Here is a 1,065,460-nt window from a genome sequence, read left to right on the forward strand (position 1 = left end):
TCATAGTTGTGTTGAGAGGGAGTCAGAGCTCCAAGTGTTAATAGAAAGCACTGAAGGTCAAATTGTTATACATACTGAAAGGTGGCTAAAGCCAGAGATATCAACTGAATTTTTTACAAATGATCTAATGGTGTTCAGGAAGGATGGGTTAAATAATATTGGTGGTTTGCTGTTTGTTGCTGTCAGAAATAGTTTATCTTGTAGTGAAACTGAATTGTATACTTCCTGTGAGTTAGTACGGATAGTGGTTGTATTTGACAACCAGAATAAATTAATAATTCCTTCCTTTTACTGACTCCCCAACTCATCTGATTCAGTTGCTGAACAGTTCAAAGAAAACCTGAGTCTCATATCGGATAGGTAGCCCACTAATTCATTATAGTTAATGGTGACTTCAATCTACTCTCAATATGTTGATGAAAACATGTGTTAAAGTTGGTGGTTGATCCAAAACATGCTCCAAAATCAAACTACATGCTTTCTTGGAAAATTCTTGTGAACAATTAGTTCAGGAGCCCACTTGAATTGTGAATGGTTGTGAAATGAAAGTTGACTTCTTAGTAACAAATAATTCTGAGCAAATAGAAAGAATAATGACAGATAGAGGTATTAGTGACCACAAGGTTATAAGACTCAGAACTCTAAGCACTCAAATCCACTAAGAATGAACACAAAATACATCTATTTAAGAAAGGAGATTAAAATTTGTCTGATACCTTGCTAAGAGATGGTCTCCACTCCTTCCAAACTAACTATGTAAACATAGACCAGATGTGGCTTAAATTCAAAGAAATAGTATTGGCAGCAATTGCGTGATTTATACCAAATAAAAAGACTTCAACTCAAGTTGCATGTCTATGAAGTATCATCTCATTTGTGCGACTTGATTTGTGAATTCCTGTCAGAAAGGTCACAGTTCAAAATAATCGTTGGGAAGTCATTGAGTAAAATAGAAATGACACTTGACATTCCCCAAAGAAGTGTTATGGGATCTCTGATGTTCATAATCTACATAATCATTCAGGAAACAATTTCTGTCACCCTTTAAGACTATTTGTAGATGATGCTGTCATTTAGTAATCTCATCAGAAGATCAAAACCAGTTTCAAAACAATTTAGACAGGATATCTGTATGATGCAGAAAGTGGCCATTAATTCTAAGCAAGGAAAAATGTGAGGTCATCCACATGAGTAATAAAAGGAATACATTAAATTTCATTTACAGGATAAGACAAACAAATCTAAAGGCTATTAATTCAACTAAAAGTCTAAGAACTACAGCCACGAACACCTTAAATTTGGATGATCACGTAGACAGTGTAGTGGAAAAGGCAAACGATATACTGCATTTTATTGGGAGAATACTTAAAAGATGCCACAGGGCTAGTAAAGAGACTGCCAATACTATACTTCTCTGTTCTCCACTAGAGTATTGCTGTGAATTATGGGGTCCTTAGCAGGTGGGTGGAGATCTCTTCTGAACAGCACATTGCAAGGTATCCCAGATAAGCACAATAATGTTCATATCTGGGGAGTTTGGTGGCCAGTGGAAGTGTTTAAACTCAGAAGAGTGTTCATGGACTCACTCTGTAGCAATTCTGGACCTGTGGGGTGTCACATTGTCCTACTAGAATTGCCCAAGTCCACCAGAATGCACAATGGACATGAATGGATGCAGGTGATCAGACAGGATGCTCACATGTGTGTCACCTGTCAGAGTCATATCTAGATGTATAAGGGGTCCCATACCACTCCAACTGCACACACTCCACACCATTGCAGAGCCTCCATCTGCTTGTACAGTCCCTTGCTGACATGCAGGGTTCGTGGATTCATGAGGTTGTCTCCATACCTGTACATGTCCATCCACTCGAAACAATTTGAAATGAGACTCGTCTGACCAGGCAACATGTTTCCAGTCATCAACAATTCACTGTCAGTGTTGACAAGTCCAGGCAAGGTGTAAAGCTTTGTGTCATTCAGTCATCAATGGTACACAAGTGGGCTTTCGGCTCCAAAAGCCTATACCAATGATGTTTCATTGAATGGTTCTCATTCTGACACTTGTTGGTGGCTCAGCATTGAACCCTGCAGCAGTTTGTGGAAGGGCTTCATTTCTGTCACACTGAACAATTCTCTTCAGTCATTGTTGGTCCCATTCTTGCAGGATCTTTCTCTGGCCTCAGCGATGTTGGAGATTTGATGTTTTACTGGATTCCTGATATTCACAGTAAACTCTTGAAATGGTCATACTAGAAAACCCCATTTCATCACTATGTTGGAGATGCTGTGTCCCATCACTCATGCGCTGACTATAACACCAAGTTCAGACTCACTTAAATGTTGATAACCTGCTATTGTAGCAGCAGTAACTGATGTAACTGCACCAGACACTTGTTGTCTTCTATAGGTGTAGCCGACCATAGCACCATATTCTGCCTGTTTACATATCTCTGTATTTGAATGTGCATGCATATACCAGTTTCTTTGGCACTTCAGTGTATGTCCATACATGTCAAGTTTGACACCCACAGTATAACAGTTACATTTATTTGTTCTTGATAATTACCAATGTGTTGTCCGCCCCTGGTAGCTGAGTGGTCAGTGCGATAGAATGTCAATCCTAAGGGCCCGGGGTCAATTCCCGGCAGGGTTGGAGATTTTCTCCACTCAGGGACTGGGTGCCGTGTTGTCATAATCATCATCATTTCATCCCCATCGTCGTGCAAGTCACCGAAGTCGCGTCAAATTGAAAAACTTGCACCCGATGAACGGTATACCCGACGGGAGGCTCTAGTCACACGACATTTACATTTTACCAATGTGTTGACAGTCGTTGTTCCACAGATCTCATACTTCAGTGTTACGTGTAGCTACCTGTCTAGCATACAGCAGTGTCTCAAATAAAGCCTATGTCTTCATAAAAAGTTACATGGTGATAAATGGGTAGTGCCTCATTCTTTTATATATTGTGGTATTCTCTAAACAGAGTCTCAGCTCTGAAAATCTTTGGTGGGTAGATATTGCTTAGCAGGGGAAGCCAGTAGACAGGATTTGGTATGATTGCACGAATAATCATGTGCATCATGTTGAGCTGTACATTGATGAGGTTGGTATGACAACTACTTGTATTACACCATACTGAAGCACATCACTCAGCAGCCAAAAAAAAAGCAGTGCAAAGTCTCCATTGAAGCCCCCAGGTTGTGCCACACAGTCTCTGAATGATGTTGTTGTGAGTTTTAATCTTGGCTGATGTGTTTTCCAGATATTTTGTAATAAAATAGAGTGCAATGAAGTGTAATGGCAAGATACTTGGGGTAGCAACCTACAAATTAGCATGTTTGTTTTTAAGCTGAAATGCACAACTCTTGCTCTGAATGTCACTGGGATACAGTTTACATGTTTTGAAATATTAGTTAAGGACTGCTAAGTCTTTTGTTAGTGTTCCATCTGACTGACAAAGCCCTTTTAATTAACAAGCCAGAACAACGTTATCGGAATAGCAGAATTTCATTGAAGCCATGTTTGGAAGGTCAGAAATATAAAGCCTGACAGGAGAGGTACAAGAACTGATGCCTGTGGCAGACCATTATTTAGTTTTCATATCAAACTTCTATTTTTCCGCGAAGCAAACCTGAAAGTAGCAATTACTTATCATGCTATTAAAAAGAGATAAAGGTTGTATGAAGCTGTCACCACAGGTTTGGTTAGGCCTAAAACCCGCTTGTTCTATTTGAATGTATCCTAAAATAAACCCATCAATTCTGTTGTAAATGTCTTTCCAGGAGCTTATACATGCAACTAAGCAGGGAAATTGGGCGAGAGTTCTGGGGGAGATTCAGCGATTTGTTAGGTTTTAAGATTTCCACAATTTTTGTATTTTTCAGTTCCTTGGAAAGCATTTCTTTATCAAAATAATAGAGAAGAACTTAATCAGATAATGTTTGACATTTTTCCCTTGGATGGGTTAAAAATTCTGGATTTATGTTATCAGACCCCTGGGCTTTACCACTTCTAACTTCTGCTAAAGCTACCTCTACTTCATCTAAGGAGTGTGGGGAACAGATTTCTTATCTCTTTTTGATCCTGATTTTTTATATCTGAGCAATCTGGATGTATTAACAATATGGTTAGCAGTATGACTGGCTGAAACACCAGGCTTTTGATCATGTTTATTAAAGGAGCCACCCGATTTATGGGGCAGGGACCAAACCTTCCCACTTTAACATTTTTCTACCATTCAGACCAGTGCACTTTCCTTGCATTATTGAGATTATGGAGAAGTTAATTTGCAATGTCACTGTCTCCATTTCTGTTAAACTGTTAATATAGGTGTTCACATCTTCCATCCCACACTGGGATATATTCTCTCCTATATCCATGAGGAATATGTTTCTTAACAGATGCAAGAACAGCTTCAACAAAACAGCTGTAGCTCTGGAGTTCTGGTGGAATGAAACAAATATATTTTTCCAGGTGGTCTGAGAAACCCTGCCAAATTGTCTCTCTAAAATTCCATCTAGGTCATGGCACTGATGTAACCAGTGGGATGGATAAGCCAATATTGAGAATAACAGTCCTGTGTTGGCTATATGGGAAGTCTGTCAAGACTTTTCTTGATGTAGGAATTGGTTGGTCTTTATGGTCATCAGAGACAAAACAGATGTGCAGGTTTATATATGGTCTCTGTGCTATGCAGCTGATCTAAATGTATCCAAATCCTTGGTGTCAAAAACTAATCAAATATTGTTATTTTTAGCCCAATCAACAAGTGCTTTACGACAGTTGTTCTGTGGATACTTCCACTGTTCATGGTGGCTGTTAAAATCACCAGCATATACTGATGATAGGTGAATAGTAATTGATTGAGCATTTGGTGGCCACTCTACATTAGGTGATTTGTAGATATTATAGGTAGAGAGCTCTTCAAGCTTTCTTCAAATGTTATGAATTTCATCAGCTGTATTTGCTGAAATTAGGAGTGTGTGATCAATGTTAGCTCTAACATAATTAGCAACACCATAAACACTTTGGAAGTTGTGCCAATAATCTCATAGCCATATAATCCTTCTTCTTTTACAAAAATCTTCTTCATTTGATGCATGTGTTTCCTGGATTGAAACTGCTTCAGTATTACTACTTAAGGGGACTGGTCCGTGAATAATAGGGGAAACCTTGAAAAAACTGTCAGTTTTCTAAACAGTGTAACTCAAAGAATAAGATTAGTAAGCGCTTATAATGCTTACCATCTTTTAAGACATCCTTTGGGAGCATTTTTATGTATGAACTACACCTTCAGCTCTCACACTTTTTTTAGTTGCATTTTTTTTGTTGCAAGTAAAATAAACCATTCTAATTATTATGTACATCATAGGTACACATTACTCAAACAAACAAAGTAGGAGGTTTATTTTATTCCTGCAAGTTCTTTACAGTATTCTCTTTAAAACAGACTATTGAAAAGATGGTGCTGTCATAAATTGTGGTTCAAATTTTTTTTAAGTATAATATCAAAGATTTTGGAAATGAATTCAGGGTTTCCCTTCAAAAAAGCATTTAATTTTCAAAGTTAAGTCACAAGAGTAGTGTACTTTTTATTTAAGCATGTTTTAGCCAGAGTGCACCAGATCATGAAATGATTTAACTTTCGGGAAATCCAAGTTAAAGTTAAAACATGCTTTTTCTGTTAAACTTGCATGGGTCTAATGCATCCCAATTCCATATTCATCTTGTTTTCTGTGTTGTTCTTCCTCCCTTCTCTTTTGCACATTTCTTCTTCTCATTGTGGCTTCTTTGGTGGCTTCCAACACTGATTTTTCTGCTTCAAAGAGTCTCCTTTGGTCAATGGCTAATAGAGCTTTATGCATATTTAGTCCACTAGGCACTCCCATCAATTCCATAACATTAAGCCTTGACACTGCACCATCACTGAAAAATAAAACAGCATCTAGCACACCTATTTTCGAAGTATTTAGTCCTACTATAACAGTTTTTGGAATCCATTCTCATATACATTTGTTGAAACTTTCATTTGGATTTTGAGTCCAACCATATAAACATTTCTCTAATAATCTTGTGTCACTAAGATCCATATATATAGGTTTTATAACTTCCATTATAGCAAATGGCAAAGAATATTTATGGTTGTAGGTCTCACCTTGTGTAACAGCCCTCTGGTAACCACACCATGAATCACTGCCAGGTGACATGAGTTGTCACCCGTAGAGGTTTTATAAAAGAAGGTAGCCCATTCTACCTTTTTCATTCCCTCAAGGTCATTTTTAGTTTGTCTTATGGCTTGTCCATAATAATACTGCAACCTGTCTATTTCCTTGTCTGCAAGCCAACCATGTCCACTATTGCACTTCCTCTTTAAATTCCTCTTCAAGTTCCTCAGTCTTCTACCTAACCTTTTCTGTACATGTCCATCACATTCCATTTTTTCAATTTTTGTGTCAGCATAAAGTTTAGATTCATAAACTTTTTGGTACCCTTTTGAGTCTCCATCTTCTAGGTAATATGTATAGATTACACCATATTTCTCCACTGACCCGTGAAATATTTATTTATTTATCCATCCTTAGACAATATACAGTGTATGGATGTTAGTGAATGTACAAATTATGGTATTAAGTCTAAATATTTTCTTAACGAATGTCATTTTTCATTGTTTAATAAGCATAGGTATTTTGATGTAGAACTAACATACATAAATACAAAGCCCCGCATACATATTACATAAATGAAAGAAGATAATTTAAATTGCTAACATAAATCTGCTAGGTGTGCTGATGTGGAACTAGCAGACATAAATACATATGCATAAATACATAATACATGAATGAGAAAAAAAATATGATGTCAGGTAAGCTAGGTGTTCCCAACAATTCTTTGGTTTTCATTTAAGATATTCATCCAAGGTGTAGAAAAAATGCTCTTGCAAACCACATTTTACAGTTTTTTTTAAGGAATAAAAATATCTTCACTACACCTTCAGATTCCATCCCTCCACTATAACCACTAAAATTAATAAAACATTTATGGTTTTAAGTTCCACTAGTACAGCCATGACAGTACTTGATAATACATTCCACATCAATGGCTTTACCATAGTCCAAAGAGGTAGCCGTCACTACTCCATTTAGGGAACTATGGCCTCTTCGTTGCCAGGATGCATCAGTGGCTAGAGACATACTTGTATTGCTTTCATTCATGTCTACACTTTCCTGAACACATTTTGCATACTATCATTTGCTACTTCTTCTAAAGTCTGCAGAACAGTTTTATTGTACCTGTTAATCCTTGTAGGGGGAGGTAAGCCCATAAGAGCACAGAAAATTTAAGTTTCATATTTTTGTTATACGCACTCTGTTTTGTTATGCCACAAGCATAACCACATTTGCTTAAATTACAAAAATTGCAAACAATTCTTAATTTTGATGCACAACTTCTAGCACGTATCAACTCAGCTACCTTCACACCACTTGTGCAACATTCCTTACACTGCAAAGACTTATTTATTCATTCAGATAGAGCAGAGAGTTCAACAATAACAGAACCTGAATCAATATTTGTTGTCTCTATATTATCAGCAATAATACTGCCAAGCCCACTGTCCAAATATTTCAGTTTTAGCTTCGAACCACTTGGAGTAATTGAATTGTATCAGGTTGTATTTCAGCATTAGCAGAGTTAATCTGTTTTGATGAACTTGATTTCCATAAAATTTATGTTGTTTAACACTGAACTTCTTTATTCTTTGCATTGCTTTCAGATGGACTTAGAAACTCACACACATAATAAGAAAATCATGCACTCAATTACTTCTGAGTAAACAAAATATGTGCACCAAAACAACAGCAGACAATGAATAATGTCTCAGTATAAACAAAAGATAAGCGACTGTAAAGCTTTCACAAGTTAGCCAACTTAAGGGACTAAAAAGTCATAAAAACAAAACAAATAACGGCAAAACTTTATTTTTAACAGAGCTGACTGTGTGCCATTGAGATGTCGTAGTATGTGCAGCCACTTTAAAATTCCTCTAATTTTGGTACTTTCTGTGGTCAATTTTCCTGGAAGTAAACTTTTTTCGGTCCGAAAACTGCAGAGAATTTTTAAAAACAAAAATTAAAAAATTGGTTTTTTGACGGTTATTCACGTACAAGTCCCCTTAAAAGAAATTTTGAGAAGAGGTCACTTCTAGCTCAGCTAATTCCTTCTATATTTTGTTGGCAGACATATGTAATAACTCACTGAAAGAGACAATTTTTCCTGATAGATTGAAATATGCTATTGTTAAACCATAAAAAGTGGGCTAGGTCTGGTGCCAACAACTACTGCCCAGTCTCATTTGTGACAGCTTTGTCCAAAATTCTTGAAAAACTAATGTATTCAGGAGTAGCTTCACATTTTTGTAAAAATTAAGTACTAAAAAAATGCCAGTTTAATTTTCAGAAAGGCTTTTTGACAGAAAATGCTATGTATGCTTTCATTGATTAACTATTAAATGCTCTGAATAAGCAAACATCACCAACTGGGATTTTCTGTGATCTCTCAAAGACTTTTGATTGTGTAAATCTTGCAATTCTTCTATATAAGCTTAAGCATTGTGGTATGAATGGGACTGTGTTGTTATTATATGACTGGCTTGCCACTCTGAATTCACAAAGGTGCGAAGTTAGTTCTTTCTGCTGATGATTCATCTATAGTAATCACAACCAACAAATAAGAATTAGCTAAAGAGATTGTAAATAATATCTTTCAGAAAATTGTTAAATGGTTCTCTGCAACTGGAATCTCATTAAATTTTAAGAAAACACTGTATCTAACTTCTGTATAGCAAATGGCACAACACCATTAATAAATATAAGAGTTTGAACAGAAGTCTGTAGCTAAGGCTGAGTATTCCAAATTTTTGGGAGTGTGCATTGATGAGAGATTGAACTGGAAGGAACACATTGATGATCTGCTGAAATGTTTGAGTTCAGATACATATGCTGTTAGGGTTATTGGAAATATTGGCAATAAACAGATAAGAAAGAATGCTTACTATGCCTGTTTTTATTCACTGCTTTCATGCGGCATCACATTTTTGAGTAATTCATCATTAAGTAAAACAGTTTTCTTTGCGCAGAAGCATGTAATCAGAATAGTAGGTGGAGCCTAGCAAAGATCATCTTGTAGATATTTATTTAAGGAACAAGGGACATTCACACTAGCTTTGCAGTAGATATATATTCATTTATGAAATTTTTTATGTGGCACAGAAAGTGGTGAATTATGCTGCCACAAAATCTTTGGTCACTTACCAAATAACACCAATGATCTGGTAGATAGCCAATCAACATTTAAAAACAAATTGAAAGAATTTCTGAATGACTAACTCCTTGTACTCAATAGATGCATTTTTTGGTTATAACTTAGTAATCTTACAACTAAAAAAAAAGTAATCTAATCCAAACAAGGACTGCAGGTCCCAGGTTTTTAGTAATTTGATTGTGAGAAGGACCCTCTGCTAGTCTTTGGTTGCCTAAGTTATTCTGCACGCTTGTATCCAGGAAGTCCAATAAAGATCTGGCTGCTGAGACACACTGGCTCATTTAGTGTTACCCAAGGTGTGCATGCAGTATTTTACTGCAGACTTGAGCTAGCGAGTTCACAGATCTCTGCAGACATTTTCTGTGTATAACTTAAGCTCATAGATCATTGACTTTAAAGAGATTGGCTCTGAAGGAAGATCTATTTTAGTTAGAAGACCATGAAATAACATTTTCCAAAACTGCGTCATTATCTCAAGCTAAACATTTCTTGCTGGAATTTATAGGGAGCATTTAAAATTAGGGAACATGACAATAATTTTAACAAAAAAAGAGACTAAATCAAATTAGACAATACTGGTTTGAATCATAGGCAAATAATTTTACTTTGACAGGAAGTTTTGTTACAGTTTACACCCAAAGCAGTCATCAATCCAAAGATTGTTTTTAACTCCAAAGTGCTTTACTGGGCATGGTCCTGTTGAAAATTGAACTGACTTACCGACCCAGTTACAGGGAGACGTACAGTTAGACATAGATTGCGGATCACGGTGCAGCTCAGCATCTTTCACATCAACAAACTCTGCCAGAGATGACAGAAGTGATAAATGACAGTTAAAAATTCTAGCACTGAACCTGAGATCTTTGAATTTATAGTGAGCCACTTTACCAGTGAGCCACACTCCATAGACTCATGATGGGTAAAAACAATGTAGTGCTTTGAATGAGAGTGAAAGTGTCTATTAAATGTTATAGAACTTTCACAATCAGATTTTAACAGCCTATAATGACTTCTGTGCTGAAGGAGATGAATTATGAAGCTTATGTTGTAGTCTACAATTGAAGAACTGCAACCTTGCACTAAAAGATCAAGATACGTTCTCAATATTGCAGATGTCACATATTTATTAAAGAATAAGTAGTACTTCTTTTCTGAATTGGGTCCCAGCCACTCAAAAAGTCACTAAAGGAAGCAAATATCTTACTAATATCCTTCAATGTCTGACAGTACAATTTTATTAGGGAAGTAGAATTATTTCTATAAAATGCTATAAAATTCTGAAAGACAGGGAACAGGTTCTGTTTCTTTTGACTATATTGTGACTGTGCTGTATTTGGTATGGCTAATTCCAGTTGTTTGAATTGTGGGTTTTATGGCTATGGTGAGGGACCACACACCGAAAACTCCAACTTATTACGATAGGACACTTTATTTACGGTTCGTATATTTACAGAAACACAAGAAAAACAATGCACAATTTCACGACACGTGTATCACTAGTTAAGTCGCAGACGGAACTACCAAAGAAGCTAGAGCCTCCAAAGACCGTTTACTCTGCGCTTAGCCGGTGAATTACTGGGAGTCAACTGTCGCCACAGAGCCGCCCCCCCCCCCCCCCCCCCCCTCCCCCGGGTTTGTGTGTGCCTGCCGACTTTGCTGTGCTGGCACTGTAAACAGACACGAGCCCAAATATGACAATCCCTCTTCACACCTGGCCACACAAAGCGTAGTAGCCTTAGCACCAGGGTGTGCCAGGTTATGTAAAGTAGTGAACACTTGGCGACGCAGCTGGCGATGCAGCACAGGGGGAACAATAGGCCGAGCGGTGCCCATGGATCTATCACACCACAGTGGCTTGGCCGAACCCGGTAGGTTGCACGAAACGATCTGAAGGGAAGTATCTGGGTCCTGTCGGAGGTCGTCCAATTCGGTGTCACTGTCCTGTACGTGGGCCAATTCATCGAAATTAATGGGGGATGAAATTGCAGTGATATGTGATAGGTAGTCAGCCACCATGTTTTCTGACCCTCGAATGTAATGGATGTCTGTTGTGTATTGGCAAATTAAGTCCATTTGCCGGAACCTACGTGGGGGAAGGTCAGTAGCGGGGTTATGGATAGCCTCCACGAGGGGGCGGTGGTCCGTGAAAATTGTTATATTCCTTCCTTCAATGTCTGTGCAGAAATATTTTACAGCTTCATAAACTGCAAGCAATTCTCTGTCAAATGCTGACCATTTACGTTGAGCTGTAGATAATTTTTTGGAAAAAAACCGGAGTGGTTGAGTTGTGTCATTGACATGCTGTTGTAGGACTGCACCGATTGCGAAATCACTTGCATCTGCTGTAATCGAGATGCAGGCATCTGGCAAGGGATGGGCGAGGGTGACACCACATGCTAACACTGATTTAAGGTCTTCAAAAGCTCTCACCATGTTGTCGGACCACGGTACTCGGCAACTGCCTGAGGTTTGTTTCCCGGTCAATGCATCAGTCAAAGGGGCTTGAATTGCTGCTCCATTGGCAGGTTACGACGGTAGAAATTGACAGTTCCTAAAAACTGGCGTAATTCGCGAAACGCCACTGGGAGGGGTAGCTCACGAATGCAGTCAACCCGCTCCTGTGGGGGGCGTATACCATCCAAGGAGACGGTGTACCCCAGAAAAGTGACAACAGTGCAGCGGATTTGTGACTTGTCATTATTGATCTCGACTCCATTATGTGTCAGTAAGTCCTGTATCGTGGCCAGGTGGAGTTCATGTTCCTTGTCAGAGAGGGAGAAAATTAGCATGTCATCGAGGTATGTGTAGCAATATGTGCAGTTAAAAAGAAGTGAGTCTATAAATGCTGCCAAGTTTGGGCCAAGTTTTTGAGACAATAAGGCATGTAACAAAATTCGTACAGGCCAAAAGGTGTGATTACTGCTGTCTTTGGGATGTCACTCTGTTCCTGTATCCGCTGGCCGTGGCGCCTACTGCGGCCCGCGTGCGGCGTTTGGGAACGCGCAGGGCGGACAGCAGTTGCAAGTGGCGTCCCTGAAAGTGGTGTGAAACCAGCATACGCGTGAGTCGGCTGTACTCGTCCCGCCAGCTGAAGCGTCAGGCAGGGAGAAGGCGGGGCGGGCAGGCACTAGCCCAGTTGGGGTGGGGAGCGGCTGTTGCCGACCTGCTGGCGGTTCCCGGTCTTGGCCACTAGCTGGCTGCAGTTCCGTGTGCTGTCCGCGATACGCATGCGCCCAGCTTCTACCACCTGACGGTGGAAGTATACCCACAGGGTTACCAACCTCGGCGGTGTTAGGACTGTGCCGCGCGGGGGAAGGTGGCTGTATCGAATAATGGCGTATGCCTGGTCCGCCAGCAATAGTTTATCCTCAAGTGACGCTGAGGTATGTGGGAGCAAATGTAACTGTAGTTCTTGCGGCAGCTTCACCAACCACAATGCCCAGAGCGCTAAGTTTGGCGGGATCTCGGTACCCACCTGTGCATGCAAGTGTCGCCACAGCTGTGAGGGTGTTCTGTCGCCTAAAGTCTCGTCGTAAATTATATTGTGAATAGTATTGGCCGGCGGACGAGACAGGCGTTTGATAAGTAATGCCCGAGCAGAGGCATACTTGTCGCTCTTAGGTGGGTTCAGCAATAAGTCACTGATGAGATCAGGGTGGTCATGCAGGTGGTTCACTAAACACACGAAATGGGTGCTGTCGTCCAAAATACCATGTATGTCCAACATGTTGTCCACCAATGTAAACCACGTCACTGGATTGTCCGGTTGTAACGGCGGCAGCTTCGGAAAATGGCGAGGGGCCAGTGTTTGCGGGGCTGTAGGTGAGGCATGAAACGCACGGGGATTCTGCACGGTGTTCACTGGTGCGAAATGTGCCTCAGTGGCAGGCAATGTGTTGCATTGAACGTCCGTTAGCTGTGTAGGCGAGACGTGGTATCCAGTCCTTGTAGGCACAGAATCTGTACGGCCACACGACAACCACGGCACGGCAGGCGCGGGCGGGTCAACTGCCGGTGCAGCCGGAATCTCGAGCAGAGGCACGAGATCACGATTGAGTGCCGAGTGACGGGGCGGAACCACGGCAGGTGCGTCGCCCGAGTTGTGCGCGGGTCGGCAGGACGGATAGGCGTATAATTGGACCAGCGCAGTTGGCGCGAGTGTCCCTTCAACCGGCGCAAAGGGGGACACGTTAAACAGCGGCCATGCATGTGGACCCAGAAACTGGCCCGCCGCGTGGTCCATGTTGTGCGGTAGAAACTCGGGATTTCCAGGATCCTGTGCTGAAGGGGCATTCTGTTGAGTGTAGAATGCCGTAGAAGGTGTCCACGACGATGTGTACAGCTCCCGGTATGGTATGCCGGCGGAGGTTTGAGTCGTCCGGACGGGCGAGGCAAACACGGGAGATATGAACATTCCCAGTGTATTAGTGGCACACGGGGTGAAGCATTGCGTTTCACAGTTGAATGTCCATTCTGCGGTCGCGGCGTCGTGCACTGCCGTAAAAACTGGAGGCTGCGACATTGTCTATTGGTGCGAAACCGGTGATACACAGCGAGCGACTGCAACGTATTTTCGCGACCCGGGGTCACCAATCTGGGTTTTATGGCTATGGTGAGGGACCACGCACCGAAAACTCCAGCTTATTACAATAGGACACTTTATTTATGGTTCGTATATTTACAGAAACACAAGAAAAACAATGCATAATTTCACGACATGTGTATCACTAGTCAAGTCACAGACGGAACTACCAAAGAAGCTAGAGTCTCCAAAGACCGTTTACTCTGCGCTTAGCCGGTGAATTACTGGCAGTCGACTGTTGCCACAGAATATATAAGGTATCAGTTCTACTACATCCTAACAGAAAAAGTTTAGCTACTGTCTGACGAATCATAAAACTTACCCAGGAGCAGATATAAATTGAGACCACAACCTCATAGTGGGATAAATACAAGCAAAGGTGAAGAAAGTGTGTAGAGGTAAGCAAAAGAATGATTTAACTTGGACACACTTGAGGAGGTGGGCAAAGGTTCAGAGTTGGAAGAAAAGTTTATGGAAAAATGGGAAAGAGGTAGAGTTGAAAAATTTGTAAATGACAGATGGATAAAAATGAGGTAATGACTCATGGACTCTGCCAAAGAAGTGCTAAGAATTAGAGAGTCCAAAAGTATCAGGAAAGAATAGATAACAGAAAACACATTGAAAATGATGGAAGGACAAATAAAGTGGAAAAATGTGGAAAATGAATAAGGCAAAATAAGATACTGGAAACTGATTAATGAATTAAGAAGATAAACTGAAGAATCAAGAGACAGGTGAATGAAAGAGAAATGTGAGGAAATAGAGAAAATGGAGATGGAGGAAGAGCATGAAATGCAGTGCAGACTGGATCATGAGATAGTTTCTGCAAGTAGAAGAAGGAAGACTAACATGAACATAGAAGGAGCAGATGACACAATAGCTGAAGAACAACATGCGGCTTTTGTCAGATGGCAAGAATATGTGGAGTGTATGTATAAGATGGATCAAATACCAAGTGAAATCAAGACTGAAGAGGAGGAATATGTGCTGGAAAATGGAAAGAGATACAGCATCTTCAATGCAAAAAGAAAAAGCACTGAAGGAGTTGAAGAACTGAAAGGTATGTGGTATTGATAATTTGCCAGCAGAAGTGTTGAGGAGTTTTGGGAAACATGGAAAGGAAGGAAATAATTTACTGCTGTAATGAGATATAAGACAAAGGGAGTGGCCATATGACTTTTTTGCAACAGTTGAGAAAAGAAAAATACTGAAAAAATTGAAGAACTTGGGACCAGCAATCTACAATTTGTCATGCAGCTAAGGTATTGCTGGCTAAGGTGCTGCTTGGAGTGCTGAATAAAAGTGTATATGAGTTGTTGGATAGGTGGATTGGGGACGAACTGTTCCCCATAGTCGTTTAATGAACAAAGTAAGAGCATACGGACTATCAGATCAATTGTGTGATTGGATTGAGGAGTTCCTAGATAACAGAACGCAGCACGTCATTCTCAATGGAGAGAAGTCTTCCGAAGTAAGAGTGATTTCAGGTGTGCCGCAGGGGAGTGTCATAGGACCGTTGCTATTCACAATATACATAAATGACCTGGTGGATGACATCGGAAGTTCACTGAGGCTTTTTGCAGATGATGCTGTGGTGTATCGAGAGGTTGCAACAATGGAAAATTGTACTGAAATGCAGGAGGATCTGCAGCGAATTGACGCATGGTGCACGGAATGGCAATTGAATCTCAATGTAGCGAAGTGTAATGTGATGCGAATACATAGAAAGATAGGTCCCTTATCATTTAGCTACAAAATAGCAGGTCAGCAACTGGAAGCAGTTAATTCCATAAATTATCTGGGAGTACGCATTAGGAGTGATTTAAAATGGAATGATCATATAAAGTTGATCGTCGGTAAAGCAGATGCCAGACTGAGATTCATTGGAAGAATCCTAAGGAAATGCAATCCGACAACAAAGGAAGTAGGTTACAGTACGCTTGTTCGCCCAATGCTTGAATACTGCTCAGCAGTGTGGGATCCGCACCAGGTAGGGTTGATAGAAGAGATAGAGAAGATCCAACGGAGAGCAGCGCGCTTCGTTACAGGATCATTTAGTAATTGCGAAAGCGTTACGGAGATGATAGATAAACTCCAGTGGAAGACTCTGCAGGAGAGACGCTCAGTAGCTCGGTACGGGCTTTTGTTGAAGTTTCGAGAACATACCTTCACCGAAGAGTCAAGCAGTATATTGCTCCCTCCTACGTATATCTCGCGAAGAGACCATGAGGATAAAATCAGAGAGATTAGAGCCCACACAGAAGCATACCGACAATCCTTCTTTCCACGTACAATACGAGACTGGAATAGAAGGGAGAACCGATAGAGGTACTCAGGGTACCCTCCGCCACACACCGTCAGGTGGCTTGCGGAGTACGGATGTAGATGTAGATGTAGATGTAGATGTAGATGAGGAAAAGGATCAAGAGATGCTATTGACATTTGTAAGGATCAAAGGGGAAAGATATTTTGAGAAGGCTAGAGAAATTTATGTGGTTTTTATTGATTTGGAAAAAAGCTTTAGACAGAGTTCAGTGGAACAAGCTGATGGATATTTTGAAGCAGAAAGGAGTAAATTGGAAGGGGAGATGATGAGTACACAATGATTATTTACAACCGAAAGTAAGAATAGGGATTGTCCCCTTTGTTGTTCAGCTTATACCTGGTAGAGGTTATTGCAAAAGGCTTAAATTCAGAAAGAGGAGTATGTATTAGTGGCAAGAGAATGGAATGTATGAGAGATGCTGATAACTTGTTATCAGTGGCAGAAAGTGAAGAAATTGTAAGTGAAATGCTAAAAGATCTGAATGAAGCTTATATAGAACATGGTATGAGAATCAGTACAGCAAAAACAGAGAGTGTGATGATTGCCACTGGAAAGAAACAGGCAAATATTTTCAGATGGGACAGATTAGTATTAGCCAAGTAAGAACATTTAAATATCTTGGAAGTATGGTCACTGAAGACTTAAGATGTCATCAGGAGGTGAAAACTCCTATTTTTGTAGTGGAGAAGGCTTTCAGTAGAAAGAAGAAAGTATTGTGTGGCAAACTACATCTACATCTACGTGATTACTCTGCTATTCACAATAAAGTGCCTGGCAGAGGGTTCAATGAACCACCTTCATGCTGTCTCTCTACTGTTCCACTCTCAAACAGCACGCGGCAAAAACAAACACTTAAATTTTTCTGTGCAAGAGCTGATTTCTCTTATTTTATTGGGATGATCATTTCTCCCTATGTAGGTGGGTGCCAACAGAATGTTTTCGCAATCAGAGGAGAAACTGGTGATTGAAATTTCATGAGAAGATTCCATCACAATGAAAAATGCCTTTGTTTTAATGATTGCCACTCCAATTCACGTACCATGTCTGTGACACTGTCTCCCTATTTCGCGATAATACAAAACAAGCTGCCCTCTTTGTACTTTTTCGATGCCATCCGTCAGTCCCACCTGATGCGGATCCCACACCGCACAGCAGTACTCCAGAATAGGGCGGACAAGCGTAGTAAAAGCAGTATCTTTGGTAGACCTGTTGCACCTTCTAAATGTTCTGCCAATGAATCACAGTCTTTGGTTTGCTCTACCCACAATATTATCTATGTGATAGATCCAATTTAGGTTATTTGTGATTGTAATCCCTAAGCATTTAGTTGAATTTACAGCTGTCAGATGTGTGTGACTTATCAGGTAATCGAAATTTAACTGATTTCTTTTAGTACTCATGTGAATAACTTCACACTTTTCGTTATTCAGGGTCATTTGCTTTTTGCACCATACAGATATCTTATCTAAATAATTTTGCAAATAGTTTTGATCATCCGATGATATATAAAGATCTGAGAAAAGGCTTGGCAAGTGTTTTGTCTGGAGTGTGGCACTCTATGGGAGCATAAACATGGACACTAAAATGAGAGGATAAAAATGCTAGAAGAGTCTGAGATATGGACATGGAGGAGAATGGAGAGGATAAGCTGGATGGGAAGAATGACTAACAAAAGTTTGCTGGGCAAGGGGTTGGTGAAAGGAGAAGACTGCTGCAGTTTATAAGAGAAAGGAAGAGAGTGCTTTTGAAGGACTAGTTTGTGGAAGGAGATTTAGAGGAAGGAGGAGATATAAGATGATTTACATCATAAAGGGAAGTGGAAATTACACAGACCTGAAGTGGATGGCAGACGGAAGGAGACCATGGAGAGTTCCATCTTAAACCTGTTTTTGGGCTGAACACTAATGATGGTAACACATTGACTAATTATTAAGCAACAGTAACATAAACATGGTGCAACAAATGAAACTGAGGTCCCAGATGATAACTGTGGTACAAGTGATGATGCCAGATTCTGTAATTACTTCCTCACACCGGCAGCAAGCAGTACACCACCTAATCAACAAGCAGTTACAGATGGATTTGATTTACTATGGCAGACAATCTGGGCACCACTGACACACATTAATTTCAGGGTTACAACCTGTGAAGAGATTATAAAGATCATTACATCTTTAAGAAGTATTAATTATTCTGACTGTAATGATGTTTCTAATAAAACATTAAAATCTTGTGCTGATTTTATAGGACAACTGTTGAGCTACCTGTATATCTGCCAATGACTCGACAGATATTTCTGGATGAATTAATTATGAAGCAGAGTCACCTATCTATAAAAATGTGTACAAGCAAACCATCTCTCATTACAGGCATATTTCCTGTCTCCTAGTCCCTTTTTTAATTTGAGAAATCATAAAATAGAAAACGGGCTCATTTCTTAAAGCATAACTTGTTAACTACCTCACAGTTTGACTCTCCTAAAGGTGTCTCTATAGAGAAAGTTACATTTGATGTCACACATTTGGTTCCAGCAGATCTAAATAGCAAAAATCATCCTGTTTATGTATTCTGTGGCCTTGCCATGGCAGTCAGTTGCATGGACCATAAATCATAATTGGGAAAATAAAATATAGGGGCATTACTCGTATTTATAAGAATGAAACTAAAGTCAGATTTCAGGAAGTTGTGGAGTCCCACAAATTAATTTAATGGATTCGCTCATGTTCCTCACTACCTATATAAACTTCCAATAAATTTAAAGAACTGTGCAAAAGAAACACTTATACAAAAAAAGAAATGTTTGAATGTTCATGGTTGTACATTAAACTATAAAATATGTATAAAATTCCTTGCATTCCAGCTGGTTATCAAGTTAAACAAAATCAACACACAGAAAAACTAACCATGGAGCTCAGGTTGGCATATTTGTTGCTAATAAAAATCAGTGTAACTTGAATTGTGATCTAAGCAGCTATAATACAAGAGAGAAATGAAATAACTATATAAATATTTTCTCCTTGGCTAGGTTTTAGAAAGGGTTCCTGTATTCTTATGTGAAAGTCGTCAGTGAATTCTCATCTGCCAAAACTAAGAAATTGAGACCATATTAGGGTGGAATAAAACAAAAATTAGCAGTTATTGGCCACTCTTTCTGCATGTTGTTTGTTTATCTCAGTTCAGTGAATCCAAATTTCTGTTATCTGCATGACAAGTATCAGTGTTTATTGTAAACATCTCTTTACTTTAATCACTCATAGATGCTGTTGTTCTGTAATAATTTCAATGTTGTATGTAAATGTTAAGTGGCCTATTTAACATAACTAAGTACAACAGCTTTTCCCTATAGATAATTAATACTACCAGAGTATCTGCTCTCTCTCTCTCTCTCTCTCTCTCTCTCTCTCTCTCTCTCTCTCCCTCCCTCCCTCCCTCCCTCCCTCCCTCCCTCTCCATGTCCATGGGTGTTATCTTTCTTGATGAGATCTAAGATATACAGGAGCCTAAGATCAAAGTGCCTTTTCAGGTTATAATGGCTTTTTTATTCATTATTATAGGTCACTGAATACCATCTGCTCAGATCTGTTTAATGATTCACTGGCAGAATGCACCATATTACATGATAATTCAGAATGTGAAAACAAAAAAGCTGCAGAAAAGAGCAGCACGATAATTCACAACAATGATGAAAGGTATTACTTGTATTTTGACATGGCCTCTCTTTATAAAGATAGTTTTATCCTGTAAAGCATATCTGTTTCCATTAAGATCTTAAAAAAATGTATTTGAATGAAAAGTTTTATTTTGTAACAGTTTAAGACTTGAAGACAATCTCCTGTAATTTAAAGATATTTCAGTGGTTTATGTTCTTAATTATATGGCTTCAAATGGAATATAAGAGTTTTGGAGGCGATACCAGTTGATCCTCAAAGCAGGTTTTAAATATTTTTCTAATTTCTGACAAAAACTTGCAATTAAATTACTTTGTATAATTGTTTTGGCAAATTTCATGATACTTCATATGTGCTATGAATGGGGGTGTAAATATCCAATTTAAATTTTCAATAGCACTTCATTTTAGACTTGCAGTATTGTGAGTATTGAGATGTGACTGACATTATACTACAGCTTAGAACACACTGTAACACTTATATTGATTAGAAGTAGGTTTATATTATGTAACTGTGTATCTGCAATTATGGAGTGTGTGTTCTTTGTAAGTTGAAGTCATTTACTTGTGACAGGAAATTTAGAGTTTTGTAATGTACACTCCTGGAAATGGAAAAAAGGACACATTGACACTGGTGTGTCAGACCCACCATACTTGCTCTGGACACTGCGAGAGGGCTGTAGAAGCAATGATCACACGCACGGCACAGCGGACACACCAGGAACAGCGGTGTTGGCCGTCGAATGGCACTAGCTGCGCAGCATTTGTGCACCGCCGCCGTCAGTGTCAGCCAGTTTGCCGTGGCATACGGAGCTCCATCGCAGTCTTTAACACTGGTAGCATGCCGCGACAGCGTGGACGTGAACCGTATGTGCAGTTGACGGACTTTGAGCGAGGGCGTATAGTGGGCATGTGGGAGGCCGGGTGGATGTACCGCCGAATTGCTCAACACGTGAGGCGTGAGGTCTCCACAGTACATCGATGTTGCCGCCAGTGGTCGGCGGAAGGTGCACGTGCCCGTCGACCTGGGACCGGACTGCAGCGACACACGGATGCACGCCAAGACCGTAGGATCCTACGCAGTGCCGTAGGGGACCGCACCGCCACTTCCCAGCAAATTAGGGACACTGTTGCTCCTGGGGTATCGGCGAGGACCATTCGCAACCGTCTCCATGAAGCTGGGCTACGGTCCCGCACACTGTTAGGCCGTCTTCCGCTCACGCCCCAACATCGTGCAGCCCGCCTCCAGTGGTGTCGCGACAGGTGTGAATGGAGGGACGAATGGAGACGTGTTGTCTTCAGCGATGAGAGTCGCTTCTGCCTTAGTGCCAATGATGGTCGTATGCGTGTTTGGCGCCGTGCAGGTGAGCGCCACAATCAGGACTGCATACGACCGAGGCACACAGGGCCAACACCCGGCATCATGGTGTGGGGAGCGATCTCCTACACTGGCCGTACACCTCTGGTGATCATCGAGGGGACACTAAATAGTGCACAGTACATCCAAACCGTCACCGAACCCATTATTCTACCATTCCTAGACCGGCAAGGGAACTTGCTGTTCCAACAGGACAATGCACGTCCGCATGTATCCCGTGCCACCCAACGTGCTCTAGAAGGTGTAAGTCAACTACCCTGGCCAGCAAGATCTCCGGATCTGTCCCCCATTGAGCATGTTTGGGACTGGATGAAGCGTCGTCTCACGCGGTCTGCACGTCCAGCACGAACGCTGGTCCAACTGAGGTGCCAGGTGGAAATGGCATGGCAAGCCGTTCCACAGGACTACATCCAGCATCTCTACGATCGTCTCCATGGGAGAATAGCAGCCTGCATTGCTGCGAAAGGTGGATATACACTGTACTAGTGCCGACATTGTGCATGCTCTGTTGCCTGTGTCTATGTGCCTGTGGTTCTGTCAGTGTGATCATGTGATGTATCTGACTCCAGGAATGTGTCAATAAAGTTTCCCCTTCCTGGGACATTCGAACATCAAGAGCCGTGAGTACAGTTAGCTGCCCTGTCACTTGTCACCAAAACTTTGCCACTGCTTTACTAACTTCACACATCCAGCTATGTATAAGGGCATGGACTAGATAATTTGTGTGTGTGGTTTTAATAATAATCCAAATGCTATAGATCTGTGTTCAGAACCATATCTTCTATTCTGATCACGGACCAATGCAGGGTCCTCTTCTAAGTGTTACTAAGACCAAGTATCATGTTTTAAATGAACAATTTTTGCATTCAGTTGTTTCAAAGTGGTTTGTTTTTGTTTGTCAAATGTAAAAGGAGTAGAAAAAGTTAAAGTTAACACCACAAAATGGAAGTTAGATAGCATTTTGCTAAAGTACTCTTCGTTTATTGCAAAGTAGAGTTTTGCATAATACAGTGCTGGATTGTGTAAATGTTATTGTCTAAAACACCTGCTTCACAGGAAGTAAGAAAATACAGATAAATTAAGCTTATTTTAGAAATAGTGGTGTTTTGATTTTTATCATGAATAGTTCCTTTTTTGAAGTTAATTAAGCTCAGTGTTAAATTTTTTTGTCTTGTAAAGTGAATTATGAACTCCTCCTTTGAAGTGAAGGATTAGCTTTGTTTGAATTAGTCTTTTGTACTGAGATAATCATAAAGCTTGATTAGTGACACTATACTAGTTTATGGCTCCCCATCATATCCCCCACATATTAGAAAGATAATTGGGCTATTACTGCTGCTAAGGAAAACTGATATATATATATATATATATATATATATATATATATATATATATATATATATATATATATATATATATATATATATAGAGGGTTATAAAGAGTATAGTTATGATATTATTTACCTTTATTTGTGTTTTTTACATGTCAGTTGAGATAGAAGTCCTTTATGTCCAAATTTAGTTCTGCACTTCATGCAGTAATATTTCAGTATTGGTTTAAGTAATGATCTTGAGTGTAGTTGTAATTAGTATGGACTTGGTGCAAATTTGCATTCCATAATTACTGGTGTGTGCATTATTGATAACTGCTGCTAATCACAGCTCAGTGTCTCCTCTGTCAGTCTGTATTCTGTGCACGATCAAAAGGGAAATATCAACAAAAGTAACTTTAATAACCAATGTTCAATTTTCTTAAACATATATTTCCAAATTAATGTGCCTAATTGGGATGGCAACCATTCATTTTTTAATTCATATATTATTTTTACCACTTTCATTAACTCCCAAGGTTAAAGTCCATTTAGTTTTTCTGTTCATTTCACAATATTCAAAATTATTTTCCGATACCTTTGTCCATTAGATACGCGCACAGTCAAAATTCGAAATCTTCTCAGAGGGTAACGTTAGCTTGCTTCACAATATGCTTGTGCATCATATGTGGCAAGTTAGTGTTATACGTGGCACTGCATGACAGGACATATGTCAGTTTTACTCACTAAAATACAGTTCATATTGTAAATATTGGGCATCAAACAATTGCAAGATGAGTATTGAATGTCCAGCAGTGCAAACTTGCAATAGATCATGCAAAATAATTAATAGAAAACTTTACATGTCTTTATAAAAGATAAAATATAGAGTGTTAACAAAATTAAAATGGATACAAAGACAACAGTCGGTCAGAATGAGTGAGACGAAACAGTATCTAGTGTACAAGGTGGCAGGAGTTATCTAGACGAGAGCACAGATGACACCATGGGATGGCAGCAGGCTTACATTGAGTATCATACACACATCAACGATCAAATTCATGTGATGAGCTCATCGCAAATAAAACAAGGTCGGAAAGATGACATGAATGGAGACAGTGAGTATGTTAATGAATCGATGGATATGTTCAATTCATCAAAAGTCAAAAGTGAACCGAGTGAAACATGAGCAGTAAAATCTGAGTATGAGAACAAGATAGCGAAAAACCACTGAGCATGAACGATTTGTTAAGAATGTTGTCTGCACAAATTACAGCACAAGGTCATCAAATTAAAACACAAGGTGTTAAAATCAGTAAACAAATCGAAAAAGTAGATTCGAAAGTAGGTGCTGTGAGTAATGCAATCAAGGACTTAAAAACTGAAATAGATATTTATTTATTTATTTATCCATCCATAGACAATAAATATTGTATGGATGTTGTTCAAAAGTACATGTAAGTTTATGGGAAACAATCTGTGCAAAAGGAACATACAAAATTTTACATGAAGTAGTACAAAGAATAATACATACAAAATTGTACAAAAACTGCACAAAGAATAATACTTGGTCATACAAGACACAGTAATACACCTTTTTATACCTGTATACTAACAGCATTGTAACTGCATAGTCTGTTTGCCCTAAGGCTTTACTTTTGTATTCCCTAAACAGGAAGCCCTTATATTCACTACAATAATTCAGTAAAGATTTTACTACACTCAACAGCTGTCCATCAGATTTAAAAAATTAACAGAAACTTTAGGGGATGAAAGACGGTGTTTTCACTTTTGTCCAAATATAAGAATTATCTGAATTATTTATTGGCCTAAATAGTCATTTACCGAGTAAAAACATTGTTCAAGTAGAAATTCTTTCAATTCTACTTTAAATCTGTTTTCAGCTTCTAACTTTCTGATGTTGGCTGGCAGTATGTTGTAGAGTTTTGTACCTGGTTGGCTCACATACCTTTGTGTGTGTGTTCTTTTTGTTCGCTGAGTGTGAAGTGCTGTGCTATTTCAAATATTGTAGTTATGCAAGTCAGAATTTGTCTGAAAATCTGCAAGGTGGGTCCTAACATATAAAACACATTTGTATTGTTATAACTTTAAATTTGTTAAATAAGGGTTTGCATTGTGTCTGTGGATGACTGTGTGTTATTATCTGGATAGCCCTCTTCTGTAACAGAAAGATTTGTTTTAGACAGCAAGTGGTGGAACTCCAAAATATTATTCTGTATGTTGCAAGAGGCTGAAAATAGCCGAAATATGCCATCCTGTCATCCTATACAGTACAAACATTTGCAATAATTCCAAGAACAAAACAAGCTGAGCTAAGTTTCTGCACAAGTTTCTTTACATGATCATTAAAATTAAGATTTTTAACTACAGGAATCCCCAACAATTTTGCTGATGCCACTCTGTCTATGGCCTTGTCACCCAACAGCAGATCAAGATTTACATTTTGACATATTTTCCCAAACTGCATATAATTTGTTTTATTTGCATTTAATGTCAACCGGTTTGCATTGAACCAAGTGTGGGCATTCTTTATTACTTGATCAGTAATTGTCTGCAGCATTTGCTATGGTGCATCTATTATCACACAGGTGTCATTTTGCAAATAGTATGGCCTTTGCTGCTCCATCTGAGGTGTGAAAGTAACACGTTCCACATCATTACGAAGTGTCGCATTCATGATCTATGGAACAAGTATTAATCTAATCTAATCTAATCTAATCTAATCTAATCTAATCTAATCTCTTTATGTTTGTGCTTTCAGACAGCCATGGTCATGGACTTGCGAGTAAGCTAAAAGAAACAACTAAAACATATTCATGTGGTGTAGTAAAAATGGGAGCCCCACTTGGCGAAATTTAAAAAAATGACTGGAACAGAAAAGGGAGGTAATGACAGTGGCACGTAAAGTGCCCTCCGCCACATACCGTTGGGTGGCTTGCGGAGTATAAATGTAGATGTAGATGTAGGTAAAAAATCTGAACGATAAAGACTTTGTTGTATTTCTGGGAGCTGCAGACGTGTCTATAAAAATGAAACAGCGAGTGCAATGCACGATCTTAAACAGTGTCTGAGAAACCTCACTCACACAAACGTAGTAATGGTCAATATTCCACATTGCTATGATGTTGTAAGATGGTCATGTGTTAATATGGAAATAAAAAGTGCCAACAATCAGTTTGAAAAAATCTGCAGACATTTTAAAAACATGAAATGTGTTGATATAAGCAATATTGGATGTAGATTCCACACACAGCATGGATTTCACCTGAATGGCTTGGGGAAAGAATATCTGGCAAACCTGAGAACCAAGGAAATAAAAAACCACCACAATAAACTTAAAAAACCAAAATGATAATTGCATTGCAATCACCAGACTCCATAACAAAAACACTTTTTTTAAAAAAAAGGTAAAAGCCTTAGAACGTTCATCAGCACCACCAAAGCATGTAAAAAAAGATAAAGTGTTAACAGAAAGAACATTGGACAGTGATTTCAATGACAAGAGACCTACAGTTCCTCATCATCCAAATATTACCTTAGACAAAAACAAGAAGACTCCACATTCACAAGAAAACACAACAGAACCAACATTTGAAGTGTCAGAAACAGTTTCACCATCAACAACGACAACAACTGAAATGGGTGTATTAAGTACATTAACTGCAGCACCAATTGCAGCAACAAGCAACTCGCCACAGCCCAATGTACAGGTACGTCCCGAGAGGTGCAGGAAACATGTCCTTCTCAAGGATTTTTGGTATCTCACCAGGACATGGGAACGAATATGACAGCACAAAACGTAAATAAAACTGTAACCAGTTCTCACCCTAGTGACCTGCAGATTTTTAGTCTAAATATTCAGTGCCTTAGAAATAAATCACTAGATCTTGAGGTAGCAATGAATGGTGCAAACGTTGACTGCATGTGCATCATGGAGGATTGGTGCAGAACTTTTGAATTAAGTATCATTTAAGTATATATAAATATATAATTCGGCAAGTTAGTATTGTTGAAAAAATGTCATAAATGGAGGTGTATGTATCTTTACTAAATCAAGTAACAGGTACAAAAGAAGGTGTGAAGCTGAGATATTGAGTGTAGAAAATCATTTTGAAGCAGCAGCTATACAGTTGTACGAAATACAGGGAACACTCATAGTAATAGCAATATAGAGACCACCTACTGGGGACACAGACATGTTCATTAATAAATTAGAAACAATGCTTAATATTCTTTTTACTGAAAGAGCCACTGAAGTCGTCTGTGGGGATTCAACATATATCTTATGAATGATAGCAGGCTAAAAAATTAATTCCTAAATCTATTATGTAGTTTCTATCAGTTTCCATACATACATGAACCCACAAGAATAATATATAATACAAACAGTCTTTTAGATAATATATTTTCAAATGTACGATCTGCAGAAGTAGAAGTAACAAATACTGATTTGGGATTATCAGACCATAATGCTCTTGTGCTCAAAATTCCTTCAGTACCACTTCAAGAGAAAAAAGTGTACTTCATGTATAAAAGAAAATTTTTCACCGAAAACTGTGTAGAATTTACAAATATCCTAACTAGTGAGTCCTGGGCAGAAGTGCTGTCCCTAACAAATACGAATGATACATATAACACTTTTTCTTCAATTTTCATGGGATATTTTGAAATGTGCTTTCCAAAGAAGCTGTCAAGAATCACATCACATCACAATACAAAGCCTAGTTCCAAAACTTCTTGTGGAACTAAAGAGAGACTAAATTCAAAATTGAAGACATCTACAGATCCACAGCTCATAGAATATGTTATGAATTACAAGAGAGTATATCAAAAAGTAATTGCAAAGGCAAAATTTGTGAGTTAATAAGACAGTCTGATAACAAATCAAAAGCTGACATTTTGGGTTGTCGGGTGTTCTGCCGGATATCAGCGTCGTACTTGCACGATATATCGGTCACGTAACTCGTAACCTTCATCAAGTGTGACCTGAGACCAGTCTCAGGTCACACCTGATGAAGGTAACAAGCTACGTGACCGAAATGTCGTGCAAGTACAACGCTGATATCCGGCAGAACACCCGACAACCCAAGATGTCATTAGATCGCCGGGAAAGCCTGAAGAGTTACATCAAATCAAAAGCTGTCACTGCCACTATGCAGGGACAGATTAATGACATCAACGATAATGAAAATTCAAGATGCTGTAGAACCTTTAATTGTAACAAAAGTTGATGAAAAAGTTTTCGGCCTCAAAACTGACTTTAGTAAACAGACGTAAAACTGAAATTTCTCAATTGAGACAAATGGTGAATGATTCCGAAAAGGAACTGAGTAAACAAGTGGCAACATGCGAAAAGAAGTGTGAACAGAACACTTCCCAAATTCAAGGTAAAGTGAGTGACCTTGAATGGGAAAAGAGAGAAAAACTGAATGATGACACTGACAGAATAATTTATAGCAAATTTTTGGTGGGCAAAGAATGATTTGATCCACCAAAACAGCATACTGGATGGCACCCGTTAGATTTTTTGAAAAACTGTGACATGAGTTTCCCTGATTACGTACTGGACCGGGAAATGATCAATGTGGTTATTAGCACCTTAGCTGGTGATGCAAAAAGATGGGGCCTAAATTTGGATAAAGCACAAATGTCATTTCGCGAATTTAAACAGAAATTTATAGAGAAATACTAGTAAGAGCAGAAACAGGACTGCCTTTGGTGGGAATTTATTATGAATAGGTTATATGACAACAGAAGCAGAAACTCAATGAAAGAGTTTTGCGAAATGTGGCATCAAAAACTGACACACTAGAGAGACAGATGAACAGAATCCAATATAGTGTGGGAACTATGGAAAAAGCTCCCAGAGGATTCAAAACATTATGTGGGAAGTAACCAGAAAAGCTTCTTGTCATTTTTGGAAAGAGTCAAAGATGAGGACCATTGGAGAGGGAACCTTGGTTATCATCAAAATAATAAGAACGGGAGTAGGAATGGTCATGAGAATAATGAACTAAATGAGAACGAACATTACCGCATAAATATGATGCAAAGATGTAGAGGCAGAGGTCACAGTAACGTGTCATTTCACAGTGGAGGATTTGCACCTCAAAACTATCAATACTGAAATGATGTGGAAAATTAAGGCCTGTGTCTATTGTGGGCCAGATTCGTGTGGACAAATATTACCGGCCCAACCTAAAGTGAATTTAAGACACAAGTAAATGGCAGAGCGACATCACAAGGTGGTGCACACAGAACAACAGGTGCGGGCATGAATGAGTCATGTACGAAAGACTATTCTGCAGGCGATAGTGTGTGAACTAAGCCACAGCATCCACTGAACTTGGCGGAGTGATCAGCTGTCCGTCGTTCGGCTGCAGTAGTGGCAGTAGGAACAGATGATATTGCAAGGGAATTCAGTGGGCCTGTTTTGGCGGGGAATATTACTGAAATGAAAAAGGAATTGAACATGTTATTAAGTAAAAGCAAAAAGACAGAGAATTTGTGCGAAAAGGAGTCTTCAGGGATCGCCGAATGGCGTGAAGTTTATTTCACGTTTTAAAGCACTATGAGTGGGAAAACTTTGGAAAGGGTTATACATCCAGAGAATTGATAAAAGGGGGAAAAATTGAAAAGAGGGCGTTATCTGAAAATGGATAGGAGATGAAAGTAGTTAGCACCACACAAGGTTCGTGAGCAGCGATTTCAGAGGAGGTGGTTGGTAAGAGAGAGAAAGGTGTTGCACGAAGCATGCGAACTGCCGATGTTAAAGAAATTGGTTCTCAAAACAGAAAAAATTATCTGTATAAATAGGAACCTGGAGGAGGATGAAATCCATGATAGTGTGGATGAAGTGATCCTGAATTATGAAGAACTCGTGCAATTAGATGTTGTTGATTGTCATGAGAATATAGGTTCAGAGGATTATATGCAAACCACTGAAATCTGAGACGATTATAATAAATATGAAGTTAAAGTTGAGATCATCAAAAGTGATACTGGAGTAATGCCTGTGACCGAAAATGAAATAGAAATTTTAGGAAAGAATCAAAAATTTTGAAAATAAACTATCATACCAGTCAAAATTTACAGTATTGCAAGTACTTTTAGACACTGGTTCCCAAATCAGTGCTATTTCACAATCTGGTTTGAACACATTTCCAGTAAACCTGGATCAGTTATGATGTCAGTAAATGGTGTGAAAATTGTACTTTGGAAGTTAGATTTGACGAAAACAAAATTTCACAGGACATCAAAGTTGATTCATTGATATTAGAATTAGACTCTGGAAATGATGGTTTGTCCAATTTATATGAAATATACCATGTAAAGAACTTAATGATTGACGACCCAAAAGTAGAAACTCTAAAAGTAATTATTAAAGAGATACAAGAACTTATGTTGGAACAGAAAGCCGATCTGTTTAACATTCTGACTGATAATCAGGACGTGTTTTCAGATAAACCGGGAATAGTAAAGAATTTTGAATGCTGTATTGAAGCAATAGAACATGAACCATTTTTCATGAGACCTTATCCAGTACCTCTAGCTAAGAGAGAAACTGTGGAGACACAAATCAACGAAATGATTGATTGGGGAATTATCAAAAGGAGCAATAGTGAGTATAATAGCCCTCTCCTTATTGTAAATAAAAAAGATGGAGGCGTGCAAGTAGTAATCGAGGCATGAAAACTAAATGAGATTGTCAAAAGAGAAGTAGATCATCCAGAAAATTTGGACAATCTGTTGCAAAAATTTCACAATGTGAGGTATTGGATGTCATGAAGGGTATTGGCAAATCCCATTTCATAAAGAGTCTCGAAAGTATACCACATTTCTATTTGTGGGAAAATGTTACCAATATAAAGTTGTGCCTTTTGGTCTTAATAGTTGTGTCTCAGTCATCATTAGGCTTTATATTCCATGTTAGGAAAGGAACTAAGTGCCATATTGACCATATATGTGGATGACTTGTTAATTGCCACCGAAAATTGGAAATAACACTGTGAATTATTAGACAAAACTCTTTCTGCTCTTCAATAACTCTAAAACTGAAGAAGTGTGAGTTATTAAAACAGGAAATAAAATTTGTGGGACACATTATTACCACTTCTGGGATTGGAAAGGACCCAGAGAAGTTAATGCCATTGAAAAATGCCCACCACCTAAGAACTGAAAGCAATTAAAAGCGTATCTCGGTCTCTGTGGGTTTTACCACAAATTAGCAAAGGGGGAAGTATTTAATAGTGTTCATTTAAATGGGTTGCTTGGACAATCAAATGACAACAAGATTTCGAAAATTTGAAAAATGAATTAATAAAGAACAATATATTGCATCACCCTTTTTTGAGTGAACCTTTTCATATGAGTACTGATAGCAGTGTATATGGAATCGGCATGGAAATTTTCAAAGAGAACATAGACTCAGTAGAACCAAAATGTAGAACAACAGCTTTCACTAGTTGAACCCTGACAAAGTACTAAAGAGATTACACCATTTCAGAAAAAGAAGCTCTAGCTATCATATTGGCTTTGAAAAAGTTTCAAAATTATTTATGGGGGCTGATGCCTCACAATATGGCATTGGTGCAGTCCTCACACAGTGGTATGCCAGTGGCTCTGAACAACCCATTGCTTTCACCTCTAAATCCCTGGCGTAACAGCATTACTCTGAGGTGTAATAACAGGCTCTTGCCGTCATCTATGCTCTCAAAAAATCTCACTTTTTTTTTGTATGGCTCAAAATTTCACCTCATTACTGACCATAAACCCTCAGTTTCCTCACACTCCCTTGCCTTAGGAGGCAGCACATTGCCTAAATTGTTGGGTGCTCTTTTTGTCTAACTGCAATTACGAAATCTAAAATGGTATTAATGAAATTATGAGATATCAAAATACTAATGCGGACACCGTGGTCTGTCTTCCTGCGGGTCCTGATGACGACTTTGGGTTTGAAGAATTGCTTTGCTTCCATCTTGATACTGAAATGCAGGCCGCGGCCGGAGGGTGTCCCAATTATGAGCTTGTGCACAGCAACTGCTGCTGCCGCTGGCTTGTTCTCCACCATGTGGTTTAGTTTGTTCAACATTTCTGGCCAGAGAAACTGCCAGGCCAGGCTTCAGGCCCCCTGTGCAAATATTGTTTTCTTATGGTATCATTTCTCTGGTTCTGACGGTGTTTTGCTGTTATCCACAGAACACCACTCTCGCAGGGTTTCATTCCTGTCACATTCCGGTGCGAGGTTCTACACCTGCTCGACCAGCACTATTGGGGAATTTTGCACACTAAACTGTTATCACGGCTTACAAACATTGTGACCAACAACAAGCAGCTCCCAGAGTGTCTCTATCCCCCAGGCCTGCTCCACACCAGCCGTGGGATAGCATTTGTGCAGACTTTGTGCGTCTCTTCTTGAAATCCTGTTGGTTCTTGGTTGTGGACACATTTTCCCAGTTCCCTTACATTTTTCTACATGTAAGGACTCACACCTTTCAATTGTTTTGTTATTGTCACAGCATGCATCATGCATCATGTTATGTCTCTGCCATGCCACCCTCAATCAAATGATGAGGCAGAGTGAGCAGTGTGTACCGGTTGATCAAAAAGTCAGTATAAATTTGAAAACTTAATATACCACGGAATAATGTAGATAGAGAGGTAAAAATTGACACACATGCTTGGAATGACATGAGGTTTTATTAGAACAAAGAAACAAAACAAAGTTCACAAAATGTCCGACAGATGCACGGTGTTTGGTCATGATCGTGTGCTCAGCCGCCACTTTTGTCATGCTTGGCCTCCCAAGTTCCCAGACCTCAGTCCTTGCGATTATTGGCTTTGGGGTTACCTGAGGTCGCAAGTGTATCACGATTGACCGACATCTCCAGGGATGCTGAAAGACAACATCTGACGCCAATGCCTCACCCTAACTCCGGACATGCTTTACAGTGCTGTTCACATTATTCCTCGACTACAGCTATTGTTGAGGAATGATGCTGGACATATTGAGCATTTCCTGTAAAGAACATCATCTTTGCTTTCTCTTACTTTGTTATGCTAATTATTGCTATTCTGATCAGATGAAGCGCCATCTGTCAGACATTTTCTGAACTTTTGTAGTTTTTTGGTTCTAATAAATCCCCATGTCATTCCAAGTATGTGTGTCAATTTGTACCTCTCTATCTACATTATTCCGTGATTTATTCAGTTTTCAAATTTATACTGACTTTTTGATCACCCAGTATGTTCAAGTCTCAAATGAAAAAGTTTGTTGTGGATTCTTTGCTGGATGACACCCTTCCCCATTTTATGAGAACCTATTGCAACTCACCTATGGGGACCAGGGCCTGGCTGAGTTGCTTCTCAGCCATCAGCCGTGCACACCCATCCACCGTATATGGCCGGCACTGCACGTGCCTCAGCCACGTGAGTCTGGGTAATTCACATGGGGATTGCTGGTACAGTGCTGGTACGGGCAGGAGGACTTGGTCGCTGGCCCAAGTGGATACTGGCTACTGTTATCCACCACCAGGTACCCCGTCTGTGTGTCTGTATGGCTGATAGGCTTCCAGACACAACCAGTTCGCAGGTGTGTCCCCCCACCATTACAGCCTACCCCACTGCCCTGCTCCTTGAGCCTGTCCTTGTCTGCTGTGGAAGTGCCTCTGTCCCAGTGGCTGCCTTCTCGGGGTTCCAGCTTCCTGGAGTCATGTGCCAGTCAGTCTCTGACCTCGCGTTTGTTGCTGCAGCCTGCTGTTCTCATCGGACCATCTCCACTAGTCCCCTCTCGGTCATCACATCAGCCATTGTCTCTGGTGGTTTCAGCCCTGGCGCTCCACACTGGGATGTGCCTCCTGATGATGACTTTCAGATGGCAATTGCGTCCTCCTCTCCAGTGCTGTTTTTGGGTGCTGCGTGGGGCCAGTGGCCTTGGGAAAGCCCTCATTACTGTGTGTTCTGGCTCTATGATCCAGTGCCTGCCCAGCACATCATTCCACCCCTTCTGTAGGCATTGGCTGCTGCCATTCGAGACCCAATTGTTGTCTCTCTCGCCAGTCCACCATTGCCTCCTCCACTGCCTGTGTGTCCACTTCTCATGAGGAGGAGGTGTGTTATATCCTGTGACTGAAGTATGTGTGCTGAATGTGGTGTTGCAGCAGATGCATGTTTGAATTGGCAACCAAGTGTATTGGCATGTGCTGGCTGCTGGAGGCCACCTGTGGGAGATGTGCGCATGGCAAGGTGTCCGCTGCGCCATCTACTTGCAACTCACATAAATATATGGGGTGGTACATTGATAGTCACCACGCTGAATATCTCACAAAATTAGCATCAAATGAAAAAACAAGAACAAATTTGTTCGAGCATGACAGGAGAAACAGATGGCGCTATGTATGACCCACTAGATGGTGCTGCGTTAGGTCAAATTGATAGAAACTGCATTTTTAAAAAAGGTACTCTCATTTTTATTACATATTCATATAGCAAGTAAATAAATTGGAACATTTGTTTTGCTTTGTGATGGATGGCACTGCAATATTCCAATGCTTATAATTTACTCACCCATTTAGATGAACAGTTGGTAACAATGTGGTTTTTTTGAATTAAAACACAAAAAGTAGTTACGTTTGGACTTTATTTCTGTTGTTCCAATGTGATACATTTAATTTTGTGATCTTATCATAAATTATGGGAACACATGCTGTTACCATATGAGCAGCCATAATAACCTCATTAACGTAATAAATGCTCAAAATGATGTCCTTCAACTTCAATGCGTTTGACAATACACGTAACAAAATGCCTCTCAACAGCGAGTAGATCACCTTCAGTAATTGTTGCACATGCATTGACAATGCGCTGATGCATGTTTTCAGGCATTGTCGGTGGATCACTATAATAAACATCTTTCAATTTTCCCCAAAGAAAGAAGTCCGGAGATGTAAGGTCCGGTGAATGTGCAGGCCATGGTATGGTGCTTCTACAACCACTCCAACTGTTATTAAATATTCTATTTAATACTGCTTCAGCTGTACATGAGCTATGTGCTGGACATCCATCATATTGAAAGTGCATTGCTGTTCTGTCATGAAGTTAAACATCTTGTAGTATAATCGATAAAACATTAATTATGAAATCGGCACACATTGCACCATTTTGACTGCCATCGATAAAATAAGGGCCACTTAGATGTCCTTCCATAATTCCACACAATATATTAACCCACCAGGGTCGCTGATGTTTCACTTGTCGCAGCCATCGTATATTTTCCAGTGCCCAATAGTGCATATTATGCCAGTTTACGTTACCTCTATTTGTGAAAGACACTTCATCACTAAATAGAAGTCTTGAAAAAAATCTATTATCTTCTCATAATTTATTTTGCACCCAGTGGCAAAAATTTACACAACATTCAGAATCATCGCCATGCAATTCCTGGTGCATACAAAAATGTTAAGGGTGAAATATATGATGATGTTGAATTGTCTAAACTGATGTTTGTGAAATTCCTGATTGCCACTCAGTTTGTCTCCTACTGCTGTGCGGATTAGCCTCATCTGCAGCTAAAACACTTATTTGGGCATCTTCAAGTGTGGCAGTTCTTGGTTGCACATTCTTCTTTGGCTGAACACTTCCGGTTTCTTTAAATACATTAACTATCCCGGGAAAGGTCCAGACACTTGGATGCTGTCTGTCAGGCTAACGATGGACATACATAGCACAAGCTTGTTTGGCATTTTGATCATAATACCCATAAATGAAACACCATATATACTTTTCTGTTACTGTTAAATGTTCCATTTTAACAAGATTATGTCTTCCACGTAATTATTATGGCTGGACAAGCCTATTATCACACCAAATTTAAGTATTGAATTTCACACAGTGTATCAGATGCATTGCTACATTTGTGAGAATATTACGGCACCATCCATCACAAAGTGCAACCAGTGTTCCAAATAAAAAATTCCTATTTATTTACTTACAATATGAATATGTAATAAAATAATGGGGGGCTCTTTTTTTTAAAAAAAAAATGCTGTTTATATCAATTTGACCTATAGCAGTGCCATCTAGTGGGCCATTGATAGCGCCATCTGTTTTTGCCCCATCACCCTCGGACAGATCTGTTCTTCTTATTTTTTCATTTGATGCTAATTTTGGGAGATATTAGGCCCAGTCACTATCAATTGACCACAGAGCAGTGTTAATTGGCTCTTCTTGCGTGTCTTTACAGTGAGCCTTTCACATCAGTATACTGTATCTTGTTATGTGGGATTCATGGCAGTCTGTTTTCCATTGTAGTTGAGTGCTTCATGAATAAAGCCATCTTTGGGTTGCTTCAGACCAGTCTCATGTACTTCATAGCTACAAAACAGGTGACTTTTTCCATGCTTTTTCCAATAGCAATTTTCTTGTGTTAACCTCTATGTCCTATGAGGTATGGAGAGCAGAGATACAGGTATGGAGAGCACAGATACATGTGAGACAGTGGCATTTGTACCAAATAGCTAGAACATTTTTCTTGACTGTTTGAGCAAATTCATCTGAATATTGCTGCTAAGATAGCAAATATTGGTGAAGTTTCTAGAGACAAATTACATAGTTCTGTTTAGGGCCTGCTTATATTTAGCCAGTGTACTCCATAATAAGCTACTGAATTTGATACTGAAACTGAAAAAGTTGACATATAAATTAAAAATAATTTTTCTTGTAATTATATGTTTTTGTCTTTACAGCTCAACACACTGTAAGTCTGAACTTGCCATAAAGAGAGATACAAAAAAAATCAATGAAAGCCATTCATCATCCTTCCACAGAAAAATTGAAATGAAAAGAATCCATACTGAAGATAAGGTATTTATAATATAACACAAAAAAGGTGATGGTATGGACATTATTCCGTGTTATTTGATGGTTAGTGGTGTATTGGTGAAAGATTTTGTGCCTTACAACAATACAAGCTGTATATAATCAGTGAAAATACTACCATACTCCAATTACAACATATGTTAAGTTGGAAAAATCATTTGTAGGTGAGTGTAAAATTGTACACAAGATTTCTGGTAATACAATTAAAATGTCAGTATTGTTATGTAATTAATTTGCAAATAATTTGGTATTATTACCTTTTAACTTAAGAGAAATTCATGGTTAGCGTTCTCACCATAGAGGTTAATCATGTCACAGTATTTTGGGCCCATCCATGATTTTGAACATATGAGGGTAGTTCTAAAAGTTTCCACTGTTAAGGGGATTTCCAAAAGTTCCCAGTGCTATTAGCATTGAGTGCTGGCTCTTGTTACCTTTCAATATATAGCCTCATTGTTGTCCAAATATTTTGTTTGTCAAAGCTCTTCTTTCAGTTTTGATAAGACGAAGCCTTTTGAACAGTAAATATGAACATTAACTTAGATGACATGGGAGCTAGTATCCACTGTTATTTGTTGCAGCCTTCTCAACAATAGCCTTGTGGGCTGGAGCTTTGCTGTTTAGCAGGCTTTGTCCATAACATTTCCTTGATAGCATAACAGGTTTTGTACGGTCTTGAAGCATGATACCATGTATGTAGGTTGCATAATGATTTTGGAGTCAATCAGGTGTGAATTTACTGAAATATTAAGGGTGCAGTAATACATGAGACATAGCTGAGGTGTGAAATTTCTAGTTTATTCCATTTCCCATAGCATTTTGCAGCCTGTTTAGCTGTTGTACCCAGCATACAACACAGACAAGGGTGATATGAGTAGTGCCACTCTGATGGGCTCCTAATGCTGTAGAATCCAGTAGAATAAGGTACTTGATAAAACAGCAAAAGAGGCATATGGTGAGCAGATAGTCCATTTTTCTCACTGTTGAGCCAAAGAGTCATTTAAAACTTAGGTGACACTTGACAAGATGTGAGGAACAATTAACTTTGCATTCTGATACCATTAAGAAAGGCATGGAGTAGCTCCATTCTTGAAGTGTTGCCAGTAAATGGTTCTTTTTTATGTGAGTCTCTAAAGTGACATGCCATTGACACACACTGGAAACAGGTTTTACTTGTTTGTAATTCTTATGATGTTCTATTTTCAGTAAAATTTATTTTAACTGATAATATTTTATATGGTGACCAGAGGGTAGTTTTTTAATTTTATTTTTTAAAATAATGAAAAGCTGCCTGTTACTTTATTCAGTGATATGATAAGTAGCATAAACTTTAAAAATGTGTATGGTGTTAGATCTCTTCTCAAAACTAATGCCAGATAAATTGCAATGTAGCTGCTTCATTCTTTATTTTCTGTGATCAACCAGTCACATATTAATGTTTAATATTTTGTTTTCTCTTAGCATATTCATGCATGTGAGTGAAGAAGAACATTATTTGACAGTTGATTTTAGTATTAATGCAAGATACATTCCAGCACTTGAAACAATATTTATCTTGAAATATTTAAGCAAAGATACAGATGGTCTCAAGTAAAAGCAGCCCTAAAACATAAAAGCAGTTGTAACACATTACAGTTAATATTTTGAAATTCATAACTCTTTTCACAATGTTTTATCAGGTTAGTCTAGGAAACTTATCTTGTGATCACTATTCATTATTTTATTCTTTGCAAGATAATGGGTAAGTATAGTCACTCTTGTAGCTGAGCAAAGACTTGCTGCTAACAGACGAAATCACCTTCTCCTCTTTTTGGTGCAGATCAGTAACTTCCACCCACTACTTTGATTGTGGTTTCATTTTTGGCTTGAAGTGATTGAGCCACATCTCATCCACAATAAAAAAATAAAAAAAAAAAACTAGCTCATATGCGCGTCTGATTAAAATGTGCCCAAATGTTGATGATAAATTCAATTCAGCAATTATGATCAACATTGTAGAAATGCAATTGTCTTGCACAGAATTTTGTCGTAGTTTATTTTTCATCTTCTCTTTCGTCTGATATTCTTGTGACTGTATCATACACTTACTGCTAACAGTCATCAAATACTGCATTGTGGTTTTTTCACAATGTTTTCATCCATGGTTGCAGTATTTGGATGTTCACTGTATGGACCATCTCCAAGAAAAAGTATAACCATATTCTTATAAAAATTAAACAATTTTTGATCAATTACATTGGAACAAAGCTTACCAAAACAAAGAATTTTCATGAATGTTCAGTATTTGAATTTATTTTGAACAAAACACATGCAACATGTCTACTTTAAAAAAAAACTTCATAAACAAAACTGTTATGTATATTGAGTTGACATTATTGTGCAACATGTGCCAACTTAACAAAACTCAACTTCCTGTGATATAATTGCAATTACTAGTGTATGTCATGCAGAGAACTTTTCATGTTGTTCCCATTTTAAAATGTCATTAGTGTAATAGGATGTAATGAATTTGTGATTTTTTTCTGTTTCAGTCATATAACCCAAGCAAAAGAATAAGTAATTATCTGTGATGGAAACATTAATCCCTTGTTAAAGGACATGTTTTTGTTTTGATGATCTGAGTGGAAAACAGAAGATGTTAAGTGGATCTTATGATTTTCTTTTGATAAGATTGGTTACTACCAATAAGCATCAAGTGGCAAAACAGTCACTTAGAATGGTTGTGCATGAGTAACCTGACAGAAAATTCAAAGAGTTTCTGATTGTATGTGAAGTATGCTAGCAGCAAGACACAATCAATGCCTTCTCTGCACAATGGCAATGGAGATACTATCAAAGACAGTGCTGCAAAAGCAGAGTTATTAAACACAGCCCTCTGAAATGCCTTCACAAAAGAAGATGAAGTAAATATTCCAGAATTTGAATCAAGAACAGCTGCCAACATGATTAATGTAGAAGTAGATATCCTCGGCATAGTGAGCAACTTAAGTCACTTAATAAAAGCAAGTCTTCTGGTCCAGACTGCATACCAGTTAGGTTCCTTTCAGTGTATGCAAATGAAATAGCTTCAACTTAACAATCATATACAACTATTCACTCGACGAAAGATCCGTACCCAAAGACTGAAAGTTGCACAAGTCACACCAATATTCAAAAAAGGTAGTAGGAATAGTGCACTAAATTACAGGCCCATATCATTGACACTGATATGCAGCAGGATTTTATAACATATATTGTGTTTGAACACTATGAATTACCTTGAAGGAAATGGTCTATTAATACACAGTTAACATGGATTTAGAAAACATCGTTCTTGTGAAACACAACTAACTCTTTACTCACATGAAGTGTTGAGTGCTATTGACAAGAAATTTAAAATTGATTCCATATTTATTGATTTCTGCAAGGCTTTTGACACTGTACCACACAAGCGGCTTGTAGTGAAATTGTGTGCTTATGGCATATCATCTCAGTTATGTGACTGGATTCATGATTTCTTGTCAGAGAGGTTACAGTTTGTAGTAATTGACAGATAGTCCTCAAGTAAAACATAAGTGATTTCTGGTGTTCCCCATGGTAGTGTTATAGGACCTTTGCTATTCTTTACCTATGTAAATGATTTGGGAGACAATGTAAGCAGCCGTCTTAGTTTGTTTGCAGATAACACTGTCGTTTATTGACTAATAAAGTTATCAGGAGTCAAAACAAATTGCAAAATGATGTAGAAGAGATATTTGTATTTGAAAAAATTGGCAATTGATCCTAAATAATGAAAAGTGTGAGGTCATCCACATGAGTGCTAAAAGGAATCCGTTAAACTTTGGTTACACAATAAATCAGTCAAATCTAAAGGTCATAAATTCAAATAAACATCCAGGACTTACAATTATCAACAACTTAAATTGAAAGGAACACATAGAAAATGTTGTGGGGGAGGCTAACCAAAGACTGCATTTTATTGGCAGAACACTTAGAAAATGTTACAGATCTACAGGGTGGCGCACAAAATGTGTTACCAATTGTTTCTTTCACAATTTACGACGCACATTAGATATCTCGCTGGGCTCTCTACATTAGTACCAGCAGAGCTTGGGAAAACAAATGAGTTATGAAATGACGTGTAATTCGCGATACTGCCGCTAGGAGACTAGTAAGCAGCAATGGCTGACAATGGAAGACTGACGACACAGCAACGATCGGCAATGGTGTTACTTTTTCATGAAACAAAAAGCCTTGTTGTGACTCAGAGGCATTTTCAACACCAGTTTAACACACAATGAGTCCCTTGCAAGAAGACCATCTACAGGTTGTTCGATAAACTTGTACAGAAAGGAACAGTATTGGAAGCGAAGCGACCTCGGTCTAAGCCTGTTTGTTCGCCGGAGAATATTGAAGCAGTACGAGTCGCTGTACAGAGAAGCCCCAGGAAATCGTGTAGAAAGACAGCAGATGCTCCATTCTACACATTCTTAAAAGTGAGCTCCATGTGTACCCATACAAGATGACCTGTGCACAGAAGCTCACAAGCAGCAGAGACTACTGTTTGCTCAGTGGGCGGAGGATAGGGAAGAAACTCTCAACAATGTTTAGTTTTCAGACAAGGCGTATTTTCATTTAGATGGTGTGGTTAACAAACAAAATGTACACTTTTGGGCCACTAAAAACCCACAAGTGCTTCATGAACGACAACATTATGGTCCGAGGATTAAAGTGTGGGCAGCAACTTCCAGTCACGGACTTATTGGACCCTTTTTCTTTGAAGAAACTGTGAACAGTGAGTGTTATTTGAGCTTGCTTCACAATAGCTTCATTTCACAGCTTCTTGCTACTGCCTTGTCCTTCAACACGCAGTGGTTCATGCAAGATGGAACAAGGCCATACACTGCAAACACTGTGTTGGAGTTTTTACATGAGCAATTCGACATGCAGATCATTTCACTCAGGTTTCCAGGTCGCTTCAATGACAGACAAAATTGGCCTCCAGTTGTCCAGACCTCAATCCATGTGACTTTTTTCTTTGGGGGGATACCTAAATAAAAAACTTTTTTCCGAAACGTCCACGTGATTTAATGGAGCTTGCAGTGAAATTATGGAAGACATGTGCTGTAGGGTAATCACTAACTTCAGTGTTCGTTTTAAGGAAGTTAGGAAACGAAATGGTGGACATATTGAGCATGTGCTGAGTTAGAACAAATCTCCATGGATGGCTCTTCATTGTAGTATATGTTCCTTTCAGATTGTATTGACAATAAAGTTTATATTCAAAAACACATTTTGTGCACCACCCTGTACTAATGAGACTGCCTACATTATGTTTGTCCATCCTCTTTTAGAGTACTGCTGCACACTGTGGGACCATTACCAGATAGGATTGATGGAGTGCATTGCAAAAGTTGAAAGAAGGGCAGCATGTTTTGTCTTATCACGAAGTAGGGGAGATAGTGTCACTGAAATGATACAGGATTTGGGATGGACATCATGAAAACAAAGGTGTTTTTTTGCTGTGGAGAAATCTTCTCATGAAATTCCAATCACCAACATTCTCCTCAGAATTCAAAACATTTTGTTGATGCCAACCTACATGGGGAGAAATGATCATGATAAAACAAGCGAAATTAGAGCTTGTACAGAAAGATATAGGTGTTCATTCTTTCCACGCACTGTATGAGATTGTAATAATAGAGAATTGTGAAGTTGGTTCAGTGGACCCTTTGACAAGCACTGCCGGGACCAGCCGCACAGTCCATGACTGCAGCGCCTTAGACCACTCGGCTAATCCCACGTGGCGGTATTACAAGAATGATGACTGTGCACACATCAGCTGTAGATGCAGATGTACAGGGTGATTATTATTAAAGTTAAATTTTCAAAACGCTAAAGAAATAACACCGCTGGTCAGAATGACATCAAATTGCAATGGAATATTATCAGAGAAGGGGGAATATGTATGGCAAAAGAAAAAAATAGTGTGAAAATTGGTCAGTAGGTGGCACTGTATGTGTCAGAATATGAAAACAAAAACACTTGTCATGTGCACGGCCTATTGAAGTTGGTATAAACTCGCTGGGTACATGGCTTTTCCTCCTTCCGTGTTTGTGACATTTGTCATGACTGTCTCAATGCAATATCATGCCCTACTTGTAAATCTGTATTACAGATGATGATGTTCAGATGTGTGTGAAATCATATGGAACTTAACTGCTAAAGTCATCAGTCCCTAAGCTTACACACTACTTAACCTAAATTATCCTAAGAACAAACACACACACCCATGCCCAAAGGAGGACTCAAACCTCTGCCAGGACCAGCCGCACAGTGCATGACTGCAGCGCCTTAGACCACTCGGCTAATCCCATGTGGCAGTATTACAAGGATGATGACTGTGCACACATTACTCTCCAGAAGTTCTGGACACTGAGGTGTTTGAAAAAAGGCGTTGGTATGATGACTGCCATGTGTCCAGAGAAAATGATTCGGAAATTCGAATGTCAGTGGAAGCAGTGGCCACATCAATCCAGGATGAGATGAATGGTGGTGGGCAAATGTGTAGTGCATGGAGAATTGCCCGAACGTTGGACATAACTGTGAGCATGGTGCATAAAATCCTATGAAACATCCTTCTTTGCTACCCATTCAAAATTGCCCATGTGCATGAGTTGCTTCCTGTTGACCTGCCAGCAAGAGAAACCTCTGCTTTACAATTTCTTGCTCACATGGAAGTGGACAATGATTAACTGTGGAAGATTTTGTGGACAGAGGAAGCCCACTTTCATCTGACAGGATATGTCAATACATAGAATTGCCAGATAAGAGCAATGGAAAATCCACACACAAATCAACCATTACCACGTCATCCTGAAAAGGTTGCTGTGTCGTGTGGGTTTATGGCATCATTTATTGTAGGGCCATATTTTTTTCAAAGAGACAGGTGCTTCTGGTCCTGTTACCTCTACCGTCACTGGTAAACTCTATGTGTGTCTTTTGTGCTCCAACAGTATGGATGTGTGGATGGGATCATTTTTATGCAAGATGGTGCACCTCCACATATTGCAAAACCAGTTAAGCAGCCACTGAAGCGCCGTTTCGGAAATGCTAGAATTATCAGCCACCATTTCCCTACAGCCTGGCCATCCCGATCACCTGACCTTAATCCTTGTGACTGCTGGCTGTGGGGCTATCTGAAAGATGTTGTGTTCAGTGCTCTGATTGCTAACTTAGCTGCATTGAAGGCAAACATTGTGCAACACATTCTGAACGTGACCCTGGAAACACTTCGATCAGTTGTGGAACATGCTGTTTCTCGATTTCAACTTCTTGCAGAAAACGGTGGACAGCATATTGAACGTTTTGCACCAGTCACACAGAAATTAATAATCCAATTTGATTTTGATTGATGCTTTTTATGCAGTTTTTGGCCTCAGGACAATTAAAACCAATGTGATTAATGCTTTTATGTGGTTTTTGGTTTCAGGACAATTAAAAACCAATGTGATTAATGCTTTTTATGCAGTTTTTGGCCTCAGGACAATTAAAACCAATGTGATTAATGCTTTTATGTGGTTTTTGGTTTCAGGACAATTAAAAACCAATGTGATTAATGCTTTTTATGCAGTTTTTGGCCTCTGGACAATTAAAAACCAATGTAACTGATGATTTTGATGTGGTTTTTGGCCTCAGGACAATTAGAAACAGATTTTTCCCAGCTGATGTGATATGACCTTGCTGTGGTGGATGGACTTACATAACTAACAGTATCACACCTGCACACCCATGCACACTGAGTAGTACAGTTTGTTTAATGTCAGACTACACCTTAGGCAGTGTTGTAAGATTCATTTGTCATTTGTAGTCGACCATTATTAAATTATGATTCTTACAGCACCATCTGTTGATACATTTTGTAACTATTTATGTTTTGTCTGCTATATGTTTTCCCCCTATTCTGATAATATTCCATTGCTATTTGAAATCATTCTGACCTGTGGCGTTATTTCTACAGAGGTCTGAAAGTTTAACTTTAAGAGTGAAGGTGTTTGCTTTGGACTTGTAAAACTGTTCCACTGGTTTCCTGGCCATGACTGGGATGGACAGACTTTGGCCCCTGCATCAGTCTACTTGTATTATCAGTATCACAGTTTTAAAACACACACCATCAACACATAAACACTGGAACATAGAACATTCTTTTATGGTGTTAGTCTATTTACTGAAATTCAGAGTGCAAAATTACCTAAACAGAGATGATATAGCTAAAACAAAATAAATGTACAAATTTTAGAAATGAGAATTTAAAAATCTTGTTATCTTTGAGATGAAGAATATATGAGTATGATTAGATTACACAATCTTAGGTTGAGGACATTCTGTCATATTTTTATTAGTTTACAAATATGGCTGTTGCCAACATGACACCAACATATCTGACAGTACATCAAAAGAGTGCCCTCTGTATTCTGTTATAGCACTTTACACTGTATAACTAAGTTTTATTACTTAATTCACTATTATCTTAATTCTTACATTCTTCGGCATTTGTGAACCAATTATCTGATTCCTTGACCTCAACTCTGCCAGAGTGATCCCATCCTAGAAGTGCAACATAACATGCTATCCCTGCTTAAAGCCTTAGACCCTTCCCAGAACCTTTCCCCTGAATTCATTTCTCTCCTCCCCCCTATGACAGCCTGCACACCCACTATCACAATACTCCGCAAAATCCACAAACCCAACAATCCTGGATGCCCCATTGTAGCCGGTTATCATGCCCCCACTGAAAGAATTTCGGCCCTCACTGACCAACACCTCGGACCAATTGCCTGTAATATAGCCTCCCATGTCAAAGGTACCAACCACTTCCTTCACCATCTCCCCATCACCCCATCCCTTTACCTCCTGGACCCACACTCATCACTGGTGATGCCACTTCTCTATACACCAACATCCCTCATGCCCATGGTCTTACCGCTGTTGAACACTATCTTTCCTAGTGTCCTTCAGACTCCAAACTGCCCACCTCATTCATTATACACTTTGCTAACTAATCCAGTGCGTAAATACTTTTCCTTTGAAGGGAGGGTATACAGACAGATCTACAGCACAGCCATGGGCACCTGCATCGCACCCTCCTATACCAACCTGTTTATGAGTCGTCTAGAGTAGACCGTCCTAGCCTCCCAAAACACCAAACCTCTAGTCTGGTTCAGGTTCATTGATAATATCTTTGTGATTTGGACTCAGGACCAAAATATCCTATCCTCATTCCTTTGCAACCTCAACACCTCTCCCATCTGTTTCACCTGGTCCTCCTCAACCCAGAGTGCCATGTTCCTGGACATTGACCTCCTCCTTTCTGATGGCTCTATCCACACCTCTGCTCACATTAAACCCACTAACCACCAACAGTACTTGCATTTCGACAGCTGTCATCCATCCAACACAAAAAAATCCCTCAAATACCACATGTCCACCTGGGGATGGCGTATCTGCAATGACAAGAACTCCCTTGGCCAGTATGCTGAGAGTGTCTCACCAAGATACTCACAGACAGACGCAACCCCCCTTCCTCCCCGCTCCCAGACCAGATTCCCCCGTGCCATTGCCCCACACACCCCTAATCCTCCCACCACCCCAAAGAACCAGCTACAAAGAACTGCCCCTTTCATCATTCAGTACTATCCTGGACTGGAACAGCTCAATCACATCCCTTGTTGGGGCTTTGACACGTGCTCTCTTGTAGCTCATATCACACCAAAACTTCTTAAATAATGAGAATACAAGTGATCTCTTTACTGGACTAGAAAGTTAAGTTCAATGCACTATGTGATGGTTTTGACAGGTACAGGTTAACTTATGTGTTTGCACAATCATTTCTGCCGTCATCCATAACAACAATGACAATACATTCAAGACATAAATGTTACATTCTATTATACTGGCCAGTTACATGAGACACATACAGCTAAACATTGGCATTGTCATTAAAATTATAATATGTAACATTGGAACCACAGTTCACCATCCACAGTTGTACTAGCTGAACTTATTTTTTCCCATATGCTTTTAAAAAAATAGCTGTTAAGAATATATGCTAGCTTACACACCTTCTAGCATTTATGGCTTTCCCATCTGTTACCACCTGTGGCTGCTTTCTATTTGTCACATTTTAGAATGTTTTATATTCACTGAATTAATTGAATGAGATATCAGATTTATTGAGAATAGCCGTGGTGGCCGAGCGGTTCTAGGTGCTTCAGTCTGGAACCGCGTGACCACTACGGTCGCAGGTTTGAATCCTGCCTCGGGCATGAATGTGTGTGATGTCCTTAGGTTAGTTAGGTTTAAGTAGTTCTAATTTCTAGGGGTCTGATGACCTCAGATGTTAAGTCCCATAGTGCTCAGAGCAATTTGAACCATTTTCTAGTAATAATATTTAGCTTTTCTGTGCAAACGTAAAAGGACAAAATGACTGTTTTATTGAAAATAGTGTAAACTTCCATTCTTGCCAGGTTTAGAATGAATTTGACTTTATGAAATGCAAAAAATTCCCTTTTTCTCAGTCATGCTATCAGTTTTCTTCACAACTTACATAAGGTGATGATTATAGCATGGTAAATCTGAATTGCTTGGACCCATACTTCCTCCTTTTAAAACTAAAAAGATCTTTGTTAAAATTTTAATCATAAAAATTAAGAGGTAAATAGTACACCATTACTGTTACTATTACTGTGCATGGGACTTGCCTATTGGAGTGCCTTCCCCATCAGTGTGCCATACTGAGCAAGAAGAAACTGTCAAATTTTTTTGTGAGTAACTAAGGTAAATTTTCAGTCATACCACTATATAATAGCAGTGATAACTGTGAAACATAAAATTAGTATTATGATGATATGATTCAGTGTTTGAAATGCAGAGGACTGTGTGAGTTGGTCTCAGTAGACAGAGTATATTCTATTGTTTTTCAAATAACTTAAACAGGACCCCGTATGTTAAATCAAATGCTGAAAGTTGTCCTGTAAGGTGTATTCAGTTTACACAGAATCTGTCAAATGGCAATTTTAGTGGTTTCACGTGTAACGAAGAGCAGTTTTCTGAAGTAGCAAATAATTGTACCCTAAAAGTAAACTGTGTTGTGACTAATAAAATAGCTATTTGACACATAGAGGTAGTCTCTCTCTCTCTCTCTCTCTCTCTCTCTCTCTCTCTTTTTTAATAATTGTGATTCAGTACTTTCTGCAGACTCTTGTTTCAGGTGATCTGATGTTTATACATCGATTTCACTATGGTTTAAGCAATATCTAACAACAATTACTACCTTAGGATGTATGGGGTCTGTTCAAAAAAACTGGAACTTCGTCTACAAAATTTTTCTATGCTTACCTTTTACTTATTGTGCATGGTCACCTTCAAAATACTCTCCTACAAAATTGATACAAAGCTTCCCACACCACTTCCAGAAGCAGTCTTGGAACACCTTTTTCTGGATCATGCGAGGTGCTGTCTGCGAATTTTATTTGGTCTCATCTATTGTTGCAAATATTTTCCTTTAAGCGGATTTTTAACTTTGGAAAGAAAAAGAAGTCTACAGGCGTCAGGTCTGGAGAGTATGATTCCCTTTTTTTTGTGCAATAGTCATGCTCCAACATAGATGAATGTGTGGGTGTGTTATTGTGGTGCAAGAGCCATGGATTGTCTCAGTTCAGGCCCCCCCCCCTTCCCCCATGAACCATGGACCCTGCCATTGGTGGGGAGGCTTGCGTGCCTCAGCGATACAGATAGTCGTACCGTAGGTGCAACCACAACGGAGGGGTATCTGTTGAGAGTCCAGACAAACGTGTGGTTCCTGAAGAGGGGCAGCAGCCTTTTCAGCAGTTGCAGGGGCAACAGTCTGGATGATTGACTGATCTGCCCTTGTAACAGTAACCAAAACGGATTTGCTGTGCTGCTACAGCGAACGGCTGAAAGCAAGGGGAACTACGGCCGTGATTTTTCCTAAGGGCATGCAGCTTTACTGTATGGGTAAAATATTCCGGAGGTAAAATAGTCCCCCATTCGGATCTCCAGGCGGAGACTACTCAAGAGGATGTCTTTATTAGGAGAAAGAAAACTGGCATTCTACGGATCAGAGCATGGAATGTCACATCCCTTAATCGGGCAGGTGGGTTAGAAAATTTAAAAAGGGAAATGGATGGGTTAAAGTTAGATATAGTGGGAATTAGTGAAGTTCGGTGGCAGGAGGAACAAGACTTCTGGTCAGGTGACTACAGGGTTATAAACACAAAATCAAATAGGGGTAATGCAGGAGTAGGTTTAATAATGAACAAGCAATAGGAGTTCGGGTAAGCTACTACAAACAACATAGTGAACGCATTATTGTGGCAAAGATAGACACGAAGCCCACACCTACTACAGTAGTACAAGTTTCTATGGCAACTAGCTCTGCAGATGATGAAGAAATTGAAGAAATGTATGATGAAATAAAAGAAATTATTCAGATAGTGAAGGGTGACGAAAATTTAAAACACATGGGTGACTGGAATTCGGTAGTAGGAAAAGGGATAGAAAGAAACATAGTAGGTGAATATGGATTGGGGCTAAGAAATGAAAGAGGAAGCCGCCTGGTAGAATTTTGCACAGAGCACAACTTAATCATAGCCAACACTTGGTTCAATATAAAGAAGCCTGTATACATGGAAGAAGCCTGGAAATACTGACAGGTTTCAGATAGATTTTATAGTGGTAAGACAGAGATTTAGGAACCAGGTTTAAAATTGTAAGACGTTTCCAGGGGCAGGTGTGGACTCTGGCCACAATCTATTGTTTATGATCTGTAGATTAAAACTGAAGAAACTGCAAAAAGGTGGGAATTTAAGGAGATGGGACCTGGATAAACTGAAAGAACCAGAGGTTGTACAGAGTTTCAGGGAGAGCATAAGGGAACAATTGACAGGAATGGGGGAAAGAAATACAGTAGAAGAAGAATGGCTAGCTCTGAAGGATGAAGTAGTGAAGGCAGCAGAGGATCAAGTAGGTAAAAAGACGAGGGCTAGTAGAAATCCTTGGGTAACAGAAGAAATATTGAATTTAATTGATGAAAGGAGAAAATATAAAAATGCAGTAAATGAAGCAGGCAAAAAGGAATACAAACATCTCAAAAATGAGATTGACAGGAAGTGCAAAATGGGTAAGCAGGGATGGCTAGAGGACAAATATAAGGATTCAGAGGCTTATCTCACTAGGGGTAAGATAGATACTACTTACCGGAAAATTAAAGAGACATTTGGAGAAAAGGAAACCACTTGTATGAATATCAAGAGCTCAGATGGAAACCCCTGTCCTAAGCAAAGAAAGGAAAGCAGAAAGGTGGAAGGAGTATATAGAGGGTCTATACAAGGGCGTTGTACGTGAGGACAATATTATGGAAATGGAAGAGGATGTAGATGAAGATGAAGTGGGAGATATGATACTGCATGAAGAGCCCTGAAAGACCTGAGTTTAAACAAGGCCCCTGGGAGTAGACAACATTCCATTAGAACTACTGGCAGCCTTGGGAGAGGCAGTCCTGACAAAACTCTACCATCTGGTGAGCAAGAGGTATGAGACAGGCGAAATACCCTCAGACTTCAAGAAGAATATAATAATTCCAATCCCAAAGAAAGCAGGTGTTGACAGCTGTGAAAATTACCGAACTATCAGTTTAATAAGTCACAGCTGCAAAATACTAATGCGAATTATTTACAGACGAATGGAAAAACTGGTATAAGCGGACCTTGGGGAAGATCGGTTTGGATTCCGCAGAAATGTTGGAACACGTGAGACAATACTAACCTAAGACTTATCTTAGAAGAAAGATTAAGAAAAGGCAAACCTATGTTTCTAGCATTTGTAGACTTAGAGAAAGCTTTTGACAATATTAACTGGAATACTCTCTTTCAAATTCTGAAGGTGGCAGGGGTGAAATAAAGGGAGCATAAGGCTATTTACAATTTGTACAGAAACCAGATGGCAGTTATAAGAGTCGAGGGGCATGAAAGGGAAGCAGTGGTTGGGAAGGGAGTGAGGCAGGGTTGTAGTCTCTCTCCGATGTTATTCAATCTGTATATTGAGCAAGCAGTAAAGGAAACAAAAGAAAAATTCAGGGTAGGTATTAAAATCCATGGAGAAGAAATAAAAACTTTGAGGTTTGCCGATGACATTTTAATTCTGTCAGAGCCAGCAAAGGACTTGGAAGAGCAGTTGAACGGAATGGATAGTGTCTTGCTAGGAGGATATAAGATGAACATCAACAAAAGCAAAACGAGGATAATGGAATGTAGTCAAATTAAATCGGGTGATGCTGAGGGAATTAGATTAGGAAATGAGACACTTAAAGTAGTAAAGGAGTTTTGCTATTTAGGGAGTAAAATAACTGATGATGGTTCAAGTAGAGAGGATATAAAATGTAGACTGGCAATGGCAAGGAAAGCGTTTCTGAAGAAGAGAAATTTGTTAACATCGAGTATAGATTTAAGTGTCAGGAAGTCATTTCTGAAAGTATTTGTATGGCGTGTAGCCATGTATGGAAGTGAAACATGGATGATAAATAGTTTGGACAAGAAGGGAATAGAAGCTTTCGAAATGTGGTGCTACAGAAGAATGCTGAAGATTAGATGGGTAGATCACATAACTAATGAGGAGGTATTGAATAGAATTGGGGAGAAGAGGAGTTTGTGGCACAACTTGACAAAAAGAAGGGACCAGTTGGTAGGACATGTTCTGAGGCATCAAGGGATCACAAATTTAGTATTGGAGGGCAGCGTGGAGGGTAAAAATCGTAGAGGGAGACCAAGAGATGAATACACTAAGCAGATTCAGAAGGATGTAGGTTGCAGTAGGTACTGGGAGATGAAGAAGCTTGCATAGGATAGAGTAGCATGGAGAGCTGCATCAAACCAGTCTCAGGACTGAAGACCACAACAACAACATTTCAGGCCATTTCCTTCTCACATTTTTGCACAGGCATCACAACACATCCTGATAGTACCCTTGATTAATAGTTTGTCCCTGTGACATGAATTCATGATGAACTAATCCTTCAAAGTCAAGGAAAGATATCAGTATGGCTTTGGCATTAGACCTGACCTGACTATCTATTTTGGTCTTCTTATACCTTTCCCAACCATTCTGAAGATTGAACCTTGGTCTCAACACCATGACCATAGACACACATCTCATCATCAGTTATGATTCTCTTAAGGAACACTTTGTTGTAATCTGCATGATCCAAAAGCTTTTCACAGATTATGAGACAAAGGTCATTCTAGTCTTGACTCATGAGCCATGGGATGAATGTGGTGTGCAACACATTGCATTCCAAGATGCTGTGTAAGGATTTCATGGCACGATTCAACTCAACATTCCTGACATGAGCATTGTCGGTAAATGTCAAAGAGCATTCTGAATGAGGATCATCTTTAGCTTGCATCCAGCCATTTTTATACTGTGTGAACCATTTATAACACTAAGTACACCATAAGCACCTATTGCTGTAGATTCGTGCATTGTTTGGTTTGTCTCCATAAATATTTGCTTAAGTTTTGTGCAAAATTTAATGCAGACACGTTGCTCCTCTAACTCTGTCGTCTTGAAATTTGCAAACATTGCAACACAACATCCTACTCGATACAGCACTGAACAATAACTAACAGACGTACAACAATGAAATGTCCAGCAGTTACACATGAATGTGCAGGGGTGTCAACCGAATTTCATTCTAACATACCATTGACGTGAATTTACGAATATTCCAGAATTTTTTGAATGGTCCTTGTACATAGAGGCCATAGATATTCAGAAACATGAAAACAATGTCAACATCAGAGTAGGAGGATTTAAATTAGATAAATTGTGATCCTTACTGTCAAATAAAACAAATAGCACCAACTCTTCCCCACTAAAAGCTCCATAGCATGTGTTGGTACGTCTGCACAACTTAGCCAGTAGTCTGATGACATCACGAGCTGACCATTGTGTGGACACATGTAAACAGTTTGGCTTGCTAAGCTTGTCTGAATTTGTAACAGCTTTCTTGAGTTGTTTAAGCCTCTAACAGTGTCTCCAGCATGGAAAGATGAAACATTAGGCGGATAATTATGCCTTGGACTGTGAACTTGTGCTCATAAACAATTATAAGCAATAATAAAAAGGAAGTTGTTGATGTGCTCTCCAGTACGGAGATTGGTTTGATGCAACTCTCCATACTAGTCTCTCTTGTGCAGGTTTGTTGTATAGCTGCTGCAACCTAGATCTATTTGAACCTGCTTACTGTAGTCAAGCGTTGGTCTCGCTCTATAATTTTAGTTCCCAAAATTTCTCTCTATTACTGGATGCAGGTTGTAGTAGTTATGCAGTGGTGAATAAGCTTCCAAAGGATAGACTAGTGTGTAGAGTTGCATCAATGCAATCTTTGACCTGGATGCCATAACAACAGTAATATTATAATTTGTCAAATTGTTTTCTATAATTTTCGATATATTGGTAGCACACCAACTTAGTAAAGTTAATCCTTGTATGGTACCATAAGAACTCCATGAAACTGACATTTATATGTTCAGTACCTGCTCCTGTTTCATTAAGGTCGGTGTTTGAACTATTGTTACCCAATTGTCTTTGCAGAAAGGATCTATATCTACATCTACATGGTTACTCTGCAGTTCACACTTAAGTGCCTGGCAGAGGGTTCATTAAACCATTTAATACTACTTCTCTACCATTCCACTCTCGAATGGTGTGTGGGAAAAAGGAACACCTAAATCTTTCTGTTCGAGCTCTGATTTCTCTTATTTTATTATGATGATGATTTCTCTCTATGAAGGTGGGTGTCAACAAAATATTTTCGCATTTGGAAGAGAAAGTTGATGATTAAAATTTTGTAAATAGATCTCGCTGCAAAGAAAACTACCTTTGTTTCAATGACTGCCACCCCAACTCGCATATCGTATCAGTGACACTCTCACCCCTATTGGATGATAACATGAAATGAGCTGCCCTTCTTTGCACTTTTTTGATGTCCTCCATCAATTCTGCTTGGTAAGGATTCCACACTGCGCAGCAATATTCCAGCAGAGGACAGACAACTGTAATTTAGGCTGTCTCTTTAGTGGGTTTGTCGCATCTTCTAAGTGTTCTGCCATCAAACTGCAGTCTTTGTTTCAGCTGCCCCACAATATTATCTATGTGGTCTTTCCAATTTAAGTTGCTCAAAATTGTAATCCCTAGGTATTTAGGCGAATTGACAGCCTTTAGACTTGTGCGATTTATTGTATACCCAAAATTTATCAGACTGCTTTTTCTACCCATGTGGATGACCTTGCACTTTTCTTTGTTTAGTGCGAGTTGACAATTTTTGCACCATACAGAAATTCTCACTAGATAATTTTGTAATTGGAGTTTATCGTCTGATGATTTTGCTAGACGGTAAATTACAGCATCATCTGCAAGCAGTCTAATGGAGCTGCTCAGATTATCGCATAGATCATTTATGTAAATCAGGAACAACAGATGGCCTATGACACTACCTTGCGGAACACCAGATATCACTATGAACTGTGACCTTTCTGTGAGGAAACCACAAATCCAGTCACCCAACTGAGATGATACTCCATATTCATGCAATTTGATTAATAGTCTCTTGTGAGGAACGGTATCAAAAGCCTTCTGGATACAGCACTCATTACTTCATGGGAATAAAGTTGCACTAGAATGATATTTTCTGAATCCGTGTTGGTTATGTATCAATAAGTCATTTTCTTCAAGATGATTAATAATGTTCGAGTACAGTATATGCTCCAAAATCCTACTGCAAATTGAGGTCAGTGATATGGTTCTGTATTTCAATGGGTTACTCCTATTTCCTTTCTTGAATATTGGTGTGACCCATGCTACTTTCCAGTCTTTAGGAACAGACCTTTCGTCAAGTGGGTGGTTGTATATGATGTCATCATAACCAGACACAGCCTCTCTTAATATTTCTCCTACGACTGTCATTAATTGTTAGCTATGGTTAACATGGAAGAAAGTATGGTGCTATGCAGCAACACATTTCTTCAAATTTCCGATGTCTACAGACAAAATCAAATTTCAACATTGAGGCAGAGACACCTGTGGTGTATTGCTAGAGGATGACTAGTACTGGGAACAGATTCCACACAGCTCTCCATCAACAAAATTGTGCTTGCCATAACATCATATGAATTGAAAGCATATAGTCAACTCACATATTTTCTCTAACTTTTGGGACAGTTTATGATGTAGGAACTTTCCCAGTTTTTTTGGGGAAGAAGATATGGTGGAAGTGGCTGGGAACTGAGCAGTGTTGTGTTGGAAGGCTTCTGAGAGACATCTGGGCCTCCAGTAATGATGGTGTTGGATCTGGATCATGCAGCATATGTCTGCAGACCTCTGGTAGCAGAGGTGTCTCTGTGGGACATGACAGATCCAGTAATTTGACCATTGGTGAAGTCAGATTGACATTCATGGGTGGGCTCTTCGTCTTGTGGCAAGGGAGTCCCAGGCAGTTGCTCTTGGTGATCTAGGAATGAGTATTGTTGTGATGCTATTGTGACGATGGACTCTCTGATGAGGGAGGCCTCTGATCAAGATGTTGCAACTGTTTATTTGGACTGGATGGACTTGTGCTTAGATCACACTGCTGGGTTTTCTGATTTACTGCATAGCTAGCATGAAGTGCCTGATATCTGCCCTTCAAGGCCTGGTATAAAATTTCTTTGTAGTGCTTCTATTTGATGAGCATGTGGGTATGTGGGTTCTAACACCATATGACTAGAATGAGATTTTCACTCTGCAGCGGAGTGTGCACTGATATGAAACTTCCTGGCAAATTAAAACTGTGTGCTGGACCGAGATGCGAACTCGAGACCTTTGCCTTTCACGGGCAAGTGCTCTAGCAACTGAGCTACCCAAGCACGACTCATGCCCCGTCCTCACAGCTTTACTTCGGCCAGTAGCACTTGCCCGCGAAAGGCAAAGGTCCGAGTTTGAGTCTCGGTTCGGCACACAGTTTTAATCTGCCAGGAAGTTTCACCATATGACTAATTTGTAGCTGTTCTTAATACTACAATTGCAATACATGTGCATGATGAAATAACCATGCTTTGACATATGTTAATTTCAATGAGGAAGTATTATTGTTTTGTAGACATATGGACAATTTAATTTGTTACAGAGTGTTGCACATGTATCTTCCACCTGCATGTCAGGTGGGGTTGCTAAATTATTAGTAGCTAAATTTTTATGGCTGCTGGCAAGTTACTGAAAAATGTGCGTTCCTCGATAATGGACATGTTTCTGGACCAAAATAAGTGACTTTAAAACTTTATGTAGATTTTTCTTATATCTAGTATTAATTCCATCATCAACATTATTTATGACAAATTCATTACGAAATAAATATATTGTGAGGCAGCAGTTAGTATCCCCAGTTTCTAGAACAGACGTCTTCAAGACATCCTTGATTTTGCACCACAAGTAATTTGTATTGCACGGTTTTGGACTCCGAAAACTTTAGCTTGGCTTCATAAGTTATTCCAAAAACTGACCCTGTAAGACATTATGGATTGAAAATATACTAACTTTTCTGTTTTTATATCAGGTATGCCTGACAGTATCTGCATTGCAAATAAAGATTTCTTTAGGCACTTCAGCCGTTCTGTGGTACACTCCTCCCAAATGAATTTATCAGGTTGTTATTCCATGGATTTAATATGCCTTAGCTCTGCTACTAACTTGTCATATTTCACAAGTATGCCAGGGAAGAAACCTCTTACGTGTTCTGAACTGCATGTAGGGTGTGTTTTCACTGTTTAGTGTCAGAGAACTGGTTAAGAATCAATTAATAATGTCCATGAAAATTTCATTAACTGATATATCTAAAACTTTACTTGAGGTTCTATTTTTTGCAGTATTTGTATCAACTGTAAACAAAACACATATGGCATTCAGTAACATTACTGATGAAAAGTCATTAATATACAAGAGAAAAGTAAGGACCCCAGATTGGTTCCCTATTGGACTCCAAATTTAATCAGTTCCCACTTGGATTTTGACTGATAACTACCACAGGAATCTTTACTATAGACACCCTTTGTTTCCTGTCATATATGATTTGAACTATTTTGCAGAATTTCCTACACTACAATATTCTAATTTTCTTAAAAGGATATTTTGACTCACACAGTGAAACTTTTTTGATAGACCAAAGAATGAATTAAGTACATTCTCACTGTATGTGTAGATAGCCCTCTCAATATTGCACCACTTCATTAATCCAAACTGTGACCTTTTTGATGCATTATTTGCAGTGAGGTGGTTACAAAGTCAATCATATATTACCTTTTCTAAGATTTTCAAGAATACTTGCAGAAGTGAAATTGAATGGAAGTTTGACAGTGCAGTACTTTTTTATCTTATTTCTTGTACAAAGGTTTAACATCAACCAATCAAGATATTTACCAGTGATAACTGATCACCAAAAAATCTAACTGCGTATTTTATTACACTCAGAAGAAATTTATTTATTTATTTATCCATCCGTAGACAATATACATTGCATGGATGTCGTCAGTGAATGTACAAATTATGGTATGAAGTCTAAATATTTTCTTAACAATGCCATTCACATTGTTTAATAAGCATAGGTATTTTGATGTAGAACTAACATACACAAATACTAAGCCTGCATACATACTACATAAATGAAAAAAAGTTAATTTATATTGTTTAAATAAATATACTCGGTGTATTGACATGGAACAAGCAGACATAAATACATAGGCATAAATACACAGTACAAGAATGAGAAAAAATATGATGACAGGTATAACATATGTTAGGTGTTCCTAACAATTCTTTGGGTTTCATTTAAGATATTCATCCAAAGTGTAGAAACAATGCTCTTGCAAAAACAGTTTTACCGTTTTTTTAAAAAGAATACATACTGCTGATTTCTTTTGTATTCTTTGGCATCTTATTATAGATTATCATGCCTCGATAACCAAGACTGTTTTGAGCTTTAGCTAATTTTTTTCTATCTAAATGGGGGCCGTTACTCAACTTTGTGTTATGAGCATGAATAATATTCAAGCTATAAAAACAAATAAACTCACAAGGAACAATCAGAATGCCCAGGTTTTTAAATAATTTTTTGCAATGAGCCAATTTATTGCATTTTGTCATTATTTTTTCAGCTCTCTTTTGTAATCTGAAAATTGTTTGAAGATCCTGGGTATTATTTCCCCAAAAGATTATTTTGTAGCTAAGGATGGTATGTACATAACCAAAGTAAGTTGACTTTACACAGATGTCACTGCATACAGATGCAAGAACTCTAAGCACGTAGCATGCTGTGGAAACCCTCTTGGAGATAATCATGACATGTTCATTCCATTTTAGTAGGCTGTAGATGTGCAGTCCTAGGAATTTAGTGTTAGTTACCTCTGTTATTGAAGTGTTGTGTAGTTTTAAATTTATGGACATGTGTTTCTTGTTTATTCTGAAGTACACACTGTTTGTTTTCTTAATGTTGAGAGTTACTCTGTTCTCTATAGACCATTTTTAAATATCTGCTAGTGCTGCATTGGCTTTTTCCAATAGCAGGTCAGGTGTCTTGCTGGTGATCAGTATCTTACTGTCATCAGCAAAAAGAACTTTTTCTCCATGCTCCACACATTGTGGAAAATCATTAATATAAATTAAGAACAACATTGGGCCCAGAACACTTCCTTGTGGGACTCCTATATTAACATATTGTGGCTCAGATAAGTGATTTATCACAAATTTGGATGTGCTATGTGAAATTTCTACTCTTTGCACTATTTAGGTACGATTGGAGCCATTTATTTACCACTCCCCTGATTCCCAGAGACTCCAACTTGTGTTGAAGAATGTCATGATCAACGGTATCAAAGGCCTTTGATAGATCTAGGAAAATTCCAGTTATGTAACTGTCCTAGTCTAGTGATTCAAGAACAATTTTTGTAAACTGAGCTGTTGTGGTTTCAGTGCTTCTACTTGGTCTGAAGCCGTGCTGTTCCTTGTAGAGAAGATTATATTTATTTACAGGGTGTTTCAAAAATGACCGGTTTATTTTAAACAGCAATACAAATTAAACGAGCAGCGATAGAAATACACCGTTTGTTGAAATATGCTTGGGACAACAGTACATTTTCAGGCAGACAAACTTTCGAAATTACAGTAGTTACAATTGTCAACAACAGATGGCGCTGCGGTCTGGGAAACTCTATAGTACGATATTTTCCACATATCTACCATGCATAGCAATAATATGGCGTAGTCTCTGAATGAAATTACCCAAAACCTTTGACAACGTGTCTGGCGGAATGGCTTCACAGGCAGATGAGATGTACTGCTTCAGCTGTTCAATTGTTTCTGGATTCTGGCGGTACACCTGGTCTTTCAAGTGTCCTCCCCCCACAGAAAGAAGTCGCAGGGGTTCATGTCTGGCGAATAGGGAGGCCAATCCACGCCGCCTCCTGTATGTTTCGGATAGCCCAAAGCAATCACACGATCATCGAAATATTCATTCAGGAAATTAAAGACGTCGGCCGTGCGATGTGGCCGGGCACCATCTTGCATAAACCACGAGGTGTTCGCAGTGTCATCTAAGGCAGTTTGTACTGCCACAAATTCACAAAGAATGTCCAGATAGCGTGATGTAGTAATCGTTTCGGATCTGAAAAATGGGCCAATGATTCCTTTGGAAGAAATGGCGGCCCAGACCAGTACTTTTTGAGGATGCAGGGATGATGGGACTGCAACATGGGGCTTTTTGGTTCCCCATATGCGCCAGTTCTGTTTATTGACGAAGCTGTCCAGGTAAAAATAAGCTTCGTCAGTAAACCAAATTCTGCCCACATGCATATCGCCGTCATCAATCCTGTGCACTATATCGTTAGCGAATGTCTCTCGTGCAGCAATGGTAGCGGCGCTGAGGGGTTGCCGCATTTGAATTTTGTATGGATAGAGGTGTAAACTCTGGCGCATGAGACGATACGTGGACGTTGGCATCATTTGGACCGCAGCTGCAACATGGCGAACGGAAACCCGAGGCCGCTGTTGGATCACCTGCTGCACTAGCTGCGCGTTGCCCTCTGTGGTTGCCATACGCGGTCGCCCTACCTTTCCAGCACGTTCATCCGTCACATTCCCAGTCCGTTGAAATTTTTCAAACAGATCCTTTATTGTATTGCTTTTCGGTCCTTTGGTTACATTAAACCTCCGTTGAAAACTTCGTCTTGTTGCAACAACACTGTGTTCTAGGCGGTGGAATCCCAACACCAGAAAAATCCTCTGTTCTAAGGAATAAACCATGTTGTCCACAGCACACTTGCACGTTGTGAACAGCACACGCTTACAGCAGAAAGACGATGTACAGAATGGCGCAGCCACAGACTGCGTTGTCTTCTATATCTTTCACATCACTAGCAGCGCCATCTGTTGTTGAAAATTGTAACTACTGTAATTTCGAAAGTTTGTCCGCCTGAAAATGTACTGTTGTCCCAAGCATATTGCAACAAACGGTGTATTTATATTGTTGCTCGTTTATTTTTTATTGCCGTTTCAAATATACTGGTCATTTTTGAAACACTCTGTAAGTAGCTCATAAGTCTATTTTTTATTAAAGTCTCCACTATTATGGAAAATACTGGAAGTAAAGGAATTTGCCTGTAATTTTCTATATTTTCGACATCACCTTTTTCCTGATGAGGTATGATTTTAGCTAGTTTCAGGTACTCAGGGAAGCAGCCAGTCTTAAAAGACTTGTTGATGATGTTAGTTAAAGGGGCTTTAATGCTGTCCATGCACTGTTTTAACACACAAACTGGGACCTTATCCAGTCCTGTTGATGATTTGTTTTTTAATTGTTTCATGCTACTGCTTACTACTCTCTCAGTAGCGGGGAGCAGAACCATTGAATTTCTTATCTAATTTTGCAGTGGAATATCAGATCTTTTTAGAAATTCCCTCTGAAGGTCTTTTGCAATACTGGTGAAGTACGAGTTTCAAATGGGTCTGAGCACTATGGAACTTAACACCTGAGGTCATCAGTCCCCTAGAATATAGAACTACTTAAACCTAACTAACCTAAGGACATCACACAGCCCGAAGCAGGATTCGAACTTGTGACTGTAGCAGTCGTGTGGTTACAGACTGAAGCGCCTAGAATCGCTCAGTCACAGTGGCCGACCATGAGTTTATAAAGATAGTCAGCTCTTTTTGATCACTGATTGTATTGCCTGATTTCTTGATTTTAGTGTTTGAGTGCCTCTTTTTCTGATTTCCAGTCTCACATTTAACTAAAGTCCAAAGAGCTTTGCTTTTGTTATTTGCAGTTGTCGTTAGCTTACATTTTAGTTGCCTGAAGTACCTTTCTGTAGATTTGTTTGTAGTTTTTTGTAATAGCTTAAAAAACCAGTGTCACTGCATGTATTCTTTATAGAACTAAGTTATCTGAAACTGGTAATCAATTTCATTTTGCTCTGTGCTCCAACTAGAAGTAAGACGCGGGGAAATGATTCTTCAAATTTGAGCGTAAACAATGACATAAAATGACAGAATTTTTTATTTACACAGACGTCGTCCCAGGTTTAGTGACTTAACTGTACAGTAAAATTTTGCATGGCTGATTTGGTTTAGATTCTTTTATATGCATGTAGCTGGGTTGCTTTCCCATAGGAACATTTATTTGTGTAATTGGACAAGGATTATCTGAAAGCCCCAGATTCTTGAGTACAGTTTTCTGTGCCAATATCAGTGGCTATATGTCAATAGTAGAGGCTGAGAGTGTCATTATCCTTGTTGCACAGCTGACTAGTGATGTCATTCCAAAGCTACATAAAATGCTCAGAAAAGCATTAGTAACACTATCTATTTTTGCTGTGTTTATGTTAAGATCTCCACATGGGAGGATGTTACTTTTAGTGTTTGATGCCTGATCTTGACTCTGTGTTAGTTTTGATCAGAATGTGTCAAAATCACCACTAGGAGAATGATATCACATAATATGACAAGTTTTTTGCACACATTTTGAGATAATAGCTCTATTTCTGACACTTCAAAGTGTTTTTCTTCACCAAGAGAGACATGTCACTTCTTACCTTATATTGGAGTTCATTCTTAATATACAAGGGGGGTTTGAAAAGTCCGTGAAAAAATAAAAACTACTTACGTGTTTGGCGTAAACCTTTTTTATTTTTTGACATAGTCTCTTTTTAGACTTATACACTTCGTCCAATGCTCTTCTAATTTGTTGATCCCTTCCGAATAATAGGAATTGTCGAAGTCTGCAAAATAGCTATTAGTTGCTGCAATCACCTCCTCGTATGCATAAAATCTTTGTCCCGCCAGCCATTTCTTCAAATTGGGGAACAAATAGTAGTCTGAGGGAGCCAAGTCTGGAGAATAGCGGGATGTGAAACAAGTTGGAATCCCATTTCCATTCATTTTGTGACCACAACTGCTGAGGTGTGTGCTGGTGCACTACCATGATGGAAAAGGACTTTTTTGTGGTCCAATCGCCGGCGTTTTTTTTTTTTTTTTTTTTTTTTTTTTTGCAGCTCATTTTTCAAACGCTCCAGTAATGATCAATAATGTGCACCTGTAATAGTTTTACCCTTTTCCAGATAATCAATGAGGATTACCCCTTGCGAATCCCAAAAGACAGTCGCCACAACCTTTCCGGCCAAAGGAATGGTCTTCACCTTTTTTGGTGCAGATTCTCCCTGGGTAACCCATTGTTTAGATTGTTGTTTGATCTCAGGACTATAGCAATGTATCCATGTTTCATTCACAGTGATGCTTAAAGTCCTGTGGATTCTTCCTGAACACCTGTGAACTAGCCTTCAAACACTTCACACGATTCTGTTTTTGGTCAAGCATGAGCAATCACAGAACCCATCTTGTGGATAGCTTTCTCATGTCCAGATGCAAAATATTGTGTACCCATTCATTCAAGATGCCCACAGCACTACCAATCTCATGCACCTTAACTCTTCTGTCATCCATCACCATATCATGGATTTTATCAATGATTTCTGGAGTCGTAACCTCCACAGGGTGTCCAGAACATTCAGCATCACTTGTGCCCGTATGGCCACTCCAGAAATTTTGAAACCACTTGTAAACTATTTTAATTGAAATTGCAGAGTCACCGTAATGTTTATCAAGCTTCTCTTTAGTCTCCTGAGACATTTTGCCTTTCATAAAGTAATGTTTAATCACCACACGAAATTCTTTTTCATCCAATTTTTGACAATCACTCAACTTCCTTGATTCACGCGAATGCCAAACACAAAGACATAGACCAATATGGCTGAAACTTGGTGTGCGTTCTTTCCAAAGAGGCTACTAACCAAACATGACCTCAATACGTGCCAGTGGTGCCATCTCTCGGACTTTGCACAGACTTTTCATATGCCCCTTGTAAATGCATGACTCTCCCCCTTTAATTGGAACTCTACATTAAGAACATGCTAGTACATATGAGGGTAAAGTTACATAGGCAATTTCACTTTCCTTGCCCAGTGCTCAGTGATGCATATAGTAGAGCTATTTAGGGTTTGCAACTCAACTTCAAGGTGCTGCACATTGTTTTTGATACACTGAATGTTTTGGTGGAACACTGTTAGACTTTTAATTGTGTTTGTATTGTTGATTTTTTTTTTTTTTTACAAAAGCACAGATACCTATGTGAAGTGCTTCACTGCAGTTACCACTAGGCACTAATGCATTGTTTAAGCTTAAGTTACTAGAAGAATCGGCCCTATTACATAAATTAATTTGCATGAGACAATTAGCTGTTAAGCCAGTTTTTTTCCTTGTTTGGGGTTGCTTGTATGTTGGTCCATGCTACTATTTACTCTAAAAACAGCATTCCTAATACCTCTGATATTTAGAATTTTGTTTAAGTCAACTTTTTCTGTGATAATTTTGATTATTTTGTCACACAAAAGTTTTTTGCCTTCAAAATTTAGATGCAACCCATGTTTGGTATGAAGGCATCTGCCCAATTTACCTATATCAACTACTCTACATTTTCTAAATGAAGCACACAACTGTTTCATTTTGATGTTCATTTTTCAAATCTCCTTGTTGACACACAAATTATATATTAGGTCATACCTATGAGGTAGCATTGTAACTATTGTATTATGAGATTTGTTAACTTCTAAGAAGTTTTTCAGGCTTGCTAAGCAATTTTTCGCCTCATTTCTTGCGATGTCATTGGTAACAGCTGTGCACACAACATATTCATTTTCATCTTCCATTTTTCCCTTCAGGTTAACATCAGCAACATTTTTATGCTTGCACCAGGTTTTACAAATCCCACTGCTTGGGAGCCTTTGTTATTGTCTTGTAAAGTTCTTGCCAGTTTTCTGCCATGGCTGTCCATTAAAAAAAGAACACTCTACTTTTTATCCAGCATATTCTTGGTTCTGTTGTCACTGGCCCTAGCTGAAGTTTCATTTGTTCTGCCACTGTGTTGATTACAAAACTCATTGCCACCAAGCTTTACACTTTTAAGTTAAATGCTCTACAGATTTTAGCACGAAGATGAATCTTTTACTGTGCATGTTTCATTCCATGAGTTTGTATACCAACATGGAACTACTTTATGTAGATTTGTTGTATAATTGTCAGACTGAGGAAAAAGATATAACAAGAGATGGTAAGTGTACTGCAATGTCATAAAAGTAATTATTTGTTTTATTTATTTCAGGATGAGCACAGAAACAATTTAGAATGTAACATCAAGAGAATCAGACCAGTACAGTCAAAAAAAGGTACTTTGCCAATATCAAATAAGAATGTTAATAGTGTAGAATATTTTATTATGGTACTAAATATAATTATTGCATTTTTAGAAGTGGAAGGTGATAACATCCAAGAGGAATATATGAAATTAAAATGCTACAAAGTACAGCTTGAAATCTTGAAGCTTGAAAGAGAATTAAATGTCTCTCCTTCTCCATGGACAGAGAATTTTAAGTGAGTGGACTCACACAGATATGTGTCAAATAACGAAGATACTTACTAGAATGGACAAATCAACATTTGTTCATGATGAGTATAGATCATGTAGTTACTGATGTAAAAATGTTTACAGATATAATTTTTCCCACATATAACAAGCCAGATTTTAGCAATGAGTACAAACTCAAATCTGAAAACTGCAATTAGTTTTTTTTATTTGTGATATCTTGGAACTAATAATTTGTGACAACTGCGACTTGGGGTAGGAATTTTATGGCTGTTTGTCATATGCATTTAGCCCCCTTTTGAGATAATCTTTTCATATTTTGTGTTACATGAGAGTATTATGCAACCTAGCAATGTGATGTGTGAAATAATTTATGTAAAAACTTAGTTATGTACATACAAAATACAAAAGTTTCTCATGAAAATAACTATAGCATTTAGAGCACTAAATGGACATTTTCATTTTGGTGGAAAACAAATAATTCCTCAGGTTTTTGTGTGAAATATACCAGTTCCTCATATGTTATCCAAAGCTAAAGTGGATGTAATCAGAGTGATCTGGCCATCACACTAACAGCTTGGTACTCAATAAAAGTCAGGGCCACACGTAAAAGCAGCCGTGTTATATATTACCTATTCTGCAATTACTGTACAACACTGTATGTGAGTATGACAAGTAACCAACTGTCTACTCGCATAAATGGCCACCACCAGACACTGACATACAACAAACTTGACCATCCAGTAGCCGAACATGCTACACACCACAGCACAAATGTCTTCAACAGCTGCTTTACTACACAGGCCATTTGATTACTCCCTTCCAGCACAAGTTTCCCTGAACTACGCAGATGGGAATTGTCTCACCAAAATATCCTGCACTCTTGCAATCACCCTGGCCGAAACCTCCACTAACCTGTTTCCACTGCCTCACATTGCCTTTTCCCTTCTCTCTTCTGTCTGGACCACTCATTCTCCATCCAGATCATGCACTGCCTTCTCCCACTACTCTCCATCTCCCCTTGCAGTCATTCACTCTATCTTTCTCTCTCCCTCCATCCCTCTTCTCTCTCTCTTTCTCTCTCTGTCTCTCTTCCTCTCCTTCCTCCCCCCTTTTCAACCCCATTTCCCTTCTCTCTCCCCTTCCTTCTCCCTCTTCATCTCCACCTTCACCTTTCTCTCCTTCCCCATCCCCTTCTCTCCCCTCAGTTCACCCCTTTCTTCCTATATCGCTTTTTGTTGTACCGTCTGTACTTTTTCTGTCTCGCAGCAAAGTCATGTACCCAAGACCTGCCTCTTTTCAGCTACCCCCTCCCCACTTCCATCACTCAAGCAACTGCTTGCAATAATGCGGTATCAATAATTAGTCTTGCCTTAGCCATGGGAGTAGGCATTTGGATGTCTGTGATTGTGTGTGTGCATGTCCATACTATTGATGGAAAAGAAAAGTGCTCAAAAGCTGGTGGGATGCTGTTTTCTATTATGTTACTGTGCTCCATGCATCGATCAATTATAGATGACCGGTTCCCTTTCCCTAATTTTATATATTACTTCATTCAGGGATTTCCATTTTTGCTTTGCAGGGATTAACAAACTCATTAGCATGGTAACAGACGGTACTGGTGGAATGTAAATAGCTGCCTGACAAAAAAGTGAAACACACAGATGTCAGTGCAACTTCATAACACACACCATTGGCAGCTATGTAATGATCAGACTTTCAATTCTCTGTGACTTATAGGACAGTCACTAGAGTGTAGTAGTGTTCTTTGTATTTAAAGTTTTTCTAGGGTTGTTTGGGTATATAAGGGGCATGAACAACATCAGTTGTTGAGTGATCACTACGAAGGATACAGAGATGCTCTGTACTCATGTGAGACAGTATTCTAAGCACCTGACAGAGCTTCAAAGTGGCCACATTGTGTATCTTCATCTGACCAGCTGGTTGAAAAGTGCAATATCCAGATTTGTGAGGCATTTGAATGTGACAGGTGCCTGTTCTTAAACTGCATGGGAATGTAAGAGAAGGTATACTTGTTGTCAAGGTTCCAGTTGACCATAAGGGAGGATCACTGTATTGTGCACCTAGCACATCATAACCCATCATATGTGCACATGACATCCAAGAATGAGTAATGGACTTCCTGCAACACTCTGTATCATGTTACACCATTGGTTGGAGGTTAACAACAACCAGACTAAAGAATTACTGTCCTTTGCATTGGATGCCATTAACACCACAGCACTAATGGCCGTGTTTGGATTGGGACTGTGACTGAAAAGCATGGACCATAAGCGAATGGTGTGATATTATGTCCAGTGATGAATTAACAGTTCTGTACTAGCCTGCATGACCATTATTAATGAGCTTGGTAGTGACCTGTGGGAAGGTCCCATTCTTCCAATGTTTTGGGGAGGCACAATAGTGTTACACCTAGAGTCACGGTGTGGGGAACCATCTGGTTTGACTTCAGGTCATGGCTGGTAGTGATTGAGAAAACTCTCATGGCACAACAATATATCATGGACCTCTGGTGTCCTCATGTGTTACCAATCAAGTGATGGTATCTTAGTGTCATTTTTCAGCACTCATAGCATGGCATGTGTCTGTGTGTACTGGATGCATGATGTTGAGTTACTCCCACAGCCAGGATATCTGTCCCCAATAGAAAATGTGTCAGATCGACACAGATGTCAACTCCATCCCAGTGTCACTATCCAGGATATCAAGGATGAGTTACAACAGTTGTGCATGCATTCATCCAAGAGTGGGTGCTACATCATACTGCCAAGTTCTTTGTAAATTTGATTCAATTTTGTAATCACTGGATTAATGTTACATACCCTCACAACCCTTGAAGTTTCATCTTGTTTTCTCCTTCCCTTCTGGGTGCTTCACTTTTTCGTCAGGCAGAATAATTTAAGAAATAAACGGAACAACTCGACAAATAGTAGAGGTGCTGAGTCACTGAAAAGCACATAAACAAGAATGAGAACTTTGGTAGCTTGTGGACAAATCCTTTTTAAGAGCTATATAAGAAACACACACACACACACACACACACACACACACACACACACACACACACACGTCTGTAGTGCTACATTGTTCCAGTTGACTACATTAGGCTGTCATTGGAGCTTGTCTGGGGTGAGGCCTTGTCAGGTGGAATGGATGGAGGAAGAAACAAGATGGGGAGCCGTAGGGAGGGTTGAAGATGGGTGGCTGCTGGTTTGGAGGGAGAGGCAGCAGGTGCACAGGATAGGAATATGGTACAAATGGTCTCATTCTGGCTGCAGGCAGGGGGATTTGTGCAGAGTGCATGACGATGTGGAGGGAGAGATAGAACAGAAGAAGGAGAGACTGCAGAAGAGTGTGTGGCTGCAGTACAAATGAAGTGACACTCTTGAGTCGGGGGTGGAAATGGGTGTGTGGCATGGGCTTCAATCATTGCTGGTACCTGCCTCATTACTTTTTCCTGCTACATGCCAAAGTTCACCTTCATAAAGGCTGAAGCCCACCCACCTCTGGTGACCTTGCCAGTAACTATGCTACCACCGGGCTAGGCTTCAGCTTCTTCATAACACAAAGAAAGTGCCTTTGATGAGGTGGTGATACTTAGAAAATGATGGTATCCAATTACCCTATTAAAAACAGTTAAAGATCTTTGCATTACCAAGGAAGAACAGCTAATATGGAAGAACAAATGGTTATAGCATGGAGAAAATTTCTCCCTTGTGTACATGCAACTAAAAAAATTTAGAAAAGTATTTTCAGCTCAAATTAAACAAACATTTGTCCAGTCTGTAGTCCTGCTAAATATTTACGACTGTGATTTCATTCAGTGCTATACAAATAGTAAAAACTCCTGATGGATTGAGCTAGCTATGAATGTTTACATTATGTTTGGTGTTTTGATCACTTGAGTCCTTCATGTGTTGTTTTTAGGTTGACCAGACAGACACTGTGATTTTCACACTCATCATTTTCATCAGTTTCTTAGTACTGGCATCCTCAATACCTCTCATCACATATGAAAAACATATTATCTTTCAGTAAATACAGTACCTGATTGTATACATCCAGCAGCTTTGCTGCACCTTTGCTTAACACTAACTCTTTCTTCACCTTCTCCATTTTAACCACAGAACTCTCAAACATTAGTGTTAACCTGTAACCTTTCTCTAAAAGCAATGTACTTTTGAGAAGAGATTACAGCTTTATCTACTATCGTCAGCATCGCTTCTCTCTCAACATATCCTAGCTGTTTTCCTTCTTTCTAACAGTGAAGCAGTATTTCTGTCACACTATAAACTATCCATACTTTTATCATCTGTATCTATTTCTTCTTTCTTCATTCCATCTCATATTATACTCTTATCTTATTATTTCTCACTCTTCCTCTGACCATTCATAATCTTTTCCATGTTTGATTTCTTCTGTGCTGCTGCTATACATTTCTGTTGGGTGTCATTACTCATATTTGAGAAGAATCCAATAAGAAAATTGCTTAAGACAGTGTTGGTAAGGCTTACATTTCTTAAATTTTCGTTGCTATCTCTATAATCATATGTAGATGTTATTTTAATTTCCACTATTATTATCATTACATAATACGGAAATTTTAATGTTTTCTTACTGAGGATTCTGATGAGAGAGGTTCTGAACCCCTAATCTTTCCAGGTGAACTAAATCTATACTACTACAAATATATAAAGACAAGTCATTATTTAAAGTTGTTACCAACAATCTCAAGAAGTACTGGACTGATTTACTTCAATAATACATTAAAGAACATTCAGATAGACATAGAATATATAAGACAATGATTGTGTATGGCCAACATAAATGGAAAATGGAAGTGAGCATATGCCATTGTTGGCCATTTCATGGAGGCCTCAAAAATTGGGTACAGGAACTAGTCTTAACATGTCAGAAATGTAACATCTGCTGTCCAAATTAGAGGCTGTACCCACCAGAAGAGATGGTGTCATACATCCAGTGGCATCCCACATCTTTGGACCAGGTGCTGGGTCTGTGTGATGTGTATGATGATGATGAATGCTATATGTCAAAATATGTTCTCCTCAGAGCCACCACACATGGCTACATCTATTGTGATGCTGCAACTGAAAATGGAACTCATCTGAAAAGATGGCATGTCATCCCTGTGTCCAGTGTTGTTGTTGGGAACTCCACGAGTGACATGTATTTGTCTTACAGCAAGGAAACCAATTTCCTCACCCAAAGTACATGAACTGGTTGTATGATCCTTCACAACAGAGAGGAATATGTTTGTCCTCTTGGATGGTAGCTGTGTGGGGCCAGTGAGATTGTGCATGTCATTGAGTATGGCTCTCCTCGACCCATCAGTTTCATATTCGCATGACAGTCATGGTCCCAACAAATGTGAGGAGCGATATTCTGGAACAATGAACTACAGTCTCAAAAGGCCATGATATAGCCGATGATGTATTCTGATGCACTGGTAGATCTTTCTTCTTCTTACACAAGGTATAATGTGATCTCACTATCTACATTCCAATGTGATTTCTGAATGATAAACCCACTATATAATCTTTGCTTACAGACACAATGTAGATGGGATTACTCCTATTTACATAATGTGATTGTACTGAAATGCTAATCATTTAAATACCCATGCATGTATTACATGTCATGTCAGTTTGACATTTGTTGCATACTATCCTAATGGTACTGCAAATTTAATGGTCAGCACTGTTGCGATGCAAGCCTTCACAAGATTGAGAAAAATACATATGAGGTGACTCCTGTTCAGGAAGCCTCCAAAAGATTTTGTTAATTGTAATAGGGTATCTCATGAACCCACACTAAATGTGGCTATGGAGCTGTCTGTATTCTGGGTGTCTGACAGAATGACAGTTGATCATCTGTTGCAAAGTCTTTCTCATTCAGCTATTGGGGGAAACACTACAATAGCTATTTCGACACAATTGAAAGATTTCGAGAAGTGAGTTGAAGTAATATACAGGGTGTTTCAAAAATGACCGGTATGTTTGAAACAGCAATACAAACTAAACGAGCAGCGATAGAAATACACCGTTTGTTGCAATATGCTTGGGACAACTTTCGAAATTACAGTAGTTACAATTGTCAACAACAGATGGCGCTGCGGTCTGGGAAACTCTATAGTACGATATTTTCCACATATCCACCATGCGTAGCAATAATATGGCGTAGTCTCTGAATGAAATTACCCGAAACCTTTGACAACGTGTCTGGCGGAATGGCTTCACATGCAGATGAGATGTACTGCTTCAGCTGTTCAATTGTTTCTGGATTCTGGCGGTACACCTGGTCTTTCAAGTGTCCCCACAGAAAGAAGTCACAGGGGTTCATGTCTGGCGAATAGGGAGGCCAAACCATGCCGCCTCCTGTATGTTTCGGATAGCCCAAAGCAATCACACGATCATCGAAATATTCATTCAGGAAATTAAAGACGTCGGCCGTGCGATGTGGCCGGGCACCATCTTGCATAAACCACGAGGTGTTCGCAGTGTCGTCTAAGGCAGTTTGTACCGCCACAAATTCACAAAGAATGTCCAGATAGCGTGATGTAGTAATCGTTTCGGATCTGTAAAATGGGCCAATGATTCCTTTGGAAGAAATGGCGGCCCAGACCAGTACTTTTTGAGGATGCAGGGACGATGGGACTGCAACATGGGGCTTTTCGGTTCCCCATATGCGCCAGTTCTGTTTATTGACGAAGCTGTCCAGGTAAAAATAAGCTTCGTCAGTAAACCAAATGCTGCCCACATGCATATCGCTGTCATCAATCCTGTGCACTATATCGTTAGCGAATGTCTCTCGTGCAGCAATGGTAGCGGCGCTGAGGGGTTGCCGCGTTTGAATTTTGTATGGATAGAGGTGTAAACTCTGGCGCATGAGACGATACGTGGACGTTGGCGTCATTTGGACCGCAGCTGCAACACGGCGAACGGAAACCCGAGGCCGCTGTTGGAACACCTGAAACAGATCCTTTATTGTATTGCTTTTCGGTCCTTTGGTTACATTAAACCTCCGTTGAAAACTTTGTCTTGTTGCAACAACACTGTGTTCTAGGTGGTGGAATTCCAACAACGGAAAAATCCTCTGTTCTAAGGAATAAACCATGTTGTCCACAGCACACTTGTACGTTGTGAACAGCACACGCTTACAGCAGAACGACGATGTACAGAATGGCGCAGCCACAGACTGCGTTGTCTTCTATGTCTTTCACATCACTTGCAGCGCCATCTGTTGTTGAAAATTGTAACTACTGTAATTTCGAAAGTTTGTCCGCCTGAAAATGTACTGTTGTCCCAAGCATATTGCAACTAACGGTGTATTTCTATCGCTGCTCGTTTATTTTTTATTGCCGTTTCAAATATAGCGGTCATTTTTGAAACACCCTGTACTTTCATTATGTGGTGGCAGAAATCTTAAGTCTGTCTGGCACTTACAGTAGTCTAACTAAGTGTACCAGCATATTTTGTTCAGTGGTCCTTAGCCTCCCATTCTGCCCCATGGCACTGACAGGACACGTGCTGATGGCTTCTTATACCTGTCCTCATTTGGTGGGATGTAAACTGAGTTGATAAATGTTGCCATAATTTTGTTTTGGTCTCCATAACAGGACTGAACATCAACAAAAGCAAAACGAGGACAATCAAATGTAGTCCATTTAAGTTGGGTGATGCTGAGGGAATTAGATTAGGAAATGAGACACTTAAAGTAGTAAAGCAGTTTTGCTATTTGGGGAGAAAAATAACTGATGATGGTCGAAGTAGAGAGGATATAAAATGTAGACTGGCAATGGCAAGGAAAGCGTTTCTGAAGAAGAGAAATTTGTTTAACATGGAGTATAGATTTAAGTGTCAGGAAGTCGTTTCTGAAAGTATTTGTAGGAGTGTAGCCATGTATGGAAGCGAAACATGGACAATAAATAGTTTGGACAAGAAGAGAATAGTAGCTTTTGAAATGTGGTGCTACAGCAGAATGCTGAAGATTAGATGGGTAGATCACATAACTAATGAGGAGATATTGAATAGAATTGGGGAGAAGAGGAGTTTAGTTTGTGGCACAACTTGACTAAAAGAAGGGATCTGTTGGTAGGACATCTTCTGAGGCATCAAGGGATTACCAATTTAGTACTGGAGGGCAGCGTGGAGGGTAAAAATCGTAGAGTGAGACCAAGAGATGGATACACTTTGCAGATTCAGAAGGATGTAGGGTGCAGTAGATATTGGGAGATGAAGAAGCTTGCACAGGATAGAGTAGCATGGAGGGCTGCATCAAACCAGTCTCAGGACCGAAGACCACAACAACAACAGGACTAACCCTATGTGCCCTCATTAGTGGAAAGCCTTTGAGCGAGTAGGCTGTCTGCCCTTGAATTTCCACAATGCTGCACCTCTATCCTGATTGCTGAGTTGCACTTCTCATTCCACCAGGAAACTGGCTATCTGCTTAGATGTCCTGAAGACTTTCTCGTGATTGCATCAGCGAATTGGTAGATTACGCTAATGGTGTGATCCACCCAGACCTGGACATTATGTGTGTTCAATCATTGCCAACTGGTTGCACAGTTCATTTTTTTCTTGCGCAACACCCATGTTATGATTTTTTGGCACTGTTCTTTCTGAAACGTGTATCCACGTTGGAAAGAGATCGCTGGAGTGTAAATCATCGACCGTTTTCCGTTGAGCGGTATATTCTAGGGCAATAGAGTATAATGAAAGACTGGTGATGGAGAATGACTCTGCAGCGGTGATGAAGTGCGTTCTCAACATGTTTAGATAATTGAGAATGTGATGTGAATTAAAATTGCCACAAAAGAGGAGTGGGCTGGTGAACTGCGTAATGAGATTTGTGAGAGACCATTGATAAATAGGTTTATGAGTGGCACAGTGGTGCGTTTTTATTGTTGCAGTGACTATTTGATGGTTTGTCGTGATGGGGCAGTAGATGAATGATGTACATCGCTTCGGAGAATTGATACTTGGCTTTTAGCCATTTCGTCAGTGAAGTTGTCCTCCCTGTTGATGGTGCAATCTCTGAGCACAAGGGTGTTAGAACATTTGAATTATATTTATTTTAGAGTTGTAAAACTACTGTAGGCTACCGAGACCACCTTAAGCAAGTATAGACTGCGGTAGTTTTCCTAGTAGCTTTGGTCAGTTAACGTCATGCCTATGTTACTTGTACGTCAGGTATGTTGCATACTATTGGGCGTTACTTCAAAATGATTGCTTTCTTTGCACATGCAGTCAGCGTCTTACAAGATTACCCAAACACTGGAAGCGGTGAACCATGTAAAAAGTAAGTGCGGATATAGAAAGGGCCAGGTAAATTACAATTTTTTTTCTACCTGTCATTTTTCTTCCTGTTATTTTCTTCCTGTGTGTTACTTAAGAACAAACAGTATTCATAGCCTATCTGAAATTGTCAATGCTTAATTTAGGTTTTATTTGAAAATTGTTGATTTGTTACGTGAAACAGAGGGATGTTGTAGTAGAAATAACGAGAAAATACTGCTTTACCATTTACCGCTAGGAAATATAATTTCCTCAACAAAAGGTAAAATAAAAAAGCATTGCTAAACAAAAATATATCAAATGTTGCTTTAGTATTTCGTCGAACAACTATAAAACATTAATAAAGTCTTCTCGGTCTTCCAGCCGCGTCAGATGGTTAAAATCCCACGAGCTCTCCACAGAGTTCTCCTTGGCCACTGTCAAATGGTATACGACTGACGCGCCGCTGTTCGCTGAAAATGACAAGCCTATCCTGGGCTCCACTGTGGCGCTGGTTAAGCGTTTGGTACGCTATTCGCGTGGTATTTCTTGTTTTCAGTGACGTGTTGCCTCCCTTTGCGGATTTTCCTGTTGTCTTGTTGGCTCCTGTGTCGTCCTAAGGCTGCTCTAGGAGGTGTTTACTACCGCAGCAGGTCAGGCCAACACGTAGTCAGCCAGCAGTGTATTTAGGCGGCCCAAGTCCTGGCTGAGCCTGTTCAGGGAATGTTCCGCCTTCGTGTACAACTGGCGTGCTGTCAGCTTAGATCTATCGCGCAGTCACATGTGGCTCACTGCAGTTGCAGCAATGTGGCGCGTCTTCTCTCTTCAGAGTGCACTCCTTACTCTGCTGCGGGCCGACACATTTGACGCAGTGGGGCAGCGTGAAACAGTACTGGGTGACGTGGTCAAGGCGCTGGCACGAGAAACACTGATCCCGCCTTCCCTTTCGTCAGAGTGGCCTGACGGTCACTTGTTCTTGGGCGATGTACTATGACTGGAAGGTCTTGGGATTTTCAATGTTGTCGACTAGGACAACACAGAGCAGAGGCGTATCCCTGTGAGTCGTGGGTGACTTCGTCAGGCACAATGTCTTCAGTTCGTCTTCGTGTTGACTAGGCTCCATTTTCATCGGGAGGCGGCGATTGACCACTCTGAGGAGTTTAAGGGCGCTCGTGTTATGTGTGTAGCAGTGGAGCCCATCCTTCTTGATTACGGCTATGAGTTTTTGTGATCTTCAATGGTGCGGAGCTTGACCTTGAGAATGTAATTTCCGTCAAATACGACTGTTTCTGACTATCTCTGCAATCAGCTGGAGAAACCCTTGAATGTAAACCCCCTTCCCCCAATTTAACGAAGACTGGCGGAGGGGCAGGTTTCCTCCCCTATGACGGCTCAGTGCCACTCACTCAAGCGTCGGCCGACTCAGGGACACCACTGAACCGCTTTTCCGTCTGCAGTGGTTGCATCAACTGGAGCACTTTGGCCCTGGCAGTGTGTTACCGGCTTGGGACGATAAATTTATTTACATCCTTCTCCAGGCTAGGAGTGGACTCCTTCTGCACCTTCTTCTTTGGCCGCGATTTGGTACTGTCGGCCTGCAGTGTGGAGTCGTCCTCCTCAGAAACAGGTCAGCGTTTCCGTGATGACTGCCTGGTTTCCATACATCCTCCTTGTGGCACACTCTTCAGGTACAGTCGTAGACAAAACGAGCGAGAGCCCTCGCCTTTTCTTTATGCTGATCCGCACAGCTATAAAGTCTGCTACACAGCATAACAGGCTAGGCGACGAAGTGCTACCAACATACTATGCACGGACGTGAAATTGAAAAACCATCCGAACTTTGTCAGACTGTTTTCAATCATGTGTAAGACTATATTATTTCTGATTAGTGTGTTAAACACAACACGTAAATATAATAAATGAGAGAAGAAACTCTAATTAGTATGAAGTGCATTAATAAACATTAATTTAAGATTATGGAGATAACATAACTGTTTTAGTAAGACAAAGTACCCCAGATAGTTACGAATTAGCAAAATATTATGCACATTCGGCCGCGAAACCGTCTGTGTCAACGTCCAGACCAGTCATACTAGATTACCGTTGCTGACCTCCCATGAAAGTTTGCAAATTTAGCAATGCGTGAAGATTCATAACGAAATTCAGTTAAAAATCATTCAGTGCCACACTTACGTCAATTCAATTATTGACAGAAGCGGAAAAAGTAGTCATTCGGCCGCGAAACCGTCTGTGTCAACGTCCAGACCAGTCATACTAGATTACCGTTGCTGACCTCCCATGAAAGTTTGCAAATTTAGCAATGCGTGAAGATTCATAACGAAATTCAGTTAAAAATCATTCAGTGCCACACCTACGTCAATTCAATTATTGACAGAAGCGGAAAAAGTAGTCAGTAACAAGTATGAAATTCTACAAGAGTTTCATTTGACATCCACAGGGCGCCGGTACAAAATAAAGATAGTAATAAAATGTATTGGGGACGCGAGAATTTTTTTAAATTGGTTTACTGATAGTCTATCTACCGCCATCGAGATTAGGACTGAAAACAAACCAGACCTCCCTTGCAATAGCAAACACCTTTCATTACGCTAACAGACAACCCAGGCAAACAGTCCTCTATTATTCTACATCTACATCTACATTTATACTCCGAAAGCCACACAACGCTGTGTGTCGGGGGGCACTTTACGTGCCACTGTCATTACCTCCCTTTTGTGTTCCAGTCGCGTATGGTTCGCGGGAAGAACGACTGTCTGAAAGCCTCCGTGCGCGCTCGAATCTCTCTAATTTTACATTCGTGATTTCCTCGGGAGGTATACGTAGGGGGAAGCAATATATTCGATACCTCATCCAGAAACACCTTCTCGAAACCTGAACAGCAAGCTACACCGCGATGCAGAGCGCCTCTCTTGCAGAGTCTGCCACTTGAGTTTGCTAAACATCTCCGTAACGCTATCACGGTTACCAAATAACCCTGTGATGAAACGCGCCTCTCTTCTTTGGATCTTCTCTATCTCCTCCGTCAACTCGATCTGGTACGGGTCCCACACTGATGAGCAATATTCAAGTATAGTGTTTTGTAAGCCACCTCCATTGTTGATGGACTACATTTTCTAAGGACTTTCCCAATGAATCTCAACCTGGTACCCGCCTTGCCAACAATTAATTTTATATGATCATTACACTTCAAATCGTTCTGCACGCATACTCCCAGATATTTTACAGAAGTAACTGCTACCAGTGTTTGTTCCGCTATCATATAATCATACAATAAAGGATCCTTCTTTCGATGTATTCGCAATACATTACATTTGTCTATGTTGCCACTCCCAGCACCAAGTGCCTATCCGTTGTAGATTTTCCCGCATTTCGCTACAATTTTCTAATGCTGCAACTTCTCTGTATACTACAGCATCATCCGCGAAAAGTCGCATGGAACTTCCGACACTATCTACTAGGTCATTTATATATATTGTGAAAAGCAATTGTCCCATAACACTCCCCTGTGGCACGCCGGAGGTTACTTTAACGTCTGTAGACGTCTCTCCATTGATAACAACATGCTATGTTCTGTTTGCTAAAAACTCTTCAATCCAGCCACACAGATGGTCTGATATTCCGCAGGCTCTTACTTTATCAGGCGACAGTGCGGAACTGTATCGAACGCCTTCCGGAAGTCAAGGAAAATAGCATCTACCTGGGAGCCTGTATCTAATATTTTCTGGGTTTCATGAACAAATAAAGCGAGTTGGGTCTCACACGATCGCTGTTTCCGGAATCCATGTTGATTCCTACAGAGTAGATTCTGGGTTTCCAAAAACGCCATGATACTCGAGCAAAAAACATGTTCTAAAATTCTACAACAGATCGACGTCAGAGATATAGGCCTATAGTTTTGCACATCTGCTCGACGACCCTTCTTGAAGACTGGGACTACCTGTGCTCTTTTCCAATCATTTGGAACCTTCAGTTCCTCCAGAGACTGGCGTTACACGGCTGTTAGAAGGGGGGCAATACTCTGTGTAGAATCGAATTGGTATCCCGTCAGGTCCAGTGGACTTTCCTCTGTTGAGCGATTCCAGTTGCTTCTCTATTCCTTGGGCGCTTATTTCGATGTCAGCCATTTTTTCGCTTGTGCGAGGATTTAGAGAAGGAACTGCAGTGCGGTCTTCCCCTGTGAAACAGCTTTTGAAAAACGTGTTTAGTATTTCAGCTTTACGCGTGTCATCCTCTGTTTCAATGCCATCATCATCCCGGAGTGTTTGGGTATGCTGTTTCGAGCCACTTACTGATTTAACGTAAGACCAGAACTTCCTAGGATTTTCTGTCAAGTCGGTACATAGAATTTTACTTTCGAATTCACTGAACGCTTCACGCATAGCCCTCCTTACCCTAACTTTGACATCGTTTAGGTTCTGTTTGAGAGGTTTTGGCTGCGTTTAAACTTGAAGTGAAGCTCTCTTTGCTTTTGCAGGAGTTTGCTAATTTTGTTGTTGAACCACGGTGGGTTTTTCCCGTCCCTCGCAGTTTTACTCGGCACGTACCTGTCTAAAACGCATTTTACGATTGCCTTGAACTTTTTCCATAAACACTCAACATTGTCAGAGTCTGAACAGAAATTTTCGTTTTGATCTGTTAGGTAGTCTGAAATCTGATTCTATTACTCTTGCTAAAGAGATAAACCGTCCTCCCTTTTTTTTATATTCCTGTTAACTTCCATATTCAGGGATGCTGCAACGGCCTTATGATCACTCGTTCCCTGTTCTGCACTTACAGAGTCGAAAAGTTCGGGTCTGTTTGTTATCAGTAGGTCCAAGATGTTATCTCCACGAGTCGGTTCTCTGTTTAATTACTAGAGGTAATTTTCGGATAGTGCACTCAGTATAATGTCACTCGATGCTCTGTCCCTACCACCCGTCCTAAACATCTGAGTGTCCCAGTATATATCTGGTAATTTTCGGATAGTGCACTCAGTATAATGTCACTCGATGCTCTGCCCCTACCACCTGTCCTAAACATCTGAGTGTCCCAGTCTATATCTGGTAAATTGAAATCTCCACCTAAGACTATAACATGCTGAGAAAATTTATGTGAAATGTATTCCAAATTTTCTCTCAGTTGTTCTGCCACTAATGCTGGAGGTCGGTAAAAGGAGCCAATTATTAACCTAGCTCGGTTGTTGAGTGTAACCTCCACCCATAATAATTCATAGGAACTATCCATTTCTACTTCTCTACAGGGTAAACTACTATTAACAGCGACAAACACGCCACCACCGGTTGCATGCAATCTATCCTTTCTAAACACCGTCTGTGCCTTTGTAAAAATTTCGGCAGAATTTATCTCTGGCTTCAGCCAGCTTTCTGTACCTATAACGATTTCAGCTTTGGTGCTTTCTATCAGCGCTTGTAGTTCCGGTACTTAACCAATGCAGCTTCGACAGTTTACAATCACAATACAGATTGCTGTTTGGTCCCCACATGTCCTGACTTTGCCCCACACCCTTTGAGACTGTTGCCCATTCTGTACTTGCCCGAGGCCATCTAACCTAAAAAAACCGCCCAGTCCACGCCACACAACCCTTCCTACCCGTGTAGCCGCTTGCTGCGTGTAGTGGACACCTGACCCGAAACCCCACCACCCTTGGGCCAAGTCGAGAAATCAGAAATAAATAAACCGGCAATTTCGCAATGAAAATGGCAAAATGATCTGCAGCTTCTGTTGCATAGAGATTTCTGGACTCAAAAACACGAATTTTCTACCTTTATGGCACCGCTTATGTGACAATTATTCGGGATGTTTATCGAAATAACAAAATATTGTTATTAGCGAGAAAATTTAGTAGGATAATTCTGCACCACCCCAGGAAACAAGCAGCGACATAGCTGCCAAACGTATTCTACAATGTTTCGAATTCTCCATTAGACTCGCCACAGCCAGAAAACGTTCATTAGCCGAAGTGTTTCTTAATCTAGCCAGCAATGGAAATGTTCGCACTTCTAAAACGCGGTGGCATTAATACTGGGATCAGAATTACCACGTGTATAGGGAAATGGATTTTATTTGCGTTCCTGTAAACGTGATTTGGATCGAAAGCGTAGCTACGATTAATATGCTGATGTATCGACTGCAGCTAGAACATTTCGAATAAAGAGTAGGGGGAGTTATTTATGCGGCCCTCATCTTCAGTAAATGACGTAGCTATTTTCGTTGTTAGGATTTCGTCACCTTAATCGGTAAAAATGGATCCCTACTTGCATCACTTTCTTAACCGTCTATCTGTCTACGCAACACTTAAAACCCGTTTACTTCGAGTACGGGTAGACATAACAAGCGGAAATGTATTGCACTTCCTGCGGTATACGGTCCCTTGATGATGTAAAAAAAATGAGCTTCCATGTCAACGCAATCTAAAGATACGGCCGTTTATGTAAAGAGAATTTACATGAAATGTCAAAATCTGGCTCTAAGAACTAAGCCACCAAACTTCTTAGGTCATCAGTCCCCTAGACCTAGAACTACGTAGACCTACCTAACCTAAGGACATCACAAACATGCATGCCCGAGGTGGGATTCCAACCTGCGACCTTCCGAAACCCTTTTCACCTAATGTATAATGATAATATATACAGTCTAGTGAGGAACAACTGTATTGGCCAGCAACTCAGATCGTTTGATCACGGAACTTTAACGAAGCTGCATTCAAATTTTGTTCGAAGTTGTCTGCAATATCCACTTATATACACCCTAGGAAAGTCGTATGCGATATCCACCTCTGAAGGCGCTGGCAGTGCGGCTGGTGCCGGCGGAGGTTCGAGTCCTCCCTCGGGCATGGCTGTGTGTGTTTGTCCTTAGGATAATTTAGGTTAAGTAGTGTGTAAGCTTAGCTACAGATGACCTTAGCAATTACGTCCCATAAGATTTCACACACATGTCAACATTTTTTTAAATCGCTGGCAGACATTGCAGTACCATAACAAGTAGTTAAGAATTTATTGTTATTGGTACATGCAAGACACTTTATTTCAGTGTTAATTTATCGCACCTAGGTGTTTGTCTATGGCTGAAAATAATGAACAAAAACTAAATAAACAGCAAACAACTTCGATGTTCAAATCAAATGTGACTCACATGTCGCAATTACAACATAATTTCTTTGTTACATCTACATGACTACATCTACAGGATTTCTTTGCAATCCAGACTTACGTGCCCGGCATAGGGTTCATCGAACCACCTTCGGACTATTTCTCTATGTCCCATTCTTTAAGAACGTGCGGGAAAATCTTAAATTTTTGTTACGAGTCCTGAATTATATTACTATTATGGTCATTTCTTCCTGTGTAAGCTCCCGAGGAAATAATGTTTTGGCATTCAGAACAGATGTTGGTGATTGAACTTTCGTGAAAAGATCTCGCGGCAACGAAAAACGCTTTTGTTTTCATTAATGTCACCCCAACTCGCTTATCAAATCTGCGACTCTCTCTCCCCTATTTCGTGGCATTAAAAATCGTAGTACCGTTCCTTGGACGTTTTTGGCGCGCACCGTCAATCACGTCTGTCAAGGATACCATACCGCGCAGGAATACTATAGCAGTGGACGGACAAACGTAGTGTAGGCAGTGTTTTCAGTAGACCTGACCTGTTGCGTATTCTCAGTGCGCGGCCAATAAAACGCAAGCTTTCGTTTGCCTTCCCCACAAAAGTATGTTTGCGATCGTTCCAGTTTAAGTTTTGCTGGGTACTGAGATGAATTGATAGTATTTCAACAGAGTACACTCCTCGTACACCACACGTAACTGTTTCAATGTATTAAATTGTTACTAATGTTACCAAGTTGTAGTGATCATCTAAATTTGCCGTTTTGAAACAAAGGAAAATATTATAGCAAAATATGGCAACTAAGAATCGTAATAACGACAACAAAAATTCAACATAAATTGGAAAAAACATTCATAGATAATTCTGATAGAGAGGGAGGAAAAAATAATAATAAAAAACAATATGGTCTGGAACTCGGGAATCAAAGGTAAGAAGGGAAGACGGTAGCCAGTGAGCCACCTCTTCAATTACATTCTCGGGCGCAAAAGGTATCTACACTATAGCAGCAGCGCGTTGCTAACTTTGACCGTCGTTTTCTCGGAAACGGTCGAGTGTCTGCAGACAAGCCGAAACACATGTTCGCTTATTTTGTCCTCTCCCTCACTTAGAACTACTTAAACCTAACTAACCTAAGGACATCACACACATCCATGCCCGAGGCAGGATTCGAACCTACGACCGTAGCGGTCGCGCGGTCCCAGATTGTTGCGCCTAGAACCGTTCGGCCACCCCGGCCGGCGAGGGATTTTCAAATGGTTATATAGCGAGAACTATTGGTCTTCACAAGTCGACGGTAGACAGGTGGTAACACGAATGGAAGGCCTCATGGCCGTTGCTGCAAAATAACAGCAGCTAGGGATCGGCAGATACGCCGTTTCAGTGAGAACCACCCATTTGTCAACGCACGACCAATTCAGCAGACTTTGGGTCTCATTGTTAGCAATAAGGCCGTCACTCGTCGTCTATGGGAAGGTGGACTGAGAGCAAGAAGCGCTGCTGTGAAAGAGACATTGATTGTTTCCCACAGAAAAGCCCGCCTTGCTTTTGCTGCTGAAAATGTCGACAAATCTCTCCAGTTTTGGAGGCGAGTGATTTTCACGGAAGAAAAAGTTTTCTCTACGGCGCCAACCGGAAAAGTACTTGTTTACCGGCCAAAAGGTGCTAGGTATAATCCAAAATATATTTACAGTTGCCGAAGGAGTGGCAGTTAGTCGGTAACGGTACGGGCATGGATATCGGCCGAAGGGTGTGGGCTTCTGGGGGAAGTGGAAGGAAAACTCGATGCGCGCAATTACATATAAATTCTGGAGAACGTGAGGTTGCCTTCTGTGATAGCAAGATATGAAGATGATCACATCGTGTTCCAACAAGATCGCTCGCCTATTCATATGGCTCGTATCGTTAAGAGGTGGTTCGATGACCATAGTAATGGAATGGCCACCTAAAAGAGTTGACATGAATCCCATTGAGAATATTTGGGCAGAAATGGTCAGAGTAATACGGGCAAAGGGACAGTCACCGTCGGCTCGCCGACAGCTTTCTGATGTGATTCATGACGCTTGGAATGAGTTACTTGAATCTCCTAGTTATGTAGCTAGAGTTGCGGGCTCGATGCCCAAGTCATGGACTGTGCGGGTGCTCCCGGCGGCGGTTCGAGTCCTCCCTCGGGCATGGGTGTGTGTGTTTGTCCTTAGGATAATTTAGGTTAAGTAGTGTGTAAGTCTAGGGACTGATGACCTTAGCAGTTAAGTCCCATAAGATTTCACACACACACACTTTCGATGCCCAGCAGACTTCGAGCGGTTGTGGAAGCCGAAGGAGCCTATACGCGATACTAACAAGGGAATTTCCCCATCGCACCCCCCTTAGATTTAGTCGTACGTTGGCACATTGGATAGGCCTTGAAAAACTGAACACAGATCAATCGAGAAAACAGGAAGAGGTTGTGTGTAACTATGAAAAAAAAAATAAGAAAATATTCAAACTGAGTAGTCGATGCGCAAGATAGGCAACATCAAGGAGAGCGTAAGCTTAGGTACACCGTGGTCCCGCCGTTAGCGTGAGCAGCTGCGAAACGAGAGGCCCTTGGTTCAAGTTTTCCCTCAAGTGAAAAGTTTAATTTTTTTAATTTTCAGACAATTATTATCTGTCCGTCCGTCCGTCCGATCCGAGGTAACTGCGCCGTAGTACACTCCTGGAAATGGAAAAAAGAACACATTGACACCCGTGTGTCAGACCCAGCCATACTTGCTCCGGACACTGCGAGAGGGCTGTACAAGCAATGATTACACGCACGGCACAGCGGACACACCAGGAACCGCGGTGTTGGCCGTCGAATGGCGCTAGCTGCGCACCATTTGTGCACCGCCGCCGTCAGTGTCAGCCAGTTTGCCGTGGCATACGGAGCTCCATCGCAGTCTTTAACACTGGTAGCATGCCGCGACAGCGTGGACGTGAACCGTATGTGCAGTTGACGGACTTTGAGCGAGGGCGTATAGTGGGCATGCGGGAGGCCGGGTGGACATACCGCCGAATTGCTCAACACGTGGGGCGTGAGGTCTCCACTGTACATAGATGTTGTCGCCAGTGGTCGGCGGAAGGTGCACGTGCCCGTCGACCTGGGACCGGACCGCAGCGACGCACGGATGCACGCCAAGACCGTAGGATCCTACGCAGTGCCGTAGGGGACCGCACCGCCACTTCCCAGCAAATTAGGGACACTGTTGCTCCTGGGGTATTGGCGAGGACCATTCGCAACCGTCTCCATGAAGCTGGGCTACGGTCCCGCACACCGTTAGGCCGTCTTCCGCTCACGCCCCAACATCGTGCAGCCCGCCTCCAGTGGTGTCGCGACAGGCGTGAATGGAGGGACGAATGGAGACGTGTCGTCTTCAGCGATGAGAGTCGCTTCTGCCTTGGTGCCAATGATGGTCGTATGCGTGTTTGGCGCCGTGCAGGTGAGCGCCACAATCAGGACTGCATACGACCGAGGCATACAGGGCCAACACCCGGCATCATGGTGTGGGGAGCGATCTCCTACACTGGCCGTACACCTCTGGTGATCGTCGAGGGGACACTGAATAGTGCACGGTACATCCAAACCGTCATCGAACCCATCGTTCTACCATTCCTAGACCGGCAAGGGAACTTGCTGTTCCAACAGGACAATGCACGTCCGCATGTATCCCGTGCCACCCAACGTGCTCTAGAAGGTGTAATTCAACTACCCTGGCCAGCAAGATCTCCGGATCTGTCCCCCATTGAGCATGTTTGGGACTGGACGAAGCGTCGTCTCACGCGGTCTGCACGTCCAGCACGAACGCTGGTCCAACTGAGGCGCCAGGTGGTAATGGCATGGCAAGCCGTTCCACAGGACTACATCCAGCATCTCTACGATCGTCTCCATGGGAGAATAGCAGCCTGCATTGCTGCGAAAGGTGGATATACACTGTACTAGTGCCGACATTGTGCATGGTCTGTTGCCTGTGTCTATGTGCCTGTGGTTCTGTCAGTGTGATCATGTGATGTATCTGACCCCAGGAATGTGTCAATAAAGTTTCCCCTTCCTGGGACAATGAATTCACGGTGTTCTTATTTCAATTTCCAGGATTTTTACCCATTCGCCAAGCGTACAAGTTAGGTGAGTAGACAACATATTCCTGTCATGTGACGCACATGCCGTCACCAGTGTCGTATAGAATATATCTGACGTGTTTTCCTATGGAGGAATCGGTTGACCTATGACCTTGCGATCAAATGTTTTCGGTTCCCATTGGAGAGGCATGTCCTTTCGTCCACTAATCGTACGGTTTTGCGGTGCGGTCGCAAAACACAGACACTAAACTTATTACAGTGAATATAGACGTCAATGAACGAACGGACATATCATAACTTTGCGAAAATAAAGAAAGTAAATTTTTCACTCGAGAGAAAACTTTAACCAATGACCTCTCGTTCGGCAGCTGCTCACGCTAACCACGGGGCCACGGCGCTCCTAAGCTCACACTCTACTTGATGCTGCCTATCTTGCGCATGGACTACTCAGTTTGTATATTTTGCTTATTTTTTTCATTGTTCCACACAACGTCTTCCTGTTTTCTCGATTGATTTGTGTTCAGTTTTTCAAGGCCTATCCACTGTGCCAACTTATAACTAAATCTGAGGGGGTGCGATGGGGAGGTTCCCTTGTGAGCAGTATCAGCTGAGGTGTTTTTTTTTTTCAGCCCTTAACCAATCTGCTGCAACAGATGTTTCAAGCTTTTTTTTACAGACGTATATTTTATATAATTTTAAGGAAACGCAATAAGTGGAATCTGGACAAACAAATTCATTCACGACAAGATATGTAATATTTAGTTTGCTAAGAGAAGGAATACTCACGTTATATATTCATGCAGTATCTAAAAAATACATGACACACATGCAAGAAGGGTAAAAAGCAATTCAGCACAAATCAAAAATATTGAGGAGAAGCTCGCCAATGAAGGCGTAGTTGGAGAGCGAGGGTTGGGCTAGAAGGGGAGGTAAGGGGGGGGGGGCGAAAAAGAAGAGAAAAATCAAATACAGAATAGACTTCGAGTCGTCGCAGCAGAGGGCGGTTGGTATATGCGATTCGGACCAACAGTAGAAGAATAGTTTTATTTACTGATTTTTCAGGCTTTATTTTGTGACGGCTAAACAGTGTTGCTTCATGAGACCCACTATTTGTCCGCAGGTGGCTAAACATCAGAAGTGTAAACAAATTTGAGACGTGCCGAAGTTCTCTGAAAGAGTAACGTGCTTTAGCCAAGAAGATGTTTTTTAGTTCATTTCAGTTTAACCATCCACAGTATGCTTTGAGACTCTAATCTATGATTTCATTTATTATTATGTATCTTTTCTTCAGTGAAAGTGAACGGTAGTAAGTTTCGAGATATAAAGAATAACTGGAAGTTTTTAATTTGTGGCATAGCGTATTTAACAATTAATATTTTCAACAAATCTGTAGCTATATGGCATATTAAGATGCAAGTCAAAAATGGCATTGTGGAAAGATCACGTTGGTCTCCAAAGGGTGACGACGGTCAAATAGCAAATACAAAACTATGGGTAACAACTATTGTTGATGGTGAGGAGACATAATCGATATGTCACTATTCTGCAATTGTTTTTCTGAAGTTTATCGTCGGTCCTGGGACTGAAACCGATATTCAGTATTACGTCAAGAATATAACCTTTAAAACTTACGTAGCAGCGCAGAATATTAATACACAGTCTATAGATCACGAACCTAATCTCACTGCCTTTAATTTTATTCTCACGGATGACATTGAGGCAGCAAATAACAAGAGGAATAACAAAACTCTCCGAATCAATACAGAGAATTCAAGTGTCCAGTGGATTCAAAAGTTTGCTATAATAGCGAATAATTGCTTTCATTGACTCCTTCATGCCTATGTTTTCTCAGTCAGACAATGTTTGAAATTAGGACTAGCAAAGTAAAACATTTTTCCACAAATTGTCAAATTGTAAGTCGAAGAGCACATTATATAAATTACGATGAAAATAAGCGCTTTTCAAGCAGACTGATCACTGTAGTCATCCAACGCTTTTCTTGTGTGTTACATGCGTAGCATGTCAATCGACAACTCAAAACAAATAAAAAAAAAAACCTGAGCTATGAAACAACTGTAGCAAAACAGAGCATCCTCGTTGTCCATGTGATGAATAATACGACTAATTCGTTACATAAATGTCAATGTAAGCTTCAATTTCTGTTGGAACGTGCTTCCTGGATCAAATAACATACATTTCCTACGTCTTCAGTGCGAATCATGTAGCAAATGTAATTTAAAGGACATAAAAATATCGAGTGGATTTACTAACATAATTATGAATAACTCAAGAACGTAAATCGATGGTCAGGTAGTTGTCAAACGTATTCTACGGCGTTGCCATTCACCATTAGACTGGCAGCAGAAAGAAAACGTTCGCTCAGCTGATGTGCTGAGATAGCTAGCACTGGCGACGTTGAGGCTTCGAAGACGCCACAGCATCGTCTGCTACCAATTCATGGGAAGAAAAATGCCTCAAGTATAAGCCAATGTGTTGTATTCGCATAATTGTGACTATGACTTGGCACTAAAGTGTGGTTATGGATGGTACGTATGCTCAGATTGCGAATCTAACATCATGGATAAGACAAGGGGAAATGAATTAGGCGTCCTTCCTCTTCCGTAACTTCAAATATATTTTAGTTATTCTATCTTAAATGAACTGCGCAGAAAATCATTCACCAGAAGTGAATAACTTTTTAGCAACACCAGAAGATATTAACAGCTTGCTGGCGCGGGTTAGCCGTGCGTCCAACGGCGTCATATCGCAGACTGCGCGGCTGCTTGCGCCGTCAGTACGAATCCTTCCGCGGGCATGGATGTGTGTTAGGTTAGGTAGGTCTAAGTAGTTATAGGTCTAGGGGACTGATGACCTAAGAAGTTTGGTCGCATAGTTCTTAGAGCCATGTTTTGACCTTTCGCGAAAATTTTCTTTACATAAACGGCCGTATCTTTATGTTGCGTCGACATACAAGCTCACTTTTTTTACACCATGGGACCGTATACGGCAGGACGTGCGATTCATTTCCGCTTGTTATGTCTACCCGTACTCGAGGTAAACGAGTTTTAAGGGTTGGGTAGACAGATAGACGGCCAAAAAAGTGAGAATAGTAGGGATCCATTTTTACGGATTTAGGTGACGAAATCCTAACAACGAAAATAGCTACGACAGTTACTGAAGATGAGGGCCGCATAAATAATTCCCCCTACTCTTTATTCGAAATGTTCTAGCTGCAGTCGATACATCAGCATATTAATCGTAGATACGCTTTCGATCCAAGTCACGTTTACAGGAATGCAAATAAAATCCATTTCCCTATACACGTGGTAATTCAGTTCCCAGTATTAATGCCACCGCGTTTTAGAAGTGCGAACATTTCCATTGCTGGCTAGATTAAGAAACACTTCGGCTAATGAACGTTTTCTGGCTGTGGCGAGTGTAATGGAGAATTCGAAACATTGTAGAATACGTTTGGCAGCTATGTCGCTGTTTGTTTCCTGGGGTGGGCAGAATTATCCTACTAAATTTTCTCGCTAATAACAGTATTTTGTTATTTTGATAAACATCCCGAATGATTGTCACACAAGCGGTGACATAAAGGTAGAAAATTCGTGTTTTTGAGTCCAGAAATCTCTATGCAACAGAAACTGCAGATCATTTTGCCATTTTCATTGCGAAATTGCCGGCTTATTCATGTCTGGGATAATAATAGAGGACTGTTTGCCTGGGTTGTCTGTTAGCGTAGTGAAAGGTGTTTGCTATTGCAAGGGAGGTCTGGTTTGTTTTCGGTCCTAATCTCGATGGAGGCAGATAGACAATCAGTAACGCAATTTTAAGAAATTTTAGCATCCCCAATACATTTATTGCTACCTTTATTCTGTACCGGCGCCCTGTGGATGTCAATATGAAACTCTTGTAGAATTTCATACTTGTTACTGACTACTTTTTCCGCTTCTGTCAGTAATTGAATTGACTTAAGTGTGGCACTGAATGATTTTTAAGTGAATTTCGTTATGAATCTTCACCCATTGCTAAATTTGCAAACTTTCATGGTAGGTCAGCAACGGTAATCCAGTATGGCTCGTCTGAACGTTGACACAGACGGTTTCGCGGCTGAATGCGCATAATATTTTGCTAATTCGTAACCATATGGGGTACTTTACCATGCTAAAACAGTTATGTTATCTCGATAAGCTGAAATTCACTTTTATTAATGCTCTTCATACTAATTGGAGTTTCTTGTTTCATTTCTATCTTGTTTTTATGTTTTGTGGTTAACATACTGATCAGCATCAATATAGTCTTAAATGGTTCAAATGGGTCTGAGCACTATGGGACTTAACATCTGTAGTCATCAGTGCCCTAGAACTTAGAACTACTTAAACCTAACTAAGCTAAGGACATCACACACATCCATGCCCGAGGCAGGATTCGAAACTGCGACCGTAGCGGTCACGCGGTTCTAGATTGAAATATAGTCTTACACGTGATTGAAAACGGTCTGACATAGTTCGGATAGTTTTTCAATTTCACGCCTGTGCTTCGTCGCCTTGCTTGTTATGCTGTGTAGCAGACTTTAAAGCTGTGCGGATCAGCATAACGAAAAGGCGGGGGGTCTCGCTCGTTTTGTCCACAACTGTACACCAGCGGAGCTTCAGGGTTCTGGGGTGCTGCTTCTAGCTTCGCGGCAACCTGCGAGGCAGGCGTGTTGTGCGCGGCTGCAGTTCCTGCCCGCTGCAGCCGCTGCCGCTTCTCGGTTCGCTACTCCTGGCTCCGCGGCTACCCACGAAGCTGTGCGCAGTGCAGGCGTTCTGTCTGTGCGGCGGCCTTTGGCTGAGTCTTCCAGGCGGCCGCAATGATTCTCGCATTTCCCTTTTGGCTATAGAGGTGGCCGCTGGTCGGCATGCGGTGCATGACAGTGTGGTACACGTCTACTGAGTGTATAAAATTTGACGGGTCTCGTGCATGCACACACACTTTTCGCGCCTGCGATGTCCTTGCAGCGTAGTGTGAGTGCCGGTCAGTCGTAGGTGGCAAACAGGACGAAGCCGCCGGGAGAGCAAGCTCTGCCACAGACGATGCCGCGGCTGCATAACAACTCCGCGGTCCTCTACTAGCATCCTTCTCTCAGTCCGCAGTCGAAGGCTGGTCCTTCGTGGCTGATGCATTGGATGGAGCCGCCGACAGAGCAAGCTCTGCCTAGCGGCGACCTGCCACATCACTTGCTTCCGTGGCCGAAGTTGTGTCCGCATAACGGCTTTCAGCGTCTGTCTCAGTGGCCGGGTGCATGTGCTAGCCCATTGTAGGTGGGAGGGAGGATGCGGCCGCCGATACAGCGAACTCTGCGCGGATGACGATCCGCTTCATCACAGCGTATCTCTCTGTTCGCACACAGAACAAGAAAAAAGAGAAACGTAACTCCCGTGTGAAAAGTGGGAAACACAGACCGACAGCAGCGCCTCAAGTGGTATGGAAATGAACTAAAATATGAAAACATTGCGGGTTGCACCCCCCCCCCCCCCCCTAGTTTACTTATGTTGTAGGTTTTTGTTTTTATTTTAATTCTATTACCTTATTTATTTTTCTGGGCATCATAATAAAATAATTGAAACACAGCTATAGCACACTGTACTACAGCAGAGAGAAACTTATTCAGTAATATTTTCAGTCTATTTTTGACGTTTGCGTCTGACAGACAAAAAAACATGATAGGAGCAGCGACTGTTAGGCGCAAACGTCAAAAATAGACTTTTAAATTGACATGATCATATTATTATCTATCAGCATGTAAAAGCTCCAGCATGTTTTATGGCTCATAAGAACCAAATGCAACACTTGAAACGTAGAGTAAGTCGAAACAAGCTTCTAGTGTCAATAATTGAAGAAAAAGAAAAATAACATTGTAGCAGCTAAACTGGACTACAAATTTTCCTGAATAATGTCATAATTGTCACGTCATACAAGCTGCTGGATCAATGGAGAAAAAAGCCTATTATTAAGAGAATAAGCAGCAGTTAAAGAGGTTCAATTAAGAAATATTTATCACAGTATTAATTAATGAAGAATTCTAAAATTTGTTACAAATATGTTTCAGGACTATAAGTTCTGAGTAACTGCCCAGCAAACTTGCACTACTGACCATTAATTTCTTAAAAAGGTTCCTACATCTTACTACTGTAAATGTTTCAACATAAAAAAGAAAACATCAGTACCAAGTATCAAAAGCAGGAAAGCTGGATAAAAACAGTGAAATGAAAACAGTGAAATGAAAACAAAACTTTTTGTTTCTCAAGCACGCAAGAAAATTTTCTTTTAACTGTTATAAAGCTTTGAACCGTTTACTGAATTTGTCTTTAGCAATATCAAGTCTTTTATTACTGATGGTGTGTTTCCAATCTTTCACATACTTGTAAATCAATAGAGGTACGGTACACATTGTCTTAAAATATACTGTTCAGAAAAATGGGCCTTGCAAAATGTTATTTCCTCTGGAAACTTAAACAGTGAATAGAATGTATTCTCCAATTGCTCCTGGTGTCCACATTTATCTAATAATGTATACAACTGACTATGAACATTTGCTACAAAGGACATTAAGCTGTCACTAGCATACAATAATTTTGGGTTTAAAGCATCATATTCTTTGAAACTTGTAAATAAATGATGCTCTGTGGGTGTTAGTGAGAATAGAGTTGTTTTACAGTCACTACAGTTGGTTTCAGGTGTTACACCCATCTTTCGTAGAAAGTAACCAGCTACATAAGCTAGTGCTTGTCTGTCATTTCTTACATCATCCCTACCACCACCACCAGCAGCTTCATTATCAGCAAGGGCACAATATAAAGCACTTTGATCCATAATGGAATGGTCTGTTGTGGGGTCAAGAAAGTTGTCACCACTTGCTCCCAAAACTTGCCTTAAATTGCTTAATGTCATGCATCTATCATCCTCACAATTTCCTAGTGACTTTGTAGGTAAGGACATGTTATTGACTATGACTGTTTTCAATGCTGGTTTGAACTGAAAGCAAGTTGGGTTGGCGTTCACAACACCATGCTGCCTCACACAACAAAATACATTCTCCACAGGGTCTTGATTGAAAGCCCTCGTGCTTCTTTTTATCTGTTCCAAATGAACATCAGTGATATTATTGTAGTTTGCCACCCACTTATGAAACTGAACATATTTGTCTTATCTCTCCCTGTGCCTAGCTCCAACACTTTCCAATTGTCCATTTCCTTTAACAGACTGTACCACATTTCAATATGTGTGGACTCTGCAGAGAGAGCACATTTATAAGACTTGCCATCTTGTGGATAACAATAGAAACTGTTCAGTGAATCAAATAAACAATCCATCTTTTCAACAAATTCTGCAGTGTATATTGCCTCAGCAGGTAAGATATTAAATGCCACATAAGTTTCAATAACTGCAGCAACTGTATGACTAAGCTGGGCTGCTGCTACCTTGACTTTCAATTTAGTAAAAGAATCCTTTAATTCAAAAAGATTCCTATGTAGTTTTGGCAATGTCTTCAACATCTTCTGCTGATCCAGAAGAAAAGCCCTGTGAATATATTCAAAACTGGCCTCTTTTTTAAACCCAAACTGTATTTCATTTCCTAGCAGAGAATTTCTAGTACCTTTTAATAGATGTGTGACATCATAAATGACTGCAACAGGTTCATCACAGACTAAAAAATGAAATGGACTGGACTCAGTAGATTTCTCACAGCAGAGCTCCTTCAGTGCCTCTGGTTGGTTGCACCCTGGTCACAAACTGTACAAACTTCCTTTTGCCCTATTTCTTGAAATTGCCTTATGACATAGGTAATAAGACTTTTTAAAGTGATACTTGAAACTGAGTTGTGAGTGAAATAATAAGCAACAAGCTGCTTCCAGATTTCATGTATGCCTCTAACCATGAAAACTAATGCATGGTTTGCATGAACATTTGACCTCCCTAAATCCCCTAAATCTTGAAATCCTGAAATTTCTTGTTTGCTTGCATTATAATACAACCATCTTTCTAAAGACATTTCATCAAACAACACTGTCACTGTTGTTCATTACTTCAACTTCTGCTTTCATTACATTCATGACCGAAGTATTCAGTCCTGGTTCAAAAGGTACAGAAGACAACAGACATTTCAGATACCTCACAGCAGGAAGATAAAAATGAACTGACAAATATTTGTATAGGCGGGGACTTCGTTTGTATGAGGATGAAGCAAATACTTTGTCCTCAGGTGTCCATATCCTTGCATTTGCAGATCGATGAGCATTTCGTAATTGACTGTTTATGAAATCTTTGGCAACAGAGTTTAAATTAGATTCTATGACAGAGAAAGTATTGCTGTCATATAAATCTTTAAGTGCTTTCAGTTATGATTTATCATGATGTAGCTTTGCTTTCAGTTTTGATAGCGTTGTTAGAGTATTCCTATGAATCTCGCACATTTTTTATTTTGTTGGAGTTAAGTCTGCTTTTGAAACCTGTGTACCTAAAACCCCACTTTCCTCATTACAAAATGTTTCAGATAAGAATGTGTACTCGCTATCTGCAGATTCATTTTGAGGGGAGATAAAAAAATTTAAGAGGTGCATCACTCAATGAATTACTCTGCTCAGCACAACTAGTGCTAGGTAATTCTCTAACACCAGTTTCACCTCTGGTATTGGCACCTGTATAATAAAGATTTTCCATGGTACCGTGCGAATTGGTGTGGGTGGAGATTATACTTAACAGCCGAATTAAGTTAATAATTGGCTCCTTCTACCGACCCCCAGACTCCGATGATACAGTTGCGGAACAGTTCAGAGAAAGTTTGAGTCTCGTAACAAATAAATACCCCACTCATACGGTTATACTTGGTGGGGACTTCAACCTACCCTCGGTATGTTGGCAAAAATACTTGTTCAAAACCGGTGGTAGGCAGAAAACGTCTTCCGAGATTGTCCTAAATGCATTCTCCGAAAATTATTTCGAGCAGTTAGTCCACGAACCCACGCGAATTGTAAATGGTTGCGAAAACACACTAGACCTCTTGGCCACAAACAATCCAGAGCTGATAGAGAGCATCATGACTGATACAGGGATTAGTGATCACAAGGTCATTGTAGCTAGGCTCAATACCATTTCTTCCAAATCCATCAGAAACAAACGCAAAATAATTTTATTCAAAAAAGCGGATAAAGTGCCACTAGAAGCCTTCCTAAAAGACAATTTCCATTCCTTCCGAACTGACTATGCGAATGTAGACGAGATGTGGCTCAAATTCAAAGATATAGTAGCAACAGCAATTGAGAGATTCATACCTCATAAATTGGTAAGAGATGGAACGGATCCCCCGTGGTACACAAAAAAGGTCTGAACGCTGTTGCAGAGGCAACGGAAAAAGCATGCGAAGTTCAGAAGAACGCGAAATCCCGAAGATGGGCTAAAATTTACAGACGCGCGAAATTTGGCACGTACTTCGATGCGAGATGCCTTTAATAGGTTCCACAACGAAACATTGTCTCGAAATTTGGTAGAAAATCCGAAGAAATTCTGGTCGTATGTAAAGTACACAAGCGGCAAGACGCAGTCAATACCTTCGCTGCGCAGTGCCGATGGTACTGTTATCGACGACTGTGCCGCTAAAGCGGAGTTATTGAACGCAGTTTTCCGAAATTCCTTCACCAGGGAAGACGAATGGAATATGCCAGAATTTGAAACACGAACATCTGCTAGCATGAGTTTCTTAGAAGTAGATACCTTAGGGGTTGCGAAGCAACTCAAATCGCTTGGTACGGGCAAGTCTTCAGGTCCAGATTGTATACCGATTAGGTTCCTTTCAGATTACGCTGATACTATAGCTCCCTACTTAGCACTCATATACAACCGCTCGCTCACCGATAGATCTGTACCTACAGATTGGAAAATTGCGCAGGTCGCACCAGTGTTCAAGAAGGGTAGTAGGAGTAATCCATTTAACTACAGACCTATATCATTGACGTCGGTTTGCAGTAGGGTTTTGGAGCGTATACTGTATTCAAACATTATGAATCACCTCGAAGGGAACGATCTATTGACACGTAATCAGCATGGCTTCAGAAAACATCGCTCTTGTGCAACGCAGCTAGCTCTTCATTCGCACGAAGTAATGGCCGCTATCGACAGGGGATCTCAAGTTGATTCCGTATTTCTAGATTTCTGGAAAGCTTTTGACACCGTTCCTCACAAGCGACTTCTAATCAAGCTGCGGAGCTATGGGGTATCGTCTCAGTTGTGCGAGTGGATTCGTGATTTCCTGTCAGGAAGGTCGCAGTTCGTAGTAACAGACGGCAAATCATCGAGTAAAACTGAAGTGATATCAGGTGTTCCCCAGGGAAGAGTCCTGGGACCTCTACTGTTCCTGATCTATATAAATGACCTGGGTGACAATCTGAGCAGTTCTCTTAGACTGTTCGCAGATGATGCTGTAATTTACCGTCTAGTAAGGTCATCCGAAGACCAGTATCAGCTGCAAAGCGATTTAGAAAAGATTGCTGTATGGTGTGTCAGGTGGCAGTTGACGCTAAATAACGAAAAGTGTGAGATGATCCACATGAGTTCCAAAAGAAATCCGTTGGAATTCGATTACTCGATAAATAGTACAATTCTCAAGGCTGTCAATTCAACTAAGTACCTGGGTGTTAAAATTACGAACAACTTCAGTTGGAAGGACCACATAGATAATACCGTCGGGAAGGCGAGCCAAAGGTTGCGTTTCATTGGCAGGACACTTAGAAGATGCAACAAGTCCACTAAAGACACAGCTTACACTACACTCGTTCGTCCTCTGTTAGAATATTGCTGCGCGGTGTGGGATCCTTACCAGATGGGATTGACGGAGGACATCGAAAGGGTGCAAAAAAGGGCAGCTCGTTTTGTATTATCGCGTTATGGGGGAGAGAGTGTGGCAGATATGATACACGAGTTGGGATGGAAGTCATTACAGCATAGACGTTTTTCGTCGCGGCGAGACCTTTTTTCGAAATTTCAGTCACCAACTTTCTCTTCCGAATGCGAAAATATTTTGTTGAGCCCAACCTACATAGGTAGGAATGATCATCAAAATAAAATAAGAGAAATCAGAGCTCGAACAGAAAGGTTTAGGTGTTCGTTTTTCCCGCTCGCTGTTCGGGAGTGGAATAGTAGAGAGATAGTATGATTGTGGTTCGATGAACCCTCTGCCAAGCACTTAAATGTGAATTGCAGAGTAGTCATGTAGATGTAGATGTAGATGTAGGGCTTGGTAAGTCTAATTCACTATTAACACCAACCAGTTTCACCTGATTCACTTGTGGTGCAAACACCTACATGAGAACTTCTTGCCATAGCACAACTAAGGCTTTGTAGTTCATTAACACCAGTTTCACTTCTGGTATCAGCAGCTGTAAAATGAACAGTTGCCATAGCAACACTAGTGCTTGGTAGGCCCAATTCACAATTAAAAACAGTGTCACCTGATTCACTACCGATTTTGCAATTTCACAAGGAACACCTGTCACATGTTTTGGACACACACCCCAGTTTAGCCTATGCCTACTTTTATTCATGAAATCTTCTTCGAAAAAATGATCTTAACAAACAAAATAAGAAGCACAGTTCACATTTGGTGACAGTTTACAAACACTCTTCCACTTTAGAAGCAACTCTTGAAGTTGTTTTGGAAACCTGTAGAAATGCTTGTTGCAAATGTTCTCCGTTGAACCCACGTGATAGCCAGATGAACAGCCGGGGAACTTGCAGAAGTATTTCAACGTCAATCTGTTGTGTTGAGTATTCTGAAAAAAAAACCTAACATAGACGTCTTCATTAAATAAAACTACTACAGACATACCAAAGTTATTTAAATAAACAAACGGAAACCACACTGCTTAATTCACGATAGACGAGAATACATTTCATTTATAAGCTACGAGATTATTTAATGAAAAATTAAATGTCTTAGCTTACAACTAATTGTGGACGTTTTTCAGCAGGAAATTTCGTCAATTCCACGGTGAGCTTTATGAATTTAAAGCAAAAAATCTGTTTATAATGAAGATGAGTAGTATGTAAATATGAAACAAATACAAAGACGTCTGTAACCGAGGGCCACAGACTTCAGTACAGACCAAGACGACAGAATATTTCAAAACAACCACCAATGGAGTTTAGACAGCTCTCATTGGTCAATTCCAGCTTCGTTTGACCCCTAGCGCCTCTAGTGGTCTGGAATGGAACGACGTGGCTTGTTGCCCCTTCGCCCATATAGCTTTCACCCCCACGTGTCCGCCATCTCGCTAATTACTATGCTGTGCTGCAGTTATATAGCTGCGCTGCTAGATGTGACGTCACGGGTGCACTCTTCCTCGCGAACTGCGGTATGTTTTCGCCATGTGTCCGTCGCACCTACTTCAACCTTGCGATGGTCGTGTCGCAGGCTGTGCTGAGCTGCAAATCACTGTGTTTTCAGATATTTTTATTTCTACCGCTTCTTTTATGACGATATCCCAAAACCCTTTCGTCCTCATAATGGTTGATGTTTCGTCGAATAGAATTCGGTGTCAATTTTCTAAAGCATGTTCTGCCATGGCCGATTTTTCAGGATAGCGTAGGCGTATGTACTTGGTCGCTGCTGTAGCAGCCACACTGACATGGTATTTTGTACACTCTACATCAACACCCCCCCCCCCCCCCCACCACCACCATGAAACATGTACCTTGCTGTTGGTGGGGAGGCTTGCGTGCCACAGCGATACAGATGGCCATATTGTAGTTGCAACCACAATGAAGGGGTATCTGTTGAGAGGCCAGAAAAACGTGTGGTTCCTGAAGAGGAGCAGCAGCCTTTTCAGCAGTTGCAGGGGCAACAGTCTGGATGATTGACGGATCTGGCCTTGTAACAGTAACCAAAACGGCCTTGCTGTGCTGGTACTGCGAACGGCTGAAAGCAACGGGAAACTACAGCCGTAATTTTTCCCGAGGGCATGCAGCTTTACTGTAGGGTTAAATGATGATGGCGTCCTCTCGGGTAAAATATTCCGGAGGTAAAATAGTCCCCCATTCGGCTCTCCGGGCAGGGACTACTCAAGAGGACGTCGTTATCAGGAGAAAGAAAACTGGCGTTCTACGGATCGGAGCATGGAATGTCAGATTCCTTAATCGGGCAGATAGGTTAGAAAATTTTAAAAGGGAAATGGATAGGTTAAAGTTAGATATAGTGGGAATTAGTGAAGTTCGGTGGCAGGAGGAACAAGACTTTTGGTCAGATGAATACAGGGTCATAAATACAAAAACAAATAGGGGTAATGCAGGAGTAGGTTTAATAATGAATAAAAAATAGGAGTTCGGGTAAGCTACTACAAACAGCACAGTGAACGCATTATTGTGGCCAAGATAGACACAAAGCCCATGCCTTCTACAGTAGTACAAGTTTATATTCCCACTAGCTCTGCAGATTATGAAGAAATTGAAGAAATGTATGATGAGATAAAAGAAATTATTCAGGTAGTGAAGGGAGACGAAAATTTAATAGTCATGGATGACTGGAATTCGAGTGTAGGAAAATGGAGAAAAGGAAACATAGTAGGTGAATATGGATTGGGGCTAAGAAATGAAAGAGGAAGCCGTATGGTAGAATTTTGCACAGATCATAGCTAACACTTGGTTCAAGAATAATAAAAGAAGGTTGTATACATAGAAGAATCCTGGAGATACTAAAGGGTATCAGATAGATTATATAATGGTAAGACAGAGATTTAAGAACCAGGTTTTAAATTGTAATACATTTCCAGGAGCAGATGTGGACACTGACCACAATCTACTGGTTATTAGCTGTAGATTAAAACTGAAGAAACTACAAAAAGGTGGGAATTTAAGGAGATGGGACCTGGATAAATTGACTAAAACAGTAGTTGTAGAGAGTTTCAGGGAGAGCATAAGGCAACAATTGACAGGAGTGGGGGAAAGAAATACAGCAGAAGAAGAACTGGTAGCTCTGAGGGATGAAATAGTGAATGCAGCAGACGATCAAGTAGGTAAAAGGATGAGGACTAATAGAAATCCTTGGGTAACAAAAGAAATATTGAATTTAATTGATGAAAGGAGAAAATATAAAAATGCAATAAACGAAACAGACAAAAAGGAATACAAACATCTCAAAAATGAGATCGACAGGAAGTGCGAAATGGCTAAGCAGGGATGGCTAGAGGACAAATATCAAGAGCTCAGATGGAAACCCAGTTCTAAGCAAAGAAGGGGAAGCAGAAAGGTGGATGGAGTATATAGAGGGTTTATACAAGGGCGATTTACTTGAGGACAAGATGATGGAAATGAAAGAGGATGTAGATGAAGACGAAATGGGAGATAAGATACTGCGTGAAGACTTTGACAGAGCACTGAAAGACCTGAGTCGAAACAAGGCCCTGGGAATAGACAACATTCTATTAGAACTACTGACGGTCTTGGGAGAGCCAGTTATGACCACACTGTACTATCTGGTGAGCAGGATGTATGAGACAGGCGAAATACCCTCAGACTTCAAGAAGAATATATTAATTCCAATCCCAAAGAAAGCAGGTGTTGACAGATGTGAAAATTACCGAACTATCAGTTTAATAAGTCACAGCTGCAAAATACTAATGCGAATTCTTTACAGACGAATGGAAAAACTGGTAGAAGCGGAGCTCGTGGAAGATCAGTTTGGATTCCGTAGAAATGTTGGAGCACGTGAGGCAATACTAACCTTAGAGATAAGTCATCTTAGAAGAAAGATTAAGAAAAGGCAAACCTAAGTTTCTAGCATTTGTAGACTTAGAGAAAGCTTTTGACAATGTTCACTGGAATACTCTCTTGCAAATTCTGAAGGTGACAGGGGTAAAATACAGGGAGCGAAGGGCTATTTACAATTTGTACAGAAAGCAGATGGTGGTTATAAGAGTCGAGGGGCATGAAAGGGAAGCAGTGGTTGGGAAATGAGTGAGACAGGGTTGTAGCCTCTCCCCGATGTTATTCAAACTGTATATTGAGCAAGCAGTAAAGGAAACAAAAGAAAAATTTGGAGTAGGTATTTAAATTCATAGAGAAGAAATAAAAACAGGTTTGCCGATGGCATTGTAGTTCTGTCAGAGACAGCAAAGGACTTGGAAGAGCAGTTGAACGGAATGGACAGTGTCTTGAAAGGAGGATATAAAATGAACATCAACAAAAGAAAAACGAGCATTATGGAATGTAGTCGAGTTCACTTGGGTGATGCTGAGGGAATTAGATTAGGGAATGAGACACTTAAAGTAGTAAAGCAGTTTTGCTATTTGGGGAGCAAAATAACTGATGATGGTCGAAGTAGAGAGGATATAAAATGTAGACTGGCAATGGCAAGGAAAGTGTTTCTGGAGAAGAGAAATTTGTTAACATCGAGTATAGATTTAAGTGTGAGGAAGTCGTTTCTGAGAGTATTTGTATGGAGTGTAGCCATGTATGGAAGTGAAACATGGACAATAAATCGTTTGAACAAGAAGAGAATAGAAGCTTTCGAAATGTGGTGCTACAGAAGAATGCTGAAGATTAGATGGGTAGATCACATAACTAATGAGGAGGTATTGAATAGAATCGGGGAGAAGAGGAGTTATTGGCACATCTTGACAAAAAGAAGCGACCGGTTGGTAGGACATGTTTTGAGGCATCAAGGGATCATATATTTAGCATTGGAGGGCAGTGTGGAGGGTAAAAATCGTAGAGGGAGACCAAGAGATGAATACACTAAGCAGATTCAAAAAGATGAAGGTTGCAGTAAGTACTGGGAGATGAAGAAGGTTGCACAGGATAGAGTATCATGGAGAGCTGCATCAATCCAGTTTCAGGACTGAAGACCACAACAACAACATCAACACCTAAATCTACATAGATACGCGTACTCCGCAAGCCACCGTACGGGGCGTGGGGGATATGTGCCTCCGAATGAGCTCTAATTTCTCGTATCATATCGTGGTCGTCCTTATGCGGCATGTATTTTGGGGGCCATATAATCGTTCGGCAGTAAGGTTCAAATGCCGATTCTCTAAATTTTCTCAATAGCGTTTCTCGAAAAGGAAGTCCCATTTGAGTTCCTGAAGCATGTCCATAACACTTACGTGTTATTTGAAACTACCAGTAACAAATCTACCAGCCTGCCTCTGAATTGCTTTTGTGTCTTCCTTCCCAAACACTCGAGCGGTACTCATGAATAGGCCACAGCAGCGTCCTATATGCGGTCTCTCCTAAAATTCTCCCAATAAATTGAAGTCGACCATTCACCTTCCCTACCACAACTTCACATGCTTGTTTCACGTCATATCACTTTGCACCTTTACGCCCAGATATTTAAACGACATGACGTTGCGAAGTATGACACTAGTAATACTTTACCCGAAGATTATAGATTTGATCTTCCTACTAACCCGCATTAACATAAATTTTTCCACATTCAGGGCTAGCTGCCATTCATCACACCAACTGGAAATTTCGTCTAAGCCCTCTTGTATCTTCCCACAGTCACTCAACTTCGACGCCTCACCGTACGCCACGCCATCATCAGCAAACAACTGCAGATTGCTCGCCAATCTGTTTGCCAAATCATTTATGTATACAGGCTGTTACAAAAAGGTGCGGCCAAACTTTCAGGAAACATTCCTCACACTCAAAGAAAGAAAATATGTTATGTGGACATGTGTCCGGAAACGCTTACTTTCATGTTAGAGCTCATTTTAATACTTCTCTTCAATTCACATTAATCATGGAATGGAAACACGCAGCAACAGAACGTACCAGCGTGACTTCAAACACTTTATTACAGGAAATGTTCAAAATGTCCTCCGTTACCGAGAATACATACATCCACCCTCCGTCGCATGGAATCCCTGATGCGCTGATGCAGCCCTGGAGAATGGCGTATTGTATCACAGCCGTCCACAATACGAGCACGAAGAGTCTCTACATTTGGTACCGGGGTTGCGTAGACAAGAGGTTTCAAATGCCCCCATAAATGAAAGTCAAGAGGGTTGAGGTCAGGAGATCGTGGAGGCCATGGAATTGGTCCGCCTCTACCAATACATCGGTCACCGAATCTGTTGTTGAGAAGCGTACGAACACTTTGACTGAAATGTGCAGGAGCTCCATCGTGCATGAACCTCATGTTGTGTCGTACTTGTAAAGGCACATGTTCTAGCAGCACAGGTAGAGTATCCCGTATGAAATCATGATAACGTGCTCCATTGAGCGTAGGTGGAAGAACATGGGGCCCAATCAAGACATCACCAACAATGCCTGCCCAAACGTTCACAGAAAATCTGTGTTGATGACGTGATTGCACAATTGCGTGCGGATTCTCGTCAGACCACACATCTTGATTGTGAAAATGTACAATTTGATCACGTTGGAATGAAGTCTCATCCGTAAAGAGAACATTTGCACTGAAATGAGGATTGACACATTGTTGGATGAACCATTCGCAGAAGTGTACCCGTGGAGGCCAATCAGCTGCTAATAGTGCCTGCACACGTTGTACATGGTACGGAAACAACTGGTTCTCCCGTAGCACTCTCCATACAGTGACGTGGTCAACGTTACCTTGTACAGCAGCAACTTCTCTGACGCTGACATTAGGGTTATCGTCAACTGCACGAAGAATTGCCTCGTCCATTGCAGGTGTCCTCGTCGTTCTAGGTCTTCCCCAGTCGCGAGTCATGGGCTGGAATGTTCCGTGCTCCCTAAGACGCCGATCAATTGCTTCGATCGTCTTCCTGTCGGGACACCTTCGTTCTGGAAATCTGTCTCGATACAAACGTACCGCGCCACGGCTATTACCCCGTGCTAATCCATACGTCAAATGGGCATCTGCCAACTCCGCATTTGTAAACATTGCACTGACTGCAAAACCACGTTCGTGATGAACACTAACCTGTTGATGCTACGTACTGATGTGCTTGATGCTAGTACTGTAGAGCAATGAGTCGCGTGTCAACACAAACACCGAAGTCAACATTACCTTCCTTTAATTGGGCCAACTGGCGGTGAATCGAGGAAGTACAGTACATACTGACGAAACTAAAATGAGCTCTAACATGGAAATTAAGCGTTTCCGGACACATGTCCACATAACATCTTTTCTTTATTTGTGTGTGAGGAGTGTTTCCTGAAAGTTTGGCCGTACCTTTTTGTAACACCGTGTATAGAGAACAACAGCGGTCCTGTGACACTTCTCTGGGGCACTCCTGACAATACCCAGTGTCTCTGAACACTCACAGTCCAGGAGAACATACTGGTTTCTATTATGTAAGAAGTCGTCGAACCACTCGCATATCTGTGAACTTCTTTCATGTGCTCATACCTTCGTTAACAGCCTACAGTGCGGCACCGTATCAAATGCTTTCCGGAAATCTAGACATGTGTAATCTGCCTGTTGCCCTGCATCCATAGTCCACAGTATATCATGTGAGAAAAGGGCAATCTGCGTTTCGCTAGAGCGATGCTTTCTGAAACCATGCTGATTCGTGGACATAAGCTTCTAAGTCTCAGGAAAGTTTACTATGTTCACACTGACAACACGTTCAAGAATTCTCAGCAAACCGAAGTTAGGGATTTAGTCTGTTATTTAGCGGGTCCGTTTTTGTACCCTTCTTATATACTGGAGTACTTGCGCTTTTTTCCAGTCGCTTGGGACATTGTGCTGGGTGAAAGATTCACGATAAATGCAAGCTAGGTAAGGGGCAAATGCCGTACAGTACCCTTTGCAAAATCTAACTGGGATTCCATGCGGACATGGTGATTTATTTGCTTTTAAATCTTCCAATTGTTTCTCTACGCCAGGTATGCTTATTTCTATGTCGTCTGTCCGATGGTCAAATGACGGTTTGTATGTACGATTCTCCTGTGTGAAAGATTTCTTGAATTTTAAATTTAAAACTTCGGCTTTTGTTTCGCCATCTTCAACTGCCACAACAGACGGGTCAACAAGTGACTGAATGGTAGCCTTAGACCCACTTACCGATTTTATGTAAGACCAGAATTTTCTCTGGTTCTCTACCAGATATCTTGCTAAGATGTGACGGTGGTAGTTGTATGCCTCATGCATAGAACTTTTCACAAACTCACGAATCTCTACTAAAGTTCGCTTGTCGTAATTTGTGCATTCCCTTTTGAACTGAGAGTGTAACAGCCTCTGCTTCCTCAGCATCCACCGAATGTCCTTATTACACCTTATTAATTCCTCTACATCCATGTTACGGGAACTAAGGATGCCAATTCACTGTCTAAATGAGATGCTAATAACTGCTTATCTGCTCTCCAAGCCTTCTTGACTGATTTATTGACTTTCATAATTACTGTTGCTATGACATTATTATCGATAATCCCCGTTTCTATACTGACATTATCGATAAAGTCCCATTTCCAGAAAACTTTTCCAAAAGTATTTCGCATGACTGTCTGTAACCCCCCCTTCCCCCCCTGAAATGAGTCTATAGACATCCCAGTCTATACTAAGAAGGTTAAAGTTGCCTCCAACTAATATTGCATGATCTGAGAAAAATTTGGAAATTTGTGGTAAGGTCTTATGGAACAAAACTGCCGAGGTCATCGGTACCTAAGCTTACACACTATTTAATCTACCTATGGCCTCTGATCTGTCGTTCCGATAAACGTTTCACGACTCGCTAAATATCCCAGAGCTTCAGATCCCTAGAACGTCCTTTACAGACTTCAGTAGCTGTTGTATTCTTGCTGGGGGGCCTGAACACTGATGAGATGTTGCGTCTGTTCAGGAGCCGGCTAATCGTACCCATTGCTGTGCCACTATTCTTCGGTGGTGTTTTTCCTGCTTTTCTCACCAGAAATAGCCTGTGATCCATCGCATTTTCCTGGAAGACTTTCCGGAAATAGCTTAAATCTAATGGTAGATTTTCAGCGTCTGAGACGATTTTAGCACGTGATATTTTAACCACCTGACGCAGTTGGACGCCTGAGATGGTTATATTAATTCATATCGGACGAGAGCATGTATTCATACACTATGTGATCAAAAGTATCCGGAAACCCCCAAAAACATAGTTTTTCATATTAGGTGCATTTTGCTGCCACGTACTGCCAGGTACTCCATATCAGCGACCTCAGTAGTCATTAGACATCGTGAGAGAATGAATGGGGCGGATCTCACGGACCTTCAACGTGATCAGCTGATCGGGTGTCACTTGTGTCATACGTCTGTACGTCATTAGGTCTATTGTTTCCGATGTGATAGTGAAGTGGAAACGTGAAGGTACACGTACAGCACAAAAGAGTACAGGCCGAAATCGTCCGTTGACTGACAGAGACCGCCGACAGTTGAAGAGGGTGGTAATGTGTAATAGGCAGACATCTATCCTGACCATCACACAGGAATTCCAAACAGCATCAGGATCCACTGGAAGTACTATGACAGTTAGGCGGAAGGTGAGAAAACTTAAATTTCATGGTCGAGCGGCTGCTCATTAGCCACACATCACGCTGGTAAAACGACGCCTCGCATGGTGTGAGGAGCGTAAACATTGTGATATTGAACAGTGGAGAAACGTTGTGTGGAGTGATGAATCACGGTACACATTGTGGCGATCCACTGGCAGGGTGTGGGTATGGCGACTCGCTTGGTGTAAGGAGCGTAATCATTGGACGATTGAACAGTGGAAAAACCTTACGTTGCGTGATGAATCACGGTACACAATGTGGCGATCCGATGGCAGGGTGTGGGTATGGCGAATGCCAGGTGAACGTCATCTGCCAGTGAAGTGCCAAAATTAAAATTCGGAGGAGGTGGTGTTATGGTGTGGTCGTGTTTTTCATGGAGAGGGCTTGCAGCCCTTGTTGTTTTGCGTGGCACTGTCAAGCACAGGCCTACATTCATGTTTTAAGCAGCTTCTTGCTTTCCACTATTGAAGAGCAATTCGTGGATGGCGATTGCATCTTTCAACACGATCGAGCACCTGCTCATAATGCACAACCTGAGGCGGAGTGATTACACGACAATAACATCCCTGTAATGGACTGGCCTCCACAGAGTCCTACCCTGAATTCTATACAAAACCTTTGGGGTGTATTGGAACGCCAATGGAGGGCGCCACGAACTTGTAAGTTATTTTCAGTCAGGTGTCCGGATACTTTTGATCACATAGTGTACATTACGTATCTCTGAGGATGGGGGGGGGGGGGGGGAGGTGGCGTAGAATTAAATGCCTGGGGTGCTACGTGTTAAAGAGGCTAATCTCTTAGGCTATCTAGCCTTCCTGCAACGCTGCCACGAGGAGAACACAACTCCGCTATCTACCATAATGAGCCATCACATCAACATTTCGCAGCCAGAAGAATCTGTCGTCATGCCAACTCTGCTTTGCTGCGGGAAAGGTTACATTTCATTAGGAGCCAGCTGGATTCAAACTGTTGACTATCCACCTGCAATTGACAGAGATAGTCTCAGAACTAGATTGGGAGTGGATCGATGTGGCCACTATAGCATAATGGATGTCATCGCAGAAGAAGACCACAGGGAAACTTTTTCTTCTGCTGCTTATCCATTAATGCATGTTGGCGAGCACATATTGCATCTTTCTTCTGTGTACCGCAATATGTAATATCTAGACTACACTTCGTAGTCCTGTCCACTGCTTTATATTGTCCAACCAGGATGTTCTTCTTCGCCCTACGCTTTATGAGCTGCCAAATATCCACAAGGTGGCTTCGCCTCATTGTGAACACTATCCGGCCACGGTTACAGACTGGCAAAATATCTGGCTAGCCTCCTTAACTGGGTGTTGGTCGCTGTGTGCATCACATCAAGAACACTGGCGATTTTGTCAACCGAATTAAACATCTGCGTTGGGCAAGGTGATATAATTAGTCAGTTTTGATGTGGCCTCCCCCATTTACGCGTGATTTTGTCAAAGACTGCAGCGATCTTCTCTCCCAGTTATTCGACAGTACAATTTTGGGATATTTTAAGCACATGTCGACATCATCGTTTTTCCAATATGGCGGCCAGTATTTCGACCATTTGGACGACATGGTGACAGGAAGTCCGTTAGTTCCACATATATCCAACCTTTTTATGGAGAAATTTGAGGACATTTCTTTGGACCAGTGAGTGCTGATCAGAGGAGGCAAGGGAGGCTGGGCCTCTTCTCTTATCTGTGGCAGACATTAGGTTAGATTAGATTTACTTTCATTCCAATTTATCCGTAGTGAGGAAGTCCTTCAGGATGTAGAACATGTCAGAAAAACAACAATACATGACAAATATTTACAACTAAAACAAATATGCTAATGTACCATTCCACAGGTCCCAAGAGGAATTATCGTCATTTTTTAATGAAGAGTATATGAAAGAGTCATTTTACAAATACTGATGCACTGAATTTAAAATAAAACAGTTTATTTATTTATTTATAAGGTAATAAACGTGTAATACAACTACTACAATACTTATTTACAATAAACACATTACTGCACTGAAATGGTGCAGAAGTTATACTTACACACACCCACCCACCCACCCACCCACACCCACACATATAACTTGTGTTCATTGTAAATATGTGTGTGTGTGTGTGTGTGTGTGTGTGTGTGTGTGTGTGTATGTGTGGGTGGGTGTGTGTAAGTATAAATTCTGCACCATTTCAGTGCAGTAATGTGTTTATTGTAAATAAGTATTATAGTAGTTGTATTACACGTTTATTACCTTATAAATAAATAAACTTTTTATTTTAAATTCAGTGCATCAGTATATATCAGTTGGTTTTACTGAGAAATTTATCAATGGAGTAGAAGGAGTTGGCCACCAATAAATCCTTTAGGCTTCTCTTAAACCGAATTTCATTGGTTGTTAAGCTTTTTATGGCTGCTGGCAAGTAACTGAAAATGTGTGTTCCTGAATAATGCACACCTTTTTGTACAAGCCTAAGTGACTTTAAATCCTTGTGAAGATTATTCTTATTTATAGTATCGATTCCATGAGTTGAGCTTGAGCTTTTGGTTTGAAAAAGTGATATATTTTTAATGACAAATTTCATTAAAGAATAAATACATTGGGAAGCTGTAGTTAGTATCCCTGGTTCCCTAAACAGGCTTCTGCAGGATGTTCTTGAGTTCACACCACATATAACTCTTACTGCACATTTTTGTGCCCGGAAAACTTTAACTTGGCTTGATGAATTATCCCCAAAAATGATCCCATACGGCATTATGGAATGAAAGTAAGCATAGTATGCCAGATTTTTCATTTTTTTATCCCCTATGTCTGACACAATTCGCATTGAAAATAGAGATTTGTTAATACGTTTCAGCAGTTCTGTGGTGTACTCCTCCCAGTTGACTTTATTATCAAGCTGTAATCCCAAGAATTTAACACTGTCCACTTCATCTATCTGCTTGTTATCCTATCTTAGGCATATACTCGTGGGACATCCCTTACAAGTTCTGAACTGCATGTAGTGTGTTTTTTCAAAGTTTAGCGACAAAGGATTGGCTACGAACAAGTGATTAATGTCCACAAATATTTTATTAGCTGATCTTTCTAAGACTACACTTCATTTGCTATATACTGCAATGTTTGTATCATCGGCAAACAAAACGAACTTGGCATCTGGTAATGTTACTGATGAAAGGTCATTGATATACACAGAAGTAGTAGTAGTAGTAATAATTGTTTTTATATAAACCTTTATGCACTTTTATCAACGGGAGCGAAGACATTAGGTTGTGTTATTTGGTCTAAGGTGCCCGCACTAGAGAGCAAGTCAAAGCGTGAAAGCTTAACCATAACACTAGGCATCCGGAGGCACGAAGCGTATGGCGAGTATGCCAGGTCGCCTGCAAATGCTCGTTTGCCATGGTAACCTGACGTCATACGAGGAGGGTACAGGCAACACCACCTAGACTACAGGCCTGCGCGCACACTTGTGACGTCACATACTGATGGCCGGGTCTGTATCGGAATGCTCCTGTTAAGCACTCTGCGAACTTTACGAGTTTTAGAGCTGAGACCGCATAGGCATTCTCGTGCTTTCCTCTTCTACGTGGCCTTGTAATGAAAGTATGGAAATTTATATCACTGCGTTAAGTAACTGAACAAAACTGCCCTGTTATTTCAAGATGTAAAATTATTTTGACGATTTGCCTTAAATATGCGTTTCTAGGCTTGAATACAAACTGTAATTTTAAATTCTGTCTTTTACCTCAGGAGCTATGTTTTCTTGCAGTAAAAAATTGGCAATATGCAACAGCAAGCAGACCTTTCCGGTTTTAAATAAAGCGGCTGGAGCTCCTAAAGAATTTAATAATTTGTTTCCCGGTTATTTTCGTAAATTTTCCTCACCACTTCAAAATTTGCTGACCTCACACGAAATACAAATCATTCGACGAAATGGAGCACCTCCTGACATTATTTTTAATAAATCAAAAAAGCCGAAAAACTGTTTTATTTCCCTGTTTCTCCAGAACTTTAGAACCTTAAAGATGAAAAGGTTGCTTCTCCTATATCCTTGACTGACATTCGTGTCACAAAGTGCTGTTAATTTAATCACAATGCACTTACCTCGAAATTACGCTTTCTATACTGCTTAATCTGTCGAACACTGAATTCATTAAAGCAATTTTCTAAGGTAGTTTACTCAAATTGAAATTATTTCCGAATAGCTGTATATGTAAAACCGAACAAAATCATTCTTTAGCTCTTCCAGATAAAAGTTCTGGAAACTCAATAATCTGGTAGGAATGATAAGGAATACTAAACATTTTCGAGACACACTAATTAATATAATTATTCTGTGTGAGAATTGTTGCAAATATGAGACACATTTCACAGCCAGCTTCGTATTAATCTCGCAGCAATGGTTCAGAATTAAGAAACAAATGATACTGGTACATGATATGTAACTGCTTTTAAAAACAATTGACAAATGTGGTGCAAGGGAAACAAATAACACGCTATAAATTTTTTGTCATTTGCTTACCCTTGAATAATGCGTAGACAGAAATTCCTGTCTAGGAATAGCTGCAACCCAGCGATTTCTCAACTTCACACTTTAATGCCTTTTTGGGATTTATAATTTCCCTGGCAAAAGGGAACGCAACACTTGTATCCCATATTTCGAAGAACTGCAGGCGAATACTGTATGAAATATGTATCACTTTCACGTGACACACAATTTCAACACAACATACACGCCAACAGGACTGCCGACTAGAGATAAGTTGGCCAACAGTTTGTGACGTCACGTGCCAATATGGCCGCTCTGCGTAGGCCTTGTATCTAGAAGGCTTTGGTACATGCCGTCGTAGCCATGTCGGGGTGCGCTTTGATGGCACGGATGGCTAGCAGCTGTGGTGCGACCTCTGTAGGTTTCTCTTACGCTAGTTGTCCTGTGTGCACTGAATATGGATGAAGCCCAACCTTGTATAAGAACTGATGTAACGCTTTGGAGTGCGGAGATTACTTCCTTGAATTAGCTTCTTTTTCAAGGAAATGTGAAACTGGACGATATGAAATTTTGAAGAAAGGATACCAAACACAGGCGCTACACCTTCTTCAGAAAGATAAGTGCAGAATACATGCATTCCAAAGTTAATGAGCAGCACAAATAGTCATGTGCTAGCCCTACTAAAGGAATATATTCTGCTCGCCATGTTTTCTCTTAAGCATAAGAAAAACTGTACGATCCGTTGAGGGTTTCGATTATCTAAAAAATTTGTCTAGAGGTTTAACATGACATGCTCCTTCTAAATATCATCTAAGTAGTTTAATTTCTTATAAAGCATCATGCAAACGAATGTTCAGTATTTTATAGCTACTTAATGAGAATCACAAACTGATGAAATCCAGGCACAACAATGAAGTGAAAGCTAACAGGGACACCTGGAAATTCTAAATGTAACAAGTCTTCCGTGCAAGCAGGAGCTAGCTTTCAGAGGTTATGACGAGACAGAAGATTCTCTGAATCTCGGATGTTTCAGAGGCGTTTTTAGACTTGTACTAAACAAAATTTAAGATCTGAAAGCAAACTGGAAGAAAGTTGGTTATTTCGAAGGATTTTAAAAAACTATACAGAACGAATGGGTTGAATGTGTAAATGAGAAGATTTGTGAACATATGCGTTCACGTTTGGATAGAACCTCATTTTATACTTGCAGTGTGGACGATGCAACAGATTTTTCAGACAAGTAATAATGCTGTAATGTTATAAGACTAGTGGACTCCAACGGCGACATTCAAGAACATTTTCTTGGTTTTCATGTTATTAGCTAAGCTAGAACTGCTGGTGCTTTTTTTCACTGTGCTGTGGCGTGCTTATGAATTATAATCTGAAGAATAAACTGGTAGCCAAAACTTATGCTGATGCAGGAGAATTAAATGACCTTCAAACTAAGGTCCGTGAAATTGTCCTCCCCTCAAGCTCTTTTTACTCACTGTTTTGGAGCAGAGCTGTTTTTGTATAATACCAGTATCTAAGGATGTTTTTTATCCAAGCTTCATTGTATTCTTGCTTTCTCCTACTGGCCTTCCAAACGCACAACAATTCTCGACAGTGTAATTGGTAAACGCATTCCTTCGATTAGTGAAACGAGGTGGAACTGTAACGTCCGGAGGTAATTGAGGTTTTAAATGAAGTAAATGAAATAATTAACAATTCAGAGTCTAGTGCAACGACTACAAGAGAAGTCTGCGGATTTCAAAAATAGTCTCCTAGACTTTGTTTCTCTTCTATCTACACTCCTGGAAATGGAAAAAAGAACACATTGACACCGGTGTGTCAGACCCACCATACTTGCTCCGGACACTGCGAGAGGGCTGTACAAGCAATGATCACACGCACGGCACAGCGGACACACCAGGAACCGCGGCGTTGGCCGTCGAATGGCGCCAGCTGCGCAGCATTTGTGCACCGCCGCCGTCAGTGTCAGCCAGTTTGCCGTGACATACGGAGCTCCATCGCAGTCTTTAACACTGGTAGCATGCCGCGACAGCGTGGACGTGAACCGTATGTGCAGTTGACGGACTTTGAGCGAGGGCGTATAGTGGGCATGCAGGAGGCCGGGTGGACATACCGCCGAATTGCTCAACACGTGGGGCGTGAGGTCTCCACAGTACATCGATGTTGTCGCCAGTGGTCGGCGGAAGGTGCACGTGCCCGTCGACCTGGGACCGGACCGCAGCGACGCACGGATGCACGCCAAGACCGTAGGATCCTACGCAGTGCCGTAGGGGACCGCACCGCCACTTCCCAGCAAATTAGGGACACTGTTGCTCCTGGGGTATCGCCGAGGACCATTCGCAACCGTCTGCATGAAGCTGGGCTACGGTCCCGCACACCGTTAGGCCGTCTTCCGCTCACGCCCCAACATCGTGCAGCCCGCCTCCAGTGGTGTCGCGACAGGCGTGAATGGAGGGACGAATGGAGACGTATCGTCTTCAGCGATGAGAGTTGCTTCTGCCTTGGTGCCAATGATGGTCGTATGCGTGTTTGGCGCCGTGCAGGTGAGCGCCACAATCAGGACTGCATACGACCGAGGCACACAGGGCCAACACCCGGCATCATGGTGTGGGGAGCGATCTCCTACACTGGCCGTACACCTCTGGTGATCGTCGAGGGGACACTGAATAGTGCACGGTACATCCAAACCGTCATCGAACCTATCGTTCTACCATTCCTAGACCGGCAAGGGAACTTGCTGTTCCAACAGGACAATGCACGTCCGCATGTATCCCGTGCCACCCAACGTGCTCTAGAAGGTGTAAGTCAACTACCCTTGCCAGCAAGATCTCCGGATCTGTCCCCCATTGAGCATGTTTGGGACTGGATGAAGCGTCGTCTCACACGGTCTGCACCTCCAGCACGAACGCTGGTCCAACTGAGGCGCCAGGTGGAAATGGCATGCAAGCCGTTCCACAGGACTACATCCAGCACCTCTACGATCGTCTCCATGGGAGAATAGCAGCCTGCATTGCTGCGAAAGGTGGGAATACACTGTACTAGTGCCGACTTTGTGCATGCTCTGTTGCCTGTGTCTATGTGCCTGTGGTTCTGTCAGTGTGATCATGTGATGTATCTGACCCCAGGAATGTGTCAATAAAGTTTCCCCTTCCTGGGACAATGAATTCACGGTGTTCTTATTTCAATTTCCAGGAGTGTATTTTTCAAAGTATTTTTAAAACTCAACTGCTTTTCAACATTCTTCAGAAAAAAAGCAGATGACGCACAGTTTTGTGATTGCGCTCATTCAGAATGCGTAGCTTACATAAAAACTTAAGGAAAGAAGATAAATTTTGGTCTTTTAAATTCCACGAAACGCTCGACTAATTTGCAACCTAAAGCTTCCATGGACAGAGATGAAATGATGGATGAACGCGTTGGCAATCCATTGATGTCAAAATAGAAACGTGTCCTTCTAGATAAAGGATAATATTTTAACATAGCTGGAAACGAGGTTTTCACATTGTGATAATTGCTCTTTCATAAATTAGGGGACGCTGCTCAGTTCGCCAATTAAGGCGAGCGTTTCGTGTAGACGGGCTAGGTTCATTATGGTGCCTCCTTCAGTCGCTCTCGACTACGTATAGAACTGGAGACTGTATTTTCTTCCCAGCATAAAGAAACTTTTCTCTCCGTTAGTTTGGAGACATTACCAACAGAATGAAGAGAATGAAACGGACCAAGTTCTTATAGAAGGTTTCAAACTATTTTGTCTAATTGCTACCATTCATGCAACAAGTGTCCAAGATGCTACTCTACGCGGGTGTAAAATACATTTGCGCAACGGAAAAATATTGAACACTAAAATAATGATTTGGCCCTGTCTGACTACCCCCTGAAGCTGATCTTAGGATCTCTTAATGCTCTTTAATATATAAATTACAACCTCAACTTAAATGAATGATGAAGGCAACTAATACTACTAAATGATAAACGTTGTTTCTTATTTTACATTTATTGTAGATTAAAAACAATACTTTATTACAAATGTTTATAATTCCTAACTAAAATTTCTTATCAGTTGTCCAACTCTGCCCCTTTTTATGACCACACGATCTAACATAAATAACGCGAAATGTCTGACATCACCAACATACCAAACACTATAAGACACTACTTTCAAAGATGATCTACGGTGGTGTGGAACCTCAGTGGAAAAAAACTAGCGTGATCACAGCTGTTTAGCTTTATAGCCCTAATAAGCCAAAACAATTAGCAATACCACCGTACGTACTGCGTCCGCTTCGTCGGAGTGATGGTTCTCGTACACGTCTGCGACTCTGGAAGAACTCCAGCCACAAAATAAAACTCTTTTCAAACACTAGGACGGCAGAAGGCGGTCCTCTGACTAATATACTCTAATATTGTCTTCTCCTCTCTGTGTTCTACAGACCAGAAACGCAAACTCCCAGGCGCAAGGGCGGAATTCAAATAACGTCTCAGCGTAAGTATAGGCAGAAGAAGTGCTCTCAATCACTGAACGCTGCGTACTCAATGACGACTTCCAACGCGGAGTCGAAGTCAAGAATCGTATAAGTTCTCAACAGTACAGTGCCTAACTGTTCTAACTATAAACTCTCCTGAGAGCAAAGACAGCAAGTCCGCCTGTACCAACAAAGGTGATACTCAGCGACCATCACACACGGGCGCTCAAAAACGGAAGACCTCGTCTCTCTACCGCGGCCTCCCAGCAAGGCTCGGCTCCCCACCCACTTAACTCCGAAACCGAATCATATTCCCGTAACCACGGGATATTCTCCCTCTCAACGGATTCTTCCGAATGCTGACCAACCATATTTTAGTCTTTTGTCGTCCAGAGCGGAACGTTTGCGAGGAATTATCTGTATTCGTACAATGGTATGCTTTTGAGTAAAAATCCTTGGAAATAATCCAGCCTGCGTAGTTTCAGAGGTGGTGCTTCTTCGTCCCTGTCACCTGCGTCTAAGATTTGCAGAGTTCCCAGTTAACGTCTAGCTACTTCCTTTTTTTTAAGCAGGACCATCACCTGTGCGGGCCTCCCACCCATAGCTTGAGTTCTGCCTGCCATTTCATCTCGACTGGCGTTACAATCTCTACTAGTACAGACAATCATTCATTACGCAGTTCTGATAATAAATACACTCCCTCACCTGCGTTAACAATTATTTACAATGCGTACGTGACAATGTCAGTCTCGAAACTTCCTGGCAGATCAAAACTGTGTTCCCGACCGAGACTCGAACTCGATACCTTTGCCTTTCGCGGGCAAGTGCTCTACCATCTGAGCTACCGAAGCACGACTCACGCCCGGTACTCACAGCTTTATTTCTGCGAGGTCCCGAGTTCGAGTCACGGTCGGGCACACAGTTTTAATCTGCCAGGAAGTTTCATATCAGCGCACACTCCGCTGCAGAGTGAAAATCTCATTCTGAAATGTAAGTCTCCTTTATATATTCATACACTACTGAGCATTAAAACTGCTGCACCAAGAAGAAATGCAGATGATAAATGGGTATTCATTGGACAAATATATTATACTAGAACTCACATGTGATTATATTTTCACGCAGTTTGTGTGCATAGATCCTGAGAAATCAGTACCCAGAACAACCACCTCCGGCTGTAATAAAGGCCGTGATACCCCTGGGCATTGAGTCAAACAGAGCTTGCATGGCGTGTAGAGGTACAGCTGCCCATGCAGCTTCAACACGATACCACAGTTCATCAAGATTAGTGACTGGCGTATTGTGACGAGCCAGTTGCTCGGCCACCATTGACCAGACGTTTTCAATTGGTGGGAGATCTGGAGAATACGCTGGCCTGGGCAGCATTCGAACATTTTATGCATCCAGAAAGGCCCGTACAGAACCTGCAACACGCGGTCGTGCATTAACCTGCTGAAATGTAGGGTTTCGCAGGGATCGAATGAAGGGTAGAGCCACGGGTCGTAAGACATTTGAAATGTAACATCCACTGTTCAAAGTGCCGTCAATGCGAACAAGAGGTGACCGAGACGTGTAACCAATGGCACCCCATACCATCACGCCGGGTGATACGCCAGTATGGCGGTGACGAATACACGCTTCCAATGTGCATTCGCCGCGATGTCGCCAAACGCGGATGCGACCATCATGATGCTGTAAACAAAACCTGGATTCATCCGAAAAAATGACGTGTTGCCATTCGTGCACCCAGGTTCGTCGTTGAGTACACCATCGCTGGCGCTCCTGTCTGTAATGCAGCGTCAAGGGTAACCGCAGCCATGGTCTCCGAGCTGATAGTCCATGCTGCTGCAAACGTCGTCGAACTGTTCGTGTAGATGGTTGTTGTCTTGCAAACATGGTATGGCGATGTCATCGAAAGATTCGGGAATAAGTAGGATTATCATGTAGTCTTTTAAACAAGAACGCACATATGCCCAGTCTACCTGTTAGTTTGGAAATAAAAGCTATTATTGATAGTAGTAGTAGTAGCAGTAGTAGCTGTCGTCATTGTCTTAGGAGTGGTAGTAGTGGTGGTCGTTAGGGACGCTTGGTGTACGTACATTAAAAGTGAAGGGAAGGGGATTCTTCACTACGTTTCCTGATCTTCCCAGAATTTAGGCCCTTGTTCCGCCACTGCTTTGGACGCGGCATCAGCCAAGTTGTTTTTATCGTTACATCGATGACACTTGTATCATCTAACCCCACGGACATAAATAATTGGGAGAATACGTAGAACAGTAGAACGGCATTCATGACCACATGAGGTTTGCGATGGAGGTAAAGATACACTCCTGGAAATGGAAAAAAGAACACATTGACACCGGTGTGTCAGACCCACCATACTTGCTCCGGACACTGCGAGAGGGCTGTACAAGCAATGATCACACGCACGGCACAGCGGACACACCAGGAACCGCGGTGTTGGCCGTCGAATGGCGCTAGCTGCGCAGCATTTGTGCACCGCCGCTGTCAGTGTCAGCCAGTTTGCCGTGGCATACGGAGCTCCATCGCAGTCTTTAACACTGGTAGCATGCCGCGACAGCGTGGATGTGAACCGTATGTGCAGTTGACGGACTTTGAGCGAGGGCGTATAGTGGGCATGCGGGAGGCCGGGTGGACGTACCGCCGAATTGCTCAACACGTGGGGCGTGAGGTCTCCACAGTACATCGATGTTGTCGCCAGTGGTCGGCGGAAGGTGCACGTGCCTGTCGACCTGGGACCGGACCGCAGCGACGCACGGATGCACGCCAAGACCGTAGGATCCTACGCAGTGCCGTAGGGGACCGCACCGCCACTTCGCAGCAAATTAGGGACACTGTTGCTCCTGGGGTATCGGCGAGGACCATTCGCAACCGTCTCCATGAAGCTGGGCTACGGTCCCGCACACCGTTAGGCCGTCTTCCGCTCACGCCCCAACATCGTGCAGCCCGCCTCCAGTGGTGTCGCGACAGGCGTGAATGGAGGGACGAATGGAGACGTGTCGTCTTCAGCGATGAGAGTCGCTTCTGCCTTGGTGCCAATGATGGTCGTATGCGTGTTTGGCGCCGTGCAGGTGAGCGCCACAATCAGGACTGCATACGACCGAGGTACACAGGGCCAACACCCGGCATCATGGTGTGGGGAGCGATCTCCTACACTGACCGTACACCTCTGGTGATCGTCGAGGGGACACTGAATAGTGCATGGTACATCCAAACCGTCATCGAACCCATCGTTCTACCATTCCTAGACCGGCAAGGGAACTTGCTGTTCCAACAGGACAATGCACGTCCGCATGTATCCCGTGCCACCCAACGTGCTCTAGAAGGTGTAAGTCAACTACCCTGGCCAGCAAGATCTCCGGATCTGTCCCCCATTGAGCATGTTTGGGACTGGATGAAGCGTCGTCTCACGCGGTCTGCACGTCCAGCACGAACGCTGGTCCAACTGAGGCGCCAGGTGGAAATGGCATGCAAGCCGTTCCACAGGACTACATCCAGCATCTCTACGATCGTCTCCATTTGAGAATAGCAGCCTGCGTTGCTGCGAAAGGTGGATATACACTGTACTAGTGCCGACATTGTGCATGGTCTGTTGCCTGTGTCTATGTGCCTGTGGTTCTGTCATTGTGATCATGTGATGTATCTGACCCCAGGAATGTGTCAATAAAGTTTCCCCTTCCTGAGACAATGAATTCACGGTGTTCTTATTTCAATTTCCAGGAGTGTAGATTGTGCATTGCCCTTCCCTGACGTCCTCATTCACAGTAAAACCAATGAACAACACAGCCATAGTGTGTATAGAAAACCTACACACAAAGAACGGTATCTGCACCCTCGTCCACCGTGATAAAGTCGTCTCAGACGCTGAAAATTTGTCACTAGAACTAAGCCGTATCCAAAACGTCTTTTGAGGAAACGGCTACAATCACCACCAGGCATCACAGGCTATTCCTGGTGAGACACCCAAGAAAAACATCACCGAAGAAGAGAACAAGAAATTAGAGCTTTGGCCATTTTGTGGCACAGTGTCCGGAAAGATTATCCGGCCCTGAAGAGACACAAGATCTGATCAGTGTTCAGGTTCCTATCAAGAATATGACAGCTAATGAGGGCAGTAGAGGGCGTTCTAGGGCTTAGAGTGCATGCAGTGTACGTACGAAATACCATATAAATTTGGCTTCCACTACGCCGGGGAAACAGTACGCAGTGTGGAGCAACGCCAGCAGAAACACTAGAGGTACTTACGCCTACAACATCCTGAAAAATCAGCTGTCGCAGAACATGCTTTAGAAAATCGACACCGAATTCTATTTGATGAAACATCTGTCATTATGAGGACGAAGAAATTGACATTCTATCGCGCTGACCACTCAGCTACTGGGGGCAGACTCGGTCATGATGAAGAACGTTCTTTTCAGCACAAAATGACAACAATAGTTATATGTATTTTTTTTAAGTTTGTGCATGCAATCTGTATTTGACTCAAAAGTAATTATTTTGGTTAGATAAAAGCGTAGAAGTTACAAAAAAAAAATGTTCTAAAAGCTCTGAGCACTATGGGACTTAACATCTGAGGTCATCAGTCTCCTAGAACTTAGAACTACTTAAACCTAACTAACCAAGGACGACACACACATCCACGCCCGAGGCAGGATTCGAACCTGCAACCGTAGCGGTCGCGCGGTTCCAGACTGAAGCGCCTAGAACCCCTCGGCAGAAATAAAAGTATCTGGAAATACCATCTACAAGGACGGCGGTTTGCAGCTCAGCACAGCTTCCGCCTGGGCCACAGCGGCGTTGTAGTGGGTGCTACTAACGCGGGATGAAAACATTACCGCAGTTGGCGAACAAGAGCGCACTAGCGACGCCACAGCCAACAGCACGGTTTTATAACGGCGAGATCACAGCGACATGGCAGTCATATATGACTTAAGAATGGTTGAGGAGAGCTCGGCCGAAAGCTCGTGGGATTTTAAACATCTGACGTGGCTAGAGGTCCGAAATTTTATTACTTCATATCGCTGCAAGCCATACATTGGAAATTTTCGGTAAGTTCCTATGGGACCTAACTGACAGGGTCATCGGCCCCTAGGCTTACACATTTAATTTAACTTTAACTTACGCTAACAACAACACACACACCCATGCCCGAGGGGGACTCGAACCTCAGACAGGGGGAGCCGTGCGAACTGTGGCAAGGCGCCTCGGACCGCGTGGCTACCACGTGCGGCGAGACCATGCATTGATATAAGTGTAAACATGGTTTTGTTATTCATAGACAACTTCCGCATTTATCAATAATAACAGGAAACTCTTGCCTTCGGTCATGATAAATGTAAATGTGTGACTAGGTCCTCCCGTCGGGTAGACCTTTCGCCGGATGCAAGTCTTTCGATTTGACGCCACTTCGATGGGGATGAAATGATGATCATTAGAACAACACAACAGCCAGTCCCTGAGCGGAGAAAATCTGCGACACAGCCGGGAATCGAACCAGGGCCGTTACGATTGACATTCTGTCGCGCTGACCACTCAGCTACCGGGGGCGGACTCGGTCATGATGAAGAACGTTCTTTTCAGCACAAAATAACAACAATAGTTACATGTATTTTTTTAAGTTTGTGCATGTAATCTGTATTTGACTCAAAAGTAATTATTTTGGTTTCATAAAAGCGTAGAAGTTAACAAAAAAATGGTTCAAATGGCTCTGAGTACTATGGGACTTAACATCTGAGGTCATCAGTCCCCTACTTAAACCTAACCAACATAAGGACGACACACACATCCATGCCTAAAGCAGGATTCGAAACTGCGGCCGTAGCGGTCGCGCGGTTCCAGACTGAAGCGCCTAGAACCGCTCGGCCACTCCAGCTGGCCGTTGAAGTTACACGTTCAGCTAATTTTTATTACTTATAAAATGCAACATACACAGTTAACTACCACTGAATGAAGTGCAGTCCAATTATGCGCAAAAAAAGAAAATAATACAAAGAGAAGTCGTTAGCTTCCAGTACCTCTTTTACTCATTCATTTGCGCTTCTTTCCCTACCAGTGTTACCAGTACTACCAATAATTCACTACGTCATTTATGTAGTGTACTAAAACTACTGGATTATAGGTTTGGTACAGCGCAACTCCATTTTATTGCGAATATAAGCACAAAGGCCTCTCCTGTACCAAAAGCCATTTACTTCTCATGTAACTCTTAGCCATTTATGTCCCATTGAGATATATACAGATGGCGGTAGTATCGCGTACACAAAGTGTAAATGGGCAGCGCATTGGCAGAATTGTCATTTTTGCTACGGTGACTCACATGAAAACGTTTCCAACGTCATTATGGCCGCACGACATACTTTGAACACGGAACGGTAGTTTGAGCTAGATGAATAGAACATTCCATTTCGGAAATCGTTAGCGAATTCAGTATTCTGAGATCCACAGTGTCAAGAGTGTGCTGAGAATACCAAATTTCAGGCATCACCTCTCACTATAGACAACATAGTGGCTGATGGCCTTCACTTAATGACCGAGAGCAGTGGCGATTGTATAGAGTTGTCAGTGCTAACATTCAAGCAACACTGCGTGAAATAACCGTGGAAATCAGTGAGAGACGTACGGTGAACGTATATATTAGGACAGCATGCCATCGCCTGCAGCATCTCTCCTGGGTTCGTCGCCATATTGGTTGGACCCTAGACGACTGGAAAACCTTGGCTTGTCAGACGAACCCTGATTTCAGTTGGTAAGAGCTGATGGTAGGGTTCGAGTGTCAGAGACCCTACGAAGCCATGGATACTTGGATTAGAATGGATCCTCTGGTCTAACTGAACAAATCATTGACTGAAATTGGTTATGTTCGGCTACTTGGAGATCATCTGCAGCCATTCATGGACTTCATGTTCCCAAACAACGATACAATTTTTATGCCATGTCACTGGCCACAATTGTTCGTGAATGGCTTAAAGAAGATACTGGATTGTTCGTGCCAATGATTTGGCCACCCACAGCGCCAGACACGAATCCCATTTATGGAATACAATGGAGATGTCAGTTTGTGCACAAAATTCTGCACAGGCAACACTATCGCTAATATGGACAGCTATAGAGGCAGCATGGCTCAGCATTTCTGCGATGGACCACTAACGACCTATTGAATCCTTGCCATGTCGAGTTGCTGCTCTATACTGGACAAAAAGAGGCCTGACACAATATTAGGAGGTATTCCATAACTTTTGTCACCTCACTGAAGGTGCTTCCTTAATGGTGAGGTTTTGTGGTTTGTCTTTCTTCTTATCTATACACAGGGCACCGGCCTTGCCGCAGTGGATACATCGGTTCCCGTCAGATCACCGAAGTTAAGCGTTGTCGGGCGTGGCCACCTCTTGGATGGGTGACCATCCGGGCCGCCATGCGCTGTTGGCATTTTTCGGGGTGCACTCAGCCTCGTGATGCCAATTGAGGAGCTACTCGAGTGAATGGTAGCGGCTCCAGTCAAAGAAAACCATCATAACGACCGTGAGAGCGGTGTGCTGACCACACGCCCCTCCTATCCTCATCCTCATCTGAGGATGACACGGCGGTCGGATGGTCCCGATGGGCCACTTGTGGCCTGAAGACGGAGTGCTGCTGCTGCTGTTATCTATACATCGAGGAGGGGCTACTGCGATGCTTGGGGATTGGAGAGGAAGGGGAGTTGCTCCATATGCTTGCTGGTGCCTACAGGTGATATAGATGTTATATGTACTTGGCTCATCCACTGATTGGACACCAACGACCAGAATAGTGGAATCCAAGGGTTTCAAACTCTTTTTTTGAACTGTTACATTGGTAATAACCCGTTTCTCCCTAGATAGAGAGAATGGTGATTTCGTTCAAGAAATACGCTATTGGATTCTCCATGGTCTGCCCTGAAGAAATGTGTTCTTGCTTGCAGAGTTTATTGGTGGCCGGAAGGGTACTACAGCCTTTGCGGTAAGTTCTCCATTGCACGTACACGTACAGTCAAAAATTATTTGTGGTGATTTCAGCTGTTGAGGTGTGTATATAGAAATTCATTTGTAAATCATTGATTTGACCATTGACACAAATGATGAGGCATATATGAGCTGTTTCTGAGGCTAAAATAGCTCATACATGTTAGAATATGAATTCGTGTAATAACTTTGATATCCTAGATAATTTTTTTCCTCTAAGAAAAATTGCACATCTGGCATTCCAAATTTAGTGTCTGCTTGAACAGTTCCAGCACATTGTACTTCATTTCATGCTGTGGTTATATGTCCATGCTTATTTCACTTGAAACAACATTTGAGATTGAAAATGTATGGCCTAAAAACTGACATTATATGTTCAACCAACTGCAGAAATTGAGACTAAATATTTATTCATTTATTTATTAATTTCATTGAAGGCACATCTCACAATAATATAGGACTTGTCCTGATAACACAATAAAATACAATAGTTCAAAATATAGGTATACACAGAATACTTAAGTAGACTCTGTAAGGATGGAAATGGTGGCCGTCCCTGACGATGGAACCATCCTAGTATTTGCCTGAGCTGATATAAATACACAGTCAGAATGACTGGACAGAGAGGACCTTATCCTGCCGAATGTGAGGCCAGTTCCCCAACAACTACACCATCTCTCTTGGTTTGACCATATTATGCAAAGTTCTTTGATTTACACGCAAAATTCTTCTGATAACTAATAATATAAAAACATAGTTTTGCTCTTCATCGCATCACACACTACGGACACCTGCTAATAACTGGGCCATGTAGATGCTCCTGTGCTCACTGCAATAACTCCAGCCTGATCAGACAACAATTCCAGTGTCACCAACATATAACTGACTCAATGTTCTTCTTGTCCTTCCCTTTGTCCTCCTGCCAAAAAAATGCATCAGCAAGACATTACTACCACGCACTTTAGATTATGACATGACTTTCTCGCTAAAGCAGTAAACCATGATCATGTATTGAAATGTGACAGGGTGTTATACACTACTGACCCTTAAAATTGCTACGCCACGAAGATGACGTGATACAGACGCGAAATTTAACCGACAGGAAGAAGATGCTGTGATATGCAAATGATTAGCTTTTCAGAGCATTCACACAAGGTTGGCGCCCGTGGCGACACCTACAACGTGCTGACATGAGGAAAGTTTCCAACCGATTTCTCATATACAAACAGTAGTTGACCGGCGTTGGCTGGTGAAACGTTGTTGTGATGCCTTGTGTAAGGAGGAGAAATGCGTACCATCACGTTTCCGACTTTGGTATAGGTCGGACTGTAGCCTATCGCGATTGCGGTTTATCGTATCGCGACATTGCTGCTCGCGTTGGTCGAGATCCAATGACTGTTAGCAGAATATGGAATCGGTGGATTCAGGAGGGTAATACGGAACGCCGTGCTGGATCCCAACGGCCTCGTATCACTAGCAGTCGATATGACAGGCAGCCGCATAGCTGAACGGCTCGTGCAGCCACGCCTCGATCCCTGAGTCAACATATGGGGACGTTTGCAAGACAACAACCATCTGCACGAACAGTTCGACGACGTTTGCAGCAGCATGGACTATCAGCTCGGAGACCATGGCTGCGGTTATCCTTGACGCTGAACCACAGACAGGAGCGCCGGCGATGGTGTACTCAACGACGAACTTGGGTGCACGAATGGCAAAACGTGATTTTTTTCGGATGAATCCAGGTTCTGTTTACAGCATCATGATGGCCGCATCCATGTTTGGCGACATCGCGGTGAACGTACATTGGAAGCATGTATTCGTCATCGCCATACTGGCGTATCACCCGGCGTGATGGTATGGGGTGCCATTGGTTACACGTCTCGGTCACCTCTTGTTCGCATTGACGGCACTCTCAGCAGTGGATGTTACATTTCAGATGTATTACGACCCGTGGTTCTACTCATCACTCGATCCCTGCGAAAACCTACATTTCAGCAGGATAATGCACGACCGCGTGTTGCTGGTACGGGCCTTTCTGGATACAGAAAGTGTTCGACTGCTGCCCTGGCCAGCACATTCTCCAGATCTCTCACCAACTGAAAACGTCTAGTCAATGGTGACCGAACAACTGGCTCGTCACAATACGCCAGTCGCTACTCTTGATCAACTGTGGTATCGTGTTGAAGCTACATGGGCAGCTGTCCCTGTACACGCCATCCAAGCTCTGTTTGACTCAATGCCCAGGCGTATCAAGGACGTTATTACGGTAAGAGGTGGTTGTTCAGGGTACTGATTTCTCAGGATCTGTGAACCCAAATTGCGTGAAAATGTAATCACATGTCAGTATTAGTGTAATATATTGGTCCAATGAATACCCTTTTATCATCTGCATTTCTTCGATTGTAATGGCCAGTAGTGCAGTTAACCTCTTTCATTATTACTCACTTCCTCCAAGTAATCTTTTATTGAGTAGAATGGATTAGTTATGAAGAATGTTTTAGAAATAAATTTGGACAGATGTAGTTTAGTAATGTCTTTTATTTTCTTGGACATTTTATTATACTGTTTTATTCCCTGATAGAAAACGCTGTTTTGTGTGTTTTGTTTGTTTTTCCTTGTTAAATGTAAGTCCATACTGGCTCTTGTTCCCCGATGATGTATAGAACTAGTATTGGAATACTTAGCCACGTCACCCTTGATATGCACCACAGACTTGCTGCAGTAAGGATCCCATATTTTATAAATAGCCCTTTTCATTGAGCCTGACTTTCACTTCTGGATGTGGAGGGTGAATAAAATATAAATTGGAACTTTTGTTTTATGCGCCCTTTTGTTAACGGAGAGCGATGCGATCTCTGTTCAGTGTTGCATTCGTTTCCAATGATTGTTCTTCATAGCTAGAACGCTGCCGTACCATTTCTTTAGTTAGAATCGCAACGTCAGAACAAGAGATACCGTCATCTTTTGCACAACGCATTATAATCGAGTTTCTCACAACAGTGGCATATTGAAAAGATTTGCGGCGCGGTACACATGGCAGAACAGTTTTTATTAGGACGAGAGATAGGTGAGAATGTAGCTCACCAATGTCGCCCGAGGACCAGCGAGACTGAGGAGAATATGTGGATTGCTAGCCTACTCATTAAAGACGATTGCTGAGTAACAAATGCTGAAACTGCTACTGAGGTTAGCATAAGCTACGGTAGTGCTCAGGCGATCATTGCTGACAACTTGGGATTTCGGAAAGTGTCCGCCAAGGTGAGTACCTCGTCTTATCACCGCAGAGCACGAATTTCACTGTCTCGTTGTGTGCAAAATGCCTACTGATGCGTTACCAATCTGAAGGGAAACGTTTTTTGTACCGACTTGTGATCTGCGATGAAATGTGGGAGAAATATTAGACTCTGGAAATGAAAAAAATGGAATTGCACAAAAAAAACGAATCAGCATTTTTTTAAAGCCAAAAACTATCTCTCCGCGGGAAGGACCTTGCAACAAGCTTTTTTTGATTTTAAAGGGGTTCCTCCCACAGATTTTCTCTTCAAATACGAACGCTGCATACTGCTGCCAATTTTCGGACCAAGCAAAACGTACATATCCTTAGAAAAGGCATGCATTTCCGATCCGGGATTTGATCGTGCTTCATGTCAATGCTAGACCCCATACAGCTAAACAAACTAACAAAAAGTTCAGGAATTGTTCGAGACCACACTAGAGACTAGAACATCCAGACTGGGACCCCAAAAGGAAGCAGTTGGAGGACACAGATTTGACGACGATGGCGCTTTCAAAATGCATGTATGCAACGGGCTGCTATCACAGCAAAGTTCATTTTATGAAAACATGACCGAGAAATTGCCTGTCCACGGGGAAAAATGAGTTTTCTGTTCAGGAGACTATGTAGAAAAATAAATTCATGTTTATGAATGCCTTTGAAGCTTAGTTAAACTTATAAAAAAAACTCCAGTTTAGATTTGATTTACCGTCGTATTATTCTTATAGCCCATGTGTGTAATTTAAAAACTGTGTGAATGTTTCCTATCTTTGATCCCTAGAAAAGAATCCCATAGGTAATAATCGAGTGTACATAAAATCTTAAGAGTATGACATTATTTTTATCAATATCTTTGTGTCCTCAATCCATTTTAGCTGATAAACAATGTTCATCCCTAAAAACCTTGTGCTTGTTGTACATCAATAGACTTGTCACGTAAATACGTAATATGACAAGAGTTGTTATCTGTCTTTATGCTCAACAGCATACCATTTGTTTTCTTTACATTCGACCTCAGTTTATTACATATTGCCCAACTGTATACACCCTTGAGGGTATGAGTTTTTTTCTGTGTTTTATTTGCTCCGGTGTTTTATCAGTGACTGCTATGTTACTGTCATCAGTGAAAAGAATTATTCTCTATGTCTTATACTATCTGCAAAATACTTATTAAGAACAGAATTGGAACCAATACACAATCCTGAGGAACATCTATATTCATGTTTCTAGTCTGGCAATTGTTTTATAAGTGGACTATATCTACCTTTTGTAACCCATTTCCTGGGTTCGAGTTCCCGGTCATGGCACACATTTTCAACTGTCCCCCTTGACGTTTATCAACGCCTGTATGCAGCTAAGGGTATTCATTTCATTGTATTGTTTTCATTGTAAATTCATTCTAACGAGCTGCATGGTCATAGATGGTATCTGTTCTTTCGGACATGCCCGAAAACACAGATACCACCTTCACATATATAGTTAAGGCTCACCGGCCATTTGACCATCTTCTGTGCGGATTCACACACATTGCCTGAACTCTTACGGCAATCGATAAAGCCGCAATTAATAAGTATAATGGGCAGGGGCACTACGAATATAGTGCGGGACAATAAGTTTGGAATGTGAGCCTCACGGGAGGCATGCCAGAGATAAGTCCCTGCAGTCGCACTATCCTAAGTGTCCTCATATGCCGGCACGGTAGCTCAGCATGTTCGGTCAGAAAGCTGTATGCTCTCTGTAATAAAAAAAAGAAAAAGAACTGAGTAAAGGAATCAACGACCAACTTGCGCGGATGTCTTGTGACATCCGCCCAGACTAAATACAACGAACAATTGCCATGTAAGTAGGAGATCCTGGGTTCGAGTCCCGGTCGGGGCACACATTTTCAACTGTCCTCGTTGACGTATATCAACGCCTGTATGTAGCTAAGCGTATTTGTTTCATTGTATTGATTTAATTGTAAATTCTTTCCACATTACCTTTCTTTAGGAATGGGGCAACTCATGCATGTTTTAGGAACTTTGGAAAAGTGCCTGAACTGAGGGACACATTTATTATGCTTGCTAATGAGGATTGTATGCTGTCTATGCACCCCTTCAGAACTGGGACTAGAACTTAACCTAAACCTGCTGACTTCCAAATTTTTAATTTCTGAGTGATAATGATGATGATTTCCGGGTTAGGACACTGAACAGCAAGGTTATCAGTGCTCTTTAGTTTTTGTATTGTTTTCTCGACTTGAAACTCTGTTCTGGGAAACAACATCATTGTGCTTGTCGTGTGGGACTTTGTGTATGCTATGTGTCTTTTAAGAAGATTATGCTGCTACTTTTCTGCAACACCAAAGGAAGAGTCTCACACAAAATTTACCAGTTCTTGAGGATATTCTTGTTATCCTACTCCTATCTGTGATTTGTATGTTGTTAAACTTTTGCCTGTGTTTTCCAGTTTCTTGTGTTTGACATCCACAATACTTTGATTTTATTTTCTGCCTTAAGTATTATTTTGTCATTTAATGATATGTTTGTGCCAAACAATTTTTTTTTATAATTGTGATAATCTAGGCCTCTAGGGATTGTGGATTAGTGCAGTGTTTTTTCCATGAAGTGAGAAATCCAAGTGTCTTGGCTGACTTTCTAATACCTGCAGTTATCCATTTATTTTCGTTAGCTGCTGCTGTAGAAGTGGCTACCAATGGAAATTTCTCCACAAAAATTAACTTAAGAAATGGATAGAACCTAGAGAACTTAACATCTACATTGTTTTCTAGGTACACATCATCCCAGGTTTGATTTGTCAGTGTCCTAGAAAAAGTATTTTGAGAATATCCTTTTTTACGTCTAAAACTGAAGCTGAACTTTTTGAATGCCTCGTAGTTGTGGTCACCATTTGTGCCACTATCAAATGTTTAGGAAGCTATTACTAATTTCACTCTCAACACCTGTGTTAATATTCATCTGTCCACATATTATTGTGTTGGTTTTGGGGGCTGAAACTCCCTCCAGGACTTCAGTTAATTTGTTAAAGAAAATGACTACATTGCCACTAAGTGAGAAATACACACACAGAATAATTAACTTCTTATATGTGTCTAGCTCTGTTAGTTCAGTGGCTGCCAGTTCAGAATGTTTGTCCATACTAATTGTGATAAGATCATCTTAGCTTTAAGCTATGTACCACCTCTAATATACATACATGATCTCCATTACTTTAATGTATTCTACAGCAGGAACTAGCTTATTCATATGACGATAACACTATACTCTGAAATTCATTATTTCCACACCAGTGATGTGTGATGCATATCATTTTACTGTTCAAACTGTAATTCAACTTCCAGCTGGTGTACAACATTTTTAATAGACTGCATGTTTTGAAGAATAATAGAGAATTCCGAGCAAATTTCCGTGGAGTTTGTGCACTGTGATGCAGAATAATTTGTCTTCTGGGCACACAAAGAAATCTGTGATCTGGCTGAGATACTTACAAGGGAGGGGAGCCTGTTGTCATGGTTTAAACTAAGAAGGCAATCCGGGTTAAATGTCCCCAGAGTGACGTCCATAGTTGTCATGGTCTTCAGAATTGCTGAATACCCTTCGTTGAAGCTGCTCACTGCCAGGAAAGTCGCAATCTCCACAGTCTTCGCACCAGAATACAAATGCTTGTGGGCTAACTTCCAAACACACGAGTTCAAACTTTCATTTGAATTTTGTGTGTTTCCTCCCAAGCACCGGTACAATAACTCGTCCTCCGAAAGAAAAAAACTGGTGGATGAAAAAGGCCGATTTCAGGCATGTGCAGTTTTTTGTTCAACCGTGAGTAACAAACAATGCCGCTCCGTATTCGGAAAAACTGTTTCAGTGGTGGATTCTAAATAGGTGTTCCGCAGGGGAGTGTCGTAGGGACGTTGCTATTCGCATTATATATAAATGACCTTGTGGATAACATCGGAAGTTTACTGATGTTTTTTGCGGGTGATGCTCTGGTATATCGAGAGGTTGTAACAATGGAAAATTGTACTGAAATGCAAGAGGATCAGCAACTAATTGACGTATGGTGCAGGGAATGGCAATTGAATCTCAATGTAGACAAGTGCAATGTGCTGAAAAAAAAAAAAGGTTCAAATGGCTCTGGGCACTATGGGACTCAACATCTTAGGTCATAAGTCCCCTAGAACGTAGAACTACTTAAACCTAACTAACCTAAGGACATCACAAACATCCATGCCCGAGGCAGGTTTCGAACATGCGACCGTAGCAGTCCCGCGTTTCCGGACTGCAGCGCCAGAACCGCACGGCTACCGCGGCCGGCTGCAATGTGCTGCGAATACGTAGAAAGAAAGATCCTTTATCATTTAGCTACAATATAGAAGGTCAGCAACTGGAAGCAGTTAATTCCATAAATTATCTGGGAGTAGGCATTAGGACTGATTTAAAATGGAATGATCATATAAAGTTGATCGTCGGTAAAGCAGATGCCAGACTGAGATTCATTGGAAGAATCCTAAGGAAATGCAATCCGAAAACAAAGGAAGTATGTTACAGTACACTTGTTCGCCCACTGCTTGAATATTGCTCACTAGTGTGGGACCCGTACCAGATAGGGTTGATAGAGGAGATAGAGAATGTCCAACGGAGAGCAGCGCGCTTCGCTACAGGATCATTTGGTAATCGCGAAAGCATTACAGAGATGATAGATAAACTCCATTGGAAGGCTTTGCAGGAGAGACGCTCAGTGGCTCGGTACGGGCTTTTGTTGAAGTTTCGAGAACATACCTTCACAGAGGAGTCAAGCAGTACATTGCTCCCTCCTACGTATATCTCGAGAAGAGACCATGAGGATAAAATCAGAGAAATTAGTGCCCTCACAGAGGCATACCGACAATCTTTCTTTCCACCAAAAATACGAGACTGGATTAGAAGTGAGAACCGATAGAGGTACTCAAAGTACCCTCCGCCACACACCGCCAGGTAGCTTGCGGAGTATGGATGTAGATCCAAAAATGCAATTGGAAAAATCGATTTTTTGAACCAAAAGCAAGTAAACCTCCCTTTAACTATTAGTGCGCCAGCTGAACAAGACTTTCCCCAGGTGAACAGTGATCAGTGGCCATGGGATTTTCCCCAGGATGTCCACGCAGACATGAGTGAAGCGCTTGAAGGGTCAACAGTGAACAAAATATAAGATGGACATTGCATTTTCAGAGAAACTAAGTTGTGGACGTCAACGAACGTCATACATTGAAACCAAATACAACATATGAATATTGGCGATGAAAACAACTGTAAGTATGATTCTGCAATAAGTATTATAAAAGTTGCTACTGTTTTTAATACAAATATTACACTGGAGAGCAGAAATTAACAACAATTAAACTACAGCAGTGATCACGTCATATGAAGTATCAAACGAAAGGTGATGAGTTCAGAAAATATCACAACAGGCTACATTTCAAATCCTGAATATGTATAAAAGTTATTGACAACCCTATGAAAGTTAAATATGCAAATGTGCCACAGCCATAAATTCTCCATAAGCTGCAGATAATAAGAAGGCAGCAGGAGGTACTCAGTTCCTCACCGAAGCACCTCAGGTACTGACTAACTGCTGCATTTAGCTGTTAGATATACTGTGAATGAGTGTGTTTGTAAATAGCAATATATAAAAGTTGTAATGAATCACTGTAGAAGCACAAGTAATAAAAAGTAAAAACATTGCATGAAAAAAATGTACCTATGTGGCAAAAGGACGCACTTCCCCAAACTGCCCACAGTATTTTGTGATTTTAACGATGTAAAACCAGTTGTAAGCATGTTTAGGAAATTTGCTAATAGCTTCTGTAACACTGCATTGTTTTTCTTATCAGAGGTCATCATAATAACTGTAGGTTTATTCCATAAGGTGCAGTCAAATGAAAACAAGACAGATGAAAAGAACTGTTTATTATATCAAGATTAATGTTCTACTGTGATACAAGCCAGTCAATGCCTTCATGGAAAACTGTTTGCAGTTGTCTATGGAACGATGATTGTACCCAGACGTGCATCTCTTCGTGTGAAACAAATCGACGGCCACAAATGACTTTCTTCAGCATTCCAAAAATATTTAAATTGCTTGGGAAGAGATCAGGATGGTGTGGAGGATATGTAAGGGCTTCCAAGAGAAATTTCTGAAGCATAGTAAAGACAAAAATGTGAATGGGCTCAATGCAGTACCAGATGAAGGTTTCAGTCACTTTTTGAGGACTTAGTCATGGGTAGCTGCAGACATCTGGCCGAGCTACGCCTTTGCGTCACTGGGTCACCTGTGTCGATCACCTCCCTGGTGGCTTCCATGTTTGAACCTGGTCTAGGGGCTGCCCGATCTCTCTCTTACTCTTCAACTGTTCCTGTAAGGCCGTCATCGTTGCTGACGATCTGCCAGTGTGTGCATCCGTCTTCGACTGCAGTTTAAGCATTGTCCTTCCCAGTGTGTAGTGCTGTAGTGAAGCTTCACTGAAGTCAGCGCATGTTGCTGCTAATGTGTGCTGTCTCCCGGACCGGCGACTGCTGACTCTAGCGTGCAGCGCATTTGCAGCCAACTACGTCATCGAGGGACAATAGGCTCCTGCATGCTGCAAACCCATGACTCTAGCAACATGAGTAAAGGACTATAGTAAACAAGGATGATTCACAAACAGTTCGCTGTGTGATTCAATCACCACCACCTTCACAGACCACATCCAGGAAAGGACGCAACACCTCTTCCTGACCTATGAATGCCTGATTCCTCTGCCACTGTAAGTGCCAGCTCTCAGTCCCAACAAAGATATCAGTAATTGTTACAGTTAACTTCTATCACGTATATGTAATAGATATTCAATTGTAAATATCCATTAAATTATGTATAGTAATAAATTCTATAAAGTAATAAATAATGACTTGTCCAATATCTTATGTGTTGCACTGTACATGTTAGAGTTTCTGACTAAATAAAATTACAAAACTACTGTCTTCAACTACAATGGTGTGCAAAACGTAAGGATGAATGAAAAGATGTGACACTTTTATTCAGAGACAATAATTAGACTGAGATCATATCGATTTATGATTGTTACAAAAGGAGGGACACGGTTCTTATTAGGGTGTGATGTTTCTACAAAATTGTTGAGGCTTTCGTGGCCACTTGTTTGCTAACTGTCTACTTGCTTCAGTCTCGGGTTCTTCGGCCGACGTTCGTCTGATGATTTGACTGACGTTTCGCCACCATGAGTGGCTGGCATTTTCAAAGCTTCACCCTCCATTGCCGGTGGTGAACTGGAGTCGAGCTCGCGGCCGCAGACTATATGTACCTGGCGTGCCAATGTCCGAGGGCTTCTCCGCGGTCATTTCCGGTGCGGTTCTCCTCTTGCTACCTGCGACAGTCGTTCGCTGCAGTACGGGAAGCCAGGATCCTTTTACCGTATGGCTTTCTTCTTTCTTGTTGGAGCTGTTCCCGTGTTTGTGTATTTCTACAGCTTCTCTGAACAAGCAGGTGTGATAGTGCTTCTCTACAACCACAACTCCCGTGTCGGTGAATTTAATTACATGGTCGGTCTCACTCAGCGCGTGCTCTGCCACGGCCGATTTCTCCAATTGGCCCAACCTGCAATGTCGCTTATGTTCTTTGATTCTGGTGTTGATTGATCGTCCAGTCATTCCGACATAAACTTTTCCGCATGAGCATGGTAAGCGGTGACCAGCACATCTAGAAACAGCAGTTTTTTTGTTCTTTTCTACTTCCATGGTAAATTTTGTGTTGGCGTGGAGGCTGTTCAAGTGTCTTAGGAAGTCACCGAGCTGTTGTTCACCATGGCTCCACACAACGAAAGAATCATCGACGTATCTGTACCACACCTTAGGTTTGCAAGTCGCCGAGTCCAGTGACATGTCGGGAGTCGTCTTGTCAGTCTGCTTCCGGTATCTTTCAAACTTTTTCTTCTGTCGCTCAGAGCAGCGCTCGAGTTCGTTCTGCATGCTCCTGTCAGTGTCACGCACTGTGGTCAACCTCACTGAGCGGCAGTTGACCGAAGAGAAAGTGCCTGTTCTTAAAAAAGGAGGGAATTTTGCTATCATCCCGGAACTATACCTATGGAGGATATCATTGCTAACACCTAAGCTGCCATTCGGACCCTTCCTTTTGAAAGGGCGGAGGAAATACGCGCTGAAATGGCCAGGATGCTATGCTGAGCTAAACCACCAGCTTGCAGTCTGAAGAAAGAAGAGGTATAAGCTATAAAGAATCTTAATGCCGACAAGAGTATATTGGTACTGCCTGGCGATAAGGGGAATGCGACCGTCGTAATGAAGACCGTAGATTATGGGCAAAAGATCCGAGATCTGTTAGATCCAACGACGTACCGAAAACTAAGCGCAAATCCGACGCAGCGTATCACACAGAAGACGAATCGGTTAATCAAGGCGTCTTCTCTGCCGGCGGACATACAGAGGAACCTGCGCCACACAGAAGCCCGAGCACCTCCATAAGAACAAGACCTATAAGAACAACTTTCCACTAAGACTAATTGTTAACGCTCCTGGCTCACCGACGTATAAACTGGCAAAACACTTGGCCTGTCTGCTCCAGCCGCACGTGGGGAAGACCGACACATACATAAAGGACTCAGGACATTTCATTGAGAAGCTGAAGAAACTAAAACTTGCGCCAAACGACATCATGGTCAGCTTTGATATTGTTTCTTTGTTTACGAAAGTGCCACTCTGTGACGCTCTGGAGCACATCGGTTCCATTTTCCCGCAAGACATCACAAAGCTCTTCCACGCATGTCTCACCACGAGCTATTTCACGTGGAATAGCAATTTCTACGAACAGCTGAAAGGCGTTGCTATGGGTAGTACTCTTAGTCCAGTGGTGGCCAACTTCTTCATGGAACATTTCGAAGCACAGGCACGTCATGAAAGTAGAAAAGGACAAAAAACTACCATTTCTAGATGTGCTGGTCACAAGCGATGGCGAAAACCTGTACCTAAAACCGACACACACGGACCGATATCCGCACAAACTATCAACCACCACCCGAGCCAGAAAAGACATATGCTGTGGTGCTGCAGTCTGTTCAGACACAGCATTTTGTCAGTATAATTGGGAAAAATCATCAGCTTGTAATTGCTGCATGTAAAAATCCAAGAGGAACGAAATATAGCACTTGTGCCAAGTTTAAATACAAAGATAGAGGAAGCAGCTCAACTCTTACAAAAAGTGGGAGTACTTAAAAAAAATTACTAGATTGAAATAGGACTATGGTCTAGGTGGGCATATGGCCTCTTCATCCCACATCTTGTACTGACGTAACTTTAAAATGTTTTACTCCCACCTCCCTGTAGGTAGGCAACGTGGGTTCTAGCGCAGAGTAGATCACCTATGACGTCATCAATAAGATAATGGACGAGTCATCGGATTTCCCCACCCCTCACCCCTCCACGCCTCTGACAAGGGCCAATTGCCCTGTGTATAAAATGGCCGAAAATTAAAATTTTTAGAAGGAGTTTCCCCCCTCTCCTATGTGATAAGGCTGTTGTCCTAAGTATAAGTTTGCAGGAAATTCAAGAATCCAAGATGACACGTCATGCTAGTGAAAGTAGGTCACTTGTACTAAGTATAGAATCCCTGGAATAATGGTGCAGTTCTACTATGATGTCAGAATCCAAGATGGCGATCTGATGTGGCGACCACAGCATACTGGTATAGCTCAGTGACATCAGAATCCATAACCTGGGGTATTGGTGCAGCCTTGCTATGATGGTAGAATGCAAAATTTCAAAATGACCAGCATAGTAAGCCCACTTTTCTTCTAAGTTTAAACAAGTTTTCTGAAGCAACGAGTCTTCATTTTAACACGACACTGGGAGGAGGGAGAGGACCCACCATACCACTTGTTGCCCACAACCGTTGCTGCTCACCACACCACCCCCTCTGCCCCCCCCCCCCCCCCCCCCAGGCTAGCTGACCACCTCCATACCACTCTGCTATAGGCCAGGCCACTGATAAACACCTCTGTAGCTTCAAGTGCCAACCCAGCTGGCCAACTGACCTGTGACTCGTTCCACAGGCAAGGCTAGTGCTACTCCTCACATCTATCTGACTGACATTTAAATGTAGGTGTTCATATTTCAGCAGTTTTAACAAAGTGTAAATGCAACCCTCCATGTAGAAAAGAGACATGCAGTGAGGGTGTGTCTGGGGTATCTGGCCTGATGACTTAGCTCTGCTCCACAGCCCCCATGCCGCCTGATCTGGAGTGTCCTGCAGCTGACGCTAGGGTAGCAGCAGCGGTGTCCACGCTTTTTTTTATTTCATACTTTTAGACAAATCATTTCACAAAACGTTTGACATTCTTTTCAAAAATTTTGTATGCTTTACTTTTACAGACTATTTAGATTAATTGAAAAACTTGGCCTTAACCCTGACTGCTGATGAATTACGTTCCCAACATCAAATATCTGTAAAATTTCATGGCTCATTGTAATTTATTAGGAATTTACTGTGTGTGATGTACTGGTATAGATGGTTATATACTTAAAGATCAAGTTCTTTGGCAAGACCTTAAAAATATACTTAGCGATGCAGTGTAAACTGTATGCACACAACTTAGTATACAGAATTGTAACTGAGTCAGTTAAAACATAAGAAAAGCACATGGGGTCTAACCCAAAGCCATTTAGATGTCATAATCACAATCTGCAACACTGCCACTACGCCAGAGCTAGCTGTTGTTTGCTGTGGTCAATCTGTGTGTATGTGTATTTAGGGTAGTCAGTCATTCTTCCACATTTATTGGTTGTTAAAAGTTCTTGATCATGTAGAAAACACTTGTCTTTAATTTATTGATGATATAGTCGAATGCTCCTCTGCTCATTCACGTGTATTCGAAGAATTTGTCAGGTGACCTTCGTAGTTGTTTATACTTACGAAATTCTCCATGGAGTTCCTCCCTTTGTAAATTTCATCCACAGCATTCCTTTTCGCTCTATTTTCTCCAGTAAACCTAATTTTGCAGCCTTACTCTCCAGCTACAGTATTGTACAGTTTAGGGGCGCCGTTTTAAAGAAACAGCTGGTTGGCTCTAAGCAGCCATCTTGTAGCGCAACATGGCCGCTCACGCACAGGACACCGAGCTTTTCACCCAAGGCTACTGTTTGTCGCTGGAGTGTCGCGTATCCAGAAGTCGCCAGCCCACTTCTGTCGCACACGTAGGTCACAGCCTTTAGGGAAATCACACAATACCTAATTCAGGATGACCAGACGTGGATTTGAACTGTCGTCCTCCTGAATGTGAGTTCAGTGTGCAGACCACTGCTCGGTTCACAGATCCAGTAGCAGGAGACATCTTTCATACCCCACATACCAATGATTACCACCGACTTACAGATTCATTTTAAGCAACCTCAATTGACAACAAGGTTTCATTGCTAATAACAATAGAAATTGCTCAAGATCAAAGAAAGGGAGAAAGAGGAGATGAACAGAGGGGTATGGATGAGAAAATGGACATAGAGATGAGAAAGGAGGAGTTTGTGAGTTAACGAGCATTTGCTCTCATTTAAGTATATAGACGAAAGAGACAGCCTTCCAGGAATTGTGAAATGAATCCTGTCATCCAGGTTCGTGTGTCACAAAAAGCGCCGATTCGTCACGAGATGGGGAAATTCATAGGCGTCTGTTGCGCAGAATTAGGCCAGGCTGATGAGGCCTAAGCACTGTGGTGTGCGAGTCAGACAGACGAGAACCTACGTCATAGAAAAGCCCCGTAGGGGCTGTTTGTGGCCAGGGAGGTGTACCAGTGTTAAATATGACGGACCTAAGATCGGCCACAAAAGGAAACATTTATGAAAACTATTTAATTCTGTAGTAATTCAACCCCCCCCCCCCCCCCCTGGCCATGAACCACAGACCTTGCCGTTGGTGGGGAGGCTTGCGTGCCTCAGCGATACAGATAGCCGTACCGCAGGTGCAACCGCAATGGAGGGGTATCTGTTGAGCGGCCAGACAAACGTGTGGTTCCTGAAGAGGGGCAGCAGGCTTTTCAGTAGTTGCAGGGGCAACAGTCTGGATGATTGACTGATCTGGCCTTGTAACACAAACCAAAACGGACTTGCTGTGCTGGTACTGAGAACAGCTGAAAGCAAGAGGAAACTACAGCCGCAATTTTTCCTGAGGGCATGCAGCTTTACTGTATGGTTAAATGATGATGGCGTCCTCTTGGGTAAAATAGTCCCCCATTCGGATGTCCGGATGGGACTACTCAGGAGGACGTTGTTAACAGGAGAAAGAAAACTGGCGTTCTACGGATCGGAGCATGGAATGTCACATCCCTTAATCGGGCAAAAAAGGAAATGGATAGGTTAAAGTTAGATATAGTGGGAATTAGCGAAGTTCGGTGGCAGGAGGAACAAGATTTTTGGTCAGGTGAATACAGGGTTATAAATACAAAATCAAATAGGGGTAATGCAGGAGTTGGTTTAATAACGAATAAAAAAAAAATAGGAGTTCGAGTAAGCTACTACAAACAACATAGTGAACGCATTATTGTGCCCGACATAGACATGAAGCCCACGCCTACGACAGTAGTACAAGTTTATATGCGAACTAGCTCTGCAGTTGATGAGGAAATTGAAGAAATGTATGATGAGATAAAGGAAATAATTCAGATAGTGAAGAGAGGCGAAAATTTAATGGTCATGGGTGACTGGAATTTGACAGTAGGAAAAGGAAGAGACGGAAAAGTAGTAGGTGAATATGGATTGGGGGTAAGAAATGAAAGAGGAAGCCACCTGGTAGAATTCTGAACAGTGGATAACTTAATCATAGCTAACACTTGGTTCAAGAATCATAAAGGAAGGTTGTATACATGGAAGAACCATGGAGATACTGACAGGTTTCAGCTTGATTATATAATGGTAAGACAAAGATTTAGGAACCAGGTTTTAAATTGTAAGACATTTCCAGGGGCAGATGTGGACTCTGATCACAATCTATAGGTTATGAACTGTAGATTAAAACTGAAGAAACTACAAAAAGGAGCTAATTTAAGGAGATGGGACTTGGATAAACTGAAAGAACCAGAGGTTGTAGAGAGTTTCAGGGAGAGCATAAGGGAACAATTGACAGGAATGGAGGAAAGAAATACAGTAGAAGAAGAATGGGTAGCTTTGAGGTATGAAATAGTGAAGGTAGCAGAGGATCGAGTAGGTAAAAAAGACGAGGGCTAATAGAAATCATTGGGTAACAGAAGAGATATTGAATTTAATTGATGAAAGGAGAAAATATAAAAAGGCAGTAAATGAATCAGGCAAAAAGGAATGGAAACGTCTCGAAATGAGATCGACAGGAAGTGCAAAATGGGTAAGCAGGCCTGGCTAGAGGACAAATGTAAGGATGTAGAGGCTTATCTCACTAGGGGTAAGACAGATCCTGCCTACAGGAAAATTAAAGAGACCTTTGGAGAAAAGAGAACCACTTGTATGAATATGAAGAGCTCAGATGGAAAGCCAGTTCTAAGCAAAGAAGGGAAAGCAGAAAGGTGGAAGGAGTATATAGAGGGTGTATACAAGGTTGATGTACTTGAGGGCAATATTATGGAAATGGAAGAGGATGTAGATGAAGATGAAATGGGATATATCATACTGCGTGATGAGTTTGACATAGCACTGAAAGAACTAAGTCGAAACATGGCCTCGGGAATAGATAACATTCCATTAGAACTACTGACAGGCTTGGGAGAGCCAGTCCTGACAAAACTCTACCATCTGGTGAGTAAAATGTATGAGACAGGCGAAATACCCTCATACTTCAAGAAGAATATAATAATTCCAATTCCAAAGAAAGCAGGTGTTGACAGATGTGAAAATTACCGAACTATCAGTTTAATAAGTCACATCTGCAAAATACTAACGCGAATTCTTTAAAGATGTATGGAAAAACTGGTCAAAGCCGACCTCGCGGAAGATCAGTTTGGATTCCGTAGAAATGTTGGAACACGTGAGGCAATACTGACCTTACGACTTATCTCAGAAGAAAGATTAAGGAAAGGCAAACCTACGTTTCTAGCATTTGTAGACTTAGAGAAAGCTTTTGACAGTGTTGACTGGAATACTCTCTTTCACATTCTGAAGGTGGTAGGGGTAAAATACAGAGAGTGAAAGGCTATTTACAATTTGTACAGAAACCAGATGGCAGTTATAATAGTCGAAGGGCATGAAAGGGAAGCTGCGGTTGGGAAGGGAGTGAGAAAGGGTTGTAGTCTCTCTCCGATGTTATTCAATCTGTATATTGAGCAAGCAGTAAAGGAGACAAAAGAAATATTCGGAGTAGGTATTAAAATCCATGGAGAGGAAATAAAAACTTTTAGGTTCGCCGATGACATTATAATTCTGTCAGAGACAGCAAAGGACTTGGAAGAGCAGTTGAACGGATTGGATAGTGTCTTGAAAGGAGAATATAAGATGAACATCAACAAAAGCAAAACGAGGATAATGGAATGTAATCGAATTAAGTCGGGTGATGCTGAGGGAATGAGATAAGGAAATGAGACACTTTAAGTAGTAAAGAAGTTTTGCTATTTGGGGAGCAAAATAACTGATGATGGTCGAAGTAGAGAGGATATAAAATGTAGACTGGCGATGGCAAGGAAAGTGTTTCTGAAGAAGAGAAATTTGTTAACATCGAGTGTCCGGAAGTCGTTTCTGAAAGTATTTGTATGGAGTGAAACATGGACGATAAATAGTTTGGACAAGAAGAGAATAGGGCTTTCGAAATGTGGTGCTACAGAAGAATGCTGAAGTTTAGATGGGTAGATCACATAACTAATGAAGAGGTATTGAATGGGATTGGGGAGAAGAGGAGTTTAGTTTGTGGCACAACTTGACTGTAAGAAGGGATCGGTTGGTAGGACATTTTCTGAGGCATCAAGGGATCACCAATTTAGTATTGGAGGGCAGCGTGGAGGGTAAAAATCGTAGAGGGAGACCAAGAGATGAATACACTAGGCAGATTCAGAAGGAGGTAGCCTGCAGTACGTACTGGGAGATGAATAAGCTTACACAGGATAGAGTAGCATGGAGAGCTGCATCAAACCAGTCTCAGGACTGAAGACGACAACAACAACAGTAATTCAGGGAATGAGGCCACAGTAAATTTAATCTACCATCCTTCTTAAATTTTCATGGTGACCCCAATAAAACTTGAATGTTGATTATATCTATAATAGTTTAGTATTTACTGTTAAAGTGAAATTAACAAGTTTTGTAACAAAGACCAGAATTCTAAATTCTGAACGCTTTGGTCGAGCTTAAAGATCGACATTTCATATAAAAGCGCAGCATTAAAATGACAATTGTTGTAAATATCAACTCTGTAACTTTATTTGTTTAAAAGATATAGTAAATTTAAATTATTAGTACTTTCAGTTAAGCATCACATCATTATTTCCTCCACATGAAACACATAGAATGATGACAGCATGACACCTTATTGAATCATTAGGTAATGGAATATTTGTTCTAAAGTTTAGAGCATAATAGTTACTTTTGTTCTTTATTAATTTATCAGAAAGCTCATTGGTGCAAGGCTACTGGCCATGATATTCAACGTTAAGAAGGAAATTGTATTGGTTTTATGTAAAAGAATTTAAAATTTATTATGTAATGGATATTATTGTTACTTTATTTAGAACATGTAATAGCACACTGGACTCGCATTCGGGAGGACGACGGCTCAATCCCGCGTCCGGCCATCCGTGATTTCCCTATATCGCTCCCTGCAAATGCCGGGATGGTTCCTTTGAAAGGGCACGGCCGACTTCATTCCCTGTCCTCTCCTAATCCGATGAGACCCATGACCTCGCTGTCTGATCTCCTCCCCCATACAACCCAAACCCAACGCAGAACATGAAAGTAGTCGAGCTTTGATTATTTAAATATGTTAAAATTTAAAATAATGTAGAATAAGCTGTAGCCAATCGGATGGACGGCTTCAGGGAAGGGAACTGCACTACTCAGTTGAGCGACGATATTCGACACGCGAGAGACGCGGCCACAGACGGGCAGAGGGACAGCGCTGGTGGAGACGTGAAAGCGGACGGTCGGGGTGTTGGTAGCTAGGAAGTGAAACGACTTAGAAAATTTCGCGGTGTGTGGTATCGCGGGACTTAGTCTCTGAGTGGTGAGCACCCGCGCACCTGGTGTGAACTCTTAACTCTTTGCGCAGATAACGAGGTGGATTATTGGACTTGTATTTCGCGATGAGATTGTGAATGATCGAACTGTGTCAAATGGATATGCGCTCGAATGTAACAGCAACTCTAAATACGACCACTTTCACTATTAGTTTGCTTTCTGAATAAACATTAAAAAAATGGTTCAAAAGGCTCTGAGCACTATGGGACTTAACAGCTGCGGTCGTCAGTCCCCTAGAACTTAGAACTACTTAAACCGAACTAACCTAAGGACATCACACACATCCATGCCCGAGGCAGGATTCGAACCTGCGACCGTAGCAGTCGTGCAGTCCCGGACTGAGCGTCTAGAACCGCGAGACCACCGCGGCCGGCAATAAACATTATTCTAACAAAATCACAACTGTGTGGCCTATATCATTTACGGGTCGTTAATTTAGCTGCCGATGTTATTATTACCGTTATTATATGTTATATTAACTTTGCGTGTTTCATACAATTTCACAAACTTGCCATCAGCCAGACAATTGAACCAAAGGGTACCAAGTGTCTAATCTAGTGCATGTAATGTGACGTGCGTGTAATGTGACGGCGGTTCAACCCCTAGACGAGTTTGAGCCAAGACATTTCGACGAAGAGAAACCTCACGTGAGCCCGAACATCTCTGGGATGTTAGCTCGCAAGTTGGACAGCGATTGGGGGGGGGGGGGGGGGGATGCAGGAGGAGGAAGAGGGAGGAGGAGGAGGAGGGAGGATGAGGAGGACGAGAATAGCTATAGAGGGCAGGAGCAGATTGACAGAGAGAGAGGGGAGGTGATGATGGACAGAGAGAGGAGGAAGAAGCTGATTAGGACATTTATCCACTTCCTATACATTGCGAAGCATTGCTAGGTTCTTTAGTATTTAATCAAAATTTCTTGCAGATGGTTGGCAAGATAAATCAAAAGGTCATTGGTACAAGTAAATTTGCAGGATTCTTGAAAGTTGGCAACTACAACACATGCAGCTACAGGAAACAATAGAAATGAAACTTATTAAATTATGACACCATTAAAGAGTAAGTGCTCACAAGGGTATTGTGAAATTTCAGGTAGGACTATGAAGATGAGTGCACCATACACTGTGCTCAATCACGTGTGCAATGTGTCTTCCAGGTGTGTTCAGTGTTGAGACAGAATGAAATACTAATAGTGAGCGTTTGTATGTTGTGTGACAAAGACCACATTGTTTGCTTAGGTAAAGGAAATTGGAAATTTGTGGTAAGTTGCTGCGGACCAAATTGCTGAGGTCATTGGTTTCTAGACTTACACACTACTACTTAACCTAACTTAAACTAACTAACACTAAGGACAGCACACACACCCATGCCCGAGGGAGGACTCGAACCCCTTCGACGGGGAGGCTCAAATGGCTCTGGGCACTATGGGACTTAACTTCTGAGGTCGACGGGGAGACTGCACAGCTTGCATAGGTAAACAAACCAGCCTGTTAACCCAGTCCTTTATTTGCTTATTTATGACGTAATAGGCAATTACTGTCACGATAATGGCAATGAATACTCAGTAACTGTCAAGATAATTACCATTATTTATATGCAAGATGGCAGCTGAGTGGGCGACTTGGGCTTGTGCTTACACAGATGTTAGTTATTAATCAAATGCTCTTTGTGTAAAATGATAACTATCATATTAATGATGCTATTTTATTACCCAAGACAATGGCGTCTCTACCACTGTGAACATACTCGCCTTCCCCTCCCCACCACCACCACTGTACAACAACTGGTCGTTCCGCCATCACCACCGCCGTGACAACCGCTCCTTGGCGTTCTAAGCATCCGGAGACTGGCATTCATAATCTGGACCTCACTCAAACAGCAGCAGCAGCATCAGTAAATTAAGGCGATGTTACAAATTTCCTGTATAGTTTTACACCCAGCAGTACTGGCCTAGTTTCTGTGAATGTTCGGCATTCGACGCTATTTTCTGTAATATGCAACTCTGTTTACGGTTTCGTGGCTAATTTTTACATATTTCTTTTCTAGGAAGACGCACATTTCATTACTATTCTCTATTTTACTGACAATTTTTAATAAAATAATGTAAATGTGGGTTTCGCTGCTGTTTCCCCCTAATTTTAAGAAAACAACTTAATATGAGCTTTTTGAGCAATTTTACCCATTTTTGTAAGACGACACACGTAAATACGGGTTTTCAGAAAATACACAAAAAATAATGTTGCTTTAAATGTTTAATAACACCACCAATGTATGACACTATTTGCAGTTTTTAGGCAATTCAAGAAAATTTTGTTATTTTCCTCCACAAGTAACTACTTTTTTCAAGAGGACTCTTGTAAATACGGCACCTTAATTGTATAACAACAAACATCACAGTGCGTACCCTGTGAGCACACCAACATATGACGCTATTTACAGTTTTTAAGCAATTCGTTAAAATTTGGAACATTTCTCTGAGTATTCCACTAACAGTCAATTTAACAGGAAGACATAGTACAACAAGAAATACGCATCATGGGTACATTGCACTTAAAATGACTCCCCCTTCCCACACATTTAGCGTGTGATGTAACTATCAGCTCCCCTAAACCTATATGATTTTACAGGCTTCGTAAAAAATGGCGGCTGGAACGCTTCTACAGAGAAAAATTTATGCCCCGTTTGAGATGCCCGCACTAGGCCTCCTACCGTCTCTAACCATTACTCCCAGCTTGAAACTAATGCTGCGGCTACTTTGCATTTTAGTACTGCCACGAGATAACTGCCAGGATATTAGGCGAATAATTACAACGTCTGTATTGAAAGATCACGCATTGCAGTGGCCCCTAAAGACATGCAACACAATAACTTCCCGTACACCGCACAGCGATTCCCACATGTGAGGGAGACTGTGTCGTCGCTGCAACAGGGCGATTGTGAGTATGAGCCAACGGCTGCCCCATCTGAAGTGACATAAGCAGTAATTACCACATCTCCCTCCCCCAACCCCCCTACCGCCCACCCCTCCGAAACCGGCAGGCGATAAAAGTAAGAGGTGCTTCGTGTGACTAGTTGCGACCGGTCGTTTGCAGTAGCTCTGCCCTCCACGTGCGAGGTGACACGCTTCTGTCCGACTGAAAGACCCTTCCATTGTCACGATGAAAAGTTGACTCTGATCATTTCGTTTCCCCCGTAGCACACAGTATAGCATCAGGCTGCACTCATGAATTTGCATCACTCTTGAATGCTTGTATATGTTTCCAGAAGTATTTGACTTCATTTGTCTTATAGAAAAATTTACGTTTAGATACGGTTTGACAGTTCTAGTATTTTTCCGACATTGCGACATAATGATCTTTGATGAATGTGTCGCACATGGACTGACGCTCCAAACCCTGCAAATAGTTCTCCCCTCCTTTTAAGTTTCACTAGTGTAGCGATCACATATACACCTTGTCACTCACCAGGAGTCTACAAGTATATTCGTTTTTTGTCTGCAGCTAATACGATTCGTGAATGACACGCGGAAAGTATGTCTGTCTGACATTCAGAATTTTTGTGCTGCAGATTAATTCGATAACTTTATTCACAGTACTTTTTGTACGAGTCAACGACGTAAATTTAGTCTTCCTATTAAGATGTCAGTACATCCGTTTTTAGACAGTCCAAGCTCACGGAACAACGTGCACTATCCATCCACCTTCTCTATCACTAACGAAGTTTCTAGAACTTTATTTACTCTTCTGCAAACTTAGCAAGTAATTGTCTAAGAAACGTCATTGTATTTCTTAATGAAGCAGTTGGAAGAAAATGCTAAATTACAAGTCAAATCTGTGTTCACAATGTTTAACATTTTCTTCCATAAGATTCGAAAATGCAAGGAAGCCTTTGTCTCTTTAGCTTGATGCCGTGTATTGCTTCTGCTATCTGAACTGCATCATTTAATACATAATCAATATTTTACGGACTTTAAATACAAATATGTTAGAGTCTGCTTTCGTTCCTGGTTGGTACAATCATTTGCTCTTTTTTTGTTTGCCGATCAAAATTTTTGAGTTGCACTGCAATGCCATAAGTTTATTCACAAGACTTTATCTACGAGTCCCATTAGCCGAATGGTCAGCGCGTTGAATTGCCGCGCATGGGGGCCACGGTTCGATTCCCGGCTGGGGCGGTAGGTTTTCTCCCCTCAGTGACTGGGTGTTGTGATGTCCTCGTCGTCATTTCATCCCCCTTGTCGACGCGCAGGTCGCCCAATGTGGCGTCGCACTCAATAAGACCTGCACTTGGCGGCCGAACTTCCCGTCTGAGAACTCCCGGCCACTGATGCCATACGCTCATTTTCATTTACGAGTCGACAATGTTAATTTAGTCTACTTATTAAACAGTCAGCCCATCAATTTATACACAGACAAAACTCGTGGAGGAATGTTATATTTTTCTTCATGATTTGCTTCTAATCTGATGTGTCTAAAGATGTGCTGCTGCTTTATAACAGTCAGTAACGTTTTTGGGAAGCAAGACTACAACTGACTGTGCTAAATCAGTCACACATCTTATATTAAAATAAAAAGACTTATTAAGATAAGCATTCATTTTTTGTTCAATACCTTCACTGCACAGTTTAAATGGAGGTGGGCCACCAAAAACTCTTCATATACGAGAGCTGTTCCTTCGTGGATGACATGGCTTTCCCCCAAGTTCTCTCCTTTAACAATTTCTCAATTGAAATTTCAACGATCAATTTTTAGATGGTCTACCCAGCGGTAATATTACCTTTCTTTATTTCCTATCCCACCCTAACATACTTATAGAGAAAACAAAAGACAGAACTTCTGCTGCTGAATGTCTCTCAGTAAAACACCTCCGTAATAATAAAAACATTTTCACTGCACCCGCTTCGTGGGGCGTATGTGGGAGGGCATAATATGTTTCTACATCTACATTTATACTCTGCAAGCCACCCAACGGTGTGTGGCGGAGGGTAATTTACGTGCCTCTGTCATTACCTCCCTTTCCTGTTCCAGTCGCGTATGGTTCGTGGGAAGAACGACTGCCGGAAAGCCTCCGTGCAAGCTCGAATCTCTCTAATTTTACATTCGTGATCTCCTCGTGAGGTAAAAGTAGGGGGAAGCAATATATTCGATACCTCATCCAGAAACACCCTCTCGAAACCTGAACAGCAAGCTACACCGTGATGCAGAGCGCCTCTCCTGCAGAGTCTGCCACTTGAGTTTGCTAAACATCTCCGTAACGCTATCACGCTTACCAAATAACCCTGTGACGAAACGCGCCGCTCTTATTTGGATCTTCTCTATCTCCTCTGTCAACCCGGCCTGGTACGGATTCCACACTGATGAGCAATACTCAAGTATAACTCGAACGAGTGTTTTGTAAGCCACCTCCATTGTTGATGGACTACATTTTCTAAGGACTCTCCCAACGAATATCAACCTGGCACCCTTACCAACAATTAATTTTATATGATCATTACACTTCAAATCGTTCCGCATGCATACTCCCAGATATTTTACAGAAGTAACTGCTACCAGTGTTTGTTCTGCTATCATATAATCATACAATAAACGATCCTTCTTTCTAGGTATTCGCAATACATTACATATGTCTATGTTAAGGGTCAGTTGCCACTCCCTGCCCCAAGTGCCTATCTGCTGCAGATCTTCCTGCATTTCGGTGCAATTTTCTAATGCTGCAACTTTTCTGTATACTACAGCATAATCCGCGAAAAGCCACATGGGGCTTCCGATACTATCTAATAGGTCATTTATATATATTGTGAAAAGAAATGGTCCCATAACACTCCCCTGTGTTGCGCCGGAGGTTACTTTAACGTATGTAGACGTCTCTCCATTGAGAACAACATGATGTGTTCTGTTTGCTAAAAACTCATCAATCCAACCACACAGCTGATATTCCGTAGGCTCTTACTTTGTTTATCAGGCGACAGTGCGGAACTGTATCGAACGCCTTCCGGAAGTCAAGGAAAATGGCATCTACCTGAGAGCCTGTATCTAATATTTTCTGGGTCTCATGAAGAAATAAAACGAGTTGGGTCTCACACGATCGCTGTTTCCGGAATTCATGTTGATTCCTACAGAGTAGATTCTGGGTTTCCAGAAATGACAAGATACGCGAGCAAAAAATATGTTCTAAAATTCTACAACAGATCGATGTCAGAGATATAGGCCTATAGTATTGCGCATCTGCTCGACGACCCTTCTTGAAAACTAGGACTACCTTTGATCTTTTACAATCATTTGGAACCTTCCGATCCTCTAGAGACTTGCGGTACACGGCTGTAAGAAGGGGGGCGAGTTCTTCCGCGTACTCTCTGTAGAATCGAATCGTATCCCGTCAGGCCCAGTGGACTTTCCTCTGTTGAGTGATTTCAGTTGCTTTTCTATTCCTTGGGCTCTTATTTCAATGTCAGCCATTTTTTCGTTCGTGCGAGGATTTAGAGAAGGAACTGCAGTGCGGTCTTCCCCTGTGAAACAGCTTTGGAAAAAGGTGTTTAGTAGTTCAGCTTTACGCGTGTCATCCTCTGTTTCAATGCCATTATCATTCTAGAGTGTCTGGATGTGCTGTTTCGATCCACTTACTGATTTAACGTAAGACCAGAACTTCCTAGGATTTTCTGTGAAGTCGGTACATAGAATTTTACTTTCGAATTCACTGAACGCTTCACGCATAGCCCTCCTTACGCTAACTTTGACATCGTTTAGCTTCTGTTTGTCTGAGAGGTTTTGGTTGCGTTTAAATTTGCAGTGATGCTCTCTCTGCTTTCGCAGTAGTTTTCTAACTTTGTTGTTGAACCACGGTGGGTTTTTCCCGTCCCTCACAGTTTTACTCGGCACGTACCTGTCTAAAACGCATTTTACAATTGCTTTGAACTTTTTCCATAAACACTCAACATTGTCAGTGTCGGAACAGAAATTTTCGTTTTGATCTGTTAGGTAGTCTGAAATCTGCCTCCTATTACTCTTGCTAAACAGATAAACCTTCCTCCCTTTTTTTATATTCCTATTAACTTCCATATTCAGGGATACTGCAACGGCCTTATGGTCACTGATTCCCTGTTCTGCACTTACAGAGTCGAAAAGTTCGGGTCTGTTTGTTATCAGTAGGTCCAAGATGTTATCTCCACGAGTCAGTTCTCTGTTTAATTGCTCGAGGTAATTTTCGGACAGTGCACTCAGTATAATGTCACTCGATGCTCTGTTCCTACCACCTGTCCTATACATCTGAGTGTCCCAGTCTATATCTTTTAAACTAAAATCTCCACCTAAAACTATAACATGCTGAGGAAATTTATGTGAAATGTACTCCAGATTTTCTCTCAGTTGTTCTGCCACTAATGCTGCTGAGTCGGGAGGTCGGTATAAGGAGCCAATTATTAACCTAGCTTGGTTGTTGAGTGTAACCTCCACCCATAATAATTCACAGGAACTTTCCACTTCTATTTCACTACAGGATAAACTACTACTAACAGCGACAAACACGCCACCACCGGTTGCATGCAATCTATCCTTTCTAAACACCTCCGTGCCTTTGTAAAAATTTCGGCAGAATTTATCGCAGGCTTCAGCCAGCTTTCCGTACCTATAACGATTTCAGCTTCGGTGCTTTCTATCAGCGCTTGAAGTTCCAGTACTTTACCAACGCAGCTTCGACAGTTTACAATTACAATAGCGATTGCTGCTTGGTCCCCGCATGTCCTTACTTTGCCCCCCCCCCCCCCCCACCCTTTGTGGCTGTTGCCCTTTCTGTACTTGCCCGAGGCTATCTAATCTAAAAAACTACCCAGTCCACGCCACACAACCCCTGCTACCCGTGTAGCCGCCTGCTGTGTGTAGTGGACTCCTGACCTATCCAGCGGAACCCGAAACACCACCATCCTATGGCGCAAGTCGAGGAATCTGCAGCCCACACTGTCGCAGAACCGTCTCAGCCTCTGATTCAGACCTTCCACTTGGCTCTGTACCAAAGGTCCGCAGTCAGTCCTGTCGACGATGCTGCAGATGGTGAGCTCTGCTTTCATCCCGCAGTCTTCACCAAATCAGGTAGCCGCCGGAAGCCAGAGTGGTTTTCCTCCGATCCATAGCGACACACATCATTGGTGCCGACATGAGCGACCACCTGCAGATGGGTGCACCCTGTACCCTTCATGGCATCCGGAAGGACCCTTTCCACATCTGGAATGATTCCCCTCGGTATGCACACGGAGTGCACATTAGTTTTCTTCCCCTCCCTTGCACAACACTTAGAAGAAACCGTAAAGAGATCACCTCTCAGCCTCCCTTTTGTCAGAGTAGTCTCGCATACGCCCCCATATTCTCATCACCGACAAATCTTCCAGGAGTTGATATATGGAAACTGCATCTACCGGAGTTTGACAAGTAAGGCTGGCTCTAGATGTCCCAAGCCAAATCACAGAGTCCTGCTAACTCTCTTGCAGCCACATCGCTTTGTAACAGCATTGATCCATTAGTTAGATGGATGTCTATCCCTCTACCTGGCACTGGCTACGTAGAGAGCTATCATAACAAGGAAAAAAGCACACTAACATACAGGAAGAAATTAGCTACTATGTGGATGCTGATGTGCAGATATTTTACGATTGCTACTGTTGCTAGTGATTTGTAGTTGATCACTTAATGGAACAGTTGCGGCTCTCTTCGGCTATTTTAGATTGACATTATTTGGTGTCGCAGCCCTTCTATCTACAGGGTGATTTATTCCACCGTGTACAACGTCAAGGGATTGATCAATGAGAGGATATGCAACAAACAATGTCAAATGAACTTACGTCTGGATATGCATGGTCTCCATTTTAGAGATAATTTATTCAGTCACACATTGTTACAGAGACTGCTGTCTAATATGCGCTGTACCATGCAGCCACAGTTACAGTATGTGAGACGCCCCGCTTAACCCGCAGGACAGGACAAGTAGTTTAAATTGTGGAAAGGGGCAAAATAAGGGGCTGTTAGTTACACTCGACCAAACAACTTTATTATTTGATCAAACATTACAAGCGCCCAAAATTTTTTTTAAAAAAACACACAGCTTTAATCTTTGGGACTTAATTACTGGCTGAAAGCCACTTTAATCGAAAAACTGCTGAAGGCCAATAACTTAAAACGCAAGCATAATCAGAAAATTAAAAGGCAAGCCCTATCTTACAACAGTTCTTTATTTAGGCTGAAGGCCTAAGGAATGAGACACTTCAAGAGCAAACAAGTTAAATTCAAATCGGCTGAAGGCCTAACACTTAAAATTCAACAACATTAACATTTTTAAAATGCCAAAGGACTTACGTGAAACAGTTCTTTGAACTAGGCTGAAGGCCTTAAGAGCAAAACAACTCAAACTCAAAATCGGCTGAAAGCCCAACACTTAAAATTCAACAACATTAATTTTTTTAAATGCCAAAGGCCTTACGTGAAACAGTTCTTTAAATTAGGCTGAAGGCCTAAAGAATCTTATGCCTTAAGGGCAACACAACCTTAATTTAAAAATCGGCTAGAAGCCATAAAAGTATAAACAAGAAGAAGAAAAGGCGGCACACCCAAGGACGCTCAGATGTTTGAGGGTCGGCCTGGAATTCAAAACAAAAAGAACGGATCACAGACAACCCATAAGTGGTGGCCGACCCAAAAACACGTCATCTAATCAGACGACCGACCAAAAGGCCAAGCAAGGTCGTTGCCACTCAAACGTGTGTTTCGGCAATCGTCGGGCGAGTGATGGCTATCCTATCCTTCCACGCCAAACGACCAACTCAGAGCCACTAAGCGGACAACATTCAGATTAACTTGTCAGTCAAATCACAGTTTCATGAACACTCGCACGAAGAACTAGACGATGGTAACGCAATGACTGTGCTATAACAAGGACGAATCACGAGTCGGCACACACAGCCAACCCATAAGCGATCGCCGGCCAAATAAAGGTCGTTCGACAAGACGACCGACCGTCAATCAACCACAGTCGTCCCCACTCCAATCAATTATGTCGGCAATCATCGACGAGTGATGCCTATCTGCGCCTCCCTGGCGCTGTATCCCCCACTGGTGCTAGGATTCGACTGCGCCAACCGACCAACTGCTACACATCGGCACGGAGACAGCACTAAAACAACTGGACAGTCTACATCATACACTACACACAATTTCACAAACAGTAGGACGAAGAACGCGACCAGTGCTAAAAGGAGTGACTGTGGACGAACCATGAGTTGAGACAAACACAGCCAACCCATAAGCGATCGGCGAGCAAATACACGTCGTCCGGTAAGACGAGCAACCAACGATCAACCAATATCGTCCTCACTCAAGCCATATGTGCCGGCAACTGTCGAGCAACTGTCATGGCTATCCGAACCTCACCGCCACTCCAACCCGACCGAACGTCTGCCGCGTCCCAACTGTCCGACTGCCAGGTCCGAACTCCACTGCTGGCGCGTTTCAACTCACTGCACGACACACGACGACCGGGAAGTAATAGCAGTCCAGCAAAGATAATACAGGAGGTCCTATATCGATAAGCGCTGCCGCTCATGGGCAGGTAAGGCAGCAACTCAGTGACACCAGTAATTGAAATTAGCATAACGAGGTGAAAGTATGGTAAAAACAGGACGTTAAATACGAGATGGCACGAACACGAGCCACGTACGGCTCATTATGTGTTGGAAATGGTTTCCATGTGTCTCAACGCATGCGTGTTCGCACCATAGCATGTTCTGTCTCACACTTTCACATCAGCCAGGCTACATCCAAACAGTATCAAAGGCAGCATGAATACGCTGCTCCAGTGTTTCCACACCTGGAATGAGCTCTACATACATGATAATTTTGAGATGGCCCCATAACCAGAAACCGCACAGGTTGAGAGCTGGTGAACGAGTAGGTCATGCAACTGGACCCTCTCATCCGATCCATCATCCAGGGAAGATACTATTGAGATGCATCTGGATGTTAATGGCTAAGTGGGCTGGAGCACCATCATGTAGCAGCCACATAACCCTTTGAATCATCAATGGCACTTCTTCCAGCAGGGGAGGTTAAATCAACTGCAGAAAACGCCGGTAGTTCCGGCCTGTTAGGCGAGGTGGAAGGTCGCCAATCATTCCGAGTGAACCGATGCTGATGATTCGCTGTCACCATACCGTGGGGGTTCTGCATACTATCCCACAGACGACTGTTATGAAAGCTGAAGATACCACTCAACGTAAAGGTGGCCTCAGCTGTGAGTAGGTTGGATGACACAAAAGCCGGAATTATGGTTGCCTAGTGAAGAAACCAGTGACATAACTGCTCCTGATGTAGAAAGTCTATCGCTAGTAAGGCCCGCACGCTGTAAGTGATAAGGGCAGTAACATTTGTCACGGAGAATGTTCCACACGGTCGTCTGGTTTACCCTGTGCTGATGGGCCAACTGCCTGGTACTGACATGGCACTCGCCTTTTATAGTGTTAATCACATTTTCCTCCAAGACTGTTGTCCGAACATTTCGGATCCGTCATTCATGATTTCTTGCTTCCTGAAACCACCCTTTCTCATAAAAACGGCGAAACACTGTTGCAAACATTGAATGCTGTGGTTGTTGTCATTGTTGTCCTGATACAACCCAGCTGCCTGCCGCTCGTTGCCATCTGCCTTTCTGTAGGTAAACACCATGTCGGCAAGATCGCGATTCGAATATGCAACCATTGTGTACAACGCTGTATCACACCCACTACAAGGTGAGTCAGCAAGAGAAGTGAATCGGACACAACATTATTAATTACTATGGCAGGAGAGGGCACTAGGGCATGACGTATTAGGAGCAGTATCAACCTCTAGGAGGAAACCATACATATTACATGGATGTATGTGATGTCCTTAGGTTAGTTAGGTTTAAGCAGTTCTAAGTTCTAGGGGACTGATGACCACAGATGTTAAGTCCCATAGTGCTCAGAGCCATTTGAACCAAGACCGCATTCTCTGTAACAAAGTATGGTTGGTTGTTTTGGGGGAAGAGACCAAACTGCGAGGTCATCGGTCTCATCGGTTTAGGGAAGGACGGAGAGGAAGTCGGCCGTGCCCTTTCAAAGGAACCATACCGGCATTTGCCTGGAGCGATTTAGGGAAATCACGGAAAACCTAAATCAGGATGAACAAAGTATGACTGAATAAACGGTCTCTAGCATGGAAACCATGCAGTTCCGGACATAAATTCATTAGACCTTTTTTGTTCTGTATCTTCTCATCAATCAATCCCTAGAGTTTGTGCACGTGAGAAAAAATCGCCCTGTATATGAGCCTACATCTAAATACATATTTTGTAAACCACTGCACGCTGTGTTCTATGTCGTAGCAGTATTATCGAGTTTTTTGTCCTATTCCGCTCACACATGTAATGATTGACTAAAAGTGGTTATCTGTGTGCCTTTATACCTACTGTAATCTTGTTAATGACCTCTACAGCACATATCAGTTTTTTAATTGATAGAATATAGGCAAATAATTGTCCAGTGCAAATGGTGAAGGAAACCTTACTGACGCGCCACCTTTGGTATGTGGGGACTCCATAGAGAAATTCCGAGCCATAACACCTGCAGTTCAGCAATACCAAATGATTGTCTATAAATATGTCCCTGTACGTATCCCAATCTCCTTTATTGTATTCCTACGATTGTTCCTCTAGACTTACAATGGCATTATGGGGTCAGAGTCTTCGTTGAAATGAATTGGGGTGTACCTACATAACACGACTCCAGCAGTGTCACAGAGCTTCCAACACACGCTATCCATTGAATCATTTACATTAGTATGACTGATTCAAACGACCACACACAACAGTTCAGAGCTACAGTAAGATTAGCGAAAGATTTAGGGTTTAATCACAGCAGCGTTCATTTATCCTCCCACGTGCTATTTGAGAGTGGGCTGACTGTAATACTGTATTCTGGCAAGAGCAGTGGGCAGTGTACATATGTGTTGTAGAACTTATTTTTTTTTTTTTTAGAAACAAATCCACCAATACTTACACGTCGGTTCGAGTTGTAATGTTAGTTAGGTGACATGCGGACGGGATTTGCATCTGCTCGCCTGCCACACTTAAGTCCACCGGTCAGTTATTAGTGTTTGAGTTACTTCCCTTAACATTCCTGCACATGAATCTGAGCCCGACTTACGTGTTCTACTTCAACTTTTCCCAGGTGCTTCCTGCAAAGTATTTTACTACAGTTGATGCTTCTAGTGACAGCGTATGTAATTTCAAGTCATATTAATGTATAATAGATCTATTTACGTTTAGGTCAACTATCAGCTCCACCACAGGACTTCGAGCCACCTTGTAGACAACTCCATCATCTGCAGACATCTTACGTCTAAAACAAATACACCACACGCCGCTGCACAGTGCATGGTGGAGAGTACATCGCACCATGATCGATTACTCTTCCATCGCACTCGCACGCATTGATCGAGTATAAAGTGATTGACTGTATACCTCCATACATACCTTACTCCATCCTGATGTTTTCGGGAGAAATATTTCGGCTTTCCCAGAGATTTTTTTTATGTCGCGTATTCAAATAGAGTCCACTAAACATGTACAACTCTAGCAGGATCCACACGATGCGTTTGATTCGAACTGATATTACTGTTCACCAGTACGTATTATTTAACCACCAACGGGTCTGTGCTAGTTAGCGTTACGGTACTAGCTGACAATGATCTAAAGGTTATAGTGGATGTTGAGGGTGTATGGTGTGGTATGAAGAGGTGGCTCTGGCTCATTCAGACAGAGTGGGAGAATCTGTGCAGTAAACTGACATATATCGAGGAGCAGTTGATGGAGCAACGGAATCAGATGTGTATGTAACGAATTTCCAACCTTTGTCAATGCTGTTTACATTGATCAGCCATAATACTATGACCACCGACCTGCTACTGACGTAATCCCATCCAAGTGATAGATGCGTCACCTGGTAAGGAAAGCCTGATAGACACATGCACAGTGCATGTAGTATCAGTGAGTGTGCTGTCCATCTGTAGAATGGAGAAGGCACGCGATCTATCTGACTTTGACCGAGGGTAGATTGTGATGGCATGGAGGCTCGGCATGACCATTTTGGAAACTGCACGATATATCAGGTGCTCAAGGAGTTCCATGGTGAGTGTCTTCAACACGTGGCGAAATCTAGGCGAAACCACGTCCAGACATTGTGGGGTTGGACCGCCATCCCATTAGAGATGTCAGACGTTGTAGGCTAGGCAGACTGGTAAAACAGGACAGGTGGTGAACTGTGGTCGAACTAACATCAGACTTTAATGCTGAGCAGAGAACAAGTGTGTCTGAATACATAGTGCACCGAACATGCGGCGGGGCGGGTTTAGTGAGGTGGCATAATTGTTTGATCTCGTCGTACGGTGCACTACCAAAGTCCCCTAAATATAGAACCATTACCTCTTTGTACGCCTATTCTATTTACATCAACTTCCGCTCTATTGTCCTTGGGTCTAGTGGGAGGCCTAAAATCTCTCCTAGTATTTTCTACCTCTTTTAAAATATTTTCAGGTCTTTCCAAATAATGCACAAACCAGGCAGTGTCATCCCTGGGTGCAGAAATTATCTTATTTCGCCAAGCAATATGGCAATTTATTTTCAATCCCCATAATAATTTGCTCTGTTTCTACTTTGGCATTCAAATAGAACAAATTCGTAACCAACTACTGTACAAATCGTTGTATGCTATCCCTCTTGGGATCGTATTTTTCCCCTGACCAGACTTTATTTAAAACATCCATTTGCTCTCTCTTTCCCCAATACTCATTGAAAAAAGCCTGTTTGAATTCCAATAATCGGTCATATTTATCGGAGGACAAGTTTCCCCAAATTCTTGCCTCCCCCATCAAATTTGAAGTACTGAATCCAATCTTCTGCTTATCACTCCATACTTTTGGCAAAACCTCATCGAAATCACTCCAAAATTCTTTAGAGTGAACATTTTTACTGGGATCAAATTTCAAAAATTGGTTATGATGTAAATACGCCTTTTCAGATGACTCCACGATACCATTAGATACTACACAACCATGACTGCGGTTAACATTCTGCTCTACTTTGGATAGTCTATTTTATTGGTTACACAATTGCAACTGGTACTGAATCGCTGGATGTTAGTTTCTATGTTAGTAACCTTACTAGCAGATTGCATACCAAACTTTGCACACTCATCTTTTTCTTCTTTGATTTTACTTGCTACTTTCCTCACAGTGTTTCTCTACATTATGGACCTGTTCATTAACTTTGTCTAATTCTAAATGTAACTGTTGTTTTAACTGTTGGTTGTCCTCACCAACTTGCTCAATCTGTATAGTTAGTTCACTTTTCATAGTCACAATAGCAGTATTACATTCTTTTCTGACCTGATTAATGTCTCTTTTAACATTGTTACTGAATAAAATCAGGTCACTTTTTCCAAGAATCTCTCAAATTCGAAATTTGATCCTTCATTTTAGCTTCCATTTCTATTGACAAGTTAGTAAACCCCTGATCAACTTCAGTGTGTAACTCATTTATTTCCAAACCTAATTTATTCATTCTGGTATACATATCAGTACCTAATTTATTAATTTTAATGTCAATATCAGAACTTACTGAATATTTTATATCTGAACCCATCTCCTTCATATGTTTGAGAATATTCGTAAACATATCTGAAACATGTATGAAACTTCCTGGCAGATTAAAACTGTGTGTCGGACCGAGACTCGAACTCGGGACCTTTGCCTTTCGCGGGCAAGTGCTCTACCAACTGAGCTACCAAAGCACGACTCACGCAACGTCCTCACAGCTATACTTCTGCCAGTTTCATATCTGAAACAGTATCTTTTGATTCACAAGCCACTGCCATTGTTTCCTGTTTGACTTCTTTAACAGTAACAGGTATATATTTACGAGTAGCATCGACTTCCACCGCACTCAGTTCATTATTTACAACGAAGTTTGACGACATTGACTCAGGTAAACCACTGGCCTCTGTTTGTGATACATCAAAACTGAAATTACCGATCACTGAATCATCTTCGTAATTTACATTACCTAAATCTACCTTCAGTTTCTCATCTACTATTTTCTGATTGTTTTCAGCCATTCTGCAAAGTTTCTTGCCGCACACACACAAAACTTTAAGTAGAACACTACTTATAATTGGCCTCATGAGAGATGAAACTGCCAGTCCGTCCACCAAGCTCTGCCTAGGCTGAACCAGAATACGGGCCACCGCTTCCGCCACGGCTACCAACCGCTCCAGATGCTGGTCCGCTGCAGTAAAAACGCCGTCCCTCGTAGTTCAGCAGTCGCCCACCTAATCTGCCACCTCGTTCCACTGGCTGCCGATTCTTGACAAAAGTTCATTTGCACACGTGTCTCTTGCCCTACTACACTTCCTTTTTATACACGCATGTGACAACTTCCCGAGTTCACTTAACACTGCTGCTTTTATAAAGTTCCTACACATCCGAACTTTATTATTATTTTTCCCAGCCGATGCACCAATTGCGGCGGGGCGCACTTGTTTGATCACTGTCTCTAGTCGTACGGTGCACTACCTCACTACGGCGTCTGATCACGAGCCCGTTTCCCTGCGTACATAGATACTGTCCAGACGATGTTAAAAGCAGTGATGAAGAAACACACCGTCAATACTCACGTTTGCAAAGTCTGCGTAAACTCTGGTAGCAAGCTGTACTGTAATACCTTATAACAAAATTTCAGGTGGAGAGCGATTGCTTCATGTCTTTATAAAATTGTCAATATTCAGCAAACGAGATCTTTTATTCTTTTAGGTTCAAAATAAACACTTGCCATCAGCCCGTATTTAATTAACTAATAATATCACCGTCCTCAGCTCACAGTTCAGACAACTCAGTACACACGCAAGGCCGGCCGCAGTGGCCGAGCGGTTCTAGGCGCTTCAGTCTGGAACCGTGCGACCGCTACGGCGCAGGTTCGAATCCTGCCTCGGGAATGGATGTGTGTGATGTTCTTAGGTTAGTTAGGTTTAAGTAGTTCTAAGTTCTAGGGGACTGCTGACCTCAGATGTTTAAGCCCCATAGTGCTCAGAGCCATTTGAACACACGCAAAGCAGCCAGAGATGCAATTAAGTCCGACCCGAATTATTACGCGATTTACAGTCATTACAATATACGAGTTTCACATTCGTCCTTTTCAGTGGATTTTTAACAAAGAAACTGCTCGGCAACTATTTCATAAGCGGGTATGAAACATGTCGTGCGGAATTCTACAAAGGCCGGAAGTTCACACGCGATGATCTATACAATATATCACTTCACAAAGCTCAGATTTTCGCAATCTGTCCGGAAATGCAACTGATTTTACGGAAATACAATCTGGACGCGAGAAACCAGTAACTTCTTCATTTTACTCATAATGTAGATGGACATATGCAACATGACCTGCACGTCCGATAGTTAGCCAGCGACTCCTCTCACTCCCATTCCTTCCAGGGCCTATAACTAACTACCTGCAATGCGCGGGAGATGCTTAACTCTGATTGGTTGTTCAAAATGACCAGCCAATTAAAACAATCCTTCGAGTTCTTTCTCGCGCTATAACTGTCTTACACCAATCAACATTCACAGATGCATTTACGTCACTTCATCATGCAAATATTAATAAAATGTTTAACAAAACCAAACGAAAAGAAAAATAACCTTGAAATAACTCTAGAAAACTATTACTCTGCAAATGACTATTCTGGCTGCCTTCTTACAAAAGCAAGTACCCTTGGACATATGTCATCAGCATGGTGGGGAAATTACATTTTGCATTGCAGCTTGCTTGCTTAAAACTTTCCCATGACGTAGTTACGTAATGTTTAACATGAGATAATATTGAATTTTTTCGTATGTTCCACATACACACTCTCACTCGTTCTCATTTACTCACGCAACGGCGGCCGTGGTGGCCGAGCGGTTCTAGGCGCTACAATGTGGAACCGCGCGACCGCTACGGTCGCAGCTTCGAATCCTGCCTCGGGCATGGATGTGTGTAATGTCCTTAGGTTAGTTAGGTTTAAGTAGTTCTACGTTCTGGGGGACTGATGACCTCAGAAGTCAAGTCTCATAGTGCTCAGAGCCATTTGAACTCACGCAACAGCATATTAACTAAATAATAATCTTTTATGAATTTTATATTATGAAAAATGAAAATTAGTTAATGTTTTTGATTATGAAATTGCATAAAAATTGACCTAACATTTTTTTAACTTCAGTAATGATTCCAAATCATACAAAAAGACGAACTATTATGAATCCTAATTGTCTTCAAACTTACAAGTGTCGGTTTGGGGTGTTTTAGGTAATTTTCTCCAACTCTGAAAGTATGCCAGCTAGAAAGCTGAGATTTTTACACAATCTTCTTTTTAATAACAAAGGGCAGTATATCGACTTTTAACTAAATTGAATAATATTTAATATAGTTTATTTAGGTTCTTAGGGGCTTGAATATTTTGTCGCTCGAATTGACACAGGTACCGCTTCCCACGGCTAAGTTAGCGACAGGTGCGAATGAGTTACGTTAAGATACAAGCGACTGTTTCTATCACCGCCAACGGCTCCAAAACTACGAGCCGTACTGCAAAGTAGTGCAATAAATGCTACTGCGTATTGACTCGCGACGTTACAAACACCCCTAACGATGGCCCTCTGCACCTGATGACCCATGCATGTGCCAATGTTAACGCTATGACGTTCGCAACTACCAATGTAATGGGCATGTAACCATCAGCACTGGACGTTGGTACAGAGGCAGAGCGTTGCATGGTTTCATGAATCCTGATACCTTCTTCTTCATCATGCTAATGGGAGGGTTTGAACCTGTCGTCTACCAGGGGAACAGTTCCTTGACACTCATCCTGCAGGACAGAGACAAGCTGGCAGCTGCTCCATTATGCTCTGGGGAACATTGTCGTGGGCATCCATGCATTCAGTGGAGCTCGTGGAAGGCACCGTGATGGCCAAGGAGTATCGTACACTGGTCGCAGATCATATACGCCCCTTTCATGATGATCATGTTTCTTGACGGCAATGACAGTTTTCATCCAGATAATGCGCAATGTCGCAAGGCCAGGAGTGTGATGGAGTGGTTCAAGGAACATAGTGGCGAGTTGCAATTGATGTGCTGGCCTCCCAAACTCGCCAGATTTGAACCTGATCAAACACATCTGGGTTGTAACTGAACATGGTGTCAGAGCTCATCGCCCCCTCCCCGCAATTTAAGGGAATTAGGAGACCTGTGGCAGATGTGCCGCCAACTCTCTCCAGCGACCTACCAAGGCTTCACTGACTCTATGCCACGATGCATCACTGCTGATAACCATGCTACAGGTGCACATAGCGGCTATTACGTAGATGGTCATGATGTTCCGGCTGATTAGTGTTTACAACGTCGAATCACCTAAACCTTCCACCACAAATGTTGCGGAAATTGGAAGTGCTATTGGTGTATGGTTTTCACAGAATGAATTGATAGTCAGGGGCTCGTATTGTTAGCCAGTAAACAGATTTTACTAATACTTAGGTAGTGTATTTTTTGTGCAAACGTACACTCTTTTTAAATGCAACAATGCCTATTGGCAATAACAAACTACAGGGTGTAGTCCCGGAAAAGGAAAAAATTCCCTGGTTTTTCCCGGATTTCCCGGTTAAAAATACACTTTCTCCCGGGTGAAAACACACTTTTTCTGTGTTAAGTGACAGTATATTTTCGCTCGGAACAGCAAAACTTATCAATCTTTTGAATGGTTATGGTTTTATACGCGGGCGCAGAATTTCCCGGCACTTTCGAAACCGAAACTCAGGGAAAAGACACGTTTTGGGAAATATCTTTGATGTGCAGCAACATGTACGCTGCGTATTTTCGTATTACGAAAGTATACATTGGAATTCCATCCAACGCCACATGTTACTTTCCGAATCATTGAAATCGAGATTGTGATGCGCTTTTGTAACCCAGTCATAGCTCATGCCACATGATCTCGTCAGTGGATGACAGCGGATTTTCAGAGCAGAGGACACGTGATGTAGTCAGCCAACAGCAACACACAAACAGGGAAAGTTAATAGTTGAAATTAATATACATAGTGTTGCTACAAGAAAAGCAAAGTGTTCACACATAATATTTGTCTCTAAAGTTAATAAGCTACAAGAGAAGCTAAGCTTTCGCCTATAATGTTGAGCTTTTTTGCGCGTGTTACTCTTTAAGATATATCACACAAAGTGCCAGTAAAATTTTTAATAATGACATAAATGTCTGATCTTCAGGGTTCGAAAATGTTCTAAATTGCTCGCCATCAAAGAGTTGATGGGTCACTTGGAGACTACTCACTATAGCTCAGACTGCTCTGCGCATCAGCCCCGGATCTACGATATTTGCTAATCGGGGCAATACTAAAAAGAAAATCGAATTTTCAAAAATATGTTCATCTTGTAGCGCAAATCTTTCTGAAGAGTCTGAAACATAAAACAGTTGTGTTCGAGGAAAAGTAAGACATGTTATTTGGTGTTGAGTGCGCCAAAGTGCAGTGCCAAGCCTCTTCATACAGCGTTCTTCCATCGCACGTCACTGTATTTCGCTCTGTGGAATTGAAACGTGTATATTTTGTAATGGATGCTATCGAACTGTATGTGGGACAGTGGAAATTGAAATGTCCTGTGGTACCTCTCCTGCTCCCAGTCGGCAGGTTTGACAGCCTACGTCTCTCTTTTATTAAAAAAAAAAAAACTCGCAGTTAATAGCAGATGGGATTATTTGTAATCGGGAGAACAAGAACCCTTCAGAAAATTCGCACACTTTTTTGCCTATTAGCTAATAACTTACTGTTTTGTGTGACATAAAATTAAGTATAGGATACATAAAGCCAATAAAGACAAGAGACAAGCAAGAAAGTACATATTTCTTCAGTCCTTAGCTCCTAGCATTTTTATCTCTCTAATCTTGCTACAGCTTTACATGGCGTGCTTTCCTTTCTGCGAAAGAATCTATTACCTCATGAAAGTTCATCAAACGTTTTGCTACATGAAAAATGTCGTTATCTAATACTGAAAAAGCTGTTAATACAAATAATACCCAAGACTGGTGTGGATTCTCGATCTGATTACGTCTATTTTGTCACTGTCTGCTAGATAAAACAAAATAGGCCTTTCCAATATTGCAGAAATTTTGTAACACACGCCAAATAAACAAGACTGTTTTAGCAAAAATGGTTATTTTTATAACACGACAGAATATAACTCACGAAGTACCAATATCAGATGCCTATTAGGCCTACTACAAGCAAAAAGCTGTATGTTAGAAAATAGTTTCAAATTTCATTCATACGCACCAGCTTCTCAAGCATGAGATTGAAAAGTAGTATAACGAAATATTTATATAAATTTGGAGTCGTCTTATTCTTCCATAATTTGTGTGACGTCCCCGTTTCTTCTCCTTTCTGGCTCTTAACAAATAATCTTGTCATAACCAGTTCTGTAGCTATTCCTGCCATTGTCAAAATTTGTTAGCTGATTAACTTCACTAACCCTCCCAGAATCACAGGGTTAGTTATCTCGCGATTATCCTCCGGTTAGGCGTTGTTACATGTTCGTACAACACGTTTTCCGCCGGTCCTGGTGGCCGAGCGGTTCTAGGCGCTTCCGTCCGGAACCGCGCGACTGCTACGGTCGCAGGTTCGAATCCTGCCTCGGGCATGGATGTCTGTGATGTCCTTAGGTTAGTTAGGTTTAAGTAGTTTTAAGTTCTAGGGGACTGATGACCATAGATGTTAAGTCCCATAGTGCTCAGAGTCATTTGAACCATTTTTTGAACCCATAGTGCTCAGAGCCATTTGAACCATTTGAACACGTTTTCCGCGTTACTTCCAGAATAGGACTTGAGAGGCTGCTAGCCGGGGACTGTACAACTGGTCCTTACTAGTGTAGCGCCCTGGCCAAAAGTTTTCTGTCAAAATTTCATTTTCTTGAGTACACCGAGAAGATAATCGTATTCTCTCTCACCTGTTATTCCTGTTAGTCGTTTATTTCCATTCTGGTAATCTGAATCTACGGATTTCGCTAGTAATTATAACAACGCTGATCATTCGCAAACCCAATCGACCACATAATCAGACGGCGATTGACATTCGTCCGTTCGGCTTTACTCCGTTCAGCTCGTATAGCTCCGTCCCGTTTTTCCTGCGGAAAGTTTATTTCTAGATGCGACGAGGACTCTCCTGACAGAGACATCACGTACACTATGCACGCATTCAAAAATCAACTATGATTCATTCAGAAATCAACTTAAAATGTGTTCAAGAATGTTCAAAAACCAACAGGGATGCGTTTCAAAATCATATGAATAATCGATAGACCGACGTGCGGTGGATGCTAGGCGCTTTGTGAAACAAGGTTTTTTTTTCTTCTCAAGAATATGAATTTGGCGCCCCTTTTCCCAGTAGCATCTAGCTGCTTGCTGCGACCGCTTGCACAGCCAACAGCCACATTCCTGTAGCCAGAAGCGGGAGAATCTACCTACTCAAACGCGATGAAACTGCGCATGCTCATGAGCCCGCTCAAACGAACCAATCGGAGGCAATTTGTTGTTATGAAGCATTGAATAGTCTTTCTAAAGCCTTTGACACATTTTGCTGTTGGCAGACGCTTGCATGAGCACTGTGTGTCGTTGTTGTATATGGCGCATTTCCTTTGCAATTTAAGTTATTTTAGTTTTTTTTTTCTTTCGCTTATGTTTTATTGTTGAAGTATTATTCTGCAGTATCGGGATACAGTAATATCCTTTGTGAGAGTATCAGTTCTTGCCAGGCAAAATTACAAAATTTAACAGAAAACTAAAACAACGAAAAATTCCCGGAATTCTAAAAAATTCCCTGGTCTTTCCCGGTTTTCTCTCGGATAAAAAAATTCCCGGGTTATTCCCGGGTCTCCTGGTTGTCCCGGGTCGTATACACCCTGAACTAAAAGTAGGGTAAATTATAACGTCGGTGGTGTTTGTTGCAAGATTCTAGCGCGAGTCGTTTATGAGATGTATTTTGAAAAGTTTCCACACCGACACTTGGTGATACCATTGAGCCTGCATAGTTGCTAGATATGACTTTATGTTTGGTTACAGTATGCTGTGTGGCCCCCTGAGTGCATTGCGACTTGCTAGCCAATTAGTGTGTGACAGTCCAAGCAGTAGGTCGCGATTTGACTATGGGACTTACCAATCCAGAAAAAGCCGACATGCTCATGGTGTATGGAAAGTGGAGCAAGAATGCAGTTTGGTCTTGAACAGTGTACGCAGCAAGATATCCCAATAGAAGCCACCAGCTCAGCAATTATTTATCAACAACTTTAATCTGTTATGTAAAAGTGACAGCGTAACACATAGAGAACGTAACAGGAGGAAATAAGTGACGACAAATGAGGGGGAAATGAATCTTCTTGTTGCTATTGCAGCTGATCTGCACGTTACCTGCTGCTCAATTGCACGAGTAAGTGACATGAGTCAGGCAAGTGTCCTATGCATTCTCCATCGACATAGGTCCCATCCCTGCCACACCTCTCTTCATCAAGAGCTGCATGGAAATGATTATGAGAATTGCGTTAACTTCTGTACGTGGGCATTAAGACAGGATACTCCACATGTATCATATATTCGGTTATTGATGAAGCCACATTTACAAATCATGTCCAGTCGAAGTGCCAAAACATGCACTATTGGTCTGTTGACAATCCATGTTGGCTTCGTCATGTGGAACATCATTAGGTTAGCTCATCGTAAATATAGAATATACGATGCGAGGCTGGCATCTTTCGATATCTGGTCTTTGGCTCTTAAGCAACGTCTTGACAAACTAAGTGAAACTGGATTTTTTATGCTGGTGACAGAGATGGAAACGGCGTACTTACTTTGGAATGTAAACATGTGATGTGGGATAATGAACCATTAGCTCAGAGCCCCATGTTTCATAGATGGAAAACTGAATGTGCACAACTATTGTGGCCTCCTAACAGACAGTCTTCTGCAGATGCCAGAAGATGTTCCTCTACAGACTAGGAGGGACATGTGGTACCAACATGATGGCTGTCCAGCCCACAGTGCACGACGTACTACAGGATGTCTTTATGAATTGTTTCCAAATTGTTGGGTTGGACGCAGAGGACCTGCGCCTTGGTCAGCCTGTTCCCCAGATTTGACGCCTGTAGAGCTTTTTCTTTAGGGAAAGCTGAAAGATACTGTCTACAAGGACACACCAACTACACCCGCTGATACTCAATGACGTATAACTGCAGTTGTTCCTTACCAGACTGGCAGCATGTATTGCTGCTGCCGGTGGTCGTGTTGAACACAGCCTGTAATGGTCAGTTGTCTCGTTACTGGTCAGAATCCACATAACTATTGTATGCACCTGCACTGTTCTTTAGCGTGTGGTACCACAGGTACTGTACAAGTGTCAGTTTGGGAACTTTTCAAGATATGATATATCATTAACGACTCGCGCTAGAATCCTGCAACGAATACCACAGACATTCTAATTTACCCTACTTTTAGTTTGTTAATGTCAACAGGCAATGTTATATTTAAAAAAGTGTGTTTCCACAAAAATACACTTCCTAATTATTATTACAATCTGTTGATTGGCTGGGAATACGAGATTGACTACCATTTAATTCTGTGAAAACCGCCCATCAATAGAATTTTCCATTTCTGAAATATTTGCAGTGCAATTTTAGGTGATTTACTCTGTGTAGTGTACTCTAAAATCCAATATGCTGACACTTCTGCTCAAGTGGTCATAACTCACGTATTCTACATTTGCTTATAAATGCAGTAAAATTGTAAACACATAGCCCAATTGCACAATTTTTTTGTACGTCTGTGTGTGTCGGTTGGTCACGGGAACGGAAAGGGGGGATGTTTAGGGTAGGTCCATGATAGAATCCAAAGGTGGATCCACTATGAGTTACTACTGTGATAGGGCCTGAAGTTGGATCCATCATGTGTTATGACTGGGATTGGTCTCGAAGGTGCACAACCACACGCTACATCCCGGATTGAGGTCCAAGGTGGATGCGCAACACATTAAGCCCAGGATAGATTTGAAGTGTGGATCCATCCCCTTAGTGTCTGGGGCAGTGTCTGAAAATGGATCCACCAGTTCTAAGTCTGGTCTCCCCCCCCCCCCCCCCCCCCCAACGAACCGATGCCTCCACATAGTGACAAATAACACAATGTACTTGGTGTTTGCAGTTTTACTGCATTTACAAGCAAATATAGAATACCTTACCAGAAGTGACATAATGACCATGTGAGCAGCAGTGTCAGCATCTTGGATCTTTAGAGCAGACTACATATAGGGAATCTAAAAGCAAGTGTCTCTGTAATGTAGTGGATGTCTGACTGGGTTGGGGAGGTATATCTGTGAAAGCATACCTGTAGCACGCCAAACTTTCTTTCGTATGATACTTGTAACCTGTGGAGAACAGAAATTCTCCCACACCCATCCCTTGAATCAGCATAGGTACATAGTTCAGTGTGCGATGTGTGGGAGACTAGGTTAGCTCACCGTAAATATAGAACATACGATGCGAGGCTGGCATCATTCCATGGCTGGTCTTTGGCTCTTAAGCAACGTCCTGACAAACTAAGTGAAACTGGATTTTTTAAGCTGGTGACAGAGATGGAAACGGTGTACTTACACCGAAAGTTGAAATATTGGGATGAAACGAAAAAACCGTGGGCTGAACATGCTGTATAGTTTTATACGTGCTTGTTTGTCCTTGTTTTGAAGGGTAAGGATTTTATGGATAATATTTATTAGAATACAGAAGCAAAAATTACCGCAAAGTTTGTACCTAACATTAAACCTCCACCGAAACTTCTGAAATCAGCATCAGAATACTGGGTACTGTGAGAGCTTCTGACAATGCTCGCCTGGGTAGAATCTACTTCCAAGAAATAGTGTGAGTCCGCTTCTTCCCCATGCAGAAATACTGGTGCTTGCATTAAATGTGGACCTCCCCTTTCCTTGTGTCCTGTGTCACAGACTTGTTTTGACTACAGTAAAAGTATTTTTGACAGAAACAGTGATTTTGCAAGAAATATTGCTGTTTTAATATACATTCGTTGTACATTGTTAATACACATTGTGAAAAATAATGTATTATCGTTAAAATGCATTCTTTTCTTGGTATTCTTACATCGTTCACACGTAGGTCTGCTCTTAATATGATAGCTATGATTACACTGTGTAATATTATTGGGTTTCGGCTGCTCTGTATATAAAAAATTTGTCATAAAAGAGACGTACAGCTATCGGACTTCAGTTGGTAAAATGTTACGCATAACAGCGCAAATGTTAGGAAAAGAAATATTTTTGTAATGTTCGTCAAAACAAAGACGCGAGTCCAGCATAAACTGCTTCAAGTAAACACTATGACCCGCCGAGCGCAGATATGCAAAAAATTGCCACAGCGCTCGATCCTAATAAGATACGAAACATATGAATCATAAAAATGTTGTCATTTGTTATGAATAGTTCTAGAGACTTGGTTACCTTTCACTGTTTCGATGCTGACGTGTTAAGAAGTGCAGTGTAGCATCGCTACAAGTTTTATATAATAATTGTGTACCAGTAATGTAAATTTTCGAACGAACGCTTCGATAAACAGTGCGACGCTATGAAATATTCACGCGCACGGTTCCATGGTTATTTGTTCATGCTTAATGGTATGGATTATTTCAGAATATACAGATGTGTTATAATGAAATCCCTTTTAAAATTCTTTTCTCTGAGTAACCTCAGTGTTTTTCCGTTGTATGCAAACTGTTACCGGGCAGCTCTTTACAGAGGTGTCTTGGTAGTTTTCGGGAGGCTACAAATATTTTCAATAGTCGATTTGATAACCATTACCATAACCCACTTTCCGTCATCCATTTCCGTTTCAATATTCTGTTAGGTCACTTAGGCATTTGTATCGAAAAATCAGATTGCGTGAAGGGAATCCGTGTTAAATGTCCTGTTCAAACCACCTTTGCGTAATGAAACACTATTCCTCCTGGACACAATCGAGAACCGACGCAATGCAGTTCAGAAAATGCAGTTCACAAAACATCCGGAAAAAACAGCAAAAAAAGACTTATTTACGGAAAACGCAGTTCAAATCCACGTCCGAAGACAACAGCAGCGCGCAAGAGAGCGGATGTGAGTACGACTTTCAAATACGTGAAGTCTTGCGTATCGAATATTGACTCGGCTACCGGGAGTTCGATCTCTACGCTTCAATTCAACTTCTATCCAAAAAACCGTCTTCTTTTGTAGTTAGAAAAGCATTTCTATCATTATTTTGTTTCAATAGTTAGAAATTGTACTGTTGAGTTTGTCACTGTTGTTATCTTTGGGAAGGCAAAATGGATGCTACCCGTGTCACTTTCAGTACTGTTTAAGCAACCTTCATTTATTTTATTCATCAGGTTTCCATATTGGCATTTTAGCCTGTCAGTTTTTCAACTGTTAAATACGTGTGGTCAACATCTGACAATCAGGACGCGAAAGCGTTGGCGCGCCTAATAAGTGACTATCGTAATTCTAGAATACCTTCTTTGGCCCGCGTCCTTGTAATTCCGCTGAACCTAAGATGGCTCATGAAAATTAGAGGGAGGTTCGATCGCGAACGGGTGTTAATAGACCCGAATCCCGAGCTGAAGGATCACCTGATGACGAAATGATGTGCGATGTCCGCGTCAAAGTCGCCAGAATACACGCTATCGGATGCAATGGAAATGTTCGCTGATATGAAAACTACTCTCGAAACAAAAGTTGATACCCTGTCATGTGATTTTGGAACTCACATGTTACCCATGTAAAAGTGTCAATCTTGAAAGTCACATGGGTAATATAGCAAGTAAAAGTGACAATCTTGAAAACAAAACTGGTACCTTAAAACAAACCCTCGGAATCCACATAAATAATGTCGCCACGAACATGACAAATGAGATAGAACAAAGATTAGACTCACACAGTCAACGTGAGTGATTTGCAAACCCAGATAGCTGATGTGGATGCCAAGTTACAAGAACAAAATATTACAATTGGCAGTAAATTGAACAGTCTTCAATCGCTAGAGTAGAGGATACTCAAGTGCGTATGGGTAATATAAACTCTGTTATCAGTGATATACAAAGCCAAATTAAAAATGCAAATAATAACATGGAAGAAAAAATTAAAACTATCGCCACTGAGTATGTGAACGAACTAGGCACAAATATAAATGCTAGAATAGACAGTGGACTTTCCATGGTTGAATCCTGTGATACCAACGTTGGTAAGAAGTTTTCAGACTTGCAAGGACAGGTCGATGCATTTAAATTTACTGCGGACGACTCCTTGAAACATTATAGTCAAGTGTCAAGGGAAGTAAACCAACTGACAGAAGGCGTATATAATATAGGGGGACGAGTTGAAAATATTGCCCAGAGTCGGTCAGATGTCCATATTAACAAAAACGTAAATGAAGTCACTGCAGGTATACGTTCCACAGTTAATAGAGGATTTGAGGGACGGATCGACTTAAAAGAACACTACATAGAGAACAAAGTACAATCTGAACTTATAGAAACCGTTAAATCTGCCGCGGTTGAGATTTCAACGGCTCCTCGAACATCCGGTGATACTCTGTCTAGTGAACTTACAGAAATTAGGAGAGCCTTTAGTCATGACCTTCCTGGGTGAAAGCAATAATTAACTAACGATATTGATCGGTTAAAGAGACAAGTAAGTGAATTGCAGACAGATAATCAAAGTGACTATCCGCATTCCTTACTGCCTGAACCAGATTATCTGATTATCCAGAGTATCAGGTACAACAATCCCCACCAGCAAATAGTACACGTGACAACATTATAACATCATGTGGTCACAATGATCAGTTGTCGTTAGTCGTATTAATGAGGGATGAAAACACTTTCTGAATAAGTTTTGGAGCCCTGGTATCCAGCAAAGACTCCGAAAGAAGATGTATAATGCCCAACCATTCAATACCAAAGGAGAATATCGTAGGCGTTACATTGAAAAGTTGTTGTTGTTGTGGTCTTCACTCCTGAGACTGGTTTGATGCAGCTCTCCATGCTACTCTATCCTGTGCAAGCTTCTTCATCTCCCAATACTTGCTGCAACCTACATCCTTCTGAATCTGCTTAGTGTATTCATCTCTTGGTCTCCCTCTACGATTTTTACCCTCCACGCTACCCTCCAATGCTAAATTTGTGATCCCTTGATGCCTCAAAACTTGTCCTACCAACCGGTCCCTTCTTTTTGTCAAGTTGTGCCACAAACTCCTCTTCTCCCCAATTCTATTCAATACCTCCTCATTAGTTATGTGATCTACCCATCTAATCTTCAGCATTCTTCTGTAGCACCACATTTCGAAAGCTTCTATTCTCTCCTTGTCCAAACTAGTTATTGTCCATGTTTCACTTCCATACGTGGCTACACTCGATACAAATACTTTCAGAAACGACTTCCTGACCATTAAATCTATACTCGATGTTAACAAAACTCCTTTACTACTTTAAGTGTCTCATTTCCTAATCTAATTCCCTCAGCATCACCCGATTTAATTTGACAACATTCCATAATGCTCGTTTTGCTTTTGTTGATGTTCATCTTATATCCTCTTTTTAAGACACTGTCCATTCCGTTCAACTGCTCTTCCAAGTCCTTTGCTGTCTCTGACAGAATTACAATGTCATCGGCGAACCTCAAAGTTTTTATTTCTTCTCCGTGAATTTTAATACCTACTCCAAATCTTTCTTTTGTTTCCTTTACTGCTTGCTCAATATAGAGATTGAATAACATCGGGGAGAGGCTACAACCCTGTCTCACTCCCTTCCCAACCACTGCTTCTCTTTCATGTCCCTCGACTCTTATAACTGCCACCTGGTTTCTGTACAAATTGTAAATAGCCTTACGCTCCCTGTATTTTACCCCTGCCACCTTTAGAATTTGAAAGAGAGTATTCCAGTCAACATTGTCAAAAGCTTTCTCTAAGTCTACAAATGCTAGAAACGTAGGTTTGCCTTTTCTTAATCTTTCTTCTAAGATAAGTCGTAAGGTTAGTATTGCCTCACGTGTTCCAACATTTCTGCGGAATCCAAACTGATCTTCCGCAAGGTCTGTTTCTACCAGTTTTTCCATTCGTCAGTAAAGAATTCGCGTTAGTATTTTTCAGCTGTGACTTATTAAACTGATAGTTCGGTAATTTTCACATCTGTCAACACCTGCTTTCTTTGGGATTGGAATTATTATATTCTTCTTGAAGTCTGAGGGTATTTCGCCTGTCTCATAAATCTTGCTCACCAGATGGTAGAGTTTTGTCATGAATGGCTCTCCCAAGGCCGTCAGTAGTTCTAATGGAATGTTGTCTACTCCCAGGGCCTTGTTTCGGCTCAGGTCTTTCAGTGCTCTGTCAAACTCTTCCCGCAGTATTGTATCTCCCTTTCATCGTCATCTGCATCCTCTTCCATTTCCAGTACATCGCCCTTGTATAAACCTTCTATATACTCCTTCCACCTTTCCGCCTTCCCTTCTTTGCTCAGAACTGGGTTTCCATCTGAGCTCTTGATATTCATACAAGTGGCTCTCTTTTCTCCAAAGGTCTCTTTAATTTTCCTGTAGGCAGTATCTATCTTACCCCTAGTGAGATAGGCCTCTACATCCTTACATTTGTCCTCTAGCCATCCCTGCTTAGCCATTTTGCACTTCCTGTCGATCTCATTTTTGAGACGTTTGTATTCCTTTTTGCCTGCTTCATTTACTGCATTTTTATATTTTCTCCTTTCATCAATTAAATTCAATATTTCTTCTGTTACCCACGGATTTCTATTAGCCCTCGTCTTTTTACCTACTGTATCTTCTGCTGCCTTCACTACTTCATCCCTCAGAGCTACCCATTCTTCTACTGTATTTCTTTCCTCGACTCCTGTCAATTGTTCCCTTATGCTCTCCCTGAAACTCTCTACAACCTCTGGTTCTTTCAGTTTATCCAGGTTCCATCTCCTTAAATTAGCACCTTTTTGTAGTTTCTTCAGTTTTAATCTACAGTTCTAACCAATTGATTGTGGTCAGAGTCCACATCTGCCCCTGGAAATGTCTTACAATTTAAAACTTGATTCCTAAATCTCTGTCTTACCATTATATAATCTATCTGATACCTTTTAGTATCTCCAGGATTCTTCCATGTATACAACCTTCTTTTATGATTCTTAAACCAAGTATTAGCTATGATTAAGTTACGCTCTGTGCAAAATTCTACCAGACGGCTTCCTCTTTCATTTCTTCCGCCGAATCCATATTCACCTACTATGTTTCCTTCTCTCCCTTTTCCTACTGATGAATTCCAGTCACCCATGACTATTTAATTTTCGTCTCCCTTCACTACCTGAATAATTTCTTTTATCTCATCATAGATTTCCTCAATTTCTTCATCATCTGCAGAGCTAGTTGGCATATAAACTTGTACTACTGTAGTAGGCGTGGGCTTTGTGTCTATCTTGGCCACAATAATGCGTTCACTATGCTGTTTGTAGTAGCTTACCCGCACTCCTATTTTTTTATTCATAATTAAACCTACTCCTGCATTACCCCTATTTGATTTTGTATTTATAACCCTGTATTCACCTGACCAAAAGTCTTGTTCCTCCTGCCACCGAACTTCACTAATTCCCACTATATCTAACTTTAACCTATCCATTTCCTCTTTTAAATTCATTGAAAAGTATTTATGCAAAATTCAAAATTGGGATACGCCCATCTCAAAGAAAGATGTCATTATGATTTTAAAATCTAAACTTCCCGTGTCCATCAGAGAAAAACTGGTCAATGTAAATGAGGACGACCAAGAAGTTTTTCTTTCAGTGCTTGATAACCTAGACATGATACATGAGGACGTTCGTGAGAGTGCGCGGAACAATTATAATAATGAACCGCCCGCTCCGCAACGGCATGCTCCAGACGGTAGCAATGGAATGTCCTACCAACATAACGTGCAACAGTGCAATAATAACAACTGTAATCGGGAAGCCACGGACTAAATATCAGAACCAAAACAGATATAATCCCATTTACCAGACTACGCACCAACAGTTCGGCAATTCACCATTAAATTGTAAAGGTAATTACCAGTACGATAATAACAGAAAGTGTAATGGAAATCACAATGGGGGAAGGCGATGGAATCACTACAACGGACAATAGTATAATCAGCAATATAACTTTACTCAATGACCACAAATGAATTCTTTTGCTCAACCACCGAATACGACACTTCCTCAGCAATCGCATCAACAGTTCAGAAACAATGCGCAAAACAATCCGCCAAATTCTTTTCAGAACACAGCAATCCAGAATAATCCGAGAAACCCAACTATCTTTTGTACGCAGGCAAATCAAGTACCAAACATGGTGTCAAATGAAACGCCTTTAAATGAATCTCAGTTTGTGTGGAACATTAATGCCAATTTTCAACTGAATATGCCACAGAATCCTGCTCAGGTGAAAGTAAATGAAAGTTCACCTGCACCTAACACGGAAAACTAGTAGCAGCTTCATCATGCCTCCTCGGGGAAGCTGTGGAACAATCGTTGGGAAACTTCGTTAAGGGGACATCAGTATAATTAGGTACGAAGACTACTGTGACTTACGAGGCGACCTGTTGAACGAAAATGACACATGTAACAAGGAAGAGCTGCGGAAAAACCAAGACAAGCATCAACTGTTATTCACATTTCAGACGGCCGTTGTGGCCGAGGGGTTCTAGGCGCTTCGGTCCAGAACCGCACTGCTGCTACGTCGCAGGTTCGAATCTTGCCTCAGGCATGGATGTGTGTGATGTACTTAGGTTAGTTAGGCTTAAGTAGTTCTAAGTTCTAGGGGACTGATGACATCAGATGTTAAGTCCCATAGTGCTTAGAGCCATATGAACCATTTTTTATTCAAATTTCCGACATACCTATTATTGCTATTATTGATAGAAGTGCGAACATAAATGCATTATCTATGTGCGTATATAAGAAAGTGTGTTCTGTTACTAAAATTCCTTCACTCCCCTTTCAAGGATGTACTGTATCCGGAGCTGTGGGCTCCCTGGTACAGGAAGTCAGCATACATATACAAGCACAGATACAATTCGAATCGGACAACATACAGTGTACATTCTTAGTGGTTAAGAACTTGTCCGTTCCGTGTTTGTTGGGAATGGAGTTTCTACGTAAAAATCGTGCCATTATCGATCTCGATGAAGGTAAGTGTACATAAAGACTCAGCGATCAAAAGTTACTCGTACATCTGATGAGGACAAAAGTCAGAATATCCAGGCTTGAACGCAAAGTAAAGGTACGCAGGCTATCTTACAGGCCATAGTATTACAGTAGGTTTGACGAGTCAGGTGATGTCGATAGTGACCCTGACTTGTTACCAACTGCAGATGAATTACATATGAAAACCTTTGAAACAGGTGGACTAAACGACTGACAAAAAACATGAACTTCATAACTTGTTAGCAAAATTTGTCAATATCTTTTCGAGAAAACCAGGCATCATAGCTAACTACACTCCTGGAAATGGAAAAAAAGAACACATTGACACCGGTCTGCGAGAGGGCTGTACAAGCAATGATCACACGCACGGCACAGCGGACACAACAGGAACCGCGGTGTTGGCCGTCGAATGGCGCTAGCTGCGCAGCATTTGTGCACCGCCGACGTCAGTGTCAGCCAGTTTGCCGTGGCATACGGAGCTCCATCGCAGTCTTTAACACTGGTAGCATGCCGCGACAGCGTGGACGTGAACCGTTATGTGCAGTTGACGGACTTTGAGCGAGGGCGTATAGTGGGCATGCGGGAGGCCGGGTGGACGTACCGCCGAATTGCTCAACACGTGGGGCGTGAGGTCTCCACAGTACATCGATGTTGTCGCCAGTGGTCGGCGGAAGGTGCACGTGCCCGTCGATCTGGGACCGGACCGCAGCGACGCACGGATGCACGCCAAGACCGTAGGATCCTACGCAGTGCCGTAGGGGACCGCACCGCCACTTCCCAGCAAATTAGGGACACTGTTGCTCCTGGGGTATCGGCGAGGACCATTCGCAACCGTCTCCATGAAGCTGGGCTACGGTCCCGCATACAGTTAGGCCGTCTTCTGCTCACGCCCCAACATCGTGCAGCCCGCCTCCAGTGGTGTCGCGACAGGCGTGAATGGAGGGACGAATGGAAACGTGTCGTCTTCAGCGATGAGAGTCGCTTCTGCCTTGGTGCCAATGATGGTCGTATGCGTGTTTGACGCCGTGCAGGTGAGCGCCACAATCAGGACTGCATACGACCGAGGCACACAGAGCCAACACCCGGCATCATGATGTGGGGAGCGATCTCCTACACTGGCCGTACACCTCTGGTGATCGTCGAGGGGACACTGAATAGTGCACGCTACATCCAAACCGTCATCGAACCCATCGTTCTACCATTCCTGGACCGGCAAGGGAACTTGCTGTTCCAACAGGACAATGCACGTCCGCATGTATCCCGTGCCACCCAACGTGCTCTAGAAGGTGTAAGTCAACTACCCTGGCCAGCAAGATCTCCGGATCTGTCCCCCATTGAGCATGTTTGGGACTGGATGAAGCGTCGTCTCACGCGGTCTGCACGTCCAGCACGAACGCTGGTCCAACTGAGGCGCCAGGTGGAAATGGCATGGCAAGCCGTTCCACAGGACTACATCCAGCATCTCTACGATCATCTCCATGGGAGAATAGCAGCCTGCATTGCTGCGAAAGGTGGATACACACTGTACTAGTGCCGACATTGTGCATGCTCTGTTGCCTGTGTCTATGTGCCTGTGGTTCTGTCAGTGTGATCATGTGATGTATCTGACCCCAGGAATGTGTCAATAAATTTTCCCCTTCCTGGGACAATGAATTCACGGTGTTCTTATTTCAATTTCCAGGAGTGTATGAATTTAACATGAAGGTGAAGCCTCACGATACCTTTTGTAAAACGACCTATCCTGTTCTGCAGGCCCAAAAGGAAGCAGTTAAACAAGAAATACGTAAGATGCTAAGGTGGAAAATCATAGAACCTTCAGACTCTCCATATAGTAGTCCCTTATTGCCTATTTCCAGTCAGGATGGAAGCGTTAGACTTGTGTTAGACGCGAGAAACATCAATAAGATCGTCATACCAGTTTGTACACGACCGGAAGCCCTAGAGGAACAATTACAAAAATTTGCCCCTAATACTAAAAATTTTTCAAAGATTTTCTGACTTCGGGGTTACAGGTAACTTACAAAAGTCTAAATTCGCCAAAAGAGAAGTAAAGTTTTTAGGACATTTAATTTCTTCTGGAGGCATCTCTCCTGATCCCAGAAAGTTAACAGCTATCAGAAATTTTTTTGTACCTTGCACTAAAAGGCAATTAAAAAGTTTCATCGGATTAACTTCATTCTTTCGTCGTTTTATTCCAGGTCAGTCAATGAACAGTCCAGTGTTGTTGAATTTACTCAAGAAAAACGTCCATTGGATGTGGACTTCAGAATGTCAGAATGCCTTTGAGAAAATTAAAGAAGCTGTTCTAACGAGTAACATCTTAAGTCATCCGAACATGAGTTTAGACCTCTGTATTTCTTGCGATGCATCATTTCACGGACTAGGTTCCTGTTTGTTTCAAATACACAAAACCGATGACAAAGATGAAATCAAAATAATCAGTTCTGCCAGTTGAGTCCTAGCCGAGTGTGAGAGATCGTACTCTGTAACTGAATTAGGAGGATTAGCTGTTGTGTGGGCTTTTCTCCGTTTTAATTACTGTATTCATGGGCATAAAATCAAAGTATACTCAGATCAAGTTCTGACCTTTTTACTCTCCTGCAAACTTTATCATCCTAGGCTTACCCGATGGTGCCTGTTTTTACAAGAGTATGATTTTGAAATTATTTACGTAAAGGGCAAGAATAACATTATCTCTGATGCATTGTCACGTATGCCGGAAGGATTACTGGGACCTACTGAATTAATAGAACAGATTTCTAATCATAAGATACTTCTCATGAAAGATCCTCTGAATGCGTGTTACTTTCTTCGTCTTTGCCGTCAAATGCACACTCTACAAGGCACCGATCGCAACTGGCTAAAAATAAGCAACTTCTTCAAAACAATCCTGATCCACTCATTGTCAAAATTCTGTAAACTACACAATGGAGTTTTGTTTCATCGAACTTCTCTTTTGAACAGGGAGGTTGTGTGTCTGTATTCCTGAAGATGTTGAACATTTCATCTGGTATACTCACCTCTCCTGGGTCATTAGGGCCGGAGAAATGTAAACGTAAAATTTCAGGTTATTGTTACGTACCCAATCTTCACAAGAAAGTTCACAAACTATTAACAAATTGCTTCATTTGTCAGAAGGCGAAAGCTTTTGACCTATCAAATGCCTTACCCTTAAACCCAATACGTACTGAAAGACCAAACCAAATCGTCAGTTTAGATTATGCAGGTCTCCTTCGTCAGGGAAGAGAAGGTGTGAAGTATCTGGTAGCTTTTTTTAGATATTTTTACCAGGGATGTAAGACTCTATGCTATGAAGTCATCTAACGTACTTCCACTGATCAGACGAAGTGAAAAGAACTACACTCCCGGAAATTGAAATAAGAACACCGTGAATTCATTGTCCCAGGAAGGGGAAACTTTATTGACACATTCCTGGGGTCAGATACATCACATGATCACACTGACAGAACCACAGGCACATAGACACAGGCAACAGAGCATGCACAATGTCGGCACTAGTACAGTGTATATCCACCTTTCGCAGCAATGCAGGCTGCTCTTCTCCCATGGAGACGATCGTAGAGATGCTGGGTGTAGTCCTGTGGAACGGCTTGCCATGCCATTTCCACCTGGCGCCTCAGTTGGACCAGCGTTCGTGCTGGACGTGCAGACCGCGTGAGACGACGCTTCATCCAGTCCCAAACATACTCAATGGGGGACAGATCCGGAGATCTTGCTGGCCAGGGTAGTTGACTTACACCTTCTAGAGCACGTTGGGTGGCACGGGATACATGCGGACGTGCATTGTGCTGTTGGAACAGCAAGTTCCCTTGCCGGTCTAGGAATGGTAGAACGATGGGTTCGATGACGGTTTGGATGTACCGTGAACTATTCAATGTCCCCTCGACGATCACCAGAGGTGTACGGCCAGTGTAGGAGATCGCTCCGCACACCATGATGCAGGGTGTTGGCCCTGTGTGCCTTGGTCGTATGCAGTCCTGATTGTGGCGCTCACCTGCACGGCGCCAAACACGCATACGACCATCATTGGCACCAAGGCAGAAGCGACTCTCATCGCTGAAGACGACACGTTTCCATTCGTCCCTCCATTCACGCCTGTCGCGACACCACTGGAGGCGGGCTGCACGATGTTGGGGCGAGAGCGGAAGACGGCCTAACGGTGTGCGGGTCCGTAGCCCAGCTTCATGGAGACGGTTGCGAATGGTCCTCGCCGATACCCCAGGAGCAACAGTGTCCCTAACTTGCTGGGAAGTGGCGGTGCGGTCCCCTACGGCACTGCGTAGGATCCTACGGTCTTGGCGTGCATCCGTGCGTCGCTGCGGTCCGGTCCCAGGTCGACGGGCACGTGCACCTTCCGCCGACCACTGGCGACAACATCGATGTACTGTGGAGGCCTCACGCCCCACGTGTTGAGCAATTCGGCGGTACGTCCACCCGGCCTCCCGCATGCCCACTATACGCCCTCGCTCAAAGTCCGTCAACTGCACATACGGTTCACGTCCACGCTGTCGCGGCGTGCTACCAGTGTTAAAGACTGGATGGAGCTCCGTATGCCACGGTAAACTGGCTGACACTGACGGCGGCGGTGCACAAATGCTGCGCAGCTAGCGCCATTCGACGGCCAACACCGCGGTTCCTGGTGTGTCCGCTGTGCCGTGCGTGTGATCATTGCTTGTACAGCCCTCTCGCAGTGTCCGGAGCAAGTATGGTGGGTCTGACACACCGGTGTCAATGTGTTCTTTTTTCCATTTCCAGGAGTGTATAATGTACCTATCTGTGTGTATCTTTATCCTATTTTCACCGTCTCTTGCTGAGAAATGAATATTTGTTTTTCTAGTAAAATACGCTAGAAGATATACGACTAAATTGTCTTGTATTTACCCTACGAACAAGTCATAATTAGTTTCATGTTTACGGATATACAGGGTGGTCCATTGATCGTGACCGGGACAAATATCTCACGAAATAAGTGTCAAACGAAAAAAAAAACTACAAAGAATGAAACTTTTCTAGCTTGAAGGAGGAAACCAGATGGCGCTATGGTTGGTCCGCTAGATGGCGCTGCCATAGATCAACGGATGTCAACTGCGTTTTTTTTTAGTAGCAACCCCCATATTTATTACATATTCGTGTAGTAAGTAAAGAAATATGAATGTCTTAGTTGAGCCACCTTTTTCGCTTTGAGACAGATGGCGCTGTAATAGTCACAAACATATGGCTCACAATTTTAGACGAACAGTTGGTAACAGGTAGGTTTTTAAATTAAAAAACAGAACGTAGGTGCGTTTGAACATTTTATTTCGGTTGTTCCAGTGTGATACATGTACCTTTGTGAACTTATCATTTCCAAGAACGCATGCTGTTACAACGTGATTACCTGTAAATACCACATTAATGCAATAAATGCTCAAAATGATGTCTGTAAACCTCAATGCATTTGGCAATAAGTGTAACGACATTCCTCTCAACAGCGAGTAGTTCGCTTTCCGTAATGTTTACACATGCATTGACAATGCTCTGACTTATGTTGTCAGGCGTTTTCGGTGGATCATGATAACAAATATCCTTCAACTTTCCTCACAGAAAGAAATCCGGGGACGTCAGATCCGGTGAACGTGCGGGCCGTGGTATGGTGCTTCGATGACCAACCATGTGTCATGAAATATGCTATTCAATACCGCTTCAACCACACGCGAGCTATGTGCTGGACATCCATCATATTGGAAGTACATCGCCATTCTGTCATGCAGTGAAAGATGTTGTAGTAACATCGGTAGAACATTACGTAGGAAATCAGCATACATTGCACCATTTAGATTGCCATCAATAAAATGGTGGCCAATTATCCTTCCTCCCATAATGCCGCACCATACTTTAACCCGCCAAGGTCGCTGATGTTTCACTTGTCGCAGCCATCGTGGATTTTCCGTTGCCCAATAGTGCATACTATGCCGGTTTACGATACCGCTGTTGGTGAATGACGCTTCGTCGCTAAATAGAACGCGTACAAAAAATCTGTCATCGTCCCGTAATTTCTCTTGTGCCCAGTGGCAGAACTGGACACGACGTTCAAAGTCGTCGCCATGCATTTCCTGGTGCATAGAAATAGGGTACGAGTGCAATCGATGTTGATGTAGCATTCTCAACACCGACGTTTTTGAGATTCCCGATTCTCGCGCAATTTGTCTGTTAGTGATGTGCGGATTAGCCGCGACAACAGCTAAAACACCTACTTGGGCATCCTCATTTGTTGCAGGTCGTGGTTGACGTTTCACATGTGGCTGAACGCTTCCTGTTTCCTTGAATAACGTAACTATCCGGCGAATGGTCCGGAAACTTGGATGATGTCCAGGATACCTAGCAGCATACATAACACTCGCCCGTTGGGCATTTTGATCACAATAGCAATACATCAACACGATATCGACCTCTTCCGCAATTGATAAACGGTCCATTTTAATACGGGTAATGTATCTCGAAGCAAATACCGTCCGCCCTGGCGGAATGTTACGTTTGTGACTATTACAGCGCCATCTATCACAAAGCGAAAAAAGTGGTCCAAGTAAAACATTCATATTTCTTTACGTACTACACGAATATGTAATAAAAATTGGGGTTCCTATTAACGAAAACGCAGTTGATATCCGTTTGACCTATGGCAGCACCATCTAGCGGACCAACCACAGCGCCATCTGGTTTCCTCCTTCAAGCTAGACGAGTTTCGTTCTTTGTAGTTTTTTCGTTTGATGCTTATTTCGTGAGATATTTGACCCGGCCACTATCAATGGACCACCCTGTATACCTGTTATCCCTTATGTCAAGTACTTTGTTTAATGTGATATGTGAGATGTAAAATTTAATCTATTGTAAAGAATTTTAAAGAGTAGTCACTATTTCTTTGATCCACTCGAAATCATCCCTCCTCACGCGGGGAGCAATTTAATATTATTGGGTTTGGGATGCTCTGTATATAAAATATTTGTCATAAAAGAGAACAGCCACCGAGCTGTAGTTGGTAAAATGTTACGCATCACAGCGCAAATGTTAGGAAAAGAAATATTTTTGTAATGTGTGACTACACAAAGTCGCGAGCCCAGCGTTAACTGCTTCAAATAAACACTATGACCCGCCGAGCGCAGATATGCAAAAAATTGCCGCAACGCTCGATTCTAATAACATACGAATCATATGAATCATCATAAAAATTTTGTCTTTTGCTATGAATAGTTCTAGAGACTTGGTTACCTTTCACTGTTTCGATGCTGACGTGTTGAGAAGTGCAGTGTAGTATCGCTACAAGTTTTATATAATACTTGTGTACCAGTAGCGTAAATTTTCGAACGAATGCTTCGATAAACAGTGCGACGCTATGAAATATTCACGGGCACACAATGAGAACTAATTTTGAGAAAATAATGGACATACAAGAAGGACATTTTCGTAGCACGGAATCTGCGTAAGAAGTGCAAAATGTAAGTTTTATAATCCATGGTTATTTGTTCGTGCTTAGTGGTATTGATTATTTCAGAATATACTGATGTGTTACAATGAAATCCCCTTTAAAATTCTTTTCTTTGAGTAACCTTAGTGTTTTTCCGTTGTATGCAAACTGTGTTACAGGGCAGCTCTTAACAGCAGTATCTTGGTTGTTTTCGGGAGGCTACTAATATATTCAATCGCAGATTTGATAACCATTACCATAACCCACTTTCAGTCATCCATTTCCCTTTCAATATTCAGTTAGGTCGCTTAGGGATTTGTATCGAAAAATCAGATTGCGTGATGGCAATCAGTGTTAAATGTCATGTTCAAACCACCTTCGCGTAATCAAACACTATTCCTTCTGGACACAATCGAGAACCGACGCAATGCAGTTCACAAAATCTTCTCTCTCTCTCTCTCTCTCTTTCTCTCTCTCTCTCTCTCTCTCTCTCTCTCTCTCCAACCTGCACCAAAATCGGTAAAGAAATTACCGTGAGTGAAAGATCTAGTATAATTACTATCGTCATACCACATTACATACAACTTATTAAAATATATTATAAAATTATATATATACACTACTGGCCATTAAAATTGCTACACCGCGAAGATGGCGTCCTACAGACGCGAAATTTAACCGACAGGAAGATGCTGTGATATGGAAATGATTAGCTTTTCAGAGCATTCACACAAGGTTGGAGCCGGTGGCGACACCTACAACGTGCTGAGATGAGAAAAGTTTCCAACAGATTTTTCATACACAATCAGCAGTTGACCGGCGTTGCCTGGTGAAACGTTGTTCTGATGCCTCGTGTAAGGAGCAGAAATGTATACCATCACGTTTCCGACTTTGATAAAGGTCGGTATGTAGCCTATGGCGATTGCTGTTTATTGTATCGCGACATTGCTGCTCGCTTTGGTCGATATCCGATGACTGTTAGCAGAATATGGAATCGGTGGGTTCAGGATCCCAACGGCCTCGTATCACTAGCAGTCGAGATGACAGGCATCTTTTCTGCTTGGCTGTAGCGGAATGTGCAGCCACGTCTCGATGCCTGAGTCAACAGACGGGGACGTTTGCAAGAAAACAACCATCTGTACGAACAGCAGCAGCATGGACGATCAGCTCGGAGACCATGGCTGCGGTTACCCTTGACGCTGCATCACAGACAAAAGCTCCTGCGATGGGGTATTCAACGACGAACCTGGGTGCACGAATGGCAAAACGTCATTTTTTTCGGATGAATCCAGGTTCTGTTTACAGCATCATAATGTCCACATCCGCGTTTGCCGACATCGCGGTAAACGCACATTGGAAGCGTGTATTCGTCATCGCCATACTGGCTTATGACCCGGTCACCTCTTGTTCGCATTGACGGCATCTTGAACAGTGGACCTTACATTTCAGATGTGTTACGACCCGTGGCTCTACGCTTCATTCCATCCCTGCAAAACCCTACATTTCAACAGGATAATAAACGACCGCATGTTACATGTCCTGTTCGGGCCTTTTTAGGTACAGAAAATTTTTGACTGCTGCCCTGGTCAGCACATTCTCCAGGTCTCTCACCAACTGAAAACGTCTGGTCAATGGTGGCCGAGCGACTGGCTCGTCACAATACGCCAGTCACTACTCTTGATGAACTGTGGTATCGTGTTGAAGCTGCATGGGCAGCTGTACCTGAACACGCCATCCAAGCTCTCTTTGACTCAATGCCCAGGCGTATCAAGGCCGTTATTACGGCCAGAGGTGGTTGTTCTGGGTACTAATTCCTCAGGATCTATGCACCCAAATTGCGTGAAAATATAATCACATGTCCGTTCTAGTATAATATATTTGTCCAATGAATACCCGTTTATCTTCTGCATTTCTTCTTGGTGTAGGAAGTTGCATATATTTTAATCTGATTCAGTCACCGCACAAAAATCATCTGTAACATATAGAATGCTGCCTACAGCCATGTGTCATACTACCTTAGTAAAAAGCATTACACAGCAGATGTTGTCGTAACTGGCGAAAGAAGGTACTTGGTTTCTTAATGTATACACTATACAGGATTTTCGGAAATTCCCATTACAGACTTATAGGAATTGTAGAGGGCAGTGAGTACATAATATTTTTAACAGGAACCCATGTCGGTAAACGTCCATTTCTGTTCAACGACGATTTCAATTCGGATGTTTAACTCATCCACTTCTCCTTGAGGAACTGAATTTGGCGCGACGCAGTACTATTATTGCGTATCAATTCGAAAGGTAAGATAACGAAACATCCATGTACCACTTCAGCACATTTTTTTGTATTAACACTTAAAGATTACGTGTTTACACTATTCGGAAACAAAAAAGAACACAGCATACTGCACGTAGAGAACAGTACTAATGTATTAACATTCGATTCACCGACTACCGACGTTGTTACAAACATTGTACTGACGATGCATGTTTTGGTACACACTCTCCATCCCACCTAATGCCTCTACAGTTTCTAGTGCAGCGTCCAGAACTCGTGCCGGCAGATCTTCCTCTGCCTCTACTGGAGTCTCGTAAATTAATCTTTGTATACGACCCCATAAGAAGCAGTCCATAGGAGTTAAATCCGGCGATCGCGGCGGCCACACTTTTGAACCACCTCGGCCTATCCATCTTTGACCATGTCGTCTGTTGAGACGTCTCTGAACCGCACGTGAGATGAGAGGTGGTGCACCAGCAGGATAAAACCACGTTTCCTGACGGACATTCAGTGCCACAGCTTCCAAGAACGCGTCTAATACGTTTTGTAGGAAGATCGTGTATGCACGACCAGTTATCTTGAATGGAAGGAGCTATGACCCAATCAGTGTCCAGAATACCTGCCCAGACATTGATACGAAACCAGTGCTGCAATCCCTGAAACACGTGGCCCGAGGGTTTGCGTCTGCCCAGACATTGCTGCTTCGCAGATTCAGAACACAGTCCTTGGTGAACTTACATTCAGCTGTGAACTGAACTTGGCGTGGAAACAGGGGTGTGACGACGCAGTGGTGCAGTAGGCAACGCGTTGTGGAAACGAAGCTGGATCCATAGCGTGTGCCGTTTGTAAGTGGTACGGATGTAATTGTTGCTCACGCTGAACGTCCTAGACGATAACGTAGCTAACACCAATTGAACACACAACTGTTCGAGTATTCGTTGACGCATCTCTTCAGTGTGATGCAGTACATCTTCCAACTCGGGCATCAGTCCTGCCTCCTCACTGTGAAAGTACTTGTTTCTAAGAGTCACTGCGAACTTTAGGCAAAAAGTTTGTGCGATGGCGTGCTACGTTGCGGAAAACGCTTGTGATACAGCTCTTCCATTACCTCGAGCTTCATCATACACAGGGAGCACATCTGCATATTCTGAAAACTTGTAACAATCCATTTTTACTGTATTGGAGATGCACATGCAGTGGATAGGTTTCGAAGCAAGGCAGACGTTAGGTGACATTAGGTAACTATCTGACGTAGTACTCTTCACCCTGACTACCCTACTGAATACCAGGACAAGCAACTCTGAGACTTTTCTCTTTCCCTCAGCAGACGTGGATGCGTTACACATTTGCATTGAAACTGTTGTAGAACGGTATCTTTCTGGACTTGAGTTCCTATTCAAAATATTATGTACTCACTCCCCTTTATAAGTCCTAAAAGTTTGTAACAGGAATTTCCGAACACCCTGTATTTAGGACGGAATGATTGCGTCACATAACAGCAATTTAACAGGGTGAAGTCTATGCATATACAGCCATTGTACCATTTCCCATAGTCAGGAGCGGGAGGCGTGTTAGCAGAAATTCGTATGGAGGCAGTGGGAATATATGAAATGCCGGCCGCGCTGGCCGTGCGGTTCTAGGCGCTTCAGTCCGGAACCACGGGACTGCTACGGTCGCAGGTTCGAATTCCGCCTCGGGCATGGATGTGTGTGATGTCCTTAGGTTAGTTAGGTTTAAGTAGTTCTAAGTTCTAGGGGACTGATGTCCGAAGATGTTAAGTCCCATAGTGCTCAGAGCTATTTAGCCAATATATGAAATCAATCTAAAGCAGAACTGATTGAAGTTAAAATGGACCATCAGTCTGGACTATTGCAATGGCCTTCCACAGGGTGTTTCCGTAAGAGCGTGGAAAAATCTAACAGGACATAGAGAATGCTCCATTGAACAATTTGAGGTGGGAAACCTGGGCTCGGAGAAACCAGCTTAAGGAGATATGGAAAAAAATTGAGTACCTCTTTGTCTAGCATTATCATTTTCCAGCTTATTTAAAATTAACATGCATACAAGTTTACACGTACTATGCTGTTTATTTACAAGTACATTTTTTATTTCGTGCAAGGAAACAAGGAGAACGTGTCTGATTATTAGGAAGTCATGATGCAAGTTTTGTTTACTTTACTTGTTCATAAGGTGGCTCTATTGTATGGTATTGACAAGGGTGGTTTGAAAAGTTCTCGGAATCACCGCGAGAGGTCAGCGCTAGCGCAACGAGTTGTTCACGTGATATTCATTGGACTGTTGCCTGTAAAAACGTGCCACATCAATGCTCTTGGAATAGAGCTGTGGCTGTGACGTGGCTCCGTTGTTGTTTCCACGTAGTGACTTGCGAAGATGGAAAAAATCGAGATTCGAGCAGTGATTAAGTACTTCCTAATGAAAGGTATGAAAGTAAAGGACATTCATGCCGATTTCCAGAATACACTGTGGGATTCTGCTCCTTCGTATTCAACAGTTGCCAAGTGGACAAATGAATTTAAATTTGGTCGGGAGAGCTTAGATGATGATACGCGCAGTGGTCGGCCAAGAAACTACTCCAGAAAACATTGCAAAAGTGCACAAAACGGTCATAGAGGATCGCTGATTGAAAGTGCATGAAATTGATCACGCTTGCCAGATGTCATCTGAAAGGGTATATCACATTTTAACTGAATAATTATAAATGAAAAAATTATCTGCTAGATAGGTGCCGCGACTCTCGACGCGCGCCCGCACACATGTGCCGTCGCCATGGCAAAATTATACGAACTACGTTATGAATTGTTGCCACACCCGCCTTATTCACCTGATATGGCTCCGTCAGACTTCCATCTTTTTCTAAAATTGAAAAATCTTTCTTGGTGGACGAAGATTCATTTCAAACGAAGAATTGATAGCCGGAGTTGACTACTATTATGCAGGCCTGGAGGAAACTCATTTTCGAGGTGGCATCAAGGCAGTGGAACATTGTGGGACCAAGTGCATTAGTCTACAGGGAGATTACATTGAAAAATAAAAAGAAGTTTTAGTGATGTAAGCACCTTTTTTCTATTTCGTTTCGAGAACTTTTCAAACCACCTTTGTACATTGTCCCATAACAGAACGTGCTATTAATCAACGACAGACACATTCATTACTCAGTGCTGTTCAGAGACGTAAAGTACATTACGATGGAGTAGTATCAGTACATTTTCGCAGAACTCACAGACATGCACCTTGTGTATGGGGAAGTACGTTGCAATGTTCTCCGTGCTGAAAGGCTGTACAGGGAACGATTTTCTAACAGGCATCATCCGTCACGATGAGTGTTTATTTCTCTCGATCGACGAATGCTGGAGACAGGTTCATTGGAAACAAGAAACGAGGGATTTGGCAACATGAGGACCACTCGCACACCCGATTTTGAAGATGAGGTGGTGGAACGTGTTGTAGCAGGCCCCACTACAAGTACTCGTTGTATTACATGTGAAATGGGCGCTGCACATACTAGCGTGTGGAAGTATTCCACGAACAACAATTACACCTCACAATGAGTCCATGCAATGCTTACGACTAATGACTTTGCACCAAGGACCGCATTGTGTCAGTGGTTGCACCAACAATAGATTGATCGAGCAGATTTCTTCCAAATCGTGCTATTTACTAACGAGGCCTTGTTTGATCGTGATGGTATATTTCGAACAGCACGAAGAGCTGTGTGTGGGATGAGGAAAACGATTACGCTGTAGTACAGTCACACCATCAAGTACGTTTTGCTATGAATATATCGACCTGTACTGTAGGCGATAATATCTCTGGGCCATATCTTCTACCTGGCCGTCTGAATGGTCATCTGTACTTGAGGTTCGTGAAAAAGTGTTCTACCTGAGTTGTTGGAGAACGTGCCCTTGGTTGTTCGTGAGAGGATATGGATATAACATGACGGTGCACCGCCTCACTTCACTGCGGATGTCCGAAACCATCTTAGTGCTGTATTTTCTGTTCGCTGGATTGTAAGGGTACGTCCTATTCCATGGCCTGCGAGGTCGCCTGACTTGAATCCCTTTGATTATTTCCTATGACGATATCTAAAGTCACTTGTGTATGAAAACCCAGTAGATACGGAGATGGAATTAGTTGCTTGAATTGTAACTGCCTTTGATGTGATTCGATATACACTAGGGGTTTTTGTCAGGGTGCGTTAGAATCTAGTTCGCAGTTGTCATGCTTGCATTGAGGTTGATAGCTGTCACTTTCAGCACATTTTGTAAAATACAGTACAATTGGTACGTTCATTATGTCAGTGATGCTATTTGCAGATAACTGATACTAATGTAAATAAAAAAGTACACAGTAATGTGATTTTATTCCTATTATCTCCTTAAGGTGGCTTCTCCGACCCCAGGTTCCCTGCCTCAAACTGTTCAGTGCAGCATCCTCCATGTCCTGCTAAATTTCTGCACCCTCTTACGAAAACATCCTGTATGGATGACTATTGATTTATGTCTTCGGATAAAACGCGAGATTTTCTTGTAATTTCCAAGAACGTTTGCCTATCGAAGCTGCGGGCTCCAAATGATAGATATCGAACGTCCGATTCTGTATCGATCACGCTACTTGTAATTTAGCATTTTATTTCAACTGTTTCATTAAGGAATATAATTACGTTACTTCGACAACTATTATCGATCCTTCACTAAGTTTGCAGAAGAGTAAATAAAGGAATACCGGGTAGGTAGTGGACCTTGTTCCGGGAGCCTGGTCTGTCTACAAATGGATGGTCTGACATGTTAATAGGCAGCCTAAATTTATGTTGTTGACTCGTACAAAAAATATAGCGGATAAAGTTATCGAATTAATCTGTAGCACAAAAATTCTGACTGACAGACAGACATTCTTTCCGCACGCCATTCACGAACTGTATTAGCTGCAGACGAAAAACTAATATACTTGATGACTCCTAGGAAGGACAAGGTGTATATGTGATCAGTACGAAAGTGAAAATTAAAACTATGGAAGAGCCATCTGCCGGATTTGGTGCATCAGTTCATGTGCGATACCTTCGTCAATGATCATTACGTCGGAATGACGGAAAAATGATAGAATTGTCAAATTGTAACTGAACGTAAATTTTTCTAAGGCAACTTAAGTCACTTACCTCTGGAAACATATACAAGCTTTCAGGAGTGATGCAAATTTGTGCATGCAGTCTGAGGCTATACGTTGTGCTGTGAGCTGAAGGAAATGGTCAGAGTCAATTTTTAATCGTGACAGCGGAGGGGTCTTTCGGTCGGACAGAAGCTTGTCACCTCACACATGGAGGACAGAGCTACTGCACACGCCCATTCGCAAAAGGTCACACCAAGCACCTCTGACGTCTTACGCCTGCTGTGGGCGGGATTGGGGGATGGAGGGGGCGGAGTGGGGGGAGGTGGGAGTGTACTGCTTGTGTCACTTCCGGCGGGACGGCTCATAAACGCGATCGCCGTGGTACAGCGAAGACAGTCTCCCTCGGTGTGGTGGGAATCGCTGTGCGGAGTACGGAAAGTTATTGTTTTGTATGTCTTTAGGGGCCACCGCAATGCGCGATATTTGTTTGAATACTGGCGTTATAATTATTCGCGTACTTTCCCGTCAGTTATCTCGTGGCAGTACTAAAATGCAAAGTAGCCGCAGCATTAGTTTGAAGCTGGAAGTAATGGTTAGAAATGGTAGGAGGCCTAGTGCGGGCATCGCTAGTGGAGCATAAACTTTTCTTTGCAGATCCGTTCCAGCCGTCTTTTTCTACAAGTCCAGTACAATCATATAGTATTAGGGGAGCTGATAGTTACATCACACATTAAAAGTTAAGAGGGGGGGAGAGGTGTAGCTTATTTTAAGCGAAACGTAGGCCTGCTGCGAGTTTCGATGGGGTGTGCCTTTCTGAAAAAGTGACTATTTGTGGGGCACTCGGGAAAAATCGACAAAATTTTAACCGAGTCCCTAAAAACTGTAAATAGCGTCATATGTTGGTGTGCTCGCAACGCTGTGGAGTTCATTGTTATACATTTAAAGATCCAGACTTAAATGTGTCTTCCTGGGAAAAGTGGGTATTTGTGGAGAAAAATGACAAAATTTTATTGAATTGCCTAATAACGCTAACTAGTGTCACACATTGATGGTGTTATTAAACATTTAAGCCAACGTACCTCCCCCCCATGAACCATGGACCTTGCCGTTGGTGGGGAGGCTTGCGTGCCTCAGCGATACAGATGGCCGTACCGTAGGTGCAACCACAACGGAGGGGTATCTGTTGAGAGGCCAGACAAACGTGTGGTTCCTGATGAGGGGCAGCAGCCTTTTCAGTAGTTGCAGGGGCAACAGTCTGGCCTTGCAACACTAACCAAAACGGCCTTGCTGCGCAGGTACTGCGAACGGCTGAAAGCCGTAATCTTTCCCGAGGACATGCAGCTTTACTGTACGATTAAATGATGATGTCGTCCTCTTGGGTAAAATATTCCGGAGGTAAAATAGTCCCCCATTCGGATCTCCGGGCGGGGACTACCCAAGAGGACGTCGTTATCAGGAGAAAGAAAACTGGCGTTCTACGGATCGGAGCGTGGAATGTCAGATCCCTTAATCGGGCAGGTAGGTTAGAAAATTTAAAAAGGGAAATGGATAGGTTAAAGTTAGATATAGTGGGAATTAGTGAAGTTCGGTGGCAGGAGGAACAAGACTTTTGGTCAGGTGAATACAGGGTTATTAATACAAAATCAAATAGGGGTAATGCAGGAGTAGGTTTAATAATGAATAAAAAAATAGGAGTGCGGGTAAGCTACTACAAACAGCATAGTGAACGCATTATTGTGGCCAAGATAGACACAAAGCCCACGCCTACTACAGTAGTACAAGTTTATATGCCAACTAGCTCTGCAGATGATGAAGAAATTGAGGAAATCTATGATGAGATAAAAGAAATTATTCAGGTAGTGAAGGGAGACGAAAATTTAATATTCATAGGTGACTGGAATTCGTCAGTAGGAAAAGGGAGAGAAGGAAACTTAGTAGGTGAATATGGATTCGGGGGAAGAAATGAAAGAGGAAGCCGTCTGGTAGAATTTTGCACAGAGCATAACTTAATCATAGCTAATACTTGGTTTAAGAATCATAAAAGAAGGTTGTATACATGGAAGAATCCTGGAGATACTAAAAGGTATCACATAGATTATATAATGGTAAGACAGAGATTTAGGAATCAAGTTTTAAATTGTAAGACATTTCCAGGGGCAGATGTGGACTCTGACCACAATCAATTGGTTAGAACTGTAGATTAAAACTGAAGAAACTACAAAAAGGTGCTAATTTAAGGAGATGGAACCTGGATAAACTGAAAGAACCAGAGGTTGTAGAGAGTTTCAGGGAGAGCATAAGGGAACAATTGACAGGAATGGAGGAAAGAAATACAGTAGAAGAAGAATGGGTAGCTTTGAGGGATGAAGTAGTGAAGGCAGCAGAAGATACAGTAGGTAAAAAGACGAGGGCTAGTAGAAATCCGTGGGTAACAGAAGAAATATTGAATTTAATTGATGAAAGGAGAAAATATAAAAATGCAGTAAATGAAGCAGGCAAAAAGGAATACAAACGTCTCAAAAATGAGATCGACAGGAAGTGCAAAATGGCTAAGCAGGGATGGCTAGAGGACAAATGTAAGGATGTAGAGGCCTATCTCACTAGGGGTAAGATAGATACTGCCTACAGGAAAATTAAAGAGACCTTTGGAGAAAAGAGAGCCACTTGTATGAATATCAAGAGCTCAGATGGAAACCCAGTTCTGAGCAAAGAAGGGAAGGCGGAAAGGTGGAAGGAGTATATAGAAGGTTTATACAAGGGCGATGTACTGGAAATGGAAGAGGATGCAGATGACGATGAAAGGGAGATACAATACTGCGGGAAGAGTTTGACAGAGCACTGAAAGACCTGAGTCGAAACAAGGCCCTGGGAGTAGACAACATTCCATTAGAACTACTGACGGCCTTGGGAGAGCCATTCATGACAAAACTCTACCATCTGGTGAGCAAGATTTATGAGACAGGCGAAATACCCTCAGACTTCAAGAAGAATATAATAATTCCAATCCCAAAGAAAGCAGGTGTTGACAGATGTGAAAATTACCGAACTATCAGTTTAATAAGTCACAGCTGCAAAATACTAACACGAATTCTTTACAGACGAATGGAAAAACTGGTAGAAGCGGACCTTGCGGAAGATAAGTTTGGATTCCGCAGAAATGTTGGAACACGTGAGGCAATACTAACCTTACGACTTATCTTAGAAGAAAGATTAAGAAAAGGCAAACATACGTTTCTAGCATTTGTAGACTTAGAGAAAGCTTCTGACAATGTTGACTGGAATACTCTCTTTCAAATTCTAAAGGTGGCAGGGGTAAAATACAGGGAGCGTAAGGCTATTTACAGTTTGTACAGAAACCAGATGGCAGTTATAAGAGTCGAGGGACATGAAAGGGAAGCAGTGGTTGGAAAGGGAGTGAGACAGGGTTGTAGCCTCTCCCCGATGTTATTCAATCTGTATATTTAGCAAGCAGTAAAGGAAACAAAAGAAAAATTTGGAGTAGGTATTAAGATTCACGGAGAAGAAATAAAAACTTTGAGGTTCGCCGATGACATTGTAATTCTGTCAGAGACAGCAAAAGACTTGGAAGAGCAGTTGAACGGAATGGACAGTGTCTTAAAAGGAGGATATAAGATGAACATCAACAAAAGCAAAACGAGAATAATGGAATGTAGTCAAATTAAGTCGGGTGATGCTGAGGGAATTAGATTAGGAAATGAGACACTTAAAGTAGTAAAGGAGTTTTGCTATTTAGGGAGTAAAGTAAGTGATGATGATCGAAGTAGAGAGGATATAAAATGTAGACTGGCAATGGCAAGGAAAGCGTTTCTGAAGAAGAGAAATTTGTTAACATCGAGTATAGATTTAATGGTCAGGAAGTCGTTTCTGAAAGTATTTGTATCGAGTGTAGCCACGTATGGAAGTGAAACATGGACAATAACTAGTTTGGATAAGAAGAGAATAGAAGCTTTCGAAATGTGGTGCTACAGAAGAATGCTGAAGATTAGATGGGTAGATCACATAACTAATGAGGAGGTATTGAATAGAATTGGGGAGAAGAAGAGTTTGTGGCACAACTTGACAAAAAGAAGGGACCGGTTGGTAGGACATGTTTTGAGGCATCAAGGGATTACAAATTTAGCATTGGAGGACAGCGTGGAGGGTAAAAATCGTAGAGGGAGACCCAGAGATGAATACACTAAGCAGATTCAGAAGGATGTAGGTTGCAGCAAGTACTGGGAGATGAAGAAGCTTGCACAGGATAGAGTAGCATGGAGAGCTGCATCAAACCAGTCTCAGGACTGAAGACCACAACAACAACAAGCCAACGTACTTTTTGTGTGTTTCCTGGAGATGGATAAAATAGCAGCGGAAACCCATATTTATGTGTATCGTCTCAAAAATCGGTAAAATTAGCCACAAAATCCATATTTACATGTATTTTCTTAAAAGTGGGGGAAAATAGCAGCGGAACCCATATTTACATTATTTTCTTAAAAAGTGTGGGTAAAACAGAAAATAGCAATATAATTATCTTTTCTCAAAAAATCTGTAAAAATGAGCCACAAAACCGTAAATAGCATTTGCACATTGCAGAAAATAGCGTTGGATGCCGAACAATCACGAAAACTAGACCGATACTGATGGATGTCATATTATGCAGGAAATTTGTAACGTCACCTCAATTTACTCATGCTGCTGCTGCTGCTTGAGTGAGGTCTAGGTTAAGAATTCCACTCTCGGGACACTTAGAAAGCTACGAAGCGGTGGAGACGGTGGTAGAGGGAATGACCAGTAGCAGCACAGTACAGGGAGAAGGGTCAACGGTGGAGGGAATGCAACTTTTTGAGTCATACGTTATCACCATTAAAATGACAGTTATTACTTTAGGCTAAAAGAATTTGACCACCAATTAACACGTGGGTAAATTTGAACCCAAGACCACCTTTCATTCGCCATCTTGTTTATAAATTACGGTAATTATCTCGACAGTTATTGACCATAAATTGCCAGTATTGTGACAGTAATTACACAGCAATGACGACATAAAAATACAAAACATGGCTTGGGCAACTGGCTGGTTTGGTTGTTTAAGAGGACAATGGGGTCTTTGCCGCAAAACATGCATACGCTCGCTATTAATACCCGTTTGTCAAATCACTTGATGAAAAGGGTGAAAGAGATAAGTTAGACAAATATAGGGCAGTTTCTTTGCTAAAAATATTTTCAAAAGTTTTTGACAAAGCAATGTACAGGACAGTATTGGCACATCTCAGCAGACGCACTTTGCTCTCAGATTCTCAGTTTGGCTTCAAGAATGAGGTATGCATGGAAAATGCTATTTATTCTTTAGTTTTTGAAGTACTAAAAGCGCTAAATCATTGGTCGAAGATAGCTGGTATTTTATTTTGCTTGACGAGTCCTTGTGTTATGTGGACCATACAATACTTGATGTGACCAAAGTCGTGGGGTACCTCCTAATATAGAGTATGGCTTCCTTTCGCCTGGCGCAGTGCAGCACCGTGAAGTGGCATGGACTCAAGTCGCTGAAATATTGAGCCATGATGACTCTACAGCCGCCCATAGTTGCGAAAGTGTTGCCTAGGCAGGATTTTGTGCTTGAACTGACCTCTCAGTTACGTCTCATAAATGTTCCATGCGATTCATGTCAGTCGATCTAGGTGGACAAATCGTTAACTCAAATTGTGCAGAATGTTCTTCAAAAGTGATCGCGAACAGTTGTGGCTCGATTACATCTTTGGGAATACGAAGTCCATAAATAGCTACAAACGGCCTCCGTGTAGCAGAAAATAACCATTTTCGGTCAATAACCTGTTCAGATGGACCAGAGAACCTAGTCCATTCCATGTAAACACAGCTCACACCACTATGGAGCTACTACCAGCTTGCAGAGTGCCTTGTTGACAACTTGCGTCCAATTACATCATGGGATCCGTGCCACACTTGAACCTTACCAACTGAAATCGGGACTCATCTGACGAGCCCACGGTTTTCCAGTCGTATAGGGTCCAACTGACATGGTTACGAGCCCAGGAGAGGTACTGCAGGTGATGTGCTGTTAGAAAAGGCACTTTTCTCGGTCGTCTGCTATCATAGCCCATTAACGGCATATTTCGCCGCACTGTCTTAACGGATACGTTCATTGAACGTCCACAATGATTTATGCCTTAGCAAAGGCTCTCGCGATGGTCGTCTGCTGCCATTGCCCATTAATGCCTAATTTCGCCGCACTGCCCTAACTGATACATTCGTCGTACGTCCCACATTCATGCCTGCGGTTATTCCACGCAGTGTCGCTTCCCTGTTAGCACTGACAACACTTTGCGAACACTGCTGCTCTGGGTCGTTAAGTGCGTCGGTCATGCATGTGGTAAGAGTTAATGCTTGAAATTTGGTATTCTCAGCAAACTCTTGAGACTGTGGATCTCGGAATACTGAATTTCCTAACGATTTCCGAAATGGAATGACCTATGTGTCTAGTTACAAATGCCATTCCACGTTCGAAGTCTGTTAATTCCCGTCGTTCGGCCATAATCATGTCGGAAATATTTTTACAAGAATCATCTGAGTACAAGTGATGGCTCCGTCAGCACTGCCCTTTTATACCTCGTGTACGTGATACTGTCGCCGTCTGTATAAGAGCATATCGCTATCCAATGAACTTTGTCATCTCAGTGTAAGTTGGGACATTATGTGATTAGGGTGTAGCGTTATTTGGGGTCATAGGACACGAAATGGTAGAAATGGTTGAATGAGTCACAGAGATATCAACACAATGCAGATTCATTAATGTTCTCAAAGTTTTAACAAATTTACAACTTCTGCTATGTACAACAATTTGTCTTAAAATTCACACAAAATCCAAACAATTAACAAATTAATAAAGCTGAACCATGAGAATTATTCAGTACAGAATCCAGAAGTAAGCAAACTTCCAGTATTGTTCAAATAACCACACCTGATAATTACTTATTCTCGAACTTTTAACAGATTTACAAAAATTAGAACTTACTTAAATTACCTTAAGAGACATAAAAATTATTCACCCGGTTATGCACTTACTCTTTTCAAACCCGTAACCTTGCTGAAAGCTCAAAATGTAGAAATTAAAAAAAAGTTCTAGTACTACCAAATCACATACATATTGTAGACAGTTATGCCAGATTGTACTCCTAGCTGGAAAAATCCAAGGATAACAGTAGCGAGTTCACTGGCTACTTCCCGACATGTGAACCACTTGCATGTTCACTGTGATCCTATCAGTAGCAACCTGTATTGATTTGGGAATGACACAACCTACAATAATTTTGGCTAGAATTCATCTAAGGGTCGGTTATGTGCTGCTGCCTTAAGGGCCAAATAATTATGCACTGAGGTAGCTGAACATACGTAGTGTATTAATGAGCCAAATTTTATAGAATTATGCAAATGTTTTCATTTGTGTTAAATCAAAAGTTGATGTAAATTAAATGAGGTGTATCCCAAAGGCTAGTAAGGTAACAGTGCGTTGGTTTAAGTTCAACTTGTAACCTCAGTTGCAGTAATGAATCAATGGAAACAAGTGCGAAAAGCTGGCCATACATTTCTAAGTAAACCTGTAACAGATAAATGAATCACTGTAAAGTGCACAGGAATACCAGCAGAGCATCGAATGAAATTTCGGAAGATTAACGAAGGTCAGAGTTTGTAGCACATGTAAAATTTTCAGCATTTTGCAAAATTTGCGCACAAACTCATTTAAAGAGCCTCCGCTGCTCAGCACTAAAGATCAGAAGCGCATCTTCCCTCCTTAAAAAAAAAAAACAGCGATAAAAGACTAGAAAGCTTCTGTGCTTGCTTCCTCCAGAGCTTGGACACATGACCAACTACTACAGCAAGTTCATTACTTTCCTTGGACCACCTTATCACAATACACTGTTCTTTATATATTATGAATTTTTAGTATGCAATATGATTTTTTTTTTCATCGTGATCAAACTCTATGGATTGACCGATGAGAGGATACGCTCTGTATACATTAGGAATTTTTAATATACAGGAGGAAACGCTAACTATTGCCACCAAGAATAACTCCGAAAGTACGAGTATGACAGTAGCTGAAACGTTTGTGGGACAAAAGTTGCATCGGACAACGGGGGCTGTAATATGACGTTGGTAACTTGTTGCTAGGTGGGGTCGCTTCAGAGATATGAAGGGAAGGTCAACCTTGTTTTTTTTAAATGGGATGCTATAGTCTGGTACTTATTTTCTGATAGCGGCTATCGACACGAATCCAATGATGTGTAACAAGATCAACGAAGGTCACAAAGGTGGCATGAACGTCCATTGACAGAAGGTGTTCAAAGTGATGACCATTGGTATCAACGCAGTACTGCAATCTTCTTATCATGGATTGAGTGTTATTACTTATCCCTTCGGCATTTATCGAAGCACATGCTCTGACAATTCCAGCCCACTTCGCCGTTAATGTTCGGACGCATATCAATCGTGTGTTCCCTGGTCGATGGATCGGCCGAGGGAGTCCAGTTGTACGGCGTGCTTGTTCACCGGATCTCAACCAGTTTGATTTCTGGTTATGGGGCCATCTCAAAAGTATCGTGTATGCAGAACCCATTCCAGATGTGGAGACACTGGAGCAGCGTATTCGTGCTGCCTTTGACACTATTGGGATGCAGCCCGGCCGATGTGAACGTGTCAGACAGAACTTACTACGGCGCGTACACCCATGCGTTGACACACACGGAAACCATTTTCAACACTTATTGTAATTGTGACTGCAACGTACAGCGCGTATTAAGCTTCAGTCTCTGTAACAATTTATGATTGCAAAAATGGTCTATAACATGGAAACCATGCATTTCCGGGCGTAAGTTCATTAGACCTTTTTTGTTCAGTATCCTCTTATTGATCAATCCCTAGAGTTTGTACACTGTGGAAAAAATCACCCTGTACATATTCTTAATTCTGCTTCTGTGTACATCTTACTCAATAACTAATGGCTACACTTTGTCCTTTTAATTTATTATTTTTCCTTCTATTTCGAAAGGAAATCTCCGAAGCTAGTAAATTACCCGTTCATGTTTTTCTTATCGCTGTGGCACTAAGAGAAATAATATGATTACATCTTAATCTCTATTCCAATAATATGCTGACGCTAAGTAAGTGTTTGTATGCCGAATTCTGTTTTCACAGTTTAATCAAAATAATCAATTTAACAATTTGTTTTCATACATGATACGTGCGGTCTAGGGCACCTTCCCATGGTTCGCGCGGGTCCCCCCGTCGGAGGTAACGAGTCCTCCCTCGGGCATTGGTGTGTGTTGTCCTTAGCGTAAGTTAGTTTTAGATAGACTAAGTAGTGTGTAAGACTAGGGATCGATGACTTCAGCAGTTTGGTCCCATAGAACTTACCATAAATTTCCAATTTTTCCATACATCATAAATAAACAAAGACTTAAACTTTAATGATCGCTAATCATGACGGCATATAAATATGTTAATAATTTGTGTTTAGGACTTCCGCTAATTCCATAAATGTCCTTATATTTGCTGTATCTCAACAGTCGGTAGTTCAAATGGTTCAAATGGCTCTGAGCACTATGGGACTTAACTTCTGAGGTCAACCGTTCCCTAGAACTACTTAAACCTAACTAACCTAAGGAGATCACACACACCCATGCCCGAGGCAGGATTCGAACCTGTGACCGTAGCGGTCGCGCGGTTCCAGACTGTAGCACCTAGAACCGCTCGGCCACTCGACAGCCGGTAGTCTTGGCAGTTTTAATAGATATACAATACTTTTGACTTGACACAGTTGCCGGGCTACTCTCACCTCTTTATAGCGCCACAAAGATCGGCTATGCCGCTCATTTTGTCACACAGTAAGCTGTACAGAGCTCTTCAGACTTCAGATTCAACTAAATACCTAGTAATTACATTTACGAACAACTTAAATTGGATATAACACAAGAAAATGTTGTGGGGAAGGCAAAGGCAAACTAGATACTGCGTTTTATTGGCAAAACAGATCTACTAGACTGCCTAGACCATGCTTGCCCGTTCTCTTTTGGACTACTGCTGCGCGGTCTGGGATTAACGGAGTACATCGATAAAGTCCAAAGAAGAAAGCACGTTTTGTATTATCCCGAAATAGAGTAGAGAGTGTCACGGACATGATACAGGGTATGGGGTCGACAACATTTAAACAAGGACTTTTTTCGTAGCGGCGGAATCTTCTCATGAAATTTCAATCAGCAACTTTCTCGTCCGAAGGAGAAAACATTTTGGTAACGCCGACTACTTAGAGAGAAACGATCATCATAATAAAATAAGGGAAATCAGAGCTCGCACGGAGAGATATAGGTGTTCGTTAATTCGGCGCTGTTCGAGATGGAGTAATAGAGAATTATTGTGAAGGTGGTTCGATGAAATCTCTGCCAGGCACTTTGTGTGATTTGCAGAGTATCCATGTAAATGTAGATGTTGCTAAGGCAAACATACAATATAAGTAAAATTTGGAAAGGTCTTTCCCTTTCTGTGTAGCTTGCTCAGATTCAATTCGCTGCGCCGTTACATGTAGAATTTATATCACCGACCTTCGAATTTGCTCATATGGCAAAGAACACATAATATCTCATAGTGTACGTGGAAGAGCCCAATGTTGGTAAACAAGCACTACAAAATTTCACCGAGCCCTGTGTTATGAACTAAGAAACAAGCAAGCAAGCATTGTACACGGTCTAATGAAATACCTGTAACACCACACAAAGAAGGCGGATTCCACTGAGCAAGTCAAATCAGGCAAATTCCTCTGTAATAAAGTGTGTACACGACAGTGTTGAATCTCTACAGCTCACGTAGCACATAAAATATATACGATCCGTTTCGTGAGCAGATAATAGGACACCATAAGAATGAAAATCATGAACTGGTGACACTACCATCAGTACTGGCTTATTCACATTCCGTAAGTGCACAGAACGTTCGTGCCAAGAATACACAATGACAGACTTCTGGGCGACAGACCACAGCGTGTCTCTCTGTCGAGTCTTCCTTCACAGTCAGCGACAACCTCCAGCTTATTCGCGGTATTGATTCCAACTCGCCGTCGCTGACCCCACCTTTACGCGCTGCACTCGCACAGAATAACGCCTCCTCACTGTCAGACAGGTCACAGTAGCGTCGATAGGGAGGACGGCCAACCGAGAATACCAGTTCGGATGTTGCCAAGCTAGGCTATAGTGCCCAACGCGCCACATACTCCCCTTTCCCCAAAATGGTTCAAATGGCTCTGAGCACTATGGGACTTCTGAGGTCATCAGTCCCCTACAACTTAGAACTACTTAAACCTAACTAGCCTAAGGACATCACACACACCCATGCCCGAGAAAGAATTCAAACATGCGACCGTAGCGGTCGCTGCGGTTCCAGACTGTTGCACCTAGAAGCGCTCCACCACCCCGGCCGGCTCCCCCTTCCCCTCCCGTCCCTATTAGACAACCTGCCGAAGTAGCTGCAGAATCAGCCGCAAGGATCCAGTTAGATCCGTCTGGACCTCCTTCCCCGTTTGGACCTCCTTCAAACAAATGGTAAGTGATGTTAAAAATTCTTGAATTTCAAAAGGTCCACGACGTCTGTGCAACAATTTTTTGGTTATTTTTCTCGGAGCCTGCTCACTCTTTGGAAATTCTAGACGAATTCCGTGTTCCCAGATTGGTAGCTGTTCAGCCGATGAGCCCTCCTTTGAACCTTATGGATATTCCTCTTCGCTTTCCTCTGCTGTGTCGCTACCTGCTGAATACTCTTCTTTTCCGGCAACAAGTCCTCAATAAACCGTAAATTGTACAGTGGAGTTGCGATTTGGTAACCTAGAAGCAAGATCGTGGAAGTGGGCTGGTATAATTGCACAGTGGAGTTTCCATTTGCTAAGCCAGGAGCAAACTCGTGGGTGTCGGCTGGTGGCTCTCGTGGTGTGCCGTTTGAAATGCAACGATTAACGAAGGGAGAGAGCGATCCCCTCGCCCTTTCGTCTTTCCTATGTTATGCTATAAGGGCAGACCAAATGTTCCTGTTAATTCTTTCTGTGTATGAAGGGTTGGGATAATATGGCGTGGTGGTGATGTGTCGTATATCCATTCCAAGACCGAATTGTTTGATTTGATGTGCCGTTTATGCAGTTGCATTGTTGGTAATTATGGACTGCTGGGAGGCCAAGGTGCCAAATATTCCTTGCAATTTCTGAATGACAACTCGCGTGGCTGCCCTTCTTGTTGGTAACAACCAGACAAACCTGGTGAACACATCCACACACAAAAATGAACTTGTTGCTGGTCTTAGATCTACACAGAGGTCCGACAAAATGAATGTATATCTAGTGGAAGAGTCTGTCCGCCATTTTGGAAGCTTATTATCCAATCCTACTATTCTGGTTGGATTTGCTCATCGCACACACCCTATAATTGCGTATTTTCTTTCGAATCTCACTATCCATACGCGGCCATATAAATTGTTGTCTGATCTTTTCTCTCTTCTTATACACCCCAAGATATCCATCCAACAGTGATTCACGAAAATATTTGAACAGCAATGGTACCAGTTTCCTAGGCGCAACTACCTTAAGATAAACCTTACAAATCACTTTTGGCAAACCATTCCTTCCTTCAACACATAAGGCTTAACATTCTCCTCTCCTCTCCTAGGACATTTTCTTTAATTCTCTTAAGACATTCATCGGAGTCCTGAAATTCCCTTTTGTCGCGGGGTCTTGGTGAGGAAAGAGACCACTATAGCATTCGCACCATACCCTTCTCCTGCTGATCGTAACCTTGCCCCTTTTCTTCCTCTCCAAACAGAGACTCATTCGATCAGCAATAAAATTCTCAGAGCATCGTGTGTTATACACTTCAGACTTGAACGTTAATATCTGTCTATGCGACGAGTCTTTCTGGACCTCGCCAAGGAGTGAAATGTCATTGCTCAAGATAGTATATAAATTTTCCATACCGAATTATACAGCTAAAGCTTCTAACTCACACATGGAATATCGTTTCTCTGAATCATGCTAACTTCTTGAAGCAGAAGCAGTCATATTTTTATCACATTCGTGTTCTTCTAGCAGGACTTCTCCCACTCCCTGCGCTGATGAATCTGTCTGCAAGATAAATTCCTTATTAAAGTCAGGCAAGGCTAATACTGGGGCCGACTCCAAGGCTTCCATCAATACTACAAATGAAGCTTCCTGTATCAGACCCCACAAAAACTTGCACCCCTTCTTCCTGAGTTCGTTGAGGAGTGCTGCCTTCTCTACAAATCTGCAAACAAATTTTCTGCCAAATTGACTGTCACAACAAATCAGGCCACATCTTTCACACATTTTCACATTTTGTGGCTGGGGATACTGCCTGATTGCTTCAACTCTTTCCCGATTGATGGAAATCCGTTCGCCAGAGACCGTATTGCCTAAAAACTTTATGGTAGAACAAGATAATGATAGAACTTGATATCGAAAAACATTGCATCAATCAACTGTGAGAGCACGGCAGCACAGTTATATTCAAACAGGTTCCAATCTTCACGAACGCTGTTATATTCTTACACCCTTCTTCTAACAGAATTTGATTGTACACCTGACTCAGATCTAACGTGGTAAATATCTTTGCTTCCTTAAACCATTCAGAACATGAATGCATGGCCGGCAGAGGAACAGATTGCAATATAACCTTCTTATTTAGGTACCTGTAGTCTACAGCTGGACGATGTCCGCCATTACCCTTCGGTACCAAGAATACCCGTACAGTGTATGGTGCCTTAAATGGTCATATCACACCTTGCTGCAACATTTTCTCTCTCTTAATTACTTCATTCTAGGTGGAGATAATCAATATGCCCCCTTTTTAACAGGAATCTGATCCGTTAACTCCACACAATATTCAAGTGCATCCGTCGTCCCCAAATTTTCCGTTAACACATTCGGAAATTCCTCACACATAGCTTTAATCTTCTCCTCCAGGAAACTGTCGAGGTGACCTAACTGCTGATCAATCGAATGTGAGTTCCCTCACTACCCGCTTCAATCCCCTGTTATCAAATGCCATGTTGGTCGCCCCTACTACCCATGTCGGCAAAACTGAAACTGGACATGAGGTATAAACTTGAAATAAAACTGCTGGCCCACCCAATCCGGAATCTGTCTTACCAATGAAGTCCGATACCAAACTACATTCAGTAGCTAAATCTTTCGCAATCTTCATAGTGAGCCTGCAGGAATATTTGGCAATTGAAATCTTATCTTGTAAAATCCCATTTACATTCAGACTCGACCTATCTGCTGTGAGGTATTCACTGCTACCAGTTATCAACTTCCACCTGCTACATACAGTCTTACACGTATAATCGATGGCAGATATCGAATTACTAGAATCACTTAAGATGCAGACTGGTTCGTTATTGATAGCTGTGCAAACAAATGGCAAACACGGAGCCCAACCCTCTCTTATAGCGTTAATTAATTTCCCCGGATCTTGTTATCATAAATGTTGTTCTGGGTTTACCATGTCATGTTCGTGTACTCCCTCTTCATATCCCCCCGTTTGCCACAGTGGCGACAAGTTACCTTCGCTGCCTCTTTTCCAATCTGCCCTTGTAAATTTCTGCTTCCTACATAAGTTTTCTGATCCATGTTCCTCCCCATCTGTTTTTATTTAATTGCTACTCCTTCATCACCTCTATTCCTACGAGAATCCATTAATTCAGTGGCTTTTATATGCCTCACTAGTTCCTCTAAAAGAACAAACGTTGTGGGACCAGGGCCAGAATAGAGCTCTGTCTGGTTTCCAAATTGACCCCCCCCCAAAAAAAAGGGGTTATCACGTATTTCTCCGTGAACTTCAATTTTAAAGTTACCATCCTTCCTTTATCCGTTCAACATATTCTACTAAGATTTCAGCAGTACCTTGCTCATGCCAATATAGATGACTAACCAGTTCTTGCAAGGCCCTGCGTGGAAATAACCCACAAATTCGCTTAGTTGTTTCCAAGTATTATTCTGTTGCACCGATCACACTACTTCCTCCTGTAATGTACTCTTATACAGTAGTGGCTATGAATCATTATGTGTCCACATTATTTAGCCTACTTGCATAGCTAGCGTTCCATGTTGAAATTCCAGTGTTAAGTTCAAGAACTCCACTATATTATCAACTGAATCGAGTGACAACTGAGAACACTCATTTAAACTGTGCCTACACCAGAATCCTTATCTATTTGGTTATCGTCACTACTCGCTACCCTGAAATTTCTGCTGTGAGGCTATAACTAGTCCTGAATGATATTACTATACGTTAATACTTGCTGTGCTTGCTCCTTGTCCGCTTCAGTCTGAAATCGCGCGACCGCTACGGTCGCAGGTTCGAATCCTGCCTCGGGCATGGATGTGTGTGATGTCCTTAGGTTAGTTAGGTTTAAGTAGTTCTAAGTTCTAGTGGACTGATGACCTCAGATGTTAAGTCCCATAGTGCTAAGAGCCATTTGAATCATTTGAACCTGCTACTTGTCCCCGCCCAACAAATCATTTGTCCGGACAACATAATGATGGAGACGAGCCTGCAATCTATACACGTGATTAGATGTAGGTGCATCCTCACTTTGCACAACCTGTAACTTTTTTTCCGAAGCAGCAACTACAGCGGTAGTGACAAAAGTTACTTCTTTTATCTTCCATCTCTGTATTTCATGCATCAGCTCATTCTTCCTCAGGAAAACCGGATCCTTTACATCGGTGGGCATTCTGAAAAATTTGACACAGTATCAGTGCACAAGCGTAATTACGTAATATATCTAGGGACACTGTCACTCAATCAATCGACCACACTCTCCTGTCACTTGTGTAGTGTTGACTGGGGCCACGGCACGAGTAATGGTGGAAACGATTGATTGAGTCACAGGTACATTAACGCATTAGCGTTATTAATATTTTCACAGTTTTGACAAGTTTGCACAACCTGCGTCTGCACGACAGTTTCTCTTAAAATTCATACAGAATCCAAACATTCTGCAAATTAATAAAGCAGAACCAATGTAAGTAGGATGTTTAAGTTTCTTTTATTGGTAACGCCGCCGGCACGTAGCGCTCTGTATGAAAATCACTGGCTGTGCCGTGTGCAGCCTGTGGCTGGTTTGAATTGTTGTCTGCCATTGTAATGTTGGGCAGCGGCAGCTGGATGCTAACAGTGCGTAGCGTTGCGCAGATGGAGGTGAGCCGCCAGCAGTGGTGGGTGTGCGGAGAGAGATGGCGAAGTTTTGAAATTTGTAAGAATTGGTGTCATGAAGTGATATATATATTATGACTACTAAGGTAAATACATTGCTTGTTCTCTATTAAAATCTTTCATTTGCTAACTATACCTATCAGTAGTTAATGCCTTCCGTAGTTTAAATCTTTTATTTAGCTGGCAGTAGTGGCGCTCGCGGTATTGCAGTAGCTTGAGAAACGAAGATTTTTGTGAGGTAAGTGATTTGTGAAACGTATAGGTTAATGTTAGTCAGGGCCATTCACTTGTAGGGATTACTGAAAGACAGATTGCGTTGCCCTAAGAAAATATTGTGTGTCAGTTTAAGCACAGTCGTGTACAATTTTTCTAAGGGGACATTTCATATGTCGACCCTTAGCCGAGGATACCTCACTGGAATCTTCTGATTTTTTCTTGTAGTTTGTGTAATTAGTGTAGATTTTGTTTATTGCTAGCGCGTAGTTGTAGAGAGAATCTTCTTTGTAGTTGTAGTCTTTCATTGTTGTACAGTAAAACAGTTGTGGCATGCATGTAGAGTTGCACCAAGTACACTCCTGGAAATGGAAAAAAGAACACATTGACACCGGTGTGTCAGACCCACCATACTTGCTCCGGACACTGCGAGAGGCCTGTACAAGCAATGATCACACGCACGGCACAGCGGACACACCAGACACCGCGGTGTTGGCCGTCGAATGGCGCTAGCTGCGCAGCATTTGTGCACCGCCGCCGTCAGTGTCAGCCAGTTTGCCGTGGCATACGGAGCTCCATCGCAGTCTTTAACACTGATAGCATGCCGCGACAGCGTGGACGTGAACCGTTTGTGCAGTTGACGGACTTTGAGCGAGGGCGTATAGTGGGCATGCTAGAGGCCGGGTGGACGTACCGCCGAATTGCTCAACACGTGGGGCGTGAGGTCTCCACAGTACATCGCTGTTGTCGCCAGTGGTCGGCGGAAGGTGCACGTGCCCGTCGACCTGGGACCGGACCGCAACGACGCACAGATGCACGCCAAAATCGTAGGATCCTACGCAGTGCCGTAGGGGACCGCACCGCCACTTCCCAGCAAATTAGGGACACTGTTGCTCCTGGGGTATCGGCTAGGACCATTCGCAACCGTCTCCATGAAGCTGGGCTACGGTCCCACACACCGTTAGGCTGTCTTCCGCTCACGTCCCAACATCGTGCAGCCCGCTTCCAGTGGTGTCGCGACAGGCGTGAATGGAGGGACGAATGGAGACGTGTCGTCTTCAGCGATGAGAGTCGCTTCTGCCTTGGTGCCAATGATGGTCGTATGCGTGTTTGGCGCCGTGCAGGTGAGCGCCACAATCAGGACTGCATACGACCGAGGCACACAGGGCCAACACCCGGCATCATGGTGTGGGGAGTGATCTCCTACACTAGCCGTACACCTCTGGTGATCGTCGAGGGGACATTGAATAGTGCACGGTACATCCAGACCGTCATCGAACCCATCGTTCTACCATTCCTAGACCGGCAAGGGAACTTGCTGTTCCAACAGGACAATGCACGTCCGCATGTATTCCGTGCCACCCAACGTGCTGTAGAAGGTGTAAGTCAACTACCCTGGCCAGCAAGATCTCTGGATCTGTCCCCCATTGAGCATGTTTGGGACTGGATGAAGTGTCGTCTCACGCGGTCTGCACGTCCAGCACGAACGCTGGTCCAACTGAGGCGCCAGGTGGAAATGGCATGGCAAGCCGTTCCACAGGACTACATCCAGCATCTCTACGATCGTCTCCATGGGAAAATAGCAACCTGCCTTGCTGCGAAAGGTGGATATACACTGTACTAGTGCCGACATTGTGCATGCTCTGTTGCCTGTCTATGTGCCTGTGGTTCTGTCAGTGTGATCATGTGATGTATCTGACCCCAGGAATGTGTCAATAAAGTTTCCCCCTCCTGGGACAATGAATTCACGGTGTTCTTATTTCAATTTCCAGGAGTGTATTTCTCAGCTGCGCTTGCAATTAACTAGATATTATTTTCAGTGCTACGTTAATGTGTTCTCTTATTTTTGCTCTTCAAATTGTGCTTTCCTGTGTTATCGTGTGAAATATTGTGACAATAATGGCGTGTGAAAAACGCAATACTTGGCTTCAAAGTAAACTGAGAAATGACAGTGAAGACGAAATATGTGTGTTAGCGCCACCATGTAATGAATTCACTAATGTTCAAAGTAGTAATTTGGTAATAGTGCATAGGGAAATGGAGCGGGCTGCAAATAATGGTGTAGGCAGTCAAACAGTTAGTGAACAAGGAAGCATTATCGATCGATCGGTCGGCAACAGCTCGCGTCTGGAATCCGAAATGACAGGACACAGTCTTGCAAATACTGTACATTCAGGTTTTGCGTCCTCACCGTTTTCTCAAATAAGTCAAGACACATTTTCTGCTTGTGAAAATGTGAATGTTGCCGGTGCAAATGCACTGCCGAAAAGCATAGAGGAACAGATTCCAGACACTAATACATTATTATTGCAATTAATGCAACAAATGAAACAATATCAGAGACAAACACAGCAACAGTTAGACACAATGGTACAAAATCAGAAACAAACACAGTAAAATCTTCAAAAGTTAGACACAACGCTTGAACAAAATCAGAAACAAATGGGACCAAATCTTCAAAAGTTACACACAATGGAACAAAAGCTTCAAAAGTTAGACTCAGTTGAACATACGCTTCAACAAACACGTGAAGATTTAACTACTGAGTTGCATAAAATCGAATCAAATTGCCAAAAAGTCTGTAATGACGTAAAAACACAAATTTGTGATCATATCCAACCTATTTTTTCGCGGCATGAAAATACATACAGAATCACGAATCAGCCATAAAAGAACTGCAAACTATTGCTCATGAAAATAATGAGACGCTGCAAGCTAAAATTGACTCAGTTGCATCTACCGATTCGGTTACGCAACTTGAAAAAACTCAGCAAAACTTAAAGGATACAGTAGATACGATTTCAACAGAAATGGACACTCTGAAACTTGGTTCAGAAAAACACACAGAGGAAATAATTTCACTATCGGATAAAGTAGCCGAACTTTCAGATCAGTTCACTAACTTATCTACAAAGGTAGATGATGATCTGAATGACACAAAACCTGTAGGCTTCACTGACACTGAAGAGTATGAACAAATTAGAAAATTCAAACAGAATCAAAATCAAATCAACACACAGTACAAAAGAGAAATGCGGGAAGTACAAGATCAGTTGGCTCAAGTAATACAAGAATTACATATTTCAGAGGACACTCGCGCTCCAGTACGGGAAGAGGGACATAGAAATACAGAACAACCACAAAATAATAACACAGGACACTTCGGAAATTATGAAAGAAATTGGCAAGATACACCGAGTTTTGAGATGGAACCGCCGAAACGACGTAACAATGACCGACATGCGACTCGCCAACATGATGATTTTGACCATAAGCTGTTCATTACTACACGTAAATTCTAAACATTTAAGAATTCTGACAACGACATTCATCCACAAGCATGGCTTCATCAATTCTCTCATTGTTTCCCCCCCAACTGGTCATTAGAGCACAGATTAGAATTTATGTGTGGCTATTTAGAGAATGAACCAGCTGTAAGAATGCGATCGGTCATTCACGATTGCCACAGTGAAGGAGAATTTTACCATGCCTTCCTCTCAGCATATTGGTCTCAAGCCACACAAGACCGAGTAAAACATGGCATCATAATGATGAAACAATTCGAACAACCTGAATTTTCCAGTCTTGTGAAATATTTTGAAGAAATGTTGCACAAGAATCAGTACCTGTCAAACCCATACAGCCCCTCAGAACTAATCCACATTTGCTTAGTCAAATTACCTGAACATTTACGATATATTATTTTGGCAGGACGTTGCAAAGACGACATTGAAGCTTTTCAGGGACTGTTACAAGAACTGGAAATTGACACTGACAATCGCGGAACGCGAAAACAGGAGCACAACAATTACAGGTCACACTTGTCACAATTCCGCGATGACAGAAATAATTCACGACAAGGCTATTCGTACAACGTAAATCGTGACCAAAACAGACACCACCCATATGACAACCGTTGGCAGAGTAGTAATTATTACAGGGAAAGATCACCTATCTGCGGTAATGACTATCGCAGAGACAATCAGAGAAACAGACAATATGGAAACCAAAATAATTATTATCAAGGGAGACAGAATAACTTAAGACGCAACGGTCCAGCGAGCAGTTACGATTCAGGGAGAAATTCTCCACCACGTGACCGACAAGAAAGAAACTATGGAATCTACCGACATGACGACACACGATATGATCGTAACGACAGACCTGAATTGCAGCAGAACTGGCGGGATTCAAACAGAGCAGGGCCCTCTCGACAAGGTAAATTTGTAGAAGTTAGGTGTCCAAATCCCATTAACGACGCGCGCCAACAAAGAAACAGACAATGACTTGCACCGCAGGCAGCCGCGTGCGCTGGCTGGCTCAGAGAAAAATAATATAAGCTAACCTTGATAAAAATTCCAGTGTTCCTTACCGACGTAACCACATGATAATTGCGTTCAAGTTAACTCTGAGTACTAGGAAGAGTAAAGGTTTGCACCACATTTCACATGTAAAACCGTTTATTCAAAGATAATCTGTTTTATAACTTAGTCTCTGCCATAAAATTTTTCACTTTACATTACTAGTATGCTTTGGCAGACTTAAGAAATTGGTAATATGCAACAATGTTTTGAAGTTAACTATCCAGTCTAGAACTTAGAGAACTTATTTAGACAGTATTTACGAGTGCATTGTTATAGTGAACAGACGTCACAGTGTTATTGTGTGTGTACATTCTTGCTTGTTAGTTGCACGATTACGTAACGACTATAAGGCTTACATACTTAGAACATTTACCAGTGCTGCTAATGAGATTTTAACGCAACATTTTGGTTTACTTGAAAATACATTCTTTATTTGAAGTACATTCGGTGAGATTAAAGATGACTTAGCATTTGGTTTCTCTGATAGCTACACGATTATGTCACGACACTACTAATATGTGACACGATTTACATTGTGCTTTTGCGGTGTATCTGTTTTATATCTGCACAGTTTTTATGAATTCTTCTGGAAAGGAAAACATGTTTTAGTAGTAACTTTGTGGTATAGCTACAATGAGACAGCCTTTTCTGTAGCACAACAATACGTTACAGTACAGTACTTACTTCATCACAGCAATAAGCGTAGTACACTCCTGGAAATGGAAAAAAGAACACATTGACACCGGTGTGTCAGACCCACCATACTTGCTCCGGACACTGCTAGAGGGCTGTACAAGCAATGATCACACGCACGGCACAGCGGACACACCAGACACCGCGGTGTTGGCCGTCGAATGGCGCTAGCTGCGCAGCATTTGTGCACCGCCGCCGTCAGGGTCAGCCAGTTTGCCGTGGCATACGGAGCTCCATCGCAGTCTTTAACACTGGTAGCATGCCACGACAGCGTGGACGTGAACCATATGTGCAGTTGACGGACTTTGAGCGAGGGCGTATAGTGGGCATGCGGGAGGCCGGGTGGACGTACCGCCGAATTGCTCAACACGTGGGGCGTGAGGTCTCCACAGTACATCGCTGTTGTCGCCAGTGGTCGTCGGAAGGTGCACGTGCCCATCGACTTGGGACCGGACCGCAGCGACGCACAGATGCACGCCAAGATCGTAGGATCCTACGCAGTGCCGTAGGGGACCGCACCGCCACTTCCCAGCAAATTAGGGACACTGTTGCTCCTGGGGTATCGGCGAGGACCATTCGCAACCGTCTCCATGAAGCTGGGCTACGGTCCCACACACCGTTAGGTCGTCTTCCGCTCACGTCCCAACATCGTGCAGCCCTCCTCCAGTGGTGTCGCGACAGGCGTGAATGGAGGGACGAATGGAGACGTGTCGTCTTCAGCGATGAGAGTCGCTTCTGCCTTGGTGCCAATGATGGTCGTATGCGTGTTTGGCGCCGTGCAGGTGAGCGCCACAATCAGGACTGCATACGACCGAGGCACACAGGGCCAACACCCGGCACCATGGTGTGGGGAGCGATCTCCTACACTGGCCGTACACCTCTGGTGATCGTCGAGGGGACATTGAATAGTGCACGGTACATCCAAACCGTCATCGAACCCATCGTTCTACCATTCCTAGACCGGCAAGGGAACTTGCTGTTCCAACAGGACAATGCACGTCCGCATGTATCCCGTGCCACCCAACGTGCTGTAGAAGGTGTAAGTCAACTACCCTGGCCAGCAAGATCTTCGGATCTGTCCCCTATTGAGCATGTTTGGAACTGGATGAAGCGTCGTCTCACGCGGTCTGCACGTCCAGCACGAACGCTGGTCCAACTGAGGCGCCAGGTGGAAATGGCATGGCAAGCCGTTCCACAGGACTACATCCAGCACCTCTACGATCGTCTCCATAGGAGAATAGCAGCCTGCATTGCTGCGAAAGGTGGGAATACACTGTACTAGTGCCGACTTTGTGCATGCTCTGTTGCCTGTGTCTATGTGCCTGTGGTTCTGTCAGTGTGATCATGTGATGTATCTGACCCCAGGAATGTGTCAATAAAGTTTCCCCTTCCTGGGACAATGAATTCACGGTGTTTTTATTTCAATTTTCAGGAGTGTAACTACGATATCTATACGCAAAGCATTTCTCGTTTGTTTATCGTGAGGTAAGTACATTGACTTCTGCAGAACTTAGCTTTTGGAGGACGATAACTACGACACTTCCACAGAGATTATCTTACAACAAGACGCACAGTTTAGCGCTACAGTACACGTATTTGAGTTATTAATTTTGTACTTAAAACATTTATTTTTAAAGATATTTGAAGTTCAATGATACAAAGGTTTTCCGTGATACATTTCATTCCATTGCTGTATTCTGTAACACCTGAGGATATAATTACATTAATCCTGAGGGGGGTACACGCTTACTTTGTGTACCATGTGTTTGGCAAACACAATGAGCCCTAGCTAATATGGTATTTGCTTATGCAACTTTACACATCGGTACCATATTTATTTAACACATAATTAGACAGCTATCTGTTCATTTAACTGAGAGAGACAAATATTTTTTTTACTACATCAATGACAGATATTTACGTGATTACACAGTTGGATAACTTTACACTTATGAAACTGTGTTTTTCTGTACTTTGTGAACTGTTCATATTTTTTCGGAACCATTGTGATACTATGAGAGCTTTGAATGACGTATTTGGTATGAGATCATGATTTTTAAAGTACGTTTGAGGTAGATGACACTTTCGACACGAGCACAGAATTTTTTTTTAGGTTTTGAAATTATTGGAGGAAGCTACGACGATTTTGAGAGTTGACTGAGGTGTTATGATGTTATTATTACGATGACTATGTGTATTATGCTGTTGTGGTATGTTTATGGTCAATAAGCTGATGCGATATGAGTTATTTGATTATGCTATGTATCTGTTATGATGAAATATTGAAGAAGTGTCGACGAATAAGGTAAGGAATAAAGAGTAGTGGTTAGGGACTCTGGTTTGTGAAAAAGGTTGTTGGAAACCAAGAATCGTACTTTAAGAGCTATGAAATGTATGTAAATGCGTGAATGTATTACAATGCCGACGAAAATTTTTTGGACACTGTTATATCAATAGGATTTTTTTTCTACAGATGTGTAACGCAAATTCTTGACCTGTGAAATATTTTGATATGAGACTGCCACTGTAGCGGAAACTGGTGTCGTAAATATTTCTGTAAGACAGTTCTGTGACCACCTGCACGTAATGCGTCGTTGGCACCCAGCTGCGCGACAGCCACCTGGAAACAAGCCATTAGTGTGTGCCTTTCAGAGGCACAGGTGGAGAAAAAAATAGCGAGGCCATTATCCTCGCTATTGACATTCCTTTGTAGAAAGCATCGCAAAAACGACACGCTCATTACTTGGAAAGATACTTTCTTACATCTGCACACCTGATAATGATAAGCGTCTTTCTGGCAACAGATATGTTAAATAATAATTTTATGATCCACATTATTAAAAAAAAGGAGCACTTGGAAAGGAAAGAACAATAAGAAGGGACTAGTAACAGTAACTGCATATATAATTTTCTTTTCCAGTACTTGGTAATTTTTTTAGAATTAGTTTTTGTAGTGCGCCACTTTAATTTCATAGACATTAAGATATGAATATACATTTCCCTTATCTGCATTGTTGTCCTTAGTGTACTATTTTTTTCTGTTTGTGGGTTTGTCATGTTTAGATATAAGTTATTACATTTACTGCTACTTGCCTTGCCAATTTCTATTTTTTTGTTGTTATTGCTGTTTGTATTAATTGTTTTGTGCTGCTGCATTGCCTCGTCCCTTAGTTTAGCATCTGCGCTCAGTAGGTTTAAGTTAGCTTAAGAGGGGGTAGACTATATTAGAAACTAACTATGATGAATTGGAAGAAAAGCATTGAGAAGCTATAAGAAAATGGTTTGGCCAAAAAATTAGTGTACAGTGGAGGAACGTTATTTTTGAAAGAGGATGAGAACAGAATACAAAAAGCATGCTTGGATAGGTTTTTTTTTGGCTGGAGCAAATGTTGAAATAAGAGGGGCGATCTATGGAATGAAGTTTTGGGTTGGACTCCAGTAGCAAATGTTACCCTGAAAACAAACCCTGTCCTTTCCTTTTGTGTTATCCTACTATGTGTTTGTGTACCCTTGTGTATTTATTTTCTTCCTGTCTCTATGTACTGTTTCCTAGAATTTTTTCTCTTCTAATACTAAGCTACATTCACTATGATGAGGAATAATGTTATCCTCAAATATAATTTGCATTAATAACATGTTATTTACTTCGTAAAGATGTTTACACATTATTTATTCTGTTTTTTCTAATGGTCATGTGTGAAGTTGATGTTTCAAAAGTTATTCTGATCTTTTATGTATGTACTTATGTCATAAGTTTTGTAACACTGGTGTATATGTTATTTCGATTCTTTTGTAAAGCCTGTATTACTACAAATGTTATCTGTATTGTTATGTTCTTTAATGATGTATTTTGTACCTTTGTAATTGTATTCTTATGCTGTAAATTTATAATTGTATAAATACCATTTCTTCAAATTAAGTTTCATTTCAGTGCACACGTTTCTGTTGGTCATAGTATATGGACAATATGTGAGAAGTAGGGACTGAGAGTGTTTGCACGTGTGTTAATAATTCAGTAAGGGACTGGATAACAGCATTGCTGGTTCTAAGGACATTTCAAAAACAATTTTTGTGAGTGCACAAGTGGTGGTTATGGACTTGCTATATTATCCGCAAGACTCTTCAATGGTGATTGTGCGCCTGCACAGTCGCAACAGATGGCTGCTGGCCATTTCTACAAGGACTACAGTAGGTCTACACCTTTGATGACCCGCCAATGCCATTATTTCTACAAGGACTGCAGTGGGTCTGCACCTCTGGTGGCCCACCAATACCGTAATCTCTACCAGGACTACAATGGGTCTACTCTGTGACGACCTACCTACCAATATTCTTTAAAACTTAAACTGACTCTGCTGTGGGTTTGCTCTGTTGTAGCCCATTTCCTGTCTGCATGTCAAGAGTCAGCACTGTCTTTCCGTTTGAAGAGCAACACTACTTCTTCAAGACTGCATGGAAATCCACTACTTCCGTGTGCATTTTCTTTTACTACTCAGACTTTGAGAAAAACACTGCAATTTTACTTTGATGAATGATCAGGACTGTCTTTATGGACTGTGAGAAAATTTTAACTTTTGACCAACACTGTATCGATAAGTGTGTGCATTTCATTTCTTTGTTATTGTAATTATGAAAAAATTTTTCAAATCTGTATTGGCCACTGCCCAAAACAATTTGCAAATTTTTTTGTGGGGAGCATGGAGGCTATGTAAGTAGGCTGTTTAGGTTTTCTTATTGGTAACGCCGCCGCCACGTAGCGCTCTGTATAAAAATCACTGGCTGTGCCGTGTGCAGTCTGTGGCTGGTTTGCATTGTTGTCTGCCATTGTAGTGTTGGACAGCGGCAGCTGGATGCTAACAGCGCGTAGCGTTGCGCAGTTGGAGGTGAGCCGCCAGCAGTGGTGGACGTGGGGAGAGAGATGGCGGAGTTTTGAAATTTGTAAGAATTGGTGTCATGAACTGATATATATATATATATATATATATATATATATATATATATATATATATATATATATATATATATAATGACTACTAAGGTAAATACATTGTTTGTTCTGTATTAAAATCTTTCATTTGCTAACTATACCTATCAGTAGTTAGTGCCTTCCGTAGTTTGAATCTTTTATTTAGCTGGCAGTAGTGGCGCTCGCGGTATTGCAGTAGCTTGATTAACGATGATTTTTGTGAGGTAAGTGATTTGTGAAACGTATAGGTTAAAGTTAGTCAGGGCCGTTCTCTTGTAGGGATTACTGAAAGTCAGATTGCGTTGCTCTAAAAAAATATTGTGTGTCAGTTTAAGCACAGTCGTGTACAATTTTTCTAAGGGGACTTTTCACCAAGACAATTATTCAGTACAGGAATAAGCAAACTTCCAATATTTTTCAAATAACCAAACCTAACAGTTACTTATTCAGGAACTTACCAGGGCGACAAAAATTAAAACTCACTTAAATTACCTTAAGGGTCAAATGGCTCTGAGTACTATGCGACTTAACATCTGAGGTCATCAGTCCCCTAGAACTTAGAACTACTTAAATCTAACTAACCTAAGGACGACACACACATCCATGCCAGCGGCAGGATTCGAACTTGCGACCGTAGCTGTCTCGCGGTTCCAGACTGAAGCGCCTAGAATCGCTCGGCCACTCTGGCCGGCCCTTAAGGGTCATAAGAATTATTTACCAGGTTATGCAATTGCACTGCAGAAACCCGTAACTTTACTCAGAGCCCTAAACGCAGACTTTAAAAAAAACACATAATACTACCAGTTCACATACACGTTTCAGACAATTATGCAATATTATACTCTCATCTGAAACACCTTAAAGATAACAAAGCTCTTTAGATCTCACTTAAATCATAAACATTTGAAATGGCTTGCTAATGCATCTTCTATTGAACATACAATAGAGGTAAGATTTCGAATGGTTCCATTCCTTTTCGCATAGCTTGCTTGGATTAAATTCATTGCGCCATTACAGGCAGCATTTATATAATCAACATTCGAGTTGCTTCATATAACAAATAGAATAGAATAGCATATCTCATAGTGCACCTAAACAGCCCAGTGTTAGAAATAAGCACTACAAAGTTTCACTGAGCCTTACATAAGAGTGTTATGAACTAAGAAATAAGAAAGCATATACTGTACACGTTTAAATGAAATATCTGTAACACCGCACAAGGAAGGTGTGTCTCACTGAACAGTTCAAATCAGGCAAATGCCTCTGTAATGAAGCGTGTACACAAAAGTGTTGAATCTCTACAGCCCACGTAGCACATAAAATACATACAGACCGTCTCGTGAGCAGATAATAGTACACCACAAGAATGAAAGTCATGAAATGGGCCGGCTGGAGTGGCCGAGCGGTTCTAGGCGCTAAAGTGCGGTACCGTGCGGCCGCTACGGCGGCAGGTTCGAATCCTGCCTCAGGCATGGATGTGTTTGATGTCCTTAGGTTAGTTAGGTTTAAGTACTTCTAAGTTCTAGGGGTCTGATGACCACAGAAGTTAAGTCCCATAGTGCACAGAGCCATTTGAAACATTTTGAATCATGAAATGGCGACACAACCATCAGTACATAGTACTTGAAGGAACTGAACGTTCGACATAAGAACGACACACAATTTCAATGCATCTGGCTTCTTCACATTCCGTAAGTGCTCAGTACATTTGTGCCAAGAATACACAACGACAATCTTTTGTGTGACAGACCAGCTCCCTTCCGCATGGCTCAACGAAGTAATCATAGCGTTTATCTCTGTCGGGTGTTCGTACACAGCCAGCGTCAGCTTCCTGCTAATTCAAAGTATTGATTCCAACTGACTCCATGTTTTCGCGCTGCACTCGCATAGATAAACCCTTATCTCTGTCAGGGAAGTCAGAATAGTGTCGATAGGGAGTATGACTAACCTAGAATATCCGTTCGGGTGTTGCCATCCTAGATCATAGTGCCATACATGGCAAAAAGAATAAAGCTCAACAATGGTTCCCTTCATATCTGGAAACTAAAAAGGAGAAGGTTGTCCTCCAGTATCAACAAACAGGGAAGAGGTGTGAATCTGACTAATACCATGTCAAGTGGGATGTGTCATATAGTTCTGTTCTATGTCTATTGGTTTTCTTGACATACAGAGTAAATCACCTAAAACTTGCACCGCAGATATTGTGGAAATGGAATTGGTAGTCAGGGGCTCGTATTGTTAACCAAAAAACAGATTGTAATAATGTGGAAATTTGTGGCATGGTCTTATGAGAAAGAAAGATCCTTTATCATTTAGCTACAATATAGCAAGTCAGCAACTGGAAGCATTTAATTCCATAAATTATCTGGGAGTAGGCATTAGGAGTGATTTAAAATGAAATAATCACATGAAGTTAATCGTCGGTAAAGTAGATGCCAGACTGATATTCATTGGAAGAATCCTAAGTAAATGCAATCCGAAAACGAAGGAAGTAGGTTACAGTACACTTGTTCGCCCACTGCTTGAATATTGCTCACCAGTGTGGGATCCGTGCCAGATGCGGTTAATAGAATTGATAAAGAAGACCCAACGGAGAGCAGCGCGCTTCGTTACAGGATCATTTAGTAATCGTCAAAGCGCTACGGATATGATAGATAAACTCCAGTGGAAGACTCTGCAGGAGAGACGCTCAGTATCTCGGTACGGGCTTTTGTTGGAGTTTCGAGAACATACCTTCACCGAGGAGTCAAGCAGTATATTGCTCCCTCCTAAGTATATCTCCCGAAGAGACCATGAGGAGAGATTATAGCCCACACAGAGGCATACCGACAATCTTTCTTTCCACGAACAATACGAGACTGGAATAGAAGGGAGAACCGATAGAGGTACTCGAAGTACACTCCGCCACACACCGTCAGGTGGCTTGGAGAGTTTGGATGTAGATGTAGATGTAGATGTATGAGACCAAACTGCTGAGGTCGTCGGTCCCTTAGCCTACACACTACTTCATCTAATTCAAACTAACTTACGCGAAAGAACTTGCCCCCCTTCTAATAACCGTGTATCGCAAATCTCTAGAGGAACGGAAGGTTCCAAATGATTGGAAAGGAGCACAGGTAGTCTCAGTCTTCAAGAACGGTCGTCGAGCACATGCACAAAACTATAGACCTATATCTCTGACGTCGACCTGTTGCAGAATTTTAGAACATGTTTTTTGCTCTCGTATCATGTCGTTTTTGGAAACCCAGAATCTACTCTGTAGGAGTCAACATGGATTCCGTAAAACAGCGATCGTGTGAGACCCAACTCGCTTTATTTGTTCATGAGACCCAGAAAATATTAGATACAGGCTCCCAGGTAGATGCTATTTTCCTTGACTTCCGGAAGGCGTTCGATACAGCTTCGCACTGTCGCCTGATAAACAAAGTAAGAGCCTACGGAATATCAGACCAGCTGTGTGGCTGGATTGAAGAGTTTTTAGCAAACAGAACACAGCATGTTGTTATCAATGGAGAGGCGTCTACAGACGTTAAAGTAACCTCTGGTGTGCCACAGGGGAGTGTTATGGGACCATTGCTTTTCGCAATATATATAAATGACCTAGTAGATAGTGTCGGAAGTTCCATGTGGCTCTTCGCGGATGATGCTGTAGTATACAGAGAAGGTGCAGCATTAGAAAATTGTAGCGAAATGCAGGAAGATCTGCAGTGGATAGGCACTTGGTGCAGGGAGTGGCAACTGACCTTTAACATAGACAAATGTAACGTATTGCGAATACATAGAAAGAAGGATCCTTTATTGTATGATTATATGATAGCGGAACAAACACTGGTAGCAGTTACTTCTGTAAAATATCTGGGAGTATGCGTGCGGAACGATTTGAAGTGGAATGATCATATAAAATTAATTGTTGGTAAGGCGGGTACCAGGTTGACATTCATTGGGAGAGTCCTTAGAAAATTTAGTCCATCAACAAAGGAGGTGGCTTACAAAACACTCGTTCGACCTATACTTGAGTATTGCTTATCAGTGTGGGATCCGTACCAGATCGGGTTGACGGAGGAGATAGAGAAGATCCAAAGAAGAGCGGCGCGTTTCGTTACAGGGTTATTTGGTAACCGTAATAGCGTTACGGAGATGTTTACCAAACTCAAGTGGCAGACTCTGCAAGAGAGGCGCTCTGCATCGCGGTGTAGCTTGCTCGCCAGGTTTTGAGAGTGTGCGTTTCTGGATGAGGTACTTATACCTCCCGAGGAGATCACGAATGTAAAATTATAGAGATTCGAGCGCGCACGGATGCTTTCAGACAGTCGTTCTTCCCGCGAACCATACGCGACTGGAACAGAAAAGGGAGGTAATGACAGCGGCACTTAAAGTACCCTCCGCCACACACGGTTGGGTGGCTTGCGGAGTGTAAATGTAGATGTAGATGTAGATCGACAACACACACACCCATGCCCGAGGGAGGACGGGAACCACCGACGGGGGCAACTGCAGGGACAGTGACAAGGCGTCTTCGACCGCGCAACTACCCCGCGGGGCTTTGTAATAATACTTAGAAAGTCTATTTTTTGTGTACACATACGCTTTTTAAAATGGAGCAATGCCTATTGACATTAGCAGACTAAAGTTAGGGTAAATTGTTAGTAGTGTTAGTTGCAATATTCTAGTGCGAGTTGTTTACATACTGTGCGTGTGGTAGCACACAATAAGGAACAACACAACTGCATAAGACTAGTTATGTGGATTCTGACCTTTAACGAGACAACTGATCATCACAGATTGTGTTCGAAATGACCCCTGGCAGCAGCGATACACGCTTCCAGTCTGGTATAGATCGACTGCTGCACAAATGGATTTCAGCGGAGATGTCAGAGCAGGCTGCAGTAATACGTCCTTGCATATCATTGGAAGTAGGTGGTAGGCCCTTGTAGACGACGTGTTTCAGTTTTCCCCAGAGAAAAATGCCTACAGGTGTCAAATACGATCACTGGGCCAGCCAAAGTAGAGGTCCTCTGCGTGAAATCCAACGATTTGAGAACGATTCTTGAAGACATGTTATAGCGCTACGTCCACTATGGGCTGGACAGCCATCATGTTGGTGCGACAGGTTTCTCCTAGTCGGCAGAGGAACGTCCTCTAGTCTCCGTGGAAGATGGTCTGTCAGGAGGCTGCGATACTTGTGCACGTTCAGTGTTCCGTCTCTGAAACACAGCCCTATGAGCTGATGGTTCACTATCCCACATCACACGTTTACACTCCATGGACGCTGACGTCCTACCTTATGAAACCAATGGGGACTGTCAACAGACCAGCGGTACGTGTTTTGGGGTTTTAACTGGCCATGATTGGTAAATCGAAATTAGCGTTTGGCGTCATTGGTCGGGAGGCCTCTCACGGGGCAGGTCCGGCCGCCTTGGTGCACGTCTTATCACATTCGACGCCACATTGAAGACAACACAACACCCAGTCCTTGAGCGGAGAAAATCGCCGACCCAGCCGGGAATAGAACCCGGGCCCCTTAGGACGGCAGTCCGTCACGCGGACCATTCAGCTATCGGGGCGGACGATTGGTAAATGTGGCTTCATCACTAAACAAGAAATGGCGTATCCTGCTTTAAGGCCCATGTACAGAAGTTAACACGGTTCTCATAATCGTTTCCATGCCGCTCGTGACGGAGAGAGATGTGGTAGGAATGGAAACTATGTCGTTGAAGACTGTGTAGGACCTTATTCATGCCACTCCCTCGTGCGATTGCGCCGAAACTAACATGTGGATCAACTGCAACAGCAGCAAGAACATTCATTTCCCCCTCTTCTGCCATCACTTGCTTCCTTCTGTTACGTTGTCTAGGTGTTACACTACCACTTTCACGTAACAGATTGAAGAGGTTGATAAATAACTGCCGAGATGGTTGACGTCTTTTGGGATACCTTGCCGTATACATCGCACAAGAACGAACTGCATTTTTCGTGCATTCTCCATGTACCGGGAGTATGTCGGCTTTTTCTTCATTGGTAAATCCCATAGTCCACTCACGATCTACTGCTTAGACTGTCACACACTAACTGACTAGCAAGTCGCAGTGCACTCAAGGAACACAAGCATACTGTAAGAAAACACAACAACGTTGTACCTAGGAACTATGCAGGTTGAATTGCACAAACAAGTGCCTGTGTGTAAACTTTGCACAATACGGTATGTCATAAACGACTCGTATTAGACTCCTGCAACAAACACCACTGACATTGTAATTTATCACATTTTTACTTTGTTAATGTCAACGGCTATTGTTCCATTTAAAAAAGTGTATATTTACGCAAAAAACACACTTTTTAAGTATCATTACAACCTATTTACTGGCTAACAATACGAACCCCTAAGTACCAATCCATTCTGTGAAAACCGCACATCAATAGCGCTTTCCATTTCCGCAATATTTGCCGTGGAAGTTTTAGGTGATGCAATCTGTATATCACTGATCTACCACTAAACGTGACAGATGACACAAAAATTATTCTCTTTGCAGATGACGCAAATGTTATTGTGAGAGACATGAAACGTAATATAAATGATATAGTTAATAGGGTAGGCAGTAACATCTTATACTAGATCTAATGGCAACGAATAGATCTGACCTCGTTGAGGATAACCACATCGAAACTGGTATCAGAGATCAGGATACAGTTATAGCAACAATGAGTACCAAAATAGGAATAGCAACTAAAACAAGTAGAAAGTTCTATACAGGGAATAAAAAAAAAGGTTCAGATGGCTCTGAGCGCTATGGGACTCAATTTCTGTGGTCATCAGTCCCCTAGAACTACTTAAACCCAACTAACCTAAGGACATCACACACATCCATGCCCGAGGCAGGATTCTAACCTGCGACCGTAGCAGTCGCACGGTTCCGGACTGCGCGCCTAGAACCGCGAGATCGCCGCGGCCGGCTACAGGGAAGCAGTAATGTCATATGTCAATGAGGAACTTGAAACTTTTATCTCAGGACAGGGGCTTGTAGACTGGTTATGGATCAAGTTTAAAGTAATAGTTGACCATGCACTGGATAGTTACGCGTCCGGCGGAACAGTTCATGATATTTGAGAACCTCCATAGTAGACAGTCGCTGTAAAGCAACTTCTAAAGAAACAGAGACTACTGCATAATAGGTGTAAAACAAAGCATAGGGCTATAGATGGAGATATGCTGAATGAAACGCGTATGCATGTCAAGAGAGCAATGCGTGAAGCCTTCAGTGACTACCGTAGCAGAATATTGCCGAAAAGTCTTTCGCAATACCCAAAGAAATTCTGGTCGTATGTAAGAGCTGTTAGTGGCACTAAAGTTAGTGTCCAATCACTCATGGACAAGGAACTGAAATTGAGCGTAGCAGAGCAAAAGCAGAAATGCTTAAACTGTTTTCAAACGTTCCTTTACAAAGGAAAACCCAGGAGCACTGAACAAAGCCTCAGGGCCAAATGAAATTCCTATCAGATTCTCTACCCAATTTGCGGCTTAGTTAGCAGCCACTCTGTTAACTATAATCTGTTTTAGATCCCTCGAATGCAAAACCGTGCCTAATAGTTGGAAAAAGCACAGGTGACACCATTGTACAAGAAGTGTGGTAGAAGTGATCCTCAAACTGCCATCCACTATTCTTGATATTAATTTGTTGTAGAATCTTAGAATATACCCTGAGCTCAAACCCATTGAGATATCTTGAACGGAACGACCTCCTGAATGCAACCAGCGCGGATTTCGAAGACATCGATCATATGGAACCCAACTCATATTTATCCCACATCAATTACTGAAGGCCATGGATCAAGTCAGTCAGGTAGATGCAGTACATCTCGGTTTCCGAAAAGCGTTTGATTTAGTATCACACCTAATCTTATTATGAAAAGTACGATCGTATGGAGAGCCATCAAAAGATTTAGAAGTAACTTCGGGTGTACCCCAGGATAGTGTGTTGGGTTCCTTGCTGTTCATGTTGTATATTAATGATCTTGCTGACAATATTAACAGCATTCTCCGACTTTTCGCAGATGATGTGGTTATCTATATTGAAGTTATAACTCTAGATTTAAAAGCATTACACATAGCTTCCTATGGCTATATGATTGAGTCGTAGTTGCAATCGGTAAACCCAAATAAATATCTGGGTGTAGCCCTTTGTAGGTGCATGAAATGGAACGCTCACATTGGCTCAGTTGTGGGTAAAGCAGGTAGCGGGTTTTGGTGTAGAGGTAGAATACTACGGCAATGTAATCAGGCTACAAAGGAGATTGCATGCGAATCTCCCTTGCGCTCCGTCTTAGAATATGTGTGGCACTAACTGGGGATATTGAAAGTGTACAGAGGATGGAGAACGAAAGGTCGCAGGTTTGTTTGACCCTCGGGAAAGTGTCACAGAAATTTTGATAGAACTGAACTGGCAGACTGAAGAACAGTGGTCGTCAAACTGCAGCCCGAATCAAGTATTCGTGCGGTCCTCGATTCTCAGCACCTAGCAACTAACAGCCGAATTCAAAAACGTTATCTAAAGTTACGAGATTATTAAAAGTGTAGTTTCCTGGTCAGTAATAAAGCGAAAATACAAGGTATGCTTAATTTTAATTGATGTCGGTGCATTTAGCCGTGAGCTAATTTGGCTGATTAGCTCTGCAGCAGGGGAGTAAGTAGCATGGCTACTGCGGGGTTAGAGGGCGTCAGAGGGGAGGATGATTTATTGATTGTCTTCCAGTACTGACAACTCACGAGCATGCGTGACTCCTGCCGATCAGCGCTATGTTATGAATTTTGACACGGAAGTGTTCGTGAATGCGCAATACAGAGCTGGCCATCTTCAAATGCGGTCCTTATTTGCAGCAAGGAACATTAAATTAATTAAGCCTTTTGTAATACATCACAGTGAGTAAAAGAAAACTGGCACTTAAATCACTTATCAAGCTCTTGTCATGATGCCTCATATTCAATCGTGCATCTAAATACAAGTACAAATAGTGTTATTAATCAAAGTCAGTCACTTAGATAGTAAAACCAACAACACTTCAGCACGCAAATATAGCGTCAGAACAGTTAGATCACTTAGGAAATTTGTAAATTTGTGGTAAGTTCTTATGGGACCAAACTGATGAGGTCATCGGTCCCTAAACTTACACACTACTTAATCCAACATAAACTAACTTACGCTAAGGACAACACATACACCCATGCCCGAGGGAGGACTCGAACCTCAGACGGGGGAGCCTCGCGAACCGTGACAGGACGCCAAAGACAGCGAGGCTACCCCGCGTGGCAGATCTCTTAGGTCTGCAGAATCTAAAGTAGACCCATCAAAACTGTTTCGAATGGTTTCGACTTTTAACGATCAGTACTTTGGGGCCGGTGGCCAACTTTATCGTGCCCTTACTACAGTTAGTCTATTGGGGGATCAGAACACACGAATGATGTAGGTTACCAATTAATAATAAGATCGATTCATATGTGTCCCTATATGCCGCTCCAGAGTGTCAGTATTGGCTCTTGAACAAAACAGCTTGACAACTACTGCTGTAGAAGACAGAGCTTCTAGAACTCGCTTTAAATGATGCTTCTAGGAATATACCGGGTGATCAAAAAGTCAGTATAAATTTGAAAACGGAATAAATCACGGAATAATGTAGATATAGAGATACAAATTAACACACAGGACTAATTAATTGAAAGAGAAACGATAAGCTTAGTTTAAAGTTATCTGTTAACAGTTCTGTAAAATATTTCGCCAGGCACAATGTAGCCGCACTGTGTACGCTATTGTTGGGCACGGAAATCGCCCTGTTTACTGTTAATATTGGAAGCTGCTGTAAATAAGTGTGATGGGGGATAATTAAGAATCGTGTACCAGAGGTACCAATGGCTCCTCTCCTCTGGATACTGCCTCTTCTGCAAGAAGGATCCCTAACGACTGGAAACAAGTGCAGGTCATTTCCGCTTTCAAAAAGGATCGATGCACATAATTATAGACCCGTATCGTTGATGTCACTCTATTGTAGAATTATGTCTAATGTTCATGTACTATGACATTTATCGAGAATGAATACCTCATCTATAAAAATTGACATGGATTCCGCAAACAGAGATCTTGCAAAACTCAGTTTGTTCTGTACCTCCATGAGATCCATAGCGCTGTAGACAACGGTGCTCAGGTTGATGTCCTGTTCCTTGACTTCAGGAAGGCATTTGACACGTCCCGCAGTGCCGTTTAGTGAAAAAAATACGAGCTTATCGAGTATCGGGCGAGATTTGCGAGTGGATTTAGTACTTCCTTGCAAATAAAACTCAACGTGTCTCTCTGAACGGGACAAACTCGCCAGACATAAAGGTAACTTCAGGAATACACCAAGGTAATGGCTCTGAGCACTATGGAACTTAACATCTGTGGTCATCAGTCCCCTAGAACTTATAACTACTTAAACCTAACTAACCTAAGGACATTACACAACACCCAGCCATCACGAGGCAGAGAAAATCGCTGATCCCGCCGGTAATCGTGACAGGACCATTGGTCGTACGGGAAAATCCCCACTTCATCGATACGTCGGAGATGCTGTGTCCCATCGCTCGTGCGCCGACTATAACACCACGTTCAAACTCACTTAAACCTTGATACCCTGCCATTGTATCAGCAGAAACCGATCTAACAACTGCGCCAGACGCTTGTTTTCTTATACAGGCACTGCCGACCGCAGCGTCGTACTCTGCCTGTTTACGTATCTCTATATTTGAATACCCATGCCTGTACTAGTTTCTTTGCCGCTTCAGTGTAGTTTCGATGAAGCTCAAAATCTGCAGTATTGTCCCTAGCACAAATCGTGGCTCCTTGGTTCTGAGTCGAGTGGAAGCTTTTAAGCAGAGACTCGGAAGGTTTTGTGACAAGCTAGGCTGTGACAAGCTAGGCTGTGACTTCCTAGACTTGAGACAGCAGGCTGAGAACTGTGAGGTCCCACTAAATCTATCAGTTGTGCACTACACATCACAGATTGCTACCCAGGTAGCTGATTGTGCATGGTGTGCACACAGGGTTTACCTCAGATGAGGTGACTCTCCATCAAGTTTAGACAATGATCGCTGTAGGAGACCTGTGTTAGTGCAACGTCCAACGAAATGTCCTCCACAGGCAAACATAAACATAGCCAAAGCCTTGCAGACAAACAAAAATTACGCGAAGCGAAATGTAGTGTGAGGAGGGCTATGCGAGAGGCTTTCAATGAATTCGAAAGTAACGTTCTATGTACTGACTTGGCAGAAAATCCTAAGAAATTTTGGTCCTATGTCAAAGCGGTAGGTGGATCAAAACAAAATGTCCAGACACTCTGTGACCAAAATGGTACTGAAACAGAGGATGACAGACTAAAGGCCGAATTACTAAATGTCTTCTTCCAAAGCTGTTTCACAGAGGAAGACTGCACTGTGCTTCCTTCTCTAGATTGTCGCACAGTTGACAAAATGGTAGATATCGAAATAGACGACAGAGGGATAGAGAAACAATTAAAATCGCTCAAAAGAGGAAAGGCCGCTGGTCCTGATGGGATACCAGTTCGATTTTACACAGAGTACGCGAAGGAACTTGCCCCCCTTCTTGCAGCGGTGTACCGTAGGTCTCTAGAAGAGCGAAGCGTTCCAAAGGATTGGAAAAGGGCACAGGTCATCCCCGTTCTCAAGAAGGGACGTCGAACAGATGTGCAGAACTATAGACCTATATCTCTAACGTCGATCAGTTGTAGAATTTTGGAACACGTATTATGTTCGAGTATAATGTCTTTTCTGGAGACTAGAAATCTACTCTGTAGGAATCAGCATGGGTTTCGAAAAAGACGGTCGTGTGAAACCCAGCTCGCGCTATTCGTCCACGAGACTCAGAGGGCCTTAGACACGGGTTCACAGGTAGATGCCGTGTTTCTTGACTTCCGCAAGGCGTTTGACACAGTTCCCCATAGTCGTTTAATGAACAAAGTAAAAGCATACGGACTATCAGATCAATTGTGTAATTGGATTGAGGAGTTCCTAGATAACAGAACGCAGCACGTCATTCTCAATGGAGAGAAGTCTTCCGAAGTAAGAGTGATTTCAGGTGTGCCGCAGGGGAGTGTCATAGGACCGTTGCTATTCACAATATACATAAATGACCTGGTGGATGACATCGGAAGTTCACTGAGGCTTTTTGCAGATGATGCTGTGGTGTATCGAGAGGTTGCAACAATGGAAAATTGTACTGAAATGCAGGAGGATCTGCAGCGAATTGACGCATGGTGCACGGAATGGCAATTGAATCTCAATGTAGCGAAGTGTAATGTGATGCGAATACATAGAAAGATAGGTCCCTTATCATTTAGCTACAAAATAGCAGGTCAGCAACTGGAAGCAGTTAATTCCATAAATTATCTGGGAGTACGCATTAGGAGTGATTTAAAATGGAATGATCATATAAAGTTGATCGTCGGTAAAGCAGATGCCAGACTGAGATTCATTGGAAGAATCCTAAGGAAATGCAATCCGACAACAAAGGAAGTAGGTTACAGTACGCTTGTTCGCCCAATGTTTGAATACTGCTCAGCAGTGTGGGATCCGCACCAGGTAGGGTTGATAGAAGAGATAGAGAAGATCCAACGGAGAGCAGCGCGCTTCGTTACAGGATCATTTAGTAATTGCGAAAGCGTTACGGAGATGATAGATAAACTCCAGTGGAAGACTCTGCAGGATAGACGCTCAGTAGCTCGGTACGGGCTTTTGTTGAAGTTTCGAGAACATACCTTCACCGAAGAGTCAAGCAGTATATTGCTCCCTCCTACGTATATCTCGCGAAGAGACCATGAGGATAAAATCAGAGAGATTAGAGCCCACACAGAAGCATACCGACAATCCTTCTTTCCACGTACAATACGAGACTGGAATAGAAGGGAGAACCGATAGAGGTACTCAGGGTACCCTCCGCCACACACCGTCAGGTGGCTTGCGGAGTACGGATGTAGATGTAGATGTAGATGTAGAGTAATGAAATACTAGGGGTTTAGTGTCCCCTTACATACACACACACATACACATACACACACACACACACACACACACACACACACACACACACACAAAGAGAGAGAGAGATACGTACGCACTACCGAAGCATCCGCAATAAAGTTCCAGAGTTTGAGCTCTCAAAACAGCGGTGAAGTCCACATAATACTTGGTACAGAAAATTGGTCAAATCTGAAGTTGACTGCAGTGAGGATTTCGGAGAAAATGTAAATGTATATCAAAAGAATAGGCTTATGGGTAATGGAGATGGTGATTTGTCACAGTATTTCCCATTCAAATCCATTGATATGCAAATTGAAGCTGCATTCGAGACTCTTTGGGCAAGAATCGGTATCAGATGTGAGCGTAACACTGTAATTGGATTCTTCAATTGACCACTAGGTTCACCTCCTGATATAATTGAAAAATTCAGAGAAAATGTCAGTTCACTTGTACTTAAGTTCCTCAGACGAATAGTAATCATCGGCGGAGACTTCAATCATCTAACAATCAATTAGTAAAATTGCAGTTTTGTTAGTGGTGGACATGACAAGACATCCTGTGAAACATTATTAAATGCTTCTCTGTAAACTTCCAGGAACAGATGGTTTGGAACGCCACTCATGATGGAAATATGTTAGATCTAATCGCACAGAACAGACTTGTATTTTTTGAAACTAATATCAGTGACCATGAGGAAGTTGTAGCAAATGTACTTACCAATGCACATTTAAAAGAATACTCGATTATGCACTAGATAGATACTTACCCAGTAGAACAGTTCTTAATTGGAGGGACTCTCCGTGGAATACAGCCACTATAAAGAAATGCCTAAAGGAACAGAGACTGCTACACAATAGGCGTAAAACAAAGCATAGAGCTATAGATACAGAGATACTGAATGAAATATATTTGGCTGTAACGTATTTGGCTGTCAAGAGAGCAATGCAAGGTGTATTTAATGACTACCATAGAAGATTATTGTCAAACGATTTTTCACGAAACCTAAAAAAATTCTGGTTGTATGAAAAAACTGTTATTCGTACCAGCGTTAATATCCAGTCACTCATGGATGAGAAAGGAATTGAAATTGAAGGTAGCAAAGCAAAAATAGAATTGTAACAGATTATACAAAGGAAAGGACAGGAGAACTGCCCCGATTTAATCCTTCACTGAAACATGACTGAAAGGAATATTAGTCCAGTGGCGATGAGAAACAGCTGAAATCGCTGAAATTGGACGAAGCACCAGGGCCCGATGGAATCCCTATCAGATTGTACGCTTGTACAGTATATTGTCTCTAGGACAACTGAGCTAGGTCTACTATCTTGGATTTTTGAATTTCCCATCATTTTACACTGAGTACAATTGGGACTAGGGGATTTCCCCCCATTTTATACTTAGATCATTTGGTCTAGGTCCGCTATGATGTCAGAGGGATGGGGGCGGAGAAACCTGGCGACATTAAGTGACACCATCGACGACATCATCGGTGATATCATCGATGACGTTATCAGATATCTGGCAACAATGCAACCTAGCCCAATGCGCCAATTTCCCTACTGCTCAACTCTGGGAGTCAGAACTGTAATTAAGACGACCGGCCGAGCGTACTTTATAAACCAGAACAAAGCGGGCACACATCGATGCCACCAAAATCAACTTCAGTTTCCTGAATGCAATAATTCTGCCAGAGATTTTAGTTTTTCAGAGACACTGCCAGGAAACAAGACAACTAGAATGAAATTTTCACTCTACAGCGGAGTGTGCGCTGATATGAAACTTCATGGCAGATTGAAACTGTGTGCCGGACCGAGACTCGAACTCGAGACCTTTGCCTTTCGCAGGCAAGTGCTCTACCAACTGAGCTCAGTTGATAGAGCACTTGCCCGCGAAAGGCAAAGTTCCCGAGTTCGAGTCTCGGTCCGACACACAGTTTTAATCTGCCAGGAAATTTCATATCAGCGTACACTCCGCTGTAAAGTGAAAATTTCATTCCAGAAACACCCCCCCACCCAGGCTGTGGCTAAGCCATGTCTCCGCAATATCCTTTCTTCCAGGAGTGTTAGCTCTGCAAGGTTAACAGGAGAGCTTCTGTGAAGTTTGGAAGGTAGGAGAGGAGGTACTGGCGGAATTAAAGCTGTGAGGGCGGGGTGTGAGTCGTGCTTGGGTAGCTCAGTTGGTAGAGCACTTGCCCGCGAAAGGCAAAGGTCCCGAGTTCGAGTCTCGGTCCGGCACACAGTTTTAATCTGCCAGGAAGTTTCAAACAAGACAACTACCTGCCTGTAGTTGTTTCCAGTGTCAGAGGTCTAGTCGTACAGACCCCCCGGAGACGTAACGTGCATAGCAATCGACACATGGTCGCCTACGCCGCAACCGTGTAGTCTGCAAACCTCTCAACCGCCGACGCAGCATCCTTCCTGCACATTGAGCCACCATCAGCGTTGGAGTCATCATCATCATCGCCAATAATGTTGTCTCCTTTGACCTTCAGTCAGCGTTCTATTTCTGTTTTTTTTCGGCTTATGCTTCTGAAAATTCGGAGGACAAATTTCAGGACGCAGGTTGAACGATGCCGTGTGCCTTATTGACCCATGATAGTCCATCAATTTCACCACAGAATAGGCCTTCTCCATGACATGGGCCGCATCCACACTACACGACGATGGTGCGAAAGTTTGGAGGAGAGGTGGGTGAGGAATGCGAGATCGCCGGTGTTTACCCTACCCCCACACGACCCTGCTGCGAGCCACAACGAAGTCAAAAAAACGGCTCTGATGAGGGAACCTCCCCATCGCACCCCCCTCAGATTTAGTTATAAGTTGGCACAGTGGATAGGCCTTGAAAAACTGAACAGAGATCAATCGAAAAAACAGGAAGTAGTTGTGTGGAACTATGAAAAAATAAGCAAAATATACAAACTGAGTAGTCCATGAGCAAGATAGGCAACATCAAGGATACTGTAAGCTCAGGAGCGCCGTGGTCCCGTGGTTAGCGTGAGCAGCTACGGAACGGAAGGTGAAAATTTACTTTCTTTATTTTCGCAAAGTTATGATCTGTCCGTTTGTTCATTGACGTCTCTGTTCACTGTAATAAGTTTAGTGTCTGCGTTTTGCGACCGCACCGCAAAACCGTGCGATTAGTAGACGAAAGGACGTGCCTCTCCAATGGGCACCGAAAACATTTGATTCATAGGTCGACCGATTCCTCCACAGGAAACCACGTCTGATATATTCTATACGACACTGGTGACGGCATGTGCGTCACATGACACGAATATGTTGTCGACCCACCTAACTTGTACACTTGGCGAATGAGTAAAAAGATTCTTCTACCTTGCCCGATTTAGGTTTTCTTGTGGATGTGATAATCATAAATAAAATAAAATAAATCAAACTTATCACTCGAGGGAAGACTTGAATCAAGGACCTCGCGTTCCGCAGCTGCTCACGCTAACCACGTGAGCACGGCGCTCCTGAGCTCAGAGTATCCTTGATGTTGCCTATGTTGCGCATGGACTACTCAGTTTGTATATTTTGATTATTTTTTTCATAATTCCACACAACTTCTTCCTGTTTTCGCGATTGATCTGTGTTCAGTTTTTCAAGGCCTATCCACTGTGCCAACTTATAACTTAATCTGAGGGGGATGCGATGGGGAGGTTCCCTTGTGAACACAATGGGACTTAACTTCTGAGGTCATGAGTCCCCTAGAACTTAGAACTACTTAAACCTAACTAACCTAAGGACATAACACACATCCATGCCCGAGGCAGGGTTCGAACCTGCGACCGTAGCAGTCGCGCAACGAAGTCAGCCAAGGAGCGTAGCTCGAGGCTGTCCGACAGCTGGCACTCCACAAGTTCCGGGATCTCTGCCACTCGTCGCAACACCGACTGGTGGTGCCAATAGAATGATCAGCCACAACATTATGACCATCTACTTAATAGCCGGCAAGTCCGCCTTTGGCACGGATAACAGTGGCGACGTGTCGTGGCATGGAAGCAATGAGGCCGTGGAAGGTCGCTGGAGGGTGTTAGCACCCCTCCTGCACACACAAGTCACCTTATTTCCATAAATTCCCGGGGAGGGTGGCGATGAGCTCTGTCGCCACGTTCAATCACATTCTAGAAGTGTTCAGTCGCCTTCAGATCTGGCGAGTTGGAGCGGCAACACATCAACTGGATCTCACCACTGTGTTCCTCGAACTACTTCGCCAAACTTCTGGCTTTGCGACATGGCGCATTATCTTGCTGAAAAATGCCAATACCGTCGGGAAACATGAACGCCATGAAGGGGTCTGCAACCAGTTTACGATTCTCCATTGGCCGTCATGGAGCCTTGCACGACCTCCACCGGACACACTGATGCCTACTAGAGATGGGCAAACTCGTTCATCCTTGGGAACTAGTTCACTGCTGATCGTTCTTTTTTGGGAACCGTTCATTTTTACTCGTTCACCGTTCATTTGTGCTTGGTATATGGTTTCTTATGAAAAACTAGTAGTGTAGGTGACTGAAGTATGGAGGGCACCAAGATGGGGCACTTGCCTGCCCCCTGGAGTATAGAGTTTTTATTCATTACAGAATTCTTACACACTTTTAGAAGTAATTTCGCTGATTCTGCAGAACCTCTCGTTTAGCCAACTGTAGCGTTGAGTGGCTTATCGCAGGGAAATAATATATAGGGTGGCGCACGGAAAACCGGCCCCGAGTACAGACTGCTCGCCAATTACGGACGATGTGTTGCCTGTTACTACCAGATACAACAAATAGACAAAAATGTAATAATTAGGCAGTGAAGAAATAACAAGCTAATGCAAGCAACAATGGCGAAACAATCGATGACGATGTGTAGAGAGGTGGAGAAGAGAACATGACAATCTCACGCGACGCGCATGGGCTATAGCACATGTAGTCTTGTAAACCTGTTGGTGGCTGTTTCCCAACTTAATGGACCACAAGTGTCTTGTATGAAATTCTTCGTTTCGACTTCCATTACATAGCTATGCTACGTTGTAAACAATAATCGTTTACATCCCATATATACTTCACGCTGTCTCTGGGTTCGTAGGCGAAGTAGATTTTATGGAAGCATACAATAAAATGTGGTTTTCTCATCATACTTGCGTCACACGCTTAGTAAAAATTATGTTTTTATGTTGCATTATTAAAGTTAATGCAGCAATAATAATAATAATAATAATAATAATAATAATAATTATGAAAAAACTAGTAGTGTAGGTGACTGAAGGATGGAGGGCACCAAGATGGGGCACTTGCCTGCCCCCTGGAGTACAGAGTTTTTATTCATGACTGTTCGTAGGCGAAGTAGTATTTATGGAAGCATAAAATAAAATGTGGTTTTCTCATCATACTTGCGTCACACGCTTAGTAAAAATTATGTTTTTATGTTGCAGAAATTACAAGCATTGGCCAAACGACTTAGAAGATACAAAAAAAGTGAAAATAGAAGGAAACAAAACCAAACATTCCACACAAACCAAAAGAAATTTTACCAGACAATAGATAACACACACATTAAAATAGACAATCCACCAAACATAACAGACATGGAACACTTCTGGAGCAACATATGGTCAAACCCAGTACAACATAACAGGCATGCACAGTGGATAGAAGCAGAAACAGACACATACAAGATGATACCACAAATGCCTGAAGTGATAATTTTGCAACATGAAGTCCCCAAAGCAATTAATTCTACTCACAGTTGGAAAGCCCCTGGAAAAGATAAAATAGCAAATTTCTGGCTAAAGAAGTTCACCTCAACACATTCACATCTAACTAAATTATTTAACAGTTACATTGCAGACCCATACACATTCCCTGATACACTTACACATGGAATAACTTATATGAAACCCAAAGATCAAGCAGACACAGCAAACCCAGCTAAATACCGCCCCATAACATGCCTACCAACAATATACAAAATATTAACTTCAGTCATTACACAGAAATTAATGACACATACAACACAGAACAAAATTATAAATGAAGAACAAAAAGGCTGTTGCAAAGGAGCACGAGGATGTAAAGAGCAACTGATAATAGATGCAGAGGTGACATATCAAGCTAAAACTAAACAAAGGTCGCTACACTACGCATACATTGATTACCGAAAAGCTCACAAATATTGGAAATATACAAAGTAGATCCTAAATTGATACAGTTCTAAACATAGTAATGAAAAATTGGAAAACCACACTTAATATCCAAACAAATTCAAATAATATCACATCACAGCCAATACAGATTAAGCGTGGAATATACCAAGGAGATTCATTAAGTCCTTTCTGGTTCTGTCTTGCTCTGAACCCACTATCCAACATGCTAAACAATACAAATTATGGATACAATATTACTGGAACATACCCACACAAAATCACACATTTGCTATACATGGATGATCTAAAACTACTGGCAGCAACAAATCAAACAACTCAACCAATTACTAAAGATAACAGAAGTGTTCAGCAATGATATAAATATGGCTTTGGAACAGACAAACGTAAGAAAAATAGCATAGTCAAAGGAAAACACACTAACCAAGAAGATTACTTATTGGATAACCACAGGGACTGCATAGAAGCGATGGAAAAACAGATGCCTATAAATATCTAGGATACAGACAAAAAACAGGAATAGATAATACCAATATTAAAGAAGAACTAAAAGAAAAATATAGACAAAGACTAACAAAAATACTGAAAACAGAATTGACAGCAAGAAACAAAACAAAAGCCATAAATACTTATGCTATACCAATATTGACCTACTAATTTGGAGTAGTGAAGTGGAGTAACACAGACCTAGAAGCACTCAATACACTTACACGATCACAATGCCACAAATATAGAATACATCACATACATTCAGCAACAGAAAGATTCACATTAAGCAGAAAGGAAGGAGGAAGGGGATTTATCGACATAAACCTACATTATGGACAGGTAGACAATTTAAGAAAATTCTTTCTAGAACGAGCAGAAACTAGCAATCACTCATATAAATACATCGGCTACACCACTGCAATTTCATAACCACTTCTACAACCCTTTAGATCACATAACATCAACAGATACGAAGAAAGTAAATTGGAAAAAGAAAACACTACATGGCAAGCACCCGCATCATCTAACACAGCCACACATCGATCAAGACGCATCCAACACATGGCTAAGAAAAGGCAATATATACAGTGAGACGGAAGGATTCATGGTTGCAATACAGGATCAAACAATAAACACGAGATATTACAGCAAGCATATTATTAAAGATCCCAATACCACAACAGATAAATGCAGACTTTGCAAACAACAAATAGAAACAGTAGATCACATCACAAGCGGATGTACAATACTAGAAAATACAGAATACACCAGAAGACATGACAATGTAGCAAAAATAATACATCAACAGCTTGCCTTACAACATAAACTTATAAAACAACACGTTCCCACATACAAGTGTGCACCACAAAATGTACTGGAGAATGATGAATACAAATTATACTGGAACAGAACCATTATAACAGATAAAACAACACCACATAACAAACCTGACATCATACTCACCAATAAAAAGAAGAAATTAACACAATTAAACGAAATATCCATACCCAACACAACAAATATACAAAAGAAAACAGGAGAAAAAATTGAAAAATACATCCAACTGGCTGAGGAAATCAAGGGTATGTGGCAAGAGGATAAAGTTGACATTTTACCAATTATACTATCAACTACAGCAGTCATACCACACAATATCCACCAGTACATCGATGCAATACAGCTACATCCAAACTTATATATATAACTACAGAATTCCGTAATTATTGATACATGTTCAATTACCCGAAAGTTCCTAAATGCAATATAACATATACCGTACAGTTAAGAGGAAGTCACGCTTGATCAAGGTCCGCGTCACTTTCTACTTCTGACCACACATAACGTCTGAGATAAGAAAGAAATAATAATAAAGTTCGCAATAATAAAGTTTTTGGTTTGAAAGCTCCTCCTGAACAAATGTTTTTGAGATAATAAGTAAATACGATTTTATGGCAATCTATGCCTTTTCAAATGGAGAGGCACCGCTTTTACTACTGAGCCAAAATGACCCACAACCCACTTTTTTTTTCGAAGAAACCAAACTAGCAGGTAATGCAAATTGGAAACAACCAAACTCAAAAATAATTAGAGCCTTCCTAAATGTAATGTTCTGTGTATGGAAGATAAACGAAAATCGTTTTATATGAATTTTCTTACACTAAAAATTTAGCAAATTATTGAAAGTTAGTTGTTAAATCAAGTCGATGAAACCAAAAAATATATGAATAACAAAAACAACTTGCCTTGTTATAAGTCTTCTGCTGTTCATCGATATAATGAAGTGTGCTGATATGGCCTTTTGTTACCTGAAAAGACGTACCTATTACATACAACGTGATTTTTATGTAATTTACTTAACTATAAAATACTTTCTGATTACCGGTCGTGGACGCTGAATAGCCAGATCCAAGTGGAAGAACAGTTTGGAACACATGTAAAATGGGCGAGCGCAGTGAACGAAACGAACAACAGGATACTGAACTAACTAGGAACAGTCGGCAGTGGAACTGAGACAGGTGATCATGCGAAGAACAACGAGTGCGGCCGAGGGAGAACGAGACTGAGACGAGCACGGGACCGAGGCTGGAACAAGAACTGCCGAAGTGACCGACGCGACCGAAGTGAACTAGTGAACTATGAACCGATCGTTCCTCGTTCTCGGGAATTATAAGTAGACTGCCTCGACCGAAGTGAACTATGAACCAATCGTTCCTCGTTCCCGGGAACTATAAGTAGACTGCCGCGACCGAAGTGAACTATGAACCAATCGTTCCTCGTTCCCAGGAACTATAAGTAGACCGCCGCGACCGAAGTGAACTATGAACTGATCGTTCCTCGTTCCCGGGAACTATAAGGAGACCGCAGCGACCGAAGTGAACTATGAACCGATCGTTCCTCGTACCCAGGAACTATAAGTAGACCGCCGCGACCGAAGTGAACTATGAACCGATCGTTCCTTGGAATTCGTTCCTCGGTCCTTTCGTTCATCTTGGTGAACCGTTCCTTTGCACCCGTCCCTTCGCGAACTACCCATCTCTAATGCCAACGTGAATGTTCTTCAGAGCGTAATCGCGCCGCCGCCAGCATTCCTCCGTCCTGCAGTACAGGTGTCAAGGGGCTGTTGCCCTGGAAGGCGACGGATTCGCGCCCTCCCATCGGCGTGATGAAGAAGGTATTAGGATTCACCAGACCATGCAACTCTCTGCCACAGCGCCAACGTCCAGTGCCGATTGTCACTTGCCCGTTTCAATCGTAGTAGCCGTTATAGTAGTGTTAACATTGGCACATGCATGGGTCGTCGGCTGCGAAGGCCCATCGATAGGAGAGTTCGGTGGACTGTGTTCAGACACACTTGTACTCTACCCAGCATTAAAGTCTGATGTTATTTCTGCCACAGCTCGCCGAGTGTCCCGTTTTACCAGTCTGCCTAGCCTACGACGTCCAACAACTGTAATGAGGGGTGGCCCTATTACGTCTGGACGTAGTTACACCTTGGTTTCCCTACATGTTGAAGACACTCACCACAGCAAAAGTCGTGTAGTTTCCGAAAAGCTCGCGCCGAGCTTCGGGGTCATCACAACCTGCCCTCGGTCAGACTCAGATAGATCGTGCATCTTCCCCATTCTACACAAGAACAAGACACTCAGTGCCAATACATGCACCGTGCTTATGTCTGACTAATAAAGGTCAGCAGCTGACGTTTGCGCTAGCTCGAATTGCTCGGTGTATCTAGTTCCGCTCGGCTAAACTCCGTCAGAAATCAATACAGCCTCTTTGTACTGAGGCGGCAACCGCACTCTACTTCCATGACGCTCATTCGAACGTCACTCTCGAATTGTTCGGGCGGCTGCTATATTTACCCGGGCGCCGCTCAGTCGCTCGCTGTAGGCTCATGGCGAATCTACATCTACATCTACATCCATACTCCGCAAGCCACCTGACGGTGTGTGGCAGAGGGTACTTTGAGTACCTCTATCGGTTCTCCCTCCTATTCCAGTCTCGTATTATTCGTGGAAAGAAGGATTGTCGGTATGCTTCTGTGTGGGCTCTAATCTCCCTGATTTTATCCTCATGGTCTCTTCGCGAGATATACTTAGGAGGGGGCAATATACTGCTTGACTCCTCGGTGAAGGTATCTTCTCGAAACTTCAACAAAAGCCCGTACCGAGATATTGAGCGTCTCTCCTGCAGACTCTTCCACTGGAGTTTATCTATCATCTCTGTAACGCTTTCGCGATTACCAAATGATCCAGTAACGAAATGCGCTGCTCTCCGCTGGATCTTCTCTATCTCTTCTACCAACGCTATCTGGTACGGATCCCACACTGGTGAGCAATATTCAAGAAGTGGGCGATGAAGTGTACTGTAACCTACTTCCTTTGTTTTCGAATTGCATTTCCTTGGGATTCTTCCAATGAATCTCAGTCTAGCATCTGCTTTACCAACGATCAACCTTATATGATCATTCCATTTTAAATCACTCCTAAGCGTACTCCCAGATAATTTATGGAATTAACTGCTTCCAGTTGCTGACCTGCTATATTGTAGCTAAATGATAAGGGATCTTTCTTCCTATGTATTCGCAGCACATTACACTTGTCTACATTGAGATTCAATTGCCATTCCCTGCACCATGCATCAATTCGCTGCAGATCCTCCAGCATTTCAATACAATTTTCCATTGTTACAACCTCTCGATAGACCACAGTATCATCCACAAAAAGTCTCAGTGAACTTCCGATGTCATCCACCAGGTCATTTATGTATATTGTGAATGCGAGATGACGGAGAGTGCGAAAGCGAAACTTAATTCAAAATAATATATCCTGAGTGCGAAAGACTGTGGTTGTAACAATGTTTGGGAGAGATTTTCATCAGTGGCTGACAACGGTGTCATCTACATGTACTGTGGGAACTCCTCTGCTCTCCTGTACTACAGATCCGTCAGATCCGCATATCTGTAGGGACAAGTCTACAGGTTACGACAAAACGCATTTTGTGAACATCGGCAGTTTCAGAGAAAGCTACAATAATTAAAAAGGTGCGTAGATATGTGTTCCAGAGACCTTCGTCCATGTAAAGAAAAATTAGTTGTAGCTTTTGCGTTTGATATCATAAGATTGTGAATGTCGGTTCAGTAATGGGAGATGTAGGTAGACGTTTCTAACATATTGCCTAATCCTTTGATAGTATTACGAAACACTGAAAGACAAGCCGATGAAATAATAGCGAGTATGATGCCCTGTATTATCCAGACCATAGGCGTCAGTGCATGTGGATGTACAGCGGATGTGTGGACAGGCAGATGTCGGAATATGTGTTACCTATCTAGTACTGTGCACTTTGCACATCCAGATTAGAAACTGCGAAATATGGCATTGGCGGAAAATCACTTTTAGGAGAAGCAAAAAACGCATAGGGAATTTTTTAAGAACTACGTTGAGAAAACATTATTCAAATTGTTAGGAGTAAATACCCAGCATTTTAATAAGATTTAATTTGCAACTGACGAAGGCGCTAATACATGCAAGGCACTGCAATCCTTTCAGCATTATGCATGAATTGTACATGTTTTCAACACGGTACTGAAACACATGTTAGATGACTATTATTTGATACATTGGCTTGGAGTGGTTTATTCCACGACTTATGCTGCTAGAGATAGTGATCATTTCATGAAACAAACTGGCTCAAACGGCTCTAAGCACTATGGGACTTAACATCTATGGTCATCAGTCCCCTAGAACTTAGGGCTACTTAAACCTAACTAACCTAAGGACATCACACAACACCCAGTCATTACGAGGCAGAGAAAATCCCTGACCCCGCCGGGAATCGAACCCGGGAACCCGGCCGTGGGAAGCGAGAACGCTACCGCACGAAACAAACTGGTGACATGAATTCGATACAGACAAGCTTGAAGCAAGAAACGGAGAGTAAGCGTGACGGCTTGTTTAGAATACTACAGAATGTACTAAGACAGTACGACAAAATCATGGACCTGTTTCCGGAGGAAGGTGTCACTGAAAAACTTACTGGTTACGACAACACTGAAAAAGAGCTCGCGCCATTTTTAGAGCAATTTAAAGATGCAACAGCAATGCTGGTAGGCGAGAATCCTACAACAGTTCAATTTGTTTTGTTATGGGTGCACAAACTGAAAAGTCATTGTAATGTCGGACTCAAATATACAAAGGGGAATATGTTTAAATTGTAGCAGTTACTTGCAAAACGACGCTCTCAGCATCACCGGTATTTTGACAGTACACTAAAACAGTCGTATTATCATCTATTAACTGAAAGTACTACGACTGTTGAATCATCGCTGTCTCCATCTCACAAATGAGAAAGCCGAAATTCCGAGTTGCAGAGAACAGTAACAACCCTGTGGTCGCCCTTCCGATTATTGGAAATGATATCTGTTTGTGACAGAGATGAGACGTTAAGTATTATGCGTAAAATGTGTGATGAAGTATCAGGTTCTGGTAAGCAACAAAAAAAAAAAAAAAAAAAAAAACAAAAAATACAGTCAATTCATTGTAATTACGCCAACAAGGAATAACTTATAGACAATTTTGTTCTTGTTAGATTTTTAATGTGTTATCTGGTCAAGTACACACATGTAATTTGAATCAATAAAGCAGGTGGTGTTATAAATAGCAGTAAAGTGATTTTTCATTATGAAACTGACAAAAGTGGGTAGTTACATAACTTCCCTGTGAAGTTCCAAATTGTTTTCAAAATTTCGTTATTGCATACAGCAACGTACACTGAAGCGCTGAAGAAACTGGCATAGACATGCGTATTCAAATACAGATATATGTATACAGGCAGAATATGGCACTGCGGTCGGCAACGCCTATATAAGATAACAAATGTCTGGTGCAGCTGTTAGATCGACTACTGGTGCTACAATGGCAGGTTATCAAGATTTAAGTGAGTTTGAACGTGGTGTTATAGTCGGCGCACAACCGATGGGACACAGCATCTCCGAGGTATCGATGAAGTGGGAATTTTCCCGTACGACCATTTCACGAGTGTACCGTGAATATCAGGAATCCGATAAAACATGAAATTTCCGACATCGCTATAGCCAAAGAAAGACCCTGCACGAACGGGACCAATGACGGCTGAAGAGAATCGTTCAACGTGACAGAAGTGGAACCCTTCTGGATTTAAATGCTGGGCCATCAACAAGTGTCAGCGTGCGACCCGTTCAACGAAACATCATCGATATGGGCTTTCGAAGCCGAAGGCCCACAGTGTACCCTTGACGACTGCACGACACAAAGCCCTACGACTCGCCTGGGCCCCTCAGCGCCGACATTGGACTATTGATGACTGGAAACATGTTGCCTGGTCGGACGAGTCTCGTTTCAAATTGTATTGAGCGGATGGACGTGCACGGGTATGGAGACAACCTCATGAATTCATGGACCCTGTCAGCAGGGGGCTCTTCAAGTTATTGGAGGCTCTGTAATGGTTTGGGGCGTGTGCAGCTGGAGTGATATGGGACCCTGATACGTCTAGATACGACTCTGGCAAGTGGAGCGTACGTAAACACGCTCTCTGATCACCTGCATCCATTCATGTCCATTGTGCACTCCGACTGACTTGGGAAGTTCCAGCAGGACAATACGGCACCCCACACGTCCAAAATTGCTACAGAGTGGCCCCAGGAACACTACTCTGAGTTTAAACACTTACGCTGGCCACCAGACTCCCCAGATTGAACATTATTGGGCATATTTGAAATGTCTTGCAACGTGCTGTTGAGAAGAGATCTCGTACTCCTACGGATTTATGGACAGCCCTGCAGGATTTATAGTGTCAATCCCCTCCAGCACTACTTCAGACATTAGTCGCGTCTATCCCATGTCTTGTTGCGGCGCTTAGGCAGGTGTATCAGTTTCTTTGGCTCTTCAGTGTAATTAGTGTCAGTTTTAAATTGAACGTTTCTCCACTATTCCGCTTTTGTAAGCAGACTCTTTTAGCTGCGTCAAGCTGCATCACACCAACCTATCTGTTTTGAACATGAAACAGATTACTTACTTATGCAGATTTTTGCACTGTTATACTCAACTGTGAAGTCAAGCTAATTGCCCCAGTTTACTAGTACCGTAGCTCTAAAGGAGACAAACTGAATGGTGTTTCACTCTTCAAAATCCGACTAGTAATCCGGCAAAAGTTAGAATTTTTGGAACTTAGGATTTATTGTTGTACTCCGAAACAAGTAATCGGATTTTGAGTGATGTCACCACCCCACCGTTTATGTTCAACGTCAACGTACAGTTACCACTGACACACGGTAGGTGGCAGAACGAACAGTGTAGGTGCATAAAGCGTATCGGGGGGGGGGACGTGAAAACAGTGCAGTCGCTGGTCGAGATACAGAACGATTTATTTGACGTCCAAAAGGTCATTATAACTATTTTTCGGGCCAAGTTTGGTAAACGTTTATGGTACTGAAGAACTTTCTTTACGTTCGACCCTTGATCCGTCTCGAACGTCACTTTCTTGTCCCGGAGGAGATATATCTATTTCAGGCAATATTTCAAATAGCTCTGTAATAATATTTTCACTAGTTTTTGAGACCTCAGGAAATTTCGTTGTGAGGAGCATATTGTTTCTCAGTTTACAGATATACACCTGTCCTCAAAGTTTACAATAACACAAGATGTGACGGTCAGATAATGCATTTTGTGGTAATTGTAAGTCCAAAGATCGCACGTCATAGAACACTCATTCTGGTCAATAACTTTCTGTACTAGAGGCAAGATCTCACCTCTCACTTGATCGGCAATAACTTGTGTATGTCGAGAGACTTCTCGGAGGAGGCCAAAGCTCCTGCACTCTCCTTGTCAGCCGCGCGGGATTAGCCGAGCGGTCTAAGGCGTTGCAGTCATGGACTGTGCGGCTGGTCCCGGCGGAGGTTCGAGTCCTCCCTCGGGCATGGGTGTGTGTGTTTGTAATAGGATAATTTAGGTTAAGTAGTGTGTAAGTCTAGGGACTGATGACCTTAGCAGTTAGTCCCATAAGATTTCACACACATTTCAACTCCCACTGTCCCGTACTTGGCACCAATATTGATTAGTCCATGTGAAAGGCTAGTAAACTCTTCACCACTAACAATGTTAAACGGCTGTAGATCCAACGCATACATTTGCACACACTTGTCTCTGATTGTCTCTTTTTCGCCGGCCGGTGTGGCCGAGCGGTTCTAGGCTCTTCAGTCCGGGACCGCGCGACCGCTACGGTCGCAGGTTCGAATACTGCTGCGAGCATGGATGTGTGTGATGTCCTTAGGTTAGTTAGGTTTAAGTAGTTCTAAGTTCTAGGGGACTGATGATCTCAGATGCTAAGTCCCATAGTGCTCAGAGCCATTTGAACCATTTTGTCTCTTTACCGCTGTTAGAAACTGTTGTAGATGTCGAGTGTGTGGTACCTTGGCACTTATTTCTTTTCAGGCTCGTGGTGCTTCACTTGCATACGAGTAACGCTTTCCATCCCTCTCATCGGCAGTGAACGTAATCCAACAGGATCTCAAGTATCTCTTTCAGACAGTATCTGGAATTAAAAATTTGCAGTACAAAACGTCTGTTCAGTCGAATACAGCTCCTCTTTTTTCTCGTATCCGTTTAACGTAATGAAGCGATTTTTCGGAAGCTATTAAGCAACAACAAGTAAAGCGAAAAATGTTATGATTTTTACTCCTATAAAATTCCAAGATGAAACCTGGTGGACAGACTCCCCAGTACATTATAAATATCACTTAAATCTCGACGAAGTCGAAGGGCCACATTATTTTAATTCCGTAGGCCAAAAATGTTGTCCATTTGATTGTATTTTTTTTAACCACTACCTTCTGCATTATGTGGAACTGTGTTAACTTACATTAGACTGTGAGCGAAAGAAATGCATCAGTTTTTATAGCTTGTAATTGCACGTCCAACGTCCCGGCTATCCGGTGTTAATCCTGTTTTCCGAAGCTTTGGATCAAATGTAAATGAATGTGGCATCGGACTCGTAAAAACTCTGCGTAGGTTCTAAATTGCGTCATGTTATCGTAATAAAACACACCAGATAACGAAATGTTGCACTATATGCCACAATATTATCAGTCCATTAGAGCAGAGGCCACTTTAGGAAATTTAGACTTTAATAGCTGGAGGCTCTTTGATAAACTATCATTCAGTGGAGCTAAAGCCTCTTCAAAAACTGCGCATTCAGCGAAGTGCGTCACTAATTAATTCAACTTATGTGATGACGTGATAATTTGAGTCGTGACACTGATTTATTTCCTCTATTAAATACAGACTATATCTTTCCTAGGAAGTCTTAAACAGGCGAAGCGAACACTGGAAAAGTACGAGATCAAATGAAATTTAGTTTTACGAGCCGTTTCGGTCAGGAAGTGGAAGCGATTAGCCGCATGGAATAGAAAAGTTTTTACTCAGCATATCATCTTCGGTTCACATACTCGCAAAGCATATCTGTTATGAGCACCCAAAGACCTCATTCGGAATAACATTCGCAAATAAACTGAACGCTCTAATAATATGCTACAAGCCTTAACCCGTCACTGTTCAGAAAGTAAAAGAGATATGAAAATAAATCTTGAGTGCCTTTGTTTTGTAAGTAGGCTGTATAGGTTTTCTTATTGGTAACGCCGCTTAGCGCTCGGTATGAAAAATCACTGGCTGTGCTGTGCGCAGTGTGTGTTTAGTTTGCATTGTTGTCTGCCATTGTAGTGTTGAGCAGAGGCAGCTGGATGCTAACAGCGCGTAGCGTTGCGCAGTTGGAGGTGAGCCGCCAGCAGTGGTGGACGTGGGGAGAGAGATGGCGGAGTTTTGTAATTTGTAAGACTGGATGTCATGAACTATCATATATATTTTGACTATTAAGGTAAATACACTGTTTGTTCTCTATTAAAATCTTTCATTTGCTAACTATACCTATCAGTAGTTAGTGCCTTCCGTAGTTAGAATCTTTTATTTAGCTGGCAGTAGTGGTGCTCGCTGTATTGCAGTAGCTTGAGTAACGAAGATTTTTGTGAGGTAAGTGATTTGTGAAACGTATAGATTAATGTTAGTCAGAGTCATTCTTTTGTAGGGATTATTGAAAGTCAGATTGCGTTGCGCTAAAAATATTGTGTGTCAGTTTAAGCACAGTCGTGTATAAATTTTTCTAAGGGGACGTTTCATATGTCGACCCTTAGCCAAGGATACCTCACTGGAATCTTCTGATTTTTTCTTGTAGTTTGTGTAATTAATGTAGATTTTGTTTATTGCTAGCGCGTAATTGTAGAGAGAATCTCCTTTGTAGTTGCAGTCTTTCATTGTTGTACAGTAAAACAGTTGTGGCATGCATGTAGATTTGCACCAAGTATTTCGCAGCTGCGCTTGCAATTAACTAGATATTATTTTCAGTGCTATGTTAATGTGTTCTCTTATTATTGCTCTTCAAATTGTGCTTTTATGTGTTATCGTGTGAAATATTGTGACAATAATGGCGTGTGAAAAACGTAATACTAGGCTCCAAAGTAAACTGAGAAATGACAGTGAAGACGAAATAAGTGTGTTAGCGCCACCGAGTAATGAATTAACTAATGTTCAAAGTAGTAATTTGGTAATTGTACATAGGGAAATGGAGCGGGCTGCAAACAATGGTGTAGACAGTGAAATAAGTAGTGAACAGGGAACAATTATCGATCGATCAGTCGGCAACAGCTCGCCTCAGGGTTCCGAAATGACAGGACACATTCTTGCAAATACTGTAGATTCAGGTTTTGCGTCCTCACCGCTTTCTCAAATAAGTCAAGACACATTTTCTGTTTTTCAAACTGCGAATATTGCCGGTTCAAATGCATTGCCGAATAGCACTAAGGAACATGTTTCAGACACCAGTGCATTGTTATTACAATTAATGCAACAAATGGGACAAAAGCTTCAAAAGTTAGACACAATGGAACAAAATCGGAGACAAACACAGCAAAATCTTCAAAAGTTAGACACAATGGAACAAAATCTTCAAAAGTTAGACACAATGGAACAAAATCAGAGACAAACACAGCAAAAGTTAGACGCAATGGAGCAAAAGCTTCCAAAGTTAGACTCAGTGGAACATACACTTGAACAAACACGTGAAGATTTAACTACTGAATTACATAAAATCGAATCGAAATGTCAAAAAGTAAAGTACGTTTGAGGTAGATGACACTTTTGACATGAGCACAGATGTTTTTTTAGGTTTTGAAAAAGGAAGCCACGACGATTTTGAGATTTGGCTGGGGTTTTATGATGTTATGATGACGATGTGTATTACGCTGTTGTGGTATGTTTATGATCAATAGGCTGATGCTATGTGAGGAATTTGATTATGCTATGTATTTCTTATGATTAAATATTGAAGAAGTGTCGACAAATATGTATATGTGTAATAAAGCAAGGAATAATGAGTAGTGGTTAGGGACTCTGGTTTGTGCAAAAGGTTGTTGGAAACCAAGAATCGTACTTTAAGAGTTATGAAATGTATGTAAATGCGTGAATGTATTACAATGCCGATGAAAATTTTTTGGACACTATTATATTTAAAGGATTTTGTTTCTACAGATTTGTAACGCAAATTCTCAACCTGTGAAAATATTTTTATATGTGACTGTCACTGTAGCGGAAACTGATGTCGTAAATTTTTCAGTAAGAAAGGTAAGTGACCACCTGCACGTAATGCGTCGTGGGCACCCAGCTGCGCGACAGGCGCCTGAAAAAAAAGCCATTAGTGTGTGCCTGTCAGAGGCACAGGTGGAGAAAAAAAAAGAGGCCATTATCCTCGCTATTGACATTCCTTTGTAGAAAGCATCGTAAATACGACACCCTCAAACTTGAAAACATGATTACACTGTAGAGTTCTTAATTTATGATATTTACTGAAATAAAATGATGAGAAACGTTTCATGTCTATTGTCTTGCTAGCTGGAAGATTGTTTACTGCATTATGAAATGCCTTATGGCTAGCGAATGACGTTTCACGCCTTGCTTTGCCTATTTTGTTTAATATCTAGTTTCTTGTTGCAACACAGCATTGTTTAAATTAAAATTTAATACATGTACTAATATAAATACTTTCTATCTACAGACCCAGTAAAGAATCATTTTATGATGTACTTCCTTAGAAAAGAGAGCACAAATAGACATTTCCCTTCACAGGACTTACAAAAATAATTTTTTTTTTACGATTTGGTAACTTATCTGCTAGTGTATGTTCTAGTGATGCATCACTCTAGTGTTAAGGTGTGACATAGGTATTACACATTTTTACTGTAACATTTTTTCTGCTTGAGCTTTGTCATGTTTAGATATAAGTTATAGCATTTGCTGCGGCTGTTTGCCATTCATAGTGCTACTGAATGTCACTTTGTATTACTGGGTTAAGCCAATTTTATTACTGATTTATTTTTCTTGTTTGCTGCGGATTGCCTTATATTAGTTGTAATATTGCTGCCTTTTTTTGCCAATTTCCATTTTTTTATCATTGCTTTTTGTGTAAATTGTTTTGTGCTGCTGCATTGCCTCGTCCCTTAGTTTAGCATCTGAGCTCAGTAGGTTTAAGTTAGCTTAAGAGGGGGTAGACTATATAAGAAACTAACTATGATGAATTGGAGGAAAAGCATTGACAAGCTATAAGAAAATGGTTTGGCCAAAAAAGTAGTGTACAGTGGAGGAAAACTCTTTTTGAAAGAGGATGAGGACAGAATGCAGAAAGCATGCTTGGATAGGATTTTTTTTGGCTGGAGCAAATGTTGAAATAAGAGGGGCGATCTATGGAATGACGTTTTCGGTTGGACTCCAGTACCAAATGTTACCCTGAAAACAAACCCTGTCCTTTCCTTTTGTGTATCCCACTATGTGTTTGTGTACCCTTGTGTATCAATCTTCTTCCTGTCTCTGTGTACTGTTTCATAGAATTTTTTCTGTTCTAATACTAAGCTACATTCACTATGATGATGAATACTGTTATCCTCAAATATAATTTGCATCAATAATATGTTATTTACTTTGTAAAGATGTTTAGACATTATTTATTCTATTTTGTTCTAATGCTCGTGTGTGAAGTTGATGTTTCAAAAGTTATTCTGATCTTTTATGTATGAACTTATGTCGTAATTTTTGTAACACTGATGTATTTGCTATTTCGATTCTTTTGTAAAGCCTGTACTACTGCAAATGTTATCTGTAGTGTTACATTCTTTAAAGATGTATTTTGTACCTTTGTTATTGCATTCTTATGTTATAAAATTGTAATTGACACCAGTTCATCAAATTAAGTAACTTGTAAATTACATTTCACTGCACACGCTTCTGTTGGTCATAGTATATGGACAATATGTGAGAAGTAGGGACTGATAGTGTTTGCACATGTGTTAATAACTCAGTAAGGGACTGGATAACAGCATTGCTGGTTCTAAGGATATTTCAAAAACAATTTTTCTGAGTGCACAAGTGGTGGTTATGGACTTGTTATATTATCCGCAAGACTCTTCAATGGTGATTGTGCGCCTGCACAGTCAAACAGATGGCTGCTGGCCATCTCTACAAGGAATAGAGTGGGTCTACACCTTTGATGACCCACCAATACCATTATTTCTACAAGGACTGCAATGGGTCTGCACCTCTGGTGGCCCACCAATACCGTAATCTCTACCAGGACTACAGTGGGTCTGCTCTGTGATGACCTACCTACCGATAGTCTTCAATGTCGACTGACTCTGTTGTGGCCCATTACCTATCTGGATGTCAAGAGTCAGCACTGTCTTTTGTTGGAAGGACAACACTACTTCTTCAAGACTGCATGGAAATCCACTACTTCTGTGTGCATTTTCTTTTATTGCTCAGTCTTTGAGAAAAACACTACTATTTTACTGTGATGAATGATCAGGACTGTCTATATGGACTGTGAGAAAATTTTAGCTTTTGACCAACATTGTATCAATAAGTGTGTGCATTTGATATCTTTGTTATAGTAATTATGAAAAATTTTTTCAAATCATTATTGGCCACTGCCCAAAACAATTTGTAAAAATTTTTTGTGGGGAGCATGGGGGCTATGTAAGTAGGCTGTTTAGGTTTTCTTATTGGTAACGCCGCTTAGTGCTCGGTATGAAAAATCACTGGCTGTGCTGTGTGCAGTGTGTGTTTAGTTTGCATTGTTGTCTACCATTGTAGTGTTGAGCAGAGGCAGCTGGATGCTAACAGCGCATAGCGTTGCGCAGTTGGAGGTGAGCCGCCAGCAGTGGTGGACGTGGGGAGAGAGATGGCGGAGTTTTGTAATTTGTAAGACTGGATGTCATGAACTATCATATATATTTTGACTATTAATGTAAATACACTGTTTGTTCTCTATTAAAATCTTTCATTTTCTAACTATACTTATCAGTAGTTAGTGCCTTCCGTAGTTAGAATCTTTTATTTAGCTGGCAGTAGTGGTGCTCGCTGTATTGCAGTAGCTTGAGTAACGAAGATTTTTGTGAGGTAAGTGATTTGTGAAACGTATAGGTTAATGTTAGTCAGGGCCATTCTTTTGTAGGGATTATTGAAAGTCAGATTGCGTTGCGCTAAAAATATTGTGTCTCAGTTTAAGCACAGTCGTGTATAAATTTTTCTAAGGGGACGTTTCAGTTTGACATGGCTGTAAGATAAACTTCAGGATATCGGATAACAGTATCGTGGGCACCTCGTTCATCTAACACCAAGTGACGGAAATTTCTAATAAAATGAACCTAGGACGCCGGCCGTTGTGGCAGAGTGGTTCTAGGCGCTTAAGTCTGGCACTAGTTAGGTTTAAGTAGTTCTAAGTTCTAGGCGACTGATGGCCTCAGATGTTAAGTCCCACAGTGCTCAGAGCCATTTGAAACTAGAACCTTGAATTTTTCCCATCAGAAACTACTGCATTTATCCAGCAGAACATACGACCCGTCTGCTAACATTTCCAGAATGTCCTCTTTCGCCGTCATAGCTCTGTAAGAAGCGACACTGGAGTGTGTACGTGTCTAATGCGTGCAGTGGAAACTGGTAGCAGGCGAGCAGCAACTGGCTCTCCCAGCCCCATTGCCCTTCGTGGCTGCGAGTACTACTCACGGCGTTAAAGAGCTACGGACGAGTCTGAAAGCTGGAGTGACCAACTCTATTAGAGCTAGACAAGTGGGACATTCCATTTCGGAAATTGTTAGGGTATTCAACATTCCGAGACCCACAGTGTCAAGAGTGTGCCGCTAATACCAAATTTCGGGCAGTACCCCTCGCCAAAGACAATGCAATGGCCGACGGCTTTCACTTAACGACCGAGAGCAACGGTGTTTGCATAGAGTTGTCAGTGCTGAGTGACAAGCAACACTACATAAAATAACTGCAGACATGAATTTGGGACGTACGACGAGCGCACCTGTTGGAGCAGGTTAGGCGATAATAGGCTATGGCAGCAGACGACCCTCGCATGTGTCTTTGCTAACAGGACGACATCGCTTGCAGCGCCTCTCCTTGGCTCGTCACCGTAGCAGTTTTACGCAGACGACTGGAAAACTGATGAGTCCCGATTTCAGAGGGTAAGAGCTGATGGTAGGGTTCGAATGTGGCGCAGCCACCTCAGAGCCATGGAGCTAAGTTGTCAACAAGGCACTGTACAAGCTAGTGGTGGCTCCATAATGGTGTGGTTCAACCGATCATCGACTACAAATGGTTATGTTCGGCTACTGGGAGACCATTTGTAGCCATTCATGGACTTCATATTCCCAAACAACGTTGGAATTTTTATGATAATGCAGCGTGTCACTTAACCTCAACTGCCCGTGATTGGTTCAAATAACGTTCTGGACAACTGAGTGAATGTTCTGCTTTCTTGGAGACTATTTGCAGCCATTAGTGGATTTCATGTGTCCAAACAACGCTGGATGATAATGCGCCATGCTACTGGTCCTCAATTTTTCGCAGTTGGTTTGAAGAACATTCTCGACAATTTTGCCACCCAGGCCGCCCGACATGGGACGTAATCGATATGTAAGTTCTACATCTACCTCTATGTGATTACTTTGCTATTCACAATAAAGTGCCTGGCAGAGGGTTCAATGAACCACCTTCAAGCTGTCTCTCTACCGTTCCACTCTCTAGCGGCGCAGGATAAACGAGCACTTAATTTTTTCTGTGCGAGGCCTGATTTCTCTTATTCGATCGTGATGATCATTTCTCCCTATGTTCAAAAAATGTGTGTGAAATCTTATAGGACTTAACTGCTAAGGTCATCAGTCCCTAAGCTTACACACTACTGAACCTAAATTATCCTAAGGTCAAACACACACACACCCATGCCCGAGGGAGGACTCGAACCTCCGCCGGGATCAGCCGCACAGTCCATGACTGCAGCGCCTAAGACCCCTCGGCTAATCTCGGGCGGCTTTCTCCCTATGTAGGTGCATGCCAACAGAGGGTTTTCGCAATAGTGAGAGAAAACTGGTAACTGAAATTTCATGAGAAGATCCCGTTGCAACGAGGAACACCTTTATTTTAATGATTGCCACTCAAATTCATGTATCATGTTTGTGGAAATATCTCCACTATTTGCAATTCGTTTTGGTCATCTGATGACTTTACAAGACAGTAAATGACAGCATTATCTGCAAACAATCTATGACGGCTACTCAGGTTGACTCCTATGTCATTAATATACATCTGGAAGAATAGAAGGCCTATTACACTTCCTTGGGGAAGCCCAGACATTACTTCTGTTTTACTCGATGACTTTCCATCTGCTACTGCGAGCTGTGACGTTTCTGACAGGAATCACGAATCCAGTCGTACGACTGAGGCGATATTTCATAGCATGCTGTTTGGTTCCAAGACGCTTGTGTGGAACAGTGCCGAAAGCCTTCTGGAAATCTAAAAATATGGAATCAATTTGACATCCCCTGCCTATAGCACTCATTACTTCATGAGTATAAGGAGCTAGCTGTGTTTCACAAGAACGCTATTTTCCAAATCCGTGATGACTATGTGTCAATAAATCGTTTTCTTCGAGGTACTTCATAATGTTCGAATACAGTATATATTCCAAAACCCTACCGCAAATCGACGATAGTGATATGGGCCTGTAATTCAGCGGATTACTCCTACTTTCCTTTTTGGGTATTGGTGTGACATGAGCAATTTTCCAGTCTTTAGGTTTGGATCTTTCTGTGAGCGAGCGGTTGAAATTAACTGCTAAATATGGAGCCATTGTATCAGCATACTCTAAGAGGAACATGACTGGTATACAATCTGGACCGGAGGCCTTGCCTTTATTAAGTAATTTAAGCTGCTTTGTTACAGCGAGGATATCTACTTCTATGTATCTCATCTTGGCAGTTGTTCTTGATTGTAATTCAGGAATATTTACTTGGCTTCTTTGGTGAAGGAGTTTCTGTAAACCGTGTTTAATAACTCTGCTTTAGCAGCTCTGTCATCAGTGACTTCACCGTTGCTATCGCGCAGTGAAGGTACTGACTGCGTCTTGCCACTGGTGTGCTCTATGTGTGACCAGAATCTTTCCGGATTTTCCGCCAGATGTCGAGAATTATTAAAAGCATCTCGCATTGAAGTACGCGATATATTTTGAACTTCTGCCAAACTTTGCCAGTCTTGGGGATTTTGCGTTCTTTTAAATTTGGGAAGCTTTTTTCACTCATTCTGGAACAGCGATCTGACCCGTTTTGTGTACCATGGGGGATCATTACCATCACGTATTAATTAATGTGGTATACATCTCCCAATTTCTGTCGATACTATCTCTCTAAAATCATTCCACAACTTCTTTAGGCTTACATGATCAGATTGGAAGGAGTGAAGACTATCTCTTAATAAAGAACTGTTCAGCAACTATATCTTCTGAGTCGGAGGGGGTGTGGGGGGCAGGGGGTCTGTAAAACGACCAATTAATAGTTTAGCCCGATTGTCAGGTATAGCCTCTACCCATAATATTTCGCAGGAAATATCTACTTCAGTTTCACTACAAGGCAAACTAATTCTGAGAGGAATAAATACTCCACCACCAATTGTATTTAATCTATCCTTTCTGAACACTGTTAGATCGTTTGAAATATTTCGGCTGAACTTATTTCTGGCTTTAGCCAGATTTCTGTACCTATAACCATTTGAGCTTCAGCGCTTTCTACTAGGTCTTGGAGCTTTGGTTCTTTCCGAACATAGCTACGAGAATTTACAACTACAATACCGATCATTTCTACAACTACCGTACTGTGTTTTACCTGCCCCCTTTTACGCTGAAGCCCTTTCTGGGGTTTTCTGTGACCCTCTAACCTAAAAAAAAGCCGCCCAAGCCCTTCTACACAGCCCCTGCATTGTCTAGAACCCGTTACCAGCGATGTAAAAGGCGCAGTATACCGTTAGCGGAGCGGAGCGGTCTACTGCCCGTCGAATCTCTGGAACAGTTCTGAAGCGAATGCCACGAAGTGGTACCTTCATCTTCGGAATCAAATCAAAGTCACAAGGATTTAAGTCCGGGGAGTATGGTGGATGGTACAGTACTTCCCAACGACCGGACAGAGCAGCCACAGCTTGCGCTGTATGCGCCTGCGCGTTGTAGTGCAAAATGATGGGCGGTTTGCGTAGAAAGTGTCGCCGCTTCTTTCGCAGAACTGAAGACCTTAATGACACTGTCGTGCTGTATGACCACTGGCACGTTCAATCTAGATCCAACTCCGTTGTTCCTGTTTCGAAAACATAGCGACACCGTTACGTTATACCGCTCGCTCACAAGTGACTGTGTTTCCCTCGATTGTGCGCACGCCGGTGACGTGGGACGGGCGAGTCCATTTGCTCGGAGGTAAGGTAGGTATGTCAACAACGTGTGCTATCAGCGACAATAGTAGATTCCATTGCACAGTGTCTCCACAGCAGTGTTGCCACTATTTAAGTTCCAACCGCCGTGTGAGTGACAATAAACATCACCACAGATCATGAATTAAATGTAGTGATAATTTTTGAAAATCCACGATTTAGTGAAATAAAAGTATTGCTTCCAGGCTATGAATGGTGTCAATTAAGTCTGAATTCTATGCAAATAACTGTTATGTTCAATGCTCAGAAACCTGCAGTTTTACTAGATTGTCATATAATATGTGTGATGTGGCTATCCAAGAATAGTGAAAAGGGCTATCCAAGAACAGTGAAAATATACAACGACAACACCACATACTGCATTCACTTTTGGAAATCTACATTTATAAACTTGACGTGTGCTGGTTCAGACATCTAGAGTGTGGTGGATGAGCATGGCGACTCGTGTCTATATGCAGATGGATAATTTGGAAATGTCTGGCATGTGCTTAGAGAGCTTACTCGTCGAGAGTCTTCAGGGGAAGCCTTTGCTACGAATTTACAACCTAGGTATTAAGCGGAACCCGAAAACCCGCCACCCGATGGCTCAAGTCAAGGAATCTGCAGTCTACACGGTAATAGAACCATCTGAGCCTCTGATTCAGAGGCTCTGCACCAAAGGACCACAGTCGGTTCTTTCGAAGACACTACAGATAGTGAGCTCCGCCTTAATCTTGAAAGCAAGACTGGCAGTCTTTACCATTCCCGCTAGCCACCCGAAACCAGAGAGAATCTCCTACGATCCAAAGCGACACACGTCATTGGTACCGGCATGAGGTACCACCTGCAGTTAGCTGCACCCTGTGCTCTTCATGGCATCCGGAAGCACCCTTGCCACATCCGGAATGACTCCCTCTGGTATGCACACGGAGTGCACACTGGCTTCCTTCCTCTCCTTGGCAGCCGTGTTCCCAAGTGGCTTCATTGCGCACCTAATGTTGGAGCTCCCAACTATCAGCAAACCCACCCTCTGTGAATGCCCAGACCTTGCGGGCCGAGAAGCTTCCTCTGGAACGGGGTGGACGACTGGATCTGGCTTAGAGACATCGTCAGCCACAGATAACGCCCGAAGCCTGTTCCTTAAATGAACCAGGGAGGCTCTACGATCGGCCGCTTGGAGAGTTTTTCGCTGCCTGCAGACTATGGAATGATCTCCCTCTCTACCACAGGCGAGGGGTCAACCTTGGTGCAGGCAGCGCCCGGGGCGGCCACAGCAGTGGACCGATCGGTTAATGGACAAAATCTTGCATCTGCACCAACTTTGCAGTTATCGACGGCTATACAGGGTGGTCCATTGATAGTGACTGGGACAAATATCTCACGAAGTAAGCATCAAACTAAAAAACTACAAAGAACGAAACTCGTCTAGCTTAAAGGGGGAAACCAGTTGCTGCTATGGTTGGCCAGCTAGATGGCGCTGCCATAGGTAAAACGGATATCAACTGCGTTTCTTAAAAAATAGGAACCCCCATTTTTTATTACATATTCGTGTAGTACATAAAGGAATACGAATGTTTTAGTTGGACCACTTTTTTCGCTTTGTGTTAGATAGCGCTGTAACTGTCACAAACGTATAAGTACGTGGTATCACGTAACATTCCGCCAGTGCGGAAGATATTTGCTTCGTGATACATTACCTGTGTTAAAATGGACCGTTTACCAATTGCAGAAAAAGTCGATATCGTGTTGATGTATGGCTATTGTGATCAAAATACCCAAAGGGCGTGTGCTATGTATTCTGCTTGGTATCCTGGGCGACATCATCCAAGTGTCCAGGCCGTTCGCCAATAGTTACGTTATTTAAGGTTCAAATGGTTCAAATGGCTCTGAGCACTATGCGACTTAACTTCTGAGGTGATCAGTCGACTAGACCTTAGAACTAGTTAAACCTAACTAACCTAAGGACATCACACACATCCATGCCCGAGGCAGGATTCGAACCTGCGACCGTAGCGGTCGGCTCCGGACTGTAGCGGCCAGAACCGCACGGCCACTCCGCCCGGCGAAACCAGCATAATATGCAGTATTGGGCAACGGAAAATCCACGGTGGCTGCGACAAGTGGAACATCAGCGAGCATTGCGGGTTAATGTATGGTGCGGCATTATGGGAGGAAGGATAACTGGCCCCCATTTTATCGATGGCAATCTAAATGATACAATGTATGCTGTTTTCCTACGTAATGTTCTACCGATGTTACTACAAGGTGTTTCACTGCATGAAAGAATGGTGATGTACTTCCAACATGATGGATGTCCGGCACATAGCTCTCGTGCGGTTGAAAAGCATATTTCATGGCAGGTGGATTGGTCGTCGACGCAGCATACCGTGGCCCACACGTTCACCGAATCTGACGTCTCCGGATTTCTTTCTTTGGGGAAAGTTGAAGAATATTTGTTATCGTGATCCACCGACAACGCCTGACAACATGAGTCAGCGCATTGTCAATGCATGTGTGAATACTACGCAAGGCGAACTACTCGCTGTTGAGAATAATGTCCTTCACGTATTGCCAAATCCAATGAGGTTGACGGACATCATTCTGAGTATTTATTGCATTAATGTGGTATTCACAGGTAATCACGCTATAACAGCATGCGTTCTCAGAAATGATAAGTTCACAAAGGTACATGTATCACATTGGAACAACCGAAATAAAGTGTTCAAACGTACCTACGTTCTATATTTTAATTTAATAAACCTACCTGTTACCAAGTGTTCGTCTAAAATTGTGAGCCATATGTTTGTGACTAATACAACGCCATCTGTCACATAGCGAAAAAAGTGGTCCAACCAATACATTCGTATTTCTTTACGTACTACACGAATATGTAATAAAAAATACGGGTTCCTGTTAAAAAAAAAAAACGCAGTTGACATCCCTTTGACCCATGTCAGCGCCATCTAGGAGGCCCACCATAGCGCCATCTGGTTTCCCCCTTCAAGCTAGACAAGTTTCGTTTGAGGCTTATTTCGTGAGATACTTGGCCTGGTTACGATCAATGGACCACACTGTAGTTGCAGCAATGCTTAGTATTTCTGCAGTGGACATTCATCGACTTGTGGAGTCAATGCTACTTCAAGCTGCTGCACTGTGCCACCCAAAACAAGGTTCATTGCGGTATTAGGAGGCATCCCATGATTTCTTTTTTACCTCAGTGTATACTGTGCATGGCAAAATGGCACTATCCAACACCTATGCCCTGAGGCAACTGTGGTGCACCATGGACCATAAGTGACGGGGGTGACGAGTGGCTGATGAGATGTGTACGGGTCGAATTTATGTTCAACTATTGACTAGCTGACCACCCAGATGAACCAAGGTGCTGCCAACAGTGTCTTCTCAACGGCCGTTCAGCGAACGTTGTTGGGTATGAGCATCCACAGAAGGTGCCTGGGACCCACGCTGACTGTTCTCATCGGCGACGAAGACTGGTGGAATTTGCAGGCCAGTACCGCAACTGGACGTCTACCGAGTGGCGACAGGTGGTCTTTTGAGATGAGTCATGTTTTATGCTCCACCGGACGACGTGAACGGCGTGAAACGCCTGAAAGGAAACAGCCTGCATGTATTATGGTGTGGCAAATGTTTTTGTGGCATTCCCTGGGTGATCTCGTTATTCAGGAAGGCACAATTGATCGAAACGAGTATGCATGTTGAAATATTACTGTATCTCATTGCTACCGATCAGAACACCTCGGAGAGCATTAAAGATAAACACCAGTTCTAATTGCCTGATTGTAAAGTGACCTGTTTCCAAATTACATACAAAAATAACCACTATTTCAGTATACATATAATTCGAAAACGATGCTATGCTGATTAACATTGTTCTTATGTGAAAAACACAATATAAATGTGAAATAAATACTGTAACTAATCGAAAGAAATGTAGCACATGGTCAGGATGTACCAGTAAACCTATCATTATAAAATTACTATAGCAATTTACATAGAACATATAAATAAAGCACGTTAATTGAATCTCCGATATATGTTAGCACTAAAATTCAGGCACTAGTTGATTTGTTATAAACAAATTTAGAAATGTAATTGTTACCTGTAACATAATTAGTTATAAAATGTTATATTAACTCGTAAATAAGTTGAAAATAGGCTCACCTTGTTCAGCACTCAGATTGTAAATTTTTAGCATTGTGTATCTCATATTCCCTTTAACTTTTAATTGTGATTTTACATAAAATTGTAATTTTCATTGTAGGTAATCATTAACAAAAGTATAAATAGAGGTCACGCAGGTGCCTTGAGGCACTCGTTTTTTGGCTAAGGTTGCGAGCAAATGTATTGTAGGCTCACTCGTTTGGTGATTGTCGTGAACTCTGTGTCGTTTGATGTCAACTTTGGGTACATGTGATGTAACCGGTACAGTTCACCAGGCTCGGACACCAGAGTCCTTGAAATATATTGGTGTTAAAACTGCACTGTACTTTGGAATTTATTTGGGAGTCTTCAGCAATCCTTTTCATAGGCTGCACAGCGACGAGACGAATCCAGGAATTTTACAACACCCCGAGAACTAAACAACTCTCACTGTTGGTAGAATTGACGTGCAAAAAACAGCACATCGACTGGGCATTTCACTCAAAGGTCAAAACATTTGCAACGCGGAGGTGGGAAAATATAAACATCTCAATGTGCTCTTGAGGTTCGTGTCCGTCTCTGCATGCAGTTTGTTTTTCGTCGGCATGATGACATCTACCAGCAGGACAATGAAGCGTGTTGCACAGTTCGCAATATACGTGTGTGGTTTGAAGAGCAACAGCAGCAGTTTGCAGTGATCTCTTGGCCACCAAACTCCCTGGATTAAAATCCAGTCGAAAATATTTGGGACCAACTGGGTCGAGATGTTCGCGCAGTGGATCATTAACTGAGAAACTTCACAAGCTGGTCACGCCATTGGAGTAAGCATTGCTCCAAATTCCTGTCGGTACCTTCCAGGACGTCAATGACTCTCTTCCTGCAAGTCACGCTGCTGTCTGTACTATAAAAGGTGGTTACTCGGGCTTTTGCCACGGGGTCACATTAATGTGAGCGGACAGTACTACAGCAGAAAGTACTACAGCTCCATTTGAAAAAAAAGGAAAAACACAGTTGATATCTAAATCTCTATAACTAATATAGCCATGAAAAGTGACTATATGTATTTTAAATAAGACCTTTTCACAATTCGTTTCGGTGAAAAGAGAATTAAGGAACACGACGTGAAACATAACATCATTTCATATCCTGTAATTCACATTACAGTACATGACGTAAAATTTACGGCAGTACTTGACTCTGGCAGTCCCATTTCAGTAATTAGTGAAACAGCCTTAGCAAATACAACAAATCGAACGATTGCCCCACACTTACGTTACGTAAGATTAAATTACAAGGTGCAATCGTTGGAAAAACTTAGAATTCTTTTTTCAAAGTCACAGTTTCTCTATGAACTTTCTTGTTGTTCCATTACTGTCGACGGAAATTATATTGGGAGTAGACTTTTTGAATGAATACAAAGCAATCTTAAACTTTCACGATGCTGAAATAAGTTTAGAGAAAGAAGGTAAGTCGATAGTTTTGAAATTTGAAGATTGGCTCTCAAATCATGAAGAGGAAATTAATCGGCTTTACCTTCTGTTTGACAACAGTTCGGAATTTTCGACGGAACTTGACACTAACAATCACTCTGCAAGTACTGACAGGGATGATATCAACGGCGTATTTGATACTAATGAGTTAATTCAGAATAAAATTCAAACAATTGAGAACTGTAATGACACTGATAGGCAGGACTTTTTTGAGATTTTAGGAGCACATTCCACAGTTTTTACTCACAAAACAGGAACAATCAAGGGATTTCAATACCAATTTCGTGTTCGTGAGCATACTAAATTTTGTGTTAGACCATACGTAATTCCGGCACAGTATAGGGACCGTGTTAGAACAGAAATAAAATCTATGCTTGACGATGGAATTATTGAGCCTGCAGTAAGCTCATACAACAATCCATTACATGTTGTTGAGAAGAAAAATGGATCGATCAGGCTTGTCTTAGATTCGAGACAAATCAATACTATCATCATTCCTAAAACAGACAGGCCGCAAACGTTGGAAGAACTTCTTCAAAATTTTAATGGTGTAAAAGTGTTGTCTTCTATTGATCTCAGATCCAGTTTTTATCAGATCAAACTTCATCCAGAATGTAGAAAATACACAGCTTTTCTTTGTTTCGTCGTTTGTTATCAATTTCGAAAACTTCCTTTTGGTTTGAACATTTCTTCGGCAGCATTCATTCGTGGGCTAAATTCCATATAACCTGAGTTCTTAAAAAGTCACATCACTTTATATGTGGACGATATTCTAATAGCAGAAGCCTCATGGGAACAACATAATCGCATCTTCAACAGTTTGTTACGTATTTTTGCAGAATCTGGAATTACAATTAACTTGGAAAAGTCTGAATTCGGTAGGACAAAGGTGAAGTTTTTGAGACACATTATTTCTTCTGAAGGCATTCAGCCAGATCCAGAAAAGTTAGAAGCAATCAGAGCCATTCCAGTTCCATCCACAATGTACGAGGGTCGGTCAAAAAGTAATGCCTCCCATTTTTTTCTACTTAGAAAAATTAAGTTAAGTGAAAAATTTGAATTTGGCGCCATTCCTCAAACCTTCTTCTGCAATCCACTGCAGTAGTAACTTTCTGTGTCAACAGATGGCAGCACAGCAGAAGTTTGTAAGATGGCCGACATCGATGTTCGTTTGAGACAGCGTTGTGTGATTTAATTCTTGAATGCAGAAGGTGAAACGCCCATACGCATTCATGAAAGACTGAAGAAGGTGTATGGTGTTGTGACAGTGGATGTCAGCACTGTTAGACGATGGGTTCGTCGTTGTAAGGAAGCTGAAGGGCAAACACCGTTGACTGACGAAAAGCGGAGCGGCAGGCCGGTGAGTGCAGTGACTCCACACAACATTCAGCAAGTTGATGACATCATTCGTGGTGACCGTCGGGTGACTGCAGATGAAGTGTGTCGCATTATTTCTCTTAGTAAAGGCAGTGTGATCACGATTATTAAACAATTGGGGTACTCAAAAGTTTGTGCACGGTGGGTTCCAAGAATGTTAACCGATCAGAATAAAGAGGCAAGGAAAACAATAGCCTCCCAACACTTGCAGCGCTTCCGTTTGGAGGGAGATGAGTTTCTGAAAAAAATTGTGACCGGGGACGAAACATGGGTGCATTTTTTTGAACCCGAATCAAAGAGGCAGTCAATGGAGTGGCGTCACACAAGCTCGCCGAGGAAGAAAAAATTCAAAACTGTGCGATCGGCAGGGAAAGTTACTGGTATGGCAACAGTTTTCTGGGATACAGAGGGTGTGATTCTGGTTGATTTTTTGGCTCAGGGATGCACAATAAATTCTGTTCAATACGTCACAACCCTCAAAAAACTTAAAGCACGTCTTCAGCGAGTTCGCCCAACAAAATCAATGGCAGATGTTCTTCTTTTGCATGACAATGCAAGACCACACACCAGTCGTCACACCTCTGACGAGATTGTCAAAATTGGATGGGAAGTTTTGCCTCATCCCCCATACAGCCCTGACCTGGCACCATCAGACTTCCATCTGTTCGGGCCACTAAAAGAAGCTCATCGTGGGATTCATTTTGAAGATGAGGAGGCCGTCAAAACATCCGTGCGTCAATGGCTTAGGAAGCAGAGCTGTGATTTTTACCGTGCTGGGATACATGCCCTTGTTCAAAGATGGACCAAAACTGTAGAGATGGGCGGAGATTACATTGAAAAATGACAAAATGATCCTCAATGTTGTGGTTTTCAACCTATGTAATTGCATTTAAATTTCCTGACAATTAAACGTAGAAAAAAAAGGGAGGCATTACTTTTTGACTGACCCTCGTAGCTTCCACGCATGTAGCGTTTTCCTCAGCGCAATAAGGAGACAACACTCTAACCATGCGAAACACCTACTTAGTGCATCAGTAGTGGAGCTACAGGAGTGCTGGCGCATTTTGTAAGTGCTGGTTGCCTACATTAAGGCAGATATGCACTCTAGGGCAAACCTATTGTTCTCCTTTGATTGACAGGTCTCGTAAATTTTTACCGTCGTTTTCTGAATATGCAAATTCTAGTTACATCAAAACTTTGTTCTCTCACTGGAAAAAATACTATTTGGAACTGGGACGAACAGGCACAACTGGAATTCAGTTCTTTGACAGAATCGCTACTTAACGCGCCAGTACTAGCTCATCCAGATCTGTCACAAGAGTTCTGCCTTACCACGGATTCTTGCAATGTCGGTCTTGGTGCCCATTTATTTCATGAAGCCAAAGAAAATGACACTACTGTTCAGAAAACCATTGCTTTTGCTAGCCAAGTGCTAACAAAATCTGAAGAAAGTTATTCCGTTACTGAATTAGCTTTAGCTATCGCTTGGGCATTTAACAAATTCTGTTTCTTTCTTTCTGGTAAGCACGTGAAAGTATACAGTGATCATCGTGCAATACAATTTCTTACTTCTTCAAAATTAAATCATGACAGGTTAAAACGTTGGGCATTGTTTCTGCAAGAATTCCACATCACAATAGTCTACATTCCCAGCAAGGAGAACATTATTGCGTACGCACTGTCACGTGCACTGGCTGGGCTTGAGAAAAGTAACACAGAAGGCAACCTCGAGAAAAATTTCAGTATTCTTTACATTCAAAAAGTCGCCTTTGAAAACTTCATCACCACATCTTTAAAGGACATTGCTCATCAACAAGATAAATATCCAATTTGGAAAGACATCAAAAGTAAATGACATGAAAAGACACACACACACAAATTCGGCATTATTGTCTGGTTGGAAACAACATACTCTTCAAACGTTGGTCTGTTGATGACAAGCTATGGGTACTTTGCATTCCTGACGAAAGCTATGGGTACTTTGCATTCCTGACGAAAGCTATGGGTACTTTGCATTCCTGACGAAAGCTATGGGTACTTTGCATTCCTGACGAAAGCTATGGGTACTTTGCATTCCTGACGAAAGCTATGGGTACTTTGCATTCCTGACGATTTTTTTAATAAACTCATTTGGCACATTCATTTCAGCTACGGACATTTTGGTCCAATAAAATGTTATCATATTCTTCGGACGACTTGTTATTTTAACAATATGGAAAAGAGAATTCAAAGAGTCTTGTCCATTTGTAAACATTATCAAAAAGCTAAACCATCTACCATCTCACATCGTGCTCCGTTGTTTCCTATCGTTCCTTCTAAATTAAAAGCATTTGCTGCTATTGATCTCTTGGGACCCCTTGTCAGAACATCGAATGGATTTTCGTACGTTCTAGTTGCTGTTTAACTTACTTCAAAATTTGTTTCTTTCACTCCGTTATGTAAAGCTACTGGTTGGTCTGTATCCAACGCCTTTGTTAAAAATTTCTTACGTGAAATTGGACACGTTAGTAAAGTCATTTCAGATAACGGACCGCAATTCAGATCTGCTGTTTGGCCACGCTGCTTCGGAATCATAAAATCAAACCTGTTTTTACTTTATTGTACTCACCACGTTGTAACCCGTTTGAACTGATTATGAAAGAAATCAATAAGCTTTGCAGACTTTATTGTCACAGAAAGCATCAGTATTGGGACAGATATTTACACTTATTTCAAAACGTGCTGAATGAAATGCCTCATGACTCCACTGCTTTATCCCCTATTCTTGTGCTGAAGAATGAAGAACCACCGAACAGAATCAGAGAGCTTGTACCTTTTCCGAATACACGCAAACTTCGACACAAAGACATAATTGATTTGGCTATTATAAACATAAATTCTGCAGCATGCAAAAGAAGAAAACTACACAGTAAAGCAAATGCAAAGAAATTATATTGGTCAGAGAGTTCTCATTAAAGCTCATTCATTGTTACATAAGAAGAAACACTTGAGTCACAAATTCTTTATGATTTACAATGGATCTTACATAATCCGACGTATACAACGTGATAATTGCGTTGAAGTTGAAACTCTGCGTAATAGGAAGAGTAAAGGATTGCACCACATTTCACATGTAAAACCGTTTATTGAGAGATAATCTGCTTTTTAACTTAGCCTTTGCTAGAAAATTTTTCACTTCATGTTACTAGTACGCTTTGTCACAAGTAGAAACTGTTAACATGCAACAATGTTTTGAAGTTAACTATCCAGTCTAGAACCTAGGAACATATTTAGACAGTAATTACGAATGCATTGTTATAGTGAACAGACGACACAGTGTGGTTGTGTGTACATTCTTGCTTGTTAGTTGCACGATTACGTAACGACTATAAGGCTTACATACTTAGAACATATATCGGTACTGGTAATGAGATTTTAATGCAATATTTTGATTTACTTGAAAATACATTCTGGATTTAAAGTACTTTCTGAGAGATACCAGATGACACAGTGGTTAGTTTATTTGATAGTTACATGATTATATCACGACGCTACTAATAAGCGACCCAATTTACATTAATGGTTTTGCGTTGTATCTGTTTTATATCTGCACAGTTTTTCTGAATTCTTCTGGAAAGTAAAACATGTTTTAGTAGTAACTTTTTGTGGTATAGCTACAATGAGATAGCCTTCTTCGTAGCACAAAAATACTTTACAGTGTAGCACTTTCTTGATCACGGTAATGTACGTAATAACTGCGATATCTATACGCATAGCATTTGACTTTTGTTTATTACGAGGTAAGTACATTGACTTCTACAGAACTTTGCTTACGGACGACGATAATTACGACACTTGGCACATTTTTCACCCTTAAGTAATGACAGAGATTATCTTACAAGAAGACGCACAATTTAGCAGTACAGTGCACGTATTTGAGTGATTAATTTTGTACTTAAAACATTTATTTTTCAAGATTTTTTAATTACAAAGATACAAAGGTTTTCCGTGATATATTTTATTCCATTGCTGTAATCTGTAACACCTGAGGGTATAATTTCATTTATCCTCAGGGGGTACACGCCTACTTTGTGTAATAAGCGTGTAGCGAGTGCTAAGAGCCCTAGCTAATATGGTATTTGCTTACACAACTTTACACATCGGTACCATATTTCTCTATCACAGTATTACACATCTATCTGATTATTTAACAGAGAAACAAACATTTTTTTACTACGTCAGTGACAGATATTTATGCAATTACACAGCTGGATAACTTCACACTTATGAAATTGTATTTTGTCTGTGAACTGTTCATATTTTTTCGGAATCATTGTGACACTATAAGAGCTTTGAATGTCATATCTGGTATGGGATCATGATTTTTAAAGTACGTTTGATGTAGATGACTTTATTGAATGTTTTGAAATTACTGAAAGAAGCTACGACGATTTTGAGATGTGATTGATCTGTTATGATGTTATTACTACGACGACGATGTGTATTATGCTGTTGAGGTATGTCTACGATCAGTAAGCTGATGCTACCGTATATGAGGAATGTGATTACGTGTTTATATGTTAGGGACTCTGGTTTGTGAAAAAGGATATTGGAAACCAAGAATCGTACTTTAAGAGTTATGACTTGCGTGTCCATGCGTGAATGTATCACAACACTGCTACTCATGAGATTTCGTTTCTACGCATTTCTACTGTAATTTTTCGATCTGTGAATTTTTTTTATATGAGACTGTCACTCTAGGGGAAACTGCTGTCGTAAATTTTTGGTAAGAAAGCTAAGTGACATTGACATAATGCTTTGTGGGTGCCCAGCTGCGCAAGTCGCCTGGAGAAAAAACCATTAGATGGAGAAAAAAGAGGCCATTAACCTCGCTATTGACATTCCTTTGTAGAAAGCATCGCAAATACGACACGCTCATTACTTGAAAACATATGATTATACTGTACTTTGTGCTACGTACTGAAATGCTGATGAATTGATGGTAAATATGCTTACATCTGCACATCTGATCATGACAAGTGTCTTTCTACGAGAGTTGAGAGAATTTCTACTGACTTATGAAATGCCTAATGGCTATTGAACGATGTTTTTATGCTTTGCTTTGTACATAGTTGCTTATTTCATTTGATATCTGGTTTCCAGCTGTTTTGCAGCATTGGTTTTCAAAAATAAAATTAAATGCATTTGCTAATGTGAACACTTTCTGTCAACAGATCTGTTAAATAATAATTTTATGATCCACATACTTCAAAATAGGAGCACTTGGAAAGGAAAGAACAATAAGAAGGGACTAATAACAGTAACTGCATACATAATTTTCTTTTCAAGTACTTGGTAATTTTTTTTGTAGAATAAGTTGTTGTGGTGCATCACTTTAATGACATAGACATTAAGATGTGAATAGACATTTCCCTTATCTGCATTGTTGTCTTTAGTGTACTGTTTTTTCTGCTTGTGGGTTTGTCATATTTAGATATAAGTTATTGCATTTGCTGCTGCTTTTTGCCAGGCATAGTGCTACTGAATTTCACTTTGTATTACTCTGTTAAACCAGTTTTCTTGTCTTTATGTGTTTAGATAATAAGATTTATGTTCTAGAATTTTTCTAGTACTAAGTTACATTCACTATGATGAGGAATACTGTTATCCTCAAATATAATTTGCATTAATAATATGTTATTTACTTTGTAAAGATGTTTATGTTTATTTCTATTCTTTTGTAAATCCTGTATTATTATAAATGTTATCTGTATTATTATGTTTTAATGATGTTTCCTGTTCCTTTGTAATTGTATTCTCATGTTATAAAATTGTAATTGACACCAGTTCATCAAATTAAGTAACTTGTAAGCATTCATTTCAGTGCACACATTTCTGTTGGTCATAGTATATGCACAATATGTGAGAAGTTGGGACTGTTAGTTTTTGCACATGCGTTGATAATTCAGCAAGGGACTGGTTAACAGCATTGCTGGTTCTAAGGACCTTTCAAAAAAATTCTTTTGTGAGTGCACAAGTGGTGGTTCGTGGACTTGCTATATTGTCTGCAAGACTCTTCGATGGTGATTGTGCACCTGCACAGTCGCAACAGATGGCTGCTGGCCGTCTCTACAAGGACTGCAGTGGGTCTGCACCTTTGAAGGGCGACCGATACCATACCGTCTATCAGGACTACAGTGGGTCTGCTCTGTGATGACCGACCTACCAATATTCTTCAAAACTTCGACTGACTCTGCTGTGAGTTTGCTCTGTTGTGGCCCATTAGCTGTCTGCGTGTCAAGAGTCAGCATTGTCTTTCCGTTGGAAGGTCAACACTGATTCTTCAAAACTGCATGGAAATCCACTACTTGTGTGTGCATTTTCTTTTACTGCTCAGACTTTGAGAAAAAAAAACTGCAATTACTACTGTGATGAATGTTCAGGACTGTCCTTATGGACTGTGAGAAAATCTTTGCTTTTGACCAACAGAGTATCAATAAGTGTGTGCATTTGATATCTTTGTTATTGTTATTATGAAAAAATTTATCAAATCTGTATTGGCCACTGCCCAAAACAATTTGTAAAATTTTTGTGGGGAGCATGGGGGCTACGTAAGTAGGCTGTTTAGGTTTTTATGTTGGTAACATCACGTAGAGCTCTGTATGAAAATCACTGGCTGTGCTGTGTGCACTCTGTGGCTGGTTGGCATTGTTGGAATATTTGCTATTGTAGTGTTTGGTAGTTGGATGTGAACAGCGTGTAGCGTTGTGCAGTTGGAGGTGAGTCGCCAGCAGTGGTGGATGTGGGGAGAGAGATTGGAGAATTTTGAGAGCGGACGATCTGGACGTGTGTGCATCAGAAAGAGTAAATACATTGTTTGTTCTCCATCAAAATCTTTCATTTGCTAACTATGCCTGTCAGTAGCTAGTGCCTTCAGTAGTTAGAATCTTTTATTTAGCTGGCAGTATTGGCGCACGCTGTATTGCAGTAGTTTGAGTAAGGAAGATTTTTGTGAGGTAAGTATTCATGAAAGGTATAGGTTATTGTTAGTCAGGGCCATTCTTTTGTAGGGATGATTGAGTCAGATTGAGTGCGCTAAAAAAATATCGTGTGTTAGTTTAGTGATGATCAGAATAAATAAAGTGAGAAATGTCTGAGTGGGTTCAGTTTTGCTCAGATGCTTGAAAATCAAATAACGCAAGAGGTTTATCAGCACATTAATTCAATAATTTTTCTAAGGGGATGTATCAATCTGACTCGTTCGATTAAAGATCAAATGATCTATGGAGTATATAACTAACTAACTAAGAGTGTGGACGTGCTGGTAGGATCATTTTTATGCAAGATGGCGTTCCTCCGCACTTTGTACAGCCAGTGAAGCGAATGCTGCAGAGGCATTTCGGAAATGCTAGAATTATCAGGTGTCATTTCTCTACAGCCTGGCCGTCCAGATCACCTGATCTTAATTCGTGAGACTCGTGTGACTTCTGGCTGTGGGGTTATTTGAAAGAAGTCGTGTTCGGTGCTCCAATTACGAACGCAACTGGATTGAAGGCACCCATTGCACAACGCATTCTGAACGTGGCTCCAGAGACACTCCGATCTGTTGTGAAACGCGCTGTTTTTGATGTCAATTGTGGCACTAAACGATGGGCAGCATATTGAACATGTCATGCGTCACTCTCTCGACAGTCAGAAAGCGATGTCATTTCGCTTATTATTCGGTTTTTGGCCCAGAACAATTAAAAACTGATGTTATTTTGTTTTTTATGCGTTTTTTGGGCCCAGGACCATTTTTCTATCCGATGTGGATGAAGGTATCAGGCAAAATTAGAGGAAGCGAAAAATTGTGTACAGATTTACAGAAACCAGACGGCAGTTATAATAGTCGGGGGATGTGAAAAGGAAGCAGTGGTTGAGAAGGCTGTGAAATAGGTATGCAGCCCATCCCCGGTGTTATTCAATCTGTACGTTGAGCAAGCAGTAAAGGAAACCAAGAATAAATAATAAAAGAAATTGGAGAAGAAATTAAAGTTCAAGGAGAAGAAATAAAAACTTCGAGGTCTGTCGATGTCATTGTAATACCATCAGAGACAGTAACTGGAAGAGCAGCTGAACGGTATGGACAGCATCTTGAATGAAGGATGTAAGATGAACATCAAGAAAAACAAAACATTGGTAATGAGATGTAGTCGAATTAAATATGGCGGTACAGAAGGAACTAAATTAGCAAATGAGGCAAAAATATTGGTACATCAGCTTTAATTCTTGGCCAGTAAAATAACTGATGATGGGCAAAGTAGAGAGGATATAAAATGTAGACTGGCAATGGCAAGAAAAGCGTTTCTGAAGAAGCGAAATTTGTTAACATGTTAGATCTACAACTTTGCTTCCACCGTTTTGCAATAGACTGCAGTAGAGGCAAGTGGGGTTTAGATGGTTGGTCATAGGTGTAATGCAATAAGCTTAGGCATCTGTAAACAAAATGCCATAAAAATATTAGTCGAATTGTGATTCCATCATAAAGTTATTCTCCACTAAGTACGTCACCTTACGTTCCCATTTCTCGCCATCTGCGGGAGGTTTTAATTTTCTGCTTTAACGTGAAGACATCTGCGACTGTGGCTCTTAAAAGGCTAGGTAAGGCCAATGGTGATGGAACGATTAGTGGAAGAACGTGAACAGAATGTTATCAACGCCTTAAAAACAGTGATTTTGATGTCGAAGACCGGCATGGCGGGGAAGACAGAACAGTTTCGTAGCTACTGAAACAGACGGAGACAGTCACAGGACATCATTGTCGAAAGCAATTGATGCTTTCGAGCCCAGCACTAAAACGCAAACGGTCACAATACAGCGATAGACACGTAAAGGTAATTTTGCAGCAGGTCAGTGCTCCACCCAATGTCGCAAAATCCGTCAAAATATACATGGAAACGTTGCAAAGAGAAGTCCTATACCTCCCGCCGTATTCTCCATACGTTGCTCTCTCTGACTACCACCCTTTTTGATCAGTGACATACAGTCTGGCTGACCAGCACTTCCGATCATGTGACCAAGTGCAAAATTGAGTCGATTCATGGATCCCCACAACAGAAGAACAGTTCTTCCGCCACGGGATTCGTATGTTATCCGAAAGATGGGAGAATGTACTGGCCAGCGATGGACAATACTATGAATCATAATTTTTTTGTACGTTTTCCACAATGAAGCGCCGAACTTAGAGAGAAAACGACCGAAGCAAAGTTGTAGACCTAGTAGGATATAAATTTAAGTGTTAGGAATGTCTTTTCTGAAAGTATTTGTCTGGAATATCGTCTTGTAGGGTAATGAAACGTGGAAAATAAGCAATTCAGCCAATAAAAGAATAGAAGCCTTTGAAATGTGACGCTACAGAATAATGCTGAAGATGAGGTAATTAATGAGGAAGGAAGAAATGAGGAGAAAAGAAATTTTGCGGTAGAATTCTGAGACATCAAAGCAACACTAATTTAGTGTTGTAGGGAAGTGTAAAAAACAAAAAATCGTAGAGAGAGACCAAGAGATGATTACAGTAAGCAGCTTGAAATAGATGTATGTTGCAGCAGTTATTTGAAGATGAAGAAGGTTTCACTGGACAGAGTAGCGTGGGGAGCTGCATCAAATCAGTCTTTGGATTGAAGACCACGAATGTCATTAATATTTTTTTTCTTGTCCAGCATATGGAGCATCTTGATGAAAGTTCCGTAGCTCTAGAATTGATTCAATAAAGTGCTAACACCAGTTGCAGTTCTTTTAAAAACCACGCCAATTTCGGTCCTCAATCCCATTATCCAGTTATATATATCAGGCTTCCTGAGAGAACACAGAGTCGTATTCATACGTTTTGATGTATGTAACGCCTTGTAAACTGCCAATAATAAGAGAGAAAGTAAATGGATCAAGATAAGTTAGCATATTTCTAGTCAATTGTTGTCTGAACGTCAGCCTTCTCTCTCCTCAAATACTTACTGAGAAGTTAGTGTTTATCATCCGAGCTATCGGCTGCGCGTAATAAATACTGAAATTACCTTGATTTATGGGCCTGTTCTTGTACACCAACCCATGTTAATGTTTGATAGGCATACTCGGCTGTGAAGCACATGGGAACGGCCACGTATATTATCATATTATCCTAGACGATCCAGTATTCCCTGATATCAGCGTGCTAGAGCGGATCCCATACGTGGTTGTATTAAAAAGTAAGCAACCAAGATTATAAACCCCTCCCCCTTTTCAACGTTGATTGAAAATATTACAGAATCATTATGTGTGGAGTTTCGACTTATTCCACAGTCTCATTAAATGATCTGCTTCACAATGCTTTAAGAAAGTCATTTTGTACCTTTAATGCTCCTGGCACTTATTCTACTCGTACTATGATGTTGGCTGATGAAGCGAAAAAGTGGGAAAATAGAAATTTTTTTGAAAAAATTAATTATTTTGAATAAAACGCCAACTCCAGTTGCAATTTTCTTTTCATTTGAATAACCACGATCAGTTTCGGACCCCACGGCCATTATCCATTGGAATGTGGCCTGAGAGAATACAGAACTAATCTGCATGCAACTTATGCCTTCCCACACCATAACGTCTGGACCACAGAAACGATTTCGACAATGTTTGCATTGCGTGTTCTCACCTCTTGGCATATGAGAACACGGTACGCTCACCGGCCAACACTGCCGTGACATTATATCCCTTCTCCATGTGCGTCTTTCTCGGGGTGAATTTTTTTGGATGATCATGTGCCACTGCATCGAACTATATAGGTGGAGGGGAGGATATTTGGCGAATGAATTGGCCTGCCCATTAACCCGAGTCAAACCCCACCGAGCACATGTGAGCTGTTCCATTTCACTTGGAACAGCAGGAAACCTTGCATTTTTTGTGTGGGTTCCATTTTAGGTCGTCTAAAGCAGACATTAAGTATCTTTTGCAAATTCGCATCTATGATAAACAACTGCTTCTGTTTTTTTTTTAAAGGGATAAAGCTATCGTAATTTAATAAAATCTCATGTTTCTTAAACACATAGTTCAGAAACTATGCAAAGTAAAATTCTAAATAAAATTCAAAATGAAGATAATATGTACAGTTCGAGGTGGTAGTCATGTGGTACTTTTAGAGCTTAAATTTAATTTTATTTTCGTCATGTTCCATATTCTATATTTTTTGTGAGATACACAATTTTAAATGAAATAAAAATTCATGCCATTTTTCCAAAGATTAAAACTGTGTGTCGGACCTAGAGTCGAACTCGGGACCTTTGCCTTTCGCGGGCAAGTGCTCTACAGGAAGTAAATGCCATGTTGTTCAGCACGTGATTTAAAAACAATACTAGTAAACATTTTTATAGCTCTTCAATGGAGAGCCGTTGAAAAATTAAAAAGTAAATAGAAACAGGGGCAACACCCATGAATCATTACGAAGCCGTTGTCGACCGGCTGCTGTCCATCTTTCATGGCAACCTAAGAAAAACGTGACCTTAAATGTTTATTATTTAATTACTTTTTACACGTTTCAGACAAGGGGCACCGCAAAAAAATTGAAAACTGAAATTAACGTGTAATGAAAAGAAGTTCAAGCCTATATATGTTTAATCTTTATAAAAATTATGTTTATGCTTCTTACGTGGATAAAAGGTTTTTAAAAATTGATTAAATTATTTTGTGTTATTATTATATATCTCCAATAGCAACAGGTATTCAGATTAAAAATGAATCGGAAATCCGATAGAAGATACTTCAGTTACAAGGCACACAAACTGTCATTTTCAGAAAATTTCGGAAACTTTACATAATTTTAACTCGAAAACTCCTGTCAGAAAGCCTTATTAATGTGATATTCAGCAAATATGTGCTCAAAATATAATGAACATTTATAAAAAAAATCAAGACAAACAGAAATCAAAACTATAGTGGCGTGTGTTACAAAAAAATATACCCATAAAAATGAATATCACTACACACCCAGCCATGAGTTAAACAGAAAAGCGAATGAGACACTACACCTGAAAAATAAAGGTTGAACATGCACATCTGATGGAAGTGGGTCTATGAGTGCAGATACATTTATACGTGGCATAGGTGCACTCACAGAGAAAATAGGATGAGATTATGTTCCACATGCACCAAACTTTCGGTAATACAATTCACTCAAGACAATACATAGAAAACACGTTGCACAGTTCTATCTGGCTACTAAAAAAACTCTTTCTAGTGGCTCATCACTAATTACTTACGTTAAGTCCCATAGTGTTCAGAGCCATTTTTGAACTAATAACTTAGCATTGAAGCACTGGAGATTTTCTCATTTTGAGCGTTCTCGTCTGAATGGGAGGAAACGTTACGTATGAAGTATTTGTGGATGTGCCATCTCCTCTACAAAGTAAAATCGGACACCTATGCCTCTCGCCTCAGATTGTCGCCACTAGTACTCTACAGTCACCATACGTGTACCTTTGTGATTTGGATAAACTTTATCTGTTATCAATGTTGATACGTCTGTTGGCAGTGTCACACAAAATATCCAGGTAGCAATGACTAAATAAGTTTCTTTATCAATGGTTAATAGCACATCTTCTCTGAAGTGGAGTGACACCAAACATAAAATAACTGAAATGAAATGATCGTATGGCATTGTTGGCCGGGAGGCCCCATGCGGGGAAGTTCGGCCGCCGTATTGCAAGCCCTTTTTTTTAGATGACACCACTTCGGCGACTTGCGAGCCAATGATGATGAAATGATAATGAGGAACATACAACACCCAGTCATCACGAGGTAGAGAAAATCCCTAACCCCGACGAGAATCGAACTCGGGACCCCGTGCGCAGGAAGCGAGAACGCTACCGCAAGACCACGAGCTGCGGACATAAAATAACTAACTCCTTGAAATAGAAAAATAATACTGGCCGAGTACAAGTCCACAAGTCTGTCATAACGTCTAAGTCCCCATCTTTTTCGGTGAGGAGGCAACTGGTGGCAGCTCCCAGAGTAGTGAAATAACATGTGAGTGGCATTGATTTCTTGCAGGCGGCTCTCGTGTGAGCATCGTAGTCCAGGAAAATTCACTCAGAGTGAACTGGTGTGGTGTGGCCCGAGCGCTGCCCTAATACGACTCAGCACTGGACACAGCCAGGCCTATTTTCGATCACGTCTCTTGCGGAAGAGAATTGGTCCTTGTTACTCGTGGCCTCTAGCGACACTTGCGTTGCCCCCTGGTGGGCCGTCAGAGCATGGCAATGTATTTGTCTTCTAGAAAACTGTCCCCTACGTGTTAGGCATCTTCGAAGGACGGATGTGATGTTGGTTGGCAACAATGCAGGCGTTACGCCTTGGTGCACCATTTGTGAGCACTGTGGACCATGACTGACAGGCCTTATGCGACCATTCTGCAGTGCAGGGCCAACATGTACTGGACGGGCGTGTCATATCTTGCTGACATTCATGACAGACTGAATCTGCCACAACTGACGTGAACCATCTGCGGGTAGGCACAAGATGGCACCTCTCGTTCTTATGTATATGGTGGTGAGGATTTGAGAGGTTTCCATGGCTTGCTCAGTCTCATGGTACGTAACCTTGTAGACCTCGTAGCATCTGGGGAAAGTGTGATGGCAGACAAGCTTGAGACCAATCGTTCTTCTTATGGCTGGGATTACTCCTGGGTCGGCAGTCCCTCTTCTTACAACCACGCCCGGGTTCCCGGGTTCGATTCCCGGCGGGGTCAGGGATTTTCTCTGCCTCGTGATGGCTGGGTGTTGTGTGATGTCCTTAGGTTAGTTAGATTTAAGTAGTTCTAAGTTATAGGGGACTGATGACTAGAGATGGTAAGTCCCATACTGCTCAGAGCCATTTAAACCATTTTTCTTCTTACAACCTGGATCGCCACAGGGTAGACAATCCCTCTTCTTGTGACTCGGTTTACCCTTTTACTTTCCTCATGTGCTATGCAGTATAGTGTGTACGAGGAACGAGGATGGACTGCACGTATTCTGTGTGCGACTGTGCACTCAGCGCTAGTCCCGGCGGAGGTTCGAGTCCTCCCTCGGGCATGGGTGTGTGTGTTTGTCCTTAGGATAATTTAGCTTAAGTGGTGTGTAAGCTTGGGGGCTGATGACCTTGGCAGTTAAGTCACATAAGATTTCACACATACTTGAACAGTTTTGAACACTCAGCACTGCAGGATGCCTTGTTGGTCTCGCGCACTACGAACCTGAAAAAGGCATTCTGCCGTTGTGTTTGCTGCTCGGTGAGCGACCCTCGTGGCCCTTGATGTCATATTAGATGTGGCGGCCGATGGCCTCCAGAACATCAGGTGCATCCAGCTGGTTGGCCAATATGAAGTCAGCACGCACCCTTCAGAACACTGGCCTACTGCACTCCACCTGCAGCAAGGGTTGGACTCTGTACACAAATGGGGCTGGAGAAAACTGCATTCCTGTGCCAGGCTTGTCCATAGCGAAGTATGATTCTCCTCTCAGTCGTGCACGAATTCTTCCACCTACCATGCACTAGTATATGTTACAAACAGAACGTTTACAACATTAGGAATTTACAAACATCTTAAGGGTTACTTATCTCTTTAGACTCTAACAATTACAATGTGCAATCCACAACATGCCTGCCAACCCACGACGGTGGGTAAATAAAAACATGAAACCATACAATACTTTTATACAATTTGGTATACGGTGCAATTTCGCATTAATCATGACAAAACAAAAAGTTTGAATACCCAAACTACCATATAACGGTAGTTGACTCATTAGCAGTGAGTACGATAACTATTCTGACATTAAATATTAAACAGGGTGTAAATTTTAGGTTGACAAACCAGAATAACTCCAAAAATAAGCTTCACACGAAAAAATGTGTAGAATCCAGAGTTTATTATTTTCGAGAGGGACATCTGCTGGTGCTAAAATTAGCCCGCCACCCAAGCCCCCTGCTGGTGGGGCTGGAGGCAACTTTAAAATTTCAAATGTGGACCCGCATTTTTATTACAGAATCAGATTCTACGTAAAAAAACTACGTATATTTTGTCTTAAACATTTATTTTGATTCTTGGTAGTTGGTTCTGTAATTCAAGAAAATCCATGTTCTCATTCTTGCGTGGATCCTCTCTCCCCATAGGGTGGGGTTTGAGAGAGAGAAATTAGAGTTTTACAAATTTCGACCCAAAGATTTATGTAGAATCTGATTCTGCAATAAAAAATGGGTGCTCGCATTTGAAATTTTAAAGTTGTTCCCATCCCACCCCCAGGGGCTGGGGTGGAGGGCTAATTTTATCACCAGCAGATGTCTCCATCATAATCAATCAACTTTGGATTCTACACATTTTTCACGTGAAGCTTATTTTTCGAGTTATTCTGGTTTGTCAATTTAAAATTTACACCCTGTCTAATGTGGCACATACTGCTACTAACTAGTGATAGCACAGAAGATCACACTAAACATATTACCATACGGTACATGAATAGTAGTGTAGAAGAAACAGAATAGGTATGCGATTTCTGGCACCACGATTTTCCCTGTCAACGAATTAATTATTTCAACTATTCACTTCGAATATACATCCCTATCTACAATTGCATGGAACAGTGATATCTAAAAGGACTACCACAACACATTCTACTGTAGTTAATGGTTTGTTTCTACACCATGTCACTAGAAACATCTTGAATAATGCGCTAGTTTCTCTGCCACCGCATTTTGCTTCCTCGCAACTAGAGCAGCTCTCTCCTCAATATTGCCACAATCAACCCTATCCCACGGCACACCATAGGATGCTTACATCAAACGTCTATACAGACAGGGATATACACCTAAGCGCCAAAGAAGCTGGTATATGCATGCGTATTCAAACATATGTAAAGAGGCAGAATACGGCGCTGCAGTCGGCAAGACCTATATAAGACAACAAGTGTCTGGTGCAGTTGTTACATCGGTTGCTGCTGCTACAATGGCAGGTTATCAAGATATCAGTAAGTCTGAACATGGTGTTAGAATCGGTGCACGAGTGATTGGGCACAGCATCTCCGAGGTAACGATGAAGTGGGGATTTTCCCGTACGACCATTTCACGAGTGTATCGTGAATATCAGGAATCCGGTAAAACATTAAACCTCCGACATCGCTGCGGCCGGTAAAAGGTCCTGCAAGAACGGGACCAACGACGACTGTACGACACGAAGCTTTACGCCTCGCTTGGGCCCGTCAACGCCGCCATTGGACTGTTCGTGACTCGAAACATGTTGCCTGGTTAGGACTCTCGTTTCAAATTGTATCGAGCGGATGGACATGTACGAGTATGGAGACAGCCTCATGAATCCATGGACCCTGCATGTCAGCGGGGGAATGTTAAAGCTGGTGGAGGCTCTGTAATAGTGTGGGGCCTGTGCAGTTGGAGTAATGTGGAACCTCTGATACATCTAGATATGACTCTGACAAGTGGCACGTACGTAAGCATCCTGTCTGATCGCCTGCATAGATTCATGTCCATTGTGCATTACGACGGACTTAGGCAATCCGAGCAGGACAATGCGACACCCCACACGTCCAGAATTCCTGCAGAGTGGCTCCAGGGTCACTCACCTGTGTTTAAAAACATTTGCTGGCTACCAAACCCTCAAGACATGAACTTTATTGAGCATATAAGGGATGTCTTGTAACGTGCTGTTCATAAGAGATCTCCACCCCTCGTACTCTTATGGATTTATGGACAGCCCTGCAGGATTCATGGTGCCAGTTACCTCCAGCACTACTTCAGACAACCGCGGGACTGCTACGGTCGCAGGTTCGAATCCTGCCTCGGGCATGGATGTGTGTGATGTCCTTAGGTTAGTTAGGTTTAAGTAGTTCTAAGTTCTAGGCGACTGATGACCTCAGAAGTTAAGTCGCATAGTGCTCAGAGCCATTTGAACCATTTGAACCACTACTTCAGACAATTAGTAGAATCTATGCCACGTCGTGTTGTGGCACTTCTTCGTGCTCGCGGGGGCCCTAAAGGTATTAGGCAGGTGTACAAGTTCCTTTGACTCTTATACGTCACGCAGACAACACAGGGCCAGGGACGTAATGGTCATATACTCTGAAGAGCCAAAGAGACTGGTACAGCGAAGTAATGGATATATACACTGAACAGCCAAAGAAACTGGTACACCTACCTGCCTAATATCGTATAGCGCCCCCGCGAGCAGGCAGAAGTGCCGCAACACTACGTGGCATGGACTCGAGTAATGTCTGAAGTACTGCTGGAGGGAACTAACATCATGAATCCTGTAGGGATGTCCACAAATCCGTAAGAGTACGAGTGGGTGGAGATCTCTTCTGAACAGCACGTTGCAAGATATCCCTTATATGCTCAATAATGTTCATGACTGGGGAGTTTGATGGCAGTGGAACTATTTAAACTCCAAAGAGTGTTCCTGGAGCCACTTTGTAGCAATTTTGGACGTGTTTGGTGTCGTATTGTTCTTCTGGAATTGCCCAAGTCCGTCTGAATGCACGCTGGACATAATTGGTTGCAGGTTATCAGACCGGATATTACGTACATATCACCTGTCAGAATCGTATCTAGACGTATCAGGGGTCCCATATCACTCCAACTGCATACGCTCTACACCATTACAGAGCCTCCACCAGCCTGTAAAGTCCTCTGCTGACATGCAGGGTCCATGGATTCATGAGGTTGTCTCCATACCTGTACACGTCTATCCGCTTGATATAGTTAGAAACGAGACTCATCTGACCAGGCAACATGTTTCCAGTCATCAACAGTCCAATGCCGGTGTAGACGGGCCCAGGCAAGGCTTAAAGATTTGTGTCGTACAGTCATAAAGTGTGCACGAGTGGGTCTTTGGCTCGGAAAGCCTATATCGGTGATGTTTCGTTGAATGGTTCACACGCTGACACCTGTTTATGGCCCAGCACTGAAATCTGCAGCAGTTTGCGGAAGGGTTGCATTTCTGTAACGTTGAACGATTCTCTTCATTCGTCGTTGGTTCCGTTCTTGCAGGATCTTTTTTGGACGTAACCATATCGGATATTTGATGTTTTACCGGATTACTGATATTCACGATACACTCGTGAAACGGTCGTATGATGAACATCGCTACCTCGGAGATGCTGAGTTCCATCACTCGTGCACCGACTATAACACCACTGTCAAACTCACTTAAAATCCTTATAACCTGCCATTGTAGCAGCAGTAACCGATGTAACAACAACGCCAGACACTTGTTATCTAATATAGGCGTTGCCGACCGCAGTGCCGTATTCTGCCTATTTACATATCTCTGTATTTGAGTACGCATGCCTGTACCTGTTTCTTTGGCGATAAAGTAATATACACTCCTGGAAATTGAAATAAGAACACCGTGAATTCATTGTCTCAGGAAGGGGAAACTTTATTGACACATTCCTGGGGTCAGATACATCACATGATCACACTGACAGAACCACAGGCACATAGACACAGGCAACAGAACATGCACAATGTCGGCACTAGTACAGTGTATATCCACCTTTCGCAGCAATGCAGGCTGCTATTCTCCCATGGAGACGATCGTAGAGATGCTGGATGTAGTCCTGTGGAACGGCTTGCCATGCCATTTCCACCTGGCGCCTCAGTTGGATCAGCGTTCGTGCTGGACGTGCAGACCGCGTGAGACGACGCTTCATCCAGTCCCAAACATGCTCAATGGGGGACAGATCCGGAGATCTTGCTGGCCAGGGTAGTTGACTTACACCTTCTAGAGCACGTTGGGTGGCACGGGATACAAGCGGACGTACATTGTCCTGTTGGAACAGCAAGTTCCCTTGCCGGTCTAGGAATGGTAGAACGATGGGTTCGATGACGGTTTGGATGTACCGTGCACTATTCAGTGTCCCCTCGACGATCACCAGAGGTGTACGGCTAGTGTAGGAGATCACTCCCCACACCATGATGCCGGGTGTTGGCCCTGTGTGCCTCGGTCGTATGCAGTCCTGATTGTGGCACTCACCTGCACGGCGCCAAACACGCATACGACCATCATTGGCACCAAGGCAGAAGCGACTCTCATCGCTGAAGACGACACGTCTCCATTCGTCCCTCCATTCACGCCTGTCGCGACACCACTGGAGGCGGGCTGCACGATGTTGGGGCGTGAGCCGAAGACGGCCTAACGGTGTGCGGGACCGTAGCCCAGCTTCATGGAGACGGTTGCGAATGGTCCTCGCCGATACCCCAGGAGCAACAGTGTCCCTAATTTGCTGGGAAGTGGCGGTGCGGTCCCCTACGGCACTGCGTAGGATCCTACGGTCTTGGCGTGCATCCGGTCCCAAGTCGATGGGCACGAGCACCTTACGCCGAGCACTGGCGACAACATCGATGTACTGAGGAGACCTCACGCCCCACGTGTTGAGCAATTCGGCGGTACGTCCACCCGGCCTCCCGCATGCCCACTATACGCCCTCGCTCAAAGTCCGTCAACTGCACATACGGTTCACGTCCACGCTGTCGCGGCATGCTACCAGTGTTAAAGACTGCGATGGAGCTCCGTATGCCACGGCAAACTGGCTGACACTGACGGCGGCGGTGCACAAATGCTGCGCAGCTAGCGCCATTCGACGGCCAACACCGCGGTTCCTGGTGTGTCCGCTGTGCCGTGCGTGTGAGCATTGCTTGTACAGCCCTCTCGCAGTGTCCGGAGCAAGTATGGTGGGTCTGACACACCGGTGTCAATGTGTTCTTTTTTCCATTTCCAGGAGTGTATAAGGACACAGTACCTCAAGTTTTTTTTAAATTTTACACGTCTTTAAACGTTAATGTAACGCCTGTTTTCGTCAGAGATACCGATACAGCGTACCAGTGCGTACCGTTACAAATCAAGCACTATATATATATATATATATTCGAGCGACATGACCAGCCCACTGCCATTTCAGATTATTCGCTCTTTCCATTATGTCGCTGACCTGTTTTGTCTGGATGATACTAATTGCTTTCGTTCTTTCTTTACGTAGCCCAACACTGATCTTTTCCTCTTTGGATTAATATTTGTTTTCTGATAATGAACCAAGTAACGTCTATATCTCACAGCTGTTTGTTCAAAAAGTAATTGTTTCAGCTTGGACGAAATTTTGGACTTCAAAAATGAGGAGTATCTTCCGAAAGCTTGTCAGCCTAATTTAATATGTCGAAATTATTGTGTAAAGCACTCAGTGACCTAACGTGCAGGAACACAATACAGTAGTTCAGATAGACATAGTGGATGTCACACAGTGGTTACATTATTGTGAACTATCGCATCCCTCTTGTCACATACGTAAATTACACATGGCATCAATGATATTACCTTCTAAGTTAAATTAATTTCTCTTCTTATTACTACATTCCATTCATCAGTTGGAAGAGTTGTCCTTGTTATACACTCGTTTGACACATTCTTCATCTACTGTGGTCATAGTAATTGTCACCTACAGACAATCTCTTTTCATTATCATCAGTCATTGGTCGATCTAAATAAACACATCACCCTGCTATTCTGTAACATAAGAAGTGGTGCCACTTTGCCCGTCCGTTCCATTCAGCTTTGCACTGACTATTTCACTCCATCCCTTATTTTCTCGTTACGACTTCCTCATAGCAAACAAAGATACAATAAGCACAGCACTTGCCTCGTAACTAGCAAAACAACAAAATCTCCCTCTAGACATCAGGCGCTTCCCGCAGTCCTTAGTATCACATCATCTCAGCCTCAATATGCCTCTGTTTGGGAACTCCAATTAGTCCTCACCTCCATATTTCCCCATATTGTTTCCTGCAATGACACGAACTCCAAACGTCCGACAAAACACTACGGTTCATAGAAGTATGCCTAACATCCAGCAGCTTATTAAGTTCCACTCGTAAGACTGATTATTTCTCGCTCTCCTTCGAGCGCAGTGCTTATACAACAAATTCAGTCTCCTTAATCTACAAGTGCCATCAACACCTCACACACGTCAGATATGCAGCAACAATATTTCCAACATGACCTTAATTTACTATTATGGAGGAGTAAGTAATCGTGATTATGTACATGGTGACAAATATTAAACAATATGAAATAAAAACGTAAATCGGTTACAAACTACGGCGTGCACGTACTTTATTGAACATGTAAACGACACTACAGACATTCGAATTTAGGTTATGACATGTTCGATATGTCTGCCAGCATAGTGGTGGTGAAATCGTCTTCCAGAACCTTCACGTACTGTTCAGTAGTCACCGTGCCATCAAGAAATATCGCACCGATTATTCCGTGACTGGGCATTGCACACCACACAGTCACACCCATCCAGATGTAAATGGCCGACAACAACAAGGTGGATGCGCATTCACAATACTAATTATCATCATGCCCGCGGCTAACCGTGCAGTTTGAACGTCCTAACGCAAACTCTTCAGATTTTATTTAATATACAGGGTGATCAAAAAGTCAGTACACATTTGGAAACTTAATAAACCACGGAATAATGTAGATAGAGAGGTAAAAATTGACACACATGCTTGGAATGACATGGGGTTTTATAGGAAACAAAAATAAAAAAAAGTTCACAAAAGTCCGACAGATGGCGCTGGACAGCAAAACCGCTACGGTGACGGGGGAGAGGTACGCCGAAATGTTACAGAATCGCATCATCCCCAGTTTGGCTGATAAACACCTGCTGGAACGTACGATGTTTATGCAGGATGGCGCTCCATCCCATATTGCTAGACGCGTGAAAGATCTCTTGCGCTCGTCGTTTGGTGATGATCGTGTGCTCAGCCGCCACTTTCGTCATGCTTGACCTCCCAGGTCCCCAGACCTCAGTTCGAGCGATTATTGGCTTTGGGATTACCTGAAGTCGCAAGTGTTTCGTGATCGACCGACATCTCTAGCAATGCTGAAAGACATTATCCGACGCCAATACCTCACCATAACTCCGGACATGCTTTACAGTGCTGGTCACAACATTATTCTTCGACTACAGCTACTGTTGACGAATGATGGTGGACATATTGAGCATTTCCTGTAAAGAACATCATCTTTGCTTTGTCTTACTTTGTTATGCTAATTATCGTTATTCTGATCAGATCAAGCGCAATCTGTCGGACGTATTTTAAACGTTTGTATTTTTTTTTTGGTTCTAATAAAACCCTATGTCATTCCAAGCATGTGTGTCAATTTGTACCTTTCTATCTACATTATTGCGTGATTTATTCAGTTTTCACATTTATACTGACTTTTTGATCGCCCGGTATTTTAATAACCGTCACCCTGTATCAAGTAGATGTAATCAAATGCCTAATCGGCATCATGCCTGTGGTGGAGACAGAACATAGAAATACCTATGTTATGTCCACTGCTAACTTCTTCTATAAAGATTTTTCGCACTTGAGATGCTGTGCACACCTCAAAATCTGTTCGATCGAAGGGTGTCTATTTCGACGGCGTTATGGTGCACTATCCTCCGTAGTGGAAATAGTCCGCAATAAATGTTAAAAAATTTATTACATAGAAATTTCTGCTCCTTAGATAATTAGTGTACTTTTGCCAAAACTCTCTTCCCTAAACGCAGTTCTTTCCTGTTTAGTATCCCTTTGTGTACCATTCAGTCAATCTTGGTTCAGATCTACATTCAATTCCATTTTTCGTGCCAAAATTTCATCGTTGAATCGGCTATTACGAGGAAAACCATTACTTTTAGTCAAGCAGTTCGAGGCTCAGTTCGTATTGCACGTCACACTTACGTCTTCTGTCTGAAAACATATCATATCTTTGTCCTGGCGCCATTCCATCGTGTCCAAGGCCACTTTTCAGTGGACGTCATCCACGGTTTCTTCGTGATCGCATCGTCTTGTATTTGTGGGACCATACATTTCCCTCTGTTTTCCTCCTATCATCAAATAGTCGAAAAGTGGCCAGAAATGTGACTTCCAACTTTATGGTACTATAAAAAAGAGAAACAGCTTAAAGAGCTGAAAACAACTAAGTCGCCAGGTCCAAATGTAATCCCAATTGGGTTTTACAAAGAGTACTCTACGGCACTGGGCCCTTACTTAGCTTGCATTTATCGTGAATCTCTGGTCCAGTGCGAAATCCAAACGGATTGAAAAAAAACAATAGATGACTCTTCTACGAAAGAACGATAAAAGAACGGATCTGCAAAATTACTGACCAATATGCTTACCACTGGTTTGCTGCAGAATTCTTGAACATATTCTGAGTTTATATATAACAAATTTACCAGAGACGGAAAAGCTTACGTCCATGAATCAGCACGGTTTTAGAAAGCATCGCTCGTGCGAAAAGCACCTTGATCTTTTCTCACGTGATATACTGCGAACTATGTATGAACGGCAACAGGCAGATTCCTCATCCCTATATTTCTGAAAAGCGCAGGACACGATGCCCCTGCAGACTGTCAACGAAAGTATGAGTGTATGAAATAAGTTCCCAGATGTGTGAGTAGTTCGTAGACTTGTTAAGCAATAGAACCCAGTACGTTGGCATCGATGGCGAATGTTCATCAGAGACAAGGGTATGGTCAGAAGTGCCCCGGGGAAGTATGATAGTATTTTCTATACACAGAAATGTTCTGGTGGACAGAATTGGCAACAGATTGCGGTTGTTCGGTGTGGTGTACGGGAAGGTGTCGAAGTTGAGTGACTGTAGGAGGATACAAGATCACTTAGACAAAATTTCTAGTTGGTGTGGTTGTAACACCATAACTCTAGTGCTTTACTGATTTAGTTTGCTTTTGTTTTATTTAATGTTACATCGCTGAGCTTCTGTAAATGTGTTCGTTTGAATCGATAACACAAAACTGTATACTCCTTTCTTTGTAAGAACTTTGATATCTTTGTTTGATTCTATGAAATGTAGTGTATCTGTCATTTAAATTCTTTGCCCCATTTGGAGAGAACAAAACTTACTATATATAATTGTAATTTCTGTGTGAATAATTTTTTGTAGAAATGTCAATATGTGCAAATGTTCTGTTTTATTTAACGCATTTGGTTGCTGTTATGTAAACTGTTGATCCTCACTTAGGGTTCTTAGTTTGTATGTAAAATGTGTAGTGATTCCCCTCGGGAACGGAACTGTGTAGCGCGCGCAAATTGTGGTTGGCCTAGGTAGAGAAGGTGGAACAAGAGTCGGGACGAGCTACGAGTCGGGGACGAGCCCCCAAACTGTGCATTGCCATGTGAAAGATGCATAATGTGCTGCTTCCGAGAGAGGTATTTTCTGCTACTTTCCAATGTCTCGGATGGATGGATAAATAGCTGGAACTATCCTGGAATTTGTATCTATCATCGCCACCAAGAAATGACAGAGTCCAGGAATTCTACCTGCAAATCCACCTACCAACATGCAGTTGCCACCACATTGCGCAGTCACTGTATCGGAATGCTATAATAATGTACAGTGAAGGATCAGCTCATCGGATGGTTTAGTGTGCACAAATATAAGGTAACTTATAACTGAATTTATGTTTCTACCTTGATTTTTTCCTTATCATAACACCTCTCAGGTTTCCTCTCCGTTTGAACTAAAGTGATTACCGAGTGTCCCTACTGAAACATTAAAGACCAGTGTTTTTGCTAATTAGTGCCTCTTGAACATAGTAAAAAGAAAGTTAAAGTTAATGTGGCAAGAGAGTGAGTTAAAGTTAATGATGCTTGCTGAAAATAATTTTCCTAGTAAAACTGCTTATTAATGTATTGTTGCCAACTTCAAATTAAGAGTTCTTAAAACTGAAGCTTATAAAGTTTTGCTTAATAAATGATCACATTACTGCCTGTTGTAAATCGCATAAGCTGAGACAGTATCTTACATATATGTTAATTTTGTCTCTCAATGTAGTAAAAGTGGAAAACTGCAGCGTGAAACGTTATATACTCATGTTTGTCTCTCTTGTGTATTGGAAGTGCATATTAATAATATAACAGGATCCATAGTTTGTCTATTGTGTTAATGCTAGGTAACAAGTAATGGGAAAACCACTAATTATGAAAAACATTATTTCATTATTCAAATGATAGTGAGAAGCAACCTGTTATTGGATTCCAATTAACTTTCATTTTAAATAGTAAAGTATTTAACTGAGAGAGACTTAACCTATATCTAATTAATGATTCTGCAGTGAATAGTAATAATGTTATAAAGACCATTCAGTTTGTGTAAGCCCTGGGAGTAATAGTGTGTTTCGGTATCTGTTATAATTTTGCAAATAGGTTGTGCTGCTCTAACTGTTAGTTTCAATCTTACCGTAAACATATGTATGTGTCAAGAGTTCACTGCACTCGCGTGTGACAAAGTATAGGTTGTGTTTATCCATTAAAGTTATTAATAACTATTTTCTTGAACGAGAATGTTAATCATTCTCTTGCCTAGTTAGGCTGGCGACCGTTTTCTTTATCCGTTGAACAGTGCAAATAGGCAAAATTTTGTTTGTTACTGTTCAAATATTTACATAATTCTTACTTTCATTTCCGATAAGCCACCTCCGTTAGGTACAACACGGTCAACATAACAAAATTCCTCTCAAAGGGTAACACTGCTCTGTTGCTTTATACCATAACTGCTTTAACAAGATTGTTTTATTTCACGACCTGCTTCCAACTTTAAAGTTATGGTATAGCAGTAGCGGACGGAAGTGTTATATGGTGAATGGCAGTTAGCTCTAAACGTAGAGAAACGTAAGTTAATGCGGATGAGTAGGGAAAAAACCCGTAATAGTTGGATACAGCGTTAGTAGTGTTCTGCTTGACAAGTCACGTCGTTTAAATATCTGGGTGTAACGTTGCAAAGAGATATCAACTGGAACTAGCTGTGAGGATTATGGCAGGGAAGGAGAACTGTCGACTTCGGTTTTTGTGAGAATTTTAGGAAAGTGTGTGTCATCTGTGAAGGATATTGTGTATAGGATGCTATTGCGACCTATATTTAAGTACTACTCGAGTGTTTATGATCTGCACTAGACTGGATTAAAGGACGACATCGAAGCACTTCAGAGGCGGATTTCTTGATTTGTTACCAGAAGGTTCGAACAACATGCAAATATTATAGAGATCCTTGGAGAACTGAAATGTGAATCCCTGGAGGGAAGGTGACGTTCTTTTCCAGGAACGCTATTGAGAACATTTAGGAAACCGGCATTTGAAGCTGGCTTCAGAATGTTTCTACTGCCGCAACATACACTTCGCATGAAGACCACGAAGATAATATATGATAAATTAAGGCTTATACGGAGCAATATAGACTGTCACTCCTCCCTCGCTCTGTTTGCGAGTGGAACAGGAAAGCAAATGACTAGTGGTGGTGCAGGGTACCCTCTGCCACGCACTGTGCGGTGGTTCACGGAGTATGTACTGTACATGGATGTAGATGTTCGTTGTCGGGGGGCCAGAAAAAACGGAATACTTTTCAACTGAGATAAAGTGACGCCTGCTATCATCGTCGCCTGCCTTGTCAGAACTTTTCTTGGCGTCGGACGCCATAATGGCTGAAGGATCACAATCTCACGTAGATCATCTTCGATGTTAAGCAGTTCCTCGTCATCTTCCCTTCACCTCTTACTGCGACCATATCTTCTTTCTGCACGTAACAGAACGCGCAAACCTGAACCGCTGCACGCTTGTAACTTCTCATTACCTACATCTGCATCTACATTCCTATTTCACAAGCCACCTTACAGTGTGTGGTGGAGGGTTCTTCGTGTACCAGTGTCATTTCCCCCTTTTCCCCTTCCAGTCGCCTACGGTTCGCGTGAAGAACGTTTGCTGGCAAGCCTCCGTTTGGGCTCGAATCTAGATTTATCTCTATCTGATTCTGCTTGAATCACAAGAGGGACTGAACCTCTTTGCTTTCACACACAGCGACAGGACGTGTGCGGTCAGAATAACCTTCGCTTCGTAAAGACAATTGTTTGAACGTTGTCGTGAACACATCTAATTTGCCAGTAACTTTACTAATTTCAGCCTCTCGTTTTCGTAATGACTCCTCATGCTGCGCCGGCCGGGGTGGCCGAGCTGTTCTAGGCGCTATAGTCTGGAACCGCTCAACCGCTACGGTCGCAGGTTCGAATCCTGCCTCGGGCATGGATGTGTGTGATGGCCTTAGGTTAGTTAGGTTTAAGTAGTTCTAAGTTCTAGGGGACTGATGACGTCAGAAGTTAAGTTCCCTAGTGCTCAGAGCCATTTGAACCATTTTTTAACCTCATGCTGCAACTCCCATTCTCGTCCACACAGAGATCTCTGATAATTTCTCTGATCTCTGTACCATCAGCAACCATCAGCAACTTCTTCATTGGAGCAGTGAATAAATGCACTTTCAGTAACGGACTTCCTAGCTTATAAGCTCTTCCGCGTCTCCTTTTTGTTTTCTTTTGCTTCTTCTACTTTGTTTGTGATCTCTGCTTTCGATTGATCTATTGGCTTTTCGTTTATATTCTGGATCTTACCTCCGTAATTTCTTGGTGAAGAGACCTTGTAGCACCTCGGATTTCCACAATTATGGAGTGCACCCGAGCATTATATTCCTCAAACTTTCTATGGATTACTTGGATTTCTTTTCTCTCCCCCTCAAATTTGCTATAGAGCATTTTTTCCTTTTCTTAGAATTTCATATTGAGCCATTTTTACTGTGCCTCTGACTTTTCGTTAATTCCCTTGAAACCATCCTGTATCATCACCAGAAACATATTAAAGCCGTGAAGTAGAGGAACAGGTCTCGCTTCATTGGCTACTGCACCATCGTCCAAATCATCCACGTTACTCTATTTGTTGGGTACAATCTCAATCTCCCCTTGCAAAAATGCAACTTAATCCTGTCTGATCATTGTAATGCCACTATCTGATACCTCGAAATGTAATCCCCACTCACTGTTTGTTGCTCCGACAACAGATTTAGATCACATTATTTCACTCATCCTGTTTTGTTTTATCTCAAATTACATCTGTATACTTTGGTTTACTGTTATACGTGCATGATACATCTACTTACAGTTCCACTGGGTTTATTTGACAAATTTCTGCACAAAATTCACTCATACGTTATTAATTATTTTATATAAACTTACTATAATAAAATGAGATATAACAACCCAAAATAACTCATAATAAATTTGAAGAAACACTTCAAAATGAACAAAACAACGGCATAGAATGAAGTTGAACAACAGCAAGGAAAAAATGACTACTGAAATTGAAAAAAATTACCACACGCATCCATCTACTAGTTTTTCCGAATGTCTCATACTACACTGTAAGAATTATTCTGGCAGCGTCACCACATGAAAAGAGGATGTCTTGAGTCATGGTGGACCCGTTCTAGGTCACTGGTTATAAAAGGGGTAATATCTTGAATTATTGGATCGTCAAGAATAATATACATGACTAGGGAACATTAACTAGGTTGCGGCTATCAGGGTATTATACTTGACTTACTTGATCGTCTAGGATAATATACGTGGCTGTCTCCATCACATCCACAGCCCATCATGCCTATCAGATATTAACATGGGTTCAAATACAAGGACTGGTCAATAAATCAAGGCAACTTCAATATTTATTACGTGCAACGGATAACTCAGATTATAAAGATTAACTTCTTGACAGGCATTTCAGGAGAAGGTTGGCTAATGTACAGACAGAAAGTGACTAGAGAATATGCTAACTTGGCTTGAACGATTTTCTTTCTCTCTATTGTCAGTTTCCTAGATGTCACGTACGTCATGGTGGATGAACACTTTATGAATTAGATGGGGATTAAGGAGGTGCAGCTTCGGGGGTGCTTTAGAATATCAATAAGTTCAAAAATCAACTACAGATTTATTAATTTAAGAAAGGCTATGCAATTCTATAAATTTTGCTATTAGGCATTCATGGGGTTTTAGAAAGAACACCGTTTTTATAAGCATCGATACGCTACAATTAAATTTCTCATAAGCAGTTCTGAACATGTACAGTCATATTAATAAACTGAAAGGGTAATTGAGAACATATAAACTAACAAAGCCCAGCTTTTGGATGACGGGAGGCCACGATAAGGGAAAGACAGGAAGAAACCAAATCACTTGTGTATCTTTTTTTGTGTAATTGGACAATTTCGACACTAAGTCAGTTTCCAGCACCTGCAATAGAATACATCAACATGGACGAGTTTCACTAAATATGAAAATGACACAGAATCTTTGGGGTGGGCTGAAGGCCAAATTCGTTCTAACTCCAATAAAATAAAATAAAATAAATGGGAAGTAATCGGAAATATTGCCTCGTGTAGGAGTTCTTCTGCTTCTACATACTATAATCTTTCCTTTGAAGAACACAGATTCACTGTAGCAAGCAACATCTGAACACGTGGTGAAGTTAACAGTCAAATGGCGCCATGATGAACACAAAGACAATTCATCAAGACTATCTGAAAATAACAGTTTTCAAATTAACAAACAGAGTATCATGGAGGGGAAGCGCATGAGATACCACTACACCTTTCATATTACAACATTCTATGGCAAAACCGCCACATCCGGTGGCGCTGCGACTGGAACAAAGGGTCCCATCTCAAGTTTGCACAGCTACACGAAATGAAGCAAATAAAAAAATAAGTGATACTCTAGAATCATCTTAAGCGTTCATAGAGCTTACCATTTCATTGTCGGAATAGGAGCTACATAAAACCGAAAAAGATCCATCAAATATATCGCAGAATCTCTATCACACTTCACACTTGGAAAAGAAGAATCTCGATTATACTCTTTATTTGCTGGTCTTTTACGTAAAAACGCCGTATGGCAGGAAACAGTATTTTAGTAAACTTGTCGCACTGTTTGTGTAACATGCATTACGGAAACCTCTCGTTTCATTCATGTGGTTTACAAGAGGTTTAAAAGCAGTTAATCAGTTACGAATGTTATGATTAGCCCGTGTCTGCTTCATTATTTTCTCTGATATTCTGTGCCCATGACACATACCAAACTTAAGAGTACTTTTCTTGGCAGTCGTTATTTTTTTAGACAAAAAGCCTCTTTAATGCCTCTTTTTATCAGGAGATAATTTTATTTTTTTCTTTCACAATTGCACTTAGCAGATGCACATCCGGCAATTAAGTAAGCACTTTAGTTCAGCTACAATTCCAATATTCATGATTTCTGCGATAGGAGATTTTCAAATGAGGGAACTAGATTTTTTTCATATTTACAGTCACGAATGAGCTACGTAATCAGTTTTGAGAAATCAACTTACAATGATTGTATTTTCACAGTACTATGTGTTTCAGTTTTTAATACATACGAGTGCTATAAAAACAAATATTTGGTTGTAGTTCTGGAACATTCTGAACAAACAGCTTCAAAATATGAGGTATTTTGAGAACTTTTCAACAATATTTAATATTCAATGTTGGCCTACGTCATTACCAACATGTTCCTTTTCTCAAAAAAACAAGCGTAAAGTGTAAACACAATAACAGGCAAAAAAAAAAACCACCTTCACAAAATCATCAAGGACTGAAATCTAGTCAGAAAAGAGTCAGATATAAACTTACATATGAATTCAACAACGTGCCAGAACATATAAAATCTCTTATGTCTAAAGTGCTGGAGCTTAAAATATAATTAACAAGAAACGAGATGACACAGAATTAACTAGATTCTTATCTTCGTTTTATGTTACTTTGTGGATAATATTAGCTCTGCAGTGCAATAGTATTTCATAATGTTAAGTCATTTCACTGCACTACAGTTCAAAAATGCACGCGGCTGACCATTAAAGCTATAACGTCAGAAATGTCAGCATAAAACGAAATTTTATTTATTTTTTCGTACACAATGTAGTTGGAAGACTGTATAGCTTTAGGTCATTTGAGAATGAACAGGCCGCCCCCTGTGGCAGCAGCTACCACTCTCCCGTGGCTGGGCATCCATCATCTGTGCTTGGATAATTGACAGGGGTGCATTATTCCATGCGGCTTCCGCTCTCAACCAACGTTAATTAATTTTGTTCAAATATAACGTCACAAAGATCTCCAAAATAAGGCACAGGACCTGCCCTTAATAGCTCAGATATGCAACGGCTGCAGTTCGAACTAACCGGATGCGATTGTGTTGTGCGCTTAATGGCAAGGCAGCAGCTGGGCCCATATGACGATGGCGCATGCAGTCTGGCAACGTACACTCCCGCTGTCTGCGCGCCCTTCACTGTTACCGCGTGAAGGGAAACAGCTATAGCGGTCTCTGTGGTGCTCCAGGCATATGTTTGTATACTTTTTATGCTGTAATCGAGCCTATTTCCTGCCCCAAGGTGCTTAATGTGCCTGTAAGACCACATACGGCCGAGAAAACAATATGTCGGTCCTCTCAGGCGGCAGTCGCGTTGGGCCGTTGAGATTCCACTTGGCTGTTAGTTTGGTCCTCCTCTACCATAAATGAGGCCGTCTTGACCTCCCGAGGAGACATTTGTATCGGATTAGATTATAGAAGCCTACGTCTCGGTCAAGATAGCCGTGCATGATAAAGCGGCGCTTTCGGTCTTGAGAGATGTGTCGGTCCAGCATCGAATACCCCCAATGGTTTAACGACGAGGGTCGGTGTGCCGGCCAGCCTGGATCTGGTTTCTAGGCGGCTTCCCATCTCCCATTAAGTGAATAGGAGATTGGTTCCCAAGTCTCGCTGTAAGACCGCATTTTATTACAAAAATAACTGTGTCAGGTACTGTGCTGTGCATCGGAACCAACGATGTTACTCCTTGCATAAGAAACGCGAACATTATCACTGCATTATCTCTGTTGTTGAATGTAATGTTAATGACAACGATTTTGTTCTTGCTCTGATAAAGACGAGCGAACTTTTAATTTTCAATATTACTTATTACAACTCAGTATTAAAAGTTGTATTCAAGGAAGAAGTAACGAGGGCTCATTTCTGATAAATAATTAGGCGAGACTCAAAAGTAAATATTACTCTTTCTAGTCATTCTAATTACTGCAGAAAGTTTCAGCTACACTACGTCGACGTGATGTTGGGAACGCGAAATCTGCCACAGCTCTTTACCAGCATATTACCACACAACAAAATACACAAACAAGGCGAGTTTAGTTTCAATGGACATTTAAATACACCATTTGAAAACCAAGAATACGTGCTACTCTTGTCTATAGAACCATAAAATACAAAAAAATAACAATATACAGCCTCCGTTACATTATTGACATTTAGAAAACTTTCGGTCACTTTCGCACAAATAAGACTACTCGCAGACAATTGGTGTGCACATATTCCCTTGCTGGGGTAACGGGGTACCGACAGGAAAGGTGTCTGGCCACCCCTTACATGAACCATGCCAAATCCGCTACTAACCATGATCCGGGACAAAGGCACAAGAGATAAAAAAAAAGGCCCTGTGTGTTAGCCACAAGTTATTTTGTGAAAACTGATTATCTGTTTCGGTTTTGCAACCATCATCAGACCTAAAACGAGAAAATATAAACAAAACGTATCAACAGACTTATAAAACAAGAGAATGTGCATTAAATGTGCCAATAAAATGCACAAGTTACCTAAAAGTTAAAGCAGCGAACGTAGACGCGTAGTCAGTGCATAAATGATAACCTTTAGGTATCTTGCTCATGTTACACGTATATATTTAATGTCCATTTGCTTATTTTAAAAATCTGTTGAGATATTTTGTCCATATTTTCTCCCTTTTAGATGTGATGATGGCTAGAAAGGTTGAACAGGTAACTAACTTTAATAAAACAACGTATGCCAAGACATAGACTTTTATAACTTTAATAATATTTGTAAGGGCACTACGAATGTAGTGTGTGGACTATAAGTTGAGAATGTAGGTCTCATGGGGAGCGTCCCGGAACAGACAACTAACTTTAATAAAATAACGTATGCCAAGACATACACTTTTATAATTTTAATAATATTTGTAGGGGCACTACGAATGTAGTGTGTGGACTATAAGTTGAGAATGTGGGTCTCACGGGGAGCGTGTCGGCGATAAATCCCTGCAGTCACACTAGCCTCTGTGGCCACGGTGGCTCACATGGATAGAGCGTCTGCTATGTAAGGAGCAGATCCCGGGTTCGAGTCTCGGTCAGGGCACACGTTTTCAACTGTTCCCGTTGATGTATACCAACGCCCGTCAGCAGCTAATGGTATTGATTTAATTGTAATTTTATTCTAGAGAGCTGCACGGTCACCTATGGCATCTGTTCTTTCGGACATGCCTTCTTCATATCGTTTAAGGCTAACCGGCTGATGACCTTCAGTGCGGATGCACACGATTTGCCTGAGCTCTTACGGGACTCGGTTGATTGTCTGCCGCGAGTAATGGTTATAATGGCAGGGGCAACACGAATGTAGTCTGTGGGCTATAAGTTGACAATGTGGGTCTCACGGGGAGCGTGCCGGCCATAAATCCCTGCAGTCGCACTAGCCTCTGTGCCCTCGGTGGCTCATAGCCGGCACGGTAGCTCAGCGTGTTCGGTCAGAGGGTTAGCTGCCCTCTGTAATAAAAAACTGAGTTCATCGATCAACAACGAACTTAAACGGATGTCTTACGACTCAACGAACAAACGCGAACAAAAATGAGATTAAAAAAAAACAAAAAAGGTGGATAGAACGTGTGCCATGTAAGCAGGAGGGTATACATTTTCATCTGTCCCCGTTGATGTATATCAACACCCGTCAGCAGCTAATGGTATTGATTTAATTGTAATTTTATAATATAATCCTCCAGTACTCACTGATTTCACATTCGCATGACAGTTGTGGTATCCCGACCATTGCGAGCCGCAATATCGCTGAACAATAAACCGTAGTCTCGATAGACCGCCATATTTCAGGAGCTCTCTTGCTTGGTGTGTCTGTGACGACAGACTCAAAGTCTGCTAGTGATATTTAGTTGAAAGTAAACAAAGCCCATGTAAAAATTTCGTCTTTCACATTATATTAACGGTATTCCACAGATCCCACGCAGAGCAGTCTTTGGGACGTACGAAGAAGTCAACGATATAGAGCGCTGTCCACTGAAATTGCAGCACTATAGAGGTGGCGTCCAACAACGTCAAATAAGCATACCTAGATATTCAGTTGACTATCATTCCAAGGCAGCTATATTCTGTATGCAAAGAAAGATTGCGCAGTGCACTTCTCATTCAGAAATAGCATGTTGGTTGTTTGTGAGATGCTTCGTGTAAGAAGGAGAAATGTCTACCATCAAATATCGAATTTCGAAACTGGCAGGGTCGCAGCCTGTCGATAATGCATAATGCTGGCTCACGTTGGTCAGAATTCCAGAACTGTCATGCGAATATCGAATAAGTGCCTCAGGAGGGACTTACTATACGAGAACCGGCATATGATTAGTGGAACTGAACAGTTCAAGTTTCTAGGTGTTCAGATAGATAGTAAACTGTCGTGGGAAGTCCACTTTCACGATCTTGTTCAAAGACTTAATTCTGCCATTTTTACTATTCGAACAGTATCTGAAGCGAGTGATCGTTCGACACGAAAATTATTCTACTTTGCTTATTTTCACTCGCTTATGTCGTATGGTATTATATTTTTGGGTAACTCTTCTCATTCTCAAAGGATATTTTTGGTTCAGAAACTGGCGGTTCGGGCAATAAGTAGTGTAAGTTCACGAACCTCTTGTCGACCCCTGTTCACGAGTCTGGATATTTTGACATTGGCCTCTCAATATATATATATTCATTACTGTCATTTCTTGTTAACAATATTAGCTTATTCTCAAGGATAAGCAGCTTTCACTGTGTTAATGCTCGGCAGAAATCAAACCTACATTTGTATTGGACTTCCTTAACTCTTGTGCAGAAATGTGTGCTGTATAATGCTGCATCCATTATCGATAAGCTACCACTCGAATTGAAAAATCTTAGGAGTAATCCACGCGCTTTCAAGTCGAAACTGAAGAAATTCGTCATGGGTCACTCCTTCTATTCTGTCTAGGAGTTTCATGAAACATTTGGCTGATTCTTAGTGTATTGTTGCTTGCGTTTGCTTCAACTTATGGATTGACTTTTTTCGGGTCCATAAACATTTTATTTTTATCTGTTATTACTTTCATGTTGCAATTTCATGTACTGACACGTTCCATGACCTCGGAGATTTGCTCCTCAATTTGGTCCTACGGAACTTGACGTGTAAATAAATAATTAATTAAAAACAAACTAAGTTCAATTGGTTCAATTGGCTCTGAGCACTATGGGACTTGAACAGCTGTGGTCATCAGTCCCCTAGAACTTAGAACTACTCAAACCTAACTAACCTAAGGACATCACATACATCCATGCCCGAGGCAGGATTCGAACCTACTACCGTAGCAGTCGCGCGGTTCAAACTAAGTTGATACTCGGCGTAGTAGCTGGTGGGAGCGACCGTAAAGGCATTTCCCATTTACAGTTGCCTCCATCAGCTACCGCACTGAGCATCAACTTATACTGATATGTCAAAACATTATGGCCACCTGAGTAATAGCTTGTTTGGCCGTCTTTGGTACGAAATACATCACTGATTCTGCGTATCAGGGATAAGATAGTTTGTTGGTAGGGTTGTAGAGGTATGTGGCATTAGATGTCTACGCACAGATCATGTAATAATAACGAACCGCTAATTTGTCTCCGCGGTGATGACGTCCAATAGCGATCCAGATAGGTTTTACATCAGGCGAATTTGGTCGGCGAGACATCAACGTGAGTTCACTATAATGCTCCTCAAGCCACTGTAGCACGGATCTGGAGCCGAGACACAGACAATTCCACCGCTGAAAGGTGACATCGCCGTCGGGGAAGACATCAAGCATGAAGGAATGCTGGTGGTTTGCAGGTCTCAGTGTGTCTTCTATTACTACCACAGGTCCCATGCAACCGCGCGAAATGTCTCTCATAGCATAATACTGCTCTCACCAGCCTGCGTCCGTGCGCGCTGCGCGATTCGCCGCCGTTCACATCGATGACGGCGTTTGTGTAGACGACCAGCGACCTAGTGTAGCAAATATGTGATTCACCGAGGAGCTGACATGTTTCCATCGATCGACGGTCGAACCCCGATGGACTCGTGCCCACTGCAGTCGCAATTAGAGATGTCGTTGGGTCAGCATGTGAAGACGCAGGGGCGGTCTGGTGCGGAGCTCCATGTTCAACAACGTACGATGAACGGTGTGGTCCGAAAAACTTGTGCGTGTAGAAAAATGAGCTCCATTATTCGTATTATTTTGTTGAGCCCCTAGAGGGAGTGCAGATGGCAGTGAAAAAAGAAAGCTCTGTCTACTAAATCACAGTTCCGACGAGGACGAAGACATGTTTTTGCTTACTTGGTACACACTTTCTTCCAGAAACTTGTGCCAGGTAACAAAGTGCTGTTAAAGCGAGGCAGCAAATTCGATAAGGCGACGGCGGCGGGGGAGAGTTAGACAAGGAGGAGGTGGAGGAGGCCGTGGGACGCCGATCAATACGGGACCAGCTCCGTCCGCAGCCCTTCCCTTCCCTTCTATTCATATGCCGGTTAAAGCTGCTGTCTCCAGTCTGCTTCCCAGTGAAACTCGATTTGGACCACTCGAGTTTCATCTTGGACTAGCTCGGCGACATTATTTCCGGCCACATTCATTTGTCTTCTCGAAGTAATCTCAATGACGAGGGATCAGCAACAGATGCGTAAATAATATTTATGCAAGATGTTCGAATTACCTTACGTAACTGTATGACTGAACATTGGCGGTTTCAGTAGAGGCAGAGAAACCAGATAAAGATAACGGCAGGAAAGTGTTAGGCACTTAATTGTGAATTACAGAATAATCATGTAGATATAGATGTAGACATAAAATTAGCTCCGGGCGTCCCGCAAGGCAGTTTTAAGACACCAACGCTGTTCAAAATATACTGAGTGTACACTGAGTTGACAAATGCCATCGGATAGAGATAACCACATGTACAGATGGCAGTAGTATCGCATACAAAACGTATAAAGAGGCAGTGCATAGGCGGACTCAGGTGATTTTTGTGAAATTGCGACGTCAGTATGGCGCACGATGGGAATTAACAGACTTTGAACGCGAAATGGTCAGAGTGTCAAGAGAATACCAAATGTCAGACATTACCTCTCACCGCGGAGAACGCAGTGGCCGATGGCCTTCACTTAACGACCGAGAGACCGTTCGAGGTGGCGCAGTGGTTAGCACACTGGACTCGCATTCGGGAGGACGACGGTTCAATCCCGTCTCCGGCCATCCTGATTTAGGTTTTCCGTGATTTCCCTAAATCGTTTCAGGCAAATGCCGGGATGGTTCCTTTGAAAGGGCACGGCCGATTTCCTTCCCAATCCTTCCCTAACCCGAGCTTGCGATCCGTCTCTAATGACCTCGTTGTCGACGAGACGTTAAACACTAACCACAACCACCACTTAACGACCGAGAGCAGCGGCGTTTGCGTAGAGTTGTCAGTGCTGACAGACAAACAACATTGCAGGCATGAATGTGGGACCTGCGACGAACGTATCAGTTAGGGCACTGCGGCGAAATTAGGCATTAATGGGCAATGGCAGCAGACTTCCGTCGCGAGCGCCTTTGCTAACAGAACGACATCGCCCGCAGCGCCTCTCCTGGGCTCGTGTTCGTATCGGTTGGACACAGATGACAGGAAAACCGTGACCTGGTAAGATGAGTCCCGATTTCAGTTGGTAAGAGCTGATGGTAGGGTTCCAGTGTGGCGCAGACCCTACGAAGCCATGGACCCAAATTGTCGACAAGGCATCGTGAAAGCTGGTGGTGGCTACATGGTGGTGTGGGTTGTGATTAAATGGAATGTACCGGGTCCTCTGTGCCAATTGAACCGATAATTGACTGGAAATGGTTATGTGCGGCTACGTGGAGGCAATCTACAGCCATTCACAGACTTTATGTTTCCAAACAACGATGGAATTTTTACTGATGACAATATGGGATATTACTGGCTCGCAACTGTGCGCGATTGGCTTGAAGAACATTCTGGACAATTCGAGTGAATGACTGGACCATCCATATCAACCGACATGGACCCCATCGAACATTTATGGGAAATATTCTAGAGGTCATCTCGTGCACAAAATTCTGCACCGGCATCACGTTCGCAATTATGGACAGCTATAGAAGCAATATGGCTCAATATTTCTGCAGGGGACTTCCAACGACTTGTTAAGTTCATGTGGCGTCGATTTGTGGCACCACGCCGGGCAAAGGGAAGTCCAACACGTTATTAGGAGATATCACATGACTTTTGTTACCTCGTTGTATGTTCGATGGAATGTAAAATTGACTTGAGGAACAAATGGAGAACAGGAACTTATATCAATAAACAGCAACCAATGACGCTTTAGAGCGTCTAAATCGAAAGGGCGATCGTGTGGCCATTAGGCTTAATCAGACTTTTTGGAGCCGCAAATTTCTGCAAGTGATTTGAAGTGAGCGTCCTTCCTTAGAGACTGATAGTCAACATTAATTTTAAAACTAACTTGGCATGAACAACAATTAATTACACAATAAAAAATAAGAAGTTACTTGTGATGTGCTTCTTCGAGTGTTGACTTTTATTGTGAGTTGTTTGTATTCTAGCTGATGAATGATGAGTGAAATTCGCATAAGTTATCTTAAATGTTCATTTGTTAGTTCAGATTAAAATTATATTTAATGAAACTGAATACTGAGTGCACTGATTTACACACAAGTTTTCCCCAAAATTGAAGTCTGTTGGCTCGATATTTTGTTAAGGGATATTGTTCGCCGGCAGCTGTGGCCGAGCGGTTCTAGGAGCTTCAGTCTGGAACCGCGCTGCTGCTACGGTCGCAGGTTCGAATCCTGCCTCGGGCATGGATGTGTTTGATGTCCTTAGGTTAGTTAGGCTTAAGTGTTCTAAGCTCTAGGGGACTAATGACCACAGATGTTAAGTCCCATAGTGCTCAGAGCCATTTTAGGATATTGTCCTTCTGGAGCCTGCATACAAAATTCAGTAGATGGATAACTAGTTCGTTTCAGTCCTTTTGGTTCTAGGACCCTTTTTAGTTTCAAAAATTCGAACTCTAAAGGTGCTGAAACCTTCATAATCAGGGGTTAAGTGTGAATACCATACCCACAAAACCAGTAGCAAACGGACTTTTCAGTAATGCATATGAAGGTTTAGGTGTCTTAAAAAAAGTCCCTAATACTGCCATTCGTTTCTTCAGCGAGGTTTGACATTTTACATAAATAATCATCAGTCTGAACCTGAACATCAGGAAAGATTTCAGTAATTTTCTTCCGACATTTGAAATGAGAGAATGTTTTAGTCTCAAGGTCTTTTCGAAACAGTGTTAGTTTGTCATGAAAACGGAAAACACTTTGCGCTAAGTGAGAAATAAATTTTCATCGCCCTCCCCCCTGTTGTGGAACTTATAGCTTTTGTAACTGCTGAACAAAATGTGTAATGAAAACCATATTTAACAACCACTGTGAATCATCAAGCTGAAGGGAAGATCTTCCCTTTCCTCGCAGAAATACACTCCTGGAAATGGAAAAAAAGAACACATTGACACCGGTGTGTCAGACCCACCATACTTGCTCCGGACACTGCGAGAGGGCTGTACAAGCAATGATCACACGCACGGCACAGCGGACACACCAGCAACCGCGGTGTTGGCCGTCGAATGGCGCTAGCTGCGCAGCATTTGTGCACCGCCGCCGTCAGTGTCAGCCAGTTTGCCGTGGCATACGGAGCTCCATCGCAGTCTTTAACACTGGTAGCATGCCGCGACAGCGTGGACGTGAACCGTATGTGCAGTTGACGGACTTTGAGCGAGGGCGTATAGTGGGCATGCGGGAGGCCGGGTGGACATACCGCCGAATTGCTCAACACGTGGGGCGTGAGGTCTCCACAGTACATCAATGTTGTCGCCAGTGGTCGGCGGAAGGTGCACGTGCCCGTCGACCTGGGACCGGACCGCAGCGACGCATGGATGCACACCAAGACCGTAGGATCCTACGCAGTGCCGTAGGGGACCGCACCGCCACTTCCCAGCAAATTAGGGACACTGTTGCTCCTGGGGAATCGGCGAGGACCATTCGCAACCGTCTCCATGAAGCTGGGCTACGGTCCCGCACACCGTTAGGCCGTCTTCCGCTCACGCCCCAACATCGTGCAGCCCGCCTCCAGTGGTGTCGCGACAGGCGTGAATGGAGGGACGAATGGAGATGTGTCGTCTTCAGCGATGAGAGTCGCTTCTGTCTTGGTGCCAATGATGGTCGTGTGCGTGTTTGGCGCCGTGCAGGTGAGCGCCACAATCAGGACTGCATACGATCGAGGCACACAGGGCCAACACCCGGCATCATGGGGTGGGGAGCGATCTCCTACACTGGCCGTACACCTCTGGTGATCGTCGAGGGGACACTGAATAGTGCACGGTACATCCAAACCGTCATCGAACCCATCGTTCTACCATTCCTAGACCGGCAAGGGAACTTGCTGTTGCAACAGGACAATGCACGTCCGCATGTATCCTGTGCCACCCAACGTGCTCTAGAAGGTGTAAGTCAACTACCCTGACCAGCAAGATCTCCGGATCTGTCCCCCATTGAGCATGTTTGGGACTGGATGAAGCGTCGTCTCACGCGGTCTGCACGTCCAGCACGAACGCTGGTCCAACTGAGGCGCCAGGTGGAAATGGCATGGCAAGCCGTTCCACAGGACTACATCCAGCATCTCTACGATCGTCTCCATGGGAGAATAGCAGCCTGCATTGGTGCGAAAGGTGGATATACACTGTACTAGTGCCGACATTGTGCATGCTCTGTTGCCTGTGTCTATGTGCCTGTGGTTCTGTCAGTGTGATCATGTGATGTATCTGACCCCAGGAATGTGTCAATAAATTTTCCCCTTCCTGGGACAATGAATTCACGGTGTTCTTATTTCAATTTCCAGGAGTGTAGTTTGATTATGCTATAATTGAAAAAAAATTCTGCCTAGAACATTGCCCACTGGTAGTCATATCACGAAGCAGTAACAAAACACATTAAGAAACTCGTCATTGTACGTTTGCTCTATGAAGAATTTCAACTGTTGGTTGATTTAGATGTAGTTTACAGTTTGTAGAAAAACATCAAATGGCTCTGAGCACTATAGGACTCAACTGCTGTGGTCATCAGTCCCCTAGAACGTAGAACTACTTAAACCTAGCTAACCCAAGGACGTCACACACATCCATGCCCGAGGCAGGATTCTAACATGAGACCGTAACAGTCGCACGGTTCCGGACTGCGCGCCTAGAACCGCGAGACCACCGCGGCCGGCTCTGTTTGTAGAACAACTGGCATAATATGTGGATATTGAAAATATCTATTATATACAACATAAAAAGGCAACTATGCATCGCACTGACTAGTCGACATGAGCCGCAATACCCTGTAGCAGGAACTGCATGCAACTCGAAAGGCACTTCACACGATATTGTGCTGAGAGGCGTGGGCGTGTTCGACGCCATCTAAGATGCTGGAAGCTGTCAGCCGCACCCCAGGAAGCTCCGATAACGATCCGTCCGCTTACAAGCTTATGTCTTCTGCCGATGGGGATATCTTGGCTGCAGGCATCATTCCTTAGCAAATTTCAACCACTATATCGCGCAGATGAGTTCCTGTCTTCAATTTGTTCCTGATGGCCTCTCTAAAACCCCACAAAATTTGGTTTTATAATTTTGCCATGCATTGTATATAACTGTCCTGGTACACGTCGTCGAAATCCCTAGGGATCTGTTGTATAGAGAGCAGTCGAAATGCTAGCAATTGTATCAAAATGCAGGAACACATGCAGACGATAAACGCATGGTGCAGTGGTTGAAAGTTGACCCTTAACATAAACAAATGTAGAATATTGCGCAGAAATAGGTGAAAGAACTATTTATTGTTTGATTACACGATTGCCGAACAATCACCGGAAATAATCACATCCATGAAATATCTGGGAGTGTGCCTATGGAAGGATTTAAAGCGGAGCTAACACATGAAATGAATTGCACGAAGGGCAGATGCCAGACTGGGACAGTACTCAGCAAGTGTAGTCCACCCACAAAAAGGTTTGCTTGCAGAAAAAACTCTTTCGACCGATGCTTGGGTATTCCTCCTGAGTCTGGAACCCTTACAGCTACATGATTACTCTGCAATTCACATTTAAGTGCCTGGCTGAGGGTTCGTCGAATCATTTTCACTCTGTCTCTACTGTTCTTCTCTGCAACAGAGTGTGGAAAAGACGAACACCTAAATCTTTCCGGGAAAGCTCTGAATCCTCTTAGTTTATTACAACGATCGTTTCCCTCTATGTAGATGACTGTCAACAAAATATTTTCGCGTTTGGAAAAGATGTCGCGGCAACGAAAACGCCTGTGTTTTAATGATTGCCACCCCAACTCGCGTATCATATCCGTGACACTCTCGCCCCTATTACGCGATAATACTAAAGCAGCTGCCCTTCTGTGAAGTTTTTCGATGCCCTCCATCAGTCCTGTCTGATGCGGATCCCATACCTCGGAGTAGTACTCCATAAGAAGGCAGACAAGGTTACTCTATGCAGTGTCTTCAGTAGACTTGATGCATCTTTTAACTGTTCTGGCAATAAAACGCAGTCTTTGGTTCGCCTTCCCCACCATATTATCTATGCGGTCGTTACAATTTAAGTTGTTCATAATTGTTATTCCTAGGTGGTTAGTTGAACTGACAACCTGTAGACTGGTGTGATTTATCACGTAACCGAAATTTAAGGGATTTATTTTAGTACTCATGTTGATAACCTCACACATTTCACTATTTAGGGTCGCATCCCACTTTTAAAACCATATAGCTATCTTGTTTAAATCAATTTGAAATTGGTTTTGAATTTCTGATGACTTTACTAGCCCGTAAATAACAGCAGCTGGTGCAAACAAGATAAGAGGGCTGCTCAGATTATCTTCTAAATCATTTATATAGATTAGAAACAGCAGAGGGCCTTGGGGCACGCCAGACATCACTTCTGTTTCACTCGATGACTTTCAGTCAATTACTACTAATTGTGACCTATTTGACAGAAAATCACGAATCCAGTCGCACAACTGACAAGGTAGTCCATAGCCACGCAATTTGATTAGAAGCTGCTTGTCAGGAACAGTAACAAAAGCCTTTTGTGATCTACAAATATGGAATGGATTTGACATCCCATGTCAACAGTGTTCATTAATTCGTGAGAATACAGAGCTGTTTCAGAAAAACGATAGTTTTTGAATCCGTGCTGACAGTGTGTCAACATATCCTTGTTTCTGAGATCATTCATAATCTTCGAACACAGTATATGTACCAAATACCCTACTGCAAATCGACGTCAGTTATATGGGTCGGTAATTCATCGGAAAACTCCCATTTCCTTTTTTGAGTGGTGTGACCTGTGCATCTTTCATCCAGCGAGCAATTATACAGGGTGCTCCATTGATCGTGACAGGACCAAATATCTCACGAAATAAGCTTCAAACGAAACAACTACAAAGAAAGAAACTTGTCTAGCTTGAAGGGGGAAACCAGATGGCGCTATGGTGGGCCCGCTAGATGGCACTGCGATAGGTCACATGGATACCAGCTGCGTTTTTTTTTTAAAAGTAAGAACCCCCATTTTTTACTACATATTCGTGTAGTACGTAAGGAAATATGAATGTTTTAGTTGGACCATTTTTTTCGCTTTTTGATAAATAGGCGCTGCAATAGTCACAAACATATGGCTCACCATTTTAGACGAACAGTTGGTAACAGGTATGTTTCTTAAATTAAAATACAGAACGTAGATACGTTTGAACATTTTATTTCGGTTGTTCCAATGTGATACATGTACCTTTGTGAACTTATCATTTCTGAGAACGCATGCTATTACAGCGTGATTACGTATAAATACCACATTAATGGAATAAATGCTCAAAATGATGTCAGTCAACCTCATTGCATTTGGCAATAAGTGTAATTACATTCTCAACAGCGAGTAATTCGCCTTCCGTAATGTTCGCACATGCATAGACAATGCTATGACGCATGTTATCAGGCGTTGTCGGTGGATCATGATAACAAATATCCTTCAACTTTCCTCACAGAAAGAAATCCTTGGACGTCAGACACGGTGAACGTGCGGGCCATGGTATCGTGCGTCGACGACCAATCCACCTGTTATGAAATGCTAGTCAATACCGCTTCAACCGCACGCGAGCTATGTGCCGGACATCCATCATGTTGGAAGTACATCGCCCTTCTGTCATGCAGTGAAACATCTTGTAGTAACATCGGTAGAACATTACGTAGGAAATCAGCACACATTGCACCATTTAGATTGCCATCGATAAAATGGAGGCCAATTATCCTTCCTCTCATACTGCCGCACCATACATTAACCCGCCAAGGTCGCTGATGTTTCACTTGTCGCAGCCATCGTGGATTTTACGTTGCCCAGTAGTGCATATTATGCCGGTTTACATTACCGCTGTTGGCGAATGACGCTTCGTCGCTAAATAGAACGCGTGCAAAAAATCTGTCATCGTCCCGTAATTTCTCTTGTGCCCAGTGGCATAACTGTACTCGACGTTCACAGTCGTCGCCATGCAATTCCTGGTGCATATAAATATGGTACGGGTGCAATCGATGTTAATGTAGCATTCTCAACACCGACGTTTTTGAGATTCTCGATTCTCGCGCAATTTGTCTGCTACTGTTGAGCAGATTAGCCGTGACAGCAGCTACAACACCTACTTGGGCATCATCATTTGTTGCAGGTCGTCGTTGACTTTTCACACTTCCTGTTCCCTTAAATAACGTAACTATCCGGCTAACGGTCCGGACACTTGGATGATGTCGTCCAGGATACCGAGCAGCATACATAGCACACGCCCGTTGGGCATTTTGATCACAATAGCCATACATTAACATGATATCGACCTTTTCCGCAATTGGTAAACGGTCCATTTTAACACGGGTAACGTATCACGAAGCAAATACTGTTCGCACTGGCATAATGTTACGTGATAGCACGTACTTACACGTTTGTGACTATTACAGCGCCATCTATCAAAAAGCAAAAAAAGAGGTCCAACTAAAATATTCATGTTTCTTTACGTTCTACACGAATATGTAATAAAAATGGGGGTTCCTATTTAAAAAAACGCAGTTGATATCCGTTTGACCTATGGCAGCGCCATCTAGCGGGCTAACAGTAGCCCCATGTGGTTTCCGCTTTCAAGCTAGACGAGTTTCGTTCTTTGTAGTTTTTTCGTTTGATGCTTATTTCGTGAGATATTTGGCCCGGTCACTATCAATGGACCACCCTGTATATGATTGCCAAGTACGGAGCTATTATCAGCATTCTCTGAAAGTAATCTAATTGGTATATAATCTGGACGGGTAGACGTGCTTCTATTAAGTGATTTAATTTTTTTTGTCATACCTAGGATATCTGCTTTTACGAGTGAAGTAAGTTTAGCCGTTGTTTTTCACGCGGAAACTTTATGCCTCCTTTCGTTTGAATTTTACTTGTCTCTAGAGCCATAAAGTGGAAGGTGGCCAAGTTAGAGGCGGGGATAGGCAATACTTGCTGTTATATTCAAAATATCTCTTACTCTTTCTTTAGGTATAAGGCACAAGGCGTATACTAAATGCAGTATGACTATATATTTTCAAAACACAATGATGAGTCAGAACATTATGCCCATCTACCTAATAGCTGGTATGTCCACCTTTGGCACGGATAACAGGAACGATTCATAGTGACATAGATGCAATGGCGCTTTGGGAGGTCGCTGCAGGGAACTGGCACCACATTTGCATACACAACACACCTAATTCCCGTAAATTGCGGTGAGGGGTGCGATGAGCGCTGACGTCAGGTTGAATCACATCCCACATATGTTCGATCGGGTTCAGACCTGGCGAGTTCGGGGCGAGCAAATCAAATGGCACTCGCCACTGTGTTCTGGTAACCCCTCCATCGCACTCCCGGACTCGTGAAATGGCGGATTATCTTGCTGAAAAATGTCACCTTAGTTCGTCTTCCTCACCATATTATCTACGTGGTCGTTCATAATCGTTATTCCTAGGTGGTTAGTTGAATTGACAACCTGTAGATTGGTGTGATTTATCGCGCAACCGAAATTTAAAGGATTTCTTTTGCTTCGTGCTTTGCACTAGCTTCACTGGACCCATGGATGCACACGTGAATGTTCCCTGTAGCGTAATGGGGCCGCCGCCAACTGGTCTCCGTCCCGCAGTACAGGTGCCAAGGAACTATTCCCCTGGAAGACGACGGATTCGCGCCCTTCCATCGGTATGACGAAGATATCGGGATTCGTCAGACCACGCAACGCTCTGCCACTACGCCAGCGTCCAGTGCCGATGGTACCAGTCTGCCTAGCCTACGAAATTTAGGGTGATTTCCCTAAACCACTCCAGGCAAATTCCGGGATGGTTCCTCTGAAAGGGCACGGCCGACTTCCTTCCCCATCCTTCCCTAATCCGATGAGACCGATGACCACGCTCTCTGGTCTCCTTCCCCAAACCAACCAACCAACCTACGAAATTTGTAGAGAGAGGTGGACGCCCAACCTCACGACGTCTGGACGTGGTTTTACCTTAGTTTCGTCACGTGTTGAAGACACCTATCACCTCACTCCTCGAAAACACGACAAGTTGTGCAGTTTCTGAAATGCTCGTGCCGAGCCTCTGGGCCATGACAATCTGCTCTCGGTCAAACTCGGATCGCGCGCCTTCCCCAGTCTACGCACGTACAATACGCTTACTGATATTACATGACCGCACGCGTGTCTGACTAGCAGTCATTCCTCGTCGGGTGACGCTACTATCGCCTGGACGGGCTTATATCGATAATGTTCTGGCTGATTGACATATATACTCCTATAACTTTCTTTGCCGACCGGAGTGGCCGAGAGGTTCTAGGCGCTACAGTCTGGAACCACGCGACCGCTAGGGTGCAGGTTCGAATCCTGCCTCGGGCATGGATGTGTGTGATGTCCTTAGGTTAGTTAGGTTTAAGTAGTTCTAATTTCTAGGGGACTGATGACCTCAGATGTTAAGTGGTGGTGGTGGTTGTTGGGATGTTTAAGGGGGACTAAACAGCTAAGGTCATCAGTCCCCCAAGATGTTAAGTCCCGTAGTGCTCAGATCCATATAACTTTCATTTTCTAGGAAACTTGTTTTTCACAAATAATTAATTGAGAGATAAATATTAGCGCACGCATTTTGTTCCTCGATTAAGCCGGGACAAATATTTGTCCCGAATGTACACACCGAAGTGCCAAAGAAACTGGTATAGGTTTGCGTATTCAAATACAGAGCTATGTAAACAGGCAGAATACGGCGCTGCGGTCGGCAATGCCTATACAAGACAACAAGTGTCTGGCGCAGTTGTTAGGTCGATTGCAACTGCTACAATGGCAGGTTATCAAAATTTAAGTGAGTTTGACCGTGTGTTATATGCGGCGCACGAGCGATGGGACACAGCATCTCCGAGGTAGCGATGAAGTGGAGATTTTTCCCGTACGACCATTTCACGAGCGTTCTGTGACTATCAGAAATCTGGTAAAAGATCAAATCTCTGACATCACAGCGGTATAAAAAGATCCTGCAAGAACGGGACCAAAGACGACTGAAGAGAATCGTTCAACGTGACAAAGTGCAACCCTTCCGCAAATTGCTGCAGATTTCAATGCTGGGCCATCAACAATTGTGAGCATGTAAACCATACAACGAAACATCACCTATATGAGCTTTCAGAGGCGACATCCCACTCGAGCACGCTTGATGACTGCGCGACACAAAGCTTTACGCCTCGCATGGGACTGTCAACACCAACATTGGACTGTTGATGACTGGAAACATGTTGCCTGGTCGGACGAGTGTCGTATCAAACTGTATCGAGCAGGTGGACGTGTACGGGTATGGAAACAACCTCATGAATGCATGGAAACCGCATGTCAGCAAGGAACTCTTCAAGTTATTGAAGGCTCTGTAATGGTTTGGGGCGTGTGAAGTTGGAGTGATTTGGGCACCCTGTTACGTCTAGATACGACTCTGAGAGATGACGCATGTGTAAACATCCTGACTGATGACCTGCATCCATTCACGTTCATTGAGCATTCCAATGGACTTGGGCAATTCCAGCAGGACAATACGATACCTCACACATCCAGAATTGAGAATTGCTACAGAGTGACTCCAGGAACACTCTTCTGAGTTTGAGCACTGTAAGTAGGCTGTTTAAGTTTTTATGTTGGTAACGTCACCTAGCGCTCTGTATGAAAATCACTGGCTGTGCTGTGTGCAGTCTGTGGCTGGTTGGCATTGTTGGAATATTCGCTATTGTAGTGTTGGGCAGTTGGATGTGAACAGCATGTAGCGTTGCGCAAATGGAGGTGAGCCGCCAGCAGTGGTGGATGTGGGGAGTGAGATGGCGGAGTTTTGACAGCAGATGATCTGGACATGAGATCCAATGACTGTAAGAGTATATGGAATCGGTGGGTTGAGGGGGTAATACGGAACGCCGTACTGGATCCCAACAGCCTCGCATCACTAGCGGTCGAGATGACAGGCACCTTATCCGCATGGCTGTAACGGATGGTGCAGCCATGTCTGAGATGTCGTGCAGCCATGTCAACAGATGGGGACGTTTGCAAGACAACAACTATCTGCACGAACAGTTCGACGACGTTTGCAGCAGCATGGATTATCAGCTCGGAGACCATGGCTGGGGTTACCCTTGATGCTGCATCACAGACCGGAGTGCTTGCGATGGTGTACTCAACGACCAACCTGGGTGCACGAATGGCAAAACGTCTTTTTTTCGGATGAATCCAGGTTCTGTTTACAGCATTATGATGGTCGCATCCGTGTCTGGTGACAACACATTGGAAGCGTGTATTCATCATCGCCATTCTGGCCTATCACCCGGCATGATGGTATGGGGTGCCATTGGTTACACGTCTCGGTCACCTCTTGCTCGCATTGACTTCACTTTGAAGAGTGGACGTTACATTTCTGATGTGTTACTACCCGTGGCTCTACCCCTCACTCGATCCCTGCGAAACCCTACATTCCAGCAGGATAATGCACGACCGCATATTGCAGGCCCTGTACGGGCCTTTCTGGATACAGAAAATGTTCGACTGCTGAACTGGCCAGCACGTTCTCCAGATCTCTCACCAATTGAAAACGTCTGGTCTACGGTGGCCGAGCAACTGGCTCGTCACAGTAAGCCAGTCACTACTCTTGATGAACTGTGGTATAGTGTTGAAGCTGCATGGGCAGCTGTACCTGTACACGCCATCCAAGCTCTGTTTGACTCAATGACCAGGCGTATCAAGGCCGGTATTACGGTCAGAGGTGGTTGTTCTGGGTACTGATTTGTCAGGATCTATGCACCCAAATTGCGTGAAAATGTAATCACATGTCAGTTCTCATATAATATATTTGTCCCATGAATACCCGTTTATCATCTGCATTTATTCTTGGTGAAGCAATTTTAATGCCCAGTAGTGTAGAATGCGGTGCCCAAAGTGCTCCACCGCGACGTCAAACAGTCTCCTGCTTCGATGGGATCGAACTCCGTCTTGCATGAATCGCATCAGGGTCACTCTAGATAATGGGAATGATATCATCTTCCAAAACCTTCACGTGCCGCTCGGTAGTCACTGCGCCACCAAGGAATATCGTACCGATTATTCCGTGACTGGACACTGCACACCACACAGTCAACCGTAAATGGTGAAGAGAGTTCTTGATCGCGAAATGCGGATTCTCAGACCGTCAAATGGGCCAATTTTGCTTATTGCTTATCCAAATGAAAGGCGGATTCGTCGCTAAACTATAGTAATTTCCATCATACCCCGCGGCGAGCCGTGCAGTTTTAACGTTATAACGCAAACCGTTCAGAAGTGAAGACGATATTATTTCGTATAGTTCAATAATTGTCACCCTGTAAGTATTCATTATGAGCTAAAACGATCATGTGAAATAGCAGAAACTGAAACCTGGTCAAGGGCTTATAAAAATAAACTTTATTGAATCGATTGACTGTCTACGTCATTTATCAAAAGAAAGAAGAATACTTGTTTTGAAAAAAAAAACACCTTTTCCTGCTGCAAATTAATTTATTTTTCCCAGATGCATTTCACCTCTTTCTTACTCTAAGGCATCTTCAGTGGTATCTATAACGATACAGTTTTGTTATTTTTAGAATATCAAACAGTTCACGTCGCGGTTTTTTATGTAAATAAGTAATTGCTTACAGTTTGCTGTCATCTGCGTTTCCTCTCATCTGGCCTGTAAACGCAGACCACAGCAAACTGTATGTAATTACTTATTTACATAAAAAACACGACGTGCACTGTTTGATAATCTAAAAATAACAAAACAGTATCGCTATAGATTCCACTGAAGATGCCCTAAAGCAAGAAATTGGCGAAACGCGTCTGGGAAAAATAAATTAATTTGCAGCAAGAAAAGACAGTTTTATTTACAATACAAGTATTTCTTTGTTTACTGCGGAGGATGGTCACGCAGACAAACTTGATAAAGAAAAATGTTTATTTTATTTTTAAGCGATATCACAGTTCTTTTGCGCTTTGACCTTTTTAAACGCATACGCGACATGGCGCAGCGGCGTAGCGATTGGCAACTGTCAAACTCAAACAATAATGAATCGCGCGCTGTGTAATTCACACACCAATGGAACTCACGTTGTGACACTCAAACAATAATGAAACGCCCGCTATCTCACTCAAACAATAACGAAACGCGCAGGGCAAAGATCGTCAGGGTGTGCCAGCGCGACATGTCCGTGCCCACACACATACTAGACTAAAGAGAGATTTGCTCACGCTTGAAAATCCGGGTAATTGCGACTCCGCATAACTGAGGTCCGAATAATCGAGTCTCCAGTGGATATGCGCGTATGATGCAGATAGTGCGTCGTAAAGGTGGGTAGGAGTCTAACTCCAAAACTGGTCCATATTTTCTCGTAAAATCTTTACACGGATGGCTGGTCCTTTTATAGTGGAAATGTAGTACATTAAGCTATTACATATAAATTGTTGCAGGTGAGTCCACATCTGGTTAAAAATTTAATCGTTTGTTGGAAGTCCTCTGCAGTAACTGTATGATCGCCTAACATCACTGCGGAGCTTCAGCAACTGAGCATGGCAGAAATTTGCACTGACGTACCACATACATATACGCACTCATTCACGGATATTGTCACCTTCATGTCACTAGGATTTTGGAGCATATACTGTACTCGAACATTATGAATCACCTTAAAGAAAATGACTTATTGATACATAACCCACACAAATTCAGAAAATATCGTTCTTGTGCAACACAGCTAGCTCTTTATTCCCATGAAGTAATGAGTGCGGTACAGAAGGGATCTCAGATCGATTCCCTACTTCTAGATTTCCTGAAGGCTTTCGATACCGTTCCTCACAAGCGACTATTAATCAAATTGCGTGCACATGGAGTATCATCTCAGTTGTGTGACTGAATTCGTGATTTCCTCTCAGAGAGGTCACAGTTCTTAGTGATAGACGGTAAATCATCAAGTAGAACAGAAGTGATATCTGGCTTTCCGCAAGGTAGTGTCATAGGCCCTCTGCTGTTCCTGATTTACATAAACGATCTAGGTGATAATTTGAGCAGCACCCTTAGATTGTTTGCAGATGACAGAACTTAGAACTACTTAAACCTAACCAACCTAAGGACATCACACACATCCATGCCCGAGAAGACCATGAAGAGCAACGAAGGACCATCTGCGCAGAACTGCTTGCACGTTACGAGGCTGACCCTGACAATTTGTTATTCAACATCGTCGTTAGCATTGAAATAGGTCCAAAAAAATTCAAGAAAGGAAATAGGAGTAACCCATTGAATTACAGACCCATATCATTGACATCAATTTACAGTAGGATTTTGGGGGCTATACTGTACTCGAACATTATGAATCACCTTAATGAAAATGACTTATTGATACATAACCCACACGAATTCAGAAAATATCGTTCTTGTGAAACAACTTTATTCCCATGAAGTAATGAGTGCTGTAGACAAGAGACCTCATATCGATTCCATATTCCTAGATTTCCAGAAGGCTTTTGATACTGTTCCTCACAAGCGACTATTAATCCACTTGCGTGCATATAGAGTATCGTCTCAGTTGTGTGACTGGATTCGTGATTTCCTCTCAGAGAGGTCACAGATCTTAGTGATAGACGGTAAATCATCAAGTAGAACAGAAGTGATATCCGGCGTTCCGCAACGTAGTGCCATAGGCACTCGGCTGTTACTGATTTACATAAATGATCTAGGTGATAATCTGAACAGTCCTCTTAGATTGTTTGCAGATGACGCTGTACTTTACCGTCTAGTAAAATCATCAGACGATCAATTCCAATTACAAAATGATCCAGAGTGAATTTCTGTATGGTGCGAAAAGATGCAACTGGCAGTAAACAAAGAAACGTGCGAGGTCATCCACATGGGTACTAAAAGAAATCCGATACTTTTTTGGGAATACCATAAATCACACAAATCTAAGGCCTCTCAATTCGACTAAATACCTAGAAATTACAATTGCGAGCAACTTAAATTGGAAAGACCACATAGATAATATTGTGGGGAAGGCGAAACAAAGACTGCGCTTTGTTGGCAGAACACTTAGAAGATGCGACAAATCCACTAAAGAGACAGCCTACACTACACTCGTCCGTCCTCTGCTGGAATATTGTTGCGCGGTGTGGGATCCTTACCAGGTAGGATTGACGGAGGACATCGAAAAAGTACAAAGAAGGGCAGCTCGTTTCGTGTTATCGAGCAATAGGGGTGAGAGTGTCACTGATATGATATGTGAGTTGGGGTTGCAGTCACTGAAACAAAGGCGATTTTCTTCGCGGCGAGATCTATTTACGAAATTTCAATGGCCAACTTCCTCTTCTGAATGCGAAAATATTTGGTTGACACCGACCTATGTAGGGAGAAATGATCATCATAATGAAATAAGAGAAGACAGGGGTCGTCTGCTGCAGAGCCCCATGTTCAACAATGTACGATGAACAGTGTGCTCCAAAACACTTAATGCGTGCACCAGCATTGTGCTGTTTCTCCAGAGATGACACAGATCGCCACCTATTGTGCTTCAGAGAGCAGGAAACGCTCCAAATCCCACATTCTGTGTAGAGTCGTGTACCTCCAACCACTTATCGCTAATGGTAGTTTCACTGTCGTTCTACCACTTTCCAATGATGGTCACTACAGTAGCACAGGTATATTCGACCAGCTGAGCCGTTTTCGAGTATTCACAGGCTCTGGGTAATAATATCAGCTTCGTCAAAGTCACTTATGCCAGCAGATTTCCTCGTTTGTGGCCCGTGTCGTAGCTAGAATGATACGTCTTGATCTGTCTTGATCCTCTTGCATACTTTCCCGCAACGTCAACAGGCGACATCCTACTTCGGGGTGGGCAGTGGTCATAATGTTCTGGCATATAAGTGTATACTAGAACGTAAAATTCGTGATGATCATCTAGAGGTAGGTAAATGTGTAAACGCATGTATCGGAAAATCAGTAGAAGACAACACACCTACTCTATTAGGTTTGAATACAATACACGAAGAATTCAAAGAACACAAAAAACAATTATTTACGAAATTTTGTCGCTTGGCATGTGAGTTTAGTGTGTGACAAGGAAGGATTACTGTTTTCAATTGTAATACTGTGTGTATGATCAGTGTTGTCGCTGGCCGGCCGGCTTGGCCGAGCGGTTCTAGGCGCTTCAGTCTGGAACCGCGCGACCGCTGCGGTCGCAGGTTCGAATCCTGCCTGGGGCATGGTTTTGTGTGTGATGTCCTTAGGTTAGTTAGGTTTAAGTAGTTCTAAGTTCTAGGGGACTGATGATGGTTCAAATGGTTCTGAGCACTATGGGACTTAATATCTGAGATCATCAGTCCCCTAGAACTTAGAACTACTTAAACCTAACTAACCTAAGGACATCACACAACACCCAGTCTTTTGAGTTTTGTCGCTGTGTCAGAGGATTGTATGTGTGTACAATATATAAGATGAAACAAAAAATTGTAATAAATTGATTTTTTACAAGTTTCAGTATGTGTTTAATTCTATCATGCATATTATTATTACGTTTCTCTGGGAACAGATGTGACTTTACAGAGCGTAATATCACGCTCTTTAGTAAGGAAGATATGTTTCAGGTTTTTTTTTATAAGACGACTATTTGACCTTAAATCTTACTCATTTCCGAAGAATCGTATAAACTAGTGTGTCTATCGTCATATGTCACAGTACCAGCAGAAAACTTAGAATAAGATGTAGAAAATCTGCTAAAGAGGGTCCACATATACTAGGCGTACCATTGTACACATACTGTCAATCGCTAACCGAGTGGTGTCACGTGTATTTATTTCTCTACTGTTATAGAACAATTGAGTTACAGCTGTAGTACTACACGTATGCTTTTCATGCTTGATATTTTTAATAAAGAGTGGTTTAAGCTTGTTCAAAAAGAAATGGTTCAAATGGCTCTGAGCATTATGGGACTTAACAGCTGAGGTCATCCGTCCCCTAGAACTTAGAACTACTTAAACCTAACTAACCTAAGGACATCACAAGCATCCATGCCCGAGGCAGGATGCGAACCTGCGACCGTAGCAGTCCCGCGGTTCCGGACTGTAGCGTCTAGAACCGTACGGCCACCGCGGCCGGCTTTCAGCTTGTTCTACGCAGTGTTTCTTTTTCTTAAAACTTACGAAATAACATTGCGTTTACAATATTTCGATAGTTTGTACAATACATACGGAAGAAAACTGCTTAACCATAATTCTGTAGTATCTATATTTGACGGTACTGTAATGAAAAAATATGTTTCTACACTGACGGAAAAAGAAATTCCAACACTAAGGAGTTGTGCGACATTAACGAAAGCAGGTAGGCGTGTTTCTACATCTGAAAGATGATGTGTATTCAGGTTTCACGCTAATCACAGAAGTGTGACGTTAGTAACGCCACTGTGCGAATGCGAATCAGGTTTGCTTAAAGTACACGTTGTATCGATCGTGAGCGTTAGTTATCTTTGAGAGTGGACGTAGTGAGTAGATGTCAGTCAAGAATGGCTTCAGGATGGAAAAAATCACCATTATCAACACCTCACTGAGTATGAAAGAGGTCATGTGACAGGGATAGGAAAAGCTAGATGTTCCTTCTGCGGTAATGTAGACAGGCTTAGATGGAATGTAGCCACTGTACATGATTGCTGGCAGCGGTGGTCACGAGAATTTACGTGCTAGAAAAATTCAAATGGCTCTGAGCACTATGGGACTTAACATCTGGGGTCATCAGTCCCCTAGAACTTAGAACTACTAAAACCTAACTAACCTAAGGACAAGACTGAAGCGCCTAGAACCGCTTGCCCACTTTGGCCGGCTACGTGCTAGAAACACTGGACCTACACCAGAGTTATGGTCTGGGGTGTGATTTCGTATGCTAACAGGAGCCCTCTCGTGGTTATCCCGCGCACCTTGACTGAAAATTTGTACGTCAATCTGGTGATTCGACCTGTTGTGCTGCCATTCATGAAAAGCATTCCAGGGAGTGGTTTCCAACAGGATAACGCTAGCCTACATACCGCTGTTGTAACCCAAACATGCTCCACGGGGTGCTTATATGTTGCCTCGGCCTGTTCAATCACGAGATTTGTCTCCAGTCGAGCACGTATGGAATATCAGCGACGACAACTCAGCGTCATTCACAAACAGCATTAACCGTCCATGTATTGACCGACCAAGTGCAACAGACACGGAACTCCATGCCACAAACTGACATCCGGTACCTATCCACCATAATGCATGCACGTTTGCATGCTTGCATTCAATATTCTGGCTATTACACCAGTTATTAATGTACCAACATTTCACATTTGCAGTGACTTATCTCGCTCTTTACATTAACCTGTGATCTTGAATTGTTAATCACTTAAATATACTGCCTAGACAAATTTTTTCCAGAAACTTCATTACTCTACATTAGTTGTCTTTTGGTGTTGTGACTTTTTCCGTCAGTCTATAGCTCTTTCGTATCGCTAGCATTTAATAGGCACAGCCACCACCGGGTCAAACTTGAGCAGTTCATTCCAGAGTAATAAACCGGAGCTTAAAATCACGTTCTTTTTAGCGGAGGAAGATGGGAATGTTTCTGCATAAATTTAGGTAGTCACACATATCCATCCTCTCAAAACGTCACCCGTTTTATCCTAATCCATAAGCTAATAGGCATCTACACAAAGCCACTGAAGTAGTCTAGGCTGATGGTTCATTTGAACGTCAGGCATTTCTGCTTTGTATACCAGCTGCGTACCATCCAGTTTCTCCTATCATGTCTTTTGATGCCACAGTATTGCACCAATGTATGGGAAATGGTACTAATGGCTGTAGAATGCCTAGTTTCCCTCTATTAAACTACTGATATGTGACGTCATCCTCTTGTCCTACACTAGTGTTTACATTAAGAAACTCGCTTCCCGCGCCCGGGTTCGCGGGTTCGATTCCCGGCGGGGTCAGGGATTTTTTCTGCCTCGTGAAGACTGGGTGTTGTGTGATGTCCTTAGGTTAGTTAGGTTTAAGTAGTTCTAAGTTCTAGGGGACTGATGACCATAGATGTTAAGTCCCAAAGTGCTCAGAGCCATTTGAACCATTTGATACATTAAGAAACCCTTTATCTTCTATTGCCAATTGCGATTACGTCGGCTGTGTAACGCTTTTTGCTGTAGGCAGCACTCTATAATTTATATTTTACGGCTGGTTTTGTGCGGTGACAGAATCGGATTTTTTTTTCTCCATGCAATACACCCCAATACAGAATCTAGTCGTTGCTACGTTAGTGGAATGTACATGTCGCAGAGCACTTGTTACTGGATCATATAAAACTGTGTAGCACAGGTCATAACAATTGTACTCTCCTGTGGACAAAATGATGTTATTAACCGTATGGAGGACTGCATACGTCGACAAAATGGTAGTTTCGTCTGTCAATTCTCTGTTTCGACGCACGAAATCACTCTTGTTTAATGCAGGTCATGAGGTGTAAACATCATGGTGTAATCATAGTTATCCTATTACGGACAGACTTAATTGTGATTCAAATAGAAAAAAATCAAAAAGAAATAAGAAAAGATTGCATTTTAATGATAGTGTTCTATTTTCCACAATTTGTACTAACAGTTTATAAGAAATTTATAATAATACTTACAAAATCGCAGCTTTCTTCAAAAATGCTGTACTGCAGCTAAACAGGTCTCCGAGACATAGCACCTGAGGAAAGTGGGAGACCCACATTTAATACACGCAACACCCTGTCTCCATGGAAGGAACAGTAGTCCCATTTCTTTCCGGAAGTAGTTTTACAAAGGTAAGCATTGTCAGAAGCTTTGGTAGACCCAGGGACGTTTTAGTAACTTATATTTCATGCAGTCGCTAATATCGTTATTTAGGAAGGGCGTTCAGTATGCAATGCAACACATTTCTTTTCCTGAAAGCAGGTAGGTTTCATTCAGGATTCCAATATATTATATTATTCCCCACTCTTTTGTCTACAAAACCGTATCTCTCAACATAATCTCCGTTCAAAGCGACGGCCTTGGGCCACATTTCTGGGAAGGCCTGTATGCCCGCATGGTACCACTCTACTGGTGGACGTCGGAGCCAACGTCTGCCTGCGTTAATAACCTTCCCCTCATCCTGTCACGTAGAAGGAGAAGTTCGTTTGCATTTATGTGACGAACAAGCTGAAGTCGTTTCTTTAATTTCCTAGGGAAAGCACAATACACTTCCACGCTGATCACTGCACCATGAGGGAGAGAATCAAACAGAATAACAACTTCAGAGTCCCAGAAGACCGTCGTCATGGCTTTAGTGACTGAGGGTGCGGTTTAATTTTTTTCTTCGGAGTAGAGGTGGTGTGGCGCCATTCCATGGATTACTGTTTTGTTTGCAGTTCGAAGTGATGAACCCATCTACATCTATATCTACATGATTACTCTGAAATTCACACTTAAGTGTCTGACAGAGGGTTCATCGAACCATTTTCATACTACTTCTCTACCATTCCACTCTCGAATGGCGCGTGGGAAAAAGGAACACCTAAATCTTTCCGTTCGAGCTGTGATTTCTCTTATTTTATTATGATGATCACTCCTCCCTACGTAGGTGGGTGTCAACAAAATATTTTCGAATTCGGAAGAGAAAGTTGGTGACTGAAATTTCGTAGATAGATCTCGCCGCAAAGAAAACCGCCTTTCCCGGCCTATGTGGCCGAGCGGTTCTAGGCGCTTCAGTCTGGACCGCTACCGTCGAGGGTTCGAATCCAGCCTCGGGCATGGATGTGTGTGATGTCCTTAGGTTGGTTAGGTTTAAGTAGTTCTAAGTTCTGTCATCTGCAAACAATCTAAGGGTGCTGCTCAAATTATCACCTAGATCGTTTATGTAAATCAGGAACAGCAGAGGGTCTATGACACTAACTTGCGGAACGCCAGATATCACTTCTGTTCTACTTGATGATTTACCGTCTATCACTACGAACTGTGACCTCTCGGAGAGGAAATCACGAATCCAGTCACACAACTGAGACGATATTCCATATGCACGCAATTTGATTAATAGTCGCTTGTGTGGAATGGTATTAAAAGCCTTCTGGAAATCTAGGAATATGGAATCGATCTGAGATCTCTTGTCTACAACTCAGCTGCTAAGTCCCATAGTGCTCAGAGCCATTTGAACCATTTGAAATCCGCCTTTGTTTCATTGACTGCCACCCCAACTTGCGTATCATATCAGTGACACTCTCACCCCTATTGCGCGATAACACGAAACGAGTTTCCCTTCTTTGCACTTTTTCGATGTCCTCCGTCAATCCTATTTGGTAAGGATCCCACACCGCGCAGCAATATTCCAGCAGAGTACGGACAAGTGTAATGTAGGCTGTCTCTTTGGTGGGTTTGTCGCATCTTCTAAGTATTCTGCCAACAAAACGCAGTCTTTGTTTCACCTTCCGTACAATATTATCTGTGAGGTGTTTCCAATTTAAGTTGCTCGCAATTGTAATTTCTAGGTATTTAGTAGAATTGAGAGCCCTTAGATTTGTGCGATTTATGGTATTCCCAAAAATGTATCGGATTTCTTTTACTACCCATGTTGATGACTTCGCACTTTTCTTTGTTTAGTGCCAATTGTTACTTTTCGCACTATACAGAAATTCTCTTAAAATCATTTTGTAATTGAAATTGATCGTCTGATGATTTTACTAGACGGCAAATTACAGCGTCGTCTGCAAACAATCTAAGAGGACTGTTCAGATTATCACCTAGATCATTTATGTAAATCAGTAACAGCCGAGTGCCTATGGCACTACGTTGCGGAACGCCGGATATCACTTCTGTTCTACTTGATGATTTACCGTCTATCACTAAGATCTGTGACCTCTCTGAGAGGAAATCACGAATCCAGTCACACAACTGAGACGATACTCTATATGCACGCAAGTGGATTAATAGTCGCTTGTGAGGAACAGTATCAAAAGCCTTCTGGAAATCTAGGAATATGGAATCGATATGAGGTCTCTTGTCTACAGCACTCATTACTTCATGGGAATAAAGTTGTTTCACAAGAACGATATTTTCTGAATTCGTGTGGGTTATGTATCAATAAGTCATTTTCATTAAGGTGATTCATAATGTTCGAGTACAGTATAGCCCCCAAAATCCTACTGTAAATTGATGTCAATGATATGGGTCTGTAATTCAATGGGTTACTCCTATTTCCTTTCTTGAATTTTTTTGGACCTATTTCAATGCTAACGACGATGTTGAATAACAAATTGTCAGGGTCAGCCTCGTAACGTGCAAGCAGTTCTGCGCAGATGGTCCTTCGTTGCTCTTCATGGTCTTCTGTTAGGCGGTGAGGAAACCACGCCTCTGAGTACTCCAACTGTCGGACGGAAGTGTCAGCACTACCAATAGAGAGGTCCAGTTGTGCAGCGAGGTGTTTGATTGTGAGCCACCGATCACCTCGTATGAGAGCGCCCACAGTTGCAGCATTGCAGTAGTCACTGGAATTAGCATATTTCATCAAAATATAACAGGTATTGGAGATAAAGTTAGTGAACTGCTAATAGATGTTAACACTGAAATTATTGGTATATCAGAGCACCACATAAATAATTTGATAATTCAGAGGCTTCCTTTACCAGGCTACAGATTAGCTGGCTGTTTCTCAAGGAGTTCCTTGCGGGGTGGGGGAGTGGCTCTGTACGTATAAAACAGTATTTCGTTTGAGTCCATAGACGTATCTCGACACTGCACTGAACAGATATTTGAAAGTTGTGCAGCATTAGTTGAATTTAGTGAAACTAAACTTCTAATTGCTGTTGTTTATAGGTCCCCTAACTCCGACTTCAGAGCATTTTTGCTTAATCTAGAGAGCGTTCTTGAGTCACTTTGTAGGAAGTACCAGAAAGTAGTTATATTTGGTGACTTCAATATTAATTTTGTACATGATTGTGCAAGAAAATGGATGTTGGTAGATCTCCTAAATTCATATGATCTGATGCAAACTGTGTTTTTTCCAACTAGGGTACAGGGGAACAGTAGTACAGTCATAGACAATATTTCTATTCATTCTTCATTACTAGATGGGCATTCTGTTAGTAAAAGGGTGAATGGCCTTTCAGACCATGATGCACAAATTTTAACACTAAAAGGTTTTTGTACTCAAACCAATGTCGTATTTAATTACAAACTACGTAGGAAAGTTAATCCAACAGCAATAGAGAGTTTTTCAAAACTTGTCAAGGAACAAGAGTGGCAAGATGTTTATAGTGCCGATAATATAGATGATAAATACAATGCTTTCCATAACACATTTCTCATGCTCTTTGAGAGTTGTTTTCCATTAGAAAATTCTAAACGGGGTACTAGCAGTAATGGACAGCCTGGTTGGCTGACTAGTGGGATAAAGATATCATGTAGAACAAAGAGGGAATTATATCAAAATGTTAGAAGTAGTCACAATCAAGCTAGAGTAGCCTATTACAAACAGTATTCTAAGGTGGTTAAAAATGTTATTAGCAAGGCAAAAAGTATGTGGTATCAAATACAATAGCTAATTCACAGGATAAAATTAAAGCCATATGGTCAGTTGTGAAGGAAGTGTCTGGTCAGCAGCACAAGGTTGACGATAATTGCAGTAATAATATTTCTGTTACTGATAAATCAGATATATGTACAGTATTTAACAACCATTTTCTGAGCATTGCTGGTGAATTAAATAAAAATTTAGTATCTACAGGAAATCATATAAATTTCTTAGCAAATGCCTTTCCGAGATTGACGTCTGAAATACTCCTCTGTGAAACAGACAAGAAGGACGTTGAGACAATAATCAAATCACTGAAGACTAAGGACTCTCATGGTTATGATGGAGTGTCTAGTAGAATATTAAAGTACTGTGCTGCACATGTTAGCCCTGTATTTAGCCATATTTGTAATTTTTCCTTTAGGAATGGTCAGTTTCCTGAGCGATTAAAGTACTCAGTAGTAAAGCCGCTTTATAAAAAGGGAGAAAGGGATAATTTAGATAATTTTAGACCCATTTCTATGCCATCAGTGTTTGCAAAAGTTATCGAAAAGGCTGTGTATGTAAGGTTAATTGATCATTTTATATCACACGATTTGCTATCAAACGTACAGTTCGGCTTTAGAAGTCGTTTGACAACTGAAAACGCTATATTCTCTTTTCTCTGTGAGGTACTGGATGGGTTAAACAAAAAGATTCGAACGCTTGGAGTATTTTTTGATTTAACAAAGGTATTTGACTGTGTTGATCACACAATATTGCTCCAGAAGTTGGACCATTACGGAATAAGGGGAGTAGCACACAATTGGTTCACCTCTTACTTTAGCAACAGGCGGCAAAAGGTCATTATTCACAATGTTGATAACGGCTGTGATGTGGGACCTGAGTGGGGTACTGTCAAGTGGGGTCCACAGCTCGTGGTCGTGCGGTAGCGTTCTCACTTCCCGCTCCCGGGTTCCCGGGTTCGATTCCCAGTGGGTTCAGGGATTTTCTCTGCCTCGTGGTGACTGGGTGTTGTGTGATGTCCTTAGGTTAGTTAGATTTAAGTAGTTCTAAGTTCTAGGGGACCGATGACCATAGATGTTAAGTCCCATAGTGCTCAGAGGCATTGTCAAGTGGAGGGTGCCCCAGGGATCAGTGTTGGAGCCGATCCTGTTCCTCAATTATATAAATGATATGCCCTCTAGTATTATGGGTAACTCTAAAATATTTCTGTTTGCTGATGACACTAGCTTGGTAGTAAAGGATGTTGTGTGCAACATTGACTCGGTTTCAAGTAGAGCAGTACATGACCTCAGTTCATGGCTTGTAAAAAATAAACTAATGTTAAATCACAGTAAGACTCAGTTTTTACTGCTCCTAACACACAATTCAACAAAACCTGACGTTTTAATCTCCAGAACGGGCATATGATTAGTGAAACTGAACAGTTCAAATTCCTAGGTGTTCAGATAGATAGTAAGCTGTCATGGAAAGCCCACGTTCAGGATCTTGTTCAAAGACTTCATACTGCCATTTTCACTATTCGAACGGTATGGAAAGTGAGTGATATTTCGACACGTAAATTAGTCTACTTTGCTTATTTTCATTCACTTATGCCCTATGGTGTTATGTTTTGTGGTAACTCTTCCCATTCTAGGAGGATATTTTTGGCTCAGAAACGGACGGTTCGGGCAATAAGTGGTGTGAGTTCACGAACCTCTTGTCGACCTCTTTCCACGAGTCTGGGTATTTTGACATGGGCCTCTCAATATGTATGTTCCTTATTGTCGTTTCTTGTTACCAATATTATTTTATTTCCAACAATAAGCAGCTTTCACTCGGTTAATACTCGGCAGAAATCAAACCTCCATTTGGATCGGACTTCCTTAACTCTTGTGCAAAAAGGTGTGCAGTATAGTGCTGCATCCATTTTCAATAAGATGCCACTCGAATTCAAAAATCTTAGCAGTAATCCACGCGCTGTCAAATCGACACTGACGAGTTTCCTCGTGGGTCACTCCTTCTATTCTGTCGAGGAGTTCCTTGAAAAATTAAGATGATTCTCATTGTATTGCTGATAGCGTTTGCTTAAACTTATGGACTGATTTTCTTTCAGGTTCATGAACATTTACTTTTATCTGTTATTACTTTTTATGTTGTAAGTTCATGTACTGACACGTTCCATGACTTTGGAGATTTGCTCCTCGATTTGGTCCTACGGAATTTGACATTTAAATAAATAAAAAAATAGTAAATTGGGGTTGTTCGGCCAGCCGGCACGCGGGACATCGGACAGGTTTCCGCGACTTGTTGAGATGATAACAGACGCCTCGCCCAGCGACTTACCGGGCTTTTGCTTACTGCCAGGTCTCTGTAGACGTCCTGCAAGCGCGTATGAATATCTACGGTGCTTCGGTTTTCCGCCAAAAGAAGGTTAATGACAGCCTTCTGCTTAGAATGCACTCCAGTTACAGATGCCATTTTAAAGGCTACGTAGAACGCAGTTACCTGTCGGAACTTCTACATCTACATCTACATCCATACTCGGCAAGCCACCTGAGGGTGTGAGGCGGAGGGTACCTTGGGTACCTCTATCGGTTCTCTCTTCTGTTCCAGTCTCGTATTGTTCGTGGAAAGAAGGATTGTCGGTATGCTTCTGTGTGGGCTCTAATCTCTCTGATTGTATCCTCATGGTCTCTTCGCGTGATATACGTAGGAGGGAGCCATAGAGTGCTTGACTCTTCGGTGAAGGTATGTTCTCGAAACTTCAACAAAAGCCCGTACCGAGCTACTGAGCGTCTCTCCTGCAGAGTCTTCCAGTGGAGTTTATCTATCATCTCCGTAACGCTTTCGCGATTACTAAATGATCCTGTAACGAAGCGCGCTGCTCTCCGTTGGATCCTCTCTATCTCTTCTATCAACCCTATCTGGTACGGATCCCACACTGCTGAGCAGTATTCAAGCAGTGGGCGAACAAGCGTACTGTAACCTACTTCCTTTGTTTTCGGATTGCATTTCCTTAGGATTCTTCCAATGAATCTCAGTCTGGCATCTGATTTATCAACGATTAACTTTAAATGATCATTCCATTTTAAATCACTCCTAATGCGTACTCCCAAATAATTTATGGAATTAACTGCTTCCAGTTGCTGACCTGCTATTTTGTAGCTAAATTATATGGGATTTATCTTTCCATGTATTCGCAGCACATTACACTTGTTTACATTGAGATTCAATTGCCTCAGTGAACTTCCGATGTCATCCACAAGGTCATTTATGTATATTGTGAATAGCAACGGTCCTACGACACTCCCCTGCGGCACAACTGAAATCACTCTTACTTCGGAAGACTTCTCTCCCTTGACAATGACATGCTGCGTTCTGTTATCTAGGAACTCTTCAGTCCAATCACACAATTGGTCTGATAGTCCATATGCTCTTACTTTGTTCATTAAACGGCTGTGGGGAACTGTATCGAACGCCTTGCGGAAGGCAAGAAACACGGCATCTACCTGTGAACCCGTGTCTATGGCCCACTGAGTCTCGTGGATGACTAGCGCGAGCTAGGTTTCGCACGATCGTCTTTTTCGAAACCCATGCTGATTCCTACAGAGTAGATTTATAGTCTCCAGAAAAGTCATTGAACATAATACGTGTTTCAACATTCTACAACTGATCGACGTTAGAGATATAGGTCTATAGTTCTGCACATCTGTTCGACGCCCCTTCTTGAAAACGGGGATGACCTGTGTCCTTTTCCAATCCTTTGGAACGCTACGCTCTTCTAGAGACCTCCGGTACACCGCTGCAAGAAGGGGGGCAAGTTACTTCGCGTACTCTGTGTAAAACCGAACTGGTATCCCATGAGGTCCAGCGGCCTTTCGTCTTTTGAGCGATTTTAATTGTTTCTCTATCCCTCTGTCGTCTATTTCGATATCTACCATTTTGTCATCTGTGCGACAATCTAGAGAAGGAACTATAGTGCAGTCTTCCTCTGTGAAACAGCTTTGGAAAAAGACATTTAGCGTTTTTGCCTTTAGTCTGTCATCCTCTGTTTCAGTACCATTTTGGTCACAGAGTGTCTGGACATTTTGTTTTGATCCACCAACCGCTTTGACATAAGACCAAAATTGGTTAGGATTTTCTGCCAAGTCAGTACATAGAACTTTACTTTCGAATTCACTGAACGCCTCTAGCATAGCCCTCCTCACACTACATTTCGCTTCGCGTAAATTTTGTTTGTCTGCCAGGCTTTGGCTATGTTTATGTTTGCTGTGAAGTTCCCTTTGTTTCCGCAGCAGTTTTCTAGCTCGGTTGTTGTACCACGGTAGCTCTTTTCCATCTCTTACGATATCGCTTGGCACATACTTATCTAAAGCATACTGTATGACGGTGTTGAACTTTGTCCACTGATCCTCAACACTATATGTACTTGAGACAAAATTTTTGTGTTGAGCCATCAGGTACTCTGTAATCTGCTTTTTGTCACTTTTCCTAAACAGAAAAATTTTCCTACCTTTCTTAATATCTCTATTTACGGATGAGATCATCGTTGCAGTAACCGCTTTATGATCGCTGATTCCCTGTTCTGCGTTAACTGTTTCAAATAGTTCGGATCTGTTTGTCACCAGGAGGTCTAATATGCTATCGCCACGAAACTATAGTTACTGAAGCGGGAATATCAACCACGATGTCCCACGACAAATATCCCATTATTGTCAACCGAAACTGGTTAAGAAAAAAAAATGTATTGCATTACTAACTGAACGTCCCTCCTATAAGTTCCCCTATATCGTTTGACATCTATGTCTACACCTCTGTGATTACTCTGCTATTCACAATAAAGTGCCTGAAAGGGGGTTCAAGGAACCATCTTCAAGCTGTCCCTTTACCGTTCCACTCTCTAACGGCACGCGGGATAAAACGAGCACTTAAATATTTCTGTGCGAGCCCTGATTTCTCTTATTTTATCGTGATGAGCTTTTCTCCCTATGTAGGTGGGTGCCAACAGAACGTTTTCGCAATCGGAGGAGAAAACTGGTGATTCAAATTTCATGAGAAGATCACGTCGCAACGGAAAACGACTTTGTTTCAATGATTGCCACTCCAATTCACGTATAATGTCTGTGACACTATCTCCCCTATTTCGCAATAATACAAAACGAGCTGCCCTTCTTTGTACTTTTTCGATGTCATCCGTTTGAAGTACTAAGACTACTCCTGTGAATTGATCTGTTCAGCTTTTACCAATTTGAACGTATCATTTTAGAGGTCGGCCAACCTCACCCAAAACTGCAGATGGTGGACAAAACCTTCCGTACTCTCTGTTAAAATACTTTTATTAAAATGTCACGACTGGTTGCGCATCCAAAGAGATGCTTCTTCAGGTTAATAGGTTCCTTAATTTTTTTAAACAGTCATGGCACAGCAAAGTAAATGCTAAGAGCCAATTCCCATCCTTCATCGTCGTTTAATCTTGACTCTAATGTCTCTTAGCATTTACTTTGCTACACTATCACTGTTTAAAAAAAATCAAAGAAACCTACGACCTGAAGATGCATCTCCACTGATGGGAAAGCTGTCGGGACTCTTCAATAAAAGTATTTTAACTGCCAGTGTGGAAGATTTTATTCACCATTTCATCAATTTCTCGTGAACTCTAATGTCCGCAAATGATGATGCACTGCAGTTACAACTTTCTAACATATTTGCATGTTCGGCTGCAATAAAAACTATATCATCATGCTTGGCATCAGGATCCACTAAAGAAGAAGGTTCCAAGGAACACGTGTGTCCCTCACCATCCAGAGACTATGTATCACTGTCAGGATTACGGTTTCAACTGCTTCGTGAAAGAGAGGAATGATTCAATGCCTCGCTAACTTGAAGTATGTTTCTTCCTTCCACTCTGAAAGCAGGAAGTAATACCAAATACAAACATTTTGCGGATATGTACGGTCATTATTCTCAACCTTACATCAATGGTATCATGTTAGGAGCTCTTCTTTCTGTTAATATGGCGTTGACAATATTTTTATTACATGTCAGACTGATTGGTATATCTGTCAGCCTGTTGACGATTGTTTCTTACTTGCGACTTCCCAAACCATTCATAACGACTATCGTACCGTTCTGTCGATCTTTTTAGTGGGGAACAGTGTGCAGATTCTGCCAATCACAACACTCACTGCGGTGCGGCTGTCGTAGAAACAAAATGTTCAAATGTGTGTGAATTCCTAAGAGACCAAACTGCTGAGGTCATCGGTCCCTAGACCTACACACTACTTAAACTAACTTTTGCTAAGAGCAACACGTTCACCCATGCCCGAGGGAGGAATCGAAGCTCCGGCGGGAGGGGCCGCGCAATCTCGTTTGAAACCAGTGAACTTTGCCGTACTTTAGTTCGATCCTCTGCTCACTGGAGCTCGGGGAGCAAGGGAAGTGGCACGTGAAGGAGAGCTGAGAGGGAAGACTTTCTGACGCTACGCTCCTTGACACATGCATCTCCCTTCACGCCTCTCATCTCGTATGGTAAAATTAACACCCGGAAGTAACAAAATTTCGTGGCGGTGCCTACAAAGACGCTCTCAAAGTACTATAGTAATTTTCTAAGAAAATGAAAAAGTTTTTGTTATTAAAGTTCGTAACCATAAGGTATATAGGGTGCCCACTTAACTTTGCGACCACATTGCATTGTTGCTGTTGTAGCCTTCCGTCCAGACACTGGTTTGATGCAACTCTCCATGCTGCTCTATCCTGTGCAAGCCTCTTCATCTCCGAGTAACTACTGTAGCCTACATCCTTCTGAATCTGCTTGTGTATTCATCTCTTGGTCTCCCTTTACGGTTTCTACCCTCCACGCTTCCCTCCAATACTGAATTGGTGATCTCTTGATGTCTCAGAATGTGTCCTGCCGACCGATCCCTTCTTCTAGCCAAGCTGTGCCACAAATTCCTCTTCTTTCCAATTCCATTCAGTACCCTCTCATTAGTTATGTGATCTACCCATCTAATCTTAAGCATATTTCGAAAAGTTCTGTTGTCGTCTTGTCTAAACTATTTATCGTCCATGTTTGTCTTCCATACATTGCCACACTCCATATAAATACTTTCAGAAAGAACTTCCTAACACTTAAATCTATACTTGATGCTAACAAATTTCTCTTCTTAAGAAACACTTTCCTTGCCATTGTCAGTCTACATTTTATATCCACTCTGCTTCGATCGTCATCAGTTATCTTGCGTCCCAGATAGCAAAACACATTTACTACTTTAAGTTTCTCATTTCCTAATCTAATTCCCTCAGTATCACCCGATTTAATGCGACTACATTCCATTATCCTCGATATGATTTTCTTGATGTTCATCTTATATCCTCCTTTCAAGACACTGTGCATTCTGTTCAGCTGCTCTTCCAGGTCCTTTGCTTTCTCTGGCAGAATTACAATGTCATCGGCGAACCTCAAAGTTTTTATTTCTTCTCCGTGGGTTTTAATTCCTACTCCGAATTTTTCTTTTGTTTCCTTCACTGCTTGCTCAATATACAGTTTGAATAACATCGGGGATAGGCTACAACCCTGTCTCACTCCCTTCCCAACCACTGCATCCCTTTCATGCACCTCGACTCTTATAACTGCCATCTGGTTTCTGTACAAATTGGAAATGGCCCCCCGCATCTCGTGGTCGTGCGGTAGCGTTCTCGCTTCCCACGCCTGGGTTCCCGGGTTCGATTCCCGGCGGGTCAGGGATTTTTCTCTGCCTCGTGATGGCTGGGTGTTGTGTGATGTCCTTCGGTTAGTTAGGTTTAAGTAGTTCTAGGGTACTGATGACCATAGATGTTAAGTCCCATAGTGCTCAGAGCCATTTGAACCATTTTTTTTTTTGTTTTGTAAATGGCCTTTCGCTCCCTATATTTTACCCCTGCCATCTTCACAATTTGAAAGAGAGTGTTCTAGTCTAAATTGTCAAAAGCTTTCTCGAAGTCAACGAATGCTACAAACGTAGGTTTGCCTTTCCTTAGTCTATTTTCTAAGATACGTCGTAGGGTGAGTATTGCCTCAAGTGTTCCAACATTTCTACGGAATCCAAACTGATCTTCCCTGAGGTCGGCATCTATCAGTTTTTCCATTCGTCTGTAAAGAATCCGCGTTAGTATTTTGCAGCCGTGGCTTATTAAACTGATAGTTCGGTAATTTTCACATCTGTCAACACCTGATTTCTTTGGGAGTGGAATTATTATATTCTTCTTGAATTCTGAGGGGATTTCGCCTGTCTCATACATCTTGCTCACCAGATGCTAGAATTTTGTCAGGTCTGGCTCTCCCAACGCTACCAGTAGTTCTAATGGAATGTTGTCTACTCCTGGGGCCTTGTATCGACTTAGATCTTTCAGTGCTCTGTCAAACTCTTCACGCAGTATCATATCTACCATTTCATCTTCATTTACATCCTCTTCCATTTCCATAATATTGTCCTCAAGAATATCGCCCTTGTATAGGCCCTCTATATACTCCTTCCACCTTTCTGCTTTTCCTTCTTTGCTTAGAACTGGGTTTCCATCTGAGCTCTTGATACTCATGCAAGTGGTTCTACTTTCTCCAAAGGTATCTTTAATTTCCTGTAGGCAGTACCCATAGTGACATATGCTTCTATATTTTTACATTTGTCTTCTAACCATCCCTGCTTAGCCATTTTGCACTTCCTGTCGATTTCATTTTTGAGACGTTCGTATTCCTTTTCGCCTGCTTCATTTATTGCATTTTTATATTTTCTCCTTTCATCAATTAAATTTAATATTTCTTCTGTTACCCAAGGATTTCTACTAACTCTCGTCTTTTTACCTGCATGATACTCTGCAGCCTTCACTATTTCATCTCTCAAAGCTATCCAATCTTCTTCTACAGTATTGCTTTCGCCTGTTGTTGACAATCGTTCCCTAATGCTCTCTCTTAAACTCTCTACAGCCTCTTGTTCTTTCAGTTTATTCAGATCCCATCTTCTTAAATTCCTACCTTTTTGCAGTTTCTTCAGTTTTAATCTACAGTTTGTAACCAATAAATTGTGGTCAGAGTCCACATCTGCCCCTGGAAATGTCCTTCAATTTAGAACTTGGTTCCTAAAACTCTGTCTTGCCATTATATAATCTATCTGAAACCGTCCAGTGTCTTCAGAACTCTTTCACATATACAATCTTCTCTCATGATTCATAAACCAAGTGTTAGGATTAAGTTATGCTCTGCTCAAAATTCTGCCAGGCGGCTTCCTCTTTCATTCCTTACACCCAGTCCATATTCACCTACTACTTTCCCTTCTCTTCCTTTTCCTACTGTCGAATTCCAGTCCCCCATGGCTATTAAATTTTCGTCTCCCTTAACTGTCTGAATAATTTCTTTTATCATACGTTTCGTCACTCTCTTCATCATCTGCAGAGCTAGTTGGCATATAAATTTGTACTACTGTGGTAGGCGTGGGCTTCGTGTCTATCTTGGGTAGAATAATGCGTTCACTATCCTATTCGCAGTAGCTTATTGTCGTTCCTATTTTTTTATTCATTATTAAACCTACTCCTGCATTCACCTGACCAGAAGTCTTGTTCCTCTTTCCACTGAACTTCACTAATTCCCACTATATCTATCTTTAACCTATCCATTTCCCTTTTTAAATTTTCTAACCTACCTGCCCGATTAAGGAATCTGACATTCCACGCTCCGATCCGTAGAATGCCAGTTTTGTTTCTCCTGATAGCGACATCCTCATGGGCAATCCCCGCCCGGAGATCCGAATGGGGGACGATTTTACCTCCGCAATATTTTACCCAAGAGGACGCCATCATCATTTAACCATACAGTAAAGCTGCATGCCCTCGGGAAAAATTACGGCTGTAGTTTCCCCTTGTTTTCAGCCGTTCGCAATACCAGCACAGCAAGGCCGTTTTGGTTGATGTTACAAGCCCAGATCAATCAGTTCTCCAGACTGTCGAACCTCCAACTACTTGAAAGGCTGCTGCCCCTCTACAGGAACCACACAAGAGATTCTCTTCCGTTGTGGATGCACCTACGGTACGGTTATCTTCTGTGTCGCTGAGGCATGCAAACCTCCCCCCCCCCCCCCAATCACCTCACTCCCCCAACGGCAAGGTCCATGGCTCATTGGATGGGGGGGGGGGGGTGAAGGGAGGGGGGGCACATCGCTTTATCTGTCAAAAAAGTACGCTGTACTAGAAAATATTGTGGAAAAAACCGCTGAATCCAATAATGAGAAACCAGATCCAGTTCACTTGGTAAGAGTTATTCCCATAAAGTTAAAAGTTAATCTTAAATGACATATCCGAGAGGACGGCGGTTCAATCTCGCGTCCATCCATACTGATTTAGGTTTTCCGTGATTTCCCTAAATCGCTCCATGCAAATGCCGCGGTGGTTCCTTCGAAAGAGCACGGCCGACTTCCTTCCCCATTCTTCCCTAATACGATGAGACCGATGGCCTCGCTGCCTGATCTCCTCCCCCAAAACAATCCAATTGATCTTAAATGACATTTCAGATAAAAATTCTCATCTGAAATGGTTTGTGCCTATGTATGTTTACTGTGTTTGTGTGTAGTGAAGGAGTCCCTGATTTCAAAATTAAATATGTCGAAAGCTAAGATTGTTGAAGCTGCAAACAGATGGCGCTGTACACTGTGCAGCGTGCACAGTTAAACTCTTCTTCTTCAAGCAGTAATTTGCAATTGCATGACCATCTTTACGAAATGTCCACCACCTGCAGTTATCTGTTTATTTATTTATTTCATTAACAGTAAAGAGTAACCTACCGCTTTGAAATGTATGGTGGGTCGGATGGTTCTGAATCAACAGCAAGAAATTCTCAGTGTTACAATGTTACTGGTAAACAGTTATTAACGCTTTTTAAAATAATATAAAGAATATAATAAAAAATTCTCCAAGATTACAGCGAATTAAGTGCTTAACAGCTGTTAAAATGGTTCTATACAATTTGTTTCTGCCTATCTTATGAGAATCTAATTTATACATGCAACTGCCAAAGAAAAATGTAATACAATGAGTGTGGTGGAAATAATTTGCATAATGCAGAGGGAAGTGATATACTGTATATCGATGTGTAATATAGCCTATGTAGCATGTTGTTTTGTAATGGCCTATTCCTACCTATTTCAGGTGAGAAGGTCTCGATAGAACCTCGAGCTGTTCTCATCTGAAATGGTTTGTGCCTATGTATGTGTTTGTGTGTATTGATATATTACTGTGAGTGTTGTAAGTCAGGACACTACATGATATTCAGCAGCTGTTTGTTTGTCCTATAGTTGGTAGTTGCGGTATAATATATGTGATAACTTAGGTACATACACCTGGTATTATACAAATTAAATACTGACAGCATTTGGTGCATGGAAACATGAATTTAGCTTTACATGAGAAATACACTTATGTTTGTAAATTTGTTAGTAGAAAAGAATGTAGTTCATTGCTACTTGAGTGAATTATTCCTTAAATAACTTAATACATTATATTTTTAGTTTTATACATACTTTACACAGAAAATACATTTGATGTAGAAAATTAATTCTTTGTAGCTTTAAATAGATAAGAGAATATACTTCTATCTAGACATGAGACGAACAATACGTTACTGCTTGTGTGCAGTATGGAGGCGACGCAAGTGAAAAGTGAAATTCGCCATCACATCCTGTAATGTCTCAACGGAAATGGATTCAGATACCACACAATTCGTCGATTCAAGCACGTCCAACGTGGTGGGGTGGTTCCAATAGACATTGTCTTTCAATGTTCCACACAAAAGTAGTCACAAGGAGTCAGACAGGGTGGATATAGAGGCCAATCCATCCATTTGCGAGTAAATTTGCGACAATCCACCGCAATGACTCTTTTCCTGAAGTGTTCATCAAGAAATCGAAACATCTGTTCCGTGCTATGTTGTCTGGCGTCATCTTGCGCGAACCACTCGGTGCCTGGTCGGTCCTTCAGCACTAGCTGTGTAAGGATAACTTGTTCCAAAATTACAACGTAACTTTCATTAGTGACTGTTTCTTGCCGAAATAAGGGCCAATAATGCCTCTTTTGCATACGGCAGCCCAAACAGTAAATTTAGGAGAATATAGTGGTTTCACTTCACACAGAAGGACATTTTCGGAACCGCAAAATCGCGTTTTGTTTATTCACGACTCCATTCAGCTGGAACTGTGCTTCATCTGTGAAGCACACGCAGCCGACATCAAATCCTTCAATATTAATCATTGCGAGAATCAGGCTCGCTAAGTCAGCCCTCTGTCGCACCGCTCGTACAGGCATGGCCATGAAACATATGTAGACTCTGTGTCAGTATTTTCTGGGTGCTAGAACGCTTCAAATCAATCTCTGCTGCAATTCATCGAACGTATTTCCTTAGATTTTGCTGAGAGTAACTACATCTTGCCTAGGGCCAACACTCCCCGCTAGATCATCAGCTATGCTGCCTGTCAATTAGAATTTGACTGAGAGCCCTCGAATGGTTCTCGCATCTGGTCCTTTTGGAACATTAAACCGTGTTTGAAAATTGCACCTTGTTGCCGTAGGACTGTGTTATAACCTGCGGTTTCCAGTGCCAGAAAAATACGTTCTTCAATGGAATAAACGACTTCAGTCTCTTCCTTCGGTACGCTAACCTCCTTTCTCGTTCAAATGGTAGAGCTGATCACTCTGGCTGGCTGTCTGACTAACGTGCCGACCTAAGGCACGAGTGGGGGTAGGACAAGCACTTGCGTGCTGTGTCTGCAGGACCTAACTGTGTGTGCGAGGGTCATATCGGTCATGAGGGTCCTCTCTGGTGACGGGGGTGTCGCCTGGGGCAGTTGGGAAGTGGGTCACTCCCGCAACAGGTCCGGCCAACCTGTGGTTATGCCGTGGTGTGGTTGTTGAACCGGTCCCTGGATGAGCCGGTTGCGCGAGTGACCGACTTTTTCGTAGAAGTGACGTGCCATAATCCGAAAACGTTCACACACTGGCAGAATGCCAGTATCCTCATGGAGGAGATAAAGGGGTAAAACCGGAGGAAGCACAGCGCAAGATTAAGCGCCCTGTTTTGGACGCACTGGAGGGAAAGTATCAAGGAGTCGGCCGCATTGCCCCACACCACAGCCACGTACTCCGACACTGGACGCACCAATGCTAGACATAGCATGATGCCGTGGTGGGGAGACAAGGTTGACTTCAGGTTTAGGAGGGGATACATGGCGCGAGGTCTCCCTATGGCCCTGTTCCTGACCCAACGGATATGTGGGATCCAGATGAGTCGCTGGTCCAGTCGCACACCGAGATTAGTGCCAGTTTTTGACCACGAGAGTTGGGAAGTGGGTCACTCCCGCAACAGGTCCGGCCAACCTGTGGTTATGCCGTGGTGTGGTTGTTGAACCGGTCCCTGGATGAGCCGGTTGCGCGAGTGACCGACTTTTTCGTAGAAGTGACGTGCCATAATCCGAAAACGTTCACACACTGGCAGAATGCCAGTATCCTCATGGAGGAGATAAAGGGGTAAAACCGGAGGAAGCACAGCGCAAGATTAAGCGCCCTGTTTTGGACGCACTGGAGGGAAAGTATCAAGGAGTCGGCCGCATTGCCCCACACCACAGCCACGTACTCCGACACTGGACGCACCAATGCTAGACATAGCATGATGCCGTGGTGGGGAGACAAGGTTGACTTTAGGTTTAGGAGGGGGTACATGGCGCGAGGTCTCCCTATGGCCCTGTTCCTGACCCAACGGATATGTGGGATCCAGATGAACCGCTGGTCCAGTCGTACACCGAGATTAGTGCCAGTTTTTGACCACGAGATGGGGCCCCCCGCGATGTGTAGGGGTTCCAGATTAGGCAGTACCTTCCTCTTTGTGAAGGTAACTGCCCAACTTTTCCCTGCATTATACTTAAGACGCCACATGGTGACCCAGGCACCAAGTACTTCACAGCCTTACTGGAGGCGGCGTCCCATGTGGTGCACATTCATACTGCGAGTGAACAGAGCAGTATCGTCAGCATAGCACTTTCACTCTGTCCACTCGCGGGGCATCAACCACGAAGAGCGAGTAAAACAGGAGCCAAGAACAGACCCCTGCGGCACCCTAGCACGGATGGGCATGACGGCGAATGTTCGCTGGTCGTCCTGCCGGAGACTTAGGAGGGTTCCGTGCGATGTTGACACCCCATGCACAAATAGCTTGTGCACGAGGCCATTGTGCCACATGGAGTCATAGGCACAGGAGACATCTTTGAAGACTGCCCCAAGGTATTCCCTCGTCTCCAGCGCCCTCATCGCAGGTTCCACGAGACAGAGCAGCTGGTGGGACGTGGTGTGGATGCCATGGAATCCGAATTGCTCATTCGGGAGGAGATTTTCAAGCTTGACGTGCCGAATGAGAGAGTTCATATTTAGCCTCTCGAAAACATTCGAGAGAGTTGGCAGAAGGCTTATGGTCCTGTAGCTAGACGGCAATCTGGAGTCTTTGTCCTGCTTCGGGATGGCCACGACTTCCACATGTTTGCATACGGAAGGGTAGACCCCCGAAGCAAGAATCTGGTTGAAAATGTCCGCCAGATGAGGATGAAGCTCCGAAGGCAGATTTCTGAGTAGTATATTTGGGATGTCGTCATTGCTACAAGCCCTCCAGGTGTTTAGTGTCCGAAGTAGCGATGCGACTCCCTTCGCGGAAATGGGGTCAATGACGCCCACCTCCTCTCTGTCAGCAGGGAAGGTGGGAAGACGTTCCTCAATGAGCCTGATGTGGGCCTCGTCAACGACGTCCACCACAAACCTGAAATTTGCCTCGAAGATGTCTGCCAGGGCACTAGCTTCAGCGTAAGGCTCGCAGAGGTACTCTTGCCAGACTGCAGTGGAGAGACCCGCTGCCCGCGGCGCTGGAAGCAGCGCACTACGCGCCAAGCACTGCCGTCGTCCAAGTGGAGGGATTCAACGAGGTCTGGCCACGCACTGTTGCGGTGAGCTCGAAACGCCGCGGAAAAAGCTCGTCGCTTGCGGTTTACGCGACGTTTCGTCGCTGGATGCCGCGTGAGTTGCCACTCGCAGAATAGGCGGTTCTTGGCCTCAAGAACTGACGGTGGGAGGTGGCGAGACCTATCCCACAGGTGATGGGGACACCCAGGTGTGGCTACATCGGCAGCACGTAGAAGTTCCTGGTTTAGAGAGGCGATAGGCTACTTTGGCTCCTACCTCCACTGGGTCAGATGCGTCTTGGAGGTACGTCAATATCTCGTCTCGAAAGTGCTCGACAGCGACCTTTCTGTAGGTCGAAAGGCCAAGTCCTACCGCCGCCTCGATGACATCGATGTCAAACATCACTGGTACGTGATCAGATGACAGGTCTGTCCTCATAGCGGCAGACATAAACTGACAACCCCCTTGTGAATGGCGATGTCGAGCACACCAGGTTCTCCATGGGCGGAGTAAAGGGCGAGGTCAGAGGGCCCCAGGCTGATGGCGCCGTGCCACAGCGCAACCCACGGCCAGCAGGGCGTCGAAGTCTGCTTCCTGCAGCACACCCTGATGAGGCCAGTAGGCAGCCACGAAGGTGGTTTTGCCAGTAGTGGTGTGTACTATTAAGCCTGTGGCCTCTAGAGTGGCAAGCTGGGGTAGTTGCACTGGAGAGCGCAGCAACGATGACCTAACGTACACCTTCATACCGTCACCAGCAGTCAGCCTGTTGGTGGGGTTGCAGCCATATTTTGCTGCCTACATCTACATCTACATCCATACTCCGCAAGCCACCTGACGGCGTGTGGCGGATGGTACCTTGAGTACCTCTATCGGTTCTCCCTTCTATTCCAGTCTCGTATTGTTCGTGGAAAGAAGGACTGTCGGTATGCCTCTGTGTGGGCTCTAATATCTCTGACTTTATCTTCATGGTCTCTTCGTGAGATATACGTAGGAGGGAGCAATATACTGCTTGACTCCTCGGTGAAGGTATGTTCTCGAAATTTCAACAAAAGTCCGTACCGAGCTACTGAGCGTCTCTCCTGCAGAGTCTTCCACTGGAGTTTATCTATCATCACCGTAACGCTTTCGCGATTACTAAATCCTGTAACGAAGCATGCTGCTCTCCTTTGGATCTTCTCTATCTCTTCTATCAACCCTATCTGGTACGGATCCCACCCTGCTGAGCAGTATTCAAGCAGTGGGCGAACAAGTGTACTGTAACCTACTTCACTTTTTTCGGATTGCATTTCCTTAGGATTCTTCCAATGAATCTCAGTCTGGCATCTGATTTACCGACGATCAACTTTATCCGATCATTCCATTTTAAATCACTCCTAATGCCTACTCCCAGATAATTTATGGAATTAACTGCTTCCAATTGCTGACCTGCTATATTGTAGCTAAATGATAAGGGATATTTCTTCAATGTATCCGCAGCACATTACACTTATCTACATTGAGATTAAATTGTCATTCCCTGCACCATGCGTCAATTCGCTGCAGATCCTCCTGCATTTCAGTACAATTTTTCATTGTTACAACCTCTCGATATACCACAGCATCATCCGCAAAAAGCCTCAGTGAGCTTCCGATGTTATCCACAAGGTCATTTATGTATTTTGTGAATAATAACGGTCCTACGACACTCCCCTGCAGCACACCTGAAATCACTCTTACTTCAGAAGACTTCTCTCCATTGAGAATGACATGCTGCGTTCTGCTATCTAGGAACTCTTCAATCCAATCACACAATTGGTCTGATAGTTCATATTGTCTTACTTTGTTCACTAAACGACTGTGGGGAACTCTATCGAACGTCTCGCGAAAGTCAAGAAACACGGCATCTACCTGGGAACCCGTGGCCGTGGCCCTCTTGAGTCTCGTGGACGAATAGCGCGAGCTGGGTTTCACACGATCATCTTCTAGAGACCTACAGTACACCGCTGCAAGAAGGGGGGGGGGGGGGGCAAGTTCCTTCGCGTACTTTGTGTAAAATCGAACTGGTATCTCATCAGGTCCAGTGGCCTTTCCTCTTTTGAGCGATCTTAATTGTTTCTCTATCCCTCTGTTGTCTATTTCGATATCTACCATTTTGTCATCTGTGCGACAATCTAGAGAAGGAACTACAGTGCAGTCTTCCTCTGTGAAACAACTTTGGAAAAAGACATTTAGCGTTTTTGCCTTTAGTCTGTCATCCTCTGTTTCAGTACCATTTTGGTCACAGAGTGTCTGGACATTTTGTTTTGATCCACCTACCGCTTTGACATAAGACCAAAATTTCTTAGGATTTTCTGCCAAGTCAGTACATAGAACTTTACTTTCGAATTCATTGAACGCCTCTCGCATAGCCCTACTCACACTACATTTCGCTTCGCGTAATTTTTTTGTCTGCGAGGCTTTGGCTATGTTTATGTTTGCTGTGAAGTTCCCTTTGCTTCCGCAGCAGTTTTCTAAATCGGTTGTTGTACCACGGTGGCTCTTTTCCATCTCTTACGATATTGCTTGGCACATACTCATCTAAAGCATATTGTAAGATGGTTTTGAACTTTGTCCACTGATTCTCAACATTATCTGTACTTGAGACAAAACTTATGTGATGAGCCGTCAGGTACTCTGTAGTCTGCTTTTTGTCACTTTTGCTAAACAGAAAAATCTTCCTACCTTTTTTAATATTTCTATTTGCGGCTGAAATTATCGATGCAGTAACCGCTTTATGATCGCTGATTCCCTGTTCTGCGTTAACTGTTTCAAATAGTTCGGGTCTGTTTGTCACCAGAAGGTCTAATATCTTATCTCCACTAGTGGGTTCTCTGTTTAACTGCTCAAGGTAGTTTTCAGATGAAGCACTTTAAAAAAAATTTCACTGGATTCTTTGTCCCTGCCACCCGTTATGAACGTTTGAGTCTCCCAGTCTATATTCGGCAAATTAAAATCTCCACCCAGAACTATAACATGGTTGGGAAATCTACTCGAAATATTTTCCAAATCATCCTTCAGGTGCTCAGCCACAACAGCTGCTGAGCCAGGGGGCCTATAGAGACATCCAATTACCATGTCTAAGCCTGCTTTAACCGTGACCTTCACCCAAATTATTTCACATTTCGGATCTCCGTCAATTTCCTTCGATACTATTGCACTTCTTATCGCTATAAACACGTCTCCCCCTTTACTGTCTAGCCTGTCTCTGCGGTATACATTCCAATCTGAGTTTAGGATTTCATTTCTGTTTACGTCTGGTTTCAGCCAACTTTCTGTCCCTAGTACTATAGTGGCAAGCTGGGACAGTTTCACTGGAGAGTGCAGCAACGATGACCTAACGTCACCGCCATATCGCCACCAGCAGCCAGCCTGTTGGTGCGGTAGCAGGAATAGTTTGCTGCCTTTAAAAAGAGTCCTGATTTAAGGAATGTCTCACAGACAAGACAGATATCAACTGCCTCATAGCGAAGAAATCCCCCCCCCCCCCCCTTCCTGTGGATTGAGACGGTTTGCTTTAAAAACACAGATGGTCAGGCCATGGACGTTATTATTTTACATGGTTGTGAGAAGGAACGGCGGCCTGGAGTGCCATCTCAACAGTTGAGACAAGCGCTGGAAGTTGGAGCATGATGGTGTTTAGGGTCTGCAGTAGTGCGTGTAGATCGCCGGCAGCAGCGCCCGCAGCCGGGCAGGCAGGAGGCGAGGATTCCTCGGGGCCAGGGTCCGGCTAGCTCTGGTCGGGAGCGGTATCCTCTGTCTCGAGCACAGAGGCCTGGGGCAGGAGGTGGTGTGCTGACAGTGATGCCAATGGACTGAGTACTTTCAGCCAGTTGTGAAGACGGGGCAGGTTTCCGACGCTCCTCACGGGTCAGCAGTCTGCCCCTTGGGAACGGCAGCAAAGGTGACATCGGCCTGCACTTTCCGTGCAGCCTTGCCACGTTTGCGCTGTTTGAAGGCACTACAACATCTTTAGCTGGCCACATGCGGCCCGCTACAGTTGCAGCACTGAGCTGGATCTTCGCGTTTTTTGGTACAGTCCTTACTCTGATACGAGCCTGCGCACTTGACACAGCATGCAGGCATCGTGCAGTTGTTGGCCACGTGGTACAGGCTTTGGCAAGAGTAGCAATGCGGCGTCTTACCCTTGGCTCGGAGAGGTTCGACCACGACAGAGATGTCAGTGATTGCCACCACTTGAAAACTCTTGCGGTTTTACGTGTTGTCGACCAGGATGATGATGAACAACAGCATTTTGTTGTGTGTCCTAGGAGGCTTCTGAAGTAACTGTTCAAAATAATTTTCTGACAGAGCATTCAGTAAAATTTGGGACGACGTTTTATGCCAACCACCTATCGGATTTAATCTATTCTTCCTTAATAAAGCTAGGTCCTCTGCAAGCATTTCGACCGAACTTATTTCCGGTTTTAGTCTGGTTTCCGAACCTATAACTATTTGAAATTCAGTTCTTTCTATTATAGCTTGGAGCACTGGTTGTTTCCCAACACAGATACGACAATTTACAGCTACAATGCCGTTTGTTGCTAGGTCTACCTTCGTCGTGTGTTTGCCTGGGAACCTTTTAGACTGACGCCCTCTCTGCAGATTCCCAAGATCCTCTAACCGGAAAAAGCGACCAGTCCCCTCCACACAGCCCGTGTAGCCACTTCCTGTGTGTAGCTGACTCCTGACCTGTTAAGTGGAACCCGGAAACCTACCACCCTATGGTGCAAGTTGAGGAAACTGCAGCCCACGCGGTCGCAGGACCATCTGAGCCTCTGATTCAGACCTTCCACAGTCAGTTCTGTCGACAGTGCCACAGATGTTGAGCTCTGCCTTCATCTCGCAAACAAGACTGGCAGTCTTTATGACTTCAGCTAGCCGCCCGATAAAATTAAAAAAAAATCTTCCGATCCAAAGCGACACACATCGTTAGTATCGATATGCGCCACCACCTGCAGTTGGCTGCACCATGTGCTTTTCATGGCACCCGGATAACATTTGTTACACATCTGGAATAACTCATAGTCTAGTCTTTGTCTTCTTCATTTACAGTTGGGAATGAGAAAAATAGTGTTAGAGGTGTTCTGAGAGCTGAGTGTGCACTTCCTAAAGTTATTGCTGCAAGATGTGGCCTTTTATTCACACGAAGTAATGAGTGCTATCGACAAGGGATCTCAAATTAAGTCCATATCTTTACATTTCCAAGACGCTTTTGACACTGTTCCTCACAAGCAGCTTCTCATCAAATGTCGTGCCTACGGAGTATCGCCTATTTGTGCGACTGGATTCGTCATTTCCTGTCAGAAAGAAGGCAGTTCGTAGTAATTGATGGGAAGTCTTCGAGTGAAACAGAGGTGGTAACTGACGTTCCCAACGGGAGTGTTATAGGCTCTCTGCTATTTCTAATATGTATACACGATGTGGGAGACAATGTGGACAGCTCTTTTGGGTTTTCTGCAGATGATTCCGGCGTTTACCGTCTAGCAAAGTCATCAGAAGGTCAAAACCAATTGCAAAAGTATTTAAATAATGTGTCTGTATGATGTGAAAAGTGGCTATTGATCCTGAACAGCCGGCCGCGGTGGCCGAGCGGTTCTAGGTGCTCAGAGGCAGTTTAACCATTTTGATCCTGAACAATAAAAAGTGAGAGGTTCTCCCCATGAATTCTAAAAACAATTCTTTATATTTCGGTTACGCGATAAATAAAACCAATTGAAAGGTTGTCGATTCAAATAAGTGCTTAAGGATTGTAATTACGAACATCTTAAGTTGGATCCATCACTTGTGGGGAAGGCGAACCAAAGAGTGTGTTTTACAGGCAGAACACTTATAAGATGCAACAGGTCTATTAAAGAGACTGCCTGCACTACGCTTATCTGTCCTCTGCTAGAGTGTGCACTACAGGATCCTTACCAGACTGTATTGACGGAGAACATCGAAAAAGTTCAAGGAAGGGCAACTCGTTTTGTATTATCGTGAAGTATAATACGAGAGCTGGGGTGGCAACCATTAAAAAACGCTTTTTCTGTTGCGATGACATCTTTTTACAAAATTTCAATCACCAACTTTCTCCTCCGAATACGAAAATAATTTGTTGACTCCTACCTATATAAGCAGAAATGTCCATTGTAATAAAACAAGAACGATTTAGATGTTTATTATCTCGCGTGCAGTTCGAGATTGAAACGGTCGAGAAATTGTCTGAAACTGGTTCTGTGAAAAAATCTCCATAATGTAACCACATGTACAAATTAATTTGCTATGTGAATGTGAAATGACTCTTTTCATATCATTACGCTCTATCGTTAAAAATGATCCATGGAACATGTAACGAACTATCTGACTAATTAATTTAGATGCGAATTGCGAAGCAGTGTTATACCTGTAGATGTAGGTCTGAACTGTTCCTGAAGGGACAGAGCAAGTGTATAACAGGAGTGTAGATAAACACCACAGTTGACTAATCCCACGGAGATACCCTGCAAAACCGCCTCTAGCCTGGGTAACGGCCGAAATTCCGTAAGGAGGAGAGTCACAAGTTTTTTCAGGTATGCCTTATACACCTGACGTTATTAATCGGAGATCAGATGTCGATACTCCCTTTCCATAAAATACAGAAAACGAGAATTCTGAGAGGAGAACTCTATGTTCGGTGTGTCAGATACATGAGCAGTTTCGGTCTTTAAATGTTGGAAGCCGTCGCTAGAATATTTAGAAGGCAAAGCCAGCTACTGTGAATGACGGCTCGGGGAAGTTAAGTCTTTGTAAGCCTCAGTGTACTATTCATAAGTCTGAGAGCGATCAATACTTGTACGAAACTTTGCTGTCTAGCCGGTTATTGTGTGAAAGAAAGTTCTTAACTAAGAAAGCTACTCTGCTGCTAAACAGAAAACATTCATTCGTTTAATGCAATTTTGTCATATGATGACATGATGGAGACCGTGGCTGTTGTTTGAAGACAAATATTGATGGTGTTAGGACAGCAACCAGCCACAAATTTACTTTTAGTTCCTTTATTCAAAGGAAACCGTTACCGGTATCGAATCGTTGTGATTCATCCTCAGATCAAGTATCAAATTTATATGTTACTATAATTCTCATGATGCCAAATATAATAAAATAATATGCTATTTTACCTATACAGTTCTAAATATATATAAAAAACTTTATAATTAATTTACCAATATCAAGTCAAAAATTCAATGTCTCTGTAGTAATGTAAAAGACATTACAGTTTTGTAAATGAAAATATGATCCTTTCCAAACATAGGACATCATCGTCAAAAGTTACGATTTATCATAGCATCTGTGATACTCATATGTTTGTAAGCTCTTTGTATGTATCAAAACATGTGGTGCGTGGTTGAAATGATCTCAGCGACAAATCTACAGTGTACAGTGAGAACTATTTACGTGTGCCACAGCGAGGATGCATAGGGAATGCATTTACATCTCTTGGACGAATGTTAAGAAAACAAACACTCGAAACCGACGTTTCACGTAAGTCAGCGCTCCGTCTTCAGGCCACAAGTGGCCCATCGGGACCATCCGACCGCCGTGTCATCCTGAGTTGAGGATGCGGATGGGAGGGGCGTGCGGTGAGCACACCGCTCTGTCGGTCGTTATGATGGTTTTCTTTGACCGGAGCCACTACTATTCGATCGAGTAGCTCCTCACTTGGCATCACGAGGCACGTAAGTCACATGCAACGAAAATCTGTAACGCAACCATCTGTGTGTGGCGTGTTTATAATTATGTTTTATTTATATTTTAGGACAATTAATGTGTACAAACACACAAAGAAAGCGTGTAAACCGTCTGAGGATGAATCACAACGATTCGAAACCGGTAACGGTTTCCTTTGAATAAAGGAACTAAAAGTAAATTTGTGGCTGGTTGCTGTCCTAACACCATCAACATTTGTATTCATTCGTTTGTGTATTAACGCGGATGACATAAGGACATCACACACATCCATGCCCGAGGCAGGATTCGAACCTGCGACCGTAGTAGCGCGGTTCCGGACTGAGCGCCTAGAACCGCTAGACCACCGCGGCCGGCGATTGAACGAAGTTTAAGAGTTTCTAAAAAAGTTAATACAAAGTTTCTCCCTAAAACACACACACAGACACACACACACACACACACACACACACACACACACACAAATAGATATATAAATAGAATATAATCTTGTGTTACATTATTTCTAAAATTTGGGATGAAAATTAGGACGTAAATGGGAAAAAAATGACAAATCTGTGTGAAATCTTATGGGACTTAATTGCTAATGTCATCAGTCACTAAGCTTACACACTACTTAATCTAAAGTAACCTAAGGACAAACACACACAACCATGCCCGAGAGAGGACTCGAACTTCCGCCGGGACCAGCCGCACAGTCTATGACTGCAGCACCCGAGACCGCTCGGCTAATTCCGCGCGGCGTAAATCGGAAGACAAGAGTTAAAGTACTGCGGAAGATATATATACATGACTTATCACTAAATTAAAACTGAATGAACCAGATACTCTGGTAAGAACTAAAATTTCCAACCTAAAAGCTTAAGCTGGAGTATAAACAATTAAAGAGATACTAGGATGTGCAGCACAAACGTCTCATCATCAGCTAAAGTAGAGGATAGGTCCTCATTCATAAGTAAATCTATCCTTTCATTAAAATTTAAAACGCACTCCGGTCAAATATGCTATACTGAAATGCGTACACCACGGAGTGAGAAACAGATGAGTCTTTCTGGCATCTATAAACATTGGTCTCCGAATAACTTCATCCTACATCTGAAAAAAATAAAAGAGTCGTTTGGCATTTCCATGTGGAGAAACCACGAGATTTTTTCTTATTTCCAGCCATGCTTTTTCTGATTGTTTTGTGACATAGCTCAAAAGCGAGGCTAGACAAACAGCGGAATGGCACACTTTTGTGTGCCGCTAAGAAGCTTTTTTGGCTGTTGCCTTTTTCATTCTCCTGGAGCCTAATGTGCCATGGTACCCAGCAGATATCTAGGTTTCATCATGACAGCGATTCATCGCTGAACGCAATTCAGGCCATTCATCGGCAGTCCACGCTTCCGGTCACGGTTCCACTCCAAACTCTGTCATTTGTATTGTGGAGTTAACGACAGACTTCGCACGGGACGGTGTGCTGCTAGTCTCCGACCAGCCTCGTGGGATAAGACAGAATGTTGTAAGGAGCCTGTTTCTATTGTTCTCGGAAGACAGTCGCAGATGTGAAGGGGTCGCGATGTGCTTAGTTCACATTGCGGCGATCCTCCCTTTGTGATGGTCAGATGTGGCGGACTGGAACCTTGACGATGGATATACCTGTCCTCACTTTCTCATGAAGTCGAACATGAGGCCACTATCGCACTGGAATTCCCCACAAACGATTCGACCAGTCAAATTACACGCACAATGAGGCCATATAGAATTCTGTCAGGTGTCTCATACGATTACACGGCAGCTCCGTGATCGTCACAATGATCACTCAACATCAAACGCTGTTCACACCCCTTATATTTCCCGCTAGACCTGATAATGCTACTGAAGATGAACAACACTAATTAACTCTGTTGGCCGTTGCAGCTATCACAGAGTATTACAACTCTTATCTTTTACATACCTAGCGATGATGTGTGCGAGTACGAAGTTACATTCACACTCGACCGTGACTTCTGGATGCTTCACTTTTTTTCGGATATATTATAAAAACTGCATTGCATAAGAAAGAGAAGGAAACGAGGAGAAAGCAAAAAGTGCAAAATAAAGAGAGACACCACAGGAAGATAGATAAGGGACAGAACAGCAGAAGAGGAGAGAGAAGGTGGGGAATACACAGAAGTTGTGGAATAAATTAATCGTGAAAATCATTTTTGGCTACTAGGCACATAAGGAACTGTGGCGTTTTATTTGTGTCGGCTCGATGGTGATGGCAACGGAAGACAGCAAAACGAAAGCTGAAATTTTAAATTTAGCATTTGAGAAATCTTTCACGCCGAAGGATCGTACAAACATACCGCCGTTTGTCTCGTACAGAGTCCCGTACGGAGGACATAGTGATAGACATCCCTAGGGTTGTGAAGCAGCTGAATCGGTTGAAAATAAATAAATCGCCAGGTCCTGATGGGATTCCAACTCGGTTTTACAGAGAGTACTCTACTGCATTGGCTCCTTACTTAGCTTGCATTTATCGCGAATCTCTTGCCTAACGTAAAGTCGCGAGCGACTGGAAAAAAGCGCAGGTGACGCCTGTATATAACAAGGGTAGAAGGACGGATCCTCAAAATTACAGATCAATATCCTTAACATCGGTTTGTTGTAGGATTCTCGAACATATTCTCAGTTCGAATATAATGAATTTCCTTGAGACAGAGAAGTTGCTGTCCATGCATCAGCACGGCTTTAGAAAGTATCGCTCCTGCGAAACGCAACTCGCATTTTTTTCACATGATATCTTACGAACCGTGGATGAAGCGTATCAGACGAATGCCATATTCCTTGACTTCCGGAAAGCGTTTGACTCGGTGCCCCACTGCAGACTCCTAACTAAGGTATGAGCATATGGGATTGGTTCCCAAGTATGTGAGTGGCTCGAAGACTTCTAAAGTAAGAGAACCCAGTGCGTTGTCCTGGATGGTGAGTGTTCATCGGAGGTGAGGGTATCATCTGGAGTGCCCCAGGGAAGTGTTGTAGGTCCGCTTTTGTTTTCTATCTACATAAATGATCTTTTGGATAGGGTGGATAGCAATGTGCGGCTGTTTGCTGATGATGCTGTGGTGTAAGGGATGGTGTCGTCGTTGAGTGACTGTAGGAGGATACAAGATGACTTGGACAGAATTTGTGATTGGTGTAAAGAATGGCAACTAACTCTAAATATAGACAAATGTAAATTAATGCAGATGAATAGGTCAAAGAATCCTGTAATGTTTGAATACTCCATTAGTAGTGTAGCGCTTGACAAGGTCACGTCGATTAAATATTTGGGCGTAACATTGCAGAGCGATATGAAGTGGGAAAAGCATGTAATGGCAGTTGTGGGGAAGGGGGATAGTCGTCTTCGGTTCATTGGTAGAATTTTGGGAAAATGTTGTTCATTTGTAAAGGAGACCGCTTATAAAACACTAATACGACCTATTCATGAGTACTGCTCGTGCGTTGGGATCCCTATCAGGTCAGATTGAGGGAGGACATAGAAGCAATTCAGAGGCGGGCTGTTAGATTTGTTACTGGTAGGTTTGATCATCACGCGAGTGTTGCGGAAATGCTTCAGGAACTCGGGTGGGAGTCTCTGGAGGAAAGGAGGCGTTCTTTTCGTGAATCGCTACTGAGGAAATTTAGGGAACCAGCATTTGAGGCTGACTGCAGTACAATTTTACTGTCGCCAAATTACATTTCGCGGAAAGACCACAATACAAATGACAAGAGTTTGGAGTGGAACCGTGACCGGAAGCGTGGACTGCCGATGAATGGCCTGAATTGCGTTCAGCGATGAATCGCTGTCATGATCAAACCTAGATATCTGTTGGGTACCATGGCACATTAGGCTCCAGGAGAATGAAAAAGACAACACCCAAAAAAGCTTCTTAGCGGCACACGAAAATGTGCTATTCCGCTGTTTGTCTAGCCTCGCTTTTGAGCTATGTCACAAAACAATCAGAAAAAGTGTGAATGGAAGTAAAAAAACCCACAAAGACCACAAGGATAAGATAAGAGAGATTAGGGCTCGTAGAGACGCATGTAGGCAGTCATTTTTCCCTTGTTCTGTTTGGGAGTGGAACAGGGAAAGAAGAGACTAGTTGTGGTACGAGGTACCCTCCGCCACGCGGATTGAGGAGTATGTATGTAGATATAGTAGATGTAGATTTTGTCCCAGTCTGGTTGACAGGGAACACTGTCCGTCGATCGTGACGACTCCGATCTGTAACTGTTAAAAACAAAATCCTCGCTTGCTTGATTAGTTTCAAACACTATCTCCCTTACACTGATATCAGCGTATCGATGTAGCAGCACACCGGAATGTGTAAGCAGCCCTTATTTAAAATTAAGGCACTAGTATTGGACGTCTGTCGGTCTTCTTTACTTCGAACCCACAGCGATTGCACCACTCGGTACCGCAACAACTCCCTTGAGCTGAAACAATTAACCAAATATGCTTCGCGTGTTCGCGACAGGCTGATAAGCTTACGCGAACTTGATAACTGTAGTTCTTATGCCCGGTTGGCGAGTGACTGTTCAAACGCAGATAATAGGATATCCTGAAATAAAAAGTCCATCATTCAAGCCGATGTCACATCATAGTTTTTCGAGGATGTTGATTTATTAATTAATATAGCGTCATCAAGGCGTCGCTACGGTGTTAAATCAACAGCTAATACGACGTAATTCCAGAGATAAAATACTCTTCGGACAGTGTATATAAAGCGTCTTATTTCGGTGTAAACTTGCTGTTCACTGTTAATAAAATCACTAAATCACCTTTAATTTCTGCGTTCTCTCAAGAAATAGTTAATTTCACAAATACACAGTAAATTTCCATTAAATAACGTAGCCGACACGAAGCATTAAGGTTATATTGGAGTTTATTCAACTCTGTAATTATTTAAACCTGCACTGAAAACACAACAATCTGTCATTCAGCGTCTTGAATCTATTTGCATCGGCGATTCTGACATTGACTACAGCTTCCGACAACACGGCGTAACTGTAAGTTCGTGTGTAGCTTTTTCCTACTCAAGGCAAATAATTGAGTTTATGTCGGAGGTTGGTATATTGCTGTGTCCTTTGATGTTCGTGACAATCACAGATCACGAAGGCTAAGTCTCAGCTTTAATCAGGAGTCACACGATTTACTTTTCTGTCACACATAATAACTGCTCCGTTGTGTGGCTAAACCGTAAATGTTATTTTACTTCAGTTCGAAATTCTGACAAGTACGTCAAGTCGATACTGGAAAACTTTTAAAACTTCAGATCGGTTTGAAACAATCTAGTAGCGATCAATAGGCTTACTACTATTGCGACTTCTACAAGAGAGACTGAATTAACATCTCCATTGCAGTGTTACAGTGTAGTTGCAGCGAACTTGCAGCTCGATGCGGCTACAACTCTCATCATGGATAAATGTTATCTCGGATCTATTTATGGTCTAGGCTTTAACCTTCGTAAAGAATATATTTTGAATTATTTATTTAAAGTCTCAGGCTTCACATCATCTGATAGTCTTTCATTTATACCTATCTTTATAATAAACGTTATTAGTTACATAGTATTCGTGTTAGTCAAACTTGCAATAGTGTTAATTTTGTTGTTACTAACTCCCGTCAGTGTCAGGATAACTAATTTTGCTATTTCTTTTGCTACTAAAGAGCTTTCATTAGGGGTTCCATATCTGGGGTGTTACAAAACAGATACATAATTAAAGAAATCGTGAAAAGTCAAATTCCATATAAAAACTCTACAAGCCACTGTACAATGCACGGTGGAGAGTACTTGGAACCAATTAAGAAACTGGAAAAAGAACAGCAGTCATAACCAAAAACGTTTCAGTCAGTATAGAGAGTAGTAAAGAGAAATTCAGAAAAGGTGAAATCGAATGCCGGTAAACAGACTGGGAAAGCAAGTTAGAGTTTAGAACGATACTGTGTTCCAGAGCGCCGGCCAGTGTGACCGAGCGGTTCTAGGCGCTTCAGTCTGGAACCGCGAGACCGCTACGGTCGCAGGTTCGAATCCTGCTTCGGGCATGGATGTGTGTGATGTACTTAGGTTAGTTATGCTTAAGTAGGTCTAAGTTCTAGAGGACTGATGACCTCAGATGTTAAGACCCATAGGGCTCAAAGCCATTTTTTGTGTTCCAAAGCAACCGACCGACTGAATTATAGATAAAATTTCGCTGGGAATGGGCAAAGTTATCTGAACTGTTACATGGTGTCTCGAGATAGCCACTTACAACCAGTCTCCTCTTAGTATGACGCGCATACAAAATATTATCTGTAACCCTTACCCCTGCACATCATATGCATGCTGGGCTAACCGTTGAACCACATGTCAATAGTCGCTTGCGAGCAGCGATACCTTTTCGCATACATAATGAAACAGAAAATAATGCGACATGCTATGGTTGGCGCATCTCTCCACCTTGGTTTCTTGTGAGGCCATCTCTAACAATTTTGAGAACAGAAAGCATCTCCAGTATAGTTTTTGAAGCACCGTTTTACAATATTTTAGACAAACAACTTGATTTTCTGACTGTGTATAGTGGTATGTGTGTGACGGGGGGTCTCTCTTGGCTCCTCAATCTACTTACCTGGTCACCTCTACAGGAATAGTCTTTCGCATATGCCCGGAGTTCACTGTGCATAAATCTATGTGATTCTGTATAAACACGAACATTTGAGGGATGACCGAGGAGGAATTTATCTCTTCTACTGCAGTTCTCTCTTTACGTGTTAACGGAGCCAACAGATGTACTGAGTAGAGAAAATGATTCCGATAAACTAAGATTTCCTTCGCTGCTACCAAATCCGCGAAGCCATGAACCATTCTTGATGATCTCTACTATGCACCATACAGTGATTTGTGGAGTATGATGTGGAATTTGATATTTCATGATTAATTGAATTCTGTAGCTGTTTCTTAAGTGCCTAGTGACCCAAAACGATTTCACGACTAATTCATTTCACAATTTCTATGCATTCCCCTCCTTCTCTCTCCTCCTCTCCTATTTGCTCCGGATCTATCCTCTTATAGTATCTTTCTTTACTTTCCTCTTTTAGCGTTCTCCTGGCTACCGTCTCTTTCTTATCCGCTGTCATTTTTTCTAATATAATTTTTATTACACACACACACACACACATACACACACACACACACACACACACACACACACACACACACACACACACACACACACACATACATGCCATTTCCGGATATGTGAAAGAAAAGAGCTGTAATTCTCTGTGATAGGTAGGACGGTCAACAGAGTGCGTGAGTGATGTTCATGTTTAGTAGTTTTATCAGGCATGGCAGGGAATATAATGGGCGTGAAGAGCGTCTGATATTGAGTGATCACTGTGTAAGTCACGAAGCTGCCGCGTACCTGTGTGAAATAAGGTTATCAGCACCTGACAGAATTCTAAATGGGCCTCATTGTGCATCTCATTTGGTTGGTCGAACCGTGCGATGTCCAGTTTGTAGTGCATTCCGACGTGACAGTGGATTTATACTAGAACGTGCATGGGAACCTGAGGGCAGGTCAACTTGTCGTCAAGGTTCCAGCCCATCACATCTGACCACGACAAGGGCGAATTGCCTAATGTGCGCCAAGCATATCCCAACCCCTTCACATTTACTACTGCCATCCGAGAACAAGTAATGGAAATACTGTGTCACCCCACAGGGTTGGTCGGAGATTTGAATTAGCTCGACAAGGGAATTACTGTCCCGTGCGAAGGCTGCCGTTAACACCACAACATCAGCGGCTAGGTTTGGAGTGGAGCTGTGACCGCCAGCGATGAATCGCCGTCCTGATCAACCCCAGCCTGTATGGTAGTGACCTGGGGGGAGGTCCAGTTCTTCCATTGTTTTCGATGGCACAGCGGTGTTACTCCTTGTGTCTTGGTGTCGCGTGCCATCGGGCATGGCGTCAGATCACAGCTCGTAATGCTTGAGGAAACTCTGACGGCACATCGGTACGTCACCGACCTCGTAAATCCTCATATATTACCTCTCAAGTGATAGTATAGTGATCCAATTCTTCAACAGGACAGTGCTCAACTGCCCATGCCTCACGTAGCTAAGAGCTGTCTACGTGACATTCAGGTACCTGTGTCCAGCAGGACATCGAAATCTATCCCTGTCAGAACATGTGTCGGAGCAGATCACAGGTAATCTCTGTCCCAGTGCCAGTATCCAAAATATCAATAACCAGTGGCAACTGCTGTGGGCCTCCTTGCCTCAGGAGGGGCTACAGCGGCTTTATGACAACCGTCCCAACTGAGTCAGTGATGCATTCAAGCCAGAGAGGATGAAACGTCATACTCTTAAGTGCACTCATACTACTAAGTTACTTGAGAATTTCAATCGATTTAGTAATGACCGAAATAACGTCAAATACCTCCTTGCATGCATGAAGTTTCATTTCGTTTCCTCCTCGACTTCTTATGCGTACTTCACATATTTAGTTACGGAGCGTACCTACTCCCTCGATTTTACTTCCTCAGCTTGTAGCTTTTCTCTCTCTCTGTTTCTTTATTCCTTTTCCTGTCATATCAACCTCTCTTTCCTTTCTTCCCTGATCTTTTGTTCTCAAACCTGCCCTCTTAGAACTCTGATTAGAGTTCAATCCTCTGTCTTAGAATTCTACTCTATTTCTTCTTGCTTTCTCAAGTCACTCTCACCACATTTCTATTTCTTGGAAAGGCTCGCTATATGTGATGTATCTGGTCTTTAATGCCTGATGTTCTTTCTCAAATACCACCTCTACCTCGGTCAAGTCTTTGCAAAACATAAAAGATATCCTATTTCTGTTTGGCTCTTGCTTCCTCGTACATTGTATGTTGTGGCCGTCAGATTCACTTGACATTCAAAACTACCTCAAACAACGCCGATCCACCTTTTAGACTTTATTCGATCCTCTGACAATTTCAATCTGTAAGATTTGTAGTTTGTTCAATTTATCGACTAAATGCAGGGAGACTATCGATCGGAAAATAAACTCACTGATGAAGATAAAAAGATTAAAAGTGTATTGGATGTTATCAAAGAGGAGACAGCACAAAAGCGTACAGCCCGACCTCGTCTGTTGACTGACAGAGACCACCGACAGTGGAAGAGGGTCGTAATGTGTAATAGGCAGACATCTAGCCAGACCATCACACAAGAATTCCAAACTGCATCAGGATCCACTGCAAGTACTATGACAGTTAGGCGGTAGGTGAGAAAACTTGGATTTCATGGTCGAGCGGCTGCTCATAAGCCACACATCACGCCGGTAAATGCCAAACGACGCCTCGCTTGGTGTAAGGCGCGTAAACATTGGACGATTGAACAGTGGAAAAACGTTGTGTCGAGTGACGAATCACGGTACACAGTGTAGTGATGCGATGGCAGGGTGTGGGTATGGCGAATGCCCGGTGAACGTGTAGTGCCAACACTAAAATTTGGAGGCGGTGGTGTTATGGTGTGGTCGTGTTTTTCATGGAGGGGGCTTGTAGCCCATGTTGTTTTGCGTGGCACTCTCACAGCATAGGCCTACATTGATGCTTGCTTTCCATTGTTGAAGAGTAATTCGGGGATGGCGATTGCATCTTTCAACACGATCCAGCACCTGTTCATAATGCACGGTCTGTGGCGGAGTGGATACACGACAATAACATCCCTGTAATGGAGTGGCTTGTACAGAGTCCTGACTTGAATCCTTTGGGATTTTTTGGAACGTTGACTTCGTGCCATGCCTCACCGACCGACATCGGTATATCTCCTCAGTGCAGCACTCCATAAAGAATGGACTGACATTCCCCAAAGAAACCTTCCAGCACCTGATTGAACGTATGCCTGCGCGAGTGGAAGCTGTCATCAAGGCCAAGGGTGGGCCAACTCCATACTGAATTCCAGTATTACCGATGGAAGACGCCACGAACTTGTAAGTCATTTTCAGCCAGGTCTCCGGACACTTTCGATCACATAGTCTATGTATTGTCCCATTGAAGACACAAGAAAAATGCAGTCCAGGTAAATAAAGTGGAACACGTTTATGAGAAAACACATGAAATAAAATTTTCTATTTGGAGTAATTTTTTCCGTTGGACCAACGTCAGACAAGCTCGAACGGAAAATAAGTCAGTTCATTCAAAAATTGGACACTACACGAAAGAAAAACGCCTTCTATTTACAGTGTAGCTCACAGCTGAAAAAGTGATAGGGGGAAAAATCTCGCCAAAATTGGTGTACCCTATGTGCTAGCAAAAACTCAGTGACTGACTGTCTCAGGTCGTAGTCAATTAGCCTTTACATCTCAAGATACATCTACACCTACATACATACTCTCCGTAACCCACTGTGTGGTTCGTGGCGGAGGGTACCTTGTACTACTATCAGACATTTTCTTTCTGTTCCACTCGCATACAGAGCAAGGGGAAAACGACTGTCTATATGCCTCTGAACGAGCCCTGATTTATCTGATCTTCGTGGTCCTTACACAAAATTTCGTTGGCGTCAGTAGAACCGTTCTGCAGTCAGCTTCAAATGCCAGTTCTCTTACTCGATAGTGTTCGCGAAAAGAGAGTCGTGTTCCCCCAGGGATACCCGTTGATATTCGCGAAGCATCTCCGTAGCACTCGTGTGCTGATCGAACCTATCGGTAACAAATGTAGCAGCACTCCTCTGAACTGCTTACAATTTCTTCCTTTAATCCGACCTGGTGGAGACCCCAAACACTCGAACAGTACTCAAGAATGGGTGGCACTCGAATTCTACACGCAGGCTCGTTTACAGATGTACCACTCTGTCCTAACATTCTCCCAATAAACTGAAGTCCACCGTTGGCCTTCCCTACCAGAGTGCTTACGTGCTCGTTCCATTTCATATCCCTTTACAACGTCCCGCCTAGACATTTGATCAACGTGATTGTGTCAAGCAACACAATACTAATGCAATATTTGAACATTACGGGATTGTTTCTCCTACTTATCTCCATTAACTGACATTTTTTATCTACATTTAGAGGAAGCTGTCATTCACCAAACCAACTAGAAATTTTGTCTAACTCATCTTGTATCCTACAGTTACTCAACGACGGCCCCTTCCTGTACACCACAGTATCATCAGACTGCTGCTCACTGTGTCCGTCAGATCTTTTATGTGTATACAGAATAACAGCTATTCTGTCACACTTCCATGGGGTACTCCTGACGGTACCCTTGCCTTTGAACACTGACTGTCGAGGATGACGTACTGGGTTCTATTATTTAAGAAGTCTTCGACACAATCATATATCTGGGAGCTCTGCAGTGGAGCACAGTGTCAAACGTTTTCCGGAATTCTAGGAATATGGAATCTACGCATTGCTCTTCACTCATGGCTCGCAGGGTGAATTTCGCACGAGTGATGCTTTCTAAATCCGTGCCGATTTGGGGACAGAAGCTCTTTCGTCACAAGGAAATTTATTATATTCGAACTGAGAATGTGTTCAAGAATTCTGCAGAAGACAGATGTTAAGGATATTGGTCTGTAATTTTGTGGGCTTGTTCTTTTACCCTTTTTACATACAGGAGTTATATGCGCTTTTTTCAGGCATTTCCTACTTTACTGTGGGCAAGAGATTAGCCTTAAATGCAAGCAAAGTAAGGGGGCACTGTCGTAGAGTACTCTCTGTAAAACCCAGTTGGGATTCCATCAGAACCTGGCGACTTATCTGTTGTAATCTCTTTCAGCTCCTTTTCTATACCGGTGATACTCATTGCTAAGTTCTCCGTACGGGAGTCTGTACTACGGCCAGACGACGGTTTGTCTGTACGATAATCCTGCTTGAATGAGTTCTTAAAAGCGAGTTTTAAAACTTCAGCGTTCCTTATGCTGTCTTCTATTGCCACAGCATACTAGTCAACGAGTGACTGTGTAGAAGCCGCCGACCCTTTTACGTGGGGTGAGAATTTTTTAGGGTTATGGGCAAGATATTTTGCTAAAGAATGACGGTGATAGTAGTATGATTCGAACATCGATCTTTTTGCAGACACACAGATTTCTGCTTTTGCTGTCGTCATTTGCGCATTTTTTCTTTTTTTTTTTTTACCAAGAGTGCAACAGTCTGCTTCCTCAGCAATTTCTGAAGCTTGTTATTAAATCGCGGTCGGGTTTTTTCGTCCTTAATCGACTTACTCGCCCCATAATTCTATGAGTCGCGACACATAATTCTCCGAGCCGCAGTTTTCAATCCGTGTAATGATCATGATGATATTTGATTAGTGGTGCTCTCAACTGCGTTGTTATCAGCTCCCCAATCTTTTCACCCTCCAGTCCCGTCACTTTTCCCGAATGGTGATGAACTGACGAGGAAAACGCAAACGCCCAGTCTCGGGGCGGAGAAAGTCCCCGACTCGGACGGGAATCGAACCCGGGATCCCGTGATTCAGAGGCAGCAACACTGGCCACTAGACCACGAGCTGCGGACTCAATCCGTAAAATTCATCTACGTCCGTAGAACCAAATAATGTCCACACATTGTGTAAGTGGGACGCTAACAAATGCTTATCCGCTCTTTCTAAGAAAAATACTCTCCTAGCCTTCTTGATTGACTTATTAACAATGATCGCTATGATGACATGCATCATGATCACTAATCCCTGTCTCTGTACTGACACCACCGATTAAGTGTTGAAGCTACGAAGATTAAAACATTTCCGTTACGTGTGGACTGTCGAACTAGCTGCTCAAAACAGTTTTCGGAAAACGTGTGCAAAAGTACTTCACATGAGTGCCTGTTTGTATCAGCAGCAACGAATTCATAGGCGTCCCAGTCTATACTCGTTAGGCTAAAATCGCCTTCAGCTAATATTGCATGATCCAAATATTTCCGCACAAAAATGCAAAAATCGAAACAAATTTATTCAGCATTGACTTAGTGTGCTGACCGGACTTTACCACAAATTAATCAGATTAATGATTGATAAACTATAAAGATTATTTAGTGTCTGACGCGCGGGATTAGCCGAGCCGTCTCAGGCGCTGATCCCGGCGGAGGTCCGAGTCGTCCCTCGGGCATGGGTGTGTGTGTTTGTCCATAGGATAATTTAGGTTAAGTAGTGTGTAAGCTCAGGGGCTGATGACCTTAGCAGTTAAGTCCTATAAGATTTGACACACTTTTTAACATTTTTTGAACACTTAGTGTCTATACATGAAAGCACTTGAAAGTTTGTAAGTTCCAGAGACGGAATCACAATGACGAGAGTTACTAAGTTTACGTTACAGATAATAAGTCTTATGATCAGTTAGCTTTGGTCCCTATCGAGGAAGTACCACAAAGTCAAAGTCTGTTCGGGGATATAGTGATGGCAACTATGGAGAGCAGCTGATAGTCTAAGTGCCACATAAGAATACCAGTGCTGGAGCACCGAGTGCACGAGAGCCACGTCGGAGGCCAAGTTACCTGGGCGACGAGTGGCTGCTCGTAGTGTCAGCGGTGCGTGGCTGCTGCTGGAATCGTTTGGTGAGGGCCTCCTGGTTGTCCCGTTTCCGAATTGCTTACAATGACTCAGCGGACTGAACTGGAGGATAGCAATCGTTCGCCGTCCTAAATACACTACTGGTCATTAAAATTGCTACAACAAGAAGAAATGCAGATGATAAACGGGTATCATTGGACAAGTATATTATACTGGAACTGACATTTGATTTCATTTTCACTCAATTTGGGTGTATAGATCCTGAGAACTCGGTGCCCAGACCAACCACCTCTGGCCGTAATAACGACCTTGATACATATCTAGGAATTGAGTGAAACAGAGCTTAGACGGCGTGCACAGGTACAGCTACCCATGCAGCTTCAACATGATACCACACTTCATCAAGAATAGTGACTGGCGTATTGTGACGAACCAGTTGCTCGGCCACCATTGACCAGATGTTTTCAATTGGTGAGAGATCTGGAGAATGTGCTGGCCAGGGCAGCGGTCGAACATTTTCTGTATCCAGAAAAACTCGTACAGGACTAGCAACATGCAGTCGTGCATTATCCTGCTGATATGTAGGGTTTCGCAGGGATCGAATGAAGGGTAGAGCCACGGGTCGTAACACATCTGAAATGTAACGTCCACTGTTCAAAGTGCCGTCAATGCGAACAAGAGGTGACTGAGATATGTAACCAATGACACCCCATACCATCACGCCGGGTGATACGCCAGTATGGCGATGACGAGTACACGCTTCCAATGTGCGTTCACCGCGATGTCGCCCAACACGGCTGCGACCATCATGATGCTGTAAAGAGAACCTGGATTCATTCGAAAAAATTACGTTTCGCTATTCGTGCACGTAGGTTCGTCGTTGGGTACACCATCGCAGGCGCTCCTGTCTGTGATGCAGCGTCAAGGGTAACCGCAGCCATTGTCTACGAGCTGATAGCCCATGCTCCTGCAAATGTCGTCAAACAGTTCGTGTAGATGGTTGTTGTCTTGCAAACGTCCCCATCTGTTGACTCAGGGATCGAGACGTGGCTGCTCTATCCGTTACAGCCATGAGGATAAGATGCCTGTCGGCCCGCCGGGGTGGCTGAGCGGTTCTAGACGCTACAGTCTGGAACCGCGCGACCGCTACGGTCGCAGGTTCGAATCCTGCGTCGGGCATGGATGTGTGTGATGTCCTTAGCTTAGTTAGGTTTAAGTAGTTCTAAGTTATAGGGGACTGATGACCTTAGAAGTTAAGTCCCATAGTGCTCAGAAGCATTTGAAACATTTTTGATGCCTGTCATCTTGACTGCTAGTGATACGAGGCCGTTGGGATTCAGCACGGCGTTCCATATTAACCCCCTGAACCCACCGATTCCATATTCTGCTAACAGTCATTGGATCTCGAGCAGCAGTATCGCTATAGGATAAACCGCAATCGCGATAGGCTTCAATCCGACCTTTATCAATGTCGGAAACGTGTAGGTGTCGCCACCGGCGCCAACCTTGTGTGAATGCCCTGGAAAGCTAATCAATTGCATATCACTGTATCTTATTCCTGTCGGTTAAATTTCGCATCTGTAGCACGTCATCTTCGTGGTGAAGCAATTTTAATGGCCAGTAGTGTACATACCCGGTGGAGTGATAACTACTCGACGCTTGGATGGCACATGATTCTCATAGGCAAAGTAGTGCTTCCAATTGTGTCAGGAATACGCGTGCCGCTGGTGTAGACGCTGGTGTGTCTACCGGCGAAGTTAGCACCGCATTTTTCCGTGGTGCCGGCCGGAATTCCACTTCAAAACAGACTGACGTGTTTCAGACACAGTCCAGTTTTATGTAAGTCTGCAGGCTCTCGTGGCCGTTGTCACTAAAGTTAAAATCTTCTGGGTTGTTAGGCCACGTCATATTTCCTTCTAAAATAATCGATGTTTCGAACCCTCTTCTGGGATCATCTTCAGAATGTTACGGTGTCCACTATTGATAGAATACTGTCAAACACCAGTCTCACGTTCTCTTACAAAGAAGCCTTTTCTGCGTGGTCACATAAAATTACGACACATTTTAGAGGTTAGAATGTACATACCTGAATAGGACGAATTATTAGCGTTGTCTGTGGTACATATTCAGAACCGATATCTGAAAACGGCGTATTTTCAACGAGTGGAGAGGACATCCTGATCTAAAAATCACGTATTGTGCAACAGTAGCAGACTACTATGTCTAACAGTACTCCAAGACAAACAAGCCGGTGTTGCAAGCTGACTTACACTAAATGACTTCGGAACATTTCGGCTCATTTACTCTGTGGTCAGTACATGTGCTGTCATCTAGCGTAAGAAAGTCAAATTGTGACTTACTCGTCTCGGCAACTGAAAGATTGAAAAGTCAGGAATCTGTTACGACATATAAGTCACTTGCAGAAAAATGATGACTTACACTGATTGGCATCTGAGCCCTCCTGTGACAGTATTCTCTAACACATTCAGTAACAGCAGTTTGTCATCATATTATTCCATTGTGGGGTCAAGTCATCCTCCTTGAGTGCAGAAAGAAACATTTCTTGTTGTATCCTTGCCGGTAGCATCTAATATTTCCGGTCGACATCGTTTTCAGTATAGTTTCCAGATTAGGGGCTACGTTAAGTCGGTACACCGTAGTGTCTCATTCACAATTTGGAGACTCCGTGCACAGCCTTCAGGCAGTTGTTCGAACTGAAGCTGACTTGTATAAAAATTTTTGTGATGCACGTCACTGCCTCGTGCGGTAGCCGCGCGGTCTTGGGCGCCTTGTCACCCTTGGCGCGGCTCCCGTGGTCGGAGGTTCGAGTCCTCCCTGGGGCATGGGTATGTGTGTTGTCCTTAGCGTAACTTAGTTTATGTTAGATTCAGTAGTGTGTAAGCTCAGGGACCGATGACTCAGCAGTTTGGTCTCGTAAGACCTTCCCACAAATTTCCAATTTCCGCACGTTACTCTGACGTCGTCCAAGCAACCAATGATATTTGCTTTGCGTCAAGAGATCAAAGAAGAGAAGTATATTCCTTTCCAGCCCGTGGGCAACGCGCGTTGTGGTAATAATAAATTAAGTGGTGCTATAAGAACTTGTGGCTATTACAGTGCCACTAAACACGCCATGTCCAACACACATGCACAATCGATATCTTTTCCAACAAAATTACTAGCTAATTTAGTCGGCGACCAATGCTTCTAAAAAAATCGAATTACTGACGCATATTTACAACCACGACTCGGAAAACAGACGAAATAAGAGCTACCCTTAAAATATGCTGTACAGAATGGATAGATGAAATGGTTTGCAAGCAGTCCCTCCATATTTAAAAGATATCGCAGCAATAATCCCCCAGTGTACAAACCACTTTTAGGCATCATTAGTGGAGCAGGCACTCTGCAGGATCACTATTTTTAATCTAAAAATGTTGTTCAATCAAGTCCAAGCCAGTTTACTGTGCAAGCTGATTAAATGCTGCTTCTTTGAGGCTAGTGCCAAATATCTCTCCCACATGCTAAATATGGATGAGCTTAAGCCAACAACAGAGTGCGCTACAACAGCATACAATATGGCAACATCCAGAAACTTACAGAAATTAATAGCCTTCGTGGGAAAGAATAATTATTATAGTAATTTTTTGTTCGTAATGTGCGCCAAATAACCTAATTCAGCTCCCTATTTGCCCCCATATGCGATTAAGCTAGCGTCTTAGACTTGCTATCGGTGACTTTCATCAATGTTATCTTATCATACAAAAATTCCAGCAACACACACAGCCAATGGTTTTGCCTCATATACTTTATTAATGGGCGTCGTTACTTCCTAGTGCGGAACGGGCTATCAGTGACAACGTATAGGGTTGAGAAATTCATATATATTTCTATGATACGGAATTTTCTCAGATAACGGATGAGCTGTTCATTTCTTCTTCGGTAGGATTAAGCTCGCGGAAAACACAGTAAAACAGCTGCAATGGTGCACCATATTTGTAAGCGACTACCAGTACAATATTCAAAATGCCCTCTCCCGTACCTTTTTGTTATATTATTCACCAACGGAAAAATGTTCCTATCGGAGCCCAAAAAAGACGGACATGTACGCTCCTCTTAAAAAGACTCCGACAGAAGAGTGGAGAACCAGCTACCTCAATCCTCATTCCGCCTGTCTCATCAAAAATTTTGGCATGCGAACATAACCGCGCTCTTTTAACACAGAAGATTCTAAATCCTTTTACCCCATCTGTCTTAGTAGTTAAGTCTTCATACTCAGCATCTCCGTCTCCCTGCCACTGTCTATATGTGTCTCTCTCCGACTGTCTCCATTTCCGCCGGCCGGAGTGGCCGTGCGGTTCTAGGCGCTACCGTCTGGAACCGAGCGACCGCTACGGTCGCAGGATCGAATCGTGCCTCGGGCATGGATGTGTGTGATGTCCTTAGGGTAGTTAGGTTTAATTAGTTCTAAGTTCTAGGCGACTGATGACCTCAGAAGTTGAGTCGCATAGTGCTCAGAGCCACTTGAACCATTTGTCTCAATTTCCTCCCAGAGTATATCCCACTGCCGCTGTCTGCTCTCTCACTTACACTGTGTCCTTTTTTGTTTCTTTCCCATTTCCACTGACTCCAGCATATGTCGGCAGCTCAGATATTCTGGTGGGGGGAGTGGTTGTGTTACCGAATTACCATGCAAAGTTCCTTCGGACATGCATGCATGCGTAGAACTCTAGTGCGAACCATTCTTGAGTACTGATGGAGAGTTTAGGATTACCAACATGTTGAATTAAAGGGAGAAAGCGAAGCAATTCGGAGTTGTCTTATTAGATTTGTTACCAACAGGTTCGACGAAAGCGCGAGTGTTACAAGATTACGGAGACACTTCGTGAACACGAATGGGATATCCTGGAGAGAAGGCGACATTCTTTTCGCTAAAGGCTGCCGGAGTGGCCGAGCTCTTCTAGGCGCTACAGTCTGGAACCGAGCGACCGCTACGGTCGCATGTTCGAATCCTGCCTCGAGCATGGATGTGTGTGATGTCCTTAGGTTAGTTAGGTTTAAGTAGTTCAAAGTTCTAGGGGACTGATGACCTCAGAAGTTAAGTCCCATAGTGCTCAGAGCCATTTGAACCATTTTCAATACTAAGAAAATTTGGAGAAGCGGTATTTGCGACTGATGCAGAATGGTTCTATTGTCCCCAATGTATATTTTGCTCAAGGTCTACAAAGATAAGTGTTATTAGGGCATATACACAGTCGCCTTTTCCTCGCTGTACTTGCGACTGGTAGAGAAAAGAAAATGAATAGTAGTGGTACGAGGTACCTTCTGCCATAAACCGTACGGTGGCTTGCGGAGTGTGTACGTAGATGTAGATGTAGGTGCCTACTTAATTCTCTTCCGTAATATAAGGATGGAGCGCGACGCTTCTGATTCTACCGGAGCGGAATGTCCTTCTTTGGGCTGCAGTTGTGAGAGAAGCTGTTGGACGGGCTATGTGTTTCGTACCGAAATGTTGCCGAGAGCGTTATCCAGCTTGCGACATATTTGTCATGCGATGACAGCAGAGGCGGCAGAAGCTGGAGAGGCTTGCGCGCGCACAGCGACGATCGAAGCAGCGGCGGCGGCTGCGGCTCGGATGCTGAGCGTGTCTCGCGAAGCCGCCACTGTGCAGCCCGCAGCGCCGCGCGCCACCGAGCCTCGCCGGTAAGTCCAATTACACGCGCCGCACCTGCGCTCAAACTTCGTACGCTCTTTCTTTCGCTGCGCCGCATGCGTTTTTTTCACTCGTTTTACAAACGCAGTTAAGGCGCGACTGTCGCAAAATCTTTCGAAGCGTGCTTCCTTTCTCATACTGTTTGTTCGAGGGTGTGTCAATTAATAAGTAGCAAACGCCAGAATGCCGGACACCATTTTAAATTTCGCGCCTTACGTATCTAGGAGGTTTCAGCACGTGTCGCGTGGAAGTAGCCGATACACAGCATTCCGCGGCCAATGCTTAATGATGTGCAGTCATACCAGAATGGCATGTGTGATATAAGTAAGTTCTCGACTAGATTAACGCGATTTTTGTGAGCCGAGGGACGCTTCGCGAAATACGCCCTCTTACACGTTTATAACTTTATTTCGTGCAAAATTGTGTTCTATGGGATACAGGAATTCTGCAAAGGACAAAAATTAGTCCCAAACGAGAATCGTCCTATGTAGATCGAATGTGGAGTTGGGTAGAAAGGAAACGGATAACTGGCGTCAGCCGCAACGGGGCATTTCGAGGAATGAGCGGTACGAGTGAAAATAGGTACCTGAACAGGATTCGAACCCGAGACCTCCTGCTTACTAGGAAGGTGCGTTAACCACTGTGCCATCCGGGACATAGTATTATTGCCACTGGGCGGACTATCTCGGCACATTCCCGCCGATCCCGTCCATTTCCTCCATGCTCACTACTCTAAGATTCTTGCAGGAATTCGGATCTATTTGTGTATCCGCAATGAAAATGGTGGATCCGTTGCCCATCGAGGCGAATCAATTATATGAAAACGTTGTGTCTGTTCTTTTGTACATGTCCGAAAGAACAGACACCACGCATTCGTATAAAAGAAACTTCCTGCCTGCGCTGGTTATCCACTGATCTCATAGTTTTCCTTATAGGGGTATTTCCCTATTCGTAGCACACATCGGTTTTGTGAGGTGTCACAAATTACGGAACCAAACACACTTGGTGTATCCCGAGTGCGTTATACGCGAAAAAAAAATCGATTTCAGGCTGGTGCACGAGGCTTTGATGTCTCTATCCTAGTTTGCGAGTTATTTATTGACTTACCCTCATAGCTGCGGCCGAGTTTTCGTGTTCCAGACACCCTTTTAATTTATTACGTAATCGCCGATTGCAGATTAATCCGTGTAAATGTGATTACTTGGTGGGCTAATCTAATATGCTGCTTAACAGACCGTAGAAATGCACCATTCGGCACTAATTTCACCGATTAATATTTTAGTTTTGCGGACGATTATGTTATTCAAAATATGCTGCACTCTCAACGTGTGTATTGCGTAGTGATCAATGCACGGCGGAGGGTGCTTCGCGCGACTGTTGTTTCTTTCTATTCCTCAGCCGCTTGCTGAATGAGGCGTGACCAAAATGAGTGTGTTCGCTTTAGTGTGTGTGGGACTTCCTCTTGTTCTTATACAGATCTGTTCTGTCACAGAATTCTTGGGAAGGTTTTGTTATAAGCTTTTCGGGCGAAAAGCCTCGTCGCTCCTCGGGCATTCTCAGATTATACCGCACGGGGTGTGGGTGGTAATCTCTCCATTATTAGTCGGAACGTTTACAGTTATAGTTAGATCTCCAGTCTCGTTTCTATTGCTTAGCTGCGGGGAACTACGATGTAAATGCCGGTGAGGAGTTGATCGACACTTACCATGTAGTAGAACCTCGTGAATGCCTTCCTCTTCTCTGTGCTTATTGGCTCATTTTATCTACATATGGCATGAACAGCATCCGAAAAGACAGCGGGACATTTTCATAGGTAAATATGTAGCATTATAGTATTCGGGTCTCTCAACAGTTGTATCTTTATTGAAGAATCTGAAGGCTCGAACCATTTTGACACATCATTTATACGAACTGAGGACGTTAGTTGTTCTATAATGCTTTCTTTTATTAGTGCTGATAATGTTTGTATTTAACATCACGTATCCAACACAACATACGCAGTGTGATATTGCAGTGCCTGTGCACTGTTCCGAAGGAACAGGCACTGGAGCGACTACAGCCGTTGTGAAATACATGAAATGTATTTGTAGTTGCGAATATGAACAAGCGTCAGCTGTTTAATGGAATGGCAGCAATTAAAATTTGTGCCGGACCGGGACCGTAACACAGGCACTGCAATATCCTATTTATCTGCCGATACTAGGCAGCGATTTCAATTAAAATGTCTCCCCTGTACGGGAAATACATAATGTGTATACCAGCACATTTTGTGACGCAGGAACGACGACATATGGAAGTTTGGGTGTGGCCATGAATCGCGCACGGGTAGCCAAAGTAGTTTAGGATACCGCTGGCGTAAAGCGGGGAATATGGGTTCGAACGCTTGTCCGGCACCAATTTTCATTGACATCATTCCCTTATACAACAGCTGATGGTTCTAAGAATACTGTGAGTATATTTCATATACTCTTTGCGAAAATTTAGGGAACCGGTATTTCATTTAACTGCAGAACGATTCCACTGCCGCCAATGCACCGTACATCTTGCGTATGAGGCTCGAAGATAAGGTAAGAGAAATTAGGGCTCTTACAGGGGCATATAGACTGTCGTTTTTCCTTCGCTCTATTTGCGTGTACAAGTGGAACGTCATCTAGCAAACGTCTGCAGATTGTTACGTATCCAACTTATCCATTCTTTCAATTCATTTATCTGTATAGAGAATAAAAGTGTTCCTCTCAAACTTCCCTCAGGCATTCCTGACGATACCCTCGTCTCTCAAGAACACTCGCCGTCGAGGACAACGCCCTGGGTTCTGTTACTACGAGGGCTACTCGGAAAGAAAGGAACGATAAGTCGCGAAATCGCAATCACAGTGAAAATCAAAACTGTTTTATTTGCAACAATTAGCTACAACTTCCAGCTACTTATCTCCATAGTCACCGATCCGACTTGGACATATGTCGTAACGTTGTACTAACTTCCCAATAGCCTCGTTATAAAAGGGAGCCGCCAGTGCTTTCTGCCAGTTCTCTACGTTGGCCTACAGCTCGTTGTCTGTGCCAAAATGTTGTCTTCATAGCCAGCGGTTCATGTGAGCAGAGATGAAACTCATAGGGAGACAATTACGGGCTGTAATGCGGGTAATCAAACATTTCCAACTGAAAACGATGCAGGAGCATCTTCATTGCCCCTGCAGAATACGGCTGAAAATTGTCTTGAAGAAGAAAACGCAGGACAGTTATGTAATGTTAGGTGCATAGCTTCAGGCGAAATTTCTCACCTGGCCCTCGTACTTGGAAGGAGACACTTTCTAGTTATCTTTATGTGCTCCCTGTGTGCTCAGAACTAAAAAAAGTGACATAACGCGATCGACGGGTATACTAGAGACGGTGCTCAACACACCTGTGCAAAACTTCATCGGCTTTTCACTGTGATTTCCATTTCACGACCGATCGTTCCTTACTTTCCGAATGACCCTCGTATGTACCAACGTATACAGATCAAAGAATTTTCCTACATGGAACAGAAAGCTGTAATCACTCATACCTGTTAAATGTTTAAGATTAACTTTGGGAATCGGTACTAAGCGAAGCGAACATGCAGGGTGGTCCACTGATCGTAACCGGGCCAAATATCTCACGAAATAAGCGTCAAACGAAAAAACTACAAAGAACGAAACTTGTCTAGCTTGAAGGGGGAAACCAGATGGCGCTATGGTTGGCCCGCTAGATGGCGCTGACATAGGTCAAACGGATATCAACTGCGGCTTTTTAAATAGGGACCCACATTTTTATTACATATTCGTGCAGTACGTAAAGAAATATGAATGTTTTAGTTGGCCACATTTTTCGCTTTGTGATAGATGGCGCTGTAATAGTCATAAGCATATGACTCACAATTGTAGACGAACAATTGGTAACAAGTAGGATTTTTAAATTAAAATACAGAACGTAGGTACGTTTGAACATTTTACTTCGGTTGTTCCAATGTGATACATGTACCTTTGTGAACTTATCATATCTGAGAGCGCATGCTGTTACAGCGTGATTACCTGTAAATACCACATTAATGCAATAAATGCTCAAAATGATGTCCGTCAACCTCAATGCATGTGGCAATACGTGTAACAACATTCCTCTCAACAGCGAGTAGTTCGCCTTCCGTAATGTTCGCACATGCATTGACAATGCTCTGACGCATGTTGTCAGGCGTTGTCGGTGGATCACGATAGCAAATATCCTTCACCTTTCCCCACATAAAGAAATCCGGGGACGTCAGTTCCGGTGAACATGCGAGCCACGGTATGGTGCTTCGACGACCAATCCACCTGCCATGAAATATGCTATTCAATACCGCTTCAACCGCACGCGAGCTATGTGCCGGATATCCATCATGTTGGAAGTACATCGGCATCCTGTCATGCAGTGAAACATCTTGTACTAACAGCGATAGGACATTACGTAGGAAATCAGCATACATTGCACCATTTAGATTGCCATCGATAAAATGGGGCCCAATTATCCTTCCTCCCATAATGCCGCACCATACATTAACTCGTCAACGTCGCTGATGTTCTACTTGTCGCAGTCACCGTGGATTTTCCGTTGCCCAATAATGCATATTATGCCGGTTTACGTTACCGCTGTTGGTAAATGACGCTTCGTCGCCAAATAGAACGCGTGCAACAAATCTGTCATCGTCCCGTAATTTCTCTTGTGCCCAGTGGCATAACTGTACACGACGTTGAAAGTCATCGCCATGCAATTCCTGGTGCATAGAAATATGGTACGGTTGCAATCGATGTTGATGTAGCATTCTCAACACCGACGTTTTTGAGATTGCCGATTGTCGCGCAATTTGTCTGCTACTGATGTGCGGATTAGCCGCGACAGCAGCTACAACACCTACTTGGGCATCATCATTTGTTACACGTCGTGGTTGATGTTTCACATGTGGCTGAACGCTTCCTGTTTCCTTAAATAATTTAAATATCCGGCGAACGGTCCGGACACTTGGATGATGTCGTCCAGGATACCGAGCAGCATACATAGCACACGCTCGTTGGGCATTTTGATCACAATAGCCATACATCAACACGATATCGACCGTTTCCGTAATTGGTAAACGGTCCATTTTAACATGGGTAATGTCTCACGAAGCAAATACCGTCCGCACTGGCTAAATGTTACGTGATATCACGTACTTACACGTTTTTTACTATAACAGCGCCATCTATCACAGAGCGATAAACGTGGTCCAACTAAAACATTCATATTTCTTTACGTACTACACGAATATGTAATAAAAATGGGGGTTCCTATTAAAAAAAAAACAGTTGATATCCGTTTGACCTATGGCAGCGCCATCTAGCGGATCAACCATAGCGCCATCTGGTTTCCCCCTTCAAGCTAGACGAGTTTCGTTCTTTGTAGTTTTTTCGTTTGACGCTTATTTCGTGAGATATTTGGCCCGGTCACTATCAATGGACCAACCTATATAGAATCAGTTGTAAGGTGGAAAAATCAACGGCTTCGAATTATCCGAAGGATTCGGCTAAAATATTGTGGGGCTTCATAGGGAGGGTATACAAGATCTTTCTCTGCCTTGCACCTAAGTATTTATGGTCCTCAAGTCCTTAGATTAAAGGTGGTTATGGTAAGAAATCACTGGTGTGCTGGTATATTTGTTTTATTTAGCCTGACAGTGTCTGGGAAACTTACATGTCAGTATTTGAAAGAATGACAATTTTCTGTTTGTGAAGCAATGTTTCGTAAGTTTAAGAAACCAGCAGTCTTCACAGATATCACCCGTCGTATACCGCTTCAGAATCTGAGCCTGAGGGGTAAAAGAACGGTAAGGGCGTCCACGCGGCTACACAAACCGTCATTTTTCTCGCAGTCATTTCGCGAGTGGGCTGCGAAAGGGAGTTACAAGTAACAGTACGTAGCACTCTCCCCCAAGAACTTCATTGTGTGACATGCGGCGTACTTACGTACAGGCCGGGGAGGGGGGGGGGGGGGGGGGGGGAAGGTCAAACGGCAACAAATTTATCGAAACGCTAAAACGCAACTCATTACCATGCCTAATACGGTGTAGGAAAACTGTTGACGATCAAAACAGCTTGCAGTAGTCTCGGGATGGATAAACAGTCGTCTTGGGATGATTTTAAAGGAATTTTTGTACTATTCTTCCTGTAAAATAGTGGCGAGTTCGGTTAACGATATTGGCGATGGACAGTGATTACGCCCACGTCTCTCGAAATTAAACAACAAAGGTTCAATAATACTGAGATCTTGTTGGGTTGGGGTTGTTTGGGGGAGAAGACCAAACAGCGAGGTCATCGGTCTCATCGGATTAAGGAAGGACGGGGAAGGAAGTCGTGCCCTTTCAAAGGAACTATCCCGGCATGTGCCTAGAGCGATTTAGGGAAATCACGGAAAACCTAAATCAGGATGGCCGGACACAGGATTGAGCCGCCGTCCTCCCGAATGCGAGTCCAATGTGCTAGCTGAGATCTGGAAAACGCGGCAATTCAACCTTTTGCTCACAAAACCAGTCCCCGACGATACGAGCAGTGTGTACAGGTCACTCTAGTCTTGTAACACAGCATCTTCATTGGGGATAAATATTGTACCTTGGGGTGGAACTGAGCAGCGAAAATCGTCATGTAATCCTTGTCACTAATGCGAACTTGCTGCGTACCCAGTGGGCCCGCGAATATCACGATATAGCTGCCCAGTCATCACCTAGTGTCCGCCATGTTTCACTCTGTGGCTGCAAGCAGTGTACATCACATTCTTGGAACGGCGTGCACCGGACCTAAACTCAACCAGAAGTAGGAAACAGTGTGAAACATCTGACCAAATGACGTTCTTCCGTTGCTCCATAGTTTAAGGCTTAAGACTTCGCCACCACGTTTTCCTGTTACGGAAATTTGTACCACTGATGTGTGGTTTTGGAATTCCAGCTAGCCCTGCAGTTCTCTTCTAATGCAATTACCTTGGTGTTGTTTTGGCGCTCACAGGGTTCTCGAGTGTGAGAAACAGTTCTGCATTGTCGTTGAACACACTTTCGCCCGCGTTGTGACTTACTGCTTGATATTATCCTAAGGACAAACACACACACACACACACACCCATGCCAGGGGAAGACTCGAACTTCCGCCGGGACCAGCCGCACAGTCCATGACTGAAGTGCCTGAGACCGCTCGGTTAATCCCGCGCGACAACCTGTCCATGTTCGAATTCACTTACAAGGGGACTGCGCCTACTTGTCATCACTGATTTGAACCAAATTTATAGTATATGCACGGTTTGCCAGAAATGAAAGAGACAGAAATTGGTGCTGTGTATGGTAATGCGTTTAGAACAGATAGCATGTTTGGGGCGGGGCGGGAGTTCAAAAATGTTCAAATGTGTGTGAATTTCTAAGGGGCCAAAGTGCTGAGGTCATCGCTTAAACTAACTAACATCGGTTAAACTAACTTACACTAACAAGGGGAGGCTGCGGCGTCTGGAACGCGCATTTACTGCAAACTTCGTAGACTCGTAGTACTCCATTGGGACAACAAAATGTGTAAGCAATAGCGCGTACTTCTCAAGCATTATTGAGAAAATCGCAAGATAATTTCGATCCTCAAATATCTCAGATATATACATCTGTGCGTTATCATTTACCAGGAAGCGCCGGCAGGCGAGTGGTTAGCGTTCAAGCCCCGTAATCGCTGGCTCACTGGATCGAGTCCCGTTCGTCTTCTATTTTTATTTCTAACACAGTAATTTTCTTTATTATTTATAATACAGTTGATGTAATAGGAAAATACGTGTAATCGGATGAACTTTTATTAAATTTACAATGTTATTTGGCAGTCTACAAATTTTTATTATTCATAACTACCGACTAGTAAACGGCCAAACGCATAAAGTGATACTGAAAATGTATGCTTGTCCGTGATTTGAGAAATCCCTTATACCTGGCAGGAGCCCGAAACGACTTGTTACCTCAGAAGTTTTGACCGGCACAGACGGCTTTCGAAAGATGGACAATTAATCGTCGCTTTCGACATTGCGATTACAAGTTGCGGGATGGTATTTTTCGTAATAACATGAAAAACAAAGTTACACGGCACCAGCTGCATTGAATAAATGCTATGTTTCCACACACGCAAGGTCTTTCGAGGTTTTCCGTGGAAAAACAAACCTCGTAAACAGTTTCAAAAACCTCTCTTTCAGCCAATAATTTGGAACCAAACCATGCATAACGCAGCATTTCCTTAAATATCGGCGCTGATCATTGGTCACGTAGTATCGAGTGTATTTTGATAGCGTCTTAACGAGAAGCAACTTCTCGTTCTCTTTCGATTAAATACATCTTAATAACGCTTGAAAAGTACGCACTAATGGAGTACTACAAGTGTACGAAGTTAGCAGTAAATCCGCGTTCCAAACGTCGTGGCCTCCCCTTGTAAGAACAACACACACACCCCTGGCCAAGGGAGGACTCGAACCTCCGGCGTGCGGTGCCGCGCAGTCAGTGACATGGCGCATCATACCGAGCGACCACTCCTCGCGTCCCGGGTCGGGAGTGACATGAGCCATTTATATTAGTGAAGATTCCGGACAGTGAGTTGTTTAACGGAAAGAATACAGAACTATAATCCGAGGATCGCAGAGTCGAGTCCCTTCACAGAAACTCTTTTTCTTATTTTTAACATTAAACAAAGAATTTGGAAAATTTGAAAATTTGTGGTAAGGTCTTATGGGACGAAACTGCTAAGGTCATCGGTCCCTAAGCCTACACACTACTTAATCTAACTTAAACTAACTTACGCTATGGACAACACACACACCCATGTCCGAGGGACGACTCAAACGTCGGATGGGGGGAGCCGAACGGACCGTTCAAGGCGCCCAAGACCGCGCGCCTTACCCCGCGCGGCCAAAGAATTTCATCAAACTGCTTCAAAGCTCCTCTTATCTCATCGAGAGAGAAAAATAAATTACATTGCGCGAAGACTGCATCAAAATATATTCTGTCGTCATCATAAACTTCCAATATTTGGCAAAATGCTGCGTTGCGCGTGGTTTGTTGCCAAACTGTGGGATGAGAGATAATGTTTTATGAAAGTAAACCACGATTGTTCTTTTCTGTAATAACTTTAAAACAACCGTGTGATTTTAGAAATGCAGCGATTGAATGAATATATGCGAGATAACGAGAAAATTGTTGCTTCCCCTATTTTTACACCGGCAAGTGTAAATTATCAGCTGTAATACACTTCGTATACGAAGTTCTTACAATTTCTTCCTAGAAATATAACTGCAATATCAAATTTCACTTTGACTTCCTTTTCGTGTCTTTTATGGAAATATTAATAAGTGAACTTATTTTGCATTATTTCAGTTTATTTTGCTGTGTACGTAATGTAAAAAATTAAAATAAAAAAAATGTTTCCACATAGGAACTCGACCCCAAGACGTTCGCATTACTGTTGCGTACTCTTTTCGCTGCGTCAACCATTCAGCAATATTGTTGAAATCGGTGATGATGAGAAGGCGCGGTCCTGTTGTTAGCTGTGATATAATGCTGTCACAGCTGCACAGGACACTGTTCTGACCAACGTATGAGGGCATCGACAGCTGCCGTCAGGGGTCAAATGCAACAGCGCAACCTAGCATCTGCATTTATGTTCTCGTGCTGTTTCCATACTTTCGTCCAAGCCATGTAGATGTGTTGTATAAGTTTTTTTCATGTGTTGTCTTATCCTTCCTATCAACAGGAGCGACTTGGACGCCTTGTAGTAAGTTACGGGCACTGTCTTTATAATAACTCTACAAGGAACTCTTTGTGTTCCCTCAGACATAGGTCATTTTTCATTTCCAGCAAGTTCATTTGTTTGAATAGAATAATTAATATACTACGATGGAAATCGCCGTTGCTAAGCCGAGGCTGTCTTGTGCCTTCCTTCAGATCAGAGTGTGAGCGAATAGAGTTCGTCTTTATATCGTAGTTACGAGCAACACGTTCAACGTCTTGAAACTGGAGTGCAATCTTTAATTCACATTTTGTAGAGTAAGGTTGTGAGAGGTAGGCAAGAACCACTGTGGTTCAATATCCACGAAAGGAAGTTGTTACGAAAGCAAAGACAGCTCCATCACAGATTTAAGAGCAGTCAAATCCTTGTTGACACACAAAAATGTTCAAATGTGTGTGAAATCTTATGGGACTTAACTGCTAAGGTCATCAGTTCCTAAGCTTACACACTACTTAACCTAAATTATCCTAAGGACAAACACACACACTGATGGCCGAGAGAGGACTCGAACCTCCTCCGGGACCAGCCGCACAGTCCATGACTGCAGCGCCTAAGACCGCTCGGCTAATCCCGCGCGGCTAACAGAAATGATATCTGGCCTTCCGCAAGGTAGTGTCATAGGCCCTCTGCTGTTCCTGATTTACATAAACGATCTAGGTGATAATCTGAGCAGCCTCCTTAGATTGTTTGCAGATGACGCTGTAATTTTCCGTCTAGTAAAATCATCGGACGATCAATTCCAATTACAAAATGATCTAGAAAGAATTTCTGTATGGTGCGAAAAGTGGAAATTGGCACTAAACAAAGAAAAGTGCGAGGTCATCCACATGTGTACTAAAAGAAATCCGATAAATTTTGGATATACGATAAATCGCACAAATCTAAGGGCTCTCAGCTCGACTAAATACCTAGAAATTACAATTACGAGCAACTTAAATTGGAAAGACCACATAGATAATATTGTGGGGAAGGCGAAACAGAGACTGCGCTTTGTTGGCAGAACACTTAGAAGATGCGACAAATGCACTAAAGAGACAGGCTACACTACACTTGTCCGTCCTCTGCTGGAATAGTGTTGCGCGGTGTAGGATTCTTACCAAGTAGAATTGACGGAGGACATCGAAAAAGTGCAAAGTAGGGCAGCTCGTTTCGTGTTATCCCGCAATAGGGGTGAGAGTGTCACTGATATGATAGGCGAGTTGGGGTGGCAGTCACTGAAACAAAGGCGCCCTATACCGCTCGGCTAATCTCGCGCGGCGACACACAAAAGGTGAACGCAGTCAAAATGAGTGTAAGGAGACCAGAGCGAGGAACGTTTAGTGATTTGGAAAGTAAAGTTTTACCGAAGGAAGATGAGAGATATCTACATCGACATACATACTCCGCAAGCCAACGATTGTTGCATGGACAAGGATACCATTTACCACTACTAGTCATTTGCTTTCCTGTTCCACTCTCAAATAGAGCGAGAGAAAGACGATTGTCAACATGCCTCCTTAGTTATCTTATCTTGGCGGTTCTCACGCGAAATGTACGTTGGCGGCAGGAGAATCGTTCTACTGTCTGCCACAAATGTTCTCAATAGTGCCTCGCGAAATGATTGTCTTCTTCACTCCTGGGATTCCATTTCGAGTTTACGAAGCATGCGTGCTGATCGAACGTACTAATAACAAATCTAGCAGCATGTCTCTCAACTGCTTGGCTGTCTTCCTTTAACCCGACCTGAAGGAGATACGAGACACTGAAACAGAACAGTATAGTGCTATTGCTCTACACACGTTCTCCTTTACAGATAAGCTACACTTTCCTCAAATTCTCCCAATAATCGGGAGTCGACCATCCATCTTTATTCCCATTTACTACTACCAACTTTGCATGCTCGTTCCATTTCATATCGCTTTCCAGCCTTACGCCTACACATTTAATCGACGTGGCTGTGTCAAGCAGTACGCTCCCTGTGTTGTATTCGAACGTTGCAGGATTGTTTTTCCTACTCGTATGCATTAACTTACATTTCTCTACATTTAGAGCTAGCTGCTACCCGCACAACAACTAGAAATTTGATGTAAGTCATCTTGTATCCTCCTATAGTCACTCAAACGACGATATCTGTCCGTGCAGCGCAGCATGGTCAGCAGACAGCCGTAAATTGCACATCATCCTATCCGTCACATCATTTACCTACATAGAGAACAACAGTGGTCCTATCATACGTCCGTGGTGCACTTCTGACGATACCCTTGTCTCCGATGAACGCTCACGGTCGAGGACAACGTACGGTACTGCGTTCTATTAGTCGAAATAAAAGTTTTCTGCGTATGGTACGGCGTCATAACGTATAAAACTACTGCTGCTGGAGGTAAACCAACGCTTCGGTCACGGTTGCAGCGGCCTTCTTCTGGGTCTACTGTGGCCAGTACACCCAGAAGAAGGCCGCTGCAACAGTAGTTTTATACATTAAGACGCGGTAACATACCCATACAATTTTTATGTCGACTGACTCTGGCCACAGAAGTTTACGCAATTATAATGCGTTCTATTACTTAAGAAGTCTTAGGGCCTCTCACATATCTGGGAACCTAGTCCTTATGCTCGGATGTTCGTTAACAGACTGCAGTGGAGCATGGTGTCTGACGCTTTCCGGATATATGGAAATATGGAATCTGCCATTGCCTTCCGTCTATGGTTCGCAGGATATCATGCGAGGAAATTTCGCACGAGTTCTAAATCCGCGCTGATTTGTGGACAGAAGCTTTTCTCTCTCAAGGAAATTCATTATATTCGAACTAAGAATGTGTTCAAGGATTATGTAGCAAACTGATGTTAAGGATATTGGTCTGTAATTTTGTGGGCCGTTGTTTAACCGTTCTTATATTGCGATTGTATTTGTACCTGGCGTCTTATTTGTTTTTAGTTGACTCTCTACGCCAGGGACGCCTGTTATTACGCCCTCCATTCGGGGCCTGCGCAATAGTCAATGGACAGTTTGTTTATCCGAGTTTCTATTGCCACTCCGGACTTGGCAATGAGTGACTGTATAAAAGCTCTCAGCCGCTTATTGATTTAACGTTTGAGCAGAATTTTCCCAGGCCCCGGGCGATATCGTTCGCTAAGGCCTAACGGTGGAAGTTGTATGCTTTGCGCATCGATCTTCTTAAGGACGCATGAATTTCCATTTTTGCATCCTTCGCACGTTCTTTTTTTAAAAAAAAAACTGAGAGTGCAATCATCTCTGCATGCTCAGCATTTTCTGAATTTTACTAACAAACCACGGCGGGTCTTTTTTATCCCTTATTCGGAACATACGTCTACAGAGTGCGATTTACAATTAGTCTAAACTTTGCTGATAGTTTCTCTACATACGTCATATTGGAACTAAATAATGTCCATTTATTGTCTAACTGATTATCTGATTTTTGCAGTCTAAATACTCTCGTAGGCTTCTAGATGGATTTATTAACTTTAGGAACCATCGTCGCTGAGATGACAACATGATCACCAATCCCTGCCCGTATACTGAAGCTGGCGATAGGGTCACGCCTGTTTGTAGCTACACTGTCTAAGATAGTTCCACTACGTGTGGGCTGCGGAACTAGTTGTTCAAGGCATTTTTCGGAAAACGTGTTCAAAAGTGTTTCACAAGACTGCCAATCCTTACCACCTGCAATGAATCCACAGACGTGCCAGACTATACTCGTAGATTAAATCCACCTCCAACTAATATGGCATGATTTGGGTATTTCCGCGCTACTGCGTATAGACTTTCTTAGAATAATTTTACAACTGTTACGGCAGAATCGGAAGTCCGGTAAAAACATCCGATAACTAACTTGAGTTCACTTAGACGTGTTACTCGTAACCAGATAACTTCACAGCCAGCCTCAATTTCAACCTCGATGGACACAATATTTTGTCGATATCAACGAACATTTTTTTTCTAAGGCGTCTAATCTGCCTTTTCGATAAACGTTCCACGTCTCACCAATTCTATTTCAGGTTTCATCTGTATCTCGGATTCGAGAGTAGTTTGAACGCAACAACTTTCCTATAGGGCACTAAATTTACTCGAAAATTTACTCTTAAAATTTTGAAAATCTCTTTCTGCGTATCCATTGGAAAGGGTTCATCAGAGGGCCTTAAACACAACATAGCCTAAAACAAATCTTCTTGTGTGCTCCAGAAGTACTCTGCTGCTCGAGTAGCCGCTTCCTTTGTTTAGTGCACCTATCAACGGGGTCCTACGATTCTCCACCTCATACCGCTGGTCCAGGAATCTTCAGCCATGAGTGTCACAGATTCGAAAGAGCCTTTCGTTGAGACCGTCCACCCGGCTCCAAACCAGAGGACCCCGATCGACTCTGGGTACGACGATGCAAACTGCGAGCTGTGGTTACACCATGCGAGCGAGGCCAACAGTCTTCACTACTTCCGACAGCCGCCTATTGGAAATGAGGATGACCTCAGAACCCAAGCGAGAGGCGTCACTGGTACCGACATGTGATACCTACTGCAGACTGCTGCTCCCTGAAACCTCGACAGCCACAGGCAGGGCCTGCTCCATATCTCGGATGAGGCTCCTACGATTGTATATCGGAGTTCTTTCCGGCCCCAGCCGATATTTTCCTAACGCACTACATAAGACAACAAAGATTGGAGCTCCCGATAACTATTAAACTTTTATCTACCCCCATGTGACTGCTCGGACCCTGCTGAAGGACCGGCCACCTGTCAACCCCATTGTGAATCGGCGAGGCCCGATGGCCAGCCTCCACACTGCCTCTCCCTGCCTCGAGCGACGCAACCATTCACCCTGCTGTGAGTACAGATCTCCCGTTTCGGGTACGCTGGAAGGTGCCTCCACAGCAGAGAACCTGGGCGAAACAAGCGATAACTGAGATGTCCCTTGCGACGCGCCATTTTCTCCACCGTCGCCACACCCCGAGCCAGCAGCCTGCAGACAGTTGACTGCGGCCGTGAGCGACTGCAGCTACATGCAAACTGCGGCCAGGTCCTCCTACGTCCGCACACAACACGCAAACACCCTATCAATCCCACTACTATTAATTTAAGAATTAAACTAACACAAAAAGCGAAATATGTGAGCTGGCACAACCCTGGAGCTACCAGTAGAAGCTTGGGGTTGACTGGGCTGTGTTCCAAAGTCACTGGCCGTCCAAAACAAATGACAACTACGCTACAGATAGAAGGTCGAGATAATGAATTCCCTGAATTTTTTCAGTGCTGAAGATCGAGATGTGCTTCCTCGTTTCAGTCATCGTACAAACATCGAAATGGAAGATACTGAGATAAAGGCTTACGAAAGAGAAGGTAAAGTACAATGGAAGGACAGAGAAAAGACATGTATACCTGACGAGATACATAAGCAATTCTGCTATACAGATAATGCAAAATAACTTGTTCAACTTCTGGGAAAAGGTTTTTGTAGGTCGCTGTATCAACGAACAATATCAAGCGATTAAAAAAAAAGAAAAAAGCCCTTACTATTCCTGTTTTGAAAAAGAGTTGTCGGTCAGATGCAGACTGCTAGAGTCCTACATCGGAGGTCACTTGGTTGGGCAATTATGAACCATATGTTTTGCTCACGTATTTTAATCTTTGGTGGAAAGAAGATCTACGCTATAGAATTCAACAGGTATTTAGCGAACTGACACCTCGTGAAATTCAACTCGCTCTTTTCGTTCATGAGATACGGCGAACGGAGTGGCCACGCGGTTCTAGGCGCTACAGTCTGGAACCGCATGACCGCTAGGGTCGCAGGTTCGAATCCTGCCTCGGGCATGGATGTGTGTGATGTCCTTAGGTTAGTTAGGTTTAAGTAGTTCTAAGTTCTAGGGGACTGATGACATCAGAAGTTAAGTCCCATAGTGCTCAGAGCCATTTGAACCATTTTTGATACGGCGAAAGTCTGAGCCCGTGTTCTTTTCCGTCCGAAAGACAGTCGACATAGATCCGCATGCCGCTCAACGAACGAATTACAAGTATGGGAATGTCGATCCAATTTTGCGATTATGTTAAAAATGACGAAATTCCTCTAGCTGTATGCGTCGAATATTCTCGTTCTTGATACTGTAAGTGGACTGCTTCCACGATAGCGTATCTTTGATGCTGACGTTGTCTTAATTACAATCTTTGAACCACTCGTCTGCGGCCATACTAATTTCCCTAAATCGCTTCTGGCAAATACCGGGATGGTTCCTTTGAAAGGGCACGGCCGATTTCCTTCCCCATCCTTCCTTGACCCGAGCTTGCGCTCCGTCTCTAATGACCTCGTTGTCGACGGGACGTTAAACACTAATCTCCTCCTCCTCCTTTGAGCCACTAGTTTTAACTTCATATCAGCTACTACGTGCCTTCCGCATGGAACACGCCTATCTCACCACTGACTACTGGTGTTAGACACATACGGTAGCTGTCAACAAGTATGGTGAGTTACTTATATAATTTTATCTCATTAGACGCCATACACGTAATAACAACGAAGCACGACCGTTTCTCCGTCCGTCTACCATGTGTTTCTTTTATATCGCTTTTAGAATGACGTAGCTTCCTTTTAGGTTTAATGTCAACAGGATGACGATACTTGAATTGTTTTCCCCTACATGTAGATATTGTTCTGTTTAGTATTGATTACAAGTTAATGGTTCAAGTTTTTATACCCGGATTATGCCTACGTTGGAGTGCAATATATTGTTACTTCGATGAGTGCGTCGAAGAGTCTGGGTCTCGATATTGTAAGCGGAACACTTCCACGGTTTTGTATCCTTGGTGCTGAAGCTATCTTGGTTACGATCGCACGACCGTTTCTCCGTCCGCTTACCGCGTGTTACTGCTACATCACTTTTATGATGACTTAGCTTCCTTGTGGATTTAATGTCAACCTGCTTGACGGTACTTGAACTGTTTCCCCCGCGTGTATCGATTTTTCTGTTTATTACTGGTTATAAGATAGTTCACGTGTTTATATCCGTTTATACCTACTATAGAGTTCAATATGTTGTCACATCGATGAGTAACTTGTCCGCCTCGGACAGATTTTATACTTGGTACATTATCAACTTTCGCTATTAGTCAGTTTATCTTAATTAGTAAATTAGTCTTATAGTCAAAATAATTATGCTTCCAACTATTATGCTCGTTTCTCGTAAATCAGTGGGTAGCCGAAATGCTTTAACTACCAATTCTATACAACAACGGAATTATAAAGATAAGTAAAATGAATGAGTCCCCATGTTATAGCAATGATTGGTCCAGTAAACCATTTGCCCATAGTAAATAGAGATTAAGCGCATTATTGATCGTAATTAACTCGAATTGACACTCAGCGAGATCACATACTTAATGCAAGAGTTACACATCGTGTACTTTACTGAGTGGCTGTGTTTGTGTGTATTTATTAGAGGAACAACAAATACGTTATATATATGACCATTTATTTCAACTGACATTACCTAGATTGCTTCTATTTAGAGCATTACCATGTACCTGATCGTACTTTTGACCATGTAAACTTACTGGAATTGATCATCTTAGACCCTGGTCATAGCCTTCGATGAGACACCGAGATAGAAATTATTTCGGTAACGTGTTAACTTATACTTTTATTGAAATGAATAGTTTTTAAAATTGATTAGCAGGTATTTTACAGTATTGACTACCTTGTATAAACTGGGTTTCACACCATTTTTTCGGTCCCTTACTATTTCTTTCGTGGTGTTAGGAACGAAGTTGCCTAAGTAAATTACGCCACTGTTACTTTAGCATGAGGACAGTACACAATTTTCCAAACGTAACTCTAGTCCACCTTGCCCACAGTTCACTACTAGTAAACAATGAAGTTTACCTAACATATGTCTGATTGGCAGTGCGTATGTTCTCCTTTTTATACTTCAATATTAAAAAAAATACGATGTTCCACGTCTATATTATTATTATCATCTACTAGAATAACGTTTCCGTGATTTTCCTAAATAGCTCCAGGCAAATGCCGGGATGGTTCCTTTGAAAAGGGCACGGCCGAATTCCTCCCCCATCCTTCCCTAATCCGATGAGACCGATGGCCTCGCTGTCTGGTCTCCTTCCCCAAACAACCCAACCCAACCCAGCTAGTATAACGGCTTGTCGCTTAAGCTTTCATATACTCCCATTTTTAATACCTGATATTAACCTATAATAATACGATTATGCATATACAGCTTCATTTGTATTTAGTTTTACCACGTAAATGACTAATGTCCATTTTAACGGAAATTACCAAAAATTTAATTAGTTTCATTAATTTAATTAGTTTAATTAAAATTATCCATTATGTAATATGGTTATAACAGAATTATTTTGCATAACTCATAAATTACTGTTGTTGCATTGGTTGTTTATGTATGGTATGTTGTATTTAGGGCCTGAAGACGATGTAGCATCGAAACTAGTTGCTAATAAAACCAACACCTTAATAGAGCTAGAGGAATTTCGTCATTTTTAACATATATTATACTAGCTGACGTCCCAAGTCGTCCGTTTCAATTATGGATATACGAAGAATTTTGTGATTGGATGCAGACATTACCAGCAGACTAGTTGTAGAAGCCAAAGCAAATGTAATTCATCTACGAAAGAAGTAGCTTTCAAATCACTCGACTGATCGAAACTTGAGTATTGTTCTAAGTCTGGATTGTTACAGTGTAGGCTTAATAAAGGCGATCCAAAAGAGAGTGGCACATTTCGTCACGGTTTCGAGTAGTAAAGGGAAGTGCGTTACGTAGGAAGGAATTTTGTCCCGTCGACAACGAGGTCATTAGAGATGGATCACAGGCTTGAGTTGCAGAAAGTTGGGAAGGAAACAGACAGTGCCTTTACCTTAAAGTGATTTAGGGAAATCATAGCAAATCTGCATCTGGATGGTCAGATGGGAGTTATAACTGTCGTCTTCCCGGATGCGAGTACAGTCCTCGCTTGGAGCGTCCATTGCGGAGATGCTCATCGAATTTTGTTATAGACAACCACAACTGCAAGCAGCCTTAGAGGGCATCCGACGCTTGCTCTGGAAATTACCTTCATACCTGCCGATTTTGTTCCGCTAAGACCGACGTGTTGAGTTCCGTCTGCAAGGAAGTCTTGAATCCAGTCGTAAATCTGCTCCGATATTCGATACGCTCTTTTTTTTCTCACCAAACGGCAGTGCGGGACGGTGTCGGATGCCTTCCTGAAGTCAAGGAACACGGCGTCAACCTGAACGCTGTTTTTCTACAGCGCTGTGGATCTCATAGAGGAACAGAGCGAACTGAGTTTTGCAAGGTCTCTGTGCACGGAATCCATGTTGAATTTTATAGAGGATATTTCCTTCTTCAAGAACGTCATAATTCTTGAGCATAAAACTTGTTCCATAACTCAACAACAGATTGACGTCAACGATACGGGTCTCTAACTGTGTGCATCTGTCCTACGACCCTTCTTAAAAACGGGAATGTCCTGCGCTTTCTTCCAGCCGCTAGGTACCCTTCGTTGCACAAGCGATCTACGATAAATTAATGTTAGAAGTGGAACAAGTTCTCGCGTAGAATCTTTATAGAATCTTATAGATGTCGCATATGGTCCTGATGCCTTTCCACTACTAAGCGATTGTAGTTGTTTTTCTATTCCGCGATCGATTATCTCGATATCTGCCGTTCCGGCGTTTAGCTTTTGTTTCTCGGCTAGATTTTTTCTTTACTTCTCTTGAATCTGAGAGGAAGTTCTTTTTGTTTATGTAGCAGTTTTCTAACACGGTTTTAAACCATGGTGGGTATTTCCCATCCCTTAAGACCTTACTCGGAACATACTTGTCTACGGCGTATTGCACGATGCCTTTGAAGTTTTTCTTCACATCTTCGTCCTCATCACCGAATATTTCATGCTGACTGCTCAGATACTCTGAAAATAGTTTCCTGTCACTGTTGCTATGCAAAAATATCTTGCTACCTTTCTTAACATTCTTTGTAAGACCCATTGTCATAGATGCTATCACAGCCTTATGATCACTGTTACCTTCCTCGACGTTAACAGATTTGATAAGTTCAGGTCTGTTTGTTGCCAGAAGGTCTAAGTTAACTGATACGATAACCCTCACGAATTGTTTCTCTAACTGTCTGCTCAAAGTAATTTTCAGACAAGATATCCAGAATAACGTCTCACGAATCCCTCTCTAATGGCTCTGAGCACTACGGGATTTAACATCTGAGATCATCAGTCCCCTAGAACTTAGAACGACTTAAACCTAACTAACCTAAGGACATCACACACACCCATGCCCGAGGCAGGATTCGAACCTGCAACCGTAGCGGTCACGCGGTTCCAGACTGAAGCGCCTAGAACCGCTCGGCCACTGCGGGAGGCAATACCTCTCTCTGGCACCAGTTTTGACAGCGTGATACTCCCAATCTATACATGGCAAGTTGAAGTCACCCTCTATTGCAACAGTATGATCAGGAAAATTACTAACGATATTCTGCAAGTTCTGTCTGAAGCGCTTCACCACTAGGACTACTGACCCAAGCGGTCTATAAAAGCATTTGATTTCCATTTTGACCAATATTTGATACTTAACGTCATCCAGATTAATATACACTCAGAATCCGTTATACCCTCGCTAGATTTTATGGAATTTTTTACTACAGTAAACACGCCGCCATCACAGGCAGCTAATCTATCCTTACGATAAATATTCCAATGTGAACTGAGGATTTTGTTGTCATTAACATCTGATTTCAACCAACTTTCTGTTTATAATAGAAATCTGTGCATTACAATTTTCACTAAGTGATACTAATTCTGGGACCTTTCGTTGGATACTCCTGCAGTTTACAAAAATCATATTAATCTTTTCTGTCTCTGGTCTGCGACGACGAACATTCTCTCAGGACATTGCGGCTACTTTATGAGGCGAATCGTGTTTGTTCCCGGGGGAGGGTTTTTCTAACCTAAAAAACCTCATGTGCACGCCACACGTACTCCGCTACCCTAGTAGCCAGGTAAAATAAATGCATAAATAAATAAATAAATAGTAGCCGCTTTCTGCGTATAGTGCGCGCCTGATCTATTAAGGGGAGCCCTACAATTCTGTACCCGATAGCGGAGGTCGAGGAATTCGCATCCGACACCGTCGCAGAGTCGCCTGAGCTTCTGGTTTAGACCTTACACTCCGCTCCAAACCAAAGGACCACGATCAACCCTCCGTACGATGCTACAGATATACAGCTTAGCCTGCACCCCGAGTACGGTGCTAGCTGCCTTCGCTAAGTCAGGCATCCGTCGAAAGGAGCAGAGGATTCCATCAGAACCCAAGGACAGGCGTCGTTCGTGCCGACATGTGCCACTACATGCAGCTGGTTGCATTCAGCGTGCTCGATAGCCGCCGGCAGGGCCTCTACCACGTCACGGACGAGATCCACCGGTAAACATACTGAGTGCACACTGGCATTCTGCCTCGCCTTGCCTGCTATATCCCTGAGGAGCTCCACCACCCGCCTGACATTGGCGCTCCCAATGACAAGCATGACCACCCTCTGCACTTGTCCAGATTGAGCTGGAAAATCGGTCATTGGACGAACGGGGGAGGCATCCCGAGCTGGCTCAGCGTTATCATCAACACTGGGTAGCATCTCGTACCTGTTGCTTAGACTTACGTTAGGGAGCCAGACACGCGACATGCTCCCTCTTTCGCCCCCCGCTCAGTGACATGCGAACCCATAACTGTCTGCCACACACTCTCAAATGAGGACGGGCTTGGCAGATGTTGGGTATCAGAAGACGCAGGGCACACTCGGATCACCAGGGGTTTCTAACCGCACCAAAGGTGTCGCAGGCCTCGTCAGCAGCGCCCCGATGTCGCCGCAACTTCGAGCATTAGCCAGAAGCAAGTCGACGCTAGACAACGCTGCTTCCAGCTGTTTACAGACATCAGCCAATTCTCCTTGTGTCCGCTCACAACAAGCACTGTCCCTAGCCATACTGTAGTGTGTAAAAATAGATAAAAGATCCCAAATGACGCTGCTGAGTTTAGAATGTACGCAAAATATAACGAGGAGAATAAAGAAACACTAAAAACTGCTGTGCAGATTTCTCACTATGCTCTGAGACGGCAAACTCTTAAAGGGAAATATATTTCTCTACTGTAGTGGATGTATCTACAGTTACTTGTTACTAGACATTCTGCTGATCCGAAAGCTACTGCACAAGATAAGTATGCAAACTAGATGCACAAATCTAGTTGCGTGACGTGGCGGTCTGATGGCGGCAAAATTACGCTAGAAAACCACCTTACACAAGGATGTGCTCAAGATTTACGCAAAAATAAAAACTTACAGTAATTTGCTAACCACTAGTCTACACAGTAAAATACACAGGCATAGTTCACTCGTTTGCAGAAGCACGTAAAGAAAAAGCAGAAACTAAACTAAATTATTGTTTACCAGACAACTGATGCTCTGCTACCGCTGCTGGTGCGGGCTCGGTGTCTTCTTGCGTTGATATGGAGAACAGTTTTCACTGTCGCTTATTAACCAGGAGCCCGTAGAATCGCCCTGGTTGCGTGATGTGGACGTCAGTGCTATTACGTTATGTTAGCGTAACTGAAATCAACACGACGCGTGTATGAAACGATGTGCCTGCTTTTAAAAAACGGATCCGATGTCTTAAGCTGATAGTCCGTTGATGATATAATAAGCAAACCCGTGCTAGTGCAACACGGTTCTGAGCTAGAGTTATCAGAAACATGTTCCACACAATTTATTTCAATATTGGTAACTGAAAGTGACAGCTGTCGTGCAACTCAGACACAATACTGATGAAAAGTACTGAAGCGCTCTTGTGATCTGTGGAACAGATGCCAAATTTCGTCGTGACTGTCATTAGTGAATACAGGCGGCGAGTCACGGCCACATCATCTCTATTTCACGTTAAAAATCGGTTTACTGCGGCGTCATTGGCCGTAAAACGTTGCTGTTAACGCACTACACAAGTGGATATTTGGTCTTCATGAAGGAATGATCAACAGTAAAAATTTCTGTGCAGAATACACTGCAAGAGGTAGGAAAAATATTAGCCAGTATAGCACTTCGACGATGTCCATCATAAATCCACGTTTAAGCTGCCTCCCTCAATCATTTGAACCAATTCGGTCATCCAGATTTATCTTCCAAGGTTTCTCCAATTCGAATGCCAGGGTGGTTTCATTGAAAGGAGAAGTTCGATTTCCTTCTCCTTCCATCCCCAATATGTGCTTTATCTAATTCCTTCTTCAAACATTTAGAGATGCATTCCACTCACAGAAAGTGTGCTAAGGATGTTGATAGGCAATTATCATTATCACAGGAAAGCGTGATATTCAGAGAAACACGAAGAGACGATTGCATTCTGGTAAGACTGAGCTCTTAAGAAATGATTTATCCTGCTGAAATGTAGGGTTTCTGAAAGATAATATGAGGGCTAACGTACAATACTGGCCATTAAAATTACTACACCAAGAAGAAATTCAGGTGATAAACGGGTATTCATTGGACAAAAATATTGTTCTAGAACTGACATGTGATTACATTTTCACGCAATTTGGGTGCATAGATCCTGAGAAATCAGTACCCAGAACAACCACCTCTGGCCGTAATAACAGCCTTGATACGCCTGGGCAAAGAGTCAAACAGAGCTTGGATGGCGTGTACAGCTACATCTGCCCATGGAGCTTCAACACGATACCACAGTTCATCAAGAGTAGTGACTGGCCAGTTGCTCGGCCACCATTGACCAGACGTTTCCAATTGGTGAGAGATCTGGAGAATGTGCTGGCCAGGGCAGCAGTCAAACATTTTCTGTATCCAGAAATGCCCGTAAATGACCTGCAACATGCGGTCGTGCATTACCCTGCTGACATGTAGGGTTTCGCAGGGATCGAATGAAGGGTAGAGCCACGGGTCGTAACACATCAGAAATGTAACGACCACTGTTCAAAGTACCGTCAATGCGCCACGAGAGGTGACCGAGACGTGTAACCAATGGCACCCCATACTATGACGCCGGCTGATAAGCCAATATGGCGATGACGAATACATGCTACCAATGTGCATTCACCGCGATGCCGCCAAACACGGCTGCGACCACCATGATGCTGTAAACAGAACCTGGATTCATATGGAAAAATGACGTTTTGCCATTCGTGCACCCAGGTTCGTTGTTGAGTGCACGATCGCAGGCGCTACTGTCTGTGATGCAGCGTCAAGGGTAACCGCAGCCATGGTCTCCGAGCTGATAGTCCATGCTGCTGCAAACGTCGTCGAACTGTTCGTGGAGATGGTTGTCTTGCAAACGTCCCCATAGCAGGACGATCCGTTACAGCCATGCGGATAAAAAGCCTGTCATCTCAACTGCTAGTGATACGAGACCGCTGGGATCCAGCACGACGTTCCGTATTACCCTCCTGAGCCCATCGATTCCTTATTCTGCTAACAGTCATTGGATCTCGACCAACGCAAGCAGCAATGTCGCGATACGATAAACGGCAATCGCGATAGGCTACAATCCGATCTTTATCAAAGTCGGTAACGTGATGGTACGCATTTCTCCTCCTTACACGAGGCATCACGACAACGTTTCACCAGGCAACGCCGGTCAACTGTTGTTTGTGTATGAGAAATCGGTTGGAAACTTTCCTCATGTCAGCACGTTGTTGGTGTCGCCACCGGCGCCAACCTTGTGAATGCTCTGGAAAGCTAATCATTTGCATAACGCAGCATTTTCTGACTGTCGGTTAAATTTCGCGTCTGTAGCACGTCATCTTCGTGGTGTAGCAATTTTAATGTCCAGTAGTGTATTTTTGTGGAACTTCGCTCGATACTGAACGGAAATGAACCGAACGATTTAAGAAAAGGTTCTTGGTGGAACGATGTTCAACCAGCACATCTCACAAAAGACCAAGGTACGTATGTGAGTATTTCAAAAATGATAATATGAAAGAGATGGAAGCGTGGTATTTATCTGGTACTCGTTATGTTGTCCGTGCGTCGGAGCGTCCGTAGCCTGGCGCTAAGCCGCTAAACCACTGATGGATACGTGCGGTGCCCCAGACGTACTGGTCCGTAAATTTAATCGGAAACGATCGTTAGGGATTCATTTTCTGCATGGCTACGCAAGGAAATTCAGTTTCGATAACGGTGCCAGACTCACTTTGATCCGTGAGATAGGGTTAAACTTCCCACTACCCCGAAGTCCATAATTAGTGTCCTTGAGCAACCTAGCTGCGGTCAGAAGAATTCAGAGATCCGAGCGCTAGACTGGAAAACGAACAGTTGATATAACATCACCATCGACAAAAAAGAAAAAAAAATACAGATTTAATTCACTAGCGAAAACCTGAAATTAAAGCACCACACTCGGATTTCTACGAAAACGAATACAGTTGATTGGCCTCAATGAAAACCTCGACCGCTCCGTCTCGTTCACTAAATATCATCGTTCAGCTAGTTCGTTCGCTCCTCGCCCGCTCCGATAGCTGAATGGTCAGCGCGACGGACCGTCATGCCAAGCGCCCGGGGACGGAGATTTTTTCCGCTCAGGGACTGGATGTTGTGTTTCCTAATCATCACCATCTCATCCCCATCGACACGCAAGTCGCCGAAGTGGCGACAACTCAAAAGAATTGCACCGGGCGACTGGCCTACCCGACGGGAGGCCCTAGCCACACGGCATTTCATTTGTGTGCTCCTGATATTTCATATTTGTTTATTTGTACAGTGTAAATCTTCTTTCTGGAAAAGCTTTGAGAGTTGTAATAAATATTTAAATTTATTATTTAGCAGTTTGTTATATCTTCATTATTATGTTTGTTATTGCTTTGGTAGTGGATTTTCACCTCTTAGCGCGAGTACCCGTTCCTACAGAGGTTAGGTGGGCGGAATATTATTTGCGAAACCTCTAAATCACATTGTAAGCGACCTAAATTTTTTACATAGCCATCCAAACTAACTACAACACTAGTTACAAACAAACAACATAACCTACTTCCCACAGCCGCGCAGGGTAGCCATGCAGTCTAGGCCGTTTTGTCACGGTTGTGCGGCCGCGCCCGTCGGAGGTCCGAGTCCTCCCTCGGGCATGTGTGTGTGTGTTGTCTTCAGTGGAAGTTAGATTAAGTAATGTGTCAATTTAGGGACCGATGACCTCAGCAGTTTGGGCCCATTAGATCTTACCACAAATTTCCAATTTCCCACCTGTGGGTAGCGCTGTTATATTTACAATAATAATTTACAGGTTTAGGACATGGGGAGGCTGACTATTTCCGATAAGTACTGGTGTTACTATTTCTCAGTCTCAGCCTCCTACCCCTCCTGTGTCTTATTAGATGTTATGCGTCAAGCGCCAATCCACCGGACCGGTCGGACCAAAGATCGGTCGAGGATTAGGCCCGTTTCACACTGGGACACTGGTGACGGTAGCCAGTGGTGACCACCGGTAATTGTGGTGAACACTCCTGGATCACCGGTGTCCGACACCGCAGGTATGGCCAACTGATTTAGTTAGTGAAATGGACTCGAGCGAGGATGAACTTTGTTGGTACTTGTAAGCAGTAGGAAGAGGAGGACGAGGAGGAGAATGAAGACAAAACGTTTATTACACGTACATCCACTGCTACACGATCGGCTGGAGAAAGGATTGTTTTATACTCTACATCTCGTTTGAGGATACCTTAACTATTCAGAGATTGCAGGACATGTCACCTCGTTTAGTCCGTGGAGGAAATAGTGTCAAAGATGACTTTCCAAACTACTTCGGTAGCCCTGAAGGTGAAGTGGCTTGGCAGCTGCAAAAAATGTAATTGCTAGAAATATTACGTGAACGTTAACGTGGTTAGGCCTCATTGTTCATGTGGCATTATATTTGTGATATGCAATGTGCAATTGTTACTATGTTAACTGTAAGAAGTCATATTATTGTATTCACTGAACTGATTGGGACTTACAATTAAAATTATAGTGTGTCAGGAACTTGTACCTCAATCATATTATAATAAATAAATTAAATTCATTATTGTGGTAGCGACATTTGCGTAAATAATTGTAATGAAGAATAATATTTTAGCTCTATTTTTTGGACCATATGGCGGAACGCCTTAAGACGCAGAAGAAAAGGGGGCGAGGGATGCAAATGTGCTTGAAGGTTACTACCCTCCTCTCTTTGTCTCTATAGTCATCGCTTTTGAAGTCCCAAATAGCGGGACGACTTTCTACTTCACTTATAAAATCTTCCGTGTTAATTAAATCTAAACTCATGTCTACAATGTGTACAGTATAATATATAATAAATGTTTCGCGGCACTGTCTCAGAAATGACTGCCTGTCTGTTGGCAAATCTGCAGCGCTGTGTCCCAGTGCGAACACTCCCAATTCAAACTAATGCACGTCCGGTGGTGACTGCTGTGAACACAGTGGCCGTGTCCGTCACATGTGGCGAGGGTGAGTCACAGCAGTATCACAGTGGCTCCGTGAGGCTGTGGTGTCCCGGAGTGAATGCTCCAATTCAAACGAATGTATCTCTGTCGGCTACCGTCGCTGGTGACCGTCACCAGTGTTCCAGTGTGAAACGGGCCTTACGTGGCGGCCACGCATGTTAACGTTCAAAGAAAACACTGGCTAAAATACTCAACAAAAATTACGTGGCTGGTTGATCACAAATTAAAGAAAAGTGGATGAGCTGCTCAGCAACACACCAAAACTGTCCAGTGTAAAAGATCAGGCTGGAGTCCAGAAGATGAACAAACGAGTACCACACTCGCCTGGTCGTCAGCTAAATTAGATCGAGATACTCGGCAGATGTTATTGCTGTCCTCTCGTCGGAAAATATATCGCATTCTGTTAAGATATGACTTGCTGCACCCCGGCTGGACATTTTGATTTCCTGTCTTATCTCTGATTGCAAAGAGGGAGCCAGCGTCTTTTCTCACCTCCAGCTATGCTTCGTCCCGTTGGTGCACGATTTTCTGTCTCAGTTTTGGCATGAAAACCTCCAGCAGAATGACATATTATCCAACTAAGACACCCCTATGGGCCTCTGTCGCTGATACATCAACTTGTTCATTTGCCCCTTATTCAATGTGTCCTGGTATGAAACACAACCACCTTCTGTTGTTGTAGCAGGCTGTATATTCTCGACCATTTTTTCTCCTGAATAAACTTGTGGTAGGGCCTCATGAACTCTAAGAGAATCTGAGCAGAAGAGGTTCTTCTTTCGGTCACACCTCTTCTCCTCCAGGGTCTCCTTAAGAATCGAGTGGAAGGTCGTATTGTAGCTATCAAAGTAGCTCGTAGGTGGATCCTGAAAACTAATGCAGGGAAATATATATGTAAGATATGAGGGTCGTGCCCTGTTTTGACTCGTATGGATGTGAAATAGTGGTGCTCAACAGAAATATTATTTAAAATATCTAACGCGAGCTTCTGCAGTGCTTTCACTTCCAAATTTCATCTAATCGAATTCTCTTCTGGATCTCTTAAGAATATGAGTTGGTTGTTTATTGTGACGTATGAGCTAAAACTTCAATGTTCCTTACAAATATTTCCAAGTTCTTTGCACAAAAGTTGTTATTGCTTGCAGACGATTACTGAAAAGTGGCTCCATAGGTGGGCGAGGGGAGGTGTGGTGTGCAGGCATCTGCAGATGTGAAGTACCGGCTCGATGTCCTCGGCACAGAGGCTGGGCCTAAACGCCTCTATGCCAGCCTAATTCTCTCACGGTGGGCTGCAGTCAATACATTCAGGTATTCCGCTGTTCTTTGTGCATCCTTGACCAAGCCAAGGCCATACAAAAGCTCTGTAAAACTGTAGCATACAATCTCGGTCTACTATCTACATCCTACGCGCATTACGTTTTCTAATATTCAGAACGTTGGATGACTGAATTTTCAGGTCCACGTTACTATCTGATAAAAAAAATGAGCCCAAGAGTGTCTAACGAATCTAAAAATTTTAAAATGGTCTCTCTTATCGTAAGTCCTGAAAGGTGTAAGACATGACGGCACCGGTCCAAAGGAACTCGATTTTTTTCTGTAGAAAACAAAACCAAATGTTAATGCCCGTGACTTCAGCCTCCTGTCATCTACAGCTACCGTGTGCTTGTTGCAAGGCTGGAAGAAAAAAATGGCTCTGAGCACTATGGGACTTAACCTGAGGTCATCAGTCCCCTAGAACTTAAAACAACTTAAACCTAAATAACCTAAGGACATCACACACATCCATGCCCGAGGCAGGATTCGAACCTGCGAATGCCGGAAGAGGAACGAAAAGTTGACATTTAAATTCTTTTCAATATTAACCTCTTTCATTCAGTTCGTCCAAGAATGTGGAGTAAAGAACGCAGTACAGCCTATAGCTTAAAACACCGTCTCGAAGAGCATAGTTGTCTTGAATAAAAAGGACTGGAAGTAGGTCACCGAGCCGACACTTCAAATAACGCAGGGACGTAAAGGACTGTAAAGAAATCGGAGGACGCCCCCAAAGCCCTGTGTGTGCAACTGTTCAGTATCTTGCCTTCAAGCAGTATCGAAGGCCTTCTTAAGGTCGAAGAAAACACATATTACATAACGTCCACGTAGGAAAGCCTACTGTACAGCAGCGTCAGGTAATCGATTGTGGAATGATGTCACCTGAACTCACATTGCAGTCGTCCTAGGGGCGCTTGGATTCTGAGATCCAGACTAACCGGCGGCGGACCATCCAATACGACTATTTTGCAGGGCACAGTTGAGGAAAAGTTGAGTAAAATTCTTTCAGAGTCAGTGAATCTTCCAGTGTTCGGAAATAAGATAAAAAAATTAGAGGACTATTTCCTTAGCAATATACTGTAACGGGTTATGTCATGACTTGTGGTGTCAAGGCAATAGAAAATGCAGATCTGTCTTCTACATTGAGAAAGGGCAGCTGTAAATTTCGTTACTGCCGGAATTGGTGTATCTACCTCTGCTCTGAGCAACTGCTTACTAGTGGTAGAAGATCTTGGACGGCGATGATGGTGATTCGAGCGAAATGCTCAGACATTTTCTGGCCATTGTCTCGTGAGAAGTGTAGTGTATAGGAATTTTTCTTGTGGCTTCTTTTCTCTCTCCTTAATAATTCTTCACATTTCACTTTCGCCCCATCTGAAAGTCTGTGACATTTTCCGTAGTTGGCTGGCCCTCGAATCTACGCAGAGACACCCTACTGCCCGTATTTGTAGTAGGGCACTCCATCGGGGAATAGGCTGTTCAGTTGGAGGTAAAGTGTCACTAGAAGCCTTCCTAAAAGACAATTTCCATTCCTTCCGAACTGACTATGCAAATGTAGACGAGATGTGGCTGAAATTCAAAGATATAGTAGCAACAGCAATTGAGAGATTCATACCTCATAAATTGGTAAGAGATGGAACGGATCCCCCGTGGTACACAAAAAAGGTCCGAACGCTGTTGCAGAGGCAACGGAAAAAGCATGCGAAGTTCAGAAGAACGCGAAATCCCGAAGATGGGCTAAAATTTACAGACGCGCGAAATTTGGGACGGACTTCGATGCGAGATGCCTTTAATAGGTTCCACAACGAAACATTGTCTCGAAATTTGGTAGAAAATCGGAAGAAATTCTGGTCATATGTAAAGTACACAAGCGGCAAGAAGCAGTCAATACCTTCGCTGCACAGTGCCGATGGTACTGTTACCGACGACTGTGCCGCTAAAGCGGAGTTACTGAACGCAGTTTTCCGAAATTCCTTCACCAGGGAAGACGAATGGAATATTCCAGAATTTGAAACACGAACATCTGCTAGCATGAGTTTCTTAGAAGTAGATACCTTAGGGGTTGCGAAGCAACTTAAATCGCTTGATACGGGCAAGTCTTCAGGTTCAGATTGTATACCGATTAGGTTCCTTTCAGATTACGCTGATACTATAGCTCCCTACTTAGCACTCATATACAACCGCTCGCTCAGCGATAGATCTGTACCTACAGATTGGAAAATTGCGCAGGTCGCACCAGTGTTTAAGAAGGGTAGTAGGAGTAATCCATTTAACTACAGACCAAATCATTGACGTCGGTTTGCAATAGGGTTTTGGAGCATATACTGTATTCAAACATTATGAATCACCTCGAAGGGAACGATCTATTGACACGTAATCAGCATGGCTTCAGAAAACATTGCTGTTGTGCAACGCAGCTAGCTCTTTATTCGCACGAAGTAATGGCCGCTATAGACAGGGGATCTCAAGTTGATTCTGTATTTCTAGATTTCCGGAAAGCTTTTGACACCGTTCCTCACAAGCGACTTGTAATCAAGCTGCGGACCTATGGGGTATCGTCTCAGTTGTGCGACTGGATTCGTGATTTCCTGTCAGGAAGGTCGAAGTTCTTAGTAATAGACGGCAAATCATCGAGTAAAACTGAAGTGATATCAGGTGTTCCCCAGGGAAGCGTCCTGGGACCTCTGCTGCTCCTGATCTATATAAATGACCTGGGTGACAATCTGAGCAGTTCTCTTAGATTGTTCGCAGATGATGCTGTAATTTACCGTCTAGTAAGGTCATCCGAAGACCAGTATCAACTAAGTACCTGGGTGTTAAAATTACGAACAACTTCAGTTGGAAGGACCACATAGATAATATTGTGTGGAAGGCGAGCCAAAGGTTGCGTTTCATTGGCAGGACACTTAGAAAATGCAACAAGTCCACTAAAGAGACAGCTTACACTACACTCGTTCGTCCTCTGTTACAATATTGTTGCGCGGTGTGGGATCCTTACCAGGTGGGATTGACGGAGGACATCGAAAGGGTGCAAAAAAGGGCAGCTCGGTTTGTATTATCACGTAATAGGGGAGAGAGTGTGGCAGATATGATACACGAGTTGGGATGGAAGTCATTACAGCAAAGACGTTTTTCGTCGCGGCGAGACCTTTTTACGAAATTTCAGTCACCAACTTTCTCTTCCGAATGCGAAAATATTTTGTTGAGCCCAACCTACATAGGTAGGAATGATCATCAAAATAAAATAAGAGAAATCAGAGCTCGAACAGAAAGGTTTAGGTGTTCGTTTTTCCCGCGCGCTGTTCGGGAGTGGAATAGTAGAGAGATAGTATGATTGTGGTTCGATGAACCCTCTGCCAAGCACTTAAATGTGAATTGCAGAGTAGTCATGTAGATGTAGATGTGTAATGGGTGCTTCGGCAAGGCACGTCAAGAGATTAATGTCAGAGATGACCCACAGCAGGAAAAGTGACTGCTCTACCTCATGTTCAAGAGACACACGCCTTCTGGCAACTAGAGGCCCGGAGAGCTATGTTATACGAATTGACGTCACACAGGCTCACGTACGGGGTAGCCACTTTGGAAAGCAATTTCAGAAAGTTGTCTTAGGAAATCTCTCTCGAAAGCCAATATGTCTGGAACACCTGCGGTGGTAGATAGAGGGATATAGGGAACAAATAGTAAGCCTTCTAGACACTTGCACCACTTCAGTAACAGCTTCTAACTTGCTGGTGACAGAGAGAGGAAAGGAGTTTCATGAGTCATTAACAAAACGAGCTGTTTCTCTTGTCTTTCTTTTCCTGTAGAAGACATACTTTCTTAGCGGAGAGGATTACAGAAGTAGAAACAAGGGAATTTCCTGTACAAGGACACTCAATTCATTCACATGCTGATTACGATGAGTGTCTGACTGCAAACTCCTGAGGGTCATCCTCTGATTCGTCAGAGAGAACCAATTCGATGAGAGCGGATGGTTTTGATCCGTTTTTTTGAAATCTGTTGGTTTTACTTGTATGTCACTCTTTCTATGCTGAAACTAAAGGCTTGACGGTTTGAGGACTACTTTTTATTTTTTCTTTATTTGCCCGCTGAGACAGATTGCCAGTTGTCATATATTCCATTTACTGGAGTTCTGAGAGAGAGGGAGCCGACACACATGTATCTTTGCAGGAGCACTTACATGCGTTGGATCAAGCTTCCACTGTTACACAATGCGCTGAAGTAGTTTTTGTACTCACTAATTTTACGGTCGTAGTGGTAAATAATGTTGTGGATGCTGGTGTTTACGCTTCGATATGAGAAATCCGGTCGATGACTTTCATTTTCCGATTTATTTCTCATCGATGGAAGCTGTACTTTATCATCTTCAGACTGCATGGCATCCAGATCACTTTGCGTATATGTTGGCGCTGACGCTGAACGGCAAGTTATCACTTCATGAGCAGCTTTTCGACATACATCACACTTTGCTTCTTCCTTACAAGAAATGGTGCAATGTCCGTACTGCCATTTAAAGCACATACTCGTGTTCCGGAACTAGTTCCCACTTTTAAGTCCATGGAAACCAGCCTTTATACGTTCTCGCAAGATTGTTGAACTACTAAAAGTAGAAATTTGATTGTTTTCTCAAGCTCGCAATTTATCTTCCACGCAACATTTCTGTTATACAGGGTAGTCAGAAACGGTTTCAAACTTTCTAAGGGTGTAGCAGGGGAGGTTACACTGAGAAACAATGGTTAAGCAAAAATTTCGATACTTCGTGTTATTTCGGAGTTATTTAGCATTGCAGTTATTCAATCAGGTCGCCGCACGCGCAAATTCAAGCAGCCTGCCAGAGGCGGTGTAACTAGACGTGTTCATTTGATTTCTTCGCCGAAAAAATCCTCCTTTTGCTCACTGGGCTTAAATTTAGTACTTCCAAAACAGGCACATTGTGACTGTAATGATCATTTCAACAAGTGATAACTCACTGACCCGCAGACGTCTGTGCTTTATTGATTTTTAGCGCACACAAGTGCTTGAGTTTGCGCGCGCAGCAACCTCATTGGCTATGCTCCATGCTAAATAATTCGGAAACGGCGCAACGTAACGATTTCTTTCTTTAACATTTATTTCTCAGCACAACCTTTCCTGCAACGCCATTAGAAACTTTTTGGACCGTTCCTGATCCCCTGTATATCTGACATTAATTTCTCTTTTGCAAATCAATACCCATTCACAATTTTAATTACATTAAAATATAAAAAGTGCGAATTTGTCCATACAATCTAGTGCATCGTTTTGTTAACTTCACCACAGTGCAGACACGCTTAAATTTATCGTTAGTGACTTTTCTTTGTTCCGTAAGCACTACTAAGTGCAAAACATTTGTAATTTATTAATTAAGGTGTTTGCCAAAGTTACATATAATATTTTTATTAATGTCTAGTTTCGAATATTTTTGTTCATTCTCGAGCCATTACCTACCTTAAGAGACAACGTTACTAACAAAACATGAAATACAAAATTTTTAAACATTTTGTGTGCGTAGATTACAATAGTGTCATAAATCTTTTGACATACCTGCATTTGTAATGTTAGGCTGTACGCAACAGATTTGGTTTTACATCTTATCAATATAACAAATGTTATTTGACTGTATTATGATTGTCTTGGTACATATAAAATTTGATAGGCCACTTCAGTAGTTCATACATTAAAATCTGACGGACTCCGCCGGCAGTTTGTTGGGTTTTTGTACAGTCTACCTCTTCAGAGATCTTAATGTCAATACTAAAGTATAGATATTGACTGTTAAAGATCTCATTCATTATCGTATTACTATGCAAATTACTTAAGTCATCAGCTAACTGCTGTACTGAGTCATGAATAAAAAAGAGGAAAACTATTGTTTTATTTAAATTCGGCTTGTTCGTTCATCAATTTGTCTGGCTCCTTTATCGGCCGTTTATATATTTTTCATTCAGTAAGCAAGTCTAACTTCATTCCTTTAGGTGCCACGCTTAAAATTTTCACAATATTGTGAATACCACCTGCAGTATGTCGCAATTGATGGTCAAAAACAGTCTTGTTGTTTGGGCTGATATTTTCTTTGTATTCCAGACTCAAACATTCATCGTCCAACTTTCTTACTGATATCTTTTTTTCAAAATATTCGAGAAAGTAATGCACTCATGAATAGTCTCACAGTTAAGAGGAAAGAATTTACTTAGCATCTCACAGCTTGGAATCCAGAAGGGTTGCTCGACTGAGAGTGTTATTCAAATATTCAATTATCAAATATTACAAACCTTAATCAATTAAATATTGCGAATTGGTATTTTTGTGATATTTCCAAGGCGCTTAATTGTATAGATAATGTTCTACCCTTAGATAAACTCAAGTTTTATGGAACTGGTGTATTTATGCACAGCTAGTTTGAATCATACCTAGCAAACAGAAAACATAATGTGCTGAACAATTCGAACAATGTTGGAAGGACAGAAAATTTTAGTGACTGGGAAGACAAAGGAAGCCCCACGGGTCCAATTTATGGTTCACTCCTATTCATTATATATGTGAATGACCTTCCACGTAATATTAAACAAGCAGAATTGGTATGTTTTGCAGATGATGCTAGTATTGTAACAAATCCCACTAGAGAAAAAGCAACGAAAGAAATGGTAAATGATATTATCCAATAAAGGGGTTCCCATAAAATACTCTCCGTAAATAAAAAAGTACTATATTGAGTTCTGTACTACAGAGCCATGCCAACAGTTGATGTAGCACATGATCAGGAGTTAGTAAATAGGGTAGATTTCTCTAACGTTCTGGATGTACATATTGATGAAAACTTCAACTCGAAGAATCATGTTACTGAACTTCTCAAATAATAATAATAATAATAATAATAATAATAATATGTAGTATTCACTAATGGACGTCATGTAGGTACCTCTTCAAGGAGCTAGGCGTTTCAGTTGCGCCGTCACGATACATACATTCTATTTGCTAGTGAAAAATAATTCACCACAATTTCAGAACAACGATGATGTCCATACCTACAACATTAGAGGAAAAATGACCTTTCTTACTCATTATTAAAGCTGTCAGTGATTCAGAAATGAATTCAATATGCAGCAACGAAAGATTTTGATATTTTCCCAATAACAAGACCTGTGTGACAGGTAGCATAGCAAGTTTTAAATATAACTTCAAATCGCTTCTTTTGGACAACTCCTTCTATTCCAGAGACGAATTTCTACCTAACAACTGGTAGCCACTAATGATGACTAATCATGTATCATATACTGTAAACTGACTCATTCCACATCATTTTGATAAAACAATTGTTTAAGTCTTCTTTGGAACATCTGACACATTATCTCGTTAAAAAATCCCTACCAGCTTGGCTTATATAAAAATTATAGCATGTTCCACATTGCAATCTGTATACACCAACTGCATAACACTTTTTTATTATTTTACAATTTTATCTCTTAGTTTAAATCTTAATTGAGTTGCTGTTCGAAATGCTATTTTGTACTGCTCGAGGTGAGCGTGCACTAACTTTTCAGTAATATGGTCATAATATTTCAATGTAGTAAGTTTGTTTCTTTAAGTGCGATTTATACCCTTTTATATTTTTTCAGAAATTTCTGTTAAAACCATTAGCTACTGCTACTTGTTTGAGAATGCATAACTTGCATTATATTTCTCTTTCATTTAGCAGAAGCTTAAATATGCAAGCTACCATAGCAAAAAACATGTCTTTTGTGTTGTGGTGGGAGGTTGGAGCCATCCATTGTTAATGTATCTGAATGTGATTCTTTACAATAAATAGAAAATTTCAGATTATTTTCTGCCATTGTTACGGTTAAGTCCAAGAAATTAATTTCCATTTTGGACTCATTGTCTAAAGTGTATTTAATACTGTGGTACTTCTGGTTAAAAATCATATGGAAGGTGTGTAGATCCTCCTCCCTCCATTTACTACAGTAAATCAATCGTCTACGCAGCATTTGTATATAACTATCTTCTGTGTCAAAAATGAGTTAGCAGCGCCTTGATAAATAATAAAATACGAAACTGAACAAAGCCTACACAAAGAAAAAATGTATTACTTTGAAATATTATGGCCGTATTACAGAAAAGTTAGCTCATGCTTTCCCCAAGAATACAAAGTAGCATTTCGGACAGCAGGTCAGTTAAGTTTTAAACAAAGACATAAAACGGAAAAATGAAACCAAATATTATGCATCAGATGTGTATAGATTATAATGTGGAGCAAGTGGATCTTTGTATATAGGTTAAATTGCTTGGAATACTGCACTATCTATCTGCAACTAGATAGAAAGAACATATCAGGCCAAACAATAAGGCTGCTTTTGGCCATCGTTTGCGAAGCACAAAACATACAAAGTATTGCATATAGTATTGACAATACTATGAGAATTTTACACGTGTCACCTCAAGCAATGAAGTTAGATATACTCGAAGAATGGGAAATATGTAAGCGGAAGTTAAAGGAGCTGGACATATTGATGAATGAACAATTCGAATTTAAAGAACACAATATTTTTGCTCTTTTTACAAGTAATCATGATTCAGTACAGCAGATTGCTGACAACATATCAGTGATTTTAAAAATTATACGACAATGTCTGATACCTTTATGAATACAATATCTATATATTTAGATTTTAATATGATCACTGGAGAGACAGGGCATATGAAGACATAATAAATAACTGAAGGCGCCCATCTAATTTTGATGTATAACGACTAAAGATGCCTATCCAATTTTATACATACTAAGATAATCAAAATATGGTCAGATAACATTTGTTATATTGATTGGATGTAAAAACTTATCTATTGTGTACTGTCAAATATAAAAAAATGTTGGGAATGGGTCGGGAATCAACAAAAATGTCCCAAACCTATGACTAATAAAAATATTATGTGCAAATCTGACGGAAACCTTAAAAAGTTACACATACATTGAGCTGCTGATTCTGATAGCAACAAATGTGGGAATTATGTAAAGTGTAAAATGTATTGTATTTACGAAACATTGAGTGCTCGGTTACACAGATACACATAATTATATTTACTTCACTGATATAAAGAAAAAGAATAACGTGATCATCACTGACACATAGGGTGATAGTACAAGTCGTCAAGCGAGAATATTTATTACTCTTCTCAGTGTCAAAAATATTTTTAACCAACAACGTAGAAATTTTCAAGTAATTACATTACAGTGAACTCATAAAAACAGTGATTTAATGTTAAATTAGAAGGAAATAAACGACATATACCACAGTGTCTGTTAGAAGTCGAATACATAGCAATGGCATACATCTTTTGAGCTCTCTGACGCTACCTAGTGAAATGTCAGCTCAAGACAGAGAAGGATTAAGTTAAGTTTTCGTCTGTTCCGCTCAATTGCTTATGTACATGCCTTTGTTTTCATCTTTTTGCTCTTTAAACGCATGGACTGGCTCTTGAAGAGGTCTGTGGCAAGAAAAAAAATGGGTACTAACGAGCATCTAGAGATATATTGGAAGCTACATTACTGGTAAAACAGCCATTACACCTAAAATTCTACAATATTTCTCTTACCAATATTCTGCTCTTGCGATTAGCGTTTCATTTTGCTTAAAAAGCAGCTACTGCCTGATGTATTACACTCTCATTTCAGGTTTAATTTTATGCTGATATGGATGTTAAGTGTACACCCATTTGCAGAAGGCCGTAAGTGCTGTTTGCAGCTGAAAGAAATTCAGAGACAGTGCAACACACTGTGCCTCATACTTAGAAATCTGCAAGGTTTGGGTAGATGCTTACAGACAAGACTATTAATCACTGGAAGTTGTAATCAGAAGATTAGACTTCCGGGAAAGAGTTTATGTAAGAGAGGAAAGACAATCTGTTTTCGATGTTTGTGACTGTCGTACTCTTTGACGAATAAAGACACCACTGTTTGTCGAGGGTGCAGATGAGCGCATGTCAGAGTCATTGAGCTGGCTTGGAGTAACGCATATAGAACTACTTACGTACTCTATGGCATAGAAAAAAATTGTTTGTGCTGTCAAATTGTGATGGACTCAGAAATTTCCCTTTTAAATGTCAGTTAGGGTATAAATGCTAAAGTCAAAACCACGAGATGTAGAATTTTTCCCCTTTACCGTTTTTTTCAGTTTCAAATGCAGCATCTATCATCACATTTTCATGTTCTCTGTTGCTCTAACTTTTTTTCCCACAACGTACAGTACTTGTAATGTATCAGCGTGATCCGTTATGTGTCGTTTTATACATTGCATAAAAGGGGCCGCTAATAAGTATTCTTGAAAAAATTGAAATATGTTCACACACATAAAATTACCCTCAGGAAATTCTAAATGAACAGATAGATTTGAAATATAAATATCACACAGAAATTTTATTGGAATTACCCTTCCAAATAAAAGTTGGGTAGAAGAACAGAATCTACAAATATATCATATATCATGTTACCATGAAATTAAAAGTAATCACTGAAAAGCATGCATTTGCATAAACAACATCGGTAAATTGTTAGAAGCCTCACACACCACAGTACTAGCTGGTATAACCAATTCCATAAGCAACAATAGGGTTAAATTACATAACATTGCAGAACCACATAAACATGAATGATGAGCAAAAATAATGTAGATTATAAGAACAAAAATATAACGTATATAAAACCAGAGAAGTAAACTGCCTGTAGACATATAACATCACTGACTCAATTGTCAATATAGCTGTCACGAAACATAATTATGGAATAAACTTTCATAATTCGACAATTGAGGTGGTGCCTGGATGAAAGGCATATAGACGGGAACCATAATATGAGATAAAAAAACTGTCAAGTTTCGGTTTTCTGCTTATAAAATTATTTTACCTATTTTCGACTATAATTCTCACATTCAGAATTAAATATGAACTTCTTCATTGCAATAAGTTCAGTATCTTGTCATGTATATGCTTATTTTATTAAAGGAGTTTTTTTGAAAAAAGTGTTGTATACTCGTTCTCCGCCCACAGAGTACTGTAATAATTTATTAATAAAAACCCTGTAAAAAGAATACTTATTTAGATAGTACAGTTTATTACAGAAATTGAAAATGAACACTGTCCACAGGAAAAATACTATTGCTAACACTATTCATAAGTAATCAGTTCATTCCTATAAAAGTAATTTTCATCATTGGATATTACTTCATTCTAGAAAATTTCTGTCCAGTCTTAACCCTCTTGATCAGTGAAGTGGTATAAGTCTCGAATATACCGTATATTCTTTGCATTTACCATCACATGAGGACAATCATCAGGATGAAATGATTGGAATGTTTGTATGTCAAATACACTTAAAAGTTTGAAAGAAACATTGCTTGGTATATAAGTTCCTGAAGAAAGTAATGTTCCATCTTGTTTGTACTGTAGTTGTAACTAACTCTGAAGTTTGAATGAATTTTGTCTAGATAAAGTGGTCTTTAGGAATAAGTTGCTCAATAGTCTATTCCAGTCTTCGATTACGTCAGCAACAAAGCATAAATTGAACAGGTGGAGACCAGGATAAAAGACTGCTTCAAGGTATGGCTTAGCTTTAGGTATAATGGTATTCTTCTTTAGAGCCTGTTTCACTATGACAAAATTTGTCACATTGGGAGAACGAGTGTCAATATACTGGGAAGAGATGATCAGTATTGACATTCTATATTCGTGAGGCATATGAGCAAAACGAAACCCTGGCCTTCTTATTTAGCCCTACTGAAGGATCAGGAAGAAATATATATTTCTCAGATGTCTCTAATTCGTCATTTCCTATGTAAGACAGTCATTAAGAAAAGATAAAACAGAGTTGACATATTTCCTTGCTTGTGTTTCTTAGAAACTATATGTGTAGGACGTATTGTCATTTTAAACATCGAACATATGCACCCACAGCAATACTTTATAAAATTGACTGGTGACGTTTAGCTTTCGTTTCCGAAAATTTTGTGCATCATCGAATTCTACAATACATTTCTCACTTTCTGTAGCTCTCTTTTTCTTTCGAAGTATTTGTCAAACTTTTTCATGTGAAGCAAATGCAGCAATGCAGTAGTAATCAGCTGTGGAATGAAAGACATAAAATTGATATCCTGACTACTAGAGTTAAATGATTGAAACAAAGTGAAGACGTTATGGATCAGACTATTGGAGATTATTTAAATCAGTGAGTGGAAAATAGCACATAAGTCCACATGACATTTTTCCAGCCAACGCCTCAACTACATAAATAACTACTTCAACAAAAATTTGACATCTGCTCTAACTCTAACAGCATCAAATGAGAAAACATATAGAATAGTGTGACAGAAACTCAGAAATTGCTGTCATATGGATATGAAGACTACCTGATGTCTATAGCAAACTGTAATTCTACAACTGACTAAACTACCTACTTAAGAAATTTGAAATATTATACCAAGCTAAGTACTTCTCAGAGATAAGCTGAAGATGGCAATCACGCCAAAATAAGCCTATTGTGATAAACAATATAATCAAACACAGAAGCGTTTCTTCACACAACACGTGTCATGAGTATTGTGCAACTGCAAATATATTGTATATAATCTTTGAATCCCCAGTCATACAGATAATGATTGCTTTATGACAGCACCAGTTCAAGGATTAACCAGTGATTCACTGTTGCCCAGGGCATGCCAGAATGTGAATATTATGTTTAGCACGCTTTTCAGGGAGGCTCCTTCCATGTCCCCTTTATCGCAAATGAAAACGACAAAGGGATGCTTTTTTATGTGGATTATATGATTCGTAACTGGAACCTTCAAGCAAATGATTGTGTGTCGAATGATTTTGTTTTCATTGCGTTGTATCTTCCTGCATAATAAGCTAGTACGAGTAGGTATACAAGGAGCATTCCGCCCCAAAGCGTGTCTACGATGACATTATCGATATCATGGGATTTCCCCAGCCCAACCCTCCCCTACCCCTCCACCCCTACCTATGCTGACAAAGGTCAGTTGCCTTACATATAAAATTGTAGAAAATTTAAATATTTCTGGGAAATTAAAAAAAATGGGGAGAAATTCCAAAGCTAGCTCAATTTCGTTCATGTGTTTCCCTCTCACCCCACTCCTATGATGTAGATTTGTTGTCCTAAGTGTAAACTGGAACGGATATACAAGACGCCGTTTGAACAAATCAACCAGGGCATACTGATGCAGCACTATGACATCAGAAACAGAAATGATGGGTTTAGGATACTGCCAGAGCCATAGTATGACGTCAGAAACCAAGACATAGAATACTGACGCAACTCTATGACGTCAAAGCACAAGGTGCAAGGTCAAAGGGAAGTAACAGCTGCAGAAATCTGTAGGGCTATTTCTAGCAGTCAGGTCACCGTGTAATTCCGTTCTCTCCATCCTACGTTAATCTGTTTCTCTCTGTTTAAACAATAGTTTATGTTTGGTCAGCACACGTGTCATACAACATCGTAAACTTGCATTTCCTCTAAGTTTGGATCTTCCCACAGTATATCTATGTCGCTACGCCTTGGGAGGGAAAGGGCCCGTGGAAACTTCACCACCCATGGGAGCAGTCTGCATGCACTGGCCATCTCATGACGGCTGGGTCTGGTAGCGAGCAGCCATTGCACTGCGCTGCATGGAAGGAGACCTCCGCAGTGTACACAAACTGCTGCGTTATGACCCTGCAGCCCGTCTGGAGGTGTTCCACGACCTACAGACATCAGATGTGAAGTGCCCATGCAAAGTCGGATGTAGAAGCTCTGATTCCCAAAGCTGGTGTGCTGTTGTGAAGTGCCCATGCAAAGTCGGATGTAGAAGCTCTGATTCCCAAAGCTGGTGTGTTGTTGTGACAGCACTGCAAATACAGCCCACATGACTAAGATGAATTGGCGTGTGCGTGTGCGCGCTAGCGCGCGCTGGCGCGCGCGCGCGCGCGTGTGTGTGTGTGTGTGTGTGTGTGTGTGTGTGTGTGTGTGTGTGTGTATGTGTGTAATCAGACATGGTTATACGTGTTTACAAGTTGAATCATAACCATCAAACCAGGGTCAATATATATGATGAAAAAATAACATCTTACAAGTATAATTGCCCATACCTTTCTTCCTCATGGCCTTTCAACAAGGAAAAAACTGCCTGCAGTACCAGATGCTAGACCACAGCACTTCTGTCGACATGGTGCAGAGACTTTAAGCAGCTAGAGCCCCCAGACATCTGTCTCATGGAGAAGCATGACTCTGCCAGCACAATGGATCTACGAATCACGCAGATCAGTATATAATATAGGAATCCAGTGGCTGTCGATACCGGCATCCTAGAGGTTAAGCTATTGAATTTTCTGTCATGTCACAGAACTTTTACATCTAAGGGTTCCCACCTCACTATGCGTCTTATCGTGCATACTTAACGCCATAAATATCTATAAAATTTCTAAATGGCTACAGATGACATACTTACGGCAAGGCATGGAATTATCGCGACAGTTTTATGATGAATTGAGAGAATAGTGTACCGAAATCAATTAAATTTCCACCTAAAATCACTCTCCAGTTGTGGTCTTATTCTTTTAAAACAAACATTGTACCGACAACACTGAATTCTGCGTTGAAAAATAAAGAATGTAGTACCGAAATCAATTTTGAAAGCTCATTCTCCAGGTGTCATCTTATGCTTGCTATAATGAATATCACACCGCCATATTGACTCTTCCATTGTAAACAGTGAATGTACTAGACAATAATCATTTTTCAACGTACATTGGAAAACTTATACTTCAAATCTAAATCCTCCCCTACCCTTGGACACGAACATCGAAGAGTCAAATGTAACCACCCATCGGTGGGAACGTGCTGATGATGGTTTAATGCGATCCAACAGTCGTAGGGTCCATATCTTAAATTAAAATAATAGTGTACTGCATTGGTCTGCAGGTCGCACAAAACTTTAGGCATCGCTCTTACACAGGAGTTTTCTACAGCAGCGCTGACATGACGATCACACATATGAGGCTGTTAATAGCCCCTGGCCACAGCAGAGCTCTCTCAGACAGCTGTGCTATTAAGTGTCACTCTATGGATTGGAAAGTCCCGGTATTTATTCTCTCGTCAGTCAGTCGTAGGATCTGTATCTGCCACTTACCATTTCTTACAACTCTGTTAATGTTTGTGTGTGTGGAGGAAAACACTGTAGACATAAATTGTTCCCTAATGCCATCTGCTTCTTTAGCCAGACACTTTATAAATTCGGTATATTGGCTATAGAGTCATAAATAGTGTTAGTCTGTGTAATAGAATTTCGCGTTGTCTACACGTAAGGTAACCACGATAGCAAGTGAATTATTGTAATTGCAGTTATTCCACCAGTTTTAAGGACTCAGCAAACTGTATCCCAGCTTCTAGATGCACAATGTTCTTTCCTTATAGCCCAGGGGCAACGTCGCAGAACCCTCCAAAATCATTACAACTAGGAAACGGCGAGTTACACACACATTTTTGACGAATGCTGGTGCTAATGATATGACGGCTTGTTAATTTTCCCAATAAATCTAGTTCTTTCATCCACTTCTCCTGTACTTTACAAAGATACAAAACGACTCAACTCTAGCTGTGATGCTCATAATCGTAACAGCTCGACTGTTTCACGCAATTTTACATGTTTAACGGTACTACATTTCTCAAGCACAGCATGTTTATGTATTTAGCTCTTGATGGACATTTCAATTCCCTGCAAGTTGACACTTTTGCCCAATATGACTATACCTGTATAATATAAGTTCTTTGTCTTGTTATGCTCAATGTAACGCCTGTGTCATAATGTTCTTTGATTGAACATCTATGTAAAAGTTTATTCATATTTTCTGTCACTTTATCTCCATGTAATTAATCTATGGCTCTAATTTTCAAGTTAATGTTCTGTTTAAATTCTGTTAGATTAAAATAATCTTTGTAGAACTGGTTCATGCATAGAGAACGTGGGTTTGTACTTAGGATGGACATCCCCCCGCTACTAACCCAACATGACGGGAATAAAAAAGGTGGGATTGGCAGTAGAGCGCAGTAAGTCTTTGTTACAGTCAGCATCCAAACTGTCCAAATCTTGTGTCATGAATGAGGCTAAGTAAGTGGAAAGACTGATTAATAATGCCACGGATGTGGGTGAGAACTGGCTAGTTGTACACGGAATTTACTGGTTGCCCCTGAATCACAGAAACCCGGCGCCAAGAAGACAATTTTCAAACCTTTTGTACCTCAAGAGCCATAATACGTTTATCACCTTTTCCTTAACCACAGCTGATTGCAACAGTTACCATGTCTATCTCAAGTAAAAGTTTACAATTGTGTTTAGTAGCATGTACCAGTTATTTGCCTTATTTGCAAATAATGATTGTTTTTAGTTCAACTTGGAGTTACGAACCTTGAATTACTCATTTGTCATTTTTTAGACAAGATCCTTTTCAAAGTGAGCAACATACCCGAATTTCCTATTTTATTGAACTGAAGAATATTTATTGCTTCAATAGTGTTCATTAACTTTCGTGGAGTAGTTTTCTTAAGTGTTCAGCTATCTTTGTTTCTTGAATACCTCACGTAAAATTTCAGAAGCGATTAGTTACAAGTTTTGCTGCAGTGTAGATGCGAAGAAAAGAATTAATTACTTTACCCAAATTTCGTTCTTGCCAAAGTTCTATACTGAAAGTGACTGAATGAGATAGTGATCATAGTAAGTAGTTATTGGGCATTGCAGTTTGTGACAACATAGTGAATACCTACTATACGGGTTTGTAGAAGTGTTTATACTCTTGTATCAGTGTTACCTCATTGTGCCTTAGCAGAAGTGTTTGGTCCAGATCTTAGCCAAATGATATAACAATTTCTCGGTCTCATTGCTAAATGTTTAGTAAGTATAATAATTATTGTTACAGTAAAAGTGTATATGAAGTGTAGCATCCATTTGAATAACATCTGTGTTCTCTGAAGATTAACTGGATGCAACTGTTTAGATCCGCGCGGGATTAGCAGAGCAGTCTAAGGCACTGCAGTCACAATATATAGTAGCCATATAAACTGATTTAACCATTTAAAGATCGTTTTAATATCAGTGTTATTAAGCAGGTACAATGTAAAAGTTCTTAATGGCCATGTTAGTTCAACTCATCCCTCAGTAATTAATATCATGCTATGAATATTAGCTCCCATGTTGCGAAAACAGACAGTACATGAACGTGAGAGCCAGTTTGTTGCCAAAACGGTTTTAAGGCCACATCTGCGCTGTTCATGGAAAAATACTGATCCAAGACTTGTTAGAGAGTGCTGCTATTTCGTGTTCGTATTGCAAAACATAGTTTATTTACAGGTAAAGCCGTATACAGTAGTTAATTTCGTTAATGAATAGTAAAATCTCTTAGTACCATACCACTTAGCCTAATAAGCCTGGCGATCATTTACTTTCGTTTAACTAGAGTTTACTTTATAATTAACATAACCTTGGTTCGATTCCCACTAGTTCAGCTGCTGCTTCTACAAAAATTATCAAATATAATATTATGGACAACAATGTATAACCCGATAACTTAATCGTTACTACAGGTTCACAGTCAAAACCAAACTCCTTTTATAGGCGGAACATTACCGGCAGCTAGCTGTTGTGGTTTTAGATGGAAGTGTTACTTGTCTTTTAGTAAAAATGGTGTTTTAGTGGCTGTTAGTTTTACAAACACTTGACGTTATACGGCTGAACTTAAACAGTATGCTACACTAGCGCTGTGAACAAGAAAAGAACACTAGACCACCACCATCTCGCTCTCTCTGGCATATACAATCAATAGAGTATGCGGCGGGGCGGGTTATTAAAGTTTGCTCGTTCGTCGTACCGTTCACTGCAAAAGTTCCACCTAACTCAGTACGGCGGCAGATCACAAGCCCATTTCTCTGCATACGTATGTACTGCGCTGACGACGTAAAAGCAGCGTTGAAGAAAACGCTCTCAGTACTTACGTTGCAAGTCTGCGTAAACTCTGGTAGCAAGCTATTCTGTAATTTCTTATAATACTTTTCGGGCAGAAAGTGGTTGCTTCGTTCTCTCAGTAAAATGTCAAAATTCTGAAACGAGTCTTTTATTTCATTTCAGTTGAAAAAATACCTACCGTCAGCCCACATGTAATTAGCGAACAACGTTACTGTCCTCAGTTCACAGTTCATGCAACCCAGTATCCACGCATGGCAGCCAGAAATGTATTTAAGTCCAACCCGAAGAATTACGCCATTTCACAGTCAATACTCCGCTGCTATATCTGAGTTTCACATTCAGTCCTTTTCAGTGGATTTCTATTAAAGAAATTGCTCGCCAAATACTCCATATACGGATACGAAACATGCCACGCGGAATTTTACAAAGGCCGGAAGTTCACACGCGTTTATCTTCCCAACAAAATAATTCTAGAACTTCCAGACTTCACAAAACTGTCCGAGAATGCAACTGCTTCTACGGCAACACAATCGGGACGCGAGATACCAATAACGTCTTTATTTTACACATTATGCAGACGGACACGTTCAACATGACCACGTTCAACCGCTACCCAGCGACTCCTTCATGCTGCGCCTTCCACACCCTGTAACTACCTGGGAGTGCGCGGAAACTGCTAAACTCTGATTGGTTGATCAAATCGTCTAAGATTTGAGGCTTAATAGAGGCAGTATCAATGGCTTTAACATCACATACAACACACACCAGAAACTGCACATCACACTTTTAATTTCAAATGTTTTCAAATTATGCTAAAAGACAAATTGTTGTTATTCCTAACTGAATTTTTTAGTCTGGGGTGTTGTAATTAATTTCCTCTAACTCTGAAACTTTGATAGATAGAAGGCTGAAATTTTTAAAACATATTCTATTGAATAAAAAAAAGGCAGTGTATCGACTTCGAACTATATTAAATAATATTTGATTCTTAGGGGTATGAATATTCAGCTGCTCGAAGTGACACATGTACCGCTTCCCATGGCTAGTATAGCGACAGGTGCAAATGAGTCATTGCTAAGATACAACTGGCTGTCTCCTTCACAGCCAATGGCTCCATGGCTACGGGCTGTTATGCAAAGTAGCTTAAAAGTTATCGCATATTGACTCGCAACATTACACACACCCCTAAGAATCTAAAATTTCTACTGAGCATTTTTATCGTTGTTATTGCAATAAATGTTAGTTAAGATTCATTTCGTTAGCTATACCAGCACTGTCAAATCTAAATGGTTCTTACTAAAATCTAATTTTAACTGAAATCTTTCTCAAATAAACAAAATATCTAAAATTACGTTACAACACTATATACAGTTGCATCAAATATCAGTGGCTGGGGCCTTATGACATACACTCAAATTAATTCACAAAAAACTTCTCTCTCCTTTCTCCCAAAAACACCTTTTACAACATTTTCTTTCAATTTATATTTACAAATTATTCACACGGGGAAATTTTACATGCCGGCCACGGTGGCCGAGCGGTTCTAGGCGCTTCAGTCCGGAACCGCACGACTGCTACGGCATGGATGTGTGTGATGTCCTTAGGTTAGTTAGGTTTAAGTAGTTCTAATTTCTAGGGGACTGATGACCTCAGATGTTAAGTCTCATAGTGCTCAGAGCCATTTGAACCATTTGAAATTTTACGTATGTTCTTGGAACTACAAATTATTCCTAATCAAAACTTTTATATCTTTCACATAGTATTTAACCAAAAAAAATAATTTTATTTCGTCGCTTAATCTTCGCCCAAAAACTTTACTAATTATAATTTAGGCACTGGGAATGGTGGCCTTTCCTGAACCTTACGCTGCGATTTGGCGGTCGTCTCTTAATTTAACATGTTTCTGAAAAGATGTTGGAAGTTTCGACAATTTTCACTGAAGAAGGAGATGGGTGCGCATCACTTCTACAAATCACTTATATATATGTCACATAATGGCTTGCTACTGAGATACAGCGTTCAGCTCTCAACATCGGGTTCCCTCTCAGTACCGTATCCAGTTCTGTAACATTTTTCATGCCTGCAATGTATAGTTCGTCTAAATGTCCATTCTTAGCACTTACATGCTAACCTAACACACACATTTATCCTAATAAATAATAATTCTCCCTTTTCAAAATTGAAAGCGAAATTTTTTCAAAGAACTTTTGGAAAAATTTTGGAAAATTTTTTAAACCTTACTGTAGTAACATTTTCATATTAATCCTCTCAGTAAAAAGTGAATTAACTGATTCTCAAAATTTTAACAGTACCCAATTCGGTACTACCACTGAATTTTTTTTTTTCAAAATCGGTTTTAATCATTGAGCAAGTTACTGTTACAAATATTGCTGATTAAAAAATCTCCAAATATTTTTCTCTAGGAATTTTCCTTCAGCAAAAATTTTATTCTACATTTACTAATTAAGCTCCATCACTTCACACAAAATGAGCTATTATACATATAGAAAAAATACATCATCATTAAATATACTGAAAAATTATTTCTGCCACCATCTTCGGCTCTGAAAAACATCATGATACGATACATAATGAATACAAAATTATTGAACACTGAAAATCATTCATGCCACCTTCTACAGTTCTGCAACATCTCCTATATACATTATATAAAAAGAGAAATTTTTTTTATAAAATTACTGAATATTACACTCATTCGCCTATATACAGAGAACATAAATTTCCTTATAGAAAAATACTGAAACAAACACATGCCAACTTCTGTGGCTCTGCAAATACACCTTCTACACTAGCCAACTACTGTGGCTCTTCATTTTCTCATATACAATTTTATTTATTTCCTCAGTAGGCAATTCCCTCTTGCCTTGAAAACATTCCTTACAACAATTGCTTTACAAGATATAGAATTCGGAAAATTATTTCGCATTACTGTATTGCCTTTCAGTTCAATTTCATTCCTCTCTCTTGCTGGTTAGTATTTTTGATTCTTACTGGAACTACCAGCTTTCTGTATCATATGATAGAGAAGAAGGTAAGACAATAGCTATAAATTCTGTATGATGAAGAAGAAAGTTGACAATACGAAAAGAAACGGAAGTAGTATTGTCAAGAACTTGGGATGCCAGGTGTTCGTCAACCACCTGGCAATCCAAAGAATACGTGTACCCTGAGACTACTTAGTTACTGCTGTTTTATTGATCCTTCAATATGTATTTCTTTAAATCAATAATGTTTCTTAAGCCCAGTAATTTCTGTGACTTAAGATATTCCAACGTGTAGGCATTTGAATGAGGTTTGGCTACAATTCTAAATGGTCCCACATAATCAGTACATTTTTTAGTCTAAGATGTCAGTTTCTTAGACTTTCCTTTTTTTTTCACCGGCACTAGGTCACCTATCTGAAAACTCGATGGACTTGCCCTCGCATCATGCCTTCTTTTCCTATCAAAGCCTTTTTCCTAATATTGGCATGTGCTATTTTCTTCATCTTCTCCAACGCTACCTCAGTAAGAGTCGTAAAATCTACTAGGTCAAAGACAAGATTATTAGGTATTATTCCACCCATTAATTCTGCCGGTGCAAAACCCATGGCTTCATGTTTCAAATTGTTTATTACTTCTTCAGAGTACTCCAAGTAATTAGCCCAAGCAGTATTTTTTACTAAGACGGTTAAGTTCTTTCATGATGCTTTCATATACCTGTATGTTTCCCTGAGGAAAACATGCCAGAATTTTTATATGTTCTGTGTTCCTCTTATTCAAACATTCCTCAGAACGCTTAGAAATGTATTGGGGCCCATTATCTGACAAAATTGGTTTCGGCACTCCTGTGTTTACAAAATAGTCTATCTCCAATTTACTCAAATTTACTTTGGATTTAGCCTTCTTAATACGATAAAAGCTCACATACTTTGAAAATCCATCCACCAACACAAACACATATTCTCAACCTCTTCTTGAAACTGGCAGACGACCGAAAAGATTCACTGCTACTAGTTTGTTCTGAGATTCCACAGATTACATACACTCCTGGAAATGGAAAAAAGAACACATTGACACCGGTGTGTCAGACCCACCATACTTGCTCCGGACACTGCGAGAGGGCTGTACAAGCAATGATCACATGCACGGCACAGCGGACACACCAGGAACCGCGGTGTTGGCCGTCGAATGGCGCTAGCTGCGCAGCATTTGTGCACCGCCGACGTCAGTGTGAGCCAGTTTACCGTGGCATACGGAGCTCCATCGCAGTCTTTAACACTGCTAGCATGCCGCGACAGCGTGGACGTGAACCGTATGTGCAGTTGACGGACTTTGAGCGAGGGTGTATAGTGGGCATGTGGGAGGCCGGGTGGACGTACCGCAGAATTGCTCAACACGTGGGGCGTGAGGTCTCCACAGTACATCGATGTTGTCGCCAGTGGTCGGCGGAAGGTGCACGTGCCCGTCGACCTGGGACCGGACCGCAGCGACGCACGGATGCACGCCAAGACCGTAGGATCCTACGCAGTGCCGTAGCGGACCGCACCGCCACTTCCCAGCAAATTAGGTACACTGTTGCTCTTGGGGTATCGGCGAGGACCATTCGCAACCGTCTCCATGAAGCTGGGCTACGGTCCCGCACACTGTTAGGCCACCTTCCGCTCACACCCCAACATCGTGCAGCCCGCCTCCAGTGGTATCGCGACAGGCGTGAATGGAGGGACGAATGGAGAGGTGTCGTCTTCAGCGATGAGACTCGCTTCTGCCTTGGTGCCAATGATGGTCGTATGCGTGTTTGGCGCCGTGCAGGTGAGCGCCACAATCAGGACTGCATACGACCGAGGCACACACGGCCAACACCCGGCATCCTGGTGTGGGGAGCGATCTTCTACACTGGCCGTACACCTCTGGTGATCGTCGAGAGGACACTGAATAGTGCACGGTACATCCAAACCGTCATCGAACCCATCGTTCTACCATTCCTAGACCGGCAAGGGAACTTGCTGTTGCAACAGGACAATGCACGTCCGCATGTATTCCGTGCCACCCAACGTGCTCTAGAAGGTGTAAGTCAACTACCCTGGCCAGCAAGATCTCCGGATTTGTCCCTCATTGAGGATGTTTGGGACTGGCTGAAGTGTCGTCTCACGCGGTCTGCACGTCCAGCACGAACGCTGGTCCAACTGAGGCGTCAGGTGGAAATGGCATGGCAAGCCGCTCCACAGGACTACATCCAGCATCTCTACAATCGTCTCCATGGGAGAATAGCAGCCTGCATTGCTGCGAAAGGTGGATATACAGTGTACTAGTGCCGACATTGTGCATGCTCTGTTGCCTGTGTCTATGTGCCTGTGGTTCTGTCAGTGTGATCATGTGATGTATCTGACCCCAGGAATGTGTCAATAAAGTTTCCTCTTCCTGGGACAATGAATTCACGGTGTTCTTATTTCAATTTCCAGGAGTGTATGTTAAAGCACAATGATCAGTAAAAATTATAACTCTGTCCCAAGAGGTATTGCTCAAATTTTTGCAATCCGAAAATAATGGGTAAACCTTGCACTTCAGAAATGCTATAATTTTTCTCTGCTTGTTGCAATGATTGACTTGCAAATGCGATCGTTTTGTGGACCTGCTCTTCACCAACTGTATCGATCTGGAATAATTCCACCCTCAGATTATAACCACATACATCTGATCCCAGACAAAAAGGTGAAACGTCCCCTTTGAACAATTATACATGACTGTGCTTAAACTGACACACAATATTTTTTTAGCACAACGCAATCTGACTTTCAATGATCCCTACAAAAGAATGGCCCTGACTAACAATAACCTATACCTTTCATGAATCACTTACCTCACAAAAATCTTCGTTACTCGAACTACTGCAATACAGCGAGCTCCAATACTGCCAGCTAAATAAAAGATTCTAACTACTGAAGGCACTAACTACTGATAGGCATAGTTAGCAAATGAAAGATTTTGATAGAGAACAAACAATGTATTTACCTTAATAGTCATAATATATATAGTAGTTCATGACATCCAGTTTTACAAATTTCAAAACTCCGCCATTTCTCTTCCCACATCCACCACTGCTGGCGGCTCACCTCCAACTGCGCAACGCTACGCGCTGTTAACATCTACCTGCCCAACACTACAAGGGCAGATAACAATGCAAACTAGCCACAGACTGCACGCAGCACAGACAGTGATTTTCATACAGAGCGCTACGTGGCGTTACCAATAAGAAAACCTAAACAGCCTAATTACAAAGGTTCTGAAAAGTCAGGATGGTTCAATATTTGACTGTTCACTAGTACTTCTTTAAGTACTTCGAATGCTGTTTGAAACTCCTGGGTCCACTTGATATGGAATATTTTTCTTAAGCAATTCCCTCAAACAAGGTGCATTAAATAACTGCCCAGTCACAAACTTGCGATAAAATCCAAAAAGTCCAGATATTCCTTTTAATTCTTTACATGTGGTTGGCGCTGCATAATCTCTAACAGCCTTTATCTTGCCAGGATCTGGCACAATTCGTTCACCACTAACTATATGTCCCAGGAATTTAATTTCTTTCTTAAAAAATTCTGTTTTGAACAATTTCCGTTTCATTCCACATGTTTTAATTGCCTCTAATACTTTGTCTAACAATAGGCAGTGTTCTTCCCAAGTGGGAGTTGAGATCAATACACCATCCACATTAACAGTAATCTTTTCTAATAACTGATCACCTAAGACCTGTGACATTGTTCTAACAAAAGCATAAACACTGATGTTTAAACCAGAAAGTACCACCTTATATTGGTAACATCGTCTTTCAAACAGGAGCCGGCCGGGGTGGACGAGCGGTTCTAGACGCTACAGACTGGAACCGCGCGACCGCTACGATCGCAGGTTCGAATCCTGCCTCGGGCATGGATGTGTCTTATTGATGTCCTTAGGTTAGTTAGGTTTTAGTAGTTCTAAGTTCTAGGGGACTGATGACCCCAGATGTTAAGTCCCATAGTGCTCAGAGCCATTTGAATTTTTCTAGCACGTAAATTCTCGTGACCACCGCTGCCAGCAATCATGTACAGTGGCTACATTCCGTCTAAGCCTGTCTACATTACCGCAGAAGGAACATCTAGCTTTTCCTATCCCTGTCACATGACCTCTTTCATACAAAGTGAGGTGTTGATAATGGTGATTTTTTTCCATCCTGAAGCCATTCTTGACTGACATCTACTCACTACGTCCACTCTCAAAGATAACTAACGCTCACGATCGATACAACGTGTACTTTAAGCAAACCTGATTCGCATAAGCACAATGGCGTTACTAACGTCACACTTCTGTGATTAGCGTGAAACCTGAATACACATCATCTTTCAGATGTAGAAACACGCATACCTGCTTTCGTTAATGTCGCACAACTCCTTAGTGTTGGAATTTCTTTTTCCGTCAGTGTAGAAACATATTTTTTCATTACAGTACCGTCAAATATAGATACTACAGAATTATGGTTAAGCAGTTTTCTTCCGTATGTATTGTACAAACTATCGAAATATTATAAAAGCAATGTTATTTCGTAAGTTTTAAGAAAAAGAAACACTGCGTAGAACAAGCTGAAAGCCGGCCGCGGTGACCGTGCGGTTCTAGACGCTGCAGTCCGGAACCGCGGGACTGCTACGGTCGCAGGTTCGCATCCTGCCTCGGGCATGGATGCTTGTGATGTCCTTAGGTTAGTTAGGTTTAAGTAGTTCTAAGTTCTAGGGGACTGATGACCTCAGAAGTTGAGTCCCATAGTGCACAGAGCCATTTGAACCATTCTTCAAACAGGAACGCTGTGTACTTTCTGGATTCCTTAGCCAAAGGTAGATTCCATTAACCACACGTTACATCCATAGAAGTAAAAAATTTTGTCCGTTTAAATTTTTGTAATAGCTCTTCAATATTTTCAGGCCTGTCGCTCTCTGGTAATGGAAATTTATTCAATGCCCTAGCACCCAAAACAAGCCTAATAGATCCATTCTTCTTATGTACAACAACCAATTGGTGATCATGTACACTAATCGCTTTTTCTATGATTGCCCATTGGAGCATTTTCTGTATCATGTCTCTAACTGCTTCCTTATGTACTTCGGGAACAGCGAATGGTTTTCTGAAAAAAATTTGCATCCTATTTAACAGTTAAATAGCACTCATGATCCTATACTAGCCTGGGTTGGTCGGAAAACACTTCACAATGACCATTCAAATCTTGTTTTTGTACTTCCGTCAATTCCGTTAATTTACATAGTTTTTCCTCGATCCTAATTTTGACATTTCTGTCTCAGAAGGATCTACTTCCCGTCTTTCATGATATTCATTATAGCCCTCGATTACCTCTGCAGCCCTACACTATCTTACAGCCCTACAGTATCTTATTGGAATATCACTTTGTTCATTATTTACACAATGTCTTTTACCTGTGAAGAGAATAACAACCGGTTTTCCACGCACTCTAATAATCACATCATTTGTGCCAAAATTAACCCATCCTTCATATTTGTGTAAGAAATAGACAGCTACCAACATTTCAACATTGAGTCCATTAACAATTAGAAAAACACGGCTCCACTCCGTCCATCTATTTTTTTACCGTTATGTGGATGATACGTTTTTGGTTTGGCGCATGGCGCAGGAGCCCTCGAGAGTTTTCTGGAACATATGAATAGTGTGCACCCGAATATTCAGTTCACTGCCGAGATAGAGAGAGAGGGAAAACTGCCGTTTCTAGATGTACTGGTGCAAAGAAAAGCAGATGGGCGGCTTGGCCACTCTGTGCTCCGCAAACCAACGCACACAGATCTATATCTCGATGCAAAGAGTTTCCATCATCCAGCTCAGAAGAAAGCCGTTCTAACTACATTGATATATAGAGCAAGGACTGTGTCTGACAAAGACCATTTAAATTCTGAAATTAATCACCTTAAATACGTGTTTCGTAGGAACGGCTATGGTTCACGGGATGCAAAGTCAGCGTTCTGCAAGAGAAAGAAACGTGAAAATAATTATTATTCGCATGATGAACAACCTAGCGTGTTTCTTCCTTTCTTCGGTCCTATTTCCAGTAAAATTGGCAGGATCCTTCGTAGACGAGGTTTAAGACCGATCTTTCGACCTCCAAGGAAAATCAAGGGGATGTTGCGTCCTGTGAAGGACTGCCTCGGTCTCAGGATTCCTGGTATTTACAAAATTCCTTGTGAATGTGGAAGTAGTTACATCGGTCAGTCAGTCCGGACCATTTTCAATCGCTGTACAGAACATCAACGTCACATTAAAAATAGGGAGCTGGAAAAATCGGCAATTGCGGTGCATAGCCTCACTAGGAAACATAAAATTTTGTTCGGTGAAACAAAAGTTCTGTCTCAGGCCTCCACATACTGGGACTCGGTAATTAAAGAGGCGATAGAAATTAGATTGTGCGATAACAATTTTAATCGTGACAATGGTTACAATCTTAGTGGTGCATGGAAGCGAGCGCTCGATATGGAGAAGCGTCAGAGAGATTCGCCGCGGGTCTTCGATACTCCGGGAGCGATGGCGCCACCAGTGAAGGCGTCGACAACATCTGCGACACCGTGACGTATTCGCCGTCCAATCAGGAGCCGTTCAATCACAAGCCGTCCTGGGGCTACATAAGGTCCACCACAGCTGCTGTTTAGCCAGTCAGTTTCCTGACGATGACGATGGTGGTGAATATCGTCGAAAGTTCGAGGTTTTACCAAGATTTGACGTGGCAAGAAATCCGAGAATATTTTATTCAACAATTAGAAAATTTAACTCAATTTGTACTCCACTCACAATCAATGATGATGAGTAACAATAAATACCTGTTTAACCACCTTATTGCTTTTCCCAGTGGCCACCATAATTTTCAGCCCACGTACTGGCATTATAACTATTTGCTTACTTTTATGGAGAGCATTCACCAAATTCTGGGAGACTGGACATTCAGAACCAGTATCTATTAAACAAGAAACCTTTTCTTTAAACACAGTGATTTCAATGAAAGGTTACCCAATATATTCTCTTCTGATTACAGATTCAGGCTCCTCTAACAAATCATGCACTACTTCACACCTGTCAATATCTACCTTTTCTGTGGAGAGTACACTTAACTGGATGCTACTTCATTTTCTAAATAGGTAAATTGCTTTTCAGTTTCACTCTCCTCTGGCCTCCTGATTTCAGTAACATTACTTCCAAAACGTTTTGTAGGTGCCTCTTTCACAAAGGCTGTCGTTAGCGGGTTTAATTTGTACGGTTGCAGTCTGCAAACACTAGCGTCATTACAGAACGCTAATCGTTTCCCTGCTGTGTGACGTAATTGCCTCTGACGTTGTTCACCTGATAGGCGGCGCCATCCCGTTACGTCATCGGTCTGCAGCTGACGCCAATCCTAGTAGTGTACTCGGTCATTGAACAATTTCCAGCAGAGTCCCCTCTCCCCTCCTATCTGCCTCTAACTGTTCGCTCGCTGCACGCTGATCCTGTTTATACTGACTTCCGCTCTGTTTTCATTGGGTCTAGTGAGAGCCCAAAAATCTCTCCTAGAATTTCCTTCCACTTTTAAATATTTTCCACCCTTTCCAAATAATAGATAAATCAGTCAATGTCATCCCTGGATGCCGAAATTATATTTTTTCGCCAATACAACGGCATCTTGTTCTCTATTCCCATACTTATTTGTTCTGTTTCAACCTTAGCAGTTAAATAGGACAAAGTAGTCACCCATTTTTGCACAAACTTTTTAATACTACATTTCTTGGGGTAATATTTTTCCACAGACCAAAACTTTTTCAACACTTCCATTTGCTTCCGTCTCTCCCCCCCCCCCCCCATCTCCTCCCCCCCGTGCTCTTCAAAGAATGCTTGATTGAAGTCCACTAATCTGTTATACTTATGGGAAGCTAAATTTCCTCAGATTCTACCCTCTCCCATTAGATTAGAAGTAATGAAACCTATATATCGCTTGTTATTCCAAGATTTGGGTAATACACTCCTGGAAATTTAAATAAGAACACCGTGAATTCTTTGTCCCAGGAAGGGGAAACTTTATTGACACATTCCTGGGGTCAGATACATCACATGATCACACTGACAGAACCACAGGCACATAGACACAGGCAACAGACCATGCACAATGTCGGCACTAGTACAGTGTATATCCACCTTTCGCAGCAATGCAGGCTGCTATTGTCCCATGGAGACGATCGTAGAGATGCTGGATGTAGTCCTGTGGAACGGATTGCCATGCCATTTCCACCTGGCGCCTCAGTTGGACCAGCGTTCGTGCTGGACGTGCAGACCGCGTGAGACGACGCTTCAGCCAGTCCCAAACATGCTCAATGGGGGACAGATCCTGAGATCTTGCTGGCCAGGGTAGTTGACTTACACCTTCTAGAGCACGTTGGGTGGCACGGGATACATGCGGACGTGCATTGTCCTGTTGGAACAGCAAGTTCCCTTGCCGGTCTAGGAATGGTAGAACGATGGGTTCGATGACGGTTTGGATGTACCGTGCACTATTCAGTGTCCCCTCGACGATCACCAGAGGTGTACGGCCAGTGTAGGACATCGCTCCCCACACCATGATGCCGGGTGTTGGCCCTGTGTGCCTCGGTCGTATGCAGTCCTGATTGTGGCGCTCACCTGCACGGCGCCAAACACGCATACGACCATCATTGGCACCAAGGCAGAAGCGACTCTCATCGCTGAAGAGGACACGTCTCCATTCGTCCCTCCATTCACGCCTGTCGCGACACCACTGGAGGCGGGCTGCACGATGTTGGGGCGTGAGCGGAAGACGGCCTAACGGTGTGCGGGACCGTAGCCCAGCTTCATGGAGACGGTTGCGAATGGTCCTCGCCGATACCCCAGGAGCAACAGTGTCCCTAATGTGCTGGGAAGTGACGGTGCGGTCCCCTACGGCACTGCGTAGGATCCTACTGTCTTGGCTTGCATCCGTGCGTCGCTGCGGTCCGGTCCCAGGTCGACGGGCACGTGCACCTTCCGCCGACCACTGGCGACAACATCGATGTACTGTGGAGACCTCACGCCCCACGTGTTGAGCAATTCGGCGGTACGTCCACCCGGCCTCCCGCACTATACGCCCTCGCTCAAAGTCCGTCAGCTGCACATACGGTTCACGTCCACGCTGTCGCGGCATGCTACCAGTGTTAAAGACTGCGATGGAGCTCCGTATGCCACGGCAAACTGGTTGACACTGACGGCGGCGGTGCACAAATGCTGCGCAGCTAGCGCCATTCGACGGCCAACACCGCGGTTCTTGGTGTGTCCGCTGTGCCGTGCGTGTGATCATTGCTTGTACAGCCCTCTCGCAGTGTCCGGAGCAAGTATGGTGGGTCTGACACACCGGTGTCTTTTTTCCATTTCCAGGAGTGTACAGCTTCAAAATCACTCCAAAATTTTTTTGGATGAACATTCTTACTTGGATCAAATCTCAAAAATTGTCTGTGAGTAACATATGCAGTTTCTGATGAATCTACACCACTGCTGGATACTATACAGCCACTATGGTTGTTAGCATTTTGCTCCACTCTGGTTAGTCTACCTTCATGCTCACACAATTGCTCATTCACACTGGTACTGAAAAGCTGGATGTTAGTTTCAATGTTAGTAATTTTACTAGCAACTTGCGCACGAAACTTTGCACATATGTCTCTCCCTTCTTTACTTTCTAAGACAGCATGACTATCCTCACACCACTTTTCTACATTTTGAATCTGTTCCTGAACTTTATTTACTTCTGAATGTAATTGTTGCTTTAACTGCTGGTTGTCCTCAGCAACTTCCTCAATCTGTGAAGTAAGTTCACTTTTCACCGTTAAAATAGTAGTATTTTACCTGATTAATATGACTTAACACTATCACTAAGGAAAGCCATGTCATTATTCCAAGATTCCCTCAATTTAGAAGTTTTGTCTTCCATTTCAGATTCCATTTCAGCAACTTCAGTGTGTAACTCATTTATTTCAGAACTTAATGAAGCTTTTATATCTGACCCCATTTTTTTTCATCATTTTGGAGGAGGAGAGGAGGAGATTTGTGTTTAACGTCCCGTCGACAACGAGGTCATTAGAGACGGAGCACAAGCTCGGATTAGGGAAGGATGGGGAAGGAAATCGGCCGTGCCCTTTCGAAGGAACCATCCCGGCATTTGCCTGAAGTGATCTAGGGAAATCACGGAAAACCTAAATCAGGATGGCCGGACGCGGGATTGAACCGTCGTCCTTCCGAATGCGAGTCCAGTGTGCTAACCACTGCGCCACCTCGCTCGGTCATCATTTTGGAATTCATCTCAACATCCAATCTACTCATTTGATTGTCAATATTAGCATCCATTTTATTAATTTTAGTGTCAATATCGGAACTTACTGACGTTTTAATTTCACTACCCAATCCATTCATTTTTGTCATAATATTCATTAGCATTTCCGACACACTATCGCTTGGTTCCCCCACAATTGACACTGGTTCCTGTTTCGTTTTAGTAACAGCTACAGGCATATATTTAATATCGGCTTTCACCATACTCAGTTCGTTTCCTATACCATAATTAGAACTCACTGAGCCTGAAAAACCACTGTCATTGGTTTGTGATACATCAAAAGTGAAATTACCAAGCATGGAATCAACTTCGTAATTTACATTACTTAAATCTACCTTCAGTTTCTTATCTACAATTTCCTGATACTTTTCTGCCCCCTTGCAAAGTTTCTTGACACACACGCACAAAGCTCTAAGTAGAACACTACTTACCTTTTGCCTCGTCGGTTGACTGCACGGCGAGATGAAACAGCGGGTGCGTCCAGCAAGCTCTGCCTACGTTGGACCAGAATACGGGCCACCGCTTCTGCCACGGCTACCAACTGCTCCCACTGCCGGTCTGCTGCAGTAGAAAATGGTTCAAATGGCTCTGAGCACTATGGGACTTCACATCTCAGGTCATCAGTCCCGTACAACTTAAAACTACTTAAACCTAACTAACCTAAGTACATTACACACATCCATGTCCGAGGCAGGATTCGAACCTGCGGCCGTAGCGGTAGTGCGGTGCCAGACTGATGCGCCTAGAACCGCTCGGCCACAGCGGCCGGCGATGCAGTACAAACACCGTTGTTGAAGTTCAGCGGTCACTGACGTAGCCTGTGCCATCTCGCTCCACTTGGTGCCATTTCTTGACGAAAGTTTATTTGTACACGCGTCTATTGTCCTACTATAGTTCCTTCACACGCGCGTGTGAATATTTCACGAGTTCACTCGACACTGCTGCTTTTATAAAGTTCCTACACACCCGAACTTTACTGTTGTTTTTCCCGGCCGATAAAGCACCAATTGCAGCGGGGCCGGTTTATGTTTCGTTTTGAATATCACTGTCATTCGTTGTACTGATCACTGCAAACGTTCCACCTACCTCAGTACGGCAGCAGATCACCAGCCCATTTCTCGGCATATGTATGTACTGCGCTGACGACGTAAAAGCAGTGTTGAAGAAAACGTCCTCAGTACTTACGTTGAAAATTCCGCGTAAACTCTGGTAGCAAGCTATTCTGTAAATTCTTATAATTCTTTTCGGGTAGGAAGTGGTTGCTTCGTTCTCTCAGTAAAATGTCAAAATTCTGAAACGAGACTTTTAATTCATTTCATGTAGTCAGCCCACATGTAATAGCGAACAACGTCACTGCCCTCAGTTCAGTTCATGCAACCCAGTACCCCCGCATGGCAACCAGAAATGTATTCAAGGTCAACCCGAAGAATTACGCGATTTCACAGTCAATAGTCCGCTACTATATCTGAGTTTCACATTCAGTCCTTCTTAGGCGATTTCTATTAAAGAAATTGCTAGCCAAGTATTCCATATACGGATATGATGCATGCCACGCGGAATTTTACAAAGGCAGAAAGTTCACACGCGTTTATTATCCCAACAAAACAATTCTAGAACTTCCAAATTTCACAAAACTGTCTGAGAATGCAACTGCTTCTACGGAAACACAATCAGGACGCGAACTACCAATAACTTTTTCATTTTACACATTATGCAGACGGACACGTTCAAAACGACTTGCACGTTCAACAGCTACCCAGCGATACTCCATGGTGCTCCTTCCACAGCCTATAACTACCTGGCAGTGCGCGGAAACTGCTAAACTCTGATTGGTTGATCAAAATGACCAGCCAATCAGAACAATTGTTGAAGATCATTCTCGCGACAAAACTGTCCTACGACAATCACTATTCCCAAGTGCATTCACGTCATTTCAATATGCAAATATTAATATAATGTTTAACATAACCAAACCAAAGGAAAACTAATCTGGGAATTTATTTAGAAAACTATTACTCTGCAAACGGCTATTTTGGCTGCCTTCTTACAAAAGCATGTACTCTTAGCCATACGTCATCAGCAATGAGAGGAGAACACAACTTTCCCACTACACAGTTACCTAATTTGATACAATATACAATATTGAATTTCTACGTATGTCCCACTTACACACACTCATTCATTCTCATTCATTCCACAATATTTAATAGATATTACTTAAATAATAATCTTTTCTGGATCTTATATTACGAAAATGAAAAGTAGTTAACGCTTTTAATATGATAATCCAAATAATTTGACCTGACATTTTGTGAACTCGAGTAATGATTTCAAATGATACTAAAAGATAAACTGTTATTATTCCCAACAGAATTTTTTAGTCTGTTTAGGTTTGGGGTGTTTTAAGTAATTTCCTCTAACTCTGGAACTATGACAGATAGAAGGCTGATATTTTTATACCATATTCTCTAGAATAACAAAAGGCAGTGTATCGACTTTGAACAATATTAACCAATATTTAATATAGTTTATTTAGATTCTTATGGGTTTGAATATTCAGTCGCTCGAAGTAACCCATACACTCAGTCGCAAAAGTATTCCGACAGCACGTAACGGAGCATTATTTTGCAGTTTCCCGCATCAACAAATACAGAAATTGCACTTTGGGACTCTGGGTACGGTGTCGTAAACGTGAAACACGCTTCAAATACGATGAATTGTTGTTGGACATGTGTCTGTTACGTAATATTTCCTGAAAACGGCTGGGAAGGTGCAACGAAAGTATTCGGACAAAGGCGGACAACGTGAGAGAATAGTTCGTTCAGAGACGCACAGAGGGTGAAGCGACTGCAGTGTGTCCGACATTTCCGCGAGACGATAGCGATGATCAGTAAACGCGTATCGCGGGCCTGTGCAGGTCGACGATGGGACGCAGAGGGAAGTGTTCTACGTTCGAGCAAAGGCAACTTGTCGTTTATCATCACGCGAATGGGTACACCTGCAAGGAAATTGCCGCAATAGTGGACATGAAGAAAAGTGAAATTCACAACATTATTAAACGGTTCGAGAAAGAAGACCGATTGGAATTTTGTTGCAGTACAGGACGGCCACGGACATTTTCACAGAGAGATGAACGTGTGATTGTGCAAAAGGTACAACAGAATCCGAAAATATCTGCGACACGAATTGCAAGTGAGGTGGACGGAGACCTTGGTATAAAAGTTGATCCCGAAACCGTGTGGAGAGTACGACGACGATCGCGAAAGCCATTCATAAATGCTGTGAACCAGAAGAAACGTATGCAGTTTGCGAGGGAATACGCCAAATACGATTTTGCTTCGTGGGGTCGGGTGATATTTTGCGACGAATGTAAATTTACATTATGGCAAAGCGACGGAAAGGCAAACGTGTGGCGAAAGACCAATGAAGAGCTCAATCCCAGGAACCTCAAACCAACAATAAAGTTTGGAGGTGGGAGCATCATGGTGTGGGGATGCATGTCCGGCAATGTTGTGGGTGGTTTTAGTGTTCATTGATGATACTATGTACAAGGAAGCGTATTTGAATATACTGCGAGGACATTTGAAGCAGACTGCACGACGTTTAGGTATTGCGAACAACTTTCATTTTTATCAGTATAATGATCCCAAGCATACCGCGCATATTGTAGAAATGTAGTTGCTCTTCAGTTGGCCGAAAGTACTGCGTTCCCCAATCCAATCAAACATTTGTGGGATAAACTGAAACGAACGCTCCGCGCGGACATCTATACGAAGGAGACCTTGAAAGAGAAACTGCGCCAGGAATGGGCAAATATAGGCCCAGATTTCACGAAAAAAAACTCGTGGAAAGTATTCCTAGTAGATTGGAGGAGGTATTGAAAATGAAAGGGGGACCCACAAGGTATTGACATTTTCGTCGTACAACTTATGAACATTTATCGGACAGTATCCGAATACTTTTGTAGCAGCAGGATGTTTCATTTTTGTTGTTAATTTTTCTGTTATTTATGTTTTGGAAACGAAATAATACAATAATTCTTTTGTAATTAATGTTGTTACGTATATATATTGCTAATAAATATGTTTGGGTTTCATAGTCAGTGTTTCTCGAGTACTCATTGTGAAACTTCCCACTGTCCGAATACTTTTGTGACTGAGTATATACCGCTACCCACGGCTACCATAGCGAAAGGTGCGAATGAGTCATTGCTAAGACACAACTGGCTGTCTCCTACACAGCCAACAGCTCTAATGCTACGGGCTGTTCTGTAAAGTAGCTTACTGCAATAATGTTATCGCGTATTGACTCGCGACGTTACAAGTAGAACTACATTTGTCTTTAGGACACTCAAACCTTCAGTCCTCCTTGTCATACAGGAAAATGTGCATACAAGAGTAATATCCCGTTCCCTTCATATCCACAAAATTAAAAAAAAAAAATACCAAAACCAGCTGCCAGTGTCTGATGCCAGACCACTGCCCACTCAGTGTATTTAACACCCTCCAGAAATCAGGAACGCTGACTTTGTCCCAAAACATACCTGACAACATAACCGAGAGCAGTTTATGGTATGTCCACCATAGATTACGACTCTCCATAGCGATCCATATTGCCGAGTGGAACTCACACAGTTTTACCACACTTGAACGCTTAAAGTTACTTGACAGAGGTACATATTCGTTCTCACATTGATCCAAATGAAAGTGGAACAGCAAAAGTGATAGACTAACAATGATACAAGACATTCTACACAATGTGTTGTATGAAGGCCTGTAGAGTATACATAATCGTCTTTCTAAGATTTGAGGCTTAGTAAAGGCAATATTAAAGTCCTTAACATCATACACAACACACACCAGAAATTGCACATCACACCTTTAATTTCTGGTGGACTCTAAGGTGCTTGTACATGAAAATATGTTATAATAGTTCATACGGACGTGAGGTTCGCTGTGGCTCGGTTGGTATAGTTCCCTAGTGGCAGTACAGTAGTAGTAGCAGTAGTAAATACAATAGATTCAAACAGTTGGTCCCATGCCAAATTTAGATTGCATTAGGTTCCCAGCTAGCTGTAAGAGATTCAGAACCAAGGTTCTCAGCCAGCTGTACACACAGTCACCCACACATTCTTTTGATGGGTGACAGTATTTTTTTAACTAATACAGGTTTCTACTGGAGGTACGCCTTGGTGTGATGGAAATTTCACATCAGTGTTGAATAAACGTTAAAATCTAACCATCAGTTTGTAAGTGACTCCTCACATAAATTGTGATTTAGTTGGACTTAGAGCATCTAGTATTTCCAGTAGATTTCTATCCACCACTAACCCACAATGTCCTGGCTTACTAACATCAAGATTATATTGGCCAATTTGACCACCATGATATAAGACACTATTGCACTGCTGGAATTCACACACAGCCAATTACCATTGTTAAGTAGGGAATGTTCTTATGGTGATGAGAGAATGAAGATGATGATGATGGCCTATGGTACTGTGGTCATCTACCTTCCTCCCTCCCTCTCCCCCGTACTCATATCTGAATTCAGGCATACTAACCATCAAGCAGACCTACAACTTGTGCTCTGCACTCTATAGTGAGAGGGTGGTCACAATCGTGAAGAGTATTCAGAGATCTACCATCTTCAGGCAGAAAAAACTTACTTGCACACTCGACTATAAGTATTAAACCATTCTTTTCCCTCAATGTTTACTTATTATTGCGTATGTGTGAATGTACACTCCTGGAAATTGAAATAAGAACACCGTGAATTCATTGTCCCAGGAAGGGGAAACTTTATTGACACATTCCTGGGGTCAGATACATCACATGATCACACTGACAGAACCACAGGCACATAGACACAGGCAACAGAGCATGCACAATGTCGGCACTAGTACACTGTATATCCACCTTTCGCAGCAATGCAGGCTGCTATTCTCCCATGGAGACGATCGTAGAGATGCTAGATGTAGTCCTGTGGAACGGCTTGCCATGCCATTTCCACCTGGCGCCTCAGTTGGACCAGCGTTCGTGCTGGACCTGCAGACCGCGTGAGACGACACTTCATCCAGTCCCAAACATCCTCAATGGGGGACAGATCCGGAGATCTTGCTGGCCAGGGTAGTTGACTTACACCTTCTAGAGCACGTTGGGTGGCACGGGACACATGCGGACGTGCATTGTCCTGTTGGAGCAGCAAGTTCCCTTGCCGGTCTAGGAATGGTAGAACGATGGGTTCGATGACGGTTTGGATGTACCGTGCACTATTCAGTGTCGCCTCAACGATCACCAGAGGTGTACGGCCAGTGTAGGACATCGCTCCCCACACCATGATGCCGGGTGTTGGCCCTGTGTGCCTCGGTCGTATGCAGTTCTGATTGTGGCGCTCACCTGCACGGCGCCAAACACTCATACGACCATCACTGGCACCAAGGCAGAAGCGACTCTCATCGCTGAAGACGACACGTCTCCATTCGTCCCTCCATTCACGCCTGTCGCGACACCACTGGAGGCGGGCTGCACGATGTTGGGGCGTGAGCGGAAGACGGCCTAACGGTGTGCGGGACGGTAGCCCAGCTTCATGGAGACGGTTGCGAATGGTCCTCGCCGATACCCCAGGAGCAACAGTGTCCCTAATTTGCTGGGAAGTGGCGGTGCGGTCCCCTACGGCACTGCGTAGGATCGTACGGTCTTGGCGTGCATCCGTGCGTCGCTGCGGTCCGGTCCCAGGTCGACGGGCACGTGCACCTTCCGCCGACCACTGGCGACAACATCGATGTACTGTGGAGACCTCACGCCCCACGTGTTGAGCAATTCTGTGGTACGTCCACCCGGCCTCCCGCATGCCCACTATACGCCTTCGCTCAAAGTCTGTCAACTGCACATACGGTTCACGTCCACGCTGTCGCGGCATGCTACCAGTGTTAAAGACTGCGATGGAGCTCCGTATGCCACGGCAAACTGGCTGACACTGACGTCGGCGGTGCACAAATGCTGCGCAGCTAGCGCCATTCGACGGCCAACACCGCGTTTCCTGGTGTGTCCGCTGTGCCGTGCGTGTGATCATTGCTTGTACAGCCCTCTCGCAGTGTCCGGAGCAAGTATGGTGGGTCTGACACACCGGTGTCAATGTGTTCTTTTTTCCATTTCCAGGAGTGTATATGTTATGTGTGAATGTATATGTTTTTCATGGTTTTCCTTTATTTGTCCCTGAGTTCAACAGCTCTGTGACGTATGTGATTCAATGAATATTACATATGAGGTGCAGCAACAGATAAAAGTCAGCATGCAGGCACACTGTCAGATGCAGCTTCCGACAGACTGGAGTGGAAATAAAGTTAGCATGCAGAACTACTCATATATCCATCACCTGCACCTCTAAGATAGCACACAGACTGACCCCATGATGTAGTATAGGAGCAGGACACAGAATTGTTCCCTGACTTTGAGTTTCTGCTATCACCAATGTCTGAATCACTCATCAAGCCGCTACCACAATTTAATGTAGCTATGAAAGCGGTTTTGTTCGCTGCAACAAGTTGAACATGAGTGACAGTAAACACGTAGTTATAGGCATCTTCTCAGATAGTTAGTTAAATGTAATGGTAATATTTGAAAATCCACGATTTAGTGACATAAAAGTATTGCTTCCAGACCATGAATAGTATCAATTATGTCTGGATTCAACGCAAATAACTGCTTTGTTCAACGCTCAGACGCCTGCAGTGTTACTAGTTTGTCATATAATATGTGTGTGGGACTGTCCAAGAACAATGAAAATATACTGCAACGAGAATATCACACAATTCATTCACATTTGGGAATCTACATTTAGAAACTTGATGCACGCTAGTTCAGCCATTCAGAGTGCAGTGTATGAACATGTCAAATGGTGCCCAAATGTGTATGAGTTTTTTGTACATATGTGGCATGTGATTACAGAGCTTATGCATCAGAACACTTCAGAGGTAGCCTTTGCTACAAATTTCGATGGACGCTGTGTTTCAGTGCATGGCACGTACAATGCATCTGCATCATCTTAATCTGATGTAGCTAGACACGTACATGCTTATTTCAATTTATTTCTATATTCTACTGTGTTAAACCATATTAAAAATGTGAAAAATAAATGAGTATTTATCTTTATGAGTAGTTGTCCATGAACAGAATATACTCGTATCTAACAGAACAGTTCTTGATATGAGGTGGTCCGAACTTCTCAGTCCAGTTACTGCTATATCGAAGAGTCTAACACCTTTTACATGGGCTGAAATTTAACAGTTCGTCTGTTGCAATGTCAGAGAGAGGCTTAACAGTTCACACATTTTCAGTTGTTGCCACTATGTTAGAGAGGAACATAGATGCACATTATTAGAAGAGGCAAAATTGGTGTGGAATGAAGTTGCTCAAAAATAAAACTATGTACAGGTGAACTATGGAAGACATCTATGGGAGGACGACTGCTCCACATGCAGCTGCCACCCGTTCGACACCGTGCCCAGTACCATGTGTGGGTACGACATCGCACATTGTTTAGCATGGAAATTCTACACCAAGCTGTGCTGCACCCTTGAACATGTTCAGTTATTACGTACAGCTTTAATGCCACATGCTACATAGTTATGGCATTGTATCTGGAGAGCCACACAGTACATCACATCATCTGTGTAGCGCATAGCAATATGCTGGGCACTTGATCCATCTACAGTACCACATCATAGAGCATATTTCATCTGTAAAGGTGCCACTTGTGAGGCAAAGCGTCTCTCTCCCACAGACATTTTGCATTCTTTACCTGTACATACTTTCTTTTTTGAGCAGCTTTATTCCACGCACAGTTTGTCTCTTCTAATAATGAACTTTGAAGTTTCTCTCTGATATAGTGTCAACAACTGGAAATGTAATCCATCTCTGACATTGCAACAGTTCAGATGTTGCATCTCTTCACACACAAAATCTGCTAAGTCTCTTCGATATAACAGTAACTGGGCTGTAATTTCGGGCTCCTATCGTATAAAGAACTGTTCTGCTAGATATGCATGTATCCTCTGCATGAATAAGTACTCAATTAAATGTGACCTACAGTTATATTGCATGATTGTGCCCATAGGTAAATGTTCCTCCCTATGAAATATCTCGACTACCTCTTTGTCTACATTACTGAACTTATAAAGAATTTTGTAATTTATACTTTTGTAAAATTAACTGTATATTTTATTCAACATGTTCGAGGATTTTTACGAAATATAACACAGTTTGGAGAGAGGAAGACTCATTTATTTTCTCTGTTTTACTTTGGTTTAACATAGTAAGATACAGACATTAATATAAATATCCACATACTTGTCTAGCAATTTCAGGTAGTGATGATGCAGATGCACTGTACATGTTGCGTACTGAAACACAGCATGCATCGAAATTCGTAGCAAAGGCTTTCTCTGAAGACTTCTGACGAGTAAGCTCTGTAAGCACATACCAGACATTTCCAAATTATCCATCTGCATATAGACACGATTCGCCATGCTCATACACCACACTCTACATGGCTGAACTAGCACGCTCCAAGTTTCTAAATGTAGATTCCCAAAAGTTAATCCACTACGTGGTATTGTCGTTGTACATTTTCACTGATCTTGGATAGTCCCCAAACACATTATATGACAATCTAGTAACACCGCACGTGTCTGAGCATTGAACAAGCAGTTATATGCATAGAATTCAGATTTAATTGGTACCATTCATAGCCTGAAAGCAATACTTTTATATCACTAAAACGTGGATTTTCAAAAATTACCACTACATTTAACTCATTATCTGCGGTGAGTTTACTGTCACTGATACGTAGGTTGGAACTTATATAGTGGCAACACTGCTGTGTAGACACTATGTAATGGAATCTACTGCTGTCGCTGATAGCACACGTTGCTGACATACCTACCTTACCTCCGAGCAAATGGACTCGCCCGTCCCACGTCACCGGCGTGCGCACAATCGAGGAAAAAACAGTCACTTGTGAGCGAGCGGTCTAACATAACGGTGTCGCTATGTTTTAGAAACAGGAACAAAGGAGTTGGATCAATGCACAATATTACTGTTCGTTTTTTGAGCATCACCTGCGACCAGATTTGCGAAAGCAGTGGCGACACTTTCTGCGCAACCCACCTATAATTTTGCACGACAATGCGCGGGAGCATACAGCACAAGCTGTGGCTGCTCTGTTCGGTCGATGGGACTGGAAAGTACTGTACCATCCACCATACTCCCCGGGCTTAGGTCCTTGTGACTTTGATGTGATTCCGAAGATGAAGGAACCACTTCGTGGCATTCGCTTCAGAACTGTTCCAGAGATGCGATAGGCAGTAGACTGGTCCATCCGCACCATAAACAGAACAGGCTCTGCTAACGGTATACTACGTCTTCCATATAGCTGGCAACGGGTTCTACACAACGCTGGTGACTACTGTGAAGGACAGTAACAGGTGTAAAGATGTAACTCTTTTGTATAGGTTGTGAATAAATAGTTAGAACTATTTAAGTTCCAACCACTCGTATTCGACTTGTATGTTGCAGCGCAAAACACTACTTTCAGAGCTGCATTAAAGTGTGGTAGCAGCTTCACACGTAGTACTGACATTGGTAATAGCAGAAACTCGAAGACTGGAAACAATTAGGTAAGCTGAACTGATTGCTGCTTCGACGTATCAGTTGCAGTACTGATATGCAGTGTTTTCAGCTTCATGACTGGTGTATATGTAGGATATATTGCAAACCCGAAGTCTCAAAGTATTCTCTGTCCAGCGCTGATATTAGGCACTGCATCATGGAGTCAGTCTGTGTGCTGTCTTAGTGGTGCAAGTGACAGATGTGTAGTTCTGCATGCTAACTTGATTTCTACTCCAATGTGTCGGGAGCTGCATCGGAGAGCGTGCCTGCATGCTGACCTAATATCTGGTGCTGCTCCTCAAATATAATATGCATTGCAATCAAATATGTCAGGGAGCTGTTGAACTGACTAATAAATAAAAGAAAACCATGAAAAACATATACATACACAACGTAGAGAGAGAGGAATGGTTTAATACTTACAATCGAGCTGTATGGAGGTGGTAGACTTCTGATTACACTTCATGATTATGATCGATCTTTCGTTATGGAATGCAGAGCACAAGTGGTGGGTCCGCTTGATAACTAGTAAGCCTGAAAGCTGTCGAGTGGGGTGGGGGGGGGGAAGGGAGGGATGGAAATAGGCGACCACAGTGCCACGGGATTGATGCAACTATTTTTTCTACTGCAATCATATCCACAGGTCAGCCACCTCGGATTCTGGCGTCGCGAAAGATGTCATGGACGCTAAATTTAGAATCATGCAGGTACCTGTAGGATGACATAGAAATACCGTTACCCTGCTTAGTAGTTTACTGTGTTGGAATGTCACATATGAATAACATGGTAGAAATGCATAGCAGAGACCCCTTCTGAAGTGTTGTAATCAATCTTAAGCATTTCAGATAACGTTTGGACTTTGAGGAATTTATATGTAGCAGGAAACTTATCAGAGGAGATTACATAACACTTTCAGTCAACCTATACATGTTATCGAAAAAAAACAACATTGCATCTAAATGTCACGAAACTGTGCCAAAATGCCCAGCTAACAACACCACAGTTCTAGCAAAATGCTTGCCAAACTAAAGCTTCTATCAACAACAACATCACTTTCAGCACTCTCACCTTCACATGAGCGTTCCACACTTGTGCAGTGGATGTCATGGTGGTCAAGTTGGCCAATGTAATCTTGATGACTGGTAAGCAAGGATGTTAGGGGTCAGTGGTGGATATAAATCTGTTGGAAATGTTAGATGACCTATGTTTAACATAAAACACAATTTATGTGAGGAATCACTAAAAAAATTTTGGTTGTATCTTAACATTTTGTCTACACCGATATCAAATTTTCGTCACACCAAGGTGTACGAGCAGCAGAAATCGGTGTTAGTTGAGAGATTGCACTCTCACCTGTCACGCGTTACAGATGCGTTTCGTCTAGGCTTTCGAATCTGCTTACCCTCTCCCACTTGCATTCTCTACCAACAAATAAAATTCCCCTCCCTCCTCTTCCGCCTTGATAACTTCTGAATATCCCAAGTTACCTGTAAACTCGACCATATCCACCCTCTAATTTCCTCCCTACTCATTGCTCCTGGGACTCTGCTGTGCCTCTACCACCACATTCCCCGAATGATGCACCTCCACACTCTCCACATTCTGCTCCCAAGAAATTTTAGTCGCCTTCCCTTACCTGATCATGAAATCTGCCCTGATATACAGGGTGTTACAAAAAGGTACGGCCAAACTTTCAGGAAACATTCCTCACACACAAAGAAAGAAAATATATTATGTGGACATGTGTCCGGAAACGTTTAATTTCCATGTTAGAGCTCATTTTAGTTTCGTCAGTATGTACTGTACTTCCTGGATTCACCGCCAGTTGGCCCAATTAAAGGAAGGTAATGTTGAGTTCGGTGCTTGTGTTGACATGCGACTCATTGCTCTACAGTACTAGCATCAAGCACATCAGTACGTAGCACCAACAGGTTAGTGTTCATCACGAACGTGGTTTTGCAGTCAGTGCAATGTTTACAAATGCGGAGTTGGCAGATGCCTATTTGATGTATAGATTAGCACGGGTCAAGAGCCGTGGCGCGGTACGTTTGTATCGAGACAGATTTCCAGAACGAAGGTGTCCCTACAGGAAGACGTTCGAAGTAATTAATCGGCGTCTTACGGAGCACGGAACATTCCAGCCTATGACTCGCGACTGGGGAAGACCTAGGACGACGAGGACACCTGCAATGGACGAGGCCATTCTTCGTGCAGTTGACGATAACCCTAATGTCAGCGTCAGAGAAGTTGCTGCTGTACAAGGTAACGTTGACCACGTCACTGTATGGAGAGTGTTACGGGAGAACCAGTTGTTTCCGTACCATGTACAGCGTGTGCAGGCACTGTCAGCAGCTGATTGGCCTCCACGGGTACACTTCTGCAAATGGTTCATCCAACAATGTGTCAATCCTCATTTCAGTGCGAATGTTCTCTTTACGGATGAGGCTTCATTCCAACGTGATCAAATTGTAAATTTTCACAATCAACATGTGTGAGCTGACGAGAATCCTCACGCAATTGTGCAATCACGTCATCAACACAGATTTTCTGTGAATGTTTAGGCAGGCATTGTTGGTGATGTCTTGATTGGGCCCCATATTTTTCCACCTACGCTCAATGTAGCACGTTATCATGATTTCATACGGGGTACTCTACCTGTGCTGCTAGAACATGTGCCTTTACAAGTACGACACAACATGTGGTTCATGCACGATGGAGCTCCTGCACATTTCAGTCAAAGTGTTCGTACGCTTCTCAACAACGGATTCGGTGACCGATGGATTGGTAGAGGCGGACCAATTCCATGGCCTCCAGGCTCTCGTGACCTCAACCCTCTTGACTATCATTTATGGGGGCATTTGAAAGCTCTTTTCTACGCAATTCCGGTAGCAAATGTAGAGACTCTTCGTGCTCGTATTGTGGACGACTGTGATACAATACGCCATTCTCCAGGGCTGCACCAGCGCATCAGGGATTCCATGCGACGGACGGTGGATGCACGTATCCTCGATAACGGAGGACATTTTGAACATTTGCTGTAACAAAGTGTTTGAAGTCACGCTGGTACGTTCTGTTGATGTGTGTTTCCATTCCATGATTGTGATTTGAAGAGAAGTAATAAAATGAGCTCTAACATGGAAAGTTAGCGTTTCCGGACGCATGTCCACATAACATGTTTTCTGTCTTTGTGTGTGAGGAATGTTTCCTGAAAATTGGGCCCTACCTTTTTGTAACACCCTGTATACCCATCCTGCCGTATCTAAGAGATCCCAGCCAAACTCCCCCAGCCAGGGCTCCCTCCGTCTCTGCTTCTTTCCACCCACATCCTAAGCCTTTGTCCGGAAAGGCACTGCTCTTCACTCTCCCGAATTCCTCCTCTAAACATCTGCCCAAACAAACACCTTCTTACTATCGCAACTGCTACATTCCCATGATACCCTTCTTCCTAGCAGTATAGGCACACTCATCATTTCATTCATCAATGTATCTATTTTGATCAGTCAACACGCTGGCTTTTCACTTTTTTTAATTTACGCACTTGGTTGTCTATCTTTAATTTTTTGTGAAACATTCACTTGTATTTCTTCTGTGTCAAACTTTTAATTAACAACAAATCCACCTTTTATATTTTAAATTATGTAACTGAATCTATGTTTATTATTTCAAACATTTGTTTTGGGAATTTCTGTGTCCAACTGTATGCTGTGTTTTAAAATTCTTACTCTCATATGGCTGAAGAGCGGTGACTTGCATCACTGCCAGCCCACCCCCATCATTGTGGGGCAAGAGGAATGAAATGACAATAAAGAAAAAAAATTACAGAACAGGAGCAGTAGTAGGCTTTGTCCTCTCCAACCCCCCCCCCCCCCCCCCCCCATACATACACAAAATCACGAAATTTTTGTGCGCGCTATGGCTGTAATGCTGTCACTAGTATTGGAAATCAGAGCTTCCATACTCCACTTTGGAATCGCACTTCACGTTTGAAGTCTACAACTTGGAGACCACCACCAGCTGGGTTTCAGGGTCATAGCACAGTATTTTTCCTACACTGTAGAAATCTCTTTCCATGCGGTGCAGTGTGGTGGCTGTTCGCTACCAGACACAGACCTCCTGAGGTGGCTGGTGCATCTAAACAGATCGCAGGGGTGGTGGAGTTTCCAGGGGGTCCTTTCCCTCTGAAGGTGCGAGATGCAGATTGAAAAATGTTTAGTCGTCAAGAGAGCAACATATAAAGCCTTCAGTGACTACTGTAGTAGAATACTGTAGAAAGATCTTTCACAAAACCCAAAAACATTCTGGTCTTATATAATCGCTGTTAATGGTACCAGAGTTAGTGTCCAGTCATCCACAGACAAGATGAGAACCAAAATTGAGGCTGGTAAAATAAAAGCAGAAATGCTTAACTCCTCCATTCGATTTTCAAGTGTTCCTCTATAAAGTAAACTTCAAAAATCCAATACTATTGACCCAGTTTAATTCTTGTACTATTGAAAAGATGAGTGAAATAGATATTATTGTCAGTGGTTTTGAGAAACAGTTGAAATCACTAATACTGAAAAGAGCTTCAGTGCTCGATGGCTTCCTTATCAGATTCCATAATGAAATGCGTCTGAGTTAGTTTCTATTTTAATCATAATCCATCACAGATCCATTGAACAAAAAACTGTGACTTGTAGCTGGAAGAACGCACAAGTCATACCCATCTACAAGATGAGTAGCAGAAATGATCCACAAAACTACCGTTTAATATCCTTGACATCCATTTCTTGTACAATATCAGGTCATACCCTGAACTCAAACGTGATGACAGAACAAAAGTAGGATGGTAGAGCTGCCACAAGCAGTTTGCATTGTTGCCAAATTTACTGCCTCTCCCATACCCTGGTACAAGGTTGTAGTGGTAAATGTGGCAACATCGCAATTTAATTATGCAAATTAATGAATTCAGTTATGCAAATTTGCCCTTCTCTGACCCTCCCTCTCCCCTCACCTTCCTCATCCCCACTACCCCACCTGCCCTATTCACAGGAACTTCGAATTTTGGCGGGAATTTTGAATTTAGTTAGGAAATTAAAAAATCATGGGGATTTCGAAATGGTAGGAATTGCTTTGTCCCAAGACTGTGCTGTCTCGTCACGCCCCCACAGCCCACCCGCGAATTGCCAGGATATTCAAAATGGTAGGTGACCTTTTTGGGATTCAAACCCCAGGCCTTCTGAGCAGAAAGCCCAAGTGCGCACCCACCCGACCTCCCACCCCTCCGCCACCCCTACTCAAGGAAACGGAGAATCTGTATCCAGCTGTAGGAGAAAATGGTTAGGTTAGTGAACTTCATTTGTTTTGGGTGGGAAACCGAAGTAAAGATCGGTCATAATTACGTAATTAATCATAAAGATCGGTCCTAATTACACATGTACATGCATAACGCTACACAAGAAGCACCTAAAATCGTAATACAGCTCAAAAATTGATGATGTCCCCTTTCCTGTCCTGTCATTTCCTTTCCTTTCCTGTTCCCGCATAGTGGTGGCTGAGCGGTTCTAGGAGCTTCAGTCCGGAACCGCGCGACTGCTACGGTCGCGGGTCCGAATCCTGCCTCAGCTGCCTCAGGCATGGATGTGTATGATGTCCTTAGGTTGGTTAGGTTTAAGTAGTTCTAAGTCAAGGGGACTGATGACCTCAGATGGTAAGTGCCGTAGTGCTCAGAGCCATTTGAGTCATTTCCCCCATATGCCCTATTAGCGGGAATTTCGAATTTTGGTGGGAAATTTAAAAAAAATCGTAGCAATTTCAATATCGCAGCAATTTCTTTGTCATAAGGCTGTGCTGACGTCACACCCCACCGCCCACCCGGGAATTGTCGAAAAATTCTAAATGGCGGGTGCCCTTTGCGTGATTCAAACCCCGGGCGTTCTGGGCGAAAAGCTCTTGTGCACACAGGGAATGATCAATCTGTATCCAGATGCAGGTGAGGAAGGATAGGTTAGTGTACATTATTTATTTTGACTGGGAAGCTGTAGTAAAGGTCAGTCCTAATTACGCAATTAATCATAAGGATCGGTCCTAATTACATATCTACGGGCATAGCGCTACACAAGGTGCTCCTAAAATTGCAATTCATCTCAAAAATTGACCATGTCATACAACTGGTATTATCGTACAGGAAAAAAAGCTCACAATACCACTCGAAACAAGTGGCAGATGTACTCAAAATATTGTAGAACAAAAGTAAACTGGTGCTTTTCATTTATTATTATTAAATAGTATCTTTATATAGGATGATCCCTTTACCTACAAGTAGAAATAAATCTCTATGCTCCACTTGTGAATTGGTGGGAGAAAGGCTCGAGTGGAAGGTAATATCTTTATTTTTGGCGGGGAAACCTTTTCAACTCACGGGCCGAGGTTGGAGGCTGTGTCCCTGGCTGAGCACACGGTCGGGAGCCCATGCTATCGATTCAGACCAACGTTACTCACACAATAGCCCGTGACTCCAGCAGACCACTGAGAAAAGCTATCCCAAACAAAGACGACTATGTGTTGTTTGTCTAAACGTGCAGCTGCAGCTGAGATACACTACACACCACCAACAGCGGCTCCTGCAAGAGCTCGCTGTTCTGAGAGGAAACATTTCAGTGTAGCAACTACATTTAACGTCAACACACCTCGTGTAAGTGAGCATGTATTAAAGAAAAATAGTCTCACCGATAATAAAACAGTCCTGTTGCCACGAAAATAAGTGTCATCCATTTTTTATTTTTTAGTTTTATGAGCAAAATCAGTATGATTTGAAATCATTCGTTATACACGAGAGTATTACACTAATTTGAGACAATTAAATTATCACTATAGAATGGCATCTACACAGTCATTTTTACGTTCGGCTGCAGGATACAATTCACCTCTCTCTCTCTCTCTCTCTCTCTCTCTCTCTCTGTTTCTCTCTCTCTTTACCTCCCGCTATTTTGTGTCATCTCACGATGTGAAAATAAAGATAAGCAAGCTGCAGACACCGTTGCTCTATAGTGATAAATCTGACTGATGCATTAACTTATCTCACATCTCTTATATATGTCCACCTTACGTAAGATCGAAAGAGATTCTACTATTTTGCTGCTAAAACTATCGATCACTGCAGAATGTGCTTGTTATTTGTAAACTTTCATTGGAGGAAAAGTGAGAATTTAAACTCCAAGGGAAAAAAAACATGGAGTCTAACGAAACATCTATGTTAACCGATTTCTTTCAGTCTGATGGACAAAATTACATGGTTTGAGAGTGTCTCTGGCATTCATATCAGTGTTCGTAAATAAACTGTCGTGCTCGTGGGTACTACAAACATTTGATTGATGTGAAATAACATTACAGAATTCAGCCTTTCACACTATCTGTTCACATGTCGGAAAAATACAATCATTTTTCGTTCGGCAACAAGAAGTTATAATTCAAGAGCACGTTCTTGTTTAATACACTACGGCAGACCCCATTTTACCAATGCTCTGGTACATCATCCTGGCATTTACGTAACGTTAAAGCCAAGTCGTGAGAGCATTCCTTGTCAACGAACCTCCTAACGTCATCTAGCAGCGAACTTTATAAGGTTTCATCGATACATCAAAAACAAATACCGTCTGCATTTGCTCCATAACTCGCCTCTACCGACCAGTGTGTAAAATTCCTGTCACCAGTACTTGAAGAGGAAGACCGCACCCAGCAGACCATCATTTGCAATAGCAGCAGATTCTTGTGTTGAAGTTTCGCAAGCAATTTGGTCCTCACAGAACAACCTGTTTCATGCAATCCACACACATGTCATGAAAAACACTACCATATCTAGGTTCCACAACAGCTATAAGTCAGCTGGAGGATGCTTTGTAATTAGAAGTTACAAAGTATGAAATAACACAGGACTTGTAGTAATACATATTTTTAAACACACAATCGTGACCATAATAATAAAAACACTCATAATTCCACTAGAATACATACAGTCGATTTCTGTAAGTTTCATGAACAAAATCGGCATAGTTTGAGTGTGTTACTTATGTTAAAATTACAAATTGTCATGCATTAGGACATTACATTCATTTCAGACGTATGAATTAACGATACAGATCAGCATCTATACAGTCATTTATTACGTTCGAGCGAATTCCTCTTCGTTATTTTGTAACATCCAGAGTAGGTAAAGAAGTCTACGAACTATCTGCAGCTGAACTTTAACTTGCCATACCGCTCCTTGTAATAGAATCGCCTAACGTCATCCTATAACATTTTACAGTATCTCTCTTCAGATATATCAAATACCGTCAGCGTGCCGACATCGACGATATTGCTAAATAAGGCGCTTTCACAGACCTACATGTGTGTGTAAAGTTTCGTCACTTGTGCAGGAAAGAAGCCTGTATCCAGCAGTGTATCACTCGTAATAGATGACTCGTGTGTTACAGTGACAGGTCATAGATACGATTGTGTTCCATCTTTTGACCACCCTCAGAAAGTGCGGCTCACAACATGCACAGCGCAGTAGAAACAAAAAAAAGAGGTACTGTTATCTTGTTGTTGTTGTTGTCTTCAGTCCAGAGACTGGTTTGATGCAGCTCTCCATACTGCTCTATCCTGTGCAAGCCTCTTCATCTCGCAGTACCTACTGCATTCTACATCCTTCTGAAGCTTTTTAGTGTATTCATCTCTTGGTCTCCCTCTACGATTTTTACCCTCCATGCTGCCCTCCAATACTAAATTGGTGATCCCTTGGTGCCTCAGAATTTACCCTACCAACCGATCCATTCTTGTAGTAAAGTTGTGCCACAAATTTCTCCTCTCTCAAATTCTATTCAATACCTCCTCATTAGTTATGTGATCTACCCATCTAATCTTCAGCATTCTTCTGTAGCACCACATTTCGAAAGCTTCTATTATCTTCTTGTCTAAACTATTTATCGTCCACGTTTCACTTCCATACATAGCTACACTCCATTCAAATACTTTCAAAAACGACTTCCTGGCACTTAAATCTATACTCGATGTTAACAAATTTCTCTTCTTCAGAAAATCTTTCCTTGCCATTGCCAGTCTACATTTTATATTCTCTATACTTCGACCATCATCAGTTATTTTGCTCCCCAAATAGCAAAACTCATTTACTACGTTAAGCGTCTCCTTTCGTAATCTAATTCCCACAGCATCACCCGGTTTAATTCGACTAGATTCCATTATCCTCGTTTTGCTTTTGTTGATGTTCATCTTATATCCTCCTTTCAAGACACTGTCCATTCCGTTCAGCTGCTCTTCCAGGTCCTTTGCTGTCGCTGACAGAATTACATTGTCATCGGCGAACGTCAAAATTTTTATTTCTTCTCCATGGGTTGTAATTCCTACCTCGAATTTTTCTTTTGTTTCCTTTACTGCTTGCTCAATATACAGATTGAATAACATCGGGGATAGTCTACAACCCTGTCTCACTCCCTTCCCAACCGCTGCTTCCCTTTCATGCCCCTCTACTCTTATAACTGCCATCTGGTTGCTGTACAAATTGTAAATACGCTTTTGCTCCCTGTATTTTACCCCTGCCACCTTTAGAATTTGAAAAAGATTATTCCTGTCAATATTGTCAAAAGCTTTCTCCAAGTCTACAAATGCTAGAAACGTAGGTTTGCCTTTCCTTAATGTATTTTCTAAGACAAGTCGTAGGGTCAGTATTGCCTCACGTGTTCCAACATTTCTACAGAATACAAACTGTTCTTCCCCGATGTCGGTTTATTCCCGTTTTTCCATCCGTCTGTAAAGAATCCGTGTTACTATTTTGCAGACGTGACTTATTAAACTGACAGTTCTGTGATTTTCACATAAAAATAACTGTTATCTTATAGGTAAGAAAAAAAAATGTGGCGGGCATCGGAGCATATGGAAACACAATTAGTCTCCAGCATTGAGGAACGTCATCAAACAGCTCTTCATTAATCCCATGTTACACAATGACAAGTAGCTGGTGTCCAGTGGTCCACCAAGCCTGTTTCTATCTCAAACAAGTGATGTCAGTCAATCACTGTGTGGTAATCAACAGCGTAAGAGTGGATAGATTGGATGGAAAAGACACTGTCGGTACGGAATGATCAAATGTAACAAGCACTGCAGTTGATAGCATGATCAGCTTTACCAGTTTTCCGTAATTTCAACGCCAGACAATGACGCTGCAGAATGCTTCCTAATTTCTGTACCATCACTAGATTGCAAAAGTAGATAGATGGTGTGGTAAGTTCATATGGCTACATACACCAAAGTATACCAGACAGCATCCTACACAGATGCAGTTAGGTTATCTACATATTTCTGGCACATCGATCATAGTGCCGAATTTACAATTACGACTGGTCATCTTTCCTTATGTGAATGGGAGTCACAGAGCATTCCTACATTCATAGGATAAAGTCAGCAAGATGTCCCCGCATTATCCTTGACCAGCCATCCCTGCAACACTGTCGCTGGTTTAATTTGCAACTGCCCAGAAGTCTCGTGAAGGAACAGAGCGAGCTGAGTCCATAACTGCTACTCAGAGACGACTGCTCCTCATCAGTCTTACTCATGGCACCCATCCAATTGCACAAGATCTCCCCAGATACGCGCATTCGAGGAGGTTAGCATCCTTTATTGGTGTATAGTAAACACGAGGATGTTGTGGTGATAAAACAGATGGTTCAAAGTAAATGTGTGGTGTATGCACGATGGAGCTCTAGATAGAGGGAGTTTGAAACATTTTACGTAAATCAACTGTGCTATCAAATCTGGAGTATTGAAATGAAATGATCGTATGGCATTGCTGGCCGGGAGGCCCCATGCGGGGAAGTTCGGCCGCCGAGTGCGAGTGTTATTTCAGTCGACGCCACATTGAGCGACTCGCGTTCCGGAGATGAGGATGAAATGATGATGAAGACAGCACAACACCCAGTCCACGAGCGGAGAAAATCTCCATCCCGGCCGGGAATCGAACCTCGGCCCTCTGCATGGTAGGCAAGCACGTAACCACTCAGCTAAGCAGGCAGACTCTGGAGTAGTATTCCACTGTGTGATGTCAGTACCGAGAAGGTACTGGCAAGAGGCAAATGATCGTAGAACATAGACACGCGCACTCCTAAGGCTACACGGTTCTGCGCTGAAAAAACTCTGTAATGTTAAAGCCATATGGTTTCTGAAGTATTAGTCGTGCAGAATGCCATGCTCTTAATGCTCTAATGCAGGACGTAGATGTCCATGACCAGACATTAATGCCAGCCTATAAGTTCTCTACCGCAATTACTACGGTGACAAACTTAAGATGATGAAGCTGCTACGTTCTACAATATTCAGATGACCAAGGGAGTGACAGAGTTGTTCCTCACTACGAATGTATCGTCGGTGTATATCTGTAGCTCGAACTGCTTATAAACCAACTAGAATGAAGTTCGGAGACTGCTGATCTGCCTCTTAGAAGCTAATGGATTTCATACGTCTTTTTTACGTGGGAAACGTATGTATCGTCAATCACATTTCCCATGTCAGTCGTGCTTATCAGAAGTAGTAGTGGTTTTGATGGATGCGGCCATACCTCACTAGGAAATAGAGCGAGTTAAGAAGACATGAATATCTTCATTAGTTGATCCATTGAGTTACTTCCTACCCACGCCTTGCTGTATGAAAAGAAACATCTAGAAACAGCGACTTCTTATGAGTGAGTAAACACAACGATCAGGAGATATAACAGTCTTACTGTTTTACAGTAGCATCTCCAAGGCCCTGGTAGCCTTCCTCTTGCACACAGAAGTCGTGGTCTGATGTTAGGTAGTTTTGCTCATGTGCTGGATAATATAGCAATTTCGTCGTAACACCACATATCTAGAGTACCTCCTCCTCACATAGTTAAATAGGATATATGTGGCATAAGTCTACTATTCTACACAACACGTTAGGAAATGGCTTAACTCTGTTAAACACATTGATTCTTCTCCTTAACACTTGTGGAACAACGTTGCTTGTGAGAACCAGCTTCAATTCGGTAATATCGGTATTCCACTTCATGTGTGAGAACACTGTCTTGGAATGGGATACATATGTTTCGCCTGCTTTAAGGTAGCACTTCTGTGTGATATTTATTTCGCCTTTGTTGAAGTATGCGTTACGACCCGCCACATGGTTTACAAGTGAGGAGAATTGAAACTGAATACAGTCTGAGCTCAATTTTTAGGCTTTTCTAGGTCTTGATCGTCCAGGTACACCTAACCCACATCAATTCCCAGTATTTCATGGTATTTTTTTTCTCTAATTTTATGTATTATCAGCCAATTTACGTAATTTCGCTAGGTTTTCACGATTTTATGTATTTCGTCATTATTTCCCTCAATTTTACATATTTACCACTCATTTGTCATATTTACACAACACTTTCCTTGAATTTTACCGATTTTACGTATTTCCCGTATTTTTCGATAGTTTTCCGTGTGCATGTAGTGTTATTGTTGACATACCCACGCGTTGTTTGATTTTATACGAGAATATTTGCGTATCTCATACACCAACCTACTAAAAAACCTTAAGGATACCCCTCTTCCCGATGATCTACATGCATACATTTTGGATAGGACGATCATAGTAAGTAACACCCGCTTCATGCCTAAATGATGCTCTATGAATTGTGCAGATGAAGCATACATTGGCAACTCGAAGTCTGGAAACAATTCTGGGTACCGCTACGACAGAGAGAGCTTGTCTGCAGACTCATTCAATCCCGCGTCTGGCCATCCTGATTTAGGTTTTTCGTGATATCCCTAAACCGCTCCAGGCAAATGCCGGAATGGTTCCTTTAAAAGGGCACGGCCGACTTCCTTCCCCATCCTTCCCTAATACGATGAGACCGATGACCTCGCTGTCTGGTCTCCTTCCCCAAACAACCCAAAAACTGCAAACTCGTGTAGTGATGCACTTGATGTTAACTCAAAGTCTGGAAACAGTTCTACACGTTTGACTTCCACTCTATCGTGCAGGGATCTAGGGATCTGCAAAAGGGAGCTGACATGTATACAGAGTTGATTTCTGTTGCTGCCCAGATATGTTTTCCTTAAGTATATGCTCTTATCGCTTACCAGATGAGCTTCGCTACTTCTGTTTATACCTTCCAACTTTGATACGTACCCACAACCCTGTCAGAACATCTACAAACTGTAGATTTCAGGTTTTTTTTACCATAGTAATAACTTATTCGTTAGTTGACAGTGTGTTTACTGCACTTAGCATCCTGAACCGTAACAGTTTCCCTTCTCTGAACCTACAGAGTGCGTCTCCCCAGCAGCGTCATTTATACACGAACAGTTAGCAAGTTATGCATTCTAACCGCAACCATCCGCCGCTGATAGCTCTACACACATACATAAAGACTCTGGAGGCATATTACCTATCACGAATTCGCGATTTCAACCACTTGCACGTTATTTTCGACAATGCTACAGCTCTGCAAATAGCGAACTACTCTTCGCAAATCGATTCTGTACGGCGTGTGAGCACATTTAAATTTCTACTGCTAAACAGCATAACAACTTCTGTATAAGTTATATTACCAATATTTGTAACAAGATTGTCTACATTCTACAGTAATAGCAACAAACCAAAGCGTCCTGCTGCGTCTATCGCGCCTCCTTTTATCCTCTTAAAGATCCACAATGATGGCACATGATCATCCCACTTCCGATATTTTATGTGCTAGATGCCTGCTGGATGGAGGGAGACAGTCCTTTGAGAGTATTATCCTTGTGTACGTGATAGAACACATTAGTCGGATGGTATAGCATAGCACTCCACTTGAATGCACCCAGTCACTTCCAATCATATATTCTACGGATGCAGTGCATTTGCTGTATTTTCTGTGTGTCTGTGTTTATGCATGTGTCACAAATGGCTCCCATGAACATGACCTAGCCTTCTCACTGATGGATCCACCTTCCAACACTGACCCAGATGTAGTGCATTGCGGATCTCCTCCAGTCACCGTTCTGGATATAATGCATGGTGGATCCTCCTTCGAACCTTGTCTCAGACATAATGCATAGTGTAACCACCTCTAGACACCATTCCATATATGTGTGGTGGATCCTCCTTCAAACCCTGTCCTGGGGCATAACGGATTGTGGATCCACCTCTAGACACTGTTCTGGATATAGCGCAGGGTAGATCCACATTCGAACGCTAACTCAGGCTCACTCTGGGTCATGGCAGCCATCCGTGACACATGTATTGACATAGACATACAGAAAATAGAGATAATGCACTGCATCTGTAGAATATATATTTTTAAGGCCGGTCGCTGTGGTCGAGCGGTTCTAGGCCCTACAGTCTGGAACCATACGGCTGCTACGGTCGCAGGTTCGAATCCTGCCTCAGGCATGGATGTGTGTGATATCCTTAGGTTCAAGTAGTTCTAAGTTCTAGGGGACTGATGACCTCAGAAGTTAAGTCCCATAGTACTCAGAGCCATTTGAACCATTTTTTTATATTTGTAAGTGACTGGGTGAATTTGAGTAGAGTGCTATACTATACTGTCTGACTAATGTGCTGTTCTATCTCATACATAAGTGTAATGAACGCAAAGGACTGTCACCCTCCATCCAAAGGACGTCTAGCACACATAATAGCGGAATTGGGATGATCATGCGCCATCACCGCGTATCATTAAGAGTATAAAAGGAGGTGTGATAGGCGCTGCAGGTCGCTTTGGTGGTGTTACTGGAGAATCTAGACAATCTTGTCACAAATACTGGCAATATAACTTGTATGGATGATGTTACCTGCCTTTGCAGGAGGAATGGTTCAAATGGCTCTAAGCACTATAGGACTTAACATCTGACGTCATCAGTCCCTTAGACTTAGAACTACTTAAACCTAACTAATCTAAGGAGATCACACACATGCATGCAGGCAGGATTCGAAACTGCGACCGTAGCAGCAGCGCGGTTCCGGACTGAAGCGCCAAGATCTGCTCGACTACAGCGGGCAGCTGCAGGAGGAATTTAAATGTGCTCACACCCTGTACAAACCCGATTGGCAAAAAGTATTTCGCTATTTGCAGGTTTGTAGCACTGTCGAAATTAACATGTAAGTGGTTGAAATCGAGACTTTGTGATTGGTAACATGCATGCAGAGCCTCTGTGTGTATGTGCGTAGAGCCATCAGCGGCAGATGGTTTCAGTTCGAACGCATAACTTGCTAGCTGTTCATCTAAAAATGACACTGCCGGCGAGAAGGGAAACTATTACGGCTCAGGATGCTAGGTGTCGTCGACACACTGTCAACTAACTAATAATTTATTACTAGGGTAAAAGAAACCTGAAATCTACAGTTTTTAGATGTCCTGACAGGGTTTTAGGTACGTATCAGAGCTGGAAGGTATAAACAGAAGTAGCGAAACTCATCTGGTAAGCCATATGAGCATATAGTCGAGGAAAAGGTATCTGAGCAGCAACAGAAATCAACTCTGTACACATGTGAACTCCCTGTTGCAGATCCCTACACGATGGAGTGGAATTCAAATGAACATGTAGAACTGTTTCCAGACTTTGAGTTTCCATCAAGTGCATTACTACATGAGTCTGCAGACAAGCCTTCTGTGTCGTATCAGTACACAGAATTGTTTACAGACTTCGAGTTTCCAATTCATTCTTCATCCGCAACATTTGTTTAGATACAAAGAGAGTGTTACTATAATTTTCATGATCATCCTATCCAAAATATATGCATGTAGATCATCTGGAAGATGGGAATTCTTAAGATTTTTTTTAGTAGACTGGTGTATAAGACATGCAAGTATCCTCATATAAAATCAGACAACGCGTGGGTATGTCAGTAATATGACCATATACATATCGAAAACTATCGAAAAAAACATGAAAGGACATAAAATCGGTAAATTCGAGGAAAACTAGGTGTAATTACGACAAATTAAAGGGAAATAAGTGAAACTGTGGGAAAGATGAGGTAATACGTAAAATCGTGAAAACATAGGAACACTATGTAAATTGACTGAGAATACATAAGCATAAAATTAGAGAAAAATACCATGAAATGCGGAGAATTGAGGTGGGTTGGGGGTACCGGAACACACAAGATCGACAAAAGCTTAAAATTTATGCTCTCCAGCATTAATTTTCGTTAGGATCCCAGAGGACGGTGGGACACTATTTGTCCTTAGCTACAGAGCGTTGTATTACCAGCTGCGGGGCTGGAATATAGAACTACACAATGGATGGCTTGTTTGACCATGTGCAGGACTGTTTAGCTGTTTTAAACCTTAACAAACAGTATCTATAATGTGCTTCTCTATGCTCTCCGCCAGTCACAACCTGACGGTGTCAGCTAACGAATACCTCACAAACGGTTGCTGTAAGATTTCTTTTAACAATATTCTACTTTATGTCTATTGAGGTAATAGTCATACATGCAGGTCGACTGCTGTCTTTGATGCTTTCCTGGAAAAGACAACCATCTGCCTCTAAATTGACTTGCATCTGCTTAAAGGATGCCAGAAAGTGGATAGAGCGACCTGTTGAGATGAGGCTGTAATGAGATGTGCTTCAATGGTAGACTGCTGATGCATTCTAGAGAGAGGGAGACGTTGCTACAGGCCATTTATCACATATTCTCATGTGGTTTATCAGTTGTGTGGCATAACCAGCGTTCGACCTGTATAAAACTGCGCGTTCTGTGTGTCACTTAGAGAATTGTCTACCTGCGATCGTTAACAGCAAACCTTTCCATACCCCAGTCATCACAGTGTTTCCACGTCATGTGTGATGAAACATGTCATCGATGAAAAACCTTTTTTTCACCCTCCTCTAGACGAACAAAGATTTATTCGATGTACTCCATTCCTCTGCCGCATCTTGGGGCATGGAATCGCGTCTTCAGTTTCGTAACTACAAGTTAGTGGCAGGTGTCTTACTGTAAGGTACTCCAATCCCTGTGTATGCATCTGCTTGACAGATGTCCTGGCTACGGAGTTAGTGGTAGCGTGGTGTGTTATTTCTCATGTCGAAGAGCGCTGCTATGCTTTTGCTGTTTCCTTGTAAGAGGCATTATCCTTTGCTGATGATCATTATATCGGACTGATGCGTGTGTAGTGTAATTTCTGAACCGTGATTGGATGTGAACAGTGGGCATTACACACCTCTGGAAAGCTATAATGTTCATGTATGACAGAGAGTTTTTTTATTTGGTATAGAAGGAAGTAGTTTTACCTTTTTAAACTTTGTCACCATAGTGAGTGGGATAGAAGTCTTGCAGGGTGGATGGATGGCAGATGTTGGAAATTTGTGTCCTGCATTAGAGTGCACGTGTTTATGTTCTACAGTCATTTCTCCCTTACCAATACATTTACAGTACTGACCCCAGACACTAGAACAATACTTTAGAATTGACATTGCACTTGATTTACGTAAAATGCTTCAAGCTCTATCCGTCTGGAGCTCCATCATGCACAAAACCACACATTCCTTGATAACGATCTGTTATATCATAACAACACTCTCATATGCACTATACACCGATAAGGGGTACTAATTGCATCGACATGTGCGCATCTGGAGACATCTTGGGTACTTGCATTGGTGTCTTGATTAAGACTGGCGTGGAACAGTCTTTGCTGATCAGCAGTTACGGACTCAACTCGCTCTGTTCCTTCACGAGACATGGAAAGTAGCACATATAGTACTCTCCACTCCTGGTCAGCTGCAAATTAAATTGATGACAGCGTGTCAGGGAGGAGTGGCCAAAGAAGATGCGAGAAGATCTTTCAATCCCTAAATTTCTTCTAAGAATGCAAGAATGCTCTGTGACTCCCATCTGCATAGGAAAAAATGGGCAATCGTAATCGAAAGTCCCCAAGAGTGTGCGTTAACGTTTCTGTGTAAACTGACACATCGTTTAACAGCAGTTACATAACATCTCTTTGCGTATCTGTTTATCGCATACAGGCTACAACGAGGTTACTCATCGTTACAAATAATGGCGTTAGATCATCAATTAGAGCGTTACTGCAGTGGTGCAAACCTCCATAATGTTGACCGGCCAGGGTTAGGCGAGCACGGAGCGGGAATCAATAGGCTCCGGGTCGTCGCCCGGGCAACACGTCACCAGCCTCCGGCTCGCGTGTTTGCCTTTCGAGCACACGCCGTCCGCGCCAGGGCTCGCCTAACACGGAAAAACCTCATATACGAGATTCAGTGGAACCTTTATTGCCATCAGTCTTCCCAGCGACTTCCAGTCCAGTCTTAATGAAAATATTGCAGGCCTATGAAGCAAACGTGGTTGTGGTGTGACCTTGCGGGGCATTTGAAGCATGATATAATTATAAACATTTGAACTAGAGACTGGTAGCTAGTTCAGCAGAGCCTTCTGAACAGCGGTGTCAGGAGTGAATAAAAAAATCTTCAAAGGAGACTTGAAGAAGGTGGTGTATGTCTATCAATGACAAACGGTGTTCACTGAGATGACAAAAGTCAACAGATCCCTCCTAATATCGCGTCGGACCTTCTTTTGCCCCACGTAGTGCAGCTACTCGATGAGGCATGGACTCAGCAAGTCTTTGGAAGTTCTCTGCAGAAATGCTGAACCACTCTCCCTCTACAGGGTGGTCCATTTCACGCAATAAGCGTCACACTACAGAGAACGAAACTTGTCTAGCTTGAAGGGGGAAACCAGATGGCGCTATGGTTGGCCCGCTTTGATGGCGCTGACATAGATCAAACTGATATCAACCCCCATTTTTATAGCATATTCGTGTAGTACGTAAAGAAATATGAATGTTTTAATTGGACCACTATTTTCGCTTTGTGGTAGATGGCGCTGTAATAATCACAAACATATGGTTCACAATTTTAGAGGAACAGTTGGTAAAAATAAAACACAGTACGTAGCTACGTTTGAACATTTTATTTCGGTTGTTCCAATGTGACACATGTACCTTTGTGAACTTATCATATCTGAGAGCGCATGCTGTTACAGCGTGATTACCTGTAAATACCACATTAATGCAATAAATGCTCAAAATGATGTCCGTCAACCTCAATGCATTTGGCAATACGTGTAACGACATTCCTCTCAACAGCGAGTAGTTCGCCTTCCGTAATGTTCGCACATGAATTGACAATGCACTGACGCATGTTGTTAGGCGTTGTCGGTGGATCACGATAGCAAATATCCTTAAACTTCCCCCACAGAAAGAAATCCGGTGAACGTGCGGTCCATGCTACGGTGCTTCGACGACCAATCCACCTGTCATGAAATATGCTATTCAATACCGGTTCAACCGCACGCGATCTATGTGCCGGACATCCATCATGTTGGAAGTACCTCGCCATTCTGTCATAAAGTGAAGCATCTTGTAGTAACATCGGTAGAACATTACGTAGAAAATCAGCATACATTGCACCATTTAGATTGCCATCGATAAAATGGGGGCCAATTATCCCTCCTCCCATAATGCCTCACCATACATTAACCCGCCAAAGTCGCTGATGTTCCACTTGTCGCAGCCATCGTGGATTTGCTGTTGCCCAATAGTGCATATTTTGCCGGTTTACGTTACCGCTGTTGGTGACTGACGCTTCGTCGCTAAATTGAACGCGTGCAAAAAATCTGTCATCGTCCCGTAATTTCTCTTGTGCCCAGTGGCAGAACTGTACACGACGTTCAAAGTCGTCGCCGTGCAATTCCTGGTGCATAGAAATATAGTACGGGTGCAATCGATGTTGATGTAGCATTATCAACACCGACGTTTTTGAGATTCCCCTTTGTCGCGCAATTTATCTGCTACTGATGTGCGGATTAGCCGCGACAGCAGCTACAACACCTACTTGGGCATCATCATTTGTTGCAGGTCGTGGCTGACGTTTCACATGTGGCTGAACACTTCCTGTTTCCTTAAAAAACGTAACTATCCGGCGAACGGTCCGGACACTTGGATGATGTCGTCCAGGATACCGAGCAGCATACATAGCACACGCCCGTTGGGCATTTTGACCACAATAGCCATACATCAAGACGATATCAACCTTTTCCGCAATTGTTAAACGGTCCATTTTAACATGGGTAATGTAATACGAAGCAAATACCGTCCGCACTGGCTGAATGTTACATGATACCTCGCACTTATACGTTAGCGACTATTACAGCGCTATCTATCACAAAGAGAAAAAAGTGGTCCAACTAAAACATTCATGTTTCTTTACGTACTACACGAATATGTAATAAAAAAATGGGGGTTCCTATTTTAAAAAACGCAGTTGTATCCGTTTGACCTATGGCAGCGCCATCTAGCGGGCCAACCACAGCGCCATCTGGTTTCCCCGTTCAAGCTAGAAGAGTTTCGTTCTTTGTAGTTGTTTCGTTTGTCGCTTATTTCGTGAGATATTTGGCCCGGTCTCTATCAATGAACCACGCTGTATACCCACCCGTTCATAATTGCGAAAGTGTTGCAGTGCAAGATTTTGTGCACAAATTCACCTCTCGATTATGTCCCATAAATGTTTGATGGGTGGTCATATTATTCGCTCGAATTGTACAGAACGTTTTTCAAATTAATCGTGAACTAGTGTGGCCTAGTGACAGGGCGCATTGTCATCCATAAAAATTCCATCGTTGTTTCGGAACATGAATTCGATTAATGGCTGCAAATGGTCTTCAGGTAGCCGAGCAGAATCCTTTCCAGATCGGTTCAGTTGGACCAGAGGACCAAGTCCATTCCAGGTAAACACAGCCCACACAATATATAGGCACGACCAGCTTGCACAGTGCTCTGTTAACAACGTGGGTCCGTGGTCTCGTGGGGTCTGCGCAGACATTCGTACCCTACCATCAACTCTTACCAACAGAAATCGGGACTCATCTGACCAGGTCACGATTTTCCAGTCGTCTAGGGTCCAACCAATATGAGCACGAGCCCAGGAGAGGCGCTGCAGGCGATGTCACGCTGTTAGCAAAGGCACTCCCTTAGGTCGTGTGCTGCCACAGTCCATTAAGGCCAAATTTCGCCGCACTGCCCTAATAACTACGTTCGTCGTACGCTGCACATCGATTCCTGCGGTTATTTCACGCGATGTTGCTAGTTTGTCAGCACTGACTACTCTACGCATGCTTCCCACTACAATGAACTCGCTCCTAGCCCCGTGGGATTCACAGTTCCCACTTCTGTACGGTGCTACCACCTAGTGAACAGTATATTGCACTACTTCCAATCGGAAGTTCCCGCCGTTTTTGCTGTACCTTCGCCAGAGGCATTGTATAGCTGAGTGTTGCTCTGTAGAGGAGCCTTTTAGTGCTGTTTGCGTGACATTTTGTGATTTTTTTCCTCAAAGCTATAGTATTTACCCAAATTTATGAAAGAAAACGTAAAATTGGATCGAGGAGAATTCCAGTTTGAAACAAAACAAGCCATTTCTGCAGTAAAATGGATAGATAACCGTCCACTCACTTTCCTGTTCTCAATTCATGACCCATGAGAAACAGCCACAGTGAAAAGGAAAAACAAGGATGGTACTAATACAGAGATTTCTTTTCCTGAAGATATGGCAGAGTGCAACAAAATAATGAGTGGTGTCGATAAGTTTGATCAATTACGAGAAAGATGTTCTATTGGCAGACGTTCCGTAAAATGGTGGCACAGAACATTCTATTTCGTGGTGGAAGTTGCTGTAGTGAACAGTTTTATCCTGTGGAAAATAAGTAAAAGAGAAAGTGGACAGCATCATCAGCTCACATACAGGATCCATCTAGCCAGACAACTGATCGCTGGTTTCTCATCCGAAAAAAGGCGTGGACAAAAACCTGTCTTTATGGCAAAAAGGGGTAAAGTGCCTAAAGATTTTCGTCATGTGGCTGTAGGGGAGCATCAACCCATTTTAGGAGAAACCTACTGGACGTGCCGTCATTGTAGCACCAAAGCTGCGGAAAGGAGCACTCGCTGTGTTTGTACATATTGTCAAATACCACTTTGCATAGACCCATGTTTCAGAAAATTTCATGGCAAGTAATTGTGAACAATCATTGTAACAAGAGAAGCAAATTTATCAAATAAATATGACATATATTGAAAAAGTTGTTATTGTCATTTAACTTGAAGGAAGGGCAGTGGGAAGAATACTTCCCACCTTGTTCTGTGACCTCACTTTCACAGTTGGAGCAAATTTGATATTCTGTATGACAAATATACCTATCTGTTTACTACTATCTGCTCTGGACGGCCGCGGGCCACTGCATTGTTTGTGGCGAAGGGTAATGCCCGAAATTTGGTATTCTCGGCACACTCTTGTCATTGTGGGTCTCGGAATATAGAATTCCCTCGCAGATTTCGAAATGAAATGTCTCATCTAGTTCCAACTACCATTCAGCGTTCAAAGTCTGTTAATTCGCTTCTTGCGGCTATAATCACGTCGGAAACCTTTTCACATAAATCACCTGAGTGCAAATGACCTCTCCGCCATTGTACTGCCCTTTTATACCTTGTCTATGCGATATTACCGCCGTCTGTATATGTGCACATCTCTGTCCTATGACTTTAGTCATCTGAGTGTATAATGCATTACTTACCAATTCATTGTCGAGGCAGACGGTTTAATCAGGTTACGGAATACCACTGATACCGATTTCCAGTAGTTGCGAATGTGTTGTTTCCGAATCAAAAAATACCAAATCTTACCGTTACAAAGTAACTAAACGATTCGTGTAAGGAATTTGTGAACTCACGATAACCACACGAGCGGTCAACCAGCAGTAGATTTCGGAAAGCGGCCTCAGTATGTGACGACAGACAGTTCATCTATACAGGGTGGTCCATTGATAGTGACCGGACCAAATATCTCACGAAATAAGCATCAAACGAGAAAACTACAAAGAACAAAACTCCTCTAGCTTGAAAAGGGAAACCAGACGGCGCTATGGTTGGCCCGCTAGATGGCGCTGCCATAGGTCAAACGGATATCAACTGCGTTTTTTTTTAAATAGGAACCCCCATTTTTTATTACATATTTGTGTATTACGTAAAGAAATATGAAAGTTTTAGTGGGACCACTTTTTTCGCTTTGTGATAGATGGTGCTATAATAGTCACAAACGTATAAGTACGTGGTATCACGTAACATTCCGCACAGTGCGGACGGTATTTGCTTCGTGATAGATTACCCGTGTTAAAATGGACCGTTTACCAACTGCGGAAAAGGTTGATATCGTCCTGATGTATGTCTATTGTGATCAAAATGCCCAACGGGCGTGTGCTATGTAAGCTGCTCGGTATCCTGGACGACATCATCCAAGTGTCCGGACCGTTCGCCGGATAGTTACGTTTTTTAAGGAAACAGGAAGTGTTCAGCCACATGTGAAACGTCAACCACGACCTTTAACGAATGATGATGCCCAAGTGTTTTAGCTGTTGTCGCGGATAATCCGCACGTCAGTAGCAGACAAATAGCGCGACAATCGGCAATCTCAAAAACATCGGTGTTGAGAATGCTACATCAACATCGATTGCACCCGTCCATATTTCTATGCACCAGGAATTGCATGGCGACGACTTTGAACGTCGTGTACAGTTCTTCCACTGGGCACAAGAGAAATTACGGGACGATGACAAATTTTTTACACACGTTCTATTTAGCGACGAAGCGTCAGTCACCAACAGCGGTAACGTAAACTGACATAATATGCACTACTGGGCAATGGAAAATCCACGATGGCTGCGACAAGTGGAACATCAGCGACCTTGGCGGATTAATATATGGTGCGGCATTATAGGAGTAATGATAATTGGCCACCATTTTATCGATGGCAATCTAAATGGTGCAATGTATGCTGATTTCCTACGTAATGTCCTAACGTTGTTACTACAAGATGTTTCACTGCATGACAGGATGCCGATGTACTTCCAACATGATAGATGTCCAGCACAAGCTCGTGTGCGGTTGAAGCGGTATTGAATAGCATATTTCATGACAGGTGGATTTGTCGTCGAAGCACCATACCATGGCCCGCACGTTCATCGGATCTGACGTTCCCGGTTTTCTTTCTGTGGGGAAAGTTGAAGTATACTTGGTTTCGTGATCCACCGACAACGTCTGACAACATGCGTCAGCGTATTGTCAATGCATGTGCGAACGTTACGGTAGGCGAATTACTCGCTGTTGAGAGGAATGTCGTTACACGTATTGCCAAATGCATTGAGGTTGACAGACATCATTTTGAGCATTTATTGCATTAATTTTTTATTTACAGGTAATCACGCTATCAAAGCATGCGTTCTCAGAAATGATAAATTCACAAAAGTACATGTATCACATTGTAACAACCGAAATAAAATGTTCAAACGTACCTACGTTCTGTACTTTAATTTAATAACCTACCTTATACCAACTGTTCCTCTAAAATTGTGAGCCATATGTTTGTGACTATTACAGCGCCATCTATGACAAAGCGAAGAAAGTTGTCCAACTAAAGCATTCATATTTCTTTACGTATTACACGAATATGCAATAAAAATAGGGGTTCCTATTTTAAAAGAAACGCAGTTGAAATTCGTTTGACCTATGGCAGCGCCATCTAGCGGGCCAACCACAGCGCCATCTGGTTCCCCCCTTCAAGCTAGACAAGTTTCGTTCTTTGTAGTTTTTTCGTTTGACCCTTATTTCGTGAGATATTTGCCCGGTCACGATCAATGGACCACCCTGTATACAAATGACCGTTCATAACGTTTCACGTTACGTGTTGAGACGCTGTAACACTAGTACACGTGTGCCATCGTCAGCCCTCACAACTGACAGGTTTCCTTCGAGCTGCGGATTGTGTTTCCTCGCTCAGTGTAATTTTGATCCTAAGCAACAAATGCCCTCAGTGAACGGTTTCGTTGAAACAAACAATTTACGCTTTGAGAGCATATCGTTTCTTTCAATGAGTTTCACATTCTTGTGGAGTGCACCTGGAATGCTGAAGTGGTTAAGAAACTTCGTGGCAGATTCAAACTGTGTGTCAAACCAGAAGGCAAACCTTGCAGCTTCACTAAACTGTGAGGCTGGGTTGTGAGTCCTGCCAGACAAACGTTTTATCCGTCAAGGAGTTTTCAAATCAGCGCTCACTCCACTGCAAAGTGAAAAATCATTCTTGAGGTTGTAGGGATTGTTATATATCGTCCCAAATTGGACTCCAAAACGGTATATTTCGCTCAACGTTCGGCACTAAATTTTTTTGTCTAGCATACAGATAAACATAGTCTAATTTAATGAAGTGTATGCCAAAAGTAGGAGAGTTCATTTGTGTGAGGTTAGCTTATTCTTATGTGGTTCATGTAATTAATCATCTCTGAGCCATGCTGCTTACTCCAAGCCAATTAAAACTCAGACCAGTGTACACACGATCCTGAAAGAGAATATATCAGGACAGTGATATGGAAATATAGGGTACCAGGCAGTGAAATATTAAATTGCCAAGTAGATGTATTGATCCACTGGAAATGAGCGTAAACAAAATACCATGGAACGACTAACTGAGAGAAACAAATACAATGGCTGACAAAAGAAGTGAAACATCCATAAGGGGAGAGGAAACGTGTTGAGATGATATGTGATGTTATTTCAGTGATTCCAAAATCAAGTCAAATTTTTAAAGAACTTCGCAGTAGGAGCCCACTTATCAGTATGTCATTGCTTACCCCTGGGCCAGATGCATACACTGATTCGATAGGGTGGGGCATCATAAGACCGTTGTATCCTCTCATGAGGCAAGTTGGCCCACAAATGCTGTAACTGGTCCTCGATAACCAGGATATTAGCACTGGGACGGAGTTAACGACAGAGCTGGTCCCATGCATGTTTTGTCATGGACAGATTGGGGGTCTTGTTGGCCACTGGATTGCCTCAACATCACTCAGACAGCTCAGGGATAAGTACTGTCCAGCTGAAAAATGGCACAACGTTACAGTCGCTTGAGGGGTAGCACATCAAGATGCAGGCTGTCTGTTGTGCCATCAGAGTTCTCACAATCACTATCAGACGTGGCCTGAAGTCATATCCGATGGTTCCCCACACAATGACGCCAAGGGTGACACTGCTCCGCCGCTCTGAAACGTTGGAATAATGGAACCTCTCCAGAATTACCTGCTACACTCATCCTGGGTAGTGCAGAACAGCGATTCATCGCTGCACACAATGAGATGCCATTCGTCAGTAATCTATACTTCCCAGTCATGGCACCACTACAAATGCAGTCGTTCGTGTTGTGGTGTGAACTGCAGCCTGTGCATGGGAAGGTAGTTTCCTATTCCGGCACCGACTGATGGTGCGTAGTGACACAGACGATTTCAGGAAGTCCATTACTTGTTCTGTAAAGGCAGCGTGGATGTGAAAGGCCTATGATGTGCTTGATACACAATATGGCGATCCTCCCTTTTGGAGGTCAGACTAGGTCGAGCAGAACTTTGACAACGAGTATATCTGCCCTCACGTTCCCATGCAGTCCCACACTGGGCCAGTGCAACACATGAACGCCTCATAAATGTTTTACTGCATGGCTCAACCAGCCACCCAAATGGAGACCCACAATGAGACCCCTCTCAAACTCTGTCAGGTGCTGATAATGCTGTCTCATACGATTGCAACGCATCTCTGTGTCCTTCATCTACATCTACATACATACTCCGCAATCCACCATACGGTGCGTGGTGGAGGGTACCTCGTACCACAACTAGCATCTTCTTTCCCTGTTCCACTCCCAAACAGAACGAGGGAAAAATGACTGCCTACATGCGTCTCTACAAGCCCTAATGTCCCTTATCTTATCTATGTGGTCTTTCCGCGAAATGTAAGTTGGCGGCAGTAAAATTGAACTGCAACCAGCCTCAAATGCTGGTTCTCTAAATTTCTTCAGTAGCGATTCACGAAAAGAACGCCTCGTTTCCTCTACAAACTCCCACCCGAGTTCCTGAAGCATTTCCGTAACACTCGCATGATGATCAAACCTACCAGTAACAAATCTAGCAGCCCGCCTCTTTATTGCTTCTATGTCCTCCCTCAATCCGACCTGATAGGGATCCAAAACGCTCGAGCAGTACTCAAGAATAGATCGTATTAGTGTCTCGGTCTCCTTTACAGATGAACCACATCTTCCCAAAATTCTACCAATGAACCGAAGACGACTATCCGCCTTCCCCACAACTGCCATTACATGCTTGTCCCACTTCATATCGCTCTGCAATGTTACGCCCAAATATTTAATCGACGTGACCGTGTCAAGCGCTACACTTCTAATGGAGTATTCAAATATTACAGGATTCTTTCTCCTATTCATCTGCATTAATTTACATTTATCTATATTTAGAGTTAGCTGCCATTCTTTACACCAATCACAAATCCTGTCCAAGTCATCTTGTATCCTCCTCGTTCACTCAACGACGACACCTTCCAGTACACCATAGCATCATCAGCAAACAGCCGCACATTGCTGTCCACCCTATCCAAAACATCATTTATGTAGATAGAAAACAACAGCGGACCTACCACACTTCCCTGGGGCACTTCTTTACAGTGATCACTCAACATCTAGCAAAGTCCACGCCCCTTATATACTCTACCGGGCATGGGAACACCACTAAATACCAATAACACTAACGCACTCTGGTTGCCGTTCCACCTGTCACAGAAAACAGCATCTCTGGTCGTTTAGATACCCGCTGATGATGTATACGTGTACGAAGTTGTATTGAAATCCGACCATGTATTCTAGTGCTTTACTTTTTTCGTCAGGCATTGTACTTATCATCTGCTCGTAGTGCAAAATTCTCATACTGTGTTTTGATTGTTATACACTAGATACACGTGTTATATGATATTACAAGTTCTTGTCTATAGTCAGATGAGACTTATAAGGCTAGGAGTTACCGCCTCCCGACTGGAGTATGGTGAGGTGCCCATCACGTCCTTGGCTAGCTGTCATCTCGGACCGTTATAATGATCCGTAACGCCGCCAGTAGCACAGTGAAGACAGGGCGGAAATGGTGGGCATTGAAATGGCTACCATCTAAAGCACCAGCGGCTAGTGAAGCACCAGGACTTGGAGCCCAAAAAAAGAGAATTGTTTCCAGTTCTCCTGCCAAACAGCGCTGCGTTCTCCTGCTCTTGCACGTATTTTGCCGTGATTAACTGTTAGTGATTAGTCCTTTGAATTTCTGCAAGCAATGGGGGTGTGGTGTTAAGAACTTACGGCCTGCAATAAGTTTTCTTGGTGTCTGCTGCATCCACGGCTCTCGTCTACATCACAGCCACTGACTACACAGGGAGGTGACATCACCATGTCCTCTCCAGAAAATGGATATATGGCGTCCGTGGCTGGCACCTTTAAGATCCAACTACCAAGCACACAGCAGAGGACCGCGAGTTACTGCCCTGCCAAGGCACCGGCAGTTCAACCACAGCACATCCTGCCGGCAGCAGCCGCCGCGGTGTCTGGGAGCACCACAGCACCGCTGTTACCAGTATTATCTTGCCGGGCCACGTGATACAAGCACGACTTCCTGGTATTGCTGCGCCGGATGGCTTTGTAAGACGCCACCCAGTCAGTCTGCCAGTTCCAGTTCGCGAGTTCGAAATCGACGATGACTGAGTGTCATTTGTCAGAGCGCAGCGCATGTCAGTCGGAACCAAGACATCAGTAGCGTAGCAGATATTGACTTTGCACATGCACTGTTTCCTTACAGTGACAGACTGTAAGCTGACATGCCCCTTCAAGAACTCTTACGGGTATCCAGTTTCTCATCAGCTCAGGACGACTATTTAGTTTCATTCGCTCAGAAGCTATTCATTTTCTATTTAGAACTCAAAGTTACAGTGTATTCTCTGCGTCATTAATAACGATCTATTGTTCTTGGTTGCCTGGGCACATCTCTCTTTTTTTCATGCGGCACCCACATCAAAAGATAAAAAATGTAACTTTTTTCATCCGCCAAATTTACCCAGAAACATCCTGTGGTTTTAATTTCCATGTTTCACTGGCATTTGCTTCGGGTCACGTGAAAGTTTCGTTTGTGATGGACATGCTGCCACCGACTTGCTATTTCGTAGTGACGTCTTTGATGGCGTTGTTCCACTCTGGTGCAGTTCCCGCTGTCGTTAGTCATGGACTTAAATTCGCTGTGAATGGCTTAAAGTTCTGAGAGGTATGTCAAGTCTTCCGTTGACAAGGAGTTAATGAAATATTTCTTGGAAGATTTCTTATCGTAACATTATTACTGCCTTTCCTACCAACTGTCGTTATGGAACTGAATCGTATATAGTGATCGGAATCAATTCACATTTCTGTCGGAGGAGCAGAGAATCTCTGTAAAGTGCATTTTCTGTCAATGTAACAGACAAATTTGGGACGCAACCATCCATTCTGCGGATAGTCTCGTCGAAAAATATTATGCCCAGATAGTTGTCTCCCTTCGACAAATTCTTGCTTTTGTATTCCGAAACGACTAATTCTTGTCACATGTTGCAAAGAATGTGTGAGATTTTATCTCTACATGGCGTATAACGCTTCTTCCCTGCTCTCCTTATTCACCTGTCGTTTTGTCTCGTGATTGAGTGAGATTTTTGTCGGCCTACTCCTCACTCATAATTGTCAGTCGTTGTGAGAGCCGGAATATTGTTGAGGCGACACTGTGCGAGACCGCAGTTTGCCGCAGTAGCAAGCTGATTTACCTCAGGCCGCTGCCTGATGTTACAACACAAACAGGGCCCAATCAGTATAAAGATGTGCATATCTGCCATAAACATTCGCAACTCAAACGTAGCAGTATATTGTCCCAGACACAGACGTACTCCGCACCAGCAGACAGCCCGATGTTCGTCCCCCAATCTGGTCTGTATCTGTCTGCCACCTTCGCTGCTTGCTGTCCTATAAGCCGCTGCTGGAACTAAAAATGCCGGGGCTTGGACTGGCACCATCCGACTGGGGCCATCTCCCGGTGACTCCAACCATTGTCTAATGTCAACAGTGGGTCTCGGGACCAGCCTGCCAGAGCTGTGTTCAAAGAATTTCCATTGTTAGCGCTCAGGCAAAAGGGTTTAGTAGTCAGAATAAGATTTTCACTCTGCAGCGGAGTGTGCGCTGATATGAAACTTCCTGGCAGATTAAAACTGTGTGCCCGACCGAGACTCGAACTCGGGACCTTTGCCTTTCGCAGGCAAGTGCTCTACCATCTGAGCTACCGAAGCACGACTCAGGCGCCGTACTCACAGCTTTACTTCTGCCAGTACCTCGTCTCCTACCTTCCAAACTTTACAGCAGCTCTCCTGCGAAACTTGCAGAACTAGCACTCCTGAAAGAAAAGATATTGCGGAGACATGGCTTAGCCACAGCCTGGGGGATGTTTCCAGAATGAGATTTTCATTCTGCAGCGGAGTGTGCGCTGATATGAAACTTCCTGGCAGATTAAAACTGTGTGCCCGACCGAGACTCGAACTCGGGACCTTTGCCTTTCGCGGGCGAGTGCTCTACCATCTGAGCTACCGAAGCACGACTCACGCCCCGTACTCACAGCTTTACTTCTGCCAGTACCTCGTCTCCTACCTTCCAAACTTTACAGAAGCTCTCCTGCGAAACTTGCAGAACTAGCACACCTGAAAGAAAAGATATTGCCGAGACATGGCTTAGCCACATCTGGGGGATGTTTCCAGAATGAGATTTTCATTCTGCAGCGGAGTGTGCGCTGATATGAAACTTCCTGGCAGATTAAAACTGTGTGCCCGACCGAGACTCGAACTCGGGACCTTTGCCGTTCGCGGGCAAGTGCTCTACCATCTTTTTTTTTCTTTTCTTTATTTTTTTTCTTTTTTTTCTTTTTTTTCTTTTTGTTGGGCCTCCCTTCTCCCCACACAGCCCATCCATTCGCTCTCCTTTTATGCCTTCTTCGGCGAGCTTCTATGCTATATCGACTGATTTTTTTTCAAATTTACTGAGGCAGTTAGGGAAATGAAATGATGTTTGGCTTCTTCGCCATGTGAGGCTTCTCCTCCGTAGAACTGAAAATTGAAAAATTAAGGCTTCTTGGGAATTAATAAATTGTCACTCTTGCTTCATACTGAAAAAAAGTAAACAAAAATAGAAAGATTGTAACTGAGGAACACGTGCAAGAAGCTTCCACTGCATTGTGTGCAACGAAACCACCTTCCGATATTACGAGATCCTGGAAAATCATCATAGATGAAAGTAGTTGCTGGAGATATGGGGTTCATCCAGCAGTAAGTGTGAAGCCGCAGTGCCGTTTCGGGGTTCTGTCCGAGGCCTTCACGGCTACCGTAGCGGCCCTGGGGCACACGAAGTCCCCACCGTACTTCACCCTCAACAGCGATCCCCTACTTTGGCCTGTGACTACATTTTTCGTAGACGAGGGCTATTAAGATGTTTATCCAATCCCTTGTCTCTGAAACAGAATGTGTAACATGTTACCAAAAGTTTTTTTGTGGTCCCTGCGCGTACATATCTGATAATATTTTGCTCGTTCGTATAATTCGTATTCTAAAACACGGTCATTGCCGTGTTCAGATATAACGTAATGTACATAATTGCCAAACAACCACAACACAGCATTGGTTTTCTGGACAGGGAAGAAAACACCATCGGGGAAGAGTAATTTTTCAACATTGATCTCAGTACTAACAGTTCTGGTTATAAAGGCTACCCGCCGTTGGAGTCCCCTCCATATTTCGGCGTATCCGCCACAGAGAAAGCGGTGGATCAATGTGTCAACTGCGTCACATCGGGTGCACACAATCGTGTCACTAAGACCAATGGAGTGCAACTTTTCGTTAGTGGAAACTACGTTATTAACAACTCGGTACCAGGTTGCCTGAATGTCGGAAGACAGTTCACGATTACTAATATTTTTCCAAATTCTTTTCCAGTCTTTGTCGGGATATCTGCACTCCATTTTGTTGACATGTTCTTTCGTTGTTAAGAGTTCCATTAATTTCCTGCAATTCCTTGATTGTGGATTCGTGACAATACTGTCCATGTAGCTAATCTCTAAAAAGAACTGGCGAATATATTTCAATTTATAATTAATTCCGCCTATATTTATGGGTGGACGTAAATTTTCTGGCTGTAGGAGTCGATACAGCCTGGCTGTAATACTATGTGGATGTTTTTCTATAATTTGTAGGGACCTCTTTATATATAACGCCGTAGTCTTCCGCCATATATCTGTTAAACCTAGGCCACCTTCAGCGGAAGGTAACGTAACTGTACCGACTGCTACTCTAAAAATATTCCCTGTCCATATAAATCGGCAAATGATACTCATTATACGTTTGGCAATGGGTTTCGAAACTGGCAATATTTGACCTATATATATAGCTTTTGATAAAATGGACCAATTAATTATTCTGATTCGTTGTTTAATGTTCAGATGTCTGGTCTGATTGAGTATTGTGGCTCCTCTGATTGTATCCAGTACTTTCTTCCAATTGTAGGTCATGGTCTGAAGCGGACATCGGTAAAAGGTGACACCCAGAGCGGTGTGACGATCGACGGAGCGTGCCCATTCCAAACGGACATCTTGAAGACCTTTAAGATTTAAAAACGAACTCTTCACCTCGTTAACCCTAGCGCCTGTAGCTTCACAAAAGATCTGAATATTCGTAGTTAATTTCTCTAAATCTTCGTTACTACGAATAACCACTCCAACGTCATCAGCATATGCATTGGTGACGTTGTTAACGCCAGATATCGTGATGCCCTCAAGATCGACATCGAGTCTCCTTAGTAAAGGCTCCAGTGCAACAACATACAGGAGCATTGACAAAGGACTTCCCTGCGGGACGCCGTTGCGAATTTCAATGGGTGGAGTGAAATGCCCATTTACAGACACTTGTGTTTGGATGCCTTCAACAATGTTAATTAAAACTTGCACAAAATGTTGACTAAAACCCACATAGGTCAACGTTCTGAACAAAAATAAGTGGTTGACCCTGTCAAAAGCCTTTGAGAAGTCGATAAAGGCAAGGCCTCCTGGTGAGGATGACGTTGCAAAAATTGCAGAGACATCCCTATATTCACAAACAGTTTTAAAAATATTCCGCCCCGAGAGACAGGTTTGGTGGTCACCTATGATCTTCTCCATTAGAGGTCTCAGTCTTTCCTTCAGTACACGTGCAATTATTTTATAATCCGAGTTCATCAAACATATTGGTCTCAATTGATTGAGATCTTTAACTGTCGCGTTCCTTCCCTTTGGTATTAGCACAGTTACGCTTTCTTTGAACTCGCGTGGAACAGTAACACCTTGCAACACTTCATTTATCACTTCTGTGAATTGATTACCGATGAGAGGCCAAAATTTACAATAAAACTCTACAGGCAAGCCATCAGGCCCTGGGGACTTACGGGTAGGCGAATATTTAAGTATATCAAACACCTCCTCACATGTGATCGCAGTGGTAAGGGACACATTGTCCTCGTCATTGATAACGTTGTCGATACCTGTAGTTCGTAGCAAATCGTTCGCACAGTCTAGATTATACCGGGTATCAGTATATAACGTACGATAAAATCCATAAACTGCATTTAAAATGTCAGAGTGTTCCGTCAGCACCCGGTTATCGCCCACTCTAAGACAAGCAATAAACGCTCGTCTTCTATTTCTTTCATGTTCGAGTAAGTGGTACAACGATGCGTTTTCGTCCTCCACCGTTGTCGGGACACGAGATTTAATTTTTAAACCCTCCAGCTGTTGTCGCTTGAGACTTATGAGGTGAGCCTTGATCTTCTTTATTTCAATGAAAACCTCATCAGTCATCTGCTGAGCTGATAGTTCCCTTAAGCATGTATAGTAAAATTCAACGGTATTGCGAGACCACATCGCTCGCTCCCTCCCGTAAGCTATTAGGGATGATCTCAATTTCTTTTTAGCACATGAGGTCCACCACGCAAGGCGAGAGCTGTACTTATGGCGCATACGTAGAGCAGCCTGCCATACCTCCGCTACTGTTCTTGATAGGGCACCCTCGAACAACATATGGGTATTCAGCTTCCATAAGGGGCGACCCCAATACGTTCCTTGCTTCTGAAACCGAATGCTGCATTTCACTGCGAGATGGTCCGAAAAGGTAGTGGGAATTACTTCGATACTACTGATTTTATTTTCCAGGTTTGCTGTGACGTATATTCTGTCTATTCTGCTTTGCGAGCGACTACTGATGTACGTAAATTTGACTAACGTGGGGTATTTGCTTTCCCACACGTCTGTCCACTTCATGTTTGTCACCAAAGCCGCCAGTTCCCTGGAGAAGTTAAAATTTGGTCGCTGATCCTTTTTGTGAAGTACACAATTAAAGTCACCACCGATTAAAGCTTCCGCCGGATTCCCCTTAAGTAAATAGACCATATCGTGCTTAAAAAAATTAGCCCTATCATCTCTAGCGTTGTTACCAGAGGGGACATATACATTTAAAACAGTAGTAGTAAAAATTATACAACTGATGCCCCTCCCATTTTCTAACAGACAGATATCCTTCACATCAATACCATCTTTGACAAGGATCGCAGTCCCACATGTGGCTTCCGGTGCAATATTTAAAATCTCTTGAAAACCTGGGACATAAAAGTTGTGGACATTAAATTCCTGTAGGAGGGCTATATCAGTATCCGACTGGTAAAGGAAATCTTTTAAAGAAGCGACTTTCGTTTCACTGCGAATCCGATTTATATTGATAGTGGTCACATTATATGTCAGTTCCGTTGGCATAGGTGCAGGTAAAAGAAATTGGCTAATGAAGTATACCCCATGCAGAGTCACGTCTGTACCATTCCATTCTGTCTGTCAGAAAGAAAAATAGACATTAAAAAAAAAATTAAATGCCACTAGCATGTGTCAGGTCCATCTCCATTCCGTGGTCGGTGCGATCTTCTTGGGCATCGGCCCAATCAAGTCCTTTTCCTGAGACAGTTCGGTCTAAATCCATAGTAGTGCCGGTCTGCAAACCTGCGACGCCAAGCGGTGCGCGAGGTTGTTGTTGAAGATCATCTGCATCGGCACGACTCATCTCCGCTTCAGTACACTCGTTAACTCGTGCTACTGGGCATTGTTCTCGTAGTCGTTCATTATCCCTTAAATGTTTTAACTTTTCCCGCAATGCAGGAGCTAAACTCTCTGCTGCTTTGTGTGCCAATCTCCTCTTCTTGCCTTTCTTCGAAGATCTCTTCGGCGATCTATCAGGAGATGAAGTTTGCGACCTGTCAGGAGAAGTACCGGATGATACGTCTGACGTCGCCTGTTCCTTTTTTCGGACAAAAGTCCGCGTATCGCATTCCACAACGGCAGAAGGAGGCGCATCTTTTTCCATGGCTCCCACTGGTAGCAACCCAGTCTCCAATTCTACACTATCGCTCGTTGTGGATTCCTTGACGCAAGTGTCTTCTGTGGGCGCCAACGTGAAACCAATGTCCAGATTGCTATCTTCGTTCATAGTTCCCGCAGAGTGGATGCCTGGAGCGTCCACTCCTCGGAAGCTAGTGGCAATATCCTCACGTTGGTGGGAATCCTGACGACGCAAGGAAACCTCCGTTGCGGGTATTTGGGGATCTTCGGCCGAGTCCGCGGAAGAACGAGCAACCACAGTGGGAGAGTTGGAAAAAGTTGGCGTCGGCATAGATTCGAGGGGCGCGGAGCTGATCGGCAGACCATCCGCAAATCTAGAGCTTGAAGCCGGAGTATCATCGACAACCGCCCGCGAGGCAGCAGGCTCCCCGCGCACAGGCGGCACCGACTCGCCTCGGCTGCGGAAGTCAGCAGCGGCAGCGTATGACAACTTCATACCAACAACAGGGCCGGAACTCGGCATCTCGTCACGCGGTAACTGCGGGACACGCCTCCGTGAACATTCTGCACGAATGTGTTCCGTGGAATTGCATAAAGCGCAAGTCCGCGGTTGCCCATCATAGATAATCAAAGCACGATACCCACAAATATTAAGATAAGAGGGGACATGCTTCTGTAATTCAATCTTAATTTGCCTTACGCTGTTCAAGACAGGAAACATATGAGCTTCAGACCACCTTTCTGCCACATTGGAAATAATTCTGCCATAAGGCCGAAGGGCAACATTAAGTTCTTCGGGCGGAATTTCGAAAGGGAGCTCAAACACTCTGATCGTACGAATCCCGTACCCAGCATGACTAACAGCAACGTCACTCACATTCCCATCAGAATGATTAAACTTCACGCTACCTCCGCAACGATCCACAATGGAACTACATAATTCTGGACTTTTCATCTTCAGATACACAGCATTTGTCACAAACGAGAGATAAACTCCGACAACATCATCACCGTTAATCAATACTTTTTCGATAAACCATGCTTTAATTTCAAATGCTTTAGGTCGAACGAAATTTCGATCGAAAGTAAACTTGATTGTGTCTTTCCTCAAATAAGTCGACCTATTCATTCTAGAACTTCATGAATACAAGTGCAACACGAATAGCGGCTTAGCAGCACCACTAACCTCAAACGCAGCGACTCAGCCTGTGTTTACTACAGCCAGACGTCCAGCTCCGCCACACGTCCGTCCCGCTCGGCGGCTGACTCGCAACTACCGCATATTGCGGAGACATGGCTTAGCCACAGCCTGGGGGATGTTTCCAGAATGAGATTTTCATTCTGCAGCGGAGTGTGCGCTGATATGAAACTTCCTGGCAGATTAAAACTGTGTGCCCGACCGAGACTCGAACTCGGGACCTTTGCCTTTCGCGGGCAAGTGCTCTACCATCTGAGCTACCGAAGCACGACTCACGCCCCATACTCACAGCTTTACTTCTGCCAGTACCTCGTCTCCTACCTTCCAAACTTTACAGAAGCTCTCCTGCGAAACTTGCAGAACTAGCACTCCTGAAAGAAAAGATATTGCGGAGACATGGCTTAGCCACAGCCTGGGGGATGTTTCCAGAATGAGATTTTCATTCTGCAGCGGAGTGTGCGCTGATATGAAACTTCCTGGCAGATTAAAAATGTGTGCCCGACCGAGACTCGAACTCGGGACCTTTGCCTTTCGCGGGCAAGTGCTCTAGCATCTTTTTTTTTTTTTTTTTTTTTTTTTTTTTTTTGTGTAAAAGGGCAGTGGATTGGCGGAGCCTTCATTTGTACTTTTTTTTTCTAATAAGACGCTACCCCTTTTTTTTTATCTGGACAGGAAAGGAAAATCTACAAAAAAATGTCTATTTGCCACCGCCACTTGTATTCTAACAAAAAAATAAAATTAAATGCACCTCTTCAGGCGTTGGCACCTATCTACACCTATTCCAAAACAACTAACCTATTACTGCAAAGGTGTAGGAAAGGAAGAAAGTAGGGGGGAAGAAACATAGAGAGTAGCGATAAAAAAATGAAATTTGTTGTGAACAGGAACTTTTTTTGTTTTTTTTAGTTTATTGTATTGCATTTTTGTTTTCTTTATTTTTCTTTGTTTTTTTTTATATGTATGTTTTTATTTATTCATTTTTTTTGTATTATGGCAGTCGTTGCACCAGAATTCTAGGAGTCGCTTGCGCCGTCTGATTGGCGGAACATCCAAACGTGTCTTCTCGAAATTTTAGTGGGGATTCCGTGTGTAGTACGGTCAGAACATCATATCGGCAAAAAAGCATCAGCATCTCATGGCTTGGACGTTCCAGCTGGAAGGCGGGTCATGAAAGGCGCTCCGTAGAAAATTGGAAAAGAACTGCTTGTATCTGGGGTTGCGAACAAGTGCACAATGTCGATCGTTAAGGTACGTCCAATAACCTAGTTCTGATTTCTCATCGGGCCCAAAAAGGTAGCGGACTGTATGACCGCGTATCCAATTCACGGCATTAGTTTTTGTTGTGGGGTAATGAATCACATCCGGGAATAGAAGCGTCAGGAAAATAATCTGAGCAGGCGGCTGTCGGGTGAGGAAAGCCAGGATACGCTGCGCGAGCCTCCAGACGTCAGCAGACGGACCACATGAGAACCGATGAGCGTCCGTGTCCTCTACACCACAGTGAACACAGAGTGGTGTGTCAGCAAGGCGGATGCGGTGCAAACGAGACTGGTTGACCTGTTTGCCATTGACGGTGATATACCAGGTGGACTGAACGCTGGTGTCGAGGTAACCAACATGCACTGCTTTCCACACACGGCGCCATATGATCTGGGGAAACTTGTGTTCAATGGGGTTGGGGGTTTGACACATTTGTAAGGTGTCGTATACAGTCTTTGTCTGGAGTATACGGAGAAGGGGTAAGGAGTGCAGAATGTAACTGATTTCAAAGAAGAAGTACCGAAAGTGATAAAAGGGGGGTGGAATGTCGGATAACATGACCGGGGCTGACATGGAGACTGGTGCGTATTCACGCAAAAGCAGTCCGGTCAGGCTCGTCGGGCAGCGACGCCAGACTTTCAGTTGGGAGCTAACAAAAAGTGCGGTAACTCTGTCTGGCACATGGAATAAGCCCACTCCACCACGCTCCCGCGGGAGGGCAAGGGAGGAATATTGAACTTTAAATAACATCCCGGCACAGACAAAGGATCCCATCGCCATCAACATACGACGTGCGAGGGTAATCGGAACCGGGAACACTTGTGCCACATGGGGGATGCGTGAGGCGTGATAAACATTCACGTATTGCGCGCGCTGTATAATGTCGAGGGATCGAAGCCGGTGGTCCACAAGGCCAGCCCTGATCGTTTGTAGGAGACGTCGACCGTTGGTTGCCGCTGAGCGACGGAGGTCATTCATAAAATCAATGCCCAAACAGCGGACACTGGTGGCCACACTTAGAGGAGCGACAGATCTTTCTGGTAGACCCTCACCAATGAGCAGAACCTTCGATTTGGAAATGTTAAGAGAACTGCCCGATGCCTCCCCATAAGTCGTCACCCAAGTCAGAGCAGCGCGAACATCGTCTTCATTGCGGAGGTAGAGGACTAGATCGTCAGCATAGGCTGTACAACAGAAGCGGTGCCCATGCAATGTCAGGCCCACCAGGCGTTGGCGAAGCCCCTGTAGGAGGGGCTCTAATGCCAAAGCATACAGTATCGTGGAAAGTGGGCATCCCTGTCGGACAGAGCGCTCGATCGCTAGAGGCGCGGTGAGGCGACCATTACAGAGTATTCTTGAAGTTGCGCCGCTCAAGAGCCGCATTACCACGGTGATTGTACGAACCGGAAAACCCATGTATTGGAGGACCGATTTCAGAAAAGTATGGTCGACACGGTCGAAAGCTTGACGGAAGTCAAGCGATGCCAATGCGCCAGGTAAATGTCGCGAGCGCGCGAGCGCAATCATGTCCCTATAACGGCAAAGGGCCGTATGGATGTTGTTGTCACCGCCCAACGAAGTCTGATCAAGGGAGGTGACGGATCTTGCTGCCTTCTTGAGGCGTGAGGCCAACAAACGGGTGAAAATTTTCATGTCACTGTTGAGTAGAGTGATGGGCCGGTAATCACAGATCCCTGATCGCCCATGTGGCTTAGGGACCAGGATGATGACCCCATCAAGGAAGGTGGCTGGGATCATCGTTGTGGGTGACATCAATTCACGACAGATGGACGTCCAAGCAGGTAACAAAAGGTAGCTAAAATACTTGTAAAAGTCGAGGGGGAGGCCGTCAGGTCCAGGGGACTTGTTGGCAGCCCCCACCTTGATTGCATCTAGGACTTCATCAGAGGTCACTTGTTCCTGAAGTTCTTGAGCCACATCCTCTGGCATGGTGTTGACAGTCATTGCTGCCACCTCCTCAATTAAGGTCGGGGGATGAGGGACGGCAGCGAACAGTTGACGGAAATGAGAATAGAAAGCGTGACCAATGTCGCATTGCGTAGTGTGTCGTCGTCCTTCCGCATCTGTGAGATCGTGGATGAGGGTTCGACGACGACGTCGGCGTTCCCTGAGAAGGTGGTACATCGATGGCGTTTCATGAGGCATATGGTCACGGGTGCAGGATCTGACAAGAGTCCCTTCTAAGCGCCGTCGCGTGAGGGAAGTGATCTGCGCTTTAGCACGATGCACCATCATCTGACGATCAGGAGAGAAGGCCATCGAAGTGCAGTCACGAAGGACTGCATAATAAAAGTCCATGGTGCTCGCTTGCCAGGCTTTGAAGTCTTTGCCATATCCTATCAGCGCCCTGCGCAGAGCTGGTTTCGCGCATGATACCCACCACGATAAGGTGGATGCGTAGGCGGGGCGACGACGATGACAGAGGGCCCACGCATCCTCAACGATTCGTCGGCAGTCAGGGACAGTCAGGTGGGAAACGTTGAATTTCCACAAGCCGCGGCTGTGCCACACTTGTTGGCGGGCGAGGACGACATCGCAGATGTAGGCGTCATGGTCAGAGAAAGCCAGAGGCCATACTTCGGCATGTCGAGTGTCGGCAGCAAGGGAACGTGTGAGGTATATACGATCGAGACGACTAGATGAATGCGCCGTATAATATGTGAAACCTGCACGGGTGCCATGCACCTTTGTCCATGTGTCAACAAGCTGGAGTCTGTCGATGATGACGGAGAGGGCCGCACAAGGGGAATGATGCGGTAATTGATCTTCAGGCCTTTGCGTGGAGTTGAAATCGCCACCGAGGACCATATCATCTAGGGGACCCTCAAACAGCGGCGTTACCTCGTCAGCAAAGAAAGTGTGTCGATCACGACGTCGACTGGAGCCGGACGGCGCATATACATTGAGGATACGGACGCCGAACAGCGTGAGAGCCATACCCCTAGCATTAGCAAGGTACACTACATCTTCAGCAGGGAGACCAGAACGGAGGAGGATGGCAACTCCACTACCGTTGTCAGAAGCATGGGAGATGTGTGCCACGTAGCCAGTGGGGGCATGGAAATCGGCGACAAACACTTCTTGGAGGAGGGCAATGTCGACATCAGCAGCATAAATGGTCTCACGGAACATTGCCAGTTTATGGGGGGCCCGAATGGTGGCCAGATTCATCGTCGCTATGCGGTAATGTTGGGGGCGTGCTCCCACCATTGGCACAGATGTTCCGGCAGAGATGTCTGGCTGGCGTGTAACATCTGACGTAGTCACCGTTGTCGTAATCACTGGCTGGAAGGTGTGTCAGGCACCTCCATGGGGCACTGCCTGATGGGAGGACCACCATCTCGAACTGCTCCTTCGTCGATATCATCAGCCCAGGAGACTGGAACAGACGGTGAGCGACTGTCACACTCCTCGGGGGCGAGTTGTAGCGACGCTGCTGTAGTGGGGTCCAGGGAGGCACCCTCCTTGGAATCCGTCATATTCGTGTGAGATCGTTCTTCAGGTGGGACATCAGGAGCAGCCTCTCCTGTCGTCAGAACGCTCGAAGGGAGATCACTGTCGTGTATCAGCTCCACTGCCTGTGATGCCACATGAAGAAGTGTGTCGTCAGATGGCGTTTGACTCCTCTTCTTCCGTTTTCTGGGCGACCGTTGCTTTCGGAGGTGCTGTTCTGAATCAGAATGTGGATGTTCGATGTCCGAGGTCGCGCCAGTCTGAAGAAAGGCAGAGGTAGGCACCGCATTCGCGTCGATGTCCATCGAGCTCTGGAGAGTTGGTGGTGTCGTAGCCGTCAGAGGAGATGGTGCCGGTGAGGCCATGGCAGCACCGTCATTTCCAGTGGGGAGTGCCGGGTGGAGAAGAGGTGCTTCCTGAAGTGACGCATCGGGGCTGCGTACGGCTGTGGCGTAGCTATCTGGTAAAGAAGCGGCCGTCACTTTGGGAGCTGAGTCACTGGTCGGGACCTGGAGCAAACGTCGGCGGAGACATTCTGACCGAACATGGCCCTCCTGTCCGCAACCGGCACACGTCCGCGGCTGGCCATCATACATAACGATGGCTCGCACGCCACCTATCAGCAGATAGGATGGTACATGTTTGGAGAGTTCGATTTTGATTTGGCGGACACCATTCAACACGTTGTATGTCGTGAATGTCTGCCATTTCTCCGCGATGTGCCCCACAACATTGCCATAGGGTCGGAAAGCTTCGACGACCACATCTTGCGGCACTTCGAAAGGGAGCTCAAAAACCCGGATTGTTCGAAGTCCGAAACCAGCGTGATCGACCGTCACCTCTCCAATATGCCCGTCAGAATGTTTGAACTTGAGTCCGCGTGCGTGTTGTCGAACTACGTTAGCACACGCTTCCTCCGTCGTCATCTTAATATAGACGATGCTGCTAGTGATAGAGAAATGAATACCTATCACTTCCTGAGGGTCCAGACGTAGCTCTTCGCGAATGAATTGCTCAATTTCAAAAGCGCGTGGTCTAGCATGTTCGGCTTGGAATGTTACTTTAACTGTCGCTCGGCGGTAACAGTGCGCCATGAGGTGCAATAGAAATGGACGCTACACAACACGAAATACCGCGACGCGGAAGTAAACAAACTACGGTGCGCTGTCCGGCGCGCGGAGCCGGTCCGCACGCGACCACGGCCGAAAGCCGACTGTTCCATCTGAGCTACCGAAGCACGGCTCACGCCCTGTACTCACAGCTTTACTTCTGCGAGTACCTCGTCTCCTACCTTCCAAACTTTACAGAAGCTCTCCTGCGAAACTTGCAGAACTAGAACTCCTGAAAGAAAAGATATTGCCGAGACATGGCTTAGCCACAGCCTGGGGGATGTTTCCAGAATGAGATTTTCATTCTGCAGCGGAGTGTGCGCTGATATGAAACTTCCTGGCAGATTAAAACTGTGTGCCCGACCGAGACTCGAACTCGGGACCTTTGCCTTTCGCGGGCAAGTGCTCTACCATCTTTTTTTTTCTTTTCTTTTTTTTTCTTTTTTTTTTTTTTTAATAATTTTTGGGCCTCCCTTCTCCCCACACAGCCCATCCATTCGCTCTCCTTTTATGCCTTCTTCGGCGAGCTTCTATGCTATATCGACTGATTTTTTTCAAATTTACTGTGACAGTTAGGGAAATGAAATGATGTTTGGCTTCTTCACCATGTGAGGCTTCTCCTCCGTAGAACTGAAAATTGAAAAATTAAGGCTTCTTGGGAATTAATAAATTGTCACTCTTGCTTCATACTGAAAAAAAATTAAACAAAAATAGAAAGATTGTAACTGAGGAACACGTGCAAGAAGCTTCCACTGCATTGTGTGCAACGAAACCACCTTCCGATATTACCGAGATCCTGGAAAACCATCATAGATGAAAGTAGTTGCTGGAGATATGGGGTTCATAGCAGTAAGTGTGAAGCCGCAGTGCCGTTTCGGGGTTCTGTCCGAGGCCTTCACGGCTACCGTAGCGGCCCTGGGGCACACGAAGTCTCCACCGTACTTCACCCTCAACAGCGATCCCCTACTTTGGCCTGTGACTACATTTTTCGTAGACGAGGGCTATTAAGATGTTTATCCAATCCCTTGTCTCTGAAACAGAATGTGTAACATGTTACCAAAAGTTTTTTTGTGGTCCCTGCGCGTACATATCTGATATAACGTAATGTACATAATTGCCAAACAACCACAACACAGCATTGGTTTTCTGGACAGGGAAGAAAACACCATCGGGGAAGAGTAATTTTTCAACATTGATCTCAGTACTAACAGTTCTGGTTATAAAGGCTACCCGCCGTTGGAGTCCCCTCCATATTTCGGCGTATCCGCCACAGAGAAAGCGGTGGATCAATGTGTCAACTGCGTCACATCGGGTGCACACAATCGTGTCACTAAGACCAATGGAGTGCAACTTTTCGTTAGTGGAAACTACGTTATTAACAACTCGGTACCAGGTTGCCTGAATGTCGAAAGACAGTTCACGATTACTAATATTTTTCCAAATTCTTTTCCAGTCTTTGTCGGGATATCTGCACTCCATTTTGTTGACATGTTCTTTCGTTGTTAAGAATTCCATTAATTTCCTGCAATTCCTTGATTGTGGATTCGTGACAATACTGTCCATGTAGCTAATCTCTAAAAAGAACTGGCGAATATATTTCAATTTATAATTAATTCCGCCTATATTTATGGGTGGACGTAAATTTTCTGGCTGTAGGAGTCGATACAGCCTGGCTGTAATACTATGTGGATGTTTTTCTATAATTTGTAGGGTCCTCTTTATATATAACGCCGTAGTCTTCCGCCATATATCTGTTAAACCTAGGCCACCTTCAGCGGAAGGTAACGTAACTGTACCGACTGCTACTCTAAAAATATTCCCTGTCCATATAAATCGGCAAATGATACTCATTATACGTTTGGCAATGGGTTTCGAAACTGGCAATATTTGACCTATATATATAGCTTTTGATAAAATGGACCAATTAATTATTCTGATTCGTTGTTTAATGTTCAGATGTCTGGTCTGATTGAGTATTGTGGCTCCTCTGATTGTATCCAGTACTTTCTTCCAATTGTAGGTCATGGTCTGAAGCGGACATCGGTAAAAGGTGACACCCAGAGCGGTGTGACGATCGACGGAGCGTGCCCAGTCCAAACGGACATCTTGAAGACCTTTAAGATTTAAAAACGAACTCTTCACCTCGTTAACCCTAGCACCTGTAGCTTCACAAAAGATCTGAATATTCGTAGTTAATTTCTCTAAATCTTCGTTACTACGAATAACCACTCCAACGTCATCAGCATATGCATTGGTGACGTTGTTAACGCCAGATATCGTGATGCCCTCAAGATCGACATCGAGTCTCCTTAGTAAAGGCTCCAGTGCAACAACATACAGGAGCATTGACAAAGGACTTCCCTGCGGGACGCCGTTGCGAATTTCAATGGGTGGAGTGAAATGCCCATTTACAGACACTTGTGTTTGGATGCCTTCAACAATGTTAATTAAAACTTGCACAAAATGTTGACTAAAACCCACATAGGTCAACGTTCTGAACAAAAATAAGTGGTTGACCCTGTCAAAAGCCTTTGAGAAGTCGATAAAGGCAAGGCCTCCTGGTGAGGATGACGTTGCAAAAATTGCAGAGACATCCCTATATTCACAAACAGTTTTAAAAATATTCCGCCCCGAGAGACAGGTTTGGTGGTCACCTATGATCTTCTCCATTAGAGGTCTCAGTCTTTCCTTCAGTACACGTGCAATTATTTTATAATCCGAGTTCATCAAACATATTGGTCTCAATTGATTGAGATCTTTAACTGTCGCGTTCCTTCCCTTTGGTATTAGCACAGTTACGCTTTCTTTGAACTCGCGTGGAACAGTAACACCTTGCAACACTTCATTTATCACTTCTGTGAATTGATTACCGATGAGAGGCCAAAATTTACAATAAAACTCTACAGGCAAGCCATCAGGCCCTGGGGACTTACGGGTAGGCGAATATTTAAGTATATCAAACACCTCCTCACATGTGATCGCAGTGGTAAGGGACACATTGTCCTCGTCATTGATAACGTTGTCGATACCTGTAGTTCGTAGCAAATCGTTCGCACAGTCTAGATTATACCGGGTATCAGTATATAACGTACGATAAAATCCATAAACTGCATTTAAAATGTCAGAGTGTTCCGTCAGCACCCGGTTATCGCCCACTCTAAGACAAGCAATAAACGCTCGTCTTCTATTTCTTTCATGTTCGAGTAAGTGGTACAACGATGCGTTTTAGTCCTCCACCGTTGTCGGGACACGAGATTTAATTTTTAAACCCTCCAGCTGTTGTCGCTTGAGACTTATGAGGTGAGCCTTGATCTTCTTTATTTCAATGAAAACCTCATCAGTCATCTGCTGAGCTGATAGTTCCCTTAAGCATGTATAGTAAAATTCAACGGTATTGCGAGACCACATCGCTCGCTCCCTCCCGTAAGCTATTAGGGATGATCTCAATTTCTTTTTAGCACATGAGGTCCACCACGCAAGGCGAGAGCTGTACTTATGGCGCATACGTAGAGCAGCCTGCCATACCTCCGCTACTGTTCTTGATAGGGCACCCTCGAACAACATATGGGTATTCAGCTTCCATAAGGGGCGACCCCAATACGTTCCTTGCTTCTGAAACCGAATGCTGCATTTCACTGCGAGATGGTCCGAAAAGGTAGTGGGAATTACTTCGATACTACTGATTTTATTTTCCAGGTTTGCTGTGACGTATATTCTGTCTATTCTGCTTTGCAAGCGACTACTGATGTACGTAAATTTGACTAACGTGGGGTATTTGCTTTCCCACACGTCTGTCCACTTCATGTTTGTCACCAAAGCCGCCAGTTCCCTGGAGAAGTTAAAATTTGGTCGCTGATCCTTTTTGTGAAGTACACAATTAAAGTCACCACCGATTAAAGCTTCCGCCGGATTCCCCTTAAGTAAATAGACCATATCGTGCTTAAAAAAATTAGCCCTATCATCTCTAGCGTTGTTACCAGAGGGGACATATACATTTAAAACAGTAGTAGTAAAAATTATACAACTGATGCCCCTCCCATTTTCTAACAGACAGATATCCTTCACATCAATACCATCTTTGACAAGGATCGCAGTCCCACATGTGGCTTCCGGTGCAATATTTAAAATCTCTTGAAAACCTGGGACATAAAAGTTGTGGACATTAAATTCCTGTAGGAGGGCTATATCAGTATCCGACTGGTAAAGGAAATCTTTTAAAGAAGCGACTTTCGTTTCACTGCGAATCCGATTTATATTGATAGTGGTCACATTATATGTCAGTTCCGTTGGCATAGGTGCAGGTAAAAGAAATTGGCTAATGAAGTATACCCCATGCAGAGTCACGTCTGTACCATTCCATTCTGTCTGTCAGAAAGAAAAATAGACATTAAAAAAAAAATTAAATGCCACTAGCATGTGTCAGGTCCATCTCCATTCCGTGGTCGGTGCGATCTTCTTGGGCATCGGCCCAATCAAGTCCTTTTCCTGAGACAGTTCGGTCTAAATCCATAGTAGTGCCGGTCTGCAAACCTGCGACGCCAAGCGGTGCGCGAGGTTGTTGTTGAAGATCATCTGCATCGGCACGACTCATCTCCGCTTCAGTACACTCGTTAACTCGTGCTACTGGGCATTGTTCTCGTAGTCGTTCATTATCCCTTAAATGTTTTAACTTTTCCCGCAATGCAGGAGCTAAACTCTCTGCTGCTTTGTGTGCCAATCTCCTCTTCTTGCCTTTCTTCGAAGATCTCTTCGGCGATCTATCAGGAGATGAAGTTTGCGACCTGTCAGGAGAAGTACCGGATGATACGTCTGACGTCGCCTGTTCCTTTTTTCGGACAAAAGTCCGCGTATCGCATTCCACAACGGCAGAAGGAGGCGCATCTTTTTCCATGGCTCCCACTGGTAGCAACCCAGTCTCCAATTCTACACTATCGCTCGTTGTGGTTTCCTTGACGCAAGTGTCTTCTGTGGGCGCCAACGTGAAACCAATGTCCAGATTGCTATCTTCGTTCATAGTTCCCGCAGAGTGGATGCCTGGAGCGTCCACTCCTCGGAAGCTAGTGGCAATATCCTCACGTTGGTGGGAATCCTGACGACGCAAGGAAACCATCCGCAAATCTAGAGCTTGAAGCCGGAGTATCATCGACAACCGCCCGCGAGGCAGCAGGCTCCCCGCGCACAGGCGGCACCGACTCGCCTCGGCTGCGGAAGTCAGCAGCGGCAGCGTATGACAACTTCATACCAACAACAGGGCCGGAACTCGGCATCTCGTCACGCGGTAACTGCGGGACACGCCTCCGTGAACATTCTGCACGAATGTGTTCCGTGGAATTGCATAAAGCGCAAGTCCGCGGTTGCCCATCATAGATAATCAAAGCACGATACCCACAAATATTAAGATAAGAGGGGACATGCTTCTGTAATTCAATCTTAATTTGCCTTACGCTGTTCAAGACAGGAAACATATGAGCTTCAGACCACCTTTCTGCCACATTGGAAATAATTCTGCCATAAGGCCGAAGGGCAACATTAAGTTCTTCGGGCGGAATTTCGAAAGGGAGCTCAAACACTCTGATCGTACGAATCCCGTACCCAGCATGACTAACAGCAACGTCACTCACATTCCCATCAGAATGATTAAACTTCACGCTACCTCCGCAACGATCCACAATGGAACTACATAATTCTGGACTTTTCATCTTCAGATACACAGCATTTGTCACAAACGAGAGATAAACTCCGACAACATCATCACCGTTAATCAATACTTTTTCGATAAACCATGCTTTAATTTCAAATGCTTTAGGTCGAACGAAATTTCGATCGAAAGTAAACTTGATTGTGTCTTTCCTCAAATAATTCGACCTATTCATTCTAGAACTTCATGAATACAAGTGCAACACGAATAGCGGCTTAGCAGCACCACTAACCTCAAACGCAGCGACTCAGCCTGTGTTTACTACAGCCAGACGTCCAGCTCCGCCACACGTCCGTCCCGCTCGGCGGCTGACTCGCAACTGCCATCTGAGCTACCGAAGCACGACTCACGCCCCGTACTCACAGCTTTACTTCTGCCAGTACCTCGTATCCTACCTTCAAAACTTTACAGAAGCTCTCCTGCGAAACTTGCAGAACTAGCACTCCTGAAAGAAAAGATATTGCGGAGACATGGCTTAGCCACAGCCTGGGGGATGTTTCCAGAATGAGATTTTCATTCTGCAGCGGAGTGTGCGCTGATACGAAACTTCCTGTCAGATTAAAACTGTGTGCCCGACCGAGACGCGAACTCGGGACCTTTGCCTTTCTCGGGCAAGTGCTCTACCATCTGAGCTACCGAAGCACGACTCACGCCCCGTACTCACAGCTTTACTTCTGCCAGTACCTCGTCTCCTACCTTCCAAACTTTACAGAAGCTCTCCTGCGAAACTTGCAGAACTAGCACTCCTGAAAGAAAAGATATTGCGGAGACATGGCTTAGCCACAGCCTGGGGGATGTTTCCAGAATGAGATTTTCATTCTGCAGCGGAGTGTGCGCTGATATGAAACTTCCTGGCAGATTAAAACTTTGCCTTTCGCGGGCAAGTGCTCTACCATCTGAGCTACCGAAGCACGACTCACGGCCCGTACTCACAGCTTTACTTCTGCCAGTACCTCGTATCCTACCTTCAAAACTTTACAGAAGCTCTCCTGCGAAACTTGCAGAACTAGCACTCCTGAAAGAAAAGATATTGCGGAGACATGGCTTAGCCACAGCCTGGGGGATGTTTCCAGAATGAGATTTTCATTCTGCAGCGGAGTGTGCGCTGATATGAAACTTCCTGGCAGATTAAAACTTTGCCTTTCGCGGGCAAGTGCTCTACCATCTGAGCTACCGAAGCACGACTCACGGCCAGTACTCACAGCTTTACTTCTGCCAGTACCTCGTATCCTACCTTCAAAACTTTACAGAAGCTCTCCTGCGAAACTTGCAGAACTAGCACTCCTGAAAGAAAAGATATTGCGGAGACATGGCTTAGCCACAGCCTGGGGGATGTTTCCTGCAGCGGAGTGTGCGCTGATATGAAACTTCCTGGCAGATTAAAACTGTGTGCCCGACCGAGACTCGAACTTGGGATCTTCGCCTTTCGCGGGCAAGTGCTCTACCATCTGAGCTACCGAAGCACGACTCACGGCCCGTACTCACAGCTTTTCTTCTGCCAGTACCTCGTCTCCTACCTTCCAAACTTTACAGAAGCTCTCCTGCGAAACTTGCAGAACTAGCACTCCTGAAAGAAAAGATATTGCGGAGACATGGCTTAGCCACAGCCTGGGGGATGTTTCCAGAATGAGATTTTCATTCTGCAGCGGAGTGTGCGCTGATATGAAACTTCCTGGCAGATTAAAACTGTGTGCCCGACCGAGACTCGAACTCCGGACCTTTGCCTTTCGCAGGCAAGTGCTCTACCATCTTTTTTTTTTTTTTTTTTTTTTTTTTTAGGGCCTCCTTCCTCCCCTTCAGCCCCGCCTTGCGCTCGCCATAAATCGCCTTCGTCGGCGTCGGCTTCATCTGCCATGATTTCTGAATTACTTATTCTTCTGAACTATTCCAATTTCCAAACCAAAGATACTTCTAAACCTAATGCATAGTCCCGCAATGGTGACAAAGTAGAATTTTTTTTTTTGTGCCTGTGTTGTATTCCATTTTCAGAGATTTGTCCTGGGCCTTCACGGCTACCGTAGCGGCGAGAGGGCCCACGAAGTCCCCATCCTACTTCACCCCAGGCAGCAATCCCCTACTTCTGGTCTGCAACACTCTTTCTGTTGTTTGTTGTTCTTTTTAGTGCTTTCGTTGTGTTGTTGGTTTTTTTATCAACTTTTATAATTGTTTATTTTTTTATTATAATTTATTTATTTATTTTTTTGTTTTTTTTTTAATAGAAAATGAAACAAGGAACTCTGGTCCTCTAGAAAAACAGAAGAAAATAAAATAGTCCTTGTCGTAACACTGTTCAGTATACGTCACTGTGACATTTGAAGAAGAAAAGAAAAAAAAAACAAAGCAATGTAGAATGAAGGAAAGAAAAAAAATACTTCTTTCATCGAAGAACGACTTCTAAAAAATTCGCATATCGTTTCCTGTAATGTCTCGTCTGTGAAAGTATGTGAAACTGTAATGCCAGGTAAAGACAGAACGCCGCCTCACTCTTGGGTTCTTGCGTCTGTAAATAATGAACATAATGACCCTTCAACCAATTGACAGAGTTCCGTTTGGTGTTCGGGTACGGCACTGAATCCGGATACAGGAAATCTTCAGGTTTAATACAAAGCTGGGAAGTCCTCATAATCGTAGCCAATTTTCGGCGAATGCATGGCCAAACTGCTTGGACAGTGGTGCACAGAAAACGATGTTCATCAGTATCAGGCAAGTTGCACGTAAGGCACAAAGGTGAGTCAGCCAAATGTAGAGCATGAAGTCGTGAATTGGTACTTATTTTACGGTTCACGACCCTGTACCAAGAGGCTTTCACTGACGTTGGTAAATCACGGCTATGTATGTTTTTCCATATCACTGGCCAGCGATGATTGGGGTATTTGTGTTCGATGTTGTTCCTGTTCTTGGTTGCCAGTAGTTTATTATAAACTAACTTCACCACGGAAAGCTCATTTTCTGGGAGAGTTGACCGTACGTAACTGAACTCAATGAAAAAGCTCTTAAAGTGAGTCAGCGCAGGCGGAATATGTTGAACAGAGACGGGAGGCTGCAGGCAAGCCGGCGCTATTTCGGTTAACAAGTGAGCCGTTAGACTGTTCGGTAACGACCTCCACCGTTTGTAGGTGGTGCATACGTACAAAGCTCGTGACTTGGAACGAACATCTGTTAAATTTAAGCCTCCATCGGTCGTGGAGAGAGTGAGCGTATCGTACTTGACTTTAAAAATGTGTCCACGTGTGACAAAATGGCCTAGAGCGGACATCATACGCTTCGCTGTCTCCTGTGGCATGGGCAGTACTTGTGCAACGTAGTTAATCTTTGAGGTGAGGTAGACATTAGCGAAGGTGACTTTCTGCAGTTCATCAAGGCTCCTTAGGTAGTGGGTCTGCATGCAAGCACGCATACTTGCCAGGAGATTCCTATAGTTCACCGCAATTGTGTGCTGTATGTTGCTCCTGTACTCAATACCAAGGCATTTCATTTTAGAAAGTAGTTGCAACTGACCGTGATGGTGCAGCGAGATGCCGCGTCCTATGTTCATAATGCCAGATTTCCTGGCATTCAACTTCGCACCCGCAACAAGTTCGTAGTTTTTGACGATCTGAAGGGCTTCCTCGACTTCACCTTCGTCCATGACCAAAAATCCGACGTCATCCGCATATGCAGTACAAACAATCTTAATGCCGTGGATGGTTAATCCTTGTAGACGCTGTGTCAAGGTGACAAGCAAAGGCTCAATGGCAATGGCAAACAAGGCCATTGACATAGGGCATCCCTGTCGCACTGAATTAGTAATATTAATCGATGCGCTCAGCTGGCCATTCACCATGAGTCGAGTTACTCCTTTACGAAGGAGCTCATGTATAAGATTGATAAAACGTAGTGGAAATCCCATGGCATGCATCGTCCGGATGAGAAACTGATGGTTTGCTCTGTCGAATGCCTTTGAAAAGTCAAGGGAAACTAGCGCACACCGTATCTTGCACGCATCTGCAATGGCTATGACGTCCCTGTATTGAGACAAATTTCGGAAGATCGTCCTACCGACACCTACACTGGTCTGGTACTGACCAATGACAGTATTGATCAACATTTTCAATCTATTAGAAATAATACGTACTAAAATTTTGTAGTCACTGTTCAGTAAAGTAAGCGGCCGAAAATCGTCAACAGAACTGCACATTGGGCGTTTAGGGATTAAAACCACGATGCCTTCCACGAGAGCCTGAGGAACATTAAAATCAGGCCGTAAAATTTCATTAAACATACTCAACAACTTGGGCTTTAATTTGTCGCAGAAAGTAAGATAAAATTCGGCAGTGAGACCGTCGGGTCTCGGCGATTTATTTTTCGGACTTCGTGATAGCGCAGAAACCAATTCGTCTTCATCAATTTCTCGCATGAGAGTTTCGACTTCAGCAGCACCCAAAGTCCTTTGCAAGTTATTGAGTAATTCATCGTGAGTTCCATCGTCGGTATGTGTCGTTGCCAGCAGATCTGCCAGGTGATTGTGAAGTGCGTTCCGTATGTCTTGTTGCCGCGTGAGCGCAACGCCTTCACTCAACTGAAGACGAGATATTAATCTCCGCCGCCCCCTCTTATTTTCACGAATGACGTGAAACATGGATGTCATTTCGTCGTCTATCACATTCTGGGGCCTGGACCTTATTTGAAAGCCTTCTGCCTGCTGCCGCTGAAGTTTTAATAATTTTGCCTTAATTTTATTAATCTGCATAAAATTTTCAGGTACAGTCACATCGGACTGGTAGAGCTCCCTGAGACAAGTAAAATAAAACTCAGACGTTTGCCGTTGCCACCAGGATTTGTCCCGAGCGTAGCGTTTAAACATTTTTGATAAAGTTGGTTTGGCATGTGTTATCCACCATTCAGTAACGGAGGCATACTGTGCAACCCGTCGTTCACATGCCTCCCATGTTTCGTTAAAGACACGGTGACAGTCAACATCGTTAAGGAGAGCATTGTTAAGTTTCCAGAAACCTCTGCCGCGAAATGTGCCTTGCTTGACCATGTTAACAGTACAAATATATGCGGCATGATCGGAAAAAATTGTGGGCCAAACTTCGGAATGGAGGACTTGAGTCTTCATACACGCCGATACATAGATTCTGTCTAGCCGGCTTGCAGAGTGGTTCGTGACATGAGTGAACCCAGGTGCCGCTCCGTGCGTATGCTCCCATGTGTCAATGAGGTTAATTTCTTGGACGATACGTTCTAGTTCTCCAGATTTGTTAAAATTAGGCGTCTGGTCTTTTGGACTTAAGACACAATTGAAGTCACCCGCAAAAATTATACGATCGTAGGTTCCCCTAAAAAGTGGGACTATGGCGTTTGTGAAGAACTCAGCCCTAACACGCCTATTGCTACTGCCGGACGGGGCGTAAACATTGATTATGCGTGTCCGATGGAAAGTGACAGCGATCCCTCTATGATCAGGCAGTTTTTCTGCGTCGGTCGCTACAATCCCTTCTTTTAACAGAATCGCTGTCCCTAAATTCGCACCGCTCCCGGAATTGGAGAGAGTAGTATAACCAGTTATTCGGTCAAGTTCAATCGCAGCGACTTCTTGAAGTAACAGAATATCGATATCCGCTGCGTATACAAAATCTTGTAAATTACGGAGCCGCCAGTACGACTGTATCTTATTGATGTTTAACGTGGCAATTTTATAGGCTTGGGGCTCGTTCATGGGAGAAGGCACATACTATTAATTAAACAGTCTTAGAAGGATGGCTAACGAAATTGAGGCCAAGCGCGTCAGTCGGAGTTCCTGTAGTTCCCGGTACGGTTGGTGTATGCTGCTCTGTGGGGGGTGCCGAAGATTCCGTCTCAATGGTCCGCATGACATCCGCATCATTGCTCGCATCCAATACTTCCATTTCCTGTGCCCAATTCCCAGTGAGAGTGGCCTCTGACAAAAGCGATCCTGCGTTTCCTTGAGCGTGGGTATCCGGCAAAACGACTCTACTCGAGGTATCACTATCTTCCATCCGTCGTGGATTCACAGGGGGAGACACTACAGGATCAATGTCCATTCGACCAGACGCAGGGAGACCAACTTCAGAGGGTTCAGAAGTGTTCTGACTCATTTGGCTGCTTATTCGTTTCGCTTTTTCGCGGAGCTGTGGGGCGAGCTGATTGGCTCCTTGATGTGCAAGTCTCCGCTTCTTTTTGGAAGGCTTCCTGTTAGGGTTCGCGGTATCATCAACATCCGAAGTGGACTGTTGACTCTGGGGTTGATCCGCCGGGAACACAGCGTCTGCTTCATCCTCAGTACCAGTGGCATCAACCACTGGGGAGTCATCCGTCGTTACCTCCATCTCTGAGTGTGGTAGCGGCGGTGCCGCGTCAGCACTCGGTTCTTTGACGTTATCGGCCAAAACATCATTCAAACGAGGGGCATCTACAGGCGGGGTCGCGGGTGGAAGACCAGAAGCCGCGGCAGCGTATGTCGGTGGCAGTGCCGTCGTCACAGGGGGGCTAGCGGCTTCACCGACAGGTATCTGCGTCACGCGTCTTTGTATACATTCAGAGCGCACGTGGCCGGGCGCACCACAGCCGGCACACGTTTTTGGCTGCCCATCATATATGACAATTCCGCGATGTCCACCTACGTAAATATATGAAGGTATGTGCTTCTGTAGATCGATCTTAACCTGCCTGACGCCGTTAAGCACCGGAAATTTGTGGGCTTTGGACCAACGCTCCGCAAAATTGTTAATGACCCTCCCGTAAGGTGTTAATGCAGAATTTATTTGCGCGGCTGATATTTCAAACGGGAGTTCGAAAATACGTGCCGTTCGGATGCCCAGTCCAGCATGCGTAATGCTGACGTCACTGACGGTACCATCTCTATGTTTAAACTTCAGTACACCTCCACTGGACTCCACAATTCTATCACACATTTCAGAGGACGTTAATTTCACATAAACAACACTAGTCACGATAGAGAAATTTATCCCTACAATGTCATCAAAAGTAATCTTAGCTGTTTCCTCTAACCATGCTTCAACTTCAAACGAATTTGGTTTCGAAAAGTTCCTATCAAAGGTAAACTTCAAGGTATCTTTCCTGTTAGTCGGATTCATAATTCCATATCAGATCCTACAGAACGGAACGAATACTAATAAGCAGACGCTGTAAGCACGCGACTCACCGCCTGACGTAAACACTTCCTGCCACAGCGCGCTGGCCCTGGAGGTCCGCTCACCACCGCTGCCGCAGGCAGACTAACCATCTGGGCTACCGAAGCACGACTCACGCCCCGTACTCACAGCTTTACTTCTGCCAGTACCTCGTCTCCTACCTTCCAAACTTTACAGAAGCTCTCCTGCGAAACTTGCAGAACTAGCACTCCTGAAAGAAAAGATATTGCGGAGACATGGCTTAGCCACAGCCTGGGGGATGTTTCCAGAATGAGATTTTCATTCTGCAGCGGAGTGTGCGCTGATATGAAACTTCCTGGCAGATTAAAACTTTGCCTTTCGCGGGCAAGTGCTCTACCATCTGAGCTACCGAAGCACGACTCACGCCCCGTACTCACAGCTTTACTTCTGCCAGTACCTCGTCTCCTACCTTCCAAACTTTACAGAAGCTTCCTGCGAAACTTGCAGAACTAGCACTCCTGAAAGAAAAGATATTGCGGAGACATGGCTTAGCCACAGCTTGGGGGATGTTTCCAGAATGAGATTTTCATTCTGCAGCGGAGTGTGCGCTGATATGAAACTTCCTGGCAGATTAAAACTGTGTGACCGACCGAGTTCGAGTCTCGGTTGGGCACACAGTTTTAATCTGCCAGGAAGTTTCGGGTTAAGTAGTGTTTGTAAAGGTGTAATAGTGTTACTAATACTAAGTATTTCTCTGTATTTGTCATATTATTTTTTGCTAGTGTTGTAGATACAGGCCTTACAACGAGCAAACCATGGGAAAAAGTGATTACCACCACAGAGCCGGTTCAGTCTTTGCTAGAGCAAGTGTCTCAGATAAGGACAGATAACATAGACTTGGGTAGGCTATTAGATAGTTAGAAGAGGATTGTACCTCGTCCAGTTTATCAGTACATATCGTAGATACTAACTCACTACCCTAGTTTCTCCTTTTTCATGTAAAGTAGGAGAGCTTCTGTTAGCATTTGTGCACAACCTGTTGAGACCTGCGAAGCTGAGTTATTGGTAAAAGGTACAGTTGTTACGTATGGCTACGTTACGTATAGTACGAGATCCAAAAACGTATGTGATGTATCATGAGGAATTACGAAATGCCGAGACATTTGAAATTCTGAGAAAAAAGTTCTGGCTGCGTTGTAAGAGAATGAGTAGGAGCAATATACCAGTGTGATAGCTGGCCGGAGTGGCCAAGCGGTTCTAGGCGCTACAGTCTGGAACTGCGCTACCGCTACGGCCGCAGGTTCGAATCCTGCCTCGGGCATGGATGTATGTGATGTCCTTAGGTTAGTTAGGTTTAAGTAGTTCTAAGTTCTAGGGGACTGATGACCTCAGAAGTTAAGTCGCATAGCACTCAGAGCCATTTGACCATTAGCAGTGTGTTACAAAGACAGGGTGAGTCTGCCGAAAGTTTCTTACACAGAATTAGGAAACTTAATGTCAATATCTATAAGGTAATGGATAGTGATGACACACACTCCTTCTGAACGTAGCAGAACAAAGGATGTTCGACACATTTTGGGGGTATTGCCTACTGCTGCGACCCGAATCCACAATACAGGGTGAAAAGTATTTAAACCGACAAACTCTGGGAGGTTTAGGGGATATCAAAACAAATATTTTTCCCTAATGTCATTTTTTCCTGTGAGGATTATTTAAACCGGTGTAGGCCGTACTACGCTCTTCAGTTCTTAGAGCCCGTATTACGATCTTCAGTTGTTAGAGGGCGTATTACGCTCTTCAGTTGTAGGCAACTGCTGTCCACCAGTGCAGTAGTGCATTGTCTCTGTTTACTAATGGATCTATACCTGGAGTGCGTACACTGATATGATTGGTGCGTAATACGTAGCGCACCACAACGGACGAACTGCAGAGCGGGTTTAACAACAACAATATCCTAATCGCCGTATTCCGCATCATACGACCTTTGCTGCTGTGTCCCAACGTCTGCGTGAGACCGGGTCATTTAGCAGATTACCTGGACAGGAACGCCGTCGCAGGGTAAGTACGCTGCAATTTGAGGAAGTTTTCTTGTAGTATGTGGAGCGGGATCCTACAATCAGCACTCGTGCAACTGCACGTAACGTGGGGACGAATCAGGCGAATGTAAGAACAGTCCTTAGAGAGCAATTGTTACGTCCATTACACTTACAGCGTGTCCACAACCTAGACCAAGTTGATTATCCGCCCAGAGCACAGTTTTCGTAGTGGTACCTGGAACATTTCCATCCTCTGTGTTGTTTATCGATGAAGCAACGTTCGGGGGTGATGGAGTCTTCAACATGCACAATTCGCATGTTATGAGTGAGGATGACCCACATGCCACAGTTACTAGCGCTCATCAAGTGCTGTTCTTCGTTAATGTGTGGGTCGGTGTTGTTGGGGACTTTTTATTGGGCCGTATTTTCTACCTAAGCCATTAAATGGCAGATACATTACAATTTTCTCGCCAGAGCATTGCCAGAATTGCTGGAAGACGTTCCGCTCTCTACAAGACAACGCATGTGGTTCTAACATGATGGGGCGCCAGCACATTTCAGTCGTCATGTGCGTGGATCCCTGGACCGACGGTTACCAGAAACGTGGATTGGCAGTGATGGTTCTGTACCATGGCCTGCTCGATCCCCAGATATGTTCCCTCTGGACTTTTTGTGTGGGGAGAGATGCGCAACCTTGTTTACGCAACTCCTGTTGCATTGGAAGAGGATCTGATTACCCGGATAGTAGTAGCAGCAGGAACAATTCAAGATACTCCTGGGGTTATTGCCGGTGTCAGACAGAACATGATCCGATGTTGTAACCTTTGTTTACGTGTCAATCGAAGCATTTTTGAAAATCCACTGTAATTGAAGTTGGGTTGTGTTACTGTGTTGTTCCTTGGTCATAAAAAAAATGGAAAAGTGTTTGTTGCTTTAATTAATTTGGCACCAGCAAAATCGTCCTCTACCGATTTAAATAATCATTAGGAAAAAATAACATTAGCGAAAAATATTTGTTTTGATGTCCCCTACAATCTTCCAGTGTTTGTCGGTTTAAATACTTTTCACCCTGTAAAAAGGCAGTTTTTTCCGCTGACGTCAAATACACTCCTGGAAATGGAAAGAAGAACACATTGACACCGGTGTGTCAGACCCACCATACTTGCTCCGGACACTGCGAGAGGGCTGTACAAGCAATGATCACACGCACGGCACAGCGGACACACCAGGAACCGCGGTGTTGGCCGTCGAATGGCGCTAGTTGCGCAGCATTTGTGCACCGCCGCCGTCAGTGTCAGCCAGTTTGCCCTGGCATACGGAGCTCCATCGCAGTCTTTAACACTGGTAGCATGCCGCGACAGCGTGGACGTGAACCGTATGTGCAGTTGACGGACTTTGAGCGAGGGTGTATAGTGGGCATGCGGGAGGCCGGGTGGACGTACCGCCGAATTGCTCAACACGTGGGGCGTGAGGTCTCCACAGTACATCGATGTTGTCGCCAGTGGTCGGTGGAAGGTGCACGTGCCCGTCGACCTGGGACCGGACCGCAGCGACGCACGAATGCACGCCAAGACCGTAGGATCCTACGCAGTGCCGTAGGGGACCGCACCGCCACTTCGCAGCAAATTAGGGACACTGTTGCTCCTGGGGTATAGGCGAGGACCATTCGCAACCGTCTCCACGAAGCTGGGCTACGGTCCCGCACACCGTTAGGCCGTCTTCGGCTCACGCCCCAACATCGTGCAGCCCGCCTCCAGTGGTGTCGTGACAGGCGTGAATGGAGGGACGAATGGAGACGTGTCGTCTTCAGCGATGAGAGTCGCTTCTGCCTTGGTGCCAATGATGGTCGTATGCGTGTTTGGCGCCGTGCAGGTGAGCTCCACAATCAGGACTGCATACGACCGAGGCACACAGGGCCAACACCCGGCATCATGGTGTGGGGAGCGATCTCCTACACTGGCCGTACACCTCTGGTGATCGTCGAGGGGACACTGAATAGTGCACGGTACATCCAAACCGTCATCGAACCCATCGTTCTACCATTCCTAGACCGGCAAGGGAACTTGCTGTTCCAACAGGACAATGTACGTCCGCATGTATCCCGTGCCACCCAACGTGCTCTAGAAGGTGTAAGTCAACTACCATGGCCAGCAAGATCTCCGGATCTGTCCCCCATTGAGCATGTTTGGGACTGGATGAAGCGTCGTCTCACGCGGTCTGCACTTCCAGCACGAACGCTGGTCCAACTGAGGCGCCAGGTGGAAATGGCATGGCAAGTCGTTCCACAGAACTACATCCAGCATCTCTACGATCGTCTCCGTGGGAGAATAGCAGCCTGCATTGCTGCGAAAGGTGGATATACACTGTGCTAGTGCCGACATTGTGCATGCTCTGTTGCCTGTGTCTATGTGCCTGTGGTTCTGTCAGTGTGATCATGTGATGTATCTGACCACAGGAATGTGTCAATAAAGTTTCCCCTTCCTGGGACAATGAATTCACGGTGTTCTTATTTCAATTTCCAGGAGTGTATTACTTATGTGGTCGATCAGGCCACATACGGCGAGACTGCCGTCAGCTGCTCAGTAGGAAATGTAGCAGGACTGGGCATCGGGGACAGGACTGCAGGAAGAATAGAGGCGAAGATAGGAATACATTGAATGGGAAGCGTAACCTACCGTTTAGCAACAACGTGGCCTCCAGGGCCCCCAAGCGGTGTTCCTAGTAAATTTTCGCGCGAGTCAAATGTGTGCACAGGCAGAATTTTGCACAATGGCGTAATGGGTGGAAGGGAAAATAAATTTTTATTGGATACAGCTGCGTACACGTCTCTGGCAAGCTTTGACCACGCGGGAAAGAGGTGGTTAGGCCCACCACGATACAATGTGTGGTGGTTTGTAATGGAGTGTATGGTATCAGCGATACTAAATTTTTAGGTGGGGACAAAACAGTTCCGCTAATTTATGGAAGTCTTACCTCGTGTAGGCGATGGTTATTGCGCAGTGTTGGAACTATATTTACCATATAAGAATCACGCTAAAATTGACCTTGGACGACGTATAGTAAAATTTTGTGGGACACCGTTTCGTCTTGGGAAAATTGTTGTCAGTGCCACACTGCCGCAAGGTTCATTCGTGGCGCAATGGGGGCCAATTTAACTGCGTGAAAGATCATTAAGAATTAATATGTGCCATGAAATAATGCAAGGTACGAGAAAACTGCTGTATGTGGGCACAGGAGCCAGCCTGCAAGTGATTAAGTTACATATGCTTGAGACACTGAGAGAGAATAAGGAATTAGTTAAAGTACCGTGTTTTTATGCAAGAGTGTTGTACACATGTGGGAGATAGATGTTGACCAGGTGGTGCCTGCCAGTGTAACTGTTTTATGGGAGAAACTAAAAATACTGAAAGGAATGGAAAAATTAGCAATGGAGGAGCTGTAGATGGGGTTTGAGAACCTGTTTAATCCTCATTGGGTTTCAGAGTGACCCTGGTGACACAACACAGTACCCCCAAATGGGAGTGAGCCCCCTGTGTGTTGGATGTCATACTGTGTATCTCATCTACAGGTGGTGATGGAGGAATTCATTAGCAAACAGTTAAATGGTGGCATTATTTGGGTAAGTACCAGTCCTTGAGGAATACCAATGGGATTGTGCAGAAAAAAATAGAGATAGGCGCAAAGCTTAAAATTTTAGATGTGACTGCAGATATCTTAATAGTCCTATGATTATAGATGGTTATCCAGGACTGAACATGATGGCGAAAATTAGGGGCAGTGCAGATACCTATCTACTGTAGCTCTGCAGTGTGACTATCGTCAATTGGAAATAGCACTAGAGTACCAGCTGAAACCGCATTTACGGTTCCTTCAGTTCACTATCAATATCACTGTATGCCATTTGGGTTGAAAAATCCATTTTATCGTTTGTTAGATGGAGTTCTGCGAGGTTACATCTACATCTACATCCATACTCCGCAAGCCACTTGACGGTGTGTGGCGGAGGGTACCCTGAGTACCTCTTTCGGTTCTCCCTTCTATTCCAGTCTCGTATTGTACGTGGAAAGAAGGATTGTCGGTATGCTTCTGTGTGGGCTCTAATCTCTCTGATTTTATCCTCATGGTCTCTTCGCGAGATATACGTAGGAGGGAGCAATATACTGCTTGACTCTTCGGTGAAGGTATGTTCTCGAAGCTTTAACAAAAGCCCGTACCGAGCTACTGAGCGTCTCTCCTGCAGAGTCTTCCACTGGAGTTTATCTATCATCTCCGTAACGCTTTCGCAATTACTAAATAATCCTGTAACGAAGCGCGCTGCTCTCCGTTGGATCTTCTCTATCTCTTCTATCAACCCTACCTGGTGCGGATCCCACACTGCTGAGCAGTATTCAAGCATTGGGCGAACAAGCGTACTGTAACCTACTTCCTTTGCTGTCGGATTGCATTTCCTTAGGATTCTTCCAATGAATCTCAGTCTGGCATCTGCTTTACCGACGATCAACTTTATATGATCATTCCATTTTAAATCACTCCTGATGAGTACTCCCAGATAATTTATGGAATTAACTGCTTCCAGTTGCTGACCTGCTATTTTGTAGCTAAATGATAAGGGACCTATCTTTCTATGTATTCGCATCACATTACACTTGTCTACATTGAGATTCAATTGCCATTCCGTGCACCATGTGTCAATTCGCTGCATGTCCTCCTGGATTTCAGTACAATTTTCCATTGTTGCAACCTCTCGATACACCACAGCATCATCTGCAAAAAGCCTCAGTGAACTTCCGATGTCATCCACCAGGTCATTTATGTATATTGTGAATAGCAACGGTCCTATGACACTCCCCTGCGGCAAACCTGAAATCACTCTTACTTCGGAAGACTTCTCTCCATTGAGAATGACATGCTGCGTTCTGTTATCTAGGAACTCCTGAATCCAATCACACAATTTATCTGATAGTCCGTATGCTCTTACTTTGTTCATTAAACGACTGTGGGGAACTGTGTCAAACGCCTTGCGGAAGTCAAGAAACACGGCATCTACCTGTGAACCTGTGTCTAAAACCAAAGCAATGTATGGTATATTTGTATGACATTATTGTCTTTGCAAAACATGTGGAGGAGCATGTGATGCGATTACAACAGGTGTTTAAGGCGCTACATGCATCCTATTTAAGACTAAGTATAGAGAAGTGTCAATTCACCCAATGAGAAGTACTGTATTTGGGCCATGTGATTAGTCATGATGGATTTCAGACGGAGCCTAGATTAGGGAAGGTCATACAGGATTTTCCTATTCCTCATATGGGGAAGGACCTATGGTTATATTTCGGCTCAGAGAACTACTATAAAAAGTTCATCCCAAAATCTGCAGGAATAGCATGAACTCATACTGTCTTCTGACACAAGTAATCATGTGCTTGGTTCATCCCAATACAATACAGATCACCACACAAGGTAGCGGGAAAGAGAGAAGGAAGATAAGAGTTCAATGTTCCGTTGACAGCACATCATTGCAGAAGGAGCACAAGTTAGGATTACGAAAAGATGGGGAAGGAAATTGGCCATGCTGTTTTCAAATGCACCATCCTGGCAGTTGCCTGGAGCAGTATGTCGAAATCGCAGAAAACTTAAATCTGAATGTCCAGATATGGATTAGAACCATCATTCTCCCACATGGGGATCCAAGGTGCAACCATCATGCCACCTCACTCAGTATATAAAGTTGTGCCAGACTGGAAAATGCCGTCACCATTTGCGACAGTAAAGCTTAAATTAGGGAAGAATAGGGAATTGATGCATAATTTTCCAAGAACACTATGGGAAGTACGGAAGCCAGTACAAGAAGGTGATACAAAGGCCTTCGAACATCAGGGACACATGGGACAGTGGAATGGAAAGCTACCTGAGTACCAAATAGGACAGTGGGTGATGTTAATGAGTCCATACATCCCAAAAGGAAAAAGAAGAAATTTTTCATGCAATATCAGGGTCCAAATCAAGTAGCTGAAATGATCTCACTGGTAAATGTGAAACTACCTGTACTACAGTTGGCCATATGAGGCATATAATTCTGTTTCAGATCTCGCCAGACTCTTTATTGCTGTTCCCAGCACTACTCCTGAATAAGGGAGTAGGAGAAAACAAGACACACCTGCACAAGCACAACATAGAATCCTTTGTCTGTCTGCAACAAAAAACCATCAACACTCCCAGTCTGCCACCTACTGTCTAAGTTGGTCACCCTTAGGATTTAAGTAGACATAAGTGTGCTCGTCTCCATGCAATATGAGTTAGATTAGTCTAAGACGAAAGACAGTTGGTGTGAAAAGTGAAAATGAGTATGTAAAAAATTTAAATAGTATTGTGTTATTTCTAAGTGGCCCAACAATATAGCAGCAAAACGGTTGCAATGGACTAAATCCTAATATGGGACAAGAAGTTTCACCAAGAACCCTTTGATAAGATTTCACAACACATCGACAGGTGAGCCAGCTAGCTCCCTTTGTAATTTAGTTGCCAGAGCCATAATCTTGCTGATGTAGCATGATACAAGAACTCAATCTGTTACAATGGCAAGTTGAATTACTTCACACTATGGCCTGAGACAGGTCATAACAAAGGTGGACAAATCTACCATAAATTCTCGCCACCCAAACTTAGCAGAATGTTGTCCTCAACGGCTACTAACACAGAGACATACTCCGCACCAGCTGACACTCTGGTGTGGTTCATCGAGCCTGGTCTACATCTCCCTGCTACCCCCATTAGCTGCTGGTCAATGGTCTGCTGCTACACCTAATGCTACTGAGGATTGTACTTGCACCATCCAGCTGGGGCACCTCCCAGCTGCTTCCCGTCAGCTTATAGGTGTCATCAGGGGGTCAGGTTTCAGGGCCACGCCTGACCATCCACACATGAGCCTGGCTGTTTAACACATGCACCTATGGCTTGCCAGGTGGTTGTGACTTGCGAGGTGCCTGATGTCAGCCGTGACTCAGCAAGGCTTATTGCTGCCATTCTTCGCCAAGGCAGCACACAGACACCTTTGCGTCCTCACTTGCTGTCAGCAGAGAGCAATGTCTTGCACTTTGTTGAAGCAGGCTCGGCTGCCTGGGGATCAATGCACGCGGCCAGCAACCATTGTATGAAAGTCTCGACACACAAAGACTGTGACTGTTAACGCAGAATTTCTGATTTCGCGACCGCTGAGAAATTGGTAGTACTTACCTATCCTACGCGAATCAATACCACCACAGACTTTGAATACAAGAACACATTCTAGAAAATGCGTCACATATTTCTTCTATAATTATGCTTACAATTAAATCTTACGATCTAGGTCTCAACTGAATGGTATTCGGCAATGAGGGAAGTATTGGAAATAAACTCTGTTGAACGCTGTGGCTCTGGAAATACCTGTACCCTCCTTGGCACTAGACATACTCGTCCCTGCGCTATCACAGTACCCCAAGTCAAATCCACACCCACCCTACAACAGCACATAGACATTTCCTTTAGACAAACAGATATACTTTATAAACCTGATCCTCAAACGCAGATATATCACACACCCGCCCGATGAATTTAGAAAGTCATTCGGCTAAGGAGCGCAGTATGTGACCGGTATTTGCAACTCCCTCATGCCGCTAGATATTTATCCAGTATGTGTAACGTATTCTGTCTCGATACCATGTCAGATGTTCCGTTATATATCCACTGAGTTAAAGGCGATGACTCATTAAGAAGGCTCACAGCCACAAGTGAATCATATCTCGAAACGAGTCACCTTTCTCGAACCTATCTGCCACAGTAAAAATCGTACATTGTCTTAGTCAGTACTTACACATCTTGCAATTGCTCCCATTTATACAGCTTTGAACATGTGATCATACCATTTTAAGTCCGGACTGAGCAGAAGTCGGACAAAGCCATATCCGCAACCTTCTGCAGCCCGTCTAGAAACAGAGTGAACTGAGTTACTGTGACAGGACCCTGTTTTGACCATACGGCGGAAATGCGCACATTGTGGTGCGCCCACAAGCTACATACAAGTACTACAGATCCACACCCATTCAAATCTATAAGCCCAACATCCTGTCATCGTTATTCTCTAGCCCCCCACCCCCAGTAGACAAAAATTAACAAGTATAGAAGCTCAAATAACTTCATCCGATATAGAGCTCACATAGACACCATTATTCGCGCGTTGAAGCAAAGCTGCGTTGGAGGTCCAGCGCGGAGGGAGACAGAGAGAGGGGGAGACAGAGAGAGAGAGAGAGAGAGAGAGAGAGAGAGAGGGAGACAGAGAGAGAGAGGGAGACAGAGAGAGAGAGAGGGAGACAAAGAGAAATACACACTTATTGATACACTACAGAGGGTAGTTTAAAGATTCATCACCTCTCCTCTAGGAAAATGATCGTATCCCACGTACTATACTGTAAATCGCAAGAAACGCCCACTGTGACCCTGCTTACTTGTTCGAAACACTGTTTTCTACACTGTACATTGCCAAACATTTCTTTTTTTTCTGCCACGACCTCGACCTCAGTCACATTTTAAACTGGCATTAAGACGCTCTGATCCACTACCTCTCACAGAAAACTAGCTATCACACTATGTAAATCATATTCTTACCACGGATAGCATAGAACTGAATTATTTTTAAATAAAACACACTTAAAACATAAGGAAACTAGAAGAGTTTGGCAGCGTTGTGGAGAGGTTCCAAACTACCTTGCGAAAGTCTTTCATGACCTCTACATTTAAGTTCATATGTCGCCGTGACGGAACAGATGATGGCTCGGCCTTCCATTTCGAGTTATTTGTAATTCCCACGTACGCAATCGCTGTTTAGCTGCTAGCAACCCCCAGACGTGGTCTCCCACCCACAAAACTTCTCCCCCCAACTCCAACAGGCTATCTCACTCAATCATTATATGGTAACCGATGCGCGGATGTGATGCAAACGACACCTTCGATGTACTCTAATATTAAGCAACAGACCTGATAGTTCGAAGAGTTTTACACTAAGCTCAGCACCGGCCATTGATGTGACATCATGGCCCCTCAATTTCAGTATCACAGTTGAACAGCCCCTTTTACATCACTTTGCGAGTATTATTGCGAATGTGGGTAGATTGCTGTGCAGTACGTCCATTAATTGTTAATTCTCGAACTCAAACGTGATCAAAGTACATCAGACAATACTCTACATATTTGTAACACTTCGAGCATAGTGTTTAATTTACGATCTATCTCTCAGCGTATGGGAGTCACAGAGCATTTTCTCCTTCTTTGGGTAAAAGACCAACCACACACGTTCATTGACATACACACCCAGCAGCACCGTTAGAGAATTAATCTCCAAGAGATCAGAAGAAGAGCGCTACACTTCACGTCTCGTGAATGAATGTAGCTCTCAAAGCGCCAGCCCATCCAAGTGCGCGAGATTTCTCGAGATGTTACCATGTCGAGAAGCTTAGCACTCATTATCCGTTGATAGTAATACATTTTAAAGTGCCGTAATGTAATAGCATTCAGTTAACAATAATGAGAAAAGACTTATGGTTATACGCGATGGAGTTAGAGACGAATTGAGTTCGATATATTTTTACCTAAATCAATGAAGTTATCAAGTCTAAATTATTGTTCTAGAGTCTAGGATCTGTACTTGGAAGATATTGGTAAGACAGAGAACATAAACACACACACGACTAAGACAGCGACGATCTGCACTTGAAAACTGGCTATAATGTTAGATCGAAAACCATTCTCCCCTATCAGATATACATCCTTCTTCACAGTTTCTCTACGCTAAACTATCTTATCGAATGGTAAAACATTTCCTGTACGAGCACAATATACACTCCTGGAAATGGAAAAAAGAACACATTGACACCGGTGTGTCAGACCCACCATACTTGCTCCGGACACTGCGAGAGGGCTGTACAAGCAATGATCACACGCACGGCACAGCGGACACACCAGGAACCGCGGTGTTGGCCGTCGAATGGCGCTAGCTGCGCAGCATTTGTGCACCGCCGCCGTCAGTGTCAGCCAGTTTGCCGTGGCATACGGAGCTCCATCGCAGTCTTTAACACTGGTAGCATGCCGCGACAGCGTGGACGTGAACCGTATGTGCAGTTGACGGACTTTGAGCGAGGGCGTATAGTGGGCATGCGGGAGGCCGGGTGGACGTACCGCCGAATTGCTCAACACGTGGGGCGTGAGGTCTCCACAGTACATCGATGTTTTCGCCAGTGGTCGGTGGAAGGTGCACGTGCCCGTCGACCTGGGACCGGACCGCAGCGACGCACGAATGCACGCCAAGACCGTAGGATCCTACGCAGTGCCGTAGGAGACCGCACCGCCACTTCCCAGCAAATTAGGGACACTGTTGCTCCTGGGGTATCGGCGAGGACCATTCGCAACCGTCTCCATGAAGCTGGGCTACGGTCCCGCACACCGTTAGGCCGTCTTCCGTTCACGCCCCAACATCGTGCAGCCCGCCTCCAGTGGTGTCGCGACAGGCGTGAATGGAGGGACGAATGGAGACGTGTCGTCTTCAGCGATGAGAGTCGCTTCTGCCTTGGTGCCAGTGATGGTCGTATGAGTGTTTGGCGCCGTGCAGGTGAGCGCCACAATCAGAACTGCATACGACCGAGGCACACAGGGCCAACACCCGGCATCATGGTGTGGGGAGCGATGTCCTACACTGGCCGTACACCTCTGGTGATCGTTGAGGGGACACTGAATAGTGCACGGTACATCCAAACCGTCATCGAACCCATCGTTCTACCATTCCTAGACCGGCAAGGGAACTTGCTGCTCCAACAGGACAATGCACGTCCGCATGTGTCCCGTGCCACCCAACGTGCTCTAGAAGGTGTAAGTCAACTACCCTGGCCAGCAAGATCTCCGGATCTGTCCCCCATTGAGGATGTTTGGGACTGGATGAAGTGTCGTCTCACGCGGTCTGCACGTCCAGCACGAACGCTGGTCCAACTGAGGCGCCAGGTGGAAATGGCATGGCAAGCCGTTCCACAGGACTACATCTAGCATCTCTACGATCGTCTCCATGGGAGAATAGCAGCCTGCATTGCTGCGAAAGGTGGATATACACTGTACTAGTGCCGACTTTGTGCATGCTCTGTTGCCTGTGTCTATGTGCCTGTGGTTCTGTCAGTGTGATCATGTGATGTATCTGACCACAGGAATGTGTCAATAAAGTTTCCCCTTCCTGGGACAATGAATTCACGGTGTTCTTATTTCAATTTCCAAGAGTGTAGTTTTGCAGAGACACATAGTGTCCACTGTTCACATCCGACCATGTTCCAGAAATTATACTGTGCCAGCATAAGGCCTACATGAAATGATAGTTACTATAAACAGATAAACAGATTAACGCAAAGCAGCAGCGTCTGACATTTGAAAATTGATTCCGTCACTAACTCTGTAATAAACAGTGCATCAGTCGGGCAATGCCTGCAGAGGGATTGCAGCGTATCACAAGCTCTTACAGCTGAGTTGTGTGTGTTTGTGTGTGTGTGTGTGTCTCAACACGCCTTGCATTCAACAGAAGAGACGAGTGGTACCTGGAGATGCCTCGAATATGAGACTGGTGTGAGTGCTGTTTCGGAAGCAACTTTCACCGGTGTTTGGTGGCGGTGGCTGGCGTGTGCGAGTTATGGCTGCCTCACTTCGCAGGGGTTGTGGCGCTCGCGGTGAAGCGTCAGTCAATCGTCACTTATGGTCCGTTAGAATCGATAAGGGGGCACTTAAGGTTCTGCTATTGTGAAATGGAATTCTGAAGTGTCTTCGCCGGACCGCAGTTAGAGTGAGAAAGGCCGACGCGCGGAGCTCTGCTTGGAGTGCGCGTTGTGTGTGTAAATAAACGCTCGGTCATTAAGAGTGCCTACATACAGCTTTGGCCTGCGTTCAGCTGAAGCTCGGGTTGCATTCCCGCCCAATCACGTCAGTGCGTCTGTGTAGGTGAACACGTATTTGGATAGGAATTTCACAGGTGTCATGTATGAGGGAGGTGCCGCTACCTCAAGCCGAGCAGGGGCTGTGCGCGGTTCGACATCTGAGGTATACGTCACTTATCGCTACCACCTGTGTACTCAATGGACTGTGCTTGCGAGCGTTCATTGAATTATTTCGGTATCGGGTCGGTAGGCCTTCATATACGCTATTTGAATAGTTTACGAGTACTTTGCGTGTCTACACATCATTGTGCTGTATTATTTAGGAGTAGTTTGCAGGTCTGCACTGAAACTATTTCCGAAAATTAGGAGTTGGTTCAAACGGCTCTAAGCACTATAGGACTTAACTTCGGAAGTCATCAGTCCCCTAGAACTTAGAACTACTTAAACCTAACTAACCTAAGGACATCACACACATCCATGCCCGAGGCTGGATTCGAACCTGCGACCGTAGCAGTCACGCAGTTCCAGAATGTAGTGCCTAGAACCGCTCGGCCACCCAGGCCGGTATTTGGAGTTGTTTGGCTATTCGGATGTAAATGTTTTGCATTATTTACGAGCAGTTCGCATGTCTGTAGGCTGTGCTATGTGTTATTTTTAACTGTTTACAATTAGCAAGCGGGTGTCTAGACCGTTATAAATGAGTTATGTGTGGGATATGTCGGTGCGTGTGTTCTGTGATACATATACTCCATTCCTAAATAAAGTACATTCGTTCCTCCATCCATTGGCCTAGTGCAGGGTGAGTCCTTTTACCTAAAACTTGTAGAAAGGGGTTGCGTCCTAGAGGCTTAGGTTAGTGGTGATGAGCTTCGTTTGCCACAATTTTCTTAGGTTGGCGGTGGAAGCGCTAGTGACTTCTCTTTACTGGCAGTATTCAAACTTGGCGCTGGTTCCTAGGAGGAAGTGGTGGTTGGGTGGCTGAGGTTAGTACAAGTGTCCTTTCTTTCCAACAATTTTCTTAGGTTAGTAGAGGAAGCGCAAGTGACTTTTGTTTACTGCCAGAATTCAAACTCGGCCCTGGTTCCTAGGAAAAGGTGGCGGTCTCGACCTTGAAAGTGGTTGAAGTTAGATAACTAAACCCCTTTTAATACTTATATGAAATTGTAAATTGAATTATTTAATGTGATTAAAACTGAAATACAATTAAGTGCTTAGGCAATTGATAGTTTAGGTGCTCGATGTGGGTGTTAGCATATTTACAGAAGACTATGTCCGGCGCGTGTATGGAGGCGGCGATCGAGGGTGTGTGACGTAAGTAGTTAAACGGCCACGGGGCGGCGGCGCCTGTCCGGTTATAACGCGCGCAATAGAGCAAACGGTCTTGAGTCCGTTAGCGAGACGGTTCTTTGTCGAGCACGCCGCTTGCTGTACCGAACGGCCGACCGTTGTGTGATGTGGGGGAGATTCCACTCCCAGGCAAACAATTTTGCTGCGAAACGTGTGGGAGGGACGAATACATGTGGTAAACGGAAAAACTACGGTTGTGACGTCAGAATCGGCAGGTTCCAGCGTGACGATTTGAACTAAATCAGTTGGAGCCTGAACCTAGTGGTGAGCGCACTGGGTGTTGCTGCGATCTCGAGGATGTGTACTAAGTTTGTTGGAGAACATGTGATGACTGTACTGCTTGAAATAAAGACTTCAGTCCTTTTTCCTTGCAAAGTCAGAGGATGTGAATTACGTTAGTACAAGTGCAGTTTATTATTTGACGCAATTTTGATAGGTTAGCAGTGAAAAAAAGATAAGTGACAGTCATGTTTCGTAGGATGTGGTCTATTTCGTACGTGTGATCGATTATGGTGTTGGAATTTGAATTTGTGACAGCTTTTTGCTATGGATGTAAGGCAAATGGCTTTCTTCCCGCTGAAATCGGACATCTTGAATAAATAAATAATAATAATAATAATAATAATAATAATAATAATAATAATAATAAATAGAAGTACAGTTTTCGAGACGTTATCTTGTTGGAATTTGAACTTGTCGCAATTTTCCAGTGGAGGTAGGCCAATAATAATACCGGGTGACCAAAAAGTCAGTATAAATTTGAACACTGAATAAATCACTTAATAATGTAGATAGATGCAAATTGACGCACATGCTTGGAATGACATGGGGTTTTAATACAAAAGTTCAAAAAATGTCTGACAGATGGTGCTTCATCTGATCAGAATAGCAATAAATAGCATAACGAAGTAAGACAAAGCAAAGATGATGATCTTTACAGGGAATACTCAATATGTACAACATCATTCCTCAACAATAGCTGTAGTCGAGGAATAATGTGAATAGCACTGCATGTTGTCTTCACACGTCTAGCAATACTTCAACCCCCCCCCCCCCCTAGGAAAAACCCATGTCATGTGTGTCAATTTTACCTCTCTATCTACATTATTCCATGGTTTATTTAGTTTTCAAATTTGGGCTGACTTTTTGCTCACCCGGTAAATAATAATAATAAAAAATATAATAATGAATGATAATGAATGATGGTAAATGATAATGAATAATAATGAACAACAATAAAGACAAGTACGGTTTTTCCAACCACTATCGTGTTGAAATTTGAATTTGGGGACAATTTTTTCTGGAGTGTTAGTTTAGTGGACATAGCACAATTGATCTATTTTCACTCTAAAATTCAAATTTCTCACCAATTTTCATGGGGGTTAGGTTAATGGAGGTAGCCCAATTGGCTTTCTTCCCGCCAAAATCCGCCATCTTAAATGACGTCACAGTGGCGCTCTCTGGAGGAAGGGTATGAACTAACACTCAGTTGGACTCCTGACCTCATAGTGAACACACGTGCATCGTATAAGTGGTGGTGGTGGTGGTGGTGGTGGTGACTAGTACAGTTTTGCAAGCATTATCCTGTTGGAATTTGAATTTGCTGCCAATTTTTTCTGGTGGGTTAGGTTAATGGACGTAGCCTAATTGGCCTATTTTCTCGCCATATTCCGCCATCTTGGATGACGTCATGCGCTGGTGCCAAGTCCACACGCCGCCATCTTGGATGACGTCTACTGCGCCACTTGAATAAATTTGTCAACAATGCAGAGTGGAACAGTACACATGTTGTCTTACTACTGGCGATACTGTCGAAGAAGCCAATACAAATATTACTACAATATTCCACACGCTTGAACCACCACAATCACAACTGTCTACAATGAAAGGTTAAGCGTTTCTATGCTTTCCAGTCAACGATTTCGCGTGAATTAACATTACTAACCTCCTCGTGGTCTCACAGTGATACGAATTTTCAGAAAAACACCCAGTTGATATATGACAAAACATTCTGAACTCATTGTATTAAATACCGTAGAATTTCTCTTCTCCCCACACTCATGCAGATGTCTGCAAATGATTAGATTTCAGCGTTACATGAGAAATTTTGAGTTGAGATCCCATATCGAACACGAGAGTTTCAGAAGACAGTTACGAAAGTCCTATTGTATTCCCAACCTTAAACAAACAGTCCGCTTAACACATAAAGGCTCTAGTTCAGTTCAAAAGGTTTATGATATGCCTATCGCAATATCACCAGAGACTCTGCATAAAAGTCTCCTGTCCACAGTCAAATACAGCGTTAAAACTGTTGATCAAATATTATTAACTACTTGTCAGCACATGGAGTATAAATACCACAGCTATTAGATGTTATACTAAATATTTCACTTAATTGGAAGTGTTATGTCTGTGCTAATAGCAAGGGTAACGCAGGCGACATCAGTTGTCTGTTGCTATTTTTAATGTTACTGCTTTTGCGTTTCTGGTACAGCGATGTGTGAACCAGCAAACAACGCATCTGGTTATGATTTAAAGTGAGACTTTCACTTTTCCTGCCAGAAAAATATTTCAATGAAAGGGTGTTAAATTTACCTCTGCAAAGTTTAATCATTGAACAAATGACGCGAGTAGTTTTTGAAATCCTAATAGAACGAAGCTCCTGAGTTTCTGTTAATGAAACCTGAAATAACACATTCATGATGTTTCTGGAACCCATACGAGATTTAATTCGATTAATTCATTTTATCCCCAGGCTGTCTTAATCAAAGCAGTTCTACGCTCATTAATATGCCAAACCACAATTACCGAATCCAATTTTTAGTTCCACGTTGCATGGAAATTTCACCATTTCGCTCTAATATTCGTTTCGAGGCGAAATTAGCTATTCACATGTAATACAATACAGTGACGTTGACGAAGCCACCAAGATCATCATATTGTGGACATTTCGTCCTTCCACTAGTCAAATACCTCTCAGAATTCGATGAACCCATTCACAATTAAACCTCCTGCTCCCATAATCCCAGTCATTGTGAGCAGTGGTTTATTATTGCAGCGTCCGTTTTTAGCCTTCAGGTACAGCTGACAGTACAGAAATAAAATATTAACGCTCTCACCGTTCCGGTGGTCAGCTATCGTAGTTATGTATTTGTAAAAAGAGTTTACTGTTCTGTGTTGGTGCAGGTCCCGTTGTAATACAAATTTTACCATTTACGTCGTAAACAGAGCTGACAACTTTTATATAAAAAACTTTACATTCTATTAAAATTAAATATGAAAGGTACACAGTACATTAGCTTGCCGAAACAAAGCTTCCATGATCATTAAAAACACGCCATACACTATTTTTAAAGCCACATTTTTGTTACTACAGCAAGCAGTGTCTCAGTTGGGTAATAATGAGTACAGCCAGCTAGGAGTTTTAAGTATGATCAACATGCAAAATATGTACATACTTATACAGTAAAAATGGGCGAAATATGTAGTAACATATGATATTTTATTAAATATTTAATATAAAACAACAATTTCAAATTAAATCTATTACTGAATTATACTATATTATTTTAATATGCCCTTAAATATACTATAGACAAGAAAATCACATTAAGAAGCTACACTTTACATTAATTATTGTTTCTATTTTAAAAGACTGTACTGTGCAAATAAAAGAAAATTACTTTTGCCCACATTTGTTAACCGAAACGTACATTTTAACTAAATTTCTAAGGTGCCCAGTAAATATGATATGAGAGTTCTGGCGCAATTCTGAAACTCTCTACATAAGAGTTAGAAGGGTTGACATATAATTCCTTCCTCCCCCCTCCCCCTCCCTCTCCCTTGATTTATTGTCAGCCTTCCCTCCTATCCCCTTGTGAATCACAAAGAAAACAATAGGGTCCAAGATAATTTATTACCCTGCTGTAACTGGTCCTTATTCTCCTGGCTGACAGCTGAATTGTTTAAAGAGAAACAGTAGAGTCCTGCTTAATTTACTACCATGCTGTATCCCAGTCCTTAACCCCTGGCAGGCAGCTTAATTATGATCCCACGAGACCGGCAGGATCATATACAAAGGCCAAGATCAACCCTCTAGGCCAATTGCTTTACATGTAGAATTATGGGAAATTCAAAGTGGGCGATGGGCTTTTGTGGTATTCATTGTCGATACTGTCACAGGTGGCACAGTTGCCAGTTTTTTTCCGAGATGAAAGTCCAGGATGACAGCCATTATGATATCACAATCCAAGATGGTCGAAGTAGCTCACTTGTCCTCGACAGTTGTAAAGGATTTCACTGCTTCTTACTCTCCCCAAGTTCAAGGTTAAGGACATACAGGCCTTGTCACACACTTGCACCTGCCACAATTATTTATTTTTATTACGTGATACAACATGGAATCTCCAGCACACCTGTGGAGCACGCAGGATGATTCATTATTGTAACAGACATATTTTGAACAAGGATGAAAAGGATTGGGGGTCCAGCCTAATTTTATGTGTTAGAGAGTTATTTTTAACAATTACACTCTTGCTATGTGACAATTACACTGTGGCGGAGCTGGATTCATTTTTTAAACAAAATAAAATCTTGCTATGTAACAGTTGTATTCTGGAGGTGATGGGTTCATTTCTAAACAAAGTATACACTTGTTACGACACAATTACAATGTGGACATTCATCTTTTATAAAAGGTAAATTCTTGCTATTTAACAATTACACTGTGAAGGTGGGCTTACTTTTAAACAAATTACATTGGCAGTCCCTCGTTCTATGTTTAACAATTACCACCAGCTCCAGAGGACGTTTTCCATGTTTTCACCGTGTACTGTCGCGAATGGTGTTATTACAAACAATTGCAGCTGCTTTACATCGCTGTACCACACAGTGAGCCCTAATGGCTGAGCGCCAGCTGCCTACAGCCTAATCTCAGTACAGATCACCAGGACCATGTTCACCATACCGTTGACAGTGCACCCAGCGGCATGTGCCATGTGTTGCACACTAAGGCTTGATATGATGCACTTGCTTCCACTCAGGTGCATGAACTGAAGACCATGCTGCACAGCTATGGCAGCATGTTTCTCATTCGTTTAGTGATTTTTAAATCAGTTGCAGTAACACTATGAGTTAAAACTGCATTAGGAGCTTATTTTTAAAATTTGAATACTAGAAACAAATTTAAAGAACTGAGTAATGTACCGCCGCCTATACCACCCCAACCAGAAGCTTCTGGCTTCGACCACACACATGTGTAATTCTCTTAAAAATCATTACTTTTCAACGCACACAATGTGCACTACTTATTACATGATCATGAGTTGCATTATTGTCACTTAAAACAATTCCACTACTTTATTTTAGCACAACCCACTCGATAGCAGTTGTCTAAAATTTATATCAAAACTATAATTTACATTTTATTGAAGATATGACACTGGCTATAGAAGTTAGCGTACAAGCTTAGGTATTAACACACGACACCACGAATCCATCCCTGACAACTAAGTACCAAACGGGGTCAAATGTGTAACATAGATGTAATCCAGTCCATTAAGCGATATCCTCTCATTGACGGTGGATAGTGCGGTAACTTCAACTTTTCAGTAATAATTATACATTTCTAAGCAGCATCTATACATTCTGACGAAATATCTTGACTGTCCTCTACAATTGTTATGTGGAAGGGTTAACCAATGACTGTCTCCTATTACCAGAACATTTCCAGGGTGTTGCAGATCTACTAAACAGACTCCTACTCTATGCTGGACATGTCTCTTCTGCAGTATTACTGAATGGTATGAAATCCTTACCAGATAGGACAGGTTGTTCCTTAGAGAAGGCATGCAAAACTTACTTCTTCGACCTTACCTAAGCTTTGATTGGCTCCGCCCATTGATTATAACAGATCATGTTAAGTGCATTGTGCTGCCACCTCCTGCCAGGTACTCCATATCAGCGATCTCAGTAGTCATTAGACATCGTGAGAGAGCAGAATGGGGCGCTCCGCGGAACTCACGGACTTAGAATGTGGTCAGGTGATTGGGTGTCACTTGTCATACGTCTGTATGCGAGATTTCCACATCCCTAGGTCCACTGTTTCCGATGTGATGGTGAAGTGGAAACGTGAAGGGACACATACAGCACAAAAGTGTACAGGCTGAGCTCGTCTGTTGACTGACAGAGGGTCGTAATTTGTAGTAGGTAGACATTTATCCAGACCGTCACACAGGAATTCCAAACTGCATCAGGATCCACTGGAAGTACTATGACAGTTAGGTGGGAGGTGAGAAAACGTGGATTTCATGGTCGAGCGGCTGCTCATAAGCCACACATCAAGCTGGTAAATGCCAAACGACGTCTGGCTTGGTGTAAGAAGCGTAAACATTGGACGACTGAACAGTGGAAAAACATTGTGTGGAGTGACGAATCAAGGTATACAATGTGGCGATCCGATGGCAGGGTGTGGGTACGGCGAATGCCTGGTGAACGTCATCTGCCAGTGTGTGTAGTGCCAACAGTAAAATTCGGAGGTGGTGGTGTTACGGTGTGGTTGTGTTTTACATGGAGGGGACTTGCACTCCTTGTTATTTTGCGTGGCGCTATCACAGCACAGGACTACACTGATGTTTTAAGCACCTTCTTGCTTCCCACTGTTGAAGAGCAATTCGGGGATGGCGATTGCATCTTTCAACACGATCGAACTCCTGTTCATAATGCATGGCCTGTCGTGGCGTGCTTACACGACAATAACATCCCTGTAATGGACTGACCTGCACAGAGTCCTGACCTGAATCCTATAGCACACCTTTGGGACGTTTTGGAACGCCGTCTTCGTGTCAGGCCCCACCGACCGACATCGATACCTCTCCTCAGTACAGCACTCCGTGAAGAATGGGCTGCCATTCCCCAAGAAACCTTCCATCACCAGATTCAACGTATGGCAGCGAAAGTGGAAGCTTTCATCAAGGCTAAGGATGGGCCAACACAATTTGAATTCCAGCATTACCGATGGAGGACGCCACGAACTTGCAAGTCATTTTCAGCCAGATGTCCGGATATCACATAGTGTATATAAAGGCTGCAATGTCAAAGACTGTATCGAAGACCTGAAGAGGATCAATGAGTTGTGCAGTTGACCCTAGAACGTAAATAGACGCAACATATTGTGCATAAAACTAGATAACGAGATCCTTCACAGTTAGATGATGCGAGTGGAAGTAGTATCACACATAAAATAAATCTTCAGCAATACGTGGTTTGCGGCAGTGACTTGTTCAGTTTCCATCAGGGTACGGGCAAAGAAAGACAATCAATTACAGTTAGTATGTGTTCCTTATACCCTTCATCTTTTCAGCTTCCCTTCATTCTGAACGTTCTATATGGAAACATTTTGTTGAATCCCTCCTACATAGGGGGAAATGTTTTACTGAAACATGAGGTAATTTGCTACAGTTTTGTTATAACATGGTGAGGTATGGGGGGATTTGCTGCAATTTCGTGTGATGCTTGTTTGTAACTTAGAATACTGTTTCTGGTCAGGCGTCTGACATTATGGGGAAGTATGTTACAAATTGGCTGTAAAATATACATGTGTCGTATAGTCTCCAACGTGTGATAGCATTATCAGCAGAAGAAGACAAACGTTTTGTATTGCAAAATAATTTTTTTGTCGTAGCATGGGAGGCACTGTATGTATAGATGACTTCAATATCGGTCTTAGCAGGGAGTTTTTGACAATAATACAGACAATTTAGATGTGAGAATAACATTATTTACTGTGATACAAAGGTCGGTCTATTGTCATTGCCAAGCGTACTTTAAGCTGTAAGACAGCTCAGCAGCAGTGCCATACGTCTTTTTAAATGTTATAGAAGAAACATTTATGGATTTTGATAAATATTACTGACAACTGTTTCTTTAGTGTCTCGTACAAAACTTATCGCAAATGCTGCTTGCTTGTCCTGTAAGTAATATCCTTAGTGCCAATATGAGAGCTATTTGCGTGTTTTTTTCTGCTGCTGTAGAACAATTACGTTACGACACTAGTGCAACATGGGAACAATATTGATTTTTTTGTTGAAATCAGAGATCTGCAGTTAGAGGTATGTATTAAGATAAGCAACCTGTTTGGGATTTGTACACATACTGTTTTTGTTTCATGGTTTTCTGTAACCAAGAACACTATTTCGAGCCAACAGTTGCCATTGTATGGTGCACTCTGATAAAATTTCGCTGTAAAATGTCGATGTGTGGGGTGAAGTAGTAGTCTCCAATGTGAGATAGGATTACCAGCAGAAGGCATACGGCCTAATGAGAAAGTATAACAGGCTTGCTCAGTGAACTGTAAGTGGGTTCAAATGGCTCTGAGCACTATGGGACTTAACTTCTGAGGTCATCAGTCCCCTAGAACTTAGAATTACTTAAACCTAACTAACCTAAGGACATCACACACAGCCATTGCCGAGGCAGGATTCGAACTTGCGACCGTAGCGGTCGAGCGGTTCCAGACTGTAGCGCCTAGAACCGCTCAGCCACCCCGGCCGGCTAAGTGGGATTATATGGAAAAAAATACAGCGTAATTCTCGCGAATCCACGTTAGTTAAATTTCTAGGGCAATTTCTGAGTACACATTAGGTGCTGACTTGGTCCTGTAGCTCTCACTGCGTCTTACCTTTATGGTGATGTTCATAAGCTGTAATATAGGACCTGACAGACTCATAACTAGAGCAAATCGTCAATAAATTGCCACAAATCTACTAGATGCATAAAGAGCTTCTGTATTTAGTGTTAATAACGTATTCACATATGGTAGGTAAATTTCGATCGCAATTTCTCAATACATACTATGTGCAGACTAGGTCCCATAACTGTCACTGCTTCTGCTTTCATTCCAGTATTATTAATAAGCTGTAATATATGACATAACGGACACTAAATGAAGGCAAATCGCCAATAAATAGGAGACGATTGCCACAAATCCACTATAGGCATAGCGAGATATTTTTTTTAGTGATATGGCAGCATACGTGGCTGATATACTGGCTATAACGGTTTTTTAACTGTGAGTAAGTAGCGGACAGCACCCAGGAGCCTTCTAAATTTTCTAGGTATAAATGAAATGGGCGTCATGATCGTGTGATCGGAAGTGCAAAATGCGGCCGTGTTGAAACTTTAGAGTGTATCGATAGCCACGACTGATCTGCATTGTACGGCAATAACGTATGGGAAAGTAAAATGGGGATCACCTTTGTTAGATAGAGATAGTGTCAGAACAGTGGTGACAGTCTGGGCGAGAGCTGTTGTGAGAATCAGTAAACATAAATGTGTACTTAAAGTGGCTAAAGTCAACAGTCACCTATGGTGCAGTAACTACCATTGTAACACACTCCACCTCAACCACAATCCATGCACTGGAGTGCATATAAGGGCTTGCTTTGACAGCTAGCATTGTGTTGCTGGAGGTTTTTCTGGGTACAGCTGAACCACACAGTTTGTATGTGGGTGGGAGGCTGCTGTTTGTTAGTGCTCCCACATGTGCGGGATAATACGGCACATTACGACCATAATGCAGCATGGAACGCAAATGGTACTCAGTTTATGTAACATGCTAGCTGAATTACGTGAACGCACCAAGTTGCCACATTGTTGGAGTGGGCACTACCGGATTGCCACATTCTTGCAGTGAGTACATGCAGTTTCTGATCGTTTACCTCAGGGAACTATTTTATCTCTGTTATAGTTCAATGTGTTAATAAGTCTGCTCTAAAGTGCTTAACATCCGTCAACTGAAAAACTCTTTGGAATGTGGTTATTACTAGAGAATTTTAGAAACTGTGGTACTGAAAATGGTTGAAATAGCTCTGAGCACTATGGGACTTAACTTCTGAGGTCATCAGTCGCCTAGGACTTAGAACTAATTAAACCTAACCAACCTAAGGACGTCACACACATCCATGCCAGAGGCAGGATTAGAACCTCCGACCGTAGTGGTCGCTCGGCTCCAGACTGTAGCGCCTAGAACCACACGGCCACTACGGCCGGCTGTGATACTGACTTACGTTGTATAAATTACATCGTGTTCCTACGAGTGAACGGCAACGTTGCAGCAAGAGGAATACAGCTATAAAAATTCTGTGACCTTGCCATATGAACTGGAAGTGGCTGAGTTTAAAATGGGTGTTCTGATGAACCAATTGCCTGGAATATTGTAGCAGCTTCAAGTATGTGACTGGATATAAAAGAAGATTTTGCTGGTACTGCTTAACAAATTAGGGACATATGACTACTAACATCGAACTATGATCCTGTGTGCAAGGAGACTGTCAAGAATGTAGCAATTTATGCACCCTAGTCTGTTGGATTCAGTGGAAGACTCTTGAACACCCACAAAATAATATTAGTGATTCTGAAGTGAAATTCACTAATTTAGACACTGAATTAGTTGATTTCAACTCAAAAGTCGTTGATTACGATACAAAATTCGCTGATGTCGACAGAACATTTACTGATTTCGATCCATGTTTTACATGGCTTAAAAGCTATGGTGTAACTGCGTTTAACGATTGTTAGTTTTCTTAAGTGGTAAACTCATATGTAAACTATATGGAAATGCATAACACAGACACCAATTCTGTTTGAATCTGCAGAAAAACAGGTTCAATGGTATGGGAGAGGGGGTGTTTGGACTCCATCCTTTCCTCACCTCATTTCAGTCGGAGCACTTCTATTTAAGACATTCTTATGGTTCCACATAAGATTTTCTACAAGAATATTTGTATCCTTATTCGTTATCCTACCAGGTAAGGGTTAGTTTATTTTGTATTCAACAGTGCTTCAGATTCACAATCAAATCCAGCCCGGGTACCTACAAAGTATTTACAGGAATACTTCCTCTTCCAAATGTCTAGCCATAAAAACTTCCATCAACACAGTGCTAGCTGTCAAAGCGACACCTTATATACACTCAAATGCATGGATTATGGTGGAGGTGGAGTGCGTTACAATGTTAGTGTGTCATTTGCGAATAAAGTTTTATGGTTACGGATTCTTATAAAGTCTCACACCGTGACTATCACCATCGGTGTAACAAGATCTTCACCTAACATTGGTGATATCCATTTTACTTTTCGTATATTGACACCACAGAATACAAATCAGTTGCAGCTATCGTGACTTCTAACATACTCTAAAGATTCAAGATTGCTACATTTCAGGTCACATGAACATGACGTCACTTTCAAACATACCTCCTAAATTTAGAAGGCTCCTGGGTGCTGTCCCCTAGTTCCACATAGTTAAAAAACCATTACATACTGTATGTGAGCCATGTATGCTGCCAATAACTAAAAACAGTATGTCTCTATGCCTATAGGTGACTTGTGGCAGTCGCCTCCTATTTATTGACGGTCTGCCTTCATCCAGTATTGTTAGGTTCTATATTACAGATTATTAACAATACCACAATACTATCAGAAGCATGACTGCTACAGGACCAAGTCTGCACCTAATATGTATTGAGAAATTATGATCGATATTTTGTCCGCGTCTCGTGGTCGTGCGGAAGCGTTCTCGCTTCCCACGCCCGGGTTCCCGGGTTCGATTCCCGGCAGGGTCAGGGATTTTCTCTGCCTCGTGATGGCTGGGTGTTGTGTGATGTCCTTAGGTTAGTCAGGTTTAAGTAGTTCTAAGTTCTAGGGGACTGATGACCATAGATGTTAAGTCCCATAGTGCTCAGAGCCATTTGAACCATTTTTTTGATCGATATTTACCTAGCATATGTGAGGTAAATATGCTGCCACAACACTAAATTCACTAGTTCTTTATGCCTCTAGTAGACTTGTGGCAATTGTCTCCTATTTATTGATGCTTTCCTTGTTTTAAGCCTGTTAGGCCCTATATTACAGCTTATTAACATCACCATAAAGGTAGAAGACACGCTGACAGCTACAGAAGCAAGTCTGCACTTAACATGTGGTAAGATATTAAGCTAGAAATTTACCTAACGTGAATTCTCGAGAACTGCTCCCTATTCTTCCATAGAATCCTATTTAAGATTCACTAAGCGGGTCTACTACACTTTCTGACGGGGCTCTACGCCTTCTGCTGGTAATCCTATTGCACACTGGAGATGACATGACACTTCATCTCGTACGTTGAAATTTAACAGCGAAATTGTATCTGACTTCGCCATACAATGTCAACTGTTGGATCGCAAAGAATATTTTCGCTTACAGAAAAATATCAAACAGAAACAATATGCAAACAAATCTCAACAGGTTGCTTATCTTAATACACAACTATAATGACAGATATCAGCTTTATGGGCTTCCAACGTCATCTATTGAAAATGGTACAGACAGTGAATTAGGTAACGATGGCGATGTAAGTTGGACGTGACCTTCTCTAAAGAACCATCAGTCCAGTGAGAAAAGGACTCCATACCATGCATCAGTACCGTACAACAGGAGTGACAAGTGTAGTGCAAGCAGTCTCTTCAGTAGATCTGCTACATCTCCTAAGTGATCTGGTAATAAATATCTTTGGATCACCCTTTCACATGATGTAAACGGTGTTGTAGAGGATAATCACGATATTTCGCCAGATCTGTGTATGCCCAAATGCTATTTAGAATTGTATGATTATTACTAACTTAAACAATGAACAGTTGACGAGAGTATACACTCTTAGCAGAATGCATAACATCTGTGTCGGCCGGAGTGGCCGTGCTGTTCTAGGCTCTACAGTCTGGAACCGAGAGATCGCTACGGTCGCAGGTTCGAATCCTGCCTCAGGAATGGATGTGTGTGATGTCCTCAGGTTATTTAGGTTTAATTAGTTCTAAGTTCTAGGCGACTGATGACCTCAGAAGTTAAGTCGCATAGTGCTCAGAGCCATTTGAACCATTTGATAACATCTGTTTTCCGCATCTGACCCTATTTGGTAATCTGCTGTCGGGGATAGGTTATTCATCTACATCTACATGATTACTCTGCAATTCAAATTTAAGTGCCTGGCAGAGGGTTCATCGAACCACAATCATACTATCTCCCTACCATTCCACTCCCGAACAGCGCGCGGGAAAAACGAACACCTAAAACTTTCTGTTCGAGCTCTGATTTCTCTTATTTTATTTTGATGATCATTGCTACCTATGTAGGTTGGGCTCAACAAAATATTTTCGCATTCGGAAGAGAAATTTGGTGACTGAAATTTCGTAAATAGATCTCGCCACGACGAAAAACGTCTTTGCTTTAATGACTTCCATCCCAACTTGCGTATCATATCTTCCACACTCTCTCTCCTATTACGTGATAATACAAAACGAGCTGCCCTTTTTTGCACCCTTTCGATGTGCTCCGTCAATCCCACCTGTTAAGGATCCCACACCGCGCAGCAATATTCTAACAGAGGACGAACGAGTGTTGTGTAAGCTGTCTCTTTAGTGGACTTGTTGCATCTTCTAAGTGTCCTGCCAATGAAACGCAACCTTTGGCTCGCCTTCCCCACAATATTATCTATGTGATCTTTCCAACTGAAGTTGTTCGTAATTTTTACACCCAGGTACTTAGTTGAATTGACAGCCTTGAGAATTTTACTATTTATCGAGTAATCGAATTCCAACGGATTTCTTTTGGAAATCATGTGGGTCACCTCACACTTTTCATTATTTAGCGTCAACTGCCACCTGCCACACCATACAGCAATCTTCTCTAAATCGCTTTGAAACTGATACTGGTCTTCGGATGAGCTTACTAGACGGTAAATTACAGCATCATCTGCGAACAACCTAAGAGAACTGCTCAGATTGTCACCCAGATTGTCATTTATATAGATCAGGAACAGCAGAGGTCCCACGACGCTTGCCTGGGGAACACCTGATATCACTTCAGTTTTACTCAATGATTTGCCGTCTATTAATACGAACTGCGACCTTCCTGACAGGAAATTGGTGTAAGGTGTTAATATATAAACTTGTGTGGTAACTGCTATATACCATACAGTGTTTTGAATAAAGTGTAAGTTAAGTGTTATCATAAGCACTTTAGCCAACCACTGTCAAGTGTGCTGGACTAAATTAAAGTGGTGGTGTTTTAAGTACAACTCTGCAGCACATGATTGCTTACTGACATGTTTCTATGTAAAATCTATTTTTTTTAAAAAGATGAAGCTGTAGTGGTGGAGGAGGTGGAGCATTACTCTCTTCTTGAAACTTATCTCTAGATTTCAATAACCGAAAATTGCGCTTGATGCAACGTTATCTATTTTACTGTAACTGACTTTATAAACCACTAAACAAATAAGAAACATGATCTTGCCTTACTGAAGATGTGTAGCTTGGATCTTCCGCTCGTGCATCTGTGTGGAAACAAGTGAACCGTGTTGGCACTGGTCCTGTTACGCCAGGCGCACAAGGCAGGGTGTGCTGAAGCCATACCTGGAAGGCTGCTCTGTTGCTTTGCTGGTGGGTGCTGAAACTCAGCAGTCATGACACTTGTGCAGCACTATAGCTGCAGTTGTTTACAATAACACCATTCCTGGTGGTACATTGTTACTACATATCAAATGCTCTCTGTAGGCAGCGGTGCCGGCCGTGGTGGTCTCGCGGTTCTAGGCGCGCAGTCCGGAACCGTGCGACTGCTACGGTCGCAGGTTCGAATCCTGCCTCGGGCATGGATGTGTGTGTGATGTCCTTAGGTTAGTTAGGTTTAAGTAGTTCTAAGTTCTAGGGGACTGATGACCACAGCAGTTGAGTCCCATAGTTATCAGAGCCATTTGAACCATTTGTAGGCAGCGGTAACTGTCAAACACACAACCAGTGGCTACCAGTATAATTTGTTTAAAAATGAATTCTGAAACTAGATTGAGTAATGTTATGTAGCGAGTGTCTAGTTTATTTTTTAAAAAAATGAATGCAGCACTTCCACAGTGTAGCTGTTGCACAGCAAGAGTGTAATTGTAAAAAAGAAGTCTCTCACACATACAAATGGGCTAGAACGGCCATCATGTTTATCCATGTTTAAAAAAAAACACTATGTAATAATAACAAACCTTTCTGAACACTACTCAGGTGTGACAAAAATTGCATCCCTATTGTGTCATGTAATAACAAGAAATCAGAGAGCCAGGTGCACGAGTGTGCTAGGAGCTGTCCCCTTTGAGTTTGCACTTTGGGGGGGGGGGGGGGGGGAAGGGGAATGGAGGGAGGGAGGGAGGGGGGGGGGAGCGGGTGGAATCATTTTGAACCGTCAATGGAAAGTGGGCTAATTCCTCCATCTTGGCTTGTGAGATCATATTGGCCACCATCTTGGATAGCCATCCTTGAAAACATGCGGCAACCGTGCACGCTGTGTCAGTTCAAGAATGGTTCAAACGGCTCTGAGCACACTGGGACTTAACTTCTGAGGTCATCAGTCCACTAGAACGTGGAACTACTTAAACCTAATTAACCTAATGACATCACACACATCCGTGCTCGAGACAGGATTCGAACCTGCGACCGTAGCAGCAGGGCGGTTCCGGACTGAAGCGCCTAGAACCTCTCGGCCACAGCGTTCGGCCCGTAGTGTCATCCACAAGAAAGGCATTAGGGACGAGTGCATCCATAAAAAGACGCACATGGGGAATGAGTACAGTAGGTCACAATAACGTTGACTGGCTAGAGTACCGTGTCCAAGGATTGTGGTTCGGTACGCCTGTGTCACATTATGCCGCCTCACACCGTAACATCTGGACCACCAAAACGATCATGTTCGACAGTGCTGGACGTAGCCTCATATAGACAGAGGAGGCAACATGCAATGCACCAAAGGTTGTGGGTGTATTCAGCCTTGACTTCCTATTTGTGGATGCCAGTGGGCGAGTCCATCGATATGCGTAGGTGGAGGAGCTCTTGGAACAAGAGGATATTCGGAGGATTGACTGGCCTGCCAGTTCCACCGACTCAAATCCCATTAATTACGTGCGGAATGTGGTGGGATGAAATACTGCAACACGTTCACGAACACCAGCGACCATCCAACAGTTGTCATCCACGCTGCTGGAGAAATGGAAAGCCCTAGGACAAGAACTCCTTACCAACGTTGTGCATGAGAGCACACTGCAAACCACGCATTGTCGTCCGTTGTGATGACGCACACTATTAAGAACCGTATCTCGCCTCTTTTAATGTCCAGGGGACCATTATAAATCGCAGTGTCTTCAGTTCAATTTTTGTCTTTCAATAAAAATGCCATTTCTCTTCGGCTCTTTGCGTATTTCTTTCAATTAGCTTCTGCACCGCACTGCACTGTAGCTGTTCTTTCTATGTATTGTCCACGTTTCGCCGAGCTATGTTACTTGGCAGTGACACAACATGCGAAAGTTACTTTCGTCTTTGAGTGCTGCATACCAGTGCACCTTCCGACTTCGATGACTACTTCAGTAGGGCATGTATTTGGCTAAATGTTACTCTGCTTTAAATAAATAACTTACTCTATTCATCTCTAAATATATCATAATATTTCCACTTTGAAAGCAAATCTTTGGTATTTATTTTCTCAGAGGGTATGGCAAGTTTAGGATTCCAAAGTCTACTTTTAGCTCCACAGTGTTCCAACAACTATCAGTCGGACAGTTCAGTATAATTTTGCTGGCCTTTAAGTGTAAAGTTCTGGTAGAGCTAAACTCGCCAGACGGTATTTCACGTAGGCTGCACACAGAAGAAAAAGCAAATATCGAGATCTCAGACGCATTTAATCCAAGTCACTTCAAGTCTCGTTCAGAATACACACGAAAAATAATGAGTCCCTTGGACATAGTAGCCTGTGCGATACACTACATTAATAATGCAGTCCAGGAACGTTTCGACCAACGCTAACGGACATGGACGGCAGTTGAGACTCTAAACAGATGTCAATTTGTGGCGTGGTGGAACGTGTTTCTACACCGAAGTTCATATAACTTCAGGCCTCTATTTTTATACACACATCAAAAAAAGTTATGCATCACGTCGATTCCAAGACTTCCCAAACTTGTACAGACAATTGGAATAGAGATCAACATAAACATCATTTCTGCCTTTTTTATTGCTCATCAAAATCACCCACTGCATACAGCGAGACCGTCAGCGATATGGTCCAGATTGCTGTACACACCAGTACCTCTAATACCCAGTAGCACGTCCTCTTGCATTGATGCATGTCTGTCTTCGTCGTGGCATACTATCCACAAGTTCGTCAAGGCACTGTTGATAGAGATTGTCCTACTCCTCAACGGCAATTCGGCGTAGATCCCTTAGAGTGGTTGGTGGGTCACGTCGTCCATAAACAGCCGTTTTCAATCTATCCCAGGCATGTTCGACAGCGTTCACGTCAGGAGAACATGCTGGCCACTCTAGTCGAGCGATATCGTTATCCTGAAGGAAGTCATGCACAAGTGGGCACGATGAGGGCTCGAGTTGTCGTCCATGAAGACGTATGCGTCGCCAATATGGTGCCGATAAGGCTGCACTACCGGTCGGAGGATGGCATTCACGTATCTTACAGCCGATTAAGGTGCCTTCCATGAGCACCAGCGGCGTACGTCGGCCCCACATAATGCCACCCCAAAACAGCAGGGAACCTCCACCTTGCTGCACTCGCTGGACAGTGTGCCTAAGGCGTTCAGCCTGACCGGGTTTCCTCCAAACACGTCTCCGACGGTTGTCTGGTTGAAGAGAACGTGATGACAATCCGGAGCGGTGCATTCGGCATGTCGTTTGGCCCATCTGTGCCACGCTGCATGGTGTCGTGGATGCAAAGTTAGACATCGCCATGCGCGTCGAGAGTGAAGTTGCACATCATGCAGCCTATTGCGCACAGTTTGCTTGAGTCGTAACACGATGTCTTGTGGCTGCACGAAAAGCATTATTCAACACGATGGCGGTGCTGTCAGGGTTCCTCCGAGCCATAATCCGTAGATAGCGGTCATCCACTGCAGTAGTAGCCCATGGGAGGCCTGAGCGAGGCACGTCATAGACAGTTCCTGTCTCTCTGTATCTCCTCCATGTCCAAACAACATCGCTTTCCAGAATGAGATTTTCACTCTGCAGCGCAGAGTGCGCTGATATGAAACTTCCTGGCAGATTAAAACTGTGTGCCCGACCGAGACTCGAACTCGGGACCTTTGCCTTTCGCGGGCAAGTGCTCTACCATCTGAGCTACCGAAGCACGACTCACACCTGGTACTCACAGCTTTACTTCTGCCAGTATCTCGTCTCCTACCTTCCAAACTTTGCAGAAGTTCTCCTGCGAAACTTACAGAACTAGCACTCCTGAAAGAAAGTATACTGCGGAGACATGGCTTAGCCACAGCCTGGGGGATGTTTCCAGAATGAGATTTTCACTCTGCAGCGCAGTGTGCGCTGATATGAAACTTCCTGGCAGATTAAAACTGTGTGCCCGACCGAGACTCGAACACGGGACCTTTGCTTTTCGCGGGCAAGTGCTACCGAAGCTTTGGTTCTCTCCGAGACGTCTGGACACTTCAGTTGCTGAGAGCCCTTCTCAGCACAAAGTAACAATGCGGACCGTGGTATTGACTGTCTAGGCATGGTTGAACTACAGAATACACGAGCCGTGTACCACCTTTCAAATGTCAAGTTCCGTAGCACCAAATAGAGGAGCAAAACTCCAAGGTCATGGAACGTGTCAGTACGTGAACTTACAACATAAAAGTAATAACAGATAAAAGTAAATGTTCATGAACCTGAAAGAAAATCAGTACATAAGTTTAAGCAAACGCTATCAGCAATACAATGAGAATCAGTGACCCACGAGGAAACTCGTCAGTTTCGATTTGAAAGCGCGTGGATTACTGCTAAGATTTTTGAATTCGAGTGGCAGCTTATTGAAAATGGATGCATCAGTATACTGCACACCTTTTTGCACAAGAGTTAAGGAAGTCCGATCCAAATGAAGGTTTGATTTCTGCGGAGTATTAACCGAATGAAAGCTGCTTATTGTTGGAAATAAAATAATATTGGTAACAAGAAACGACAATAAGGAACATACATACTGAGAGGCCAATGTCAAAATACCCAGACTCGTGAAAAGAGGTCGACAAGAGGTTCGTGAACTCACACCACTTATTGCCCGAACCGCCCGTTTCTGAGCCAAAAATATCCTCCTAGAATGGGAAGAGTTACCACAAAACATAACACCATAGGACATAAGTGAATGAAAATAAGCAAAGTAGACTAATTTACGTTTCGAAATATCGCTCACCTTCGATACCGTTCGAATAGTGAAAATGGCAGTATTAAGTCTTTGAACAAGATCCTGAACGTGAGCTTTACACGACAGCTTACTATCTAGCTGAACACTTAGGAATTTGAACTGTTCAGTTTCACTAATCATATGCCCGTTCTGTGAGATTAAAACGTCAGATTTTGTTGAATTGTGTGTTAGCAACTGTAAAAACTGAGTCTTAATGTGATTTAACGTTAGTTTATTTTCACAAGCCATGAACTGAGGCCATGTACTGCTCTACTTGAAACCGAGTCAATCCTTTACTACCAAGCTAGTGTCATCAGCAAACAGAAATATTTTAGAGTTACCCATAATACTAGAGGACATATCACTTATATAAATGAGGAACAGGAGCGGCCCCAACACTGATACCTGGGGCAACCCCCACTTGACAGTACCCCACTCAGATCCCACATCACAGCCGTTATCAACATTATGAATAATGACCTTTTGCTGCCTGTTGCTAAAGTAAGAGGTGAGCCAATTGTGAGCTACTCCCCTTATTCCGTAATGGTCCAACTTCTGGAGCAATATTGTGTGATCAACACAGTCAAATGCCTTTGTTAAATCAAAAAATACGGCAAGCGTTCGAAACTTTTTGTTTAGCCCATCCACTACCTCACAGAGAAAAGAGAATATAGCATTTTCAGTTGTCAAACGACTTCTAAAGCCGAACTGTACATTTGATAGCAAATTGTGTGATATAAAATGATCAATTAACCTTACATACACAGCCTTTTCGATAACTTTTGAAAAAACACTGATGGCATAGAAATAGGTCTAAAATTATCTACATTATCCCTTTCTCCCTTTTTATAAAGCAGCTTTACTACTGAGTACTTTAATCGCTCAGGAAACTGACCGTTCCTAAAGGAAAAATTACAAGTATGGATAAATACAGGGCTAACATGTGCAGCGCAGTATTTTAATATTCTACTAGACACTCCATCATAACCATGAGAGTCCTTAGTCTTCAGTGATTTGATTATTGTCTCAATCTCCCTCTTGTCTGTATCACAGAGGAGTATTTCAGACGTCAATCTCGGAAAGGCATTTGCTATGAATTTTATATGATTTCCTGTAGATACTAAATTTTTATTTAATTCACCAGCAATGCTCAGAAAATGGTTGTTAAATACTGTACATATATCTGATTTATCAGTAACAGAAATATTATTACTGCAATTATCGTCAACCTTGTGCTGCTGACCAGACACTTCCTTCACAACTGACCATATGGCTTTAATTTTATCCTGTTAATTAGCTATTCTATTTGCATACCACATACTTTTTGCCTTGCTAATAACATTTTTAACCACCTTACAATACTGTTTTGTAATGGGCTACTCTAGCTTGATTGTGACTACTTCTAACATTTTGATATAATTCCCGCTTTGTTCTACATGGTATGCTTATGCCACTAGTCAGCCAACCGGGCTGTCCATTACTGCTAGTACCCCGTTTAGAATGTTCTAATGGAAAGCAACTCTCAAAGAGCATGAGAAATGTGTTATGGAAAAGCGTTGTATTTATCATTTATATTATCGGCACTATAAACATCTTGCCACTCTTGTTCCTTGACAAGTTTTGAAAAACTCGCTATTGCTGTTGGGTTAACTTTCCTACGTAGTTTGTAATTAAATACGATATTGTTTAGAGTACAAAAACCCTTTAGTGTTAAAATTTGTGCATCATGGTCTGAAAGGCCATTCACCCTTTTACTAACGGAATGCCCATCTAGTAATGAAGAATGAATAAAAATATTGTCTGTGACTGTGCTACTGTTCCCCTGCACCCTAGTTGGAAAAAGCACAGTTTGCATCAGATCATATGAATTCAGGAGATCTACCAACATCCTTTTTCTTGCACAATCATGTACCAAATTAATATTGAAGCCACCACATAGAACTACTTTCTGGTACTTCCTACAAAGTGAATCAAGAACCCTCTCTAGCTTAAGCAAATATGCTCTGAAGTCGGAGTTAGGGGACCTATAAACAACAGCAATTAGAAGTTTCGTTTCACTAAATTCAACTAATGCTGCACAGCTTTCAAATATCTGTTCAGTGTAGTGTCGTGATACGTCTATGGACTCAAATGAAATACTGTTTTTTACGTACAGAGCCACTCCCCCACCCCGAAAGGAACTTCTTGAGAAACAGCCAGCTAATCTGTAGCCTAGTAAAGGAAGCCTCTGAATTATCAAATTATTTAAGTGGTGCTCTGATATACCAATAATTTCAGAGTTAACATCTATTAGTAGTTCACTAACTTTATCTCTAATACCTCTTATGTTTTGATGAAATATGCTAATTCCTTCTCTACTTAGAAACATTACATCCTCTGGAGGTGAGCCCTAAGTTAGAGGCACTTCCTTTAAGCAGGTATACCTATCTTCTGACTTCAGTCTAAAAAAGGTGCAGCTCTAACACCAACGACTATAGCAATTTTTCCATGAGTGATACCACTACCACCACCACCACCCACTACACTGTCACCTATAAGCTTAGCCAGTCTCCCCTTCTCATACCTATTGAGGTGCAGGCCATGCCTAGTGAAACCCCATCTACTGATAGACCCAACTGGCACCACTGACATGTGATCCATGCCCTCCGCCATCAGTGCCCTCCCCAGCCCCACATAACACGCCTAACAGCCGCATTAAGGTGAGGCCGATCATGACGCTGAAACAGTTGCACGAAATGCACATTAGTTCCGTCAGTTTGAGTAGCTATCTTGACCAAGTCACCACTGACATCATATTCCCCGTCCCTGTCGAGACTGTTCCCTGCTCCACCCACTATCACTACCTGATCCTCTTTCATAAAATTCTTACATAACTCCCCTATGCTTTCAGTCACCTGATCCAACCCTGCACTAGGCTTCACAATGCTGGTGACCTGGTACTCACTCCCCAACATTTCCTGCAACTGCTGGCCCACACCTCTACCGTGGGAACTACCTAGCAGCAGAACCTTCTTTCTGCTAGACTTTGCAACTAACCTAGGCCTCCTAATTGCTGAGGACTGCTGCAAGTTACCTACATCTGCGGCTACACGAGGCTCCTCTCCACTCAACTCTGACAGTTGGTCGTATCTATTTTATGTATGCAAAGTAAAACTGTCTGAGTACCAAGGCGCTGTTCATGTACGGTTGTTTACATCTTTTGGCGGATTTAGTGACATCTTCGATCTGTGAAAGGGATTGTGTCTGTGATACAATATCCACAGTCGACGTCTATCTTCAGGAGTTCTGGGAACCAGGGTGATGCAAAACTTTTTTGATGTGTGTAAACACAAGTACTAGAATTATTTACTATGAGCTGTTTGTAATCTTCCAAATCCAAAGTGGCCTTTCTTAATTTCACTGTCACTCAGTGTAGTACAATTACGAAGATGACAATTGGTACAGCTTCATTAATTTACTGCCTGAATGTGATGCCCAAAATTTCTAATTTATAGGGTAATTTAAAGGGCTAGTTAAATTTTCAGTTTTACAGCCAAACTTTACGTTTTCCTTAATAATTCCGAAAATAGGGAAGATACCTTGAAATTACTTTCAGGGCAATGTTTTTGCATTTAATTATACCTACCATGCAAGGTTTAATTTGGTAGCTGATATTTGCAGCTCACTTCATAATTAGGAAAATAGTTTAATTACTCGAAAATTACTTACTTGTTTGACCTAAAACTCAACATTCTTCATTTTTACATCAGTCTGAACAGGATGAATTAAATGTTGATACATATCGTCGAAGAACTGTCTGATTGATTGATTGAACATGGTCTCCTGAAGTGATTGTTTTTACACTTCCAGCTACCTTCTCTGCATGTCGCCACATAGGAGCTACTGAAGTACCAAGTATTATCTCTCAAAATGTTACAGAACTTCTCCATATTTTATATATGGAAGAAATAGTGTGTGTTATACGCTTCCTAGGTATTCTTCATACTTAGGCACGTTCTACAATAGGAAATGGTGAAAAGTTCAGGTTTTGGGATTTTAGTAGTGATGAAACCTATTGCTTGCATTCATGTAGTACACTTAAGCTTGACAATAGCAAAAATACTAGGAATTTCTTGATTTTTGTAGTTCCTGTCACCATATTTTCGGTGATATTGAGTTCAGCACTAACAATAATACGTAGACTTCAATTTGACAAGCAATACGTCAGTTTCCTTCCACTTTGCGTTCAGTCAACGCTTTTCCGTGACAGCTGTTCATGTTGTCATGACACTAGATAGAATAAATCGAACAATAAAACGTTTGGAAAAAGCACAGTGCTGTGACATGTAACCTTTCCCCAAATAGATCGGGATACCGCTAAGCTGTTACGTACAGTGTTTACATTTCATAAACCATACAACTCCCTCACTGGTCTGCAGTGTGAACACAATGTTCGATGGATCTATAGAAGCACGTGCGTGACGCTTCTGGTCTCAACCTTCTGTTGTCTTCCATATTTACGTCAAAACTTTGTTTTTTTGTCATCAATCTCTGTACACCACAAGTACCGCTCACAAACACGCCAAGAGCAAAGCAGTTTGCGAGATCGACGTACGACACTAGCAGCCCCTGCGACTTATAGTTTATCACATTACATTAAATGGCTTCGTTTCCTCATAGAAAACTTAACACCTGTCTCCTACTGTTCCCGACGCTGTGTGTTAGTCTTGCGAACGTCATGTGGGCGTATGCGAAACTTACTTACTGCGAAGGAGCCTATAATAGTAGCTTTATCCATCCGTAGATATCTTTTTACAAGGATATAGGACATGTCAAGGTATTTACAAGTTTAGACCAATTTAAAATAAGCTAATTCGTGTACACATATATTTACAGACTTCTAGTTAGAGACAATCATTACATTTACTCCTGGTATACAATACTTTTTTTACAAATAACTTATTTAATAATGCAATGACACACTGTTCACTCATATCTCACTATCAGTCACTGCACAAACTATGCGCACATTGTTTCGCAAGCGCACTGGTGATCTCTGGACCATTTTCTGTACCGCAACTTCCCAATTGCTAAACTGAAAAACTCAGTCAGCATCCCTCCATAATGAGTGAGATGTTGAGCTCAGAAAGAGGGAGAGGTGTTAGTATTGTGCTATGCATAGCTTGGGGGTAAGTATGTGAAGAAAGGAAAAAAAAAAACATAAAGTGAAGGTGTTATGTGAAATGTTGGATGTTTCATGATCATTATTATTATTATTATTTATTTGTATAACATAGTTTTATCAAACCCCTACTCTGTTTTATCTAAGTAATCCTTCAACGTATAAAATGTAATGTATAATAGGTACTTTATAGACGCCTTTTTAAATAACTGTATTTTTGCAGTTTCTTTAATCTCTTTTGGTAATTTATTGTACAGTTTTATTCCTTGTTAAAAAATACGATTTTGACTTTTATGTTTATTTTTTCTTCGTAAATGTAAGTTGAGTTTCTCTTGTTGCATGGACATGGACAGAGCTGTTTGTGCAGTAATTACCAATGTTATTTTTGATGTGTACAACTGCCTGGTAAATGTATTCACATGGTGCAGTTAAAATCCCCAGAGTTTTGAACAGATCTTTACAATGAGCTCAACTAGTACTTTTGGTTATTATTCTTATGGCTCTTTTCTGGAGTTTGAAAATTGTGTTCATATTTTGTGCGTTTGTTCCCCAAAAAAGAGTGCCATAGCTAAGCACTGAGTGTACATATGAATAATATGTAACTAAAAGACGCTGCATGTTATACACTGATAGTGGGATTCTAAGGGCATAACATGCTGATGAGATTCTGTTTGCAAGTACCTTTGTGTGTTCACACCACTTCAACTGAGAATCAATATTCATTCCTAGAAATTCTGCATTTGTTACACAGTCTATAGAGGTGCCATTTACATTTAGTCTGACATTGTCATTCTTCCTCTTCAAACTGAAATTCATGGCATTAGTTTTCTTTATGTTCAATGTCACTTTATTGCTTATTGACCAATCATAAACTTCCTTGAGTGTTGCATTTGCTTTCTCGGCAAGGAGTTCTCTTGTTTTCTCAGTTACTATAATATTGCTGTCATCAGTGAAGAGAATTTTTTTATCATGAGTAACACTACTGGGAAAGTCATTGATGTATATCAGGAATAGTATTGGTCCTAATATGCTACCTTGCGGAACCCCTATATTAATGTATTTTGGTTCTGATAAGTGTATTACTAAATGTTTAGATCTATTTGAAGTATGTGTTACCTCTACTCTTTGTACCCTATCTGATAGGTATGATCGAAACTTGTCATTAGCTACCCCTCTTATTCCTAATGCTTCTAATTTATTAAATAGAATATTGTGGTCGACTGTATCTAACGCCTTAGAAATATCTGAAAATATGCCAGTGACACTCACTTTTATCAAGAGCATCAAGTACAACTTTTGTGAATTCTACTATGGCTGAATCCGTATTTTTGCCACTTCGGAAACTAAACTGTGGTTCGCTTAAAACATTGTATTTATTCAAGTAATTCCTTAATCTCTCTTTCATAATTGCTTCTATTATTTTTGAGAATGTTGACAGCAGGGAAATGAGCCGGTAATTTTCTATGTCTTCTGCATTACCTCTCATAGGCAAAGGTACAACTCTTGCCTGTTTTAACTGCTCTGGAAATGTCCCTGATGTGAAGGATTCATTTATTTTATTTGTTAACGGGACTTGTATAATCCCCATGCATTGTTGAAATACACACATTGGTACTTCATCTAAGCCTACCGACTCTTTATTTTTTAGTTTTTGAACAGTTTTATTGACTTCTTTCTCTGTGGTTGAAAGTACCATCGTTGTAATTAGTGCAACATTATTTATAGGTTTGCGGCAACTTAGTGCGTTTCTCTAGCACACGTGTTTAAACATGATCTCTCCTAAGAATCATCAGAAGCATTTTCTCTGTTGTTTTGGCAGATATTTTCTATTTAGCAGTTTGTAGATGGAATCGGTCCAAACGAATGCTTTCGTTACATTTTTCATGTGGCGCCCAATGTCAAAGGGAAGCGAAGATTTGTTTCTAGTTCCAAACGAAATTGTTGTTAAAGAGGAATTGTATGCGGCAGTTCGATAGAGCGGTCCCGCATTAGTCTAGCGCGACATTCGATTTAGCGGTATGTCTTCACAGTAAAACACGAGGAATAGCAGTACCGGTATTCCAGCGGCGACAGCCGGCCAGGGTGGCCGAGCGGTTTTAGGCGCTACAGTCTGGAACCGCGCGACCGCTACGGTCGCAGGTTTGAATCATGCCTCGGCCATGGATGTGTGTGCTGTCCTTAGGTTAGTTAGGTTTAAGTAGTTCTAAGTTCTAGGGGACCTCAGAAGTTAAATCCCATGGTGCTCAGAACCATTTCCACCATTTGAGCCATTTGAACCGGCAGCGACTCAGTAGTGGTGCTACACGGCGGTAGCAGACAGCTCGGGTCAGCGCGACACACGAGACGAAGACGTGGCGCACGAAACTTTTACTGTGCTTCACTTGCCCTTTCAAAACATATTTATAAACCTAATATCGACTAGACTAATCTCAGACCGCTCTATCGAAGACGCACGTAAAATTTCGATTTAAAAATCGTTTTGGTGGTAACGGCAGACAAACCGACGCTTTCCGTTGACACTGTGAGTTGCATGAAAGACGTGACGAGTATTATTTGTTTGAGTTGACTCCAGCTACACATTGTAAAAACGAAACTGCAAATATTTGGCGAAACACCAAAAAAAATGAACTTGAGGACTCTTGGGAGAGACACCGGTATATAGGGTGTAAAAAAATCGCCTAGTGACCCTTTAAGTGTTTGTCCCTATACTTATCCTATGCTGACGCCCATATTTGTTTTGGCCGTTCCGTATGCAGCACTTCGGCACTGGAATCCGATATCCATCGCAATTATATCATCAAGAGTGATTTTCAAATATTTGAAGATTAGTACTCTTCACGAGCACCTGACTGGGCCGTATCTTCTGCCTAACAAGCTCGGTGGAGAAACTTACGGTATTTTTCTCCGTTAATTACTACCGCAAATGGGAGAGATGTTGGAAAATGTCCCGACTACATTCAGGCAACGAGCATGGTTCCACCATGACGGGGCCCAACAGCACTTTTTCTCTGATATCACAGAACGTTAGACAATGTTTTCCCCAATTGTTGGAGACACCGACACACACTTCAGAAGAGGCGATTGCCCGTTTGGCTGAAGCTACAGCCATTTTCGCGAAATACTTCGTTGTTCTGAGAGCGTCAGACGATCATCAGCACACAAATGCCTTTTGCGCGTTAGTGTAAACGGACTACATTATCGGCGACATCTCACAGTATTCATCACACGGCAGTCTGAACTCCGTTCCTGAACATCAGCAGCGTCTAAACTACCTTGGGGCCCCATAGGGAAAACTGTTTCTTTTTATCTCCTCTAAAAACTCTAAAACGTTGTACATATATTTTTAGACACTGTATATTAGTAAAAGTTGTGTTAAATAGATATAGTATAGAAAATAGCTGCATTAAATGTGTCTGTCTTCTTTTTTCAACAGATGCAGAGATTTTTATTACAAAAACGAACTGCTGATACAACCCCAAAATGTTACTTTTTATCGTATCAGCAGTAACGACTGTGATATTTTTTGGATATATTCCATTGCAAGCAGACTGCGGCAATCCTACGTATTTTAATATTGGCGGCGTCTTAAGCAATAACGACAGTATATTTAACTTCCAGCAGACAATTTCCGTAAGTAAACTTTTCACAAAAATTGGACACTATAAATGTAAACTAGTTTTAAGTATTCGTAAGGACATTTTCTCCAAGGGACTAAAATAAAAAGATAAGTGATGTGTTGTTTCCTCTGTAATTCAAACGTATGAAATATTATTTCTTGCACGATAGTCCACAAGTGTGATGTGTGACTGAGGGAGCTAATCGTGTGGCGACGTCTAACTCTGCGGCTTCCGCAACTTGAACAATGTTAACATGTGTGTGGAATAACAGGTATAATAAAGGACTCTACCAATAACATAAAATGTTTAGTGTACTCTGTGGATTTGAAGTATGTAAAAGATTAAATAAAATTCATTAAAAGAAACTTTTAATAATACACGACAAGAGCCTTACACCAATATCATTTGCGGATGATTTGGTAATCGTGAGCGGTTCAGAATCTCTACATATTATAAATATTGCTGTATGTATGTACGTTCGGCATCACCTCCTAAGCTACTAGATCGATTTTAACCAAATTTGACATACATATCACTTCTCTCACGAAAGAAGTTCTGTGTGGGTAAGAACCACCACCCTCTGAAAGAGGTGGGATGGGAAAAAGAAAGAAACACTACGCTCCACACGCAAATACCCAGAGTCTATTCGTCCAGTATTTAATAATGACAGCTCTTAGCGACTTGCTACAAATTTTATACATAATTTCAACGTTTCGCAGAAAGTACTCACATTTACTACTGAATTTACCTGCAAAGAATCATTGCACCGCACATAGGTCAGGAGATATGACGCCATAAACACTGATACACACGGTAACAATGAAGCATATGCTAGGATACTATCATATCCACCAAACAATATTTGTATAATGCTTTATTCTCGGTCAATTAATGTTTTCACAGTTATAATCGCCGGTAATTCAAATTAAAGTTAAAATAACAGTGATTGCACTAGCAGAAAGAAGAGGTAATTTCCTATTAAAATAATGTGCCACTTTGTCTGTAACAAATTCTAGGTACTGTTAATAATTTAGTGAAATTGTGAAACCATGTTAATTATATTTTTATTAATAGTGGGCAAATTTTCTGTAGCACTACGACATCTTGAATTAATCTACACAAAAGAATGCATAAGCCTACTTAATTAGACTTAAGCTACCGTAAGGATAACTTTCTTCTGGGATAATTTCTGAGACTAATGACGGGTAATTTCAGGAAATGCAGGCAGAGGTTATTTAAGAGCCACCTTGATGCTAAAGAGGGGTCTCCGTTTGTGACAACGACAAGTCTAGCTCCACATTAACGATATAGAAATTGAAATTTTCTTATGTGGCATATTCTGAGCTCAATGACGAGTAATTTCGGAAAGTAGAACCCGAGGGTACTTGTAGGATCTGTGGCCGACGTGGCTCCTCCATCTTTTTCCCTTGAGGAGCAAGAGATATTAAACGCCGACAAAGTCCTGCGGTCCATCATTCGGAACTCTCCAGCTAGGTCCAGTCCTGGGGATCGCATCTACACTACACTTCAGCGTGGCGTCGCTCCAGCAGCCGTTAGTGATGACACTCGAGTTTCCAGCCATCTCCCTCTGAATCCTTGCCTCCACCGACACAGGCCTCCCTATGACACGGTGACACTAGACAGGTAGTGCTTCGTGGAATTCAAACTGTGTACTGGTGCCACAAAGTAACCACCGCGACCCACATCACTACAGACTGATTGTGTCATACTAACATCAGATCAGGACGATCTTTCAGTAGCGTTACATAGACTCTGCCTTATATTGAACTTCGCCTTTGTGTATTGTCCAAATGAAAGTGTACTTAAATGCTACCTTGGAATTATCACTCAATAATCAATTCTTTGCATGTACACTACGAAGGACATAACAGTTGCCGATAAGGGTATAAAGTCGCCATCCCCAGTGTAGTCGTCTGTCGTCACAGCAACTGGATCGAGCTGCTGCCATGTCCCGCCCATACACTGCCCTCATACGGCTCAGCCTGGTGTTATCCCCGCCAATTTGCACCTTCACCAGGAAGTTGCAGTTGCGCTCGGCCTTTCTCATGAAGACTGCGTAGCACTTCATACCCCTTCTCTTCTTGGTGACTTGCGACAACTCGTTATTTTCCTCTATCCCCTTGATGCTTCGCCTACTCTCCTCCATTTCCTGTGGTGTAAATAACTTCAGGACCCCCTCACATGCCTTACCTCTTTTGCATTTTATTCTGACAGTGTAGTCATTGCTTGTGTTCCACCATACACTTTTCATCGTATCTTTCACATCCCCCGAGGTTTCCCTCCTGGTCTTTTTACTCATGTCCTCTAATGCATATCACGTTTTCTGGGCCATCAATCCTGTCTCTGGGGAAACCCTTTCAGTTCTTTCCATGTGCTGCTCGTGCCCAGTTTTGTAACTTATGGAAAATCCACCACAGAGCACCAGTGTCCGCCCTCTGGGCCCAATGCAGGGTCTTCCACATTTGTTCCATTTTGTGTCGTCATTCATGGCTTTTCAGGACTCCTGGCCATTCTTTCTGTAAACACCCAGAGTCCTTCTGCCAGCCATCCCCATCTCCACCCTCTGGGCATGTTACTCGCCACTTTTTTTTGCTTTTTTTCTGGTGACCACTGCCACATGGGATTAGTGACCATATCAAGTCTCAGGTGGGCACATTGGTCGAGCCCACCTCCTAGTGCCACCTCGCACCGTCACACCTCAGGTGGTCTCATAGGCTGAGCCCTATACCCCAGTAGTGCCATGCCAGCAGTACTGGGAGACAGGGCTGGGCTACTCTAGCTACTGACGCTACTGTTGCGCCTCAAGTTGTTTCATTGGTTGAGCCCTGCAGCAGCACTGCCAGCGCCTTTCTGACGCTATGCTATCCTTTGCATAATTGTACCTCAGTCAGTCACACTGGTTGAGCCCTGTCTCCGAGTACCAACACCACCTCACTGACGCCACGTCTGTCATTGTCACCGTTACTCCTCCGGCAGCCACAATGGTCAAGTCTTTTCTTCCATACGTGCTGGAACACCACCAATGCAATGCCAGCCCTTCAGCACCATTACACCCTCAGTGGCAGCATTTATCAACTCTTGCGTTCCAGTGCTGCTGGTATCTTGCCAACTGCATGCTGGCCCATTGGCACCATTATGTCCTTGGCAGCTGCAATGATCAAGCTTTGCCTTCTACTGCTACCAGCATGCCAACGATGCCACGCCAGCCTGTCAGCATAATCATAATGCAGGCAGATACGTTGATGATGGAGCCTCTCAGTGCTTCCGGAACCCCACCTAAACCACACTGGCACATCAGGACACTGAACTCACTCCCCCCCCCTCAAACTACACTGGTCGGTTCTTGCCTTCCTTTGCCTGTACAAAGACCATGCAGATTTTTCCATAGGACAGATGATCTACTTATGTTGTCGGTTAATGTATGGACATATCTGAGTTTTGCATTTCTCACAGCTTGAATTACACTGCTCAGCTTCTGCTTGAAGCAATATGATTTTCAGGTGTGGAGCACAGTTTGTATGCCTGATATGCAGTGTTTCTGAGATTAATGAGCTGTTTCAGTTCTTCAGTTACCCAAGGTTCAGGGTTCCCTCTTATTTTTCCAATCTTTAGGGAAGCATATTTGTCATATAGTTGAATAAGTTTTTTAGTAAATCCGTACAGTTTTTAGTTGTGCCTTAAATGTAGTAGAAGACGTCCCCCACACTACTTCTTGCACGTCAGTTGCAAGTTCAGATAAATTAATGCGTTTGAAGTCACGGTATACAGTCAGACGTGGTTTCTTTCTGGGACATTCTACTCGTAGTGAGTACGTCATGGGCAGATATTCCAGGTGAAGATATTTGAGAGGAATGAATTGCTGTGTTGCGGGATTTCATTGCGAATATATCTATGTGAGTGTGATTCTTTGTATGATGGGTGGGAGCAAGTTAAAGTAGTGACACTTTTGAAGAAAAAGCATCTGCTTAAATTTCACACTGGAAGGCCTATTGTGTAGAAAATTTTCTTGCGTGTCGATCCGAGACTTGAAACAGCAGTTCAGAAGCAGGCAAACCTGCCTGCTTTATGTGTAGAGTACACATATCAGGTACTTTCTGTTAAGGAATTTGATCTCTATAAACATGTTTTTCATTTGTTTAACTTCATTAGTACTGGATGTGTGTAGTACAGTAGGTGATAAATCAGACCATAAGTACGCCCCTACTCCACTCTGTTATACGTGTCGTGTCTTAGGAAGATGTAGTCATCTGGATTTCCTGAACTTGTGGGAATACTTGGTTTGAGCCTGGTTTCCCACTGAAGTATTACGTGGATGTCTGTCTCGAGATATGACAGAACTCGTCGATATCAGGTTACAGAAACTGGATATTTGCGTGCTCAGTGTGGAACTTAGTGAGTTCAGATGCGAAGCTCACGAGAATGTCGCTGTGGATATTAGCTGTGCAAGTGCTGGCGAGGAAACAGAGCATAGTGAAGCTCGCTGAGCTAGGGGCGTGGGTTCGCAGAAGTGAGTGTGGCACGTACGAGGGACAAGGGAGGTTTATTTGCCAAATCCAGTGGGCTTTGCAGCGGTCGTCAAATAGCACACTGGTGACAGGAAAAGAAACACTCTAAACAGAGCTAGAGTAATCTGTGCCCAAAAGTACTGAAAGCAAGATAAACGGAATAAAAACAGTGTGTGCTATTAATGGCGCTACCGATGAGTAGCAATAATAACACGATAATAAATTGCTAAAATAAAAATGGAAGTAGCATTAAGTTGGTACAGTAAGTGAGAAAGTAAATAAGAAATGATAACAGGAATTAGTGATGGAGCGGCAAACAAAAGTTAACATATTAGTTAAGTTATGGTTAACTATAATCTACAATAACAATATAAACACACAAACTAGCATCAGCAAGTTTTGACATGTTCTTAGCTCCTAAAGCACAGGCTTTAGAACTCGTTTGCATTGCATTTTGATCTTTTTTTCCATTTTCAGTCTTCACCATTAGCCTGCCATTATTTGTCCATACGTTTTGTAGCCCAAATCTCAAAATCACGTTGTTGAAAAGGCTTAATCTTTCAGAGGCGACATCCTCTCTTATTGTCGGACTTCTTCGCTTAAAAATGAACACAAACCCAAAAACTTTTATTTTATGGTAACCGGTTTCAGCCAGTTGTTGACTATCATCAGACCCTCGTACCATGATTGTCAGCGGTGCTGGTGATAATTGCGGGTGTTATAACTCCACGGAAGGCAACTGCTCCACTGTTATAACACCCATTTCAGTCTCCGCCACCACCTGCCATCAATGTATGAGGGTCTGAAGATGGTCAAAAACTGACCGAAACCGGTTACCACAAAATAAATGTTTTTACTGTCGAGACTGTTTGTGTTCATTTTTAAAGCACTTTTTGCCAGACCGTTGTTCTCCACGAGAAATATTCTCAGAAATTACCTCTTTCTTCGCTCTTAAGATTTCGAATCTTTTCCTGCATGACGAATTTCACTATTATTGGTCTAGGTTTTGTAGACCCTGGTGTCCTACATCACCTGCAGACGTAGCTTCTTCGCACAAGATTCGAAACTAACTCGTCTGTACCCTCTGCTATTCTTCGAAATCCCGAACAGTCTGAGATTATTGCTTCTCTGTTATAGTTCTAGATCGTCAGACGTTTGGACCAGTTTCTGTTCGAGGAATGGTCTTCCATCTTCAATTTCTTTTAATGGTTCGTTCAGAGCACGGTTCTCGCTCGCATTCGGCCACAAAGTTTGCTGTATTTTGTCCATCACTGCTGCAGCGACAGCATCAGTGATGGTCTGGGCAGCAGTTCCAAACGTGTCCTGTGGTTGTAGAGCGGCACTAACCTCAGCCTTGACGAGTGCGGCGACTTCAGCGATGCTGGGCGATGCGGCCGCAACTGCTGGTGTCGGCTCGCCCCAGCATTGTCGGCGTCCTGGCCATTGGCGGTGCTGCGCATTGCTCGGCGCTTTTCCATTATGAGAGCAGATTCAGGTAACATACAGTCAAAATGAATTAATAATGTGGCACAAGGCTCTCGTAACACGAATCCTGAATATAGAAAACAGCCTAACTGCTTAATAACACCTCCAAATTTCAGGTAAATTTGCGAGCTGAGCTAGGACAGATCACCCACTTGCCACCATCTTATAAATCTAGGGCATTTTTAAGGGACCGGAACAGTGATAATCGCATGGGGAGATATTAGGACTACAGGGAGGGGGGGGGGGGTGAATGTGCTCGAGTGCCCCCCCTCTTGAGTTGGCGCAACTTCTGCAGTATGGTGACGCGAGTTATCATAACAGCAGCCGTTGTCTCATGGAACTTGTCGCACTATTTCACAAAGGTGGTTTTCGACAGCCATGTTTCCCCAATACACGTTCTCCAATTTCCTATGGATGTCTCCCAGTGTTTGTTCTTCGGCAGCCAAGAAAAGAATAGCGGCATTCTGGTTCGGTTTGGACGCATTTGGTACTGACGTCACCATAGTTCACGTTTCTCCATATTCCTCATGCACGTCGGAAGGATTCGATTCACACACCAGTCCCTTGCTTGGTGCTTATACTCTATACCCACATTGGCGTCGCGCTACATTGCATACATGCTGCAGCAACTTCCTCAAACGGAAACTTTTGTTTGCCCGTTAGAGGGAGAAATGGAAAAGCCCAGAAGAGATGTACATGTTGTTGCTTTCTGAGGCAGGCCTTTTCATTTCTTCACAGTAGTGCTGCGGGTCCGGAAATGGACTTCCAGAATCTAGATTTAATAATTTAACACAGTACTCTTCCGAATGTGAGTGACAAAATAAGCAAAATAAATTGTGTGTAGTAATTATCCCCGATAGAACACTTTACTCAACATATTGTAACGTAATACTGCTTCTGAGTATGGCATACACAGTCAACATCTAGATGCACTTCTTAATTTCTTAGTTTATTGTATGGCTCCATATTTATATATGACCCTTTTTTTGTAGTTTTAATATCGAACCATAGGGAATCCTACAGAGCGGTACGCATATTCCACGGGTCGGGATCGATTGTCTCCATGTGTAACGTGTCATTGATTTCACTAACGTGAATGCTAGTATTTGGGAAAAGAAAAAGATTATCGCAGCGAGGATAAAACTACAATTAGTTCTTTCATTTTTTCTATTTTTCATTAACATTAGAAAGTACAATAACACCATACTGATGATGTTTAGGATTATGAGGTTAAAGACACCTTCTGTTGAGTATAAATTTTTGGTTACAGGCTCAATCCTGATACAACGTGACAACAGCGTAACTGAGAACAAATATTTACTATTAATACCCAGTAACTTCTGTTTTCAGAACCTGAACTTTGCGGAGCATATAGTGCCGAAAGGCATCACGTACTATGCGACTGCAATGCAGATGGATCCAAATCCAATACGAACAGCCCTTAGTGTGTGCAACCTCCTCATAGCACAAAGAGTAAGTAAGAAATGACAATAATATGACTTTCTCTGTAATTTTGCATGTTAGACATCAAAAGAATAGACTTTAATAAGTTGTTTCGGAGGAATTGATTTCGCGTGCACATTTCAATTCTCTGTGTGTATTGCGCAATTTAGTTAGCACCTTTGCCAATCACAGCGTTTTCTCTTTTAAAAATGTGGTTCGGAGCGAGAGAGGACACAAGGGAAGTAACACAAAACGTAGAGTGAGCACATCAAAATACGAATGTTGTGTTGTTAAGCACTCAAGCACAGCGAAAATCCATGTTCTCTCTCTCTGTGTGTGTGTGTGTGAGAGAGAGAGAGAGAGAGAGAGAGAAACAGAGGTTACAGAAGTAAACAATGAGATGAATATAAAAATGTTTAGGAAATTTCTTCTGGACAAATTAATGTTTAGTTCCATTCCGTCAAAAATTAGATACGAGGATTGGAACTTTAATAGTGGCAACTATTTATTTACAGCCCGTACAAAACAGGTGCGTGTTTCAAAGTTTTACTGACCTTCAAAGTAGCCACCGGCATTGTGTATAACCCGTTTCCAACTAGGCGGAAGTCATAGGATAGTCTTAGCAGGGCCAGTTGTGTTGACAGCTCGAGCGGCGCGGTCTATTGCCAGACGAATTTGTAGCAGTTCTGAAGCGAATGCCGTGAAGTGTTTCCTTCAGTTTAGAAATCGCGTTGAACTCACGAGGGCTTAAGTCAGCGAAGTTCAGTAGGTTGTATAGCACTTAGCAGCCCAATCAGTCAAACAAATCAGTAACAGCTTGCACTGTACGTGCTTGAGCATTGTCCTGCAAAATGGCCAGGTCCTGCAGAAAGTGTCGTAGGTTGTGTTCCAAAAGTGAACAGCATAGAGACAGAAGTGATTACACTTTCTGCAGGACCTGACCATCATTTGCAGGACAATGCTCAAGTATATACAGTGCAAGCTGCTACTGATTTGGTTGACTGATGGGGCTGCTAAGTGCTATACCACCTACTGAACTTCGCTGACTTAAGCCCTCGTGAGTTCAACGCGATTTATAAACTGAAGGAAACACTTCACGGCATTCGCTTCAGAACTGCTACAAATTCGTCGGGCAACAGACCGCGCCGCTCGAACTGTCAACACAACCGGCACTGCTAAGAGTATCCTACGACTTCCACATCGCTGGCAACGGGTTGTACACAATGCTGGTGATTACTTTGAAGGTCAGTAAAACTTTGAAACAAGTATCTATTTTGTACGAGCTTCAGATAAATAGTTGCCACTATTAAAGTTCCAACCCTCGTAGATTAGAAAAACACATACCTCAGAACTGACGGACTTCGACGCAGACACAAACCAGTTTCTGTGAAATCTTCTAAACTTATACAAATTTAATTTTTTCTGGATAAAAATTGGCTCTGAGCACTATGGGACTTAACTTCTGAGGTCATCAGTCCCCTAGAACTTAGAACTACTTAAACCTAACTAATCTAAGGACATCAAACACACCCATGCCCGAGGCAGAATTGAAACCTGCGACAGTAGCGGTCGCGCGGTTCCAGACTGTAGCGCCTAGAACCGCTCGGGCACTCCGGCCGGCTTTTCTGGATCGAGGTAGGATGTTCAGTATGGTTCAACATTAATGTCTGATATTTTAGCCCTGCCCAAGATCTCTGCTCATGAGATATATTGCCATCATTCCCGTAAGACAGCAATACAAAATCGTTTCATCTGCCAATTCCACTTTCTGTAGTAGATTTGAATGTAAAAGAAATCCCGACATAAGCTATGCCGACTTTCCCAATACTCAAAAATAAGCTTGATGAGTAACCACCTCTGCCTATAAACAAGTTAAATGAACATTTCGATTCAAAAAATGGTTCAAATGGCTCTGAGCACTATGGGACTTAACTGCTGTGGTCATCAGTCCCCTAGAACTTAGAACTACTTAAACCTAACTAACCTAAGGACATCACACACATCCATGCCCGAGGCAGGATTCGAACCTGCGACCGCAGCAGTCGCGCGGTTCCGGACTGAGCGCCTTAACCGCGAGACCACCGCGGATTTCGATTCAGTCACCAGCAGACATTCACCACGGTCTGCTTCCTTGAAAGGCGTTATCAGTGAGTGATTAGCCCACCAGCCCATTCAGCTGCATACGTAACGCTGCTGGCAGGAAAATTGGCAAGGAAGGACAGAGAATGGGAATTCTTTGCCTTCTGCAAAGTTGACTGTCAAGCCCCATCAGATTAGTAGTTTACAGTTGCGAAGGCGAATGTTGGTAACTTGTGGGGTGGGAGAGAATTTCTTAGAAACGTGATGGAAAAGAGAAATGAGCGAAGATTTACAACAACTTCTAATTTGTCATAAATACAGAATAGTTCCAACCAGTATTGCAAGGAGTATCATTGCTGGCTTCCGAAAGATTGCAGGAGTAAGAGCACTGCAGAATGAATACTCCCGAAACAGAAAAAATTGGTTTTATTCTCCTGTTTTCACTTATTCCACCAACTTGTAGTATTCCACCTATTGATGTAAATTATCACCTGAGTTGCTTGACTCTATGAGCACCAGTGACTAGGTCTGTCACACAACGCATCAGGTCCACCAGCACTTATGCATCTTCAACGCGATGCACAATCCTATACCACAGAAAATAAAACCGAAAGTCACCACCGCCCATCGATCGCGTGCGTTTTCTCGAGATCATTTGCAGAAGCAATCATCAGACGTTTTCCTTGAAAGTGAGTTCCGAAGTCCTCGCCATCTCTGGGGATACTGATATTCGCCAAAATCCATCAAATTCGAATACAGCGCCCACTGCAGTACATATGTTTTATTTCGGCCATCCGACATACTCTTTTCAAAGCAATCTAACTGGCACACACAGTGTAAACAACACTGAGATTGTCTGACGAGCTTGTAATGTGGTTGTTCCTTTTTTGATTTAAAATTAAATATTTGTTTATACCATAAATATGTTTAGTTCGCTGTTGATCGCTGGTAAATATCATCATTTTTCCCTCTCATTACAAATTCGACCACCAGTGACTTAAATCCCGCACTCTGATGTTCAGTATAACAACGGCTTGTTGGAGACTGAAGTAGGAATCCATGTGTAGGAGTAATATTTTTCTTCAAAGAACTCGAAACCCATGGGGGAGGGTGAGGGGGGGGGTGTAATATTTTTCTTCAAAAACTGCTTGGGCATAATTCTTTATTTACAGCTCCATACTTGATTTCCAAACTTACATTTTTGGCACTCTATGAACGGCTATATTTTGTGTTCATTATATGACCTCTGTGTAATGTCTGCCGTGGCTCTCGGGGTCATACACTGTGTGAAATTAGTTTTTCCTCTACATGTGGTATTAGTGGACATAACTGTCATGTTACGAATAAAATACTTAACTCATATACATTTACTGTCGATTATAACAGCAAATGACAGTTCAGTATGAAATTACAACTAAACCTGTCTTCACATACAGAAGAGCGGAATTTGACGACTACACAAAATGGTTCAAATGGCTTTAAGCACTATGGGACTTAACATCTGCCATCAGTCCCCAAGACTCAGAATTACTTAAACCTGGCTAACCTAAGGACATCACACATATCCATGCCCGTGGCAAGATTCAAACCTGCGACCGTTGCAGCAATACGGTTCCGCACTGAAGCGCCTAGAATCGCTCGCCCACAGTGGCCGGCACGAATATACAAGTTCAATGTGTAACCCTTGAACCGTCATTTCTGTGTAGTTGAGCTATCCAGTCCTTTCACTAGATCTACAACGACCCTAGGTACATAAGGAGGCTTATACCATTTTGGTACCACCCACTGCCGGCCAATAATAATCTGATCGAGTTGAAGATAATTTGTCATGAACTTCCTGGTGTAGAACATTTTATTTCAACGAGAATTTTTCTTGTGGCTTCACACTCAAAAGAAAACATTAAATGTTTACCCAGCACTGAATGGAGGCTTGGTTCATGATCCAAGTCTATTTCGATAACACCATTTGCCATACAGTATTGAGAAAAGTCAGAGTACCTAATGACTCCACAATAAAATGAATTTTGTCCATAATGTTACGGTTGAACTCCGTGACTGTTTCTTTTTAGGGTGTAGAATAATAACCGCTACCACGCATTTTATTTAACACACCACCAGTTTCGGGTTTCTGCCCATCTTCAAGTAGTTTACATTCAATTAAATGTTTCCGTACTCAAGGTTGAATATAACTGTTTAAATAAAAACCAAACCCGGCTGGCCATATAGATTTAGATTTTCTGTGATTTCCCTAAATTGTTCTGGCCAGAGTGGCCGAGCGGTTGTAGGCGCTACAGTCTGGAACCGCACGACCGCTACAGTCGCAGGTTAGAATCCTGCCTCGGGCATGGATGTGTGTGATGTTCTTAGGTTAGTTAGGTTTAAGTAGTTCTATGTTATAGGGGACTGATGACCTTAGCAGTTAAGTCTCATAGTGCTCAGAGCAATTTGAACTATTTTGAACCCTAAATTGCTCCTAGCAAGTGGTGGGATGATTCCTTTGAAAAGGTCAGGGCCGATTTCCTTCCCCATTCTTTTGTAATCCGAGCTTGTGCTCCGTCTCTAACAATCGAATTGTCGACAGGAAATTAAACTCTAATCTTCCTTCCTTTTAAAACGTTTGAAAGAAGAGTACAGAACGGACGAGTACAGAACGGACGAGTACAGAACGGACGAGTACGAGTACGGAAATGTAACGCTTGTTCATACTGGTGTTCGCGTAAGGAGCACGAAGATAAGATGAGAGAAATCAGGGTTCGTACGGAGGCTCGCAGATAGTGGCTTTCCCGTCGCTCTATTTGCATGTGGAATAAGAAAGAGATGACTTGAAGTTCTACGTCTGCCATTACCCCACTGTAGCTTGCGATGTATGTAAGTAGATGCGGATGTAAAACGAGCACGAGAACCCCAATTTGTGGTATTTACACTGCAATAGGACGTTCCCGCCGTCTTGATTCTCAGTTTTAGCACATTTCTCGAATACTTTTGTGAAAAGACTCAGTGCTAACAGTAACAAGAGTCATATGATTGTGATGAGACTGTACTCAGCTTTCAAGACCTTTCGAAGCTCCAAAAAAGTATACTGTAACATTTCAGTAAAACAAATACACCTCATTCAGTATCTCGATTGTTACAAAACTTGAAGGTTTAACAAGCAAGAAAATTACGTGCCCATCAGCGTACTTTCACTTGCCGAAAACCTCGTTTAGATATCTTGAACTATTCACGAAGTAAAATGAGTACTTCATCTTAGTACAGTTGAGAAATCATAATGATGTTCACAATTAAAAATCTGTAAAAACGGTGATCCGAATTACTCTTCATTAAAAACTGCATTTAGTCCCCCCCACCCGAGGTGTTGTCCAGGGGTACCTTCTGGGTACATTGGTATGAGGAACTCGTGGTCTCCGTTGGCTCGCTGAGAGCTAATGATTTAACGATTAATTATTTCGTACGTTACCTTTGCTTCTGTGAAAACAACTACACAACAGTGCAAAAGTCTATGTTACGCAATTATCTAAACGCATAACAGAAAACAGAGTGAAATACAAGAGAACTCTCAGATGAAACACGAACACAGTTCGGCATGGCGTCGTCGTATCCATGTCCATACTGTTGCGCATCATTGTTAAGTACGACTAATACCTCATGAAGAGCAGACCTAAGACAGAACCGAGCAATACTGAATCCAAGATTTCGGGCGAATAGTGACATGGGCGTTCATGTTGACAGCAGTAAGCACCGTGAATGAATGGAATATGTTCGATTTCACAGAGCGCATACCGTCGACATTTGCATTAGTTTTAGTGGAATAAAGATACGAACGAAAGTGGGGCAAGAAGCCAAACTAAGTCTAATAACTTCGGAACGAGCCACAAAGGACTGTGGGTCCTTATATGAAAATACTTAAACGGTATCCCTGACAAACGGTGAAAGTTTCTACTTAGAAAGCTATCAACACTACTGTTGATAAACATTTTAATTACTTGCCTAATGATATAAACTGCCTGACGGATAGCAAAATTTGAAAGTCAGTTAAGTTTTCCCTTTTCAATCCCTGTCTCATAGAATAATGTTTATTTACGTGAGCTTATTTTTAATTGGTAAATATGAAACTATATGCAAATATGAATAAAGTTAATTATCTAGTAAAGTAGCTCTTTTGCGACTTTACTCGCTGGTGTAGTACTAAACTAAATTAATGCTTCTGTACTCGTGCAACATTCCACTATATATTGTAACATAGCTGTTCATTACAATTTTCCGGTGTTGGTGATAATTTTGTGCTTAAAATTAGTTACTTTATTCTTAACTTTTCAAACGTGTTATAGTTAGCCGAAATTATCCTGAATGTATTTAATATTTTAAGAAATGCAACTTTTCAAGTTATAATTACACTCCTGGAAATGGAATAAAGAACACATTGACACCGGTGTGTCAGACCCACCATACTTGCTCCGGACACTGCGAGAGGGCTGTACAAGCAATGATCACACGCACGGCACAGCGGACACACCAGGAACCGCGGCGTTGGCCGTCGAATGGCGCTAGCTGCGCAGCATTTGTGCACCGCCGCCGTCAGTGTCAGCCAGTTTGCCCTGGCATACGGAGCTCCATCGCAGTCTTTAACACTGGTAGCATGCCGCGACAGCGTGGACGTGAACAGTATGTGCAGTTGACGGACTTTGAGCGAGGGCGTATAGTGGGCATGCGGGAGGCCGGGTGGACGTACCGCCGAATTGCTCAACACGTGGGGCGTGAGGTCTCCACAGTACATCGATGTTGTCGCCAGTGGTCGGCGGAAGGTGCACGTGCCCGTCGACATGGGACCGGACCGTAGCGACGCACGGATGCACGCCAGACCGTAGGATCCTACGCAGTGCCTTAGGGGACCGCACCGCCACTTCCCAGCAAATTAGGGACACTGTTGCTCCTGGGGTATCGGCGAGGACCATTCGCAACCGTCTCCATGAAGCTGGACTACGGTCCCGCACACCGTTAGGCCGTCTTCCGCTCACGCCCCAACATTGTGCAGCCCGCCTCCAGTGGTGTCGCGACAGGCGTGAATGGAGGGGCAAATGGAGACGTGTCGTCTTCAGCGATAAGAGTCGTTTCTGCCTTGGTGCCAATGATGGTCGTATGTGTGTTTGGCGCCGTGCAGGTGAGCGCCACAATCAGGACTGCATACGACGGAGGCACACAGGGCCAACACCTGGCATCATGGTGTGGGGAGCGATCTCCTACACTGACCGTACACCTCTGGTGATCATTGAGGGGATACTGAGTAGTGCGCGGTACATCCAAACCGTCATCGAACCCCTCGTTCTACCATTCCTAGACCAGCAATGGAACTTGCTGTTCCAACAGGACAATGCACGTCCGCATGTATCCCGTGCCACCCAACGTGCTCTAGAAGGTGTAAGTCAACTACCCTGGCCAGCAAGATCTCCGGACCTGTCCCCCATTGAGCATGTTTGGGACTGGATGAAGCGTCGTCTCACGCGGTCTGCACGTCCAGCACGAACGCTGGTCCAACTGAGGCTACAGGTGGAAATGGCATGGCAAGCCGTCCCACAGGACTACATCCAGCATCTCTACGATCGTCTCCATGGGAGAATAGCAGCCTGCATTGCTGCGAAAGGTGGATATACACTGTACTAGTGCCGACATTGTGCATGCTCTGTTGCCTGTGTCTATGTGCCTGTGGTTCTGTCAGTGTGATCATGTGATGTATCTGACCCTAGGAATGTGTCAATAAAGTTTCCCCTTCCTGGCACAATGAATTCACGGTGTTCTTATTTCAATTTCCAGGAGTGTAAATTTAATAATTAAGAAAAGCTGATTAAAACGAAAAGCCTGAAATGTAACATTTGAGCTTTATCTCTTTCTTTTGGTGCAGAAAAAGACCAAAAAACGGTTCAGTATCATGTCATTTAACTTCAAATTAATCTATATAAAGTGTTAATCTGAACGAGAAACGGGTATTAGTCAAGATATGCTGCTATAATATTATCTGGGAACTCTTCCATTTGGTCCGTGTTTTCATAGAAAAACAGGAATATCACAATGCGAGTCCGCCTTGATGCAAAACATCTTGTTATTCGTTTACTTCTATATTATCTCAAACTAGTTTCGGCGACAAATATCACCATCATCAATGGGGTTTTTAAATCTAAAACATGCAGAAAAGGGTATGGTTGTACAAACACAGTAAAACATTATTAGATTTTTACAAATCGTCAGCTGCTAACATACGAAGTTCACCTTTGAGTATTTGTTTACTAACAGCCGCTCATATGGTTGCAGATGACATGATGTTCCCTAAGTAAAAAGACGGCAACAAAAAAAAAAAAGAACAGAAAATATGTCACAAACAGCGCCAATAATTGCTTAAAACATGCTGTAGCGTACAATAAATAAGGTAGTATGAAAGTATCAATATAAAACTATATTTCAAAAGACGATTTATAAAAATGTTATAATGTTTTGCTGTGTTTGTACAACCATACCATTTTCTGCATGTTTTAGATTAAAGAAAACCACAGATGGTAATATTTGTCGCCGAAACTAGTTTGGGATAATAAAGCAAAAAGCGAATAACAAGATGTTTTACATCAAGGCGCACTCAATTTGTGATATTACTGTTAGACCTACTGCTATAAAGAAAATTGGATTTACAGCTTCTAGATATGCCTTTTTGTGTCACTCAGGTGTATGCAGTAATTGTCTCTCACCCGTTAACTGGTGACCTTTCTCCTGCTGCCGTGTCCTATACAAGTGGATTTTATCACATTCCTGTGATTGGAATTTCTTCAAGAGATTCAGCATTCTCCGACAAGGTAAAACTGTTCACATTCTTCAACTTTTCGTTTTAAAATATCAGTATGTAGATGGAATAGTGACATGTTTCTGCATCTCGGTTCTACTTGTCGTTGCAGACAAATTAGTTTCTTCTTCGATACAGTGTTCGGTGTCATACTATAATTATTAATAGCGTTACAAAGCAGAACCTGCCTCTGTTAAGTAAAGGAATAAAACACTGAATTTTCCGTTTCTATTTTAGTGTTTTTAATAGCGTTCTTCCGTCCTGGAAATGGAAGTTTAAGTATGCAAGTTGCAAGTACTGCCATACATATGTGTTCGTCAGATCTTCACGTCAGCGATCAGCCAATTCTTTGCATGTTTAGAAAGTTCACTGATTACAATTTATTCATCGTGAGTTTTGATAAGATAAATTTTGTATGGTCACGCATAGGTGAGTGTCATTGCACGGCGTCGGGTATATAATCTCAAATGGGAAAATTTTACTTTATTTGTGTCTCACGCCGCCAGAAAATCCACAGTTTGGTCGACCTCATATGTGAGAGATTTCTGGTAACGGTACAACCATTAGGAATTGGCCTCTGTATGTCCGACTTTTTAGCGATGGTTGCAGGACTCGGCTATTCGATACATGATGCCAAATTAATAACCTTTCAGCCGCCTGCTGTCCAACCTTATTTTATTTGACAACCAGTTTCAACGTTTTACTACGCCATCTTCACGCCTCTGACCGACGTGTAGGAAGATTCTACCTCGGTTGTGATCAAAACAGGTGCCAGCAATACTGATATTAGTAGATTTTTGCTTTAGCGCTAACTTCAACTATCATCTACCGACTGTCGCCAGTTGATGGTTGAAGACATCAGTATAGCAAAAATCTATTAATACCAGTATTTGCTGGCCACTGTTTTGATCACAACCAAGATAGAATCTTCCTACATCTCGGTCAGGGGCCTGAAGATGGCGTAGTAAAACGCTGAAACTGGTTGCCAAATAAGATAAGGCTGGAATCTAGACGGCTGAAAGGTGTTTAATTTGACATCCTATTATAAATTATGACGGCCCAGTGTTAAGATGCTAGAATTGTACACTGCCTGACATAAAAAAGGAAAGCGTCCGGTAGGGGAAATGGAAACAAATGAAACTTCACAGACAGAGTGTGTAGATGATAGTATTGTAGTGATTACAAAATCGATTTAAACTAAGAAATCGGCAGATGGAGACCTCTTATCAGTATGACGTTGCAGCCATTCTGGCGTGGATGCATGCACTGATTCGGATGGGAAGCGTGTCAAGGCCGTTGTATTCTCTCTTGATGCAAGCCGACCCCCAGCTGTTTTAACTAGTCCTCGATGTCCTGGACACTTGCGTTGGGATGGAGTTATAACGGTGCAGTTGGTGACTGGCTTCTGCATCGTCAGCTGCAATGGAATTCCTAGTTGGTCGGTTATAGTCGGTGGTTCTGCTAGAAAAGGATGTAATTGCGGCAGAAAGAGGTTACGATAACTTGTTCATTGCTGTTTGTTTACAATCATGAGACTTGGAAACTGAAAGTGACGATGGCGGGCAAGGTGAATACCCTAACACCGCGTCCCCCGGTACGTCAGCCTCTGGCTGCTGACCATGCGCACTGCTGCTGCTGTGTATGGCCCGTATTGTCCACTCAGAGTATGGAGGCCACGAGGTGGTAGCTGTGTTTACGTCCGGCACGCTCCAAAGCCCTAGAGCGAAGAAGTCATCCGTTGACATCAGGCCAGATGCGGATATGGCTGGGCGCTCGCATCCTACTCCCTAAACGGCGGCGAAGTACTGAGTTGCTCGAGCGTCTAGGTGCTCATGGAAGAGGCAGGGGATTCGTGACGCCATCGGCACGGCTCCAGCCAGCACCCCCTATAGAGGAAAGCCTGCGCGCCCGCTCAGTGACGTCACGCACAGAGTCTGGTGCCGGTGCTCGCAGTCCGTTTGGCGACAGCAATAGACTGTAAAATTCGTAAAGAAGTCTGATATACCTCTCATGAATCACAAGATTTCCTTTCTTAAATGACCCAGTTCTTCTGTCTGTAACTTATTTCTGCATACCTTTTAGCTCCGAAGTAAAAAGTGGCTATAATAACTTTCACTATCTGAGGCATCAAAGCTCCCAAATGGATGGACACATTTCATTGTAGTTGAGTTTATTTTAAAGTTGCTTTAATGAGGATTGTCACGACTTGTTTGATGACAGTCTGTTTAGCCGTTCAAAGATCGTCAGCTATACAAAGTGAAAGTGTTTGCCAATGTGCTCTTTTCCAGTACCAAACTGGAAGTGCTGTAGTATAAATTGTAAATCTCGGAAAGGCCTACCTAAACGTCTGCAACAGTATATATTTATCTTTTATGGCTGAGCACCATTCACCATTCTTCCGTTTTGTAGTTGCTGTGGAAGACGACTTTTAATGACAAAAATTTTGATTGAAAGTCACCCATGAAAGTTCTCGTATGCTCTTGCGGACTTTCTATTAGGTTTTTTTTTTTTAGTTAAATATTGCATGATTTTGTCGCAGGTCTAATAGTGTGGACGGCATTTTGCAAAGTAGCACACTGGCGGCTAACATTTTACGGACATTGTTCACTGCTATTGCCTCTTTTAAGAAATAAACAAAATACATACTCACTCTTGAACTTAAAGAAGGAGTAAAGTTACCTCTGCGAATTCTTGACAACCATTTCTTCCTCGTTGCTTCATCCTCCAGAAATTAAAACAAAGTTACTTTTGGTCCACCGTCATAATTTCCACAACAATTCGGCACAGAGCAAGGAAACGGCATTTTGCAGGCAACGAAATATTCACAGGCAAGAAAAACAGATGACAATATTCACAGTCAACGTCTGTCTTCATGAGTTCTACGAACCGGGGTGATGCAAATCTTTTTTTTACCTGTGGGTATGGGGAGCACTGTGTGGATGTGTAAAACATCTGGAGCATGGGCATCAGGCAGGGGTATGGGAAACCATCAGGGCATAATTTAATTACTCTTGAGGGAAGATTAGCAAACGTCCATCTTGTGTCCTTTCTTACCTCAGGAAGAACATTTAACTCGGCAGTAATAACTCTGTTGCCGTGGACGAGTAATAAAACAGTTACTGCATGAGGGTAACCACTGCAGGCATACACACTAGTTAAGAGCTTGCCAGCCACAGGCAAGTCAGAATGCTGTGAAGACCTTGGCTTGTGTTGGGGCCAGTGAGTTGGGCAGGCAGAAAACACTTGCAAGGGATCGTGTAATGTTGCTGATGACCACGGAGACTGTTCAAAAGCCCTAATGATCGAAAGGCAAGTCTCTAACGTCGGATCCATGAGTTTTATGAAGTCACTACAGAATCCTTCATCCAACGAATGTACAAGAATCATGTATCTGACAAGGGAAGTTACATAGGACTGATTACATTGGGGTTAGTACACTGGAACCGACAGTCACGAGATAAGCCCCGCAATGTCGCTATCCATTCTCTGTAAGATTGTCCACTGAGCTTGTGGCAGCTAAAAACTTATGGTGAGCCTTCGTAATGTGCACTTGACAATCGAAATATTTTAGCAAACAAATTTTTAAGTGATCGTATGGGAGAACATGGGACACCACTTCAGGGTAGAGTTGCTGCAGCAAATGATAAATTTGCAGGCCTCCATATGCCAAGATGAATGCATCCTACTGGATGTCATCTATGATACCATGGACCAAGAAATGTTGCTCTATTCTGGCCATGTAATTCATCCAGAACTCGATCTTTCAGTCCAAGTCATAGAACAGCAGCAGCACCCCTCTCAATCCTTTCACCAGTGAATCGCTGTGGGACAGTTGGTTGGACATCTATATCTACATGATTACTCTGCAATTCACATTTAAGTGCTTGGCAGAGGGTTCATCGAACCACAATCATACTATCTCCCTACCATTCCACTCCCGAACAGCGCGCGAGAAAAACGAACACCTAAACCTTTCTGTTCGAGCTCTGATTTCTCTTATTTTATATTGATGATCATTCCTACCTATGTAGGTTGGGCTCAACAAAATATTTTCGCATTCGGAAGAGAAAGTTGGTGACTGAAATTTCGTAAATACATCTCGCGGCGACGAAAAACGTCTTTGCTTTAACCACTTCCTTCCCAACTCGCGTATCATATCTGCCACACTCTCTCCCCTATTACGTGATAATACAAAACGAACTGCCCTTTTTTGCACCCTTTCGATGTCCTCCGTCAATCCCACCTGGTAAGGATCCCACATAGCGCAGCAATATTCTAACAGACGACGAACAAGTGTAGTGTAAGCTGTCTCTTTAGTGGACTTGTTGCATCTTCTAAGTGTCCTGCCAATGAAACGCAACCTTTGGCTCGCCCTCCCCACAATATTATCTATGTGGTCTTTCCAACTGAAGTTGTTCATAATTTTAACACCTAGGTACTTAGTTGAATTGACAGCCTTGAGAATTGTACTATTTATCGAGTAATCAAATTCCAATGGATTTCTTTTGGAACTCATGTGGATCACCTCACACTTTTCGTTATTTAGCGTCAACTGCCACCTGCCACACCATACAGCAATCTTTTCTAAATCGCTTTGCAACTGATATTGGTCTTCGGATGACCTTACTAGACGGTAAATTACAGCATCATCTGCGAACAACCTAAGAGAACTGCTCAGATTGTCACCCAGGTCATTTATATAGATCAGGAACAGCAGAGGTCTCAGGACGCTTCCCTGGGGAACACCTGATATCACTTCAGTTTTACTCGATGATTTGCCGTCTATTACTGCGAACTGCGACCTTCCTGACGGGAAATCACGAATCCAGTCGTACAACTGAGACGATACCCCATAGGCCCGCAGCTTGATTAGAAGTCGCGTGTGAGGAACGGTGTCAAAAGATTTCCGGAATTCCAGAAATACGGAATCAACCTGAGATCCCCTGTCGATAGCGGCCATTGCTTCGTGCGAATAAAGAGCTAGCTGCGTTGCCCAAGAACGATGTTTTCTGAAACCATGCTGATTACGTATCAATAGATCGTTCCCTTCGAGGTGATTCATAATGTTTGAATACAGTATGTGCTCCAAAACCCTAACGCAAACCAACGTCAGTGATATAGGTCTGTAGTTCGATGGATTACTCCAGGTTGGATGTGGTGATGGCTGCCACCTTCTCCACCACCATGTGCATGGCTTACTCCATGTTCTGGAGTAGTAGCAAAAGTTGGGTTGTAATATTCGAAGGATCAGACATGGTGGAGCAAGAAAACACTATCGTGGTCTTCACACCGGAGGAGTCACATGTACGCTATCGCTGTCTACCTGGGGCATTGAACACGTGTGAAAATATTGGTTTGCTGAAAAATTCCTCGTAAGAATTAGCTAAGTCTTGTGACAGTTGAGCCACAGTGAGAACACAGCTCATGTAAACAATTTAGAACAGATTTGCTGAAAATTACTTACACCAAAATACTACTCCTTTGGAGAAAAATTAGCCACTAAATTAGTTTGTCGAATTTCGTGATGGTCATTGAATTTACACAAGACCAAACGTAGGCTAAAGGCCATAATGGTGAAAGAGTCAAAAATTAATATTGACGAAGAAGTAGAACAAAAAAACGTAGTGAATGTCGATGGCCAAAACCAAGATCCTGGTCATCTCTCACACAGAGCCCAAGTCCTGGTACTGGTGAAGTGGTGACTCCCTCAATTGGCAGTGGCTGGTGTGGCATGCCGTCATACATAGCAAAAGCTCCAGTCGAGATTCTGACTGAACAATGGCAGATGCAGTAGGCGTCTGGCACAGAGCTCGACGGAAGATGCCTCGGAGTGATTTTGCACCAGCCTAAATACCCAGGCAGGCTGCATAGAGATACTAGAGGAACTACTCGCGATCTCATGGCCCATGGACACAGGCGCCTACTCCATGGGGCTTCAGGGTGTCCGAGCCACCTCAAAAATTCGTTTGGTTAAGAAAATTGTTAGTTATATTATGCTTTGTAAAATCACAAAATTATGTTGGTATTTTTTATTTTCCTTGTTTGACGATAGTTGCCATTTAAAATACATTCAGTAATGAGTTAAAACAAATAATTATTACGGTAGTGGGCAGGTTAACTGAAAACGAGTGATGTGAATCGTGACAGTGTTACAGTGCTGCGGGCACACACAATTTTTCCTGGTGCGCGAACCTTCGGGTAAAGTCTGGCGCCGGCGGGCCAGCGCTGCGGCCACGGTGACATCAAAAGGACTGCAGTAGAAGCGCCTGGAACCCTCCACCTCGCGCCGCTTTGACGCTTAGAGCCATTACGGTGCTGCGGCTATATAAAGCCCACCCTGCTGTCGCAGTCATTTAGTGTGGATAGTTTCATTCAGTGCACATGTTTAGTGTTCCGACTTTAGTGTCTAGTGGACTATTTTACATGACTATATTTTATTCGTTTACTTTAGTCTAAAAAATGGCTCTGAGCACTATGGGACTTAACATCTGTGGTCATCAGTCCCCTAGAACTTAGAACTACTTAAACCTAACTAACCTAAGGACATCACACACATCCATGCCCGAGGCAGGATTCGAACCTGCGACCGTAGCAGTCGCGCGGTTCCGGACTGAGCGCCTAGAACCGACAGACCACCGCGGCCGGCTACTTTAGTCTCTTAGCGTATTGTGAATTAAGATTGCAATGGATAAATTTGTTACCTCAAAGGCGCGCTTGGAAGTTGATGATACTGTAAGTCAACCTCCAACAATTATTGTGTTATCAATTGCTTCGTCATCTTCAGACGAGAACCGTTTACAGCCGAAACCTGAACAATCTGGCAAGGGAAGATCATTTGAAAACTCTTGTTTGATCAAATATACGTGGCTAGAATATGAAACATCTACTGAAAAGCATTTTGCAAAACCTACAAAGAGGCAGATGCTAAAAATCTGTTACAGTTTTCTTCAAAAAAAGATGTATTTACTTCCGTAGGGTTTTCTACCTGGGAAAAGGCTTTGGAAAAATTCCGTCTTCATGAAAATACGTTTACGCATATAGGTGTTCGGAAACTAAATTCTATCACTAACCGAAGTGTGGCATCCCAGTTGAATGAAAATTTAGATGGTGATATGAGGAAAGGCCGTTAAGCTCTTGAGACAATTTTTACTACTGTGCAATTTCTATGCCGACAAGGACTCTCAATTAGAGGGCACAAAGATGTAAACTCAAATTTTTTTCAATTGTTGGAGCTCCAAAAGAATGATATACCTGTCTTTAAGGACTGGTTAGGGCGTTTGGGGTATAAGTGCACGTCCCACGATATTCAAAACGAGATCATTGATCTACTAAGAAAGTCTGTGTTGAGAAAAGTATTGGCTTCAATCAAGAAGACTGAACATTTTTCTATTACTGTTCACGAAACAAGTGATTCCTCGATTCAAGAACAAGTGTCATTTTGTATTCATACTGTCGACGATTCCTTAATCATCAACGAAGACTTTATTGGCTTATACCAGACCGCCAACACCGAATCACAAAGTCTGTTAGGTATTTTAAAATGGTTCAAATGGCTCTGAGCACTATGGGGCTTAACTGCTGTGGTCATCAGTCCCCTAGAACTTAGAACTACTTAAACCTAACTAACCTACGGACATCGCACACATCCATGCCCGAGGCAGGATTCGAACCTGCGACCGTAGCGGTCACGCGGTTCCAGACTGTAGCGCCTAGAACCGCTCGGCCACCCGGCCGGCGTTAGGTATTTTAAAAGACGTTTATGATCGTCTTGGTTTGACAGTGGATAACTTACGAGGGCATTGCTATGATGGTGCCTCGAATATGAGAGGTAAGTTCAGAGGACTAAAAAGTTAGTTTTGGATATACAAAAAAATAAAAAATAAATTGACATGTTCCACACCCACGAGGATCTCATCAGCACCGATCTATGGAACGAAAAACTAATCTAATCTAATCAAAACTGCTCTGCTCACAGTTTAGACTTGACAGTTGTAGACAGTCTCCGCAATCTTACATCTATGAGGGATATTATGGCTTTAGCCAAGGACTTAATAAACACCGTAAGGGAATCCAACAAAAGGATGGGACTTTTCAGAAGCATACGTTGTGAGAGCGCCAACGACCAAGCTGGTCTACGACCCCTTTCCCGGATCGATGGACTGCGAGCTTCTAGTATCTTGAGAATATTGAAAAACTTTGAAGAAAGTGTAGAGTATTTTTGAAACATTTTCTGCAGAGGACGAAAGAGAGGCAGGTTACAAATGTGCAGGCTACCTTGAGTCAATGTTACAATTCAACACTTATTTCTTTTTACGTCTCTATTGCCATGCAATGAACCCAGTAGAGAATGTCAATGAAAAAATTCAATGCCCTCATCTAAGTGTTGCTGATCTGGAAAAAATATATGAGGGCTTGATTTGTATGTTGAATGGAAGGTGTGATAGTTTTGAACATTTTTGGGAATTGTGTTTAAAAGAAAAACCTTCACAAATTGATGATCCTCCGCTTCCTAGGAATCGAAATATACCAAAGAAGTATGAAAACAACGAGGCCAGCTCACTGCATACTTTCAAAACCCCAAAGGAATACTTCAAAGCTATTTACGAGGGTTGCCAGCGTTGTGGAAGACGTAGTATACCGTTAGCAGAGTCAGTTATCCTTAAATATAAATAATACATGATTATAAGCACGACACGTAGATGGTTGAGTTACAGATTTCCATTGGATGTGACGTACGTCAAATATTTTAGGACAATTACTCCGTAAAAAAACGCACCACATGTGTGTAAAGGAAGCATGAAAACTGACTGAAGATGAATCGTAATGATTCGAAACCGGTAACGGTACCTTTTGAATAAAGGAACTGAGTATAAATTTGCGGCTGGTTGCTGTCTCAACGTCATCAAGTACTGAGTATTTCAAAATGACATAGACATTGAGAGACTGCGGTTACACTTGAATATGTTAGCCGATATCGCAAATAAAAATCAACTGGTCTTAAAAAACATGCGTGATGTAAGAAATTACATTGCACAAGAGCCTGCAGTTGAAGAAATTTTGTCAGAAGTAGAGAAGTGCATTAAGCTCCTCCAAGTAGTTCCAATCACGAAAGCAACAGCAGAACGGTCTTTTAGCACCCTTATATGTCTGAAGTCATACCTCCGATCAACAATGGGACAGAAGCGAATGAACAACTTGACTGTTCTTCATACCCAACGAGATGTTTTGGATGCATTGGATGTCCGACCAGTCACCAACGACTTCATATTCAGTAATCCAGTCAGACGGTCGACATTTGCACCTTTCTAAAGACACTCTCGCCCTAATAATGGCATTTAGAGCAATATTAAAAATCTTTATAAAATAGGGAATGAAATACATACATATGTTAAATTTTCCGTTTCGAAATATTAGCACTAGTTTAGTACCTTATTACTATATTACTGTATTAGTTATTTTCAAATACTTAAATTTTTTAGGGTATAAGACCCAATTAAAACCTGCTATTTACATACTTTTTGACTGAAAGTATTAGGCATACTTTGTTGACTTTATAGACTTTATAGGCTTTATAGGCTGTATAGGCTGTATAGACTGTATAGGCTGTATAGACTGTATAGGCTGTATAGTGTTGACTTTATTAACTACGTTAAAGTATTAACTTTATTAACTGCGTTAAAGTATTAACTTTATTAACTGCGTTAAAATATTAACTTTGAGTTATTGTTTTTATTTAATGATCCCTGAGCGTTCTTCAGAGTAAGCTTAAATTAGCTATTTCGCTTATTAATCAAAGTGCTATTGCTGTACGACAGCAATATTTTCTGTTTTATTCTTTTAATGATAGTTTAGGATTTATTTAAATATACTTTGTTTTTTCAGAGCTATATATTCACTGCTCTGTAATAGTCTGTAATCATGATTATTACTGTAAATTAAATTAGTTTTTTACGAAAATACCGTGCGTGTTTATGATTTGTTTCTTTTTTCAAAGCCAAAAAATGTCAGGCTTGTCGAGTTTCCTGGAGTGTCGAGTTATCGAGAGTCCAGTTTTCGGGGTTCTAATGTTGATCATATGACTCTAAAATGCTTAAAAAAACATTAAAACTCACTATTTTTCACCTAAAATTTAGAAAATTTCCGGGGGAACACCCACCAATATGCCCCACTCTCCAATACTTTTTATAAGTCGGCGCCCCTGCTCATGGAGGTCTGCGGGGTCCGAGTCCTGTGGCGTCATCACTTTGCCTTCTGCTGGCCTGGCAGCATGCGTGATTGAAGCTCTGTCATCTGCTGATGTAACAAGGGTGACCAGACGTCCAGATTAATCCGGACATGTCCTCCTTTTTAGCTCTTTGTCCGGGGTCCGGGTGGATTTTTACAGAGTCCGGCTTTTTCGCAAAGTTTAGCGTAATACAGTTAAATTTACAATTCGTTCCGTTCTATTGTTCTTTTCTTAAATACTTTAACTATTGGCACAGCCTTCGTGATAAACTCGCACAAAGGCGGTGTTAGTAGGTGGCAACGGTATCGTCGATGTTATCGTTGATCTACCTATAAGAGAATGCAAATATCGATTATTTAAAATTTTCGTTTCGTATCTTCACTTTGTAGTGGCTTGGATTCCGGTAGGGCACGTGTGATTTGTGAGTGTAATTTTTAACCGAGTGAGTTACGTAAAATATTTGGCAATGCCTAAACGAAAGTGTGCATTTCCTCCAAATATCCGGCTTTACGAAAGGGAGAAATGCATTTGAAACGGAATGTAAGATATGTGGAGCTGGAACGTACGTCTCAGTGGCCAATAAAGGTAAGAAATAACTCGACAGATTAACTGTCATGGTTTTATTTCATTGTTTCGTACTCATTCAATTTATTTGTATTCAGAACGTTAAAGTGCAGTTTACATGTCGTCAGCTGCTGCTTGAATTGTAGATGTTGGTAGCGGTGCGTCAAATGAAGGGAGTTGAATGGTCTTACGTTTTTCGCTTTGTAAACAATTCCATGTTGTTGACATAACAAAACAATTGACGCCACACTGTCACCGCAATCAATGTTTTTAAATTTTTATATTGCTCAGTTAACCACACCTGACCATCAGTAACAATTAACTACTAGTTTTACCGGTAATTCCCGGCAGTCACGTGACTTGTCCAAAGCTGACGGGTGGTATCCTCATCCGCAGTTGACCCGTTTGGTGTGTCCTCTTATTTCTTCCTTTGTCCTCCTTTTTGAAGCTGTTTGTCCTCCTTTTTAAACAGTTGCATCTGTTCACCCTAGATGTAACCCCTTCGAAGTTAGGTCGCTGGTACACTCTACTCTGAGAAGGATTGCCACTCTGTAGAACATACAGCCAGTAAATAACACAAAAATCGTTCCTTGGTCTTTATTACTGTTTTGGTGTTCTGAAGTTTACTATCAATTATCTGACCATCCATCCAACATCTAGGGTGCTATCTTTGACAGTAATAGTTTTCCAGCCGCAAAACCAAAATGAAACGGTCCTCCATCCATTTCTACTATACGTACGCTATTCGAAGTCAACGTTGGCGTGATGTGTAATCACGAAATCTAAACCGAGTAGGACTTCGTAGCCACTGCCACTTATGGGAAGAACTTCATTAACCCGAAAGTTACATTCTCCCATTCGTATACTTAATGCCATGAACCAAGTAAATCTACATTACCCCTTCCCATACAATTTAATGCCTAGCCTGGCGGGTTTAATTCTGCTTTACAAAGTGTACTCTTTCTTGCCACAGATACATGATGTCCAGCGTCTAATAACAATTTACACAACTTTCATTTCATATAACCAGTCAGAAAAATGTCTGCCACTGACTCCACGGAGAGGTTCTGGATCTTTCCGTTTTCAGCACTTTATTGAATTTAACTTGCCACGTCCGTGTACTAATTTCTGGTGCAACACATTCAATTAAATTCCAATGGAAGAATGCTGGAGTGAGGCTTAGACCATGTTACATAATGATAGTTGCTCTTTCTTGAACACTGGTATATCCGGCGGTTCCCAGTACGTTTTTCCGAACACAATTTTCGACATGGTGTCTGCTTTATCTGAGATAATATGATTAGTGACTTGTGTCCTGCGAATCAGTAAGAGTTCATGAAGAACGCTTAAAACAACCTCCCTGTAGTCCTCTGCAAAAACAAGTACCACGCAAAGAAACCGAAATGTCTATCATCATCAACAAATCCTTTTAGTTCATTTGTCGATCAATGCGACTGCATCACTTGACGTAAAAGATGCATATCTGCTCATTAGTGTTGCAGTTCCCAGATTGGGCACATGATCAATAATGTGGCTATTCAAAGGATACTGAATCTCTGAAAACATGTGAAGTGTTCAATTTCTATGTAACCCGTTGTCAATAGCATTCTGCACTTATGTTTTCAGCGAGAAGTCTTCCTTAAATATACAGAAGACTGTCGACTGATGGTAGATAAGTGTTCTTGTTTTCTCACAATCGATACTGAATCGCTGTGAGCGAAAACTGGTTGATCAAATGATTTATACTTGCAATATTCGAGGCAAGTAATAGAGTCGTCAATGACAATTTTTTCTCTCACGTTCAGTACGTTACGTAACTCACCTTCTTCTTATTCTTCTTCTCCTCTCACCGCATTGCTGAATGAGTGCTTACAGAGAACGAAGTTAGGATTTACAGCACTGTGTATCCTATTGATGATAGTATTTGTCAATTGTGAGGATTCAACATATTTTTCAACCCACAATATTTCCGTCTTGATCTTTAATTGAGATACTTAATTCTGAAGCATGTCTTAGCACAACTGGCATGTAAATGGGCGAATTTGGTGATTCCACACTCTTACATCCAGGCGTTACTGCAGGCAAGACCTGAAGTAACGTGTGTACAGGAGTAGCATCCTGGAATGAACCTCCCCATATGTTACAGTCAGTGTATATGACGTTAACGTTTTGGATATTTATTCGATGTTTTGCGGTCTTTAAGGTTACGTTTTTCAATTACTTTTTTCTCAAAACATAAAACTGACTCCATATCCAGGCAGAAGTAAAGCTGTGAGGACCGGGCGTGAGTCGTGCTTCGGTAGCTCAGTTGGCAGTCGGCTGTCAGCCGTGGCAGCGTGCGGACGGCCCCGCGCGCCGGCCCCGTGCTCCGCTGCAGGTTTGTTTACTTCCGCGTCGTAACTTTAAGGCTTGTGTCCGTCTACCGTGAACATGTCGAGCGCTTACCGCCGTGATACCCTTAAAGTTTCCTTCCCAGCTGAACATGCACGACCTCGTGCACATGAAGTTGAAACGTTCCTACATGAAGAAGTTTGTTTAGATCCTAAACACGTTATCGGAATCCATTTTTCGATCACGAGTAGTGTCGTTCATATTAAAATGACAAACACCGAGGTGTGTGAAGATGTTATTCGCTGCCATGCCAGTAGACTTAAGTTCAAATACTCTGATGTTCACGTCAGAGCTGTAACACTTGAACTCGCAGAGTACGGTCAACGCGTGATTAAGGTTTTTGAAATACCTTTTGAAGTGCCGAAGGACGTAGTTGTCTCTGCGTTACAACCATACGGTAACGTCATCGGTTACGCAGAGGAAAAATGGCAAACCTTCACGACCTACCATGTCCTTAATGGTGTTCGTCAGGTCAAAATTGAACTGAAAAAACATATACCATCATACCTGACAATTGGCGGTGTGCGAGCCATTGTCATGTACGACGGCCAACCCCGAACATGTGCGGGTTGTGGACAAGAAGGCCACGTCAGATCCGCCTGCATGCGACGCCGCCTGATCCAGACACCGATCGGCGAGGAAGCGTCCCTGTCACATATACCAAGGTTGCCCAGGAAGGTAGCACCTCTACACAGGGTCTTCCTGCTCCGTTGACGTCGTCTGATCTGATAGATGCAACCGCTACTGAGATTCCTTCTGAGGTGCCACAGACGCCAGATCCTGACCTGCCGCATCATCGCAGCACTGTGACTGACAATGCTACTGAGATGGACGTTGAACCGGGAGTGGTACCTACTTCTGCTTTCCTTCAGACTGGCCGGAATCAGACGAAAGCCGCCCGCAATCAGACTCGGAACGACCTGTTCGAAAACAAGGGTCGACACGAAAGAGAAAGAAACGTAGCCGTACACCCCCTCATGAATCCATTCTACAGATGGATACCGGGGATGCAGAACCGAATATGGACAGCAAACCGCTCTATGATGACCAAAAGTCTGATGCGAACGACCCACCACAGGCGACCACTGGCAACGATCACCCCTCCTTACTGGCGCCGTCGCTCCCACAGATCGACGTTGAAGAGAGTCTATCCGCTGAGCCGAAAACTACGTCTCCTCTCCACATGGATGATGTACACAGCCGGTACCCTACCGCAGTATCAGTCTCCTGGGCAGACGATGTGGAGATAGAAGGGACTGGGGTGGACGGTGCTGATGATGGGGCGCCCCCATCGGTTGCGCCCTCGCCCGCAAACTATCCACAACAGCAACCTCTTCGGCGGACCGGCAAGATCGACGATCTCTCGCTCCTGAAGAAGCAGCCCCACCTGTGCCTGTGGGACTCCCACACCAGCATTATCATGTCTCAACGATTAACCTCACGACCATTCGTGCGCCCCACAAACTAGCGCTGCTCCACGGTATGATTTATGATGCGAACATTGATATTGCGCTTTTTCAGGAAGTGCATGTCGCCGATTTTTCACCACCACATGGCTTCACAGCGCATCTTTCTCCCGCTTCGGACACCGATAGTGGTGTTGCCATCATCTTACGAGAAGGTCCTCCTGCCGAAGATGTCCTATACCTCCCCAACGGCAGAGGTATGGCCCATACTCTCTTTGGTGTACGCATCGTCAACATTTATGCGCCGTCGGGCCCCAGTTACCGCCGTGAACGCAATGCCTTCTTCGCAGATGAAGTTACACCCCTTTTTTATGGGACCACACAATGACTGGGTCATGGGTGGAGACTTCAAGTGCAATCAGCGACCTCAGGATCCATTGCCGCGTCACTCACCATGCGCAGCTCTGGAAACAGTCGTGACGCGGCTACAATTTGTCGACACGTGGAGACATGTTCACGGTGATCTTTTGGGCTTTACGTACTACACTGCGCACTCCTCTAGCCGACTGGGTCGCATCTACATCTCGCGATCCCTAATTCAACACACTCAACAGGCTGAAATCTGGCCTGTTGCTTTCTCAGATCATGAGGCTTACTTCTGTGACTTGTTCTCACAAGACAGGCAGTATGGCACGGACGTGGTTTATGGAAACTGAACACGGCACTTCTTAATTCACCTGACTGTCAACTTCTAATAGAAGACACTTGGATCACATGTAATAAACGCCGTCCCACGTATCCGTCTACCATATCCTGGGCCGGACGCGGTGGTCTCGCGGTTCTAGGCGCCCAGTCCGGAACCGTGCGACTGCTACTGTCGCAGGTTCGAATCCTGCCTCGGGCATGTATGTGTGTGATGTCCTTAGGTTAGTTAGGTTTAAGTAGTTCTAAGTTCTAGGGGACTGATGACCACAGCAGTTGAGTCCCATAGTGCTCAGAGCCATTTGAACCATATCCTGGTGGATCCAGTGTGCAAAACCTGCTCTTCGAAAATCTTTGATCCGGTATGGCAAAGATGTTGTCACCTGGAGGAAGAGCACTATGGACTTTTCCTACAGGATCCTACGAGAATGCTCCACGATGCTAGCCTTCCCTGAGCGCCATACAAGGATGAACCATGCTAAGGCCCAAATCTCCAATCTTATGCGAAGGCATTTGGAAGGAGCGATAGTACGATTTCGTACTACTGATCGCATGTCTCATGAACATCCATCTATGTACCATATCATCCAAGAACGCCAACATTGACGCCGAAGATTGATTCCCGTCCTAACAGACCAAGAAGGGCGTCGCTACGTAACCCAACCTGCAATAGGGAATGTGCTTCACGCTCACTACCAGCAGCTCTACGCCGCAATTCCACATTCCCCAGGGTTGATCGAGGAAGTCTCACAGCTCAACTTCAGTGGTATCCCAGGAGATGCGGCGATTGACTTGGTGTCAGAGGTGACTGATGATGAAGTCCGCGATGCGTTCCGGGCAGGAACCATCAATCGCTCCCCAGGACCCGATGGTCTTCCCCTCGAATTTTATCGCACCTTCCGTGTTTTGTTAGAGTCCACCTTCACCTCCATCTGTCGGTAACTGATGTCTCCGGAAGTACCTGTGCCGGACGCTTTCATGGAAGGAATTCTTATTCGTGTACATAAACCGCATGGTGGCAACAATATCAGTGATTATCGGCCCCTCACCCTCCTTAACAGTGATATGAAAATCTTCACTCGCCTTTTGGCGGCACGACTTAAAAACTTTGCCCGATATGTTGTGTCGCCAGACCAAGCATCTTTGGGAGGGGATAATAATATCCGCACGGCTTTATGCCGCTACAGGGATACGATCGCCGTTACCCTGGCACAACGCCTCTCTGGGGCACTTGCGTCTTTGGACTTTAGTCAGGCTCTTGATAGGGTTGACCATTCGTTCCTTACAGCCGTTCTCCACCATATGGGTTCCCCAGTCGCCGTTATCACGGTAGTGATGCGCCTTCTGCGGGGTGCCTCTTCCAGGATTATGTACAATGGCAGACTCACTCCTCCGATAAAAATAGGTCGATCCGTACGTCAAGGTTGCCCTCTGTCAGCGATTTTGTACGCCTTTTCCTTGGAATCCTTGCTATGTGGACTCAGACAACGTTTGGTAGGGTTGTCCATAGATCGATACCGATTCTGTTGCACGGCCTATGCTGACGATCTAGTCATCTGTTTACGTAATGCCTACGAGGTTCGATCTGTTTTGACGTGGGTAGCTACTTATGGTGAGGCGTCTGGTAGCTCTTTAACGTACGTAAGCCACAAGTTATGTTCATTGGCACGGGACTCCCTGTGGAGTGTGTTACACCTCTCACCACCGTTGATACCATTCGCTGTTTGGGAATAGATTTTTCATCTGATCTCCGGCGTTCAGCTGCCATCAACTGCCGACGCCTCCTTTTAATGATCAGAGCAGTTCTTATGGACCATCGCCTTCGATCCCTAGATATTCTCCAACGAGCTCGATATGTCAATATATATATATATATATATATATATATATATATATATATATATATATATATATATATATATAGCATCCCGAGTTCCCCATGTAGCACAAGTTCTGCCTTTCACGCTTACTGTGGCACGTCGCATGTTGGCAGCGATATCATCTTTCGCCAGCTCTGGGCTGTTGTTCAAAGTTAACTATGCAACCCTTACTCTTCCCCGTGAACGAGGTGGGATAGGTCTGTTTCACGTGCCGGATAGAGCACGCGCCCTATTTGTCAGCTCCCAGATGATGGTATTGACACGTTGCCCAACGAGCCTCACTGGTCTCCTCCTGTCGGCATATTCGCCGGTCTCACTGTCAGCCCCAGTGATGATCTCGGATGTTCCGGCCCAGTTCCATTATATACGATACTTCTTTCTTGAGCTCAGTTATCTACGCTTCACCTTACCAAGACTGCTTTTACTCAAGACAAAGGCAGTATACAATGTCCTCCAATTAGGTCGTCCACCTAACCCGATTGAACGAAAGTTCCCCCAGGTTGACTGGCGTCATGTATGGCGCGCGGTTTTCGCCCGTTACCTTGACACGAATGTTCAATCTGTCTGGTACCTAACTGTCAATGGTAAGCAAATAAACCAATTTCGCCTTAATCGTATCCACCTCGCCCAATCATCTCTCTGTTCCACGTGTGGATCACCAGACAATGATGAACATCGGTTTGTTTGCGGACCGGCGGCGGAGGTTTGGCACTTGATTCGTCGTATTGTCGTTTTTCTAACGCGGGACATTCCGGATCGGATTACTCCCCTTTCATTATTATTTCCGGAATGTGAATATTTTCCTCGGACAAAGACCAATGCTGTGAATTGGATTCGCGGACAATCCATTCACTACCTATTTGGACAAACTGTAGACTCTGTACTCGATTTCTGGACATACCTCAATGACCGTCATTATGTCGTTGCCCGTCACCCAAAATACAGACAATTTTTCTCGAACTTCCTTGAGAGTGCTTTCCACGACCCGCCTCGCAGCTGGAATGTGTTAACCCAAGAGAGAAGAATGTTTCCTGTTTGAACCAATGAACATTTCTGAACAATTGAACAGAACACATCAATTTCGAGAAGACGTGACTCAACATATTACCAGCGGGGCGCAGAAGGCCTCTGATCAATTACACAACAAAACTAAACAAAAAACATAACAACAATAAAAGTAAAAATAAAATTCCGAAAAAGGAAGATTTTGTTTTGTTTGTAAGGATAGCCCTAACCTTGATTTCCCATATTTCCCCTGGTATATAGGCAGCTCTCTGGGGTAGGTTTAGTCAGGAGCCAACGCCTGAAGTGGACCAGATTTTTTTGTTATAGAATGAAAAGTGGCGGTAGCACTTGGTTTTTTTAGTTCCATTTTATTAAAAAGAAAAAAAATAGATAGAAAAAAAGGGAAAAAAAGTTGGTAGAGCACTCGCCCGCGAAAGGCAAAGGTCCCGAGTTCGAGTCTCGGTCGGGCACACAGTTTTAATCTGCCAGGAAGTTTGACTCCATATCATTATCCAGCTTACAATTAGCGTGTATAGCACTCCTCATCTCGAAGAGTTCTAGAATTTTATTGTAACTGGTGTCAGTTTTAAATTGATTTTTCTCTTTCTCCGCATTATGTTCGTAGTTATTCCTGATACTGTACAACCCTGTTTCTCTCAACAGGGTGTAAATAATGCCACGGAGTTAGTAAACTCCATGTTTTAAAGCACCCCTGTCCAAAATTTACTGATCGCATATCTGATCATAAAACTAAAAGTTTTGTTTTCTCGACAAAATATTCGGTATGGAATTGTAAGTAAATAAGTTCAGTAAGGCAATTTTGTGTGGGTGAGGAGACAAGTTTTTCGTGGGGTTAAAGGCGACAGTTGTATTTGAGTTTTGCATGTGACATTATCTGTATGTGCCAAAAGACTTTATCTAGAGTTCAGAAACTTTAAACAAAGGACATCTATATTGTTAGGTGTCTGAAATGTACTGTAGTTATACTTAATTGTATAGTTTTGAATTATCTCACAAGTATTGTCCTCCTTCTTTTAAGATATCCATTGTGAACATGGACCACTTTCCGTCTGGAAGTTAACAATCGCATTCTCAAATGTTTTAGGCCTTTTGGATAAAGTATTTCTCATAAACACAGCAATGAAACGTGGTATTTCCTGTTTTTAACGTAATTATCTAAGTCAGTTGTAATAATTTCTCTTGTTGGAAGACTTGTTAAGGAGAACCTCTCTCATCAAATACAGATCAAACCTGCTTTTCCTATATGGTACTAGATACAGCCTACTTCCTTCATAAATTGCCATTGTTTATATTGTATGATTATGCCTTTGTATCTCATTTAGCTGTTTGCTAGTGGGTTTTGCACCATTAATATAATAGCAGTATATATGTTAGCGCATTTTATACGGATATAAAATGTCAATTCATAAGATACCAGCGAAGGAAGGCTCGTATCGGAGCACACAAAAGACGAATATGCTCTTATTTAAAAGGGGGTACCAGCTGCCTCATTCTACCTTCCTCAGCGCCTTTAAAATTTTCCAAAATATTCTAGTATGCGAACATCTACGCGCTCTTTTCAACATGCAGCTCTCCTAACTGTAACTCGCTCACAATCGTTAGTCCATAGCTGTAAATTGTCATACCCATTCACTCCCATGTATGCATTCTCCCTCGTTCATTTATCCCAACTTATTGTGTTATCTTTTTGTGTATTTTTGCCACTGTCTCCTGTCTCACAGCCAGTCTCCTTCTTTGCGTCCTACCAATAATGTCAACTTCAGTGTCACCATCTCATTCTTGCTCTCTCTTAGTTCTACTATCTCATTCATTCCTTCCCACAGCTGCTCTATCTTCTTGTTGTCACTACCTCTCACTTTTCCTCATTGTCACTCTCATAGGATGTGTGTCTGATTATCACTAGATCTCACCAACTTCCACTTTTTCCTTCTCTTTATTCCTCACCCACCAGCACTGTGTCCTTCTATCTTTTCCTAACATTGTTCTGTCACTGTCAAATGTCTTCCACTGCCACTGTGTCCCTCTCTTTCTCTCACACTGTCGTTGTCTCTTTCGCTCTTTCTATACCACAACCATCGTCTACTATCTTCCGGTATTTATAACTTTTCCGTCTCTTTCCCATTACCACTGTCTCCTTCTCTTAGGTTTGAATGTGTCATACGCCAAAATTTTTGGGAAAATTTTTAAAGGTGCTGAGTAACGTAGATTGATGCAGCTGGTACCCCACTTTTCAATTAGTCTTTTAAGTAGAAGGATATTCACTTTTTGTGCTCCAGTGGGAGCATTTTTCCGCTGGTTCCTTTTATTCCTTGCTACTACAGAGCATTGCACTTATAGGAAAAATACTTTGAGACATAAAAATTTTGATAGTTTACTTATGTGAAACTGCAATAAGCCAAAACTAATTTTCAACCACGGATTTTACGTGCATAAAATTTTTGCATGTTCTTCAGTACTATAACATGGGGTTCCCAGAATCCTGATGATAACGGAGACACTTTAAGCATATTTCTCCGTAATATCACTTTAAAAAATACGTTTTCGCCTCACACCCGAATTTACTTCCGTGTTTTACGTGTACATGTAGAGTGACTTTGAACCTCTGCATCTCGGAAATGGATTAAGAGATCAAGAAAATTTTCGAGGTTGTCTGAGATGGGGATCTTAGAAATATATAGCAAAAATTTCAGCCATATGCTGTGCATGTCCATCTTGGAATCCTCGACTCGGTTTTAGTCCCCAAAAGTCATGATTTTTGGGTGTTTTCGATAGCGGGTAAAGGTTTTTGAAAGTGGGAACATGGAATTTCTAGATATGTGCCTGGAGAACGTACCGTTACGATTTGAGCAATTTGTTACTGTTAGTTGTTTATATATCCACTGCTGGTGGCGAAAAAATGGTGAAAACGCTTTTTTCGAGTTTTCTCAAGAACTGCCCATGAATTAAATGGTGCCTCCATAAGCCCCTCAAGGCGTACTATAGACCACATCTAATGCAAAAAGAAACAACCAATGTGCTCCATTTGCCTAAGTGGAGGAATTCAACTTTTGATCTTAGATAGTTAAAGTAAGACGAGCCTCTGCTGGTATGCAAATGGTCCCTAGCCCAAGGACTATCCAAAACACTTGAGTCAACCTTTCTATCGCCAATAGAACCTGTGTTGTGATCCGAGAAAAATTCCATTTCTATCCGACAGTTTGGAACATACTGGAAATGCATGCTGTCGCATTCGTACCGATCATATAGAGGAACTATAGGATAAATTAATATTCACTTTCTAAGAGATGACTGTCATAGTTCTGTGTTTAATTGTAAGAGAGTTTCTTTACGCATACAAAGTTATGTCTATAATCTCGATGCCTTCTCAGAAGTAAATGTGAAAATATTGCGTTGCTCAAGAAAGACTGCTTTACAGAATCTGAACACTCTGTTACAGTTTAAGTCGGTGATTTATATCTACATCTACAGCATCTTCCGCAAGCCGCCTAATGTTGTGTGGCGCAGGGTACTTTCGGTATCACTATCTGATCCCTCCAACCCTGTTTCACTCGCGAATAGTGCATGGGAAGAATGATTGTCGGTAAGCCTCTGTATTGACTCTAATTTCTCAAATTTTCTCCTCGTGCTCAATACGTGAGCTGTATGTGGAGGGAATTACTATCTTAGCCGACTCCTCCTGAAATGTGCTGTCCTGAAATTTCAGTAGTATATCTATCCGTGATTCACAACGCCTCTCTTGAAACGTTTGCCACTGGAGTTTGTTTAGCAACTCCGTAACGCTCTCTCGCCAGCTAAACGATCCCGTGACGAAACATGCCTCTCTGCGTTGGATCTTGTCTATCTCCTCTATCAGTCCCACCTGATAGGGATCCCAGATAGATGAACAATACACAAGAATCGGGCGAACAAGCGCCTTATAAGCCACTTCTTTCGTGGATGAGTTACACTTCCTTAAGATTCTTCCAATGAATCTGAGTCTGGTGTCTGCTTTTCCCACAATCTGTTTTATATGGTCATTCCACTTGAGGTCGCTATGGATAGTTACACGTAGATGTTTCACGGCAGACGCTGTCTCCAGCTGTTTGTCATCAGTAGTCTAGCTGTACAGCAGTGGATTTCTTTTCCTGTGTATGCACAATATATTACATTTATCAACATTCAGGGTCAACTGCCAGAGTCTACACCGTTCTTCAACTCTCTGCAGGTCGTTCTGCAAATTCTTACTGCGAATACCCTTAAAAAGCACCCGACGCTTTCTACTAGATCATTTATATATATTGTAAACAGCAAAGGTCCTATCACCCTTCCCTGTGGTACTCCAGATATTACATTTACATCTATCGATTTAGTTCCCTTAAAAGCGACGTTTTGAATTCTATCTGCAAGAAAGTCTTGAATCCAATCGCAGGTTTGATCCAATACTCCATAAGCTCGTATTTTTTTCATTAGACGGCATTGCGGGACGGTGTCAAATGCCTTACTGAAATCAAGGAACATGGCATCAACCTGAGCGCCGTTGAGCACTGCGCTGTGGAACTCATGGAGGAGCAGAGCAAGCCGAGTTTCGCAGGATCTCTGTTTGCGAAATCCATGACGATTTTTATGGAGGAGATGTTCACTTTCCATAATGTTCCTTCGCATAATCTTTGTAGAATCTTACAGGTATCTCATCTGATCCTCTAGCCTTTCCATTACAAAGCGATTGTAGCTGCTTTTCAATTCTACGACCGGTTAACTCAATATCTGCCATTTCAATGCTCGTACGATTATTAAAACGAGGGACTGTGTTAAGATCTTCCGCGGTGAAACAACTTCGGAAGACCGAATTTAGTATTTCGGTCTTCTCTGTCCTATTTTCCATTTCGGTGCCGGTGTGGTCGCTGATAGAATGAGTAGATGATTTTGACCCACTTTCTGATTTTACATGCGACCAAAATCTCTTAGGGTTTTTACTCAGGTCGTTGACAAGCACTTACTTTCAAAGTCATTGAACACTTCTGTCATTGGTCTCCTTACGTTCATTTTTGCTTCGTTCAGCTTTTGTTTGTCAGCTATGTTTTTACTTCCTTTGAATCTGAGATGAAGTGGTCTTTGTTTACGTAGCGCTTTTCTAACACGGCTATTAAACCATGGTGGATCTTTACCATCCCTTAAAACCTTACTCGGAACATACTTGTGTAGGGCATATTGAACGATGCCTTCGAATTTTTTCGATTTGTTCTCCACATCTTCGTCCTCATCGCCGAATATTTGATGCTGACTGCTGAGATATTCTGAAATTTGTACCCTGTCGCCCTTGCTGGGCAAATATATCTTCCTACCTTTCTTAACATTCCTTGTAGGACCTGTCGTCATCTATGCTGTCACAGCCTTATGATCACTGGTGCCTTCCTCGACGTTAACAGATTTGATAAGTTCAGGTCTGTTTGTTGCCAGGAGGTCTAAGACGTTACCCTCTCGAGTTGGTTCTCTAAATATCTGCTCATGGTAATTTTCGGACAAGAGATCCAGAACAACGCCACACGATTCCCTGTCTCTGGCACCAGTTTTGACGGCATAACACTCCTAATCTATACCTGTCAAGTTGATGTCAAGTATTACAATGCACCGATTCTGACTCAGTACAACGAAACTGGTTGATAGTTACATTAAGGAAATATTATTCATATCGTATACCAGTTGTATACAAAACGCAGTTCAGTGTCAGTTTCATTTTATTAGGGCAGACATAGATATTAAAACTTGATTACCTGCTGGATATGTTTTTACATAGTTACTCAAATTTGAACTACCTTTTGTTTGCGATCGATGATATCGTAAAAAGTGCTGAAGGTGAATAATATGTTTAATTGTAGGATGAACAAAGAAAGAAATATAACATTTTTATAATAATTTTGTTTCCAATGGGCCTGCAGCTCGATATAAGTCGTGTAAAGACATTATGAATTAAGTCCAAAAAGCTGCTTCTTTTTTTGAGATGTTCATTTAATCACGACAGACCTGTTTCAGCACTACTGCCATCGTCAGGCGATCTGAAAGTCATGGTTTTATTATATACTATTTTCTAGGACAGACAGTAGCCTACTTGTCATATATGAGACTGACACCCATACATTTATGGAATTCTTAACTTACCTATAACGTCGCTGGTTCGTCACTTAAGCGTGTTTCTTACGTCTTTTAAATTGTTTCGTTGACTGGGATGTTAGTGTAGATTTTTGTAATATCAAAGGATAACCATAACTGAAAATAATTTACTACAATATAGGAAAATTTCAGTAATGGGCACTAAAGAAATTATAGAATTATTCAAATTGATACATCAAAATTACTTCTAGTTTAATGAAAAATTCTGCACACAAACTGAGGGAGTTGCCATGGGATGCAGCATTGCAGGAACTATAGCAGATATATTCTTAAATTCATTAGAAGAAAAATTTTTCAACACCACAAACCCATCATTTAAAAGAATTGTATATTACTATAGATATGTTGATGACACAGTAATTCTACTTGATAGAAATACCACAGACATCCAGGTAATACACAATGCACTAAATGCACTACATCCAAAAATGAAATTTACAATGGAACTAGAAAACAACAAAGCGATAAACATTCTAGACCTTACCAAATAAAATGTTGAAAATAAACACAAATTCGGTATATATCGAAAACCTACCACCACAGATAACATTATACATGCTACTTCGTGTCACCCAAAAGCACATAAATACGTCTAATTTCATGCCATGATCAACAGGATAATAAACCTCCCACTAGAACAAGAAGCAATACATAAAGGAATAAAAATTATAAAATATGTGGCGCTACAGACTGTCTATAACCCAAAATTGGTTCAACAGATATATGACAAAAATACCACACCATTAAAATAAAAAATTCGTAATGAAATAACACTTCAGCGAGAGACACAAACCAAACAGAAATTCACATATATACCGACAACATATATAGGCAACATATCGAACACACTAAACATAGTGTTAAAGAAAACAAACGTACACCTCGTATACCACACTAAAGGAAAATTAAAAATTAGATCGGGAAAAGTTAAATTACCAATCCAGGTACATACAAAATTCATTGTAAAGATTGTGGTAAGTTCTATATAGTTCAGACAGGCTGGAACTTTAATATGAGATACAGAGAACTCACTAGAAACACTGAACGCAACCTCTTTCAACACCTACAGATAGAACAACGTCTCACAGGCAATGTAGAAAAAAACAATCCAAATTTTGCATATAACACCTAAACGTCGCTTACTCGATATTCTGTAAGAGGTCGAAATCTACACACAAACATCCACAGTAAATACTCAATGACTAATTAGATCTAAAACATAAACACTATACAAAAAACTTTATTCAAATCATCCAGCATGAAAATACACTCCTGGAAATTGAAATAAGAACACCGTGAATTCATTGTCCCAGGAAGGGGAAACTTTATTGACACATTCCTGGGGTCAGATACATCACATGATCACACTGACAGAACCACAGGCACATAGACACAGGCAACAGAGCATGCACAATGTCGGCACTTGTACAGTGTATATCCACCTTTCGCAGCACTGCAGGCTGCTATTCTCCCATGGAGACGATCGTAGAGATGCTGGATGTAGTCCTGTGGAACGGCGTGCCATGCCATTTCCTTCTGGCGCCTCAGTTGGACCAGCGTTCGTGCTGGACGTGCAGACCGCGTGAGACGACGCTTCATCCAGTCCCAAACATGCTCAATGGGGGACAGATCCGGAGATCTTGCTGGCCAGGGTAGTTGACTTACACCTTCTAGAGCACGTCGGGTGGCACGGGATACATGCGGACGTGCATTGTCCTGTTGGAACAGCAAGTTCCCTTGCCGGTCTAGGAATGGTAGAACGATGGGTTCGATGACGGTTTGGATGTACCGTGCACTATTCAGTGTCCCCTCGACGATCACCAGAGGTGTACGGCCAGTGTAGGAGATCGCTCCCCACACCATGATGCCGGGTGTTGGCCCTGTGTGCCTCGGTCGTATGCAGTCCTGATTGTGGCGCTCACCTGCCGGTCCCATGTCGACGGGCACGTGCACCTTCCGCCGACCACTGGCGACAACATCGATGTACTGTGGAGACCTCACGCCCCACGTGTTGAGCAATTCGGCGGTACGTCCACCCGGCCTCCCGCATGCCCACTATACGCCCTCGCTCAAAGTCCGTCAACTGCACATACGGTTCACGTCCACGTTGTCGCTGCATGCTACCAGTGTGAAAGACTGCGATGGAGCTCCGTATGCCACGGCAAACTGGCTGACACTGACGGCGGCGGTGCACAAATGCTGCGCAGCTAGCGCCATTCGACGGCCAACACCGCGGTTCCTGGTGTGTCCGCTGTGCCGTGCGTGTGATCATTGCTTGTACAGCCCTCTCGCAGTGTCCGGAGCAAGTATGGTGGGTCTGACACACCGGTGTCAATGTGTTCTTTTTTCCATTTCCAGGAGTGTAGATAAACAACCAAAGACATAATCTAAGCCAAACCAATCACACATCACAGGTAAAAATAAACACGGTAACTAAGGGAAATCGATAAGTAACTGCTCTGATGTAAACGTATAAAATCGTTGGTTAAACGTCAAACAAAAAAACTGTCACACATAAGAAATGAAATTCAGGCTATAACTTCCAACAAACATAGCCTATGAAAGCCACTTCCTAAAATAACTGTAAAAGACGTAAGAAAAAACGCTTAAGTGACGAACCAGCGATTTTATAGGTAAGTTAAGAATGCCATGAATGTATGGTTGTCAATCTCATATATGACAAGTAGGCTATCGTCTCCCCTAGAAAATAGTATATAATAAAACCATTGCTTTCAGATCGCCAGATGATGGCAGTAGTGCAGAAACAGATCTGTCGTGATTAAATAAACATCCCAAAGAAGAAGCAGCTTTTTGGACTTAATTCATAATAAAATTTATAATAAATTAGACCTAGATTTTGTTTGTTTGCTTTTATTCCTTGCCCTCTGTAGCATATTTTATGCTAATGCTTCATTACGACGAGAGTTTGCTCGTCCCGTAGTCAGTATGTAAGCTCAGGCGGTGGACAGTAACTCATGTGTACTTCAAATATGCATAAGCCACCACTCTAAAAAAGGCTTAAACTTGCCGTGAGATGGCAAATGCAGATACGTATAAAATGTATACTACAGTTAACTAAAATTATTTCACCAAAAATACGCATAACGGATTGTCCTGGTCAACAGACTTTTTTTCATTTTGAGTACTATATTTATGATTTCATGTTCTCTAAAATGAAAATGTTCACAGCTACCTTGGTAGATACAGGAGTTTGCGTATTTTTAATCTCAATCAATACGATGAGATGCTCTAGTATCTTACGTGCTTAATGTGAAGAACTATCGAGCATTTATTCTTTCGTTTCCGTTCTTTACAAATAATTGCAGTACAGTGTTTGACCACGGCACATAATCTCTCAGGCAAGCCGCACTTAGCTTGAGTGTAAACAAGATATAGATATTATCGTTTCATATTTATTTCGATGTGTTAGTTCAGATATGTGTGTTTGTGTGTGTCTGTGAGATACGTACCACAAAGGTTTAATTTTTTCCTTTCTTTCCTTACAGAATATTCATGTATCGTTCCTGCGTACAGTGCCTCCATATTCACACCAAGCCGACGTGTGGGTGGAACTGCTGAAGCATTTCAACTACAAAAAAGTTATTTTCATACACAGCTCTGATACTGACGGGCGAGCACTGCTTGGCCGTTTCCAGACAACATCGCAAAGCCTCGAAGATGATGTAGAAATTAAAGTGCAGGTGAGCCGCCACGACTGTTACACACCGCACAAAATATGAATATGATGGCGAACTCAGACATACTATGTAACCAGAAAAGGTATAGCTATAATATTCGAATTCTCTTCACGTACTCTCGGCAGAAATACTCGTGCGTTTATTAATTGAAGAATAATCAAAACTGTATTCAATAGAGATATCGAATGAAAAGCACTCGAGCGAGCAGGCGAATCGTCGTGGCAAACGCGCACAATATTTCGACAATAGAGCGAATTATCATTAGGCTCGCTGACGGCCTGGCGGCGCCATCTCAATTCGTTGTCGAAATAATGTTCGTGTTTGTCGCTCGCCTGACAACTTTTCATTCGTGATATACTTTGGAACAAACTGAAAAATCTCAATAAGGAAACTGTTTCGAATTCTTGTAGTCACGAGAGTATGGTTTCACAGAGTATGGTTTAACACATTCTAGAAGCATAGGCAAACAAATCACTAAGTAAATGTAAGAACAGTTGCAATACTTTCTCCTGCGAGAATGCTTCTGAAGTGATTTGTTTCATTAAATAAGGGAGGGAAGTCTTTAATCTGTGTATTTGTTCACAATATTATTGCCTGTTACTCTCTGAATGCACACGTAACTTAGTTTGTTTCTTCTCTGCTGTTTGTTTTGAATGATGAAAGATGTAAGAGAATGCATTGCTCCAACCTTGTGACGTATGAAGATGGCAGTGATACCGCAATCTCTGGTTCCGACGTCTCTGTTTATCCCATACAGCAATTCTTCTGTTTCAGATAATACGTAATTTGTCGTTAAGATTATTGATGAAAAAGACTTGGCTGTGAAGTTATTTAATATCAATAACGCATTTCATCCTTTTGGAGCATCATCGGATTGTTTATAAAAACATGCCACCAATCAATTACAAACAAACAGAGGAAGACACATGGCCCTATCTTCTACGACTACTCGGGTAAAATGAACTGAGAGTAATAGAGAATTACGTAAAAGTAGCTGGCTATGTAACCTATCTGTCATAAAGCCATATCAAATGGAAAGCTGACGCAAAATAGAACCACATAAAATGTAAAGTGAACATAGTTAAAAGAAAAGACTGCCGCCAGTATATCATTAAGAAGGTACGAGAAGGTGGCAGAAAAATTGCAACGACTTTCGCATGTTACCTTGAGCACACCAGCCGACTCCGGCATAGCAGCACGCTTATAAAACAAACGCCGTTTGAGCACAATGTGCATTTGGCGCGCACATAAATGTTACTGTGACAGCTGAAGATACAAACACCGCGTATAATGTGCCAAGAGCTGCCAAAGTGGTGCCCATGACAGGCATAAGGCCTATTTACGAAATACAAAACTAAGTAAAACTAGTAAATTAAGATGCATATGTGCAAACCATTGCGATCACATGAAACCAAAAGTAAAGTAAGGTATCACTATGTAAAACAGAAAAAATAGGTAAACTGATGATATAAAAGATGTTGTTGATGTTGTGGTCTTCAGTCCTGAGACTGGTTTGATGCAGCTCTCCATGCTACTCTATCCTGTGCAAGCTTCTTCATCTCCCAGTACTAACTGCAACCTACATCCTTCCGAATCTGCTTAGTGTAGTCATCTCTTGGTCTCCCTCTACGATTTTTACCCTCCATACTGCCCTCCAATGCTAAATTTGTGATCCCTTGATGCCTCAAAACATGTCCTACCAAATGGTCCCTTCTTTTTGTCAAGTTGTGCCACAAACTCCTCTTCTCCCCAGTTCTATGCAATACCTCCTCATTAGTTATGTGATCTACCCATCTAATCTTCAGCATTCTTCTGTAGCATCACATTTCGGAAGCTTGTATTCTCTTCTTGTCCAAACTATTTATCATCCATTTTTCACTTCCATACATGGTTACACTCCATACAAATACTTTCAGAAACGACTTCCTGACACTTACATCTATACTCGATGTTAACAAATTTCTCTTCTTCAGAAACGCTTTCCTTGCCAGTGCCAGTCTACATTTTATATCCTCTCTACTTCGACAATCATCAGTTATTTTACCCCCTAAATAGCAAAACTCCTTTACTACTTTAAGTGTCTCATTCCCTAATCTAATTCCATCAGCATCACCCGATTTAATTTGACTACATTCCATTATCCTCGTTTTGCTTTTGTTCATGTTCATCTCATATCCTCCTTTCAAGACACTGTCCATTCCGTTCAACTGCTCTTCCAAGTCCTTTGCTGTCTCTGACAGAATTACAATGTCATCGGCGAACCTCAAAGTTTTTATTTCTTCTCCATGAATTTTAATACCTACTCTGAGTTTTTCTTTTGTTTCTTTTACTGCTTGCTCAATATACAGATTGAATAACATCGGGGAGAGAGTACAACCCTGCCTCACTCCCTTCCCAACCACTGCTTCCCTTTCATGCCCCTCGACTCGTAGAACTGCCATCTGGTTTCTGTACAAATTGTAAATAGCCTTACGCTCCCTGTATTTCACCCCTACCACCTTCAGAATTTGAAAGAGAGTATTCCAGTTAACATTGTCAGAAGCTTTCTCTAAGTCTACAAATGCTAGAAACGTAGGTTTGCCTTTTCTTAATCTTTCTTCTAAGATAAGTAGTAAGGTTAGTATTGCCTCACGTGTTCCAACATTTCTGGGGAATCCAAACTGATCTTCCCCAAGGTCGGGTTCTACGAGTTTTTCCATTCGTCTGTAAATAATTCGCGTTAGTATTTTGCAGCAGTGACTTATTAAACTGATAGTTCGGTAATTTTCACAGCTGTCAACACCTCCTTTCTTTGGGATTGGAATAATTATTATATTCTTCTTGAAGTCTGAGGGTATTCCGCCTGTCTCATACATCTTCCTCACCAGATGGTAGAGTTTTGTCAGGACTGGCTCTCCCAAGGCCGTCAGTAGTTCTAATGGAATGTTGTCTACTCCTGGGGCCTTGTTTCGACTCAGGTCTTTCATTGTTCTGTCAAACTCTTCACGCAGTATCTTATCTCCCATTTCGTCTTCATCTACATCCTCTTCCATTTCCATAATATTGGCCTCAAGTACATCACCCTTGTATAAACCCTCTATATACTCCTTCCACCTTTCCGCCTTCCTTTCTTTGCTTAGAACTGGGTTTCCGTCTTAGCTCTTGATATTCATACAAGTGGTTCTCTTTTCTCCAAAGGTCTCTTTAATTTTCCTGTAGGCAGTATCTATCTTACCCCTAGTGAGATAAGCCTCTACATCCTTATATTTGTCCTCTAGCCATCCCTGCTTAGCCATTTTGCACTTCCTGTCGATCTCATTTTTGAGACGTTTGTATTCCTTTTTGCCTGCTTCATTTACTGCGTATTTATATTTCCTCCTTTCATCAATTAAATTGAATATTTCTTCTGTTACCCAAGGATTTCTATTAGCCCTCGTCTTTTTACCTACTTGATCTTCTGCTGCCTTCACTACTTCATCTCTCAGAGCTACCCATTCTTCTTCTACTGTATTTCTTTCCTCCATTCCTGTCAAATGTTCCCTTATGCTCTCCCTGAAACTCTGTACAACCTCTGGTTCTTTCAGTTTATCCAGGTCCCATCTCCTTAAATTAGCACCTTTTTATAGTTTCTTCAGTTTTAATCTACAGTTCATAACCAATAGATTGTGGTCAGAGTCCACATCTGCCCCTGGAAATGTCTTATAATTTAAAACTTGATTCCTAAATCTCTGTCTTACCATTATATAATCTATCTGATACCTTTTAGTATCTCCAGGATTCTTCCATGTATACAACCTTCTTTTATGATTCTTGAACCAAGTATTAGTTATGATTAAGTTATGCTCTGTGCAAAATTCTACCAGACGGCTTCCTCTTTCATTTCTTCCCCCCGATCCATATTCACCTACTATGTTTCCTTCTCTCCCTTTTCCTACTGACGAATTCCAGTCACCCATGACTATTAAATTTTCGTCTCCCTTCAGTACCAGAATAATTTCTTTTATCTCATCATACATTTCCTCAATTTCTTCATCATCTGCAGAGCTAGTTGGCATATAAACTTGTACTACTGTAGTAGGCATGGGCTTTGTGTCTATCTTGGCCACAATAATGCGTTTACTATGCTGTTTGTAGCAGCTTACCCGCATTTCTATTTTCCTATTCATTATTAAACCTACTCCTGCATTACCTCTATTCGATTTTGTATTTATAATCCTGTATTCACCTGACCAAAAGTCTTGTTCCTTCTGCCACGGAACTTCACTAATTCCCACTATATCTAAGTTTAACCTATCCATTTCCATTTTTTAATTTTCTAACCTACCTGCCCGATTAAGGGATCTGACATTCCACGCTCCGATCCGTAGAACGCCAGTTTCCTTTCTCCTGATAACGACGTCCTCTTGAGTAGTCCCCGCCCGGAGATCCGAATGGGGGACTATTTTACCTCCGGAATATTTTACCCAAGAGGACGCCATCATCATTTAATCATACAGTAAAGCTGCATGCCCTTGGGAAAAATTGCGACTGTAGTTTCCCCTTGCTTTCAGCCGTTCGCAGTACCAGCACAGCAATGCCGTTTTGGTTAATGTTACAAGGCCAGATCAGTCAATTATCCAGACAGTTGCACCTGCAACTACTGAAAAGGCTGCTGCCCCTCTTCAGGAACCACAAGTTTGTCTGGCCTCTCAAGAGATACCCCTCCGTTGTGGTTGCACCTACGGTGCGGCCACCTGTATCGCTGAGGCACGCAAGCCTCCCCACCAACGGCAAGGTCCATGGTTCATGGGGGGGATATGAAAGATAGCTAGCTAAAATGTCATTTAAACTCTGTCACAAAATAGCCAATGTTTCAAGTGCATGGACATCGTATGCACACAAGATCAACAAACCCAAACATAAAGGTATCAGGATCAGGGGCACCCGTCAGCATTGCAAACTATAGACAAAGACCTATTTTAGTATTTCTTTTGTAAATAAAAACCGCCAAATCTTGCTGCAATTTATTTCTCCCAGACGCGTTTCGCCCTTTTCACTTTAAGGCATCATCAGCGGGGTCTAGAATGATACAGCTTCGTTATTTTTAGATTATAAAACGGCTCATGTCTTTCTTTTTTACGTAAATAAGCGATTACATACAGTTCTTCGCGTTTTTGGTTGGCATCGGCGTTTCCATCCTGCAAAGTCGAGGGTCACAGCCTGTTTCTGTTTCTACTTCGCACACGGTAAGTGGGAATTCGTCAGAGGTGAGCCGCTGACTGGAGACCATACGGCAAGCGAGAAAGTGTGTCTGCATTTAATTGCTACATGGGGGCCTATAATGAATCACGTAGTTACAATTACTAAGGAACAATACACACTAATGCTGCCGTTGTGCCATTTTATGGGGAAGTTTCGAATGGGGATCGAATAGCGAAGTGATAGGCTTGTGGTTTGTTCATCAGTTTAAACTTGATACCACAGAGTTTGACGACGTATATGACATCTAACGACTATTTCTCTATTTGTGAATAATTTGACTGTGCCACATTTAAAGGATTAGATGCAAGCATGCTGTTCTGTGCCTTGGGGTATTTATGGGACAGCAGTGTACCAATGCTGGAATATCAGGCATCAGTGCCTAGGGTAAAGCGTTTGTCCAGGCTATAACGTACAATGCGATCTAACACAGTTTTTATGTTGCAAGAAAGCTTTCTAGCATGCCTCCGACCAGTAGGAAATTGTTGACATTGTGAATGAATTTTGCATGATAATTAACTTTATCTAGGAATGAATAAAGTAGTTCTTTGAGTTTTTTAGGAGCTGATAAGTTATTTACAAGAATGTGTGGTGTCTGCTCTTGTACATGCCCGTAAGAATAGATACCACGCGGAATCCTCAGCCGTGTTACATATTATGTTAGCTGAAGTTGGAGGGGAAAGAAAGAAACTACTGATGTCGGCTGCATCGAGATTTTGTGCCAAATCAATGGCGACGAGTGAAATTGCGTGCCGAACTGGTATTCGAACCAGGCATCTCCAGCCTACTAGGCAGATACTTTAAGCACTGCACCACTAGGATACAGTGGTTATTGCAGATGAGCGACCTACCTCGGCATACCTCGCAGCCGACCCACATCCCCACGTAGCTCCACCTGTCCGCAGTCCCCCTCCATGTCTTCAATGCTCGCTACTTTGAGATGCCCACAGGAGGTCGAACGTAGTTGTGCATCCACAGTGAACGTGGCTGATTCACTGTCCATCGAGGCGAAGCAATTACACCAATACGCGGTGGCTGTTCCTTCAGACATTCCGAAAGAACACAAACCACACATTCATATAACTGATTCGCCTCGACTGGCAACGAATCCACCACCTTCAGTGCGGATACAAGTAAATGCGTTCTCCTGTGGCAATTCCAGAGCATCGAGCGTTTCCCACTCTCCCCATCCCCCACCCCCAAACATCGCCTACAGATTTTGCAGGTGCTGCTTCCTTGCGGCTCCGGTAATTACCAAGTCGAATAATACATGCCATATTGTCATGAGATACCACAACTCTATATTTTTATATTAAAAATGAAGAAATTCCTCTAGCTGTATTTAAGGTGTCGATTTTATTTTGGCAACTAGTTTCAACGTTGTTACAACGTCATCTTCAGGCCCGATAAAATATACCATGCATACAACAACCAATGTTATATCATAATCTATGAGTTATTATGCAAACAAATATATTATAAACATATTACATAATGGTTGAATTCAATAAAATTAATTACATTTTGGCCGTTTACATTAAATGCAATCATTCTGGAAATTAACAATTCATGTGGTATCAATAAGTACAAATGAAATTTTATTTAAGTGATCTTTTTTATTACAGACCAATGTCAAGCATTAAATGAAATGGGAGTATATATAAAAATACAGGTGACAAGCCGTTACGCGTACGGATAATAAACAGTGCTAAAGAGAATATGCATTGCTAATCAGACATAGGTAGGGTAAGATCCATTATTAAACAATAGTAAAGGGTGGGAAAGGTAGAAATAGAGTTATGCTTGCATAACAATGCATTGTCATCTTACCCTACATATGGCAGGAGAAAGATCCTGTAGCTGGACTAAAGACGACTGAAGAGGATCGTTCAACGTGACAGAAGTGCAATGCTTCTACAAATTGTTGCAAATTTCAATGCTGGGCCGTCAACAAGTGTCAGCGTCCGAACCATTCAACGAAACGTCATCGATATGGGCTTTCGGAGAAGGAGGTCCAGTCGTTTACCCTTGATGACTGCACGACACAAAGCTTTACGCCTCGCCTGGGCCCGTCAACACCGTCATAGGACTGTTGATGACTGGAAACATGTTGCCTGGTCGGACGAGTCTCGTTTCAAATTGTATCGAGCGGATGAACGTGTACGGGTATGGAGACAACCTCCTGAACCGTGAACCCTGCATTTCAGCAGAAGACTGTTAAGCTGGTGGAAGCTCTGTAATGGTGTGAGGCATGTGCAGTTGGAGTGATATGGGACCCCTTGTACGTCTACATACGACTCGGACAGGTGACACGTACGTAAGCATCCTGTCTAATCATCTGCATCCATTCATGTGCGTTCCAACGGACTTGGGTAATTGCAGCAGGACAATGCGACATCCACACGTCCAGAATCGCTGCAGAGTGGCTCCAGGAACACTCTTCTGAGTTTCAACACTTGCGTTGGCCACCAAACTCCCGAGACATGAACATTATTGAGCATATCTGGGATGCCTTGCAACGTGTTGTTCGGAAAAGATCTCCACCCCCTCGTACTCTTACGGATTTATGGACAGCCCTACAGGATTCATGAAGTCAGTTCCCTCCAGCACTACTTCAGACATTAGCCGAGTCCATTGCACGTCGTGTTGAGGCACTTCTGCGTGCTCACGCGTACCCTACAAGATATTAGGCAGATGTATCAGTTTCTTTGGCTCTTCAGCGTAATTAATATTACTTAACGAAAGTCTTCTGCAGAACGTCGAATTTCTTTACAGAGAGTAAGTTATAAGCCGTTACATAAAAGGAACAGCACTACAGTAGACTTGTGACAATATTTCGTGGTATTCAGCATTTTACTCAAGACCACGGCCAACTACCTACCCTATCCCCGTAAAAAGTAACTTTATATATTTTTCGTGTGTATATTTTGAGGTGTATAATTTCATTTTATTATTATGATAAATATTATATAATTGTGAGATGATGCCTGGATGAATAACTACGTAAATAAATAAGTATATTTAACAAATTAACGTTTTTTGACAGGTCGAGTTTGCAATAGAGATTGAACCGGGACTTGACAGCTATACGGATTATTTGACAGAAATTAAAGGCGCACAGTCACGAGTCTTCCTTATGTATGCAAGGTAAGAGTTTCATGGTAATTCTATTCATTACTGCAGTACCTATTCGTATTTTATGTCCTCGTTACCATACTGTATGGAAAAATATTACGACTTCATAATCCTTCAAGACATTACAGAGACAAACATTTCTAGCGTTACTTGGATCTGAACTATAGAATGTGACTGGAGAAGTATGCTGCATTAATGTTGTGCCAATTAGTCAATAGCTGATCAACAAATTACCCTTATTTGGATGAGATTCGTAATAATTTTATTCAGAGGAAAATTTGATAAGACTGTAAGGCATCCGCGCAAAATACGAGGGTAATCCCAAAAATAAGGTCTCCTATTGTTTTTGTAAGTACATAGACCTGTTTATTTCTACAATGGTTTACACGAGTTTACAGCTTGAACATTTAACTATTTTTCGACATTATCACCATTTCTGTCGATGCATTTTTGTAGACACTGTGGCAGTTTTTGTATGCTTGTGTCATACCAGCTCGCCGCCATGCTGTTCAGAAAGTTATGAACATCTTCTTTCACTTCGTCGTCGGAGCTGAATCGCTAGGACCACAATTAACGCTGACAGGTACTGTGAGGCTCTTAAAAAAAACTCAAACGGCCAATTCAGAACCGGAGAAGAGGAATGTTGAGCTAGGGCGTACACATTCTCCATGACCACGCTCGACCACACATCTATCAGCAAACCGTTGCTCTCCTGCAATAGTTTCGGTGGAACATAATCACCCTCCCACCCTACAGTCCTGACTTGGCGCCCAGTGACTATCACCTGTTTCCAGGTCAAAAGAACATTTGGCCGGAAAGCGATAAAGCCCCGACGACGAGGTGAAGGAAGAGGTTCATAACTTTATGAACAGTATAGCGACGAGCTGGTATTACATGGGCATACAAAAACTGCCACAGCGTCTACAAAAATGCATCGACAGAAATGGTGATTATGTTGAAAAATAGCTAAATGTTCAAGCTGTAAACTGATGTAAACCATTGTAGAAATAAACAGGTCTATGTACTTATTTAAAAAAATAGGAGACCTTACTTCTGGGATTACCCTCGTGTATCCGTCGCAATTGAAAATAATGTGAGTCAGTCACTCATCAGTGCGTGAGTGATTGCAATTCCCGTTTCTGTACCACCACGGATGCCACGTAACTGTACTGGAGTAGCAGCACATATAACGGGCCTAGTTGTCTTTTTCCGCGTCGAGCAAAGCACATAATTTCTAAACTGTCTACCAACCTGGCGTCTTCAAGCGATGTTATCCCAGCACACATGTAATACGTAGATCTTGAGCTCGCTGTTTTTTCTGTGAGGTTTTAATGGAACTAACAAACAAGCTAAGGCTTCCTCTTACTGAAATAATAAGTTCCAAAGTTTATACACATGCCAGCAGTTGTTTTACTATGCAGACATATTCAGATAAAATTACAAACTGTACAACGATGAGGCATAGTAATGCACACGCCAACAGTTCAGAGGTAAAGTTACTAATCATTCTTATCACTCAAAATACATTTGTTTATCATTTTCAAACTGAGTAGCAACTATTGTTAACATTTCACAGACCAAATTACGCTCTGAACTACCTGCTGAGTTTTGATATAAGAGGCGAACTGCAATCCAGCCAAGCTACCTGTTTGGCCCCTCCACTAACGACTGAACTGTTTGAAGCGAATCACTTTGCTAGACAGTCATTCGGTGCGAAGCTGATTACACGTGAAGTAATTCGGTTCTTTCTAGCTACTCAAATGTTTTCTAAAAGTTGACAATAAAAAACACAATTATGAGTTTTGGCGCGCAGACCAGAGGGTAATCCAGTCACCTTTTATTACAACAGCTAATCAGAATACAAGGCGCTGCAGTTGGCATAGTTTCCCGCTACCGTTGTAGCTGTGTAGAAACATCTATTGATCCTTCCTCACTCTATCTCATAACATCAAAAGATAAGTGGCCCTTATAAAGCTGGAATGATTGATCATCCACTCCAAAGTAACTGAGATATGGCGATAATAAGTACTCATTAGTTCAAAATACCTTTAAGGCCGGATTTATTGATCAAATAGTCATTCATTTACACTAGGAAATGTTAAATTTAGCACCAGGATTTTGTCATCATGAGACCTCTGCTGGAATTACACGCAAGCCAGTTCTTCAATCACATAACTATCAGAACACAAGTAGATTCAGTTTGTGAAATCTCCCACTATAGGTGTAACTGTGTAGTAGCGTGTGGCGTTCCTACCTCACTCTGCGTTATGACGTCTTGATTCAACTAATGTATGACTGAGAAGTGATATGTGCGAACAACTATGGCTCCAAGCACCATAAATGTTACAATAGTCAACCAAATACACCTCGTCACAGTAGGATATAAAACAAATAATTTGGTGGCATGAAGTACAGATTCAGAAGTCAGCTATAAGGGCCAGAAAAACTCAGAGCTTGAGACAACGTGGAGAAAGTAGTTCGATAAAACGTCGAAATCCTTAATAACACCAACATAAAAGAATATTTCCTACTCCTACTGCTACTTAACGACCACTGAAAAAATACAGGAACAGGAAATTAATCTAGGACAGAAAATCTAGCCATTAGTTGGGATCAAGCCTGTGCAAAAAGCCAACTTAAGCCACTGGAAGTGGAAGGGAATTCTGAGTGGGTCAGAGAATTTACGTAGCTGAGAGCAATATTCACATAAGAAGCAACGTGCCAGACATATATCAAAGGGACAATGCAAGCTGTGATTCGATCCGATGTGCCTCACAAGGAATCCCTTGAGTGTGAGGTCGCAAGTTCAAGCTTTAGTAAGGCTCACTTGAAAGTGTTGTGTTAACTAACAGCTATGACTGGAAAAATACGAGGCTTGTTTTTTAAGTAAGGTCCGTTTTGTTGTAGACACTAGTAGTTCGCGCGCGTACCGCAACGAGCGCGTGCGTCGTGTACCGGCATGCCTCGAGAAAAACTGTGCCCAGTTTCAGCTCTGTGGCTAACCTGTACTGTTCTGTTCTGTGCTTTCAAAATGTTTAAGACCACCAACTCGCCCGCCGCATATGAGGTTCGCTCAGTGATATGGTTTTTGTCAACAAGGAACCTGTCTGTTGCAGAAATTCATCGACAGATTTGCGAAGTGTACAGTGATACTGTTATGAGTGAAAACTAAGTGCGTAAGTGTCTGCGAGAATTCAAAGATGGCCGTGACAACGTCCATGATGAGGACCGCTCTGGTCGCCATTCTTTGATTACAGATGATTTGTTGGTTCCAGTTGAAGTGAGGATTCGTGAGAATTGGCGCTTCACAATAACAGGTCTCTCAAACGAATTTCCAGACGTGTCGAGATCAGTGCTTTATAACGTTGTTTCTGAACACCTAAGGTTTAGGAAACTGTGCTCCCATTGGGTCCCGAAACTCCTAACAGAGGACCACAAAAACAAAAGATATTTGAGTGTGTGATGAATTTCTTGACTCGTTATCATGGAGAAGGTGATGGCGTGAGTCAGATTGTAACTGGAGACGAAACATGGGTTCCGCATATCACGCCCAAATCGAGCAACAGAGCATGGCATGGAGACACACACACTCGCCTGTAAAGGTGAAGGCCAAACAGATTCTGTCCCAGGGCAAAATCATGGCGTCAGTGTTTTGGGATACGCATGGTGTTTGGCTGGTCGACTTCATGCAGTGTAGGAACCACTATCAATGCAGAACCATACTGCCAAACCCTGAGAAAGTTACGCAGATCAATTCAAAACAAGAGATGCAGGATGCTGTCAAAGGGAATTTTCCTGCTCCATGACAATCCAAGACCTCACACTGCAGGTCAGATCCGCGATTTATTGGGCAGTTTTCGCTAGGAAGTTTTAGACCACTCACCCTATGGTCCTGATCTTACGCCAAGCGATTACCATCTGTTTCTCCACCTCAAACAACACCTCAGTTGCAACCGTTATAATGATGACGACGACGTGAAAACGGCAGTGAACTCTTGGTTATCGGAACAGGTGGCAAGTTTTTATGAAGAGGGTATTTTAAAATTGGTGGAGAAGTATATGTGTTTGAACAAACTTGGCAACTATATCAAAAAATAGTGAAGTATGTACTGTCTGAAAATAAATTTACTTTTTTGAAATAACCTTTTGTTGTGTACTTATGTTCAAGCGGGCCTTGCTTAAAAAAATAAAAATAAAACGCCTCGTATTAGCTGCTAATGACTCACCACGTGCATCTGAATGGCCACAAAAAATTGGGGTACTGGAGGTGCAGAGATCAACCTTCTATGGCATGTATGTATTATACTTCACAAAATGGACAACGTCGACATTCAAGAAATGTTCAAAGCAAACCGCTAACTTGCACCATGAACACAGAATGAAAAATGGCGCGCCATAGTGGTCAGAAAGACTTGCACCATCAAGATCGAAGGTGAAATCCTTAGTAGTTACAAACCGTACAGGACTTTCAGTTAGGTATCCACTCTTACAGAATGCATATAGAATCATATTGGTGTAACAGGGTGATGAGAACTCATGGAATTTGATGGCATGTAACTGAATGCGAAACAGTCTGTCGTGGAGCTTATCGTGAAACTGGCTACCCTTTAGGCATAGCTGCAGATAGTGCGAGAATTTGTTTTATTTATAGAGAAAAAATAAATATCCACAGGCTGAATTCGTCTAGCGGCTCCAGGTGGTAGGAATTACAATGTGACACACTTTTCAGGGGGAATAGTTTGCTCTAAGGGAGTGTGATTTTTATAGGCAGACCAGAAATCAAGCGAAAGCAATTTGTTTTGACCAGCTATTGGCCAAAATCAGTGCTAATACCAGTTATAGTTCTCCTAGGCCCATTTTCCCACTCTTGCTTGCTGTGACCTAAACATTCCCTACTGCCCTAAAAAGACCACACACACGAGAAAAAATCGTAGGTGGCAGAGCATCTCCAATTTCTCGTAGCACAATAAATAACTTTCTAGTCAATTTACAATCTAGATTAGCAGTTGGTACAATTGTATACGGTGGCGTTTGTTTACCTCTGCTACAAATTTTTAGGTCCATTCTGCAGTTAACTGTGCCTTGTCAAGTTGAAGCATTGTTTAAAATTTCATTATTTTATGTGTTGAAATTCCGTAACACCGTTCGAAGTTATGCAGCTGTGCACTGCTCTCCTTGAAATCACTGTAATCCATGTCACGCACAATGTGCAGCATAGTAGGTCACTATCATGCATATCCTGCATATTGCATTGAGCATCCTTGAAACTCGAAACACCAGTTTTTGTAACAAGTGTGCCTTGTCCTTCCTTGAATTTCCGTATTTTTTCTTATGCAATACACGGTCATACTGCTCCTAACTTATTCGAAATATGTTTATAATTGTATTTTTACTATGCTGTGGATGATATTCCATGTATGCAATTTATTTACTACCCGCTGCTTGGACAACGATTATTCTTTACTACGTTTCACTGGAGAGGGGATTTGTGGCGTCCTATGTGACAAGGATGATGAACTGTTTCAGTATCATCTTCACTTGGCAAAAACGTATTGTCATCATTGTATTCCTCATGTACAACTTCCGCATAGTTTGGCATACACGACACCACACATTCCAGTGACACATCTTGCAGAAATGCTGTTTTATCTGCCACTTCTTTGTCACTCTGTGAATTCTTTGGGTTACTTTTCGACGAAATGTCAGTTTCAGTAACTGTTGTTGTAGATATTATGCAGTGTTTGCTTTGTTTATCGTTGCTATTGCTCTGCTTTGTGTGAACGCCATTAGCACTGACTGAATTACTCGTCGACCAAGCAGTTCAGCTACACTCCGTATTCTCATGCCGCACTCACCATTTGATATCACTAGTTCCACCTCTGTTATTAGCAGCCAATACTGTGGTTCTGTGGTAAACCCTGAGTGAGACATTGAGTGTCATAGATATCATTGGCCTTTTGCAACCTGCCACTGATAGAGTTCCTTGTCAGTCAACTTGTTCAGCCACAAAATCTGTTGTGGAAACTCAAACTCCATATAAACATGGCACTAATTCAAGCAGTGACATTCTACATATCCCAGACAGGGAGTAAATGGAAACTAAAATTTCATGATCTTCTTGTGTTTGAACCAAAAGTCATAAGGGAAAATCTCCAGTTGTGTACTCCACTGCAGTCTGGCAGTCCCGGTACACACGTGAGTTTTGTGGAAAACATAGCAGTCCACACATCGAAGTTCTGATACGAAACAAACATCTAGTGTGAGCATATACGATTCGAATAGGGATTCACTGATGGCATGAAAAATAGTTAGTTTTTGTTTGTAGCCAGTGACTGGAATAAGAGTTAGTGGCTGAGTGACTGAAGCCCTCCGCTCAGCAGCGGCGGCCTAAATACTTGCTGTCAAGAGGGCATTGGTGGTATGTTGCTTGCGAGTCTGTCTCTGACCTCTCTCGTGATAGGTGTGCTTGATCCAGCTGCTACTATCGATCTTCGCACTACATCTCTGCCGGCTGGTGTGTTGGCGGCAGCTTACGCCAACACATGCCTCTTCCCCCTCCCTCCCTCCCTCCCTCCCCCCTCCCCAAAATGCTGCACTGTTGTCAGGTAGGGAAGATGCAAATGACAACAGGGAGGGAGGAGGCAGGCTGGATGCTGGACGTAGTGATGGGCTGGGAGCCGTGACTGGAGGATGGCATACTCCCAAATGCACCTCATCATCGGGCTTGTGAGGCAACAGGAACATCCTTGGGAAGTTGCTGCCAGGGCACATGTCCAGGCCCAAGGGTGTGTTCTAAGGCGATGTCGACGTCGCCGACAGGTCCACGTCCATCGGGTCAGCGAGCGGGGACGGCGGTAACGAAGGAGCATCGTCCATCCACTCCTCCTGGGCTGCCCTGGTGGCACCAGAGGCTGTCTGGGAAGGCCGCATGGTCCCGCGAGGCCGTGAATCTGGGGGAAGAAAAACAGTAAAATCATGGGGCAAATAACAGGCGCAAATTTTGTTCTGGTGGCTGTGCTGCAAACCATCGGGACCTGCAGTCAGGTACACGAAAAAGCTAATCTTTTCCTGGGCCATGCCTCTTTCCGAGCGCCCACGGTTGCCATAAACCCTGAAAAGAACAAGATAGTGTGACCCAAAGTGCTACTTGCGGACCATTGGAGGCGCCAAATGCTGCGGTGGTTGTAGCAAACGTAGTAGCATCCGATGGCAGCCGCCATTCAGAAGTTCCGCCGGTGATGGCCCGTCTCATGGGTGGGAGCAATAAGAGGCGAGAAAGAGTTACAGCGCCTTTTCCCATGAGTGGGTGGTGCGAATTTCGGCCATCTGTTGTTTAAAAGTGATTACGAGGTGTTCTGCCTCTCCGTTGGACTGGGGCTCAAACGGAGCACTTGTTAGTTGACGAATGTCTTTTCGTTTACAAAACAGTTCAAATCACGTGAAGTGAACTGTGGTCTGTTGTCCGACACAAGTACTTCTAGCCATCTCCAGTGCAATAGGTTGAGGACAACACTTGTATGGTACTACAGTACGCGGTCGAGTTCATAGGCACTGGAAAAGGAAACTTGCTAAAAGAGTGTACCATTATGAGCACATGAGTGTTCCAAAATGGTCCTGCAAAGTCAATTACACTCATTGCCATGGCGATTGAGTCTTAAGGCAAGCTGCGAATGCCTGTGGCGGAGCGAATTGGTTTTCCGCACATGGGCGACACTTTGATGGTATGTATTCAATGTGAGTGTCCATGCCCTGCCAAGTATTGATCCGTCGCGCTAACTGTTTAGTGTGAACATTTCCTCAACGTCCTTGATGGAGCAATCGCAATACACTCTTTTGCAACTCTTTGAGAATAAGTGCACGCGATTGTCCACTGTCATTTTGAACTACAGTCACATCCTGTTGAACTGAAAGGTTACGCCGTCGTGCAAAATGTCGGCGCACAACTGACTTCTAGATACTGTTCAATGAACGAGGCGAATGTAATGAAACACAATCTTGAGATCTGGGTCTGCTTCCATAGCCTGTGCAATATTTTTGTAGTGCAAGGGATAAGATTCCAGCAATTCGGAGTCATCGATTTGGCAACAAGCTGCGGCAGATGCATCAAAATCAGAGTATGGGCCAATCGGAAGGTGAGATAGGGCGTCTGCTTTGCCATGCTTTGCCGTAGTTCTATGCACAATTTCATACTGATACTGCGAAAGCAACAAAGCCCAAATTTGCAATTTTTGAGCAGCTCGTGTAGGAACCGTCTTTGACGAATAAAACAAGGACTGCAAAGACTTGTTCAGGTTCAAATGACTCTAAGCACTATGGGACTTAACATCTGAGGTCATCAGTCCCCCAGACTTAGACCTGCTTAAACCTAACTAACCTAAGGACATCACACACATCCATGGCCGAGGCAGGATTCGAACCTGTGACCGTAGCAGCAGCGCGGTTCCAGACTGAAGCGTCTAGAACCGCTCGGTCACAGCGGCCGGCGATCTGTCACTCAAAAGAACTTGCGGCCTTACAAATAATGATTGAATTTGGTCACACCAGACACAATAGCGAGATCCCCTTTTTCAATTTTAGAATGATTGCTCTGAGTTTGAGTGAGCAACTTTGAGGCAAAAACAATGAGTTTGCTTTGTGCACCAATTCTGTGTGAAAGCGGTTTACCTCCGTGACTTTCCTCAGAACCACGACCACCCTGAAGCAGCGTATAATGGGGTTCAACCTGGAAAAGCTGTTTCAAAGATGATTTGCGCTATACGTCTCAGTTCCTCCTCATTTTTTCTGTTGGACTAATGGTTTGCACGTAGCGAGCAAGAGAATATGAAAATCTCTCGCGTAGGTTTCGAAGGCCTGATAGAACATCGGTTTGTCTAAAGAGACGGCGATAGAGGCAGCGGAACCACCCTGTATACTTATTGTCAAGTTATATTGTGTAAACTATTTTCCTTGTATTGGATAAGAAATTATTGTGATACCTGAAGTATTCTCTGGGATACACTGTAATGTAGCTTGCAGAATTTAGACGCAGAAGTTGTTTTTATTACCTTACCCGCATATCTCATCAACATAAACTGCTGTTATTTAACGGTATTTGTCACTTCCTGTAATATCCTGTAAAATTCTTCTGCCAAAATTTTTACTCTAGAATACATTGTATGTCTTACAAGTACAAAACTCTTCTACAGAGTGATTTTTTCCACCATGTACAAACTCTAGGGGTTAATCGATGAGGGGATACGGAACAAAAAAGTCTAATGAACTTATATCTGGAAATGCGCTGTATCACATCCACTACAAGGTGAGTCAGCAAGAGAAGTGAATCGGAATCGGACACAATGTTACCAATTGGTATGACAGGAGAGGGCGCTAGGGCACGACGCATGAGGAACAGTAGCGACCTCTAGAAGAAAGCCATGCATACTGTAACTGTGGCTGTCTGGTACAGCGCGGATTAGACCGCAGTTTCTGTAAAAAAGTGTGATTGAATAAATGGTCTCTAGCATGGAAATCATGCATTTCCGGACATAAGTTCATTAGACCTTGAATCAAACTGGAGTCATTAGATCTTTCCTGTTCGTATACTCTCATCGATCAATCCCTTGACCTTGTACACGGTGGAAAAAATCACACTGCATACAGTATTTTGATGATGTCATCGTTAGCTACATATTTTTTACATATGAGATGAAATATTAAAACAATATGTTTACTTAACAGAGAATAAAACACTGGACTCACACTCAGGAATTCGGTGCTTAAAATCCCTATATGCCCATCCAGATTATTTTTCCCGTGATTTCCCAAAATCGCGTAAGTAAAATTTCTGGATGGTATCCTAGCTTGTGCTCCGTCTTTAATGACTGTCGTCGAAACGACGATAAACCCTAATCGTCCTTCCTTGTTTTCGTAAATAACAAAAACTTTTTAAATGTGCATTTCGTGACAGATATCCCACCCTATTGATTGTCTAAAGTGTTCTAATAGCTACAGTTCCTTTCTTCTCTTAAAAATTATATTTGTTGAAGTTGGGAAGCAACTGAATGGTGCATAATGTTTACAAAAGTATATTCATTTCCATATGCATAACTCAGTTGCTAATTAGCAAAAGCGAGAGAAAAATCTTAATTCTGGTTGAGAAACTGAAATCACTAATCATCAATTTCAGCTGAATTCTTACTCTGATACAATTTTCAGAGCAGTTTTAAAAACACATGTTGGCAATGACAGCATGATACTACGGAAAAAAGGTACTCATGCCAGAAAATAAATGCAATTTATATTATTAGAGTTAACTGTCTAAAACGTTCGTTTATTTTTGTTAGAATTAATAAAATTGTTTCTGTTACAGCAAACAGGATTCTGAAGTGGTGTTTCGTGATGCTGAGTTACTAAACATGATGGAAGTTAACTACGTCTGGATTGTGACAGAACAAGCACTTGAAGCTCCAAACGTTCCAATGGGTACACTAGGGCTAAAACTAGTGAATGCTACAGTAGAAACAGATCACATTAAGGATAGTATGTGAGTTTTAAGTTGACTATTTATGGCATGGTGTATACGTAACATTACTGCACAAAATGAAAACACGTCAAGTGCTGATAGTTGTAATTTACTTATCCACAGGAAAAAATGTAATACTAGATCTCACGATGAAAATGGTTAAAATTTATGGCGCCGAATTTAATTTTGTAGTTTAGCAACAGATATGTACAAACTGTCAATGTGAGGTAGCTGATCCCTAACGTATTGCATTAACATCGCTTTAGTATTAGTTCTTAGTAATTGTGCAGTGTGGCAGTAGAGATTCAACACTAATATCGCAAGCAACGACATCTGAAAGTCGGCTAGTTATCTTCGTACACTGCTTAGCATTCAAGAGGAGACCCCGTACACCCATCCACGTCCTGATTTAAGTTCTCCATGCTATCCTTAAATCACTTAACCCAAGAATCACAATGCTTTGTTTGCAGATAACACTGCGCATTTTCTTCCCGATACCTGTCCAATCCCCGTGTGTGCTCTATTTCCAATACATCCATCGTCCTCCCTTCTTTCTCTTTTTAGATCACATGCAGAAAGTTTTGTGTACAATATCCGTACTGCATTGTTGGCTGCGAGAACCCGAGAGGTTGATGCAGCCTCCTAATCGGAAAGGTAATGGTGTTGCTTCCATAGCACTGGAAATAGGGGACGTCAGCTGCATAATATTTCGTTATCGGGAACAGAAGCTACTCTCTGACCACTTTTCTTCCACTATAGTTTCCACTGATTTGCTCTCAGTTTTGAAGCAACTAAGGCTTTATCGTCAGTCACTTTAGCAGTTTTATCGAAATGATATGCCACTGTAAATATACCCTGTTTATGTCCCCCAAGTATCTCATAAGACTGCCTTATACTCACCACGCATATCCGACAGGTGGCTAGAAGATGGCGTCCACGTTCTCTGTGCATGCTGTGTTGTGATCTCCACGTAAAAAGTTGAAATAAGGCTATAAAGGGCCAATAGCCGCCATTCTTCATCTGTAGTGATGTTTTTTTTCCTATGTATTGAATATAAGTTAGCATAAGGATGAATTTGCAATGATAATATACAACAGGAATGGAAATACTCTATTATTAGTTTGCCAGCGTTCATGGTGTAACACTTCCCGTTTCTGTCAGCTTACATTCCCCGACGCTTTGCTGAAGTGATTTCTGACGCTCCCCAAGGTAGTGTTGAAGGCCTTCTGTTGTTACTTATCTAATAAACGATTTAGAAGACAATCTGAGCAGCCGTCTTAGGTTATTCGCAGATGATGCTCTTGTTTATCGTCTAGTAATCAGAAGATCAAAACCAACTGGAAAACGATTTAGATTAGATGCTTGATGGTGTAAAAATTGACAACTGACCTCAAACAATGAAAAGTATGAAGTCATCCACATGAGTGCTTAAACGAATTCGTTAAACTGGTTTCCACGATAAATTGATCAAATCTAAAGGCCATAAATTCAACTAAGCACCTATGAATTACAAGTACGAACAAATTAAATTGGGAAGAACACACAAAAAACGTTTTGAGGAAGGCAAACCAAAGACTGCGTTTGATTGGCAGAACACTTAGAAGGTGCAACAGATCGGCTAAAGAGATGCCTACGCTACGCTTGTCCGTCCTCTTTTGGAGTACTGCTGCGCGGTCTTGGCTCCTTAGCAGATAGGATTGACGGAATACATCGTGAAAGTTCAAATAAGGGCAGCATAGTTTTTACTATCGAGAAATAGGGGAAAGAGTTTCACAAACATGAAACGTGATTTCGGGTGGACATCGTCAAAACAAAGACGTTTCTTACTATGAAATTACAACCCTTAGCTGCTCACGGACGTTGACATATGTCAACGGGGACAGATGAAAATGTGTGCCTCGACCGGGACTCGAACCTGGGATCTCCTGCTTGCATGGCAGACGCTCTATCCATCTTTTTTTAAAACGATTACCACTTTTTTTAATTCCCAGACTATAAGTATCTGAACCTCTCTTTTTTTTCAAAAGAAAACAAATACTCCAATTATTCTGGTTTCTCCTTCCAGTAAACAAAAATAAGTCTCTTTCGTCTTGATGGCGAAGAAGTAATCTTTTGGAACAAAAAAACGTTTCTCAAAGCCAAAATCAAATTTCATTTTCCTTTAAGAAGAAATTATGAGGAATAAATAAGGAAAAGTTTTCGTCGTGCGACTTGTAGTTAAAGACCAGTTCTTACAGGAGCGCCTGAAGTGTCTCCGCCTACAGCAGGCCATCTCGTCCAAACGTGTCTTCTCGTTGCGTAGGCGTGGGTTCTGGGTAGCAGATCTATTCACTTTGGTTCTGTTAATACAGTTTTCAGCTTCTCAGGGCTTGGACGTTCCAGCTACGAGGTGGGTCATCGAAGGTGCTCCGTAAGAAATTGCAAAAATATTGCTTATAGCATGGGTTGTGTATCAGGACGCAGTGTCGTTCGTTGAGATAAGTCCAATATCCTAGCATAGACTTGTCGCCAGAAGTAAAAAGATAGTGGATCGTGTGGCCACAGATCCAATTCACAGAGTGAGTTTTGGTGGAGGGGTAGAAAGTCTTATCGGGGTACAAAAGCATGCGGACGTCGATCTGAGCTGGTGTCTGTCGAGTAAGAAACGCCAAAATTCGCCGCGCAAGTGTCCAGACGTCGAACGCTGTGCCGCAATGGAACCGGTGGACATCCGTGTCATCCCCTCCACAGTGGATGCAAAGGGATGAATCGGCGAGATGGATGCGGTGCAGACGCTCCCGGTTAACTTGTTTGCCATTCACGGTGATGTACCACGCTGATTGAACGTCTGATTCGAGAAAACGCGCATGAATTGCCTTCCGTATGTGTCGCCACACGTACTGTGGATACTTACGTTCGATGGGATTGGACGGGCGGCACTGTTGTAACAATTCGGAGACTGTTTTCATGAGGTACAAACGTAAGTGGTAAGGACCGGTAGACATAACTGAACTCCAGGAAAAATCGTTGGATATAATAAAAGGGGGTTGGAATGGTCGATACCAGTACTGGGGCGGACAAGGAGGCCGGCGCAAAGGTGTGAAGCAGGAGGCTAGTAAGGCTCTGCGGGCAACGATGCCAAAGTTTTAGTTGGAAGCTGACGTAAAGTCCCTTGGCACGAGTCGGCACGTGGATGAGTCCCACCCCGCCACGATCTCGAGGCAGTGCAAGGGATTCATATTGCACCTTGAATAACATCCCTGAACTGACGAAGGAGCCGAAAGCCATCAACAGTCGTCGGGCCAGGAGATTTGGTACTGGTAGTACTTGAGCCACGTGTGGTATACGGGAAGCATGATACATGTTCATGTAATATATATATATATATATATATATATATATATATATATATATATATATATAGAGAGAGAGAGAGAGAGAGAGAGAGAGAGAGTAATGGGCGGGGGTTGATGGCGACAGCTGCATAATGTTCACTCTCTCAGGCATCGACGAAATACCAGCACATGAGGCTGTGATTCGAGAAACTTAACTTGTTGTCTGGCGAATGTGCATTTATCAATATTTATCATAGTGCCGAAACTCTGTCAACCTGTCGAACATTGACACAAATGTTGGCGGTATTGCTCATGGCTCTCCGAGAAGGTCAGAATAAGCCTAAGGTGAAAGACAGCCCATGGAGGACCCCAAGCTTAAAGTGCTGCCAAGTTAGTGCGGCACAAACTGAAAGGCATAGTGTTGTGCTCGAAATTCCAAATGGTGTAGCAAGAGCAGTTTTATGTTTGTCCCTCTTAGATACTGGAATCTGAGAAAAATACTTTGGCGCAATCGACAGAACTGAAGACACATGTGTCAGCCACATTGCTATTGAAATAAGTCATGTTTGGGACGGGGTATCTGCCAGAGATTGTGCGGGCATTTAACCATCTGTAATTGCCACACAAACGACAGGAACCATTCCTTCTTTCGATTTGCGGCTCCTTGTATTGGCCGTGTTTGCAGTTACAATTTTTGGTTCAAATGGCTCTGAGCACAATGGGACGTGACATCAGAAGTCATCAGTCCCCTAGAACTTAGAACTACTTAAACCTAACTAACCTAAGGACTTCACACACATCCATGCCCGAGGCAGGATTCGAACCTGCGACCGTAGCAGTCGCACGGGTCCGGATTGCGCGCCTAGAACCGCGAGACCACCGCGGCCGGCTACAATTTTTGGGATTTGAGGTCCGCCAGTAACGCAAAACACTGTTTTTCTCAGTACCCTAACATGTTTCGGCACCACTGTGCCATCAGCAGTGGGTTTTCGTTTTTATTTATTCTTTACATTTGGTGAGAATGAATTTTCTGGACCACTTTTGTGTTAATTATTACAGGTAGCTTGTCATGTTTTCGTGTGGCAAGCACTTCCATTCTCCGCATCATGCTGAGATGTTGTGATGCATACGTAGCTATAACAAGTATTTTCAACAAATAACGGCGTCACAAAACATCCGAACTGGCGCTGTAGAGTGAACAGGAGATTGTGGCATTCTATGTAGACACTGTTCCGCTGAATCAGGCATTATGGAGAAATAATTTAAGAAATCAGCATCCAAAATAGCACCGCTAACATCTGCCACAATGAAGGTCCATGTCGGGCGGAAGTTCTCATCCAAATCAAGAGTCTAATTTATCCTTCCTAATGTAGCAATTGATGAATTGTTGGACGCTGTGAGAATAGGTACTACAATTAGGAATAGGTACTACAATTAGGAATAGGTCGCTCGTTAATCTGTCTTTCACAAAAAGTCTAGCTGAACCTGTCACCGCAGAAACTGTGTTGTTTCACATTGGTTGTAGGCACTTCAAATAGTGGAGACGAATGTGTGGATCTACTTGCACTCATCTTTGCAGTTTGGGTAGGCACATGACTTGGAACGTCTTCTTGCAGCCTTATCGAAAGGTCAGTGAAAGGGACACCATTAGTACCCTCGATCTCCACACCGGCGCACGCGCTGCTTCTTTCTGCTTCTGCAGTCTAGCGTTGTTGGCGACCTAATTCAATGACTAAGTTGCCCTTAGATGGCTCCGGTGTCGAAATGTGAGGGGGCGGCGTTGCAATACACGATGCGCGACCGTCCGAAGCAACTGCCGCTACTATGCATGGTTCGGGGCCACCCGCCATAATCTCTGACACCACTGCACTCATATTTACTTCGGTATAAGTAATAGCAATAGCATCAACTTCGTGTGCAATTTCGGCTACAGACGAATTCGTGAAGGCAAAGAAAATAGCCTGAACATACAGAGGTGAACAGCGCAGCCAAAACAGTTTGAGAGATTGTTCCGACAGTATGCCCCGTCCAGCCAACACGCGCAGTGAACGGAGCACTTGGGAGGGGAACAACTTGCACTCGCTTCACTATCAGTGGTCTTATGCAACTGTAATTCTGACGACAGCATAAAAGGTTGCAAAATCTTTACCTTTAGATCTGCGAAAGGCTGTCGACGGAACACTTAGGTCCAATTGTGCAGCAGCTACTGTGAATTGTTCCATGTCCGACATAATGCCATGGAAACGGAAGACGGCTTCTACTTGCGTTAACCATAACTCAGCGTTTGTCGGTGAAAATGGGGGAATCTTGACGTTCCTGTTACCCATGTGATTGCCGTTGCTGGCAGTCGCCGCAGGTGTTGTAGTAGAATCTTGCTATTCAGTCTGAGCTTCTTCTTTTTTTGTTGGAAGCCATATTGCGAACGGTTGAACGGTTTGTAGCAATAAACTTGTAGAAGATAGTCGTCCAGTTTGGGGTCACCACTGTTGGAAATTTATGCTTCAAATAAAGGATGTACACTGGATGTGAATGCACTGTACACTTTATTTTCACATTTAATATACATTAACTGAACACATCCATGAACTCCACAGTACAACGCATACATGCTCGGCTATCAAAGAACAGAGGTAAAAAGTTAACATACACTTTTACAAAAGGTCCTTAAACCTAAATGCTCACACTGTTTCGAATTGTCAGTCTCATTGTCTGACGTCACCACAATGTCCATAACGCAATAAATTATTTATTTGTAATTCCGGTAACGCGTTTCAGCCTATACCACTGTTATGATACGAGACGGTAACTGTTATGTTCCGATCAACCAAATGTTACGTCCTCGTTGCTAACGATAAATTGTTGGAAGGTGACCAAAGGGATCTGCCACCGTGGGAACCAGGATAGGCAATCAAAAGATTAGTTGACAAAAGTGCATTTTAGAAAAATATATTTTACTCAGCTTGTTACTGAATTACTTTTACACTGTTGACAACATGCGGCAGCTGTGGCTAGCTATAAGCAGGGCACGACATGGACGTGCGTCTGTGTACAATGAATGTTTGGCGGCAGCTCGGTGTAACATTCGGCACCAATTAGCAACAGGGAACTGCAAGGGTTGCCGAGAAAGTAATGCGCCATATTTTTTGTTTCTTCAACAATTCTTTATTGAACTTACACACATGAAAGGATGGTGTTTTATCTGCACACCCTATTTTTCCACGTAATCTCCGTCTCATTCTATGGCCTTCCGACAGCGCGAACAAAGGCGTATATGCGCTGTCGGTACCAACACTTGTCCTGGTGGTGGAGCTAGTGCTCCTAATCGTCCGCAAAATGTCTTCCACGAATGGCATCCTTTAACGGCGAGTGACTAGATCAGCTCGCTGCAACATGTCAGGTGTGACGGCCGTGGATGGTCTCCCCGACCGCTGTAAATCGTGGACCTCCGCGGAACCGCCTTCTGATGGCCTCACCCTCCGTGCCCACCCTCTGTACCTCTGCCGACAGCAGATGCTCCATAGACTGTGAATATTCCCCACAGTTTATTTCTCTACAGTGAGAAATTCACTGGTGGTACGTTGCTCGTAACGTACATCACCTACAGACGTTATTTTGAAACTGTCCTGCTGCAACGTAATTTGTCGGGAGTAGCGGAAACTTGGCGCGCTCACTCAGGAGACTTCAAATAATACATACGTAAGGCATCACATTCATAGTATTGTTTTCGGCTGAGAAAAAAACGCGGTGCATTTCTTTGTGGGCAGCCCTCGTAATAACGAATTTGAAGAAGGCGCACAAGTGCCTGCTGTTTATAACACCGTCCTGGCGGACTCCATCGGTCGGCGGCCTAGAGGTTCTTCATAGGTCACGTCATCCTATTTGCGGCGATCCTCAAAGCGATGCTCGCAACGCCCGCAGGTATCTTCATCTCGGCGTTGGCTCAGACAATATCAATAAGCTACGACACCACAATGGCTGAAGTAACTCTTTCTTGGATGAGAAGTTACCACAGTATTGCGAACACGTGAGATATTTAACATATTATTTACACAATCCGCAGAAAGTCCATTTCTTTCATCCATCAAAAGTATATGTAACAAGGAAAAATATACTTTCCACAGCCCCATTGTAAGATGGATTGCAAGTAGTAAACAATTTTCAAAAGTTGCGGATACACATCTCCAGAGCGATTGTTGATGAAATCACACCATCAAGTCACCGCGTCACGAGAATCGGCGATCTCTGAAGTGTTTCCAGGCTGCTTTTATCTCTGACAATTTATTCCCAGGTTCAGTTCCAGCCCACCATATGACAAGTGACATCACAGAACAGAAACTTGACATGGAAGTCCAAAAATAGGGGTTTTTAAATGTTTTATTAAGTTGCAACCGGGGGCTGAAGTAGAGCGTTAAAAACCGGGTGAAGTCCGGATACACCGTGTGATTCAGTAACGCAAGATACGAGTGCTTGTGCGGCGTTCAGTTTTAAACTGCTAGAAAGTTTCATTTGTTATTCCATTATAAATCTAACAGTTTTCTCGAGAATGAAAATATGCAGAGAAACTCAGAGGAAGTGTGGTTCCAGTTGTAAGATGGCAGTTGATATGCTTATCGGTAGCAGTCTGCATTGCTGGCCCGTTCATTACCCAATGTTCCTCCAGTCTAGACGGCGGTAACACAGCAACAAAAGACTTTCGCGTTCTCACTTTCAACAGGTGCAATCCATTTACAACTGTGCGCCGTGATTTCCACCGCTGTTCCTACGTACGGATCTCGCACTGCGCCATTGAGCTCCAAAGTCGCCTGATCTCAAGATATGCCACCTTTTTTGTGGGTACTTTGCAAACGACTTTATGCTTCCTCTTCCACTTGCGATGCCATATAGGCAAGGACACGGCATGCAGCAACTCCAGATATGCTTTCAAACGAGTGGGAGAAGTTTGACTACCGACTGGATATTTGTACAGTGTCGAGTGGATGACACATTGAGCATTTGTGAAAAGTAAATGAAAACTGCAGATCACATGCGATGGAATGTACGAGGGGGAGTTGGAAAATAAGGTTCGGCTGTCGACTGTGGGCAGAGTTGTTTGATATGGATGAAAGACGACACGGCAGGTGAACGCGCACGTGCAAGACACCGATACACCATTGGGTAGAGGTCGACCGCGATCAAGCAGATGGCGCTGTCGCAGTGCCTGCGCAAAGCGGAGGCCAGCCGCTCAGTCTTTTCCCGGAGCTATGGAGAGAAGGTGCGGTTTGGAGTCGTGGTCAAAGGCGAAAGTGAGCTGCTATCCGCTATGAATGGGCACGTTTAGTATCAGGCACAGAAATTCATAACCGCCTTCTTAAGGTATGTGGGTCAGGCGTGACGTCTGAGGGAAATGGTGCGGAGATGGTGCCAGCAATTCAGTGATGGACGTCAGCAAGTGCTGGACGGACACGCACGACCACTACCGATGCAAATGTCAGGAAGATGGATGACATGAATAAGATGAAACGCCGTATGACCATCGATGAAGTAGAGGCAGAACTTGGAATCGGACATGAGCGAGCTCACAAGATCATCCACGACATTCTTCGATGCATGAAGGTGTCAGCACGATAGGTGCCCCGCCAACTGACCCCGACACACATGGAACAACGCATGGCGTTCAGCCTGGAACAGCTCGTGCGTTACCATGAATCTGGCAATGACCTTCTGTTTCGGATTGTGACGAGGGATGAAACATGGGTCCACCATTACACGCCCGTTCCGAAGGCCGCATACATGGAGTGGAAACATCAGTCATCACCTGTCCGAAATAAGTTCAAAAGCACTCCGTCTGCAGGTAAAGTGCTACTGACCGTTTTCTGGGACGCCAAAGGTGTTTTGCTGCTGGACTTTCTGGAGGATGCAACCATCAATGCTGCACGGTACTGTGCCACTCTGTCGAAATTGAAAGAGGTGATTCGGAAAAAGTGGCCTGGCCTTCTCAGATCTGGCGTTCTGCTGCTGGATGACAATGCGACACCACACACGGCGACGGCAACGCAAAACCATATTGCAACTCTTGGTTGGGAGCGCCTACACTACTCGCCTTACAGTCCGGATCTCGCACCAAGTGACCTCCATCTGTTTCCTGCTTTGAAGAGGACTCTCGGCGGTAGGGGCTTTGGCAACAATTCTGACTTCAAACAAGCCTTTAAACGCTTCTTCTGTATGCAACGTCCTGATTTTTTCCTGGGAGGCTTTTTGAAGCTTATAAAGCGGTATGACAAATGTCTCAATGTACTTGGAAGTTATGTAGAAAAATAAAGAGATGTCTTATCTTTAATGTCTTATTCTCTTTTTTCGTTTCACACACAAATCTGACCACAGTCGACAGGAGAAACATACTTTCCAACTCCCCCTCGTATAACAGGATGGGCCATGTATCACAAAACATACTCACCTTAAAAAGTAACAGAAGAGCGACAGAGTTATAAAATAAAATGGTGTGCCACTCAGATGACACGAGGAGTAAGTTCACGGAGCTACTGTGAGTACCAACCGGTAGCTGTCACCAACTGCTAACTACCTAGGAAAGGCTGAGAGTTATAAAAGGTAAGATCTGGCTACCGTTCACCACGTGATCCATAGTGAAAATGTTTCAAATTCACCAGTAGCGTGTGTACAAACAGGAAAACATCATACTGTTCGTGCAAACGTAGTACAAAATGTAGGGGGCGCTCAAAAAGTTTCCATCTGAAGGCATTGCTGCAGCGTATTTACAGCGCAGCGTGATTCCAATGCTGGTATATACGCATCGGCATGTAGCAAGAGACTAGAGCGTCAGTCGTGGGTTTCCCACGTGCGTGCAGTAAATGCGGAACTATGGTGATATTATTAGCAAATGCCTAACGTGAACATGGCGACCTTATTACCATATGCGTCGAAACAGAACCATCGCGCTGTTATTCTTTTCTTGGCTGCCGAAGGACATACCTGCGTTTGATAAATTGCGTTTTGTTGGCGATTTTCTTGATGTCACTTTCAATAACAAACGTTGTGGGAAACCAAAAGTTGTAGGAACAGCATCAGCCTTCAAGCACGCATTTCCGAACCTATCCCTATCAAACGTCCTTCTACGAAGTGTTTAGAGAAACTTTTTAATCTTTTTTTTCTGGATCCATACTTTGACTCTCTGTTCATCTTTTGGGAATCTAAAATATAAAAAATCACGTAATGTAGGAAGCTGTCTCATACAGAAGTAGTTAGATACTCAGAAGGGCTTGAGAACCTACATCAAACAGGGTAAATCAATTTAACTTTCATGTATAAATTTTCACTGCAGTTTGAGAACACGTATATACTGAAACATACTTCAGATTTACCTAGCACCTGTCTCGTAAAGGCGTGGCCAAAAAGTCGCAAAAAATAGCTTTAAAATATGAGATCCTGTAATGTAGTGTCTCGATTTTTTCAACATATAAAGTTCCTCGTATCAATACGACATTTACATGTAGTCATAAGTTGTACCTATCTATGAATAGTGTCTGGTCCTCCTTTCACGTTCTTTTCCTTGCATCTGTTGCAAAAACAGTACTGCACCGTAGCTGATACTAATACGTCAACATAAAGAAAGGCACGTAAGACAATATAAATGTTTCACTGCTATTACAATATGCAATCAAGCAGCGTCGTCCCAGTATTACGTGACTAGCCAGGACTGATATTGAGAAGATGCGCAGTAGGCTATGCTCACTCCATAGATATTTATACTCTGTTACCCGCCAAAATTTGCGGGTTCAAGTAAGTTTACCATAATCCAAATGAAAAAGCAGGAAGTAATGCAAACAACCTTCATGTGTACCGCAAAGGCTTACTTCTTTTACAAAAGCATTCTTCTCGCTTCTTAGATGTTCTTAAGTAACTCTTTCCTGGATTGGAAGTTATCATAGTATTGCGAACACGTGAGTTATTTAGCACACTATTTACACAATGTGCAGAAAGTCCATTTCTTTCATCCATCCAATGTATATTTAACAAGGAAAATATACTTCACACAGCTCCATTGTAGGAGGGATTGCAAGTATTACTCAATTTTCAAAAGTTGCGGATACAAATCTCCAGAGCGATTGTTGATGAAATCACACCATCAAGTCACAATGTCACGAGAGACGACGAACTTTGAAGTGTTTCCAATCTGCTTTTATGTCTGGCAATTTATTCGTAGGTTCAGTTCCAGCCCACCAGATGACAAGTGACATCACAGAACAGAAACTTGACATGGAAGTCCAAAAAATGGGGTTTTTCGCTGTTTTATTAAGTTGCAACAGGGGTTGAAGTAGAGCGTTAAAAACCGGGTAGAGTCCGGATAAACCGGGTGATTCGATGACGGAAGGTACAAGTGCTTGTGCGGCGTTCAGTTTTAAACTGCTAGAAAGTTTCATTTGTTATTCCGTTATAAATAGAATAATTTTTTCGGGAATGTAAATATACAGCGAAACTCAGAGAAAGCGTGGTTTCAGTTGAAAATGGCACTTGATGTTCTTGTCGGTAGCAGTCTTCCTTGCTGGCTCGTTCATACCCAATGTGCCTCCAGTCTAGATGGCGGTAACACAACAAGAAAAGACTTTTCCGTTCTCTGTTTCAACAGGTGCAATCCATTTACAACTGTGCGCCGTGATTTCCACCGCTGTTCCTACTTACGGATCTCCCACTAAGCCATTGGCCTCCAAAGTCGTCTGATCTCAAGATATGCCACTTTTTGTGGAGATTTTGTAAAATACTTCGTCTTTATGCTTCCTCTTCCTGTTGCGATACCATGTATCAAGTATACGACATGCAGCAACTTCAGATACGCTTTCAAACGAGTGGGATAAGTTTGACTATCGATTGGATATTTGTAGTGTGTCGAGTGTATGACATATTGAACAGTTGTGAAAAGTAAATGAAAACTATGATCCTACAAGTAATTTTAGAAAGTACTCCGTGGCTGTGCATCCGTGTAAAAGGTATATCCTTGTAATTTCGGATTTTTTAAAAATAACATCTTTATATTCATATGCGTAAACTAAAATTTAGCCTAAGTTTCTACCTTCATTCATGTGTATGATAGTTTTGTGAAGCAGCAGGCAGCTTCAGCTGTCGGTGCATGAAGTCCTCTATTCCCCACTGTCTGCCGCAGCACCAATGCGTCAATACTGCGGGGAGAGCAAATATGATTCACCCGCTAACCACATCCGCTTGTGTGTGACAGCGGGGTCCTTTGACAGCAACGAAATTGCTTTTCACTCTGCACGGTTAGAGCCACAGAGCGGCGGAAATTGTGCGCCATCTCAGTCCCACGATGACGCGAGAACTTAAATGACGGCCTGGATGCTTTCATCTCTCATGAAATTGTGAAAAGCCGAAGCATCCCTCTTATGTTCTACACATTTAATCAAATTACGTGCTTAAATTAGCTGCTGAACTAATACCTTTTCTAGGCGCTTCGGTCTGGAACCGCGTGACCGCTACGGTCGCATCAAATTACGTGCTTAAATTAGCTGCTGAACTAATACCTTTTCTAAGCGCTTCGGTCTGGAACCGCATGACCGCTACGGTCGCAGGTTCGAATCCTGCCTTGGGCATGGATGTGTGTGGTGTCCTTAGGTTAGTTAGGTTTACGTAATTCTAAGTACTAGGGGACTTATGACTTCAGATGTTAAGTCCCATTGTGCTCAGAGCCATTTTTGAACTAAAACCCCTTTCTTAGAAGTGGAGGCCTTGTCAAAAGTAACACCAGGGTCGAGTGTGTCTCAGGAAAATGACAGGGCTGTTAAGAATGACGATGAATAAAACTCACACAGTATGCATCGCTGGTTTCTTTGTGAGGCTGTCAGTGGACAACGCAGTTTTACACACGGTTTACGTATTATTTAAAATTATTGCGAAATTCGAAACGATCAGTGCTTGGTGCAAAAAAAGTCACGTTTCCCTGGTTATAAGTAAATGTAAAGCTCATAAAGAGGTTTAAAAACGTGTCCTGTTTGATAACGCAACGCAGACCGTCGTAAACCTGTCAGTAAATCTCCCCGTGAAGCACTACGCTTCCCTTGTAGCATCTCTCACTGGTGTTGGTGACTTAGCATCCCACTCCTCTTTGAATCAACCTGTCTCTTCTATTAATCCTACCTGGAAAGGGTCTCAAACTGATGAGCGATACCGAAAGATCTGTCGAACGACCACTTTGTAAGCAACGTCTCTCTTGGGGTTGTTACATTTCCTTAGGAGCTTACCAATCATCCTCAGCTTGATATCTTATTTTTTCTGCTGTATTTCTATGTTATCGTTCCACTTTGGGTGTCTCCGGAAACGTATTCGTATTAGGCCTTCCGAGGTCTGTTTGTACAGAGAGAGAGGGAAGGAGTGTGAGGGAGGGAGAGGGAGGGGGGAGGGAGAGGGAAGGGGGAGGGAGAGGGAGGAGGGGAGTACAATCTAACAAATGTCCTTGATACACAATGCATTGCTTTGTATATTAGATGAGAATCACCTGTCAGGATCTTGCATCAAGGATCGATCATCTGCAGATCGTTCTCCATTTCAATAAAATTTCATGGTGTCGGGACTTTCCTGTATACATCAGCTAGAGGTCTCCAAATGGTGCGTCTTGCCCGCTCATGCTCGTTCGAACCCTCAGCGCGTGGGAATGGCTTGCCCGAGTACGAATGTTCGGAGCGGATGGGCTCTGATCGGCCGTGAAACTCTACCACACGGTCGATTGGTGAACAAGTACGAGCTTATCGTGCATCGAACCAGATTTGCGATTATAGTCAAGTCTTCCTTGCAGATAGAACTCAAAACGTGGCTCGGAACAGAATTGACAGATGTAAAGGTAATTTCGGGAGTACCCACAGGAAGTGTGGTAACACCGTTGCTGTTTACAATCTATATAAATGTTCCAGTAGAATGCCCGGAAGCTCTTTAAGGGTGTTCGCAGATGATGCGGTTGTCTGTAAGAAGATAGCAACGCCATTCAGACAGTAACGATATTCAGAAGGACCCACGGAGGATTTATGAATGGTACAGGGGCTGCCAGTTGATCGCCAACGTAAATAAATGCAACATACTGCGCATACATAATCCATTACTGTACAACTACACTACTGACGACAAATTGCGGGAAACAGTTACTAGCGTCAACATCTTAGCGTATCTGTCTGGAGCGACATTCAGTGGAATGATCGAGTAAAACAAACACGAGGAAAAGCAGATGACAGACTGAGATTTGTAGGAAGAATGTCAAGGAAATGTAATTCATCCACTAAAGAAGTGGCTTACAAGGCGATTGTTCGACCGATTCTTGAGTACTGTTCATCGCTCTGGGATCCTTACCAGGTAGGACTGATAGAAGGGATACTGAAGGTCCAACGAAGAGCGGCGTGTTCCGTCACGGGATCGTTTAGTCTTGTGATAGCGTTGGAGAGATACTCAGCAAATTCCGGTGGCAGACGCGACAAGAGAGGCGTTGTGCATCACGGAAAGGTTTACTGTTGAAATTTCACGAGAGTACTCCTAGGAAGAGTCGGACAAAATATTGCTTGTTCCCACATACGTCGCACGAAATGAACACAACGAGAAGATTCGAGGAATTAGAGCTGATGCAGAGGCTTACCGACTATCATTCTACCCACGCGTCATTTTAAAATAGAAGAGGGAAGGTGGTAATAGTGGTACCAGAAGTACCCTCCGCCACGCAGCATCCGGTGGATTGCCGAGTATTGATATAGACGTAGATGTAGAACGAGGCGCTGTGCGGGGGCGAGAGACCGCCCGCTGCAGTTGCAACCGGTTAAAAAGCAGCTTTGTTTGTCTGCTGGCTGTGTCGCCTCTGACGTATTCCAATCAGCTGATGGATCTACACTCAGATCAATTTAGTTACGATGTACTCGCATGTTCCTGGGTGGTAGTGCCTAATGGCGACATCACCGTGATCCGTAAAAGAAAACAGCTTGCTTTACAGTATAACGAAACTTTAGAAACAGTTGGGAGTTTGTCAGAAAAACTATATAACTGCCAACTTTTGTAATGAGGTTTTTTTTTTTTTATCGCATCATCTGCTTTATTGACTCAAACATAGTCGGCCATATAAATCGCAAGACCCGTCGTCTCATCGTTACGCTGAATCGCACAGCTTTACTATCCGTTAACACAGCATAACATGCAAAGAGACAAACTACTACCAACATATTGTTTATAGGCGCGGAGTGGAAAAACTAGCCGAAAACTGTGAGGCTGTTTCAAACAGTGTGGGAGACAATATCGCTGCTGATTTATTTCTCTCTTATCTTTATCTGCTTCGTTCAATAAAATAACGAAAAACGCTATTTAGTATGCACTGCATTAATACAAATGAATTAATGTTTATGATGATAACGTAGTCAGCCCCCGGTAACTGAGTGGACGCCGGCACGGTAGCTCAGCGTGTTCGGTCAGAGGGTCCAGCTATCCTCTGTAATTAAAAAACAAATATATATGAGTGAACGGATTAACGAACAACCTGAACGGGTGTCATAGAACGTCCGCCACGAACAAATTCAACAAACAGTATAGAACAAAATGAGATAAAAAAAGAGTGGTCAGCGTGACAGAATGTCAATCCTATGGGCCAGGGTTCCATTCCCGGCTGGGTCGGAGATTTTCTCCGCCCAGGGACTGGGTGTTGTGTTGTCCTAATCATCATCATTTCATCCCCATCGACGCGCAAATCGCCGAAGTGGCGTCAAATCGAAAGTCTTCGATCCGGAAACGGTCTACACGACGGGAGGTCCTAATCACACGACATTTATTTATTTTTATGGTAACGTTACGAGAAAAGTCTTTTTTTAATTAAACACAGAATACCAAACTGTCACGAAGTAGCAGGATAATACACACTTCTGGCTTCTAAACGATCTGAGTCTACGTTCAGCCACAGTCTTACTGAAGTAGGTTTAAAGGATTACCACAAAAGTACGCGAATGTAGCAGTAGGGGTAGCTACATAACAAAATCCAGTTAACCAATCATTCAGTGCCACAATGACGCAAATACAATTGGCAGAAGCAGAAAAAACACACACAAACAAGTGTGCAATTTAGCAAGTTTTCCACCTATGGGGGAGAAGTTATCTTAAAATTTATTTACTGATTGTCGATCTACCTGCCAGGGGCTCTTTCACATAAGAGGTAAAAATCTTGTCCCGAGCATAATTAGAACTGGAAAAGAGCACTCCCTTGTTGTTCCAGTGATAGCTAAGACAGAGAATCTGGAACGTAAATGGCGAAGTAAGCTGGAGTTTCTTTTGGAACGAGATACCTGGATTCAAAATCATATTTTCTACCCACTCTGTGATGCCTTGAATGAGAATAATTTGGAATAATCGATACAGATAACAAGAAAATATCAACTGAATGTATCAGGATAATTCTGAATCAAACCAGAAGTGAACTGACGGTCACTTAGCTGCCAGATGTATTCTACAATGTTTCCAATTCTGAGAATAATTCTGAATATTTAATATCCAAATGACAAGAATATTGACTGAATTTACCAGGATCATTCGGAACAAAACCGGGAAATAAATCGTGCCAATCTGTCTTAGAATAGCCATAGGCAAACTAAATTTGCTCAGCCGATGTGTTTCTTGAGCTGAATGGCGCCAGAAAACTCGCCCTTCGAAGACGCGATGTCGCCACCTGCCACTGATTCGACTAGGAGCAGAAATACGTAGTACCTATGAGTGTTCTTATCATTTCTGTAGCTATGGTTTGCGTGTAAAGCATAGTTACGAATAATATTTAGATGCACCGATTGCAACTCGAACATTGTAAATAAAGGGCAAGGAAAATTGTTTCAGTGGTTCTACTCTTCTTTAGCTGGCATACGTATTTTGTTTTTCTGCCTTAAGCAAACTGCAAATTATAAACCTGGTTGTCTGTACGCGATTCGCTTTCTTAGTATTACCAGACGCAATTAACTTGATGTGTAAGTAACTTTCATTTTAATATTAAATACTACAAAACAGTTTTCCTTACGAATGGTTGAATTAACACCACTTGTAATACACAATAGCACAAGTGAAAAGACAATACAGTACTGCTTGTGGATGTCCACATTTTGCAATCAAATTTTATATGCTGTGAATAACATATAGTTTCAAATCACAAAAACGAACCGTGAAAGGGAATTTTTCGCAGTGGCCGAAAAATAAATTAAAAACCTATGAAGTTAAGTAAGGAAATGAAGCAGTGCTGCGCAAATTCGATTCCGAGTTCTGATAACATGAAGGGAGAAGAGATTGTGATGAGAATGTGAAACAAGGAACAAAATGTCAACAGTAATGTGTCAAATATGTCATACTTAAGCAAACTTTCATTCATTTCACAGCAACTAAAGAAATGAAAGGTTGAATTTAATTGAACTGAATTTTATTTGATTCTGTAGAATTACATGGCGCATAGTGAATATACATGTAATGTAGGACATGTCAAAAGTACAAAAACCTTCATTTCCACATTCTTCCGAACTGTTGTAAAATCATCGATTATAATTAAAAATATTTACAAATTTAATGTGAGCCGTATTCATCAATACTGTAAAATTCATGTTTAATCAAATAGTCTTTTACGTTCTTTGAAAACTTAGTGTCATGTACGTTTTCATGCAGTTTCTTAGGCAGACTTCATAGTAAACAGATAACTGATACCTGAGTACTGGGGTCCTTTTCCAATCATTGTCAGTCAGTGGGGTATGCTTTGTATGTCGTGTGTGTGTGTACACTAGCATTTGTAGTCCACTCTGCACTGTCTTTTGTGACATATAATATAGTTTTATATATGTACAAGGAATTAAGATGGCTTGTCTTTTGAAGCAGTTTCTGCATGTTTCAGAAGTCTTTCTTCTTAATGATTCTGACTGTTTTTTTTTTTGTGTAATGTGAACATCCTTTTCATGACACTGGAGGTATGAATTATGAAACGCCTTCAGTCACAAATTTTCGTGTTTTATTAAGTACGCAATGCATTTCGGACCCCGTGGTTCCATCATCAGGTGTAATTTGTCTTAATACATGCTTTATTTTTTCCCTTGAATGGGATGCAATGCATATTCCTGTCACGGAAAGGTTATGGATTTCGTGAGTCAATCGCGGAAAATATGTGCGAAATAGTAGAAAAGATGAACAGTGTAAACTTATCACGTAATCCAAGAAAAGCGTTTTTAACGTTTTAGCACCATCAAACATTCTTTTCTCCATGAATATTGGCGTTTCCCCACTCTACTACTCCATATTGCAGGTAAGGTTCAGAAAGTCCATAGTATACTCTGCACAGAAGCTGTTTGTCTGCATGCAGTGGTAGCTGCCTCATTATAAATATTAAGGAGCTGATTTTCTTACTGACAGAATAAATATTTAGTTTCCATTTCAGCTTGTTATCCACGGTAATGGCTAAGAATCTACTGGATTTTACTTCTAGTCTCGTTTCATCCACCTCTAAACCCATGTGTACAGCATTGTGTTTATTTCTGAACACTCCAAACAGTCTTTTTTAGGTTTATAACAAGTCAATTTTCCAGGAGACATTGAGCTGTGGTGTTTGCAGATATGTATGCTCTTCTCTTAAGCTGAGCCACAGTTTGGTTATTGTTCAGTATTGTCATGTCATCTGCATACAGTATTTCCTTTTTTTTCTCTTCAACACTTACCCCATTAACAGATTAAACAGCAAATGCCCCCATTACCGATCCGAGCGGCACTCCATATTTGATGGTTTTGGTTTCTGCCTGATAGGTATCCCTTATTGACACCTATTGCTTTCTGTTGCATAAGTATGATTCTATCCACTTCCCTATTTGCCCTCGAATGCCTTAGTTTTCTATTTTTCTTATCGGCGTTTCATGGCCAACAGTGTCGAATGCTTTGGAGAGATCCAGAAACATTGCAGAGACAACTCATTTTTCATCTAAGAAATGTATAATGCATTCTGTCAGACTGGCAATTGCTGAGTCTGTAGATCTACTTTTTCTGAAACCCTGCTACGGTAGTATGAGAACGTTATATTTGTGCACATAATTAACTAATCTATTATGAAAATACATTTCCAGGCATTTTGAGAAAACTGATATCAGTGAAGTTGTTGCAGTCGTCCTTATCCCCTTTCATGTACACTGGCACCACCCTGCTTATCTTCAGTTTCTCTGGAAAAATTCCATCTCTGACAGAGCTGTTTGCTATGTGCAGCAAAGGTGAAATTATTTGCTCACTTAATTGCTTTATTACATGATTCCATATTTTGTCGTCACCATATGATTTCTTGGACTTCATTTTCTGTATAGTTTTCCTCAGTTCATCTTCTGTGACTGGTTTCAAGAACATGGTTCTGCTTGATTTTTTGTGACAACTTAATAGCCTTCTTTTGTGGACTATTTCGTTCCAATTTTAAGTTCTCTACCACTTTTATACAGTTATCATTGAGTATGCTAGCTATTTCTCTACCATCTGTAACCACTGTGTTCTTTATTTTCATTGACCTGATAACTGTTTCTTTGTTTTATCCAGCTTTTTCCTGTCTTTTATCATTAGTTGCGTTCCAAACTGCCTTTGTCCTGTTTCTTGAGCTCATTATGGCAGCATGAATTGCTCTTGATTTTACCACTCGTATTATTTTCCTATACTTCTTTTGCAGCATTTTATAATTTTTAGTTTCACCCCTCCGTCTCAGATCCTGCAGCTTCCTTTACAATTTTATTATTTTACTAGTAATCCACTTCGTCTGATCCTGCATCTTTTCTCATCCCTTTACTTTGGGGAATACTGTACTAAAATGGTATTTAATTTAATAAATGCCGGCCGGAGTGGCCGAGCGGTTCTAGGCGCTACAGTCTGGAACCTCGCGACCGCTACGGTCGCAGGTTCGAATCCTGCCTCGGGCATGGATGTGTGTGATACCCTGAGGTTTAAGTAGTTCTAAGTCTAGGGGACTGATGACCTCCGTTGTTAAGTCCCGTAGTGGTCAGAGCCATTTGAACCATTTTTTGTAATAAGTGAAGCATATTTTTCATTTACATCCTGAATTTGTCGGGCTTCATTCCAGGTTTCCCTGCATATAGTGTATCAAAGATGTCATTATTTTGTTCACTATTATTCCTAATTTCTTTGGTTGTTTGTTTTGGTTCATATATTATGTCTGTACTTCCACAGAAGCCGATCAGCTGTCCATGATGATCAGATATTTCTGTTTGGACTACATGTGACTCATAGTTAGACCAACTAATATTAGTAATGATGTCAGTAACTGTCTGACTTTCAGAAGTCACTCTTGTTGGTCCAGATATTGTTGCCTTCATACTATACTGAATTAACAATTCCTCAAAATCTTGTCTTGGTTTTGATTCTTTTCCCATGTCAATATTGAAGTCTCCACATATAATGATGTTTTCCTTCATATTCATTCTTAGTAAGTTGGGCAATTTTTCCACAAAAATACTTCAATCTTGCCTCTTTGTGATCTGTACACACAAAACAATCTAAAGTCATGAGTCTCTACACCAGTAATTTCAAAGTCTTTTTCTCTAGTTATAAGTAACCTCATAACTTTACTGTTTGCAGTCTTTAGGGGCTTTCCTGTTTTAATAGATATGGAAACTGCATCACTTTTATGTTTAGATCTACAGAAGTAACTGGATAAGATATAGTTCATTGTCAAGTTAGCTATTTGGGTTTGAGTTAGACAATGTTCACTCTTACATAGTATGTCTGGTTGTATTTCACTTTAGGACTACTTCTTCTACTACTTTGTTGCTACCAACGTATTGAATATTCTGATGTAGTACTTTCATATAACATTTCTTTTGTTGACTTACATGCTGTGGGCTGCATTCTGAGAGCATATTCTCTGGTCCCTCCTTATTTCTGTGGTTCTTATATTTCCTTTGTCAGCTGTAACAATTGGTTTTTCACTAGCATTGCCTGCTCGTAATTACACCAATATAATGGTCAGTGATGCTTTGTCAGTAGCAGCGAAAAGTGACTGATGAATGGGTTTCTCAATCTTCAGGTACAGTAAAATCATAAGGACAAATAGGCATTGAGACTATGAAAGTACTAACATACGACCGTTACGATACGGATGACATGAAGTGTTGACCTCAGGTGCCAGGTTGCCACATTTACAGGCTTATATAATTTTTTTAACCACCTCATTTCAATTATCTGGTCATTTAGAATTCAGTTTATTATACTGATTCATACTCTATCATTGATTTTATTCCGACTTAAGCAAGCATACATATATCTCTGCACTAGTTCAGTTGATACTTGAACATCAAACATACGCAATTCTCATCTTGTAATTGCAAGATAATTTCTGCAAGTATCCAAATTAACGTACCGTTTGCATTTGTGTAATAAACTCACAGAAATTTTAGGAACATTTTCCAACTAATAATCTTCATGATATAAACAAATTCATAAGAAATCGTTGTTAGCAAACGTACGAATTTCAGTACTAAAAGCTAAAAACTGTGTAAAACTTTGTTGCAACGTGAGAGGAACGAATTAATGCTTAACTGAATGACGATAGTCTGTGTACTCGTGTTCTCTAACAAGATTTTGATTGTAATCCATAAATTTTCTGTTTCTAATGATGGATGACGTAGGTAGTAATTATATATATATATATATATATATATATATATATATATATATATATATATATATATATATATATAAGGAGTAGTGAATCAGTTTTCCGATAGTTTTGGTGAGGTAGTTTTGTTACAGCATTACACAATAAACATGCGACTTTGAAAGCGCACATCGTGTCAACCCAAATTCATTGAAATTTCTCTTAGCGCTTCGAAACCTACAGCTACGCTGTCAAGAACTCAACAAGTTGCAGCAAATTTTGTTGCAGCAGATAGCCTGCAAATTCTTTTATGGCTGCTGCAGCATTGGAGATCGCCGAGAAATGAAGATGAGTATTTGCTAATTAATTGTTACTCCTAATCAATTGTTACGCCCTGATGTATTTCAATTGTGGTGAAGGATCATGGGATTACAGCTGCGCTGCTAAGAAAGTCTTGCTAACAGAATTTTGATTTTCAGGCTGATTTATGCAATAATGGACGCTGATACAATGGACGATTTTAAAGAAATCACTGGTATGGTCGTCTGAAACGAACTATATATTAACACAAAAAAGGGGAGTCAAGAGATGATTACTAAAAAATGGACACAAAGAAGGAAATGATGTTTATGGCATGGAACTACATCTCCACAGACAACTGAGATAAGTATTTTTGACTGTTCATTCTTTTATCTGTGTGCTAGAAATTCCGTTTGAAGACTATAGTTTCACTGTGAGGACTGAAATTTTTGTTCAAAGCGTTTAGAACTATGTTTGTTTATCAGTACGGTGAGTAATAGTAGCCAAAACTGTGCGCTACTAAAAAATCAGGAATAGGTAGCAGGCAATGTTGCGAGTTTAAACAACTACTTCACTGTTTATGAAAATGAAATCGAAGTAAATAGCGACCCATCAGATTGATTGAGGGGGGGGGGGGGGGGTTATGGGACTGAATGGCAAGGTCATTAGTCCTGCAGTTCAAAAGTTACATGTGTAAAATAGAGATGTCCGCTAAACGTGGGCGGATGCGTTCAGAGGGGTCAAACTACAAAGCGAAGAAGCTAAAAACACGCACAGTAGAAGGCATAAAATTGTAGGCCAAATTTAAAAACTGGAAAAACAGTTCATTTCCTGGGATATCCACATGACTTGGGACCCAGAGAAAGATAACTTAACAGCTGACACGGCCAACGGCAGAGACGAAGGGTGACGTAAGTAGCAGACCCAGACCCAGAAAACACGGAGAGGCCCCAATCACAACCACACTGCCCCTGCTCTAAGAGTTAAGCAAAACCTTATAACAGAGAACAAAAACCACTTTTTACGTAGTAAACTGAGCACCAGTTCGATCATCCTTAAGTCGTTTGCTAATATTAAAGACAAGGAATCTGGAAAGCTATAATTAGCGTGAACGGCCAAAAATAAGGAACATTCCACCAATATACGGGATACCGTCAGTCTGGCTCCACAGCCACATTGCAGGGGTAGCTCGTTACAAAGAGATAACAATGAGTGAGTGCGCCTAGTATGACCGATGCACAGACGGCATAAAACAGTGGATTTCTTCGGAGACGAGTGGAAGGAGGAGCGCCAGACTGCAGTAGTCTCCTCGATTGTGCACGGTTTATTGCTGAGAACAGTAGCGCACCAGATGTCATTCCACTTTTGGGCAAAGAGAGATTCGATGTGGATCCGCATATCTCAACTTGGAATAATGAAAGAGAACAGGAGGCAAGTATCTGCCTCTCTAGCCAATTGGACGGCCAGTTCATTTCCTGGGATATCCACATGACTTGGCACCCAGAGAAAAATAACTTAACAGGTGACACGGCCAACGGCAGAGACCGAAGGGTGACTAAGTAGCAGCGGTCTATAGCCTGCAGGCTACTCATTGCGTCGGTACATATTAAAACAGGTTGTGAGATGTGTCGTCAATATCCCTGCAGCGCCCATCGGCGATCCTGGACAGCGACTTCTACATCCTTGGTCCACCATGGTACCGGTCGACGACCAGGGGACTTGTGAATAGGGGCATAATGTCAGCGACATGAAGAATAGTGTCAGAGACGTCTTGCACGACCGCATAACACAATCAAAGAGAGAGGTGTCGAAGTACACAGCAGACGTATATAAAGGCAAATTGGTTCTGTGAACTGCCAACGTGGGGGCTTGTCTGCCTGACGGTAACAGGGGAACTATAGAATCACTGGAAAGTGGTCACTGTCATGAATATCATCATGGGGTTACCAATGTAGTGAAGCCACGAGAGCAGGGGAGAAGATTATGAGATGGATAGCAGAAAAGGTGCTATGAACATCACTGAAGTGGGTAGGAGAACCGTCATTGAGGAGACACAAATCAAAGTCTGCAATAAGTTAGTCAATTAAAAGACCCCTACCCATCGAAATGGCACTCCCCCACAGAGTGTGGTGTACATTGAAGTCCCTAAGGAGGAGATAGGGGGAGGGGGTTGCTGTATTGGCGTAGGCAATTCAACATAAGGAAGATAACCAAAAACATTGGAGAGTGGTCATCAGGGAAATGCGTTTATTGAAGAGGGAGACAGAATGCAGAATAAGAGGAAACAAGTTGTTATATTTCTGGTAGGTGACAGTAATATCTATTACAATTCCACTGGATTATCGTGTGATGAGGGTCCATGTTACACATAAAGAAGGTGAGTGGTGGTTATGTCACTGTATGAGTGGTCATCACGGACAAGGATGGAGAGACATCCATAAAAATTGAGTCTGATTTGGAGTGAGAAGGAGACGACATAGCCCCATGGGATGCCAGGAATCCTCGTCCTTGGATTTGCACTGCTTCTTCTTCTCCCTCAGAGGGAGGAAGGAGGTGCCATCAGGGATGTCCAGATCAGACAGAGAGCGAGCGGCTTTGGGGCCCTGAAACCGAGGTTGCAGGCTTCCTACATAGAGAACGCCAGGGAGGGGTGTTCTGAGAGGAAACCCCATCCCTAGAAGGGTCCAGGAGCTAGGAAAGCGGACTACTTCTCTGGCTGAGGAGGAGGTGGAGGAGGAGGAGCAGCAGCAGTTCCTTGAGGATGGTTGTTAGGATGAGGGGGTAGGAGGCAAAGGTAGATGAGAGATTCACGGCGTGAAGTCTGTCAAACTTCTTCCAGGCCTCAAAGTAGCTGATATGGTCAAGGATCTGGACACACCACATGAAGTGAACGCCAACTCATTCTATATTAACCCCATTCATCCTCAGACTCTAAGAGAAGGTCTCTGTGGAAAATTATACCCTGTGTCATATTGAGAGACTTGTGAGGAGTGACAGTCACTGGGACGTCTCCCAAGCAGTTACAGGCACGGAGAGAGGCCAAATGGTTGGTATAAGTTGTCTTTATAAAGAGACCTCATCTTGCTCAAGGACTCAAGTTCGCCAAACTTGTCCTCAACGTGTTCCACAATAAAAAAAAAGTATTGGTGGCGGCAAAAGTCTCCCCATCAATCCTGGTACAGACCAGGAACCGCAGAAAGGGTTTCACCCAAAGCCAGTGGGCCTGGCCTTCCTCCCAAAGGGTAGCCAAGGGGGGGGGGGGGGGGTAGAAAGCAGAAACAGGAAATGAGACAGAACTACTCCTAGGAAGAGTTGCGAGCACAGAAGAGAGGTAAGAGAGTTTAGTACATTTCATGTGATGAATGTCTACCAAGATACCACCCACTCTGATCATGGTCTCACTTCATGGGCGTCATCCAGCCAGAGCAATGGCCACCTGGCATGACAGTCATTGCTGGGAGTTCTGATGCCACGAAAAGATAGGAACCAATCCTAGGCTTTCATGAGGCATTCACATTGCAGGTTCCAGCAGTGTGATCCCTATGATGCCCGAGGACTCAGCCAGTTGGGTACAGAACACCAGCCTCCCCCCCCCCCCCCCCCCCCCCATATGCACTGGCTACCGAGCTAGTGACCTAACAAGGAGGCGAAAGGGCTATGGTGGGGTGAAAGGGAAGGGGGAAAGGGAGAGCGAGAGGAGGAGTGGGGGAAAGGAATCCAGGCGGAAGTCGCTAGGAAGGGAGTTCTTCCCCTTCTGACTCACACTACAGATTTCAAATTTAGAGACAGAGGTCAAACCCCAAAGGAGGACAAAAAAAAGAAAAGTTGAAAAGGAGGAGGAAAAGTAAACAAACCAAAACGGCAAGATGAAACGAAGTCAGGAGGATAGCTGGGCTGACATAAATAAGAACACCAAGAGATGGAAAGGAAGGGACAAAGGGAAAGGGATAAGGACAGGGAGGGAGAAGGAAGGGGAGGATAAAGCATTCCTGAAAAGAAGTAAGGCTGCAATGGCTTAGGGACCTGTGCATACCACACACATACCCACAAAGGTCCTGTGGGCCCTCTGCGGGGGGGGGGGGGGGGGGGGGGAGCAAGATACCAGAGAACCAGATTCATGACAATGAGACAGTGGGAGGTGTTAATGTGATTGGTTGTTCATTCCTCCTTGGTTTTGACGAAACTGGAGTTACAGGTTCAAACAGTGGAGTTGTAAAATTATTGTCAAGATTATTAGGTAAAACTGCTAATACCATAACTAGTACCTTAGGTGGCCAAAGTTGTAAAACAATGAATACTTTGAAGGACCTCAAAACACGACTGAAAAATAGTAATACAAGAATTACAGCCTTCTGACTTTTCTTTTGCTCTATTCTTTCTGCTGATGCCCGTCTTGTGAGTGTCAATTTTCATTTAAGTAATACTATGGAATTACGGTCCGAAGGTAGTTACATAGAAAAGTTACTCAGTAATAAAAGAGAAAATGTTATTCTTACATAGTGTCTCAGTCTGTGTGCTAAAACTTTATTTGCTTTCTGTATTAATTTCAAATTACTTGTATTCTGTGTGTTTGCTAATGACACAACTATATACTAAAAAATTGTCGTTATGTAAGTGAGACACATTTTGCTTGGCATTGGAAGAGTTTGTTGAAAGAGTGGACTGCACACACTATGTAACCTAAAAAAAGTGTGCTTAGTTGTTTTGAAGTGAATACTTGACTACACACGCAGAATTTTATACATGAAATTAGTCAGTTTTGTTAGCAGTCTTAAAAAATAAACCAGACTTACTATTGACACTGAAAGATACATTTCCGTACATTATTAAGAGATATGGGAGTTGTTTTATTCAAACAATGTCTGTCTGAGAATTACTTTGATACAGGCATTATTTTACAATGAGAATATTGCTGTACATTTTTGCTAACACAGTTCACGTACATCCTGTGGATAATTTGTGATTCAGTAGTAATTAGTAAAAAGGAAATGGACACTGTTTTGAACTAATGCACACTTCTTGGACTTGAAACCATTTTATAGATACATATTGTCTTTATATGCTATTTCACATTATTTCTATTTTAGTGCTAAAGGAAAAATGAAGTTAGTGATAGACAATGAGTATGATCAATAATACTTTCCGCTACTGTTCTTGCTATCAAGCTGCTGAGTGACTGGTAGACTATTAGGAAGAATTCGTTGTAGTTTACCAATAAAATGTCTCAAAATGTTCACCTCGAAGAGTTCTACATTGGTTATGCTGGACACACTACTAAAAAGTGGTTGTAAATTACCTTAATGTATATAGCCTATTATGTTATTGGTAATAGCTCATTGACAAAACGTAATTATCTGTATTTTATAGTGTACACACACACACACAAAATCTATGTAAATATTGAATAATATACTAATACACAGAAAAGATTGTCTGACTGATATGAGTCACAGTCGTTTGTGGAGCTGTTTAGTCAATACTCTTGTCAGACACATACATTCTTACTTCCATGTATTTATGAGTTGCTGAATGTTCATGTACTGTAAAATCAGTTGTCAAGGATAATGATGACTGCAGAGTTTTGCTGTGAATTGCGGTATTTTACTATACTTCTATTTCACATTTTACTATGGTAAAGGCACATAGTCGCAGTGGACTTACACTTGAGTTCATTTGTTTGTCAAGAGATGCATTTGTATACGCAAGTTTCATTTTTATTACATTTTGAGAGATGTGAATTTTTTATGGGAGATAACGAAAGTGTTGAAATGCAAGTCTGCTATGGAGCCATGATGTGTGCATTTCCAGTATATTATGTCGAAAAAAATAATTGTGTGACAGACACAATGAATGCTATTTACACAGTACATTTAAGGGAATTTGAAAGGAAGACTACTTCAGATAAGCTATGGTAAGGAATAGTTGTCTTCTTACTCAAATCTGTGTTGGATCAGAAAAGGAGATATCTGAATAAAATTTCCATACAAGCTGTCACTTGTAATAAATCTGACTGGATTAATAATTGTTAAGCACATAATTTGCACACTGAACATACTGATTTGTAGTTACATGAAAGTTTTATTGCATATCAGTATGAGGAATCCTTGCACAAAAACATGTGCCAGCACAGTATTCCTTACCTTAGATGACCACAGATCTTCAGTACTGAGAAACTGAAGGAAGAAAATTATTAATTGCTAATTTTATTACTTTACGAATATACACATTACTTTGATACATGAGAGGGACACTAGCACAAAGTATGTGCCCATACAGTGCTTCATTCTTCTGAAAAAATCTTTACTTAATATTTTAATGTTTTCTTAATTATGGACTACTTTGCAGGGAGAGCTAGTATAATGTCAAAATGAATATAAAGAAATGCAAAGAAACAAAATAACTTATATCAATGAAAATACAAACTGATTATCTTGCTATCTACACACTGTTATAACTTCTATTTTGTCTTGGAGGTGATATTCAAGAATGTACCTGTTACCCACAAATGCCATTTGAGGAAGTCATACACCCATATTGGAAGAATCGACCAAAACATAACTTGCTAGTAAGCTAATGTCTATGCAACAGTATCTGTGTAACGATAATGAAATTTTATACTTTAATATAAGCACCATGTCAGGGTATTTGAGCATCAACCATGTATAACTGTGCAGTTGAGGTAACAAGTGTCACTAATAACATATGTTTTGATGGAAATACATTTAAAAAATAATGAATAACTAGAGACAATGCAGCAGAAAACATGAATGTTACAGCATGTGAGTAAACTGGTATCGGACTGCTCCAAAGAAAGTCCTTCACAGATAATACACACTTTACACTTATCGATAGTCACCACATGGCCCTCCCCCCCTCCCCCCTCCCTGGAAATACAGAGCATGATGGAGAGTTTGTCTCGAGGCCATGTTGCCATGTTGTGGTGCATAGGACACTGGCTGCAGTGAGACATAGTATTCTTCGTCTCAGTGAGGCAGTTGAATACGGCGTCTAGCTCTGGAGATGGGAGGCGTATCAGCTTGCATCGGTTCAGCAGGTGCACTGCCATCGCGTTAGTGCACTGAGGGGAGGCCCAAGGGGGTGTCATCTTGCAGCAACAGGGGAGCCGGTGTCTCAGGAGAGTTTTCTAGGCTCCATGCAGGTTTTACACAGTGCACCAATACTGTTCAGGGTTTACTATTGAGCATGATGCGCATGGTATTGGTGCTGCGAGTGAACACTTTATGTGGCCTCGAGTAGGGGGGTTGAAGAATGCATGCATGGAATTCTCCCATAACATGATGAAGTGGCATGTTTCCAAGCCCTCAGGGACATGCATGGAGTGGTATAAGGCTTAGCTGGTGGTTTCCAAAGGTTAGAGATGTGCATGCAAACACACTCGATGAGGGCAGGTAGTGAGCCTTGAGAGGGAGGTAGGACGTCATCCATGAACTTGATTGGCAGGAGTAGTGGCCCACCGTACAGTGTTTCTGTGAGTGGTGCATTCGAGTCGTCCTTGTGCGCTGCAGAGTAGTGCCTCGGACCAGAGTCCACCATGCTACATGAGCACAGCCTTGTGTGTCCTGCGCCAACACTCCACCAGGCCATGCTCTATGGGTGGAAGGGTATGGTGTGTAATATCTATCTTTTTGATTTACAGCTCCTTGTATTGGCCATGTTTGCAGTTAAAATTTTTGGATGTGAGGTCCGCTAGTTATGCAAAACACCGTTTTTCTCAGTACCCAAACACGTTTCGGCACCACTGTGCCATTATCAGTGGGTTTTCGTTTTTATTTATTCTGTAAAGTGAACATTTTTGTTACATGATTATAAAATTATGTGCATTTTTTTGTAAATAACTTTACATTTGGTGTTCATGAATTTTCTGGATCACTTTTGTTTTAATTACTGCAGGTAGCTTGTCATCTTCAACCAAACGATGTCGATGAGAAAGTTTTTTGCTGGGAGTTAACCTATCTTCTAGAATGTAATTTATTTTTACGCGGTGTTTTCGTGCCTATTTTCGTATTTACTTACGTTTTCGGGTGGCAAGCAATTCCATCTCCGCATCATGCTGAGGTGTTGTGATGCATACGTAACTATAACAAGTATTTTACACAGCTATTGCCTTATGTATATGGAAGTTTTCCTCAATGATCAGTTTGCTGTATAGGCTGTGGCTGGGTTTTAGTATTCTTAAGTCTGTTTCTATTGTGGTTGGCTGGTGATTGTTGGCTATAAGGTGGTCAGCAAATGTGCTATAGGAGCTGTTGCTTTTTAAAGCTCTGAGATTTTCCGAATATCTTGGTTTGAAGTTTATGCAAGTTTGTCCTATGTATACCAACTGGCAAGTGTTGCATGCGAGTTCATAAGTTGCTGATCTATTAAATTTATCTATGGGTGTTTCTTGTGTTCTGATCTTTTCCTGTGTTGTGTTCTCTGCCCTGTATCCTATTTGGAGCCCCTGTTTCTTAAATATTTTGCCTATTCTGTGAACAATCTTGTTATTGTAGGTGAGTATGTGCCATTTCGTTATGTGAGTGTGTTGCTGCTCTGTTGTGTTTTGTGTTGTTCGGTGCTGGGTGAGGATTTGTGTGTGTGTGGGGGGGGGGGGGGGGGGGTGTGTTCATTTTTGTACTGTTTGCATATTTTTTGATTTAACTTGTCTACCATGTGGGTAATATAACAATTTTCTACCGCTATTTGTTTTATCGTGTTTAGTTCTTGTGTGTAGTTCTGTTTGTACATGGGTGTTCTGTTTAATCTGACGAACATGAACCTGAAGTTTGCATGCTTATGTGTCAATGTGTGGTTGGATAGGTTGTGAATGGTGGTGCTTGTGGTTGTCGGTTTCCTGAATATTGTGAAGTTGTGTGTAGTGTTTGTTTTTTGTATGGTGAGATCAAGAAAGTGTAGTGTGTTGTTAGTTTCTGTTTCTAATGTGAAGTTGATTTTTGGGTGTAAGTTGCTTATTTCAGTGTAGCTGTTTTATGCGTGTATGTGGTTCATCAATCAGGTATATTATGTCATCAACATAACTGTACCAGTATATAACTTTGTAATTCTTTCGTTTTATTATGTGTCTGAAGAAAATGTTCTCCAGGTTGTTCATGAATATGTTAGCTAGGAGGCCACTAATTTGTGTTTTGCGTAACTGGCGGACCTCACACCCAAAAATATTATGGTGTGTAACTTCAACCCAGCACACAGTTGGTCAAAGAGGTTAGACTATAACTGGTGGGCCTGGGCCTGGTGCGTCATCAGGGACAAAGAGCAGCCAAACTGGGAGATCCACCTGTTGACGAATGCGCAGGCAATGATGTAAGCCATGATGCAGAGGAACTGCCTCAACCCAGTGGGTGCCCCAGTCGATCACAGACAGTATATATTTGAAAACCTCAGACGGAGGAAGCTGACTCGAGCTGTGCCTCAGCTGCCGGGGCATAGCAAAGTTGCTGAGGGGGAGCAAAGCCGACATTGCTATGTTGGCAGGGGGTGCATGCCTTCACCCACATGTGACAGTCATTCTTGACTCCCAACCAGACATAACGTTCAATTACCAGTGTGGTGGTTGCTCTTTCACCTAGGTGGGCCAAGTTGTGTACGGCGTTGAAGATGTCACTTTGCAGTTCAGTCAGAATGACTGGTCGAACCCTGCCTGTCAATGTATCACAGAGCACCAGTGTCAGCACTCTTGGAAGGTGGCACATTTCAAGCACAGGTGAACTTGATTGATTGGTGCATAGCCATTGGATTGATGTGTCGGTGACCTGCCTGTGGCCTATGTGGAATGTCTTTGAGATCAATAGGTGTGGCGATGATATTGACCCATGAGTGGCAGTCCACAACCACATCCCCCCCCCCCCCAGATGTATAGTAAGTTTGTGGCATACTGACAAATGAGGCTGAGGTGGCGAAACTTGCAGGGAGGGAGATCCTGAGTCTCGTTTGCGAATGAAAGAGTTATAAGATCTGTGTATATAGTGAAGGGATGTCCTTCAATATTGTTATGGAAGTATTTGATCGCCTCATAGACCACTAAAAGTTCTCTATCAAATGCAGACCCTTTGCACTGAGACAATATCAGTTTCTTTGAGAAGAAGTGTTTCCATAGTGTCACTCGCAAGCTGTTATGGCGCAGCACCAATGGCGGTGTCACTAGCATTGGGGGGGGGGGGGGGGGGGAGGAGGGAGCAAGGGTAACGGCCTTAGAAAACACAGTCTTCAGGCAGTTGAACACATCATTCATGTCTTAACCAAGGGAGATGCCCATTGCCTGACGTTTTATTCATGGCCAATGTATCAGTCAAATGTATCTCTATGAAAAGTGCATGGGGGAGGTGTCAGCGATAAAAACTGACCATGCCTAGAAAGCATCTTGGTTCAGAATATTCTGGGCTCAGAATGAGATCGATGCAGTCCGAAGTGGGGTGCACGCCATCAAATGAAACTATATCACGCAGAAAAATGATAGTGGTGCCACTAAGCAGCGATTTTTCTTGGTTCGCTGCCGCTTGATTCCAAGGCTCCATGAACTTCTTCAAGGTGCTGCTGACGCTCGCTGACATAAGATGAGAACATGAGAATATCATTGAGGTATGCATAGGCAAAGGGAAAGTTAAACAGCACCTAGTCAACAAACGTTGCCATCTTTGGGCGGCGTTTTTAATGCCATAAGTCATGATTTGATACTCAAAGAGCACAAACGGCACAATGATAGCAGTCTTAATATATGTTGGTTGGGTGCATGGGAATTTGGTGGTACACCTTACAACCACCAAACACTATAAACACTTGGCCACCATGTAGCAACTGTGTGAAGTCCTGGATGTGGAGAATTGGATAGACATCAATTATTTGCTTGAGAATTTAGGTTTTTGAAATCACTGCACATATGGAATGTACCATGTCTCTTTAGCATGAGTTGTATTGGCAAGGACCAGTTGCTGTCCTTGGGCTGTAGTAGTGGGTCTTTGACAATGTCTGTGGCACAGCATAGCTTGAATGTGTTGAGGCACTGAGCCTTGTGTCAAATCAGAGCCTCCTCCGTGGTATTTGTTTTATGCCAGGTGCCACTGATGATGGTCCCTAAGCATTAGGTGAGGCAGGAGGGGGTCAAGTGGCATGAGCTGCAGGTTGCTGGTAGCTGATGAAACATAACATTGACAGGAGACAGATTATTGACGCACATTAGATGGTGGTGAGTCTGCCAGCAGTGTGAGTGATGTGTCAGTTGATATCGGGAGATCCTGGGTGGGCACACTGTGATGGCAGATAGCGAGTGTGGTGGCACGTTAGCAGCAAGGACAATGTTGCAATCAATATGCATGTCATGTGTAAGTAGGTGCAACTGCTGGGCCTCATATAGTGGCATCCGTGTAGTTGCTGTGGATACAGGAAGTGGTGTGTTGGCCCGGGTCGCAACCATCAGGCCAAGATAAGGGCTCAGAAGCTTGGATTTAGATAGAGAGGCGACGGAAGTCAGCCAGCACTCGTTACAGTTTGTGGGACGTAGCCTTAATGCGTGAGAGCAGCCCCGACGTTTGTGCATGGAAGGCTGCTCGTGCGAGGGCTACGACAGTATGGTCACAATCTCAGAGGCCAGTGATATGCATTCCGTGAGGATTGCCGACTGTGGAGCCGAAGGGACAGGCATTGGGTGCGGCACATGGCTGTCATCATAGGAGATAAAAACATCTGAAGAGTGGAGAAATGCCACGGCTTGAAGGTCAAGTGAGAGGTCATAATGGTAGAGGAAGTTCAACCTTCTGACAGGTTCATCCATTTCAGCCATGTAAAAAGTCCATGGAAAAAGCTTATTGTGGGAAAGACAGAGAAATAACCTGAAAGAGCTTTGAACAGTGATATGTGATCTGTTCACAGCATTGAGAGGTAATGAAGCTGGAGACGGATCAATAGGTGTCAACAGTGCAGGGATGAGGCTGACACCTGCTCCTGTGTCCACAAGGAAGGAGAGGCTGGACACAATGTCGTGCACATAGAGATGCTGAGTGTGTGCCTGGAGCAGATTCTGTGTGACCTGGGCTGGTAGGCGCCAGGAAATCGAGGATATCATTCACTAGGGCAAACCACGTCTTAGGATTGTCCTTTTGCTGGGCTGGCAGCTTGGAAAACGTCAGAGGGATAGTATTAAGAGTTGATGAGGAAACAGCTGACTTGCATTGAGGAAGGGGAGCCATCGCTGGCCGGTGGCGCAGCAGGGGCAGGCGCGGGCAGAGCAGGGATGGCGTAGTCCATAACAGCAGGGCTGGGTGTGTGGGCAACAGCAGTGAGCTGAGCAGGTGCACACGAGACAGTGCAGCAGCAGGAGTGGGAACGAAAGATGCTGCAGCATGTGGACCGGTAGGTTTGAAGTGGGTGTGAGCAGAGTATGGGCGTTATAGGTCGGTGTGCCAGGAGCCATCATGGAAGGCGTGAGAGCGAAGGCATCCAGCGTGGCAGGAGCGACAGGCATCGCCGAAAAGCGGTGTGTGTGGGAGGCAAGATGCGCGGAAGTGCGAGTGTCTGATGCTATGGAGGCGATCGGCGTCGCCGCTAAAGCAGATGACGTAGAAGAGGCGAAATGTGATACTTGGTGAACATGCAGGCGAACCTATGTGGCAGAGGCGACCGGCATCGCCGAGTAAGTGTGCAGAAACGAAACCATTGGACCGGAGCCCATCATGGCAGGGTGAATGGTGGGCATTGTCTAGACGAATTTTGAAAACGCTGCAGAATGAGGATCTGAGTTGGACAAGGCAGTACGCTTTGGACTCACTGAATGCACCATGTAACTCCATCTTTGGCTGTGGGCCAGCCATGTGGTGCAGAACACCCTGGCGACATCCTTTACAGGGATGAGATGACCCAGCAGACCATTCGGCCGAGCGTGGTCGGCATGCAGGGCCGCAGGCGAGGTCGGCCATATTGTGCCGGATGAGGCTGGCATGGTGGCGTCGGAAACCAGTGAAACAAAGTCGCATAGTTCCACCTGAGCCACGAGTAGGTACGATAGCAGATTCACAGTCAATCTTCACTTTACATATGGAGAAGTCCGAACACAAAGGAGTAATAACATCGTTCGTGGCAGTGAACAGTGGGAACCGAAGCACATGAAACAAATGCGATAAACAGTCACAGTTTTTTAGTGTTACTAACGCTTGTCGAGGTCAACACTGCGATTATTAATGCAGTTACGGCAAAACACATGACTTATAACATACATCTCTATGGAAATTCATTTATTAAATACTGAATAACTAGACCCAATAAAATACAAAACATGAGTCTTACAGCATGTGAGAAATCCAGCATCGGACTGCTCCAAAGAACTTCGTTCACAGATAAAACGCAATTTTCACTTATCGATAGTCGCCACAACTGTTTCCTGTTCTGTTTCCTCGTTCGCTATGCTGTGTATGTTGCAGTGGTGAATAGTGACTAAAAGTCATTTGTTTGCATTTGCAGGAATTTCTGAACACAGACTACATGCCTAAGAACGCCAGAGGAATGCGAAGAGAGTGGAAGGAGTAGTTACCACAAATAGACAGGAATCTTCTCAATCAGTGAGACAAGCATATAAGAAGAATATATACATTTTTCTTTATAGTTTTGTATAATTGATTCATTTATTTATTTTTCAAATTATGTGGAAATGGACAATGTTAAATTTGAATCTTTGTATTAAATTTTGCTTTGAGCATGAATTCATAATTTTTTTCATATTTGATCTACTACACACTTGTCACATTTTATGTTCACTGCAGTCAACTTCATGTTGTGCTGACTGGTAATTTTTGGTGAATTTTATACTATGTTTCTGGCAACTGAAGTTTCATTTGTGACAGAGCATCGTGTCTGATTCTCTGCTGCGATACTCTAAGGGAGGGGGGGGGGGGGGCTGTTGAAACGTACCATACCAATATATGGCTGCTGAGCGTGGCTAATATTCTTTCAACTGCTGTAAATAAACATTTACAGATATTACGAAAACAGAGTAAGATATTAATGCAACATTATGATTTTGTTCTAGTTTATCAGGAACTGATGTTTGGTCATATATTTGGAGCACAGTATTTAACATCTCAAATCTATCAAAATAGACATCGTTTCTAATAATCAGAAGAGCAGCCACATAAATGATACTATTCTGTGCAACGACCGAATTTCGACTTTCTCGTCATGTAGCATCTATAGTTAATAAACGATAATACGACAGGAATACTGTACTGCCAACATACCATTGACGATGAAACGCGTTTTCAGACTAAGTGCAATTTTCATTTGCTGCACATGGAGAATGTATTCGATAAGAAAACTGAGTCTGTAGTAGTTTAGACCTATCTCTATATCTACAGGCCTTGTATTACAATGACTTTTCAGTTTGGGCACCCATAACCAAACAAAAACATCTCGTCTTCCAACACGCCTATTGCATCTTTGAATGGCTCTGAAAATGTCATGAGTACTTTTGCAATGTTTTCATCATAATCATAATTTCTTTAGAGAGGCCTGTCTCCAGAAGCATTTCCATGATTTTGTCGTACAGCCTGACTACAGACTGTAGCATTCCAAAGAAGCTGTGCCACCTACTCTCCATTTGTTTTCTGTATCGAATTTATGTCACCAGGTTTCTTATGAAAGGGACAGCACCTATGGCAACGTAAGTAATGGAGTAAATCATTGCAGCCTCGTGTTATGAAATAATTGTCATAGAAAATGTGCATGGCGTTAGTATTGGGTCAAGGGCCGTCCTGAGCCACTCTGCATTGTTGCCAGTTGTATCCAAGATGGCGGCGATGACGTCATACGAGATGGCGGCCGTGCATAATCCAAGATGGTGGATTTTGGCGGGAAGTTTCGAACCCAAAAGTATCATTATCCAAGATGGCGGCGATGACGTCACCCAACCCCCCCCCCAGTTCTTCCTCAAAGTATCGTTATCCAAGACGGTGGCGATGACGTCATCAACTGACACCCGCTGATGATATCATCCAAGATGGCGTCTGTGACGTCAGTTGATGTTAGTTGATGACGTCATCTAAGATGGGGGCCGTGACGTCAGCTGATGGTGCAAGTACCGTTATCCAAGATGGCAGGAAAGTGCTATGGCCCTCTGCCATGCCTCCGCTCATGGGAAGTTCAAATTCCTTTAAGAACAATGCTACCTCTACTAACCTAAGAAAATGGCTGGAAAGAAAGGACACTTGGGCTACCTCCACTAACCTGTCACCTGACCACCACCTAATCCTAGGAAATGGCGGGGAGAGGACGCGACCTGTGCTTGATGTAAGTCTTTCTTTTGCATGCACAATTTATTTAAACAATTAGAGGCAGTACGATCATGAAGTGTGTTCACCATGAGGTCTGGGTCTAGTACACAGTACCACCACCAGAGGGCACTGTCATCCCTTCCATGATGTAATCCAAGATGGCGTTCTCATGGTGAAGAGGAAGGGCCTCGTAACAGGGAAATTCAGTGGTATATTGTTTAATTATAAAAAAAATCTGTTTGTGGGGTTTGGATTCCTCTAGCCCAACATTCTCTGCCGTAAGAAGTAATTATATGGAGCAAACATGATGCACAAACTAATGTTCAGCACTGTACTCTGGGTGTGTTAACCTAATGTTGTTCCGTTAAGTGGTTTTCCATTTCACCCCCATTTCCTTAAACTGTTCTACCGCCACTGATAGCAAATTAAGTAATTTGTTATGTTCTCCCACCATTTCCTGGTACATTTTTCGAATTTCACATGCTTCTGAACGCCATTTCTGACGCATTCTTCTTTGTCAGCGTGACTTATACCTCACCGCAAAACGTCCACGTGGCGACTCACAACCTAAAAAGATTCTCAGTGTTATTATGACGTCACACGGTTATGTAAAATAAAATCCAAGTCGAACTCTCGGAAATTGTATAGTGTCCCAGAAATAGTTAACGTTCGCTTTCTTGATGTCTTAGCTTGTATGCACGGAAATTCTTGCCCTAACAGAACTTGTTTACGAAAATAGCGCAGAATAAAGTTGAATGCAGTCTTCCTCGTGTTCCCAACTTGGTACCCCGTCCATCATGTGTTACCCTTCCCATTTTCAACACACACAAACGTTTCCACCACTATGTAGTGACTCCTACATCCCAGCACAAAAGGATGTCTTGTGAATGGATCGAGCATTATGATTGGCTCTTACCGAATTTACCCACCGAATTACTGATGCCGCCATTATCGAAGCACCATCTGCCTTTTTTTCTTCTTCTTCTTATTTGAACAGTTCTCGGGTATCCGACCGGGTAGCGTCGTAATTTCTCCGCAATATTTCGGCAGACGTACACGCTGCCATCTTCAGGTGGTTCCTGACGAATGCTGTGCTGATCCTCTCGGCGCCCTATGTATACTAGCCGTTACTCCCTCCACCGTTCCTCTCCTGGTGTCTTCGGTGCGGCCGGCGCGGCGCCTACTGGAGGTGGTGGGGGAAGCGGCGCCTGGGTCTGAACTGGGGTCTGCAGTCTCCCTGCTGCCGCCGTCGGGGCCGGTCCTCGATGTCTGGGACCGCGTCTTTCTCTCCAGGCTGAGTGCAGGGTTCCAAGCCTGACTAAGTTGAAGGCCGCTGTCTTTATTAATTAGATCGTCCTGTAGTCGGATTTCGGTGGCCTCTTTATTTACACAGTCCCAGAAGTAGAAGGATTGGTAGAGCATTTTTGTTTTTTCGTGAGCCATAGTACGGCCAGCCTTCATACAATGGTCAGCCACGGCTGATTTAGTGGCCTGGCGTAATTCGGTATGGCACTTGTGTTCGCGGTACCTCTCCTTTAAAGTGCGGACTGTCTCCCCAACGTATGATTTTCCGCACTGACAGGGAATTTGATAAACGCCTGGTTTTCGTAGGTCATCTTTCACTGAACCCAGTAGAGCCAAGGTTTTTGCAGGGGGTCGGAATACACATTTCACACTGTGTTTCCCCAGGATCTGCCGATTTTTCTTGAGGTGTTTCCGACAAACGGAATGCACGCCAATGAGTTGTGTTCTTCTGTTTCCTCTTCTTGTTCTCTTGGCGCAGTCTGTCTGAGTGCGTGTCTTATTTGCTTCTGGTTGTGCCCATTTTTTCCGAAATGTTGTCTCGAGGTGTTGCAGTTCTGCTGGAAGGCACTCCTGATCGCAGATCGATCGTGCCCTGTGAACAAGTGTGCGCAAAACGCCTTCAGGCTGGGAGTTGTGGCGGCAACCGAAGGCATTTAGGTACAAATCGGTGTGTGTAGGCTTTCTGTATACACTGTGTCCCAGCTTGCCGTCAGGTTTCCGTTTCACCAGGAAGTCAAGAAACGGTAGGGCACCATCCTGCTCCACCTACATCGTGAACTGTATGTTGGGGTGCAGCGAGTTGAGGTGTTCGAGAAATTCATTTAAGCTGTCCTGTCCATGTGGCCAAACAACGAACGTGTCATCCACGTAACGGAAGAAACACGTTGGTTTTTGTTTGGCTTGTCCTTGTGCCTTCTCCTCGAAATTCTCCATAAATAAAAGTTGGCTACAACCGGTGAAAGCGGCTGAGTGCAGGTTTCCAAGCCTGACTAAGTTGAAGGCCGCTGTCTTTATTAATTAGATCGTCCTGTAGTCGGATTTCGATGATCTCTTTTTCTTTCTGCAGATGAGTTTCAGCGAGAAAATAACTATTTTACACAGATCACCATATTATACCGACAATTGAACCATGCAAAGTACCCCTACATATCATTAAATATGGAAAGACCCTTACTCAGTTACACTGCTCTCTCACTGAGGACAGGAGCTTGAATATTAGTGCGCAAAACCGATCTCCAACCCAGCAATATATCACCACGTACCCTGTCGATGTAGTAAACATACAGTTTGTATCCTGTACCAAACAAAATCATCCCTTTTGCAACATTCCTACATATACCGCGAAGACGGACAACACCATATACACTCCACACAGCACTAGATATTTTGCCGTAACTGACGATCCCAAGTCATCCACTCCCAACTCGATACCAGAGCAACCTCAGTGGACCGAAGTCGCTCTCAGAACTGTTCTACAAATTTGGGCTCATTTCCCCTCGGCACAAACACGTTACTGTTTCTGTTCCGAACGTACTTCCTTGCTTGCTCGCTTTTCTACACCCAACTCCAGACTCGTGGATTATAAGAACACACGTATTTTTGCATGGTTTGCCATAATATTACAGCATTTTCACCGTACTTATCGATATCAAGCGCTTGGCAGCATCCTACTGATTGTGTGCGCAACATAATTCCCAAGATATAGACTGGAAATTATTTCTCTAGAAACCCAAAACTTTAGCTAGGTGGGGCGTGCTGTAAACCACTCGGCAACTCGAAAAAAAAGAAGAGAAAACTAATATTTCCTCTTGCAGATAACTATGTCAGTGATGTAGTAGATTCCAAATCATCCCTATAATTTACAAGGGCAACTAAAGTGTTTTTTATGTCTAGAGAACCGGCAAACGTGACGTCCACGTGCTCGATGCACACACCACAATCTATCTTCTATCAACTAAATAAAGGCGTGAAATGTGCAGAAGCAGCCAACTCAACAGTTTACGTGGGAGGGAATAACGATCCAGCACTAACGCACCTCCATATTAAATCTTCTGAGATTTCCACGCAATCACGAAAGCTATCCCACACATACTAAGTATTAGTTCTCTATTCGGTCGTCTAGAGGACAATACGGTTAATTCATCTACATTCCTACACTCCAAGAGGCCTCTCCAGTCTGAAAGCTCCTACCATTAACGGAAAACGTGAATCCCTCCCACACAGCTCACTGGTGCTGCAGGCCGAGCACATAGAGGTAGAATGTATATCGTAAGAAATCGGTCACGTATATATTTTGTCCCTGTACTTACAACTAAATGTTGTGATCGCGGTCTCAGTTGAATGATATTCGACAATGAGCAAAGTATCGGAGATACTCCCTGTTGATCGCTGTGGCTCTGGAAATATTCTTATGACTTGACATACTCTTCCCTTTGCTATCACGGTACTCGACGTCAGATCCATACCTTCCTTTGCACATGTCTGAACACAAACACATGCTTTATAAACCTGATGCTCAAGGCAAACCTGTCTCGCACTCCCTACTACTAAGTATAATACTTCGTCAATGACTAATCGCTGGCGATACGAAATAATACTGAACGAAAATCAAAGATGGGTGAACATGTCTCATAAGTTTATCTTGCGAGTGCTACCACCTTGTCATAGAAAGAGAGGTTCAATCATCTTACAAACTGCCAGATGTTAAAAAAATCCAATCGCAACAACTAGTGTATGTTACTGTCACAAGCTGTCGTTTTTCCAGACAAATACTGTGATGGTGATAGAATCAGACCAACACCTCGCCGATGGTGCAACCTCGTTATAAAATTACTTCATTTTGAACGCGATTCGACTGAGGAGCATTATATGAAACCGGTATTTGCAACTCCTTCACGCCACTGCCGCGAGATATTTCTCCAGTATTTGTAACGCACTCTATCTCGATGCAATGTCAGAGGGTCGGTGATATATCCACTGGGCTATAAACAATGGTTGATTGAGAAGGATTCCAAAAAGTAGTAGATGGTGTGATGATTGAGGTCGTAAGAAATGTACAGAAGCTTTTCAGATCTCTAATGCCGCGCTATCCGCTAGAAATGCTGTCAGGAATTTGGAATCAAGTCTTTCCATTGAAGCACATACCTGTGTTGGATCCTATGAAGAAGTCCATTAATGATTACACACACTAGTGAATCATATTTCTGGCAGTCACATATCTCGAAACGAGTCACCTTTCTCGAACCTACCTGCTACAGTAAAATTACTACCTCGTTTTAGGTAGCCCCTATGCATCCTGCAACTGCCCCCTCAGACTCTACTCTACCATCACTGCAGCTTTGACCACGTGACCTTTCCAGTGTAAGTCTGTAGGGATCAGAGGAAACTATATCTATCACCTCCTGCAATCCGTGTAGAAACAGGCGAAGCCGAGTTACTATGACAGAATTGTGTTTTGATCGTTCAATGGAAACGAAGCCTGCTCTTGCAACACGAAGTATTATAAAAGACAGTACAGGAACTGGGGGAAGGATGTGGATTTTGCTACTGCATAGTGGTGCTCCTCCAAACTACGTACAAATACTACAGATCCACGTCCATTCACATCTATCTCCCCAAAATACTATCTTCGTTGTTCTGTACCTTCCATCAGAGAAAAATTATGAACTATAAAAGCTCAACTAACTTCATCCGATAGATAACTAGATAAGATTTTTACCGCATCTCCCTCCTCCCATATATCGAAAACAAATGCTGCATGATTGCAAGGCATCGAGTACATGTGACGATCCTATTAAAGATACAAGTATTGATCAACCGCACAGACCAGTTTAAAGTTCCGTCATCTGTACTGTAGGAGGATGATCGTATCCCACCCACCATACTGTAAGCCGCAAGAGACGCTCCCTGTGACCCTGTCTCGTTGTTTGAAACATTATTTTTTCTGCTCTAACGCGCTTTGTGCACTGATAAACATTTTGTTTTTCTACCATGACTAAGGTCTGTGTCAGGTTCTAAACTGATATTAAGATATTCTGATCCACTGCCTCTCGCAGACAACAAGGAATCACCCCAAAGTACAGTTATCCAAGACATCGCACTGTGACGTGATTGACATCATTCAAGATAGCTGCTGCGATGTCAGCTGATGAGGTGATTGACGTCATTCATTTAGACGTTCTGATCCGTGGTCTCTCGCAGACAACAAGGAAATCACCCCAAAGTAGAGTTATCCAAGACGTCGCACTGTACACGATTGATGTCATTCAAGATGATTGTTGTGACGTCAGCTGATGACGCAAGTACCGTTACCCAAGGTGACTGGAAAGTGCCACACCCCCCTGCCAAACCCCCCAGGCGGGAAGTTTGAATTTTGGAAGGAAGATAGGTCAATTGGGCTCCCTCTAGACGTTTAACTGAGTAAATCATATTATTACTGTTGTTACCATAACACACCTCATACACTGGATGATTTTAAATGAAAGACATTTACAAGGTAAGGAAATTTGACGAGTTTTACACCGTTGGTGTGGGTTTCCAAACTACGTTTAAACTCATCTGTCACATTGACCGAATAGCTGATGGCTCTGCGTTCCGTTTAGACTGATTTCTCATATTGCAGTCATGTACGCAATCAATGTTTTGTTAGCCATCCCCAGAAGGTGTCACCCCGCCACAAAACTCCTTCTCCAACTCAAACAAGCGCTGTCAGTCAACCATTATGTCGAAACCAACAGCCGGCCGCGGTGGTCTCGCGGTTCTAGGCGCGCAGTCCGGAACCGTGCGACTGCTACGGTTGCAGGTTCGAATCCTGCCTCGGGCATGGATGTGTGTGATGTCCTTAGGTTAGTTAGGTTTAAGTAGTTCTAAGTTCTAGGGGACTAATGACCACAGCAGTTGAGTCCCATAGTGCTCAGAGCCATTTGAACCATTTTTTTCGAAACCAACAGAGTACCAGTGGACGAATGGGATGGAAAAGACACCGCCGATGTACTGAAATAATAAGCATCACAGCTGATACTGTGATCAATTTTAGCAATTTTACACTAATTTCAACACTGACCAATGATCCGACATTGTGTTTTCCAATTTCAGTATCATAGCTAAACCACTCCTCCTCCACTTTGCGAGTATCATTGCGAATGTGGATAGATGAGTATGTAGTACGTCCATTCATCGTTAATTCTCGAACACATACATCATCGAAGTATATCAGACAGCGCTTTACATATTTCTAACACCTCGAGCATAGAGCATAAGTTACGATCTATCTCTATGCTAATGGGAGTCTCAGAGCATTCTCACAGTCTCAGGGTGAAATTATATACTGAAAGACCGTCCCCACACTGTCATTGACCAACCCGCCCTGCAGCATCATCACCGATTTAATCTGCAACCAACCAGAAGTAGACCACTACATTCCACATCTCGTGAATGAGTGCAGCTTATCGAATCTTCACCCATCCAAGTGCACAAGATTTCTCGAGATTTGCCCATGTCGATGAGGTTAGCACTCCTTATCGATGTATAGTAAGAGATTTGAAATGTCGTGGTGTAATAGCTGACGGTTAAGAAGAACAAGAAACGGATGATTTTTATACGCGATGGAGCTCCAGATGGATGGACTTCGACGCATTTACATAAATCAACCAAGTTATCAATTGTAAAGTATTGTTCTAGAGTCTTAACCGTCAGTCTTCTCCTCAGTTAGTCTTTCACTTTGTTTACTCTGTGAGTTAATGAGTTCACTCGTTAGTAAGTAGGATGTTTGGTTAGTTAGTTTGCTAGAGAGATGATTTGTTTCATAATTAAAAGTTTTGTGGCCTCATGACCACGAAACAAACAAAACGTATCCGAATCTGCGGAAAAAATTAATATTTCGGTCAACATTTGTAAAACTCTAATTCCTCTCTCTCAAACCACACCCTATGAGGAGAGAGGGAAAATTTACGAAGTAAATAAGTATTTTTTATTTATCTGTAACCATTTTCCAAGCAAAAATGAGAACATGGATTTTCTTGAATTACTGCGCTAACTACCAAGAATCAAAACAAATGTTTAAGACAAAATGATGTAGTTTTTTATGTAGAATCTGATTCTGCAATAAAAAATGGGAGTTCCCATTTGAATTTTTAAAGCTGCCTCCCGCCCCAATACCAGGGGGCTGGATTGGCGGGCTAATTTTAGCGGCAGCAGATGTCCCCCCTCGAAAATAATCAACTTTGGATTCTACACATTTTTTCGTGTGAAGATTATTTATCAAGTTGTTCTGGTTTGTCAACTTAAAATTTGCGCCCTGTATAAGGCATACATTTTGATAATCACAGTCCAGTTTTCTAAGCTCACTGCCACTAAAGAAAACGTGAAATTTGAGTAATTCAATTTTGGCCTTGAGAGAATAACAAGGTTAGTTTACTAAACGTTTTGAGGGCACTACCAGTCTTACATCGAGAGCGTTTGCTGTTTCAGTTCAGCCAGCAGGAGTGGACGATCGGTTCTAGGCGCTTCAGTCTGGAACAGCGCGATCGCTACGGTCGCAGTTTCGAATCGTGCCTCGGGCATGGTTGTGTGTGATGTCCTTAGGTTAGTTAGGTTAACTCAGAAGTTAAGTTCCATAGTGCTCAGAGCCATTTTTTTTTCAGTTGAAAGCGCCTCCGTGCATGTGCAGATGTAACTGACTTGCAAGGATATTCCCTTACGTTAGAACTGTCCAGGACGTCCTTCTTTTCCTGAGGTAGTTTCCATATCTCCATAATGAGGTTGCAAAAATACTACAAGATTTCGATCGACATATTTGTGTGAATGATCTTTTTCGATTATGAAACTAAATGCGTCTGTGTTACGTAGAAAAACGAATGCCAAAATCTGTGAAACGCCATTGTCTGCCCGCATGCTGACAGTTTGTGCCAGCTAAAAATTTATATTATGACTTCTGCGCACCAGGAATGATTAAACAATACTGAAAGTTTGTTTTATTTGTGATCTGTGTTGTTCCGAAATTTGAATTAGATAAACCGAGTCGTAAACAGTGCGACTGCACTACCATTTAAATCCGGGCTGCTTGCTAGCGTGGCAGTGGGAGAAGTGTGCACTGAGGTTGGTGCCAGGACGTGGCTCACAAGCCAAGTTCTTGGCCGCATATGGCCTAGATAATTCTGGGTATCATACTCGCTCGTATAACATCGGCTTGTCTTCCAATGTTTCATGCTACTGTCGTGAGCCCAAACGTTGGTGACTTCTAGATGTCCCAATTCTGAATTGACATTCACAACCTCCTGACGTAAAGCATGAAATCCTACAACTAATATTCATATAAATGGACTAAGATATCTGTCACATTTCTGAGCACCTTTTTGATCAATATAGCTCTCAATGAAACTGGTAATCCTTCGTAACTTACACAATGTCGTGCTCTGCAGACATGTGCCTTGAGATATGTGGTGGCAGATCTGTAACACAGGAGGGCAGAGCACTCGCCACAGTACATGTAACCGACATCCTTATCAGTCACTAATGAATATCTACTTCTACCTTTACAGCTACATGGACACACTGCAAATCACATATAGGTGCCTGGCAAATAATTTACAATAATTCTGTTATTCCAGTCTCGTACAGCACGCGAAAAAAACAGACACCTATATCTGATTTCCCTTGTTTTATTATCATGACCCGTTCTCCCTATGTAGGTCGCCGTCAAAATAATATTTTCGCATTCGGAGGAGAAAACTGGTGACTCAGATTTCGTGAGAAGATTCTGCCACAACGAATAGTGGCTTTGTTTTAACGATGGCCACCCCAAATGTCAATGACACTCTCTCCGCTATTTCGCGATAATACAAAACGTGGTGGCCTTTTTTGAACATTCTCTGTGTACTGCGTCAATCCTATCTGGTAAGGATCACACATTGCACAGTAATATTCTAAAAGAGGACGGACAAGCGTAATGTATGCAGGGTCATTACCAGACCTATTACATCTTCTACACTACTGGTCATTAAAATTGCTACACCAAGAAGAAATGCAGATGATAAGCGGGTATTCACTGGACAAATATATTATACTAGCACTGACATGCGATTACATTTTCACGCAATTTGGGTGCCTAGATCTGAGATATCAGTACCCAGAACAACCACCTCTGGCCGTAATAACGGCCTTGATAAGCCTGGGCATTGGGTCGAAGAGAGCTTGGATGGCGTCTACAGGTACAGCTGCCCATGCAGCTTCAACACGATACCACAGTTCATCAAGAGTAGTGTCTGGCGTATTGTGACGAGCCAGTTGCTCGGCCACCATTGACCAGACGTTTTCAGTTGGTGAGAGATCTGGAGAATGTGCTCGCCAGGGCAGAAGTCGAACATTTTCTGTATCCAGAAAGGCCCGTACAAGACCCGTAACATGCGGTCGAGCATTATCCTCCTGAAATGTAGGGTTTCACGTGAATCGGATGAAGAGTAGAGCCACGGGTCGTAACACATCTTAAACGTAACGTCCACTGTTCAAGGTGCCGTCAATGCGAACAAGGGGTGACTGAGACGTGTAACCTATGGCACCCCATACCATAACGGCGGATGATACGTCAGTATGGCGATGACGAATACACGCTTCCAATGTGCGTTCACCGCGATGTGGCCAACACGGTTGCGACCATCATGATGCTGTAAACAAAACCTGGATTCATCCGAAAAAATGACGTTTTGCCATTCGTGCACCCAGGTTCGTCGTTGAGTACATCATCGCAGGCGCTCCTGTCTGTGATGCAGCGTCGAGGGTAACCACAGCCGTGGTCTCCGAGGTGATAGTCCATTCTGCTGCAAACGTCGTCGAACTGTTCGTGCAAATGGTTGTTGTCTTGCAAACATCCCCATCTGTTGACTCAGGGATCGAGACGTGGCTGCTCGAACCGTTACAGCCATGTGGGTAAGATGTCTGTCATCTCGACTGCTAGTGATACGAGGCTGTTGGGATCCAGCACGGCGTTCCGTAATACCCTCCTGAACCCACCGATTCCATATTCTGCTAACAGTCATTGGATCTCGACCAACGCGAGCAGTAATGTCGCGATACGATAAACATCAATCGCTATAGGCTACAATCCGACCTTTATCAACGTCAGAAACATGATGGTACGCATTTCTCCTCCTTACACGAGGCATCACAACAACGTTTCACCAGGCAACGCCGGTGAACTGGCGTTTGTGTATGAGAAATCGGTTGGAAACTTTTGTTATGTCAGCACGTTGTAGGTGTCGCCACCGGCGCCAACCTTGTGTGAATGCTCTGAAAAGTTAATCATTTGCATATCACAGCATCATCTTCCTGTCGGTTAAATTTTGCGGCTGTAGCACGTCATCTTCGTGGTGTAGCAATTTTAATGGCCAGAAATGTAAGTGTCCTGCCAATAAAACGCAGGCTTTGGTTAGCCTTCTCTACTAAGTTTTCTGTGTGTTCTTTCAAATTTGTGTTCGTAATTGTAATTCCTGGGTATTTAGTTGAATATACTACCTTTAGATTTGACTGCTTTATCGTGTAACCGAAGTTTAATGGATTCCTTTTAGCACTCATGTTTATGACCTCACACTTTGCATTCTTTAGCGTCAACTACCAATTTTCGCACCATACAGACATCTTTCGTAAATCGTTTTGTAATTTGTTTTGATCTCCTGATGACTTTACTAGTCGATAAATGACAGCATCATCTGCAAACAACCTAAGGCGGCTTCTCAGATTGTCTCCTAAATAGTTTATATTGTTACGTAGAAGGAGGTGTAATTAGATGAATGGCGAACATTAACTTCACTTAACGAAGGTTTATTCAGCACTTGGACATACAAGACCACAGAGAGAACTGCCTCCGGCTAGAACACTTACAGTCTATAGACAGTTGGACAACATTGAAGGACAATGATTCTTGACATTTGTGGATACTTCTAGAATGTACTCAAACCGAATATAGAAAATTAAAACTGTACAGTCAAGGTGAGTTTTGACCTGACGACTCTTCAGGCAACAGTTTAGTATCATAACCACTACACCACCGTGCTACTCTGCTTATTGTGCGACATTGCTCCCTCCTTAAGAGAACAGCGTCTCTGTGTTACGCCATCCTAGACCAGGAACGACTAATCGGTCCTGCATACTTCTGAATAAACCTGATCAGAAAAACCTCTTGCGGATTCTGTCGTATGTCTTAATAAATCCTAAATGTCCGGCCTCAGGTGTGTCATGGAATTTCTGTAGAACATCTAAGCGCATATGTTTAGGAATCACTGATAGTCACCTGTTTCCAAACGGATCAAAGTTTTTCTTTCAAAGTAATCTATTAACTACCTTAAATTGTTCTTTCACATTCTCTGACCGATTTAAGCAAGCATAATTTGAGATATCTTGGCGTCCTTCTTCTGCTCAGCAGAGTGATCCTGGACTGCAGCGAGTCAAAGTCTTGATGGACTTGCACAGGTTTTCTTGAGAGGCAGTCGGCATCTTGGTGTTTTCTTCCACTTTTGTAGACTATGGTCATGTCATACTCTTGAAGACCTAGTGCCCACCTGGCGAGTCATCCTGTTGGATCCTTAAGACCTGTCAACCAACAAAGTGAATGATGGTCTGTAACAACTGTGATGGCCTTCCATAGAGATACTGTCGAAACCTGCACATGGCCTAGATCACAGCAAGACATTCTCTTTCTGTAGTTGAGTAGTTTCTCTCGGCTTTTGTAAGTTTTCTAGAAGCATAGGCTATAACCTTCTCTTTTCCATCCGAAATTTGTACCAGAACAGCACTGATCCCCTACCCGCTGGCATCTGTGTGTAGTTCTGTAGGTGCTCTCTCATAATACAGACTAGATACAGGGTCAGTCGTCATATCTTTTCGCAGCACGTCGAAAGAATCTTCTTGAGCACCACCCCGCATAAATTTATCATCAGCTTTTAACAACTCTTGGAGTGACCTGGCTTTGATACAGAAGTGTTTGATAAAACGACGGTAATAAGAACATGATCCAAGGAAGCTTCTCACATCTCTAATACTTTTAGGAATAGGAAATTCTGTTATAGATCTGACCTTTCCTGGGACTGGCAGCACACCTTCGTTTGACACAAGGTGTCAAAGTATCCGAAGAGACACTTTCTTGGATTAAGTCTGTCTTGTTGGAGACATTTAAGAACGGTCCTCAGTATTTTTATATGTCTCTGAGAACACTATAATGTCATCTAAGTAACAAAGACGCATCGTCCACTTCAGGTGTCTTAGAAGATTACCCTTCATCCGCTCAACAGGTGCTGGTGCATTACACAAACCAAACGGCCTTACCTTAAACTCATACAGGCCATCAGGGGTGATGAATGCAGTTTCCTCACGATCAGCTTCATCTGCTTCGATTTGCCAGTATCCCAAGTACATGTCCATGGTTGAGAAAAACTTAGCCTCCTTCAGGCAATCTAGTGTATCGTTAATTCGTGGAAGGGGGTGAACATCCTTTTTAGTTGTCTTATTAAGCTTCCTGTAATAAACATAATAGCGCCAACTGCCATCCTTATTCCTGACGAGGACCGCTGGTGACGACCATGGGCTCTGCGAAGGCTGAATGCTATCATTCTTTATCACTTTCTCTACCTCGTCGCAAATTATTCGACGTTCCATTTCTGACACACGGTATGCTCTCTGGCTTATTGGTTGATGGTCTCCAGTGCTAATCCGGTGCTTCACCGTCGATTTGTCTAATTTGCTCTTCACCTGTGGATTGAAGCATTCAGAGTACTCTTGAAGAATGGCAAGTAGCTTCTTCTGTTGCTCCTTAGTGAGGTCTGGTGATAGTCAAGCTAAAAGATCTTGTCTCGTAGTGGTAGCGCTAATTTCGCCCACAGACTCCGTATGGGAGGTTTCTATGACACTCAGCTGTTCTTCAGTTAATGGCTCAGCGTGTGTCACGCACATGCGTCTTGGAAGGATCTGCGGTTCTAGGCGACAATTAACTATCCACAATTCAACGAATCCGTTCTTAGACGAGATGACAGAGGCTGGGTTGATCAAGTTATTCTTCAGTGGTATGTTACTCTTACATTCCACTAAAAGATCCATGGGTTGATGCATGGCATGACACGTGACAGTTACCTTTCTAGCGCTGACTGCAGGAATGATCACTTCATCCAGCACACACAGTCTCCACACACTCGGATACACATCTTCCTGTTCACAGTTTCTCATCTTGTCTAGCATAATCTTTGAGCGACCACAATCTATAATTGCCTGAGAAGCTTTCAAAAAGTCCCATCCGAGAATGGCGTCATGACTATACTCTTGCAAGATGATGAATTCTTAGGCCTGTGTATGCCCACTTATACCCACACGAATGACGCATCTTCCTGTAGGTTTTACATATTTCCCATTAGCCACCTTCAGCAATGATGTTCTGTTGTCGACGAATACGGTTTTCTGCAACTAGCGACAGTACTTCTCCGAAGTGACTGAATATGGTGCTCCAGAGTCCACAAGAGCTTGGGCCGGTCGGCCATACATGAAGAAATCGACGTAGTTTACTATCATTTTTGTAGCTATCGACGGCGGAGGATTTTTCTCTTCGGCGGCCTCACCTCCAAGGAAGGTCGCACGCTTTAGTTTTCCAGGCTGCGGCGGCTAGGTGATCGGCCGGAGCTTCTAAACGGCGATGGAGACCTCCATTGGCGTGTTGGGGAGCGTCCTCTCCAGCGGCTAGCTTGTGGCGATGGTGACCTACGTCGCCCTGCACCCACATCTTCTTGTTCATCTTCGTCGTTCCGGAGTTGGCGTCCGCTAAGATCGGTCTGCTGTCTTCTGGCGCAGGCGTCATCAAATACCCGCCGCCTTTCTCGACGATAGCGCACCACATGTCCCGGTCGTCCACAGTGGAAACACACTGGTTGGTTATGCTGGGTCCTCCAGACGACTGTCTTCTTTGGTGCCCAAACACGTTCCTCATGCGGCATTGTAGGAACGTAACTGTGCCTGGCTCCCGACTTTTCCACCGTTTTAAAGGGAAATGAAGGACACGAGATCGAGTTCGATGTCTGGTCCACTTCCTCCCTTATGACCTCTTGAAGTGTCTCGGTTTTTTGCTCGCCACGAAATCCAAGTGCCTTCTGCTCTTCCCCCGTCACTATCTGAGGAAGAACACTTGTGAAATCAGTTTCTTTCTCCATCGCAGACATCGATACGATGTTTGGAAGCCGTTCAAACAACTTGTGTGTAATTCTTTTTTGATGTATTGTCATGATATACTGGCACCATTTTATGAAGTCATCTGCTGTCGAAACCTCCTTCACGAGTAGGGCTTGATACAAGTCCTCAGCAACACCCTTCGTGAGATGTGCAACCTTATCTTCCTCCTTCATTCTAGGATCCACTTTTTTACACAGCTCCAAGACGTCTTGCATACAGGATGCTGTTGTTTCTCCTACACGCTGTGCCCTCCACTTTATCTTCAGCCTTGCACTTACGTCGTTGTGTGTTGCCGAAATACTTGCGAAGTTCCGCCTGGAATACTTCCCAGCTTGTGAACTTCTCGTCGTTGTTCTCTCACCATTGCTTGGCAGTGCCCGCCAAGTAGAAAAATAAGTTAGCCAAACACACGGTGTCATCCCATTTGTTAAATTTGGCTATACGCTTATGTACCTTCAACCACTTGTTTGGATCTTGACCATCGTCACCAGAGAACCCGGAAGGATGTCTCATGTGGTAGCACACAGCTTCTGTCATCGTAACGCCCTCTTCTACATCTACATTCTACATTCATACTCCGCAAGCCACCCAACGGTGTGTGGTGGAGGGCACTTTACGTGCCACTGTCATTACCTCCCTTTTCTGTTCCAGTCGCGTATGGTTCGCGGGAAGAACGACTGTCTGAAAGCCTCCGTGCGCGCTTGAATCTCTCTAATTTTACATTCGTGATCTCCACGGGAGGTATAAGTAGGGGGAAGCAGTATATTCGATACCTCATCCAGAAACGCACCCACTCGAAACCTGGCGAGCAAGCTAAACCGCGATGCCGAGCGCCTCTCTTGCAGAGTCTGCCACTTGAGTTTGCTAAACATCTCCGTAACGCTATCACGGTTACCAAATAACCCTGTGACGAAACGCGCCGCTCTTCTTTGGATCTTCTCTATCTCCTCCGTCAACCCGATCTGGTACGGATCCCACACTGATGAGCAATACTCAAGTATAGGTCGAACGAGTGTTTTGTAAGCCACCTCCTTTGTTGATGGACCACATTTTCTAAGGACTCTCCCAATGAATCTCAACCTGGTACCCACCTTACCAACAATTAATTTTATATGATCATTCCATTTCAAATCGTTCCGCACGCATACACCCAGATATTTAACAGAAGTAACTGCTACCAGTGTTTGTTCCGCTATCGTATAATCATACAATAAAGGATCCTTCCTTCTCTGTATTCGCAATACATTACATTTGTCTATGTTAAGGGTCAGTTGCCACTCCCTACACCAAGTGCCTATCCACTGCAGATCTTCCTGCATTTCGCTACAACTTTCTAATGCTGCAACTTCTCTGCATACTACAGCATCATCCGCGAAAAGCCGCATGGAACTTCCGACACTATCTACTAGGTCATTTATATATATTGTGAAAAGCAATGGTCCCATAACACTCCCCTGTGGCACGCCAGAGGTTACTTTTACGTCTGTAGACGTCTCTCCATTGATAACAACATGCTGTGTTCTGTTTGCTAAAAACTCTTCAATCCAGCCACACAGCTGGTCTGATATTCCGTAGGCTCTTACTTTGTTTATCAGGCGACAGTCCGGAACTGTATCGAACACCTTCCGGAAGTCTAGGAAAATAGCATCTACCTGGGAGCCTGTATCTAATAATTTCTGGGTCTCATGAACAAATAAAGCGAGTTGGGTCTCACACGATCGCTGTTTCCGGAATCCATGTTGATTCCTACAGAGTAGATTCTAGGTTTCCAAAAACGACATGATACTCGAGCAAAAAACATGTTCTAAAATTCTACAACAGATCGACGTCAGAGATATAGGTCTATAGTTTTGTGCATCTGCTAGACGACCCTTTTTGAAGACTGGGACTACCTGTGCTCTTTTTCAATCATTTGGAACCTTCCGTTCCTCTAGAGACTTGCGGTACACCGCTGTTAGAAGGGGGGCAAGTTCTTTCGCGTACTCTGTGTAGAACTGAATTGGTATTCCGTCAGGTCCAGTGGTCTTTCCTCTGTTGAGTGATTTCAGTTGCTCTTCTTCTTCTGTCTCCGATAGATTGCGATTTGTTGAATATGGCTCGAATTTGGGATTCTCGCCACTGTGTCGTCGATAATGTGCGCTATGACAAGTTCCAATATGCAGCGTCTCCACCAGAATAATGTCACGTAGTAGAATGTGTAATTAGATGAATGGCGAACACTAGCTTCACTTAACGAAGGTTTATTCAGCATATGAACATACGAGAGCGCGGAGCCAGAACACATACAGTGTATATACAGCTACAGAACATTCCAGTACGATGATTGTTGACATTTGTGGATATTTCTAGAATGTACTCGAACCGAATATAGAAATTAAAACTGTACAGTCCAGGTGAGTTTTGAACTCACGACTCTTCATGCAACGCAATTTCACTACAAACCGCTTCTGTGGTACAGTGTCAGAAGCCTTCTGGAAATCTAGAAGTATGGAATCAATTTGAAGGTCCTTGTCAATAGCACTCAACACTTCGTGTGTGTAAAGAGCTAGTTGTGTTTCACAAGAACGATGTTTTCTAAATCCGTGTTGCCTGCGTCTCAATAGACCGTGTTCTTCGAGGTAATTCATAATGTTCGAACACAATATATGTTACAAAAGCCTGCTGCATATCGTCGTTAATGATATGAGCCCGTAAGTTTGTGAATTACTCCTACTATCTTTCTTGAATGTTGGTGTGATCCGTGCAACTTCCCAGTCCTTGGGTTTGGATCTTTCGTAGAGGGAACGGTTGTATATGACTGTTGAGTATGGAGCTACTGTATCAGCATACTCTGAAAGGAACCTAACTGGCATACAGTCTGGACCATAGGACTTGCTTTTGTTAAGTGATTTAAGTTGCTTCACTACTCCGAGGATACCTACTTCAACGATACTCGCGTTGGCAGCTGTTCTTAATTCGATTTATGGAATATTTACTTCGTCTTCTTTGTGAAGGAATTTCGGGAGGCTGTGTTTATACCTCTGCTTTGCAGCATTGTCGTCTATAGTATTTCCATTGCTATCGCGCAGAGAAGGCATTGATTGTGTCTCGCTGCTAGCATACTTCACATACGACGAAAATCTCTGGACTTTCTGCCAGGCTTCGAAGCAAAGTTTTCTTGTGGAAGCTATTACAAGCATCTCGTATTGAAGTTCGAACTAAATTTCGAGCTTCTGTAAAAAATAGCTAATCTTGGAGATTTTGTGTCCGCTCACAATCGGCATATTTTTGTTGTTATTTCAGCAACAATGTTCTGACCCTTTCGAGTACCAAGGAGGATCAGCTCCGTCGTTCGTTAATTTATTTGGTATAAATCTCTCAACTGCTGCCGATACTACTTCTCTGATTTCAAGCCACATTTGGCCTACACATACATTGTTGATTTGGAAGGAGTGGAGACTGTCTCTCAGGAAGGCGTCAAGTGAATGTTTATCAGCTTTTTTTAATTGGTTTATTTTTCTCTTATTTTTTGAGGATTTGGGGGTTACAATATTCTATCTCGCTATGACAACCCTGTGTTCACTAATCCTGTATCCATTTTAATGTTAGTTATTACCTCTCCCAAACATTGTCACGACCACAGTCTTTGATACTCAGGATATATTCTCTCGAATCAGGTTTCGCTTTCGCATACTCCTTCACTTCACATTGATGTGCATGATCCCCCAGGGATGGAATGAGCTTCGTTTGGGTAACTATTATAATGAGTAAAACATGAAACCCTGTCAGAAAGAGAAAGAAAAAATCATCCCAGCATGAAAAGTCCTGACTTAGGAAGAGACGCACAGTGGAAGCCGCTTTCGTCAGTCCAGTAAGAGGACAGACGCATTGAGAAATCGCTGATTTCACGCCCACCGATTGCGAATTGGACGTAAAAAGCGACGTACTCACGCATCATCTACGAGTAAACAGCCTCAAACGCCGTATGTAGAGGCCCTCAAACGCCAAACAAGGCGGAGTTCGGGAGCTAAAGCAACCAACGGCGGCCTCTGATGGACGAACCTACTACAAATACTATGTAAGTGAGCAGACTCAGTTAACTACGTGTACCAAGGAGGACATGCAAAGCTTGCTTGTACGTACCTCTGGGTTAGGGTTACTGGTTTTCATCGTACACGGACCTATATCTGTACATCACTTTCATTGTGATGGGTATTTGAACCTAAGGGTTCGATTAGAACAATACAGTTTGGCACTTCCATGGTACATGGTCTCTAGTACCATACGTGACTGTGTGTACCCGAATCTTAATTAAGTTATAGCCCAGGGTGGCCGTTCTGATAACTGAGTGCAGAATTTAGTAAGCTCTATCAATCTTCTAATAAAACAAGTGTCCGTTATCTTCTGCGTGTCCCTTGCTAACATGTCAAGAAGCAAAAAGAAGCAGACGAGTAAGCCAACCCAGTGACTCATTAATTTTCTCCTATCATCACATATGTACCTCCTTAGTCTAACATCTGAGTCATTCTGTACTGTCTCCAACCACAGAGACCTGGAAAATCTTAGCTTGAACTCATTACTTCTGTACGCAGCCGCTCGCGTACCAGGAAAGAGATCATCAAAATTCCCACTTCACCTTTGATCTGATCGTGAACTTGTAAAGTAAGTATTTGGCGATCCACGTCGGGTTACGACATATAAAACTGATGTCAGTTGTGGGGTCCAGGTTTCTATTCCTTGCTAAGTACGTTTAATAAGAAGTAAGTTGCCTTAGAGCACAAAAGACAGGATTTTCACATAGGAGAGCTAGTAAGCCCTGTCTTAGGACGAACCGGCTTGAGGTTTCAAGGTAAATCAGATGCGGTCCACAGGAAGGAAAGGTCTTTAATGTACAGCACTAGCGAGGCAAGAAGAAGTAGAAGTAGAGACGGCGTCACCATCCCGTGTCGAAGAATTGTGACCACAACAAGCAGATCACAACAGTAAACAGAACATGACACTGTTGCAGCAATTACGACAGCCGATGTCAGGGCAACAGACACTCGCATTAGTGGCACGTATGTGCTCACTCCATTGAATTCCAACCTTGGGCTTACACGTGATGTCAACACAGCGCAATGCCTGACCGAGAAACAGGTTGAGTATTTCACAACATAGTATGGAAACAAGATCTACAGCTGCGAAAAGGCACAAAATAACATCTAATGTGAATGTGGAAGGTACTGAGGTTCCCGTTAAGCACAAAGTGTTGTCTGACGCATTTCCGTTAATCCAAAGAGTTTCTGATGGAAATTAAGATGAACTTAGAGAATTCGTAGACAATTGTGACCCGGCATTCAAACTAAAGATAATCCAAAGTGTTATTAAAATTTCCAAATCGACTTGTACATGATTTGACAGCAACTTGGGCTGCTGTGAAGTGAATTCTCATGGAGAACTATGAGCTAAAACGGCTTTTAGATTACCATACGTGTTTATTATTCTCTAGAAGAGAGAGAAGGGTCGAAAGTATGGCCGAATGAGCGAGTCGCATTGACACAATGCAACATCAGTTTCGAGAAGCCATCCAGGGAGAGATGAACAGTAGGATAGCAGTGTATGTTCGGACCAAGTTAACGATCTTATCACATCTGATATCATGTTACGCATCCAATGTCAGGTTACACACTTTGGCTCCTTGGTCCCCCCAACTCCCTTTCCGCTGGGTAATACACGGGCATTGGTCAAGGTCACCCAGGGGCCTCCCACATAGGCAACAGTGCGAATTATGGAAATACGCTTCTCGGTTTGCCGCCGGATCGTATTGTGTAAATCGCACAATATTTCGTCGATGCAACTGCTCGACATCATCAGGTGGTGGTAGCTGCTGCTCTTACTGCTGCAAGGCGCGACTGATGATAATCGCGCGGCGCCGTCAGAATTTATCATGTAGTGTTCCCATAGCGCACTCGCGGATGGCCTTTCTGCGGCTCCCATGAGGAGCGCCGCTTTCCTCCAACTACGAGCGTCTTCCCGCGCACGCGTATTGCCTGCTCCCGTCATGACAAATTCCGACGCCGCCGTGCGATTATCGTCAGTCGCGCCCTGGAGCAGTGACAGCAGCAGCTGATGATGTCGAGCAGTTGCATCGAAGAAATATTGTGCGATTTACACAATACGATCCGGCGGCAAACCCGAGAAGCGTATTTGCAACAGGGAAAGCATGAAAAGTCACATCCAGTACGAATTATATTCAAAGATATGACTAACTTAATACTGATCATGTAGTCCTACTCACGCTCCTTATGCAAGTGGAGTCGATAATGGTCAAGTGATGTAAAATTGACGGGAAACCCATTGGGACAAATGGGATGAAGCACCCCTCACCGGTAGTGTTCCCAGATGTGTACCTCTAGCAATATTACAGGGCGACATCAATGTAAGACTCGTAAATAGATGTGAAAATAATTCGAAGTATATACGACCTTGCCACATCCATACGAGACAGAACAATGGCCACTGTGCAGCAAAAATAAACTCTTCCTACATACAAAGTCATAGGTTCACAAAGTTCACGATACATATTCCGCTACACTATAAAAAAAATGCGACCTTAGAGATCTGCAGAGATCGAGCACCAATAACGTTAAACTGATTCTTCAAATACCAATTAACCTACTGCCAAAGTGATTTAAAAATGTGAACAACGCAAGCATAATGCCATATGGAAAGAACGAGTTGATTGTGTCTGATAACACTGCAATGAGCACCATATTTGTGACGAGAAGATGAGTGTATCTCTCGATCGTTAGCTAGTAACAGAGGAAGTGCTGTCTCATTGGCTCCAAGTATTAAATATACTTATAAAAAATAAATGAATTTGTTCAAATAAGGCTCTCTCGGTCCTGTAACCCCCCTTTCCTTCCTTGGCTCTGGGAGGGCGGGAATGGGGCATTTACGCCAGGATTCAGAAGGCCTGCCCTGTTTGCCCCCGACCCTCTTCTCGGGCTTCCTTTTTTTTTATGTGATTACGGTGTTAGACTGTCAAACGGACGAGCCATGTTCGAACCTTTATCGGGATTCCCTTCATTCAAATTTGTGTCTGTGTCTGGGTGTAACGCCCATTTGAAACAGTGAGGCGTAAGGTAGGGAGCTATAGTGACATTTACTTACTTTCCGTGTCCCGAAATATGGCCAATATGGCCTTGTCTTTTGCCTACCATAAGTCATTCATTGTGCAGGGCTGTCTAAATATGGGCAGATAAGCAGGTGTTGAGGATCCTGGACAGAACCACACAGACAGAGTGTGTTCTCATTCTCTTTTAAGAAACCCCATTGCTGCAGGTTTGTCTTGCACTTTGGCACTTCTACCCTCATACGGTTTAGGGTTCTCCAGACTGTGTGTGGTAGGTCTCCACCAGGCGCCAGTTCTTCTTTAACATCTTTATGGGGTATCTCAAGTCGATTTCCCACCTTTTCAAACGATTATCTGCAGCCGACCGTTCCAGGGCTCGGGTACGTGACAGGAAACTCTTCCTCGAACAAATCCGACGGTCAGCAGGCTGGTGTCCATATAAAGGGTGACGCATGTCCTTTTCTTGCTTGGTTTTTTCGGCTTCGGCAGCGATTTCACGTTTTATGTTGGGCGGTGCGATCCCCATGATTAAATACATCTTGTGCACTGGGGTTGACCTCAAGCATCCGGTAACAATCCGTGCCATTTCATTCACCGCGACATTAACTTTTCTCTCGTATGTTGATGCAGACCATATCGGAGCGTCGTATTCTGCGACTGACACACTGAGCGCAAGCGCTGAAGTTCTCAGGACTTTTGGGTTTGCACCCCAGGCTCCGCTGGTTAGTTTCCTCATGATGTTGTTTCTAGTTGAGACTTTTTCCTTTGTGGCATTACAATAATGTTTATAGGTCAGTGTGCGATCCAACGTGACACCAAGGTATTTGGGCGTTTTACAATGCTCGATACGTTCACCTCTCCATATTACGATTAATTTACGATTTGCCTCCCTGTTCTTTAAGTGGAATGCACAGACCAGCGTCTTGGAAGGGTTCGGCCTTAGGTTGTTTGCCTCCTAATACTGGGAGAGAGCCTCCAAAGTACTGGTTAATTTCTCCTCTACGACCATAAAATTGTTACCTTGGGCTGCAACTGCAGTATCATCGGCAGACATAAATTGGCGCGTGATGTTTGGCACTGATTGGTCGTTTGTATACATATTATACAGAGCTGGGGCGAGGACGCTTCCCTGAGGTAGGCCATTCCCCTGATTTCTCCACCTGCTCTTCTTGCCCTGGAGACAGACGAAAAATCTCCTATTATGCAGGAAAGTACCTATCAGTGATGTTAAATGGTAATCTCTTGTTACATTATATACTTTCCTAAAGAGCCTCCGATGGTTTACAGTATCATATGCAGCTGAAAGCTCTATGAATGCCACTCCCGTGATCTCTTTCCTCTCAAACCAATCCTCGATATGTTGGGTCAGGTTCAGGACTTGACCGCAGCACAATTTGCCTGGTAGGAAACCTGCCTGCTGTGGAATGATCTGTTGTTCCAAGATGCTTGTTATGCGACTTAGCGTCAGGCGTTCCAAGATCTTAAAACAGTGACATAGAAGAGACACAGGTCGGAAGTTTTTTTGAATCATCAGAGTCCTTTCCTGGTTTCGGAAGTGCAACCACTCGGGCTTTCCTCCACATCTTTGAAATATGGAGCATTTCTACACATGCGTTAATCAAATCTAGCAGCCCCTTAGGGTATTACTGCCAAAGTTTCTAATTTTCTCGACTCGCTAAGTTCATCGATACCAGGAGCTCTGTTGATCTTCAAGCTGGAAATGGCTGCAGTAAATTCTGACACTGTAAATGGTGCCTTGAGGTGATGATTTTCCTCTGCCTCTACCGTGGGTGTTGCCATTCATAAGGAGTGTAGTGGCGACTTGGTCTGCCGTGACGTTAGTAAATTTATCATCTGACTTTGTGGCGTCACCGTTAAGGTTCTTTAACAGTTTCTAAGCCCGCCTAATGTTCACTTTCATGTCCAGGTTCTCCACGACGTCACACCATTTCGCTTAGCGGTTCTCAGCTATGACTGACATGAGTTCATCGCCTGTTAGAAATGTCTCATCAGCAAATGGGTCGTTATCGAAGAGCTTCTGGTATCTTTCCAGTAGTGGCTTTGCGTCCTCAGATAGTCCTGTAATATACTGTGTTCTGCATCCTCAAGGTATTGTTTTCCTAGACACCTTCTGAACGAGCTTCACAAAAGTCATACATCTCTGGTTGTGGGGGGATTTTTGTTATTTCTACATCAATGAGCTCTCTAAATTTCTTCCAGTTGACCTTTTTAAAATTGAACCTTCTTTTGAAAGGAACTTCTTCAGGCTTAACAATTACATTGAACATGCAAATTATGGGCCGATGCTGCGTATGGGGAATTGGCTCCCCAATCAGTTTTCCACATTGACTAGCGAGTTTCTTCCTAACAAAGATGTTATCGGGATTGTACCCTTTCTTCCATCTGCCACTATTAAAGGAGCTTGGCAGTTTCGGGTCATGTATGAGCAGTTGATCGTGTACCTCAGCCCAGGTCTCTAGTTCCACTCCGCTGCTGTTAGTTTCTTTATAGTCCCATGAAGTGCTCTGACAGTTGAAATCGCCCAATACAAATTTCAAGTCTTGGTAACTGAAATTGCCAAGCTCAGCGAAGACAAAATCTGATTCTGGGGGTTTGTACACAGAGGTAATATTATACTGTTGAGTTCGAACGGTTAATATCTCAACGTCTTGCCTGTCAGTCAGTGATGCAGATGTGACTCTAATTCCTGGCCTGGCGAAGATGGCACTACCGTACCGTTCATGTGGTCTCTCAAAGATCATCTTCATTCCATCTATTTTGGGTGTGGGTCTTGTACTGCCCCGATGAGTTTCTTGAATCAGGAGGAAGTCACATTGATATTCTTTGCACAAGTCAGATAATAAAACATTTTTGTCTCTCGATATTCCTTCAATGTTTATCACCATCGTCACAAATGGCCTTAGAAAAGACCGTTTGGTTAGTGTCTTATTGGTCTACATTTTCTCAGAAGTCCGTTCAGGCTGTTGAAGGATTAGCCGCTGATAAATCAATGTTGCCCAGGGAGCGCCCGATAGCGGTTTTCGTTTGTAACTTGCTGGCGCAATCTTCGAGGAGGCTCCTTCATTGCAGTGACAGTTGAATCTGCACAACTACTCTATTAGAATCTGAAAGGAAGTCGCTTTCGAATGGAAACCGCAATCGTTTGATGACAAGTCGACAAGTAAACGGAATCCTCCCCTGCAAAATAAGTCTGGTGTGTCATACACGGCGTTAGTGACAGTACGTGTGTCATATGTGAGCGAGATTTGCCTCCTTGCCCGATATAAACACACACACAAAAAAAAATTGCATCACTTCAGTTTCCAGAACTCCTGAAGATAGACGTTGACTCTGGATATTGTACCACAGACACAGTTCCTTTGGCTGTTCAGAGACGTCACTAAACTCGCCCAACGATGTAAACAACCATGCATGAGCAGCGCCCATTAGACGGAGGGGTCCGACAGCAGATCAGTTCCAGTCATTCCACTAGGGAGGAAGTACACGGCCCGTGTTATTTATGGTTCAATCATGCCTAGACGGTCAATACCGCGGTTCAGTCGCGTGCGCATTGTTGCTTTATGCCAGGAAGAGCTCTCTACAAAGGAAGCGTCCAGGCCTCTCGTAGTGAACCATATCTATGTTTTTCGGACATTGAGGAAATACAGAGATAGGAACTGTCGATGACATGCCTCGCTCAGGCCGCCCAAGGGCTACTACTGCAGTGGATGACCGCTACCTACGGATTAACGCTCGGAGGAACCCTGATAGCAACGCCACCATGTTGAATAATGCCTTTCGTGCAGCTACAGGACGTCGTGTTACGACCGAAACTGTGCACAATAGGCTGCATGATGCGCAGCTCCACTCCCTAAGTCCATGGCGAGGTCCATCGTTTGAAACCACGACACCATGCATCGCGGTACGTATGTAAGAACATGCCGAATGAACCACTCAAGATTGGCATCACGTTCTCCTCACCGATGAGTGTCACATATGGCTTCAACCAGAGAATCGTCGAAGACGTCTTTGGAGGCAACCCGGTCAGGCTAAACACCTTAGACACACTGTCCAGCAGCAAGGCAGAGGTTCCCTGTTGTTTTGGGGTGGCATTACGTGGGGCCGACGTACGCCGCTGGTGGTCATGGAAGGCGCCGTAACGGCTATACGATACGTGAATGCCATCGTCCGACCAATAGTTATCGGCAGCATATTGGCGAGGCACTCGTCTTCATAGACAGAAATTCGCCCCCCATCGTGCACATCTTGTGAATGACTTCCTTCCGGTAAAGACATCGCTCGACTAGAATGGTCAGCATGTTCTCCAAACATGAACCCTATAGACATGCATGGGATAGACTGGAAAAGGGCTGTTTATGTACGACGTGACCCACCAACCGCTCTGAGGGATCTACGCCGAATCGCCATTGAGGAGTGGGACAATCTGAACCAACAGTGCCTGGACGAACTTGTGGATAGTATGCCACGACGAATACAGGCATGCATCAATGTAAGAGGACGTGCTACTAGAGTATTAGAGGTGCTGGTGTGTACATCAATCTGGGCCACCATCTCTGAAGGTCTCACAGTGTGGTGGTACAACATGCAATGTGTTGTTTTCATGAGCAATAAAAAGGGCAAAAATGATATTTATGTTGATCTCTATTCAATTTTCTATACAGATTCCGGAACTCTCGGAACCGAGGTGATGCAAAACTTTTTTTCATGTGTGTAGGTGTATTAGTAGCATTCAAAGAACTGCGACTGACGCCGAACAACACGGACTTACATGCACTGAGAATAAAAAATCGCGCATCTGTCTTTGCTTTCTTTCGATGTCCAACGCCCGCCCCCACGCCCTGCTGAGTATGTACGTCTGGTCTCTGTTGAAATTGTTATTGTTTAAACGAATATCGCCGCTTCCTTTATAATGGAGTCCCAGTATGCCGTTGCATGTGCCAACACTTTTGTATTTTCGAACTGTATTTTATGTCTGTTTTCTAGGCAATGCTCCACTATGGCCGACTTGTCAAGGTGTTATATGGCGCTTTTACTCAGTACAACGCTCCGCAACCGTGCGAATTGTTTGTCAGATATACGAGCTGCCACTTTCACAGGGTACACCATACACGCCGGACACTCGAAGAGCAATGTCGTCTTTAACAGGGCGCAACGTATCTCGTATCTTGGGGGCAGGCCGGAACACTGGTCTTAGCCCATGTTTCTGCAGCAGACGTCCTAACTTGCTGCTAGTTGCTCCACAATGTGGTAGGAATGCAGTCCGTTTGGCCTCTTCTCCTGATTCACCACTGTCGAGATGGAGAAGCACGGCAAGCTACCATTCTTGGATGTTTTGGTTGAGTAGAATGCAGGAGGCCAGCTTGGTCATTCAGTGTACCGGAAACCAACACACACTGATCGGTACTCGAACGCCAATAGTTTCCACCACCCTGTGCACAAGAAAGCGGTCCTGAACACGTTGGTTCATAGAGCCAAGATTATCACTGACGACAACCAACTACAGTTTGATATGCAGAACATAAAACGTGTTTTCGGGAGAAATGGATACAGCAAAAGAGACATCGCAAAAGCTTTCAAGGGCCGCCGACGAAAGACATCTGGTGAATCAGTAGAAGAGGCCAAACGGACTGCATTCCTGCCATATTGTGGAGCAACTAGCAGAAAATTAGGACGTCTGCTGCAGAAACATGGGCTAAGACCAGTGTTCCGGCCCGCCCCTAAGAAAAGAGATACCTTGCGCCCTGTTAAAGACGACATTGCTCTTAATGTCCGGTGTGTATGGTGTACCTTGTGAATGTGGCAGCACGTATATCTGACAAACAATTCGCACGGTTGCGGACCGCTGTACTGAGCAAAAGCGACATATAAAAGAAAGGTAGCTTGACAGGTCAGCCATAGTGGAGCATTGCCTAGAAAACGGACAAAATACAGTTAGAAAATACAAACGTTTTTGCTCATGCATCTTCATATTGGGAAACGTTATAAAGGAAGCGGCCGAGATTCGTTTAAACAATAACAATTTCAACAGAGAACAGGGGTGCACACTCAGCAGGGCATTGGGGCGGGCGTTGGACATCGAAAGGAAGCAAAGACAGATGCGCGACACGGGAGCAGAAGTTTGAAACGTGGCGCCTGGCCCTGGTGCCACCGGTGCTGCCACGGGCAAGAGCTCCGCTAGCTGCCCGGGTCCACTTACAAGCGCGCCACATTGGGTCTGTCTGGTTGGTTCAAATGGCTCTGAGCACTATGCGACTTAACTTCTCAGGTCATCAGTCGCCTAGAACTTAGAACTACTTAAACCTAACTAACCTTAGGACATCACACACAGCAATGCCCGAGGCAGGATTCGAACCTGCGACCGGAGCGGTCGCTCGGCTCCTGACTGTAGCGCCTAGAACCGCACGGCCACTCTGGCCGGCTTGGGTCTATCTGATTGGCTGCTGATGATGTCATCATGACTATATAAGTGAGAAATCGTAGCAGCCGCGGCAGTCAGTGAAGTCCTGGCGACAATGGCGGAGATGGTCAGCGAAAGATCGAGGATTTTATTCGAATTGACGCGGATGGAAAATCGAGAACGTTTTATTCAAGGTGTCATACTGTCATCGTTCAGTGTGTTTTTTGTGTGGAGCAAACGATGATCTGATGTTTAACTGTAAATACTGATAGTTTAAATTTACTATATCTTTTAAACAAATAAAGTTACATAATATGATACTGACAACGCTTGTCATTTAGATGATTCATTTCTATATGAAATATCGATCGTTAAATCGGCCAAAGCGTTCAGAGTTTAGCAGTCAGTTCTTTGTTACAAAACTTGTTAATTTAACTTTAACAGTAAATCCTAAACTATTATAGATATGATCAATATTCAAGTTTTATTAGAATCGCCATAAAAATTTATGGAGGATGGCTGATTAAAATTACTTTGGCTTGATTCCCTGCATTACCACAGAATTAAATAGTTTTCATAAATGTTTCCCTTTATGGCTGATCTTAGGTCCGCCATATTTAACACTGCTACGTCTTCTTGGCCACAAAGGCTTCTATTGGGTTTCCCTTTGACGTAGGTTCTCGTCTGTCTTACCCGCACGCTACAGCGCTTAAGCCTCAGTAGACAATAGACGCCTGTGAGTTCCCCATCTCGTGGTGAATCTGAGCCCTTTGTGGCATGCGGTCCTGAACGTCAGGGTTCCTTTCACAATTCCTGTAGGCTGACTCTTTCGGCCATATATTTAAATGGGAGCGCAATGCTCGTTAACTCACAAGCTCTATAATGGAATGACGACAAGGAAAATTTGTGCCTGACCGGGACTCGAACCCGTATTTCCCGCTTATTGCGAGCGGTCGGCTTACCATTTTTTGTGCTCTTTATTGTTCGTTGTATTTGATCGTATCGGACATTGAAGTTCGTTTTTCATCGCTTCACACAGTTTTTTTATTTGACAAGTTAGCTCTCTGACCGAACTCGCTGAGCTACCGTGCCGGGTAACATTCGGCTATCCGAGCATAACTCACATCCACACCCAAACTGCGAATTGTGTCAATAAGGTGTCTACAATCTGTACTTGTACATCAATTATGTATATTTTCCTACAGAGGAGATATTTTACTTGAAAGTCGCTTGTCCTGTGTCGGCGGCTAAGTACTATACTGCATCTCCAAAGGAACATTGCATCGTGATTCGAAATAACATAAGAACTGCAATATCATATTTATCCACCGACACCGGACAAGCGACTTTGTAGTATAATGTTTCTGCTGTACGAGAATATACATAATAGATGTTAGAGTACAGGTTATAGACAAATGGTTGGCGACATCTGGAAGTTTGTGTTATGCTCTATCTGTCAATAGTTTTAATTGCTTAACGTGCAAATCGATTTCCTGAGCTACGAAACGGCGACGCTGACAGCTCTATTGTTGACTATATTTAGGCTGGATGACTGACTGTTCGTCGCAAGCAAACCAATATGGGTTACATTACATTCTCAGTGAGCTCAAGTATGAGACAGCGCTGAATAACTATACGTCTGTAGGGGATGTGACTGTCTTGCTGGCAGAAATATAGATCAAATTATACCCTCCTGGCACATAATGGAGGCAGTGTTCGTTGAGCAGACCTGTTCTAATTATGGCATATGTTACCATAAGATCGTTATGCAATTTGTCTATTGGGGGAAGTAACACTAGCTCTAATGGATTGTTCATTATGTCTTTTCTGGTTATAGATCCTAAATTTCGAATACATAAGTGTCGTATAATCCCTTCATACTCCACTTACAAAAAAAGTCAATCATGACCTATAATGACTCGCTAATAGCGGAAGGATGTGGCTGTCTATGCATCTAATCGTTTCGTAAGCCAAGTTACTGGTGTCGGAAACATGTTATTTAGATTACGATGGCTATCAAGCGCACAACCCCTCCCCAGAAGATTTTGCTGTTGTGTTAAGAATACGGATAAAAAATAGTGACAGTAATTCTAACAATGTGAAAGTGAGTCCTGGATGTGCTACTGGTAACGATATATAGAACAAATATGCCTTCCTGATACGTAAAAGAGGACTGTCTACCATGCAGACCTACACTGTTACCTAGTTTTCGTATTTGCATCCCTAAGAGCGTTCTGCAACTTGTTTACTGGGTGAGTAATACTAGATCAGATGCTGTTGATCATGACGTCTTTTCTGATTATAGTTTCTAAAGTTCGACTACATAAACGTTATATTTTTTAGCTGGATGTGTACGTGCTGTGAAAGGCTGTAGTTTTAATGGATTATTAGGTAATGCGGACTTAATGCCTCGATACTATACCTGCAAGAAAGACAATCATGATCTACAACGACTTATAAAAAAATTCGCTGTAACGTGTAATCCGATTGCACAAAAACAACGATACTGACAGCCAATCTGATGATGGAATTCAGAGTAATTCCACCTAATGACTGAAATCATCTCATCTGCTCATGTTACTTCCTTTAAAATAAAGACTGGGAGATTAGCTTTCTTATGCTGTCGCAGTTATGTCTGGTGGAAACACTATCTTTTCGAATCTGTTAAGGTTCCACTACACAATGTTAATGTCGGTATGGAACTACCTGTGATTAGTATTCAAATCAATAATTATTTATCACGTACATAACATGTTTAGGATTTTCGTGGTGTGTTACGACAAAATACGAGATTTGATCGACACTTTGAGACACCAGAATGGTTTAATGGAAGAGGGATATGATTATCACAAGAACTACTTCCATAGAAGCCTATTTTACTGAAAATCCAGTGCTTACATACGCGTAATTCTGAACATATACTAGACCCAGAGTCATTGCGTCTCTCTTTTAAATGCTTATCCGATTTCTAGGCTGCATACTGCTTATAAGGGGATCATGTGAAACTGAAATTTCCCTTTCCAAGCCACACACAAAATATGGTACCTTATACAGTTCACAAAAAACAGGGCTAGAGAGAGGAAGGCGTCTATCTGTACGAGTTCAGTTTTCCCTCATATTACATTGACTGTGAATGTTAGTTCTCAATACCATTTTTCACAAAAAAACGCTTTCAGTAATTTCGGTCCAAGTAATGCTATTGTGTTGATTGATGATACCAGAACGAATCCAGCATTATGATACTGGTTTTCAGGAGAAGTCTTCCGCGATAGTAAGGAGTGTGACACAACATTACAGTAAGCAACCAAAGATTCACTTCAACTAAGTGTGGTCAGCAACTTTATAAAACATATGGGTTGGTCATAGCTCTTGTTTTTCTTCTTCGTAGGATACTGTGTGAGAGTCTGTCTTGTGGTACAACGATCGCAGTCGACACTACACACGTTGTCAGAACGCACTTTTAAATGAGTCCCATCGCTATGGCAGACATGACACAATTCACTGCATTCTTGTCTGTTTTCCTAGTAGCAGTTAATAAAACCTCGATGTACTGATTGACTCTGCTACCTTTTCTTTCAAAAGTATTAGGCTCCAGTATCAGCTGATTTGTGGTTCGTCGTCGACGACAATGGCTTAGGGACGGTGTCGGAGCTCTAACGATAGGTAAGAGGTGGATTGTGGTATAATTTTAACATGCAACACGTAGTGATGCTATTGTAACCAGTACAAGTTGCGTGTATTTTTACTATTAAATAATGCTTTTTTGTTAATAAGGGTATTGTACTGAATGGCATAATAAGTATAAACACACGATCAGGCGTTACATCAATGAACAGCCTAGAAGAGAAGTGTTCCATAGTCACGAAAACATAGCAGCGGCTGAGGGGTTTTTAAATTTTTTAAGTGGAGGCCCTCCACGCTCACATCGGCGTGGTTACCGTCACAAAGGTTCTGCTGTCACCTCTGTTTGGTTAGTTACAACCAAGGAGTTCATCGGATGTGGGGCCGTGATGTCCATACGTATGGGTAGAATTACCCACCAACATGGGCGCATCGAGGAGACGGAAGTGGTCGAAAAGTGAACGATGCGTACAAGGTTTAGGAAAAAAGTGCCAAGGCAAGCGCCAAGGGGAAGAACCTCTGCAATAGTTCGGACGGTTAGTACGAGCAGCAGCGATTTTTGCGAGAGATAATGCAAGATTTAGGTTTTGCAATGCTCGGTACCGTCGTCATACTTAGGTCGTCTCATAAGGAGGATCAGTCCTATCGAGGAGGGGTGCTGCTGGGCTGTGCTTCTATGAAGTCTCCTGGATCAGCTGCAGCGTCTGTAGCTATAGCAAGCCAAGGTTCTTACAGGGGTGGTCTATTGGCTACAAATCGATCGCATTGTGTGATGGGTTTGGTTGGATTTGTTTTCATTTAATGTGTAATAAGGATTCCGTGCATTGTCAGTTTGTCGGCTAGGTATTTTCTGCTGGCAATGCCAGTTGTTTTTGCTGTAATGCACGCGTTCATCATTATTCGTTGTGCTGTCCATAGATAGTTAATTGTCTCCTATAAGTTTTTTTTTTTTTGTTTTTTTTTTTTTTTTGCGTGACATTGTGTTTCAACCTGTGGCTGTAGTCGAAGTTTCGCAGGTTAAGTGTGAAGGGATTGTTCGAGTGTGTCGAGTTTCAGTACAGTCCTGTAGAGAGTTTGTTGAATACCACCGTGAGGGTCTCTGAGACGGTCCGCGGTGCGTTTGTGTCGCGGAGCATTGCTTACGACACGTAGTAGTTCATTCTGTACGACCTGCAGGCGGCGCAAGCGTGTTGGAGCATCGTATCCCCAAACTGGAGCTGCGTACGTCATCAGTGGTCTAATTAGTGACATGTACATGGACCTCGATACCTTCCCATTCAGCGGGCTCTGCCTGTTAAGCATATTGCAAAGCTAAGTCTCGCGTTTGTTTGATTTGTTACGTATTCAATATGGCCCCTCAAGTAAGTTTCTGGTCAATCCAGACATCGCGGTATCTGACTTTCGCACAGAAACATATTGGGCGTGTGTGCAGTGTTGTTCGTCTACAGTCTCGATGTTTGCGCAGTTGTTTTGGTTTGCGTGGGAACAGAACTGCTTCGCATTTGTCGAGATTTACTTTAACACGCCGTCGTCCCAGCGAAGGCTTGGCAGTTCTGAGTGCACGCTGTAATCGTGAATCAATGTTTGATGGCCCCCAATCCTGAGCTAGGATGATGGTGTCATCCAGGTTGATGGCTACCATCGCGTTTTGTGTAGTTACAAAACCATTTATGTAGAGATTAAACCAGAGGAACCCTAGGATGCTGCCCTGGGGTACTCCGACTTGTATGCCAAGTGTTGACTGTTTGCCCTGAACGGCAGTGTTGAAACTTCTGCTGGTGAGATATGAGTGTATGAGACGTACGATACGACCTGGAAAACCAGCATCGCTGCGCCTGGGAGTAACATCGTTGTGCCATAGACGTTCGAAGGCCTTTTGGTGTCCAGGAACACCGCCTCTGTAGCTTTGTTGGTGTTGTAGCAGTGAGTAATATGTTCTGCTACGTGGAAGAGCTGTTGTGTTGTGGAGTGGTGATTTCTGAATCAGAATTGCTCCGGTTTCAGGGTGTCAATGGTGATGCAGTGCCTAGTGAAACGTTTGAGGATCACATTCTCAACAACATGGCTGAGTGAACACAGCAGACTGATGGGTCCGTAATTTTGTGGGAGGGAGTGGTCTTTCCCCGGCTTCCTGAACACCAGGACTTTGGCTGCCTTCCAAAAGAGAGGGAAGTGTTGGTGCTATAAGATGGCATTCGTGATATGTGTGAGTTGCTCTGTAACTTTATCTGTGAACTCCTGGAGGACACGGTTTTGAATACCATTGGGACCAGGAGGTTTTCTCACTGTGATGTGCTTAATAACCCTTGTAATTTGGTGGGTACTAGCACGTCGTTTCACGTCGGACGTGGGATGACCCACAACTCGTGTAAACTCCTGATCCGTTTCAAGTGTACATGTTGAATCGGAAAGAGCTAGATTCTGTGTGAATGACACTGCTAGTGTTCTGGCCGTCAGCTCAGATTTTATCTCAGCAGAGTGTGTTCCGTCAGGTCCTTGTGAAGTTGGTGTGAAGTATTTCTCCTTGGTGAACACTCGTCACATTCTAGGTCATGTGGTATCCAGTCCTGCGAGTGTATTGTCCCAGTACGTGGTTATAAATGTTTGAATCTTTCCATGCGTAGTCCCCTGGAGATTATTAACTTTCTGTTTGTACAGCGGGCGCCTGCCACTATCTCCTGAGATAGTTTCTGGGGGCAGGGCCACTGAACATTGATGTGGCGTAAATACTGGAATGGTACCAGTTATTGCATCGACAGCTTCATCAATTTGTGCAGCTTGCGTAATTTCGTGAATTTCTGGGATACGACTATCAAGCGTTTCCTTGAACAGCGCCCAATGGGTCAGTATCCTGCATGGTTCATTGTACTGCAGTGTAAACCCTTATAGGTGTGTGGTCTGAAGCGGCTGAGTGCACGGCGCCATCTGTGACGATGTGAAGTGGCTTTTTTAGGCCGGGCGAGGAGGCGCCCGCTATTTAATTATGCGCACTCACTGTATAGGGTCACAACAATCCTTCACTCAAGGAGAAAACTGTTCACCATGGAGATGGCCATGTCTTCATCGGAAGGGGACGACTGCTGGAGCAGGAGTCGTGCCTTCAGGGTAGAATACGGTATGAAAAGGCGCTCTGTCCCCGACAAGAGACCTTAAATGAGCACTAGTGATAGAGGAGCCTGTGGCCAAAACAAGATATTGGCCTAGTTGGAAGGTAACTAAGCAAGGCATCGAGTATAATTTTGACTTCAACAGGGTGAAATCACTGTCGCTGGGGGGCGACCAGTGAAAAGTAACACCTTTACGTAAGGGAGCATGCAGGGGATGAGCCACTATGGCCAAATCAGGAAGAAATTTATGGTAGTAAACAACATTTCCTAGAAACGCCTGCAACACTTTGTCATCGGTAGGACGCGGCAAAGCCGCGACGGCATGGAGATGCTGGTGTAATAGCTTGACGCAGCACGCGAGAATTCAAAACCGAGACAGACGATGTACGGCTGATAAAGCTGCGATTTGTCCATGATAATAGTTACGTCCAATGGCAGGTGCTGGTATTGATATAACCCAAAGGGGGTATTCCTTACGAGGATACGTTTAGTATCATCGTCCACAGGTTGTTTCAAGTAGGCTACAGACAAGTCTATTTAGGTAAAACATTGGCCCTCGGAGGGCTGAGATAGGAGTCCATCATGACGGGGTAAGGGATATGTATCAATAATAGACTGTGAATTTACAGACTTTTTAAAATCACCACATAGCCGGAGGTTGGCCTTAGGTTTTGCTACAATTCCCTACAGAGTGGACCATTCACTAGAGGAGTCAGGAATGATAACACCGAAGGACATTAGCCGATCTAGTTGCACTTTGACTTCCTCCCGTAAAGCTATGGGGATTTAGCGGGTACGAAAGAAACGAGGTCGCGCCTTTGGTTTCATTGTGATGGGAGACTTAAAACTGGTAGCACACCCTAAACCGTCCAAAAACGGTGAGAAAATTCCGAGCAGAGAGCGTCCAGTTGTTAGTACGAAACTCGATGCAATATCTAATGCACTTCGTCAGAAATAGAGAACACAAAAATTTTGGAAGCGTCTAATACAAACAAGTTTTCAGTGTCGGCATCGTGTAACACTAGAAAGTTCAAACGCCGAACAAGTGCCCTATACACTACGGGAGTAGAAAACTGTCCCAATTTGTTGTTTGTTGTAACTCACCAACCGACGAGAGCTGTGGGACAAAGCTGGTGATCAAAGATCCACATAGATTTGAGAATTTACCGAAGTCACTGCCGCACCCATGTATACTTGCATTTTTAACATCTTGTCCATAAAATGTACTTCAGTATAAAGTTTGTTTGGGACTACCATCATTTGGGAGACACTGTTCACATCCACATCCACGTGTGATAAATGAGGTTGAGAGTTACACACAGACGCAATATGACCCTTGTTGGGCACGCAGTCCGCTCGTGATGAACAAAGCAATAATGGCACGACAGGAGAGAAGCACGCCGCCGCTGTTCTGATACCCGTACTGACTGCTGCTGATGTGTAGCGTGGCGCTGCCCATGCATCATGGAGACCGCGACTGCACGGCCGCGATGTCATCTTCCCTCTGTGAGATAACCGACGACGGCGGAGGAGGAGACGCAATGGCGGCTTCTTTACACCTAGCTTCTATCTGGTGTCCAGCCTAGATACTTTAAAAGACTAGACAATGTTCAAAACCTCAGTGAGAGGGATTTTCACATCTTAAAGGGCGTTCACGAACTTCTCTATCAGGGGCCAAGCGTATTATAGTATATTAAAAACTAGAAACCCGCCTCGATTGCGAAAAAAGCGCCTAGTGTTAACCTAGCTTTCGGCGTAGATAACTACACCTTCTTCAGAACAATAAAACCCACATGTGCCTAAGAGGACCTTTGTCAATGATTAAAAGAACACCATAGCTATACATTTAAAAACAAAAAAAAGGAAAACACAAACAGTACATATGTACAAAGTCAAAACCACTACTTAACTTAATGGTGCACGGTCCACCTCACACCGGTCTATGTTCGATGGGCCATGACCAGCCATAAACTGCAGCTACAAATGGTCGCTCACTTACACGCCCGAACCGCTACCTATGCACATGCGCAAGACAAGGGGTTACTGGAATGCAAACCATAAAACTACAGAGCAACTCACACATATCACGAATGCCATCTTATAGCACCAACACTTCCCTCTCTTTTGGAAGGCAGCCAAGGTCCTGGTGTTCAGGAAGCCGGGGAAAGACCACTCCCTCCCACAAAATTACGGACCCATCAGTCTGCTGTGTTCACTCAGCCATGTTGTTGAGAATGTGATCCTCAAACGTTTCACTAGGCACTGCATCACCATTGACACCCTGAAACCGGAGCAATTCTGATTCAGAAATCACCACTCCACAACACAACAGCTCTTCCACGTAGCAGAACATATTACTCACTGCTACAACACCAACAAAGCTACAGAGGCGGTGTTCCTGGACACCAAAAGGCCTTCGAACGTCTATGGCACAACGATGTTACTCCCAGGCGCAGCGATGCTGGTTTTCCAGGTCGTATCGTACGTCTCATACACTCATATCTCACCAGCAGAAGTTTCAACACTGCCGTTCAGGGCAAACAGTCAACACTTGGCATACAAGTCGGAGTACCCCAGGGCAGCATCCTAGGGTTCCTCTGGTTTAATCTCTACATAAATGGTTTTGTAACTACACAAAACGCGATGGTAGCCATCAACCTGGATGACACCATCATCCTAGCTCAGGATTGGGGGCCATCAAACATTGATTCACGATTACAGCGTGCACTCAGAACTGCCAAGCCTTCGCTGGAACGACGGCGTGTTAAAGTAAATCTCGACAAATGCGAAGCAGTTCTGTTCCCACGCAAACCAAAACAACTGCGCAAACATCGATACTGTAGACGAACAACACTGCACACACGCCCAATATGTTTCTGTGCGAAAGTCAGATACCGCGATGTCTGGATTGACCAGAAACTTACTTGAGGGGCCATATTGAATACGTAACAAATCAAGCAAACGCTAGACTTAGCTTTACAATATGCTTAACAGGCAGAGCCCGCTGAATGGGAAGGTATCGAGGTCCATGTACATGACACTAATTAGACCACTGATGACGTACGCAGCTCCAGTTTGGGGATACGAGGCTCCAACACGCCTGCAGGTCGTACAGAATGAACTACTACGTGTCGTAAGCAATGCTCCGCGACACATACGCACCGCGGACCGTCTCGGAGACCCTCACGGTGGCATTCAACAAACTCTCCACAGGACTGTACTGAAGCTCGACACACTCGAACAATCCCTTCACACTTAACCTGCAAAACTACGACTACAGCCACAGGTCTCGCTCAAAAAAAAAAAAAAAAAAAAAAAAAAAAAAAAAAAAAAAAAAAGCTTATAGCTTGGGACAATTAACTATCTGTGGGCAGCACAAGCTCAGAAACAAAGCGAATAATGATGAACGCGTGCATTACAGCAAAAACAACTGGCATTGCCAGCTGAAAATGCAAACCATTCAAGTAACGTGTCTTGCGCATGTGCATAGATAGCTGGTCGGTCGACTATTTGTAACTGCAGTTTATGGCGGGTCATGGCCCATCTAACATGGCCGGTGTGAGGTCGACCGTAAATCATTAAGTTAAGTAGTGGTTTTGACTTTGTACGTATGTACTGTTTGTTTTTTTCCTGTTTTTCGTTTTTAAATGTATAGCTATGGTGTTCTTTTAAGCATTGACAAAGGTCCTCTTAGGCACTTGTGGGTTTTATTGTTGTGAAGAAGATGTAGTTATCTACGCCGAAACCTAGGTTAACACTAGGTGCTTTCTCCCAATCGAGGAGGGTTTCTAGTTTTCAATATATTAACAAACGATTGCTGACGCGCTGCCATGTTGCAGGTATTACAGTATCACGAACCAACGAATCAGCATATGAGACCGGGTGTGCTTCAGTAAGAAACTGACAATGACTGCCGTGAAGTTCCGCTGCCTAAGTTGTTGCGGCCGCTTCTGACAACGGTAGAACTCAACGCGAGCGGCAGTAACATGAGCTCATTTACAGTGATAATTAGAGAGCAACCGACACATTTCTACATCTACATGGATTCTCTGCAAATCACATTTTAGTGCCTGGCAGAGGGTCCATCCCTTTAGTAGATCTGTTACATTTTTTAAGTGTCTTGTCAATAAAACGCAGTCTTTGGTTAGCCTTCCCCGCAACACTTTCTATGTGTTCTTTCCAATTTATGTTGCTCATAATTGTAATTCCTAGGTGTTTAGTAGAATTTACGGCGTTTAGATTTGACTGATTTATTGTGTAACCGAAGTTTAACGAATTCCTTTTAACACTCATGTGGATGACCTCACCCTTTTCGTTATTTAGGGTTAATTGCCAATTTTCGACCATACAGCTATCTTTTATAAATCGTTTTGCAATTTTTTTTGATCTTCTGATGAGTTTGTTAGTCGATAAACGAAAGCATCAGCTGCAAACAACCTTAGACGGCTGCTCAAATTGTCTCCCTGCCTGTAGCACTATCTTGGGTAACGCCAGAAATCACTTCTGATTTACTCGATGGCTTTACGTCATTTACCATGAACTGTGACCCCTCTGACAGGAAATCACGAATCCAGTCACATAAGTGATATGACATTCCACAAGCACGTAATTTACGCAAGTTACTTTTTAACATACTGAAATTTGTTCTTGACTACCAAACGTGTTTCGCTTGTTCATGTTAGACACCTTAAGAGGTCTACAATATATGTAAAATTATTTAATTATAGAGACCTTTATGTGATATTTGTAGTGATTTTTTGGCAGTTGTTTCGATCTAGCTAGTTCCATTTGTAATTATATGTTTGTGTTTTCTTTACTTACATTAATTTTTGTGTGCTGTTCATCCCCTCATTTGGTGTTCTAGTGTATATGTAGTAAATGCACATGGAATAGGTTTTGTACCCTGTTCACACAGCCATTTGTTCTATATGTGCTGAGTGCGATACTTGTAAGACATATGCAAAGCCATTTTATCAGCCTTAATGCAAATACATTAGCTTCTTTTATATTTTATATTTTTAAAAAGTTTTTGTACACAGGTCTATAAGTAACTAGAAGATGTATCACTACACTTGCGTCCTCTTGTTGCTGACTTGAATTAATGCCACGTAGCATTACGAGCAGTTCGCACGTGGCTGTGGTACACAGCATATGACGAGATATAATGTACCCATATGTCAATATTGTCAACAGTATTTTAGAATTAAGGTTATTTGTATCGTTAAAAGTTTGCACTGTCATTGTAACATTCATGTAATCATTACCTATTTATGATACTTTGTATATACTTCTTTGTAATTTTCGCAAACGATGTAACAAGAAAGAGCATAAGCCAATTTTCATACAATAAAAAGTGTGACTGAGAAAAAAAAGTTTCAAATGACGTAACATGCCACGCTCCAACCACAGACTACGCCAGTTTAGTTTTTCCTGATGACGACATCCACCTGAGTAGTCCTCACCCGGGGATCTGAATGGAGGATTAATTTACCTCTGGAATATTTTACCCAAGAGGACGTCATCATCATCCAGCCATATATTAGAGCTACATGTCCTCAAGGGAGATAACGGCCATAGTTCCCTCCAAGGCCAGGTCAGTCAATCATCCAGATTGTTGACCCTGAAACTAATGAAAAGGCTGCTGTCTTTTCACAGATATACCTTCGTTGTTACGGTATATCTGTCTGTATCTTTGAGGCACAGAAGTGACCCTCCCTCGCCAAGATCCATAGTTCATAGAGAACTTCAAATAACATATTCAAAAGAGACTTTTAGATTTAAAATTTACGACAAAATGACTTTCATGCAAGCTGTGTGCACAATTTTAGGACGTTTTTTTAAATTTTCCTTCAGGAGAAAATTTGTTATTTTTTGAGGTTACTTTCTTGAGTGTAGTTAAAAAAGCTCGTAAGATTAGTGGAAGTCTAGTACGATTCTAGGTGTCGAGAACACTTCCCCTACCAAGTGGAACACCTGTTCTCAGATGGTTCAGCTCCCCGAACTTAAACTTCTGTGGACAACTGAGTTTACTGTTAACAGTCAACTTGGATTTAGTGGTTAATTTTTTCGCAAAAAATTGTACAATGTTTTATGAGAAACATTAATGATAAAGTGCAGCAGTAGTCGGCATTGGTGACCAATTCCAATATCCCTGGTATTATAACCATCTTATCTCAAATAACATACTGTCAAAGTCATAGTTTGGATTTCTAAAGGGTTCTGATATTGAGATGGCTATCTACACTTACAGTGAAAATGTGCTTAACTCATTAACAAAAAATTACAGGCAACTGGTATATTTTGCGATCTGTCAAAGGCATTTGACTGTGTAAATCACAATCTCCTTTTAAGTAAATTAGAATATCATAGTGTAACAGGAAATGCTGCAAAATGGTTCAAATCTTATATATCTCGCAGGAAACAAAGGGTGTTATTAGGAAAGAGACATGTATCAAGCTATCAGGCGCCATCCAACTGGGAACTAGTTACATATGGGGTCCCACAAGGTTCCACTTCAGGACCCTTACTTTTTCTTGTGTATATCAATGACCTTTCATCAGTAACATTACCAGAAGCCAAGTTCGTTTTGTTTGCCGATGATACAAACATTGCAATAAATAACAAATCAAGTGTCGTCTTAGATATGTCAGCTAATAAAATATTTGTGGACATTAATCACTGGTTCCTTGCCAATTCTTTGTCTCAAAACTTTGAAAAACACACTACATGCAGTTCAGAACTTGTAAGGGGTGTCCCACGAGTATATGCCTAACATAGGATGACAAGCAGATAGAAGAAAAGGACAGTGTTCAGTTCTTGGGATTACAGCTTGATAATAAATTCAACTGGGAGGAGCACACCACAGAACTGCTGGAGCGTCTTAACAAATCTCTATTTGCAATGCGAATTGTGTGAGACATAGGGGACATAAAAATCAAAAAGGTGGCATACTATGCTTACTTTCCTTTCATAATGTCATACGGGATTATTTTTTGGGGCAATCCATCAAGACAAGCACAAAAACGTGCAGTAAGAGTTATATGTGGTGTGAACTCAAGAACATCTTGCAGAAGCCTGTTAGGGAACTAGGGATACTAACTACTGTTTCCCAATATATTTATTCCTTAATGAAATTTGTCATTAAAAATATATCACTTTTTCAAACCAACAGCTCTATTCATGGAATCAATATTAGAAATAAGAATAATCTTCACAAGGATTTAAAGTTACTTACTCTTGTACAAAAAGGTGTGCATTATTCAGGAACACACATTTTCAATATATATATATATCCTCACTACGGATCAATTGGAATGAAAGTAAATCTAATCTAATCAATACCGCGGTTCGATCGCGTCCGCATTGTTACTTCGTGCCAAGAAGGGTTCTCAACAAGGGAAGTGTCCAGACGTCTCGGAGTGAACCAAAGCGATGTTGTTTCTACATGGAGGAGATACAGAGAGACGGGAACTGTCGATGAGATGCATCGCTCAGACCACCCATGGGCTACTACTGCAGTGGATGACCGCTACCTACGGATTAAAGCTCGGAGGAACCCTGACAGCAACGCCACAATGTTGAATAATGCTTTTAGTGCAGGCGCAGGACGTCGTGTTACCACTCAAACTGTGGGCAGTAGGCTACATGATTCGCAACTTCACTCCCGACGTCCAAGGCGAGGTCCATCTTTGCAACCATGATACCATGCAGCGCGGTATAGAAGGGGCCCAACAACATGCCGAATGGACCACTCAGGATGGGCATCACGTTCTCTTCATCGATGAGTGTCGCATATGCCTTCAACCAGACAATCGTCGGAGACGTTGTTACAGGCAACCCGGTCAGGCTGAACGCCTTAGACACACTGTCCAGCGAGTGTAGCAAGGTGGAGGTTCCCTGCTGTTTTGAGGTGGCATTATGTGGGACCGACGTACGGCGCTGGTGGTCATGGAAGGCGCCGTAACGATTGTACGATACGTCAATGCCATCGGCCGACTGATAATGCAACCATCCCGGCAGCATATTGGCGAGGCATTTGTCTTCATGGACGATAATCCGAGCCCCCACCGTGCACATCTTGTGAATTACTTCCTTCAGGATAACGACATCGCTCGACTAGAGCGGCCAGCGTGCTCTCCAGACATGAACCTTAGCGAACATGCCTTGGATAGACTGAAAAGTGTTGCTTATGGACGGCGTGGCCCACCAGCCCTTCTGAGGGATCTACGTCGAATCGCCGTTGAGGAGTGGCACAATCTGGACCAACAGTACCTTGATGAACCTATGGATAGTATGCCATGACGAATACAGGCATGCATCAATGTAAGAGGACGTGGTACTAGATATCAGAGGCACCGGTGTGTACAGCAGTCTGGACCACCACCTCTGAAGGTCTCGCTGTATGGTGGTACAACATGCAATGTTTGGTTTTCTTGAGCAATAAAAATGGCGGAAATGATGTTTATGTTGATCTCTATTCCAATTTTTTGTACAGGTTCCGGAACCCTCGGAACCGAGGTGATGCAAAACTTTTTTGATGTGTGTCTTTATTTCGGTAGATGTAAGAAACGTTACTCTTTCTAATGTTTATATAGTATATTTTTTATTTTCTTGAGAGTTACAGTAACAAGCTATGGTTTTTTAAATAGTCACTATTTGTTTCATCGTGTAGCTGATGCAATTAAACCAAGTGTATGCGAACCAATTCAAATCAAGTTTCCACCAATTTTAACTAGAGAACTAGAGACGTTCAAAGTTTCACGGATGGCAGCAACATGCTGTACCTTATTATCTATGTTCAGATGGATGATCTGATGGCAAAACGTTGTTTAAATGACAGATTCAAACGTTTGCCCATTTTAGTGAATACACAGCCCACTGTGGCTTCTAAACAAGTTGCAGACGAGATGTATAGCTGTCGGTGCCACGGAACGACAAGCTTCCTCGGTGTGCTGTTTGAAGTCCTCTGCGGTTGTGCGTTCTGTGGTGTAAAGTGGTCTACGGTGTAGGACCACTTCTGTGTGGGGCTGGGTCGTGGCAGTGAATAGAGTTGGTGGAAATAGGCTGTAGATAGCTCAAGCAGATAACATCAAAACGTTAAAACATTTCATTAGCACTCATTTGTGTCCCCTGGTAGCGTCTCGGTGGAGGCGGTGACACACATTCTCGAGCACATCGGGAGGCTGCATGTGGCTGACGTTTACCGCGCTGTGACGTAAGCGCCCTGCACTGCTGACTCCAGTGGCTTTACGCTGCGGCGTGTGGCCTCGTTATTGGGCAAGGATGCCCGCAGTCGGAGCCAGTGTTGTAGACTGCCGAGTTTCGTGCAGCGGATGCCAGTCTCTGATGGAACTCGCCCCAGCGAGTGACGCCTGCACCTGCACGGAAGGTTGGGTAGCGGTACTGTCCAGGTCCCGAGCTGCTTCCCTCCAGGGAAGGAGCCAGGCAGCTGCTTGAACTGGCCCAGATGGTGGAGGCAGACTAGTACCTTCGTTCGAGGACGACGACTTGCCACTAGCAGACGGTGCGGCGGTAGAGGCCCGAAATTCTAGTGGCTGCGTACCGTCCCCCTAGTCGTCTTGCGTGGCTCTCCAGTCTCTCTTGGTGATGCTGGACTGCAGTCTCTCTTGGTGATGCTGGACTGCCAACGCCCCGGCCTACGTATTGTGCCAACGCGCTGCTTCCAGCTGTTCCCAGTATAACAAATCCTTGTCCTGAGCGTGTGCTACGGGCTTGCCTCGCGCTGTAAGAGTCCCATTCTAATGCCGCAGCTGCAATATTGAGATTCGTGCCCTAGTCTGCCTCGTGCTGTCTAAAATGACCCCGATGGTGCATTCGACATTCCAGCTAATGAGCATCCTCCATCTGCCTTCCACTGCTGCGGCAGAACTGCTAATTTCCTTAGCGATGCCATCCCCGCTTCGAAAGACCTTGGTCCCCAGGTCTCTTTTTAGACCGGTCTGCAACGGAACTCGGCATACGTTGACTGAATGTACGATATTTTACAATATTTCGCCTAAGCACTAAGTGGATTAAAGCATGAGGTTCAGATGATGTGAATTTACTCTACTGATTTAGCTCTTAGGCTCCACATTCATACACAGTCTACAATTATCCCAGGTTTACTTTTATAACTAGTATTTCCCATTTTCTACTAATTTATTTATAACACAATTTAAAACTACGTACTACTGCCTCCTTACCCTGTCATGGCACCATGGCCTCTGACCTCGTGTGGCTTGACGTGGGGCCTATACTCAATGCAGAAGTGTTGATCATCATCCTAAATACTAGTGTATACACTGAGATGACAAAAGCCTGGGACAGCGATATGCACATGTCCAGGAGACGGTAGTATTGCGTACACAAGGTATAGAACGACAGTGCGTAGGCGGAATTGTCATTTTCATGTGAAAAGATATCCGTCGTCATTATGCTAGAAGCATTGGGACATTTCATTTCGGAAATCATTAGGGAATTCAGTATTCCGAGACCCACAGTGTCAAGAGTGTGCCCGAGAATACCAGATTTCAGGCATTACCTCTCATCATGGACGACGCAGTGGCCGGCAGTCTTCACTTAACGTCCGAGAGCAGCGGCGTTCTCATCGAGTTGTCAGTGAAATATGAAATGAAATCATCGCGTGTCTTTGATGACCAGGAGACCTCACCGGGGAAAGTTCGACCGCCGAGTTGCAAGTCTTTTCATTTGACGACACACTGCGCGACTTGCGTGTCAGTGATGATGAAAGGATGAGGAGGAAAACACAACAAACACACCCCGAGGGGATAAAACCTCCAAGCCGGCCGGGAGTCGATCCCAGGCTCACTGTATGACAGCCAAACATGCTGACCTCGCAGCTAATGGTACGGACAGAGTTGTCATTACCAACACTGAGTGAAATAATAATAGAAATCAAAGTGGGACGTACGAAGAAGGTATCTGTTAGGACAATGCTACGAAATTTGGCGTTAATGGGCTATGGCAGCAGACGACAGACGCCAATGCCTTTGCTTACAGCACGACATCGCGGGCAGTTCCTCTCCTGGGCTTGTTGGTAAGAACGGATGGTAGGTTTCGAGTACGACGAAGACCCCACGAGGCCCCACAATACACTGTGCGAGCTGCGGGTGGCTCTATAGTGGGGTGGCTTGTGTTTACATGGAATGGACTGGATTCTCTGGTGCAAATGAACAGATGATTGATTGGAAATGGTTATTTTTAGTTACTTTGAGACAATTTACAGGCCCTCATGGACTTCATGTTCCCAAAAAACGATGGAATTCCAATGGATGACAATTCGTTATGTCACTGGGTCAAATTTATTCACAATTGGTTTGACGAACGTTTTGGATAATTCGGGTGAATGATTTAGCCACCCACGTCGCCCAACGTGAGTCCCACTAAACATTTATGGGACACAATTGCCTGGTCAGTTCGGGCACAAAATCCTGCACTGGTAACATTTTCGCACTTATGGGTAGCTTTAGAGGCAGCTTAATATTTCTGCAGGAGACTCCCAACGACTTGTTGAGTCCATGTCATGTCCAGTTGCTGCACTACACTGGTCAGGAGGAGGTCCGACACGATATTAGGAGGTATTTCTTCACTTTCGTCACCGCAGTTTACATTTCTCAGTACGACTCATTGTACAAGTTTCAAGCAGACAACAATATCCATTCTGTCCATTTACATTTTCTGTCGCACATACATGGTTAATGATGTAGTCTTTTGGGATCTGTACTTCCAGGGGTGCACTTGGTCGGTCGTCTCTCCACCTCAGCTAAATGAAGGCTGCACGAAACAGAGTCACATCTATTAGAATGTCAGAAGTTGTGACACTCAAGGTCACAATACTTCCCGATACTTCTGCAGATGCCGTAGCGCCTGTTCTGCAGAGATATATCCTTCTTAGGTCTCTGTTAGCTCGTTCAGGGAGAGGATTGGTTCAGGTTTCAACGTACTATTGAGATGGGTCAAATCTGTGCTGGGAACACTTCCAACGATTTTTCTGGCCAGTATAGCTGTGACTGTGTTGCGCCCAAGCTGGTAGTCCCTGTACTATCAAGTCAGAGATGGGAAGTCGTTCGCTTTATGTACCACGTTGTTCCGTTAATTAACAACCCAAACAATCAATTACCATGTAAATCTACTATAAGCCTATCCCGTTCGTAGCATATCGCTACTGTGTTGTAAGTTGGTTGTCGCCCCACTTACTGGAAATAGGGTTGTGGCTCCCAAATGTCACGCGGACGAATCTGTCCATCTCTTTTGTCTAGGTACAACTGAACCTCACATGTGCCTGTGCCAGTCAGGATTACTGGAGTCGAGCAGACTGTAACACTATCCTTCTGATAGTGCTGAAGTTTCTGCAATGTCATTACCGTATGGGCAACGACCTTGCCGCAGTGAATACGCCGGTTCCCGTGAGATCACCGAAGTTAAGCGCTGTCGGGCGTGGTCGGCACTTGGATGGGTGACCATCCAGGCCGCTATGTGCTGTTGCCATTTTTCGGGGTGCACTCAGCCTCGTGATGCCAATTGAGGAGCTACTCGACAGAATAGTAGCGGCTTCGATCAAGAATACCATCATATCGACGGGGAGAGCTGTGTGCTGACCCCTCGCCCCTCCTATCCGCATCATCCCCTGAGGATGACACGGCGGTCGGATGGTCCCGGTAGGCCACTCGTGGCCTGAAGACGGAGTGCATTACCGTATGCTTATACCTGTCCAACGATATTAGCAAGATGCCTCCCGTCCTGATCCACACAAATTTTCCCGTCTCTCACTGTAATGGGTAAGCATTAGTGGTGAAACACCTGAACCGTGTTTGTCCTCTTATAACCGGGAACCAAACCTACACGTATGGATGTGCTTAAACTGTCCTAACTTCCACCGTTGCTATGTGATGGTACAGGGGTAAATTTTACCTGAGGAGCTCTGCAATAAGTTTCAACTCAGGTGGCAACTCCTTCTACACTTTCTGCAACACACCCTAGTATTGTTCTGGTAGTAACAACGCTGGACTAAGCTGTCTGTACATGACAGGGTGAATGGCTTCCTGCAGATCTGCTATACCCATTCTTATGTCTCAGATGCTGTCGGCCAACGACTATAATAGTCTTTCAATTGTAGCCCTCATATCTAACATTTCTATTCGAGTCCGTAAAATTCTTAGAACCATGTTGATGGCGTCGACTAATGACTTTTCACAATCCATCATCTCCATCGTAATTTTTTTGTAATGCACGTGTGTTATTCATCACCATCTGCTCCAAGGTTGTCATCTGTGTGGTATGCCACTCCACTACTGTTTTCTTACCCCTGGCCATTTTCTTCATCCCTTACACGGTTATGTTTATCTCCCTAACATTGCTCTTATCTATCTTCTGAGTACTGTTTTCAATTATCATCCCACAGCATCCAAACAAGCTTACTTCCGTCGCTGCAACGTGAGTGGCAGCACGTCTGTTGCTTGCTGCATCTGTTCCTTCAGCTGCTTATAAGATCTGTGGGACCTGTCATACTCCCCTCATACTTCTTTAAATATATCCTTCTCCACTTTGCATCGCAATTCTGCAAGTGCATCCTCCAATCTCCTCAATTCATTTCTCGTCTGTCATGCCCGTTTTCAATCTACCAGTCGTCAAATCCTTTCTACCTCTCCTCTGCATATTCTGCAGTTACTCTATTGCAAAAATCTCAGCTCCGCTCTTCCTTCTTCATACAGTCTGCTCCAAATCTCTTAGACAATTTTATTTTGTCCGCTCGAATCGTCTGTGCTTCTCATGTTACAATTACCAATACCTCCTCTCTGGTAGCCCGTTATTATATTGAAAACCTTGGTCCCAGCGGTGCTGTCCATGACATGATTACCCTTTGTCAACTGCACAAACACAACTGACAACTACACTTAAACTTTCTACTACGTCAACACTTTCCACTACTTCACATGCTTACATACCGTGCCATAACCCATGCTCAACATCAGTGTTCGTTCCAAATGGCGCAAACTATTCGCATCTTTTCTCCAATTGTCAGGTTCAGGCGTCATGAAAACACTGTTCACTAAACACAACAAAACAGCAAAACAAAAGCCAATTATTAGGAAGACATTTAACTATAACCCTGTTGTCATAACACTTCTTACGTAACTTAACCACTCTTCCTGAGTGGCTGCTCATAAGTATTGCTTTAAACACTAAATCAACGAATACTCCTCTAAAGTAGTTCTTCTTGTTGTGGTCTTCAGTCCTGAGACTGGTTTGATGCAGCTCTCCATGCTACTCTGTCCTGTGCAAGCTTCTTCATCTCCCACTACCTACGGCAGCCTACATCCTTCTGAATCTGCTTATTATATTCATCTATTGGTCTCCCTCTACGATTTTTACCTTCCACGCTGCCCTCCAGTACTAAATTGGTGATCCCTTGATGCCTCAGAACATATCCTACCAACCGATGCCTTCTTCTGGTCAACTCCTCCCCAATTCTATTCAATATCTCCTCATTAGTTATGTGATCTACCCATCTAATCTTCAGCATTCTTCTGTAGCACCACATTTCGAAAGCTTATATTCTCTTCTTGTCTAAACTATATATCGTCCATGTTTCACTCCCATACATTGCTATACTCCATTCAAATACTTTCAGAAACGACTTCCTGACACATCTATACTCGATGTTAACAAATTTCTCTTCTTCAGAAACTCTTTCCTTGCCATTGCCAATCTACATTTTATATCCTCTCTACTTCGACATTCATCAGTTATTTTGCTCCCCAAATAGCAAAACTCCTTTACCACTTTAAGTGTCTCATTTCCTGATCTAATTCCCTCAGCATCACCCGACTTAATTCGACTATATTCGATTATCCTTGTTCTGCTTTTGTTGATGTTCATCTTATATCCTCCTTTCAAGACACTGTCCATTCTGTTCAACTGCTCTTCCAAGTCCTTTGCTGTCTCTGACAGAATTACAATGTCATCGGCGAACCTCAAAATTTTTATTTTTCCTCCATGGATTTTAATACCTTCTCCGAACTTTTCTTTTGTTTCCTTTACTGCTTGCTCAGTTTACAGATTGAATAGCATCGGGGAGAGGCTACAACCACTGCTTCCCTTTCATGTCCCTTGACTCTTATAACTGCCATCTGGTTTCAGTACAAATTGTAAATAGCCTTTCGTTCCCCGTATTTTACCACTGCTACCTTCAGAATTTGAAAAAGAGTATTCCAGTCAACATTGTCAAGAGCTTCCTCTAAGTCTACAAATGCTAGAAACGTAGGTTTGCCTTTCCTTAATCTTTCTTCTAAGATAAGTCGTAGGGTCAGTATTGCCTCACGTGTTCCAACATTTCTACGAAATCCAAACTGATCTTCGCCGAGGTCGGCTTCTACCAGTTTTTCCACTCGTCTGTAAGGAATTCGCGTTAGTATTTTGCAACTGTGACTTACTAAACTGATAGTTCGGTAATTTTCACTTCTGTCAACACCTGCTTTCTTTGGGATTGGAATTATTATATTCTTCTTGAAGTTTGAGGGAATGTCGCCAGTCTCGTACATCTTGCTCCCAGATGGTAGAGTTTTGTCAGGACTGGCTTTCCCAAGGCTGTCAGTAGTTCTAATGGAATGTTGTCTACTCCCGGGGCCTTGTTTCAACTCAGGTCTTTCAGTGCTCTGTCAAACTCTTTATGCAGTATCATATCTCCCATTTCATTTTCATCTACCTCCTCTTCCATTTCCATAATATTGTCCTCAAGAACATCGCCCCTGTATAGACCCTCTATAGACTCCTACCACCTTCCTGCTTTCCCTTCTTTGCTTAGAACTCGGTTTCCATCTGAGCTCTTGATATTCATGCAAGTTGTTCTCTTTTCTCCAAAGATTTCTTTAATTTTCCTGTAGGCAGTATCTATCTTACCCCTAGTGAGATAAGCCTCTACATCCTTACATTTGTCCTCTAGCCATGCCTGCTTAGCCATTTTGCACTTCCTGTCGATCTCATGTTTGAGACGATTCTATTCATTTTTGCCTGCTTCATTTACTGCATTTTTGTATTTTCTCCTTTCATCAATTACATTCAGTATTTCTTCTGTTTTTTTTTTTTTTTTTTTTTTTTTTTTTTTTTTTTTTTTTTTTTTTTTTTTTTGGTCATCAGTCTACTGACTGGTTTGATGCGGCCCGCCACGAATTCCTTCCCTGTGCTAACCTCTTCATCTCAGAGAGTAGCACTTGCAACCTACGTCCTCAATTATTTGCTTGACGTATTGCAATCTCTGTCTTCCTCTATAGTTTTTGCCCTCTACAGCTCCCTCTAGTACCATGGAAGTCATTCCCTCATGTCTTAGCAGATGTCCTATCATCCTGTCCCTTCTCCTTATCAGTGTTTTCCACATATTCCTTTCCTCTCCGATTCTGCGTAGAACCTCCTCATTCCTTACCTTATCAGTCCACCTAATTAACAACATTCGTCTATAGCACCACATCTCAAATGCTTCGATTCTCTTCTGTTCCGGTTTTCCCACAGTCCATGTTTCAATACCATACAATGCTGTACTCCAGACGTACATCCTCAGAAATTTCTTCCTCAAATTAAGGCCGGTATTTGATATTAGTAGACTTCTCTTGGCCAGAAATGCCTTTTTTGCCATAGCGAGTCTGCTTTTGATGTCTTCCTTGCTCCGTCCGTCATTGTTTATTTTACTACCTAGGTAGCAGAATTCCTTAACTTCATTGACTTCGTGATCATCAATCCTGATGTTAAGTTTCTCGCTGTTCTCATTTCTACTACTTCTCATTACCTTCGTCTTTCTCCGATTTACTCTCAAACCATACTGTGTACTCATTCGACTGTTCATTCCGTTCAGCAGATCACTTTCTCTCAGGATAGCAATGTCATCAGCGAATCGTATCATTGATATCCTTTCACCTTGTATTTTAATTCCACTCTTGAACCTTTCTTTTATTTCGATCATTGCTTCCTCGATGTACAGATTGAAGAGTAGGGGCGAAAAGCTACAGCCTTGTCTTACTCCCTTCTTAATACGAGCACTTCGTTCTTGATCGTCCACTCTTATTATTCCCTTTTGGTTGTTGTACATATTGTATATGACCCGTCTCTCCCTACAGCCTACCCCTACTTTTTTCAGTATCTCGAACAGCTTGCACCATTTTATATTGTCGAACGCTTGTCCCAGGTCGACAAATCCTATGAACGTGTCTTGATTTTTCTTTAGCCTTGCTTCCATTATTAGCCATAACGTCAGAATTGCCTCTCTCGTGCCTTTACTTTTCCTAAAGCCAAACTGATCGTCACCTAGCGCATTCTCAATTTTCTTTTCCATTCTTCTGTATATTATTCTTGAAAGCAGCTTCGATGCATGAGCTGTTAAGCTGATTGTGCGATAATTCTCGCACTTGTCAGCTCTTGCCATCTTCGGAATTGTGTGGACGATGCTTTTCCGAAAGTCAGATGGTATGTCGCCAGACTCATATATTCTACACACCAACGTGAATAGTCGTTCTGTTGCCTCTTCCCCTAATGATTTTAGAAATTCTGATGGAATGTTATCTATCCCTTCTGCCTTATTTGACCGTAAGTCCTTCAAAGCTCTTTTAAATTCCGATTCTAATACTGGATCCCCTATCTCTTCTAAATCGACTCCTGTTTCTTCTTCTATCACATCAGACAAATCTTCACCCTCATAGAGGTTTTCAATGTATTCTTTCCACCTATCTGCTCTCTCCTCTGCATTTAACAGTGGAATTCCCGTTGCACTCTTAATGTTACCAGCGTTGCTTTTAATGTCACCAAAGGTTGTTTTGACTTTCCTGTATGCTGAGTCTGTCCTTCCGACAATCATATCTTTTTCGATGTCTTCACATTTTTCCTGCAGCCATTTCGTCTTAGCTTCCCTGCACTTCCTATTTATTTCATTCCTCAGCGACTTGTATTTCTGTATTCCTGATTTTCCCGTAACATGTTTGTACTTCCTCCTTTCATCAATCAGCTGAAGTATTTCTTCTGTTACCCATGGTTTCTTCGCAGCTACCTTCTTTGTACCCATGTTTTCCTTCCCAACTTCTGTGATGGCCCTTTTTAGAGTTGTCCATTCCTCTTCAACTGTGCTGCCTACTGCGCTATTCCTTATTGCTGTATCTATAGCGTTAGAGAACTTCAAACGTATCTCGTCATTCCTTAGAACTTCCGTATCCCACTTCTTTGCGTATTGATTCTTCCTGACTAATGTCTTGAACTTCAGCCTACTCTTCATCACTACTATATTGTGATCTGAGTCTATATCTGCTCCTGGGTACGCCTTACAATCCAGTATCTGATTTCGGAATCTCTGTCTGACCATGATGTAATCTAATTGAAATCTTCCCGTATCTCCCGGCCTTTTTCAAGAATACCTCCTCCTCTTGTGATTCTTGCACAGGGTATTCGCTATTACTAGCTGAAACTTGTTACAGAACTCAATTAGTCTTTCTCCTCTTTCATTCCTTGTCCCAAGCCCATATTGTCCTGTAACCTTTTCTTCTACTCCTTCCCCCACAACTGCATTCCAGTCGCCCATGACTATTAGATTTTCGTCCCCCTTTACATACTGCATTACCCTTTCAATATCCTCATACACTTTCTCTATCTGTTCATCTTCAGCTTGCGACGTCGGTATGTGTACCTGAACTATCGTTGTCGGTGTTGGTCTGCTGTCGATTCTGATTAGAACAAACCGGTCACTGAACTGTTCACAGTACCACACCCTCTGCCCTACCTTCCTATTCATAACGAATCCTACACCTGTTATACCATTTTCTGCTGCTGTTGATATTACCCGATACTCATGTGACCAGAAATCCTTGTCTTCCTTCCACTTCACTTCACTGACCCCTACTATATCTAGATTGAGACTTTGCATTTCCCTTTTCAGATTTTCTAGTTTCCCTATCACGTTCAAGCTTCTGACATTCCACGCCCCGACTCATAGAACGTTATCCATTCGTTGATTATTCAGTCTTTTTCTCATGGTAACCTCCCCCTTGGCAGTCCCCTCCCGGAGATCCGAATGGGGAACTATTTCGGAATCTTTTGCCAATGGAGAGATCATCATGACACTTCTTCAACTACAGGCCACATGTCCTGTGGATACACGTTATGTGTCTTTAATGCAGTGGTTTCCATTGCCTTCTGCATCCTCATGTCGTTGATCATTGCTGATTCTTCCGCTTTTAGGGGCAATATCCACCCCTAGGACAAGAGAGTGCCCTGAACCTCTATCCGCTCCTCCGCCCTCTTTGACAAGGCCGTTGGCAGAATGAGGCTGACTTCTTATGCCGGAAGTCTTCGGCCGTCAATGCTGATTATTTATCAAAATTTAGGCAGTGACAGGGATCGAACCTGGGACCGAAAACGTTTTGATTATGAATTAAAGACGCTATCCCTAGACCACAGGTACCCCTTCTGTTACCCAAGGATTTCTACTAGGCCTCGTCTTTTTACCTACTTGATCCTCTGCTGCCTTCACTATTTCACCCCTCAAAGCTACCCATTCTTCTTCTACTGTGCTTCTTTCCCCCACTCCTGTCAATTGTTCTCTTATGCTCTCCCTGAAACTCTGTACAACCTCTGGTTCTTTCAATTTATTTGCAGTTTCTTCAATTTTAATCTACAGTTCATAACCAATAGATTGTGGTCCGAGTCCACATCTGCCCCTGAAAATGTCTTACAATTTAAAATTTGATTCTTAAATCTGTCTTACCAGTATATAATCTATCTGAAATCTTCTAGTATCTCCAGGGTTCTTCCATGTATACAACCTTCTTTCATGATTCTTGAACCAAGTGTTAGCTATGATTAAGTTGTGCTCTATGCATAATTCTACCAGGCGGCTTCTCTTTCATTTCTTAGCCCCAATCCATATTCACCTACTACGTTTCCTTCTCTTCCTTTTCCTACTATCGAATTCCAGTCACCCATGACTATTAAATTTTCGTCTCCCTTCGCTACCTGAATAATTTCTTATACCGCATCATACATTTCATCAATTTCTTCATCATCTGCAGAGCTAGTTGGCATATAAACCTGTACTACTGTAGTAGGCGTGGGCTTCATGTCTATCTTGGTCACAATAATGCGTTCACTATGCTGTTTGTAGTAGCTTACCCGCACTCCTATTTTTTTATTCATTATTAAACCTACTCCTGCATTACCCCTATTTGATTTTGTATTTATAACCCTGTATTCACCTGACCAAAAGTCTTGTTCCTCCTGCCACCGAACTTCACTAATTCCCACTATATCTAAGTTTAACCTATCCATTTCCCTTTTTAAATTTTCTAACCTACCTGCCCAATTAAGGGATCTGACATTCCACGCTCCGATCCGTAGAACGCCAGTTTTCTTTCTCCTGATAACGACGTCCCCTTGAGTAGTCTCCGCCCGGAGATCCGAATGGGGGACTATTTCACCTCCGGAATATTTTACCCAAGAGGACGCCATCATCATTTAATCATACAGTAAAAGCTGCATGTCCTCGGTAAAAATTACGGCCGTAGTTTCCCCTTGCTTTCAGTCGTTCGCAGTACCAGCACAGCAAGGCCGTTTTAGTTAGTGTTACAAGGCCAGGTCCGTCAATCATCCAGACTGTTGCCCCTGCAACTACTGAAAAGGCTGCTGCCCCTCTTCAGGAACCATAAGTTTGTCTGGCCTCTCAACAGATACGCCTCCGTTGTGGTTGCACATACGGTACGGCTATCTGTATCGTTGAGGCACGCAAGCCTCTCCACCAACGGCAAGTCTACATGCTGGCACAGAAGCGTCTTCTGACTGCCTTTCACTGCTGAGGCTGACCTGCTAGTTTCTGTGGTAACCATTTTCAAACCTTGTTCCACGAAGAGAATCTTTGTTTCCCAATGAGATGATAGTCACATGGAGCTAGGTCAGGACTGTAAGGCGGGTGTTTCAGTGTTGTCCATCCGAGTTATTTGATCACTTCCATGGTTTTTGACTGACATGTGGCGGTGCATTGTCGTGCAACAGCAAAACATCCTGCTTTTACCAATGTGGTCGAACACGATTCAGTCGAGCTTGAAGTTTCTTCTGTGTCGTCACATGTGCATCATAATTTATGGTGGTTCCATTTGGTATGATGACCAAAAGCAAGATTCCTTCGGAATCGAAAAACACCGTAGCCATAACTTTTCTAGCAGAAGGTGTGGTTTTGAATTTTTTTTCCTGGGTGAATTTGCATGATGCCACTCCATTGATTGCCTCTTCGTCTCTGGTGAAAAATGATGGAGCCGTATTTCATCGCCTGTCACAATTCTTCCAAGAAATTCATCTCCACCATTCTCGTACTGTTCCAAAAGTTCGCTGCATACCGTTTTTCTTGTTTCTTTGTGAGCCACTGTCAACATCCTGGGAACCCACCTGGCACAAACCTTTTTAACGCCAACACTTCCATTATTCTGAAAACACTTCCTTCCCCTATCCCAACGTAGAATGACAATTCGTTCAGTGTGATGCGTCTGACAGTAGTCACCAATTCGTTAACTCTCTGCACATTGTCTGGAGTATGTTCAGTACAAGGCCTGCCGCTGTGAGGACAATCCTCAATATTGCCGTGCCCGCTTTCACGTAACCTGCTTGCCCACCGACTAACTGTACTGCGATCGACAGCAGAATCTCCACACACCTTTTTCAACCTCTTGTGGATGTTTCCCACTGTCTCGTTTTCACAGCACAGTAATTCTATAACAGCACGCTGCTTCTGACGAACGTCAAGTGTAGCAGCCATCTTGAAGACATGCTGTGACGGCGCCACTCACGGGAACAGGTTGAACTAAGTTTGAAAACAAGCGGGAAGGATGTATCTACACACAGTAAAACTTTCACACATGCAGAATGAAAACTGTATTTTTACAGAAGTAGTGTGCATTTCTTATGGAGTGACCCTCGTAAATTTGCCTGCCCTGGCAGCGGTTGCAGTAGACTCCTAGTTTCCGAAGTCTGGGTCATGATTGACTGATCCCAATAAGGCTTTCGTCTCTGCTGGTGGGCGGCACAGACACTTGACGTTATGTTTCTGGTGCATCCTTCCGATTTTGCTGAGGTGTTCCCGGCGTATGAAAAAATCGCCGACGCAACAAGTTCATCTTCACCTTCAGTAGGCTGTAGTCAATGCTTCTTTGGTCTCATGGCACGTTGTCTCTGGCAGTTGCTGTAACCATTCGCATGGACACTGCCTGTAGGTGCTGCAATTCGGCTTTTAGACTGTCTGGGTAAAAGATTTCGTGTGATCTGCGCCCTAGTGTGCTTAGGACACCTACTCGTCGTGAAAGTGCATGAAACCTGGGGTTTCCAAGTACAAATCTGTATACGTCGATTTACCGTAGATGTTGTGTTCGCCTAGACCTTAAAGACTACCTTCAGTCCATAAGGAAGGAAGGCCACTTTGCCCAAATCTTCGTAATACATGCATACCAACATATGAATTAGTTAAACACCTAACAAAGATGCTCAGCCCCTTTGCCAGTACCAGTATGGAATAAGGCACATTTCATCCAGCAGCTTCAGAAATTTCGACGGGGCCAACAAGAGCTAAGAAGAGCTAACGGTGTGCTTTAACGTAACTGTTTGTACTGGTGCTTATGTTAACCTACTTTTTATTTGAATGAAAGTACTAGGAACAGGCGATGTGGCAATGAGCTGCCCGCTATCATCAGTCGTGGCCAAAATATTTACGGAGGCATTCAAGAAAGAAGCCCTTGAGGTTTTCTGAGATATACATGACACATTCGTAATCTGGCCACACGGGTGACATCATTTACAAGACTTCCTACAAAGCCTGAATTCGCTGCACCGAACCTTAAATTCCCCATGGAGGCAGTAGAAATAGTGAACTTTCACTTCTGGATGTGATCGTCAAATGAAGAACAGATAACACGCTAGGAGAAAGCGTATATCATAAACTGGCATTTGCACCTGCAGTTTCACAACAAGAAAATGTTCTAAGCATACTAGTGCACAGGGCACGCGAATTCTCCGACCAAGACGGTCAAACAGCGGAATTGCAGAAGCTACAGGCAGTATTCCATACAAACGGTTACACCAACTGCCAAATACAACGTGTCATGAGACCAAAGTAGCTGAGATCACAGCCTGCTGTGGACAAAGGGACACTTGCAAGATCACCACAAGGCTCCAAATTGAAGTTCGATAGAAGAGTCAACTCTAGCTGGGTCTACGTGAGACATAACTCGCATGAACCCGATTATTTCTTAAAATTGTTACATAGCGGAAATGCTAGTTATTTTAATGACAAAATTCAAGGGCCAGTGGAATTAAAAGATTTATTTTCTCTATATGCGTTCACATGATGTCAACGAGGTACAGTTATTTGATGTCACAAAATCTGATGCAATAATGAGATCATACCATATACAAACGTTCATACAGATAATTAGCACAGTAAAAAGGCCACGAAACCATTCTGGTAACAGCTGTGCAAGAGAATTATACCACATTGGATATGGAAGATAACCACAGAATTTATCATTAGTAGCTGGTTGTTTGAGTGATAGCACGAATCTGACAACGATGTTATCCATAGTCTCAGCCACCACACTTTACTCAACAATTCACTGTTGACCCACACGAACATTTACATGTAAGAAACGGTGGTTACAAATTGCATAAAATCGATGGTCTGATCGCACCTAAGTTTAATCCCGTGCCGCAGACACATCTTTCCAACTGACTAATGAAAAATGAAGGTGCAAGACGTGCACTCTCGCAACTAGATGATCCCCAGACATCAATTGCTGGATGGTCAGATTTTCCTCATCTCGGATGTCCGTCACATCTCATCAGTGTGAAATTTTCTAGTTCCGGTGCAAGCACCAGAAGTGCTTAAAGAAACTCAAGACCTGAAACAATTACACTCAAAGAGTGTTTTTCACCTAATCCACCGAGACTCCTCAGCTTTTCCACTCCAGAGTTCTGCACCTTCCTCTATCAATCGGAGGGCTAGCTCACAAACTTCTGCCCAATGGAATGTTTAACGACAAAGTTACATCTCCTACCTACAGACGTTTGCTGAATGAATCGATGGGCAACATTCCCACACATCAAGAAACATGCGTCCAAGTATTTCCTATGCTCAATCCAACTGGCACTTTCTGCTCCCAAAAAACAGAATACAAAGTATTTTACAAAAATGCGTATGTTTCTCACTGAACACTGAAAGACCCTATCTAGGTGAAAATAATTTCAGCAAGCATTCCAGACGGCATCCTCTGAAAAATATTAGGTGGCCCAGCTGAAATGCAAGCAGTGTCCATATCTACGTTTCTTGAGAAAGCTCCGAATCCACAGGTACTACTCCATTGTACAGACAAGGAACGCTGCTGATAGCATCATCCTGGCGCCTGCTATTGCAGCACTCAGCCGTTGTTGACTCTAGCCCAACAAAACCCTGCTTCCCTAGAAATCTTCCCTTCAGGATGGCCACCAAGTCAATGGCGACTAACTTCTTCCTTCCACTTGTTCCCGCTGCTCACCCATAACCACAAAACTAGCATGCAGTTGGCGGAACTAAAAATATGCACTATCTGCGCTTGAATCTACAAGAAATTAGAAGGAAAAGATGAAGTGAAACTGCGGATGGATAAAGTAACCACTCACCAATTCTTGTGAATCATTTTAACATCACAAGCACGATCCCGTCAGTTTTCCGAAAAGCATATCAACATGAAGAAATGAATTCTAAATAACAGGACACAGTCCAGCCTCAGGCAGACTCCTCTCGTCACTTCTGCAACCGGGACAAACATTTATTTGGGGAATGTCACACTTAACAAGGTATGATGTGCCATCACCAAATCAATTTTTCTCTTAGCCCTTGACTCCACTGCAATAAATGATCAGGTAAAGGAGCCAGAAGGTTCCCTTGCCAATATCTAAATGATTTGCTCATATCACAATCATATACTTGAGCCGTCAGTTCATTCATACACAGTGCTGGACAGACTCCTCAATAGTTTCATCATTGTTAAATTACTCAAAATTGGGGATAGTTTCACTAGCTGCATTTATATTTGATAATCTTTACAACATTAGGGTGATTGCACACACCGTCGTGTGTATTTACTTTATAAATTTTGAACTCTCTGGTCCTATCAACATTAACACTCCTCGATTACCAGATTCACGCAAATTGCTTGGTCACAGAGCGGCAATAAAGGCAGTCACACATTAATTTAACAGTATTCAACTGCTACTGCGAAATACATACACTAATCTTCACACTCACCACCTGAAACGCACTATTCATTACACGAGGAACCAACATTAACCAAACGTATTCAAAATTTAAATCACTTACACAGAATGAAAAATAATATTGACTAATACGTAATACACGGAAATGAACCGAGAAATAATTGTTGTCATAAACGTCCAAATACATACCACAATCACAAAAATCGGTTCCTAGAACGTACATCATAAACACTCTAAATTAATATACGCAACATTGAATACAATCTATTAACTGACTCATGGGTTTGACAAAGCACTAGTTGTATATTCTTGACATTGTTAGTCTGGGGGCAATCTGCAATGTGTGATAAATGAAGGAAACTTTAAACGCCAAAATCGGTTTCGACACAGCTATGCTATCATCATCTGAACTTAGGCTATAACATTTTTACAACATATTGTCTGTAAGTGTTGCAAGTCCCACTACCATGAAGAAAACTACGGAACGGCGTTTCGAATATAAAAGTTTTATGTACAAACATAAGTGTAACTCTGTTGCGCCTTTACATATCTTCATTTTCACAACCAGCTGGCAGTTATCAGACCTTTCTCTTCTTTGCAATCTGTCTGATTTCAATTTTACCAAACAAATGGAACTATTCCATTTGCACTATGTGTTTTATAGTTTCTTCTGCGTGACACTTGATATATTTTGGCATCGTCTAAGGTTGTTTGGAAACCTTCACTTCAAGATATCAGGAGATTTGAAACACTATACCGCAGCAAACGCTTAGCTGCATTTACTTCAATGGAGGGATAAAAGCCAATCTTACATAATGGCCTCATATGTCGTCTTTCGCATGAAAGTAATGAAGAAGGAGCTGGAGCAAATGGAGAATCTGCAGTTGTTCTACGAATCTGAAAGCAATATGCACAACACTAAATACAACACATGAACTGAATTCTGTGTTAAATAAAACACTAGTTATATATTCTTGAGAATGACGGTCTGGGGGCATCTGCTGTGTATGATATATGCAGGAAACTTAATAAGCCGAGATTGATGGAAAGCATGAGACCGGTCTCCACAGGATTATACTCTCATCATTAGATTCTATGCTATAAAATTATTACAACTTAATGTTCATCTGTGTTGCCAGTTGTTTCGTACTGTATATGCACATCCCACTACCATGAAGATCACTACACATTAGTATATCAAACATAAACCTATTATGTACTGACATAAACTTAACGATATTGAGCTGGTTACAAATGTTCACCACCAGCTGGCACTTTTCAGTTTGTATTCAAAGTCCTTTCTTTCTTTTGTAATTTGTCTGATTTTGGATTTGTCAAGCAACTGGAGTTTCTCTATTTGCTGCAGCTCTTTTACCATTTCTTCCGCACGAAATTCTACATATTCCGCCATTGTGTGACATTAGTTTTGGCCCTTAGCTTCAAAATATCAGGAGAATTGAATTAACTACACGACAACAAACTATTAGCTATATATTTGCTTCAATAATTCCCGATTCACCGAAGCAACACTGTCATAACATTATGGTGTTATGACAGTGTTGGTCTAGTGAACTGCGATATATTCAAGGAATTATTTATGCATGAACGTTTGTTGTGGTGTAGATAGTTCAATTCTCCTTATATTAAGAAGTGAAAGGTACGGAACTAAACTTTCCAATGGCGGGATGTGGAGTTTCGGGCGGAATTAATGGTAAAAGAGCTGGTGCAAATGGAGAAGCTCCAGCTGGGGGACAAGAGAGGTGCCTCCACGTGCGGTGTTCTTACCACGGAACAGAACACCCGGCGTCCCCTGGAAACAGTGCCACTGGCCTGGCCAAACCTCTCGCCACGATGACAACCAATGATTTACACAATATGTTCTTTTAAGACCACCCGTTAGGTTAAACTCGATTACATCGAGAGATTTTCAACAACCAAATCAGTTTTATTATCTGACCTATATTACAAACATGACTGTAATAATTTATGCACACAAGAAACACAACGTAGTACAAACGACTTGCGACCAAGAATTGATGGCGTCAGACTAGTTTTATAGAAAGACCTCACTCTAAGTGTGGAAGTGCAACATTCTGCAAACGAAGCCTAGTGATAAAATCCGCTTGTCTACCAGATAATGACTACATCAAAATCCTAACTGTAGAACGCGACAAGTGCGATGTAACTTCTGTCTTTATACAACCTGCCACTAATATTGTTTTATGACCCACAGGAAGTCATCACAACTAGAAAATCCAGTCATTATCGGCGAATTCAGCAGCCACCACATTGATTGGGCATATAGTGCATGTAACAACAATTGACTTGGAGTTGTGGGCACAGGCCCAGCAACACAAACTCATTAACCACCGAAAGAAACCAAAGATATTCTATTGGTGTCGATGGGAGAAGATCTACAACCCTGATCTCCTTTTTGCATCTGTGACATCAGTCAAATAATAAAGAAGCAACAATACCCTTCACATAAGACATATCAGTTGTGTGCACCATTCAAACCGTTTTACAACCTCAAGTCGCACACTTCAGCTGTAGATTCAACTTTAAAAAGGACAAGTGAGATGTCTTGCCGAAATTGTTGAAGACATAGTGATGGAAATAGATTCCCATCCAAAAAAAATGCAATGCATTCTTCAAGCTCTTGCTTAAAGCTGCTTGTTAGATCATCCAAAGGGGCGGCAGAACCAGCTACACATCATGACACATCAAAAGAGCTACTATGCATTCTTCAATCTCCCAATTAAACCTGCGCGTCAAAGCATCCTAAGGGCCTACAGAACCAGCAGCACAACATGACGATGTGAAACTATACGCCGGATACTGCACAGTGTTAAGGTGGCCCCTCTCTGATGTAAAGATGGGTAAGACGCTAGTGCAGAGAATAGGTCCCACTCGCAGAACTGAGTTGTGTAGGCTGATGACAGATATCGACGTTACTCACAACAGCAAGAACGCATCGCCCACAATAAAGACATTATCCAATGGCCCTCACAAACCTTTACGATTAAGAAACGTCACTGCAAGTGAAATCGCCCATCAACGTCTACTTACTGGGAAGTGCAGCAAGAAAACCCCTGAAGACTACTTGTAAAGTAACAAGCGATATAAAATCAGAAAGTGACAGCATCTGCCACCCCATCACAACAGAAGAAATCGCTAATTGTATCCGAGCTCTAAAAGATAGCAAAACTTTTGGGGCAGGCAAGGTACGTGTAGAAATGCTATCACTGTCTCTAAAGGAGTACTGACTGCCTCCGCAAAATTTTCAACAACACACTAGAAATGTTCAACATTTATAAGCACTGGAGACAAGTTCATGATGTCGTTCTGATCAAGCCAGGAAAATCATCAGACGACCCAAAAAAATTTCCGGCCTATATCTTTGTTCTGCCATCCGTTCAAACTACTTGAACGAATTCTTCTAGCTGATCTCACCCCAGTCATAGAAGATAAGCTCATAAAAGAACAAGCTGGCTTCCGAACTGGCCGGTCTTGCAAAAGGCAGGTACTGAATCTTACCCACTACATCGAAGACGGCTTAGAGAAAGGTCTTGCCACCGGTGTTGTCCTGTGTTGACCTGAGTGAGGCCTGCGACACGGTAGACGTTAGGAAACTTCTGCCAGAGGTGTCACAAGCAAAGATTATGGCTTTATGAAGATCACTGCAGAGCTTCTCAGCAACAGAAGATCCTATGTTAGTTTTCAAAACACTAAAATTTAGTGGTGCAAAACAAAAATGCTCATCCCCAAAGAAGCTTACTTGCTTCCAAACTATTTAACATGTACGCCAACGACTAACCACGTAATAAGGCTCGCACCTAATTTGTTTATGCTAACGATATGGCCCCCTCTGCCCACCATAAGATATCTGAAAGCGTTCAAAGACAGCTTCCGTCTGTCCCTGACGACATCGGAAATTATTACGAGGCCAACAGCCCGAAGCAAAATGGTAGTCAGCACTTTCCATCTCTGTAAAAAATATGCAAACTACAGTTCAAAAGTCTCACAGCGGGAACTCCTCTCAGTTACTGCTCAGCCCCTAGTTACCTCAGGGTTATTCTTCATATAAGTTTGACATTCAAGGAAAATTGTGACAGTGTCATAAAGAAGGTCGCAGCACAAATCAGTACCGTAAAAAACTCTTAAAAAGTCTCAAAGGCGCAAGTTGGGAAGAAGCACGCATGTACTTCTGACGTCGGCTTTAACCTTGTGCTATCCAGAAGGACAATATGCTTCTCCTGTGTCGTATCAGTCCAGCCACTACAACCAGATTGATATTGCTCTTTACCAAACTCGCCTACAGGTGACAAGATGCTTGACACTAAACCTGGCCGGATTAGCTCCACCTGTTACCAGGCGGGTAGTAACAGCGAAATCTGAAAGGAGCAAAGTCTACACTGATGGCAGACAGCCCCTATATCGGCGTGAACCTGTTGCTCGACGCCTTCTCAGCAGATAAGGTTTCGTCTCAAGTACCTCAACCTTAATTAAGTCAAAGGTAGAAGACGAGTTTCAACGGCGGCACAAAAAAGCTAAAAGTAGTTGGATACCACCAAAAGAGGAGCAACACCCAGGAAATAGCCTGTCATGACCAACATGGAGTTCGCTTAATCGTCTTCGCGTGAGCTTTGGTAGAACTAAAACTTCCATGTTAAAATGGGGACTCTGCAATAATCAAGATGTGTTCCGTGCATATGGGGCTGAGCAGACGGTGATTCATTCCCTTCATTGCCCTGTTTACTCCACCTCCTCAGTCATCACGATCCAAGAGGATTGGTCATCAGCAAGGTCAACCACAATGCTCCTTGCTGAGGCACTACACTTCATTGAAATGGTTGTCATCGACACGCTAAAAACAAGGAGTTGTTTGGCAAATCCGAAATCAACATACACAACACTGAATGCAACATATTAACTGAATCACGTTTTAAACCAAAAACTAGTTACATATTCCTGACATTGTCCGTCTGGGGGCGATCTACCCTGTGTGACAACTGGAGGAAACATCAGAAGCCAAGATAGCTAGAAAAGTATTTTATTGGATGACCAGCTTCGACAGAGTTATGCTGTCATCATGAGTTCTGATGCTTTAAAAGTTTTGTAACATGGTGTCCACCACTGTTGCATGTCGCTTCACATTGCATATGCACTTCGCACTACCTCGTAGACCACTAGACATCGGCTTGTTCTTTTATCTCTTCTTCTGTGTGAAATTCCACATATTCCTCCATCTGCGCAGGATTAACGTTGACCCTTTCACTTCCTAATATCAAGAAAATTACCTGCATGAAACGAACGATTAGCTATCTTTTTCCTTAAATACACTACTGGCCGTTAAAATTGCTAAACCAAGAAGAAATATACGAGTATATGATAAACGGGTATTCATTGATAAGTATATTATACTAGAACTGACATGCGATTACAATTTCACGCAATTTGAGTGTATAGATCCTGAGAAATCAGTACCCAGAACAACCACCTCTGTCCGTAATAACGGCCTTGATACGCCTGGGCATTGAGTCAATCAGAGGTTGGATGACGTGTACAGGTACAGCTGACCATGCAGCTTCAACACGATACCACAGTTCATCAATAGTAGTGTCTGGCGTATTGTGACGAGGCAGTTGCTCGGCCACCATTGACCAGCCATTTTCAATTGGTGAGAGATTTGGAGAATATGCTGGCCAGGACAGCAGTCGAACATTTTCTGTGGCCCGTACAGGATCTGCAACATGCGGTAGTGCATTATCCTGCTGAAATTTAGGGTTTCGCAGGGATCGAATGAAGGATAGAGCCACGGGTCGTAACACATCTGAAATCTAATGTCCGCTGTTCCAAGTGCCGTCAATGCGAACCCCATACTATCACGCCGAGTGATACGCCAGTATGGCAATGACGAATACACGTTTCCAATGTGCGTTTACCGCGATGTTGCCAAACACGGATGCAACCATCATGATGCTGTAAACAGAACCTGGATTCGTCGTTGAGTACACCATCGCAGGCGCTCCTGTCTGTGATGCAGCGTCGAGGGTAACCACAGCGATGGTCTCCGAGGTGATAGTCCATTCTGCTGCAAACGTCGTCGAACTGTTCGTGCAAATGGTTGTTGTCTTGCAAACATCCCCATATGTTGACTCAGGGATCGAGACGTGGCTGCACGAACCGTTACAGCCATGTGAGTAAGATGCCTGTCATCTCGACTGCTAGTGATACGAGGCTGTTGGGATCCAGCACGGTGTTCCGTATTACCTTCCTGAACATACCGATTCAATATTCTGCTAACAGTCATTGGACCTCGACCAACGCGAGCAGCAATGTCGCGATACGATAAACCGCAATTGCGATAGGCTACAATCCGACCTTTATCAAAGTCGGAAACGTGATGGTACGCATTTCTCCTCCTTACACGAGGCATCACAACAACGTTTCACCAGGCAACGCCGCTCAACTGCTGTTTGTGTATGAGTAATCGGTTGGAAACTTATGTCAGCACGTTGTAGGTGTCGCCACCGGCGCCAACCTTGTGTGAGTGCTCCTGAAAGCTAATCATTTGCATATCACAGCATCTTCCTGTCGGTTAAACTTCGCGTCTGTAGTACGTCATGTTCGTGGTGTAGCAATTTTAATGGCCAGTAGTGGTTGTTCTAAATTAACTGGTCCACCAATATCATAACACTATGTTGCTATGACAGTGTTGCTCCGGTGATTTGGGACGTATTTAAGAAAATATATATATATAGGGTAAGTCGCTATTGCCACCAAGACTAAGGTCGAAAGTACGGTAGGAGCTGAAAAGTTTGTGGGACAAATGTTGCATGAACGAGGGACATAATATGACGTTGTTTTTTTGTTGCTAGGTGGGATCGCGTCAGAGATATGGTCAACTTCGTTTCTTTAAATGGGACGCTATAGTTTGTTACTTATTTTCTGATAGCGCCTATCGAGCCGAAGCCAATGTTTCATAACAGTAAGGTCTTTGAAGGGCAACGAAGGACACAAAGGTGGTATGAACGTCCATTTACAGAAGGTGTTCGAAGTGATGACCATTAGTATCAATGCAGTGGCGAAATCTTCTTATCGCAGATTATGTGGTATTCCTTATCACATTGGCACTTATCGAAGCACATGCTCTGACATTTCTCTCTCGCATATCTTCAGGTGTAGTTGGAATGTCTTTATGAACAATGTCTCTTACGAATCTCCACTAGAAAAAATCCAGAGGCGTCAAGTCTGGCGAACGAACCGGCCACAACACATCTCCGCGTCCAAGCCAACGCATTGGGAATTGTTTGTGCAACGCATTTCTGGCTATCAGCGGAAAATGTGCCGGACATCCATCGTGTTGATACCACATTCCGTTCCTTGTTCCTAAAGGTATTTTTTACAATAACACACCTGATGTTTCTTGTAGGAATGTGGTGTACTTCCTAGCATTAAGATTTCCTTCGCTGAAATAGGGGACTATAATTGTGTCCTCCAGAATCCCACAGCAGACATTCACCAACCACGGTTTTTGGTGTGCAACTTGCCGCAACCAATATGGATTTTCAGTTGCCCAATAATGCATGTTATGCAAATTAACAGTTCCATGATTCTTGAATGTAGCCTCGTCAGTAAATAAAATCGAATTAATAAATGTGTCATCCCTCTCAAACTGAAGTTGAGCCTATCGGCAGAATTCAGTGCGATGCATACAGTCCATACCGGTTAATTCTTGGTTGAGACTGATATGGTAAGGATGATATTTATGACGATGCACAACACAAACAACACTACCCTGGCTCATGTCAGATTTCCTTGCGATTTGACGCGAACTAACACAAGAATCTCGACCCACAGTGGCAAGAGTACCGATTTCCGTTTCCTTGTTAGTAACTTCATTTTGCCGGATATATTTCCGATGCGTTAAAGATCCAGTTCTCAATCATACACATATATAAATGTACGACGTTTAGGGTGATTACGTTGAGGATATCTTTCAGCGTATAAGTCTCTAGTTCTCACTGAATTTCGTTGACCTTCTCCGTAAATGAGAAGCATATCGACTTGTTCTTCGAAGGAATACATCAATCACATTCGCTTGATTCGACTATACTAGTCTTACCGTTCCTATCAGTGTTGTATTGCGAAACCATCGAATGATGTTTGCACGTCAATGGCACGTTAGACGGATACGCCATATTCGGTCAATATTTACCATTCGCACGATATATGAGAGAGAATTGTCACAGCATGTGCTTCGATAAGTGCCGAAGTGATAAGGAATACTACTCAATCCATGATAAGAAGATTGCAGCACTGTATTGATACCAATGGTCATCACTTCGAACACATTCTGTAAATGGACGTTCATGCAACCTTTTTTTACCTTCGTTGACCTTCAAACACCTTACTGTTACACATCATTGGATTCGTCTCGATAGCTTCTCTCAGAAAATAAATATCAAACTATAGCATCCCACTTAAAAAACAAAGTTGACCTTCATATCTCCAACGTGACCCCACCTAGCAACAAAAGACCAACGTCATATTGTGGCCCCCGTTGTCCCATGCAACATCTGTCCCCATAAACTTTTTAGCGACTATCATACTTTCGGAGTTATTCTATCTGGCGATAGTTAGTGACTCACCCTGTATAGCTAATCGTTTGTTGAGGTGTAGGTAATTTAATACTCCTGATATTTTCAAGTGGGGGGTGCAAACAAACCTTATAACGTGGCAGAATATGTGGAGCTTGCCACAGAATAAATAGTAAGAGTTGGAACAAATGGAGATGCTCAAGTTGATTGATAAACCCGAAATAAATGTAAGCAGCACTGAATGCAACATGTTAACTGAACGTTTTGTTAAATAAAACGCTAGCTATATTTTGCTGACATTGTCACTCTGAGGCTCTACAGTGTATGATAACTGAAGGGAACTTCTCAAGCCAATACCGCTAAAATGGTATTTGATGGATGACAAGTTTCGACAGAGCTGTGCACTCATCTTCGGATCTTACACTATACAATTGTTACAACATATTATCTATCAGTGTTAGAAGTCTGTTCGCACAGTTAATGCACTTCCCACTACCATGGAAATCACTACATATCGGGTAGCTAGATATAAAAGTATTATGTACAAACATAAAATTAACTACACACATCAAAAAAAGTTTTGCATCACTCCGGCTTCATAAACTCCTGAAGATAGACGTTGAATGTGGATATTGTATCACAGACACTGTCCCTTTGACTGTTCAGAGGTGTCACTAAACCTGCCAAAAGATGTAAACAGCCATGCATGAGCAGCGCCTATTAGATGGACGGGGTGCGAGAGCCCATCTGTTCCAACCATTCCACAAGGAAGGAGGTACACGGCTCGTGTTGTCCGTAGTTCAATCATGTCTAGACGGTCAATACCGCGGTTCGATGGCGTCCGCATTATTACTTTGTGCCAGGAAGGGCTCTCAACAAGGGAAGTGTCCAGGCGCCTCGGAGTGAACAAAAGCGATGTTTTTCGGACATGGAGGAGATACAGAGAGACAGGAACTGTGTATGACGGCTACATACGGATAATTCCTCGGAGGAACCCTGACAGCAACGCCATCATGTTCAATAAAGCTTTTCGTGCAGCCATAGGACATCGTGTTACTACTTAAACTGTGCGCAATAGGCTGCATGATGGGCAACTTCACTCCCGACGTCCATGGCGAGGTCCATCTTTGCAACCGTGACACTATGCACCGCGGTACAGATGGGACCAACAACATGACGAATGGACCGCTCAGGACTGGCATCACCTTCTCTTCACCGACGAGTGTCGCGTATGCCTTCAACTAGACAATCGTCGGTGACGTGTTTGGAGGCAACCCGGTCAGGCTGAACGACTTACACACACTGTCCAGCGAGTGCAGCAAGGTGGAGGTTCCCTGCTGTTTTGGGGTGGCATTATGTGGGGCCGACGTACGCCGCTGGTGGTCATGGAAGGCGCCGTAACGGCTGTACGATATGTGAATGCCATCCTACGACCGATAGTGCAACCATATCGGCAGGATATTGACGAGCCATTCGTCTTCATGGACGACAATTCGCGCCCCCATCCTGCACATCTTGTGAATGACTTCCTTCAGGATAACGACATCGCTCGACTAGAGTGTCCAGCACGTTCTCCAGACATGAACCCTATCGAACCTGCGTGGGATAGATTGAAAAGGGCTGTTTATGGACGACATGACCCACCAACTATGAGGGATCTTCGCCGAATCACCGTTGAGGAGTAGGACAATCTGGACCAACAGTGCCTTGATGAACTTGTGAATAGTATGCCACGACGAACACATGCATGCATAAAAGCAAGAGGACGTGATGCTTGGTATTAGAGGTACCGGTGTGTACAACAATCTGGACCACTACCTCTGAAGGTCTCACTGTATGGTGGTACAACATGCAATGTTTGGTTTTCATGAGCAGTAAACATGGCGGTAACGATGTTTATGTTGATCTCTGTTCCAATTATTTGTACAGGTTGCGGAAGTCTCGGAACCGAGATGATGCAAAACTTTTTTTGATGTGTGTATACTGCATTGATTACAGATGCATATGTTCACCACCAGCTGGCTGTGATTAGTTTGTACACAAAGTCTTTACATTGCTTTATTATTCGTCCGATTCCTGATTTTTCAAAAAGAAAAAGAAAAGAAAAAAATGGGTAAGTTCCCCTTCTTGCGGACGGCTATATATCCCGCCGAACAGCATTTCCCGGGATGTCTTGTGTGGCTCTGAGCACTATGGGACTCAACTGCTGTGGTCATCAGTCCCCTAGAACTTAGAACTACTTAAAGCTAACTAACCTAAGGACATCAGACACATCCATGCCCGAGGCAGGATTCGAACCTGCGACCGTAGCAGTCGCACGGTTCCGGACTGCGCGCCTAGAACCGCGAGAAGAAAAGAAAGAATCTGGAGCTTCTACATTTGATCTAGCTCTTTCATCATTACGTCCTTGTGGAACTCCACATATCCCGACATGTTTTAGTTTTGACCACTTCACTTCAAAATATCAGGAGAATTGAATAACCAACACCACAACAAACGATTAGGTACATATTTCCTTCAATGTACCCCAAATCAAGTGTACAAACACTGTCATAACACTGCGTTTGTTGTGGTGGGACGTAGACTGTCTTTTTTCCCTCGCGCCATTTGCGACTGTAACAGGAAAGGAAATGACTAGTGGTGGCACAGGGTACCTTCCGCCATGCACCGTACAGTGGCTTGCGGAGTATCTATGTAGATGTGGATGAACATGTCATATCACCACACTGTTACTAACACCAGAGTGTTATGACTGCGTTGACCCAGTCAACTGGAGATATATTCAAGGAAAGCGGTCAAAGCTAACTCTATCCAGTGGTGGAATACATGGAGTTTCACTGCTGAGAGGAGATGATAAAGGAGCTGAACAAATGGATAAGCTAATGTGGTTTTATAAATCCGATGTCAATATATACAACACTGAATGAGCGTACGAACTGTACCGTGTGTTAAACAAAAAAAGTTTATGTTTTTGGTATGGGGTAGATTTGCAATATACATTCTGCATATTATTTAATTCTCCTGATATTTTGAAGTGACTCCTTCAAAACTAACTTTATACAATGGCAGAATCTGTGGAACTTCGTGTGGAAGAAATGATAAAAGAACTGAGGTGTATTAGGAAGTACCGACAAATCCGAAATCAATAATCAATCTACACAGCACTGAACGGAACATATTAACTGAATCATGTGCTAAGCAAATCACTAGCTACATATTCCTGAAAATATCGGGCTGCAGACGATGTGCAATATTTGATAACTGAAGGAAACTTCGCAAGTCAAGAACGCTAAAATAGCATTTTCGTGAATGATCGGTTTCAACAGTGCTATTCTGTCATCTTCCGATCATATGCTTTGCACTTTTTTCAACACTTTGTCGATCAGAGTTACTTGTCGCTTAACATTTCAAATGCACTTACCACTATCATGAAGATTACTACACATATTGTTGTGGTTGGCAGGAGAGCCAACACCGTGTTACTAGAGGAGGCCGAAAGGCACGCGATTTAGCTCACGCAGGCTGGCATGAGGTCTGGAACAGGACAAGGAAATTAGAATTTAGAAAAATGGACGTAGCTGGTGGAATACTTAACTTTAATCCATTAATGACGAACGTCGCTCTGGACGGTACATATTTCACAATATCAGTAGTAACGGATAATGGCGCCTTGCTAGGTCGTAGCAAATGACGTAGCTGAAGGCTATGCTAAACTATCGTCTCGGCAATTGAGAACGTAAATAGGCAGTGAAGCATCGCTAGCAAAGTCGGCTGTACAACTGGGGCGAGTGCTAGGAAGTCTCTCTAGACCTGCCGTGTGGCGGCGCTCGGTCTGCAATCACTGATAGTGGCGACACGCGGGTCCGACGTATACTACCAGACCGCGGCCGATTTAAAGGCTACCACGTAGCAAGTGTGGTGTCTGGCGGTGACACCACAGCGCCACTGTTGCAACTTGGAGCAGCAATCGCTGGGTTATACTCCTTCTCTGGAGTGGGTTGTCGACCTATGCTGTCACCATCGGATGTTATGACTTAAAATTTTTACAACATATTAACAATTAGTGCCGCAAGTTACTTCACAATGTACATGCACTTCCCATTACCATGAATAATTCTACACATCGCCATGACAAATCTAAAAGTATTATTTACAAACATAAAAACTACTCTATTGCACCTATTACAAGTGTTCATGTTAACTAACGGCTGTCTCTCATGTGTTTCCATTCAAAGCAGACAATTTGTCCCATTTCGGATTTGTTAAAGAACTGGAATTTCTCCAGTTCCTCTCTGTCTGTTATCACTTCTTCTGCACAATGTTCACATAATCCACTACTGTATGAGGTTAGTTTTCAGGCCTTCCCTTCATCAAAATATCGGGCGAATTAAACCACACACACCACAACAAACGATTAGCTATATATTTTCTTCAATGTATTACCAATCCACTGGATCAAAACTGTCATAACAGCATGGTGCTGTGGCAGTGTTGGTCTGGTGAGTTGGGAATATATTGAAGCAAATATTTAGCTAATAGCTTGTTGTGGTGTAGTGGTGTAGGTCATTCAATTCTCATTATATTGTGAAGTGAAGGAGTCAAAACTAACATGATGCAATAAGTTGAGTTTCGTATGGATGAAATGATGAAAGGGTTGTGCAAATGGAGAAACTTCAGTTTTTTGACATATCTGAAGTTAATATACACAACACTGAAACATATTTAATGGATCATGTGCTAAACAATCACTAGTTGCACATTGCTGACACCGTCAGTCTGTGGCCGATCTGCAATATGTGATAACTGAAGGAAACTTCACAAGTCAAGATAGCTAAAAATCATCTTATTGAATGACTAGTTTCTAAAGAACAATTCTATCAACATCGACTCTTAAAATTTTAACAACATATTGACCATCATTGTTGTAGGTCACTTCACCCTGCATACGAACTTCACACCAGCATGAATATCACCACACATCAGCATATCAAATATAAAAGTGTTATGTGCAAACATAAACTTAACTATATTGTGCCAATTACAAGAGTTCATGTTCACCATCACAGACACTTATCAGTTTGTGTGCAAAGTCTTCAAAAAAAAAAATGGTTCAAATGGCTCTGAGCACTATGGGACTCAACTGCTGTGGTCATCAGTCCCCTAGAACTTAGAACTACTTAAACCTAACTAACCTAAGGACATCACACACATCCATGCCCGAGGCAGGATTCGAACCTGCGAGCGTATCAGTCGCACGGTTCCTGACTGCGCGCCTACAACCGCGAGACCACCGCGACCGGCACAAAGTCTTCTCTCTTCTTCATAATTTATCTGATTTCGAATTTTTCAGTGAACTGTAACTTCTCCATTTGCTTCAGCTCGTTATCATTTCTTCCACGCTAAACTCCACATATTCTCCCATTGTATAAAGTTAGTTTTGAACCCTTCGCTTCAAAATATCAGCAGAATTGAGCTACCCACGCCACAAAAAACCATTAGCTATCTATTTGCGTTAATATATGCCCAGTTCACCATGGTGTTACGACAGTGATGATCCAGTGAATTGTGGATATATTGAAAGAAATACACTCCTGGAAATGGAAAAAAGAACACATTGACACCCGTGTGTCAGACCCATCATACTTGCTCCGGACACTGCGAGAGGGCTGTACAAGCAATGATCACACGCACGGCTCAGCGGACACACCAGGAACCGCGGTGTTGGCCGTCGAATGGCGCTAGCTGCGCAGCATTTGTGCACCGCCGCTGTCGGTGTCAGCCAGTTTGCCGTGGCATACGGAGGTCCATCGCAGTCTTTAACACTGGTAGCATGCCGCGACAGCGTGGACGTGAACCGTATGTGCAGTTGACGAACTTTGAGCGAGGGCGTATAGTGGGCATGCGGGAGGCCGGGTGGACGTACCGCCGAATTGCTCAACACGTGGTGCGTGAGGTTTCCACAGTACATCGATGTTGTCGCCAGTGGTCGGCGGAAGGTGCACGTGCCCGTCGACCTGGGACCGGACCGCAGCGACGCACGGATGCACGCCAAGACCGTAGGATCCTACGCAGTGCCGTAGGGGACCGCACCGCCACTTCCCAGCAAATTAGGGACACTGTTGCTCCTGGGGTATCGGCGAGGACCATTCGCAACCGTCTCCATGAAGCTGGGCTACGGTCCCGCACACCGTTAGGCCGCCTTCCACTCACGCCCCAACATCGAGCAGCCCGCCTCCAGTGGTGTCGCGACAGGCATGAATGGAGGGACGAATGGAGACGTGTCGTCTTCAGCGATGAGAGTCGCTTCTGCTTTGGTGCCAATGATGGTCGTATGCATGTTTGGCGCCGTGCAGGTGAGCGCCACAATCAGGACTGCATACGACCGAGGCACACAGGGCCAACACCCGGCATCATGGTGTGGGGAGCGATCTCCTACACTGGCCGTACATCTCTGGTGATCATCGAGGGGACACTGAATAGCGCACGGTACATCCAAACCGTCATCGAACCCATCGTTCTACCATTCCTAGACCGGCAAGGGAACTTGCTGTTCCAACAGGACAATGCACGTCCGCATTTATCCCGTGCCACCCAACGTGCTCTAGAAGGTGTAAGTCAACTACCCTGGCCAGCAAGATCTCCTGATCTGTCCCCCATTGAGCATGTTTGGGACTGGATGAAGCGTCGTCTCACGCGGTCTGCACGTCCAGCACGAACGCTGGTCCAACTGAGGCGCCAGGTGGAAATGGCATGGTAAGCCGTTCCACCGGACTACATCCAGCATCTCTACGATCGTCTCCATGGGAGAATAGCAGCCTGCATTGCTGCGAAAGGTGGATATACACTGTACTAGTGCCGACATTGTGCATGCTCTGTTGCCTGTGTCTATGTGCCTGTGGTTCTGTCAGTGTGATCATGTGATGTATCTGACCCCAGAAATGTGTCAATAAAGTTTCCCTTTCCTGGGACAATGAATTCACGGTGTTCTTATTTCAATTTCCAGGAGTGTATGTCGGGACAGCAGAAAGCGTTTTGTGTTACACATATTGCGCAGTGCGGGCAAGTAATAACTGTTCAGCGTGACTGTCGTACTAGGTATGGTGTGGATCCTCCTACAGCACAGAGCATTAGACGATGGCATGAACAATTTCAGAAACAGGTTGTTTGTGTATAGGCAAATCGCCGGGTCGTCCCCGAGTGTCTGACAGATGTCGAACGCGTACGCCAGAGTTTCACAAAGGGTCCACAGAAATCCGTTCGCCGTGCAGCTCGATAGCTCAACATGTGCCCATTGTCCGTCTGGCGTGTGTTGCGTCGACGTTTACACACGAAACCACATAAAATGCAGCTACTGGAAGCTCGTCATGAACCTGATAAACAACAACGTGTGGAGTTCTGTAATTTCGTTCATGGCAAGATGGAGGATGACAGTTTTCTTCCACGCTTAGTGGAAAACTGAATCATCATAATGTGAGAATATGGGGTTCGGAAAAAACACATGAAGTTGTAACACGAGAGAGGGACTCTCCAAAATTTAACGTGTTTTGTGCAGTTTCACGGGAATCTGCCGAGAACACTGTTACAGGAAGCACATACCTCGACGTGCTTGAGAACATCCTTTTCTCACTGTTGGAGACTAATTCGAGCGACTTCATTTACCAAAATGATCCACAATGGCATCTGGAAGGGCGGGAATTTTTAAATCAAAGGATTACTAAACGATCGGTCAGCCTTACATTACTGGCCTCCAGTGTCACAGGACCTGACGGTATGTGATTATTTCTTGTGGGGGTTTATGAAAGACTTTGTTTATGTGCTTCCATTACCAACAACAGTGAATGAACTGAGACATCGCATAAAAGCAGCTGTAGAGGCTGTAACTCAAGACATGCTCGCTGTACTGTGTGAACAATCTGAATACTGTAGTGGCATATGCCATCACCTCAAGAGGGCATATTGGACGTCTATGAAAGGTATGAAAAAACTTTGAGTATCCTGTTCATTAAAAAAACACTATTCATTCTGTATGTTTATTAGTTTCAGACGTGCCAAATCGGATGATTCTTTTCGATAAAGCCTGTATTATATGTATTATGTACAACGTTAACATTACTGTAATTCACCGTTTGCAATATTTTTTTCACTACCAGCTGGCAATCATCAGTTTGTATGCAAAGTTTTTCTTACGTTTATAATTTGTCTGTTTCCAGATTTGTCAAACCACTGGACCTTCTCATTTTCCCCAGCTCTTTTATCATTTCTTCCACATGAAGCTACACATATGCTGCTATTACTGTATATCAGGCTTGTCTCTAACACTTCACTTCAGAACATCAGTAGAACTGAATTACCTATGCCAAAACTACCAATAAGCTTCATATTACCTTTCAAATAACCCTAGTTCACCTTGGTGATGTGACAATACTGGTCCAATGAATTAGGGGTATATTGAAGGAAGTATATTACTCGCACAGACAAAGTTGACACTCGGCGCGGTGGCCGATGGGAGCGACAGTAAATGGGATATGCCTTTGCAGTCACTCCCATCAGCCACCGCGTCGAGTGTCAACTTTGTTTCCGCATTCGTTTGTTGTGGTGGACGTAATTCAGTTCTCCTGATATACTGATGTGAAAAGTTCCAAACTAATCTTATATAATGGTGGAATACATGGAGCTGGAACAATTGGGAAGTTCCAATTGTTCGACAAATCCATAATCAATATACACAACATTTAATACAATATATTAACTGAATGATGTGTTAAACTAAACACTTTATATTCATAACATTGCAATCTGAGGGCGATTTGCAGTTTATGGTACTGTAGGAAACTTCACAAGCCAAGATTGCATTTTATTGGATAACCAGTTTCCAGAGATCAATGCTGGCATCATCTGATCTTATGCTTTAAAATGCTTACAACATGTTGTCCATCGGTGTTGCAAGTCGCTTGACACTGCGTGCGAACTTCTCATTATCATGAAGATCACTACATATCAGCATGTCAAATGCTGTATTAAAGTATTATGTACAAACACAAACATAGCTGTAGTGCGATGATTACGAATGTTCATGTTGGCCACCTGTTGGCTCTCATGAGTTTCTATTCAAAGTTGTTTCTCTTCTTTATAATTTGTCTGAATTCGGATTTGTCAGAAAATTGGAGATTCCCAGTTTTCTCCAGCTGTTTTAACATTTCTTCAGCGTGAACTTCCACATATGACATTATATAAGGTTAGTTTTCAACCCTTCACTATCAGGAGCATCTAATTACCTACACCCCAAAAGAACGATTGTCTATATATTTCCTTCAAAACATCCACAGTTCACCTCACCAGCACTACCATAATACCATGATGGTAGACTGTGAGATCCATCGTGCTGTAATCGAGTTTCGAATTCGCAGATTTAGACCACACGTGGAGCACCCTCTCTTTCAACATGACAAGATCCGACGCCTTGGGGTCACTGTCATCGTTCATCCTCTATACCGGTGGTTCCCAACAGGTGGTCCGCGGACCCTTGGGGGTCCGCGAACTATGCCAGAGGGGTTCGCATGATGCTATTAGAATAAAAAATATATTAAATGTATTAAATATATTTCGTATGATAACAGATTTTTTTGTTTTGGTCGCTTCCTGCATGAGCAGAGCCTTAGCGAACGCTAACTTCTGCGCCTAGCGTCTTCCTAGAGTTAAAGAGATCGGCAGTGAGCATGAGAAACTTCTTATTCATACGGAAGTAAGGCGGCTTTCTTGAGGTAGGATCTTGACAAGATTTTTTGAACTTAGAGACGAGGTTCGGGTCTTCCTTCTTGACAAAAAGTACGCGGATTTTCTCACTAACTTCTCTTGGCTTTGCTCAGTTGCGTTCTTAGCTGATGTGTTTGAACACTTGAATGTGTTAAACTTGAGTTTACAAGGAAAAAATGTAGACATGTTCAAAGTTGAGGATAAGATTAGTGCTATGGTCAAAAACTGTCAGATCTGGGCGTCAAGGATAGAAAACGAGTCACAAACTAACTTTTCTACTTTAAAACAATTCTTGGAGTCGTCAGAGGAAAGTTTGCCTGACCAGATCAAGATCAATGTAGCCGAGCATCTACGTAGACTAGCCACCATTTTTAGAGAGTATTTCCCTGAACCTGACCCTGACGACAAATGGATTCGAAATCCCTTCAGCTGTGAAGAAATAGACAAAATCCAAGGCCTCACTGAAGAAGAGCAAGATCAACTTGTGGATCTGTCCAGGTGTGGTACGATGATAAACATTTTCATCGGTGATAAAATTACAGACTTCTGGGCATCAGCACGCAAGGACTAAAAGAGACTTGGAGATAAGGCAATTACAAAGAATCTTCCATTTGCAACCACATATCGGTGTGAGCAAGCATTTTCTTCCTTGTGTTTCATGAAAAACAAATATAGGAATCTGCTAGACATGCGGTCGGATTTCAGAATGAAAGTTTCAAGTTTGGAACCTAATATTTCAGAAATAATGGATTCAAAGGTCAGATTGAGTTCATCTCATTAGGGGAAACTACAGCCGTAATTTTTCCCGAGGACATGCAGCTTTACTGTATGATTAAATGATGATGGCATCCTCTTGGGTAAAATATTCCGGAGGTAAAATAGTCCCCCATTCGGATCTCCGGGCGGGGACTACTCAGGAGGATGTCGTTATCAGGAGAAAGAAAACTGGCGTTCTACGGATCGGAGCGTGGAATGTCAGATCCCTTAATCGGGCAGGTAGGTTAGAAAATTTAAAAAGGGAAATGGATAGGTTAAAGTTAGATATAGTGGGAATTAGTGAAGTTCGGTGGCAGGAGGAACAAGACTTCTGGTCAGGTGATTACAGGGTTATAAACACAAAATCAAATAGGGGTAATGCAGGAGTAGGTTTAATAATGAATAGGAAAATAGGAATGCGGATAAGCTACTACAAACAGCATAGTGAACGCATTATTGTGGCCAAGATAGATACGAAGCCCACACCTACTACAGTAGTACAAGTTTATATGCCAACTAGCTCTGCAGATGACGAAGAAATTGAAGAAATGTACGATGAAATAAAAGAAATTATTCAGATAGTGAAGGGAGACGAAAATTTAATAGTAATGGGTGACTGGAATTCGAGTGTAGGAAAAGGGAGAGAAGGAAACATAGTAGGTGAATATGGATTGGGGCTAAGAAATGAAAGAGGAAGCCGCCTAGTAGAATTTTGTACAGAGCACAACTTAGTCATTGGTAACACTTGGTTTAAGAATCATGAAAGAAGGTTGTATACGTGGAAGAACCCTGGAGATACTAAAAGGTATCAGATAGATTATATAATGGTAAGACAGAGATTTAGGAACCAGGTTTTAAGTTGTAAGACATTTCCAGGGGCAGATGTGGACTCTGACCACAATCTATTGGTTATGACCTGTAGATTAAAACTGAAGAAACTGCAAAAATGTGGGAAATTAAGGAGATGGGACCTGGATAAACTGAAAGAACCAGAGGTTGTACAGAGTTTCAGGGAGAGCATAAGGGAACAATTGACAGGAATAGGGGAAAGACATACAGTAGAAGAAGAATGGGTAGCTCTGAGGGATGAAGTAGTGAAGGCAGCAGAGGATAAAGTAGGTAAAAAGACGAGGGCTGCTAGAAATCCTTGGGTAACAGAAGAAATATTGAATTTAATTGAGGAAAGGAGAAAATATAAAAATGCAGTAAATGAAGCAGGCAAAAAGGAATACAAACGTCTCAAAAATGAGATCGAGAGGAAGTGCAAAATGGCTAAACAGGGATGGCTAGAGGATAAATGTAAGGATGTAGAGGCTTATCTCACTAGGGGTAAGATAGATACTGCCTACAGGAAAATTAAAGAGACCTTTGGAGAGAAGAGAACCACGTGTATGAATATCAAGAGCTCAGATGGCAACCCAGTTCTAAGCAAAGAAGGGAAGGCAGAAAGGTGGAAGGAGTATATAGAAGGTTTATACAAGGGTGATGTACTTGAGGACAATATTATGGAAATGGAAGAGGATGTAGATGAAGACGAAATGGGTGATACGATATTGCGTGAAGAGTTTGACAGAACAATGAAAGACATGAGTCGGAACAGGGCCCCCGGAGTAGACAACATTCCATTAGAACTACTGACGGCCTTGGGAGAGCCAGTCATGACAAAACTCTACCAGCTGGTGAGCAAGATGTATGAGACAGGCGAAATACCCTCAGACTTCAAGAAGAATATAATAATTCCAATCCCAAAGAAAGCAGGTGCTGACAGATGTGAAAATTACCGAACTATCAGTTTAATAAGTCACAGCTGCAAAATACTAACGCGAATTCTTTACAGACGAATGGAAAAACTGGTAGATGCGGACCTCGGGGAGGATCAGTTTGGATTCCGTCGAAATGTTGGAACACGTGAGGCAATACTGACCTTACGACTTATCTTAGAAGAAAGATTAAGAAAAGGCAAACCTACGTTTCTAGCATTTGTAGACTTAGAAAAAGCTTTTGACAATGTTGACTGGAATACTCTTTTTCAAATTCTAAAGGTGGCAGGGGTAAAATACAGGGAGCGAAAGGCTATTTACAATTTGTACAGAAACCAGATGGCAGTCATAAGAGTCGAGGGGCATGAAAGGGAAGCAGTGGTTGGGAAAGGAGTGAGACAGGGTTGTAGCCTCTCCCCGATGTTATTCAATCTGTATATTGAGCAAGCAGTAAAGGAAACAAAAGAAAAATTTGGAGTAGGTATTAAAATTCATGGAGACGAAGTAAAAACTTTGAGGTTCGCCGATGACATTGTAATTGTGTCAGAGACGGCAAAGGACTTGGAAGAGCAGTTGAACGGAATGGACAGTGTCTTGAAAGGAGGATATAAGATGAACATCAACAAAAGCAAAACGAGGATAATGGAATGTAGTCCCATTAAATCGGGTGATGCTGAGGGAATTAGATTAGGAAATGAGACACTTAAAGTAGTAAAGGAGTTTTGCTATTTAGGAAGTAAAATAACTGATGATGGTCGAAGTAGAGAGGATATAAAATGTAGACTGGCAATGGCAAGGAAAGCGTTTCTGAAGAAGAGAAATTTGTTAACATCGAATATAGATTTAAGTGTCAGGAAGTCATTTCTGAAAATATTTGTTTGGAGTGTAGCCATGTATGGAAGTGAAACATGGACGATAACTAGTTTGGACAAGAAGAGAATAGAAGCTTTCGAAATGTGGTGCTACAGAAGAATACTGAAGATAAGGTGGATAGATCACGTAACTAATGAGGAGGTATTGAATAGGATTGGGGAGAAGAGAAGTTTGTGGCACAACTTGACTAGAAGAAGGGATCGGTTGGTAGGACATGTTTTGAGGCATCAAGGGATCACAAATTTAGCATTGGAGGGCAGTGTGGAGGGTAAAAATCGTAGAGGGAGACCGAGAGATGAGTACACTAAGCAGATTCAGAAGGATGTAGGTTGCAGTAGGTACTGGGAGATGAAGAAGCTTGCACAGGATAGAGTAGCATGGAGAGCTGCATCAAACCAGTCTCAGGACTGAAGACCACAACAACAACAATCAAAAATTTAACAATAACAATGATAGCTACATTGAAAAAGTTTTAAGCTCAATATTTTTTCAATAGTGGATATGTCAATGTTTTTTCTATGTACCAAAAATAGAAAACGTATAAAAAGATTTTTAATTTGGCTTTTTTAGGTACTTGATACTGTGATATGACAAGGTACCAATCACGCTCGATGAGGGGGGCCTCTAGAAAATTTTGTTGGGAACCCCTGCTCTATACAGTCTCGACTTAGCTCCATCCGATTTTCGTGTGCTTAAATCTCAAAGATTACCTTCAGGGACTTCATTTTGATAGTGATGACGTGGTGGAAGCAGAGGTGAATTGTGGGCTTGTAAGTGAAGTCAAGTTTGCAACAGTGACGGTATCAACCAAGTGCTCTCTCATTGAAAGAAATGTGTTAGTCGCCAGGTTTACTATGTTGAGATATAAAGATTTAGAATGTTAATAAAGTTTGTATTATATGAAAAAATTAAGGAGTTTTCACATATTAGGAGGCTTTACTTTTCAGCACGTCCTCGTAATTTGGCATGAGTCCATGTCTGGTCGAACTGGGCCACATTTTTTCAGAACAACCACGAATGCACAGTAGCAGAATGAAATCGCCATTTGAATCATCGTGTGATCGAGCATTGCTTGGATCACTTCCAAACCCTTCCGCTTGTAGGCCAGCAGTAACTCGTAAGGACGTACGAGAACTTTCGTGTGTTCTTTTAACTTGAATTTATACTGGAAATCATTTTGGAGCCTAGCGAGGGTGAAATTACGGTTGCATTCTCCCACAAAATTGCTAATAGCCCCTCTTTATACTGCAGACGGATATTCTGGATTCCATAAAACTTTTCTTTAATTCTGAATCCTAACTGTGCTTCTATTGACTCTATGTGGCACTCCTGCTGAACCACTAAAATTCGCATCAACTTCGACACATAATTTTAGACAACTAGGTGGAATTTGTGCATGAGTTATGTGCTCCTTGAATCTATGCACACTGGCACATGCTTCCTCAAAACTATCTCTCTGTGCACCAGGTCCAAACAGGCTTGTTACTCACACATAATATCCATACCGAATACGACGGTAACAGAGAACTTCCCTATCACCGGAAAATTCCAGTCTAAGTTAACCCCTTGGCACATAAATCTTAGCAGCACCTGCTGACTCGCATCGTCACTCTTTCCAGCTACCACCCCTTGCGCTTACGTCCTTTGCAGTCTCAGCATTGGACATTCGTTGTTGTCAGAACACTTCCTAAATGTCGTATGGGACATGGCCGAAATATGGGTGCTGCTGTATAACATCGCCACTAGGCAGGTCCTCCCTACTCAAACAATAATAGCTGGGTATATAGTCCAGGTACCCTCACCCCTCACCTTCCTTTTGATCCAGCAGTGCCTCTAGTATAGCATTAAAATAAATTTATGTCGATTGTTCCGAGGCAATCCATGGTTTCGTCTGGCTCCAACATATTCATGTCGTCCTCCCGTCATTTCGAGGATGGATTATTACAATTCTGATCTCTCTCGGGGCAGTAGATCGAATATCAACGACTTCAGCTCGCAGCATGGAATCTTTGGGGCCGTTAGCTCCTGGCCCAAATATATACCCCTTGCTGCCACAATAATCATTCCATTTACACTAGTTCTGTTGATACAGCCAAGAGTGCATACGGCCAAAAGATTAGAAGAGCTCATTCTGTGGCTCGTTATAGAATCGCTGAGGTACCATTACATGCCATTCTGGCTCCCTCAGACAATTTCCTGTATTTTTGTCATCTCTATATATTCTAATTCTTGCAACAGCGTTTTGAACACCTCGATGTGCTCTTTGCATCTCTTTACCATTATTTGTTGGTAGTTTCCTGGCAGCTTAAAGTAGCTAAGTCGGATTGTTTCAGCCACACTAAATGGAGTATTCACAAACTGAGTTTCTAAGCATTTTCTGTACTGTGGAACCATGAGCTTGTTACCATCTACCCCATCATAATGTCCTCTTGTACTCTGTCTTGTGCCTCTGATGACCAGTAATTAGGCAGGAAGCCGTCTGTGGACTCTTTGTATGTGCTGCGATATGATGTCATCGAATGCATTACTGATGTGGAATTTCCGAAAAGTTAACCGCACATGAATTCTAGACAGTGGTGCAATGGCCATGTAGATTTCAATGAAAATACTCAAGCTTTAGAATGGAATGGTGTACCGATTTCTCTAAATGTTTGGAACTTCCTGAATGACAAGGAACCCTTGAGTGTGAGTTCGCAAGTTCAACCTTTAGCAAGGCTCATCTGAAAATGTTGTAGTAACAATTACGACAGGAAAAATATTAGCTGCTAATGGTTCACCATGTGCATCAGGAGGGCGACAGAAAATTAAGTGTCCGGGAGGTGCAGAGATCAACCTTTGATGGGTTGACTGTATTACATTTCACAAAATGCAAATCGTCGGCATTCAAGAAATGTTCAAAACAAATCACTAACTTGCACTACGAACACCGAATAAAAAATATCGCGTCACGCTGATCACAAAGGTTCGCACCAACGAGATCGAAGGCGAGCTCCTTGGGAGTTACAAACTGTGCGCGAAGTTCAGCTTCGTATCAACTTTTAAAGAATACGTATACAATCATATTGGTGTAACGGGATGATGAGAATGATGGAATGTGATGGCATGCCACAGAATGCGAAGCAATCTGACGTGGAGCTTATCATAACACTGGCTATCCTTTAAGGCGTAGCTGGAGATAGTGCTAGAATATGTTTTACAGGCACGGAAAAAATGAACATCCAGAGGCTGAATCTGTCCAGTAGTTCCAAGTGGTATGAACTGGAATGTCACACTTTTCAGGGGGGATAATTTGCTCTAAAGGAGTATGATTTTTATACGCAGACTGGGAATCAAGCAAAAGCAAGTTATTTTGACCAGCTATTATCCAAAAGCAATGCTCATACCACAATTGTAGTTCTCTTACATCAACTTTCCCACTACTACTTGCTGTGACTTTAGTATCCCCTACTGTCTTTGCAAGATCATGCACACGAGAAAAAATCGTAGGGATGAGCGCACCTTCATCTTCACGCAGCACAATGAATAATATTCCAGACAATTTACTAACCAGACTAACAATCGGCATAATTGTTTAAGAATACCTTAAGGCATTGATGCTAGTTGATATTCATACAACTCTCTTGGTACCTCTAATTTCCATGGTTCCTTTCATATGCACTTCCTCTTCAAATTCATATTGGTCAGAGTTGAAAACAAATTCCTTACTGAACAATGGAATAAGTTTGTTTAGCTGCTCAGCAAATTTTCGGGCCGATAAGCCAGTTTGCTGTGCATCGTCAGGTTGACGCTTTGTTTGAAATTTCGTTATCTTACGTTTCCCAATTCTGTAGCACTATTTAAAGTTATGCAACTGTCCACTGCTTGCCTTGAAATGGCTGTACTCTATGTCACGCATAGTGTGTTGTGAAGAAAGTAGAGATCACTATCGTGCACATCCTGTATGTTGTATCGAGCATCCTTGAAACGAGAAAACACCAGTTTTTGTAACAAGTGCGTCTTGTCCGCCCTCGAATATCCATAGATTTTTGTGCACTACACGTTGATATTGTAGTAGTAGTAGTAGTAGTAGTAGCTTTATTCATCCGTAGATCTATTTGTAGTGGGATATAGGACATGTCAAAGTATCTGCAATTTTAGACCAATTTAAAATGAGCTAGTTCGTATACACATATATTCACAGGCTTCTAGTTAGAGACAATCATTAGATTTACCCCTGGTATGCAATACTTTTTTTACAAATAACTTATTTAATAATAATTTAAGGACACACTGTTCACTCATATCTCACTATCAGTCACTGCATACACTATACACGCATTGTTTCATAACACTACACACACACACACACACACACACACACACACATACACACACACACGCACACACACACACACACACACACACACACACACACACACACACACAGAGAGAGAGAGAGAGAGAGAGAGAGAGAGAGAGAGAGAGAGAGAGAGAGAGAGAGAGACTGGTGATCTCTGAGCCATTTTCTGCATCTTCCCATTTGCTAAATTGAAAAACTGAGTCAGCATCCCTCCATAATGAGTGAGATGTTGAGCTCAGAAAGAGGAAGACGTGTTAGTACTGTGTTATGCATAGCTTGGGGGTAAGTATTTCTAGAACGGAAAAAAGAAGAAAAAATACATAAAGTGAAGGCGTTATGTGGAATGTTCGATGTTTTATAATCATTATTATTATTGTTATTTATTTGTATAACATTTTTTTTATCAAACCGCTAAAACTGTTTTCTCTAAGTAATCCTTCATAGTCTAAAATATATTGCATAAAACATACTTTTCAACTGTCTTTTTAATTAAGTATATTTTTGCAATTTCTTTAATCTCTTTTGGTATTTATTGTACAGTTTTATTCCTTGGTAGAAAATGCTATTTGTGTTTTATGTTTATTTTTTCTTGGTAAATGTAAGTTAAGTCTATCTCTTGTTGCATGGTTGGATAGAGCTGTTTGTGCAGTAATTACCAGTGTTATTTTTGATGTGTACAACTGACTGGTAAATGTATTCATATGAAGCAGTTAAAATCCCCAGTGGTTTTAACAGATCTTTACAATGAGGTCACCTAGTATTTTTGGTTATTATTCTTATGACTATTTTCTGGAGTTTGAAAATTGTGTTCGTATTTTGTGCGTTTGTTCCCCAAAAAAGAATGCCACAGCTAAGAACTGAGTGTAGATAAGAATAATATGTAACTAAAAGACACTGCATGTTACACACTGATGATAGGACTCTAAGGGCACAACATGCTGATGATATTCTGTTTGCAAATACCTTTGTGTGTTCACACCACTTCCACTGAGAATCAATATTCATTCCATGAAATTTTGCATTTGCTACACAGTCTATACAGGTACCATCCACATTTAATTTAACATTGTCATTTTTCCTCTTCAAACTGAAATTCATGACATTAGTTTTCTGTATGTTCAATGTCACTTTATTGCTTACTGACCAATCATAAACTTCCTTGAGAGTTTCATTTGCTTTCTCGGCAAGGAGTTCTCTTGTTTTCTCAGTGTCTGTAATATTGCTGTCATCAGCGAAGAGAATTTCTTCACCATGAATAACACAACTGGGAAAGTCATAGATGAATATCAGGAATAGTATTGGTCCTACTATGTTACTTTGAAGTATGTGTTATCTCTACTCTTTATACCCTATCTGCTAGGTATGATCGAAACCAATCATTAGCTTTCTCTCTTATTCCTAATGCTTCTAATTTATTTAAGAGACTCTTGTGGTCGACTGTACCAAACACCTTAGAAAGATCCAAAAATATGCCAGTGACACACCCTCCTTATCAAGAGCATCAAGTACAACATTTGTGAATTCTACTATGGCTGAATCCGTACTTTTGCCACTTCGGAAACCAAACTGTGATTTGCTTAAAAGATTGTATTTTTTCAGGTAATTCATTAATCTGTCTTTCATAATTGCTTCTATTATTTTTGAGAATGCTGACAGAAGGGAAATGGTCCGGTAATTTTCTATGTCTTCTGCATTACTTTTCTTAAGCAAAGGTACAACTCTTGCCTGTTTTAACTGCTCTGGAAATGTCCCTGATGTGAAGGATTCATTTATTATATTTGTTAAGGGGCCTTGTGTAATCCCTATGCATTGTTTCAGTACACACATTGGTACTTCATCTAAGCCTACGGCGTATTCGAAATCGGTTCATAATTGTTTTTTTACCATGATCCTCCGTGAGTTTAATTACGTTTATTACCCGCTCCTTGGACAACGATTGTCCTTTATTACGTTTCACTGCATATGGTGCCTGTGGCTCCCTGTTCGACAAGGACGATGAACTGCATGGCTCGACACATGCCTCAGTATCACAGTCACTTGTTAACCGCGTTTCGTCATCGTTGTACTCCTCGTGTACCTCGTCTGCATAGTCGATCATATACGGCACCACACTTTCCATTGACTCATCGTGCAGAAACGCAAATATTTCATCTACTACTTCTTTCTGACTCGGCGAAATTCCTTGGGCTCCTTTATGACGAAATGTTAACTTCGGCAAATGTTGCTGAAGATATAATGCAATGTATGCTTTGTTTATCGTTGCCATTGCTCTGGTTTGTATCAACGCCTCTACCACAGTAGCACTGTTGTGAGTTACTCATCGACTAAGCATCTCAGCTGCGTTCCATAGCCCCATGCTGTGTTCACCATTGAATAGCTTCAGTCCCGCCCCCTGTTGCCATTGGCAGCCAATTTTGTGGTTGCATGGTAGACAATAAATTGGCCTTTTGCGACCTCGCACTCAGGGGGCTCGATGTGAGAGGAAATGCTTATAGTCAAAGTTTTCGTCCTCTGATGATTTGGTTCCGCTACTAACTACTGGGTGAAGATCTGTTTATAGTTCACATGATGTGAGGCAGTGCTCCCATACACGATTGCACAACTGGTTTGCCCTGCTCCTATCGCATAATTACTCGGAGAGCGTGCCTCGCACTGCAATTCACTCGTGCCTTCCTTCAGGATTAATACCTGTGTAACTTTCTATAACCTCCTGCCAAGACTGCATCCCGTTCTCACTGTCTTTTGTTAATATATTCATGCTGCTAGTTGAAGAAAGTAATTTCTGTACCTCGGCTTTTTCAGTTACTAGCACAGGGCAGGTACTACCTGATCCCTTACAACTTCAGTCAAGTTTTCATGATTGCTAATCTTGACTTATCTCCTTGAGCCTTCCAATTGCTTTTATACAGTCGCCGTCCTACTTTTTATGGTATCCTGTCGACGTTAAACTTCACTAATCTGTTGCTGCATGTTTGGGAATTGTACGAACTGCAACCCAATTTCTATTAGTCCCGCCTCTTGTCAGTGCGACAACTCTTTCGTTCCTTTCTCTTGCTTGTCTTTCGATTCTAGACACATCTGCATCATGATGTCGAGTAGGACGTCGAGCAGGGGAGACTACCAATGTGCCAGACTGACCCAGTTGAGCATTACTGGGTAAAAGAAAATCTGTGCTTACATCCTCTTCTGCACTCAGTAATCCCCTAAATACATTCTCTTCCCTGTTTTGCACACCCTTTGCGCACTCGTTATCCGCTACTGCGGCTCTATCTCCAATGTTAAATATCCGGTCATGTTCACTTGTTTCATTACGCCCGGCTCTCCTACTTTGGCCAGTTACACAACTCTTATCTCCCACATCTATCTCTCTTCTGACCATGCTCTGGCTCGTTGTCTTAATTCACCTAAACTTCTGTCCCAGATAAATTTATTTTCATTAGTGTAAGCCAAGGCTCCTGTCACTACTTATGTCGAAACTACAAAGCTCAACAAAAATTTCTCCAAAGTACTGAATCCGACCATACAATGCTGCAAGTAAAGCTAGAGTGGACCAGAACCCACAAACACACAAAGAAAATATGTATTAACGTTTGTGCCAGCAACTTAGGTTCAGTTCACTTTGCTTTATTTCTTTTTTAAAATTTGCTTTCAACTTAGAAACCTCATTGTAATTGTATCAATGTTAGTCTGAAGTAAATTTTTTAGAAACCTCATTGTAATTGTATCAATGTTGGCCTGAAGTAAATTTTCTTCAATAATCAAAAATTTCTTCAATTAATTAAAATTCATTCTGATTCCTTAGCAGAAAAAAAGGCAGATTAAAGCCATTTTAACGCGAGATAACAAGCGAGCTCCGAACCAAATTTCGATAAAAGAGTCCAGTACGCCTGGACAGTGCGTGAAGCAGACAGTTCGCGTGAACCCAACTGTCAAAACAGGCCCAAGCAACTGGGCTATGGTGATGGTACCTCTACATTTACAGTATCTATCAAGAAATGGTTAGAATTTCTAAGTAATTTAATTTAATTCTAGAGGCAGTTGCGTTAGAACAATGATTTTCTCCATATTTGCTCATATGAGTTCAACAAGGTAATGCAATTTAATATCATGAAGTCTGATGGAATAATGAAATCATACTACGTACAATCATTGACACAGTTAATTAGTATGATAAAATGGGGATGAGACTGTTTTGGTAATGAATGAGCAAGTTTATAATACCGTACTGAATTTGTAAGACAACCATGGTGTGGGTTCCTGTTGCCATGTCCTAGTTCATGAACAACGGGCAACATATGTGTGGCCAAGTAAGTGGTCCCGACAGTCGGGATACCAGTTACTTTGTAATAAGGCTGGCCATCTCGAACATATTCTGAGTCGTGGTCACCTTTGCGCTCAGACTACAAAGACTACCAAATCCACCGGTTAGTCTCTCAACCGTTAGGGGTAAAACCCAATGGGACCCGGGGCAAGTAAGGCTAGCAAGCTTCTTCCCTGGTACTTTAAATATGATGCTGGCAACAATCAGAGCAAAATGCCGCGGACCTTTGGAGGTGACGGAGTCCCACCTCTAATTGACAAACCAGGGACTCCTAAGATACGACTCGGCAAACGAATGGTAGAGAGATGGGGAGCTATTAATATCAACGGGGGCTACTCTGGGAAGAAGGTAGAGTTGGCACAGGCTGCAAGTAAGATAGGGTTGGACGTTTTAGCTGTTAGTGACGGGCAAGGGGTGAGAAAGAAGAGGAAGTAGGAGAATACAAGGTTTACCTGTCAGGAGTCAAAGCAGGAATAGCAAAAAGGGGCGTAGGGCTTTACATCAGGAAAGAAATGGAATCCAGCGTAGTTGCAATAAGGTACGTAAACGAACGACTGATGTGGATAGATTTGACAGTGTGTAGCAAGAAAATTAGGATTGTGTCAGTATATTCGCAACGTGAAGGGACAGATCAAGATCAGATGGATAGTGACGTAGTTGTCAGAGTAAAGGACAACGACAGTGTTCTGCTCTTGGGCGATTTTAATGCCAGGATTGGAAATCGAACAGAAGGGTATGAAAAGGTTATGGGTAAATTTGGAGAGGATATGGAGGCCAACAGGAACGGGAAACAACTCTTGGATTTCTGTGCCAGTATTGGCTTAGTAATCACAAACTCTTTTTTTAAACATAAGAACATTCACCGGTATACTTGGGAAGGCTGGGGAAACAAATCTGTCATTGACTATATAATAACAGATCAGGAATTCAGGAACGCTGTGAGGGACACACGTGTATTCACGGGATTCTTTGATGACACTGATCACTATTTAATCTGCAGTGAAATTGGAATTGTGAGGCCGAAAGTGCAGGAGGTCAGGTCCATATGTAGTAGGATAAGAGTGGAGAAACTTCAGGATAAGGAAATCAGACACAAGTACATAAATCTCAGAAAGGTACCACTTAGTTGAATGTAGTCAATTACAGTCATTGGAAATGGAATGGACAAGGTACAGGGACGCAGTACTAGAAGTGGCTAAAGAATGTCTTGGAACACAGCTTGGTGGAATGACGCAGTCAAGGCAGCCTGTAAAAAGAAAAAGATGGCGTATCAAAAATTGCTACATACTAGAACTCAGGTGGACAGACAAAGTTATGTTGAAGAAAGAAACAAAGCCAAACAGATAAATGCAGTATCCAAGAAGAAATCTTGGGAAGACTTTGGAAACAGGTTGGAGACTTTGGGTCAAGCTGCTGGAAAACCATTCTGGGATGTAATTAGCAGTCTTCGAAAGGGAGGTAAGAAGGAAACGGCAAGTATTATGGACAGGTCAGGAAAACTGCTGGTGAATCCTGTTGATGCCTTGGGCAGATGGAGGGAATGTTTTGAAGAGTTGCTCAATGTAGGTGAAAATACGATCAATAATGTTTCAGATTTCGATGTACAATGGGATAGGAATGATGATGGAAATAGGATCACATTTGAGGAAGTGGAGAAAATGGTCAATAGATTGCACTGTAATAAAGCGGCTGGGGTGGATGAAATTATAAGTTGGAACTCATCAAATACAGTGGAATGTCAGGTCTTAAATGGCTACACAGGATAATTGAAATGGCCTGGGAGTCGGGACAGGTTCCATCAGACTGAACGAAAGCAGTAATCACACCAATCTTTAAACATGGAAACAGAAAAGATTGTAACAACTGCAGAGGTATTTCTTTAATCAGCGTTGTGGATAAAATCTTCTCAGGTATTGTTGAAAGGAAAGTGCGAGTACTAGTTGAGGGCAAATTGGATGAAAATCAGTGTGGGTTTAGGCCTCTTAGAGGTTGTCAGGACCAGATCTTTAGCTTACGGCAAATAATGGAGAAGTGTTATGAGTGGAACAGGGAATTGTATCTATGCTTTATAGATCTAGAAAAGGCATATGACCGGGTTCCTAGGAGGAAGTTATTGTCTGTTCTACGAGATTATGGAATAGAAGGCAAACTTTTGCAAGCAATTAAAGGTCTTTACATAGATAGTCAGCCAGCAGTTAGAGTTGACGGTAAATTGAGTTCATGGTTCAGAGTAGTTTCAGGGGTAAGACAAGGCTGCTACCTGTCTCCACTGTTGTTCATATTATTTATGGATCATGTGTTGAAAACAATAAACTGGCTGGGTGAGATTAAGATATGTGAACACAAAATAAGCAGTCTCGCATATGCGGATGACTTAGTTGTGATGGCAGATTCGATTGAAAGTTTGCAAAGTAATATTTCAGAGCTAGATCAGAAATGTAAGGACTATGGTATGACGATTAACATCTCCAAAACGAAAGTAATGGCAGTGGGAAAGAGATATAAACGAATTGAGTGCCAAATAGGAGGAACAGAGTTAGAACAGGTGGACGGTTTCAAGTACTTTAGGATGCATATTGTCACAGGATGGCAACATAGTGAAAGAACTGGGAGCGAGGTGTAGCAAAGCTAATGCAATGAGCGCTCAGCTGCGATCTAATCTCTTCTGCATGAAGGAAGTCAGTACGAAGACTAAGTTATCTGTGCACCGTTCAATCTTTCGACCAACTTTGTTGTGTGGGAGCGAAAGCTGGGTGGATTCAGGTTACCTTATCAACAAGGTTGAGGTTACGGATATGGAAGTAGCTAGGATGATTGCAGGTACTAGTAGATGGGAACAATGGCAGGAGAGTGTCCACAATGAGGAAATCAAAGAAAAACTGGGAATGAACTCTATAGATGTAGCAGTCAGGGCGAACAGGCTTAGACGGTGGGAGGCATGTTAAACGCATGGGAGAAGCAAGGTTACACAAGAGACTCATGGGTTCAGCAGTAGAGGGTAGGAGGAGTCGGGGTAGACCAAGGAGAAGGTACCTGGATTCGGTTAAGAATGATTTTGAAGTAAAAGGCTTAACATCAGAAGAGGCATCAATTTTAGCACTGAATAGGGGATCATGGAGGAATTTTATAAGGGGGATTATGCTCCAGACTGAACGCTGAAAGGCATAATCAGTCTTAAATTATGATGATGATGATGATGAACCACAGAATTTGTCGTTAGTAGTTGGTTGCACGAGTGGTTGCGCGAATCTTGACACGATATTACACATAGTCCTAGGCACCATGCTTTGCCCAATAAAACGCTGGGAACTACACGTACTTCTATGGAATGATGCTTATAAACTGATTACAACCCATAGTCTGATCATGCCTAAAGTTTATCAAAGTCTCGAAACCCCGTGCCAAAGATACAAGTTATGTGCTGGGAACTACATCTGCAAGACAAACATTACCACAATAGAATGAGCCCAATATATCAATTGTGAGATAGCCAGATCATCCTCATCTCCAATGTTCTTCCACCTCTGCAGTTCATCAGTAAGAAATTTTCGAAGTCCAGAGAGAGCACAAAAAGTCAAGATCCGAGACAACTTCACTCTAAGAGTGCTTACCGCCTAATCTCCCTAGACACAGCCGGCCGGAGTGGCCGTGCGGTTCTAGGCTCTACAGTCTAGAGCCGAGCGACTGCTACGGTCGCAGGTTCGAATCCCGCCTCGGGCATGGATGTGTGTAATGTCCTTAGGTTAGTTAGGTTTAATTAGTTCTAAGTTCTAGGCGACTGATCACCTCAGAAGTTAAGTCGCATAATGCTCAGAGCCATTTGAACCATTGGAACCCTAGACACAACAGCTTCTTCTCTCCAGAGTTCAGTATCACAATTTCGTGCACCTTCCTCCACCAAACAGAGGGCTAGCGCCAAATATTTTGTACAATAGAAACGTTAATACCTACGTTATATCTCCTACCTACCGACATTTTCCCATGCACAGAGAAACGAGCGCTCAAATCTCTTCCCAGCCTCGCTGCCAGGCCAGCATTTTCCATCCCAAGAAAACAGAAAACAAAGCATAGCACAAAGTGACGTCTTTTTCTGACACAAGGTGGACAAATGCTACCTCACTGAAAATATTTTCATCCAGTGACCGAAGAAAGCGTCCACCTAACGAAAAACTGCGCTTATGTTTTTTATGGCCAAAAAGCGTCCTCTGAAAAAGATTACGCGTCCTGGTCGAAATGCAAGTATTGTCTGCCGCTACATTTTTTGAGATATTCTCGTATCCACAGGCACCACTACCTTGTACAGTCAGGGTGCCCCGCTGCTGGAATAATCCCAGCGCCTTCTAATGTAGCGCTCAGCCATTGGTGTTGATTCTAGTCTGGCGAAATCCTACTGCATCAAGTGTCTCCCCTTCAGGGCGGCCGCCAGGCAAGTAGTGACTAACTTCCTCTCCCACTTTTTCCCATAGCTCACTCAGAATCATGAAACAAGCATTCAGCTGCTATAGCTACAACCGTGCACTAAATGCACATGAATCTAAAATAAACTAGAAGAAAGAGGTGAAGTGAAATTCTCGATGTTTTGAATACCAGTGTTCCAGACAAAACGCACTTGCATGAAAGAATGCAGAAACTAGGGCAGGACTGTTCCGAAACTTGGCATCTGACGTCACTCTACATCAGTGTGTATCAACCATGGTGTGGCTCACATTCTCAGGAGTCAGGATCCACCTACTTACTTAGAGTGCAAGACGAGCCAGGAAACTAGAGAGACTCAGTGTGTACGTTATAGCAAAGTGACAAAGACACATAATACATAAAACATACATAAAGCATAAATGTCGCACACCCTTTCAATATAATCCACAGCTATTGTGAAGGAACTGGAGCAGGAATTAGCATGCTGATTAAGACTGGTGTAAGCGAAAAGACGTGCACTGGCAAATACACTCACATAGCAAATGACCTACAGCAACCAGCGAACAAAACCTACATTTATCACTAGCGCATAGCAAACAAGTATATGTAACAGCCAAAGGCAGATCTATTAGCATATCTGTTACGGTTAAAAACAAAATACCTAATAAGCTGATAGATGTCTCAGTCTTAGTTTTATTTGACGAATTTTCAAACACTATCGACTTGGAACCATGGAGCCCCTAATGCAGTTTCTCCATCTGTTATACGTCACCCGAGTTGATAATAGGATTATGGGGAAGAAAAAGAAAATCGTCATCACACATATTGCTTCCTTATTGTGGTATACCATTAAGTGTTTAAGAACACAGGACGGTTCCAGTGCTTTTGTTTGCAAGAAACACATTCTAAATTCACAGATGTCCTTTTGCAGTTAGGACATTCTCTATCACATGGTTGATCTTAACTCTGGTCTGGGCCCATCATCCCATTAATGATGCCTTAGAACAAGAAAAAGGCGGAACGCGCCTGGGAAAAAAGTGGCAGCAGGACTAGGTAGTTTTATTTACAAAACAAGTATTTCTGCACTTGCTGCGGAAGATGGCCACGCAAACAAACTTGCTGTCTTACTGCGTTTATGAAAACGTATAAGACTCCAATGAGAAGTTCAGGCAGGCAGGTGCTAAATAGGTCCAAAACTCACAAAATTCTCACAACAGGAAAGTAAATAATAATTTTACCATATTTAACCAAAATATTGGTGGATTAAAGAAAAAAATAGATTCTCACAAAAGTAAAGTAAAAAATAATGTCGCCATTTTTCACCAAAATATTCTGGGATTGAAGAATAAAGTAGATGAGCTCCTGGTTTGTTTAGATGACACTGAATCTGATAATGTAATAGATATACTATGCCTGTCTGAGCAACACATTGTGTCTGATATGGAAAAGGTAAATATCAGTGGTTATAAACTAGCTGCACATATGAACAGAGAGAATAAGGTGAGAGGAGGAGTTGCCATATATGTCAAAAGTTATCACTGTGTAGAAAGCTTAGATACAAAAAAGTTTTGTCTAGAGCAACATATAGAAGCATGTGCCTGTCAACTTAAACTGAAGGAGGGCTCTTTTATAATTGTAACAGTATATAGGTCCCCATCAGGAAACTTTCATTTATTCCTAGAAAACTTGGAAGCCTTGTTGTGTTATCTGTCAGATAGAAGAAAGCAAATTATTATTTGTGGGGACTTTAATGTTGATTCACTGAAAGAGTGTAATAGGAAGAATGGCCTGGAAGTCTTGCTCGGTTCTTTCAATTTGACATCTGTCATTAATTTTCCTACTCGCGTAGTAAAGGACAGCAGCACATTGATAAATAATACTTCTATAGACCAACATAAATTCTTGTCCTATTGAGAATGGGCTTTCTGATCATGATGCTCAGCTAGTTACAGTATATGATACAGCTCCATTCAATAATTCAAAACTACCCTCCAAAGGTCAATTAATGACTCAACAAATAGAAATTTCAGAGAAAATCTTCAGCAGTTAGACTGGGATGAGGTGTACAAGGAATCTGATGCTATTTTAAAATATAACTTATTTCATGATACACTTGTAAGAGAATTTGAAAACTGTTTCCCCAAGGAAGTAGTTAAATCTAATTATAAGAAACCATGCAAAAAACCTTGGCTTACTAAAGGAATAAATATATCTTGTAACCACAAAAGGGAGCTGTATCTAACAACAAGAAAGGGTAATGACCCAGAAATAGCCAAATATTATAAAAACTACTGTGCTACATTAAGAAAAGTTATTAAAACGTCCAGAAGCATGTGCATCATGTCTGAGATTAATACCTCTGATAACAAAATCAAAACAATTTGGAATATTATTAGAAGGGAGACAGGACAACCAAGAGTATAGGATGACGGCATCACCATCAAAGCTAATGGAAACTTGATAAACAACAAGCCGGAAGTCGAAAACATTTTGAATAATCATTTTTTAAATGTTGTAGAGAAAATAGGATCTAAATGTTCATTAGAAAAAGCAAGGCAGTTAATGGAATAGGTCTTACCCACACCATTTGATTCAATTGAAATTCCACCCACCTCTCCTTCTGAAATTAATAATAAACTCTCTCAAGAATAAAAACTCACATGGAATTGATGGCATTTCCAGCAGGATAATAAAAGCTTGTTCCCAAGAAATAAGTGGGATTCTTAGCCATATATGTAATAGCTCTCTGAAGCAGGGTATTTTCCCAGATAGACTGAAGTATGCCATTGTTATACCACTGCATAAAAAAGGGGGTACATCTGATGTCAACAACTACCGCCCATTCTCTCTTCTGACTGCCTGATCCAAAATTCTTGAAAAAGTAATGTATTGTGGACTAGCTTCACACCTTTGTAAACATAAAGTTTTAACAAAATATCAGTTTGGTTTCCAGAAGTGTTTTTCAACGGAAAATGCTATACATAGTTTCACAAGTGAAATATTAAATGCTCTGAGTAACCGGAAGGAACCTGATGGGATTTTTTTGTGATTTATCAAAGGCTTTTGATTGTGTAAATCATGGAATACTTCTAGATAAGCTCAAGTACTGTGGTATGAATGGGACAGTGCTCAAATGGTTTAAATCATACCTAAGTGGAAGAGTGCAGAATGTTGAAATAAACAGTTCACATAATATGCAAAAAGCTGGGGAACAATCAAGAATGGGGTGCTGCAAGGTTCGGTCTTCGGTCTTGTGCTGTTCTTAATATATGTTAATGGCTTGCCATTCTATATTCACGAAGATGCAAAGCTGGTACTTTTTGCCGATGATACGAGTATAGCTATCACACCCGACAGACAAGAATTAATTGATGAAATTGTAGATGATGCTTTTCATAAAATCATTAAGTGGTTCTCTGCAAGTGGGCTCTCTTTAAACTTTAACAAAACACGTCATATACAGTTCCACACAGTAAATGGAATGACCCCATTAATAAATATAGACGTCGATCAGAAATTGGTAGCAAGTTAGAATATTCAAAATTTCTAGATGTATGCATTGATGAGGGGTTGAACTGGAAAAAACACACTGAGGATCTGCTGAAACGTTTGAGTTCAGCTATTTATGCTATTAGGGTCATTGCAAATTTTGGTGATATACATCTGAGTGAATTAGCTTACCACGCCTATTTTCATTCTCTGCTTTCGTATGGCATCATATTCTGGGGTAACTCATCACTGAGCAAAAGAGTGTTCATTGCACAAAAGCGTGTAATCAGAATAATTGCTGGAGCTCATCCAAGACCATACTGCAGACACTTATTTAAAGAGCTGGAGATCATCACTGTAGCCTCACAATATATATATTCACTTATGAAATTTGTTATTAACAATCCAAACGAATTCAAAAGTAATAGCAGTGTACATAGCTACAACTCTTGGAGAAAGGATTATCTTCACTAACCAAGGTTAAATCTAACTTTGGCTCGGAAGGGGGGTAAATTATGCTGCCACAAAAGTCTTTGGTCATTTACCTAATAGCATCAAAGGTCTGACAGATAGCCATATAGCATTTAAAAGGAAATTAAAAGAATTTCTTAATGGCAACTCCTTCTACTCATTAGATGAATTTCTGGATATAGTAAGTGGGTAATTTTCCAACCCCCACAAAAAAATTAAAAATATTGAGTGTCATGTAATATTTTGTCTAATGATACATGTTGTATAGACAAATTTGGTTTCACTGATTCACTGATGGCGCATCATAACTCACCCACCACTTCCTGCTGTTGGATCGTTCCAGTGCCACAAAAGTGTTCCAGGTATTGAGTGCAGAGCTTTGTGGTTTCTCAAGCGCTATATATACATAACAGTGACAACAACACCCACTTAAGCAGTACAATATTGTCATCCTCAACCAGAGACCTCTTTCTCTGCTCTTCAGATGTCACAAACTCTATTCAGTGGGAAGTGACTTATTATCCCCACGCCATTAATCGATTCCCAGACTGGGTCCACTAACAAACAGAACAAGTCACTGACGAACAGGGTAGTCGCCAAAATGACGCCGCCAAGTCGGATTATCAGCAGAGAAAGTTATACAGCTTGTTGGTTACTTTTGAACACCAGGAAAGCGTTCAGCACCAAATGAATCTCTCCCCCATGGTATCCTACACTCCTTAGTCCACACAAGGAGGCAGCCTGTGTAGTTTAGGCTAGGTGTGTGGAAGTGCGACCATTCAAATGGCGACAAAACGCAGCCAATGCTCAACTAAAAATTAAAGAAAGACAAAAGTTTTTTGTTATATGTTTCTTTTTGATGGCACTTATATGGTATGCTTACAGATTTTGAATTCTTACCATGATCAAGTCATTAATAATGATGTCTAAAAAAAGGGGAAATAGTAAAATTCTAGGAAACTAAATTACAAACCAAACAAGCTTTTATACAAAATTACACGTATTTGAATCGTTACATAGCAACTCGTTAGAGAAAAGTGCTGCACTCTCATTATAAACATTCTGCGTATCGAAATCCAAGGCAACGAATTAGCACTTGTGCACCTTGTAGTGAGTGCCGACAATCCGGTGGCTGTATGTTCTCTCTTGCCTGTCTCTTGAGGTGCTTGCGTCAGTGGGAAGAAGAGTGGCTGGAAATGATGGATGATAAGCTATGGCAAGTAAAGGCATCAATGAGCACGAATTTCTGCTCAAGACAGACCTACCAAAGCCTGGTTCTTGCATATATCCATACGTCCATTATAACTGAAAGTATCTTATATTTAGTCCGGAAAACAGAATAGCTTGTCATTTGATCTTGCCTTTATGTTATCAGACGAAGAGATTACGGTATTTTAACAGAAAGCATTGAAACGATTGTATAACATGTGTGGCTGATCTCATGTGAATGAGAGAATATGAGTGAAAACGGGACAGAGAGAATGAATTATTGCCAGAATGTTATGTTAAATGTTTTTAGTTTTAGCATTTTACCCCACATTTGTCATGGAGTATGTTGAGTATTTTAGCATAGACACGATACTGAGGCTTGCACACACACACACACACACACACACACACACACACACACACACACAGCACACACTTGCACATGCATGCACACACCATACACACTCTGTATGCAGACAGATGCTTCTTCAGTACACACTTTACCCACCAAAGACAAAATGCCACTGTGTGCACCACAAATGCAAGCACACCAAATGACGTGAAGTTCAGTAACATATGCCATTATTAACTGAGGTTTGTTCTCAAACAATATGCTCTGTAGTTTACTAGCTGAGTACCCAGTGCTCACCGGGTGTGTATGTATTCCAATCTTCTGTTAGCCCATCTACCCTTTCCCTCCCTGCCTCCATCTCCTCCAGCCTCCTCTCTCTGTTGACCTCCTCTGACCCCTTCTCCGTCCTACACGTCCAGCCCCACCCCCCACTCTCTATCCATCTCCACCTGCCTCCCTCTCTGTCCATCTCCTCCTCCCCCTCTCTCTGTCCATCTCCCCTAATCCCCTCTCTCTGTCCTTCACCTCCACCCCACCTGCCCCCCCCCCCACCCAGTTTCTGTTCGTCTCCTCCTGTCTTCCTCTCTGTCCTTCTCCTTCTCCCCCTCTCTCTGTCCTTCTCCTTCTCCCCCTCTCTCTGCCATCTCCTCTGACCCCCTTCTCTGCCCTACACCTCCACCCCACCCTACCCCCCAGTTTCTGTCCATCTCCTCTGACCCCCTTCTCTGTCCTACACCTCCACCCCACCCTACCCCCCCAGTTTCTGTCCATCTCCTCCTGGCTCCCTCTCTGTCCATCTCCTTCTCCCCCTCTCTCTCTCTCCTCTGACGCTCTTCTCTGTCCTACACCTGCACTCACCCCTCCCCCCCACTTTCTGTCCATCTCCATCTATGTCCCTCTCTGTCCATCTCCTCCACCCCCTCTCTCTGTCCATCTACTCTTCTGTCCCCCACTGTTCATCTCCTGCTCCTTTATCTTTTTGGCCATTCCTTCTCTATCATCTCTCAGTACAGCTCCTCCTCTTCCTTTTCTCTGTCCATTTCAGCCTCCCCTTTCCCTGTCCATCTCTTCCTCCACCTACCTGTCTCCATGTCCTCCCTCCCCCTTTCCATATCCTCCATCCCTTTCTCTCTCCATGATATAAACCTCAACCCAGTAGGAGACTGCTGCCCACAGTATTTCCTTCCAGATTGTAAGAATATATGTACCAAATCTGATTGAAATTGACCAATGAATTTAGAAGGAGCTTTATTGCCATGAGTTTCTCCATGTACGCACATAAACTATGTGGTCAAAAATATCTGGATACCTTGCTGAAAATGATTTACAAGTTCATGGCGTCCTCCATCGGTAATTCTGGAATTCAGTAAGGTTTCTTGGGGAATGACAGCCCATTCTTCACAGAGTGCTGCACGGAGAAGAGGTAACGATGTCAGTCGGTGAGACCTGGCATGAAGTCGGTGTTCCAAAACATCCCAAAGGTGTTCTATAGGATTCAGGTCAGGACTCTGTGCAAGCCAGTCCATTACAGGGATATTATCGTCATGTAACCACTCCTCCAGAGACCGTGCATTACGAACAGGTGCTCGATCGTGATGAAAATCGACATCCCCGCATTGCTCTTCAACAGTGGGAAGCAAGAAGGTGCTTAAAGTATCAATGTAGGCCTGTACTATGATCGAGCCACGCAAAACAAGGGGTGCAAGCCCCCTCCATGAAAAACACGACCACACCATAACATCACTGCTTCAGAATTTTTCTGTTGGCACTACATATACTGGCAGATGACGTTCACCGGGAATTCGTCATACCCCCACAATGCCATCCGATCGCCACATTGTGTACCGTGATTCGTCACTTCACACAACGTTTTTCCACTGTTCAATCATCCAATGTTTACGCTCCACTGGCATTTGCCAGTGTGATGTGTGGCTTATGAACAGCTACCCGACCATAAAATCCATGTTTTCTCACCTCCCACCTAACTGTCATAGTACTTGTAGTGGAACCTGATGCAGTTTGGAATTCCTGTGAGATGGTTTGAATAGATGTCTGCCGTCACATTACGACCCTCTTCAACAGACGGCGGTCTCTGTCAGTCAACAGACGAGGTCGGGATATACTCTTTTGTGCTGTACTATCCCTTCATGTTTCCACTTCACCTTCACATCGGAAGCAGTGGACCTAGGGATGTTTAGGAGTGTGGAAATCTTGCGTACAGACATATGACACAAGTGACACCCATTCATCTGACCCCGTTCGAAGTCCGTGAGTTCCGCGGAGCGCCCCATTCTGCTCTCTCACGATGTCTCATGACTACGGAGGTCGCTGATATGTAGTACCAATGCAGCTAACACGAAAAACGTATGTTTTTGGGAGTGTCCAGATACTTTTGATCACATAGTATCACACATATTTCACCCTTTTCACCAATATTTGTTTACATATTTGACTTCTATTTCTAGCAAACATGTATAAGTTGAAAGAACCGTACGTTGTTGAAAGTTCAAAAAGGAGCATTAGGCAACAGGGGAAAGGAATACGGTAAAAGATGGATGGGTATCTTTAAGAGATGAAATAGCGAAGGCAGCGGAGGATCAAACACGTAAAAAGACAAGGCCTACTAGAAATTCACTGAATTTAATTGATGGTATGAGAAAATGTAAAAATGCACTAAATGAAGCAGGTGAAAGGAAATACAAACGTCTAAAAAATAAGTTTGACAGGAAGTGCAAAATGGCTACACAGAAGTGGCTAATAGAGAAATGTAAGTTTTTAGAAGAATATTTCATTAGCGGAAAGGTGAATAGCGCCTACAGGGAAATTAAAGAGCCATTTGGAGAAAAGAGAAGCAGCTGCATGATTATCAAGAGCTCAGACGGAAAGCCAGTCGTAAGCAAATAAGGGAAAGCTGAAAGTTGGGAGGAGTATATAGAGGGACTATACAAGTGAGATGAACTTGAAGGCAATGTTACAGAAATGGAAGACGACGTAGATGAAAATGAAATGGAAGACATGACACCGTGAGATGTGAGGTAGATTCAAAAGGCTGTAGGTTGCAGTAGTTATTCTGAGATGAATAGGCTTGCACAGGATAGAATAGCGTGGAGAGCTGCATCAAACCAGTCTTCGTACTGAAGACCACAACAACAACAGGGATACCTTACCGCTGCTATTTCCTACACAGAGTGAATGATTCAAGTTTATTTTCGAAATTTCTGAACTGTAATTAGAAAAAAAATCAAATCAAATGATTAAATCCTCCTTCCTATTAGATACTCTTTACATAATGAGGTTTTACTAATTCATACTAAGAAGCATTCAATGAAAATTAAAGACGTAAGGTATTGATATGGGCATATAATGAATGGTAACTGTAATGTTTTGTTTCAGCTATGTGCTGGCATCAGCTCTAAAGGCAATGAATCAAACAGAGAACATAACGGAAGCTCCAAACGACTGCGACACGTCTGGCTCTATCTGGGAAACTGGAAAAATATTATTTGAGTAAGTGCAAACACAATCGCACTTACAATAATTTTTGTGTAGTTTTAAGACAGTGTTCCAGAGTAGATGGATATTTTTGTCTGATTTTATTTTGCAATGAGTATTACTATAAATCAGCATACTCAGTGTGATACAGCAACATCTCATTTAAAGGAAGACCTGCTGAAAAGTAGCGCCCTCAATTTTTTAATGTTAAAACTCTTATAGCTTTTCAAATAAAATAAACTTTGACGACACCCTACATTCTCATTCTTCATATTTACATATTTATATCTCTACATAGTCACCCTGGCGACGAACAAAATTTTCAAACGAGAGACCGTTTTGTTGATACTATCATTGTCAAATGTTTCACTTTGTTGATGGATCCACGCTTTGTCACAAACAAAGTGAAGTCCTTGAAGGTATTCTTTAACATTTAAGCAGACGAAAATCAAATAGAGCTACATCGGGACTGTATAGAGGATGAACAATGACTGTGAACTCAAGTCATCGGTTATTGCAGATGTCTCAGCGCTCAACTATGAACAGGCATTGTCATGCTGAAGGAAAGAGTGCTCCATGTGTGGACGAACTCTTTGAATTAGGAACTTGATTTCAGCACGATGTGCCTCTCGCCTCGACGTATGCGGACCAGTCAAATTAAAATCGAACAGCCGTCATAGGGAGCGGGTTCATACACTTCTGGCCATTAAAATTGCTACACCAAGAAGAAATGCAGACGATAAACGGGTATTCATTGGACAAATATATTATACTAGAACTGACATGTGATTACATTTTCACGCAGTTTGGGTGCATAGATCCTCAGAAATCAGTAACCAGAACAGTCACCTCTAGCCGTAATAACGGCCTTGATACGCCTGGGCATTAATTCAGAGCTTGGATGGCGTGTACAGGCACAGCTGCCCATGCAGCTTCAACGCGATACCATAGTTGATCAAGAGTAGTGACTGGCGTATTGTGACGAGGCATTTGCTCGGCCACCGTTGACCAGACGTTTTCAGTTGGTGAGAGATCTGGAGAATGTGCTGGCCAGGGCAGCAGTCGAACATTTTCTGTATCCAGAAAGGCCCGAACAGGACCTGCAACATGAGGTCGTGCATTATCCTGCTGAAATGTAGGGTTTCGCAGGGATCGAAGGGTAGAGCCACGGGTCGTCAAGCATCTGAAATGTAACATCCACTGTTCAAAGTGCCGTCATTGTGAACAAGAGGTGACCGAGACGTGTAACCAATGGCACCCCGTACCATCACGCCGGGTGATACGCCAGTATGGCGACGACGAATACACGCTTCCAATGTGAGTTCACCTCGATGTCGCCAAACACGGATGCGACTATCATGATACTGTAAACAGAACCTGGATTCATCCGAAAAAATGATGTAGCAATTTTAATGGCCAGTAGTGTAGAATGGTTCCATTCAAAAGTAATAACTACACGCGCTACGACTTTCATCTCACTGGGAGACGAGACGATCAATTCCCGTTTCTTAGAAAGCAGTACGCCGCTGACGGATCCAAAACCACACCCACTCTTTCCTCGTCCGACTGAAACCGACATCCACACATGTCTTTCTTCAGGTCGCCAAATATGTGAAAGTCACACCGTGAAAGATATGTGTTATGCCAAGGACATTACAGGGTTTCCCAGTCAAATCCTGGAAGCGTAGCTTTAGTCCAATTGGCAGTGTGGGGTCAAGCGTTGTCGTACAGCTGGATGATTCCATCCGACAGCATTCCGACAGCCCGAGGGCAAAGGCAAAGGTAACAGCAGAAACCTCCGCACATCCCCCGCCAAAGAAATCTAGAGCTGCTCCAATAAGGTTCGTCAAGTTCCTCGAATGTGAACCACAACCAATGCGCAGCGCTTTGAAGACACTTTTCAGAAACTGCGACACGCCATAATGTCAAAACGCTAAGGAATGCTGTCGGACAGAATCATCCTGTTGCACGATAATGCCCTCCCCCACACTGCCAATCAGAAGAAGGCCACGCTTCGGCGATTTGGTTGGGAAACACAGCAACGTCCTCCGTACAGTCCGGATCCTTCACCACGTGACTTTTACATCTTTGGCGATCTGAAGAATGACATGCATCGACGTCGGCTCCAGTCAGACGAGGAAGTGCAAGACTGAGTGCGGTTGTGGATCTGTCAGCTGTCGATCCCTTTCTACGAAACACTTATTGATCGCCTTGTCGTCCAGTGTATTAATGCATTTGGGGATTGTTGTGACTGACAATTTGCAATTTTTCACAAACACAAATTTTATTGATGTAAGTTCACAAGGTTGATGACTGAACATACAAACGAAAGGTAACAATAACGAAGCCAGTAAAAGTCTCCTAGATGAGGCAAACAAAAGTTCACTTCTAATTTTCCCCAAAGGTTCGTGGTAACACACTTACACACTAATAACAGTCTAATTCCGAGACGAAGACGTAATCTTCAACGGTCGCAGTACACGAGGTCGGCATCCGGCGTGAACTGAACTTCGGGGCTGGTTCTCGCCCCTAAATAGCTGTCTTCAGCCAATCAGGTTTTGGCGTAGTGATAATTCCTGCAGGCCGTGGCTCGAACTCCCCCTGCAGGAAGTAGTGCTCGGAATGTCTGTTTCCATTATCTTTTATGTAAGTAGCCGGTGTTTACCATGGTGCTTTTGGTACGCCTTGGGCATAGACAACCTCGTCCTCTGTGGTGTAATGTGGGTTGCCGGCCCTCAGGGGCTACCTTGGCTCCGGTGTAACAGGGATTACTTTTGAATGGAACCATTCCATGGTCGCCTTGTTGTGGGTGTTCGGTTTTCATTTGGCTTACCCATATAGTTATGTTACACACCACCACGTCACACCCGACAATTCGGAGCTCTCTAACGGCAGAGGGCCGCAAATATGTAGACACGAACAATTAAGGTGTGGAATGTCAATAACGTTTGTTTTATTTGAAAAGCTTTCAAGAGTTTTAATATAAAAAATTCGGAGGCGTTACTTGTCAGCATGCCCTCGTAGGAAATATGTTACTTCTAATTCATTTCAGTCGGCTGTCAGATACATATGGCCCTCTGTAATAAAATAACTGAGGGAAGCCTTCAACTATGAACTCGGACAGATGAAACGACGAAGAAACAGATAGCGGTAAGTTGCCAAATTACAAATTCAGAGGTCTGAGGTTCAATCCTCATACAGTCCTAGCACTTTTATCTGTCACTTATAACTTCTCTCACCTCTCGGAGCTGCACCGTGGTTCCGAATAGATGTTAAGCTGTACATCCCCCTAAAATTGGTTGTGTAAGTCACTTCAAAGCTCAGAGGAACGTAACGGCATACCATTTCCAACTGGACCACGTCTATTAAAGCACTGCGTTGTTCAAAGCAATGTTTGAATTGATAACAACTTTCTATACAAATATTAAAAAGGTGCTCGGCTACTGCTATAGATAAAAAGACAAAATAAAACTGTCGTGAGTCAGATGTGACATACTTACAATCTTTCTGATAACATGTTTTTAATATCTGCAAGCTATAGCACACCACATGTTCAAGACATTCTTATCGAAGAGCTGTTAAAATAATGCGTAAGTTACATAATCCCAATTCAGAGCAAACACTTTAATCAACACAGTGGAATGGCAATGAAGAATACACTGAGGTAACAAGGGTCATGAGATACCTCTTAATATCGTGCAGGATCTCCTTTTGTCTCGGCGTAGTGCAGCAACTCGATGTGGCGTCGACTCAAAAAATCGTTGGAAGTCGCCATGCTGCTTTGATAGCCGTCCATAATTGCGAAAGTGTTGCCAGTGCAGGATATCGTGCACGAACTGATCTCTCTATTATGTCCTATAAATGTTCTATGTGAATCATGTTGGGCGATCTGGATGGCCATGTCATTCGCTGGAATTGTTCAGAATGTTCTCACATGGCGCGTTGTAATCCCTCAAAGTTTCATCTTTTTTGGAAACATAAAGTTCATGAGTGGATGCGGATGGCCTCCGAGTAGACGAACGTAATAGTTTCCAGTCAATGATCAGTTCGACTGGACCAAAGGGTCCAGTCCATTCCACGTAAACACAGCCATACCATCATGGAGCCGCCACCAGCTTGCGCAATGCCTTGTCGACACCTTGGGCCCATGGCTTCGTGTGGTCTGCGCCACACTAGAACCCTAAAATCAGGTCTTACCAACTGAAATCGGGACTCATATGACCACGCAACGGTTTTCCGGTCGTTTAGGGCTCAGCCGATGTGGTCACGAGCCCAGCAAAGGCGCTGTAGGCGATGTCGTGCTGTCAGCAAAGGCACTCGCGCCGTTCGTCTGCTGCCATAGCCCTTTAACGACAAATCCCGCCGCACTGACCTAACAGATACGTTCGTCGTACGTCCCACATTGATTTTTGCGGTTACTTCAGGCAGTGTTGTTTGTCTGTTAGCACTGACAACTCTGCGCAAACGACACTGCTTTTTGGTCCTTAAGTGGATGCCGTCGGCCACTGCTTTCGCCGTGGTCAGAGGTAATGCCTGAAATTTGGTATTTTCGGTACGCTGTTGATACTGTGGATCTCTGAATACTGAATTAACTAACGATTTCTCAAATGGCATGTCCCATGCGCCTGGCTCCAACTACCATACCACGTTCAATGTCTGTTAAATTTTTACAAAACTTCGTAGTATTTGAATAAAAATTTCCGGAGCGTATTTGACGAGTACCGTGTTTATAGTATCAGTTCCAGATGTCAATGTTAAAAAGTATATCGGCTCAACCACTTGTTTATACTGTAAAACACTAAGATTGACGCGTTTCGGAAGTCAAGCTTCCATCATCAGAATAATAAAAAGTAAAAGAACCTGTTAAAATTCGCTAAAATGGAACATGCACCAGGTACAATAAAACTGATAACAAAATTGAAACATCGTGGCTACTTCCCTTGTTGCAGCCGTGTCTTCCAAGGTGCATCTCCACATAGTCGTCAAAATATAAAAAAACTCTAAAATGGTGTCGCCTATGGTATTCAACATCTAACCACATGGCTCACTCCTCTATCGTCGTAAACCGCCCGTGCGTCTTCGTTGTTACCACACACCACGTAGCCAAACACGACACTGAAACGCGAGTGAGCTCACGCGCAAGTAAACAAGGAAGTCACAGAGATGTCTATACAAACAGATAACGCATACATGATCCAACGACCTCATGAAATGATGGAATCCTGCCAATCGCTAAAAATGTAGTTACTAAAAGTCAGCTGTAGCCACGCATATTTGGGAAACGGGACACAACCCATGTTGGGAATAGATCAGGATCTCGTTATTTTACATAGACAGGACAAAGGCAAAAAGCTGGATCTACTACAACAGCTGGAAATTACGATACATGGCGTGGATAATCAGAACACACTGAATGAACTGCTAACTGGTAATACAAATAACTTTTTCAAACATTTCACCATCATTTCATTAGGTCCTTGGAACGTGTATACGTTATCCTGCAACCACATACGGATTGTGAAAATCCTCCCAGTTGTTTGCATTATGTCCATCTTTACTACATAAACTCGTCATTAGGGGTTTTGATTAGCATTTCCTCCCTTCAGATAATTTCAGATATCTTCTGTCTCTTTTTGCCACTGTCCAGCCGTAACTATACCTACAGTCGTATACATTTCCGCTGTGCAAAGAACATTATCTCTGTTTACTGAAATACTTATTTTTCCTACGAATATACTGTGTTAGAGATAAACGGAAATCAATCTCAAATTTGTGTTCACCAAGTACGTGTAATTATACTGAGTTATGCAGCACTACAAAAAAATACTGACCTTTCTCAAAGTTTGGACTGAAAGTTCAGTTGGGGCATCAGTAAGCGATTCTTTTAGTTAACATTTATTTCTGCAACAATTTTAACATTTACAATATTCCTAAAAAAGTATAGAAATATATTTATGCAAAACTTTCCAACTAAACAATCAAACATTTTGCAGGTACATACGAAAGCAGGAATTACTTGACGGAGCTACAGGAAAGGTGGCATTTGATGACAATGGAGATCGTATTAATGCTGAATATGATATTGTTAATGTCCAAGAGAACCAACGCAAAGTCTCAGTTGGAAAATATTTTTACTCGCACGTAAGTAGTCACTTGCTCTACCACAGACAATGACTCTATCATTTATTCTCTCGTTTTCAGTCATTTGTGTCAAAAGAGCTTTTAGTCAAAGAATAACTTGCACTAACAGCTAAAAGCTGATTTTCTAAAAACATTAGTTGCCACTTTATAGCCATTATAAATGAGTGTCCATTTGTTTAATTATTCAATCTTCTTGTCGCTTCCTCAAATAACTACATCTGTTATTTATCTTATATCACGGTTTTACTGCATAGTATTCGAAGCGGATAAATTTTTATCTAAAAGCCTTTTTTGTAAAAAATAGTAAGAAAACTTGTTCGCCCCCACAGACCATGGATCTTGCCAAGGTGGGGTGGTTTGCGTGCCTCTACGATAGGGATAGCCCTACCGTAGGTGAAACCACATTGCAGGGGTAACAATGGAGATGCCAATCGAACATATAGTTCCTGAAGAGGAGCAGCAGCTTCTCAGTAGTTACGGAGCCAACAATCTGCATAATTGACTGGTTTGTCCTCGCAACATTAGCCACCTAGCCATTTGCTATGTTGGCACATAACCCAATGGAAAACTACAGTCGTTACATTTCCCGAGGACATGCAGCTTTACTGTATGGCTCAATGATTATGGCATCCTTTTAGGTAAAATATTCCGGGGGTAAAATAGTCCCCCAAATGGATCTCTGGGAGGGGACTACGAAAGAGGATATCGTCATCAGGCAAAACAAACTGGTATTCTACGGGTTGCAGAAGGTCGATTAGGTAGGTTAGAGAATAGAAAAAGACAGAGAGACAGGCTTAATTCAAATATAATGGCAATTAGTTAAGTGCAGTGATAGGATGAACAGCACATTTGGTCAGTTCAGTACAACGTTATCAACACACAATCGGATAGGAGTAGTACAGGACAAGGTCTAATAATAAATAATAAAATAAGAATGCGGGTAATCTGGTATGAAAAGCATAGTGAACGGATTATCGTAACCAAGCCAGAAACAATGCTAACACCACTATAGTAGTACAAGATTATATGACGACTAGCTCCGCAGATGATGAAGAGATTGAAAGAATGCGTGATGAGATGAAAGAAATAATTCAAACAGCTGGGTAAGATAAAACTTAATTTTGATGATAAACTTGAATTTCATGGTACGTAAAGGACGAGAAGGGAAAATAGTAGAAGGAAAAGAGTGGAAGAAAGGAATGAAAGAGGAAGTCGCCTGATAGGGTTTCGTGCAGATCATAATTTATTAGAATTGCGAATACTTGGTTTAAGATCCATGAAAGAAAGTTGTATAAAAGACCTGGAGACACTGGAAGGTTTGAGGCCGATTACATACTGCCCAATCACACTAATCTGACCGCCTGTCAAAAGCCTCAAGAACCACCTTCTGCAGCACAGACCAATGCGAGATGTGCATAAAGAGAATCAGCGAGCTTCTGGAAGGTACCGACAGAGATGTTGAGCTATGCTCACTCAAGTGCTACGGTCAGCTACGCTAGGTTTCTCAGCTGAGGATCCATGGTGCGAGTAGCCCTATCGAGGCCATCCCTCAGATTCTCGATTGAGTTTAAATCAGGAGAGTTTGGTGGCCAGGGAAGTACAGTAAACTCATCCCAGTGCTCTTCAAACCACGCATGTATACTGCGAGCTCTGAGACACGTTGCGTTGTTCTGCTGATAAATACCGTCGTTCAGAGGAAAGCCAAAAAGCATGTAGGGATGGACACGGTCCTCAAGGATAGACACATACTTGCGTTGGCCCATTGTGTATACCAGAGTGACGAAACCACCCAGGGAATGCCACGAAAACATTCCTCAGACTATGACGTGTGAAGGTATTTGCTTTCAGGCGTTTCACGCAATACACGCCAACTGCCATTTGTCCGATGGGGCACAAACCGTGATTCATGAGAAAAGGCCACCTGTCTCCATTCAGTGCATGTCCAGTTCCAGTACTGGCGTGTAAATTCCAGCCCCTGTCGTGATGTACAGCTGCCAGCATGGATGCATGAACCATGTGCTTACTTCACTGGCCCATACGCAGCAACGTTGGTGGAATGGCTCTTGAGGAGACACTGTTGGTAGCCCTTTGGTTGGTCTGGGCCGTCAGCTACTCAACAGTTGTACGTCTATTTGCTCATACAGCTCTCTGTAGCAGTCATTCTCCCCTCTCATCTATTCATTCTCCCCTCTCATCTATGTCCCATGGTGCACCACAGTTGCCCCAGCACTGGTTTTGGGTAGTGCGATGTTGTCACGCATGGTATACTTCAGACACAGCGGCACACAAACAGTTTAGAAACGTAGCCGATTCGCAAATGTTTCCACCCTTGACCCTCATGCCCATTTGGACGTCAGATACACTGATGAACCAAAACATTATGACCACCTGCTTAATACCTTGTTTGTCCACAATACATAATTGATTCTGCGTATCAGGGATCCGACAGTTTGTTGGTGGTTTTGTGGAGGTATGTGGCATTAGATGCCTACGCACACGTCAGGTAATTCGCATAAATAACGGGCCACTGATATGCATATACAGTGATGGCGCCTGACAGCAACCCAGGTGGGTTCCATAGAATTTACATCAGTCGAATTTGGGACATCAACGTGAGTTCATTATAACGCTCCTCAAGCCGCTGTAGCTCCGAGACACGGACAATAATAATGCTGAAAGATGACAGCACCACTAGGAAAGACATCAAGCATGAAACATGTGTGGGAGTAGATAATATATCGCTCACAGCATATTAATCGAATTTCCAGCAGTAGAAACTCCCTTGCAGCGAACACCACAAAGGAGTCTGTTTAGAACCCCACTACAACTACAGAGGTACATACATGCCACTCTTCATTGAATTCACTATTAATCCAACCTGGTAATGGTACCAGGGTGACAAGCAATACCTGAAGATCGTTTCAATAAGTGTTTTTTGTAATCCACATCATCTTCTGCGGATGAATTAGACTTCCACATGCAGTCGTTCTATATATTATCTCAGTCTGAACGACTATCCCATAGGTAGTTTAGCCGAAAAGTAATGGACATTGTCATCCATTTATGTGCAATAGCTACATTTACAAGCGTTTTTCGAAGGAACAAGTTGCAGTATGTGTTTAATTCCATCCTGCAAATTATTACTGTGCACCTATGGGAGTAGATGTGACTTAACAGAACATAATACCATACTCTTTTGTCAGGAAGATGTGTATCAGGGTATTTGTTTGTTTTATAAGGTGACTATTTAATCTTAAGTCTCCCCCATGTCCAAAGTAACATGTACGCTAGTATGTCTATTGTGACATGTCAAAGTACCATCACAACACTGAGCATCACATTGTGTCTGATATGGAAAAGGTAAATGTTAGTGGATATAAACTAGCTGCACATATGAGTAGAGAGAATAAGGTGGGAGGAGGAGTCGCCACATATGTCAAAAGTTATCACTGTGTAGAAATCTTGGATTCAAAAAAGTTTTGTCTAGAGTAACATATAGAAGCATGTGCCTGTCAACTTCTTTTAAAAATGTAACAGTATATAGGTCCCCTTCAGGAAACTTTCATTTATTCCTGGAAAACTTGGATGCCTTGTTGTGTACCTGTCAGATAGAGGAAAGCAAATTATTATTTGTGGGGACTTCAATGTTGATTCATTGAAAGAGTTTAATAGGAAGAATGGCCTGGAAGTCTTGCTCGGTTCTTTCAATTTGACATCTGTCATTAATTTTCCTATTCGGGTAGTAAAGGACAGCAGCACATTGATAAATAATACTTCTATAGACCAACATAAATTCTTGTCCTATTGAGAATGGGCTTTCTGATCATGATGCTCAGCTAGTTACAGTATATGATACAGCTCCATTCAATAATTCAAAACTACCCTCCAAAGGTCAATTAATGACTCAACAAATAGAAATTTCAGAGAAAATCTTCAGCAGTTAGACTGGGATGAGGTGTACAAGGAATCTGATGCTAATTTAAAATATAACTTATTTCATGATACACTTGTAAGAGAATTTGAAAACTGTTTCCCCAAGAAAGTAGTTAAATCTAATTATAAGAAACTATGCAAAACACGTTGGCTTACTAAAGGAATAAAAATATCGTTTAACCACAAAAGGGAACTGTATCTAACAACAAGAAAGAGTAATGACCCAGAAACAGCCAAATATTGTAAAAACTACTGTGTACATTAAGAAAGGTTATTAAAGAGTCCAGAAGCATGTGCATCATGTCTGAGATTATTGCGTCTGACAACGAAATCAAAACAATTTGGAACATTATTACAAGGGAGACAGAACAACCAAGAATACAGGATGACGGCATCACCATCAAAGCTAATGCAAACTTGATAAACAACAAGCCGGAAGTCGAAAACATTTTGAATAATCATTTTTTAAATGTTGAAGAGAAAATAGGATCTAAATGTTCATCAGAAAAAGCAAGGCAGTTAATGGAATAGGTCTTACCCACACCATTTGATTCAATTGAAATACCACCCACCTCTCCTTCTGAAATTAATAATAAACTCTCTCAAGAATAAAAGCTCACATGGGATTGGTGGCATTTCCAGCAGGATAATGAAAGCTTGTTCCCAAGAAATAAGTGGGATTCTTAGCCATATATGTAATAGCTCTCTGAAGCAGGGTATTTTCCCAGATAGACTGAAGTAAGCCATTGTTATACCACTGCATAAAAAAGGGGATAGGTCTGATGTCAACAACTACCGCCCAATCTCTCTTCTGACTGCCTTATACAAAATTCTTGAAAAAGTAATGTATTGTAGAGTAGCTTCGTACCTGTGTAAAAATAAAGCTTTAACAAAATGTCAGTTTGGTTTCCAGGAGGGGTTTTTCAACGGGAAACGCTATAGATACTTTCATTAATGAAATATTAAATGCTCTGGGTAACCGGATGTCATCCGTTGGGATTTTTTTGTGATCTATCAAAGGCTTTTGATTGTGTAAATCATGGAACACTTCTAGATAAGCTCAAGTACTGTGGTATGAATGGGACAGTGCTCAAATGGTTTAAATCATATCTAACTGAAAGACTGCAGAAAGTTGAAATAAGCAGTTCACATAATATGCAAAAAACTGGTGATTTCTCAAACTTGGGAACAATCAAAAATGGGGTGCCGCAAGGTTCGGTCTTGCGTCCTCTGCTGTTCTTAATATACACTCCTGGAAATTGAAATAAGAACACCGTGAATTCATTGTCCCAGGAAGGGTAAACTTTATTGACAGATTCCTGGGGTCAGATACATCACATGATCACACTGACAGAACCACAGGCACATAGACACAGGCAACAGAGCATGCAAAATGTCGGCACTAGTACAGTGTATATCCACCTTTCGCAGCAATGCAGGCTGCTATTCTCCCATGGAGACGTTCGTAGAGATGCTGGATGTAGTCCTGTGGAACGGCTTGCTATGCCATTTCCACCTGGCGCCTCAGTTGGACCAGCGTTCGTGCTGGACGTGCAGACCGCGTGAGACGACGCTTCATCCAGTCCCAAACATCCTCAATGAGGGACAGATCCGGAGATCTTGCTGGCCAGGGTAGTTGACTTACACCTTCTAGAGCACGTTGGGTGGCACGGGATAAATGCGGACGTGTATTGTCCTGTTGGAACAGCAAGTTCCCTTGCCGGTCTAGGAATGGTAGAACGATGGGTTCGATGACGGTTTGGATGTACCGAGCACTATTCAGTGTCCCCTCGACGATCACCAGAGGTGTACGGCCAGTGTAGGAGATCGCTCCCCACACCATGATGCCAGGTGTTGGCCCTGTGTGCCTCGGTCGTATGCAGTCCTGATTGTGGGCCTCACCTGCACGGCGCCAAACACTCATACGACCATCATTATCACCAAGGCAGAAGCGACTCTCATCGCTGAAGACGACACGTCTCCATTCGTCCCTCCATTCACGCCTGTCGCGACACCACTGGAGACATGCTGCACGATGTTGGGGCGTGAGCGGAAGACGGCCTAACGGTGTGCGGGACCATAGCCCAGCTTCATGGAGACGGTTGCGAATGGTCCTCGCCGATACCCCAGGAGCAACAGTGTCCCTAATTTGCTGGGAAGTGGCGGTGCGGTCCCCTACGGCACTGCATAGGATCCTACGGTCTTGGCGTGCATCCGTGCGTCGCTTCGGTCCGGTCCCAGGTCGACGGGCACGTGCACCTTCCGCCGTCCACTGGCGACAACAGCGATGTACTGTGGCGACCTCACGCCCCACGTGTTGAGCAATTCGGCGGTACGTCCACCCGGCCTCCCGCATGCCCACTATACGCCCTCGCTCAAAGTCCGTCAACTGCACATACTGTTCACGTCCACGCTGTCGCGGCATGCTACCAGTGTTAAAGACTGCGATGGAGCTCCGTATGCCACAGCAAACTGGCTGACACTGACGGCGGCGGTGCACAAATGCTGCGCAGCTAGCGCCATTCGACGGCCAACACCGCGGTTCCTGGTGTGTCCGCTGTGCCGTGCGTGTGATCATTGCTTGTACAGCCCTCTCGCAGTGTCCGGAGCAAGTATGGTGGATCTGACACACCGGTGTCAATGTGTTCTTTTTTCCATTTCCAGGAGTGTATATTAATGACTTGATATGCTATATTCACGAAAATGTAAAGCTGGTACTTTTTGCCAATGGTACAAGTATTGCTATCACACCCGACAGACAAGAATTAACTGGTGAAATTGTAAATGATGTTTTTCAGAAAATCATTAAGTGGTTCTTTGCAAATGGGCTCTCATTAAACTTTGTCAAAACACGGTATATACAGTTCCACACAGTAATGGAATGACCCCATTAATGAATATATAGACTTCGATCAGGAATCGGTAGCTAAGGTAGAATATTCAAAATTTCTAGGTGTATGCATTGATGAGGGGCTGAACTGGAAAAACCACCCTGAGGATCTACTGAAACGTTTGAGTTCAGCTACTTCTGCTATTAGGGTTATTGCAAATTTTGGTGATACACATCTGAGTAAATTAGCTTACCACGCCTATTTTCATTCTCTGCTTTCGTATGGCATCATATTCTGGGGTAACTCATCATTGAGTAAAAGAGTGTTCATTGCACAAAAGCGTGTAATCAGAATAATTGCTGGAGCTCATCCAAGATCATCCTGCAGACACTTATTTAAAGAGCTAGAGATCTTCACTGTAGCCTCACAATATATATATTTACTTATGAAATTTGTTATTAACAATCTGAACGAATTCAAAAGTAATAGCAGTGTACTTGGCTACAACACTAGGAGAAAGGATGATCTTCACTACTCAAGGTTAAATCTAACTTTGGCTCAGAAGGAGGTAAATTATGCTGCCACAAAAGTCTTTGGTCACTTACCTAATAGCATCAAAAGTCTGACAGATAGCCATATAGCATTTTAAAGGAAATTAAAAGAATTTCTTAATGGCAACTCCTTCTACTCATTAGATGAATTTCTGGATATAGTAAGTGGTTCATTTCCCAACCTCCACAAAAAAATCATTGTGTGTCATGTAATATCTTGTATAGACACGTTTTATTAATCTGAGACGTTCCACATCATTTGAAGTGTCGTATTCATAATCTGTGGAACAAGTACTAATGTAATCTAGAATAATATGTAGGCAATCTGCTAAAGAGAGCCTCCATACTCTATACTTGCCATTGTATGCATACTGTGACTCGCTACTCCAGCAGTGCTACATGTATCTTTATTTATTTTTTCCTGCTGGTATCAAAAAACTGAGTTACAGCTTCAGCGCTACATGTATGTGGTTTCGTTCTTACTCAATATTTTTAACAGAGAGTGGTTTAAGTCTGTTCCGTACAGTGGTTCTTTTTCTTAAGGCCTGTGAAATAACATTGCTTCTGTCATAATTCAGTAATATCTATAACACATACAGAATAACACTACTTAATAACAACTCGGTAATATCTCTACTTGATGGTTTTGTGGTGAAGAAATATCTTTCTCCCGCCTTAATATAACATTTATGTATCACTAAGATAACCCTCCGCAATGTCAATTTCTAACAGTCTATTCCATAGTAATGTCAGCTGATTCTGCTTTATATGGATTTCTTATATTCCACCTGCTTCCATCCTGATTTTTCCTAATATTCCTCAGGTCTGTTCCCTTGTAAGGAAAATGGTGCACTGTGTCTAGAATATCTCGTCTTCCCCCATTAAAGTACTGATGTGTGACGTCATACTTCTGTAGTTCTTACATTAAAAAAGTCTGGCTCTTCTACTGCCAGTTCCGATTACATCCATACCATATGCTATATGTCTGTAGGCAGCACTCTATACGTTATGGATGATTTTATGTGGTGGCAGATCAGATTTTATTTCTTCTACATGCAATATACCCCAATACTGAATCTAGTTACTACCAACTAAGCGAAGTGTACATGACACAAATCTCTTGTTGCCAGATCATATGGAGCTGTGCAGAATAGGTCTTAACAGTAGTATTTTTCTGGGCACAAAATGATGTTTTTAACCCAGTGTAAGACTGCATACAATACAGTGGTATTGTCTGTCACTTCTATATTTCGACACTAAAAACTCGTGATAGATAGTGTCGGAAGTTCCATGCGGCTTTTCGCGGATGATGCTGTAGTATACAGAGAAGTTGCAGCATTAGAAAATTGCAGCGAAATGCAGGAAGATCTGCAGCGTATAGGCACTTGGTGCAGGGAGTGGCAACTGACCCTTAACATAGACAAATGTAATGTATTGCGAATACATAGAAAGAAGGATCCTTTATTGTATGATTATATGATAGCGGAACTAATACTGGCAGCAGTTACTTCTGTAAAATATCTGGGAGTATGCGTGGGGACCGATTTGACGTGGAATGATCATATAAAATTAATTGTTGGTAGGGCAGTTACCTGGTTAAGAATCATTGGGAGAGTCTTTAGAGAATGTAGTCCATCAACAAAGGAGGTGGCTTACAAAACACTCGTTCCACCTATACTTGAGTATTGCTCATCAGTGTGGGATCCGTACCAGGTCGGGTTGACAGAGGAGAGAGAGAAGATCCAAAGAAGAGCTGCAAGTTTCGTCATAGGGTTATTTGGTAAACGTGATAGCGTTACGGAGATGTTTAGCAAACTGAATTGGCAGACTGTGCAAGAAAGGCGCTCTGCATCGCGGTGTAGCATGCTGTCCATGTTTCGAGAGGGTGCGTTTCTGGATGAGGTGTCGAATGTATTGCTTCCCCCTACTTATACCTCCCGAGGAGATCACCAATGAAAATTAGAGATATTCGGGCGCGCACGAAGGCTTTCCGGCAGTCGTTCTTCCCGCGAACCATGCGACTGGAACAGGAAAGAGAGGTAATGACAGTGGCACGTAAAGTGCCCTCCGCCACACACCGTTGGGTGGCTTGCGGAGTATACATGTAGATGTAGATGGTCTTAAGATCACAGTAATCACAGCTATCGCATTAAGAACAGATCTATGTTACAACGTATTCTCCCTTGCGGTAAGTCGTGACCAAGTTTTTGGCAGCTGGGCAAAAGGCCATCGTTCGCAGCCCCGCCACGTGACCAGCTACAGTGGTGGCACAACGCGAAGTGACCACATCTCTGTTGGCTCAGTGAGCTTGGCATACAAGAACAATAACCATTTGTTAATTTGTTCCAGTACCGGCGTGCCGTTCGATGACTGTGCCATGTGTCCGTGGGTGGGTGAGGGAGGGTGGATGAGGGGGGGGGGGGGGGGGCAGCCATGTTGCCAATAGGTCGCGTCTCGGCACCAGGGGAATGCGTTTCAATAAAGTGCATTTCCTCTACCATTCCCTACCCTACACAGTGTTTAGAGTGCGATTTATTGCTCGTGTGATACGCAGTGATATACCGACCACGGCAGGGCGGTAGGCGGCCGTGCAGTGGCGCAGTGCTGAGCAGCAGAGAGCACGAGCGATGCTGTAAAGGTAGTGCTGACTGGGCGGGGTCTGCAGATCACAGTCTGGCAGCGTCGGTCGTTGTTCAGTGACTGCTAATGTTTCTTTGATTCGCTATTATGGCGACACACACTAAATAGGTAGGGAGAATGCAGCAAGTACATACTTGTTGCATTGCTTTGAAACGTCCCCTTATAAAAATTGTACAAGACTTGTCTATGTGAAACGTCCTCTTTCAACAATTATACACGAATGTGCTTAAACTGACACACAATAGTTTTTAGCGCAACGCAATCTGACTTTCAAAAATCCCTACGACGAATGGCCCTGACTAACATTAACCTATACCTTTCACAAATCACTTACCTCAGTAAAAATCTTCGTTACTCGAACTACTGCAATACAGCGAGCGCCGCTACTGCCAGCTAACTAAAATATTCAAACTACGGAAGTCACTAACTACTGATAGGCACAGTTAGCAAATGAAAGATTTTAATAGGGAACAAACAATGTATTTACCTTTATAGTCATAATATATATATATCAGTTCATGACACCAATTCTTACAAATTTCAAAACTCCGCCATCTCTCTCCCCACGTCCACCACTGCTGGCGGCTCACCTCCAACTGCGCAACGCTACGCGCTGTTAGCATCCAGCTGCCGCTGCCCAACACTACAATGGCAAACAACAATGCAAACCAGCCACAGACTGCACACGGCACAGCCAGTGATTTTTATACAGAGCGCTATGTGGCGGCGGCGTTACCAATAAGAAAACCTAAACAGCCTACTTACATAGCCCCCATGCTCCCCACAAAAAAATTTACAAATTGTTTTGGGCACTGGCCAATAATGATTTGATAAAATTTTTCATCATTACAATAACAAAGATATCAAATGCACACACTTACTGATACAATGTTGGTCAAAAGCTAAAATTTTCTCACAGTCCATAAAGACAGTCCTGATCGTTCATCACAGTATAATTGCGGTGTTTTTCTCAAAGTCTGAGCAATAAAAGAAATTGCACTTGGAAGTAGTGGATTTCCATGCTGTCTTGAACAAGTAGTGTTGTCCTTCCAACGGAAAAACAGTGCTGACTCTTGACATGCAGACAGGTAATGGGCCACAGCAGAGTCAGTAGACGTTGAAGACTATCGGTAGGTAGGTCATCACAGAGCAGACCCACTGTAGTCCTGGTAGAGATTACTGTTGGTGGGCCACCAGAGGGGCAGACCCACTGCAGTCCTTGTAGAAATAATGGTATTGGTGGGTCATCAAAGGTGTAGACCCACTGTAGTCCTTGTAGAAATAATGGTATTGGTGGGTCGTCAAAGGTGTAGACCCACTGTAGTCTTTGTAGAGATGGCCAGCAGCCATCTGTTTGACTGTGCAGGGGCACAATCACCATTGAAGAGTCTTGCGGATAATATAGCAAGTCCATAACCACCACTTGTGCACTCACAAAAATTGTTTTTGAAATGTCCTTAGAACCAGCAATGCTGTTATCCAGTCCCTTAGTGAATTGTTAACACATGCGCAAACACTATCAGTACCAATTCTCACATATTGTCCATATACTATGACCAACAGAAACGTGTGCAGTGAAATGTAATTTACAAGTTACTTAATTTGATGAACTGGTGTCAATTACAATTTTATAACATAAGAATACAATAACAAAGGTACAAAATACATCTTTAAAGAACATAACAATACAGTTAACATTTGCAGTAGTACAGGCTTTACAAAAGAATCGAAATAGCAAATACATCAGTGTTACAAAAATTATAAGTACATACATAAAAGATCAGAATAACTTTTGAAACATCAACTTCACACATGAGCATTAGAACAAAACAAAATAAATAATGTGTAAACATCTTTATGAAGTAAATAACATGTTATTAATGCAAATTATATTTGAGGATAACAGTATTCCTCATCATAGTGAATGTAGCTTAGTATTAGAAGAGAAAAAATTCTATGAAACAGTACACAGAGACAGGAAGAAAACAAGTACACAAGGGTACACAAACATATAGTGGGATACACAAAAGGAAAGGACAGGGTTTGTTTTCAGGGTAACATTTGGTACTGCAGTTCAACCCAAAACTTCATTCTGTAGATCTTTCATCGTATCTCAACATTTGTTTCCTCCAAAAAAATTCTATCCAAGCATGCTTTCTGTATTCTGTTCACATCCTCTTTCAAAAATAGTTTTTCTCCATTGTACACTACTTTTTTGGCCAAACCATTTTCTTATAGCTTCTCAATGCTTTTCTTCCAATTCATCATAGTTAGATTCTTATATAGTCTACCCCCTCTTAAGCTAACTTAAATCTACTGAGCTCAGATGCTAAACTAAGGAACGAGGCAAAGCAGCAGCACAAAACAAATTAATACAAACAGCAATGTCCCAAAAAAATGGAAATTGGTAAAGCAATTGCAATATTACAACTAATATAAGGCGCTGTGCAGCAAACAAGAAAAACAAATCCCTAGTAAAACTGGCTTAACAGAGTAATACAAAGTCAAATTCAGTAACATTACGCCTGGTGCACAGCAGCAGCAAATGCAATAGCTTATAACTAAACATGACAAAGCTCAAGCAGAAAAAATATTACAGTAAAGACAACAATGCAGAAAAGGGAAATGTCTATTCACATATTAATATCTATGTCATTAAAGTGGTGCACCACAAGAAGTTATCCTACCACAAAAATTACCAAGTCCTTGAAAAGAAAATTATGTGTGCAGTTCCTGCGAATGGAAGTCTTTTTGTGCTCCTTCGTTTTTTTTAAGTACATCGTAAAGTTATTATGTACTGCATCTTTAGGCATAAAATAACTATATTAGTACATCTATTAAATTGTATTTAACCAATGCTGCAGTGCAGATAGAAACTAGATATTAAACAAAATGAGTAAATAAATATATAAAGCAATCCATATGGCATTTCTCTCAACTAGCAAGACAATAGCCGTGTAATGTTTCTCATCGTTTCATTAGGCATTTTAGTAAATATCATAAATTAAGAGCTCCACAGTATAATCATATGTTTTCAAGTTTGAGTGTGTCGTATTTGCGATGCTTTCTACAAAGGAATGTCAATAGCGAGGATAATGGTCTCTTTTTTTTTTTCACCTGTGCCTCTGACAGGCAAACACTAATGGCTTTCTTTTGTCAGGTGGTTGTCGCGCAGCTGGGTGCCCACGACACATTATGTGCAGGTGGTCACTTAACTGTCTTATCGAAATATTTACGACACCAGTTTCCGCTACAGTGGCAGTCTCATATAAAAAAAATTCACAGGTCAAGAATTTGCGTTACAAATCTGTAGAAATAAAATCATTTAAATATAATAGTGTCCAAAATATTTTCGCCAGCATAGTGATACATTCACGCATATACACTCATTTCATAACTCTTAAAGTACGATTCTCGGTTTCCAACATCCTTTTTCACAAATCAGAGTACCTAACCACTAGTCATTATTTCTTACCTTATTACACATATATATATTCGTCGACACTTCTTCAATATTTCATCATAACAGATATGTAGCATAACCAAATAACTCATATAGCATCAGCTTAAACATACCTCAGCAGCATAATTCACATCGTCGTCGTAATAATAACATCATAACACCTCAGTCAAATTCTCAAAATCTCCGTAGCTTCCTCCAATAATTTCAGAACCTAAAAAAAATTCTCTGCTCATGTCAAAAGTGTCATCTACCGCAACCGTACTTTAAAAATCACCATCCCATACTAAATACATCATTCAAAGCTCTCATAGCATCACAATGGTTCCGAAAAAAATATGAAGTGTTCACACAGTACAGACAAAATACAATTTCATAACTGTGAAGTTATCCAACTGTGTAATTACGTAAACATCTGTCACTGATGTAGTAAAAAAAGTTTGTCTCTCAGTTAAATAACCAGATAGCTGTGTAATTTATGTGTTAGAGAAATATGGTACCGACGTGTAAAGTTGTATAAGCAAATACCATATTAGCTAGGGCTCCTTGTGCTTGCCAAACACATGGTACACAAAGTAGACGTGTACACCCCTGAGGATTAATGTAATTATATCCTCAGGTGTTACAGATTACAGGAATGGAATGAAATGCATCACGAAAAACTTTCTTTTTAATTCAACAATCTTGATTATTTATAAATGGTTTAAGTACCAAATTAATCACTCAAATGCGTGTCCTGTAGTGCTAAATGTGCGTTTTGCTGTAAGATAATTCTGTGGAACTGTCGTAGTTATCGTCCTCTGTAAGCAAAGTTCTGCTGAAGTCAGTGTACTTACCTCATCATAAACGAAGGTGAAATGCTTTCCTTATAGATATCGTAGTTATTACGTACCTTACCGTGATCAAGAAAGTACTATAATGTAACGTATTGTTGTGCTACAATAAAGGCTGTCTCATTGTAGCTATACCACAAAAGTTACTACTAAAACATGTTTCACTTTCCAGAATAATACAGAAAAACTGTGCAGATATAAAACAGATACACCGCAAAAGCAACAATGTAAATCGTGTCACATATTAGCAGCGTCGTGATAAAATCGTGTAGCTATTAGAGAAACCAAATGTTAAGTCATATTTAATCTCACCGAATGTACTTCAAATAAAAAATGTATTTTCAAGTAAATCAAAATGTTGCATTAAAATCTCATTAGCAATACTGGTAAATGTTCTAAGTATGTCAGCCTTATAGTCGTTACGTAATCGTGCAACTAACAAGCAAGAATGTACACGCACAATAACACTGTGACGTCTGTTCACTATAACAATGCACTCGTAAATACTGTCTAAATAAGTTCTCTAAGTTCTAGACTGGATATTTAACTTCAAACATTGTCTTATGTTAACAGATTCTAAGTCTGACAAAGCATACTAGTGATGTAAAGTGAAAAGTTATATGGCAAATAGAAAGTTGAAAAGCAGATTATCTTTCAATAAACGGTTTTACATGTGAAATGTAGTACAATCCGTTACTCTTCCTAGTGCTCAGAGTTAACTTGAACGCAATTATCACGCGGTGTACGTCGGTAAAGAATACTGGAATTTTGCTCAAGGTTAGCTTATGTTATTTTTCTCTGAGCCCGCCGGCGCACGCGGCTGCCTGCGGTGCGAGTCATTGTCTGTTTCTTTGTTGGCGCGCGTCGTTATTGGGATTAGGAGACCTAACTTCTACAAATTCACCTTGCCGAGAGGGTCCCGCCCTGTTTGAAGCTCGCCAGTTGTAATGGAATTCAGGTCTGTCGTTTTGTTGGTAGTTTCTGTAATTTCTTTCTTGTCGGTTAACTGGTGGAGAATTTCTCCCTGAATCGTAACTGCGAGCTGAACTGTTGTGTCTGAAGTTACTCTGTCTCCCTTGATAGTAATTGTTTTGGCTCCCATATTGTCTGTTTCTACGATTGTCTCTGTTATAATCATTACTACAGAAATGCGATATTTTTCTGTAACTATTACTCTAACAGTGGTTGTCATATAGGTGGTGCCTGTTTGGTTCACGATTTACGTTGTAAGAATAGCCTTGTCGTATCCAGTTATTATTTCTTTCATCGCGGAATTGTGACAGGTGTGACCTGTAATTGTTGTGCTCCTGTTTTCGCGTTCCGCAATTGTCAGTGTCAATTTCTAATTCTTGTAAGAGTCCCTGAAAAGCTTCAATGTCGTCTTTGCAACGGCCTGCCAAAATAATATGCCGTAAATGTTCAGGCAATTTGATTAAGCAAATGCGGATGAGTTCTGACGGGCTGTATGGGTTTGACAGGTACTGATTCTTGTGCAACATGTCTTCAAAATATTTCACAAGACTTGAAAATTCAGATTGTTCGAAATTTTTCATCATTATGATGCCATGTTTTACTCGGTCTTGTGTGGCTTGAGACCAATATGCTGAGAGGAAGGCATGGTAAAATTCTCCTTCACTGTGGCAATCGTGAATGACCGATCGCATTCTCACAGCTGGTTCATTCTCCAAGTAGCCACACATAAATTCTAATCTGTGTTCTAATGACCAGTTGGGAGGAAAACAATGAGAGAATTGATGGAGCCACGCTTGTGAATGAATGTCGTTGCCAGAATTCTTAAATGTTTTGAATTTACGTGTAGTAATGAACAGCTTATAGTCAAAATCATCGTGTCGGCGGGTCGCATGTCGGTCATTGTTACGTCGTTTCGGCGGTTCAATCTCAAAATTCGGTGTACTTTGCCAATTTCTTTCATAATCTCCAAAGTGCCCTGTGTTATTATTTTGTGTCAGTTCCGTATTTTTATGTCCCTCTTCCCGTATTAGTGTGCGAGAGTCCTCTGAAATACGTAATTCTTGTATTACCTGTGTCAGCTAATCTTGTACTTCCCGGATTTCTCTTTGGTGTTGCGTATTAATTTGATTTTGATTTTGTTTGAATTTCCTAATTTGTTCGAACTCTTCTGTGTCATTAAAGACTACCGGTTTTGTGTCATTCAGATTATCATCTACCTTCGTAGATAAATTATTTAGCTGATCCGAAAGTTCAACTACTTTCTCTGATAATGAACTAATGTCCTCCATGTGTCTTTCTGAACCAATTTTCAGAGTATCTACTGTGTCCTTTAAGTTTTGTAGAGTTTTTGCAAGTTGCGTAACCGAGTCGGTAGATGCAACTGAGTCAATTTTAGCTTGCAAGGTCTTATGATTTTCATGAACAATTGTTTGCAGTTCTTTTATGGCTGCTTCGTGATTCTGTAATGCATTTTCATGCCGCGAAAAAATAGGTTGGAAATGCTCACAAATTTGTGTTTTTACGTCATTACAGACTTTTTGACATTTCGATTCGATTTTATGTAATTCAGTAGTTAAATCTTCACGTGTTTGTTCAAGCATATGTTCAACTGTGTCTAACTTTTGAAGCTTTTGCTGTGTTTGTCTCTGATTTTGTTCCATTGTGTCTAACTTTTGAGGCTTTTGCTGTGTTTGTCTCTGATTTTGTTCCATTTGTTGCATTAATTGCAATAATAGTGTATTAGTGTCTGGAATCTGTTTTTCTATGCTTTTTGGCAGTGCATTTTCACCGGCAACATTTACATTTTGACAGGCAGCAAATTTGTCTTGACTCATTTGAGAAAACGGTGAGGACCGATAACCTAAGTCTACAGTATTTGCAATATTGTGTTCTGTCATTTCGGATTCCTGAGGCGAGCTGTTGTCGACTGATCGATCGATAATGCTTCCCTGTTCACTAATTGTTTCACTGTCTACACCATTATTTGCAATCCGCTCCATTTCCCTTTGCACTATTACCAAATTACTACTTTGAACATTAGTTAATTCATTACATGGTGGCGCTAACATACTGCTTTCGTCTTCACTGTCATTTCTCAGTTTACTTTGGAGAATAGTATTACGTTTTTCACACGCCATTATTGTCACAATATTTCACACGACAACACAGAAAAACACAATTTGAAGAGCAAAAATAAGAGAACACATTAACATAGCACTGAAAATAATATCTAGTTAATTGCAAGCGCAGCTGCGAAATACTTGGTGCAAACCTACATGCATGCCACAACTGGTTCACTGTACAACAATGAAAGACTACAACTACAAAGGAGATTCTCTCTACAATTACGCGCTAGCAATAAACAAAGTCTACACTTATTACACAAACTACAAGAAAAAAATCAGCAGATTCCAGTGAGGTATCCTCGGCTAAGGGTCGACATATGAAACGTCCCCTTAGAAAAATTGTACAAGACTTGTCTATGTGAAACGTCCTCTTTGAACAATTATATACGAATGTGCTTAAACTGACACACAATAGTTTTTAGCGCAACGCAATCTGACTTTCAAAAATCCCTACGACGAATGGCCCTGACTAACATTAACCTATACCTTTCACAAATCACTTACCTCAGCAAAAATCTTCGTTACTCGAACTACTGCAATACAGCGAGCGCCGCTACTGCCAGCTAACTAAAATATTCAAACTACGGAAATCACTAACTACTGATAGGCACAGTTAGCAAATGAAAGATTTTAATAGGGAACAAACAATGTATTTACCTTTATAGTCATAATATATATATATATCAGTTCATGACACCAATTCTTACAAATTTCAAAACTCCGCCATCTCTCTCCCCACGTCCACCACTGCTGGCGGCTCACCTCCAACTGCGCAACGCTACGCGCTGTTAGCATCCAGCTGCCGCTGCCCAACACTACAATGGCAGACAACAATGCAAACCAGCCACAGACTGCACACGGCACAGCCAGTGATTTTTATACAGAGCGCTACGTGGCGGCGGCGTTACCAATAAGAAAACCTAAACAGCCTACTTACAGCTTATATTCTTTTATTAACACAGGGTGTGAAAAAAATGTATACATACTTTGAAGCGTCATAGAAAATTTATTTCCCGTTCTACAATGTTAAATTTCTGGAAATGAAAAGCTTAAAGTCCAATTGGAAAAATAAACGTACTTTGCAAATGTGATTAATGTTCAAACTGGTGGCCTTCAGCATCAATACATTTCTGAGTACGAGTCACCACTGATTCCGTACATCGTAGCAAAGTGTCCAATGAGATTTCTGCGCACACCGCCTGCATCTCATTCCAAAGTGTGTCCAGGTTACGTGGTACACCTCATCTTTTACTTTGCCCCATAAGAAGAAATCCAGCGGCGTGATGTCTGGAGAGCGTGCAGGACACTCGATTGGTCTCCTGCGTCTTATCCACTGGCCTGACACATTGTGATCCAGGTATGCTCGAATGTCGCGATGATAGTGCGGCGGGGTGCCATCTTGTCGGAAATAAAACTCATCATTGCCGTATAATGCATGAATGGCAGGGAATATGGAGTCAGCAAGCATTGTTAGGTACGTTTCTCCAGTAACAGTACCTTCAAAGCGGAAAGGCCCTATGTGTCCCCTTGTAGACAAACCACACCACACATTTACACCAGGCAAATTCACAGCCTTTTCAACTGTAATGTGAGGATTACCTTCAGCTCAGTACACACAATTGTGCCTCTTGACAGTTCCCTTGAGTTTGAATTGGGCTTCATCCGACCTAATTATGCTACCCATAAATCCCGGTTCTCGTCTCACCATCTCCTGAACCCATTCACAAAATTCTAACCTTCGATCTGGATCGTCGTCACTTAGCTGTTGCACCAGCTTTGGAATGTACACACGAAACTTGCCTTTCTTCAGAATGCGTAGCACACTACTAGCACTTACATTACTCTCACGTGCCGCTGGCCTTGAAGATTTTTGAGGCAAATGCTGAAACAGTTCCAAGAGCACAGTTGTGGAATCATCACTTATAGCTGTACGAGGTCGCCCTGATCGACCTTTATGCACATCACACACTGTTCCATGAATTTCGAATTTGTCTCGTACGTGTAAGTGTTAACCTTGAAGGTAGCTCTGTACCATACTCACTTCTCCACTGTCTTCGAACCGCAGCTACATTCTCAAACTTCCAGTACCACTTAATTTGCTGCTTTCCGCTCAAACGCACGTCCGCCATGTTGCAGTTACTTCCTAGCCACTGCTGCCACCTGTTAAAGAAACATAACTTTACTTTCTCATAGACATTTAACCTTGTAGAACGGGAAATAAATTGTCTATGACAGTTCAAAGTGTGTATACATTTTTTTTGACGCACCCAGTATATGGTGCTGTGCTAATGTGCCGCAGTGCTGATTAAACGTGTTTTCTTAGAATGGAGGTTTAGATATTTGGGGACATTATAGCAACGTGCTGTTCTCCACCCCCTCGTACACTTACGGATTTATGGACAGCCCTGCAAGATTCATGGTGTCAATTCCCTCTAGCACTACTTCAGATATTAGTCGAGTCCATGCCACGTCGTGTACCAGTTTCTCTGACTCTTCAGTGTAGTTTACGGAGAACAAATGTAGCTGCAAACGTAGAGGAGGACTACACAAGTGGACGCAATCTAAAACAAATTTATTTTCGGCGCTGATGTTGACAGTTCAGGTACACGCATGTAATTCGCTCCGCAAAAGGTAACATTGAGGCGAAACTGGCTATCAGTGCTCTAAGGAATTGTAATATTTAATTAAGGACTATTTATCGTGAAAATTTACGAACGTACTTCCTCTTCGTTGGAGTTCCTCCCTGACAATTTTTAAAGCCTGTTTATTATCTTTTAGTCATCGAACTATCATCACGATGATTTCAAATCGAGGTAATCAGGATACTGTAGGTATTACCGTCTGTAACGTCACTACTGCAGGTACTCCAGGTGGTGTTGTCTTGCACGGAGCGTCATTGGTTGCAGGTGAGCAGATCCTGGTTGCTCTGGGTGAGTGATACAGGGGAAAGGACAGAGAGAGTTTAGGGGCGTTACGAGGGAGCTGTGCACTGCAGTTGGTGGATGTACAGTATATTAGCCGTGGATTAATGGAATATGAGGTTATGTAGGTAATGATTGGGATAACGTGGAGGTGATGAGCTGAAATAAGTGTAGTGAGGAAGGAACTAGCTAAACTTATGTGTCGAGTCGGCTGAAAATAAAGTAAAATCGGCTGTGGAAGTAGGTAGTTTTTCATTTAAGTGGAAAATTGTGTGCACAGCAAGGTTTATTTGGGACAGGATATAGGTACAATAGAAAGGGTGGATTTTCTGGTGGACAAGAGGTATGAAACCTCTGATGTCTTCAGTTGTAAGTGGAGGGCGGAGGGAACAGTTTCTTTCTAGTAGAGTGTTAACTGACTAGATGGGTATGTCTGCTCTGGTTCTGTTGAGGGAACTGAGATCTGGGCATTGCTCGAGGAAGTGAGGTTCTTTGTAGTGGATACAGGTAGGAAGTTTTCTACAGTTATATTAAGTAATAATTATATGTAAAACATCGCCGGCCAGGGTGGCCGAGCGGTTCTAGGAGCTACAGCCAGGAACCACGCGACCGCTACGGTCGCAGGTTCGAATCCTGCCTCGGGCATGGATGTTAGTTAGGTTTAAGTAGTTAGTTAGGTTTAAGTACTTCTAAGTTCTAGGGGACTGATGACCTTAGAAGTTAAGTCCCATAGTGCTCAGAGCCATTTGAACCATTTTATGTAAAGCATCATTTGCAACAATATGATTGGGGAACTGATCTAGATGGTTCCACCCTATACTGGTGATGTTATAAGAATGGACCATGTTGAATGAGGATGTCAATAATGATGAAAGGTTCAGCTATAACCTTATCAAGAATTTTTGTTGATTCGCAGGGCTTTTCTGATTCTGAAAACTGAGTGTGTCATAGGTTCTAACTGCATTTCTTCACTTCCGATATCCGGTGTAATCCTTTGGATAACAGAAGTGAATGTAGGCGCCCGTTGAGGAACTTGGGGTTGTCTGGCAGGAATATTTGTTAATGGTGTGAGGAGTGCTTCTGAACCAAAGACAATAAAAGGTTTTTTTGATAGGACTCCAGAATGGAAGTCGCGTAGTAACGATATGATAATGAAATCTTTGCAAGGAATAATTTGGGCTATGTGAATATTGGGCATATATTATGAGATTTCAATGACATGAAATTTTGATTGTATGAGTCTTTTATCAGGGGGAGGGGGGAGGGTACAAGGAAGGTGTGGATTTGTGATATTATGGGCTGGTCCGATGTAGGAGGGCGACGTTCCATATATACAATTTTGTCGATTTGGAGTTAGATTGTTTTAGGCTAGGTGATTCTAGCTGTTTCAGAGGCGTTTCTGCTTCTTGTTCCTGGTGGATAGAATGGGGTATGTTATTTTGAAATTAGCAGGATGTAGCAAATGATAGGTCTATGAGCTACGGCAGTTCGTGATATCACTTTATTAGATGCCGCGGAGTCGAAAATTGAGTGTCATGAGCCCATAGGCTCTCCCCCTGTAGGGACTGTAGTGGATGGTGGTCCTATCGATGGGCCTGGAATGTTGTCCGTCTAATATTATTATGATTGTAAAGTTGATATCAGTGCTAATGGTGTAGGTGCTGGTGAAGCTGGTGCTGATGTTGTTGGTGAAGATGAGAGTGGAACTGTTGTTGATAAATGTAGTCCGAAACACAGCAATGCAGTTGCCAGGTACTCGAGTGTAGCAGATACTGTGAATGGAAAAGTTGATACGTTTAGTGGTTCTGAGATTGTATGATGAAGTGAAGGAACTGCCGCAGCTGCAAGCTAAGTGGATTATGATGGAAGAACTACATCTACACCTGACAGTGTGTGGAGGAGGGTACCTTGAGTACCTCTATCGGTTCTCCCTTCTTTTCCGGTCTCGTATTGTTCGTGGAAAGAAAGATTGTCGGTATGCCTCTGTGTGGGCTCTAATCCCTCTGATTTTATCCTCATGGTCTCTTTGCGAGATATACGTAGGAGGGAGCAATATACTGCTTGACTCCTCGGTGAAGGTATGTTCTCGAAACATCAACAAAACCCCGTACCGAGCTACTGAGCGTCTCTCTTGCAGTCTTCCACTGGGGTTTATGTATCATCTCCGTAACGCTTTCGCGATTACTAAATGATCCAGTAACGAAGCGCGCTGCTCTCTGTTGGATCATCTCTATCTCTTCCCTCAACCCTATCGGGTACAGATCCCACACCGGTGAGCAGTATTCAAGCAGTGGGCTGACAAGTGTACTGTAAACTGCTTCCTTTGTTTTCGGACTGTATTTCCTTAGGATTCTCCCAATGAATCTCAGTCTGGCATCTGCTTTACCGACGACTAATTTCATATGGTCATTCCATTTTAAATCACTCCTAATGCGTACTCCCAGATAATTTATGGAATTAACTGCTTCCAGTTGGTGACCTGCTATATTGCAGCTAAATGATAAATGATCTTTCTTTCTATGCATTCGCAGCACATTACACTTGTCTACATTGAGATTCAACTGCAATTCCCTGCACCATGCGTCAATTCGTTGCAGATCCTCCTGCATTTCAGTACAATTTTCCATTGCCACAACCTCTCAATATACTACAGCATCATCCGCAAGAAGCCTCAGTGAACTTCCAATGTTATCCACAAGGTCATTTATATATCCTATGAATAGCAACTGTCATACGACACTCCCCTGCGGCACACCTGAAATCACTCTTACTTCGGAAGACTTCTCTCCATTGAGAATGACATGCTGCATGCTGCGTTCTGTTATCTAGGAACTCTTCAATCCAATCACACAATTGGTATGATAGTCCATATGCTCTTACTTTGTTCATTAAACGACTGTGGGGAACTGTATCAAACGCCTTGCGGAAGTCAAGAAACACGGCATCTACCTGGGAACCCGTGTCTATGACCCTCTGAGTCTCGTGGACGAATAGCGTGAGCTGGGCTTCACACGATCGAAACCCATGCTGATTCCTGCAGAGTAGATTTCTAGTCTCCAGAAAAGTCATTACACCCGATCATAATACGTGTTCCAAATTTCTCCAACTGATCGACGTTAGGTCTATAGTTCTGCACATCTGTTCGACGTCCCTTCTTGAAAACGGGGATGACATGTGCCCTTTTCCAATCTTTTGGAACGCTACGCTCTTCTAGAGACCTACGGTACACTGCTGCAAGAAGGGGGCAAGTTCCTTCGCGTACTCTGAGTAAAATCGAACTGGAATCCCATCAGGTCCAGCGACCTTTCCTCTTTTGAGCGATTTTAATTGTTTTTCTATCCCTCTGTCATCTCTATCGATATCTACCATTTTGTCATCTGTGCGACAACCTAGAGAAGGAACTACAGTGCAGTCTTCCTCTGTGAAACAGCTTTGCAAAAAGACATTTAGTATTTCGGCCTTTAGTCTGTCATCCTCTGTTTCAGTACCATTTTGGTCACAGAGTGTTTGGACATTTTGTTTTGATCCACCTACCGCTTTGACATAAGATCAAAATTTCTTAGGGTTTTCCCACCAAGCCAGTACATAGAACTTTACTTTCGAATTCGTTGAACGCCTCTCGCATCCCCCTCCTCACACTACATTTCTCTTCGTGTAATTTCTGCTTGTCTGCAAGGCTTTGGCTATGTCTACGTTTGCTGTGAAGTTCCCTTTGCTTCCGTAGCAGTTTTCTAACTCGGTTGTTGTACGACGGTGGCTCTTTTCCATCTCTTACGATCTTGCTTGGCACGTACTCATCTAATGGATATTGTACGATGGTTTTGAACTTTGTCCACTGATCCTCAACACTATCCGTACTTGAGATAAAACTTTTGTGTTGAGCCGTCAAGTACTCTGAACTCTGCTTTTTGTCACTTTTTCTAAATAGAAAAATCTTTCTACCTTTTTTTATATTTCTATTTACGGCTGAAATCACCGATGCTGTAACCGCTTTATGATCGCTGATTCCCTGTTCTGCGTTAACTGTTTCAAATAGTTCGGGTCTGTTTGTCACCAGAAGGTCTAATATGTTATCGCCACGAGTCGGTTATCTATTTAATTACTCAAGGTAGTTTTCAAATAATGCACTTAAAAACATTTCACTGGATTCTTTGTCCCCGCCACCCGTTATAAATGTTTGAGTCTCCCAGTCAATATCTGGAAATTAAAATCTCCACCCAAAACTGTAACATGGGTGGGAAATTTACTCGAAATATTTTCCCAATTTTCCTTCAGATGTACTGCCACAACAGCTGCTGAGCCAGGGGGCCTATAGAGACATCCAATTACCATGTTTGAGCCTGCTTTAACCGTGACCTTCACCCAAATTATTTCACATTTCAGATCTCCGTCAATTTCCTATTGCACTTTTTATCGCTATTAACACCCCTCCCCCTTCACTGTCCAGCCTGTCTCTGTGATATACATTCCAATCTGAGTTTAGAATTTCATTACTGTTTACATATGGTTTCGACCAACTTTCCGTCCCAAGTACTATATGGGCATTGTGACCGTTTATTAATGAGAGCAGTTCTGGGACCTTTCTATAGACGCTCCTGCAGTTTACGATTACTACATTAATATTGTCATTCCCTGTTGCGTTTTGCCTTCTGCTACCTTGTCGCGTCTCAGGAGGCGTCTTGTCGGGCCTAGGGAGGGAATTCTCTCACCTAAAAGAGGCACATGTACACTCCACAAGTACTCCGCTACCCTTGTAGCCGCTTCCTGCGTGTAGTGCACGCCTGACCTATTCAGGGGGACCCAACATTTCTCCACCCGGTAGCGGAGGTCGAGAAATTTGCACCCCAGATCTCCGCAGAATCGTCTGAGCCTCTGGTTTAAGCCTTCCACTCGGCTCCAGACTAGAGGACGGCGATCGATTGTGGGAACGACACTACAAACAGTTAGCTCTGATTCCACCCCGCTAGCGAGGCTTTACGCCTTACCAACTCCGCCAACCTCCTGTATGAACTGAGGATATCCTATGAACCCAGACAGCAGATGTCATTGGTGCCGACATGAGCAACAATTTGCAGTTGGGTGCACCCAGTGCTCTCTATCGCCGCCGGCAGGGCCGCCTCCACATCTCGGATGAGACCCCCCGGAAAGCAGACAGAGTGAACACTGACCTTCTTCCACGACCTTTCCGCTATTTCCCTAAGGGGCTCCATCACCCGTCTAACGTTGGAGCTCCCAATCACTAATAAACCCCTCCCCCCGTGTGCCCTCTCGGACCTTGCTGAAGGAGCAGCCTCATGTCCACTCACAGGCAGAACGGGCGATGCCACACGGCCAGCCTCCACATTGACCCTCTGCCTCATGCAACGCGTACGCCGCTGAACCCGCCACACCCCTTGGGGATAGGGTGGCCCAACTGCGCCCGGTACCCGCGAAGATGTCTCGACAACAGGGACCGTGGGTGAAGCATGTAATACCTATAGGAGACAAGGAATGAAGGGTAAAAGTAAAAGCAGTGGAGCGAGTAGAATAAAGATGGATTTAAATAAGGTTGAGACAATGGTGTAGGATAACCCGATAAACTGTACCGAGATATATGACCGATAGTACACTCAGGAATAAGAAGAAAAGACTACTAAAGTAGGATCACTGCAGCTGCGACACTAACTGAGCCACAAATAGTGATGGTGGTGGTTTGACGACGAGACGGCAGATACCGGCATGGGTGATAACGATGATAATGATGGGCACAAATGAGGTGACGTAGCTTTGAAAAACACGTAAAGTGGTTTTAAGTGTAGCTCAGGCTAATCACTGTGTGAGTGAATCAGGGAGATACTGATATAGTACTAGACTCCAGAGGGCTGCTTTAGTTTGTCTTATCCAAGCCCCTGACAATCGTGACTGTCGACCCAGCTACCGAGGCGTTGATTTATATCCTATAGCATTTCAAAGGCAATCTCTAAGCAACGTGTTTGCCACGACCTCAGGAATCGTGGCTGTTCCAAGTGGAACTACCTGCTAAACAGATGATATTTGGTTTCACTCTTTGTGTGTGTATCCGTATCGTTGGAGTGACGGGATAACAGAAGTGAAGTACTAGTACCTCGAAAAGTAGCTACTCCAAGCACGGTTCATGACACTGCAGGATGGTTGACAGAACAGCAGGTATCTACAACCCGGTTTTTGGCCATCACAGAATCATAGAGGCACTGATAGAAAAGTAACAATATATAATCGATGTTATAATCAACTTAATATTGTTTTTTCTTTGCGTGTGAACTAAATGTAATAGAGGTCACGTATAAAATGAACTTTTGAGAAATGTTGCAATATTTGCCTATCGCAACTATCTAAAACACTCTAAAACGTTTACAGACTGTATTTCCTGCAATCAACATCTAAGTAACACCAAATCTAATCAAAATACTCGATGTAAAAAGTACACACACAATATACCCAAAAGACAAGGAAACTGACGAAACATGATTTTAAGAAGGAATGAATTAGATGTTTTGATACTATTTCTCTTGTGATCTAGCACTTAAACTGCACATTTTTATAATACAAAAAGAGAATTTCTGCAGAGATGAAAATTCGATATCTCTAAAGTAAAATCTTTTCAAATCTTTTCCACTGAAATAAAATTATTTATCGTAGTAAGTAACAATTTTGTGTAGAAAACACACACACATACACACAAGTTTCTTATCATAATCCACAAGTATAGTACAGATCTCTGATCACGAACGAAAATTCGAAGTTCGCAGCAAAATAAAATTACTTCTCAAAATACGGAAGACTCTGAGAACCAAACATACTCTGCACTACTATCGTAATTTAATTATTCTGTAATACTAGGAAATGTACATGACCTGCATATGTGCACTAATGATAAACCTTGTAATTTAAATAGCGCTTGTTGACGACCAAAGTTTGGTTCTCTAGATTGTGTGTATTTCTTATTAAAAAACATGTGGCTCACATATTGACACTGCTGAAATAAACTGTATATTAGTGGATGGCCATTGTTTGATGTTACTAGAACACATTAAATTCATCGAAACACATAAAAGTTGTTTTTATAACACTGCAAAAGACACATGAGCACAGCTGCTGATTCATCTTACAGTTGAAAGTGCGCTTTTTGACAAGAATTACCTAAGTAAACAATATTATTCTTATATCTAAATTACCCAAAAACTCTTCTCCAAAACCGATACCAAAGTCAGCCAAACATTATAGTGACCCTATCACAGGGTATGAAATTCATTTTGCACTTCAAGACGTTTGTCATTGTTTACTTTTTGATAGTGGAAACTGCATAACATTTTGATGAAATAGCATAGTCAACAGTAGTAATTCACATTCTTGTAATAAGAAACGAGGGTTGCTATGCTTTCAAAGCCAACCAAACATTTTAGCAATTCCATACTAGGATATTAATTTTATCTTGCAGTACAAAATAGGGTACCTATTTTCGTTTCGCTGATAATGTCAAACATTGCAGTAGCCTTCACGCTAAAGTATTAATTTTATTTTGCAATACAAAATGTTTTTCATCTTCTGCTGGTAAGGCTAACATGTGCTGTTGTACAGTGGAGACTACATAACACTGTGATGAAACAGCATACTGAACAGCAGTATTACACATTCGTACAGGTAATAAACGATGGTTGCTGTGGTTTCGAAGTCAGCCAAACATTGTAGTAACTCCATACTATGATATTAATTTCATCTTTCAGTATAAAACATTTGTCATCTTATATTGATACTGCTTGTTCCAACCACTAAAAGTGAATAACCAGCAAGTTGAGTCTTATCAAGGCAAGCCTTGTCCCCACAATGCAGCTACTGGGAGTGTCAGCTACTGGAGAAAATTGTATTCATTTAATTACTTCTGTTGTATACTAGCATTGTAATGTTGTTGTCACATTACAGTAAGCATTACAAAGAGGTAGAGGGAGACAGAGAGAAAATGTACTGTGGTATATAAACCAGAGAAATAAAATTTACTGATTATGACAATTATGGTGAGACAGATGTGGAAATATTGTGTACACATATGTGAGGTGAAATTTAATGAAAAAGTAATAAAGTACTTACAGAGATAAAACATTATGCAATGTGTGTGTGTGTGTGTGTGTGTGTGTGTGTGTGTGTGTGTCTGGGTGTGTGTGTGTGTGTGTGTGTGTGTATAGCATTTATAACAAGTTACCTCCCAAAATGTATCATCTTATCCCAAACTGTGATTACTTAGCCTGCGCCTGTAACAGCTTGCTCTACAATTATGAGAATTTGCCATGCAACTGCAGCAATTTGCCACCAAAAATGTGTCGGCTTGTCCCATATCTGTAATAGCTTATCCCATAACTGTGACAACTTGAACCAAATAAAGTATAATCTTGGACCTAAATCGTACCACATTAGCCCCAAACTGTATCGACTTGCCCTAAAACTGCGTCAGCTTGACCCAAAACTGTAACAGTTTGCCCTAAAACTAACTATCAATCCCCCTCCTTCTCCCCCCCCCCCCCCCCCCCCCTCAGTGGTTTCTGAGGATGCTTTGTGCAACTTGTTATAGTTTCAGCGCAATTTGGTACAGTTTTGGGGGCAGGTTGATACAGCTTCTGGACGCAAGTTGATACAGATTTGGGGGAAAAGTTGATACAGTTTTTTTTGGGGGGGGGGGGGAGAGAAGGGGAAGTTGTTACAGTTTCAGAGGGCAAGTTGATACAGTTTCAGGGTAAACTGATACAGTTGTGGGGCAAGTTGACGCAGTTTCTGGGTCAAGTTTCTATAGTTTTTGGGGTAAGCTGATGTACTTTTGGGGACACATGTATACAGTTTATTGTTCCACAAGCATACAGGCAACTGGACTTTAAATTCTTGAACAGATCATATGAAGTAAAATAATGGTCCATAGAAATAATATAATTCTTTCTATGAAGATTACTTAAATTTAGTACCCCTTTCGATCCGAATCCTGCTATTGGAGATGATGAAACTTTTTCTTTATAAATATAACAATTCAAGTTGTATGCCGATTTATAACATGATAACAACACTTTGTACACTTTGATATGGGTTTGTCTATCGTGTACTGCCTTGGAAATTAACCTTTGCTTCATCAATAGCGAGATTCTGCCGTGAAGTAAAGCAGTCTTGGAATTTTCTGGTCAAATGATACTGCAACGGACGTAGTTTGTATAGTTTGTCATAATTGTGACTGTTTCTGTCAGAAGCGAGAGAGTTATCATTGTGGCGCAAGTTACTCAGTAACAAACTAAACCTTTTTACTGGCATTAATTTCGACATACACACATTAAAAACAGTTTTGCATCATCCCGGTTTCATGAAATCCTGAAGATAGACGTTGACTATGGATATTGTATCACAGACACAGTCTCTTTGACTGTTCGTAAATGTCACTAAACCCACCCAAAGATGTAAACAACCATGCATGAGCAGCACCTATTAGACAGAGGGGATCCGACATACGATCTGTTCCAGCTATTCCACCAGGTTGTCTGTAGTTCAATCATGCCGGGACGGTCAATACCGCGGTTCGATTGCGTCCGCATTATTACTTTGTGCCAGGAAGGACTCTCAACAAGGGAAGTGTCGAAGCGTCTCGGAGTGCACCAAAGCGATGTTTTTCGGATATGGAGGAGATACAGAGAGACAGGAACTGTCGATGGGATACCTCGCCCGGGCCATCCAAGGGCTACTCCTGCAATGAATGACCGCTACCTACGGATTTTGGCTCGGAGGAATCCTGACAGAAACTCCACCATGTTGAATAATGCTTCTCGTGCAGCCTCAGGACGTCGTCTTGTGACTCAAACTGTGCGCAATAGGCTGCATGATGCACAACTTCACTCCCGACGTCCATGGCGAGGTCCATCTTTACAACCACGACACCATACAGTGCGGTATAGATGGGCACAACAAGATGCCGAATGACCCGCTCAGGATAGGCATCACGTTCTCTTCATCAATGCGTGTAGCATATGCCTTCAACGAGACAATCATCAGAGACGTGTTTGGAGGCAACCCGGCCAAGACTCAGACACACTGTCCAGCGAGTGCCGCAAGGTGGAGGTTCCCTGCTGTTTTGGGGTGGCGTTATATGGGGCCGACGTACGCCGTAACGCCTGTACGATAAATGTATGTCATCCTCCGACCGATAGTTCAACCATATCGGCAGCGTGTTGATGAGTGAGGCATTCGTCTTCATGGACGACAATTCGAGCCTCCTTCGTGCACATCTTGTGAATGACTTCCTTCAGGATATCGACATCGCTCGACTATAGTCTGTGAGACGAGTGATTGGTACTGACATTTCCGGCGGGCAGACGGCGCTGTTGCCGAACGTGGCTCACAGCACGCGGCGCCCTGTCTGCTACACCCATTCTCTAGCAACAGAAATAAAAGCGAGACAAAATACAAGTCGTATTGGTACGCGTGAATTTATTTAAAGTTGATGCTTGAAATATATTAACTCGAAAACTGATAAGAGCTGTTTAGTACAAGTATCTAAGATGCTGAAACATAATAAACTTATTTGTTAAACTTCACAACTGAAATGAAAACTATTTTCGCAAGTTGTTGAACATTAGCAGTTTTGGTTTCCATTGTTAAGTATTAGCATTATTAATTTGTTCTACTACAAGCTACAGAATAATTGGTCAGTGTATTAAGAGTTATAATCTGAAGAAAGTACTCACAATATGATGATCTGGTTGTAGATCGATAGCAAACTCCCTCCTTACATTCCTGAATACGTTGTAGTTACTGTAATGGAAAAACAACACTCACATCACTGTCAGAATCTGATTTGACATTGTCTTCCTCAGCACTACTCGAACTATCACTGCTCTCTGCCAGATGTATAATTAAATTTTCGATGCATTCTTCCACAACCCCTTCGGTTTTGGCCGCCTCTCTGATGGCACTTCCAGTGCTGTTTACAATTTCAGCCCACGTCTCGCTTGTCACTTTATTGATAGCTGCTGGAAGGAGAGTTTCCACTTCAGAGATCGTGAATTTTTTATTGTTTGCAGCAATGTAATTTTGTATCTGCGTCCACACTCCTTCAATTGCATTGAAGTGACAGTGGTATGGAGGAAGCCGAACGATTTCATGCCCGTGCCTTTTAGCAATCTCGTCAATTACATATGTGTGAAATTGGGGTTTCTTTTGTGCCACAATTTCGAGCAGTTCCGCCTTCCTTAAATCTTCTCTGAAATCTACTTTTCGCCATTTCAACCACTGAATGATACAGTCTTTTTTGTTGCCAAGGTTGGTGCCTTATCGTGAACAACGGAATGATAAGGCGCATTGTCCATAACAATCACTGATGGACTTGTTAGATTCGTCATAAGCGATGTCTCGAACTATTCTTGAATTACTACACTGTTCATTTCTTCATGGTAATCTCCCGTCTTTTTTGACCGAAACATTTTCAAGCAGTTTGGCACAAAACCTTTCGATGTTCCTGCATGTAAGACAATAATACGCCCTCCTTTGCCGACAGGCACTGCCATTGTCCCCTAGGGCGTTCCATCATTCCAGCCTCTACGTAAAGAATGGCTGGCATTGACCCAAGTTTCATCTAACCACTCTATACTTTCGAATTCCACACCCATGATCCTGCGCAGAAATCTGCACCGCCATGCAACTACATCTGTCCTTTCCATTAATATTTTGCGTCCGTTAAACAGTGAATAGCTAAAGCCTATGTCTTTCAACACTGTACGCAATGAAAATTTGCTCCCTTTAAAAAGATCGTCTTTCTGAAGCGACACCAGTAATTTAGATAGAGTGGGATGTTCCCTTCTCTTATAATAGCTGTATATATGACGACGAATAGCGTCTTTCTGAAAATCGTCCAAAGCTGTCACCTGCTTATTTCTCGGGCGCTTCTTTCCTGGTGTGTGCAGCTTTGTTGTGCCACTCTCGTCACAATCTACACTATACTGTTCTTTCCCTATCTTTACAACAGTCTTCTTACTTATTTTCAATGCTGCTGCAGTTCTCTTCACAACCTGAACAACAGGAATTAAGGGCCCACCTTTGTCCTTTTCATTCTCAAAGTAATCCCTCACAGAGCACACGAATTCACGGGCCTGGGTGTGTAGCACACTTTTCTTCCTCCGTTTTACTTCTTGTGTTGGGCTGGTACTACCCGCCGCACTAGACATTGTTTACAACGAAACATAAACAAAGAAACACCAAAAACAACAAAAACGAAATAAACTGCGAATTCAACTTCAGACAAACGACGAACGACCGCACCGCCTGCACGCGAGACACTGGTAAGTTTCATAAGCGCGCGCGACCGGGTTTCAGAGCGGCAACGTGGCCCTTGCTACCCACTCAAAGTCAGGCCGTCATTGGCTGCCTGCCTGCGGTCGCTAGGCAACGGAAAGACGCTACCAAGCTGTCAATACCAAAGACTCGTCTCCCAGACTATAGAGTGGCCAGCATGTTCTCCAGACATGAACCCTATCGAGCATGCCCGGGATATATTGAAAAGGGCTGTTTATGGACTACGTGACCCACCAACCACTCTGAGGGATCTACGCCGAATCGCCGTTGAGGAATGAGACAATCTGGACCAACAGTGACTTCAATGAACTTGTGAATAATATGCTACGACGAATACAGGCATGCTTCAACGCAAGAGGACGTGCTGCTGGGTATTAGAGGTACCGGTGAGTACAGCAGTCTGGGCCACCATTTCTGAAGATCTCGCTGTATGGTGGTACAACATGCAAAGTGTGGTTTTCATGAGTAATAGAAAGGGCGGAAATGATGCTTATGTTGATCTCTGTTCTAATTTTCTGTACTGCTCCCGGAACTCTCGGAACTGAGGTGATGCAAAACTTTGTGTGTGTGTGTGTGTGTCTAACTTTCACCAAGGTCTGGATCAGTGCTTCAGTAATCTCTGTAGCTAGTTTTTTTGTGATTTCCATGTAACGACTTATTTCGATAAATTTTTATATTTCATGTTCGTTGTTGGAGAAGAAAGATTTGCCTGTCTGTGTTGCACACGAATTCGTTTGAAACACTGTGTGCTTTATAAGTGGTACATCAAAAAACTCTCAAAATAAGTTAGCTGGTTTTAGGTTCAGTTTGTCCTTTATTTCTGCAACCACACCGCTTTGTTCAATAAATAATGGCACTTGATCAACACTTGTTGCAGGGCTCCAGTTCATCGTGGCTGCTGATGGAAGAGCGAGTGGTACAGCATTGTTTTCACTTGTCTCATGACTTTCACTGTTATCCTCAGAATCATCGCTGCTGGACACACGACTATAAACAACACTAGAACTTGTACAATCTGTACGAATGTTGAGTCATTGTCATCATTTTCATCACCGTCAATACTCTTGTCACTAGAAGGAACTTCAACAAATAATATTCGGTAATATTCTCCCTCTGTTGTTCTTTTTTGGCGAGGCGTACTGGATGGGGAAGAAAATATACTGGATGGGGAAGAAGGGTGGTGGTAAGTGCCATCAACCACACAGAAATCCGTCTGTTAAGTATAGAAAATTCTATTCGAATAAAAAATAACATTACCTTTATATTTATGGAAGGCCAACACAAAAACTATTACTTACCAAAAACAGTCGTATAAAGAAGAGCTATAGAGAGAAATAGACGACACGTTCATGAACAACACCAACGATGATTGAAAAATCAGCATGTGTCGTAAATAAGCACCAAAGATACTGCACTGTGATTCGCCTGCCATCTAGTGAAATTTTAGTCGAGAATTAGATTATTAGTTGACAGAACGGCAGACTGAGAAAAATATGTGGTTATGCATAGTGACCACCGCCCTTTCAAAGCGTCCACATATTTAGTAAGTTACAATGATGCCGGCCCTTCGAAGAGTTGCAGGATAGCCAGTTTCACGATAAGCTCCACGACAAACTGCTTCACATTTGTCTTCATCCCATCACATTCCATCATTTCTCATCACCACGCTGCATCGACTTGATTCTATATGCATTCTTTAAGAGTGGATATCTAGCTATACGTCCTGTATGATTTGTAACTCCAAAAGAGTGCCATGCGATCTTGATGGTGAGTGCCAGTTTTCATTCGGTGTTCGTGGTGCAAGTTATTGGTTTTCTCGAACATTTCTTAAATACCGGCGATGTCCATTTTGTGGAGTGCACCTCCCGGACATTCATTTTCTGTCGCCCTCCTGAAACACATGATAGTTATTAGCAGCTAATATTTTTCCTGTCATAACTGTTAACACAACACTCTCAAACGAACCTTACTAAAGATTGAACTTGTGACCTCGCACTCAAGAGGTTCCTTGTTAGTCAGTAAAGAAATACACTACGTCCACAACCAGAACATGTGCATCCACTTTCTGAACTGAGTTAATTTAATTTCCACGTTATTTTCTTAAATTACGAGGGTCAAGTAGCGGGCTGATTCCATAATGTAAAGCACTGACGATCCCCAGCCACAAAAAATTTTCATGATACTTTTGTGCCTCTTGTGCGAGAGTTATATCAAAGTTCCTTGAAGCACCACAGCCAGCCTCTTAGCTTCGAACGTACCGATTTCTCGCAGCCGTTGTTGTAAACAGGCGAAGGTGTTATATAATGTCATAATTACAACAGGGGCTGCCGAAGACGCCCTTTTCTCAGCTTGTGTGTGTGCTCACCGCAAAGTGGGAGATCTGAAACTGATCCGATCTTCAATAATTGTTTATATGCAAGTGGCACATTTCTGGACGTAGGTCTCTTATAAGACTTCATCTACTTAAGTCCCTCCTAGAAGCCTTTAACAGGAATTCTGAATCATCCTCTATGATTAGAGTCAAACTCACAGTAAAATATACCTATTTTAAACCCTTTTAGCGCCATTTGAAAGACGATATTGATATGAGATAATAATTACTGTTGTCTGTGCAGTTCACGTTATCGTCGGGTAACAAAAAGAAAGATTTCTATTTATACTGCAGGAGCAGAATCGAATGAAGCTGAAAGTGAACGATAGCAACATACTGTGGCCAGGAGCGACCCATGCAAAACCAGAAGGCTTCATGATCCCTACTAACCTAAAAGTGCTTACCATAGAGGAGAAGCCTTTTGTGTACGTGCGAGAGCTTGTGCACGAAGGAGACACGTGTACACCGGAAGAAATACCTTGTCCGCATTTCAACTCTACAGAGGAAGGTAAGACTGAACATGCGTCAGCTAATCAAAAACTTACAGTTTCGCTAGCAGTCTTGCTGTTTGCTTGTTTTGGGTAAAAGGCGTGTAACAAGGCCACCTCAAGGAGATTAATGCCCAAAAATTTAAATAATTGTAAGAATGAACTACATTGTGACAATGCAAATTGTTAATACAATAACTTTACGATAAATACAGTAAATATGGGATTCATCAAGAAAAGAACAGTTGTCAATGCTTCTAAATTACCCCTATTTACTTGCTTATTTTGTTCTGATTTCTGTAGTGGCCCACAGCAAAAGCTCTAATACATTGAATGAAAAACATTTTCTTTCCATATACAATACAATTTAATTTTGCTGTAGCTTTCGCTACATTGTTCAGTGTTTTTGATAAATTTTGCATCCATTGTTGGTTCTTAAATTTACTATAATTCCTATTACAATAAATCAAAAATCTGGAATGATGAAATGAAATCACCTGAAGTTTCGATAACTGAATCACTAATCCATCAACCACAGTCTTCTTAAAACCTACAGAGCTTATTAAACTTGTAGAACGCGGCTCCCTATAGTTTAATTCCTGATGCCTTTTCATAAATATTATGTAGTTTTTTTTTCCCGTGCTGAAACTTTGTAATAATCTGTATCTTTATGCAAGGCTCTGGCAAGGTTATTTCTTGGTACACTCTACCTTTCTATTGAAACTTCAACAAATATTTTGTGCTCTAACACACATGGAATTTCTAATTTCATCCACTCTTCAGTCCATTCCTCATCGGTTCCTCCTGCTGATTTTTTCTAAAATCGACCCTGATAAAAGCTATATTAATATACAGGGGTTGGAGAAAAATATGGAAACACAGCGAGAAACACTTGCTTGAACATGAACGCAGACGTTAGCCGAAATAGCAGATTGCGCTACCGTATTTGAACATGAACGATATCTGTGCAACTGCCTCAATATGTTGCAAGTGGCAGTCGTGGTCAGAACTGCTGTGGCCGCCCACTTCATACATCGTAGCGCCTACTGCGTCGGCATCCCGCTTCACGTCCAACCAACACGGGATGCCTCCATCACAGGGCGTATATTCAGGGAAACATATGTCGTTTGTGTTGTCAAAACAAATACTTACCGGTGTTCACAACACAACACAACACGAACGGCCGCCACGGACCGCTACCCGATCGTGGAGCCTGCAAAACAGCTTCACCAGAGGTCGCAGCAACCCCAAGAACTACTTTGATACGCCAGGCACGTAATCCCAAATAGATCCGGCAGTTACATCCGCCATCGGGCTTTATAAGGCGGCGCACTGCCGGCAAAAGGCAGTTCGACACACCGGTTGGAAGGATACAGAGCTGCCGTTCCGGCAACCACGGCCAGACGCCTCTTCTAGCAGCCCGATCTCTCGTAGATCGACTTCGTATAGTCGACGAACCTCTTCACATTGTACGATTGCTCATTGTGCTTACTCCACATGAATAGTCGGGTCTTTCCTATTATTATTGGTTATTTTGTATTTGTGTCGATGCGCAATTGGGGTCGAGTCGTTCGTTCTTTTGGAGATTGTATTATTGTTTCGTTTTGGTGCGTCCAATAAATTGTTTTCGGACTTGTGTTTTACGCATTTCTATTCTGCTAGCGCAGGCGCTTCAAGAACAGTGTCCTGGATAGTTGTGAGTGCAAATTGTTGGTGCTCAAAGGCATCATGTCGAAGATTTATCGCACATACGGGGAAAGCGGAAAAACATCATCCACTAAGTCACAACGTGGACGAAAGTATGCGTTGAGTGATAGTGACAGGCGGTCATTGAAGAGTCTTGTGACAAAAAACAATGGGACGATAGCTGAAAGAGTCACTGCAAAACTGAATGTCGCTCTCGCGAACCCTTTCGGTTCCAAAACAACATGAAGGGAGCTCCATAAGTGGGGAACTGAAGGGCGTACTGGAATTCAAAAACCATCAATCAGTGATGCAAATGCCGATAACAGGAAACCGTGTTGTCGAAGCAATATAACCTGGACTATGGAGCAATTGAAGTTGGGTCTTGTTTCACATTGTTTCCAACTTCTGGCATAGTTCACCGTGAAACGTGACAGGGGTTCAGTGATGATTTTGGTAGCCATATCGCGCATTAGATATGCCCTATGGATACTCTGCAAGATCGCCTTATCCCAAAAATGTAACAATTTAGTCTCATTAGGTACCTCCCATGGTACAATGTCTGTTCCCCAAGTACTGTGGTATGAATGGGACAGTGCTCAAATGGTTTAAATCATACCTAACTGGAAGAGTGCAGAAAGTTGAAATAAGCAGTCCACATAATATGCAAAAAAACTGGTGATTTCTCAAACTGGGGAACAATCAAGAATGGGGTGCCGCAAGGTTTGGTCTTGGGTCCTCTGCTGTTCTTAATATATATTAATGACTTGCCATTCTATATTCACGAAGATGCAAAGCTGGTACTTTTTACCGATGATACAAGTATAGCCATCACACCCGACAGACAAGAATTAACTGGTGAAATTGTAAACGATGTTTTTCAGAAAATCATTAAGTGGTTCTCTGCAAATGGGCTCTCATTAAACTTTGACAAAACACAGTATATACAGTTCCATATAGTAAATGGAATGGCACCATTAATAAATATAGACTTCGATCAGAAATCTGTAGCTAAGGTAGAATATTCAAAATTTCTAGGTGTATGCATTGATGAGGGGTTGAACTGGAAAAAACACACTGAGGATCTACTGAAACGTTTGAGTCCAGCTACTTATGCTATTAGGATCATTGCAAATTTTGGCGATATACATCTGAGTAAATTAGCTTACCATGCCTATTTTCATTCTCTGCTTTCGTATGGCATCTTATTCTGCGGTAACTCATCATTGAGTAAAAGAGTGTTCATTGCACAAAAGCGTGTAATCAGAATAACTGCTGGAGCTCATCCAAGATCATCCTGCAGACACTTATTTAAAGAGCTAGAGATCTTCACTGTAGCCTCACAATATATATATTTACTTATGAAATTGGTTATTAACAATCCGAACGAATTCAAAAGTAATAGCAATGTACTTGGCTACAACACTAGGAGAAAGGATGATCTTCACTACTCAAGGTTAAATCTAACTTTGGCTCAGAAGGGGGTAAATTCTGCTGCCACGAAAGTCTTTGGTCACTTAACTAATAACATCAAAAGTCTAACAGATAGCCATACAGCGTTTAGAAGGAAATTAAAAGAATTTGTTAATGGCAACTCCTTCTACTCATTATATGATTTTTTTGATATAGTAAGTGGGTAATTTCCTCAACCCCCCCCCCCCCCCAAAAAAAGAAAAAAAGTTAAAAATATTAAGTGTCATGTAATATTTTGTGTAATGTAATGTCTTGTATAGACACCTTTTATAAACTTGTCACGTTCCACATCATTACGAAGTATCTTATTCATGATCTATGGAACAAGTACTAATCTAATCTAATCTAAGTGATGCTGCTGTGTTCCAAGAAGACAGGTCCTTTGTTCACACAGCTCTTATCGTCCAGGGCCAGTTTTATGAGCACGATCTCTCCAGACCACCACAGACACCAGATCTCAGTATTACTGCACCTTCGTTGTCTGCTTTGAAGAGAAGGGTGCGTATTCGCAATCCACTTCAACCATCGTTATCTGAACTTGCTACTATTTTGCGATAAGAGATCATACAGGTTCTGTAACGGTTGCGAGACGACTGGAAGCTGTTTTGAATGCCAATAGAGTTCCTGCACTGTATTAGACACGGTTATGAGTTATGTTATTCAGTGTTTCCATATTTTTGTCTAACCCCTGTAGATTCTACCTGAATCAATCGTGAGCCATACTACCCAACCGAGACTGTAAAGAAAAACTTTGAGTAGTCTCAAGACAAACTGAGACATTTGCTTAGAATTTTGACAATCTAGTTTACACTTAACTATCTTAGCTTTTCGTGTTACCTGACTCCATAGACTCACTCAAACATGTAAACTGAGATAACGAGTTGTAGGAACTAAAGCAAACACGTACAGCCTGCTCCACAACACTGAATACTGTCTATCTTTCGTACGAACAGATCTAATCCACCCTCATAATTGGCACTTCGTGCACAGCATTGTGACGTTCTACCGCCTCCTGTGAGATGCTAGAAATTCTCAGTGGGCTGTACTATCCAACCAGCTGTACCAACAGTTTCTACCCTATACATCTATTAACGTAAATGTGTGAGATCACTTACACATTCTTTCAATGTACGTAAATACGCTGATTAATTGAAACATTATCGCCACCGCCGACCATGCGATTAAATGCCTCTTGCTGGCTTTTCGGGTACGTAACGCGGTAAGAAACGTTTGTAAGCAGGGGAGATGTCAAGCAGAAATGATTCTTGGAATGATATAGGACGCAAATAGAGAAATCCAGACCCAGGTGACTCTGATAAAGGTCAGATTGTTATAGCCCGGTGCCTGGGAATGAACATTTCAGAAACGATAATACTGGTCAGGTGTTCAAATGCTACTGTCGTCGTGAGCATCTACGAAAAGTGGTTGAAGAACAATGAAACCACGAGTAGACGCAAGGTGCTGGACGTCCACTCTTAATCATACAACGTGGAGGTTGGAAGGTTACCCACTCTCTCAAGCGGGACACATATATCTATGGCAGATCTAACGACAGAGTACAATGCTGGTGCAGGAGCACACCATTCAGTACACATTGTAGAACATGGAGTTCTCCAGTAGACAACACGTCATTATCAAATACAGTTGCATCGGGACTGTAATCATAGAGATAGAACAGCGAATCAAAGGAAGCGTATCAACTGGCCTAATGACTCACGTTTCTTGCTAGAGGAAGTTGAAGATTGTCTGGACAAGCCATCATCCACAGGCGCAGGACGGTAGGGGCAGTATTACGGTACAGAGTTAATTCACCTGGACTTTCATGGTACATGTGGTAGTAACTGAATGTACCATGACAGCTGTAGACTGCTTGATTATCGCAGATCACCTGCATCTCTCCATGTCTTCCCTGTCTGTGATGGCATCTTCCAGTAGGATAACTATCCATGTCTCAAGGCCAGAATCGTGCTACAGTGTTTTGAGAAACTTGACAGTGGAGTCCCGTTGATATCTTGACCGCCAAATGCGTCTGATTTGAAACCGATCTAAAACATCTGGGACACTATCGGGCGTCAGCTCCTCGCCTACAAATTATTTTTTTTTTTTTTTTTTGTATTAGCACTCCGTCTTCAGGCCACAAGTGGCCTACCGGAACCATTCGACCGCTCTGTCATCCTTAGCGGAGGATGGGGATAGGAGGGGCGTGGGGTCAGCACACCGCTCTCCCGGCCGTTATGATGGTATTCTCTTGACCGAAGCCGCTACTATTCGATCGAGTAGCTCCTCAATTGGCATGACGAGACTCAATGCACTCCGAAAAATGACAACAGCGCATGGCGCCCTGGATGGTCATCCTTCCAAGTGCCGACCACGCCTGACAGCGCTTAACTTCGGTTATCTCCCGGGAAGCGGTGTATCCACTGCGGCAAGGCCGTTGCACTCGCCCACAAACCACCAGCAACCTATGCTACACAGAATCATTACTGTATCGCATTCCAAAGATGGATCAACACGTTATCAAGCAGGTGGTTGTAATGTTTTCGCTCATCAGTGTATTTCAGTACAATGACAAATTTATCGTAAATATTGATTACAGTAGCATGTAAAATTTGTCTTAAGCATTTTGATCAATTCTCTAATATGAAACATTCGTTTTATTTTAGTCTTCTGCTGTAAGGGATTCTGCATGGATCTCTTAAGGGAGCTAGCACGCAACATAAATTTTACATACAATCTGACATTGTCACCAGACGGCCAGTTTGGTAGTTACATCATCAAGAACAGCTCAGGTAATTCATCGACATACAAGAGTAAAAAATTTCTCAATCTTTCATTAACGAAGACGGGAAACAAATTCAGTTCAATTGTATTTATAATGTTTACTTTAAGCGTATCAGTAGCGTTATATGAATGTTGACTGTAGCATTTATAGCTTTGTTTTGCAATATGTGGAATTTGTCTGTCCCTGTATCCCAGCAGATGTTCACACAACTTTCCCGCCGAGTGGACGTCTGCATTTACATTCACAGCCATACTGTGAAACTACTGTAACGAGCGTGAGAGAGGTTATCTCTCATTAGGATTTCTTCCCATTCCACCCTCAAATGGAGTTTGAGAAGAATAAATTCTCAAATTTCGTTTGATATTGCATAAAATGGTATTTTTGTTGATTAGCATTGGTATGGTACTGAATCAAACACTTTTCGGAAGTCAAGAAATACTGTATCTGCCGGTCTTCTTCAATGTCTGGATTTCAAATTGTCATTTAAGAATAGCACGAGATGGGTTCTTCATGACCATCGTTATTGGAATCGAGGCTGAATGGCATGGAAAAGGTTATTCTGTTCAAGATACCTCATTCTGTTTGAGCACAGAATACGTTTTCAGATTCTACAACAGATCGACGTCAGTGATACTGGAATATGGCATGCACAAACCATAACTAGAGGCATTTTGTAGAACACCTAGACTTAGGCAGATAGTACCAGTTCTGGAACAATAATTGATGCCAGCCCCCTTCCCCCATGATTTCACTGATGACGTAATCGATTAATCCTCAGATTCCACCACCCCTCCAACATGACATCACACAGTTGTCAGATTTTCCTCACCCCCTATGTCATAGGCCAATTGCTCTCTGTATAAAATGGGCAGAAATTCAAAAATTCGTGGGAAATTCAAAGTTTGGTGCTAATGTCAAAATTGCTTAATTGTACTAGAGGGTTATCAACCTATTCCTGTTCCGTCACTGAGGAAGTGGGGCTGTTGTACTAAGAATAAATTGGTGAAAAAATTTTAAAAATCCAAGATCGAGTATTCTCATGTTGATGGTAGTAGGTCAACTGTGCTAAATATAAAATTTAATACGGCTACTGGCTGGCATAACTGTGGAAGTAAGTCACTTGTGCAAAGTGTAAAATCCAAGATGGCTGATCTGGGATACTGGTAACACCTTTATGAGAGCAGAATTCAAGATGCTATGACAAAGGGAAATAACCTGTCTGTTGTCCTAGTTAACATGTTTTCCCCGAGCTATTTCTCACTTAGACTATTTACAGAAATCGTATCACTTACAGAATTTCTAGATTTTCCCCTCTGATGTCAGCATTTAAACAGTTGTCACCCAAAGTCTTTAAGTTCGGTGTAAAATTCAAAATTGTCAACACATATGTCATAAAGCCCGTTACTATGGAAGTAGGGCTGTTCTCCTAAGTATCAAATGGTGGGATATCCAAGATTGGCTATTGTCATGTTGGTGTAAGTAAGTCACTTGAGTTAAATGTAGAACTCATGATGACCACTGGGGTTTCTCCCCCAGCATCACTCGCCTTATGCAAAGAACGCCCCCCCCCCCCCCCCCCCAGCAGGTCCAACAGTGTCCGTTAGACAAAAGGTGCCAGTCTTGGTAGGGCAGGGGGAATTAACCTGTCTTCTGCCCTACCTAACATGTTTTCCCCAAGCTATTAATCACTCAGGCTGCAAGGTTATCTATAAAAAGCAGATAACTTACAGAATTCCTGGGTTTTCCCTCCCACATCGCCGTTTAAATAGTTTTCATGCGAACTCAACGTTGGCCACAATTTCCACTGTGCTGCCATCTGTTGAACAGTGTACCAGGCAGTGCTGGGCCGATGCCGCCACCACCACTGCCACCGTCACCACCACCACCACGAGAGACTGGACCCCTGTATGACACTACATAGCACAAACTGCTGACAAAAACCTGGAACCTGAATGGCACAGAGAGCGTGATGTACTATTATAGAGATGCCACTTCTGCCTACAATTCCAGAGCAGCTGGCGCCCCATGATACAGTTAGGGATACAGTCAGATGCTAGTCTATGGCCCACTATGACAGTGCATCCTCAACAGAGCCAGAGCAGTCTACAAGACGACACAGCTTTCAGATGTATTCCAAAGGGTACACAATTTTACACCTAAACATACACGAATTTTATGACAGGACTGCGCCTTATTGTGGTAGAGGTAGGTGCTGTAACAGTTCTGACATTCCATAATTCGAGCAGCCTACATGACTCTCTGAAAACTGCTTCAACTGATATACACTCCTGGAAATTGAAATAAGAACACCGTGAATTCATTGTCCCAGGAAGGGGAAACTTTATTGACACATTCCTGGGGTCAGATACATCACATGATCACACTGACAGAACCACAGGCACATAGACACAGGCAACAGAGCATGCACAATGTCGGCACTAGTACAGTGTATATCCACCTTTCGCAGCAATGCAGGCTGCTATTCTCCCATGGAGACGATCGTAGAGATGCTGGATGTAGTCCTGTGGAACGGCTTGCCATGCCATTTCCACCTGGCACCTCAGTTGGACCAGCGTTCGTGCTGGACGTGCAGACCGCGTGAGACGACGCTTCATCCAGTCCCAAACATGCTCAATGGGGGACAGATCCGGAGATCTTGCTGGCCAGGGTAGTTGACTTACACCTTCTAGAGCACGTTGGGTGGCACGGGATACATGCGGACGTGCATTGTCCTGTTGGAACAGCAAGTTCCCTTGCCGGTCTAGGAATGGTAGAACGATGGGTTCGATGACGGTTTGGATGTACCGTGCACTATTCAGCGTCCCCTCGACGATCACCAGAGGTGTACGGCCAGTGTAGGAGATCGCTCCCCACACCACGATGCCGCGTGTTGGCCCTGTGTGCCTCGGTCGTATGCAGTCCTGATTGTGGCGCTCACCTGCACGGCGCCAAACACGCATACGACCATCATTGGCACCAAGGCAGAAGCGACTCTCATCGCTGAAGACGACACGTCTCCATTCGTCCCTCCATTCACGCCTGTCGCGACACCACTGGAGGCGGGCTGCACGATGTTGGGGCGTGAGCGGAAGACGGCCTAACGGTGTGCGGGACCATAGCCCAGTTTCATGGAGACGGTTGCGAATGGTCCTCGCCGATACCCCAGGAGCAACAGTGTCCCTAGTTTGCTGGGAAGTGGCGGTGCGGTCCCCTACGGCACTGCGTAGGATCCTACGGTCTTGGCGTGCATCCGTGTGTCGCTGCGGTCCGGTCCCAGGTCGACGGGCACCTGCACCTTCCGCCGACCACTGGCGACAACATCGATGTACTGTGGACACCTCACGCCCCACGTGTTGAGCAATTCGGCGGTACGTCCACCCGGCCTCCCGCATGCCCACTATACGCCCTCGCTCAAAGTCCGTCAACTGCACATACGGTTCACGTCCACGCTGTCGCGACATGTTACCAGTGTTAAAGACTGCGATGGAGATCCGTATGCCACGGCAAACTGGCTGACACTGACGGCGGCGGTGCACAAATGCTGCGCAACTAGCGCCATTCGACGGCCAACACCGCGGTTCCTGGTGTGTCCGCTGCGCCGTGCGTGTGATCATTGCTTGTACAGCCCTCTCGCAGTGTCCGGAGCAAGTATGGTGGGTCTGACACACCGGTGTCAATGTGTTCTTTTTTCCATTTCCAGGAGTGTACGTTTGGTGCGAGATAACTACAGTTACTTGATTGTTTCTCCATACCCATGGCTATATGGCAGATTTATGAATACCTGAATAGATATAATCTTTTAAGCGAATCACAGTTTGGTTTCCAAAGTGGCAAAAATACAGATTCAGCCATAGTAGAATTCACAAAACTTGTACTTGATGCTCTTGATAAAGATGAATGTGACACAGGCATATTTTTGGATCTTTCTGAGGCGTTTGATGCAGTCGACCACAAGATTCTATTAATTCAATTAGAAGCATTAGGAATAAGGGGGGTAGCTAATGACTGGTTTCGATCATGCCTAGCAGATAGGGTACAAAGAGTAGAGATAACACATACTTCAAATAGATCTAAACATTTAGTAAAACACCTATCAGAACCAAAATACGTTAATATAGGGGTTCCCGAAGGTAGAATATTAGGACCAATACTATTCATGATATACATCAATGACTTCCCCAGTAGTGTTACTCATGGTGAAAAAATTATCTTCGCTGATGACAGCATTATTAAAGTCACTGAGAAAACAAGAGATCTCCTTGCCGAGAAAGCAAATGAAACTCTCAATGAAGATTATGATTGGTCAATAAGCAATTAAGTGACATTGAACACAAAGAAAACTAATGCCATGAATTTCATTCTGAAGAGGAAAAATGACAATGTCAAACTAAATGTAGATAGCACCTCTAGAGACTGTGTAGCAAATGCAAAATTTCTAGGCATGAATATTGATTCTCAGCTGATGTGGTGTGAACACAGAAAGGTACTTGCAAACAGAATGTCATCAGCATGTTATGCCCTTAGAATCCTATCATCAGTGTGTAACATGCAGTGTCTTTTAGTTACATACTATTCATATGTACACTCAATTCTTAGCTATGACATTCTTTTTTGGGGAACAAACGCACAAAACATCAACACAATTTTCAAACTCCAGAAAAGAGCCATAAGATTAGTAACCAAAAATATTAGTCGAGCGCATTGTAAAGATCTGTTCAAAATACTGGGGATTTTAACTGCTCCATATGAATACATTTACCAGTCAGTTGTACACATCAAAAATAACATTGGTAATTAATGCACAAACAGCTCTGTTCATGGCCATGCAACAAGAGATAGACTCAGCTTACATTTACTAAGAAAAATAAACATAAAACTCAAATAGCATTTTCTACCAGGGAATAAAACTGTACAATAAATTACCAAAAGAGATTAAAGAAATTACAAAAATACAATTATTTAAAAAGGCAGGTAGAAAGTACTTGTTATGCAATTCATTTTATACATTGAATGATTACGTAGATAAAACAGACTAGGAGTTTGACAAAAAACTGTTATACAAATAAATAATAATAATGATTATAAAACATCCAACATTCCACATAACACCTTCACTTTATGTTTTTTTTCCTCCTTTTTTCCTTTCTACAAATACTTACCCCTAAGCTATGCATAGCACAATACTAACACCTCATCCCCTTTCTGAGCTCAAAGTCTCACTCATTATGGAAGGCTGCTGACTCAGTTTTTCAGGATAGCAAATGGGAAGTTGCAGTACAGAAAATAGCTCACAGATCACCACTGTGTGTGTGTGTGTGTGTGTGTGTGTGTGTGTGTGTGTGTGTGTGTGTGTGTAGTGAGTGAAATGTTATGAAACAATGTGCGTATAGTGTGTGCAGTGACTGATAGTGAGATATGAGTGAACAGTGTGGCAGTACATCATTTAATAAGTTTTTTTGTAAGAAAAGTATTATATACCAGGAGCAAATCTAATTATTGTCTCTAACTAGAAGCCTGTAAATATACGTATGTGTATACGAATTAGCCTATTTTACATTGGTCTAAACTTGTAAATTTTTGGCATATCCTATATCCTTGTAAAAAGAGATCTACGGATGAATAAAGCTACTATTACCACTACGACATACTCTAGCTCCATTTGTGGTCTTTGTTGGAATCTGGTCAATCTTTTTTAACAGATGCAGCCTGTTTCTGATTCAATGAAACAATGCTTTATTATTGTGCTATTTTTAAACTATAAGTGCTTTTTATTATATGTGAACAGGATGGATAACATGAGTGAAGACATCGTTGATACACATTTTAGATAGAATACCTTGATGATTGTGCGTAGTACAAGCTATTCGGTGTCTGGAGACATAAGGCATCAATTTATTCACGAAACTCTCGTAAACTGCGTGCATAGAGCGGTTTTTCAGCAGAATGGACGCTAACCACGAAGGGATGGGGAATTATCGTCAGACACTTGTCAGAATATTACAAGCAAAGTGAAATCATTTCTATAGAAATCCAACGACACAGTTTTACACTTAACATACTGTTAATATGATTTTAGAACTGCAAGGTGTCTGGACTCTTAATCATCCGAAATGCAACGCTGTTCACATTCCGACGTAGGAAATCTATTTCCATAACCCGACATACGTTCACATAAGGAAGTTGTCTTCTACAAAGCTTCATACGTTATGGTCGCAAACTTTAAGAGGGCGAGACTAATACCTTGCACGGCAAATAGAAGATTAATTCTCCAAACTGTTTGCAGGTTTCTGGAGGTGTATGACAAAATTCACATCCAGTTGTGGTTCAGACATTATGTTATGTTCACATCACATCAGAAAGGGGTAAAATATGCTGCCATAAAAATTTTCGACAAATTACCAGATGAAATAAAATGTCTGACGGACAGCAGTAATAGCTTCAAAATTAATTGAAATTATATCTACTTGACTACTCCTTCTATACCATAGATGAATTCCTGAATAGGAATAAATAAATCTATAAAATAGTATATGCATTGTGTGCCATTTAAGGGAATGCGGTAAATAATAGAAATACACTCCTGGAAATGGAAAAAAGAACACATTGACACCGGTGTGTCAGACCCACCATACTTGCTCCGGACACTACGAGAGGGCTGTACAAGCAATGATCACACGCACGGCACAGCGGACACACCAGGAACCGCGGTGTTGGCCGTCGAATGGCGCTAGCTGCGCAGCATTTGTGCACCGCCGCCGTTAGTGTCAGCCAGTTTGCCGTGGCATACGGAGCTCCATCGCAGTCTTTAACACTGGTAGCATGCCGCGACAGCGTGGACGTGAACCGTATGTGCAGTTGACGGACTTTGAGCGAGGGCGTATAGTGGGCATGCGGGAGGCCGGGTGGACGTACCGCCGAATTGCTCAACACGTGGGGCGTGAGGTCTCCACAGTACATCGATGTTGTCGCCAGTGGTCGGCGGATGGTGCACGTGCCCGTCGACCTGGGACCGGACCGCAGCGACGCACGGATGCACGCCAAGACCGTAGGATCCTACGCAGTGCCGTAGGGGACCGCACCGCCACTTCCCAGAAAATTAGGGACACTGTTGCTCCTGGGGTATAGGCGAGGACCATTCGCAACCGTCTCCATGAAGCTGGGCTACGGTCCCGGGCACCGTTAGGCCGCCTTCCGCTCACGCCCCAACATCGTGCAGCCCCCCCTCCATTGGTGTCGCGACAGGCGTGAATGGAGGGATGAATGGAGACGTGTTGTCTTCAGCGATGAGAGTCGCTTCTGCCTTGGTGCCAATGACTGTCGTATGCGTGTTTGGCGCCGTGCAGGTGAGCGCCACAATCAGGACTGCATACGACCGAGGCACACAGGGCCAACACCCGGCATCATGGTGTGGGGAGCGATCTCCTACACTGGCCGTACACCTCTGGTGATCGTCGAGGGGACACTGAATAGTGCACGGTACATCCAAACCGTCATCGAACCCATCGTTCAACCATTCCTAGACCGGCAAGGGAACTTGCTGTTCCAACAGGACAATGCACGTCCGCATGTATCCCGTGCCACCCAACGTGCTCTAGAAGGTGTAAGTCAACTACCCTGGCCAGCAAGATCTCCGGATCTGTCCCCCATTGAGCATGTTTGGGACTGGATGAAGCGTCGTCTTACGCGGTCTGCACGTCCAGCACGAACGCTGGTCCAACTGAGGCGCCAGGTGGAAATGGCATGGCAAGCCGTTCCACAGGACTACATCCAGCATCTCTACGATCGTCTCCATGGGAGAATAGCAGCCTGCATTGCTGCGAAAGGTGAATATACACTGTACTAGTGCCGACATTGTGCATGCTCTGTTGCCTGTGTCTATGTGCCTGTGGTTCTGTCAGTGTGATCATGTGATGTATCTGACCACAGGAATGTGTCAATAAAGTTTCCCCTTCCTGGGACAATGAATTCACGGTGTTCTTATTTCAATTTCCAGGAGTGTATTAATCTTTAACTCTATATATATATATATATATATATATATATATATATATATATATATATATATTTCTTGTGCGCTTGACACGTTCCACATCGTAACGGCTACCATACCGTGCGATTGATCAATGGAACACACAACCAACCAACTCCTTTAAAATGATCGTCAGAGAATATTTCAACTTAATTATAGACATCTGGCTTTCGCATATACGAAGGTACGAAATGAAGTATGCGTTTTCAGCTACTGTCAGCGTCATTTCAGTTACCAAATTTCAACTATTTTTGAATGTCTTGGGGAATTTCTAAATAATTTCTGTCCAATGCGAATGTGCTCCCCTTAACAACAGCGCTTGTGTAGAGTATGTAGTACCTACAAACCCAGAAAATTTTGAAAGGAGCGCAGTGAGATAATGCTTGTTAATTTTTTTGCAATTCAGATGATAACACTTCCCACTCGATACGATGTATGCACACAAGATGAAAGTACAAAACATACAGAGATGTTTATTTAACCCCATCCAACAGCCCTTATATCCATGTAATAAAGTAAAATCAATAGAGCACTTCTACAGTGGCTCCAGGACACACAGAATTGCAGTCATTCTTCCTATAAACAGAAAGCGATATAGTATTCAGTCGATATTAAACTATTACTCACATAAATTATAACTGTTTTATGTTGTACATAGGACATCCAATTTCTCCATGAGACTTCGTATGGTGCTGTCATCTGGGGTTTAACATCAGGTGGACCTGTGAATCACTGAGCTCAATATCACTGTAAGGAAGATGAAAATAGGTACTTTAAGGAGAGACCTCATGATAGTAGATCTAGAATATTGTCTTAATGAAGACAGTGGAAGCGGAGACGGATATGTGCTGTTTATGATTTTGGTCACCCAGTGTTTCTGAGAGCAAAGCCTGATGACAAGTGTCACAGGTTTGCGATTGAAGATGCATGATAGGACAGAATATCCATTCGGAAGTGTTGCAGATGACGTGCAGAGAGTTAACTATGAGACATACGCAGTGCAGGTTTCTACAGGATTTCTTAATCATTCCTTAGGGCTCCAGGTGTGATTCCTTCAACAAGATGCTTGTGTTGGCATTCTTTTGCTGATCAAGGTTGCAAGATATACTAGATGTGATGCAGAAGATTTATCGAGAAGTTTGTTACAGCATTTCACAGTAGGCAGTTCCCTGCAGTTTGTCTACATTACTGCATCACTTTCCAGCCAATAACACACACTTAACGCTGCTGAAGTACTGAGACTACCCTCTCAGTAAACTATTTATATTCATCCTCAAACCAAAGTAGAACAATGCAACCCTCATACCACAGACACTTATCCTGCTGGACAACAGAACTCATTATGTAACAATAGACTACAAATGTCAGACATCTCAGAACACATAACCGACAAACAGACATCAATTGGTTCCAAGTGATTTCTGTATCACTTGTGATGAACAGCGGAGTTTGTTGTATTGCTCTACTCTTCAAATGGTTCAAATGGCTCTGAGCACTATGGGACTTAATTTCTGAGGTCGTTAGTCCCCTAGAACTTAGAACTACTTAAACCTAACTAACCTAAGGACATCACACACATCCATGCCCAAGGCATGATTCGAACCTGCGACTGTAGCCGTCGTGCGGTTCCAGACTGTAGTTCCTAGAACCGCTCGGCCACCACGGCCGGACGCTCTACTCTATCATGATTGAGATTTATAACACAGTCAATTATAAGGATGTTCTATATCAGTTCTTAAGAGATGTGTGGCCATTGTGGTTCGGTTGGTGGTGTACTAGTACAGGGAACGGCCGTCATACCTGCATTTATTATTAGTGTACGGAAGTGTCGGAAGTAGTGAGGGGCGTGTACCCAAGGTCACTATTGCGTTCCCAACAAAAAGCATTTCAGTAGCCATGGGGCAGTGGACTAAGCAACAATGGTCTCTTGCAGTGAAAGCGTTCTTCCACAACGGTAGCTACGTAGCCACTCAGCGTCTTTTCTAGATGCATTTTCAAATTAATCGTAATGGGCCAGTGCCTTCAGTTAACTCAATAAGATCTTCAGTCGAAAACTTTGAAAACGTCGGTGAAACTACAAAGAAAAGAAGTGGCAGAGCAAAGAAAGTGCATGCTCCCGACGAGAAAGTGGAACGTGTAAGAACTGCTGTGGAAAGAAGCCCCCGGATATCATCGCGTAGACAGAGTGTTGGGCTTGGAATTTCTGACAGGCCTGTCTGAAGGATTCTAAGGTTAGACTTGCATCACCACCCAAAGTCCAAGTGGTTAACGCTGTGAATAACGACTTAATGGTCCGACAGCATTTCTGTGAAAGGCTTTTGCAAATGATTGAAGAAAACGAGGTGCTTGTTCACAACCTCTGGATGAGTGATGAGGCGCATTGCCACAACAATGGATACGTGAACAAACAAAACTTTAGTTATTCGTGTGATCAGAATCCTCACCAACTCCATGAAAAACCACTGCACTCAACCAAGGAAACAGTTTGGTGTGCATGTCCTCATCGGGAATAATAGACACTTTTTTTTTTTTGAGAACGAAACAGGGCAATCTGTTACTGTGAATGCTGAGTGCTATTCAGCAATGTTAAGGACATTCTTCATACCTCAGCTTCGCCAGTATGCAGTGAATGATGAAACATTATTTCAACAAAATGGAGCAACAAATCACACAGCCTGCGTGAGCACTAATGTTCTCAATGAAATTTTTCCCAACCGAGTGCTTTACAAGAATGGAGCGATTGCTTGCTTGCCCCCCCCCCCCCCCCCCCCCCTCTCACCTGACCTTACACAGATTGTGATTTTTTTCTTATGGCGTTACGTTAAGAGCAAATTGTAGACCTCATAACGCTGGTGATATCAAAGCAAAAATCCGGTACGAGAATGCCGTGATCGAGAAGTACGCCATCCTGCAGATTTTTTTTCCAAACAAGGAAAAAATGTGTTGATGTTTCTTAAATGCTTTTTAACGTAGAATAAGACTGTATGAATAAAATTTTGATATCTACATCCGTGTTTATTTTACAATCATTTTAAAAATGCAGGTTTGACTGCTGCACTATGTAGTTGTAGTTGTAGTAGTAGTAGTAGTAGTAGTAATAGTCCATTCAAATAGGTCCCCAGCAATCTAATTCGCAGGCTAGCACTACATTTTTAAGTGATTCCTCACATAAATTATATGTGTTTTGTGTTGTACGTAGGACATCTAACGTTTACAGCAGATTTCTAATCAACAGTCACCTCTTGCACCCAGGCTCAAGAATATATTGGAGCAGTATCCAGAAATGTTTTCAGACATACACCATGATCCTCTGAAGCAGGAAGCAGAAAACTGTTTCCCAACGTAGAGTTTCCACTATTTCCAACGTCTATGCCATTAACATTGCATACTGCATGAACGAATGTGGTGTTACCCTTTGCAACGTTAATTGTGTTCTTATAGGACTGTCTTTAGATCGAGAAGTCAATCTAACGTTAATTAATGAAAATCCACGATTTGCTGACATGAAAGTAACACTGTCAGATGATAGTTAATATCGATTTTAATGGAATTGAGCACAAAATAACTGCAATCTCCAACAGCCAAACGCTGACTGTTTAACTGGATTACAGTGTGTAAGAACTATCGAAGAATCATGAAAATATACATCAACAACAAGAACATCACATAGTACACTCCTTTCCAGAAACCAGATGCTTGTCAGAAAAATCATCCAGCGTGTGATATTCTTATGTGTATAGATTTTGTGGAATATCCTTGTGAAGCCTTATAGAGGTCATCCACCAGAAAACACCAAAAGAAGTCTTTGCTATGAATTTATAGCATGTTATTCACATATGACATTCCAACACTGTAAACCACTTAGAAAAACTGTGTTATTTCTCGTCTACATGCTCGTATATCACTACCACACAGGTAGTAACTAGCATCAACACGTCTAAACCAGAATCACAATCCATCAGCTATTTATAGCTGACCTTCTTCCTCCCAACACTATTTAAGTTTAGAATTAACGATGGCGATCCAGGATGACCATCTGCGACATTTTTGATGATGCCAAAGACCAAGATGGCGATTTGCATCATCATCAGTGGTATCAGAATCCAAGATGGTTGGCATAACTGTACAGGTGCAGTTCAAAATAGTTTTCCAATTTTTGTGGTGCTGCAGTTTGGCATCCTCGGCATTTAGGATTAAAAGCCATCAAGAAGATCCACAAGTTGTGCTCTGTACACCACAGAAAAAGATTAATCATCCTCATTAAGAATCATCACAGGTCTACCACCTCCTAACAGAAAAATCTGATTCACGCAGGTGGTGTCATTACAAACTGACTCATCACTCTCATCATTATTATCATTATTCATTTTCTCTCTCTCTCTGTCTCTCCATCTCCCTCCCTCCCTTCCTCCTTCTCTCTCTCTATCTCTCTCTCTCTCTCTCTCTCTCTCTCTCTCTCTCTCTCTCTCTCTCTCTCTCTCTGTGTGTGTGTGTGTGTGTGTGTGTGTGTGTGTTTCCCATGGTTTTATTTTATTTCTCTTTTAGTCTAACAGCTTCCTAACATATACTTTACAGTTCATGATTCATTTGAGCAGCACCAGAAATCAAGTAGGCATATGCAGATACATTCCCTGGTCCAACTGCCAACACATTGCAGTAGAAATCAAGTCGGCATACAGAATTGTTTCCACTATATCCATCACTCGCACCACTAAGTCAACATGAGGCACACACACACACACACACACACACACATACACACACACACACTGAATAATAATAACAAACATTGAGAGGGAAAGAGATGAATAAATTAGTACTTACACACTACTGTGTGAATCAGATTCTTCTGTCTGGAGGGGGTAGGCCTCTGATGATGCTTCATGATGATGATGAATAGTCTTTTCCTATGGCATACAGTGCACAAGTGGTGGGTCCTCTTGGTGGCTTGTAAGCCTAAGTCTTGAGGATGAGTGGTGGGGATAGACAAATCGCAGCAGCACAGAAACTGCACCTGTACAGCCATGTCAGCCATCTTGGATTCTGACGTATTTGATGAAATTGCAGGTTGCCGTCTTCGTTTCTGACATCATGAACAATGTCACAGATCACCACCCTGGATCGCTGTCTTGGGTCGCCATCTTTTATTTTAAACTTAGAACCATGCAGGTTAGTACCTGTCACCCTGCTAAGTGTTTTACTGTATTACATTCCAAGTGAGTGAATAACATATTTCTAGACTTGAACTGGTATTAGCGGAAGGTAGGTCATCTCAACTATAAATACTTCACAAAATGTGTTTCTTGTTTAAACATGTCGATGCTGGTAATTACCTGCAGGTTAGTAGTATAGGAGGATGTAGACCAGAAATAACATGCTTGTTTTTCTGGGTGGTTTACCATGATGGAATGTCACATGTGAACAACAAACTAGAAATTCATAGCAAAGACTTCTTCTGAAGTGTTTTGGTGGGTGGTCACTATAAGGCTTCACCAGAGTATTCCACAAAATCTGTGCACAGACGGATTTCACACACAGGATGTTTTTGCTGACAAGTATCCAGTTTCTGAAAGGGAGTGCTCTACATGGTATTCTTGTTGGCGACAGACAGTGTTTCTCAGTTGGACACTCCAATAAAATTGATGTTAACCATCATCTAAAAGCATTACTTTCATGTCAACAAATCGTGGATTTTTGTTAATTAGCATTACGTTGAACTCTCGGTCTAATTACAATCCTGTAACAAAACATTTCGCATTGCAGAGACTAACACGACCTTCTTTGATGCACTACGCGATGCGTGTGGCATAGATGCTGAAGATAATGGTAAGTCTGGAAACAACTGTGTGTTTCATTGAACATGTCTGAAAACAGTTCTGTTTGCTGCTCCAGTATATTCTTGATGGTTAGTAAGCCTGGATGCTGGGGTGACAGGTGGTTAGAAATCTGCTGGAAATGTTAGGTGGCCCATTTACAACGTAAAACATTTACAATGTATGTGAAAACATTTAAAAATGCAGTGCTGACCTGCACATTACGTCGTATTCTGTTTATAGAAAGGATGGATAGAGTTCAAAGATTTGTCAGTGTTGCAATCACATTTCCGTCACACCAAGTCATACGTACAGCGAAAATCAGTGTTAGGCAAAAATAATACTATCACCTGCCAAAATACTGTGTTGTCGCTGTGGTGCAGCTAGTTGAAAATCTACAGCATGAATCTACTATATCTCTATGGAAACCTATTTGAATTCATATTATGAATCTACCTTACTGACCCTGCCATTGGACTCCCTGTTTGAGTCTATGAAATAAATATGCAAGTACTACTACAGTCACTATTACTCAAGTAACTGAGCTACAAAGAGCACACGTCTTTTAAGAACTAATATAGCGCATTTTCTTGAAAAAACTCCTTTATAACTGACTGTGTTATATGACCAGTGTCTATGGTATAAGGGCCAGATAGTTCTACTTTGATTTGAGGGAGTATATACTGGGCGGTTATAGTTATATTGCAACTACTCATGGAGGTTCAGTGTGGGCTGTAACTATTGTACAGCAGCGAAACGTGGTAGACATGCTGCATTAATGTGGAATCGATTTATGCAGGAATAAATTAGTTCCAGTTTTGGCTACCAGCTAAATATCTGGCGTTGTACACTATTTGTAGTAAAAAATCCTTTATGTGAATGGCAGCAGTTACAGTGATGCATTGAGAGATTATCGCTGACTGAGAGGTCTGAGCACAGGCTCTTTGTCATTAAGTGGTATAAAGAAGATTATAATGAAATTCAAAAACACAAGTGAGCTTGGTGTGGTACCTGGAAGAGGGAGGCATCCTATCCCGATGTCGGCTGTTGGCGAGGTTTGGTTTGCTGTCATTGACTATGTAGCACATCCCCCATGTAGTGCTAGTACTCATCCAGTGTCACTAGAATTGTCCATCCCATTATCAACAATACAGAAAGTTTTCCACCTGATGTTAAACCCCAGATGATAATAGCATACGAACTCCCACTGGAGAAATTGGATGTCCTATGTACAAAGTAAACAGTTATGATTTATGTGAGTAATCGCCTAATCCCGACTGAATACTTCCAGTTCCATTTTCTTTGCTTGATTCGTATATTGATTGCTTGCTGATTCGTCTCCCTCCAAAGATCTTCATTTGTCATTATATCTGCCCATCTCACATTTAAAATACGCTGGAGACAGCGGTTGATACAAACTTGGAGCTGGTTTTTGATGTGTTTAGTCGCCTTACAAGTTTCGCAACCTTAAAACAGAACACCCTTCACATTGATATTGAAAAGCCGTAGTTTGGTTTTCTTTGAGATGTTCCTATTTCTCCAAACAGGTCACTGTTGTACAAACGCAACATTTGCTTTGTGGATGGGACTACGGACGTCCTCTTCAGCACTTCCTGTAGTCGTGACTATACTTTCTAGATCTATTAATGGTCAGCCTATTCGTGATGGTTGAATTTATACTCATTTCTTTGGTTTTGCGAATATTTATCTTTCTTACAGTGACATTGACCTCAGTGGTTCACAGGTACATCTGATTTTAAACCCCAGATGATAGTACCATACGAACTCTCGTTGGAGAAATTGGATGGCCTATGTACAACATAAAACAGTTATAATTTATGCGAGTAATCGCTTAATATCGACTGAATACTGATCGCTTTCTGTTTGTAGGAGGGATGACTGGAGTTTTGTGTGTGCTGCAGGTCTGTGAAGAATTGCTCTACTGATTTTACTTTAACGTATGGACCTAAGGATCGTTGAATGACGTTAAATAATCATCAGCCTGTTCGCACTGAGTGTTCTGCACTCTCACCTTGTGTACATAGGTCGTATTCAGTAGGAAGCCTTTTCATCTGAATTGCTGAAACAGTGACAAACCATTATATGACTGTGCTCTTTTCAAATTTTACTTGGCTTGTAGCTACTATGTTCGCCACACAAGCGCCCTTGTTGAGGCAAACACAGCCACATTCGTCGGAAATTACTTAGAAATTCCTCAAGAAATGAAAAAATAATTGAAATTGGGTAACTGAGTGACGCTGAAAGTAGTTCAAACTGCATGCTTCGTTTCTTACCTATATATATGAAACCCAGATGTCTGTGCATAGGTGAAACATTCGCCGACGATCATTTTATAGGAGTGATGTAAACATACCATAATTTCTGAACAATAACTGGACGTGAATTTCGTCAAACTTCTCGAGAAACCTGTAAAGGGTTTGTGGCATTTAGAATTGATGTTGTATTTGCTGTACATGTTAGTCGTCTCACCCTGCTAATGTGTGGAACCTAGCTAGGTGAATGTATGTCAGGTGCTGGAAATTGATTTCCTATATTGAAATGTCGCAACCCAGACGGCAAAGAGGCCAGAAACTGTGCAGTTCTAAAATTATATTAATAGTGTGTTTAAGTGTAAAATCATGTAGCTGGATTTCTGTACGAACGGTTCCACTTCTCTCGCAATACCACGGCAACTGTCTTGAGGGGCATCTTCCATCCCTAAGTGAATTTCCTGATTCCATTGATGACTCATATCTCCAGAAACCAACCTATGGCTTGGGTCACGCGAAGTCATCACGGTATTCTATGTGAAACGTATACCAGTCAGAACTCATGCTATCCATCCTGTCCACATGCAATAAAATGCGGTATTAACTAAAGAACACTGCAATAATAAAGCTTACTTCCATCGAATCGGAATCAGGCTTCAAATGTAAAAAATTTAACATGTGCGAGTAGCACTCACGCGCTGAGGCTACCGTACAAATGTAATATTCATGCAGTCCGGCAAGCGATAATCTTGACGACTTTTGCCTGTTATCGACATTGATACTGGCAAGATATCTATCTGTCCCTCGGATTCCAAGACTTGTGAGAATATTTTAATTTCATGTTTGACGATGTATAACGAATGACAAAAGAAACATTTTGTTCGTGTGATATAGTCACAAATCAACAATTTTCTGATTTTTTTCCTTTACATGTACTTTGAAACCTCGCTTCTTGCCAAATTTCATGATTCTACGTCAACAAGAAGCACTCTATAGGTTTTAATGAGTGATATTTCAAATATCAAAATTTATGGCATAAATACCCGCTTCTTTAGATGGCACTGACTTAGAAGGTTAACTTTTTCACGCTACTAAAGGACCTTAGACGCCAGTATGGACATAAATTTCAACCTGATACATCTACACCCTCCGCCCTGCCCCCCCCCCCCCCCCCCCCCCCATGAACCATGATGGACCTTGCCGTTGGTGGGGAGGCTTGCGTGCCTCACCGATACAGATAGCCGTACCGTAGGTGCAACCACAAAGGAGGCGTATCTGTTGAGAGGCCAGACAAACGTGTGGTTCCTGAAGAGGGGCAGCAGCCTTTTCAGAAGTTGCAGGGGCAACAGTCTGGATGATTGACTGATCTGGCCTTATAACACTAACCAAAATGGCCTTGCTGTTCTGGTACTGCGAATGGCTGAAAGCAAGGGGAAACTACAGCCGTAATTTTTCCCGAGGGCATGCAGCTATACTGAATGATTAAATGACGATGGAGTGCTCTTGGGTAAAATATTCCGGAGGTAAAATAGTTCCCCATTCGGATCTCCGGGCGGGGACTACTAAAGATGACGTCATTATCAGGAGAAAGAGAACAGGCGTTCTACGGATCGGAGCGTGGAATGTCACATCCCTTAATCGGGCAGGTAGGTTAGAAAATTTAAAAAGTGAAATGGATAGGTTAAAGTTAGATATAGTGGGAATCAGTGAAGTTCGGTGGCAGGAGGAACAAGACTTTTGGTCAGGTGAATACAGGGTTATTAATACAAAATCAAATAAGGGTAATGCAGGTGTAGGTTTAATACTGAATAAAAAATGGGAGTACGGGTAAGCTACTAAAAACAGCATAGTGAACGCATTATTGTGGCCAAGATAGATACGAAGCCCACGCCTACTACAGTAGTACAAGTTTATACTCCAACTAGCTCTGCAGATGACGAAGAAATTGATGAAATGTATGATGAGATAAAAGAAATTTTCAGGTAGTCAAGGGAGACGAAAATTTAATAGTCATGGGTGAATGGAATTCGTCAGTAGGAAAAGAGAGAGAAGGAAACATAGTAGGTGAATATGGATTGGGGCTAAGAAATGAAAGAGGAAGCCGCCTGGTAGAATTTTGCGCAGAGCATAACTTAATCATAGCTAACACTTGGTTCAAGAATCATGAAAGAAGGTTGTATACATGGAAGTGCCCTGGAGATACTAAAAGGTATCAGATAGATGATATAATGGTAAGACAGAGATTTAGGAACCAGGTTTTAAATTGTAATACATTTCCAGGGGCAAATGTGGACTCTGACCACAATCTATTGGTTATGAACTGTAGATTAAAACTGAAGAAACTGCAAAAAGGTGGAAATTTAAGGAGATGGGACCTGGATAAACTGAAAGAACCAGAGGTTGTACAGAGTTTCAGGGAGAGCATAAGGGAACAATTGACAGTAATGGGGGAAAGGAATACAGTAGAAGAAGATGGGTAGCTTTAGGGGTGAAATAGTGAAGGCAGCAGACGATGAAATAGGTAAAAAGACGAGGGCTAGTAGAAATCCTTGGGTGACAGAAGAAATACTGAATTTAACTGATGAAAGGAGAAAATATAAAAATGCAGTAAATGAAGCAGGCAAAAAGGAATACAAACGTCTCAAAAATGAGATCGACAGGAAGCGCAAAATGGCTAAGCAGTGATGGCTAGAGGCCAAATGTAAGGATGTAGAGGCTTATCTCACTAGGGGTAAGACAGATACTGCCTACAGGAAAATTAAAGAGACCTTTGGAGAAAAGAGAATGACTTGTATGAATATCAAGAGCTCAGATGGAAACCCAGTTCTAAGCAAAGAAGGAAAGGCAGAAAGGTGGAAGGAGTATATAGAGGGTCTATACAAGGGCGATGTACTTGAGGACAGTATTATGGAAATGGAAGAGGATGTAGATAAAGATGAAATGGGAGATATGATACTGCGTGAAGAGTCTGACAGAGCACTGAAAGACCTGAGTCGAAACAAGGCCCCGGGAGTAGACAACATTCCATTAGAACTACTGATAGCCTTGGGAAAGCCAGTACTGACAAAACTCTACCATATGGTGAGCAAGAAGTAAGAGACAGGCGAAATACCCTCAGACTTCAAGAAGAATAAAATAATTCCAATCCCAAAGAAAGCAGGTGTTGACAGATGTGAAAATTACCGAACTATCAGTTTAATAAGTCACGGATGCAAAATACTAACGCGAATTCTTTACAGACAAATGGAAAAACTGATAGAAGCCGAACTCGGGGAAGATCAGTTTGGATTCCGTAGAAATATTGGAACACGTGAGGCAATACTTGACCCTACGACTTATCTTAGAAGAAAGATTTAGGAAAGGCAAACCTACGTTTCTAGCATTTTTAGACTTAGAGAAAGCTTTTGACAATGTTGCCTGGAAAACTCTCTTTCGAATTCTGAAGGTGACATGGGTAAAATACAGGGAGCGAAAGGCTATTTACAATTTGTACAGAAAGCAGATGGCAGTTACAAGAGTCGAGGGGTATGAAAGGGAAGCAGTGGTTGGGAAGAGAGTGAGACAGGGTTGTAGCCTATCCCCGATGTTATTCAATCTGTATATTGAGCAAGCAATAAAGGAAACAAAAGAAAAGTTCGGAGTAGGTATTAAAATCCATGGAGAAGAAATAAAACTTTGAGGTTCGCCGATGACATTGTAATTCTGTCAGAGACAGCAAAGGACTTGGAAGAGCAGCTGAACGGAATGGACAGTGTCTTGAAAGGAGGGTACAAGATGAACATCAACAAAAGCAAAACGAGGATAATGGAATGTATTCGAATTAAGTCGGGTGATGCTGAGGGAATTAGATTAGGAAATGAGACACTTAAAGTAGTAAAGGAGTTTTGCTATTTGGGGAGCAAAATAACTGACGACGGTCGAAGCAGAGAGGATATAAAATGTACACTGGCAATGGCAAGGAAAACCTTTCTGAAGAAGAAAAATTTGTTAACATTGAGTATAGATTTAAGTGTCAGGAAGTCGTTTCTGAATGTATTTGTATGGAGTGTAGCCATATATGGAAGTGAAACGTGGACGATAAATAGTTTAGACAAAAAGAGAATAGAAGCTACAGAAGAATGCTGAAGATTAGATGGGTAGATCACATAACTAATGAGGAGGTATTGAATAGAATTGGGGAGAAGAGGAGCTTGTGGCACAACTTGACTAGAAGAAGGGATCGGTTGGTAGGACATAATCTGAGACAACGAGGGATCACCAATTTAGTATTGGAGGCCAGTGTGGAGGGTAAAAATCGTAGAGGGAGACCAAGAGATGAATACACTAAGCATATTCAGAAGGATGTAGGCTGCAGTAGGTACTGGGAGATGAAGAAGCTGGCACAGGATAGAGGAGAATGGAGAGCTGTGCATCCAACCAGTCTCAGGACTGAAGACCACAACGACAACAACAACAACATCTACACGTTCCTCACAAAAAGGGGGCTTAACAGACGCACGCACAGACAGTCAGATAACAAACAACAATTTTTTTTCGTGTGATATAGTTACAAATTAATAATTTTCGGATTTTTTTCTTTTGATTGCACACTACCAGCCATTAAATTTACTACACCACGAAGATGACGTGCTACAGATGCGAAATTTAAGCGACAGGAAGAAGATTCTGTGCTATGCAAATTATTAGCTTTTCACACAAGGTTGGCGCCGATGGCGATACCTACAACGTGCTGAAATGAGGAAAGTTTCCAACCGATTTCTCATACACAAACAGCAGTTCACCGGCGTTGCCTGGTGAAACGTTGTTGTGATGTGCCGTATAAGGAGGAGAAACGCGTACCATCACGTTTCTGACTGTGACAAAGGTCGGATTGTAGCGTATCGCGATTGCGGTTTATCGTATCGCAACATTGCTGTTCGCGTTGGTCGAGATCCAGTGACTTTTAGCAGAATATGGAATCGGTGGGTTCAGGAGGGTAACACGGAACGCCGTGCTGGGTCGCAACGGCCTCGTATCACTAGCAGTCGAGATGACAGGCATCTTATCCACATGGCTGTAACGGACCGTGCAGCCACGTCTCGATCCCTAAGTCAACAGATGGGGGCGTTTGCAAGCCAACAACCATCTGCACGAACAGTTCGACGACGTTTGCAGCAGCATGGACTATCAGCTCGGAGACCGTGGCTGCGGTTACCCTTGACGCTGCATCACAGATAAGAGCGCCGGCGATGGTGTATTCAGCGGCGAACCTGGGTTCACGAATGGCAAAACGTCATTTTTTTTGGATGAATCTAGTTCTGTTTACAGCATCATGATGGTGGCATCCGTGTTTGGTGACAACGCGGTGAACGCACATTGGAAGCGTGTATTCGTCATCGCCATACTGGCGTATCACCCGGCGTGATGGTATGGGGTGCTACTGGTTACACGTCTCGGTCACCCCTTGTTCGTATTGACGGGGCACTTTGAACAGTGGACGTTACATTTCAAATGAGTTACGACCCGTGGCTCTACCCTTCATTCGATTCATGTGAAACCCTACATTTCAGCAGAATAATGGACGACCGCATGTTGCAGGTCCCGTACGGGCCTTTCTGGATACAGAAAATGTTCGACTGCTGCCCTGGCCAACACATTCTCCAGATATCTCACCAATTGAAAACGTCTGGTCAATGGTGGCCGAGCAACTGGCTCGCCACAATACGCCAGTCGCTACACTTGATGAACTGTGGTATCGTGTTGAAGTAGCATGGGCAACTGTACCTGTACACGCCATCCAAGCTCTGACTCAATGCCAAGGCGTCGGAAGGCCAGAGGTGGTTGTTCTGGGTACTGATTTCTCAGGATCTATGCACCCAAATTGCTTGAAAATGTAATTCCATGTCAGTTCTAGTATAATATATTTGTCCAATGAATACCCGTTTATCATCAGCATTTCTTCTTGGTGTAGCAATTTTGCTGGCCAGTAGTGTATTATGAAACCTTGCTTCCTGCCAAATTCCATGATTCTAGGTCAACTGAAAGTTCTCTGCAGGTATTGATGAATGAGTTTTCGAATATCAAAATTTGTGACATTTGATTGCATTGACTTGGAAGCTGCAATTTTTGACACTACCAAGAGACTATACCTTGGTATGTGGCATAAATTTCAACTTGAAACGTCTATTCGTTCCTGAGAAACACGGTGTTTAACAGTCGGACAGACAGACAGCCAGACAGAGACGGACAAAAAAGTGAGCCTTTAAAGGTTCCGTTTTTACCAAAGAAGTACGGGATCCTAAACATTGTTAATCAGACTCCAATGAAGATCGAAAATTGCGCTAGTATTTGTCATCCTTCAGTTAGGGTCGATGCTGAAACCATCAAGTAACTACATTTAGCTCACGCCAAATGTGAATCAGTTTAAAACTGAATAGCTGTCTTCACAGAGCTGTGTAAGCTGGTCTAGCTATGGAATGTCAGAATTCTCACACGGCCTATCTCCTAGTACAACAGGACGCATTAGATTGTGTTTAGGTTCAAAAATAGTTCAAATGGCTCTGAGCACTATGGGACTTAAAATCTATGGTCATCAGTCCTCGAGAACTTAGAACTACTTAATCCTGACTGACCTAAGGACATCACACAACACCCAGCCATCACGAGACAGAGAAAATCCCTGACTCCACAGGGAATCGAACCCGGGAACCGGGGCGTGGGAAGCGAGAACGCTACCGCACGACCACGAGATGAGGGCTGTGTTCAGGCGTAAAGTCGTTTAGTGTTAAGAACAGGTCTGAAAACTGTGTCGACACGTAAAGCATGTCGGCTGTGTTTGGAATGCACTGTCTTAGCGCACAACAGGTGAGCACCTGCTTGCATTTCTAACTGTATGACGTGGCGCCGACTCCTCGACACTTACACGTGAAAGTGGCTTCTCTATAGAGGTGCATTGTGGGCTCTGCGGCGTCAGGCGCCACGTTTTGTCAGAGGTTGGACGATAGCTGTAGAGTGTCACACAATGTGGCGCAGTTTCTGGCGGTGATGGTGGCGGCGAGGGTGGCATCGGTCCAGCCCAGCCTGGCACGGTGGTTGTGGCTGACGCTATCAAGGGAAACCACCCATCATACCTCCTTCAGATTTTCTCGTAAGATGGCTCAGGGATAGCCCGTCAAAAACTGAACATGATCAAAGCGTGAAGACAGGATGGAAGTGTACTGAACCGTGAACAAAGAAATAAAATAGAAACAGTCAACGGTCCAAACGGTCCAAGCTGACAATGTGCAGCTGTGGTTATGTGGTTTTGGTGTTGGATTGGTAAGGGTGATATCTGTGTTCAAACTCCGCTCATGCCCGAACCCTACTTTTTTTTTTTTTTTTACACAATTTTAAACTGTCCGTCTGGCTGTTGACGTGTCTGTTTGCTGTGTTCACATATGTGTCTGTGTCGTTGTGTTAAGTCCGTTTGCATCAGTGAAGTGTAAGAACAGGACCTCCAGACGTTCGTACGTCCTATTTGTTCTACCCAAGTGTCACATGTTTGACTCTTGCATTCCGTTTTGGAAGTTCATACTTCTACCTGCTTATTTGTTGTATTCATTTCTGTAAGAGATCTATGCGACATCTCGCCTGCTTTCACTATTCATCACATTCACTTGCGACGGTAATATATTCTTACTACATGACACATTCTATAACCAATGTATAGCGTCAAAGACTACGGAAGGAGAAAAGACGTGTCAACAGCCGCACGGAAATTTCATGATTTTGTGAAAAAGAAGTTTGGCGAACAAGCGAAATTTAACAGCACCTTTCACAGTCCAACACCATAACTACATAACCACGACGCCGCAGAAACATATTTATGCTCAGTGCAGCACATCTTCAGCTTGGACCGTTCACTATTTATATTTTGCTTCTTTTTTTCACAGTTCAATACACCTCCTTCCTGTTTTCATGCTTGATCTGTGTTCAGTTTTTGACGAGCTATCCAGTGCACCATCTTACAACTAAATCTGGGGGGGGGGGGGGGGGGGGGGGTGATGGGGACTTCCCTAGCGTGGTGTTTGTTTTAATACTGACACAGTTATTCCTATCCTATTCCTACTAAATACACTCCTGGAAATGGAAAAAAGAACACATTGACACCGGTGTGTCAGACCCACCATACTTGCTCCGGACACTGCGAGAGGGCTGTACAAGCAATGATCACACGCACTGCACAGCGGACACACCAGGAACCGCGTTGTTGGCCGTCGAATGGCGCTAGCTGTGCAGCATTTGTGCACCACCGCCGTCAGTGTCAGCCAGTTTGCCGTGGCATACGGAGCTCCATCGCAGTCTTTAACACTGGGAGCATGCTGCGACAGCATGGACGTGAACCGTATGTGCAGTTGACGGACTTTGAGCGAGGGCGTATAGTGGGCATGCTGGAGGCCGGGTGGACGTACCGCCGAATTGCTCAACACGTGGGGCGTGAGGACTCCACAGTACATTGATGTTGTCGCCAGTGGTCGGCGGAAGGTGCACGTGCCCGTCGACCTGGGACCGGACCGCAGTGACACACGGATGCACGCCAAGACCGTAGGATCCTACGCAGTGCAGTAGGGGACCGCACAGCCACTTCCCAGCAAATTAGGGACACTGTTGCTCCTGGGGTATCGGTGAGGACCATTCGCAACCGTCTCCATGATGCTGGGCTACAGTCCCGCACACCGTTAGGCCGTCTTCCGCTCATGCCCCAACATCGTGCAGCCCGCCTCCAGTGGTGTCGCGACAGGCGTGAATGGAGGGACGAATGGAGATGTGTCATCTTCAGCGATGAGAGTCGCTTCTGCCTTGGTGCCAATGATGGTCGTATGCGTGTTTGGCACCGTGCAGGTGAGCGCCACAATCAGGACTGCATACGACCGAGGCACACAGGGCCAACACCCGGCATCATGGTGTGGGGAGCGATCTCCTACACTGGCCGTACACCTCTGGTGATCGTCGAGGGGACACTGAATAGTGCACGGTACATCCAAACCGTCATCGAACCCATCATTCTACCATTCCTAGACCGGCAAGGGAACTTGCTGTTCCAACAGGACAATGCACGTCCGCATGTATCCCGTGCCACCCAACATGCTCTAGACGGTGTAAGTCAACTACCCTGGCCAGCAAGATCTCCGGATCTGTCCCCCATTGAGCATGTTTGGGACTGGATGAAGTGTCGTCTCACGCGGTCTGCACGTCCAGCACGAACTCTGGTCCAACTGAGGCGCCAGGTGGAAATGGCATGGCAAGCCGTTCCACAGGACTACATCCAGCATCTCTACGATCGTCTCCATGGGAGAATAGCAGCCTGCATTGCTGCGCAAGGTGGATATACACTGTACTAGTGCCGACATTGTGCATGCTCTGTTGCCTGTGTCTATGTGCCTGTGGTTCTGTCAGTGTGATCATGTGATGTATCTGACACCAGGAATGTGTCAATAAAGTTTCCCCTTCCTGGGACAATGAATTCACGGTGTTCTTATTTCAATTTCCAGGAGTGTATGATAGTGACAACTGTGAAGATTGCATCAGTGAGCTATTCATTTTTAAAGAGCTCTAGTTCTGACAACCAGCAGGCTTCCCATCATTTTAAACTTGTGTTAAGTGGATTTTCAAACCATGTTGAACTTATAACAGTTGGTGTGTAGGGCATATTGTTTAATCTGTAACATCAGTGTGATGGGAGAATTGTTTAAGCTTAGCCCAAGTAGACTTAGGGAAAAGTGGGTTTATGATTTTTTAATTGAAATAACATGACGCTGTATGATATATGTGTAGAGCAATTTGAATTTCCTGCCAAACCAGGCTTTGAGTGACAACTGTCTAAGTGGTGACATCAGAGGGGAAAACCCAGGAATTCTGTAAGTGACTTGACTGCTACAAATAGCCTTGTAGGTCTTTACAGGGCTCAGTCTTTCTAGTGAACACGTCAAATAGTTCAGCAAATTGGTTGTAATTCCCATTGTCCTAGTCAGACTGGTATTTTTTGCCTAACAGACAGGCTTGGACCTGGAAAGGAACAAACATCCTTCGTCTCAGGTGAGTGGCATGGGGGTAAAACCTAGAGGTTATCTTGAACTCTATATTTAGCATAAGCGGTCTACTTCCACCAAATAACAATACCCCATTTTGAATTTCCCGCCAGTTTGCATTTAGGACAACAGATATGAGATATGCTGTGTAATATATGTATTGCCCATTCTGAACTCCCCACCAAACTTAAACTTTGGATGACAACAGAGGGGAAAAAACAGGAATTCTGTAAGTGACTTGATTGCTATAAACAGCCATACAGGTCTGAGTGAGTAATAGCTTGACGAAAACATGTGAAGTAGGTCAGCAGACAGGTCACTTCCTTTTGTCCTAGCGTCTTGGATTCTGACATCATAAACATGGTGTCAGTATTCCAGGTCGATCATCTTAGATTCCATACTTAGCACAAGTGACCTATTTCCACAGTAACACCAGAGGAAACCTGGTAGCCATATTGAATTCTATGTTTGTACAAATGATCTACTTCCACAAATGTGGCAATGCACCAACCTGATTTTTTTTTAATTTCCCACCAATTTATGCTCAGGACAACAGCCCTACTTCCACAGTGACATCATGGGAGCGCGTGGGAAACTCTCTAGCACAAATGGGCTATTTTGAATTTCCTGCTAAATTTTGAATTTCCCACGATTTTTTAAAAATTTACTGCCAGTTTATACATAGGGCAACTGGTCTATAACACATGGGGTGGGGAAACTCTTACTAGAACACATGATGACATAGAGAGGGTGAGGTGTGGTGAAATTTGATGACTCATTGATTATGTCATCGACCATGTGATGGGGGAGGGGAATGGTACCCTCTGTTGTCCCAGAACAGGTACTCTCTACCTATTCCTAAACATCCTGATATTACATTATTTATTCAGGTGGAGCCAGATTACATAGACTTGGTACATTTTTGTATTTTTTACAAGTAGGCCTGGTTACCACTGCTCAGACTTGTGTTTCATCACAGCTGCACGACATTTTGTGGCATTATGCATTATCTGGCAGTGAATTTCAGTCTCGTTAACTATAGATGATAACTTCCAGTGGGCTCTGGATCACCATTAAACTTGCAACACCACGAAGTCCTCAACTAAAAATCGTCAAATTGCCATGAAGTTTACTACATGCCTGGATAACCAAATGATTAGCATTTTAGTGCAACCATACAAAGCAGGTAGTAGTAACACCATCTACATTCTTTGTGTAAGGAACGATTATGTTTCACATTCAGAAGTTATATCTGAATGTTAGTTTTTGTGAGATGCTCTTATTACGTCTCATGTAAGAAAACGAAACGTCTACGAGCAAGTGTCAGAATCATGGCCTGTCAAGACTATGAATCATCATTCTGTGATACTGTTGCTTACGTTAATTGCGAACTCAAGACTGTTATACAAACATGGAATCAGTGGGTACTAGGGCCCATACAAGATATTAATGGCCGAATGCAACTAACACTTGAAAGGACAAGCATATTGTTCACAAGGGCATGTAGGGTCGTGTAGCCATACCACCTACCTCGGGTCAGGAGATGGACTTGTTTGCAGCAAGACAAGTATTCACACTGACTGTGCGACGACTTTGTAGGACGTCGGTCTGTCAGCACAGCCACTATTATTGTGCCTTTACTTGCCGTGACACCAGAGACAGGTATTCCAACAGTCATGTACCCAATAACAAGACTGGACTCAGAAGTGGCATCACGTTATCTTTTGAAGTACATGAACATTGTCCAATTGCGTCCATCATCGTCACATGGGCCCACAGATTGTGAAATTGGGTATACAACATGAGCACCTCTTGTCCGCATAGCTGGTAATTTGGGCAGCACCTGTTACATTTTTCAAGCTGTCTTCAGGATTATCATGATGTTATCTTCCAACAAGATAACACAAGACCGCACGTTGCCTGTGGCGTCCTAATATATCTCGATACAGAAGATGTTCGGCAGTTGTTGTGGTCAGAATGTGATCCCAAAGTGTCGTCCACTGAAAACATCTAATCGTACGGGGGTAAGTCAATTATTATCCGCAATTTAGTTGTATTTTTGTTTATTTTGGTAGTACTGTCGTTTTACATTGATGACGCATGCTTTGTTTATTTGTTGTTTTATCTTTGCAGTTTTCAAGCTGCTAGGTTAGTTTCGTTATGCTGCCGTGCTGTTAATCACGGGTACTTCGCTGTCTATTTGCAGTAAAGAAGAGCAACCTTCAGTGATCCGTTTTTTGTTGTCGGAAGACGTACCAGGGTCCGAAATTCATCGAAGACTTTCGGTACAGTACAGGAACAGTGTTTTGCCACAACGGAGTGTCTAGGAATGGATTGAAAAATTTCGAAATGGTCGCACAAGTGTTACGCATGATGAAGGTGCTGGACGACCATTTACCGCCACAAATGAAGAAACCATTGAGCGTTCACGTGAAATGATTCTCTTAGACTGTTGACGAAGTGGAACGACGTCGCCAAATTAGTCGCGGTTCTCCCTACGAAGTCATCCACAACAGACTTAGGTTTCATAAAGTTTGTGCAAGATGGGTCCCAAAACAAATCACACAGTTGCATAAACGAAGGCGCTTGGACATCTGCAAAAACCATTTGGATCGCTATGATAACGAAGGTGACAACTTCTTAGACAGGATCACTACTGGTGACCAAACATGGATCCATCATTACGAGCCGCAGAGTAAACGGCAGAGAATAGAATGGAAACATTCAAATTCGCCATGCAAGAAAAAGTTCAAGACCCAACCGTCCACAGGAAAACTGATCCTTACGGTTTTTTGGGACGCACAAGGTCCAGTACTGGAACATATGGGGAAAGGAGCATAGCAATAAACAGTGTACGTCGCAGTGAGATACTTGCTGCCAGGCTAAAGCCTGGATTTCGAAGCAAACGCCGAGGATTGCTGTCAAAAGGTGTTGTGTTGTTGCACGATAATGCCCGTCAGGATACTGCTGCCCACACTGCTGAAACGCTGCAGAAGCGCAAATTTGAAGTACTGGATCAGCCTCCATATAGTCCCGATTTTGCCCCTTCTGACTACCACTTCTTTGGTCCACCCAAACAGGCATTAAGGGGCCGTCGATTTGCCTTAGACGAAACAGTGAAAGAAGAGGTGCATTCCTGGCTCGCAGCTCAACCGAGGACCTTCTTTTATGAGGGCGACAGCAAGTTTGTACAACGATGGACCAAGTGCACTGAAACGCAAGGAGACTATGTCGAAAAATGATGTTCTTATAAGTTTCATATTTGATTACAATAAAATTTTATAACTACTTTCCGGATAATAATTTACTTACCCTCGTATGTTACTGAAAGACTCACAAGCCACCACAAGTCAGTTATTAAGTTTGATGAACACTGACATGGAACAGCGTTTCTATTTTAGGTGCAGTACGGTAAGTAAAACGTCATTATTTGCTATCCTTCCTGGTGTTTTAATTTTAATGACTATCAGTGTATCTCAAGTGCAAAGGTCAGTGATGATCTATTAAGAGGCTAAAGGACTCTATCTCCATTGCGGTGCTTCAGTCTGCAACCGCGCGACCGCTACGGTCGCAGGTTCGAATCCTGCCTCGGGCATGGATGTGTGTGATGTCCTTAGGTTACTTAGGTTTAAGTAGTTCTAAGTCTAGGGGACTGATGACCTCAGCTGTTAAGTCCCATAGTGCTCAGAGCCATTTGAACCATTGCAGTGCTCAATATCACAGCCGTGAAAACAACAAGATCATTGATCATAGAATAGTGGAGGAAGGCCTTACTGAAAGCACAGGTGGCAGTGCGTAACTTGGCACTCAGAGGGCATATGCCAAGTTGCCTATCTAAACACGGACATCCGCAGAAATTAGTAGAAGAGGGGGAAAACATTCTAATATTGTATGCTTTGATATAATTGATTCATCCAATTGGTAGATGTGTTGTGCTCCAAAATTAAATTTGACAATAACTACACTCCTGGAAATGGAAAAAAGAACACATTGACACCGGTGTGTCAGACCCACCATACTTGCTCCGGACACTGCGAGAGGGCTGTACAAGCAATGATCACACGCACGGCACAGCGGACACACCAGGAACCGCGGTGTTGGCCGTCGAATGGCGCTAGCTGCGCAGCATTTGTGCACCGCCGCTGTCGGTGTCAGCCAGTTTGCCGTGGCAGAGGTACTAGGTAGGGCTGTGGTGTCTGTACCTCACAGTGGTATCATCCTGAATGGTACAGCTATTGTCTAGCTTTGGTTTGCCAAGTGACCTTTTTCAACTCAGCCTGCTGTACCTTAAACTTGCTGTATGCTGTTACAGTCTTGGTGGTCGTTGGCAAGAACCCTTGTCTGCATATTGTTGACTGCAGGAGACTCGCTGTAAATCCTCAGTGTCCTGTGAAATGCCCAAACACCCTAATGATGTCACAGACGGTGTGTGTGTGTGTGTGTGTGTGTGTGTGTGTGTGTGTGTGTGTGGATGGGTGGATGTGTAATGTCTTTTCCTGGCACTGTCAAACAGCTCCATTCTCTCATCTTGTCCATCTCACGTGTGCTTGTCACAAATACATGCTGTGTGACATCTCTCACTGACAAGGCTGCCAGTTGAAATACTCATATGGTATTTATTTGTGACTGATATTCACCAATCTGATGAACTGCTCTCTCATTGTCAATGCCATGAATTCCTAATTTCTTACCGGACAAGTAAAACATGGGTATTACTTTGACAACAGCTTACACAGATATACTAAGAGATAATTAAAGTCTATGTTTATCATTACTACTAAACAAGTGTCATTTGTCATTGGAACCTTTGAGTTATTTATATTTTAGTTACAAAAATTCCAAGAACCCACATTTCAGAAAACAGACAAGAAGCAGTACTCTTCATCCAACACACATCTCATATAATTAACACAATGCTAAAACCAAGCAAATTTGGGCTGATACATACTGGTATTGATTGTTATTTTTCCTGCATACCATCTGCATAAGGAATAAATGGGAAGAGGGGGGAGGGGGGGGGGGAATTAAACTGATATAATATGTACCTTTTGCCATACACCATACAGTGGCTTGCAGAGTTCAGATTTACATGATGCAGGTGAACATGTAGATTTGCAATTTCCACCCATAAAAACATTCTAACATAACTAATTGTGGGCTGTAACCAGTGCCTTGGTACCAAAAGTCAGAGCTGAATAATTTTCTGCTCACAAAATGCAGAAGTAATATGATGTCCTCTGTACCTAATTTTTTCTCTTTTCACTGCAGCCTAACTTAGAGTTTCATCTTCTCCAAGGTACTCACTGAACATAGTTACACTCTATTAATAGCTATTGTTGTGAAAAATAAGTATCTTCAATTCTCTGTAGAAATTTAGAAGCTAAACATTCTGAAAGTAGTTACAAAATGTTAATTCTGTCTTGTCATGACTGAAGATTATGTCTTTTCTTAAACTGATATTCTTAACACCCCTACTGCAAAAAAAAAAATTGTTTTCACAAACTTTTTCCCTTCTGCAGCTGGAGGAAAGAAAGAATGGACTGGACTTATTGGAGAATTGGTAAATGACAGGGCAGACATGATTGTTGCACCACTCACCATAAATCCTGAGAGAGCAGAATTCATTGAATTCAGCAAGCCTTTCAAATACCAAGGAATAACAATTCTAGAAAAAAAGGTAGAAAATCTCATTAAATGAGTGAATTATGTGCTACACTAGTTAAAATAAATGCTATTCTACTTATATTTCAACTTTGCAGCCTTCCCGCTCCTCAACACTTGTTTCATTTCTACAACCATTCAGTAATACCTTGTGGATATTAGTTATGGTATCAGTGCATGTAGTTGCTTTGGTACTCTATCTCCTGGATCGTTTCTCACCTTTTGGCCGCTTCAAGCTAGCTAACAATGATGGAACTGAGGAGGATGCTCTAAACTTGTCCAGTGCAATATGGTTTGCCTGGGGAGTGTTGCTGAATAGTGGAATTGGTGAAGGTAAGAGGCTGCACTTTTCTTTATTTGCTAATTAACTAAATTATTCCAGTTAAACTAAGTGACCAACGACATGAAAAAATTGAATATGTCAGTACCACTTCACAATAATTCCACTTCTTGCACAGTTTCCTTACCACTAAGATGCAATGTATCAGTTCATCAGTCATACATTGCCCAGCTGGCAGCTGGATAAATAACTTCATGCAGTTCTATAGTGCTGCTTATTGCAAATCCTTCCTCATGACTGCACATGAGGTAGTCAGTTATCAATTTCACCACCAGTGTCCATACACCCACACATGCACATATACAGCCTCTGTAAAATTTTAGAAAATTACTGAGATATTGCATAGCCATGATACATCTGATGTGAAGCTTTTAAAAATTCTGGTAGGACATGATATTATATCTGCAATGTCTCCTGAAGATCCACCATCACCTGCTATCAAGGTTATATGTTATTATAATATCAGAAACAACCACTCTAAATGGACACTGGTTCTGCCTACATTTGTTAAAGGTACAGTATTTCAATAAAAATGTGATGTTAAGTAGTCACTTGTCAAAAGTGATCATGGCAAAAAAATTGTCATGTGACTGGAATGCTATTTAATTGCTATATACTTCTACAGTTGCATAATGGCCTTGTGTATTACATTAGTCATGGACAAAACAGTTACTGCTATAAGCAAAATAGTAATAAAACCATTGACATACAAGACTACACATAAGAATAATAATGTATTCAGTAATGGCTCATTTCATAATAGAAGAGAGTAATGGAGAGTCAGTGTTATGAAACATTAGGAGAAGACTGCATATTGCACATTTGGAAACAAAAATAATATTCACAAGTTATTTCCACCTGATATTCCTTGGAAGTTTCTCATAGCTACTGTGACTAATAAAACACATGAAAAATTGAAACCTAATACAGCTACACTTTTTGTTTTCTGTTAACACTAGGTACACCCAGAAGTTTCTCAGCACGTGTCCTTGGCATGGTATGGGCTGGTTTTGCTATGATAATTGTTGCCTCGTACACTGCCAATCTGGCTGCCTTCCTAGTGTTAGAAAGACCTAAAACAAAGCTTACAGGAATAAATGATGCAAGGGTATGTATGACATTCTATGACTTCGCAGAGTTTCTATAATTTACTCTCTTATGTAGTATTTTTATTTTATCATTGTGTTCCTCATCCATTTGCATATCATGTTTCATATACGAAGGCAAATTAGAAAGTCTTTGCACCTATTTTTTTTAGCCAAATTATGACTATAAATGTGAAGTCAACATATCCATTCCCAGTGTTGGACATTTCTTGATTCACACTAGCCTTATCTGCAAGCAGCTCTTGCACACGGCACTGGTGTCAGTTGTTAAAGGTGGTGGTTGTGCTTCACACATCCATGGCATTAGAGCCACAAAGTGTGATTTATTTTCTATAGAGCAATGGACAAACACCCTTTGAGATCTACAGGAAAATGCAGCCCACATAAAGGGAAAACTGTCTCATTTTGTGAACTGTGAGGTAGTGGTGGTGTGAGTTTGACATAATCCATGAAGTCTTGCATGACAATGAGTAGTCGGGGAGGCTGTCTTTGTCACTTACTAATGACAACATTTCCCACATGGATCCAATGATGAAATCATATCGGCTGAGGAACATCATGGTCATTTTGTAGGAGCTTGTCATATCGAATGGGGGTACTTACGACATCACTGATGAGGCCTTATGGTGCCAGAAGTTTTCATGTTGGTGGGTGCCTAAGCAGTTGGATGACATAATGAAAGGTAAGAAAATTATGTCTTCACACATTGTTACTGGTGACAAAACATGGATATTGCATTTCACACCACAATCCAAGCAGCGGAAACATCAGCAGAGTATAGTGTGGAAGCATTCAGGTTCACCTGTGACAAAAAGATCCATTCAGTGCCTGTTGGGAAAGTGGGATAGCCATGGACCACTCCTACTGGATTTCATGCCACAAGGTGCAACCATCAATGCTGACAGCTACTGTTCCACACTGTCATGTCTGAGGGCCGTCATCAGGCAAAAGCGTCAAGGGCGCCTTGATGTGGACAACTGATTTTGCTCCATGATAATGTGAGTGCACATGTGGCAATCAGAATTCCTGAAAAGCTCTGGGCATTTCACTGGGAGATTCTGGACCACCAACCATACAGTTCAGACCTCTTCCCTAGTGATTTCCACGTTTTTGAACTGCTGAAGAAGTTCCTGGCAAGACAGCAATTCACAAGTAACAATGAAGGTAAGACAGCAGTCCAACGGTGCTTCTATAGTCAGCCGGATGAATTCTATGACACAGGAATCTCAAATTTAGTGCTGCAATGTGACAAATGTGTGTACTGGTGTGGGGACTATGTGGAAAAATAGTGTAAGATATGCAGAATGTGATGTATATTTGTCATTACCTGTGTGTACTTTACTGTGGCTAGTAAAAAATACGGGCAAAGACTTTCTGATTTGCCCTCGTATCTTACCATATCTGAAAACTTCCAGGGATGCGGAGTGAGACAAAAGTGCAAAGCAAACATTTACTAGATATTGTGATACTAAAGGTGATAAATTATAATCTTCCAAAAAAATGATATAATTGGATGGATAAAAAAATGTACTCACCAAATGGTGGCAGAAGAAAACATAAAAATTAAGGACATGTACAAGCTTTTGGAGCTAGTGGCTCCTTCTTCTGGAAAAAGGGTTGAAGGGGAAGGAAGGGGGATAAATAAAAAGGACTGGTGGGGTTTAGGAAGTGGGGAGAGTTATGGGAAAATTAGGAAGAACCCCAGGTCAGGAGAGACTTACCAGACATATTCCTATTACATACGGACCAACTAGCAGCCATGAGTGACCTACAAGTTAACATGAAATCTGGATTATGGTGACACTTAGCATTTTCTGTACAACTTTGACAGAAGTTAAAATTGCACTATGTGCCAGAAAAAAATCTGGCATGATATCCTTTAGACAAATTGTCCTTCATTTACCCATCAGTTACTTAATGGAGTGAGTGCCTTAAAAAATATTGTTGCTCTGCTGGTAATACATCTCATTTGTGCAGTTCCCATTAGTTTTGAGGATACTATTACTTATTCATGGGAACACGTATCTGTGTGCCAAATTAGGTGGTGTACTAGTAAGACAGTGGACTCACATTTGGAAGTATAAGTTTTACATGTTTTCCCTTAGTTACTCATGACAAATGCTGAGATGATTGCTTTAAAGAGGGCATAGCTGATTTCTTTCCTATCCCTCTCTAACTCAAGCTTGTGCTGTCTCTAATGACAACATCACTGATGGCACATTAAAGTCAGATCTCCCTTCTTCTCTTACTGCTCTATGTACTGTAAGCGTGGAGGCTTGATGAGCTATTACTGCATTAGCTGCCATCTGTAGACAAGTATCTTCATATTCATGAAGTTTATAGGACACTAACGAGGTAAATATGAAGTTTAATTTTTAATTTTTGCAAATTCTGAATTAACGTCTTTTGCATATGGATAATTTGTATTGATTTTTGTACCAGAACACACAATACTGCCCAGAACATCAGACAATTATTAGTTTTGTAGGTTGCCTATACCACACTTCACATGACACTCTGATTATTAGCCCACAATATTATTGGGCATACAACTCAAACATACTTGGATGTACTGGTCTTGGGGGTGCAAGGACTCTTTAAGTTCCTTGTAGAAGCTACAGAAAAATATTAAGTTACAAGCTATCAACAGCATTCTTATTGTTTCCTTTCAGATAATAAATAATTATTTATTTCTTTGTTTCCTCAGAAAACTACACTGTGTGACAACAGGGAGTAAAAGTACATAAAATTTTTATAGATTCTGATGCAAATCCAGCCAAGACAGGTTTTTTGATTATCTTACCAACATGTTGATTTCACTTCTGCATCTACATACATTCACTGTGCAGTGTATAGCAGAGGGTACTTTGTAACATTGATAAGCATTTCCTTCCCTATCCCATTCACAAATGCAGTGAGGTGTGTGACTGCAAGGAATTTTACTGATGAAGATTCATTTTAATTGTGAAGATTAATGTTTATTTCTTGACCAATTTGGTTTTTGTTAGATAAAGAGTTAAACTGTTTGTTAGAAACCAGTTATAAACTGCTTCAGCTAAAGTCTTCACTAAGTATGACAATGATATTTGCACTTGCAAATGTTACATCTTAGGAGAAGCCAATTAAGTGAATTTGGTAGATAATACTTATATGTTTAAAACATGATCCCTTAAGGGATATAATTATGTACATCAGAACAGGAACAAATAGTAGTTTTGTCTGGGAAGAACGGTGGGAACATGGAAGAGGTGTGTGAAACATGTAGGTTAATATGGGGTAGCTGGCTTGCACCTACACAGGGATCAAGGTAAGGACCTGCTATTAGAACTGGTGAGAAGGCAGTATAGGGGGAAAGAGAAGGATACAGAATAAGAGTTGTTGGTAAGATAAGGAAGAACATATGAGTAATAATATGATACTGGAATGTACTGGCTAATATACAGGGTGTTACAAAAAGGTATGGCCAAACTTTCAGGAAACATTTCTCACACACAAATAAAGAAAAGATGTTATGTGGACATGTGTCCAGAAACGCTTAATTTCCATGTTAGAGCTGCTTTTAGTTTCATGTTCTTCCACCTACGCTCAATGGAGCACATTAGCATGATTTCATACGCTATACTCTACCTGTGCTGCTAGAACATGTGCCTTTACAAGTACGACACAACATGTGGTTCATGCACGACGGAGCTCCTGCACATTTCAGTCGAAGTGTTTGTAGGCTTCTCAATAACAGATTCGGTGACTGATGAATTGGTAGAGGCAGACCAATTCCATGCCCTCCACGCTTTCATGACCTCAACCCTCTTGACTTTCATTTATGGGGGCATTTGAAAGCTCTTGTCTACACAACCCTGGTACCAAATGTAGAGACTCTTTGTGCTCGTATTGTGGACGGCTATGATACAATACACCATTCTCCAGGGCTACATCAGCACATCAGGGATTCCATGCCACAGAGGGTGGATGCATGTATCCTCGCCGACAGAGGCCATTTTGAACATTTCCTGTAACAAAGTGTTTGAAGTCATGCTGGTATGTTCTGTTGCTGTGTGTTTCCATTCCATGATTAATGCGATTTGAAGAGGAGTAATAAAATGAGCTCTAACATGGAAAGTAAGCATTTCCGGACACATGTCCACATAACATATTTTCTTTCTTTGTGTGTGAGGAATGTTTCCTGAAAGTTTGATCATACCTTTTTGTGACACCCTGTATAAATAATGAAGGATTAGTGGTAACGATCCACTGTATGGTCGAGACATTGAGCATTTGACAGATCCATAAACAAAACAGAATATGTTGCTGAGCTTTAAGACAAGCTTTCCCAAGCTAATTAATACAAAACACACCTACACATTCCCAGTCATATTGGTGTATTTAACTACATGTCTCCACAAAGCAGCTCCACACAGCAGTTATTCAGCATGGGCAAGAGGAGAAAGGTGGCAGGGAAAGGATGATAGGGGTGTAGGAAAGGATGGCTGTTTATTGGGAGGAAGAGACACCAATGGAACAGGATAGGAATGTGACACTGGTGACTTTACCCTGGCACAGACAGGGGGACTTTCATGTGGTTTACAGTGATATGGAAGAGTCGGTTAGGAGGAGATAAGTGACACGCTACAGAAAGAAAGAAACTGTGAAGGAGAAAGTGTGCTACTGGGTATTAGAGTGTGCTACTGGGTATTAGAGGTACCAGTGTGTATAGCAATCTGGAACACAACCTCTGAAGGTCTTGCTGTATGGTGGTACAACATGCAATGTGTGGTTTTCATTATCAATACAGAGGGTGGAAATGATGTTTATGTTGATCTCTGTTCCAATTTTCTATACAGGTTCCGGAACTCTTGGAAACAAGGTGATGCAAAACTTTCTTTGGTGTGTGCATTTTGGCATTCAGAAAAGCAGGTTTCTGATTGAAATTTTGTGAAATGATTTTCCCATGACAAAAAACATCTCTGTTTTAATGATTACAAACCAACTTGCATATCATATTTACAACATTCTCTCCCATATTCCATAATAATACAAAACAAACTGCCCTTTTTTAAATTTTTTGATGTTTTCCATCAATTCTGTATGGTAAAGAGCCCATACCACCCAGCAATACTCAAGAAGAGGACCAAAAAGTGTAATGTAGTCAGACTCTTTAGCAGAAATGTTGCACATTCGAAGTATTTTGCCAATAAAATGAAATCTTTTGTTTGCTTCCTCACAACATTTTGTACCTGATGGTTTCAATTTAAGTTACTAACAATTGTAATCCCTATGCATTTAGTTGTATTGTCACCCTTTAAATTTGTGTGATTTATTGCGTAAGCGAAAGTTAATGGTAATTTTTTTAGCAATCATCTGGAGGACCTCATGCTTTTCTTGTTTAGGGTTAATTTCCACTTTTCACAGCATACAGATATCGCGTCTAAATAATTTAGCAATCGGTTTTGACCTTCTGATGACTTAAATAGATGGTAAATGATAGCATCATCTGCAAACAGAATAAGAGAGCTGCTCATACTGTCTTCTAAATCATAGTTAAAGATCAGGAAGAGCAGAAGACCTATAACACTTCTTTGGACAACCTCAAATATCACTTCTGTTTCATTTCATGGCTTTCTACCAATTACCCTATGAACTGTGGCCTTTCTGACAGGAAATCACATACCCAGTCACACAATTGAGACAATACTTCCATAGGCACACAATTTGGTTGGAAGTTGTTTTTGAGGAATGGTGTCAAAAAACCTTCTTGAAATCTAGAAATATGGAATAAATTTGAGGTCCCCTGTGGCAGCATTGAATTACTTTGTGTTAATAAAGAGCTAGTTGTGTTTCACAAGAATGATATTTTATGAATCTATGTTGCTTATGTGTCAGTAGATTATTCGCTTTCAAGTGTTTGATAATGTTTGAACATATCACTCCTTCTACTCATTAGATGAATTTTTGGATATAGTAAGTGGGTAATTTCCCCAAACCCCACCAAAAAAATATTAAGTGTCATGAAATATTTTGTGTAATATAATATCTTGTATAGACGCCTTTTATTAACCTGACACATTCCACATCATTACGAAGTGTCGTATTCATGGTCTATGGAACAAGTATTTATCTAATCTAATCTAATCTAATCATATATTCCAAAATACTACTGCAAAAATTATTTCAGTGACATGGGTCTATAAATCAGTGGATTTCTTATACTTCCTTTTTTTGTGTATTGGTGTAACCTGTGTAACTTTCTAGTCTTAGGTATGGATCTTTAATTGAGCAAGTCATTGGATTAAAAAATGGAGCTATTTCATCAACATACACAGAAAGGAACCTAACTGGTGTGCAATCTGGTTCAGAAGACTTGCCTTTATTAAGTGGCTTGAGTTGGTTTGCTACACAAAGGGAACCTACATCTAAATTACTCATAGTAGCAGCTGTTCTTGATTCAAATTATACAATATTTACTGCATCTTCTTTGGTGAAAGAATGTCTGAAAACCATGTTTAGTTCCACATCAAAATTAATTTAAGTCGAAGCATGGCTACTTCACTGTGCATTGTTATTACAGTTATAACATTAAGCACAGTTCCAAAGAAATGGAAACTCACAGACATATTAAGTACATGGTGCAGTCACATTAATGTGACCACTGCTAATGTCTTACACCAACATGCAATAATCAGTTACAAACAGCAGGTGGCAGCACTAGCAGTGGAGAGTATATTAAACATGTTGGGAGGAAGCAGAAACAATGCAGTCATTGTCATGATACAGAAATTGAGTGATTTATCTGATGCACAAAACAGTATTATTATTGACTTTTGGGACAAGATTGGAAATATTTCCAAAACGGTTAAGTTTGTAAACTGTTCGCATGTTATCATGGTTGAAGTATACCGTGCCTGGCAAAATGGCACTATCCAAAACCAGTGCCAATGAAACTGTGGTACACCATGGGCTATAGAACATCTGTGGAACGTGTATGGGCAAAAAGACATGCAACTGTAGAGTAACTGACCACCCAGGTGAACCGAGAGACTACTAACAGTGTCTGCTCAACATCTGATCAGCAACAGTTGTTGTGTATGGGCCTCCTTAGTAGGAACCTGGTTCATGTATCCATGCTGACTACCATTCCTTGATTACAAAGGCTGGAATTTGCATGCCAATGCTGTAACTGGATGTTCACTGAATGGTAACAGGTGGACTTTTCAGATTAATCATGTTTTATGCTTCATCAGACAGATGGCCATTGGCATGTATGGGCCTCCAACAACAGTTGGAGGGGTCCAGGCTGAAGGAGGAAGCATTGTGACCTGAGGAATGTTTTCATGGCATTATCTGGGTGATCTCATGACACTTGAAGGCACAAAGGATCAACACAAGTATGCATTTATTCTTGGAGCCCATGTCCCCCCTTTATACAGTTTGTTTCTTCCTTAGCACTATGGCATCCACCAGCAGGTCAATTCAAAGTGTCATACAACTCTCAGTATACACGTGTGGTTCAAAGAGCACCAGGATGAGTTTACTGTAGTTCACTGGCCACCAAATCATCTGGATTTAAACCCAGTCAAGAATCTGTGTGATAACCTCAATTGGGCTGTTCATTCCACTGATTCTCAACCAAGAAACATAGATGACCACAGCACCTGAGTTTTCATGGCTCCATATCCCTTTTGGCACCTTCCACAAACCCATTGACTCTCTTCCTGCATATCCATGATGCAAAATGTGGTTATTCAGGCTTCTGATGAGTGGTCACATTAATGTGAGTGGATCATATAGAAACACTATACAAAAATTTTATACCAGTTCACTGAGTGCAGGTAACAGGTCCATCACTCTTGTCATGAGACAAATGCAAAGCGCAGAAGTCACTATCCACACAATAATCCAATCCAGTCAAGGTAAGCAGCAGCAGTAGTTGTAGTTCACTTCATAGAGGTGGTCAGATAATAGCAGCTAGCAAAGGAAAACTGAAAGTGAACCATCTTCCACACAGCCTTATATTGCCCCATATTTCACATGACCAGCCTTCAATATTGGAAGGTTCTCCACTAGGACTTTCTTCACTGGTCGCAGTCGCAGATGATGTTGTGCATATCAGTAGTCCATATCTTCCATTTGCATGTCCTGCAGAGCTACTAAATCACTCCCCCCCCCCCCCCCCCCCCCATGAGCAAGTGTGTAGGACTGGAACCTACATGGCTGGGAGGTAGGGGAGGATCATGTCGCAGAAGTGGCCAGGAGCTGAGCTATCATAGCCATCAAGACAACCTGGCACCCCTGCACTTCCATCAGGGACCCCTGGATCCACCCTGAATTCTGTTCAAATACATACAACTACACCCAAACAGAACTATGGCTACATCAGCATCATGTTCCAGAGGTGAAATGGGAGATCCAAAAGCGTCCTGTGAGGGTGCCCATGTAGGAGGGCCACCAAACCTCAACAACTGATGGGTGTCCATCTGTAAGAAGGCAGGAATACACTGAACACAGAAGCCATTGAGCACAGAAACCAATTTCTTATTGTATGAAGAAACTGTTCTGCCAGCCCATGCAAGCCTGAAAAGTGGCATGGCATGGTAAGATGTTTAAAACATTTTGAAATTGTTAGTTGTGAACTGGGGACCATTCTCAGCCATCAGCATGTGGGGTGCACCTTCTATTATAAAAATGCATCCCAATGTTAACATCATGGACACTAACAAAGTCTGCTGGAGGCAGATAACATAGGAGAAGTGCGGCAAGGGCTCCACAATGATTAACCACATGGAAACCAAGACAGCACCTCCAAATTCAGTGTGAATTCAGACTTGAGACTGCATCAGTGCTGGCCATGAAGAGAATGTCAGGGGTGGGGCCATCTGGTGTGCCTGGCAACTGACACACTGTTGATCCACCCATGCAACATTATCATCAAGACAAGACCAGTAGATGTTGTGACATGCTAGCTATTTCATCCTGGAAATCCCCCACTAGAATGAATCCAGGAGTTGGAGCACCCAGCATTGCAGACAGGATGGTACCACCAGTTGGAAGCATTTATCATCTTCTGTAATGAACACCACACCTTGACAGACCAGAAGTTTGTGCCACAGAGGGGAAAAAAACAGCAAAAGCCAGGCAGTTCTGCACCAGAGAGCTTGGTAGGACAACACAACTCGAAATACTGCACACCCACTGAAGAAGCTGGTTGTGCCTAATCACTGTACCAATGTCCTGGGAATTTATAGGGAACTCATCAAGTAGTTGCTCTACCTCCATAGCTGAATGGGCAACACAGCTGACTGCCATACAGAGGATCTAGGTTCGATTTCTGGTCCTGCTAGGGATTTTTCCTTGGTAGGATAACTGGTACAGGGTACACTCTGCCACATAGGGCCAACTGAGGAGATACTTGACCATTTAGTAGCAGTTCCAAGACGAAGAAGCTCAACAATGACAGGGAGAGCAGCATGATGACTTCATGACCCTCCATACCACATCCAATGATGCCACTGTCAGAGGATGACACAACAGTCAGTTGGGCCCAGTTGGTGCAAATAGGTCCATAATGCAGAACATCAAGTGATTGCTCCAGTTGATTGTCTAACTGAAAGCAAACTGTCTCCTGGTGACCAAATTCAGGATCCCAACGCAACAGAATGCATCTGCACTAGGATGTTGAGTGCAAGTGTGAAAGTGGTCAGAATATTGGAAATCTGTGAAATTCAGAGCCCATCCATGAAGGTGATGTGCTATACACAGTGGAAATGTTGCCTTAGGTCCAACTAACGACAAGAACAGTCTGTGATCAATAATAAGATGAAATCTTTGACCCTGGAAAAAAAATTTGAAACTTATGAACTGTAAATATTAAGGCCAACACGTCCTTTTCAATCTGTGAATAATGTACTTGTGTTGGAGTAAGCATCTTTGACATAAATGGTATTGGCCTCACCAAACCATCCTTTAACTTAAGAACAACCCTGATACTGTTTTTGTACACATCTCTTGCCAACACTAGTGGCAAGTGAGGCAATAAGTCATAAAAGAAGGTGGTGACTAGAGTGCCAATTTCAGTTTCTGAAAAGTAAGAGGGCATTTTTCTGAAAGGGGAAACTCCTTTTATGGAGTTTAGAGGGTGATATATGGAGAGTACCTATGGAATAAACTGAGGAAAGTAATTCACTTTTACTGTGAATGCTTATTTAGGCACAGTCATGTTCTGAATAGCCACTGCATATCCTTTGGTGAACCAAAGGTCCTATTAATTGAATATATTGCCTAAATAAGGGGCCACTAGTTGAAAGAAGCCATATTTTAAAAAATAGCACTTACTACCTTTCTGTTCCAGGGCTGCAAAAACCAGACATAGATTGTGCAATTCTCTTGTGTCATGTGCCCAGTGACCAAAATATCATGGAGATAGTTCCTGCAACAGCCTGCTCAAGAAACCTCTGCAATATGGTGGAGGTGCTGGTCACTACAAAAAGCAACCTATTTTATTAACACAGTCTAAATGATGTGTTGAACATTAAAATCTTCCTTAAGTCTTCATCAAGAAGCAACTAAAAATGCACCTCTTATAGATCAATTTTACAAAATAGTTTTCCTCCTGAAAGTATAGAAAAAAGTTCATTTGGACTAGATGAGTAAGAAGTATCAGTGTCAGCTTGTGCATTAATGATTTGCTCAAAGTCTCCACACAGCCAAAGAGAGACCCCAGACTTCCTAACGACAACTAAAGAAGAAGCCTACTGACTGCAGGAATTGGGGAACAAAACTGGTACTTCTAACTGAAGCTCATCATTAATGGGCAACAAAACCAGGCAAACTTCACAAAATCATGGACTTGTTGTTGTCCTTAACACAACATTTGCCTGAAAGTCAACAGCCTTCCCCAAGCATGGTTGAAACAGTATCATAAATTGCATACAAAGTGTATCAATGGTTTCACAGAGTACTGACAATCCAATGGAGGGAACTTTATAATGTTATGAAGATTCAAAGGCTGAATAAGCATCAAGACCTAAATGTTTCCAGCCAATGGATCCACCACGATGAAACATGACAATATCTGAGAAATCTGATATTAAGTAACCATCAATTGCATATGACCTGAAAGTGGCACCTCATTGTGACCATATGTCCACAATAATGATTAATGACTGAGACTGATATACCATTATCAAAAATAAGAAGTCACTGGAATATCTTGAAACATTGAATGTAATAAAATTTTGTAAAGTGTCAACATGCCTGCCTGAAATGCTATTAATTTGAATCTGCTGGGCCATTACGAGGTGCTCAATAAGCTACAGCGTACTTCTGGACTGTGACCTGTAGATAAACACTAATAAAACTTGTCCTTATAATGTGTACAATCCTATCTGGGACACAAGGAAAAACAGGCCAGGCAACTTGCAAACAAAGTGTATCAATGTGAACAGTGCTTAGTATTTGTGAGGGTTTGTGGAGAATTAGGTCAGTTGGCCGCATTGAATCCAACATGTTGTTTATAGTCTGTTACAGAAACCTGACACACTGTATCACTATGACTTTGAGACTCCTGTAAAATGTCAAAGTCTTCTGGAAAAGTTTATTGTGCAGCTTGTACTACTTCAAATACCTATGCAACAAGCAACATTTCAGCCAAGGAGAGGTCAGCATGTTGTTAGGCTTGCTTGCAGACATCCTTATTCAAGGCTAAGTGAACGACAACATTACATATTAAACTTTCTGTGTATGACTGACCACACACACACACACACACACACACACACACACACACACACACACACACACACACACAAATCTGCAGTCCAGGATGCATAGCTTTCAACACTTGACTTTTGGTGTAATAATTCTGGCCTTGCCACTACTATACGCATTTGGTTGGAAAATTAGGAGAATATGACAGACAACGGTAACAGAGATGTATCAAGCAATTTGCAACTACACTCCTGGAAATGGAAAAAAGAACACATTCACACCGGTGTGTCAGACCCACCATACTTGCTCCAGACACTGCGAGAGGGCTGTACAAGCAATGATCAGACGCACGGCACAATGCACACACCAGGAACCGCGGTGTTGGCCGTCGAATGGCGCTAGCTGCGCAGCATTTGTGCACCGCCGACGTCAGTGTCAGTCAGTTTGCCGTGGCATACGGAGCTGCATCACAGTCTTTAACACTGGTAGCATGCCGCGACAGCGTGAACGTGAACCGTATGTGCAGTTGACGTACTTTGAGCGAGGGCGTATAGTGGGCATGCGGGAGGCCGGGTGAACGTACCGCGGAATTGCTCAACACGTGGGGCGTGAGGTCTCCACAGTACATCGATGTTGTCGCCAGTGGTCGGCGGAAGGTGCTCGTGCCCGTCGACCTGGGACCGGACCGCAGCGATGCACGGATGCAAGCCAAGACCGTAGGATCCTACGCAGTGCCGTATGGGACCTCACCGCCGCTTCCCAGCAAATTAGGGACACTGTTGCTCCTGGGGTATCGGCGAGGACCATTCGCAACCGTCTCCATGAAGCTGGGCTACAGTCCCGCCGTCTTCCGCTCACGCCCCAACATCGTGCAGCCCGCCTCCAGTGGTGTCGCGACAGGCGTGAATGGAGGGACGAATGGAGACGTGTCGTCTTCAGCGATGAGAGTCGCTTCTGCCTTGGTGCCAATGATGGTCGTATGCGTGTTTGGCGGCGTACAGGTGAGTGCCACAATCAGGACTGCATACGACCGAGGCACACAGGGCCAACACCCGGCATCATGGTGTGGGGAGCGATCTCTTACACTGGCCGTACACCTCTGGTGATCGTCGAGGGGACACTGAATAGTGCACGGTACATCCAAACCGTCATCGAACCCATCGTTCTACCATTCCTAGACCGGCAAGGGAACTTGCTGTTGCAACAGGACAATGCACGTCCGGATGTATCCCGTGCCACCCAACGTGCTCTAGAAGGTGTAAGTCAACTACCCTGGCCAGCAAGATCTCCGGATCTGTCCCCCATTGAGCATGGTTGGGACTGGATGAAGCGTTGTCTCACGCGGTATGCACGTCCAGCACGAACGCTGGTCCAACTGAGGCGCCAGGTGGAAATGGCATCGCAAGCCGTTCCACAGGACTACATCCAGCATCTCTACGATCGTCTCCATGGGAGAATAGTAGCCTGCATTGCTGCGAAAGGTGGATATACACTATACTAGTGCCGACATTGTGCATGCTCTGTTGCCTGTGTCTATGTGCCTGTGGTTCTGTCAGTGTGATCATGTGATGTATCTGACCCCAGGAATGTGTCAATAAAGTTTCCCCTTCCTGGGACAATGAATTCACGGTGTTCTTATTTCAATTTCCAGGAGTGTATATAATATAATTGGGGTTTGTAGAAAACAAAAAGACGTATAGCCAATCCTGACATTTGACATCACTTACCTGAAAGTGCTGCATGATGCATTTTTGACATACTTTAGTCTTCTCAAGCCTCATTAAGTGACTTAAATGCTGAGATGATGCGACAAATGTGACTGCTGTAGCATAGAGCTATTTAAGAACTTGACCAGTTCCTGATGCTGGTTAGCTGTAGATGCGAATGTCCAAAAAATTTCAAATCCATAGTAGCGCTTGGTGAGCCAAACCTGGGACCTCCTTTTCACCAAATTTGTAACCTTCACTTTAGGACCAACAAACATTAATTGAATACAAAATTAATGTTCTGTAACAATAGACCACATTACTCATTAGTTCACAAAACCAAACAATAGTAGTTCCTGGCAAATTAATATAAGCACAAGCATGACTACTTTGTTGTGCATGCTTATTGCACGGTTTGACAGAACTCTTATGATGGTGGAAACCACACTTTCAACAAATTGAAACACTATACAGAATTGTCATATCAGTTCTTGGAGTGCAGATAACAGGCCCATCATTCTAGTCTTGCAGTAATTGGAAAGCATGACAGTCACTATTCAAACATAAGTCCAGGTAAACAACATTAGCAGTTGTAATTTACTTCATAGAGAAAGAGACAGATAACAGCAGCTAACAGAGGAAAACTGACAGTGAGTCATCTACCATGTGACTTTATATTGGCCAACCACTGTATTTCACAGGATCAGTCTGCAACATTGGTGGCTTCCCCATTAGAGGTGCCCTCGTCAGCTGTGGACAATGTTATACATATCAGTACATCCAAATCTTCCATTTGCAAGTCCTATAGGATCACTAAAGAATGATTAAAAATATAAAAGCTTGAAGTTTAATTTTAACAAGAAATCATATTTGCTCACAGTCATTAATAACTGAAGAGTTTCTTCTGAAACATGAACACTGTCATTAGATCAAGATCATAAACAGCAGGATCATTATTGACTTTCAACAAATACTTAGAAAAAATACAGAGGCAAATAACTGTGACTCATTGCTTCAGTTTCACAATTTACGAATATGATCTATTTTCCAAAAACCTATTAGTGCTGTTCTTTTCTCCTAAGGACAAAAACAACACTACTCATAAAAAATAGAGCACCTCGTATCTAGCTCTGATCTGAAGTTTATGAACTCATGGGAAAGTTCCTTTATTTTCAAATTAGTGACTCTCATCATATCCTTTCAGTGTCAATACAAAAGTGCCACAGTAATAAATACAAGTTACTGTCAAATTTAAAAAAAAACTATTTCTGAAAACCTGCCCATTATGTCTGATAACAGATGCTCTGTAAAAGGAACTCAATTGCACTACAGTATTAGCTTCATTCAACACTGTTGTATTTATGGCATTGTTTGAATGGTCTCTTCACTTTACATGAACCTTCAGTTCCATCTATATATTTACTAAATCTGTAATCCTTTGATCAAACAATATGCTCATATGGTAAACACAGCACTGAAATTTTCTCTTCACAACCACGTAATTTCTTCTTTAAATACACCTCATTACTGAACTATCAACAACTGCCATAGCTCCACCTCTCCTTTATTTATGGACAGAGAGACCAAATATAGTTTTGGACTCTTTTTCATCATAAAGGAACTCACTCACCTAATTCTCATTCATGTTTAAATTGGATGAGAGGGCAACTGAGTTCCTTCATGGAGAAAAGCGTTCAGAACTGTGTTTTGTCTCTCTATCCATAAATACAGGAGAGGGTTTTAGTATTTTTTTCTGAATCCTGACTCCTGAGGTATCAAAAATTTTGTTTGCAGATAACTCAGGTTATTTATGCCACTAGTAGGTAGCGCCAACTTAGATTACAGACACTACCCCACTAAAAGTAGTTCATTTAGCAATAGCAGCTGCTCTCAAGGGCACAATTCTCATTATTGCCCTCCCTTTCTTTACTTTATCAAATCAGAGTGTTTAATTCTGCTTCTTAGTGGTTTAAATTTGATAATTACAAAATTTTCTGGACTGACTGTTCACTGCAAATTTAGATTTTCTCAACAACTTTCATTGTTGTTCGCTGATTTATTAATAGAATACTTACCAAAAACGTGTCTCTTGTGATATTAGTGGTATGTATTTACATAACAGTGTACACCAGCTTTGTATGATTATGTGACTCTTTCATGGAATGTACCTTCCAAAATTCCTTTAACAAAAGGATGAAAAGCAAATTTAATAACCCAGGGTGGTAATAGGAATAGATTTTGGTTGGTTTGTGGGGGTTGAAGGGACCAGACTACAAAGGTCATCGGTCCCAATAGATTTTAATGATCATAAAAACTTATATAACCACATTTCAGAATAAGATTTATTTGATAACTCAATTTTTGTAAATTATGATTCTTGATAGACTTATACTAAAATATTCTGTAGAAACTATAGAGTAACATAAAACAGATTATTTCTTTGTGGATAGCAGGTTAGATCATGCATTAAAAATGCAAGTGTAAAACATTATTCATCCATCCTTATAATGTGTATTTTCAAAAAAAATATTAATTATTTTAAATGACATCACAGTAAAGTAATTAACATTTGATTAAAAAGGACAATTTTGCCTCTTTACTTTCAAACTGACACAATTATTTTTGCACATGAACCTCATTTAAGCTTCTATTAATAGTTTTTTTTAATTGATTATTGGCATGTATTTCTATATTTCTTGATGAATATACATATTGATTGTATCTATCCAGCTTCATTTATTATTTTTACTTTTGTAGAGTAATTTCTCACAATTTATAAAGAAAAAATTAATGTAGCAGGTAATAGTGTTTAAACAAATGTGTGTTTTTCTTTTGAGATGAAACCCTCCATTTACTAAAAGGCATGTCTTTCAAAGACAGAAACGCTATATTTGTAGAAGGGACTACTGCAACAATTAAAAAATTCACTTTTGTGCTCCATAATAAAGTTTCATTCATAGCATATTAAACACATGTTTTGTGGAATCAGAGAGAATATTCTTTTTGTATAATTCAATTCTCTATGCACTATTAATTTTCAATCTGAGTACCTATTGTTAACTTTACTTAAATTCTACAGTTAAGGAATACTATGGAGAACTTAACATGTGCAACTGTAAAGGGGTCAGCTGTAGATATGTACTTCAGAAGGCAAGTTGAACTGTCAAACATGTATCGTACTATGGAAGCAAATAACTATGATACTGCAGAAGAGGCAATAAGGGATGTTAAGCAAGGGTAAGTTCTATGACCAAATGAAAAGGCACATCTAGATACTTAGATGCAACTTAATTTTTTAGTGTCCAGGATACCACACTGAATGATTTCTTATGCTATTGTACAATGTACAATTCCATCCTCAAATAAATATATGATCAGTGCAACATGATAAATTTGTTACAAAAAATTTTACATGTTGTGGAAACTATCTCCCATATCTGGTGGTTTTCAATTCATACATAATTCTTCACCAGTGAGAGGTATCTGTATGGATAAGTTTATTGATTACTTTAAAATAGGTAACACAGAGTGTACCAGACAGCTCAAAATAATAATAATCTAGTTATGTTAAAACTCAGCCAGTGGCCACATCAACAAATGGCAAATTCGAGATGAAAAATGAACAAGCATAAAAAAGGCAGAATGTTAGTCACCATAATGCCAAACTTTTAAGAGCTATCTAGATATATGTAAAAATTCATACATTTCAATTTTGGGACATCATCAACAGAAGGAGGTAACTCAAAAATATAATACACATTTCCTTCCTGTGCCACAGAGAAACTACTGTAGCCTGAAACTGGTTGTAGGGAGAAGAATGATGGCATTATGGGAAAAGAGGAGTGGTACAGAAAAAACTGAGGCATAAAAAGGCAGCAGTGAGGGTTGAAGAGAGGGGACAGAGAGAGATGTTGAACCCTACTCATATACTGTACCACTCCTATCCCATTAGCTGAAGAATTAATTTAAAATAGAGAGCCTCATCTACTTAAGGTATTTTATGAGCTTGACAGTAAAATCACTGCACATTTTTCTCCCAGGCAAGCAAAAAGACAGATCCAATTTAGTCCACAGTAGATATAAGGGTAAGAAAAAGTGAGACAGTCACAAACAGTGAATGAGAAAAATAAGTCTTTTAAGAAAGAAATTGATCCAAAAAAGAGGGAATGACAGAAAGAGAAGTAAACAATGTAATGAAATTTCAAATTTAATTATAAAATGCCTATCTACACTGTTTAAAGGTACTAGTGTTGTGGAACAGGAGGGGGGTTGAGACTCTAAATTCACAGATTGCTGGAGCTGCTGGCCACAGTCTTCTAGTGGCTGTTCATGCATGTTAATAGCTGATTGGTAATTTTTATTGTGTGCTCTATTTCTATCCTATATCCTATTTTCTGACTCAACTGAAGAGTGTTTTAGAACTACACTTCTCTTCCACTACTTCCCCACTTCATTTAATCATTATCCCCACTCTTTTCTTCAGACATGTTTATACTTCTTTGGCTTTATGTACACAATTATTTACTTGAATCTCACTGCACCCTCAGAATACTTTGTACATTGGTTCTCAGTAATTTTAATTCTCTAAAGAAGAACAAACCTCTACACAGTTCAACAAGAAGTAACTCACCTTTTTACTTGAGTATACAGAAATTAATATTTTTGTTTTTATATGGATGGTGTTTCGCCCTGGTGTCATTCTATTTCTTTTGTTAGTTGTGACAGGAAGCTATTTTCTGTTTATATCTTTGACTGTAGTATTCTTTGTAATTTGGTGAACATGTTTATTATTTCAACAACATTTTTGCTCACAGTTGCACTGCTTGTGTTTCAGAAAAAGTCTTTAGTTCCTTTTCTCCCCTTTCTGTAACTATTTGAATGTCTTACTGAAACTAAAACCCTCTGTGAACTTTGACGAAGCCAATTGTAAGAAAAATACTGAAAGGCTAAAAAAATATTCTATTCTATTCTAAAAAAATATTCTATTCTATTCTATTCACACAGAACTATTATTTTTTTAGTCTTTATAATTTCCAAGCAGCTCACATTTTTTTCTCCATGGGTTCTTTTTCATTCTTCAGTCCACTGTGTTCCTGGTCTGAAGGCAACTTCCCTCTCTGGCAGTACTTCTCATTTGTTACTTTTTGTCTGTATATGTTTCTGTTGAAAATGTCTGATGAACTTACATGAGCCTTTTCTAAATACTTTTTGACCTGCTGGATGCATGGTATGGTTTTGAGTTGAGATATCGATGTTGCGGTTTTGTGAATGATGCTTGTTTTTTGAAGTCTGTGGATAAGCCCATAAAATTTCAATCTCCATTTTCGTAAATCTGCCATGGAATTTGATAGTTTTTCAGTTATTATTTGGCATTATAATCTGTGTCCATCTTCTGTTGTTTTGGAGCTGAGTATTATGTGTTTTCAATCTACTAATTTTCGTTACCTTAAAGGGATGTGGACTCAGATTTTCAATGAAAATAACAAATTGTTTACTATTTTATAATATTTTATAAGATCCACTCTTTGAAATTATGTATTGAACGTGGTTGTACTCCAGATGTCATATTAATTTATCAGTTTTCTGATTTGGTGCATACAGTGTTTGTCACTGAAAACTGTTGTGGCTGGGTGGAAATCTGTCAGTCTTTCACCATGATTTCAACACTCTTATTTTCCATTGATTATTTTGTGTAGTATATGACATACATGAAGTTCCATTGCTTGCCAACCTGGAAAATAGGCTCTTCTAATTTTCTGTTTATACCTTTGACTGTAGTATTCTTTGTAATTTGATGAACATGGTTATTATTTCAACAACATTCTTGCTCACAGTTGCACTGTTTGTGTTTCAGACACTGATTGTGAAATTAGAACACTAAAATTTCATGATATAATAGTAGATGGTAGCTATTAGTGGGTATTACAATACTTTATTTTCATGTATCTGATGCAGTGGTATCATTTAAACAAGACAAAATTACAAAATGCTAGGTTCTTGAGATATTGGGATTTCCTCTTGGCTCCAAGATGGTGATTGCCATGTTGGCCTTAGATTATGCTAGGCTGCGAAATGCAAACTACTCTCTCAAATGTTTAGTAATGAGTACATGGTAGCTGAAATATCAACAATATTAGAAAAGGGCAGTTTGCTGCTCACCATAAACATGACATTTTGAGTTGTAGACAGGTACAATGAACAGAATGTTACATATTAGCTCTTGTCCAAAGCCTTCTTCAGTAAAGAGAAGTGCTCACACGCTCATATAGGCAAGCACACATCACATACACACAATCGCTACCAGTGGCCTTCTGACCAGGAGTCTGGCCAGAGTGCCCAGAGGAAGTGGCCATGTGTCCTGACTTGGAAACCAGTGACTATCACCTGTTCCCTAGGTTAAAAGAGGTGCAAGAATAGCTGGCAGCAAGCTGGTATGACATGGGCATACAAAAACTGCCACAGTGTCAACAAGAATGCATCAACAGAAATGGTGATTATGTAGAAAAATAGCTAAATGTTCAAGATGTAAACTGATGTAAAACATTGGAAAACTAAACAGGTCTATGTTCTTATAAAAAAAATATGAGATCTTACTTTTGGGATTACCCTCATATAACAGCACTCTTGTAATAAATATTTATGGACAGCAGTTTTAAATTTTGAAGTGCCTTTTGTCTTAATGTTATTTGGTAGCTGTTTGTACAATCTGTTTCCTGTTTGCAGTGGTCCATTCTGTTTTATTGATGTGTATACATGTTGAACATGTATATCCTGCTTTCTCTTTGTGTTATACAGATGGCTATTCTGGTTAGTTGATACAAGATTGTTGCTATTTTCTGAGACTGTTGCTATTTTCTAAGCTCTTCCTAACAAATATTATTACTTGTAAGATATATAGACATGGTAGTGGAAAGATGTGAAATTTCTTAAATAAGGTCATGGTACTTCTAACTTAAGCTCATCATTAAGGGCATCAAAACCAGGCAAACTTCACAAAATCATGGACTTGTTGTTGTCCTTAACACAACATTTGCCTGAAAGTCAACAGCCTTCCCCAAGCATGGTTGAAACAGTGGCATAAATTGTATACAAAGTGTATCAATGGTTTCACAGAGTACTGACAATCCAATGGAGGAACTTTATAATGGTATGAAGATTCAAAGGCTGAATAAGCATCAAGACCTAAATGTTTCCAGCCAATGGATCCACCACGATGAAACATGACAATATCTGAGAAATCTGATATTAAGTAACCATCAATTGCACATGACCTGAAAGTGGCACCTCATTGTGACCATATGTCCACAATAATGATTAATGACTGAGACTGATATCCCATTATCAAAAATAAGAAGTCACTGGAATATCTTGAAACATTGAATGTAATAATATTTTGTAAAGTGTCAACATGCCTGCCTGAAATGTTATTAATTTGAATCTGCTGGGCCATTACGAGGTGCTCAATAAGCTACAGCGTACTTCTGGACTGTGACCTGTAGATAAACACTAATAAAACTTGTCCTTATAATGTGTACAATCCTATCTGGGACACAAGGAAAAACAGGCCAAGCAACTTGCAAACAAAGTGTATCAATGTGAACAGTGCTTAGTATTTGTGAGGGTTTGTGCAGAATTAGGTCAGTTGGCCGCATTGAATCCAACATGTTGTTTATAGTCTGTTACAGAAACCTGACACACTGTATCACTATGACTTTGAGACTCCTGTAAAATGTCAAAGTCTTCTGGAAAAGTTTATTGTGCAGCTTGTACTACTTCAAATACCTATGCAACAAGCAACATTTCAGCCAAGGAGAGGTCAGCATGTTGTTAGGCTTGCTTGCAGACATCCTTATTCAAGGCTAAGTGAACGACAACATTGCATATTAAACTTTCTGTGTATGCATTTCCCCAAAAGATTATGCCATATCGCAATAATCGTTCTGCCTATGCAAAGTATACATTTTTTAGTGTCTCTTTCAATGTGCAATCAGCAAGAATTTTGATAGTGTAACAAATGGTATTCAATTTATTGGTAATGTATTTTGCATGTTGGATCATCTTAGATCTTCTTGGATCCATATTCCAAGAAGTTTTGTGGAGCTTACATTTTCAAGAGTCCTGGTAAACAACTCTATGTCTGTTGTTAGTGGGCATTTATTTAGCGCTGTGTGTAAGTGCACTGTAACTGTTTTTTCTGTGTTTATTACTAAATTGTTTCCAGAAAAGTAGTTTGTAATGTGGGCTGTACACTTTTTAATATCATGCAGTAATTCGTTTACTATCACATATGTGTCATCTGTGGATTTTATCTAATTATGGCATGGATTGGTCGGTTCCGAGTCATTTACAAAGAGTAGAAACAGAATTGGTCCTAGAATGGAGCCATGTGGTACACTGTTCTTAGTGTTCTGCTTTTCTGAGCAGTAGGTCTTTATCTTGTTCCCTTCTTGGATAGCAAGTTCAACTACTTGCTCTCTATTTTGGATATATGATTTGATACCTTCATAGGCTGGGCCCCTAATACCCACAGATTCAAGTTTCTTAAGCAAGATGTTGTGACTGGTGACATTGAATACCTTAGAGAGATCTAGAAATATGGTTGATCTATGATCTTTGCTGTCTATTGCATTTAAGGCTTCATTTAGGAATGCAAGAAAGAGAAATCTCAGTAGATTTAGATTTTTGGAATCCGTGTTATGTGTTTGAGAAGTAATTATTTTTTTCTATCAAACTGATTAGCCTTTTATAATAAAGTTTTTCAATTATTTTGGAAAAACCAGAATTAATGAATAGACCTATAGTTTGATACTTCCGTTTTTATCCCTTTCTTGAGCAGAGGTTTTACTTTTGCCTCTTCAATTTTTATGGGAATACCCCTTCTGATAGAGAACAGTTACAGATGGCAACAAGGGGCCTGGCTGTGGGGGGAGCACATTTCTTCAAGATGTAGTCAGGGATAATGTCGGCACCAACAGAGAATTTGGGCTTCAGTTCTTTGATTATAGCAAGTATTTCCTTTTCCTTGGTGGGGTATAGAAAAATATATTTATTATTTATATCACATCTGGACCGTAAATTTTTATTTATAAGATGTTCAGCTATCTGTGTAAAATATGAATTAAATTTATCACAGCTGACTTCTCCATTACACAGTTAATATTATGGAAATCTGTGTGTTCTGTTGTAGTTTCCTCCCTTACAATATTCCATATGGCTTTCATCTGATTGGTGGAATTTTTTTATGTATCTGTCATTTGCCATTATTTTTGCTTGTTTGACAACATTTTTGAAGATCTTTTTATAGGTTTTGTAGTAAGTATCAAATTCAGGTGACATGAGCTGTTTGGATAATTTGTGTAGTAGTCTTTTTTTGTTTGATGGTACCATAATTCCAGAAGTGTTCCATTTATTTTTTGTTTTCCATGTGTATATTTTCCTCTGTGTTGGAGGGAAGCACAATTCAAAATAGTAGGAAAAATTACTGATAAAGTTATTGTATTTTCCATCTGTGTGTTTGCATTTATAAATCTCTTTCCAGTTTTGTTTGATCCAGTAATGTAGAAAGTCAAATATTTTCATTACTGTATTTTCTACTGGTGGTAGTGAGGCAGTGTTTAAATTGCAGCTCAGTTTCTGTATTCAGTGAGAGTTTTTGAGCTGTGAGATCCTCAAAGCCCATGTTTAGTGTTTCTATTTTGTAGTACATTTACAAATATCTGATCAGTGGTGGTAGATGAAGTCTTTGTGATAGGAGTTGCTGTTTCTACAGTAGATTTTATGTTAAATGTTTGCAAGAGATTCAGTAATTCATTCTTTTCTTTGGTGTACTTTGCAAAGTCAATATTAAAATCACCACATAGAATAACTCTTCTGTTTCTTTGCGTTAGCCTGTTAAGTGAATATTCTAAACTTTTTGTAAAAGTATTTATGTCACTGGTTAGAGCTCTCTGTCAACAAATAATGGCTAGTTTAGAGTCCACTATCTCAACACCTGATAGTTCTACATTTTTTTCCTTCGTTATTTCAACACAAAATTTTATATTTACAAAGCTTATATTATTTCTAATGAATATACAGCTGCCAACGTGTTTAAGAATTTTTCTACAGAAATAACCATCTGACACAAAGTTAGGTAGGGACACAATATGTAACTTGTCTTCATCAAGCCAGTGTCCTGTGAGACACAATAATGAGGTAGTTTTTTAATTCGTTTTCTAATAGGATTTGGATTTCACTTATTTTACTAGTTAGTGACTGCACATTTTGATGAAAAAGAACCAAGTTCATATTTTACTGTTTTATTTGTGAGATTAGATATAAGATGTTACTGTGAGGTATCTGTGAGTTGTCAGGCTGATTTTTCACATTTTTATTTCTTCCTGACTTGAAACCATAAAAAAATTTCATTGAGTGGCACAGATGTATTTTGCCTTTGGCTCCTCCTTAAGCTGTGCTGTACTGCTGCTCCAGTTGTTGTTGGTTCTGCTACTGCTACTGTTGTTTTGTTGCTGTTGTTGTTGTTGCTGCTGCTGCTTCTGTCACTGCTACTGCTTCTGATGATGCTGTTTCTGGTATTTCACTTATCGCTGGTGTTTGTTCTTCCACAACTACTGTGCTGCTCTGTGAGCTGCTTGCATTTGGGCTGTTGTGTTAATAGAATCTCAAATGGAGGTTCTGGCTTCACTGACACTAACACACACTTCTTGTCTGTGAGAGGTATGACTCCCATATTATCACACTGCATGTTTGAGATTTTAATTACTACATCTAAAATTTTTGTTTCTATAATGTTTTTCCAAAGTCTGGTTAGATGAAAACTGTGTGTTGTGTGGAATCTTTTCCCCAAATTGCTTATGTTCACAAATGTTACATTTTCAAACTGCCTGCAAATATTTTGCATCTCTGTATTTGAACTTCCAATTTCTTTGTTTACACACGACCATTCTCTCAAGTCATACCGATGTGGCACTGAAAAAAAAGCACATAAAGATCTTCTGCAGGAAGAATGACAGTACACAGTGTCCACTAGACACTCCAGTTGACCTGACAATTGTCTTGCCTTGTTTACAATGATTCTCTAAATCTGCATTGCAAGCCATCCCTGATGAGTCTGTCCTCACAACTAAGCTCTTCATTTCATAGATTATGTAGTGCAACATTAATGTCAGCTGTGAAATTAATTTTGCTTGCTTATTTGGAGGGGGACTGCGGCACCTTTTAAGGTATCAATATACTAAAACCACTTCTGGACCTACAGGTGGAAGTGGCTTTGCACATAAATGCCAGTGGCAACAGTATGAGGGGAGAAGGTCTGGCCCACGTGAGAGAGAAGATTTTAAGGAATATACAGTGCCACAAGTGATGGTGGTCTTAGATTTATTTTTGGGCAAGTATTTTAAGGAACTGAAGAACTTGGCTATAAGTATAGATTTGACCAGTAATAGCATGCAACAGGACGTAAATAATCATTGTACATTAGGTGGCACTTTTAGCAGATTGTATATGACTTTTAGGGGTCTGCTTTGTGATTGTGACAGTAGGTCAGTGCTCCATCTGTCATTATGTAGTCTATTGTGAATGGATATGCTATAACAACTTGGCTGAGAAAGGTGAGGCTAGAGACATTTTTGATGCAGAGGGATTCACAAAATTTTGCATGTGGAAAGGAGTTTAATTTGGAGTCCACATCTGTTATGATTCTGAGGTTAACCACCTTGATCGCAGATATGAGAGTAGCAGTGTTTGGTTTTTGGGAGGGGGAGTTCAGAGGAGTGAAGCTGATATTGGGATGAAGGATGATATACAGAGTTTTGTTATTAGTTTATATGGAACCTGATGTTTCAGAATTTGTAAATGATCAAGTCTACCCAATGTTTGAGTGTTGAGAGCAAGGTTTCAGATGTACTACTTTATTTCTGATGCTAGGGTTTTAGGCTGTAAGACTATTGTTTATGGGAAAAAAGTAATTCTTTCTCAGAGGTGAGATTTCTTTTGGAAGGGAATGATGGTAGCTCAGTGCACAAATTTTGTATAGCCAAGTTTCAACTGCTGCCAATTCACATGTGATGTGATTTTAGGGGCATTTTCTTATCTGTGATGTATAGAATATTTCTTTGATACTATGAGATGGAGGAAAGGTTACATGATGGAAGTGTGGATAGCTGATGTACACTTTTACCCATTGGTGTTGCAGGGTTATCAAGATGGTTTGAAGACTTGGGTGGGAGGCAACAGATTGCTGCTGAAATTTTTGAGGGTGGTTCAGCTTCAGCAGCTGATTCTGTAGGTCTCCTCATTAATATCATACTATGTATGATGATGATGATTCTATAGGCAGTGTTGTATCTGAGATTCCTGAGTAGAGAAAGAATGGAAAGTTGTTGCAAGATTTGATGATTTTATTGATGAGATAGGAGTAAAGATGGAAGTCAGATGGAAGAGGCGATGGAGTGAAGGGAGAAAGCTCCATGTATTTAAGAGGAGATAGTGATTTATGTATTATAATGATTGTTTAGAACTCTCTCATGGATTGGTGGTTTGACACCACAGAGCCGTAATTTCAGTGTCAAAGGCACTGAACTGAGCAGTGGGCCTCTATTTGTGGTGAGGTGTTTGTATAGAATAAATGTGACCATTTAGCAGCAGGCCTTTTGATAAAGATATCAGTGATGTAAAAAAGTACAGTGAGTTCCTCACTGTTGTTGTGATGATGCTGGTATAAAACTATAATGATCTTGATAGTAGGGAATTTGGTAATGAATGACTATAAGAAAGCTGTGATAGTGCTGAAGATATAGGGACAGTAAGGTATGGTAACAATTGTGTGGTACTGAGTGTAATTAACAACAATGAGGACTGTGGCAATTTTGCTATTTTTCATAGAAAATGCCCAGATTGTATCCCTAATGAAAAACCAATATAAACAGCATAGGAATTTGAGCCCTCAGAGATCCAGTATGCCACTTTTTTCCTTCATTCATAAATTGATTGAGATGGGTTAGCAGTAGCCACACCATGCAACAAAATTAAATGACCACTTTTTCGAAACCCCATAACTGTCTCCCATCCTGATGCATAAGTTTGAAGTTTTGCTCAAATATGCCCACAACCTTCCGATGTAAAAGTGCAAAAGCATGGCACCGTCTGATGCCATGCTCAATCTCGGCAGCGCTTCAAATAGCAAGATGGGAAAAGAAAAAAAAAGAAAGAAAAAAAGGGCACTGTTCAGAAGTTCATGTGAGCTCTAAGATGGGTTAATGATGTCACATGGGCACCAAATTTCACCACAATTTTGCCTATTACTGCTGTGGATGTGTCACATGGTCCAGACTATATGTCATGATTGGCAGGAGATACATTTTGTACATGGTCCGTTAAACTCGTAAGGGGGATACTTTGTTTAAGATTAGTTTTTGTACTTCGTGGTAGGAGCTGGATGCTTTTGCTACTCTGTTTAAAACTTCTAGCTTGTCACTTCCATCACCTGATATAACACTACTGAGATAACTGAAACTTTTCACACATTCAGCCTTCTCTCCTTCCAGTATGATCTTACAAGGTGTAGGTGTCCAACTCATGTTCATTGCCACTGTCTTGCTATTACTCACAGTCAGAATTAATTATTTAAATTTTGTATTCCAGTAATCCAGCCTCCTCTGAACCTTCCATCTCTCCCCAAATGGCGATGTCATCAGAAAAAGCAAAAGTATTGAGATCTTCATTTTTTACCCCCTTGATTTCTTTCATGATTTTGTCCATTCATTACTAGTACGTTCTCTAAATGTATAATAAGTGCAGCAGTTACCTTTGCAGAAGTATTTTTCACATTAAAAGTAACAGTGCTCTTAATGAGCTCCAGTCTCTGTCAGTATAACTTCAATTTCTCTTCCACTATTGTGTAAAACAAAGTTTCTTCATGAACCCCAGGTGCTATTATGGCACAAAATACAATATCTCTAAAAAGCTGTTGTAGATCTGTGACTTCTCGTGAATGTTCGAACTGAGTAAATATTGGTATTTTACCCTGTTTGGAAGTCTGTAATTTCCAATGTGACAACAGTATAATGTAACATTATAATACTCAGAGAGATGCTGGTAACTCAGAACGTTTCCAAAGATATACAGGAAGGTAATGAACAGTCTGACAGGCTTCTACAGATGTTGCAGAGTAGATTGTGCTGAGAAATAACTGTTAAGAAAAAAATTCAATACATTGTGCTGTTTCCAATTTAATTAGCATTTGAGTTAGCCAATGAGATCATTGTGCATGCAGATTCAAGCAGTCTGCCAGAGATGGTGTAATTGAATGAGTTCTTCATTTGGTTTCCTAAAACTGAACAAGAATGTGATACAACATCTGGACATGGAATGGTAGCAAGGATCGAACCTGAGCCAACAGCCTAGCAGTCTCGTGTACTATGATCTATGTTATGTGATCAACTGATTCTAACTGTATCTGGCAGGCTACTTGAATTTGGATGTGCAATGACCTGACTGGCTAACTTCAGTTTTAGTTAAATCAGAAATGGTGCAACATACCTAAATTTTTTCCTTAACAATTATTTCTCAGCACAATATACTCTGCAACATACTTTAAAAGCTTTCCAGACTGTTTCTGATCATGCTATATAATATAAAGGAAAAAATAGAGATAATGCAGTTCTGTGGCAAATAAGATCTCACTCTGTAAATGTGGTTCTTATAGTAGGACGTTCATATCCTTTTGTCCAATCTGTGAACAACATAGAGTGGTAATAGCAGTGACTTGTGCACTTGCCTTTCTCCAGTGGCTGATCCACAGTGTTTGACTATTTGATTACCATTTAAGTCATGTTGTCAATAAGCATTCAACATTGTGAGATTAAAAACCAAGCTACATTTTAACTGAGATACAGTAAATATGACAAAGTTACAAGTTTTTAGTCAGGCAAGGTGTAGCCTCTTCAATAGATGTGTAATACATTTTGAACCTCTCTGTACAGGAAAAGCATCGACTGCTCACCATAGTGTTCAGACAGAAGGCAGGCAGTAGGTTTTCATTTCTAGCAGTGTTACTGAGCAGACAGAGAACCAAAAATTAACAACTTTCAGTTACATGAAATTGACAATACTGCTAAACTAGTACACTATGTCAAAAATATGTCATACTGACAACGACAACTAGCAAAGAGTTTTATGTATATATGGTGTTTGTTCTTTCAGACATGTCCAAAAGAACAGACACCAATTTGATCCTGCAGCCACTATGAATGAAGACACAAAGGAATTAAGGATGTTAGCTGCCACTGTGTATCGATTTATATCAATGCAGCAAGTTGAAAATTTGTTCCAAACTGGGGTTCAAACCTGGGTCTCCTGCTTCCTACACAATTGCACAGACCATTACACCATCCAGGCACAGTGGTCACCACAATCACTTGGACTACCCTAGCACACCTCCTGCCAGACCCAAATTCTCAACTTATGCCACACACTACTGAATGTAGTGCCCTGCTCATTAGCCTATTACTCACAGCATCTCACCAATTCCAGCAAGAGTTCAAGATTGGTGTGCACCTGACTCAAGGGATCACTGGCCATCGTTGCATTAATCATATCTATGTGGTGTCTCTCCTTTCAGATGTGTTCGTAGCACTCGTCTTCAGTGGCTGCTATGTAAATAGCATTCTTATGTTTTATCCAAGTTACTATCTTTCCACTATTTGGTCAGCATAAGATTCCTAAATTGTCCCATTTACTGACACACACACACACACACACACACACACACACACACACACACACACACACACACACAAACTTAGGGCATGTCAGAAATACTTTCACAAACTTTGAAGGCAGATTCTTTGCTCAAAAATGAGGAAAGCATCCATATAATAATATAAACATATGTGCAAAACTACTTTATTTTTGAGTTATTGATAAAAGAATGTTTGACAAAGTTCTCAAGTTGAAAACTCATAACAAATATTCAAAATGACCTCCACTTGCTTGTGGACATGCATGGACTGCCACACCATTCCAAATTCCCCCACATGTTGTTGAATGGTTTTTCAGGCTTCTAAGACATTTTGATGAAGCATCTTTGCATTAAAAAAGTATACTGCGTAAACCAGTTAACTTTGGTTGCACCATAGATAATAATGCAAAGATTTGTTGGTTTTGGGAACATGCAGATTATGCAACCGTCATGGTATGTACTATTCAGTGTATTGTGGAAGATGTGATTGAAATGTGCAAGAACCACAACATATATAAACCACATACTTCTTATTTGCAGGGGCTTATGCTAAAACAAGTCTGGAGCAATGTTCTCAAAAAAGTCTTTGTAGGCACCACCTGTAATATATGGTGGGAAAACTTATGGACCTAGCAGAAGATTATATGCAATTCCAGCCTACACATAAATCTTCAGCTGCTGCAATTTCTTAGCTTGAATTTTACAGTTTCATGAGAAGTTCCCTCATCTATATCATCGTCAACATGTGCATGCATCATTCACCTGCCAACTACCAACTGTGAGAAAGTTTATGGCAATAGTTCATTGCACAAATTGCCAATCTGTTGCTTGTATTGTAAGACTTGTTTTCAGGGGTGAGAATGTTTGAAAGAAGTGGAATAACAAATTTTTAGTAACAATATTTGAGGATGGATGTACAGTACTGTGAGAGCTCATATGACATTAATGTGTAAAATGCTTATGTTTGAAGAGTCTTTAACAGCTGCAGAATGCATTATTGCTAATCAGGCAAGCAAATGAACTTTGATACAGTGTTTGTGATATTGTGGATACTATCTCACCAACATGACTATATACAGAAACAAAGGCTGTATATGGTAATTCAGTTGTTTTCCCTCTAGAAATGCATACTTATACAGACATGCAGCCATGTGTCCATTATTGTTCATGCAACAGTTGTTAAAAGTTGTACATACCCAGAGTAGATAGAACTTTAACAGTTGGACCACTCCCAGGTAATATGCTGCTGCTAGCCAGCACCATCTGACATCACCAGGGTGACAGCAATGCTGTGAGAATTAGTTCTTTGTTATGCTAAGCAGAGACCATGATATTTTTTCCACAGTGTATTTTTCATACTGATAATAAACAATTATACCCGTTAGCTCTGTTGTATTTTAAAATTGCTCTGTTCTACTTATTAGTCAATCTAGAAGTGTTGTACAATATCAGGGTTAAAAGCAGAATTCTGCTGCACAAAGTATCAGAACATTGCACACTTGGCTTTAATGGCTCTCAGAGGTGTGTGTGTTTACCATGTATAATAATTATAAGTTCAATGTGAATTCCAAATTAAAAATAGTCCTGTTTCACATCAGTTATTTTATACAATTTAGTAAGTAATGGTGATGGTACTTTAAACGATATTTGCAAAAATATTTTCAGATTCTACAAGTGTAGTCAGCCATTCATGTAATGGAGATGTGAGACCTCCTTCAGAAAATCACAGTATTTTCAGCCATGATCCTTGATCTCATTTGTAGCAGGGTGAAAAATTTTGACCTCCCAGTGAGATACTTGAATGTACTGAATGCCACATCTTCACTGAGACTTGTTGAACAATTGAACAAGTGGTCTTTGCTTCTGTTTTGGCATTAATGTAACATGAATTACCAGTTAAATTTGGCACCTAGTTTTGATGCGTAACTGACTAGAAAGACAGGTTTTGTGATATCCATTGGTTTCTTCCAAAGCATACAACTATTTGAAGAGACAAAATTATCCTTTGTTCTACCATTCAAAGCTTCAAACATGGATGAGGTCGCTTAATTAGAGCTGAAGTGAAACTGTTGGAAACCTTTGAAGAGGTAGCCTTTTTGTCAATAAAATGAAAACTGATAGTTAAATAAATTACATCTGCTAATATGACACTGCAGCTGATGGTAGCCCACAGCTTATTTGCAACATGCAAGCAACCAGTACACAATGACTAGTGAGCTCTTGGGAAGAATAATAAAATATCTGGAAGGAGGTCAGCAACATGTTGTAAATATTGCTTGTGACATGAGATCCAAAAATTTTAAAGTATGGAAGCAGCTTTGGTTATCCACAAATGAAATGTATTCCACAAACCATGCAGATCATGACAGGATAATATGGGCATTCTGTAATGTACCCATTTTTGAAATTGTAAAGAAACCACTGACTAGATGAAGGACTCTTCTTTTTTTTTTTTTTTTTTTTTTTTTTTTTTTTTTTTTTTTTTTTTTTTTTTTTTTTGCCGACATCATGAGTGTGACAAAGACATTAATACAAGGCTGGTCTTTCACTTGTATTTAATATTTCAGATGTGTGCCTGAATATTACTAGACATGCTTGACAGAGTATGAGAATAATCAAACGATGGAATCTCCAGGTAGGAATATCAACAATGTAGGAAAAAGTAGTTTGCTACTTACCATAAAGAAGACACATTAAGTTGTAGACAGGCACAAATAAAGATACTTACATTAAGCTTTTGACCACAGCCTTCATCAATGAAAGAGAAAGTCACACCATTCACACACATAAGCATTGATGAAAAATTTGTGGCATACAGTCACTTTACTATAGCATACCATTTCTTTCATGTATGGTGACCTGATCCAAATAGCAAATCGTAATAACTGTTTGTGTTGTGACACACCACACTGAATCCATTAATACTGGTATTTTGATGCATTTTGATAAGGAAAGTGACAAGTACAGTGTGAAAAACGAACTGGAAAGTAAGATAGGAGCAAGATCATGCTACTAATTAAACAGTCTAATTTCAATTCTTTAACCTCTTTAGTTTCTATTCACAAAAATAATTCAGAGTTGGTTTGCAATTAATTTGCTGCAAAATTTTATCCTACTGAAACTGTTGTAATGGCACCTTATTAACATTACAGCATTGTAACAAGGTGTAATTGGAGGTGGTGGAGATGATCACATTTTCATTCAATAAATTCCACTCTTTCCTAACAAATTTTCCTTCTACTTTCCACGTGGACAGTTTGGTGTCAAGGACTATCTTGAGACCATGATTGATTAAGCACAGAGACCATCAGCTGCTTCTAATCGAACTAGCTCTATATGGTTCTTTCCTCTGTCAGTGTGAAAATACTGCAGTTGTCTTTATCCCAAGCAATGAAATACAAAGCATTGTTTGAAATTTATAATAAATTCAAAACTGCCTGGTGAAGATGCAGTCTGTATTTTGCTTGAAGCAAAATATGTTTGTCTGCATGACAATTGTACAAAATACAGATTTTTGAATGTACGAAACTGTAGGTACTGCTAGTAGTCAAATATTTCTGCAATAAAATGAAAAATTATGAATTTTAAACAGGAATTCAAGGTTGTGTGAAAGATTTGTTTTGTTTTGTAATTTTCATGTCAGAGTTTATCTGAAATTCTTTTTGCTGTTGAAAGGAATAGTTTCTTGAACTATGGTACAGACAGCTTCTCAAGTATAGTACTATCTAACACATTAAATTAAATATAAAATTAGATAAAGTTGATTTAGTTTGTCCACCCAGTTGATATGTCAGTCCAACATCACAGATAAAGTGTGTGGAGCAATATTATATAACCTGCCCATTCTACTAAAACCTAGTCTATACCATCAAATTTTCATACTTCAAAAATACACACAGCCCACAATCTTGAATACATATAGTGCTCATGAAATAAGTCCATTCTAGTCTTATATCTGCCTATTGTACATGTTACTGGTTTATATATAGAATTGTTTAATGACACACTACTTCAGATTAAACACTGAATTTACAGCAGGACAGAATGTGTCTGTCATATTATGTTATTTTCCTAGTGATATTAATACATAATGACGATGGAAGTTCCTTTAACATCATCAAATCATAAATTAGAAATTAATGCTTTATGTAATTGTAAAATTAGTTTGCCCTACTACCTTAATGTCAATGCAACTAAAGTATATAATAGACGCAATATTTACATAAACCTTGTATTATAGTAGTACTACTGATCTAATATGGAGAAATATGACATATTTTTTTTGCTATGACTAGCATCCATCAGCCTGTAGGAAATGTATGAAATAGCAAAAAACTTATTTATGCATCTGTGATTGCAAAGAGTGCAATTAAACAACAGTAACCTAAAGTAGCTTTTAAAATTATTTTTTATATTTTCACTGGAATCATTATTGAATTACCTTCAAATACTGACTGTAAAAAAGATAGAGACAAATCTTTCATTATTCATATAAAATTATATAAAAGACATCATCTATGTAATATGTGGCAAGTAGTGGTGGATAGAAAAGGATGTAAGCTTATATCAGTCCCAAAAGCTAACATGTGCCTGTTAGAAAATGCAACACAGTAATGCAGAAGAAATAAAAGATGGGCAGAGAGATGAAGAGTAGTTGGAGGGGAAATGTATATTCAGAGCTGTAAGTACCAGATTGAAAGTTACATAATTTAATTAAAATTATTATGACTGTTGCAGAAAACTAATGGCTTTTATATGGGACAGCTCACGTTTAGAATTTGAAGCAGCCCAAGACTGCGAACTTGTGACTGCTGGAGAGCTCTTTGGTCGATCTGGATATGGAATTGGACTTAAGAAAGGCTCACCCTGGGCTGATTCAGTCACTCTTGCTATTTTAGACTTTCATGAAAGTAAGTAAACATTGTTTAGAAAAGAAGCATACAGTTTGACAATGGGCAACTTTTAATTACTTGTGAAACCTATTTCAGAGACGAGTGGAATAGTTTTATACATATTTGTTTTAATTAAATGTCAGAAACCTACTTACCACATTCCAGACTATGGAATTACCAATTGACAAGCTGTTCAATTCCACATAATTTTGAAAGAGGCTAAGTATCCATCAGCAGTAATAAAAACCATCAAAAGGCTCAGGATGCATTCATTCATTCATTCATTGTGTTCCACTGATTCCTCCAAGAAAAATAACCTTCATGGATATGGACTGAGTTAAAATAAGCATTAACAAAAGACAAGGAGATTATAGAAACTTAATACACACACACTGTTTAAAAACAAACTCCTATTATAGGCCTTCTGATTAATGCTATTAATGCTTACACCATCCAAATTTAAACATGTAAATGGGAAAGAACACTTGTTTCTATCACTGTCTGGCTACTGTGTATAGTAAATATGGTTTTCAGAAAGGGATTGACACATGTTTTTGCATGCTAAGCCCACTGTGTAACAAAAGTGGTGCATTGTCAGAAGAGAGTTCCAGGTTCCCTGTAGTCACAGCTCTGCTGTGGTATGGATAACCGATGCATCACAGTGTACAAGTGAAATGCATGGCAACTGGAAATGTACTGCAGATTTGAGATACATGTGACAGTATGATTCTTTTGGGGAAAAAATCAAAATTGCACACTGATTAACCATGAAATTCTGGTGATATAAAGAGAAAATGCAATATCACGTCCGGCCATAGTGAAATGGTATCAACAGTTTGACCAGGGTCACACAGATGTGGATGAAGCTGATCAGGAAGGAAAGCCATAAACATCAGCCATAAACATCAGCCATAAAGGACAATATCCAGGCATCTGCGGAGGAGGGAGTGATTTTCTAATGATGATGATGTAACGTGGGGGCTTGTAATGGCTCCATGACCTACAGAGTGGATTTCTATCATTGAGAAGCTGAATGACTGGTAGAATTCTCCAACCATTGTTTACAGAGACTTGATGACTATGTTGAAAAATAGTCAAGTATCTGTGACACTTTGAAGTGTAGCACAGCATTCAAACAAAAGCTACTTCGCGTGCCATAATAATGTATAATGAACTTTTTAGCATCCTCTGATACTAATGTGGCACAGTTGGAACACTTATCTCACTTTAATTCAGCCTGCAGATGTCACAGCTTTACATATTATTGTATTCACCTACTTTAAGTGATAGCTTGACTTGGCTGTCTGCAGTTGTGCTTCAATTGTGAGAGCACAGAGGTCACAATGAAAGTTGGGCAACACAACATTAACTTTCACTATATTTTAACATAATTTCCATCACACATATAAGGATGTGCCAGGAAGAATAGTCAACATTCAGGGATATGACAAAAATGCTCACCTGAAGCAAAAAACTTCAAGTGGACATTTGCCCTATTCCAAATGGTCTCCAAGATAGAACATGCTTAATGCACATTTCCTTTTGGGCTAATGGCGTCTTACTCACCCAACCTCTTTTACATTTCATTCAAGCCCAACACACCTCATTGCTTTCAACCTCTTTGAGGTCGACAATGGGATACTGAACATTTAATGTGAACTCTTCAACAGCAGTAATGAGATATGTGCAATAATTCTTAGAGGTAAATGTGTTAAAAATATATATTTTTGATGCTTTGTAAACTGTATGTTGTAATGCTTACTAACTGTTATGCACGTGTACATGTATAAATCAGACAATGTGTTGATTACTACTTAGCACATAGCATAGATGCTGAGTTGCAGATAGGCACAACAAAAAGAATGCCAAACAAGTAAGCTTTAGGCCAAGCCAAAAAGGCGTTTATTGGAATTAGACAACATATACATACACATACGTACTCATGCAAACACAACTCACACACATATGACCACAGTCTCTGACTGCTGGGGCAAGAAACTAAATGAAATATGATAACTCCATAATGAACTGCTGGAGACTGTGGGTCCCTTATACCTATCAATAACTATAGGTAAGCACTGTTACTATGTGTTTGGCTTGGTATGATCTTAGGACTTCTTGCTAATGTCACAGTCTAATGCTATAATGAGGACTCCTGAGAGAATCTATACGTTTTCTCTTTCTTAGATCTGATATCCAGTTCAGCTGTGTACATAATTTTAACAAACAACCAATTTTTGTCCTCCATGTCCATATACATAGGATGTATAAAAACATGTTAGAAGCTTTATCAATTTTTTCTTGATGTCTTAACATTAAAAAGTTCATATGAACATGGCTGTGAAAATCCTCTATTAAGGAGGTATGAAATGATTTACCATTCACCCCATAAAAATGATGCATTTACCAAACAAATTCACAGGTATGAAAGGATTTATTACTCATAGTAAAAATATGGTACATTTAATGAACATATTTAGATTTAGAAGAATTGCTCAAAGTGACCCCCTCTCAAGGGATGAATCCCTTGAGCCTGCATTCCATACTTGGCTGTAAATTGTGGAAAATTCCTGCTGTGTTCTATATTTGGTCAAATCCATTTAGAATAGACTCCCACAGAAACACCAAGGATTTTAAACACCCCCAAAGGAATAAAAATCCACTGGATTCAAATCAAGTGATCAGGCAGATCATGCAAGTGATCCCTTCAACCAATCCACCTGTTTGGAAACTAGTTATTGAAATTTTGGTGAATAATCCATGTAATGTTATGTGGAGCACCATAATGTATAAACCACTTTCGTTAGATGATGACCAGAGGCACATCATCAAGTAAACAAAGCAACTCATGTCTGTGATACTGCAGATACATTTGCCCAATAATATGTTATGCCACACCACATGTTGAGGCTGAACTGCTGCTAATGTCTGATTTGCTGCACTTCTTGAAGACTTCCATGAGCCTAAATATGAGGGTTATGGTAACTGAAGATACCATCACATGGAAATTCATCCTTATCAGTGAATAGTGAAAGTCTGCCTCATTTAATCCATGCACCCATTGAAGATGGTAAGGATACAGAAGATTGTCATGCAGAATGTTCCAGACTGTCATGTGATTAATGCTTTCCCTTGTCACAACTTTCCTTGTACTAGTTGATGCATTTTCAGCCACAGTATGAAGAACCCAGTATTTAAAGTTGGATTTTCATACATTGTGTGGTCCCCCACCATCCACAGCTCTCTTCTCAAATGAGACTGTCTCTAGCAAGCATTATCTCTCCCAGGATAATGTTCAGCATAATGTTGATGTGCCATTTTGCGATCTGTCATTTCAGTCACCAAATGTGTCATTGTGATTTTTTGTGATGGAAGTTACTCTAAAACAGAACAAAAAACATTCAGACAAAAAATAAGCAAATACCATGAACAACTGTCAACAAGAAAGTGATTAAATGTAACAATTAAATGGCCAAAAGCTTTAAGTGTGAAAATATTATTGTTGTGCCTATCTGCAACTCAGCATCTCCACTATATGGTGATTAGCAAATTTCCTTCTCATAAATTGTTGCATTCCATTCTGGATTTTCCATTGTCTGAGAAAGTGATTAAAAATGCACAGTTGAAGTTAATTATACAACCAGGAGTCACTACAGGGAATTCATTTCATACCTTTCTTACAAAGGATTTTTGAAACCATGTCCATACGACATTTTTGTAATGTTTTGATGTCAAGAATAGAGTCTTAACATTTCTAACATGTTTTTGTATGACCTGTATTTTCAAAATATTTCACCATGTAACTATAAAATACTGAAGGATATTATTGCATTAACACTAACAAATAATAGGGCTAATAAACATTTACTGAACACAAAATTAGCAGTCCATTGAAACATATTAAACTGTCCATTAGTCTACAAAGGAAAACAATAATAGTTCCTGATTGAAATTAATTCAAGTCCACACATAACTTTTTTGTGTCTGTATACTGCAGTTTTATTAAGCACAGTCTCAGAGAAGTCTTATTTATTTATTTATTTAACTTCATCAGATTAGGACCTTCAGGCCCTCTGTCACATGGGAGTGGGGTTTCACATAAGTAGTATCTTTTTTACATCATAATTGGAAATAACAATAGTTGTAATATGACAAATAGTAATAAAATGATTTGTGTGTCTGTAGAGGCAATGTAAATAGTACTTATTAAGAGCCAATAAAATTAATAACGGCAGTACTTCTACCGCTGTTCCAATAATAATAATAACAATTATTATTATTATTATAGTGGCAGATATAAAAAGAATTTATAGATAGGTGTACAAAATATATATTTTCTGATGTGGCAAGTTCTGGAGAAGGGAAATTTAAGGAGACTGCACCAGCTAAGAACACTGGGAAATGAGGAAGATCTTGAAACTTCCTGGCAGATTAAAATTGTGTGCCAGACTGAGACTCGAATTCAGGACCTTTGCCTTTCGTGACCAAGTGCTCTACCATCTGAGCTTCCCAAGCATGACTAATGCCCCGTCCTCACAGCTTTACTTATCTCCTACCTTCCAAACTTCACAGAAGTTCTGGAGGAAGACTTGTTGGAAGAAAGAATATAAAGAGTTAATGAGTGCATACACAGACAATAGTACTGATTACTGTAGATATGTCATTACTAGACCACGGATTTTTAGGTCTTAAAAAAGTATGTTTTAGGCACCTAAAATAGGCTCCTTCAGTAGTTCATTTAGGCTATATAAAACCTAAAATAGGCTCTAATAAAAGTGATGCAGAGAAAATAAAAACAAATTAAAATACACAGTGTTGACAGCATGAACATCGTATTAGTCATTAAAACAAGGACGTATTAGTCATTAAAACAAGGAGAATTAATATTTACACAGTTACAGAGCACAGCAATCTACAACATTAATGTTGAACATAACTCCAAATATTTTTGAGTTCCGTAAAAAAGATGTGGTAATAGTTTAATTAATACATTCGTAGTTTCACATATTCTGACCATAGTTGGCTTCACAATAAATAGCCAAAATCTTTTCTAGGTTTTATAGTGAAAAACTGTGGCGCTTGACTGTCAGAATTCATTTATACGCTGAAAAAGAACGTTCCATATCAACAGATGTGACAGTGGCGTACTTCAGGTTGGACAGGAATGCTGCAGTCAGGAGTGCTGGATTTTCCACTAAGTATGTCGGCAGCTGCACACAACTCCTTCACGCCAGTGTTCTTCTGCAAAATCGTTTGCATTTTTGCCAGTACTTTTTCCCCTACTTCACCTGGCACTTCATTTTGACTTCTTCAAGCAAAGAAATACTGTCGTAGATAGGTCTCCCTGAGCCTTCTAATTGTGAAAATATTCTTGCCATAAATGTGTAGTGGGCCCTAATGCAAGGTAAGTCCCGTTTTAAAGAAGAATCTTTGAGTAACTCCATTGCTGCAGTTACGGATGCAGCATCCTCCGGTATATTTTCAACCACTTTCTGGACAGCTGAGAAATGCGTACTATAGTATTCTGCTGCTATCAGCCACGTGCCCCAGCGGGTGTCAACAGGCTCTGGCGGCAATGGGACATCTGGAAGCTGTTCTTTGAATGCCTGTATTCTGATGGTGCCTTAAAAAAAGTTTTCTTCACCATAGATATTACTTAATTTACTTTAGGAAATTGTAGCCTTACTTGGTCTGCTATGCGGTTGATCCCATGCACTACCCAAGTTATGTGCAGCATCAATGGGTAGAATACTTTTAATAGTTGAAACGCTGCTATTATATATGCAGCAGCATCGGGGACGGCCAGAAGCACCTTATTCTCATCCACTCTGTTTGGGGATAGCACCAAGCCAGCCCATTGTTCACAAACTGTGCTATTGTTTGTTGGTTAGTTTTTGCAAGTTGTTTTGAATAAATCAAATGAGCCCTGGATGGAGCATCTGGATCTAGCTTGCCAATAATCAGGTTTGCAATGTAACGGCCAAGACCGTCAGTAGTTTCATCCACAGAAATCCATATACAAGATTCTCCAACATCTTCTCGGATTCTGTGCAATGTGCACCGTTGTAAGCTGAACCCACATAATTCTGACCCTGCAGGAATAGACTGATGGCAATACTTCTCAAGAAAACCTCTGAAAAAAGGGTTATCTAGTTTCCGAAAGGGGATGTTTGCTGCCACAAGTGCATGACACAAATCACTGCAGAACTTGTTTTTTTCGGAGGATTCACCAGATTTATTGGTTAAAAGAGTTTGCTTCAATTTTTACTTTCGTTCAACATTAGCATTATGTGCGATTCCATCTTCATGCTGAGTTAAGTGGGATTTCTTAACACTCGAAACCTAATACGAGAGAAAAGGGAAATGCAGTTTAGAGTCGCATATAAAGAGTATTTCGTATTACTAAAGGATAGCGATAAAAAAGAATCCTAAGTGACAGGAAAATAAGAAGTCTAAGAAATAAATCAAATAAACTCCTTGTTGCATGCTTGGCAGAAAATAATTTTCCCATCTGTTGTATAACGCGGAAAATCTTGCAGCCACTGCCTTATATGAGTAGACTTTGTACTGGCTGTTTTCGGCATGGCGTAGTATTCTCACACAGAAACTAGAATTTATTTTGCACTTAGAACGTCAGAAATACTTAACTCGTCGGTCGCTACACAATGTACTGATTTGTTTTCGCTGGGAAAAAGTGAACGATGACCTGTCTTTTTTTCCTTTTACTGCGGTGCATGTGAGCGATAGGGGAAGTACAATACTCGTTGCTGGACATATGGCACCTGACAAATGGCCGCCCCTTCTGAACAAGCGAATGGAATCTACCGGTGCTTCAGATGAAAGCATCTCACTACTGGAAAATTATTTCTCGAACCGGAAAATTCACGTATAATACCTTTCAAGAAGCAGAGTAGTTTCATAGGACTGCCTGTAGACAGCAACGAGAAAATGCGCGAAGCGCAGTAATTTAGCTATAGAGGGCGTCTACGATTAACATTGTGATTTTTTAATCTGTGCTCAACTTAAGGCCTATGAAACCGTTTCTTTGTGAAAATACACAGCTGGCCAGAATCCTACGAACGAAATATTTTCAAATATTACACTTAGTGCTCCCACGATCGATTCTAATGTGTAACTCAAATCTTTGACCGGTTCCCATTCGCTCACCGAAGTTAAGCACTGTCGCGCTCGGCGCGTACTTGGATCGTTGACCATTCAACCGTGCGAAGTGCTGTTGGTAGTAAGGCAAGCAAAGGAAATGTAAACAGTCTCTAACGACCTTCGCCTTCGACGAGACGTAAAGCCCTAAGTGTACTTCCTTTTTCTAATCTTTGAAAACACAAGAACTCTATGTCAGATTAACGAAATAAGTACTATTTAGGATTTTGGTGCCGAAATAGGCAAAATTAGGCGTCAACGTCGAAATACGCAACTTTAGGTCCTATAGAACTAACGGTATTCAGTTTAGCTGGTCATGAAACGCATAAAAACCAACTTATATGCTAATTGGAGCTTAGGAAAAAGATAGGTTTTAACCTAAAGATCCGTGATCTATTTATTACATATGAATAATAAAACACCTATAAAGAGTATTTGGTATTAACAGGGATAGCGATATAAAAAATAAAAAAAGACCGAAGTGTTAGGCAAATACGAAGCATGAGCGCATATCAACTAGCCACCTTGCTGCACGCTGGGAGGAAAATATTTTTTCCCATCTGCCGTTTAGTGTGGAAAAACTTGGAGCCACTGTTTTATATGATGAAATAGGCACTTTTTAGGGTATTAAAGCCGAAATAGGCACTAACGTCGAAATAGGCTTTTTTAGGTCCTGTAGAATTAACGCTATTAAGTGTAAATAGTCATGAAACGCATAAGTACCAATTTTTATGCAAATAGGAACTCAGGAACAAAATAGGTTTTTAACTAAAATCCGCGGTCTCGTCATTACCTTTCTTTTGGAACTGGATATATCATTCAGTTCTCTGATGCAATGAGGCAGGTTATTCCAGTGTCAGGCATCTGCTACTGAAAATGAATTTGAGAAAGTGTCTGAACAGTGATGTGGGACAGAAAGGATTTTGCTCTGATGGCAATGAGTGTTTCTGCCATGTTGTTCAGACAAGAGCGTTAAGATTAAGGAGAGGTATGTGGGGCAGTGTACATTGATAACACAGTAGAGGAGATAGAGTGTACAGAAACCACTGTGCTTGTCTGTATGCAGCCATGATAGCTGTGCATATGATGGTGATATATGGTCAAAGAGTTGAGAGTCACAGATAAATCAGACACTGGCATTTGTAACCTGTTCCATGTCCCATGAGCTTTCCTGGGAAAATCCTTACAGGATAACATTGCTGTAATCAATAATCTGAAGTGTAAGTATTTGTACAAGTTTCTTTTTCAGGTCAAAGATGCTAATGCCTTTTTCCACATTGCAGCTATGTGGTTAGACCAATTTAGATTTTCATCTATTTTTATTCCCAAACTCTTTGCTGAGGGAGAGAGGTTGATATTTGCCCCGTTTAGGATTAAAAATGGTAGGGAGTCCCAATATTTTGAACTACTGAGCCTAGAATGACAAAACAGTATCACTTGGATTTTGAAAAGGTTGAGCTTTAACCCTATGCTCTGTGCCCATTTTAACAGTGCCCACAGGTCAGTACTGAAATTCTTGACAACTCTCTTCAGGTTTATTGGTTTTGCACTTAGATACAACTGGACACCATCAGCATATGTGTGATATTTGCAATAGGACAAAGGTGGTGGAAACAACACGATCATTAAATAGAAGCACTGTACATAAATCTTACACCAGCCAGATACCAGACCCATCACTCTTAAGTCACAAAGCAATCAGAGAATCTGGCAATCCCTGTCTAAATCTGTTCAAGGTAAACAGCAACTGCAGTCATAATTCACTTTATAGAGGTAGAGGCAGATAGCAGCAGCTAATGAAAGAAGACAGAGTGAACCAGCTGCTGGGTGACATTATATTGGCCAGATACAGAATTCCATGTGACTGGCCTGTGATATATGTGGCTTCCATGTCAGAAGGGCCCTTGGTGGATGTTGCTGATGTCATGCATACTAAAATACCCCTATTTTCCATTTTCATGTCTAGTGGGAGTTCCTGAAACCTTCCTTCAATGAAATGAGTGATATCATAATGTAACATTCCTGAGAGGCATCTAGGTATGCCAGTGATGATGGTGCCTGATCTAGAATATCCTCCATGGGCCCAGAGTCCTCCAGGAGCAGAGGCATACCTGCAGGATGTGGCAGATCAATTTGACAATCAATATCCATGGACGTGCCCCTCAGCTTGTAGTAAATGGGAACCAGGCAGACAACCTCTGTAACCAAGGAGAGAAGAGTGCCATGAAATGGTTGTGACAGAAATGATGGTGGACTCAGTGACAAAGAAGATTGCTCACCAGGGTTCCACAACCAGAGCTAATTGTGATGTTGGTAAAGTATCCCAAGTACCATAGCCAGTAACACAACCTGCCACAAGCCCCAGATCCACTCCAGATTTTGCCCAAATATGCTTGCTCACACTGGGACACCCACACAGAATAGTGTGTTTTGCATATGTTTCATGTTCCAGTCCTGTGAGGGCACACATATAAGAGCTCCATCAGGATTCAACCCTTGATGGGTATGTACTTATAAGAGGCTATAAAGGCATTTGGTGCAGAAGCTGATTTGGAAGGTCTTAAAAATTTCAAATTTGAATTTTTGAATGTATGAACGAAATGTTCTGTGAACCAATTTGAGGCTGGGTAGAATAGCAGCTTGGCAAGATGTTAATTCCATTGTGAGTGTAAAACTTTTCAAAATCTGTAACTGTAAATTGTGGACCATTGTTGGTTATGAAATCCATTGCAAGGCTCACATCATGACCACTGTTGTTGCCTGCTGGATGTGGCTGACATATTGGAAGTGAGAGAAGGAGCCAATGATGATTAACCCCCATGGACCTCACAAAGCCAGCATGAACTCAGACCCACAGTTGTGTCCATGCTGGTCACATAGAAAAATACTGAGGTTGGGAAGGCTGGTGTGTCTGGAAAACTGCACACTGTCAAACGACCCCTACAACCTCATTATCCAGACAATGCCAGTAGATGTAGTTGTGTGCCAGTTATTTCATACTGGAAATCCACCAGTGCAGTTACTGTAGGAACTGGAGCACGTGACATAGCATGGAGGATGGCACCATCACGTGGTACTGTTTGCTGTTTTTTGTAAGGAACACAACACCTTGCTGAACCTGAAGTTGGTGCCACTAATGAAAAACTAGTGAAACCTATGTGATTCCCTACCAGGGAGCTTCATAGGCCAACCCAACCAGATATACTGCAAGTCCACTGAAGAAGCAGGTCACAAATAGAAGTGTCAGCAACATCCCAGGAATTAATAGGGAACTTGTTGAGTGAATGCTCCAGTTGGCTGTCTAACTGAAAGCAAATTGTCTCCTAACAGTCAAGTACAGGCTACAGACCTGCTGGAAGGCAGGAGAATTTCATATGTGTCAGCAAGTTGTGCACAAGTTTATGTTATTGTTGTAGTCTTCAGTCTAAAGACTGGTTTGATGCAGCCCTCCATGTTACTCTATCCCATGCAAGTCTCTTCACCTCTGAATAACTACTACAACTTACATCCTTCTGAATCTGCTTATTGTATTCATCTCTGGGTCTCCCTCTACAATTTTTAACCCCCACACTACCCTTGGCATCTCAAAATGTGTCCTATCTACCAATCTCTTCTTCTTGTTGGGTTGTGCCACACTTTAGTTACATGATCTACCCATTTAATCTTCAGCTGTCTTCTCTAGCACCACATGTGAAAGTTTCTATTCTCTTCCTCTCTAAACCATTTATCTTCCATGTTTCACTTCCATGCATGGAAACACTCCACACAAATATATCATGTTATTTTGCTGCTCAGAAAACAAACCTCATCTACTCCTTTAAGTGTCTTGTTCCCTAATTTAATCCCCTCAGCATCACCTGATTTAATTTGACTACATTCCAGTTTGCTTTTTTTGATGTACATCTTATATCCTCCTTTCAAGACACTGTGCATTCCATTCAACTGCTGTTCCAACTCCTTTGCTGTCTATGACAGAATTGCAATGTCATCAGCAAACCTCAAAGTTTTTATTTCTTCTCCCTTAACTTTAATGCCTTCTCCTTATTTTTCTGTGGTTTCTTTCACTGATTGCGCAATGTACAAATTGAATAACATCAGTGATAGGCTACAAACCTGTCTCATTCCCTTCTCAACTGCTGCTTCCCTTTCATGCCTCTTAACTCTAATAATTGCTGCCTAGTTTCTGTACAAATTGTATATAGCCTTTTGCTCACTGAATTTTATTCCTGCTGCCATTAGAATTTCAAATAGAGTATTTCCCTCAACACTGTCAAAAGCATTCTCTAGGTCTACAAATGTTAGAAATATAGGTATGCCTTTCTTTAACCTATCTTCACAGGGCAAGTACTGCCTCATGTTCTCCTACATTTCTCTGGAATCTAAACTGATCTTCATGTGCAAAGAATTCATGTTAGTATTTTGCAACCATGAAATATTAAACTGATAGTTCAGCAATATTCACACCTTTCAGCACTTGCTTTCTTTGGAATTGGAATTATTACAATATTTTTGAAGTCTGAGGGTATTTCATCTGCCTTATACATCTTGCACAACAGGTGGAAGTATTCTGTCAAGGATGGCTGTCCAAGGCTATCAGTTGGGTTGGCCTATGAAGCTCTCATGGGGCATTGTTTTGGCTTAAATCTTTCAGTGCTCTCTCAAATTCTTATCATGGTATCATCCCTCCCATCTTATCTCCATCTATGTCCTCTTCGATTTCTATAACATTGCCTTCAAGTTAATTTCTCTTGTATGGGCCCTCTACACATTCCTTCCACCTTCCAGCTTTCCCTTCTTTGCTTAGGACTGGTTTTCCATCCGAGTTCTTAATATTCATACAGCTGTTTCTCTTTTCTCCAAATGCCTCTTTAATTTTCCTGTAGCCAGTATCTAGCTTCCCCCTAATGAAATATGCTTCCAAATCTGTACATTTGTTTTCTAGCCATTCCTTCTTAGCCATTTTACACTCCCTGTTTGTCTCATTTTTGGACATTTGTATTCCCCTTGGCATACTTCATTTGCTGCATTTTTATGTTTTCTCCTTTCATCAGTTAATTTGAATATCTCCTGTACATCCCTGTTAGCAGAGTGGTCAGCACAGCAGAATGCCACACCAAGGGGCCAAAGTTTGATTCCCGGCTGGGGCAGGAGACTTTTTCTGCTCAGGGACTGGGTGTTGTGTTGTCCTCATCATCATTTCATCCCCATCTCCAATGCACAAGTTGCCCAATGTGGTGTCGAACGCAATAAGTACTTGCCCTCGGTGGCTGAACTTCCCTGAATGGGAGACTCCCAGCCCACAATGCCGTACACTCATTTTCATTTTCAATATCTCCTGTGTTATCCAAGGATTTCTACTAGGCCCTGTCTTTTTACCTATTTGATCATATGCTGCCTTCACTATTTCATCTCTCAAAGCTACCCGTTCACCTTTTACAGTATTCTTTTCCCATCTTCTAGTCAATTGTTGTCTAATGCTCTGTCTGAAACACTCAACCACATCTTCTTCTTTAAACTTATTCAGGTCTCACCTTCTCAATTTCCTGCCTTTCTGCAGTTTCTTTAGTTTTAATCTACTGTTCATAACAAATACATTGTGGTCAGAGTCCATGTCTGTCCTTGGAAATGTCTTGAAATTTAAAATATGGTTCCAAAAGCCCTTTCTTACCATTATATAATCAGTCTGAAACCTTTCACTGTCTCCAGGTCTCTTCCATGTATACAACATTCTTTCATGATTCTTAGCAATTATTAAATTATGTTCTGTGCTGAATTGTGCCAGGCAGCTTCCTTTTTCATCCTCTTCCCTCAGTCCATACTCACCTACATTTTGTCCTTCTCTTCCTTTTCCTGTTTACAATCACAATTAAATTTGAGTAGTCTTCACCTGGAGATGTGAGGAACTATTTTACTTTCAAAATATTTTACCCAAGAGAATGTCATCATACACTAGAGTTGCATGTCAGTGGGAAAAATTACAGGTGCAGGATGTAGATTCCATGCACAACACAGACTTCACCTGAATGGCTTGAAGAAAGAATATCTGGCAAACCTGATAACCAAGGAAATAAAAAAACCACCAAAATAAATTCAAACCCAAAATGATAATTGCATCAAAGTCACCAGACTCCATAACGAAAACACTTCATAAAAAGGTAAAAGCTTTAGAACCTCATCAGGACCAGCAAAGCCTGTAAAAAAAGATGAAGTTTAATAGAGAGAACAGTAGACAGTGATTTCAACGAAAAGAGAGCTACAGTTATTCATCATCCAAATATTATTTTAGACAAAAATGAGAAGACTCCAAGTTCACAAGAAAACACAGCAGTAGTGGCAGAACCAACATTTGAAGTGTCACAAACAGCATCAACATCATCATCATCATCATCAACAACAACAACAACAACAACAACAACAGAAATTGTGGTATTAAGTACATTTCCAGCAGGACCAATTGCAGCAACAAGCAACTCGCCACAGCCCAATGTACAGGTACATCCTGGGAGGTGCAGGAAACCTGTCTTTCTTAAGGATTTTTGGTATCTTACCAGGACACAGGAACAAATATGACAGCACAAAACGTAAATAAAACTGTAACCAGTTCTCACCCTATTCATCTACAGATTTTAAGTCTAAGTACTTAGTGCCTTAGAAATAAATCACTACAACTTGAGGTAGCAATGAATGATGCAAACATTGACTGCATGTGCATCATGGTGCATTGGTGCAGAACTTCTGAACTATGTATCATTAATATTCATCCATATAAGTTGGCAAGTCAGTATTTTAGGGAAAAAATGTCAAAAATGGAGGTGTATGCATCACTAAATCAAGTATCAGGTACAAAAGAATGTGTGAAGTTGAATTATTGAGTGTGGAAAATCATTTTGAAGCAGCAGCTATACACTTGTATGAAATACAGGGAAAAGTCATAGTAATAGCTATATACAGACCACCTACTGGGGACACAGACATATTCATTGATGAATTAGAAACACAGCTTAATATTCTTTTTAATGAAAGAGCCACTGTAGTTGTCTGTGGGGATTTCAACATATATCTTATGAATGAAAGTAGGCTAAAAAATCAATTCCTATACCTATCATGTAGCTTCAATCTGTTTCAACACATACACAAACTCACAAGAATAATGTACAATACAAACAGTCTTATTGATAATATATTTTAAAATGTACAATCCATAGAAGTAGAAGTAACAAATACTGATTTGGGACTATCAGACCATATTGCTCTTGTCCTCAAAATTCCTTTAGTGCCACTGCAAGAGAAAAAAAGAGAACTTCATGTATAAAAGAAAATTTTCCACTGAAAACTGTGTATAATTTACAAATATCCTAACTAGTGAGTCCTGGGCATAAGTGCTGTCCCTACAAATATGAATGATGCATATAACACTTTTTCTTCAGTTTTCATGGGATATTTTGAAAACTGGTTTCCAAAGAAACTATCAAGAATCACATCACATCACAATACAAAGCCAAGTTCTTGAATAACAGTTGACATCAAAACTTCTTGTGGAACTCTAAAGAGACTAAATTCAAAATTGAAGACATCTACAGATCCACAGTTCATAGAATATGTTAAGAATTACAAGAGGGTATATCAAAAAGTAATTGCCAAGGCAAAATTTATGAGTTATGACAACTTCTTATTAGCCACACCGAAAGGTAACCTGTTATCTTGATATAGTTCAAATAAACTTTTCAAAAGTAAAATCTTCCTTAAGTCTTCATCAAAATGCAACTGAAAAATTGCCTCTACAAGATTGATTTTAGAAAATAGATTTTGTTCTGAAAATATAGAAAGAAGTTCATCTGGATGAGGTAAAGGATAATAATTAATGTCTGCTTGCATTTCAATCATTTCCTTGCAGTCTCTGTACAACCTAAGGGACCTCCCAGACTTCCTAACCACCACTAGACATGAAGTTGACTGGCTGTAGGAAATGAGGAAGAAAACCTGTTGTTGTTATCCTGTGCCTAGTTCAATCTTAACCTCATCCTTGATGGCTAATAGAATTGGGACCACTTGGCAAGATCACAGACTTGCTGTTGGCTTTAAGACAGTGTGTGACTGACAGTCAACTCTGGCCCCCAAACCAGGTTCAAAGAGTGGCACAAACAGCATATCAATTGTAGTGATGAGCCAATGGACTGCACTTCATGATGTAATGAATATCTAAAGGCAGAATATGCACTGAGGCAAAAATGATCTCAACCATCTGAAATGTTACTAATTTCAATCAGCTGTGGCCATTCCTAGTGCATATTTTGATACTGCATACTTCTGCAGAATGACCTCTTCAGAAAGACTAATAACACAGGTCTGCAAAAAAATATTTTTGAAAGTTGTTTGAAATTTGATAACTGACGTTTATGTACTTTTCAGCGCTGATTTCAAAAATGTAATCCATTTTTTCTATAATGTCAGGTTTTCTCACAAAAAGGGGAGTATATTTGGGTGTAATAACAAAATTTAAGCAATTTATCGCATTTTTACCGTTATAAAATTTTATTTTATTTATAAATCATGTTCAACTACATTTCCAGTACACTTCCAATTCTCTTTACGCTCATAAGTCCTTATAATAACACTTTTGCTTTCTGTCATGGCTTCTTTTATTGCTTTTCCAGCTGTGGACTCGTTGAGGATCATATCTTTCTATCATCCAGCAGTAGTCTGCTATCATGTTGATAGTCCATCTTCCTTGATATCTCCTTTCCATTTCTTTGATATCTTGGTGGAATCTTTTGCCCTGTTCTTCACTGACATCACCAAGGTTTGCAGGGAAGTAGTCAAGATGTGAGTGGAGAAAATGAACTTTAATGCTCATGTTACAGCTCAGCTTCTTAAAGTTGTTGAGCATGTCTGCGATGATTGTCTTGTAGTTTGAATCTCTTTTGTTTCCTAGGAAACTGGTAACAACTAATTTAAAAGATGTCCATGCTGCCTTTTCTTTTGTTTCCATGAAAATGATGTACTCGGAGCCAAAGTATGTGTATCTTTCAATCTAGATCCTAAAACTTCTGCCGATTCTTTAGAAAGGCCTAGGTCTTTAACTAAATTGTTCAGATCAGACTGTGAGAATGGAACGGGGTCAGTTGTGCCAGGATCATAGCAATCTCTGTCTTCTTCGCTATCACCTTGCTGAGCCAATGGCTCGTGATCATGTATATTATCCAAAGAATCTGGAGGAGAAGGTTTTGGTAATTCAGGTCCATGAGGAACAGAGTGAATGGCTGATTGAATGTTAGGTTAGGAAATATCCTTTTTGTTCTTCAAATTGAAACCTCGCACATTGCAAGAACAAAATTAGCTGTTGTCACTGTGATTTTTGGGCTCCCTCCAAACCACTGGTATTCCAAAACATAAGGACTGCTTTTTTTACATTGAAACCATTGCCTCAATTCTTCAACACACACTAAACAAACTTTGTGTGGGGCCCAAGGCTTATCTTGATTGCATAACTTTATACCAAGATAGGCAAAATATACTTTTTCAACAAAATTGGAAATGTTTCTTTGTTACTTTTTAATGGTATATTTACCACAAATGTAGCAGAAGCAATTTGGTGAGTTTATACATCCTCTGGTAGCCATTGTCCACTGTCCATAAAAAACCTTCACAACACAAGAAAACAATCACTACTTTAAAGCACTAGTAACAACACCACATGAACAGCACAGAGTGAAGAAGTACTGTGAACTGAAGGACAATAGCAGAAGCTCACTGCTTGGTGATGGTGAGGCAAAGAGAGCATGACAGACAGGCACTGACATGAAAATGCTGCTGTTTTCTCCGAATTACTCTTTACTTTACGTATATCTAGCATAAAAATAGCTATATAACAGTTTATGGACATCCTACAAACCAAAATTCAAACTCACAAGAGCGCTGAAATATTGAAAAAAGCTGAAACTAGACACACTGTTTGTGGAATAACTGTATGTGATGGAATTTTTTCACTATTTTTCACAAAATCAGCATTGAAAACACTATAAAAATCACTTAATAAATTTGAAACAATTTTTATGTAGCAGACCTGTGTCCTCATTATGTGGACATTCCTACTTGGGATGCAATGGGAAACAGTCTGGGCAGCTTGAAAACAAAGCGTATGACTGTGACACAATGCTTGGTATTAGCAGGGGTCTGCACAGAATGATGCTGGTCGGCCACTGTTAAGTGGAACTTGTTTACCACTTTAGATTCTGTTATGAACTCCCACTTCACTTTATCACTCCACTTCTGGGCAACACATGAAATGTGAAAATCCAATAAAAAAGTTTGTAGTGTAGCTTTTCATATTTCAAACATCTGACATATAGTGTTGTAAGAAATCTAGGCTTCCCACTGCTACATGCATTTTGTTGGAAAATGGTTGAATAATCTTAGATAATAAATACAATGTGTCAGACAATGGTAACAAAGATGGATTGGACAATGGAGCTAACTTTTAAACCAAGTAATACAACTGTGGATTTGTCAAATGCAAAAACATCTATTGACAATCTAGATTTTTGATTTCACTTGCCTGTAAAATCAGCACAAGGCATTTTCAACATACTTCTAAGTTTTCTAACACAAAATTAATGTCCTGTAACAACAATTCAGTGATATTCCATACCATGGCTTGTATCTTGTTAGTGGAAGATCTCTTTCACAAATGAGTTACACTTATCCAGTATTTTACCAATGGACATAAACATGAAACATTTTAACAAAGAATTTAGTTCCTTCAAATTAAAGTAAGTTTTCGTTTTAACACTCAGCTATTTACATATACTAGTAATTCTAGATGTGGTTGTGAGCACTGCAGAGGTTGTTATATTTTTCCGTCAAATGTAATGTAATTTTTGTTTCTGTGTAGTTATCCTGTTGAGGTGGCATTTTATCAGGAGTTATGCATGTTTTCCTCATATAACTCTAAAGTAATTGCATTGTCTACAAAATTTCTGATTTAGAACAAACACTATTTTTTTCACAGCTCATAGACACTTTCAGAAGTACACACAGTTTAGGTGTCACTCCATCATTAATCTAATTCCCTCAGATAGTAATTACACTAGTAACAGAAACTTTCCTGGCAGATTAAAACTGTGTGCCGGACTGAGACTTGAACTCGGGACCTTTGCCTTTTTGCAGGCAAGTGCTCTACAATAAAGCTGTGAGGATGGGGTCTGAGTCATGCTTGGGTGGCTCAGATGGTAGAGCACTTGCCCGCGAAAGGCAAAGGTCCCGAGTTCAAGTCTCGGTCTGGCACACAGTTTTCATTTGCCAGAAAAGTTTCATAACAGCGCATACTCCACTACAGAGTGAAAATATCATTTTGGTGTACACTAATAACAGGTATAACATTGTTTGTTAATGTGTGTGTTTTGGCAGTAATATTACAGGGTTCTTAACAAAATGTTTCCAACATATGAGGGCATGTTGAAATGTAATTCCCTGGAATTTTTTATGTAAATACCCTTAAAGCTTTTTGAATAAAATAAATGTCATTAACATTCTACATCTTTGTTTTTCATGTCTACATATTTGCAGCCCTCTGATGCTAGAGGCCTCTGAGCTGTAGTGTGTAACATGGTGGTGTGTAATAAAATTACATAAATGCTTGAGAAACAGCATACTATAACTGAGTTTCAAATTCAGAGAGTTCACTCACACATGGAGCAACTTCTCCTTCAGCTTGACAATGCCAGACCCCACACAATTGCTGTGACATCAGAAACAATACAATGCCTTGTGTTCCCTGTCATCAGTCATCCTCCATACCGTCCCAACTTGACCCCATCTGGCTGTCATCTGTTTGGAAAATTTAAAGAACACCCTCAAGGATTTCACTTAAATACTGATGATGGATTGCAAGCAAAGCTGAAGCTGTGGCTGCATCAGCAAAGTCAAATGTTCTGTAGCGAGGGTGTCAACAAACTAGCCTCTCATTGGGAGAAATTAGTGAAGAGTTTCCACATAAAAATTTGGAGACATTACTTTTCAACATGCCCTTTTAATTTGTGGATTTATGGACAAAGTTTGCAGTACCTAGGAGACATCAGAAACATATATAAAGCAGGAATGAGTTTGTTCCAACTAAATAAATAATCTAACAACATTTACCAGTTAAAAGTATCGGTATACAAGGAAAACCACATGTTGAAGAAGAATATAATAAACTCACAATAAGAATTGTATTAACATTTCCATGACAATTTCCTACTGATGTTCTATGCATATTTTAATGTTTTGTTGAATACTACAAGAAAATTATTATATGTTTATCTTTATCAGGTGGTTTCATGGAAAGTTTGGATAATCGTTGGATCCTGCAAGGAAATTTACAACAATGTGAACAGTTTGAAAAGACACCTAATACCTTAGGTTTGAAAAACATGGCAGGTGTTTTCATACTAGTTGCTGCTGGAATAGTTGGTGGTATTGGGCTTATAATAATTGAAATGGCCTATAAGAAACATCAGATACGGAAACAAAAGAGAATGGAACTAGCTCGCCATGCTGCAGACAAATGGAGAGGTGCCATTGAGGTAAAAAATTACAAATGCTCTATAAAGTGTTTCTGAAAGTTTCTGTATTTCTGTGACAGACTAATTTTGTTTACAATTAATAATTTTAACAAACTTATGCTTTGGTTACACAGGCACATAAATTGTCTGGCAGTGGACACAAATTATTGATGCAGCAAAGAAGATGAAACATAAAAATTATGTCAGTTTAGAGTTTTCTCTGATGTATTTAAAAGTTTGAACACCATTACTGAAAAGAGTTCTGCACCATTTCACTGACGTGTTGTGCTTAATAATTAACTTAGGAGTTAGTACTACAGCACATTATGTTGTACTGGGACCACTGTTAGAATGTAAACTAAAGTTGCTCTAATTGTTTGGCCAATGTACTCTCCAAACTGTCAAAGAGACAAATGAAGTCAGGGTGTAGTCTCCTTGGTGTGTTTTACCTGTGATATGCAAGGGACATTGAGTGGAGAAGATGTAGGACTGTAATATTGATAGTGGTGAGCCACAGATTAGGCTGACTTTGTGATGAAACTTTGACGTGATTTGGATTTGGAGTCTGGTACACTTATGGTATCAGCATTGTCTACTGGATTGAGACATGCCAAAGCAAAAGCAAGTCTCACAACAATGTTACATGGTAGTGGTCAGCTAGCAGGATAACAGCAGTTGTGGGTTGAGTCCATTGGTAGCCACAGAAAAACAGTGATGGCACTTGATGTAGGTTAAATAGTAATGGCACAATCTTTGAAAACATTACCCTGGTAGTGTGCTATCAAACAAATTGTCTCAGCTACCATTGTTTTACTGCTTCATCTGATATTGAGGAAGAGTTGTGCCAGGGAAGGGGTGGGGAATGGAGGGAGGTGGAGAAGGGGGGGAGTAGAGAAAGATTTCATTGGCTTCTGCCTTCCTTGAATGCAACTGTCACTTCATGTAGAATGCTGGTCCCGCATGGCCATCTGTCAGATGATATGCCCTCTCAAACATGGATTTAGAGTTCAGCATCACAATAACTTTGGAATCACACACTCTTGGCAATTTCACATACCTCTCGCAGAACAAAGCAAAAAATTGGGTTGCCCTCAGGGGATGTATCCTGGTATGTCCCTGCAATTCCCATTTCTGGTGTCAGTTCTATATTTTGCCTGAGATGGGCCACGTTCTTCATCTCTGTAACATGGGTTGAAACCAGGGATTGGAAATGACTAGGAAGACACAGTACTCTGTGAAGATATTGCCTAAATAGAGTACATGCAATTAGAATGTCAATACTTGATGCTTTGCATGACCCAACAACAGTTTCCAGGATCCGCACCTTCCACGTCCAAGGATTTCAGGTTATCAGTGGATAATTCAGCTGAAAATTAGGTTAATGCCATGTTGCCATACTGTGATCCCAAAGATGCATAAAAAACAATAAAGTTCATGATTGTTGGCAATGTAAAATTTCAACAGCGCCTCTTCTATTTAGCAGGGTTGTCCTATAGGTACTATTTTGACTTTTTCTCTTGACTTAGCACAGATTATTTTAAACATTTGGTTTTCTAATGTCCTTAATAGTCTTTCTGTTTCTCCATTTGACTGGGAATAAAATGGAGTTGAGGTAATTGTGTGATTCCGTTTTGCACACAAAATTCGTAAAACATGGGGATGACACTGAAAAACATTGAGAGAGCATCTACAACGAACAATCACAAGGGCCATAAAAATAGCTAATGAAGTTCACATGTATTCTTTCCTATGGTTCTGGTGAAATGGACAGTAGGGATCTGTCCTTGGATGCTGGTTGGTGCTTCACACAAATTTCACACTAACGGGCTGGCCACTCATCCTCAGTATGGTCACAAAGCTAGTAACTGTTTCATACGAATGATGCCCCAGTATCCCAACATAAATAACCTCCTCTTCTCTCCTCCCCCTCCCCTCTACCCCCACATCATCAAACTCCTTTATTAGCCTTCTGTCGGGCGCAGTGTATGTTTCAGCGAGATCGGGTGCGGTGTATCAAATTGATCACACTGTTTATTCACGTGAACATTTATTAAATTCTGTTCACAAAACATATTATAAGTGCCAAATATATTTAAAGAAAGACAAAGATGACATACGAGCATAACTGCAGTAGAAATATTCATCATTCAGATTTCTTATTGTCAATGTTGGGCTTTAGTAACAAATGATAAAAACGTCGCTTTTTCATTTGCTTCTTTATTATATTTCACTAATAAAACACATTACAAATGACAATTATCTTTACAGAAAGGCTATTATGACACTGGAGCAGAACAACAATGATATTACAACTCATTCATTTGTTTCATCGTCACTTTTTGACTGTGGTAACAAATGCAGAATTTTTCCACATTCAGAGCAAAAAGGTTCAATGGGTATCAAACAGATAGGTTTCTGACACATTTTGCAACAATATTTTGTCAGTCTTTTTTTCTGTGCAGGTATTACACCTTTTCCTCTTGATCCTAGTCCCTTGTTCTTCGTTTCTGCTTGTGTCTTCTGCTTCTTCTTCACATGTTGGCCTATATTGTTGTAGCCGCAGTTGAAGAGCTCTGTGAATTCCTGAAGTGTCCAAGCATCTACGAACCAAGTGAGGTAGAACTAACGCATGTGAGAGTTGCTTCAGGAATCCTTTTCTTCAGGTAAAATTTTCGTTGTTGCCATAGTAAATTACTTGTGAATTAATTCTACCCATATTGATCATTGCAAAAAATATGACCATGGGCCAATGGCACACATTTCTTGCTACATTGTATGAAGCGGTCAACTTATCTGTAGTGTCGACTCCACCTTTGGTGCTATTGTAAAATGTTACAATGGATGGCTTCTGTTTATCTCCAGTGTCATCATCTACTGAATTATCTTCATGCAAACTTGATGTGAAGATAACACACTTCCCCTTTTTAGGAATGTAGGAAACTAGAGTACAGTCTTTCTTGAAGCCAAAAAGTGAACTATGGACAGCCCTGCCTTTACTGGTAGCAAACTCCAGAGGAATCTCACACTCGCTTTTCTTCATTGTCCCAACAAAAGAAAGATTTTTTCTTCTTAGCTCTTCTATCATACCAATACTAGTAAACCAATTGTCTGCTGTCACATGTTGACCTGACTGATAAATTGGTTCACATAGTCGCAGAACAACATCTGAAGGTTTATTGCTAATGTGGTACAATTCTTCTGGCTGCAGCTCAGCGTATATTTCCAGATTATAGAGATAAAATACTTGGGAATCCACAAGAGCATATATCTTAATTCCATATTTGTTTGGTTTGCTAGGTATGTATTGGAAAAAACTGCACCTTCCATGGAATCCTTCAAGTTTCTCATCTATTGTAACATTTTCTCCAAGGGTGTAGGATTTCTGGCAATTCTGTACAAACAGAGAAAATATTTCCTGAATTGCTGTTATCTTGTCTAATTTTCTCCTTTCATTGTGAGTCACATGATTGTCAAATCTAAGGCACCGCATGATGAATTTGAAACGTTTTATGTTCCTAACGCAATGAAATTTTTCAATTCCATCCCCATCACTTCCCCACAGATCTTCTAAGCTTAGTCTGTTACTTTTGTTAACACCAGCCAAAAACAGAAGACCAATGAAAGCTTTTAATTCAATAATATCTACAGGTTTTATGTCTCTCTCTCACTGAAAAGAAGCTTTGATGCCCCCAGTATACTGATTGGTATACAGAACTATAATCGACAAAATGTCATCATCTATGAGGCAATTCCAACATTCCAAAGGCGTTCTTATTGCTTTTGCTGCACCTATAGGACCAGGTAACTTTCGAATAATATTGTGGGCCCTGAAACGTACTCTCTGCGATGGTGGAACTTTATTCCATTTTGCCTCTTTGTCCCTTCCAGTATAATAATGCTGGCTTTCTTCAAGTACTTCCTCGTCGTTTTCACTGTCGTTTTCCTCTGTCTCTGAATCTTCCTCCCGAACTTCAACTGCGTCATCACAATCTGTATCTACTTCATCTTCAAAATCCTCTTGAACTTCATCAATATCCTCTTCGAACAACATTTTCTGTATTTCTGCAACATGATTTGGGTCAAGGAGGTTGTACGTCTTACTGTTGCCTGCCATGATCAAGTGTGTCACACCTAAAATGATAAAATTCCTATAAAATAACACAGTCAGGTGCAGTGTATCAATTTCATACCTGCTATTCAAACATTCTTAACTGATGATTAAATGGTCCAAAAAGAAAATAAGTGCATTACACATAGTATATTAACATTGTACTACTTAATAAGTTATGTTGATAACCAAAGAAAGGAATTGTTGAAATGCAACACGAACGGGCGCAGTTATCAAACTGATCAATCAGCACATATATCGACAACAGAGCAGTTGTATCGACACTGAAGCACACAACAATGACAAGCGTTCAGAAGAGGCTAGGTACTAGTGAGTAGGCATCAGTGCTGCCACTCATTGACAAATAATTTACAGTAAACTTCGAGGTGTATCAATTTGAACAGCCGCGCCTGACAGAAGGTTAATAATGAGGTATTACCACCTGGCACTCATGTGAGAATGACTGCAGTAGCAGAACATATCATTTTATCATGCTCTGGTGTTGTAAGTTAAAATGGCTATCCCCAATGTATGGCTTCCCACAAAGATGGATCGGCTCAATCTGTTGAACAATGTATGAGATGTGATCAAACAATATTCAAATGAATTTTTTAGCAGCAACTGATGTTGCTACAACAGTTTGAGGAAATTTGTCCAGTAGCCTGATCTGGTGAGACAAGCAACATGTTCTCACTTGTCAGTCAGCATTCAGAGAGGTTAGAGTGAGTTTGTGCTTACCAAATCTGTCACACATCATGGATTTTGAACAATGCATGAACATTAAGTTCTGTTTCAAGTCACAAAAAAGAGCCAAGGAAACTCATTAAATGTTGAAATTGGTGTATGGCAATAATGCTTTAACTCTGAAGACTATTTGCAAGAGCCATGAACAATTTAAAAGTGTAAATGAGTTGGTAGAAGATGAAAATTGTTTAGGACATATATTAACCTCAAAAACAGAAGAAAACATATAAAAATTGGAAAAAAAAATTTGTTCAAACAGGCAAATAACTATTTGAGAGCATATCAAAGAACTTAGCATCTCATAAACATCTGTGCAAAGCATTTTTATCAATAACTTGCAAATGGGGTAAGTTAGTGTAAAATTTGTTCCCAGGGTTTTGAGTGATTAACAGAAGAAAAATGGTGTGTCAGTTTGCATATAGTTGAAAGATAGTCTTCTTTTAGATTCAGGCTTCATGTTCAAAAATTGTAACTGGAGATGAAACTTGAATCTAGGTGTATGGCCCTGAGTCATGAATTCTAAGAGTTCCCAATGGAAAACCAGTGACTCTCTTCCCCATGAAAAAGCATTGTCAGTCAAAATCTGATATTAAAGTCACACTCTTCTTTTTCAGTATTCAGGGCATAGTGTGATGAGAGTTCATTTCAATGGGAACAACTGCAAATGCTGAATTTTACAAGGGTATACTGGAACTTTAGCGAAATGACGTACAGAAGAAGAGACCAGAACAATGGGTCTTTGGCTTACTTCTTCATCACAACAATGCACCTTGCCACACTTCATATTGATTTACAAGTTTTTCGCTGGAAACAGTGTTCCTGTCTGTCCATATTTGCCTACTCACCAGATTTAGCACCATGCAATTTCTGGCTCTTCCCAAAAATTAAAACTACGAGGGGAATTTGAAAAGTCCATGCAAAGTCTGAGAGATGGCAGCAACGGTGCATATTGAGATCATTTTTAGTTAGTCACATCTTTAGAAAGAACGCACACCAAGTTTTAGCCATATTGGTCCATTTCTTTGTGTATGGAATTTGTGTGAATCAAGGAAGTCGAGTGATTGTCAGAAAATGGACAAAAAAGAATTTTGTGTGGTGATTAAACATTACTTTATGAAAGGCAAAACGCCTCAGGAGACTAAAGAGAAGCTTGGTAAACATTATGGTGACTCTGCACCTTCGATTAGAACAGTTTATAAGTGGTTTCAAAATTTTCGGAGTGGCCATATGGGCACAAGTAATGCTAAACGTTCTGGATGCCCTGTGGAGGTTATGACTCCAGAAATAATTGATAAAATCCATGATATGGTGATGGATGACAGAAGAGTTAAGGTGCGTGAGATTGCTAGTGCTGTGGACATCTCAAATGAATGGGTACATAATATTTTGCATAAACATTTGGACATGAGAAAGCTATCCGCAAGGTAGGTTCTGGCATTGCTCAAGCTTGACCAAAAACAGAATCATGTGAAGTGACAGCCAAATCTAAGTATGGTGCAGAACGGAGTCCATTTCAGTGGCTTTAAGATTTTTAATGCCCTCCCTTTAAGAATTAAGTGTTTGGTAGATGATGAACTCTTGTTTAAAAAAAAACTTAAGGCAGTTCCTATTGCAAGGATCATTTTATACAATAGAAAAGTTCCTGAACTACAGTGTTTAACATTTTTTGTATTGTAAATTGCAAATGTATGCCAAAATTTGTATTTGTAATACTGAATATTTTTATTGTAAACATATGCTTTGCAATATTTATTTCTCTGTAACACTTATTATTTTGTAATCTTTATCTATCTCTAAAATGTATTTTTTGTAGTGGGACCTAAGTTACTGTTTACTGTTTTTCTTTTGTAATCTCTATCTATTTCTAAAATGTATTTTTTGTAGTTGGACCTAAGATACTGTTTACTGTTTTTGTTTTGCTTAATGTATTACCATAAATTCTGGCCAAAAGCTTGTAAAATTGACACATTCCATATCCTGTGATAGTGTCAAAACATGGATCACTGGAACAAGAGATAAATAAATAAAAATAAATAAAAAATGAGCAAAATTTATGTAAATAGGTTGAAATTGTTACTAAGCTTATGGACTCTTCTTCCTTGGAGCTAACAGACTAACAAAAACATACATATAAGCAGAGGATGCAGTGCTGGGATAATGTTGCCAGTATAGTACTGCATGTGTATGTGTGTGTTTTGGTTAACCTTTAAATTGAGGAAGGATTTTGTTCAGAAACCTGGCTTCAGTTTCAGTCTGGTTTACACACCTGTTTGCCATTCAGAGTCTCAACTTTATGATGAGTGATTAACTAAACACCTCGCATTATTTGTATTTTGCCTGCTAGAGACTAAAGCTTGTGGATGTGATTTTGTCAGTTTGATGGTGATAGTTAGGTTTTTAAGATATTGAATCCTTCAGGAATGCAAACTTTGTCAGAAAATGTAGGATGTTCTGATTTCAGAGAAAAAATATATGGAATACTACTAACAAACTCCATGGTTCAAACACCCTTGAGCTATGTGACTGGAGCAGTAGGAATGTAGATTTTTGCTCATTTATTCATCACCCTTATTTTTAAATGACATTACTGATAGATCACTTCTTTTTTTCAGAGAAGAAAAACACTAAGAGCAACTGTTGCAGCTCAAAGAAGGCTTAAAGCAAATGGAGTGAATGATCCAGCAACAGTAAGTTTATCAGTAGACGCTCTGCCACAACTGGAAGCCAGAAGTCCAGCAAGAGCATGGCCTGGGGGTTGTGATGTAAGGCAACGTGGATCAAGAACTGATGAAATAAGAGTTGCCACTACTGCCCAGAGCAATCCAGCTTATACCTCCAATCTCCCTGACATGATAGTATAGAAATACTGCAAGTGGAAGTGGAGAAACTATGTATCACACAATCACTCTTGTGCACAAAACTTATTTGAATTTACTGATTTTTATATATTTATTGTATGTTAAGTAGCTCTGAAATTCATACAATTGAATACAATTAAAACACCAAGGTTGTGCATTATATCATGGATAAATACAAATTCATCATCCCTCCCTTCTGCCCTGGCCTCTCCCCCTGCTGCCTCCTCTCCTCCTCATCAGTCATCTACATTTTTCAGTCATTATATCATTTACCTACTACATCATATTCATAGCATTAATTCCTAGATATAGCAATCCAGCAACAGAAAAATTTTTAGAGAATATATTGTAATGCGCAGGTTAAACTTACTATCAACTTTACATTAGAAATCCTTTGTATCAGTACAGATTAAGTGTGTTTAAGAAATCAGTTCATTTTTGTTTACTGTGATATTTTTTTACAATTACTGATCATGAGCATTTAATGCCAACTTAGGAATAGACTATATTGCTGGAGGATACCACTGCCCATAAATATGTATAGATGCATATGCTTATATACATTTACAAAATGAACTGATGCTGGAGCTGGCTCTAGTATAAATTTTCTCTGTTGCATAAAATAAAAATTACTGAGTGAGATTATTTTTCTTATGTCAATTTACATACAATGCATCATGTTGTGATTTATTAAATGATTGATACAACTACTGTTGTCTTCCTTACTTTCATATTGTATAACTGTGGTATTTAATATTAAACATTGAATTCTGTAACATAAGTGAGTGATTATTTTAAAACTTGCAATGATACAAAACATAGCAGCAAAAATATAAGAAACTGTTGCAGCCCTCAGGAAGATAAATATATATTGTGAAGGAGAATTGTTGACACTTTTTAATGTTATGACCACAGGAACATTTTTATGTATGAAATTTCTTTATAGTTTAAAATGTCTTAGTTTTATCAAGCAAAAGAGCTTATCTAGTAGATCACCTGCTAGGATGCAACAGAACTTAAAACATATTAGTGATTTAGGTGATACACTTCTTATTATTTTAAAAATGAAATGAGTATAATTCAGATGTAAAATACCAGGAAAAGTATTTACAATGGCATACACTATATATGTTGGAAACAGTCACTTTGGATCTACAGATTTGAAATAAAAAAATTTCAGTTAGCTCATGTTGCTGCAAGTGGTAGAAAATTATAGTCTCATTTATCACATAGTCAAGACTTTTCTTGTGGTACTCAGCACTAAAAGTATGGCTGCATAATATTAGAAGGCATTAAGTTTCCATTATATTGCCTTTCCGCATATTTTTTGTATCAGAGATCACATCACTGGCCAAAACACTGTCAACACTTTCATTTGGTGTACCACTTTGTAGCAGGCATTGTTAGATCCAAGTATTTTTCTGATTTTCCACTATTAACACTTCAAGCAATTCATTTGGGAATTGAATGTGTGTATTTTAGAGTGAGGAAATGATGCATATGAGTTTTCCTTTGAAGATTTTAGTTCCAGCTTTGAGAGATCACTTGTCACAGGTTTGGTAATAATGTGAGCTTAATGAAGACACCTGTCCAAGACTAGTGAACTTTTTGTTTGCTGGGTCTCAGACAGTGCACTCTGAAGTGCTAAATAATGGTGATAATATGAGATTATTTGAAGTGCAATGATACTGATGCTGCAACAAAATAGTTTCTGTTTCCTTTCCACAAAAACGTCCCTTCATAGATTCAGGCAACTGAAACAATTCTTGCACTATTGCAACACCAAGATGTATGATCTACACTAAATTAAACAATATGTGTACTGTACTTCATTATCTGAGAAAAGAATGTAGGTACACACATAAAAAAAAAAAAAGTTTTGCATCACCTTGGTTCCGAAAGTCCCAGAACCTCTACAGAAACTTGGAATAGAGATCAACATAAACATCATTTCTATCTTTTTTATATCACATGAAAACCACACACTGCATGTTGTATCACCATACAGCAAGACCTTCGGAGGTGGTGGTCCAGATTACTGTACACACCGGTACTTCTAACGCCCATTAGCATGTCCTCTTGCATTGACGCATGTCTGTATTCGTTTTGGCATACTATCCACATATTCACCAGGTCACTGTTGGTCCACATTGTTCCACTCCTCAATGGCAATTTGATGCAGATCTCTCAGAATGGTTGGTGGGTCACGTCATCCATAAACAGCCCTTTTCAGTCTGTCCCAGGCACTTTCAATAGGGTTCATGTCTGGAGAACATGCTGGTCACTCTAGGTCAAGTGATGGCATTTCACTGAAGGAAGTCATTCACAAGATGTGCACGATTGGAGCGCGAATTGTCATCCATGAAGACGAATCCCTCACCAATATGCTGCCGATATAGTTGCACTATCGGTCAGAGGATGGCATTCATGTATTGTACAGCCATTATGGTGCTTCCATGACCACCAGTGGTGTACATTGACACCATGTAATGCCACCCCAAAACAGCAGCAAACCTACACCTTGCTGCACTCACTATACAGTGTGTCTAAAGCTTTCAGCCTGATCAGGTTGCCTCCAAAAACGTCTCCGACGATTGTCTGGTTGAAGGCACATGTGACACTCATTGGTGGAGAGAACCTGATGCTAATCCTGAGCAGTCCATTCGGCATGTTATTGGGCCCATCTGTACTGCACTGCATGGTGTAGTGGTTGCAAAGATGGACCTCACCATGGATTTCGGGAGTGAAGTAGCACACCCTGCAGCCTATTGCGCACAGTTCGAGTCTTAACATGATGTCATGTCGCTGCACGAAAAGCATTATTCAACATGTTGGCGTTGCTGTCAATGTTCCTCTGAGCCATAATCCATAGGTAGCGGTCATCCACTGCAGTAGTAGCCCTTGGGCGACCTGAGCGAGGCATTTTATCGATTGTTCCTGTCTCTCTGTATCTCCTCCATGTTGGAACAACATTGCTTTGGTTCACTCCGAGACGCCTGGACACTTCCCTTGTTAGGAGCCCTTTCTGACACAAAGTAGCAATTCGGATGCAATTGAACTGCAGTACTGACCATCTAGGCCTGGTTGAATTACAGACAACACTAGTTGTGTACCTCCTTCCTAGTGTAATGATTGCAAATGATCAGCTGTCAGAATCCCTCCGTCTCACAGGTGCTGCTAATGCATGGGTATTTACATCTTTTGTCAGGTTTAGTGACATCTCTGAACAGTCAAAGGGACTGTGTCTGTGATACAATATCCACAGTCAACATCTATCTTCAGGAATTCCGGGAACTGAAGTGATGCAAAACTTTTTTGGGGAGTGTAGTTACACATTCCTGAAATATATCTTATGACAGGTACATTTCTGTTACTATACAATGGCACACTTAACTGATACAATACATGCTACTAAAAACATCCTAATTTGCCATCACATCATCTGTACCTTGTGAATCCAGAAATTGATATGTAAAATTTGTCGTGGTGTACACTGGGGGACAAAAAGTTTGATGAAGAAGATCTCACCACATTTTCTCACGTTGCAATGAGAATGATAAAACCTTTTTGAACAAGTTATTTTGTCTGAAACTCATAATAACTTTTATACAGATGTGCTGCTAACAGATGTGTTTTTGGTCAACAATATGGATTTTACATCACTGTTAAGCTGAACAGGGGAAACACGCTATCATGAATAAGGACAAAAAATTTCGGCATGAGAAATGTCATGACCCTCCGACAAAGCAAAGAGTTGGATGGATAAAAATGGCATTGCACTTTTTAGTTCAGTCCGTAATATTGAAATGGTATAAGCAAAATACTGTCAAAAGAACGCAAGATAGACTGCTACTCACAAAATAAAGGAGACAATGCATGGCAGACAGGTACATTGAAATATGATCACTTAATATTATCAGCTGCCAGACTAAGTCCTTTGACAGATGCAGCTGGAACACACACACATTCACAAATGTATAATTCACACACATGGCCATTGTCATCTCCTGTTGCTAAAGATTGGCCTATTTCATTTTGGTAAGGTTGGTAGAGCAACAGCATTAGCATTATAGGGACTGTGAGAAGCAGATAAGGTGTGTATCAAGGCTAGCATGGTTGAATTTGATAGTGAGGCAAAAGATGAGGCCTTTGAAAAATACTCATATTTCTGTGGGGCTGAGGCTTTTGTAGGACAGGTTCATGACTGTGCTGCAGATTTGATTAGGCTCTGGATTTTGTAGCATGAGATAATGGATTTCCTTAGTGTCTGGAAATGTATGTTGTCTGTAAGGCAAGGTTTGGCAGCTATGAGGGGATGTGGGGGAGGTTTAATGGAGGCTATTGTATTGGTGATGAATAGTGGTACGATAAGACAAGCTTGTGAGGTGAACAGATTGGACAGTTTTTTGATGTGGCATTTTGCACATTGCTCTAGTTCCTAGCAGGCAAGTGTTTCAATCTGAGTGATGGGGTGCAGCATTCCATTGTTTGAGCTATCAAAAGAGAATGATGAAACTACAAGTAGCTCTGCACTATAACAATGCTATGTGTTGAGTAGACTGTGTATTCCAACACCTGTTTTACTCTGCCCAGGAAATGTATTGTGTTGCCACCAGCCAACAGTAGCGATAAAGAAATGAACTCATTGACATCATAGGTTTAACTGCTACTCTGACTAGTACCAATCACAGATTGCATTGAGTTCACTGCAGCCACTGCAAGTGTGAACCATGTGTGAAGCAGGGACTACCACATGCTGTTAAGTGCGGCCCTCAATACAGCCAAGTCAGTTCACTGCAGTTTACATTGTGTATTGTTGTGCACCACACACTTCTGTTTTCAACTTTAGCACCAGATCTGTTTGGACTGTACTCAAAAGCTCACAACATCTTTGGCTTATTTCACACTTCAGTTGAAATATGAAGTTTGAATGTTGGTGTTTCTCTCACTTTCTTTGAAAGTACAAGATTTGAACTTTGTACATCATATGCTTAGAACAGCATTTGTGTATCTGCACAGATACTAAAAATGAGAAAGCATATGGTATAAAAATTGTTTTGAAAATGATACTGTGTAATTTATATATTCTCTTTCATAAATCAGTGGTAAAGAGAAGCTTTTGCTGTTCATACTGAAATTAATAGAGGCAAACATCACAAAGTATCGCACAAATTCATGTTCTTCAAAATCTGCATATCCAGAAAAATTACTGACATCTCTGTCACTCTGGTTGAGAGGGATAATATTATTGCATTGATTGGAAATTCCCTACTGTGTTACTCTGTGCCTTCATGTTCATACTATTGTGTTGTTTCCAATGTGTACTACAAGCTGCTTTTTACTGACATGTGTATTACACTCCAAAAATTATTTTAATAAATATTTTCTACATATATATGATGCTTGCTCAAAACATATCAAACCTTTCTTAGGCAAAATACATTTATTGATCTGGATGTGTGGAATCCTACTCATCTTCAAAGTATTCACCTTGATAATGCAGACACTTGTCCCAGTACTCCAGCCACTGTTGGAACCACGTCTGGAATGTCTTTTGGAATTGTGATCAGACAGTCTGTCACATTCTCCATTATTTTTTCTCTTGACTCAAGTTGTGTTTCTTACAGGGGCATTTCAGCTTAGGAAACAGCCAAAAGTTACATGTGGCTATGTCAGCAGGCTATATCTACATCTACATATGTACTCCCAGGCCACCATATGGTATGTGACAGAGATTATGCTGTACCACTACTAGTCATTTCCATTCCTGTTCCACTTGCACGTAGAGTGAGGATAATGACTGTTTATATTCCTCCATATGAACACTAATTTCTTGTATCTTATCTTCGTGGTCCTTACACAAAATGTATGTTGGCAACAGTAGAATTGACCTGCAGTCAGTTTCAGATACCAATTTTCCAAATTTTCTGCATAGTTTTCCTTGAAAAGAATGTCCCATTCCCTCCAGGGACTCTCATTTGAGTTTCCAAAGAATCTCCATAGCACTTGTGTGTTGCTCGAACCTACCAGTAACAAACACAGCAACCCGCCTCTGAATTGCTTCGATCTCTCTCTTTAATCTGACCTGGTGAGGATCCCCAACACATGAACAGTACTCAACAATGGGTCACACTAGTGTCCTATATACAGTGTCTTTTACAGATGAACCACACTTTCCCAAAATTCTCCCAGTGAACTGAAGTCAACCATTCATCTACATCTGCATCTACATTTATGTAGATACTCCACAAGTCACCGTACAGTGCATGATTGAGAGTACCCTGTACTCTGCTATATGCCTCCATATGAGCCCTAACTTCTTGAATCTTATCTTCATGTTCATAATACACAATGTATGTTGTGGCACTAGAATCATTCAGCAGTCAGCTTCAAATGCTGGTTTTTTTTAATTTTCTCAACCATGTTTCTCAAAAAGAACATCACCTTCCCTCCAGGGATTCCCATTTGAATTCCTGAAGCATCTCCATAACACTTACATGTTGTCTGAACATGTTGAATCATATGAGAAAGAATAGTTACAAACTGAGCAATCATATTTAGAGCTAATATAAGAAGATCAACAGAATGATTACAAGATAATCCACCTGCAGAGCATAGTTACTCAGAATTACCATTAATTTCTAGTTTCTAATATGGCAGATTAGTGCAGTAGATTCAAACTCTACAAATAAAGGTTTGACCTTTTATTAGAAACCCAAAATGGCAACATGATCATCACTTCAAAATGGACCTTCACCATTAATGGAGCAATTATCATTCTTCCATAACCATACTATGATTGTATTATTATTAATTACAGTAATTGTAGGCTACACCCTATGATATATACTATTTATTGCCTACACAAACTGGACTTTACTTCATGGACATCTAATTGAAACTATTTGAAGAGCATTACCAGCAGTCACCTTAATTTTTATTGTACTCCCCTCACTACGACTATTATATTTACTTGATGATTCAGTAGACACAATAATAACAATCAATCAATTGGACGACAATGATACCGAAGATATGAATATTCAGACTTTATTGATGTAGAATTTGATACCTACATACCACCAGAGCAGGATTTAGAAAACGATGGATTTCAGCTTCTTGACATAGGTAATCAGACAATTCTTCCAATAAATACAGAAGTGCGAGATTAACAAGAGCCTGAGATGTCCTTCACTCATGGGCAGTACCTACTCTAGGGGTTAAAATTGATGCCACACCAGGCTGACTACATCAAGGAACATTCTCAATAAACCGGCCTGGACTATTCATCAGCCAATGCTCAGAAATTTGTGGAGCAAACCACAGATTCATGCCAATTGTAATTGAAAGAGCTTCAGTAAGTTTATTCATCAAGTGATTATCCAAGATAATTTAAGTAGTTAGTTAAAATATATAACATTAGAGTGTCAATCTAAAATAACTAAATAGTCAGTACACCTTGAAACATCAGATGACTGAAAGGTCTTAAACCAAATAATAGTAAATTAATGATTACTTCTGATGGGGAAGATAATCCAAATCCCTCAAATATCTCCTCTCATATGATTCTCTCTATTCATTATATTTTCAGCCACTATAATTCTATTTAATCAAATAAACTTTTTCTCCAGAATGAGATTTTCACTCTGCAGCGGAACCAAATCTTATTAAAAGAGTGGAAAAAAGAACAACTGAGATAAAAAATCTAACCTGAAAACCTTATTCTCAACATTTGATCCATCAACTACTATCTTCAACTTATCATTAAATTGGACTAGAACATTTCTAGGAATACTATTCATCCCATCTATATTTTGACTTACACCACTACAGATTAATATTATCTGAAATAAAATGAACTTAACCGTACATAATGAATTTAAAACATTATTAGGACCAAAATCATTTAATTGAATATCGTTCATCTTTATCTTAATTTTCATTATAATATTATTCAATAATTTCATAGAACTATTCCCTTACATTTATACTAGAACAAGCCACTTAGCATTAACATTTGCAATAGCTTTACCTAAGTGATTAAGATTTATACTATTTGGATGAATCAGTCAGATCATATATTCACACATGTTGTACCCCAAGGTACACCACCTGCATTAATACCATTTATAATATTAATTGAAACAATTAGAAATGTTATTCGACTAGGTACATTAGCAGTATGACTAGCAGCAAATATAATCGCTGGACACCTATTATTAACCTTATTAGGAAATAGAGGACCATCTATAGCAATAAATTTAATTTCATTACTAATTATTGGACAAATACTCCTACTAATTCTAGAATGAGCAGTAGCTATAATTCAATTTTATGTTTTCTCAATTTTAAGAAGTTTATATTCTAGAGAAGTATACTAAACTTCGTTAACAACTCACTCGAACCACCCATTCCACTTAGTAGACTATAGACCTTGACCATTAACAGGAGCAATTGGAACAATAGTCCTAGTATCAGGATTAGCAAAATAATTTCGCCTATTTAACATTAACTTATTCATAATTGGATTTGGGATTATCTTATTAACTATAACTTAATGATGTTGAGATGTAGTCTGGGAAGGAACATATCAGGGATTACATACAGGATTGTATCAATTGGATTACGATGAAGAATTATTTTATTTATTGCCTTATTCTTTGTATCATTCTTTTGAGCCTTCTTTAGCAGAAGACTAGCCCCAGCGATTGAACTAGGAATTCTATGACCTCCAATAGGAATTCAACCTTTCAATCCTATACAAATTCCATTACTTAATACAGCTACTCTTTTAGCCTCATGAGTAACTGTACCATGAGCACACCACAGTCCTACAGAATCTAACCACACTTAAGCACTACAAGGCTTATTTTTCACAGTACTATTAGGATTGTATTTCACAATACTTCAAGCATATGAATATTGAGAAGTTCCTTTCACTATTGCAGATACTCCATGTAATAATAGGAACAATCTTCTGAACAATATGTTTACTTTGACACTCAGTAAAACAATTCTCACCAAGACACCACTTGGGATTTGAAGCAGCAGCATGATATTGACACTTAATAGATGTAGTATGATTATTCTTGTATATCTCAATTTATTGATGAGTTACATAATTGTTTTTCTAGTATTTTCTAGTAGTTTCTAGCAGTCCACCTCTGAGCTGCTTTGATGTCTTCCTTCAATCTGGCCTAGTATGGATCCCAAACACTTAAGCAGTACTCAAGAATATGTTGCTCCAGCATCCTACATGTGGTCTCCTTTACAGCTGAACCACTCTTTTTTACAGTTCTCCCAATAAACCGAAGCCAACCATTCATTTTCCCTACCACAGTTCTCACATGCTCTTTCCACCTCATATTGCTTTGCAACATACACCCAGCTACTTAAATGACCAGACTGTACCAAACAGGACACTAGCAATTTCGATGAAGGTTTCTTGGGTCTCCAGCCGGGTGGTAGCGTTGATATCTCGCGACATTTCGGGAAGTGTCATACTACCCATCTTCTGGCGAAGTGTCGAGATTCGCGGAGAGTGGGCTATTTATATGCAAGGTCACCCCCCTCCACTAGGCCTCGAGTGGCTGCGGTGGACCAGCGGCGTGCGCATGGTGGTGGGGAGGGCGGGTGCCCCCGGCGGCCGTGTTCGGTTCTCGATGTAAGCATTCTGTCTGCATCAGCGCCAGAGGACATTCAAGGGCACGCTCCTGATGGATTGCCACTATCACAGGGTTCCATGCTGTGCTGAGTTGGTATCCCTCATCTCTGTTGACCAGATTCTCGTGAATCCTTGTTTCTATGGATTCTTTGATAATGCTTTCCCAAAAGCCAGATGCTCTGCACAGTACCTTCGTGTTTTCAATGTTGAAGGTGTGTTCTTCATTGATGCTGTGTTCTGCTATGGCTGATTTTTCTGTGTGGCCTAGTCGCACACATCAGACATGTTCTTTGCAGCATTTAGATATGCAGCGCTGTGTTTGCCCAATGTATTGCTTTCCGCATTTGCATGGTATACTGTATACTCCTGGTTTGTTAAGGTTCATTACAATGAAGGAGAAGAAGAAGATAAACGACCTGCGTTCCTTCCATATGTGGGTCAGCTCTCGGCCAAAATTGCACGACTTCTGGGAAAATACAAGATCAAAACCATTCACCGAGCACCACCGAAGGCAAGGGAGCTCCTAGGTTCTGCCAAAGTCGTGCTTTCTAAAACTATTCTGAATTGTGGACATAAGCTTCTTGGTCTCAAGGAAAAATTATTATATTCAAACTGAGAATATGTTCAAGCATTCTGCAGCAATATGATGTTAAGGATATTGGTCTGTAATTTTGTGGGTGCATTCTTTTGCCCTTCTAGTACACAGGAGTCTTTTGCACTTTTTTCCAGTCACTTGGGATTTTGGGCTGCGTGGGGAATTCATGATAAATGCAAGCTAAGTAAGATCCCAGTGCTGCAGAATACTCTTTGTGAAACCAAAGTGGGATTATATCTGGATGTGGCAACTTATTTGTTTTCAACTCCTTCAGATTTTATCCATGCCAGGGATGCCTTTTACTATGTTGTCCATATGGAATGGGCAATGGTCAGAAGATGGTATATTTGTATAATTCTCCTGTGTGAGTGATTTCTTAAGTGCAAAAATTAAAACTTCAGTTTTCATTTTGCTATCTTTTACTACCTCATCGGGTCGATCAATGAGTTACTGGATAGAAACCTTAGAAACAGTTAGTATTTTTACAAAGGATCGGTATTTTCTTAGGTTTTTGGCCAGATTTTAGGCAAAGGTATGACAGTGGTAGTTGTTGTATGCTTCACGCAGAGACCACAATCTCTACTAAACTCTGCCTGTCATTTGCATGTTCTTTTTTTGACTGAGAGTGCAATAGCCTTTCCTTCCTCATTATTTTCCAAATTTCATTGTTAAACCATCCAGAACACAATTTACAGTCCATATAAGCTTCACACATAATTCTCTATGCCCATTATACTGGATCTAAATGATGTCAATTCATTGCCGAAGTCAGATGCTAACAACTGCTCACTTGCACTTTCTAATGGAAAAAAAATCTCGTAGCCTTATTCACTGGCTAATTAACTTTCATAACCATAGTTGCTATGATGACATCATGATCACTAATCCCATCTCTATACTTATGCCATCAATAGGGTCAGGCCTGATTGTAGCTGCAAGGTCTAAGATATTTCCATTGTGTATGGGCTGTCACTGTAGGTGCTCCTGGCAGTTTTCAGGGAACATGTCAAAAAGCAATTTGCAAGTTTCTCTGTCTGTAGTCCTCCAATGAATTCATAGACATCCCAGTCTATACTCAGTAGGTTAATGTCACCTCCAACTATGCTGCATGATGTACGTATTTATGTGCTACTGAACATAGACTTTCTTTGAATGGCTGAAATAGTCACAGCAGAATCCAGTGACAATTAAAAAAGTCCAAAAATTAACTGGGTTTCAGCTAGATCTGTTATACATGACCAAATAAATTTGATATGTGAGGTAACGGGTGAGTTGTGGCGCCCTGAAAATATTCTAAGTTCAGAGTGTAGAGGAATGGGCTTTGTGTCGATGTAGGAGATTTGTATGCTGTGGGTGCCAAAGATGGCGGACTTTGTGAAACCATAATGGCAGACATTTCACAGTGTGTTGGACCTTCCATCGAGCTACGGACCCACTTGAAGATGTCTCCCACAGTCGGAGACGAAAACGTTGGGAATCGACACAGAATTCATCAACCGACCACCGAATAACAGCCAGGATAATTATAATGGACAAGACATTTCACAGTTCATGTAGAAATTAATAACAACCAGAGGAATCATGATACCTTAAAAAGAAACAGGTACATTACCATTATTTGCATTATTTGATTCTGATGGTGTAATCAGATTTTCAATATTTTTGTTAGTTTAAAGTTTAGTATCTGACTGTAAATTATATAAGTAACGCCCAGCAATGAATTTCCAAAATCTAAACGATTCATCTGATTTTGTCAATTAATATGTCTTTAGAAAGCTATTACTGTAAACCTAAATTGGTATGAATTACAGGCATATCCCTTCAATAGTACATGAGTTATTGAAGGTCAAAGTGGCCGATTGTTATTGATCATGTCAGGCCATAAATACTCCACAGTTACAAGAAAAAACTGTAGAAGCATGCTTATAAATATTTATTCATCTATGTCTCTGTTTATATCCACTATATACTATTAATGAAGAGATGGGTCAAATATTTACTGTGTTTTAGAAAGCACAGAGGCATTAGGCTACTGACCTACTTTTATTTCTATTCCTTTGATATATGTTTATTATATCTGTTTATGTATTAAATAATGTGTATTAGAGCTTGTTTATGGTCCAGCCATAGGAATATTTATTTAATTTCAAGGTATTTAAATGTAAATCCAATATTTCATATGTGTTTCAATATGTTTGTGAGTGTGCATTGGCTTGGAGACATGGCGGGATCACTTTAGCCAATCACAGCACTTGTTACTATGGTAGGCAACTACCAAATTCAATGGAGAGACTGTATGGAAGTGGGGGAGGAGGATTGGATTGCACAGGACACTGGGGAGTGCTGGGCAGGAAGGCCCAATGGACGGTCACAGGAAATACTTGGAGAGAGTTGAGCAGTTTGCTAGTGGTCGCGGGAGATAGAAATATTTCGTAGTGCCAACTTGTGCACTTGTGAGATTTCCATGGCTTCTGCTGTGAAGACATTGTATGCATTTATAGGTGAATATCCCATGATCTATGTTTTTGTTCATAACTAATTACATGAAGTAGGAATTTACTTTTTTCCTGTTATTCAACTTATATTTTATTTAATTGCGGGGCCATCGACACCAATAAGTGTTTTGCAGTAATTAACAGCATTCTTAAAGGTACTTCTGCTATCTTGCTCATCATTTAAAGTCGTTAAAAGTAGTTACTGCAGATTATATGCAATTGCAGTCTTTCATTTATAAATTTCTATGTTACATTCAAATTAGCAATTGCTGAGTAATAGGAACTTCAACCATTCGATTCTTGTGTATGTTCATATTGTATACTGTGGTATTTGGCTTGTAATGCAGGAACTACATATCCCAGCCCCTAGACAATGAAACCAGCTAAAACTTTTAACATTTCAACTCTGATTCTGAGGATACATAGTTAAGGGCCACCATTAATGTTTATTGAGAGCCCATAATTGGGGGCTTGTCCAGTATTTGTGTCCTGCAAAGTGGTAATTCCTTTGTTCTCTGTTATTAAGCGTACTATGTGAAATTTAAAAACCTTTGCAAAACCAGTAGAGATTTCTGTAGAGTGAACCTCTCACAAAACACAGAGTGAGATTGTGTTTTGTCTGCAAGTAGGTTTCTGGAAATAGTGAAAGTATGCAGTAATTTTCACAATTAACACATGCTATCAATAGAGGTCCTAATCTATCACCTTAAAGGCAATTTGAGTGAGGGCTCAGTGTCTATAAAAGTTGAGTGTGGGGAACGGAAGCGGTTAGCACTTTTAATGGGCAGCGGTATCAGGGACGGTTGGAACACGCGGTAACTGGGAGCTACTACAGTTACATCAGGTGACTTCTCCAGTGGCAGACACAGTTCAACAGCAGTATGACAGCAGCATCTTTGAGTACTCCAGGGCAGTCTTCAGTGTTGACTTCCACTACAACCGATGGCATCACCATGGCAGAGGGAACCATCTCAGATCAGATAAGTGTCTGCGTAAATAGTGAGATAGTGTTTAACTATGAAGTTCAAACTCTACTTTTAGATGTCGTGAATATAAAACAGTCACCTAGTATGTACAATTCTGAAAACAAAAGTGAGCCGGTTAGTCTGAAGTCAGAGTGTGAAAGTGTAACTAGTAGGAATTCAGGCAAGGGGAATGAATTTGGGGGAGATATCATGTCTCAGCTAACGCAAATGATCCAGGGATTGGGAAATAATATGAATACAATGGAAAATAACATCAATACAATTCGAACAGATATGGGTAGATTGGGAACAGATATGGACACATTGTAAACAGTTATAGATACAATTTGGACTGATATTGGTACAATGCAAACTGAACTAGGTTCTGCTATGAAAAAGGAGGTTGAAAAAATTATGGGTAACCTTGAAAAAGCAATTGATGATAGATTAAAATGTGTCCGGGTGGACATGGGGAAAATTACAGACAAAGTTGTAATAGTAAAATCTAAAATAGAATCAGTGGAAAGAGATCTTGGGGAAAAAATGGATAAGACACAGACAGAACTTGGGGGCAAGGTAAGAGACTGCATAAAAGTACAAGATGCTTATAAAAGCCATATAAATTTAGCAATTACTAACATTGCCAATCATGTAGGTGAGGGTAAGAAAGAAGTGGGCAAAATTAAAGATAAAATAGAATTCAGTATCACTAGTGAAAATGAATTTAAAAAACATATGTAACAGATAAAAAGTGGTTTAAATTCGTTAGCCTCCCAACAGGCCACGATGGTTAAAAATATCCCTTGGGCAAATACTGGATCTGTGAAATGTTACACAGATAACAGAAGATATCACCCAGTAAATTTCTTGGCTGCGTGTAGGGACGCTTTTGAGCATGGCATGTCAGAAGAAGTGAAAATAAAATACGTTAAATGGCATTTGGAAGTAGAAACACAGTCTTGGGCAAATGTTAATGTAGTTCATGCGAATCATACAAAGAGTTTGAAAAGCAGTTTTTGAATAAATTTTGGAGTGAGGCAAAACAGATTCAGATCCAGAATGAATTTTTAAATGGGTCAATTTACAGATGTGGCAATCTGACGATGAGAGATTTTTGCAAGTGCGAACTTGGCAAGCTCACGCATGTGAAACATCCATTGGGGACTTTAATGGAAATCACCTTGTTAAAAAGGCAATTACCTGAAAACTTGCAGTGGGGTCTTGTCCATAGTCCATGTGATTCCATGGACAAATTTCTAGAATATGTAGAAAAATTAGAGAGAGCTTTGAATTTCCAACCTCAGAGCAAACTGGGTGGTAGTTATCAAAATGGGAATGCAAATAATCATCACCAAAATAATAATCATGAGAGAACGAAAAGAAATTCTCAGGGAGATAGTAGCTGGAATGAGCAGAATGGTGAGAGAATGAATGGGAGTGATAACTTCTGTGAATGTGACCCAAGTAAAGAACGCAGATTTGAAGGGGGAAATCCACGTGAAATGCAATCATGTAACAACCAGTCAGGTCTGGGGATGGTGATCTGAACAGGCAATGAAAAAGACTGGAGACAATGGTAACTATAGAAATGTTGATAGGTTTGGAGAAAGGCAACAAATATGTAAAACGGAGTATGTTAAAGAGGAAGGCTGTATAGATGGCTCTTTCAATGAAAGCAGGCATGAATGGTGGAAGCATAGATTTGTGAGAAATTTAAGTAAAAGTAATGGGAATAAATTTGTGGGGAACTGTGTAAGTTATGAATGTGTGAATGATGATGAATGGAAAGATTCAGTGGGTCAAAAAGAAGTTAAAGAAGAGATGAATTTTGTGAAAGCAAATTGTGTGGAGAGTTCTGAAGAGGTATTAACAAATAGTATCAATTGCAGTAAGAAATGTGTTGTAGTAGCAAGTATTCGTGACTCGGCAAAAAGTGTCAATGTTAGTGAAGGCAGCATAGCTTTGGTCTCACCAGGTGCAAGTGGGGGTGATTGTGTTTCGGTGGAAAGTGTCGTTGTTACTAAAGGAGGCTTAGCATTGATCTTGCTAACAGTTGAAGTTAAAAATATATTGGTGAAGGTAGATGATTTCTGTTTAAAGGAACAGAGTAATGGTAATTTATGTAATGATGTGAAAGCTGCTGGTATGTGTGGAAGAACTAACAGAAAATTTAGAGAGGACTGAAGTAAATAGTGTGGATGGGGATAATTTATGTAATGAAGTTCATACAAATTGGTTTATGAAGGTGGAGTGTGATTTTAGTGTGACTGATTGGTGTTGGTACGGTAAAACATTATGGTTGTTATTGCCACATATGTGGAAATGAGAGAAGTTTAAAATTGCTTGAGGTTTAGAAAAGGGAAGGAATTAATTTGGGGCAAAGGAAATATTTAATTAATTATTTTGGGATTAACATGAGATTTAGGGATGGATAGAACAGGATGTGTGTACACTAGAACTGGAAGAGAAGGGACGAGACATAGAAAATGAATTATTAAGGGAGAAATATTTGGAATGAAAGGAAATGGTAAATGTACAGCCAATTACAGAAATTAAAGTTGGCCAAAAAAAAATTGTAAATGCACTTCTAGATTCAGGCAGTAATGTGTCAGCGTGTCGGAAAGTTTTATGAACATGATCAAAAATAGAAAACTAGTAATCTTCCCAATCACTAGCATTTAGATTAAAATGGCAGTTGGTGGTATGAGCAAGCCAATAAGACAAGAAATACTTCTAGAATTTAAATGTGGAGAAAATAAATTCAAGATAGAATGTGTTTTAGTGAGTGGTCTAGTAAAGGAGGTAATTTTAGGGACTGACTTCCAGTGCAAACACATTACTTCACTTAATTGTGTAGGGAAATGCCTAGAATTTGAATTTCAGAGTGAAAAGGGCAAGTAAAATTTAAAAGATTTTTAACAGGTGAATATCAAATTGCTCATGCCATAGTTACTGAGGGTTGGAGTGAGGAAGTCGATATGCATAATAGAATTAAGGAAGTGATTGATGTAGTCAAGGGTATATCAGAAGGGGGAAAGAAAGAGTGGTGTGGGTTGTTGTACCGCTACAAGGATGTACTCTCGGATCGATCTGGTAAAGTTACCAATTTTGAGTACTTGATAAAAGTGAAATCTCATGAACCAATAAAATGCAAACTGGATGTAATACCTATAGCAGATCAGGATGCTGTCAAAGTTCAATTAAAACAAATGTTGGATTGTGGTACAGTTGAACAATGTAGGAGCGATAGCTGCTACCCTATCATTAGTGTTGAAAAACGTGATAACTCAGTCAGAATTGTATTAGATGTGAGAAAAATAAATAAAGTAATTGTAAGGGGATTAGACCAGCCTGGCAATATCGAGGAACTGCTGCAGAATTTTAATAATGTCAATTTAATGTCCAGTGTTGATCTGACCTCGGCATTTTGGCAGATCCCGTTGGCCGAAGAAAGCACAGTACACTTCTTTCCCTTTTGAAGGGCGAAGCTACCGGTTTAGGGTAGTACCATTTGGACTTACAATTTCTGTGGCAGTTTTTGTAAGAGCATTGAGTCATGTCCTGGGGGAGAGTCTAATGAGCAAACCCATGATATATGTAGATGATATATTGATCGCTACAGAAACGTGGAATGAGCATTGTCGAGTTCTGGAGGTACTCGTGGATCTGAGATGAGGTGGAATGCCTTTAAAGCTTGCAAAATGTGAGTGTGTTCGAGCAGAAATTCAATTCCATGGGCATATGCTTACTTTGGAAGGAATTTTACCTAGTTCTGAAGTCCATTGCCGAATGTAATAGACCCTAAAGTGGGAAACAATTGAAGTCCTACTTGGGCTTGTGAGGTTTCTACAGAAAATTCTTGTGGGAGGGAGGAATGAATATTCCAGTTTAGGCCAATTGTTGAAGAAAAACGCAGCTTGGAGGTGGATCAAGGAATGTGGAATGGAATTTCTAGGTTATAAAGGGTAAATTGTGCAATAGTAAGATGCTATACTACCCAGGTCCAAATCCCCCTGTCTGTTTAGCATGCTCATGATCATGCATGGATTTAAGAAATTCTGCATGTATTTAGAGGGCATAAAAGTGACAGTGTTGTTGGACCACAAGGCGCTGAGTTACCTGGAGGACTACAGTATACTGAATGACCGCTTAATGTGCTGGGCAGCAATTTGAATATGAAATCCACTACATCAAGGGTACAGAAAATTGTGTTGCCATGCTCTGTGCAGATTACCAGTGGGGACGGAAGATGATGGAAGGTAGGAGCCGAATTAATTTAAGCTACTGTATATGAAGGGTGTAGCAAAGGAGAAGGAAATTTGTGTGGTATGTGAAGATATGCAGCGAGCACAAAATGATGATCCTGAACTGAAACACATTAAGGTGAAATTTGACAGCAAGGGAAACGAGAAAGTACCCAAATCTTTTAAGATACACAAGAGATGGACAAATGGAGACTGTGTTTTCCCAATAGGTATGTGGAACAGTTAATAGACTACATCCATTTAAGTCATGGACATTACGGGGCCGATAGGTGCATAGAAATCACTGAGGAATATGCTCACATAAATAACCTGGCCAGACAGGTCCATGCACAGCTGGTGGCATGCAACCATTGCCAATGGGTCAAATACTGCATGACTGCACAACAGGGGGTAATGCAAAGCACTATACCTACTAAAGTGGGGGAGTTATTGGCTATGGACAATTTTGATTCACTACCCACAGGTGCAGCAGTATGAAGTACATCTTTGCTGTGGTGGACGTGCTCTATAAGTTAATTAAACTGTATCCAATATGGAAAGTGAATTCAAAAACTCTTATCTCCAAACTGGAGAAGGATTTCTTCAAAAATTGTAAAACCAGTAAGGCTGTTGTCTGACAATGGATTATAGTTTACTTTGAATGATTGGAACATGTTCATGAACAACCAGGGTGTGCAACAAAACCGTATATCCATCTACAACCCAGCAAACAACCCGTGTGAAGGGTATATGCAAGAAGTAGGACATTCATGTAGGACGTATGCCAGCAGTTGTCATTGCAAGTGGGTGGAGTACGTGAGCGCATTTGAGGATGTACTCAATGGCATAAAATGTAAGGCTACAGGGTACTTACCTTTGGAAGCCATGATGGGGGTGAAACCAAAGTTTCTACTCACAGAAACGGTAGAATTCCCGCCATGAAAAGCGGAATTATCTGCTGAAAGAGAACAGGCAGTAATGGACCCCATAAAAAAAGTTAGCTGCTGAAAGGACAAGGCAACACGATGAAGTGCAAAGTGGAGGACAAAGTGCTTGTATGCACCAAAGAGCATTCCAGCAAAGTGGGTAGGGAGATTAATAAATTATTTGAGTTATACTATAGACCATTTGTTGTGGCAGAGTGCCCTTGCCCAAATGCATACCATTTAAAATACCCTTTCTCAGGTAAACCTTTGGGTCTAAGAAACTGACAGAGTTCAGGCTGTATATAGAGAAAGGGGAGAAATGAAAAGCTGTTCTAATTTTTAATTAGTGGTAGTAATTTTGGAGGGATAATTTTATATGTTTTACTTGGGGATTCATTAGTAAGTTGTTTGTGTATTGAGGCACTGTGCATTTGCAAAAGAGAGAAGTTTAGGCACTGAAGGTGCATGGAGGTCAGTGACCTCATGGATTTAAGTAAAATATGTATTGATTTATACTTTTTATAAGAGTGTGGCAAAGAATTTATTGGTTAATTTGTAGGGTATTAAAATTTTAATTGTTTGTGAATGCATTTTTTGGCGCATGGAGGCTGGAGGGATTTATTAAAGTCAATTAAATGGAACTTGGGGAAATTAGAGTTTACTGTGATTCAGTTGTTTGTCTTGTGACTTTGTTTCTAAAGTATCATTTTCTGCTGGAGAGAATCTCTAGTGATGATCCTGGTTGGGTTTGGGAAACGGTTTGTTGACGGGTTTCTACTTTTGGTTTTCAGTGTAGACAGATTTGTCACGATAAACGGTGGCACTCGGAATTCAGAGGCAGACATGACTTCTGCAAGGCACTTGGTCAAAAGATTCATGTGAGTTGATCAATACCTCATGCTAAAATTCGTGTGAGCATGTGCAGTGCGACAGAAAAATTAGTGCAAGAAGGTGCCTTAGTGCTGAGTGAGTGGCTCAAGAAGTGCTTACAAAATTGCTCATAAGTGAAAGAGCATTTAAAAAAATGTATTTCTTGTCCAAAAAATTGTTTATGCATAACTGAAAAGCAGACATTTATTTAATATGCCATTTCGTTCATAATTTGTGTTAGTTCAATTTTATTTCAAAATTCATGCTGCTCCCACACCACTACAAAAAAATTGTAAACACTATTGGCCTGGAGTTTTAATCATTTAATTCTGTTTTTTGTAATTTGTTTTATATGTACTTGTATGAACTGAAAGGTGCTACATCTGAACATTCTGGCAAGCCAAAATGTTAATAAGTGGGGTTGGGTGAGGTAATGGGTGAGTTGTGGTGCCCTGAAAATATACTAAGATCGGAGCTGGCATGGCTGCACGGGCCACTTGGCAAGCTGGGGCTTGTCAGCAACTGCGTAGTACCGAACATTAATCGGAGCAAGGGGGTAGCCCCAGCACATGATTCAGGCTGACTGTGTGGCTGGGAATTTCAGGTTGATGCTGTGTCAAGGAATGGGCTTTGCGTTGATGAAAGAGATTTGCTTGCTGGGAGTGCCAAAAATGGCAGACATTTCACAGTTCATGTAGAAATTAATAATAGCCAGAGGAATCATGATACCTTAAAAAGAAACAGGTACATTACCATTATTTGCACGACAATTCTGATGGTGTAATCAGATTTTCAATATCTTTGTTAGTTTTAAGTTTAGTATCTGACTGTAAATTATATAAGTAACGCCCAGCAATGAATTTCCAAAATCTAAACGATTCATCTGATTTTGTCAATTAATATGTCTTTAGAAAGCTATTAGTGTAAACCTAAATTGGTATGAATTACAGGCATATCCCTTCAATAGTACATGAGTTATTGAAGGTCAAAGTGGCCGATTGTTATTGATCATGTCAGGCCATAAATACTCCACAGTTACAAGAAAAAACTGTAGAAGCATGCTTATAAATATATTTATTCATCCATTTCTTTGTTTATATCCGATATATACTATTAATGAAGAGATTGGTCAAATATTTACTGTTTTAGAAAGCACATAGACAGTAGGCTACTGGCCTACTTTTGTTTCTATTCCTTTGATATATTTTTATTATATCTGTTTATGTATGTAATAATGTGTGTTAGAGAGTGTTTATGGTCCAGCCATAGGAATATTTATTTAATTTCAAGTTATGTATGAACTGAAAGGTGCACATATTTCATATGTGTTTCAATATGTTTGTGAATGTGCATTGGCTTGGAGACCTGGCGGAAGCGCTATAGCCAATCACAGTGCTCGTTACTATGGTAGGCAACTACCAAATTCAATGGAGAGACTGTATGGAAGTGGGGGAGGAGCATCAGGTCACACAGGACACTGGGAAGTGCTGCACGGGAAGGCGCAACGGACGGTCACAGGAAATACTTGGAGAGAGTTGAGCAGTTTGCTCGTGGTCGCGGGAGATAGAAATATTTCGTAGTGCCAACTTGTGCACTTATGAGATTTCCGTGGCTTCTGCAGTGAAGATGTAGTATGCATTTAGAAGTGAATATCTTGTGAACTATGTTGTTGTTCATAACGAATTATGTGAAGTAGGAAGCCATTGTTTTCCTATTATTCAACTTATATTTTATTTAATTGCTGGACCATCAACACCAATAAGTGTTTTGCAGTAATAAACGGCATTTCTTCTGCTATCACACTCATCATTTAAAGTTGTTAAAAATAGTACCTGCAGATTTTATTGAACTGCAATCTTTCATTTATAAATTTCTATGTTACATCCAAATTTGCAACTGCCGATTGATAGGAACCTTCAACCATTCGATTCATGTGTATATTAATATTGTATACTGTAGACTCAGCAGAATTTGGCTTGTACTGTGGCAACTATGTATCCCAGCCCCTAGACTATGAAACCAGCCAAAACTTTTAACATTTCAACTCTGAGTCTGAGGGTACGTAGTTGAGGGCCACCATTAATGTTTTTTAAAAGCCTGCAGATGTCACAGTCAATTTTGATCTCAATAGAGAAAATATTTTTGTCATCTGCAATGAACATTCCCCCTCCTATGGCATATAATCTGTTTTTACAATATATGTTCCATTGCTTGCTAAATATCTCAGAGGTTTCTGCTTTGGTTTTCAGCCTGCTATTGGTCCGAAGAATAATTGTAGTGTGAGAATTTTCCTGAAAAACAGCAAACTCTGGAACTTTGTTATGAATACTTCAATAATTTATGGATGAAATTTTGAAAGTCTAAATACTTTACCCTCAATGTGGTCTTATTTATTACCTGCTTCTAAGAACTAGCAAGTGTTATGTCTGCTCAGACTCTGCTGAAGGAACAGCTACCTGTTCACTCACAAGCAAATAGGCAAAGTCGGATGGCTGGTCTCTGCATTGGCCCTCTACCTTAAACACTGGTAACACATTATCACCTGCCACTCAGCCTGTAATGAGGGTGGATCCACTATGTCAGGTACACTTAGAAGTGTCTTGGCAGCTGAGCCTGTGGGCAAAACAAGCAACACCTGAGATGTCCCATGTGACCCGCCAGACTCTCCATCACTGCTCCACCCCAAGGCAGCAGCCTGAAAGTGGTTGATCATAGCCAAAAATCAATTCAGATATTTGTGAACTGTGGCCAGCTGCCCCTGGGTCCACACACTCTTCCTAGGAAGACTAACTGTTAGATACATGACTTGCTACACTTCTCACATGTCAGCAATGGATGCTGATATCTTAATGAGCTGTGTAGCTCGTTGATTAGAAGAAATTAAAACTGCACTACAGACTTTCTGGTATACACTTACAGTTAAAATGACATGAGATTAAATGTCTTAAATAGAAAAATATGCACGAAATTTAAGAAGTATACCACTAGGAGAACTCAGGAAAAGTTACATACGTAACTTGCTACTTTGGAGGTGTGTAACAGGTGACAACTGGAGCCTTACCAACTGGCACACTAGGCTTAAAAGAACAGACTCTTGTCTTCAAAACAAACAAATGAGCAACATTTCACAACAGACTCAATTAATTTACACTTGTAGTTAGTTACAAAACGCAATATTAAACCTCTTAAATAGAAAAGCACACACAAAACTTAAGAAATATACTACTTTGAAAACACAGGAAAGACTAAATATGGAACATAACTTATCACCCTGGAGATGTGTAACAGGTACCAGCTGGTGAAGAAAGTTGGAAAGAAATGTTCAGAATTGGTTGGTATGTTATCATGATGCAGCTACTAAGATTTTGCTGCCCACAAAGCCAGCGATTTGCACTGCACAGCAGGATGAAAGTGATTAAAAACCACCATTCGTTTTTGATGGCATGGCCCTTAGGTACATGTTCATAATGCTCCACCTCAATAGATTTGAATAAAATGGTCAACATGGCCTCAACATTGTTGCAGACCTGCTATGCTTTTTTTGACCTTGGGTGATATACATAAGGCCACCTCTCAGCACTGTCTTCAGAAAGTTGAGGTTCCTGTTTCCACTGTCCAGAATGTCCTTAGTGATTCCTGGTTCGTGTTTCTTCTTTTCCACTGTCAGCAGTTTTGGTAAAAACATCTTACATACTCTCTTTGTGCACAAATCACTAGAAAAAAACTGAAATTACTGAGCCAGTTGTTACCCTTATCTTGTTCACAAGTTCTTGTAGTTTGATACAGCAGTCTTCCATAACTGAAGTCCACACTTGCTCAATGACATTGTCATTTCAACTTGTTGAGGGTGTTCCTGAACATGGTTCTGTGTCCATTGGTGTGTGGCCATCTTTGAAGCATATGTACTGAACTTCTCTGGTTTATGCAGAAAAGAAGATTTCATGCATTTGAGAAAAAGCACCACCACAACTGTATCTTGAGAATGTCTTTATTCTATCACATGACTAGTTTTGGCAGCACATTACTGCCATCCTAAAGATCCGTTTGGAAAAAAATTGATCCCCTGACAATGTAGAAAGATTATGTTGGGCTTTGATAATAGATATCCATCTACTTATGCTTGTACACTGACTGAATTTAAAATCCATTCGCTAAAAAAGATGGGAGAAAGGACTTGTTGGTGTTTCAATTCTATCTTAACTTCATATGAAAATGCTAGCAGAACTGAATACACATCAAAGAACTTTGGCACTGTCAAAGGTTTCTTCACTATGTGGACATGCAAGTTCAAAGCTTACCCTAATCCTGACTCAAACAATAGTGCAAACTGAGAAGAAATAATGTCTGTTGCTTAATATCGCACGAGGGTGGCCCATAAGAGGGGCAACCCCAAAAAATGCCTCTCTATATGTATTTCTGTTCTTTATTCAGTTGTAGTTTAACTGAAAACTGAAATTTTTGCCAAACTGTCTGTGCTGCACTCTCATATAAGAATGTATGGCCAATGTTGTTAGTGATGCTTTTGTTTACAAATTTAAAACAACAGCAAATAAACAGATGCAACAAAAACATTTCATAGCTTATCCATCTTTTCTTGAGGCAATGCCCTCTAGTACCACTTCGCACTTGTCAACAGAAGTTTCAGGGTTTCTGAAGCTTGCTACTGTGTTTATCGCTGATGCCAGTCTATGCAAATTGACCCTGAGTGGCACTGCAGTAGCTATTATGCTGTACTCTGCTTGTTGTTTGACCTTAGGCTGTGACCTTAGTTTAATTTCATTTCACTTTCATTGCCACAAATAAGTACAAAATGTGAACATGAAAGTTGATTTAACCCACTTTTACAAAATTATTACTACCACATGTCATTTCCTTTAAGGCAAGTGGTTAGAATATAATGTGAGCTGCAAATGTTGTCAGCACAGCAGGTGATGTTTCCTGCACAAAATTCCTAGCCCAACAGCCACCACACTTTATATTCATGAGGAAAGTAGAACAAGCTATCCCCTTCTATCACAATCAATTTTACAACACAAATTGACAATTGATTGTGGCAATGACTGAACACTACTATCACCAAATTAAATGATAAATCTCCACATCCAGTATTTCGCATGTTTGGCAGTAAGATATAATCATAACTTTTCTGGAGTTTAAATATATTTACATATGGACTTAGTGACTCTCCTAAACCCTTTTGGTGACGAGAACAGAATTTCTGCCATTGATGGCAGGTCAATAGAAATATTGACTTTAGCAATCTAACTTTGCTTTGTTCACAAAAATGAGATTGTTTTCGTGCTTTGACAATGACTTTTGGTTTGATTTATTGATCCATTCATCTATAGCTGCACCATGTGCAAGAGATATTTGGATTTTTATGTTAATATTAACAATTTTATATGTAATTATACATTTGTTCATAATAAAACACATTAATATATCAATACTCAAATAAATGTTGTTATGCTATATACAGAGACAAATATACAAATGTTCTTCTGTATGAGACTACATTATGTAAAAACAGAAAAATTTATTTTTGTAGGCACCGATGTCAGTAGAAATCATGGGCATAGGCAGGCACACCACAGGCATGTATGTATGTATGTTAATCGGGGACCTAGAAACGACAGAGAGGCTCCATCCCCGCTGCAGCCTCAGTGGTCCACAACCCCACGACGACTACCGCACTCCACTTCACCCCTGTGCCACCCCACACCGAACCCAGGGTTATTGTGTAGTTCGGGCCCCGGGTGACCTCCCCAGGGAATGTCTTACACCAGCTGAGTGTAACCCCTATGTTTGCGTGGTAGAGTAATAGTGGTGTACGCACACATGGAGAACTTATTTGTGCTGCAATTGCTGACAGAGTGTAGCTGAGGTGAAATAAGGGGAACCAGCCTGCATTCACCAAGGCAGATTGAAAACCACCTAAAAACTATCCACAGACTGGCTGGCTCACCAGACCTCGACACAAGTCCATGGGGAGGATTTGTGCCGGGGACCAGGTGCTTCTTCCCACTCCGGAAAGCCGTGCATTAGACCACTCGGCTAACTGGGCGGGCCCACATCAGAGGTACTTCCATCTCAAATGAGGTGGGCTGTGCAGGTGGAGTGGCGAGAGGCAGGTCCACTTCATAGTCAGTCAGCCACCATGGCCAGATGAGACGACGGCCGGCCCGGGAGTAAGCGGGTAGGGCGGTTGATGGAGTGGTGGAGGCATGTGTGGCCCTTAAGTGGATCGAGCAGTCCATAGAAATGAAAGCATGTAGAGTTGTCTGGTGACACTCACACGGGAGTGTGAGTTTGTGTGCAATGTTGACGTGTAAGGGACTGTCCGATGGCCGGATCTCGGTATCTGTCAAAAAAATGAGCATTCGGTCATGGAACATCAACACTGTTGTTCACTCAGTGCAGTAGCATTCTGCAGGACAAACTGATAGTAGGTATGTGTGTCTCCGATGCTGGAGGTGAGGGTGTGAAACCTGCGCAGGGTGAAACAGGGGGCGAGGTCGGGAAACCAGCGAACGGTGACAAACAGTCTTTGGCGGACACGGTGTGTGGTGAGGTTTATGGGAGCACGTCTTCATTCTCAATCAAGGATGGATCATCTGCAGAGCCCTATTGCAGCAGTGTGAGACCATCAGGGTTGATGAAAGCCGGTTTCAGGCAATGCAGAGAAACTGTCTGTGGGTGGTCTTTAATCATGATATGAAAAGTCATGTCCCCCCCCCCCCCCCTGCAGGACCTTGTAGGGGCCAAGATAAGGAGGTTAAAGAGGCTGCCTAACCGCATCATCACGCAGAATGATGTTGGACCAGTTGGAGAGTGCAGTGGGAACATAAGTCTTGGGCTGTGAGTGACTAATGGGCAGGTGGAAACACATTTGTTGAAAATGTGTGCGCATCCGGATAATGAAATATGGTGATGGGGGAAGATCTTTGCTAACCTGTCGAAGAATAAGTTCCCCCTGAAGGACCAGATTCTTGCCAAAAACAAATTCGGATTAGTATCCTGTAGGTCAGGTTTATAGATTGGGTGTAGACCAAGTAGCACCCACAGTAGAGCTTCTGACCAGAGACAATCATGGCATCAAAGGACCGTCTTGAGGGTGCGGTGCCATCTCTCCACCAACCCATTGCTTTGTAGGTGATAGGCGGTAGTGTGTATTTTTTTAATACCCCAGATATTGCAGAGAATGGTGAAAAGGGAAGATTCGAACTGTCAACCCTGATTGGTGGTGACAGTGGTCGGGCACACAAAACGAGGGATCCACGAACCAATGAAAGCCTTGGCTACCGTCTCGGCAGTAATATTAGGGAGAGGGACAGCCTCGACCCAGCAAGACAAACGGTCGATAGTTGATAAGATATATCTATGGCCCTCCAAAGGAGGAAGAGGCCTGATCAGATCAATATGTATGTGACGGAATCATCCTACGGCAATGTCAAACTTGCCCAGAGGCGAGGAGCTGTGGCAGTTGATCTTGTTGCGCTGGTAAGCATCGTAGTTGCGTGCCCAGGTTTGACAGTCCCGTTTGACATTCTTCCAAACAAAACATTCTGACACGAGATGTGTGGTGGCTCGAATGCCCGGGTGGGCTAGGTTATGCAGGACATCAAAAACCTGTCAACACAGCCCAGGTGGGAGCATAGGGCATAGAGTGCCAGTCGAAGAATCACAGCACACCTCGTTGGAAACGCCAGGAAATTTAGCCTTTGTGAAAACAAGTGATGTTTGTGGGTCTCGTAAGAGAGTCCGAGTATCTTCGTCATAAGCTTGGAGGGAGGCCAGATTGGAAAGATCAAAGATGCGAGAAACAGCACTGATCCACGACAAGAAATCCGCAGCAACATTATCTGCACCCTTGATGTAATGGACGTCCGTTGTGAATTGAGAAACCAGGTCAAAGTGGCGGTAACATCGAGGGAATGGGTCCTCAACTGGGTTGTAGAACGCTTCCGCCAGTGGTTTGTGATCGGTGGGGATGAAAAGCGAACATCCCTCGACATCGGGGCGGAAACGTTTGATTGCCTCGTAAAGAGAAGATGCTCTCTATCGAATGCAGAATAATTTCTATGAGCCGTAGATAGTTTCTTGGAGAAGAAATGACGCGGAGAAACAGTGTTGCTCTTGTGTTGTTGCAACACTGCCCCCATCGCAATGTCACTGGCATCCGTAGTGATGAATAACTCGGCCGAGGGGTCAGGGTGGGCGAGTGTTACAGCATGAGTTAAAGAAGTCTTCAGAGCCTTGAAGGCCTCTAGCATTGGAGCAGACCAAGAGATGGGTTTGATACCAGAAGTTTGTTTGTCTGATAGTGCGTCTGTCAGGGGTGCCTATGGTCAGGGGTGCCTGAACAGCAGCGGCGGAAGGCAGATGGCAACGATAGTAATTGATGGTGCCGAGGAAACGGCGTAGCTCTTTGGAAGTAGCTGGGGGCGGCAGAGATGTGATAGCCTGCACACGAGATTTGGGAGGTTGTATTCCGTCAGCAGAGACAGAGTAACCTAGGAAGGAGACTGACACTTGGTGCAACTGAGACTTGTCTTTGTTGATCTCGACACTGTTGGAGTTCAAGGTCTGGAGGACCTAGGCACATGATTTTCATGTTCCTCCGCTGAGCTGCTGAAAACGAAAATGTCGTCCAGATAAACAAAGCAAAACTCGAACTGTCGCAAGATAGAGTCAATGAAACGTTGCCACGTTGGCGCCGCGTTCTTTAGGCCGAATGGCAAGAAGTGGTATTGGAATAAACTCAGCGGTGTGATAATAGCCGCTTTAGGAATGCCTTCTGGCGCCTCGGGAATCTGGTGGTAGGCTCGTTTATAGTCAATAACACTGAAAATTGTGGCGCCAGATAACATATGAGTAAAGTCATTGATGTTCGGCACTGGGTAATTATCCATGACGGTACGACCGTTTAAGCGTCTGTAATCGTCGCACATTCGAAAATATACGTTGTGTTTGGGGATGAGGTGGATTGGTGAAGACCAGTTGCTGTCTGAAGGTTGCAGAATACCTGCCGCCAAAGTTCATTAATCTGCTGCCGGGCCACGCGAAACTTGATAGGTTTGAGGCGTCGGACCTAATGCCTAATAGGAGGGCTGTATGTGTATGCGATGCATTGTTTCAGCTTCTCATTGTCCTGGCGGAGTTGTGTCGCTAAGTCGTATTCTGACTGTAGGTTGGTAACGCAGGTCACAATGTTGCCTGAGAGGGGGGAGCACTAGTGTATGATATCGTATGTTGTAGTGGAAAAAGAGCATTGGACATAGGTGCGGGTGCACAGTATGTGGGTGTTTGTAGGATGGTGGAGCACTGAACCCTGTACAATGTTTGGAAATAGTTCGTAATGAGACAAAAAATCCATACCTAGGATTGGTTCATCGATGTTAGTAATGTAGAACGTCCACAGAAAACGTAGAGAAGGAGATGGGATCACCATAACCTTTACTGAGCCTGAGGTGGTAATGTCGACACGTTGACAGCTTGTAGAAGTTACTTCGTCTGTGGAGAAGTGGGTGGAGCCATTGAAGTAGGCATGACCGACACGTCAGCACCAGTGTCGACCAGAAAAGCCAGACCTGATGTAATGACAGTCACAGAGAGATGACCACTCGGCTGGGCGGACTAGTGAACAGAGTGTAATGTAAGAGGATGCCTGTTAGGTTCCCAGCAGGACTCGGCATCTCTAAGTTCCTGTGGCCGGCAAATGGATGTTGGAGTGGCCTAGTTGATTTGTTCCGGTAGATAGACCGGTACGTAAGGTGCAAGGGCAATCCTGAGAGTGTGCTGATGCTGCCAGGAGAAGTAGACGAGGTGTTAGTGGAGCAAGCCCTGCCTCTGCCGGCCATAGGTCGGTATGTGGGGGAGGCTGTGCCGACAAACGGTGTGGAATGAACCGGCTAATGTTACCACAGCAGCGGATACAACTGGTCAGCGATGTGTAGGTGGGAGCCGATAGACCCAAATGAGTGTGGTAACAGATGGATCTGTAGATCGGCAGGTAGTTTGACAGACCACACTGCCCATAGTGTGGTGTCAGGCATGGTATGCTCATTCACAAGCAATCGAAGGTGGCGCCAGAGTTGTGAGTGGGTGCATTCCCGCAGGTGCTCCTGATAGTGAATCTTGATTATTAACTCTTGTGGCGGGCAGGCAAGTCATTCCACTATAGTCTTCTTTGCAAACTCGTATTTTGGTGCAGGCGAAAGGAGGAGGTCACAAATCAGATCAGAGTGGTTGTGGTGGTGTGTGATGAGGCAGAGAAACTTTGAATTGTTGTCAGATCATGATGTAACTCGAACAGATGTTTGATGTGTGCGAACCAAGATTCCAGGTTGTCCTCATATAAGGGCAGTAGCTTCGGCAGGCGGCCAGGAGGGGGTGACAACAGCGGCTTCGGTGTCTCCTAGGGTAGCGACTGAACTGAAGTTAAGTCATAGGCCGGTACGGTAGGCCCGGATTTAAACCAGGCGAGCGAATCCATAGTAGCGGCAGCTGGCATAGCTAACTGTGTGTCACGAAAACACGGTGCAGCAGGCACGAACGGTACCATGGAAATGGGCAGATGGATGACACACAAGAGGGGGCCAGGAAACTGGACCGTGAGTGACGAGAGCTGGATGGAAACGGCCCACTTCCGGAACAGGGCCTGAGACCGGAGTGGAAGACACAGGTGGTGCTGTGGGAGTTGCAGGCAGCTGAGCGACCAGAAACGGGAACCCACGCAAGTGAAAGGGGGGGGGGGGGGGGGAGGGGTTGAAAACGCCAGTCTGATGCATAACTTGCCAGTAGTGTGTGTGGCGGGCCACTGACGCGAGGTAAGGGGTCCATGTTACGCAAAACACTGAATTGTGCATGTAAATTAGACACAACTGGAACACCATGTGCGTGGAACAGATCCGGCGCAGTTTGTAGTAATGACAGCGTTGCACTTGGCCTGACAGTAACTTATGTAGCATGCCGGTGCGTGGCTAAACACGTGTTTGAATGGAGACACTTTGTTCTTGAAACACTCGACTTCAAGAGACAGAATTCGAAATATTGTTCAGTTAACATTTTACTGTCAGATGGGCATAATCTGGTGATGCAAAGCCTGAGTCCATTGTTCTCTCTATCAGCGTAGTTGTCAAACTTCCTGGCAGATTAAAACTGTGTGCTGGACCGAAACTTGAACTCGGGACCTTTGCCTGTGGCTGTGGCTAACCCAAGTCTCCGCAGTATCCTTTCTTTCAGGAGTGTTAGTTCTGCAAGGTTCACAGGAGAGCTTCTTTAAAGTTTGGAAGGTAGGAGATGAGGTACTGGTAGATGTGAAGCTGTGAGGACAGGTCATGAGTTGTGCTTGGGTAGCTCAGATGGTAGAGCACTTGCTCGTGCAAGGCAGAGGTCCTGAGGTCGAGTCTCGGTCCGGCACACAGTTATAATCTGCCAGGAAGTTTCATACCAGAGCACACTCCGCTACAGAGTGAAAATCCCATTCTGGTGTAGTTGTTGACCGATGAAAACTAATGAGGTTAGGACACAGCATTGGTTGAGAACGCGAATCACTGGGTAAATGATGAATGCGCCATTGGCAAAGAAACGACGAAACTCAGTGAGCGGAGTTGTGCTTCCACATCTTTCAATAAGACATTGTTTGGTGTGGTCATTGCATAGTGCATATAATCTGTTGCATAAACACCGGCGTGGAAGACGTGAAACACGAACGAACTGCGGGGTCACCACTATGCGAACGGGATCGGTAATCGGGATATAGAAAACTTAATTCCCATATATGTTGTAGCTTGTATATATTTATGATTGACACTGCGTCCATACAAAAACAAGTATAACAAAAACTGATTAAAATAAAGTTAAGATGGAGGCTCGACAGAGCACTTACAGTTCACGGATATTAAGTTTTGTGGTCGATATGAACTATCAATGCCACAACGTATATCCATAGCTACAGTTTTTCCAGTGTTTATTATTAAGTCATTGCTATAAAAGTAAAATGTTAACCTGTCAATAGCTTTTCTTATGTTTTTTACAAGGATTTCTTCTGAGTTTCCTGTAATTACAACACTTGTATCATCACAACTTGAAATATTTTACTGCTGTCATTGCTTATGTTTCGTCTTTACATATAGTAAGAACAGAATAGGACCTATTACTGATCCTTGTGGCACACCGTATTTAACAGTTAGTAGCTTGAAATTATATTTCCTAATGACATTATCCCTTTCCTGATCTATTTCCTCATAGTGTTTGGGTTCAGAAGATAGGTTACATATGTGAGTTAAGGGCTCAGTAATTAGGTCCCCACATGTCTTTATAATGAAATCAGGTTATCATCTACTCCTACAGTGACAGTGTGTCTCATTTTGAGACTTTTTATTGTAACCTGTACTTCTTCTACATATGTTGGCTACATGATCATTGATATGCTTGATCTTCTTGTTTACAAGTGTAGATCAATTTAAAATAAGCTAATTCGTATACACATATATTTACAGACTTCTAGTTAGAGACAATCATTAGATTTACTCCTGGTACACAATACTTTTTTTTACAAATAACTTAATAAATAATGTAAGGCCACACTGTTCACTCATATATCACTATCACTCACTCCACACACTATATACACATTGTTTCATAACACGTCACTCACTACACATACACACACACACACACACACACACACACACACACACACACACAGGTGATCTCTGGATCATTTTCTATACCACAACTTACCATTTGCTATCCTGAGAAACTGAGTTGGCATCCCTCCATAATGCATGAGATGTTGAGCTCAGAAAGAGGAAGAGGTGTTAGTATTGTGCTATGCATAGCTTGGGGGTAAGTATTTCTAGAAATGAAAAAAGGAGGAGAAAAATATAAAGTGAACATGTTATGTGGAATGTTGGATGTTTTATAATCATTATTTTTATTATTTATTTTTATAACTTTTTTATCAAACCCCTACTTTGTTTTATGTAAGTAATCCTTCAATGTTTCTCTGTTACAATTATAAAATAGTTATTAAACATATTAACTACTTCCTCTGGGTTATTAATGTTTTCCATGCCAGCTTTTAATACCATATTATTAACTCTATTTTTGTCAGATTGGGTTTCTTCCCTTACAAGTTGCTAGACTGCTTTGGTTCTCTTTGAAGACATTAGAGCTAATACAAAGGTTAACAAACAATCATTCTTCCGAGGCACCATTGGTGAGAAGAACAGAGAAGGGGACAACAGTCAGTGGTACCAGAAGTACCTCCACTACACACCATTAAGTGTCTTGTACAGGTAGAAAGTTTTGTTTTTCCATTTATTTGTGATGCTTTGCCAGATGTGTCTAAGACCAAACACTGTCTTTTTGATTTTAAGTCATGTTTTTCTAACAAAGAGGAAAATAAGTAGGAAATTTATGAGAAGTTTTGGGATTGTTTTGACTTGCAGAAAAAGGCAGATTATGGAATTACTTACGCCATTATAGAAGTTAGCTGTGCAATTAAAAGGTGTGTACGCAAAAATTAGAGACTCCTTTTGTGCATCATACTCTGAACTTAGTAGGATTACATGTTACAAGAAGTAATGAAGTAGTAGGTACATGCTTCAGTTGTGTGCACCAGTTGCACAAATTCTTCAGTTCTTCAGTGTAAGCCCACAGAGATGGGAGGAGTTATTAAAACACACTAGCTGTCGATCTCTTCATGTCTTGTCCAAAACAAGATGGAGTGCAAGAACTGAGACAAGAAGTGTATAGGAAGAAAAGAAATAGAAACTTTAAAATACACAAATAATCAATGTAGTTTGTTTCGTGGTAGGATAGCAGAAGTAAATGGGCTGATCAATTAGTTCTCCAAGTTTGAAATGTTGATTCTCTTGAATATTGGGAGTGATGTTTTACAACATATGCATGTAAGAAGTTTGATTCTGCAGTCAACATGTATTTCCCTTGATACTGAAATGAAAAATATTAAAGCCATTACAGTTACCATAATTAATTACGTAAGAGCCCTCTGGCCTGAATTCTTAACCAGAGCTAAAAAAAATGGCTATTGAAGTTGAGACTGAGGCAGTTTTTCCAGAAAAGGGATGAAGGAAAAGGAGGCTTCTCTTTGGTGAACCTGACTGGAGTATTAGTGGAGCACCTGACACATTCTTAGATGAAACTGAGGAATAACATTTTCAGACAAAGACTATTTCTCAGATGGATTCTCAGTACGAAAAAATGAGAAATAGTTGTGCAGTTTTTGAAGGTATTCTTAGAATAAATACAACTTTGGATGATAGTGACATGATTCAGAAATTATTTAGAACTTATCCTGATTATCTGAGTCATAATTTTATCAACAAGATACAAATGTTTAAGTCTGTAAGTACTACTTTTCTGGGTTTGACAAAGTCAACAGAAGGAACAAAGGGTTTCCATTTCTTCTTCTAAATGAAGTTTATAAGTTGAGATTACAATCTTTGTTTCCTGAACTCTGCATTGCACTCACGATTTTCACAATTTTTGTTTCCTGAACTCTGCATTGCACTCAAGATTTTCACTACCCTAGCAGTAACTTTTGCTTCATGTGACAAAGGATTTAGTAAATTAACATTAATGGAAAATCATTTAATATAAACTTTAGCCAAAGAGAAACTTAGCTGTCCACCACTGTTATAAGTAGAGCATGAACTTGTGTCTAAATTGAGCTTCAGTGATGTAGTGGATAACTTCATCAGCTGCACTTGTCTGAATGTGTTTAGATGACAATGACTTTTTCAACCAGACTTTTTAGTTCAAGATAATGAATAATGATGCAAATGTTTCTCACTAAATGTTAGGTTTGTTTCTTTTAGTACCTATTATTATTATTATACATGATAATATTTTTATCTTTTTAAATATGGTGGATTCAATTAAGAAATTTATTACTGATAGAACACTGTGTAGGCAGCATTTATTTGTTGCTCATGATTAAAACAATATACTGAAAATCAGTATTTGTAATAATTAACTCCTATAGGTTGAAAAGGCTAGGAGGCCCTCACAAAATTGTGTCTAGGGTCCTATGAAATCTATAGGTAGCCCTGATGGCATGAAAGATTGAACGGAATGCACAGAATGTTGAACATAGGAACCAAATGCAGAATATGCACTCATACAGTCCAAAAATGTTTTCCACATATGGCTCTGCAACCACCAGAGAAGGCAGTGTCTCAGTAACTTGGTTGTATTTCACTGAAAGCTGCACTTAGCCTAACAGTGGAATCTCATTGCCCAGTGGCGGAGCACCAATTCTGAAATATGTGCATTGATTCATCACTGAGACTGATGCACCAGTATGAAAGAGAAATGTCAATGGCACATAAAAGCCTCTTCCTAGACACTATTACACGATCACTGTCTGTAATATTATCAATATGAAGTGCTCAAGAACATTGCATGGTACTTGCCACACTTTGACACATCTCTATAATATACCTTTTTCGAAAACAGTGACAACAGTCTGCTTTGTAATGACAACATTAATGGGCTAAATGCAATGTAAAATAGTCTGAACAGCTAGGGAGAAACCAAATTCATAACAATACAGGTGGGCTGCTGCCAGGTGAGACATGATTGTATTGTATTGTACTGTACTTTTTATTGGTCCTGTTGTCTACATAGCAGCTTATGCATAAGACATTGGACAAGTCAAGTTATAAATATACAGACTGAAAGTCATTTCAAGGCATACATATTTAAGGTTACAATAATACACTTTACACATAAGTATTTATATAACACATTTCATAAATTTAAATATTCTTCAATGGAGTAAAAGCAGTGATGCTGTAAATATGACTTTAGAGATTTTCCAAATGTATTGACCTCTGTAATAGCTTTTATGTTTTCTGGAAGTTTGTTATAAAGCTTAACTCCCATGTGAAAAGTACCTTTTTGGCCCAGTGCTGTGCTGATTTGAGTCACATGTAAGTTTCTGTTTTGTCTGGTGAAGTGCTCATGTATATCACAGTTTTTTTGCAGTCTCCGGTCCTTGCCTATTACATTTAATTTAAAAAACAAAAGAGTTTCCATAATGTATACACATGGTAATGGAGGAATATCAGATTTCTTAAACAGGGGTTTACAAGAGTCTCTAGGCTTGCACCCAAATAAGATTCTAATGGCCCTTTTTTGTAGTTTAAAAGTGCTATTAGCAGTTTTAGAGTTTCCCCAGAAGGTGACACCATATCTAAGATGAGAATGAAAGTACGCATGATATGCATTCAATACTGTTTTCGCACTACCGCATGATTTTAATGAACAAAGAAGTAACATGTTTTGCTCAGTTCTGCATTGAGATATTCAATATGCTTATTTCATCTGATGTTACTCTGCAGCCAAAGTCCTAAGAATTTGGTTTCAGTATTGTTACCAACTGGTTCGTCCTTGGTAGAGACTGATGGGATAAACATGTCCTTGTTAGGAACATTGTGGAATTTTAGAGCAATGGTTTTCTTACTGTTTATTACAAGATGATTACTCTGTGCACAGCCGCTAAGTTGTTTCGTGACAGTGTTAACTGTCTGATGTAACTGTTCATCATCGTCTGCTTTTAGTAGAATCGTGGTGTCATCTGCAAATATGATTGTTTTGTGTGCATCAACATTTAAGCTTAGATCATTTGTATACAGAAGAAACAGAAGGGGTCCCAATACTGATCCTTGGGGTACACCACATTTAATTTGTTTATAGTCAGATAAGTGATTTGATACAGTTTTTAGTTCAATATTTGTGTGCTTGATGCACACTGCCTGCATACGATTAGTCAGGAAGGAACTGATCCACTTGTTGGACAGACCTCGAATACCATATCTTTCTAGCTTTGATAGCAGAATTTTATGGTCCACCATGTCAAAAGCTTTTGACAAGTCAATAAAGACTCCTATCGTTTCCTGTTTTTTGTCCATCAGGTTTACGATGGAACTGATGCACTCATAGACAGCAGTTGTCGCTGACCTCTTATTTCTGAATCCATGTTGTTCATTACATAGGATGCTGTTTTTATTTATAAATTTCATAAGTTTCTCATACATAACTTTTTCCAGTACTTTAGAGATGCAGGAGGAAATTGTGATGGGTCTGTAGTTATTTACATTGTTTTTATCCCCTTTTTTATATACAGGAATAACATTTGATGTTTTCAACACATCAGGGAAAGTGCCTGCCTGAAGTGAGCAGTCGCATAAGTGTGTGAGTACTTCAGTTAGGTTTGATGCGCTCTTCTTTAGGTTTGATGCGCTTTTCTTTAACATTGTTGCAGGTATACCATCAATACCTGCCGATTTGGAATTTTTTAGTCCTTTTATTGCTTTAGGTACTTCATCTTGTGAAACAGAACTGATGAACACTGATCCTCTACATGCACTTATTTTATATTCATTTGCCTGGGTGCTCTTTACGTTTGATTGTAACATATTATCAGCAACACCTGTGGAAAAGATGTTAAATGTGTTGGCTACTTCTAAGGGATTTGTTACCTTTTTATTGTTATGTGATTGTGTTATATTTTTGCAAGGTTGTCTGTATTCTCCACATTCTTTTTTTATAATACTCCACATAGCCTTTGATTCATTAGCTGATTTCATCATTATGCATTATTTTTGCTGCTTTTATTGCTTTACTTAATATTTTGGAGTATTTTTTGTAGTATGCACATACTACAGGTGAGGAATTTTTTGAGTTACGTATTTCATGAAGTAGTCTTTTCTTCTGGCATGAAACCCTTATTCCCTTTGTGATCCAGCTGTTTGTTCTCGAGTTAATGTTTTCAGTGGGAATGCAAGTTCAAAGAAATGGGTTAATGTATCAATAAAAGTGTTGAATTTTTCATTTATATCGTTCATTTTGTACACTCCTAGCCATTTTTCTTTCTGTAATAAGTTGCTGAAGTAGTTTACATTATGCTGATTATAACTTCGATATGCTGTTCTGAAAGGCATGTTGTTAATGATACTGCCATGTACTTTTATGCTTAATATTTGAGCAAGATGGTCACTACAACCTGCATTGAAAATTTTTAGTGAGGTGTTGTGTAAACTCTTCTTGACTAGAAACTGATCAAGAGCTGTTTGGCAAGTTTCTGATACTCGGGTAGCTGCTTTTACTTCAGCCTTGTAAGTGTATGACGTTGCAAGGTTTAAAATGCTCTCCCTATTTCCACTAATCGTGAGGAAGTCAATATTGAAGTCACCACAGATTATCAATTCACAATCCATTTTATTTACTTTATTTAGCAATGACTCCATTTTGCTTAAGAAAAGTTCAAAATTCCCGGATGGTGATCGGTAAACTGTAGCAATAACCAGGTTGAACTGAGTAATTTTTATAGCTGCAATTTCATAATCCTTTTCGACATTTGCCCTAGTTAAGTCAGGTAGTGTAATAAAATCTACATTATCCTTTGTGTAAATTGCTACCCCACCCTGCTTGATATTTTTCCTGCAGTAGTAAGCAGCCAAGACAAATTTGTTTATTTTCGTATTCTGGATTAATTCTGGGTTAAGCCAGCGCTCAGAAATGCATTACACTGAGATATCATTAAGTTCATGTGTTAATAGTACGTTAATTTAATCGATCTTATTACGCAGGGATTGCACATTATGGTGATAAATTTTTAGTTCGGTCGTATTCACGATTTGGTAATTGGGAATCATATTTACAGCATCACATACCTCTAGTTTAAATTGGTTACGTCAGCAGAGTTGTATTTTCGTTCTTCTTTCTTGTTTATTTTGTTGTCCTCGCTGTTGTTGGAAGGATGTTAAGAAAGCTGATGGATTGTTCTATCCCTTGCAAGTCTTTCTTTAATTATTTCACTAACACGATCACAAACAAACCTTTTCCCTTCATAGTTCAAATGCATTCCATGCTTCGTGTGCAGATTTCGATGCAGCTTGCTTATATCTAGTACATCGCACTTAGCGTATTGAGAACGCAGTTTCCTTATTTTAATGTTTGTTTTCCGAATTTCTTTGTTTTCACACGAACTATAAATCAGATCATGCCCATGAGGAAGTGTGGCAATTACTGTGTTTCTGCATTTATTAGCTTGTAAAAAATTCTGCAGCGTTTTCTACCAAACCTCTGCTTCATTTTTTGCCACATCGTTTGAACCCATTATACAGACGATAAAATCATTTTCTTGCATTAATTTCGTCTGAGTGTTAATGTCTACAACATTTTTACATCCCGCCCTCGGTTTCACTACACTAGTCACTGCCATGTCGCGATTTTTCTAACGGAGCATGCTGGATATATTTCTGCCATGACTGTCTGTTAGTAATAGTACATTACTCTTTTTCCCTGATGATCTGTGTTTGTTGTTGACATTATTTGAAAAAACGCTATTCATTTTCAGTTCACTGACTTTTTCAAGTTCACGATCATTTGGAGAATCGTTATCACAGTCATTTGTGTGCAAAACATGATATTTGTTTTTTTTTTTTCGAAAATGTGACAGTTTTAGCAGACTTTGTTGTTCTTTTTGTAGTTGGAACACTATTTTTGTACGACACTTTTACCCATTCGGACGATATATCACTTTTGTCTTGCATCACTTCGCTTAGTGTTGGCTTCGATCGTAGATCACACTAGGATCCGATGTGGAAGCCCATTGCACTGGTTCTGTTCTTACTCGAGCCATAGTAGAGATTTCAAATGAAAAAGAAAAACCATCTGCTGCGCAGCCTGTGAGGTTTCAATAGGATGTGCATTGTGTAACACTTATGCTGGGGTGAGATCTGAATGTTGTAAAGCCTGTGTGCACGTCTTTACCAAGGGCCCCACAGATTACCACATCTCGAATTAATCATTCAGTGTAGGGTTGTCCACAAGCATACACAAATATACACTTTTTCAATAAATCTTTAAGATCAGCAGTCCATAAAGCACAGCTTTTGCATTCAGAATTTCAATATTGTAAAAACTCTAAATGGACTGCTACTACATGCATCTTGGAGTAAAAATGTTACAAAAGTAAGACAAAAAAACTGACAGGGGCAATATCAATGGGTTTTTGCTCTAAGTAATACAACTAATGGCTATTGACAAAAAAAAATGCCCACTGACAGTGCATACATTATATCACTTCCCCAAAAATGCAGCACGAACCATTTTTGGTACAATTCCTGACCTTATTAAGCATCACTGAATCATTGAAAAACTGGAATACCTACATTTTTGACTATTGGAGTGTTGAATCTATAAAACGCTTTACCAGATATTGATTTGACTGAGTTGTTGCTGCCAACTACAAAAAAAATTGCATTGATGATAGCTAGTCTGTTGATATGAAAGTAACCAACTTGTCACCAACTTCGTGACTTGCTTGCTCTTCTATTGTAATGGTTATCTAGATTCTAAGACAAAAAAGATGATGCACTTTGAAGAACTTATCTGAATGGGATGGAAATTGGTAGATGTAATGACATGTACAGACAAACAAATGATTACAGTTTCAGAAAAATTGGATGATTTATCCATGGCACCCTTTCAGCATAGTCGTACGATGGCGATATTCTACACCTCGTTTTGTTGACTTTCATGACAAGCCATCCTTGGCTAACATTTCAACAAGATAATGACTGCCTGCACATGGAGAAAGTTTCTGCTGCTTGTCAACAGGCTTGCCAAACCATAACTTGTCCAGTAAGGAAACCAGGTCTCATCCCAATTGAGAACATTTGGAGAATTATGGGTAGGGCCCACCAACTACCTCAGGATTATGACAATGTTACACACCAATTGGACAGAATTTGTTATGCCTTCAGGAGGACATCCAACAGCTCTATTAATCACTGCCTAGCCAAATAACTGTTCCATAAGGGACAGACCAATCATTCTTAACTTGCTCAATTTGCGAAGCTCTTTTGCTTGAATAAATCATCCAGTTTTTTCTGAAATTGCAATCATTTGTTTGTCTGTACATGTATATCACATCTTCCAGTTTCTGGCCCATTCAGATAATTCCTTTGTAGTGCATCATTTTTTATCTTAGAGTGTATTACACTTGTGCAAGTACACTGCAACATGACAAAAAAAAACAATAATTTCGAAATTTATTCACTGACTGTGAATTCCATGTCATCAGATGTATCAAATTTAGATCTATTACACACTAGTGACATATGAAAATTTGTGCCAGACCACAGCTCAAACCCAGGTTTCCTGCTTACTGTGAGTGGTCACCTTAACCACTGTGGCTATCCGTGCACACTCCACAGAATGACATAAACTTCCATGTTTCACACTGTCTACATTCTCATATCAGGAAATTACTGCAAAAGCAAAGAGAGCTTTGTTGTGGTTGGCAGGAGAGCCAACACCGTGTTACTAGAGGAGGCCGAAAGGCACGCGTTTTATCTCACGCAGGCTGGCGTGATGTCTGTAACAGGACAAGGAAATTAGAATTTAGAAAAACGGACGTAGCTGGTGAAATACTTAACTTTAATCCATTGATGACGAACGTCGCTCTTGACGGTACATACTTCACAATATCAATAGTAACTGATAATGGCGCATTGCTAGGTCATAGCAAATGACGTAGCTGAAAGCTATGCTAAACTATCTTCTCGGCAAATGAGAAGTATTCAGTGAACCATCGCTAGCAAAGTCGGCTGTACAAGTGGGGCGAGTGCTCGGTCTGCAATCACTGATAGTGGCGACACGCGAGTCCGACGTATACTACTGGACCGCGGCCGATTTAAAGGCTAGCAAGTGTGGTGTCTGGCGGTGACACCACAAGCTTCACTGCAAATTTAAACGCACCCAAAACCTCTCAGACAAACAGAAGCTAAAATATGTCAAAGTTAACGTAAGGAGGGCTATGCGTGAAGCGTTCAGTGAATTCGAAAGTAAAATTTCTATGTACCAACTTGACACAAAATCCTAGGAAGTTCTGGTCTTACGTTAAATCAGTAAGTGGATCGAAACAGCATATCCAGACACTCTGGGATGATAATGGCATTGAAACAGAGGATGACACACATAGAGCTGAAATACTAAACACCTTTTTTCCAAAGCTGTTCCACAGAGGAAGACCACATTGCAGTTCCTTCTCTAAATCCTCGTACAAACAAAAAAATGGATGACATCGAAATAAGTGTCCAAGGAATAGAAAAGCAACTGAAATCACTCAGTAGAGGAAAGTCCATTGGACCTGTCGGCATACCAATTCGATTCTACACATAGTACGCAAAAGAACTTGGTCCCCTTCTAACAGCCGTGTACCACAAGTCTCTAGAGGAACGGAGGGTTCCAAATGATTGTAAAACAGCACTGATCTGTTGTAGAATTTTAGAACATGTATTTTGCTCATGTATCATGTAATTTTTGGAAACCCAGAATCTACTCTGTAGGAATCAACATGGATTCCGGAAACAGCGATCGTGTGAGACCCAACTCGCTTTATTTGTTCATGAGACCCAGAAAATATTAGATACACGGTCCCAGGTAGATGCCATTTTCCTCGACTTCCGGAAGGCGTTCGATACAGTTCCACACTGTCGCCTGATAAACAAAGTAAGAGCCTATGGAATATCAGACCAGCTGTGTGGCTGGATTGAAGAGTTTTTAGCAAACAGAACACAGCATGTTGTTCTCAATGGAGAGATGTCTACAGACGTTAAAGTAACCTGTGGTGTGCCACAGGGGAGTGTTATGGGATCATTGCTTTTCACAATATATATAAATGACCTAGTACATAGTGTCAGAAGTTCCATGTGGCTTTTCGCGGATGATGCTGTAGCATACAGAGAAGTTGCAGCATTAGAAAATTGCAGCGAAATGCGGGAAGATCTGCAGTGGATAAGCACTTGGTGCAGGGAGTGGCAACTGACCCTTAACATAGAAAAATGTAATGTATTGCGAATACATAGAAAGAAGGATCCTTTATTGTATGATTATATGATAGCAGAAAAACATTGGTAGCAGTTACTTCTGTCAAATATCTGGGAGTATGCGTGTGGAACGATTTGAAGTGGAATGATCATATAAAATTAATTGTTGGTAAGGTGGGTGCCAGGTTGAGATTCATTGGGAGAGTCCTTAGAAAATGTAATCAGTCAACAAAGGAGGTCGCTTACAAAACGCTCGTTCGACCTGTACTTGAGTATTGCTCATCAGTGTGGGGTTCGTACCAGACTCTGCAAGAGAGGTGCTCTGCATCGTGGTGTAGCTTGCTGTCCAGGTTTTGAGATGGTGCGTTTCTGGATGAGGTATTGAATATATTGCTTCCCCCTACTTATACCTCCCGAGGAGATCATGAATGTAAAATTAGAGAGATTCGACCGCGCACAGAGGCTTAGCGGCAGTCGTTCTTCCCGCAAAACATACGTGACTGGAACAGGAAAGGGAGGTAATGACACTGGCACGTAAAGTGCCCTCCACCACACACCTTTGGGTGGCTTGCGGAGTATAAATGTAGATGTAGATGTAGTTCACTGAATTCATCACCTAAATTTGAAATATTTTGTACAGATGTTATGTGTCTGTTCTTTAAGACAAACAAAATCAATAAGTTCACAATGGAACATAGTAATTGTCCTGAACAACAAGAAAATTAAAGAATTTGGATAACTAATTCACTATACATGTAGGCAATACTTAATACAGGCAAGTTTCTGGATACCAACATAGGTGGGAATCATCACAATAGTTAGTTAGTTTGCTTGGCTGTGTAAGGATACCAGTCTGTAGGCACCAAAGAATAATTTCATTCTAGCAATCTCACACACAGGTGCAGGAGCCTTGCACAACAGTAACAGCAGTCCAATTTGTTGTCCAGTGGAGTCCATAAATATAACACCACAATCTAGAGACATGTCAGCTAAGATCAGAACCAGGCATCAGCTGACATACAGGTAATGAGAGCGAGCTCATGACCATTCAGGCTTAAATAGTTGAGACAGCTGGTCTCATATGATTGATACATAGAAGATACTATATTTTCCTTACTAGCAGTTTCCTTGGTAGATGCAGACATAATGACATTTGTCAATAACTCTGCATCTTTCTTTGAAACGTCCTGTGGGGTTATAAGAGCATTAAGTCATTAGGGAACGTAAATTTTCTTTCTATGAGACCTCTCTGCAAATTAATAACTGCATAAATTCACAGACTGGGGTTACTTTAAGCTGTTTTTATATCTCAAAATGACATAGACCCATTCGGCAGTACTAAACAGTCCTCCAAAATAGTACGTTCAGTCAACAATTTAACAATTGCAACTTTCAGGGAAAGCCTACAGCAGTTAGACTGGGATGAGGTGTACCGTGAACCTGATGCCAATTTAAAATATAATTTATTTCATGACACTTTTGTAAATGCATTTGAAAACTGCATCCCCAAGAAAATAGTTAAATATACTCTTGGACACCATGTAACAAACCATGGCTTACTAAGGATATAAAAATATCTTCTAACCAGAAAAGGGAAATGTATCTGACAGCAAGAAAAAGTTGTGACCCAGAAACTATCAAACATTATAAAAACTACTGTGCTATATTAACAAAAGTTATTAAAAAATCCAGAAGTATGTGTATCATGTCTGAAATCAGCGACTCTGACAATAAAATAAAAACAATTTGGAATATTATTAAAAGAGGAATAGGTCAACCAAGAGCACAGGAAGACAGTATTACCATCTAATTGAATGAAAACTTCACGAACAAAAAGTCAGAAGTTGAAAATATTTTTAATAATCATTTTCTAAATGTTGTGGATATAGTAGGATCCAGGTGTTCTTTAGAAAATGCTAGGCTGTTAATGGAAGAGGCCATACCTATGCAATTTGATACAATTGAATTCTCACACATTTCTCCCTATGAAATCAGGAAAATAATAAACTTGCTTAAAAGCAAAAACTCACATGGAATTGATGGCATTTCCAGCAAAATACAAAAACCTTGCTCTCAACAGATAAGTAAGATTCTCAGCCACCTGTGTAATAGCTCTCTGGAACAGGGCATTTTCCCTGATACACTGAAATATGCTATTGTTATACTTTTGCATAAAAATGGGATAGATCTGATGTCAACAATTGCCATCCAATCTCCCTTCTGACAGCTTTATCGAAAAATTTTGAGAAAGTAATGTATTCAAGAGTAGTTTCACATATCTGTAAAAATGAAGTACTAACAAAATGTCAGTTTGGTTTCCAGAAAGGTTTTTCAACAGAAAATGCCATATATGCTTTCACCAATCAAATTTTCAATGATCTGAATAACCGAAAACTACCCATTGGAATATTTTGTGATCTCTCAAAGGCTTTTGATTGTGTAAATCATGAAATTCTGCTAGACAGGCTCGAGTATTGTGGCATGAGTGGGACAGTGCACAACTGGTTTAATTTGTACCTAACTGGAAGAATGCAGAAAGTTGAAATAAGCAGTTCTCATAATATGCAAAGATCAGCACATTCCTCAAACTGGGGAACTATCAAGAATAGGGTTGCACAAGGTTCGGTCTTGGCTCCTTTGTTGTTCTTAATATATATTAATGACTTGCCATTCTATATTCATGAAGAGGCAAAGTTAATTCTCTTTGCTGATGATACAAGTATAGTAATCACACCTGACAAACAAGAATTAACTGATGAAATTGTCAATAATGTCTTTCAGAAAATTACTAAGTGGCTCTTTGTAAATGGACTCTCACTCAATTTTGATAAGACACAGTACATACAGTTCTGTACAGTAAATGGTATACACCTTAATCAGTAGCATATAGCTAAGGTAGAATATTCAAAATTTTTAAGGTGTGTCCATTGATGAGAGATTAAATGGGAAGAAACACACTGATGATCTGCTGAAATGTTTGAGTTCAGCTACTTGTGCAATAAGGGTCATTGCAAATTTTGGTGATAAACATCTTAATAAATTAGCTTACTACGTCTATTTTCACTCATTGCTTACATATGGCATCATATTTTGGGGCAATTCATCACTGAGGAATAAAGTATTTATTGCACAAAAGTGTGTAATGAGAATAATAACTGGAGTCCATCAAAGATCATCCTGCAGACATTTATCTAGGAATATTCACAGTAGCTTCTCAGTATACATACTCTGTTATGAAATTTGTTATTAATAACCAAACCCAATTCAAAAGTAATAGCAGTGTGCATAACTACAATACTAGGAGAAAGGATGATCTTCACTATTCAAGATTAAATCTAACTTTGGCAGAGAAAGGGGTGAATTATACTGCCACTAAAGTCTTTGGTCACTTACCAAATAGTATCAAAAGCCTGACAGATAACCTACAAGTATTTAAGAAGAAATTAAAAGAATTTCTGAATGACAACTCCTTCTACTCCATAAACGAATTTTTAGATATAAATTAAGAAAAAAAAGAAAAAACCAAAGAAAAATTATAAAAAATTAAAAAAAAAACAAAAATTAAAAATTTATTATATTAACTTAATTATGTTGTTAAATTAACTTAATTATGTCACATATTGGAAAATTTGACTCGTTCCACATCATTATGAAATATCGTATTCATGATCCATGAAACTAGGATTAATCTAATCTAATCTCTTATACCATTTATAGGTGAAAGGAATATACTGACAATCTGTGATCATTCCAATTGATCAGCATTTACTGTGGACCACAGTAAGACCCTTACACTTTGTCTGTTATACCATTTTATGAGAACTATTTTGTAATTTCATGTGTGACTTATTTGTTAGACAATAGCGGATTGAGTGCTTAGTCATAGGCAGAGTGCCTAACTGTATTAAGTACACCACGTAAAAACTTTTAGTAATGGACAGATGTTGCTGTCCTTTGTAGTAAATAATCAAAGGGCTGCTTTAATTTTGGATCACTCTCAGTGAACTGAAGATAGTTGACTGTCAGTCAAAAAGCTTTCTTTGGGATAGCAATGCTTAATTTTTAGTATTTTCTACCTAATTTATGAAATAAAAAGTTTACAACCTGTCAGCTTAATATGTCATGAACAACAGACCCTACATCTCTGTAGGAGACTGAATGACCCTAATTTCAATATTGTGATATATGCAGGGGTTTGAAAAATGTTGTCTAGACCCTCTAATAAGGTAGATACTTCATATTTAAGATTATCCTTTTCAGGCTATGAAATACATTTGTTTGAACAGCACCCACAGGAATTTTCTAATCACTTCTGTGCCTGTGTTCACAAAATACATCATCTCTTTGAATCTTCTCTCTTTCTGGTAACACTATGTGATGAGGATCCCATACAAGGAAACAATAACAATACTGTTTACTGAGAGCAGCTAAACTTTTGTCAGTTTTATGGATGGTTAGTTTACTTAGCATTCCAGCTACTCAGTCTCCAGTGAACTTGCACAAAATATTAGCCAATGTGGTTGAAATGCTCTAAACAATGCAAAAAAAAATAAAAAAACCTGTAACTGCAACACAAACACAGAAATATACACAGAAACATACATAGAACAAACCACTTAAAGGATAAAATCCTTTCTATGGGCAAAAACATACAGATGTCATGAAAGTATACAACCCATTATAAGGGAAAGAAATACAGCCATCATGAAACTCCAAAACAATAACCATTTGTATATAGCTGACTGATCATTGGCAAAAAAATAAATGAGTTCGACACTTTAACGTGTTAAAACATTCCCTATCAGTTTATGAAGAAACCATGATTTAGTATCCTCCAATGATATAGATTCACGACCAAGCCCAACTGATGTGGAAGAAAGTTCAGATACTCAGGCTTCATACCATGGTTGCATCTCACTCTCACAGAGGGTGCTGCCACCATCACCATTGTCATAGTACATGGACCTGTCCACCAATGTGACAGACACCATAAGTACCATGGCCCCGTACTTGTCCAGGAGATCTCACTGTTCTCTGAAGCCTTCACTATCTTTCATTCATAGTAGAGTAATTGACTTTGTCTGTGTTTTCATTTTCTGATTTTGGTGACTAACTGGACTGTTTGTGAGTGCTATGCTCTGGACTTTGCTTCTGACTAGTCATTCACTGTCATTGACCACAGGAACTAACTGTTTGTTCCTGATCCGTGCATAATCTCCAGTGTCAGTAATCATAAACTGTGTTCTACCTATGCTGAGTAGGACACAAAAGTGGTGTCAATGACTTCCCTTCATGCATCTATTCACTATGGGGCATCGGTCCTGAGTTTCTAAATTTATGGTGGCAGCAGTTGTGGTTGTAATAGCAACAACAACTGGAGCAATAGCAATGGCAACAGCAAGAAAAGCAGTGGGAATTTGAATGAGAGCAACAGCAGGGATTGCTGTTACAACGGCTGCAGAACCAACAACAGTCTTCAGTTGCAGCAGTATCGTCTCCCCTGCCACCAGTTACTTGTTTTGATGAGACAATAAGAGTTGGGAGGTCTGTTTACATTGTTTTCTTCTTCACTGCAAGGCACGCCAAATAACTGACCCTGAAAATCAAATTACACTCTTACTGTCTTCTAGTTATATGAGGGTGTGCTGAAAAGTAAAGCCTCTGATTTTTTATGTGAAAACTCTTAGAGCTTTTTAAATAAAAAAATGTTATTAATATTGTACATCTTTATTCTTGATGTCTACATATTTGCAGCCCTCTGATACTAAAGGGCTCCAAACTGAAGTGTGTAACATGGGGGTGTGTAATGTAACTATATTAATACTTGAGAAACAGCATGTGGTAATAGAATTCTGAATTCAAAGAGTTCATCCATACATGGAGCACTCTCTCCTTCAGCATAACATTGCCAGACCACACATGAATGCTGTGACATCTGCCATAATCTAACACCTTGAGTCCACTGTTATTGATCATCTTCTATAATGTCCCAACTTGTTCCCATCCAACTGCCATATGTTTCAAAAACTTAAAGAACACCACAAATGCAAACTTTCCTGCAACCAGTGTGTCACATCATATGCCAAATCATTAATCCACGATGTTATTATACATCTGGTTCCTAACAGAGAAGTTAATGTGAAGGATTTTGACTCATCTGTTTGAACCTGGTGTGATATGCCAAAAATTACAAAAGCTTGCAGTGTAACAGCATCAGTGCAAGCAATTCTTCATGATACTTCTGGTGTTGACTCTCTTTGTTGTAGTGTTTGCCATAGTAGTAGTAATCACTATTGTGTTCTATAATCAACTGATGGCAGCCAAGCAACATAATTATCTGATTTACTGAGCACCCGACCATCTAGTAGTCCAGTGTACCAGGATTCACTAGCTACAGCAATAGCTAATCATCCCTGCCCTCATCATTGGCAGCCAGCACAAATAGAAATGCTTTGTTTGCCATTGTTGCCACAGAGTAAGCAGAAGCTCATACAAAAGTTCCCTCATTATCAGAGTCAAAGAAAACCAGAAAAGTTAGTGCAATCAAATCATGTTCAGATTGTGGCTCAGGTCATCTCAGAAGTGCCTGCCATGGCTGGTGGGGAACAACAGTAAGAGCTGCAAGCACATTACATGCTATCAAAATGGTGCCAATAGCAGCAGCAGACAAGATGCAGAAGCTCACACTGCAGATAGAAATTAACTGAGCAATGGCAGAATTTTAGCTGCACACATCTGCAGTGAAGTCTCTGATATTTGTTGGCAAAATTAGCTGGGGTCATTATTTTTTAGCTATTTATCCCACTCATGGCTATTTTCAATTACCCATAGATATTAAAAAAAACTAATTTTAGATTAATATACCACTTGCCATGTGGCAGTTCGCCTACTTTGTTTCTTCATTTGTTGTCCTCGGTGTTGATGTTCTATGTTGGCTGAAAAATGGGGTTTGTAATTCCGACACTGAATATGTAAATAATGTAGGTGACAGGTGCACTGTTTCATTTTGCAGTACTTTAATTTCACTGTTCACAACCCACCAATAATACACAGTTATATGGCCAGTGCACTCTTGTTTAACTTTCGATAAGCCTCATTAATAGTTTTCAGGCAAATCTCCACATACTGCTACAATAGTTTACTATTGATCATCTATGAGCAGTAAAAACCTAACCACAAAAATCACTATTCTTTAAGAATAATCAGATTCGTATGGAACAGACACTGTCATTACTTTAACACATGCCCTATTGGTGGAACACTTATTTCACTGTTAAGTTGAATCATTGTTGTCGTTCTAACCAACACAAGTCCCTCATCTGAAACTCGGCCATGAACAGACTGTCTTGGGACCAAAAATTGCACTCTTCTATATCATCACAATAATAAGTACTGAAACTACACATTGTTTAAAGTTAAATTTACAGAAATTACAATTAAAACTTATTGAATTAACTGAACATCAAAAAATTCCATCTTTGTTAACAGTTTCTTCTTTTGCAAGGTTTCGTCTGAATTATTTGTTTAAATGATGAAATTAACATATATAGTTATGTAAACCATACTTTTGACAAAACTGGAAACTACTTTTGAATTAATGAAGGGCTGGTTTTGCTAATATGCTTTCGAATGGAGCCAAATAGATCCTTTAAGGATGCTATTGTTTTGTCTCCCAAATGTTTATAATTAGTACAGAATTTATATTTCTTTTTACATCAGCAGTAGAATTTAAGTTGCAAAACAATTACTGATTTCACACTATAACAAAAGATACTACCTATGAATAGTCCAAATAAATTAGAAAATCAATTACATACCTTAAACTATGCACTAAATTAGATCTGGTGTTAAATTCTGTAAAACTGAGGACCAACCTTTCTCTTATATGAAAATGCAGGTTATATTCACATATGTTAATGGTAATTAGTTAAAAATGAAAGAATGAAATTTAAGCAGGCATATGGCAAAACAAGAGGGGAAGTAAAAATATACCAGCTTGTTTCGTCACATCACCCTCTCATTGGATTGACCAGATAGATATTGCAAATAGCTACCTCGACAATTCAATGACCACAAGCGACCCCAGAAATTTGGTTTAAAATCTACACACAAGCAAATATTACATAAGAAATGATATCAAAACTACAGTACATATGTTTTTTTCAAATTTATCCTTATGTGAAGTGGCCATACGAAGATCCCCGTACAAAATAATTAAATACAGTGTATTGTACATTTACATAAAACATCCACAAGCTATACTTTTAACAAAAATTAGACATCTTCATCATAAGTGATGTCCTTTTTGGGTAAGCAAAGATTACATTTTAAGATACATATCACTTCATACAAGTCCTGTCTTGCTAAACGAAATAAATCCTCATGGGTTGAAAAAAACTAAATTATACTGCACTTCTTTTTTTTTTTTTTAAAAAAAAAGACAGTTTCACTTTCTCAATGTTCAGTATTTTTCACAAGCACTTTCACTTTTTCAATGAGCTTTTACACACTTTGTCACCAAATTGTCCATGTCTTCAACAGGTCCTAGTGGCAGTTAGCAGGGAAATGCGCCGCTATCATTTCCCTTGGAGGTGGTTCTCCTCCACCACAGTACATGAAAAAATGAGACAAAATATCCTGCTTTAGTACACTTACTTTTACATCTAACTACGTCTAAAAAATGTTTAACAATAATGGCAAATGATAGTCATTACATCATAAATAGATTATATTAGATTAATACTTGTTCCATAGATCATGAATATGACACTTTGTAAAGATGTGGAACGTGTCAGGTTAATAAACGATGTCTGTACAAGATATCATTACACAAAATATTGCATGACACTAATGTTTAAGTTAGTCTTATTTTATTTATTTATTTTTTCCTTCCCCTCCCTTAATTTATATCTAAAAATTCAGCCAATGAGTAGAAGGTGTTGTCATCTAGAAATTCTTTAATTTATTTTTAAATGGTGGTTGACTATCTGTCAGGCTTTTGATGTTGTTTGGTAGGTGGCCAAAGACTTTTGTGGCAGCATAATTTACCCATTTCTGTGCCAAAGTCAGATTTAACCCTGCATAGTGAAGATCATCCTTTCTCCTAGTGTTATAGCTATGCACACTGCTATTACTTTTGAACTGGGTTGGATTATTAACAAAAAATTTCATAAGTGAATATATATACTGTGAGGATCCCTAGATCCTTAAATAGATGTCTGCAGGATGACCATGGGTGGGCTCCAGCAATTATTCTGATTACACATTTTTGGGCAATGAATACTTTTCTACTCAACTATGAATTACCCCTGAATATGATGCCATACGAAAGCAGTGAATGAAAGTAGGCATAGTAAGATAATTTACTGAGATTCTTATCACCAAAATTTGCAATAATCCTAATAGCATACGTAGCTGAACTCAGACATTTCAGCAGACCATCAATGTGTTGCTTCCAGTTTAACCTCTCATCAATGGCCACACCTAAAAACTTTGAAAATTCTACCTTAGCTACAGACTTCTGTTCAAAGTCTACATTTATTACTGGAGTTGTGCCATTTACTGTACGGAACTGTATATACTGTGTTTTATCAAAATTTAAAGAGAGTCCATTTGCTGAGAACCACTTAATAATTTTGTGAAAAACATCATTTACAATTACATCACTTAGTTCTTGGTTTTTAGATGTTGTTACTATACTTGTATCATCAGCAAAAAGAACTAACTTTGAATCTTCATCAATGTGGAATGGCAAGTCATTAATGTATATCAAGAACAGTAAAGGACCTAAGGCCGAACCCTGTGGGACCCCGTACTTGATAGCCCCCCAGTTTGAGGAATTAGTTGTTGTTTTAACATTACATGAACCACTTATTTCAACTTTCTGCATTGTTCCAGTTAAGTATGAGTTAAACCATTTGTGCACTGCCCCCCTCAAACCATAATGATTTAGCTTATCTAAAAGAATTCCATGATTTACACAATCAAAGGCCTTTGAGAGATAAATACATAGTTCTCATAACATTACAATAATTAGCACTAAAATTAACTGTAGTATGAAAGATGTGGGCTAGAAATTTTTTTTTAATCAGTTGCACATTACACTACCAAAACATTAACCTAAGTCATAACTGTCTGAAACTGATTAAACTTGAAAGATCTGGGTCTCTATTTCATTTGCAAAATAGAGAAAACTCAAGATGTGTAGTAGCATAGATTTACTAACCATTGCATGATGAAAAAAGATTAGAGTCACAATCAAATAACTTAATTACTATTCAAATCAAGATTGAGGGTATTGAAGTTGTACCAAATCAGAGCCCCACTTGTCTACCCAAATCTGAGCACTACCGGTACTGTCATTCAACCATAAATTTAAATCGTCACAAAATGCTACAAAATACTTAACATGTCAGAATATTCAGATCAGTCTAGCACCAGTACCTTAATCCTGCTGTTTACATTGCTTGAAAACCAGGCTAGCCCACACATTCAGTGGTAGTTTCAGTGGACACACTTGTCATGAAACTCCCAACCTCGAAAATCAGTTTGTAAAGCACAGTCATCTGAGCAGACTTACTTACTAACATCACCATTTATAATAATTAAGGGTATAGTTACAACTGCTACTCTGAGATGAAAATGTTGGCAGAAGAGAGGAATTCATGGTGTGCTGCATCATACACATCTACAAACTGCCATCTGGTAAACACAATTTATGCTCACAACAACAAAAAAAGTTTCTGTAGATGAAAATTGCGCACAGGTGGGGCGACGGCATCCCAGTCCACGGCGTGTCATTGGTTCCACCCTCTGAGGCCGAGGCAGGGTCCACAGCCAGCCAGGGCAGGCCACTCTTCCACTCGATTCCACAGACAGTCGTCTCGGCTCCCGCCTCATGCCGGAGACTTTCCTGGCGAGGGCCGCAAATTCCGCCCCATTCCCACCTATTCCAGCCGAGGAAGAAGTGGGGCCAGCCTACGGCTCCCTCTGGAGCAGTGCGGAATCAACGGGGATGGTGGCTGCTCAGTCAGCTGCTTGCGCAGCCAGCCTGACGTAATTGGAACTCTACAGCTGGCGAACAAGGCCAGCACGACACAGTGTTGCATTGCACAGGTCGCTGGGGCAGTGGCCTCAGCATTGCGGGGCCTGTGACACAGACCGAGGTCAATGAAGCACCGTAGTGGAGACAAATAAATCATTTGGAAAGCTCGGCCGAGTTTTAATACAGCACCTCTTGGCACCCATCCACTACATTTGGTGTCAGTACGTCACATTTGGTGTCTCACGGCACAACATTTGGTGTCAGAATAGCGGACGTCATCTGTCCAGTATGACGTTCGAGGCCACTACCTACAGTACAGTCATGAGATGTGACGAGTGCTGTCAAGATTGTTCTTTTGAGTGTTGGACGTTTTCTTTCTTGTTGGAGTTTTAAGTAGGGCTTGCCAGAAGCCACATTTTAGATGTTTTGCGTGTGCATATTATTTATTTTGTCAGGATAAGTGTTAGTGTATCTGGGACAGTAATATATTGTTTTTCGTGGCATTTTATTACTTTGCATTGGTTTATGATGTTACTGAGTATGATGATACGAAGTTGTAGGAAGTCAGATTATTCTTGTACTTAGTCCCGGAACAAAACGACTAACTGAGAATGAAAGAAACACAATGCCACAGTCAAGGACGCAATGTGTGTCGGAACCAGAAGCGGTGCGGATTTTGTTGTAAAAAGTAGCACAATTAACAGCAGACAATACGCAGTTGAGAAATGAATTAACATCTAGAAGTGAGCGGGAAACAGCATCTGACCAGTCGTTGTTGCCTAGGGAGCAGGAGATTGATCCATCCGCTGTGTGTTTGATTATTCCGTTTTCTGGCAAGGATTCTGAGGATGTGCGTTCGTTTATGGAAGACTTGGAAATTTCAGATTCGATGAATGGTTGGTCTGATGAGCAGTTGTTACATGTATTCAAGATTAGATTAACGGGTGAAGCGAAAACGTATGTAAGGTGTTCTGAGACCTCAAGGAAGGCAGGACAGTTTAAGCTGTTAAAGGAAGGGCTTTTACAAAGGTTCAAGAAACAGAATAGCGCTCGGCACTTTAGGAAGAGGTTAAGTACAACGACAAAGAGACAGGGGGAGACGGTGGAGAAATTTGCGGACAGGATAAGGGAAATTAAGAGTACACTTACGAGTTGGGTCAGAGCGTTTGAAGCGAATAGTATTCTGTTGCAGGTGGCCGAGCAAAGGGCACTTGATGTATTTCTGAGAGGGTTACCGCCGCATATGTCACGGAAAGTGCGTGAAGAGACTCCAAAAGATTTGTATTCCGCCATTCAGCTGGCAGTTCAGTGTGAGGAAATAGACGTGGCAACATGAGTACGCGAGAGGGAAACAGTATTTGCAATGGGTATAAAATGTTATAAGTGTGGTCGTACGGGACATGTGCAGAGGCAATGAAGCCAGTCACCAAGGAATAGAGGAAGGGGTGGAAATCAGCAGCGTGGAGGATGGAGAAGTGGAGATAGGAGAGGTGGACAATTGTTAAACGACAGAGGGGACCCAAGACCCACCTAAAGGTGCCCCCGTTTAATTTCAATGCTATAAATACGTATGCAGAGGTGGAATGTTCAGTGGTAAGATCCGTAGGAACTAACAAGTTTAAGATTTTGTTAGACACAGGGGCGCAAGTGTCAGTGTCTACTAACAATATAATGGGACGAAGGAAGTTAGACCCACCACGTTATAGGTTACGTGGAGTGGGGGATAAGGAGGTCACTCCTTTGGGGTCGGTGACAATCGACTTTCGAATAGGGAAAGTCCGATTTAATGCATGCATGAGGTAGTACAATGGGTAAGCGAGGGTTACGACATGATCCTAGGAGTAGATTTCTTGCATCATCATCATACCAAAATTGACCTTGGACAACGAACTGTGGAACTTGGTAGAATGTTATTTCCGCTAGGGGAAACTGCTGTCAGTGCAAAGCTGTCGCGAGGGGCGTTCAACGTAATGAACAAACCAATTGAACCGCGTACATTAGCATTAAGTCTTAATTCGCGTGAGTGTGTGTCTAGTGGCACCGGGAAGTCGCTTGGGGTAAGTGTGGAGACGAATCTACCTGTGGGTACAGTATGTGTTATTGAACCAAACGAGGATAATGAAGATTTTGGTTTGCTGGGTTGTTTTGTGAAACATAGTGTTGTACGCGTACAGGAGGGAACGATGGGCGAGTAGTTCCCGTGAACGTTGATAATTTTAGCGCTGTAGACGCGAATTTGAGGAAAGGAGTTTTAGTAGCAAATCTGGATGTGCCAAATGATGAACACTGGTGTTCGAGAGGTAGGTGAAGCGATCAACCACTAACTGTCGATAGAACTGCATTGCGTGCCAAAGTTACGCATTTGAAAGAAGAAGAAGAAAGGGAGCAGACGGAAGAATTATTGTGAGAGTTTAAGGATTTGTTTTTTCCACAAGGGCCGTTACCAGTAACTCCGTTAGTTCAACATAGGATACCAACACGGAATGAAGCACCTGTTTACCGTAAACCATACTGAATAACGAGGTATTTGCAACCGATTGTGGAGGATTTCATTGATCAGAAGCTTGAGGACGGTATTATGCAGCATAGTAATAGTTGCTGAGGAGCAGGCATTGTCGTTGTGCCTAAAAAATCTGCGGATGGAACAAAGAAATACAGGTTCTGTTGTGACTACCGATACCTCAATAATGAGACAGTAGCGGACGCATACCCTATTCCAAACATATCAGAGACTTCGGATCTCTTAGGACAGTGCCAGCACTTTTCTACGATGGATTTGACAAGCGGTTATCATCAGTTAGAGGTGGCTCCAGAGGATCGTCCAAAAACTGCTTTCTCTGCACCTGGAGGCCATTACCAGTACGTTAGAATGCCATTCGGTTTGACAAACGCTCCGGCAACGTTTCAGAGGTTGCTAGACAGTGTCTTGAAGGGTTTGAAACCACGGCAGTGTCTTGTCTATTTGGATGACATTATAGTGTTTTCAAGTAGTATGGATTAACATAGACAGCGGTTAAGGGAAGTCTTTATGAGGTTAAGAGCAGCTCGTTTGTCGTTGAGCCTGGAGAAGTGTCATTTCGCGTTAGAAGAAGTAAAATGTTTGGGTCATATCATCAGTAAGGACGGAGTGCGAACAGATCCGAGGTTGGTACAGGCTGTAAGGGATTTTCGGGAATCGAAAACAGTTAAGGAAGTGCAGTCATTCATCGGGATTTGCAATTTGTATCGAAAGTTCGTGAAGGTTTTTGCAGAGTTAGCACAGCCGTTGACGCGATTGTTACGAAAGGGTGTGAAATTTCAGTGGACAGAAGAGTGTCAGAAAGCGTTTGGCAAACTGAAAGAAGTGTTAACATCAAGTCCGGTTCTTGTGTTTTGAGACTTTGAAAAGGAGTTTATACTAGCATGCGATGCATCGAATCAAGCATTAGTGTGTGTTCTTAGTCAGGAAATTGATGGGAAAGAACATCCTGTAGTCTATGCGTCTAGACAGTTGAATGCAGCAGAGAGGAATTACTCAACAACAGAGAGGGAAATGCTTAGCGCAGTCTATGGAATCGCATATTTTAAATGTTATTTATATGGACGAAGATTTCGGGTAGTGACAGATCATGCTGCGTTGAAGTGGTTGTTGGGGTTGAAGGATCCGTCTACTAGACTCGCTAGATGGGCTGTGAGGCTTAGTGGATTCTACTACGAGGTGGTGCACAAGCCTGGGAAGAAGCACGGTAATGTGGATGCACTAAAGTAGGAAGGTGGCAAAAGTAGAACTAATAGGTTATGAGCTAGCAATATGGCAAAAATTAGAGGACACGGACAATGACTGTAAATTATATCAGACATAGCACAATTTGATATGTACGATGGTCTTCTGTGCAGGGAAACAAAGTTAGGGCCAAAGGTAGTAGTGCCACCGAAACTGAGGGACGAGGTTTTAAAGGAAGCACATGATCACTTGCTATCCGGTCATAGAGGGTGTAGAGCGACGAATAGGAGAGTGGCAGAGAGATATTGGTGGAGAGGTAGGAAAGGAGATGTGGATCAGTATGTCAAGAATTGTATACCATGTGCACAGAGAGCAGATTTGAGTGGGAAACAGTTACAGCTACAAGGATTACCAGAAGCAACACGTCCATTCTCTTTGCTCAGGATCGATGTCTTAGGACCTTTTAGGTGAACACCATCGGAGAACAGATTCGTTCTCACAATAATAGACCATTTTTAGAGGTATGTTGGGATGGTGGCTATGCCTAATCAACAGGCAGCAATTTTCGCAACATGCGTTAGTAAACAAATTGGATTTTGAAGTTTGGTGCACCAGAGACAATAATTACTGACCAAGGGACCAACTTCATGTCGGATTTAATGAAGGAACTAAGTAAATTGTTGAATGTAAAGAAGTTGAGGATGAGCGTGTTGCATCCACAAGCCAACGCAAGGACAGAATGGGTATACAGAACAATCGGGCAGATGCTGAGTTTTTATGTGGATTCTCATCACCAACAGTGGGGCGAGTATTTGAAGCATATTGTATGGGCAAACAATGCCAAAGTCCATACAAATACCCATTTGTCTCCATGTGAGGTAGTGTACGGGCGAAAAATGCCATTACCGTTTGATTTAGAGAAGCTAGAGAAAAGGACTGGTGAATCTGTAGGTCAGTTCGGGAGAACAATTCGGGATGTGTGGAAACGAGTACTAAAGGCAAATACAAAGGCTCTGGAAAGGCAGGAAGACACAGTAAAGCGGAAAGGAAGTTTACCGCAGTATAGGGTGGGGCAATGGGTAATGCTGTCCAGCCCCTATATGTAAAAAGGGAAAAAGAAGAAGTTCCTCCCGAGGTATCGAGGGCCATACCAAGTTGTTGAAACCACATTCCCGTTAATGTTAAGCTTCATCTGCCAACTAGAACAACTATACTACACGTTGGGCGATTACGGCCATTTAAGGGTTGCCCGGATGTGATTCCAGACGTATCACAGGAAGGAAAGAAGAGGAAAGAGAGAGTGAAGAGAGATGCTATGCGCAGAGAAAACAAGGAAGATAGAGTGCAGCATGAAGTACCGTGTGCTTTGCGATCTAGAACGTAGTAGAGTATTGGTAGTTTTTTTTATTTTTTCGTGTCATGTATCATTGGGTTTGTGTAGATTAATTAGGCATTGTATTTTATATGTGTTTTCATGTATTGTGAGCCTGCTGGGGCAGCAGTCTTTTTGAAGAGGGAGGAAGGGTGATGGTGATCCCTGCCCTCAGGTCACTGAAAAGGAAAGTGTAGCGTCTGAAGTATGTGGAGTGGAGTAGAGGAGAAATCAAACGCAGTCCTGGAGAAATAAATGCGTCGGAGTAAAAGCCGTAATAAATATGTGTTGAATGATGTCAGAGTCGTACGATATCTTGTTTAAATTTTTAGTTGTGGACAGTGTGGGGTCAGAAAAGTTGCGTTTATATAATGTAAATTTAGGGATAAAAGTAATCACACAATCGGTGTTGAGTTTGAATCAAAAATAGTGAATGTTGAAAGAAAATCTGTGAAGCTGCAAATATAGAACACGTGCACAGTGCAGTTATTTTTAGCTCGGGAGAAAGGAATAGACTGTCCAAGGAACATCGTGGAACCAAAATTGAGCTTGCAACAGGTCGGAATGCACTGGACCTTCTCCACCTACGAGAATTTGGTAATAGTAGGAAGTTGTTTTGAGCAAGGAGTGTTTACGGAAGCGAGACATGTAGAGCTCGAAGGAAGCGAAATTCTAATCAATGGAACTAAGTGTAACATAATAGGACCAACCTTCCATCTGCCAGCGTCAATTTCAGGAGTCACATAAATGAATGTTATGCAGCCACAGCTGTACTGGCCAGAAACCACTTCAGAGTTTTTGCCAAGGCAGAATCTGACCTTATTAAATCAAACTCTGAATCCAGGTCTGTTGAGATCCGTAAACCAGTTAGTTATAGAGAAAGAGGGGCGCATATCAGTCGAATAGCTTGTTCAACATATCGTTCACTATAGGGAAAGGTAACGGCATATAATGATCATTTTAAATACCTCTGTGCCAAGTGTCATCGCAGCCTTAACTTTGTTATGTGTTGTTTTCTTTCTGATCATGCAGAGAGCTAATTCCAAAAGGAACCACGGGTAGTGCGGGTTCCAGTGGATTGCATACTGAGGGCGTGAGACGATTAGGTAAGGGGTTAAACAAGCAGTGGTCGTCCAACAAGGAATTTTTACGTTTTATTTCAAGTCATGGTTTTAAAAGTGTACTAGACCACATTTAAGTTTTCTAGTAGTAAGTAAGTATGTCTTGAGTACCAATCCAGAAAAGTTTAAGAGTTAGTTAAAGGACGACACAGGAACCGGGTCTTTCCGAAGAGGGGAAAATATAGAGACACCACCCTTTAGGATAGGGAAAGTTAGTTTTCTGCGATATTCTGAGCACAAGTTACAGCCAGGTGCAGGCCAGATTGCAGGAAGTTCCGCTGACCAGCGGTTGCAAAGTGGAACAGAGGCCACAGGGGCTATCGAACTGCTGAAAAGCAAAAACTCAGTAGTTTGCATGTCGCAAGTTACATGAAGAAGGGGCCCACTGGGGCAACCGAGGTGTGGAGCGTACTTGACCTGAAGCGATGCGTTAGCGAAACAGAGGCACACAGCCGAGTAGCGACAGCATCCCAGTCCTCAGCAAGTCGTTGGTTCGACCCTCTGAGGCCGACGAGGGGTCCACAGCCAGCCAGGGCGGGCCACTCTTCCGCTCACTACTGCGGACAGTCATCTCGGCTCCCGACACACGCCAGGGACTTTCTTGGTAAGGGGCCACAGATTCTGACACCGGATCGCGGGCGGTCATTGCTGCTGCATTCCTACCTATGCCAGCCGAGGAAGAAGCAGCAGGGCCGGCCTACGGCTCCTGGCGGAGCAGCGTGGAGTCAACGGGGATGGTGGCTGCTGAGTTGGCTGCTGACGCAGCCATCCTGACGTAATCGGAAATCTATAGCTGGCGAGCAAGGCTGCCACGACACAGCATTGCATTGCACAGGTCGCTGTGGCCTGTGACGCAGACCGAGGTCAATGAAGCACCGTAGTGGAAACGAATAAACCATTTGAAAAACTCGGCCAAGTTTTAATACAGCACCTCCTGGCACCCACCCACTACATTTCGTGTCAATACGCCGGATTTGGCATCTGATGCCACAACAATATGGACCTGTCCACTGATGTGATAGAGTCTGTAAATACCACAGCCCTTTACTTGTTTCGCACTTCTTCTTATCCTCTGAAGCCTTTGACAGACACCATTCATAACAATGACTGACCTCACCATTGTTTAAATTTTTTGATCTGGATCACTATTTAGATTGTTTGCGCGCATTTACGAAGACTTTTGCTATGCTCTGGGCTTTTCTTCTGGCTAACCATTTACCTTCTGAGCTCTGACATAATCAACTCTAGGAACTACCTGTTTGTTTCCAGTGTCTACATTAGCACCAGTGCGAGTGATCATAAACTGTGTTCTACCTATGCAAAGAATGATAGAAAATATGACTTCACAGAGATCCTTAAAACTTGCAGCACACTCATCTGATGATCATCTCACACAAGTGGGATACCTCTTTTCAGTATATAAAACACTGTTAAATGCAGCCCAGTAGGACAAGAAAACTATCAGCATCAATAAATGAGGGAACCTCTTGCTCGAGAAGGCAACCATTTGTTAAGGTGCAGTCGTTTTATGGACGCTTATTTCTATATTAGAAGCTACTGAGAGGTCCTCAAGGGACAATACCCAGTTTCACACATCTGAATTAGTTATTCTGTAAATCCAACCATTATTTCCCATTGCATTTCTTCTCACATGTGAGGTGACTGCATGCAAGAGGATGGCATATTTTTACAGTGACCCTTTCACACGCACCTTTAACAATTCTGTCAGCTTCTTTTTTATCTATGTGAACTGATACGCGTCTGTTTCTGAAAGACAGAGCTGCAAATAACTAGACATCCTTGGAAGAATCAATGGAGAAACAAACAATGGCATCTTGGGCAGCACAGGGGATAAATATGCACAAAAAGTGGATAAAGGCTCCGGCTGCACACCTAAACGAGTACTGGACTGAACAGAACTCTGAGTTCAATATTTCAGGAGCAGTAGTTTCTTGCAATGTACAGACTTCCAGTAAGAAATGTTTTAAACTTAATTAAGCAATTAGAAATGGTAAAAATAAGATTTAGAAGAAACGACTGGCAAGTCATTCAGTGCGGAGATTTTAATACTGATGGATTCTGATCAAGTGTGCTGACGCAGAGATGCTTATGTCCAGCTTTGGTTGACCCCCATAGTAGCATTCTCAACAAGAGTAGGTCTTAGTGCAACAGCAACTGTTTATTTATTTATTTTGTAATCCAGCTCTCCCCGGTTCCTGTAAACAGTGCTGCACAGCTTAAATGTTCATAAAAGAATGCCTTGTGATGGAGTTTTTTTAAACCAACTATGTATCACAAAATAGATGTGTGCTCCATAATAAAGACAGAAATATAAGGCACAGTCAAATGAAAACCAAACACCTACCATGATGAGACCAGAAGTAAAGCTGTGACGATGCAGCTAGAGTCACACTTGGGTAACTAAGATGGCAGAGCACTTGCCTGCAAAAGGGGAAGCTCCTAAGGTCGAGTCTCAGTACACCACACAGTTTTAATCTGTCTAGAAGTTTCACAATCAGGTGCTGATGGATCCACAACCACATCCCCTCTTGCACCTTTTCATTTGATTAAAATCAGTGCCCACAAATATCTTTCTTCAGGTGGCCAAATACATGAAAACCAAATGGTGGAGAAGATTCTTCAGTTTCTCCCAGCACATTTGTTCATCAAACAGTACATGTGTGTGCCGCAGATTCATAGTGATCAATGGGCATAACATTTTGATGATCAGAATTTTGCCATCATCAGGTGTGCTGATTATGTGATTCAAATTCCATGGTGAATCTCATTTTCGGGTGTTGAGAGCTCATTTTTTGTGCTAAGTTTTCGATATCATTTTTATCTCCTTTGTATAATAAAATGGAGTCGTCAACATATGTCCTGTAATATACGAGGGTCAGTCAAAAAGTAATGCCTCCTATTTTTTTTTCTACGTTTAATTGTCAGGAAATTTAAATGCAATTACATAGGTTGAAAACCACAACATTGAGGATCATTTTGCCATTTTTCAATGTAATCTCCGCCCATCTCTACAGTTTTGGTCCATCTTTGAACAAGGGCATGTATCCCAGCACGGTAAAAATCACAGCTCTGCTTCCTAAGCCATTGACGCACGGATGTTTTGACGGCCTCCTCATCTTCAAAATGAATCCCACGATGAGCTTCTTTTAGTGGCCCGAACAGATGGAAGTCTGATGGTGCCAGGTCAGGGCTGTATGGGGGATGAGGCAAAACTTCCCATCCAATTTTGACAATCTCGTCAGAGGTGTGACGACTGGTGTGTGGTCTTGCATTGTCATGCAAAAGAAGAACATCTGCCATTGATTTTGTTGGGCGAACTCGCTGAAGACGTGCTTTAAGTTTTTTGAGGGTTGTGACGTATTGAACAGAATTTATTGTGCATCCCTGCTCCAAAAAATCAACCAGAATCACACCCTCTGTATCCCAGAAAACTGTTGCCATAACTTTCCCTGCCGATCGCACAGTTTTGAATTTTTTCTTCCTCGGCGAGCTTGTGTGACGCCACTCCATTGACTGCCTCTTTGATTCGGGTTCAAAAAAATGCACCCATGTTTCGTCCCCGGTCACAATTTTTTTCAGAAACTCATCTCCCTCCAAACGGAAGCGCTGCAAGTATTGGGAGGCTATTGTTTTCCTTGCCTCTTTATTCTGATCGGTTAACATTCTTGGAACCCACCGTGCACAAACTTTTGAGTACCCCAATTGTTTAATAATCGTCATCACACTGCCTTTACTAAGAGAAATAATGCGACACACTTCATCTGCAGTCACCCGACGGTCACCACGAATGATGTCATCAACTTGCTGAATGTTGTGTGGAGTCACTGCACTCACCGGCCTGCCGCTCCGCTTTTCGTCAGTCAACGGTGTTTGCCCTTCAGCTTCCTTACAACGACGAACCCATCGTCTAACAGTTCTGACATCCATTGTCACAACACCATACACCTTCTTCAGTCTTTCATGAATGCGTATGGGCGTTTCACCTTCTGCATTCAAGAATTCAATCACACAACGCTGTCTCAAACGAACATCGATGTCGGCCATCTTACAAACTTCTGCTGTGCTGCCACCTGTTGACACAGAAAGTTACTACTGCAGTGGATTGCAGAGGAAGGTTTGAGGAATGGCGCCAAATTCAAATTTTTCACTTAACTTAATTTTTTTAAGTAGAAAAAAAATGGGAGGCATTACTTTTTGACCGACCCTCGTACAATTTTCTCAGCGATATTAGGATTTTCATCAAAGAATTTGTTTTCTAAATGCTTTTCAAATATGTCAGCCAGCGTCCCAGCTAAAATTTGAAGAAAACAACCGTATAGATTACTTAGATTTAACACTAATAAAGAAAGATGGCAAGCATGAATTTAGCATATTCAGAAAACCTACGTGTACAGATCTAGTTATCAATGAGCGCTCTTGTCACACACCGCAATACAAATGGGCATATGTTACTTCGATGGTATACAGGCTACTAAGATTGCCACTAAGCCAACAGGAAGTAGAAAAGGAGTTAAGTGTTTTAAAACAAGTGGCCGTAGCGAACGGATATACGTGTAAGCAGGTGATGAATATTTATAGGAAAATAAAGAAGAGGCAAATGGAACAAATAAAAGGAAGTCAAGTAGCAGTTAAGAGGAACAACAAGAAAAAATATGTATCTCTCACTTACAATGGAAGAATTACAGATAAAATTGAAAGGTACTTTCGTAAATCCGACGTTAAAATAGGGTTCCGAACAAATAACACGTTAAAATTGAAGATCCGGCATAGAATATGTAATAGTAGGAAGAAATTTCAGGATTCAGGTGTATATAAGATCAAATGTAATGACTGCTGTAAACAATATATAGGGCAGACTGGTAGGATCTTTGAAACCAGATTCAGGGAGCACACCTACTCTCAAAACAAAACAGCTTTTGGAGCGCATATGGCTGCGACAAAGCACTCACTCACGAACATTGAACACAATTTAGACATCCTGCATAGAGCTCATAAGGGACGGTTTCTTAACATTTTGGAATAAATTGAAATATACACCCACAAAAATAAAGATCCGGATTTAATCCTCAACGAGCAAAGCGAATTCAATCATAACGCCTATTTTAGCATTTATGACGACCTCCGAAGATGACAACTGTTGCGTGTGGAGATCCAGGCAGAGCGATGAGAGATGGTGAGGGGTGGAGAAGCCGGAAGACGCGTACGGTGCCTGGCGGCCTTCTTGCCCGCGGCGATGGACATCAGACGACTGAGCGGACCGCGGCACAACACCGAAATGGCGGGAACTACGGAAGCAGACCGTAGAGGAAAAAAGTTCACACCATCACCATAGAAATACACTCCTGGAAATGGAAAAAAGAACACATTGACACCGGTGTGTCAGACCCACAATACTTGCTCCAGACACTGCGAGAGGGCTGTACAAGCAATGATCACACGCACGGCACAGCGGACACACCAGGAACCGCGGTGTTGGCCGTCGAATGGCGCTAGCTGCGCAGCATTTGTTCACCGCCGCCGTCAGTGTCAGCCAGTTTGCCGTGGCATACGGAGCTCCATCGCAGTCTTTAACACTGGTAGCATGCCGAGACAGCGTGGACGTGAACCGTATGTGCAGTTGACGGACTTTGAGCGAGGGCGTATAGTGGGCATGCGGGAGGCCGGGTGGACGTACCGCCGAATTGCTCAACACGTGGGGCGTGAGGTCTCCACAGTACATCGATGTTGTCGCCAGTGGTCGGCGGAAGGTGCACGTGCCCGTCGACCCGGGACCGGACCGCAGCGACGCACGGATGCACGCCAAGACCGTAGGATCCTACGCAGTGCCGTAGGGGACCGCACCGCCACTTCGAAGCAAATTAGGGACACTGTTGCTCCTGGGGCATCGGCGAGGACCATTCGCAACCGTCTCCATGAAGCTGGGCTACGGTCCCGCACACCGTTAGGCCGTCTTCCGCTCACGCCCCAACATCGTGCAGCCCGCCTCCAGTGGTGTCGCGACAGGCGTGAATGGAGGGAGGAATGGAGACGTGTCGTCTTCAGCGATGAGAGTCGCTTCTGCCTTGGTGCCAATGATGGTCGTATGCGTGTTTGGCGCCGTGGCGTCACAATCAGGACTGCATACGACCGAGGCACACAGGGCCAACACCCGGCATCATGGTGTGGGGAGCGATCTCCTACACTGGCCGTACACCTCTGGTGATCGTCGAGGGGACGCTGAATAGTGCACGGTACATCCAAACCGTCATCGAACCCATCGTTCTACCATTCCTAGACCGGCAAGGGAACTTGCTGTTCCAACAGGACAATGCACGTCCGCATGTATCCCGTGCCACCCAACGTGCTCTAGAAGGTAGAAGGTGTAAGTCAACTACCCTGGCCAGCAAGATCTCCGGATCTGTCCCCCATTGAGCATGTTTGGAACTGGATGAAGCGTCGTCTCACGCGGTCTGCACGTCCAGCACGAACGCTGGTCCAACTGAGGCGCCAGGTGGAAATGGCATAGCAAGCCGTTCCACAGGACTACATCCAGCATCTCTACGATCGTCTCCATGGGAGAATAGCAGCCTGCATTGCTGCGAAAGGTGTATATACACTGTACTAGTGCCGACATTGTGCATGCTCTGTTGCCTGTGTCTATGTGCCTGTGGTTCTGTCAGTGTGATCATGTGATGTATCTGACCCCAGGAATGTGTCAATAAAGTTTCCCCTTTCTGGGACAATGAATTCACGGTGTTCTTATTTCAATTTCCAGGAGTGTATAAATCGCCATATGTTTTTTAGATCGTATAAAAATGATAATTTTACTGTTTTTTTAATGCTGACAAGTACAGATTTTAACCTTCACATCTACATATTTTAATTAAGTATTTTTAATTAAAAAAAAGATCTACTGACTACAGTATGTGCAAATGCAATGTAGCAAATGTACCAGACGCCACCTGTCGGTAATAGTATTATAATTAATATAAATGATGTGCACTCTGCCAACCAATTTTATGTGACGTAGCATGTGAAAATTGCTGGCTTTGGACGGGTTACTTCTGTAACTGAAATATCAGGTACGTTCTGGTACATTTGATGTTGATTAGATAGGATGAAAAAGATTTGCTTCCTCGAAATGGTAAATTAGTATCATTATTTTTACAGATCTGAAGATGGTTCTGAATGAACCGAAACCGGTCATATGAATAAAAAAATTTGCCATCAAGACGGTTTTTAAGTAACATGAAACTAGTGCCTCTGTGACCGTGATGGAGCAGCTCTTGGGGGCAGGTTATTTTAGTCAGCCATGAGCTCTCAGGAACTCTGTTCGCTAATGCACCTGACAATGGTGACATGTCTCATCACTGAAATATTGTGGCCACCAACGCACAGCCATGGGCGTGGATCATGGACAAAGCAGCTCATGGGCACAGGAGATATTATTCAGCCACACGCCCTCAGGAGCTCAGTTCGGCAGTACACCTGACAATGACAACATGCCTGATAACCAAAATATTGAGCCTGTTGGGCCAACAGAAGAATCACATCATATACCTACACAGGGAGGAGATGTACTGCAGCGTGAAGAAATTCAACAGGCTATGCCACTGAAGATCCCGTTTACCTTTCTGAAAAGATGTCTTGCCAAGCACATTGTGCCAAACTTCACTATGGTCATATGTCATATTGATTCTGCATCAGCCATGAGATTGAAGAAGGGGACCAACCTCCCTCTTATAAGTGAAAGAGTGCACTTCACCCACCAAATCCTTGAGTACAATTTCCAGAAATTATTTACACAACATTTACAACTGGCCAATCATTTAAATTCCTGGACCTGAGATTGGGTTGATGGTGTATCTGGGTGACAGCTGATCTCACCCATAGAAAGGCCAAAGGGTGTCAAATATCAAAATTCTCACGTCTCTGTGACCAACCATCACTGGAGGCCCCATGCAAGTTGGTCTCTGGCTGACATGGAGCTGAGTAACAATGTGTTTCAGCTCTGGAAAAGGGCTTAACTTTGTTCCCACCCTAAAATATACACTGGTTGCAGACATTGTCAGCACAGTTGAACAAGTTTCAGCTTGACAACCATCTGAAGTAGCAGAAGAGGTACATTGTGAAATTGGGGTGCTCTGATAGGAACTAAGCCTACAAAGTCAAACATTACCAGCACACAGTCAGCAGCAATTTGGGACCTGAGAGAGTGCCCTGAGATTGTTGTCTTGCCTGCTGACAAACGCAATGCTCCTATTGTTCTTTCCTACAAGGTCTACATTAAGAATATGCAGAGTCTGCTAGATGATGAATCCTACACGAATATCAACACTGATGCCTCAAGGAAGGTGGAGAACAAGACTAGGTAGGGCTCTTCTCAAGGATGCAGATCTGCCAGAGGGCGGCGCCAAGAAACTGTTTACATCAAGAAGCTGTTGCAGCAAGTCTTTATGGACTCCCAAAAGTTCACGAAGAAGAGGTGCCTTTGCACACCATTGTCAGCAACATTAGAGCAACTACATATTTGCTGTCAAAACACCTGATGGAAATATTAAGTCCTTATGTGCGTAAATGCCCTCACATCTATAATTCTGTGGATTTTGTAAAACACCTTGACAACTTCAGGGTGTAAGATTCAGATAGCCTGGTGAGTTTTGAGACAGAGCACAGTTTGGCGGAGAATCATGCAATGTAGTATGAACGTACCAGGATCTTGGCACAGACTTCCAAATACTGGGACAACATTGTTAGAGATGCCATAGGAGTTTGTAGCAGGGACAACTCATCAACTGAGATTTTGGCTATAATCTTAGGAAGGCTTGGGAGCCAGCATTGAGTTTAATTAAGAACAGTCTCAGCAAACAAAAAGCTCTGGTAACCAGGGCGTGCAGAGATCTTACATCAATGCCATCAAAGACATGACGCTAGCATATCCATGATTGGTGATGTATGGGCACAGATGTAGACTGCAGATGGAGTGGCTCACAGAGGAAGGGGATATTAACCAGCTATGCACCCTCAGTAGTTCAGTTAGTCAGTGTACATGATGATGGTGACATGTCTGATCGCTGAAATATTGTGCCCATTGAATACTATGAACTGACAGTACACCCATGAACTGTTTGATCATGTGGTGGAAGATCTGTGCTGTACAGAGTTTGTTGCAGTGTTTCCCAACCAAACTGATGAAATGTAGACTTCATCCAACTGGCAGTGTGGCAGCAGGTGCTATTTTACAGCAGGATAATTCAGTTCTACATTATTCCTAGGTGTTTTGACTTTATGGTGGATTACAGTTTCTGAAAAGTGTTTTCATAGCGCTGCACATTGATTGTGGTTCCAAACTTGAACACTCAGTGAGCAGTGGGCCTCTCCAGTCACAGAAGAAAGTCATCATGACCTTATTGGAAATAGTGTGAACAGCTTTGTATTTCTTTGTTGGGGGAGATGTGGGATTTTTTCACTGTCAGCTTGCAATTTTTCCTCTGGCTGTCAGAATGCTGTCTGATGGAATCATTATGTTGCATGATAATATCTTCCCCGACACTGCCAATTGGCTGAAGGCTACATTTCAGCAATTTGGTTGGGAAATTCTGTAACATCTTCCATACAGCCCAGATTCTTAATATTTATAAATGATTTGCCAAGTCATTTATCAACAGCAGATGCACTATTGTTTGCTGACAACACCAGTATATTTGTCAAAGGTACAAATGAAACTGACTTACTGGAGAGAGTCACAGTAGCCACAGAAGAGGCAAACATGTGGTTTACAAACAACAAATCAATTGTAAATGATAAGAAAACAGTTTCAGATATATAAAAAAAGGAAAATCTGACCTAACTGTAAAACTTGGGCAGTGTAAGATAGAGCAAACCCCCAACACTAACTTTTTAGCGTTATGGCTAGATGAATATTTTATGTGGGATAAACATACATAAATGTTAAACAAAAAATTAAGTCAGTATTGTTATGGTCTTAGAATACTAAAATGTTCTTGTACTGTGGATGCAGTGCTATGTTCATACTTTGCACTTATACATAGCACACTAAGATATGGTATCATATTTTGGGGGAATACCAGTTTGGCCAAACAATCGTTTGTGCTTCAAAAGAAGGCAATAAGGATAATCAGAGGTATGACACAATCTTTTATGCTTCAAAAGAAGGCAATAAGGATAATCAGAGGTATGACACACAGAGAATCATGAAAATAAGTTTTCAAGGAACTACAAATCATGGCTCTATCATGTATCTATATTTATTAAAGAACATGCTTTATGGAGGCACACCAGGGACATTCTTTGTTAAACAGTCAAGTTCATAACTACAAAATGAGAAATAGAGATGTCTTCCATAGAGAAAGTCACACAAAAGCTATGTATCAAAAAAAGTGTTCTTTATCAGCCAAAAATCTTATTTAGTGCACTACCAAAGGAAATTAAAAGTATACCAAAACTCCATATATTCAAAAATGAACTTTAAAAAAATTTTAACTAACAAGAGTTTTTATAGTGTCATGGAATACTTAAATCACCAGCATTCAATATACAGTACCTTATTTCCTTCATCATAATCACCCAAAATGCTCATTGAAAACTAAATTGCATTCATCTACTATTCTACTTTAGCATATTATGAATGTTGTTACACATATGGTTTCATGTTATATGTAATAATATTTTATTTATGTAAATATAATTGTAAATCTTTTCATGTACTATTTTCTATGTAAGGCAGTGTATGACAAGTCCTATATCATTTTTATAATGATGAGATACAAGGATGCTAAGTAAATAAATAAATCTGTCACCATGTGATTTTCATATATTTTTTGAGCTGTAGAAAGACATGCATGGACGTCAGTTTCAGTTGGATGAGAAGTTGTAAGAATGGGTGTAGTTGTGGATCTCTTAATGGCCGATTACATTCTATGAAACAGGAATTGACTGTCTTGTTTCCCAGTGGGATAAATGTCTTAACAAGCATCATGATCACTTTTTGATGGACTCACTCCATTGTCCCATTTTGGCAGGTGTTCAGTTTTCACTTGACTGCCACTCATAAGTCATCCCCATCTGTTGAGTTTCACTAAGAAGGGAAACACAATTTATTCAGTTATGATATTCAGAGAGAATTTACACATTGCTCATTTGGAAGACGTTTACCAAGCACACACAGCAAATGATATTTATCTTTCTTTCTTTCTTACAGATACCTCTATAACACTAATAACCAATTTTCCTTCATAATGGTTTGGAAATAATTATAGTCGAATCCAAGAGAAATGGTTAGTAACAACTTGGAGCAAAGTATATTGTGCCAGGAAGAAAGAGCTTTATATTAAGCAGTGGACTAACTCTAATCAAGTAATAAAAGGGCACCAGAAGCATCATTCCTTGTCACATCATCAAAGAGGCAAAATCATGTATTAGTCACAAAACTTAAAAATTCCAAGAAGAAACAAAGACAATTTGGGCATTATCAGATATGAAACAAATAACATTGTGAGGCGTTGCGCCGTATACCGATCCTGCCTTGGAGGCAGTTAAGTGGGAGATGTGCCTCAGAGCTGGATAGTGACAGATGGTGACGCGAGAGTGGACGTGCATGTAGTTTATGTGTCAGCCGGTAGAGGACAATATTGGATAGGGGGACTGTGATTTTAGTTTCGATTGTGCCCTCTACAGTGCACTAAAGTAATAGAATGTTTTACATAAACTGTTCTAGTATTTTCATAAAGTGTTATTATGTCTTTTTCTGTATGTAAAATGTTATAAATGTGTTTTAGATGTATGAATGATGCGTGAGTGTGGTTTAAGGTTAATATGAAGATAATTGTTTTAACGAGTTATGTAGTATGATTTAGCGTGTGAACGTTTCGAAGAAGTATGGATATGGACAAAGGGGATATTTGTAGAATAGATTTGTAAGGTAAGTTTATGGTAAAGGGAAAGTTAATTCAGGTATAAATAACAATAGTAAATAACTTTATGCATAAGCAAAACTTCAGCATGTTAGATAATTACGTCGGTAAAAAGTGCAGTTGTTAGGTTTACTATTTTGCTATTGGTTATTGATGAAAAGCGTGGATTGACGAAGGAGATTGTTGTTTTACTATTGGCTGTTGAATAAACTGACCAATGGGAAAGCAATATTCTTCACGCGACTTTCTCTGCTGGTAGAGAAGACTTGGAGTATTCTAGAGAAGGGTCGAAGCCTAGTCATGAAACAGATCGTACGTGTGTAGTAGTAGTTCCGATGGAAACGATAAGTTGCTGGATCTAGCAGTGTTTCATACATCAAAAGTGTTGGAAAGTGACGTCATAATTATTCCGCTGTGTGTGTAGAAATTTCGAAATTTTAAGTGAATTTTGTGACGAGAAAAGACATATATTCCGCGTGGCGTATTGAACAGTCCGGTGGCTAAAAACTGTGACTGCATTAGGTGCCGACAGACTTAATATTTGGCGAGCATTCTTAATCAAAAACAATAAGTATTTTTGTAGCTATTACGTTTTCGGGAAATGGAACACCATAAACCTGCTAACGTGAGTGAAAGGGATTATGAGTGACTGTGTTAAGACTAGTATGGGTTTGGCAGTGATACTTGTTTACCTAAGTTTCAGAATATATTAATTGAGGACAAAATTTCCAACCTTTCATTTCATGTGAAAACTTTCTCCTGAAACGTACATTAGTGACTTTAATTGCAGCCTGGTTCACGTCCAAGCACAGTAGGTTTCACTCGGCTTCAATACTGATGAAATGCTGAGACAAAGTTCACAAGTAGATGTAGGTTCGTCGTAAAGGGACGGAAAGAACAGCGCCGCCGCAATTGATATGAACAATTAAATTAAATTAAAACTCCCTTATGAAAGCAGCGTCAAGACAGATGATATTAAATTCAAGTAGATCTTGGCTGTGGGATACTAACGTCAATCATCTCTTCCTAATAGTGGCTGAAAGCACAGGAACCAAACGTGGATCGTTGAAAGGAGTTCCATTGGACTTACAAACACAGGTATTGCATACTCTCTTACCAGACATCAGCTTGGTCAAATAATCAGCCAGAGAGATTAAAATACTTATGCCATTCAAAAGTAATAACTCTGACTATATTGGTATTTCAACATATGCAATAAAATCTTGAGCTGACCCAGTAGAACTACCCTTAATTTACCGTATCTTTGTAACCAGTTGGGGAATCAAGATGTATTTACTGAAAAACTAAAGTACATAGCAGCATCACTCATTTATAAAAGTTGTTGAGTGATACTTAAGATAAGTAAATAAATTAGTGAAATCAATGTGAAGTGAAGTAGAAATCAGAAAATAAATGAGAAACTTAGTTTAGTTTAGAAGAATTACACACTTGCGGACAGAGCAGCAGTGGCAACGTCCGGCGCTTGCAAGTCAGCACGTTCAAGAGAAGCCATCGTCCACCCCACATAAGCGGAAGCTGTCGATTGAGCCGTCAGTGCATCGCCCGACCGGCTCACGTGTTTCCCAATTGTCACATGTGATACCAGGCCCTCGCCTGCATTCCAAGAGCCAATGACCGACGTTAAGAAGATTCTTCGAGAAGCTTTTCAACGTGACAGAAGAGGCAATGACCGTGAAGTCATTCACGTCCAGTGAACTGAAGTGAATAAATATGCGAGTCGCAGTGGGACTGACAGGAGTAGTTTTTAGTTCAGTTTTGGTGCTGAAGACCGTCATGCGGGAAGAGACTACATCGTACACTGAAGCACCAAGTCCGCCGCTGTAATGGAATAGCAAGGAGCAGCCTCGCTGCCAGAAGAGAGAAGTTAGAAGGTATTTGAAGACAGATTTTTACGTACCCAGGTGACTCGTGAGGATGGGAAGGAGACGGCCTCAATCAGCAGTCATCTGTGAGCTGGGATGAAGATCTGACATTCGAAGACTGGCAAGCTGGAGTCCGTTGTTCGAGTCCAAGACACTGGCCTTCCCCCGCCGCACCGCTCCGCTGGCCGACGCACAACACATGAGGCCGCATAGAGAAGAGAAACACTGGAATGTCACATCCAAGGTATCGCCATCCGATTCACGACTTCGTTCTCAATAATTAAACGGGCTATCTCTCGATGCGCGTCTCCAGTCAACTGGGCGAAACAGCGACACGATATATACACCGCCAGGCGTACTCAGACGCCGCCACTCACGCAGCAGAGGCTTCGCAAACGACACAGCTGCCGCTCTCCCAGCAGAACAATCCAGTAAGAAAACCATTGTACAAAACTTTCAATAAAAGTTATCTTATGTGAAAATGCTGTTTCATTCTACCTCATACCTGAGCCAAGGAAGAACCCACCCTGCCCACATGTTGTTAAGAGAGAAAAGGAATTTATTCAGAGTTTTTCACCCTGTCATAATGCTTTAGAATCAAATGTCCTTTGCAGTAATGCTCATCCTGACAATTGACTAGCATCAAAAGAGAGGCTCCCAATTACAAAGCAAAAATAAGCAAGTGATCTCTAATTATAGACCAATGTCTCTCATTACTTTGCTTTCAAAATCTTTTGAGAAGATATTTCTCAATAGAACATTGAACCACATCTCTGAAAATAACACTTTCACAACTTCAATAATTTCTTTGTAGAATATGCCTCCCTACGTATGTTTCAGAACAGAGTTTTATATTCTGGTGGGTGCAAAATTCTATACCAAGTTGCTGGCAGACATCTGTTTTTCTCAAAACTCAATCAGAGCTTAGAGAAGTTAACTTGTCCAAAAATGAACATTCTCATATGTGGGGATTTAAACATCAACACAATGAAATCAGATGATGTTAGTAGTACCTACGTAAACATTCTCTGCAGTTATGGCATAACATCACTCGTTAACTGTCCAACTAGAGTGACCAAACAATCTTCCTCAGTAATAGACCATGTAGCAACAGAAATAGAAAGAAAGCACTGCCACTTACTTGCTCAAAATCTAGGCCTATCAGATTATCTCTGTCAGATATTAAAAGCAAATATTTGTGTAGAAAAGTCTGCTAAATTGAATGCATGCTAGAGGGTCTTCTCAGAATCAAACCTATGTCATTTCTCATCTCAGTTACAACATGAAGGGTGGGTGGAACTGTATGTAGAAACAAATGAACACGAAATGCGTAATAAGTTCATGACAATATTTAAACTAAAATTTGAGGAAGCATTCTCCAAAACACTGCATTCAACTGGAGCAACAAACAATAATTAATGGGTGACCAGAGGTATCAAAAAATCGTCTAATATCCTAAGGTATCTCGCATCCATCAAAAATAGCCAGACTGAGCCATCTTGTTTCGAGTTCTACAAAAATTACAGGAGAACTCATAGAAAAGTATTGCTAACTGCAAAAAAACTTACAAATGGCAAAACATTACTGACAGTGTAAGTAAAGCAATCTGGAAGATAATTAAACAGGAGACAGAAAATGACAGTCAAAAAAATCTGGAAACACAGATTAAAAGCAACGATGTTGGAACCAGCAACCCAAAGGAACTAGCAAACTTTGTGAATGAATACTTTGGTGGGATTGCTAAGAAATTGCTAGAGAAATTTCCAGACACATGTTCTACGCCAACAGGACCAGCCACCACACTCAATGGTGCTCTTTCCAACAACAAAGCAAGAGGTGACACAGGTGATACACCATCTAAAGAATAAAATATCCACAGGGTTAGATGAGATCCCAGTCAGTGTGCTAAAGAAATGTATACATAAGATAAAATCCCCATTAACAATAATAATTAATGAATCTCTCAGATCTGGCTGCTTTCCTGTACACCTGAAACAAACAAAATTAATACCAGTACTGTAAAAGGTTTGGTAGTACAACACTTATCTGATCCAATATATATTAACATAGGTGTCCTCCGGGGAAGCGTACTGCACCCAATCCTGTTCCTTATATATATAAATGATTTCCCACAGAGTGTCAGGCATGGGCAAAAAGTACAATTTGCTGATGAGAGCACTGTAGTGATTACAGACAAAGCACAACACTGTTGATAGAAAAATCCAATGAAGCTCTCAGAGACATCCACAACTTGACACTAAAGAATAAACTAACTCTAAATGTCAAAAAGACAAACTGTATAACCTTCTTACTAAATAAAAAACCCATTGACATTAGACTGAAAGTAAAGAATGGGGTACTAGATTGTGTTACATGCAGCAAATTCTTGGGGATGAATGTAAAATGTGAGCTAAAATGGACAGGGCATGTGAGAATTTCAGCAAAGAGGCTATCTTCCCCACATTACACCCTGTGAATCCTTGCACCAGTGTGCAATATTTCATCCCTCAAAGTAGCCTGCTTTGGGTATATGCATTCAGTCCTCGGTTATGGGCTAATGTTTTGGGGAGTAAGTGCAGGAAACATACAAACTATTTTCAAGATAAAGAGAAGAGCTGTTTAAATAGTAACAAATAGCAGTAACAGGGCACACTGTAAAGAATTGTTCAAAAAGTTAGAAACTCTGACAGTTCTGTGTGAATATATTTATCAAAACATAATGTATATAAGGAAAAACACTAATCTGTATACCACAAGCAGCACATTTCACGACCATGGAACCAAATCCAGACACTGTTTACATCTAAACAGAAGATACAAGTCAAAAACTCAAAATTCATAGTATTATTATCCTTATTATTACCTTTATTACCAATTCTATGTCATTCACCAGCCACAGCTGGACAGACAGCGTCAAGATACAATAGATTACCACTTGAAATAAAAGGTGTAAATGATCCCCACACCTTTAGTCAAAGGTTAAAAACATATTTACTAGATAATAGCTATTACACTCCAGATTAATATTTAAAATAACTATAGACCAATGTTCATGAACATTGTACTGTGTCACAAATTTAACTTGACATGATTAGAAAAGTAGAACTAAGTGTAGGAACTGTATATACTGTAAAGAGACATGTTTATTTTATAAATAATATTGTAGAACCATTTGACGACATCCATGCAATGTATGTTGTTCTATGGATGAATAAATCAATCAATCATTGAATCAATCAAGCCAGAAACTGAAAATCTTTAGATATTCCTAAACAAATTGTGAGTAGATTAGCACTCATCACAATTTATTGTTAGTACACTTTATAGACATACATTACAGTAGCTCCTTGTGCTTATTGATGATTAATTTCACTTGTTCCACTATATTTGTGTTATTCAGCACTACTTTTTTATACTTAACGAACAGAAAGCAAAAATTTGTGCTGAATAACACAAATAATGTTGGGAGGGTGGTAAATTCTAGTGAATGGGGAGTTATCACAAAGGGAGTCCCACTGGGTTCAATTTTGGGTTCTCTGCTGTGTCTTGTTCATGCGAATGATCTCTCACTTAACGTTCAGCAACCAGAACTAGTATTTTTAGCAGATGATACGAGTGTTATAATAAATCCCATTCCAGAAAAAGCAGCTGAAGTCATTGTTAAGGATGCCTTTCAAAGAATTATTAAATGGTTCTCAGAAAATGGTCTCTCCCTTAATTTTGAAAAAACTCATTATATCCAGTTCTGTAAATGGAATAGAGTCATACAAAAAATTGATGTAGCATATGAACAGAGCTCAGTTAACAGGATAGATTCTTCCAAATTTTTGGGCGTTCGCATTGATGACAACTTGAACTGGAAGAAGCATATGACTGAGCTTCTCAAACAATTAAGTTCAGCTTCTTTTGCTCTTCATATAACCGCTAGTCTTCGTAATAAACAGATCAGCTTTCTAACAGACTTTGCATATTTCCACTTAATAATGTCTTATGGAATAGTTGTCTGGGCTAACTCATCATTTACACATAAAGTATTGATTGCAGAAAAGGGAGCGGTGAGAATAATTAGTGGTGTTTAGCCAAGGACGTCATGTAGGCACCTATTCAAGATGTTAAGTATTTTAAAGGCACCATCAGAGTACATATATTTGATAATGAAATTCGTTATAAATGATCCATCTCAATTTGCTAAGAACAGTGATGTTCATATGAAAAACATTAGAGAGAAAAATCATCTTTCCTCTCCATTATTGAAGCTGTCGGTTGCTTAAAAAGGAGTACATTATTCAGCAACAAAAATCTTTGATCATTTGCCCAACAACATAAAGTGTATCACAGGTAGCAAATCAAGTTTTAAATCTAGTTTAAAATTATTTCTTTTGGACAACTCCTTCTCTTCCATGGACGACTTTCTGTTTCAGAACTGGTAAAAAAATGTACCTCTAAATAAACTAAAAATTTCAGTAATATTAATATTAGTGTTGTTCATGTGTGTGTACATATCTTCTAATCTGACTTGTTACACATCATATCCATAAAATAATCGTGAAAATGATCTACAGAACATGACATAACTAAACCAAACTAAAATAAACTGAAGGCTCACCTTTAGGATAGAATTTACAGAACACAACATGTAAATGAATGAATAAGAGTTCCTTCCATCATTGTTAATAGAGTAAACTGCCCTGCATAATTTGAATCTTTCTCTTTGGAGGGTGTATCTGTGTATAAGTCTAATGGTATTCAGGGGATATAAACAATTGAGATAACTAGTGCTGATGATTAAGATGATGATAGTGAATTCAACCTAAAATGTTGGGCTGGAGTCTAGGGAGCAAAAGAAACTGTAAAATATTTATCACTCTCATCTCAGTTCAGGTAAAATTGTGGGCAGGTGGCCACACAAATTTGTTTTTGACCTCTGGCCAAAATGTGAAATTTGCAAATGTGCCAACTAGTGATTCACGCACCACAAGTATATGTGGAGGACTTATCTCACTACAGTATTGTGTCCCGTATTATTGTATAGCTCCTGTTCAGACACTTACTGGGCTAACTGTCACACTGAAGTCACAAATATGAAGTAAACCAAGATAAAATAGTTGGTTTCACAGAGTACAGCTTATTGTGCCTTGTAACCAGACCCACCTCATTTCTCATTTGCACAGCTCTGACTGAAAAGTGAGATGACAATGTACATGAGAATATAACACGTTGTGGTCCCTGCAGGTGTCTGCCTGCTGCATCTACTTTCATATTTCCCTGAATTATTACACACTCTGATACCTAGAAAAAATTACACATACCGAAACTGTAGGAGACTTTTTTCATATGACACATTAGTTGTAATGTTTCTATAGCATGGAGACAATTGGGCAGATGAGAAATTCTTCCCCATCTACTACAGCGTGTTTCAGGATTGCATAAAGTTAAGCTATAAGGTTGGTCATCCATTGAAACAATATTTGAGTGCAAACTGATTGGTTGGTTAAGCTCTAATATGGCTGTGAAATTGCAGTAAAAGTAAAAGTGTTGCACAAAACCAACCTGGACACATGTGGATGAATATAGTTGAATAATTGATGGATTACACTGAAATTTAATTAAATGAGCGTATTTATGTGATAGAGAACTTGTTCTGCTTTGTGTTTCATTTTTAATTACCCAGTATGGATGCTAACTGACTTATAAACCTTGTAAATTAGAATAAGTCAGTGTGGGATACACAAGACAACAAATATCTCCACTTGGATTGGCAAAGAAAGGCGTGGAGGGGATGAGTGAGCTGATTTTGAGTGTTAGCACTTGTGCCTGCTCAGGAGTGAGAGGAAAAGTGCACACACTAATTGGTCACAACAACACGGGAGATGCACCAACTGTGAAATATGGGAGGGCCAGTTTTGACGTAAGTACTATATAATAACTGCAATCATAGTTAACATGTCTTTTCATTTCAATTTATAGTGTGGGGAATCTCATCTTCTTACAAAAAGATGGGTTCACAAAATGGTTAGTTTATCATAATGCAATGAATACTCACAGGAAATTCATTTTACAGTACCACTACATGTCTTACAATGTCAAAGAATATGGAATAAAGAAATGTGTGAAAGATCTGAACATATACAAGAGATTTAAAAGCTCTCTGAAAAGGAGGGGAAGTCAAGTGAGTGTGCCAATCAAATGAACAAAAAAATTAACTACTTTTATCAAAGTCCTTTTACCATTTGAAACGAATCTATATTTTTTTAGTTGATGATGATACATCTGTCATATGAACCTGTTGATAGAATTATCATTCTAATGATTTTTCTTGACATTTTCAAAGTTTATTTGCTCTGTGTGACTTTGCAGATTCATTTTAATGTTGGTGAATCATTTCTAAAATTTCTTTTATCATTTTATATTTTTCCATCACATTTTGAAAATCTGTTTCTTCATATTTTTGCCTTTTTCTCAAAACATTAATTATCATATGTAATCAGTTTTGCTTTCTATACCAACTATCAGCAGGTAAACTTATTCTTGGAAAATGTAAATTACTAAAAAGCTGTTATAAAAGCTGCATTTAGAAATCACATAACCATTTATAAAAATATTTATTTTGCAATATGTGCTTGTCATTCAGTTAATATTTGCTACATAAAAGTTACTGCAGCTAGATTGTATCAATATCAATTAAACTCTATGAACTGATGAAATGTAATATCTTTGTTTTACTTTATGTTATTCTCAAGCTGAGAGAGAGTCTGCACGAAGAGTTTATGGTGGACTGATATAGGGAGACAAATCTGACATGTCTTCATTGTAACTGTGTAATATTAAATTGTAAAGATTTGATAATATATGGAAAAAAAATTTATTCAACAGTGCTTTAATTCGAACTGTAGCAAATTACAAGAAGTGTTACGTTTAAGAAGTCTTTTTTCCATAATGTTACTTATTTATCCAGTTGCATGATTACAAAAGTGAAGATCTTGATCTTTTACAGATCTTTTACCTCATTTATCTTACAGGACAAGAAGATGAGCTAGTTTCAATGAAATCAAGAAAATACAGATGAGAATGATTTCTTATTTCTGACGTCTTTGACAGTCAACATAAACATTGCTTATAACTTCCTGGTAGATTAAAACTGTTAGCCAGACCGAGACTCAAACTTAGAACATTGGCGGGTACTGGCGGAAGTAGAGCTGTGAGGACAGGTTGTGAGTTGTGCTTGATTGGTTCAGTTGGTAGGGCACTTGCCCATAAAAGGCAAGCTACCAGGTTTCATATCAGTGCACACTCCACTGCAGTGTGTATATTTCATTCTGTAATCATTGCTTATCTGCATTCCATGTCCCATAAAATGAACAATATACATTTCTATGCCTGTTTCTCTAGATAGAAATGTTGCAGAAATAATTTTTTGTTAGTTAATTTTCATCATCAATTACTCTGTGGGAATAGTTTACATGTGTGGGCTCTGTCCGACATTACAAAGGGCATCACTGTTAAAGCAAAACGTTTAAAGTACTGCACAGAATCATTAGATATAAAACTGAGTGCATACATTTAAAACGGTACTGTAAGCAATTTAAAAAATCTACATTAAGGGAATAAAACAGGCAAAGGAAAGGAAATGGAGGTTGAACAGGACATTATAAACTCAGTCAATAAGGCAAAAACAATGTGGATGATCATAGATTCAGAAACAGAAAACGCAACATATAAAATAAACCCAAGGAAATCAGATGGGAAAATTCACTACAAAGAAACCCAGAAACTATAGTGAAAGCATTTAATGACTACTACAAAAATTTATGCTAAACAAGTGCTATGAATGCTTTTATAGAGAAAAGATATCCACTACAAAATTCTATATTTTTGTATCCAACAATTGAACAATAAATAACTAAAATAATGAAAAAATTGAAAAACACAAACCCAGGACATCCGTGATATCTCAAATAAGATTGTTAAACTTTCATCCAAATTCATTATTGAACCTAGATCATCACAATTAATGACGTGATCACAGAAGGTCTGTATCCTGACAGTTTACAAATTGCTAGGGTGCTACCACTGTTAACAAAGGTGACACTACAGAACCTGAAAGCTACAGCTGTGTTGGCATCATGCCAGTAACATCTCCAATCTTCAAATGGATTCTATAGATTAAGAAGCTTCTCCATGTCACAGAACATCATAGCCAGAAGCCAACATGGATTACAGAAACCTCTGCATCACAAGGACTTTATGACTACGTACTGCAAACACTTACAGGAAGGAATCAATACCTGGAGTATTCTGTGAGATATCAAAAGCTTCCAACCTCATCTTTTTAATAAACTAAAATTCCATGGGTGAGAGGCAATGCATTCAAACTGATAAACTCCTACTTAATGAACAGATAGCAAAAACTAGAAATAACAGATGAGGAAACATGGGTATCATCCTGAACAAAATGCCAGAGGGAAATGTGCCAGGGCCTCTGCTGTTCTCGACATATATCTGTGAGCTACAGCATGAAATTCAATAAAAATCGATACTTATTATGCTTATCCATTATGGATATTTTAGAGCTGTGACTATATATTGAATGTAAATAAGTTATAAAGAACTGCAACCAGTCAAAAGTGACTGCTTGCAGTTCTGTATAACTTATTTACGTAAAATCTATACTATTTGTGGATGACACAAACATTTTAATTAACTGAATGGATCTAGAAGAAGGTACATGTAGAACTGAAAATGCGTTATTCAGACTAGAAAAATGGTTTGAAATAATAAACTGACTATAAATTACAAAAAAAGATTGTGGTCTTTAAAAACAATCAACAAAAACCAAATGAGTTAGTGTTAAAGAGCAAAGAAAACAAACTTCAACAAGTACCATGTGCAAAATTTCTGGGTATCAGCCTTGATGGGAAATTGACATGAACAGAGCCCATCAGTAGTATAAACAGTGAAATAAATTCAGGTTGCTATGCATTAGAGAATGTGATATTACAATTATTTGTGAAAATGTGAAATAGTGCTTGCAAATTTTCTTGAAACTTGGTAAATTATGTTTTGTTGTAAAGTTGTTAGATGAACTCAAAAATGTCTGTAAATTTGATGGTCAGAAGTAAAGCAGGTACATTGACTCTAGTGGTAATCATGTGGCTGAGCTTATAAGTAAGCATGCTCGGCAGACCATGTGGCCTTTGGTCGTTGGTGCTTGTCTTGAAAGGTTGTCATTTGGGTGGCATGTGTGCAGTGAATTCAACAAATTTCAGACCGATTTTGTGAACTTATAGATATGATTAACAAGAAGACCTTTGTAAATTTTCAGACTTTCGATACTAATGTGATTTAATTAGTTCCATGATATTACACTGTAAATAATTGCAATTTTAGTGAATATTAATACTAAGGAATCATAAGTGCTGCTAAAACCATCTGTTAATAGATATGAGGCCACCATTTAGAAATTTGTGCTGGTAGAAACATAAATAATCCTGCTATAATCCTGTGGACATTTTATTATTCATTAACTTGTCACTCTACCTACACAAGGTAACATGAATTGTACCCATTGTGGAATAATAAGGGCTTTAGAGTGTACGTGTGTAGCTAACCCCTTTTTGATCAAGCCACGTGATCTGCTAATGGCTGCACATTGTCCTTACTCACTGGGATGTGCTACATGGAAAGCACCCGCAAGTAATGTCATAAGAAGTTAGCCAAATCATAAGTATTGCACACCTCAAAATGTTTTCCTTTGCACACTTTGATTCAGTAATGTCATTTGGAACAGAACTATGGAGGGGATCAGTGTGTATGAAGAGGGTAATCACTGTACAGAAAAGGACTATATGCATGACCAATGTGAGACAATGAACAAATTGCAGATCAAAATTTAAAATCCTTAACATTGTAATAGTAAGAAGACGTTTACATATATGAAATAATAGTACACATTAAGAAAAACTTTAGCAATTTTAAAGAAAAATGAAGAGGGTCATCAACATGAAACAAGAAACTGTTGGAAACAGAGAGCAACCAAACACAAGACAAGTAACTATGAGAGAAGTGTAACATGCATGGGAATGTTCCTACTCAATTGACTTTCTAACAGTATCAGCCATTAAAGAACACAAAGTAAGAGAAATACAGGAGAAAAATCCATTTTATTTCTTAAATGAATTTACTAATTATTGCAAGGAAAACAAAAATATGATGAAAGCAAGAGAGAGGTGGAATGAAGTAACCATCATTCAATTCAAAAAGCAATTTAATTGTATTTGCATAAGCTTAAATGTATGTACACAAATTTAAACACAAGGGAAATAGTTATATATCAAGAAAAAGAATTGAATTGAAGATACTGTAAAATACCATAAGTGTATTATGCGCTATAAATCCACTGGACTGTAGAAAACAAAATGTATGAGGTAAAACTGATTATTACATGTATTACATACATTGTACAGATTTGCTGTAGGGATCTGTTGTAAAGGAGACATGTCAAGTTTAGCAAAAATGTAATGTATAATGATTTACAAAATTCTTTTTACACTATTTTAAGAACAATGTCAATAAATACAACACTATAATATTTACTATAAATTAACAGTTTATTAATTTCCTTTATTGTATAGAGACCACACTGCCATATTATCTACAGATTTCTATTGTTCAAAGTGGCAGACTGTCTTCCATGGATTCTTCAATGGTGTAGTCACATTTCTCTATTAAAATAGTTTGGGGTAGACTTTTCTGCGAACTGAGGTCCATTGTTCACATATTTCTTCCTTTCAGTTTGTTACATACATCTTTTTTAAATTTACTATATATTTTTTTCATGTGCAATGTCGCCTGAGCATAAAGCTTTAAGTGTTGCGAAGAAAATTAGAAGTTTTCCTTGTGACGAGTACCATAGCCATGCTTAAAACAGAACGTTTCAAGATTATGTTGTTTGTTATACACAACAATCAAAATTTCAAAAATGTACTTTGAATTAATAGTTAGTATTTTTAATTTCTTGAACAATGAGTGGCATGGCTCATTTCTGTGGGAAACACATATGTTGCCAATGTATTTCTTCTGAAGAATTAGTAACCTTGTCCTGCTTTTAGAGTTTCCCCAGAAAATTATCCCTAGTGAATAACAGATTCAAAATAACTTTGGTAGACTGTCTATCTTGTGTCCATATGAGTTGCACCAGATAAAATAAACACTGCAAAAGCCAGGGAATTTAATTTATTTGCCAGGGTATCTGAATGTTTTGTCCAGCTTAAACTTTCGTATAGGTTTTAGGTGCAAGAACTTCACATGGCTCATTTCTGTCCTCAGTTGATTAGTATGGGCTATTTGTACAGGACAGATTGCTACAATTTAGAGACAAACTGAATTATCTGTGTCTTAGTGACATTGAGCTTTAGTCCATTTTAATGGAACCAGGATTTCAGTTTCCCCAAAACATTTTCTATTCTATCTGGAATCTTTTCTATTGTATCATTTTCTGTCAGGCCTGAGGTCTCATTTGCGAACAAGACTGAATGAGTATCAATATTTAGTGATAAATCATTTATATACAACAAGTACAGGTAAGGACCCAGTACTGAACCCTGTGAAACTCCTGGGAAAATTGTTTTCCATTCAGAGTGATAGTTAACTGAATTTGATGTTAAGATAACTCTTTGTTTCCCTTCTGTCAGATAAGAGTTGAGCCACTGTAATACAGTATCTTCGATCCCATAGTTCTTCATTTGTAAAGTAATAATTAATCGTTCACTGAGCAAAAGTGTTTCGTTAGATAACAGAATATCCCTAACAGTTTTGTATTCTAGTCTAGTGACATGCTTACTTTTTCTGTAAATTCTCTGATGGCATTTATGGTGCTTTTTCCTCTTTGAAAACCAAACTGATTTTCCAAATATTTTAGAACAAACAGGAAGGAGAGAGATAGGCTGGTAGTTTCCCATATCTTCTGATGATCCCTTTTTAAATAATGGTTTAAGCTCTGCTTATTTTAGGACATCAGGTAAAGACCCATGTCCAAAAGACTGGTTTACAATACTACTCAGTGTGTATGAAATAATATGGCGTACCTCCTTGATTACCATGGAAGGTATTCCATTGAGCAGAATTTTTGTTTTTTAATGATAATATTGTATCTTCCACATCTTTCCGAGTGAATTTGCTGCATTTTAAAAACAAATGTTTTGTATGTCATCTCTCTGTCTGAAAATCATATTGTCCTGATGGGCTGTCATGTCTACATCAGATATTGCTATATTGACAAATAAATCATTGAAGCAGTTTGACAGATTGAAAATGTTTTATAATAATATCACCCTGAAACCTAATTTGATAAATTTCTTGACTTTTAACATTGACTCCCAACTCCGATTTTACAACAGACCAGACTGCCTTTGTTTTATTTCTTTGTTTGTTTATGAATATACTATTTGCCAGTTTTCTGCCGCCAGTATAACTTATCTTAATATAGTCTTCATGCATTTAACGTAAGATAGGAAATTAAGGTTTCTATTTACTTTGAGCTTATTGTGCAGCTGTTTTATTTTTGGCACTTGAAATTTTTATGCTTGGTGTAATCCAATTTCGTTTATTCCTGCTCTCTTTTGATACCATAAAGTGGGGTGACTCTGATCATTTTAAATTCAATTTTGTAAATTAAACAGAAACTTCTGAAGACACTGACTTGAAACTTTTTGGGAAGTTGCAAAAGGTGTTGTTGAATACGATAAAGCAGATTATAGATTTTTGTCCCCCCCCAACCCCCCACTCGTAGCTTATTTTTTAAATATTTTTCACTGTTCAGTTTCACCCCCATTTGTCGGGGTCACTTTGAACTTAGAAACATTTGCCTATTCTGTGGAAGTCATGTCAATCACTGTTAAATGACACACCTATCATATGAAATAGCATGATATTTTGTATATAAATATAGTTTTGAAAGTAACTTATTTAGAAAAATTTAGGTATTTTTTATGAGTTTTCTTTAATCACCTGAAAATGTTCCTATGATTACAGCTTAATTTTGCTAATAGTGGAAAGGGGTGCTGAGCTAGTCATAAAATAAGAAAATTATTTAGAAACAGATCTTTTTAAAACAGTTTTTATGGCGTTAATAAAAGAAATGAAAGAACGTTATCACATTTTAAAGAATTACATCTGTAAACACTCTACAGGAAAGGAAGAAAAGTGTGTCCACTCTAGCAGATGTCATAGCAATGAAATTTAAACTCAAAATAAAGCCTTTCCCTTCTATCTACCTTAGAATCAGATAGAATCCTACAAATGTCATCTTTCGCAAAATCTGACACATTGGGAACATTAGACCACACAAAAAGCTTCATTTGATTCCACCTTGGAATGCCATTTCCTCAGAAGTGTAATATCATCATTGGTGATAAATTATCCAACACTATTTTACACTTTTCCTTGAAGGAAACTTCACTAAAACATGATTTCCATGGAACTTATGTGTCAAAGAATAGGGAAGGCGCTGTTGAAAGTCACACCTCAAAAGACAAGCCTTCATATTTTGTTTTTTTACGTCACCAAAGAATAAATTTAACATTTTATGCTTACTGTAAATGTTCATTCAAGTGTTAATCCTGGCAATAAAAACTGGTTTCAATTTCTAAACTCCAAAATGCTTCTAATAATAGGCAAACGTTTTTGCACTTGAAGGAACTTACATTTCCAGAGAATTATTTTATTTTCTAGCACTGGTATACAGAGTTATTTCACATCGACTGTCATATCATCGGAAAGTATCGATTATAATATTTAGCGACTCTTGCCTTAGTTCCATGTTTACACACTAGAGTGTAGGATTTATTTTAAAAAAAGATGAGAAATTACTGTTAAAAAACGATTCGCCGTTCAAAGCCACCCTCCTTTACAGTAAGATTTTGAGCAAATATTTCATTGAATGCACCCAAAAAAACAATTTAGAAATTTATCAAAATTTTCTTTGCTTGGAATATAGTGGTCTAAAGGAGAGCTGATAACAACTTATCACTCTACATATTCTTTGCTAAAGTTCCTTCTTATATAAGATTAAGATTTTAGTTTCTCTGTTTTGGGGTGATCAGATATCCTTAGATCTAAGCTAAACTTCCTTGCATCATCAAACTGATAATTTGTAATAATACTATCTATGCAGGTTACTGAGTGGAAATTTTCTCTATTGTACATAGTCAAGTTTAAGTTGAAACCAGATTTTTGGATTAAATCGTGAAATTTTTCAGTGGCAGTGCTTTCAGTTAATGTATTGATAATTTTAGAAAATTTTTTGGTCACATTAAGGGAACGACAATGAAGAATTAAAATCTGCACAAAAAGCATTAGAGAGAAAGGTTAACAATTTATGTTCTGAAACAGAAGGAAAAACAATTAAGTTAGATTAAGAAGCAAATAAAGCATCTGAAACTGTAATAAACAGTGTAAATTTAGTAAGAAAAATTAATGAAATTCAGGATAATTTAGTAACAAAAAATATGTGGCACTATTTGGACCAGACACGTATTTTCTTTTCAATAATTTACAGCCTATTGATTTCTTGCAGCATTGTAAAGATAACTTCGTTTCTGGTATGCCAGACAACTAAAGATTGAATTTGTCAAAAACTTTCATGAAGGACAGATACTGTCTTGGGGTAATCAACATTTGGAATAGGGTGAAACCTTTAATGATTTTAAGAATGGAATGACTGATAGGTGGACTGAAAAGAGAAGGTTGCCAGATAGAATAAGTGGAATCTAGTTCATGGGCCAAACAACTCACTTCATCCGCTTCTTTAATGTGCAAACAAATTATATATGGCTAGGGAAAGGAATATTTCACACAACTTACACATAAAGGAGGGCTGGAGTTCTGGTTACAATGAGGAGAATTTTAGAAGCAGTGATATAGGAATTTTAGGCATGAAGATCAGAAAAACAGGATAAGAGAATGTAATGTTAATGGAAGGGGGGAGGCTGGGAAAGAAATAATGATAGCAGAAATAGAAGCTGGGATGGGGAAACATAATGGAAACAAAGTTGAGCCAGAATTACAAGGAAATCTATCCATAATACTTGGGATCACCTCAATGAGGTTCCACATATATGGGGTAAACAAATGAAATTACAATAGGGTCTCTAACTTTTACTGGAAATCATCACATAAGTTTTAAATATTTTGGGATGTACGTGGAAAAGTATCCATAACAAATAGCAAATAGAGAATCCAGACTTGGGAGTGGAGGTTGTAAGTGATTTTTACAACTGGGCTGAAAGTGAGGTACAAAATAATTATGAGGAGAGTTATGAGTATATTGGTTGTGAACTAGGGGGAATTGCTTGGAAAAGAGAATCATAATGACTTGGTTGATATTGGTACTGGGCCACAATAAGCTGTAATTATGATAGGATGGGGGGAGGGGAGTTGGAGGTAGTTGTTGGGGGAACAAATGAAGGTAATGCTCTTGAAGGTGTACATCAATGATGCTAACTGTAGAGGAGAAAGATGTCGAGGATTCTTAAGGTAAGTACAGAACGTTTATTGAAATAAATGATAACAAAGTGTTAATACTAAGTGATGATAGTGTTTTTGTTAGTGAATTCCAGGAAAATAAAGAGAATGATGAAATTATATCTGATAATCAGTTATTTCCAAACCATCACCTTATCCACAGTAACTGAAGAATCCTATTATAGAAATAAAGACATGTTGTGTCATTTAAAACTGTGTGATAGTTTAGAAGGAAAAGGGGAGAAGTTCTTACGATTTCTATGAGATCAGTTTGGAGATAATGTTGACAGAGAATTATTTTAGAACCAATTAGCAAAGATCAGTAGAGTGTTATATACAACAGGTGGAATCAAGTGAAAATTGGACTGAGTGAGAAATGTATAGGTAATAGTGATCTGTTTCGCAACCATCCAGTGACCAAAACTACTACCTTTAATGTAGATTCCGATGATCTTGTTAATTTAATGAAAACTAGAAAGGATGGAATTAAAGGAAATTTTAAAGATGTTAAATATGATTTGTTATATAAGTTCCTAAAGGGAAAGAGGACGAAAAGTAATGAAGTTGTCGTAACATTAAAGTCAAAGTAGACCAGTAGGAAGGTAAATGCTTAATTGACACAGGAAGTCTTGTTTGTGGAATTTCAGATAAATTTAGGGATAAAATCAAATGGTTCAAATGGCTGAGAGCACTATGGGACTCAACTGCTGTGGTCATTAGTCCCCTAGAACTTAGAACTAATTAAACCTAACTAACCTAAGGACATCACACACATCCATGCCCGAGGCAGGATTCGAACCTGCGACCGCAGCAGTCTCACGGCTCCGGACTGCGCGCCTAGAACCGCAAGACCATCGCGGCCGGCGATAAAATCAGGAATGGGAAAGATTTTGTGGAAATGTGAATAATTGGAGCAAAATTTGAGGAGTTCCTGTGAGATGAAGGAAATCAGTAAAAAGACAAAAAGGGAATTTTTTAATTGGTGTAGTTAAATACAGTGATCCTATTTTTAAGAAGGTAATGGTGGAAGGAAAATGGGAGTGTCATAAATATTCAGGATTTAGAAATTTAAGAAATAAAAATGTACTTTCACTTAAGAATAACGTATGAATTTTATTGAGTTTCTGGTTTATAATTATAACTTTTTAGAAAACGTTTCTCAGATTTTGAAAATTGTAATGAAAATTGCAAACTTGTTACTAGTATTCTGCCTACAACATTATGTACTCTTAATCTGAAAGCTAGCACATATAAGAAACCAGAAAAGATTCAGTGTAGGAATCTTACTAAATATGCTAATTTTGAAACTTTAGACAAAAATACTAGCACTTTCTTAATGCACTTCAAAGTAAATGGATTAGGTACACCAGTCATAAAGGTAGGGTGAATGAAATTGATGTACTCCAGATTTTACTCTTAGAATGCAAAAGTATTAAAATTATTTGTTGTATTAAACTTTGGCTTACAAAAGATTGTGTCACAATTTTAAATAAGCTAAACAATTTCAGTGTAGCCTCAAGTTTCTGTAGTACAAATAGTGCATATAGTGGCTCATGCATACATGTAAATAACTCTTTAGAATACAAAGTGAAAGACGATTTCAATTTTCTAAACGAAGAAAATGTATTTAAAAGCTGCCCAGTGGAATTAGAAAAATAAAATATTTTCATCACATCAATATACCGAATTCAAGGTGTAGCAGTAAGAAAATTATTTTCACCAAAGGTAATAGGTCTTTTACAGAAAGTCAGTAATGACATAAAGAAAAGGGGTCAAACAGCCACTGATTTCAATATAAATTTATCAAATGAAACCAATGACTCAATCCAGGTTATGGACCTAATCCAAAAATTTGGGTTCAAGGCAAACTTACTGAATTAACAAAAAAATGAGAATAAAGAAACCTGTATCGAAAATATTCTAACCAATTATAAATTCGATGATGCAAGGAAACTATGTGTGATTTAGGACTTCCAGACCATTCTCCTTTGTTTATTGAAATGACTAATACATATGAACAAAGTACTAGAAAAATGTGCAGCAAGAGACATTTTACTGTTGAAAACTTAAAATTGTTCTTCTCTAAATTAGAAGAGATGGAGCGGCAAGTCCAAGATGAGATTCCAATACCTGTACATTTTAACATATTTTTCGAAAATTTATTACATATATTTAATGAAAAGTTTTCGATTAGAGTGTGGCAGACAAAAGTGTCTAATAAGCTAAATTGGATCACTGCTAGAATAAAAGCATCCTGTGAAAAAGAAGCCAACTGCACAAGAAACTGAAATACAACAAAGACCCTGTTTTCACTATGTTAAACAGAACAAAAGTATATTTAAAAGGGTAGCGTAAGCAGCGAAAGAAATGGTTAATAATAAATACATCCCTGCCCATGGAAGGAAATCAAAGGCAGTATAGTCCATCATAAAATAAGAACTCGAGATTAGAACTGACAGCAAAGATATTTCCAAAATTATGTTGGGGAAAAAATTGTTACAAACGCGGATCAGATGTCAGTGTCATTCAACACTTTTTTTTATAAATGTATATAAACCAGATGTAAATATTGATGTTATGCAGAGAAAGTACTTTTAAGACACAAGACAGAAGAATACTTTAACAAATTTGAGAAAATTTCAGTTAAAGTGGTAGAGAAATCTATATTATAGCAAAAAAACAAACATTCTGCTGGATGGGCTGGCATACCAACCAAAGTAATTAAAGCAGCTGCCAGGATAATAGTTCAATAGATAATAAATCAGTCAAAGAAGCTCACTTTCCTGATGTCCTAAAGTATGTGGAGGTAAAACTTTGTTTAAAAAAACTCAAGAGAAGATAGGGGGACCTACCACCCAATTTCTATTCTCCTGATTTTTTTTTTCAAAAATATTTCAATAAGTGGTGGTAAAACAAATTTCTAGACAAATCAAACATATTTGTAGTTAATCAATATGGGTTTCAAAAAGGCAAGAGGACAATAGAGGCCATTAATGAGTTTGTGGAAAGAAACAGTTCTGCCTTAAACAAGTCGAAAAAAGATGCAGGGGCACTCTTTGATATCACAAAAACAATTGATTTGGTAAACCATCACTTTCTCCTGTATAAAATGGAAAGATAGGGAATGGGGGGTTGCGCTTTAGAGTGGTTTAGGTGTTACTTCATGAACAGAAAACAAAGGGTGTTTATATTATCAAGTAAGGGAAATTCCTTCTCTGATTCGATGATTATTTCTCAAGGAATTCACAAGTCTCAATTCTGGGTCCAATTTTGTTTTTACTTTATAGCAATAATCTATCCCTCAATATAAATTCACACTCAGTTTTATTCACTGATGATATTTCTGCTCTTGTTGAAAGCAATGACCCCAAACAAATTCCTTCAACTGTCACAAAACTATTAGACAGTTTGGAAAACTGGTTCCAACAAAATGGGCTAAAACTGAATATTGGGAAAACACATTTGCTGCAGTTTAAAACTAAAAACTCTAAGGTAAAAGAATTCCACATTAGTCATAGAAACCAAGAACTGAGAGAAGCACACAGTGTTAAATTTTTAGGCATCTAATTGGACCAAAATCGATCCTGGTCTTCACACATAAAGTGTCTAGCAAGTAAATTAAACAGCCTGACACTTGCAATGAAGAGTACGTCATATTCAGCTAGTATGGAGACAAGAAAAATACTTTACCACAACTACTTTGAATCAGTTATAAGGTATGGCATTATTTTTTTGGGAAGCACAAAATCAATAGTTAGAAATATGTCTCAAGCAAAACATAAATTATCCTGCCGCCACTGTTAAGAAATTTAAAAGAAATAAGTGGTCCATATGAGTGCATTTATGAACGGATTATCTTTGTTTACAATAACATCAAGTTATTCATAGACAATAACTTCAAACATCAATAGAGTATTAGGAGCAAGGAGAATTTATTGCTTGCAACTCATAGATTAAAGCTGTTTGCACAAACTTCAGCATACATGGGCATGAAAATTTACAACATTCTAAAAAAGAAACAAATCCTCAGCATGGAGACTGTTAGTACAGAAATTTTATTATTCTTTACAAGAATTTCTTAATGATAATATGACTATCCTAGCAAAAAAGAAAGTGGCTAAAATGTTTTGTTAATTTAGCTTATACATTTTATGTCTAATAAATGACTGTAATAATTATTCTCTCTTTTTATAGTAATACTGTTGTTAGGCTGCACTCAGTCTTGGTAAATTTAAATAAATAATTATTGTTTCTGTAACACACATAAATTGTAATTGAAGTTTTGATAAGTCTCCTGGACATTAAATCTTGTAATTTAACTCTGTATGTTACGGGCCATTAAAATTCTGATTCTGATTCTGATTCTGAACTGGACTGCAGTATTCAAGTAAAATTACATTTCAACAATACTATATTTTATAAACCAACATTTAACTATGTGAAATCTAAACCTAACCTTTCAGAACAAAAATATTTTTTTATTGTTATTGTCATATGAAATTTCCAAGTCTCATTTGTTAGGATTCTTGGAAATGAAAATTTAAAACACATGCTTAGAGGAATTTTGAGAGGAATAGACACCTATGAAACATAAATATTTTTTTCTTACCTTCTCAATATTGTCCAAAGTCTCATTTGTCAGCGTCCTTGGGAACAAATCTGCAAATTTAGCACTGGGGGGAGGAAGGGGGTGGAGATGCGTGAGGCAAGCCTAGGACCCAGACGCTTTAGCAGTACTATTTCAGAGATTTTGACTTTCATACTGCAGTTTTTGTCTGGCTCATCTGGTCATATTTTACAGATTTCTACTGCCATTCTACTTTATTTTATGTTGTATTAAGAATTCTGTGATAAGTCTGTTGATTTGTAGGTCAGTATGCGGATCTCACAGTGTGAATGTAAGTCAGTTTGAAGCACAAATTCTAAAAATTGAAAACAGCCAGGAGTGTACAAGAGGATAATATTTAATTGCCGTTCATTTTGAGAAACTTCTCGAGGATGAAATCACATTTATTGTAATATAAATAATTTTGCTATGAATGAAGTTATTGGAAGAAATTTTATGCCTTCCTCAAACATAATGTATTTATGATGTAGTTTTATTTAAACAAAGATTTGTTATTTTGTATTACTGCAATCTTGAAATAACACAAGGTGAACAGCTATGAATTACTAATATTTTGGTAGAGAGGGGTCAGGCTAAAAACTGCCACAAAGTAGTTATAGTCAGCAGCTGTATCTGAAAATATTAAAAAATCCAAAGTTTTATTAAGTGGAAAAAGTCAATATGTATTGAAAATATTAGGTTTACTTATGTAAACTATGTCAGTATGTATCTATCCTTGTTGCTAAAAGAAAAGGCTTACTGGAGGAGGGCAACTGTCAGATCAATGGGACATGAATATAATGAGATGCTTGAAGAATCAGGTACAACGTAATGTACACTCCTGGAAATTGAAATAAGAACACCGTGAATTCATTGTCCCAGGAAGGGGAAACTTTATTGACACATTCCTGGGGTCAGATACATCACATGATCACACTGACAGAACCACAGGCACATAGACACAGGCAACAGAGCATGCACAATGTCGGCACTAGTACAGTGTATATCCACCTTTCGCAGCAATGCAGGCTGCTATTCTCCCATGGAGACGATCGTAGATACAGTATCTTCGATCCCATAGTTCTTCATTTGTAAAGTAATAATTAATCGTTCACTGAGCAAAAGTGTTTCGTTAGATAACAGAATATCCCTAACAGTTTTGTATTCTAGTCTAGTGATATGCTTACTTTTTCTGTAAATTCTCTGATGGCATTTATGGTGCTTTTTCCTCTTTGAAAACCAAACTGATTTTCCAAATATTTTAGAACAAACAGGAAGGAGAGAGATAGGCTGGTAGTTTCCCATATCTTCTGATGATCCCTTTTTAAATAATGGTTTAAGCTCTGCTTATTTTAGGACATCAGGTAAAGACCCATGTCCAAAAGACTGGTTTACAATACTACTCAGTGTGTATGAAATAATATGGCGTACCTCCTTGATTACCATGGAAGGTATTCCATTGAGCAGAATTTTTGTTTTTTAATGATAATATTGTATCTTCCACATCTTTCCGAGTGAATTTTCTGCATTTTAAAAACAAATGTTTTGTATGTCATCTCTCTGTCTGAAAATCATATTGTCCTGATGGGCTGTCATGTCTACATCAGATATTGCTATATTGACAAATAAATCACTGAAGCAGTTTGACAGATTGAAAATGTTTTATAATAATATCACCCTGAAACCTAATTTGATAAATTTCTTGACTTTTAACATTGACTCCCAACTCCGATTTTACAACAGACCAGACTGCCTTTGTTTTATTTCTTTGTTTGTTTATGAATATACTATTTGCCAGTTTTCTGCCGCCAGTATAACTTATCTTAATATAGTCTTCATGCATTTAACGTAAGATAGGAAATTAAGGTTTCTATTTACTTTGAGCTTATTGTGCAGCTGTTTTATTTTTGGCACTTGAAATTTTTATGCTTGGTGTAATCCAATTTCGTTTATTCCTGCTCTCTTTTGATACCATAAAGTGGGGTGACTCTGATCATTTTAAATTCAATTTTGTAAATTAAACAGAAACTTCTGAAGACACTGACTTGAAACTTTTTGGGAAGTTGCAAAAGGTGTTGTTGAATACGATAAAGCAGATTATAGATTTTTGTCCCCCCCCCAACCCCCCACTCGTAGCTTATTTTTTAAATATTTTTCACTGTTCAGTTTCACCCCCATTTGTCGGGGTCACTTTGAACTTAGAAACATTTGCCTATTCTGTGGAAGTCATGTCAATCACTGTTAAATGACACACCTATCATATGAAATAGCATGATATTTTGTATATAAATATAGTTTTGAAAGTAACTTATTTAGAAAAATTTAGGTATTTTTTATGAGTTTTCTTTAATCACCTGAAAATGTTCCTATGATTACAGCTTAATTTTGCTAATAGTGGAAAGGGGTGCTGAGCTAGTCATAAAATAAGAAAATTATTTAGAAACAGATCTTTTTAAAACAGTTTTTATGGCGTTAATAAAAGAAATGAAAGAACGTTATCACATTTTAAAGAATTACATCTGTAAACACTCTACAGGAAAGGAAGAAAAGTGTGTCCACTCTAGCAGATGTCATAGCAATCAAATTTAAACTCAAAATAAAGCCTTTCCCTTCTATCTACCTTAGAATCAGATAGAATCCTACAAATGTCATCTTTCGCAAAATCTGACACATTGGGAACATTAGACCACACAAAAAGCTTCATTTGATTCCACCTTGGAATGCCATTTCCTCAGAAGTGTAATATCATCATTGGTGATAAATTATCCAACACTATTTTACACTTTTCCTTGAAGGAAACTTCACTAAAACATGATTTCCATGGAACTTATGTGTCAAAGAATAGGGAAGGCGCTGTTGAAAGTCACACCTCAAAAGACAAGCCTTCATATTTTGTTTTTTTACGTCACCAAAGAATAAATTTAACATTTTATGCTTACTGTAAATGTTCATTCAAGTGTTAATCCTGGCAATAAAAACTGGTTTCAATTTCTAAACTCCAAAATGCTTCTAATAATAGGCAAACGTTTTTGCACTTGAAGGAACTTACATTTCCAGAGAATTATTTTATTTTCTAGCACTGGTATACAGAGTTATTTCACATCGACTGTCATATCATCGGAAAGTATCGATTATAATATTTAGCGACTCTTGCCTTAGTTCCATGTTTACACACTAGAGTGTAGGATTTATTTTAAAAAAAGATGAGAAATTACTGTTAAAAAACGATTCGCCGTTCAAAGCCACCCTCCTTTACAGTAAGATTTTGAGCAAATATTTCATTGAATGCACCCAAAAAAACAATTTAGAAATTTATCAAAATTTTCTTTGCTTGGAATATAGTGGTCTAAAGGAGAGCTGATAACAACTTATCACTCTACATATTCTTTGCTAAAGTTCCTTCTTATATAAGATTAAGATTTTAGTTTCTCTGTTTTGGGGTGATCAGATATCCTTAGATCTAAGCTAAACTTCCTTGCATCATCAAACTGATAATTTGTAATAATACTATCTATGCAGGTTACTGAGTGGAAATTTTCTCTATTGTACATAGTCAAGTTTAAGTTGAAACCAGATTTTTGGATTAAATCGTGAAATTTTTCAGTGGCAGTGCTTTCAGTTAATGTATTGATAATTTTAGAAAATTTTTTGGTCACATTAAGGGAACGACAATGAAGAATTAAAATCTGCACAAAAAGCATTAGAGAGAAAGGTTAACAATTTATGTTCTGAAACAGAAGGAAAAACAATTAAGTTAGATTAAGAAGCAAATAAAGCATCTGAAACTGTAATAAACAGTGTAAATTTAGTAAGAAAAATTAATGAAATTCAGGATAATTTAGTAACAAAAAATATGTGGCACTATTTGGACCAGACACGTATTTTCTTTTCAATAATTTACAGCCTATTGATTTCTTGCAGCATTGTAAAGATAACTTCGTTTCTGGTATGCCAGACAACTAAAGATTAAATTTGTCAAAAACTTTCATGAAGGACAGATACTGTCTTGGGGTAATCAACATTTGGAATAGGGTGAAACCTTTAATGATTTTAAGAATGGAATGACTGATAGGTGGACTGAAAAGAGAAGGTTGCCAGATAGAATAAGTGGAATCTAGTTCATGGGCCAAACAACTCACTTCATCCGCTTCTTTAATGTGCAAACAAATTATATATGGCTAGGGAAAGGAATATTTCACACAACTTACACATAAAGGAGGGCTGGAGTTCTGGTTACAATGAGGAGAATTTTAGAAGCAGTGATATAGGAATTTTAGGCATGAAGATCAGAAAAACAGGATAAGAGAATGTAATGTTAATGGAAGGGGGGAGGCTGGGAAAGAAATAATGATAGCAGAAATAGAAGCTGGGATGGGGAAACATAATGGAAACAAAGTTGAGACACAATTACAAGGAAATCTATCCATAATACTTGGGATCACCTCAATGAGGTTCCACATATATGGGGTAAACAAATGAAATTACAATAGGGTCTCTAACTTTTACTGGAAATCATCACATAAGTTTTGAATATTTTGGGATGTACGTGGAAAAGTATCCATAACAAATAACAAATAGAGAATCCAGACTTGGGAGTGGAGGTTGTAAGTGATTTTTACAACTGGGCTGAAAGTGAGGTACAAAATAATTATGAGGAGAGTTATGAGTATATTGGTTGTGAACTAGGGGGAATTGCTTGGAAAAGAGAATCATAATGACTTGGTTGATATTGGTACTGGGCCACAATAAGCTGTAATTATGATAGGATGGGGGGAGGGGAGTTGGAGGTAGTTGTTGGGGGAACAAATGAAGGTAATGCTCTTGAAGGTGTACATCAATGATGTTAACTGTAGAGGAGAAAGATGTCGAGGATTCTTAAGGTAAGTACAGAACGTTTATTGAAATAAATGATAACAAAGTGTTAATACTAAGTGATGATAGTGTTTTTGTTAGTGAATTCCAGGAAAATAAAGAGAATGATGAAATTATATCTGATAATCAGTTATTTCCAAACCATCACCTTATCCACAGTAACTGAAGAATCCTATTATAGAAATAAAGACATGTTGTGTCATTTAAAACTGTGTGATAGTTTAGAAGGAAAAGGGGAGAAGTTCTTACGATTTCTATGAGATCAATTTGGAGATAATGTTGACAGAGAATTATTTTAGAACCAATTAGCAAAGATCAGTAGAGTGTTATATACAACAGGTGGAATCAAGTGAAAATTGGACTGAGTGAGAAAGGTATACGTAATAGTGATCTGTTTCGCAACCATCCAGTGACCAAAACTACTACCTTTAATGTAGATTCCGATGATCTTGTTAATTTAGTGAAAACTAGAAAGGATGGAATTAAAGGAAATTTTAAAGATGTTAAATATGATTTGTTATATAAGTTCCTAAAGGGAAAGAGGATGAAAAGTAATGAAGTTGTCGTAACATTAAAGTCAAAGTAGACCAGTAGGAAGGTAAATGCTTAATTGACACAGGAAGTCTTGTTTGTGGAATTTCAGATAAATTTAGGGATAAAATCAAATGGTTCAAATGGCTGAGAGCACTATGGGACTCAACTGCTGTGGTCATTAGTCCCCTAGAACTTAGAACTAATTAAACCTAACTAACCTAAGGACATCACACACATCCATGCCCGAGGCAGGATTCGAACCTGCGACCGCAGCAGTCTCACGGCTCCGGACTGCGCGCCTAGAACCGCAAGACCATCGCGGCCGGCGATAAAATCAGGAATGGGAAAGATTTTGTGGAAATGTGAATAATTGGAGCAAAATTTGAGGAGTTCCTGTGAGATGAAGGAAATCAGTAAAAAGACAAAAAGGGAATTTTTTAATTGGTGTAGTTAAATACAGTGATCCTATTTTTAAGAAGGTAATGGTGGAAGGAAAATGGGAGTGTCATAAATATTCAGGATTTAGAAATTTAAGAAATAAAAATGTACTTTCACTTAAGAATAACGTATGAATTTTATTGAGTTTCTGGTTTATAATTATAACTTTTTAGAAAACGTTTCTCAGATTTTGAAAATTGTAATGAAAATTGCAAACTTGTTACTAGTATTCTGCCTACAACATTATGTACTCTTAATCTGAAAGCTAGCACATATAAGAAACCAGAAAAGATTCAGTGTAGGAATCTTACTAAATATGCTAATTTTGAAACTTTAGACAAAAATACTAGCACTTTCTTAATGCACTTCAAAGTAAATGGATTAGGTACACCAGTCATAAAGGTAGGGTGAATGAAATTGATGTACTCCAGATTTTACTCTTAGAATGCAAAAGTATTAAAATTATTTGTTGTATTAAACTTTGGCTTACAAAAGATTGTGTCACAATTTTAAATAAGCTAAACAATTTCAGTGTAGCCTCAAGTTTCTGTAGTACAAATAGTGCATATAGTGGCTCATGCATACATGTAAATAACTCTTTAGAATACAAAGTGAAAGACGATTTCAATTTTCTAAACGAAGAAAATGTATTTAAAAGCTGCCCAGTGGAATTAGAAAAATAAAATATTTTCATCACATCAATATACCGAATTCAAGGTGTAGCAGTAAGAAAATTATTTTCACCAAAGGTAATAGGTCTTTTACAGAAAGTCAGTAATGACATAAAGAAAAGGGGTCAAACAGCCACTGATTTCAATATAAATTTATCAAATGAAACCAATGACTCAATCCAGGTTATGGACCTAATCCAAAAATTTGGGTTCAAGGCAAACTTACTGAATTAACAAAAAAATGAGAATAAAGAAACCTGTATCGAAAATATTCTAACCAATTATAAATTCGATGATGCAAGGAAACTATGTGTGATTTAGGACTTCCAGACCATTCTCCTTTGTTTATTGAAATGACTAATACATATGAACAAAGTACTAGAAAAATGTGCAGCAAGAGACATTTTACTGTTGAAAACTTAAAATTGTTCTTCTCTAAATTAGAAGAGATGGAGCGGCAAGTCCAAGATGAGATTCCAATACCTGTACATTTTAACATATTTTTCGAAAATTTATTACATATATTTAATGAAAAGTTTTCGATTAGAGTGTGGCAGACAAAAGTGTCTAATAAGCTAAATTGGATCACTGCTAGAATAAAAGCATCCTGTGAAAAAGAAGCCAACTGCACAAGAAACTGAAATACAACAAAGACCCTGTTTTCACTATGTTAAACAGAACAAAAGTATATTTAAAAGGGTAGCGTAAGCAGCGAAAGAAATGGTTAATAATAAATACATCCCTGCCCATGGAAGGAAATCAAAGGCAGTATAGTCCATCATAAAATAAGAACTCGAGATTAGAACTGACAGCAAAGATATTTCCAAAATTATGTTGGGGAAAAAATTGTTACAAACGCGGATCAGATGTCAGTGTCATTCAACACTTTTTTTTATAAATGTATATAAACCAGATGTAAATATTGATGTTATGCAGAGAAAGTACTTTTAAGACACAAGACAGAAGAATACTTTAACAAATTTGAGAAAATTTCAGTTAAAGTGGTAGAGAAATCTATATTATAGCAAAAAAACAAACATTCTGCTGGATGGGCTGGCATACCAACCAAAGTAATTAAAGCAGCTGCCAGGATAATAGTTCAATAGATAATAAATCAGTCAAAGAAGCTCACTTTCCTGATGTCCTAAAGTATGTGGAGGTAAAACTTTGTTTAAAAAAACTCAAGAGAAGATAGGGGGACCTACCACCCAATTTCTATTCTCCTGATTTTTTTTTTCAAAAATATTTCAATAAGTGGTGGTAAAACAAATTTCTAGACAAATCAAACATATTTGTAGTTAATCAATATGGGTTTCAAAAAGGCAAGAGGACAATAGAGGCCATTAATGAGTTTGTGGAAAGAAACAGTTCTGCCTTAAACAAGTCGAAAAAAGATGCAGGGGCACTCTTTGATATCACAAAAACAATTGATTTGGTAAACCATCACTTTCTCCTGTATAAAATGGAAAGATAGGGAATGGGGGGTTGCGCTTTAGAGTGGTTTAGGTGTTACTTCATGAACAGAAAACAAAGGGTGTTTATATTATCAAGTAAGGGAAATTCCTTCTCTGATTCGATGATTATTTCTCAAGGAATTCACAAGTCTCAATTCTGGGTCCAATTTTGTTTTTACTTTATAGCAATAATCTATCCCTCAATATAAATTCACACTCAGTTTTATTCACTGATGATATTTCTGCTCTTGTTGAAAGCAATGACCCCAAACAAATTCCTTCAACTGTCACAAAACTATTAGACAGTTTGGAAAACTGGTTCCAACAAAATGGGCTAAAACTGAATATTGGGAAAACACATTTGCTGCAGTTTAAAACTAAAAACTCTAAGGTAAAAGAATTCCACATTAGTCATAGAAACCAAGAACTGAGAGAAGCACACAGTGTTAAATTTTTAGGCATCTAATTGGACCAAAATCGATCCTGGTCTTCACACATAAAGTGTCTAGCAAGTAAATTAAACAGCCTGACACTTGCAATGAAGAGTACGTCATATTCAGCTAGTATGGAGACAAGAAAAATACTTTACCACAACTACTTTGAATCAGTTATAAGGTATGGCATTATTTTTTTGGGAAGCACAAAATCAATAGTTAGAAATATGTCTCAAGCAAAACATAAATTATCCTGCCGCCACTGTTAAGAAATTTAAAAGAAATAAGTGGTCCATATGAGTGCATTTATGAACGGATTATCTTTGTTTACAATAACATCAAGTTATTCATAGACAATAACTTCAAACATCAATAGAGTATTAGGAGCAAGGAGAATTTATTGCTTGCAACTCATAGATTAAAGCTGTTTGCACAAACTTCAGCATACATGGGCATGAAAATTTACAACATTCTAAAAAAGAAACAAATCCTCAGCATGGAGACTGTTAGTACAGAAATTTTATTATTCTTTACAAGAATTTCTTAATGATAATATGACTATCCTAGCAAAAAAGAAAGTGGCTAAAATGTTTTGTTAATTTAGCTTATACATTTTATGTCTAATAAATGACTGTAATAATTATTCTCTCTTTTTATAGTAATACTGTTGTTAGGCTGCACTCAGTCTTGGTAAATTTAAATAAATAATTATTGTTTCTGTAACACACATAAATTGTAATTGAAGTTTTGATAAGTCTCCTGGACATTAAATCTTGTAATTTAACTCTGTATGTTACGGGCCATTAAAATTCTGATTCTGATTCTGATTCTGAACTGGACTGCAGTATTCAAGTAAAATTACATTTCAACAATACTATATTTTATAAACCAACATTTAACTATGTGAAATCTAAACCTAACCTTTCAGAACAAAAATATTTTTTTATTGTTATTGTCATATGAAATTTCCAAGTCTCATTTGTTAGGATTCTTGGAAATGAAAATTTAAAACACATGCTTAGAGGAATTTTGAGAGGAATAGACACCTATGAAACATAAATATTTTTTTCTTACCTTCTCAATATTGTCCAAAGTCTCATTTGTCAGCGTCCTTGGGAACAAATCTGCAAATTTAGCACTGGGGGGAGGAAGGGGGTGGAGATGCGTGAGGCAAGCCTAGGACCCAGACGCTTTAGCAGTACTATTTCAGAGATTTTGACTTTCATACTGCAGTTTTTGTCTGGCTCATCTGGTCATATTTTACAGATTTCTACTGCCATTCTACTTTATTTTATGTTGTATTAAGAATTCTGTGATAAGTCTGTTGATTTGTAGGTCAGTATGCGGATCTCACAGTGTGAATGTAAGTTAGTTTGAAGCACAAATTCTAAAAATTGAAAACAGCCAGGAGTGTACAAGAGGATAATATTTAATTGCCGTTCATTTTGAGAAACTTCTCGAGGATGAAATCACATTTATTGTAATATAAATACTTTTGCTATGAATGAAGTTATTGGAAGAAATTTTATGCCTTCCTCAAACATAATGTATTTATGATGTAGTTTTATTTAAACAAAGATTTGTTATTTTGTATTACTGCAATCTTGAAATAACACAAGGTGAACAGCTATGAATTACTAATATTTTGGTAGAGAGGGGTCAGGCTAAAAACTGCCACAAAGTAGTTATAGTCAGCAGCTGTATCTGAAAATATTAAAAAAATCCAAAGTTTTATTAAGTGGAAAAAGTCAATATGTATTGAAAATATTAGGTTTACTTATGTAAACTATGTCAGTATGTATCTATCCTTGTTGCTAAAAGAAAAGGCTTACTGGAGGAGGGCAACTGTCAGATCAATGGGACATGAATATAATGAGATGCTTGAAGAATCAGGTACAACGTAATGTACACTCCTGGAAATTGAAATAAGAACACCGTGAATTCATTGTCCCAGGAAGGGGAAACTTTATTGACACATTCCTGGGGTCAGATACATCACATGATCACACTGACAGAACCACAGGCACATAGACACAGGCAACAGAGCATGCACAATGTCGGCACTAGTACAGTGTATATCCACCTTTCGCAGCAATGCAGGCTGCTATTCTCCCATGGAGACGATCGTAGAGATGATGGATGTAGTCCTGTGGAACGGCTTGCTATGCCATTTCCACCTGGCGCCTCAGCTGGACCAGCGTTCGTGCTGGACGTGCAGACCGCGTGAGACGACGCTTCATCCAGTCCCAAACATGCTCAATGGTGGACAGATCCGGAGATCTTGCTGGCCAAGGTAGTTGACTTACACCTTCTAGAGCACGTTGGGTGGCACGGGATACATGCGGACGTGCATTGTCCTGTTGGAACAGCAAGTTCCCTTGCCGGTCTAGGAATGGTAGAACGATGGGTTCGATGACGCATTGGATGTACTGTGAACTATTCAGTGTCCCTCGACGATCACCAGAGGTGTACGGCCAGTGTAGGAGATCGCTCCCCACACCATGATGCCGGGTGTTGGCCCTGTGTGCCTCGGTCGTATGCAGTCCTGATTGTGGCGCTCACCTGCACGGCACCAAACACGCATACGATCATCAATGGCACCAAGGCAGAAGCGACTCTCATCGCTGAAGACGACACGTCTCCATTCGTCCCTTCATTCACGCCTGTCGCGACACCACTGGAGGCGGGCTGCACGATGTTGGGGCGTGAGCGGAAGACGACCTAACGGTGTGCGGGACCATAGCCCAGCTTCATGAAGACGGTTGCGAATGGTCCTCGCCGATACGCCAGGAGCAACAGTGTCCCTAATTTGCTGGGAAGTGGCGGTGCGGTCCCCTACGGCACTGCGTAGGATCCTACGGTCTTGGCGTGCATCCGTGCGTCGCTGCGGTCCGGTCCCAGGTCGACGGGCACGTGCACCTTCCGCCGACCACTGGCGACAACATCGGTGTACTGTGGAGACCTCACGCCCCACGTGTTGAGTAATTCGGCGGTACGTCCACCCGGCCTCCCGCATGCCCACTATACGCCCTCGCTCAAAGTCCGTCAACTGCACATATGGTTCACGTCCACGCTGTCGCGGCATGTTACCAGTGTTAAAGACTGCGATGGAGATCCGTATGCCACGGCAAACTGGCTGACACTGACGGCGGCGGTGCACAAATGCTGCGCAGCTAGCGCCATTCGACGGCCAACACTGCGGTTCCTGGTGTGTCCACTGTGCCGTGCGTATGATCATTGCTTGTACAGCCCTCTCGTAGTGTCCGGTGTAAGTATGGTGGGTCTGACACACCGGTGTTAATGTGTTCTTTTTTCCATTTTCAGGAGTGTATTTTTTGTTGAAGTATATGCTGTGTAATGAAAGAGGTAATTGAATGATATGTAGAGTGTCGTTTGAGTAGTGGTAATGTGACTATGTTTGGGATACTATGGTGGTATTTGATTTTATGGTGTAATTTGAGGTTTATGTCATATTATGAGGGGTTTATTACGATCACAGGAAATACTGAGATGATGTTTGTGGTGTATACTCTGATGATTATAAGGATCATGATGATGCTAGTTAAAAGATGTGTTATGGCCCACTGATGTTCCATTTTCTAATTTATATTATTCTTGTTCATGATTGTACAATGAGAGAAATGTTGGAGACCAGTTAGTATTGTTTACCAATGTAAAGTTTTGATCTGTGAGCATGATCACGAGTTACTGAAGTGCTTGTTGTCAGTCTAATATATCTGTGGTATGTAAATTTTGACTGAAGCTCTGTCAGGGATGATATATTAACGATGTGAATGGAACAACAAGAAAGGTATAAATGAAATTATGATTAAAATGATGTTCTTTTTGTTGTGGTCTTCAGTCTGGTTTGTCTGGTTTGATGCAGGTCTCCTTGCTATTTTATACTGTGCAAGCCTCTTCAATCCCGAGTAACTGCTGCAACCTACATCCTTATGAATCTGCTTAATGTATTCATCTCTTAGTCTCCCTGTCTTTGACAAACCTCAAGGTTATTATTTCTTCTCCCTGAATTTTAAATCCTACTCCAAATTTTTCTCTTTTGTCTTTAAGGCTTACCCAACACAGACTGAATAACCTCAGAGATAGGCTTCAACCCTGTTTCACTATTTTCTCAACAACTGCTTCCCTTTCATGCCCCTCAACTCTTATTAACTGCCATATGGTTTCTGTACAACTTAAATAGCCTTTTGCTCCCTGTCTTTTACCTCTACCACCTTCAGAATTTGAAGGAGAGTATTCCAGGCAACATTGTCAAAAGCTTTCTCTGAGTCTAAAATGCTTTAAAAATAGGTTTGCCTTTTCTTAATCTATCTTCTAAGCTAAGTCATAGGGTCAGTATTGCCTCACGGGTTTCTACATTTCTACACATTCCCCTGATCCTCCCCGAGATCAGCTTCTACCAGTTTTTCCATTCATCTCTAAAGAATTCGTGTTAGTATTTTGCAACTATGACTTATTAAACAGATAGTTCAGTAATTTTCACATCTGTCAGCACCTGCTTTCTTTGGAATTGTAATTATTATAGTCTTCTTGAAGTCTGAGGGAATTTCGCCCGTGTCATACATCTTGCTCACCAGGTAGAAGAGTAATTTTGATGGGGCTATAAAGTGATTTAAATATTTTACATTGACTGTGTCAACATAGTCAGTTACTTAGGAGTCACACAGGGGTCAACAATTTAACTAAGCATTCAGATTTCATGTGCAACAATATTAATGTGCAACCTTCTGAGAGTGGTGAGTATGAAGGACTTCTCCTTTGATATTGATCATATGTAAATTACACAGCCACAGACTGACTACACCACAGGCTAACCTACATATTTGATGACACTTGCACTAGGATAGAATTGCAACCCCACCCCCACCCCACATTCCTCGTATAGCAACCAGTAAATCTTGATCACACATCAGAGTTTTATCAATTATTTTAGTTATACAGTAGTATATAGAGCGTGTGTGAATTTTACTACTCATTGTGTTTTATCCCATTTAGCATGTTATTTATTTGTGATTATGTATTGGTTTTGTGGGTCCTGAGCCACAGCCATGAATTTAGCATCTCAGCATTGGTACCTGTATTGCAAACAAAGGCTGTAGGGGAAGTTTTGTGTTATTTGTTTACTAGGTTAGAGTGAGATAACAGATTAACAATACTTCCAAATAGTTCTTTCTTGGGTCATGCCAGTTTTCTTTCTCTCCTTTTTGTGAATCTTGAAAAGGAGCAGAGTGAGGTTCTTACACAGTCAAGTGCAAATAGATTTCTGTAACAGTATGGAACATGTAAATAACAGAGGTGAGCATTATCCACAGACAAATTGGCTAGCTTCCCTGTGGAGTAATTTGTCATTAGTACAAATGACAGCCATTTTGCGCTGATAAATGATGAGTTACAGGAACATGGACATAACAGTAGAAACAATTTTGAAGACAAAGATGATAGGAACCATGTAGAAGCTATAGTCACTATCAGAAATTCAGAAAAAGAGATAGAAGGTAGACTGATACTACGACAATGCCGTAGCACTAATAAATCATGGGTATCATAACCAATTATAGGCGCACTTTATGAACCGCAGCCTGATCCAGTGATTGCTCTCTTTGGTCAGATAAAAAAGCAGAAGAGGCATGACAGAGGAGGCAGGGAGAAAATAGAGCATGAGGCAAAACAATTAATGAAGAAAATCACTGAATATATGAATGAGTTTGGGGACAAATTATAGAAATATGCAGACTTAGTGCAGAGGCAAAAAAAGATGAATGTCTCAACCAAATAGAGGCTACAGGGGCTAAGAAAATTGCTCTTGTTGCTGACAATCATGAGAAACTAGCGAGGTCCAGGGCAAAAAAGAGACCTAAAATCTTGGCATAGGGGCAAAATGCAGAAGTGATGAACACCGGAAGTGATACCAAAGCGGTCAATTGTTTTGCTCATGCTGAGGAAGCATTGAGAACCGTAATGTCAAGAATTTGTGCTGTGGAGTTGATATGCAGATGTTCAAGCCACTTGGTATGGACAGTGCTGACAGGTTGTTCACACAGATGTAGTACACAAGCGACATCATGTGCCAAGTCCAGTGCACACCCACATGATCTCATTGTGCCAATGAAGAAGATTACACCTGACAATTTTTTTTTGATAATTCAGGTAGATGTGAGAACCACAGAAAACATGAGCTTTCCCACGATGTGGAATAAATCTATATGACAGGCTCAGTGAGATGCACAAGTGTGAAGGATGAACCCAAATTTGACCACAGCATTTTCTTTCTGTATTGAAATTTCAAAATTTTAAAGAAAACTGTAACACACTCCATCCAAAGATTTGGATAGGACAGTTGAGCTGCTCAGTACCATATTCATGGCCCCTCAGTGCAAAGTTGAAATTCATACATGTATATATGGATGACAAGACCTCAAAAAGAATGTAAGATGTTACAGAAAATTCCAGCACCTTCAAGGAGGTCAGGGAGGCAATTCTCACTAACTATTGGTCACAAGAAATACATGATATGGCAAAGCAAGAAATCAAAATGTAGACTGAACTCAAATGATCAGGATACAATGGACCAATAAAGATGTTTGAAATTTTATTAAGGAGGAATCAGTTCTTGAATGTGCTGTGTAGCCCAGCGAAGGTAATGAAAGGCGGCAAGCTCTTCTGGCCAATCCTCTCGCCCTGGAAGAACTATCAGCCGCACCCCCTTTCATTTTTTTCTTTCTTTATCATGCAAATTTTGTCAAAATCATTATGTAAGAATTTCTTTTCCTTTATTAATATAAAATGTGAAGGACGATTAGTGGTGACTGACTGCACTGTTCCTGTACTCCGTAATGGAATCAAACTTTTTTCTCTTTATTGTTTTCTCTATACGTTTTTCGATTGATGGACGTGACTGCTGCATTTAAGGTGATGAGTGTGTGTGCATGCCACAGATAGATGCACAGTGGGCATCGGTAGTGGAAGAACCGCTCTCTCTGCTCATGTGCATGATGAATGTAATGGTAGATACATTTTTGGGAGTTTTTGTTGGAGAGTGGAGGATTGACACTCACTGCTTTGCTATAGCGGAAGTAAGTCATTCTATCTTGTCCATATCTATGGAGAGTTTGCTCTTCCCACCATCTGGCCGAAACTTTTTTTTCTCGGCCGCAGCCGGCTGAGTGGCCGTACGGTTCTAGCCGCTACAGTCTGGAACCGTGCAACCGTTACGGTCACAGGATCGAATCCTGCCTCAGGCATGGATGTGTGTGGTGTCCTTAGGTTAGTTAGGTTTAAGTAGTTCTAAGTTCTAGGGGACTGATGACCTCAGATGTTAAGTCCCATAGTGCTCAGAGCCATTTGAACCATTTGAATTTTTCGTGGCCACAAAACAAGCAATCTACTGATTGGAGATCATCTGCTAGCATGTAACACAGCAGCCTACTTTACTGCATTGGCATCACAGCTGACTACTTCACACTGTATGACTGCTGCACTGGTAAAGTTTTGCTACTTTGGCAAGTAGGGCAATCATAAGCCATTAACTTGCTCTCTCATTGCGATATTGTTTATGCAGTGGTTGCACTGAGATTCTTTATTGCATGCTCACTTAATCTTCCACACGTGTGATCAACTACTTGCACGTAATAGGCAGATCTGTATGTTATGATTAGCAGCGTGCCATTCACTATAGCTTGGAATGCCAACACTTATTTTCAATTTAAAATTTTCGTTTTGATGTGAGGGGTGGGGAGTCCACAGTGTCAATGTGTTTATTGAATTAAAACATGGTCCAAGTAGGTTGTATCATTACTATTACTGTTATTATTATTATTATTACTATTAATATTATTATTATCTATATGATTGACTACTTTCAATCTGTGGTCATTTTTAAGCACATACCTTAAGCTTCCACGTCCATTTTACATTACAGGCAATATATCACTGGTACATATCTGCTGCATACACACAGAAGCAAGATGTATTCCCATCAACATGTACCAATGATATATTATAATGTAAAATGAGGGTGGAAGCTTGATTTGATTTGATTTTAGCAGGGAAGCTAAAACAGCTTTGGTCTAAACCACTACTGTCAGCACCAAAACCAAGTTCATTGTGCAGTGTTGCTCCCTGTATATCTAGTAAAGCCAATCAGTGCCCTTAAATAGTGCAGAGAGCCCCTTTACCAGTTTTTTGTTAGACAAAATTTCTTTAGGTCTAGTTGTCTTTGTTTCTTGCTCTCCAGTGCCTTGCGTTCGAAGATTAGGTGTGATGCAGTTTCTTCACTTTTGTCACAGATCCTACATTTAGGGTCTTCTTCTATTATACCCATTGTATGTAGGTGTTTTTTGAAGTTCCCATTGCCAGTCATCAGTCCAACCATGAGTTTAATCTCTTTCCTGTTCAAGCCCACGATTACATGGCTTCTTTTAAAACTTGGCTTCAGCATCATTAACTTATCATGTTTTTGTTTATAGACCTTGGTCCATTATTCTACATGCTATCTTGTAAGCCAGTTCCACAGTTCTAGTTTGATCATAGCCTTGGTGATTGTCAGGACAGGTTCTGGTCCAATGAAGAGAATCTATGCCCCCATCCTGGCCAATCTGTCAGGTTGTTCATTGCCACCGATCCCTGAGTGGCCAGGGACCCACACTAGGTTTACCCTATTGCTTCCCTCTAACTCCACGAGAGCCCTTTCGACATTCTGCAGCAATCTTAGATCTTGTTGCAGGGGCTGCCAATGTGTTCAGGGCTGCCTGGCTGTCTGAATAAATGTAGATGCTATGGTCCTTGTAGCATCTACTCATATCCTCCTACACACATGCCCTGATTGCAGTAATTTCAGCTTGGAGTACCAATGCCACTTTTCCTAAAGAGATGATGCCTTCCAGTCTTGGCTGAACCACATACATCTTTATTACTTTGTTACTTCACTTTATTTCTATATCTTCATCATTTACCAGCCATGGCTGGACAGACTGCGTTACAAATACAATGTTTATCAACTAACATTTATACAACACCATATACAAAATTTATATTACAAATAAAAGAAAATATTTATGCAGTGCACAAAAACACATAGAACATAGAGAAAATGAAATATAACTAAACAGGAAAGTAAAACTTCATAGCAGCAAATGAAAATACCATAAAGCAAAATGTTTACAAAACCATGTAGGTCACACACATAAAGTTTCGTTTGGCAAAATATGTACTTTAAGTAAAACACAAAATTAAATGTGCAGTTAACTGAGAACATTAAAAGGAGATTAAATTTGGGCAAAATTATAAATAAAACATAACAATATTTATTATGTTATCCATTCACTAGAACCACTGTTGACAAACCCTTCCAAGGAATATAGTGGATGTTGTTTCAAGTCCTGAGCAATTTTTTTCCGAAATAATTCAGGTGGTAGGGATTTCACTTCTAGAGGCAGTTTAATGTACATTTTTAGGGCATCTGTTGGAAAGCTGTCTTGTGTGCTTGATAGGCGACACCATGGCACTTCAATGATCCTCTTACAGTGAGTGTCATGATTATATATTTCTTGTCTTATGCCAAAATTCCTTTGATTTTCTTTTATATAAATGAGTCAGAAAAACACAGACTGGCTAAAAACAGTCATTATGCCTAGCCTGATGAAAACAGGCTTACAGTGGTCCAGTCTTTTGCTAGAGGATATGATCCTAATGGCTTTTTTTGTAATAGCAACACATCTTTGAAGCCTGAGGAGTGTTCCCACAACAACAGTACATAGCTAATGTGGCTGTGGAAGAGTGCATGGTAGACTATTGTGAGAAACTGGTCAGTTATTACCCTCTTCAGCTTCCTTAGGAGGTATACCACATGAGAAAGTTTGGTGCATACTTATGCAGTGTGATCATTCATGGAGAGTTTGCTGTCAATCTTGAAGCCCAGTAGTCTGACAGTATCCATGTTTTCTTGCTCTTCAATGTTGGTTAGAGTGCATATCAAATGTTCGGTTTTTTCTTCCTTTATCTTCATTTTATGTGTGATGAACCATTCTTTTATTTCTTCAAACATCAAATTTGATGCACCAAGAGCTTCTGCGGCTGTATGGCCTTTGGCAATAAGGGTAGTGTCATCTGCAAACTGCAACATTTGACTATTACAGCTCGTATCATTGACTTATATGAGGTATAGGAGAGGTCCTAAGACTGATGCTTGGGGCACTCCATGTCCAGTTTTTGTTCAAGAGAAGTTGCTCCGTGTACTGATACTACCTGCTTTCGGTTTTCCAGATAAGATTGGAGTGTTGATAAAACAACATCTCCAACACCATAAAATCTTAACTTGGCTATTGGTGTTGTGTGTAAGATGCAGTCAAAGGCTTTTCTGAGGTCACAGAATGTCAGTGCCACACCCTCTCTCTTCAAAACTCTGTCGAATCATTTTTAATAAGTCGAGTGTGGTTGGCACTGTTGATCTCACTTTTCGGAATCTGTGCTGTGTGTTTTGTAATAAGTTGTTTTCCTCAAAATAATTCAGTACCTGGCAGCGCATCACAGACACAGTAACTTTGGCTGGTACTGGTACCACTGAGATTGGTCTGAAGCTGGACACCTCGCATGGATCCCCCTTCTTATATATTGGTACTGTGCGTACCAGTTCAAGGAAGTCTGGGTAGACACCAGAAGATAGACATTTGTTTATTACTATGGCTAGTGGCTGAACAAATTCTGCAATAATTTTCTTTAGCAGTGTGCAGGACATGCCATAGATGTCTACACTTTCTGAGTGTTTGTAGGAGTTCACCATTTTTATCATGTCTTCAGGGTGTACTTCCTTCCAGTTTTGAATACTGCAAGTATCTACATTTCTTATGTTTGCAGTCGGATCTAGGTCAGAGTGTGGTATTTCACTCACTGTCTTTTCCACTATTCTGACAAAATATTCATTGCAGTCATCAGGGTTACATGAATTTAAACAGGAGGTAGTCTTCTTTCTGTTCTCATTTACAAGATTCCAGGCAGTTTTACAAGGATTATGGGCCTCTTTAATGTATATATCATTATATTTTTTTGCTTCCTCTAATGCCTATAAGCTTTTTTGGCTTTTAGGTAGTTGTGGTGATGTAATTCTTTAGCTGAATGTCTAAAGCTTATTTCATTCGGTCCTTGCACATTGTTACAATACACTTCAATTTATTGAGCTCGGGTGTGTACCATTGTTTCACATTGATAACTTTGTGCCTGCCTTGTGATTTCTCCACAGGATCCTTCAGTGATCTTACCAGAAACATGTCATCAAATATTGCTTTTAAGGTTTGGAACAGACACAAGAAAGAATCACTGCCTACCAACTCTGCAATTTTCTGCTGCCAGTTTACGCAAGAGAGAACTGCTTTGAGGTCATTTAGTCTCCCTCTTTTAACAAATCTTCTTTTGAATGTGTAGTTTGAATGCCATGTGCCTATCTGCAGTTTGCTCCTCATACTGGTTTCCATTACTAGCGCACAGTGATCTGTTGTCATAGGTTCAACTACACTGAGTTTATAATCCCAGATGCTGAAGTTAGTGATTATGGTGTCCAGGCATGCACCAACCCTTGCTGGGAGCTTATTTCCAATAAACTACCCACAACTGGTAATTAATCTCATAAAGATCCTCTCTCTGGCATCTCCATCTTCCCAGTGCCTTGGTCTGATTTCGATGCATCAGTGAACCAGCTACTGTCCTCTGTATGGTGTCGAACTGTTTTTCCCACTGTATTCTGCTTCCAAATATTATGTTGTAAGGCTTCTTGAAGCAGTTGAAATTTACTATATAGTCAGCCAGCGTTTCCCCAGCCATTCCTATATTTACCTCACTCACCATTTTAGTGTGTGATTCTGGATATCCGAATGAGATCCAGTTCTTATCAGTTTTGAATCTGTAAGCACCAGCTGCTGCCTTCATCTTGACCCAAAGGTATAGTGGAAGCATGTCCAGCATTGATTCCATCCCAGCGGTTGGTGTGCTGCTAATTCTGCCTGTTATGGCTAAGCATGCCAGTCTCTGCACCTTAGCAAGCTCATTCGCTGCAACCTGCTGTTCTACCTTCTTCCACAATACTACTGCCCCGTAGGAGATTCTAGGTCTAACCACCATGGTGTATATCCAGTGGCATACCTCTGCGACTTAGTCCCCACTTTTTGCCATAAGCCCTTCTTTTATTCACTAGAGTACCTTTCGCATTGGAGCAGATACTCTTAATGTAGGGGGTCCATGTTAGTTTCTCATCTAAGGTTACCCCTAGATATTTCACTATCGCCTTCACAGGTAGAGTTTCATCGAAGAGCTTTGGATTCCAACTTGAGTGTTGCATATGCTTTTTCATGAATGGTACCACAACAGTCTTCTTAGGATTACCCTTAGATCCTGTTTAATGCACCAGTCTTGCACAATGTCCAGTGCATCTTGTGCCATATTCCTAACTGTGTCATTAAATTTGCCTAGTATTCCCAAGGCAAGATCATCTGCATATCCTTGGCAAAAGCACTGTTTGGAATTTACTGCCTCAATGAGTTTGTTCACCACTAGATTCCACAATAATGGGGATAAAACTTCTCCTTGTGGACAACCTCTAGTGGTGTTAATTACCATTTTTTCATTCATCACGGTGGCCTCTACCTTCCTTCCACTAAGCATGGCCCTAGTTCACCTACATACAGGGTGTTACAAAAAGGTACGGCCAAACTTTCATGAAACATTCCTCACACACAAATAAAGAAAAGATGTTATGTGGACATGTGTCCAGAAACGCTTAATTTTCATGTTAGAGCTAATTTTAGTTTCGTCAGTATGTACTGTACTTCCTCGATTCACCGCCAGTTGGCCCAATTGAAGAAAGGTAATGTTGACTTCGGTGCTTGTGTTGACATTCGACTCATTGCTCTACAGTACTAGCATCAAGCACATCAGTACGTAGCACCAACAGGTTAGTATTCATCACGAACGTGGTTTTGCAGTCAGTGCAATGTTTACAAATGCGGAGTTGGCAGATGCCCACGGGGCAATAGCCGTGGCGCGGTACGTTTGTATCGAGACAGATTTCCAGAACGAAGGTGTCCAGACAGGAAGACGTTCGAAGCAATTGATCGGCGTGTTAGGGAGCACGGAACATTCCAGCCTATGACTCACGACTGGGGAAGACCTAGAACGACGAGGACACCTGCAATGGACGAGGCAATTCTTCGTGCAGTTGACGATAACCCTAATGTCAGCGTCAGAGAAGTTGCTGCTGTACAAGGTTAACGTTGATCACGTCACTGTATGGAAAGTGCTACGGGAGAACCCATTGCTTCCGTACCATGTACAGCTTGTGCAGGCACTATCAGCAGCTTATTGGCTTCCACGGGTACACTTCTGCGAATTGTTCATCCAACAATGTGTCAATCCTCATTTCAGTGCAAATGTTCTCTTTACGGATGAGGCTTCATTCCAACGCGATCAAATTGTAAATTTTCACAATCAACATATGTGGTCTGACGAGAAACCGCACGAAATTGTGCAATCACATCATCAAAACAGATTTTCAGTGAAAGTTTGGGCAGGCATTGTTGATGATGTCTTGATTGGGCCCCATATTCTTCCACCTTCGCTCAATGGAGCATGTTATCATGATTTCATACGGTATACTCTACCTGTGCTGCTAGAACATGTGCCTTTACAAGTACGACACAACATGTGGTTCATGCACGATGGAGCTCCTGCACATTTCAGTCGAAGTGTTCGTACGCTTCTCAACAACAGATTCGGTGACCGATGGATTGGTAGATGCGGACCAATTCCATGGCCTCCACGCTCTCCTGACCTCAACCCTCTTGACTTTCATTTATGGGGGCATTTGAAAGCTCTTGTCTTCGCAACCCCGGTACCAAATATAGAGCCTCTTCGTGCTCGTATTGTGGACGGCTGTGATACAATACGCCATTCTCCAGGGCTGCATCAGCACATCAGGGATTCCATGCGACAGAGGGTGGATGCATGTATCTTCGCTAACGGAGGACATTTTGAACATTACCTGTAACAAAGTGTTTGAAGTCACGCTGGTACGTTCTGTTGCTGTGTGCTTCCATTCCATGATTAATATGATTTGAAGAGAAGTAATAAAATGAGCTCTAACATGGAAAGTAAGCGTTTCCAGACACATGTCCACATAACATATTTCCTTTCTTTGTGTGTGAGGAATGTTTCCTGGAAGTACCTTTTTCTAACACCCTGTATAATGGTCCCTAGGTCATGCACCTCTGCTGCCCTAACTATGGAATTGAAGGTTGTGTTACTAAAGGCCCCTCAATGTCCAGGAAGATGCAGAGGGCTATTTCTTGAAAGTGAAGTGCTTTCTCCACCCTCAGAGTGATTTGACAGAGAGCTGTCTCACATGATTTACCTGGGTGATATTGTGTTGGTCTGAATGTAAAGGAGCCCTAGTTAGCCTCCTCTCCCCAACAGTATATTAATCAGTTTTTCCAATGTTTTAAGAATGAAGGAGGACAGACTGATTGGTCTCGTATCCTTGGCCTTAGTATCATCAATTCTCTCTGGCTTTGGAATAAAGACAACCTTCACTGCCCTCCAGGCATTGGGAATGATTCCTGTTGCTAGGCTAACCCTGAATAACCTGCATAGGACTCTTATGAGATTCTCTCCTGCCTGTTGCAGGAGAGCTGGAAAGATTTCACATGCGCCAGATGACGTGAACTGTTGGAATGTTCCCATGACCCATTGGATCTTATTGAAGTCGACACACTCCTTGGCCGATTCCCAGTCCTCTCTTCAAGTATCTGAGAACCATTGTCTCTCAGGGATCCCATTCTGCCTATGTTATCTGCCAGAGCATATCGAGGAAAGTGAGTTTTGAGAAGCAGTTCCAGCATCTCATGTGCTGTCTTTGTATATCCCCCATCCTCCCTCGACAAGCCTCCTGGATTAGTTGGTACTCTAGTGAGAATTCTGTGATATCTGGCTTGAGCAGCCGTGCCATCCACTTCCTCACAGAATGCCTTCTCTGGCGCCTACTTTGCCTGTGTAATTGCATAGTTGTGGTTGACAAGGGTCTCACGGTATTTTATCTTTTACATTACAATACGCTGCGTTACAATATTTGTCCTTTACATCTCACAAGATTAAATGGTCTTCATACCTGTTTTCTTTGCATTTCCAAGTTATTGTTCCACCAAGGCACACTCCTGTTTGTGCACTTCTTGGTGATTGCACAGTTGTCCTGGTATGAGGTCACTATGGCAGCTTCCTCAAGCACTACTGGATTCCTCATCAAGGTTATAATTTCTGATAAACTTAAGCCAAGGACCCTCCTATATGTCTCCCAGTCTCTTTTCCTGGGATTCCTATAGACCATGGTCTGTCTGATTCCCATTTCAACCTTGAATTTAATATACATGTGGTCTGATGAGGATGCCTCTAATGCCACATGCCATTGTTTGACATAGCTGCTCATCATCACGGAACCAAAGGTTATGTCAATTACTCCTTCCCTTCTGCTATTCCTGAATGTAGGTTCATCACCCCTATTCAGGACCTCCAAGTTGTTGGACAAGAGAAATTCAAGAATGTGATTACTTCTACTGTTGGTGTTTTTGCTGGCCACACTAAGTGTGGTTGGTCACCTTGCCGATGGCAAGCCTCTGTCGGTCTCCTCACCTCCAATGGAGGAAGAGAGCTATCTTCATAAGGAAGGTATTCTGAGGCCACAACAATTTCTCTCGTGCTACCTTCCTCGCATTGCTGCATCCTGATGGTCAGCAAAACGCTGGAGCAGAAATCCATCATTGGCATTAAAAAATTCCATTTCTCACATAGATACATGGTTTGGAGTTTTTTAAATTTCTAGCATAAATCAGCTAACCTCCAGTGTCACCGAGGCCCAATATGTCCCCTTTATATAAGTAGGGTTTTTATATCAAGGCCATATCCACTTCCTGTCTCTCCAGACAACGGCTCAGGGCAGCAGTGGCCCCTTTACTGTGCTGCAGATTAATCTGCAGCACCTCCAGTCTCCATCTGGCTGCGATCATTGCCTTTGAAATCTTTCATTAACCTGACAGCGACCTGCAAGAACCCTAAAAACAATTTTAGGTCTTGCTCTCGCATCACCTTCAGGGACTTCTCTCCGACCTCCACCAGCAGGGTTCATCCTTCTGGTACAGCCCTCTGGTTGATTACTCTCCAATCCTGTGTCGAGACTTTTGGGTTCTGGGCCCCTATTTTCTTAAACATAGTCTTTGGAGAGATATCCTTAAGGATCTTTGGTACCCATATTGACACCTTTGTGGTCTTAAGAAGCTCATCTGCGGTCGACTAGCAGCTTCACATCCTCCCACGGGGAATATCATAGGCAGCTTGTCCTTGAGCCATTCCACCGTATGCATCCACTTGCAGACAAAAATGAGGACACCGTGATCTAGATAGACCCTCCTGAAATTGGGTACTGGGCCAGTCTTGCTCCTCCTGTTGCGAGGTGATGCCTACCAGTGGATGGCCTTCCTGGATAATTGCCATCTTAAAAACCAAGACTGCAGTACTATAGGTCTATTTCCTTATTTCTTGCCTCGGCTTTTTCTGGGCTCACTTATCCTGAGAGGAGGGAGTCTTACATTCCTCACTTATCTGCTTGTTGCTTGTCTTTGACGTTGTAGGGGTCTGTGTATCCCCTTCAACCTAAGACAGTTTTTTCTTGGGGGTCTTGGGCTCAAGCCATTTTATTTCCCTTCACTTATGTTTGGGTAGCCATTCTTTTCCTTTCTTTTGTTTCTGTCCCCTGAGAAGTTACCTCCTCTGGGTCGCACACAAGGCTTTAATCTTGATCTGGTCCTACATCCCAGTTACAGTTCCCACTTCTTGCTCTGGTCTAGACCCAGATTCAGAAGTGGGAGTTCATTCCATCAGTTGTGACCCCGACAATTGGGCGTCTGAGGTCTCAGTTTGCCCCTCAATTTGTTTTAATTTATTTTCAACTGTCATATCCATCTTGGTCCCGTGAGATTTAGGGATCTACATGGTCCACACCATGGCAACCTCAAGCTGTGTATGGCCCCTTGCTCTGGGAAATCGTTCGGTATACCTGAGGCTCCATTTGCAATACATCTTCCCATGTGCCACGCACCCCTCGGCATGGATTGCTTCACACCTTGGGCTGGAGAAGAGAATTAGGTAAGGACTAGGAGTGGATAAGGAAAACAGGACGTTTGGGACACTCATAGTATGATACAACAGCTAAGACCTTTTTGTCAGTTTGTCCTCTACCTTCGGCATAGCCTTCAGCTTCCTGCAGATACGCAAGCCTCTACACCTGCACGGACAGTGCTTCGTCAAGGTGCAGCCCAGAGCGAAAGCTGGAAGCTTAAGATTTGTGCTTGAAAATGACCAAAGGTCGAAATTGGCCAATTGCATAGATAATAAAAAATAATAACACAGCCTACCTGGAGAAGTTTTCATTCACAAAACTTATTTTCAAGTTAGAATTCCCATGATTATTCCTAGTCATCCAACAACATATGACACTGAAATTGTACACACTATAAGCAACTGTCATTCAGTATTGTATACTTTTGCCTAAGTCATAACCTAGATTTCATTCAATAAATCTATCTCTGATATTGTAAAGCATCAACGACTCACTTCCCTTATCATGCCGTTTATTTTGCTGGAGTTATCAAGTGATTCAAATATTTCACATTGACTACGTCAAGCTAGTCAGCTTATTAGGTCTCACACAAAGGTCAACAATTTAACAAAGTGTTCCGATTGCATGGGCAACAGTATCAATGTGCCACTTCTTGTATGGCTAGAATGAGAAGTAAACGGTTACGTATATACACTACTGATTTTTCTTATTTATTTCATGTGTGCTTATTAATTTCATATAATCCCAAAGTAAACTGTTGGGGAAGGGGAGGGGGCAGATAGAATTTGTATGTCATACATTAAAATGTTGGTTTTTTGGTTAGGTCAGCTAAAAATGAAACAGGTTGATTCCTCTAAGTATGATACATGTCTTATACTTTATAGAAAATCCTTTTGTCTTCTTTTGAAATGTATAAGTGATTTTATGCTTTTTGTAAAATCTGTGCTTACATTATGTAAAGAAACTTGAGAACTTTTCACCATTTATTTGTACTTAGTTCTAGTAACTGCTGGAATTCACACCTTGTTTAAAGCCTTTTACTGCCATGAACAATTTTTCCTTTCAAACATTTGTTTAAATGTGCTGAAAAAATGAAACTAGAGGAAGGGATATGTTGAGGGAAATTTGAATACTGAAATGAACACAAAGAAGAAACTCAAAGAGAATGTGGTGAAGGACACCATTACTTTGAATTACAAATGGACCAGAAAGAGGATGAGTAAATGACAGAAACTTTTATACTGATACTAATAATTATGACATTATTGTTATTAGATTCAGCATACAACTCTGGTTAATAAGGAAGAAGAAAATTTTTGGAGGCAGGGATTAATGACAAAATTTTGTAATCTTCTATATTTTATTTGTACTAATTTAGGTGAATATAAATGAACACTAATGTATGAACAGTGACGTGAAAAATTAAAAAATCATAATAATCTTTCTGTATAATGGAAGATAAATTTGCTATACTTTTTTACCTTCCCTGCAAGTAAGTTAGGAAAAGTCACATTTAAACTTCATATGAGTAATATCTATAGTAGCACAAAGATTAGTAATATCTGTGTTTACTATATATCATTATACCACTATCAAGATAATGAAAGTGAATCAGTCAACAATTTATATGGTCAAATATCGCCAGTTTATACTATTCATACAAAAAACTGTTTAAAATCTTGAAAACTGGAATCAAAGAAAAAGTCCATGGGAGAAGCAATGCTATTACGATATATTTATGTTCCATAGCCTCACACAACCCCATACATAATTCTGAATAGTAATGTGTGTGTGAGGAGAGTGCCAGGGATGCATCGAAAAAAAATCTATATTTTTATGATATCTGTGCAGTAGCAGACAATAATATAGCTTTGTTGTATCACTCTCTCGATAGCATTTTATTATAATGACATTTCTCGGCATTGGCAAAATTTATTTTCTCCATTTTGATGTTTGATAGCTATTTTTTGGAATTTCATTTATAATTATTATTTTGGAAATTCATTGCTTCATATGTATATCTTTTTTGTGAAAACATTAATTATCCGAAGTGATCGTTGATGGTGGATAGGAGCGTGGAAAAATCTAGGGATATGTCTCCACTGCATTTACAAAATTGTAAAAATTCTGTGATGTACATTTAACTTTTATATTCAACAGTGTTTTGATTTTGATTGTTGTAAAATACAGAGAAGTGTGAAGTTGAAAAAGGGTTTCATTCAAGAGTATTTCTTATTTATCAAAATGTATTACTACAAAAATGAACAGAACTTGATTACTAACATACTGTTGCATCAATCATCAGTTTCAGAAAAGAATTTTGTACACAAAACAAATGAAGACCTTGGCCTCTTATGGAGAGCAGACCCAAGTTATCTTAAAAGATAACAAGCAGAGCTAATTTCTAGAAATCAAGAAAATAAAGATTCCATGTTCCATAAAGTGAGCAATATAAATTTCTGCGTTTGTTTCTCTATGCATAAATGTTGAAAAAATAATTTTTTCTAGTTAATTATCATCATTTCTATTTTATTTTTCTATTTTACTGTTAGGACCATTTGTGGATGGTGATTTTTTAAAACTTGGTAGTTGCTGCTGAACTTTTATGTTCACTTTAGGTAGAAGAGTTTCACATAGTCCCATTACCAAAATTGACAATCGTGTATCCCACACAGGTTATGACAGATGACTTTCTGAATGATCTCAAAAAAAATTTTAAAGCGTTTGCTGCAAATTCTTTAGCACTCCATGTAGATATCACAGGCAAACAGCTGGATGCAACATCCTTAGCAGTGTTGAAGTAAGCATAGAAAATGTAGGTTTGTCATGGGATTTATTAGTTTATGTGCCACCAGACAGAGCACTAGCCATGCTGGAAAATAAATGGAATACGAAAATAAAAAAGCTTTCAATACCCAATTCCCACTGATCTGCAGCTTGAAGTAACTGACATACAACACAAAACAGCTTACAAACATGTTCTAGATTTCTCCAAGCATTTCACTCAGGACTGATTCTCTTGTTTACACAAGTCTCCTCACAGCTCTCCATCCTATTCCCTATGACAATGGAAGGTATTATAGTGCTCAATACTTGCAGACCTGCTCTCACCATCTGCTCGTGGAGTAAATTTGCTGTGAAGCCCTGCATTAGTACATAGCCTTCATTTCCAAGCAGAACATGAAAGTCTCATCTTTGTTCCTGGAATAGTGCAGTGGTGTTAAACACCTACCAATCTCTCTCTAGTCTTCATGGCAAAGCAACAGCAAAAAAGACTCACCACGACTCTTTTTTCAACATATCATACAATTTAAAAGCTAGACCTGCAGGTCTAGACCAGCTAAGGCCTGTATGTTAACTGAAGATTAAACCTGTTTATAATTTCTGAACATAATATATCTATAGTCGCATTCTTGCTATACACACACCCATAAAATTTTGAAATTGCCTGCCTCTCACCACAGCCTTCTACTATTGTTTCACATCATCTTGCTCAGGGAAGATACATGCCTAAAGTGTGAAAATTGCCATAAGTTTCTTGGTAAGCAAGTTTCCTTCATTTTTATACCCACAGTAATGTTAGATATTCTAAATGAATAATTCAGTGATTTGAATTATGAGCCACATTCCAACTATCCTCAGCAAGCAATAACAGCATGTGCCCTTTAAGGCTTTCCCATTGTGTTAAGTAAGTTTCAAGTGCTCCACTTTATAGGGTTCAATACCTCAATCAGTAAAAACGAAATGCTGATAGGATCACATTGTTGTCCGTCCATCCGTCTGTCAGTCAGTTTGTCTATCTGGTCACCCGTCTGTCTGTTACAAAATCTTTCTCTCAGCAACGGGTAGATGTATCAAGTTGAACTTTATGTCACCGACTGATGTCTATGGTCCTCTGGCGGTGTAAAACATTCAAGCTTCCAAATCAATGCTATCAAAAGATACAGCTATTTATGTTACATATTTTGATACTCGTAAACTCTCTCCAAAATAAAACCTATACGATACTTTTCGTTGTATTAGAATCATTAAATTTGGGAAGAAGTGAGATTTTCCAGTACAAGTAAAAACCCAAAAATTATTACTTTGTAATTATATCACATTAAAAATTATTTCTTGAGTCATTTGTTATGTGAAGTCAAACTTGAAATTAAAACAATCACTGGACGGTGTGGCCGAGCGGTTCTAGGTGCATCAGTCTGGAACCGCGCAACTGCTACAGTCACAGGTTCGGATACTGCCTCGGGCATGGATGTGTGTGATGTACTTAGGTTATTCAGGTTTAAGTAGTTCTAAGATCTAGGGGACTGATGACCTCAGATGTTTAGTCCCACAGTGCTCAGAGCCATTTGAACCACTTTTAAAACAATCAGTAATTCTGCATTCAGGCACACTGGGTCACAATGGTAAAAATCAAACATCAGCCGATGAGTGACTTTATTGCCAACATGATTTGTTTTGTTATTTATCCATCATCAAATATATAGGAACTGCATGTAGATATGGTGTTACAAATACAACTTTAAAGGCTCCTGGATATCTGATGATGGATAAAATACGAATCATGTCATATGAACAACTAAGTCTTGCCTTGCCTGATATTCGACTTTTACCATAGTGATCCAGTCCCTGAAAGGAGAAACACTCATTATTATAATCATTATCCACCTCCTGCATGACTTTTTGTCAAATTTATAATACTGAAATCAAAACCTTCTTGAAAATATTAGAAAACCTGGGACCAATACCCTGGCAGCAACAGGCAAAAATGTTAAAGATTCTCAATGCCTGAAATGGATAAACTGTCTGTACACATAATTGTCTTTGAAAGGAAACCTCAGTGTGTATGTCCTACTCGCAACTGGCCAATTTTTGTTGCATGGGCTTGCTCAACAGTGGTATATTTATGACAATTCTGGACCTAAGAATATATTTATTCAAAATTCTCAGATTTAAAAACAAGATTTTAGTTTTGCTGTTTTCTCCAATTAAAAATTTATTTATATCTGTGAACCAAATTTTCATTTATTCAAAAAATAAAAATATGATATTTTTTCTTTATAAATAACAGACAATCTTGTAGGTGTGGCAAACACAGCTATAAGTATATTAATACCGCTTCAGCTGTATTTGGTACTTTATTACTATACCACTGCTGGATCCATGGCGCTAACGAATTTGATTCAAGTGATTATTCAACAGATAATATTAATGGAATTCCACAAGTAAACAAAGAAGTAATAGGAAAAAAAATGAATGATGAAAATTGTGGAAAAATTATGTTATGGCATGTCAGTTTAAGATCCTGAATGTGTTTAAATAACTGGTGATAAAGAAGAGAAAAAATCTAAAGGAGTTAAAAACCTGTTCTAAAATTTGAAATTAGATTTAGTGATTATAAGAATCATTTGGACACAGAATAAAGTAATATATAAAATGAATTTAATTAGATCATTTAAAATTGAATTCTATACTGCTGAATGTATTTAAATGGTTTTAAGTTCTGATCTATTATATTTCAAGATGGAATTAATACATTACCATATACTCCCTATAAATTAAACTCAATGAAATGGTTACATTGATTTCTTACAAAAATTAAACAGATAGATAGAAGAATAACTAAAACAAATAATGACAAAAAACAATCAATTGTTAATATTTTTCAAGGCATGTTAATTTTTAATGTGTCTTCTGTAATAGTTTACAAATTAATTTAGGACAAAAATATTTCACTTTTTCATAATACTTTTCTTTATATATTGATTATAGTTAGTGTTATGGTTATATTTGGAAGAATTTTTGATTTATTTTTATAATTGTCATAAATAATTCCTTATTGCTTATTAATAATTATTCCTTTTTAATAAGTTCCTTATATGTCTAGATTTATTTTCTCTATATTACGTTTGTTTCTTCTTTATAAAATCAGTACAACCCTTTTTAAGGTGGACTGTCATTTGTAATTGTTATTTCTGTATGAATTACTTCTTATAGTTTGCACAATGGACAAATAATGTTATTTTAATTTTTCATATATAAAGAACGAATTTAATTAGAAAAAAATAATAGTCTAGTTATTTTAGTACAGAAAAATCGAGTCGTTTTTAGACCTACGAAATAACAAAATCGTAATTATCAACAAAGAATTTAAATAAATACTGATGAAAAGAATAATCCATGTTTTAAAGCCAAATATGTGGCTAAAATTTCAGAAAATAAAAAAATATATAAAATGGCCAAGCATTTTGAAAATGACGATATTATTACTTCGGAAAAGTCAAACCCCTCCTACTTGGAGGTTTTCAAATGAAATGAAAAACAACTATTTCATCAATGTAGGATGTCTTCAAACTTTAGTTGTAATATCTAAGAAAGAAGAAGCAAATCAATTCAAAAAATGCGTTACTCATGTCTTTTGTCCTCAATTAGAAAATATGGATAGTAAAAATAAAACAACTCTATGAAGGTCAAATAAGTCATTTTAAAGATATAAATAAATTTTATGACAGTTATATGAAAAACAGGTGAAATACATTTTGGAACTCTCGAAATGTTAAGTGAAGGAATGAAAAAATAACAAGCCTATTACCACCTGTTGTTTCTCAATCAACTATGAAAATTCAAAACCCACATTGGTCATTATAACAATGAACGATAATTATGATTATTATATTATCCAAATATAGTTTAAAAGTGTTGAAAAACAATTAAATATTACCAGAAATAGACATCCAAATTGTGAAGAATTATCAAAAATTAATTATGTACCAAATTCAGTAAATTTATATTAACAAATTAAAGAAACTATCAAATTATTCGTTGTGAGTATAAAACAGAGTTTTCAAGAATTTTTTTCGTATGTAAAATGTAAATCACTTTCATAACGACTTTTATATACATCTAATAAACAAAATTCATTAAAATTAATTGATTCAATTACTTACAATTTTGAATCTTCACATAATTTTTGGTATCCCTAATTGACATGTAACAGTATACTCTATCTTCTTTAATAAAACAATGTGCATAATGAAAAATGAATTATATACCAAACATGTTTAATTTTCAAATATCTAATTCTTTATATATATAAGTTTTTTATGCAAATTTTAAAAAAGTATATTACTATTATTTGCCCAACTAATATAAGAATAATCAAAACCTAACCATTTAACAATTACTTTATTAACTTCGATATTTAAAGCTATTTCAAAGATGTAAACATCGGGAAATATCGTTTTCAATAGTATTTGTTAATAAAAGTTTCCTTTTCTTTCGTCAACAATTAAATCTTTCAATTTATATGAGATTTGATTTGAATGAATATCATCTTCAACTTCAGAAATTTCTGTTGACTAATCTGCTTAATATCCCTTTTCTAAAATGAGATTTTCACTCTGCAGCGGAGTGTGCGCTGATATGAAACTTCGTGGCAGATTAAAACTGTGTGCCCGACCGAGACTCGAAGTAGGGACCTTTGCCTTTCGCGGGCAAGTGCTCAACCAACTGAGCTACCGAAGCACGACTTATGCCCGGTACTCACAGCTTTACTTCTGCCAGTACCATGTCTCCTACCTTCCAAACTTTACAAAAGCTCTCCTGCGAAACATGCAGAACTAGCACTCCTGTAAAGAAAGGATATTGCGGAGACATGGCTTAGCCACAGCCTGGGGGATGTTTCCAGAATGAGATTTTCACTCTGCAGCGGAGTGTGCGCTGATATGAAACTTCCTGGCAGATTAAAACTGTGTGCCCGACCGAGACTCGAACTCGGTCGGGGACACAGTTTTAATCTGCCAGGAAGTTCCCTTTTCTAAAATTATTTCATTTACTTTTTCTTACTTTATCACAAATTGTATATTTAGATTTAGAATCTAACGAATTTATTATATAAGTGGTTTTCAATATTTTTTCATTTTCAGGATTTATATCTTTTGATTTCCTTTTTATTTTGTTGAATGTTTTTTGTTCTTATATTCATCAACTTATTTCCTGTCTTGTTCAACCCATTTATATTTTCCCTGTAAGTCAAATATGTTTCCAAATTTTTCGTTTTAATGTTCTATTAAATGATTCAACAAGAGATGTCAAAAGTCACAAAATGTTAAATAAATACTAATATTATTTTTTTAAATCCTCTACTATAAAATTCTTTACCAGTAACTGTATGTAATTTTTTTGGTTTTCAGACGCTTAATATTTTTTCAGAAGAATCAACCATACATTCACCAGTTTCATCTTGAACTGAATTAGCAAAGTAGATTTTTAAAAAAATACATCTATAAAAGCTATTAATTATTTATAACCTTTATTTATAAGTGAAATTCCTTTTAATTTTCCAGAAACCATTTTATTAAATCAACTTGTCATAGATAATCTATTCAAAAATAAATTATGTTTACTTATGAAATTTCTTCTCATTGCTTTAAGTAATTCATTAAAAATTTATTCACGAATATTTAATAGATTGTCTAAAATATTTTAAAACATTTGCTTTTCTCTGTTTTACTAATTAAACAAATAGCATCAATTTTTTCCTTTCTAGTTGTTAATCTATGAGTATTGTTTGTTTCAGATAAATTTTTACACTTAAAACAGTAAATGTGACTCTTGATGTATATACAATAAAAAGAAATTAAATTATTTCACCAAATATAATTAACTTGACACCACCTTTAAAAGTTTTAATATATTGTTTTAAAATTATAATTCGAAAATTTGATTTGCATGTCACTTTTCTTGATTTGATGTCAGGAGTTATTTTGCAAAGTTCTTCAAAAATTGTCATGACATGATCAAAATCATTAACTTTGAAATCTCCAATAATAAGTTTACCAAAATCAACAAATTTTCTAAGAATAAAATCATATTCCTTGTAAATGTGCAATTCTGTTTACTTCCAGTCATAAAAGGAAATTGAATATTTTATCATGCACTTTATCTTCAAAGTTACTAAACTTTTTTAAATATGGAGTTAAATCTGTTCTTGACAAATAATCTGGAAAAGCTTTATATTTCCTCTTATGTGAAGTAATTATTTAGATTAGTTTTATTAAGTTGATTAATATCCATTTTACTAACATATTTAATTATTTAATCATTTTTAAATAAATAAATATGACTTTATTCTTAGATAATGTTTTCGAAGAACTTTGCAAAATAACTCAATACATTTTACTAACATAATTCTTCACCGGCGTTAAAATACTTGTATGTTCAGTGTTAGTAACGAAATTCTTGTTCAGTACATCTTTTACATCAATTGGGTCATGAATATTCTCAATTCTTCTACCTTTAAAACTAATTTAACCTCTAGTTACTTTGAAAATGACATTTAATTCAATCGGAAATTATTTAATTGTATTATCTATTTTTGAGTCTACTGATGACTGAATTTCGATAAATTTTGTTTGTTAGGACTATAATGCTGGTTTTATATTTTTAAATTCTGGCGTTAACTCTTATGAATTTTTGGATCTATTGTTGATTGAATATTTAATATTTTTAATCCTTGACTGCAATTTTGAAGTTAATTCATTATTAAGTTTTAGTTATAATGCTTAAAATCTTTTATCTTTCCTAAATCGTTATTTAGTTTAGCATACAACTCATTTTAAAAATGTCACCTTTTAAATTTAATATACTACTGTAGTGTGACCTTGAACAGAACTTTAGCCTGTAAAGGCGACCTGTGTAACTGTGTCTTAACGTGCCTCTGCAATGCTTTTGTGACATGAGTACTGTCGCCATTGGCGGTGCAGTGTTTCTGTGTACAGATACTGAGAGCATTAGACATTGATTTAACAGGACAATTTAATAAGCAACAGCTGATGAGAGGCCCTAATATCTTTTCTGGACTATGAATGCAGTTTACCTGTGATGTCCAAGCTGCTTTTTGAAGCAGTACATGGCTCACACTGACTGTAGCATGTGGTAACCACAGAGACTATGGTGGCCTGGAGGCATTTCCCGATGCATAAATCTAGGCTTGTAAGACATAGACTATAATGGAGAGTACAGGACTGCTTGCCAAGGTTCCCTATGGGCTTTTGGTGCCAGACAAGCTGTTCACACTGACTACAACAAAAAGGAAGAAGCTCAATGCAGATGAGTATATGTTTATATGGGCCAAAGCAGGAAACAGCAATTGTGAAATAAAGATTACTGGTGACTGCATGTTCTATTATAGACAATAATAATCCCTTATCTCCTTCCCTTATCTCTCCCATATTTTTTTTAAAAAAAGAAACTCACTTATATATGCTTTCTATCATGTGGTTACAAACTAGGCTTAGAGTGACCTTGAACAGGACTTAGCCTGTTATACGTATAATTCATATGTAACACTTTTAAAACAAATAACCACAAATAAATTCGTAAAAAATTTTGAATCCTTTCAATGTTGTAAGTAATTTTTTCCTAAGCAATTTACTGAGTGTGAAGAATATTTCCTCATAAGAAGGAAATACAAACCTTATATCGTTTTTCTTATATTAACAAATCCAATGAGAAGCAACATAATCACATGTATCTAAATTTAGATTGTAGAATAGTAAATTTAGATAGATCTGATCATGTATTTAAATTTATTGTTCCACATTCTAATTTTTTTGGTTTATTAGGTAACTCAGCATTTATAAAAATGCCACGAAAATATTTAATTTTTTACTGTTTAACTAATTTTTCTATGTAAAAAGTAGAAAAGGGTTTATTAAATTTTTAATTATGTCTTTGATTTTTTCAAACCTTCTCCATTATTTTCTATTTCTTCACTGTACATTTTTTGTTCTTCTAATTCTTAATTTTTTTGTAATCCCATTCAGTTTCAACTACATATATTGTCAGTCCTAATTTTTGTTCTCCTTACATTATTCCTCTAACTGTAGTTGCAGCTAATTTTTCACAAACTGAAGTGTCTGAAGCATACATTCTTTGTTTTGTACCTAACTGAAGTTTTTTATCAGCTTGACGTATTTTTCTAATTCCTTATTATCTCTATATAAATATTATGTTCCTTACATGCTTCATCTACTGGCTTTCTCCAATTTCCTATTCCTTTTTCATATTCAACTTTCCAAAAGAATCACCAACATTTTCAAATGAGCCATTAAGATTTATTTCTGAAAAACTAGGAAAATATTCCTTAACAATTGTTCTTATCAAATTAATATATTTATTTCCTATACTTGATTTCATTTTATTTTGATTATTATCACAACATACAGTATTTGAGTCGAAAAACATTCTAGAATAATTTTATAATACAGAAGACTCAAATTGTTTTCCTAACACACATAAAGTAATTCGTTTTTTAGTTAAAAGATTCATTAATCCATCTGAACCTTTACATCCTTTTTCACCATGTTTTATTTATCGCCACTGAATACAACAGGATATATATTTGTTTTTTAAGAACTTTGTCTCTTTACTTTAACTTCTTCTTATACAATAAATAATGTATTTCTCATTCACTTAATGTATAATCTCTTTTATTACTGTCATATTGTTTAATTGTAGGAATATCGTTAAATTATTCTAAATAATTTTTATTATATGGAACTATTTGTTTCCAACTTCTCTATTTTCTTCAATAGCTTTCATAACATTATCACCTAAACTTTCGAATCATTTCATTAATTTGTTCGACACATCAATAACTCTTGATCTTCTTTTTTAAAATTTTTATAATTTGCTCTTGATTGTTTCTTTCCATTTTTTAAACTCTTCTTTTAATTCTTCTTTTTCTATCGATTTCATTTAGCTTTTCTAACAACTTCTGGGTGGAATTTTAAAAACACTTTTTAAGGATAAAAATACAATAATCATTTTTATTTTACATTGAATATTTTGTTCAACGTCCTTTTGTTTATCATTTTCGTGTTCAATATTCTTATATTTTACGTTTTTCTTTTTAATGATAGAACCGCCGGAACTAGTACTTATCTTAGAACCATCGATGTGGTCAAAGTGACCACTTTCTTTGTAAGTGCATGCTGTGCTGTTTAATGTAAATATTAATGACCTTGATAACAATGTATCACTTTAGTTATGTTTAATAACAGTATCGTTGTATTTTACAACAACGATAGGAACATAATTTTCTAATATTAAAGAACATACTTCAATCATACAATATGACCATGTATAGTACCTAATCCTACTTATAAGCATTACACACTATTGTCTTTATTACTTTATATGTACACGGCCCACAAACGTATCTCTTACATTTACTGCACACTTCATTTGTCTTGTTTCTGCATTTCCTCGTTTGGCATAGTTTTCTTACTTTCATAGGAATTTCCTGATTTATGGTTTTCATATAGGCTCTACGTAATTCTTCTGATAGATTTAGGATGAAATTCCTCCTACTTATTTTGATACCTGTCACTTGCTTGAAAATGATCCATGCGTTGAGGGCTGCTAAATCAAGGATATTGTGAAATACATATACAGGCCATTGACGACTACCAGAGCGGACAGAGTATTTCCTCATAATCTGCGCCAAGACAGCTACATCAAATTTTGTCGTATTGTAGAAGCTGACTGTTTCAGGAAGGTGTTTAGAAATATTTTGTATTTCAACATCAGTGTGCATGGTACTACACAGAAGAACTTTTCTGTTCTTTTTCCAATTGGTAAACAGTTCGGAATTTCTTTTCTTGCATGGTTGATAGCACCGAAAAGACTAGTTTTCTCTTTTTCCAGTCTCTCCCCAAGTGTGACCATAGTGAAAAAAATATCGGTACTCACATTTCGCCCCTTATTGCGATATGGAGCTACCAACTTCATTAATATTTGTTCTGGAATTTTCCCAGTAGGTGCCCTCTGTTAGTTCTTTCCTACATAAGGGAACCCATTACAAAGATATTTTGTTTCTACATCCGCTGGAAGCCAGAATTTGATTCCGAATTTATCAGGCTTATTCGGCATATACTGCAAATACGGACACCTGTTTCTGCTGGGGAAAAGTTGTACATCCACAGTGATATTTGATCCAGGTATGTAATTCAACTTACAGTTTTCTGTAAAATGGTTCCAAGTAGTTGATATAAGTGCAAATTTGTCGCTTTTAAACTTTCTGACCGTGTATTTTTTCATCAAAACACAGACATTTCAAAATATCTCGAAACCTGTTTCTGCTCATTGTGTCCGTGAAAAATGGGGCTCCCCACTTTTTCGACCACAACTCATCTACTTCAATACATCTGGCACTTAATGGACCATGAACATATAATAAAGCAACAAATGCATCTAATTCTTCTAAATGCAAACTCCTGCAATCATTTCCAAGAAGCCGTTGCGCCTCTGCATCTGTGCTTTTCTTTATGTGTTTCAATATTGACCGATCAACTAAAAGGCCCCAGGCACTCGAAGCATTATCATTTGAGACGTGCCACTTTGCGTGTGGAGTAGGTCCCCGTGTTTCTTCCAATATATTCTATCGTCCATCCTACCTGGAGTAGTGACACCGAAGTCTGCTACAGTCCACTCTGTGATCCCGTCCTTCCCCAGGAGTTTTGAGCCAGGTTCTGGAAGTGAACCCTCACTTCGTTGTCCTCTTCTACGTTGATTCGTATTGGTACACTTACAGGAGGTGCAGTTCTTTTTTTACCCAGGGTAGGTCCTTCTCTAGCGTTGTTTACATTACTGCTTGGTCCCAGTTCAGCAACTGCATGAGGAAAGAGACAATAAAAAGCCACAACTCATTATAAAGATAACACACCACACAATAAAATAGCAGTAACAGAAGTAGCAGTAGAAGTGTCAGCTGTATTATAATAGTGATCATTATTCATATAGAAACAATAATAATAATAATAATATAAGAGAATGTAAATTATCTTCATCTTCATTCTCGAAGCTGTCACTCTCTACTTTGGCGACAGGTTGGAAATCTTCATCTGTAGAATCTTCCACAAGGTCCTCAACTTCAGGATCATTTTCAGCATCCAATTCATACAAAAGTGTGACAATTTCTTCATCTGAAAGTGGCCGTGGTTTCTATTACTGTAACATCTGAGACATGTCTACTGCTCTGAAACCAGTACTCAAATAATTAGTCTTGTTTATGCAAAACCCAATAGCAAACAATAAATGACGTATTGCATTGTTGAGCTTTTAAATTCAAACAATGCGAATTAACTTCAGTAACCAACATATTTAGTACATTGTTGACGAGTGCTAAGAATAAATCCGGGGAGTGATGCACAACAATCTTTAAATAATCTGCTTTCAAATATATATGTAATGTGGTCAAAGTGACCACTGGGAGGTTTTAGGTATAACTGGTCATTTAAAGAAAGCTAATGAAGCTAAAATAAATATTGGACTATTTATATGATCTACATAAAAATTTAGGAGAAATCATTAACTCACAACAGCATAGATTACAAATTGACTGAATAATTACATGTTAAAATATAAATAGTGGTTAAATTGACCACTCGGTGGTCCTAATGTTCATGCTTTTATGTTCAAAAATCTTATGTCTAACGTTTTATGTTTAAAACTTTGCATATCAATATAAACGTAACTGCAGGTTTCACAGCAAGTCTTCACCCTTTTTATGTTTGACAATTAAAAAATTCTTAATCTTTTCTCTAAATTTCCCATTATTAATTTTAATGTCATATCTATTGTCATAATATTGTCAGTCCTACTGTTCATGCTTTTATGTTAAAAAATCTTATGTCTAACGTTTTATGTTCAACATTTTTATGTTTAAAACCTTGTATATCAATATATTACTTCTTTACAATCTTCAAATTTTAAATCACCCCCAAACAGATTCATGCTAAATATGATTTAAATTTGCATCATCTTGCCTGAAATATTTAAAAATAAAGATTATCTCTAATTAATTGTTTTGTTAGTTTTGGAAAAGTTTGATCTAAGTAAAAATATCTATTCCTTTATGCCTATCTCCAATAAAATGTTTTCTGACTACAACTTGATTTTCAAGAATGAAATCATTAAAAGCAACAAATGAATTACTTTCACAGTCATCTAATGGAATATTTTCACCATTATTTTCCATAAAAATAGAGATTTTTTCATTCATTTCATACCTTTTTATAAATCCTTGATATTTGGGTTGAGCTAAACTTTTTGAATAAACACACAATTTCCAATTTAACCAGTCAGGTTCTAGAATATAATTATGAGTCGTTAGTGTTTCTTCAACAGCCACTTAGTCCTGTTACTGAACATCAAATAGAATTTGGTACATGTTTACCATGTTTATTTTTAAAAGAAATTTAGGAATTTTTTTTGGTTCCCAATCTGTCATTAAAGTACATAATTTTTATTAACATAAATAAGTACATTATTTCAATTGAGCGATTATTCATCTTCTCTTAAAAGAAGATTAAGTGTTCTAATAAAAGAAACTTATAAAAATGTATCACTAGTCGATCATTATTCAACTTTTTTAAGTGCAAACATTATATCAAAACATATAAATTATGCACTAATGAAGAAAAGACAGAAATTCTTGTTGGTCAATGTATTTGGAAAAGTAGGAACATTTTATTTAGTCGAAAAAAATCTAATATACACATTAAAGATGACAAAAATTTTAAATACATTTGTCATCATAAGTGATGTTTAATTATTTATAAATAAAGACGATCATATTGTTCAAATTTTAGGATTTAATGATAAAATTAATAAATCTAATAAAAAACTATTGCCAATAATGCTTCTAAAATAATTGCATTTGAATGAATAAATATTAATTTTAGTTTAGCTGATGGAATATCTGTTATACATAATGATTATTTTCAATGTTATTTCTTCATTTAAACTAGATGCTGAATGAGGAGAATCAATAATTTATGAACCAAATGATCCTATAAATATTCCAATTTTTAATACTCTTCAAAATTACTATCACAGACGGAAATCATAATTTCATTGACTAGAATGACAGTTGTGTGACAGTAATTTCAAAAATAAATTATTAATTTTTTCCTGGATTCATTTTGAACAGAATCAAGAGTTATCAATTTTACTCATTTCCTAGTAATAAGAAAAAATATTTAAAATCTTCCTAACAATGAAACAGAAATTAATTTTAATTGTTCACAACTTTATATGATATTTGATGTAATTCACACAGATACAACAGATTGTTCAGCATCAATGGTAAATCGCATATTAAACTAGTTTATAATTGTGTGTTGAAATTGTTTTATGTTGTTAGAATTAAAAAAGAAACAATATTTTATCTAGAATAGATGATCCATTTATTTCTTCGACAACTCTTGTTCAGTTAACTTCATCTATATCAAGTGTATTTACTATTGAAGGACATATTCTTAACAATGATGAAATTAAAAACAAACAAAATGAAGTACTTCATCCATAAGAATTTTTTGTGGGTATTTTTAAAAAAATAATTTAGAAACGCGGTTGAACAATAATTTTGAATTTGACTTCGAGAAAAGGTCAAGAGAAATCTGTTCTTCAGTGGACTACTTATAATGGTAAAAGTGCACTTCCAAAAGAGGCGTAAATTTGTTGCAAATTGTATGGAAACTCGTCATCTTGTTGTTAAATATGAACCAGACTATTTGCATGAACTAGAACAAGAAAGACTGAAAAATTAAAAAATTCCAATTTCTTGCTTTGAGCAACAAGCAATTGAATTTGCTGAATTAAATGGAAAAAGAAATTTTGAACTAGATATTACTAATTATTATAATTCGAAACGTCTTGGCAGATTAAAACTGTCAGCCGGACCAAGACTCGAACTCAGAACGTTTGCCTTTTGTGGGCGAGTGCTCTACCAACTGAGCTACCCAATCATAACTCACAACCCATCCTCAGAGCTTCAATTCTGCCAGTACCTCATCTCCGACCTTCCAAATTTCACAGAAGCTCTTCTGTGAACCTTGAAGAACTAGCACTGCTGGAGGAAAGGATATAGTGGAGATATGGCCTAGCCACAGCCTAAGTGATGTTTCCAGAAGAACATTTTCACTCTCCAGCGGAATGTGGACTGGTATGAAACTTCCTGGCAGATTAATTATAATTCTGCTGAATTTGATATAACTTACTTTATATTTGTTGTTTCCAAACTAATCAAAAAATAAAATCAGTTCAGTGATTTTTCTTTAATCAGTCATGTTAAATTGGAAAATATTTATTTAAAAAATGGAAGAAAGGAAGTTCTTCCTTAAGAATTATGAAATCTTGATCCCGCAAATAACTTTTTAAAAACTTATGATGCTTTTAGAGATTTTAAAAGAATTACACAAATGACTAACGGTGTAAATTTTATTCAAAATTATCCTATTTCATCAATATTTCATAAATATGACTAGAAGAATGAATGTTTTAATGATTCAAAAAACAATGAAATATGTGCATTTTTAATAAAAATATTCCTAATGATACAATTACACATATAATAATCTATGGTAAAAAATGTAACTCATGATTAGCAACATAGTATTTTAACTGAAAAATTTTAATTACATAAGTGAATAAAAAATTTAAAATGTTATATTCAAGAATTTAAACGTTTGATAAATATTTAAATTTTTTAAAATCAAAATTTTTAAAATTTTTGAAAATCTAAATAATTTTTTCTGTACAAGCTGTAAACATATACAAGAAAAAAATTCACGAATTTTTCCTGGGTGTCCCAGTTGAAAACACACTTTTTCCCCACATGAAAATACACTTCTTCCGAGGCGAAAATACACTTTATTCTGTGATAAGCGACGCTGTAGTTCCCTCAGTCCTTTCAATGGTAAAGGTTTTATACACCAGCGTAGATCTTTCTTGCATTTCAGAAAACGACTCTCTTCAAAAGAGGAAAAAGAAAGAAAGAAAGAAACGTGTTTCAGAAAGATCTTTGCTGTGGAGCAGCATGTACACTGCATATTTTGGTATTACTGCAGTAAAAATCGAATTCCACTACCGTACAGCACATTAGTTTCCGAGGCATTGAAAAAGAGATTTCAATGCACTTTTGTAAGCCAATCATAGGTCATGTCACGTGACCTTGCTAGCCAATGACGGCACATTGTCAGAGCATAGGACATGTGATGTAGTCAACCAATAGCAACATTACTGTTTAAGTAACGCTAACATACAAATAGGAAAAGTTTATGGTTCAAATTAATGTATATAGTGGAGCTACAAGTAAAGCTAAGCTTTCATATATAATATTGATCTTTTTAGCGCGAGTTACACTTTAGGATATATCACACAAATGTGCTTGTAAAATTTTTAACAATGAGTCTGGGCTCGAAATTATTCTAAGTGGCTGGTCCTCAAAGTGTTAAGTTTTAAATGAGAGTCAAATGCTCTGTGATTTAAACAATTCATTGCACTTAACAGAATTCATCTTGCGTAAAGGGAAATTTCCTCTGAGAATAATGGTTTTCATAGAACCATTCGCAATATTTTCCCTCGACCTCTTAGGCATGGGTTCGTTTCAGCAGTTGCCAGAGTGCACCAAAAAACAGCGTTACTGTACATGGGCAGTTACAATGACGAGGAAGCCCGTATGTTCGTACACATACAGCATTAAGAGATCTTACATGATGTCATAAAACAATAGGACATCAGGGGATACTACAAGAGCGTAAGAATTTCGTAACCATACTAAAATCCATAATTCGGCTTAAAGGACACATTCATATGTCCAGATCCACAATGAAGTGACCCCAACCTGATATTAAGCTTTTCAGTGGGCTTTTCAGCATGCAAACTTTCTTGGATTACCAGTACTGTATTGTCTCATGTTTCGTTCTTTATTCTGGCATAATGCCATACGTGCCAGAAGATGAAAATGTGCACTTGAAATTAAGTGAACAGTTGAAACTAGCCAATAGTGTGAAATGTGAAATTAGTTTCTTGTAAATTGACTGAATCTGTGGAAAAGATTAATAAAAGCCACATTTATTTAGCAAAAAGAAAAATATAACTTCATTGTTGTGCAAGGTGATTACTACTTGACTACCAAAAACGTGAAAATAAAACATAATCTAAAAACTAAAACTAACATCATATTTTAGCTTTTCATAATTATGTGCATGTATTTTAATTCACTTGATGACTCCCAACGACAGAAATCCATTTTGTTTTAATTTGACGTGTGAACTGTAAACGAAGATGAAACAGCAAAATCACTAAACGTAAACACGGGTCACTATCGCTCTTCCCACTACAAACCAGACTACTGTGGGCGAATCTTGCAGCTTCGGCGCGCCAGAAACATTTTTCTGGGTAGCATGACTGCTTCTTGCTACTGCTGCCGCCACACTTCAGAAGCGGCAGGAGGTACTGCTCATACGCAACTCAACTGCTCATGCGCTTGAACCTGCTGGCAACTGCTTGAAACAAACTTAATGTAAACAGTTGTGATGTCACGCTCATCGGAAGCAGTTTGCTGTTAAGCCGGGTTCATACAGGCAACAAAAGTATCGCCACTGCGAATGGGGAACTGCAGTTGCTTTGTAGTTGCATGTGTGAACTCTGAGTCTTCGGTGGCGCCATTTAAGAAGCGCAACTTTTGTCACGCCACAAAAAGTTGAACTTGGATCTACTTTGTTACGCCATTTTGCATTCTCCACAATCGAATAACCTCATTCGATTGCTACCTCGCGGCTGGATTCAAACCTTTCTAGTACGTATTCCTTCGCAGATAGTGCTTTTGTTTGTGCATTTGCTATTAACAGCATATATTAATATGTCGAAAAAGTGGTCAACAGCGACAATTATGAGATTCTTTGAGGTGTATCAAGAACGAGAATGCCTTTGGAACCACAAAAGCGAATCGTACAAAGACAGAAATTTGAGAGATGCTGCATTAATTGAAACAGCAAACAGTATGCTTGAATATGTACCTGGAATTGATGTAGGTTCAACAAAGTTAAAAATTCGAAATGCTTACATGAATGAACATAAAAAAGTACTGAAATTACTTAAGAGTGGTGCGTCTACAGACGGTATTTATAAACCCAGCCTTGCTTGGTTTGGAGCTGAAGACCGGTTCTTAAAACATGTAGTCGAGACAAGAGAGACGAGAAACATTTTGGTAAGTAATATTTTACATTTATTATGTTTCCAAAACATTTTATGTGGTAATATGTACAGCCGTTTAATCAGCTGATACAGGTGACACCATTTTGCAAACTGCGCAATTACGAAGAATTTGTGGCATCCTGGGTGAACGGCAGCTCACAGCGCCACTTCAGAATGACTTGACTTGTGGCGATACTTTCGTTGCGTGTGCGAACCCGGCTTTATGATAACTGATATTCCATAGCCTTCGCCCTAAAGCCTTTGAAACACCTTGCTTTTGACAGGCACTTGTGTGTTCATTGTGTATTGTTGCTGTAAATGGCGCATTTCCTTTGCAACATAAGTTTTATTTTGGTTTTATTCTCTCGTTTACGTTTTATTGCTGCAGTAGCGGAATACAGTAAAATTCTTTGGTAGACCATCAGTTGTTACGAGTCAAAAAGTTACAAAAATTTACCTGAAGATTCAATGAAAAATTCTCAGGCTCCTAAAAAATCCCAGTTTTCTCCAGGATAAAAGAATTCCAGGATTTTTCCGTTATTTCCCTGTTGTCCCGCAGCGTATACACACTGCTGTATAATTAAAAGCAAAATAAAATGAGCATGAACTACTTCGTTAAAAATTTCGTAAGTGAACTTAACAGTTATAGTAATAAATAACGGTTATGCAGAAGTGTTCACTAAATTATCGGCGATGGAAAAAAAATTCTTGCAATATTTCAAAAGCTGAAATTTTGATAACCAAATACGGCCAGAAAGTTTTATTACTTTTAGATGATAAATATAAACTTACTCTTCCCCATCGATATACCAAAATCTTGTCAGATGATGATAAAATATAGAAAATTGCTGGCTTAAATTTTATTTATCTAAGTAAAAAATAAACAACGTTCAATTCTTGTTATTGAATCTGCATAAATTTTAGAAGTTGTTTTTTAATTAAATTTTTCCAATATTAAATTTTAATTAAATGAATTTATTTTTTAAATAAATGAAAATTTTTAAATAGGGGAAACAGCAAAACTAAAATCTTGCTTTTAAATCTGAGACTTTTGAAAAAAATATGCTCTTTGGTCCAGAATTGTCACAAATATACCACTGTCAACCTACCACAAATTTCAGCAGAACAGCTGTCCTTTATCGTTAGGTAATAACGCATTGTCTGGCAACGGTGAGTACATGGCTAGTCAAAAATATTCTAAAGTTTTATATGCATATACTATAAAATTAAATATCAGATAACCTTATCAATAATAGCATGGTTAAATAATGTAATAAACTTATCCACTGGTAAATGTGACACATTTACCTTTAGTGTCTTATGGCCGAGTGATTCTTGGCGCTTAAGTATGGAACTGTGCAGGTTCGAATCCTGCCTTGGATGTGGATGTGTGTGATATCCTTAGGTTACTTAGGTTTAAGTAGTTCTAAGTTCTAGGGGACTGATGACCTCAGATGTTAAGTCAGATAGTGCTCAGAGCCATTTGAACTTTAGTGTCTTAATGCTCTGTCTTTTCCTATAGAGTAAAAGGAAGTTAAGGACAAATGCAGCAGAATTATTAAAGTAGATCTCTTCTTGTAACTGAGGCCAAGGACAAATACTTTTGGGTTAAGTGGAACAGAATGCAACACCAGTGTTGCGTCTTCCCTACTGACAACTTTTGAAGAGTTAAATGCGAGTAGTAACTGTTTAACTCCATTAGATTACTCTTCAATTGTATGTGACACTTGTGATGGACTTCAATCTACATCTACATCCCTACACTCCAAGCCACAATACGGTGAATGGCAAAAAGTATCCTGTACTACTACTACTACTACTACTAGTAGTAGTAGTAGTAGTAGTAGTAGTAGTAGTAGTAATTTCCACTTGCAAACAGTGGGGGCGGGGCGGGGGGGGGGGGGGGGGGTGACAATTCATATGAATGCATACAAGTCTTAATTTCTTGTATATCATCTTCATGGTCCTTACAAAAAATGTATGTTAGCAGCAAAAGAATTTTTCTGCAGTCAGCTTCAAATGCTTATTCTCTCAAGTTTCTCAATAGTGTTCCATGAAACAAACATCTCCTTCCCTCCAGACAGTCCCATTTGAGTTTTTGAAGTATCTCCTTTAATACTTGCATGTTCCTCAGACCTACCCGTAACAAATCTAACAGCCCACCCTGAACTGCTTAGATGTCTTCTTTTTATTCAGATCTTGTGCAGATCCCAAACACTCAAGCAGTAATCAAGAATAATAGACGGTCTCCTTTACAGATTAATTACACTTTCCCAAGTCTCCCAATAAACCAAAGTCGACCATTCACCTTCCTTGCCGCAATTGTCACATGCACATTCCATTTCATTACTGATTTGCAACATTGTACCCCAATATTTAAACGACATGACCGTGTCCAGCAGGATACTACTAATGTTGTTTTCGAACATTATAGGTTTGGTTTTTCTATCCATCCGCATTGACTTATATTTTTTCACATTTAAAGTCAACTGTCATTCATCACACCAACTAGATGACAGTTTAGTAACAGTCATATTTCCACAAGCTCTTGAGCATACAGTGTGGCATAGTGCTTACTGTCACAGGCTGGCATGCTGTGGGTCACCATTTCAAACCCGACCCTCAGAAATTATTTGTTATTTAATATTTATCACACCATTTATCATTTCTGGAAGGTTCTTGAAATATCTTGTTTGTTATGTTTTTATATTCAGGAATATTCAGTGTTTGTATAATTACCAGCATTCTGGAATATTTGAGGTTTTTGTAGATAGCTGCACACACTGCCAAGACTTCAGTTCTGTTCTGGATGTATGTTAGTGTTGGTAAGAAACATGCTTTCAGTACTAAATGTTGAAGTTCAATGACAATCCTGCCTTCCGATTTGGACTTGATTGTGATTTAGATGTGACATTGTCTGATGGAGACAGTGGGTACTTCTAAACATCTACATCACCATAGTGCCAATTGGATAATATAGAAGCAGTCACCTACATGGACAGGAACCGGAATACAAGCAGTACAGTGTTCCTAAGGCAACAGATGGATTCAACGGCTGCACATCAGGCATCCATCGGTGCTTTATCAGTATCCGACGAAATGACAGATTTCAGCCGAGTTACCAAATACAACAGGTGAGATGAAATCATTTTTGGCAAATGAGTACTTTTATTTGGATGGTACACTCCAGAGCAGTTTGAGAACAACAAAAAGCAGCTCAATAGCTGGGACAAATTCCAGACTGAACTAAAAGAAAATTTTTGGTAACAATTCACAGCTAGTCCTCTTAGTGGAAGAAAAATTCAAGAACAGGGCATAACGTCTTCAGGAAATGACAGCTGTACATACAGGATGTTTTGGCTCTGTGACACATCATGAATCCCAACATGATATAAGCAGACAAAATCTTACATTTGATAAAAGGAGTCATAAGAGACATGTACCAGACTCTTCTGGTTAAGTATGTCATAGCAGAGGAATTCCCCTATGGCAGTTCTAGAAGACCACCACAAGTTCATCTTTTTCACATGCCTGATAGTAGGAGAAGACAAACAGGAGTGTATGGTACCAAGAAATGTTGGGCAGAGTACACAGGAGATAGTACCCTGAATGTTGACCTGGTAGGAAATAGAGAATGTTAAAGAAGAGGTGATCATTATTTAGCCACAATCTCTGCCATCAGCAGAACACACCAAGAACAGCCATCAAATGATGGCCCAACAGCTGACCAACACAGGTACAACAAACTCCACCGCCAAATATCATGCCCCCACAGAAGAAAGTGTTAGTAGGGCCAAGGACAAAAATGCCAGGTAGTTTCCACAGTGGTCACCCTAGATGTGTTGTACACTACTGCAGAAAAAGAAGGGAAGTTTTTAACAACTACACAGTCGGATGTCAACCATCTCTGTAATTGTAATCATATGGCAGCAGCAGACAATTATTGACCTGCAGGAAGAAGCCTACTGCCATACTCTGTACAAGGTCACTTTGCAGTACACCAAACCCATTTCCTGTCTCTGTACTGTGGTACCAGCTGCTGAATTCAGGAAAGCTAAGCATGGGGATCACATATGGAAGTGAGGCTGCAAAAGAGGAAAATCCTCCACAGACGATACTTACCATGATGTCAGGAAATCTCGCTAATGTTGTCATTGGTGGCCAACATGTCCAGGTGTTAGTCTGATCAGGGGCTTCCTTTTCTTTAGTGTCAGATGCTTATCATCAAATAAAGAAAAATATACTCCATAATATGAAAGTCATTGTGCAGAAAGTCACAAATGGAAGCATGTCAAGCCAGTAGGAACGTGTATTGCAATACTAACTACCAGTGAATTTGTCGTTTTATCGTAAGGTAGTTGTGACGTTCTAGATGAGGCTTCTTGCAGGCATCACAGGCATAGACAGGAAAATCAGAGCTCCAGACTGACGAAACTATTCCAAGAAGCTCACACAACAACTGCTCTGGGGCATTAGTCGCCACTTAAGGCATTATCATCATCAAAATGAGTTCGCATTGATGTAGGTTGATTCTTATGAAGAAGAAGACAGCAACCAGCCACTATTCATACTGCTATTTACTTAAACAAATAGCAGTATTAATAGTGCCTGGTTGCAGTCTTCTTCTTTCTGTCTGATGATGAACTTGTCAGTTTGAAACCAGTTACGGTGCTATTTACTTAAATAAATAGCAGTATTAATAGTGGCTGGTTGCTGTCTTCTTTGTAAGAATCAACCTACATTAACTGTACACAGCCACAGTCTCACGTCAGTTTTAGATAAAATAGCAGTTCCAATTGAGATGTTCAGTTAAATCCTGTTGATTGCAAGGAGCTGCTGAGACTCTCAAAACAGATGTGGATGCCACTGACGATTATAAGGACTATAGGCAGCCATGGAGAACTTTGACTCACTGTAATGAGCAGCTCCAACTCTCCCCTCAAGGTACATGCACAGGGACGGCCAAACAAGTCCAGCAACAGCACCATAGTGTCATCAACTAAGAATTGTGTTTAGCTAGCTCTACAGACAACACAGGAATAAAGCTACTATTGATCTGCCAACAGGATCTGGCCTTACAGGGAAATAACATCCTTGAGTGACGGCTGCTCTGTCCCGTCCATTTCCCAGATGTGTTCAAACGAAGAGTGGGGAAAAGACAGAGGAAGTGGTCCATGGAAAAATATATCACCACTTCAAAACATCCACCAATTAGCCAAAACTAGCATATGCTGTCCCCAGCTGAACAACAGATAATACGGAAGTGAATAACACGCTGCAAAATGACATCATTGAAACTTGTGAGTCTTCTTGGTCCTCTCCTATGATTCTTGTGAAAGGCAGCACATGCAGTTTCTGGGTTGACTACAGACTGAACAAAATCAGGAAGGAAGATGACAACCCACTGTCACACAACCCTCAACTGCTTTACAGAAGCAAAGTACTGCTCAACTGTGGATGTAAAGAAAGGCTACTGGCAAATCGACATTAACATGGCTGACAGGCAAAAAACTGTCTTCTTAACTCTTGATGGCCTCCAAGAGTTTAAAGTTATGTTGTTTGGAGCACATACATTAAAAGGTTGCTGGAGCATTACAAAAAACAACCTGCTTCAACACCTTAAATGGATGCGACACATTTTTGTTATCTGGCTGACAATGTCATTCTTTCAAAGACATTTGAAGAACATCTACATCAGCTAACAACCATGTTGAAGTGTGTACACATTGCAAATCTCTGCTCGAGTCCAAAAAAGAGCCTCTTCGTCACAAAAAAATAAAAATCGAGGTGTGGCTCGTGAATGGTGAAGGAGTGCCTTGATACCCAGAAAATAAGGGCAGTCACAGATTTTTCAACTCCTCAGCACATTGATATTGTGTGTTCTGAGAACTACTGCATAGAGGTGCCAAATTTTCCTGTGAGGATGTACAAGGAAGACATTTCTTTTTCCTTAAAGAGGCACTATAATCAACTCCAATTCTGGCTATGTATGACGAGGTAGCTGAGACTACTACACACAGACGCTAGTAGTTTTGGAATAGGAGTCATTCTAGTATAAACTCATAGGTGCTGAAAAGGTGGTAGATTATGTCTCCAAAGTACTCTCTAAGTCTGAGATAAACTTATCCTACAACAGAGAAAGAGTCCTTTGCAGTTGTTTGAGACATCAACTTCTGACAGTATATATATTTTTCAAACCATTCACCACTGTGCATGACCACCATTCTCTATACTTGCTGACTAGCCCTAAAAATACGTTCGGTCAAGTGGCGAGATGAGCACTGCAGCTTCAGGAGTATAAAGTCCCAATTGTTTACAAAAGTGGAGACAACGCGCGGACACTGACTACTTTTCTAGGAATCTTTTGGCAAAACAGCAGAGTGGATTATAGCTCAGTCATCATGCCATTAAATGAGATTATTGCTAAAGAATGGGAAGAGACAGCACTGCCAAAAACCATAAAAACCTTAAAGAGAACTAACCAACAACCACAGGAGACTTACAGTCAATTAACACAGCATTGTATATGAGGAACTATGATGGAATGGGGCAGAAAAGGTTGCATCATCATCCCAATCCATCTACGGTCAGATGTCCTGAAGTTTCTCCAACACATTCTAGCATCTGGTCACCACAGATTCATTAAGATTCTGGACAAAATAAGATGCAGGTAGCACTGGTCGGATCTCTACCAATCCATTAGGCAGTACGTAAGCCACTGTAAGACAGGACAACAAAGGAATCTTGTTACCTCCAGGACAGCCGATACCAAGCCAATCTACAGCAGCACAATTTTACCAGATTGGAATCTACGCCTTGAGAGTATCCTGAACTCCACGAACAGGAATCAGTGGATAGTCTACACTGACTACCTAACCCACTACACTAACTGAAGCTGTGCCAACTGTCGAAGCTCCAGAAATTTCAAAGTCCCTTGATGACATTTTGAGGTATGGAACATCCCGTGTGGTGATCGATTTCAAAAGTTTTCCAGTTGAGATTTTCAAGTTGCATCACCTCCCAAAGAAAGACAACCGCTTACCTTCCACAGAGGAATGGTGTCACATAATGTTTTCGTAAGACGTTGGCAGATACACTCTCTATGTATGCTGATGTCTACCAGAGAGATTGGAATATATCACTGCCAGCCGTGACATTTTCATACAACACAATGAAGGAAAACATCACAAGCTTCACACGATTCATTCTGCTCCATGGTTGCAAGGCTGAAATCACAATGGATACACCATTCCCATTTCAAATGGATGATACCCATATTGACTGTGTGTAACATTTCATCACCAGGACTAAGGCACAACACAGCTGGTTTGTATACGGACCCTGGACGGCCATCAGGACAGAGTGCTACAGAGCCAAGCACCAACCAATGAGATACAGCCCAGGATTGCTATGCCTTTCCAGAATGTAGGACTATTCCAAAAGTTACTTAAGTGCTACATTGGGCTGTATTGTACTCTCCACAGCTTCTCAGATGTTACATATGATGTCAAGGATTATGATCCTTTATCAAAAATACAGAAGCAGAGAGACAACATTCATCTCCTCCTTATGATGCCCTACTACAGTGCCGACACACAGATCGATTACGGGAGATTCAAAGAACTGAAGCGTCAACCTGAAACGCAAGGATCTGCCAGCACTGCCACACAGAGGACAACTAGCGAGATCTAGATACGGGATGCTGCAATTGGCTCCAGTGGACCACATTGAACAGTGGGTCACTGTACTTTCTGGAGAGGAAGCAATGCACCAGCTGATGTGCACACAGTGTAGCACAGTGGTTAGCATTGCTAGCTGGTGTGCTGTGGGTCGGCAGTGTGAACCCGACAACCAGCATTTATTTAGTATTATCATTTCTGGAAGGTTCTCAAAATGTCTTATGTTTGTGTATTCTGAAATATACAATGTTTCTATAAATACCAGCTTCCTGGAATATTCGGTGTTTGTATATAGAACTGCACACACTGTATGCAAATTGAGCTCTTGTTCTGGCTGTACATTGGTGTCAGTAATAAATGTACTTTCAGTGCAAGTGTTTAATTTCACCAACGACCCTGCCTTCAAATTTGAACACACCTGTAGTTTGCATGTGTTAATATACCACTACATTTTAAATTTAAACAGAATTGTAATGTCAACCAATATTAATAAAACTCTCTGCGCTGAACTTGTGCTTTATATCACACTTAAATATCTCCAATTAGATGAATATGATAAGGAAGAGGGTTTTATTATTTCTAGAAAAAAAACCAAACAAACAAGAAAACAAACTCTACCAACTATTACATTTTTATGAACAGAATACTTTATTCCACTGTATTTTAAAAATCTTAACAGTTCAATTTCGTACATTCAGACACATCACAAGTCATTACAAACCATTACAAATCATTACAAACCATTACAAACCATTACAAACCATTACAAATCATTACAAACCATTACAAATCATTACAAACCATTACAAACCATTACAAATCATTACAAATCATTACAAACCATTACAAATCATTACAAACCATTACAAACCATTACAAACCTAATACAGCATGCATTCTGGATCATTTTCCAGGGCTCTTGCTGACAAATCTCTCAACACTTCTTCTCTATTTTAATACCATACAGCAATAAACTGTAAGTTTTTAACATCAAAAGTTTTAGAGTTATATCGATAACCAACTGAAGAAATCATTTCCAAACTAGTACATTGGTGTGATCGACTGTAAATTACACATGACAAAGGCTTGTTGGAAAGCTCTAAACTGGCTAATGTGAGACAGTATAAAGGACAGCTGTGCCACTTATACCTTTATGGACCAAACTGTTGATAACGGTAGTGACAAGTAAGAGACATCAGTGAACTGTAAATAAATGGTATCATTTGAAATCTCCTTAACTTACATAAGAAATATATAATTAATACATTGCACATGCTTGTTACTAACAAACATGTGAGAAAACTGTGCTTTGTGAATTGTGAAATGCTTCCACGCAGATGAAAAAAGAACACAAAAGTGTTGATACAGAAGGTATCCAGTCTGCTAAATAAACAAAAAAATATAGAGAGAGGAGCAAATAAGACACTTATTCAACATACTTTCAATACAAAAACCAGTGAAGATTAAATAAACAATACAAAGTCGCAAGGGGTACTGCAAATAGAACAGTACTATGCAAGTAAACGAGAAAGAACATAAAAAAAAGAGGTGGCTGAACAGTACACCCTAAGAATAATACATAAAAACAATATAAATTCAATGTAACCAGTCAAAACGCCAAGTTGAATGAATTGGCAACATATAGTCTGCTGTGCCACAAGATGTGCAGTTTGTGAATTATTCCAATCAAACTTTCATTACATTCTGATAAAATTTCAAGCTTTCAAAAATATTCTTCTTTTCCTTTGCTAAGAACACAATTGTTAAACATATTATTGCGATCAATAGATACAAATGACATACTGATAGCACCTGTATGCCGAGTTTACACTGAAATCGGTCTTGTGAATAAGCGCCAGGTACTACCTGGCAGAGAGAGATTTTGATTAACACTCAAATTACTGGTGCCCAGTCATTAACGATGTTACAGAAATTGGAATGTGCATTAACGACATCAATAGACACACAGTTTATGTATTTCGCTGCACTCCATTTTACTCATTTACACTGATGCTGCAGGTGACATCATCTAATCTCTTCACAACAGCCACCACTACATTTTTTACATATGTGGATTCTCATTATCTCCCAGTTTCTTTCTGGACAACGACAGTCGGGGATATTGTTGGAAGCTTGGCGTCTTGCCTACATTTAATATACTCTTTCCTCAAGAACCTTCTATTCAAAATAAATCTGTTATGAAGTACCACATGTTTAACATGTGCACATTTTGATTACAGAATACAGGTATATTTAGGTTTTATTTATTTTCATACTATAAAGAAGCAGGACATCGCCACAGCCACTGAAAACTTCCAATGTCAGCTACAGTGACATGCCGTCCAGAACTAATACATCTCCTGAATATCTCCACAACATTAAGAGTGTCATACTGTGGAAGACGCACAATCAAAACTTAAATATTCAGAGAGAAATAGTTCAGAGGCAGCAATTCAGAAGGAAGAAGAAGGAAGCAGGCTGAAGATATTTTCATAATTCAGTTACTTCACAGCAGTGGTTCACCTCTCTTTGTTATGATGATTATTTTTGGATCTGCCTGCAGAGTCTGCTTTCCAACAAACCCTCAGAACTAATATTACAAAGCATTAAGTCAGTTCACAATGCATGTACTAGTCAAGCGTTCTGCCATTGCCATCTGTAGTGCTGATTCCAACATACTGTATAGCTGCTAATCTTCTAAGAAGAAATACTGACCAGCTCGCTTTTGTTCAGTGTCCTGAAAGTCAAAAGAAATACCTCTTAGAAAGAACTTTAGTTTCAACATACACAATTTTTTTCATTAATAAACAAATCCGTAATTAATCAGCTGCTTTGTCGAAAAGATTAGCAATAGACTATAACTAAATGTAAACAGCCTAGCCTTTTCTGCTAACATACAATTAACATATCTGAACCAGTATCATAGGATATAAACAAAGCATATGGACACTCGGACCAAGGGAGGAAGACAGCTCTCAAATACAGTGCTTCCTTAGTCCAGTGGTGGTGGTGGTGGTGGTGGTGGTGGTGGTGGTGGTTAGTTTTTAACGTCCCATCGACAACGAGGCCATTAGAGATGGAGCACAAGCTCAGGTTAGGGAAGGAAATCAGCCGTGCCCTTTCAAAGGAACCATCCCGGCATTTGCCTGAAACGATTTAGGGAAATCGCAGAAAACCTAAATCAGGTTGGCTGGAGACGGGATTGAACTGTCGTCCTCCCGAATGCGAGTCCAGTGTGCTAACCACTGCGCCACCTCGCTCGGTCCCTTAGTCCAATCAATGATTTTCTGGACATTTCTAAAAGTTACAGCCACAGTTTAACCTTTTTGATGCTAGAGATGTTCTTTTTGTATTACATACTGAGGCAGCTTTTGATACAACTGCGCCACTCACCAAATGTTGGTGCCTGCACCAAAGAGATAGCATTCCGGCCAGTATAAAATATTTATCATCCGTTTTTTTTTAAGTATTAGGTGAAAAAAGTGATTTTTAACAATTTACAGTCTGATATTTTCACCTGATAAAGAACTTAATTTCTTTCCGTTATTCATCATACTTACTGCACTGCATTAAATTAAGTAAAACACTGCACAAAATTCTAAAGAGTTTGCAGAGGTAAAAACGCAATGCATAAACACTGCTTTCCTCATACAGTGCAGTGAATGAAATTTTATTTAAAACTGAGAACAGAATCTCATTTCATTTTTGAGTTAGTGGGTTTTATATCCCAAGGATAGTCCTGCGTGTCATGCCCATTCAACCGAGCGAGGTGGCGCAGTGGTTAGCACACTGGACTCGCATTCAGGACGACGACGGTTCAATCCCGTCTCCAGTCATCCTGATTTAGGTTTTCCGTGATTTCCCTAAATAATTTCGGGCAAATAACGGGATGGTTCCTTTGAAAGGGCACGGCTGATTTCCTTCCAAATCCTTCCCTAACCCGAGCTTGCACTCGGTCTCTAATGACCTAATTGTCGACGGGACGTTAAACACTAACCACCACCACCACGCCCATTCACGTTAGTCTAATCAATTCAAATTAATCTAATAAATGTACCATTTTAAATTCTCTCTCTCACCCCCCCCCCCCTCTCTCTCTCTCTCTCTCTCTCTCTCTCTCTCTCTCTCTCTCTCTCTCTCTCTCTCACACACACACACACACACACACACACACACACACACACAAACACACACACACAAACACAAAAAATAGCCACAAGTTAGTCTAATCAACATCCCATTTTAAATTTCAGTGAAGAATGAAAAAAGTAAATTACATTAAATTCAACTTGTGTAAGAATTTGTTTTATAACAAGATACAACCAAAATCGGTACAGACAACCCAATTATTCAGGTTAACAGCATTTTACTCCTTTAGTTATGATCAACTCTCAACACATACCTTTACAGAGTTGTTTTTATTGATTCGAGGTCTGTAGTTATTTGGATCTCTCCTAAATGTGATGCCTAAAAGTTCCAGGAATCTGTTCATTCCAGCCAATAAGTTTTGTGGACTGTGTGCTACAGTTTCAATCGATGGTGCTCCTTCAAATACAATGACTCTGTCAGCCAAGTAAGTGGCCATGATGAAATCGTGTTCAACCACAAAACCAGTTTTCTTAGCATGGAGTATGAACCTGCAGAAAACGAAAGAGATATTAGTGCTGCTGATTTCATAGTTTAAATCTATGGCAACTGCCTTACTAGACTCAGTTAAGCATTAAAAACATAGTGTTAATGAGTAGTTATAACCACTTAACAATGAATAGAATTTTGTGTGTGCGCGAGCTTGCCCGCGCGCGCACATGCAGTTTTTTTTTTTTTTTTTTTATATTAACCTATCAGAGAACAATCCATGCACAAAGTGACATTTTATATTGCACAACTAATACATCTCTGGTCTCAAAAATGATAAGGTCATTTTATTACAACTATAGCAAGTACATCCACATTGATACTCCAGAAGCCACCATACAGTGCATGGCACAGAGTACCCTGCACCACTACTAGTCATTTCCTTTCCTATTCCACTCACAAACAGAACAAGGGAAAAACGACTATCTATATGCCTCCATACAAGCCCTAATTTTTCCTATCTTATCTTCAGGGTCCGTACACCCAATGTATGTTGGTGGCAGTAAAATCTTTTAGCAGTCAGATTCAAAGTCTGGTTATCTACATTGACTCAATAGAATTTTTCAAAAAGAAAGTCGTGTTCCCTTAGGGATTCTCATTTTAGTTCCCCATGCTTCTCCAAAACACTTGCACGTTGTTCTAACCTACCAATAATAAATCTAGCAGTCTGCTTCTGAATTTTTTCGATGTCTTACTTCAATCCGACCTGGTACGGATCCCAAACACTCAAGCAGTCAGTACTAAAGAACAGGTCGCGCCAGTGTCCTAAATGCAGTCTCCTTTACAGATGACCCACTTTTTTCCTAAAATTCTCCAAATAAACCAAAGTGTACCATTCACCTTACCTACCACAGTTCCCACATTCTCATTACATTTCATATCGCTTTGCAATGTTACGCCCAGATATATAAACAACTTTACTGTGTCACACAGGACACACTTAATACTGTACCAGAACATTACATGTTTGTCTTACCTACTCATCCACATTAACTTACATTTTTCCACATTTAGAGCTAGCTGCCATTCATCACACAAACTAGACATTTTGTCTATGTCGTCTTGTATCTTCCAACAGTCACTCAACTTTGACACCCTACCATACGCCACAGCATCATCAGCAACAACTGCATATTGCTGCCCACCCTGTCCACCAAATCATTTGTGTATATAGACAATGACAGCACTCATATCACCCTTCCCAGGGGCAGTCTTGATGAAAATGGCACTATTCTGTTCCTAACGAAGTGGTTCTATAGAAAAATTTACCTTTTAATAACTTTTGCAGCCACAAGACGTTGCTCAGAATCTAGATATGCTGATGGTTCATCTATGAGATAAACATCAGCAGGTTTACCAAGACAAAGTGCTAGAGCAACACGCTGCAGTTCTCCTCCCGACAAGTTCTGAACTTCCTGATCCATTATATCATCCATTCTCAAAGGCTTCATGACGTCAGTCACAAACTGGAACAAAAAGTTCACGATTATAAACTTGAAGTTTAAAATACGTAAGGATAAATTAGTTGAAAATATGTAAGAATCAATATAAACACTATTTATAACACAAAAGCACATGCCATATTTATTTGACAATATCAGACAATCCCTTTTTTTAAAGGGACGCCTTGAGAAATTTTTATTTTTGTGTGTTATGACAAATCAAATTTAAAATGTGTAATTAAAGTATCTTAACGTCTGCCTAAAAAGTTAACATTGCCCATAATAAACATCTGTGTTTTCCTAGATAGATTATATGATGATGATATGCAATGGTTTTTCATCAAAAGCCACAGTAAATCACAGGGCTAGTGTTGTTCTGCACCAGTGCATAAGTCCCATCCTCTTCATTGTCAAACATCAGCTTGTACTCGCTTTGAACTCTGATAAGTATGCAGTCAGAAAATTCCTCTTTACCTCCAGCAACTTTATTCACATTATTTCTTGAATAACTTTGAATCCTTAATTGGGTCTCTCGCTGACTTAATGAACAACCAGGTTCTCTAATTAATGAAATCTTTCCCAATTTGGTCCCCTGAAAGTTTCACATGGAGAACTAACTTTCTTCATTTGGCAGCACCTTCACTTTGTGACATCAAATTTGCTTCATGCTGCACAGTTGTGGCCTCTGCATCATGAATAACCATTAACTTAAAGTTAGTTTTGTATTGTCTGCACGAGCCATTTGTCAGCAGCACATGCTTGGCTCTATGTTTCTCAAAAGAGTCACTGCTGTGATTTGCATCCAGGATAAAATGCTACAACTTCCCATTCTTGCAACATTATGCAAACTGAATAACAATAATAATACGTTACCCTCTGCTGAATTGGCAGAAGTCTGACCACTTTGGGCTAATAGTGCTCTTCATCATTGGTCACAAACCTTGGAAAGTAACAATGCTGTCTAGCAGTGGCTGGTTTAGTGCTATTGATGAACTTCTTGTTTCATGTATTATGCCACATTTTGGGCATTGTATATGAAAATATTCATGTTAGAATTTATTTGTCCACTGTTTAAATGTATACCATTGCTGAGTATTTTTTCATTCACAAAGTCAGTTAAGTTCAGACTACATTTAGATTCGAGTGAACAGCAGTTTAAATGTGTAGATGTTCACAAAAAGCTAGGTACATAGGATGCATCATAGTTAGCAGCATGACAAAATTTTCTGCACCTCCACCACTACCCTCCTCACATTCAGCCATGCTGGTGCCACTGTACCCCTCCAACCCTTTTGAAATGGCCTAACCTGCATGTGACAGCTACCAAAGCTTCATCTATGAATGTAAGGCAACCTCTACACTAAGCCATTACAAAACATAAGAACACTGACCTCAGATTTGTCAGCAAATATACAATGAGCCTGTATTTTTGAAATGATGACTTTAGGAAGAAACCTCATAATAGTTGGGTAAATATAGTATTTATCATCAGCCAAGAAACTAGTTAAGAGTAAAGCAAATAACTTTCTGAATTTTTTACAATACCTGTTTCAACCAATGGGAGGGGGGAAAAAAGGGAATATAATACAATACATAAAGTGACCAAAAATTAAAATAATTTCAAATCCTGAATCACAGAACACACAGGTTGCAAGTTAGGAGTTCACTACCAACCCTTTTACACAATTTGTACCTTGGCAAGATGCACCATAATACGTCTGTACAGCCCCCTACTCACATACAAAAACATCATATAATAGAATAGGAAAGTACATTCAACAGTGAAAGACAAAGTACAGGAATTAAGCCTATCTTCCATATTATCTGCACAACATGATCCAAAAGCTATTTGCACAACAAATCTAATGAGAAGATGCTGAGCATCTGTTCTGTACTGGCTAACAACCTGCAACTCATATCCCCAAGGGGTGCCAAATATGCTCTACAATTTTTAGATCCAGTTACCTTGCTGGTAAGACCAAGCAGTCAACAGCTGGAAGCCTGCATGTAAGACTCATCAAATGTAACACCTCAATGTGGGCAGGCATTAAGGAGCCTGCAGTCCTTGACCTATGGGTGTTATTCCTCTTAACACCAACAAGACAGAGAAAGTCTGCACATGCAGACAATACAATGCCTCCCCACACCAGGGAACCAACATCCATCACCTATCAAACAGATCTTTTTCAATAATGTTCCAGTGACTAGATCAGCTACCACATTCCAAGAAATGACACTTTCTGAAAAAAATTTAATACTGCTTAATGTATGACTGGTATATGGCATCATTTAATTCTACAATACAGAACTAGGTCCAAATAATTTTTGTGTGTGTGTGTGTGTGTGTGTGTGTGTGTGTGTGTGTGTGTGTGTGTGTGTGTGTGTGTGTGTGTGTGTGTACTACTTTCCTGGCCAAATTTAACACTTCTGGGGTTATGAGGAAACCTTAACAATTACATAGATTGCTTATCATTCTCCTTCCATTTCTCTTTTCCCCTATTGTGCTTAACTTTTAGACAAGTGTGAGGATTATGGCCCTGAGAAGTAAGACAGGATACCAGAACTTTATGCTCAACTGAATCCAGAAGATCTGCCACCCTCCTTATTGAAGGAAACTGTTATAGCAAGAACAAACACAATTTATGGAATATAGTACTTTATATTGCAACACTTAACATATTGCTTGCGCATAGCACAGAACACACTGGCTGGACAACAGTAATACAAGAGAAAGAATAGGGCGAGCATTCACCTGCAATTGCTTAAATAATGCTCTTTCTAAGTGGGCCAGTGAACTAAATGGACGGCACACACCGAAATCACTTGCATTGTGCGTGATGGTACATCAAAAACTACAATTCTCTGTCTCCATGGACAATCGCTACACAAGTGCTCCCTCACAGTAAAACAACCAGAAGGATACTGCAGGAAGAGGCTGTGGAAGAGAACTCCAGACACTAACTCCAAAAGTTATCAAATTTATTGAAAACCTATACCTACCTCTGAGCACCACTACCTATCTTATCTCCAGCGAACCTTCATCAACCCATCATATCACCCAGAAAGTTACATCACCAAAACTCCCTACATTAGACAAAACCTGAAACTAAATTGACACAGAGAACTACTGCTAACCTCTCCACTGAAAACCTCAATCCTTTAGGACATTTGTTCCTATCTCAGCCCCACACCCAAGCTGAACCATTCTGGACTTGTCAAAGAACTACTGTCTTTTCTCCTGATCCCTAGATCAGAAACACTATTTGCTATCAAAGCTCTCCACCTTGTTAACTTGCCTTTCAATGACTGAACACCTTTACTATTCATTGAGTAATTACTTTTCTCCTTAATGTATGTACACTCCACCAGGTTGCTCATTACCATTACATGCTCAAATTTAGTAAAAATACTGTTAAATACAAGGAGTGGAAAGGTCAATATTTAGTTAAAAACATTGTTTTACTATAAAATATTAAAACCATCAAATACTACACAATTAAAACAACAGGATGAAAATAAATATGTAGCAAAGGATGAAAGTTACATTCACAGAGCATCCCAACTATATTCTCATTGCCTTAATGAAGTTAAATAAAGAAAATGAGTGCCCCCCCCCCTCTCAAAATTCAACAAATGTTTGCAGGAGAAACATTCCTGAGTAATCAGTCTTTTTTCCCCATAAACTTCAGGGTGATGAGTTGTTTCCTTTATTAATGTCCGTATGTTGAGAGCAGTTTCTGTAACTCTTAGATTTAATCTCTGCTATGTACCCAAAGCTCATCAAAATTTGTATCACTCTTTAAACAGTAACAGTTTCAGTTGACTACAGCCAAAATAAGGACCACTGTGAGACTGTTCACTGACATGTATAACATAACAACAATAACACTGGAGTGCATAACAACACTGGAGTGCCATGTACTCCACAGTCACCACCACCACCACCACCACCACCACCATGTGCATAACTCGTAAATTTACAACTTTTCCCCTTCAGTTGGCACTCACTGAAGAGAGCCATTCCAATGCAATTTCTCAGCATTTCTAGACTGTCGAATTTACTGTGACCCATCTGCAAGAATCTTAATGAAATCACCTAAGAACCACATCAGTTTAATCAACCAACCATTTAAATTGAGCCGCTCCAACACTGCCCTGTGGGGCATAGAAACTCACATGCACAGGTAGTAAAAGCTGACCAGCATGCGGTGCTACTGTAATGTGGTTGTGCCTTGTTCTGTCACCTGTGCAAGTCATTCACCCAACCCTCTGCCCACAGGCACTCTGCTGTGGTATATGGCCACATAGGCTATGGCCCATTTCCTGAAGTACCTGTGCAAGAGCTGTTTTCCCACCACTGACTGCAAGCACTTTGCAGAAGATGTGCGAGCACTCTAAGTGGAACAATCTCATCTAGACATTTGATGCAATATTACAAGACACCCTTTGAGTGCGAGGTCACAATCTCAATCTTTCATAAGCCTCCTACGAAAGCACTGTGTAAACAATGACGACAGGAAAAATATTAGCTGCTAGTGATTCATCATGTGCATCAGGAGGGTGACAGAAAATGTGCCTGTGAGGTGCAGGCATCAACCTCCTATGTATTACACTTCACAAAATGGATACAGCTGACATTCAAGAAATGTTCAAAATAGAGCATTAACTTGTAGTACGAAGAACAAATAAAAAAAATAGCATGCCACAGGAATCACAAAGATCCACACCATCACAATTGATGGGGAACTCCTTGTGAGTTACAAACTGTGCAGGACTCTCCACTTTTAAAGAATGCATATAGAATTGTATTGGTGTAACAGGGTGATGAGAACTGATGGAACGTGATGGCATGCAACCAAATGCAAAACACTGTCATGAGCTTATCCTGAAACTGTCTACCCTTTAAGGTGTAGCTGCAGATACTGCAATAATATATTTTATAGACACAGAGGGAGGGGAGGGGGGGGGGGGACATCCAGAAGCTGAATTTGTCTAGTGGTTCCAGGAATTAAGCAAAAGTTAGTTATTTTGGCCAGCTATTGGCCAAAATCAGTGCCTATACCATAGCAGTAGTTATATTACACCCATTTTCCCACTCATACTTGCTGTGACATGCAAATTCGGTACTGCCCTTGCAAGATAATGCACACGAGAAAGAATCTATGCAGTACATCCAACTTCTCGCAGCACAATAAATAACTTACCAGCCACTTTACTACCCAGATTAACAGTCGGCATAATTTTATACAAAATGTGTTGAAGGCACTAATGTTAAGTTTATTTTGAAATAGCTCTCTTGGTACCTCTAATTCCCAGGGTTCCTTTCATATGCACTTCCTCTTCAAATCAAGATCAGTCAGAGTGGAAACAAATTTCTTACTGAAGGATAGTATAATTTTGATTACCTCATCTAAAAAGTTTTGAGCCGATTCAACAGTTTCCTGTGCTTTGTCAAGTTAATGCTTTGTTTGAAATTTCGTTGTCTTAGTTTTCGTAATCTGTATCACTGTTTGAAGTTATGCAAGTATCCACTGGTTCCCTTGAAATCACTGTAACCTATGTCACATACAATTTGATGTGCATAACGTAGTATGTCAGTATCATGCACATGCTGTAAATTTTATCGAGCATCCTTAAAATCCACAAACACCAGTTTTATAACAAGTGCACCTTGTCTTCCCTTTAATATCCATCATTCTTCTTATGCACTACATGGTCATATTGCTGTGGACTTATTCAAAATCTGTTCGTACATGTTTTTTTTACTATGCTGCATGTGGTCTTCCATGTACATAATTATGTTTAGTACACAATTTTTGAACAACTATTGCCCTTCACTACCTTTCACTGCAGACCAGATTTGTGGCTCCCTGTCCAACAAGGATGATAAACTGCATTGCTCAACCCCTGTTTCAATATCATTTTCACTTGTTAACCACACATCATCATCATTATTCTACTCCTCATGTACAATGTACGCACCGTGTATACACCACCACACATTCCACAGAGTCATCTTACAGAAACACTAATCTTTCATCTGCCAATTATTTCTCACTCTGCAAAATTCCTTGGGTTCCTTTCTGACAAAATGTGAACTTCAGAACTGTTGTTGTTGTTGTTGTTGATGATATAATAATGCAATGTTTGCTTTGTTTGTCATTGCCATTGCTCTGCTTTGTAACACCACCACTAGCACTGTTGTGGGTTACACATCGACTAAGCAGTTCAACTGCGCTCCATATTCTCACAATAGGGTATCTCCTGTCCCACCTCCATGTTGCTATTACCAGCCAATATTTGGTTGCATGGGGACATTGAATGCTGTAAACACCACTGGTCTTTTGCGACCTTGCACTCAAGGGTTTCTATGTTAGTAGCCACACTGTCCCCTTTCATGTCTTTACAACATGGAGAATGTTTACACCACAAGCATTTCATTGAGACATACACTGAGGAGACAAAAGTCATGGGATACCTCTTAATACTGTGTTGGACCTCTTTCTGCCTGGTGTAGTGCAGAAACTCTATGTGGCATTGACTCAACAAGTCGCTGAAAGTCCCCTGCAGAAATACTGAGCCATGATGCCTCTACTGCCGTCCACAATTGTGAAAATGTTGCCAGTGCAGGACTGTGTGCACAAACTGATCTCTTGATTGATGACGGGGTCCCATACTCCGCAGAGCGTAGGGGACGATGCAGGAGACCCGCACCGCCCCGTACTAGGCAAGGTCCTAATGGAGGTGGTTTGCCATTGCCTTTTTCTGACCGTAATGGGGATGGATTATTATTATTATTATTATTATTATTATTATTAAGACTACACAGCAACATTCAGTCATCTCAAGGCAGGAAAAATCCCTGACCCCGTCGGGAATCGAACCCGGGACCCAGTGCACGGAAAGTGAGGACGCTACCACTAGACCATGAGCTGGGGATGACCTCTTGATTAAGACCCATAAATGTCTGATGGGATTCGTGTCAGGCAATCTGGGTGGCCAAACCATTTGCTCAATCTGTCCACAATGTTCTTCAAACCAACTATGAAAAATTTTGGCCTGGCGACATTGCGCATTGTCATCTACAAAAATCTGATTGACGTTTCGGAGCACTGAGTCTATGAATGGCTGCAAATGGTCTCCAGTAGCTCAACATTACCGAGGACACACTCAATTCCATGTAAAAATAGCCCATGCTAGTATGGTGCCACCACCAGCTTACACAGTGCCTTACTGACTACCTGGGTCCATGGCTTCTTGGGGTCTGCGCCACACACTAACCATACCAACTGAAATTGGGACTCATCTGACCACATCACAGTTTTCCAGTTGTCGTGGGTCCAACAAGTATGGTCACGAGTGCAGGAGAGGCACTGCAGGCAATGTTGTGCTGTTAGCAAAGACATTCATGTCAGTCATCCGCTGCCCAATTCATTAGTGCCGTATTTCGCTGCATTGTTCTTAACAGATATGTTTATTGTACGTCCCACATTTATTTCTGCAATTATTTCACACATTGTTGCTTTTGTGTTGGCATTAACAACTTTACGTAAATGTCTTCTGTCATTAAGTAAAGGTCATTGGTCTCTATGTTGTCTGTGGTGAGGTGTAATGCCTAACTTTGGTATTCTTGGCACACTGTTGACACTGGATCTCAGAATATTGAATTCTTGAATGATTTCTGAAGTAGAATGTCTCTGGCATCTAACTCCAACTACCATTCTCTGTTCAACATCTGTTAATTCCCATCATGCAGCCATAACCATCTTGGAAATCTTTACACATGAATCACCTGGGTACAAATGACAGCTCTGCCAATACACTGCCCTTTTAAACATTGCGTACACAATACTATCGCCATACCATTATCCCATGACTATAGTCACCTCAGTTGAATACAGTGAAAGGAAGCTCTTTACAAGTGAACAGTACAACAATTTTAATGAAGATCAATGTTTGTTTGTAAAGGAGGAATTTACTGAGAAACACAGTTATCATTTTAATAATGTAGTAAAGATTATATGCTGGCAGTAAATTAGGCCCAAAACAGCTTATGTCTACATAAAAAAGATGCACAACCTTACAGTGTAGGGTCACAGTTTTCACTTAAGGCATGGAAAGTTATTTGTATCAAGATTGGTATAATATTTGTCAGTGAACAAAACTGTTCAGAGCACACACTACCTATCGTCTTTAGGAGAACCAGGACTTCCTCTTGAAAAGAGGATCAGTAGTATGTGTATACAACACTACCAACAAGAATATAAATAGAAAATTTGCACCAGAAGAGGGACTGATGACCTCAGAAGTTAAGTCCCATAGTGCTCAAAGCCATTTTGCACCAGAAGAATATAGTCCCCCCCCCCCCCCCCCCCAGATGGAAGAGAGGGGTAGGAGGAACCTTCACTTATTCCTCATACAGATTCAGGATTATTATCTCTAAGAGTTCCCAGTTCTGTTTCACAATGGAACAAATGCCTCAAAACCCGTAAGATGTGTGAACACATGTAACTTACGTGTGAGTTCCACATTCACTTGCCTAATTGTACAGTTCACTATATTAAAAACTATTCTCTTGCTGGAATTATTTCAGGATGAAAAAATACTTCAACAGCAAGTGTTGAGAAATTGGTATTACAACAAGAAATAATAATACCTTCAGAAAGTTTTACTGGAGCCACCCAACACCACCCACCACCATTTTGAATTTATTCCATATTATGTTTTTTACTTGTTAAAAGTTACTGCACAGTGTCAAATTACCGAGGATAAAACTAACAGCGACTGGAATTTAAACTAACCTGTGGGTGAACGTATGAATCTCTTATTTTTTCATGAAGAAGTTGACGAACAATTCCCTGTGATTTTGGACTTATTTTTTGAGGTTTGTAACTTATATGTAGCTGGGGCACTGAACCTGAAAGAAAATTAATGAAATACACAAGGTAAATTAAATAATTTTGGGTGTAAGGAACTTAGTTATTTTGTCAATTTAAATGCAATTATTCTACATTGAAACAATGTTAACATGCACATTTTCAGAAGATTTTATTACTTTAATGCGTATAAAGAGGAAAGTAAAACAAGGATTGTGGTGATATAACTAACTGTAGTACTCTTATCAAATTAGAGAGCCACAAGGACCCTGAGAGTATTGCATCATTCCTCCAAGAATACGCACTAATTACCGACAGAAACAGCCACTATATAAAATTTGTGTATTGGGTCTGGTTTAATATTTTACACGGTTCTGTGTGAAAGCAATCAGAAACTACATTTTCGCCATGTTTAGCAGTTTTCCTACATTTTCATCATTGCAAGGGCTAGTTATAGAAGTATCTTTCACCAGGTATATGTGGCTATGGAGTGTGGCAGTTTTGGGATCTTTTTTCTTACTGTCATGTGGTCTCATAAGATTCCCAATCTAGCATCATCAAACAGTCACTGGGTGGTGAGTGGCTAGGGTGTTTGTAAATGGTCAAAAGGCTAAACTGATGCTTTTAATGAATAGGTTTGAGGCATTCCCTTCCACTGATAATCCAATTGCTCCACAGGTGAAACATAAGGCTGTTAAGATGTAGGAAACTTATGTTAGGCTGACAAGAGTGCATCCTAGGGAAATAGGATCAGTAGAGGACCAGGAAGGAGATTCGGGTTTGACATACAGTCAAGAATGAGGCCACTGAAGATTGAGTATTGTTGGAGGGAAACAAATAAAATGTGCACTCTGTATCCCACAAGGAGTTTTCTGCCAGATGGAAGAGGCCAACCAAAGAGGGATTGAGGGAGGCTTGTCACTGCTCTCATCAGTAGAAAAAAATGTGTTACTGAGATCCGAGACCACTGTGTGTTTTTTCCATAGACACAGAAGCGATGACAACTAGCCTCACTATTGGGGCTTCAGTGAGCACAGCTGTTTATTGGCAGCACCATTCCAAGAAATGATCACGGTCTACTGGCACTGAGCCAAGTGGAGCACCAAAGCCAGAAACTGCCAGTTCTGTGTTGAACTCAACTGTATGTTTCTCAGTCTGCACTACAGTGTGGAGACTGGTCACGTCAAATGTGTGATATACAGGGAAAAGGCCAGTCGGAATGCACACTGCATTTCTTTTAAGACAAAATTCCAAAATCTACATACAAATACATATATTTTAATATTTTTTAATATATACACTCTCCAAATTTGCTGCCCAATATGTTCTAACAAATGTTTCTCTAACAGTTGGCTAGAGAACAATTTATTAGAACATATTGCACAGCAAATACGGAAAGTGTAAATATTGAAACATTAGATGTTAACTGTTGGAACATTTTCAGCAAAAACTCAACAAAGAAGCTGAATCTACATTATACTATACATTTCATTGGCTGAAAACTCAACCTATTCATTATTAGGATTTTCAACAAGCCATGGAACACATATTGGGAAGATAGATTAGTTCCCACTGTAGAAGAAGCATTTATAGCAACGAGAATGAAAATTTCTGAAAAATGACATTCTGTAAAATTAAGGCATAAATGACACACACAAAGAAATAAATTGAGCCTCAAGAGAAGGTGCCATGTAGGTGTCAAACAAATGCATAAAGAATGTTTATTTCATGGAAGGCACATTTGTAAAAACCAAATTTATTAAACTTACAGAATAACAGCTACAACATTCAACACAACAGCTTTGTGCATGCATTCACTTGTAATTTGAGGAAAGCACTACCCCCCCCCCTTTTTTTTTAAGAATTTACAACTGCCAGTAACGAAGTCCCATTTCAGTTAAACCACAGCCTGAACACTGCTTCCTCTGCATCTGTATGAGCTTGTACTAAATTGGTGGTAGAGCACACACCAACTATATTTCAGATGAGATATCTCAACCTAACAGTGTGACATTACATGATTAATAATGTTAAAGTGTTGCCTCAGCTCCAAAGTAAACCACTTATTTTTTTCCCAGGGCACATGATTTCATGTAGTCAAACTTATAACTTCTGCAACCTTACACACTATTACAACTGCATTGGATGAAGTAAAACCCCCTTGTGTTTACACAAAAATATAATATAGCAAACTTTCTAAAGGCATGATAGAAATTGCTCTTCATTTATGTCATTCATGTAATACATTTCACTGCAACATCTCTTTTACCACTTAAATTAAACAAACAACACAGTACAAGTCAGTCAAATTATGACACAAATGTACATTTGTCGTCAATCTCGGTGATAAGTAACAAGTGTACTGACACCAAAACTTAATTGCCATTTGTGGAGTATCTTCTCTACAAAAATACAAATGTAGGAGAATATATGATTTGTACTGTAAGAAAATTATCTGACCAGAGTCAAACGGCTCTCACTCCATTTCTTTCACCTGTTTACTCATCAATCACTATTTCTGCCTGCAATCAAATTTTTCCAGTGTATGACTACATCTTGACACTAGATCAACATTTTGGCCACTTTCAGCAGTTGCCAAAATGATGGTCTAGACAACAATTTGACAATATTGTCATGTATCCAGAACAGTTTTACTCAATATAACAACAGACACACAAGCCTAGAGTTGGACAACATTCTCATGTTCACGAGGAGTTCATTTAATGTTTGATGCACAAATCAATGTTGCGATCACAGTATTAAGTACTAACCTGAACCATTATCAGGCTGAAGCTTTCCTGCCAACAACCTGATAAATGTAGTTTTACCAGTTCCATTCTCCCCAAGCAGCACTAGAATTTCTGAATCTGAGAATTGCCCTCTTTCAATACTCAAATGAAAGTTTCCCATTCTCATATACATAGGTGGATATTCATAATGGTTCATCCGTTTAACTTCCTCCTCTGTTGCAGATTCTGCCACTTTGAAGACAAGTGACTCATCCCGAAAACGTAAGTTCTCCGTTGGCACAAAACCATCAAGGAAAATATTTATTCCTGCAATGAAACAGCATAAAATGGAATATGAAGACGTCAAACATTTTAAAGACATTAAGAAATGGAGACTCCAGATCGGAATATAAGCAATTTAAGGAGAAGATGATACGGTAAGTTGAAGACAGACACAATTAAAAGGCACACATTCGTTTTCAGCCACATCCTTCACCAGAAAAAAAGAAGAGAAATGCACAAACATTCTTTCATGCAAGCAAGCACACCTCACATGCACGCGTCATCTTTTTGCTTTAAAGACATTGGTAAGACTGAAAAGTTACTTAATTATAGAATCAAGCTTTGTATTGCTCATGGAACATACCGTCTAATAACTTACCAGAGCTTCACTATCATTAACAACACCAGAAAACCCTTAAAAACCACAAAATTTGCTATACTATTTATTTTGTTTACATGCTAATTTAGTGTGTAATTATTAAATAATCGTTCAAACTATACAAACATTATTCCTTATGTAAATAAAACATACAGAAACACCTAAAACAAATTACAACTAATATATTCACCTTCCCTCACCGAAAATGGCATTGTAACCACACCATATGCTCCTGGCACACCATACAAACAACAAATGAAGTCAGATAGATAATCCAGGACTGACAGGTCGTGCTCCACAACAATTATGAATCTGGAATGCAATCCAACTAATGCAATGAACATACATACATACATTTGAGTAAAATAGTTTAAGCAACATTTTAGTTGAAGACAATGACACACACTACATAAACTTACTTATCAGGATGCATAAGGGAGCGTATTGTAACAGCAGCATTCAAGCGCTGTTTTACATCTAAGTAACTAGATGGCTCATCAAACATAAATATGTCACCTTTCTGTATGCACACCATGGCACATGCAAATCGCTGAAGCTCCCCTCCAGAAAGTGCATCAATTGCCCTGGTTCGTATGTTATTCAAATCTGTCAAAATTAAAAACAAATGCAATTTACACTAGAAATAACAACTGCTTCAAAGTTGCATTAACAAAGAGAGAACTTTAATTATAAACAAAGTATATAGGGAATTCCACAGAACGTTAGAAAGTGGAGACTTCAGATTTTTATGTACAAATTATGAGGACCAAGCAGTCTGCAATCATTCAACTAAATACAGAAAACTCAACACTTGACATCTGAATGCCTTTAGCAAACCGACAAAAATAACTTTACAGTTCTGCAAGACAAATAATGCTCGACTGTCAGAAAGGTAGAAATAAAATAAAATCTGAAACTAATAACTTATTTTAACCTACCATAATTATGTGAATGTATTTTAATTCACTTTATAGCTCCCGGCTACAGAAATCCGTCTTGTTTCCATTCAATGTGAGAGCAATAAACGAAGAGAAAACAGCATGATAACTAAACGTGAACACAGGTCACGTGGAGACTACCCATCTCTCCACTACAACTCAGACTGCTGTGTATCAGTCTTTGATCTACCGTATTTCCGAACTGTGGCAATGCTATATAGTGGCGGTGACCCCCCCCCCCTTTTCCTCCAGCATTTGAGTTAGGATGCCAAAAATTAAATAGCCTTTTCAAAAAACATTCATTTTGTAGTGCACGTCTTTCTGAAGAGTCTCATACATAAAACCTACATTTTTGAGGAAATGTAAGCTATGTTATTTGGTGTTAAGTGTTCTGAAGTGCAGTGCCATGCCACTTCACACAGCATTCTTCAAACCGCACGTCAATGTATTTCGTTCTGTCGAATTCAAACGTGTTTATTTTGTAATGGATGCCATCAAATTATACTTAGGATAGTGGAAATTAAAATGTCCTGTGGTTCCTCTCCTGTTTCCAGTCGGGTTGTTTGGGATCCTGCCCCCCCCCCCTCTCTCTCTTTTGTAAAAAATCTCACAATTAATACTGGATGGGTTTATTTGTAACCAAGAACTCATCAGAAAATTATCACTATTTATTGCCTACTAGCTAATAACTCTTATGTGATATATTAAAGATAGGATACATAAAACCAATGAAGACAAAAGACAAGACAGTACACAGTCCTTCAATCCTTAAGTCCTACCTTTTTTTTCTCTCTAAATTTGCTACAGCTTGACAAGGTGCGCTTTTATTTCTGGGAAAGAATCTATTACCTCATCTAAGTTTGTCAAATGTTTTGCTACATGAGAAAATGAAATGTCATTGTCTAATACTGAAAACGCTGTTAATACAAATCGTACTTAAGACAGGTGTGGTTTCTTCAGCTGATTATGTCTATTTTATCACTGCTAGATAAAACGAAATAGGAATGTCTAATATTACAGCAATTGTAATATGCACCAAGTAAACGAGACTGTGAATTATATGACCATTTGTTCCAAAACAAAGTACCAATATCAGATACCAAGGTCTACTACAAGCAAAAAGCTTTATGTTAGGAAATAGTTTCACATTTCATTCACAGGTAACAGCTTCTCAAGCACGAGATCGAAAGGTAGTGGTACGAAATTTGTCATATTCTTCCGTAATTTGTGTGATATCCCCATTTCTTCTCTTTCCTCGTTCTAACAAACAATCTTGTTATTCTGTAACTATTACTGCCAGTGCCAAAACTTATTCTCTGGTTAACTTCACTAACCCTGCCAAAATCACCAGTTTAGTTATCCTGTGCTTATTCTCCGGTTAGGCATTATTAGGTGTTCATAGAACGTGTTTTCTGCGCTACTCCTACAATAGAATTTACGAGCCTGCTAGCTGGGGACTGTACAACTCGCCCTTCCTAGTGTAACGGTCTGGCCAAAAACTTTGTCAACATTTCATTTCTTGGCTACACCGAAAAGATAACTCACAATCTTTCTTACCTGTTATTCCTGTTAGTTGTTTATTTCCACTCTGGCTGTCTGAAGCTATGGCCTTCACAAGCAATTATAACAACACTGATCATTCTCAAACCCAGTCAACCACATAAATAAACAGCGATTGGCGTTCACCCGTTCAGCTTTATTCTGCTCAGCTCGTTTAGCGCTGTCCCCTTTTGTTTGCAGGAAAGTTTATTTCTAGATGCAACAGGGATTCTCCTGGCAGAAACATCACATATAGTACACATGCATACAAAACTCAACTTATGATACATTCCGAAATCAACTTAGAATGTGTTCGAAAATGTTCAAAAACCAACAGGGCTACGTTTCAAAATCATATGAATAATCGATAGACCAACATACACTGGATGCTAAGCGCTTTGAGAAAAAAGCGTCTTTTCTTCAAAAACAGGAATGTAGTAGCACATCCCCCCACCCTTGAAATTGCCCCTTGGGCCTGTTGCGCATGCGCTAGATGCTAGGCGCTTTTTGAAAAACAGTTTTTCCCCCCCTCAAGAATATGAATGTAGCAACCCCCCCCCCCCCTCCAAAATTGCCCCTAGGGCCTGTTGCCCATGTGTGAATCTAGCAGCTTGGGCGCACCAGTAAAATTTTTCCGGGTAGCATCTGGCTGCTTGCTGCAATTGCTTGTACAGGTAACAGCCACTCCAGTGTAGCCAGAAGTGGGAGAAGGTACTACTCACACACGACTCAAATATGCATGCGCATGAGCCCGCTGGCAACTGCTCAAACCAATCTAATGTAAACAGTTGTGACGTCACGCTCATCGAAGGCAGTTTGTTGTTCTGAAGCATTGCATAGTCTTCCTAAAGTCATTGACATATTTTGCTGTTGTCAGACACTTGTATGAACACTGTTTTATCTTTGTATATGGCACATTTCCTTTGCAACTTAAGGTTTTTTTCTGTCATTCATGTTTTAATGCTGCAGTATTATTCTGCAGTACCAGGATCGGCAATATCCATTGTCAGAATACTGGTTCTTACCAATCAAAATTACAAAAATTGAACTGAAAGCTAAAACAATGAAAAATTCCTGGAATTGTAAAAAATTCCCAGGTTTTTCCCGGATCTCCCGGTTGTCACAGGTCGTATATACCCTGTTTGTGGACCACCATATGTAATTAGTTTTGGTTTGTATGAAGACAGCTTAATATCATACCATTTCCAACAGTTGCTCTTTGTTTGCTGTTAGATGTGGCTTGAACCTTCTATATAAAAAAAACTCTGTAAATGTGAAAGCAGTCAAACACTAAAAGCCTCTAGAAATCCAAACTGCAAATCTGACAACATACTTTTATTATTTGGAGCCAGTTTGTCAAAAAGGCACTTACATACATTACCTTTCCCAAAATTTTGCAGAAATTAAGCAAAAGTTAAAATATTTGATGGTGTATCTTTATTCCCTTTGTTATGCAGAGCTACTTCCCTACCTTAGTCAACCGAGAAATATTCTAGTGATAAATTACATGTTCATGTTGTTGTGGTCTTCAGTCCTGAAACTGGTGTGCCGCAGGGGAGTGTCATAGGACCGTTGCTATTCACAATATACATAAATGACCTGGTGGATGACATCGGAAGTTCACTGAGGCTTTTTGCAGATGATGCTGTGGTGTATCGAGAGGTTGCAACAATGGAAAATTGTACTGAAATGCAGGAGGATCTGCAGCGAATTGACGCATGGTGCACGGAATGGCAATTGAATCTCAATGTAGCGAAGTGTAATGTGATGCGAATACATAGAAAGATAGGTCCCTTATCATTTAGCTACAAAATAGCAGGTCAGCAACTGGAAGCAGTTAATTCCATAAATTATCTGGGAGTACGCATTAGGAGTGATTTAAAATGGAATGATCATATAAAGTTGATCGTCGGTAAAGCAGATGCCAGACTGAGATTCATTGGAAGAATCCTAAGGAAATGCAATCCGACAACAAAGGAAGTAGGTTACAGTACGCTTGTTCGCCCAATGCTTGAATACTGCTCAGCAGTGTGGGATCCGCACCAGGTAGGGTTGATAGAAGAGATAGAGAAGATCCAACGGAGAGCAGCGCGCTTCGTTACAGGATCATTTAGTAATTGCGAAAGCGTTACGGAGATGATAGATAAACTCCAGTGGAAGACTCTGCAGGAGAGACGCTCAGTAGCTCGGTACGGGCTTTTGTTAAAGTTTCGAGAACATACCTTCACCGAAGAGTCAAGCAGTATATTGCTCCCTCCTACGTATATCTCGCGAAGGTACCATGAGGATAAAATCAGAGAGATTAGAGCCCACACAGAAGCATACCGACAATCCTCCTTTCCACGTACAATACGAGACTGGAATAGAAGGGAGAACCGATAGAGGTACTCAGGGTACCCTCCGCCACACACCGTCAGGTGGCTTGCGGAGTACGGATGTAGATGTAGATGGTTTGATGCAGCTCTCCATGCTACTCTATCCTGTGCAAGCTTCTTCATCTCCCAGTACCTACTGCAACCTACGTCCTTCTGAATCTGCTTAGTGTAGTCATCTCTTTGTCTCCCTCTACGATTTTTACCCTCCACGCTGCCCTCCAATACTAAATTGGTGATCCCTTGATGCCTCAGAACATGTCCTACCAACCGATCCCTTCTTTTTGTCAAGTTGTGCCACAAACTTCTCTTCTCCCCAATCCGATTCAATACTTCCTCATTAGTTATGTGATCTACCCATCTAATCTTCAGGATTCTTCTGTAGCACCACATTTCGAAAGCTTCTATTCTCTTCTTATCCAAACTATTTATCGTCCATGATTCACTTCCATACATGGCTACACTCCATACAAATACTTTCAGAAATGACTTCCTGACACTTAAATCTATACTCAATGTTAACAAATTTCTATTCTTCAGAAACGCTTTTCTTGCCATTGCCAGTCTACATTTTATATCCTCTCTACTTCGACCATCATCAGTTATTTTGCTCCCCAAATAGCAGAACTCCTTTAATGCTTTAAGTGTCTCACTTCCTAATCTAATTCCCTCAGCATCACCCGATTTAATTTGACTACATTCCATTATACTCGTTTTGCTTTTGTTGATGGTCATCTTATATCCTCCTTTCAAGACACTATCCATTCCGTTCAACTGCTCTTCCAAGTCCTTTCCTGTCTCTGACAGAATTACGATGTCATCGGCGAACCTCAAAGTTTTTATTTCTTCTCCATGGATTTTAATACCTACTCCAAATTTTTCTTTTGTTTCCTTTACTGCTTGCTCAATAACATCGGGGATGGGCTACAACCCTGTCTCACTCCCTTCCCAACCACTGCTTCCCTTTCATGCCCCTCTACTCTTATAACTGCCATCTGGTTTCTGTACAAATTGTAAATAGCCTTTCGCTCCCTGTATTTTACCCCTGCCACCTTCAGAATTTGAAAGAGAGTATTCCAGTCAACATTGTCAAAAGCTTTCTCTAAGTCTACAAATGCTAGAAACGTAGGTTTGCCTTTTCTTAATCTAGCTTCTAAGATAAGCCGTAGGGTCAGTATTGCCTCACGTGTTCCAACATTTCTAAGGAATCCAAACTGATCTTCCCCGAGGTCGGCTTCTACCAGTTCTTCCATTCGTCTGTAAAGAACTCGCATTAGTATTTTACAGCTGTGACTTATTAAACTGATAGTTCAGTAATTTTCACATCTGTCAACACCTGCTTTCTTTGGGATTGGAATTATTATATTCTTCTTGAAGTCTGAGGGTATTTCGCCTGTCTCATACATCTTGCTCACCAGCTGGTAGAGTTTTGTCAGGACTGGCTCTCCCAAGGCCGTCAGTAGCTCTAATGGAATGTTGTCTACTCCCGGGGCCTTGTTTCGACTCAGGTCTTTCAGTGCTCTGTCAAACTCTTCCCGCAGTATCATATCTCCCATTTCATCTTCATCTGCATCCTCTTCCATTTCCAGTACATCGCCCTTGTATAAACCTTCTATATACTCCTTCCACCTTTCTGCTTTCCGTTCTTTGGTTAGAACTGGGTTTCCATCTGAGCTCTTAATATTCATACAAGTGGTCCTCTTTTCTCCAAAGGTCTCTTTAATTTTCCTGTAGGCAGTATCTATCTTACCCCTAGTGAGATAAGCCTCTACATCCTTACATTTGTCCTCGAGCCATGCCTGCTTAGCCATTTTGCACTTCCTGTCTCTCATTTTTGAGACGTTTGTATTCCTTTTGGCCTGCTTCATTTACTGCATTATTATATTTTCTCCTTTCGTCAATCAAATTCAATATTTCTTCTGTTACTCAAGGATTTCTACTAGCCCTAGTCTTTTTACCTACTTGATCCTCTGCTGCCTTCACTACTTCATCCCTCAAAGCTACCCATTCTTCTTCTACTGTATTTCTTTCCCCCATTTCTGTCAATTGTTCCCTTATGCTCTCCCTGAAACTCTGTACAACCTCTGGTTCTTTTAGTTTATCCAGGTCCCATCTCCTTAAATTCCCACCTTTTTGCAGTTTCTTCAGTTTTAATCTACAGTTCATAACCAACAGATTGTGGTCAGAGTCCACACCTGGCCCTGGAAGTGTCTTACAATTTAAAACCTGGTTCCTAAATCTCTGTCGTACCATTATATAATCTATCTGAAACCTGTCAGTATCTCCAGGCTTCTTCCATGTATACAGCCTTCTTTTATGATTCTTGAACCAAGTGTTAACTATGATTAAGTTGTGCTCTGTGCAAAATTCTACCAGGCGGCTTCCTCTTTCATTTCTTTGCCCCAGTCCATATTGACCTACTACGTTTCCTCCTCTCCCTTTTCGTACTACCAAATTCCTGTTACCCATGACTATTAAATTGTTGTCACCATTCACTATCTGAATGATTTCTTTTATTTCATCATACATTTCTTCAATTTCTTCGTCATCTGCAGAGCTAGTTGGCATATAAACTTGTACTACTCTAGTAGGTGTGGGCTTCGTATCTATGTTGACCACAATAATGCATTCACTATGCTGTTTGTAGTAGCTTACCCGCATTCCTATTTTCCTATTCATTATTAAACCTACTCCTGCATTACCCCTATTTGATTTTGTGTTCATAACCCTGTAGTCACCTGACCAGAAGTCTTGTTCCTCCTGCCACCGAACTTCACTAATCCCCACTGTATCTAACTTTAACCTATCCATTTCCCTTTTTAAATTTTCTAACCTATCTGCCCGATTAAGGGATCTGACATTCCACGCTCCGACCCGTAGAACGCCAGTTTTCTTTCTCCTGATAACGACATCCTCTTGAGTAGTCCCCGCCCGGAGATCCGAATGGGGGACTACTTTACCTCCGGAATATTTTACCCAAGAGGATGCCATCATCATTTAATCATACAGTAAAGCTGCATGCCCTCGGGAAAAATTACGACTGTAGTTTCCCCTTGCTTTCAGCCGTTCGCAGTACCAGCACAGCAAGGCTGTTTTGGTTATTGTTACAAGGCCAGATCAGTCAATCATCCAGACTGTTGCCCCTGCAACTACTGAAAAGGCTGCTGCCCCTCTTCAGGAACCACACGTTTGTCTGGCCTCTCAACAGATACCCCTCCGCTGTGGTTGCACCTACGGTACGGCTATCTGTATTGCTGAGGCACGCAAGCCTCCCCACCAGCGGCAAGGTCCATGGTTCATGGGGGGGGGATAAATTACATAGTAGTGACTAATTACGTAGTTACCTTAAGATGTTAAGTGACTCAAAAGAACACACTTTTGACTTCTTTGATATTTTAAAATACCCACTAGATTTTCGAATTTTAATGATATCATGATAGTCATTACAACCACTGCATGTAAGGAAGGATCATATTCATGTTACTTAAGTTATTTGCAAAGCTTGATTTCGTGTATCTTATTCCACAGCAGCTTTTACTGAGCCTGACAATCCCACCTTTGTGATAATAAACACATCAATTACCATAACATCATCAGCCCTTGAGGCTACTCTTCATCTCTAATTTTACCAGTCTCTCTTTCATTGTATTTGGTGGTGTCTATTTTGTCGCATGATGCGACTTACTTGTAATTTCGCATTTGCTTTAGTGTCTGGATTATTTTCAACAATGATTGGCAGTACACATTGTAATGAGCTGTCATTTCAACATCAGCACTCTTCCTGACAGACAATTAGGTTTTTAGATATGCAGAGTACTCTGCACAATTTTCCGGCTCACACTGTTCTAACATGCATTATTTTGGGGTTGTTCTTGAGCAGTTAGCTATTTTAATCGGAAAGTTTACATCAGTAACTGAAATCAATAATAAAGGTCCTGATAGTAGTAAATTCTTTAGTGCTTTAAAGGAACTCTATATTAAATTCACCATCAGCTAATTGTGTCACACAGGCCAATAGGGATTCAAAATGATTTACAAGGTTAAAATTTTATGTTGGAACTCAGTTATAAGTAGCTTTTATACAAAACTTGTTACAAATTTTACTTATATACATTTTCAGATGCTGCTGAAAGCAAAATTTATTAATATCAACATTCTCAAATGTACACCAATTTCTGATGAATGTTACAACTTACTTTTTCCATATCTCCTCAACACAAGTAAGACACTAACGTGAAACCTGTAGAATTGCACATACCTAGTCCAGCTATGATAAGATGCCCAGAGAGCAATAAGAATGGTTGACATTTTATAATGACAGATTATAGTTGGGTGGGGGTAAAATTTTATCACATCTGCTACATGTTTTTAATCAACAGCTTGTTACACAAAATGCAGTATGATACATTACAGCTTTTTAGTAACCTTATGATACTGAATGTTTTGTTTCTTGCTGTTCTCTGTAACCTAATTAAGGCACTGCTGTGATATCTGTAACTATCGATCATGAATCTTATTTTGTTTGTAACCTAGTAATTTTTCCTTTAATTTTCTTACAGAGTTGAAGGTATAATTTTCCTGTACTGAAAGAACTATCTGCAACTACATCAACATGCAAGTGCTTTCTTCAAATTAACTTTATTCAGAGACGATGTCAAGTAAAGTTTATTGTAGCTGCTCAGAGCAAACTCAACACTGGCATGCCTCAATCAATATGCAATATTTACAAGATCACTATAATACTTAGAATCTCTGCCAACACCACTGCCCAACCACAATGGCTTCCTTTGTAAAATCTTTAGGCAGTGTATCTATATCCTCTTATAATTTGACAAAAAACAGGACTAGGCAAAAAAGGTCTTTTAGATCCAGCACTGTCATCTTAGATCACCTAGCAACAGCAGGCCTCTCTTTCTGGCAAGATACCATCTACGAAAAAACTGCTCTATTGCTGTTTACTTATAGTCTTACTTTTTAAATTCTTACTGAAAATTTCTTGTGCAGTGCCTACCATTGCATTTGAGCAAGATTCACCAATTTGTAATTGGAACAACCAGTTAAACTCATTTTCCACATTTACCACAAAGCTGTCGACAAAAGTCTGTGGCTGTTTCTTTTAACAACTGTTGCCACTATTCGCCATCCTCTACCCTTCTTCCTCCTTAATCCATGTATGCACTCATGTGCAGCATTCTTCCATTTACATTCCAATGTTGTCCTATCTCAAGTTCGTTTTTTACAAAACTACTGATGAACAGCCATATATGGACCACTACTTGTATTCAATGGAAGAAACTATACCAAACATCACTTCAAACCTAAGCAGATAATTAACTTAAGTCAGGCACTTTTCAGTCATGATAAGTAATAGCAAATTAGATTTCCAAACATATAGGGAAACATTTACAAACATTTGATTGGATTGGACTGATGGGGTTAGAGGGAACAAACTATGAGGTCTTCAGTCCCTCCACCCTATATGCTTCAAGTTGGGAAGAGCCCTCAGTGAGGAAGAACACAGAAAACAAATCCAAATGAAAGCAACTGTAACAGAGGATCAAGAAAACCCAAAGACTGAAGCAAGTAGGAGAGAGAGAGAGAGAGAGAGAGAGAGAGAGAGAGAGAGAGAGAGAGAGAGAGAGAGAGAGAGAGAGAGAGAGAGAGAGAGAGAGAGAGAGGGGGGGGGGGGGGGTGTTTAAGAGGGTGAATGTGGGAGACTGGTTCCACCAAAACAGCAGGTGGAAGTCCTTGGGACATAAGTGATGGGAGGCACACCCACAGAAGCAGACCTGTGTTTCTTCACCCTGCATTACCAAAAGAAAACTGGCAATGCAGACAAGTTGATAAAATCTCAGGAAAGATAAGACAGATGTAAAAGAAATTAAGAGAGTGAGAACAATTAAAAAGGTGGGAATTGCAGGAGCCAACCTGGACCACCAAGCAAGGGCAGGGCAGCCACACCCCCTGCCCTCTAATACCTCACGTGGCTCACGAGGCCAATGTGCCCTACCCCACAGAGAGGACTATAAACCACCCTCACGAGTAAAATGTAAACCAGATCAGATGCTTTGGTTCGGTCTGCTACCACCAGATTCAGGTATGTCAGCAAGTTTAATGTTTCACTGTCAAGTGGCCACACTGAAGCAGTCCAGCAGGACGTGGACCACTGTCAGATAGGCACCAGTGCGGTGGATTCTCACGTGATAGGATGCGACAATGTGTCAGCCAAGTGTAGCCAACGCAAAGCCGACATAACAGTAGATTCACTGTGAAAAGCATTAACAGAAGACAGCCCCATCATCTTGGTCCCCTTTATTGTTCACAGTTTGTTTGGAGAAAGCAGGGTACACCACCAATCTGTGCCAATGAGTCAACCGTAGGTCCAGTTTCAGTACCCCCATATCCAAAGTTGGCATTCTGGTAGCCAACTTGGCCTACAGTTCAGCATATTTGCTCCCTTGGATCAGAATATGACCCAGGGTCCACACAGACAACAGCCGATCCAGTTTGACAGAGGTCACAAGAGAGCTCTGGACAGTTACAACTAGTGTAAAGGGTAGTACTTATCGACAGCCGGAAGACTACTCTGAGACTGAGGATTCAGAAAGTCTCGGCAGTGCAAGAACAAATGTGACGGACAGCTCAAGCAATGGCCAACAACTCTGCAGCGAATACACTGCATCTGTTTGGCAAGAAGCATAGTTCATTGGACCGGGCACGTGTGCAAGCAAAACCAGTTCATCCATCAGGCATAGAGCCATCTGTGTAAATCACTTCCAAATCCTGAAATGCATTGAGAATGGCCAGGAACGGATGGTGAAAAACCACGATGTCGACAGTCTTTTGGTCCAAAGGACAGGTCTAGACAGGTCCGAGGAAAGGGCAGACACCATGGGTGCATATATTATTGTTCCCTGACAAGAGGAGGCAGTTGGGGAAGTTGGAGTTCAGAGCGGCAACACTTTATGTTAACTGCAATTGTGAATAGTCCTGGCCTCTGCTATGCGAAGTGGGTCTCCCTACCAGAAGATAGGACACACTAGTTAGGATGCACAGGGGAGCAGCAAATATGTATCTCAAAGTTAAGCAGCAGTTGGCTGCACCTGGTTTGTAGTTGGGAGGACCCAGCCTCTGTAAGTAGGCTGCTCACAGGGCTGGTTCAAAAGGGAGTTTTTCCAAGTCAGATCCCACAATGATTTATCGAGTTCAGGTGATGCCAAATCATATGCCAGACTCCTATAATCAAGAAAGGACAGGACCAAACCTCTGTAGAGCATCAAGCATGTAGAACGATCTGCAACCCAACTGGTGTTGCTGAGGCAGTGAAGGGTATTAAGGAGTGACCAGTGTGTTTGCTTGTGTTGGTAAAGCTGGGGAAGCCATGTCAACCAGGCATCTAAGACCAGTCACAAAAAGCGCCAAGACTCCACCACACTAAGCAATTGGTCATTGAGGTACAGTTCTGGGCATGGAGGGACAAAGCGTATGAAGCATATTTTGGTGGCTGAAAACCATGGGTGAGAGCCCAGGACCACATATTTCATACGGCACCCTGTAGTCAGTGTTCATCAACACCCATAGTTGAGGAGTAATGGTGATAGTAAAAATCATTAGTATACAATAGAGATGACACTGTACATCCCACAGCTGCAACTAGACTATTGACAGCCACCAGACAAAGGGGCACACACTGTACAGAGCCCTGTGGATCATCATTCTTTTGTTGATGTGGGAGGAGGGAGATGGTTTGTTGGGGGAGAGGCGGCACCAACTTGATCCCATGATGTATGGTGAGACAAGAAGTTCCGGACAATAAGGTTTTGACGCAGGGCAAAGGCTGATCGGGTAGTAGTCTCCATGCAAACAAAATTGTCAGCAGTAGAATGGCCTAGGCAAAAACCAGCCTGTAGACTCAAGGTAACAACACAGCCCAGCTCACCTTACATTTGCACAGCTTGTAGAGAACATTTGTGAAACTAATTGAGTGACAGCTGCCCGTCTCAATGGGGTGGTTACCTGGTTTCAGTAACAGGACAATTACACTTTCCCACCAATGACATGGGAACTCCTCCCTCACTCTGCATACAGTTGAAAATGGCAGGGATGTGACACTGGCAATCCACAGCTAGGTGTTTTGAGCATTTGACTATGGATAAGGTCTGGCCTTGAAGTTGTGTGAGGGCAAAGGGCTTGGGCACTGAGTAATTTTCACTCATTGAACACAGCTTTACACGACTCCAGGTGACACGAAGTGAAAGGTAAAAGGCAAGTGAATTCACTCGACTCACTGTTTGAGGATACAAAATACAGGCTGGTAATTCTCAGACTCAGAAGCCTGAGTAACGCAAAGCAAAATGTTTGGGGCAATGCCGCACATAATGAGGAAGGGTGGCATGTGTTTGTTGTAGACTGAATCCAGACCGTACATGCAAACTTGTCCGACACACTGTCCTTGTCAGCTCAATTCTTAAAATAGCTCCAAATAGACATGGAGTGTAGGGTTTCGCAAGACATGGAACCCGGTTTCCTGGAGGTCCACACCAAAAGGAGAGAAAATGAGTGAGACACATCACAACTCAATCAGGTGGTGGAAAAAAAAAAAAAAAAACACTGGAACAGTCCCACTGGAAAATCACACTATCAATATCTCGTGGGGCCATGAAGGGACCCAGAATGCAGGCCACGCCCCAGGGTCACCTGCTGCTACCGGTTATGTACACATTGATTCTGAAGAAGACTGTGTGGGTTTCCAATGATACAGTGGCCACACAGAAGTCCTCTCTGGTACAGAGTCTGAACACATGGAAACCGGTGGCATGGGGACCACGGAACCACCTCTACCCATGAGGTCATTTTTATGGCCCTCCTCTCATTCGACAATTTTGAGGTCCAAGAAGTCTTATCTGCCCCAGCTGCCAGACAGAGGAGGAATGCGAAGCCCTATGTACAGTAACCTGTGGTTCCTTCAGCTACTAGCTGGTATCCAGTTGCAGATCAGCAGAATCCTGGGGCGGGAGTGTCCTTAGGGACCCTTCCTGGTGTGAGATGACAGAGAAAGGGGTGTTGCTTCTCCAGCTGGAGACTAGGGATTGACATAGCCAATGGACAGGGAGTCACCGCTCCCAAAGTGGTGTGTGGGTGACTGTTGCCAACCACCAGGGCAGCAGGTGTAGTTAAAACAGCCCTGAGGGCCCTGACACAAAAGACACAAAGGGTGAGGGTACTGTCATTAGGGAGGATGAACTAATCATAACCATAACCATATCATTATCATCCTCCTCCTCCTCCTCTCATTCATCCATCACACAAACAACCCTGTTTCTTCTTGGCCTCCTGACACAAGGGTCTATCAAGAGTCTTGTATTCTTGGATTTTTCTTTTCTCTATGAAAGACTGTGCACTCCAGTGAACAGGGGGAATGGCGCTACCTGCAGCTGACACCAATGGGCGAGGGACACAGAGAGTGTTTGTGTGCAACTAATGTCCACAATCCTGGAAGATGGGGCTAGCATTACAATGTGAAGACATGTGCCCGAACCTCATACATTTGAAGCACCATGTGGGAGCGGTAACATCGGATTTCACTTCACACTGATATTTCACCACCTTTATCTCTTCAGGCAACAAGTCATCATCCAAGGTCAAGATGAAGGCCCCAGTATCAAACACATTGTCCTTTGGTCCCTACTTGATAGGACATCCCATTGCTCCAAACTGATGTAACTCCTCAGCAGTCTGTAAAAGGAGGCTGCCATGTTCAGACTGTTATGGAGAGGGTGATACCTGCAAGAATGTCACACAGCTTGTCAGAGGCAGGCAGTACCAGTGACCATAACTGAACAACTTCTCACTTTTGAAACTGCTGCTACTTCCCTAAACCTGTCGTCAAGCTGTTCAACACAAGGTAATGGCTTTGTGGCCAAAAAGTATCTCTCATAGGTCCTAGATTGAAATAAGTATTGTGAGGAGTATTTTTACCCTTGTCTCTTAGGCCTATGTTCCACCTACAACACAGCCAGGGAAGGAAAAATTGTAGTAAACCTTTCCTTCAGAAGACATTGCCGCGGCCCTGTGGCCATCAGCAGAAGAAAGTTTGAGCTGCTGCAGTTGCGAGTTATGTGCCTTGGTGCCACCCACTCCGAATGGAAGCTCTCCCCACGAGCACTACCCAGCCATAACAACAGCTACCTGGCTGGGTAACCGTTGCTGGGAGTTCCCATGCCCCAGTCTGATGGGCACATACTGCTTGGCACACATGGGGGGATTCCAGCAAAGGCACAACCCCCTCTCCCATCCCAAAGGGATGGCTACTGTGTTGGGTTTTGGGTTTATTTAATTTTGCCAGAAAGGATGGCTGCAAAAGATAGAAATGCACAAAAAGTGGAATGTACAACACACTAGGCCACCCTCCCCACACAATGAACATTTCTGTAAAATTTGGAAGAGGAATGGCACAGCAGACCTGACAATGGGGACCACGTGAAGGATGATAAGCTGTAAAAAAAAAAACTTGTGTCCAACGTGATAAACCAAATCCATGCATGGTTAGCATCAAGAAGACCATCCAATGGAAAGGCAGAAGGGAGAAAAGAATAGTAGAAGGATTGATTTGCAGCAAGAAAACTGAAGTAGTGCTGCAACAACTGGGGCCATGCATCGGCCGATCACATACTTAGAAAAGAAATGCGAGCCCCCTAGAGGTGGGGGGGATTAGACTTATATGCAGTGGTATGTAGATACCTTAGGTCCCACACTAATTTGCTGAACAGACACACATTTTACATGATCCTCTGTACCCATCAAACAGGCAGCAACAGGGAAGTTCTACTTACTTCAAAACAAAAAACAATTTCATGTACAAGTATGTTTTTCTGTGCTAAAAATGTGACGAGTAAGACTTCCAACAGAAGGCCTAGGGTAAACACTAGCGGACGACTTTTCTCTTTAGTACTAACTAACATAACTGTGGTTTTAACTTAACTATGTAGCTGTACAAGAACACACTAACATGTCTTGTCTGGTGTATGCAAGGCTGGCAACAATGAATAATAAGAAAAATACAAATAAAGAGTTGCACGAAATAGTAAGAACTAGTCATAACTCTATCGTGTAAACAAAAACAAACAATACCAGCATGTAACTCAAGATAAATTTGTGTAGTTACCGATGTGCCACAATACACTGCATTGTGCTCACATAGACCATGACCTTGCTCAAAGTATGAGCTTTGGATATTGCAAAACCCATATCAAAGAATCAATTATAAACATAACTATTGTGATAAACTCCAAACTGCCCTTCTGTACATTAATTCAATTGTGGCTGAAAGGTGTATCCTGAATTGCAGAAGAAGTAATGATGTAAAATACTCCACTACTAACCACACAATTTCTCTAATTGTTTTTTACCCACAACAGCAATAAGTGCAATTCGTATTTTGAATATTCAGAATGTTACCAATCTGCATCCAATTGCAGAGTGACTATGTCGCTCCATCAGGAAAGAGCCTGTCTTCTCAGCTGGCATGAAGAATTTAATACACATGCATCAGAAATTGTGGTTCACACTAGTCAATCCACTTCGTTAACTTCCTTTCAGAGACTATTCTGCTTGGCCAATGGACCCACTCAAGCAACTGGCCACTCACATTGATATCAGCACCAGCTTCCACTGAGCAGGGTCTGTGAAGGGAGGAGAGCAATATGACAGAAAATGACACCACAGCATTGCTGAAATGAGTCATGTAGTCATTGGTTGAGAGTAAGGGACAAGTTGTTTACCATATGGCATGTTAAGTAGTCTTGCTCTTCAAACCAGATATGTGAATAACTAAACACAGAGTTGTTCGGATCAATCTTGGTACATCAGCATCACCAAGTCACATCTCTGAGAATCTACTTTGTCTTCGTCTACCAAGGGGTGTCGTCGGGGGAGACAGACAGACAGACACACACACACACACACACACAGACACAGAGAGAGAGAGAGAGAGAGAGAGGAGAGAGAGAGAGAGAGAGAGAGAGAGAGAGAGAGAGAGAGAGAAGCGGAGAGGGGGAGGGGGGAGAGAGGCGGGGGAGGGGGGGAGAGAGGTGGTGGAGAGGGGGAGGGGGGGAGAGAGGTGGTGGAGAGGGGGGAGAGAGGTGGTGGAGAGGGGGGAGAGAGGTGGTGGAGAGGGGGGAGAGGGGGAGAGAGGCGGTGGAGAGGGGGGAAGGGGGGAGAGAGGCGGTGGAGAGGGGGGAAGGGGGGAGAGAGGCGGTTGAGAGGGGGGAGGGGGGGAGAGAGGCGGTTGAGAGGGGGGAGGGGGGGGAGAGAGGCGGTTGAGAGGGGGGAGGGGGGGAGAGAGGCGGTTGAGAGGGGGGGAGGGGGGGGGAGAGAGGCGGTTGAGAGGGGGGGAGGGGGGGAGAGAGGCGGTTGAGAGGGGGGAGGGGGGGGAGAGAGGCGGTTGAGAGGGGGGAGGGGGGAGAGAGAGGCGGTTGAGAGGGGGGAGGGGGAGAGAGGCGGTTGAGAGGGGGGAGGGGGGAGAGAGGCGGTTGAGAGGGGGGAGGGGGGAGAGAGGCGGTGAGAGGGGGGAGGGGGGAGAGAGGCGGTTGAGAGGGGGGAGGGGGGAGAGAGGCGGTTGAGAGGGGGGAGGGGGGAGAGAGGCGGTTGAGAGGGGGGAGGGGGGAGAGAGGCGGTTGAGAGGGGGAGGGGGGAGAGAGGCGGTTGAGAGGGGGAGGGGGGAGAGAGGCGGTTGAGAGGGGGGAGGGGGGAGAGAGGCGGTTGAGAGGGGGAGGGGGGAGAGAGGCGGTTGAGAGGGGGGGAGGGGGGAGAGAGGCGGTTGAGAGGGGGGGAGGGGGGAGAGAGAGGCGGTTGAGAGGGGGGAGGGGGGGAGAGAGGCGGTTGAGAGGGGGGAGGGGGGAGAGAGGCGGTTGAGAGGGGGGGGAGGGGGGTGAGAGGCGGTTGAGAGGGGGGAGGGGGGGGAGAGAGGCGGTTGAGAGGGGGAGGGGGGAGAGAGGCGGTGAGAGGGGGGAGGGGAGGGGGGAGAGGGGAGGGGAGGGCCGAGAGAGGGGAGAGAGGGGAGGGAGGCGAGAGGAGGGGGGAGAGAGGGGGGAGGGGAGGGGCGAGAGAGGGGGGAGAGAGGGGGGAGGGAGGGGCGAGAGGAGGGGGGAGATCTGTCTCGCGTGTGT

The 1,065,460-nt window shown here is 41.5% G+C and overlaps 2 protein-coding genes and 1 pseudogene across 2 annotated transcripts; 2 read left to right on the forward strand and 1 right to left on the reverse strand.

Annotated features, from left to right (window-relative positions):
* Window positions 1-365,862: 365,862 nt before the first annotated feature.
* Window positions 365,863-882,700, forward strand: LOC126298972 (glutamate [NMDA] receptor subunit 1). The gene is made up of 18 exons (XM_049990592.1): window positions 365,863-365,930; window positions 534,972-535,168; window positions 542,517-542,639; window positions 551,396-551,524; window positions 579,359-579,553; window positions 587,814-587,914; window positions 598,251-598,424; window positions 739,651-739,764; window positions 745,743-745,890; window positions 781,153-781,366; window positions 787,166-787,291; window positions 818,962-819,119; window positions 819,202-819,436; window positions 820,403-820,551; window positions 837,032-837,189; window positions 854,429-854,601; window positions 874,051-874,304; window positions 881,748-882,700. The coding sequence occupies exons 2-18, from the start codon at window positions 535,019-535,021 to the stop codon at window positions 881,994-881,996; spliced, it is 2,850 nt and encodes a 949-aa protein (XP_049846549.1). The 5' UTR covers window positions 365,863-365,930; window positions 534,972-535,018; the 3' UTR covers window positions 881,997-882,700.
* On the forward strand, window positions 683,027-683,144 carry LOC126299917 (5S ribosomal RNA; annotated as a pseudogene).
* Window positions 882,701-1,029,726: 147,026 nt separating the features above from the next.
* Window positions 1,029,727-1,048,116, reverse strand: LOC126297708 (protein Pixie-like). Its single transcript, XM_049988839.1, has 7 exons — window positions 1,047,865-1,048,116; window positions 1,047,636-1,047,757; window positions 1,046,827-1,047,111; window positions 1,043,981-1,044,096; window positions 1,035,007-1,035,203; window positions 1,033,505-1,033,739; window positions 1,029,727-1,031,839 (listed from the first exon to the last, which is right to left on the reverse strand). Exons 1-7 carry the CDS (start codon window positions 1,047,978-1,047,980, stop codon window positions 1,031,792-1,031,794), a joined length of 1,119 nt encoding a protein of 372 aa, XP_049844796.1. The 5' UTR covers window positions 1,047,981-1,048,116; the 3' UTR covers window positions 1,029,727-1,031,791.
* Between the last annotated feature and the right edge of the window lie 17,344 nt (window positions 1,048,117-1,065,460).

Source organism: Schistocerca gregaria, chromosome X (assembly GCF_023897955.1).
Source record: "Schistocerca gregaria isolate iqSchGreg1 chromosome X, iqSchGreg1.2, whole genome shotgun sequence".
Classification (NCBI taxonomy): domain Eukaryota; kingdom Metazoa; phylum Arthropoda; class Insecta; order Orthoptera; family Acrididae; genus Schistocerca; species Schistocerca gregaria.

What these genes read in the sequence shown, in the direction of transcription:
- LOC126298972 (XM_049990592.1), top strand. Translation starts at nt 535,019, where the DNA reads ATGTTACTTTTTATCGTATCAGCAGTAACGACTGTGATATTTTTTGGA. An exon ending in ATTCAGCATTCTCCGACAAG is followed by an intron (nt 551,525 to 579,358) that starts GTAAAACTGTTC and finishes CTTTCCTTACAG; the next exon opens with AATATTCATGTATCGTTCCT. An exon ending in TTTCAACTCTACAGAGGAAG is followed by an intron (nt 781,367 to 787,165) that starts GTAAGACTGAAC and finishes GTTTTATTTTAG; the next exon opens with TCTTCTGCTGTAAGGGATTC.
- LOC126297708 (XM_049988839.1), bottom strand. Translation starts at nt 1,047,980, where the DNA reads ATGGTGTGCATACAGAAAGGTGACATATTTATGTTTGATGAGCCATCT. An exon ending in TCAGCCTGATAATGGTTCAG is followed by an intron (nt 1,044,097 to 1,046,826) that starts GTTAGTACTTAA and finishes ATTTTCTTTCAG; the next exon opens with GTTCAGTGCCCCAGCTACAT. An exon ending in GCTGCAAAAGTTATTAAAAG is followed by an intron (nt 1,033,740 to 1,035,006) that starts GTAAATTTTTCT and finishes CGTTTTCTGCAG; the next exon opens with GTTCATACTCCATGCTAAGA.